Source organism: Anolis carolinensis, chromosome 2 (genome assembly GCF_035594765.1).
Source record: "Anolis carolinensis isolate JA03-04 chromosome 2, rAnoCar3.1.pri, whole genome shotgun sequence".
Taxonomy (NCBI): Eukaryota; Metazoa; Chordata; class Lepidosauria; order Squamata; family Dactyloidae; genus Anolis; species Anolis carolinensis.
The window spans coordinates 120,585,767-121,554,759 of record NC_085842.1 but is presented as its reverse complement, the minus strand read 5'-3'; the positions used below and the strand labels follow the sequence as shown (position 1 = coordinate 121,554,759).

General features: G+C 39.2%; 4 protein-coding genes, 2 long non-coding RNA genes and 1 other non-coding gene across 16 annotated transcripts; 3 read left to right on the top strand and 4 right to left on the bottom strand.

Moving 5' to 3' along the window:
- Positions 1 to 9,572: 9,572 nt before the first annotated feature.
- Positions 9,573 to 19,513, bottom strand: LOC103279227 (uncharacterized). The gene is made up of 3 exons (XR_010002827.1): positions 19,423 to 19,513; positions 10,123 to 10,197; positions 9,573 to 10,011 (listed from the first exon to the last, which is right to left on the bottom strand). It is a non-coding gene; the product is annotated as an uncharacterized LOC103279227 (long non-coding RNA).
- On the top strand, positions 19,461 to 140,259 carry wwc1 (WW and C2 domain containing 1). The gene is made up of 23 exons (XM_008113249.3): positions 19,461 to 19,998; positions 78,653 to 78,762; positions 89,395 to 89,598; positions 90,011 to 90,087; positions 92,258 to 92,337; positions 94,450 to 94,579; positions 95,304 to 95,450; positions 95,768 to 95,841; positions 96,968 to 97,210; positions 99,914 to 100,003; positions 103,342 to 103,877; positions 107,114 to 107,222; positions 109,172 to 109,252; positions 110,380 to 110,466; positions 118,940 to 119,132; positions 119,686 to 119,838; positions 120,044 to 120,144; positions 127,695 to 127,836; positions 129,146 to 129,310; positions 133,775 to 133,867; positions 135,571 to 135,801; positions 137,013 to 137,134; positions 138,099 to 140,259. Exons 1-23 carry the CDS (start codon positions 19,880 to 19,882, stop codon positions 138,163 to 138,165), a joined length of 3,354 nt encoding a protein of 1,117 aa, XP_008111456.2. The 5' UTR covers positions 19,461 to 19,879; the 3' UTR covers positions 138,166 to 140,259.
- On the top strand, positions 110,474 to 117,653 carry LOC134296208 (uncharacterized). Its single transcript, XR_010002828.1, has 2 exons — positions 110,474 to 111,013; positions 117,438 to 117,653. It is a non-coding gene; the product is annotated as an uncharacterized LOC134296208 (long non-coding RNA).
- Positions 140,260 to 149,078: 8,819 nt separating the features above from the next.
- rars1 (arginyl-tRNA synthetase 1) lies at positions 149,079 to 177,055 on the top strand. 4 transcript variants are annotated; one of them, XM_016995069.2, is made up of 16 exons: positions 149,154 to 149,234; positions 150,319 to 150,401; positions 152,956 to 153,090; positions 156,937 to 157,131; positions 160,868 to 160,979; positions 162,753 to 162,853; positions 164,066 to 164,187; positions 164,715 to 164,835; positions 166,151 to 166,280; positions 167,224 to 167,328; positions 167,619 to 167,797; positions 168,206 to 168,315; positions 170,380 to 170,485; positions 171,732 to 171,904; positions 175,185 to 175,432; positions 176,853 to 177,055. In XM_016995069.2, exons 2-16 carry the CDS (start codon positions 150,393 to 150,395, stop codon positions 176,960 to 176,962), a joined length of 1,956 nt encoding a protein of 651 aa, XP_016850558.1. In that variant the 5' UTR covers positions 149,154 to 149,234; positions 150,319 to 150,392; the 3' UTR covers positions 176,963 to 177,055. The 4 variants fall into 4 exon arrangements, with proteins under 4 accessions (XP_003215170.1, XP_016850558.1, XP_062826549.1 ...); XM_003215122.4 differs by lacking the exon at positions 150,319 to 150,401 and having other exon boundaries at positions 149,079 to 149,234; XM_062970479.1 differs by lacking the exons at positions 149,154 to 149,234; positions 150,319 to 150,401 and adding an exon at positions 149,633 to 149,674.
- Positions 177,056 to 177,188: 133 nt separating this feature from the next.
- Positions 177,189 to 290,877, bottom strand: LOC100557661 (rho GTPase-activating protein 7). 4 transcript variants are annotated; one of them, XM_008113274.3, is made up of 14 exons: positions 290,525 to 290,877; positions 203,982 to 204,053; positions 202,016 to 202,097; positions 199,311 to 199,374; positions 196,490 to 197,862; positions 195,930 to 196,100; positions 193,479 to 193,638; positions 192,407 to 192,605; positions 191,816 to 192,032; positions 184,564 to 184,678; positions 182,801 to 183,016; positions 181,946 to 182,163; positions 180,655 to 180,828; positions 177,189 to 180,037 (listed from the first exon to the last, which is right to left on the bottom strand). In XM_008113274.3, the coding sequence occupies exons 1-14, from the start codon at positions 290,637 to 290,639 to the stop codon at positions 179,941 to 179,943; spliced, it is 3,273 nt and encodes a 1,090-aa protein (XP_008111481.2). In that variant the 5' UTR covers positions 290,640 to 290,877; the 3' UTR covers positions 177,189 to 179,940. The 4 variants fall into 4 exon arrangements, with proteins under 4 accessions (XP_008111481.2, XP_003215175.2, XP_008111498.2 ...); XM_003215127.4 differs by lacking the exon at positions 290,525 to 290,877 and adding an exon at positions 215,395 to 215,698; XM_008113291.3 differs by lacking the exon at positions 290,525 to 290,877 and adding an exon at positions 214,259 to 214,683.
- A 46,137-nt stretch (positions 290,878 to 337,014) lies between these two features.
- On the bottom strand, positions 337,015 to 895,171 carry slit3 (slit guidance ligand 3). Of its 4 annotated transcripts, XM_062970473.1 has the most exons (36): positions 894,586 to 895,171; positions 865,036 to 865,107; positions 862,836 to 862,907; positions 847,727 to 847,798; positions 593,156 to 593,227; positions 552,195 to 552,266; positions 530,419 to 530,490; positions 523,109 to 523,272; positions 520,412 to 520,553; positions 506,847 to 506,918; positions 502,952 to 503,023; positions 495,740 to 495,811; positions 484,702 to 484,845; positions 482,488 to 482,651; positions 467,992 to 468,142; positions 466,744 to 466,818; positions 456,321 to 456,464; positions 453,788 to 453,931; positions 445,995 to 446,158; positions 443,925 to 444,057; positions 429,327 to 429,395; positions 427,263 to 427,334; positions 427,041 to 427,112; positions 421,882 to 421,953; positions 408,667 to 408,830; positions 405,934 to 406,058; positions 402,772 to 402,869; positions 394,495 to 394,634; positions 380,623 to 380,716; positions 375,528 to 375,665; positions 361,701 to 361,941; positions 359,929 to 360,059; positions 345,324 to 345,478; positions 343,935 to 344,220; positions 342,540 to 342,748; positions 337,015 to 340,208 (listed from the first exon to the last, which is right to left on the bottom strand). In XM_062970473.1, the coding sequence occupies exons 1-36, from the start codon at positions 894,753 to 894,755 to the stop codon at positions 339,970 to 339,972; spliced, it is 4,548 nt and encodes a 1,515-aa protein (XP_062826543.1). In that variant the 5' UTR covers positions 894,756 to 895,171; the 3' UTR covers positions 337,015 to 339,969. The 4 variants fall into 4 exon arrangements, with proteins under 4 accessions (XP_062826543.1, XP_062826546.1, XP_062826544.1 ...); XM_062970476.1 differs by lacking the exons at positions 847,727 to 847,798; positions 862,836 to 862,907; positions 865,036 to 865,107; positions 894,586 to 895,171 and adding an exon at positions 659,486 to 659,580; XM_062970474.1 differs by lacking the exons at positions 552,195 to 552,266; positions 593,156 to 593,227; positions 847,727 to 847,798; ... (1 more) ...; positions 865,036 to 865,107; positions 894,586 to 895,171 and adding an exon at positions 542,696 to 543,889.
- On the bottom strand, positions 475,472 to 475,569 carry mir218-2 (microRNA mir-218-2). Its single transcript, NR_129928.1, has one exon. It is a non-coding gene; the product is annotated as a microRNA mir-218-2 (primary transcript).
- Positions 895,172 to 968,993: the final 73,822 nt, after the last annotated feature.

The following is a 968,993-nucleotide window of genomic DNA, read 5'->3' as shown; positions in this document are numbered from 1 at the left end:
GCTGTCTTGTATTCAAGCCTTGTTTTTCCGAGAGTCAAGTTATTTCCTAGCCTCGTTCAAGTTCTTGGACTAAAGGACCTTGTCATCTCCCCTCACTTTGCCTGGCAAAGTGAGTGTTTCGGTTATTGGATTACAACTTTGGACCTTAATATTTCATATTGGACATTGTTTCTTTGGACTAATTTTGACCTTTCCTGAAAGGTCTAATTCTGGACTATTTTCTACACTTGTTTTTATTAACTTTATATACTCCTTCAATAAAGATATTAGATAGATTCTGGCCTCTGTGTATGGTTATTGGTGCCCTGCAGCCGGGTCGTGACAAGCTCTACATTTTCCCAAAGCTTTCTAGCAAGCTACACATGAATTGATCTTGCAATATGTGGTCATAGTAAGCAGAACTCAAAACCTTTGAAAGGTTGGGAAAATCTCAATCTGCAGCTATTTCCCTACCAATAAAGGCATAGCACGTCGCATATAGAAAACAAAAAGTTTTACTGCAACTTGCCATTTAGTTCAACGTTCTAATCAAATGCAGAAAAACAATGATCTTACTAAACAATGCAACGAGTGTGTTTTATGGCTGGAAATGTTATGAGGAGAATCCTTAAGATAAGCCCTGTGTTTTATTGTAGGAAAAAGACTGCACTGGATGTCAACATGATTGTGAAGGGTCATTAAATAGAGCAACTAATATATTCCAGATGACTTGTGACAAAAAGAACTGTATTTACAAATGTAGAAGAATTTTAAGTAATAAAAAGAAAAGTTGTTTTCATTTTTTGTGTTTGTGATTGCTCTTTTTGTTTAGCTTAGCTTGCCACAATGGCAGACTCCTGAAAATGCTACAATGTGAGTTGGGGGACCAGTCAAACGGGATTGTGTGGGTAGGACTTCTCTAAATATCAAACAGAAGCACTTTCCAAGAGTTAAAGAAGGCTCCCTGGCCAATCTTATAACATTTTTAGAAAACAAAAAGGGAAGAAAATAAGCTGTGCCAAACACATTTAAATGTGGATTCAACCCACTAAGTAGATTTCATAGTCATTTTGAATTCTGTACTGCCATGAGCCCCCTGTGGCGCAGCAGATTAAACCGCTGAGCTGCTGAACTTGCTGACTGAAACGTTGGTGGTTCAAATCATGGGAAGTGGGGTGAGCTCCTGCTATTAGCCCCAGATTCTGCCAAACTAGGAGTTCGAAAACATACAAATATGAGTAGATCAATAGGTACTGCTCTGGTGGGAAGGTAACAGTGTTCCATGCAGTCAGGCCGGCCACATGGCCCTGGAGACATCTATGGACAATGCTAGCTCTTCAGCTTAGAAATGGAGATGAGCACCACCCCCCAGAGTCAGACATGACTAGACTTAATGTCAGGGGAAAACCTTTACTTTATCTATGGTTCTTAGCTGGTAATAATATGCGGGACAACACAGGACAAAAGTGTGTGGTTTCAGTGTATCCTATCTGAATTATCAGACACAAATACTCCACAATTAGCTTTGGAGCAGTCTTTGATAACCAGCATTGAAAGCATTTCCACCTGTGACATTATATCAGTTCACACCTTCTGCAGTACATGGTAGTTACAGGAAAAAGCGATTAAAGGTTGTGAAGCCTGCTGTCTCATAGAAAACACAGCCTGGGCCAGCTTTTCAAATAGAGACCACATAGAGTTGTAATCAAGTGTTAGAAATCAATCCATGCTGAGTGCAGTGCAAGGCATCGGGGTTTATGATTTTTATAACCAGTATGTTTGTTTTACTTCAAGTCGCTACACAATTCTGCATTTTGACCTGTGAAATCTTTACTTAAGGACCATCTTTGTTTTTTTCTGAATAAAGATCAGCTTTTCACAGAGATGGCCTGCTTAAACTAAAACACAGTCACTCAAAGCAATACTAGTTACTGTCAACAATGTGACTAATGCTCAGTCTCTGCCTTGCCATTATTGGTTTGTCCACAAATTCATGAATTATAAACTATGTATTTGTTTCAAGTTTTTTTAAATGTCCAGAGACCTCATTTGTGTATTCTTTATGTTTCTCTAGTTCTGGATAATGAATTTAGTCTGATATAGTTAAACTGTTCCCAAATATACATGCCTTGTCAATTTCTGAAAAGAATAATTCATTAATTTTAATCATTTAGTTCAGTGGTCCTCAATCTGTGGGTCTCCAGGTGTATTGGCCTACAACTCCCAGAAATCCCAGCCAGTTTACCAGCTGTTAGGATTTCTGGGAGCTGAAGGCCAAAACATCTGGGGACCCACAGGTTGAGGATGATGTAAAGATTTCCCTTTAAGCAGTTTGCTGAGAGAGTTAGAAGAACTTACAGCCATACAAGAAAACCTCAGGATAGGGTCACCATAAGTCAGAAACAACTTGAAGGCACACAACAACAACAATAATAGCAAACAAATATGTATTTCTTATCTTTTCCCCATCTACATTGTAGCTTCTCCAAGACAGGACTCAGTTCTGTAAATGGAACTTGGGTGGAGGGGGGACGGGGGGACAGGACATTGCAACAAATGGAAACAGAAAGAATTCAACAGACCTCCTTGATGAAAATGCTTTTTCACTCTTTACGTTATCTCTAGTTCCATGTCTCTATTATTTTAAAACAAAGGTAAGACAACTTTATTTTTAAACAAATGGGCACAATAGATAATGGCCCATATTCTACACTGAACATTTAATTAGGCTTGTATAGCTAAGAGAGCAACGACAGAATTAATGCAGTTTGACACCACCTGAACTGACATGACTCAATGCTATGAAATCCTGAGACTTGTAGTTTTGCCTTTTCTGCCAAATAGTGCTGATGCCTCATTAAAACTACAACTTCCAGGATTCCATATCATTGAGCCATGGCAGTTAAAGTAGTATCAAACTACATTCATTCTACAGTGTATATGCATCCATTTTTATCTGCCTTATCAGCACCTCAAGAGTCAGAGAACAAGGTATAGAAGAAACCAGCCTTTCAAGCACACAATATTTCTTCCCACAGTATAAAATGAAGCACCCTATGTAACATTTCCAATCACCCATCATCTACTTTAATGGGAATCAGTTGCATTGGCTGAAGGAGGTCTGTTCTGCTGGTGTCCAGGGCATGAACGTTCCTGTGTGTGTGAATACACATACACAATCCAACCGAAAAGTATCCTAGCATTCCAGAAAGATACTTCCTACTGGGAAAAGTCCCCATTAACTTCAGAGCAAATGCAGTGAACCAGCAGACAACAGAAACAGAGCCAAACCAAGGATCATTCCAGCAGTATTGTTGCCCATAATGCTTATGACCCAGCAAAAAAATCTGAAACACACACACTTAAACATTTCTCCCTCTAACTGAGCCTTGGCAATACAGGCCAAGGTTCAAGAATAAACTATGGGATACAGGCATGTAGCCGGGGGGGGGGGGGGGGCTTGAGGGGCTTTAAGGTAGATCCTCTCTCGTGCAGACTCAGCCCCCCCCCCCCCCGAATCAAAATCCTGGCCACGGGCCTGAAGGGATAGGGATCCACTATCTGGTCCGTAATTTGGTTGAGATTATATTAATTTTCCCTGCAAATTTTCCAGTTTCTTAGCATTGTAAAACTTAACGGTGCTTATATAGAACAGAGTCCAGAAAAGGAACCAAGGCTATGGGGATAGAAGAAGAAATATACCCAAGGGTGAGGATACTGAAAGCCTCCAATATTTCACAAATGAACCTTAGGACACATGTAGCTCAGTCACATCAGAGTTTGGACAAAAGGATATGGCTAGGGAACAAGGAGGCAAACATTACTAATGAGGGAGAATACAAAAACTACTATTTTAAGCAAAACACTGAAAATTATCTACTGAATTTAAGAATTGCAAGATTCCCCCCATTCCACCCAATGTCTTCTCCTAATGAGATAAACACTACTATACTTGGAACTCAGTTTACAACAACTGAAGTAAACTGAGAGGAAAGTGGGAAGAACAGGAAAAAAACCAGAACATTTTAAAATCAGCCAAGAAATTGGGATGGCAGGGGATTAGGGTAGCACTCAAAAGTGTTCAGTAGTACTGTGCAGCCAGGAGGAAAAAAAATCACCATCATGCTCCTAGATTTTCACAGGTTATATTCAAGCATTTACTGGAGACTGAAAAAGGGCATAGCTGTTCCTTTCTCCTGCCTGCACAATTGCAGGTGGATGCCACCTGACTGCTCCTTTCCCATCTGCTAATAGGCCACAAGAGTGAGCCCAAGCACTGCCAAGGTAGCATTGAACAAGGAGGTATGGGACACTTATGTCCGCAAAGATCCAAAAAGTGCACACACTGATGTAATCCCAGTTATGCCAGTGTATGTCACACCTACAGGAGTCCAGAGAGTCACTGACCTCATCTTAATTCCAAATGCAAAGATCTGCTTTTACCTGGCCAAATCCTAACTGCTCTTCCTCAACCCATGCCTTAACTCAGGGTCATAGAATCATAGACTCATAGAGTTGGAAGAGATCTCATGTGCTTAGTTTCATCCTCACTCCTTGGTACAAATGTAGTTCTTCTAGGGCGTCGTCCCATGCAAATAATGTGATCAACTGTAATGGAAGAATTCTTAACTATATTTTTCTGAAGTAGAAAATGTAGTTCTGTTACTATTTTGAAAGGTTTAACTGACAGCCAAATCACACAGGCAGGGAGCATAAAGCCTTGGGTCAGTCCCAACTATATTAATAAGTTACAACATTTTGAGACTTTTTTATTATAATACCTTATGTGCACTATCCTGTTCTTTCCAAAGCCAAGGCTTCATGCAATTCAAAACTGAATGTCATTGTTTTAAGAGATTTACACTTGTAATTGAACATATAACAGGGCAAATCTACTATGAGAAAAAAGACATCATGGGAGGTAAACATGTTAGCCGCCCCGAGTCCCTTCGAAGAGATGGAGGTGGGATACAAAAAAAGTTGTTGTTGTTATTATTATTATTATTATTATTATTATTATTAACAGAAGAGATGATAAATTGATTAATTTCACATCAAATATGAATGACAATTCATTCCAACCATTTCTTTCTGAATTTTACTAACAATATCAATTGGTAAATGGAAAACATGCAGTAAGAATGATAAATGTTCCAGATATATGAGTGTTTGTGTGTGAATGGGATATCCTTTCACACAATACAACACAAATATAGCACTATGGTTTTCACATTAACTTCTGTGGCTCCATTCTATAGAATCTTGTGAGTTGTAGCTTTGCCAGTGGCACCAGAGCTCTCTGGCACAGAATTCAAAATTTCTGTCCCTAAACAACAAGTCCCAGGAGTCCATAGGATGTTGCCATGTCTGTTAAAGTGGAATCATAGTGTTATAATTGTGCATTGAGGAAGGTCCTAAGAAAACTCTAATGTGCTCATTTTCTAAGTCCCTCCCACCATCTCAAATGTTCCTTAATAAAAAGTTTATATAGGAAAACTTGAGTCAATACTTTGAACCACACTAAACATCAAATCAGTTTCTTCTCTACCCTCACTCCACCCCAATGTTATTGCAAATGTGGCCCAATACCAAAGGTGGAAAAAGCTGGCTTTCTTCCAGCCTGTGGAGATGATGGACATAAAGAATTCTTTCCCGTCCCGTTTGCTACCAATCTAATTGTTGAGCAATAGACATTCACTGTAGGTGTACAAGGTGCTAAAGATTACAAAGGTGATGTAGAACAAACACACTCCTGGGTTACTTATAATCACCAGCCCAGCCTTGTGTCACTTACATTCCACATGAGTCATGGCCCTAGAACAGGTGACTGCCTGACCTACATTCCAGAGAGTAAGCATATTTGCCAGGTTGCAAGGCTGCTATGGACTTAAGGCGAAGAGAACTGGAACAATGCACTGAGAGCATGTATATGTGCCTTCATGTCACCTGCTGACTTGTGGTGACCCCATAAATTTCATAGGGTTTGCTTACACAAAGGGTAAGCATATTTGCCAGTTCTTTCCTCTGAAATATAGCTTACAGCAGTGGTTCTCAACATTTGGGTGTTTTGGACTTCAACTCCCTAAAACTGGTAAACTGGCTGGGATTTCTGGGAATTGGAGTCCAAAAGTAATTTTCACTTTTTAAGGGGTTTTTAAGAGGTTTGGGGGAGGGGCTACAGCCCTCTGGGTTTTCCTAGCTGATGGAGCCCAGAAAACGCAAGAGGGCTGTGTGGACTGCCCATTCAGAAGTCCCAGAACTTCTGAGGAGACACTCTAGACAGGGGCTATCCTGGATTAGACCCAGGTCTTTCATGAAAACCCAGGTCTAATTCAGTGCCTAATTAATTTCGGACAAAGCAGGGTTTTCCTGCTTTGTCCCAAATTAATTTGTTTTTACCTGAGGCATTGTTTGGACACCTCAGGTAAAAGTCTGAAGGGGTTCGCATTTTGCGAGCTGTCTGGATGTGCCCTCAGACAGCGAGGTTGGGGAGATGCTGGTTGAAGGGCCAGCTTTAGAGCTGAAGCCCAGAAGCTCCCTCAGCCAAGCTTAGAAGAGGTGCTTATGGAGGTTCCCAGACTGCAGAGCAAGGGCAAACAACCCCCTGTGAGCAGGCAGATAAAGGGTTAAGTGTTCCAGCTTTTGTGGACCTCCAAAGAGGAAGAGCTCAACTTTGTAGTTCCTCTACATTAGTAGAGAAATGAGCTAGCAGTAGGTAATACCTGAGAACTTAGCATATGTGGAGCTGTAGTGTGGCAGCTTGTTGCTGGCAGCAACATCCATGTTTGGAGTTGTGACCTCGGGCTGCTGGCTGTCTTGGCTTTAGCAAAACAACTTCTGAGTACTCACTCCCTAAGAAAATCCTATAAAATTCATGGGGTCATCAACTGGCAACTGAAAGGCACATACATAGCCTAGGTATAGGTTTCCTAACCAGATGGTTTTCCTAAACCCATGGATTAATAATGAAATCCTCTCAAGGCCAAGACAGATGAACAGTTTGCAAATTGTCAGTGCTTTTCTTATCTGTCACCCAGCAAAGTGAGCATAATGAAGAAATGCCAGATTTTCCTAAACATTCATTCATCAATGCATTCTATGAAGAAGCCATTCTACAGCAGCAGCAGGACAGCAAGGTAATACTTCGGAGAAACAGAGGTTTCCAAATCTTGTTTTCTGGTTGTAAGAAATATCTTGCAGTCAGAGTTTCTCTTTAACTTCCTGCTCTGCTCCCAGCCTGAAAGCCTTCCCTGAGGACCAACATTTATTTTTGAAAACAAGAACATTGCTCTACATGCCCTTCGAGTCTCTTGAGACTTGATTTTTAAAAAAAAATATACTCAAATAAGAGGGTTTCTAAAAATGATAAAATAAGGAAACAGAAAATGGTTGGTGAAAGATAATCTTGTTTCACTGTGCAGAGTTCAAGAGTCACACATTCAAAACACATACTGAACCAGGTCATCCTCTGATAGCAGAAATTTGAATTCAAGGTGAAAGATCCAGCTCTATAATCACTCACATCTGAATCTGCTAAAATAGTTGACAACTTATCTAAGCAGGATTTGTAGACTAGGGGATCACAACCAGATACAGTGAAGACATCTGACCTTGCACTTTGCAGCTCTGCTGCTGAGTACGCATGCCCAGTGTGGAACACATCTCACCACGTTAAAACAGTGGATGTAGCTCTTAATAAGACATGCTGCATTATCACAGGATGTCTATGCCCCACATATACTGCACCACCTGACATCTGCCGGGAAGTGACAATCAATAATGAAAGGACCAAAGCAGTGACATCTCCAGCCCATCCTGTTCAGATATCAGCCAGCACACCAATGTGTTAAATCAAGAAATAGTTTTCTAAGATCTACAGAGATATTCGCAGGAAGAGTCCAAAAGTGGCAGGCTAAAACCCAGAACCTCAAGCCAAATGAGAGACACCCTCCTGGGCAGACAGAAGACTAGGTGACTTCGAAGGCTCTGGGACCACAAGATGCAGATCCAACCTTATGAAATAGGGACACAAAATGGAGTCCACGGCATGTGAGTGTGGAGAAGAGGAAACCACAGACCACCTATTACAATGCAGCCTGAGCCCTGCCACGTGCACAATGGAGGACCATCTTATAGTAATACCAGAGGCTCTCCAGGTGGCCAGCTACTGGTCAAAGGACATTTAGTATAATGCCAAGTTTTTAACTTTGTTTGTGTTTTTAAATACATTACAACTGTACCCTCGGTTCACTTCTGATACAATAAATAAATAGTAAAACAGGGAAAGGAACTGTAAGACTAGCCAATTAGGAGACAATTCATTATAAATCCCTGGTCTTCACGGAACTAGTAAAAGGGATGCAATTTGAACTGCCCTTAAATGTTGAAGAATGAGACTGACTAAAGAACAATACCAGGATATTTCACACTTCTAAAGAACAGTCTGGGCTGGGTGGAGACAGAACATCTTCTAGATCACACAGGAGGTCAATAAAACAGTTACTTTAGTTTCCCCTCACAAACAAGATGTAATGTGTGTGTGTGTGTGTGTGCGCACACACACACACATGCGCACACACATGTGAGAGAGAGAGGGGGGAGGGAGGAAGGGAGGGGGGACTCAAAGCTTCCACTATAACTTGACCAATACTGAGCTAGAGAATAAAACACTTGAGTCACAGTTGGACCAGGAGAATAAGCCTTGGAAATGTGGAACTTCTCTGATCAAACCTGAAAAATATAGGTCATTTCTATCTCAGTGCTCTACAACACAGCAAACCTATCACATAAAATTATAATCCCCATGACAGAGTCCCAGAACAAGAGACCTGGATTTGGTTTAATGCAGTGACTTGACATATGGGGAAAGACTTCAACGCGCACAGTGATGTCTGTCTGAATCGACAGGATAATAGATGTTCTCTATTGTTCCACACAACTTGCTTCTGTTCCTCTGACAGGGAAGCCACACTGCTTCTATGCTCCATTGTTTTTACTTTATTAATTCCCCATATATCCTTTTCAAAATTCCTCTCCCTTTTCATTTTTGTCATCTTTATTTTTACAGCATTAGTTAATTGCTTTTCTTCCCACTGGAACTCCGGGACTGATGTGCAAAATGTGTTGAATATGATTTTAAAATATATTTTAAATAATTTTAAAAGCTAGATGTAAACACTTACCTAGTATCTAGAAATTAACAGGTCAACTTTCCACAAAACTGTATAGTCAAGCCAGGGGAAATTGTTTGTGGTATTTATATATTGCCTCTCAGTTCATAGGGGTTCCAAAAACTTCAAGTGGATGCTAATTGAAAGGATACAGTTGGAACTTGGAACTGGATTCTGCCTTGAAAAAATTGTAAGTGTAAAGTGTAATATCTTAATTGCCACTTGAGTGAGAGCATTGAACTGTAGTTCCTGGTTGTTGTTGTTTTATGTATGTCTCTGTTAATTATGCAGTAGTAATAACAGCAAATCAAAGGGTAACTGTCTGAGTTACCTTGCTGGACTGCAGTAACATTAACAAGTAACAAGCAGTTAGGTGACTGTAGTAAGAAATAATGTAACATTTGAAAAGCAACATTCCAGGCTTTGTATTACTGCTAAGCATTTTTATCCAGGCATTTTATTGCTATTTTTCTCAAATGCAGTATGAGCTAGAAGGGAGGGCATTTTAGGGCCCTCCCTCTTCAATCCCATTCCCAGTACCACTGAGAGCTTTTCACTAAATCAACTCAAATTAGGTCAATAAGTTTTTTCTGAAAGACGCCTAAGTGAATCCAGAGTTTTGTGAAACTGTATTCCCTCATTTCCGAAGCAGTCCTGAACCACCTCAGCCAAGCCGGTGGGGATCTGTGGCTCGGATTAAGAAGGACTGTCTGCTAAATTGGGAAATTTGGGAGTATGGTGCAGTTGTGTGTTATAGAACAACATTTTTATATTGCCAGAAACCAAAGGACCAGCAATTGTAGAAGAACTAGCCTTCCACTTCACAAAGTTGTTGAGGAAATAGCCAGTCGCTTTTCATTTTCTGTAACAAAGAGAAGAGCAAACAGAAGTATTATTCATTCTTATCTGCAGTTCTTTCAGGTACTACACAGTTTCTAAGGAGACAAAAGCATTACACATAACCCAAGCTCACCTAGCTTGCTGCTGGTCCTTATGCAGCATTCATGCCTCATTATGTTGAACCTTAGCTAGCATTGATGCTGTCATTCTTTTTAAAAACACAAACAAAAGTATTATTAAATTAATTCAGAATATGATTAAAGTTGAACAATCAAGCTAGATTTTGCAACATGCTAACCACAGTAATCTTAAAGCATACTGTAGCCTTTCCCAACCTGTGGCCTTCAAAGCATGTTAATCTACATCCCCAATAATTCTGCAGCTAGAGAACCTTTGGGGAGAGCTGGCATACATGTGTTCAACAAGATCTCTGCAACTATGGGATTGGTATTAAGCAACTATGGGCTTGGTATACACTTTCCCATAAAACAGAAAATAAGATTATTCTCTCAGGGAGTTGTGGTTACAAAAATTGTGAAAAAATTAATGAAAAAAATCATTGAACAATACAAGGTTCAGATGCCCCTCCCTTATGTAAACATTGCCAAGTGCCTCTCAGCATTGATAAATCAGTCCAAAGCTAAGAATAGTCCAGTACAACAAACACAATAGCCAACATACTATCCCTTTATAACTCAGAATAATGCATCAGCATCTCTTCATTTTGGCATGAGTACCTTCCTAGATGGTCCTTCATAGATATAAGATGAAGGTTAGCATTGTGCTTTGCCTGCTCATGGGTCAAAGCTGCAGCTTCAGAGGAACGGATGGGATTTTTAATTAGAAAAATGACCAGGGAATGGGAGCACAGGGGTAACCTTGTCTCCCCTTCTACCACTTTAATCTTAACCCTTTCCTTTCTCCCTCCTTTGTGGTAGTGCATTTTACACCATGGAAGTTATCCTGTATCATAGATAATTTGCCTGTGGCAGGGCCTGCCAAAACATTTTGCTGCTTGAGGCAAAAAGCTATGATGGTTCCTTACTCCAGGCCATGGAGAGAAGCCAGCTTGAATGTCAGTTGAACTTTACTTAATACCAGCAAAGGGATAGGCTCCCCTAGAACACCCGACTCTGTCCTCAAGATTGCCTAGGAACTCAGATAGAAAAGATATGAGGCTGTCACTATGCTCTCCCTCCCCAGATCTGCTACCTGAAAAGAACTGCCAAACAGGATCACTGGAGCAATGAATTCCTAAACCTTTGTTTCTCCCCCAACAATCCACAGAAGAAATCCAATGTTTGTTTTAGATTTCGTTCTGCAGTTTGTTGGGGGAGAAACAAACTATTGAGAAGGAGCTGGCCCATTGTTGAGATCTCATGTAAAGCTCTGTGGTTTTTTTGTGAGCACACTGCTCATAAATGATAAAATCAGGATTCCCACTGATCCCCAGTTTACCATATCATGTGAGCTGAGTAATGTGTTAGGAGTGGCATCCAAACTCAAAAGGATTTACAGTACAGTAATCAGGAATTTCTTCAGAAAACTTAGTTACTGTACTTGATGGCAAGAAATCCAAGATGAAAGTTTACAATTAGTGATATTGTAATTGATTACAATATAGTGATTAGTTATAGTCTGGTGGTGTTACTACCCAATTATGATTAAAATCCTACTAAATGTTCAGGAGTACTGTTGTCATGGTGGTGTGAGAAAAATAGACCATGCTACCTAGAACAAAAAATATCATGAAATATGGTTGCTACAAGTCCTAGCAACTACAGTCACAGCTAAGAGTGAGGGAAGATGGAAGTTGCAATTCCATCGTATTTGAAGAGCAGCATAATCCACCCTACTGTCAAGGAATCAGAGGTCACCCAGTTTTTACCTTTCAGATAAATAACATCCACTGGGAGGGGGGAGCAAAACACTTTCATATTACAATTTCTCTTCCCTTGGAATTTGCCATGGTGTCTGCAGCTATGGAGGGCTGATGTCTCAAATACAGAGTGTTTGAAAAAGAACTCCCTATTCACCATTTAATTTAAATGGTGAATAGGGAGTTCTTTTTCAAACACCCTGTACTTAGTATCAGAGTTGGAAATGATTACAAGGGTCATCCAGTCCAACTCTCAGCCATGCAAGAACATAGAGATGCCCAAAAATCCCACTTTCAGAATTTGAAACCAAGCTGGCTACGCTGGTTGTGAGGTTGAGCCCCCAGAGGACCCCTGCGTTCAAACTGATCTGACCTGCAGCAGGGAGTTCTGCGGATCCAGCAAGCCCTGTTGGGCCAGCCACTCATGAAATGCACACCCCAGCAGCAGCTTCAACGAGCCGGGACTATTCTCTCCTCTGCTTCTTCCCTCAACCCTAACATTGTAACTAATCCTAAATAAAAGTATCGTTGCATTTTAACTTTCTCCCTCTCATAGTGATACTGTGTGCCTCTTTACTGATACTAGCATATGAACCTTTCCTTTCCACTGACCCCAGCCTTCCAACACTCCCTTCCCGAACTGCCAGCAGCTGCTAGCGTGGGCTGAAATTGCGTCTCTTTGAACCATGGATACTGAGAACCATTAGGCCCCGGTATCCATGCATCAACGGATCGGCCCCATTTTGGCATCACACTTTCCTAGGCTAATTCTAAGACTAACTGCTATCTCACTTTCTGCATTTTGGACTCCTACGCTCCAGGAAATAACCTTTTGTTCCAAGGAATCAAATTTAAAGGGAAAGAACAGCTGATTGTCAACCGCGGCTCTCCGCCGCCGTGCTGCCTTTTGCCGTCTGTTTTTCACTGCCTAAGGAATTTGGACTCCATAACTAACTCGATGGAGTCATCCAGATGTTTCCCTATACCCCAGACCTCCTTCAGGACTCTGGTCAACCTCGCCAAGTTATCTAGAAACTTGCTGGAACCTTTTTTCACCCCCCCCCCCCCCAGATCTTATGTTTTCCTATGTGATTTATGAACTTGTCCTGGTGGGTGGGATGGGTTGATATGATTTCCTCTTTCATGAATGTATCCCTCATATGTCTCCCTTTCCCCATGTCCCCTATATAAACTATAAAAATATGAAATGCCACCTTTGTGTGACCCTAGCACTCCAGCCCTCAGGAAAACCTTCTCATTTCCGAGGGTGAATAATCCCCTGACAAAAAGGACTGAACCAAAAAACTCCTTGCATGGACAAGAACAATGGACATCCTCTCCAGGCTTTGGAGCAAGGCCACCTGGAGAAGAATGCCCCCTGGTAATCCTGTCATATTCCAATGAGGGACAATCCCCCTTCGAAAAGTTGAGATTGTCCCAACTGCCTCTTCCTTTGTCTCCGCACCCTGGCCGAAACTGCTATCAAGATCTCGCCTATTTGTTTCTGTATCCAGTCCCCGGAAAATCCAGATCCTGATGGCTACGTCAGACTCAGATGTTTATTCACACTACTGGAATACCTAGCTGGCTTGGAGGACCCCTAGGGGTTATCGCCAGCTGCCGGACACCCATTAAGTCATCTTAATCCACTCAAATCCCACTCCTGGTCCTTTGTTTCCTACTCGGTCTGCCTCCTTACTCCCGATTGGCCAAGAGGCGAAAGTGGCACTGGCTCCCTGATTGGCTGAGGCGTCCACGCCTCCTCTCCAGATGATGACAACAACCAATCAGCACGAAGCCGGGGGGGGGAGCGGGAGATTCAAAATTGACCACCCTGTTTTTCTGCTGTAATGCTTTGTGTGGTATGTCTGCTTGACGAATAATCGCAGTTTGACATCCTTTCTAGCTGGATCGCAATAAACAACTCGGTGGCATTTTCTTCAGCTTTGGTGAGATTTATTTGGGAAATTCAGGGGAAGACCCTCCAAATTCTAGCTCGACTTCAGTTGATTCTGGGAGATGTAGTCTAAACAGTAACTTTCCCACAATTTACCCACATTTAGCCTAATCTATATGCAGCACCCACGTCTGAACAGACTACAGCATATGTAATTTACAGTGTCCTTGAACACAACAAATTTAGAAGCAAATACAAAAACCTTGGCCTAGAGAACAAAGGCATCAGCCTCTTTATAATTTGATGGAAAATATGTAAATCAGAAATGGCAGCTACAATTCAGTGATTCTAGGTTGCCTATTCAGACCCTTCCATTCATACTGTGGTAATCAACCCAGAATTATATAAGGTGACAAGTTGCTAGGAATTCACTGTGAGTTCTGTTCTGTACAATAAAACAACACTCCCTTTTCCAGTGGTAAAAACTACCTATGAATCATCCTCCCTCCTCCTTATTTATTCAAGAGTCACCTGTCGTATTACTTCATAATTCAAACATATTTTGAAAACATCAAATTCCTTTGTTATGAGTGTCAGAGATAAGATGATTGATTATGGCTGCAATCCAATGCACTACATACAACAAGCTTTACTCCTCAATAAACAAGCAATGGAAGACAACAGCCATCAGAAAAACTTTACTTAATATTAAAATTTCACTTAGGAGAAATTAAAATAGCATTCACTTTTAGGCAGAGATGTGTTATTGAAAGAAACTCTGAACATTAACAATGCTATGATCAATATTTCTTATATATATCTTTACAAACATTATTTCTTATACCATTAGCATAAATGAATTAAATAAAATGTGTGTGTGTGTGTAATTCTCTTAGTGCTGAAAGATTTTTTTTATTTGATAGGCAGGTGTTTGTAGCATGAAAACATGTACTCAGTGCAACATTTGAGTCCAATTATATGTGTATATGGGCTTTAGAAAATTGGTAGGATCAGACCAATTTATCACAAGTACTTGTGTATAAGTTGACCTCATGTATAAATCAAAGGCAGGTTTTAGGTTCAAAATCATGGATTTTGCTTTGACCTGTAAATAAGTAGACCCAGGTTTTTTAGATTTATTTTTTTGTCATTTTTAAAAGGTATATAGTGCAGTTAGACTGGCATCCCACTATTTCCCATGGTTACTAAATGAATGACCGTCTCAATAAACACATGAGATCAATCTCCCCACCTACTGCTATCCTTAAGTGACCAGCATTCAGAGCTCTGGGAGGTAGCTTATCTAATGGGACTACTGGCCATGAATAGCCTTCCTGAATAGTCCAATAAGATGTCAACACTAATTTCCCACTTCATATGAAAACATTCCAGTCACCATATCTCCAAGGTTAGTAACTGAAATGGCACCTGGCAAAAGCTGCACATCCTCACAAAGTTCATTGGCCAGTATTGAAGGTTTCCCTCTGCATGAGTCTTTTTCTCATTGCTGAAGTTGCATGGCCTCAGCAACTAACATATGCTGCAGCTCCAAAGTTCATTTATTAAATCTCCAACATTGAAAGGCTTGCTAAACAGGCTGATTTTACTTCCTGTGGAGTACAGCTGAAGCATTTTCCACTGTAAACACTGTACATTGTTGCTAACATATTTATGTGAGTGTCTTCCAGAAACCTTTTACTATATTCAGATTTTTGTGACCCCAACACTGAGCTAAGGGGACCTTATTTGGGGTTAGAACCCACAGTTTAAAAAGCAGTGAAACACAAGATATTCCTGCACTATTTAATACATTTTTTTCAAATAAAAATGTTTCAGAAAAAACAGCCCCTCCTGGTTTTGTTTTGACACATTTTTGGCAGCCTCTGCAGACCCTGTAAATTCCAGGACCCAGAAATTGGCCCTCAGACTTGCTGAACTTGTTCATAGATTTAATGTTCACTTTGTGTTCAGGCAGCATGGACAGCTGAATACAGGCAATGTGGAGGCCAGCCTAAGGCACACTCACTTTTGTCATTTTTTCTTGTCCCATTCACTAAGTAATGAGTAGTTTGAACTATAGAGACAGGAATCTGGTGTCCTCCAGCTATTGTCATACTGTAACTCTCAGCAGCCCTAGGCTGGAGAAGCAATTGTGATGGGTTATGGGACTGCAATTCAGGGCCATAGCAATCCTACCCTTCCTGCTTTATACAGCACCTGACAAAGCCACAGAATGGTTGGCCTGGCTGTAGGACAGGTGTGAACCCTCAGAAGAGATGACACCAAAATGACTGTAAAATTTGTGCAAAAATTTATATTTTACAAACATACCCCTGTAGTTAGATATAACTACAAGAAACATGTTGTCACATCAGCTTACATGAACTGTCTCAATATACATACAAGGTTAACTTTTGAACCTTCTAATGGGCTTGTGCTCTGGTCAGAGCTGTCATTACCCAATTATTGGTATTACGATGCTTCAAATGGTATGGTTTCATCTGCACAGGCTGGAAGCATGCACTGCTGGCTTTTTATAGTCACTGGTTTTGACAATTTTCCTATGCAGTGTTGCATGTATTTTATATGCAACACTCGAGTATGCTCTAATACAAGAGGTGGTCCATGTTGGCGACAGGAACCATGAGTTACTGACATCACTGTGTGAGTTGGGGACAGTGTAAGACTTTGTAGGTGTGATAGTCCCAAAAAATCCTGTTCAGCTCCAAGAGCTGTGGAGATAAGAAAACAGCACTGAAAAGTAGAAGCGAAGACTGAAATATTTCACAAAGTTTGATCTTCACCTTTCTGAATTCCAAACTGTGGCCAAGGTGGTTGGGGCATTGGGGAGGTGATGTCTTTGGGTGCATCTGCACTGCAGAATGAATGCAGCTTGACACCGCATTAACTGCTGTAGCAAAAGGCAATGGAATCCTGGGAGCTGCAGTTTGGTGAGGTTCCAACACTTTTGACACAGGTTTAAGAGCCATGCCTCCATGCTCTGGAATCTTGAGATTGGTGCTTTGATGAGGCACCAGCAAGCACTCTTTGGCAGAGAAGGCCAAAGACTTTGTAAAACTAGAACTCCCAAGATTTCTATACCATTGAGCTATGGGAGCTTAAAGTTTATTCCTCAGGCCTGTTTTCCCCTCATCCCCAGGTCAATAATTAACATGTTTCTCCACCTGCTGCCAAGGATGCACCTATACCAGGCATGGGCAAACTTTGGCCCTCCAGGTGTTTTGGACCTCAACTCCCACAGGATTCTGCTGGAGGTGCAAAACACAGAAAGGGACCTTCTTTCCCATGTGGTGGCTTATTAGAAAAACATTATTAAGGAAACAAATAAAATGGTTCAAATAAAGTGGATGTGCCTATTAGGTTTATTCAGAGACAATCTAGAGCAGCCGAAAAGAGAAATTTTTCAGTTCAGTTTCACGGCTATAAAGACTGTAAAGGTAAAAAAAATAAAAAAATAAAAACCACTAAGCATAAAACATTGGAAGGGACAAATTGTGGGATCATACACAGATGGCCAAGACATCTAGCAATTTGAAACATGAAAGTCATGAAGTTTTTGAAAGAAACTAGAAGCTGGCCATAGCATATTTGACAGGAGAAATTAAGCCATAAAGACTAGAGGAATCTATTAATCTAGAATTATAGAGAGGTAAATAAAAGGAGAATAAGCTCTGTGATGATTAGTGATGGAAGCCTAGGTGACGGGTGCACTGGGGGAGGGACAGCGGGTAACATTAATGTGGGTGGTGGGTTGTCTATGTGTATGTATATAGGTGTGGCTAATGGGGGCGAGGGACAGGGCCTTCTCGGTGGTGGCCTCTCAGCTATGGAATTCCCTTCCCAGTGAAATTAGATTGGCCCCCTCCCTCCTATCCATTAGAAAACAAGTTAAAACCTGGCTATGGAACCAAGCGTTTGGAGAGTAGCACAAGGCTATATGCAGCTACAAAGTGAATGGCAATGTGATTGGAATGGCTTCTGGATTATGATTTTTGGTCTATGTATAATGTTTCAACAACTTATTTATTTATTGATATATTAGTGTTTTATTATTTTCATGATTTAAGACATTTTTGTTGTTTTTTGTTTGTCTTATGTTAATGTGGCATTGAATTATTGCCAATTTGGAGGTTGCTCTAAGTCCCCTTCAGAGCTGAGATAGAGCGGGGGGAAATAAAAAATATATATTGCTGAAGGCTTTAATGGCCGGAATCACTGGGTTGCTGTGCGTTTTCTGGACAGGCATGTTCCAGCAACATTTTCTCCTGATGTTTTACCTGCATCTATGGCAGGCATGCTCTGAGACTGAGAGGTCTGTTGGAAACTAGGCAAGTAGGGTTTGTGTACCTGTGGAATGTCCAGGGTGGGAGAAAGAACTCTGGTCTGTTGGAGGCAGGTGTGAATGTTGCAATTGACCACCTTGATTAGCATTGAATAGCCGTACAACTTCAAGTTTTGGCTGCTAACTGCCTGGCAGAATCCTTTGTTGGGAGGTGTTAGCTGGCCCTGATTGTTTCCTGTCTGGAATTCCCCCGATTTACAATCATAGAATCATAGAGTTGGAAGAGACCTCGTGGGCCATCCAGTCCAACCCCCTGCCAAGAAGCAGGAAAATCACATTCAAAACACCCCTGACAACTCCCAACAAAGGATTCCCCCAGGCAGAAATTAGCCAGGCCTTGAGTTTTTGTGTGTGTGTGTGTCCGGAGTGACTTCAGAAACTGCAAGTCGCTTCTGGTGTGAGAGAATTGGTTGTCTGCAAGGTCGTTGCCCAGGGGATGCCCGTATGTTTTGATGTTTTTACCATCCTTGTGGGAGGCTTCTCTCATGTCCCCGCATGGAGCTGGAGCTGATAGAGGGAGCTCATCTGCGCTCTCCCCGGGTGGGATTCGAACCTGGCAGCCTTCAGGTCAGCAACCCAACCTTCAAGTGGCAAGGCTTTAACCCACTACGCCGCTGGGGCCATTAAATGTGGCCAATTGCTACATTAACACTTGCCTCCAACAGACAAGAGTTCTTTCTCCCACTTTCCACAGATATATAAACTCCACTTTGCCTAGACCTCACAACCTCTGAGGATGCCTACCATAGATGCGGGCGAAAGGTCAGGAGATAATGCTTCTGGAACGTGGTCATACAGCGCAGAAAACTCACAGCAACTCAGTGATTCCGGCCATGAAAGCCTTCGACGACACATCAAAAAGTGAGGTCCTTCCCAACAAACAACGCTCAGCCCAACTCCTCACCAGGGCGGGCCAGGGGGGAGCTGCACCTGCTGGGGGCGCCTTTCCTTTCTGGGCCTGGACCTTCCTCAGGAAGAGGCGGCCAAGCCAAGCCAAGCCCGCCTCCTCCTCCCCCTCCTCCTCCTCCTCCCCCCCCAACCCTTCTTCACGTTGCGCTGCCCCCGAGGCGGCCTGGGCGGGAGTCTCCTCATTCCTTCCTCCTTCCTTCTTTCTGGGGCTTCGGCGGGAGGCGGCGCTTGCTTGCTTGCCTGTCTGTTTCCCTCCCTCCCTCTCTCTCCCTCAGCCCCTCCGCGGCCGTCTTGCCGGGAATAGCAGCCGCCCTCACATACTTGGGAGGTTTTTTCTTTTTCTTTTTGGGGAAACAAAGTTGCGCCGAGGCGGCTCTGCTACTACCTGTATTACAGTAGCACCGGCGTGCGAGGAGGAGGAGGAGGAGGCGGAGAAGAGGAGGAAGGAGCCTAGGAGTTGGCGTGGGGAGCAGGAGGAGCAGCGGCATTTGGCGGACTGAGGAGGGGGCGAGCAGGCCGGAGGAAGGAAACGAAAGGAAAGGAAAGGAAAGGAAAGGAGGGGCTCCTGGAGAGAAACACCTGCGGGGTTCCCACCGGAGCCTGCCTGGCCCCTCCCCTCCCCTCCCCGCCAGCTGAGGATGCGAGGCGCCCACTCGCTCCTTCCCGACGCGGCCCCTCGCCACCCGCTCCTGCTGCTTCCACTGCCGGGCTGGGCGAGGGGTGGCTGCGCCTGCTGCTCCTGCTCCTCCGCTTGGTGAAGGGGCTTTGCATGGGGCCACGGCCGCCCGGGGCCGGGAGGGAGCTGCGCCCCGCCGCTGCCTCCGCCTCCGCCTCCGCCCAGGATGCCGCGGCCGGGGCTGCCCTTGCCCGAGGGCTGGGAGGAGGCGCGCGACTACGACGGCAAAGTCTACTACATCGACCACGCCACCAAGAGCACCAGCTGGGTGGACCCCCGGGACAGGTGAGGAGGGGGGGAGGGAGGGGGGAAAGGGGGGAGGGAGGGCTGGCAGGTGCCTGGGAAAGAGGCGCGGCACAAAAGGCGGAGAGCGGGACTCCCAGTTAAGCGGCACTCTCAAGCAACCGGCAGAAAAATTCGTACACGCCTCCACACCGCTGAGCATATAGGGTGTCCCAGAAAGCGAATGGGCAATTGTTGAACGAACCTTGATTTACAAAATATTCATTCCAATATATATATATATATATATATATATATATATATATATATAACACATACACGCACACACACATATTATCTATACAGTAGAGTCGCACTTATCCAACACTCGCTTATCCAACGTTCTGGATTATCCAACGCATTTTTGTACTCAATGTTTTCAATACATTGTGATATGTTGGTGCTAAATTTGTAAATACAGTAATGACTACATAGCATTACTGCGTATTGAACTACTTTTTCTGTCAAATTTGTTGTATAACATGATGTTTTGGTGCTTAATTTGTAAAATCATAATGTAATTTGATGTTTAATAGGCTTTTCCTTAATCCCTCCTTATTATCCAACATATTCGCTTATCCAACATACTGCTGGCCTGTTTATGTTGGATAAGTGAGACTCTACTGTATATGTAATTCCGTGAATGGAACTCCCTGTGGCAGAGCGGATTAAACCGCTGAGCTGCTGAACTTGCCAAGCTCGCACTGTTAGCCCCAGTTTCTCCCAGCCTAGTAGTTTGAGAACATGCCAGTTTGAGTAGATCAATAGGAAGGGAACAGCGCTCCATGCAGTCATGCCGGCCACATGACCCTGGAGGCATCTACGGACAACGCCGGCTCCGCTCTGCGGTTTACAAATTGAGATGAGCCAGAGCCCTAGCCAGAGGGAAGGTTGAAACTTTTTTTTTTTTTTTTTTAGCGAATCATGAAGAGTAGTTCTGTTGTACCTCAGGAATATGGAATGAGAGGTAGAAAGAGAGGGCATTGCCATGGGAGTATTAACTCAGTTATTAGAAACTTGGCCCAGGCCAGTGGCCTATCTTTCAAAGCAATTAGATATACCGTAGAGTCTCACTTATCCAACATAAACAGGCTGGGAGAACGTTGGATAAGCAAAAATGTTGGATAATAAGCAGGGATTAAGGAAAAGCCTTTTAAACGTCAAATTATGTTATTTTACAAATTAAGCACCAAAACGTCATGTTTTACAACAAATTGACAGAAAAAGCAGTTCAATACACGGTAACGTTGTGTGGTAATTACTGTATTTACAAATTTAGCACCAAAACATCAAAATGTATTTAAAACATTGACTGCAAAAACATTGGCTACTAACAAATTGATTACAAATACAGATAGAATTGCATAAAATGAACTTGCAGTAACAACATTGTTGGAAATTAAATGCATAAAAAGTTCAGTCCTTGCTGCCTAGAGAAACAGCTGTGGATCCGGGCAGGAGGCAGACTGAGTTGGATAATCCAGAATGTTGGATAAGTGAGACTCTACCTTGGTAGCAAAAGGGTGGCCACCATGTCTTAGAGCTGTCACTGCTGCAGCAGTTCTTGCAGAAGAGGCTATGAAGCTCACTTTAAGCCAGCCCATGACGTTAATTCCATAACGTGCAATATTTTAGAAATCAGGCTCCATTGATGAATTTTAGTCGACACTCAAGACAGATAAACTTCAGTGGACACTCATGGGGATTTGGTTAACCAGTTAAAATTCATGAGTAAACCATTTTTTTTGGGGGGGGGGGAGCTGAACCTCTAACCCCCCCCCCCCCCCCCCAGCTACAGCCCTGATGAGCACCAACCCCCAGAGTCGGACACAACTAGACTTACTGTTAGGGGAAAAGCTGTGGACATTCCATAGATATATAACTTCCTTGCTTAGTTTCTAACAGACCCCTCAACCTCTGAGGATGCCTGCCATAGATGTGGGTTGAACATCTGGAGAAAATAATTCTAGAACATAGCCATACAGTCCAAAAACTCACAACAACCCAGGAAACCTTTACCTTTACTATTATTCAGTGTATTGGGACTTTTGGGGCATCCTATGGTCGAACCTCGGGCCCCCAGGTGTTTTGGATTTCAACTCTCGCAATTGTGGGAGTTGAGGTCCAAAACATCTGGAGGGCCAAAGTTTGCCCACACCTGCTATGCACTAAAATAGTGTTGCCTTAAGATTGTTTTTTCTTTATTGGTCTTCATAAGCTGTTCGTTACTGGCTTTCAGTATTAATATCATGTCAATACAGAATGTATGGTCTGGTATAATATGTGATATTGTACTACTTAAGCCTGTTTTTCATAGCAACCAGAAACCACATTTATCCAGCCTCTTCCAATTCCTATAGGTGCCAGTTAACTGGGAGGCTGCTGTGTAAAGCAGAGGATCTGGATGGCCATCTGTGTGTATGTGGTGGTGGTGGGGGTGTGTGTGTTTTGAATGCAGTTTTCTGTTTCTCACCAGGGGGGTTGGACTGGATGGCCCACGAGGTCTCTTCCAATTCTATGATTCTATAAGGATTCAACTTCTGCAATCACTTTCAGTGTCAAGAGGGTCACTCCTGAAACAGGGCATTTTAATAATAAACATAATAAACTTTATTTGTATCCCATCTCATCTCCCCAGAAGGACTCGGGCGGCTTACAAGGCAACAACAATGCAAACCAAGAGCAACTTAAAATATACAGCAAATGAACTATAACCTTTTATTTCCTAGAGCACATGCAGAGTTTCCCCCCTCATTCCCATGTCAAGAATTAACAGCTAGCCTCCCCTACTAAGGGTGTATCTACACTGTTTAATTCAATTTGATACCAATTGAACTGTTATGGCCCAGTGCTGTAGAATCTGGGGAGTAGGTGATACACCAGCACTCTTTGGCAGAGAAGGCTAAAGACCTTGGAAAATATTAGCTTCTTTGATTCCAGAGCACCAAGCCATGGCTGTTTAAGTGGTGTCAAACCACATTGATTCAACAGTTGCCCTAGGTTTCCAGGGAGGTTTGCACTTCAGTGACCCTTTCCCTCTTTCCCCCAGTGAAATAAAATTCAAAACAGGCAAAACACTTAACTCCTAAAGCCTTTCCGTGTGGTGGTAGCTTAGCGAAGTGTCCTTACTGCATTAATTGACCCCTTCCAGATCTGTAGCCTTAGACAAAACCACATCTGATGCATATATATTCGTGACATTCTTATATGACTATCTTTCACCCAATAACTTAAGAGCTGTCATGTTCTTTATATCCCCATTTCATTGCTCAAGAGCCTTGAATAGGTTAGATTGAAAGAAACTGGCCATCCAAAACCATCTGGTGAGTTACACGTTCAAGTAGGGATTTGATTTGGATCTCTCCTTCAAAATCTAGCTGCTATTCCATACTTGGTCGTATACTTTGCTTTGGGGATGAAAAATAGAGTACATAGGTAAGAACTTTACCTACAGCCAGCATTAAATACGTTTTGCTTGCACAGTAAATTAAATTGTACTTGCAGTGTGGTATACATAGTATGAGCATAAAGTCCACAACAGACAGCAGATTTGGATTATGCTGTTACTTTGGCCTAGTGAGAAATGTTGTATTTAACTGCTGTCAAGTTGGCTGCAATTTATGGTAGCCTTATGAGACCCCAACAGATCCTATGATTAACAGCTCTGCTCAGGTCTTGCAAACTCAGTGTGGTGACTTGCTTGTTTGAACCTATTCCCCTATTCTATTTTAATTGGATGATTATAGCCGCTAACACCTCCTAGCACTTTGTACAGTGATATTTAAATGAACTCCCAGATATTTATGCAAATGGTTTACTAACTGGAATGGTGCTAGTCAGGACTAGCTCCTTCCTCTGTCTTTCAGACTTGTTAGGACACAGAATTACACCTGCTCAACTTAAAGGTGTGTCAGCAAACTGGTGAAATCAAACAGGTGCATAGGACCTGTTTGACTCCTTGGTTGCTACATACTCAGGCATTTAAAGTATTCTTTTGTGGATTTCCCCTCTAAAGAAATGAATAGATTCAAATTTGTTATTCCAGGTTAGTGCTACTAAACTACTTGGGAGCTGTTGTCAAAGTGAACGATAGTTTTTGTGAAACTATCAGACATTTATTGATCATCTTGCAGAATCTGTGTGGTTAGCTCTGCATTTCTCTCTGTCTTAAAGCCAAGACTATAAGTGCACCTACAGTGTGAAATTAATGCAGCTTGACATCACTTGAACGGTCATGGGTCAATACTATGTAATCCTGGGAGTTGTAGTTTGGTGAGGAACCAGCACTTTTTAGCACAGAAGGCTAAAGCCCCTGTAAACCTACAGTTCCCATGATTCCATAACATTGAGCCATGACAGTTCCAGTGATGTCAGACTGCTTTAATTCGACAGTATAAGATGCAGTCTATGTGTGTCTTCAGGACAGGTACATATATTTATTTTCTTTTTTTCCACTTCCAAATAACACTATTAAAATACCCCAGTTAAATAAGATTATGTAAGTGAAGTTTAAAGCACACTTTTGTGGGACTAATTCTGGCTGTAATATTGAGAAGAAACATTAAAGCATTCCAGTTTGGCCTTTAAGAATATGGTTAAACTACTTAGATTTGATACAGGGAAGCTGAGCGGTGAGCCATAGATAACCAAGAAGATTTACTGGGTATTTGTAAATAGGTACATTGTTTTCCACTGGAATGCTGGAGCAGTTCTACACAGCTATTTTTTATGTGCAAACACTGGTAGGCTCTTAACTTCCATGCCTTCCCAAGACATTTCAATGCCAGAGGCAGTGGACAATATGGCACCCCCCCCCCCCCCCCCCCGTTCTTCCATGCACAGGAACTAGCTGGACTGGAAGTTTAATTTTACTTTGGCACTCATGATGGGGGGGGGGGGTGACTTCAAATGTGCCTGAGTCTTCAGACCAGTTGAACAGGTTTAGAACAGACTGTGTGTCATAGCAAAGAGGCATGGTGTCCAGAAGGAATAGCCAGCAGCCTTTTCTCAGTGCCCCTGGACATATACTGTCTGAGACAGTCATCTTTCTCTGTCTAATGGCCTGCCCCACCTAATGCAGGGGCAGGTAGTTCAAATGATGCTCTTCTCTTTGTGGTACTGTTTATAACATTCTGATTTTACATACCGGTACATTGGAGAGAAACTGCAGTATATAAACAAACATACTACTATTACTACTAGTAAGTGAGTAAGTAACTTTATTTTTCTACCCTGCCACCATCTTCCCGCAGGGACTCGGGGCGGTTAACACGGGACAACGGCCCGAAAACAGTAAACAAGTACAACAATTAAAACATATTACAATGAATAAAACACAGTAAAATCACATTATGCAAACAATACATTACATTAAGCATAAAAGCCCATTAAAACATAAAGTAGGTAAAAGTAAAATAAAATACAATGAACCACCAGGATGGTGGATGGGGATAGTATGGAGTGGCCAAATTGAACTAAAGTGCTGTAGTAAAGTTATAAAGTGCTTCGGGGCAGAGGACAAAGTGCAACTACTACTACTACTACTACTACTACTAATAATAATAATAATGATAATAATAATGTGGATTTGATATAGCTACTTTCACACCGTATACCTTTGGATTGACTTTTTAAAACCAGAACCAGATACTAAAATAATAAATATTAAACATATAAATACATGTTCACAAGGAGGGATTAGTTCTCAACTTCCATGAGCTATGTGTAAAAGACATTGTGGGTCTTGATTTGATATGATTCAGATCAGGATAAATTTCAAAATATTCAGTGCTCTATCAATAAATCTTTTTTATTCTGCCCTTTCTAGATATAAAGTAGTCCTTCTGTTTTGAAGCAGATAGAAAAGCTGCATTTTATGCATGCAGGAAGATATTGGTGTAATGTGTTTTTATTAATAAACTAATGTTGAAAAAACTAGATAACCACCAAGGGTTTGGTTTCTTGTGCTACAATGAAGATTACATTTTTAAAGTTCCAGGAACAAGTTGTCATTTTTACTTTAGGTCCCAGGATTTGAAACGAGATGTGAAAATCTCTGAAACAGTTTTGATGTCTTATTTTTCATAATTCTAAGGAGATTTCTGCAGTTTCCTTTTTGAACATTATCATTAAGCACTAAAAGTTTGGTTGATTTCATATCTTGTGCTAGTTATACTTGATGATTTCTGTTTAAGGTACAGTACTTCACTTCCTCAGATGGCTGGTCTGACCAGAAATAATTGAGAGTACCATAGAAAAGTTTGCATCATCTCTGTTCAAGATACAGAAGAATGCAATATCTTTTCTTAGTTCATTAATGAATAACAAACTTGAGGTATGTTGCATGGTGATGTGTTTGCCCATGAATAAGAATGCAGTCTTGGAAATGTAATAATAATCTATGAAAAATGTTTGGGAAAGGCCACATATTGCAACATGGCACTCCCAGATAAGAACTATATGTAAGTAATTTGATTGTTTCATATTTTGGGGGCTGAAGCTAAGAGGATGAAAGTACTTTCACTGGTTTTAGCAAAGATTGGCTGTATCTAGGTTTGTTCTTTTTATTAAAGCTAATGTTAGCTTTAATGATTATGGAGAATATTTAGGTGGAGCATGAAAAGCATGCATTTTCTTGTGCCATTTTGCCCCCTTTCCTTGAAAGCTTTTTTTTTTTTTTGCTTTCTCTTTTAGGTGGATCAACACATTCTCTTTACTATTTTGCTATTTTTGCTATCTAGCTGTCAATTGCATTTGGATTCTGTGTATGAAAACTCATGTTGATTCTGCTGAAGTGTGCAAAATATTATGGCACCTGCTTGTAAAGTTAAATTGGCAGAATATTAATGCACTGCCACTTCAGTCAGTGTGGTACATTTTGCATCATCTGCATAAAATGAAATTTTGGAGTAGCCAAGTGTACTTGGGATGTTTGCTGAGTCACATCCCTTGTGTTGCATCCTCCCATCCTTTTTTTTTACTCTCCCTTCTGACCCTCCCCCATATGCTTTACATTTTAAGCTTGATGGCGCTTTTTGAGAAATTCTTAAGGGAATTGAACATGATGCAGTAGAACAGTAGTGTGTTTGGACATTCAGAAGTGATTAGAATCATAGAATCGTAGAGTTGGAAGAGACCTCGCAGACCATCCAGTCCAACTCCCTGCCAAGAAGCAGGAAATTGCATTCAAAGCACCCCCGACAGATGGCCATCCAGGCTCTGCTTAAAAGCCTCCAAAGAAGGAGCCTCCACTACAGTCGTAGCTCTCACAGTGAGGAAGTTCTTCAGGTGGAATCTCCTTTCCTGTAGTTTGAAGCCATTGTTCCGCATCCTAGTCTCCAGGGCAGCAGAAAACAAGCTTGCTCCCTCCTCCCTATGACTTCCTCTCACATATTTGTATATGGCTATTAACTCCCAGTTGCCAAAATTCACTTAGTTTATGAACTTGTTAAAAAGAAGGAAAGGGGAAGAGGTAAACTTGGTAACTGATTATTGAATATTTGAAGCCTTCTGTAGAAAAAAGGACTGTTGCTTTCTAACACAGCTTAATTTTCATTACTTTTAATTTGTTCTACATATATTAAAACTTGAGTTTGTATCTTGCCTGCTAGCATGTCAAGCTGATTTCACTTTGAATTCAAAAGAACTCAAATGCAGCTTGATGAGAACTTTCTTTTTAAATGAAAGTGAAATTATATAAACAGCAAAAAATAAAAATACTCCACTCTCCTGTCTTTGTGGAATGACATTAAAATTGGTGTTGTCAATATTTTATTCCATAACAAGTCACTTGAAGTAGCATTCCTTTTGTGAATTTTATTTCTATTGCTTCACTGCTTACAGTCTCGCCCAGAAGTGTGTATATTCCTGAAATACTAGAAAACACCTTTTGCATCTGTTAGACTTTAAGGCTTTGCAAGACTTGTTTAGTTTTTTATGGTGTTGATGCCCAAATATCCCTTTTATTGTAGCGTAAAGTGATCCATGAAGTATTCATATATTGGACCCAAAATTGGTTGCTATGTTGAAATCAGTGAGATTACATTTACCTGCCTGCTGATTTCAGAGAGCCTACTGCAACAGAGCTGGCCATCCCATTAGACAAACTGAGACATTCTTCTGTGCCAGTTGGTAGATGTGGGCACATGGCTCTGATGAAATGTTGGAGATTGAAACAGTATGTGCCTCGTAGCCTGTCTTGCACTCCTTAAGTGAATCTGCTGCCTTCAGGTACTACTGAAGTCAGTGTTGCATCAAGAGGACTGAAATAAGATTCAGCTTCCTGTCCAGGGAGGAATAACATCTTGCATTTTGTTTTGTGACAGAAAATGCCCTGGGGAAGTGTATGCATAAGCATTAATGTCTAGATTCAACAGCTTATGTTTTTAATCTAAGAATGAACAATTTCTGTCCGCCAAGAGTATTTGGGACATTTTGTATTCCCCAAATCATAATTTGTATGAATCTTACTCACAAAAGCAAATGGACTTTGAAAACTGTGTGGTTTTTGCAGACTTCCTTGCATTAGGAGGGAAATTATTGAAATTATTTAACACAACTTTCAAGAAAAAAACTTAGTAAAAATTATACCACTACAAGTGAAAAGCATTTCATTTAAAGGTTTACTTCCTTTGTTTCACATACAGCACAATTATTCCATCCAACGTCTGTGCATAGCTGGAAACTATACAAAAGTTTATTGCATTCCATAATCCTAATGAAGCGATATACCCTGTACATTCAATAATTTGATGTCACTGCACCTTTTGTTGTGACATTCCTGAATACATTCTTAAAACGTGTTTGGAGGGGAAATTGCTGGGAATAATGAAGGACTCAAACTGGGGTGGAGGCATCTGCATGCTTGGTGATCCCTTTGCCCTGTCACCAACTTTCAAATTTGTTTTGTAGAGTGTTGTGAGGAAAAAAGTGAGAAGGATGCCATATAATACTCTGATCTTGTTAAAGGGAAAGGGGTATAGGGATAATAATCTGATGTAGTAGAAGATTTTATAGTTCTGCATCTTTGATGTATATTGGGTATTGCTATCTCCATTTAATTTCTCTATTTTCTTTTCAGTTTAGAGAATTTTCTTTTCAAGTTAATAGGTAGGGGTTCTGTTCTTCTTCTGTTGGAGCAGGATTTGCTCTCCTAAACTGCTTTTGCAGTCTCTTTTTGACAAAAAAAGTTAATTTTTGCTCTTAGAAGCCTTCAAGAACAGCCATTTTGTATAAAAATGAAATGCAGCACCTCTTAATTTTAACCTCCATCTCTCAAAAACAAAACTCTGACAATGTCTGTCTGGCATGTCTGCTTTGGACCTCTCTCACTCTCTCTCCCCTCCCCCCTTCCAGTTTTCAGAGGGTAACCTTGGTATAGAAAACTGACCCTGGGATTCCTGGATTTTGCCCATCTCTGTGTTTAGTTAAGGGAACTGCATGCGTGACAATAGGTTCTGTGCTTTGTCGCATGTAGGATGCATGCTTTGGATTTTTAATGACTCTGCCAGAGTATGAAACACAGACTGCAGCACTATGCTTCCGTTTTAACTGCCATGGCTACTTCCTTTGTAGTTTGTCAGAGGCACTAGACCTCTTCATCTGAGAATCCTAAGTATAGATGGAACCACGGCAATTAAAATGCAGTCATAGTTCTATAACTATGTAGTGTGAAAGCAAAGCCTGCTCTGAGGAAGAATATTGGGAATAGATGGTGTAGAATTATAATATGCAAGATATTTAGTCCATTAATCCGGTTTATGGACTCCTGGAAAGGATGGAGCGAATTTTGCAATTTCTCTCTGTGCCCTCTGAAAATGTGGGAACTGGGGCTGGACACATGCTACAAAAGGAAAGGGCTATTTGAAAAAAAATACTTTCTTTGCCTCTTCCATGCCTGTTTTATTTTCATATGAATTTGAAATTGGTTTTTAAAAAGTACCTTATCACACTAGAACTGAAAGTGTAGGCAAAGAGTATGCACCCCATCTGAAATCCTGTGGCTGCCTCCTTCCTGCAGGATCCTGGGGCTTGCTGTTTAGTGAGACCAAGACCTCTCTGGCTGAGCATTCCAAAGGCCCCTCTCTTAAAGGGCAAGCCCCAGAATTCTGCAGGAAGGAGGCAGCCACAGGATTTCAGATGGGGTGCATACTCGTTGCCTACTCTTTCAGCTCTAGTGTGATACCGGCCTTAAGCCAAATCAGTGAGCGGCTCTAGCTGAGCACTCTATCCTTGTGGTAATTCACCAGAATCCTTAGGAATAGGGGTTTCGGCAGCTCTGCTACCTTTTCATCTTTCTTTTGAACGAAGAGAGAGAAATGCAAAATCATTGGAACAATATTCATTAACCAGTAAAGCTGTATTGACTATTAAGAAGCAAAGAAGCTGGAGTTAAGTAATCAGCTTTTCACAGGAAAAGCTTCTGTTCTACCCTTGAATTATGAACCTCATGATGGATCTAAAAGGTACAATAGAAATGCTGATTGATTGTTTCATTTAGTATTTTTGTATAGAATAGTAATGTAGTGATATAGTATGCTTGGTTGAAAGTGACTGGTAGATTATTCAATTTTGTTTCCCTCTTTTGATGCTTTGTCAATGAGGCTTCATATTAGTATATAGTGTACCCTAATATGAACTGCTAAATTATTTTGTTAGTGTACTGTTTATCTTATAGATTATAGTTAGCTGGTGGAGTAGGGTATTTTGTGTTATTTTAAACTTTTGATATTTTAAACAAAAAGCAATTGTTGAAGTGTCAGTGGAATATTAAGATGCATTTCTTTTTTATCTTAGGTCTACTGTATTTACTTTTTTAATTCTGAGGCCAGTTGAGCACAAGGAATAAATGAAAATGGTGTATGTAAGAAAACAGGATTCAATCATTTCTTATCAGGTTAATTTTCAAAATGGAGATAACTCCAACTGCAATGTTTTTGTATTTGGGGTAATAAGAATATTTTTATTCAAACAAATAAGATGAGTTCAAAAGTCACACTTAATTCAACATACAGTGCTGCCAGATGTTTTGCCTTTGTTTTTTTCTTTTTCTTTCCTCCACAGAAAACGTTTTATTGACAGTAACAACAACAAAGCAACAAATCACTATTACTACACTGGGTGCCATCAAATTTCAAGAATATTGCCTAGATCAGTTAGTTGGCTTATTCACTCACATGGTCATTGAACTCCACAGAGTCCGGCTATGTTGTTCAGAAAGCATTGAAGCAAAAACTATGGACATATGCAATAACACTTTAAGTGGGGACGTGTCCTTGTGAAAAGGCAAGAAAAGAATGCCAGATTTCAATGCGGTTCTTCTCATTATTGGATATTATGTTCAATTTGCAGTTTAGTTTTTCACCTACAGCTGTTTACCATTTGACACATAGTCAATGGTAAACATAATAGCTTATTTGTGTATCTTTACTGAGGAAAAATTTATGTCCTTGTTGCTGATAGAATGAGAGAGATCAGGGTTTGAGAAATACTTTTTTTTTTAGACTTGTGTCTAAAAAGTGTTGGCCCCCAGGTATGTTAGTCATGTGTGTATGAACTGTTCCTTTGCCTTTGCATTCTTCCTGGCAAACTGGGTATAAATTACTGTTAACGTGTGACCATTTGACAAGAATTTGTTTTCATTTATTAACTGCTGTACTTTCAATGTGACATAGTTTCATATATTATTGCATTGATTGTCGAGGGTAATTATCTCCAAATGTCATTTCACACATTGTTTTGAAGCCTTGATTTGGTTTATATCACTTTCCAGTGATCCAGTTGTAAATGTTTGATACCTTTGGGTTGGTTGTAGCCATGCAAATTTTGTTATGGAGCATGGTAATCCTTTCAGATGAATGGATTTGGCAAAGTTAAAGATCTCAAAATTTTGTAACTAGTTTATTGTGAACCACTTTCATTTTCCTTCAGTTTGATCTATTGTGGTTGTTTTGTTGTTTATAAATACATCTCTGAACAGAGCTGCAGGGGTTGGTGTTCTCGCCTTCTTCCCTATCCTCCCTCAAATTTCCAACAGTGGTGGTGCAAGGACTCTTTGAGGAAAAACTCATCTCATGCTGAATATGTGAATAACCCTTTCCCCCCATCCCTCATTTACTGCTTGTGAGATGGTCCTGCTTCCTCCATAGGCAATGGAATGTCATAAGCATGGTCAACCAGTTGCTTACAACAAACAGGACTCCGATAGCTGTTTCGAATATTTTCATTAACTCCTTTATTTCAGCCTGCTTTCAGACAGCCTACAACCCAAATCCCCTTCTTCCGCGTCTCTCCCTCTTATCTCCTTTCCTCCACTTCCCTCTCCCTCCTTCTCATTCCTCCACATCTGTCTTGCCGCTTGCTTTGATTCAGTGTCTTTCAATCTTGTTGGTGTTTTAAAGGAGCAGCTTCTTTCCAACTTCAGGGCGGGACCCTCCACTGTCTCCTCTTTACACTGGTGAACAGCAGTAGCTCCAAGGCTGAGATCAGTGTCAGGGGTAAATACTAACTGGTATGGAAGATTGGCTAAAGCTCCTTCAGAGATACATAACTGATCAATATCACAACTTGGGGCATAAGGCATTCCACCTTTCCACTTTCCTTACACAACTCTGTTGAGAGGTTGGAGAGATACTGAGGATCTCAGAGGTAAATGAGCAGGAGCGCCACAGCCTCTTCAGGAGTAAATGACTGATAACAAAACATTTAAGCTTTTGGGGGTTCAGATTTCCAGATAAGGTATGCTCAACCTGTAGTTGTATTCTCAGCTGTAGACTCCTTCATACCCACATACTGGAATGAGTCTGTACTGTCTCATTCACTATCTTCCACAAGCCTCATGTTCTCAACCAGTTTTTTGCCTCTTAAAGTCTGAGTAGATTTTCCATGACATTATTGAATATGCTTGTCTATACAGTATATCTGACCTTGCAGTATTGCTCAATCTATATGTTAATTTCTCCTTGTATTTTTCTGACCTTGTTATCAGTGGGGCATCTTGGTGAGGCTGAGATTTCAATTAATTATTAGCAATGAATTCCAGCTTTCATTTAAAAAGCCACTATCTAGTCAGCTAATGATTCAGTAGTTCAGCCTTCTCCAGCGCAGTATTTCCCTTATTTTAAATTATGCTTTCCATTACCCCATGCTTGGTGGTACTGATGAGAATTGTGGTCCAAATCAGGACACCAGAGGTGTTGAATGATGGTTTAGTTCCTCTGTAATTACGCTGTTACATAAATTCACAAACTACCTCCAAACAGATTGCATTCCTTCTGTAATGATAGAGTCATTTGGGATTGCACCAAAATATGTATTGTAGGAAATACACTTGTGGGGTCATAAAGAATTGGGGATAGGGAAGAGAGGAAAATTACATCTCATCCTGCATATGATCCTAAGGATCTTAAAATCCAAGTTTTCATTTAAAACTTCTGCTGTATAAAGGGGTGTGTTCAAGTGCCTTAAAACTGCCTACCAACCTATGATAACACCATAAATTTAATAGGATTTTTTTTAGGTAGGGAGAGATGGTTTTGCCAGTTCCTTCCTCTTCAATATAGCGGTCTCTCATCCAGATAGTAACTAAGGCTGAACCTGCTTAACTTCTAAAACCAGATAGGATCTGATGATGCCTTTAGGGTATTTAGGTTTGCCATCATGGAGCTACAATTGAAATTTGAGTATATAAAGACCTATAGAGTTTTAATTTATGTAGCTTATAAAAGGTAAAGGTAAAGGTTTCCCCTGACATTAAATCCAGTCGTGATCGACTCTGGGGGTTGGTGCTCATCTCTATTTCTAAGCCGAAGAGCCAGCGTTGTCCATGGACATCTCCAGGTCATGTGGCTGGCATGACTGCATGGAGTGCTGTTACCTTCCCGCAGAAGCGGTACCTATTGATCTACTCACATTTGCATGTTTTCGAACTGCTAGGTTGGCAGGAGCTGGGGCTAACAGCGGGTGCTCATTCCACTCCCAGCATTCGAACTTGGGACCTTTTGGTCCGCAAGTTCAACAGCTCAGCACTTTAACACACTGTGCCACCAGGGGCTCCCTATATTAGGGAGTGTAGGCCCCTGGTGGTGGCGCAGTGTGTTAAAGCGCTGAGCTGCTGAACTTGCAGACCGAAAGGTCCCAGGTTCAAATCCCGGGAGCGAAATGAGCGCTCCTGCCAACCTAGCAGTTTGAAAACGTGCAAATGTGAGTAGATCAATAGGTACCGCTTTGGCGGGAAGGTAATGGCGCTCCATGCAGTCATGCCAGCCACATGACCTTGGAGGTGTCTACGGACAACGTTGGTTCTTCGGCTTAGAAATGGAGATGAGCACCAACCCCCAGAGTCGGTCACGACTGGACTTAACGTCAGGGGAAAACCTTTACCTTTTTTATACCTAATATAATTCTGAATACCAATCAAGCTTCCCCCCTTGGATTGTCCATGGCATTTGTCTACAGTAAAACTGCCAGGCTGTTCAGTGTTTAATATGTGTTAAGTCTAGTAGTCTTGATCAGTAGTCCAAGGGCGAAAAGTTGGAATACTGTGTCCTTTACTTTGGGACATTGACAGTATTTTTGGAAGCAATGCCATTCCCTCATGTAAATAGAACTATTATTTCCAAGCCATATTTTTTCATTTTCATAAAAATTGTACTAGGCCAAATTTAGTGCAACCTATTTGAAGCTCCTAGCAATTTGATCTAAATAAGTTCTCACACTTTGGTCCTCCAGGTGTTGGAATTTCAACTCTCCAAAACCCTGACCATTTTCATCAATGGTCAGGGATTTTATACAAAAACGTTCAAAACATATAGTCTAAAGCTTCTTTGTTTCTTCTTAATCTTGGAAACTTTATCAACTTTTAAAAGTTCCTGGGTTCGGTTGACTCTGTCTCACTTTTACCAAATGTACCCTTTCTCATTTTTCTTGGAAACATAAACTACAATAACAACAATAATAACAATGCTGACAAAATTACCATCTGTCTGGTTGAAAAGGCCACTGTATTCGGATCTGCACGCATTATTTGCCGATACATCACACAGTCCTAGACACTTGGGAAGTGTCCGATGTGTGATCCAGTACAACAGCCAGCATACAAATCTTGTTTGCTGTGTACTAATCTTGTTGTGTATCAAATAATAATAATCATGGTCTCATCTCTCTCCCTCCCCCATATATTCCTTTTTGGAGGATTGGGTTTTTTATGGTATTGCATTGAATATGGTCCAAGGCCCATTCACTGACTTGAGGTAAAATGTGTGCTGCTGGTATTTAGCTTTAACTTAATACATCTTTGACTAGTGCCTGTATGTAGGGTAGTGGAGAGATTCACATGAGTGCAGTTGGGTGTTTTTGGTTCGCTACCAGTCAAGAAAGGGCAACAGCAGGCATCAGATTGGGAAAGTCTGCAGCTGCATAAGCTCCAGTTCTGCCAAAAAGAATAATGAGAGCAGTCAAGAAAAGGAACAAAAGCAGTGGAGGGATGCCCCACATCTTTGAGATTTTTTTCTTTACACTCGGGTTTTTCATTTGCAAATCAGCAGTGTTCTGTTTGTTGTTTGTGCTTCTCACTGCACTTTTTCCTCTCAACTTCTTTCTTTGGATACTCTCACTTTATTTAGCCAAATTTAATTGCATTCCAGAGAAGCATTGTTTAATTGCCAATTACAAACATGGTTAGGATGAATTTCTGAATAGTGTTCATAACTGAATTTGTGTGACTCTAAAATAAATAAAATGATGCCTCGGTGAATGATTTTGTACATTTAAGTGGCAAGCGAGAAAGGTGTTTACACCAATAATTATTGAACCTGGACTTGAGAATGAATATAGCAATGTACATGTCTCCAGACTGCTCCTGTTTTAAAGTCTTACTATGGCACCTAATTTTATTAAGAAGTCAGTAAAGAATACCTTTATTATATCATTTGGTGCATGGGAACAACTGAAATTGTTTTCTACATATGTTTTTGTAAATGAACATTTTGCACAACTTGCCTTTGTCAAAAGTATATGAGTTTGTGTAGGGTGATTCCATTAATGCTAATTGTGAGGCTGTCATTTTTGTTTGGTACACTAATATCAAGTAATCAGGTAATAATAATAATAATAATAATAATAATAATAATAATACTTTATTTTTATAACCCGCTCCCATCTCCCCCAGGGGGACTCGGGGTGGCTCACATGGGGAACAAGCCCAATATCACATACAATAAACAGTCATACATTAAAACCAATATAAACTGTATAAACAATAAAACCATATAACAGCATAAAACAGGATAAAACAGCATATCAGAACAATGAGTCTGAGCATAGTGCAATATATATAGAGGCAAAAATTATACAGGATCAACGTAAGGCTCAGGATAAAATATAGAGTGATCAGGAAGACAGTAATCTCATTTAAAAATAAAATCAACAAGAGAGGAACATCAATAAGGTGCGAAGGCTGTGACAACTACATCTCTAACTAGGGCTATTCAGTCAAAAGCATTTCGAAATAGCCATGTTTTGAGGTCCTTACAAAAAACGGACAGAGGGTGCCAGCCTGATCTCTTTAGGGAGGGAGTTCCAGAGCTGGGGGGCCACCGCTGAGAAGGCCCTCTCCCTTGTCCCCACCAACCGCACCTGAGACGGAGGCGGGAGCGAGAGGGCCTCCCCAGATGATATCAAGGCCCACGTGGGTTCATAGGGGAGGAGGTGGTCATGGAGATAAGTAGGTCCCGAACCGTTTAGGGCTTAGTTAAGGTAGTAACTTAACTTATGGGAATCAGTGGAAAGGAGCAAGAAGACTTCCTAAGCCAAATCTTATGATGATATACACACTCATATATAAGTCAAGGGAAAGGCCATGGAGCTAGGGACGCGCCAGTGCTACCTCAGGAGGGCAGTTGCCCTTGGCCTCCATTTGTCTACCCAGGCATTCATACAGATGGCACTGTGGTTAAGACTGTAGAGGGGGCATTTTTGGACTTATTTTTTTTAGGTTTTCCTGGGCTGGTCTAAGCCAGAGCTCTCCAAACTGTGTGTTGTGACATATTTGTATGTGTGTGTGTCTCATGAATGTAATAAGAAACCTCTTTATTCTAAAAAAAACCCCATATATTTAAAAAAATATTAATGAAAGATCACATATAGAATCGTAGCGTTGAAAGAGATCAAAAGGACCACTCAGTCCAACCCCTGCTATGCAGGAAAAGCACAATAAAAGCACCCCAACAGATGACCTTTTAGCCTTTATTTAAAAGCCTTCAAAGAGGAGCTTCTACCACACTCCAAGGCAGAGAGTTCCACTGCTGAACATCTACAGCCAGGAAGTTCTTCCTAATGTTCAGGTGAAATGTCCTTTCCTGTAATTTGAACCCATTGCTCTGAATACTAGTCTCCAGGGCAACAGAAAACAAGCCTGTCCTCTTTCAAATATTTATGCATAGTGATCATGTCTCCTCTCAACCTTTTCTTCTGCATGCTAAACAGACCCAGCTCTTTAAGCCTTTCCTCATAGAGTATGTGTCCCCATACATTTTGTTATTACAATTTATGTGTCTGTATCTCTTGGAGCCCTGGTGGCAAAGTGCGTTAAAGCACTGAGCTGCTGAACTTGCAGACCAAAAGGTCCCAGGTTCAAACCCCAGGAGCGGCGTGAGCGGCCACTGTTGCTCCAGCTTCTGCCAACCTAGCAGTTCGAAAACATGCCAATGTGAGTAGATCAATAGGTACCACTCCAGTGGGAAGGTAACGGCGCTCCATGCAGTCATGCCGGCCACATGACCTTGGAGGTGTCTACGGACAACGCCGGCTCTTCGGCTTAGAAATGGAGATGAGCACCAACCCCCAGAGTCGGTCACGACTGGACTTAACGTCAGGGGAATCCTTTACCTTTACCTACTGTATCTCTTATAAAGGCTTAGTTTAACTTCGGGTTTGCTAATAAAACTGAATTACTGTGTTGCGAAATGATGCATATCTAATAAATGTGTCACCAACATGGAATGTTTGGAAAGCTCTTGTCTGCACTCTTGCCTTTTGCCATTCTACTCAGGGAAGGGTTTTGTTAAGAGTTAAGGTCCGGTACTTAGCAATGACCCATGAATAAGTTGACCCAGGTTTTTTGGGTTGATTGTTTTACTAAAATGTTTAGACAAACTTGAGTATATACAGTAACTAAATCACTAGTTTAGTGATTATAGGACTGCATTTGTACTGATACTGTTAGGCCAGTAGAGTGGGGCTAGTGAGTTCTTTCTGATCTCTGCTATCTTTTAAGGAAAGAAAATATAGCTTCAGTGTGATTCATTGTGGAGAGGTCTAAAGGTACAGTATGAGACTTATCTTTCATTATCTGCAATCCAGCGCATTGGTAGACAGCTGTAGAAGACTAGTGTGATCATTATATGAGTTAATGATGAGAATTGCACTTTCTTAGGCTTTCTGACCTGAAAGTGTGGCATAAGAATATACTTTCCACATGATGCATTTCTAGCAACTGTATTAGATGTATTTCATTTTATCTGCTGGCAGTTCTCATCATGTTGTTATATGTCTGGAGGGTTTTTTGTACTGTAACCCTGATGATTTCTTTCCTTGGAACAAGTTAGTCAGTTCTTCCTCATGGACCTGGAGCAATGTAAGGCTTGTGGGGAATAGGAACTTATCAGACTTCTTGGCCTTATAGATGTGACTTGTGGTTCCTCAACACAGTTCAAGGACTGGACCATTTTCATGACAGGGAAACTGATGCCCCATCTTTCTACTATCTTATTTTTAAAGTTTTTCAGTGGCTTAAATTTTTAAAATAAAAAAAGAACCATAATACATATTACAAATTTAAGCAACGGGGTATTTATTTATTTATTGTGTCAGAAGCAAATTGAGAATACAGTTATAATATATAAAAAACTACAAAAATTTAAAAATGTAGCATTATACTAAATTTCCCTTGACTAGAAGCTGGCCACTTGGAGTGTCAAGTAAAATTTACTCTTGAAAGTCAAAGTTGAAAAGAGTGGTTTTCAACCTTGATTCCCAAATGTTTTGAACTTCAAGTTCAAGAATTTCTGAACATTGACTATTCTGGACTAGGTTTCTTGGGAGCTGAAGTATCAAGGATAAAAGGGTGCGAACGACTAGTAAAAATATATACATAAGCACCAGTTTTAAACCAGTTGTTCTCATCTATGATTCCTTGATGCTTTAAAACGCCTAATGGCATAAAAAGGAAATAGTTGATATCAGACCAAATCTGATCAGGACAGGCATTTCAGTGTCTTCTGCTTCTCCAATAAATGATTGGGTTTCTTGGGGGGAGGGAAAATAATGGCACATGGAAAGAGGGTTTGGGCAGAGCTGCATGGAGCTATTCAGACCAATTAACACCTGGCAAATTGGATTGCAGTACTGCTAATGTAAGTGATGTATGGAACTATGTTTTGTAGGGTTGTCCGATCGATGGAAAAATTGTTTCAATTCTCGTTTCTAAAGTAGGGGGTGCTGGCTCTTCGTTGTAGAAATTATTTCTAAATGTTTCACCCAAAAATTTTGGATATTTACGAAAATTCGTAATGTTTCTAAAATGTTTCTAAAATGGCAGACGCGCATGCGCAATCGCCAAAAAGCAGGAAATCGGGGGGGACTTTTCTGGGGGTCTCCCACCCTCATTTCTTGAGCTATTCTCATCAAATTTGGTACAGTGGGAGAACACATTCCACACTCTTTGCTCAACAAATTGCAGAATGTTTCCTGTCTCCTATGATTTTTGGCGAATTTTTATAACTTTTTATAATATACTAATTTTTTTATATTTTAAGAAACCTGTTCCTGTTTTGAAAGTCTTACTTCCTGTTCAATTGGGTTCTTCACTGTGAAAGTCCCTCTTTTCTATTTGTGTATATTTGTTGCTGTGGCCGGAAATCAGCAAAAATGGTGGTCATTTGCAGAAACTGGAAACCCCCCGCTCCTATCTAAAAATAAGGTGGTGATATTTCAGCTTCCTAAGACATGGGAGCTCATGTCCCACTCCCTTGTGACCTGAGCCCCACACCACACACCCTGCCCCTATCTAATAAAAAGTGGTGGCCGGGTTTTTTTTTTTTTTTTTTTGTGCAACAAGGAAAAGGGGTGCACACACTCCTTTGCAGGCTTGGAAAGCCTTATATGGGTTTTATTGCTTTCTTCCAGAAAACTTTGCAAAGGAAAGGCAAAAAGTCTACCTCAAAAAGGAAAAGCACCCCAAATCTCTGGGGTTACAGGGAAAGAAGCAGTGCACACACTCCTTTGCAGGCTTGGAAAGCCTTATATGGGTTTTATTGCTTTCTTTCCTTTGCAAAGGAAAGGCAAAAAGTCTACCTCAAAAAGAAAAAGCGCACCAAAAGCCCCAAAGCTAGTGGTTACAGGGAGGGACGCAGACTCCTTTGGAAAATAAAAATTCCCAACATCCACAGCAAGGACTCTGCCCCAAGCCCCAAGCCAATTTCCCCCCAACACAATATCTAACCGGCAACAACCAGCCACTTTGCCCTCTCAGCTTCACGGTGCGCGTGCGAACCACCCTCTCTCCTCGGTATCCCAACCCAGAGAATGGCTTGGCTCCGTGCGGAGGCAATTTTTATAGCGATTCTACACGTCGACGGGAGGACGCTAGCCCCCACCTTTTTTAGCCATCGTGGAAGACTCTGATTGTCAGGGAGCGGGAGCCATGTTAGGCTGCGCTAGGCTCCCGTTCATGTTAGGTTGCAGAAATATATATAAATATTTTAAAAAAAATTTTGGAAGGAAAAAAATTAACGAAAATTTTAAGACACAATTACAGAATGGGCCAACGATGGATCGTATTACATTGCCAGTTGCGCCCAGGGAAAACGTTTCAATACTCGTGTCAAAAAATGGGAACATAACGAAATTATAACGGTATGACAATTTTTACGACGATATGGACAACCCTAATGTTTTGGGAAAGAGGCACAGCACAATTGCACTGCTAGCTTGAGCAGATTATTTCTTAAAGTCAACCATTGGCTTTACTACTGCACTTACACATGTTTAATTTGAATTGTTGAATGGATAAAACTGGCATCCATTTATGTTTGATACTTATGTGCCAGGTGTTGACATTGGGCATGAAATCTCATTCCACTATCTTGTGGGTATAGGTTAAACAGAAAATACTTCAGTTTGTAAAGATAAAAACCCCCTTTCTTTTAAAACAGCTCTGAATTACTAAACTTCATCAGGTATTTTCTGTTCAGTGTATTGCGTGTTATGCAATCTCATAACGATTCGGGACCTGCCTATCTTCGTGACCACGTCATCCCCTATGAACCTTTGCGTTCTCTGAGATCTTCTGGGGAGGCCCTCCTCTCGCTTCCACATTCTTCACAGTTACGTTTGGTGGGGACGAGAGAGAGGGCCTTCTCAGCTGTGGCCCCTTGGCTCTGGAACCCCCTCCCCAAGGAGATTAGGTTGGTGCCCTCCCTACCATCCTTTAAGAAACAATTGAAAACCTGGATGTTTGGGCTGGCCTTTGGAGAGACAGCCATTGGATGACCAGCCTCATTATAATTCTATTCTGAATGTTATTAGGTTCCTTTCATTGGGGTATTTTAATCTAATGATTTTATCTTATATTGCTGCTATAGTCCCCTCCCCCCACCACCACCTTTGAAGTTGACTGAATGGCATTGGTGGTTATTTGATATTATTACTGTTGTATAAACCTTTGTTTTAACTACTGTTTTATCATCTTCTTGTGTTTTAAACTGTATATTGTTAATGTATTTGCGCTGTTACTTTTGTAACATTGTGAGCCGCCCCAAGTCCCCACGGGGAGATGGTGGCGGGGTATAAATAAAGTTTATTATTATTATTATTATTATTATTATTATTATTATTATTATTATTATAGTGAAATGAATAAATGGTGCCTCTCATCCCTGTTTCTGAACTTTATTTAGAGTGAATATACTTTTCCCTTATTTTTAACATGAACGTAGTAATAGTGTAATAGTTACATCTGTGTAAGTGCATGTCTTCTGTTACATGTGTACTATTTACCTAATTTTGGAACTGACATTTCCTTTTGCTTTAGAATAGTACAGAGCTAGTCACTATGTTGAATTATGCTTTCTTTCTCCACAAGTTGGTTAGAACAAGATAAGTGTTGTATTTTGTATTGAAGTTTTGTATACATTCTTTGAAATTTTCACTGGATATGTAGTACAAATAGCCTTTCCTACTCACCTGGCATGAGAGTACAGTGCAGTCTCTAAGTTTGAGTGTGTTACCACTCACAAAGAGTTTTATATATGCTGATGACCTTGGCCTAACAACACAAGCAAAAGATTTTGAAACAGTTGAAAACCAACTCAGTAATGCCTTGAAAGATCTCTCCAGCTACTACAAAGAGAACCACCTGAAGCCTAACCCTTCCAAGACACAAGTGTGTGCTTTCCATCTACGTAACCACGAAGCTAACAGAAAACTGAAAGTTACCTGGGAAGGCCAAGAGCTCGAACACTGTTTCCATCCTAAATACCTTGATGTCACCTTAGATCGAACACTAATATATAGGAAACACTGCATGAACACCAAGCACAAAGTAGCTGCACGCATGAACATCCTGTGGAAACTGACTGGCAGTGCATGGGATGGGGTGCAGACCCACAAGTAATAAAAACATCAGCCCTGGCCTTGTCTTACTCAACTGCTGAGTACGCCTGTCATGTCTGGCACAAGTCTGCCCATGCGAAGCAGGTGGACATAGCACTGAACGAAACATGCAGAATAATCACAGGATGCCTTAAACCTACACCTATTGATAAACTCTACAAGTTATTTGGCATTGCCCCTCCTGATGTGTGACAGGAAGTTGCTGCTAACTATAAGAGAAATAAGGTTGAACATTGTGAAAGCCACCCACTGCATGACTATCAGCCTCCTCCCACCAGACTCAAATCAAGGAAGGGCTTCATGAGAACCACCACTCCTCTTGATGTTCCTCCAGCAACAGCAAGAGTGTCCCTCTGGGCAGCTAAACCAGGCAATCCCAACTGGATGGCCCCCCATGAGGGTCTTCCTCCAGGGGTAAACCAAGAATGGGCAACTTGGAAGTCCCTAAACAGACTCGGAAGTGGAGTGGGGAGATCTAAAGACAACTTGACAAGGTGGCACTACCTGGAGGAATCCTCCACCTTGTGTGACTGTGGAGCAGAACAAACAACTCCGCATATGTATGCTTGCCCACAATGTCCTGCCTCATATACAGAGGAGGAGTTGTTTAAAGCTACGGACAATGCGGTCGCCATTGCCTGCTTTTGGTCTAAAACTATTTAGCTGCTTGTGATTTCCTTTATTTCATCATTTTAAAATGTATTTATTATGCAATGCTATTGACACAAAATAAATAAGTGTGTTACCAGGTAACAACTTGCTCTGTTTCATAAAGAGTGTATTGTGGACTGGTATTCTTCCTAAAAGTTGTTTACACACACCCTTCAGTGAACACACTTAAGATCTCCTGAAACTGTATTTATCTCAAACTTTCTGTTATGAATAGAAAATTTTATTTCTCAGTTTTTAGTACAACAAATACTTCTTTTAGAAAAAAGAATATATTTCGTTTAGAAAAAAGCAATCTTGTTTGCACATCATAGCAGGGAAACTAGTGCTTGATTTCATCATAACTATACAGCTATAACTGTGCCTGAAATTGCCCAATCAATGTAAAACTGATGCTTCAGTTTTGAGGTCCCATTTGGATGCTTCCAGATATATAGTAGTAATCGTAAGCATCCCTTAGAGATACCATTAGAGTCTATATGGATTTGGGGAATTGGGATATTTTTTAGCTATGAAGAAGGTAGAGAGAGTACATCTGTGGTAAATATCTTTTCTTTCTTCTGCAAGAGTGTGTGGGGAAGAGAAATGATAAATCTTTTTATTTAAGGAAGCTTTTGGCTATCAGTGTGTTATAGCAGACAAAGCTTTTTGTGTGTGGTTTAGTGCTTTTATTTTATTGTGTTTGAAGCATCATTTAATGCTGTTTTTAACTAGGTTTGGATGCTGTTTTGTTGTTTTTTTAAATAGAAATTTAGTTTAATTATGTTTTATTTTCTTATGAAGAATTTTTATATTTTATTGTGCTTTCAAAATGTCATTTGTCTCCTTGGAGACAGGAAAATTATAATTCAAATAAATAAACAGATCTCAATGTGTATATGAACCATAGGTACATTTTGTTTACCATACTTGGATCATGTGAAGTCTCTAATAACATTTATTTTGAATGATAATGATTACAATAATTTTGTCAATTTGTAATATTTATTTTTAAGATAAATACGAAATTCACCTTTTATATGACTAAAGATTTTCTCAAAACCACGAAATGTAGTTGATTGAAGATATCAAATGTATGTTTACCTACAGCTGTGTGATATGGGTGATATGAAGTTTGAGTCTCGGCAGTCTGGTGGCATATATTCCACTGTCCAGTTTGTCTGTGATTCAATCTTCTCATATTGTAGCTATTTGGGTGCAATCACTTTAATCAGTAAAATATGCTGTCATCTTATTAAATGTAGTCTTCAGAGCTCTGTTGCATCACTTTTTCATATTTTGAAAGCATCTGCTAATTAGAAGCAAGTCAGTTTAAGGAGTAAAAATTGGATTGCTTGTAATTTGTTTAGTAAACCTGAACATTTGGAAGAGCTTCCTGACTGTAAGAGCTGTTCAAAAGTGGAATTTGTTGCCTCAGAGAGTTGTAGAGGCTCCTTCTTTGGAGGCTTTTAAACAAGCTAGATGACCATTTTTCTGGGGTGCTTTGATTGTGCTTTTCCTGCATAGCAGGTGGTCAGCTGGATGGCCCGTGTGGTCCCTTCCAACTCGATGATTCTATGAAAATAATATAAATCAGAACAGGAAATTCAGGTAAACTGCTGCAACTATGTTGAAATGAAATTTGTCTAAACGCTTTGAACAATGACTGTGTTCATTCTTGTCAAGTTCTTTTCAGGAGCTTAATGGTGAGAAGGATGTACCAGATGGCCTAACAAGGATTTGCCTTTTAACCTGTCATTTATGTGAGTGACGGGTTCTATCGTTCTTTAAACCTGTTAATCTCAACCTTTCATAACGTGTGTTTTCCGTTATATGTATGGATAATCATAATGGTACATCAGTAATGTGTCAACAAAGTTTTCAGTGTCTGGATTGTTCATTAATGTTTAACAAGTATAGTAACATGCTGTTGCCTTCCAAGTCATTTCTGACTTATAGTGACCCTAATGTGGGGTTTTTGTTCAGAGGAAGTTTGTTTTTGCCTCCCTCAGAGGCTGGTTTTTCACTGGTTTTCTATAGCAGAATGGGGATTTAACTCTTAAGCCACTATACTATTATGCTTAGTCTCTGTACTGTCCTTGGGGGAGAAGTCCACCCTAAGCTTGCATTGTTTGTATACATACAGTGGGGGGGGGGGGGGAGTATTTAGTCAGATACCAATTGTACAAATTCTCCCACTTAAAAAGATGAGAGAGGCCTGTAACTGACATCATAGGTAGACCTCAACTATGACAGACAACATGAGAAAACACATTCAGAAAATCACCTTGTCTGATTTTTCATGAATTTATTTGCAAATTATGGTGGAAAATAAGTATTTGGTCACAACAAGCAAGCATGATTTCTGGGTCTCACAGACCTGTAACTTCTTCTTGAAGAGGCTCCTCTGTCCTCCACTCATTACCTGTAGTAATGGCACCTATATGAACTTGTTATCAGTATAAAAGACACCTGTCCACAACCTCAAGCAGTCACACTCCAAACTCCACTATGGTGAAGACTAAAGAGTTGTCCAAGGACAACAGAAACAAAATTGTAGCCCTGTACCAGACTGGAAAGACTGAATCTGCAATAGGCAAGCAGCTTGGTGTGAAGAAATCAACTGTGGGAGCAATAATTAGAAAATGGAAAAGATACAAGACCACTGAGAATCTCCCTCGATCTGGGGCTCCACGCAAGATCTCACCCCGTGGAGTCAAAATGATCACAAGAATGGTGAGCAAAAATCCCAGAACCACCCGAGGGAACCTAGTGAATGACTTGCAGAGAGCTGGGGCCACCGTAACAAAGGCTACCAGCAATAACACACTACGCCGCCAGGGACTCACATCCTGCCATGCCAGATGTGTCCCCCTGCTTAAGCCAGTACATGTCCGGGCCTGACTGAAGTTTGTTAGAGAGCATTTGGATGATCCAGAAGAGTATTGGGAGAATGTCACATAGTCAGATGAAGCCAAAGTAGAACTGTTTGGCAGAAACACAACTTGTCGTGTTTGTAGGAGAAAGAATGCAGAGTTGCATCCAAAGAACACCATACCTACTGTGAAGCATGGGGGTGGCAACATCACGCTTTGGGGCTGTTTCTCTGCAAAGGGACCAAGGTGACTGAAAGAATGAATGGGGCCATGTATCGAGAGATTTTAAGTGCAAACCTCCTTCCATCAGCAAGGGCACTGAAGATGAAACGTGGCTGGGTCTTTCAACATGACAACGATCCCAAGCACACCACCAGGGCAACGAAGGAGTGGCTTAATAAGAAGCATTTCAAGGTCCCGGAGTGGCCTAGCCAGTCTCCAGATCTCAACCCTATAAAAAAACCTTTGGAGGGAGTTGAAAGTCCGTGTTGCCCAGCGACAGTGCCAAAACTTCACTGCTCTCGAGGACATTTGCATGGGGGAATGGGCCAACAGACCAGCAGGAGTGCGTGCCAACCTTGTGAGGACTTACAGAAAACGTTTAACTTCTGTCATTGCCAGTAAAGGATATATAACAAAGTATTGAGATGAACATTTGTTATTGACCAAATACTTATTTTCCACCATAATTTGCAAATAAATTCATGAAAAATCAGACAAAGTGATTTTCTGAATGTGTTTTCTTATGTTGTCTATGATGTCAATTACAGGCCTCTCTCATCTTTTTAAGTAGGAGAACCTGAACAATTGGTATCTGACTAAATACTTTCCCCCCCACTGTATGTGTGAGTTTGTGTGACTAAAACTACTTGGAGGCAGTAGTAGAAGTTATGACCTGTCCCTCAACAAGCAGCAGAGAAGTCCCTGGGATTTCTCAGTCAAACTATAGTTATGCCAGCAATATCCTTCAATGACAGCCTTAGAAACTGTTGAGAAATGACACCAGATTTGTATGAGATTGTACCTAGGAAATTGTGAAAGTCACCAGTATTGATAAAATTCAGGTGGCTTCAGGTAATGAACTGCTAAATGTTGAATAGTCTTAAGGCCAGAACAATGTGTATTTTGTCTTTTACTATACAAGTACTCATTTTCATTTTGTTTGAAAATACAGTAAGTGGTTTTCTAGAGGAGCTCTTTTTTCCTTTTAAAAAGATAGATATTGCTTTAGGCTGAGGAGGTGTCTTGAATTTGTATATCCAATATTGGGTTAACTGAGAACCACAGTGAAAGAGAAACAGGATACACTGGAGTGAGTTTCTTTGGTGGTTCTGGGAGGCTGATTTGTGCAGGGATGATCAGAAGTCCATTGTTTTTCGTATGCTTAGCAGTGCAGAGAGTGTAGCGTTTGTTAGAAGGACTGTAGACAACCAGATCTGGGGTAGGGGTGCAGTGCGCAGAGCGAAGAAATGTGTTTTGCTTACCCCTAGAAGGTTCAGAGACCCAGAAATTGATGTTCTGTGCAGGTTTTCACCTGTTCTTATGGCTGAATTAACTAGAATTTCTTAAACCAAATTAACAAATTTATGTAAATGTAACTTGTGTAATTTATACAGTACAACCATAGTACAGTCACCTTTCCATATTTATAGATTCTTTATCCACAGATTCAGCCATCCATGGCTGGTGTGTGTGTGTAGTAAAGGTAAAGGTTTTCCCCTGACATTAAGTCTAGTTGTGTCCGACTCTTGGGGTTGGTGCTCATCTCCATTTCTAGGATGAAGAGCCGGCGTTGTCCGTAGATACCTCCAAGGTCATGTGGCCAACATGACTGCATGGAATGCCGTTACCTTCATGCCAGAGCGGTACCTATTGATCTACTCACATTTTTGCACTTCTAAGTTGACAGAAGCTGGGGCTAACAGCGGGAGCTCACCCCGCTCCCTGGATTCAAATTTTCGACCTTTCAGTCAGCAAGTTCAGCAGTTCAGCACATTAACCCACTGCACCATTGGGAGCTCCTATATATATATTTGCTCTCTTTATATATATACACACACAGAGAGTATGTGTATATGTGTGTGTGTATATATAGAGAGAGAGGGGGGGGAGGGGGAGAGAGAGTGTAAAATTACAAAAAGCAAGTCTTGATTTTGCCATTTTATGTAAGGGCACCATTTTATTACACCACTGGATAAGATTGGACTGAAGTATCCATGGATTTTGATATTATCTACTGGGGGTCCTGGAAGCAAACACCAATGGATATCAAGGGCCTACTGTATTTTTTTTTATGTCCTAAACTTTGGGGTCATAGTACAGGTCTTTTGTTTTGAGAGCAGGATGACCCATAGGTAAAATCATCAATTAATAGGCAATATGAACAGTGACCTAAAACATATTTTGCTGCATTCAGCACTCAACTAAGACTGGCAAAGAGTGAGTGATGAAGCCAGGAGCTGACTTTTTCCCAGGTTTCATATTCATTGGGAATGTGGTTATGCTTATCACTGCCTGTCCTAACCGTGTTTACAAGTCCCATTGTTTCTTCTGTATGGGATGGTTTTTACTCTTATTGTTTATTTTATAAAAGAGGTCAAATATTCTGGAAGCAGTACTCAACTTGGCGTATCAGGAATTCGTTAGGAGATGGCCCTTTCTGTTGTGTGGTGCTATATATTCTTACTATAGTATTTATATATTTTTTATAAAACATGTTCCCTAATTAAAATACTGTATAGTGTATATATTTATAATTAAATAATATAGTATGACATACTATATAATTACTTGTATCAAAGACAACTGATAGGGACAGAAAAAATTACTATTCCCTCTTTCAGGAGGGAGATGTCAGAGTATGAACTTTGAGCAGTCAGTCAGTCTCTTTGTGATCCAGCCAATGACCACAGATGCTATGTAGTAATTACAGTAGAGTCTCACTTATCCAACACTCGCTTATCCAACGTTCTGGATTATCCAACGCATTTTTGTAGTCAATGTTTTCAATATATCGTGATATTTTGGTGCTAAATTCATAAATACAGTCATTACTACATAGCATTACTGCGTATTGAACTACTTTTTCTGCCAAATTTGTTGTCTAACATGATGTTTTGGTGTTTCATTTGTAAAATCATAACCTAATTTGATGTTTAATAGGCTTTTCCTTAACGCCTCCTTATTATCCAACATATTCGGTTATCCAACATTTTGCCAGCCCACTTATGTTGGATAAGTGAGACTCTACTGTACTGTATTTACAAATTTACCAGTAAAATATCACAATGAATTTGAAACACTGACTACAAAAACATTGATTATGAAAAGGCAGACTGTGTTGGATAATCCAGAACATTGTATAAACGAATGTTGGATAAGTGAGATTCTACTGTGATATGAAATAATTTCTAGGATAGAATAATGCAGAACAATGTAATCTCTAAAACCAGGACAGTAATAAAGAAATAAAGAAATAAAGAAAGTAAATAAAGCAAGGAAATTGGAAATTCCACAAAGGAAACAATCAGGGCCAGCTAACACCTCCCAAGAAAGGATTCTTCCAGAAAGGAAGCTGAGAAGGCAGTGAAGCACTATGTATTACCAAAGTCATTATTATTACTATCATTACTATCCTTATTATTATTATTATTATTATTATTGTGTTGCGGTCAACCGTGAAAATGAATACAATCTGGCTCCAAGTATTCAAAAACACTAAAATCAGAATATATAAAAATTAATGTGGTATAATAAAACAGAACAATACAATCTCTAAAATCAGAACACTAAATAAAGAACAACACTCTGAAAATAGGGGAATTCCACACAGAAAACAATCAGGGCCAGCTAACACCTCCCAACAAAGGATTCCCATCATCAAAGTCTGGCCAATCCTCTGTTTTCTCAGGGCCACAGACAGTAGAAGCATATAAAATATCGCAAACAACACCACTCTGAAAACAAGGTAATTCCAGACAGGAAACAATCAGGGCCAGCTAACACCTCCCAACAAACAAATCACTCAGGGAGGAAACAGCTAGGCTTTAAATCTGCAAGGCCATTACATCCTAATCATTTTTCCTAATTGCAGCATTCATACTTGCCTCCAACAGACAAAAAAAAAAATCAGCAATATTGCATATTCACAACCTTTAGGAAATAATGTCCCCTGATGGCACAGCATGCTAAAGCGCAGAGCTGCTGAACTTCTGGACCGAAAGGCCGCAGGTTTGAATTGGGGGAACTGACAGAGCCCCCACTGTTAGCCCCAGCTTCTGCCAACCCAGAAGTTCAAAAACATGTAAATGTGTGTGCATCAATAGGTACTGCTCCGCTGGGAAGGTAACGCCGCTCCATGCAGTCATCCCACATGACCTTGGAGGAGTCTATGGACAACGACGGCTCTTCGGCTTAGAAATGGAGATGAGCACCAACCCCCAGAATCATACATGACTGGACTTAACGTCAGGGGAATACGTTTACCCTTTACCTTAACTACCACCAATTCCTCAATACTTTACTTCCCATAGCACCATTCTTCGCCACAGCAACGCGTGGCCGGGCACAGCTAGTATATATATAAGAAAGGTATTGATAATAGTAGTTGGCAGCCAGTCAGGGCTTTCTTGGGTGGCTGGCCAATCCCGAAGGGGAAGAGGGCATGATGTAGGCTGATTTGCAAGCATCTTGTCTTTTACCTTAGGAGAAAATACTTGATTGATTTCACCAGACAAGTAGCATCTTGGGACTCATTCAGAAGCATGACCGTTTAAATCACTCCCAAGTCAAAGCCAAAGTGCTCTGTGAACCATCTTTAAGGGCTGACGGTGGGCTATCCACCTCCGCAGGTGATCTAGGAAAGAATAGCCTCATTTCCACAGGAGCCTGAGTGCTGTGTAAGCAAAGATGTGTTGATTGTGATGAAGAAACTTAATTTGCTGTCATCATGGCCATGGCATGGGTGCAAATTATTTTATGCTGCCTTTGACAAGCTTAGGCTGTTTTCTGCTACTTAATTCTCCAGAGGTAATCACTATGCTACTTATTACATTTAACATTTGAAATATTGTGCAGCATCAGTTTTGCAGTCTATGTAAGCTTTGTCATGGAAGAATTCTGTTCATTCAGGAGTTTAAGAGAAAAGCCTTATGATGCATTTAGAATGGAGATTGTATCAAGGCTATTGTAGGGGGAAGTACTCTCTTCATGAAGAATGGGGAGCTTTTTTCCAACTGGTTAGTAAGACTTGATGTCAGTTGAACACTATATCCATGCTAGGAATATAGGAACCCTTTCCTGCTTATTCTAGCACAGGGTGCGCTAATCATTGTTAATAATGTGGAGTTTTAAGTTAGGGCAAGAGTATGTAAGAGTAACAGAGGAAACTAGCATGCATGAGTGACCTGTACTGTCTGAAAGAATGGACTAAGGCACTGGGTGTGAGGTCAAAGTGACATACTTCATGGTTAAAAATTAGTTATTTATGACTACCAGTAACTGTAAGGAATGCCAAAAATGTTTGTGTTGTTGTTTGGCAAGAGATAGGCTATTGTTCTTTGACCCTTCAGTACTGGAGACATTACACTGCATTCAGTGTTGATCTAGTTGTCCAACTGTGGTGATGCTGCTCTGCTTCTGTTTAGGTAGGCTCTTTTGACTGGAATGGAACATGAATGGTTACCCCGACTTCAACTGTGGATATTATAGGCTTAAAAGGATATGTTTCAAGGCTGACTTGGGAACACTGGAGCAAAAGAATCCTAGGAGGGCTGTAGCATGTGTCGCTTAAAAACATATTGATTGCCCCATACATATTTTTCCATTAAGTGTTTTTCCAGAAGGTTATTTGCTTTAGGAAAAATATAAATCATAGCTTCTATATACTAGGTATGACTAAAGTATGCTGGACTAGCTGTTAAACCCCTTAAAGATGACATCACTTAATCTACTTGTGTTTAACCAAAGGCTTAGGAATCAATTATAATTGTTTTTTTAGTTCACACTGCCCGTATTCAAAGAGCAGATAGAATCCTGCTGGGTTATTTCATGGCTGATCTCAAGCTTGTATGTAAAAATAGTATTATACTATGCCAGGAATTGTATTTTTTGTTTATAGTGCGTGTAAACATCAGTACTTGAATACAAAATTAGGCATTTAATTCCAATAATACAGAGTTCCAATGTCAAAGTTTCCAATATAACCTATAAGGTTTCATATACAATTCCGTCTTATACAAATCTGAAGCTAATTGAGTGAAACAGATATTCAGTGCCTTGGGTTGTTGATAAGTGTTTATAAAACAGACATAGTGCGTTAAATATTTAACTTGAAAGCATGTTTCTAACAACATTTTCCCCTGAAAATCATGGATGTTATGTTTAAAAGTTTAAAAGCACTCTTGAGGATTCAATAATTCCCTTGAAAGCACAGCTTACTTTGTTCTGTTGAAATGACATTTTACTACATAATTTGGGAACATTAAAATTGGGTACAGATACATTTGGTCCTATTTCTGAAATCCTGAGCTTCTATTATGACTTTGGCATTTGAATGAAAAGTGGGTGGATCTATTAGAGTAGCATCCAGCTCATTATTAGATTCCAAAGGAGCTGCATAGTGAAGCGCAGCCCAAGAGCATCATTATGTGGGAAAACAATGCCCTGACTTCACAAAGGATTCCTCTCAGCCCCTGTTGCTCTTCAAAGGTGCAGAATCAGGCCTCGAAAAATGAGGATGAATAAAGAGTGAAGCTGAGGGGGTGGGGTGGAGAATCGAAAACAAAACAGTGCTTCTGAGGATTGGCTTTCTAACACAGGAGATGGCCTGATAAATATGTAAGTGAATGTCAGATGGGGATGCTCTTCAGAGCTGCCTGGTGGTTGCTGCTGCTGCTGCCATAGTGACAAGAGGCTTCTCTCTGCAAGAGCAAAATCTCCAGGGACTTGAGATTGGATTACGTACCCCCTGATTAATTGTCTGAATGGGAGCAAGACTGGATGGCGTCCCTGCTGCTGTAATCGTAGCTTCATTCAACACAGTGTGGACTTGAGGCTTGAGTACAACTGTCACTTTGAATAGCAGATACTTTATTTTTTTAACATGCTCTAAACTCTGCTACTGCTACTCCTATTCTTCTTAGACAGAGGGAATATGTTATGTTGGTTTTAAAATTGTATCCCTTTGGCGTGAATCTGGACACGTTTGCTGTTGTGTCTCCTCTCTACCACTCCAAATAAAGACAGAGCGAAGGAGGAATATTCAGAGAGACGCTGGTTGAGCTCTGTACGTATAATTATATACAGGCAAGCCTACTGGTTTATATCTATTTTAATTTGACTTTATTTTCCCTTACATCAGTTTGCAACAAATCCCTGCTAAGCTGTCATCATCATCTCTTTTGTGCAAAATGATGCCTTTGCTCATTTTCCATTCTTTAAAATTAATACAACTCATAATTCATTAAGCCTACGTGTACCATGTAAAACTTTTCACATCGTATTGAATTCTGCAAAAACACCAGTGAAATTAATATTATGTAAAAAGCATTTGACTTCCTCTAAATTACTATAAATCTGGTCAGACTTTCAATATTTGTTTTCCTAAAGCTAGCCGAACTGGAATGAATTGCTTTCTAAATTCTAAATATAGTAGAAGAAACCTTTATCTTCTTGTTTATACTGTACAGTTGGGAAACTGTGGCTCAGTCTGGATTAGACAAGTCTCTTATAGATCACATATGTCAAACTCAAGGTCTGTGGGCTTGAACAAAACACAGAACATTTTATGTGGCCTTCCAGATGCTGGACTACACAACTCCTGTATTCCTCATCATTAGACATCATGACTAGATCTGGCAGGAGTTGTTATACAGTAACATCTGCAAGGCTGCTGTTTTTTTCTATTTAGTCGGGATGGTAGGGTTTGAATTTAGATACAAGTCTTATGGATATGATGTCTGACTTTAAAATGACCTTTAATCTTTCCCCAACCCACAAGTACTGTTGGGTCACAATATCCCCAGTCTGCATGGTGGATAATAAAAATGATGGGAGTTGTCTCTGGGGACCCAAATTGAGTAAAAAGAGTCCCAACCACAGTAAAAAAAAAATAGAGTTGGCCCTCTGTATCAATTGATTCCCTGTCCATGAATTCAATGCCCCTTTGAAGATAACCATAAGGCTGCTGTGACCCTCAATGAAAAGAAGTTGGACTCTTCTGCTTTAGGTGGTGAGATAGAAGAAAGGTTTTGGTCTTTTATCCTTCTCTCCTTTGTATATCAACATCTCATAATTGAGAATGGCTTCTTACACTATTCAATGTTGCCCTTAAAAACACCACACATAGAAAAATAGGGTATTGGCTTAAATGCTTTCTTAAATTAAATTATACCTAGATTTATGTACAATACAGGTGAAACCTCTCAAGACTCCCTCCCTTTTGTCTTGCAGTATAATATATATTTCTCCTGCACTGTTTCATTTAGCCATTACAGTAAAATGGCAGAAACATTGTATGAGAGTTCTATTCCTCCTTGAAGTATATTTGAAAATAGGAAAACTCCAGAGGGGCAACCTGTTGAAACAAAACCCAAAACAAAAATAACAGAAAGAAGTCTTGCAAAACTATAAAAATTAACAGATTTGTTATAGCATGCTTGAATCCAGTCTGTGAGAACATATACAGTCCCTCAAAAAATGGTTAATCTTTAAATTGCCCACTCCTCCTGTTATTGCCAATTCTTACAGACACTTCACTTGTTCCATCAGCTTCCAAAACTTGAGAGGGGAGGACGTTTTGGAAAAATAAATAAAAATAAGGTTGTTATACTTGTTCACTAGAAGGGCTCTCTTGGTTTATGTAGTATTGGCTTAGTGGAATGTGACAGGCTGATCTGGTCTCCAGGATACATGGAGGGTGGGAATGTAAACAAGAGCCCATGGCCACATTCTTGGGATTTCACTTTTCTTGAGAGGAAGGAATGGGAGATGAATGTGACCCCCAGTACTTGAAAGTTGTGATCAAGATAAAAGGTGTTAACACTGGGCACATTCCTTGTTTTAAAAAGAAATACTGGTTATGAGTGACTAGATTCAGAATAGCTTTTAGGGAAAAGGGATTTTCCATGAGGAAGATCAGTTTGTAAAGAAATTATTTTGGGCTTTTTTTAAGCATGTTTTGGTTTAGAGATGTTTAATAATGACACTTGGGCAAAATTACTTAGTTAAACATTTAATGACTTCACTGCTGTGAAATGTCCTTTCTCAGAATGGGATTTCTCAGAGGAAGTCCTTTTAATAAGTGTCTCTTCATTTGAAGTGTTGAAGTATAGTAATCTGATAACATGGCAAACTGTGAGAAAGGCACAAGAATTACAGCGGCCCCAGAATGCAATACAAACATCTATCTTTGCTTCAAGAAGACTCAAAACAATCAGTACATTTGCTATTGCACTGTGATCATTGTGAATGTGTTTATCTGAATTTGAAATACACAACTAGCATGTCAATAAGAATTCAGATTTCCATTTGAGGTGGGGACCCAAACATTTGCTTTGATCAAAGTAGTGGTTTGTTTTTCTGTTTGCAGAAGATGCTGAAATCTAACAGAGGCTCCCACTCGATGAAGTTCAGGTTAGATCAGTTTTTTAGGACTCTTGTTACCATTATGTAGATCCCACTCTGTTTCCAAACTTAGGGCAAATTTTCAAAGGAAACAGGGGACTTTTGGGAAGAAGATATCCAAGGGTGCATCTGCATTGTAGAATTAATGCAGGTTGGCTTTAACAGACATAGTGTCATAAAATTTACCACAGGGATAACTGGCTTTGGCGGCCAAGCGTTTGTAGCGATGTCGTTGATCCTTTGAGGTCAGCTCTTCCTATCATTGTGAAGCAGAATTCACCAAGCTTTGGATTGTTCACTCACTAATAGGGAACGCGAGTTGAGTTTAGACCCTCGTGAGACAGGTTAGTTTTATCCTACTGTTTAGGCATCATTGTGCTAGTAATTCTCCTCAGTACGAGAGGAACTGCAGGTTGTAGTTACAAGGTCTTTAGCCTTCTCTGCCAAAGAGTGCTGATATCTCACCAAATTACAACTCCCATGCTTCTACAGTGTTAATTCACCCAAAGTATTTCCAGTAGAAATATCTCATGAGCAGAGTTTTGCTCATTGAAAAATTGGATCCAAACCATTAACTTAAAATTTCTCTTCCACTGCCCCATTATAAGATGATTACACAGACCTGTCTCCTATGGCCAATTTCTTTAGTATCCTGGAAGCAGGAATGGAAATTGCAGCCTGCATGCTGCATGTAGCCCTCATGAGATCTCATGCATCTCTTGGGACCTCCAGGATTCCTCCCTCCCCCCCCCCAAAAAAAATACAGTTGAAAAAATCTACATGCGTTATTGTTTGAGAATCTCACCAACAGCTCAAAGGCAGTTAGATATGATGAAGCATGATTTATTTTTGCTCAGAACAATGGCCATGATGGTGTGCTATGGCACTCTGGAGCTCCAGAATAACCTTCAGACTATGTCTGCACCTGTCCTAGAGTTCATGCTTTGTAATCTATTGGCATCCTTTTACTCATGCAAATCAACTGTGTATGTTGACTGTTTCATCCCACAATAACAACAACACAGCAAGGCATTGCAGGTATGTCCTGAGGATGATCCTTCTCTCAAATTTCAAACTGCTTGCCACATGAGGGTTTAGGTTGCATATGTTTTACAAGTATGATAGATAGTATTTTCTAATGGGAAGGAAAAAGAACTGGTGCCAATAAAAACTGGTGGCAATAAAAACCTGGCATTGGCCCACGGTACACATTTGCTGGGATTAGGGGTCAAGACACCTGTGAATGTGAAAAACCTCTCATAAAGTAATTGCTATCTTTTTTTTACCTGAACGAACATTTTTTAAAAGAATATTTGATATGTTCAACTTCCCCACCACCATTACTAGCTTTCAGGAAGTGGATGGCTCTATCATAAACTTCTGCTTTTTTTTCGTGTCAGGAGCGACTTGAGTAACTGCAAGTCGCTTCTGGTGTGAGAGAATTGGCTGTCTGCAAGGATGTTGCCCAGGGGCGCCCGGATGTTTTTGATGTTTTTCCATCCTTGTGGGAGGCTTCTCTCATGTCCCCGTGGAGCTGGAACTGATAGATGGAGCTCATTCTCTCCCCAGGTTGGATTTGAACATGGCAGCCTTCAGGTCAGCAACCCAACCTTCAAGTCACAAGGCTTTAATCCACTACGCTATCAGGGGCTCCGTCAACTTTTGCTGGGAGAAGAAGTTGGAAGTCAACCATAGAATCACATTGAGGAACATAGAAATTCCTGGAGTTCCTACAGAATAGCTGGAGAAGGTTGACCATAGAGTCAGACTGAAGGGCCTAGAGATTTCTAGAGAAAACATTTTAAATCAAAACCACACATATGGAGGGATGATTATAGTTTCTTCGTGTTGTGATAACCTAATGCACAATTCATGCCAATGTGAAAAATGACAAGGTGTGACAGGGCCAGAGAAAGGAAAACGTTTAACTGGAAGAAGGATATGCATAGAACAGGTTGGCAAATCTAACATCATTGCATTGAATAATTTGTCAAGAAGCAGAAGCTCTCTCCTTTTCACTCTGCTGAATATTCATTAGTAAGGACTGTCCCAGAGCTTCAGGGTTCAGTCTTAATCTCGGGGTCCTGGATTATTCTGACTTGGGAACTTACTATTATTTCTCATATAGCCCAACGAAAATGCTTGCTTTTTGCTTGCCAGGAGTAAACCAAATTCTAAACCACAACGAAGAACCAGTTAGTGTGCATGAATTATGCATATGAGGACAATGTATTACTTCAAATTAGAGGACTGCACATTTGCCTTCAAAATGAGTGCTTGTTTTTAACTTGCTAGTCTCCGGGCTCCTCTCTTCCCCCTTCAGTCAGCTTTGTCCTGGCCCCGTTGGGCCAACTTCCTGGTTCTTCTGTACTGCAGGATGTTCTTTCTGGAGCCGTCAAGGGTCCTCTGCCAAGCTTTTCTTTGGTTACTCTCCAAATTCCTCCAGGGCTTTGTGAAGGTCATGTTGCTGTTCAAACCATCCAAAAGCACTCTCACGGTGTTACGTGAGTGGATTCATTTTAAGAATGAAGCTAAATCAAAAACATTGGGAATACATATTAAAAATTGATGATGGACATTTTTCCTGACTGAACTGTAATGAAATAAAAGACAATTGGTTTACTAGATTATTGAGGGTGGATATTACTATGCAAGGAATAGCAAGGAATGCTTTCTATGGCTCATTAATTATATTATAATAATGAATAATTTGATGAATGTTATAATAACAACAATAAAAGTATAGAAGGAATTATGCATGGATCGAAATAAAATTGCCCCTACATCTTAATCTTAAGAAAGAAACAAATTACTACAGCTTATTTGTGGCATTTTCCAGAAATAGTGATTTTTTACCCATAAAAGTCAGCAATGTCAAAAGAATAATACATGTGATAGCACAAAAGTCAGCAGTGTTTGAAGAATAACACACAATGACCTATGTGCAGACAATATGCACAATAAAAAAGCATTTAAAATTAAATTTAAAGCAAATTTGCAGTAGAGTCTCACTTATCCAAGACTCGCTTATCCAAGGTTCTGGATTATCCAAGCCATTTTTGTAGTCAGTGTTTAGCTTGGATAAGTGAGAGACAACTGTATTTTTTAGCTTTAATAATACAACCTGATTTATAAAGAATATTCACTTTAAGTCAAGATTTCTCAACAGTGAAGTTCTGACTAGTTTGTATTACACAAGTCTGCATTATATACATGTAAAGTTCTGGAACAGTTCAATTTGTTTACATTCCTTGCAGGAACTCCTACATCCAGCTGTCAATAGGTGGTCCACCAGAAATAGGCCAGTAATCTGCAAATGGAATATGATCTACCTTCCACCACTCTTGTGTGCTTTATATAATCAAATCCTTCTGGGATTCCTAGACTTTTTGAGAGCTGAATGCATTCGTTCGCATTTGTTCTGCTTGTGTGGATCTAAATATGCGAGCATTACTGAAGGATTTTAACTATGTAGAATTTTGCAAGGTGCCTCTTTATTCCTAATGATTTTTGACATCTATGTAAAACTGTTTGCATATTTAAACATCCTCTCCTCTTCCCCCCCCCCCCCCAGTCAGATCGCAATTACATTTAATACATGAAGAGATGTCACATAAAGAGGTGTTTATTGGGAACCCCTCCAAGCATAGTCATTGCATAGTTGGATGATGTTTGAGACACTTTGATTTAATTTGTGTTCACTTCCTCTTAAAAATGTGCTTGCACTTCAAATGGAGATTTCTGATTTATATATAGGAATAAATTATATCCAGTTTAAGGCCTAACCATAGTAAACACATGGAATTAGTACAGTTATGTAAAGCTACCCGGATCCTATTGATTCACTGGAAGTAGCCTGCATTGTCTTTCCTAAGTAGGTGCTTGTTTGATACATTTGCTTCCTCTTTATTAATCCAAGGTTCCAGAAGAGTCTTTCAACAGTATTGCTGGTTCCTTTGTCTTAGAGCATCTACCTGATTCAAAGTGTTCTTTGTGCAAGAGAATTTACCTAATCCAAAGGATTCATACCTTGTCTCTCAGGAAAACCAGGTGGCTATTCAGTTGTGCTGCTGTCCCTTTTCCTTAGAAAAACTGTGCAGTATGCTGCATATTTTCCCTACCCTCGAAATGCATGAAGTCCAGATCTCAAAGTGAGAACGGATTGCTGTCTCCATCTTTGATTCCTAATAGAGCCCCCTCAATCCATGGCCAGGCTTGGCCTAGTTCTCTGTTTAGACCTGAAATCAGTCTCTCATGCCCTTCAGAACCTAGAAATTTGGCCAGAACATGTACTTATTCTATTTTCTCTTGTAATCATCTCTTCAAGTAAATTTATAAAGACTCGTGAAAGGTAATGTCGGTACTGTATCACACACCTTCAGTAACAGTCTAGATTGAAACAGTTTCACTCCTGTTTCCTTTCCCATTTTTGCCGTTCTTCCATAGTAATTGCTGTTCCCAACTGTAGTTTTGTTATATGTGTTGATTCTGTCTGAGACACCCATGTGCACATTTTTGGATTTTTGAGTATTTTAGAATTTGAAATTCCAGGTAAAGGATACTCAGCTTGTACTGGGATGAAGAAGACTTTTGCTCCCTGTCTTTGCTCCATCTATTCCTCCTTCCCCAGGTGTCTGTTCTTAGAGCTAATGAGTCAGTAAATACATTCTTCAGATTGCACATCTGTTCATTGAGCTAAGATGTACATAAGTCTTTCATTTGTTCATTCTCTCCCTAGTATTTGCTCTTTTTTCACTCTAAACTGCAATTAATCCAGAAAGTTTCTAATTAAGCATTATTTTCAGTTTTGTCCAAACTGGAAGACCTCAATCACCATTTTTAAAAGAGGCTAGATTTTGCATCATTTTGCTTGCACTGGACAATGCCTACCACTCTTCTGTGAATCTTGAGGAAAGCTGGCAAGTATCCTGTTCAAAAAAGATAGGTAATTTACTGGTCTCTTCATTTGTGTTTTTAGGACAGCTACATATTATAGGCTGCAAAAACATTTCAGTCTTAATAAGTCTGCCATATGCTGCATTGCCAGGCTGCTGTGGTAATCACAACATCGCTATGCTGACTTTTCAGATATCTTGAAGTGAGTCCCTTACCTGCCTGCAGTTCTGGACCCAATGGTTAAAGGACTCAGTGGCAGTTATTGTACTACTGTCAGCAGCTTTGCTAAAGAGGATACACTACTGGCTTCGTCAGTAACTTTTATTTGTCTGCGTTTTTAGAGAATTTTCACTCCACTCTTTAACTATGAAGGCACTTAGAGCAGCTTATAAAATGTTGATCTCTCAGCTCTATAAGCATGTATTTTACTGGGCCAGTTACTGTCACTTAGGGTGCATCTACACCACATAATTAATCTAGGTTTTTTTTACCTCTTTCTGTTTTTTACAAGTTCTATAGCATTCTTTAACAAAGAGTTTTGCTCCCTCATCAAATTACAACCCCCCAGGATTGAGGCATGGCAGTTAAAGTGGTGTAAAACTGCATTATTGTGAAGTCAAAAGAAACCTGACGAAGGCGCTAGCATTTTTCCATCACTATATGATACATCAATACTCATCCTAACAAGCATCTGTCTTCAACACCAGATAATCCTGGTCCCAAACAGACTATAAGGTTTTGAAGAACACTGAGTAGTGGAAGGTCAATCAGACTGATACAATCCAGGTTTTTATCCTAATATATGCTTTCTAGGCACTGACAAGGTCATAATTTGATTTTTCTCAAGGTACTGCAAATTTCTTCCATCAGCAACATCAAAGATGATAAGGGCAATCAAATAATAAGAGGAAGAAAAAGCTTACAAGAACTGGCTCTTTAGATACCTGCTTCTTGCCACGAGGTTGTACTGGATGGCCCATGAGGTTTCTTCCAACTCTATTTTTCTATGATTCTACAAGGGGATATATAATTGGATCTTTTTCAAATGACATTTGTGGCTAGCAGATATACTTTGATTATAGTTGTTTGTTGGCACTATGTATGATTAAAAAATATATTTACTGATATCTGTATAAAGGAAGTTAACATCTATTGATTTCACTAAGCCAGCTTCTTAGTTTTCATTTTGTTTGGCTGACTCTGATCCTTTTGCTTCCATGGGAATAATATAAGCACACTGTGATATTTGTTACCATCTGTTTGGTATAAATAATAGCATTTTCTTAATGATCTTCATTGTATCACATTGGATAATATCGTAATCAGACCAGCTGTTGAGCTTTGGTAGGTTTTACTTCTCAGCCAACAAAACTGGCTGTTTCGACAAGGCCTTGAGTATAGAAGATGGAAATTCATCCATCTTCCAGAAGATTTGCCTCAGAGATGTAGCATGGACTTAAAAACAGAATAGGACTTATGATACACAACATCTGCCATGCATGTGACTGAGTTTTAAGAGCAATGAAAGTTCTATACTGCTGTTTTTTGGAAACCCTACAATTGTCTATAGGGGTGCGCAGTGGGTTAAACCGCTGAGCTGCTGAACTTGCTGACTGAAAGGTCGGTGGTTTCCATGGAAGGGAAACCCCAGCTTCTGCCAACCTGGCAGTTAGAAAATATGCAAATGTGAGTAAAAAGGTACTGATCTGATGGAAAGGTAACGGTACTCCATGCAGTCATGCTGGCCACATGACCTATCCACTGCTTTTTGGCAGGGGTTGAACTGGATGGCCCATGAGGTCTCTTCCAACTCTATGATTCTATGATTCTAGGAGGTATCAATGGAAAACGCCAGTTCTTCGGCTTACAAATGAGCATCACCCCCCAGAGTCAGACTTGACTAGATTTAATGTCAAGAAGAAACCTTTACCTTTACCTTTACCTTATAATTGCCTACATCTCTAAATTGGTAATTCTGTTCTCAGTATGATCAGAAGTTTTGTCTTTCTGTTTTCAGATTTCATTTTACCTGAACCACTGGAAGTTGTAGTTTTTAGGACAGCTTTCTCAGATATTTTGGACTACAGATCCTTTAAGTCCTGGCTAGTATGGCTAGTGATCTGAGATGCTAGGAGTTGTAGTCAAATTGTCAGGAGGGTAATAGTTTAAGAAAAACTGTTTTGGGGAAACAAAATAAATTGATATTTTACAATCCTGCTTTAGTTCTTTAAACTAGAGGTGAAAAATGAAAGTGTTCCAGATCTTGTAGGACTACAACATCCATTAGTCCAGCTAGTATGAGATTCCTCACTAACCACATTTGTCAGTCCAGATAAGTGAATAGTTAAAAATAAAACTTAAAACTTTTTTGTGGCTATAGAAGAAGAGAAGGGAGTTCACTCTGTAAGTGGTGTTTTAATTTTATATCAAAATACTGCAATTTTCATACAAGTTTGTGTGCTAGGGACCAAGAACACTCTATTTATGGAAACTGCCACATGAGAGTAAACTGCTTCAGTGTATTCATGCATATCAAATAGGCTTTTAGTCTGGATTCTCCCACGCAGTGATGGGAAAAAAGGTGAATTCCTTAGCTTGTATTTACTCAAGGATTCTTGCCTGCATCAAGGCCATAGATTGTTGTCTCAGGTGGCTATATTGTCCAAGTTGAGCAGCTATTTGTTAATGTGGCTTGATGTATCTTTGCAAAGTAAATATGTTTCAAACATTTCATTTAGATAAAGTGATGCAAACAGTGATTAGTTGTGAGAACTTGAATTAACTGATGAGATTCTAACAAGATACTTGGAAGACGGGAAGTATTATAACCATATATTATATCATATATATTTTTATTTTCACCTGTAATGTTTCCCTTCAAATTTAAATAATTCCATAATCCTTTCCCTACTGCTGCCAGAGGCAGTATTTGTCACCATAAAAATCCCATGTTAAATCTGAGAAGCATTGCAGACATTTGTATTAAAAACATGTTTCTACAAGAAAGACTTCAGAATTTCCCACACATGATGCTATAATAATGAGATTCTCTTGCATTTCAGTGCAGATTCCCTGTGGGTAAAGAACCTGTGAACACAAGAGTATTAAGCAATATTATATAAAAACTGAGAAATATTTCACACCTGTTTCAAGTTCCCTAAACTTTTATTCCATTTAGGTACAATACAGACAACAAAACATTTAGGTGCCACAGAGAATAGTCACTTTACAGCAGGTCAAAAGGAATGGCTTATCTATGCACTGAAATGGGTGTTGAATGGAGGCTTGAATCGGCACCAGTGCCCGGCACAGAGCTTATGCACCTAACTGGTATTGCAGTTTTCTGAGAGTCTGCTACCAGCTTCTTGTAGGGTGGAGGTTTGAATCTTCTCTCGTTAAACTTACATATGTCCACTTCTTAAGTATATCCAAGTGACAAAAGACATTGAGGATTATATATTGTGCTGTGGTGGTGGTAGAAACATTAGTCTTCCAGAATTGTAGTGGAAAACTGATCCCTTCAATCCACCCAGCTGGACCAAAGGCCATTCTTGGGTAGATATCTCCTCAGCCTTTTGGGTTGCATATGGAAAGATATTAATAGAAAAAATAGTGACCATGGACAGAAATGCCAGTTATAACTATTCAATGATATGTAACACCTTGCCAAAGCTTTGACTTGGTTGCTATGAGTCTTTCAGGCTGTATGGCTATGTTCTAACAGCATTCTCTCCTGACGTTTTGCCTGCATCGGTGGCTGGCATCTTCAGAGATTCACAAAGCTTTGACTGTCAGACTTTGACTGTTGAGATATACCAGCTGAGTATAGAATGAATCTGTCGAGTTTTTTAAAAAGACCTTTTGGTCCTATTTAGGTGTTTCCCCCAAAATAAGAAGTTTTGCTAAATTGCTAAATATAAGGCCTCCCCTGAAAGTAAGACCTAGCAAAGGTTTTGTTTGGAAGCATGCCCGCCAAACAGAACACCAGAGCATGCAGGATTGGTAAATGCACATACCATAGATAGCTGTACAGTGTTCCCTCACTAATTCGCTGTATTGCGGATTTTCCCACCCGGCCCGCCCTCCCTTTGCAGGCACAAAGGGCCCAGTTTGAGTCACGTGACCCTGCCCATGCTTCCTCCTCAGCTGCCTGCAGGCAGCGCCAGTAGGCCCTGCCTGCACCTCATCGCCCCAGGAACAACAAGGAAGACAGAACAGTATGTTTAAAGAGGAAAAGAGGGAGGGAGGGAGGCTGTATTTATTGAAATAAATATAGTGCCGCTATATCATGGTTTTCCACTTTTCGCGGGCAGGCCTGGAACCTAACTCCCACGAAAAGTGAGGGGACATTGTACATGGAAATAATGGCAGTAACAAGAAATTCTTGATAGGATTCACAGTTTGTCTGGTCATGCTGGTTTGTGATGGCAACTACTGTACAGTATATAATAAATGTTCTTTTTTGTTCAACAATAAATGTGAATTCTACTTCATGGAAAAATAAGACCTAGCGCATCTTTGGGAGCAAAAATTAATATAAGACACTGTCTTATTTTTGGGGAAACACTGTATTTCAGACATTGATTTCTAAGACAACTTTCAGTTTAAATACTGTTTAAGCACCAAGCAGTTGTGAGAGGAACCATTATTTCTCTGAAAAAGCCACGTGGTTAGGAAATAGGAGGAGAATTTTGGCCTATGAAAAAGACGAGAGTTCCTGGTAAAGGAGGATGTGCTGTAACCCTAATGTTTTTTCTCATATGAGAGGAATTGGGGAGGCGATAACATGACTGCCTAAAGCAGTGGTTCCCAAACTTATTTGGCCTACTGCCCCCTTTCCAGAAATAATAATACTCAAAGCCCCCTGAAAATTATTTTTTTAAAATTTTAATAGCAATTAAACAGAAAGATATATGTATTAATGCATATGGTAAATGCACCTGCGGCCATCACCGCCCCCCCCTCCCCCTGGATCACTGCAGCGCCCACTTTGGGAATCACTGGCCTCAAGGGTGGGCCCCACTTTGGGAGAAAGGTAGCATATCAATAAAATAAATATCACTGATGTGCCCTTGTTTTGTAGTGGGGCTGGACAGCTGAAGTAAGGATCTGATTCTACACGTGGATGTTCCTGTGTGATTTCAAGATCTGTGTGAATAGAGTTTCTAAATCATAGAGTGGGCCTCCTCCCATGTAACCGTTCTTTCAACATGTGGTGATTGGTATGTGATAGTGTGGGTGTTGCCAGAAAGGGCTGTTCTGCTCACATAATTTTAACTATGCCATGGGGTAAAAACACCTACACAAGACTCCTCAATGGAGAATGTAACTGCACAAACTGGCTCAGTACTATTACTAGGATTTATTTCTTTTTCAAGAAAGAAACAAAAAAAATCCAGTTCAGATAACTGGCAGGTGTTGACCATTGGACTAGTCCAAAAATAATCTAGTTGAGTAACAGATGTGTACTGAAGTATTTACTCGCTATAGCTATAACTATAAGAGACTAAATCTATCCTGTTTACCCCCCCCCCCCCCAAAAAAAAAGACCCTTGTTAAAGATTAGTCATAGTCCAAATGGGCCCAATTTATTGTTGATTCGTAATTTTTTTTATATTGCACAATTAGGAAACAAACACCAAAGCAATGTCCTTCTAACTGGATTGTGCTTATTTGTGAGCTTACCTTCTAATACTCATTGGTGATAGGTTTCTGAGGGATGCGTTTCGATGCTCAGCAATTATTCAAGACCACCAGTGCTCTGCAAATTAAATGTAAGGCAATGAAGGGGTTTTCTTTGCTTTCATTTGTAACTCATAAGTGCCCAAAAGCTGTGTAAATCTGCTTGATATTCCAGGGATAATAAGGATGTTTTAAATGTGGGTAGAATTCAAAACAGGATCTATCCATGTGCCCCTGCATTTACACACCTGGAATCCTACCCTGAAGGCACCACTTCTGGTGGTCTGATCCTGGAAGCTAAGCAGGATCAGACCACTTGGCACTTGGATGGGAGATTATCAAGCAATATTAGATGATGTAGTCTGTATTTCAGAGGAAGGCAATGGCATACAATCTCCAAATATTCCTTGCACAGGAACACCCTATGAAATTCCTAGGGTCACTGTAAGCTGACAGGAGACTTGAAGGTACACACACAAATCAGCATTAAACTGATTCCTGATGCTCATACACTTTCTGCTAATAATTTAGCAGTTTTTTGTGTTTGTTTGCAGAAAACATTCTTTTTTCTTAGTAAGAGGCTAAGCTGCAAGCCTATGCATACTGACTAGAAAATTAATGCTTGTGAATTCAATAAGATTTGCTTCCAGTTAGACATGATTTTAGACGACAAGGCTTCAATTGGTTTTATTATGTTCATTACCTTTTCGTTTGTGATGGATAACTGTTCAAATAAATTTGCTTTGCACTGGCTCAGACTGCAGGATTTGGACTAAGACTGGTTTTGAAAATGGAATTGAATGAGACTGATGCTGTATTTCCCACTTCCTGATTTTGTCAGTCTTTGAGAAAAACATTTGTTTAATAAAAATATCTCTCTTGGGCCATTAAAATGTGTAATGACCCAAATTCCTGTCTCTCCAGAGGGACATGTTCTAGCTGGAAGCACTCCAATGTCTTCTCTAAAGTCAGAAAAATATACTACTTGTTCAGAAACTCTCTGGAGCTTAGAAGTATGTAAACAAAAGAGCCATTTTGTTGCATTGGAAAAGATCGTTCTAGGGCTCTTCCTCTTTATTGTTTACTTGTTTAGAACTGTGAGTAAATAGAATGATATGTAGAGAATCACCTATGGTGAACTTTGTGTTGGCTCGCACATCTTTGCTAATCACTAACCGATTGCAGAACAAAGTGAATGGAATAAAATGGGTCAAATACCACAGATTAATTTTCTGGATTACTTTCAATAGTTTAATAGAATCATAGAGTTGAAGAGGCCTCAAGGGCCATTTAGTCAAAGTAGTCCTGACAAATGGCCATCCAGCCTCTGTTTAAAAACTTCCAGAGAAGAAGACTCCACCACACTCCAAGGCAGCATATTGAACAGCTTTTACTATCAAGAGTTTTTTTGTAATGTTTAGTTTGTTTGCATATCATCTCCCTATTCATATAATAAGCAAATAACATTGTATATAAAATTATTTGAATTTGATGCCTTCATTATCATGTTCCCTTCTATGATTGACCTATATCACTTGTAGCTTAACTTTCATCCTTTAAACCCATTAATATCTGATGCTAAGACTAATACTGGACATTGGACACTGGACATTGGAGTTGTACTGCAGCAAATCCCTTTGAATGCGTTCATCACTTTTATCCTGTTAGAAATGTACTGTCTGATTTTAAAATCATTCAGTCATTTGAAGTTATTGCTCATTAGTCACTCATTGAATCAATTAAGTGTTATGTAAGAACGTTCCATTTTACCACTTCATGTAATGTACTTTGTACTTCCAAAAGATGTGGATATAAATTGTAACACCCATATGGTTCAATGTTGGACATGGGCATAGGATACAAAGCCTAAATTCTTCTCATCTTTTTATAGTAATACAGAAATATGAATGACATAGCTACAAAAGAAACTAACATGTTTTAGCATTAATAATGGCAATGCAACCTGTAATTTTACCAGGGATAATATGCTGAACTAGTTAAAATGTTTTACAAATGCATAGTATTTTTATTTAAATTGAAACTATCATTTCTAGCCTTTTCTGCATTGTTAATGAGAATACAAGCTTTAATCTGTTTGACTGGTCACTTATTATTAAATTACTCAGTTGGTTTGGGAACATTTTTAAGTGGCGACTTCACAGCTTTTATGTTTTGGTTGCTGTTTTATGCCTTCCAGTTTATGGCAACTTTAAGACAATCCTATCACAGAGTTTGAGAATAATTTTGAATGGGTCCCATCATATGATGTTTGCTCCATCCCATCAGTATTCCGCCAAAATCCATTTGCAAAACGTTGCAGAAATTGATTATTTACAGACAGAATTTTAATCTGTTTTTTTGAAATACTACGGATTCTTCCACTGCTGAAGTGCTGCTTTTATATGTGATAGGAACATCTGTATGCATCTCATCAACAACAATACTTTTTTAAAAGTCAAAGAGAAATGTAAGGGGTGTTTTGAATGGATTTGGACGAGCCAGCATTCTGTGCTGTGATGAGTCAAAGCACAGTATTTTCAAATCATAAGAATCTCAATAATCAGTTGTGATGAGAAGAGTATGCATCCCGTCGCAATACAGTATGCATCTAGTCTTAAAAAATATGGGATGCATATTAATATAAATGGATTATATCCCAATGTGGTAAGGTCCATAGTCTAATGCTCAGACTAGTACAACATGTTGGCTGTCTGCTACAATAATGGAATAGTGCAAAGAAAATGTGAGAGCTTCTGTCTTTGCTACTCATATGCTTAATTCACTATATAAAGAAGTCCATATATTGAATTTATATCATTAAATATTCAATGTAAGTACTTTAAATATATGATGCCTTTTTAATTATTGAAAATTCAAGTTTTTCTTCCTTTGGCCACTTTATCATTTGATGCAAGGTGATTAATCAGATATGGGGGGTTTTTTTGGCCTGATTAAGATAAGCCTTTTGTTTACCTTTTGTTGTCAGTAAAATGTCCATAGTTACAAGTGGGGAATTCACTGCCATATGATACCATTGTGGTTACCAGATTAGATGGATTAAAAGAGCATGGGATAGATTCATGGAGAATTGCTCCATTAGAGCCTACCTACTAGCCAAGATGACTATGTAGTATCTCCAGTAGCAGAAGATTTCAGCCTCTTTATAGTAGTAGTAAATGTGAGAAGGTGAGTGTGCAATTCATGCCCTGTTGGTGGGATTTCCCATTGGAAACTGATGGTCATTCTGTAACTGGGAAGTAGAATGAAATAAATTTTCAGTTTCATTCAACATAACTCTCCTTATTAAGGTATCTTTTCTCATGAGAATCCAGTTGACTTCAAAGCACACATAGTGCACCAATAAGGTACGTGGCTGGGAGGGTATATCTATCTTTCAGAACAAATGGATATGCCTTCCCTGATACATGCATCCAACTCAATTCCCAAATAAACACTAATTTTCTAGTGTGAAGCTTCATTTTTGTTCAAAGAATTGTGATTTTTTTTCAGACTAGTGGGAAGGATAAAGAGAGAAAATTGGAGAATGAGACAAAATGTCAAGAAAAGAGGTCAGACTTAATGAGACAACATGCAGGGGGGGAAAGGCAGACATAAGCTCAATTTACAACTCATGATAGATTATTCTCCAACACATTCTTGGGAACATATAGGTTCACAGTGACCTCTGCTTCTCTTATCACCCCTGCTTCTGGATGACCTTCTCTTATAGTAGACCACATTTGCATGTCTTTTCAAATCAGGACTCCTGCCTTAATAATCAATGTGAATGTGCAATGTGGTGGTGCACATCCTGTTTTTTCCTGCTTCACTTTTGCCTTCATGACAGTGGGTAAATAGTCATGAGGAAAAAATACTACAACTAAACCAATGTATGCTCATCCCATATATCTGTAAGTAACTGAGAATTTTACAAAACTCTTATGAGCCTCCAGCTTTCAGAGGGAATCAAATCTTTCAGCCCCACGCCTTTCCGCCAGGACCCTCACTCGAGTATAAGCCCTTAAAAGGGCTGAAAAACTCATTTTATACTCGAGTATATATGGTAATTGTAGAAAACCAGAAGAAGAAAAGCTAAATTTTCATCACATTGTTTAACTTCTTTCTGAAGAATGTCATGAAGAATCCTTTGGAACTATTTTATGTGACTTTATTTTCTTTGTTATATGTATTATGGCAGAACTCTTAAGATATGAACATTACGTTTGTGTTCAGAAAAGGTATTATGTGCAGTTGTCAAGGAAAGGAAGGGAAGAGAAGGGGGGAGAAGGAAAAATAGAAGAGGAAAAAGAAAAATATTTAAAGAAAAAGAAATATGTAATGCTATTTGGACAAGCTGGAATTTTACAAAATTAGAAATAAGTGATTCCTGAAAAGGTAAAATATGTTGGAATAATGTTAATGAAACATTTGATTATGACTTTAAACATCTTTCACTTTATTAGGTTTTCATAGCTATCCATACTGCTGTATGTAAAAAAGCTTAAACCACAGAAAATATTTTATTACCTCTTCTCATTCTTACAGGGTTTTTTTTTTACTAATGTGATGTCATGATGTGTTAGAAATCCATACTTTCATACTTAGAAATCCTCTTGATCATGAAGATATATTCCCTGCCTTGCAAGGAGTCTCTCTCCCTTTTTTAAATTAGGATTTCTGCATATGATAGGGAGGAGGGAGAAATAGCTGGTGGATTTTGCTTTGAAAATGTTTTGAATTAGAGTGAACAGCAAAGAATGTTATATTTATTTTGGGCAAGTTTTCATTTGAATACAAATCTAGACAAGTTTCATTATTTTTGAATGTATATTTTCTGACTGTATATTAGACTGTTTGTGCCAAATAATAAAAATAATTTCAAAAAACAAAACAAAAAACACACACATATACACATACAGAGAGATGTAAATACTTCAGAGAATGTAGGGGTGGTCTAGAGATACAACTGACTATTTGTGGAGCTCCTTGCAAGGAAATAAAGCTTAAAACTTCCTAGAAGAGAATTCTGCGGCCTTATCTCAATGTTTGTGTTTGGGAATGATTACCTGCAGTGAGCAAATTAAATGTGACTGATGACGTGAAAAGAGCCACACCTTGATAAACGTCTTGTCAAAATCCTATTGCATAATGAATGTGGTTTGAAAGGACACAAGCTGGTTTTGGATTTAAGCCTCGCTGCTAACTTTTCAATAAGACATTAAGGTTAACATAGATTCTGTGAAGAGAAATCATGCTTGGATTCATTCCATTTTTTTTCCTCAAGTCAGTTTTGTAGATAAATGAGGCAAGTTGGTATTTGTACATCTTTTCAGACTAGTCTTGAAACACTGATTTACCAATTTTAGGTTTTCTTTTTAAACAGCAACATTATTCTACTAGTGAAAGGTTGTTTAATTTAAAAGCAGGAATTGGCAATGGTACTTGGTATTAGTCATGTGCATTTGGGGCAAACCTTGATCCGTTTCGTATCCCAGCTTTCGGTGAGGGCCCCGATCCATTTCGATTGCACCTCCCGAAATTGGGAGGGCAGATATTTGTTCTTCTGTCTACGGTGCCCAAAGATTTTTTTTCTTTCCACCCATTATTGCGGAGGGGGGCTTCACCCATAAGCCCAAAGCATCCGGGCCTACGGATGCAGGCTTTGGGCCTACGCACCCGGGCCTCACAGGGTCTGCAGCCGAATGCCGAGTAAGAAGCACTCATGAAGAACAGTAACTCTGTTGTTAGTTGTCTGGGTCTTTTGTGTGCATTATTCAGTATTTACCCTAATTATATGTCTTTTAACTTGTCCACTGTGTTCTTTTTGGTATTCAGTTTTGATTTGAAGATTGTACCATTTTGATTGTAAAATTTTGAGACACTGAAAAACTGAAAGAGAACTATATCACATTTCACTTATTAATTTGAAAAGTGCAGAAGAGGTCAATCTGCAGAAATACAAAGCAAACACATTTCTCCTTCGTTCCTATTGTTAAATAGCAGTATAAACTAATCTCAGAACCTGCAAATGGAGAGAGAAGCTGTATCATTCTGGACCAGGCCGATTTATGGCAAATATGCATGTGAATGAACCCTAGGCAGTAAAGAGAGGCCAGCTTGTTCCCTTGTTCAAGCTTGGATGCAATGAATAATTAAGCTACTAGGGTTTAAATGTTTCTAATGTTTTTAAACGAGACCACTTAGCACTTCCTAATCATTATAGATTACTGGAAATACATATAAAGATGGAGCTTAGAGCTACACTTCTGTGTGAACAAGATATTGCTGCTAGTTTCTGCAGTATCCACGTTGAACCTGGACTATGAAAGGAAAAGTTCAGCAAGAGCATAAAAAATATCATTTGGTATCCACTGAGCTTTGGTTCCAGGATACCCCATGAATATCAAAATTTGTGAATGCCTAAATCCGGTTTATGAACAATGGTGAAGGAAAATAGTGTGTCTATTTAAATACTTGAATGCAGAAATCGTGAATATGATGGGCCAACTGTAACAGTTGATTCTTTCTTTATGACTGAAATCCCTGGAGTACTTAGAATTAACTGAGTAGCTGTCCAATGCTAAGAGTAGCCCAATCTGTATTGCATATTATGTGTATGTGCTTCAGTTCACCTGTTGATCTATAAATTTCATAGGGTTACTTATGCAAAAGAGTAGTCAGAGATGATTTAGCCAGTTCTTCCACTGAAATATAGCTTACAGGACCTGGTATTCATTGCTGGTCTCTTATCCTGATTCTGACAACAGCCAACCATGCATAGTTTTTCAAGTACAGACAGGATTTGGTGTATCATATGCCCACTATATCATTTAAATCACGAGTGTGAATAAGTGGATTTCCAGCTCTGTCTCTACTTCTGCTTCCATCATTGTGCCTCATTGGCTGTCTTGCCTAGGGCTTCTAGCATTTGTATTCCAACATCAAGAAGGCTGAATCATTACTATCCTGATTTAAAGCCTACGGTCTTGTGATATAAAATATGCAGCCCTTTGGAAATCCCTCTACAGAGTCTTTAATTTATAGTGTTTTCTACATATATGTTTTACTATGAAAATAAATGGATTGTGTACAAGAAAGATTCCCTTTCCAAATTATTGCATATACAGTAAAACCCCGCTCGTTCGAGCCCCGCTCGTCCGAGCCTCCGTGCAATCCGAGCAGGTGAAGGGGGAGGGCCGCAAAGGCTCTCCCCATTCACCTGCTCACAAGCGCCCCGTGCATGTTGCTAGGTAGCTTGCTATCTACCTAGCAACACGCACGGCCGGATCCTTCGCCATGCTTTTGCGGCCCTCCCCCATCACCCGCTCAATGGCTGGCCCAAGTGCCCACTGAACGGAGAGGTTTCCTCTCCGTTCGGCAGGCGCTTGGACCCAGGGAAGCAGGAAGCGTGCCGCTTCCCTGCCTCCAAGCGACCGCCAAAGGGAGAGCAAGCCTCTTCGTTCGGCGGGTGCTTGGAAGGAAGCGCCCACAGAACAAAGAGGCTTTCTCCCTTTGGTGGCCACTTGGAGCCACTGGTCGCTTCCCTGGCTCCAAGCCGCCGCCAAAGGGAGAGCAAGGAACCTGGTAATCTGAGTGATCCGGGTTGACCGAGCTGAGGTCCGCCCGTTTAACTCGGACTACTGAGGTTCTACTGTACTAGCAGAACGTTTTCTATCTGTTACTCTGTTTATCAATATAGATTATCAATATACAGTAGAGTCTCACTTATCCAAGCTAAACGGGCCGGCAGAATGATGGATAAGCGAATATGTTGGATAATAAGGAGGTATTAAGGAAAAGCCTATTAAACATCAAATTATGTTATGATTTTACAAATTAAGCACCAAAACATCATGTTATACAACAAATTTGACAGAAAAAGTAGTTCAATACGCAGTAATGCTATGTAGTAATTACTGTATTTATGAATTAGGACCAAAATATCACAATGTATTGAAAACATTGACTACAAAAATGTGTTGGATAATCCAGAACATTGGATGAGTGAGACTCTACTGTATTTACAAAACATCATTGCCAGTGTATACTTATCTTCGCAAAGACACCTGGCTCAGAACAGAGAGACCAGTAACTAAATAGAAATTTTCCTCCAGGGAATATCATAGAAAAATCACAAATTCAGTAGAGTCTCACTTATCCAAAATAAACAGGCCGGCAAAATGTTGGATAAGCAAACATGTTGGATAATAAGGAGGGATTCATGCCGGCCACATGACCTTGGAGGTGTCTACGGACAACGCTGGCTCTTCAGCTTAGAAATGGAGATGAGCACCAACCCCCAGAGTCAGACATGACTGGACTTAACGTCAGGAGAAACCTTTACCTTTACTTTAAGGAATTATGGGATTCAGCCTATTAAACATCAAATTACGTTATGATTTTACAAATTAAGCACCGAAACATCATGTTTTAAATTAAATGTGTTAAAAGTTCAGTCCTTGCTGCCGAGAGAAACAGCTGTGGATCTGGGTGGGAGGCAGATTGTGTTGGATAATCCAGAATATTGGATAAGTGAATGTTGGATAAGTGAGATTCTACTGTACTGGTATTAGTAAGTTTCATAATACTTTGAGAACCTTGGAGGCAATCACACATTAAGCATGAATAATCCCTAGGCAGAAAGCTTTATCTTCCAGCTGGACATGCTGCAGGAACGGCATTGGAAATCAGAGGGGAAATAACGCAGATCAAGTATGCTCTGATCTCTCTCTTAAGTAGGTGCTTAACTGAGACATTACTACTTTTTTGTTAAGTCAACTATCATATTTAAATATTTAAAAGGATGTCACATTGAGGGGGGAAATCTTGTTTCCTGCTGCCTTGGGAGCAATGAATTCAAATAGCAGGAAAAGAAATTCCTCCTAAATACTAGGAAGAACTTCCTGATGCTAAGAGTTGTGTAATTGGCTGCCTTGAAGTTTGGCAGAGTGCCCTTCTCTGGAGGTTTTTAAGGCAAGGCTGGATGGCCACCTGTCAGGGGTGCTTTGATTGTGTGTTCCTGCATGGCCAACGGGGGCTGGATTGGATGGCCCTTGAGGTATCTTCCAACTCTATAATTCCATGATTCTATGTACTGTCTCTCAGCAGGGCCAGGCATGTATGTCTCTAGTTCTGCTTTCTAGATGATCTCCCTAATCCATAAGACCTTTGATTTCCTTTTTATGAGAGGAACTACATAGATCCAAAATCACATGAGTAACCCCAGACTCCTATGCTAATGCATGAACATGTGGCAGCTGCTTGATGCTTTCATATGTGTCTGGTTTTTAGAAGATGTTCCCAACTAGGCTTTCTGTCCAGCTTCTCTTAAGGCTTGAAATCGCAATCTCAAACCTCCAGAATCTGGGATTTTTTCCCCAGATTTACCATTCCTCATTTTCATACCAAATGAGGAAGTAATTGGAAAGTAAGCAACTCCCTTCACTTTCTTTGGTGTGTGCAGTCTAAAAAGGGAGTCACTGACAGAATATCAGAGCTGTGGATAGGTCTTTGGAGTGAAGTCCTGTCTGTTTCCATATCTGGACACTGCAAGGAGTATTTGATCAAGTTATGTTTTCAGTATATTAATGATATTTAAATACTTGACACTTGCCAGATCAGATTTATTTAAAAGATCAGAAAGTCCTAGACTCCCCCCCCCCCCCAACCCCGTTTTCCCCATTTTATTGTGAACATCTATATATCCATATTTTCTCATGGCTCCTGGTAAAAAAATTTATCCCAGCAACCAGGTTGGTTTATTTAAATCTCACATAAAATCAGAAAGAATAGGAACAAAATCTGGAACTATTTTATCATTACAGATGTGAATATGTTGATTCGGAATATCCAAGGAATCGTCTGCACCAATGTTAGCTGAAAGTTGGGGAAACACAACTGACTGATGCATAGGATAAGGCTTACAAGAAGTGTAGAGATTTCTTCCCTAGGAAGGTTCCTTTCATTTTCAGTCTGGTCTTTTCCTATCTTGTTCTTTCCCAGCAACTATTTCTTGAGGAATTGGTTGAATTGACCCTGTGCTTACAAACGTTATCTTTTGTGCTCACCATTGACAAAATGGTTTAAATGATACTTTTGTAAACATACGTTGTGAGGTTTTGTGACCCTGTTTTTTGGCAGAAAGATGGAACCCTTGAAATTGAAATTAAAATGCATCATGTATTGATCCCAACTGTTGAACGTTTAAGTGTAATAATATGCAGAAAACTGTTCAGGGGGCTCCCACATGTATTTTGGATACATATTTGTAATTTTCTTTGGCGTTCAGGCGTAGGGAAGGTAATCAGGTACCACCCCTACAATGTATTCACACTATTTATTCTCCTTATTTTGGGATGTGTCATAGTTTCAAATTGAAAATGTTTGGATAATGTCTAGTGGCCTTTTTGTGACATTATTACTATATCAGCATTTAACTTCTATGGGTTTGAGATTTTCTTCTGTGTAAATCTGTAATGTATGAGTCAGTATAATGAGGATTATTACTTTCCTGAACATTAGCCTTCCAAAATACATACATTACTTTTAAATGACATATCTTGTGTCATTTGACTATCATTTTTACTACTAATATCTTATGAGTGGAGGTTTGTTTATTATTAATAATGATATTTTATTCATTTGTACCCTGTCTTCCTAACTCAAAATGATTTACAAAATAATAAAGCCGGAATATATTGAAACATACAAAAATGATAGTAAACATATACAAATATTAGTTTTTAAAACAGTTAACCTATATAATTAACAGGAGCCCCGGTGGCGAAGTGTGTTAAAGCGCTGAGCTGCTGAACTTGCAGACCGAAAGGTCCCAGGTTCAAATCCCAGGAGCGGAGTGAGCTCCTGCTGTAGCTCCAGCTTCTGCCAACCTAGCAGTTAGAAAACATGCCAACGTGAATAGATCAATAGGTACCTCTCCAGCAGGAAGGTAACAGCGCTCCATGCAGTCATGCCGGCCACATGACCTTGGAGGTGTCTACGGACAACGCCGGCTCTTCAGCTTAGAAATGGAGATAAGCACCAACCCCCAGAGTCAGACATGACTGGACTTAACGTCAGGGGAAACCTTTACCTTTTTATATAATTAACAATATTCAAAATGTATTGAAAAACACAATATAAAAACATTTATGACTTTGGTCTGTGACTTAAGCTTTCTTTTTCATGTTGTAATGAGTTGTTGTTTTTAGCACAAAATAGTAAATCTTTGATACTTCATTTGGAAACTCCCACGGAGACCTGAAAGGCATGTACTTGTAGTGTTTCATTATTAATAAATGAGATTTCTGAAAATAATTTAGGGCACCATTCCAGCCTTTTTAAGATAGTGTCTCCTATGGTAGGTGTGGTCTAGTTAAATTTTAGCGATCCCTAATTTCTGTTTGATAGCAGTGGAATATAATTAGCCTAGATTGTTTTAGCGAATGCCTTAGTCATATATGATATTGGGCGCTCCTTCTTCTCCCAGTTTAATAGTAGAACTTGGCTGAAAACTAGTGTTTATAAAAATAGTCATATTAACTTTCAGGGATGTGTGTTTTAAAATATATAGCATCAGTGAGTTAGTACGTGTATTTACTTGCATACTATATTTGTATCCTACATCGAGGTTTAGTAGTTTCTCCCTCTCCCTTATTCGAAGAAATGAAGAAAAATGGCCTAGATACTTTCATATGATTTAAAAGTGTTTCAGCTTGCAATATCCAGTCTTCTAAACTTATAAGACCATAATCTCATTTGTCAATTATAAATGGTTATAATGCCATACACAGGGATGAGAAAGTCACATGATATAGTTTAATGTTCCTTATCCACTTATTTTTCTTTGTGCGGTTTTAATAATTCACATAGTTCACACACTATAAATCAAGCATAACATGCTCCTACATGCCTACATATTTTTGAATTAAGACTCCTCCATAGACAAACTTGTTTGTTCAATTCTGGGGGCAGAATATGTTTACAAGAGTTCTTCACGTTCTCTTTCTGAATGAGTACTCGCTGAGCCTGAGCCAGAACTATGCTGAGAATTTTGTCTTGACAAAATATGGAATACTTTCTCTCTTGGATCAATTGAAAAACAATGGGATGTGTCACTGCATTACTAAACATTAAACTTTTGGTGTTGGTATCTACTGTTGCTCTGTTTATTGGAGTTTACTGTGTGGGCTAACAAACGTATTGTCCTTTACTTCTACCTAGAAAATTAGGTAATCCAAATACGCATGTGTTTTCTATTTCAGATACACTAAACCACTAACCTTTGCTGACTGCATCAGTGATGAATTACCACTGGGATGGGAAGAGGCATATGACCCCCAGGTTGGAGTCTATTATATTGACCACAACACCAGTAAGTATCGTGATAAAATATAGACTTGGCACTGTATCTAGTCCTTGTGTTGACAGTATTTTTATGTGAATGTCAGAATCATGGAGTTGAAAGACAACATAAGGGCCATCCAGTCCAATGCCCCGACATGCAGGAACATACAATCAAAGCAGTCCTAACAGATGGCCATCCAGCCTCTTCTTTAAAACCTCCAGAGAAGAAGACTCCACCATACTCCAAGGCAGTATATTTCAGTGTCAAATAGTTATTACTGTTAGGAAGCTTTTCCTCTCTTAAAGTTTGAATCTGTTGCTCTGTATCTTAAATCTCTGGAGCAGCAGAAAATGAAGCTTGTTCTCTTTTCAATCTGCCAGCCTTTCAAATATTTAAACATGGTTATCATGTCCCCTCATAACCTCCTTTCAGCCACTCTTTATTGGACTCAGTATACTTCCTGTCTTGAATCAAGAGAAATTTTTATTCATTTTCTAATAATGGGTCTTTTGCAGTATTTTTTGTTTCATTTATGTCTTTTCTAGTAGACATTTGGAATTCTTATGATTCACAAGGCAATGGTTTTCAGTGATGTCCTATACTCGTTCAGTTATTAGATTTTTTAAGTGAACCTTTTGTTTTAACTGTGATTTTTGCATATCTTTCTTTATTTGAATTGTGTATCTTCATCTGTTTTGAGCACCAGTTTTGTAGGGAAAGGTTGCACTCTGTGAGTATTGACCTCATCACATTGAGATGGGAAAGTGCGGGTGACCATCCTTTTAGCATAGAGAATAAAGCCAAGAAATCCTTTGTCCTGCCCAAAGTCCCTCGCACGAAAGATACTGACACCAGTTTTAAACCCCTTCTTTGCAGACTCCAGACTCCATCCCCATGACCAACACACAGAATCCCCATGACGAACTGAACCTACTGGAGGGGCTTGAGGGGAACTGACCATCATTTCTGTGGGTTGTAGTTCACCTACATCCAGAAACACTGTGACCTCCACTGACAATAGATTGAGACCAAACTTGGCACACAAACCACCACGAGCAACTGAACATAATGGAGGGAATTAAGCGGAACTGACCCACCATGGTGGGAGTTGTAGTTCATCCTACAGCCAGAGAGCACACAACCCCCCCCCCCCCCCAAATGATGCATCTTGTGCAAACTTGCCCAACATGACAAACTTTAACCACTGATGGAGTTTCAGGGGATTAACCTGGCATGATGTGAGTTGTAGTTCACCCACAACCTTATGCATTTTGTAAAATAAAGAAATGTTGGTTTTTTTCAAGTAACCTGGGCAATGCTGGGTACCCAAGCTATTTGGCTATAGTAAGTAAGTAACTTTATTTTTCTACCCCGCCATCATCTCCCGACAGGGACTCGGGGCAGCTAACAAAACAAGTACAACAGTGAAAACATATTACAATAAATAAACCATAATAAAATCGACATTATAGAACAATACATTACAATGATCATAAAAGTCATTAAAAGCATAAAATAAATAAAGACAAAATAAAATGGAATGAACCACCAGGTTAATGGAGGGGAGTGGTATGGAGGGAACATTTGAGCTAAAGTGCAGTAATATAGTTATAAAGTACTGTGGGACAAACGACAAGATGGATTTTTTTAAATCATTTGCAGGGGATGGACGTCCAGTTAATTATAAAGCGGGAACAGTTCGTGAATGCTTCTCTTTCATACATGTAACATGGAAGGGATAGTTGTTCAGGTCAAGCAGGTGTGGATGTAATTTTGATGGGAGAGATTTGGAAGTATGCTAAGTAAATGTTTAATGGAAGGTGTAACTACAGGCATAAACATCTAGCTATAAAGTGCTCAGTTGCCGTGTCAGTTTTAAGTGCTAGATTGCAGTGAACATCTCAAAATGAGTGCATATACATAGGGAGTGTGAATCTATGGTTCTTGAAAGGGAATTTCTTTCCCCAGTGATCTGGGAAAGATTAGAAGCAATGCTGGTGAGTCAAGGATCCAACTTTACTGCAAGAAATGCTTATATATCCAATATTGTCATATATCCAACATTGTCACAACCAGAATCTGAATAGAATTGGGCTCCTAGTGTGCTGCATGTATAGTCTAATATATTATCCTAAAAGTTTTCAGGATACGAACATTTCTAGCAGGTTATTAGGTTTGCTTTCCAGACCAGGCATCTAAATTGAGACTACTACATTCCTTCTTTGTTCCTTGGTATTAGAAAGCCCTTAACACTTTATGTGTTAGGTGAGAACTAGATACTCTGGGTGCAACCTATGCTATGTCTATCTTCAGACTCCATGAATTCACTAAATTAAAATCCTGCTTAATCAATAAAGTGGGGAAGTTCACAGTTCAAAAGCCTGAACTAGATGAGCTCACATGAACAGAGATGCTGATACAGGATAATACAGAGGATTACATGAGAGTGTACTGTAACACTTTGATTGCTCATTAAAACATAATGGTATTTCTGGGTAATTAAGCAAGACATAAGTAAGCAAAAAGCAAAAAATAGTACTGTATGACACAAACCTAACCCACACCTGTTACAACCCCCCCCCCCCATCTCACCATTAACCCTCCTCCACCCCTACCAATATACATAGTCCCCCTCTTAAAAGCTGACTTTCCAGTTGTCAGGAGAAAGGCATATAATATTATTCTCTAATTTCCTTCATATCTTACATTCTTATATTACGTTCACTCTTAATTTTTAAACTTTCTAAATTTCCTTCTAAATCCATCTGTCTTAAACTTAATCGATTGTGATTTGTTCTTCAAAACCCGCTGACATCTCCTCCTCTTTTCTTAGTATGAGATAGAATGTAAGTGGGTTCCAGTCTTAAGCAAATTGTCCATTAGGGTTTTCCTTCAAAAGCTGAGTTAACTTGTCCATTTCTGTAATGTCTAGTAATGTATTAATCCATTTACCCTCAAATGGAATTTTCAATATTTTCCAATATGCAGCATAATTATCTACTATTTTATTCCTTATGCACATTACTGTTAGCTTTTTTCATGGCTTAAAGTCAAGATTGGTCCTACCCAGTAGACCCATTAAAACCAATAGGTCTTCAGTTAGTTTTTACAAGTCTTGTTTATTTGGATGGATCTGCTGTAAGTAGACTAACATTGGACTTAACCCCATGTAATTGATAAATAAGAGATGCAGTAAAATATAAGAACCCAATTACTCGCGAATAGTCCAGAGGGCAGTTTTTCACTTGGCAGTTTGTTAAATGGACAGATACAAACACATTATAAATTGGAAGCCTAGTTCTAAGGTTGCTTTGCTGGCACAAGCTCCATTCTCACAGAGCTCTCTCTGGCAGGACTGTGTGGTTTTGACTGGTACTCTTTAAAATAAAGATAATTAAACTGAACTATGAGCCTAGAAATAATCACATCCTGACTACATTATTAATGAACATTCTTGGTAAGTACTTTTCCCAGGAGAGGGTATGGGAAGAGGCCAAAATTATTATCTCATGACACTGTCACAAGCTAGTGGACTTGTTCTTCATACTAAAAATACCTCAACCTTCACTTAAATCTACTGCATATTTGGCAACTTGGATTAAAAGCACATACAGTTTATTTTGACTGTCTCAAAGAGGCTCTTTCTTTTGTAGCAACTTGGTTCAATTAAAGCTAGTGCTTTTGTCCTTATTGAATATGATTTTTTTTTCTGGATGAAGTTAAAGGGATACTGTAGCTGATATCTACTTCATTCAAGAATTAATTGCTAAATATTATTATAGAGGAGGAACATATAGTATTTGCATTCTATTCAGACAAACTCTCACTGACGTTACCTACTCACTCCTTGCTAGCGGTTCCTTCTCTGGGTTTCCTTGCTTACATTGTTTGAATATTTCATGCCAAGCTGGCAGTAGGACAACCTTAGTTTCTCTTTTGAAGATCAGTAACAGGAAGCTAAAAATTGCTTGCTTCTTTGTCCTTCTCGCTCCTCTCCCAACCTGCCATATCTCATCTCAGTTCATCTCACCCCATTTTTCTTTAACCATCTTTCTAATGCTATGAATGTGAGGAACACTGATGTACGGATGTACTTTGCCCTTTGCTAAGCAGTCTAAACTAACTTTGGGAGGTTGAAGTAGGAAGACTTTGAGAAGGATTAGATACAAGGTAAAAACACAATTTTCAAAGCATGGAAAGAAGACTGTTAACCATATTAGGTGGAAGCATTATATATACAGTAGAGTCTCACTTATCCAAGCTAAATGGGCCGGCAGAAGCTTGGATAAGCAAATATCTTGGATAATAAGGAGGGATTAAGAAAAAGCCTATTAAACATCAAATTAGGTTATGATTTTACAAATTAAGCATCAAAATATCATGTTATACAACAAATTTGACCGAAAAAGTAGTTCAACACGCATGAATGTTACGTTGTAATAACTGTATTTACGAATTTAGCACCAAAATATCACGATATATTGAAAACATTGACTACAAAAATGGCTTGGATAATCCAGAAGCTTGGATAAGTGAGACTCTACTGTAGTGCCAAATCTCCTCTATGTATTTTTGTAAGATTCTTGATCCTTGTGCAGTCTACATTATGTGTCCTAGTTGAAGTGAATTGTGTCTGCTTGCCACTATTACACCAATAATTTCTAGTCCTTATTAAAATTAAATGTTTTTGCTTTGGTTGTGGCAGGTGTCTTTTTTGATGGTTGCTTTTTTGCCCCTAAATAAAATCTTCTGCCTGGCTTGGATCTCTTTAGCGGCTTCCTTGCCACAACAGTTTTTACTAAATATTTAAAGGGACTCCTAAATTATGCAGATTAGGGTGCTTTGGCTTCCTACAGTCCTTTCATATTAATTATTCATTATGTGGTAGCTAGGCATCCAGACACAGGCATGATTAGTTCAGACAGCCTGGAGCATTTAAAGCTGGCGGAAGAACTGAAACGCCTGTTCCTGACTTTGGAACAAAATCCATGCAGTCTGACAGAGAGGAAAAAGAAGACTTACTTCCCTCACACTTGCTCATTGACCAGAATGACACACACAAATACCTTGCAGTTACTAGTGTATTGGTGACATCATCTCCTTTTCATAGAAGAAACGCAGGAGTTTCTATGTATCTCTGAAGGAGAATAAGTAATTCCACAAAGCAATTCAACTGCTTTATTGTAGAATTGGCAGCTATATAATGTAAATAGTGTTCTTGTTTCCCCATCCTTGTCTGTTCCATGCCAAATAAAAGCATGAGTAAGCAAAAAGTGGACTTTTTAAAAAGATATTTTAAAAATTGTTTAATTCAAATAATAAAATACATAGAAAAAATAAGGCACACCAGAACATAAGGAAAATAAATCAAGTTTGAGGAAAATTAAATTCAGAGACCAAAATGTTCTAACGCAGAGAACTCATATGAAACTGAAATCTACAGCATTTTACCAGAGAAGAGATATTTAGAGATTGTGATACATAGTTGGAAGATGGGAATAATCACTATATTGCAGAAGTTAATAAAAGTATGCCTGGACCCAAAGGAATTTTCTGTTTGACTATTTCTATCTTCTCTGATGTGTGCTATCATTTTTTCCATGAAAGCTATACCATCAATTTCATTTAACCTGTCTAAAATTGTGGGCACTTTATAATCGTTCAAAATCTGATTATAGTCATCCTGGCTGTTAAGCATAAGTAGCCAATTAGAGGGGTTTTTTAAAGCAGTTTCTCATTTTCTTTTAGAAAAAAGTTTAATTCAGTATCTGTTTTGGACAGGGTGAAGAAATCAAAACTTGCTTTTGGGAGCATTTGGAATGTTACAAAGAATGAATAAAACGATATACTGAAGCCATCCATAATTGAGCAATTTTTTGGTTGATGCTGTGAGCAGTAAAATTATAGTACTCTGGGATGGCTATAACATGTCATTGTGTTGATTCATTTGGAAAGTAAACACTCAGTTATTTCAGTAAACTTTAGAACTGTGACTGGAGAATATCTTACATAATTCAGATACAAATAAGATCAAGTGACCCTGAACGGAACAAATTATACAGAGTGTAAGAGTCAGAAATGAAAGGTAAACTAGAAAAAAGAAAAATGTTTTATATTCAGTGTACACTCTCTTGACTATTTGGTTATTTTTTTTTCTTGTGCCCAGGACTAATGCTAGTTTTCATGTGCTTTCTTTGAAACAAGTTGCTTGAGTTATGCCAATGGGTTTCATTTTTGAAATAGAATACAAAAATCTAGCTCCAATTAAAAGGCCCAGCCTAAGTTTCCTCATTGAATCAATTACATTTTATTACTGTTAAATTACTGTCCCTCAGCTGATTCAATGGTTTTCCTTTAATTGTATAGTTAGACCCATTTAGCTGTGTTATGACCTCTTCCCACAGGAGAAGGGAAGGTACCCTCTTCCCATCAGATGGTAGAAAGGTGAGCAATGTGCCTTGCCTTGCCACCCTTTCCCCCATCATATGGGGGAAAGGGAGGAAAGTGTGGATAGCTCCATCAGAGCTACCCAAAAACACTTTCCTCCCCTCCACTTGGGAGGAATGTGGGCGGGGCCTGCCATGCGTTCTGTGATGGCGCACGGCAGGCCCCGTCCAAACTGTGAATAAAAGTGGCAAATTGGGACTAAAATGCCTTGTGTGAAGAGGTCCCTAGTCTGACAACATAAATCCAAAGATTGTGTCATATCTAAAAGATCCAACAAATTATATCTGGCATCAGCTTTTATAAACTACTGTCCACCTCCTTAGATGCATAAAAATATTGTAAAGCAATAGTTTTGAGTTAGAAAGATTAGCCGTTGACAATAAACGTTGCCCAGGGAATACCCGACTCAGTATTTACTTGGTCTTCAAGGAGGCTATTTCCGTATCCCTAGTGTTCAAGAACTTGAACCATAAATATTTCGGCATCACCTTGCAAACACGAAGCATAAAGTAGCTACAAACAATAACATCCTGCAGAAATCTACTGATAGTGAATGGTGTGAAGACCCAAAATTAATAAGAACATCAGCCCTGGGCTTGTCTTACTCAACTGCTGGGTATGCCTGCCCCATCTGGCATAAATCTACCCACACAAAGCAGGTGAATATAGTACTGAATGAAACACGTAGCAATCACAGGATGTTTTGAACCTATTCTTGCTGATAGACTTTATAAGCTAGCTGACATCCCCCCCCCCCCCCCCGATGTGTGATGGAAAGTTGCTGCCAATTGTGGGAGAAATAAAGTTGAACGCTGTGAAAGCCACCCATTGTATGGCTATCAGCCTCCTCCCAGTAGACTTCAATCAAGGAAACGTTTAATGAGAACCACCACTTCTCTTAATGTCACTTCAGCAACAGCAAGATTATTTCTGTGGGCAGTAAAATCAAGCAATTCCAACTGGATGCCCGCATAAGAGGGACTTCCTCCAGGGGCAAACCAAGAGTGAGCAACTTGGAAGTCCCTGAACAGACTCAGAAGTGGAGTTATCAGATCAAAAGACAACCTTGAAAAATGGCACTATCTAGAAGACTCCTTTGCCTTGTGCAATTGTGGAGCAGAACAAACAACTCAGCACCTGTATGGTTGCCCAGCCTCACGCACCAAGGAGGAACTGTTTAAAGCTACAGACAGTACGATTGCTGTTGCCCATTTTTGGTCTAAAATTATTTAGTAAGTAAGTAAAAGTTTATTTGTATACCGCCCTCTCTCCCAAAAGGGACTGAGGGCGGTTTCCAATATAAAATCAGCATAAAACATTGTACAATAAAACGCTATAAGAATACAAAAAGAAAAAAATAACAATTGACTAAAACAATCACATAAACAGAAACAATATAATCACTCAAATAATATATGAATCACAGAAGAAGAAGAAAAAGGACCACTGGGATGGAGGAGAGGATGGCCTGGAGGGGCCACTAGAACTAAAGTACAATGTTATATTCTAAGATGCTTTGGGGCAGAGGAATAAAGTGCAGTGTTTCAAGTCAAAGAGATGGCCTGTGCAACTACTATAGCTATGGGCTCGGTTATCCAAAGGCGCAGCAGAAGAGCCAGGTTTTAGCTGCTTGTGCTGCCTTTATTTTATCAGTTTTATACTTACTTATTTATTTATGCAATGCTTTTGAAACAAAATAAAATTCATGGACTGTTGGCACAGTAGGCATATTATTATATATAGAGAGAGGATGGGACAGAGAGGCAGACACACACACACACACACACACACACACAGACAAACAGACACACACACACACCTCTGATAGGGTCTTTATTCTATAAAAGGTAATGCCAGATAAAATGTCTTGCCCTGTAAGATATCATGAAACTTGTACGTTACCATCCATCTATCTTCTTTGCACAACCCCTCATCCATGCCTCTAGGTTGATACAATAAAAGAAAAATAAAGTCCTAATTAGAGGGAAAGGAATAATTGTTTTTATCCAATTGCTGCCAATTAGAAGGCTAAGCTCCGCCCACTTGGTCTCCTAGCAACCCACTCAGCCCAGGTGACAGGCAGAGTTAGGCCTCACTTAGGCCTCTTCTACACTGCCTATAAAATACAGATTATCAGATTTGAACTGGATTATATGGCAGTGTAGACTCAAGGCCCTTCCACACAGCTATATAACCCATTTATAATCTTATATTATCTGCTTTGATCTGGATTATCTTGACTCCACACTGCCATATAATCCACTTCAGTGTGCATTTTATCCAGCTATGTAAAAGGGGCCTCATATAATCCAATTCTAAGCAGATAATATAAGATTATCAATATACAGTAGGGTCTCACTTATCCAACATAAACAGGGCGGCAGAATGTTGGATAAGTGAATATGTTGGTTAATAAGGGATTCAGGAAAAGCTGATTAACATCAAATTAGGTAATCATTATACAAATTAAGCACCAAAACATCATGTTATACAACCAATTTGACAGAAAAAGTAGTTCCATACGCAGTAATGCTATGTAGTAATTACTATATTTACAAATTTACCACCAAAAAATCACAATGAATTTAAAACGCTGACTATAAAAACATTGACTACTAAAAGGCAGACTGTTGGATAATCCAGAAAATTGGATAAGCGAATGTTGGATTAGTGAGATCCTACTGTAATATGAAATAATTACTGTGGTAGAATAATACAAAACAATATAATCTCTAAAGCCAGGACAGTAAATAAAGAGCAACACTCTGAAAGCAGGGAAATTTGGAATTCCACAAAGGAAACAATCAGGGCTAGCTAACACCTCCCAAGAAATGATTCTTCCAGAAAGGAAGCTGAGAAGAGAGTGAAGCAGTGTGTATTACCAAAGTCATTATTATTACTATCATTATTATTATTATTATTATTATTATTATTATTATTATTATTATTTATTGTGTTGCTGTAAACCGTGAAAATGAATACAATCTGACTCCAAGTATTCAAAAACACTAAAATCAGAATATATAAAAATTACTGTGGGATAATAAAACACAACAATACAATCTCTAAAATCAGAACACTAAATAAAGAACAACACTCTAAAAACGGGAATTCCACACAGGAAACAATCAGGGCCAGCTAACACCTCCCAACAAAGTATTCCCATCACCAAAGTCTGGCACATCCTCTGTTTTCTGAGGGCCACAGATAGTAGAAGCACATAAAATATCGCAAACAACACCACTCTGAAAACAAGGGAATTCCAGACAGAAAACAATCAGGGCCAGCTAACACCTCCCAACAAAAAAATCACTCGGGCAGGAAACAACCAGGCTTTCAAGCTGCAAGGCCATGACATGCTAATCATTTTCCCTAATTACAGCATTCATACTTGCCTCCAACAGACAAAAAAACCAATCAGAAATATTGTATATTCACAACCTTTACGAAATAATATCCCCTGATGGTGCAGCGAGTTAAAGCACTGAGCTGCTGAACTTCTGGACTGAAAGGTCACAGGTTTCAATTTGGGGAGCAGACAGAGCCTCCACTATTAGCCCCACCTTCTGCCAACCTTAAAGTTCAAAAACATGCAAATGAGAGTAGATGAATAGGTACTGCTCCGGCGGGAAGGTAACGGCAGTCATCCCACATGACCTTGGAGGAGTCTATGGACAATGCCAGCTCTTCGGCTTACAAATGAAGATGAGCACCGACCCCCAGAGTCAGACACGACTGCACTTAATGTCAGGGGAAAACCTTTACCCTTTACCTTAACTACCACCAATTCCTCAATACTTTATTTCCCATACCACCATACTTCGCCACAGCAACGCGTGGCCGGGCACAACTAGTGATGCTATAAAGTCTTTGCAGACATGTATGTTGTGGTGGTGGGAGCCCCGGTGGCGAAGTGCGTTAAAGCACTGAGCTGCTGAACTTGCAGACCGAAAGGTCCCAGGTTCAAATCCCGGGAGCGGAGTGAGCACCCGCTGTTGCTCCAGCTTCTGCCAACCTAGCAGTTCGAAAATATGCCAATGTGAGTAGATGAATAGGCCCTAACGTCAGGGGAAATCCTTACCTTTTTTGTGTCGTGGTGGTATCAAATGAGAAATGGAGGACACTAAATTGGACATTGTTTTATTGGCTTGTTTTGACAGTTTCTCACTCTTCTGTCTTTTTGGACTAAAGTTATCTCTGCCTGTTTTAAAGAAACTACCCAGATAGAGGATCCTCGAGTCCAATGGCGGCGGGAACAAGAACATATGCTGAAGGACTATCTTGTATTGGCACAAGAAGCCCTGACGGCTCAGAAGGAGATCTACCAGGTCAAGCAACAGAGGCTTGAACTGGCTCAACAGGAATACCAGCAACTTCACGATGTATGGGAACACAAGCTGGGGTCTCAAACTAGCTGTGAGTGTTTGGCTGCTTTTGGTGATTCTCACTTTTGTTGTAGTTACATTAAAATGAGGGTGGCAACTGTAACCAGATATTGCTGGACTGTAAATTCTTATCACCCTTAGCTGGCTCAATCAGTGGTATTGCAGTCCAAAATATCTGTTGTCAATCTCTGTGTTAGAATAGTGTTCTTGATTTTGTTTGCAAATATACTGAGTCAGAAAACATTTTTAAAGGGGAAACCAAGGAATAGAAGAGTCTGGCTTTATTCTTTCTCTTGCAGCTTCCTTCCATTCTCGTTCTTTACCTTTCCAATCAAAGATGTTAGGTCTAAGCAATACTTATATCATTCAAGGTGAACATTGTGCTTTCTCATTCAGTCCTTGGTGTGCTTTTAAACTTTTTGTTTGTTTCCCCATTATTGTAGTAGTTTCGAGTTCCTCATCCAGCTCCAAATATGATCCAGAAATTCTCAAAGCCGAAATTGCTACCACAAAATCTAGGGTAAGGAGAAAACAAAATACTTTCTTATAGTACTTGAGTGATAAACATTAATATTTACAGTAATAAAAGAAGAAATGTTCTATAAGTTTATACTTCCTGTACTATAAGGGTAAGTAAAGTGTAACTCTCCAGTTGTTGGACTGCAAATCACATTGCCATTATAATCGATGGTATAAAATGCTGGAATTGTGATCCAACACATGTAAAGGGCATCACTTTGCAGGAACCAGGATTTTTAAAGGTATAGTATCCTTGAGTGAAGAAATGTTTTAGATAATAACATTGATAGTATTGTAGACCTTGTTTTTAATGCAATTATTGGACTCAGATGTCTTTCTACAGCTCCTTAATTGACAATTGTCAATTGGCTGTAGCGCAGGCTGGTTAGCAGCCAGCTGCAACAAATCACTCTGACCAAGAGGTCATGAGTTCGAGGCCAGCCCATGCCTGCTGTCTCTGTCTCTGTTCTATGTTATGACATTGAAAGTTTGCCTTATATGTGTGCAATGTGATCTGCCCTGAGTCCCCTTCGGGGTGAGAAGGGCGGAATATAAATACTGTAAATAAATAAATAAATAAATGTAAAACAGTGCTTTCACACACTCCTCAGTTTCCCCTCTTTTCATTCATGTCTTATCACATTCCACTTTTGGTGTGAATATCACCTGTCTTAATTGTGGAACTATGATGTTAACAAACTGGAATGATTAATCATGATCTAGAGACAGACAGAATGAATAGAAAGTACAAATCCCATATAACCCCACAGAATTGGAATAATGTTATCTCATTTTTTCTGTTAAATTAATGAAATGTCAGTGGGTTACTTTGACATTCTTTAAGATAGATTTTTTGTTATGGTTCATAACTATTTACCAAATTATGATATCAGTCTTAGTATACATATAGTATCATGTGCATTGATAAGGAAATGCCATATTTCTGTACATTCATGCATACATAATTGTGTAAGCTGTCAGTAAGTCAGTTCCATTTATTAAAGCCTCTTTTAAAAAAATGGAATCACTTTCAGGCATCAGCATGCATATATTACTCTGTATATTGGTTTAATCGTTTAAAAATTGGCTTAGTACTAGACTGATACACATGTAATACAGGAATAAAAGAAGCTGTTCAGTGAGCTGTGAGCTCTGTGTAATAGAGGTAGGCATAGTGCAGTAATAGTTTTAGTATTGCATCCAGACTTCATGCTGAAATATGGTTTAATTAGGCCTGGATTTCCACCTGGTCATGTTAGCCCTAATCTCACATTTTGCAAAATTAACCAGAGATGTGGGCTAGTCTCAAGATATTATGAATCAGAAGAGAGGACTCCGTAAGGGTTGCCTTGGCCACATGAGATGAAAAGAATGCCAGGATCTTGAAGGAGACAAGGATCATTCACATGTTATTGAAATATGCACTGGAATTCATGATTACAAATGTGTAATATATCATACAGTTGTAACTGCTTCACACTTATATTTCAATAGTATAAGGAATTCATAGGAATTATGAAAGTCTCTCAGTCCTGATTTTACTGGGCAGCAGCCATTGCGAGTGACGAGGATGAGTTCTCCCATCGATCACAGCACAGTAGATGAATGTTCCCACCTAATTTACATGAGTGATCACTACAGCAAGGAGGAAGTTCTACCAGGATCTGTACATACAAATAAATAATTACTGAGGTTTTAGATCAGGTGCTTAATTAAGGATACTTAACTAAGGGCCCTTCTACACTGCCATATAATCCAGAATATCAAGACAGATAATCCAGATAATCCAGATAATCTGCTTTGAACTGGATTATCTGAGTCTATACTGTCATATAATCCAGTTCAAAGCAGATAATCTGGATTTTATTCAGATGTGTAGAAGGGGCTGAAGAGGCTGATCTAAATTTTCTGGAGTTGTTTACCATGAACCTTAACTAGAATTGTCTTATTCAGAAGTATGTTTTACTAAATGCAAGGAGGTTTACTAATCAAGATAAATTGCTGTTGATTTAATTAAGTGTTGGTATATTTAGTAACACTAAAATAATTAAACTAAATTAATTTTCTGTGTAAATCAAGCAGAGTGTATTCTAAGGATAATGAGTTAGACATTGTTCTGGCAGATATGTTTATTGTAACAGACAAAATAAAACTACTTTGCTTTTTCACAGGTTAATAAGCTCAAAAGAGAAGTTGCTCACATGAGACAGGAGCTTCAGTATAAGGAACTTGGTTACCAAACACTGAAGAAGTAAGTTAATGATCAGTAGATTTTAACTTTCCAGAGAAAGCAAATACCAGTTTCTTGATAATAGAATAATGTAGCTGTTTATTATGAAAGGCTAGAAGGCTCATGTTTGAAGGCAAATCATAATTACAGTCCAACTAGACCATAAGTACAGTACAGCCTGTCTGAGCCCATGATCTTAAGCAAAACACTTGGGAAAGAGAGCCTGGAGCCGGTATAAGGAACCTATGGCAAATCAAATGTTGTCGGACTGCAGCTTCCATCATCCTTCACCATTGGCATGGGCTGACGGGAGTTACAATCCAGCTCCCATTGGAAAGATTGCATGCTTCCCAGTCCTGATCCACTGTTTAAACTTGGATATATTTAACTCAGCATTACAAACAGCTTTGTTTTAATCAGTCTGAATAATAAAAATAATAAATGTTTTGTGTATCTCATTTTCATCATGCTGGAATTTGCTCATGCTAATTTGAGAGTATAAATGTAATGCAAAAGAACCTGTCTGCAAGAAATACAGCTGGCATATTCAGCTCCCACTATGTCTTTTGATTCTGCGTATTGAGAAAAAAATAGGTGTTGTTAATTCATTTTAAGTAATCTTTTTGCTTTTCCCATTTAATGAAAGGAAGAGTTCAAGCAACTTTTTCACAGAATAATATTTGAGATATAAGATATGTAAATACATTTCCATTTTAAACTCTTATCGTTTTAATTATAGTTGAAATGCCCCAAAAGATATGGATCCCTAATGTTCCAAACAAGCTGGTTAGATTCAGTCCATTGTGAGAGATATTCTTTGGGGTGTCTAGAACTGTTCAGGATTTTTCCCCTCTTCTGAACAGGGAAGACATTTAAATAGAGAATGTCCATTAAAGTTGAAGAAAATACCATGTTAAATATTTACTGTAAGTTGTTTGGAGAACTTTCCATTGTGAGTTAGCATACAGTGTTTACCAGTACATAAATAATAAAGTGGTAGGATGCATTGTGAGGAGCAAAATAATGCAAAAAAACCTGTTTAGATATATTTTGTGCAAAATGATGGGTATAATTTGAGGTGGAAGCAGTTTTTCTGAGTTACAAGGAAAATGCTTAGAACACATTGTTTTAAAAGTTTAAGTTTGTAAATAGGGATTATGTATGTTAAAGATAATGGATTATTTGTCTGTTATGAAATACATAAAATGGTTTTTACACTCTCCATGGCCTTCTCTTACACAAGATTTACAGAACAAGATCTGATATAAATGCCTGTAGGCATGAAAAGTTAATAATAACTTCTAATAGCTTTCATTTTGACATCGGGATCTTGCATGCATATTTTTTAGTTCTCCAGTAAGGACAGAATTCTACACAAAATCCATAAACGTTCAAAGTCTTTTTAAGGAAGTTGGTCCCTGAAACACTATAATCCATATGTAATCATAACTGAGGATTATTTGGAAAATGGCATAAAGGAAGACGTTTGACACAAAAGTTCTATCCACACACCATAGTATTATTAAGTTGTGTTTGGCCCTGTTTGTCAAGATAGAGTTAATCATCTAGGTGAAAAATATTTATTGCAAGAGGGAAAGTTATGGTAAAGTGGGTTTTTTTGCCTCAAGGTATACACATTAAAAAGCCAGGAGCCTTAACGTCTTCATGTAAAGTGCCTTTCTCAGTCTAGTTTATGTAAGAGTTCCCCATAAATTGAGTAGGGATGCTATATCTACAGGTATCTGTGTGTACTGAGTTCATGTGAAGCCCATCACAATAAATGCAGTGGGACGTTCTTCCTTGTAAATATACATTGAACCAGGTTGAATGTGATGATGATAACATTCTCTAAAACAAGAATTGATTCAAAACCCCTCTAATATATATAATATATTTGTTTAGGAAATCTTAAAGTCAGGTTTTCAGTTTAAGAATTTGCAAAATTGAATTGATGATATTTTAAATTTGGTACTATGCTGAGTAAGCAGAATGCCAGTGAATTCAAAACAATCCATTTTGCTCTTTTTTCATAAACTGAAGTCTGTTGCTCTTACAACTATTTATTCACTTAACATTCTTCTAATTACCAGTTATTTTCTCCTCTTTTTGCTTATTTTATATACTACTTTGTAGAATTGATATGAAAATGTCTGATACACAAGGTGGATATAAACTTGATGAGGCACAAGCCATTCTAAGTGAAATGAAAGCTATCAAGAAAGCCATAACTTCAGGAGAACAAGAAAAGCAAGATCTCATTGAGGTATGTAATCGGTTTGATAAGCAATTTCGTGCTGTGTATATTTTTACTGTGTGTTTCCATAATTGGAAAAACAGGTATGTTTGTATTGAGCTAATACATAAAACTAAAATTTTTATGAAAAGTTTATTTTAAGAATTGGCCATACCTTTGCATGTGTGTTTCAATATAGTAAAATAACTCTTTGTGCTAACTAGCACCACCTTCCACTTCTATAAGAGAAATCTATTCAATAAAAAGCTTTGAAGAGGATAGATTATTGAAAATATTCCCATTGGTATTAGGGTCAGGCTATTCTCTGAGGGACCGCAGTGGTGCAGCAGATTAAACCGCTGAGCTGCTGAACTTGCTGATCAGAAGTTTGGCGGTTTGAATCTGTGGGGCAGGGCAAGCTCCCGTTGTTAGCCCCAGCTTCTGCCAACCTAGCAGTTCGAAAACATGCAAGTGTGAGTAGATCAGTAGGTACCGCTCCGGCAGGAAGGTAACAGTGTTCCATGCAGTCATGCCGGCCACATTACCTAGGAGGTGTCTTCGAACAACACCGGTTCTTCAGCTTAGAAATTGAGATGAGCACCACCCCGCAGAATCAGACCTGACTAGACTTCATGTCAGGGGAAAATCTTTGCCTTAACCTATTATTTTTCAGTCTTTAATAGTTAAATGTTTTCTTCAAAGTATCAGGGCAGTGAGGAAGCAATGAACTGATTTTGAATTTTTCCTGTTCCAGAATCTTGCTAGGCTGAAAGCTCATTTTGTGAGAGACAGAGGATCGCCTTCAGATTTGTGGACCAGCAGCATATCCTTGGAAGGTTCCACGTTCTCGTTGCCCAGACAATATCTGGATGCTGGCTCCCAAACAGATGTTTCTGGAAATGTATGTTAAAAAGTAAAATATTATCTATTTTTGTTTCCCATCAGTGTTATTTCAGGATCTTCTATTATAACCCAGTGTGCTCACATGGGTTCCATACAGAAATTCACAAAAGAGATTTTATGGCATTTGTTGTTATCCCTGCGGGATGACTTAGTGATTTAAAATGTCTGGAATGTGTGTCATGTCTTAGCCTTTCATTTCTAATATTGAACTTGGGCTCTAACATATCAGGGGGATATGTAATTTATAGGAGTAACGTCTAATATCTAGAAGGAAAGTTCACTGACATGCTTTAACTTTATATTTTGCTTCTTTAGTTTATTGCAAGCAGCAATAATCAGTTAGCTGAGAAGGTGAGACTACGTCTCCAATATGAAGAGGCTAAGCGAAGGTAAGCACAGTTTTCTTTAATGCTACAGACAAATCAACCAGTAGGTTCAGCATGGAAATAAATCACTATTTTAGGGAGGATAGATGGTGTGGGGGTTTGAGTGTTGGACTAGTACTTTTGGAGACCAGGGTTCAAATCTCCTCTGGCTCTGAAACCCATGGGGCAATCTTGGGCAAGTCACACTCTCTCATTCTCAGAGCAAGGCAGTGGAAAACCTCATCTAAATCTAATCTTCCTGAAGACATACTGTAAGAAGATTGCCAGTTGGTATGAAGGCACATAGCAACAACAATAAAATTAATTCCATAAGGCAGACTGGAGAGTGAATTTGATTAAGTCAGATTCTTCTGAATTTACAATTAGTGTGTCTAAAGTTCCCAGATAAGTAGCTTTCTTCTAAGTAGTTAGCAATGTATGAACTGTGAGAAAATACGTGCATTCCCTGTATGATGGTTTGTTTAATTTCATAATCAGTATACTGTAAGAGCACATTAAACCCGGTTGTTATTTTGAAACTGAAAAAATGGCAGAATATTAAGAACCAATCTATCCTTTTGTCATATACATGCTGATATATTATAGAAGTTATCAAATTACCGCTGAGCAATCCTCTTAGGCCATACCCTTTACAAATACACAAAGGAATTTACGGATTACAAACTAATGTCATTGCTAATTCATTGCTAGAGCACAGTGTTGGGCTTAATCAGGCAGTTGAATGTTAAAATGGCTGCAAAGAAGGCTTCTGTGCAGCTTGGATGGATTTCTAATAATTAAAGACTTTAAATTAATTAAGCAACGACTTTCCTGCTATGGGAACAAGCTCAGTAGTTCTAAAAAATGTGTCCTGAGATGTGGCTCTGCATAAAGTATTGGTTTGACATGCTATCGTGTACAAATAGATTAAGAACCCATATACATAAGTGGTGAGAACTGAGAAACTGCATGCTTAATTATCAAATTGTGGCATAAAATATTTGATCAACATTTTTGTACCAATCTTCACATGCGGCATTTTATAATATCCTCTCACACTGATATCTAAAACACCACTCCTTATTTATAAATTTATGTTCAGTAATATACACGATATACACAGAATGAATTGGTTTTCTTCCTTCTACAGAATAGCAAACTTAAAGATACAGTTGGCTAAACTGGACAGTGAAGCCTGGCCTGGCGTGCTAGATTCTGAACGTGACCGATTAATGTTAATCAGTGAGAAGGAGGAACTTCTAAAGGAAATGAGGTTCATCAGTCCTAGAAAATGGACCCAGGGTGAAGTGGAACGGCTGGAGCTAGAAAGAAAACGTCTAGAAGATGATCTTCAGGCTGCAAGAGATACACAAAGCAAAGCTTTAACAGAAAGGTAAGCTTTTTTTTCATTTTAACGTCTTTTTAAACTGATATTTTAGAAAATGCTGTTGATAATTTTCTCAATTTATGTAGAAAAATGGGATGGTTTCCCTCTGTTTCTGTGAAATAATATGTTGCAGACAATGCAAAGCAAAGACTGCATCAACCAATAAATACATTGCATTGATGTGGTATATGCTTAGCACATAGGAGAGTGTTCTGTTTTCAGTACTGGCTTAAGATGCCGAAGTTTAAGAGGAGTTTTCATCTCACATGATTCTTTCTCCTATGCATGTCTCAAGCCAGTGAAGCTATCTTCCCTGACTCTTCGCCCCTCCGCTTTTAAAATGTGGTCTTATAGGCAGTTGGTGCTTGCTTGCTTCACTTGAAGCCCCATGAGATAACTTGCAGGCAAGGGAGCATATATCCCATGTCACGGCATCCAGTATGCTGCTCTTGGCTATTCAGTTATTCAGGAGAGAGGATTTCAGCGCTTTATCCATGTGGTTCATTTGGGGTTCATTTTATTGAAGACACTTTAGAATTTTAGAGATTCCTACTGAAGTTATTCTTCTTGATAATGATTCCAATACTGAAATATAGCAGTATGCTGCTGGCAAAATGTATACACTTACATAGCATATCCATGAGGTTGCTGAGTTCAGAGTACTATCGATACAGTAGATTCATGGCACTACTGTTTTGGGAGTTTCTGGTGGTACCTCACTTTAATATTTAAGCAGAAACATTGCCTGACAACTGCGAAGACATGTTAGAGTTAGAGCTATATTTAAATCCAAATGCTCTTTTAAATGTTATTCCCATAGGAACTAAGTTTTAGAGGAACGTAGTTTGACAACCAAGCTATCGAGTACATGAAAGCTTCTACTTCTTCCACTCAGTCTTCTGTAATTCTGCTGGCTACTTAAAAGAAAATTAGAATTTTAGCCTAGATGAACTGAGTGTTAGTCCCATGGAAAAGTTGCACTAGTAACAGGGTGATAAACCTGTTGTTCAGTTGCCATTTTTTAGACCTGGTGTGTAGGTGAATGCTGCTAAGAGAGTCTGCAATGGTGGTTTCTGACAGTCAAGCTCTCCTCACTAATAATGAATTCAGCATGCCATCCTTCATTTATTTTGTTTGTGTGATTTTATAGACTTCTTCCTCTACATAATTATATGAACTAGAGGTATATATGTGAAGTTGAAATCTTCATACATCAGAAACATTCCAGAATTCTAAATTTTAGGCAAAATATTAATCCCTTATTTTTATTTAGGAATTATTATTATTATCTCTGAATGGCATTGCTTAGAAAGGAGGAAATCCTTTATCTAAAATTAGTCCTTGCAACCTCTAGATATGTTACTGAGTAGTTACAGATGACAATTTTCTCGAACATCCTACCACAAATATTCATTTGTTCAAATTTATCAAAATGTTTTTAGTTTATATAAAGAGATGGTCATGTTACAAGTTGTGGGATACCCCAGTAGAAGGACTTACGGTAAACAAGCCTTTGTGCAGTAAGTTCCCATTGTTAAATTGCTAAGTTCTTAGGACTGAATGCAACTTGATTCCTTTACAAATTTTCCCTATTCTTGGAGGTATAATCAAGGGCATTATTGTTATATTAATGGGGTCCCGTGCTCCTTGTATTATGTGAACCAAAATTGTTCCTTGGAATGTTGAAAACTAAAGGTATGCTCACTGATTCACTACAAAACTTAGAAATAATTAAAAGTACCTAATTATTTATAATTATCTTCAGCAATAACGTTTGTAATATACTGAAAGCTAATAGCCTTCTTCTTTGTGGTATGTCTTGAGTTTTAGATACTTCTATAGTTATAGAGCACAAAATACATATTTTGTGCCAGAATTTGGGCATTTATTATTTTATTATTATTATTATTATTATTATTATCAATAAATTTAGTATTTTTGAATAATAAGAATGACGAATTACTTTAGAATTACAATTTAACTATATCTAACAGGGGATGGGCACTTTGACTATGACTACTGTCCAAGCTCTCAACCTTTGAACAAATCTCTATTTATTTACATTGCTGTGGTATCAAACTTATGCATGGCATGACTAACTCTCTTTGAGAACTGAAGTTATACATGTCCACTTGATTCATTTTGTAACAGTTGCATTTTTATGACAAATACAAATATCAAGGTGACTGGCATTCAGCTGCCATTCTATAAAGATAATACTAAAAATAAAATTTCGCATGTGGTGACTTTAATGGACCATAAGGGTGTGATATTTTTAAAGATTTGTTTATACTTTTTAAAAACTTAGAGATGTTGTCACCCAAAGAAATGGTCTTAAGCATTAGTGTGCTTAATGCTTAATGTGGAAGAATTATATTTCTCAATAATTTAAAATTCTACTGCTGTTTCTATTGCAGCCACTACTGATAAAACCAATAAAAGTACATTAATCTAGAACCAGAAATAATATTTCTTTGAGTAAAGTCTTTGTTTTTGTTTTAATCCATTTGTCTATTCTTGCTCCAGAGATACAATTAAAATGTTTTGTAGTAAGCAATGTAATAAAATTAGTTGATAAGACTTGGAACAAAGAGCAGCACAACAGTTCACTCAATGGATTCCTGTTTATTTTCAGAGATGCTGTATTAGATAGGCTTAAATCTTGATAGTATAACATTTTACACTGTCCTTTTTAAAAATCTTTTCCAGACTTAAGTTAAATAGTAAAAGAAATCAGTTGGTTCGAGAACTAGAAGAAACAACACGATTAGTAGCAAAGTTGCACATCCAGCTGAAAAAGTAAGTTTTTAAAGGTCTCTAGCTTTCTTTTCTTAACAGTCAAAATTATTATGATACTGATGATTAGTCTATATATCCTATTTTTCCTCAAATGAAGTTCAGAGTGGTATACAATAAAATTAAATTACATAAAATAAATTATAAAACCAATTCATCATAAAAGATTACAGTGCAATTTAAAGCTCATTATGAAAGAAAACACACCTGTCATCCAATTGAAAGATCTACTAACTAAAGTCTTGCCAACAGCCTGTCTGTAAATAGGGGAATATACAGTACTTGTATTCCTTGCTATATGGAACACATGTATCCACAAGACAGCCCATGGCCAAAATAAGCAGGGAGCCTCTCTTCAAAATTGCCATGAACCACCAGCACAAGCATTCACAACTGGTTTCAAAGTGGACTCATGTTATCAGACTTTCCAGACGTAAAAGAGATAGTTTCTTGTACCATTTACTGCCATGTTCACTTTCTAACCAAAATAAAAACACATAATGATGTTTGTAAACATCCTGCTTACTCAACGTTTCCCCTAATCAAAAGACCGATTCATAAATAATTTGAACCTAATATTCATTATAAAATGACAGCATGAACAGGTGCTTCTGTTTGGGGTTTTCCTGCAATAAAAAAGCCTTGTGATATCAGTCAACCCAGTGATCATCATATCACTTCCTTCGTGTCAGCTCCAAGTACTGTCTTGTGTCAGTGCCGGAACTGGTGGGAAAAAATGTCTCTTGAGAATTGGCACTATCGTTTCTTTCTTTTTAATTACCAAAAATAAATTAGTAAGTAAATGAAATAAAAATCTTTGTAGACATTTCTATTAAAATCCAATGCAGTACTCTCAGAAATGCAGGATCACAAAATGCTTTCTGTGAATACTTGTCCTCTTTTGTTGAATTTGGGTACCACTACCAAGCATCTCTCAACTTGCATTTGGGCAAATACAGTTGCATAAGAACAAAATCATAGTGTTGGAAAGGCCCGCACAGGCTGTCAGTCCAGTGACTTCATCACATTGAGAGGGGAAAGCATGGGTGACCGTCCTTTTAGCATAGAGAATTACCCCTCTTATATCGTGAACAATCCTGTTTCGAGTTCTGCCTTCCCAACACACTCACACATGGAAACTTAAGAGCTGGCAATACAGTCATCAGTATTACTATATTTTTAATCAGGAGAAACAACAATATCTGAAAATCAAGACATCTCTTGACCTGCCTGAAGCCTCTTACATTAAAGGAGACTGACTCCAGTTTAAAACCACTACTTACCGTGGGATAATATTGTTCTGCCCCAAACCCCATAGGATACAAGAGTCAGTGATCCAAGTTAAAACCATTCATTTGCATGGAATCCTACTGTTCTTCGTTGAACCCCACAGGATGCAAGAGACAGTGCTCCATGTTAAAACCATTGCTTTACATGGGATTATATGGTTATGCACCAAACCCCATAGGATACAAGAGACAGTGATCCTGGTTAAAGCCATTCCTTTCCATGTGATTCTACTGTTTTGCATCAAACCCCATTGGATACAAGAGACTGCTGATGGTTGGTCAATGAAAATGGATGAGAAACTTGGATTGTTCCCATCCTACCTGTTTTGCAATTATAACCATGGGAATAAAGTGTGATAAGAGGTAGGAGCTCTGAACTTGATTGGTGGCCCATGTTCAGCGGTCTCTCCTTTCAGGATATTTCTGCCTCTTTTCAACCTTGGAACATATGATGAGCTCTGTGCCTCTCCATGTTTGAAAATAGGCTGAAGTATCCTACGAGGGGGAAATTTCTCAATGTGATGAGGTTGATTGCCAGAGTTCCCTCCTCTCAGGACACTTCTGCCTCTTTTCAACCAAGGAGAGGGGGCTATGCATTACAGCCACAAGTAGTTTAACTCATGCAATGAGTTCAGTGCCTCTCCATGCTTTAAAAGAGGCTAAGGTTTTCTACAACTGGGACATTTCTCAATGTGATAAGATGGCAAGCCCTATTCAGGGCAGGGTCTTCAACAGGTTCTCGCCAGGTGTTTTGGCCTACAACTCCCAGAAATCCCAGCCAGTTTACCAGCTGTTGGGATTTATGTGGGTTGGAGGCCAAAACATCTGGAGATCCACTGGTTGAAAAGCACTGAGCTAGAGCATCCCCAGCAGTTAGCTGTCTGACCTCTTTATGAAACCATCCTGAGAAGAAGACCCACAACTTTCTAGACAGTTCGTTCCATTGCCAAAATACAGTAGAGTCTCGCTTATCCAACATAAACGGGCCGGCAGAATGTTGGATAAGTGAATATGTTGGATAATAAGGAGAGATTAAGAAATAGCCTATTAAACATCAAAATAGGTTATGATTTTACAAATTAAGCACCAAAACATCATGTTATACAACAAATTTGACAGAAAAAGTAGTTCATTACACATTAATGCTATGTAGTAATTACTGTATTTACGAATTTAGCACCAAAATATCATGATATATTGAAAACATTGACTACAAAACTGCGTTGTATAATCCAGAACGTTGGATAAGTGAGTGTTGGATAAGTGAGACTCTACTGTATGTCAATTTTTATTTAATTCCATTTAAACATTTATGTATCAACTTGTCATTGATATATATACCAGAGAAATCTAGTTCCTTACACGGTATGCTCAGCTAAGTGATAGAGAAACAGATTGGGTATTGTTTAGTTAAAATTTGCTGTAAGCAGTAAATAATCCTGAATTTCAAGTTTGTATCATTAATACACTATTATTAATCATTTTATTCTAGAGTCGGTACTTTTCAGAATCCTTTTGTTAGCAATTGTGAATAAGATTGCAGAAAGCTTTCACAATTTCACATTCTTTATTTAAAATAACTTACCTTTTAAAACATTTATACTGCATACATTTATGCTTTCCATTACTGGTGGTTACAGCAACATGAAAAGAATATAAAGAAAATAACCTGAAATAGTAAGAAACACAGTCTGAGAAATCATATACCAAAAATCTTACCATAGATCATAGACTCAATAGCTTTTTGCATGGCAAAACAAGGTTATGGGTTAAAGGAAATGAATCTCTTGAGATTGTAACCTTCAAAATCTATTCAATATTCAGTTATTTATTATTTTATTTAATGCCATCTATTTTGAAAATAGATGTAGTTCCCTCCCTTCTATCATCACAACAGTCTTTTGTGGTATATTTGGCTAACAGATAATAAGTCTTTATGATTTGGTTAGGAGAAAACGCCCAGTTCACTATGGATTTTGTGACTTAGGATTTGTTAGAAACACTTGAACTAAGCATGAATTGTCCTATCTCATTTATTATTATTGTCTCCAGCCTGTCTTCTAGCATGCTTTCCTTGTCATCTGGCAGCAGTCCTGGCTCTCTTGCATCAAGCAGGGGGTCTCTGGCTGCCTCAAGCCAGGATTCTTCAACCTCAGCCAGCTTTACAGATCTATTTAGTGAACAGCTGGAACAGCTGGACTCTGACTACCAGAACAAAATGGACCTTTTTCTTTTGGAAAGAGCCGCTGGGTTTCGGCCTTCTGGCTGCATCACTACTATCCATGAGAATGAGGTTGTAAAGACTCAGAGGACAGATGCCACTAGCCGTGTACAAGCCCTAAGATCCCTGTCTGGCACACCAAAATCACTGACATCTTTATCCCCAAGATCATCCCTTTCTTCTCCCTCTCCACCTTGTTCTCCACAAGTGATGGACCCATTCTTCACAGGAGATGCCTTCATGAGTCACATGGACTTTGATGATACAGAAATAAACAGTGGTTTCTCTGAACTTAGTTTAAACACTGGAAGTGGCAGGAAGTACAGAACAGAAGAATCGAGAACTGGAGACAAACACCTGGAGCAGGGTAGGGTGATTATTTCTCCCTTACAATATATTCACCCTTCTCTATTTTGAAACAGTATTTTTTTAAGCAAAGCATTGAGTTTTGAGGGAGCCAGCATGCATTCGTGGTTTGAATGTTGGACTATGACTCTGGAGACCAGGTTCAAATCCTCACTTGGCCATGGAAAACCTTGCTGAGTGACTTTGGACAAGTCACACTTTCTCAGTGTCAGAGGAAGGCAAAAGCAAACCTCTTCTGAATCAATCTTGACAAGAAAAGACTGTGGTAGATTAATTTAAAGGTTGCCATAGATCAGAAAGGCACACAATAACAATGAGTTCTGAGGTATAGATATACATTATGAAAAGCCTTCAAAAACAAACCCTCCATACTTGTCTTCAAGTCAAGGTACACCATTCAAATTGGCTTACTACAGATTCTAACTCAAACATATGATATTGTTGTTAAGTCCAACTTCTAGTGATTCTAATGTGAACCTATTACAGGGTCTTCTTGTTCAGAAGGTGGTTTGCCTTTGCCTCCCTCTGAGGCTTACAAATGTCACTCTCTGGGTTTCTATGACAGCTGGCATTTGAACCCTATTCTCCAAAGGTGTAATCCAGTTCTCAAATCACTACACCACATTGGCTATCTAAAGATATAAAATGCAATATATGAGGAATGCATGGTTCTTCTTGTGGCACTTTCTTCTGATTCCTGGCAACTGAGAATATTGTCCAGATCTTGGGCTCTTTCAGTTTTTCATTACAATGGAATGCAGACCCAGTGTACTTGGAGCAGTAGATGACCTTTGCGTATTGGTTTTTCAAAAGAGTACATACTTTTGAAATGTAAAAACAGAATTGTTACCCATCTCTCTGTCACACACACATGTACATAGATTCACACACACATTTTAATTTGGTCCATCAGGCCTGCACAACCTGTGGCCCTCCAAGTGTTCTCTAACTCCAGGAAGCACTAGCCAGCTTGTTCAGTGGTTATGAATTCTGGGAGCTGAAGTACAGAACACCTGGAGGGCCACAAGTTTGCAGGTCTAGAACTACGCATAGAACTACACACATCTTTTGGCTCCAGTGAAGGCACTTAGCTTTCTTACTTTGCATATTCTCCTCTTTGGTCTTTTTGATAGATTCAGACAGGCATTCTTTTCGCACAGTACTAGGCTCTTTTTGGAGCAATGAAATTCCTATGTAGATTGTCTGAAAGCATTCTAAAGAAGATGTTCACATTATGTTTATGAATCCAGTTACTTTGAGGTTTGATTAAGAATAAATAATTTTAGTATTTGTTCCATTTTGGAGCTTTTCAAATATAATTTGATAAGGTCACCTAATTCTACCTATCAAAAAGAATTATCCCCTATTCCATGAAAGAACATTTAGTGAAATTCGATTAAGCGAACAGTGTTTTACTAACATAAGACAACTGGGTTATAGATTCTTGGTCTGGGACGGATATTGGGATGTTTTCTCTTCAGTATCATCGACTGAGCTCTTCCCTCCATCTCTATAAGCAGTGGATACATTTGTATTTGGAGTATAAAGTAGTTATTATTCCCATTAGATGTTGATGGTAATTAATATTAACTTTTCTGGGCTCTTTAAGAATGGCTGGGGCTGTTGAAGTGAAAACGATAAGGCGCTAAGCAGATTAAGTGATTTAGGGTTGTTATTCAGTCAGCAGACAAAATAATCACCGCAGGTAGTTTATTTCAGGGCAGTAATGAGGAAAGTGTCCAGTCCTCAGGCTCTCCTCACACAGCTCAGAGTAGTGCAAAAACTGCTCAACTGAGTAACATTATGGCCTGCTGGGATCATGTGTTCTCACATGTTTCTGTAAGTAGAACTAAACAGCTAGTCCCCCAAATCGCTCTTCCTCCCCCAACCTTCTTTAGGGAAATCTCTTTTACAAAGCCTTTGCTGCTCTCCAGTCTTTCTGTGTCTAGTTAAATAAATGGACAATGGAATGCAACTGTGCATGTATGCTTCCAGATAAATTGTAAATAGACAAATAAAATTTCAAAAAACGGGGCTTTCAAATTGAAAAACATTTTATTGTGTTAATATCTCACAATCTTTCTAACGGACATCCTTCAAGAGTGCAAATTAAAGCTTGCAGGTCTGTAAGCTTAATATAAATAAGCTTGAACAGCCTTTTAATAACATTCAGTGAGAAGTGTTCAGGTGGGTTATAGAAAAGGCTACTGCCTTACTTCCATCAACACAATGCAAGGCCTTATAGCTGACATGTACAGGCAGCCCCAAGTTACAAACATTTGACTTACAAACTACTCATAATTACAAAAGGAGGTGAGACAACAGGAAGAAAGAGAAATCTATCCCTAGAAAGGGAAATTGACTCCTGGAAGAGTTATCATGGGGAAAATATGTCTCCACTGAAGCTTTCTCACCAATCCTTGTTTCCACAACAAGCCAAATTTTTCAAAGTCCAATTATCACAGGGACAGAAAGTGACATGAAATCTTCTGAACAGGGGAACAGGCAGCAAAACAAACACCACATGATATGCTTTCCAAAACTTATCTATCTATCTATCTATCTATCTATCTATCTATCTGGCTGGAGTTACACTTTGAAAATGTACCTGTTCTGATTTATATACAAATTCAGTTTAAGAACAAATGTACAGAACTTATTTTGTTCATAACTTGGGGACTGCCAATATTTCCACTTGTCTGTTGTGAATTTTAGCTTCTGGATTGATTGTACAGGTCAAATAGTTTTTAAACTGTTACTTATTAATATTTATGGTATTTTAAATTGCACTAAATGATAATTTGGTTATTGCTATTGTTGTTTATCATGTACGCTCATACTTTTGTATGCTTACTTGTTTTAAGCCACCCGAGTCCCTTCAGGGAGAGGGGGCGAGGCATAAATAAAGATGTATTATTATTATTATTATTTCTAGTTAGTAGGATGCATTTAGCTTCATAAAGGGTATAGTCAGAGTATAAGTTGTGCTGATCAATTTTTTCATATTTGACAATGTTTTGGTCTGTTTTGTAGAACTTCCAGACAAATGGCATCTGTTTTTGACATTTTTAAATGTGGTGGATTACATGATCTTAATATACAATACTTGACCTACATTGAACTGAACCATTGTTTCCTCTTCTTGGTCATAATTATGGCAAATATTCCTTGATGTAGCCAACTCATGTTGAAATTATTAATGTTATTTTTACTTTCCTCCCTTCTAATTTGATTTAGATATAGGTATGGTTGAAGGAGGTGCACTGAAAGTAGCGTGCGTATCAGCTGCAGTGTCAGATGAGTCAGTGGCTGGAGACAGTGGAGTGTATGAACCATCTGTGCAAAGGTATTCTCACTGCCCAAGTTATCGCACATTAAAATTCATATACATAACCCCAGATGAAATGAACAAAACCACACATCTACCCCTAGAAAGGGAAATTGACTCCTGGAAGACTCCACATTTATTTGTGTGTGTGTGTGTTCCTTAAGAGTGAGCATCAGCATCTAAAACCCAACACAGAGAAGCTGAAAAACATAGAAGAAAGGGCTCTTCAGAGGTAACAAGAGAACATGAGTGTTAATTATGAAAAGTCAATCACCTGATGCTAAAATCAGCATTATTATCAGAGTATTAAGCTCAAAATACATAGTGGCAATATTTATTTATTATTTATTTACCATATTTATATCCCGCCTTTCTCTACCCCGAGGGGGGGGGGGGACTCAAAGCAGCTTACAAACGGTACTTATACAGTGCCTTAGGCATAAAACACAGACGTGACATAGAATTATAAAAAATTAAAGCAGACATAATAGAATACATATAGGTAAGAAGACAGGGCCTTTTCAGTAGTGGCTCCCCACCTATGGAATGCCCTCCCCAGTGAAGTCAGGCAGGCTCCCTCCCTCCTATCCTTCCGTAGGAAGGTTAAAACTTGGTTGTGGGGCCAGGCTTTCGAATAAGAATTAGCAGCGCTAATTATTATTATGTACGCCAGAACTCAATTGACAGACCCAGTCTTTTAAACTTGAACACACCCATTTGTATTTTAGAATGTTTTTATGAATGTTGATGTAAGTTAATAATTTTAATCTGATTTATAGTGTACTGTATAATTTTTATATGTGTGTTTATTGTAAGCCGCTCTGAGTCCCCTCTCGGGTGAGAAGGGCGGGATATAAATGTTGTAATAAATAAATAAATAAATGTAGGTAATCAAAATTCCTAGATAATTGATAGAAATATCTGTATAGAAATGAAGTGGTCACCATAATGAATTAATCTAAACATCTGGAAGTCCTTGTAAATTTGATAATAATCAGGAATTTTGCCTGACTTGGTGAAATATTTACTTTAAGGGCTTTTGTATGTTTGTTTTTGTAGTTCAAGGTTTTGTTCTCTTGTTACTTCTGAAGGTTCTTTTCTCCCCAGCATCAGCAGGTGACATGCCTGCGCAGCTACCAGAGCCCGTATATCCTATATACCCTGTTTCCCCGAAAATAAGACATCCCCAGAAAATAAGACCTAGTAGAGATTTTGCTGAATTGCTAAATATAAGGCCTCCCCCGAAAGTAAGACCTAGCAAAGTTTTTGTTTGGGAGCATGCCTGCTGAACAGAACACCTGAGCATGCAGGATTGGTAAATGTACGTACCATAGATTGTTGTACATAGAAATAATGGTAGTAACAAGTAAGTCTTGATAGGATTCACAGTTTGTCTGGTTATGCTGGTTTATGATGACAACTACTGTACAGTATATAATAAATGTGAATCCTTCTTCATGGAAAAATAAGACATCCCCTAAAAATAAGACCTAGCACATCTTTGGGAGCAAAAATTAATATAAGACACTGTCTTATTTTCAGGGAAACACGGTATTATCCATTGAGTCCACTGCCTCTCCCTCCTGATGCCATAAGGAAAATTCCCTATTTCACTTCTTGAAGTTTGGTCAGGGTGGGGAATGCCCTTTTGCAATGTCCTTGTCCATTGTTTATTGAAAAAGAGATGGAACGAGAAAGCTTCTGGCCAAAGAGTACTTTTTCATGGGCCAGCTATTTAGAAAAAGGAAAGGCAGAGTTCCTGTTTAGCAAGCTCTCCATGCTGCAGGGTGTCTGACATTCACTTTGTGCCAACAGCGGTTGCTGCTCTGTGTTCAACTTTAAATGGGTTTCCCTGTGCTAAATCTCTTCTGAAGTGTTGTCTTAAACTGTTTATGTGCTGGGGAAAATCTTTTCCACATGAACTTAATAATGCTATGCCTACTTAAACATGTTTGATGTCTTTTCAGGCCTTGTGTGTCAGAAACCATTTTATTTGACAACAGTGATGCAGACGAAGCTAGGACTGCTAAAGTTCAGATTTCAATGAAGTAAGCTAGGTGGCTTCTCTTTCTCTCCCCCTTTTCAATTTGTATCCTTATTAATTCTTGGCATTTCTCCACAGTGGAATATTTCATGCTCTGCAAGTATGTATCACTGTCGACATTAATGTCATCACTTTCAGATGTCAGTTCAGGTAGAACAGTTCAGGTAGTGTTGATGAAAAAAACTTCTGGCTTGTTGATAAAGCTTTAGCATACAGGTGTCTTCTCCTTTAAATATCCCTTATGTAAATAGTTGGCATTTAAAAAAAAAACTTGAATAATTAGCTGCTTACTCTGAATAACCTTGTTAAGACCATGGTGGGATGAAGTGTGTTAACATTTTGTTCATTTGAAGGGACAGGAAGTTAAGTCACATTTCAACAGTCCAATCTGGAAGGCTGGTGAATGCCTGAATGAAGTACCATGTATACTTGTATATAAATCGAGGGAAGGTTTGGAGGCCAAAATTATAGATTTTAATATGACCCATAGATAAGTCAAAGGTCATTCTGTAGACAGGGGAAAGCACCAGCACTGCATTGTGGTGCCAACTGCTCTTGGCCACCACAGCCATTTTCTTGCCCAGGCGCTCAAAAATACCAAAAGTGATGCCACGGCAGAGGGAGTAGAGAGGATTGGTGCTTCTTTGTGCTTCACCTGGGATAGTCTAAGTTCTCACCTTTTATCGCTCTAGTCAGAGAAGGGGATGGCTTCTTTTGTTTTAAGAATTAAGGTACAGAACATAATTGACCTTGTGGATAAGTCCTCACAAATGATTTTGGGATTATTCTTTACTAACATTTCTAGTCTTATACATGAGTATATAGAATAATTCTGGTTTGACTGGGGCAGGATACAGTAATTTTATCTTGCCTAATTTTTTTAACATATTCTTACGCCCTACAGAATTACATGGTTTGTAGTTTTGCAGTTCTGTTTGTGCATGTGAGCTCAGAAGTAATCCCTGCTGTGTTCTGTTCATCCTACTTCTAAGTAAACTTAACCCTTAGAAAAATGTCAGATGTTAAGCCTGATACTTTGACAAAGTTTTAGAATATTTAGAAATGTTTATGTGCTTTAGGCTCGTTTTATTATCATCTACAACTAGCCTTTCTCCTTATTTTCCAATTCAGGTATGATGACAAAAATAAACAGTTTGCAATATTTATTGCACAGGTGAATAATGTGCCTACTCTGCTGTCACAGCAAGACCAGAAAGTGTAAGTAAGTGAAATGGCATACCATAAAGCCCTGTGAAACATCCCTCTGGCTTTCTTGATCAATTATTTTATACAGATACAGACACAGCTATATTATTCTATTATTTTTGATGATATTAATGTGTCAGCTCAACAAAAAAATCTCCATGTACATATTTAGTTAGATCCTACACTCATTATTTGCAGTGTCAGAATTTGCTCTTTTGTTTTTAATGACATAGCATGAAACATTTCCACCACCATATTCTCTCAGTGACATCAAAACACAAAAACTTTGCAATAATGTATTGTTTCAGGTGCTAGAATCATAAACCCATCAGTGCTTTTGGACCAGTCTAGCCTCTTGAGAGGCAAAGAAACCAAGCACTTGTTGAAATTCTGTGAATTATATTAGGAGTGAAATGACAGGAGAATCGCTGGTGGACCCTTGAGTGGTACTGATCTTCTCCATTAGTATAGTAATGCCATAATAGAGACAGTGCTGGTGAGACAACATTGCAAGAAAATCTTTATGTGGAAAGGTTAGTGACAACAGGAGATAAATCTGGTGGTGTCACGACCCAGGCAGCAGAGGCACCAATAACCATACACAGAGGCCAGAATCTAACTAATATCTTTATTGAAGGAATATATAAAGTTAATAAAAACAAGTGTAGAAAATAGTCCAGAATTAGACCCTTCAGGAAAGGTCAGAATTAGTCCAAAAAAGCAATGTCCAATAAGAAATATTAAGGTCCAAAGTTGTAATCCAATAACCGAAACACTCACTTGCCAAGCAAAGTGAGGGGAGATGACAAGGTCCTTTAGTCCATAAAACTTGAGCGTGGCTAGGAAATAACTTGATACTTGAAACAAGGCTGGAACGTGGAACAAGGTAACTAAGAACAAGAACAAGGTCCGTGGAATAACTTGGTAAAATCCGTGAAACAAGGCAAGGATTAGTCCTGGGAAACAAGGCAAAGTCCGTAGGTAAACAAGGCTGGGAAGCAAGGCGAAGGCTGGATAGCAAGGCAAGGCTTGAGCTGAAGCGAGGCTTGAATCGGAGCGCGCTGTCCAGACACAACTCGCTCCGTAGGCTGACGAATTGACTCCGCGAAGTTGCTACGCGGGCAAAACACCTATATAGAGTCCAACTTTCTCACCAAAGCGATTCTCTGGGAATCAGAAACGAAAGCTAAACTCTGAGACCAGATGTTAAACTCCTTAAAGATTCTCACGAGAACCAATGTTAATTGGCAACATTCTTAGCTGCTATCCTCGCACTCCTGCGCGAAGCTGAATCCAAACTTCTCTGTTGTTTACAAAACTCCCGGCGCAAGAACACGGGAGAAGTAGGCTCTGGGGTTGTTTGACATACTTCTGGGGCACAACTTTCTTGCAGGTGCAAGGTTTCCAGATCTGCCTGGGAAAGATCTGGCTGAGAGGAATCCAGTTCAGACTGGGAAGGTAAAAAACCCAAGTTTTCATCTTCATCAGGAATTACAATGTCCTGAGCAGGACTACAAGGCCCATGGTTCATCACACTATCCCCCTCCTCAGGGCCCCTCCCAAACTGGGGCCCTCTCCCCGAGGCGCGAGGTCGCGGTTTGGTGGGATAGGTCAGATGGAAGCGACGGGTTAGATCAGGAGCATGGACTGTGGAGGCGTCTTCCCAAGAGCGTTCCTCAGGCCCAAAACCCACCCAGTCAATGAGATATTGTAGGCGGCGGCGATGAAAGCGAGAATCCAAAATGTCCTCAACCTCGAACTCCTCCTCCCCATTCATCAAAACAGGAGGGGGGGCCGGTTGGTCTGTATCAGGACGCACACCATCCGCCGGAAGGAGCAGGGAACGGTGAAACACTGGGTGAATGCGCATTGAACGCGGAAGTTGGAGTTTGAAAGTCACGGGGTTTAATTGCGCCACCACTGGATAGGGGCCAATGAAGCGGGCATCTAACTTCCGGCATGGGCGGTGGGAGGGCAGAAAGCGAGTGGACAGGAAAACCCGATCTCCTACCTTGATTTCGGGGCCCGGCTGGCGGTGTTTGTCAGCGTGGCGTTTATAGTCCTCCTTGGCTTGGTCCAGTTGCTGGAGTAAAAGTTGTTGCACCGCTGTGAGTTCCTGCAGCCAATCCTCTGCTGCGGGAACTTCTGAAGTTTCAATGACAGGGGGAAAGAAACGTGGATGGAAACCGTAGTTTGCAAAGAACGGCGTTTCTTTTGTAGAAGCTTGAACTCCATTATTGTAGGCAAACTCAGACAGTGGTAACAGAGAAGCCCAATTGTCCTGTTGGTAGTTTACATAACAGCGAAGATACTGCTCCAAAGTGGCATTGGTGCGTTCCGTTTGCCCATCTGTTTGGGGATGATGAGCTGAAGATAAGCGAGAGTCTATGCCCAATAGTTTTTGTAGTGCCTTCCAAAAACGAGAGGTGAATTGAGATCCACGGTCTGTGACTAAACTCTTGGGCAATCCATGTAGTCTGAAAACATGCTGAAGAAATAGATCCGCAGTTTCTTTGGCCGTGGGAAGGCCTTCGCAGGGAATGAAATGGCCTAACTTGGTGAATAGGTCCACCACCACTAAGATCGTGGTGAATCCACAGGAAGGTGGTAGGTCAGTGATGAAATCCGCGGAAATTATTTCCCATGGGCGAGATGGGGTAGGAAGGGGGTGCAAAAGCCCTGAGGGCTTCTCCCTTCGTATCTTGGAGCGCTGGCATACTGGGCAGGTGTTGACATATTTTTCCACATCCTTGCGGATCTTGGGCCACCAAAAATCTCTTAGGATCAAATGCATGGTTTTAAATAGTCCGAAGTGTCCTGCTGGTTTGCAGTCATGACACAGACGAAGCGCTTTTTCCCTGCCCGGTCCGGGTGGGATATAAACATGATTTCTATAGCAGAGCAGCCCATCTTTAAGCGAAAAGGGAAAATGCAGACCTTGGCGAAGTTGGTCCTGCGCCCAGGCATCTGCCTGCTGACTAGCCCTGATTTCTTGAGCACAGATGGGTCCTGGAGTAGGGGAAGTTGAACCAATGGGACTGGATTTGGTGTTCCCCACTGTGAGCGTGGCAAAGTTCTCAGGTTGTAGCAGTTGGGATTCAAAGGTCTCCTTGCGTCCTGCAGCGTATTCCGGTTTACGTGACAGGGCGTCTGCTTGCTTGGTTTGAGCTGGGGTCACATAATGAATCTGGAAGTTGAAACGTTCAAAGAATAAAGCCCAACGTTGCTGCCTCTGATTTAGTTTGCGGGCAGTTCTTAGATGTTCTAGATTACGATGATCAGTGTGGACTTCAATGGGGAATTTGGCCCCTTCTAGCCAATGTCTCCAAGTTTCAAAGGCTGCCTTTATGGCCAGTAGTTCTTTTTCCCAAATGGTGTAATTCCTCTCTGGTGTGGTTAGTTGACGAGAATAAAAGGCACAGGGGTGGAGGTGATCTCCCACCGGTTGTAAGAGTACAGCCCCAATTGCCACATCAGAGGCGTCCGCTTGCACCACAAAAGGGGTTCCAGGATTTGGGTGCTGTAGAATTGGCTGGGAGGTGAATAGTTTCTTCAGTTGCTGGAACCCTTTCTCTGCTTGATCAGTCCAGCGGAAAGGCTGCTTTCCACGGATGCAGCTAGTGATGGGGTCGGACCAGCGGGCAAAATCTGGAATGAACTTGCGGTAGTAGTTCGCGAACCCCAAGAAACGCTGCACCTCCTTCTTGTTAGTTGGCGCCCGCCATTCCAATACTGCTGAAACTTTGGCTGGATCCATGGAAAGCCCTAGAGGCGAGATGCGGTAGCCAAGGAAATCTACCTCTTGTAGATCAAAAGCGCATTTTTCTAGCTTGGCATAAAGTCCATGATCCCGCAGTCGTTGCAACACCATTTTGACGTGGTTCTCATGTTCTGATTGTGATCTGGAAAACACCAAAAAATCGTCCAAGTAGATTATCAAGAATCTGTCTAGATAGTCCTGAAAAATATCGTTGACAAAATGCTGGAACGTTGCGGGAGCTCCGCATAAACCGAAATTCATAACTCGGGACTCGAATAATCCGAATTTAGTCTGGAAGGCGGTCTTCCACTCGTCCCCTTCTCTGATGCGAACTAGATTATAAGCCCCCCGAAGATCCAGCTTGGTGTAGACCTTGGCTCCTCGAAGTCGGTCCAGTAGATCCGAGATTAAGGGCAGGGGATAGCTGTTCCGCTTGGTGATATTGTTCAATGCTCTGTAGTCCACCACCAAGCGTAATTCCCCTGACTTCTTCTTCACAAACATCACTGGGGAGGCGGCTGGGGATTGAGAGGGTCTGATGAACCCCTTGCGAAGGTTTGTCTCTAAGAATTCCCTGAGAGCTTCTTGCTCTGGTTCAGTCAGGGAGTAGAGATGTCCTCGCGGGATCGGGGCCCCCTCCACCAGGTCAATGGCACAGTCATAAGGTCTATGAGGGGGTAATTTTTCGGCTTCTTTCTCATTGAATACATCCCAGTACTCGGAGTACTTCTTTGGCAAGGTGATGATGGGCTCGGAGTCTGTGGCATGGCATACCTTGGCTACGAGGCAATGGTTTTGGCAGTACGGTGAAGCAAACTGCAGTTCTCTGTTGGACCAGGAGATGTTAGGGTCGTGGAGTGTCAGCCATGGAATTCCCAAAATCACAGGGAAATGGGGAACCTCGGTAACAAAGAAGGAAATCTCTTCCATATGTTCCCTTATCCACATCCTGGTGGGTTCCGACCACTGGCTTACGGGGCCCGTCTTGAGGGGACGGCCGTCTATGGCTTGCACCACACGGGCATTCTTGAAATCATGATATTGTAATCCCAGAGAGTCGGCATACTCTCTATCGATGAAATTGTTGGTAGCTCCAGAGTCTATCATGGCGTGGATCATGACGGGTCCCCTTTTTGCTGACCATAATGTGACCACGAGAAGGAACAGGACCCCGGTTGGCGGCTCTTGGATGGATTTTTTGACCGGGTTGGCGAGCCTCTCTACACCCGGTCGTTGGCTTCCCCCGCCGGCTGTGTGCCAGTCGGCTCAGACGCCTTCGACTCCGTGGAGGACGCCGCCGCAAGACGGGCGGCAGGCTTCCCTTTGGCTGGGCACTCTCTGGCGAAGTGGCCCCCGTTCCCGCAGTACCAGCAGAGGTTCAAGCGTTGACGACGGGCCTTCTCGGCGGCATCTAGTCTGGGACGCACATTGCCCAACTGCATCGGCACCTCCTCGCCTCCTCTGGGGTATGGGGTTGGCGGCGGGGGTCTCCACACCGGACGTGGCTGAACGCTGGCGGGAGCGGGGGGTTTTGCCCCGGCTCTACCACCCTGGCCTCGAACCCATTGTTTCCTGTTGGCAATCATGACTTCAGCCCGTAAACATTGATCAATGAGTGCCTCGAGGGTCTGGGGAGGATCCACCTTGGAGATTTCTTCCAGCATTTCAATGTTGAGACCCTCCCGAAATTGTCCTCTGAGGGCTACATCGTTCCAGCCGGTGTTGTGGGCCAGCACGCGGAACTCGGCTATGTACTGAGACATGGGTCTGTCTCCTTGAAGGAGGCGCCGGAGTTTGTGACCGGCTGCCTCCAAATTGTCCTCGATTCCCCAGGTCTCCTTAAGGTGATCCAAGAAGCGTTGTGCTGAACTTAGGTGGGGGGAGGCTTGATCAAACAGGGCCGTCGCCCAGCTAGCCGCTGGTCCGTCTAGAAGACTGTAGACCCACGCCACCTTGATGTCTTCTTGGGGAAACTCGGCATCACGGGCCTCTAGATAAGCTTGACATTGGCGGCGGAAAACATGAACCTTAGCAGCTTCTCCAGAAAACTTGGTAGGCAACGCCATGGCCGGGAGGCGAACTCCGCGCTCCCTCAACCCTTTTATTTCTCCATCCTGCGCGTTGAGTCTGTCACGGATGCGGTCCACTTCGTCCTTGCTGATGGTGTAGCTGAGCGGCTGTCCAGCCGGCGCGGCTCCGGTAGACATCCTGGCCTCGGTTAGTTGGTGCTTATGGGTGGCGGAGTCAAACTGTCACGACCCAGGCAGCAGAGGCACCAATAACCATACACAGAGGCCAGAATCTAACTAATATCTTTATTGAAGGAATATATAAAGTTAATAAAAACAAGTGTAGAAAATAGTCCAGAATTAGACCCTTCAGGAAAGGTCAGAATTAGTCCAAAAAAGCAATGTCCAATAAGAAATATTAAGGTCCAAAGTTGTAATCCAATAACCGAAACACTCACTTGCCAAGCAAAGTGAGGGGAGATGACAAGGTCCTTTAGTCCATAAAACTTGAGCGTGGCTAGGAAATAACTTGATACTTGAAACAAGGCTGGAACGTGGAACAAGGTAACTAAGAACAAGAACAAGGTCCGTGGAATAACTTGGTAAAATCCGTGAAACAAGGCAAGGATTAGTCCTGGGAAACAAGGCAAAGTCCGTAGGTAAACAAGGCTGGGAAGCAAGGCGAAGGCTGGATAGCAAGGCAAGGCTTGAGCTGAAGCGAGGCTTGAATCGGAGCGCGCTGTCCAGACACAACTCGCTCCGTAGGCTGACGAATTGACTCCGCGAAGTTGCTACGCGGGCAAAACACCTATATAGAGTCCAACTTTCTCACCAAAGCGATTCTCTGGGAATCAGAAACGAAAGCTAAACTCTGAGACCAGATGTTAAACTCCTTAAAGATTCTCACGAGAACCAATGTTAATTGGCAACATTCTTAGCTGCTATCCTCGCACTCCTGCGCGAAGCTGAATCCAAACTTCTCTGTTGTTTACAAAACTCCCGGCGCAAGAACACGGGAGAAGTAGGCTCTGGGGTTGTTTGACATACTTCTGGGGCACAACTTTCTTGCAGGTGCAAGGTTTCCAGATCTGCCTGGGAAAGATCTGGCTGAGAGGAATCCAGTTCAGACTGGGAAGGTAAAAAACCCAAGTTTTCATCTTCATCAGGAATTACAATGTCCTGAGCAGGACTACAAGGCCCATGGTTCATCACAGGTGGCACTCACCTGCTTACTTCTCAAATGTCTGGCTTTTGATAGTAGTAGGGAGTGGGAGGAACAATAATTGAAGTGAAGTTACTCTTCCACCTGCAAGGACACCTCTTGCCCTTCTGCAAAAGAAATAGGCAGCCTGGAGCCAACAACCTTTTTTGTTGCACCAATGACTGCCTCCACTTCCCTGCACTAACCTGGGGAAAGTATATCAGGTATCCTAACACATCATTAGAGGGCTCGGGCTGTGGCACAGGCTGGAGAGCAGCTGCAATGTATCACTGCAATGAATCATTCTGACCACTCTGATGCATTTATATGTTGATGCATATTTGGTGTGTATTGGAAAGAGCAGCGAAATCAACTTGGTTAGTTGGATATCAAGTTAGGCATAGTTATTTCCTTATAATTTACATAATGGATTTTGGAAGCATTGTTCCTTTAAAAAGAAAGCATGTCAATACTGGGCCTGACATTTTGAGCCAACAGGAAAACAAAAACACTGAATAGATCAGAATGTTGAGTGACTAAATTTCCTAATGTGTCACGAAATGAGAACACAAGCCAACAAAATCAATTTTTTTTGTAATAATCAGAAATGAAAGTAGCACAGTTAAATTCAATTTTATGCTGAGTTTAAATATGTCTTTTTTCTATCACATCAACTTTTTAAAAGTTGGTACATTACAGTGGACTACTGTAAAGTGTGCACATTTCACATCATATTTGTGTAACACAAGGCAACAAGTATTTTTCATCAGATATAATTTCAGATCATATAGTTTTTTGTGCTGAATTCAGATTTGTGTTTATTTTTTCTCTCTGACTTGTAGTTTTTGCGATGCAGCTAATGGAATAATTAATGCATTTACGCACTGATATCGACAGAATCTAATTGATATTAGTGTGTAAATGCGTTAATTATCCAATTAGCCCCATTGCAAAAACTCTGCATATAAACACAAACGTGAATTCAGTGCAAAAAAACTCTATAAGAATGATCTAAAATTATATCTGATGAAAAATGCTTGTTAGCTTATGTAATCAGTTTGCCTACAATGTTACAAAGCTTTCTTCATTTCCCCTTTTCCCTCCCATCGCCTTTTACAGGGACAGATAAAAAGTTATCTCACAAGAACTCTCACTTCTTTGTACCAATCTGGAAGATCCCTATCTCTCTGCAAATGATGGGGAAAGGAATCCAAGGGGGAGACGGGATGTGTTAACATACCTTCTCCCAACTACATCTTGTTCTTATATAATCCTGGGCCTTGGAAATGACTTAATTATAAACTCAGTTCTATTACAAAAACCTTGCAATAGGTCCAAACTTGACAGTGGTGTTTGGAAAATAATAAAAAAATAATTCCAACAGAACTTTGCTTAAACAAAACAAAGTTTCAAAATCTTAGTAAATGAGTGGAGAGTATGCAGATGTTATTCAATATTTCCACAATGCATGAGACCAATGCCTTACCCAGCATTACTCTAATACTTTTTCAACAGGAGCATTCGGGTGGCTGTTCTTCCTTCTTCTGAAAGCACAAGCTGTTTGTTCCGCACAAGACCCATGGAGACATCAGACAATCTCATATTCAATGAATTATTTTGTGTTGCAATCCCTCACTCTGTTTTACGACAGAAGACACTAAGAGTTGATGTCTGTGCTGTTGATAAATGCCATCTTGAGGAATCCTTGGTTAGTGTTCAACTTTACTCATGTTTTTAAGGCTGGGTCCAGATCTGGATGTGTGAAACTGGTTTAGTAGACTTGAATCCCTCTTCCTTTCCATAGCAACCCTTCCATTGCCTTGGCAATGCTTTACAAAAGGTCAGGATGTCATGCTGAATGGGGGGGAGGTGCAGAGAGAGTTGTGGCACAGGAAGAGTGGAGAAGGGAATCATGAATATCTGACTGAAGAGCCTAGTGAATGGAGACCCCCATTGCTATAAGACAGGGCCTGGGCTAGTAGAAGCGGACATGGCTAATACAAGGTCCAAGACCAAACCTTAGTATTTAGATTTGACATTTTAGCTGGTAGAAACTAGAGTTTCTGTATAGTTCTTAGATTTTTTTTAAACCTCCACTTAATGTATTTTCACTAAAGATAGAAATCATTATTTGGGTAAAACACATTTTAAGGGAAAGAAAATTGCACATGTTGCTTAAGGTTGTGTATTTCTCCCAGCATTTATTTTTGTTGTCATTTAAATGCTCTGAAGTTGCCCATTATTGTTTCTAATTTCTTCAGGGAGGTGCACAAATTAGTCTTGCTGAGATTTGCAGATCTGGTGAGAGGTCAACACGCTGGTATAACCTTCTCAGCTATAAATACCTGCAGAGGCAAAGCAGTGAAAATAAGCAAGAGGATCTCTGCTCCAAACTACCCTGTAGTGAGAAAATGGTAAGGGCTGGTGATTAAAGATGTTTCCCACAAGCCTCAGTATGATATGAAAGACTTGCATGGCTGAAATTGAATAACTCAATGGAAGCATGATGATAGGAATTTGGCTTGAACTATGCAGCAAGCTGGTAATACACACTTTTCTCAGTTTGGTGAAACTTAATGGACATAAGAAGTAATAGTATCATTAACTCATTCTCTACAGGACTCTGTATCTGCACTGCTGGAACAGACGGCTGTTGAACTAGAAGCAGTAGAGAAAAAATTAGAAGAAAGCAGAAGCACTTTACTTAGTGGAGAGAGCTGGTGAGTGGCATAAAGCTGTTGTACTGCAGGACTTTGGTGCTGTGCTTTCTGTAGCCTTTTATGATTGTGTTAATGAGAACAGGTTTAAATTAAAGGTAGTGCCATGTGGTCAAAAAGTATTGCATCATTATTATTATTATTATTATTATTATTATTATTATTATTATTATTATTACTTTATTGTATGACACAGCAAACAAGAGAGATATGCTGGATTTCGTTTCACAAAATCACAAGTCGAACACTTCCCAAGTGTCTAGGACTGTGTGATGTATTTTCGGATGATACGTGCAGATCCCAGTAGGGTGGCCTTTTGCAGTTGACAGATCGTAATTTTGTCAATGTCAGCTGAGGAGCAGAACTAAGAGCACCTAAACCATTAGCATTATGGAGAATCAAACCAAAACGAAGTCTATACTGGCTCGGTCGTCGCCCAGGATAAAAAGGACTGCGGTGGATGCTGCTGATTCTGGATATCCATTGACAAGTGGGCTACGGAATCCAAATACAAATGAACAGTCACAGAAGCGGCAGAAATATACAATGCCAGAAAACCGCACTATTATTATTATTATTATTATTATTATTATTATTATTATTATTATTATTTATTTTTCTTTGTGTATTCTGTGAATGCACACTAATGGAGAGACTGCACCTGCGCAGGCTCCAATGGATACTCTTCCAAGCTGAAGTTTGAAATTTGGCGGTAACCCCGCCCCTCTCCCCAAAGGGTATAAGAGGTGCCCTCCGCGCTCACTCCCCAGTTCCTTTTTTTCCGCCGCAAAGCTCACTTCGGACTCTTCGTTCCTATATCGACTACGCGCTTCAAGCGGTGCACTCAATGTGCCGCTAAAATTCCAGATTCCGACGGCCCCGCTAAGTGCCTTTTCTGCCTTGGTGAAAGTCACGTCGTCGGTACCTGCCATTTTTGCCTGGCCTTTACAGCTCAGGCTCGAAGGAATAGGGCTGCGAGACTTCGAGCAGCTCTCTACGAGAAGACTCTTGCTCCTGAAGCTTCTACCTCCACTTCAGCCTCAATGGCGTCTAGGCCTTCTCCGTCGGTATCGTCCAAGGCCTCGAAGACTTCGAGGGCTAAACCAACCAAACCACCCTGCACGGTGACTACAGCCACTGTTTCGACCAGGTTGGGCAAAATGGGCCCCTCATCGACTTCGAGTTCTATGGCTTCGTCCATTTCTACTCGATCCTGTCTAGCTTCGCTGCCATCTTCTTCCGCCATGAAAATTGTCTTTAAGAGGTCCCAGGAGGAATCCAGGCGAGCCCAATCTGACTCGGCAGCTGTGTGCCCGATTCCACCGACGCCGGGAAAAGCGATAAGGGTCGCGTCGAAGCAACCTCCAGCCAAGAGGCGAATGACGCAGAGGTCCTCCTCCTCCGCTTCTTCTAAGAAGGACGTCCCCTCTTCCGTGGCCTCCTCAAGGAGATCCTCCCCTATCTAACTGGCAAAACTCCTCCGTTCTTCTCCTCATGGTCAGTCCTCGGATGCGGGCGCTCAAGTCTCTCCCGACCGGTCGGTCAGGACAGTCATTAAAGTTCCTCAGCCAGCGCCCTCGCACCCTCAGGCTCGACAAGAACTTTTCCCTCTGGCTCAAACACCTGAGAGGGGTAGGCAGGCCTCTGCTTCGTGCTGTCCAGGCCTCTGCTTCCAAGGACATTCGCGCACAGCCCGCTGCTGCTCTTGAGGTGATACCTCAACAGGACTCTGCACTTGTTTCTCCTCCCCGGTCCCCTCAAGGGGCCGAGGAGGATGACCTCGACATCGAACACCCCGAGTCGATCCTCTCGGCCTCAGTCGTCTCCCTCGGCCTCGACCTCTCTCCACCTCACAACGCCTACGAGGTCGACCCGCCTTCCCCAACGGATAATATCCGGGCTTTCTCTGACCAAATGGTTAGAATGGCAGACGCTCTGGGGATGGAAATTAAACAAACCTCAAAAGCCGTCACCGACCCCGTCTTCAAGAGGGTCCAAGCTCAAGCCCTGCCAGCCACTTTGCTGCCTTTTCTTCCTTACCTCCTGGACGTAATCCAGGCATCTTGGAAGACCCCATCTTCGATATCTCCAACCTCTAAAAAAATAGAGGCCTGGTACCGAACCGATGATGAAGCCTTGGAATGGCTCAAGCATCACCCCGACCCAAACTCCATGGTAATGAAAGCCTCCCAATCCTCGGGTCGACAGTCTAACTCTCCTGCCAACAGGGAGGGTAAGAGATTTGATGCAGTAGGCCGGAAGCTGTATGCCGGTGCTCTGCTCCTTTGCTGCATGGCAAACTACAGAGCCTATATGGGCGCGTATCAACAGATCCTCTGGGAAAAGGAGCCTTTCTTCGCCAAACTTTCTGACGAAGACTGTTCAGTTCTCTCAACCCTCCAGCAGGAGGCGGACTCCCTTGCACACCATCAAATCCAAATGGCGAAGCACACCGGCGATACCGCCGGAAAGATGATTGCCCACACGGTTGCGATCAGACGACATGCATGGCTTAGATCCTCAGGTCTTTCTACCTCCTCTCGACAAGTGATCGAAGACCTCCCCTTCGACACCCTGGGACTTTTTAACTCAGGAACTGATGACAAATTGAAGTCCAACCATGACTTCAAGATCCTCGCAGCGAAGTGTGGCACCGATCAGCCCCAGGCTCAACGGACCCGATGGTTCCCTCAAAGATACCGTTGTTTCCCTCAGCCTTTTCGTCACCAACAGTTTCGACGTTCGTCGAGCTCGAGTCAGCACAGTCATCAGCAACAGCCTCGCCGTCAGCATCATGTCCCGAAAAATCGAGGCAAATGTGCTACAGCTATGCCACAGCCCCAACGACGGGCCTGACGCCCACTCTCCCGGGGCCATTTCTACCTTCGCTACTACTGCCACTGTCATGCCTTTCTTAAGCTCCGACCCGAACTCTCCTCTCTGCACTTTTTGCGATCGTCTAGCTCCTTTCTACCACGAATGGGAGTCTATCACCTCAGATGCCTGGGTTCTCCGCATTGTCAATGGGTACGCCTTGGAATTCGAAACCTTGCCCCCCACGGGTCACGTCCTCCACACCGACCCTTCACCGGAGATATGCTCCGAGGTCGACTCCCTTCTAGCGAAGGGCGCAATCCGGCCTTCTCCTTCCGGGCAGGACACTTGAGGTTTCTTCGCGAGATACTTCACGGTTCCCAATTGGGGCGGAGGTCTTCGGCCCATCCTCGACCTACGGGCCTTAAACCTTTTCATTCTGCCTTCAAAATTTCGAATGGTCTCGGTGGCCTCCATTCTTCCAATACTCCGACACGGAGACTACTTTGCCTCTATAGATTTACGGGACGCGTATTTCCACGTCTCGATACGCCGATCCCACAGACGCTTCCTCTCCTTCAAGCTCCTGGGACAATCTTACCAGTTCACAGTTCTCCCTTTCGGCCTCGTTACGGCCCCAAGGGTCTTCACGAAGGTGGTTGCTGTTGTGGCAGCGCATCTAAGAAAACAGGGCATAATGATCTTCCCTTATCTGGACGATTGGATGATTGTCGCATCCGACCCCTCGTCCCTTCAAATCCACGTCTCTCAAACTCTCTCTCTTCTACAACGGCTGGGCCTTCAGTTGAACACTGAAAAATCCCAGCTCCTCCCGGCCACAGAAATCCGCTTCATCGGGGCTCTCTTCAACTCCCTCGCGGAAACTGCCTCTCTGCCGAAGGACAGGTTCCTAGCCCTTCAGCAACACCTTCTTCTCCTCCTTCGCAACCGCAGGGTTCGAGCCCACTCTGTCCAGGTCCTCCTGGGTCATATGGCCTCCACAGTCATGGTCACCCCTTTCGCCAGGCTGCGTCTCAGACCTCTTCAAAGATGGTTCATAGACACTTTCAAACCCCATTGGCACCCGAGCTTGATGTTTCTCACGGTACCGGACCGAGTTCGCCTCTCCCTTCGTTGGTGGCAGGACCCGGCGAATGTTTGTGTGGGACTTCCCTTCCATTCCCCACTTCCGTCAGTCACCATCACGACCAACGCCTCCAATTTCGCGTGGGGAGCTCACATGTCGGACCTCACTGTCAGGGACCTTTGGTCCGCCCAAGAGAAGTCTCACCACATAAACTTTCTAGAACTATTATCAATCTTCAAAGCTCTCCAAGAGTTTGCTCGCTTTCTTCCCCACAAGACTGTCCTAATCCAGACAGACAACATAGTAGCCATGTACTACATCAACAAACAAGGAGGTACGGGCTCGAGGAAGCTCAAGGCTCTCTCAATGGATATCTGGCTATGGTGCATAGCGAGACACATAACCCTCTCAGCGGTTCACCTACCGGGTGCCCAAAACACGCTAGCGGACTCTCTAAGCAGAATAACGACTTCCCCCCACGAGTGGCGTCTCGATCCCGAAGTCCTGCAATCCGTCTTCGACGACTGGGGTTGGCCAACCCTAGATCTTTTTGCCTCCCCCTCGAACGCTCAGCTCCCTCGCTTCGGTGCGAGACTCCCTCCAAACTCGGCTCCAGGCTGTCTCGGAAACGCATTTCTTCTCGACTGGACTCTCGAACCCGTCTACCTCTTTCCTCCTTTCCCTCTGATCTCGAGAGTGATAGAGAGACTCTATCTGACGCCGACATCGGCCATCCTGATAGCCCCTGCATGGCCACGCCAACCATGGTACCCAACTCTACTCCGGATGTGCGTGGGGTCCCCTCGCACTCTTCCGACTCTCCCTCATCTCCTATCTTCGCAGAAGGGGCAGGTGCTCCACCCCGACGTTCCGTTCCTACATCTAACGGCTTGGAGGATACTTCCATAAATTCTCTCCACCCGGACCTGCAGGCGATCCTCCGTGCTGCTCATAAGCCGGCTACGTCAAGGGCCTACGCCTACAAGCTTGCTAAATTTCAAACTTTCCTTCGGGACCGAGACGTCGATCCCTTTTCCACTTCGATCCCGCTAGTTCTGGACTTCCTACTTTCTCTTGCGGATCGTCAACTTTCTCTGGCCTCGATGAAATCCTACCTCGCTGCTCTCTCCTGGCATTTCCAATGTCAAGGACAACCTTCTCTTTTCTCTAACAACCTCATTAAGACCTTTCTTCGAGGTTACAACAATCTCCGACCTCTGGTTCAACCTCCGACCCCTGGGTGGAGCCTTGAACTCGTTCTTTCTCAACTGGCTTCAGCCCCCTTTGAGCCCATGGCCTCCGCCGACCTTCACCTTCTCTCTTGGAAGACTGCTTTTCTAGTTGCCATCACCTCTGCACGCAGACCGTCGGAGTTGGCTGCCCTTCGGGTGGACGAGCCCTACCTCCGTTTCCACCACGACAAGGCCGTTCTTCGCCCGGACATCACCTTCCTGCCTAAGGTGGTCTCCGCCTTCCACCTTAACCTGGATATCATACTTCCTGCTTTTTTTCCTAACCCTTCTTCTGCCTTGGAACGGAAACTTCATCTCCTTGATGTCAGAAGGGTTCTCCTCTTCTACAGAGACAGGACTAAGGACATACGTAAGTCGCCTAGACTCTTTGTTGCTTATGCTACCCATAAGCTGGGCGAACCACTTTCTTCTCAAAGACTTTCACACTGGATTGCTCAGGCTATTGAACTGGCCTACCAGCTGGCTAAACGCCCGCCTCCCCCTTCGATCCGCCCTAGATCGACGAGGGGTCTTTCTACTTCTACTGCCTTCCTGCGGGGAATCCCTCTCGACTCCATCTGTCGAGCGGCTATCTGGTCTACCCCATCCACCTTTGTTTCACACTACAGGATGGACTCAAAGAACCTCAGGGACTCGGCCTTCGCCAGGTCCATCCTTTCCTCCTGCCTTTCCTAACGTTCCTTACTTTACTCAAAGCCAGTTTTGTTGCCTTCTTTCCAAATTCATTTATGTCACTCAAGGTGTATTGACATGATATGTTGGTTGTTTTTCAATCTAGTGCTTGTGTACTATACTTACCCATTACACTTTGTTAAGTTTCTCTCTCAACTGCCTGATTACTGCTGGAATGGCACCTTACTTCTCTCGAGGCTGTGTTCTTTTCCTCGATACTTCTACCTCGCAGTACCTGCATTCAGGGAAACTTATTGTACTTACCTCTGTCATTCCTACTATGACTATTGCTTCCTGTTGACATGCAATGCTGTGATTGCCTTACATTCTGAATCCTAATGGCTAGGATCTGTTCTGCACTGTATGTTGTTGTGTTTTTTACCATTGCACTTGCCTTTGCACCTTGTGCCTAAATAAAGGTGTTGTTTGGAAACTCAACTTGTTGTCGGGTTTGCTATGTCCCACCTGCCTATACCTCAGCTTGCTAGTCTCCATTAGTGTGCATTCACAGAGTACACGAAGAAAAAGGACAGATTGCTTACCTGTAACCGTGTTTCTTCGAGTGTACTCTGTGAATTCACACAATCCCGCCCTTCCTTCCCCACGTGCAAACCTCTCCCTTTCTCGTCGCCTTTGCGGCGTAGGAACTGGGGAGTGAGCGCGGAGGGCGCCTCTTATACCCTCTGGGGAGAGGGGCGGGGTTACCGCCAAATTTCAAACTTCAGCTTGGAAGAGTATCCATTGGAGCCTGCGCAGGTGCAGTCTCTCCATTAGTGTGAATTCACAGAGTACACTCGAAGAAACACGGTTACAGGTAAGCAACCTGTCCTTATTATGTTGGGGGTTTCACCCTGTAATAACAAACTCCTGTTGGGAACCAACCTCTCACTGGAAAAATGTTTCTATTTCAAACTGTTTCTCATTATGCAGGACTTTTTATCTTTTTTTTTAACTTAAATTGAATATATGAATCCAATTGCATTATACTTGCATGTCACATCAAAGCTTATTCCAAACAATGGATATATGGAAAATGTTGGAACTGCTTTTTTCATGTTCAGGTTTTTGCTGACAGTCCTTTCGTGCTTAAGGTCAAATGTAAAAATTGGCAAGTTAGTTTCTTATTGTCCTTTCTGGCAACATTTAGATAGGGTGGGTCTAGCATTTCAGTAAAACAGACAGACAATTAGCTCATTCTGAATATTCTATTGATCACTGTTTGGGGGCCCCTGTGAGGCCAGTGTTGCATTTTGGATGGCAGATGCAGCCTTGTGTTTTATGTGACATTTTAAATTAAATAGCATTAATTAGGTGTGAAACATTTATGACATCCTCATTTACGCAGATATTGATATAAACTTTTCATACAGCTGAGCTGATAAGTGCCACAATATGGAAGGTTTCATTTTGTTTATGGTCCAGAGTTTTTTTTATGAATCTCCACATGATTAATGTATGGAATTAATGATTTATGTATGAAATAAAGCCTAATATAGCCATTAATGTGTTTGTCTTATTGTAGTGTACCAATTGCAATGTGGTATATCTCTTGTTGTTGTGTGCCTTCAAGTCCTATGACGACTGTAGAAAATCTAAGCATACACATTTGTATTCAAATGTGGAAGTTGTGGTGTCTTGGAATATAAATAGCACTGTCAAAAACTTCTGAAAAATTGGTATTTTGATTGTGTGCTGCCTATTTACAGACCAGTTTTCTTACATAACAGGCAAGATGACGAAGATGCTGAGCAAGATGACAACAGTGAAAATGAAGCAGAAGAGGAGGAAGCTTTTTATGGGGGGAGAACAATATGGGAAGGAGAAGAGACAACATCATCCTTGTTATATGCTGAACCAGCAGCCATCAAGGTAAAGAAAGCACAAGAAAGTACAATATCTTGTAAGCAGGTGATTACAAGGACAAGCTGACTAAAGCATTGTGCTGTTGCTGCAGTGCCCTTGCTTCCCCTCTAACATGATGAGATTGCGCTTACCTTTTTGTTTTCTGTCAAAAACTACACTTATATTTTTCACTGGGCTTTAAACTTCATGTTACCCATAGACTCACCAAGGAAATACTAGAGTATTATTTGGCATGATCCCCCTCCTCTCCCTTTGCCATATAGTGGTGTTGAAACTTGATGCTTCCCCCCCCCCCCCCCACTGCAGCCTGCAACTTGTTTGCTGAGATAGATGAAAGTCACAAATACACTGTTAAAAGAGAGCCGCGTAAACTCTTTTTACTGATAGATAGCAAATAATTCCAGCACAGTCTGGTCCTTGGACTTGTCAGATACAATATTGTCAAAGAATGTAATGTGCCCATAAGTCTTTCTTGGCACAAACCAGTATTTGCATAGGCAAAACCAGGCTATGTTCATGCTTCTCTGCACAGTTATTTGTTTTCTCAAGCAAATTCAAAAAGCTGGTGAACAGGCTTATATTTCCATACTAACAGAATTACCAAGAGAGTTCCTCTTTATTTCATTGTATTATTTATCTTTGCAAGAATATCCCTTCACCTTAGAGGTATTCAAGTCAGTAGTAATTTCATCTAACTTCCACACTGTGTTGAGCTCTGCATTTTAAACAAATGAAATAGCATGTAAAAAGCTGTATTTTTTCAGCTGGATGTATGTTTTCATAATCCATCCCTTGTCCTTCGGCTTATCCTTCTATGGTGTTTATTTCATTTGATTTGTTTATTGCATTTATACCTTGCTTTCTCCCAGCACAGTATCCAGGACATCATTGACTTGACTCCTTTAGCTGTCCATAGAGTGAGCTTTGTATTTAGAAGCTAGGTGCTGCTGTGCTTTCTTAAACATCAGTAGCCTTGTGATCCCCAAACCCCTATTTCTGAAGGAAAATGTTCAATTTTATAGGGCCCAATACAACACAGAATCAAACACATTTAAAGCATTGAAATGAATAGATATTAGATTAAGAAGTCTTAACTCTGGTATTAATGTGTACCTGTCCCATTCTTTGATTTGTTCTGTGGCTGCCTCTTCTAAAACAAAGCCCATCGATTATGATACTTTCCTGAAATGGCCCCCAGTGTTGGCATAACAGATGAAGAAGAAAAGAGAAGCATCAGTAATGCATGAGATCTTAAAACTGTAATCAGATTCTTCGTACTTGGGGAATTCTACTCTAATGCATCTGTGTGTTCCAGGTGGATAAAGAGACCAACACAGAGAGCCTTTTGCAATCTTCAACTGTAGTTCGCCCAAAAGAGAAAAGAACACCTAATCCTCTACGGACCCCTTTTGTTCGAGGCAGCACTATCATCCGTTCCAAAACTTTTTCTCCGGGACCACAGAGCCAGTATGTGTGTCGGGTAAGGAAAGCCGCAACCGAGGATTCTTGTCTGCTTCTTCATTTTAATTATTCTATGTGCAGTATGTGAGTTGCTCTCTCTCTCTCTCTCCAGTTTTTATTAAAGTTTGTGTGCTTTTATGTTTCCTTAATATGTGGTGAAATGCTTTCAGTAGATAAAAACACTCTTTTAGTGTTCCTAAAGCACTTTGAATAGATGAAATCTTGTTTTAGGGCACCAGGTAAAACAAGAGTGGCAGACTTAAAGGCCTTTAGAAAATACTGTTTGCAAACTGGTCCTCTTTTTACATCTAAAGCTGTCAAACACTCCCCACCCACATTCAACTGACTGCGCATTTTAATATACAGTGTTCCCTCACTTATTGCAGGGGTTACGTTCCAGGACCACCCGCAATAAGTGAAACTCTGCTAAGTAAGGATACTATATATATTTCAATATTTATACATTCTTTTAGTAGTTATACACTATTAAGTCTTTATCAACCAATCGTGTGTTGATAAATTGCCTCCTTCTCCTCCCGTTGCCGCTTAAGCTCCTTTTCTCTCCCTTCAGCTTCTCCTTCCTCCCTTCCTTAGGCTGTAAATTGTAATTTTTTATGATTTATAATACTCTTTTAGAGTTTATTGAAAAACCGCAAAACAGTGAATTCACAAAAAGTGAACCACGAAGTAGTGAGGGAACACTGTATATCTCGAAGCCTGTCAAGATTAGTTGGTTTCTGTTGAGGAACCTTCTGAAAAAGAATCTGAGTGCATGTTTATATGCCCTGACTGTAGATGTAGATCATCAAGGATGCTTTATTTTATTTTGTTATTTTACATTAACCATAACATCAAATATAAACAATAAGTAATTTAGATACAGAGGAATTCAATGTTCATTCTTTGAATTTGTGAAGTTAAAAATGAGGGCCCACATTCTGATGTACAGGCAGGCTATTTAGTTTGCTCAGCAAAGCATTTAAAGGAATGCACCACGGAAGCCTCTGCTGGTTAATATATTGCATACAACTATTTCTGTTGAATTCTTTGTTGCTAAGCCACTGTCTCCTCAAGGTGACTGCATGACTGCAATGAAAAACAGACTCTGTGGGTAACTTAGAACTGCACAGTTTTCAAAGCTGAAGAAAGTTTTCTTGTGCATAAGTGACCAGTCATCCGAGGGCCCTTGACCTAATTTCAGGAGCCCCCCCCCCCAGCCCTCTGAAAATTATCAGTTCAGGCCTTTGACAAGAGCACTTTGACCCTTCCCTGGAAGCCTGCTGAGTGAGAAAGAAAAGGGAGATAAAGGGAAGGGCACACACCTGCTTCTTACTCTGCTTCATTCAACTTAGGACTTCGACCCTTTTCACTGGCAACATCTCTGTTTCCCCCCCTTGCTCCATAAAACAATATAACAGTGCAGCTTTCCTTAGAAAAAAGTCTGCTTGCCCATTGCCTCTTTTTATGCAACAAAGGTCCAGTTCAAATTGTAGTTGCACTTGCTTAGGATGTTGTTTCCTGACAACCAAATATTTTGATCAACCAATCCAAATTTAAATCTAAGTCTTATTTGTAATGTTTGTTTGGAAATTAGCAGCTCTGACACACAGCTTAAGAGTAACTAATATCTGCCCGCAGAAAGATCCAAATATGCACACAGGCAGTTCCCGAGCTACAAACATCCGCCTTTCATACAACTCCTAGTTACAAACAGGGTTGAAACAACAGGAAGTTGGGAGTAATCTACTCCTAGGAAGGGAAATTCACTCTTGTAATTGGTATTATGGGGAAAAGGAGTCTCCACTGAAGCTTCCCTATCAATCCTTGTTTCCATGACAACCCAAAATGTTCAAAATCCAGTTGTCACAGAGACAGAAATTGGGGTGAATTCTTCTGAAGAGGGGCACAGACAGCAAAACAACCCTTCCCTATGCAATCCAAAACAAAATTGAAAACACATTTTTGAATGGAGTTACACTTAAAATATGTATCTATTCCAACTTACATGCAAATTCAACTTAGAACAGAGCTGTAGAATCTATCTTGTGCATTACCCAGGGACTGCCTGTACTCTGTTCTCTGAATTTTAGGGAATTTACTGATTCCAGTTCAAAAACTGTTGTTGCATTATTCATCTGCTGGAGCCTCTCCAGAATTATCTCTACTGCCAGGAGATTTTTATTGAATGAAATGTTATTGATGAAACATCACTAGAAAGTAACAACTGACTCAGTTTTACATACTGTAGAATTTGATTTAAAAGGTTACACATATACATAATACACAGAACACAACATATTTTTCCATCTCTCCTATATTGGAAAAATAATTCAAGTCCCAAACCTGCATACTAAATATGACTACAGTGAGGACCTGAACCAGATGAAAATGATGCTCTATTGCTTTCTTCAAGCCTAACATTTGAGCAAAGCAGCAAATATCTAATCACATAAGTGAGACTCTGATAACTGTATTGCAACTGAATGATGAAGTTCTTCCCAAAAAGATGGTCTCTTTTATAGCGAGAGGAAGATACAAAGGAAAGTAATGAGAAGTTTGGTACCATTATGATTTCAGACTGCAACATATGTGGCCAAGTGTGAATGGATCCAGTGCATTGCAGTTATGTATGCTCAGGGCCACTTCTTCGATGAAATGTTTATTCATAATTAGTTCCAGGAGATAAAGAGAAACTATAAATAACCTCTCTTTAGTGCTAGTCAGTGAAGCAAGACAAGGAAAACACGCTGTTAGGAAGTTCCTTTCATGAAGCATGGGCTGGCTGTGCTGAAGAACGAGGTGTTCCTTCTGCCCATCAGGGCTGCCTATTGCTTGGATGAATCACAACAAGGCCTGATACACTTAGTGCTTCCCAATCCAAATAATGACAGACTCACCAGCTATCCATTTTCCCTTGTGATTTAGCTGCAAGTTGAACTTTCCACAATAGACTTAGATCTCTAAATTGCATCATTTTTTTTTAAAAAAAGGACAAGCCTTTTGGCATCAGGCCATGAAACAAATAGCACATGACAGGGGCATTCAGGCATAGCAAGATAGATGGATGGCTCAGTACAGAGAACTGGGGATGCACTGAAGGGTTGCTGCATCTTGCTTCATTTACCTGTTCTGACTTCAATGCAGTGTGGCTTTTTAAAAAAGGGGTATTTAAAAATTAAAATACTATTTGTCTGGTAGACGAAACCTTGGGGATGGGGAGAGAGAATAGTGAATCTGTTTCCTCCTTTCCTAGCCCTTTTAGGTTAGATAGTTCCTTAAATCATTAAAAGCCTTTTGGAAAGAGGCCAAAATACTTACTTTGGGTTCCATGGCAAAAATCACAGATTGAAACTGCTTCTCTCATAAACAGCCACAGGAAAGCTAGGGAGTGGGATTCAAGGAATGCAAACCTCTTATTGTTCACTGATGTCCTAAATGGATTACACAAATCTTTATAGACTTTACTGCTTTCAAGTAGACACATTGGTTATATTCTTTTACTCTGAAACTAAGACTGAGATCCTACTGCTGAACTGGTATAGAAACGGTGAGGAAATGAAGAGAATAGATGAAAATAACAATAGGTAGGCAAAGAAGGCAGTGGTAGGAACATGTGCTTGAACTCTCTTTTCCATGAATGTCTAGCTGCAGGGGTTGGGGAAATTCGTGAAACTAGCTAGGGCTCTGTAGGAAAACCACTGGTTTTCCTGTGAGGACGATTTAAACCTCTTGGATAAGGGTCAGTTGTATCACGTCTGGATAATTCTATGGCATAGTAGATCTGTCACCATTTAAGACACCTATGTCAAATGCAAGGCCTAAGGGCCAAATCCAGCATGCCACATCATTTTATGTAACCCAAAAGGCTTTCAACAGTTATATTTATATAGTCTTACAAATAAAAACGGCCCTTGCAAGGTAACCAGAAGGCTGATGTGATCTCAGTGAAAATGAGTTTAACACTTTTGACTTAAGGCTTTCAAGACATTCAAGACATGCAGTACAGGCTCTCCAGAATAACGATTTGCTAGGGCATGAAAAGTTGCCTTGGTAATGGCTAGAACCTCAAATTAATACATGAATGGTATAGTGTGGGCATATAAGAAGCCACCTTTGTCAGACTATGGCTCAACATTGTCTGTTTCAAATGTAGCCAATTTCTGAGAAGAGGGGAAAATTCAAGATGGCACTGGGTTCCACTGACTCAAACTGTAGCTGGTATAAAAACAAATTAATAATTCATATTTATGATAAGGAACAAGGTTAGTGCACACCTTGTTTTCATTCTTGATTGTATTTCTCTGATGCCATTGTGAAAACAATAATTTTCTCTACTCCCTAGTCCCTTCCATTGCCTTTGTCATGATCATTCTGGCATTTTCTTCTCTCAATGGAATGAGCTTCTTCCAGAAAACAGATGAGTAATCATTCAGTATCAGCGATAACAGCTTGCTCACTGCCTGTTGTTCATTTCTCTTTTCAGCTTAATCGCAGTGATAGTGACAGTTCGACATTGTCTAAGAAACCGCCCTTTGTTCGGAACGCTGTGGAGAGGCGAAGTGTCAGGATGAAAAGGGTAACTACTTTCCTGACATGCTGTCTTTTTCTTATTTCTATTCTTTTACATTTTTAATTAAGAGGTTTATCAGTTGCATCCCCTGCCTTCTGTGTGATACATAACAACATTTCAAGAAGACTTAAAAAAAACCCTTATCACATAAAAAGAAGTACAGGAATAAATGAAATCAGTGCAATAAAATATGAATGTACAACTAAAACAGAGCTTTCCAACCATTTTATGTTGATGACAGACTTTTTAGACATGCATCATTTCATGATACAGTAATTCAGTTTTATCAGCAAACTGGAGGTTACATCAACCGTTTATAAGAGATACAGATAAATCCATACATTGTATGTATTTTATTTATTTATTTACAGTATTTATATTCCGCCCTTCTCACCCTGAAGGGGACTCAGGGCGGATTACATTGCACATATAAGGCAAACATTCAATGCCATAACATAGAACAGAGACAGAGACAGATGCAGGCACGGGTGGGCCTCGAACTCATGACCTCTTGGTCAGAGTGATTTGTTGCAGCTGGCTACTAACCAGCCTGTGCCACAGCCCGTGTATTTTGTAATAACAAAATACACGGGGACACAACATGTCTCATGAAAACCTTTCATTTATATTTTTAAAAATACTGTATGTGATTTGTAAAATTACATAACATTTCCAAGATTTTTGTCATTTGTGAGTAACAACACTCAAAGGTGTGAAAGAATGATTAAAAATCATATAATACTAATAACTACTTACTATTTTAATGAAATATGTGATAGGTGGGATGAACACAAGTTTTGAATATATGGGGGAATATTAGATAAACACACCCACATTTCGTCAGCAAGCATCTTTTGATTCCCATGTTTCAGTTGTACTGCTTATTTCATGTAGACTCAGAGGTTTCTTGTTACTTTTGTGTAACACAATGTACACACTGCAGATGATGCAAATATGTTGTGACACACTGTTTGGAAAGCTCTGAACTAAAGAATCACTATAGTAGTAGTAGTAGTAGTAGTAGTAATATAGTATTTCCCTACATTCCACTCATGAAGTACTGCACTAATTTTGCATATTACATATTCCCAGCAAGACTTCTTGAGACAGTTCACTGTCAGTTGCAGTTTATGTATTTTATAGTTTCTGTGCCAAAGGGTAATCGCATTGCAAAACATACAGTATCTGGCATGTAGTTCTAAATTATTTTGGAAGCTTTTGTAAAATGAAACTAGAAGAATAATTACAGGAATATTATTTAGTGATTGATTTTAACTAGGTAAAGGTAAAGGTTTCCCTTGACATTAAGTCTAGTTGTGTCTGACTCTGGGGTGGTGTTCATCTTCATTTCTAAGCCGAAGAGCCGGCGTTGTCGGTAAATGCCTCCAAAGTCATGAGGCTAGCATGACTGCATCGAGCACTGTTACCTTCCCACCAAAGCGGTACCTATTTATCTACTCATATTTGCATGTTTTCGAACTTCTAGTTTGGCAGAAGCTGGGGCTAACAGCGGGAACTCACCCCACTCTGGATTCGAACTGGCGACCTTTCGGTTAGCAAGTGCAGCAGCTCAGTGATTTAATCCGCTGCGCCATGTGATTTTAGCTACCGCATGTTTAATATTTAAAAATCTTTAGTCATGACAAAACACATAGTACTTTAAATAATTGGTCAACTCTTCATACTTGTAAAACATTTTTCCCTTTTAGTCTTCTGTTAAAAGCATTGGACATGAGCGTCTCATCCGTACTTCTCTGGACCTGGAACTGGACTTGCAGGCTTCAAAAACCTGGCACACCCAACTGGTGCAGGAAATTTCGGTTCTTAAACAACTGAAGGAGCAATTAGAACAAGCTCAAAATCAGGGTCAAAAGGAACTACCGCGGTGCATAGATGAGGATGAACGATTTCGGATTTTGATGAGGCTGGTGGAGAAGCAGGTAAATGTTCTTGGGACCATGGGCTGTTGGCTGTTCCCAAATTATCAAGATAACAATAGGATACAGTACTTGGTGGGTTTAAAAATGCTCTTCTACTTGTACTCAAATCTCTTTTGATCTTTTGGAAGGTTTTTTGGCACGGACACTTTTAGTTGGCTTTAAATAGGTCTAGCCAGAATAAAAGAGTGACCATTATCTGCACATTTTAGCTCCATATCAGTATAACACATGGCTTGATGCAGCAGCTCATTCACTTGGATAGGAATTCCCTAAAAGCAATTTGTTCTTCCATAGGCGTGCACAAGGCAAACTTATATAGGCTGTCTTGCACTATGGTCAAGAAAGTAATTTCTGACAAGATTGTGTGTCTGATGACGTGAACTACTTTGAGTAAAGCCAGTAAAGAGATAGAATACAAACGGCTATAAGGAGGGCCCTTCCACACAACAATTATATTCAGCTTCCTAATCCATTCCTCATAGGCACATAAAAGTGTACTACTTGCAGGGCCAATTATCTATTTTCTATTAAATGATACTTAGCGTAAAACAAAGTTGCTTTCCGATACATAAGCCCATTACTTGCTGCTTGGAAGAAAATAATACCCCCCCCCCCCCCCCAGAATCAGATTAACCTGCTGTCAGTTAACAATACATGAAAGGTCTGTTGAATAACATCAACACTCTGATCTTTATATTTCCCTTGTCAGCCCTTTAAAGCTATATTCACCTAGGTTAGTGTCCACATTGCATTATTCTGTTTATCCTAGATACATATTTGCAAAAATCATGATGCAGGCATTATTTATTTGTCATAACATCTATACCCACAAAATGTTTGTGGGGTCTTTTGATTTTACTCAAACTCTGTGGATGAGGAACTGGGCAGCATTCTACTGCATTCACCCTCATTTACCTCTGTAGTTGATCACATGAGTGCAATAATAGGATCAATCTGACATTTTCTGGTTTTAATGCTTATCAGTGTCTCTAGCATATTTGTGAGAACAATGGTGGCCATAACATTGCTTAAGCTGTCCCTATCTTTTTACAACACTTGTGTTTTATGGCTCTACATAAATCAGTCTTACCTGATCGCTCTATGTTGAACATGGAAATGAAGTTCTTTGTGTTACAGAAAAGAATGTCGGATGAAACAAAAAGCAATTGTACACTTACTGAAATGAATGTTTCCATTCCTCATTTTCTTAGATGGAAAAAGTTGCATGTAAATGTGAGCAGAAGGCAGATAAAATGATGAGAGCAGCTGCTAAAGATGTGCACAGGCTGCGAGGTCAGAGTCGAAAGGAACCCCTGGAGGTGCAATCATTCAGGTAGGAAAAGGCACTGCAAGTTTTATTTAAATACACAATTTACTGCTTTTTATATAACCTCACTTATCAGCACCATAAAAATCTCTAACTGTAGAAATACGTTATCACGCTTATTGTCATGGCCATTTTCTGACAATGAGTGACAACCTTGTATGGCGTATTCTTCTAAAAAAGGCCTCTTCTAAAAAAATGCTCTTATCAAGCATTTACAGAATACATGCCTCATGTTTTCAGGTACCTTTGTTTAAAATGAAAGACTTACCTAGAACACTCTTGTGTGCTTACCAAACAGAAAACAGTGGGCTTTGCTAAAATGCCTTTCACAGTGGTTGCCATTCATTAAAATTTAAATATTTTGACTTCCTTCATCTTGAATTACTGTCACCAAAGGATAGCTGTGTTATACTGTTGCTGATAAAACAGGGAACAATTTTGTGCCTTGCTAAGACAAGAATATAATTATTATCAGTGCCTTCTGCACTTTTTTAGCACTAATCTTGCTGCTTGAGTAAATAGTAACTAATGGTAAATAGTTAGTTTTAGAGAAGACCTATGTGAGTGCTACAATCTGCTAGTTGTGGTACAAAGCATGCTCTCCATCTATTCACATCCTTGTTTTTTCAGTACCTGTAATGGAGCCCAAGCCAGCACTGGAATTGCATGATATTCTTCCTCTTTCTTCTCCTCTAATTAGTTGAGAGTACGCACCCTGTCAATATAAAAATGAAGGCCATAGTTACATTTCAGAAAGATAACTGCTTTCTCTTGTTAACTTATAACTGTAATGTAACTTAGTTATACCTTAATTATTGGAAAGGGAATTCATACTAATAATTTAATTATCTGTTTACTAACTCTGGTGGAAAGTAACTAGACATAAATAGTTTTTTCTTTGTCTCTTGAGTTTTAAAGATTTAAAGTGTCTTAATCTCATTAACAATCATATTTGTATGTTATTTTATAGAGAGAAAATGGCTTTTTTCACGCGACCAAGGATGAACATTCCAACTCTTTCTGCGGATGATGTTTAATGTCTATTTAAGTATTTCTTTCTCCAACCACTTCAAAAAATGTAATTTCATTTCACTGAAGTTTATTTATGTACGTGGCATTACAAAGGTACCAAGTCATTTGTACATTGATGGCTTTATTAGCTCCATGTCGAGATTTGTAGGTTTTTCCACTCACTGCAAATGCCAGCATTAAAATTAGATAAGTACATAGTTTGTATATTTAGCATATTTTTGGGAAGATTTTTTAAAATATGAACAAAAATGTCTCAAAATGTTGTTTAAATAAGATTCCGTTTTAGACTTTTTTGTACAGCTCTCCTTTTTAAAAAATGTTTTACCACAATAAAACTTGAATCTGAAGGAGCATCAATCCAGTGATTCTAAAAACGTAACCCCACTCTTATAAGTAGGTGTTGTGATCTTAAATATTTTTATACAAAGTAGAGGATGAAAAGAAGCCATTTGTTTTGTAAAGAGCTGCAGATGAGTGCTCTGTGAGCTATGAAACACTTCCATTTCCTTCTTAGTCATAAAATGGGTGTGGAGTTCAAAATGCCTGCTGCACTTTAATTTGGAGGTTGTTACTTCAGCGCATTGTGTATTTGACCTGTAAAACGTCCCAAAAGCCCAGTGAACCCTCTGCTGCAGGGAGAGAGCTGCAGGGGCATGCATTAAAGTTAGCATATCTGACCACCCTGAAGTCAAATATAACTCCTACTTTTAAAAACCAAGGTTTTTTCCCCAAAAAAAATCATAGTGTTTTCTAAAAGAAAGCAATCCATATATAATTCTACTAATTTACAAAGAGCAGCAACATTAAGGGGTTTAAAAAAACCCCCAAGTATTCTGAACATAACTTTATATTGAGCTGTGTCTAGCATACTGGGGAAAAAAGTCTGATTATTTCTCCTCTCCTTACTTGAATGAAACAACTAAATTGGAGTGGTTTTCCTCTTACCACTTTTGTAAATTTCTAATAAACATGCAACAAAGCCTTGTCTAATAGTAATACTGTAACTGTGTCTATAAGCCATAGTTTACTGTTAGTTTTTGGATTTTCACATCCATCTCATCAACCTTAGTAATCTGTTTTATCTGTGTTAACACTCAAGCACTCCTTTGTCTGCAGACTCACTTTTAGATGTACATGAGTAGAAGCAATGTGCATGCGCACAAACTATTCAGACAGTATATCCTAGAGTCACAGAGTTGAAAGAGATCACAAGGGCCATCCAGTTCAACCTAATTCTGTCAGGCAGAAACACACAAAGCACCCCTAACACATGGTCATCCAGCCTCTGCTTAGAAACCTAGAGAAAGCTTTCTGCCTGGTACAGCCTTAGATGAATGAACTAGGCTGTGTGCTTTTGTAGCACTAGTCAATTGATAAAATCAGTGTAGCTAAAACCAGTTGGATCTAGAGAAGCGCCCGTGGAAAAGGGCAGGCAGAGATTCTCTCCCATGACTATCTCCTTTGAGCTATATATGTAACCCTCATTGGAACTAAATAATCCTCTCTCAAAAAGGTATTCCACCTTGACATGAAGCAATTCATTTTCCCTCTTTACTCTAGAATCTGCCCCAATCAGGAGGTCCCTTGACCCATGGGAGATGCTCCAATAAGCTGCTGGGAAGAGGAGAGGTATGAGGTTCTGCCCATGTCCTGCAACCAGCACTTCTCTTAATCTGAGTTGCATGCCTTTTAGATATCATGTTAACTCTGTTCCATCCAAGTGAAATCTGGTTATTTTTTCTCTTCTGGTGAGCGACAGAGGTGGACACGGGTGTAGTTTCATACTGGGCTGAGTCTCTTGGGAGTGTAAGGCTTGACCCTTCACCAGCAATCCTTGCATCTCACGTTCTCTTATCCTCCAAATGTTGCCAATTTAAGAGCAGAGAACAGCAGGCGCAGGAAGACCAGGGCCTTAAAGGTCCACAAACCAAGATGCACCTTCAGGAGGAAAGCCGACAAGTGTTTTAAAACTGGAATTCTCTTGAGATGTACATATTTGTTTTTATGTATAAAACACTTTAATAGGCCAGCACTAAATGAATTTATATCTATTTTAAATTTTGTCAGGATTAACAGATTAAAACTGCTATAGAAATTTACATGCCTAACTTCTGTGTCTTTTCTGTCTGTGCATAGGAAAAATTTGTTCAGAATATTATCAGTGCCTACTTTCACATGCACCTATATGGACTTTTAAGAGTTCCACCTTCTTCTTTAGGGAAATAATGTTCTTTGGGAGATCTAAGAAACCATGTGAAGTAGAATCATGAATCCATGTGATTTTGAAAACATTTTGATCATTTTTAATTGGGGTTTATACTAGAAATATATGCTTGCTTCCTGTGATGTTTCTTTTTAGTGAAATAATTGTTCCCAGAGCATCGTGATGCTTCGTTTTAAATACCAAGATTGCCCTTTGTTGCCTTATTACTATAAGTACAGTACTACAATTCAGACCTTGTTATTTACATTTATTAGGTCAAGTAAGCATACAACCTGTACAAAATGAGCAAACCTCCCCACCTTCTAAAGAGAGGTCTTCAAAGCTATGTAGTATAGAGGCAAAATGGATTCCTGAAAGTGTGGCTAGAGAGGGGATGCTGCTTTGATGCAAACCATAATATTTTATCCATTGGTCTCTGGAAAAATAAATCAAATCCCTTGTGACTATGAGAACTTTGCAGATCATGGAGAAAGATGATCAGGAAGTGCAGGGCAGCCGCAGCCTCTTCTGTAGGTAGGTATTGTATTCTATGGCTAGAGAGCGACTTGGGATCTGAACAGCCACTACATAGCAACTCTTGGGAAAAATATACTTATTTTCCAGATCTTGGGTAAAGAATAAATGTGGATTTGCAGCCCAGCTGAATTCTGGCCACCCCTAGAGCACACACAAGACAATGTGGGGTTTGCCAAACTGCAGTCTGTTAGAGATTTTAAACAAGATACTGCAAACCGGGAAATACATATTTATACATTCAGAATGTCAGGAACACTCTATTGAAATAGGGACTTCTCTTTCCTATTCCTTACTTCATTATTTTAAAATTAAAAAATACTAGTTTATTTTTCCTTTTTAAGTTACTCAGTGCAGAAAATACATACTCATTTCTGCTTTTCAGTTTTTGCTTCACCTAATATATTGCCTGTGTGAAATAATGGTTTGTGTATTGGACAATGACTCTGTAGACCAAGATTCAGCCATAGAAACCCACTGGGTGATTTTGGCCAAGTCACACACTCTCAGAATCAGAGAAAGGCAGAGTCACCATTCCCCCATGAATAAATCCTGCCAAGAAAGCTCTGAAAAAATTGTTTTAGGTTTGCTATAAATGAGAAACAAATTGAAAGTAATACAACAACAATTAGCCTAACTCCACTGAAGATTTTTTTCAAAAGCACTCATGTTGGAGTAATATGTTATCAGGCAACTGTCCAAAGTCCCATAGTTTTATGTTGCTACCACTGGCCAACTACTGATTTATTTATTAAAACACATGGCATCATTAATTATATTCAGTTTCAATATGGGAAGAGTGAATGGGAAATGCCCTGGAATGCATTTAATTTCTTAAAAAAGCAAACAAATGTCCATATTTCCCCAGTAAAAATGGCCTGAGCTGTGTGCAAATGGTTGTATATTCTCTAAAATACTATAATTAATACATTGTGATTTGGAAGCTAAGTCCAACAGGCTGAAAGGGACGATACCTGGATAATTTTTAATTAATGTAAAGTAGGTAAGGTAAAGGTTTCCCCTGACTTAAGTCCAGCCGTGTCCGACTGGGGGTTGGTGCTCATCTCCATTTCTAAGCCGAAGAGGCAGCATTGTCCATAGACACATCCAAGATCATGTGGCCAGCATGACTGCATGGAACGCCATTACCATAATGTAAAGTAGTTGTGGGAATTTCCTAGAAACCAGAAGTGTGAACATTCATCATCATAGTCCTCATGATAGTGCCTACAAAGAAGAGTACAAAACTGATGGTTGAGAAATATCAACAAATAATAATAAATAAAACTTTATTTATATACTGCCCTATCTCCCGGATGGGACTTGGGGCGGTTTCCAATCATAAAAACAACACATACATTACATAGCAACATAATAACACATTATTAAGCAAGGTAAAACAATACAATTATATAGCAATAAACACACAACCTGATCAAGGGGATGGGAACCATAAACCCAATATATTAAAGTGTATCATTTTAGGCTAGATAATCTTGTGCAATATATTCAGGCCCAGAGATCGGCGGTATTCCAATGTAATTACTCAAAAACCTACCGACACCACCAAACCAATCTAGCAATTCTTATCTCTGCCAAACCAGTTCTTTTTTTTTTTTTCAAAGTTAATAGGTCTGAATTAATTGGGCTCAACAGTGAACCTTTGCATAAGAGGAGTTTACAGTTATACAGGTTTGGTGTGGAAAAATCCATTTTATCTCCCATTATGAAGATGATAAGAGAAACCAAGAAAGTAGGACAGTGCAGGACAGATTATGGCATGATGTTCCCTGTCTAAAAAATAAAATCCCAGGTCTCCAACAGCTCCACGCCACTTTTGCTGGGAAATAATGTCATTAAATTAGAATTTTCTGGCATTATTGCATTTGTTTTACTAACGCACACACAAATCAAGCAGAGCAGTATACATTTCAGATGGTAGCTCTTCTACATAGCACAGAAAATATGTGACATTGAATAAAAATCCAGTGAGAGAAGCCACGTCTCTTCACCAGAATTGTTAACTGGAGTGGTTTCCGAGGCTCAATTTGAGTCAAAGGTTGAGCATCCCTTCTCCAGAAATCCAAAAAAATCCCAAATGGCAAAATGGGTGGCTGAGATAACCACTTTGCTTTCTGATTGCAGTGTACACTAACATCATTTCATGCAGAAAATGATTACAAGTTGTGTATAAAGTTATATTCAGGCTATGTGTATAAGGTGTATAGACAAAAAATTTAAAAGTCATGTTTAGATGGATGCTATGTCCAAGATAATCTCATTACATGTAGATATCGGTATTTCAAAATCTGAAACACACTTTGTTCCAAGCATTTCAGAAGATGTTTCCCCTGTGAGGTGGGTGGTGCAGCATGGGCACTTCCGCTTGCAGCAAAGCAAAGCATGCTTCCCTTGTGACTATAGCAGTGTTACTTTTGCTGCTGTGAGGCCATGGACTTTGCCCGCCTGGCACACTCTTGCATTGGCTTATCTTGCTCCAACTTAAGGTGCATCTACACCAGGTAAGGGCAAACGCGGGTCCGGAGGCCGGATGCAGCCCCTTCAGCTCTTTTCTCAGGCCCTCCTCTTGCCATCTTATGCCTCTTCCTTCCTTCTCTCTTTTCTTCCTCCTTCCATTCTTCCCTTCCTTCCTTACCACCTTCTTTCACCTTCCTTACCTCCCTCTTTCTCCCTCCCTCCTTCCTTTCCCCTTCTCTTCCCCATTCTCTTCCACTCTTCCTTCCACCCTTCTCTTCTTCCCTTCTTCTCTCCCTCCCTCCCTCCCCCCTTCCTTCCTTCTCTTTTTCCTTCCTCCTTTCCTCATGAGGGATGTTTACCTGGGAGAAGAGAAGCTAGAGAGGGAACAGGAGAACCATGTTCAAGATTTGAAAGGGTGTCTTATTGAGGAGGAGGGGAAAAACTGATTTGCTGCTGCTCCAGAAACCATAACACAAGGGAGCAATGGTTTCAAATGGCAGGGAAAGAGATTCCACTGAAAAGATGAGGAAGAACTTCCTGAGAGTAAGAGCTGTTGGAGAGTGGCATAGGCTGCCTCAGAGTGTGGTGGAGTCTCCTTCTCTGGAGGCTTTCCCGCAGAGACTGAGTGCTTTGTGCCTTCTTGCATGGCAGGGGGTTGGACTGGATGGCTCTTGGGGGTCTCCTCTTCCATCTCTAGGACTGTAAGATTATATATTGGGGGTAGGCACTGTGGGGTCTAATGGATACACATTTTCTCTCCCGTCCACCATCTCATCCTGACAAAGGCCAACCTTTTGGGATCCAAATGTTTCCTGTCTTTCCTTCACTTTCTGCCTCCGAAAGAGAAGAGGAAGGGGAGGAAAGAGCAGGGAGGGAACTTGGAGAGAACCCCCCTCCCTCTGTCCGGCCTGCCCACCCTGCTCTGACCCACCATGCAGCCCCCAAGTAAGAAAGTTTGTCCATGCCTGATCTACACTGTAGAATCAATGCAATTTGAAGCCACTTTAACTGCCATGGCTCAGTGCATATTTAATAACAATAACAACAACAACAATCATAACTTTATTTATATCCCACCACCATCTCCCAGAAAGACCCTTCCACTGCCCATTAACTGTCATGCAATGGGCAATGGAAGAGAAATTGCTCTGTTGGTGGCTTAAATCCAGCATTTCAATGATAAGTAATCTGCTCATGCAATGTTTCTACTGGAGCAAGGAAAGAGTGGGTGCATTTATATTGTAGAATTAATGCAGATGGACACTGAGGACCTTCTCTGTAGTTGCCCCCTGCCTCTGCAACTCCCTCCTGAAGGAGACCAGGATGGCCCCATCGCTGTCCTCCTTTAGGAGGCAAATAAAAACCTTCCTAGGCGCCCAGGCTTATGGAGATGCGAATGATCCGGCCTTTTGAAATCAGAATGTAATATGAACATAGCTTTTAACCCTGTTTTTATTGATATTGTTTGGAATTCGTTATTACTGTTTCTCTTGTGGTTCATATGATTGTTGAATGTGCTGTATTGTCCATTGGGATTTTTGTTCATTTATTGTTGTATTTTTTAATTATGGCATTGAATGTTGGCCTTATATGATGTGAGCTGCCCTGAGTCCCCATGGGGAGATAGGGCGGGATAGAAATAAAGTTTTACATACTTACTTACTCTAACTGATGTGGTTCAATATTATGGAATCATGGGAGTTGTTGTTTGTTAAGACACCAGCTCTCTTGGGCCGAGAAGGCTAAAAACTGTGTAAAACTACAACTCCCATAATTCCATAGCATTGAGCCATGGCAATACAAGTGGTGTGAAGCTGCACAGTGTAAATGCACCCTTAGCTGCTGGAGCTCTATATTGCAACCACAGTCTGTGAGGCATGGGAGCAAATTAATAGGAACCTCTGTTTCATTTGAGGTGTTTCTTTTAGTAGAAAGGAATCACCCCATCTATATCTATAGCTGCAATAAAAACAAAAATATGTATGTATGTGTGTGACTGGGGCTCCCACTTCCACAAATAGCTATAGCTCCCACTACTCAGGAGACACCAATGGCCCTCGCTCCAATGACATTGCAGGTTATAAAGTGCCGTAAACATTTACAAGAGCCTGCTAATGTCCTCCACAAATACCATACTGCCCACCATCATAGTGAAGGCTTTCATACAGCACACAGCAAACAGAGGAATTGATCAGCAACTGAACATACTAGAGAGGTTTGGGGAGAATTCACCATGATTTATAGGAGTTGTAGATACTGGGATGTATAGTTTACCTGCACTCTGAACTCCACCAACGATGGACCTGGAACTAACATGGCACACAGAACCCCCATGGCTAACAAAAATACTGGAGGTCTTTGGAGGGATTTATAGTTGTAGTTCACCTACATCCAGAGCACACTATGAACCCAAACAATGATGGATCTGGACCAAACTTGGCATGCATACTCGATATGCCCAAATTTGAATATTGGTGGGTTTTGAGGGGAATTGGCCTGGACATTTTAGAGTTGCAGATACTGGGATATATAGTTCACCTGCAATCAACAATCACTCAACTCCACCAAAGATGGAATTAGACCAAATTTGGCACACACAGCCCCCATGACCAGCAAAAAAATACTGGAGGTGTTTGGGGAAAAAATCACCTTGATTTGGGGGAGTTGTAGTTCACCTACATCTGTGAACCCAAACACCAATGGATCTAAACCAAACTTGGCACACATACCTGATATGCCAGGATTTAATTACTAGAGGGGTTTGGGGGAAACTGACTTGTTGGGTGAGTGGGCTTAATAACAAAAGACCCTCCTCATAAATGTATAGCAGGGCAACTCTTCAGCAGTGGTGCAATCTAGCACCAGTAGCCCGAAGTGATGAAAAGGAACAAAAACACACAGACCAAAGTAGGCTTATTTACAATATTATTTACAATAACAAGGTTTCTATAACACAAATAAATACATAGTAGCTCTAACACGCAGCAGTCTTCAAACACAGGAGCTTTAAAACATGAGGCTTCTCTCAAACAGCTTTACCTCAGACTGATGTTCACCTTACACTGACCGCGGAGTTCCCTCACCAAGGCAAAAAACTACCACCAGTAGGCTTTGGCCTACTCACTCTCCTTAGAGCGACGCTAGCTTTGGTCCACTGACTCCAACAGGCTTCGGCCTATACTTTTGTAATAAAAAATACGCAATTAATATTTAATATTTCTGACATTACCTTCCTTTCTGGGAGTTGTAGTTCACCCACAATCAGAGAAACTGTGAACTACATCAATGATGGACCTGGATCACACAGAACCCCATGACTAACTCAATCTACTGGAGGGGTTTGAAGGACTGTCTCACCATAGTGGGAGTTGTAGTTTACCCTACAGTCAGCACACTGAACCCTACCGATGAAATATCCAGAGCAAATTTGCCTAACATAACAAACGAAGTACTTTTATTTATTGTGTCAGAAGCACAAGGGTACAGTTGTATTTAAAAACACAAAATTAAACACTTGGCATTATACAAAACATCCTTTGACCCGTAGCTGGCTACTTGAAGTGCCTCTGGTGTTGCTTTAAGAAGGTCCTCCATGGTGCATGTGGCAGGGCTCAGGCTGCATTGTAATAGGTGGTCTGTGGTTTGCTCTTCTCCACACTCGCAAGGTTGTCTCTGTATCTCATGGTACTCTTAACAGTCCAAAGTCTAAAGCAGGGATTCTCAGCCTGTGGGCCCCCAGGTGTTTTGGCCTACAACTCCCAGAAATCCCAGCCAGTTTACCACATGTTAGGATTTCTGAGGGTTGAAGACCAAAACATCTGGGGACCCACAGGTTGAGTAGTTAGCTCTTCTCCTCACTCGCATGTTATGGACTCCACTTGTGACCCCATGTCCTAAGGTTGGCTCTGCCTCTAGTGATGCCAGAGCACAGTCTGTTCAGCGCCTTCCAAGGGACATGAGAGAAGCCTCCCTGCAGGATCCTAACACATCCGGGCATCCCCTGGGCAACGTTTTCATAGACAGCTGATCCTCTCAGTGGCTCCGGTCCTTCCTGGAGGATTGTTCCCAAATGTTGTCCTTGGAGGACACCTGCTCGGCTCCACAACCATCGTCTTGTGGGGTCCCACAGGGTTCGGTACTGTCCCCATGTTGTTCAACATATACATGAAACCACTGGGAGAGATCATCTGGAGTTTCAGGGTACGGTGTCATCTGTACGCAGATGATGTCCAGCTCTGTCACTCCTTCCCTCCTGTCACGAAGGAGGCTGTTCAGGTCCTGAACCAGTGCTTGGCCGCTGTGTCGAACTGGATGAGGGCGAACAAATTGAAATTGAATCCAGACAAGACAGAGGTCCTCCTGGGCAGTCGCAAGACCAAACAGGGCATAGGGTTACAGCCTGTGTTGGACAGGGTCACACTCCCTCTGAAGACACAGGTTCGCAGTCTGGATGTTCTCCTGGATTCATCATTGAGCCTGGAGCCGCAGGTGTCAGTGGTGGCCAGGGGAGCATTCACACTATTAAGACTTGTGCGGCAGTTGCGCCCGTACCTTGGGAAGTCTGAGCGCAGTGGTCCATGCTCTGGTTACATCCCGTTTGGATTACTGCAATGCGCTCTACGTGGGGTTACCTTTGAAGACTTCCCGGAAGCTCCAATTAGTACAATGGGTGGCAGCTAGAGTAATAACTGGGGTAGCATACAGGGAGCATACTACTCGCTAGTTAAGCCAGCTCCACCTGCTGCCAATATGCTACCGAGCCCAATTCAAAGTGCTGGTTTGACCTATAAAGCCCTAAATGGTTTCGGTCCAACTTACCTGTCCGAACGCATCTCCTCTTATGAGCCACCAAGAACCCTAATTTCGTCTGGGGAGGCCCTGTTCTCGATCCCACCTGCCTTGCAGGCATGGCTGGTGGGGACGAGGGAGAGGGCCTTCTTGGTGGTGGCTCCTCGGCTGTGGAACACCCTCCCCAGAGATATATGATAAGCCCCAACTCTTCTGGGCTTTAGGAAAACCTTAAAGACATGGTTATGTGCGCAAGCATTTAGTGAGTAAGAACAACGATTTGACATGGTCTGAACTTAGATTTATGTATGAGGTTCTCGGATGAATGAATTTAAATATACATATGTTTTTAAATTTTGTATAATGTGTTTTTACTCTGTATTGTTATTTGATTTGTATGTGCTGTTGATTTTAGTGAATTTTTTGGGCATTGAATTTTGCCAATGTATGTAAGCTGCCTTGAGTCCCCTCGGGTGAGAAAGGCATGGTAAAAATAAATAAATAAAATAATCTGGGGGGCGGGGTGAGCTCCCGCTGTTAGCCCTAGCTTCTGCCAACCTAGCAGTTAAAAAATGCAAATGTGAGTAGATCAAAAGGTAGGAAGGTAATGGCGCTCCAAGCAGTCATGCTGGCCACATGACCTAGGAGGTGTCTACGGACAACGCCAGCTCTTCGGCATAGAAATTGAGATGAGCCCCAACCCCCAGAGTCGGACACGACTAGACTTCATATCAGGGGAAAACCTCTACATTTACCTTTACAATTAAAACATCGAGTTTGCAAATAGCCTGGGCAACGCCAAATACCCAAGCTAGTGTAATAATATATGCCCTAATCTGTAGATTAGAGCAGGAGGAAGATCAGTAGGGCAGTAACCTCGCCGGCCGGCAGGGGGCGAGCGAGGGCGGCCAGGCGCTCTTCCCCGGCGGAGGGCGGGACTCCTCCTGCCACGGTTGCCTACGGCTCAGCATAGAGAGCGGGCAGGCGACATCCGGTTCCGGTGGTGCTCGTCGTGCTCCCGTGAGAATGGAAGCGCCGGCGGCGGAGTGGGCAGAGAGGCTCTGCCGGCAGGTCAGGCGCCCGTGGCTCCCTGGAAAGGGGTGCCGGGCAGGCTGGGAGGGTGGAGGCCTGGGTGGGGGTCCTGCCCTCTTCCTCGTTTTCTGTCTCCTTCTGGTGGGCTCACATGACACACCCTCCACCACCCCCAATAGCATGACTGTCCTTTCTGGAATTCATCGCCTTTCTGTTCTCTTTGAAGTCATTGCCACATTCCTTTGCTAAATGAATAGATATGGGGGTTTTTTTTGGGGGGGGGGGTTGGTTCCTTTCTAAGACATCTTTTTGGAGAGGAGCCTCATCATTGAATGAATTCCTTGATGGCCCAGCAGAGTTTTTTTCCTGCTGAGCCACTGGGTTGCTGTGATTTTTCCGGGCTGTATGGTCGTGTTCCAGAAGTATTCCCTCCTGATGTTTCGCCCACGTCTATGGCAGGCATCCTCAGAGGTTGTGAGGTATATTGGAAAAACTAAGCAAGGAAGGTTTATATATCTGTGGAAGGTCCAGGGTGGGAGAAATAACTCTTGTCTGTTGGAGGCAAGCGCGAATGTTGTAATTAATCACCTTGATTAGCACTTAATGGCCTTGCAACTTCAAGACCTGGCTAATTCCTGCCTGATAGAATCCTTTATTGTTTCTTGGGTGTTTCTTTGTTAGGAGGCTACAGACTGAGGGAAGGCTTGTGTGTTGGGGAATATAGATGAGGAAACTGCACATTCCCTCATAACTGCCAATAAGTGGTGGTTCTGGAGCAGGCGTGGGCAAACTTCGGCCCTCCAGGTGTTTTGGACTTCAGCTCCCACAATTCCTAACAGAAGTTTGCCCATGCCAGTTCCGGAGACATCTTTCACTTTTACTTTAATAAAGGAAAGTCACTGCACTTTGCAACTTCCCTTTTCCCTTTCTCATGTTACTTGTACTGTTTGTCAAAGTTTTGCATAACAAGGCATTGCAATTGCCAACACCATACTTAGTTTTCCATATAGTTCTGCTTGATAGAAGAATTAACAAAACCCCTGACAATGTGGTCCTGTGTAACTGAAATTGCTCTTGTAAATGTGACCCACATGAGGTTTTTTCTTTGTTCTTCCTCTGTTAGCACTAACTTTGAAAACTTCAGTACTTTCTCAGTTTGCAAAAGCTAAGACATCATGCCCAACGCCAAACTGCTTCATGAATCAGGTAGCCAGCTGCTTTATTTATTCATAGTACAGTGAAGTTGTGCTCGCCAAGTAACGTGGCAGATGAGAGTTACAGCACCGGAAGGGCCACGTGCTTCTTGTTCTCCGATTTATTGCTCCATGAATAAGATACAATGTGTTTTCACTTTCAGTTTTATAACAGTGAATTGGTTTTGACATCCAGAACCAGTTGATCCAATTTGATCTAATCTTAAACAGGGTTGGGAATCATAAATCACCTTCAGATTATAGTTTATGAAGTTGATGCCCCTTCTTTCACCATAGTTAGGGTAAAACACCTTAAATTGAATGTAATATTCTGAAATCTTCCATGCTCCTTCATGCTGTGTCATTGGGGGTGGGGGTGGGGTGGGAAGAGACTAAGTCCAAGTCTTGTTACAGTGTTAACCCTAAATCGTTTAATTTCATGTATGCATCAGGCCATTGTCTTGGAAGCACAGTTCCGTAAAACTGTTGAATTGATCTCTACTGAATTGCTTAAAATTAAGCAGCAACTACTTTAAGAGTAGGTTAAACAAATATTGAGTTAGGATGAGCTGATCCCAAATGAAAACTTAATGTGCTGCAGTGTATAATCTCAGTGGTTTCTGTTAGGCAGGAGAATGCAGTCCAGTCTTTATTCTCATCCCTTGTACAAAAATGGCTAAAATATGTAATTTGTCATGCAGGTAGACATTATCATGAATAGTCAAATTGAGTGTATGGTATTGTCCATTAGTAGTTTTCCCTGTTAGACGTAAGTTCTAAAGATCTGCTAATGGCAGATATTTAGTTTTCCATTAGGTTAGGTACCCTTGTGCCTTGCAGATGTTTTGGCCTACATTTCTCATAACCCCTGATCATTTGCCTTTCCAGCTGGAAACTTACTCAAGTTGAAGTCCATAATATCTGTGGCATTTTTAAATTGAGATGCTCCTTTGAACCATCATATAATAATAATAATAAAACTTTATTTATACCCCGCCACCATCTCCCCAACGGGGACTCGGGGCGGCTTACATGGGGCCATGCCCAAGACAGTACAATATTACAAAATATAAAAACAACATATCAAAATACAATTAAACAATACAAGAATAACAATGCACAGTACAGAACAAAATCAAAAGCAAAAGCAACATAACATAACAAGGGCGGGCCGCATGGACACAAAGTTAAAACTCGGGGTAAGAAGAGATAAGAATAAAACCATGGGGAACAGGGACATGAGATAGTGAAACAGGCTAGAGGATAGATGTTGGGGGGAGTAACAAAGGAGGTATATGACAGTTACTCTCCGAAAGCACACCGGAAGAGCCATGTTTTTAAATCTTTCCTAAAGGCTAAAAGAGTGGGGGCTTGCCTGATCTCAATGGGCAGTGAGTTCCACAAACGGGGGGCCACAGCAGAAAAGGCCCTCTCCCTTGTTCCCACAAGGCGGGCCTGAGATAAAGGCAGTGGCGACAGGAGGGCCTCCCCTGATGATCGAAGGGCTCGGGCAGGTTTATGGTAGGTTTAGCTAGGTGACATGTCAAGACTTGGCAGCCAAGTATTTTTTGTCTTTTTGTTGCTGTCTGCTGTCAAATTGGCTTTAGCTCCTGGTACTCCATGAGTGAGATGCTTCCATGAGCCCCAATTATCATCAGTTTCCATAAGCTTTGGTAATACTGTTGGTCTTATATAGAGCAAAAGAGGAACATCACTCTCTCTCTTTTTTTTACTTTACAAAACTCTTACTACCTTGACTCAAACCCTTTGGAATTCCTACATTCCAACAAAAGGTATAACTAGAGTTGAGGCTAGGTGGAGCCTAAATTAAAAGTGAGTGGAGTTATAGGCATGATTCTTACTGTGGTTGAGTATATAGCAACAACAAATAACCAAGTCTTTTGCCTAAATTTGTGCAATATTGGGAAGATAGCGAGAACATAAATAACCAGAGTGGGAATTATAATGGAGTGTGCCACTGAGAGAATCTAGAAACCCAGCTGGAGGTGCAGTTATTTTCATGCTGCTTGTGGAGTAGAGGTTCCCCATTTATGGAGTAAGTGCAATTTTAGATATCAAGGTTAATAAGTAATTCTAATCAACATATTAAAATATATGTTGCAAGTGGAAGGTTTGTAGTGTGACCTGGAAAAATTACTGTTGTGATTTGTTTTATCATAGGCAATAAAATGACAACGTCACTAAAATTAAACTCACGATTCAGTATCCAGTGGTTTTTACTGAAGGGAAGAGTCAGATGGTGACAGTAAGGTCAAAATAATATATAGATTAGCTGGATAGTTAATATTACTGTTACAAGTATATTATTAGTTAACTTTTGGTGCTATACAGTTCTTTAAGAATAAGTTTAGTTTAATTTCTTGCTCTCTGGTCAGATTCTGGGATTGTCTGATTTTGGGTTTACCATGCTCTGCCAGCCATGTCTTTAACTGAACTTCTCACTTCATTGATGCCTCCAGTTAAAGACTACAAAAGGAAGGCCCCCCTGCCCTTTCAGGAAAAAAAAAACGCAAGTTCTGCAGTGCTAATTTTATTTCTCTTTCTAGGAAAAAGAAATCAAGTTTCTGACGGCTGAAATTGATCGTTTGAAAAACTTTGGATGTTTGGGAGTTTCTGCAAGTCTGGAAGGATTGCGAGAAGAGAATGCAAAACTTAAATATCGATTAAATGTTCTGAAAAAGGTATGGATTGTTCCCATGTTGAAAATATTCGTGATTGTTGTAACTCTTAAGAACTGTCATTGTGAAACAGCTGTGCTCATGAAATGCCTGAGGGCTTATGATTATTTGCTTTGGAAGGGTTGCCAGAAGAAAATGGGCTGTCGTGACAACACCAAGAATGGATGAAGTAGAGGTCTATGACCAGGAGCAGCAGTAGGAACTCAAAAGCTGGGAATTAAGAGAGCAAGTTGTGAGTCAAGAGCTTATGCAAGGAAGCAAGTACCAGGTCCAGAAGTAGCAGCTGAAAAACTGCGAGAAGAGTTCGTAAAAGAAGAGTCTAAGCCTGATGGCTGGAGGAGTCCATGATGTTAGTTATGCTATAACAAGGATGAATGGAGCAGTATCTGGTGGAGAAAATACACAATACTATGTGAGCATGTATCAAAGGAAAAGGGAAAATTGAGTGATTTAAATTGAGTGTTTTAAAATATAAAATCAGTAAATATGGAGCCACATGCAGTGCTATATCTAGAATTTAATGACGAAAAGAGAACCTAATATAGAGAGTACCTAAGCAAAGAAAAAGGACAATGGAAACTAAAAGGGAGGGATAAACTACTGGTTTCGTTACTTCCAATTACACAAGAGATTTATGAATGATAATAAAGTAGGATTTCCCCAGGGAAAATCAGAACTGGAGAACATTTTGGAGAAAGGGAAAAAATGACTAATTACCAGATTATACAGATACATTTTAGAATACAACTTAGAGGATAATCAAATAAAACCAATGATTTCATGGGCTAAAAGTTTAGAGAAAAATATTTATTTGGAAAAATGGGAATGTTTATGGAATAGAAGTTTTAAATTTTCGATAGCTGGGTCCATCAGAGAAAACATGTATAAAATGTTCTATAGAAGCTATATAACTGTGACTGATAAGCAAAATAGATAAATTCAATTGGGGAATGCTGGAGATGCAAAATACTTGAAGATATCTTCTATGCTTGGTGGACTTGTAGGCTGGTACAAACCTTTTGGGAAAAGGTAATCAAGGAAACAAACAAAATAATGACTAAAGGGGTTAAGAAAAACCCAATAATGTGCCTCTTAAGTTTAATTGGCAAAAATAAAATCAGCGAAGAAGACATAGAAATTTAATAATAAGAGTTTTGTAGCTGCAAGATTAATAATAGCAAAATCATGAAAGGGGGGGAAAGAGCTATTTATAAAGGACTGAAGAGGAAAATCATCAAATTATATCCAAATCGCCAAGCTGACCAATGGTATTAGAGGAGGAAATAATGAAGGCTTTGTTAGAAAATGGAAGCTTATGTTTGACTATTAAGAAAGAAAGACAAATGTAGATTTAAAATAGCAGCAAGGGGAAGTTATTAATATAAAGGGTAGATTTTAATGAGATCTTAGGTTTGCATTGATTGGTGTCGGAAGTCATGAGTGAGGGGAGTGAGTGTGGTAGACATGTATTTCTATTATGCATGTTTAATATATTTCCTTTTCTTTTACATTCTGTATATCATATTTATTACACAATAAAATTTATACAAATTAAAAAATATGGAGCCACATGCTTTAGAACTGCTTCTAGCCACCTGAAATATGGCTGTGGTTAACATAGCAAACACTTTCCCCCATGCAATTGCACTTCCTCTGCCTTTAGAATTAACTTAATGTAATGCCGTTTTAATGATATATTGAGAAATAAGACCCATGATAAGCTTACAAAATAATCACAGAATTGAAATAGAAGTGCTTACTTCTCTGTAACTATCTGTGGGCCCTGTTCTGTTTTCTTAGAGTGCATCTCTGCCATTTTTCAGAGTATACATCCAGGTAGTGCCTCTCATTAACCTCTCATTGTGATGCTAACCCCCATTATCATTCTGTGTTGGGGATCTGAGGAAATAAAATCATTAAGACATTAAACAGGTTTTCTCTGATAGTATTTTCAAGGAACATGGAATTATTTATTTATTTATTTACATCACTTTTACCCCACCCTTCTCACCTGGAGGGACTTAGGGAAGCTTAGAACAGTCAGCAATTATATTGCCCAAAATACATTCAATAAAACAGTAACAGAATCCATAAACAATAAAACAGTATCACATTAATTAAAACTCTATTAAACCATGAATTATAAAATTTGAAATGCATTTATAGTTAAATTTGTCCACTAACACCTTCGCATATGCCTTGATTCACGTCATATCAACCTCAGATGTTACTCCTCAAACGCTTGAGTACATAGCCATGTCTTCACAGTTTCCTGAAACCTAGGAGAGTCGGAGCTTGCTGAACACTACTGGGGAGGGCATTCCAGCCGGGGAGCCACCACCGAGAAGGCCCTGTCCCTCGTTCCCACCAGCCGCGCCTGCGAGGCAGGTAGGACCGAGAGCAGGGCCTCTCCAGATGATCTTAACACCCTAGTTGGTTCATAGGAGGAGATACGTTCGGACAAGTAGTTTGGGCCAGAACCGTTCATAGTTCTTCTCAGACCTGCTGTTTTACCAAGATGTTTGCAGTCATTTCTCGCCAATTCACTTGCCTAAGAAAGTGTGCATACTGCTTGGTAAAGTAATAAGGGTCATTTTAAATAGTGGCAGCAGATCTTCCTGTTAATTACTATATTTGTAAGTGTGTCTGTTGGTACTGAAGAGCTTCAGCGTACTGTGTTTCTGCACATCAGCCACACAAAGCAAGTAGAGAAGATCCTTTCTTTTTTTCAAGGTGATTACTTCACAGTTATTTTGAGGTTGCACCCTGTACTTGTTAGAGCAGTGATTCCCAAAGTGGGCGCTACCGCCCCCCGGTAGGTGCTGGAGTGATCTAGGGGGGCGGTGATGGCACCTATTAGGACACGTGGGCGGGGCCAGAGGAGGGGCGGGGCCTCTTCCCAAGTGCCGGAGACAGGGCTGAGCACCTGAGGCGCCTGTTAGGACACAAGGGGCGGAGCTAGAGGACTGGGAGTGGCTTCTTCCCAAGAGCCTGAGACAGGGCTGAGAATCTATACCTCTCCTGAGGCGCTTGTTGGGACACAGAGGGCGGAACTAAGGAAGGGGGCGGGGCTCCTTCCAAGAGCCCAAGACAGGGCTGAGCCTCTGTATTCCTCCCCCGAGGCATTTGTTAAAACACAGGGGCAGGGTATAGAGGTCCAGCCCCGTCAGGCACTTGGGAAGAGGCCCCTCCTCCTCCTCTAGCCCAACCCCTGTGTCCTGGCAGGTGCCGCAGGACTGGGATAGAAGCTCAGCCCTGTCTCAGAGCTTGTAACTCCGCCCATCCCAGTCCTGGCCTCCCATTTGTGGCCCTGCCCACCTCCTCCTCCCAGCCCTGCATCTTGGACTGGGGAGAGGCTCAGCCCCGCCCTCATGAGCAGGAACCACGCCCACCCCTCTAAGCCACACACCCCTTTCCAGAGGGCACTGAGTAATATTTTTTCTGGAAAGAGGGCGGTAGGCCAAATAAGTTTGAGAACCACTGTGTTAGAGAAAGACAGCAGCTTTTTGGAGCAATGAAGCACAGATGTGTAAAGAAGTGTTTTTCTGCTTGTTCCACTCAGAAATTACAGAATCATTAGGGCTTTAATATTCTTTGGGCACCCAAAGCATGGCATATTCCTGCAGAGCTTTTCTCCTCTTAACCAAAGAAAAATGAATTAGATCTCAGAAAATTATCTGTACAAAAGTATGCACGTGCTTCTGAAATATCCTTTTAAAGTAAAAAATACAATATAGTGTCTATAGAGCTGGTGATGGTCTGTTGTTAATGTCATAAACATGGACTACACTACATTGAAACTCCCCAGTTAGATAGAAAAACAACTTATTTTTATATTTTTCCCTTTAGAGCCTTCAAGAGGAAAGGAACAGAGGACAACCATCAAAAGGCATGATTAACATCAACAGCCGCCTCCAGGACATCTTTGGAGCAGCTATTAAAGCTGCATATCCAGATCTAGAAAACCCTCCATTGGCAGTGACACCAAGTCAGCAGCCCAAGTTTGGGGATTACCAGTGTAACAGTGCTATGAGCATCACTCAGGTAAGTGGTAGTGTGAAAATGTTTTTGTGATAATATACGATTATATCTCAAACAGCACAACTTTAGCTGATGAGGATAATCTGGCTGAGTTTAGGAAGATTGCTGTAAATAGTGGGTCTAACTGGGAACATCACACATGTTGTATTGGGAAGTTCTTTTCCCATTGAGACCAAACACACAATTTTAGGGTTGTTTTATAATTGTTGTTCCATTGCTTACATTGTCACATTTGTGTGAACACAGTGCAGATTATTTTTTAAAAATTGAAATACAGGAAATTAGCTATATGTATGATTTAATAGCTTTTTTCAGATATCGTTTCTATGCTTTATAGACCACTATGTAAGCTTAAGCAGGGTCTTTCCTGAACATTTATGGATATTTATTTTGAATTTGCATATTCTGCTTTTTCTTGCAAAGTTCACAGTGATAACGCAGCCATAACGCAGTTATGTAAAAAGGAAGCAGACCACCAAAAACAAGAAAACTAGTGATCCTACTAAAAATAGCATCAGTAAAAATATAAATACTGGAAAGATTACATTTTAGTAATGGTAAGTCTAACAATGTAACCGTGTCTTTAAATATCGAAGGTACATATTGACACTCTGGCAGAAGGCCTAAAGGTTGGAGGAGGAATGAAGTCTTTCACAAGGTAGTTTGAGCCAAGGCATAATTTTTCAGACCTTTCATTTCTCCCAACCATATGTGTGGGTTCAGAACTAAGAAGTGGGCTCTTTCTTAATCATACATTTTAGGCAGGCATCAGAGGATAAACGAGAATCAGACTCCAAGGCAGGATGGGTTTTTAAAAAGGGCAATCCACAGGTGGCACTTTTCAGCACCCTCTGATGGCCCTGAGGAATGTTGGAGCTTCCTCCAACAGTCTTTTAGGTCAAAGGGGACTTTTAAAAGAACCAAAATGTGGCTGCTTTCTCTTTTTGCAAAAAGACTTATTCTGGGTTTAATACGAGCTCCAAGATTACACCGTTTTCTCTCCTCGAGGCCTTAGAAGGTTTAGGAAGGGCATTTTCAGATGGATGTATGGGTGAGAAATGTGTGCTTCCAGTCATTGCTGACCTAAGGTGATCAAATAAAAGGCTTTTCCTTGCAAGATTTGTTCAGAAGGAATTTGTTTTTGACTTCCTCTAATCCTGAAGTTTGCTCCATGGGTCTCCTGTTCTCCAGAGTCATAATCCAACACTCAAACCACTGCACCATGTTGATGCTCTCTCTCGTCTCTTTCTAATTTTGAATGACAGGAGACCCAGTAACATGAATCAACTAGGAAGTTGCCCATATTGTCAGCAAAATGGGTGCTTTGAGACGATAACACTCTATTCAACAGTGATCGAGATTCCATTTCATAGAGCCAAAAATGATTTTGAATTCCAAGCTCCTTTAGAAGCAACAGCAATCTTGCCTTAGGTCAGTGGATCTCAAGCTGTGCGTCCCCAGGTGTTTTGGCCTACAACTCCCAGAAATCCCAGCCAGTTAACCAGCTGTTAGGATTTCTGGGAGTTGATGGCAAAAACATCTGGGAACCCACAGGTAGAGAACCACTTCTCTAGGGCATAATTAGATAAAGCATCCTGCAGCCTCCAACAGTATCTTATGATCTGTGGTCCCTCTTGATTTCATTTTCTCCTAGTTAAAAAAGTGGGATAGACTGAACTGCTCTTCCAGAAGCTCTCAAGACCAGCAGATTGTCTCTCAAATACATTATTTGACTTCAATAACATTTTCCATTGGTAGATTAAAATCATTTTATGTTCCCAGCCAGGCTCCATGCTACATTCCTCAGAAGATGGTAGAATTTTTAGCTGGCAAGCTGGCCTAGCAGAGGCTGTCTTCCAAACCACACTGATTAGTGCCAGCCCACAGTCTCTCGCCATGAACCTCTTTGGGAGAAACAGCCCTACAAACCCATATTCTCTTCTTTGCAGAGCTCATTAGCATATGTGTCCGGTTGTCAGCCAGCCCAGCACAATCGAGCAATGCCTTTTAAAATATATTTTGACCGCCACTTTACCCCAATTAGGTTGCTGTTAGGAGTTGTGTCCGGTGCAGGTTTCTCAATGTCTTTATTGTCTTTGTACCTTGATATCATAGGACCTTCCCAGAAATCTCTCTGGAGAGAGGCATAGACAAAAGCGGCTTTATACACTGCCTCTACACTTACATGCTTTTTCAGATCTTTGCTTGCCATCATATGCTTTCAAGATACATTATTATTCTAGTTATTGTTTTTCTATTCTTCTGCATGCACTGTCTGATAATTAATTTCGTTGTAATGAATTTCACTAACCTTGAGACTCTGGAGTCCATGGTAATTTAAAACAATATCTGTTCATATAAAAATAATTCCCCCTCAGTTGCCTCAGAGAATGTGAATAAAACTTGCTGACTATCATAAAGGCTAACTAGTCAACAAAACAAATAACATTTTTTTTACCCAAGTAAAATAAATGAAGGATTTGCTCTTTTCTGGAGTTTCCTGTATAACTTAGATAACTTTGGAGGTTCTTAAAATAGCACACCCCTTTTGTGGCCATGCATTCAGGACTGGGATCTGTAATCAATAAATATTCTAAAGGACATTTGTGTTCATGTTTTCAAAATGGTGAAGAGAGAGAGAATGCGATTGCTTGCGGAAGCAGGCAAAAGCAAGCAATGTACGCTCAAACGAACAGCCTTCTGGTCCCTCCAACTGAGAGTGCAGGGTATGCTAATGAGTGTGTAGAAAGACAAAACACATTTGTGATGGCTTTTTCCTCCTCATTGGCAGCTCGCATGGAGAGGCTGCCATCTGACACGTACACCCCTCTCTTTCTTCGGAGATGATATTCTGGAAACTAAGCAGTGTATTGGAGGGGATCCTCTTGCTGTTGAATCACTTTTTATAAAGTAATAATTCAAAATTGGAAGCATAGAACAGTCTGCCTTTGTCTTTAGAAAGCTTTCTATTTTATTCACTTCTCCAGAAATTGTATTCACAGCAGTATGAAATAAAATATTCTAGATGTATTCAATATATGAATTCTACAAAATTTTAAATACAAATTAAAAAGAAATGGTAGCATTGGAAGAAAAACCAACCAACCACGTTTCAGCACTAACCAGATCCATTTTGCAGCAAGTGCTATCAGTAGACCAAGGTCTGCTTCAATAAAAAGATGAGACAACAGAAAGGAAGCCAGTGTGCCCCCCTACTCTTTTGTAAGGAGTCCTAGAGTTATGAAAATATCACCCAGTATTTCTCATGAAGAAATGTTGCATCTGTTTGGGGTGTGTAGTAGTCATCATGCACTCTCAGACCCAGAAAACACTATGATCGGTTTGCCTAGGATTACTGTAAGTTGGAAATGACTTGAAGGGACACACAGCAATGAAGTGATCATTGGAAATGAAATACAAGTCCCTGGAAATTGCACTCAGAATAATCACTTGACCTGTTCAGTAAGAGTAAATAACAGCAGTTATTCACTTCTTTTTTCAGTGTTGTAGAAACACGATACATATACAATAAATTAACCTTCCAATGTGATTGTTTATTTAATTATTATCTTTGTAAGGTTTATCTGATCAGATTTGTCAATCAGACCAGTTTTGCTGAGAGGGTTGCTAAGGTTGCCATTTTTGCCGCAACTGCTTCATGTGCCTTGAATTCTGGCCGCAGTATTCTCTTTTTCCCCGCGTGAGCAATTGCATTCAGACACTTTTCTGTGTTTTCCAGATGCTGCTGAAGACAAAGGAGCAAAAAATAAGCCCGCGAGAAATTGCTGACAAGATTGCCAGAAACATTCCTGACAATGAATGCATTGAGAAGGTCGAAATTGCCGGTCCTGGTATGATTACTCCTTACTTGCCTTATGAGAACATCTCAATTTGATATTACAAGTATTATGATTAGAAGACTATTATAATATAAGTATGATAAAGAGTTTTGGGACCTTGAGAATTGAATTGCAAGAGACATGCAAGAGATTGCTGCCAGTATTAGGAATTTGGACATGTGTCACTGTGTCATTCCCTTTACATAAAAGGGAATATTTGATATAATATCTTAACTTAAGGATAATTCATTATGTGAAATTCAGTTGTTTGTGCTGAATACAAAATATGATCAACCTCTGAATTTTGCAGAAGCGAACAGCAAAAAAATACTTAGCAAGGCAAATACAGTAGAGTCTCACTTATCCAACACTCACTTATCCAATGTTCTGGATTATCCAATGCATTTTTGTAGTCAATGTTTTCATTTAGGACTAAAGGGCGGGGCTGGGGCGGGGCCTCTTCCCAAGAGCTCGAGACAGGGCTGAGCCTCTGTATTCCTCCCCTGAGGTGCTTGTTAGAACACGGGGGCGGGGTATAGAGGTTCAGCCCCGTCAGGCACTTGGGAAGAGGCCCCTCCTCCTCCTCTAGCTCCGGCCCCTGTGTCCTGGCAGGGGCCGCAGGACAGGGATAGAAGCTCAGCCCTGCCTCAGAGCTCGTAACTCCGCCCATCCCAGTCCTGGCCTCCTATTTGTGGCCCCGCCCATCTCCCCCTCCCAGCCCTGCATCTTGGACTAGGGGAGAGGCTCAGCCCCACCCTCTTGAGCAGGAGCCACGCCCACTTCTCTAAGCCACACACCCCTTTCCAGAGGGCGCTGAGTAATATTTTTTCTGGAAAGAGGGCTGTAAGCCAAATATGTTTGGGAACCATTGGTGTACATGATATTTTAAAAGTTCTATAGCAATGTCTGATGTATGGGACCAAATGGGGAAGGAATGGATACTATGCTTGTGCCCACCAACTTATATGTTATAACTGAGTTAGATGCTGCCAAGTTTTGTGCAGCAGCATTTAAAATCTGCCAGGTGATGACTAGCTCCAAAACTATCAACTAACTCAAATATAAATCAGTGCTCCCCCTCCCCAGTCCCCCTAGACTTGTGCCCTATATGCTCCTACCCCTTTATCAATCTCCCTCCCTCGCTATCCCCTTCTAGTCCCTTCCCTTTTCTAAATAGTTTTTGTGCTCTAGCCTTCAATATACCTCTATTTTTTAACCTTTTAGATTTTAACGTACAATGCTTTTATAAGTCTGTACCCCACTCTCCTTATGCTGGTCTATGAACATAATAAAGGTTTGATTTGATTTGATTCATATTTGTGCCAATTGATAACTAGCTTTATTTCCCAGAAGCTTGCTGTGACCAGCAGCTAATAACTTGCACTGGTCCACAGGCCACCATTTTGAGTGATATTGTTCTATATAGAATTGTGAGTATGAAGTGAGTTGCTTAATGAAAAAGAAGTTACTTTATTGAGGCAGATTTCAATATCGAGGTCAGCAGTTATGTATCTGTTTAGGTGTGGCACCAAGGCACCATTGTGAGTTGATTAGCAAAAGCTCGTTCGAGGTAACTCAATTCTGATCAAAGTGGTTTAGGGAGCAATTCATAGTTTCATGTGCTAAAGTGATCTTTACTGTGACTGCAGATATCATTTTACTTGACTAGAAATGATTCTGGAGTCTTGTGTGCTGTGCAAACTGTTTGCTTAGTACAGAGTAGATAAAAGTTTTCATATGTCTGTGCCTCTTGCAACTAATCATGCTTATTGAATTTCTCTGAAGGTTTTATCAATGTACACCTGAAAAAGGATTTTGTATCCAGACAGCTGAGCAGTTTGTTAGTGAATGGAGTTCAGCCTCCTGCTATTGGTGAAAGGAAAAGGGTATGATAATTAATTATGATTATTGTCTCTTTAAGTGCTGATGATGAACATTTATTATATTTTTATTTAACCAAATGTGAATGCCTACTTGGTGAATGTACTTTTATCTGCAAATGATCAAGAACTTGGACCTAAAGTGCCACCACACTGCATTGGCTGTGCATATATGAGAGCTTTTTGAGCTCCTCTCTGTCCATCCTTGGAGAACGCCTTCATTTCTCAACATTTTGTGTAGTCCTCCAAAGCATCACTCCAGGAATTGTGTTTGCTTGAAAGAAAAGTTAATTGTTCTCCTTCCACCCAGTTGTGCACATAAAAGTATTTTATGAATATATATTTGTTATGTCTTTTCCTTCTTTGGAGGCTTTTAAACAGAGGCCGGATGGCCATCTGTCGGAGGTGCTTTGAATGTGATTTCCTGCTTCTTGGCAGGGGGTTGGACTGGATGGCCCATGCGGTCTCTTCCAACTCTACTATTCTATGATTCTATGATTGAATGGGTCAGATTTAACTTACAGAGACCCTTGAATGAGACTCCCATTCATTGAGTTCCCTGATCAGTTTTTTCAAACTCAGGACCATGTCTTTATTGATTCAATCCACTTGTAATATGGACTTTGTCTTTCCCTTCAACCTTACCAAGAATTATTGTCTTTTCTAATGAACCCTGTAATCTCCTAATATGTGCAAAGTACATTAACCTTAGTTAAGTCATTTCACCTTTAGTGAGTGAATGAACAAATTTGTTTATTTCAGTCACAGAGTGGAAATGTCTTTTGGTGCACATTCTGGCTTAATTTGCTTTCAGTCACCTTTTTTTTTGTTCTTTCAGTACCCATGGTGCCTAGGTTTCCTCCCCTTTAGCTTACCTTAGAAGAATTGATGTGGAGAAATGCTATGCACTTGGCAGTAATCTAGCATCACTTGGATGTTATGAATAATGATTACATTATACATTGTACACAACTCCCCATTTACACTACTGACATGTATATTTTCCACAATATTTAGTAAATGTGCATAGCAGCCAGTGTTTATTCACATTGTTCATTCACTATATATGCCTGCATACATAAACAGAGGTACACTCTCAAAGCAAAATGTCTACTCTATATAAACATGTATCCACATATGCACACATAAATGCTGGTGTTATAAAAAATATATCAAACATTTTGTGGTGAACTTTCTTTTCATCTCTTGTCCATAAAGGTGGTGGTTGATTTCTCCTCTCCTAATATTGCCAAAGAGATGCATGTTGGTCATCTACGGTCAACTATAATTGGGGATAGCATGTGTCGTCTCTTTGAATTTGTCGGTTATGATGTTCTAAGGTAAGTCTTTCATAGAGGAGTGGTAGGAATATTATATGTGTTTAAATGTTCATTGCCATTCTCCCTGTGGAATAATATGAAAGTATTATTACAGAAGTGTTATTATTTTATTATGTTTGCAAATAGGCACATGCATGCAGTATCCCAGCTGTCCTTCTGATATCCTTAAGTTAGCTGTCTTAAACTGAGTCAGGCCAACCAAATGTGAATGCCCACTTGATGAATGTACTTGTGTTTGCAAATGATCCAGCCCAGGATTTCAAGTTCTGACAGAGTTCTCCAGGATTTAAGAAATGATTCTTTCAAACTGGAATAGTATAACTTGCTTTAGAAAAATATTTTTGAGAAACTCCTTAAATGATTTGTTGCATGATCTTTAAGCCCAATAGCTGTAATTTCTTAGAGCACGTTTTCCTGTGATTTTTTGTAGTTGTTTACGTAGAATGTATCTGAGGACGGCATGAATCTTGTTCATGTAGTCATTTTTTCTCAAACATTTTATTTGTTTTGTGCTCTTTAATGTCCAGATTAAACCATCTAGGAGATTGGGGCACTCAGTTTGGGATGCTGATAGCTCACCTGCAGGATAAATTTCCAGATTATCTGACTGTATCTCCCCCCATTGGAGATCTCCAAGCTTTTTATAAGGTATGCTTTACTTTAAATATACAGGTGCCCTACTCTCAAATGTTGCTAGGCAACACAACATTGGGATTTTATAAGCACAACCTGGAAGATTATTCTCTTATGAACATTGTATTCTAGTGGGAAACTTAAGTCGTAGAGAGCACATTACTGTCTGCTCTCCCCATTTGCTGCAGTTTAGTGCACAGGACCCAAACCACAAGTGAAAGTGAAAAACAGCAAATAAAGGGATTGTGGGATGTTTTTGTACCTTCTCTGAATGTGAAAACACTTCTCTAGATCTTTCCAGGACTTCCAACATGACTCTATGGTCAGCTTCTGCTGGAAGCTGGACACAGAATTGAATTGGAGAAATTAGAGACTTCTGGAGAGGTGTTCTCTCTAGAAATCTCGCCACCCTCACTGGATGAAATTGATCATAGAGTCACAGTGACATGAATGCTTTTGGTGTACACCAAAATTGTGTGACATCTTGGTAAGCAAGAAGGAAAGCATTGCAAAGATTTTCAATGGCAAATGGCTCTATCATGGTGGCAAAACCATAAATAAATGTGTAGCTGATTTTTTAATCATTTGGTGCATGCTCCTTAGGGCAGCAAGGTTGATTTTATTCAGTAGGAAGAAAAATACCTGCTAACAAATTCTGCACACACATTTCCTGTGACTTGAACAAACAAAAATCTGATTCCAAGCTTATATAAAGAGAGCTTGAGCAAAATTGTATTTGATATCTCTGCCCCCTTGTTTCTGAGAGCATTGTATTTGAGACAGTACATTTGATTCTTCTCCTGAACTGGTGGCCCAGCAGTTTGGTGCAGCTTGTCCTTGATAAATTTATAATGAATGAGATGTGCATAAGATGCAAAGAGTTGTTTCAAACCGACTGCTATGATGTAGTTCTGGTCCAGATGAGCAAACTTTATATTTGGGGGTCACTTCTTCCCCCTCCTGCCTCTGCACTTTGATCACCTTCTTAGCATTAGATTTGAACTGGCAGACAAAAACATCTCTCATTTGGAACTTCATTCAGATGCTTCTGCTCTCCCAATGAAAGCAATTGGCTACTGAAAGAAATAAGATACTCAATACTGTATCTTCAATATGGATAGTCCCCAGGATCTGCGGCTTGCTTAGCTGTGAAACGTTGTCTCTTATGGGATGATCTGTTACTGGATGTGGAGTAGAGGCAGCTCTGCTGTTTGGGAGTAGCAATGCCCCTTTTAATACTTTGGCTATCAGTTTTGCTCAGTTGAAACGTATCATTGGAAATGAGGAAGAAACATTTGACAGCTGGTAATGTGTATTCTTTTTAATGCAGGAATCAAAAAGAAGATTTGACACGGAGGAGGAGTTCAAGAAGCGTGCATACCAGTGTGTGGTCCTGCTGCAAAGCAAAAATCCAGAATTCATTAAAGCTTGGAAACTGATCTGCGACGTATCCCGGCAAGGTAATACTTTGGAATATCCCATCCCTGCATTTTTAAAGATCTTTTTGCTTGCCAAATCGGTTGGTCCAGGCTGCTTTGGAGTATTTAAGAATGCAACGTGGAAATGATATGCTCACCCAGTATAAGATCTCTTGCTTAGTGGATTATAAATGCACCTCTGTTACAAAGAATGACAAATGATAATACAGATGTTGCTTTTGCTTCACCTGCTTGTTTCATTGTTGCCATTGGAAAGTTGCTTAGGCAAATGGGTGCTCTGGGGACATTTTGTTTGTAGCCATATAGAAGGGCTATTGGGTTTTAATGTTTGCCAGGTATCCCATAGAATAATGAAACTTGATTCTGTTAGGGTTTTTTGAAGGATGAGTATTATCAGATTATTCTAATTATTAGTAATGTACTTTTTCTCAGCTCTTTATCACACCATATTACATTTTCTGCCTACTAAATTACTCATAAGACTAAAGGTTTCTGTGATATGAATTGTATGGTAAATTTAAATATTGGAAATGCTATCTGGGTATTAATTAAAACTGAAAGTGTCATGGAAGCAGGAGGACAAAGTAATTTACATCCTGCTATGTAACACTAAGAGACGAAATGGAAATGCCCTTGAGGAATTGGGCCAATTATTGTATAATTACAAGGAACCCAAATATAAGGAACTAGATTATATCTGACCTTGGGAACCAAGCAGGCTGCCTTCTTGAGTGTAAACTCCATCAAAGTCAGTTCTCAATAGAGAAATTGTAGCCTTAAGTGACCTAATACTGTATTAAAATGTTCTGATGAGCTATATCTCAAGCTGGAAACCATTCTCTGTAGACTTCCATTTCTATATTTTCTATGAAATTATTTGATTATTTTTTGCAAATGACCAGTATCTTAAGTTCTTAATTCTAATTTTGCTTCATCATTTGTTTTCACTCCTTTTTATGATTAGAATTCCAAAAGATCTATGACTGCTTGGACATCTCCTTGGTAGAGAGGGGAGAATCATACTATCAAGATATGATGCCAGATATTGTGAAGGAGCTTGAAGAAAAAGGTAATGGTTTTGTGAATTCCCGTTGGAAGTAAAACAACTTAACCATTTTCTTCACCATGATTGTCAGTGATGCTCGCCAGGATTTCTAAAATCTTCAAATAAGCTTTATTTTTTAAATATGGCTACATGAGATATTGAGTTTCAAACTTTTCTGGGTTCTTTTCTATTAAGTGTTTTCATTTGTGTGTCAGTTTTTGGTCCAAAAGCAGCAACAGCTTTGCTTTCCAAGCGTTAATCTAGTTTGTCATTGATTTCTCTGTGGTTACCAATAATTGACTCTCTCTCTTCAGGAGTTGTGCAGCTGGATGATGGCCGAAAGATTGTGTTTGTCCCAGGCTGTTCCATTCCCTTGACCATTGTGAAATCTGATGGAGGTTTCACCTACGACACTTCAGACTTAGCAGCAATAAAGCAAAGGCTGCTGGAAGAGAAAGCTGATAGCATAATATATGTGGTAGATAGTGGTCAGGTGAGTTTCTCTGGTGTTTTGTATTTCTTCATTTTTCAGGTGGTAGTTTTGTTTCGGAAGTTTTTGTTGGTTTTTAAATGGGGAAGCAATTATAAGTGCCACGTGGATATACAGTGATGGGTCTTTGACAATGTATCCTTTTATCTTATGGCACAAGTCTCAATACTTATAAGTTACATAGTTGTCATCTACTGAACAAACCTCTTTTAAATGGTACCTTCTGCAATCACATAAGTTTTTTTTTTCTGACAGAGGCAACTATAAATTAATATAATAATCGAGATGACTAAAGCCAGATGTCTATAGGCCTCCTTCCCCATGTATGAAAAAATTCTATGATTATATCAATGCCAGTACCTTGCTAGGTGCATGTTTGAGAGTTATACCCCCTGTTGTTTTGTCTTGCAGTCTGTGCACTTGCAAACTATATTTGCAGCAGCTCAAATGGTTGGCTGGTATGACCCCCAAGTGACCAGAGTAGTTCATGCGCCGTTTGGAGTGGTGTTGGGAGAAGACAAGTAAGTTCACAAATACAGCGTTCCCTCACTTATCGTGGGGGTTAGGTTCCAGGACCAGCCGCAATAAGTGAAAATCCACGAAGTATAAATCACCTCCTTCTCCTCCTGTTGCTGCTTGGGCTCCTTTTCTCTCCCTTTGGCTTCTCCTTCCTCTCTTCCTTAGGCTGTAAATTGTAATTTTTAATGATTTATAATATTCTTTTAGAGTTTATTGAAAAACCACAAAACAGCGAATCTGTGAAAAGTGAACCGTGAAGTAGTGAGGGAACACTGTAATTTATTCTGCATATAGGAGATTATATGCTAACCTCCAGAAGGGTTGGTGTTCTTTACTAGAGATTGGTTAATTTATAATCATAAAACATCACTTTTGTGCTTTAAATCGTTTGCCCTGATCTGTTGTAAAACTATATATGCAGGCACATGAGGAAGTTTGGATTTTCTATGATCCCTTATGCTGCGTCAGCAATTTTTCCAGAATATTTCCCACATAGGGCCCGGATTGGTATCATGGTTCTTCAAGTTTTGTTGAACTGCAGCTCCTGTCATTCTTCATTGCGGATTTGGGGTCCTGTGGGTTGCAGTCCAAACATTTGGAGAGCCATGCCAGTTTGCTCTCTGTTCTAGAGATATAGAGAGGAGAGCTGTGGTCCACAGAGCACAACTGGACTTCAGCCTGATTTCAAATAGAGCAAAGTATTAGTTGTGCAGTCCTCTAAAAGCAACATATTTCTAGCTCGGCCTGTACCAATCACTAGTGTGAGCTGCATTTGCCATCAGCTGCAGCTGCAAATGACTTTTCAGTGGTCCCTGAAAGAAAAGGGGCATGGAAGGAGCCTGAGGGTGATACTGAGAGAAGCACTTCAGTAATTCCTCCGCCTAGCATGGAGCTGTACCTTACTTCTTGCATATTTATGTTGCTGTGTTTATTTTAAAAGACCATGTTAAAAGTGAGTGAATCCCTAAGGGACCGTGGATATATTTTTTTCACGTTGAAATAATCTTGAAGGAAATAGTTATAACCAATTGTAGCAGTTGGCTTTGAGTTGATGAATAGAGGGCTTGCAGATAAACGAAGTCTCCACCATCTCTTGGAAATGAGCTTCTCAAATTAGAAATTGTATATGCTGGAATGATGTGAGCTGCAAAGACTTGGGGACCAGCAAGGGAACTTCAGAGTTACTTGCTCCTTTGCTGGTTTCTGAGTCTTTTTCTCACAAGTGTCTTTCTAAGCAGGCCTCCCTCTCTTTCCTAACTCCATAGTCTTGCTTTGAAGCACATTCTGCATACTTGGTTGTTATTTACTCATTGTCTCCTGTGCTTAAGTATATTCCACCAAAACTAGGCAACCACTACAGGTTTCTGTGTTGTATGCTCTGAAACATCATTGTTGACATTTAGTATTGATATATCTTTCCCTTTAGGAAAAACTGTTATGCCAAAACAGTTGTGCAGTGCTTTCATCCTTGACAAACATATTAGAATTCTGAACTTGCCTGACCATCTGTCCAATATGTATAAGGCATTTTAGTGGATATGATTTAAAATACCAGGATTAGTTGTGGTTACAAGTTGTGAATTTTTCTCTTCATCTTCTCTTTCCCATTCCACCCTTCTCTATTTGTCATTGACTCATCCATCCTTCTTTCTCACTTTGGTGATCTTTTAAGTCTTTTTGTTCTTTTCAGAATATTTTCTATGTTCCTAATGAGTCTGGTTATTATTCATTCTATGTAATGGGGGAAAGCATATAAATGCAGTACTGTTTGTAATCCAGCAGTGATATTTTAGGAGTACAACACAGAATTATAATGTATGATTTTGGCCTTGTTTGAATACATGCAATTTAGAGGCTGCCTGCACAGAAAGAAAAGCACTACTGCTTATTTTAAAATCCAGTCAATTCCATTTTCGTTTGTTAAGATGCCAGCATCAAGCTCTGTATTTGGGGTGTCACATCCATAACAGCAAAAGACCAGGTTTTTTGCATCTGGAATATAGAATTCTATTTGACCACTTATGTTTCAACTTAGGAGAGTCACCATGCTTATCTTTCATCACTAGGAAAAAGTTTAAAACACGTTCTGGGGATACAGTACGGCTGATTGACCTACTTGAAGAGGGACTAAAGCGATCAATGGACAAATTGAAGGAAAAGGAAAGAGATAAGGTAGTCATGGGTCTCTTTTTTTCCACAATGCCAAAATAGAGGTAGTCTTCCATTGTCTTCTAGAGTCTACTCTTGGGAAGGAGTTGGTTGACAATCATTACTTATTTGACCCAATTTATATTATTATTATTATTACTACTACTACTATTTTAGAGATTTTTACCCCACTCAGCTACAAAGACACCCAGAGTGGCTTACAAAATGTTAATTTGCCCTCAGGCTTACAATCTACAAAATCAATTAATTGACCTTACCTGAGGGGCTGATTTTAATACAAATGGTTTCCACTTGTAACTCTCCCACTGTTTATTCCATCTAACTTTTGAAAAAATTCTTAAGCAGATGGAAATTATGGGAAACAATATAATGAGGAAAATTTGCTATTCCACTGGTCCTGGGGAGTAGACTTCACAGCTGACATTTAAACAAACTGTCCATGAATTTCCCAAGGTGAAAATTGGGAACAGAGACAGCTGGGGATCATTCTTATTCCCATAGTTATACAAAATACATGTGTATCCTGGTAAAACTGAATAAACTCAGTGTGAAAAATTCATGCACATGAAAAGCAAAAAACAAAACAAAGCCTAAGACTTTATTCTTTTAACAAGGTCAGAGTAGGAAGCAAATAAATCACTCTTCACTCCCCAGTTCTTCTATCTGAGCTGTCAGAATTGCAAAGCCCAGTTAAGAAGACAATAATGTGCTTGTACTCCAGCAGAGGGCAGCAGAGCAGAGTGAAAGTTTGAGAGATCTGTTTGTATGTCAATAATACTTTGGGTATCACTTTCATTCATTTGGGTACAATTTTCTGAGTTGATGAGTCCTCTGCAGTGATTGAACACCCTATAAACACATACAAAAACGCTATGATAGTACATTTCTGTCTTACATGCAATTAAGCAAGATGAGCTTTCTTACTGATTTATTTGAAAGTTTTTTTGTTTCTCTCCTCCATACAGTGATGTCTCAGGAGATTGATATCCAATAAATGCCTGGGAGATGAACATTGGATAATGGCAGTGGAGGGTGGGGATTCAAAATAAGTGATCTACCTATATCATACATAGATGAAGTACAGCAAGAAACTCAGATATCAACATTACATTATTTGTAAAAATTAAATCAGATTAATTTTAGTGTAAGAGTTTCTTACATATTCAACTCACCCATTCCACCCATTTTTGGCTTTGTGCTTTGTTTAACAGCCTTGCTAAAGTGCAGTGCATTTTCTTTTCCTCTGCAGGTTCTTACGCCTGAAGAATTGAAGGCAGCCCAGACTTCGGTTGCCTTTGGCTGCATTAAGTATTCAGATCTTTCCCACAATAGAATAAATGATTATATCTTCTCATTTGACAAGATGCTGGATGACCGAGGAAATACTGCTGCTTACTTACTTTATGCCTTCACTCGAATCAGGTATGCCTGGCTATCTCATTTAGTGCCTGTGCTGAACTGAGACATGATAATAACTACATTTCTGAAGCTAACACTTTACATTGGGCAGGACTCAGGAATGGGCTTTTGCTGGAAGAACAGTGGGCTCCAGTGAAAGACATCCTCATTGCAGCCCCTGTGCACAACCAATAGCAAGTTTTGGGATGCTTTGAGTGGTGCCAGGGAAGAGAGTTCAGCCAGCAGAACACTTGGGCTTATTCCCATGTAATATTTGGCAGTGTTTAATGTCATGAAGTCAACAACCCTCCTCAGCACGGCTCTTTGATTGAATTTATTCTTCTGTAAAACAACTTATGAGAGAGATCAGTTCTGTAGGTTTGTTCTTAAGTTGAATTCATATATAAGTCAAAACAGGTACATTTTTAAGCATACCTCCAGCCAAAATATATATCTTTTAAAGTTTTGGATAACATAGGGAAGGATTCACACCCTGTGGCATTTGTTTTGCTGTCTATGCCCCTGTTCAGCTGTGGAATCTCTTTTCCGAGAGACTTTAAAGAAATTTCAAGGGTTTGGGTTAGCCTTCAGACATATAGTAGAAACCTCATGTATAGGAAGCTGCCTTAAGTGTTAAGATTACTGGTTGGTAGTAAATGTGGCCAGTAATGTTTCTGACTGGCTTATGAAGGCATCAGGCAGAAACTTTTCTCAGGCAGAATTTGACATCTTGGAGACACCAATATGAAGATAAGTCTCCATCCACATACATGTGTTAAATGTGTATACAGGCAGTCCCCAAGTTACAAACAAGATAGGTTTTTATTTATTTACTTATATCCCGCCCTCTCTCTCGTGTAGAGGGACTCCGTACTGCTAACAATCGACAGCAATTTGATGATGTTCAAACATGACAATATCAACTCAAAATACATAGCAATCATTTATACAAAGATTAAAACGACTAGTAGGTTCTGTAGGTTTGTTCTTAAGTTGAATTTGTATGTAAGTTGTGGCAGGTACTTTTTAAAATGTAAATCCAGACAAATATATACCATATATCTTTTAACTCTGGATAGCATACGGAAGGGCTAGCATCCCCGTGGTGTTTGTTTTGCTGTCTATGCTCCTATTTAGAAGATTTCACTTCACTTTCTGTCTCTTGTGATAATTAAATTTTGATAAATTTGGCTTGTTGTGGAAACAAGGATTGGTGATAAAGCTTCAGTAGAGAAACCTTTTCCCCATGAAAACTTTTCAAGAGTGAATTTCCCTTCCAAGGGGTAGATTTCTCTCACTTCCTGTTGTCTCAGCCCTGTTCTTAACTAAGAGTCTTCCTTCTTTCTTTCTTTTTGTCTCTATCACCTCCTCCTCATCCTGTAATAAAACTGCCAATTCTGCACCGTTCACATTTGAAGGAGAAATTTTGGTTACACAGCTCTTCCTTTTTCATTGCCTCTGGGTTGCCTCTGTCGTCTCCTCCTCCTCCAGTGGAAAAAACCACCAATTCCCTGGCATTCATTTCCCTCACTTGTGAGGAAGTAGTGTAGATTCACCATAAAGTTGTTGTGGGAGTCTTCATAGTGGAGCTAAGTTTTTCCCTCACAAATGAGGGAAAAGAATGATACAGAGTTGGCAGTTTTTCCCTCTATAGGAGAAGGAGATGACAGGCAACCCAGAGGCAAAGAGAAAGGAAGAGCATCGGAGGCAAGAGCTGAGTGTCTTTTTTCACTCTGAAAAGGACTGCAACTTGCCATCATGTTGAGGGGCAGTGAGGAAATTGAGGCTAATCTGCTTTGCTGCTTTCTCTGAGGGAAAGGAATGAATTGCTAAAACCTATCTGCAGCCCTGTTGCACAGGCCTGATCTGTCATATGTGGTGGTTATTTTTGTTTGCTAATGTTCAGTTGTAAACTGCTTTGGCTTTTCCTATCTGACTTTCTTCAGTAATCATTCCAAGTCTGTTATTTTCTGCTAGCAGTATGATGCCATCTGCATATCTTATTTTGTTGATGTTCCATATCGCAATTTTAATGCCTTCCTGCAAGTCTAATCCTGCTTTACTTATGATATGTTCAGCATACAGATTAAATAGATAGGATGATAAAATGCAGCCTTGCCTGACCCCCTTGTCAATTGGAAACCATTATATTTCTCTGCATTCTGTCCTGACGGTAGCCTTTTGTCCTGAGTACATGTCATCAGGATAATCAAATATTGTGACACTTATTTCTTTAAGACTAGCCAGTTTTTTATGATTGGTCAAAGAATTTGCAGTAATCTATGGAGCACAGGCTAATTTCCCCCCCTGAAATTCTTTGCTGCCTCCCACAGTCTCACTAACACATGTGACAAGGTCTGCAGGGTTTGGGGGACTTTCAGTAGATGCAAGTTGGAACCCATAAACTATCATTTATTGCCTTTGTTTTAAAGCAGGTCTACATGACCTGTGGCCCTTCAAGTGTTTAGGACTCCAATTCCCAGAAGCCTTAGCTTGTCCAATGGTCAGGAATTTTGGGAGCTGAAGTCCAAACCATCTTGTTTTTGGCATGGTTTGGTTTAATTCAGTGACTCCTTTCTACTTGGACAATGAAGAACATCATATTCTTTTGAGTCTTCCTCTTGAAAGACCTTGCCCCCTGCTATCTGCTTTGGGGATTTGTGGGGATGTCTGAAATAAATGGACTGAGATGTAAAAAGGGAGGAGGATTTTGTGAAAATAGCCTTCCTTCCCTGTCTGCTGATGGTTTTGAGCAGCAGACTTTTGCTCAGCTAGTAGTTTACTGGATCCCAATAGAAGATGGAAATTGAAATGGAACAGGATGAGGAAGAAGAATGTATTTTATAGAAAAAGTAAATCTTTTTTTCTTTATGCCCTTACCACTTGCACTCTGTATAACGGATATTTATAGAAAGTCTAGCCTTGACTGTTCTAGAAGAAGAGTAGGCAACTATGCAGGACACTAGACCACTCTTCTACTCCTAAGTCCTAGCAGTCCCCACACACACAAAATGCACCACAAACTTGGATTTCTTTTAGTTTTTCCATCAAAGGTAATCATGTCACTTATTATTATCATTTTAAAGGAAAAACAAGGAAAAGAAGGCATGTGTGCAGAGTTGTCTGGCAGATTAATATGATACACTGCAATGTGAAAATAAGGGTAAACCCTTCAGAGAATTTCCCTTGAAAATCACACTTTTAAATGGGGTTCTGATGGGAGATTTGGGGACTGTCCAAGTGTGATCCAAGGGCTATACATCCCTGCTCTGGAATCTTAATTTGGCACTTGTTTCTGTGACAGATCTATAGCAAGGCTAGCCAGTATTGATGAAAAGACCCTCCAGACAGCAGCTAGGACAACAGAGATCATACTGGACCACGAAAAGGAATGGAAGCTGGGAAGATGTATTTTGAGGTTTCCTGAGATTATTCAGAAAATCCTGGATGACCTTTTACTGCATACCCTTTGTGACTATCTCTATGAGCTGGCCACCACATTTACCGAATTCTACGACAGCTGCTATTGTGTGGAAAAAGACAGGCAAACTGGTGAGTGCTTACTTCTTTATTTTAAAAGGGAGGTGGGTCAGATGGCTTTGGCTCCTGGGTTGAGGGGAACAGATTTTTTTAAAAAAATCATTCACTCTCTCCTACTGTAAAACTAGGTCCTCCTTTTATTGCTGGACTAGGATTGGGGGAGGGGTGTGGGGTCTCCAAGAAAATATATCATTTCCCATTTCCATCTCTAGAAATACCACTTATAATTTTTCTGTTGCCTGAAATTCTGAGAAAGTACTCATCCAACATAGGGGCATCTGGTACTCTGGAGAGAAAATGGCTGATTCTCATCTGTCAAACTCAAAGCACAGGAATTAACATAGTTCCTCTGTGCCTGCAGTTTGCTTATTCATATACAACAACATATATGCTCTCTAGGAATTTTCTAGCTCATCCAGGTAATTCTGTGACATGTTTCTGCCAGATGTTCTCATAAAGCCACCCTGCATGATCTAGTAAATTCCTAAAGACTGTCTTCCGGGGTGAAGTGGTAACTTCAGGAAGTTGTTCATTTCAATAGGACTTCTTATGTGTACTGTGTGCATGCTTGTCATGATGGCATGGGGTCACTTTGATTACATGTAGGCTGTTTGATCTAGTTACTGAATAAGAGGACAAAACTTTTTACCCAGTGAGAAGGAATCATGTCAATGCAAAATAAGCATATTTAGAGAAGTGGTGGTTAGTCATCTGCATTGCTCAGGCAAGAGAATAATACATTGCAGTTATAAAAACAAGCTACATATTTGAATCCATGAAATTATAAAAGTAAAATTAACTGAAATTCTATAAGTTTTAGAAAATATTTCAATTTTCAAAAAGATTTCTCCCCTGGGGGAGAAGAGCGGTATATCAGTTAAATAAATAAATAAATAAAATTAAGTATTAAAGCTAGATCAGTATAGAGGAAGGCGAGCTGAAAGACAGAAGGAAGGTAGTTCACATAGAGCTCATATCTTTGGCAGGGCTCCATGATTTATTTGTACAGCACCATGAACCTTTAAAAGTTAAAATAAGCAGCCAATATTGGATCCTGAAAAAAACAGGAAGCCAGTGGAGTGGCTTCAGCAGTGGAATGACGTGATTGAAACAACATGCCAAAAATAACCTTTGCAGATTGTTAAATAGAAAACAGGGAACTAAAATGAGAAATTGGAAGCCAGTCTTAAGAAAATTACAGTAATCAATATGGAGAATGACCAACAGATGAATAAAATCTTTGTGATGTCAGTAGACAAAAATGCCCTGATTAGGGCAAAATAACCAGAGCTCAGTGTGAGGAACAAAAAACAACGTGCTGCTGATCTGAGAGCAAAATGTAGGTGTATATGCTGCTTTTGCCAGTAAACTTAATGACCTGTGTGCACATCCAGACCCTCTCACCTTATGTCCCATTGTCTCTTCTCTCCAGGTAAAATAGTGAAAGTGAATATGTGGCGAATGCTCTTATGTGAGGCAACTGCTGCTGTTATGGCCAAAGGATTCGACATCTTGGGAATCAAGCCCGTTCAGAAAATGTAATGTCCTGGATTTTTTTATAGATTTGTCAGCATTTAAGCAGTTGGCAATCATGGCTTCTTATTAAAATATAAAATAAAAGCAATGAATGCTGAAGTTCCGTTGTCTCTTATTTTGTGAATACCAGATTGAAGGAAATGGGAGCTAATGTCTACAACATGTAAATAGTGTACAAACTCCTTACTCCATGTAAAATTTAGATTTAATTTGCACCAAACTATAAAGAATCTTAAAGGCAAAGATCAAGTTTATTAAGTAGCAGAATACAATTTGAAATATTTAAACAACTATAGTCAACTGAAAATGGACAAGGTTTCACAGAATTATCTTTGCAAAGTAAAAAAAAAATAAATTCTAAGTCCTTTATTAACAAGAGGAATGGCCTAAAACAGTTTACCAAACTGTACATTGCAACAGCTGGAAAGAGACCTAACACCGAGGGCTGCAAAGGAGTCCTTGTGAGCAAAACTGCCTCTGCCACAAGTCAGTAATGCAGTCATTGAGTGCTTCACCATTTATTAAAGGTGTCTTGTCTGAATTTATAATCATTTCTATAATATTTTACAGTGAAACTCATTTGCAAATACAGATTTAAAATATTGGTTGTATAATAATGCTGAAATGTATTTCTTTTCTCTATACGCATTTCCAATTCAAAAATTAGATGAAATATTCCATTCCTATGCCTAAGGATTGAAAAATTTGATCTATTTTTTTTACGAACGAAATAATGTCAAAATTGCAGGACCTTGTCTTGTATTCGAAATTTTGGACAACAGATCAGATTTGAAACATTTGCTTGTTGTAGCATGAAGAAGCCACTTGGCTACTTCCTTTACTACCACTGAATGTACTTAGCTTTTTTGGCCTGTAGAAAGGATTTTATTTTTAAAATCCCATTGGTAGGGAGGATGAAATGTACAACAAAATACTAAACATAATTTATCCTTAAATACTGAATAAGATCCCTTGTTCAATTCCTGCTTCTCTATGCATGTACAGGGCTGGAATTTTCCTACTGAATGAGTGATGAAATACTTTATACTGTGATGCATGGTGGCAAAAGGCTTTAAATCAGGCATGGGCAAACTTCGGCCCTCCGGGTGTTTTGGACTTCAAATACCAGAAATCCCAGCCATTATACTAGCTGTTAGAAATTGTGGGAGTTGAACTCCAAAACACTGGGAGGGCCAAAGTTTGTCCATGCCTGCTTTAAATGCTACAAAGCAAAACATTTAGAAGCTGCTGCAAAACTAACTCAGAGTTGTCTTTGTATTAATCTAAGAACTTTAGTTATTCATTACTACATTCTATGAAGCAGGTCAGCTTCACTCAAGGCCAGCTCACTTCAAAGTAGGACCTGTACGTGTGAAGTGATTGTCTTTTACAGGTTAACTGGGATGTCCCCACTCCATAGGAGGGAACGAAGGTGTCTTAGAGACCTTAAAGACAAGGACCAGTGTTTGATCAAGCATTGTAAGTTTGTGAACTCCTGTATGGGGAAAGTTCAATGGAAAATTATAACAATTGCCAGCACTGCTCTTTACAACCCAATCAACTGTTATTCTTTCTCACACTAACACATGACTGGCATTTATACACAGGCATAATGGAAACCTACCTCGCGTAATGCTCAAACCCCTTCAGTACTTGCCTTCCTCTCCCAAGGGGCCTTCCTCCAAAGCCATGTTTTATTTCAGGGAAGCATCTGTCTACATGCCTATAACCAGACACAGTAACAAAGGACATCGCCTGGGTGTCCTCAGATGATACTAACACTTGGGTGTCTTCACCTGGTTTATAGAGATAGAGATGCTTCTGCTCAATAAATTGCCATGGAGGAGGGGTCCCTGCAGGGAGAGGATAAATCTTGTGGAAAGGGGAATAACAGAAGTGTATTTCTTTGTTATGTTCCACCTGCATCTAACTACAACACATCTAATGCAGGTTTTCACCCCCATGCACACCAATATGTATTTCCTGTGCTCAAGGAAGAAGAGCTTAAAAACACCAGCCACCATGATGTAGACTTGTCATAATCCTGAAATATTCTTCATTACAAGATTCTGTGCTGAGATCCCGGTGACACTCTGTTCCCTGCATTGTACTACTACTTTATATACACCAAGGGCAGTGGATCTCAACCTGTGGGTCCCCAGATGTTTTAGCCTTCAACTCCCATAAATCCTAACAGCTGGTAAACTGGCTGGGATTTCTGGGAGTTGTAGGCCAAAACACCTGGGGCCCCACAGGTTGAGAACCATTGACCTAAGGCAAGATTGCTGTTGCTTCCAAAGGAGCTTGGAATTCAAAAGCATTTTTGGCTCTATGAAATGGAATCCCGATCACTGTTGAATAGATTGTTATCGTCTCAAAGCACCCATTTTGCTGACAATATACTTATAGAAAATTCCTACATAACTCTGAATTTAGATAAGAGCCCAAACAGATGGCTTCTTACCTACATTGTGGCACAAGTATTTGCAACTAGAGATCCAACATAACTTCCTATAAGAGTGTCATTAATTCCTAATCAGCTATAGTACTAAAACCAGAAATCCAACATTTTAAACTCCAGAAGTGTAAAAGATAATATACTATTCTCACTTTTTTGTTGTTTATAAAATATCTGAAAAATATAAAATCTCACATTTACATGTTACTTAAAATATATTTAGACCATAGCAAGACATTCATTTTAAATAACTTACTTTGATATGTAATATTCAAAATAATTCAATTTTCTTCATATAACATTTTTATGCGATAAGCAATGCTGCATAGTATCAGTCAGTTAAAGAGTATGCTCACACTAAATTCATAAAATTATTTAACATTACATTTATATATTTGCTCTTTTAGTTCATAATAGCTTTAACAAAGGATAATCAGCTTAGTCTCAGACTTTGAAAAGGGCAGCTGTGGGCCCAACACATTGCCTTCTTCTCTAAAAGTGTCAAGTGGTTATTTTTGGTTTGGTTTTAGTAAGGTGAAGATTTAAATGACTGTTTAATCCGTGTCAGTTCTGCAGCACATAAATGACCAAAAGCCCTATTGTACCATTCTGTTGTCCGGCCCCTGCCAAGAAAGAAAACAAGAGGAGGGAATCATGAGATACTAAACACTTTGTGCATGTTCAACAGCAAAATACCACTGACTTAAAAAATAAAAATGAAAACATCCATTCCACATAGCTCTTCTATTATCCAGTTTATGGGGGTAAACAGGTCTGCCCTACTAGGCATTTCATGCACCTCTATGGATCTTAGAGGTGCATGAAATGCCTAGTAGGGCAGACCTGTTTACCCCCATAAACTGGATAATAGAAGAGCTATGTGGAATGGCTTCTTAAATTACATTGATGTCATACTCTCAAATCGCTAAAGGAAAAGCACTGTGTCTCTTTTAACAACTTGCTCCTAATCATATAACTTTTTAAACTATGATACAGTAAATCTCCTATTCCATTTCAATTGATCTAATAAAAAGTAGGAGCAGTAGTAGTGAGCATAACTTGTGCAAGTATGTTTTCAACAAAACAGGACACAGGGTCTTGAATCCGAGTAGTAATCCAGACTACAACAGTTTTGAAAGTCAGCTGCATTTTCATAAGTGAAAGCAGCATTTAAACATTCATTGTTATTTGAGAGAAGGGGTGAAGTTCTGAATACAAAGTGTGTGAAAGAGAAAAATACCTGGTATCTATTCGACAGACATGTGTCACTTTGGATTTCTGAGAACCAACAGCTTCTATAAGGAACTGGCAAAGGAGAACTTCAGCTAAGATCCCATTGACAGTAGTGTTTTCACTGTTGGTTGAGGTAGCTGCTAACACACACGTGCCGCTTTGAGGGTCTGTCCTCCAAGTCCTGGAAATATGAAAAGGTCATACATTTCTTACGTTTTCCTGAATTGAAACCTACTGGTGACCTCAAAAGTTCATTTCTATAACTGCAATTAACAGCAATCTCCAGTTTATATGCATTTGGATGGGCAACTGCACTGAAGCTGTGGATCACTTTATGGATTGCTCAAGTGTTCAGTGGCCACACTTTTAAAAAAGCAGCATTTCAAAAAATATCATCATAACTATTATTTAAACATGCTTTGATCATGTCAATGATTTTAATCAGAAATGTAAAGCTTTGGTAGTTAAATTATGCCTGGTTCTACAAACATCTCTTTACTGCTACTTTTAATTAGGTTATTTTTTTTTAAAGATCTGCTCATTCTGGTCTGTGAGGACAGCCCTACTCCTCAAAAACCCTCTCTTAGGTGATTGCTTTTCAAGGGAGAAATCATTTTAAAATCAAGTTTACTCTATGGCAATTGATGCAGATCCAGGGTGACTTGGCAAGATCGCTCCACTTCAGAAACGGAGACAGTTTCACTTCCTGTTTACTCAGTCCAGGTTTGGCAGATTTTAAAATAAGGATGTTTGGGGGTGGTTGGGAGTGCATAATGCTATCATAAGTGGCATGTTATGGTTAATTTTTTCATCTTTATTTTTCAAATTGGGGATGGGTATTGGGGTTCTGCTAAATTCTAAATTAAATAAAGTTTTGCCAAAATACCAGTTTGGTAAACATTAAAGACTGTTCTCCAAAAAGAAATACCATTTAATTTTTTTTCTTCAAATTTTATCATCATCATCATCAATCTTTATTACAGTCCAAAGACCCAATTTGCTCAGCAGAAAAAGTGCACAGCAGATTCATAAACTGATAAGACCACGTAAAAACAGGTGGATAGATGCATATGAACAAAGGCAAAAATGTACAAGGCAAGTTTCAACCTGAGGGGTTTTTGTTTCAAATTTGCAAAAGTTATTATATTTGGCATGAAGGGCAACAATGTACACTTCAAAAGTTCATCTTCCACATAAGTCCTTTGCATTCACCAATGCCAGAATACCATGAATTTTACTCTTTATCTTGACCCATCATTATAGCAACTACTGACAAGCAAAACAGGAAGATTTCTCACCTCAGGACCACATATTCCCGTGGTAGAAGTGGAAACATATTCTCTGTTGAGTAGTGGTAAATGTCAGTTTCATCATCCAAGATCTCTAGGATTTTTGTCTGCTGAAGATTTGGTTCCCACAGGTGATGCTCCATCATTATCCGGTATAAAACTACTTTCGGTGCAGCATTAATTTCCACAGACGCTTTCCATAACCGTATATGGTTGTCATCGTCCACCTTGGGAGATATTTTATCTATTAAGAAAATAGCTTGGCAGGTTTCCATCCCCCATTCAAGATATATTGATTGAATATTAAATGCAACAGTCTAATAAAGTTATCTAAAAGCAATGTAGGAGAAAAAATATACCTTCAGTAACCAAACATCTTTATACATGACTAGACAGAAGTAAGTCCCAGTGATTTATGCTCAGGCACAGGACTGCACCCTTGTTATCCGTTAGATGAAACCCGCTGGGTTGACTTCAATGTGGTTCCGTATCCATTACAGCCAGTGTGGACAAAGTGCACCCAACCAAACATTGTTGAGACTGCTGCTCCCAGCACTCTGCCACAGAACATCAAGTAAAACTCAACACATGCCCAACAAATGCCAGACAATTAGTTAATACATTTCCCTCGTTCACATAGCTACGGTACTGTGGCCTTAAGGCTCTTCTGTACTTTTTATCAAACCTCATCCATCTACTTAATGCAGAGTTTACTCATCACAGAGAAATGGATAGCATCTTTTCCCCAATACTCTAAGATACCACTGGTTAGTAATCGGACTGTTTTCAGCAAATACACAACCACAAGACACCATTTTGGCACACATTTCCAGTGAATCTTTTGAACATCCTTGCATCCATTACCTTTTTATATGCCGCATCTACTCCTTCTAAGGTGGGGCAAGCAACCCAGTTCTTGAACTTTTCCTTGGCATCTCGGAGCAGGTCCTGCATGGAATGTTCCAGGGATGTCACTGTGCTGGAGTGCCTGGTCATGGAGGTTTGGGGCAAAGCTACTTCCTCTGAATTATGGGGAACTTGCAAATCATCATGATCATGATCAAAATAATAGTCAGGTATCTGCAAAAGAATGCAAGGATTCAGATTGATTAGAGACATGGATCTTCTGGAAACTGCTTTAGCTTTCAAAATAGGAAAGCTAAAATACAAGGCCTGAGAATAAGGGTTAAAATCGAGTTAGTGACACTCACTGGCATAATGTCACTGGCATTTATAGCTGCTACAAATCGATGTACCTCATCGACAAAGGTGTCCCAAGTACTTCCATATATGCATATCTGTTTAATGTATGTTTCACATATGTTTAATAATGTTCAATACATGTTTTAAGTGTAGATGTGCAAAAGCTTTGCAACCGAGAAAAAACAAAAGCTGCTGCACATCCAGACTTAAAGCATACATGAAATATACATACATCAAAGGGACAAAAAGAAAATAAATATTTCTATTACCAGTATGATTGTGGGAACAATCACACTGTTACAAGCACATGGCAGATATTATTTGAGAGAACTTTAGAAAAATGTTGGATTAGAGGCTCCTCAAACAATAATGCTATGTGGGAAAAAGTATTTAAGATATACTGGGGCAGGGAAAATATCAGTATCCTTTTGAGTTTAGTTAGCTTTCCTCTTAGCACTGAAATAAGGTTGTTGTCAAATACAAAATACATTTAACAACATGTTATTACCCTGAACTATTTTTGGTCCTGCATTCTTCAGAAGTAGTAAACGGCCTCACCCCTCCCCAAATAGGCTGTTCTTAGCAACTTCCTGCCCACTCACAGTCTCTTCTTGTTTTCTGGTTTCATCCTTCTCCCACACTCTGTTTGCATACCAATGGAGAAGTTCGTAAGCCAAGGGAGTACTCAGGAAGGCTAAAATATTTCAGTTTAAAAGTCACTTTCCTACCTTGTCTGTGAAAGCCTCACTTAGACTTTAGGAATGATAGACTCTTCCAACAACATGCTGTTCCAATGCATGAGCGGAAGGGCATTTTGGCACTGGCCCATATCAGTGCAAATGCTGCTAGTCAGAGGACTGGTCCAGAGCCCCAAATGCCACACATTCTTCAGTCTTACCAGCCCTGGCCTCACATTAGAAGGCAACCCTCCTCCATAAAAGACTTTGCAATCGGTATAGTAGAAGAAGAGGTGCCAGCAAGTCTCCAAAACTGGACTGAATAAGTCAACAGTGTGATGCAGTAGCTAAAAATAACAATGAGACTCCAGGTGCATTTTATCTACATCAAATAAGTAACAGACTCACAGAGTTAGAAGAGATCACAAGGACCATCCAGTTCAATTCCCTTCCATGCGTACCATCAAAGCACTCTCAATACTAAAAAAGTTTGTTCCCTCTTTATTATGACATCCTTTTAAATATTATAACATGGCTATTATGTCACCTTTTAAACAGTCCTCTAAGTTACCCCTAGGGCATGATTTCTAGAGTGACTCTTCCGTCAGCAAATAAAATGGCTTCTATTCTGATATTTGGGCAGCAAAATAACAAAAATGACATTATGCAAGCTTCTAAAGCAGCATGACGGATGGAGTTGCAAATACAGCTAAGGAATACCTTTACACGATGGGTGAAAAAACCTACCTGAAAGAGTCTGTGACACTCCATTATCATATGGGCCAACCCTTGTGTTGCAGCCAAATTCTCACTCAGATCCCTTTGGTCTGGTTTCCCAATACTGTATTTCCTCTGACTGGATCTGGAAGGAGAATTTAAAGGATTACGTGTTCAGCTCACACCAGTGAGGCTCCGTGGTCACGGAGAACACACTAAACAACAAACTACATTTGGAACATACCACTTCAAGCATGTTTGAGAGACAGATTACCAGTTAATAAGATCAAAGTAATATGTAGTATTCCTATTCATATGCTGAAAAGGAGATCTTGGGGAGGAAGATTCCAAGCAGGATATTTTCATGACAACCCAATTTTGCTATTTATAGAGAAAGTCTTCTTATGAAGGAAAGATTCATATTTTGTTTACATTGTAAACTTCCTCAATCACCATGAAGGGAGATTATAAATACTAAAACAAACAAAATGTAACCTAAGTATGAACAGAGGAAAGAACATGAGATATAAGAGCAAACTGAACCCATAAAGAAGTTCTCCTTTGACGTTTGAAAGGTTAACAGGGAAGGGTTGCAAAAGAAAAAAATTCCCCTGTATTCTGACAACAGACATTATACACTACACAATTATAGCACTTTTGAGTCCACTTTAACAGCCTCAAACATATTCTAGAGATTCTGGGGGTTTGTAGTTTGGTCAGAAAAACTAGCACTCTCTGGCTGAGAATTCTATGTATCTCTCCTTAAAATGCAAATCCTAAGGTCCCATAGGATGGAGCCATGGAAGTTAAAGTACACAGAATCATGGTACAAACAAATATCTATATATATAAAATGATAAAGTTGTTTGCGCAGTGACTATAACAACAAAACTAAACATCCTAGAAATATGAAATTTGGCAACACAATGCAAAAGGCTTGCCTCCAGGTTACAACAACACAACCACACCACAAAACTACAATCCAGACCCACAAAACTCACAACAACGCATCATGCGATAACAACACAACTAAACTCCCCAAAAATACAAAACTTGGCAACACAATGCAAAAGCCTTGCCTCCCAGTTGTAACAACAGAACCACACCACAAAACCACAATCCGGACCCACAAAACTCACAACAATGCATCATGACTATAACGACACAACTAAATGTCCCAGAAATACGAAACTTGGCACACAACTAAACACCCCAGAAATATAAAACTTGACAACACAATGCAAAAACCTTGCCTCCCGGTTGTAACAACACAACCACACCACAAAACCACAATCCGGACCCACAAAACTCACAACAATGCATCGTGACTATAACAACACAACTAAACATCCCAGAAATACGAAACTTGGCACACAACTAAACGCCCCAGAAATATAAAACTAGACAACACAACGCAAAAACCTTGCCTCCCGGTTGTAACAACACACCCACACCACAAAACCACAATCCGGACCCACAAAACTCACAACAATGCATCGTGACTATAACAACACAACTAAATGTCCCAGAAATACGAAACTTGGCACACAACTAAATGCCCCAGACATACAAAACTTGGCAACACAACACAAAAGCCTTTTCTCCCGGTTGTAACAACACAACCACACCACAAAACCACAATCCGGACCCACAAAACTCACAACAACGCATTGTGACTATAACAAATACAAAATTTGACAACACAACTCATCCACCTCCCCAATCCCTACATTCACACTTGGCCTCCAAAAAAACAATTACAATAATAACAATGACAACAACAACAGCAATAAGAATCAACACCATCACAGGCAAGAAACAGCCAGGCACTGAGGCTGAGAGGCCAGTCAGTGCTACACTGGGCCTCCAAAAAATACAGTAGCATCTAACTTATCCAACCTTCATGACCACTACAACAACAATAATAATAAACACCTACACAGGCAAAAAAAAAAAAGACTATTGTACCACAATAAAAATATAAACCGCACTCAGCAGAATCAGACATTACAACTAACAACAAACCAAAGACAACAGGGATCTCAAGCAATTATCAATCAACACAAAAATTGAAGAAGGTAACAGACTTCAAATACTACTACTAATGTGAGTATAAAGAAGGTGGAGGTCACAGCATAAATACAACCTAATGTAGACTGACCAACACCACCAGACTAAGCCACAGCAACGCGTGGCCGGGCACAGCTAGTATACTATAAAAGGGTCCCACTGAAAAATCATAACAGCTGTTTCATGTGAGCACCCTCCTGCAGTCTAATGGGTATAGCCCAGAAAAATGATTAATGGCTTTATTGAGAACTAGGCCACTGAGAAATACAATAGTTCTGTAGTTACAATGTAATTTTCCTTTAAGATAGTAACAGTAATTGTTACAATAAAGCCTGTTTAGTTACACAAAACACCACTTTAAAAAGTGAAATTATAAACAGAACTCTCCAGTATAGCCCTGCAAAGTACAGCCATGCTACATTTTCAGTTTTTTAAAAACTTTTCTGCATTTGATTGATTACAAATATTCTCTCTATGAAACTCTAGATCCTCCACTGTGACTCTATGGCCAACATCTTCCAGTCACACTGTGATTTCTAGAGAAATTCTATGGTGGGCTTCCAGTGGAGATTATTATATGAGTCATGCTGGAAGATCTCGAAATTCCTGCGGAGGTGTTCTGCCAGATAAACAATAGCAATTTCTTTATTTAAGGCTTTTGAGTGTCACAAGGATCCTGTGTCGCCAACCTTAGAAAATGTAAAAGTCTGACTGTACTCTCTTTATGAAGCATGTTAGGGGCATATGGGCACAACAATCTTTTTGACAGGGCATACACTACAACGTGCAGGTGAGCAGATGCCAGAGAGAGGAGGCAATTCAGACAAAGATGCATCTGGGCAGGGAGAAGACAGATATATGTTGGCAAAGGAGAAAGTCCTGTTTGCTTCATATACGAGGTGTGATGCCTCATGGGTCTTGTAGTCCCTGTGGCAGATGAGGATGAAAACATGGGGTTTTCTCCGGATCAACAACAGCCGGAATCCTTCCAGATGCCTGATGTTGATGTTCTTGCCCAAAAGCCAATTAACACAGACCTTGAGCAGCTCTCACCTCCCTTTGCTAGGAGACAGTCCTTTGCTGCAGACAGGGGAATGAAAGAGCGGGTTCGCAGGAGCGTAAGAATTGCAGCCAAACAAGACACTGATTAGCCATGTTTCCCCTGGGAAAATCCAGGGAGTCTCACATCTGGACAGTTGGGTTTCGTTTCTTGTTCTCTAGGGAAAGAGAACGCTGGACACCTGTTTGGCGGGAAAACGAGACCCAGTTAAAGGTGCCTGGCACGGTTGATTCTGTGCGGAGACAACAGACCAGCTTCAGGAGTGAAATCGTGTTCCAGCCTTGTGTGGACTTCGCAAAGTCCGCAAATCCAGTTCCCTTGCCTTGCTTATTCAAGTGTTCAAGAATTGCCTTGCCTCGTTCTTAGTCACGGACCTTGTTCTTAGAATCAAGTCTTTGTTTCCAGCCTCGTTGTGGATTTACCTTGGACCTTGAAAAAACCCTGGACAATTCCCCACACTATTGCTTGGCAATAGTGTGTGTTTCGGTTATTTGGATTTTATCTTTGGACTCTAATATCATTTACTGGACAAACTATTTCTGGACTATATTTGACCTCATTTGAAAGGTCTGCTTCTGGACTATATTTTCTACTTGCTTTTATTATTCTTATATATTTCCTTAATAAAGATATTAGTTTATTGGCCTCCGTGTATGGTTCTTGGTGCTCTGCTGCCTTGAGCGTGACACGAGGAGACTGCAGCCCAATGCATTTGACTCAAAGGCACCATCAAAGCACTCCCAGATTTGCCTATTATCACCAGAAGTGTTTAATTAAAGACTGGCCCTTAGTCAGAAAGCAAGTCAAGTCCATGATTCAAGAGCTCCCAGTGCCTTGCCAGCACATGTTAATTCATATTTGAAGCTTATTTTGGGCACCATGCCATGCCACACTTAGAATCTCTAAAGAGCCTGGCATTCATCTCACATAGCTTTATCTTGAAGCATTCTTTGTGAATGTTTAAGAAAATAAATTGTTAGATAAAGATGCTTGACTTTAATCCATGAAGCCAGAGCTGTTAGATTGGACCCTTTTGAAGTCCCGATACTTAAGTAAAATATTAGCCAAATGCATTATTTAAACTTCAGGTTCAAAGCAAATGTGCAGCTAAAACAATAGAAAGAGAAACACTCTCCTCTGTTTATAGCTAGCTGCTGAAGTATTCAAAGAAAAGCCCAAAGGCACCGGCTCCTCTCATTCCAAAATTGAATTTACAATCCAAGGATTGTAAGTGTAGTCACCCCGAATTAGTAACTTTGCAACCACATTTTCTAACAGGTCTTCTTGACACATTCCTGGCTTGACCCGTGTGTTTATTCTCTGTGGCTGAAAATGCTGTCATCATCTCAATTTCAGATTTTCCCACCTTCCTCCCTGTCTGCCCCTCCTTGGGAATGTTGAGCATTACAGGACTTGCTTTATAGCCCGATACACATCTGGGATGCGTACTTTTCTTAAAACCACATTCTTCACATGTTTTACCTCTCTTAACCTCTTTTAAAGATTGAGCTGTCATCCTAAAAACATGGCATATATTCATTTTTCAACCTCCTCCATGTCTCCATAAAACCTATACTGTGGTATAACCCTGGCACAAATACTACAGGTATTAATAATTCACTCCTGCTTCTGTCCTCTCCCACACACACATACCTATACACCTACACATTAAAAAATAGTGTTTATACATATATTGCTTTCCTCTCATGCTATTACTATTTGTAAAATAAACTGCTACAAATAGATTTTTTGGCACAGGGACAGATCAACCTCATTCTGACTAGAGTAAACTCACTGACTCCATAGTAATTTGGCAATTCAAGGCTTATGCAAACCCCACTGATTCACTGGACCTACCTTATTTGGGCTAACAATCGGGCTTAAGATTTCAGATACAGCTGTTTGTACCCACAAACCATTTGTTCATTTATGATCATTTTGCCTGCTTCTTAATCCATTTTACACATGATTGTGAGGATTACTCCATGTGATGGTGTATAACCTTCCTGCTGCTTGAGCAGCTTGAAAATATGCATTCTAGTGAAGATAAAGAAATTTCACTCTGGAAACCAGGAAATTTCTTGAAAACTGCAAGTAATGCCCTGAATCATTCAAATATTATGTATTAGTCTTTCATCCAATGAGGAAAGCAAATATATATGACTCTTCTCTAGCCATCAATCTTATTTTCACCACAGCCCTGTGAGGACAGCTATGGTTGAGGGTGAGAAAGTCCAACACTTCATGGTTCGGGGAAAAGGGGCATATGCATATCTTCTTATCTGCAATCAATCCCTACTCCTTGTTTTAAAAGACATGTCAACATACATTTTCTAAGGACCCTTTAAGCTGTAAGCAGTAGCCCTCAGGAAGCTAACCTATAACCCATTATATTACTTAAGGAGGCCTGCAACCACCCTGTTCTTGTAACAAAAGATCTCATTGGAGCAGTCAAAAATGCAGCCAACACTTTCTTTGTGGAAGTGAGGCAGCATTGGTATTCTTATGTTACTAGAAGAGTATGGTCAAAAGGTCACCATAAAGAGATGAGTAACAAAAGAACTATTCTTAAAATATATGCACATTCTGAAAAGGCCATACATACATGATCCCCTAGTTATAACAATATTTAAGTTCATCCCAAACCATAAGTTTAAGGGATAAGTTGACAAAGATGATAAAACAGGGCTAACCTCATCCCTAACCTATTGCAGTGTCCCATCCTACAAACTCAGATGAAGCAAACAATGTACTAGATCAGGGTGGCAAAAACACCAGGTATGGTTAGGATGGGCATTTCACAAAGAAAAAGCCTTCAATGTGTTTGTTTCCTAGCACAGTGGTTATCAATCAATGAAGCAAAGTAGCTGAAGTGATATATAAATGTTTCAATCACAGCAAGATAATTATGCTCAATACAGGTTGAGCATCCATTATCCAGAAATTGTCCACATAGGTGGCTGAAAAGACACCCCTTTATTTTCTGATGGTTCAATGTACAGCACTTTTTCATTCCTGGAATTATGAAAACTATTGTAAAAAATTATATTTGAGTTATGTATATAAATATTATATAAATGAATTTCATGTTTAGACTTGAGTCTCCAGGATGTCTCATTATATGCACATACTCCAATACAGATATTTCAATATCTTAAAAATATCCAAAATTCAAAACTCTTCCAATATTACAGGATATTCAACCTGTAATATCATGGCAGTTTGTCTTTGTACTCTTTGCCCATAGTTAATTATGGTGCCGCAGTGGGAGTGTAAAATAGCTGTGGGTGCGTGTCATAGTGGCAAAAGGGGTAGCATAGGAAGATATCTCTGTCATGAGAGAAAGCTGTCCTGTTTCTCTACAAACTCTCTCACCAAGAGTTTTCTCAGACTATGTGTTTCACAATTGACCATAACAATACACCTTGTGTTCAACAGTATCATTACAAATTTCATTATTACTGGAATTAGTATACTATGTGTTTGTATTCACTTAGCTATGTTACTGCAAGCTTTATGTCCTTCAAACTGACGGTAAATGATAAATATAATAGCAGAGCCTCCTAAAACATATAAATGTCTTTCTTGGAGAAAGTGTCCCTTTTTTCTACAAAAATGAAACCCAGGTTATTTAACGGGATTTGATAAGACCTACATTGGTGGGACTTAAAAAATGAGTAACTGAGAACTACTACAACTCATTGCACTTTAGCAAAATAAAACAAAATCCACTAGGAACATATTCAACTGGTGCACATGAAAAAGCCAAGAGGTGGAGAGGGTCTTTTTCTCCTTTACGAGATAGTTACTGTCTCTTCTTCCAGTGCATATAACAACATTTCAATATGTACTGGCATAGGATATATACCAAGCTTAAGGTATATCCAGATTGTTATCTTTGACAGAAAATAGTTTACTAACTACCCAACTATTGCAACATCTTATCTGCATTCCATTTCTGGCGTTACATGCCTGCAATCTGCTTCCAAACAGAGCCAAATACAGCATAAACCAAGAGAAACTGTCATGTGGAAAGCAATGGCCACATTATGTTCATTTCCTATAAATGTTGACTGACTGAAGCACCTTGGCATTTTTGTACTATGGACAGTGTATTTTTCCACTTGCAAATGTCTGGCCAAGCCAAAATACCTAGATGACGAAGAACTCTCTCTCCGCAGGGTATTAAGGTGAAACAAAGATGGTGCCAGACAGACAGCAATGTTGGCTGGAGTCATCTGGTTTTCTTCCACAAATGCTACTACATCCCTGAGAAAGTATAGCAGAATTTGTAAAGCTTCACGGTTTTCATCTGGAAGCAGAAGAATAGCAGCTTGGACAGCACAAAATTGCTGATCTTTTGGCAGATCTAGAAAGGGAAGGGAGCAAGAGAAAATAAACGGCATGACATGAGATGTGCCAGAATTTATGTTTGAGAGGCCCATATTTACTTTGTTTATTTTTAACACTGTATGGTACAGATTTGAAAAAAGAGCCTCATGTTAAACACTTGTCTAATAAAGTGAACAAAATGGCAACTTCTTTTCAAAACTAAAAAATAAGCTAAATGGTTTTAAAGAAAGATCATGAGATCTATACTCTTTCTATTGAGTTATGGCTCTGAAGTAGATTAAAGTCATAATTAAACAACATTAGGTACATATAAATGAAAAAAAGAAATGTTCACTTTATAAAATGAATGTCTAAAATGGATGAAACAAAGCTGAATTCATAATTACATACACTGATAGATGTGAAGAAAGGATTCACAAAGTTTGCTTGTGAATATAGGTTCTGGAAGATCTCGGAAATATTGCTTCACCATGTCCGCCACGTCAAAAGCTGATTGCCCCTCATACGTGATGCTGCTTGGGTCATTTTCATTCATCTCCCTTAAATAAAGTATCCTTGATTTGACACCCGATTTTCTAAAAAGGCCAACCTATGAAGAACATCATAAAAAAATAAAAACCAAATCCAAGGGGAAATACCCACAGACTGCAGAACTTTTATGTGGCAATATATCGTAAGGGTATTTGGCATATACCATTGTGTATCATCACTGTGGGGAAGTAACAGGAGATAGAAAAAAAATTTGTTTGGAAAAAAAAATAATGGTGGAAAATGGATTTTGAGTATCCCCTCATAAATGTATATGCAATTACATCTGTAGAACTGTACACAGAACATTGATATTCAAAGTTGATTCTTATGCATTCAAACACATTCGAGGCACTAATGTCTTATAACTAAACAAGACTTCTGAGGAACTAACAGCTTACACTGTGAAACATGGGGTTAGGTTAAGTAACAACATACTACAAGGTGTTTGAACTGTGGTGACAGCTTATTACATGGAAATTACTGCCTGACACTGAACTTATTCTTAGGTTGTACTAGCACCAATACGTCTGATTTGTTTTCATTCTTCTTTTGCTCCTTTATCAAATTTTGATATTACCACCACTTAAGCATATCTGCCATATAAGATAGCAGACTGTTTCTGCCACATGAAACAATTAAATTGCATTCCTGACACAGCCTTAAACATACCAAAACATGCATAAATGAGTATTTGGGTGATAAAATCTTTTGAAAGCATTTTAAAGGACTCAAGTAACAAACAGGTGGGGGAACCACAAAGAGGGATAACACCATTTTCCCAGCCTAAATCTTAGAATGATTTATTTCCATTTTTACACATACCAACTTTACATGAAAAATTAGAGCACTGAACTGCCTGCTCTGTATCATGTAAAAGTGAGGTAGTCATGATGGAACCTCAAGCATGATTTCCCATTTTTCATACTGGTACCTGGTCAAGAAAATTGCCTCTTAGATAGTCCATGGCTTGAAGTATGCTCCTTGGAAGTGGATGGCCTGCTCTCTGGACATTTAGCAGTAATGGTACTCCAAATATATTTTTGTCCGTATAATCAGGAACTTTTATTTTCCTAATAAATTTCGGAACAGTCCTGAAAATAAAGAAGTTTATTACATTAGTAGTGTTGTGTTCTGGGTAACTTAAAGTGAATTTATGGGATCTTACATGCTGAAATAATATAATGGAATAACCAGGGCCTGAGAAAGTTACTGTTTAGACTACATATCCTCAAATCCCAAGCCAGCACAACCGTATCAGGAGATCTACTCAAATATATAAAGATTCTTAAATGGTTTCAGAAAGCTGATTAGCAATATTTAGGAGAACTTTTTTGTTATGAGCTTTTATAACAGGGGGTCTTAATTTGTGTCACAGTTCACATAGTCTGATTTAAGCACTTGGAACTCTTTGCAATTATATGTTATCCAGTAATGATTCTAACTACAGTAATTTCAAAATAGTGATGAGCACAAATGATACTTCAAGATACCAGCAACAACTGTAATATGGCATGGAAACATGTATTGGTAACAAAGTCACAGGTATAGTCAGCCCTCTATATCCGCAGATTTTGTATCCACAGATTTGACCATTCATGGCTTGAGAATATCTCCCCTCCCCCCCACACAAAAAATCCAAAATCAAGCTTTGCTTTAGCCATGTTATATAAGTGACATCATTTCAATATGGCCTTGTATATAACAGGACTTGAACACCCATGAATTTTGGTATCCATGCGGGATCCTGGATCCAAATCCCAGTTAACAAGGGTCCACTCCATCGCTGGTACTACTCTGGTTTCTTTTCTACATTCACAATGGAAGAGAATTCTAAATTCCAGTTAGAATAATTACTGAAAATAAAAATGTAAACCAAAATCCTATACTATAGACCAGGGGTCCCCAAACTAAGGCCCAGGGGCCGGATGCAGCCCTCCAAGGTCCTTTACCTGGCCCCCACCCTCAGTTTTATAATATAATATGTTTATATCAGTTTCAATAATATAATATATTGTAGGTAAAGGTAAAGGTTTTCCCCTGACGTTAAGTCCAGTCGTGACCAACTCTGCGGGTTGGTGCTCATCTCCATTTCTAAGCTGAAGAGCTGCTGTTGTCCGTAGACACCTCCAAGGTCATGTGGCTGGCATGACTGCATGGAGAGCTGTTACCTTCCCACCAGAGCGGTACCTATTGATCTACTCACATTTGCATGTTTTCAAACTGCTAGGTTCGAAATATATTGTATATACATATAATATTGATAAAAATATTATAATGTTATACAATATAATACTAATAATAATACCATATAATAATATTAATTATATGTTATATATTACATATAATATTACATTATAGTGGTGTAGTTCAATATGGTAATATATAATGCTAATATTGCGCTATGCTAATATAATATAATATATTGTATGTACATACAGCTGCTCTGAGTCCCCTTCGGGATAAGAAGGGTGGGATAGAAATGTAGTAAATAAATAAATAAATAAATTTAGACTTAGGCTCGCCCAAAGTCTGAAATGACTTGAAGGCACACAACAACAACAATCCTAATTAACTTGACTATCTCATTGGCCAGTAGCAGGCCCACACTTTCCATTGAAATCCTGATAGGTTTATGTTGGTTAAAATTGTTTTCATTTTTAAATATTGCATTGTTCTTTCATTGTTGTTGTTTTGCACTACAAATTAGACATATGCAGTGTGCATAGGAATTTTTTCGTATTTTTTTCAAATGATAATTCGGCCCCTCAACAGTCTAAAGGATTGTGGACCGGCCCTCTGCTTTAAAAGTTTGAGAACCCCTGCTATAGACAGTTATGAATGTTACCATGTATTGTCTTCCTGACCCTATTTCCCAAGCTTTCCTTAATAGCCAACAGTTCCATCAAGCAGGAGAGGTATATTCTGTTGGCAATTGAAGTAGAGCAGGATGGTATTTCCAACTCACTCCCAGCAGCAACCATTAGTGTGATACAACATGTGAGTGTGGAGAAGAGCAAACCACAGACCACCTACGCAGCCTGAGCCCTGCTGTATGCACAATGGAGGACCTTCTTATAGCAACACCAGAGGCACTCCAAGTGGTCAGCTACTGGTCAAAGGATACTTAGTATAATGCCAAGTTTTTAACTTTGTGTTTTTAAATACATTACAACTGTACCCTCGATTAGCTTCTGACACGATAAATATATAAATAATAAATAAATAAATAAGTGTGATAGAGCCTTCAAAGGAAGAGCACCCCTCTTGAACACATCTGGCCAAGATAATGTCATGAAAAGTTCATCTTAGGGTTTCACATGTCAAAGGCAATTTGAAGACACAAAGCAACATGCCAGAAATGTGTATAGTTCATTTAACTTACCAGTTCCATCCTTGTTTGCTGGAAGGAGAGTATTTATCCATTAAAGAAGTTAACTTTAACAACGCAAGTTTCTGCATTCGACTGAGGTGGACTGCAGATTGGTAGTCAATTTGAAGAGAAAGACTTTCCAGGTCTGTGTTATCCCCAGCTGACCAGTGTCTTTTGCCATGGCTGTAGAACAAAAATGTATATAAATCCTTTCAGTATGAATACTATTTTCAGCATCCAGGCCCTTTTCTAGAATCACACAGCTATCCCAAAATAGTCATTTATTTTACAAGGTCTTATAAGAGATTACACTGTGCAAGTTTAGTCATTTTTTACTACAATTGCCTAATCTACCATGCTAATAAGTGGGTTTTGGGAGATATGGTCTTCTCTGAATACTAAGGCATGTTACATTGAGTTTAATCACAACCAGTAAATCATTAATTTAATCCCATATATACTGAGCAGGTTTGAATAATACTTATTAAAGCCCCCATCACCTTTTAGACAAAACCATTCCAGCCACATTTCATTTTTTACAGTCTTTTCATTTTAACCAATAATCAGCTGACCTGAGGGAATATGCTGACGTTGGTCTTGCTCCTGAGTCCATGACATATGCCAGGTCCAGGAGGCTGTGTTCATCAATAGGTTTGCAATCGTCACTCTCAGTAATTGGAAATCCTGCCATTTTTTTCTCTGAATGTACTTTAATCTCAAGACGGATCTCCTTAGGGGATGATGGGCAAGGAGAGGTGGACTGGTTGGAGTGACTGGCAGAATCAGAGTCTCCCTCGTCAGATAACTTCTCTGTCCATTGACTAACCAACTTCCTCAGCCCATTCACATGTTCCATAACATTGTCCAGTTCTGCGAAAACATCATCATCACCTATCTCTGGTGCATTCATTTTGTGGTGATGAATGTTAGGCACATTGTCATATATGCTCAGTCTGTTATCCATCAATGAAAGAGAGCCAGGTGGAGTTTCAGAGTCCTGAGAACTACGGTGAACCCTGTTTCTTCGGCATCCATGAAAACTCCCAGTTCTCCAGTTCACCGAAGTGTTGTCTACGGGTGACAAGAGGCTGTAGGTAAGCGCTTTGGGAAAAGTCCCTGGCTTATGGCCTTGTGGCACTTGAAATACTTTGTTCTTCTCCACATGATTTTCATTTTTCAAGTTATGCTGAGAAATATTACTCCACAAAGAAATTTTCCCAGAGTCCAAGTCTTCTGCATATATTCCTCCTCTTTTGCTGTGTCTCCTCATTTTGATTACAGGACTTGGGGTACTCATTGTGCTACTATTTTCAGACTGGCTGCTGCTGGTGCTGCTACAAGTCTGTGGGGAATCAGAAGTGTGACTCACCTGACTCACCGACACATTTGAAATACTTATGCAGTTGAGGTTACTCAACTTTTCTTCATTTAGTCCCTCTATCAGAACAGGCTCGCTAATAATGGGTATGGTCTTTGAATGTGTTTGGCTCTTCAGATTGCCACTTCTCAGGCGTAACTTCTCCATTTTCTTTAAGAAACTCCTTCCCTTTTTATGGGATGGTTTCTCCAAGAGCTTGTCCTCACTAATTATATTCAAAGTTTCACAAGGAGAAGAAGAGCAACTGAAGGTGGAGTCAGGTGATGCCAATTTATTTGAAGAACATCTTGAGGAGCTCCTGCTTGTCTCAGCATCCTCACCGGGTTTTGGAAAGCTGATTAAATCACTATCTCCACTGCTGGAACTGTGGACAGAGGACCCATCATTTCGCTCTCCATGGTCAGAAAAGATTATATCCCCACTACCAGAACTGTTGAGTCTCAAATTGTCAGGAACTGGTGCCAATGACCCTTCTGAGCTCCCTAGGCGAGACCATCTCTGAGTATGTTTTTCATAAGTCCATTTGTTACTTATTGCACAAGGCTCGTCCTCTTCAGATTCATCACTCTTAAAACAAAGAAAGATGTTTGCAAATATTAGGCAATTTAAAAAAACCAAAGCATGAAGTTTTATTTGAATCCCAGCAAGTCTAATTGATTTCAGTGGGAAGAATGGCTAATTTCTAGTACATTTTATTTTGGATTGGCAAGACTGAGATACTGTATTTTGACAGACACACAGTCTATCCAATGTATCTCTAGAAGATAGCAAAACATTTGTTAACCACAGCTCAGGTGCATTCCATTAATTTAAATGGCTACTCTAGGCAGGACCAATGTTGGATTCAGACCATGTATTTTTGAAACCATGCAACCTAATATTTTGAACATTCTACTTTGCAGATTGAAGGCTTATTGCCAACAGATTCTACAATGAAAGGAGGAGCTTTGATCAATCAACTGTTTCCTGGTACATTCAATTACTAAATCTCAATTAAATCTTTTAAAATTTCTATTAAAAACCTTCCTGTTTTCCAGAGCTTGTGGAATTTTAGTTTAATATTGTTTTATAATCTTTATATTTTGACTACATGTTATTGTCAGTAGCTCCATATTATAGAGTACGTCTTTGGTAAGACTGACCATTGTTGACTGTTTACTTGTAAAGCACCATGCACATTGAGAGTACTATATAATGACAATGATCTATTTATTGATGTTACTATTATTAATATTATCCTAATTTAAATATTTGATTTCTTTCTAAAGTTAGCTCGACCCCTTTAAGTTTAAACTTGTTCAATTAGCATAGAAAAATAATGAAATCAAAACCAATACTTTAGAGTTCAACTCTAAGGGTGGGTCTTTATGTTACTGCACAGGTCCAAGTGAAATCTCTTCTTTCTCTATACTACTTTCAGACCTCTGGCATTGGAAAATGGAGAGCAGTGGTAGAACAAGAACAGTAGTTCTTCCAAACAGCTGGAGTAATGTAAGAATGAGCCCATTCTGCATATCAGCAAACCAAAACCTAAATTTGATCTCTCTAAACTGGAGGTAAGGGGATGTCATTCTGCAACTCTTCCCCTGCCTAAAACCAGACAGATGTTCTGAATATAAAAAGGCAAGAAGCTGATATGAAAAATCTTGCTTAACTTCTCTCTAATTAGCTAGCTTTAAGTAAGTATTCAAAAATATGGCTGCCTGGATACAGTCTGAAATGACAGAAGAACTTTCTTGACTCAGGATTCTACCAATTATTTTTGTCTTTGCCTCAAGTCAGTACACAAATAATATTTACAAAGCAGAATGATAATGTCCATATTTTCTTCAAATGTGGAAGAGCTTCCTCAGACGAAGAAACTACAACAATTTTTAACTGAAGAAATAACAAGATGATTAAATAGATACTGTAAGAAATTTCAAGCAATCAGTCTTGTATACAAACATATTTCATTTAAACAACCATCACCGCTGCTATATTAAGTATAGTGATTGTATCATTTGAAAACATACCCGCTTTCTTGGTCGATTTATTTCCACTTTCATTGCTGCATACTTATTCAATGTATTTAATCGTCTGGAGAGAAAAGGAGAGATACTTTGAGACATATAAACTAAATTACTTATAATCTGACAATCTATGACAGTCATTCCACTTAATTCCTCACATTATTTGCTTTCCTTCACTCTCACAATACATGCACACAGACAAAATAGTTTTATTTGTCCTTTGTTGCATTTGTTGCCTAGTTATCTGTGATTCTTCCCCTCTCTTCTCCTGGCTCCACAGCCCCAGTGTAACTTCACCTTCTATTTCAGAAGGTCCCTTAATTTTCTGGATTTTCAAAAAACACAGGGGAGGACTGGTGAAGATTGCCTCCTTTTCTGTTCAGTCAGTAGAAAATGCTCCACTGGATCAAAAGACTCCCACAGACAGAAAGATATCTTTTCTATCTGGGAGGGTTGCTTGTTGGATCCATTCCAATAAGCAGCCTGCATATCTGTCCTGACAAATTAGTAAGCTTGCCGATGCCCTGCCTTTTTCTTCTGTGTAGTAAATCAGGCAAAGTGTCAAGACACTAGAGACTGAATCATGTCTAAAAGATGTTTGATTTTCGATTACTGCTAAACCTCAGGTCCCTGGAAACCTGAGATGAGCACTCAGCAATCTATTATCCTTAACTGTTTAGCTAAAGTTGTTCAAAGCTCTCAATATCAGGGTTTTTTTTCCTTCAAATTCTGGTCAGACTTTTTAAAAGGACACCTCTTTTATATGGAGTAGCTATTAATATATTGTACAACACCTTGCTCACAGTTTCAACGCCTATAGTTTCACACACTCAGAAGTGTTTGTGAGCATCTCTAGGTCTTTCAGTGTTATCCTATGTTATGTTTCCACTTCAAATTGGTCAAAATATAGGGTTCCTTATTATTCATGGTTTCAGATATTCAGAGGTGGTGGGGATGTTGTCATACAGGTACAGGGATCGTACTTTATATATATAATGAAGGCCTAAAAAGTGTTTTGTCAGTTTGCACTTAGCTTTTAAGAAATATCTTCAGGAATTAAAGAACTTTGAACAACATTGTTGTATAATTTGTATGCAATTAAGCAATTACTCTGGCACACCCCTGGGAAGGGGGTGGGTGGGAGTTGCACAATATTGTGAGAGCTACTAATGACTTAAAACTGAAATTGTAACATACATCTTTATTATCACAGCTGCTCTGGCAAGATGTCAGTATCTCTTTTGTGCCTGCAGCATCTTACCAAGGAACTTCTAAGAAGAATGCTAATCCCGATTATGCATATTATGCATATGTTATTAATTGAAACATGACCTCTAATACATACAGCGATACACTCTGGCCATCAGGAGGCCAACATAAAAGTTGATAAGCAGTTAAGAGAAAAATATTTCCTATCAAAATAGGAAGATATGCATTATTTAAATGCATTAATTTTAAAGGTCACTTTACAGGTCAGGGCATGTGCCCAGTTTAGTAAAAAAAAAAACCTAACAAATAAAATATTGTGCTATGAATAAAATATAATTATCAATACAGTATAAACATTACGTAAACCCAAATCTTGTCCCATTTTAAAACTTAATAATTGCCCCATCTACACTAGACCAAACTGGTCTCAAAGTGTTTATACACGGCCCTATTGCAGAACATCCTCTTAGCAGACATATATCCTTGTGTTCTTAGGTATATTGTACATTCTTAAGCATATTGTGCATTAAAGGCTCTAGGTTAAATACAGTACATGATATTGTGACTAGGATTTGGCAGAAAGCCCGTGCAGATATTGGATTGCAGCTACAATGTTCTTCTGGTAAGGTGTCATTTTCTACACCAGTAGCCAAGAAGTGGTACATTTTGGTTACAGGGTTTGTAGACACAAATAATGTGTGCTAGCTTCAAAGAAGAAATGGGAAAAACAATGACCTTGACATTACGTTTTTAAAAAACACCCATGCACTACAATGCTGCAACCTCAAGCTTCAAATGAAATACTGAATCTATCAAAATCCCAAGGTTAGTTTTCAAACCATTAAACATGTCAATCTATCATAAAATATTGTACATATAAATAAATCTCAGCACATACATCTGGTTTCACAACTGGATTTCTTCTTCACTGTCAGTTTTCAGACCAGTATGTTAATAAGTGGCTGAAGATTAATTCCGTGCACGCTGAAAATATACATGTAATGGAACTACAGCAATTCTCGTCAATTTAATGGCAACTCCAAGGAGACCTGATCAAATCTCAGGAATAGTTCTAGTCAAAAGCAGTCATAAACACATAGTATCTTTTATTAAAAGATGTCGCTACAACCATGGAGTGTCATCAGCATAGGTATGACTTCAAACAGAGGTTGGATGGTCATCTGTTGGGAGTGATTTGATTTTATATTCCTCCATGGCAGGGCAGCTGGACTTTGTGGTCTCTTTGTGGATTCTATGATTCTCTGACTCCCAATGAAATGTTGAGCGAATGTGACTTGCCCAAGGTCACCCAGTGAGTTTCCATGGCTAGGGTTTGGATACTGGTCCACTGAGTAGTAGTCCCATGCACTTCACCATGCTGGCTCCCAAGCATGACTTGTGTCATCATAAATAAAGGACATATTTTCATTCAATGCTTCCCTTAACCAAAACTTCATAGTCTGAATGGTAGACAATCAGAAAATCATAGAAAGGTTTACCTGTACAAGGATTCTATTTCATCTTTATCTAAAAATTCATGATCTTTTCTCACAGAGTTGATATCAACAGGAAACTGCATATCTGAAATAACAAGTTCCCAACAGACTTCAGTTTCTGAAATAAGGTATTAGGTAATTTCTAAAGACCAAGGCAATGTACTGCTTAAGCTAATTAATATAAGCCTCCAAAATAATCTAATTCTAGGAAGAAATCAGAGATTTATGCATCAGCATACAAAGGGAAAGATCATTAATGAAAGAACTTGGGATTCAGAGGCCTCAATAAAGGAAACACACGTTGACGAATAAAACCTCACCCTTCACCTAGAGATGTTGTAAGCAAGTGGCATGAAGTTCAAATGGTGCTGAAGCTGTTCATGCAAAGAGAGACAAAGATGTCTGGAAGCAGCAGACAAAGATTTTTCAGTCATCCGTGAGACCTCACAAGCACAGCTAAGTGCCATATTAGATGCCCACATATATGAGAAGAATATGTGGGATGTGGATGAGAAACCTCTTTTTCTTCTTTAAGCAATGAATTCAAGGTGAGACCTGCACAAATTGGCAACACAGAGGTGTTTGTCCTGTTTTCCAGACAGATGTTCATACTGGATGATTCATTTATGACACAGTGTTGTCTCCTACCCACCTAACACAAGTATAAATTAACAATAGTCTTTCAGCCATCATAATAAAACATTGGGGTGGGAGGTGGTGGGGAAACTGTTCTTTCTAAACACTGTAATTCTACATCACATGGGCCAGTGACCCACAGAGATAGGGTCACCTCTCTTCTCCACTGCAGCATCAAGGTATCTCTGAAGGGATGGGGAGCCCATTTCCAGTTTTGGAGAAGGCTAGGGGCAGGGGGAAGGAAGTCTCGCCAGAGCACCCACAGAATCCATCCATAGAAAACAACAGTTTACACCCCAAAGAGGGAGGAGAGATACTGTCAATTTACTTGAAGCCAGTATTGGAACCAGATACATTACCAATAGTACAGAAGCTACTTTTTATCCATAATTTTTTCTGCTTATTACCATTTTCAACACTCCTATCCTAATTTAACATACAACTGTACATTCAAGTGCCTCCTTTCTCTTTTAATGCTTTAAGGTAAAGGTTTTCCCCAGACATTACTCAGCATTACTCTACTCTGGGGGTTGGTACTCATCTCCATTTCTAAGCCAAAGAGCCAGCGTTATCCATAGACACATTCAAGGTCATGTGGCAGCCATGACTGCCTGAAGCACCATTACCTTCCCGCCGGAGCAGTACCTATTGATCTACTCACATTTGCATGTTTTCAAACTGCTAGGTTGGCAGAAGCTGCAGCTAACAGCAGAAGTTCACCTTAATTGATTATTAATTAATTAATTAATGCCTTACTGCATGCAAGTAAACTTGAACAATTTGTTGTTATGCGTCTTCAAGTCAACCTTTATTTATGGCAACCTTATCCTATGGTTTTCTTTGCAGTAAGTTTTTAGAGGTTTGCAATTTCCCTTCTTTGAAGCTCAGAGAGTGACTTGCCCACGATCACCTGTGGGTTTTCGTAGCTGAACAAGGATTCCCGGACTGATTTACGGCTACAGCATGAGGATTTTGGAGGAATGGATTTTAATCATATGTTTTATATTTTTATATTGTTTTAATTGTTTTATTGGATTTTTATTGCTGTTTTAATTTAATGTGTAGGCATCGAATTGTTGCCAATTTTGTACACCGCCCTGAGTCCCTTCAGGTGAGAAGGGCGGGATATAAATGTTGGAAATAAATAAATAAATAAATTCCAACCATAGTCTCTTGAAGTCCTAGCCCAATACTCTTTTCACTATATCATGCTATCACATTGAGAGATCATCTGTGCAGAATCAACTGTCTGCATTACACTTACAACAAATCAAAGGGACTACTTTTTGAACATTTTTCAGTGATAATTATATCTCAGAACAAAATGCAGTACCTTCAAACATCTGAGCATACTGAGGGAATCCAGCAGCCTTCAGCCAGTCACAGGCTTCTTTGGCCTCAATTTCTGAAAAGAAAACAAACAAAAAATTTAAAACTCATAAAGACTTAACATGAAAAATCACCACAGTGGTGGCTTCTTTAATACTACACCATTACAACACTTTGATATTACAGATCCTTGGATGTTTAAATTGAAGCATCACTAGAGATTTCTAGCAGGGAATACTAAATACCACAGGAAACTACAAATACTAAGAATCTTGGATAAGTTACAGTAGACTAGAAAAAGGCAAGTGTTCCTTCCTATCTTCAAACTGAGGAGGGAAAGAGAACTCAAACAATTACCACACAGTCAGCCTACCATCAATACCAGGAAAGATTCTGGAGCAGATCACTAAATAGACAGTCTGTAGTTAGAAGGGATGGTGGTTATCACTAAAATTCTCATTTAGAATTTGCAAAAACAAATGATGCCAGACTAGCCTTCTCTCCCTCTGGGTTGTTGTATGTCTTTCGGGCTGTGTGGCCATGTTCCAGAAGTATTCTCTCCTGACATTTCGCCCACATCTCTCCCACTCTTTGTCTCTCCCTTTTAAAAAAAATAGAGTTGAATATAGACGTTGCATACATTGATTTTAATAAGGCCTTAGACAGAAAAAATGGAATATATAGCAATGGTTTCAAATAATAGTGAAAAGATTCCGCCTAAACATTAGGAAGAATTTCCTGATAAGAGATGTTTAGCAGTGGAGTGTGATAGAGTCTCCTTCTCTGGAGATTTTTAAACAGAGGCTGGATTAGCCATCTGTTGGGAGTGTTTTGATTAGGTCTTCCTCCATGGCAGGGGGTTGGCTTGGATGTCCTGTGGTCTCTTCCAATTCTATGATTCCTTCTACATTAGTAGTAACACATCTGTAACAGCATCAAATTTTCAGTTCCTTATGGATTTTCTGCTCTGGTGCATCTGTTTTACAATATAATATATGATCTTAAAAATAATTGACAAAAATTGAACTGATAAAAACTCATTTGTGAGACAATCCTTTTAAATCTGAGATGTAATAATGCTAACTATATAGTATTCAGATGCATAGTCGAATATCATTGTAAATATTCTACAGTACTGAGGAAGCAGTAATCAACCGCAAAGGTCTTTTGAGTTGCACAGCTTACAATCTATAACTTCTATGTTTAGTTCAGTGAAACAGATGTCAGGAACTAACTAGTCACTTTGTGGTAATTAATAAAAATCCCATGGATCTAATGCTGTTGCATTCCCACAGGAAAAAGAAGAAAACATAACTTTACAGAACTGCAAAAAGTTTACCAGATGCCTTAAAAATGTAAACATGTTTAATATACTTCTGGAAGAGCATAAGGCAGTCAACACAATGCTAAGAACGAGTGCAAGTTGCTGAATTTTCTCTTTTTAAACTGAGATCTTGTGTAGCCCCTTCCATTGGGCTACACAGTAGTTGGAATTGTATTCTTATTCATTTATTCTTTAGCTTGAAACAGAAAAATTCTAAAAGTAGTTTGATGAAATATTCTCAAAAATCACACAAACCCTATATATATATATATATATTCCAAACAAGTGAATTTTTGTTCTCTCTTGACGTTTCTACTTTTGTCCAATTGTCTCATATTAACTTTCCTTTCCTAATCTGGCACTCTCCAAATGTCTTGTATTGCAACTTCCATCATTTCCATCCTACAAGGACACGGCAAAGAAAGGCTTCTTTGCAATATGAATAATATATCAAGAAGCAATAAATCTAATTAGGCAGACTCTAAACTTGCCATCTGATCATTTCTAATGCTCAACACTCACAGGCCGTTGGTGCAAGATCCAAAATGGCAGGATTTCCCCAACATCAGTATAATAATAATAATAACAACAACAACAACAACTTTATTCTTATATCTCACCCCATCTCCCTGAAGGGACTCGGGGCGGCTCACATGGGGACCAAGTCCAGCAATCTATATCTATATTTATATATCTATATCTATATCCATAATAAAAGTGAAAACCCATATGTGTGTATGTGGCATGGGTGTCTGCTCACACAGACAGCCTCCGGCCTCCACAAACAGGCTATAGTTCCCAGTGCTAAGGAGCCACCAGGTCACTCCTTCAACTGACATTGCAGGCTACAGTGAGCACCATGAACATGTAGCCTCAACCCCTGCCAATGTCTTCCCCAAACACTATGGCCCACCACCCAAGGAATGCTTTCGTTTGGAGACCACAGATTTTGTATTTTCCTCCGCCACAGGCAGGCATCCCAGGCTTCTCCATTGCTGTGGAATTTGCATGACCCCGCCTACTGCCCTTCCCTTTCAAATCTGTCTGCATAACAAACACAGCAGAACTGAGCAGCAACTAAATTTACTGGAGGAGTTTGGGGATTGACTCCACATGGTGGAAGTTGTAGTTCACCCTGCATTAAGTCAGAGCACTATGACTCCTGCTGGGGAATTTAGAGGAGTCGTAGTTCACCTACACCCAGAACGCTATAAACCCAAACAATGATGGGTCTGGACCAAACTTGCCATGCATACCTGATATGCCCAGATTTGAATACTGGTGGGTTTTGAGGGAAATTGGCCTGGACATTTGGGAGTAGTAGGTATTGTGATTTATAGTTCACCTGCAATGAATGAGCACTCCGAACCCCACCGATGATGGACCAGGACCAAACTTCGCACACAGAGCCCCCATAACGAACAGAACATATTGGACAAGTTTGGGGGAAAGGGAGTTATAGTTCACCCGCATCCAGAGAAACAGTGACTCCCACCGACAATGGACCAGGACCAAACTTTGCACAGAGAAGCCTCATGACCAACTGAACATACTGCAGGGGTTTATGGGAATGGGCCTTGATTTTGGGAGTTGTAGTTCACCTGAATCCAAAGAGCACTGACCCCAGCCAATGATGGATCTGGACCAAACTTGGCACACAGACTCAACATTGACTGTTGTGGATACTGGCAGATGTTTTGGGACAATTGCCCTGGAAATCTGGGAGTTGTAGTAGTTCACCTCCATCCAGAAAGCACTGCAGCCAGGCGATGATCAGCCAACGACAGATCTGGACCACACTGGTACACAGATCCAAAATGGCCAACTTTGAATACTGGCAGGGTTTGGGGAGGATTGACCCACGATTCTGGAAATTGCAGTTCACCCACTCCAAACTGAGAATCCCTAACAATCAAAGACAAATAATGCCTTTTTCAAATAACACAGGCATCGCCGGGTCCCCAAGCTAGTACACAATAAAATACAATCACACAAATACATTTAAAACATATAAACATAAAATCATAAAACATATAATACAGTAGAGTCTCACTTATCCAACATAAACGGGCCGGGAAAATGTTGGATAAGGGAATATGTTGGATAATAAGGAGGCATTAAGGAAAAGCCTATTAAACATCAAATTAGGTTATGATTTTACAAATGAAGCACCAAAACATCAGGTTAGACAACATATTTGGCAGAAAAAGTAGTTCAATGCGCAGTAATGCTATGTAGTAATTACTGTATTTATGAATTTAGCACCAAAATATCACGATCTATTGAAAACATTGACCACAAAAATGCGTTAGATAATCCAGAACGTTGGATAAGCGAGTGTTGGATAAATGAGACTCTACTGTACATTAAAACATACTCAAGCAATAACTAATAGTCAGGCCCATATTCCACTGGGGCAAGGCAAATGTTGTCTGTGTACAATATCTTATAAACCTCTACTAAATGAACCAGAAGTGCAGTAACTAGGTCTAGGTGGAGGTACGTAGTATGTAGTCCTATAGCCAGAAGCTGAACAATAAGGTTCCTAAAACCTGTCATTATAACAATTTACTGAAATTGGTAGTCTGATACTTCTCTGCAGTTAAAAAATAAAGATGTCTGCCCACTAGGTGGGCACCAAATCTAATAAAATATTGCCCCATTGCCAGTATCAGCATAGTCATTTGCAGCCTTTAATGTTTACCCAATCGATTTTCTAAGCCAATAATCCTGAAGCACAAGACAGGCAAGTTTTTGGGGCACAGTACTTATTCACACTGCAGAATTATAGTGCTATTACTTGACCTTAACTGCCACAGTTCCGGCTCATGGGATCCTGGGATTTAGAGTTTAGAGAGGGGGCTTTGGACTTCTCAGCCTGAGAGCTTCAGTGCCTAACAAAGCTACAAACCCTTGGTTTCCATAGGATAGGAAGAGGTTTGTTTGAAGTAGATCACAATTGTTATATTAGTGCTGTGTGGCTAACCCCACAAATTTACGTGAGACCACAAGTATTGAATTCTGCTAAAAACAGAGATGCGGGAACATTACCAAAGACATAGCTGTACTGATCTGAAATATTATTTACTAGAACCTTAGAAACTAAATGAAAGACTCAAGCAATACAATCTTTCACAAACTTCCTCAGTCCACTTCCTCATATGAACTGAGCTTAATATGTTACAAGGGGATAGGAGATGCTAATGTGCCTCTGAAAAAGTAGACAACATAGTTTTTTCACTCACTACATTGCTACAAGATATCTTTGCAAACACATAAGCCATGTTCATCAGCCAAAAAGCCAAGTAAAGGCAGATTAAGAAAGAGTAGTACAGTCTTCCTGTCATTGATGATGGAATAGAAAAGAATGGCTTTGGGGTAGTATAGAGCCACAGGAACTGCATGTTCGCTCAAAGTTCAGAAAAGATACAAACAAAGCTTCAACAATACCTGAGTAGCAAACAAAATAGCCAATAGCAATACTACACTTTAGAGGTGAAATCATGTCAACTGATACTTGTGCAGCAATCTGCAAGGCCTTTATGGAATAGTCAAAAGCCTATCAAGATTTTAAAAATGGTTTTCTCGTCAAAATCTGGTATTCTCAACATGGCTACTCTTTCTAATTCCTCTCCTCCCTGGAGAAAATGGAAAACTCCATAATAAAAGGGAACCAAAGTCTTCAGCCCAGCCACACAGAATATGACCATATCATTTATAAGGAGCAGAAGAAATCTTGCTCTTCAGCTTTGTATAATTTCCTTGAATTATTCAGACAACAGCCCAAGAAGGAATTTAAAAATAAAAATTGGCTTGACATTCTATTTCAATGCCAAAAAAGAAAGAGAAAGCAATTCTAGGTTCTAGGTTTTTATCCAATTGGTTGGTCCCTCTCCCTGGAAAAGTATTTTTCAGCAGAACACTATCCACAGAAATGGCTCAAGAGGACAGGAGGAACACCACAGGGTAGACCTTGGGGAGACTGCAGTAAAGGATCTCTATGGTTGAGAGCCTGAATGGGAGATGCAACTACAAATCCATGCTATGACCCAACCACACAAAACCTACCTACAAAGCCAAACAGACAAACCATCTGAAAGAGTTCTGTAGTGCTGGTGAACAGGGCCCTGAAGAATGACCTGTTCACCTCCACTTCACAGCCGCAATAGGACAACTGCAGCAAGGAGTCACGCAGGACCCTGTCACTACTCCTTCAGCTGGTGCAGCTGCATGGATTTCAAGGCTGATTTCAGGAGACAGTGCTACTGTGCCAAAGGTTCGACAATCGTAAATGTGAACACTAAAATGTACAAGGCTGTAAGTCTAGCTTACAACTTAACAATTAGTTATTAGGATGCAAGTCTGTCTCCTGCAAAACAAGCTTCTATCACTCTTTTGAGAAGCTTCTTCTCAGATACATCTTTTAGTGATAGTTTCAAAATATCTTTTTACTTTACAAGTTGCAGAAGACCTTTTGCAAAAAAGAGAGATGCTAGCTTCTTATGGAATTCATGTGACTATCAGCATATGGCGTGATACTCCCGAGTTCACTCTAATCTAGCGACCCCCCCTTCTCTCTGTGTGTAACACACACTTCCTGACTTTCTAAACATATGAATAGTTTCCATTTCCTGCTGGCCTCATTACTCAAAGACTGAAGTCTAGCAGAAGTTCAAAATGAAATATTTTCCCTAAATGAACACTCACTACTATATATGATGGAGAAATCAGGCAAACATAACCGATTATCAATCTTGGCTATTTTTATTTCCATGCTTAAACTGCAGAACACCATACAGCACAAAAGAGAGGCAATTAGGTCAGATCAATCTGTGCTTGGGGGGAAAAGACCAGAAAAAGCGTGCTCTTCATTTTCAGCAGTATGTCAAGATAGAAATACCAAATTTCCTCCTTGTAAAATTGCAATTTGCAAGCCCAAACTAAACATACTATAGTGAATAAAATAAACATGATGTGGACCAATGTAGTTGGCCATAAACCAGCACACTCTTATTATTTCTATAAAACTAATACAGAGCACAATATCTAGGTAGGAAACTTGAATAGAGATGAATTACAATTTATAGTTAACTGATAAGGTAAAGGTTTCCCCTGACATTAAGTCCAGTCATGTCTGACTCTGGGGGTTGGTGCTCATCTCCATTTCTAAGCCATTGTCCGTAGACACCTCCAAGGTCATGTGGCCGGCATGACTGCATGGAGCACAGTTACCTTCCTGCCAGAGCGGTACCTATTGATCTACTCACATTTGCATGTTTTCGAACTGCTAGGTTGGCAGGAGCTGGAGCTAACAGCGGGCACTCAAGCCGCTCCCGAGATTTGAACCTGGGACCTTTCGGTCTGCAAGTTCAGCAGCTCAGCGCTTTAACGCACTTCGCCACCAGGGCATCCAGTTAATATATTCAATCAATAATGATATATTCAAGGAAACAAACTACCTTTCTTTTGTTGCTTCAGTGATAAGATTTTTAATGACATAATTCAAGTCAAGTCACTTGGCCTCCTTCTACATCCACTCTGCTGTTATGCAATTTCCCAAATGAGGTGCAAATCAGACTAAATTTTGTTATCATCTTTGGTTAAAAGCAGTTGCAAAGCTTCAGGTACAGTCAGTAATTTCCCAACAATCTGAGCTGATGAACATCTATCAGTTATAAAGAACACCCCATCTTTCCTAATGTTTTTTTAATGTTTTCTCTCTCTTTCCTTCATGGTTGTGATGGAAGGTACTCCACAATATGAAAAGGGATATAAAGGTAAAGTTACATAAAGATTCTCATGTATTCTGTGTCCAGAATAATCCTGTGCCCAGTTCCAGGCACCACAATTCAAGAAGGATATTGCCAAGCTAGAACATGTCCAGAAAAGGGTGAACAAAGTGGTAAAAGGTCCGGATCCCATGCCCTATGGGGAGCAGCTTAGGGAGATTATTATGTTTAACTTGAAGAAGAGAAGTTTAAGTGGTGACACTGTGAAAGAATATCACATTAAGAAAAGAGCAAGGTTGTTTTCTGCTGCTCCAGAGATAAAAATATGAAACAATAGATTCAAAGTACAGGATAAGAGATTCCAAATAAATATTAGGAAGAACTTCTTGATAAGAGCTGTTCAGCAGTGGAATATACTGCCTTTGTGTGTGGTAGGGTTTCTTCCTCTGAAGGTTTTTAAACAGAGGCTGGATGGCCATCTGTTGCCAGAACTTTGCGTGTTCCTGCATGGCAGAGAGTTGGACTGGGTGGATTTTGCAGTCTCTCAACTGAATGGTTTTACGACAGTGACATAAAAATAATACAGGGACTAAATATTACGACTACTGTGCCAAATCTGTATTTTATCACAAGCACCAATTTAATGAACTCTATGAAACCATGTTTTTCTCCCACTCTATTTGTACGAATGGCTGTAACATTCTCCCCCACCCTTTAAAATAACTAAACTTGCTACAGCATCCAAACAAAAAGCCTAACGCAATCCCAAATTCTTCAGCAGTGTCTTTTAGGTTTTAGAGGCAGAAAAGCAGGCTTTCCCAGAGCTAAATTAATACTTTCGCTTCCTACTCCTTCTGTTCCTGGAATCTTGAACCCATTGTTCCCTCAATGCTCTCCATCTGCTCAAGAACCAGTGTCAACACACATGGGACATGCCAGGCAGCTGCAGCGGACAGATGCCAAACTCTGGAATGCACGCTTCCTATAGTACCTTCTGTCCCATCAGCCAAGTATATTGGCAACTCTTTTTGAGCAACTATATGGCTCATTGTTGGACGCAGCTAGGAAGTTAGCAAGAAGGGAGGAAATGAAGCCAACAGAAGGTCGCACTGCGATCTGAATTCCCCTAAACCACAATCCTCATGTATGGTGCTTGTCAGGAGCATGAAGATACTAAAATGGAACAGCTCCAAGATCTTCACTGTGTCAGAATGGCCAGGTTTTTGGCATGTCCACTAGAAGCATTGTAGAATTAATGCAGTTTGACACCACTTTAATTGTCATGGCTCAGTGCTATGGAATCCTGGGAGTTGTACTTTGGTGAGGCACTGAAACTCTTTGGATGAGAAGGCTAAAGACCTTGTAAAATTACAACTCCAATGACTCCAGTGCATCCAACCATGGCAGTTACAGTGATGTCAAACTGCATTAAGTCTACAATGTAGATGCACCCTAGGACACTATCTGTTCAACTGGAGGTTGTTCAACTCCATATACCAGAATATATGGAGCCAGGCAGGAGGTCCTGTCTCTTTCCACTCTAACCCTCTATTTATACATTTACAAACAAACGCTCCTTCTAATATTACAGGTGTCAAGTGGGAACTTGTAGGCATCCCTCCTGTCATTCTGGAGTAAAATCACCCCTTTGGTTTTTTTTTGGGTTTTTTTGCTAAAGAAGCATTTGCAATAGCAAGGGACACACAGCCTTAAAGAACTTTTCATGGATCTTCCCCACGATATACAGAAAGAGAACTCACTGTAAGGTCAAGACAGACTTATACGCTGTGCCACTGACCTAGATTCTTCGGAGTGCCTTTCTAACTGTTTAGAAACACAGAAACACCAGGTTTCATTTAGGAAGAAAAGCTTCATTCTCACAGCAAAGTCCCAACTTCAGGAGGGGAAGGGGAAAAAAAAAAGTTCAGGAAAGGCTAAGTCTCCAATTAATGAACATCCAGAAATGACAAACTAAGTAAACTCAGGGTCGGTATTTGAATGGGCCTGTTTAAAAATAAACGGGGCATTTTTTCCAGCACTGGCATACCAGAAACACCTACTGGAGACGCTTTTCCTGCTAGAAGGGAAAATAGTCTCATTGGAATAAAACATCCAAGCAGGAATCTTTTTTTATTCAGACAGGACTTTAAAAGCAAACAAGCTTGGTGTTTTTAACTGAGCAGTTTTTCAGAGTTTTTAAAATCTCTTGAAAATGCATTTGATTCTTATACTTAAGTGTGGATGGTTTTAATATTGTACTGCAGGCTGCGTTTCAGAGGAAGGGCCTGGCAAGTCCACCCCTTCTTGCCTAAGAAAACCCTCTGAAATGCACGCAGTGGCAGTAAGTCAAGTGATGACTTAAAGTTAAATGCAAACGCTCAAATAGTTGACTTTGATTTCAAATTTTTACATATTTGACATTGTATTTTTCTTTTAAATTGTGAGCTGTGTTGAGTTCCAATTTGGGGGGGGGGGAGCAGGCAATAATGGTAATAGTAATGATAACAACTGTCAGGGGTTCTAGGTAGTCAAAAAAAGCCCCTCATGTTCTTGCAGAAGGGACTCTATTAGTTCTGGTCAAGGAACCTGGTATACAAAAGCACAGTTGCCGTGGTCTTCTATTTGAACAACAAAACACACAGAGACTTTTGTTCTTTCGCAAATAAGCAGGAAGGTTTACCTAGAGAATCCATTGAAATCCACAAGCATGTGGACAATTTCGACAAAAAGGAAGAAACCATGAAAATGAACAAAATCTGGCTACCAGTATTAAAAAAAACTCTAAAATCATGACAGTAAATAAAAACAACACTCAGAAGACAATGGAATTCCAGACAAGAAACAATCAAAGCCCATTAACACCTCCCAACAAAGGATTCCCCCTGGCAGGAAACTATCAGGCTATGAAGTTGAAAGGCTATTTAATGCTAATCAAGCTGGCCAATTGCTACATTCACACCTGCCTCAGGCAGACAAGAGTTCTTTCTCCCAACCTGGACTTTCCACAGATATATAAACCCCACTTGCCTAGTTTCCAACAGACCTCACAACCTCTGAGGATGTCTGCCATAGATGCAGGTGAAGGATCAAGAGAGAATGCTTCTGGAACATGGCCATACAGCCCGAACAACTCACGCAACCAGAAAGCATTCAACAACACAAGGAGGCTTTTCTTTCTGCAGTGGTATACAAAATATACAAACTTTACAGTTTCTTCCTACCACTCACAGTAGTAATTCTCCAAATCGCCATCTCATCAAACTTATTCAGTATAACTGCAACCTATATATAACTCCCATTGAATTAAACACCACACCTTAATTACAGTGGCTTAACTCTTCTACAGGTGGTTAGGCCAGAGGTATTCACTCTGCTCTCACTTAGACCAGTGGTTCTCAACCTGTGGGTCCCCAGGTATTTTGGCCTACAACTCCCAGAAATCCCAGACAGTTTACCAGCTGTTAGGATTTCTGGGAGTTAAACACCAAAAACATCTGGCAACCCAGAGGTTGAGAACCACTGACTTAGAAATGTCAGGTAATGGCCAAATCCTGGGGGCAACAACAATAAGGCTTTGTAATTGTCATGACATTGATGGTAACCAAATTAACTAACACATTCACACAAGCCCCCCTCTCTCTCCTCTGACTTAGAATCACAGAGTTGGAAAAGACCACATGGGCCATCTAGTCAGGAAAAACACAATCAAGGCACTCTGGACAGATGGCCATCCAGCCTCTGTTTAAAAGCTTCCAAGGAAGCAGCTTCCACCACACTCCTCTGTCCCATAAGCCATCACCCACCAAGGAGAGAGGCAGTGGCTGGGCCTCCCCTGCCAAAAAATGTACAGTAGAGTCTCACTTATCCAACATTCGCTTATCCAACGTTCTGGATTATCCAACGCATTTTTGTAGTCAATGTTTTCAATACATCGTGATATTTTGGTGCTAAATTCGTAAATATAGTAATTACTACGTAGCATTCCTGCATACTGAACTACTTTTTCTGTCAAATTTGTTGTATAACATGATGTTTTGGTGCTTAATTTGTAAAATCATAACCTAACTTGATGTTTAATAGGCTTCTCCTTAATCTCGCCAACACATTCGAATCCAACATATTCGCTTATCCAACGTTCTGCCGGCCCGTTTATGTTGGATAAGTGAGACTCTACTGGACTGTATATGCTCAGCGTTGTCCCAGTTCAACTCCGCGTTCTACTCAAACCCGCTTCTGGTCCCCTCGCGTCCACACAGCCGCTTCGACGCCCGCGAAGTCTAAAAGTCTAGATCCACTCGTGGAGCCGAGTCTTAACGCACTTTAATTGCCCCGCTCAAAGCTATGCCAAGGGAGAGGCCACGTACGCGTGAGGATCATGGTGCCCTTTCGTCGTCGTCGTCCTCCGGCTTCACTCGCCTCCTCCTCCTCCTCCTCCCGCCATCCGCCCGATGAAGTAACCGGGGCTGCCCTTGGACGAGTCCAGCTGCGCCTCCGCCGCGGAAAGGAGAGGAAGGGAGGCGCAGAAAGCAAGCCTCCTCCCCGCTTGTCTCTCTGCGGGAAGGAAGGCAGGCAGGCAGGCAGGCAGGCGGCCAGGCAATGAGGCCCCTCCTCCTCCCCAGAACCAGGCGGAGGAGGGATGCCGCTTCCCCGGAGCGCCGTCCCGCCAAGAGGGGCCGGGGCTGCAGGGAGGGAAAGAGGCCCCTGGCGCCGCCCACTGCCCTCCCGCCACGCCAGGGGACCCCGGGAGGGAAAGCGTCAGGCCAAGGCCTTTGGCCAAACTCCCCACCTTCTTATTCCTTAAACCCAGGCAGTCAAAGTGGTCTCAAACTGAATTACTTCTACAGTGAAGAAGCAGGCACCCCCAGTGTTGCCCAAAAAAAACCTCTAATGCTGGGCTGTAGCCAAAGGGGGGGGGGGGTTAAGGGTTCAAACCTCCCCCCCCCTGAAAATTTTCAGGTTTTTTTTAAAGGGGTTTACTCATGAATCTTAACTGATTAACCAAATCCCTATGAGTGTCCACTGAAGTTTATCGATGGAACCTGATTTCGAAATTATTTTGTGTTATGGAACTCCACTTCATGATTAGCTAAAAACAAATCAACCCCCCCCCCCGAATTTTTTTTCCAGGGGTTGGTGTTCATCTCAATTTCTAAGCCGAAGAGGTGGCGTTGTCCATAGACACCTCCAAGGTCATGTGGCCAGCATGACTGCTTGGAGCGCTGTTACCTTCCTGTCAGGGCGGCACCTATTGATTTACCCATATTTGCATGTTTTCAAAATGCTAGGTTGGCAGAAGCTGGGGCTAACAGCGGGAGCTCATCCCGCTGTCCCAATTCAAACCGCCAACCTTTCAGTCAGCAAGTTCAGCAGCTCAGCGGTTTAACCAATTGTTAAAAACCACATAGACAAGATGACTGATTATGGTGGCAGAAACTCTGAAACAGTGGCAGAAATGGGTTGGAAGTGTAACTAGTTGTATTGTCGAAAGCTTTCATGGCCATAATCACTGGGTTGGGGTGAGTTTTCCGGGTGATATGGCCATGTTCCAGAAGCATTCTCTCCTGATGTCTTGCCCACATCAGAGGTTATGAGGTATATTGGAAAACTAAGCAAGGGAGGTTTATATATCTGTGGGAGGTTTATATATCTGTGGACGTTCCACAGATATATAAACCTCTCTTGCTTAGTTTTCCAATATATCTCACAACCTCTGAGGATACCTGCCATAGATATGGGTGAAACATCAGGAGAGAATGCTTCTGGAACTTGGTCATACAGCCCAGAAAATGTACAACAACCCTGTAACTAATTACTCTTGTATTTCAACCTGTGAAAAGGCATCTTAGCCCATCTTGAAGATTCAACTATCTAAGGCCTCTTCCACACAGCTGTATAAAATCCTCATTGAACTGGATTATATGTCAGTGTGGATTCAGATACTCCAGTTCAAAGAAGTTATTGTGGATTATCTGCCTTGATATTCTGGGTTATTTGGCTGTGTGGAAGAGCCCTCAATTGATGTGTCATTTTGCTCCTTGCCTTAGGCAGCAACATGTCTTGGGCTTGCACTACATGCCATACAGTTTGTGCCAGTAGGATCTTCACTGAGGAACGAACTAACACTACTAGATCCTCATAACATAGTTGACTAGAAGTACATAATATATCCATTTCACACTGTTCAGGCAGTCCCCGAGTTAAAACATCCAATTTAGAAATGACTCATAGTTAAGAACGGCAGTGAGACAACAAGAAGTGAGATAAATATACTTCTAGAAAGGGAATATCACTCCTGAAAGCACTATCATAGGGGAAAGGTTTCTCTACTGAAGCTTTATCACTAATCTTTGTTTCCAAAACAAGCCATTTTTTTTCAAAATCCAATTATCACAGCGACAAAGTAAAGTGAAATCTTCTGAATGGGCACAGACAGCAAAACAAACACCACAGGGATGTTAGCCCTTCCCTATGCTATCCAAAGCTAAAAGATATATGGTGTATGTTTATCTGGAGTTACAGTTTAAAAAGTACCTACTCTGACTTAAGAACAAACCTACAGAACGCATCTTGTTTGCAACTTGGGGGCTGCCTGCATATACATTTTAGACATATATATGTGGACAGAGAGACATCTCAGCCAGGTCGTGATCTTGGTGTCTCCAAGATGCCAAACTCTGCCTAAGAAAAGTTTCTGCCTGATGCCTTCATAAGCCAACCAGAAACATTGCTGGCCACATTTACTACCAGACAGTAATCTTAACACATAAGGCAGCTTCATGTACATGAAGTTCCAACCATATGTCTGAAGGCAAACCCAAACCCTTGAAATTTCTTAAAAGTCTCTCGGGAAAAAGATTCCACAGCTATGTAGAAAACATAGCTATTTGAGTGAGGCCACTTGCTGGCAGCTTGACTAACATTCTTTGAAGTTCACTGGGTATATAGGGATTTGGAAGATGTCCATTTGTTCCATCACCAGCACATATATCCCATCTAAATTCAGTTTATCAAGTGACAAATCCTCACAAATGCCAGAGCTCTGTAGATTGTCCAAGGGCTTCTTTCTCCAGTACATTTCTTAAAACCAGATGATCTGACCATGCACATAACTTATGCTATGTTTCAACAAGGGCTTGTCAGACAACCCCATTGACTCCATTGGAAAAGCTGTGGATGGAATGATAATGAACTGAAGTTTAACTCAAAGCTAAAGCTCCAGTTACGCAGAATTAAGTACTAGTACAGAGCTAAAAATGCAACTTTGTCAGAAGTGAGCATTGCTTTCCCCCACAACAAATACGATGGGTGTCAAAATGGTTTTGATTTGTTTTTGATTTGTTTTAATACAACACTCACATATTTGATTCAAATATGCATTTGAAGTGTTCAAAAAGCTTTCACTTGGATTTTGTATTTTCAAATTAAAAAGATGACTCAAATCATATGAGCAAGTAATCCAATCCTACGGTTGTGGAAACCATATACGGTAATGCCCAATTTCAACTTTATTGGTATGTCCCTAGAGTAGCTTCTGACTTCTGGCAATCCAAACTTATAGGGTTTTTTATTGTGAAGTTTACAAGCAACAATTTTACATTTCTTATTACAATAAAGATGGTCTTTTCTCGATATAAGAAAATACATAAATCACAGCTTATAACCAGTATGCCAGGGTAATGATGGGGAAGGGTGGGTATCGGGGAGATGGGAGAGGGTAGGGGATATGTGACGTCGACACACAATGTGAATAGCAGTATTGCAAAGAAGAAGAAAAAAATAAAATAAAATAATAATGAAAAAGAAAAAAAATACAAAAAAACCAAACAAAAATACACATTTGTTTTATTTATGTAGTTAAACCAAATTTAACTACCCTTACTTTATACTATTTTCCCAGGTAATTTCCTTAATCCAACTTTATATGTAAATTTATTTTCTCTTTTTGTAAGTATTCTTTCATAGGTTTCCAGTCAGTTTTGTTTAATGATCTATCCTGTGCTAGTTTTGTGTTAATAAGTCCATGTTCATCATGTCCATTACTTTGTTGAGCCATTTCTCCATAGTAGGTATTTCTTCTGATTTCCATACTTGTGCCAGCACTATTCTCGCTGCCGTGATGAGAAAGAATATTAGTCTGTCTATATTTTTATCTATCTGTTTGTCAATAATCCCCAATAAAAAGCATTCTGGCTTAAATTTGAATTTTTTTTGGTACAATTTTTTATCATTTGTTTATGTATTTCTTGCCAGAATTTTTTGATCTTCTTGCATTCCCACCACATATGTAGAAAGGTGCCGGTGTGCTTTCCACATTTCCAGCATGTTCCCTGTGTTTTCCCTCTATTAACTTTAGCAAGCTTATTTGGTGTCAAGTACCACATATGGAACATTTTATACCAGTTCTCTTTTATTTCCGTAGCATAGGCCCACCTCAACTTTTTACCCATATCTCCTCCCACTGGCATAAGTATATTGTGTGTCCTATCGCTCTGGCACATTTTATCATTACTTCTTTTATTTGATCTTTCTCTATAGCCCAGGTGAGTAGTTGTTTATATAATAATCTTATTAGTTTGGTGTTAATTTTCAAAATTTTATCCCAGAATTTCTCTGTTGTTTCAAATCCTTTTTCTTTGTCTTCTTTATAGTCTTCTTTAATCTGCCAATACTGAAGCCAGTTAATTGCTGGGTCTATTTTTTATTTCTTCATGTGTTTTTAGTTTTGGCTCTTGATTGGTGAGTATTAGTAATTGTTTATATATAAGCCATTTTTCTCCGGTGGTTTCTCTTCTGTGATTTGCTTCATTTGGTGAAAACCACATGGGAGTTTTGGCATGGAATCTAGTTTTATATTTTTCCCAAACTCTGATTAAGGCGGACCTTATAAAGTGATTTTTGAAACTTTTTTCTATTTTTATTTTTTCTTTCCAAAGATAACTGTGCCACCCCCTTCTTAGATCTTCTCCCTCCAATGCTAGAATTTTTTTCTTCTCTAATGTGGCCCAGTCCCGCACCCAAGTCAGTGCTGCCGCCTTGTAGTATAACTCCAGATCAGGGAGTCCTAGTCCTCCTCTGGTCTTGTCATCTTTTAAACTTTGGATTTTTATTCTTGCCTTTTTATTATTCCAGATGAACTTTCTAATATCTTTGTCCCACTCTGCAAATATAATTTTAGATCTTACTATTGGTATTGTTTAAAATATATATAATACTTCAGGTAGAATATTCATTTTAACAACGGCTATTCTGCCTAGAGGTGATAAGTTCAGGTTATTCCATCTTTTCATTTTCTCTCTTATCTCTGTCCATTTTTTTCATAATTATTTTTCAAGAGTTGGGCATTACTTGCAGTAATCTCTATTCCTAAATACTTTACCTTCCTTACTATCTTTATTCCTGTATGTTATTCCTGTTATTTCTTATTTTTAGTCCTTTCAGGTCGTTATTTTTTCTTATGCTTGTTAATAAAATCTCCAAAGTCATTATAAAAATTAGTGGAGAGAGAGGACACCCCTGTATGGCCATTTATTATAATACTTGTGGGTTGTTGTGAATAAATTACTTATAGGGGTTTTTTGACAAGATATGTTTCTTTCCTCAGATGTTGAGAGAGTGTCACTTGCCCAGTGTTATCCAGTGTTATGCAGACGGGGATTCCAAAACTGGTCTCCAGTCATAACCCCGTGCTCAAACCACCACATCATCCTGTGAACACCTGCCCATTTTCAGGCTCCATGACCAAAATAGTGGCACTACAAACAGTGCCACATTCATCATAGAGTCATAGAATAATAAAGTTGGAAGAGACCAGATGGGCCATTAGTCCAACCCCCTGCCATGCAGGAAAAGCACAAACAAAGTATACCTGACAGATGGCCATCCAGACTCAGTTTAAAAGTTTCCAAGGAAGGAGCTTCCATCACACTCTAAGGCAGAGGGTTCCACTGTTGAACAGCTTGTACACTCAAGAAGTTCTTCCTAATGTTCAGGTGGAAGCAACATCACTGTAAAACAGCTTCCAATGTTCACCAGTAGAATCTGAGCCTCTGGTGGTGCAATGGGTTGAACACTTGTGCCGGCAGGACTGATTACGTGAAGGTTGGGTTGCTGATTGGAAGGTTGCTGGTTCAAATCCAGCCCAGGGAGAGCATGGATGAGCTCATCTGTCAGCTCCAGCTCTATGCGGGGACATGAGAGAAGTCTCCCACAAGGATGGTAAAAACATCAAAAGCATCCAGGCATCCCCTGGGCAATGTCCCTACACACGGCCAATTCTCTCACACCAGAAGTGACTTGCAGTTTCTCAAGTCGCTCCTGACACAAAAAAAACCCGGTAGAATCTATTCAACAATGCCAATATAGTTCTGAAAATGCAATAGAAATGCTTGTATTATGTTTCAACATGTTTGTACCCTTGCAGTACATTTACACATCTTAAGCTGCACATATTTAATTTACTGATGCAACTGAATTGGGCATTTCCTACTTCTGTATTAAAATACAATGGCTAGTACATCCCTTGAAGCAAAAATTGCTTAAACTTGCCAGAAGTGAGTAGCATAGGCCATCTGTCAGTTTTTCTGGTGATTCAATTTACTCCAGCTGAATGTAAATTGACACAATATCTTTGCATAACACAACAGTTAGCCTTCCAATGTCCTGTTATTTGTTTAAGATCAGCTTCCCAGATCAGCAAACTCTGATAAGAGTACGTAGGCATATTTCTTTTTACACTTAACTTTCTGCACAGAAAACTAGTTCACATAAAAAAGGTTCAGGAGCCTCAAAATCAATAATACTATGTTAGTTCCTAAAAGATGTTACACTACAAAATCAAATATTTTAATTCTACATTTAATTACCTAAGAGTCAGTTCCTTGGAACCACTCAGATGGTCCTCAATAGTTGTGATCATTATCCCCATCAAGGTCTCATAGAAAACTATGATCACATCACCACTCCTACACTATGCCTTTTCAGCTAAGATCATATTCAGGGAGGAAACAATACTGAGGAGAAATCTAGGCATTTTTCACCCTGAGGCCTGATTGAATGTCCTGATAAAACTTTCTAACACATCAGGGAAACCCTTGGTGATCTTTCACATATCTAATAGCAACAATTGCAGGCTTGCCACCAATTGTTAAGTAAAGGAACCAAAAACAATACCCAGCAACTGTACATGTATGATAAGCAGGCATATCACAGTCATACTTTGCATTTTATAAGCATTTATTCTGCACAGGATCCTAGAGCAAATTAATCCTGAACTCTCAGACACATGACTAAACTGGACACATCATGAGACAATGTGACTTATTGGAAGATTTATTTAGAGAGGCGTTGCCATTGCCTTCCACTGACGAATGTGGGTTTCCATGGTACAGCAGCAAGTTGAATTTTGATCTTCAGAGTCATAATCGAATGTTCACATTACTAGAGTTAGCTCTCTGTATCCACGGAGTCAACTATCCAAGGCTTAACTATATTTTCTCCTCCCACCCAAATTCCCAAAAGCAAACCTTGATTTTACCATTTTATAAAGAGCTATGGTGGTGCAATGGGTTTAAACACTTAAGCCGGATGGACTGCTGACCTGAAGGCTGGGTTGCTGATGTGAAGGTTGAAGGTTCAAATTCGTAAGATGGGGTGAGCTCCTGTCTGTCAGCTCTAGCTTGTGGGGACACGAGAGAAGCCTCTAGATTGTGGGGACATCTGAGCATCCCCTGGGCAACGTCTATGTAGATCGCCAAATCTCTCACATCAGAAGCAACTTGCAGTATGTTCTCAAGTTGTTTCTGACACAATTTTTAAAAAACAATTTTATACATCATTTTAATATGTCATTGTATATAATGGCACTTGAACATTCACACATTTTGGTATCATGGGGAGAAAAAAATCAATGCATACCAACCCACTATAGATCATACTGGCTCTCTACAATATACATGTGTAAGTTGTATAGTATAGATGTAAACTCTGTGGTCAAATACTTATCAAATGAAAAAAGTTCAATTCGGGACAAGTCACCTAGATTTATTCATAGTAAACACAACTGTTCATAACCACTGTAATTGGTGACACAACTAGTAATTGTTGGAAATTTGCTATATTAGTCATTCCTGTAGTCTTTCTTCAAGTCCAAACGAACAGAATTAAATGTCTTGGATAGTCAGTGTTATGCCTAGGCATTTATATGTTAATATGTTGGTTTCTCTGCATCTTTTAAAGTATTTGGTGCTTCATTTATTTTTGACATTTCAAAGAGTTGCAGTGTTGCTACCTAAGGTGAAATGGTGCCAAGAAACCATTAAAGCAGACCCTGCCATCAAGCGGGACAAACACTGAAGAAAAAGAAGAGGAATTGTTGCTGCTTATTTGATTATAAAATGCTTGTGTTTGTTTTTCTTTGTACACTGCCTTGAGTGCTTCTGTATGTACATTTTTAGGCTAAATGACTGTTTTTGCAAAATGCTGAGAGGCACCCAGTTTGACTCACCAGCATATATGGAGCTGAATCATATATGAGTCGAAGGTATATGTCTACACATAACATTATAGGGAAAGGGTGATGTATTCCCAGTATTATATCACGTTCAAGTTCTTCTTGTGTTGCAATCGGGTGTCCCAATTTGGCTGGCTATAATGATGATAACTTTTACTTTGCCTATGTGGATTTTGTCTAGACATGGTCTGATCTGACCAAAAGCAATCTCAGTCTTTAGGGTTGCTCAACTGTTTTAGAATATTTCAAAAATTTCCAGGTTTTGTTTGTGGTAAGAACCATTGCTTTACTTCCAAAGAAATACACAATAAAAGAATCCAAAAACACTGGGAAAGTATATGGAACAGCACAGCTCATTTCTATGTTTTTTTTTATCCGCTGCTTTTAATCAGCCTGTTGGGGGTCAGACTGTAGTTTGAAAAAAAATCCTATGCACACTGTAACCATATCTTATTTGTGTTGCAAAAAACATGAAAGAACAAAAAAATATTTAAAATGAAGAACTATTTTAACCAATATAAATTTAATAGTGTTTCAGTGGGAATTGTGGGCTTGCTTTTGGCCGATGAGATAGTCACGTTGTTATTGTTGTTGTGTGCCTTCAAGTCAAATCAGATTTTGATGGTGATTTTTAAACTTCCACTCTATGTCTAACTTTTGTTTTGTGTATTTTAATATGTACTAGCAAGTAAACAGTTAAAATAATTTATTTCAAAACTGGGTAACTTTTCAAACATTATAATAAGATTTGGGAATAAATTACTTTTAAAGAGTAACTTTCCAAACTCTAATATCTGGCTCTACCTTTCACTATGATCAAGGAAGAAGGCAAAGGTCTCTCCCCTGGAAGTTATTGGTTTAGAACAGGGGATCTCAAACTTTTTCAGCCACAGAGCCCTTTTTGAAGCAAATGTTTCTTATGGAATCCCAATAAATGTTTATATATTATATTATATTAAAGATAAAGATTTCCCTATGATATTAAGTCTAGTTGTGTCCGTCGTCCGACTCTGGGGGGTGGTGCTCATCTGCATTTCTAAGCCAAAGAGCCAGCATTGTCCATAGTTGCCTCCAAGGTCATATGGCTGGCATGACTGCATAGAGTGCTGTTACCGTCCCACCGGAGCGGTACCTATTGATCTACTAACATTTGCATGTTTTCGAACTGCTAGGTTGGCAGAAGCTGGGGCTAAAAGTGGGAGCTCACCCTGCTCCTCAGATTTGAATCGCCAACCTTTTGGTCAGCAAGTTCAGCAGCTCAGTGGTTTAACCACTGTGCCACCGGGGACACCTATATTATATTATATTTAATTTATATATATACTAGCTGTGCCCGGCCACGCATTGCTGTGGCGAAGTATGGTGGTATGGGAGATAAAGTATTAAGGAATTGGTGGTAGTTAAGGTAAAGGGCAAAGGCTTTACCTTACATTAAGTCCATTATAAATGGGTTATATAGCTCTGTGGAAGGGCCTTGAGTCTACACTGCCATATAATCCAGTTAAAATCAGATAATCTGTATTTTATAGGCAGTGTGGAAGAGGCCTAAGTGAGGCCTAACTCTGCCTGTCCCCTGGGCTGAGTGGGTTGCTAGGAGACCAAGTGGGCAGAGCTTAGACTTCTAACTGGCAGCAATTGGATAAAAACAATTATTCCTTTCCCTGTAATTAGGACTTTTTTTTCTTTTCTTTTTGTTGTATCAACCTTGAGGCGTGGATGATGGGTTGTGTTGTCAAATTTCGAGGTTGGGGGATCTGTAGTTTTGTTGTTTTGTTGGTCGCCGTGATGCCATCACGCTTTTATATATATAGATGTTATGGAAATATGCTTTATTATGTGTATTCTATGGAGTGTTTTAAAATGTTTATGTGTTTTGATTATGTGTTTTAGCAGTGTTGTAACCTTCCTCAAGCTGTGAGGAGAGGCAGGTAAGAAATAAAATATTATTATTATTATTATTATTATTATTATTATTATTATTATTATTATTATTATTATTGCAGCCCTAAGTCTAAAGTTTAGGGTGGGGGGGGGGGGGCGAGTAAATGAACTTGGAGGGCTGCCTCTGGCTTGCCAGCCTTAGTTGGAGGTTAAAAACATCTGGGGATCCCAGGTTGAGAACCACTGATACAGCTAATACCCCTCACAAACATAGGACTTAACTGAATGAGCCATCATTTATTTCCCCAAGGAGGGAGAAATACCTCTAGACCATGTTTTTAAAAAAAGCACAGGTGAGCAACATAGGCCCATTAGTGAATGAAGTCTAATATTTTTATGCTACTTGTTTCCAAAATATTTATTAATCTGATTTGAACAAGATTTACAAATGTAAGTATCTGTTGGTGCACATTTTTCAATGGTCACAAAGTTTGCCAGCTCAGAACATCTTATTTTTCCAGTATGGTGTATAAATAGGATTCCGGCCTATAAAATACAGTTTGTATAATACATTCATCAAAGCTATTTAATCTGTGTTGTTCAAAATCACAAGAGGTTTAAAAAAGTTGTAAGCTGCTTACACTTTAGAGTTTGATAACAAAGGCATCCCTAAATTCAACTTGGCTCTTAAACTGCCAGTGTTTTAAAAAAACCCTGAGATATTAAAAGTGCACTAGGAATTCTGTCCCTTAAGCACAGTATGCTGGGTATCTGTATACTGGAAGTAAGATTTTAGGACATATATACCCTTATTTGGATAAATAGAACCTTGTGAGTCCTTTCGCAACAAATTCCCAAACTATTTAAAGATTACAACATATTCTTCCCAACTAGAGCAAACGGGGACAACCACAACTGCTAAATCTGCTTTTGCTGACTTGTCAAACCTCTACCTCAGTTCCAGATTGTCTTATTTTTAATGCAATCCTACAGATTATTTTAAATCAAACCTGGCCCATCTCTCTAAAAGGACAAAACTGAACTATCTGGTTTCTTTCAATCTAATTTAAAAATCAGAGATAGGGCTGCGTGAAATAACATTTCCGAGGATGAGAAAGTTTTTCCTCAGTCCAGTCATTAAGCACTTAAGACCTTTTCAAGTTTCTCTTCTAATAAAGGCAGGCATGTAGCAGGCAGGGGGGGGGGGGGCTTGAGGGGCTTCACCCCCCCCCCCTGAAATTCTCAGGGTGGTCAGCGAGAAGGCCTTACATTTATTATTAAACTGTTATGTTTATTCATATCATGATCTGGTCACCATGCTTAATATATCCCATATGCATGGGGGTATTGGGATAATGATACAAAAGTTTTGCTAGGGTAGATCCTCTCTCACTCAGACTCAGCCCCCCGCAAACCAAAATCCTAGCCTCCCCCCCCCCCCCCCAATCAAAATCCTGGCTACGGGCCTGCACAGAGTCATTGACAGTGGCAATAGAAATGGTGGAGCTTAGTAGTCAGGAGTAATACCAAAACAACTGGAATAACCAGAGGAACACTTGAGCAGAGTCAAGAAACAGTGCACCTATATGCAATGGAAGTTCTACCTTCCCATGTCTTTAGAAATTCTAATAAATGCAGACTGAGAAGAATATCGCCCGTTCATACTGGACTTCCTCATTTGTCCAGAATGAACCCCTGCAGAAAAGGTCTCATAAACATGCCATTAAATTTTAAGTGTTCACATAGTAAATATACACATTTCCAGAAAATATACCCATCATCTTAATTCATCTCTCTATGGCCCCTTCTGGAGCCTCCGGTGGTGCAGTAGGTTAAACCGCTGAGCTGCTGAACTTGCTGACCGAAAGGTCAGTGGTTCGAATCCAGGGAGTAGAGTGAACTCCCACTGTTAAACTCCAGCTTCTGCCAACCTAGCAGTTCAAAAACATGCCAATGTGAATAGATCAATAGGTACCACTCCGGCGGGAAGGTAACAGTGCTCCATGCAGTCAAGCCGGCCACATGACCTTGGAGGTGTCTATGGACAACACCGGCTCTTCGGCTTAGAAATGGAGATGAGCACCAACCCCCAGAGTCAGACATGACTGGACTTAACGTCAGGGGAAACCTTTACCTTTACTACTTTTCACCCCGAAGGGTACTCAAATCAGCAGAATTGAAACTGGGGCAGATATAGTTTACTGGTGATTCACCTCTGCACCAAAATAACATTTTTGATTCTCCTGCACTATTCATTACCTTTCTCTTACATTGACAATTGCATCTTATTGGCTTGCTTGGTGGCATTAGGAACTGGAAGTATAACTTCATTCTTCTTCTTCTTCAATCACACAGTCGTTTCCGACTCTTCGTGACCTTATGGACCAGTCCACGCCTGAGCTCCCTGTCAGCCATGGCCGCCCCCAGTTCCTTCAAGGTCAAGCCAGTCACTTCAAAGATACCATCCATCCATCTTGCCCTTGGTCGGCCTCTCATCTTTTTTCCTTCCATTTTCCACAGCATCATGATCTTTTCCAAGCTTTTCTGTCTCCTCATGATGTGGCCAAAATACTTCATCTTTACCTCTAATATCCTTCCCTCCAGTGAGCAGCCGGCCATTATTTCCTGGAGGATGGACTGGTTGGATCTTCTTGCAGTCCAAGGCACTCTCAGGATTTTCTTCCAGCACCAGAGTTCAAAAGTGTCTCTATTTCTTCGCTCAGCCTTCCTTATGGTCCAGCTCTCACATCCATAGGTTACTATGGGGAATATCATTGCTTTGACTATGCGGACCTTTGTTGCCAGTGTGATGTCTCTGCTCTTCACTGTTTTATCAAGGTTGACCATTGCTCTCCTCCCAAGAAGTAGACGTCTTCTGATTTCCTGGCTGCAGTCTGCATCTGCAGTGATCTTTGCGCCTAGAAATATAAAGTCTGTCACTGCCTCTACGTTTTCTCCCTCTATTTGCCAGTTATCAATTGGTCTGGTTGCCATAATCTTGGTTTTCTTGATGTTTAACTGCAGCCCAGTTCATTGAAACTTCATTGCAGCTCCACAATTGTAAGGTTAGTATTAAGCCTAAATCAAATTACAAGTTTCAGCTAGAGTAGGTATCTAAATTAGTTGTATTAAATTAGAAATTTAATAATTTAATGTGACTTATTTATACTTGCCTCTCTTTTCATGTGGAGGGAGACACGATACTATATAAGGATATAGAAATAAAATATCTAACAATTATAATTCATTTAAATATTAAACATATTATACAATATGCTATATAATGATAGTGATATATATATATATATATATAATATTTAATTTAAATTTCAAATATATATTATTAAATAATCTATTAAACAATCATATTTATTCATAATTATTATAATATTATTAGAAATAGTAAATGTAAGTCTTGATTTAACAAGTCCCACTGATATTTTGAGTATTCTCACCAAGAGCCTTTGAAAGGAAACTTGAGTGAGCACTGCAGACTTAGAACTTCTTACTGCTCAGAAAATGAGACAAATATAGCAAAGATAGCAGATTTTCCAGTTCAGTATAACTTAGCAAAGTGCTTGTTTAAATAAAATGTTAACATTTCAGAGATGTTGGTTTTCCCCCTCATAGAGTAGTTGCATGTATACTTCTGTAATTATCTATTTATTTCATTAAATTTTTCTCTTTTCATAAAATGGTAATTGTTCCTGATTACCCAATACATATAGTCAAAGAGACTTTTTTTCAGTGAACAACATACATGAGCCACACAGACTCCTGAAACTACTCCAGCTATTTCAGACCGGCACCGTTCCAACACGTGGAGTCATTCAGAGCCAGCCCGCTCTCACATACTTGAGCTCCGATGTCATTGGAATATTTCCTACGTAAACGTGTTACCACCAGAAATTCCACTGGTTCTCCCTTAGCAGAAATATGTAAGGGAGGTGCTTGAGTACTAGCTGCATGCACAAAGCAAACTTTGTTTCACTGGCTTTGCCTGCAATTAATGTTTCTGTATCAACGTATTTTTAAACTGTACTGCTTAACAGTAGACTTTCCCCAATATAACTTATTGGATTTATCCACTGAAACCAACACGGTTACACATATGGTCATGCTGACTGGTGCATTCTGGAAATAAGTATCCAAAAGAAGAACTTTTTCAAGTTATGGCAAATATATAATGGTTTGTCATTAGATGCATCTATTTCAGGCTACTCGGTTCTCAGGAAGCTCTTGACCACCGTGAGGGTTCATAAGAAAACCCTCCTCTACTGTGATACATATCCTAAAGGAGAGGAAATTACACAAGTAAACACAGAGTTCCTCTCCACCCTGGTTAGTGCCCTAAGGGGCGTTCTCAGCATCCTCTGGAACATGCCATCCCAGGGAGAGCCTGATCTCGGCTGTGATAAGTTCTCCAAGGCATAACAGCCACCGCCACTTTGAATAGCTGGAACATAGCTACATGAACCCCATCACATGCAACTTTTGAAATTTTCTCAAATGTGCTGAACATTAAACCGAAGTGATCAATACATAAAATATACTCATTACCACTATGTTTTAAACAATATGGAAAATCACTCCCCAAACCAAACAAAATGCTTACATAGGATGAATGCCTGGCTTATAGGACACCCAATTAATCTTTAAACAAGTTAGATTTTTAACACAAAGCCCACAATCTACTGAAGTGGTTTTAAAAATCTGCACAAGAAATAATATTTCCCCTCTCTGACATTTTTAGTAGCACACAATGAGATACAATATGATCTCTGTATCTACCGGGATATGCTCCTGGACTTACTGTGAAAACAAGTAACTGTGGATAACAAGAGTCACCCTGGAAGATCTAAAAACAAGAGAGGTGTCTCTATGGTACTTTCTGATGGAAACATAATATACGATCAGCTGCGGGAACTTAGAAAAGTCTTATTTTGTCAGATGCAGGAAAATGAAACTGTAAGTATCAGGTGTCATCGTATATTTCTTTCAACTGGACTCTACTTGTTCAATTAAGGGAATCAGATATAGAACTTTTGTAGACACTGCTATCAATATGAGGGTTTGTGTGTAGCAGGAATAATGCATAGGACACAGTTTGTTGAAATAAGGAGCCCTCGGTGGCCTAGGGGATAAAAGTCTTGTGACTTGAAGGTTGGGTTACTGACCTGAAGGCTGCCAGGTTCGAATCCCACCCAGGGAGAGCATGGATGAGCTCTCTCTATCATCTCCAGCTCCATGCGGGGACATAAGAGAAGCCTCCCACAAGGATGGTAAAACATCAAAACGTCCCCTGGGCAACGTCCATGCAGATGGCCAATTCTCTCACTCCAGAAGCAACTCGGGTTGCTCCTGACACGAAAAAAAATGTTGAAATGGAAAAGGCTGCAATTTTATGGGATACAACTAATTATCCTTGACCCACAGAATGCACCTGGATTCAACTGGCTACCAGTTGATGGAAATTCATTTATCAACCAAACTGCTTGAAATTCATTTATCAACCAAACCTATTTGCTAGGTAATGCTGGAATCCACTTGTGGTTCTCTTGCTACTTAGGTGTGAGGAAGGACCACCTGCCATTGAGTGAGGAATGATCTGGTTAGCTGCACCTGGAACGTGATGTCCAGTCCACTTTCCCTTGCCTGCAGCCAAATTCACAAATGGTTGCATCTAGGACAGTGGTTCTCAACCTGTGGGTCCCCAGGTGTTTTGGCCTTCAACTCCCAGAAATCCTAACAGCTGGTAAATTGGCTGGGGTTTCTGGGAGTTGTAGGCCAAAACACCTGGGACCCACAGGTTGAGAATGACTGATCTAGGGAGTCAGGAAACACAATTTCAGAGTAGCAGTTCCATCAGAGACCTATGACCAAGCTCATTCAAGTACACCTGCATGCCTTTTTCCATACTCACTTTAATTCATACCAACTGTAATTCATACAAAAATTTAAATCTGTAAATTTTAAATTAGTTTTATACCTTTCATCTTGATATGTTTTGTTCCTTTTTTAAAGTTAGTTGTGAAATTGTAATTATTGTTATCATTGTTCAATTTTGTAATGTCTTTATTATTCCTGATGGAGATGTCAATTTGGTTTGTGACATCTGGGTAGTTTTGGTTATTTTGCTTTTTGTCTAGTACCTTATGGCATCGAATGTTTGCCGATATTTTTTGTTACCCGCCCTGAGTCCCTATGGGAAGATAGGGTGGGATATAAATAAAGTTTTATTATTTTATTATTATAACTGTAATCCTCTAGCAAACAATTGGTCTTCCCTGTTACAGTTCCATATGCAAAGGTTGTTTACCACTTCTGTTTACTTCTTGTGTGCTAATATCACATTCTCATGATCTGACTGACCTACCTCCTCTGACCTCTCAATCCCTTTCTAAGACACAAGATGTTATTACAACTGATCTACCCTTCTTTATGCACTAGTCCAACCCTGACGTGCAAGTCAGGCTACCACAGGGATCTGGAAATGCATGGATATTTCTCTCAAGTGAATACATTTTTTGAATAGAGTGTGACTGCTCACAATTTTGAAGAAGTAGTTAAGCCGGTTGTCTCCTGTGGGATCATTTGAAACATGGAAAAGAACTATGGGTTCATTTGGAACACAGTACATTTTTAAGACATTTACACAGTAAAATAATCTCAAGGGGAGCCTAAAGAAGTAAACAAAATAAAATATATACAATGCGACACATAAACAAATACAACAAACACTAGTAAGAAAACAGCAGTCTACTTTACAAACTCAAAAATGCTGAGAGAACAAACAGGGCTTTGGTGTAAAAAATGATTACAAGGTGAATATCAGGTAAACCTCTCTGAGAATGCTTTCCATAAAGAGAGCACCGCTCTTGAGAAAGTTTTTACTGATTACCAGCTCAGATGTCAGAAGGATCCATAAAGATAGCTATCATCAACATGCCCAACATGTTTGATGTGGGAAATAGGGCTCCCCATTCATCAGGAAAATGGGAGGGGCATCTCTCTTCCTTGGGCAGCTCCAATGGATTATTCTATAGCACCCTTATGCTCCAAACCTGGCCAACCCCAATTGGTTGGCTGTGGTGAAGGTTTTCTAAACCAAATATTGTGGACAAGATAGCATCCGAAGCTAGTGTAGGCAATCTCAGGGGACACCTTGCTTACAATGCCTAACCCTGAGGAAGGGCCGATCAGATCCAGGTCATTTGGGTGAGTACAGCTGTGTGGAGCTGTACTCAGCTTCTTGGTACATCCATTACTGTTCTTTAAAGACCTGAGACAAAGGATGGGATAATAAGGCAAGTACAGAAAACATAGCAATGAAGGTCTGTTTCTCTTTCTGTCTCAGACATTAGGAAAGCTTGGGATGCTATCATGAGTGGAACCATGATAGCATCCCAAGGTGTTTCAAGGTAAGTATCATTCAGGTGTTTCAAAGGTAAGTATCATTCTAGGAATTCTGATTTGAAAACCTTCTGTTCACCATTAGTCTCACAGGGCACAGATATAAACAGATTAAGGCCCAATATAATTTGTAAAGGTGGCAGCAAAAATTAATTTATCTAAGATGCACACATGCACACAGCCCACTGGCATTGCATAATAGTTCCAGTGCTGAAATCATTGCCTTTCAGTTTGATACTACATAGGGTTTTGCAGAGTCAAAAAGAAATTAATCAATGGGAAAAGATGTCCCAAATGATGGACAATGTGGACAATACATGATACCATACCATTCCTAACCTCTGTGAATACTATGCCCGGGAGGGAGGGGGGTTGCGTTGCGGGCAACACTCATCACAATAAATACATTCCTGTCAGGGCTCAATGACAAAAGTCAGATGAAACTTCCAATACATTCTTTGCAGCTGACTAACCTTATTTCCTTCACTTCCAAGTCAGAGTTTTATTTGCTTTGGATGAAATACTCTGTTTAAGCAACACAAAGTAAATCTCTCATTTCAAGTTGTGAAATTTTAAAGAGTTTTGACAACCTTTACACTGTGTATGAAACAATCCTTTGTTTCAGTAGTTAATACACAAGCTGGCTCCAGAAACCTTGCCATAAAGCCCAAATAGTAAGTATGTACTGTCTCTGTCCCACAGAATGAAATGCTGAGGATATGCCTGCAGTCAGGAATATGACAGAAAACAATGGGGAGAGCCAGAGACGTGCCACACTCCAGCTCAACAGGGTAGCAGCTAAACAATGCAAGGATGTGCTTATGAAGTAGCCTAAAAGGAAAATGAAGGGGGAATTAGATTGCTTTAACTGAGCAAAAGCATCCATCAGAGAGGGAAAAAACACATTTGTTTTACCTTGCAATTCAAGGAAAGGGCAAAGATGTACTGCGACACAACAGAGGGTTTTGCAGATACTGTGAGCGTGGCAAATAAAGAATGGCCTGAGGCTAAAGAGTGGGGTGATGACTGAGGTGTTATAAGATCAAAAGTAAAATGGGAGTACACAGGGTGTGGAGGTCAGAAGTTAAGTTATGGGGTTTTCTTAGTCAAGGAGGTGGTTTGCCTGTTGCTTTCTCTAAAATATAGTCTTAGCTTGGAACATATAGTGCTCTTACATCCTAATACTAACCAGATCTGACCCTGCTTCACCTCTGACATCAGATGGGACCCACTACCCCCTTTATGAATCCATTATTGCTCTAAGATCATCTGGAGATGAACCTTCTCAGATTCGTTTGGTGGAAAGAAGAGAGGGAGCCTTTTCAGTAGCCGCTCCTAGGCCTTGGATGTGTGGGCAAGATGGCGGCGCGTTAACAGCCCCTATGATTAGCTCCGCTGGGGAGGATCTTGAACTGCTGCTAGTCCCTAGGTTGGGGGCCCCCCCTCGTCACCAACTAGAGGGGCGAGATTGGTACATTGCCCTGGGGGGTTTGTGACCTACTGTGAGGTTATTGAACTGTTCCGAGGGCTCCGTCCGCGAGGAGAGGAGGAGGAGAGAGGAGTCCCGTCCGCCATTCCAAAGGTGCATCCGGAGAACCTTGAGAGCCGCTTGAGTTTGCAGCGTGGAGTTGCTGGCGGCTGGCGGCGGCAGGAATGGTGAGCGTGAGACGACTGCCCTAGCGCTTTTGGTGTGTTTGAAGTCGCGCCGGACCGGGCAGCCTCGGCTAGGCTTCCTTCCTTCCTTCCACCCTTGGCTGGGCCTCCTCCCTTCCCTCCACCCTCGGCCGTGGGGGCCGCGCCGGACCGGGCGACCTCTCGGAGCTGCTCGCCGGCTTGGGCCCGTTGTTTGGGGAGGCCTACCCCCATCCCAGCTCCAGCTGCCTCCTCTCCGGCGGTGGGGCGCGCGCCGAACCAGGCGGCCTCCGCTCCCCCCCTCCTCGGGCCTTCTCTCGGCCCTTTCCATCGGGTCTTCCTCTCGGCCTTTTCCATCGGCCTCATTAAGACTCTGGAAGCTGCGCCGAACCGGGCGGCTTCCTGGCATCGGTCTCAGTCTGTTGCTGGCTGCTCAGGGGGGAAGATTCAGACCTCCGGAGGCCGCGCCGAGCCGGGCGGCCTCCCCCCCCCCTTCACAGACCTTTCCTTCGGCCTTTGCGGAGGCAACGAACAGGGAGGCTGCCGGCCATTGGTCTTGGCCTTTTCCTGGCTACCTGGGAGAAGGATCTAGCCCCTGCAACAGCGCTGAAGAGACTTTGGCCCTAGAGGTCCGCGCCGAACTGGGCGACCTGCCTCAATCCTCTTTGGCCCCTACATAGGAAATTCTAGCCTCAGGAGGTCGCGCCGGACCGGGCGGCCTCCCTCGGCCCATTGCATCGGCTGCATCGGCTATACAAGCAGAACCAGGCGTTTGGAGGCCACGCCGGACCGGGTGGCTTCCACTAGTCTTCTTCTGACCTCGTGTTACTAGGGAAGACACTTTCGCTAGCTCTGCTCTCCTGCATCTGGAATTTACATCAAACTAGGTGGCCTCGAGACATCTTTAATTGGGTGGACTTGTATTAAGCAGCATTTATAAGATCCTCATAGTCTGCTGCCTGCCTTTTTTTTTTCTTTTCCCCTCCTTTTGTGTGTATGTGTTTGTGTATGTGTGTCTTACAGAGTCGGGAGTGAGAAACTTTTATCTCTATGCAGGGAAACTGTATTGACCGTGATAGGTAGCGGGTTTTAACCTGGTATTAATGTCATAGGAAGCGATCACTTAGGTTTGAGAGTACCGTGAGTTTACTGATGGGTAATTGAGGGTTTAGAATGTGAATTGATGGTCTGTGTATGTTGGTGGATATACTGCTGAGTGAAAGCTTGACAGAAAGAGACTATAGGATTGAGGTGCTAATTTTGAAAGAGCAGAGTGGCATACTATAGGAAGGCTTTCTGAGAAGGTAATAAGAAATGAGTTGGAAGGAAACTCCGGGCAATAATGAACTCTCGCACTTATGTGATCTGTTGGGGAAATCGTTCGGTACTGTCCTGCAGCAGCTGGAAATACTGAACGCGAAGCTCGACCATCTCTTCAAGGGAATTTCCCTGATTGTGAAATACCCTTCTCCTACAGACACTATAACAACTATACCAACCAGGCTTATTAACTCAAATGAGGAACTAAACACTCCGGAAGGCCATGGAGAAATTAAGCTCAAGGAGCAGAAGGTGGTCGTCGGTCCAGGCCTTAGAGGGACTAGAGAGGAGGGTGGGCTTTTATCTGGGGGAATGGGTCTGGGGAGGGGGGATGGGAAGGAAACCAACAATGTCCTGCAGAAGTCTAACACTGTGCTGCCCCCTGAATTGGCCGGACAATCTTTGGAGACTTCCTGCAACTCTCAACATCTATTACGAACAAACAAGGTTGCAGTGGAAGTTTCAGACTCGTTATTGAACAGAGGCAGGTGGACTTCTAAGCGAGCAGTCCAGGTATCTCTTGCTCAAATTTTATCCATAAGCTGGTCGGAAGTGAGAATCAAGACAATCGACTGGCTTTGTAGAGAATACCAATCCTGGAACCGCTCTTTGCGTCTTATCATTGACTTGGAAGATAAAATATTAAGGGAAAAATTGTTTTTATGTGGGCCCAAACTGCAACTATGGGGCATCACTCTCAGGAGGGTTCTGGTAGACCCACTGATTCGCCCCTTGCACATCGGGCTGAGTATTGACGTTCAAGAATCCCCAATTCTAAGTCATGCTTACTCTATCTCCGAATCCCACAACAAGACTCCAGTCTTGTTTAGTCACCTTCCCATTCATGTTGATGATAAATCAACTGACCCCTCTCTCCCATTAGTGGAGAGAAGCTCCTTCTCTAAACAAACAAGTACCCTTGGAGGCTCTCCTTGCCAGGACAGCTGACTAGTCCCGGCAACTGGCAATTCCACCCAGTTTATCCATCAGGGGGAAGAAGGCTTTCATGGTGGTGGCCCCATTGAGGTGATATGGGGGAGGAGAAAGCACGGTCACTATCGACCCGGGGAGAAGCGCAACAGAGTTTTTGCGACCCTGGAGAGGTCTAGGTGCGGTAGTCTTCAGGACAGACCCCCCAACCTCAAGGTCCTGCTTTTGAACGCCAGATCCGTCAACGATAAAACAGCTATCATCCAGGATTTGGTCCTGGATGAGGGGGCGGATCTGGCATGCATCACCGAGACGTGGCTGGATGAGCTGGGAGGTGTGAATCTCACCCAGCTGTGTCCTCCAGGTTTCGGGGTGCATCAACAGGCCAGGGTTGGGGGGCGGGGAGGAGGAGCTGCGGTGATCTTTAGGCAGTCCATCGCCCTGATCAGATGCGCCGTTCCGCAATCTCCGAGGTTCGAGTGTGTTTTCCTGAAGGTGGGAGCCCGAGACAGCTTGGGGATTCTGCTGGTGTACCGTCCACCCCGCGACCCAGCAGTCTCTCTGTCTGAGCTAGCAGAAGTGGTCTCTAATGCGGCTCTTGTCTCCCAACAACTGATAGTGTTGGGAGACTTTAACATTCATGCTGAGACCACATTGACAGGAGCAGCTCAGGATTTCATGGCTGCCATGACAACCATGGGGCTGTCTCAAATTATATCTGGGCCCACACATCAGGCAGGACACACCTTGGACCTTGTTTTTGTTGTGGACGGTGGGACAGTCAGAGTGGAAGAGCAAAATATTCTTCCATTGTCATGGTCTGACCATCATCTGATCTGTTTAAGTATCGCCGTTTCTTCTAACCTCCGCAGGGGTGGTGGACCCATTAAGATGGTCCGCCCCAGGAGACTGATGGATCCGGATGGACTTCTGAGGTCTCTTGGGGATCTTCCTGTCTTGGAGACTGGCGATCCTGTCGATGCCCTGGCTGATCGCTATAACAGGGAGTTGGCAAGGGCACTGGACACGATCGCTCCCGAACGTCCCCTCTCGCTACGTAGAGCCACGTCGACTCCTTGGTTCACTGAGGAGCTGGCCATGATGAAGCATGAGCGGAGGGGACTAGAGTGCATCTGGAGGAAATCTCGGGATGTGTCTGACCAAGCACGGGCTAAAGCCGCTATTAGGGCTTACTCCGTGGCTTTGCGAGCAGCCAGGAAAGCTTTCACGACTGCCCGCATAGCGTCTGCGGCCAATAGGCCATCGGAGTTGTTCCGAGTTGTTGGGGAGCTCCTACGGCCTCCTGAGGCACAGGGGCTTCCCGATGACTCGGCAACTAGGTGCAGCGATTTCGCTCACCATTATTGCAGGCAAAGTTGCTCAGATACGCCTTGAGCTAGACTCCAGTTTAATTGTAGCTCCAGAGGAGGTAACCGAGGTACCTGTCTGTTCGATCTTATGGGATTCTTTCCGGCTTGTTCTTCCTGATGACGTGGAGGGGATTCTCGGGTCTGTGAGGGCGACCACCTGCGCTCTGGATCCTTGCCCCTCCTGGTTGGTCAAGCTGGCCAAAGATGGGTTGTTGGATTGGTTTGTGACCATAATAAATGCCTCTTTGGTTCAGGGGTCAGTTCCATCCTGCTTTAAGCAGGCGGTAGTAAAACCACTATTAAAAAAGCCTTCGCTTGATCCATCTATTTGTAACAACTACAGACCAATCTCCAACCTCCCATTTTTGGGCAAGGTGCTGGAGCGGGTGGTTGCCAAGCAGCTCCAGGAGTTTCTCGATGACGCTGATTTTCTGGACTGCTCGCAGTCTGGCTTCAGGCCTGGGCACAGTACCGAGACGGCTTTGGTCGCCTTGGTGGATGACCTCCGCAGAGAGCTGGACAGGGGGAGTGTGACCCTGCTGGTTCTCTTGGACATCTCAGCGGCTTTCGATACCATCGACCATGGTATCCTTCTGGGGAGGCTCTCTGGGATGGGGCTTGGTGGCACTGTGCTGCAGTGGCTCCAGTCCTTCTTGGGGGGTCGTTCCCAGATGGTGAAGCTGGGGGACTCCTGCTCGGACCCCTGGCCATTGACCTGTGGGGTCCCGCAGGGGTCTATTCTATCCCCCATGCTATTCAACATCTACATGAAACCGCTGGGAGAGGTCATCCGGAGTTTTGGAGGGCGTTGCCATCTCTACGCAGATGACACGCAAATCCACTACTCGTTCCCACCTGACTCCAAGGAAGCCCCTCGGGTGCTGAACCAGTGCCTGGCCGCTGTGGCGGACTGGATGAGGAGGAACAAGCTGAGGATCAATCCTGACAAGACAGAGGCCCTCCTGGTCAGTCGCGCGCCGGATCGGGGTATTGGGTGGCAACCTGTCCTGGACGGGGTTGCACTCCCCCTGAAATCACAAGTCCGCAGTTTGGGGGTCCTTCTGGACTCAGCGCTGACGCTTGAGGCTCAGGTGTCGGCGGTGGCCGGGAGGGCCTTCGCACAACTCAAACTTGTGCGCCAACTGCGACCATACCTCGTGAAGTCTGACTTGACCACGGTGGTGCATGCCTTAGTTACCTCTAGACTGGACTACTGTAATGCGCTCTACGTGGGGCTTCCCTTGAAGACGGCCCGGAAACTACAACTGGTTCAGCGCTCGGCGGCCAGATTAATTACAGGGGCGAGCTACAGGGAGAGATCTACTCCCCTGTTCAAAGAGCTCCACTGGCTGCCGTTCACCTTCCGGTCCCAATTCAAGGTGAATACCATCATTTATAAGGCCCTAAACGGTTTGGGACCCACCTACCTTCGTGACCGTATCTCCTATTATAAACCTATTCGATCCCTCCGCTCATCCGGGGAGGCCCTTCTTTCGCCACTGCCTCTATCCCAGGCCCGTCTAGTGGGAACGAGAGAGAGGGCCTTTTCTGCTGTGGCCCCCCGACTGTGGAATTCATTGCCCTCTGAGATCAGGCAAGCCCCCACCTTATTGGCTTTTAAGAAAGATCTAAAAACGTGGCTTTTTCGATGTGCCTTCGGGGAGTAAATGTTATATACCTCTTGATTACTCCCCTGGGATTCTATCCTTTGGACTGTTTGGACTGTTCCGTCTTATACCCCTGTTCTCTTTATTTATATGCCTCTCTCTCCCGAGTTTTTAATTAAATGTTCATGTGGCCCGCCCTGTCTGCTCTGATTTGCGTTGTAATGTATATGATTATTTTTGTACTATTATATTGTGTTATGATATATTGTTTTATTTTGTTATATTGTATCGTGTCTGGGCATGGCCCCATGTAAGCCGCCCCGAGTCCCCATTGGGGAGATGGTGGCGGGTTATAAATAAAGTTTTATTATTATTATTATTATTATTGGATCTTCTTCCTTGCTCTCTTTTCATTGGTAGCCGAAAACATTATTGTGCCATCTGGTTTGTAGAAAGTGAATAGGATGGACTTTTAAAGTAGTTTAGTATTTTGTATAACCTTTTAATTAATATTAATATGTTCAATGTTTAATTGCTTTTAAATTAATTGCTTTCATCTTTCATCTTAAGCTTCTGTGTAGCTTTTTGATCTGTATTGTTTTATAAATGTTTCTAGCCATTTTGAATCTCATTACTGACAGAAAAGTGAGAAATAAAAGAATAGAAGAAGAGGAGGAGGAAGAGGAATTTTGTAGAGCCAAATATAGGAATTAGCTGTAACCTCCAGGATTTTAAGGGTAAGTACAATTGAGGTCTGTCCAGCAGGATTTTCCATGTTTCTAGAAACAGGAGTGTATTATTTGAAAAATATGACATATTAGATCAATGTTGAGAAAAGCCTCAATGTGATGTGAAATGGACAAACAACACTAATACATCCAAAAGATACCACCTATCTATATGCATATTAAAATGGTGTTGCTTGCCGGATGCAACAAGCAGCACCAGTAGAGTTGAAGTGGGAGACCTAGAATCATTCAAGACATCAGACAAATGAATTTGAGGAGCAGTGGGTGGAGGGACAGGACTTTCTAAGACAGCCATCTAAATAAAGCATTTTATGTAAATCAGATTTTAGATTATAGGTATATAAATCTTTGAAGGCATGAAGTAGGTTTTCCTGTGGAAAAGGAGAAGCGGAAAAGCCAATTTGGAAAATACTTTTCTTTAAAAAAAATCCCAAAGCTGTCAGATTTGTGGACTTAAAAAAAAAAAAGCAAAAGGAGTGTTTTAACAGGTTATTTAAACTATTCAGTTACACACTAGCTCTTATTTCTTTATGGACAATAGATATTGTATTTATAAAACTACAAATGTATTTCAAGATGTTCCATTGCCTGAAGCAATGAAAAAGAAGGCTCTCATATCACATTGAATGAAAGCCACTTCAACAGGAAATCAAATATTTCTTCAGTGATAAAAACCTGTGTGACATGCTACTTTCCTTTTCCATGGCTAACACCTAACTGTCATTTAAGGTGAATACCTCCCTTTATTTAATGATAGGGTTGGCCACAGATATCTATCCTATAGTCAGGTGGGTTATGATGGAAAACTACAGTGCATCATAGATAAAAAGAAATGTTGACAGCATTATTGATGTCTTTCAATTTAACCATTTTTATTACTGTGTTTCCTTCATCAAAGTAGTAATTCATATTGAAGAGAAAGTACAGAGATATCCTTTTTACAAAATACAGAGAAATAACATATTCTGCTGTATTTCTTTTGGCTCAGCCATAAAAACCCAATAAAACATTTTACTCTACTGGAAAAATTGGCCATACATTTACAGCATCATCTTTGCATTTCATTTGACTAACTGTATGTCTATTGATAGTCAACAACCACATCTAGGGATAGACTTTGGGAATGAAAGGGCTGGCTTTGTGCATTCCATAACCTCCTTCTGTTACAATTTCTTATGTAAATAGATAATTAAACACACACTCACACATGAAACAATGACAATGTGGACAGCTTCAATGGAAGATAAGACAGGTTCATGGTGGATGAAGACATTTCATGGAGAATAAAGCTCTATGAATGGCTACTAGCAATAGTATGTGGACACACACATGCACTAAATCCAGCATCACAGGACAGGCTGCCTCTGAGCTTCAATTGCTTGGAAGTGGGGTTTGAAGAATCCTCCTTTCAAGCTTTGGTGCTCATGGGTTACTCAAAAGTGGCTTGTCACTGTGTAAACAAATTGCTGGAACAGATAAGTCCTGGGTCTAAAGCAGCAGTCTTCTTTTTATGTTCTTACCACTACATTCCCTTCAAAAGAATGATTCACTTGAGGTATGAAGAGTTCCTTTGAGCTGCCTTTGGCTGCTATCACTTGAAAACAGCTTGGAAAGAAGCCAATCTATCCAGGCACAAAAGAAGTGGCCAGCTAACAAGACATCTATGCAAAGAGTCAGACAGCCCTAATGACAGTACTTCAGACTAATCCAGTGATGCAGTCAGGATATGCAGAAATCCCTAATACCCTGAAGGCACCCCTATCCTCTCTGATCTTGGGAGCTAAGCAGGATTGGGGCTGGTTAGTACTTGCATGGTAGAACAGCAGCAAGTATCAGGGGCTGAAGGCTGTATTTCAGAAGAAGGGACTGGCAATGCCACCTCTGAGTATTCCTTTCCTAAGAAAACCCTACGAAATATTTGGGAGTTGCCATAAATTGACAGGCAATATAAAAGCAATTAGACACAGAAATATTTTTTGCATACAAGAGAAGACATATCATGAAAAGCAACAAAAAGCAAAATAAAGGCAAAAACCAAAGAAATATTTTGTAACTGACACACTATCAGATTCACAGAGGTCTACTGTAATACTTAGTGCTATCTCTGTCAGTTAATACAATTCCATCAAAAATCTGAGCACTGATTTTACAGTATATTGCACATGAATTTAAGTTTCTTACATGCTGCATTTAGATATTGTTGAGGATGGATAGGCAGTCTCTGGCCCTATTTGTTTATTATTGAACAAATTAAAGTCTAATATTGAAATATTATATCCTCCCCACTTCATTATCTGTTCCTTTCTTTCACTCATCATTTTTGCACACTTAACAAGAAACATTTTTAATTCAACTTCCAAAGTAATTAGAGTATCTCATTCAGAATGGCTGCAGCAAATTAATAATGTATGGACAGTTTAAAATATATCTCATTTTCTCAAATTAATAAATCTGTGTTTTCCAAAACTGTAGCTAAATGCAAAATAAATTGTTTGATAGTGATGTAACCAGAGTTGCAAATTCCATCTTAAGTTACAACTTTATGCAAGGTGTTGAAATCATTTTTGTGCATTGTTGCTCACATTGTTCAAACAAAAAGTGGCAAACCTTAGTTAAAGTTTTCCTTGTAGCTTTCTGACATGTCTCTGCTTTTGGAAACTTAATTATTTTGAGAATATAGTCATTTTGGGGAGAATGCAAACATTTCTTTCCGAATTATAATCTGTTAAGGGTGTATATGGGGAGCCGCAGTGGCGCAGCATGTTAAAGCACTGAGCTGCTGAACTTGCGGACTGAAAGATCACAGCTTCAGATCCGGGGAGCAGAGTGAGCACCCACTGTTAGCCCCAGCTTCTGCCAACTGAGCAGTTTGAAAAAATGCAAATGTGAGTAGATCAATAGGTACTGCTCCGGTGGGAAGGTAATGGTGCTCTATGCAGTCGTGCTGGCTACATGACCTTAGAGGTGTCTATGGACAACGCCAGCTTAGAAATGGAGATGAGCACTATCCCCCAGAGTTGGACATGACTGGACTTAATGTCAGGGGAAAACCTTTACCTTTTATCTAAGGGTGTATATATTTTGTGGGGATACCCTGTATTTACAAGAGAAAAATTGACATTTCTTTATGGCACTACATTAAAGATGAACTTCAACTTTATAATATTTGACTTAATATTTCCATAGTTTTGCTGAATTCATTGTTTATATGTATGCAGTTTAAGTGGTAGCCCATGGTTGATTCTTTTTAACAGCAATTTTCTTTAACGATTTCAGAGATTTCCACCTTTTTGTTGCCAGACTTAAACTCCCAGAAGCCCTGATCATTGGTTATGCTGGCTGAGACATCTGGGAGTTGAAGTCAGGTCACGATCAGAATCTAAAATGAGCTTGAGCAGATTAGAGAGCTGGACTAAAATTTACAAAATAAATTTCAACAGGGAGAAATGTATGGTGCCACACTAAGGCAGAATAAAGAGAAATGGACAGTAATAAGATGATTGACACCTGGCTTGTGCATATTAAAGTGATCTAAGAAAATCAAAGTTATATTTCTTCAGTAAATGATTTAATCTCTGCAGTCTTTATATTAATTCCCACATAAGCAATCTGGTGGAAGCTCTACAACTACGCTTTACAATTCCACTCATCGATTCAGAAGGAGAAGAAAGTAAAAGTGGCAAACTGCTCTGGGTCATTACAAATCAGAGCCCTTTTTCATTTACATTGCCCAGCATTAGTAGACAAACACAGTTGGGCCTCTCTGACCTTTCATTCTGGATCTTCAGGTCAATGGCTTTTAGAATGGGAATCAGAGTCCCAGCAGATCCCTCTGGATGACTTCAAATATTTTTGGGCTTCAATTAAAATTGCCCAAGTTGTTTTTTTTTTATGGGAGCTGTGACTTCCATGCCAATGGCGTAGTAATGAATAACTCAGCAGGTTTCAGTATGAACTTTAAGGAACCCATCCAAGGTGCTCACTCGTATATCCCCTACATAAGTTTCAAATTCACTCAAAAATTATCCAGAAATTATTTTTGATGCAAAGTGAACTGCTGGGGACAACTATCAGGGATAACATAAAATACACTGAAAGAAATGTATTAATTGTGTGTGTGTGTCAGGAGCGACTTGAGAAACTGTAAGTTGCTTCTGGTGTAAGAGAATTGGCTGTGTATAGGGACATTGCCCAGAGAATACCTGGATGTTTTACTGTTCTTGCAAGAGCCTTCTTTCATGTCCCTGCATGGAGTTGGAGCTGATAGAGGGAGCTCATCTGTGTTTTCCCCAGGTTGGATTTGAACCAGCACCCTTCAGGTCAGCAACCCAACCTTCAAGTCATCAGTCCTGTCAGTACAAGGGTTTAACTCACTGCACCACTGGGGGCTCCACATTAATTACATACAGTATTTGTTTTTGGACCAGTTCAAACTGCTGGCGCTGAATAATTCCTTCTGTACCAGCCTGCTAATGCTCTCCAACAGCAGAGGGTGGGCTGTGGTGGTAGGCTCATCTCATGACTTCTCTGGTAAAAGTACATTGGAGGGTGATTTGAGACAGGCCTCCTCTGTCTCTGGGTCTCTTCTATTAATCACGTATCCCAAATACCCTAAAGGCACCCAATCCTGTCTGATCCTGTCAAATGCCATTCTCTCAGAGATGCTTCTGGCACCAACTTCATTGGCATTTCAGTGCCAGAGAAAGACTCATTTCTGTTTCCAGACATTTATGAGTAGCTAATTGCAACTGTCATTAGATATGACAGATATACCATACTGTTGACTATATCTTCTTGCTTTTGATTGCTTATTGATTTTATGAGATGTGTACATTTTTAAATATTAGTTTGTTTCAACATTTTCTTCATCTAGTCTTATAAACAGCTGGCTATAAATAGAATAAACACACACATAACATTTTTAAGTGCACATAAGAGTCGCATGTCCTTAAATATAAACCATTTCCCAAGGGTTCTCCTGCCATATGCATGAGACCTGGCCACAAGGACCCCTTAGGCTCCACAGGTTGGTCTGCCTTGATTAATTATGTGGATTTATAACACCCACACTTTGAGGATTAATGTTGTGATTATAATTATGCACCATAGATTTTGATCCTGTTGTCCTAAGAGTCAAAATTCCTTTCGGTTCTGTACCACCAAGTAGAAAAGTGAATTGGAGCCAAAGGAAACTTTTTCTGAAGAGCTCAAACAAGAGTAGGAAATATTCTGGCAGGATAACAACCCTTTTTTTAACCATATGCACTGTTAAGTTATATAGTTCTCAGTGTTGATGTGAAAGGTTAAACACACACAAAGGGAAGTCTACCCACTTTTTAAGCCGCATGAATAAGTTCCATACAGCTTTTCCACACAGTCTTTGCCAAAAATCCACGGATATTACATAAGAACAGTAAGTGCCCTATATTTATTTTTCTTTGTTTTTCCAGATCTAGCATGAGCTCATGTTGCTAGCTAGAAGCACATGTGTTGGCTTTGAAACAGAAGGTCCACCAAGGTTCAAAAAAAAAAAAAAAAAAAAGGGGGGGGCTTAATAGTTCTTTAAAATGATTTACCTTTCCAGGAGGGAAAACAATATTACCTATCCAGTTTTATAAATAGAAAACCACCATGGACTGAACAGATCATCTTGCTGTACCAAGCAGCTACAAGTTATAGGGCAGCAATTTCTTACAGCAAATCATGCATATAAGCACTTATGATGCGGTGAAGAGACAGAAAAGGGTGGGAGGGGGCTTTGCTAGTAAACCTGCTCTATACTTGGATCCATTAGAAAGAAACCAAAATATAATAACTGGAAGCATGGTTTTTGTCTACCTACCCATTCCTTATACTCCTATCTGGTCTCTTTGTGTAAAAGGAATGGGTAGGTAGATAGAAACCATGCTGTTCCATATGACACTTGCATTTTCTAATATGTTCTGGCTTGCAGACACATTTTTCTAGCACCTTATCTTCCCCTTTCCTTACATACAAAAGCCAACTGATCTGGTGTTATGAAATACAACTGGTGATGAGTGGTGTGGAAAGCTATGCATGCAAGTTATGTCCTTGAATAATGTTTTCTTATCCTTGGCACACAGGCACATAGACATGTTTTCATTAGGGAACCTGTTGCCACTTTATTCTGCATTAAACTCTACCCCAACAAAGTTAAGTTGACCTGATCTATGGTCACATGATACAGCCCCTTAAATGAAGCTAAGCAGAGCTCAATCTGGCCAGTACTTAAACAATCGACTGCCTGGAAATGCAGTGCATGCGGCTTCCAGTGTCCAGGCTGGGAATGAGATACAAATATAAGAACTTTTCAGTTTAAAAAACTACTGCTAAAATTCTGAACCACCAGAGAAGAATTCTCTGAATAACCTGATAACTCTGAAATGCATACATATCATATTCATATCAATCTGTTTCAACATTGAACTCAAGCTGTTTCATAAATATGCTATATCCAAGAAAATCCCATTCAATCCCATTTGAGTAACTATTGATTCCAGCAGTAATACCCAGCCATAAAAGAGTTGATAAAAGAGTGTTAATGTGTTTAGTTAGTACGTTAAAAATTCTGATTCAATTACACGAACATTACAAGGAGGAATTTTAAAACTATTTGTTGTTATTATTGGCAGTTGAGCCAGCTCTAACATATTGTGACTGTATGATTCAGAGACCCTAGAAGAGACACTGTTTTTAACAGCCCCTTGCAAAATCAGGGCCATGATTTCCTTGATCCATTTGCAGTGCAATCTTTCTCTTTTCCTTCTACCTCCCACCGTGATAATCTTTCTCATGCCATCATACATCCTAAATATGACAGCCTCTATGTAGATATCTGGGCTTCTAGTGAGAGTGTGGTTTTGATTTGCTCTTTCTCCCACTTATTTGTTTGGTGATCTATACGATCCTCAGAACTCTCTTCCAACACCCCATTTCAAATGATATGATTTTGACATTGGCATTCAATACTCAATCTTTATACTTTATGACCTTGCCATAGCTTCCTTGTCACATCCTAGTCTTCTTCTGATTCCTTGAGTACAGTCTCCGTTCTGATGACTGAGATAAGATATAGTAAAAAATTAAATATTTAAAGTTATGTAATAATTATTTTGGTTTTTAAATATTCAACTGGAAACCTACTTCTGCACTTTTTTCCTAGACTTTCTTCAACAGTTATTCCAAGGCACTGTTTAGTGCCTGCCTTTAAAGTGACATCCATGCATTTTAGGTTATTATATTTCAATATCCTATTTTCACCACCCCTTTCTTCAAGCTTTCCATATGATAGATTCTGTATATTAGTTGACATCAACCTTATCTGATCTATTTGCCTATTAGAAACCATTCCGTTTCTCCAGATTCATTTCTGCCAATGGCATTTTGTTCAGGGCATGATTATCAAATGTTGTGGCACCCCTGTTTAATTAAAGAAACCCATGAACTCTGTTGATGGTTTTGCTGTAATATATAAAGCACAGGTTGATTTTCTTCTGAAATTCTTTGGTACATTCCATTAGCCAATGCATGTTTGGAATCGGGTCCCTGGTACTTCTTCCTTTTCTCTGATTCCAGCTTGGATATTTGTCATTTCTTGCATGGGTGATTAAGAATATATATTGCATACTTTAAGTCTAGGGGCCATTGCTTTATTTTCCATGCTTGTTTGCTAATTTCTGTCAGAATGTGAATGGCCTCCATCTCTCTAACTCAGTGGTTCTCAACTTGTGGTTCCCCAGGTGTTTTGGCCTACAACTCCCAGAAATCCCAGCCAGTTTACCAGCTGTTGGGATTTCTGGGAGTTGAAGGGCTAAACATCTGGGACACACAGGTTGAGAACCACTGCTCTAACTCTAATGGTATGCCATCATTTCTTGGTCATTTATTTCTACTAAGTGCTTTGAGAACAAGTTCCACTTTCACATTCTAAAATTTTAGTATTTTTGTCCAGTTTCTTTCCCGAAGGAGTCGGTCATCTATATATATAAAAGAGTGATGGCATCACGGTGACTCACAAAACAACAAAAGTACAGGCCCCGCAACCTCAAAATTTGACAACACAACCCATCATCCATGCCTCCAGGTTGATACAACAAAAAGAAAAGAAAAACAAAGTCCTAATTAGAGGGAGAGCAATAATTTTTTTATCCAATTGCTGCCAGTTTAGAGGGCTAATCTCTGCCCACTTCGTCTCCTAGCAACCAACTCCTAGCAAGCCAAGGGACAGCCAGGGTTCAGTTAGGGGACAGGCAGACTTAGGCTATCTAATTTGCACTGGATTATATGGCAGTGTAGACTCAAGGCCCTTCCACACAGCTATATAACCCATTTATAATCTTATATTATCTGCTTTGCACTGGATTATCTTGACTCCACACTGCCATATAATCCACTTCAGTGTGCATTTTATACAGCTGTGAAGAAGGGGCCTCATATAATCCAGTTCTAAGCAGATAATATAAGATTATCAATATACAGTAGAGTTTCACTTATCCAACATAAACAGGCCGGCAGGATAAGTGAATATGTTGGATAATAAGAAGGGATTCAGGAAAAGCCGATTAAACATCAAATTAGGTAATCGTTATACAAATTAAGCACCAGAACATCATATTATACAACAAATTTGACAGAAAAAGTAGTTCCATGCGCAGTAATGCTATGTAGTAATTACAGTAGAGTCTCACTTATCCAACACTCGCTTATCCAATGTTCTGGATTATCCAACGCATTTATGTAGTCAATGCTTTCAATATATCGTGATATTTTGGTGCTAAATTTGTAAATACAGTAATTACTACATAGCATTACTGCATATTGAACTACTTTTTCTGCCAAATTTGTTGTCTAACATGATGTTTTGGTGCTTAATTTGTAAAATCATAACTTAATTTGATGTTTAATAGGCTTATCCTTAATTCCTCCTTATTATCCAACATATTCGCTTATCCAACATTCTGCCGGTCCATTTATGTTGGATAAGTGAGACTCTACTGTACTTATTTACAAATTTACCACTAAAATATCACAATGAATTTAAAACACTGACTACAAAAACATTGATTATGAAAAGGCAGACTGTGTTGGATAATCCAGAACATTGTATAAGCGAATGTTGGATAAGTGAGATTCTACTTTAATATGAAATAATTACTGGGATAGAATAATGCAGAACAATATAATCTCTAAAACCAGGACAGTAAATAAACAGGGGAATTCCACACAGGAAACAATCAGGGCCAGCTAACACCTCCCAACAAAGTATTCCCATCATCAAAGTCTGGCAAATCCTCTGTTTTCTCAGGGCCACAGACAGTAGAAGCACATAAAATATCGCAAACAACACCACTCTGAAAACAAGGGCATTCCAGACAGGAAACAATCAGGACCAGCTAACACCTCCCAACAAAAAATTCACTCAGGGAGGAAACAGCCAGGCTTTAAAGCTGCAAGGCCATTACATCCTAATCATTTTCCTAATTGCAGCATTCATACTTGCGTCCAACAGGAAAAAAAAAAACAATTCAGAAATATTGTATATTCACAACCTTTAGGAAATAATATCCCCTGATGGCGCAGTGTGTTAAAGCGCTGAGCTGCTGAACTTCTGGACCGAAAGGCCACAAGTTTGAATTGGGGGAGCAGAGAGAGCCCCCACTGTTAGCCCCAGCTTCTGCCAACCCAGAAGTTCAAAAACATGCAAATGTGAGTGCATCAATAGGTACTGCTCCGGCGGGAAGGTAACGCCGCTCCATGCAGTCATCCCACATGACCTTGGAGGAGTCTACGGACAACGCCGGCTCTTCGGCTTAGAAATGGAGATGAGCACCAACCCCCAGAGTGACTGGACAGACATGACTGGACTTAATGTCAGGGGAAAACCTTTACCCTTTACCTTAACTACCACCAATTCCTCAATACTTTATTTCCCATACCACCATATTTCGCCACAGCAACGCGTGGACGGGCACAGCTAGTTCTTTATATAATTCTTCAGCAGATGGCTTCCACTATTCAATAATTTTACTTGATCTCATAATGAGTTTTCCTGTTTGTCATGCAGCTTTCTGACTCTTAGTTTAGATTTCCAGTTGATTTATCAGATCTTTTGGAATAAATTTCTTGTTCAACCCTTTCTGCTACTTTTAAAACTCTTTGCATTTATTGTTACAATAGTTCTTTTTGTCCCTAGATACATAATGTTTATATAACATTTACTTTGTTTTTTGTCTGTTCTTTGAAGTGTTTTATCAGTTATTCAATTAGGCGTTCCTTTCTTTTTGATTACTGATAAATTATGTTTGCATTCTTCCTGGATAATGGCTCTTTTTCCTGTCGAGAATGTTTCTAGTTCAAAGTCATTTAGATTTACTAGTACAACTGTTCTTTATTGTTTTCTAAATTCCAAATCAGTGGTTCTCAACCTGTGGTCCAGGTGTTTTGGCCTACAACTCCCAGAAATATCAGTCAATTTACCAGCTGTTAGGATTTCTGGGAGTTGAAGACCAAAACATCTGGGGACCCACAAGTTTGAGAAGGGGGTTTTGGCAAGAAAGAAAGTACTGGCTTCACAAAATGCTGTAAGTCAATCTCCTACTTCACACCTTAATCATAGGCCAAATCTTCCAACAGCATTTGGTTCTACTCTGATTACTACTTTTGAATTCTAGTCACCTATGATCAACATGCTCTGTTTTGGAATCATGATCCATTTCTTCCTGGATACTTAGACATGTTCTTTCAATTTCTTCCTTTTCTGTCTTTGTAGTTGGAATTTAAACTTGGATTACATTTATACTGATTCCTATTATTGAGTTAAACTTCATACTATATCCCTTGACTTCATTTGTTACATCACACATGACTATTAATGCCACACAAACCAAATTTCTAATCTACTACTCCAAACCTTTCCCTTTCCCTCTGTATTATAATATTTCCTTAACCCCACTCCCTTTAGCTAATTGATTTCCATTTGGAAACCAGTAAAGGCTTTAAAGTTTTCAGGGTTGGGTAAAGAATCCCTCTGTGTGTTTCTTATATAGATCTCAAGTAGGGCTGTATACAGATTTGTTTTTCAAAATGGGCTCTGCCTGTTCCGGCCAGCCGTAATAGCAGAGGCTCTGCTGCCATTTTTTCTGACCACAACAGACCACGTGGCTGTCGAAAATGACTGCTTTCAGTTTCTTTTGGCTACAGTGGGGAGGCAGTTGTGAATGTCTTTTAGCCAAGGTGGGCTTCCATTTCTCTGTTGCAAGCAGGCTTCTGAGAGAGACAGATAAGTGATCTAAATTCTCAGTGCCGTTTGCAGCTCTACGTCGCTTGGCTTGCATTTTGACTCAAATAGCAATAAATAAGCAGTTTACTTTCTACACACTTGAGAAACTGCCACCAATGGTGCCCTTCACACAAGGCAAGCTTCAAATGTGGGGAAGAGGTATCTTGACATTTTTAAAGCCACCATAAAATTAGGAGGTAATTTTTGCCTTTAATCCAGGTTTTATTGAAAAATATAAGGAGAGACAGATCACAGAAATTGTAGTTTCTTAAATCTGACACCTTTAATTGAGGTCTTATTGAAGGATATAAGGAGAAAGGATCCCAGAATGGCTAGTTTCTTAAATCTGATGACTTTAATTCAGGTTTTATTGAAGGATATAAGGAGAAAGGATCCAAGAAAGGGTCGCTTCTAAAGACTGAAGCCCTTGAAATGAAGGGGAAAGGGAAGTCTCATAAATTCCCCACTGCCGACAATGGGCCAGATCTTCCTGGATCTTTCACTCGCCAGATTGAAAAATGGATTTTTGCCAACTGAATCTGGATAACAAAAACAGAATGGGGTTTATCCGAATTGCACACCCCTAATACCAAGTGCCAAGACTATTCTTCTAAACTGTCCTCATAATGTGATGGCTTAAAATCTTTTCACATGACAAGTAATTTAACTATGATATGTTATTAATGAACAAAAACAGAACAAAAATAGTCATACATATTTATTAAAGAAGAAGTTAGAAAATATGAAGTGTGGGGATCTCAATTAATAATGTCATAATTCCAGAATTAATTTAGTGCTGAAAGTCCAATTGAAATCTATTAACTTAACTAAAACCTCAGTTTAACCAAAATATTCTGTTAGAAAATTTATAATTCAAAGGATGTTAATCAATCCCCATATCATTACTGCCTAGACTTCATCCTACCTTTTTATGTCTTAAGTATATGCTCATGCACATACACATGCAAGAAATGAACTGTACTGCCTAGCACAAAGAAATTTTCCATTTTTACACAAGAACTGTTGTGCATTTCCACTTTAATATTACATTCTAGTAAAAGCTTCCCAACGCAGATTTTGCTTTTTTACTAACAAGTTTGTGATGAAAGAAATCTTTGCCTGTTTTGATAATTTCTGGTTAAGTAATCTCCTTTTCATACTATTAAATAGATTTGGAAACAGTGGCCTTTCACTTCAGCCCTGAGGAAATTTAAAGTTCCATTCATTCTTTCTACAGCATTTTTTCAAGAGTCATAGCCATGAAGCATCAGCGGAAATGTTCTGATTCCAGCTTGATGGTACAGAACAGCACAACAGTAAAAGAGATAAACTCCATGCTTATCTCTGGTCAGTGTCCACCCAGAACATGAAAATACATGCTGTCTCTTCTTCAGTGCTGGAAGGAAATCATTCATGCTTGTTCAAAACTACGGATGAATTTCACGATATCCACAGGGGAGCTGAAAATCTAGAGACTTGGCTTATCTTAACAGGATAAATTGCACAAACCCATTCTTCTGGTTTTTAAAATATTTTAATTACTTTTGGTCATGTAAGTAAAGCTTGACTAAGAGGCTTTATCAAAAATGGCTTGTACTCTCAACAGATCATAGAATATTTAAAGAAGTTTTAGCAAACATCAGAGTGTTATGGCAAATCAAAAGGAAGTATTCTTATACAGATTATTTGGGGAAACCTCTATACTTTCAGATGTTGGACTACCACTTCTACATTTCCTTTGTACCATGGTAAAACAGGAAATGCAGAAGTTGCGGTCCAACATATGAAGATATAGAGGTTTCATCAAATAAGCTGTACATTAATATTTTCTTTTTTATTTGATTGTTTTGGTAATTTCTGGTTAAGTTATCTCCCATTCATACTATGAAATACATTTGGAAACAGCAGGCTTTCACTTCAGCCCCAAGGAAATCTAAAGTTCCATTCATTCTTTCTACAGAATTCTAATGCTGAAATTTTCCCCACTTTGCCAATGTTCAATGTGTACAGCCCACCATGTGCAAACCACACTTTAACAAAAGGATCCCAACGGTATCAGATAAATTGAGCACGTGTGTACAGATGCCTGATTACATAAACATGTGGTAGGAAAATAATGATTCTACTAAGGAATCCTCACCTACACATTGCAGATCAATTGAAAGAAATAATGGCATTGTCTCTTAAACTGGAAAATATTAGTGTCAAAATCAATTAGAGGCATGCTTTGAAATGTTTGTCTAGATAATTTCTTTCTATGTCTGGAACCCATTTGCCCCTTTAAACTCCTTAATAAGGCAGCATTATGATCTGAACTGGAGAACATAAAAAACAGAACATAGACTTTTGATAAATGACAAGAAGGTCCAGCCAATTGCCAGAGGCAATACTGGGTCCTTGGAAAGGTGCATTTCCTCATTGTCACCCCTATGCCTCAAACTACTAAAGGGCTTGGGGTTCCAAACTTTTTCACCATTTTTAGCCAAATGGTAAATAGTGAAAGAGTGTGTTTAGACTGAAAGACTGGGGGTTCTTTGCTATTTATAAGCTAATATGTATCTAATAGAAGGCTCTCTGATCAGTTGTATGTTGTTTAGGCTCCCAACAAGTGAAAACAGTGTAGTTGAAATAGGCAGATTTCGTATCAACACTCTAGTCAAGCAATCCTAAATCTCCGAATTTACTTGGGAAAATGAGTGGGCAATTTAATAATTTCTTTAGCCTATATTATTAAAATGGGCATAGGTATATGTAGTAACATAGCGTATCACTGATTTTACATTTCATGTAAGGCATTCAACATCTTAAACATTTCTTTAGGAAGGATGTAAATAATCATGTATACTTGTAAAGAATCATACAACTTACATAAATTATGCTATTAAATAATTACATCATTATTATAACCCATTTCATCATGAGTTAGTGAGAATGTCCTTTTTATCTTACTGCTCTATGGATGTCTTTCAGCTTAGGACAGCTGAACCAGGCAATTCCAACTGGATGGCCCCCCACGAGGGTCTGCCTCCAGGAGCAAACCAAGAATGGGCAACTTGGAAATCTCTAAACAGACTCAGACCCGAAATGGGCAGATCAAAAGACAAATTGGCAAGATGGCACTACCTAGAGGAATCATCTACCTTGTGTGACTATGGAGCAGAACAAACAACTCAGCATATGTATGCTTGCCCACACTATCCTGCCTCATGTACAGAGGACGAGTTGTTTAAAAGTACGAACAATATAGTTACTATTGCCCACTTTTGATCTAAAACTATTTAGCTGCTTGTGATTCCTTTATTTTATCATTTTTAAACTTATTTATTATGCTATGCTTTTGACATGAAATAAATAAATAAATAAATAAATAAAGCTTAGGACAGCATCAATGGCACTACGTCCACATTGGAAGCTATTGTAAACAGCCTGACTTTTGTATCTCAGCAGCCGGCTTTTATACAGAGATGGATTTCACTAGTCCTATATAACATAAATCAAGCTCCTCCTATCCAATACAGATTAGATCTTACTAGCCCTTTATCCAAGGCCACTCAGTGATCAATCACTTCTGAGTGTCACTATCCACTGTTTTCTGACTGCCTGCTATCAAATCAGTGTTCAGCCTGTGTGTAAAAATAGGACTTTCAAATCTGTGGGGGAAAGGTGGCAATTTTATCACATATTCAGGCATTTGCCCCCTTCACTTTTTCTTAGATTTGTAGATAATATCTTTTAAGCTTTGGAACTGATCACTTCCTATTGTGAAAAAATAATAGCCTGTAGAGGTCAATAGATGATTTCTGCAGACAAAAAAAAGAAAAAAAAGAAAAGATCTCTGAAATGTTGATGAATGGCCAATAGCAGCCTTCAGAACATTGGGAGGGGTTGTTGCCCTTTTGTGGGGTAGGGAAGGGAACCCACAGATTCCCTGAATTTGGGAATGGAGTTGTGGGGGCCCCCTAGGGAGCAAATGTAGATGAAGCATCAAAATTTTCTAGACAATAGACTGTTAAAATGGCACAGTACTTTTGCTATTCAGAATCCAATGGATTTCAGGAATCACACAGAGCATAGGCTAATCTGTATTTCAGTATATTAATGATCTTGTGACATGAACAGTTTTCTCCATCTTTACATGCTGCCAGCATGCTGCTGGCATGGAGTCTGACAGAGCCCATCAAATGATGCAGGGCTACTTACAGCAAGGCTACATTGGGCTCCGTGCCGACAGCGTGACAACCTGACTTCTCATAGAAGAAGCCGGGGACAGCATCTGAGGATGCCAGGAGCAGCACAGAAACATTGTGGGATGGCAGCCCACGACCAACCACAGTAAGGCGATGAAGCGGTACACTGCCTCATGGTTTCCTCTACTGTCCCCCAGCTTCTCAACCTCCATGTGATGAGGTCCTTAGATAACTCATATTTATTTCCTGAGCCAATATGAATCAAACAAGAGATGTAATTCATTTGGGATTTTATAAGAAACAGCCAGAAGCCACATTGGATTTAGTGATAATCTAAAACAGTCACAGTGATTACTATGTTTCACCACTTTGGGGGAAAGGATTTACAGCAGTATACCTAGAATGTCTCTCAATATCTTTTCCCCTTTCAGTCATGTACAAATTATATCATTACTTCTGGAGCTGGATGGCCCCAGAAATATCTAGATAGAATTTCCTTTCCATCTAATTCTTGGCTCACATTTTCATAACAGATGTCTATCACATGAGTTTATGCAATTTGTGTAACTTTCCCAGAGTTATTTTTAAAAGAGGAAAAATGATACTGTGGAAGTATAAAGTGTTGTTACTGATTTACTGTAAACATAGGAATACTAATAGGCATTGGGGATTTTATAGGATTTCTTCCACTTCAAGTTTAATTTCTTACATGAAACAAGGCAGGAGCCCTCAGTAATCTTTAAAAGCTGAACTATCACTCATTCATGAATTCTTTCTTTCAGTCAGTCAGTCAGTCAAAGGACAAACTAGGGAGTCTGGAGGAGTTAAAGATTGCAAACATACAATTCCAAGGCCACACTGGCCATTCCTGAACTAGTTCAATATTGTCTCTTCCGTCTGGCAGCAGTTCTTCAGAAAGGAATGAGACTGTTCCAACCCTACATGCCACAGATTGGAACCAGGACCTTATGTATGCAACATATATGTTCTTCTTCCATACTAAGGCTCTTTCTTTCACACAGCTGAAAAATATGCTCTCAATGCTAAAGGCCTCACAGCTTTAGTTGGTAGGTAAGTGCTTGACAAATCTTATGAGCAACAGAGTCTATTTGTGCCAGTATCCTTGCGGGAGATTTCATTTTCACCAACTTGGCTCTGTTCTTGCTGTTCTTGCTTTTCTTCGCCTCAAAGCTCTGCTTTTTCAAACACATTCTTGGGAAGACAAATAAGCTTTTATTTTTGTTCAAGGGACGTGTGTAAACACCCATATAACTCAGGAAGTTACAGGGTTTTGCTAGTCTATTTCCTGAGGCACAAACGCCCCCAGCTTTGTTTAGAGTCTCTGTGGCTGCAAGCAGCTGGGCAGCAACCACAAAAGTGAGGTTCAACTCCTTAGGAAGACCAGACAGCCCTCTCTGGACAAAGCTGAGGAAATCTGTACCAGCACAAATTTTTTAGGCTCAAAGAACAGTGAGACTAAACATGGAAAAATAATATTGTGCTTTGGGCATCTTACCTGAACGTAGTCATGACATGCGTGACAAAACATATTTTAAAGTTACAGTTAATGGATGATTATTGCATTTATTAATGAAACAGCACACCTCTGGCACCACAGTTCCTCCCTTTTCATATTTAGGCATCATGTCCCAGGTTTCAGACTGGGCCTCTTTACATCTATTGTAACAGCAAATGGTTACATTTTATACATGCCTATGCCATTCATAACTTATGATACTGGACCTTTATCATAAGTGCAAGATATAAGATATGACACAGTTTTGCCCCACAATAGATTATGACGACAATGGTGATAACAATAATACATGTCATTTATTACCCATCTCTCCTGATGGTTTGAGGCGGGATACAACAAAGTCAAAACTTAAGAACATAAAATAATACAATAAAATACATAGATTTTATTGATAAAATACATAAAAACATACTATTATAAAAACATATACCAATATGGGGTACAAAATTAACATACAGCAGCAATAGGATGTAAATCGAAACTCATGATTGAAAGTTTATGGGGTAGGCCTGCCAGAAGAGATGGGTCATCAATTGGGTCTTAAATTCCGGCTATCAGAGCTCTTTCAGCAGGTCGTTCCACTGTCTTGGGGGCAGCCAATGAAAAGATCCTTTGCGTGACGGTCTCCAGTCAGGTTCTGGCTGGTTGAAGTAAATGGGGAAGACTGTGCAAGAGAAGGCAATCCTGTTGATAACCTGGGCCCAAACCATGTAGAAGGCCAAATGTACACACTGGGGTGTGTGTGTGTGTGAGAGAGAAAGGGTGTGTGTGTGGGGGGGGGGAGAGAATGTTGCTCCTAGAGAAGAATTGTCTTCTCCCCCCACTCCCCCTACAACATTTTCCTTCAGTTCTCAAATTTCTAGCATTGCACTAACCACTTATAGGTTAACAAGACATGATAGTTGAACACTAAATATTTTGTGTGGAAACAGCTCTACTCTATTTGGCAGAGATGATGAGGGAGTAATGTTTTTGGTACTCCAGGTTATTTACACAGAAACACACCAACTAGTTTCTAGATACTGATCTCTTTCTATGAACCTGGTAGAAATCTACAATCAACTGGGGAGGGCCTTCTCTCTGTCCCACCACCCACACAAGTGCATTTGGTGGGAACATGGGAGAGGGCCTTTTCAGTGGCTGCTCCCAGATGATGGAATTCTCTCCCAAGACAGACCAGTAAGGCCCCCTCCCTACTGGCCTTTTGTAAGCAAGTAAAGAAGCCTTTTCTGCCAGCAGCCATTTTGAGAAGGAAAACAGGCATGCTGCTGGGGGTTTGTGTGTTTAAAATGCATTTTAATTGTATTTGTTATGTTTTAACTGTATTTTTAAACAAGAACATAGTATTTTTTAAAAAATCATTCACTTTGTTTTAAATTGATCAAAGTGTGTGTGGTTGTTAGCCAGCTTGAGTACCCTCGGTGAGAAAGGCAGAGTATAAGTAAAGTAAATAATAATAATTAATAATAATATCCTTTACCATCCTTCATTCATTCATGTTTATCTTTTATTCATCCCAAGTCAGTGAGTACATTGAGAGCTTAATTTATTTGCTAGTCCCATTTAAAGGAGGCTTATTGGATCTATAGGATGTATGTAATGATTGATTTAACATTCAGCACTTGACTGAATGGTTCTAATTTGTAGACTGGTGTATCTGAAGTCTGAGACCAGGGCAAACAAGCTACTCTGAATGGGGCTACAATCTTCTAAAGGAGAAAGGTTCACCATTATCCATGGTTATTATTAACCTCAACACTCATTGGTGTCTTTGAAGGTCTGAGCAGACTGTGGCTTGAAGTGCTTGGTGCCTGCTCTGATTGGTGCACTGGCTAGCCTTTTCTGGATAGGGAGAAGTTAGCCATAGCATCTCATGCACTGGCAACTTCTCATTGGGGTTGTTTTATATATGTTCTATGTGTGGCTGTCCTTACAGATGACTCACAAGCTACAGCTGTTGCAAACCAGAATATCATACAGACAATATCTAACACCACCTTTGAAGGAGTAACACTGCCAATTAATTTCTGATATGAATTTAAGATGCTGGTGATGACATTCAAAGCCATGTATGGCTTGGGACATTGATACTTAAAGGAGAGCTCCCCCCCCCCTTCTGAGGGGCTTCCTCTGTAATCACGAGTGTGAGTGATCATGTGGGGCATGGGAGAGCCCCTTGTCTGCTATGGCATTCTATTTACAGAATGCCCACTCCTTGGAGACCTGATTGGTGCCAACACTGGTTTGGAGTTGGGAGGGACAAGAGGACACCAAGTTAAAACATAGCTTTAAAAAAACTTTCAATTTATCAAAAAATGTATTAAAATGTGTATACAGTGTTCCCTCACTTATCACTGGGGTTAGGTTCCAGGACCACCCGCAATAAGTGAAAATCCACAAAGTAGGGACACAATTTTTATTTTAATATTTATACATTATTTTAGTAGTTATACACTATTTTAAGTCTTTATCAACCAATCGTGTGTTGATAAATCGCCTCCTTCTCCTCCCATTGCCGCTTGGGCTCCTTTTCTCTCCCTTTGGCTTCTACTTCCTCCCTTCCTTAGGCTGTAAATTGTAATTTTTATTATTTATAATAGCCTATTAGTGTTTATTGAAAAACCACAAACAGCGAATCCACGAAAAGTGAACCATGAAGTAGTGAGGGAACATTATATATTGCTTTAATTCCATGCAACTCTGAGATCTCCTGGTAAAGGGAAAGATACAAATTTTAATATTTTAATAAATAAATGAAAACAAATAAATAGTTGAGACTAATCAGAAGCCATCACCCAAATATATCTCTTTAAATTACATTTGAAGAACCATTATAGCCCAGAAAAAAGATCAGATATCTTTATCTCAAGTTAATAAAACTAGTCATGCTGACAATTTCTGCACTTTGAAACTTGGAGCCAAAAGGTGCAGCACACAATGATGGAAATTGTTGTTGATCCAATTCAGGAGAATCAGTGCTTATTCCATATCACTCCACACAAATCATTATTGAAGATAAATCCAATCACTTCCCACATGGCCTTGTTTAAAAGCATTTTGCATTCTATTCCAGCACCAGTCTTCTAAGCTAGGTCATTCTTCTTCCAAACACATTTTTGGCATTCTCCAGTTCCCAACCATTAGAATCTAAATCATTCATTCAGTGATAAGGTTCCCATCCCAGGACTGGCATGTTCTTCTCATACCTGAAGTATTAACTAATGTTACCTTTATGATTCATTTCTGACATTTCAAAGGTGCTGAGCCAAACTTGATAAGAACACATTGGGAGGAAATTGTAAAGGTTTTTATCAGATAGGAACTGTGGGATTTATGCAAACCTTTATTAATGAGAAGCGGTTATAAATAATAAATCCCTTCAGGTAGACAGGCTGTAGGTATTATTTGAAGGCCCCCTCGATGGATTGTCACCTTGACGTGGTGAGGGGGCTTGCGTGTTCCAATGAACCTGTGGGCAAAACCACCGGAGTCATGCACTCCCAGGAGTGGCCACAGGGGAGGATCCAGATCAAGAACAATCCGAAGACCCAAAGACCTCAACGGTGGAACAGGTGGAGGATAACATGGTACATGTTACAATGGCTGTGAAGGTGGAAGAAGGCTGCAACAGACAGAGAAGCCACTCTTGTTGTGTTAATCACACCACTGCTGGGACCTCACTCTGTGAAGACTGTGTGTTGACTGGCCGTGCACCAACCTCCACACATTAAAAAAAAAAAAATCACGCACAGGAGTCTTCCAAGGAATGGAGGACCATCATCCTCGAACTACGAGGGATTGCCTAAGTAAGTATTTGAAGAGTTGATAAAGTAGGTAATCTCATTATTAAAATCACACTGCATTCTTGTAAACCACATATTTCTACTAAAGATGTAAGATTTTAAAAAATTACACTCACATACAGTTATTGATACAGGCAACAATTACAGAAAGCTGGAGTTATTAATGTTGAAATACTTGCTCAGAAATATTAGACAAATTTAATTGGACTAACATTGGATAACATTTCGCATAACATTATCCAGTTCTCAGAAACAAGCAAAAAGGTGTATCCAAATGTGTGTTTTCCATTTTAGCCAAATAGGGACCCACAGACTCTCAACTCTGGTTTTGCACTGAATGACATTCTGAATGACATTCGAATAAATTCACATGAAATTGGGCTATTTGCCAAAGTGCCAAATTTGAGTCCAAATCATCTGTGTACTCCTACTGGATAAACAGCAGTTCACTTAAGGTCACCTAGCTAAGTCATCTGACAAGATGAGAACCAGGATCTGTTTGACTTACTGCATCTATTCAGTCACATATACTGTATACAAACTCAAAAAATATAATGCCATTGCACCCATCTAGGATATGCGTACATTTAGGATATGATTCTGGCCACACTATCATAAATAGGATGACTCTAGATAGAGAAAGGCAGAAAGAGGGCATCAAAGAGAGTATATGAAGAATCTTAATTAAGAAAAACATGTAGCGGTTAGAGCCTTTTTCCCCCCACCTGGAAATAAAATAGCTTGCTTCCCCAAATTCCCAAAGGCTTTTCTGTGTATTAATCTTTGCTCTATGTCTTTTTATATACGTATTTTAAAGGTCTTGTGTTTTATCTATGTATCTTATCTATATTGTATCCCACCTCAAGTTGTGAAGGAAGGTGCATAACAAATAATTTTCTCATAATCATAATCACTTCCAGGATTAGCATAACCTCTGTGGGGAATCTGTGGTGGGCTTCCATCTGGAGACTTACCATGTTAGAGGAATAGCAGTAGTAAGCTGTGAGTTGCCAAATTGAAAATGATGCATGCTGGGGGCATTCAGGGAAGTATAAATGGGTTGTATTTCAGATTGACACAATCAGGCTAGTCCTTGAATCTCCTGGACCTGAACAGCAATCTTGATAATAGGATGATTTAGAAGTCCCTCATTTATAGAGTCCACCATAGGTCAAAGTCAATGTGATGGCAATTAACAATAAAACATATGGCTTACAGGCCTAGCCACTTTATATAGGAGGCCCAGGAGAGGCACTACTGGGCATACTTGCAATCACAAATTCCAACAATTATCTTGAAAGTTGTATGAATGGATTGCAAAGGTAATTCTCTAAATTGAATGAAAGAAAAAGGTAAGTAGCATCATCTCTTTTGCATTTTCATTGGTTCATAACTCATATAGCAGAAGGGGCTTTTCAAGGAGCTGTGTTTTATATTCCTATTATAGAGTGATTTCAGTATCTGCCAAGACTGCAGGTTTGGAGCCCGGCGTGTTATGCTACACCAATGGTCAAATCAGGACATGAACTAGGTGGAAGGCAAAAAGAACAAAGGATGTCAGAAAAGAGTGCACTCCCTAAGATCTGACATGTCTCATTGGGAAATAGAGAGAATATTTATTCACTTTTGACAGCTATTTGGAATACCCACACCATCCTCTGATTGGCTGAAAAATCGCACAGCTAGGATCTGGGCTCCCGATGACTGGCGATTCCCTCTGATGTCATTACTGGTTGGTGTTCCCCCATGGCGGGGAAAAATAAAAAGCTATCATTCGTTAGTTTGAAGTCTAAGTCCACCTCCGAAAAGGGGGTGTCTATGGGAGCGGGAGCATTGTGTGTGTGTGTGCCTTGAGCACTTCCAAGTTCCTTCCCCTATTGTGATAAGATTAGGTGAATTGAATATAAATATTCAGGGGGGCTAGATAGACATTCCAGGTTACATTTTTGGAAAGAAAAAGGGGGGCACAGGCTGCTTGACTTTCCTGGGGTGGCAATCTGTCAAAATTGCAAGATCATGGGAGAAACACTGAACATAGATTTATGAATGGACTTCTAGAGTTCATGAATGAGTGAAAGGGAAGTGAAGTGGATTTCAGGAGGTTTGTATATGGAAAAAGCTATGAATGGACATGGTCTGCCCTGATTGTATCACAGAGACTGGAGTACTTCGCTATTTCCTTCTCAGTTGATTCTCCCCAAAGCAATATCTTTAGTAAGAAGATTATGTAATTTCATTCTATTGTGTAACTGGTCCACTTCCCAGGGTGAGGTTTGGTAAACAAAAGAGAAAGCGAGGCAGATACAGATTGAGGCCCCGTCAGGTTATGAAGGTCCATATAATTTTATATAATTCATATTTGGGGGTGGGGTGGTAATGACTTCTCAATAACAGTATTATGGTTTAAATGTGTTTTAAACTATTTTGACTGTGCTTTTTAATAAAATTGTTGGTTTTAAAAACTTTTAAAACAAGGTTTCTCTTTAGCTGTATTCTTTTAAAAGCTAGATGTAAATCATTGTGGGTCCCATTCAGGGAGAAAACTGGGGCATAAATAAAATAAAATAAAAAACAATAAAAATACAGCATTCAAAAATGTTTCCTAAAACCTATTTTAAGACTATTTTTAAAGAGCATCAAGATTGAAAGAAAGAATGCACACTGCTACTGTTCTCTTTATATAGAGATGCCAGAGGTCAAATCCTATTTTAAATAAAAGATAGATTTTCATATAATTGAAATAAGATATTTCAAAAATGAAAAGAATAATTAAATCACAATATTTCCAATAATTTTAATTCTAATTGCTCTTCCCAATCCATTATTTAATGTAATATGCATTTAATCAAAGGCTTCTTGTTTTTTGTGGGGAAAAATATTTTATTCATTCTTATGTGGTCTTTCCAATATTATTTGGATGCTTCTAAACAAGAAGAAACTTGATTTGCTTTTTTGAATATTTTGTGCTGTTCTCCCTGGGAGATGATCCTCTATTGAATGCCAGTTTCTGCATTAAACCCAGAAGATGCCAACAAGGTAAGTATGTTGCCCATAGTCTCTTTATAGAATCCGGATCTTAGTGTTTTGTTTGGAAACCATCATGAGTTTTACAATGATTGTACTTTGCATGCTCCACTTGGTATTTATATTGTCAGTGTTGAAATATTCATTGTCCCATGAAATATCAATCAACAACATGTGGAAAATATCTCTCAAGAATATTCCAAGTCACACTTACTTGTGTGTATTCAATGATTAATTCATCACAACCCACACCTGGATTTCCTCTTGAATAAAAGTTTATATGATTGAGGATTTGTATCTTACCTATCTAATTTTCCAAAGTCACTGGAAAGTAATTTCAGCTCTGCTTGTGGATGCCATATGCTAATATAGGTAAAGCTGTTGAATAACCTGCTTTACAGTCTACTCTTCTAGTAATTCTATGATTCTACTTCAATGGCAAAGAAGCAGAAAAGGGGCAGCAACAATACCCACATTGTATCTTTTAAGGGGCATGGCTCAGTAAGCCATTTGACTCATTGCAGCTGAAGGGAAGTTCCAAAATACTTATGTTATAGAGCAGAGGCCCTCAAACTTTTTAAGCAAAGGGCTGGTTCACAGTCCCTCAAACTCTTGGGGGGCTGAACTATAGTTTGAAGGAAAAAATGAACAAATTCCTATGCACACTGCACATATCTTATTTGTAGTGCAATTTTTTTTTTGGAAAATTACAATATTTAAAATGAGCAATTTTAATCAATTTTAACCAGTATTTCAATGGTAAGTGTGGGCCTGTTTTTGACCGATGAAACAGTCAAGATAATTAGGATTGTTGTTGTGTACCTTCAAATAATTTCAGACTTAGGACAACCCTAAGTGTAAAGTTTAGGGTAAATGTGTTATGATTGAGCCTCATGGCTCTGTTACTGACAGACGTGGGCGTAAGACTCCTCGAGAGTCAGATACTCTCGAGGAGCGAGAGAGAAAAAGACTGCGAGACATATTTGCAGCACCATCTGACGAGGAGTCTTTCGAAGGGTTTACGGAGAGAATGGAGGAGGGGCTGGTTAGCTCAGAGGAGGATGAGATGGATTGGACTCGGGTAAGGGAGGAAGTGGGTGCCACTGGCCATGATGGGACAGAAGATGAATGGGGACCTTCAGGATTAGACCCATGGTTTAGCTGGAGGGATGGGACGGGATCCACAGCTGGAGATGCTGTTGGGCGTAGTCAGAGGTGTTCCAGCTCTGACGAGGAAAGTGATGAGGAAACGCCCGGGTTAAGGAGGACAGCTGACAGTGATGAAGATTTGTAACTGGCATAAAATGGGGCTTGGGAGCAATTGCAAATTGCGTTGGGCAAGGTAATCTGGGCAAACGCTTGGGATCCGTGTGTGTGTGGGACGCTTCCCTGAAGACTTGTGTGCTTTCCTGTGCTGTGACGTAAGTTGATTGGAATCCAGGGTCAGACGGCGGGAGGGATTGTGTGGGCATTTGTTTGTGCAAACCTGTGCTTACTCTTATTAGCTTGACCCTCCGTCGTCTTCTTGACGGACGCCATCTCCTGCTTTGAGAACTCGGACTGAACTGACCACGGCTTGTCTTCCCCCCTTCTTGGACTTGGAAAAACTACAAACGTCTGCTTCTGGCTTTGATCTACGGAACGGAACTGGTCTACTCAACTGCTACAATCCTTGGCTGTTTTACTCGTGTTGGAGATCCTGTCTGCTGTGTGTGTGGGGGAGCGACGCAAGTTACTCTAAGCACAGTGTTGGCAGCAGAGAGGAATCTGCTGCCAATTAGTTGCATTCTTTGTATCTTTTGTTCCTTGGCTTTCGTTTCGTTTATACCCAGGCTGACGCAAGCAGTTTGTTTTTTACCCGGATTAAACTCCGGTTTAATCCGGTTTATCTTTTGAACATTTACTTTTGCCCCTTTTTGCTCCTAAAGGCAAAAACTGCCTGGCCCTTGTGTTTTACGGGCATTTTTGAGTTCTGTAATCTAATAAACTCTGTTACTTTGAATCTTGTGGCGTTCTGTCCTTGACAGATTGCCCAACGCCCATAAAAAGTTTATTGCAGCAATAAACCCGTCAGGAAGACGATGGATGAGTTAAGGGCCAAAGTAGACCAATTGCAAACGGCTTTTACCGTTAGCCAAACAGCTCAGGCTGTGAAAGGACATGTTTTGACTCCTGAACGCTTTGACGGAACCAGGTGCAAGTTGCCAACCTTTTTGGCACAAGTGGAGCTTTATTTTTCTCAGCTCAGTGCTCATGCTTTTCCTACAGACACTAGCAAGGTGGCCTTTATTTTGAGTTTGTTGACCGGTCCCGCAGGACAATGGGCCACTAATTTAATTTTGGGAAATGACCCAGTCAAGGACAATTTGAATAATTTCAAAAAGTTGTTAACTGATACTTTTGGGGATCCTCTCCGCACGGAGAACGCTGGGTGGGCTCTGTATCGGTTGAAACAGGGAAAGGGGACTGTTTTGGATTACTTAAATAAGTTTAACCTGTATCGCCACCAGCTGGATTGGGGGGAAAATGCATTCATGCTTTTATTTACTGCCGGGTTAAGTGATATGCTCCAGGATGAATTAGCACGCTTGGAGCCGGCTGAAAGCTGGGACGCCTTAGTAGCTAAGGTGCTGCGTTTAGACGCAAGGTTCGAGGCTCGTAAACACTCAAAAGCAATGTGTGCGCCACCCATGCATGTAACCAGGGCACCTGTGGTGATGGGGGAAGAGCCCATGGAGCTTGGGGTCTTTAAAAAGCTGTCTACAGAGGAAAAGAGCCGTAGGAGACAGCTGGGCTTGTGTTTGTACTGTGGGAATGCTGGGCATTTTGCCAAAAGTTGTAATGTGAAACCTTCCCAGCTTTCGGGAAAAGGCCAGCCCTAGTGCGACGTGAGTCCAACGCACTAGGGCTCCTCAAGCAGTCAACTGAGGGGAGGAAGCATGTTTTCGTACCCATTACATTATCTGTTGGGGGAAGGGAACTTGTTTCTACTTTGGCACTGCTGGACTCAGGGGCTACGGTCTCCTATGTAGATATTGAGTTTGCTAAGAAGCATGGCATTCCTAGAGTGCGCAAGGCATGCGACGTGTGGGTGGAAGGAGCAGATGGGAGACTGCTGGAGACTGGGGTGGTTAACCATGAAACCTCAGCAGTAACGTGGGAGGTGCAGGGAGTAACGGGAACGTTTGTGTGGGATATTACGAGCTTGCCTAGATATGATGTGATCCTGGGGATGGATTGGCTAGCTGTAGTAAACCCACAAGTAGATTGGGCAACACGTAAAGTGATCTTAAAGAGGCAGGATTGTTGCACACTAAATGTTACTCATTCTGATATGGAGGGAGTGCCTGCTGAGTATGGGGAGTTCTCTGATGTATTTTGTAAAAGAGAAGCGGACAAATTACCACCGCACAGGCCATATGATTGCGCCATCAAGTTGGCAGAAGGTGCGAAACTGCCAGCAGGGAGGCTGTATGCCTTGACTGTACCGGAAAGGCAAGCTTTGCGGGAGTTTCTAGATGAAAATTTAGCCAAGGGGTTTATTCGCCCATCTAGTTCTCCAACTGCGGCACCAGTATTCTTTGTAGCCAAAAAGACTGGGGAACTTAGGCTGGTCTGTGACTATCGGATCCTAAACAAATACACCATTCGGGATAGGTACCCGCTCCCTTTAATCTCGGAACTGTTATCAAGGGTGCAAGGGGCTAAGGTCTTTACCAAGCTTGACCTGCGGGGGGCCTATAACTTAATCCGTATACGGGAAGGGGATGAATGGAAGACGGCATTTAACACGTGTTTCGGATGCCACGAGTTCCGAGTCATGCCTTTTGGGCTTTGTAATGCTCCTGCGGTATTCCAGAGGTTCATGAACGATGTGTTCAGGGACCTAATTGACCAATTTTTAGTGATTTATTTGGATGATATCTTGATTTTTTCTAAGGACGAGAAAGAACATCGTCAACATGTCAAGCAGGTTCTGCACCGACTGCGGGCTAATGGGCTTTTCGCCAAGGCTTCCAAGTGCGTCTTTCATGTGCCTGAAGTGGAGTTCCTAGGTCATGTAGTGTCAGGTAGGGAACTTAAAATGGACCCACATAAGGTTGACGCCGTCAACTCATGGCAGGAGCTGAAGACTAAGAAGGATGTACAAAGGTTCTTGGGTTTCGCTAATTACTACCGGGAGTTTATTCCGAATTTTGCAAAGCTCACGGTACCTTTGACGCAGCTTCTGCGCAAGAAACAGCCATTTGTGTGGGGGCGGGAAGCTCACGAAGCGTTTCTACAACTAAAGTCTAGTTTTCAATCGGACAACATACTAACCCATCCTGATGTTGACAGACCGTTCGTGGTAGAAGCGGACGCTTCTAGCTACGCGTTGGGGGCTGTATTGTCTCAGAAGGATTCCTCAGGGACCTTGCGTCCCTGTGGATTTTACTCGCGGCAACTAACACCCTTCGAGCAGAACTATACCATATGGGAGAAGGAGTTGTTGGCGATTAAGGTGGCGTTTGAGGTGTGGCGGCACTGGCTTGAAGGGGCACGGCACCAGATCGTGGTCAGATCTGATCACAAGAACTTAGAGCACTTGCAAACAGCAAAGAAGTTAAACCAGCGTCAAATCCGCTGGGCTTTGTTTTTCTCCAGGTTTAACTTCAAGGTGCAGTTCGTGGAGGGGAAGGCAAACTTGCGGGCCGATGCTTTATCCCGCAAGCCGGAATTTAAGACCAATGAGCAGGTAGTATGTCAGACCATCTTGCCTACTGCCTCTCTGTGTGTTGTAGATAATGAGCTTGGGTTACATGACCAGATCCTTGAGGCTCAGAAGGATGATGTGTGGACTCAGGAGCAACTGATGCTGCTCTCTGCAGGTAACCGTACCATACTGCCGCATCTCCAGGATCAAGACGGGGTATTGGTGCGTAGGGGGCAGGTTTACGTACCAGTAGGGACCCTCAGGTTGGAGGTGATTAGAGCCCACCATGACGAACCCATGGCTGGGCACTTTGGCAGGTTCAAGACCGTACAGCTTATCACCAGGAGCTACTGGTGGCCAAAGATGCGGCAAGACATTCTGCGCTTTTGTGACAGCTGCGCCGTTTGTCAGCAGAGTAAGACGCCTGTTGGGCGCCCTAGAGGGTTGTTATCGTCTTTACCTGTTCCGGAGAGGCCATGGCAAATCATTTCCATGGATTTTATTTCAGATTTGCCTAAGTCTGGGGGTTATACTTGTATTTGGGTGGTGGTGGATTTATTTAGTAAACTGGCTCATTTTATTCCTTGTTCAACCATTCCGGCGGCCCCTACGTTGGCCTTACTATTTACAAAGCACATCTATCGTTTGCACGGAGCACCCGAGGTGATTATTTCAGATAGGGCTCCGCAATTTGTGTCACGCTTTTGGAAACACTTCCATGAGTGTTTGGGGACTAAGTTAAACGTGTCTTCAGCTTTCCATCCGCAAACGGATGGACAGTCGGAACGGGTTAATGGGCTCTTAGAGCAGTATCTGCGTTGTTTTTGTTTAGATCAACCCACGGCTTGGGTAAAGTGGTTACCGGTGGCGGAATTTGCTTACAACAATGCGGTGCACACGTCTAGTCAGCATACGCCATTTGAGCTAACTTATGGTTTTCACCCACGGGGAGGTGTGGCGCCGTCGACCAATGTGGTCTCTTCGGACCCTGTGTACCGCTCTTCGGAAATGGCTGCATTGCATGATGTTGCCCGTCGCTTTCTGTTGGAAGCTAAGGCAACGCAGAAGACTCAGGCTGACCGCCACAGGCAGGCAGGGGAGGAGTTGGAAGAAGGGGATTTGGTGTGGTTATCTTCCAAACATATTAAACAGGCTGGGGGAAAGTTTGCGCCTCGGTATTTGGGTCCCTTTCCTATTGTTAAAAAGATTTCTTCTGTTGCGTTTCGTTTGCGTTTACCGTCTAGTTTAAAGGTCCATCCAGTCTTTCATCGTTCACTGTTGAAACTTGATACCTCTAGTCGTCGTGGTGCTATAGCGGAGGGTATCACTGCCACTTCTCCGCCATCGGGGGAGGAGGCCTTTGTGAGAGGGGATAGTGTTATGATTGAGCCTCATGGCTCTGTTACTGACAGACGTGGGCGTAAGACTCCTCGAGAGTCAGATACTCTCGAGGAGCGAGAGAGAAAAAGACTGCGAGACATATTTGCAGCACCATCTGACGAGGAGTCTTTCGAAGGGTTTACGGAGAGAATGGAGGAGGGGCTGGTTAGCTCAGAGGAGGATGAGATGGATTGGACTCGGGTAAGGGAGGAAGTGGGTGCCACTGGCCATGATGGGACAGAAGATGAATGGGGACCTTCAGGATTAGACCCATGGTTTAGCTGGAGGGATGGGACGGGATCCACAGCTGGAGATGCTGTTGGGCGTAGTCAGAGGTGTTCCAGCTCTGACGAGGAAAGTGATGAGGAAACGCCCGGGTTAAGGAGGACAGCTGACAGTGATGAAGATTTGTAACTGGCATAAAATGGGGCTTGGGAGCAATTGCAAATTGCGTTGGGCAAGGTAATCTGGGCAAACGCTTGGGATCCGTGTGTGTGTGGGACGCTTCCCTGAAGACTTGTGTGCTTTCCTGTGCTGTGACGTAAGTTGATTGGAATCCAGGGTCAGACGGCGGGAGGGATTGTGTGGGCATTTGTTTGTGCAAACCTGTGCTTACTCTTATTAGCTTGACCCTCCGTCGTCTTCTTGACGGACGCCATCTCCTGCTTTGAGAACTCGGACTGAACTGACCACGGCTTGTCTTCCCCCCTTCTTGGACTTGGAAAAACTACAAACGTCTGCTTCTGGCTTTGATCTACGGAACGGAACTGGTCTACTCAACTGCTACAATCCTTGGCTGTTTTACTCGTGTTGGAGATCCTGTCTGCTGTGTGTGTGGGGGAGCGACGCAAGTTACTCTAAGCACAGTGTTGGCAGCAGAGAGGAATCTGCTGCCAATTAGTTGCATTCTTTGTATCTTTTGTTCCTTGGCTTTCGTTTCGTTTATACCCAGGCTGACGCAAGCAGTTTGTTTTTTACCCGGATTAAACTCCGGTTTAATCCGGTTTATCTTTTGAACATTTACTTTTGCCCCTTTTTGCTCCTAAAGGCAAAAACTGCCTGGCCCTTGTGTTTTACGGGCATTTTTGAGTTCTGTAATCTAATAAACTCTGTTACTTTGAATCTTGTGGCGTTCTGTCCTTGACAAAATGACCTTGGAGGGTCACATTCATCCTGCAAGCCTTGGTTTGGTGACCCCTGTCATAGAACCTTGCCCAGCCAGTCTCTGAAAAAGGGTTATAGTTCTGTGTGACTTGAAACTGGTAATATTGGGGGGGGGGGGAAGGTTCATTAGAATCATAGAACTGGAAGAGACAACAAAGACCATCCAGTCCAGCCTCCTGCCCTGTAGTGGCCTTGAGTGGTGAAAGTTATGACCTCAATATCCTCTGGTGTTGGGATTGAATTCTCCACCCGTTTCCCTGACGAGTCACCTTGGAAACAACATTTGGATTGCATCCAGGGACCATGGTGTCTCGCCATTGTTTAAGGATGGGTTGGTCTCTGATGGTCACTGCCTTGTTTTTATTACACACCAAGTTCAAGGTTCTTCACAGGTAATAGGTCCTGAATCTTTGCTCTTTCTTAAAGCCAGTTCTTGTTGGCCACAAAGAACAATAGTTTCCACAATTGGCAAAAGTTTCTTTCTGTTTTTTCTGCTTTCCTTTATCGTGATGATGGGTTACATCAGAATGTTTCCCACTGTGAATTAGCAAGATTTCAGTTTTCAGCCATGCACAAGTTGTTCTGATGGTACTCTGTTTTTTGGTGCCTATTGAAGACTTCTATCGCATCTTTCCATCGCACAAATGGTTTAGCAACTAATGCACCAAGGAAATACTAATAGCAGCTAACAGGGCTTTAAGTCTCAGAACAGCAACTCAAGCTGGCAGACAAATTGCACAGTAAGGAACGACCCATAACTGTTTTGAAGAAGGTAGACCTAAGAGAACTCTGAAAGGGGGAAGAGCAAGAGAGTAGTGCCTTTTGAGTTATTATGTTGTGGTTTTCAAGTTAAGACCTGAAAAGCCCAAGTTAAAATCCATGTTGGAGTTCAGTAATCAGTATACATTTAATTAGATGATCCCTTGTTGTCCCTCTCAAGTTCTTGGAAGATGCCTGTGCGTTAGTTTTTTAATGTGTGGAGGTCAGTTCACAACCGATCAACACAGTCCTCACAGAATGAGAGTCCAAACCAGTGGAGTGGTTAACACGGCGATGGTGGCTTCTCAATCTGTTGTAGCCTTCTTCTGCCTTCACAGCAATTGTAACATGTACCATGTTATCCTCCATCTGATCCACCATTGACTTCTTCAGATTGAGTTTGGTCTGGAACCTCCCCCATGGCCCCTCCTGGGAGTTCATGACTCCAGTGGTTACGCCTGCAGGTTCACTGGAACACACAAGCCCCCTCACCATGACAAGGTGACAATCCATTGAGGGGGCATCAGCTCAGTATAGTGTTGATACTCATTAGAGGTCCTAGTTCGTCATTATTGCTATGTCAAATGTTTAATCTTGCAAGATTAAAAACAAAAATCATGTGCTAAGATTTTGAATTAGTCTGGAATATATATTGGATTTTCAGCACAAACAACACATGGATTGCTTGTTTATTTATATTATGTATTTATGTCTCGCCTTCCTCCCTATTTGGAAGCTAAGAATTTGCCCAGTAATTTACTAGTGGAACCCCAAGCAAGAAAGAGTTATGTCCATGGGACCGTATTCTCTTTATAAATAGACTGAAAGTTATTTTTTTGATATGTTTGAAGCCATGGTAACACAGCTGGGCCTCTTTCTCAGAAAAAAGAACCAGCTCCAAGTGCTATATGAAAAAATCATTCCCATTGGCAGAATTTAATACATACTTGTAGTGTTGCAACTTCCTCAGCTTTATATCAATTGAAAGGTATATGACAATAGGGAACTTCACTAGCTAACAATCAACCAAGACGTTTTTAGTTTGAAGAGTGCTCATTGTCTTTCAGAGCAATTATTCTAGGCTAGATTTTAGAACTTCTAAAAATATTGTTAAAGATAATGTTCAAATTTTGATTGACCATGTTTAACTGTTCTTTACTCAAAATGGTTTAGCCTTGTGTATAGAGAGTAAGCGCTAGCACTGATAATGCCACCCACACTTACTCACATACACATACAGCCAGCCTTCCATATCCACAGAGTCTACAACCCACAGATTCAGTCATCCATGACTTGAAATTTTTTTTTAAAAAAAAATAATTAAAAAAAGGAAATCTTTACTTTGCCATTTTATGTAAAGGGCATCATTTCAGAATGCCACTGCGTATAATGAGTCTTGAGTATCCATGAATTTTGGTATCTACAGAGGTCCTGAAACCTTTTAAAATTCCTAGCAGATGTCAGGGGTCCACTGTAGTCAATTTAGGCTGTCCTAATGGCCATTACTTTTTTGCTATTTTGTTGGGCCATTACTTATGTATTGGATTTCTAAATTCCAAAGGAAGCGCTGGAAAAGAGTTCCCTATTCTCCCTGTTCTCTTACCGGATTTTCTGCTCTCTCCCTCACTGTTCTTTTCCTCCCAGTGTGCCCTCTAACATTTCACAAATAGTGGCCAAAATTATTGATTAGGAAGAACAAATTTATTTCCCTTTTGAACTCAGTTTACAATAGTTGAAGTTACAGACCAAGAGGGAAGGGAGGGGAAGAGAGATAAATCAGCAGTTTTAAAAGCAGTGGAAAAATGGAATGACAGAGGATTAATCAAGATTATTTGCCAAATCAGGGTAGTTTGAATATGACCTAATAATCATATTGGTGGAAGAGAAACTGATCACTCTCAAGTCAGGGCTTTTGAAAAATTCAAATATTCTGGTTCCATTATACAAGATCTTGGACTATGTATGTACTTGTTGGCATTGAATAGTTGCCTTTTTTGTAGTTAGTCACTCCGAGTCCCATATTGGGAGATGGGGTGGGATATAAATAAAGTACTATTATTATTATTATATACAGCTTTTTGGTTTTGTATGAAGATTTCATTTCTAAAGTGAGAAGACCATTAATTTTAGCCACAGTTCCTCCACCAAGGAAACTCAGCACTTTTTTCAGCAACAGGAGCTGATACGTTGCTGCCCCCTTCTGGTTATGAAAACATATTTTCAATTCTCACCTGTAAATTGTCACATAGACACCAAACAGGGGATGGAGTCCTGGTGGAACAATGGGTTAAACCCTTGCTGACCTAAAGGTTGAGTTGCTGACCTGAAGGTTGCCGGTTTGAATTTGCAAGATAGGGTGAGCTTCCGTCTGTCAGCTCTAGTTTGCAGAGACATGAGAGAAGCCTCCCAGTAACACATCTAGGCGTCCCCTGGGCAACATCTCTGTAGACAGCCAATTCTCTCACACCAGAAGCAACTTGCAGCATGTTCTCAATTCGTTTCTGATGCAATTAAAAAAAAAACCAAACAGGGAAAAAAATAAGCCTTTGGGATTTTCCAAAACATGTGATCCATTTTGCAAAACATGTGAAGTAGTAGTAGACGAGAGACAGGGCCTTTTCAGTAGTGGCTCCCCGCCTATGGAACGCCCTCCCCATTGAAATCAGGCAGGCTCCCTCCCTCCTATCCTTCCGTAGGAAGGTAAAAACTTGGTTGTGGGGCCAGGCTTTCGAATAAGAATCAGCAGCATTAATTACTATTATGTATGCTGGAACTCAATTGACAGACCCAGTCTTTTAAACTTGTACACGCCTATCTATATTTTATAAATGCATTTTATGAATGTTTATGTAAGTTAATTTTTAACTGATTTATAGTGTATTGTACTGTTTTTATATGTCTGTTTTATTGTAAGCCGCCCTGAGTCCCCTGTTGGGTGAGAAGGGCGGGATATAAATATTGTAATAAATAAATAATAAATGTACTGGTATAAGCAAAGAATTAGTAACATCCCCATATTCACCAGAACCACATCTATAATCCCCTTCAAGGATTTCTCTTGTCATCACCTATCACCCACAAACAGAAACATTCTTGTTTCAGCACAAAGCTAAGCAAAAGGCAAAAATGCACTTCAACAGCATGATTGTTAACAGAGGATCTATTAGGAGGCTAACAGGAGGTCTGCTTAATAACAATTGGCTTTGGATTTCAATATTGGTTAAAATCTGTCTTTTCAATTTGAGTAGTTTGACTCCTCTCTTGAATTCCTTTGTTTTAACATATCTTTAAAATATCTCCATGAACTTTCACATGACTATCACTCTACCTCTTTTCTTGGTTAATGTTAAAAGATTTATCAGATTGAAATGAGAAGCACATTGCTGTCCATGTGAGATCCACCCATTATAAAACATCGCATCCTGACTTACTACCAAGTCATCTTGCCTACTTCTATCAAAATATGGGTCAAGAGCAGCAAACAGAATATGAAAGAAACTGGTAAGAATAGGCATAATGCGAGAAAATTTAAAAATATCATTTATTTTTCTTTCAGTTGCAAAGATTAAAAAACAAAGAACTACATCTGATTAACATTCTCAAACTTGAGGTTTTATTAGATACATATAAACCACCTGCTGATTTTATTAATATAGCTTGTTGCTTGTTGCAACACACACTATTTTTAAGCTTAGTTGCAGCCTTATGAGTAAGCCTCACTGAGGTAGATGAACAAACTCCTGAGTAGAGCTGTATTTAAAGACACTGTAAATTATACTTGATATTGTTCTGTTTAAAATAGAGAGGACAAAGCCTTCATTATATTTGGTATGAGAAATGTGCCTTTGTTCAAAGCACTCACATTTGAGATTCTTCAGTTTATGAATAGAAACAACATCTAAATTCTTTTTTTCCCAACTGACCAAGAAAATATTTTTAAGAGCTGAAAAGCATAGCACACATGTATATCTTTTAAATTACATGGATGGATGGATTGAATGAATTTATGTCCCACCTTTCCCCAAGATGGCACTCAAGATGCAATAGGGTGTAACATTAATTCACCTGGAAGGCATTTAGAAGACCCCAGAGGGCACTTGATATTTTGGAGATTTCCTCATTACTTTCAAAGCGGCTTGGGGGAGGAAGTCATTCCTAAAATGCCAGGGTTCCTTTGGTAAGCTGACATACATTACATTTATGAGTATTAATGAAGTGGAAAGCACACCTTTTAAATTATGTAGTGTCAAATAGGAAAGCATGCATACACACAGTTTTCTTCTTTCTGTTTCAAGGGATTAAATAGGCTAATCAGATGAATACTGCAGAAAGTGCAGAACTTTGAGCCTGTGGTTCCCATGGAGAATGATGGCCATTGAATATTGAGATATCATGGCAAGCTGAGCTCACAAATGAAATGTAAGAGATTTAGCTTAGTTAGGAAGTGTACAAAAACAGATGCTCCCATTAGCACCAATGACATGAAATTTTGATATATGCAAGCAGAACATACCTATCTGCTCTGTGACAGGAGAGGCCTCCAATGGACTGTGGCTGACTAGACTGTCTGGCATGCTTTTAGAAGACTACCTTTGGGAAGCAATGCTTGATTTTAGACATGGCACAATGAGCCTGAATTTGGGACAGTACTAAACACAGCCCCCACACCATTAGAAACCACATTAGGGGGTGAAGGATTTTATATCTTACTAGGAGACTGTGTGGAGCCTTTGGTGGTGCAGCGGATTAAACTGCTGAGCTGCTGAACTTGCTGAATGAGAGGTCAGTGGTTTGAATCCGAGGAACAGGGTGAGTTCCCGCTGTTAGCCCCAACTTCTGCCACCTAGCAGTTCGAAAACATGCAAATGTGAGTAGATTAATGGATGCCGCTCTGGCGGGAAGGTAACAGCGCTTCATGCAGTCATGCTGGCCACATGACCTTGTAGATGTCTACAGACAACCCAGCTCTTTGGCTTAGAAATGAAGATGAGCACCAACCCCCAGAGTTGGCCACAACTAGACATAATGTCAGGGGAAAACCTTTACCTTTGCCTAAGAGACTGTGTAGAGATGGCAGGCTTCCTGCTTCAGATCTGTGGTCTTCAATACATGGAAAGCAGTGGAGCCACACAATAGGGGTGCAAGAAAGGAGTCAAGGGCCAGTTAGCGTGATCCCACTTTCCATCCTACAAGATGCTAATTCCATGTGGGGCAAGAGGCATAGTGCTCCAGCCTCCATAAGTGTCACTGATTTAAACTCTGTATGAACAGAAATTATTTTAAACAGGTGTTCCAGTTTCTATTTTACAGATATCTGCTCAGGTTTTTTTAATTTTGCCTTTATAATATTTCTGGGCTGCTCAATAAACATGCATATCTAAACACACCACATTACAAAACTGAAGTAAAATAAGAAGAAAACCTTGTAGGTTTCTTAGTTATTGATTTAAGTGTTTAAATTGTAAGTCACTTTGAGAGCCCAGTTTAGACTGAAAAGACACAAGCAGTGTTCCAGAGTTGGAGTGCTTGCTGAGATCAGCCTCTTTTGGAAAAGGTTACTGCAGGTTTCCAGCATTTTACAGTGTTTATACTCATTTATACTTGTAAAGGTTGGGCCCAGATTGTTGTTGTGGTTTTTGTTATTATTAATCTCCCAATTTTTAACTCCAAAAAGGAGACTCAAAGCAGCTTACAGGAAATCTGATATAATTTAAAATCTAAAATGCATACAAACATTAAAATAGAATTAAATATTAAAGGAATTAAAATAAACAGTTAAAACCCTTCTGACTAAAAACCTGCACCCCCTGACTTGATTTTAAAAACTTCCTTCTTTAAAAATCTGTTTGAATAAAAAAGTTTTAGTCTGCCGCTGGAAGGATAGAATGGAGGGCTTCCACACATGCATGCCTCTTCCCTTATATCAATCATGGATGCAACTATTGGATTATTTATTTATTTAATTTATATACCGCTCTTGGACCTGTTAGGGTCATAACCTATTGGGGATTATGACCTGTTAGGATCATAATCTATTGAGTAGCAGAGTTTCAGGAGTGTTCCTTTAGTTTATTGGGTAATGGAAGATCACTGGGCGCATAAATATCTTGTTTCTATTCAATGCTCTCAGCAGACAAAGATTCAAGCAGACTTCTTTAAAATAACATGTTTGTTTTACTCACAACTTAATGTATTTAAATATAGAGATGCATTACTTGTCAGGTTAAGCTTTAGAAATGTTTCAGTTTGTATCTTTCACTCATAGTCTTTAACAGTCTCCTCAAAACTATATTGCTCTTTAACAACAGTCTACTTCCAAGGAACTCAAACCTCAGCTGACTTCTAACTTCTTACACTGGCTTCTGTACTCAAACAGACTCAAGCCTCAACTGATTTCTAAATTCTAATATTGACTTCTGTACTCAAACAGATTCGAGCATCAACTCTCATTCCTTAGCTGTCATCCTTTTAAACTGCATTCTAAACAGTCACATGGTCTGCAGCCACCACCACCACCACCCCCGCCGCCTCAAGAAAACAGAGCTAGGAAAACTGCAAACCAAAGAAGACATGCACTTCAGGAAATAAACAACATATTATAAACAGACAAAACATTTGATAGAGGAGGCTTGAAAAGGTTGCTATCTCCAACAGCAATTGATGGTAGTAGATTAACTTTCTCTCATAGATATATATATATATATATATATATATATATATATATATATATATATATATATCTAAAAAGTCAAAATATTAATTCCACATTGCAGCTCTGTGGCATCAATGAGATACTCTTTTTTTACAAATCAGCTAGAAAAAAAATTAAAATGGGACTTCCACACCATATGGCATTGGCTGGTTAGTGGTTATTCATCCATAACCAGCCAAAATCTTCTATACAGGGCTCTTAGCAGAATGCTAGAATGGACATTTAGATATAAAATTGCGGGTTTTGTATTAGGAGATTCTACTTCTTCGGAAAACACACAGATCCATCAGGAATATATTTGACACATAGAAAGATGCTTGAGTTTATCATTGTTAAACATCTACTTTTGGTTATCATTTGACATGTTCTAACTAGCTCTGCAAGCATTTGTAGGATGCCAAGGAAGTGTGAGTGTTCATGTGCCTTCAAGTCGCCTTTTGACTCATGGCAATCGTATGAATTGCATAGGGTTTTCTTTGGCAAGGAATTCTCAGAGGTGGTTTTTCCAGTCCCTTCTTCTGAAATATAGCCTACACCACCCGGTATTTACTTGCCAATATATTTTGCATTATGAATCAGAATAGCAAAGAAATTTTAGCAACTTTTTAAATGTGAGATTTTTTTAAAAAATGTTTGCTCATTCCTTTATGTTTTCAGTGAAAAAAAATCATGAAGTTATGTTTTCTTGGGTTGTAGAATCATTACTCATCACCTTGTTAATTTAATCGCAGGCTTTCAGCCCAAGGCCCCAGTATGTGCTATTACTCACTTCTTTTCCAAAACAATGCCTCCCCTGTCCCCTCCCCAGCAGACAGAAGGCATAACATATGGCAGCAGTTGCTGCCATTCTTAATGCTGTGTTTATTACAAATAGCTGGAGTAAAAAGCAGCCCATCCCAAGCATGTTTAATGTTTACGAAAAGTTGAAATACACTTTTGATTTTTACTAGTGCCAGACCCATTTCCAAGAAATGAAGTTATTTTTTGGAGATTCAAGTATCGACCTTCATTCATGTCAAGCTATCTGATGTGATGCACCAGCAATTTCTTTCCCTGATGTACCAGGACTTGGCACTAGTCCACAAACTATAGCGCAATTATAAATTATCTTCCCCAGTGACATAGGCCAGCTGGTTCTAACCTTCTGTTAGAAACTGGCCAATGGCTACCTGACCATGCCATGCAGCTGTTGATATGGACAAATGAGAAGAATTTACAAGGAAACTGTGAAGAGCTAATAGTTTCCATTTTCTTAAATTTGTGATGCATACATTGCTTTTTTCCTCTCTTCATTTGTTTTGTTATCACAATAACCCTGTGAAGTAGTTTAGAGTGGGAAAGTATGGTTTCCCACAAGGCCAATCAATAAACATCATGTCTAAGAGGGCATTTCATCCTAGATGGACTTGTAAAAACAAACAAGCTACAAGGCATCTTGACTTCTTCTTGAAGGGCAAAACTAATAAATAATAGTCTTCACTGCCTCTCTCTTTTTTCATATCAGGAGTGACTTGAGAAACTGCCACTCAATAATAATGTGAAACATTAACAGGTGAGAAAAGGAAGGTAAAAGTCTTTTAACTTCTTTCAACTACTAATTTCCAATACATATCCCAAATGTGGGATATTACAGAAAAGCTAGTCAGACATTGGTTCTAGGAACATTACTAGGACATATTATAAATGCATCTCTTTCTAATAATAATTCAGTGACTAGTAATAGGCAGTGCAGATTTGTTGATAAAATTCTGCCAGACCAATTTTGTCTTTAAAAAAATTATGTTAACAATCTCAGTATATGTTAGGAATGATGTGAACATAATATAGCTTGAAGGAACAAATAAAATATTTATCAGTTTTGCAAACAAATATGGGTTAGAGGGATTATAGAACGAAATTTAAAATGACCTTTACTGAATTGAAAACTAGGCTGAAACAAAGATAATCAAATTCAGGAAAAAAAGTTCTGTACTTATGCTCCACACAAGGAATTGGGTGCAGATATATAAGGTAGGGTGTGCTTGCCTTAATTTGTAACAGTATATGTGAAAAGCTTCTCTGCACTGCATTCAATGACAAGATATTTTATTTCTAAATCAATGAGTACTCCTCCCAGCTTCATATAGATTTAAAAAATATTAGGGACAAGACAGAAAAAAATTGCTGTTGAATGTCATACACAGTGGCAAAAAGTGCACTCTTTGTAATTTAGAAAACCAAGGCTTCCATCAATTGAAAAGAAAAACTTGGGATGCATCTATGCTGTGGAATGAATTCACTTTAATTGCCTTGGTTCAATACTATGGAATCCTCTGTGTGTGTGGGGGGGGGGGGGGAGGGGTTAGTTTGACAAGATCTTGAGCCTTCCCTGCCAAAGAAGGCTCATGCCTTACCAAACTACAAATCCCAGGATGGCAAAGCATTGAGCCCTGGCCATTAAATGACTGGCCATAGATAACTGTCCCTCAAGTAGGAGATACAGGTGTTCCTGAAGCATCCTCCACTTTTGCTTTGGCTCATTATTCAAATCTAATTTTGGTGAGATAATTTAGCTAAAAAAGGTGAGCATTAGATTCAAGTAATTACAGTATCAATGATTAGTTGCCCACTGTTACTTTCTGAAGCTGAGCCTATAAGTAGGAGTGGAACTACTATAGTACTATACCTCCAAAACCCGGCTTGGGAGTTGATCCAGAAAGATTCCACATTTAATAGTATCAGGAGCCAATAACAGACAAAATAGAATTAACAGGGTTTTTCTGACTGTCTCTTGATTAAGGTCACAGATCATGTTGACCATAAGTGGAATGGAAACACAACTGAAATGGATCTGGATAAGATTTCTTGCTCTTACATTGGTTTCTGTAATTACTATCCATTGTACTTATAAAATCCGCATTATCTTCTATAAATAGGTTTGTGGCATAGATATTCCCTGACTTTTAAAAAGACCCCAATCTGGGGTTGTCATTATTTATGCATGAATTCCACCATTCTCCAGACTTCTCATTCATTTTTTTTCCTGGAGCTAACAAAGAATATTCTTTTTATATCTAAACCAACCTGTTCTTTTCTATTTTAGCGTCCACGTTCAACAGGTAGTCACATTGGCAGCTGAGTTTGAGAACAATCAGTTAGTTTAGGAGACACCGGAAAACTTCCCATTGTCCTCCAACACTTGCTGCCAACATAACATACACACAATACCTGGTGGCTGATGCAGATGCCTCACACTGTTGGCTCTGTGCAGATTTCAAGTCTGCTGGCTTTAGGCATGAGTAAGAAACTGATGTTTTTGAACCATAACTTCTCCTTCCCTTACCATTGGCCATGCAGGCCAAGACTGAAGGGATTTCTAAACAAAAATAATAATAATAAGGGAAGCCTCAATTGTCCATTCTTTCCGAGGGGGCTCCTGACTTAAGGGTTATGTGTGTGTCCCTTTCCTCATTTCCCTCCAGGCGCTTTTGAAAGAGCAGGTCAAGGGGAAAAACAACCATTTCCCATTCAATTGTTTGATCACTTTGCCTCATCATGAGATCACTTCTCCTTCAAAAGGGAAGTGGTGGCATTAAGCCCATTAATTCAAATCCTTGTTTAACATTATGTATACTTAGGCCTTGAGAGGAACACTTCCATGTTCAAAGCAGAATAACTACCAGCTGGAAGACAGCTGTATGAATCCCTTTTTCTTCCCAGCTGAGATTAACACAAGATGATTGTACTAGATGACTAGATCATTTCAATGAACAAACCATAAAGCTCCTTTAAAAGAAAAATATTTATAAAGCCAGTCCAAGTAACTTGGCCATTTGTTACTGCCAATGCCATTAAAGCTTTTATTTATCTTATGCATGGAATGCTTTAGTTTAACTCCAGAAACTCTCCAAGTTCTCCCACCAGCTGAAGAAAAATGGTTATTTCATCTAAGATTAATTGCAGCTGTTGGAAAGGGATATACCGTATGGCTATAGGGATAGCTATATCTATATGCAGAACTTTCAGGTATTTCTCTCTCTCTCATGAAAAAAAAGATTGCTGTATGTAATGTAAAACAAGTTACCAACATCGGAGTACTTTAAATTCCAAATTAATTCTAGTGAACAGAGACCATCTATGACTTGTTTTGTCCACATTCCATGTTTCTATCATATTTATTCATTGTGTTATTTGACCACAAACCAATTTAGCTGGGGAAGAGGAGTACATGTTCTATGATTTGTTTACTACAGTAGAACAAGTAATAAGTTAAAAACTTAGCACAAAGTAAAAAAAATTCAGTAACCTAGATATTACTGTTTGTGAAGGCTACTTGGAGAGAAGAAAATGCCTCACTTCCAGTCCATATATAGAAGCCATGTGGACTGGTACCTGAATCTTGTGTTAACAGTGACAATTGTATAATAATCACTAAGTACCAGCATAAGGAGAAGAAAGTGAGGACAGTTGTGTGGCATGTATACAACATGTCCTCTAGCAGAGGAAAGATACCAGTGAATCCAGAAGAGAAAACTACAGTATATGTTGCCACCATTGCCTCACATCTATTGCCTGAGGTCATTGTTTTACTCTGCTCAATTGTAAGACTGACCGGAACTTGTCATTTTTCAAATTAATTTAAATTATGAAATTTCTTTTAAAACGTAATTAATTCCAATGAATTATATAGTGCTGATATTCACCAGAGTTTTTCCTTAAAGTCTTTGTTCTATAGATTATTATTTTTCCACTAGTTTTTTTTTTGTTTAAAAAAAGTTACACACATTTTCAAAAATATAAGTCCATCTTTGTTCTCACTGTAGCAATGTCTTCTCATTCCAGCCATGGAATGAGTATTCTGGGAGGACAGAAGACTAAACCTACTGCAATCACTGTTCCAGATGATCTTTTTATTGTTATTATTTATTAAACATTTTGTTGGCTAGTGTACAGGCGATGATATTACATTGGATGTTTAAAGCATTTATGCCTTTAAGAAAAGCAGTCCTGTGAATAAGGAAAGGGACCAAACCTCAACAAACAAAGGAAAACAAAGGAAAAGACTAACGATAGACATTGGGCTAGGAGATTGGAATGTTTCATGGTCAAAGAACTCTTATTTCAACCAAAGTCTGTGATATCTTATAGGAGACTTTTGTTGAAGATGAAGAAGAGCCATAGTGTAGACTAGAGTGTTGTTCCAAGTGGAAGTTGATGATGTTGCAGATGTTAATTTACATATTACATGAAAACAAGTGAATCCCTGTAAAACACTGTTTCTCATTTGTCCGTTATGTCATTTAGTTGTATAGGAAAGTTTTTCCATTAACCAGGTGTTCCAGATTCTTTTCTTCCAATTGATCAGCATAAGTTTTCCTGATTTCTAGTATTTGGCTATCTCAATTTAGTCATCTATGATGAAATAAACAATTTCCTGTGTTTCTCTCTTTACTGGAAGTGTTGTAGCTGTTTGCCTAGCCCTGAGGTCATTTCACACTAAACACAAATATAGCAATATGATTCCAATTTAACTGTTGTGGCTCCATCATAGGAAATCATGAGAACGGCAATTTAGGGAGTGGCATTAAGGCTACACAGCCTAGGAGCTTCTCTTGTGCCTCTTATCAAACTACAATCTCCATAATTCTACAAGATGGAGCCATTGCAGTTAAAGTGGAACCATTACATTATAATGGTGCAGTGTGAAAGGACTCCTGGTTCTGGCCATAGCAGAATGTTACAGAATTCTGGGAAATGACTTTTCTGTAAGTTTACTCTATTTTTGTTAATTTTTGTTCAAGGAAGATGGGTGAATTGGAGGGAGAGAGAAGCAAAACCAAATTTTCTGTAGGACTGAGCAGAGCTTGGGTAGTAACTTTTCAAATTACTTTAAATTATGAAATTATTTTAATTTCTGAAATTATTGAAATTAGGCAGGAAAAAAGCCAGTGCTCTATACGGCTCTTTGAGGTCAATGACCACTAGGTGTAACACTAAACAAAAGGTATGTGCATACTGTTACACTCTTTGCTTTCAGTACATGTTATTGTTTCTATGGAGGAACACTGAATACTGTAAATGATCAGGCTTTGACAAAACCTTGTGTCAGAGGTTAATGGCAATATAGCACTTGGCAAATAACTATGGAAACAGGCCCTTAATACTATGCAGTCCAAAAGACATTGAGAAGGTCATACTTTGCCCACCCACGCAGAACACCTTCATTTAAAAAGCACTAGAAATATCAGGATGAAGGTGAACTATGCAATTCTGTATGGTGTGAGATCACTTTCAACGAAGTAATTGATCCACTTAGGATTCCAGGACCATCTACCAATTTTACAGGTTTTCCACCTGTGGAAACACATTAGGGTAGAAAATTTAGAGGACAGTCAAATTTTCTATGTGGTAGGAAGCCAAAATGGGAAAAAAGCCCATCACCATGCGAAGTAGACCAGACACAGACAACAGACTGTTACTATATGCCCCTAGACTAAAACATACTTATTCTTGGCACACTTCCATCTCCTCCATCTATAGCTCTCCCCACATTTATGTTATGAATAACTTTGATTAAGGAAAGACAGAGAAAGACATTTCATACAATTTTATTGGAATTTCCTCTAAAGATGAATCATGGTGAAATACATTACTCCCATCCCTCCTAATGATGTGTATACAGAACATGCAAAAACAATGCACACTTCCAAATGTGAGGAAAGAGATTGTCAATGGTAAAAAGTTCCATAGATAATGATATACAGACAAAAATAGCCATAGAATTAAGGGATTCTACAATGGAAGACTTTACCAGCAGAAATAGTGATACTTATTGTCCAAACTTACATTTCTAAAGCAGTGCTGTAATTGATGGGAACAAAGTCTAACAGCCACTGTTTGAGAGTTCAGCACCACATCTTTTTTGTACCTGAGCAAATGAAAAGGGAGATTCAAGGAAAGAGCCCAGCACATTCATTATTATTCCTCCTCCTCCTCCTCCTCCTCCTCCTCCTCCTCCTCCTCCTCCTCCTCCTCCTCCTCCTCCTTCTTCTTTTTGGCAAACATATTCATCCACTTGTATGCTTGCTTTGTTATTGCAAACATGTTATGTAATCCCATAAATTATAACCTGCCTACCATCTCTAAAGTGACTTCTCCCACCTTCCTATGTTGTCAGGCTCCAAAATGGCTGGATGGTTTTTCAGCCACTGAACTGGGGGCGGGCGGTATCAGCAGTAAAAATGGATGAGATACGCACAAATATGCACCACAGACAACTTTAAAAATATGCAGCACTCAGAATGAGAAACAAGAGATATTCCATGAAGACCTCAGTAACAGGCTCAAAAGGAGGAAGAAAAGGAAGAAGAAGAGGTATGAAATATTGATAGTCAGGTGGAAAAAAGGACTCAACAGATACCCAACAACATATTAGCCACTGTAACAGAGTGGAGAAAGAGGGCAGAAAGGAGCTTCTGGGGAAATTTCTTTCTTAGAGTTTCCTGACTGTTGAGACTCCCTCACATAGTGTTTGAACTAGAGGACCTAAAAGTCTTTAAATATTCTTTCCATGTTTATTGTAATCCCAACCAGGGTAAAACCATATATCCAACTTTAGAGCACTGCCTATGTTTTGACTGAATGTGGAGCTGGACAAGGCCAACTGGTTTAAGAGGAAAATTGAACTCGAGCCTTTCAACTATTACTGAAAGCAATTATAATAGTATTGATGCTATGAAACAAGAATGACTTTAAAAGAATTATCTTAATTATGTGTATGCCCATATTACATTTAATCTCAGGTGGACTTCTAACACTTTTGTTCATGTCAGTTGTCAAAAAGAGTACAAATATAGGATGTCAAAGGCATAGCTGAAAGTGATTACCCACTTAAATTCAAGGTGTGGTGGCATTACCTGGTGTTAGAGGTGGACCATGAATCAGAAGAACTCCTCATACATGGGGATCATCAGAGGTGAAGGACAAGTCATGTATATGTGGTAGCACTAAATTGGATTAATTTATATTGTTGTGACAACAGCTGATATATATGCAACACAGCGGGACAGCAACAATGTTCCACCACAAATTGCAATTTCCACAAGACTGTACATTGACTGTGCTTGGCTAGGACTAGTGAGAGTTGAGGTTAGCAACATCTGGAGGACAACAATCTTGAGAAGTCTTGGCTCTACCTTTTCCTCCCCTTTGCTTTAGTTCCCCCTGTTTATAGGTTTTCCTAATAGTGTAGATACCTTCCTAGTTTTTGAGTGGAGCATAAAAATCCCCTAGAGGCCAGCCTTAGTTGGTTTATTCCATTGGCCGGCACAGAGCAATCTTGCTAGACTCTTCCTCGTTTCTGCAGCAGAGCTACAACAGACTAGAAGCCTGGACATTGTCTGGTAATTCTGGGTCCAAGCAATCCAAAACATGCATCCTTAGCATCTGCTTTCAGCAATATTCATATACTACCAGTCCCAGAAACAACAGAAGCTTTTGACCAACTTAAGCTTCACAAGAAAGAAGATTGAAACAGCCTATGAGCTCCAGCTTGTAAACCATCGCTTTGCATCAGAGGCAAAAGACTTTCAAAGTCTCCAGAGAGATGACTGCAACCAGCAAAATCTCCTTTCTTTTCTTTTTTTTAAAAAATAGTTTTTATTGAATTTAAAAATTTCCATACAATAATTACTTTCAATAATTACAAAATCTCCTTTCATAAGGTATTGTTCTAAGTTATCTTGTAATAGTCCCAGGTGGAGTTAACCCTTTATTCATCTTGTTTTCAGTAGAACTCATTTTGGTCATTTTTTCACCTTGCCTGAAGTGCCTCTGTATGTTAAGGGTCTTGATCTTAACAGAAGGTATACAGATAGCTCCCGAACAAAGCAGACACTATAGTTTTTCCCAAAGACTCGGGCATGCCATCACAAATCCTTTACCTTGAGATAACATGACAGTATTTATCTAGATCTGAATGCAGATAACTATCTATATGCTCTACAGCTCATGCTAAGCTCCATATGAATTTCTTTTCTGCCCCATCAGTTCCAGTACTTAATCTGTATTTCTTCCCACTTCATTTAAGAATTTTACAGCCAATTCAGACCAGTCCTGGTGAGACAGATTCCTTCATCTTACCTTCTGTATTTACTTTCTGGCCCGTTTCTCATTCATATAAGTATGAGATCCTGATATTTCTGTAGGGCAGAAATAATGTGTTGAATACAACAACTCCATATCTAATAAACAGGATAATGAAACAGAGTTCATGAAAAGGAAGTAAATGCACTTAACCCTACCTAGCCCCTGCATGTCTTTCATTAATTTATTGATTTTTGCTGAGATTGTGAAATTGTGACAAAATGGCATTTTTTAAAGGAAAGGAACAAAATAGGAAGGGAAAGTAAAACAAAAAAAGCAACTTCAATCTGTTTAGGAATAGTGAGGAAGAGGAGGAGGAGGAGAATCACACCATATGATTGCTGGAATATTACAACTTTAGTGGAAGGGACCACACACACCAGAACCAGTACAGAACCAGTACTGAACCAGTATGGTTGAAACAGCAACTATATTGGATTTTCCCGATCAATGAAACAAGGTGCTTCAGTAACAATTGAAGTGCAAGCAGCAACAGGAGACCTGTCATTTTCCAATAAGTACCAACCAAACATGTTATTTCCTCGCAGTAGTTGTGATTCATCAGCCTCATGTGATAAAGTCTCAGGACTATCAGCAGTGGCTAGCATATACTTTAGGTAGAATCAGTTAATGACTAGTTTGTACGTCTCATTTCAGTGCAGGGTTTTCTATTTTTTCCTACAATTTTTCACTCAAATTTTGACTAAGGGAACCTCCAGATACAGAACTCAACTTGTTCCATCTTTCTCTTTTTTGATGGGTTCTTGCAAGAATGATGGAAGTGACAGTGAGAGAACACAGTGGATGCCTATGGATACTAAGGCTGTCTGGCTCCTCCCTCAGTAAATATTCATTAGCATTAGATTGAAGTACTCCTATTTTCTATTTCTACTGCAGTTCAAGATTTACAGAATGGATGCCACGAATATTTCCATTATTCCATTACTTGATATTCATGTTTTCCATCTTGTCTAATACAGGCTGATTATCCCTTATCCAAAATGCTTGGAATCAGAAGTATTCTGGATTTCAGAATTTGAGGTATGTGTGTATGGATTTTGGAATACCACTACTACTACTACTAATAATAATAATAATAATAATAATAATAACAACAACAACAATAATTTTATTTCGTACCTGCCTCTCCTTGTGGCTTGAGGTGGGTTGCTGATGTATTGGTATATGCATACACAATGAGATACTTTGGAGATGAGATCCAAGTCTAAACACAATATTAATTTATATTTTCTATTCACATTATACTCATAACCTGAATGTAATTTTATACAATATATGTAATGTAATAATTTTGTACATGAAAGAAAGCTTTGTGAACACTGAACCATCAAAATGCAAAGGTGACCCTCTATCTCAGCCACCCACATAGACAATTTTGGAATTCGGGATAAGGAGGGTGCTCAGCCTGTATTGAAAGTATTTGCTAACTATATCACTAGTAGCATGTTGCACAGATGAATTAAGTCTGAACATCTAGAAAAATAGAAGCCATTCAGAATAACAATTTCTATCACAAAACTATATTCTGCATCTCAGCAAGGTTTTAAAAGATCAAGTACTTATTGCGTTAGGATGAGCTTGACGTTTCATTATTGACACACATTTAATATATTACAATTAATATTTTGTTAATTGTTACATAGCATCACGCTTCAAGCTAAAAAGTGAAAATGTCTTTGCAGAAGACACAGTTGTGGTTGAAAAGGGCTGAATTTAGAATCAATTTCTCCAATGTTTGACTAGCATTACCAGATCTCTCCACTGAGTGTCAGGATATTAACATGTACTCTCTGTAATGCTATCACATAATAATATAAGATTCACTGGACCTGTGTACACACTCGGAATTAGATCTCCAAAGCATTACACAAAGCCACAAACTTTACATATCTGTAAACAATTTCATTCCACATGTTTCAAATTTGTCCTGGGTTTTATAAAACAGCTGTTTGTGGTCACAAGATTTGAAAGTTGCATGAAATAGGACAAGGGTAATATGATATTCCACAATGTAGTGTCTCACATGGGATTTCAAATTCCAGCACCAACTTTATTTCCTTTTAACTTGACATATTAAGCATTAAAATCTGCCTGTCATCACATGTGGGTAATAGTTTGCGTCAGCGATTAGGAAAGAAATGACCACATGAAGCAGTTTTTGCTAATTGGCAAAAGGTTTGGGAACTAATATCCTGCATTTCCTGTTGAGTGCTGTATTAGCCAGCAAACTGGTCTCATGTTTAAAAGCATATGTGAATACAACAAAATGGAATTAGTCTGTTTACAGAATTGTAATATGCAGTCAGCTGAAAAATGTGAGTAAATCATGAGGCAGTGCTCATTTTTGGGTTGGTAAAAAGCAAAAGAACACGGGCAGCTAACCTGATAGACGCTTTTCTCGTGCACTCTTCCAAAAGACATCCCAAGCTTTGTTGGTAGAAACCTTGATATGCTCACTGAAAGATCTCCGCAAGCGCGATTTCCCCGGATACGCCATCCTCACAGTGCAATCCACAGAGAGACCACTAGCCCACTAAGAGAGAACAGCCAGAGCAAATGTTTTCCATTGTTGACAATTCAGTCCTGCCAGCTTTCTGCTTTTAGCTCAGATGGGTGGAAAAGAGTTGCTTTGTAAGAAAGTCTGCATTTAATTTGTTAACACCCCTCAGAGGCCAGGATGGAGGGAAGAGGAGGGAAGACTTGGGAGGAGGAAGAAACTCCTTCCAAGCAATCTGGGGCTTGGCTAGAAAGGAAATAGCAGCCCAGTATATGTCTCCTACCCACCCACCCTGCCTGCCACTGCCCCCAACTCAGAGCACAGTTCGGCATCTCAGCTGCCACATTTTATAAACATGCTCAATGCTGTGCAGTGCAAATAAAAGAGTCAGGCAACCACAGAATAACAGGTCAGGCAGTTTTCTGTACCACTTCCAAGCATCTCCAGTTTAACAGCATGCAAAACAAGCACCCTCCTTCCCAGTTCCTTTTACTGCTCTATCCTTCTCTGTTATGGGTGGGAATATGAGTCCTGCTGGATCAAACAGACTGAAGGTCCAACACAGCCAGCATCCTGTTTCCCACCAGATATGCTAGATATGCTGGGCAGCCCACAGTACGGCAGAAGAAGAAGATAACTTTTCTGCTATTTCATCTACAGTCCCCAAAGAATTTATACAGAGCCAGACTTAGGAAATGTTATTTTGGGGACTAATGGCTCTCAGAATTCCCCAGCCAGAAGCTGTCAAAGTCATATTGCCTTTGGATATGGACACTTCATCTGGTTTGTTACACCCAGTACCCACTGATGGAGCTATTCATTAATTTGACAAATCCCCCTTTAAAACCATCTAAACCACCAGTCCTTTTGAAAATGTATTTTAATTACTGCTCCAAGAGTTCCACAGCCAGCATGATCTGTGGCCAGAACTGAGGCTGAGGGATGATGGGAGTTGTACTTCAAAAGGGTACAAAAGGGTTCCAAGGTGATCATCATTTCTTCTGACAGCACATTTCAACCTTTTGTTTCATGTCATGTCAAGTCACATACTTATGTGTTCCTGCAGCTCAACAAACACAGAGGACTCATCAGACAAAATCCAGTCTTTCTTTCATCCTACATAACTGGATGATACAAAACACTTCAAAACATTCTCTTCTGAGCTTGATTTTCCGGTTTATACTAACTTCAGATTGCATGTGCAGGAAAGGCTGTATCCTGCCCTTACTTTTTCCAAGTTCATATAAATCATATCTGTTATTTCATTCTGACAAATAATTCAAAGATAGGTTGTGGAACTTTGGCAATTATATGTACACAACGACAGTTGGAATTCAGGCACAACCATTCCCATGTAGCAAAATAGATGGTTTGTGGAAAACCTACTTCAAATTCTCTTTGGTGATATTGCCTACTGTGATAGGTTTTTAAATATTCTTATTTTCGTCTTTATAGGATTATCATGAGCTCTTTCCTTGGTCTTGCAAAGACAGCAGAACAGTAATATCCTCCTGCACAGTGTTAGAACATGTCATGCATGATATCAACGTATAGCAATATATTTCATTTTTAGATTATGTCTTTAATCACCACTTACTATTCAGTCACTTAATCCAGTTTCCACAGCTGACCACTGAGTAAGAAATGATACATTCCTAGGAGTTGTCTGCAAAACATTTTTCATAGCTTTTTTTTCTCCTTTCTTTAGAGGAAAATGCAGAGTATCCAAAATACAAACGCTATATAGCATGATATCCAGTAGAGACACAGATTATTTGATAATTTTAGATCTCAGAGATATTGCAATTAAAACCTCATTGTGAGGTACCATTGCTTATACATATTGTGCATTAAAGTTCCATAAAGTCTACTAAGTGGAGAAAGAAATTAATTAGATTTTTTTAAAACTTTCAAATCCATGGGACAGATGAAAGGAAATACAGTAGTTCATACAGGATGGGACATACTGCAGAAGGAATAGTTGTGACCAATAGTTTATGTGGTTTTAACTATGAAGAGCACATCCATCAATGGTCTTATGCATAGTAGTTACATGAAGCCTCCAGATCAGATGCAACCTGCCATCAAACATGGACATCTACCGAGGACCAAGACTGAGAAGATGCCACTATAACAACATCTTGATTGTGCAGAAGCACACTGTAAGCCAATGTAAATTTGCTGTGTGCCTTCAGGTCATTTCTGATTTATAGTGACCTTAAGGTGAACCTATTACAGGGCTTTCTTGATAACATTTGTTCAAAGGGGGGGGGGTTGCTTTTTCCTTACTTTGAGAGTGTGTAATCAGCAGATGTTAACATAGTTGAGTGGGGATTTGTACCTTGGTCTCCAGTGTTGTAGTCCAATGCTAAAACCATCAACTGTTGAAGGAAACCCATATCGTTTCCAGAGTTTGGAAAAGCGGAAGCAATGTGATCTCACTACAAGTCAAAAGGCCTTCAAGAATTTGAAATGCATTTTCTGTTTCCTCCTCATCTCATGTCCATTTATGAGCCCCATTGAGAACTGAGGGCCTTGGAAACCAAAAAAATGCTTGCAGCAATTTTTTATTTTTTCCTTCCTGCTGAATATTGTGTGTATTGAAAGGACCAAAATGAAATACTTACTTTGGAGAACAGATGTCTACTCTGCTTTTTAATAATAATTATAGATGTTTGATAATAAATATGTAAAGGTAGCCTTTAATACCTATTACACAGATAGATGGATTTGGGACCTACTGGAGACATAGAAGGAACAAATAAATGTGATGAAATAAATTTCTAGGAATTGCTCTGAGGTTGTAAAGTTGATTTTAAAAATGAACAAATAGAGTAGCAAGCTATCTGTAACTAAGTATACTTCTCACTTTTTCTATTTACAAAAACCACACCTTCCTAATAACCCTACAGTTAAAATATAAAATTTCTGGCTGGCTACTTCTAAGTGATTGCACCATTGTGTGAAAGAGTGGAAATTCCAGGTGAGTGTTTAGACAGATTGCACCATTCAGATGATACCATTTACCAAATACTGTGAGGTCACAACCTGCCACAGATATCTTCAGTATCTCAAACCTGGTTGGGAGCATGCATACCCTACTTGTAAAAAAAAACCTGTTTTCTTGTGGCCTTGCATAATATCTGACTTGATTGATTATATGCTTAGAACATTAATTATCCAATTCCATATTCTATTATGCAATTTAATCACAGTGTCACACCAGTCTTAAGGAGCAAAATAGAGAAAGTACACTGGAGGGATCAACATTTGCAAAATGGCAAGTTCACACTAGCCAGGGTTGAATTTCAAGGGGGAGGGAAGGGAGTTATCTGGGAAATAAGCACAATATCCTGGCAGAACTAATATATTCTCCCTCTCTTGCTGAAGATCTATTGGAGATTTTGGGCCAAATGGAGTGCTATGGTAACATAGGATCAAAAGCCTATCTTAAACTACTTCCAGACATACTCTCTCCGCATCCTATGCATACTGCTAAAATACTAGCAGCTGAAGTAAAACAACAGTGGAGGTCTCCATTGAGACTGTGGCAAGAGAGACCTCCTTCTTTGTCCACAGTTTCAGACCTCTCCTTTCCCCTGGGAAGGAAGAAACTTACAATGTCCTGAAGTCACAGCTTGAAGTTCTAAAAAGCTTTTACTTTTTAGACTTACGTTTCAAGGAAATCAACAGCCAAGGAGTGGGGCTTTATGGTACATGTGAAGCTTTTTACAGGAAGTTAAGCAAGCAAAAGAAAACTCTAACCCACTTTCCTGTGTAGTTCTACCATGTCAAAATCCTGCTGCATCTGTGATACATAAAACTGTAAGAAACAGTAAATAGTTTTGTGGTTGCAAAGAAAAAAAGAAAAAAAAAAGACTCTCAAGAGAATTCATGTATGCAAACATTTTCTTGACAGTTTCACTGATCATCAATAAAAATGAGCAATGTTGCTTTGTTTCTTTATTTTCATGGACATTCAAAACCATACTTGTGGTTGCCTCCCTCTCATGGCAATCTGATGGAATATACATGTGTATTTATATGGGTGAGGGCAGAAAAGATGATTGCGCAAAGCAGATGCACTAACCAAATGCTCGAGTTGGCCCATGGAATTCTGCAAGTAATTTGTGCATCAGTATGCAGTCAATGAGCCAAAAGGTCAAGACAAAAATCTACCTATTTTTCAGTAATATGTTAAATGGATTCAAAGAAAATGCAAAGCATTCCTTGCTTTTTTCCATTTTTTCTTTTTGAGCACCACCTGCCTTTGAGCACCTCCTCCATAAATGCCCTCAAGGTGGTTTATAACAGTAACACAAAATACAAAAAAAAATGAGCCTGTAAAACAAGCAAAAGATAGCATAATTAACAGACAAATTAAACCCACTGAAAACATGGAAAATGTATATTGTCTTCATTGTCCACATAAGAAAAAAAGCGCACTAGAAGGCATTAACTATGGTGAGCATTACAATTATTGAAAGCAGAGATGGTTACATTGCAAAATGCAATGCACAGTTATGCTGTTATGGATCTGTGTTAGATTTGTCAAAACTCTTCCAAACCAATTTCTCATATGATCCTATGCTTTTATATATATACGTATATACAGTAGAGTCTCACTTATCCAACACTCGCTTATCCAACGTTCTGGATTATCCAACGCATTTTTGTAGTCAATGTTTTCAATATATCGTGATATTTTGGTGCTAAATTTGTAAATACAGTAATTACTACATAGCATAACTGCATATTGAACTACTTTTTCTGTCAAATTTGTCATATAACATGTTTTAGTGCTTAATTTGTAAAATCATAATCTAATTTGATTTTAATAGGCTTTTCTTAATCTCTCCTTATTATCCAACATATTTGCTTATCCAACGTTCTGCCAGCCCGTTTATGTTGGATAAGTGAGACTCTACTGTAGTGCCTTAATGAGATTTCAGCATTTCTACTAGCGTGATGCATGGTTAGTTTTCTGTTAATTGTTCTGAAGTTCTGCACAGTGATCATGGAGACATTAGATGCTGAAAAGGTGCAGACTCTGTTGTTTCCTTCCTGTACAAAGCCTTAGGCCAACTGTTCTAGCCTTTCCAAACTCCACCACCACAAGAAAGCTGTCATGCTCCACATTGATGACTTCACAGAAAACTACATTTGTCATTACTTAAAAAACAAACAAGAAATAAAAACAATAAAGGATTACAGTATTATTATCCAACATTTTCGCTTATCCAACATTCTGCCGGCCCGTTTATGTTAGATAAGTGAGACTCTACTGTATTAAGAGGAAGTGCAATCTGTACAGACCCCAAATGTGGTGCAGTCTTTCACTCATAACATCCTTTAAAAACCAACATGGAAGGCTATATTGTTGCTTTGATAGTTACCTGACTTTGCTCCTTCTACAGTGCTACACAGGCTACCTGCCGCACCTATTCTTTTACTACTGTTCCATCCTCATCAAAGAGTTTTCTCATCCTTTAAAAGTGATTAGCACTGCATTATATTTTGTAAATGTAAATTCACAGCATTGGACTAAATGGTTTTGAAAAACTGGACAGTGCAGAAAGTGGATAGGAAGAAAATTAACTAATTCCAGATGTGGTTCTGGAGTTTTATCATTTCTCATAAATGTGCTTTCTGATAAATTGGTCTGAGAGCAAATCAAGTATTAATTTCCCAATAGAATCCACGGTTACAAAACTGAGGCTATCGTACTTTAGCCACATCATGGAAAACATGGCCCACAAGAAAAGAAAATCATTTCTGGTAAGGTGGAAGGCAGTAGGAAAGAGAAAGACCACATTATAGGTGTAAAGACTTAATCAAGGAAGCCATGGCCTCAAATCTGTAAGACCTATTCAGATTGGTTTATGATAGGGTGACATGGAGGTCTCTCATTCATAGGGTCGCCATACATTCAATTTGAATTAAAGGCAGTTAACAATAAAATCAGTCTGCATGAATGCAGATCCATAATGTATTAAGTCTTACTGTATCTCTCAACCATTTTCACCACAATATTATGCCTTAACTCTGTAAGTTATCTAGCATGTGGATCTTTAAAAACGTTCCATCATAATACAATGGAAAGTAGAATTGCCTGTTTACTTCATAGTAGCAATTTATCTTCCATTTGTTTAATTTCAGTCTTCATAGTATTCTTATGTCTGCAAAGCCTCATGAGTTGGCAAGGAACTAATCTCTGTCATATTAGAGCCAGAGCATGCTCTGTGCACCTCCTAAGACTTGTGAGTCAGATCTTAATAAGAAACTGCTGCCATGTGAGGATGGTAAATGAATATGTGGGTTTCCTAACATAATATACATTCTTTTTAGTAGTTCCCAAATGAATAAAATATACAAATACAGTGTAAAACAATTATATTATATCAGAAGCAGAAACAATCAAGCTTTGAAGTCAAAGTTATAAAATATAATTTGTTTTAAAGGCCTTGATAAATAAGGACAGCGAATAAAGATGCCTTGATCTGGTGCCAGAAGTACCATGAAGATTTCAGGTGATCTTTTTTGAAAAGGTTGTTCCATAACCGAGAAGGCCACCACCAAAGAGTTCCTGTCCCTTAATGCACAGGCAGAGCAGGGAGCAGTTGTCAAAAAGTGATCAGAATGCTATTTCTTATTGTCACATGGGATGGTTTGATTCAATTTTTAGGAAAGAAATTAAGGCTGGAATAGGTTTAGAGTTAAACTGCTGTTCCCGGTTTTGGGGTTTGAAGGATGGACAAAAATGATTTTGGAAGGGTACATGCATCACTCACGATGCATTTTCCCATTCTTGTCATAATGGATATCATGAGGTTTCTTAGCAAGATTTCTTCAGAGAGGGATTGCCTTTGCCTTCCTTTGAGACATTTTTTTCGTGTCAGGAGCGACTTGAGAAACTGTAAGTCGCTTTTGGAGTGAGAGAATTGGCCGTCTGCAAGGGCGTTGCCCAGGGAACGCCCAATAAACATCTGGGCGTCCCCTGGGCAACGTCCTTGCAGATGGCCAATTCTCTCACTCCAGATGTTTTACCATCCTTGTGGGAGGCTTCTCTCATGTCCCTGCATGGAGCTGGAGCTGATAGAGGGAGCTCATCCGTGCTCTCCCCGGGTGGGATTCGGACCTGGCAGCTTGCAGATCAGCAGCCTAACCTTCAAGTCACAAGGCTTTAACCCACTACTCCATCGGGGGCTGAGACTGGAAGAATGTGACTTGTCCAAAGTCACCCAAGTGGGGATTTGAACCCTGGCCTCCAGGGTTGTACTTGAATGCTCAGACCACTTCACCATACCGGGTATAATTATAGGTTATAGGTAAAGGTTTTCCCTTGACATTAAGTCAACTCGAGTCAAACTCTGGGAGATAGCGCTCATTTCCATTTCTAAGCCAAAGAGCCAGCATTGTCTGTAGACGCCTTGTGGCCAGCATGACTGCTGGAGCGCCGTTACCTCCCCGCCGGAACGCTACCTACTGATCTATTCACATTTATTTATTTTATTTATTTACAGCATTTATATTCCGCCCTTCTCACCCCGAAGGGGACTCAGGGCGGATCACATTACACATATAGGCAAACATTCAATGCCTTTTAACATAGAACAAAGACAAGACAAACATAGGCTCCGAGCGGGCCTCGAACTCATGACCTCCTGGTCAGAGTGATTCATTGCAGTGATTCATTGCAGCTGCTCTCCAGCCTGCGCCACAGCCTGAGCCCTTTACATGTTTTTAAACTGCTAGGTTAGCAGAAGTAGCGGCTAACAATGGGAGATCACCCTGTCACGCAGATTTGAACCACCATCCTTCTGGTCAGCAAGTTCTGCAGTTTAGCGGTTCAACCCGCTGCGCCACCATGACCCCCTAATTATAGGTTATAGTTAGAAACTACTCAAAAATCTTTCATTGATTCTTATTTTCTCCTTCTACTTTAAAGTGAATTTTTAACCACAGAGATAGCTTTGATTGGTGACAAAGTACTGTAAACTGTTCCACATTTTCAAAAGGAAACATTGCTATATGTTTAAACACACACACTCACACACAAACACGTCTATCTCATGGGAAGATACCACTTTTGCTCACACCATGACGAAAGATAAATTTGGCAGGAAACTTACTACTTGAATCAAGAGGAATGGTCCAGGAATAACTAAAGTAGGCATTCCTACAAGATCATATCTAGTAAATAGAAATGAGCTACAGTACATGGATCACACCATAACAATAGAAAAAAGACTTAGAAGGTACTGAAATTTAATGGAATCTTACAGGAATACCTTAACTATACACTTAGACATTCCCACAATACTGAGTTGCATTCAGACAACCTAATAGCAATAGTTCATAATCACAGGTTTCCAGATATTTTGGGAATATAACTTCCTAACTATTAGCTATAATGACTGGATCTTCTGAGAGCAGACTTTCAACAGGGTAACCATTGTACTGCTTTCCTGCAATTTGACAGAGGATGACAGTCTTCCACCTGATAATGCCCTGTATCCAAGTGGAAAATATTAATAACTAAATTAGCATTTAGATAAATGGATATTTAATACTAAAGCGCCAGGAGGGTTGACTTATTGTAGTTTGAGAAAAAATAAACTGACAATAATAATTGCAAAGACCAGTTCACATTATGAAGTTTTGCAAAAGTTGGAGTTTCTTCCTCTTGTTATTTGTCATCAAGTTGGCTTCAACTTATGAATGAGCAATTAAACATATGGGTTTGGGTGTACACATACATAGAGTAATATACATCAGAGCATCCTGCCACCAGATATTTTATGTTTGTGCCAATTTAAAACAACAAAACATCATCATATCTTCAAGAGAAATCAAGTTCTTCTAGAAATCCAATGTTTGCAGACATGCATCCAGCATGGTTGAGTAATTATTTTCAGTGTTCACTATTTACAGTGCCTTTGTGTTGTTTCTGGACAAGGTTTGACACTTTTAAAATAAAAATCTTAAAAATTGTTCATAGCTGATGCTTGGATTATGAAAGATTGATTGATTTGCATAAATATTGGTTTGAGTAGTAAGGAAACTTATATTAGTATATGCCTGAAACACTGAGAAGGAAATGGAAAGGAATATTTCACTTTTCTGTAGATAGCAATCTTGTTGTCAAGATGCATCCAGACCTTGACAAGTTACTGTCTGCAAATGCTTCCATTGATGAAAATTAAAAAATGAGAAATCAGGGTCAAAAGTGAGTATTAAAAAGGGATAATAGACTACTTTGGAACCTTATCATGGACCTTGACTCTGCTGCCCCTAGTAGTAGCATACATCCCACAAGAATATTGCTCCCAGCAAGTGCTTCTTGACATAGTTCCCCTCGTGACTATATACCTGGGGAATCTGCATATTCCAGAGGATGAGCTTTGTTCTCAAGGCTTAGGCTGCAAGGAGAATGGTACAGCTGGTACCAGGATGTGGGAGGCTTCCGTGAGTGCTTCAACTTCAAAAGATCACAGAAGACAAAGAAGCAAAAATACTCTGGGATTCTAGAATCCAAACAGATAAACACCTGCCACATAACACACCAGATATAATGGTTTTATTATAAACATTGCAGTACCAGGAGACTGTGGAGCAAAGGAAAAGAGCTGGAAAAGATCACAAAATACAAGGACTTATAAATTGAAATTGGACAACTATGGCAAAAGAGAACAATAATGGTACCAATAGTGGTTGACGCTCTTGGTGGTATTCAAGAAACTTTGAAAAGCACTTGAAAAGCCTTAATTTGGACAGAACATCAATCCACATGCTGCAGAAGGCAGGACTTCTCAGAACCTAGGATATGAAAATATCTCTAATATCCTAGGCCCTAGGCCCTAAGAGGAAGAGCCCAATATTCAGAGACGAATTCCAGACACTTGGACCTATTGTGCATGTGTGCTGTGTTGTTATGCACATGTAAAAATATAATAATAATAATAATAATAATAATAATAATAATAATAATAATAATAATAATGCAAGAGTATGCAGTTTGGAATGTTGAAGGATATGTTATGGCATTTGATGGCTGTATTCTCTAATTGCATCCAAATGTAGACTGGAATTGTCAAAGGAAGACAGATGGAGTGAAAGTTATGAAAAAGATTCAAATGACTAAAATCCTAGAGCCTAGCTCAGACTTGTGCATTCCATTTTACAATGTTGTTTTCAGAAGGCTTATGAGAATTTTAGATTATCAAGATGATTAAAAAAAAATTTTTTTGACCTGACAAAGTGTTTCTGTACTGCAGCACGATCGGTTGCAAATATGGCCTGGCTATGCAGCCAGTGTCCGAAAGACAGACCAGGGGAGGGTGGGGCTGTTTCTATTGGAGTTATTTAAAAAAGGAAGATGAATATTAATATGTCAAAAACTAATGAGCACAGAAGACATATACAACCTGAAAGCCAATGAAGAACACACTGAAATTTTGACAGACTTCTTTATCTTGGCTTAGTCATAAATCAAAATGGAGACAGCAGTCAAGAAAACAGAAGAAGACTAGGACTTTGAAGGGCATGCATGAAGGAACTAGATAATATCCTTAGCCATAAAGATATATGAATACCCTTCAATATTTTTAACATTGAATACCAAACTCAGAATCACCCTACAGATTCGAAAGTTTGACAGTTAAGCAAGCTAACAGGAAGAAAGCAACTCATTTATAATCTGATAATGTGACAGAGATCCCATGAACTGAGAAAAGTACAAATCAATGCATCTGAGATCAAATCCTGAACAATCACCAGAAGCCTAAATTAAATTGAGGCTCTTGTATTTTGCATGTATAATAGGATAATATATCACAATTCATTGGGCGAGGCGGGAGGGGGGGTGGAAGCAATCATGTACAGAAAGGCTGAAGGCAGTGAGAAAAAAGGAAGGCCACATTACAGATGGAATGATTCAATCAAGGAAGCTACATAAAAATCTGCAGGACCTTATTACAGCCTTGATCACAAGATTACTATTACCTTGATGGTATATACCAAAAAAGGGCTTTGGTATGTACACCCCCTTGTGAAAATTAATAACAATTACATCATATTTCAAACCTAAAAATCATGACCCCCCCCCCTTTTTTTTTTACTGGGTGCAGTGCAAATGCTCCTACCATTTTAGTTTTCAAGATGAACTGTATACTGGAACCATAATTACTTGTGTCAGATTCTATATTATCAAGAAGCAGAAGACTGCCTAGCTCCCATGCTGTGCTCATATGCTTGACTTTAAAGTTTTTCAGTTAAACCTTCAGCTGAATGCAACCTCAACATCCACACAGGTCACACAGCCATTTTTCATTGATTACTTCGATAAATTCTGGCCATGAAGACATTTCAGAAGATTGCCAAACCTCAGTTCCCAAGAAAGACAAGAGCAACCACTGCTCCAAATGATAACTAGTACATAATTGTATCATACCACTGAATAGTTCAATTGAGATTCAGTATTCTGATTATGCACTAAGCAAAAAGAAAACATCCTATTCTACTGTATTAACCAAATCCCAAAGATGAGTGATACTGTAAGCAGGGCCGGTTCAACCGCGGGGCAAAATAAGCACTTGCCTCGGGCGCCATTGTCTGAAGGGGCGCCTCCAAGTGCTCTAAAGACAACTTTCTGTTCACGCCTCTCGCCTCCTTTTGTTTGTGCCTCTCCCTCCACAGCACTGGAGCTGGCCGAGAACACCCCTGACACCCGCTACGAAAGCAAAGAGGCGGCGGTGCGGGGCTTCTTTGTACTCCCCCCCTTCCTGGCTTTGGAGGGGCGCTGGTGAGAGGCGGAGCCAGGCCCCAGCAAGGCTCCAGCCGCTCCCTCCCTCCTTCCCTTTTTCCTACCTTCACCCGGGGTGGTGGGGCCTTGCTGGGGCCTGGCTCCGCCTCTCATCGGGAGGCTCAGGGGAGGAAAGAGGAGGAAGAGGATGTCTCCTGTGGGAGAAAAGGTGCTGTGGGTTTGTGGGAAGTCTTCCCCTGGGATGTGTTGAGGCAGAAAAGGACGCCCAGGCGGGGCCGGAAAGAGGCGGCGGCCGAGAGGAGGAAGAGGAGGAGGAGGGCGCGCCACAGTCGCTGGAGAAGAAGAGGCAGAGCAGCGAGAAAGAAGACAAAAAGGTCAGTCCCCAACTCCTCAGCCCCTCCTCCCTTCCCTTCCCTCACTCCCAGGCAAGTGGGAGAACATCCTCTGCCTGGGAAAATGTGAAATTGGGTTTTTGAACCCATCTGGCATGATTGGAGAAGTAACCCTGGTTTGGCGCCCTTCTTTCCTAGCTCCTTTCGTGCAGATCTCTTATTATCCCCCTCCCCGATGGAGAAGCGTGTCTGTCCTTCTGGGGCATTTGGCCTCCTCTCCAAAGGATGCATTAAAGGGCATCAAACAGTGTTCAGACTGTTTCGGGACGAAGCGGGCGGTGAAGAGTTAAAGGGACACTTGTTAGAAAGAGGAGAGTAAATGAGGGTGTGTAACTGTGTGTGTGTTTGTGGATAAACCTCACAATCTTCCCTCTTCTTCCTGCAATGGATGTTAGTACATTGTTCCAGATCTAGAACCTAGTTGAAATCGAGAGGGGGGAAAAAAGGCAGGGGAAAAAATGCTGACTCCAAAGTTTGATTTAAAGAGGGCTGGAGGTTCCCTCCTCTGCTGCGTTGTGGGTATGCTATGTTGCACGGATTGAATACAGAACTAGAATGGACTGTATCTGTGTTCAGGGAGACAAGGGGCCTTTCCACACAGCCCTATATCACAGAATATCAAGGCAGAAAATCCCACAATATCTGCTTTGAACTGGGTTATCTGAGTCCACACTGCCCTATATCCCAGTTCAATGTTTGGTGCTAAATTCGCAAATGTAGTAATTCCTACATAACATTACCATGTATTGAACTGTGTTTTCTGTTGATTTGTTGCAAAACATGATGTTTTGGTGCTTAATTTGTAAAATCATAAGGTAATTTGATGTTTAATAGGCTTTTCCTTAATCCCTCCTTATTATCCAACATTTCGCCTCTCCAACACTTTTATTTTTCAGTGATTGGTTCGGGGGGGGGGCAAAAATTCTGTTCGCTTACACTTGAAAATTACTTTGGACTGGTTCTTGTAGACCTAAGAGGAATCTCTCTCAGAATACTGCCATTTATATGTGTTATAAATTATTTTCTCATCCCACCTTCCACCATTTATTGCCATTGGTGAAAAGAGGCGGCTAGAAAGATTAAGCAAGAAACAGCCATGCCATCCTGAATCCAGTTACCTTCTCTAATTGTATATGGTGCACAGAGTTTGACCTGGTTAATACTTGCATGGGATCTCCAAATAGGGCTATGAAAGAATCCTGCTTGTGAAACCTTGCAAAGCCAATGTCATACAGACCCTAAAATGGTCAACTAGATGAACCCATGGCTTGACTTACCAGTAGTAAAATTGGAGATTATTTGAGTTTCAACCATCCTTCAGGAAGATGGTCATAAATAGACAAATCAGAAGATTTACTATTTTCTTCCATCCCCCCTAAGGTATGTACAACTGAGTCAGTGGTTAATCATGATCATCAATAAAATCATCAACATTATTAACATAATCATATTTATTTCTAATGCACCTCTCCTTTTGGGTCAAGTTAGGGAACAACCACAAAAAATACTACACATAACATCACTTAAAAATAATATAAACTAGTATATATTAAAATCCCTCAATTAATACCTTTAAAAACTCATAATTTAAAAATCATCTGCATAGGCATGCCAGAAGGGACAGATCTTACCATAGAGTTCTGTTGGTTCCCCTCACCATATAATGAAGGAGAAGAATCTAAGAGGTTTTGTGATTAACTCTCATCTTATCATCAACATGTGCATTTGTATCAATAGACCCTACATAACAGGAACACCATGATGTTTTTCTTATTTTCTTTTAAGAAAACTGAGACCTGGATAAGCATTGATACTCTTGAGATTTTGCATCACTCAGAATATATACTGCATAATATTTTTCTGCCATTTTTCAAAAATATTCAATAGATGTTACTGCTGCTATTGCTTTTCTTTCCAACTGTTCAGTTCCCTTCAACTTCTTAACATAACATCTTTTTCTTTCTATTCTCCTATCTTTTATTCATATTGCTTTATCAGCTATCTGAGAGGAAAATTTAATTAAAATATAGAAATGATGGTGGTGGGAGAAACTAGAATAAGGATAAGTTAGCCAAGAGAAACAAATCCTGTAAAGCAAAGGACTTACTGTTCAGCTTTCTTTCATCACCTTTATGATACAGATCCTTGTACATATGCCTTTTGTAATGACTCATTAGAAATTGGCCAGAAAAAAAAACCTCCGTAGCAATGAATTCAGGGTTTCTTTATAATATAAGACACAACAATCGTTGAAACATGGTCAGGAGATGGAAACAAAACAATCTAGTAATAGCAGCTAAGGAATTTTCTTAATTAAGAGCATTGGAGGGAAAGGCTGATAATTTTTTTTAGAAAAAGTCTGACATTGCAGTCTGAAAGGGCAATGACTATATCATGATAATTTTTAGAATATTGTATTTTCTTCTTGAAGAACTTCAGCATATAGATTTATTATTTGAATTGCCTTCTTTCAGACATATTTTAATGTAACTTTACTTTTCTGACATTTGTTTGCAAGGATTATTTTAGAAGGGATTTTTTATCACTACTTCCCCTCATTGTGCCAAAAAAAAATCTTTCCCTGATGGGCCCCTTTGTACAACTGCCTTCAGAATAGTGGGATGCCTGCTTATTTCTCCATTTTCTACACACATACAGGAGGCTAAAAGCTAAAAGCTTTTTTAGTTTCCATATTTAGTACAAGTCAGACATTGACTCTAGCATGGGCAGAATGTAAAAGAGAGAATATGGGCAAGGTATTATCTCTTCCCAGGTGGTCAGTTGACAATTCTAATCATTATGGCAGTTCTCCAGGTGACAATGTCCCATCGTCGCTGTCCTGCAAAGAAGCAAATAAAACGGTTATTTAAAAGCTTGTATTTTTGGGAACATCTGATGCTCTACTTTTGTTCTTCCTGGAAGAGACAGTACTCATAAAATCTTGTTGATAAATGTACAATGGCAACTGTCCATTACAAGTGGTGTGCAGAATGCAAATCAGTGTTAATAAGAGATAATATTCAACCTCTCTGTCAGATTCCACAACACTAAAATTTGTAGTTAGGCTATGTAACTCAAGAGCACTCAGTTAAACATGTATCACAGTGATATTGGACTTATAAGAGGCTTTAGTTTTGGATCATCATGTCTGAACTCAGTATGGACAATGAATACAAACTTAGAATTAATTTTCCAAGATCTTGTACAAGTGGATGGAATTCTTTAATGTCCATTTGGGTTTTCTACCTCACCTCTCCATCATATATAAAGCTGCCATTACATGTAAGCCAATCATTTCCATGTTAGATTTTATTTATGGTAAACTAATTTCTAAGCAATTATGTGATGCAGATTTTTTAGTCTTCTGTAATAAATAACACAGCCACTCCCCTCAAGCAGTCAAGGTTGAGTGTATGTTCTTGCAAGGTGCTGCTGACAGGAAAAGATCCATTATTCATATCCATTTCAGATCATGTACAAGGAAATACATGTGCAAGGACACTTATCAAGAGCATGGTGAAGATAAGTACAAAAGGAGCACATGCATCTCAGATCAGAGATATCCAATATAACATTTTGTTCAAAATAGAGCTCATACAGCCCAAGCTTTAAAGATAGGGTATTTCCAGGAGGGCCAGACCCAATATATTACATTTCCTGCAACAATGTTGTTGTTGTTGTTGTTGTTGTTGTTGTTGTTGTTGTTGTTGCTATGCCCCCATGAATGGGAGTGTTTGGCATCAGCAAACACTCTTCAGGTCTTGTAAAAATCCCCATGCCTTTCATTGCTACTTTGAATTACTGGCTAAAATACTAATAAGACAGCATGAGACTTTGAATTTATACAGAGAGCAGCCAAATGACAAGCAAAAAAAATCATTCTCCTCTTTAACTCCATTATCGGTATACTATGCATTTCCTTCTGGACTGGACAAGAAAATCAGGAAATGGTATCAGATCAAATTTTCATCTTGAAGAGATCTTGTTGAATACGTTCAGGCATTATCATTCTTTCTTTTAACAAAAGAAACACAATTGAGTTTAATATAAAGATATGAGATGTGGCCATGTTTACTTTATCAAAGGGCACATCAAAATCACATATACTGGAAGAGATAGCAGCTTTCTTTAATTTTAAAGGAGAACTGCCATAACCCATGGGACAGAGAATCTTCAGTCTGTAGGGCTCTCCATACAGCCTCCAGACCTTTTTTTTGCTGTCATTTTTGATCAGAGGTAAAAGGACTTTTAAAGTTTGACAAGGTATTGCACAACATTGAACTGCACTTTACAGCTAAGGCCTGATCAGTGTTTTGTAAGCTTGGAAGCAGTTGCAATGGGGTTTACTCCTGAACACACACCCAAGGAGAATTGAGTTGTGATTTGTGTGATAGGAAAATGTCAGAATTGGTAAGAAATACATTTAGCCCTGAGCAATTTGCATTGTCCATTGGTGGGATGTGTCCCCTGAAAACCTACCACAAGTCACTAGCTGAAAGTGAAAATGACTTTCCCAGTCCTGCTGTTACATTTGACAACTGAAACTAGATAGATGCATACAAATAGCAAACTGATGAGAAAGTTCCCCTCTTTCCTCAAGGGCTACAGAAGAAGAAGACATCTTGCGATGGGTAATTATAAACTATGCCACATTTCAAGTTATCTTCATTATTAGAGTAAAGTTGCATTTTTTCATCCTTCTATCAACCCCCCACCCCCAAACAACCACACACACATGATTCTTCTACCGGAACCCCCTCCCTGCCTCATGAAATTAAAAGTACTTATTGAAAAGTTGAACGGTTCCCCATGTCAGTCTGGGGAGCATGCATCTGGCCCTATGTTTACATTCTCATCACGTTCATGACTGCTTCTCATGACCCTGCCCACCCCCCATGGAAGTCGAAGAGGCACATTTGCTTACTGCTAATAAGGTCAGGGACCCAAAGAGGCCAAGGGCCTGTGCATGAATGAGCTGTGTTACCCACAGGGCTTGGCTGGTTTGGGTCTGTCCTAAACAGAGCCTCAGTTGTGAACTGATTTGGCTGCTAATAAGAAAGTCACAGAGAGTGCCTCTTGCCAGAAGGCTACAACAAAGCTGGAAACAGTTTTGAAAGAAATAGCCAAGTTCGTAGATCTCACAACAAATTCTTGCCAAGAATATAAAAAGCAGGGTGGAACCTTTAATTGATTTATTTTAGTGTGAGCTTCCATGGATGTCAGTCTACTTCCTCTGATGCATATGCATCTATGTGTTGGGAGAAGAAAAGAATAAAATAAATAAATCACTCAGATTGCCCCCAACAACTGTGTTCTTTTGAACTATTTACAGGTCAGCAAATGCCAAGGTTGTTCCTAGATCAGAACTGGAACATCAGAAGCAAACTTTTTAAAAAGTGCTGTAACCAGCTCAAAATTGTTTCCAGGTGGGCCAGACACATGGGCCGTGATACTCCAGTAGTTCTGGACCAGAAAGGTGCTCCTAGGTGAAACTGTCACTGACATATTTTTCTGAGATGGGGTGCTAATTGAAAAGAGACAAACATGGTTTTCCACTTATACATGTCACATGTCTTCACACTGTTGGGATAGGGAGAGTTAGAGGTCTCTCATTCATAGGATCAGCATATGTCAAAGGGAAATGGACAGCAATTAACAATACCTGGGAGCTGTCCACTTGGAGGGGCATAAGGAGCACAGTCAAGACTACAATTATTTAGGATGAAAGGGGCTTTCCTAGCTCTTGGCTGGAGGGCATGCAGATATCACAACTTCATTACAAAAATATTTAAACAGTGCAGACTATTCTAAAACACTAAGCAATGGCGATCATATCAGCAGTTTTTAAACACATGAAAGTCAATGCATTTTTCAGTAAGGATTGCAGCTTAATGACAGAGAATTTACATCATATGCTGAAGGTTCCGCCTCATCTGATTTTGGAATCTAAGAAGGGTCAGCACTGGCGAAGAGGATCCATGGTGGCACAATGGGTTAAACACTTGTGCCGGCTGAACTGCTGACCTAAAGATCTGAAGGTCAGCAGTTCGACTCCGTGAGACAGGGTGAGCTCCTGTCTGTCAGCCCCAGCTTCATGCAGGGACATGAAAGAAGACTCCTACAGGATGGCAACGCATCCAGGTGTCCCCTGGGCAACGGCTCTGTAGATGGGCGATTCTCTAACACCAGAAGCAACTTGTAGTATATTCTCTATTTGCTTCTGACATGATAAAAAAAGCACTGGCAAATTCTTGGATGGAAGATCATCAATGAATACTAGGTGCTTTCAGCTATATTTCAGAGGAAGGAGATGGTAAAATTACTCCTGAGTATTCCTTGCCTAAGATAACCCTATGACATTTGTGGTGTAGCTATAAGTCAACAGATGGCTTGAAGGCACATATGTGCATACATACATAAACACAATGTATTTAACTATTGTGACCCTCAATTAAGTGGCACAGATACTAAAAATACTTATGTGTCTACACAAAAAATATTTTTGAAATAAAAATGAATACATTATGATACAACCACATCATATGCCAAAAGGCAGCATTGTCTGTATCATATCTGCAACATTTTTCAGTTTGCTAAATCTTTAAGTCATCTAGTATATATGAAATGTAAATGTTTGCTATGCCATTCTATGCATAAGAAATTTTAGATACTGATTTTAGAGCAATTTCCCATTAACTTATACTGATTTTAGGACAAATTTCTATTGCTTGATATGTGTAGGAAATCTAACTCTTTATTATATTAAGTTCTAATTTCACTTACATCAGATTTAGTGTTTTTCAACCAACAACATTGTAAAGTAAATTAGACTTGCTGGTTTTAATTTCTATCACAGAAGGAATGGTGGAAGCACTCAGAGCTGATGATTCACACACACACACAAAGGCAGTCCCCAAATAATGGACAAGATAAGTTCTATAGTTTGTTTTTAAGTTGAATTTGTACGTATGTAAGTTGGAACAGGTACATTTTAAAGTGTCTCACACTCACACACAAGCTTTGGATTGCATAGGGAAGTGTTAACACTCCTGTGTTGTTTGTTTTGCTATCTGTGCCACTCTTCAGAAGATTTCACCTCACTTTCTGTCCCTGTGATAATTGGAATTTGAAAAAATTGGCTCGTTGTGGAAATAAGGAGTGAATTTCCTTTCCTAGGGCACTATTTCTCTCACTTCCTGTTGTCTCACCTCTGTTCTTAACTAGGAGTCATTTGTAAGTCAGGAGGCCCAAATACAAGGAGGGACACAGTTTGAGGATTCCTGGTCTACACTGTAGAATCAATGCAGTTTGCTACCTCTTTAACTTTTATGGACCAATGCTTTATAATAATGGGAGGTGTTGTTTTACAAGTTCTGTAGACTTCTTTGCCAAAGAGTGCTGGTGCCTCATCAAACTACAAATCCCAGGATTTCAAAGCATTGACTCATGGTAGTTAAAGTGAGGTCAGACTGCAGTTCTACAGTGAGGAAATATCTTACTGATTATGATAACTGGTAAGATTTTGGAATGTTAGTTTCTTTCCCCAGTAAAGGGGAAATTCAGGATTTTTAGTTATGCTGCTTTTGTTCACCTAACACCATCAATCTGTACTAGGGAAGGATAATGTATGACTCTCCAGAGATTGTTGGACTCAACACCCATCACCCCTCGTCTTTGGGTAGATTGGCTAGGAAAGACGGCTTTTAACAACATTTGAAAGGGCAAGAGTTCCCCCTCTCTGATTTATATTAAAGTCAAGTCAACCAGCATTTGTTTAGAGAGCAGAACTAAGATTTAAGGTTCAGCTCATCTTTAAGACTTCTTTTGTGGTCTAGTAGACCTGTTCCAGAATTCTCAGTCCTTTGTGACTAGGCTTTGAAAAGAAAGACACAAATGCATGAAGAAATGGGCAAGTGCACAACTCCTCTTTTGCCTTTGTGTTCAGTCCAGGGCAGTTGGAAGGTACAAGTACTTTAAAAATGGTTGAAAGAGTAAAGACGATGGTAGTAACAAGAATTCTTTCATGTAAGCAGGTTTCAGGGCTGCTGAACAAGCCAAACAGGAAAGTGCAAAATTGAAAATAAAGGGTAACAGTTGACTGTTAAGTCAGTGATATTTAAAATAATAAAGACTGTACACAGGTTTGCAGCTGAATTTAAACTTTATGGCCATCCTCCAGTTGTTGACATTTACAGGCATAACTTGTGGTGGTGGTGTGTGTGATGCGTGTATATGTGCTTTTATGGATCTTTCAGAAGGAGGAATCAGGCCTCTGTGCACAGGGTTCTCCTGTTTGTTTTTGAGCACCAAGGAAGAAATAGCTTAAGGAATAAAAAACATTTAGCTCCTTATCTCCTCCCTACTCAAGTGCAACCTCAGAGCTGATCCGCAGCTGGGGAGATAAAACTGAGCCTGGCAGCCCCTCCTTCCCAGCCTTGAGCCATGCTAGAGGCAAGGGTGAACAGTCACTTCCATCTTAAATGCATGGGCCAAGATTTATATGATTTCAGTGATTGTTTCAATGGAATAACATGAGATGTAGCTGTGTAAGGGACCCACATTATTAACCAGGGAGAGGAATTATCTTTAGTCCCTAACTAAGTTTCTAGCATTGCAAAGAGAAAGACACTAAAAATCATTCACTCTTACTATTTTCTGTGATTACATTTCCTTGGTGCAATTGCCTGTCCTTTTTCTTTGGACACCTAAATGGATGTTCAGTAGTTACAATATCATAAATAAACTTGCAATTTAGCTGCTGGAGATTCATATTTAGAGGTATAAAAATGGAGTCTGATCCCCTTCACACCCCAGCAGTACCTCAACCAAAGCATTTTTAAGGCACTGGTGTGCCGTGAAATGACATCCACAGCATGCACTGAGTTGCAGGATACCTTGGGACCTGGAAATCAGTTCTCAAGGAGTCCCAAGACTGAATATGTATTGTAGATATCATTTCTGAGAGCTCTGATCTATAGTGTTTTGCAAATGCTTAGATTGGGGTGCTGTCAAGATAGGTTTGAAAGGGGCTTGTCAGTCATTACTATGATGACAGAGCTCCATTGTCATAGTAACGATGACAATGCAATTTATTTCTAAATATTCAACTGAAGGTTTCAGTTACTGCAACACTAGAAATCTGACAACTGGGGAAAACTTTCAGGGGCGGAATTCTTATGTGGAAAGCAATGCTTTCACATAATAATAATAATAATAATAATAATAATAATAATAATAATAATAACAACTACTACTTTATTTTTGTACTCCGCCTCCATTTCCTCGAAGGGACTTGGGGCGGCTTACATGGGGACGTGTCACTTGGTCCTTTCTGTTCTTACACCTTCAATTATTACCCAACTTAAAATGGAGAAGTAAGAGCCCAGTGTCTTGGGGCAAACATGGCTATTAGCCTAAATCGGAAAGGGACATAAGTCACATTGCAATTTAGCAGTCACCATCCCATTGTATTTCTGCACTTATTGTAACAGGGATGAGAATTATGCAGCCCCTCAAATGTTTGGAATTGCAGGCCCCAGCAAACCGTAGCTAGTAGCAAGGAGTTCCTGTGCTACAAATATCTGATAGTCCACATTGTTCTCACTCCTGACCTATAGAAATTTACCCATATTTTGCTTTCAATCCATTTCAAAATCTAGAAGAAATTTCCAGGATGGCTCGTATATGTTGGACAATAGCCAAAGCTAGCATCTCTTTCTGTACCATAACATTCACAAACCATACAGAGGAAATGTCTGACAACATATGGTTTTCATTGAACTGCCTCCTTCCTGCCTCCCACATCTTAGGATCACAACACCCCACCCACTGGGAATAAGATCAGCCCCTGTTGTTTTATCATCAGGAAATGCTTAGAGATGAGAATTACTGAACGGAAAAAAAATCCCCACCACCCAGGGTTACTGGGTTTTAGAGAATACTTTATGTTGCTTGCATATGTTTATACTGTAGAACTTTGCAAATGGTCATTTCTGAACATTTCCTTTAACCCTGTGTGATTCACAATACTTTGGGTTTTTTTGTCTACCCTGCTCTCCGTTTTTGTTTTCTCCTACTTTTTTATGGCTAAATTTGTAAATTATCCTGTGAATTAACTCCAGTGAGACCCAGTACAGTGTAATCGTTTAAGTGTTGAACTAGGATTCTGGGAGATCTGGGTTTAAAAAATCCCAATTGGCCATGCCTCACTGGGGATGCATCTACAATGTAGAATTAATGCAATGTGACAATACTGGCTGCTATAGAACAGTGGTTCTCAACCTGGGGTCCCCAGATGTTTTTGGCCTATAACTCCCAGAAATCCAGCCAGTTTACCAGCTGTTAGGATTTCTGGGAGTTGAGGGCCAAAAATAAATGGGGGCCCCAGGTTGAGACCACTGTTCTATAGCATCCTTGTAAAACTAAAGCTCCCCAGATTGCATAGTATTGACCCATGGCCACTAAAGTGGTATCAAACTACAGTGTAAATACCCCTGAGTGCTCCTAGGCAGGTTACATCTCCTGAGCTTCAGAAGAAGCTAAAGGCAAACCTCTCCAAACAAATCTTGCGAACAAAACACCATGCTAGTGTTGCCTTCGGGTCATCAAAAGTTGGCAATAACCCAGAAAAAGACAGCAACAAACAACAACGGACATGCAAACGTAAGTGCAAGTTAATTTACCCCTGTTCTCTGAACCTGTAACTTAGCCTAGGTTCTACTTGTACCAGGGTTAGCCCCAGAGATTTTTTTACTTGAGGCTAAAGACAAAATGACATCTTCTGTCCATTTGAAATATGAAAGCTAACTGGATTTGTAGGTGAATTTTCCCTCAATCCTGGAAAAGCAGAGGCAGACATAGTGATAAAAAATAGGCAAGGTTATCTTAAGGAAATTTAGTAGAAATGCCCTGCCCAAAGTATCTGCTGTCCAAGCTATTACTCTATGTATGACTCCTATCAGTCCTAGCCAACAGTCAGGAGATGAAAGATTTGGAAGGCACCATGTTGCTTACCTTTATTGTAAGCACTAGGGATGAGCTTTCAGTAGCCGAATTTTAAAGATAACACAACAATACAGAGCAGCATACATTGTTGTGTTAGTAGTGACTTTATAACACTAAAATGATAGATGGGATAGTCATTCGTGGGTTGAAATCCCTCCCCATCCTGTTAAATATCAGAGCTATGACACCCCCCCAACCACCACTACTCTTAAACAGTTTGCTTAATCGCCATATTACCTTCAAAGCTTGTTCTCTAGAACTTCATTCACTACAGCCTCCAACCATTCCTAGATCCAGAGTAAAGCAAATCAGCCTTTTCTGCTTTTTGCTCTGGGACCTGTTCTTTAATGAGTGTGGCTTGTTCTTTGCTCTCCTCTGAATGGCCAAATCACCCAAGTGCTCTCACTCAGGTGTTAATACCCCTACATGAAGTAAAATGCATTTCCTCAGAAAATTCTCTTCAAAGCTTGCTAACTAGAAAGCCATCTTCTACCAGCATTAGGACTTCTTTAGAGCCAGAAGGTAAAACATTCGTTGCCTTCCTTTTTTTCCTTCATGCTAATGTGCTCAATTAGGAGAAAAGTGTTACGAGTGGAAGGCTTGACTTCTTAGAAACTCACGGCTTCTAAGAGAGGCCACAGAGAGAGCAGAATTCATGTCAGTTTTGATTTGGGTTACTCATTGGAATGAACAGATAAAGGGAAATTTAGAAATTCATCAGTCACTAAAGGTGGTTAATGTAGTCCAAAGATTAGAAAGGGTATTATGTTGCTTAACTTGATTTATATCCCACTTTATATCCCAGAGGCTTAAGGTGGTGTACAAGTGAAATGCCATTTCAATTATTTGCTTAATAACTATTTTTCAGTTCTTTAAAATTATTTGTTTGACTGTTGGTTGTTTTAAAACAGCAGTCATTGCTGCAGTACAAAGACATGTCCTATGTCCTCCCAGGAGTGAAGGCCAGAACTGTAAACACTGTTCTTTGAATTCCATTTGACCATTCATAATGGGGATACCAGGGACTGTGGTCCAAAAGGTAACTTTTCCAATTTCTGGTTGAGGCTGACAGATGCTAATCATTTTCAAAGTCCATATAGTGGAAACATATCCCTAACAGACCTATCAGGTATAGAAATAAAGGTACTCTCCCGAACATTACAGAACTACACAAATTTGAGCCTATATATAATTGCTCAAAAGTCAGACCTTTTTTTGGTCAGTGCAGAGTTCTCCAAGGAGCAGTTGCACAGGTTTGCAGTTCAACACACAGTTCTCACTCTTGCAAGAGAAACTGCTTCACAAACGTGATATAAATTATTGAAATGTTATTTGTTCAAGTCATCTTAAAAGAGAGACCAATTTTGATAAAGTATGTCTGAGACAAGTGTACAGGAATTCACAAATATAAGAGCATGACCTGATGTTATGGTGTGCATATGGAGAGCACATTGCCCATCCATATTCTTGCATTCTTTGGTACTTGGAAACCATACAGTCACTCACATAATGTTGCATGAAAGCAAAAGAAAAATGTTGCCAAATTGAACCAATGGGCCAAATAGCCATTCGGCATCTTCATTGAAATAGTGGATGACTGATTTTGTCTACCTAATATGTATCACCTGGCCCTCCTGACCTTTTTGCACTGTAAGTCCTACCAACTTTTGCCAGCTTAACTGGAAGGGAGAAATTCAGGGAGCGCTAGGTCCAGCAACATTAGGTTAGCCTCATGATTCTACTCCTTGCTTATATGTCTTAGGAGATATTGAAAACTGGGAGAGTTATATAAGGTAGTTAGGTCCCACCTAGATCAAAATTTTCCTGCCTAGATCTTACTTTGAGTAGAACATAATTTGTAATTCTAATGACTGCAAGCCATGAATTTCAACTGATGTTGCGTCCAGCTGTTAAAGCTGCTGAATATTTTTATCATTTATTACTGAAACAATGATGGCAGGGACCTAACAGAAGCTGAAGAGATCAAGAATAGGTGGTGAGAATATACAGAAGATCTGTATAGGAAGGATAATAATATAGAGGATAGCTTTGACGGTGTGGTGAGTGAATTAGAACCAGACATCCTGAGGAGTGAGGTTGAATGGGCCTTAAGAAGCATTGCTAACAACAAGGCAGCAGGAGACGATGGGATCCCAGCTGAGCTGTTTAAAATCTTGGAAGGTGATGCTGTCAAGGTGATGCATGCCATAGGCCAGCAAATATGGAAAACACAAGATTGGCCATCAGATTGGAAAAAATCAATTTATATCCCCATACCAAAAAAGGGAAACGCTAAAGAATGCTCAAACTTCCATACAGTGGCACTTATTTTCCATGCCAGTAAGGTAATGCTCAAAATCCTGCAAGGCAGACTCCAGCAATACATGGAGCGAGAGTTGCCAGATGTCCAAGCTGGGTTTAGAAAAGGCAGAGGAATGAGAGACCAAATTGCCAATATCCTCTGGATAATGGAGAAAGCCAGGGAGTTTCAGAAAAACATCTACTTCTGCTTTATTGACTATTCTAAAGCCTTTGACTGTGTGGATCATAATAAACTATGGCATGTTCTTGGTGGTATGGGGATACCAAGTCACCTTGTCTGTCTCCTGAGAAATCTGTATAAAGACCAAGTAGCCACAGTAAGAACAGATCATGGAACAACAGACTGGTTCAAGATTGGGAAAGGAGTGCGGCAGGGCTGCATACTTTCACCCTCCCTATTCAACTTGTACGCAGAACATATCATGTGACATGAGGGGCTTGAGGTATCCAAGGCCTGAGTTAAAATTGCTGGAAGAAACATTAACAACCTTAGGTATGCAGATGATACCACTCTGATGGCCGAAAGCAAGGAGGAGCCGAGGAGCCTTATCACCAAGGTGAAAGAAGAAAGTGCAAAAGCTGGGTTGCAGTTAAACATCAAGAAAACCAAGATCATGGCAACTACACCTATTGATAACTGGCAAATAAAGGGAGAAAACGTGGAGACAGTGACAGACTTTATATTTCTAGGCGCGAAGATCACTGCAGATGCAGACTGCAGCCAGGAAATCAGAAGACATTTACTTCTTGGGAGGAGAGCAATGGCCAACCTTGACAAAATAGTGAAGAGCAGAGACATCACACTGGCAACGAAGGTCTGCATAGTCAATGCAATAGTATTCCCCATAGTAACCTATGGATGCGAGAGCTGGACCATAAGGAAGGCTGAGCAAAGGAAGATAGACTCTTTTGCACTCTGGTGCTGGAGGAAAATCCTGAGAGTGCCTTGGACCGCAAGAAGATCCAACCAGTCCATCCTCCAGGAAATAATGCCCGGCTGCTCACTGGAGGGAAGGATATTAGAGGCAAAGGGTTGTTGTATGTCTTTTGGACTATATGGCCATGTTCCAGAAGTATTATCTCCTGACGTTTCGCCCACATCTATGGCAGGCATCCTCAGAGGTTGTGAGGTATGGATAAACTAAGTAAGGAAAGGAAAGAATATATATCTGTGGAGAGTCCAGGGTGTGGCAAGAGTCCTTTGTCACTGGGAAGCCAGCATTAATGTTTCAGTTAATCACCCTAATTAGCATTGGAAAGGTTTTGTCTCTTGCCTGGGGGCATCCTTTGTTCAGTCATTAGCTGTCCCATGCCCTCAGAGTGTTGGTTCCCATCTACTGTTTTGATTTTAGAGTTTTTTAATACTGGTAGCCAGATTTTGTTCATTTTCATGGTTTTTTCCTTTCTGTTGAAGTTGTCCACATGCTTGTGGATTTCAATGGCTTCTCTGTGTAGTCTGACATGATAGTTGTTGGAGTGGTCCAGCATTTCTGTGTTCTCAAATAATATACTGTGTCCAGGCTGGTTCATCAAGTGCTCTGCTATGGTTGATTTCTCTGGCCATGAAAGCCTTCGACAACACATTAGAGGCAAAGCTGAAGTATTTTGGCCACATCATGAGGAAACAGGAAAGCTTGGAAAAGATCACGATGCTGGGGAAAATGGAAGGAAAAAGGAAGAGAGGCTGAAGTGCTTGAAGTGACTGGCTTGACCTTGAAGGAACTGGGGGCGGTGACAGCCAACAGGGAACTCTGGCGTGGACTGGTCCATGAAGTCACGAAGAGTCAGAGACGACTAAACGACTGAGCAGCAGCAGCAGGGAAATTTAGTAGGTCTGAAGGGCAATCTTAGCATAATATAGACTGTACATCTACAACTGTACTTTTAGAATTTATTAACAAAACAGAAAGCTTGCTTTAAAATAAAATCTCAAGGAGCTATATCACAGAAAAATATACATCTTTAAACCAATCTGGAAAAGCCATTACATCAGTGGATTTGTTTTTAATAGCACATGGGTAGCTTCACTATTTTATGAGGACTACTCTGTGTGTGTGTGTATGAATGAGAGGGTAATCTCTTCTGACAAATATCACTCTCTATGCCACAGCAAAACTGTAACTTTAAGAAAATGTGATACCAGTTTGAACTCTGCCCATCATTTTTACTGATACTATTTCACAGTAACGACAAAATCATCAAGTGTTTTTAGGGAAGCTTGGCCCTGAAATTTAGGACACAGAAAGCAACAGAAAAGAGAAAGAACTGGAGACAAACACTAAAAATTTCGTTCAGGTAGGCTTATCTAGGGAATTACAGTAGGGCAGAGGAGCAATGCTGGGGTTTTGCCAAAGGCTTCATAGAAATGTGGGGTTTAATTTCTATAAATTTGGGTCATAGGCAAGTGTTTACTGAGGGTAAAGGATGAAGGAGGGACAGGACATTCATAGTCTCTTAGGAACCAGAGCTTGGAAAAGTTACTTACTTACATATAGCTCCCAGAGTTTTTCCAAGCTCTGTTACTAACACACAACACTCATGCCATCTTCCACACACTTCTAGTTTCATGAATGTATTCTTATCTGGGCTAGAAACCAGGGTTTTTGTGATTTTAATTATATTTCTGTCTTTAACTAGCCAATTTAAGTTTCTTTTAGTTTTTCCTCTTAATTTGTTTTCCTTCCAGACAAAAACAGTGTTTTCTTTTTCATCTAGTACTTCCTTTTTTGTTTTGTTTATATCATAACAAAACTTAAATAATGTTTGTGGCTAAAAAAGAAATGTCATTTGCTTTCTGAACTGTCTCTAGAAACTTTCTGATCATGTATTCATAAAGTGATTTTTTTCATATAATGGAGAAAGAAAGGCAAATGATTCAAAATACAATCCTATACATGTTTACTCAAAAGTAATCCCATCTGAACAGAACTGTACTTCTGGCCATTTTCCTGAAAATCTTTACACATTTGCTTCAAGTTCTACTGATCTTAAGGAGGACTTTGCTTGTCAAACATGCAAAGCAGCAAAAAGATAGCAATATGTTTAGCAGTAAAGTGAAGCAAGTGAAGAACAGATTCAATAAAATATTGTAATGGAACAATTGGTTGGAAGGTTCTGAGGCTGGAAGGAAGACATTGAGCAATATGCTGATTTTCATGGGAAATTTCTCATCCAGGAAGTTCAACTTTAGAATAAACTGCTCATACTGAAGCCTCAATGCTCTCCCGGTTTGTTCAGCCAACATGTTTAGCCCAAGATAACAAGATGATTTTCAAATAGAAGTAAAATCTTAACACGTTGCTGTGGTTGAAGGAAGTTTCCCACAACAAGGCTACGATAAGAGGTGGACAAATGTTGATGGCTTCAATAAGGCATTCCATGGGTTTGAGTTGAGTTCACCCTTGGCCCCCTTCCGAAAATGAAGAGAGAAGGGGGTGGGTATTTTTTGCCTGCTACATTTCCAAGACCTTTTGCCCTTCAGCTGGAGCTCTTGGCAGTAGTGCTGCTGCTAACTTAGCACTGGAAGGAAAACGAGCTTAACTAGTGCCATTCAGGGAAGAGCACAAGGACCAGGCAGTAGAGCTCAGGATCCTTCTGGGACGAGTCCCTATATTTTTAACCCAGCAAGAGTGGGCATCAGGAAATGCAACCTCAGCATCAGGAAATGCAACCTCTCACATACAATGTCTGCAGTTCTGCAGTTCTTTTTTAGCCAGAAAGACACTTTACAAACATGAAGAGACTCTGAAACAATTGTATTCTGCCAGAGTTTGTTTGACCATATCTTTTTACAGCAGTATACTTGTTTTTATAGTTAATCCAGACCTATGTATAAAAGTAAACAGCTCTCATCTACAGAGTATAACTTCCTTAGACTTTTGGGATAGTTTCAATAGTTCCTTCCAAAAATCGCTTAAGGACGTTCATGAAAGATATAATGGAATATAACTTCAAATGAAGTTCTGTGTCCTCGTGTTCCCAGAAAGTGGCTCTAAGGAGCCCAAATTAGCCATTTTCTGGCAAAGGGAGCAGGTGCCATTACTGTAAGCCACCCTGAGTCCCTTCGGGTCAGAAGGGCGGGATATAAATGTGAGAAATAAATAAATAAATAAATAAATAAATAGCACAAGGGGTGATTTTCATCTGGGAAAAGCCATAGGACATCCTCCTCCTAAATCATACGTATGACATGTTGGAAATTTGGAAGGGCAGTATAAGGCTTTGTTGGGGAAAGTTACTTCTTGAAAACTTCTTCCTGCCCTTCTCCTCTGGGGTGTAAATAGCCTTGGCAGTGGGAGGCAGCTTTTCAAAGTTGTCAAAGTTTGGGTGACAATACACAAGAGGTAGCTATATTGATAATAAAACAAAAGAAACTAGAGAAAAAGATCTGTGTATTAGCATCTATCCAGCTGCAAAATGAAATACCAAAATATTGGAGTATTCTGGGACTGAGAGTTGTGATTTGCTCAAGGTCACCGAGTGAATTTCCATTGCCAAATGGGGAATCAAACGCTAGAGTTGTAGTCCAATGCTCAAACCACTACAACATGTTGGCTCTCTCCAGTCTGGAGACAATGGTAAAAATTCTCCAGTTGTGGTGGGCTGAGTTCCATGGAAGTGGAAAGGACTATGTGCAAATCTCTGAGTAACAGGTTGCTACAATTTGCAATACTTGGTTGGTTTATTGCTGCTACTTGTGAACATTCTCCAGGGAGTCTATGAGTTATTTACTTTGTTAGCTTCCTTCTTTTTTCCCAGCTATTGTAAAGTCAGGGCTCACCCTTGGTTATGCATCTACCTTCTAGCTGGAGAGAACATTATGGGGGAAAGTTCATTTTATTCCCATACCACTAAGAAATAATCCATTTCACCTTGATATGGGAACAGTTCCTTTAACTAGAATTTCCATATTAATTTCCAGCCAGGAGAATACATTCTCTGTGTTCGTATATCTCTCTGTGTGAATAACAAGCTGCGAACTACTGTGGTTATTACTTAATGCATAGCACTTAATGGCATCACTGGGTTCTGTCCCTAAGTCTTAGGGTTTGAACCAGAAGCCTCAGGGCCTGAGACAATTTGAACTGGCAACCCTAGGAACAGAACTAACATGGTGAGAGTGAAGAATGGAGTTCATATGATGGGTTTCTGTGAACAGGTTTATAATAACTGCAAAATAATGCTATGGTTTCAGATTTTGTGTACTGTGCAAAGGCCACGAACATCAATTTATCCATAGCTATTAGAAAGTAGAAGGACCTAAATACCATGAAACCATCTAGGTTCACAAGCTAAGTAGGATCTGGCCTGGTTAATACTTGGATGTGAGGCCACCAATGAATACCAGTAATTGCAAGCTATATTTCAGAAGAGGGAAATGGCAAACCACTTCTGATTGCTCCACAACTAAGGCAACCCTGTGAAATTCATGAGGTTGCTATAAGATGACAGATTTCCTGCAGGCATATATACATATATATCTTTGGAAGTAGAAATAGCCACAGGTTTATTAAGAAGGAAATTGAATCCAAAATTAAAGCAAAATCTAATTTTTTGATACTGTGTCAAACAGGTGACTTTTTATGTGAAGCTGTACAAGTTTACTCAAAATCAAGTCACACAGAGTTCTTTGGGATATATTTACACATACAGTAAATCGCAATGTGTCCCATTTTGCTATGTAACTGTCACAAATGAGTGTTATACGTATTCCAGCTGTATTTGCTTCCTTTGCATGATAAATGCAACCAACCTTTCCACACTGCTGAATAGACTTACATGCAGCTCATTTGAATTTTTTAACTTTGCATAAATTGGTCCCAGTAGCCTAGGATTATGTAGACATACTGGACAATGAGCAACACCATTGTGCTGTCAACATGTTTGACTTGACTCAAGTTGTTGAAGAGTTTCTGGAGAAGCAGGGCTTACTGTAGATATAAACTGTTATAAGAGTGGAAAGCATTGCAGTCCATCTGGAGATTATACAAGCCTGACCCACAATTATGTGTAAGCAATGATCTCCATGCTCCCTCTACTGGCTTGTTTAGTTCTTAGATTCTCATATTTTATTTTATTTTACCTTTCATATACATTTTGTTATTTTGTGCCCTCAAGTCATTTCTGATTTATGGTGACCCTAAGCTGACCTCCTTGTGGGGTTTTCTGGGGTTGCCCAGTGCATTTCCATGGCTGAGTGTGGAATTGAACTCTGCTCTCCAAAGTCATAGTCCAATGTTCAAATTCCTACACTACTCTGACATTTTATATTTCTTTGCTGTGCATTTGTGTTTGCTCCTGACTTGCAATAAACTGATCAAGATGGTGTGTTACCCATGTTGTGAGCCACCATAATTCACCCCATAAGTGAATTAATGCAAATTTCTAAGCCAAAGAGCCGGAGGTGTCTACGGACAACACCGGCTCTTTGGCTTAGAAATGGAGATAAGCACCAACTCCCAGAGTCGGATATGACTGGACTTAACATCAGAGGAAACCTTTACCTTAACTTTACTATATCACTGGAGCCCCTGGTGCCGCAGCAAATAAAACTGCTGAGCTGCTGAACTTGCTGATCAAAAGGTCGGCAGTTCAAATCCGGGGAGCGGGGTGAGCTCCCGCTGTTGGCCCCAGCTTCTGCCAACCGAGCAGTTCGAAAACATGCAAATGTGAGTAGATTAATAGGTACCACTCCAATGGGAAGGTAACGGCACTCCATGCAGTCATGCCAGCCACATGACCTTGGAGGTGTCTATGGACAATGCCGGCTCTTTGGCTTAGAAATGGAGATGAGCACTAACCCCCAGGGTCAGACACGACTAGACTGAATGTCAGGGGAAAACCTTTACCTTTACCTATCACCCTTTGAAGCTTCTTCTTTCTCCCTTATCCTCTCTGCAACCCTTTCATCCAGGCATGGGCAAACTTTGGCCCTTCAGGTGTTTTGGAATTCAATTTCCACAATTTCTAACAGCCAGTAAGAATTGAAGTCTGAGAGTTGAAGTCCAAAACACCTGGAGGGCCAAAGTTTGCCCATGCCTGCTTTAACCCCATATTGCTCATTCTCAGCACCTGTCTTGGAACCTAAATCCATCCCACGATGACTTCTAGTAAAGCCCTGGATCTTTAAATATTTTCAGCCTTTATGAACCTTGACTTATTTGCATTAATTTACTTATGGGGTTGTCATAATTTTTGCTCTTTCTTTGTTTGATAATTATGCGTATGTTGATCCTTTCATAAAACCTGTACAGGATGTTTATAAAACATCCAACTTGCAAACAACTCATAGTTAAGAATGAGGGTGAGACAAAAGGAAGTGAGAGAAATTTACCCCTAGGAAGGGAAATTCACTCCTGAAAGAGTAATCATAAGGAAAGGGTGTCTCAACTGAGACTTTCTCCTCAATCCTTGTTTCCACAGCAAGTCAAAATGTTCAAAATCCAGTTATCACAGGACAGAAAGGTAGTGAGAGTAAACTCTTCTGAAGAGGGGCACAGACAGCAAAACAAATACCACAGGGATATTAACCCTTCCCTATTATATCCAAAGCTATACAATATATTTTTTGGCTGGAGTTACACTTAAAAAATGTACCTGTTCTGACTTACCAACAAATTCTATTTAAGAACAAACCTACAGAACCTATTTTGTTCATAACTTGGGGACTGCCTGTATTCTAGAGTAGTGTTTCTCAAACTCTGCTCCTCCAGGTGTTTTGGACTTTAGCGCCCAGAAATTCCAGCCAGTTTTACTGTTAGGAATTGTGGAAGCTGAAGTCCAAAACACCTGGAGGAGCAGAGTTTGAGAAACATTGTCTAGAGCACTGCTTCTTAAACTTTTCCAAATAGGATTCTCTTAGCTCAATGTTGAGGTCATGAAAAATTTGGCAAAGGTAAAAGATTTCTGTACACCACACATTTAGACAAACCTGTTAGCAACAACATTCAGTGTTTACATAAAATCCTTCAGCTGCATTCCACAAAAAAGGAGAACCAGATTGTTTAGCAAGCCTTGGAATTAGTGATTTATTATAAGTAAATGTTTGATTTTATACTTATTGTATATACCTGGGGTCATGTAAAAAAGTCTCAGGCAGAATGGTCTCAAGTAGAAAAAGTTTAAGAAGCATTGCTTTAGAACCAATTTCATTTCATGCTTCATGGCTTTGGGACATTGCTGGCTGAGATTTGAATTATAGTGTTAGATTAATCTGCTAATGTAGCCCCCGGTGACGCAGCGGGTTAAACCACTGAGCTGCTGAACATGCTGACCGAAAGGTCGGCGGTTTGAATTCTGGGAGCGGGGAGAGCTCCCATTGTTAGTCCCAGCTTCTGTGAATCTAGCAGTTGGAAAGCAAAAGTGAGATCAATAGGTACCGCCCCAGCGGGAAGGTAACTGCGCTCCATTTAGTCATGCCAGCCACATGACCTTTACCTTTACCTAATCTGCCAGTACAGGAATCAATAGGTAAAATATCTTTGAGGGGTGACCAGGGGCGGTTCAACTGCGAGGCAAACTAGGCAGTTGCCTACGCCGCCATCCTCCAGGGGGCGCTGTTGAGGCAACTCCTGCCTCTGCAGCTGTGCCTGCCTCCGCAAGGAAGGAGGTCGCCGCTTTGGGGAGCAGAGAAATGCCGCTTCTCTGTTCCCCAAAGTGGCAAACCCCTTCCTTCTTTCCAGGAAGGCATTCGCCACTTTGCGGAGCAGAGAAACGCCGCTTCTTTACTCCCCAAAGTGGCGAACCCCTTCCTTCTTTCCAGGAAGGCATTCGCCACTTTGCGGAGCAGAGAAACACCGCTTCTTTACTCCCCAAAGTGGAGAACGCCTTCCTTCTTGCCAGGAAGACGTTCGCTGCTTTGCGGAGCAGAGAAACGTCCTTTTTGCCAGGAAGCCCTTTGCCATTTTTTGCAGCAGAGAAACGCCGCTTCTCTGCTCCCCAAAGCGGCGAACCCCTTCCTTCTCACCCCTTCCTCGAGGCCAGGTCTCTGGGCTGCCTGGCCCTGTTCCAGAAGCATTCTCTCCTGACATTTCACCCACATCTATGGCAGGCATCTTCAGAGGTTCTGAGGTCTGTTGGAAGCTAGGTAAGTGGGGTTTATATATCTGTGGAAAGTCCAGGGTGGGAGAAAGAGCTCTTGTCTGTCTGAGGCTAGTGTGAATTTTGCAATTACATTACATTACAGGCTTGATTACATTTAATGATCTTGCAGATTCAAAGCCTGGCTGCTTCCTCCCTGGGGGCATCCTTAGTTGGGAGGTGTTAGCTGGCCCTGATTGTTTCCTGTCTGGATTTCCTCTGTTTTCAGAGTGTTGTTCTTTATTTAGGCTTTTCCTTAATCCCTCCTTATTATCCAACATTTTCGCTTATCCAACGCTTTTATTTTTCAGTGATTGTTTTTTTTGGGGGGGGGGCAAAATTCTGTTCGCCTACACTTGAAAATTACTTTGGGCTGGCCCTGGGGGTGACTATCCAACTTTTGCTAAGAAAATTTCCAACAAAGGAGAATCCACCACCCAGCAACACAGTCCAGGTCACATTTTATGCATAATATAGCCAGATGTAGACTGCATTTTACATTATTATGTTATAAATAAGTCCTTACTTTCTTTAAAATGTAGACTTATTCTTTTCTGCTCTTTCACATTGAGGTTTTGTGGAAACATTGCATGTATAACTTTCATCTGGGCCTTCTTTGAACAGAAATGGTGGATCATTTTCATCACTCAAAAGTTTTGAACAGTGGGAACAGGAATTCCCTTCCATTTGAAGAATTTCTTTTGTCCCCTCTGCCAGCCCCCACATTTGCTTCTTGTTTTTGGCCAGCTGCCTGAGTCTGAGGTTTAAAATAGATGATAAAATTTCATGATATTTCTGAAAGGATTGAAAAATGAATGTTCGGTGGATCTCATGCATCTTGAACTCTATATGTATTTATGGAAGTCAGCACAACTGCATCAAAGGGTAGAATTTTCTACTCGGAAAATGTAAAACAGTTAGCATCTCTGTTACCCTCAAAAGCATTGGATGATTGTGAGAATGTATAATGTTTTGTGTACTCAAAAGAAATTGGTTGGTCTTTTGAGAATCACTTCTGTGGTAGGCATAGATTACAGTTCTGTCATGTATTATTTTCTATGTTCAGAAAAGCTATTACTTCTCCAGTGCAAGGCTTTTACCTCTTCTGCTGGAATATTCTATGCAAGTCTGGCTCTAACAGACTCCAACTTTTCAGTCATAATGACACATCAAACTCATGGGCCGCAGCGTACCTAAGATGGCGCAGGCATAATCAGAGGTGCTTAATTGAGCTCTGGTATCTTTGTTGTTTTTATGTTTTTAAGTTCTCCTAATTTTATTTTATTACATTCCGCCTAACTTATCTTTTCTTCTACAAATGGGGAATTAAAAAGAACGAAAAGAAACGGACAAGGACAAGCCCAGAGACTTCCAGCCATCACAAACCTTTTAAACAGTTCAGGATAGATGAGCTACTTGGGGAAACAGTGAGTATGCCAGATTTGAATGTATTATTTACTGACAACAGCTCCTTAACCCTGGATAAAGAGAACATGAACTCTGGTAACAACTCGGCAGTATATTACGAAGGAGTGTTCTTGGATTCATGCAGGGGAGATACGTCTGGAACAAACTTACTAATAACTAAGATTAAACAACAAGCTCAGCTACAACAAACTTACTCCCCTAGTGCAGTGATTGAACAATGTTTATTGACTGCCCAAAAAGTGACATCTATTTCTTGAAAGTTTAAGGATAATAACAAAGCAATCTGGACTAAGAGGAGCCTGAATTTTTTTTAAGGTTGTTTCACGAAGATGCCAAAGTAGGTTGGTCTGCTGTGGGCTCTGCATCGTCGCCAGAAAAAGCTACTTTTTTACAACTTTTTACAACTTCTGCCACACTCTGGATCAAAAAACCGGGACTAGGACCCAGGGTTGTGAAGGTCGCCTGGAGGGCCAGTCCTAACACCACTGAGAGTGTGAGAGTAAAGCAGAGCGCAAGCCCAGTGTGGAAGGAGGGAGAGAAAGCTCTTCCACTATTAAGATCTTAAGACCAGTATTTGAGAACTTTTAACTCTATCCGGCTGCCAAATAATTCAAGAACATTCTCTTCCACACTATACCTTGCTGGGACCACCATTTTGAGGTTGAGTTGTGTTCGTATGGGTTCTGAGCCTGTGTCGGAGGAGGAGGCGTGCTTTTGGTGGCGTTGGGGCGCTCCTGTGGCTCTCCTGTGGCTTTTGTGTACTTACCAGGCTGCTGCTGCGTCGGAGGGTTCCATTGCCACTACCCTGGCTCGTAGAAGATCTCTAAGCAGTTCTTGCCGGCTGGGAGGCCCCATTGCTGCACCTTGCTGTGCCTATACTTGCTACACTTACACTTCACTGGCCTGGGAGTTTGCCTGGCAGGCCTACTGCAGCAGTGAGTCCTATTCAGGTCTCGCCGAATTGGGTGACCTTTTAAAATTTGGACTTTTTTCACTTTAATTTTAATTTTAGTTTTCAGGTTTGACTTTGGGGCTTCTAATCCTTGATGATTGATCTTAAGGGACTGTTAGGGCCAGAGAGTAATCAGTGCATAGTTATTAAATCTTCCAGGTTTTTGTGAGTATTGTTTTATTAGTCGGTCTTGGTTGAGCGCAGTTTTTCTCTGTGACGGTTCCTGGTTGCGTTGGAGGGCGGCGTTTGCATATTCCATGGGCCTTTTGCGTAATTGGACCATTGTGAGACTTACTGTGCCTGCTCCACCACTGAGAAGACCTTAGTGAGTGGACTGACCTCTTCTGACTTGGTTCGATGGAGTATTATACATCACAACTGAGCATTGTGCTCTCGGATATGTATAACTTATTAGGTCCATCGATGAACCTCCTCTTCCAACATCTGAAGGCCCTACACAAGAAACTAGATAATTTGGCCAAGGAGGTATCCCACACTGTAGCTACTTCAACCAAAAATTCCTTTCATCAAGGGGTAAGGGCGGAAGAACTCTTAGACCAGACATCTTCGTGGCTCTGGGGGAGGGAAAAGGCCTTAATTGGTTCTAGACGGTTTGGGAGGGGGGGAGGGGGTTGGAATTGATAATGACAATCATATTGAAGACTAGGAGAGAGGGAAATTATATGGCGGATACCTAGTGCAAGACTGCAGGGAAATATTAGATAGGTTGGATTACTTGAACAAGTGCCATAAAGAGGAGAATCGGAACCCCAGATGCCAATATAGGCAGTTATACCACCAAGAAAGGAGGATATATCATCGGGTCCTCCAATTAAACAAGCTAGCCTTTGATGTATCAGATACACGATTGAATAGAGACAGGTGGAACACATTACATCGGGTTAAACAATCCCTTGCACAGATTCTCATGTTGCATCCATCGAAATTAAAATCAATGCCATTACTTGGCTATGTAAATGTAACATCAATAATTCCTTGTGGCTACTAATAACATTTGATGATGTAATCACATCTAAGAACTTATATATCCTCAAGCCATGGCTATTTAGGAGGGTATCATGGTGAGAAGGGTATTTCAAGACCTAGCTATCCACCCACTGTTACACGGGCTCAGTGGAACTGCCCACAGTTCGAGGCCCATAAATTCTGCTCCCCAGGTAAATGACAATGAGTCATCTTGTAACCTGAGATCTTCCACCCCCCTGAAAACTGTGAAAACCTTGGAAACTCAGAAAGACCTTCAAATAGTACCTCCAGCATGTCCCTCCCCATCACTAAATACCAGTCCTGGAAAAGAATTCTTCCCACGAAGCTCCCCTCAAAGAAGTCTACCCCCTCCTCTAGAATTGGCCACAAATTGACTATCTTCTCCTCCAAGTTCAGATGTATTCAATCTGGGCATAGAGATTCCCAGAGCCAGGGGTCTACTATTGGGACTGTACTAGGGAGGCAGAGATGCAATCCTATATACCATCACAGGGAGAAGCGCAACAGAGTCCTTGAAACCCTGAAGCGAGATAGGTCAGAGTGCCAGCATGACAGTCCCTCTGGGTTTAAGGTCCTGTTGTTAAATGCTAGGTCTGTGAATGGTAAAACAGCTGCCATTCAGGATTTAATCCTAGATGAAAGAGCAGACCTAGCGTGCATCACTGAGACCTGGTTGGAAGCTGGGTGGAGTAAACCTCACTCAGCTATGTCCCCCAGGTTTCAGGGTGCATCAGCAGGCCAGACCTGGAGGGCAGGGAGAGGGGGTTGCAGTGGTCTATTGTGATTCTATCACCCTGATAAGGTGCCCTGCTCCACAATTCTCTGGGTTTGAATGTGTCCATTTGAAAGGGGGTAACCGGGATAGTTTGGGGCATCTGCTTGTGTACCGACCACCCTGCGACACAGCAGTCTCCCTGCCAGAGATTGCGAGGGTGATCTCCGATGTGGCGTTGGAGTCTCAACGGGTAATTGTGCTGGGAGATTTCAACGTCCACTCACAGTCTACCCTGTCTGGCGCAGCTCTGGATTTCATGGCCACCATGACGACCATGGGACTGTCCCAAGTGATATCTGGGCCCACCCATGTAGTTGGTCACACTTTGGACCTAGTTTTTATTGCGGATGAGGAAAATGTCAGTGTGGAAGAGCAAAAAATTCTTCCATTGTCATGGACTGATTACCACCTGATCAGCTTTAGACTCACCGTAGCCGCTAACCTCCGCAGGGGTGGAGGACCCATTAAGTTGGTCCACCCCAGGAGACTGATGGATCCAGATGGATTCCTGACAGCTCTTGGGGATTTTCCTCCCATGCTGGCTGACAATCCTGTCGAAGTTCTGCTAGACCTCTATAATTCGGAGGTCTCTAGGGCAGTAGACACGATCGCCCCTGAGCATCCCCTCTTGTCGCATCGATCCAAACCAGCCCCCTGGTTTACCAGGAAGCTGGTGGTGATGAAGCGTACAAGGCGGGGGCTAGAGAGCCGCTGGCGGAGGACTCGAAGAGCATCCAACTGAACATGGGCTAGAGCCTCTCTTAAGGCCTACTCCGGTGGCAATGCGTGCAGCCAGGAAGTCTTTCTCGACTGCTCACATTGCATCTGCAACCAATAGACCTGGAGAGTTGTTTCGGGTGGTCAGGGAGCTTCCCCATCCCCTTGAGGGGGAGGGGCCCCCTGATCACCTGACATCCTGATGTGGCGAGTTCACACATCATTTTGCAGATAAAGTTGCTCAAATACGCTCCGACTTAGATGCCGGCATTAGTGCAGTACCAGAGGATGTAACCGAGGCACCTGTCTGTCAGGTTTTCTTGGATTTGTTTAAACTTGTTTAGCCTGATGACGTTGACAAAGTTCTTGGTGCGGTGAGGTCGACCACTTGTGTCTTGGACCCTTGCCCAGCTTGGCTTATAAAACTAGCCTGTGTGGAGTTGGCTAATTGGTTTACGAGAATCATTAATGCCTCTCTTCAACAGGGGCATCTACCATCCAGCCTCAAAAAAGCAATTGTAAGGCCTATATTGAAGAAGGCAAATTTGGATTTGTTTTTATTAAACAAATACCGACCAATCTCCAAACTCCCATTTTTGGGCAAGGTCTTGGAGAGGGTGGTCATCTCCCATCTCCAGGAATTCTTGGATGAGACCGATTATCTAGATTCATCGCAGTCTGGTTTCAGGCCTGGTCACGGGACTGAGACAGCTTTGGTCGCCTTGTTGGATTACCTCTGCAGAGAGCTAGATAGGGGGAGTGCATGCCTACTGGTTCTCTTGGACATCTCAGTGGCGTTCGATACTATCGACCACGGTATCCTTCTAGGGCGGCTCTTGGGAATGGGTCTTGGGAGGCATTGCCTTGCAGTGGCTCCACTCCTTCCTGAGGGATCACACCCAGTTGGTGAAGCTGGGGGATACCTGCTCGGACCCCTGGCCTTTGACCTGTGGGGTCTCGCAAGGTTCCATTCTATCCCCCAAGCTCTTCAACATCTACATGAAACCGCTGGGTGAGGTCATCTGGAGTTTTGAAGTGCGGTGCCATCTATAAGCAAAAGACACCCAACTCTACTACTCTTTTCCACCAAACTCCAAGGAAACTGCCCAGACCCTAAACCAGTGCCTGACAGCTGTAATTAACTGGATGAGGGCTAACGAGTTGAAGCTTAATCCAGACAAGACAGAGACCCTCCTGGTCAGTCGTGGGACCATTCGGGGTATTGGGTGGCAACCTGTGCTCGACGGGGTTGCACTCTCCCTGAGAATGCAGGTCCACAGTCTGGGGGTCCTTCTGGACTCATCACTGATGCTTGAGGCTCAGTGGTAGCTGGGAGGGCCTTTGCACAATTAAAACTTGTGCACCAGCTGCGACCATACCTCAAGAAGTCGGACTTGGCCACGATGGTCCACGCCTTGGTTACATCCAGATTGGACTACTGCAATTCTCTCTATGTGGGGCTGCCCATGAAGACAGTCCGGAAACTCCAACTTGTTCAAAGGTCAGCAGCCAGTTTCTAACCGGAGCTGGTAATAGTGAGCATACAACGCCCCTATTAAAGCAGCTCCACTGGCTGCCGATAAACTGCCGGGCCCAATTCAAGGTGCAGGTATTGACCTATAAAGCCCTATACGGCTCGGGCCCTGTCTATCACCGTGATCACATCTCCCCCTATGAACTGGCGCGGGCCCTGAGATTGTCCAGTGGGGCCCTCATCATGCTCCCACCTTCATCCCAAGTGTGACTGGTGGGGATGAGGGAGCGGGCCTTCTCGGTAGTGGCCCCCCGGCTCTGGAATATCCTGCCAAAGGAGATTAGGCAAGCCCCTCTTCTGTCCTCCTTTCACAAGGAGTTGAAAACCTGGTGGTTTTGGCAGGTCTTTGAATAATTTTCTCTGGTGTATCGCTGACCCCTGGCCCTGAAACATGCTGTACAAGGATCATCTATCCCTAATAACGGACCATGTCAACCCATCTGATTATGTATTCTTGTTCCTTCTGATTGTTGTGATTGTTTTTATGGTCTTCACTGTTTTATGGGTTGTATAGGTCTTTAATTTTGTTTAATAATGTGTGTATTGTGTTGTTTATGTAATGTATGCTGCTGTTTTTATGCTTGTAAACCGCCCTGAGTCCCTTTGGGGAGAGAGGGCGGTATATAAATAAAGTTTTACTTACTCATGTTTGAGCATGGCCTATCAAGTCTGTGTCCTATCAGTGTAGACTAACCTCCCTTTTTAGACCCCTGCCCTTCCCAAATCCATGGAAGGTCTGTAGGAATGAATCGATATGCCCATTTTTAGTAGAAAGGGGGAAGGGTTAAAATGCAATACAATATTATGACATAAAATATGAAATATATGTGCACTTATACTTTGAGTCTCTGAGTCATTATCAAGACAATTTTAAAGGTTATAACATGTTGGCATGCTCCACCATAAAATTCCCAAGATGTAAAGAACTTATACACACAAAACACAATGCCAATCACTCCCAGAAAATTAATAAGTGAACTAAAAGGAGGAGGATGAATAAAAGCATGTGTTTTTATAGAAATCAGCATTACAAGCATGTAATTGAGATTGACATTTCCAACTCCTAATGATGACTGTGTTCATCATCCCATATATATTTATCCTTTTCCCTAGAGCTCTAGCTGACTTTATTTTCCAAGCACATGGACCATAAATTATGACCACCTAAGGCAAGCTAACTAAGCATACTAGACGTAATTTAGCAACAATATCTCCACATCAAATATTTAACCCAGTTTTACATTTAAATGTTTTCTTCCAATAACTGGCATAATTGTTTTTCACGAAGGTGTTTGTAGGAATTTTCTCTCTTGCATGTATGCTAGCGTTTTACTTCAGGCCTAGCAAAATTGTATATAGGGTGGCTGAGGGTGTTGTGTGTTATGAAATATGCTACATGGCATAATTACAATTGTTAGTTCCAACTAAAATATACTCATTGAATTTTACATAAGTGTTGACTAATCATGTTCCTGTTGTTCAGTGAATCTCACACATGGAACACTTGTCTATCTATCTTATCAAAGCCCTTCTTTGTGACATCTGTTCCATGAATATCAAACATTTTAAGTAGGGGGCTAGTTCACGGTCCCTCAGACTGTTTGGGGCGGAGTGGACTATAGTTTGGGGGGAAAAAACACACAATTTGTGTGCACACTGCACATATCTTATCAGTAGTACAAAATATATGAAAAAAACAATACAATATTTAACATGAAAAACAATTTTAACCAACATAAATTTACCAGCATTTAATGGGAAGTGTGGGCCTGCATTTGGTTGATGAGCTAGTCAAGTTAATTAGGACTGTTGTTGTTCTATGCTTTCAAGTTGTTTGAGACATAGGACAACCTTAAGTCTAAAGTTTAGGGCAGGGGCTGGTTAAATAATCCTGGAGGGCCCTAGTTTGACGATCTCTGGTGTAAAGGTTCTGGGTAGACAGGGCTTTAAAATGAGTTTTATGCAGCCATGGTATTGTTGATCTTCTCATGTATTCTCACTATTTCTCCTTCAACTTCATGATGTAATTGTGGTGCGTTGTTGCTATTTTGTTTTTCTGCTTATGGGTTGTTAATCAGGACCTGGCTGGTTACTGTAGGAATAGAATGCTGGATTACTGGTAGATTGGTCATTGGTCTCTTCCAGAGCAGCTCTTATGTTTATTACTGCCACTACTTCTATCCTTGAAGTGACTGGCTTAACTTGAAGGAACTGGGGGCGGTGACAGCCAACAGGAAGCTCTGGCGTGGACTGGTCCATGAGGTCACGAAGAGTCGGAAACGACTGCGTGAATGAAGAAGAAAGAAAAGCCACTACTTCTATTATCATCTCCATCCATCCATCCATCCATCCATCCATCCATCCATCCATCCATCCATCCATCCATTATTATCTTACAATGTTTCACAGGGGAATGAAAATACAAAAAAAACAAGAACTAAAAATGAAATCTATGAGGAAGCAGAGTCACTTTGCCCACTTTAAGGCTTATATCTACTGCCATGCCAACTTTGTATGAGGAATAGTATTTGTTGGCACTGACCCCAGGATATAACCTGTAATCGCAATGTTGTGTCTTTTTCTAAACATCTCTAGCCTCCTTAAATTATCTGTTCATGTCTGATAGTGTCCCATATGATGTCTGTTTATATACTTATTATTCCTTTTAATGATATAATCCTGGAGCATGTAGTCAGTTAGATATTTGAACCATTTTTATTTCCCATTTTTGTATTCTTTTTGTCTTAGCACAACCATTGCTTGTACCACTCCTATAATATATTTTCCCCCTTTCAGAGCTCTCTCTTATGTCCACCTTCTTGCTCCTCCTGCTGGGGTATAAAATGCAGCTGTGGGTCATTCCAAACATAACTGTTTTACTGTGCAACTGCCTGCTAGCGTGGGTTGCTGTTCTGAGACTTAAAACCCTGTTAGTTGCTATTAGTGTTTCCTTTCATCCACTTGAGTCCAGAAGATACCTAAACGTCTATTAAAGCTTTGAATGTTTTTGAATTCATGGCAAAAAAGAAAGAGACAAATATTAAAGATCAAGAAGGCAGCAGGTTAAGAACAATTGCGGCATTTGATACTGTTAGAGACATCAGAACATGCACACCTGGTGAAAATTGCAGGTGAAAATTGAGGTAACTGTGGAAACTGAGGTGTCTGCCACTGGTTCATCTAATTCAAGACCTGCCAAAGAAACCATGGGACAGGAGAAAAGACAAGAAGCTGTGTCTTTGTTAGGCCTTGAACTTTGTATGAACAAGACTGTTACTGATGATCACGTGAAAGTTCAGTTAGCACAAAATCCATGGACTCCATTGCCAGGATATGTATTTCCTGTGGATAAGAGGCATCCATGTTTTCAACTCAAATTGTTCAACAGATTTTCTTGGTTAGCTTACTCATTTCATACAAGATGTGCTCTGTAAGTACTGTATTTGGAGAAGTTGGGGGTGAAGGTGTTCATCAGAAGCTTGCTGCATTGGTTGCTAAACATTTTGTATGATGGAAAGATGCAATACACGTCTTCAATACACATCAAAAAACAGAGTACCACCAGAAAACCTTATGCTTGGCTGAATTTTTTTTGCTGATTCGCAGTGGAAAACTTCTTGATGTAACCCATCATCATGATAAAGGAAATAAGAAGAAAATAGAAGAAAACAGAAAGAAACTTCTGCAAATTGGTGAAATTATTGTCCATTGTGACCAACAGGAACTGGCTTTAAGAGGTAACAATGATTCAGGACCTATTACCTATGAAGATCATTTGTATAATCATGGTAATTTCAGGGCCTTTTTGAGATCTTGTGACCTGAAAAGTCATCTCGAAACTGCGGCTATGAATGCCCATTATACTAGTCCTCAAATATAGAATGAGCTAATAGACATTTGTGGTGACAAAAATTGTTGAAAGATGCAATGCATAACAGTGTTTCTTTGTTTTGGCAGGTGAAACTTTGGACAGACTTTATAGGCTTTGTGAAGATAAGAGATATGACAGGTGGAGGACTTGCAGGTATTATTTTGAAAACACTTAAGAAAATTGGGTTGAACTTGCAATACTTGTGTGGACAAGGTTATGATGGAGCAGCTAATATGAGTGATTTATTAATGGTGCACAGGCAATTATATTGTAGAAGTATCCAAAGGCTGTCCACTAGAGTACTCACAGTACTACAGTACTCTTACTAAATCCATCCTTAGCAAACACTTGCAGCATTCCATTTGTCAGAAATTGCCAAGGAACAATATCATCTGTGTGCAACCTTTTTTTAGCTGTTCTGAATGCTGAATTTGTAGTAACCAAACACATCCTAAGAAAGCTTCTGTCATCATTTCTTCAGCTTAGCAAAATATTACAAAGAGTAGATATGGACATTTTCTGTAGTCTGCAATATGTCAACAGTCTCTTAGAAAAAGTCAGGGAGATGTGCACAGAATCTGAAAGAGTTTCAGGAGAACTTTGACACAGCAAGATCAGTGGTGTAGTCTCTCAGTGAAGAAGTTAGGACTCTCAGTATCTGTTCAAGGAAGACTTATAAAAGTAACATCCAGGCAACTTCACCTGGGAATATTATAGGCTAAATGTATGCATCCTATTTCTGGACTTTTTCTGCAGTCAGCTTCAAGAAAAGTTTACATGGCACAGGGAAGTACTTCAGGAACTGCAAATGTCCCTCCCTATGAATTATGGCCATTTAAAAGACGACCTGAACAAGTGCACAGAACATTACAATGAATGCATCCAATATACTGACATAGTGATGGAAGAATATGATCTGTGGTGTAGAAAATAGGAAAAGATTACACCTGCAGAAAAAACATCAAATGCACTGGAAGCATATCATGTCTGTGATATAAAGTTTTTTCTGAATGTGAAGAAATTTATTCAGATTTCTGCAACATTGCCAGTGTCAACAGCTACAAATGAAAGGTTGTTTTCAACTCTTAAGCCTTTAAAAACATTCTTAACGGGGCAAGAAAGACTGACTGGACTTGCACTCTTGAGTGTCCCCTGAAGTTTATTGATGGAGTTTGATTTCTGTCAAAGTGTATTGATAGAGTTTTCAAATGTTTCCAACAGGTGTTGTGGTATTTTTTTGTAATCACTAATTATCATGTTGAGGTTTTTTTTAGACTTGTAGCTAAAATAGAAATTTGAATTAAGTCTATATAAAAATATAGAATGAACCATAGAATTTAAATTATTTTGTGTTATAGACCTCCTCTTCATGATTCACTAAAAATTTGTTTCACCCTTCCCCCCAATTTTTTTTTTGCTATGGGCCTGGTTTCAAGCATTTCTGGAATGTGCAGAGTGAACTGGAACTGTTGGAAATGTGCCCAAAAGATTGGGGGAGGGATTTGCACATCAAAACATGACAAGGCACAATTAATCTGTAACCCAACATTTTACTTAAATTTATTACATCACAATAGGACAATCCAGTAAAATACACAAAATTCATACCAATCCACATTGCCAATGTACAATTTTTATAGGGTTAGCATCTTTCTTTATATTAATTTTTTAAAGTGAGCTACTGCATTCCATTTACAATAGCTGAAACATACTATCATTTAGGCAGTTCAGAGAGATCTAATTAACACTTTTAAAACTAACTTCATAGATCTTTTGGCACTTGAAAACAAAACAAAACATTACAAGAAATTAAATTTCATATATCAGTTGAAACACAGCACAGTGTGAACTGTCTAATGATAGAAAACAAATAAAGTGTCTTTTAAGTTGCGACTTAGTCCATGAATGTATTGATGGAACATAGCCAGCCTTACTTTATTTTTGTTAAGTTTTTGTTCAACTTGGCAATTATGGAAACATTCTTGGAATTATTTCACACACAAAAATGGTCTTGTCTAATAAAGATGTATTAAAAAGAGAATGGGCCATATGGAGACTGCATTTCTGTTCTTTACTCTGCTACTATATGTATTCTCCTCCTTCTTGGCAGTGTACAGTCTTTAGTAGCATTACATGTCTATGATCTGCCTATCCTGATGGGATAATGGTAATCTATTGTAGCTTCTCGGGTAACAGATGCCATAAAAAAAATCATTAGGAAAAAGATGTCTATGCCAAAATCTTGTTCACACAAGACAGCGTTTTCACTTTTGCAAACTTATGGTCTCTGCAGATTGTGGTACATTTCTACATTATAAAATCCAGCTGCTTCTAGCATTGCATATTGTGCTCAAAATAACATGCCCTACTCTCCACAGTGGCTTTTTCTCCCCCCACCAGCTCCTAAACTGTATTATTTCAATCAAGCTTTGGCAAAGTAACTAGTGATTGTTTTATGTTACACTGATTGCAGGCTCCATGTACTACTATTTATTCTGAAAGGCAACTATTGTATCAGTCATTTCCCTATCGTCTGAAATTATCCTGAGAATCCATAAGAAAATCTGAACAAACTATTGAGCTTTCAGAATACTATAATTAGAAGATAAAGTATTTTCAGACTCCTGAAAAAATGAAGACTCTTGAAAATACTTAGAGTTTTTATTCTAATTATAGTTCTTTACAGGAAGGCTATGTTGGCCATTAAGTAGGATTCCCTCCCATGGCTACTTTTAGTGGCAAATCCATGACTCCTAATGAGCAGTATAGATATCATCTACTGTGAAGGGCTTGCTCCAACATAGAGACTATCCTGTCAGGATTTTAAGCTCAAACTAGAACGTAAAAAACAAACCCAAGTTCCCTCTCTTTCTTTCTGGCACCTTTGAAAAGCCCACTTTCTCTCACCAACGTCTCCTTGGAATAAGAAGCTATGGCTACACATCCAAGTAAAACAAATGTAAGAAAGGGGACCTAAGAGAATTAACCAGATGTGGTTATACAAAATGTCAATGGCATCTCTGGTAGGCAATATGTACACTTCTCCTAGTATTAATGCCTCATTCTGTCAACATTTCCCTCTCTGAAATTTGGTTTATAAATTACATGTCCTATTCTCTTTCTCAGTGAAATAAATGTATAGTGGCTATTACATGTGGCAGCAATGGTCACATCCCATGTGGACCAATTCTATAACATGAAGAATATGCAGTCAGTAGAAATATTTGGCAGTGGTATGTATTCAAGGTAAGGCATTCAATATGCTACTGCATGGATCAGCTGCCATGCAGGAGACCTTTGTATTTGAAGCTGGGCTTCAATAAGCAGGGATTGTTACTTTCAAATTGGTTATAAGTTGTAGCATTGCATCAGGCCAAAGGAAAAAGGATTTTTTATTTATTTAAATGGCCTTTTGAGAGAACCCTTGGGATAAGGCAAACATGGTTGTATAAAGTTCTGGGGATTTTAAAATCGATTGTCATCGTGAGTAAGGCAGTGTTTCAGTACATTCCTTGCATCTTTGTATTGCAATCCAAAGCAAAGGATCACATTGAGTTATAAATGAGGAGGTTGCCACCCACGGGAGACCCTTTTCTCTTGCTTGCAATATGCTGTTCGTGTGAGAATGTGGGCCAAATGGATCAGCAAAAGCAAGTGCTGTTGTATCTGCTGGAAGAGCAGCAAAGGAGGTGCCAAATATGGATTAAGAATTTAAGACAATGTTTTCTTTCCATTTCTAACTTTTTGGGGAGGGGGCAAAATCCCAAAACCTTTTCTCAAATTTGCCATTTGAGAAATCAAGGCTGATGGACAGCTGGTTTAAGTGATTAGGTGCAAGACTCAATCACATTCAAGATAAAACATGTTACTTTACTATTGCATTAATATGTGTGTAATAAGATTTGTGTGTTAAGGCCTGAACTAAGGCAATGTCACAATGTGTTTTTCATTGGCAACAATGTTAAGCAGTGCCACAATAATAACAAGCATAACTAGTAGTTTCATAATCAGCTGAAAGGAATATTAACTTTCCTGGACAGAAAATACAATTGACAGCTAAAAGTCTGAGAAATGTATTTATCCAAAATTGTTTCAAGACGGCTTCTGCTATTTCCTTGTTAGACCCTTTTGCATTACCTTCACACCTGGCCTTTGTGCAAAGTTTACCATCTATACTCTGTTTTTAATCCCTGTGTATAGGTCTGGAATAATTTTTTTCTCCATATTTTCTTTTTACAACTGTAGAAAAAAATTCATAGTAAAAATAACTCACTATATGATACAGATACCCAAAAACAGTCAGATACTTTATATAATAAAAGTTGAAAATAGTCACTTTTCATAATAAAAATAACTTCTATTTTTTGCTTATTTTACAATATACTCAATATTCTCTTCTTCACTTAAAAAGTAAATAGGTCCAATTTTTGATAGCACATCTGAGTCGATACAAAGAGGAGAGGGGGTAAAAGGCTGCCCGGATGTTTATAAGCACTTTGCACAGCCACATTCCACATGCCTCTCCAGCTCTTCTGTGAAGGTGGAGCCATCCACACACTGGAAACCATATTTCCGCCTCTTGCTTCGGCGGGCAACGCAGCACTGATTGTTCCCACAGTTTCCTTGACATTCCACACGAGACACTTTGACCACGGACACACAGGCAACTGAACCTTGTTGCTTCCGAATGAATTCACGAACAATCTCCCCTTGGCAAATGTTCTCTGTGAGGACAGACAAAGACATGTCAAAATGAATGAACTGCTTGATCCAAGGTTTGGAGATAAATTCATACCACAGTCCTGGTTGCACATTGATGAGACTGCTGCTTAGTATCCTTAAGGATCTATGATGGCAGCATTATACAGGGTAGCATAGCCTCAGTATGATATTAACTGGTGATAACTGTTAACATTATACAAAATCCAAAATCCACAAAACAATGACAGAACCAACAAAAATGCAAAAATATATAATGCACGCTTTTGAAACTTCATCAAGAAAGAAAAAGTCATACAGGAGAAGAAAAGTGATGATGTTAAAATCACAGGCCTACATTTTGTTTCAGATATTACTTTTGTTGTCAGTTAAGATGGTCTGAGGAATTTCAATGTAGGATGAGCCACTCCTCTTCTTGGCCATGTGTGGACTGGGGGCAACAGGCAATCAAAAGCAGGTAATAAATCTTAACTGTCAACAGAAAAATACTATGCAGAAACAAAACAGAATTTTCATCATTTGCTACCCTACCTTTATAGCATCACACCTGAGTTAAGGAGTTAACATGATCTGAGCTAAGTCACCATAATGCCAGCTCCAGTGTTGCTCGTACATTGGCTGGCATCATGTTGGTTAGTCTTAATGAGCGTAGAGCCATTCAATCAACTGTTGATTGGTAAATCAACACACAAGACCTGAGCAAGGCAGTTAATGATGGGGGATTTCAGAGATCGGTCATTCATAGGGGTCACCACAGGCATCAATATCAAAATCTGCTTGGGAAATACATTATTGCACTACATTACACGACTCACTTGTTATCAGTTTCACTAGTCGAACAGCCAAAAAGTGAGTTGTGTAGCCCAGTAATGTTTTCTCAAAGCAGATTTTGATATTGATGCTCACATCAAGATTTTATTTGTGGTCAAGTAAATTCTGGCCTGTGATGACCCCTATGAATGATTGATCTCTAAAATTTCCTGTCATCAACTGCCTTGCTCAGGTCTTATGACAGCTATGCTGCTTCTAAAAGAATGCAAAGATGATCACTAGAAAGCCCTGAAGTATGTGATTTTGGTGTCTTCGTGTTCATGAGCAAGGGCACTATGCAATAAATCAGGGTTCAAATCATGGGTCATTCATCGCTATAGCATTAATTGGCTCCTTTATGAATGACTACCATGAGGTCAATTATGAACTGTGGTAGAGTTGTCACCACTGCTGGTGAAGTGTTTTCTAATGTTGCTAACTTTTGTCAAATACTTTGTACCAATATTGCAGTGGTTTAAGGCCAAACATCATACTAGAACCAGAGCATTGCCCTGCCTGCTTCATTTTATGTTAGTCTAACTTCCTTCTTTGGCCAGGGAATATCACAACATCACTCTGAATTAGGAGACTAGTTGCCCAGTGAAATGAAATGAATAATGTAGTCAACCATGTATGTATGTTGGCAATGCCAGGACTCATGCAACTAGTTGCCTGGGACAGAAGGACTGTGGGAGGACTCTGTTGATGTCTGTAAGATATGAACAGAGCCAAGTATTGCAAGCTGGGGATTCTTCCTGTTTATTTTCTCATTGCAGTGAATTATTCATTAAAATCTGGCTGCTGCACCATGAGAAAAAAACTTTGCTGATGTTACTTTCCCAATAAACTGCTTTAAATAATTAGATAACAGGCTATACATCCTAGTAATAACATAATATTCTGCCACATTAAAAAGATTGACCTCAGCAACAGAGATATTTTAAAAAATTCAATCCAAAGCAAATTAATATGGACAAAAAGACCCAGGGCAGAATTGTGTTTTCAGAAATTTGTCCTCTGCCTTCAATTATGTAGGCATATTATTGCACAGAGGTCAGACACATGTGTAGGCAAACAGAGGTCATATATGTCTGGTAGAGTGTATATTTTACAAGGAAAAGCCACTAAATCTAATTCCTTGGATCTCCAGGTATGTATGGAAAGACCCTATGTGAAATACCAAAAAGCTGTTGCCACTCGGTGTAGACAATGCTGAATTACACAAAAAGACTAACAGTTCTGACTTTGCAAAAGATATCTCTTTATATTTATTGTGACATCTGGAATTCCTCCTTGCCTTAAATACCAGGAAAACCATGAATACATTTCAAGCTAGAGGTAACTAGAAGCACAGAGACAGCTTGGCTGGGAGAGATGAGTGGAGAAATGCAAATTCTCAATGTACCTTCTATTTATTGAGTCTCTTTAAAGTTTTGTGACATTTTAAAGTTTTAATCTCACTATGTGAAATGTACTTATTACACACAGAGCAGAGAGCATGTGACGCACAGTGCAGTCTTACCCACCTCTGTCGCAGTGCTCCCCGCTGTAGTTTGGATCACAGTCACAGTAGGGCTCCCCTTGTACAGAGATCTTACATTGCCCATGGCCACATTTCAGAGCTCTGCAGGAGCTGAAGGAATCATTCCTCCTGTCGCAGTACGTGCCCATGTAACCTTCTATACACTTACAAGTGTAAGCAGAACTGGTGGCTACACATTTGCCATGGAGACATCTGAGGAGTGAAAAATAGGAGAGAGAAAGCTCGCTGGTGAATCTTGGTTTACACATGTGATTTGTATAATGCCTGCCTGAGATCTTCCCGAGAGCCACTGAGAGATTCAATAAAGGAATGCTAGCAGTAAAAGAAAAGGATCCTAAAGAACTCTTAACACTTTGACTATAATTCCTGAATAACATTTTAAAAGAACTCATTGGAAATTGGTGAAATGTTACCTAAGTCTAGATGAGACATATAACCAAGGGGGTGGTTGAGACACAATGGAGTGGTGAGGGAGGAAAACTCTGGACTATTTCAATAAAGTGTCTGGATGCAAAAGTATGAATATGGATCTAAAATTTAAAATTTAAAATTGCTTTGAATGTAATTTTCCTGCTTCTTGGCAGGGGGTTGGGTCCTTATGTGGAAAATCTCTTTTCTCTATTTAACTTTTGAAAAATGAGCTTTAGGAATGTATGTGTGTGTGTGTTGCATAATTTGTTTTAGATATATTAGATACAATTTAATTGTTATGGCTATTTGTGGTTTGACAATGAACTTGGAATGATCAACTAGAGAGATTTAGACCAACTCCCTACAACTCTCCAACACAATACTCTAGGAACCTCGCCAAACTACAAATCCCAGAATTCTGTAGAATAGAACCATGGCAGATAAAATGGCATCAGACTATTAAAACTGTATGGTTTAGGTGCAAGCATAGTAAATCCCAAAGAACAGTAACAATTCCTGTGAATCACACTTTATACCAGGATGGGTAATTGTTCAATGGGTTGAGACCAGTTTTAATTATCCGGATGCTCCAGTGCCTTTCAGCACACCAGGACTGATACCTCATCTGCTCATAATTATTTTTGGCCAAAAAAGCAGCTAAAAATGGAAGTAGCTGGAGTGCTGAGGGGAAAAAGGGCAGCCCACCATGTCTGTGTATAGTGTTACTCAGTTTTGGGGAAGAAATTTTTGCTAAAAAATGAGCTGGAAGTTCTGGGTTTTTTTAGGGCTTCAGAAGTTGGTTTTGAGGGTTCTACACATTTGAATAAAAAGATGAGACATAAACTAAATACCGACTCTTTCTCAAAAACAGTGCTGAAACAAGACAAGAAGTTTCAGGGGTAACACAGTACTTCCTTATTCTGTCCATCTTTGCTCTATTTCTGATTCATCATAGTGGGAAACTTACTTGCTATTGAGGCAGGGATCATTGACTTCTTGGTCACACAGGGAGCCTGCCCAGCCTGGGTGGCACTCGCAGACCACACTTGTCTTCTCAATAGAGCGACAGATGCCATGCTTACAGATGTTACAGGACTTGCAACCAGGAAGGACCCCAACTGACTGATGTGGCAGATCCTTGAAATCCTGAAGCTCGTTATTAATTCGGACATCATGAATGCACCCATGAAAACCACTGGGAGTCCTTTCTGTACCTTGCCTCAGAGAAGAAAGCCCCGTGGATGTAGGAATGCCTATAAAGAAAGTTACAAAACACCACAAATAATTCTTAGGAACTTCCATGGTACACCATGTAGATGTAATTATATGGTGATACGGGTAGAGTAAGAAGATAAGTGATAACTCAGAAGGCAATAACCCATGTCCAGAGTTATTGCCTTGGACAATCTGGCTGGGGCTTTGGGGAGCACAATTAATTTTGAATCATATTCTAAAAGAAAACACAATTAACCATGAATATTACACCATGAAGTAAGAGTATTTTTCTGCAACGAAGCCTCAGGAATACACACATTAAGGAAAATTAAAGAAAAAAATTACAGGCTTAGAGCAGTAATTCCCAAACTTTGGTCCTTTGGTTGTTTTGGATTCCACTCCCCAAAGCCACAGCCAGGTTGTTCAATGATGAGGAACTGAGTGAGCTGAAGTACAAAATACCTGGAAGAGTAAAGTTTGGGAACCACCAAGTTACTGTGTTACATATGAACATGGCAGAATAATGTTCAGACACTAGTAAGTGATGGAGTGCACTAATTTGTGGTGGGGAGGATTTGTCTTCAAGGCTAGCCTACCTCACAGGAAACATAGTAAGGATGTACTGAGGCTTATCCTGAAATGTAAGCAATATAAAACTAAGTGACTATGTAAAGCTATCTCATTTTCATTTATCTGTCCTTGTGTCCTCTACCTATCCTTTTTGTCAGCTATCAATCATTGTACAAAAAACATCACTGGGTTGAAAGATGAACATGCCATTGATAAAACTGCATGACTGATGGTTTTAAATAATCTCTCTCAGCATTTGAGCTCAAAGCCTATGCACTCTGCTAATTACATTACCTATCTAGGAAAGGAATAGGCAATTACTGACTCCCCAAATGTTTTTGGATTGCAAACATCACCACCTGTTATCACTGACTAGGGATGGTATATGCCACAGCTAAACACCAGGAGGACAGGATTTAAGTCATCCCACTTTAGGGAAACCCAGATGCAATTGCTCCTGTCTTTAGGTCATACAGATATGACCTAAAGTCAGGAACAATTGCATCTGGGATTTCCCCCCTAAATTGTGATGGCTTAAAGACTCCTCTCCTCTACAGAAACCTGACCTCACCTCCAATGTAGAGTGGTGTGTCTTCACCAACTGCAGGCTGTTTCTGGAGTTTGCCAAGACTCTTGGGAACACCCTTATCGACTACCAAATTGAAGGTCTGGTTCAGCACCACCAATTCCACACTGTGAAACTGTCCATCATTTACTGTTTCCACACTAACAGAGAAAGCACAAAAAGAAGGGAATTAGGGTTATTTAGGTTTTTAGGTATGATGTGCACACTTCTGTTGCAATTTCACTTCCACTCGGTTCCTTAAGAAAAATATAAATGCAGGCCTGAGTCAATATGTGCAGTTAGATTACACTAATCTATATATCTATATATCTATCTTAATGTCTTTGAGAGTAAGAGCCTGAGGATAGGTGTCAATATAAAATGATGATGATGATGATGATGTTTATTTATACTCCACTTTTTCTTTCTAAACCTAAAATATACAAATATTAAAATAGAATTACATATTAACGATATTAAAAATAAACAGTTTAAATTCTTAAAACTGATTAAAAATATACTGAGATCTAAAACCACAGCACCCCCTGACTTGTCTAAAACTTTCTTCTTTAAAAGCCTATCTGAACAAAAAGCTCTTAGCCTGCTGCTGGAAGAAGAGCAGGGAGGGGGCCATTTTGTCTTCCCTGGGAAGAAGGGAGTTCCAGTTGAGGGTCAGTCATTGAGAAGGTCCTCACTCTCCTTCCCACCAACCAAACTTGAGATGGACTGGGAGAAGGGTCTCTCCTGAAGATCTCAGGGTCTGGGCAGGGAGATGAGATCAGCCAAACAGCTTGGACCTGAGCCGTCTAGGGCTTTATTTATTTATTTATTTACAGTATTTATATTCCGCCCTTCTCACCCCGAAGGGGACTCAGGGCGGATTACAATGAACACATATATGGCAAACATTCAATGCTAATAGACAAACAACATTCAGTTTTAGACAGACACAGAGGCATTTTTTTTAACATCTTCCAGCTTCACGATTTCCGGCCACAGGGGGAGCTGTTGCTTCACCGTCCATTGGTGGCTGTTCTTCCTCTTCTTTTCCTCGTGAGCAGTTTTATGGTGTTGTAGATTAGTTAAATTAGCCTCCCGCATAAAGCGTCCCTAAATTTCCCTAATTGACAGATTCAACTGTCTTTCAGGGCTGCTAGGTCAACAGCAAGCCGGGGCTATTTTATTTTTTTTTATGGTCGGAGGCTTAACCCGACCCGGGCTTCGAACTCATGACCTCTCGGTCAGTAGTGATTTATAGCAGGTGGTTACTAGCTAGCTGCGCCACAGCCCGGCCCCTTTAAAAGTCATAATCAACACTTTGAATTGTGATCAGAACAAACTGGCAGCCAGTAGAGCTGCTGCAACAGGGGGTTGTCCAAAATGATTTGCTGTGTAAGACATTAATCTTTGCAATGGTTTATTAAGGCAAGAATCTGGGTGCTTTCAAAATATCTGGGTTTTATTTGAATGAATATAATTTCCTCACTTAGATATTCTAGAAAATCTAGACATCACTGCTAAACCTGGATTCTCAAAAGAGATTTCCTTTCAAGTTGATAGTGTTTATGTGACTCTTTCTTCCTTAAGAGCCTGGCTTGCTGTTGTTCTAGGAGAGCCTATGATTACCTGAGACAGCTGGAAACAGTGGCTTGGCGAGAGATGAAGGGAAGAAAGCCACAGACATTGAACAGTGTACCATGGTTGGACCAGTAGTACAAGCTGGCTGTATTTTGAGGGGGAAAGGTAGCTATTCCCTAAAACAGTAAAGGTTTGCTGATGTGAGACTTCAACTAAAAATCAAGTGTTCCTCAAATTGATCCTTCAAAACAGTGTTAGAGATGTCAAGCATATAAGCACTGAACTTTGCTCCCTCTTTTCAACTGTAAGGGTACACTGTGCTCCGCAAAAGCACAGGCATATCATTTCTGAAATCAATTACCACAGTGATCACACCATCAAAATGCAAAGTACCTTCAACACAAGCTAATAGGCTTGTCATTTTCAGACCCCAAAGAGAGACTTTTATGGGTGTAAGAGACAGACATATCCCCAGCCTTGGGAAGTGCAACTGGTTAATATTGCATTAAGGTGCATTCTAACAATTCATTTCTAGGTGGCAGTAAAGTGTTGCGAAAACACTAACTTCTGACTCGAGGAGAAAACAAAATAAACTGTTCGGCTTGCACATCAGCCAGTGAACTACACGCTCATCTCAAAGCAGAGTGTGAACAGCTTGGCAAAGGAAAAGAATGGATTTAAGGCAGGATGAATGACTACTAAAATTAAAACTTTCTAGGAACAAAGAAGGATGAAGCTGATCTGTATAACTGACAAAGGAAAAATGCAATAACGTCTGAACATCTGTAAATGATCTAGAACTGCAAACATATCTAGCGCTCCTTCAAGGATTATTTTGATAAGAAATTAAATGAGAAATAGCAATGTATAAATGTGCGTGTGAGACAGAGAAAGAGAGAATTTAAAATGAGAATTGGATCAACACCAACTCTGTGTTTGGATTCATAAAGCCAAAGCTTGTCTTAGCAACTTTTTGCCAACCAATTAGAAGCTCAAGTTTTTACACTGGGCTCTCATCCAGTAAAACTATTAAAATGTTGTACAATGAGCAGAATCTGCCTTGTTTAAACTATTCTTTTGGAATTCACAATATATACTTTTTAAAACCCTCATTGAAGCATAAACACTTTTCAAGATACTCAGTTGCATTTGATTTGACATTTCCCAGGAAAAAAATGCCATGACTCTGTACGCAAAATAGTATAAAAAACCAAGATAGATCAACAAAAACACAATGCCTGGAAAGTAGCCATTGTCAACAGTCATGACAAACGGGACCATGTATGGGACTTTGTTTTTCACCATATTTTCAGAACTCTCATCAAACTCTCAATAAACAGAACAGATGTGATGATACAATGATGAATGAATTATATTATGTAAGAAAATTTGAAAAAAAACTGTTCCTGCTTTGAAAGTGTTATTCCTGTTTAATTGTGTGGTGCTTACTTTGAAAGTTATACTCAAGAAACTTTGTTTTTGTGGCTGCCACAAACTATGTTGAATTGGTTGAAATTCTGAGGTATTCATTGAAAAACTATAAAAATGTGCTGCAGGATGTCCCATAAAACAAAGTTTTTGCAGGTTAATAAACCTTTTCCATGTTTTTATGACGGAACCAATTGGGATATGACATTTATAACCCATGAACAAAAATTGTGTCACACAGTGTTATTTATTGTCAGTGAAACTGTATTCACACATGTCTGTATAAGAGATTGATTCCAATAATATGATTTTCCTGAAGATACATACTAATAGATACATACTGACCAGGGCTCTGATCCTGGAAACAGGCATTAAAATGCAAGCTTTTTGACAGGGTTAACAAGGATAATTTAGACTGCTTTTTTAGACATATCTTGTTTGTAGTGCAAAATAAATAAAGAACAATGCAATACTTAAAATGAAGAGCAATTTTAACCAACATAAACTTAACGGTATTTCAATGGAAGATCCCAGCGGCCATCCAGTCCAACCCCCTTCTGCCATGCAGGAAGAGCATAGTCAAAGCATCCCCAGCAGATGGCCATCCAGTGTCTGCTTAATGATAAGTCGTAATATTAATAAGAGCAACCCTAGGGGCCATCCAATCCGACCCCATTCTGTCATCCAGGAAAAGCACAATCAAAACATCCCCAACAGATGGGCACTTAGCCTTTGCAATAATAACAATGACAACAACAATAATAAGACCAACACCAGGAGTCATCCAGTCCTACCCCATTCTGCCATGCAAGGGAGGCCTTGCACACCATGACATTGGCAACGTGGATGTTGGGACTCTCCTCAGGCAGCACGGCAGCGTTGGGACTGTCTCCAGGCCGCACAATGGCACTGGGGCTCCCCAGGCTGTGCATCAGTATCAGGACTCTTCCGAGGCCGCGTGGCGACATTGGGACTCTTGCCAGGCTGCGAGCTTCATATGCAGGGGGTGCGGGCATGGGCCACCTATCTGTGCTTCACAGAGCCCTAAGGGCTCCGCGGAGCACAGTTTGAGAACAGCTGCTCTAGCTATTCAACTGTGTATTCCTTTTAGTATAATCACAACCCTTTAACTACATACAGCAGGCTCTTATTATCTGCTGGGGTTTTGGTTCCTCTGTTTACAGATATAAGGCAAAAATGATTTTCCTATATGAGTTTGGCAAGATAGATTTTCTTTTGTGTTACTTTCATAGGATTGAAACAATCAGTTTTTGAAAACATGTAGACATTTTTATTTACTTCCAGTTACTGTGCTGGCAGTTCTCAGTAGTGGAAGTAATTAAAAATATCCCCAGCTTGAATAGAAGGCAGAAAATGAAGTTGTTTTGCTTAAACTGAAAGCCAACTGCTCTGAAAAGAATATCCTGCTGCCTCACTAGAAACCAGATAGTTAGCCAGGAAATTAAATTGCTTGCACTTTTATTACTTAGGTGGCAACATATATTAATGGACTCAATATTTTCAGTACAAATACAGGAAACAAGGAACCGAAAATCATTGTTCATTTTTGAATGGTGCAAAATGTGAGAGGAAAAAGGAGAATGTCATGTAGCAGGTGCTACAGCCTCTTCCAAGATCTGCTGATGGACTTCTTTCATCAGTACAAGGATCCAACTGGATCCTGGCCAATTAATCTAGAAAATTAAAGGCAAGACCACTAACATTTTAGCCAATGTATTTAAGCTATTTATCAGTATATTATACATCATTATAATATTATATCAAAATGGAACAGAAATGTATGATTTAACTCAATGGGAAAATCCAGCACATGTTTTACCATGCAAAATTGAGTTGGGAGTGAAAAGGTTGAGTCTAACTGCTTTCCATATTACGGTCCCAGTTCAGATCTGGACATTCACTGCAGTTTTTGCTTAACAGAGTACTGTGGACCTTTGGTATCTGCTGAGGATACAACATTCATGGATGCTCAGGACCTATTATATGTATAGAATAATCTAGTAAAATGATATCTGTTATATAAAAGGGCAAAGTCAAGACTTGCTATTTGAAATTTGTTTTGAATATTTTAAAAATATAGATGGTTGGATTTGTGGATGCAGAATCAGTAGATATGAAGGACTGGAATATAATCGGTTTCCATGAATCATATAGGTAAGCTGGGTAAAGCTATACTCACTTCTAATGAAAAGTGCAGGAGCTGTGCCAGAATAATAACAATAAGCAGCCCTATTCCTAAACTTTCCTTTACACAATGAGATAGGTAATTGGCTGCATAGACACCATCAGATTAGCTCCAAACTTTAACAATAAATTATTCTGTTCCAATTTTAAATACTGCAGAAAAGGCAGTATTTAAAAATTTCAAACCAGAGCTAAAACTCTTTAAAACAACGACTAAATAGATATCAAAGAAATAACAAATGGAGTCATTACTTGGCTGAATTACATTCCTTTAGATTGACAGTGGGTATTTTGCTAAAACATGTAACCCCTACAGTCCTACTTTAAAGTGTTTAGCATTCCAATAATGGTACAGAATAAAAATATCAATTGGTGAAAAGAATCAATAAAAAATTCTATCCTGCAAATGTCAGATATAATCACAATTATTATCCTGATTTCTGTTCTTACAAAGCAGAAAATCAATAGAGTGGTAAAAAGAAAAAAAATTAGTCTTCAAACCCTAATGTTTAACAATGATTTAAAATACAGCAATAAATGCTCTCCCCAGCTTAATATAAAAAAGAGAATAATTGTCAACATGGGCAGTGTCTTTTGGAAATGGTGGTAATAAAATAGCTACTTATTTTCAAGTTTTCAGGTTTCCACCAGCCATCCTCTAGTCATAGCATGATCCTCCTGATAGAACAGTCCTGATTTGACCGAGGGGTTTTGTTGAGTTATTTTTCTCTCTTTCACTGCTAGTGATAAATGGCAATATATTTTATAATCTTTGCAAAAAATATTTATTAACTTCTTGACATTATGTGGTGTGCCAAGGAAAATATTAATGCAAACTGACCTTTCTTCTCCAGAGCAAATGGCTGAACAAAATCTGCAAAGAGTTCTTAGAAGAGTTTCAAATATTCCAAATAGTTTCTGTGCAAGAACAAATGAGCTTGATCCGAAGACAGCTCTTTCTACTCTGAACATCCTAGAAGGTTACTGCTGCCCATTTAAAATCCAGAGTGCACCGAATGCTATCATTTCTCTCTCTTTTGACATCAGTGTATATTATTAAATCAGAGAAATCTCATAGCTATACAGAAACTTTTGTCATAAAATAGTGTAAATAATATGAATATAAGATGGCTCAAACTAAAGATCTACCGTATCTTCTTTTCCCACATTGGCCAGCCAAACTTGGTTATTTGAGTCTTTAAAGAAAAGTAGAGGACAACTAAATCTGGGATAAGAGTTGCAGGTTTCTCTTACGAGGTGTCGCCTGTTTGAGGTTAGAACGCATGCATGGGTCTCAACCATCTTTCTCTTACATGTAATTCAGAGAAAACGTTAAGAAGCAAACACATGTTGGGTCTCAACCATCATATCACACAGTTACACACACGTATAAATGGACTAAACAAGATGCCAAATGTCCAGCATTTAGAAGTGTGGACTCTTCATAAAGACAGAAATGTATGCAGTTTATAATGAAGGAACTGAAATCAATTTGGTATTTACGAACACAGACTCCTGTTTGCCAATCCTGCATGTCATGAATTTTAGCTGTCCCTTGTTGCTTTTTTATAATTTAAGAGAGGCATGGATTAATCGGGGATGGGACTGTAGTTATTTGTTGTTGTTGTTCTGCATCATCATAAATAATAAGAGGATGAACAATTTTCATTTTTCCTATTTTTTATCTGAATTACATGTAGGAGAAAGATGGTTGTGACCCAACACTGGTCCTGCAACATCAGGTACTATCTATAGGAAAAGAAAAGCACTATGGGACTATCCAAAATTATTTTTTATGCTAACTTGAATACACAGCAGCAAGAAACATCCATAACTCATGAAGGATAGTGAAGTGCATTTGGGAACTGTGACATGACATCTGAACTATGAATGCCAAGCAGGTTAATTAAAATCTTGGTCCCAGCTGCAAGTCATGTGGGGAGAAATGCCAGAAGAATAACATCTTTCTGTTTTCCATTTTTTTAAAAAAAGAAAACCTTGCAACTAAAATCTTTTTTTTCTGGCTGTCTTCTTGGACGCACTTGTAAAATCAAGTTCTCCAATTAGTTCTCTGGTCAAAGTTCTCTGGTTAAATACTCAAGACCATAGGGTACTAATCTGCATAACATTTACATATAATAGAATCTATCTCTATCTGTCCATCCATCCATCATCTATTATGCACATTTAGAAATTATTATTAGGATTCATTGATTTGTAAAGTAGGTAAAGTCAGCCAATTAACTTCTCATCCACCACAAATAAACTATTTCTGTTCATTTGTTCTTCACCTTCACATCCCAAATCAGCAATCTCTTATCAACTGCAATTGATTTGCAGTGTTGTGAAAATCATCTTCATTGTCATTATTATCAAAACTTTGTTTCTCTCATCAAGAGTTAAGTATGGCATTGACTGGAGAAAGTTGTTCACAGAATCACACTGGAGGACCTAGAGAGAACATTTTAAATCAAATCCGCAAACATCAGAAACATAAATTTTAAGGGATGACAGTAGTTGATTAATATAATTTTTTGGTTGTAAACAGTGTTTTACAGTCATAATTTTCTGGATTTTTCTGTTTGGTGCATCTGATTCCGCTGCTTTCCAATGAACAGTATAGGTACAATATGGAATAAGTAGGACATCCCAGGCATTAGTGGCTTGTATTATGTTTTTACTATAATAATTATTTTTAGAACTTCATGTACTGTTTTTGCATACTTGGTACTAGTGATTTATTTCACTTTCTTTTGTTGCATACACTCTACTTAAAATATTACCAAATAATTGTGCTATGGGTGAGGCTGTTAATAATATAATATAATATAATATATTATATAATATAATAATATATTATATAATATAATAATAATATAATAATATATAATATAATATAATATAATATATATAATATAATATATAATATAATATAATGCCAATATGCTACCAAGCCCAATTCAAAGTGCTGGTTTTGGCCTACAAAGCCCTAAACGGTTCCGGTCCAACTTACCTATCTGAACGTATCTCCTCCTATGCGCCCATGAGAACTTTAAGATCGTCTGGGGAGGCCCTGCTCTCGGTCCCACCTGCCTCACAAGTGCGGATGGTGGGAACGAGGGACAGGGCCTTCTCGGTGGTGGCTCCTCGGCTGTGGAACTCCCTCCCCAGTGACATTCGGCAGGCCCCATCCCTTCTGGTTTATGTGGACGAATGGATTAAGTATTTTATTATACTGTTTTAAATGTATTTATGGGATTGTTTTAAATTGATTGTTTTATATTGCTATGTTTTATTTTTCTACTGTATTGTGAGCCGCCCTGAGTCCCTTCGGGTGAGAAGGGCGGCATATAAATGATGGAAATAAATAAATAAATAATAAATAAATAACCATCAGGTAGGTTTATTTCTTCTTATTCAACAATTAAACCTATTATTTTTACACAGTAGTACATACATTTATCAATTTCAAATTCCATGAAAATATTTTGACTAGATACTTTTACAGTATTTAATTTTTTTGTGTCAGGAGTGACTTGAGAGTTGCTTCTGATGTGAGAGAATTGGCCGTCTGCAAGGATGTTGCCTAGGGGATGTTTTGATGTTTTACCATCCTTGTGGGAGGGTTCTCTCATGTCCCTGTATGGGAAGCTGGAGCTGACAGATGGTAGCTCACCCTGCTTTCCAGATTCGAACTGCCGACCTTTTGGTCAATAGTCCTGCCAGCACAAGGGTTTAACCCATGGCGCCCCCAGGGGCTCCACAATATTTAATAAGGCTTCAATTTGTGGTGGTGATTTTCCATATTATTTTAAATAATCCATACAGAATAAATGGTTTGTTTTTCCAGCTTGCTTTGATACTTCATATTTCATATTTCTGATTTATTTTTAATGTTACTGAAAATGGTAACATTGCACTGGGAAACAAAAAAGGGAGAAAGATCAGCATGAACAAATCAATTGCTAATATAAACCCTTTCCAGTTCTTCTCCATGTACTTTTAAAATTCTGTTCTATGATTCTATTAGAGAGGAATTTTGATTCCTAAAATTTCAAGGCATGTGGCAAAAAGTTAAATGCTTTCTTGTAAATAATCTGAACTTTGTGTAAATTTATTTCACTTTTTACTGCTCTTACAGCATCTCAGTGTCATTTTCTCTCTTAGCAATTAATGAAACTATGGGGAAAAGAAAACAATGATTTTAGTAGGGATCAGTGCTCTCAGGACAATTCTAAAACATCTGGATGAAATTACAGTAATACAGTTTCAAAAAAATGGCACTACTTGGAATGCACAACATTGTTTTTTATTTAATTTATATTCTGATATTCTCTTATAAAGGGTCCATATCTGAGGATGGCTTACTGATCCCTAGATTGGTAGATAGAATCTGAATCATTGTTGGTTCAAAACTCCAGCCAGAAAACTATGAAGCCAATCATGATGGTGGTAATAATAAAAACTTACTGGTAGTATGTTTGTTTAGGGAAGCATACACATACACAGACCCTTCAAATTGTAACTTCTTCACTGGTATGAAATTTCAATAATTTTATGGTGCTAATTCAAATGCATGGCAAAGCAAAAGGCCAACCAACAATTAATTTCTTAAACTTTATCCAGGTATTGTCCAGTGTCCACAATACCCAGCAAGTAATCATTGACTCTCAAATCACTCCTGACACAAAAAAATCATAGGTCTTTGGCATCTGATAGTTAATGAGAAAAAGGAGAGGCGTGTGATTGCAAGAGAGATTCTGACTGCTTTTTAGAGCAGTGGTTCTCAACCTGTGGATCCCCAGAAGTTTTGGCCTTCAACTCCCAGAAATCCTAACAGCTGGTAAACTGGCTGGGATTTGTGGGAGTTGTAGGACAAAACACCTGGGGACCCTCAGGTTGAGAACCACTGTTTTAGAGGAAGAAAGAATGTAAGAAAGAGGAAGAAAGATGCATGTGCTACAACACCTCCCTGGTTTTGGGTAATGATTAATTAAATGGTTAATTATTTGATTGCATATTGCATATCATTTGTCGGATATATTTTATAACTTGGCCCATTTTCTTTAGAGACCTGTTTTCTGTGTTGATTTCCAGCTTTCTGGCTGTAGCATTATCATTTTACCTGATGCTGCGGCATGAAAGGTAATGATGAATAGCAGGGAGCATAGACCCCAATGGGCAACAAACTGGGTAGTTGGACTCCTTGTCATGCCAGTCTCTCTTTGCTGCTGCTGTTGAGCTTTGCACTATCTTCCTTTGGGGAAGCGCAGCTGTCACTACACTGCATCTGAATTTCTTTTGTATTCCTTTAATTTCTGGAATGAATCAGCTGCCATTGGATTTATTCCAAATTTCTTTGTGTCCCAGTATCAGAATCACAATGCACAGCACAGCATTTTTAAAAATTAGTAACGAGACCCTTTACAGAAAGCAGGCAGAAAGGAATTTGAATTTTCCCATTCTGAAACATACTCATTAAGGAGGAAACGTTTCACCTACTTGGATGCCTCCCTTCACCATCTTTTCGTTACAATCTTAAGCTGCAGTTTTTCTCCCTTGACCCAATCTTTTCCTATCGAGGTTGATGGTAATCCCCATTCGGCTATACTCCTTAAACTAATAAAAGATTAGAGTGACATTTCGGAAAGGGCATCACATTAAGCTGCAGCTTTCACCATCTCAAATGATAACGCAGTGCAAAACAGTGCCAGTGAGCAGCCCATTAATCTTATGGTAATGAGGTGTCATTCTGAATGGAGACCTCCTCCTTGATCAGTATGAAGGGCACAGTAATAATGAGAACACGGATGCTTAGCTCCATGGGTAACTTTGCCAGGAAGGAGAGGATCCATAAAATGCTGTGATATCAGAAACCACCCTTTGTCACTATTACATTCTGCTGTCAACAACAGGGAGCAGTCTCCCACTCTGATCTGTCACCTCGTGTGCTGTCTGCAACTAATGAGCCTCCCCTATGTTCTAATTAGTGGCCTAAAAGTACTATAACAACTCTGCCTTTGCCATAACATGGAATCAATTAGGATTAGCTGCAAAATGAAGAGTGTTTTCATGGCTACCTCACCAGACTATAATCACTGGTGAAAGTAACCAACAAAAACCCTTACAAAGGATAGACAGGCTAGCTGAGACCTAATGATTGCTCTTTCTGTTCCAGTAAAGAGCTGGCTGAAGCCAATGTGCTGCCTAATTAGTCAATGCACGGCCAGCATAGAGAGCAGTCAACCAAGTTTGCTTCCACGCTATTGCATATGCCACAGTCCCCTAAGAAGAACAGACGGCAGCTCCAAACTGGGCTAATTACCCATCCTGCCTAGTTTCTGAAGCATTAAAAATTTCACATGAAGAACTGAGACTCTGGAAGCAGTTTCCTGTTTCTCCATGCACAAAAATGGCCCTTTTAAGTTAACTGTGCAGGATGATAGGATTCCTTTTAGAACAAAGATACTATCTTAGGTTCCTCTGAAGCATCAGAAATGACCACAACTAGAAAGAGAAGCAGAAGCTAGTAAAAATGTCCTGTCACTCTGTTGAGGGAGCTTGTTCACTTTCAGAGTGTTTTCATGCTTTGTGTACTTCAAGATGAACCTTTTATTGTGCAAGGGCCCTGCCTCATTCACAAAAGTTTTACTTTACAGCCCTCCTGTGTTCTCCTTGTTTTTCATTAATCATGACTTTTCCCCCCAACCCAAAAATGTTATCAAGGAAAAAAGGGCATATACATGCAGAACCCCCTGTGTTGACCAAAAGACAAACTCAAAGTTTATATTGTGGTAATTTCTGTACTAGGCCAATGAAAAAAGCCCCAAAATACATTGCACTAGTTTTTTGTATTAAAAATCAGATTGTTTTCATCAGGCAAAGATGGTAAAAAAGTAGGGGAAGGAAAATGTTGCTGTTAGAATGGACAAGGGGCTTTGAGGTGATACAAAGAAGAGGTCTGTGTAGACTGAAAGAGGAAGCCAATAGCAATGAACAGAACAGGGACAAAGACAATCAAAGAAAGACAGTGAAGTTTGATTCCCTCCTTGAAAATACAAAACATCCCTGGAAATTTCAAACCTGCCTATATCCACTAAGAAGCACAAGAAGTTCACTGAGTTCCTCAGGAAGTCTATAAACTCATAGATCCAGAGATAAATTTATGTATTCAAGTAGGCAACACATGGCAGTAGCATTGACAGTTGGACAAAGGGAAATATCAGTGTGTTTGCAATAAAGCTAACTAATAAGTAAAATTGTTCTCCCTAGAGTTCGTACATCACTGTCCTTGTAACAACAAAATGCAGCCAGTTCAAGGTGATTATAAGGTTATGTGTTTTTTCTCCCAGTCCATTCAGTATGAACTGAGTTTACTTCTACTAGTCATCTATTGCTATTAGCCCTGTAAATATCTATCTATGGTATAACTGCTCTTTAGCAGTAGCAGTCTGTGGTGAGATTGCTGGATATTCTATGATTTAGATTTCCTTTTTGTTCCAAAGGGCAAACAGCTTTGTGTTGTATATACTGGACATTGGACTTCTAGACAGAGGCGGTCCAACCATAAGGCGAAATAGGCATTTGCCTGTGGCGCCATCGTCCCGGGGGCACCATCGTCCTGGGAGGAGGGCACCACTCTCCACCTCCTTCTCTTTCGGGCCTTCCAGCGACCGCGCTGGGCCTTCCGGCCAGCGCAAACCCACCTTCGCACCACGCAAGCCCACCTTTGGGGCCTTCAGAGATTGTGAGGTCTGTAGGAACTTGGAAGCTAGGTATGTGGGGTTTATATATCTGTAGAAGGTCTAGGGTGGGAGAAAGAACTTTTCTTTGAAGCAGGTGTGAATGTTGTAATTAATCACCTTGATTAGCATTTAATGGCCCTGTGGCTTCAAGGCCTGGCTTCTTCTTGCCTGGGAGAATCTTTTTTTGGGAGGAGTTAGCTGTCCCTGATTGTTTACTGTCTGGATTTCTTCTGTTTTCAGAGTGTTGTTCTTTATTTATTGTCCTGATTTTAGAGGTTTTTTTTTTTTAATACTGAGGGCTATCTGGGTTATCTAAGTCCACACTGCCCTATATCCCTGTTCAATCTTTAGTGCTAAATTTGCAAATATAGTAATCCCTACATAACATTACCATGTATTGAACTGCTTTTTCTATTGATTTGTTGTAACACATAATAATAATAATAATAATAATAATAATAAAACTTTATTTATACCCCGCCACCATCTCCCCAACGGGGACTCGGGGCGGCTTACATGGGGCCATGCCCAAGACAATACAATAAACCATAACATAATACAATTAAATAATACATTACATAAAATAAACAGTACAACATAAGATCAAAACAGCAATATAACACGAGCGGGCCGCATGAATACTACATTTAAAAACTAGATTAAAAATTAAAACTCTGGGTGAGAAAGGGATCAGAATAAAACCTCGAGGGACGGGACATCAGATAGTGAACCAGTCTAGAGGATAAATATCGGGGGGGAGTAGCATAGAACATTTACTCTCCGAAAGCACACCGGAAGAGCCATGTTTTTAAATCTTTCCTGAAGGCTAAAAGGGTGGGGGCTTGCCTGATTTCAATGGGCAGCGAGTTCCACAAGCGAGGGGCCACCGCAGAGAAGGCCCTCTCCCTTGTTCCTACAAGGCGAGCCTGAGATATAGGTAGTGGCGACAGGAGGGCCTCCCCCGATGATCGGAGAGGTCGGGCAGGTTTATGATAGGAGATACGGTCACGAAGGTAGGCGGGTCCCAAACCGTTTAGGGCTTTATAAATGATGGTCTGCACCTTGAATTGGGACCGGAAGATGAACGGTGCTTATGTTTTGGTGCTTAATTTTTAAAATCATAATGTAATTTGATGTTTTATAGGCTTTTCCTTTATACTTCCTTATTATCCAACATTTTCGCTTATCCAACGCTTTTATTTTTCAGTGATTGGTTTGGGGGGGGGGCGCCAAAATTCTGTTCGCCTACACTTGAAAAATACCTAGGGCTGGCTCTGCTTCTAGACAATAACTGTTTGACTAATTTGAAATGCCTTCTGAACTAATAGTAATTTCAAGAACTATAGGGTTAATCTGGACAATTCTATGGCAGTGGTGGTGGATCCACACACACACACTTGGGACTAAAGCCAGAATAAACTTTGGTTGAATAGTCAAATAAAGACCTTCCAAAAATATTGAGTTTTAAAATAAATATTAAGAAAAAAACTCTTCTACTCCATGTCTTCATAACCTAATAAACATTAAGAATTAAAAAAACTGAACACATATTAATTGGTTACCTATATCATATGCAATATACAATAGCTAAATAAAAAGAGTCAAACTGGCTTTTAAAAAGCTTCACTTTTTGTTCCTTTTATTGGCAGACTCACCTGTATATAGTTGTGGGCGGAGAATTCAGAGTGTCATAGATAAGCCGCACATGACCTTGGTACAACTCTAAAGCCAGAGGATCATTGTCCCCTTTGTATAATAAGATGCCATTGTCTTTATCTGTTGCAACCTGTGGATGTCAAAATGAGGAAGATGGTGACAGGAAAACAGAAGAATGTGTGGCATAATATATTTCTGTACCCATACAACAAGACTGTTATTTTAAGTGTAGCTTTTTTTCAAAGAAGTGGATAATGAAGCAATATCACGGCGCTCAGCCCTTCAGTGAGGAAAATGCCTCATTTGTCCAAGCACACCTGTTTTATACATGACACCTGTCTACCATCCAATAGGCATCATTTTTGTGTGCAATGTGCATTAGGAACTGGCTCAGAGTTGATGTTTATATTTTATACATGGAAGTTGGCCAGGAAAGATGCTTATTTGCAGCTAAACTGAGTGCATAAAGTTTTCAATAACAACGTGGGGAGGGGATCTAAATGGGGAATCACTGGTCATCATATACATCTTTTGTGTCCATTTCAAAGAAAAAGGCTTGGAAATACAGGGAGCTTGAAATGTCCATCAGAGCCACTATGTTGCTTGAAGAGCTGACCTGGAAATCTGGAGTCAAGAAGGTACAGCCAACCTTCTTGATTAAAAGCCATTCTGACAGGCAGACGTGGTCCCCCAAAGTAATATTTCCAAATGCTGGCAAAAATATTCCAATTCTTGTATTGGAAAATGTTTCATGGTAATTGAAAACAGCTCTGATAGAACAAATGGCAATTTTAAAAAGCTCAATATTCACAATAAAAATTAAAATCCAACTAAAGTACATTTAGTTGTATGTGGTCCAGCCTGGTGTATGGCTTGAGTGCTGGACCAGGACTCTGGAGACCAGGGTTTGAAACCTCATTTAGTCATGGAAACCTATTTGTTGCAAATCACATTTTCTCAGCTTCTGAAAAAGGCAAAGACAAATACTCTTTGAACCTAACTTGCCAAAAAAACCCCTCTGTTAGATTCGCCTTGGAGTTACCATAATCCAACAATGAATTGAATGCACATGACAACAAGATTTGAAAATGATATCTATTTATGTATAAGTTCTTTTCATTAAGAACCACACTTTAACCCTGTTTTAAGAGATGGTTACTTAAAATTCATTTTTTACTTGAGTGGCAATTAACTACCAGATGGAGATGCAACATTTTAACTGCAAAATAAGCTTTAAGAACACCATCTGTGTGAAACCCATGTAGTAAACAAGTCTGGCTTTCGTGTTAACACCCAGAATTTACTCTTGTCATGAATTTGTTTTTGAAATGAAGCCCAATTATGGTCTCTGCAACTGACTGTGCCTGAGTTCATAGTTCAAATGAAACGTTTTGCTTCTACGTGGAGCCTAAACTACAAAAAACAAGAGGGAAAGAAGAGTTATAAAAGAAAAGGAGGCAGACTCAAATTGTTCCTGTCTTTTTGTGTTCCAAAGTATTATGTGAGGGGAAGAGTCCTGGATCTCTCCCTGTGAGAGATGTGTAAATATCATCAGCTACTAAAGAGATCAGATGCTCCTTTTGGAGGTGGCTGGAAAGGTTTGCTTGCCATAAACAGACTGCTTGTATGAGTAACTTGGCAGAGAATATAATTGTGAATTCTGGCCTTTGCCTGGCATCTTGTAATAGCTTCTAGTAGATCAAATGGGTTAGAAGACCACAGACATTTGCAATAGAATGGTATTGAATGGAGTCTTGTAATCATGACTTACTTGAAGAGAGATGTTTGCTTGAGAGCGGATTTTGGCTGGCGGCAGTTCCACATAGGAATCCTTCCCAACAAAATTGACAGTAATGAGTTTCTCGCACTTCTGGCCAGCAAAGCCAGCCAGGCAACGACAGACTGGTTCCTGCTGTACCACGATGCATTGTGCTCCATTCTGGCACTCATAGTAGTCACAAGGGCTGGTCTGGAGCAGAACCATCGGTAGAGGATTTTCACAGAAGATTCCACTTTAAAGACAGGAAACAGAAAATGTTATTCAGAACTGACAAGCATTACATAAGCATTTTAATGATACGAGGTTCAAATCTAATTGCTGTCAACCCCAGCTGCTTCAAGATACATACAGAGGGTAACAGCTACTAAGCCAAAGGCAAAGCAAAATCCCTTGAATCTATTCATATGTGAAAAATACATCCCTTGCGCAGCTTCATATACAGAGGTTCATCCCAGGAAAAATGGTAGAGATAGCCCATGCTCACCTAAAATTGCATGATCAGGGAACATGACATATTTATTACTTCTATCGTCCCTGAGTTCTCAGCCATCACTTAAAGTCACAGATTTCAATCAAAGTATATACTTGAATGTGTTGTCGAAGGTTTTCATGCCCAGAATCACTGGTTTGTTGTGCATTTTCTGGGCTGTATGACCATATTCCAGAAGCATCCTCAGAGGATGCCTGCCATAGATGCAGGCAAAACGTCAGGAGAGAATGCTTCTGGAACATCCATACAGCCTAGAAAATGCACAACTATACACTTGAATTTTCTGATTTTTAAATATTTTGCTAGAGTTTGTATTTATTTGACAATCTAATCAAAAAGAATAAAAACACATCTGAACCATGTTTTATTTGTTAGCGTGCTTTGACATCATTGATTTAATAGAATAGTGACCCCAAAGGCAGCAGAATTAAAATTAGAATGTGGAGGAATAGCTCTTAATAACACTCTGCAAGACTGCAATCCGGGAAACCAGCTTGCAAGCATCTGGATAAGAATCAAGGGAACCAGGACTCAAAAAGATCTTGTTGTGGGTGTCTACTACAGACCTCTGAGCCAGGATGAAAGACTTGATGAAGCCTTCTGTCAACAGTTGACTAAACAGGCACAAAGAAGAGATATAGTAGTCATGGGTGATTTCAACTATCCTGATATCTGCTGGAAAACAAACTCGACCAAGAGTACAAAGTCCAACAAATTCCTTGCTTGTCTTGCAGACAATTTTATGGTCCAGAAGGTAGAAGAGGCAACAAGGGGATCGGCTACTCTTGATCTTATCTTAACAAATGTGGAAGACCTGATCAATGTAGTTGAAGTGGTTGGATCCTTAGGGGCAAGTGACCATGTGCCATACAAAGGAAGGCTGAAATTAAGACAAGTCAAACACGCATTCTGGAGAGCTGACTTCCAAAAGATGAATGAAATACTGAGTGGCATTCCATGGACACCAATATTAAAAGACAAGGTAGTTAAGGATGGATGGGAGTTTTTTAAAAGTGAAATACTCAAGGCGCAAATGCAAACAGTGCCAACAAAGAAAAAAAATAAGACAAGTGGGAAGAAGACAGAATGGATGTCCAAAGAACTTCTAACTGGGCTAAGACTCAAAAGAGACATGCACAAGAAGTGGAAAAGGGGAGAAATCACCAAAGAAGAATTCAAACATATAGCCAACTCCTGTAGGGAAAAGGTTCGTAAGACTAAAGTGCAAAAGGAGCTCAGGCTTGCCAGGGACATTAAAAACAACAAAAAAGGCTTTTTTGCTTACGTCGGTAGAAAAAAGAAGAACAAGGAGGCGATAGGGCCTCTGCGAGGAGAAGATGGGGTGATGGTGACAGGGGACAGGGAAAAGGCAGAACTACTTAATGCCTTCTTTGCCTTGGTCTTCTCACAAAAAGAAAGCCATCTTCAACTTCAGCAACGTGGAATGGACGAAGGATTGGGGGAAATCCATCCCCAAATAGGGAAAAAAGTTGTCCAGGAACACCTGGCCACTCTAAATGAATTCAAGTCCCCAGGGCCAGATTAGCTACATCCAAGAGTATTGAAGGAACTAGCTGAAGTTATTTCAGAACCACTGGCAATCACCTTTGAGAGCTCTTGGAGAACGGGAGAAGTCCCAGCAGATTGGAGGAAGGCAAATGTGGTCCCTATCTTCAAGAAGGGAAAAAAGAACGACCCAAACAATTACCGTCCGATTAACCTCATATCGATACCGGGCAAGATTCTGGAAAAGATAATTAAGGAAGTGGTCTGCGAACATTTAGAAACAAATGTGATCATTGCTAATGGTCAACACGGTTTACCAAAAACAAGTCATGCCAGACTAATCTGATCTCTTTTTTCAATAGAGTTACAAGCTGGGTTGATACAGGGAACGCCGTGGATGTAGTGTACCTGGATTTCAATAAGGCCTTCGAGAAACTCCCCCACGACCTTTTGGCAAACAAACTAGTAAAATGTGGGCTACACAAAACTACACTTAGGTGGATCTGTAATTGGCTAAGCGAACAAACCCAAAGGGTGCTCACCAATGCGTCGTCTTCATCTTGGAAAGAAGTGACAAGTGGAGTGCCGCAGGGCTCCGTCCTGGGCCCGGTTCTGTTCAACATCTTTATTAACGACTTAAACGAAGGGTTAGAAGGCACGATCATCAAGTTTGCAGACGACACCAAACTGGAAGGGATAGCTAACACTCCAGAAGACAGGAGCAGAATTCAAAACGATCTTGACAGACTAGAGAGATGGGCCGAAACTAACATAATGAAGTTCAACAGGGACAAATGTAAGATACTCCACTTAGGCAGAAAAAATGAAATGCAAAGATACAGAATGGGGGACACCCAGTTCAACAGCAGTACGTGTGAAAAAGACCTTGGAGTCCTCGTGGACAACAAGTTAAACATGAGCCAACAATTTGATGCAGCAGCTAAAAAAGCCAAGGAGATTTTGGCCTGCATCAACAGAAGTGTAGCATCTACATCCAGGGAAGTCATGCTCCCCCTCTATTCTGCCTTGGTCAGACCACATCTGGAATACTGTGTTCAATTCTGGGCACCACAGTTGAAGGGAGATGTTGACAAGCTGAAATGTGTCCAGAGGAGGGCAACTAAAATGATCAAGGGTCTGGAGAACAAGCCCTATGAGGAGCGGCTTAAAGAGCTGGGCATGTTTAGCCTGCAAAAGAGAAGGCTGAGAGGAGACATGATAGCCATTTATAAAATGTGAGGGAAAGTCATAGGGAGGAGGGAGCAAGCTTGTTTTCTGCTGACCTGGAGACTAGGACGCGGAACAATGGCTTTAAACTACAGGAAAGGAGATTCCACCTGAACATCAGGAAGAACTTCCTCACTGTGAGGGCTGTTCGGCAGTGGAACTCTCTGCCCTGGACTGTGGTGGAGGCTCCTTCTTTGGAGGCTTTTAAGCAGAGGCTGAATGGCCATCTGTCGGGGGATGCTTTGAATGCGATTTCCTGCTTCTTGGCAGGGGGTTGGGCTGGATGGCCTATGAGGTCTCTTCCAACTCTATTATTCTATTATTCTTCTGATTATATATAGCATGGGAGGGGAGGCCAGAGCCTTTTCACACTACAGTCTGTTTCCACTCCCATTAATATTGAAATCAGGGATGGCAAACTCATTTTCACTGAAGCCCATATCAGTGTTATGGCTGCCTTCAAAGGGCCATTTGTAATTGTCAGACTGTATGTATAAATGCAACCATGTTGCCCTGGCATTGAAAGCCTCACGGTCCACATCAAATGAAGTGGCAGTCTTACTGTGTACAATGTAACTTTGGACAATCCTCTGTCACTACTAGTAGAATAAATATACATGTTTATTAAAAGTGGTTGCACATAGATTTGTTCCCAAATAAAAGGGAAAAACATGTAAGAGAATCACACATTCTGTGGGACATAAAGAATCCATAACACACACTCGAGTGAGTAGAATAGACTTTGGTATAAACATTATTTTGTATCTTCCTGGTACAGTTCCAAGCATTAACATTGGGATGATTTTTTCCAGGCAAGCCTTGGAATACGTCTATGACAGACACTTCACTGAAAAGCATATTGTCACCAGGGGGTAAATGGGTGAAGAGCTACTGTGACCTTTCAACAAAAAACTGCCCGATTCTTTACATAGTAAACAGTACATTGGAACTGCATGACTATTCAGCCCACTGTGCTCACCTACTTTTCAAAAATGTGTAGCCTGGCACATTAGGCAGGCAATGAGGCTAATCTGAGATAGAAGGAGGTTTCTGTCATCTCTTCCTTTTTTCTTTTCTTTGGCAGAGAAAATTACACATGTATTTATAGTATTCTCTGTGTCCCCAGAGTACCTCCAAATTAGGCAACCAACCCATTTCCATCAGAAACAAGTTTAACATTTTCTGACTACTTGGATCCACTACCTCTTGTGACTAGTTAATGCGATAAAAGTTACGCTGCAGCATACAGAAGATGTAACATAGCTATTTAATTTTTAATGGTAACAACAGTTAATACAATTTTATACTCCAGCAGTGTGGTGATGGTTATTTCAATAGGAGTGTCATATAGTAACCTTCCTGCAAATCTTGTGAGGTTTGCAGAGAAACTGCTAAGCCCCACGAGCAAGTCCCAAGCATCCAAAATGGTTGGGAGCACAACACATTTCCAGTTTTGACTCTCAGATAACTTGAAGCAGGTTTTGGGGGGTTGATTTCTTTGTCAAAAATTGTTGACTTACACATGAGTATATACAGTAAATAGTTTCTTATGAATTAGACAATGCTCTAAATATGGGAATTAAAAGTAGAATATAAATTACTGTAACAGGTTTGTTAAGATGTAAGTCTCTATGTATTCACTGGTGCTTACTCCTAGTGAATCACTTATTGCCGTTAGATAAATAAGAATCACTACTGGCTGTTTATGACTAGACTAAGACTATGAACTATACCCAAGCACTAATGTATTATGGGTCAAAATAGGACAACCCTATAGATCACAAACCAGACTTATAGATTTGCCCTAAAGGGACATAGAAGAGCAAAAATGAGAAAAAGAAAAGTCATTGACAATAGTGTGTGCTAGAGAGAGCTCCTTCCAGTTATAATTTAGAGAAAATTTTGACTGGCCTGTTTTTTATTGCAATTTTACACAGACTGTCTTCTTACTACCTCTGTGTCAAAATCTTATTCACAAAATCTTTTAGATGAAGGAAGCCAAGATCCATAGTAGACTCCTACACAAAGACCTACTGTAATATTCTGTGTAGTCTAATAACCCTAGTTTTGATCATGGCACCCATTTAATGTGCATAAATCAGAGAATGGGAAAATGTTTTGAACTACAGCTCCCAGAATCTTCCAGCCATTATGAGTGGGATGAACCCTGCTTCCTATTGAGTAGTCTCATTGTGTCCTACCTACTGTCCTCTGACAATTATCACCATTTAATTTGCTGTATTTACTTTCACATAAAAGTCATTATATGTAAAGGCCATTTATTGAATTCAGAATGACAGTATAGTATAGTGGACAGAAGGTGTGGGCAGGTCCTTTTCATACTACACCACCATAATGTATGATTCCACTTTACCTACCATGGCTGCATCCTAGACAATCTTAGGATGTTGTAGTCTGGAGAGCTAACATGATCTGGGCATTGAACTACAGTAGAGTCTCACTTATCCAAGCCTCGCTTATCCAAGCCTCTGGATAATCCAAGCCATTTTTGTAGTCAATGTTTTCAATATATCATGATATTTTGGTGCTAAATTCATAAATACAGTAATTACTACATAGCATTACTGAGTATTGAACTACTTTTTCTGTCAAATTTGTTGTATAACCTGAAGTTTTGGTGCTTAATTTGTAAAATCATAACCTAATTTGATGTTTAATAGACTTTTCCTTAATCCCTCCTTATTATCCAAGATATTCACTTATCCAAGCTTCTGCTGGCCCGTTTAGCTTGGATAATTGAGACTCTACTGTACAACTCTGGAGATCAGGATTTGATTCTCCACTCAATCATAGAAACCCACTTGGTGACCTTAGGTGAGTCATATACTCTTGGCCCCAGAAATCCTACGATAAGTTCACTTTTTTAGGAAGGCTGACTACTTTAAGTGATCTTGATGGAAATACAAAATATGGGTCAGCCAGTTCCCTTTTCTTTCTGTGCTATGTTTATTTAGTGAAATGTCTTTTCTTTCTTTGTGTCCCTCTTTTCAATACAATTATGTTGGATTTCTCATGGAGGAAACAATGCAGGTTTGACAGTAAAAATGATACTTCATACAGCTACCAAAAATGCCATCAAGTGCCAGCATGGAAAAAACTGATAAACATTAGCCATAAAAATCCTGCCTAAAAAGAATGGTCTAATCAGCCTGTTCAAAAGGTCAGGCTCCTGCATTTCATGGATAGAGAACTGGGAATCTGATTCCTGATCTACAGGCCATCAGTGAAAGATTCAGCAGTGGCTACTAACATAACAGATAACCAGAAAGCAAGAAGATCCTCCCCCTAGGTTTGGTTTTAGTGGCCAGATTTGTGCTTCCTCTGGAAGTAATGTAGGAATGCCTAAGGAGAATTGTTAGAGCTTGGAGATATAGATAATTGATACTTCCACCCCTGTGTTTTAGTATAAGGTTGTATGTTTGCTTCTTAATTTTAAAACAAAAACCTAGGGTACAAATATGCCCATACTAATACATGCTTTCAACCACCAATCTTTAGTAGATCAACTCAAAAGCAGTTTGGCTTATATCAACATCAGGAACTCCCAGAGAAGTATGTGTAGGACATGGCAACTCAAAGAAAATGCGCTACAACATAAGCAAGGGCCTTTATGCTTCTGAAGAGTTCCAGCAACATAATACTAATGTGAAGACATACACTCTCAACCCATCTGAATGGTGGCTTCACTGATGCAGCTGGTCAACTGACTTATGTCACAAAGAGTTCTCAGGAACACTTCCTGTAAATCCAACAAGAGGAATAAGACATCTGGTTCCAACTTGAATGAAACGCCTCTGGCTGTACGCTTAGATGCTACAGTTTGCTATGATGCCTGTTTACTTAAATGATTGCTGCTGAGATTCCTTGCTGCACAATATCACAGCAGGAGAACTTTTGAAATAGCAACATAACAAAGAAATAAAGCAGCATGCATTATACAAAGCTCAGGAGCTGTAATACATATTTCCTCTCGAGAGTAACATCTATAAGAAAAACAGGTGATTTGCTACAGGGAAGGTTTAACTAGAAAGACTTTACTCGTTGAGGGATCATGAATTCTAATGGAAGCTCATACCAATAAAATTAAATGAAATGAAATAACAAAAGACTCAATATTAAAAGTGAGGGAGAGTGTATAATTTAGTAGGAAAGTGCCAAGACTAGTAAACTATCATAAATTTACTAGGTTTGTGCACAGATTCAATCTGGCCACTTTCCTTTGGCCAATCCAGCTTGTTCAGCTGGCTGTAACAGTAAGGGTTCAGGTGCCATGGTTTTTTGGCCAAAATGGGCCACGCAGCAGCCGTTCAGAATAGAAGAACACCGTGATGTGTCTTATGTAAGCTGTGTCTATTTAATGGGGCGAATGCCTCAATTTCTCTCAGTTGCGTCCTTGCTCTAGAAAGGTGTTTCAGTCCAATTGCCTTGCCGCTCGCTCTCAGCTTTATTTTTTGGCTTGGCCTCTCTCTATATTTGAATCTTTTTGATGTTCCATTATTTTCCTTTATTTTTTATTCTTTTTATTTAGTTGGACTGGGAGTTGAGAAAGTGTGGGACGGGTGGGTACATGTTTGGAGACTTGGGAGAAAGAAAGAGCATCTCTTTGCTCTTGGTGTGCTTTTCTTTAAAAACATTTGGGTGATTCTGAGAGCCTCAAGTCACCTTTTTGCTTCTTTTTCTCCTCCCCTTCAGAAAATACGTTTAAAAGATAATAATAATTATTAATCCCAGTAAACAAACAGAAAAGCTTCATTCTCAGAAAACTACTACCTACCTACCTACCCACCTAAAATTTCTTTCATTTGCAAAGAAATTTTCTCTGTTTATATTTCTCTCTGTGCTCTCTGTCTTCTGAATTTCAAGTAGGTAAAAGGTAAAGGCTTTTCCCTGACGTTAAGTCCAGTCATGTCTGACTCTAGGGGTTGGTGCTCATCTCAATTTCTAAGCCGAAGAGCCGGCATTGTCCGTAGACACCTCCAAGGTCATGTGGCCGGCATGACTGCATGGAGCGCCGTTACCTTCCCGCCGGAGCGGTACCTATTGATCTACTCACATTGGCATGTTTTCAAACTGCTAGGTTGGCAGGAGCTGGAGCTAACAGCGGGTGCTCCCACCACTCCCGGGGATTGAACCTGGGACCTTTCGGTCTCCAGCTCAGTGCTTTAACACACTTCGCCACCGGGGCTCCTAATTTCAAGTAGTAATAGTAATAAGTATTAGTAATAATCATTTGGCTGTCACCAGTAGTGGGGCAATGGGCTGTGTGATGTGAAAGTGCATCTTTGACATTTGGCAGGGAGGAATGGTGTCCTGCTGCTGCTACTGGAGAAGTTCCAGGGCAGGGCCAGTGGGGGGATACCTTTCGGGAATTTTTAAAGGAGATTTTATTTCTAAGATCTGCCAATGGGCCAGATCTAGCTGCAATTTTCAGCTGCGGACCAAAAACGTCCATTCAGCTACCCGCCTGTTTTCAACAGGTGCGTGGAAATGGATCCGGGGGTCTACCAAAATTCAGCCAGCAGAAGTGGATTGAGGTTCAGCCAAAATGCACAAGCCTAAAATTTACCCATACAAGAGCTATCAATATGTGGTAATAAAATTGGGCTTATACTACTCTTTGGAGCATAAATCCTGAGTGACTAAAAGATAACAGCATAATTGCATCTACAAGGGTTGAATGAAAAGTAATGCCTCCACCTTCGTAACTCCTCAACAGATGGCAGTCCAGGTATGCAGCAAGTACTGGCTTGTTTAGTAAACTCTCCTCTACAGTTCCATTTGGCGGGAAGCCTTAGCATTGAATGGTTGTGTTGTTAAAGTGCAAAGTATGGAACCCTGCGCAGAATTCAATGACAGCAACATGCAGTCATTGAATTCTTGACAGCAGAATGTGTCACCCCAAAGGAGATTCATCAGAGAAAGCAAACTGTTTATGGTGATTGTGTTGATGTGAGTCCTGTGCATCGTTGGACGAGTAAGTTTAAAGATGTTGAGGTGGGAACATCTGACTTGCATGACAAACAAAGAGTTAGATGTCCTGTGACAGCAACCACAGAGTTTCACAAGGAGAAGGTTGACCGATTGATTCACGACAATCGTATCACTCAGAGAGAAATTTCAAACATAATCGGCATTTCACCAGAACGTGTGGGTCACATTATTGCTTTGCTTGGCTACTGGAAGATCTGTGCACGATGGGTACTGTGAGACGCTGGTTGCAGAAATAGTGTCGACTTCTTCCATGATGGCTTCAGAAAACTTGTTCATCGTTGGCAGAAATGTATCCAATTATCTGGTGATTATGTGGAAAAGTGAATAGTGGAAGTTAAAGAGCACATTCTAAGGATTATTTCTGCATTTGATTTATTAAAATAGTTCTACCCAACCCCAAGTAACGAAGGTGGAGGCATTACTTTTTACAGCATCATGGTGCTCCACTCCTAAATTATGGGCACTTATAGGTGCTAACTGATTGGCTTTTTCACAGTTGAAGTTCCACCAGCATCTTCCCCAGTTGGACCTAAACTGATGTGTTCTAAAAGCAATTATCACTTGCCACTATTGGTTTTCCAGACTGAAAACTGGAGTCCTTTAATGGTTGTGTAAAAGAGTGCATTTTAGTAAGTGCTGCTGGTCACACTATTGGCTAGCAAGCAATCTGCAGAAATCCCTTCTTCTACATAATAATTACTTTAGTAACATCAGTCACCGCTAAACAAGGCAATGGCTAATTACGCCTCTGGAAAACAAAACATGATGCCAACTTAAATGCTGTATCTGAAAAAGACATTCTAGAATTTATTTTTTTTCTAACTGCCCACAGCCTTTCCAGTAGATGGGTATATTGTCCACAAGCTTATTGAAGCTGTCCAGAACTTCTTACCAAATCATTTTGTGCCTCCTTGAACATAAGCCAAATTTATGTATTTGTTTTGTGCCTTCAAACTCCTTTTGGCTTATGGGAACTCTAAGACAAACTTATTATGGGATTTTCTGGGACTGAGGGCATGTGACCTGCTCAAGTCCTCCCAGTGGGTCACCATGGCAGAGCGGGGGAATCAAACCCTAGTCTCCAAAGTCATAATACAACACTCAAAACCATTCACCACACTGGATCTCTTAGCTTTAGTTCATTACAATTGTTCTCACTACCAATTCCCATAGGACACCACAAGCAATTCACCACACCGGATCTCTAAGCTTTCACTGGCACTTAGATTTTCAAATAACTACACAGTTAACGCCCAAGGCATGAACTACTATACTCTTTTGTAAATGAACTGGAATTGATTTTACAGGCACACACATCACAGAACTCTACTCTGTGGTAGTCAGTGTTAACAATTGCTCTCTTAACTAAAAACAAAAATTAAATGAAAATAAAAATCAAATCCTCAGTAGAGAAACTTGGCATGAAAATACAGAGGGTCACTATTGTGTGAAGCATATTAAGTAGAAGTGGTTTTGCAAGAAGAATGTCAATTTCTATGTGAAACTGCAGTGCTTAAGGAATAAAAAATGTATCATAAAACAATTCAGTCCTTTTTGCTCTTTTGAAGTCAAAATGGAAGACAATATGATTCTTCCTAAGCATTTTGACTCACTTACAGCTTGAATGAGGATTATCTCTGCTATCCTCAAAATGACCATTTTATACACTAAGGATTTAATTGCAACACTCTATTTGAACCAAGGTGCCCCTTCCAAAACATTTTTATATGAGCATGTGTGCATAAGCCTATCTTCAGTACAATATTTTGCCATTTATATTGTGTCTGTGGTCTACGTCTATTCTATAGATTAAATAAAAAGTAGGCCAGTTTGTTGAATTTGTTCCTGATATTCCTGATCTCACATTTCCTCTCTCCATTGTCAGTTGATGGATAGCTATGGATAATTTTGGTTCTGATTGCCTTGATGTTTGGCTCAACGACAGGATGTACTAGGCACATGAAGAATGCTTTCAGTTTTATCAACTTTGAAAAGAAAGTGTGACTTGACACAGAAAAACCTCATTTCTAAAAGGAAGAAAAACCTGCCAATGCCTGTGAGATTTCTAATTCCTGTGCTAGAGAAAAAAAAGAGACAAAAAAGCAGCAAAAAGGGTGTGCACAGAACAATTTTGTTCAAAAAACCTTTCTATATAAAACAGTCTTTGGAAACTTTTCCAAAAACGAGCCGCCAAAGGCGCACACACTCTCAAAATCTCAAAAGTCTTTCTTTCAAAGAAGAAACGTTTTTCGTATTTATGAAAAAAATAAGCAAAGATTTACACTGTTAGCATATACACTGGGAAAACAAACACTCAGCATACCAAAGTCTCTTTGTACTATTTGTCGTGTATAAATATCCATGCATGTGTCTTCGGTTCCTAAAAGCCTCTTTGGTGGTAGCATATTACTTTTAAGCAAGGTACATTTCCAGGGCAAAAGCAAGTGTCTCCCACAAACAGATACTTTTAGGAATACAGGTGATGTACAAACTTAGATAAATATATCCATTAGTATTTTTCTGTACAAGCAATAAGGAAAGATATAAGAAAAGACAAAATGGCCAGGATGGGCAAAGAAATTCAGTTGCCTATCTTATCTTTTGTAAGCACTTGGCTTTTGAATCCATGGCCTGATGTTGCTTTAAGGATCAATACCTATTCTCCAGAAAGCTAAAAACAGAATAACAGACCAGAAGTATGTGCTAGGAACTAAAGAAAGCAACTAGGGAAACACCAAATTGGTGTGGGTTCAATGCTCATGAAAAGAGTTCACAAATGCTTCCACATATTTATTTTATCAGACTTGGTTTTTGGGAGAGAGGATACTATTGCTGTCTCACTGAGCCTGCAATGCACTCAAACACGCAGAGAAATTTGTCTGGAAGGAAGTAATATCTCACTCCCCAGGCAGTGATTAATGAATCCATTTGGCGAAGTGCCCTTATCTCTGACATACAGTAAGATTTTCAGGAGAGTGGCTCCATTGGCAGCTGTCAGAATTAGACTTCAAATTGGCAGTCAAAGCCACAGAGCTCATGTACACCAAAATTAAAGATCTATTATGACAATCAGAACCTCAGTATTTAGGGAGGCAAGCAGAAGTTCCAGAACAGAACACAGAGCTTGGATTTTCCCAATCAGCCTCTCTGTCTGCCATTTCCTTACATTTGTTATTAATGCCCTTTTTAAGTGAAGACAGGTTTGCAGTGTGATAGACATGGCTTGAAGCTGTATTTACTGTACTGGTCTAAAAATAACATCCAGACATATGTAATGAGACTGCTTTGAAAGTACACTCACCACATTGTGAGCAGCCAGCCTTACCGTTTTCTATCAGGCTGAGAACGAGGGAAATTCAAATTTCCTTTTTGCAAAGGTCAATGCACAGCACTGGTCAATAACCCATGACAAATGTGACACTGCCTCCAGCTGTTGAAGTGCTTGTTAAAGTCTTTTAAAGTGTTATAGGATTTGTTCATAGGATAGATAAAAACAGATTTGCAAGGTACTGAGGAAGGGATGGGCGGATAGAGATTGACCGTCTAGATTACAGAGGATGTCTGAAGAGGAAATTAGCGATAGATCATGGCTTAAAGAGGCTATGGGTACTAAAAATAGCTATGGACATAGGTTGAACAGTTACTTTTTAAAAGCAATTTGTTACAGTCCACATAGGTACAGTAATTAGTTATCATTACAGTAAAATTTAAAATTACTCTGCTGGCTGATTGGTCTAAAACTATTAAACCAGATCCTCTGAGCTGGTCAGTGGTACAAAACACATCTAAGCAGTGAGTCAGCATACTTCCTGCAGCTATAACTGTAATTGGGGGAAAATAAGTTTCTGTATAGTCAATGCTTACTCCTTTTTACAGAATGACTGTAATATATCTGCATTATGCCCTAGATATTGGTAAAAGGAATTAATTGTAATTAACTCATTATTTGTAACAAAATACTTTTAGCTCTATTTTCTATTGTCTCTGAGCTGGGCCAGTTTGAGATTCAATACAAATACATCTGAAATTTGGAAAATAAAGCCAGAAAGAAAATGAGTAGGAAGAAATCATCTGTTTGTAGGTATGTCAGTATGCACTTTAAGTGTTTTTCATCATAATGAATGCAAATTTAAACCTTCCATCCTTCCAATATTATCCATGTTCAGCTCAATGCAGCACTTTCAAAATACAGTTTATATAAGCCTTCAATGTACTTGGCACACTACAAAGAATAAAAAGGGCTGACAACCTAAAAACAGATCAAAAAGGCAATGCACAAATAGCACAGTTTATAGGAGAAAGACCCGTGCAACCATCATACCATCCTGCACTAATAAAACCACCCCACTGAAAATGTAAATAAAGGTCAATATGAATGATAAAATGTTTTGTGCATAAGTTATGTATAAGCATTTGCTGGCTCTAGCAAAAGCATGTTTGTCAAAAATGGCTTTGTCAACTGGGAGTGGATGATCGGATACTATCAAAAGAGCAGGTGAAGTATGGTTCCATGAGTATGAAGTAGCACATTCCAATTTCAGAGATCATAACTTGTCCAAAGCAGAGCATTCCACTTTTATTACCTGAATCCTGGAAGACAACGACAAGCAGCTCCAACACCTGGGATATCGATACAGAAACCCCCATGGTGACATTTCATTCCTACGCAGTCACCTGCAGTTTCACAGTGTTTTCCACTGTAGCCAGGCAAGCATTCACATCTGTAAAGAAAGCATCATTGACCTCTTTGCACAAACCAGTGTCCAATTATATAGAAAAAAGGTCATTCATGAAATAAGCACAAAAGCAATAGATATGCCAAAGCAAAAGAGTATCGCAAATATACCTATCTATGAAAATTTAATAATGTTATCATAGCATTTCTTTTGTCATACAATCATGGAAACAATAAGATTATTTGTTTCTCATTTTTTCATTTGAAGTTAAAATTTCATAAAAAGTGAAATGACACTTTCTATTGCATTTAGATAACCTGTATAATGTAGAAAATGGATTGGAGGAACACAAATAACAGTAACCATAAGCTATTACATTTTTATGCTGCAGTTGCTAAGCTGGTTGCATTAAAGTTCTTTCAGCATTTCCATTATAAACCCCTTTTTCTGAGGTTTATTACTCAACCATAAAAAATGTGCTCTTGGCTGAAATTTGGCATCCAGTATCTCAGGCAAGGGGGAGCAGCTCTTACTGAAAAACTGGGCAGACTCTTAAGATCCTAGACACTACGTTTTGGACTGGCTTGAATGTATTTCAGCCTATAAACTACATTTCAAACCTCCCAGCTGGATGTTAATCTACAGCTGGAAAATAACAAGCATATCATTCAAAGCAGAACAAAAGAGGAACATCTATTACTTACATAGTTTAGCACATGTTAGAGATTTTGGAGATATACTTTCAGATACCTCTGGACTGTACATGTCAGCAGCTTATTTAATTCTAATTCTAATGCTAGCCCTTTAACATCTCTAGACTGCTCCTTCCTTTCTTAGAAAAAAATTGTGGGGAGAGAGATGGATCGGGAGCACGAGATAATGTTCAGGTCATCGTAATCAGAGCCTATGCAGAATGGACACAGGAGGTATGTTCACAAGTCATGGGAAAAAGGCAGAAAGGAAGGGAAAAAAACACAAAACAAATATTTTGTTTCATGTTGCCTGGGCTTGACAGGAGAATAATGGAGTACAAGGACTCCTAAGTCATTTTAATCATGTTCATGTAAATAAATAAATGTTCAGGTATAAGTCTGAAAGCATGAGAACTAAATGTGAGGATAAGGCAGAGGAGGCACCAGACTCTCTCCTAGGGTCCCTGACCACTCTGCCTTGACCTTTGCCTATTTACATATGAGTAGTCATTGATAGGAGCATGGTGTTGATCTACTTAAAAAATCCCCAAACCATAAAACCATCAGTTGTATTCTATTATAATCTGTCTCAGATGATTTTGCTCACAATCCTAAGCAAAACACACACAGTCTTTATTTCCTACTGTTGTAAACATTTGGATAAAAATACTGGATAATCATGGATTTAACACTTTTTATACTTTAACACCTTTGTTAATCACCTTGGAAGGTTGAAGTTGAAAAGCTGTGTATAAATTTAAATAAATAAGCAATGGATAAATGAATGTAAGGAAAAGTGGGAGAAAACATCACATTCCTCTTCAGCCTTTTCTGAAGTGTGCATTGCTTGTCAAAATAGACAAAATGACAAAACTAACACCTCTTTCTAAATTCTTCTGATGCCTTTGCTCACATTTGCCACATAAGCTTGATACTATATCTAACACATTTGAGAGCTGCTGCGCGACCATCCATTTTTTCACAATCTCCATCCATCACTGTTTTTCTTGTTCCACTACAATGTTGACCCAGACCTGAACTTTGATGAAGCCTGACCTCCCCAGGATGAAATCTAGAAAACTGAACATACTGTAATACTTGAGTATAAGCCGACGCGAATATAAGCCGAGGCACCTAATTTTACCACAAAAAACTGGCATAACTTATTGACCCGAGTATAAGCCAAGGGCGGGAAATGAAGCAGCTACTGATAAATTTCAAAATAAAAATAGATACCAATAAAATTATATTAATTGAGGCATTAGTAGGTTAAATAATGTATATATATATGGCTACAGATATAGAGGTACATGGATCTATATGTATATAGGATTTGCAAAGACCTGCAAACATATAAGGGTAAAATTCATATATAAAATTAATGTATATAGATAGATAGATACAGATATATAAGTACATAGGGATTGCAAATGCATGCAGGGGGTTAATGCCTATATATCTGTAGGAGAGCTTAACAAATTTTCCGGGGAACTGCGTTTATAAGATTAATGGACATATATTTTTCTTCTTCCTGACTTGCAAGGGTGTCTTTCCCTTTTCAAAACATTCCCTTGGTTAAGAGCAAGGGAAGCTTTGGAAAACATACAGATAAGGAAGGGTAAGAGAGAAAAATATCATATATTGCAAGTAATGGCCTCCAGGACATGTTGCCCGGCCTTGACCTTGACCCCATTATAAGCTTTAAAAAAAGGCTGAAAAATTCAGCTTATCTTCGAGTATATACGATAGGTGGCATCACACTTCTCTAAGCAATGAGGCTGGAACAAAAAAAATGTAAGGATGGTTTAAGCTCAGGGATTGTTCCTTTTCAGAGTTTTCCAAAGGCATAGGGAAGGAACTGAGCAATACTTCAGGCACACTGGCAAGCAAATGACATATATCATAAGATACTGTGGGAGGAAATAGCAGCATTTAATCCTGTTGCTTTATTGATCCCTGTTGTCCTAATATAAAGTGATGTAATAAGAAACGGTGTACAGGTCCTTTTTCAAAGCTGCCATGGATCACTTTTATTATGTGTATTGGCTATTGCTGTAATGATAGAACCACCACTTTTCTTAGAAAGGCCACATTAAATCAATGCTTTATTCTGTCAGATAGTAATTCCATGATTCAGAATAATAAAGCTTATTTATAACCCTGCTCTCCTGCCTAAAAACAGGGCAATTGGAACAACAGGTTTATTTTCTGAGGATAGATATTAAATTAGGAAAATTGTATGAACTGCACTGGATATTTTTATGAAAAGTAGTGCAAAACATTTTAAAATAAAAATAAAGAAAATAGATTTCATAATTTAGATGAGGAGACAGATTGTATTAAAATGTGCCTCCACTAAATAATCACAGGCACTGAGGCCAAAAGGAACAAAAATGATCTCATACAGGTACCACAGAATATGTTATAGCAGATGAATACTTCAAATTCTTGCCTACAATTTTCCCCCATTTACTGATACTTCCTAATTTAATTGCATGTCACCTATGTGTTGAGCATTCCTTGCCAAAAGACACATCTAAAAACTACAGTAAAAAATTACCAGAGTTCCTTCATTTTTGTGGTGGCGATAACATGCTTTGCAGGGCTGCTTAGCTGCTGTCAGCACTACATTGCTGAACTGAAATGGTAGTGTTTAAGTAAGCATTTTTTTCCAGCCTACCCTCCCAAATGCTAGACGTGGAATTATAAAACTTGGTTTCATGAGTTACATTTTGCACATTATTATTCCACTTACTCGTATCTTCTTAATTTTTCTTTACTATTCTGCCTGAATTTCTAAAGTTGATTTTGAGAAGGACTGTAAGGACAAGCTCAAGCCATCCATAATTAAACAGTATAAAGATAATACTTTAGATCCTAGAATGTATTCCTATCACAACGCAGTTATAGAGGACATCAACATCACATTTTATCTATTCATGTTAAAATCAATTTTGAAGCTCTGCGTTAATTTAAATTCTATTCAAGATTACCATTAATTCCAGTTTTTATTTTCATGTTTTCTTCTACACCTTTGACAAGAAAACACAATCCAGAAACAAGGCTAGTAGAAAAATCAGTGATAGCATAGGGATGGTGAAAAATAGAGAAGGTACATTGGAAAGAGCTCGATCTAGTAGAAAAAAGTGAATCAATTTTTTCATTTCTGTCAGGCAGCATTTTCCAGGCATGATCGTTTATGAATAGGTTGACTTATGGACAGCCAGGAAGCAGAGAGTGTCAGTTCCTGCTACTACTTTCTTGTTTAACATTTATACATTGCATTATTTCATGTTACTTGATATATGGAGTAAACAAGAGAGCCCTAGTTCAGATTAATTTTTTTTCTAATGTGGGAGCTATATGACCAATAAACTTCCACAATAATAGTAGAACTCCAAATGTTTTCCAAGGCAATTATTTAAATGTTAGTATATCATCAGAGTGATTGTAAGTGGTACCGTGCACAGTGTACGCTCATTATGCAAGTTTACAGATTATGTCTTGAGGGCTACATGATACCTATTTCTGTCTTAGAGAAAGAGAGGTTTAGATGACTAATGAACAACACTACAGAGCTGAGAGATGGTCAGCATGAGAGGAAAGGACCCAAACTGGAACTACAGAGTCAGGGTGGAAAAAACTGAGCAGAAATGTATTTTTTTTCATTTTAGACCCACATGTGAAGATTCATAGAAGTGTTATCTAAAGCAAAAATAATAGCAATTCTGCTCTCTCTTCATAGGACAAGATAATTACTTGTTGCAGTATGCTTCTGTGTATCGGTTGATGTGAACATGAGAGGTAGGATGTACAGTGTTCCCTCACATATCGCAGGGGTTATGTTCCAGGACCACCATAAGTGAAAATCCGCAAAGTAGGGACTCTATATTTGGACGCTATATAGGGACGCTCCTATCGCTGCTGCTGCCTTATGGGCGAAAACAAAGCTGCTTCAGCCTCCTTTTCTCTCCCTTCGGCTTCCCCTCCCTCCCTCCCTCCCTCCCTTTCTTCCTTAAGCTTCTCCTTAGGAAGGAAGTAGAAAGAGGAATTTATAATATTATTTTATGATTTATAATATTATTTTAGTGTTTATTAAAAAAACCGTGAAACAGCGAGTCTGTGAAAAAGGAACTGCAAAGTAGTGAGGGAATACTGTAGTTGAACTTGATTTGTTGCATGAGCAAAATGTTTGTCAAAATAAGTCTTTGATGTGATCTAGCAGGCTCTTTTTATAGTCTTAAATAACATTGCTGCTACCTATCGATTCACATAGTCCAGCTTGAAAATATTAATATGCACTTACTAACCTGTATCTTTTGTCAAGAGATATACATTTGGAGTCATGTTTGCAAGGGTTGAATTCAGGGACACACTGGTTGATCACCTCCTCACACAGCTCCCCTGGAGAAAAAATCAAATCATATGTCTGAAAATGCTGTGTGAAGCTGTTAACGTTTCTTGAACACTTTTCAATACAAGGTCCTAGGATAAAAAATTGCTTAAGAAGGAGGTATTAAAGAGAATGTTGAAGATTGTGGCATGTGATGCAAAGGAAAGAAGCCCAGAATTCTGAAAAAAACAAACTATCTCCCTTCAACATGCTATTTCTGGGGTCACATCCTTAAATAAAAATAACTTACTAGCTGGTAGAAACAGAACCAGGGGCTAACTGGACCTTCCATGGAAAGGAGCTTGAGAGTCTGGGAGAGCTACAGAGAAGACTCACAAGTTCTCACCAGCTACATTTGCAAAGATGTTGCAACTCCTCTGCAGATCTTAAGGAACATAAACATAAAGGATATAAAATCGTTCAAATAGTCAAAGACCCAAGCCAGGGTTTTAAAGTCAAAATCACCACTTTGAATTCTGCCCTGAAACAGATTGGAAGCTAATGGAAGTGTTACCAACAGGGGAGTCTCATGATACCTGTGACCTGTTCCAGTCAACAGCCTGGCGACAGCCTTTGGAACCACTGAAGTTTCCAAAGGCAGCCCCACGCAGAGTACATTACAGCAGTAATAATGACATAGGTTACTGTTGACAGATGTGACTTTCTCAAGGATTGGGTTCAGCTGGTACTCTGGTTTTAACTATGGTAATCCAATCCTGCCCACAGCTGGGCATCTATGGTCAGATCTGAGCTCAGGAGAAAATCCAAGCTGTGAACCTGAGATTTCAGGGGGAGTGTGACCCCATCTAGCACAGGCTGAATCCCTAATGCCTGATCTGTCGTCCAATCACCCAAGAGCTCTTCTGTCTTGTCTGGGTCAATTTTCAATTTATTCATCCCTATCCAGTCCACTATTGACATCGAATAATTGTTTAGTACACAAACAGATTCCTTGGAATTGGAATTGTGTGTCATCAGCATACTGATCATGCTGAAACACAAAACTGTATATGACCCCCCCCCCCCCCAGCGATTTCATGTAAACATTAAACAGAATGAAGGACATAACCAAGTCCTGAGGGATGTTACAGGTTAGTGATCATGATGTCGAATAGGCACCATTTTCCCCTCAAAGTAAGGCTGAAGTCATTCTAAAACAGTGCTCCTGAGCCCCATTACAGGGATGCAACCAGGTAGGTATCATGGTCAATGGTATTGAAAATTGAACACTGCTCAGACTCCAGTTGAACCAACAGGAATATATTCCCCCTGAGTAGGTCATTTATCAAGGTGACCAAGTTGTCTCTGTCTCATACCCAAGCCTGAAGCCAAATACTCAGGAATGCTGGGAAGTCACTAGCCAACCCAATGCTTTGCCTAAAAAGGGATATTGAATATTGCCTGATAGTTCTCCAGTATAGTGGCATACAGAGAGGATTTTCCCCACTAATAATGGCCTCACCAGAACTTTTTTTTTAGACAAGATGAAAACCTGCCTGCTTAGTGAAGCCTTCACTACTCCTCAGTCAATCCAAGTCCCTTCAGGAAAGTATGGGTCCAGTTTACACATGGCGACTCTCACCTGTCCAAGGATCCTATCCACATCCTCAGGTTACACAAATTGAAACATAACCAATAACATTAGACAAGTAGGTCTTAGCTTTAGATGGTGTTTTGCCATATGGATCCAGCAGGAGAGAGACCTAGCACCTCGTTTATTAATATGTTGAATGACATTAGTGGGTATGCTTAAATATTTCATACATTAAGTTTCATTTGTAGCCAGTACTTTATTTTCCTAGCATACCATTATAACTTGACTCAGAGTTGTAAAACTAGGCTTTTCAGTAATGCTAAACAGATTTAAGACTTCATATAATTATTCAACATCCCCTAGAAAAGCAAAGACTCTCTTGGACCCCAAGGATAGGCTGTCGACTCAGTAAAATGGCTCTCTAGGGCAAGGGATAGTTCACCTGGTTTTAGTTATTACCTGTTCAGTCCAAAGCTTAGTTTTATATTTCTAACTTCTAATATTGAACAGATTCACGATGTGCAAAACCAGCTGTCTTCTGAATACTACATTATTTGGTTACACTTCACTACCTTAGATTTGTGATACTGCCCATGATGGACCTGGAAGCCATCTCATGTAAGTAATATCCAGATTATTAGACCCTTGTACCCAAATCTGACCCCAAATTCTCCTAAGCAGTTAAAGTCACACTGTAAAGTTTCACAGACAACTGGTATGTCTATAGAGTCCACCATGAAATTTGTATACTTACACATGAAACAAAGATGTAAAATTTACTATCAGATCAGAGTGATTTTTTCTCTGCAAAGTATTTTATTTAATGGAAAGGGAAAAAGCACTCATTTAGGAATTACTAGCAACGAAGTGAAACCAGAATTTTGTGCAACTTTGGTAGTGTTTCTCCCAAAAAGACTGATGTCACAAACTGAAGTATCAGTTGTAAACAATTCCCAACAGAATTGAAGAAAGTTAGAACCACATGACACTTCCCCACTAAAAACAGGGCAGAGTTAACTGAAGTCAGGTTGTATAAAATAGCCAAATGAGGATTCAAAAAGTCTAAAGTAGTGTGTGGTTGCAACACAGAACTCAACTACTCTTAGTTTAGGACACAGCTTGTTGTCAGTTCCCCACAGACACCCCTAAGTGCTAGGCTTATAGTGTATCAACATATAATTTTCTAAGGAAAGAAAGAAAATCAGTTTGACATAGTACTGAAACAGTTATAAATCCACCTGACACCTGTTTAGTTCCATAGCCAATGCAATATTAGCACATATTACTTTTTGTGCAGTATTTTGTTTTTTTGGTTGTTAAAATTGCTGTAGCAATAGTATTAGTAATTATTATAATAATCTTCACCATTATTTCCATTGTCTAAGCAGGTAAAATAATGCAGAGTAAGAAGCTGTACATGTAATGGCACTGGATACAAATACTTGTACCTAGTTTGTTGTTTGTTGTAATTAGAGCATTACTAATATAAAAAGGCACATTTTCCTGCAATAATGGCTCTGAAACAGACTGAATCCCTCAATCTAACTGAATCCTACATAGATTAAACTCACTGAATCAATGGGAAATAGGCAAGTCAACTCTTATGAAAGTTCAATTGATTTAATTAATTTGTTTGGACTAACAATTGATATTTATATCACATTTTTCTGCAGTGAAGGATTCAAAGCAGCTTACAAAAATTAAAGAATAAAAAATATTTACATCATAATACAGTTAAAATATAGACTATCAATAAAATGAAAAGAAGTTAAAATTATAACCAATCAAAAGAGAAACAAGTATAAAGAAGATAACATATGAAATGTCATTTCATGTAGCCTAGAATCATATTGGCTTTTTAAGCTGCTGCATCAGTTTACTCATGTTCAGTTTGTGAACTACTAAGACTTCTAGATTCTTTTCACATGGATTGTTTTCAAGCCAGGTGTCACCCATCCTATATATGTGCATTTCTACCTGCTGAAGTACATTTTGTTAGTTTTGTCCTAGCTCTCTAATCTGTTAAGATCGTTTTGATTTCTGATCTTAATATTTGGGACATTAGCTATCCCTCCCAATTTGGTGTCATCTGCAAATTTGATAAGTGTGCCTTCTATTCCATCATCCAAGTCATTGATACAGATGCTGAATATCACTTTGGCATCCCACTGGTCACTTCTCTCCAGGTTGGAGGAACCATTGGTGAGCATCCTCTGGGTTCTGCCAGTCAACAAGTTCCCAATCCACCTAACAATGGCACTGTCTAGCCCTTAATTAATTATCATAAATAGGAGTTATGATGAAAAATCTTCCTACATATAAAACTTGGGATGTATGCAAGGCGCTCTATTAGGACTCTATTGTTTACATTTATATGTTAGCATTTTCTTCCCAGAAAGTCTTTCCTTTCATGGGGCTTAGCACACAGAATTTAAAATTGAACCCAATACTGCTTCTGGTTATACTTCAACTTAACCCAGGCTATTTCTATAGAGGCTGTCCAGAAGAGAAACAACAGTTGGGGGGGGGGGATTGATCCTCCAGGTGTTTTGGACTTCAACTTTCATAAACTCCAGATAACTTGGCCAATTCTGGGAGCTGAAGCCCAAAACTTCTGAAGGACCAAAGTTTAGGAACCACTATACTATACAATTTTGCAAACATATTGAAGTCTCTCTCACACACTCTTTGAGATTATTTGGTATACAAACAGTATACACTGGAAATGTGAAAACTAAACTGGCTGGGTCCACAGACTTCCAGTTCATTGGTAAGTATTTATCAAATGCAGCAACCAGCACATAGTTGTCAAATTATCAATGCATATACCATTTCTCCTGTTTTAATTTATGCAAGTAAGGTGCTGAGTTGTCAACAGGCTTTAACTCATGGAGGATTAACAGTTAGGAATATATCTTAATACTGACCCATCATGACCTTTTATGATTTCAAAGCTAAAGCAGCAAAGACAACAGTATAGTAAAGAAACAATTTCTTTATAGTTTAATTCATGCAACATTTCTTTTTTTCCATCTTACCACACTGGTAATTCTACATCGGAATTATTACCATTTATTTCATTTAACATTAAGTTTTTAAAATCAGAATATTTTCTTTGGTCAATGGAAGAGGAAAAATATTGGGTGTACCACTTTTTAAATTGCTGTTTTCCTACTGTCCTAACAACCCCTTGCTATGGAATAACCAAAACCCATGTTCTATATTTTCATTGACTGAAATCCTATTTGGGTAATTTCTTACATTTGTTAGTAATATTTATGTGAAAAAAGCAAAAGGCCTGGAAAATATTTTCTGCTTTATGGGTGTGTGTATTCATAAAATAGGCTAACCATTATACTTAGACAATTCAGGTCCACTGGGTTAGCTAATGAAAGAAAGATGTCTTAAGATTTAGAGTTGACTGCAAAATTGCTAATTGACAGTGAACGTATAGGGTTAAATGCATTGCTTCTTTTTTGAGAAAATGTACCACAGCTGACTGCTCTTATTGGCCCTTAAATACAAACAAAAAGATGAAACATTATAAACTAGAAAACAAGAATTCATCCAGGTGCAATTCATCTCCATAATGAGGTGTTAATTATGCTTCATGGCAGATAGCTATATAATCAAAGGTTGACTGCTAATTCCAAGGGTGTTTTTTTTAGATACAACACAGCAAATATATTTATTGGCTGATTGTCAATTAAGGATGTTGTCAACCGTAATTATAAAACTCACCTAAAGCCAGTGAAAGGGCAAGAAGTCCATGAGACTTCATAATATAATTTGATGTTTAATAGGCTTTTCCTTAATCCCTCCTTATTATCCAACATATTCACTTATCCAACGTTCTGCCGGCCTGTTTATGTTGGATAAGTGAGACTCTACTGTAACACTAACAGATACGCTCTTCAGACCAAGGACCCATTTTTTTCCAGCAATTCAGACCTTGCAGCAACTTCTAGAATATTCTCTACTTGTGTATGAAGGAAATACATTTTCCATCTTGTTGCTCCAATCAACGATACTGAAATTATTCTTTAAAGTAGGTTGTGTGTGTGTATTTGTTTAAAATTAATGAATGCAGATAGATAGTTTTAACATTAGACATGTAATGTTAAGAACTCTCGCAGATTTTGTATTCTTTTTAAATTTATGAATGTATTTTATACAATTATGGGTACTCATCATGAGCACTAAGCATATAATATTTGAGTAATCAGACATTACAAGGAGGTAACAAATTAATAATAATTGAATTAGAGCTCTGCTACAGTTAGTTATCCCTCAGTGAATTCACACTGAATATAACTTTATTTTGATTAAAATGTATAGAATTGGGCTGCAAATAACAGAAATGCTATATATCAAAGACATTCCTTGGCATATTTATTTGTTTTATGTTTAGTAACTCTGAGCATATTATTTCCTAAAGACATTTATCAACTGATTTTTTTACTGCAGTTTCAGCACTGGTCTATCAAACGCAATATACCCCAGAAAGAAAAACACTATGAACAGCCACTCCATTCTGAAATTCTGAACACGAGAGACAGGTTATGCTTAATCCTTGTGATGGTCACATAATTTCCTGGGAACTGAAATTCATTACCTTCACCCCAGCTGGTACCACTTCAGACAGTATTGGTGGTTAAATTGTTCAGGTCTAATATTTTCAACAAGGTATTTAACCCTATTTTTATTCAGCTGCATGTCAATTGTTAGCTGTGAGGGGGAGTCCTCTCTAGAATGTGGAAAGGTAACCCATATAATCGCTTTGAGACAATATAGGTCTCATATTTCACTAGACTATACTTTCTCTGCTATGTCTCTGCTGTACAAAATTAGCCTTTCATCTTAGTTCCAAAAAATATCCACAATCAAGCTGCCTGCTCTCCTTTGGAAAATTTCATCTGCTGCATGACAGGATGAATCCAAACCACTTCCGAGGGTTTATAAGGAAAACAGATCCAAGTTGGATACTGGACACAAGACAATAATAAAATTCTATTTTTCCAAGATCATCAAAGGAGATTAAAAAAAACAAAGCAATAATTTACATAGCTAAATATCCATTCTTTCCAAGCCCTGCACTTGAATTCAAACTTTTAAGCAGGTAAACTAATTCCAGATGTTTCATAAGTGAGCTTTGTTATAGAACTAAGTGGACAATGGCTAAAAGCTTTCATCACAGCATGGACTTCCCTTGTTGAGAAGTTTATATTCTAGCTACATGGGCAGAGACAGAAATGACTCACTGAAAATCACTCTCACTACTGACATCTCAGTCTAAATCTTCATATAAAATTATTTCCAGCAAGACTGTGGAGATGTAGAAAGAAACCCCATCCCACATGGTACCTGTATATGGGGAAATAGAGAAAACATAAGGATCTGCAACTTTTCTCTTTCCCAAGTCAGACTATTTGTCCATGTAGTATTCATTCTCAGCCTGACATACAACAATTTTTGCAGAGGTTTGCCACATTTGACTCTACTTTATTTTATTTTTTAAAAAACAGCGGTCGCCAGGGATTGAACTTGGAATCTTCTCAATGCTCATCACTAAGCCACAGTGCTTCCAACGATTAGTAAGTTTTCAGATTTAGTCTTCCAAAATAAATGAGGATATTACTCAACACTCAAACTGGCAATCTACCTCCTTGCTTTCTTGTCAAATGTAGAGGTAGAAATTTATACTCATGAGTAAGGAAGTCAAAAATTCTGGCACACTAGGCTACTGTGTGGTTTCCCACCACAACTGGATTGGCCTTGAGGCTTTTGTAAAAATGACATTTCATCCAAATGGGCAAGAGTACATTTTTCCTAAGCAATTGTACCATATTGCTTTGTTGCTAATAGTTTTAAGACAATGAGAAAGAAATTGGTTACGGCAGATCATTTTTTAAAGATGGTTGATAGTTTTGAAATTTGCAATAGCATTTATTTGGGACTTTTTAGAGCCATAGCACAAGGCGGTCTGGAATGAAACCAAAATCATAAAATCACTTCAGCACAATTGAGCAGATAATCAGTAAGAAGACAACAAAGGCAAATAACGTTAATCTCACTAGTGATTTCTTATGAAATATGTTGGATTTTCTAGAAAAGCTGAGCTGCACTGAGTTCTGGGGCAGAAGAAGGTATCTGTGCTTCCTATTTAGAACTTGGGATATGTTATCTGTTTAGACTAGCATTCTCAAAAGTCCTATCCAGTATGGCATGTTGTCAGGAAAATTCTTGGAGTTGAAGTACATGACTTTGGTGATGAGAGAATCTTATCTTATAAAATACATCTAGACTTATAATCATTGCTAATATATGCACAAGTTGTAATAAGGAAAGAGAATTTGGAACTTGTACATCATATGATATAACTGCATTTTCTGTATTTTAGATGAAAAATCCTATAAACAGTTCCCAATTTGGAATTAAAAAAGATTGCTAAAATGTGGAGTAATCACATGGTAAAAGCTAAAATGACCAACTTGATAAGATTCAAAGGAAAAGGACCACAAATACTTGGAAACCCTATATAAAATTTCAATACAAGAACCATCCAAATGTGTAATTATTTTAGACGATTTAAAAATGTTATTTAGGAAACTGCTCACATTTTTATTTAATTTTCTGGACTCATATATGTTTACTTAATATGAGAGCCACAATAAATCGCCCCAATGCTTTGTTGTATGTTATTGTTTGTTTAATATTGTTTGCTTACATAGAAATGCTTTTCTATGACTATATTGATAAATCCTGGCATTTATATCATGGCATTTGTAATTCAGTACATTGATTCATAAATAAAGCAATGAAATAAAAAGAGGAGGAGAGTGAGGAAAACATTACTTTTCTATTTATATCTTCAGAAAGTAAAAGCATGAAGCAAAATGAATATCTAATATGTATATATACACACATATAAAAAATTGAGTTCTCTTTGGAAGCTGAATTGAAGCATTTTAAAGGTTTCTGGCAGAATCATGGTTAAAAACAATAATTAGTTTTCAGGCAAGCTTAAGGGTTCCTTTTCCCATCCAACCATTTACACAAATGTCCCCACAGAGCCCCAAACAACATTTTAAGAGTTTGGGAAATTTTAGATTTTCTTACCAAGCCACACAAACTTGATACTTATTAAATCCCATGATATGTAATACACTCCCTTGTACAAGAAGTCTTTTGCTAAGTGTCTGAAGCTCAGAGAGTAACAAGACCAGTTCACATTTTCATGGTTTCAGAGAACATGAGTATTTCCTTACCACTGTACTGTGACTATAAGAAGTTATGATTTGGTGGCTTGTATTTTTAAACCCTTAGGTTAATAATGTTCCTACTCATAAAACTGTGACGAGGGCAGGAAGGAAAGGATCGAATACTAAGGGGGAAACCCTCAAAATGTGCTACTGATGCACTGAGTAAATCAGGGATCGACCCATAGCGCACACTGTTTGCTAACTAAGCAGCTTTGAAGTTGAATTTAAGTTTAAATGGTGCTATATACTTTAAAATGTTTGAAATATTAACTTTATATATTATGTATTATAACACTCTGGGAAAAAAGGATAGTAAGGCTTCCTGAAATAAGAATGAGAAATCAATGTAAATTTATAAAAATAGTAAATAGACAGTTCCTTGCTCAGATAATTATCATGTGTATTGCTTCTATTTTTTAAAGGTGAAATCACTCTACCAGTATGCTGTAATTGACAACAGAAGATCACATTATGCTGAGAATTACAATCTTGCAAACATAAAAAATTGTTGGGTCATATTAAAAGTTCAATCCAATTTTCTTTCCTATAGTGGTCAATGGGATATCTTTAGAAAGCCTATAAGAGCACCATAAAAGCAATACCCTCTTCCTCTGGTGCTCTAGACGAGTGAATTTCTAAACTCTACTCCTCTAGGCATTTTGGACTTTAACTCCTAGAAGCCTCAGCTGCCTTGGCCAGTGATCAAAGATTCTGCGAACTGAAGTCCAAAAACACCTGGAAGATCAAAGTTTTGGAAATATTGCTCTAGACCAGTGGTTCTCAACCTGCCCCCCCCCCCCCCCAGATGGTTTTGGCCTTCAACTCCCAGAAATCTTAACAGCTGATAAACTGGTTAGGATTTCTGGGACTGTAGGCCAAAAACATCTGGGGACCCCAGGTTGAGAGCCACTGGTCTAGACAAATCTCCTCTGTCACACGCTGTCTCTGATTTGGGAGGATTGGTATATCCATTGTTTTCTCTATTAGCCATACTTGGAATGTGAATGTTGATGCCCATAGCTAAAGTGACACCATCTGCACCCATGGGAAAGGGAGCAATGTGTCTGGGTCAACTGCAAAACTCAAAAAAGTACCAAAAAGAGAGCACAGGTTTTTTGCAGGGGTGAGCAAATATGGAAGCACCCTTACAAGCACAGTGTGAGCAACATCTGGGGCCATGAGTTTCTGAACATTTGGGGAAGGCGAGCATGGATGGGATTTGAAAAGAGGTTATTTCTAATTGTCAGGGACCCTTAAGAACCACCCTGATCAGTGTAATAGCTAACTATTCCCTATAAATATATTTCAAGGAAGGCTTCGAAGGCTGTGAACCAAAATACATTTATCATACACATTGTGCAAGGCTCTATGTTTCCCCAATAACATCTGAAAAGGATGTTATCACTTAACATTTGATTTATACTCCTGTTTTAAAATAGCAATAGTAATGTACACCTTCCTACAAATATTGTGATGTAATAAAGGAAGCTCAATCTGAATATGTGCCAAATCTTCCCCTACTACATGCCATCCATCATTTCAGGCTGAAAACTATCACAATCCTGTAACTGTGTGGATGAGGATATGCATACAGTCAAGTAGCCCAGCAGTATAGTTTAATGAACAAGGGTGATGCCAACATAATCCAGACTCAAAAAAGACAAAAGTATAAAAAGATTGGTCAAACTTGGGAAAAAGGTTGTAATCTGCAGATTAAACAAATGTAGCACAAACATGTGTACTATATATTGCATTTATACCATTCAGAAGACAACATTCTCATTTTACAACTGAGGAACACTGAGAAACAACAACAAATGACTAGTTCAGACTAAGGACCTCTTCACACGGCCTCTGGGGTTATGCCGTTTCGCCGGCAGTCGCTGCCAAAGGGAAGGTACATGGGGTGCCTCGTGGTGCCCCATGCATCCATCCTCCCTCCTTCCACCATCACATGGTGGGGGTGGGACAAGGGGCTGTCCCTGTTCCCATCAGATGGGAGAAAGGGCGGCAACACACATTGCCCTGTCACTCCTTTCCCCATCATATGGAGAAAAGGGAAGGAAAGTGCAGTAGCTCCATCGGAGCTACTTGAAAAACACTTTCCTCTCTGTTGTGGAGGAGGAATGTAGGCAGAGCCTGTTGAGCATCATCTGATAATGTTTGGCAGGCCCTGTCTAGGCTCCGTTGACAAAAGAAAAAAAGAGGCTGAAAAGTGTGAAGAGGTCCCCAGTCAGAAATCCACAGCATTTAATCATTAAGGATAAACCATTTCTATTCAAGTAAGAAAAGTGCCTCTGAGCTCATGATGAATTTCTTTCCCATTCATTTTTCTTGCCCAAAGACCTCTTCACAGAATTTTTTCAAGTCTCACACATCCTGATATAGGCAATGGACCTCCCTTTCTCTTCATCGTGGATTTCTATAAGGTTTTAATTCATCATTAAGCCAACTACAATTTCCTATAATGTCTAAATTCAGAAAACTCTGGATTATGTAAATTGTTATGTTAGATTTTAACGTGACTTTTAATAAAACATATACAGTAGAACCCTGGTAGTCCGAGTTAAATGGGCGGATCTCAGCTCGGTCAACCCGGATGACTCGGATTACCAGGCCTCTCTGTTGGGACTCAGCCTGGATCCGGAGGAGCTTGCAGCTCCTCTGAATCCTGGCTGCGTCCCAACGGAGGGGAGCCCACTCCGTTGGGAGGCAGCTTGGATCCGGAGGAGCTTGCAGCCCCTCTGAATCCAGGCTGCGTCCCAACGGAGGGGAGCCCTCTCCATTGGGATTCAGCTTGGATCCCGAGGAGCTTGCAGCCCCTCCGAATCCAGGCTGCGTCCCAACAGAGGGGAGCCCCTCCGTTGGGATTCAGCTTGGATTCGGAGGAGCTTGCAGCCCCTCTGAATCCAGGCTGCATCCAAGCGGAGGGGAGCCCTCTCCGTTGGGATTCAGCTTGGATCCGGAGGAGCTTGCAGCCCCTCCGAATCCAGGCTGCATCCCAACGGAGGGGAGCCCTCTCCATTGGGATTCAGCTTGGATCCGGAGGAGCTTGCAGCCCCTCTGAATCCAGGCTGCATCCCAACGGAGGGGAGCCCTCTCTGTTGGGATTCAGCTTTGATCTGGAGGAGCTTGCAGCCCCTCTGAATCCAGGCTGCGTTCCAGAGGGGAGCCCTCTCCGTTGGGAGGCAGCTTGGATCCGGAGGAGCTGCAAGCTCCTCTGAATCCAGGCTGCGGCTGACAGAGGGGAAGCCTCCATGGCTGTGGTTTGGATCCAGGGGAGCTTGCCGCTTCTTTGGGTCCAAGCACCCGCCGAATGGAGAGGAAACTTCTCCCTTCGGTGGGTGTTTGGGCCAGTCATTGAGCGGGTGAAGGGGGAGGGCCGCAAAAGCCCTCCCCGTTCACCCACCCGCCTGTGCCTCGGCTCCTTCATCACGCCAGGGGCTGGCAGCACTGGCGCCCGGCGTGTCGAAGGAGCCAGCCTTGTGTGTTGCTAGGTAGATAGCAAGCTACCTAACAACACGCAGGGGGCGCTCGCCCCTTGGGAGGTGCCCCCTGCGTTTTGCTAGGTAGCTTGCTATCTACCTAGCAACACGCAGGGGGCACCTCCCAAGGGGCGAGCATCCCGTACGTGTTGCTGGGTAGCTTGCTATCTACCTAGCAACATGCACACCAGCGAGCAGGTGAACGGGGAGAGCCTTTGCGGCCCTCCCGTTCACCCGCTCAGATTGCACGGAGGCTCGGACGTGCGGGGCTTGGACAAGCGGGGTATTACTGTATTCAACAAACAAATCCCAAGTTTGAATGTAATAGGAAACTGTTTACAAATGAAAAGAGAAGCTTTCAATTTCTTCATATTCCTGATTGGGATGTGTATGTTGGGCTGGGGATCTGAACAAAATTAAACATGTAGCAGGAATTCATAGCTTCTCATTATGTAAGAGTAATCCTAAATGGTGTCAGAGCTTTTTAAAAATCCTTTCAACATTCCTGTCTTTCTACATATCTAGAATGCTGTAGGATATTGCTATCAGTACATGCTTAAGCAGGATTTTCATTATGATACCTGAGCTTACAGTCTTTTCCTTTTTCTTCTTCTTTCTATTCATCTCCCCTTTCAAACTTTTGTTGAATTTCCAGTAACGGGTTTAGGAGACACATAAAGAATGAGCCAAATAAAGTAATATAATTTATATCTTTAAGTAATATTTGGGGAAGAAAAATTCTGAAGATGAAAACTTAGAAGATATCTTTACAATGATATATTTTATACCAGCTTCTGTTATTGACTCAAGTCATATCATGTTATAAAAGGTTGCGAGGGGACATGACAGCCATATTTAAATATTTGAAAGGATGTCACATTACAAAGGGGGCAAGATTGGTTTCCCTTGCTATGGAGACAAAGATGAGGAACAATGGATTCAGACTACAGGAAAAGAGTTTCAATCTCAACATTAGGAAGAATTTCTTAACAATAAGAGCTGTTTGATAATGGAAAATGCTCCCTTGGAGTGTGGTAGATTCTCCTTCTCTGGAAGTTTTTAAGCAGAGGCTGGATGGTGATCTGTCAGGAGTGCTTTAACTGGGTATTCCTGCATCAGAGGGTTGGACTGGATGGCTCTTGTGGTGTCTTCATAATTCTATGAGTGTCTTAAAATTTAGCCATTTTATGTATTATAAGACCTGTTGTTTTTATGTCTAAAATAGAAACTCAGAAGAAAAGCCTTTCTGGATCAGAGCAAATCCTTAAATCTTTTAGCACTTCCAAACTAGCTAATCAGCAGCTGCCTACAAGTAGACAATGTACATGCTAGAAATGCAGTAATACACCTCCATTGGGTCCCCAAGCAGTAAAAAGCCACCTCTGATACTGGAGGGAATATATCCACCATGTGTTGTTGCTACTTATAGGCCACATCCCCATGACTTTGTCCCCATGACTGGGCCATCCCAGACGTCCTGACTATCTTGTTAATAAATATTTGCTTACCTGCATAATTAGGGGGGCACAGGCAGGCATAATTATTTATCCCATCCATACAAGTTGAGTTGTTCTCACAATCATTATCTTCACAGTCATCTGGATTCACTTCACATTTCTTCCCCTCAAATCCAATTGGGCAAGAACAGCTTTTACAGTAGAGTAAGGAAAAGGAAAAAGGTTAATTCATGTTTCACATTGTGCAGTTTATACGGTGTACAAAAATAGTAGTGCAGATTGCAGAATTGGTACATAGTAAAGTATTTATTTGACATATCTTGATGTATGTGCTTCAGACTTACCAGTAGTTATTTAGGTTTGCTGCAAACATTTACAACACACTAACTATATTTCTTGTGTTTTTTACTAAACCATTCAATGTCTCATGTTGTGAAACTGATCAGAAACACTACAGGAGGCATTATGGTAGCATCTTTGAATGAAGTCACAAAACAACATTCTGGGAACTCTTTATTTTCTTGCAGTACTGCAAACCAGTCCTGTTCAGAGAATGGGTTTCTCAGATCAATTGTCAGATGAAACTCTGAATTAATATAAATGGGAGTTTGTCTTTGAGAATTTTAGTCTCACATTTGATGGTTCTTAACAATGAACAGACCTTTTGGTGCGTTTTCTCCTTGCCTTATATGATGGCTACTTTGTACATCGGCAGTAGGAAAAAATTTTGGTATGCCAAGAATATTGTGAAGTCCTTCTTGAACTACACCACCTTGGCATTTGAACATTTTGTTGCTTCATCACGGAATCCTGTCCCTCACTCATATAAGTGAGAATAATTTGATCTACCTTCTTCTTAAGGTATTTTATGCATCTAGTGTTTTCCTTCCCTTCCCCTATCAACAAGCTTTCTAGCATGAAACTCCTCAGTTGAGCCTGAATTTACCCAGTCTAGAAACCTGGACATATGAATGGGCTCAGTTTTAAAAATGACCTAAGAACTGAGCAAAGAAAAATGATAATTATACAACTATACAATCCATGCATTAAAGTAGTTTAGTACTGGTTAATTTGACTTTAAGTAGTCTTGTCCTCGAAGCAGAATGATTTCCAGTATCTCGTGCTTTATGCTTTTGCATTGTTTGCATATCAGATTTTCTCGACTGTCATAGTACTTAAAGGTAGCAAAGGCACACAATGCAAGTGCAGAGAAGGGATTTCAGTCCTTTTTCTCTGCCATGGAAGCACACAGGGATTATGCAGCAAAGAGAGATTCAAAGAGCACATTGCTTCAATCAAGTTCTTCAGTGGTGAGAGTGCAGTGAGTATTCTGGAGTAAGAACAGTCACATCAAACAATGAATTTGTGATTATTGGCTTCTATCTCTCATTATTTTTAAAAGCACTGTCACCACAGACTTGGAGGTTGATATTTTGGACAAATTCAGATTTTTTAAAAAAAATCTAGGACTTAAAGAGGAGAAACCTCCAGGACCAATGAATAAAAGAACAAACAAAGAATACAAAGTGGAGGTTTTCAGGTCTGTATAAGATAATACTTGTGAGTCAACATACTATAAAATTGTGCAGTTTGAAAATTGCATATATTTGCTGTTATGTAAAAGCAGCACTCCACTCCTGTCTATATTTTTGGCTTAAGATTTGAGGACAAAGAGATACAGAATGGTACAGATACTAACAAACCATGTGCTAAAACCGCTCCATACTATTCTAGTGTTAAAAAAAAATCAAAATTACCATAAAGCAACATTAACTGATTTAGCAGAAGAGTCCCTATGCTTTTTAGCCTACAATGACATCTCATATACCATGATATCTGGAAGGGATAGAAATATATCTTTAGAAGGGATGACTGAAAACAAACTGTTTGAATCAATTCTACTTAAAGCACACTAAATCAGTATGAAATATTTTTGCCTGTCTCCTACCTCATTAGAACTCATAAAAAAGTCCTCTCTCTGACCCTGTGGAGATGCACAGGATTGCAAGAGGCAGATAAGAGAAGGCAAGAATAGCTGGCACAGCATCTTTTGTAGCCAAGAAAAGTAGGAGGGGGAAGGATAAAAGAACTCTAATTAAATAAAGTGATCCATTCATCATGTCTCCCCTTTCCATTACAAAACCCCATTTTTCAGGGGTTTATAACTCAGCCATAAAAATGTGCTCTAGGCTGCAGCTTGGCACACAAGGTCTCATTTTGGGAGCACAGATGCATTTTTTCAATTTAAAAGAAAAGAAAAATGAGGAGTCAGTACTGGTTGTTTTCTTTGCTGTTTCAGTGTGCCACATTCTGATTGCAATTGGTATTCCATTAAGGGTATACCATCAACCAGGACTGGAAACCAGACCAAACCCTCAAATTGGAATACTTCAAACAATATATATTCGTATGTTACAAAACAAAGTGTTCTAGCTTTATTTGTTTGAGGATTGAATTAGACTCCACTTCAAGGAAATAGTCAGAAACTCTTTTTAGATGAGTTCTAGAAAAAGCAGATGACATTTGAGCCAAATCTACAGTTTTGATTTGTTTCAGTTAGAGACCTTTCTAGAAATAAATATCTAGAGATAGTCTTACTCAAGTTCACAGTGTGTGTGTCATTGACTGGATCTACATTGCCATGTAATGCAGTTTGAGAATGCAGATTAACTGCACTGAACTGGATTATACGCAGTGTAGACTCAGCCAGATTTATTCATGAATTTTAAACGTGTGTCTTGTGTTCACTATATATTAATCTATGGTTTTGTGTATTTTAATATATGTATTTTGTAGATATAAGTTTTAATATGTGTATTTTATATAATGATCATATGTTCATGGCTATGTTGTAACCTGTCTTGAGCCAAATGGAGAGGCCAGTAAGAAAAATTATTATTTGATACACAAGATTACTACACCACAAACAAGATCACTATGCTGGCTGTTGTATTGGATCACACGTCAGACATTTCCGAAGTGTCTAGGACTGTGTGATGTATCAGCTAATAATGTGCGCAGATCTGAGTAGGGTGCTCTTTTGCAGTTGATAGAAGGTAATTTTGTTAGCACTGATTATATTTAAGTGCAGGCCAAGGTCTTTAGGCACTACACCCAGTGTGCCGATAACTACTGGGACCACCTTTACTGGCTTGTGCCAGAGTCCTTACAGTTCAATCTTTAAATCCTTGTATCATGTCAACTTTTCCAGTTGTTTCTCTTCAATTCTGCTGTCGCCTGCGATTGCAACACTGATGATCCCAGGGCCCTAGCCAGAAAATTTTTTTGGGAGGGGTTTTGAAAATTTTGGGGGGGGGGGAGGGGGTTGAACCCCTAGCACCCCCCCCCAGCTACAGACCTGTCAATATCTGCTTGAGATAGTGCCTGGAGGGACTCTTAATGTTTTACGTCTCATAGACTTAGCATGGGGATTTGGTTAACCAGTTAAAACTCATGAGTAAACCAGGTTTTTTTTTTAACCTGAAACATTTCGGGGGGGGGGGGTTGAACCCCTAAACCTCCCCCCTCACTACAGGCCTGGATGATCCATACTTCGCTTTTAAACACAATCATGAGGTCAGGAATATTGCGCTCCAAAACTTTGTCAGTCTGAATTCAGAAGTCCCAGAGTGGATTATTAATATTATTATTATTATTATTATTAATTTCCAGTTCAATGCAGTTAATCTGCATTCTGAAACTGCATTATATGGCAGTGCACATCCAGACATTGTTGTTGATGGTCTTAAAGCCCCTAACCTCTCAATAAGGTTTTAATCTAGAGTGGGACATTCTAGTACAAAATATTAACAACTTTCTGGAAGTAGTTTAACTGTCAGAAATTGTGCATCTTTGAGGGATGGAAGATGAGGAGGGGAACACAGAACTGTGTATAAACCAAGCTTGGAAATTTTGTGGCTCTCCAAATATTATTGGATTACAACTCCCAGCATTCTTTATCACTAGCTCTGCTGGGTAGGAAGGAGCACTTCAACAAAATCTGAAGGGCTGCAAATTTCCACATGTAAATGTTACCTGGTATAGCAAAAGGATCATATGACCACTAAAATATTGTCATTCATTCAGAGAACTGGTTTGCCAAAGAAGTGATGGGGGATTACTGTGAAAAGCATGCCCATTATTTTAAGTGTTTCCAGGAAGATCACTGGACTTTATGAGAAGCAAAAAGTGGTCGTTTTGTCTGCAAACAGCATATAAAAAAAGCTTTAGGAAGAGTAAAGACGAATAGCCTTCTGGTATACTAAAATAAAGGAAAGTAAGCTTATTTCATATGGTAATATCGGAGAATGTGAGGTATGTCAGCTTCTATTTCAGTGTAATTTTCATATAAATTTTCAGATTTGAACCATTCATAGAATCATTCATCCATCTGGAGAAGATAGGCTGGGTGCAGTTAGAAGCCATACAAAATTATTCTGGTAAAAGGAAGAGTTAGGTTTGCAAGACCTAAATTACACACAGTAAAATAGTGGGTTCATCTAATGCAGCAAACTGTTGCCTACATAACCTTATGCTAGCAATAAAGGACAATTACATTATACTCTATGTCTATGCATCTTTTTAAAGGTGTGTCTGTTGGTATGATTATAAAAGAACTGGAAATATTATTTTTATAAAGTAATGTGTTACTTGTTAGCTGCCACTTGAAATAAAATAATGTGCTAATGTTTCTCATTGTTTAAAGAGTATTAATTTTAGTTATCTTTCCTGTGGTTTAAAGTAATGCTTTTATAAAAATACAATGGCCAAATCCCTGAAACAATGTTTTAAGAATAGCAAGTTTAAACTGCTCGGTGCTCATAGTGCTAGTTTGAAAACAACAGCAACAACACATTGCTGATCCCTTGTTATTGAAAAAAGTAACAAGCTACAGATATCGTACTTTAACTCGTAGTTCTCAGCTCTTCATGGTAATTTGTTAAATTGCAGAACTATATGCTCTATACGATTATCTGTGTGATGACATCTGTGTGATCTTCTGGTTTTAAGCAATAGCCATGCTGCCATAATATATAGGAAACAGGTCAAACCATAAGCCTTGAAGATATTAGAGGACTTATTTTTTCAGAAAGAAATATAAGTCTCAACATGTGCACAGAGTACTTTTTAGAGGTACTTTTTGGTGCAATGTTATATGCACAATTGTCTGTGTTGGAAGTACTACATTAAAACCGTATGCTCTGATCAAGTGATTTAGTATTTGGATGAAATGGTTGCTGGCCAGATGTACTGCAATTTACAAATCATCTGTTGTGTTCAAAATACATCTTCCCCAGTCCTGATAATTGTTTTAAGGCCCTTTGGCTAACATTTCCCTTTCCCTTGCACACCTGCTTGTCAACCGGTCAATAGCACATAAATGCTGAACTCATCTGTCAACTATGGAACAACAAATATGGAACTGAAAAATCTATCAGTTTAGGTTTTATTTTTAAAAAAATTCTTAGGTGAGTTTAGAATTCTTGGAGGGAAAAGGCAGAATGTACTGTGGATGAATGCATTTCAGTTACAGAAATAATATCTCCAGTTAGCTATAATGGCAATATCACAATGGACATGATCAAGTTAACTGGCAAATCCTATTTTTTTTCAGTAGATTTGTTGTATATATGCAAAACACAAAAGAGTTTACTTAATTATGGTTTTGTCCAATGCTCTTATGAGCATTGTTTTGACAATGATGTTGAGTAAGAAGGTGGGACTTGTTATCTAATCATTCTTCCTACAGACCACTAGTAAGCAATAAAGATACTAATACAAAGTAGAGCAAGCCTAATGTTTTTGCCACCACTGTATTTTCTTGGGAAATCTTTATTATAAAGTTGTGAAAATAGACATACATTAGAAATATGCTTCCTTTTATACTACTTATGATTTTACAATTTATTCCGCAGCATCTAGGATACAGTGAAGCCCTGCAGCCATGTAACATAAAACCATATGCCAAAATATAACAAATAAAATAGGTAATATTAGAATTATATTTTTGACTTATAACAAAACAATATGACTAACTGGAAATGCTTAGTATAGTGGAGGAAAGTGGGAAAAGTAGAAGGCCGCATTACAGGTGGCTTGACTACCACCTTCTCTTGAGAATCTGTCATTCATAGGGTTGAAAAACTGACTGGATGGCACATAGCAATCACACACAAACAGAACAGTATTAGAAATATCAGACACTAAAAGCTGGAAATAGAAATTGTGGAATGGAGATATCCAACTTAGGTATTGTCTCTCAGTTTGTGAAGAGTAAGCAACATTTTTGTACCAAAAGTTGAAGGGGAAAAGGAAACTGCCTCAAGAGAAAACACAACCTTGGATTAAATTGTTTACAGTTAAATGCCTGAAAGAGGTTTTGTTTTAAGAGCTCCATCTGATCCCATGCCCTCTGCTAACACTGTTGTGGCAGTGTGTTACCACAGTGAATATGAGAAATGGAGTCACCTGCTGTTTGAGCCTCTCATGCTACCTAGGCACAGCAGGAGAAGGAAGGGTGTGAGGATGGAGTTTCAGTCATAACAGGGTGAATTTCCTGGCTTATGTCACCACCTCACCATTATGTATAAGATAATTTTTCTTGTCTGTGACTGTAGGAACACGGGAGTCAAATCACTTGGCATTTCATATGGAGGAACGCTTTGGCTTAAATTTCCCTTTACAAGAGTAAAGATTTGACAAGTTTGGCAGCTGAGCTTGTGCATTAATATGTTTCTCTGGTAGGAGGGGAAAATGTATGAAAGATATAATTTCTTTCACAGACCACACAACAAAATAGACCAAGGGACCCTTCTCCTTATCACATTTCATACACATCATGTTACATGAGAGAACAGCCCCCCATCCTGTCGCACAAGTGATGAAGGAATGCAATCCCTCCATTTGCCAGCAGGAGCTGTATTTTATCTAGTGGGGGTCAGTGGAGTGGGGAGGTGACGTAGAATGTTTTCTGACTGTTGGATCCAGAACCAAATTAGATGTTACGGAGGAGATACCTCTAAGATCAAGAAAATGAAAAGACTCTGGGAGAGACTGTAAGTTTGATGGAAGGCATAGTGGAGGGGCAGTAGTAGGAAAGCAGTGAAAAACGGTCTACATGCTACTAGACCTCAGTTTCAAGCAGTTCTAATCCATATAGGGCTGGGCTTTAGAACAACAGGTTAACCAGCAGCTGCAGTAAATCTTGCCAGTCAAAAGATCGGCAGTTCGAAGCCCAGGTCAAGGTGAGTCATAGCCAGTCCTCCAGTGGATTCCTCCATCACAAACACATTCATCTCCACTTCCCACTTCAAGTCATACTTGCAATATTACTACAGCTTTCCGAGGAAAAAATACATTTCCTTAGGACATTTTGTCATTTTGTCCTGCAATTCTCTAGGCACTAAACCAGTGGTTTTCAACCTGTGGGTCACCAAGCGTTTTGGCCTTCAGCTCATAGAAATCCCAGCCAGTTTACCAGCTTTTAGGATTTCAGGGAGTTGAAGGCCAAAACATCTGGGGACCCACAGGTTGAGAACCACTGCGCTAGACTGAGGAAGGACCTTCTTCACATCTTTTCAGTTCAAAGCAACAGAACCACAGCTACTACTGCCAGCTTGGTTGTTGAGCACAGTTTAAAGGAAAGGGAGCTAGACTGCAAGGATTACTAGTGAAGCTAAAATATTTCTTTAGTTCAGGCTCTGCTCCAAGCTAGACAAGAATTCAGGGCTCTCAATACTATTTATAAAACAAACATTATTATCCCGCAAAGTTCTATAGGAGTTTCAGATAGATGTTCTTCATTGGCATCTATAAGTCCAACAATGGTACCTATCAACTCATCATAATGATTATTTGATTATGTGACTAACGTGGAAACAAAATATTATGTTTATAATGAAACACATGATATTGGGTAGGCAGGAGAGCTGGTGCAATTGGTTTTGAAAACCTCAAGGATAGTTTACTATGACTGACATGAAACACTATAATGGGACAGTTTTTACAATGCATTAAAACAAAAATATGGTTGTTTGTCTCAGTGGAAACTATTTGTCACAATGAAACCAAATTAAGGCCATGGTACAGCCCACACTGAATGCTTTTTAAAGTCTATTATTTGAAATGGGAGACAGATTTAAATATGTGCTTTGACTTTTACATTCAAATCAATTGGACTAAATGTTTAGCTTCGCCTAGACCATGCCCCTAATTTAATAATTCTGGCTAGGTGATTTTCATTTATGGAGCATGTCTATTTCACAACAATATAAAGAAAGTTGCTCTATCCATTATGATGCTGTAAAATGCAGTTTGCTTCTCAGTTACCTGAATCCATCTTGATTCGTGTCAGTCAGGTGGCAAGTTCCCCCATTCTGGCATGGATTCTGAATACAAGCATTAATAGGTGTGCTGCAGTCTCGACCCTATCAAGAAAAGTTCATGAAAAATAATTAATAGTTGTCTACCTTTCAATGCAGAAGTTTCCCTGCTCTCTCTCTCTCTCTTGACCTACATTTTTGTACTCACAAATACAAATGAGAATTAAATCACCAATTCCAATTCTGTGAAACCAATCCCCCCTCCTTAAAAATAGTATTTTTATATGAGAAGAACAAACAGACAAGTTCTTAGGTTTTGGGAACTACAAAGCAAAAGACGATCTTTTAATAACATAATTTTTGGATATATAGTATACACTAACAATTTTATAAAAGATTGAGTCATAAGAATAACAAATACATTTAAGAAATGAATACATGTAGACACATTGACACATATTTTTCAGTAAATCAATGCAATGCTAAGAAAAACCATACACAAGCATGTTTTTTTAAAAACTAAGATGTACTTTTGAGTTCTATCACCCCTGCCTGTCAGCTTCCTAGTAGTGTGTGACTCACTATGGAGGAAAAAAGACCAACAGAGCTTTAGTGTCATGAAGAAAAGTAGATTCTTAAATAGACAACCATTTAAAGTTAGTTTTAGTGACTTTAAAGTTAGTTAATATGTTTATGTGGTATGTCCTACCAACAGAACAGAGAAAACAGGGCATGGTGAAAGTGGGTAAAAAGGCCACATTCAAATATCTTTTATCTGACTGACACATCTTTTTTATGAAAGACAGATCTGAGGAAGGTCTAAGCCAGTGGTTCTCAACCTTTTTTTTTTTAACCAGGGACCACTTTAACCAGGGACTTATGTTGACCAGGGACTGCTCTCCAACATTAGTACCAAAAGGGTTACAAATCAGTTTTTGGTCAACTTTGAATTTGGTTTGGTAATTTGGGATGCTGATTCAGAAAATTGCACTTGTTAGTTCTCTGCCTTTGAAAGATTGAAACCTTTAAAAGCATGAAAACTCTATCATTCTGTGCAAAAATATATTAATAGTCAATGTCATTGAGTTACAGTGAGGTTATGAAAAGTTTAGAGTGACTTAAATGTGTGCCAATACAAATATTGTATTATTTATATTCATATATAAATCACATATATGAGCAGAATAATAAAAATATATTTCTCAAACCTTGTACTATAGCTATGTTTAGTTGGTTGTAATCTAAATAAGTGTAAAAACATCTTGTTATAAACAAGTCCATAAAGTTTCCTACTTTAGCATGCCCATCCACCGTCTATTATAAATGTTAGTGTTATTTACTACATCCATTGTTCACTACTTTTCATGACAGAAAAAGCTTTGTGAATGATGATAGCAGTAGGGTTACCATGTTGGTGGCAAAAATAACACTTAGAAAGCAAAACAGGAAGCAAAGCTTGTGGGCTCATTGCCCTGGAATCGCATATCTGGGCTTTGTGCAGGTTCATTTGGGCAGTCCTAACACTCCCATAATAACTATGTTATTCATTATAATGTGTTATTCATAGTGAGAAGTCACAAGGATTCCCAGTTAAACTTACTGCTGCCTGGTTGTGTCTGTGAGTTAGGCAATCAGAGCACAGGAGTAGCCAACATCCTGTTTGACATTATATTTCTAGTCTAGATTCAAAGTGCCTGTTAATTATCTTCAAAGTTTTAAATGGCTTGTATTTCTAGTATTTATGTCATAAATAGCTTTGTTGAGTTATAAACTGCAGCTACTCTTGAGTTGGTAATTGTCCAAGGTCAAGAAACAGAATAGCCAGTCCAATGGCACCCCATATATGGAGTGAATAGTGGAGAAAACGTAATCATTATTTAAAAACCCAAGATTTCATTTCTTGGTAGCTAGAAGGCATGGCTAGCAGGACTAATGAAAATCTCTCTCTGAGGGCTCCAAGAATCAGTCAAAGTATCTCTCAGAAAATAGGACCACTAAAGGTGTATTCACATGTGTTTTTAGTAAAAGAAATGCACGTAGCAAATCGGAACCCCATGAAGTCTAAACATTTTTACTCTTCTTCCTCTTCACTCTATGTATAGCTAAGCACACAAACACCCACTGAGGAGCAGGGAAACTTCCAAGGTATATACCTAGTAAGTAACCCACTGCTTAGCTGTAATTGAAATCAATATCTCCAAGTTTTTGTTCACTAGATCCTGAATGACTTCAACACTCCAGGATCAGTCCTGTCAGTGACTGCTTTCATCTGTGGCAACATATACATGTCTGAGCAACCTGGAGCTTCTATTTTCTGAGGTATACTCTCCAGATAAAGAAATCATTTTGTGCTGTGCTGCTGCTGTGCAATCAATTAAATTATTTCTATTCTCTTGCCCAGTTATTAGGATCCTGCCATCCAAGTGATGTAACAATTCACTCTTTGATACAAGATTTTTTTTCACATCCACATCAAACAAGGAACAACAAATACTAAGAGGGCACATTTAGGACAATTTATCAAGGTAAAGGAAATAGCTTCCAGATGGATAACTGTATTTGCTGATGGCTGATGAGAAGGAAGCAAGGTATTGTTACTGAATTAGCATGACTCTGGTAGAGAACAGCTTGGTATAAAGTTCTCCTTTCATACGGTTCACATTTGAACTTGTCAAATGTCACTTTTGTTCAAAAAACTGTGGGGAGGATGTCTGCAGTCTTGTGTGCAAACTTTTTCAGTTTCTCCCATGTCTCTTATAATATTTATTCTTGTGCTTGCATCCTGTTCTTTCCTCTATCCTGCCTAGCCCTAAGTTCTGCATCTACTCCACTCATCAATTTATGCCATCAGAATTAGGAACATACAGAAGCACTGGTGCTTTTAAACTGCCATAAATCCAAGACTGCAAAAGAGGTATTGATGGGAAATGTATTCTATCTGAAATATGCTTACACTGTTCAGACCAGAACAGTATTTTTCCTAGCTGGTCATTCATAAAGCAGGGAAACCTAGGAAGTATTCTATCTTCCTCATAGCATCTCTGCCCTCATCCTAGATAAGCCATTCTTAAATGCACAGCTCTAATGCAGGTAATACCCTGTAAGTATAATTTTCATGGTCACATCAGCAGTACTCAGGTAATATAAGTTCAAACAACTGTTAGCATACCTTGTAGCCAAATGGGCAAGTGCATCGGTAAAACTCCACTGGATCATTGTTGCAAGTCCCGTTATTTTTACAGGGACTGGATAGGCAAGAATTACACTTGGATACAACAGTGATATCAACTGCCCCTGAAAAGAGACCAAGAGGACAACTATTGCTATTCATTGCTGATAGGAGCCTGCTGAAATTTAAAGTATTTCTTATAGTTTTACTTATACACAGTATTCAGTGGCTGCTTCCACAGAGACTATGATGATAATCCAATCATGACCATCAGCAGATTTAACATAAATACCAATTCAACCCTAGAAAGGTTTGTGCTCCCCATTTTTCACAGTGAATTTTTGTAATGGAAGGAAAAACTAAGGAGGCATCGAGTTGATGTTGATATGACTTCATACTGAACTAAAATAAGAAATGTAGAGCATGAAGACTTTTACACCTGAAACTTTTACATCTTCTAACAGTAAAGTGAATGACTCCATGCTGATCAGTGAGACAGAGAAATGGAACAGTTTTTGTTGAGGGAGAGATCCTTAATTAGATTGACAAATATTAGTTTTAAAATGCTTCAACATTGTGTTACAGAAACAAAACCTTGGAAATGGTACGTTCATTGTCATGATGTTGCTATAGAACTCTAAAATAGAAGGTGCCTCTAAGTGCCCAAAATAGCCATAGGCTGAAGGAGAAGGTGGTTTGTACTAGTTCCTCTTTGACCTAGAGCTTAGGAGGTGGTAGAAAATAGCATAGCAGTCGCCCATTCACTGATGTCACTCTTCATTCTTTTATAACCCTTTGAGATCTCCAGAGTTCTGCAGACTTAACACAAAATGATATTCACAGGCTTAGGGATTCTGGGGCCACAGTAGTTGAGCAGTGGGTGGGGGGAACCACAAGTGGTAGTGCCAAAGAAACAGCCAATAGATACATCGCCAGTTTCATAGTAGGTGGAATATAGATATCTGAGCAATTCATCTTTTCCTCTGTAGCATAAGAACCATCAAAGAAGAGCTTCAGGGCTTCATGAGGCATAGCAACAGTGTAGTATGACTGAACGACAGTAAAGCTTCACCAAAGTAGATCACATCTTGTTATTAGGTCTGACACTTATGCAAATTTATTTTTCAGTATAGTATTTCAAGTGTTGTGTTTCTTATTTATAGATGGTAAACAGATCCCTTTCAACATGATTTTCCCCTCTTGGCAGAATTTTTTAAAAGGCTGCAAATGTAAACGATGAAAAACATACAAATACATCAAAATAAACACACAGAAGAAAACCTCCTGTGATGTTAAAAAGAGAATTGTTCAATTTGGAAAACATATGTGTTTTAATCTGAGCAAACAATTTGAAACACAGGGGTTGTTCATTTGGTACAATTATATCCTATTGTGTATATCTCCAAACTAACAATAGATGTTGAGGCAGCCTATAGATATACACATAGACATGGAAGCCAAACGTTTTCAAAGCCTGAAGGCCTCAGTAGCTTTCCATTTGCAAAAAAATTCCACAGAAAACAGTGACAGCTACTTTTGTTTTGCCTAAAAACATTTAATCAATAATGGTTAAGACACACAATAGTGTAAATTTGAAATCCTTCAATTCAGAGAAGACAAATAGTCACAATTCAATCCTTAATGGTGAAAACATGGAAAGCCAGCTCAATAATAAGAACCAGACCACCCCAATTTTTTAAAATTCCAGACTGATTTTCAGGTGGTTTTTTTTTCCTGAAACCATATCTGAAAACATGACATTTAGCTTCTCCTAACTCCTCAAAGGCTTCCAAATCTTGTAAAAAATATCCCTGTTCAAAACTGGCTAATAAAGTAGCTGGAACTTTGTGCCACTTTGAGCATGCTGAAAGTTACTGGTGTATCCCACCAAGTGGGTGTGGAAGAGGACCCCTGTCCTAAAGGCTAGTGTCTGGAGGCACTGATGTTCAGTTCCATTCTTGCAGTGCAGTTTTAGTATATTATGAATAGGCAACAATCCTCAGGATAGTGATGCCCATGATGCCTGGGAAGTACCAATCCTCAGCATATGTATTAATCATACATAATGCATCCAGACATTTCCATGTTCAACCCCTTTCATATTTACAGTATTTATATTTATTTACAGTATTTATATTCCGCCCTTCTCACCCCGAAGGGGACTCAGGGCGGATCACATTATAACACACATAGGGCAAACATTCAATGCCCATAAACACATCAAACAGAGACTGAGAGACACACGCAGAGGCAGTTAACCTTCTTCTGAGGGGATGTTCGATTCTGGCCACAGGGGGGAGCAGCTGCTTCATCATCCACACTGACGGCACTTCCTCATTCCAGGTCGTAAATTAGTTAATCTTGCCTCCCCACTTTATAAGTGGTACCTTATTTCCTACTTGATAGATGCAACTATCTTTCGGGTTGCTAGGTAAGCAACGAGCAGGGGCTATTTTTTATTTTTAATTGACGGGTGCTCACCCCGCCACGGGCTGGCCTCGAACTCATGACCTCATGGTCAGAGTGATTTAAGGCAGCTGCTCAACAGCTGCGCCACAGCCCAGCCCCTATCTGGTTAAAAGCATCAGGTAGGAGAGGCATTTCTGCCATTTCTGCACAATTCCCTTCTGACAGAGTAGGCAATACTGGGCTAGGTGGCTGCTGCAAGGCAGGAAACCATGCGCTGAAGTTAACTATGCGAGAGCACAGCAACCACTAAGAGCCTGGACCTACCTTTGCACTGGAAGTGGTGGGTCGGTGTTGTTAGCAACAACCTGTCAGTCATGTCATCTGGAGTGCTGCATCGTGCAATCCCTGGCTCTTTGTAGCCCGCTTTCACCCACTCAGACAGCCATCGTAGGCTGCAGTCACAGTGTAAAGGGTTGGTTCCAAGAGCTCTGAGGGTTTAAATATATACACACTCAGTCCATGTGGTTGTTGAGAATCCCTAAAAATATTTGTCAAACCTGATCAACAGTTTAACACAGTTACATGCACATATACACAGCTAATAAAGGAGTAAAGCAGAGCTCCAGTGTTGTGTTGCAGCAGCAGGTCTTCAGTAAATACTCCAAATAAAGCTTGAGCTGGAAAATAATGGGATTCTACTTTAGGTCATCCTACTGTAGCTGGTTGTTTATTTTCTCGTATGCTTAACGTTAGTTGTGATAAAAAGTTTGCTGAAATATACTAATTTGCTTTTCCTTTTGGAGCTATAGGTATCTATTTATTTATTTATTTATTTCATTTATAGACAGCTTTTCTCACCCCTGGGGGGGCTCATAGCGGTGTACAGCATTATACATGGCAAAGATAGATAGATATAAACATTACACATTCTATATTATTTCTACCTCTGGTATCAAAGTTCTGTTAAAGAAGCAAAGCCTCGGAACATGTGTATGTCATTAACTAAGGTATGCCTATATGTAATCGGAGGAAAAGTATCTAATCTCCAAGTTTCACTACTAATATGCTATTTGGTCAGCATCATCATTTAGTTTCTATTTTTCCCATCCTGCCTCAGGCATAGTGCTAGACCACATGACCAAAACAACTTCCTTTCTTACTTTTATAGAGATTACAAAGCAATGCTACCCATACTAGTAGCTTGTAGGCCACTTCTAGCTCACAAATCATTGGCTACTTGTGAAGTCTTGGCTTTGCTTTAGTTTTCCCTTTACAGTGTAGATTCTTCCATGTGTATTCGTTTGGGGGTGGAGCTTTAAACCCCCCCCCCCCCCCCCAGAGGCCTGCCTCAGTTGGTTCAGCCCATTTGCCTCAGAGCCTTCCAGCAAGGCCTTCCCTGATCTTCTGGATCAGAGCCACAGAGGAGGAGGCCAGGATTTTGTCTGGGATCTTTGGCCCCAGCAATTCAGACAGGCATTCTCAGCACGTACTACCAACATAGTTAAGTCTAATACCACGTCTAGTACCACCAATATAGTGCAGCAATACAACCTGTACAAGCCAGTTCTTTTCATTTCGGTACAGTTCCAACCAGTCCCAGAAAGATGTCTACAATCAACAGATTCTTCCTTTGTAATGTATTGTTTTGTGTTCTCTTTTAATAGCCCTGGGTGGAGTTAACCCTTTGCCTTTTGTCTCCAGTAAACTCGTTTGGTTAACTTTCATCCTGTCTAAAGTGCTTTTATGTCAAAGACCTGATTTCACTAGAGGGTATACCGATAGCCCCTGAGAGAGCCAGACACTATAGTTTTCTTTTTAACTCGGCCGTGCCATCACACCACCCATCTTCAGCAAATTTCCAGGAAAGAAACGCATGTAACCCAACTGCCACAAATATGATGTTGGTTTCTGACACATTGATGGGGAAATGGAGAGTCAATCAGTTACAATTTGAGAAGCAACAGTATAAAGGATTATCCATGCTCTAAAATTAGAGAGGTCATCATTCGTAGAAGCAGAGGCCCACATGGGGGTACCCTAAAGCATTACGAAAATGAGGTTTTGTTCCTTACACTTGAGTTTATGCCTATAACCGAGGTGGAAATTAACCACACACTCTCTCTCACACACACTCTCGCTTTTTCATGCAAAGAATATATGTCCAAGGGGATCTCAAGATATTGGCTGATCCCCAGGAATACAGGGAAATAGGGTGAGAAAAACACTATTTCACACCAAGGCCTATTAATCCGTTCACAAGGTCTTTTCCTTTCCCTTCCGTTTCTTAACCTCCACTATTTGGCAACTTGCCTAGACTAAACTGTAAGCAGTATGGCTCCCATTTTTCTATAGGGGATAGAACAGCGCATTATAACTGGCCTCTTATAGTACTTTTCCATGCTTTACTTTTTAACCAAAAAGTATTGGTTTCCTGCTTTTCTCTTACCACAACACACAAGTCATGAATGTTGTGTATTAGTAATCCATATCCTATCACAAGATCAGGAAGATTATTTTAAATACCCTGATTTAGCCTCGTAATGTCAAATAAGGGATTGTATGAGCTTGATAATGTTTTCACTAGATAGTAGATGCTTAATTATATTTAGAAATGAATATTTCCAATTTTGTACAGTGAAACTCTGTCAATAATTGCACAGAAGTAAGCAACACTGAGTAGAAAAGAATTTAACCCCAGGCAACTGTATTGGATTGCAGTCCACATATATTCAAAAGTAAGTCCTAGTGAGTTCAATGCAGATTATAAATGGATAAGAGGTTGTAGCCTTAATGAAGCAACACTTCTCATGAAATTATTTATTGCTATCTCTCTTTTTCAGGTCAAAGCATTTGTTTCTAGATGATGCTGAAAACATCACGGCACTGTACTTGATAGATGGGCATATTCCCTTTGATTTCTAAGGGAAAATCCAAAGGAGTTAACAAGACCTGAATGCCTAATTACCAGACACAGTGTTGATAAGCTTTAAGAAATAAACATGAAAATACTATTGAACATTTTTCTCAGTCCATCTACTATTTAAGATTTCAGAATACTGTAACACAATTTGAATTAATTAGAACAGAAACCCTTGCAAACCCAAGCAGAATGACTTCAGACAATGTTCTAAAGACAAAGTGCAATGAGCTCAGGGCTCTTAAGCTAGTTTTGACATTATATTTTCGCTCCACAGGAGTGCTTAGCACTGGTTCCTGTGAAGGAAAAAACATGAAGTTGAGTTTAGCCCCCAGAGAGTAAGGTAAGAAATTGTTTATCCTGAAAAAAGTTGGGGAAAGAAAATAATTTTGGATGGAGACTTTTTCCATTAGAGATAACACAAATCATTTCCGAAAATATCGTTCTAGCTAAAACTTTATTTGGGGTGGTGAGGGATAACAAATGAAATCCTGACAGATGAAATTCCACTAACGTTGTTGATATAATTCCACAGACATGACTGATTAGACATCTCTGCCCTTGACAAATTCATGCTGAGAGTTCATGAGTTGAATTACTGGCAGGGGTTCATCCATCAAAATTAAATAAGTCAAATAGCAATGTTTCCTTAAAGGAGCCAAATTTATATCTTCAGTTACAAATTCATACAGATTTTGAGCTATTATCTATGAGTAAAGATGCACGCACACACTCACATCTGGAATGTTATACATATTTAATTATACATCTTGATTAATTAAATATAGCACATTAACAGTGAAATGGAACAATGGAAATTTCATGTATATCATTTATTAATTTCAAGATAAGAACTGTTTCAGAAATGGCACAGATTGAGTACCATTCTTTGCATGCTTATTTGTTACACTGATGCAAATGACATTCAAAATTAAGGAAGTCAGGGGTTATGAGTTAATTTCTATTTTTGGAATCTGCATTGACTACTTGACCAGGCAGCTAAATTTCACTATTTTGATGTTGGTCAGTTTGACTCCTTTCTTCTGAAGAAAATCTAAATGCTATGTTTTTGATGCTAACGTTCATGCTCATTGAATTATGTCACCTGAACTCTTCAGTTACCGTTTTCCAAACCAATCTGTGTAAAAGCTTGGATTTAAGATACGAGGGTTGAATGAAAAGTAATGCCTCCACCTTCGTTACTTGGGTTTGGATGGTAATATTTTAATAACTCAAATGCAGAAATAATCCTTAGAATGTGCTCTTTAACTACCACTATTCACTTTTCCACATAATCACCAGTCAATTGGATACATTTCTGCCAATGATGAACACGTTTTCTGAAGCCGTCACGGAAGAAGTCGACACTCTGTTTCCCCAACCAGCGTCTCACAGTACCCATCGTGCACAGATCATCCAATAGCCAAGCAAAGCAATAATGTGACCCACATGTTCTGGTGAAATGCTGATTATGTTTGAAATTTCTCTCTGAGTGATACGATTGTCCTGAATCAATCTGTCAACCTTCTCCTTGTGAAACTCTGTGGTTGCTGTCACAGGACAAACTCTTTGTTTGTCATGCAAATCAGATGTTCCCACCTCAACATCTTTAAATTTACTTGCCCAACGATGCACAGGACTCACATCAACACAATCACCATAAACAGCTTGCATTCTCTGATGAATTTCCTTTGGGGTGACACCTTCTGCTGTCAAGAATTCATTGACTGCACGCTGCTTAAGTCACATTGACCAACCGTCTGTGCAGAGTTCCATACTTTGCATTTTAACAACACAACCATTCAATGCTAAGGCTTCCCGCCAGATGGAACTGTAGAGGAGAGTCTACTGAACAAGCCAGTACCTGCCACATACCAGTACTACCATCTGTTGAGGAGTTACAAAGGTGGAGGCATTACTTTTCATTCAATCTTCGTATTTCAACCAGCAAACCACATTTGACGAAACAGTCATAGTCCTTGTTTAACATTTATTTTTCACTTATAGGAATGGCTTGGAGAAAATTTATAACTTTCTCAGCTAGGGCCATTTTGCTCAATGTGAGTATTGGTATTATCAAGCAAAGAACAGATTGACTCTTTTATAGCTCCAATTCATAGTTATCCCACTGCAAACCTTGATGGCATAGCCTCTAGTACCACAGCTGCAGCTCCATAATAAATGCTCAATAGCATAGGCAGTCCTCGAGTTACAGACATCCAACTTGTATACAGCTCATAGATAGGAACGGAAGTGAGAACAGAAAGTGAGAGGATTTTTTTTTTAAAAAAAACTGGACAGATTTATACTATACTGAGCTGGTATATCCCAACAGTCAAAGTGTGACAGTCAAAGCTTTGGTAAGTGAGTAGATCAATGCTCAAAGTGTTGCAGAAGACAAAATTATTATTATGTCCATGGTTGCTGTTTTCTATTCTGACAGTCCCCAAGTTACAAATATCTGACTTACAAATGACTCAGTTACAATTTGGACTTTTTATTGTATCAGAAAGGACTTGAGAACATACTGCAAGTCACTTCTTGTGTGAGAGAATTGACCGTCTACACAGACGTTGCCTAGGGGATGCCTGGATGTGTTTTGCAGCTGAGCTCCACCGGAAGTAGTTCTTCGTCATGGGATGGGAGCCGGTGGGCTCTGTCATAAAACTACTGAGGATGCCACCAAAAACAGATCCATCTGATGAGGTTGTAAGTTTTATTTTAAATCAGTCTCATTCACTATTGAACAAAGGCATATGGAATTGGTTTGTAACACAAGAATAAGATACCAATATTTCTGAACAACAAAAAGGAAGAAGGCAAAGATCTTTAACAGCTGTTATCATAAGTCCTTGTCCTTCTTTCTAAACTACACTTCTTCATATGCATAAATACTATTACAGACACTATTACCTAAGCACAAATGTGATGATACCAAACAGTACACTATCTAAAGTTGATATCAATTTTTCCCCATTGCAAGAATTTTGTTGTGGCCTTTAAGAACTACAGCTTACCATTGCTGTTGGCAGCACTGGGGTTTTCTACATTGCCTATCCTCCTAAAGGACACAGGAAGCAGCGCTGTGGAGTGTACCATCTTGCTCCTTGGGACTTGCCTGGGCTTGGCCGACCTCTCCATCTGCCCCTGCCCTGTTGGAATCAACAGCTAGGGCCAGTGCCGCGTGACGAAGGGTTTTCCTGTACCGAACTCCAGCTATATTAAGGCCGCCTAGCTGGATTGGGGGGCAGCCTGTATTGAGCTGCATCCAATCTGCCATCTGTTTTTTGACACCATCAAGCCTTTTTTTTTTCTTTTTTTTTCTTTTTTTTATTTTTTTTTTATTTTATTTTATTTTTAATTAGAGAGTTTAATTTTACTGGTTGAGACTGAATCAATGAGGAAGTTCTAGATAGGAATAGCTTGGATCATTTCTTCAGTGCTGCAGCCTGCCATCTATTTTATTTTATTTCTTTTTATTTTATTATTATTATTATTATTATTATTATTAATAATTTTTTCCTCTTTTCCTTTTGAGTGTGTATATGTGTGTGTGTGTGTATTATAGATAGGAGTGAGAAAGTTTTTATCTAATTTCAGGGAGACTCTGATAGGAAGCAGGTTTGAGAACCTGGTACTTAGGTCATAGGAAGTGATCACATAGGATTCGAGAGTTCTTGAGTTTTATTGATTGGTAAATTGATGGTCCCAGAATGTGAATGAAGGTATGTGTATGTTGGACGAGATACTGTTGAGCTGAAAGAGATAGTAGAAACGAGGGGTAATTTTGAAAGATTAGAGAGGTATATTATAGGAAGGTTTTTGAAAGGTAATAGGAATGAGTTGGCAGGAAACATCGAGGGAAATGAACTCTTTTACTTATGTGATCTACTGGGAAAATCGTTCAGTACTGTTTTACAACAGTTGGAGACACTGAACAAGAAAATTGACCATCTTTTCAAAGGAATTTCCCTAATGGTGAAGAATCCTTCTCCTATAGACATTATACAAACTGTACCAACCAGCTTTATTAATATTAATGAGGAATTAAATGCTCTGGAAAGCCAGGGAAGAAAAAAGCTAGAGGAGCAGAAGGAAGGCAATAGGTCAGGCTTGGAAGGGGCCAGGGATGGGGTGGAGTCTTTATCTGGGGAAGAGAGTCAGAGTCAGGGGAGGGACGGCCGGAAGGAAACTAATAGAGTCTCTCAGAGGACAAACAACACGCTGTCCCCAGAACTGTTTGGACACTCCCTGGACACTTACTGCAATTCCCAACATCTGTTGCGAACTAATAAGGTGGCAGTGGAAGTGCAAGACTCACTATTGAACAGAGGAAGATGGACATCTAAGCGAGCGGTCCGGACATCTCTCTCACAAATTCTATCTTTAAGCTGGTCGAAAGTGAAGATCAAGACTATCGACTGGCTTCGTAGAGACTATCAGTCCTGGAACCGCTCCATTTGTCTTCTCATTGGATTGGAAGACAGAACACTGATGGAGGAATTGTTTTTGTATAGGCCCAAACTACAACAGTGGGGCATTACTCTCAGGAGGGTACTAGTAGACCCATTGATTCGCCCCCTGGACATCAGGCGGAATCTTGGTAGACAAGATCCCCCAGTTTTAGGCCATGTCTATGTTACCTCTCAGTCCCGTTCTCAGACATCATTAGTGCCTAGCCCCCTTCCCACGCTAGATGATGATCTGTTAGATGACTCCTTTCCTCCTACACCAGCGGAGATAGGCCCCTCCTTTAAACAACCAAGTATTGCTGGTGATTTTCTATCTCAGGACAGCTGACTATCCCCTTCAATGGGCAACCTCAATCAGTCATCTCTCCAGGGGGAAGAGGGTTTCCACGGGCAGGGTCTCATTGAGGTGGTTTGGGGGAGAAGGAAGAACGGTCACTCTCGACCCAGGGAGAAGCGCAATAGAGTTTTTGCGACCCTGGAGAGGAATAGGTGTGGTAGTCTTCAGGACAGACCTCCCAGCCTTAAGGTCCTGCTTTTGAACGCCAGATCCGTCAATGGTAAAACAGCTGTTATCCAGGATTTGATCCTGGATGAGGGGGCGGATCTGGCATGCATCACCGAGACGTGGTTGGACAAGCAGGGTGGTGTGAATCTCACTCAGCTGTGCCCACCAGGTTTCGGGGTGCATCAGCAGGCCAGGGCTGGGGGGCGGGGAGGAGGAGTCGCGGTGATTGCTCGGCAGTCCATCGCCCTGATCAGATGCACCGTTCCGCAATCTTCGAGGTTTGAGTGTGTCTTCCTGAAGGTGGGAGCCCGAGACAGCTTGGGGATTCTGCTGGTGTACCGTCCACCCCGCGACCCAGCAGTCTCTCTGTCCGAGCTAGCAGAAGTGGTCTCCAATTCGGCCCTGGTCTCCCAACAACTCATAGTTTTGGGGGACTTTAATATTCATGCCGAGACCACTTTGACAGGTGCAGCTCAGGATTTCATGGTTGCCATGACGACCATGGGGCTGACTCAAGTTATATCTGGGCCCACACATCAGGCGAGACACACGCTGGACCTAGTCTTCATTGTGGACGGTGGGACAGTCAGAGTGGAAGAGCAAAATATTCTTCCATTGTCATGGTCTGACCATCATCTGATCTGTTTGAGTTTCGCCGTGTCTTCTAACCTCCGCAGGGGTGGTGGACCCATTAAGATGGTCCGCCCCAGGAGGCTGATGGATCCGGATGGACTCCTGAGGTCTCTTGGGGATCTTCCTGTTCTGGAGACTGGCGATCCTGTTGATGTCCTGGCTGATCGTTATAACAGCCAGTTGGCAAGGGCACTTGACACGATCGCTCCCGAACGTCCCCTTTCGCTGCATAGAGTCATGTCGACTCCTTGGTTCACTGAGGAGCTGGCCGTGATGAAGCGTGCGAGGAGGGGACTAGAGTGCATCTGGAGGAAATCTCAGGATGTGTCTGACCAAGCACGGGCTAAAGCCGCTATTAAGGCTTACTCCGTGGCTCTGCGAGCAGCCAGGAAAGCTTTCACGACTGCCCGCATAGCGTCTGCGGCCAACAGGCCATCGGAGTTGTTCCGAGTTGTTGGGGAGCTCCTGCGGCCTCCTGAGACCCAGGGGCTTCCTGATGACTTGGCAACTAGGTGCAGCGATTTTGCGCACCACTTTGCAGGCAAAGTTGCTCAGATATGCCATGAGTTGGACTCCAGCTTAATTGTAGTTCCAGCGGAGGTAACCGAGGCACCTGTCTGTCCGATTTTGTGGGATTATTTCCGGCTTGTTCTTCCGGATGACGTGGAGGGGATTCTTGGGTCTGTGAGGGCGACCACTTGTGCTCTGGATCCTTGTCCCTCTTGGCTGGTTAAGCAGGCCAAAGAGGGGTTGTTGGATTGGTTTGTGGCTATAATAAATGCCTCCCTGGGTCAGGGGTCATTTCCATCTTGTTTTAAGCAAGCGGTGGTAAAACCGTTACTAAAAAAGACCTCGCTAGACCCATCTGTATGTAACAACTACAGACCAATTTCCAACCTCCCGTTTTTGGGCAAGGTTCTGGAGCGGGTGGTGGCCACGCAGCTCCAGGAGTTCCTCGATGACACTGATTTTCTGGACCGCTCGCAGTCTGGCTTCAGGCCTGGGCACAGCACTGAGACGGCTTTGGTCGCCTTGGTGGATGACCTCCGCAGGGAACTGGACAGGGGGAGTGTGACCCTGCTGGTTCTCCTGGACATCTCTGCGGCTTTCGATACCATCGACCATGGTATCCTTCTGGGGAGGCTCTCCGGGATGGAACTCGGTGGCACTGTTTTGTAGTGGCTCCAGTCCTTCCTGGAGGGCCGTTCCCAGATGGTGAAGCTGGGGGACACCTGCTCGGACCCCTGGCCTTTGACCTGTGGGGTCCCGCAAGGGTCTATTTTATCCCCCATGCTTTTTAACATCTACATGAAACCGCTGGGAGAGGTCATCCGGAGTTTTGGAGGGTGTTGCCATCTCTATGCAGATGACACACAAATCCACTACTCGTTCCCACCTGACTCCAAGGAAGCCCCTCGGGTGCTGAACCAGTGCCTGGCCGCTGTGGCGGACTGGATGAGGAGAAACAAGCTGAGGATCAATCCTGACAAGACAGAGGCCCTCCTGGTCAGTCGCTCGTCGGATCGGGGTATTAGGTGGCAACCTGTGCTGGACGGGGTTGCACTCCCCCTGAAATCACAGGTCCGCAGTTTGGGGGTCCTCCTGGATTCAGCGCTGACGCTTGAAGCGCAGGTGTCGGCGGTGGCCGGGAGGGCTTTTGCACAACTCAAACTTGTGCGCCAACTGCGACCATACCTCATGAAGTCTGACTTGACCACGGTGGTGCATGCCTTAGTTACCTCTAGACTGGACTACTGTAATGCGCTCTACATGGGGCTTCCCTTGAAGACGGCCCGGAAGTTACAGCTGGTCCAACGTTCGGCCGCCAGACTAATAACGGGGGCGAGTTACAGGGAGAGATCTACTCCCCTGTTTAAGGAGCTCCACTGGCTGCCGTTCATCTTCCGGTCCCAATTCAAGGTGCAGACAATCATTTATAAAGCCCTAAACGGTTTGGGACCCGCCTACCTTCGTGACCGTATCTCCTACCATAAACCTGCCCGACCTCTCCGATCATCAGGGGAGGCCCTCCTGTCGCCACTACCTATATCTCAGGCTCGCCTTGTAGGAACAAGGGAGAGGGCCTTTTCTGCGGTGGCCCCTCGCTTGTGGAACTCGCTGCCCATTGAAATCAGGCAAGCCCCCACCCTTTTAGCCTTCAGGAAAGATTTAAAAACATGGCTCTTCCGGTGTGCTTTCGGAGAGTAAATGTTCTATGCTACTCCCCCCCGATATTTATCCTCTAGACTGGTTCACTATCTGATGTCCCGTCCCTCGAGGTTTTATTCTGATCCCTTTCTCACCCAGAGTTTTAATTTTTAATCTAGTTTTTAAATGTAGTATTCATGCGGCCCGCTCGTGTTATATTGCTGTTTTGATCTTATGTTGTACTGTTTATTTTATGTAATGTATTATTTAATTGTATTATGTTATGGTTTATTGTATTGTCTTGGGCATGGCCCCATGTAAGCCGCCCCGAGTCCCCATTGGGGAGATGGTGGCGGGGTATAAATAAAGTTTTATTATTATTATTATTATTATTATTATTCCCCGACAACATTTTTTCCTCTCCTATTTTTCTACCTCCAAATGTTACCATCACTCAAAACTTGACACAAATACAATTGATCTACTTATTTGGACAGTTTTGCTCTATTTTTCACTGATACAGAGGCAAATGTTGGCAGGTGAGATGACAAGCCAAACCTAAATCCACCCAAGTTCATGAAAAACAGAAAGGAAAACTGGACCTTTGTGTGGACCAGGGAAACAGTATTATTGTTCTTTTTTCTGGAACCATAATACAATTATAATTATTGTGCACTTCCTGATTAAAGGAGGATATTCAGTTTGACAGTTCAAATTTACTATATATGGACTGCAAAACAATTTAAATATTGCAAAGATAGAACATATTGTTGCTCTTTAAGTTTCACAACTAGGAATGGACTATGAGCTGTTAATAACAGCAATACATTTACTGTTGTTGCATGTTCTCAGCATATGAGATAAAGTACATTTAAATTTAAAATAATAAATCCATTTCATTTGTGTAGGTATGCAATATATATTAGTTTGGTTCCAATTATAATCAAGTAGCTTTTTGTCTAAGAAGACCAACTTGCATAAACTCACTGAATCAATTGCTAATTGTAAATCAATTGTTATATAAATCCATTGATTCAATGAGCTTGCATTAGATGGATTAGCAACTGGATTTAGGTTTTACAACCTGAGCAGTTGATGTTGATGAAAAATATTTATATTGAGCATATTGTCTAAGAAATCTCCAAATAATTCATGTGATATGACTTCTTGTATGATAATATACAAATCATGTAACTAGTCTAAATATCCAAGCTAATTAATTAATCCAGAATATGTAATTTTACACTTATTATTTGGAATGACATTCATTGAAAAAGGAGGTTGAATGAAGGTCAAGGAGCACATCAAGAGGTTACAGAAACCTCTTGCATAGAACATAAAAACAATCTGCTCCAAAGTCTTTTCTCTCAGTTTCCAAGTTTTACCAGACAAAAGTTCCTTCTAGTCTACGTAATTGGTCCATGGGGGGAGGGTGGTCATTTATAGGTAGTGGTTATTATGATAAAATTTTATTTTGGGATGACATTTTAGAAGGACTTGACTTTTTTCATGCCATCAGATTTCCCATCCTGAGTGGACGCCTTTGAATTGTATTTGAATTCTTCAAAAATACAATTGGGCCATATTGACATTTATTTAAATTTAACAATTAGTTGTAAAACACTATCATGTTGTGTATTAATTTAATGTAAGTACCTCTTCCACGATTATATAATGAAATCCTAATTAAATGCCGTCCCATTTGGAGGGTCTTTTAAAGCCACTGAGCAGGTCTTCTGGCTAAACTGTTTGCAATTATAATGTAAATTACTGATAATACACCAATATTTGTAGACATAACATGCTTTGATTATCCCATTCCTTTCCACTGTTATCTACAAAGCTTGTGCTCAAGAACTACACAATCAGGTTACACACAAAAAGGGGTGTCCTCCTGGGTGACATGTGGACCACAGGTTGGACAAGCCTGTTCTAGAGGGAAGGTAAAACATTAAAATATGTGTTGGCGTTGACGCGGTCTGAACTAAGGCTTTTGTATAAGGTCCGGTGGATGAATGGCATAAGCACTTCGCACTGTTTTAAACTTTATATACTGTATTTTATGACTGTTTTAACTGTTTTAACATTTTAGTTCATAGTATTATGGTGTAATGGCATTAATTGCCACTTGCAAGCTGCCCTGAGTCCCCTCAGGTGAGAAGGGAGGGGTATAAATGATTGAAATAAATAAATAATAAAGCTTCAAAAAATTATTTTTGAACATATCTCCCAGGATCCACAGATGGCAATGAAAGCTATTGGGGATTACAACAACAAAAATATCCTTTCCAGCCTTGTACAAAACAGACAAACTCATGGAATTGAACAATGACTTGCACATTCGTTCACCAAATAGGATATTTTCAATACGCTACCTGAGTTTTTGTTTGGTTTTACATTCTGCTGAAACGTTGGCACTTAAATCAGATGCAGAAAATGTGAAAATGCTTTTAATTTTTCAATTAAAATCTTATTCAGCTCCATTATCAAAAATGTCAAAATACTATCCAGCTAAACTAGACAGCCTACATATTTGTTCTCGGAGTGAAATTTGCACAAGTATAATATATCTGCCCTACAGATTCAATCACCCACAGCTTGGAAATATTTTTTAAAAGAAATTCAAAATGCAAACCTTAATTTTGCTATTTTATATGAAAGACACCATTTTACAATGCCACTGTATATAATGAGACTTCAGCATCGATGGATATTGGTATAAACGGGGGATCTTGGAACCAAACTCCAGTGATTTCCAAGGGTCTACTGTATGTAAATAAAGAACTGCAGCACAAAATAGAAATATCAGTTGGTTAAAATGATTTCTATAGTATCTCTAACCTGTTGAATGTATAAATACTTACAGATGGGAAAGTGACGTAAGATCATTAAAAGACCCTTCAGGGACGGTGGAAATATCATTGCCATGTAGAGTACTAGGAGAAGAAAGAACAGTATGACGTTAAAATAAGCCCCACCTAATGTCATGTTAAGAGCAAGAAGTGTATTTAACTATTTTTCAAAACCCATCCCATACAAAAAAGCGTATTTTGCCAGCTTCGGTAATGAAAAGTAACATGATTTTTAAAAGATGCTTTTTATTAGGAGAATGGGGAGATCACACATGTTGCTTGATTTCTTTAATCATGCCTTGCATGAGAATATGAAGACATGCAATTACATAGACTGGAAAATATTAAATGAAATCTTAGGGTGATGGCCTTGCATTTACAATAGGATGTAAGCAGCATCATGTACTTGTTTCAGCACTTAAAAGGGTCTAAGAAATGGTCTAAGAAGGAACTTCTCCTAAGACCACAATGATACTATACTGCAAAAAAGGTTGCTATGGTACAGATAAGATGTTGTCATGGCAAAAACATACTTAAACAATGAAAGCAAGATACAGGTGATCTTGGAATTTGTGCACTCTGGAACAGCAGTTCACCTTTATTAGGCATTTATGCTTGCTAGAGAATTGGGAGTATTACTTAATTCAGAACGGAAAACTAGCCACAACTAGCTAAAGCTGTAGTTTCAGGTTGTGACTGAAGCAGGAACCTGTATAACCACGTAATCCTGTGACTTGATATCTTGCTGACTAATAAGGAATGACATACATTCGTTCTTTATTTGGCTTTTCCTAAAAGATTATTTTAAGCATATATTATGTTTAACATTTTAGCTGTTATTTCTAGCAAGAAATATTTTTCACAAGAGGAAAGCATTCTGCCCAGGTTTTAATGCTGAGCCATCCTTTGTGGAGCAATGGTGTCACAGAGTACAGCCCGTTATGGATGCTAAATTGTCATTATTAATATGAGATTTATTTATCCTCAGTGTTTTCTATTTCTGAAAATCTTGGCAAAGGCAATGTATTGCTTGGGTTATAAAATCTTCTCTTGCTTTTGCCAAGATCTGTTTGAACCTGTTTAAGTAAAGGTAACAATATGCTTTTTTTAAAGTTTGGCATTTGTTTATGCGTAAAAAAAGGCTAAGTCCAATGTGTTCTTTCCTTTTGACTGCATTGTTTCTTTTTGAAGAACAATATAGTATAGTAAATTATGGGATAATTTGGTCATGTGAGATAATAATTAGAATTTGCTGAACCCAGTTCAGAAAAGGCAAGAACCATTTAACGGAAGTTTGATCTCAAAAGGAAGTTAAAATATTGTTATTGAAAACACAGGAAGAAAAATATATCAAGCACTCCAACCTTTTTAAGGTAATAAAAAGTTACCAGTTGAGTTTTATTTACAGGAAGTGCAATCTAATACTTAAAAATGCCAGGATGGAGCAAGCTTTTTCCTGTTGCTCTGGACAAAGAAATGGTGCAATGGATTCAAAATATAGAAAAAGAGATTCCACCTAAACATTATGAAGAACCCCCTGATGGTGAAAACTGTTTGATAGTGGAATATGCTGCTTTGGAATTGAACTGGATGACTACTCCAATTCTATGATTTCAAGATGAAAATATAGAACTATTTAATTTATGTTAAAAGATTAGCCTTCAGAATTTGTTGGCCATATTCTTTTCTGCGTTACATGACTTTGGATCTCCAGAGGAAATAGAACACACTTCTATAACTCTGACACTATATCATAAGTGGGTTGGACCCACTGCAATCCCAAATGGTCAATATGACTATTGCCTAGCTGAGTTGACACTGGGCAAACTGAATCCGTCCAGAATCCAGATGAGGCTCAGGCTAAGGATTTTGGAGATTATTTAGGACATTAAAATTATTTTCTTATAAATTACCCTCATCCTGGCCCAGTCTTTGGACTGGAGGAAATTTGGATATGGCACAACCTGGCTTCTGTCTAGTCTTTGTTCAATTTTTTTCTGACAAAGAGTTCTATCAACAGTTCTATGACATCAATTGGCAGAAAAGGATTTTTGTTGGTAGGTAGAGATTTCTGAGCTCTGCAATGGGCTCATCTTTGAATTAGGGTTGCACTGCCTTTAGCTAACAAGCTCTCACCGAAACTAGAGAGACAAGAAAGTCTAAAGTGTCATATACTAAAATGAGAACAACGTGCAATTAAGTTCATTTGAAGTCAACATAATGCATTTGACGATGCATTTGGTTATATGCTGAATATTTAGTACATACACATAGCAAATGTATATTCAAGACAGTTACAAGTGAGATTGATGGTTTGCACTTTTCTCTATATTATACACATTGTGTTTTAAGTTCTACAAATCCACAAGCCAAGTTGACTAAGTTTGAAAGACTGAAGTCCTTGCACTTGGAAAATTTCATTGTGCTATTGCAGAGGACCAACTCTGCACGTGTGGAAAACCTTACACATTGCACGAAGTTCAAACTCCATGCAAGGAGTTCCATACAATTTTATTGGTATAGTTTTGCAATACATATTTTATCTGGTAAGCCTACATCCTTAGCTACACGTGTTTTAAAAATTACCTTAAAATGTTACAGATGAAGATGTGCTAGGGGATATGACACCTAAATTAAATTTAATTTTAAGGTGTGCATTCTGACAGGATAATTTCCTATTTCATATTGACAGACCATATTTCTTGACAAACAAAACAATTAAGAAAGGAGTGGCTGATGCATGAAAGCAACTGGCTACCTGCACGTTAAATCCAGATGGACAACGAGTTATGTGTCCTTTCTGAAAAGAAACCTGAAAACGCTGAATTTCTTTTGCCGATTATTCCTTAGCGAGGTTCTCTTGGGAACCTTGACAATAAATAAGTGACACTAACAGATTGTACGCTGTCGCTCGGAAGCAGTTTTCTCCCTCAGGGGAATTGATTTTTAATAACAACGTAGATGACATGTGGCGAGAGTTGTCGCTGACACCAGAGTTTTGTAGACCATAATAAATCAAATCAATCTGGAGGTTTCCCAAAACAGTGAAAGAGAAATACTCATTCATGCTTCATTTCCCTTCGGCACAAGACTGACAGAGTGTCATGTTATCTTGCTCATAGTAAGAGGTATTCCAGGATAGGATAAAGCTGGTCTTTGAATTAGGTAAGGAGCCAACATCTGGAATTTCAAAAACTGACCCTTACTTATTCATCACTTTCTTTTATAGAACTGTGGGTATTCAGGTAATATTGATTTGGCCACAACATAGCACTTGATCAATTATGAACAAAAACTACTTACTCATCAATCACTAAAGATAGTGAATTATCTTCTAAATAACACTCCCCAATGGATTGGGCAAGAGTCATTGTGGAATTAACATCTCTGTTGGAACTCATGATGTGTGAAATTGTTTTTTGCAAACTCTGCAGATTCTTAACTTCACAAACTGGCAGCTTATGGCTCACATGAGTCTCCAAAAGGTCACTCAACCACTTTGTCCCCTCTTCCACATGTTGGGCATACATTTTGTTATCTCAGAATGGTATGCAGTCTACTGCGTGAGGAGGAAAAAGAGAGGAAGCCCATAATAGGCTTTACATCTAAAGATCCACCTATTTGCAGTATAAATATCATCTTGAACCCTGAACTTGGTAAATGGGAGGATGTCAAACAAATAATTGTCATGAGGTTCCTGCAAATATGGACAATCTATTAGCTATAGTTTATTCTCCACATCCTAGTCAGGTATCCATAACCCATGAAAAAAAATTAAAGCCTCAGGCCCACTATCTTTATATATAAATTTAAGCTTTTGCTACAATGAGAGCATTATCCATTTAATGGTTATTATGCATCCTGCTAGAAAGGACACCAAAGCATATAATAACCAGGGCTCTTATCAGTAGCTTTCATTTCCATAGTTTTAGTTTTAAATCAGTGTATTTTAAAGGTCAAATTAAAACAAATGTAAAGCTCAGAAGGAACAGAAACAACCCCCGATAATCATTTGGACTGGTGGTTATAAAGCAAGCTGCAAGGTTCACTTCATTAAAAAAAAGGCACAAGAGTGGCTTCTCAAACAGGCCGGGGGGAATCTCTCAAGATCCCAACCACTGCCACTATTAAATGTGGGACACCCTGCCCAAAGCCCTTTACATTTAGGCTAAGGGAATCTTCTTAATATTCAACACCTTTGCCACGCCTTTTTAATATGGGATCTCTCAAATCCCACTATGGCAGGGGGCAATCCTTCTTTCAGGATCCCAGCCACTGCCAGCTATAAACACTTGAGTCTGTGCGTGTGCATGTATAAGATGATGTGACACTGAGAGAAAGTATGTGAGACGAATCTTCCACTGACTCTATGTAGAGCAATTAACCACTCAATAACACTGTCTTTATTAAAAACAAAGGATTATTTATTTATGGTTTCTTTAGTCCAAAAAGCGTAACTTGTCGCAAAGGTTTACTTCTTCAGTTTCATTTGTACATAATATAGATAATATCGTTCATTCCTTAACATCAACCACTTGACTGAAACTTTGTCTCAACAGTATTACTTTTCCTCAGCTCTATCTCACTGGAAACCTAAACCTAACTTCAGACAACTTATTTCTAGCTCTCTCACTAGAACCTGAACATAACTGAACTCCAGACGTCTTCTTCCTAGCTCACCGGCTAGAGAACTTTCAAAACTGAATTTCAGACTTCTTCCTAGCTCACCGGCTAGAGAACTTCACTAACTGAATTTCAGACTTCTTCCTAGCTCACCGGCTAGAGAACTTTCATAACTGACTATTTCATAACTAACATTCCCTCCTTTTTCATCCAGCTAGCTCCGACCCTTTCGTGCTAGCTTCAAAATAGTTACATTTCTACAGAAGCAGCTACGTTACCATGGTGACCCATAGCCAATCATCAGTAGCTAACTCCTGCCCACCTTTACCACTGAATCACCATTAAATAACATAGACAAAAATCCCCAATAAAATAAGGCTTTCCGTTACACAAGTTATTTCACATCTCAATATAAGTACACTGTAGCAAATTGTCTTGAAATATGTGCAATGCAGTGAGTCGTAAAAAAGCTATCTGCCCATTAAAAATTCCGCTGTCTCTGGTGGCCTCAGATTTACCTCCCACAACAGTGAGCAAGTGATACTTACAGCACCCTGAGAGACTTAAGGCCATTGAATGCATGGACTGGAATACACCGTAGCCTGTTGTAGCTGAGGATCCTAGGAGAATAAAAGAATACAGGTTGTTTTACTTTGCCACTGGTACACTGAACAGAAAATTCAAAAATGAAAAAATGCTATCTCTTAAATTCAACTAAACCTCACACTGAATAGCAATGAGAACCAGTGCCTGTACCACTGACTACTTACAGTGTTGATAGCTGTGTAATGTTACTGAAGGTGTAATTGGCCAACACACTAATGCTGTTGTTGCTTAAGTCACTGTGGGGAAAAATAAACATTAATAAAGGTCATAGATGCAAAGAGAAGAAGTATTATCTCAGAGTTCGATCAAATTCAAGTTGATTCTCTAAGAATATTGCATTTATTTATTTCCAGGATTTATCTTGCCTTGGAACAAATGGCTTTTAGGGCAATGTATAATAAGACTCAAATAAAACCCCCGAATCCATAAACACCAGTTTTAAAAACCTTAAAATAAAACAATACAATAAGAAGACAGGAAACTAAATATAACAAACACCAACAACGTAAAGTTTTATCTCAGAATTAAAATAATACTTTAAAACAGAGCCTAGCAGCAACAATATTCAGGATTAAAAATGAAATGAAATGAAAATGAGGCTGGAGATTCCATGCGCTGGCACTGAAATGTTCACAAAGTAGTTCTAGATTAACTCTATAAAGAGGGCTTTCCATAACAGAAGGCCCTCAAGGTAGAGCTCTAATGGTAATATAAGGAAAACAGCTATGAACAGTCAGCTCTCCACGTTATAAGTTTAACTCTGGCAGATTTGATCATTTGAAGATTTGATTAAAAAGGTATCTCTAGGGATCTCTAGGTCCTTCAGGGCAACTGTAGGGTCAATTTTCACTGAAGCTTGGCCACTGAGTCACTCTGGAGGATCTAGAGATTCTTAGAGAAGTGTTCTGACAGGTAAAATGTTTTATTTGTGAGGTTTCCACTTTTGTGGGGGTTCTGTGCCACAAACCCACACAAAAGTGGAGGCCCTACTTGTACATAAAGATGAGGTGGCCCTAGAGATACTAGGTTGGGTGAAAATGAGAAATTTTCCTTAAGGCCAAAAACAAGCACTCTGAACTTTGACAAGTGGCATAAGCATACATCTACAAGAAAATAAAACCCAGCTCTGACAAAATAATATTTTTATTAGAAATACTTTGAATTCCAAATATTTCAAACTTTGGCATAAAACCCTGGCATGCCTTGTGAGATGAATTAAGTTAGTCATCCCAACATGATGCTTTCCAAATCCTTTGGACTCCACATCTCATCATCTCTGACTGGCCATGTTGTTTGGGACTCTGCAGTCCAAAAAAAGCTCAAAGATGCCCATGTTGGGGTGGTTTGCATGTCTACTTTAAAAATATATGAAATGTAGTGTGCAGTTTATGCTACAAAATGTACTGTACAGAAAGCCACTAAAGTTTATCAAATTAGTCAGAACTTCACATCTATGAAAATATTTAGTCACATTCATTCATTTAAAACTGTTATATCCCACTCTTCAGCCAGAAAGGATCATAAAGTGATTTTGATCAATGGCCACTGTGTACCATTGTGACGCAGATCAATAAAAAAGAACCAAGGCTATAGGATTCCACTCTAAAAGGACATAAACCAAAATAAAAAGGGGATGAGGAGAGATGGGTAAAAAAGGAATGCCTTGATTAAACAAAACTTATTGTTATATGAATTGTATAATGAGTAGCTGAAATGCAGGTGGAAGTTATTTTTCTCATTAGCAACATCTCAAAACAAAACCTCTCCCAGGCAAAAACTGCTGGTGCTGTATTATTCCTACTTTCCCTTCTTCTGTAGTCTGTAAAATGGCAGATGGAGGAGAGGGAAAACCCAATGAAGCTGGCTTTATTGCAGCACATTCCTCATCTGGTGGAATGAATCCAGAATGACCCTGGCTACTAACAGCAAATAAGCATTGCACATGGAATGATGCATGGGTAACTGTGCAGCTCTGTATTATCCTATCCGCTTGTGTTTCTGTGGGCCACACTGTTATTGTGAATGAGATTCATCTAAAGGTTAGATTGGGTACACGAGTTTTGTTTTAGCAAAAACATGTCCTGCTATGTTAACAATAATGCCAAATTCACTAAGCAAAAGAAATCTATCTCTGTTCCTCATAGTCATAACTATATAGCAACATGCAGTGACATCCTGGAAAAGAAGCTGCACTTCTCTTGCACTGGCAGCAAAGTGAAGATACTTACATCAGTGTTAAGTGTCTGAACATGGAGAGTTCCTTTGGTACAGCAGATAAATGATTTCCTTCCAGATACCTGAAATTAATATTTTGACCATAATTATTGCTTAGTCTGAGAAATATAGAAAGAATTTGGGTGAGTTAGCTGTAATCACAATGAAGATAGACATTCCCATCAACCTCAAGCAATACATCCAGCCACTTTAATGAGTAAGGATGCACACACTGATGCAAATATGTATCCATTTGCACATCTATGATTATAGTCTGCACACAATTTGGTTTCTTTGTGCTGACTGACCTCATTCAATTAAAATATTCAAGTTATTTCAGTAACTGAAATTCAATATTATTCAGATGCTGGGGTGGCAGAACTGGCTGTCCTTCCCTCTTTCCTGAAGCCCTCTTTGCCAATAAAAATAAGCTTCAACCTCCAAATAAGAATTCAGAGTAGCTCTAGTTAGGAAGGGGAAATGCTCCTTCCCATTTCTATAATGTCCAACAATTGGATTTACAATTATGGATGATGATGATGATGATAGTTAGGTTTTCTCCATGTCCATTACTCAAAGTGACTTACAAAAATTAAAAGACATACAGCTAGAAATATAATTAAAAGATCAATAAAACTGAAAGCAGTTAAAAGCATAACTATTTAAAAGAAAAGAAACTCACCCCATGAAATACCCTTTTTCCATTTAGCTTTCAAAGGCCTACAGAAAAAAAAATTTTCACCTGTCTATGTAGAGATAGCAAGAAGGGCACCAGTCTATCTTCTCTAGGAAGAAAATTCCAGAGCCATTGGAAAGACCTACTTCCATGAAACCAGACTGAAATGGATCTAGATAATCTGTCTCACCCAGAAACTCCTGGAGATGGATGGCCACAAATGTTTTAGTACCAATAATGGTACTAAATTATTGTCCAATAATTGAATATTGGAAACTGACTGGTAGTTATCCAGTACAGTGGGCTCTTGGGAAAAGTGCTTCAATAATAATCTAATAACTTCCGGTTTTAGGCAGGAGGGAACTGTTTTATTTTAGCAAGACACTGACCACTCTCTCTACCAATTCAACTGGTTTCCCTCAGGCTTTTTCATTAAGTCAGAAATAGAAGGGTCTAATACCCTTGTAGTAATTCTCACCAATCCAAACATTCTGTCCATACTCTTGACTTGTTCAAATTGAAATACAACTATTATTACTTGGCAAGCAAAGTTACACCCACTTGCTCTATATTAATTATAACTTCTAAATTGAAGCAGACTTGACTGCTTTTATCTGGAAAGTTTTGAACAAGTTATTCATAAATGGCTGTTTAGTTTCTGGAGTTTCCCCTTGCACATCACTTGAAACATTTTAGTGGCTTTTTTCCTGATGCAATGGTGGCAGAGTGGAAATATTTTGTGCTGCCTGCATTGCCACAGAGTAGGCTTTCAGAGAGGCTCTTGCCTGGATTTGATTGGTCCTAGCCTAGGTTTTCTACTAATGTTACTCCAGTGGCCTTGCCCTTGTTTTATCACTGCCAGATTTCTGGAAAACCAGGGGACTAGTTTGGGTTTTATTTATTTTTATTTTGTGTCAAAAGCATTGCATAATAAATAAATTTAAAAATGATGAAATAAAGGAAATCACAAGCAGCTAAATAGTTTTAGACCAAAAGCAGGCAACAGCGACCACATTGTCCGTAGCTTTAAACAACTCCTTCTCCGTACATGAGGCAGGACATTGTGGGCAAGCATACATATGCGGAGTTATTTGTTCTGCTCCACAGTCACACAAGGTGGAGGATTCTTCCAGGTAGTGCGACCTTGCCAGGTTGTCTTTTGATCTGCTCACTCTGCTTATGAGTCTGTTTAGGGACTTCCAAGTTGACCATTCTTGGTTTTCCCCTGGAGGAAGTCCCTCGTGGGGGGGGGCATCCAGTTGGAATTGCCTGGTTTGGCTGCCCAGAGGGATACTCTTGCTGTTGCTGGAGGAACATCAAGAGGAGTGGTGGTTCTCATGAAGCCCTTCCTTGATTTGAGTCTACTGGGAGGAGGCTGATAGTCATGCAGTGGATGGCTTTCACAATGTTTGACCTTATGTCTCTCACAGTTAGCAGCAACTTCCCGTCGCACGTCAGGAGGGGCAATGCCAGCTAACTTGTAGAGTTTATCAACAGGTGTAGGTTTAAGGCATCCTGTAATTATTCTGCATGTTTCGTTCAGTGCTATGTCCATCTGCTTCGCATAGGCAGACTTGTGCCAAACAGGACAGGCATACTCTGCAGTTGAGAAAGACAAGGCCAGGGCTGATGTTCATATTACTTGTGGGTCTGCACCCCATGCACTGCCAGTCAGTTTCCACAGGATGTTCATGCGTGCAGCTACTTTGTGCTTGGTGTTCATGCAGTGTTTCCTATATGTTAGTGTTCGATCTAAGGTGACACCAAGGTATTTAGGATGGAAACAGTGTTCAAGCTCTTGGCCTTCCCAGGTAACTTTCAGTTTCCTGTTGGCTTCACGGTTACGTAGGTGGAAAGCTTCAGGTGGTTCTCTTTGTAGTAGCTGGAGAGATCTTTCAAGGCATTAGTAAGTTGGTTTTCAACTGTTTCCAAATCTTTTGCTTGTGTTGTTAGACCAAGGTCATCAGCATATATAAAACTCTTTGTGAGTGGTGGTTGTGGTTGATCGTTCGTGAAGATGTTAAATAAGGTCGGTGCAAGAACGCTGCCTTGGGGTAAACCATTCTTTTGCCTCCTCCATCTACCTTTCCAGCCCTGAAACTCCACATAGAAGCTGTGGTTTTCCAGGAGGGTCTGGACAGTTTTTATAACGTCAAAGTGATATGGTAGACTTTATGCAGCATTTTTCTATGTTGCACCGTGTTGTAGGCTGCCGTAAGGTTCACAAAAACTGTTCCTGTAATGCAGCCTTTCTCATAGCCTTCCTCGATATGCTCAGTCAGATGAAGAATTTGACCTGTACAGTTCTTCCCTGGTCTGAAACCTGCTTGTTGTGCAATAAGCTTAGCTTCGATGACAGGTCCTAATCAATTTAATAGCATCCTCTCATATACTTTAGATAGATGACATAAGAGAGAGATGGGGCGGTAGCTACTGGCATTGGAGGCATCTTTACCGGGTTTTAAAATGGCAATGATCTTAGTTTTCCTCCATACTCTATGAATCTGTTTGTGTGCCAAGCACTGATTGTAGAATTTCAAAAGCCAGTTTTCAGCTTTGGATCCCAGGTGTTTGATTTGCTCCATCATTAAATCATCTAGGCCAGGTGCTTTACCAGTTTTACATCGCTACTAGTTTGGGTGAGAAGGGATGCTAAGGAGAGATTTTGTCTTCCATTTCTCCATTCATCAGGTCAACAAGATCGTCATGACTGCCAAGGCAGCAGTGAGCTTCGCAGGTGCCCTGGCTAAGGCAGGTCATATTCTCTGCTCCCGCATCCCTGCAGTCCTAGCAAGTCTAGACCTCAACAATTATGGTGTGTCCATGACCACAGAACTACAGATAATACTTTCACTCTTGGTTAATGTAAAACCAACATTATATCATACAGCATGCTTATTAGGATTCTAGCTGCATGAAATATGTTATTATGGAGTTCCCTGAAGATATTTCCCATAGACCTTTGGAACCAAACAAATGGGATTAGTTAAAAGTCACATTGTGCTTGGCTTTTTAAATTTTGGTGATTTATTTAGTTAGTTTGCTTCTTTTAAGAGTCAGTGAAGATAGGGTTTTTGTATGTTTTCCGTGCTGTATGGCCATGTTCTAGACACAGGCGGTTCAACCACCAGGCCAACTAGGCAGTTGCCTGTGGCGCCATCTTGTTGGGGGCGCCATTGAGGCAACTCCTGTCTCCTGCGGCCTGCCTCCGCAAGGTATTGAACTGCTTTTTCTGTTGATTTGTTGTAAAACATGATGTTTTAGTGCTTAATTTGTAAAATCCTAATGTAATTTGATGTTTAATAGGCTTTTCCTTAATCCCTCCTTATTATCAAACATTTTCACTTATCCAATGCTTTTATTTTTCAGTGATTGGTTTTTTTTGGGGGGGGGGGCACCAAAATTCTGTTCGCCTACACTTGAAAAATACCTAGGGCTGGCTCTGGTTCTAGAAGTCGTTTCGCCCACATCTATGGCAGGCATCCTCAGAGGTTGTGAGGTATGGGTTAGGGTGATTTCAGTGAAAACATGGAATCTCTGTCCAAAGAATAGATTTTAGATCTGAATATCCTACAAATATGTCAAAGAAAAAAGATGGAAAACTGGACCAACTTGAATTTGCATTAATGTGACTTTCGGGTATGTAGATAGTAGAAGGCTAGATGATGGAGAGGTCTGCACTGTGTCTCACATAAATCAATGGCTTACTGGGAAGCACTATTGTGATGTTTTGTTGGTTTCTTTGTCTGGACTACAAACAGTGAAGAGAGGAGGAATCACCGGCAGAAACTTAGAACGAACTCAGTCAATTAGCCCTCAAAAAGACCACGTTAACTCAAAGAGGTGTATGCATGGCAGAGGAGGGGCACACATGTCCTTGGTGTAAGGTTGTACTTAATTAAAGCTACTAAAAAGAACTCCAAATGCTAATTGACCTTATTAGAATTATTTCTGCCCTCTGACTGCAAATTGCTCATGCAGGCAATATTTCAATAACACATCAGAAGCTGACTCGGTCTAGCTGTGCTAATCCATACAACCATTTATTTTAATTGCTTGGCAAAAATGTAAAATTAATATGCAATGCCTGATATAACTGGGGCAATGTTATTTGAGATGCAAATACAACATCAGACCTTATTGATTTTTTTAAAAAAAAGAAATTACCATAAAAGGGTTAAGTAGGAACAGACAAATTTGTAATGTACCTTTATATATAACTTGGCAGCATCACCTTTTGGCCTGCCAACATATTTAAGGAGTCAAATGAAAATGAGCCTGCCAAAACACCTAAAAGAACCAGACCTCCTCTGGTTTTGGAAACAAAGCAGGGTCAGCCCTGGTTAATACTTGGATGGGAGACAGCCAATAAATACCAAGTGCTGCAGGCTACATTTCAGAGCAAGGAATACTGACTAAATCACCTCTGAGCATTCATTATTTGACTAGGAAACCCTATGACATTCATGGGGTTGCCATATATCACCTGGCAACATGAAGTCTATGTACTATATACAGCATGAAAATATTGTGTTTCCAACCCTTCCATGTTGTTATTTCCCAGCAGTTTCATTATTCATCTACTTTTATTCAGTAACATTTTTTTAAAAACCCAAGTAACAAAACAAAACAAAAAAACCTAGCTGTTTCACGTAGGGAACCCATACCCTGTTTTAACTCAAAACTGCAAAAGGAAAACATACATTTTTGCATTTTTTCAAGAGATGAAAAAAGAAAGGGCTTCTCGAGCACTTGCAGTTCACAAAAACGGCCAGTGAGACCTAGTGTGTACCTTGTAAGCTGCAATTTAAATATCACTGATGTTGTGAGTTAGGATGTCTCTTATTCAAATTAGGAGATGTCAAACTGAGAGTTAACTCTGGCGTGGCTTGTGTTCCAAGTATAGATGTGGGTAGCTTTCAGTTCAAAACAGCATCACATCTGTTTAAGTATCCCTTAAATTTGACCATGGACTGCTGGTATGTTGTCGTTATTGCTGCCATTTTCCCTTCTAGGTGTTCAGAAAGGTCAGAAGTGGCAGCATGGTGGAGAAAGTAGCAGGAATTGATGCTTCCTTGGGTTTTCCTCTCTCAGTAGAACCTAAAAGAACCATTGATTCCTGCTACTGAATGGACTTTGGTGGATGAAATGAATGTCACCTATTCCAGGATCAAGTTTGACAACCAACTCATTTTTATTCTTTTTCTAATCTCACTCTCTATCTCAGCTGATTACAGTCTGAACTACATAGAGAAACCTATTGTGAGAGGACAATTTACTAAGGCATTAGATGTTAGAGCCTAATGTTAATAAAAAGAAAAGCCTGTTATTGTCAAAGGAATAAAAAAGAAAGTTGACTTCCCTCCAAAGGTAGGAACTTTCAATGTGAAAAATCCTCCAAAGCTATATTTACATTTAGAGTAGGTGTGGGAAAAGACCCAACCCTGAGCAGAATTAGGTCAAAGAAAGGGGAAACAAGTTCTTCCTGATTTTCTATTTGGACACAAAATCCTTTCAAAATGAAACATTTAGAATAGCTTTATCCTTCCAAGCATGGCAACCTCATGGTTTACCAGAGAAGTATGTTTCAGTTATAATAAGCTTTAAAAGTTAGTCTTGTTTTACACATCGAGTGGAAATAGATGGGGAGGAGGTTATTTTTTTTAAAGATCCTCACAAAATAGCTTCAGCTTATTCCCTCCATTCTCAATTCACATGGGAATGAGCTGAACATCTTTTCCCAAACTGACAAAGCATCTTGATTCATATCAAAACCAATCCAAATTTATTAACTCCGACATTGAGAAGCCTCCTTCCAGTCACTTCTCACTTCTAAAATGGGATTTCTGGGCTGAAGTGAGCCTGGGAAGTCCTAAAATAACATTAAATGGCAATTCTGAATACATCTGTTATTTGCCATATTTGTAGACATGTTTGGGAGAAGTTACCCATCCTTGCTTTAAAGGAAAAAGTCCTTATTTTACTCTTCCAAGCTACTAGGTGTTTTCTTTCATTGGCTCAGATTCTCAAGATCTCAAACACACAAAAATCTGGCTCTCAAATCGGGTGGTAGCTGAAATAGGCAACAACCACTAATAAGTGGAGATGGTTCCTTCCAGCTATTTTAACTGTGAATCTGAATCTTTAACCTGCGTAAATTCATGTAGATCAAGATTTAAACTGAGTCAGTATCAATTAACTTCTTGCTTTCAAATTAATCACATAAAGTAAGGGTATAGCAAGCCCCAGGAATATAAAATTATCCCTGATCATTTTCTTTATAGCTGTTTATTGCTGAAAACATTTTTTCTGACATCATGAAACTTTCACCATTTGTATATCATTTGATACCATTAATCAGTTGAGACCATTGTTCTGTATCTGAAATGCAATATAAATATCTGAATGCAGTTCCCAGTCAGAGTGATACATCCTCAGAGGGAACTTTTCAAACTCTAGAATGAAAGATTTCCAGGAGTGTGTTAAATAAACTGCTAATTTTATTCTAATAGAAGCTGGCATTTGGGGCATGTGAGATTTAGCCCTCTGCTAAATGGTTTGGCATATTTCAGAATGAAAGAAGAAAGTTTCTCATTTTCAAATTAGCAGACAATGTATAAATTGTAACTATTCTTGAGAGAAATCTAAACTGACTAGCAGTTTCTTCCATCATACATCGCAGTTTAAATTTTCATTTTGATCAGCAGTAATGATGAAATGCAGTAACAATCTCAGGCAACACTCTGTTTCATAGCAATTTTGTAAAAACATTCTCCTTCAAATTTACCAGACCTATTCAATAAAGAACCGAGAGGCATATAATGGCTGGATTTACATTAGTGGGAAATAATTGCTATTGCACTTCACTGTGGCAAAATTCTCTTTACTCTTTCCCTTTGCCTCCTTGATTAAAGCATGGCACCTGGAATGGCTAGCCTGCCTGTCTCCAGAGCTGTAAATGTATTGGCACATGACATCCTCTCCAAAACTGGTAGACATTCTGATCTTAATTCTGATTCATACTGCAGATTACTTATTGGAAAGTGGGCTGTAAATGAAATAAATATATCCCTTTGGATAAAGGAATTTTGGATGGAGTCTTAGTCAGATCCAATATAAATAGAGACCAATATTAGATCTGGTCAGTTAAAAGACTAAAAGAAAAAAAACTGTAATGCTTTCTGATAATGCATCTTTGTAATTTTGGTAACAAAAAGATTTTAAGATGTCAAGTGAAGGAGTCATTTCATATTCTGCTGTCCCTTGCACTAACCCCATAGTTGGTTTTATGATGCATCTGCCAGGAATTATTACTGCTGAAGAGCATCACCCCAGGATAATACTTTCCAGATCAGCAGTTGTGTTGGTGCAGCTTCAAGAAAGTGTTGTGCCACTTGTCCATATCCTTGGCCTTGTCTGCTTATTTGCAACTGCAGCAGCCCAGGGTAAACAACTTTACAGTTTAAGGTATTCAAGGACAAAAAGCCAGATCTGAAGCTAAAAATTTAAGAGATAGAAGGCACCGTCCTATTTACTCAAGTAAATATCTGTCTAGTAAAAAAAAAACCCATTCTGTTTGTCAGTTGCAAGAGCTGATATAGTTGTCCCTTCTTCCTTTTGTGCCTTGGGATTGCTTACAGTAGCTATTTAGGCAAAATTTCAAACCTTCACATCTTTGGCACTTAATGTAAAGTACCAATGACCTAACCTTCCCAAATAACATCTCCCTCCCGTCCCGCACCCAATCTGTGATGTGTGAGGTTAAATATTCCTAAAATAGACTCTAGGACACAATGTTTTGGCATACTAATTTATAGAGAACAATGCAATGGCCCTATGGCACACAAATTCATTTTCAATTCCCAACCACTAGAAGGAGAGTCCATTTTTAAGTATTACTTCGGCATTTGGCTGTGGTGAAACTCTACCTACTGCAGGATGAAATTTTCCATCTGTCTGTATCCATTTCAGTGCAATATTATTTAGGACCTGCTGCAGTAAAAGATTTCCTGTAGTATGGATATTTTGGAATCTTATATACTGCTCTAATTTACTAGGTTTTGTTAGATGTATGGCAGGTTTTTTATTAAAATGAAATGTATAAACACGCATGATTACATTTTAATAAAAAGCATTTCAGCTGAACATGTTTGTCACACAGCGGATGCTATTTTCCCTTGGCAAATGGAAGTTTATAAATGCAAGGCTCCATAGCATTCATTAAAGTGCTACTAAATAAATCCTCGCCTTCATTATTGGAACTGCGTCAGAGTGCCAGATCAACTCAGTCAAAGAAAAAGACTCATGGGATGTGGGAGAAAATCTCTAAAACATGGCCTTACATATCAGCAAAATTATGTATGAGCACCACCGTAGTTGTTTACCTCAGAGTTTAAAATGGGGATACAGGGCCCAGAGTCCTGTATGAGAAAGTAAATGTAATAGCAGCAATTTTAAAATGGACACAGGGATAGTGCAAGGATCCCATGATTTAGTCTGGAGCCTAACTCAGTGATGCAGATCCATTCCAGTCCAATCTAGGTCAATTTGAACTTGAACTTTATGCAAAATCTAAATTCAGATATCAACATCTGGATCAATAGGAAACCAGTAGAATTACTCTTCTTTTTTCTCACATCTGCATAAATTTGGAGGCATCATAAAATGTAAAGAGGGAATGAAACCTGCCAAATTGCATCATTGGTTTCCCTTTAAAAACGGAAGTCTAATTTTTAAAACAATCCAGCTGAGTGCTCAGTCTAACAAAATGCATACTCTATTTGTTTTCACACTATGGTATTGGAAGTGATATACTATGCCCTTACAGTGCCCTTAAGTTCTACACTTGATAATAGTCAACGATACAAGAACCTGATGGGTTGAACTGCTTCATGGAAAGGGAGCTCTGAGCAGCCAGGCAGTCATGGTTGACAGAGGTGGGCAGGCAGGAAAGTAAAGAGAAAGGGCAAAGCAGCAACCAGATAATTCATAAATACTTTTTCCAGGTGGACAGAGACATACTATATTTCATCACATAATAGTCTCACTTTTTCTCCATGCAGTAGGTATTGTGACTACTATGCGGTGGCACAGCTGCGTTAAAGTGTAGCTGTGGAGGGGAGAAGTTGGCGAGCGAGTTTACTTGTCTGCCTATCTACCTCTCCCTTTAAAGCTATGAAGCCTCTGTAACTCAGAAGGGAGAGGCTAGTGAGTACCCTCTACTTATGCTGTAGAGTACTTATGTTGGCTATAGCCTGGTAAACCTGAGCAACTCAGTTCTGGAACTCTTTTCACCTAAATGTCCTGTTTTAGGTCCCACCACAAGCAGTAACTCCCATCAGTAGATTCATGGACTTGTCTGCATAGGTGATTGGGATATCCAGGGTTGAGGAAAGACTTGTCTTCCCTATTTCAACTCAAACATCACAGCCCTGACTCTACATGTAGTGGATCTAAAGGTTAGGAAAGCTATGACTGGCACAAGAGGACAAAAAAGGGATACCACGGAGGTTCGCAATGGTCTGGAGATTTGCTCCACAGACTTAAAATAGTTAACAAATAGGAAAAGCCTCTGGAGAGAAGTGTGAGCAAAAGTTCAGATCCAAAAAGCGAAGCTTTAGAAAAGAGGAGAGGTTCCTTTCCTGAACCAGTGGTTCACAAACATTATTTCCTTGTGCAATGTCTTTTCCTCCATGTCAAAGTGACCTCGCTGTGAACCCTGGCTGGCTTGACCATGCTGTGGACATTCAAATGAAAACTCCTTGTCTTTTCCCTTGGATTCTGGACTTTCCGATGAAACTTCATGAAACATTCTGGACCTTTGGGTGGGAGTAGGCAATATGATTTCTGGTTCTATGAATGTATTCTATATATTTCTATATGTCTCCCTTCCCAAAATGCCTCATATATGAACTTTTAAAATAGGAAATGTCACCTTGGCCCCAGCATTTCGGCACATAAACACACACACTTAAAAGGTCTCAATCAAGGCATTTTGCATGAACAATAAGGAATGGCTGTTCCCTTGAACATCGGAGCTTGGCCACTCAAGGTAGAGCGCCTTTGGACAGGATTACCACATTCCACTGGGGTAAAACCCTCCACCCTGGAAAGTGGAGATTACCCAAAACCGTCTCACTCCTTTGTGTACACACCTAGCTGATTCCACTCTCAAAAGCTTCACCCGTTTGTTTCAATATTCAGCCTTTAGGAAACCGGATTCTGGCGTTTCTGCCAGACACAGATGTATATTCCCACTTCTGCAGAACAATATTTGGTTGGCTTGAGAACCCAGGGGATCTCGCCAGCCATTATTATCCTCCATGAATCACTTAAACCCACTCAAAAACCATCCTCGGTTCATTGTTTCCCACCAGGCCCCCCTCCCTGCTCCTGACTGGCCGAGGGGCCAAACTGCCTCCCCCTACCGCTGTTAGCAACAACCAATCAGTGTGAGGCTGGTCTGAAGGGGCGGCTGTAGGAAATCCAAAGTTGACGCCCTGTTTTTATGTTATAAAAAGTGTTGTAATGTGTTATGTGACATGGCTCCCTGACGAACGATTGGGGGTGCCATCCTCTTCAGCTGAACTGAATAAAGGCAACTCGGTTCTCTCTCTTCAAGATCTGGGTGAGATTTTTACTTTTAATTCGCAGCACCCCCGCTGGCCAGGATCAAATCCTGCAGTCAGAGAGCATCAGTTCGCCTCTGCTCCAGAGACGAACCCTAAATTGGCTCGACAACACAATTATATAAGGAAGACATTGGTCTGTTGCTCCTGGGAAAGCCTCCACTAACTGTGGGTCTCCAGTCCAGTGAAACTATCAATATACTGTAGATTTTAAAATATTGGTGCTGCCTTCCAATATGTGTAATTTGGGACATACAATTTTCCTTTGTTGCATAGGAAAAATGTAGTTGCATTGTCATTGCCTCTTAAAATGACACAATGGTAATAGATCACATAAGATCTGGGTCCCCTTTTTCAACTTTGACAGCCATATAAGTCAAATTCCATGAAATGCCTATGAAATCCTGTGTCTGACAAAAAATTTCCATAGTTTATTGACCAAAGAAACTTCTGATATATTCTGCCTTTTAGCTATGTCCACAGTGGAAACCAACTAAATTTACATACAAAGAAGCAATAGTGTCACATGTTACTTCTAATTCGATAGCACTCACACAGTAAAACTGAATGTGAAAAAGCCCTACTGCCAACTTCCACTTAATAGCCTCTTTCCAGTAAAAACTACACTCCAAAAATGAGAGGCAAATAAAAACTTGTTCTCACCTCATACAAATCTACCTCACAATTTAATCTAATTATCTCTGTTATTTTAGCCATTTTGAGAGCGTTCAGAGAGAATAATCCCATGATAGTTACCACTGTTTATTTTTTCTTTTTAAAAGCATCAAGCAGCAAGCATAATTAGATGATGATTGTTTGGGGAATACATTTTCAATAGCTCATTCAAGTGATCCATTGTAAAAACATTCCCACCACACTGAAAAAAAGCATTACAGAGCATTCAATATCAGCTTCCTTAATTTGACTTGCCATACTCTGACTGAGGAAAACATGGGAAAACTGCTTGGCTGTCAAAATGACACCCATTCCTCTAGGCCCCCTTAATTTTTACTGAGATTTGTTTATAAAAGCCATAGCCAATATGGGTAAAAGAAAGGACAGCTACAATATGCTCAAAAAATGGGGAAGGGGGGGGTTGCATGCAAGCTAAGCAAGCCACACTTCTCTAGTGAACCACCTGAATATCAAATTTGCCGCACAAGCTACTTTTAAAATTGGAATGGGCTAGGTGACTATCTTTATGCATATTTAAAATCTTCTTGTATTGTAGTCATGGTCTTAAATTAATGGTATTTGGATAGGTCTACAGTTATTTATGTTAAATTCATGCAGGGCGCAGAATCCACATATTATGAAAGGAAATTAATTATAGAATATCATAGCACCTATACTATGCCAGATCTCTGGGTGTTCAGGCTGATTTCCCTGTTTTTCCCATTAAATACCAATCTGCCTTTAATGGGAAAAATTCAGGCATACACAAACACCAAACTCCACGTTTGTGGCTCTTAAATCCCCCATTAAAAAGAAAAATCTCAGGCTTACAGCGAGGTAGTTTTCAGCTGCAAATGGCCCCAAACTGCTGAACAATATGGAAAAATATGCAAGTTTCATACTACCAGGGGCGGTTCACCTGCCAGGCAAACTAGGCATTTGCCTGTGGCACTATTTAGTTGGGGGCGCCACAGGCAAATCCTGGCTCCGCCAGGAAGGCATTCCGTGCTTTACAGACCAGAGAAGTGGTGCCGGCTTCTCTGGTCTGCAAAGCACCGAACAGCTTCCTTCTCACCAGGAAGGCGTTCCTCGGCGCTCTGCAGACCAGAGAAAGCTTGGAGAAATGGCTTCCTTCTTAGCAGGAAGGTGTTTCTCGGCGCTTTGCAGACCAGAGAAGCTGCGCCCGCTTCTCTGGTCTGCAAAGCGCCAAGGAATGGCTTCCTGCTGAGAAGGAAGCCGTTTCTCAGAGCTTTGCAGACCAGAGGAGCAGGCCCCTTTTCTCTGGTCTGCAAAACGCTGAGAAACGGCTTCCTGGCGAGAAGGAGGCCGTTTCTCGGCGCTTTGCAGACAGGAGAAGCGGCGTCTGCTTCTCTGGTCTGCAAAGCGCTGAGGAATGCCTTCCTTCTCGTTTCTTGGTGCTTTGCAGACCCCTCCCCTCCCTGCTGCTCAGCCCCCCCCCCCAGTTTGGGGGGCCCCAAAATTCGGGGGGGGGGGAATTCTGATTGCCTACTCTAAAAAATTACCTAAGAACGGCTCTGCATACTACCACCCCATGGAGGCCCTAATCAACCAAATGCCTGTTCAAAAATGTTGTATTTTGATTAGTGAGAACAAACTAGAACAATGTAACTGCCCTGAGTCCTTATGGGGAGATAGGGTGCGATACAAATAATGTATCATCATCATCATCATCATCATCATTTCTGATCCTGGTTTGCACTCCCAAACTAGAAATTGAACAAGCCACCGTATCCCAACTATAGATCCCCAAATGAAGATATCAGAAGAAACTGTGACTGCATGGTTAATCGGGCATCTTCAGGGGGTGGCTTCATGAAACAGCCCGGTTCTTCCTGGGCTGTTTCATGAAACTGCCTTCTTTCGCTATTTCCTTAATTGCTTTTCTATTTCTGTAAACCATGCAATTTCTCTAAGCACTCCCCCCCCCCAATACCAATTCTCTCCATTACTTTGAAAAAAAATCTAACCCCTACCAGATTCTAGGAATATATTTTTTGCTCATGTTAAGAGTCATCCTGGCAGATAAGCAGCTTTTTCCCCAAAACATGTTTTTCTACCAAAACATGTTATAACTGCCCTCATAGACCCTAGAGAATGTGGATGGGTCTTTTTCTGTAAAAAAACAAAACAAAACTGCAAAACAAACAAACAAAAACCCAAAATGAAAAACAGGGCTGGGACGGGGAAGAGGTGTAATTTCTTATGTCCAGCAGTATATGTATTGCTCCTGAGTCTGTGGTAGTTGTTTAATTTGTGACCTTTTGTAGGCCATTTAGACTACACAAGAAAGAATATCCTTCCCTCCAGATGAAATGGGTGGTAGATTAATGTGCATGGTTCATAGACAGCAGCACAGAAATACTATTTGGAGCAAGTTGATGGATCCCAACACTGTAGAAAAAGCATGTAATATTGGGAATCTATTTACCCCATACAGTTTATTGATTCTATTGATATGTTACTTATTTATCTGCAATTCCCTACTCGGTCATGAAAATCTGACCTTGGGCAACTCACACAATTTCAGATCTAGACAGGTTCACCTTAGAGTTATCGTAAGTCAAAAACAACCTGAAAGCACACATCAACAACATCTTGAAAACATGGCTTACAGTTCAGTCACATCTTTGGGAACTCCTTTTGGCAGGAATCGCAACCCTCTGTTACTGCAGCGAACTAGTGAATCTATGCAGGTACATTGGTCAGGACAACGCGGGGAGAAATGGCAGCTGCTTTCAACATTACCTACAAAGTGGAAAAAGCAAGAAAAATAACATTTAAATAGAGATTGGATGAAAATGTATTCTAATATGAGAGCTCACATCTTATAAAACTGCATTATCAAAAATATACAAAGGGCCATTATAGGATTATAGGGTTATATCATTTCTTGAACTGTATTTTCAGCATTACAGAAAATATTTCTTTTAAAAATGCAAGGCTGCACTTGACAGTTGCTAGATCAATTCCTACACCAGCAGCAAATGAATGCCACCAGTATGGAGGATTTTAAATTGCATTAAATTGAAAAGACTATAAGTATCTGTATTTGGGGAGAGGCCAAGTGCTGAGGTAGAGTTGCAGATTTAGCTGGTTGGAACAAAACAAAACAAAACCAGAGATATGTTGGAGAAATATGGACCCAGAAGAAAAATGTTTTGATTTAAAGAGAAGTTCAGCATTTTAACATGTGAAACCCTTTTGAACATGTAAATTTGTACAAAAACAATGTAAGTACATGTAATCAGAATAGACCGACTACATGACCTGTAATGTCACTCCAAGGTTATAATTCCTGATAGCTACACAATTGTAGTTTAGTTGACATATGCATACATATCATTTGATTTTTCTACACAGTTACTATACTCTTGAAAAGTGGTAGCTAAATGTTGATGCTTCTGAAAAAATAAGGTGACACAAGATAATATGAAAATTCAGTTTGTGATATACTACTCACTAACTGGTAGATTTCACGGTGGTTCACATGGTGGTTTCATGTTTATGATTTTGAAAAAAGGGGAGAACCAAACATATTATTTATCCCCTGGCATGGTGAATATTTGTTAACTTTCATATTAATGTAGAACATTTCAATTTTTTAATTATTACTTTTTAACAAGTGCAATGAGAATCAAACAACAAGATTAGCATGCAGCATGAGATAAGGGATTCACGTGCACATGCTCATAATATCTAGAATTTCCAACATGAGTATTGATTTCTATAAAACAGATTTTAGAAAACAGATTAAGCAAAAACATCACTGCATTTAAGTTAAGAACATTAAACCATGGATTGTTTCCAAGACTAATATGTGACTTCACAAACAATTAGGGGGAGGAAACAAATGACAGCATCCAAACACGTGTCTAGAACATTAAGTAGAATATACTTTACAATGAGTCAATAAAAAAGTACGTGTTTCACAATCTGAGCAAGGTTCTGCTGCATGCTGTAACAAAGAATTTAGTCTTTACTGATCATTCCCATAATGGTTTTTAATTGTTTTCAGGCAAATGAAAGAGTGAACAAGATGAGTAGCTCTTCTTTTCACTCTCAGCAGCACTGGAATCATTGTACTTAGCCCTTGAACCACAGAAACAAATACAAACAATAGCCTACATCTAGGACAATCCATTTTCTACTTGGAAAGCTACATTAATGGCAGAAATCCTTTTTCATATCTGCTTGTAGCACTTCAAAACACTGGTTCCAGAGCTTTCACTTGGAGGGCCCTCACATTTATCATTACAGACCGGGCTAAAGGTGTTCTTTCCTTGGCCAGCACAGACCTGTACTTGATGTCAAGGACAACGACTTATATTTTTCTTCAAAAAGTTAACTAATGAATAATAGGAGTGCAAGAATATGAAGTAAACATAGTTTTCCCGTTAAAATTATTGATATCAAGTTTTTACGCTCCAGAGGGATGCAACAGTTTTAAAAGTTGTTATACTTAAAGCCTTATGCTGCCAACCAAGACAGTATTGAGGCACAAAGCATAGTGCATTTGCATACAAAGCAATTGAGTACAAGTGAGATGAAAAGATTTTACATTATTTGATGTAGTGATGTTGCCCCACACAGAGTTCACATTGTTCAGATTGTTTTATCTACAACTCCCATACTGAAGGAAAGGTGATCTTTCTCATTATACCATTTTCAGAAAAATTACTTACCATCACATGTGAAATCCTGTGTAGCCACATCCTGAATGGGAATCTCTTTCAAGAAAAATGGTTTCTGGCAACGTGGATTTCCACTGACAATCCTCCTTTTCCTTAACCATTTTCCCAGCCATGCCAAGTGGCAGTTACAGTTGAATGGATTAGATAGCAAATTGCTGGATGAGAAATGAGGGGTATCAGTTATTGTAGAAGTCAAGGGATGGGTTTTATGAGAGTCAACTGGCAAACATGCAAATAGATTTTGTTAAGTAATCTATGTTACAAAAAGTAAGCATGTTACAAAACACTTGCATTTTCTTCCTTTTTAAAAACAAAAGCAGAAAACAAATGCTCCTTAATTCTTGCCTAAAAGGCCACCCCTCCTCCACAAGGCAGCATTGGGGTTTCTCCTCTGCATGGAATGACCCTTGACTTATCAGTGGGTCTTATAAAATCCATTAATTTTGACCTATAAACCTGTCCTCAATTCATACATCATGCCAACTTATACATGAGTATATACAACAAAGACCACTGGAAAGTCTGCTGTGATGAATATGCAAAATATTGTGCAGACAAAACCACTTGGATCCACTTTGATTTGGATGCTAAAGTTGAAACAGGTCCAATATAATCTTGACACCTGCTTATCCTGCTTTATTGGATATATTTCAATTTGTGCAGCCTGAGGATGAGACAATTGGAAAGGCATTTGGATCCTTGCCCTTCCGGACTTCTGAAAGCAACTACCATTCGGGTCGTGTGGATAAGGAGAGTGGTGAATGTCTTATTGCAGCTAGGGAAGTTTTCATCCTGCCTAAAAGAGGCTTGTTGAGACTCTTAATGGGAAAAGCCTCTCTGAATCCCATTATTCTGAATAATTATTGGCCAGTATCTAGCGTTCATTTTTGGCAAATGTGTGGTGACCTCTCAATTCCAGGGGCTTCTGGATAAAATGGATTATCTAGATCCATTTCATCTTGTTTTAAGAATTGCTATGAAATGAGAGGCAGCTTTGGTCACCTTGAGGAATGACCTATGCCAAGAAGTGGACAAGGAGAGTTTGTCCCTGTTGGTTCTGCTAGACCTCTCAGCAGCATTTGACATCATCAGCCATGGCATCCTCCTGAGCTGCCTCCAGCACGGGACTTGAGGGCACTGTTAAGAAGCGGTTCAAGTCTTTCCTAGAGAAGTGATTTCTGTTCAGTGTCCTGGCCACTGGCTTGTGGGATCTCTCAGAATTCTTTTTTGTCCCCCAAATGAACACAATTCGAAGTGCTGCAACCTAGAAAGTCATATACAACTTGGGACCAGACTATGTAAAATATTATATCTGGCAAAACAGTGAAAACACTAAGATCTTCGAGGGAAGATTTTCTCTTAGAATCGCAACCATCACAGGCCTATTTGTTTTGGGTTTTTTTTTTTACCATTTCAGAAGCAACATGAGAACATAGTGCAAGTTGCTTCTGGTGTGAGAGAATTGGCCATCTCAAAGACATTGCTCAGGTGATACCCGGATGTGTTACCATCCTGCTGGGAGGCTTCTCTCATGTCCCTGCAAGCTAGAGCTGACAGACGGGAGCTCACCTCATCTCACGGATTTGAACCAGCAACCTTCAGGTCAGCAGTCCAGCCAGCACAAGGATTTAACCCATTGTACCACCGAGGCTCTATTTGGTGAGGACACAAGAGATAGCCTTCTCGGTGGCTGCTTCCACCTTCAAGAACAGCTTTCCTCAGGAGGTTAGGCAGGCTCCCTCCCTGCTTCCTTTTCACCAGCAGGCTAAGAAATCTTTATTCAAGCAAGTTTTTAAAGCAGAAGCAGGGAGTCTTTTAATGTTTTACTAATATTTTAATTTTTATGTCTTTAATTTATTTAAAATGTATTAATGGGGAGGTTGGGTGAGATTAAGGAGCTATGAGTTCTAAAAGCCATTTTAAGCTATTTATTGTATTTTAATTCTGTTTTGACCCCACTGTTGCTATTTAGTTTTTTAAAATTTTTGCATTGCACTTCTTAAATTTGTCTAATGTGGGATTGTTAGCCGCCTTGAGTCCCCATGGGAAGAATGATATATAATGATATAGTACAATATAGTATTTTAATGTTTATATTGTGCTATGCTAATATGTTGTATGTTCATTTGATTTGTAAGCTGCTCTGAGTCCCCTTCAGGGTGAGAAGTGTGGGATATAAATGTAGTAAATAAATAAATAAATAAATAAAGGGTATAAATAAAGTTAATAATGATAATGATAATAATAATAATAATAATAATAATAATAATAATAATAGTAATAATAACAATAATGCAATTTTAATTGTTTTTAAATTGCATGAGCAATGTTTTTAAATTTATTGTTTTTGGAAGCTGCCTTGGGAGTAAGGCAGCATATAATTCAGTTATCTACATGAATTAAAATATGTTGGGTCATTCACTCACAGAGAGGGGGGGGGGAGACAGACAGACAGAGGAGAGAGGGCTATCGGGTGTTTCCTTTTGGCATACCAGAAAAAAAGTGTTCAACTCTTCTTTATTTCTCCAACTGAAAATATCCTCAAGCCTTTTCACTGGGATCAAAATATATTCTTTAACACATGCATTAAATAACAGCCTCAATATAACTTAACTTCAGCTGCTACAAACCAAGAAGAATCTAAGCTAACAAATCATGATCAGCAACATATTGACTGATGGTGTACAAAAGTCTTCCAAATCCTTTTTGGCTAGCATGGGGTATTTTTATTAGTAAAATTGGTTGTACACATCATATATCAAAAGCATAACGGAAATATGCCATCAAGTAAGGTTAAGAGAAGTGAATAAGAAACACTTAAAAAAAAAACACAGGTGTAACTCCACTACCACAGTTCAAGCCCAGCCTTATGCAATACATTAATGCATAAAATTTCTGTGACATTTTTATTGCCAGTGGTGGAAAGGAAGGGATCAGCATCCAGCCATACTAAGATCCTGAAGCTCTAATGGTTTTATGAAGATAAGCTAGAAAAAAATCACAAGGGTGCAATGTAATTGTCACGTTCAAAAGCCATAGAGAGAGGGAAAAAGGGGGGAGGGGAAAGAAAAATAGAAACAAATGTAAAGAAAAGTCAGCATAGTAACTGAGTTTAAAAATTTCTGTGGGTTTTAAGCCACCATATTGAATAGAGATGAATAATTATTATTAATATTCAAGGTCTCACCTCCTGACATGAGACTAGAATACCCTACGATTTTCAAATTATGAAATATATGCACATTTACAGCCAGACTATTTTTATTTAAAAGGTTTTTCATATGTGTGTGTGTGAATTTCAACTGATGAATTTAATTAATCAAAATGTCTGGGATCCCTTCAAAAGGTTTTTAGAAGGAAAGACCATTTCAACGTGGGGGTTTCAAATTTGACTATTATAAATTTTAATTTTCACCACTCGTTTAACTTCCTTCTGTGAAAAAAAAAAAGGTCATGATGAAGAAAAAAAAAGAACCACAGTTCACAATTGCTGGTGGCTTGTGAACAGGTTGTGAAACAGTGAGCTTTTTGCTTTTGCTTTTTGGTGTATTTCTTTGCCAAGTACTTTGCATTTTTATATCGCCATTTGTTCAGATTTTTTTTCTTTTTTATATAAATATGGACATTTTAGCTTTGTTTTTGGTTTTTGGTTTTCTCTCTCTCTCTTTTTGATCCTTTTTAAATCTCAGTTTTCCCACTTTCTATACAATCAAATGTTCTCACTCTTTCAATGTTAATTTACTCTATCTTATAAGGTAAAACTTCAATAAAAATATATATTAAAAAAATGTATCAGGTAAAACCCAGTGGGTTTCAAACCAAATAAAAAAATTACTAATGCTTTTGAGCATTGATAAAACATAGTTTTGTTCTAGCCTTTGAGAAAATACATGCATTTATCATGGGCATATAGAAATACTTTGATTTTTGCATCTTTTGTCCGCAATAATGTCAACACATAATTTATTAGAGGAATAAATATTATCAGCTTAAGAGATACCTAGGGAACGCTACTATACTTCTTGTCAGGAGCAAGAATAAAACATGCCTGTTACTAGAATCGAGAGACTCAGTATTACTGACAATATATCTCACAGTGAAAGAACTTCACTGATGAAAAGCAATTCCAAATCTTCAAATGGAAACATTATTAAGGAATTTTATTAGCAAATAGGCTTTTCTTTCTTGTCTGGTGTACAAGGTTTAGCTCTTCAATGGTTCAATTCGTTTCTCCGGGACCGGAGATAGAGGGTGGAGTGGTCAGGCCAAAGCTCTGAGAGCTCCTGCCTTTGCTGTGGAGTTCCCCAGGGCGCTATCCTTTCGCCCCTGTTATTTAACATCTACCCTGTTTCCCTGAAAATAAGACATCCCCAAAAAATAAGACCTAGTAGAAGTTTTGCTGAATTGCTAAATATAAGGCCTCCCCCGAAAGTAAGACCTAGCAAAGTTTTTGTTTGGAAGCATGCCCGGCACCTGCCAAACAAAACACCATAGCATGCAGGATTGGTAAATGTACATAATAACAATAATAATAATAATAATAATAATAATAATAATAATAATAATAATAATTTTATTTTTATACCCCGCCTCCATCTCCCCAGAGGGACTTGGGGCGGCTTACATACCGGTTGTATATGGAAATAATGGTAGTAACAAGAAATTCTTGACAGGAGTCACAGTTGGTCTGGTTTAGTTATATTGGTTTGTGATGACAACTACTGTACAGTATAGAATCAATGTTCATTTGAATATGAATTCTTCTTAATGGAAAAATAGGACATCCCCTGAAAATAAGACCTAGCGCACCTTTGGGAGTAAAAAATAATATAAGACACTGTCTTATTTTCGGGGAAACATGGTACGTCCGACCACTTGCTGGACTAGTGCGGAGCTTTGGCATAGAGTGCTACCAGTATGCAGATGATACCCAGCTACTCTTGCGTCTCGAACCTGGGACAACCACGATTCCTGAGAACTTTAAGCTGTGTTTGGAAGCAGTGATGAGTTGGCTGCGAGCGAGTAGACTAAAAGTGAATCCCGCAAAAACTGAGATACTCTGGCCCGGCCAGCCACCAGAGTTAATCCAGTCACTGCCTGACTTTGATGGGGAAGTTCTGGTTCCGTCTGCTACTGTTAAAAGCCTTGGTGTTGTGTTGGACTCATCGCTGACAATGGAGGCCCAGATCACTGCCATAAGTAAGCAGGCCTTTTTTCATCTTCGTCAGGCAAGGAAATTGGCATCCTACCTTTCGACAGAAGCATTGGCAACGGTAATCCATGCAACAGTCACCACTAGGTTGGATTATTGTAACGCCTTATACGCCGGCCTTCCCAAGACAAAAACCCAGAAGATTCGAATGGTCCAAAATGCGGCGATCAGGCTGCTAGCGGGATCATCTATAAGATCCCATATTATACCGATTCTGAAACAACTGCATTGGCTACCAATAGAACATCGGATCTCCTACAAGATACTGATCCTGACATTTAGAGCTCGAAATGGCCAAGGACCATTATATCTTAGGGACCGCCTCATTCCTTTTTTCCATCAGTGGTCACCTCGATCCTCCCAGGAAAATCTCCTATACGTACTGGGCCCTAGGGAGGTACGACTGGAAGCTACAAGGCGTAGAGCCTTTTCGACCTATGCTCCAATTCTGTGGAACTCATTACCTCCATATGTTAGAGCAAAGTCGGAGTTGCGACCTTTTGTAAAAGCACTCAAGACTTGGCTGTTTGGTTGTGCATTTAAGTAAATCAGATCTAATTTGCCAAATAGTCACTGTTGAATGTTTTTAGGTTGAATGTTTTTATGTTGAATATTTTTATGTTGAATGTTTTTATATTGTGGAATGATATTTTAAATTGTAAGTCGCTCGGAGCACTCTGGTGGAGAGCGACTAATTAAGAAATAAAGTGAAGTGAAGTGAAGTGAACTTGAAAATGGTAACATTTGAAAGATACAAAACTGGGTAATCAGATTTCTCTCTCATGAAAGTCACAGAAACACTTGCATGGAAGTAGGGCAATAAGGAAAAGCTAGTCTGTTTATGATTTAGATATTCAGTAGTTGAATTTAAAGGAAGTTTTATTCCTTTTTAAAGCTATGGGATAGATGAAGTATTCACAAATGTATTTGTGTCTTTGCAAGAACAAAATGATATGGATATTTCACAGCTGAATCACCAGAGTCTAGTCTATGTGAATTTCACAACCAGTAAAAAAAGACAAGAAACAAATCACAAGTATGGAAAACACACTTTGTTCATTTACTGTGCATGCAATTATCAGGCCTATCATCATTCATTTGTTAATGTTGATGCTACGCAATCTATATAAAGAAAAAATGAGCAGAGTAGTTCATAAAGTACTGTGGTACAGAAAGAAATACAAGTTAAAAATTGGGAGGAAATATGAATCTTCCTAATGATAATTAAAGTAAAGATTGATGAAGCATATGCATAGAATGCTTCAAGGCTCTTAATATACAGAGAAAAAGCAAAACAGATCAAATGTTTTAAGATGTGTGGTAGAGAGATTAGTGAGAGGTCTGAAGGATCTGAGCCATGGAACTCTAATTCAAATGATGCTTGTAGAACAGTCATATACTTCTTATGGGGAAAAACACCTAGGGCCATAAAAATAATATCTGACACAACATATAAGAACTTGCTCCCATGTGGATGTTATCTTTCTTTTGCTGCATCTAAAGCTAAGGCAAAGCCTTGGTGCTAACCAGCACATTAAACGCCTGATGGTCTTATTCAGTAACAACTGTTGGCATAGTCCTTTCATGTCAGCTCAGGGAAAAACAAAGTGGCTGTTGTCAAGGCTGCAGGGTACTTATTACAGATGTTCAGAGACCTTAATTCTGAAATCAAATGCAGTAGTTAAAGCAGTGGTCCTCAACCTGTGGGTCCCCAGGTGCTTTGCCTACAAATCCCAGAAATCCCAGCCAGTTTACCAGTTGTTAGGATTTCTGGGAGTCGAAGGCCAAAACATCTGGGAACCCACAGGTTGAGAACCACTGAGTTAAGGGAGAATCTTAGAACCAGGAAGTCCCTTAAGTTCTATCTCTTTCATGAAACCATTTGATGCCCCTGCCTGACATAATATCAGTCAGGATCAGACTCCCATTCAAAAGAAGGGAATCACTAGATTTAAAAGGCTAGTAAAGTAATTATTCATATTAAAGCACTGACACTCTGGTGGCTGTAAGTCAGGTTGTATATATATGTTTCCTTCACTACCAAAAATTGTGCCCTTGGGTCTATCAGGTGCTGGGACTCATGGGTGGGAGAAGGCCTTTCCATTTCTGGGCAGCTTGTGGGCTTCCTTTTGGAAACTGTTTGACCATAAAATAGACAGAATGCTGGACTAGATGGAGTTTCTCAAGTCTATCCAGTCTAACCTACCCAGACAATTTTAACAGTGAATTTTGACGTGTGTTTTATTGGTATTGGTGTTGGTCTTTGATATATGCATTTTAATTGTGTTGTATTTGTCTGACTGTTTTAACCATGTTGTGCCCTATCTCAAGGCCAGAGAAAGAGGTGGGCCTGGCTCCTCATGTTTTTATATTTATCAACAATATTGTTCCTATAGCTAAAACCACTTCAATTGATTTCAATTTGTTTTGAAAAATTACAGGTTTACCCGACAGTTGGGTTTTTTAAGAAAAGAGAGAATTTTTTTTGTTTATCTTCCTTACTTTCATGTAACTAAATTCAAGCAACTATCATAAACCAAAACCCAGCATTTAAAGTAACAAGATTACTTACATTGTAGATAAAGAAACCAGTGTATTGAAGGCTCCTGGAGTGATTGTAGTAATGCGATTGTCATAGAGAGAGAGTAATCTTACGGAGCTCAGTCCTGTGAAGGTGTCATTGTTTACACAACTGATCATGTTGCTCCTGAGCATTCTAAAAAGGATTTAAACCTAGAATTAGAGTTCCTTAATTAAAAGAGGGGAGGGGAAAGGAAATAAGAAGGGAGGCAATGTATGGGCAAGTCAACTGAAAGACAAAACCTGATACCGGTAGCTAAATGTTTGCCAACATGTACATTTGTCCTTGACAGTTTTTATATATATTGGCTTAGAAAATACTGTTTGCAGTGTGATGATGCTTACTTGAGATATGAAGTGACCACTCTCTATTGTACTCCGGCTCATGTTAAAATTTAAACCAGAAAAAGCCTGTCTTATTCCATTATCCCAATTCTCTACCCTGCAACTAATGGAAACCAGGCACCTCCTGCCACTCTCTTTCCATCTGGCCACTACATTTCTCCATATGCACTTTTGTCTTGTGCATCACATGTCAAAAGTAAACTGATGGGACCTCCTCCCCTTTTACTGTCCAGAGTTTTGTATCTCAGGCTAAATTCTAATTCTAATTGAGATTGTTTCCTTAAGTAACCTATTCATTATTATTCTGTATGTTATGGACTGCTAATAGATGGTGCCTAATCGTGAAGCCAACAGGAAATTAAAAGTTACCTGGGAAGGCCAAGAGCTGGAGCACTGTTCCCACCCTAAATATCTTAGATGGAACACTAACATTGAAGAACACTGTGCAAACACCAAGCATAAAGCAGCTGCACGTAATAACATCCTGCACAAACTAACTAATAGCTCATGGGATGCAGACCCAAAATTAATAAGAACATCAGCCCTGGTCTTGTCTTACTCAACTGCTGAGTATGCCTGCACCGCTTGGCACAAATCTGTTCACATGAAGCAGGTGAATATAACACTAAATGAAACATGTAAAATAATCACAGGATCTCTTAAACCTACATCTGCTGATAAGCTAGCAGGCATTGCCCCCTCCCATGTGTTACAGGAAGTTGCTGTCAATTGCGAGAGAAATAAAGTTGAACACCGAGAAAGCCATCCATCGGATGGCTTTCAGCCTCCTTCTAGTAGACTTAAATCAAGGAAAAGTTTCATGAGAACCACCACTCCTCTCCTCTTAATGCTCCTTCAGTAACAGCAAGAATATCCCTGTAGGCAGAAAAATCAGGCATTTCCAATTTAATGACCTCCCACGAGGGTCTTCCGCCATGGGCAAAGCAAGAATGGGTAACTTGGAAGTCCCTGAATAGACTCAGAAGTGGAGTTGGCAGATCAAAAGACAACCTGGCAAAATGACATTACCTAGAAGAATCCTCCACCTTGTGCAACTGTGGAGCAGAACAAACAACTCAGCATCTGTATGCTTGCCCACAATGACCTTCCTCATGCGTAGAGGAAGAACTGTTTAAAGCTACAGACAATGCGGTTGCTGTTGCCCATTTTTGATCTAAAATTATTTAGCTGCTTGTGCTCCCTTATTTTATCAGTTTTATACTTATTTATTTGTGCAGTACTTTTGACATGAAATAAAATAGGTGGTGCCTATGCAAACAATTTTGCATAATCTTCATCTTTTTATACTGGGTTGAGTATGTCCTTTGCTGTATGTATTTCATTCTACTCAAATGAGAGATAGCTAGACTTTTTTTTTTTAAAAAAAAAGGTAAACAGAAAAACAAATCCACTTCCACTGCAGTTGTGGCTTTAAGTCTTTAGCATTCATTTTTCTTGTAATATAATGCTTTGAGTAACTTGTCCTGGTTATTTTCTTTTCATGCTGTTCCTGCCAGGTCTCTTTCAGCCCATTCTTGTTCTAAATCGTTGCTTATTTAGTCACTATTTAGCATTTCTGCTACAAAAGCAGTCTCTGACAATGATAGCAGTCTATGGTTTTGCTTAGCATCTTAAACTAAGTATATACTTTTCACATCATTCAAGAATTGTAAGTATTGGGGAAATGTTTCACAGAAGACACTTGCATGCAATGTAAGAAATGAGTAAGCAATCCCAAGGCACTGTTTGTTGCCCAAGAAATTATTAGGGGCACGTGCCTCTACTCACAATTTGTGATGATAAGTGTCAACACACAGAAACGTCCTTTCTTGTAATGCATATTTTATACTTTCTTGAGGACACAATAAACCTTTCATTTGAATAGGAGAACAAGTCAATGCAGGTTTGTAAAGAGAGATTTTTAGAATCGCCAGGAAGCAATAATATAATTAAAGATCACAGAGGTGCTACTAACAGATTACACCAGCGATTCAGAGAGTCCTATGCATACTCAAAATGTTAAGTCTCCTACCTTGAGCCCCATCAGCCTGCAATCAAAACCAGCAGTGGTAATTCACTGCACCTGTGATCAAACATGCAACAGATACACAACAGTACCTTTCTGCCTTTCCCCCCCCCCCCCCTTTTCCCAGTCAAAAGCAAGCAGGTTTTATACTCACAATGTCTTGAGCCCTACGAGACCTCTAAACATTCGTCCATGAACAGATTCCAACTGATTCCCTGTTAACATCAGTTCCTGAACTCCTGCTGCCCCATCAAAAGTGCCTTCCCGAATCTCTTTGATCTTATTATTACTCAGGTTTCTGAAAGGAGAAACAAATGTGATATGAAGCAGACAATATTATTTAACAAGGTTAAATGTGTTCCGTCACACCAATCTAGGTGTGTTTGCACTGGATAGTGATGGGACAAACAATAGTTACAACACAGATTAAGTATTTCCTGCTGTTCAAATTCTCCTATCATATGTCACAGTACTAGTAGGGTTTGGGGTTTTTTATTTGGTGGGGTGAAAAGCATGGCGTAACATTACTGCTTTCTGACATTTTTATCAGCATATTTTTCTTCAGGGAAACGTTAGCATAATTTTTAATCGGTTGACATAGAAGCAAGGTTGTTAACATTGTGAGCATCTCTTTCTTTTAAACAGACCATGAGATTTATTTAATATTTTCAGGTATGATGGCAAATAAATATGTTGTAAAAGCCAACAATACTGAAACATAAGATTGTTCAAGTTATTATTTCATTATATTTAGGCATACCCCATTTTATTTTCACATACTACCTAAAAGATAGGCTTGCAGTCTATTGAGAGCCAGTATATTGTATTGATTAGTTTGTATTGATTAGATATTACTTTTCATTTTCATCAAGCTATGATACTCACTGGATATATACCTTCCAATACTTCAGAGATTAAAAACAGGGACACTTGTGGCCAGAATGTGGTAAGATGGCAGAAAGGCTACGAAAGACTGAAGCAGGTTGCTCTTATCTGAGCCCACAGGGAAGGGCAAAATTTTGCCCCTCCAACAGTCTACTGCACTTTGAATTGTTTGCAGCAAATGAAGTCAAAGGGCAAATATGAAAGAAAACTAAAGAATCTGGGATATTTTAAAAGCAGTTGAAATAGGGGGCCAACAGAGAGCTAAACAAGACTGTTCCTGTCAAACCAAGAATGTTGGAGGGTCTGTGGATAATCCTGAGACAGTTTCTCTCAGTTTGATCTACTTCACAGGGTTCCAGCATAGATAGAGTCAGAAAGAGAGCCATGTATACTGCTTTACGTTCATAGCGGGAGGGGCCTTCCTGTTCCGTGCTCCTGAAGAAATAAAAGGCACAAAAGAAATGAAGGAAACGGGAGAAACGAATTCCTTGCCCCACTCTAAAAAGGTAAAGGTTTTCACCTGACATTATGATGGTAGCAGAGGTCGATGGATCGAAACCATCCCCTGCTACCATCATTCCACGCTGTCACATTAAGCCTAGTTGTATCTGACTCTGGGGGTTGGTGCTTATCTCTATTTCTAAGTCGAAGGGCCAGTGTTGTCCGTAGACACCTTCAAGGTGATCTGGACAGCATGACTGCATGGAGCATACAACTCTAGTTCCCACATATTTCATCTGAGTCTTCATGACCTTTTCATTTAGGAATTCTAGTTTAGGCAATGTAAAATTTAAGGGGGAGAGTTGAGGTGAAGTAGTTACAGTGTCCTGGGAATTTCGCAATAATTGTATGTAACTATACCGAGGGGGGGGGGGGGAAGCCCATACTATACACAAAATATTAGGAAGTAAAATAGTTTGTTCCTACAATATTATAATTTTAAAGGTCTGAAAAGAATAGGGGAATTAACAACCAGAACAAGAAATAAAAAAGGAGAAATACAAAAGGAAAAAAAATCTCCCTCAACAATTTGTCAAAGACAGCCATTCTAAAGAGAATAGATGCCAAGGATTCACTGCAAACAAGCATATTTTTATGCAATGCTAAGTATATTCTCTATCATGGCCTCCACTGTGTGAAAGCAATTTCGAAAGCTAGGATTAGTAACTGTATGAGTTACTGGTAGCCTGGTTTGTTTCCTCAAACAGCAGAGACAGCCTGGCTGTGCAGCTTGTGACCCATCACCTTTTATCCAGTCTGAGGAATAAGGGAGGGAAAGAGCGGTAACAACAAAGCACAAAAACAACTACAATCATGGAAGTGCTCTCTCTCCTCCCTTTAAAGTAGCTTCATGCATTTTACTTCAATCCATAGTATAAAGATTAGGCTTTATGTTTAATGTCACAAACAGTTCAGAAACAGTGTTATGACAGATGAATTCAATCTGGTGCTGAACTGTTGTCTGATGAAAAAATTAGTTAAGAATCTCTTTTAAATCCACAGATAATGCAAGCATTATTCTTGTTACTGCCACGTCTTTTTTGTCCAATAACCAGTGACACTAAAGGGTCAGTTCTTCCATTACATTTTAAAGAGATAGGCACATTTTGGTAAACCACATCCAACTAAACATCTAGGACTAAAAGACAATGTCACATGGATCCCTGCTAGTGTAATAGGAACCTTTTCCCCTTCTCCTTGCTGAAGTTGGTTATGTCTCTTAAAACTTGTCCAAGAAGGTTTCCCAAATGTCAGGATCAGGTTTTAAGAGCATCCAGGGAGATGCAGAGGGAGAGGTGGGCGAAGCCTTCATTGCCCCAGAGTTCCCCGGCTTCTTAACCTCCATGTGATGAGGCCCTGGAAGTGTTTTGGATTTTGGAATACCTGCATTTGATAGAGATATCTAGGAGATTGTAGGCAGGTCTAAACATAACATTCATCTATGTTTCATATACACCTTATACTCATAGCCCTTAGGTAACTTTACACTATATTTGTAATAATTTTCTACAATCTTTGGTACTTTGAACCATCATTATGTCACTATCTCAACTATCCATGTGGGCTATTTTGGATTTTTGGAATACTTTGCATTTTGGCATTTCAATTAAAGGATGCTCAACCTGTAGTTATATTGGCAAAACCATCTTGTGGGATTCTTCATCTGTCAACTACGCAAATGTTTATAAAGGCAAGATTAGTAAATAGGATTTATTGCATTTGAAACATGTATAAGTGATTGTATAAACAGAATGACTCTGGAACAGAGACCAGTTTTCCCATGTATCACATCCATTATCCACAGCTTTAGTTTCCCAGATGTTACCAAATGGTTAACCACTAGTTATTTGGATTCCATCCAAGAAGCAAGAAATCAGTGAAGTATTGCCAAATAATGTAGCATGTTCCAAGAAGTATAATTTCTGAAATTGTGCTACTGTGATCCCATCAATAATGATTCCATTCAGATATTTTGTCTTGAATTGCTTCCAGAGAAGCCATCACCACTGGAAGTGCAGTTATCTAGTTTTCCAGAGGTATTTGACCTCCATTTCTATGTCTCAATATTTCATAATCTCTTCCTTCTCTTTGTTTTCAGTTGTGTTATCCCCAGGGACTGTCACACCCTGCTTCCCCAACTACAGTTAAATCATATATATTATGCTTATCAGTTTGAATCTTAAACGTCCCAGAAAATCTTCACAATTTTTAAACATTTTTCAGGCTTATGTTCCCTCCCCGATTTCCAGATGTTTGTATATATTGTAATGTACAACAGTAGTTAATTTATCATGTCATTACTTATATTCAGATTGTCATTCATTACTTATATATTACATGAATAAGGTGATCAACAATTTAAAAAAAGGTAAAGGTTTTCCCCTGACGTTAAGTCCAGTCGTGACCGACTCTGGGGGTTGGTGCTCATCTCCATTTCTAAGCCGAAGAGCCGGCATTGTCCGTAGACACCTCCAAGGTCATGTGGCCAGCATGACTGCATGGAGAGCTGTTACCTTCCCGCTGGAGTGGTACCTATTTATCTACTCACATTTGCATGTTTTCGAACTGCAAATGTGACTGCTCTTTCTTCACTTTTCATCCTCTCTGCAGATCTATCAGTGTTTACTCTTTCCTTTCTTTGATACATTTGCTTAAGGATCTTTTTTCTACTTCATGAATTATTTCTCTTATAATACCCTGCAGTCATCAAAACAAAATTAATTATTTTATGTATTTAGAGTATTTATACCATCCTCTTCAACCACAAAGGTTCCCAGAGAGGCTTATAATTGACAGTTCCCTGTCCTGAGGATTACAATCTAAACAAGACATCAAGAAAAAGGGGTTGGAACTTGGGAGGGAATGACATTTTGCAGTTCCTGGCTGCAATCCTTCTCTGTCAATGGCCATTAGCAATCATAGTTGAAATAGAGAGAGGGGCTCTCAACACCCACTGTGACCCACTCACAATGGAATCAAGATATTCTGTGTGCTTTTTAAATAGCTCAGCATTGAAGTCAACATTGGCACCCAGGCAAATGGTTCAGCTGTTTACAGCCGGTTCGTTACATGCAATTGCCAACATGCTGAATTCAGTCCAGGCTGTCCTGAAATTGTTCTGTTTGTTACATTGTACAGGTCCCTGGAACACCAAAACGCAACAGATAGCAGATTAAAGATTTAACTGATGCTGGCTATCTGTACGTGAATCAGATGGACACTTCTTGTGACTGAATAACAGACTTAAAATTGTGGAAATAACAGACTCTTTATTTGTTGCAGGATATATTCAGGTGAAAATACTTAACTTAAAGAATAATAAATGCACCTGTTTTACAACAGGTAATACAATAATGTGTGAAAATGTCATTGGCTCTAACTCCTTAAATTCTGCCAACATTTTACATAAGCTGTGATATGGGAAATATTTTTTTAAGTTTGTGAAATATTTTCCAGATGCAGACAACCAGCATTGTGCTATTATGTTCAGATATTCTTTTCCACTTAAATAGTACTTGCCGTTCACATTCATTAGAAGCAGGCACCTAATGGCTTTTCAGTATTCATGATGAGCTATCATGTAAATTTGTACCAAGGGACTTCTTAAAAGCAGCCACAGTTGACCCTGAAATCAATTGTGTCAATGAATCCTTGGGGGCCGCTTAAACACAAGACTTATTGACAGAACAGACAAAGGCTTCAAGTGAAAGCTGCCCATATATACTATTACAGCATACCAATAATGTTTCTAAGGTGTCATAGTGAACTGGCCTTGGTTTGCCTCTGTTGCTATGGTGGACAGAGGAAAAAGAGAGCTGGTGAGGTTTAATTTTCATAGATAGCACTAAATTAGCATGTTGCCATAGTAAAGGTTACAGGTGTAACAGACATTTCCTCATGCACAGCATAAGCGCCAAAAACTGCATAAAGCATTATGTTGTATCAATGAAAGGATGTCATAAGGAGGAAGGAGCAGACTTGTTTTCTGCTGCCTTGGAGACTAGGACTCGGAGCAATGGATTCAAATGAAAGGAAAGGAGATGCCACTTAAACATTAGGAAGAACTTCCTGACTGAAAGAGCTATTCAGCAGTGGAACTCTCTGTCTTGAAGTGTGGTAGAAGTTCTTTCCTCAAGGCTTTTAAACAGAGGTTGGTTGGATGGCTGTCTGTCAGGTGTACTTTGTGCTTTTCCTGCATGGCAGGGGGTTGGACTATATGGCCCATGTGGTCTGTTCCAACTTTATTATCCTATGATTCTATCATTCTATGAAATCACAGTTTCATAAAACCAAGCAGGCCCGTGCCTTTTGTCTCGCATTAACCTTGTGTATAAATTATCTCGGGAATGTTGTCTGGTTGCATCCAAGACCCCTGTCTCAATTTCCGTAAAGGACTGGGAGACAGGAGACACTAAGCCCTGGAATCCTGATCAAGGGAAAGGAGAAGGACCTAATACTTGCTCTTACTTCCATAAACCATGGTTTTTAAGTCTCAGATGATAGAGGCAGAGTACTGTGTGTATACCATGAAAAGCATTTCCTGTAAATAACACATCTCTTCTTCTTCTTTCTAAGCTATTTTTTCCAATGGAGGGATTAGCATTTGTTTTGGGCATCCTCAGGTCTCAGACTGGCAGCACACATGTCTTCCTTGATGGTGTCCATCCATCTTTTCTTTGGATGTGGTCTTATAGACACAAAATTAGAAAAAGGAGAATAATTTTCTTTAAAATTCTGATCTTTTAGTTCCTTTAGGATTCATACCACAACCAGTATAAGTGAATGTGCACCCATCTCTATTTTTCAGTATTCAGAAGCTGGCATTGGTTTGAATATACTTTTCATTTATAAAATGTTTTAAACAATATAAACAATACATTTATGTGCATTATTATAGTTTCTTATAGTGTTCTGTAACTTTTATATGCTTTATAAAATTCTAACAATAAGAGCATATGAAGTATTCACATACCCTAGGAAGAGACTACAATTGTACAGGGTAACTACAAGCACTGGTTTATTTATACTGTTCATTGTGGCAGAAATCTCTAAATGGGAGGGCATTTCACAGCCGAGGAGCCTCCACTGAGAAGGCCCTGTCCCTTGTTCCCACCAGCCGTGCTTGCGAGGCAGGTGGGACCGAGAGCAGGCCCTCCCAAGGTGATCTTAGCATTCTTAATGGTTCATAGGAGGAGATACGTTCGGACAGATAAGCTGGACCAGAACCGTTTAGGGATTTATAAGTCAAAACCAGCACTTTGAATTGGGCTCGGTAGCATATCGGCAGCCAGTGGAACTGGGTTAACAAAGGGAGTAGTACGCTCCCTGTATGCCGCCCCGGTTATCAATCTGGCTGCCGCCCGTTGTACTAATTGGAGCTCCCGGGCAGTCTTCAAAGGCAATCCCACGTAGAGTGCGTTGCAGTAATCCAAACGGGATATAACCAGAGCATTTATTCTTAAGCTGAATTTGTATGTAAGTCAGAACAGGTACATTTTTAAGTGTGAATCCAGCCGAAATATGTATTTTTAGTTTTGGATAGCATAGGGAAGGGTTAACATTCCTGTGGTGTTTGTTTTGCTGTCTGTGCTCCTGTTCAGAAGATTTCACCTTGCTTTTTGTCCCTGTGATAATCAGATTTTGAAACATTTGGCTTGTTGTGGAAACAAGGTTTGGTGAGAATGCTTTAGTTGAGACCCCTTTAGCCCATGATAACTCATCCAGGAGCAAATTTCCCTTCTGAGGGGTAGATTTATCTCACTTACTGTTGTCTCACTCTCATTCTTAATTATGAGTCATTTGTAAGTCGGATGTCTGTAACTGGGGTATTGTCTGTATTCTACAAAACCGAATTTGGAATTTTAAGCAAGAGGTGGCAAACAAGAGAGATTCATGATTTTTAAGAAAGAAAACTGTAAACAAAAAGTGCTTTCCAGTCAAATAGGCTTTTCACACTGAACTGCATCAGGTGTCTTTTGTAATGGGACAAAAACCCTAAATACCCCAGCAAGGAGAGATTTCTGCTTGCAGGCATCAATGAAGCAGCTTTATGATAGATTGCAAGACTGTTAGCTCTTGCTGCTAGAGTGCAGACATCTGAACTGCACCTGTATTTCTAAATACTTATATTTTCCAAGAATAGAGCATGGAGAATTTATTGCCTCGCAAAGATATAAAATGCTAAATGGGAACATTTCATGCATACTGAAAATGCTCCTTTGTCCGGCAGTCTCTACTCCTTGAAAATCGGCGTACAAAAAGAGACATAACCTGTTCCAGATTATTAAAATCTCTCATGCAATACACAGAGATAGATGGTCTACCAAGTGTATTTCCATAACTGCAGCATTAAAGAGATATCAGCCTTACATATATTTTCCATTCTTGGTTTGTGAACCCCAGTTTAGAGCTATTTGACATTTTAAAGATATTATACATAGAATTCCAGATTTCAAAAAGTATATAAAATTGTTCTGTTATTTTTCTTTAAAAAGCTCTAATAGACACCATCAGAGACATTAGCTGGACTAGAATTTAGAAAATCGATCCAAACCAGCCTTGGAAATAAGAACTTGCAGTCAGAAGTAAATAGTGCACACCAGATGTTTAGTTATTTGTGGACACGGGAAAGGAGAAAAAGAGACATCAGTATATAAATATTCTAGCTATATGGTTTCCTTTCAATTTAACTTTGGGCAGCAGGTACAGGCAATTCAATATTAGCACATTATGAATTTGTTTCAGATGTGAATGTAGTCCACCAAATTTGACAAGGTCAGTCAGGAACCAATTGCTATGCCACGTATGTTTTTTAAAAATCCACTAAATTTCTATTGAGTAATATTTCTCCTCAAGAGGAGCTGTATTTTGTACAACTCAAGAGAAAAATGACTCCACTGTACATTAAAATATTCCTGTACAAGAATAATATATTTAAAATACGGGCATAAACAATAAATGCAAAAAAGGCATTATAGATTATTAATGAATGAAACAGGTGTGTCCTATAAGGAAAGGTCACTGCAGTTAACAAGGAACTACCATAATAGCGCATGAACTGCGTCTACCAAAGAAGAAGCTACTTAGATTTGCCCCAGGGCCAAAAAGCATGAACCTCTTAAGGTGGTTAATTAATGTGCCTTTGTTCATGGCTTGTTAATCGACACCTACTTTCCAGAAGATAATGGATCCACATGATGAGACCGGAGAGAGAATTATGACACACGAGGTGAGAAGCTTCCAATCTAAACCATATAAGAAATGCAGATCATCTTTTATAGTCCAAACCTATGCTATGTGAAGAATTAGTAGTAGTCTTCAGAACACTGTTTTCTCCACTGGATCACCAGGCTAAGGTAAGGGATGCCTCAACTTCTTTGTGCCTACATGTTGTCATCTTGCACTGATGTATATTATGTTGTGCATAACACTGACAAATTTCTCAGGTGGTGAAGGTCACTTCCTAGCACAACAACTAGACAAGAATAGCTGTTCATCCAAAGAAATTGCTGTTGCAATTCTTTTAAATTATGGGAAAAATTAGATACTAGTATGGGGACTGAAGGACACCCAGCGCACAACCTAACCTTCTCCACTTACTGATAGATTATATATCTACATTGTTCCCACAGGGAAATAGGGTGGTCTATAAAGTTTTCTTTTATCATCATCATCAACAAAAGGTTATTATTTATTATTTATTGAAATTTCAATAAATAAATGCACTTTTTAATTACTAACTTCTGATCTCAGAGCTTGATCCCAAGTCTCCTGTTTTTGTGGATTATTTATAGGCAAGGGAAGCAATGTCCCCAGTTTGGATGAGATCACCTCAGACAAGAGAACAGTACTGTGTATAAATCTTCAATTACACTAATAGAGCACTGGCTTGCTAAAATTTCTGATTTGTTGCTGTAACTTGTAAAGACTCTCCAGGAGGTTTATGTATTTATTTAGTAGCTTACTCTTTGCCTCCCAGACACTGTAGTGTTAGTACTCATTCACCGCTCTACTCTTCTAGCCTTTTTGGCTAGAAGAAAGGAAGCTAATACTGTATGCTGTTGTTGTTGTTGTTGTTGTTGTTGCTGTTCAATCATTCAGTTGTTTCCGACTACTCGTGACCTCATGGACCAGTCCATTTTATACTGTATAACATTTCTTATTCCATTTCCCTAATTACCTGAAAAGGAATAACCCTATCATTTCATCTTTATCTGGAATAGTTCAGTGTGTGTATATCTGAATGACAAGCAGTCAGCAACTGTGGTTGGTACTTAATGTGTAACACTTTATAATTTATAACAGTAATCATCTCTATATCTCATGTTCTGGTCTGGAAACTTTAGTTTTGGGATACTTCAGAACTAGCAAACCTATTAATAGTTCATCTTTTGTCTTGTTACTATTGTCAGGACCATGGACAAGAGAAGGAGGAGGTGGAAGGGGGGGGGGTTGCCTCCCAGCAGCCAAGCCTGAGCCCATGAGAGAGGAACAGCCTGAAATGACAGCAATAACGCTCCCTGCCCAGTTATAGCACAGAATGTACATAATTCAGCTACCCCAGTCAAAGAGTTTGGTCCAAAAGAGGAATGACCAGCAGTAGGACTTTTGAAGGAGCAGCATAAAAAATAAGCTTCGGCAACAGTACCTTGCTGGAAGCAATAGTTGTGTTGGATGTTTCAGCCGGTGACTTTGACCCTTGGGCCTTGTATTTCATGCCAGAGGTAATTGGTGACTGCGAATGTGTTTGACCTTTGGACCAGTCTCTCAGAATACCCTTTGTGCTTGCTACTTTGTGTGGATTACCTTTGTGAATGACCCTGGACTTCATTTGGACTAGCTGGAGAGCCTTGTGTATGTGACCTTTGGACCGGACTTTGGAAATCTCCTATGATTAAAATTTTGTAAGTGCTATCTCTGTGTTGACTGTGGACTGCCTTGACTACTCTTGCTAAGCTCTGGCTGCAGTGTCTTGACACCTATTGACATAGAAGTATCTTCTGTTTTGGATACTGAAGCAATGTGCTTTCTTAAGTGTATTTGTACTTTAAACTTCTTAATAGCATACTGGCAGCCAGATTCTGTATGTTTATTTGGGAAAAAAATAAACAACATTTGAGTCCGCATAAATTCACATCTGAGCCTCTGTGACTGTATTCATAATTAAAAGCAACAAAATTTGTGAAACTTACATCTTTCTTAAACTGGGGAGCTTCTTGAATATTCCAGTTGCTTCCAGAACAGAAATGTCATTATCATGTAAACGCCTTAGGAGAAATAACAATGAAATCATGTAAGACATTATTGGCTTGGAAATACCCATATAGCATGAACATTTTTTGCACTAAAAATATCAACAAAGACATGAATGACATTCTCAGAGAAAGGCCATATATGCAATCAAACAAATAAACAGCATAGCATTGTGACAAATGCATTGGAAGAAAACTCAAATCCTTACATAACTATGAAGTTGCCTGGATCATCTTAGGTCAGTTACTCCATCTTATTTATTTCTATTTTATAGAAATACATTTTAATCTGTATTTTGATATATACATATACATACATACACACATACATACATACATATATGATTTATGTGTGTGTGTTTTGCATTTATAAATTGAATGGTGAATTTAATTTTTGAACGGAATTCCTTTACTATTGCTATGTAAAAAAAAATCATATAAACTGCCATTCTGAACAGCTGCATTTGAATATAAGCATATGCTCCTGAGTACTTCTAGCAACCTAGCACTAGTTGGAGGAATCCTACATAGCAAAAGCAGCCAGGTGAGGCCATTAAACCATGCCAAAGACAATGGTTCTGGAAGGCACTTTGAAAGGACTAGTCATAATTTAGCTTCATTCAAAACAGGGCAACAGGTAGTCAATTCGATGTCATTTCCTGTCCTTGGGTTCAACAAAGGACTAGATCAGTAGCTCTACAGAACCTGGAATGACTATAAATCAATTTCGGGTTTCAGCAGCCCTTATTTTTACCAAAACAAGAGAGCATCAGGAACACACTTTTTTTGTTAAAGGAGTCTTATATTTCTGACAGGCTCCCAGAACAGCAGTTTTCCTTCCTTTCTGACCCTGTTCTTCCTTTTGGATCTTGTTTTTAGAGGCTACTAAAAAGGCAAGGAAAAAAGGTATGTAGTATATGCAATTAATGTACCACATATTGCCCACCCCAAGAAAGTAAGCTTTTTACTTAAAGATTCTTGAAATCAGAAGTCTAGTGTGAATACAGATCCTAAGTAATGTAATTAGACAGTTTTTATTTTCCTCCAAGGCAGTACTCTTAACACCACAATATTGCAGTTGTTTTACAATGCCCTTTAAAACCTTGGATACCATCTAAATAAGACACACTGAATCGCTTCAATAGCTGAATATTCTATGGTCTCTTTTGCAAAAATTTCCACACTTACAAGTCTGTTGTATATTCTGGAAGGTGGCTGGGAAGTCGAGTGAGCTTTTGGTTAGAACACTCTACAATTGTTCCCTCACAGCGGCATTTTTCGGGACAGATCAGGTCCATAAAGCATTCCCCAGTGAACTTACTCCTGTAGTCCTCTGAACCTGCAAAGTTTAATATTTCCAGATAAATAACTACACAGAAAAATAGCTATCACAAATTACTTCTAAAGGAATGAGCACTTCCATTTCGCTTGGTGAATGGAAAAGAATGGACTGAAATCTTTATTATGCTGTGAAGTAGTTGCAACAATTTACTTCACTGTAGATCTAAGAGATTGTGGACCTGTTCCCTCTTTGGCAAGTCTCTTTGGCAAGTTTCTTCCAGTGCATTTTCTCTTTTCAGAAAATATTTTTCTCAGTTTTAGTACCAACTCAGAGACACAAGAAAGCTTTGATAAAGTCTAATCGAACAAATGAGTGTGCTTTGCAAATGTATATATATATATATATTAAACAATGTAAGAATAGTGCAGAACAGTGTTCTTCTGGAACATGGCCATACAGCCCGGAAAACATACAACAACCCAGTGCAGAAGGAATTAATTTGAGTAGCAAAGACTTTCACTTTAACCACACGCAGTGCTTTGTATATTTAGCAAAAATGGCATCTCAGAATGCTTTGACTTATTTTAATTAAATGTCTTTCCAAATAAACCAGCCATTCCTGATTTTTAAAAATAGGAATTAAGACATTTAAACATTAAATGTTTTGTTAAAGAGTTATCAGCACACATTAATTCATTAATAATTGCCTGCTCACTTCATAGTTCATTGTGGCATCAACTAAATATTTCTCTGAAATCATCTGTTATTTCCACCATCCTAACAAACCCAAGTGTTTGTAACTTTTCCAGGTCTATATAAGTCAGTTGTAATTGAAACCTCTATTTGTCAATGTCTGATTCACTTATCTGACAAATAACACCTCTTTAGAAATGACATTCTGGGAAGGTAAAGGACTAGAAGGCAAAGTTGTTGAATTACTCTGCAAAATAACTCCGTAAAGGCTCTCAACAAAAAAATATGTGCACAGAGATCTGAATCAATTTAAAGATCTTAACCTAGTTTGAGAACATTGCTGGTGTTTTCTACTATCATAACTCAGAAAAGCTGTTTTGTACATGAAATACAGACCTGTATATAAGCTGCGCTTCATTAAGCTATCTGGTTAACATGTATGCTGAGTGTATAATGAGCAAAACTGAATTAGACTCAGAGGAAGGAGGCATAAAAATTGGAGGAAGTAACATTAACAATTTAAGATATGCTGATAATACCATACTACTAGTCAAAAAGAACAAAGCCTTGAAATGATTATTAAATAATATTAAGGAAGAAAATACAAACATAGGTTTATGGTTGACCATTAAGAAAACAAAAATAGTGACCACAGATTATTTATATAACTGCAAATCAGGAAATGAAGACATCAACGTAATCCAAGATTTTTTTATACCTTGGCTTAGTCATTAATCAAAATAGAAACTGCAGTCAATAAACCAGAAGGCAAGGACTTGGAAAGGCAATTGTGAAGAAGCTAGACTAGTTCCTCTAATGTAAAGATATATCACTGAATACCAAAGTCAAGACAATTTATGACACTGTATGATCCATTTCTATGTACGGTTATGAGAGCTGGACAGTAAAGCCGAAAGGATGAGAATCAACTCATTTGAAATGTAGTGCTGGAAGAACATTCTTCAGATGTCATGGACTGCCAAAAAAGACAAATAAATGGATCCTAGAAAAATCTTTCTAGAAGCCAAAATAACTAAATCGAGATTGCCGGACTTGACATATCATAAGAACCCATGACTCACTAGAAAAGACAGTAATGCTTCGCAAGGTCCAAGGAAAAGAGGAAAACTGCATTACTGTTACATAAACCCAATAAAGGGAGTCACAGGCCATTGTATGCAAGGCCTGAGCAGGGCTATTGATGACAGGGGTGATATAGAGGTCACTCATTCATAAGGTTGCCATAAGTCAAAGTCAGATTGTTGGCAGAGAGGAACATATAAAATGGTGCCACACAAAGATTTAATGTAGCAATACTAAGTATAAAACCACAAAATCACCAATTCTTCAACTCACTAAAATGCAGTATTTGCTAACTAGTATCATACAAAAAAACTGCCTTCATACATACTGGTCCTCAAGCACTTGTTAATATTCAGTACTAGTTAACTTACAGGTAAAATGCAAAATACTGATTTTGTCTTTGAAAGTTCAAAATGAGCTTAGGTTACAGTCACCTAATTATAGGTGAATTATTAAGTAAGAATGAAAATAAAAACACTATATTGGATTTAATTCTATAAAAATAAATATGACTTGCTTCTTTAAAATTGTATTTAAATTGGGAGTATCAACATGAAATATATCATTACTTTTCTTACAAGTATTAAATATATGGGAGAAAGCTCACTCACACCCACAATAACTGCACTTTGCTCATCCCGTTTCCTCATTTTTTTTCTTATACTTTCATATTTAATGCAAAATTCATAGGAGTCACAGTAATTATGTTTTTGTATTTGTAAAATTCCAACTGAAGGTGTTTAGCCTTAAGCAGGACTTAACCTTAACTAAGTTAAGGGTGATGTGCATATGTGCAGTTTCTTTTCATATTTCTGTAACTATACATTTACCACCAAGTACTGTATATATTAACATTTGTTTACATCAAAGTAATGGATATACGACCCTGATCTTAACTTTCTATTACGAGTCATGTTTTAAAGAAACAACACACAGAATCAATAATGAGTAATAGTCACTAGGGAACAAGGGAGAGACAGAAACAGTATGTCCTATATGCTTGTGGAAATGCACATTTTTTCTGGGTGCCTCCCCCCCAATGTCAGCGTATAGAGCATGAATTGGGGTCTGCAATAATACTTTAGGGATCAGTTGAAAAAAGAAAACTGGGAAGGGTGAGGGTGAAAATAATATCCTGCTTGAACCCATAATCCTGTAAGATAGGGGTTGGCAACTGCATGGGTGTGTGTGGTTTTAACCTGCTATCACATTCAGATATATCAGGAATGACTTATACTACCATATTTACTGTTTGTTGTATGGAGGATTGGCCAGTGTAAGGGTGACAAATCACCCAGAAAAAAGTGTAGTCTGCTTTTTAAAAATCATCAACAAGGTGTAAGGAAGCTTTGGGGTCATCAAAGAAGCATCTAAAGTGGTAGAAATTGAGTTTGTGCACCTCATACAGCCTGTGGGCTACATTTCCCCCAGCCTTGTTATAAGGGAACATGGGGCTTCTGAGTACATTTTTGGGCTGGAAAGCTATGACAATTGGGTATAAATCATAATTAAACCATAGGTTTAGTGAATCATTTCAGGCAATTATCTCAATGCTTAAATGTGTATTTGAAAGATAGGTACTGCCACCCCCTATATAATTAAGGCATTGAAATCTCTCAGCAGTTAATGGATGCTGTTAAAGGGAAATATTATACCAAACATGAGTTTATAATACAGAAAGGAATATAAGTGAAGCTTTGCTTTGTGACATATAACACTTAAACGTTTTTCTCTTTTATTTTTAGTAAACACAAAACAGAGCAAAACTAGATAAAAGTGTCATTCAGTATTTATTTATCTATGTATGTGTCCCCTTCATGTATCAAGCAAAGTATGGGATTACTCTTACACAAAAAGGAACACATTGGTGAGGAAAGCACCCCCCCCCCCCCCGCATACTTCACTAGGCTCCACTTTTCTGCTGCCTTCTTTTCAATACTAGAACTTAGCCAAACCAGAGACCAGTGAGGTTGGCAAGGAAGGGTATTACTTTCCTTCAGTTTTAAACCTGATTCTCATCTTATGTATGAACAAGACAGACACATGAACAAATACATGTGGTTAGCCTATCACATCTAATTTGTCATTTGGAAAGAGGCATGCCAATGATCACACACCGAAGCATGTAAACCACTCAATTTTGCACTGTATACATATTCATTCAGTGAACATCACTTTCAATACACAGACCTGAATCAGAAGAACCACACAAATAATTCCCACACAGAGAGTTCTGGACTTCCATTTATGAGGCGGCTGATCCACCTTTATGTTACATTGGCAAGCATCTCTGAAAGCTGAGAAGATTTTCAGAAGTAATATGTTTCTTAGCTTGTGAGCGGGTGGGTAGCTTGCTCTTCCAAGGAAAAAGATGACAATTCCACTAGTTACACCCAACATTAATTATATATTATTTATTACATGTAATATTACTGGTAATATTACAGTATAGTAGTATTGTGCAATATGCTGGTATATAGTGCTAGTGTTGTGCTGTGCTGGTGGTATAATACACTGTATGTAAATATTATTTGTAAGCCACTCTGAGTCCCCTTCGGGGTGAGAAGGGCAGGATATGAATGTAGTAAATAAATAAATAAACATTCTATTTAACCTAAATAGTTCTTTGGATCCCATCTTAAGCTCTGTCAGAACATACCACTATGCACTTCAAATATGCATCATATAAATATTGGTCACCTTGAGAGAGAGCTACTTATTTCTTTTAAGTAGAGACTACATGGTTTATTTGTTATTCTTTCAGTTGGGACATGGTATAATTTGTATGCATAATTAAAACATGGTATAATACGTTCAAAGACTACTGAGGTGTGCACATACTGTGTACTTAGAATCTTAGAAATTGATGGTGTACCATGCACATATAAAATTTGAGTCATTAAATTGAGAGTATAGTTGGCTTGCCATCTACACAGATTCAACTATCTTAATTTTGCTATTTTAAATAAAGGACAGCACTCTACATATATAATGGGATAAGCACCCATGAATTATTAGTATCCACAGAGGGTTCTGGAATCAAATCTCAAATGATAACAAGGGCCCACTGTGTTCATTACAGGTGGGAAACACAATAATAAATACATAAATAAATAAATAAATAATAACTTTATTTTTATACCCCGCCCCATCTCCCCAGTGGGGACTCAGAGCGGCTTACATGGGGACTGAGCCCAAAACGTACAGCAATAAAACAAAAAAAACAATTATTCCAACAGAAACACAAGATAAAGATGTGGGAATTGTAACCAAATTTTATAATGTAAAAAAAAAAGGAAGAAAAGAAGGTGCACGGTATGGCATCGTAACCTGAGCCCTGATCTTTTCTTCTTTTCTAAACAAAAAGAAATTCATACAGAAAAAATAGTATGTCTAATCTCTTGCTTTATACAGGTGAAATAGCTACAACAGGAAAAAAACAGGTTGCTTATTAACTCTAAGTATATGTGTACATTAAAATTTTAAATGCAAATTATCTGAAGTACCATGGAGTGTGAGGTGATAAACACCACATGCCGCCATCAAGCACTCCAAGATACCCATCAACCTGCAAGACAGCAGCAATCAGCTGCCAACGGGAGGAAATTTACTCTTTAACTTGAGCCTTGAGATCTCTTGGACAGGTGGCAGCTCTATCATGTTATTCCCATTAGGTAAACTAATGTGAAAGCCAGCCATCTGGCTGCAGTGCCAGTTATACGTGTCCATCCATCTCTACATGCATTACTTTATCAGCATGCCCTCACGAGGCTTTAAGTGGATATGGTTCAATTCAAGACATACAATCAAATTGATTATGTTCAAGCATTACTTCAATTATAAAAATCAAATGGAGGGCGGCTGCAGAGGGAAACAATGTCATTTCAGAACTTTAGCAATGGGAAAAAAGTTTTTTTTTAAAACCTAACTGGGTTTAAAGTATCACATTGGTATTTTATTCACATGTACATTCGTTTTCGTTCTTATTTTAGTGAAAATATCTATTATGAAAATCAGTTTGGGGTAGTACCATCTTTTATACATTAGTTAAGCCCTTTGGTCTCATAGAGTCAGCTCTTGCACTATTCCCACTTTTATTAGAGAAAAGAAGAGAGCAAAGCAGAGAAATCAGCTTCTCTTCCCACTTTTCAGAAACACACATTAAACAAAAGAGGCAACCACTTGAAACATTCTTGATGAAAGTAATGAAGACTGAAGAGCTTACTTCAAAGTTTATTCAGGAATGAAGACAAATGACCATACTAAGTGACAAATTACTAAAGTATGTATGTATTTACTTGGGAAACTAGATATTTACTACAGGTGTTTGGCCCAAATTAAGGGGTATATTTTCTCACTTTCAGATACCACTTTGGTTATCTCAATAATTCTTCCAAATTATTAGGGGGGAAAAATTCCTCTACAATGAATCTGATGAGGCAGAGCAATGCAGAGAAAATTAAAAGCATGGGTTTTCAAACAATTTAAATGGATTATAGGGTGGAGATTTGCTTGTTTGTTTACACAAGTGAGGTTCCCCAGTGGAAACATCAGCAATTGGGACAAAATACCTTTAAAACAAAGTTTGTCCACTTAATACAATTCTCCTGTAAGAAAGGTACCTTTTCCATAGCAACTTATTTGACAGATAATTCAGTTGGAAAAGGGTTCTCTAAAGTTAGACAAATAAATGTATCAATAGGAAATTACCACTGGGAGCATGGCTATTTATTTGAGGCATCAGTATAAAACATACAATCATATTGTATAATTCAATATTCTAGCACCAAGGTAAGAACTATAAATATTGGAGATTTTAATTATTCTACTTGATGCGATGGTGTGTATTTCAACAATAATGTTTTTATAACTGGATGTTGATTAGTTACAAATGAAGATGTTTTATATGGCACACATCCAGAGGCAATTGTGGATCATGAATCCTGATATTGTGACTCACTTGCATTCTTTAGCTCTTGAAGATGACTATGTTAACAGATTTTCCACCGACAGAACAAACCCTATATACTCATGTATAAGTCTAGAAATTTCAGTAAAAAAAAATCAACCCCTAAAGCCTGAGCAGCAAAAGGCATTAGCTTCATCCATCTTGAGAGAACCTAAAAGAAGACCCGACCCCCTCTACTCTCTCCACCACAGCACTGCTTGTGAGATTTTTGAATGCCAAGAAATGGTAGCAGTGGGCAGGGATGGCTGGCCCCCTAAGGTGGAATTGGTGCTTTCTCCTCTCCATAGAATGACCCTCAACTTATCCACAAGTCATATCAACAGCCAACTTATCCATAAGCTTGATTTATACATTAGTGTACACAAAGTTGAATAAATCAACAATATGCTTAATCTGTGCTCTTGAAGAGGAATTAATAAAACTTGTTGCCACTATTTTACAAATCAGAAGTTTACAAAAACACCCTCTAGATTATTTTATGAATTTTTGAGATTTTTCAATCAGCCTTTTAATTCTGTGGAATGGTTAAAGTTCTTTACTATATGGCTGCTGTTCCACGCTCACCTTTTGCTGCTGTCATCTCTCACCTTCTGAAGTTTCTGAAAACAGTAGAAGTATCTCAGCATGCCATGCTGCAGGAAAGCATGGAGCCTTCCATGGTGCTTGACAGAACCATGTTCAATTTGTATTGTTCTACCACATGGTTAGATCAAGCACAAAGGAAAATCCCATTAACAGGAAGAGTCAGTGTTAGGCAGCCGCCAAAGAGAGAAGAGCGCTGAGAGGAAGCAGCACGGAGAAGCACAAGCTGGAGGTTTCATTGTGAGCAGTTGTCCACTTTCCCATGCATAAACGAACTGGAGATCAACACTTATTGCTAAAAATGCAAAAAACACACTCTATAGCACAGACTGTTAGTGTTTGAGAACAACCCACCAGGATCTTGAAAGTGTAATCCAGTTAAAGATGTGTAAATGTGAAACTTCAGTGATAGTTTAAGTGATTAAATACAGTGAATGTGTGGAATTTGGGGGTGGGGATCTATACAACCATTAACAACATAATTTCACACATGCCTGGAATACTGTTATTCTTCTGTAGCCTTAAGAAAGCCTCCAACAAATCCAGCAGCAACCAACCTCTCTTGAAACCAAATATTTCGTTTTTGTTGCTAAATTTACTTTTTTTTATTATCATTTTAATAATAAGCTTCTGATGATAATACTTTTTCTATTTTAATTTCCACCAATTTTATAGCAGGAACATAGAAGAGAACCAATATATTCTGAGATCCAGAATATTGTCTCAGCTCTTTTGTAGTACAGAAGTTGGGTGTTGGCTGAATTTTGACTAATAATGAATACAAATGTTTGCTTTAAAATTTTAATGCTCCTGAAATATCATATCCTAGGTTTTTCAAAACTCGTCATCCAGTAAAGCAACAACTGACTGGCACCAGAGCACTTGTTTTAACATTTCCAAAAGAACTGAAAGAAATTGGGATGTCTGATAGGCTCTTCCCCCGCCTGTACCACAATACTTTCAACACCATTTATTTGGGTTTATATGCTGCCTAGGATACGCTTACTATTTTGTACCTCTACTCTGTTGAAGAGGAAACAAATTGTATAAAGGCTTAACCTTGAGTTAGACATTATAGAAATGAGAGCAGGGCCAAAGCTTTTTTTTATACCACTCCAGTAATGCATAGCATTGTTACCAAGTACAATAAAAACACAAACACAAAAAACTTCTTCTAAAAGCTATCATAGATACTGCATACTTTATTGTTGCTGAAAAACTTTCCTCCATAGTACTGACTCCACTTGCTGCTATGATTTATGGCACTATTACACAAAAATAGAGTCTGGAAAACAGTAGCTAGTCTACAATGGTGAACACTTCATGTGCGTTATAGCACTTGCATTGTGCATCACAAAGCCAGACTCTGAAAGCCAGTTTGTTTAGTGGTCGGAGCACTGGGCATGACTCTAGAGTTTGAATCCTTACTCATTCCTGGAAATCCACCTTGGGCAAATCACACTCCTTCAGCATAAGAGAAAGGCAAAAGCAAACCCTTTATAAATAAATCTTGCCAAGAAAACCCTTGTAAGAAATGACATGAAGGGATATAACAAGCCAAACTTTTCATCTTATGTAAAGAGTGAGTTCAAGCTAAATTGATGGTTTATTTCACATAGGAAAAAGATATAAAAGAAAGCAACTGTTGCATAAAAGCAATGTTAATGGAAAAGGAAGCTGAGGGATCCTAATTACTTCACACGAATAAACACTAAATATGGCACCCTGTTTGTCAGACAACATATTGCAAAGCAAATTACTATAGCTTTCCATCAGAAATACATGTAGCAAGCTAAGCATGTCTACATTTGGCAAATGTTCCTATTTACATGGAATTCCATGGAATACATGAATAGTAACATGAAAGCTTAATTGGTCTCGTAGCCTACCCTCTGGGACCCTCTTGGTGAACCCACAGACTGATAAAATGCAAAAAAGAATTAAATAAAACAAAAATACATCAAAGCTCAAATAAAAACAAAAGCTACAAGTCTGTTAGTAAATAGAGAAGCACTATTGTTTATCACTGGCACTGTATGAAATGCATATTTTCATTGTAGTCAAGCCCTGTTTTATTATGATGTCTGCCCAGTCCCATTCAAAGTAAACCTAAGTGGAATTAAACTCAAAATAGCCTATGCATTTACACTACTTTGGAACTGTGTGTTAAATATACTGTACTTGAAAACATTTACTATCATTATGCAAACAGTTGCTGAGAACTCAAACAGGGATATAAAAAAACCCCATAAACTCTTGTTTTCTTTGAAAAATCTATTTGACCGTTACAGATAAATGGAAAATCACACACCCTGAAGCAAAAAGTTCTGCAGGAATGACAGAGATTACATGAAAGTGCCGCCAAAGAGTGAGATGCCTGCTCCACAGTATGCCAGGTTGATGCAGTGCTGCTATCTTCAGTTTGGACTGAATTACTGAGAGGCAACACCTGACAGAAAGAAATCTCTATTGGCAGATGGCTCATTGTTAGTTGTGTTAGCGGCATGTATGACAACTATCTGGCATTGTAACAGCTAATTAAATTGGCTAAATGGAACAAGAATCAAATACAACAGACACAGGAGAAACACATTTGGTTATCAAAGCTTCAAATGGGAAACAAATTCTTATTGTCATGGTAGAAGAGAACAAAGCCCCAGTGACTTCCCTCTTCCTTTAAACATTCGTTCATTAGCAGAGAAACTACAGAACATGTACAGGGCAGATCAATCAATTGCTAGTCAAATGTGACAGCAAGAGAAAAGGGGAAAAGAGAAACCTAGAAGCGAAAACAAAGACGTGTCTCCAAGTGGAGTAATATTTTTCATGCCATTGGCAGCCAACGCTGTGGAGCTGCACACTAATCACAACACCCTGCCAATTCTAAAGCACACAGAGCTCTCATTGAGCAAGTACAATCTGCTGCTGGATTCCTTTTGATTTCCCCTTAGAAAACAAATCTTTATGGCAGTTATCTTAATCAAAAGATGCTAAGCAGATGAGGATACTGAGAAGAATAGCCTTTGGTCAAATATATCTAGTATGTCTTGCTAGACATTAGGATGCCACTGGACAGGTGCAGCTGTCGGAGAAGAGCAGCATCTACTTTTATGGCTGGCACTAAATATGGAAGGGGATTTTCTGCTAAATGAAAGGAAAATAAATGCCCCATTCACCTTGAATATACACAAGAATCCTGGCAGAAAAATGCTCCTATACAATCACTCATTTTTACAACTTGTACACACATAGTTTACATGAAAGAACTGCTTTACAAAAACATGTGCTCTTGAAAGTTGGCCTAAATCCTATTGCTAAACCTAAAGGAATCAATGTAATTCACATAAGTGTTGATTCAGTAACAGAGCCAATATGCTTGCTTCCCTTGAGACTAGCAACTGGATACAAGCCATTCCTGCTTACAGTTGCCCCTCGACTGTAGAACTCCCTTCCCAAGGAAGCCAAAAGAGCCCATCCTTCTTCCAGTGGCAGGCTAAAATCATTTTGTTCAGACTGGCTTTTAAAACAGAAAAAAATAAAGAAGTGGCTAAAGGATACTGTTCCATTTTCACTGAATTGTTTTTAGAGCTTTTAATCTTTTAGTTGAATTCTCTTTTTATGTTTGTTTTTTGTATGTTGGTAATTGCATTGTTCTTTTAAATTGTGAGCCACTTTCAACCCCAATTTTGGGGGACAATAGCAACTTGATGCCAAGAACAGCTGCATGCATTATATTTTAAAATGCACCCCTACCTCTTAAATTCAAGATGAATATGTTTACAAGCCATACACTCTAACCTGTTTACAACTAATGGGAGATCTTGGCCTACCTGTGCATTATGTCTAAAATGGGCTCACTTGGATATGCATCAAAAAGATTTCAAACAATCAGTGCTCCACTTTGCTATCATTTATTTTGGTATGATAAGCATACTTGGCTACCAAATCTATAACAAGTCAAGAGTAAGCATTATTTAATTAATTCAGAAGGACATAATTTTCAAATAAGCTATAAGAGCATTTCAACTGGAATGCACATAATTCTATGGTCAGTTAACTGAGTTCTGAAAGCTAAACATATCTGAGGCAATCCCAAAAGCTACATATTCCATGTTTTAGTTTAGTTCAACTCATTCAAACTTTAATGATAAATAAGCTAGCTTTTGCATGCTAACCAGGTGCTGGATGATTTTATAGATAATACTTTTGGAGGATAAATGGACATAAGCTTTCATCTCAGGATCAGCGCAACATGTAATTCCCATTCCCATTATAATATAAAGGGAAAGTTTAAAAAATGTGGCATGTTATCGCTGAATTACAGACTGAACAAGGTTATAAATCTGTGTCTTTTAAAAAAATTAAATTATCTATATAAAATTCATCTTACACATAATGTATTGCTTCTATGCATAAATTAAACATTTTGCTATTGGGGTATCATTCTTGTACTGTCTAAATTCATGAAGGAATTTAATTAACTCAACAACACTGAAGAACTTTTCTTCTGGATCTCTAAGACTCAAAATAAAAATCAATACTATATTTTAATGTCCTGTCTACCCGCTGGAATTGATGAAAGTATCATGATCTAAAATAAAACTAGCTTTCTCAATATTTTTTCTCTACCACAATATAGCCAAGAAACCCTGCTTTACTCCATATGCTTTTTGAGAAGTTCACAACAGAGGTGCTAATTCCAACCCTGCCCGAAAAGGAATTCTTCATAAATATGAATTATAAAATGTTATTGCAAAATCCAAAAGAAAGGCCAGTATTGTTCTCTACTAGTTCTAAAGATCACCAACCACTCTGTCAATAGGAGATATTCAATGGATACTGATCCAAAAGATTTGGATTAAAATTGCTTATCTATTTAGTTTATATATCTCACTTTACCTCCATGACAACATCTCAATAGGGCTTACAAGATTAATTTAAAAGATACAGATAATTCCATCAAATGATAGGAAGCCAAGGTTTAAGCTTACTGGAGTTAACACTTACTAGTATACACAGATTACCTAATATTTCATAGGAAAAGTCCAGGCATATTTCTGCATATACACCTACATTACATTTCCATGCATTTCATGTATCTTCCAGTATTTTCTGCCATCTGTCCTGAGATGTCAGGAGCACAATTCATCACAGTCCTTTTTTAAAAGGAGGAAGACTAACAGTACTCAAATGCTGCAAGCTATTCCATCACTGACAATTTTTTTCTTCTCAAACCAGTTAGTGATTTTCTGTCACATGGAATTCTGCCTATACTTGAAGCTTGCCTGAAATAAGAAATTCACTGGATCACAAGCAGAAGTATAAAACATGCAGGGTTAGGGAGGTAAACAACACGAGCAATCAGAATGTGATAGCAGTTGATGCACAGTAAACGTGTCCCTTCCTTGTGCCTGAAAGATGGCTAGCTATAGCATTCTAGTTATGATATTAGGTAAAGGTAAAGGTTTCCCTTGACGTTAAGTCCAGTCGCGTCAGACTCTAGGAGTCCATTTCTAAGCCAAAGAGCCGGCGTTGTCCATAGACACCTCCAAGGTCATGTGGCCAGCATGACTGCATGGAGCGCTGTTACATTCCTGCTGGAGCGGTACCTATTGATCTACTCACATTTGCATGTTTTCGAACTGCTAGGCTGGCAGAAGCTGGGGCTAACAGCGGGCACTCATTCTGTTCCCCGGATTCGAACCTGTAACCTTTTGGTCTGAAAGTTCAGCAGCTCAGCTCTTTTAACACACTGCACCACCAGAGGCCCTAGTTATGATATTATGTAAACGTATATCAAATGAGTTAAGTCAGTTTTAGCTTTTCCTTCAGTGTTATCTAAATAATTAAAGCATTCAAGGTTTGGTCTACCCAAAATCATGAAATTAGATGCAGAGGATTTTCTCTAGATACATCTTTCAGCCATTCATGTCTGAAAGGGTATAACACCAAGATACAATGATTATGAATATATGGCAGGTGACAAAACTTGGCATATTTTAATTAGATAGCTTACTTGTACCTCAAAATAGCACTATATGTGGCAATGTTTTTATTTTTTGCTATCACTGCTCCCTATGTTTCCCTATATCTTGAAGCTGGTTGTGATCCTGGGACTTGCTAACTTGTCATTTACGATCTTGCAGGTTATGAACAGACAGCTATTTAGTTTCCTCTCTGGGAGGCAAGTGCGCATCTTCAGTCAGTCTTTCTGAAATACTTTGAAAGAATAATGGGTCCCTGAACATCTGGGCCCCATTTGCACCCTGTGAAGTGCAACATGACACAAAGAAGAAATTTCCTTGCTTGTCATGTACATGATACATGGAAATAGCCAGTGAGGCTTCTGCTAGTTCCATGGTTCATTTAATTCCATGGAATCTACTTGGTGGATAGGTTCTTTGGGGCAGACTTGGCAAGGAACATTCTGGGAAAACAAACCCACCCTCAACATCTCTGTTGTCCAAGTCTGCAGATGTTTAAATGGCTGTGTTGTATATACATTAAGTTCAGAGCAAACTGTTTTGCTTAAAAGTTATCTGTGACACAATGACTAAAAGATTATCGCAAGCTTTTTGTGCCTGTCAGAAAAGCTGCAAGGATTAAAACACACACAAACACATACACACACACACACACACACACACACACACACACTCTTTGCCCAGTAAGAAATGTCCTTAATAACGAACTGAGCAAAAGACATTCTTACTTGATCCAAGTAAAACATATCTGATATTTTATTTCTTCTAAAAACAGTTGACACATGGGGATCATTTGTATCCTGACTCTTTTGAAGGCCATACCGATTACTGCATTCTTTTAAAAATCACGTCCCATCTTTTTGCTGAAATGCTAAATAAATCATGAGCCAAGCTAAAGGGTTGTTTCTCTTTTAATGCATAAGGTAAATATGTTTTCTGGAGGCGTAATCTAATTTCTTAAATTTAATTTTGGAAAGATGCTACATAATATCCATTACAGCAAACACTGTCCTACAGATTTGATTAGCAGGCTCTCTGGACCTGCTCATTTCTGAGCCGAAAGTGCAGTGCAGCCTGGATAAATGAATTACCTGAGCAACGGAACTTCTTGCTCTTGATCTGGCTGATTCGTTTGTTGGCAAGGCGACGTGGGCTGCTGCATCGAGCGCCGCTGGTTTCTATTGGATTATCCTGCAGGTAATCAGCCAGCCACTTCAAATGGCAGTCGCACACAAATGGATTCTGAGCTAAATGCCTGCAAGAGGGATGGGATGTTTAACCAGAAGTGACCTGTGACACTGCACTCCATCATTGTTTTTTACGCACACAAAACGGTGGAGTACAGTAATTGAATCAGCTTCCAGTAGACCAGGCCTGGCGGAAGCGGCATGGAATAGGGAGCAGCACGTGAATGGGAGAAATTCTGTGAGCCATCTTATTATGTTTTCTTTAGTTCATTAAGTCTGCAGTGAGCCTTTTCAAGAAGGAAACAAAAATTAATATAGCAACACTTGCTTTTGAAGGGCACAAGAGTTCCATGCACAAATGCTAGAGTTTTCAGCTGGATAATACACTGCAGTAAGATGCATCATATTACAAATTCAAAGTTTGAAGGAATGGTTGTTACAACACCAAAGCTTTCTGGACATTAAGCTGCGAATATGCACAGTACTGTACCTCAAGCCTATAGTCAGAGTCAATGGATAAACTGAAATTAATCTTATCTTAAAATCTAAAGACTATTAGCTCTGATTAATATATTAACAAAAATGGATTTACTCTTATGATCCACATTTAACCTTTCAAACAGAATTGAATAAGACCAATTTTATATCAGCTCATAGTTCTTGTTTGTCAAAATGTTTTCTTTGTAAAGAGAACATTATATATGTATATTCATTATTATAGGTAGCAGTTTTAAATGAGGTGATACAAACCAAGCACAAAAATAATGTGAATTTAGCTAGACCCTTGGTTTCTGATTTTGGAACACATTTTTAATTTATTGTATACTTCTGTATAAATCAACCTTATATATAACTCATAGGCAGGTTTGGGGGGCAAAATTATGTATTTTGATCTGCTCCTTTAATAAGTCACGAATCATTTCACAAATAGACAAAAGTTCTATCTGTTTTGCAGGCCACCTCCTTGGGCTACTACAGCCACAACTTTCATGTCCAGGTAATTAAAAAGGCCCTTTCTCACTCTGCTCAGAGAAGGAGATGATTTGCTTTTTGATAAGTTTTGGTATTTTTCCATTATCCAGGCAGAGGCCACAAGAGGGGGCTAGACAGGGAAGGACAGTCCATTTTACAGCAGGGGGGGGGGGGGGGGGGTTGAAGGAGTTAAACCATTTCCCCCTGTTTTCCTGTTATTTCCCCCATTCATGTCACTATTGTCAAAACAACCATTATGATATGAGAGATGTTTTTGTGTTAGGAGCGACTTGAGAAACTGCAAGTTGCTTCTGGTGTGAGAGAATTGGCTGTCTGCAAGGGTGTTGCTCAAGTGACGCCCGGATGTTTGATCCTTGTGGGAGGCTTCTCTCATGTCCCCGCATGGAGCTGGAGCTGACAGAGGGAGCTCATCTGCGCTCTCCCTGGGTTGGATTCGAACTGGCAACCTTCAGGTCAGCAACCCAACCTTCAAGTAATCAGCCCTGCTGGCAAATGGGTTTAACCCATTGCACCACCAGCGGCTCCCCCCTTTTATGGGGGGATAAAAAGGGGGAGAATAACCAGCAAAAATAGGAACAATTGTTTTCCTCTTTCAATCCCCCCTCCCCCATAAAATGGACTATCCTTCTCTAGGCTCTCTTTTGGAGTCTGCCCAGATAATGTAACAGTACCAATGTTTTTTTAAGGAGCCAACACCTATCTCTAAGTGGAGTGGTGAAAGAACTTAGCCCTTTAAAAATAAGAGTTAAGGTATAGTACTTCTATTGACTGTGGATGGGGGGGGGGGGGTCGATTGTTTAGTTAACATATCTAGACCTATGTCTAGCATATACAGTACATAACAACTTCCTCTTTCTTTCTCAGGGTGCCTGATCTACTTCTCTTTCTCTTCTATTCCCCCCCCTTTTTTTTTTGCTCTGATCCTCTAAGTCTCATTAATTTAGGGTCATGATCAACTGGAGACATACAGTGACAGAAGACGCTCTATCAGAAGACTGAATAAGTGATTTCCTTCCATTCATAACATTCACATGTCCTGTATCAAGACAGTCTCCCTCTTTTCTGCCCCTTATGAAGCTCTAAGTCAAAAGAAAGTCTGCTATGAAAGGTATCATATATACTTACAGAGTTTGAATAGACTGGAGAGGCACAAAAAGACCTTTGCTGATAGTCTGCAGTTTATTGTCATAGAGAGATAACAAATTAAGATTATGAAGGTCTTGGAATGTGTTCACTCTTAGGCAGTTGATCTTATTGGCATTGAGAAGCCTGTGAACAAAGAAAAGAGGTTTCAAATACAGAAACACATTCCCAAGAACACATGAAGCAAGGATAAACTCAGAAGATTCTGCTCAAACAAAATCCCTCTATTTACTCAAATCTAATGCTCACCTTTTTCGGCTAAATGTCCTCTCCCAAATTAGGGCACACATTAAATTTGCATCATACACTCATCTTAGTACTGAGCCAAAGCAAAAGGGGAAGCTCTTTCACCTACTATTTATGGTACCTAATATCTAATTTAATGGCCAGGACTGAATGCTATCCGATCCTGGGATTTGTAGTTTGGTGAAGTATTAGCCTTCTTGGGTAGCATAGCCTCAAGACTTTGTCAAACTACAGCCCCCATGACTCCATAGCACTGAACTAAGGCAATTAAAGTGGATTCATTCTACAGCATAGATGCATCCCAAGCTTGTCTTTTCCATTGCTGGATGCTTTGGTGTTCTAACACTTAAAAAAAGAAGGAATCCCAAGAAGGCAGCAACTGCAATGCACACCTTTTGGGGCAAAATTACAGAGAGTGCACTTTTTACCACTGCGCATTACATTCAGCAACAAATCTTTTTTTTTTTTTTGGTTTCAGGGTTTGGAAATCAAAGTGTGCATTAGATTTGATGGCACATTAGACTCGAGTAAATATGGTATTACAAAGAATTAGGGATTGTAAAAGGGTATGATTATGAATTTTTTAAAATAAAATTATTATAACACTTTGTGCCTCCAACTATTCCCCCCAATACGAAAAAAAAATTAAAATACAGTAGAGTCTCACTTATCCAATGTAAACGGGCCGGCAGAACGTTGGATAAGCGAATATGTTGGATAATAAGGAGAGATTAAGGAAAAGCCTATTAAACATCAAATTAGGTTATGATTTTACAAATTAAGCATCAAAACATCATGTTATACAACAAATTTGACAGAAAAAGTAGTTCAATAAACAGTAATGCTATGCAGTAATTACTGTATTTACGAATTTAGCACCAAAATATCATTATGTATTGAAAACATTGACTACAAAAATGCGATGGATAATCCAGAACGTTGGATAAGCGAATGTTGGATAAGTGAGACTCTACTGTACATGGAATCATACCATAGCAATCTCATGGGAATAGGAAGTAGGTAAAACCAAAGAGCAGAATAATATTTAAAATCATTCAAATACTTTTAAAACAAAGACTAGACATGGAAGAAGACAAAAAAAGGGGATTATGTGGGATTTCTGGGAGTCCAAAACTTCTGGAAGGCAAAATGCTGAGAACCATAGGTGAAAAGCCATTCCCTACCCCAACCAATGTTCTTATACCTTTATGATTTGCTTATTTATTATACAATTGAGTACATTTATGATTCCTAGCCAACAAATAGCAGATCAGATCAAACTACGTGTACTATATTGTAATAGGAAATAACTGCTCCCCTCCCCAGAATTACAAACTAGAGAATTAGAAATTACAATTGCAAGTTTGTATTGCGTATTTCAAGAGGCAGTAACTACCCCCCTCCCCAAAATTAGAAATGTGAAGAGCACCACAAAAAGAGGGCATGGCTATTAAAACCAGATTGGGAAAATCTGTAACACAGGCATGGCTGAAGAAGATTGTTCACAAATAACTAACTTCAAGCAGTTCAACATATTTTCTTAATATCCTATACAGGGCACACATGTATTATTCAACTTCACTTGCCAAGCAGATCCAACGCAGAATCTCTGCACTATGACCAATGACACATGAAACTGCTTTGAGTACTTTAAAAAGAGCAGCTCTTTTGAACAGTTGGAATTTACAAGTTTAACTTGGCACATTAGGTATATGAATGAGACTAGCAGACCACACATTTTTAATAAACCTATTGGTTGTGTCTAGGAATTTCACAGCACAGACTAGACATGTCCCCTAGGAATTTGATTCCTGCATCTTATGCAAATATTAGATAGCTGGTTATTTTAAAATTCATTGAACACAAAGAATAAATTAGACACTACTATTTGAAATAATGACACTAACAATCTTCCTGACACTTTCCATTAAGATAAAGATTTCAAACTGTGTTCAATGAAGGCAACTGGTAGATTTGGGCATATCCTTCCCTCTTTATGAATCTCCATGATATATAGCAATAGTTCACTAATCTGTACATGCTCTTGCTTAAGGCAATAACCAAATTTTGCTGAATTAAGCAAATATTCCTCACAAATTACATGCGCTTCCTTTACAGCATGCTTCAGAATCCCTTTTAACAAGCAGGCATTTCATGGTAGATTCCAAGGGATCAATGGGCCAATTCATTTCTAATAGACCTAAACCTCTGATGAGTCACAACAAACGGAGACTGAAATGTCTAGCTACCTTATATATTCATGTATAAGTTAAGCAATATTAGTTAAAAAAATCACCTCCAAAAACTGGAACAACTTATCTATTGCACCGTAACTCTTGTTTTAAAAAAGGAACCATCCCTTTTTCTGAGTAGAATGGCAAAAGGAGAGAGAGCGTTGTTTGTTTTAGGAGAACCCAAAAGAAGCACTGACCCCGTTTACTCTCTCCACCATGAAATCGCTTCTGGCTTTTTTGAATACTTGGGTAAGAAAATGGTGGCAGCAGTCATAGGTAGCTGACTCCCTGAGTTGACAGTGATACTTCCCTCTCTCCACAGAATAACACTTGACTTATTCATGGTCATATTAAAATCCATAGTTTTAGCACCAAAACCTGTCCCTGACTTATACATGAGTATATACAGTAGTTCAAATTGGTTTGGATTTATGATCCTGTTTTGCTTTGTTGTTGTTTTTTTGTTTTAAAAAAACTAACTACAACTTCAACAACATGTGGAAATCTGTGGCTCTACTGATGTGAGAATGCAACATTCACAATCCCTAACCACTGAAATTCTGGTTGGGGTTGACTGGATTTAGAACTCAACAACATCTGGAAGGTCAAATGATCTTTAGAAATATACACAGGAACATGGCCTTTGGTGAAGGCCTTGGAGTTAAGCTAGTATTCTGACGCAGTACTAATCTTACATGCATAGCTGGTTCATTACAACTATGTATGTAAGATTAACTTATGCTTTAACGTTATACCCAAACAGGTTCCAAAGGTCTTGTAAGATATTATTTAGAATACTGTTCCTTTTTAACACACCACAGTGTATATTAGATAAAGTATTAGAGATATTGCCATCTATAATTTGTGAGAAAATGATGTTTGGATATCTCAAAATGAATGTGCAAAAAGAATGCTGGATCAGAATACATGTATACTCCAGTGCAGACATTCATATAAGAACAATTCCAAGCATTTCATATTCACATCATATTCTGAGCTCCCAATTTTTCTTCCTTTGAATAGAACAGAGATGTCCAAATCAACATTTTAATTTTCTGATCAATGAAGATAAGAGAATAACTGATTTGAGAAGGACTAAATTGATTTTAGTTTGGATGTATGGCTTAGCTGCCTCAACACACAGGAGCATACCAGTTTCTGTCATTACCGGATAGACAAGAAATCATTTTAGGTATACTAATAAGCTGAAAGACTATGGGAGAAAAAAATAGCATGAAGCTCTACAAAATGATTGCTCTTTTCTCTTCCGTGCCTTCTTAGCATAGCATCATTAACTATCCTTGTTTAATCAATAACCTCTATCTATGTAGTATAATTAATGAAGCATATCCTGAATCACAGTTATGTAAAAAGAAGAATGGACAAAACTTCACAGAGCTAAATTCAAACAACTGTAGTAGCAGGATTCAAACAAATGTGGAGCAGTTAATTAAATTGTAAGAACAAATCTGAACAGAGATGCTTCTAACACCAAAGCTCCCCAGAAGACTGAGTCACTGAGTTGGAATCTATATTTCACTCTCAATTCAACTTGCCCTTCATGTATGCCATCTTGGACTTCCTATACAGAAAAGTTTGGATAAAAATTGCACCTAGTTAGCTAAGTAAATTAGAAACTGACATATTGAGCAACAGTGCATGCACTGAACTACATTTACTTTCACAGTCTCTCTATAAGGGCCACTGGCGCAGAAGTAAATTGTGAAGTGGAGGCCCTCATCCTTAGTAGTCCCTCACACAAAGAAAGTACAAAATGCAAATGACTGTGTTGATTGTAAAGAAGTGTGTGTTTTTGTTTTAATTTATGGATGACATGTCTGTTTGATTTTGTTTTAGAAGCCATGTTTGGCTATGTTTAAAAAGGGTAAGTATTAGAGTAACAATACATGGAGGAAGGTAACCAGCCCAGCATTCTGAGGCAGGTTACCGTAGCAACGGGGGCGGAGCCAACCGCCGTTTGAAGAGAAAAGGAGGGAATGTTTAAAAACCCAGATTAGTCTGTGATTTCTAGTCACAGGAGACAGACTGGTTCCATGTTTAAGGAAACCAGGGAAGTTTAAATCTTAGTCTGAGATTGTTAGTCACAGGAGACAGACTGGTTCCATGTTTAAGGAAACCAGGGAAGTTTAAATTTGAGTCTGTGATCTGAGAGTCACGGGAGACAGACTGGTTTCAGGTTTAGGGAAACCAGGAAGGCAGACCTCTAATAGGGCCAGACTAAGCAAGTTGGGTGACTTGTTTAGGTTTTTTTTGTAGAGGCTGATAAGTAAGGGGAGTTAATCCCAGTAGATCCAAGTGATCGGTTAATAGTATTTGAAGGGAGAGGAGAAAGTATTTTGGAAGTTAGAACACCTCAACATCTATCTGTAACAGTTATTTAAGTGCCTTTAAGAAGTTATTGAACCACTAAGCTCTGTACCTGAATAAACTTGTTTTGTTTTTTTTAACCATCTAAGTCTCTGTCACAATCATATTCAACTTAAGTCACTATACCATCTAAAGTAAATAAGAAGATTAAAAAGAATAAATTATTCTCTGCCTGACATCTCCATAATTGGTGGCAGCGGTTATAAAAAATCATCATCCAGACATCATCGCAAATTGGTGGCAGCGGTGGGATCAAAAGGATCCCCCCCTTACCTCACATCTGTACATTGATCTATATTTTTAAAGAACAACAACAATTTCTAACAGCCTATGCCTTACAGCTTTGCCAGCAGCTGATATTTGTATAACAGATCTTGCTTGCCTAAGTTCAAGTCATACTCGCATTTTAGATTACAATAAGGCTAGCTCATAACAATGCACTATTGCTGGGAAAATCCATTTTGCCTACAGCAGACTACTCAGAGGGAAGTCTGAGGGGAATGGCAGTGGCTTCACAGTTCCTGCTAATTATAAAGTTTGGGAGCTTCAGTCAGATAAGCCTTGACCCCACTCCACTCCTGATTAATACTGAGCATCTTTGAAGAAGATACAGTATATTTACAACCTAAAAACACGCTTTTAATACACTGATGTTCAACAATATTTCAGTATTTGACAGAATTTTCCAATTATAAATAAAAAATTAATTATTAAGCAGAGTCATTCTATTTCAGCTAAAATATGAACATGGGCACAAAGGGTATAGTTCCTCTTCTATTCCTCATATGAGCATTTTCTATGTGAGAAATAAAATGCATTTCTACATAACAGGGTAGCAGAATCTGAGAAGCCCCTGGTGGCGCAATGGATTAAACCCTTGTGCTGGCAGGACTGCTGACTTGAAGGTTGGGTTGCTGACCTGAAGGTTGCCGGTTCGAATCCGGGGAGAGCACAGATGAGCTCCCTCTGTCAGCGCCAGCTCCCCATGTGGGTACATGAGGGAAGCCTACTACAAGGATGGTAAAACATCCTCTGGGCAACGTCCTTGCAAACAGCCAATTATCTCACACTAGAAGCAACCTGCTCACTCCTGACATGAAAAAAGCAGCATCTAACCATTCAAAGTTTATGTTTTTTCTCCAAAAGTGCTGAAGTGCTCAAACAAGTCCATGTTAATTTATCCTGGGATCAGTGGTGATGGCAAATGGGGCCCCTTAAACATTTCTGTATTTATATTCAGTATCTACTACACACTGCCAGTAATGTACACTATCTATCTATCTATCTATCTATCTATCTATCTATCTATCTATCTATCTATCTACACACACATACACATACACATTGTAATTACTAAAATATACATTTATTTTGCAGTAATTTAATTGTACCCTTCCCACCTCACTCACACCCACACACACACGTTTAAAAAAGTATTTATTTCTTATAAAAAAACAAATGATAGCCTTATAATTGTGGGTGGGCTTTCTTTGTCTCCTGGCAATCAATATTTTTAGATTCAGATTACCACTGCTTAAGATATATTTGCAAAAGGGTTATGGAATACATCACTCCCCTGCGAAAAAATCCACAAAAAGCAGTACCTAATATAAAACACAAAATAACATTTATTTTGCCTTTTGATTATTGCAATGATTAACGACAAACTTATCTGATTTTTAAAAAGTATAGATCTGGCCAAAACATTTCCTATTGTACTATTACAGTCCTTGCAGCCCAAAGCCTCTATTGATATTTTTGGCTTGCATTGTTCATTCTTTTCAGGAGTATCAAGACCATGTTTTCATGAACATAAACTACATCACTTATTCTATTATCAGTATTCTGCTGGTGAAATATGCTGATAAAATCTCCTATTAAACTTGGGTATGTATTTTGGGGGTTGGGGGGTCATGACAGAAATAGGTATCAAGGACTTCCAAACACCATTCCATGTAACTTCAACTTCTTAGTGGCAAGAGCACCCATGGGAACAAGTAGAGGGACCGGGGGCTCCTTGGCATTATATGGTTGCAATCACAACACCTGGGGAACTGGCATTGCCCTCTTGGACTTCTGGTGAGTTGTATTATAGATCTAACTGATGGAGCCCATGGGAAGATCTGATATAGATTGTTTGCTTCACCAGCAGTACTGTTGGATCTTGGCCAGCTTTTTGTGAACAGGATTCCACTAGTGAGGCAATAGGTACCAGTGAAATTTCAGAATTCAACTAATGGTAGATCAATATGTATTATATCAGCTTATATATTTAATGTATACTACTCTGTGAATTTATTCTGTGAATTTTTAAGACCTCCTCTGAAAGCCATCAATTTATATACGCTTTCCCCAGTTTCTAACATTGATCATATGACTATTATGTTTTATAGTTTTAATTTCATTACATTGTATTTACATTCCACATGATTTTATAGGGCCATTTTTGTAAGTAGGCTTTGTTATTGTATTATATCAATTGTATTATATTTTTTCCTTTTGACTACTGCAGTACAGATAAATAAAAATGGCAACACTGTATTTACAGCAGTAATCTGAGTCCTGGGACTGCGACTTATGAGATCATCCCACCTGGGTATCTTAGCGGAAATTGTAGATACCGGAGAGCACTAGGAAGTGTTTAGCGTTTCTGTAGTGGCAAATACCTACCTGATAAATCATACATAGTACAAAAAGGACTACATAGGGAACCATATCAGCCTACAAAAATAACTATCTGATATACATTTATAATACAGTAGAGTCTCACTTATCCAACATAAATGGGCCGGCAGAATGTTGGATAAGCGAATATGTTGGATAATAAGGAGGGATTAAGGAAAAGCCTATTAAACATCAAATTAGGTTATGATTTTACAAATTAAGCACCCAAACATCATGTTATACAACAGATTTGACATAAAAAGTAGTTCAGTACACAGTAATGCTATGTAGGTATTACTGTATTTACAAATTTAGCACCAAAATATCATGATGTATTGAAAACATTGACTACAAAAATGTGTTGGATAATCCAGAACGTTGGATAAGCGAATGTTGGATAAGTGAGACTCCACTGTACTTGATTCTGTTGCAATACTAAATAATATAAATCTTTACATTATAGTGATAAACTTGTTACTAGGTGCCACATAATGCTGTTATTCTCCAGATACCTTCCTTTACTCTCTTTCTACCAGCGGTATTTTGCCATGTTTAGGAAGTCCAGATGAGAACTTAATATTGCATATAACTAGTCAGGTATCTGTAGATCTACCCAAATCAAAAAGGGCTTCAAAACTTTCTATTCTCAAGAGCAAAACACACATTTTCAAGATGAGGATGTGTTATCTTGACTGCATACTATTTTAGTATAATGTGTGTGATTTGAGGGTGGGGCCTTTTGTTTTGTGACATTCATGAATTCCTGGCATTGTATAAATGCTCTTTCTGATCTAAAATTTTATGGGCCTTTTTCTGTCTCAAAATCTATACAGTTTTTTTCAGGGAAGCTTGAAAATTTTGGCTATTAAGAAGGAAACACTCCAAACCTCCAGAGTTCAAAAAACTAAAACTTTTTATTTTTCAATATTTGATACTGTTCAATCATCTGGAGAATAGTGTGTTGAACAGAATTAAGATAATAAAGGAAGCTAGTTAGCCATACATTTCATAAACTAAGGTCTATTTTAAATTAGCTTAGTGAACTGGTCAGTCATTCACTAAGCTTGAAAATCAATCCACAAATTACCTGCTGCAAGATCTTTCTACCTATAAGAAATGATATACTTTCTGTTCTACAGAAAAGTCATTAGTATTGTATGAAATCAAAAGTATCCTTAGAAATATTTGTTTTAATTAACTGTAAGGAATAATGATTGTCACAAACATATAGTAGGCTTCTCAGTCAACCTATAAATCTTATTTAATTTGCACAAACTGTAATTCTTTCTGACAAAACACAGATTGGCAGATTTATCTATGGTTGGGCTATCCACTTACACCAGAATGGGTACCTTTTGCTCAAGTTTAGGAATTGAATGAATGCCATGCGTGAAACTAGAAAGGAATTAATTCCCTGGTTAGTTAGTTTAGTAACACTGACCTTTCATCTACGGTGGAATTGCTTGAATTTCCTGAAGCTGTAACAGCTTTACCATTTCCAAATATAACTATTATTCCCCTAGATCATGTAACATATGGCTTTGTGGTTTACAACCTTTAAGAAGAGCTGTACTGTCTTCCAACATTTCTCAGTTTTAAGGCTATTTATCCATCTCACTGTAACCCATTTCGACTTATTGTTTCACTTCTACCAAAAGTGAAACTAGCTCAGGCCTGTGTTACCTTAGCATCCTCAAAAAGCTTTCCTGTCTTCAATTGACATGATGACTGTGATGGATAAAGTCTGAAACACAGCATACAAATGCTTTGGTATCCAGTCTATGAAAATATGACTCTATTTTCATAGACTGGATACCAAAGCATTTGTATGCTGTGTGTCAGACTTTATTCAGATAAATAATATAAATAAATATTAGCAGTGTACTCTGTCAGAATTTTCTAGAAATTCATAAAGTTAAAATGAAGATGATCACTACAAAATCAGCATGACATAAGTAATAACACTAAATTAAACATCTCTTTCCCTCTTAAAACATCCCTGAAAGAGCCTCCATGTTCTCTTTAAAAACATAGTATATATTGTGCCAAAATGCTCACATTAAACCTTTCAAATTTATAGTAATTTCAGTAGAAGTTTCTTGCTCCTTCCCAAATTAATAAAAAAAGATCTAATTTACAGCCAAATAAACACTAAATTAGATCTCATTAGAAAACAGTTCTCCAATGGTTTGGCACTATATTGCAATGTACAGGTTTTTTGGTTCAGACATACAGAAAATATTGACAAATTCAGATTATTGAAATATTGAATAACAAATAAAAACATACTGTTATTAGGCAGATGTCCTAAAATAGTGTGTAGGTATTTTCTAATTCCAGCTTTTAAGTTGAAACAAGTCCCATTTTACAAACTAAAGCAATACAAATACACAAACACACACACACACACATAGTGTATCAGTTTCAGAATAAATGTTGCATGTAAAAATTTGAAATCAGAAAGTAAATTCCAAGTGTGAACTAAATTACTAAACAATTATTAGAATGGGGAACATTCTCTTCAACATTATAATGGCCTGTACTAGGCCGTCTTAAAAAAACCCCTCCATGAATAATTTTTCTATAAAATCACAGGACTGTTATACTTTGTATATAAAAATCCTGCAACAGTGCTTCATCAGTGGTGGGAAATCGGTGGGGTGGGGGCTAAAGGGCTGCACTGGGGCATCCCACAAGGCCTTGTGGAGTTGTGCACACAACCAGGAGTTGTGTTTCAACCCCCCCTCCAAATGTGCATTATTCTCCATGGAAAACATGGTGTGGGGGTCAATTTCATCATGTCTGTGGATTCTCTTTTGCTTTTGCAAGCTGAGAGGAAGCCCCCTTTCTGACATTAAGGAAATCAGAAGTCAGCCAGAAAGAGAGACACCTTCGTGGCCCAAAACAGCCTAAGAGAACACCTTTGTATCCCCTCCAGGCAAGAGGCAGACACCTCCCCTCACTGGCTTTGCCAAGGTGGGAGGGCAGTTGGTGGTCCTTGGGACCTAACATGAATATGACACAGCAGGCACACACCTGCTACATACATCACATAGAAATAGGGGGAAGGACCTTCTCTTCTTTGGTATACCAGTTGGGAAATAGTTTCCAGGACCTCAGCAGGGCTTTTGACAACAGAGTGATTTGGAAATCTCTTATTCATAGGAATCTCTAAGTCAAAATCAACTTAATGGCAATCTACAACAGTCACAAAATGGATACATAAACTATCAGTCAATATGCTGGTTTTTTTTTTTAAAAGTATTAATTATCAATATATACCACTATATTACTATCAATATATGACAATCATTTGACATAGTTGTGGTTTCACATGATACTCATCTCAAATAGGAATGAGAAGCTTAAAATCATGTATGGGATTTTTCAGTCTACAAGATATCAAATCAGCATTTACCCTGCTGATCTTAGGGTTTCAAATGTATAAAAATCTTGAGCACAAAAAAAGAAGCAATTATAATACTCACAGCAACTGCAGGGACACAAGCCCATCGAAAAGGCCTTTAGGGATCTCTGTAATCTTATTTCCATAGAGTACTCTGCAAAAGATGAACATAAAAAATGAATGTCATGCAAAGATCAGGTTTCTGTTTAAGTATATTAGGTGAACTGACCACCCTTGCCAAAACGAGGGATAGCTCTCTTAAAAATATAGCGATAATTACAACAGTCATAACATCCTACATAATTAAATGTCCTGATTGAGTATTTCAATGAATAATGTATTGGTACTCATTTTGTGTATGACATTTCTTCTCCAATACAAAATGCTTTAATTTCTAGAAACAATACAATACAAAACATTCAGCTGTGGAAACCCACAGTGTGACCTTGTTCAAATCATACTCTCAGCCTCAGAGGAAGGCAATAAAAAACCTTATCCCAAAAATCTTGCCAAGAAATCCCTATGATTGGTTTGCTTAGGGTTGCCATAAATGTATAACTACTTGAAGGCACACAAACAATATAAACCTCTTGTTTAAGAGTTAGATTAGCATTGTGTAAAACCACCTATTCATCCTTTGAATAGGATCTGCAAGGCCATGTAAATTCCATAAGGAGACAATGAGAGGAATGGTAAAAAGTTCATCTTCAGTGGGGAAAAAAATCTTGCAGGAATATTAAGATAAACAGCTGCTTTGGATATTAGAAACCTCAAGGAATAAAAAAAAACCCCATTTATTCCCATAATAACTGAAGACATCCCAGCCACATACATTCAGGGAAAAATATTGCAATACTCCAGTTCCATCCAACAACATCTTTGTTCATCTTTGGCAGTTCCTCAAAATGATAACACACTTTAACTCATTAGGTAATAATGTACATGTGAATGACATGCCAAATACTACACGTTTGGATTCAAGCTAATCTAACTTTTAAAAATTAGTCAGGAGCCAGAATCAGAATAGAAAAAAAATTATACATTTTACTCAGATATGAAATAAACTCTCTCATCACTGAACAGCTACGAACCAGTGTGACACATCACACACAATGTCTCCAGACAGTCTGGAAAAGGTCTTATGAGCTCCAGTAAAGCCAAATTAAATGTGCAGAAAACTTACTGGCATCCAGAAGCCTTCGATACTGTGTGAACAATGATTCCCTGGAGAACTGTGATATATCTGTCTTTGCTGAAATTGCTGTTAACATGTAACATAACCTAAGTCCTTAGAAAAGAATACACTATAAATTTGAAGAAAATAAACCAAATAATTAATAAACAAAAAGCAGATGTTAATTTCTTATCCAATAATAACGTGGTTCACTAATATCAAAGCTAAAGACTCAATTCAATTAAATAACCATCTATTTTAGTTTTGTGAGCTCTCTTAGTATTTGGACTAAGAGATTTTGTAAAACAGAGCTGGATCATCCGTATCCCTCAGCAATGCTTTAGTATGAAATGATTACAGAGGGTAAAGCCACAAACCTTAAGTTCTGATCAAATCTTATGAAAAAACCTTTGAATGTTTAGATTCAGTTTCCACAAAGCCTGGCTTTTCACAAACTGGGGAGCATACAGTTTCTAAACAACGTCAAACCAGAGCTTCATCAATGTTACTTGGAGCCCCTGGTGGTGCAATGGGTTAAACCCTTGTGCCGGCAGGATTGCTGACTGACAGCTCAGCAGTTCACATTCAGGGAGACCAGATGCGCTCCCTCTGTCAGCTCCAGCTCCCCATGCGGGGACATGAGAGAAGCCTCCCACAAGGATAATAAAACATCAAAACATCCGGGCGTCCCCTAGGCAATATCCTTGCAGACGGCCAATTCTCTTACACCGAAGTGTAAGAGTTTCTCAAGTCACTCCTGACACGAAAAAAAGTCAATGTTACATGCAATTTGGATCCTTAGCCTCTATGACTGAAATACAAATAAAAAACCAACTCAATCTAAATATCTTTTGATTCAGGCTGTGGGCCAAAAACATATGTTATGCAATCAGGATAGATGGAATTATTAATAAGAGCTCAGATTTACTTAATCTTATCTTGCTACCTTCTGCATTGTTTTTCTACTGCTTTCTCTCATTTATTTTTCTCATAATTTTGTGTCTTACTTGAAGGCACACACCATGTAAAGGTCTATGACCAAACAAAACCCATTCATTTAGTCATGATTGAAATAATACACAACATGAAGTGTGACAGGGTTTATAAAAAGAAGCCAATCATGAAGATCAGATCATGAAGATCTCGAGTGATTTTTGAGAAATAATGTATTTAATATTACTGTGATAATTTAGAAATTGCATTAAAAGATCTTCCCAGATTGCTCGCAAAAAAGATGCTCTGGAACATCGATCATCCTCAGGCACCAGTTTTTGACTGGAAAGTAGGTGTTACAAGTCCATCTGACTAGCAATTTGGTAATCCTGCTTCTAAATGGAAGAAATCTCTATTCACAAATAGGATGATTGGATCCCAAACATCTCTGACAGAGTGTACTACTACTCATGCAAAATTACAGTACAATTTCAATAAATGTATGACCACAAGGGATAACAGAAACATGTGTTATTTATAAAATGACACTGTATTTCCTAGGAGTGCCAATATAGCAACATAGGATTTACAGTAGAGTCTCACTTATCCAACATTCGCTTAGCCAACGTTCTGGATTATCCAACGCATTTTTGTTGTCAATGTTTTCAATACATCATGATATTTCGGTGCTAAATTCGTAAATACAGTAATTATCACATAGCATTACTGCGTACTTTTTCTGTCAAATTTGTTGTATAACATGATATTTTGGTGCTTAATTAGTAAAATCATAACCTAATTTGATGTTTAATAGGCTTTTCCTTAATCCCTCCTTATTATCCAACATATTTACTTATCCAATGTTCTCCCGGCCCGTTTATGTTGGATAAGTGAGACTCTACTGTATTTCATGTTCATGTTGCCATTTGAATAAGACAGGGCTTTCTTACAGGCAACACTTTTTGGAGTACTTTTAAATCACAAAATTTAGACAGCAAACAATTTGTTCCAACAAACACTTCATCATATTCAGGTCAAAGATATGAGCCTTCTTTTCAGAATGGCTGACACGTTAAAATTCTGTTTTGCATAGTAAGCAGTTAAGAAAAGGAAACTAAATAATGTTCCTGGTACCTGGGAGTCAAGAAGGGTTGAAGCACTAGGCAAAAAACAAACAAAACTGGCCACTGGGCTGTCAGTGTCTTTTCATTTGACTTGTCAGTAACCCAGCTATGCTATCAAAGCATTTCAAAAGTACCATGGGGTCTTACCTTGGCTTAATGGTATTTTAGGTTTATTTTGATAAAAACACAGAGTTCAGACAGAAAGTGTGCATTAAATATGAAACAAGGGCTGAGCCAACCTTTGCTATGAAAAAGACCCCAGCACTCTAGTTCTGGCTTTGTCCTTGCTTCCTTTTCAATCACAAGTCTTACTTGGTCACAAGGGAAATGGACTCATATTCAAATTTGAAGCATTATTGAAGATCACAGACCTTATGTCTAAATATTCCAGATCCTAGCCTCAAATAGAATATTAGAGTAGGAAGGGGCTCCATGAGAAGGGACGTAGCTGGGGGGGGGGATGTTAAAAGTTCAAAAAAAAAACCTGAAATGTGTCAGGTTAAAAAAAACCTGGTTTACTTATAAATTGGTTAAACAGTTAAAATTCATGAGTAAACCAGTTTTGGGGGGGGGGGGGTTGAACCCTTTGGGGAGGGCGTTATAACCCTTAAACCTGCCCCCCTCTGCCTACAACCCTGTCTATGAGCAATAGAGTCCAACCTCCCAAACCCCCAGCCTGACTCAATAAAAGATCTCCAGATAAAGCATCCCAAGGAAGTCGTCTCGTTCGTCTCAGGTAGCAGAGCTGGCATAGACCTCTGGCTGAAAGACTGGAGGAAAGGTGCTGCCTAAAAATAGCAAGTAGAGGGCTAGACTGGGAAGTTATTTTTATGGACCACAATTCTAAAAATCTCATGAGAACTAGCCATGTGTGGGGATTCTGGCAGTTATCACTCAATAACTTGTAGTTCACTAGGGTATACAGACTGATGGGTTAAGTCTGGATAATATCGATCCATATGTTGAAATAGGTACAATGCCTATTTAAAAGAAACACTGTTTCTAAAACCGATCAACACAAATGGGGGAAAAGGTAAGTTTAAAAAAAAAAACAAATAGGGTGAAGCATTCAGACATGGGATTCTTCTCATGAGATCTGGATAGGAATAATTTTATGGTTTGTTTCTATAGGTTAATTCCAAATCTGACTAGGTTGTTACACAAATGTTCAGCACAAAGCATCAGTACAACTTCACAGGTATTAGTTTATGTGATTCATACATCCTGCGAGGTGATTGTATTGACTTCCCCCACATAAACAAAACAATGGTGCTACATTGAAAAATTATCTTTTAAGCATCTTTTAAGCATTTAGTTAAAATTGGAAGTATCTTGTTCAACAGAGGAGGATTGTGGAAATGCAAATGAAAGGAAACACAGCCAGATGCATGTTTGGCAGCTTGTAGCATACAAAATAGGATCTCACAACATCAAGGTCCTTATGCAGGCATTTCCTAGTCAGAGATGTTGGCACAAATATTTAAGCTTGGACTGCCAATGCAATGAGCGCTGGAGTGCTGCCATAATATAGTATTATGTTTATTTGCCAGTCAATCAACTTTTGTGGCATTTGTTTAAACAATTCACCAAGTAATTATTCAATAAAGCACATAATTTAATTTTACTTTTCTTTAATGGAAAATAAAATAATAGCTTCATTTGTTGCTTTGAGTCTTCAAGTCATTTCCAACTTATGGCAACCTTATCACAGAGTTTTCTTGGCAAGATTTGTTCAGAGAGGGGTTGCTTTCCTCTGCCCACATTCACCCAGTGAGTTTCCATGACTGCGTTAGTATTCAAATCTTGGTTTCCATAGACATAATTCAGTGCTAAAATCACCACACCACATTGGGTTCAACAGCTTAATGCTCATAAACTATCAATCATGAACAATATATTGTGCTATGGCCAATTATTGTTTCATCGCTAAAATGACAAATAGGAGTTACTATTTAAAATTAAACTGGGCTAAAAAAAACCCTATGTGTGACTGATGCAGTCATAAATGAAGTCACACACACATACACACATGGCCTTTTAACACTCTCTAAAGAGTTTTTAAAGGAGGAAGAAGAGAAGCAGCAGAATTGTCACATAGACTCAGAGTTCTAGTCCAACTCTATTCTCCCATGCAGGAACACACACAAATCACTCCTGGCAGATAGCCATTCAGCTTCTGCTTAAAAACCTCCAGAGAAGGAGACTCCACCACACTTCAAGGACGCAGTGTACTACACTGTTGAATAGCTCTGACCTTCAGGAAGTTTTTTTTCCTAATGTTTAGGTGGAATCTCTTTTTCTTCAGTTTGGGCCATCTAGATGTCAGAGACCTGTTGAAAGTATGGATACTTGCAGGCTATGTTGCAAGTAACCACAATTGGTGAGGGAGCTGGGTTTATTTAGTTTGTAAAAGAGAAGGATCAAGATTGAGCTGGGACATGATAGCTATGATTAAATATTTGAAAGGATGTCACATCGAGGAGGAGACAAGCATGGTTTCTGCTTCTCTAGAGACTAGGATAGGACATGGAGCAATGGATTCAAACTGAATAAAGAGACCACACAGGACAATGCCTCACATGCCCAGGTCATGTACTGAATCATGTAGGTTTACTCCTCTGGCCATTTTTCAATTTGAAATTCAAGAATCAAACAGTTCCAATCACAGTGTGATTCCTTTAGCACAGGATGGCAGAAGTACAGCCTTAAGAAAGGAGCAGATATTTCATGAGGCTATAAGGATAATATGAAGCATCTTTGCTCATTCCCAGAATCTCACCCTCCTCATCTGGAACTAAGTGGTCCTTTAATGGGAATTATATTAAAGAATATGAGCCAAAATAGAACAATTCAGATTTTGATGTCACACTGAGTCATCTCTTATACAGCCACAGTTGAATCTGGAAGTAATTATCATATCTTGCTCTGGTCCTGATAATCTAATGTAATAGTAGACTCTTGCAGAGATGAGAAACATATTTCACCATGCAGTCCTAAAATGGGCTGTAGAGAGGTGAGGAAATCCACACTAAATGTTTTGTATGTGTGTGTGGCAGGGGGTTGGGGGGGGGTTATGTGTACATAAAACAACTGCTTAGGGGAAGGGAAGGAAAATAAGTCTTAGTGTTAATGCTGGTATAGTGTTGAGTTTAGCTTGCTATTCCATACTGGCTTGTTATTCCATTATGGCTTTTTAAAGTTATCCCAGTAATTTGTAACAAGTGAAGCACTGTTTTCAGCTTGAACAATACAAGCTACAATTGCACAGAAAGGAATGCTACATTACTCTTTAACTCTAATTTTCAGAAGGATGTATCATATATATCCGTCATATTTTGTGGAAACTTCTATTCTACTCTATTTAGGCTCATCATGGTAGAGTGCCTTTCATGGCTTTTGTGATGTTCCAAGCACTGATCCAAAGGTTATTAAGGTTCTTTGCCAAGCTGAATCCTATGGCAACATCTGCTGGCAGAGCTATGCCATACAGGCTCAGTTTCATTCTGAAGCTAGAACATGTCAGTGATCCAGGTTTTTCAGATTCTGTATTCATTTTGATAGTTATGAAAACTTTGCCAAGATGTGTAGCTTTACTTTATTGTTGAACATTACATGATATTTCAATCCATTTAAAGTAACAACACCAAGGATTTTGTAATTTCCAGTACATATACCTATAATTTACAAATTCTGATATATTTTCTGAAAAAATATTTATTTTCTGGGCTTAATTTAGCAAGATATCCTTGTGGAATGTTATATTCTCTGTTGATACTAACAGCACAGCTTGGGGTGTTAGGTGAAAGAAATACACCATGTCTGTACTTGTGTTTTAAAGACCTACATAATTAACCTTCACAGGGTATCCATCTATACAAGGAATCTAGAATTGTATAAACAATGGCACCTTCAGCTCTGATCAATTTCCAATTTAAGAGAGATTAGGTTCTTCACTCAAGGTGACAATTGCACAGGGAAAAGGAAGGCACCACAAACCAGTCTTTTACTGATTTGTTTTTAAGGCTCTCTACAAACCACCCTTTCAAGGTTACCCGCTACTTACAATGAGGTGAGAGATTTCAAGCCATGAAAAGCATCTGATGCAATATCCGATATTTGATTCTTGCTGATATCACTGTAAGGATACACAAGGGAAGAAGACATGGTACCAATGAAAACACAATTTACTAAAGTGCCCCAAGCTTTTGGAAACAATTTATTTTTAGATAACAGCAGCACCCAGGCCAGATACACTTAATGCTCTTAATTCTGCTGAAAGAAAGAGATGCTGGTTCACTGTAAAGGTGGTGCATATGATACCATCAGCACCAACTGCTTATGAAATAACGGCATCACTTGCCTATTAATTGAAACCCACACAGCTATATTGACCTCTATATACACTTCACTATAATCATTAGAGCTTAAAACCTCAGCTGTCATTAGAGGGCCCCAACAACTTTCCCTCATCTAGTATATTCTGTCTCAGACTTATACCTATGGCTCCTTTTTACCATTTTAAGAGGACCATCTGAATTTAGTGACTCTGATCTGATTATAACATTTACACTCTTATGAGGTAATATACTAATATAACAAAGCTACAGTCCTATAGTAACTTACATGGGAGACAGTCTCAGTAAGACTGTCTTGAGTGATAGTCTGCATGTAGATCTACTCCATGCCACCACCCATACAACTTGTGCATAAAAATAACAGAATAGTTTAATAAGGATTATGGACACTAATGTCTGGGTGTATTTACACTAAGTGCTATGAATTCATGGGAATTGTAGTTTTAAGAGGTCTTTAGCTTTATCTGCCCACCCCCCAAACTAAAACTCCCATCATTCCATAGCATTGAGCCATGGCCGTTAAAGTGATGTTAAGCGACATTAATTCTACAGTGTAGATGAACCCTCTAATCTTCTTCAGTATTAGAAGGCTGAACCAAACTTAACAAGACTCCTGTACAAGGGGTTAATCCTCCAAGGAGTCCCTGCAAAATGCACACCTTCACTGGTATCATCACCTCACTTTTGCCTAGATTTCCTAGCTCTCTTTCCTCCTGAGGAGGTTACAAGCATCATACATATAAACCGCCTGTCATCTTCCAAATGTTTAAGTGTTTTAGGCAATAAATTTTGGCTTCAGTAATTTCAAATAGATCCAGACTCTGAAGATAACATTTTGTATTGTACAAGTTTTGCAAAAATGCTATGTTGAAAGCATTTCTCAGACTGTGACTTGGATTTTCAAATTTGTAACTCTAGAAATGAAGGCAGACAGACACTTCTATTGTTTTTTCTTTCTACGTCTTTTGAGACATTTTGAAAGGTAGTATTTATTCTTGGGGAATCTTTGAAACCTCTTTACAAAACAAACAATCTTCAAAACCTATTATCAGACACCGGATAGCTTATGCACTGGCCAGATTTCTTGGCAAATGTGGTACCACATAAATTCTGCAGCTTTTAAACCAAACCTCTGTCTGAGGCCCTGGCATCTCTGACCAGTTAGAAATCTGTACTAACCACATTTTTAATATTTCATACTTTCTTTTTCTAAAATGTAAATTATTCAAAGCTCTTTTCTATTTTTAAAACCAGACAAGTCCATCTTGATATATTTCATGAAAACTGCCATCCTGCTGTTTTGACATGGAACAGCTTTATGCAAACATATTGCCATGTTGGAAAATGCAAGCAAAACAGAATAGCACTGTTGGCCTTTTGGGGATACTTCATCACTTCTGTCACCCTTCTAAACCAAAAGCTCAATAGGTTAACACACACACTTCCATCAGGTTATCTGAGGAGTAGCATAGAGTTGCAAACACTTGAACTAAAGGAAGCATTTTTAATTATAACAGTTGAAAATATTGCAAAATGGATTTTAATTGGAAATTTCAGAAAATAACCATGGATCCTGAAACTCTTGGCATATCCTAGGTTTACAACTCTTTAGCCACAAGTTCAGGACAACTATATCCATGTTTACTATGCAAGTCCCAATTTGTCCAGTGACTGGCTATTTTTCCTTCATTAAAAATAGTACTGTGACTTCTAGAACTTTTTGTACAGCCCTCAGATTCATATTACTGCTTTCAAATCAAAGGAAACATCAGTAGGCTTGCTAATAACAGTCTACAACTTTCTCCCTAGTAGCTTTCTGAACATAAATATAGCCATGTTTTGCTTTCTTTTACTACTGACATAAATTCAAAGTAATTATATTGAAGCCGCTGGATGTTTCCAAGACAACAACTGGCAGATATTTAAAAAAATCTCTATAACTCACTATATTTACTTAAAAATTAAACCCATTTCCCATCAAACATAAAGGCATACAATTACCATATCTAGAAAATTACTCTTATAAGATCTGTCTTTCCAGCTCTTAGACTGCTGAGTTAAAATTAATTTTACAAATAAATTGAAAGAAATACCTGGAAGCACTTTGACAAAACAGTTTGTATTAAAGTGAGTTGATATGATAAAAGTATTCTCATGTAACATAAGGGAATCTAGCTGTTATTAATGTTTTATCATCAGGCACCATTAAGGCACCAGTAATAATAACTGCTATTCCACTTTACTAGTGCTTAAACAACTAACTAACACAAACTATATATATATAAAATGATAGGGTTTGGAGGTACCTGAAAGTACCTCCACCCCTCTGCTACAAATAAATCAACCTTGGGAGAAGTGTGGAGATTCAAACAACCAATGCAAAGCATTTCCTTTATCTTTGTAGCAAGAGAAGCCTTCCTCCTTTCCTTTTCAGACTCTGATTTCCCAGAATGTGATATAAAATAAAAGGTATTTGTGCTCAAAATTTTGCACGGCTCTCTGGATATATGAAAAAAGACTCTACTCATGCTTAAGAATAGCCCCCCCCCCCACCTTTTAGGCCCTTATAAAAGAAAATACTTAACTGATGTGCATTGGAGGGAGGGAGGAACAAGGAAGAATGGAAGAAAGGAAGAACGGAAGAAAGAAAGGAATGAGACTAAACTAGGTAGCCCAGGCTGGGAAGATAAAAAGCAAAGTTTTTTTTAAAACAACAACCTTGGACTTTAAGAGATGTACTGGCATTCTTCTCTAAACTAGAGTCTCTTGGATTTTCTACACTTAGAACCCTCTTTAAGGTGTTGAAAATAATTGAAACCCTAGAGTTATAAAAAGATCGTTCAAGGGTACAGCTAGTGGTTGCCAATGGAACTGGGCTTGCCATTATCAGCTGGAGATTATTGGCGCCATAATATATATACTTAGTTCCTCCTTTGGTAATTGCTATATTCTTTGCGACAAAGAACTTCCTTGTAACTGACCCCTCCTAAGGTTAGGGATCACTGAGTAGCCAACTCTAGTCTAACCAACTCTACTTACTTCTATTTAAAAAGGATCTGTCTTCACTGACTCCCTCTCTCTGCTCTTCTTTCACTAGCAGCAAAGACCCTTCTTATTTAGTCAGGCTTTTGGTGTTGTAAGAAGTTCTTTTAATTTCATAGTTAAAATAACTTTAATTCAGTGCCTATTTTTAATATGACAATTTATAGATTTTTAGATTTTACTTTAATATCGCAAGTGATTGATTTTTCAGCTATCTATCTTAATTCAAGTCAAAAACTGCCTTGCATACTGCACTGGGAGAAAGGTAGGCTGTAATAAAAATGAATGAATGAATATGCTGAAAATGAACTCTATAAGGACATGCAAGTTAATGACTGTCATGTGTGCATGCAGAGCTTTTTGCTACATGTGATACATATTGCTCTGAACTAGCAACTTTTTATCCACATTAGTGTCCACTGAGCTGGAGCCACAATGGTAAACATTAACAATGAATTATTGCCAGTTTGGAAACTGCTCTGAGTCCCCTTCAGGGTTGAGATAGAGTGGGGTAAAAATACAGTAAATAGTTTTATATATTTGAGCACTGATGATACTTACATTCTTTTAAGTTTCTTGTATTGAGAGAAAGCTCCAGGAGGAATACTTTTGATGGAGTTCTGCTCTAAGCGGCTACAAAGAAAGTGATAAATATAAATGTCACAATGGTAAAGCCAAAAGAAACAACTGCTAGCATTTATTTCTTTTTCAGTGTACCAGGTGCATTTCCAAGCTAAGCCCTTCCCCAAGGAACATACAAAAACATAGCAAAACAAGGTTAAATTGGCCTTTTTGCAGTGTGACTTCAAATCATTTCTGACATATGACAACCTTAAAGTGAAGCTATCATGGGGGTTTCTTGAGAAGATTTGTTCCCATTGTCTTCCTCTGCAACTGAGAGGGTGTGACTTGTACAGGGTCACATAGTGGGCTTCACTGGCCAAGTGGGGATTTGAACCCTGGTCCTCATAGCTGTAACGGAGCACACAAACCACTACACCACACATTCTCAACTGGCATTATAACATTGCAAAAGTACAGTAGCCACAGAAATTGTTCTTTAAAAAATATTAACAGGCAGAGAAGATACTGTGAACCAGATATCTTGCTTCTGAAAAGATTCCCTTGGATGTACCTTCAAGCACTATAATTCTATTATTTGTTTTGTTCTGCTAGGAAACAGATTCTTAGCCTTTTGGGAGCTTTATTTTTTAAGGCTTCAACAACTGTTTGGGTCAAAGGACAGGAGCAATTTCCTTCACTCTCTCTAATAAAACAGCAAAGTCTAGAGAGAGCAAAGAACAGCCTGATGGATTCAGAGATATTTTTTCTTTGTGGCATTAAGTAACAAGTCCCTATGTGCTCTGGCACTCAACCCATTTTTGTTTTTAAAAAGAATGTGCTGTCTAAACCACACACTTAACAAAATAGCTGAAAACAGCAGGAGTAAAAAAGATGCCCTTAAGGTTGACAATCTTCTTTCAGCCAAGAAAATCGGAACCAGGAATCCTGTCCTAATGAATCTCAAGGTTCAATACTTTTCATCACCTTCTCAGTCGATACATGAGCATTTTGCACACAGGTTAAGACAGTAGAGGAGAGAGTATCCAATATAACTTTTCTAAAGCCAGATCACATTAGCTGGAGAAACAAAATTATTTGTCTTGAAGAGAAATACCCACTGCAGATTGGTTAAGGCATTCATATCAATTTTAGGTTACAAGTATCTTTTTATTGCTGAAAAGGGGGTTACTTGCTACTCAGCTTGCCAATGGGAACAGTTTGCTGGCTCGTCCACATTCTGAACAATATCTCTTCAACAACTACTCCTGCCTAATGGTTTGCCAAGACTATCAATAAAAAAGACAAATCATTAAGTTAGGAATGAAATGAGAGGGAGAGAAAGAGGAATGACGCTTTGTAAGTGATAACTTTCAGCTAAGACATGGGTAGAGGGTATTCTATCAACAGCACTTCAGTTTTCAGGAGGTCAGAACTCATCCCTTCTGTAAAACCACTTACAGCTCAGGTAATGATCATATTAGTAAGCCAACTGGATTTCTACTTTGCATGATTAAATGGCAACCAGAGCATTTACTGGATACAATTCAAACCAACATTTGATGATTTATGTGATTGCAAAGACCGTATCAGATAAATTGTTACAGAAAGAAAAAATGTTTTCTTTTGGAAAGTATTGTCTGACACAGTTACAAATGAACTGAGGCCATGTCAAGAATAATGTTTTCACAAAGAAATCACATATCACACATAATGATGTTTAAATAAATAAATATCAGGCGATGCATACAAATGTTTGAGTTGGTCTTAGAACTAAATTAAGGCTTAGGCAAATGAACTGTAAAAGGCTTCCTGCCAATGCCAAAAAATAATTTTATAAATATCAAATATCTGACAATTTGAGGTTTTTTAAATGTAGAGATTTCTCTTAACCTAAGGCCTTAAGCTATAGCTTACTGGGTTTGTGCATAAACCCAAGCCCTAACCAATCCTGTGGGAATGAATGGGCCCTCCCTCAGGTAAGAGGCTCAAGACTGTGATGTTGAGATACTAATTCATCCTTCTGTCCACTTGCCTGAATCTAAATTAAATCAAATCAAAATCTTTATTACGGACATAGACCAGCATAAGTGGATTATAGTCTCATAGAAGCATGTACATAAAATCTGAAAAGCTAAAAGGAGGGAGGGATCAACATCACGACCAACTACCAGCTCCTGAATTAAGCTCCTGTATGTACGTAGAGCAGTTCACACCAAATGACCCAAGATCCACAATTCAAAATGCCACCCAGGGGGAAAGAAAATAACCCAGAGCAACCTCAGCAATAAAAGAGGGACCCACAAATCATCTAAATCAGAGAAACAGATGAGAATTGACTCTTACATTCCATCCACAGAGACAACAAAAACTGTAACAGACCTCCTGAGTCTCCCACCATAAATCCAGCCACAACCAGACCAGCCTCCCCCCTTTGGGGGTCCAGCCCAGGACATTCTCCAGAGCAGGGTAGTAACAGAGATAACTGTCTGAATCTAAATTTTCTATTTTGGTTTTGCAAAACAACCTGATCTACTTTGTCCTTTCTTGTATCAAAGGGATATGGGTCTATTTACCAGAGGAATAGGTGACAAAAACATGCCTGGGAATAGTCTTGGCAAACATGAGAGAGGTCTGATCCAGCCAATCATGCTAGTGATGAGTGGGGAAAGAATTACCAAGCACAATGAAGCCACATTAAAGAAACAGACCAAAGAATGGATGAGATATTTAGCTTCCAAAATATCGGAGTCAAAGTTTCTGAGGGAAAAGACAGGTGGCGTTAGAGGTGATCCCTCGTGGCCGAGTATGACTGTCTTCCAAGGTAGTGTCTTGGCAGTGGATCCGTAAATGACTGTGAAGACCTATTCTGAATACTCAAGGTCTTTCACACTAACGAGATAAGATTTCCAAATGGAAGGCAATTACAGCAAGGGTTTGCTTAATGTGAGAGAAATGAACATGTATAAACTATATAGTATTCAAGAGTTAGGAATTGTTATGTAAAGCTTTTGTCATAATGTACATGCTAAAATGAAATCCTATTGCCCTAGTGAAGCAGCAATTTGTCAAAGGCAAGTGATATATGTGGGCTGTATATAGTTGTTGTTATTTGCCCTCAAGTTGTTTCAGACTTATAGCAGCCCTAAAGTGAACCTATCATGGGATTTTCTTAGCAGAATTTGTTCAGAGAGTGTTTGCCCTTTCCTTCTTTTGAGTCTGAATAAGAGTGACTTCTCCAAGGTCACCTAGTAGGTATCCATTGCTGATCAGTGAGTCTCCCAGTGTCTTAGTTCAGTACTCAAACCACTACACCACATTGGTTCTTGGGTCCCATATATCTCTAAAGATACACACATATATACATCTAGTGATAAATTTCTTACTAGAATCATGCCATACATGATTTTTCCTCCAGTTCTATGTCAATGTGTTTATTCTATAATAAATGGCTATTTGACTATCTACCATGCCATCAAATTTCAGAACTTAATTTTACATGTATTTGCTAATTTATTAAAGCAAAACAGAAAATCTATTACACAATTGTAAAACTGTACAAACTATTAGTAGCTCAATGATGTAGATGCAGCGAATTCTTTCCTGCCTTTACCTCTGTCTAGAGCCTTAGCAATAAGTCTGCAGCAGACTATTGCACATCACCATGTAACATGCAGTGAATTTCAGATAGTAATTTTATGTAAGGAATGTCATGTAATTTCATGTAAAGAACAGAGCATCAAGCACCAATAGGGAGAAAAGAAATTGAAACAAGCAGACCTCCATCTAATATAGGGCAATTTCTCCTGTATTTCAACGCTGTTTGGAACACCTCTACAACATTGCAGGTTTTCAGAAGATGGGTAATTAATAGTTCCAGGGTGAAGGAAAAAGAACTGTTCTTCACTGAAAATCCCTACATTAACAAGATATTTTAAAAGCTGCAATCCTGTCAACAGCCTGTGTTTTAACTTATTTCCAAGCTGTACTGGCATAGGGAGACATGATCAGTCACACATACCAAAAATATGGAGACACAATGCAGAGGATGGTTTGCAGTGAGTGTCTAGTTGACTAGATCTATGACATACTGAACATCCTGCAGTTGGGGACTTCTTTGTATATATCCCACAGAAAACAGCACGTTCTATGTAAGAAACAACATCTGATGTACAGAAAATATTTCTGAGCAAAAATCCCACTATGTGTGACCTTTGTGCAAATACTCTTTTCATCACAAAGCTCCCTTTTCTATACCCAGAGAATCATGTGCCTCATCAAACTAAAAATCCCAGGATTGCATAGGGTATAAAATGATGATTAGAGTGGTATCAACAGCTGTAACACCACAATGGTGCATCTCATAATACAGAGATGATGGGAACAGCTCACTTACGTAAAAGTGGAAATACAATGTGGGATCTTGAGTTATTAGAGTGTGCTATGGAAGCATGATTTGTTCACTAATAGCACATAATATTTGTTGTTGTTGTTGTTGTTATTTATTATATTATTATTATTATTATTATTATTATTATTATTATTATTATTGTTGTTGTTGTTGTTGTTATGGTTGAGCCTTATGGCTCCGATACTGGGAGACGTGGTCGTAAGACTCCTCGGGAGTCAGACTCTCTTGAGCGAGAAAGGAAACGGCTGTGGGACTTATTTGCAGAACCAACTGACGAAGACTCCTTTGAGGGTTTTACCGAGGGAATGGAGGAAGAGATGGTTAGCTCAGAGGAGGATGACATGGAATGGACTCGTGTGAGAGAGGATCTGGGTGCCACTGGCAATGATAGTATGGGAGGCAATTGGCAGGTTTCAGGATTAGACCCGTGGACAAGCTGGAGGGATGGAACAGGATCCACAGCTGGGGATGCTGTGGGGCGTAGTCAAAGGTGTTTTAGCTCTGATGAGGATGATGATGATGAGGCACCTGGAATTAGGGTAACAGCTGACAGCGATGAGGAGTTGTAACTGGCATAAAATGGGGTTTAGAATCCAGGGCTAATTGCGTTGGGCAAGGTAATCTGGACGAACGCTTGGGCTCTTGTTGGGAACTTCCTGAAGACGGGTGTGATTCGTTTGCTGAATACGTAAGTTACCAAGGACACTGGGCATAGACGGCGGGAGGAACTGTGTGGGCTTTTCCTGTGCAACTTGTGCTTAATCTTAATAGCTTGGACCTCCGTCGTCTTTTTGACGGACACTAATTGCCTACTCTGGACTGACTGACTGACTGACTGACTGACTGACTACGACCTCGGACTATCCCTTCTGTGGCTATCGGTGGAACTGGTGAACTGAAGTCTTCTGTACCTGGCTTTCGACCTCGGACCGGATTGAGACCCCGCTGACCGCTGCTGCCCTGATTGATGTGTTTGAACCCGGAGTTCGCTCGCTGCTCGGAGGAGTAACATCTTTGTTACTCAATCACAGCTTTTGGGTAGCAGAGAGGAATCTGCTGCCAGTTATTTGTGTTTCTTTGAATCTTGTTTACTAGCTTTTGTTTGTTTATAGTGCCAGGCTGAAGTAAGCATTTTTGGTTTAACCCGGATTAAACTCCAGTTTAATCCGGTTTATTTCTTGAAACGTTTTTTCAGTTTCTTTTTCTCTAAAGGCAAGTGTTTGCCTAGCCCTTTGTCTTTTACGGGCGTTTTTGGTTCTGTAACTTTAATAAACTCTCTTATCTGGTGGCGTTCTGTCTGTGACAATTATTATTAGAAACACAACAAGTTGAGACCACAGCAGACACTCTGCTGGCTGTTGTACTGGATCACACGTCAGACACTTCCCCCAGCAAGGTGGCCTTCTGCAGCTGGCAGGTGATAATTTTTGTCGCAGGCAGAAGGTATTTGTGGCACAAGTTCCAATGAATCATCTGAGCAATGGTGTTATGCCTCTGCTTGTAGTCTGTCTGTGCAGTCTTCTTGCAGCAGCTGAGGATGTAACCTATTGTTTCATCTGCTTCTTTGCAGAGTCTACATTCGGGATCTGTCATCGACTTTTCAATTTTGGCTTTGATGGCTTTGGTTCTAATGGCTTGTTCTTGGGCTGCCAGAATCAGGCCCTCCGTCTCCTTTTTTAAAGTTCTTTATCAATTTGGCTCTCAATTTTTCCCAGGAACTGTCTGTGGAGAGCCTTCTTTCGCCAGTTTTCTCTTTTGCTCTGGATTGTGTTTTTATGGTATTCACTCTTTGTCTTTTGCACTTGAAGCAGTTTACTACTGTTGACTTCCCTCAATGTTGGTTTTTGACCGCCTTTCACATAATCTGCCAGAGCATGTTTCTCTTCCTCTACCGTTTGTTTCACTTGCAGAAGCACTCTGACTCCTGATTTTCTGGGCAGGTAAAGTCTGTCGACATGACTACGCGGGTGTAATGAGTAGTGGATTGTCATCAGTTTTCTTGTCATTCTGTCCAGATCATCTAGCTCTGCTTGTGTCTAGTTCACAATTCCAGCAGTGTATCTAATGACGGGTATGGCCCAGGTGTTGAGAGCCTTGATCGTATTTTCGCCATTTAATTTGCTCTTCAAAATATTTCTGACTCTTTGGATATATTCTTTGCTGACCACATTTTTCACATGTCCATGCTTGATATTGTCCAACTGTAGTATGCCCAGATATTTATAGGCTTCAGGCTGATTGGATTTTATGGTTTGTCCATTTGGCATCTCTATGCCCTCGCTGTGAGTAATTTTCCCTTTCTTTAATGCCACTGTGGCACATTTGTCTAGGCCGAACTCCATACTGATATCAGTGCTGAAGATTCTGACTGAGTTGGTCAGTGATTGGATTTCTGTTTCTGATTTTCCATAAAGTTTTAGATCATTATTATTATATTGTATGACACAGCAAACAAGAGAGATATACTGGATTTCATATCACAAAATCACAAGTCGAACACTTCCCAAATGTGATGTATTTTCGGATGATGCGCGCAGATCCCAGTAGGGTGGCCTTTTGCAGTTGGCAGATCGTATTATTATTATTATTATTATTATTATTATTATTATTATTATTATTATTATCATTTATACTCCACTTTTTCTCTCCACAAGGAAACTTCATGATAATCCTTAAATATTCGGCTACACATCACAAGATATTTGAGCAACCATTGCCCAATATTCAGAAATTAATCATCCTTAGGAGAATGAACCCTGCCACAGTACCTTTTCATGTGTTTCTAAATGCCTTCAAAACACACTTTTCATTGTCTACAACACCTATCAATGTATTTTCTTTCATACACCACTGCAGCATGCTAGTGCTTCTTATGTGAAATACCACTGTACATGTGATGTCATAGTTTAGCCTCAAACCACAGCTTTCCCCTATCAACCAGTTTAGTTTTTGATATTAAACCCCTTACTGAAAACCACCTGTGCTATAATGAACAGCAACACATAGTCTTGTCATCCTTTTTACTCAAGCTTAAGCACTATATTCTATCTACATTTCCCTTGCGAAGTTGGTGTATACTACACTGAAGATTTTTCCAAGAACACTGCACTTACTGAGACAGCTTGGCTTTACAGACTAGTGATGAATTACTATTCAGGCTTTCACCTTCAAATAAAGGGCACCCCTGTGGTTCAGATAAACAAGAAGTGATGATCTGAACTTTAAACTGTTGGGAAGAAAAGAAAAGCCGGCTCACTATTCCGTCACTTTAATGTCATAGTTCCAGCTCGGATTTTGGTATCAGAAAAGAAAAAAAGCATCCAAGACTAAGGTGTCATCACAAGATTGATAAAAGAGTCAAATGCTTCCTTGTTTCACTGTCTGTTCAAGTGCACAGAGAACATACCAGGTGGGAGGCCAAAGAAGAAGGAAAGCACCAGGATAGAGGATTAAATGATTTTTCACTTCAAGGAAATTTAATTCATACCTAGCCTTCATTGACCCTAATTGCTCACTTAACACTTTACATGGTGTTGTTCTGCATTGTGAGTTACCAGCTACAAGAGAGATCAGAAGTTCAGAACATTTAGTAATCTTCTGCCTTATCTAGTATGGAAAGACACATTAGGATGTTCTCTTTGTGATATGCTGCTTTCTGGCAACGTGTAATTGTTCCTCCAGACATCTATTTGCCTGATTCTTGCTGACTTCACAATTCTCAGAAGTTGTGTTAGATAAGTGGCTCAAGCTTGACAAAAAGCACTTTGACTTTTGTGCCAAGAGTTACTTTTCAGCACAGCCCATGCTATTTAGAGTATCCAAGGAGATTTAGTCCAGCAGGCATCCAGTCCAATATATTATAAGAGAAGACACATTTAACCCTGGAGGGAGAGGGAGAGGAAAACCCACATTACCGACATTACCGACACACACTGGAAAAAAACCACAAAAACCATTGTCAATCTCTTCCACTCGATGTTTGTTAAATTATTTCAGAAGTCCAATATCTAACATGGTAACAAAGACTGCCCCAGAAACACATCTAATGCTACAATGCTATGTGGCACAGTAAATCGGATGTTATTTGCTTGGGAACAGCCCTAACAAAAGGTCCATCCCCTAATCCTTTCTTCTTAACCACCATGATACCCTGTTTCCCTGAAAATAAGACATCCCCAGACAATAAGACCTAGTAGCAATTTGCTGAATTGCTAAATATAAGGCCTCCCCCAAAAGTAAGACCTAGTAAAGTTTTGTTTGGAAGCATGCAGGATCGGTAAATGTACATACCATAGAAATGTATGTACATGGAAATAAAGGTAGTAACAAGAAGAAAAAATAATAATATAATAATATAATAATAACTTTATTCTTGTATACCACCTCCATCTCCCAGAAGGGACTCAGGGCAGCTTACACAGGGACAAGCCCAACAACAACATAAATTTACATACAAACAGAAATTTAAAACAGTAATTTAAAAACAGTATAGCAATAAAATATAATATAGAAATTCTTGAAAGGATTCACAGTTTGGTTATGCTGGTTTGTGATGACAACTACTGTACAAAAAATTTTCATTTTTTAAAAAAATCAACCATAAATGTGAATTCTTCTTTGTGGAAAAATAAGACATCCCCTGAAAATAAGACCTAGCGCATCTTTGGGAGCAAAAATTAATATAAGACACTGTCTTATTTTCGGGGAAACAGGGTATTATTTATTGATTAGGACAGGAAATTCTAGAGAGCTAGCATAACATAGTAACATGAGCATGGGGATTAACCGTCAGTCAAACGTGGAAATCCACTGGATGACTCTGGGAAAGCCAAACTTTCACACCCAAAGAGGAACAAATGGTAAACTTCCTCTGAACATATCTTGCCAACAAAACACCATGATTTGTTGTTTATTCTTTTGACTCTTTGTGACTTCATGGACCAGCTCACCCCATAACTCCCTTTCAGCATCACCACCCCCAACTCCTTCAAGGTCAAGCCAGTCACTTCAAGGATACCATCCATTCATTTATCTTGCCCTTGGTCAAAGCACCATGATAGGGTTGCCATTGGCCAAAGATGAGGTGAAGGTATACAGCAAAAAATAGAACTCTAGACTTGCAGATTTTAAGTGATTTTAGAAAACAAGGTTAGAGTTATATTTTTCCCCTCTTCTGTCCTTGCAAAGGCATGAATCAAATGGAGGGAGAGGGTTCATAAGAAGTAGAAGCTGGTACTTGCTTAATTGGTAACAACATTCACAATATATTTTCTAGTTAAACAGTCAGAGTAGAACTGTCCATTTTTGGGAGTTCAGACTTCCTTGAAAGATCTGAATAGCTATGAAATTGTGGTAGATTATCCATCTGAAATAGCTCTTAATGTAGGACTGACTTCTTTGCCCTATGTCCAGAAGAAACTGTACATTTCCTCTCACTCCAGAAAGACAGTGTTTTTCAGTGAACTCAGGCTAGGCATTTCAGCTTGAGGGGCACAGTACACTTTGTCATTTTAGGTGGAGTATTACCTAATACTTATGAGGTCTCTTAATTAATACTGCAATAAAATACAATTGTTCTGGGACTAAATTTCAGCAAATGAGCAATAAATGCTTCCATTAAAGCTCATTCAAGACACAAAATTGCACAATTTCACACTGTTATAATAGCCTGACCTGAAGGACTTTGATATATTGATATTTGAATGCTTGCAGAAGTTTATCTATAGACGTGTGTTTAAAAAGGCTACATTTCATATAAATTAAGACATTTTAAACAAATGGTACACTCACAGCATTACTACATACTAGGAAATGTGCCTAGAATTGTGTGAATTGATATTATGATGTGAATGAAACAAAAGTTTGATTGGTAGCACCTAAAAGCTTCAAAATGTGTTTAATACTATGCAAAGAGAGGAAAACCTACAATTAAACAAAGGTCCTGAACTTACATGAAAATGTTTGGGATATCAGCCTAAGTGTAAATTGTTGTGAATGAGTCTTCTGTGGCTGTTAGTGATAATGGTAGGATCAAGAGGGGAAGGAAGAATCCTCGCGAGGAGGGCTGGTCGGAAGATTTACATAGAAAGAGAGTCAGGGAGAAAGATGAGGAATCCTCAGATGAGGATTCATTTGGGGAGTTGGAAGGGGATCCTGAGGTAGAAATGGATGCTGAGGAACTGGTGCTGGCGGAAGGAGTTGGCATAGACTGGGCACGGGCTCCGGAGGATCTTGGGGAGGAAACTGGGCCCATGGATGCTGAGGACGCAGGAGAGGCTTGGGTTTCTTCAAAAACAGATCCCACATGGTCTGCCTGGAGGAATGAGGGCAATTCCGCAGGTGTGGACAGGGTTGGGTGTAGGCAAAGCGATTCTAACTCTGATGAGGAACTTGGGACGCCTGATCCTAAGGCGTTGGCTGTTTGGAGCTCGGACTCTGATGAGGAACTCGGGACACCTGATCCTAAGGTGTTGGTTGTTTGGATGCCTAAGGAAGCCTAAATAAATTAGGGTTTTTTTGGCCATTGTTCCTTGCGTGTGGCAAGGTATTGTTGGGCGCCATTGGGTTTCCTGTACTTGACTCCGAAGACTGGCTTGGGACTTTGCAACCGATGTAAGTTTGATCCGGGTTATTTTATGACGGAGGGCTGGAACTGTGTGGGTTTTCTGTTTGGACTGCATTGTTATTACTATTTTGCATTAGTTGCTGCTCGCCTCCGTCGCCTTGGCTTTTTGTGTTCTCCTGTGACGTGGACCCTGTTGTGACGACTTCACCCCTTTGGACCATGGACTGGAATTCGACTTGGCATATCTCTTCGCTCCCAAAACTTGTCTTGGTACCATTCTTATCTCTGTGGCTGTTTTCCGTTGCTGACTACTGGCTTCGTCTTCGACTCTGAGGCTGTTTTCTAACCCCAACTTCGGACCAGCTTGATTTCGCTATGACGCTTTACTCCTTTGACATCTGGCTTGGATTTCAACTCCGCAGCGACTTGTCGCTATTGTTTCAGCTTTTTCCTGCTTAGCTTGCTTGCACCATTTTTGGCGAAGCACTCTAGCCCGGTTTGGGCTATCTTTTGAGTTTTGGGTTTTTGGCTGTACTCTTGGGTTTTGGGGAAGTTTTTAGTTTCTGAGATTATTTGTCTTTGTTTGTTTTGCCGTTTTGAGCCTGCATTGCAATTTTGAACTTGATTCAAGAACCTTGGTTCTAATCCGGATTATATCTCCGGATAATCCGGATTATACGCCGGTTTGTTCTTTTGACATTTTCTTCATTTTGAATGCTTATTTACACTGAAGTTTAAGTGTTATAAGCTCCTTGGATGCTTTATTGATCTGTTTTGAGTTGTTTGTTAAATAAACTACTTTTATTTAACTGGCTGGCATCTGACCTTTGACATAAATAATATCATGTTTGGTTATAATTTATTAATAAATTATGCAAAGAAAGAAAGATTTGGTAAATCAACATGTATATAAGTGCCACTGAGTGAATGAGTTTACTCTAACAGCAACAAAAATTGAATTGGATTTTCTGATGCATAAACCTCCCAATATTGGTAGATCTCAAAAGAGGTTTCTATCAAAACTAAATTAGATGCAAAACTACTCGCAAGAGAAGTATACATAACTACACCTGCTTGCAACTCCCAATGAATACAATTAAGGTATCTGATCATACACTTTCTCACTCATTGTTGCTATCTTGCAGTAAAATCTGGGCAAAATCAAAATGCAGCAAAGGATGAAAACTAATAATTAAGAGTACTGAAGTAAATATTTTATGAAAGGATGTACAGAAAATGTGATACAGATATTTTTCTGATGGCAGCCTATGCTATTTCTTTTTAAAGTTGTGGAAGCAGAGGAGTCACTACTAGCACTGCCTCGGCTGTTCCTTGTTTCATGGCCCCAGAAAGAAGAGAGAACCAGCTATTGCTTTCAATTAAACCCTCTGCAAGAAATGTGGTAAGGAGACAAGTAAAAGAGCAGCAACAAACTTTGCAGGGAGACAGGAAGGCAGAAGCTGCAGGACTGGAGATAGTTTATAAGGATTTCATTTAGACTTCAGTGCTGGAGGTGTGAAAGGTCTCAATGTACAAGTATTCTGGGCTGCCTGACTGTGAAAGTCCTGTGAGAGCACTAAGAACCCAGAGAGAGACTAGGAGGCAGCTGAGGACAAGTCCTGTTCTCAGGGAGAAAGCCCTACTGAAGAACCAGTCTCTTTCTCCTGCAACTGCTGACAAAAGTTTGCCAAGCGCTGTATCCTGAAGATACTTACTAGGACCTGGGTTAGAGTCTTTGACTGAGGACTTGTTGAGCTTAAATAAAGTCTTTCCCCTCTATGTGAAGAGATTTGGCTGTGTTTGAGGGGCCATATTTGTGCATTCAATGTACCACTTCATAGGGAAAGTACAGACCCTGCAACGCAAATTTATCCTTCATCTTTGCTGGTTACACAGCAAACAGTGTGGCCTTATTTACAAATTTTGTCTTTCAAATTTAAAAAATCAAGGTTGCAGTGGAAAGGCAAAATATATTTTCTAGATTAAATCAGGGAACAGTATTTTCCAGATTATTATCATCCTCAGGCACCCCATATGACAATTTAGAACTTAAATGTTTCAAGTTAGCATCTAGTGCACTTCTTAAGTTTACTGATTTGAACAATTATACTGAACAGACCTTGGAAGGTTAATTCTAAGAAATTAGTTATTGTTTTAGTTCCTAGTCCTATTTATACTTCAGTTTCAAGATGTTGCTGCAGTATGCATGTAAGTCATTTTTGATTTACAGAGATTCTAAGGCACTTACCAATTACTAATACAGCGAGAGTTGTGACTCTGAACTCTTCCTGTTTCTAAAATACCCTGAAATATATAGCTACTCTTTAAAAAAAATCCTGAGTGCAACAGCGTGTGTTATAATATGAAGCACTTTTTGAAGCCATGTGATATTGCTTCATTATTTAGTGAGGACATATTAAAAACAACTGATATTGTCCATAAAAACAAACAAACATTGCTGAAATTCTGAGATCAATTGATATTGCCAATAACAGATGGCCTACACATTTAGCCACAATCTGCATATTGCATTTCTATCTTTGGCAGATTACAGTCTAACTGATCATATAGAACTAAGGTGACACTTACATTTCCACAATACTCTCTGGCAGGTTGGCTGGAATTTCAGTTAAGCCCTTTCCCCGACAATCCACAATATTATTACTACAAGTGCAAGGTGATGGACAACTGATGGAATTGGCATTGCAAGATGGAGGTTCAGTGTGTGAACCTACAAGGAAAAGAAATTAACAAAAACACTTTAAAAACCTTGTTGCATATATTTGACTAGCTGCTGTCGCACATTTACAGAACCAAACCTAATTGCTGGATTGCCCATTAGTTGTTTCCTCCATCTGCAATTTATTTAAAATGCCTACAACTGGGTGCAATAAAAAAACACCTTCCCCATAGATTTGGCATGCTTTTGAACACTATATTGACACAGTATAGTATCAAAATCTCACTGGAGGTTTATTTTGAGAAATTACCAGCAACAGCTGCTAAAACTATTTAAAATATACCTTTGTAAATGTCAAGACAAGCAGTGACCACATCTGATACATCTATAATACACCTAAATGCACTAAAATCATTGCCATGTATCATTCCAAACTTTGCTGCTTATCCCTTTTGCTTCCCATACTCCAAGATAACCTAACATAGATAAAATCATTGGGGTATAATCCATTCACTTCCATCTTGGAATGGCAAAGTAATTTCAAGACTTTGCATCACCTTTCAGTTTCTTCTTCATTTTGTCTTTCAGTTTCGTCTCTGTTCTGGTGATTTGTAGCATATTAGTTGGGGTGAAACTTTTTTTAAAAAGTCTTTATCTATCATTTTATCATTCTGAGGACATGAAAAAATATGCCTTTTTCCAGATGCTAACAGGGTGGAGGGAAATATTTTCTATGCTGGAAATACTGTCCACTCAGTTTAATAACAGGCTCATCACTTATAGTGGCAATCCACCAAGCTGGATTGGCTGACATCCATAGTTAACCCACCCCATGAGTACCAAGGTCTAAGAAATCAGTCAATAAACAAATTTTGCAAATTGAAGCTTGGACCACTGCTTTGGAAGTTCAAACCTCACAGTGGTTTGTCATGCTGCATTTCATTGCTTGAAAATCTCACTTAGTGGGTCAACTATGGACCTCATCAAGCCGAGGGACAGTGGGGGCATCTGGGGGGCAGCAAGGGAAATCCAGCAGTCAGCAAGGGAAAGAGTCACTGTCCAGCTCCTTCTTCCTCGCACTTTCCCTGGCTTATCTAGTGAGAACACGGATAGCCACTCATGTTCTCAGGGCTTCATCCAAGGATGCTTCCAAGATGGAGCCCGGCCAGAAGTAGTCCAGCGTCATGTGGGCTCTGTTCTGGTTCCATCACCATGGGGAGATGGGACAGGATACAAATAAACTAACTTTGACGGAGCCCAAACCTCATATGATGAGGTCCTTAGTCTCCTGACTATTAGCTATTGCTTGAGTATGTTTTAATGTATTATATGTTTTATGATTTTATTTTTATATGTTTTAAATGTATTTATGTGATTGTATTTTATTTTGTATTGCTGGGCTTGCTCCCCATGTGAGCCGCCCCGAGTCCCTTCAGGGAGATGGGGCGGGATATAAGAATAAAGTTCTTGTTATTGTTGTTGTTGTTGTTATTATTATTATTATTATTATTTAATATTATTATCATTAGTCTCCTCTGCCAACATGAAAGGATCCAATAAGGCCATTTGATGGCTATCACAATGCTAGTGCTATTAATTTTGATAATTTTTGAACACTGATAGTGCAGGTCTTATGTGGGGCCTTTTTGCAATTTCTGGCAATCTTTTTCATATCACAGACTCCTGGAACTATAGAGTTGGAAGGGGTCTCATAGACCATCAGATCCGACTCCCTGTTTGATGTAGGAATTCCAGCTGGAACATATCCATTAGATAGATGCCCAGCTTCTTTTTAAAACCATTTTGAACAGTGGTTCCCAGCAGCTTACCCACTGTTAGGAATTGTGGGAGCTGAAGTCCAAAACACCTGGAAACCAAAAGCTGGGAACCACTGGTCTAGAGAAAGAGATCCTCCCTCATATGTAATTTCTATACAACTGGTTGCATTGGCAAAACAATTTTATACATATATGACCAATGATTCACCAAATTTGGATAGAGTGAACTAAAATATATTATCCCTATCTGTAACAATACTGTTTAAATTAGGACATTTTTCACCCTAGTGATGTCTTATATGTTAACATTGTACATCAATAATGCTAAAAATAGACCTCAGGCAGGTATGGAAGACTACACTCCCTCAGAAATATTGATTTCATTAATATAATAGCTATACACAGGCTTACTTCCTCATTCAGAATGTGTATCCAACTGAGATCATTGTGCCTTCAATTAAATACCACTCTGTCACATATACTTTCTAATTTGTCCCATTTATATGCTAGTCAGATACAGTGCCCCCCTGAGAAATTGCATCATATTATTTGTTAATTACTCTTCCACATTAATACGATGCAAGTACAATTTTAAAAATGCAATTTAACTACCAAATCGTCAACAGAACCTAGTAGTTCGAGGTGGGGGTAATTTGAATGCAATAATTTATAATATTATTACACTGTTTAGCTGGGTGTAACCAAATTGGAACTGGTAAGAAGTAGCTTTTAAATGAGACCAATATTACATTGTTTTAATTAGTGCTTACTGTGAAGATTGATACAAACTGACAGAACAAAGCAAAAAAGTTAAACTTATGACATTACCTGAGCAAACATATTCTTTTTTCTGAACGTCAGCAACATTGAATCCTCTCAAGTGAACAGGTGCCATGCAAAAGGTGAACTGTCCAACTGATCGCCTCTGGCGCAGCCAATCGGAAAGCCAAGCAAGATGGCAGTCACAGTATAAATAATTGGAATGAAGTCGTCTGTAATGGATTGAAAGAGACATCACACATTAAATCCATAGCCTTCCAGAATCTAGCTAAATTTATATTGAGTCAAATACACCATCTTATGAGTTGTACAGATTCATGGGCACCAAAAGGAGTACAAAGATTATCCTATAGGATCATTGGTTGTACACCATCATAATGCCCCAAATAGGATGAAGTATACTATACAAATGTTTTCAAACAATAAACAGAATCCTATGGTTGTAAGAGACCACAAGGGCCATCTAGTCCAAACCCGTGCCAGGCAGTACGTCCACAACAACTTTACAGCTATCAATTACATTCCTACAAGTTGTGTCATTCACTATATTTAAAGCTTGTTTGTTAAGGTAATAATGATTGGATGAATATAGCAAACAGCAGAGAATAACAAAAGAACTGAAACAGATATCTTGGATAACAAATGGTGATAAAGGAATAGCAATGATGACTATCTATTTGCCAAGAGAAGGTGTTCATCATGAGATACAGAGGTGGGTTATTTACGTACTTGTAGACCTCCACTGCCCCCCATCTGTTTTGGGATGTTGGGAGGGGGGTCCTGCGGAACAGTGGGGGGATATCATAGACAAAGTAACAAGGAGGAGTAGGGGTTACTGAAAAACCACCCATCCCTATTCTTCTGAATGCTTCTAAGTAGGACAACAACTAGATATTAATCATAGTCACTAAGTATGTTCAGAAGAATCATCTCTCAACTTTATAGGTAAATGGGATGTCATTACAATTCTTTCCTTCCAAGTTTAAAAAAGAACTGTGATAAACCATACATTCTAACATATTTAGTGGGTTAGTACTTCATTCCCAATACAAAAGATGTGAAATAACTTCCACCCTTGTGAATTTACAGTGTAAATATAAATTTTCAGATCTATATCTGAAAAATAAAGTAGCCAGAATGTGCAAATAAGCAATCAAATATTTCATCCCTTCTATATGAGTCATGGCAGGCAGACATTAACAGAAAACTCCCAAGACAATACTGTCATTTCTTCAGGACAAAATTGGGCAAAGCGCTCATCTTTGACAGACTAACATAATATATTACACTGACAAATACAAAGAGCTATAAAACAGTCTAGCCCATCTCCAAAATAAATTAACTGTGTGAGAGATCCTAATATTAGACAGTTGCAGTTGGGTTGAGTGGTGGCGCCTGAACCGACAGTCTCTAGATTTGTATGTCTCCTGATGGCCCATGAAGTATTTTTGCTGGGAAGTTTCCTGAATTCACTTACTCGCTATGTCCAGAAAAGGTAAAGTCTCCTGACCTGCAGAGCAGACTGTGGAAAGTAAACAGATCTATTCATCAAAGACTGGATGAAATTTTATTTGAGCAGAAAACTGGAAGAGGTTATGTCATCTCATTTGCATGGAGAGAGGTTTTCTAAAGCATTTAATGGCTGTTATCCAATAAAAGTGCACTCCTATGCATACTTAACCCTGTAATTATCAGGCTTTTAATTAATTATATTTCAATCAATCTGCATCTTAACCAATTCTCAATGCAAGCACCTTGCTTTCCTCCTACTGAAAGAAAGACATAGCTTTTTGAATGTGAAATTGCTTACAATGTGATCAACTACACATTGGAGTCAAAATGATTTCAAAATTAACACATGGAAATATTTAATTATATTTTATTTGGATTCACTACTGAAATGCACTTTCTCCACAACATGAAAGAGGGTCAGCTATAAAGAAGCCAACCCAAATCCACTGTTTAAGCAGCTATTTTCAAATAAATTATGCATCTGTACTGTGGAATGAATGCAGCTTGACACACATTTGGCCATGGCTAAATACTGTGGAATCCTGGGAGCTGTAATAATATTGTGTCATGGTAGCTGTGGTGCCAAACTGCAGTAAATCTACAGTGTAGATGCAGCTGAAGAGCATGCAAAATTGGCATGCATATCATACGTGGAAATAACTAATTGGAGACCAAATCTGAGCTTAATAATAGCAGGACTATGTCTACAGTTACAGAAACAAAGACTGCTACCTTATCAACATATCATTTGAACAATTGAGGAACTTATCAATGGAACACTATATCCCAAGTACTATATTATTATTATACTCCTAAAGCGAGAGTGGACATCATCATTCAATCATTGGCTTTGCTAAGCAGGTCTAATGGGATTACAATCTGTAGTGGACTACACTGCAAACCACTTTTGTTCTTGTATTATGATGGGGAAAAGATAGGATAGTAACATCATTATCCTTGTGTATTCATCATTACCTTTATAGATTTGACATATTTCTGAGGATTTCCACAAGATTTATTTTTAAAATAATAACAATGTATTATAATATAAATGTTGCAACTCTGTAAAGGTCCACTCCATTATAATTTCAAGATTTTTTTTTCTCCCAATCCTATTTTGTCCTCCTCCCTTTCCACATCCCAGAATAGGGCTCTACATGTGTAATTTTGCAGCACGCCTGGGAGGAGGCTATTTCCTTCCCAGGCAAACTTTGCGTTCCCACTCCAGAAAGAGATTCTTTCCTTTCTAATCCCATCTCCCTAGCTTTCTGTGCAACCAAAAACTCTGCTTGAAAGGTTTTCCAAGAAGATATATAAGAGACATGGGATTGCCTACATATCCTGAAAGCATCCTGCTTTGGAAGCTAAGGAGCACAGACCTTGTTAGAAATTAATGAGGGATTTCCAAGTAATGCCAGGTATGCTGAGTTCGATTTTAGAGGAAGATAATGGCAAACCATGCCCAAGTATTCCCCTCCCAAAGAAAATTTCATAACATTCATGAGGCTTATAGAAGAGCTGAAGATAACATCCATGGAAAGTCTAGGGCTGAATGGGAGCGGAGGAACTGTCTTCCCTGAAACCTACTGAGATGACTAATGAATTGTTGCAGTTTCTTTTTCAACCATCTTTAAGCTACACAAAATCACTGACAATTATGTCTCTAGAAATGCATTCTTTCACTGAAGCATAAACAGCAGGAGAGGTAAAATTAAGCGAATGAAGAAAAATGAATGGAGGGCAACATTTTGCATAATTATCGCTGCCTCATAAAAAAGGAAAGAGTATTGATGTAAATTAATTCTTGTACATTCGTTCTCATTTTTGAATATTTTAAAATAATCAACAAACCAGAAAATTAGAAAAAGAAAAGAACAGTTCAAGGAATAGTAGATTATTAAGAACAACGAAATGTAGGTAGTGCTACACCCATATTGCATGTTTTCTCTTCCTCAAAAGTCAAGGCAAAGTTAAAATGTGTTTCTTATACTTTATTTTAAACAAGCATGAAAAGGTTGAAAGGAACAGCCCAAATGAGACATAAAATGTAAGCTGCTATGACTAAGCCTTACTGTCAACAATGTGAGAAGTCCAACAAAAAAAGGGGAAAAAACTAAACAACTGCAATACAACACATGGCAACTCCCATCGATTGAAGAACAGGTGCTGAACTTTCCCAATTCCCACTACAATCCAGGGGACTTAAATATACTTAAATGTGATGGAGCATTTGCCATGTTATACCGGCCTTGTCCTCTCTACAGTATTTGCCAACACAGGTGCTCAGTATAAATTATGTTAATGTGAAATTGACACCCTTAAATGTAGTTGGTAGACAGCACCACAAAACAAGGAGGTAAAAAATGCTGCAGCCATAATGAAAGCCCTGGACAGAAATAAGCGGCTCACTGCTAGATTCCGTTAATCCAATTTGGACTAAACCATGCACACATGCTTTCTTTCAAGTTTTTCTTGACAAAGACAACTCAAAATGAAACGAAAAGTCCAAAGGGAAGAAAGCTTTTTCTAGCTACCCCAAGAAAATAAAAATGTGTGTGTAAAGCAGACTATATTCCAGAAAAGGCAATGCTGCCTCATTCAGTTGTATTGAATAGAATAAGCAAGAATCTAAACTACCATAAAATTAAACACCTAAAAGGGAAAAAAAATGTTATCCCACAGGGATGTCCCTGACATCATAGAAAACAATTTCACTTTTGGATCCTCCCTCCTAGGGCTTCTTAGCTACTATGGAGGTTTCTGATGTTGTCCTCCTGAGATGATCTCACAGCTCTGGGGACAAATCTGGTTTTGAATTCTCTCTTCAATCTATAAAACTGGAACTGATGCTGATGCTGAGGATCCCTTGCTTTTAGCCAAGCCCCAAACATAATTCTCAATGATCATGCAACTGCCTGTTTTCAAATGCCAACAGCATGTGGGGGGGTGGGGCATTGGGGGTAGCCCTGGAGCTATTCCAAATTATTTCCATGCCCCTGTTTGGAATGGGAGAAAACTTATACCCCTGGAGAAAAACCAATCTCAAATGAGAAGATGGAAATAGTAGCTTACTTCTAACTTCTCCCAGAGACACAGAAAGAAATAATGATTCTGGTATTAGAGTGCACCACCAGAGAGCATAAGATTGCTCTCTAACTAGTTAACACACTGTTTAGTCACACCGGAAAGGTATAAGGTTCATGCAGGGTTCATTTAAGATTCCTTTTTCATAGTCAATGCTATCTGTGTGTCTATGATGGCACACTGAATTTTAGCCATGGTTTCTAAAGGGTTATTAGCATCTACTTCCCTTTAAAAAAAAATAAGATATGCTTAATGATGTGAAATATTAAATAACGTATTCAAGAGCATGGCTAATAATTATAGAAATACAAAATCATTTCCTTCAATAATACCCTAATGAAGACACTTAGAGATAGCATTTGTATGTACTATGCATGCTTATTTTACACTTAATCTTCATCTGATGGCATTGGTGTCTATAACAAAATAGATGAAGTATAAGATGAAAAAGGTAACCTTTTAATTAAAGTTGAGCCCTTCTATTTTTCATTAAGAACAAGAATGCTTAAATGTATGTTGCAAACTTAGTTGGCAAGATATATGAATTGAATTTGGTAGAAGTACATTTACAGTGCACAATAATACAACTTCTAGTTTTTAAAAGTGTCCTTTTAGTCACTGCCTTAATTAGATTTCCAGAATATCTTTTTGGGTCTGCATCCAGGTTTTATAAAATGTAATTCTGAAAATTCAATTTCAAAGCTTTCCTTTAAATCCCATTTATGGCTTCCTTTTCTGTTTCTCCCTTTAATTACAGCAAAAGAGAATTAGTCGATACAAGTCTCCAGGGAGCCACATACAAAGCCATCTTTTAAATTAAAGGAAAATGGCAGCAGACATTGTATGCTTGATCAATTTGTAAGGAAAAACAAGGGCACTACCAGGAAAAAGCTAAAATGTATATATAAATACCTTCAAATTAATGAATGCAAACAATTACTTGTGGGGCTACTATTTATGGAAGGCCTAAATATATAGAGAAATAAACTCAGTATTGAAGTCAGCATTTTTAGTGCAGGCAAAGAAAACGTTTTAGACTTAATTTTTGACTTAAGAGATCAAGGCCTGAAGTAGATAGATTTATAATGAAACAAATAGGGGGGAGGGAGGGAGAAACTATAGATACTATTTAACTAAACCATCAAGGAAAACTTTGACATTAAATGGCAAAAGATTCAACAGACAATGATTTATTATCCTTGGTAGTAGTAGTAACAACAACAACAACAACAACAACAACAACAACAACAACAACTAATTTATGTAACAAGTAAAAACCTATGTTCTATATCAAGCGTAGACAAAATGTGCTCTCCTGATTTGGATTGTATCTTCTAGCATCCCTCACCATTTGATAAGCTTCAAGGTTCCAAAGGTCCAACTTGAATGGTCATTCTATGTATTTCTTATTCCTGTTCTATATGAAGTGGTTAAAAAGATGGTGTCTTTATACCACATCAACAGCCTCTTCACTTTATAACAGATACCCATTTGCTGGCCTGCCTTGAGGAAGATGGAGCTCATGCTTTGCATAATGTCTCTTGTCACCCCACTATAAAGCACAGAGAAGCTTGGGCCTCCATGTTTTTATTTTATTAATTTATTTTCTTACTCCTGATGTAAACAGCTGAATTGTCCTTGGCTTTGTGTGCCTAAATTTACCTTGGACAATGTTCTCTTTGACATTTTTCTGGATTACAGCATAGTACACCACAGCATGTCAAAAATGGATGACATGTTACATATTTGAGGAGGCTCCAGCTATAGCTACATAACAGTCCTGTTGCCTTGTCCACTATTGGATATGCCTAGTTTCTCAAAGCAACAGGATAGTGCAGCACATACTAATCTCTTTCTGTATATAGCAGTGAAGGCACTGAACAAAGATCAAAAGAGTCTCTAGTTGAAATGTTGTTTCAGCTTCAGTTTCTTATTTGAAATCTGAAGGTAATAATATTGGGTTATCATATAGTGTTGTTGTTAAGATTATATGTTTGGACTGTGTGAACATTGAACATAAGCACTACTGCTTGGATCCCACAGCAGAGACATTCTAGAATTCAGTTCTGTTCAGGAGGCTCTCCTTCCAATAGATGGATGTAATTTGTGTGAATGTGTCAATCTCTATAAAACCTCATCGGCAAAAATGTGCATATGGGGAGTTCATGAGTAGAAGAGTTTGGTGAAAAATCTCCATACAATTTTCTTGGTTGGTAAAAATCTTTCCACACACAGAAGAAATACATCTTTTTTTGTGAAAAATTTAGTTAGGATCCAGTATAACACAATGCCCGGATTAGACAAGGTTTCTTCCCAGTTTAATTCTCCCTCTGAGTCTCAGTTCCAAACCTAGCACAGGAACAGGAGTCTATGTTGGGCTGCATAAGCTCACACCATGATCTCCATGCCTGTCTGGCCTGACATTAGGGCTTATCTTGCCACTAGAAACAGAGAATGAAGTCTGTCCACTGTGGCAGTCTTACTCCTGGCCTATCCATCACACTTACCCTATTAACAATTCAAGCTGCTTCCTGCTCCCACATACTGAAATGAAAGAGAAACAAGAGTGCTGCACATTCCCCCCCCTCTCTCTCTCTCTCTCCCTCCCTCTCCCTCTCCCTCCCTCCCCCCTCTCTCTCTATTACTTAGAATAAGCAATTATGTTCCATTTGTTTAAAAAAGTGTTAAAAACAAAAAGAAAAAAGACTGAAACATTATGCAGATCAATTCAATCACAGAATGCTTTGAAAAGGAGTACTTACAGGGTCCTGATCTTTGGCATATGGTTGAAGCTGGTGAGAGGGATGCGAGTGATGTTGTTGTTATTGAGAGTACTATAGAGAAAAGAAAACAAACACAGATGGATCCAATCAGTAGTGGTATTCTGACAGTACTATTTATAGAAAGTGTTATGTTTGTGGGGGGAAACACAAGAAATGAATGATCTGAGCATAGTTAGAAATGAATTTGCACTGTAAACCTCAAGATGCATACACAAACAAATATAAAATATCCAGTGACAGTTGTTGGTTTCCATGTTAGAGGAGCAGTTCCAGGTTTTAGTCGAAGCTATTTTGAATATAAGATTCAGAACCTTGGATAGTTCCTTTAAAATTTTGAATCTTTTATGGATCTAGTACTTCATTCATATGGAAGGCACTAGCCCAGGCATGGGCAAACTCCAGCCCTCCAGGTGTTTTGGACTTCAGCTCCCACAATTCCTAACAGCCAGTAGGTTTTAGGAGTTGTGGGAGTTAACGTTCAAAATACCTGGAGGGCCAAGTTAGCCCATGCCTGCACTAAAGAAAAGACTGGGCTAATGCAGATTAAAATGGAAGGTTCCTGTTGGTATCATCTAAACTAGCTATTTACAAACAAATAGAAGTGTACCTTCTCCATAGGGGAAATTTAGTCACCAAAGAGAGTTTATAGTGCATCAAATTTTTAAAATGCTGCTTTATGATTATAAGGAAAGAATGGACAGGGGAGGCAGAATGTCTCAAAGTAGCAGACAGCAGAAAGTCTGCTACTTCGAGAGAGATTATTTACACCTCATGCTTTGGTTCTCCTTCTTCCTTATAGTTTGGGGGGGGGGGGGAGAGAAGAGTGTGTAACTCTACAGATGTAATTGGACTGCAGATCTAATCTGGGTATGCTGGCAAGGGCTTGTCAGAGCTGCCATCTAATGATATCTGGAAAGATACAAGTTGCCCACCATGAAGTAGAGCCAGGAGACCTGAGGCATCTTGTTGCTTACCAGCCACATTGCTCTCAGTTAAGAACAAAACAGGAGACATCTGGCTGAATGAGAAAAAGTAGACATGGTGTTGTTGTTCAGAGGTGACATAGATAACTTTGATGTGCCTAAAGTGTGAGCAAGAAACACATTTTATGAAGATGTGGGATTATTTGAGCCTACACTCTGGAACAGAAAACAAACTGATGAGAGAGAGAGGTAATAACCAGACCTTAGATCCCTCTCTTTTCCTGAGCTTTTTAAACATTCTGTTAAGGCAGATAGGAGGGGACTTAGTGGGCAAAGGCTTGAAAGAGTAGGTAGGAGGAGCTTTCATGGACAGAGCTTAATGAAAGTAGAGTGTGAGGACTTTGGTTGGGTGGATGTGGTTTGTAGCATCCATTGTTGGAGGCAACCATTGGCTCATATTAGCAAAACCAAAACACTGAAGGATTTCCAAATTATAGTATATTCCAAGTAGCCTATCAAATTTGACTGATCTAAAGGTAACCCGATAAATTAAAATAAGCAATATACTATTTTTTAGGAATTTACATGGGCAACCTATCTTTTCAAATCCATTTCTGATGAAATGGTGACATCAGTAGAAAGAACACAATGGTAAGAGTCTGGGAGGCATCCGTTAACCTTGACTGCTACTGGCATGTTATATTTATTTGCCTTTGCATCTTGATGATATGGCAGAATATATAACACTATGTAACACGATATTTCTTCCTGGGTTATAGACGTCGTTTCCTAATTGGTTCTATCCTTAAAAACATAGGAAAACTGTTTTTGTGGGAAATTCTAGCACATTTTGCTGTAGTTTTTCAATGAGTATCTAATTGAGTCTCAACCATTTCAACATAGTTTGTGACGCCAAAAAACTATATTACTTAGTAAGTATCTAAGTAAGTTTCAAAGTAAGTATCACACAATTGAACAGGAATTACACTTTCAAATCAGGAACAACTTGCACACCAGAAGCAACTTGCAGTTTCTCAAGTCGTTCCTGACACAACCCCCCCCCAAAAAAACCCCAAAAAAAACCAAACAAACCAGGAACAGATTTTTTTTTCCAAATTGTGTTACATAGTCAATTGGTGACTGCTCAATTTATGTAAACTTTTATGAAGAAATGGATGAGATTGTCATGTTTTCCTTCCACATTTGAATTCTCAGCTACTTTAAAACTTCTTAATACTTGGAAGGAGTTTTTTTTTAATTATGGCACAAAGGCAACTGAATACTATTTCCAATCACCTACATTGAATAAATCCAGTAGGCAAAGCTAATGAAAAGACCCAACATGATGTAGTGGCATGAGCATTGTACTATGACTCTGGAGACCTGCCCACTAGATGGGCAATTCATACCCCCTCAGCCTCTGTGGCAGCCAAAGGCAAATTCGCTCTGGACAAATCCTACCAAGAAAACCCCAAGATACATTCATTTTTGGATTGTGATAAGAACATCAAAAGCCATTCTCAGTTTAGGAGGGTATTCCCAGAAGAATGATTTCTATGCCTGCCATATAGTTGTTCAAGATGAGGAACTGTCAAAGGGAAAAATAGAGGTAACCCGAATGCAGCACCATAAACGTGTTTCAGTCAAACCTAAACTTTTACAAACTAAGCACTTAAAGTCTGCACAGGCAATCCTCAAGTTACAAATAAGATAGGTTCTATAGCAGCGGTTCTCAACCTGTGGGTTCCCAAATGTTTTGGCCTTCAACTCCCAGAAATCCTGACAGCTGATAAACTGGCTGGGAGTTGTAGGCCAAAACACCTGGGGACCCACAGGTTGAGAACCACTGTTCTATAGGTTTGCTCGTAAGTTGAATCTTTATGTAAGTCAGAACAAGTACATTTTTAAGTGTAAGGCAACAACTCTTCCAGGAGTAAAATTCCTTTCCTAGGGGTAGATTTATCTCACTTTCTGTTGTCTCACCCCATTCTAAACTATGTGTCATTTGTAAGTCAGATGTTTGTAACTCGGGAACTGCCTGAACTTTCATGAATAAATATCAGTTTTTCTTTCTCTCATATTCTTTTTTAAAAATCTAGTGCACACACATTTGTAAAAACAAAAACCCTGAAAATCTGGCATGTTCAGTAGCATGTACAAAGTTGAATTTTCATCTGTCCCTCATGTTAGGACGATTCCACCTGAGATGAGAATCCCAATAGATTTGCAAATAAGGGTTATGCAGTAAAAATGATATTGGCTTCATTCAGCTATGATATTTTATAGAACCCCATACAGGAGAAATGTAATAATGAAATAGGCCAGAATATTGATGCATCCCATTAGCTAGCTATACTTTATTTAGAAAAATGTTATATAAGATGGAAAAAATTGAAATGGAGTTTTCTACTGAACGTCAGATCAAAAAGATACCCCATTCTACAGTAAGTAGAATGAAACACCGATTTGAATTACATTGATCTAAATAAGCTTCCCAGTAGTGCTTGAGAAAAAATGGGGAGACTTTAACTTCCCTATAAAACAAAAATATTAATTTTCAGCTTCAGGATAGCTGAGGATCAACACCTTCATGAAAAATATTTGAATTTTGGCTGCCATAAGCAATGCCCTTATCAAAACCAAGGGAGTGCTAGTCCTTCATATGCAACCAAGACTTTAATAGGAAACTGTACATCTTCACCCTTCCTTTGATGACGGTTGGGTTGTTAATGCGTTGTGGCGCTGTTTTGAAGATTTTTAAATGGGGTTTTAGGTAGTAATGTAATGCAGTTTATTTGTCTATTTTTAGTGTTATAATTTACAAAATCTCTAATTGGTTCTTACTTTTATATTTATTCTTTTTTCTATTTTTATTGTTTTTAACTTGCATTCTTTTAACATGTCATTAGCTTGCTTGAGTTCTAATGTTGGGAGAAAGGTGGAACATAAATAAACATAATAATAATAACTCTACTAAATAGAGTTATAAGAAGCATGCTACTCATTCTGCTCTTACTTGAATGAAATATCATAAGCAATCAAGACCATACATAAGCAATACAACTGAAATCACCTTACGACTTCCTAATAATAAACTTTTTACAACATCTTAGCAGCACTGGGTATTATTTTGTTGTGACAATAATAGCCTATGATTAAATTTTACAGCTATGATATCAGCAAAACTGTGATCTAAAGGTAACATTGTTAATTGCCTACATTAAACAAGATGATAGGTGGCAAAATTAATAAGTGTGCAATTTTGTGTTCACTGGAATAAGTTTGAAGTGAATGGGAAGCATACACTGGGTTATCATACAAATAGCTTTTTACACATTTGTCCAATGTCACAACTACTGTGACAGAAATAGGTCTGTTTTCTCTTAGCGTGATGGAAAAGATGCATTGCGAAAGGCACACTCTCAAGGGAAATGGCTATACACATATAAAATATGCATGTTGTTTTCTTGTTCTGGTTTTGAACGGATTGGATATGCATTTTTATAGCTTTCTTCCCTTCCAAAGCATAGGGTCATAGTTGAAGGGAGACTTCCATTGGTAAATATAATATGGACTCTGATTTTGTCTTACACTTGATTTCTGAAAGCAGTTATAGCAAACAACCAATCAAAATGACAAATGATATGGTAGATTAATTTTTTTATTAGTGCTTGTTCAGCACTAATGAGCATCTAGCGTAATTACCAGGGGGCTGTTAGCCATTCAAGCCTCAAGATAATAAGCAGCAGGCTACTTTTTGTATGGCATTTGGCTGTGCTGCATCCATCGGGACAATTCTAATCTGTAAAGAAATACACAAACCCATAGGCTATTCAGTGCAGTGATCATACACAGACTCTGTGTTTTATTTTTTATTTACTTTATTCACTTTATTTTAACCCACCTTTCTCAAGATATTTTTATGTGCACTCTGATGTGTTTTACAGATATCACCTGTAACAGTTAGACTAGTAAATTAACATTACTGCTATTCTTAGAAAAGGGAAACAGGGTTTTATTTTGTTTCTGGAATTGAAGAAAGCGTTTTACCCTTTCATTTCTTTGAAGACTAGCAATAATCCATACATTTGTTTCACTTGCTTTCTTGGGGTTTTTAACTCCTCTAGATCAAATGAAGTAATCTTTAGTTTTTTCTTTAATTATTATTAAAGAAAAAACTTGTAGACATCTCCCAGTTAACAAGTATCACTTTAGATCAGGCTGGCTCTGTGGTATCTAAATAATCTATACTCCTGTATCTGTTTAGAGTTTGGCCTTTTCCCTTTTTCTTGCTCTCTTATGTAACCTAGAGGAGCAATTTCCTGTGTATGTTTGTGTGTCCGTGTGTGAGAGCGAGAGAAGGGGGAAGAGTTCTGGGACCATGACACTGATCTTTGGGGTTGACTGATTAGTTATAGCAACAATGGCAGTTCTTACAAGTGTAACATTTCCTTCTGTCTTTTCCAATTAGGTCACTCCTTTATCAGAGCAATCTAATTCCCAGCAGCCCCTCCTAACATGGCCAATGGGGAGGGATCACTGGAGGTCAAATCCAAACCATATGAAGATTGGGAAAAACTGTACAAATGCAGCAGTATTATTTGAACCTGCAATAACTATCTAGGAGATTATTTATTTATTTAAAACATTTATATTCCACCCTTCTCACCATGAAGGGGACTTAGGGAGAAGCATAACATATATATGGCAAGCATTCCATGCCGGGACATAAAATAATTATAAATATACACAAACATTGCTCTTACACATATTAACAACAGCTTAGTAAGCTATTACTATTACTATTACTATTATTATTATTATTATTATTATTATTATTATTATATCCTGCTTTTTCTCTCTTAAGCTACTTTGGATCTCAGATATAACAGTTGGATCTCAGAGATAACAAACTGCTGAATTATTTAGAATGAATATATGCACACCTGAAAAATGAGCAAAGCATGATTCATTATTCGCTACACATAATCCACTGAATCCCAGTCTCATGTACAATCCACAGAATCAGCATATTTTGATTGTACTGCCATTTCTTACATTATGGTCTTACTCAATGGTGACTGAGAAACTTAAAGACTATGGGACGTGCTAAGTGTATAAATGGGTTTTACAAGGTCTCTTCCCTACTGTTCCTCCACACAAATCAAGTATACCACAAATATATTTGTGCTATTATTTGTGGTGAAAGAAGAGCATAAGGAGGAGAAAACATGCAGGTGGGTTGGAAAGGAAAAGGAGTAAGGGAAAAACTCAAAAAGGAAGTGAACAAAGTCATTAATCGTGTGTGTGCGTGCCCAGCATCAGGTACTGTAAATGATTTTTCCATAAGCTGTTTGCTATTCAACTGTTAGAAAACCAAAATAACATCAGAAGTGCCTTTCATTCCTAACATATAGCAGTTGACTACTCTTTTGACACCTTAAATTAACATTTACAGTAATATTTGTTCTAACAGCAATATCAATTTGACAGGTTCTTAGTGTTATTTTTAAATAATTAATGCTAAATGCTCTCCAGGTGTCATTAAAACCTAAAAAGCACATGCTGATTTGTTAATTGTCTCTTTATTCAAATATGCTGGGCTTTCTCCATTCTCACATCTTCTTCCCAAAGTTACCATATATGTTTACTATATAAACAAGAGGCAGCCTTCCTTATGGGGCAATACAGATTTATGAATGTGCTAGCAAGTTCATTAATCTAAAGCACGCACATAGGGTTAGATGACAATCCTGTAGAGGGAACTGATTTCAAATAAACTCAGTGAAACTGAAGCCATGAGCAGCCATACGCAATTACACTGCAAATAGTTAAAACCTATTTGTTAACCAGTAAACTTCTTTACATGGTGACTGACTTCTTGGATTGTGAGGTCAAACAGATGCCAGTTTCATGCAAACAGTGATGCTATTGGAGAGATTTAGATCAAGCAAGGCAATCACATTTAATACACTTTAAACTCAATATTTCCCATGCTTTACATTATTTACAAGTGTGTTCATTCAACTAATTTGTAAACAAAACTGTATAAATTGGTTTCCTGTTGGTATCTCTCTGTCTCTCCCTCCCTCCCTCTCTCTCCCTCTCCCTATGTATAGAGAGAGAGAGCGCACAGATATGATGAAGAAGACCTAACCCTTTCGTGATCTAACTGATGTCCAATTCCAGTCTCTCCCCACTGGTGTGCTCCTTTCCCGTGTTATTTTTCAAGGAAGCAAGTGCAAATATTGAATTTAATAACCACTTTGACCCTTGAAACCTATGCCTGAGAGACATGAAGCATTGACATATATTCTCTTCCTCTGGCAGATCTTTAGAGGATTAAGGGCAAAGGAATACCTACCACTTTCAATTCGAAAGTTTCAAAGCTGACATTTTCTTAGCTTGCACCAAAATTACTATTGCTTCTTGATGTTCAAACATCTTTGATCCTTCAACTGCACTGGAAACTCCATTACAAATATCCAAGATCTGTTTCCCGTCCAATTTCATTGCCTTATGTTTTTTCCACCAAAAAAGTACAACAGGATGGATTGGAAGGGTGAAGCCTTTTCACCAACCCTGCATTCATGAAATGGCTTAGGCTGGCAGGTTTACAGATAAAACCAGTGTATTGGAAATAGAACATATCTTTTGAAGTTATTGATAATTTCATATTTGCTTTTGCTTTTAAAAATCTACATACTATTATTCATTGCAAGATCAAATTCAATATTAACCCACTTCTCTTGGGAGCAGGCAGCAGTACTAGGAAAATTTATTTACAATGCTCCTACTTTTACAATATAGACATATTTTAATAAGGCTACATTGTAAATGGCTTTATGCAGGACAGATAATGATCTCAATTTAAAAATGTTTTCCACTAAAGATTAATAGATGGCACTGAATTTTATTTTTTATCACTCCCAGACAACATGCACAGTGGTCAAAGTCAATAAGAATTTTAATTCACTACCATGTTACGCGGACATCTTTGGATCAAAAAAGTGGATGACTATATTATTACAATAACAGTTTTGCTTAAATTAACTGTTCTTTCTAGGAGAAGTTAGGTTATCTACGCTTTAGTTAATAAAAATATTTTTTCATGCCTAGTATTTGAGAAAGCAAGAATGGCACCATTATTTTTTATCTAAGAGGATGCCATAAATGACTGGCATATGCAATGGCTATTACATGCCCATAATTATGAATTGTCAAATTTGTAAACTACAGTTTATATTCATCTGTGATTCAAGCAATGTGTTAATGGCATGTGTCCTTGTGGGTAATACTGTAATCATGCATCATAGCTGAAAATTGGTTTGGAAGAACTTAGCTAAAGTTCAATTGAATAAGCAATGGGTCTGCAGACACTCCAAAGCAAACAGTAGCCTGGATCCAATATTGTGCTCATGTAGATTTTCTAGGGACCAGGGAAGGTCAATGAGGTGGAATCAGCAAAAATCATCCTGCCCCCATTTTTCAAGCATAGAAGCATCCTATTCAGAATTCAGCTCTGGCAACTTTAGATCCAATTCAATAATTTTGGATATATTATTCTACAAAAAAGCCTGAATTATAAAACAATAGTTCAACAATTTTTGAAATTGAAGGATTTATAAAATGCACAAAACACATTTTTTGCTATTTTGTTGCTTTGAATTATCAAATGATTATGAACTATTTTTATTACACATGTACCTGTGTTTCTAGTTTTATGATTGAAACGTACGAGGGCTATCCACAAAGTAGGTTACATTTTGGATTTTAAAAAGGACAAAGTATAGGAGAGATCATTTACCATATGCAGCTGAAAGACACATTTCAATACTACTATCTCACCTAATTCCCACTGAAATCTAGGTACGTTTCATATAGATAAATGAGTTTGAAAAGGTCTGCCCCAATATATTTGCCACCTTTCTCCTCCGTTTCCAACAATGGTGGCATGGCTGGCAGCATATTTTGGCTACGCTGCAGGAATGGAGAAGGGGGAGAGCTGAGGACACAAGCGGGGAATTTACTGGAGCAGTATTTTTCAAACTCATTTATCTATATGAGACATGCCTAGATTTCTCAGTAACCTTTAGAACCACTATGTAAATGTAAGCAATCAATTTCTAAAAAAATCAATTCTACATACAGTAGAGTCTCACTTATCCAACATTCGCTTATCCAATGTTCTGGATTATCCAACGCATTCTGCCTTTTAGTAGTCAAAGTTTTTGTAGTCATTTTTTTTCAATACATTGTGATGTTTTGGTGCTAAATTTGTAAATATAGTAATTACTACATAACATTGCTGTGTATTGAACTGCTTTTTCTGTCAAATTTGTTGTAAAACATGATGTTTTGGTGCTTAATTTGTAAAATCATAATGTAATTTGATGTTTAATAGGCTTTTCCTTAATCCCTCCTTATTATCCAACATATTCACTTATCCAACGTTCTGCCGGCCTGTTTATGTTGGATAAGTGAGACTCTACAATATTATCAAAAACTTAACAGAAAAACAAAACCACCTTGAGCTGGTTCAGATATCCAATTATGAAATAACAGTTTGTTTCCTAATGCCATAAGATAATTAGATGTCAACTTTTGAATTTTGGAAAATTCAATTTTTGATTCATAGGATTAAACAAGGGTCCTACTAAGTCTTTACAGAAGTGAGAAGTGTAGGGTCTTATTTAAACGTCAAAAGGTTTAAACGTTAAAATACTGAGCATGAATAAGATGAGCAAATTGTTATTTTGAAAACATCAAATATTATGTATATTCAGAATTGCCAACACCTCCTAGATGTTAGAAATATCCCATACACTGCCTCTTCTGAAACAAGTGTGGAAAACCACTATGTCCAGTTTACCTAAACCCTTACATTGTGGGAAATAGTCATTCATTTCGATGTGTGACTGATGAAATATCAACTATTTAAACACACAGGATTTGTGTCTCTGATAATCACTATCATCACTGATGAATTTTCAGTGATAATATATTGACTTTTCTTTAGACTTAAATATAACCCAGCACAAACCTATACTATCAGCCTGTAAATGAATTGTATTAAGCCCATTCATTTGTGATTATTCTGAGCACTTTACACTTTATAGATATAATTCTAGAAAATCTACCAATACTACCATTCATGCATATTATTGCATATTGCAATTGCTACAGGACAAATATTGAGCTTCTAAATGCATTATGAATATTTATTTTAAACTAGTGGTAAAATATGTGTATTGAAACATTCAAATGGCGTAGCCCATACTTCTAGAGGATGGTCCTGAATTAATTTAAATTAAAAGTAATTCCAAGAAGAAAACAAATAGTATCCCTGCAAGAAAGGGTGAAAAAAATATACTTACCTTCTTCTTCTCTCAAAATTAAAGATAAAAGTGATAAGAATTAAGGATGAAATGCATTTATCCTTAAGCTTATTGCTGCAGGGTACCCAAATTAACAAGCTGTAGACTATATCATATATAAGCAGTTCATATTCAGAGTGTGTTACAGTTTACATTTTACACTTTTAGACAATAAAAGATGCATATCTGTAAAGTCCACCCCATTTACCTCCACAAAATTGTTAACCCAATCTTCCCTACATGTTGCGGCAGAACAGCTGCAGAAAGAAACTGGTTGCCGTTTTATTTGTAGAAAAGGACAGCAGGAGTAGTTTTAAGATCTGTTCAGAAGTGTTATGGCCATACTAGTAAAATTGTTTTCATCTTCTTCCAGGGCTGGCACTGATCCAGCTGCTGCCCTTAAGCCAAGTGTCGCATTGCGGCACACAACTGCCTCATGATACTCTCTCAATGACCACTAGGGGTGTTTAAGGGCAAACCATGAAATGCCAGAAATCACATTAATAGACTCTCAAGTGGAGCATGAGCACAAAACAGAGCCAAGCTAATATTCCCCAATAGTTAGTTCCTCCCTGCTATGACTACCAACATAGATCCAGATAAGAGAAGACAAGCATAAGTCTAGAGAGGAATGCATTCCCTATGGGGTCAGAAATGGGAACCAATCCCTCTCTGCTTTCACAACTAACCATGTCTGACATAAGATCTATCTACAGACTAATACTTCATGTATTTAAATCAGTTCTTAATGTAGTTATCCAACGAGGAAGTCATAGTGAACATAGATGAAAACTTGCCATTTGTAAAATAAGACACAGCTTGAGATAGATGAAAAGGATAGGATTTCTCAGTGGAATCATATTTAATCCATCTCGGTTTAAATACCAATGACCAGTATAAAGTAGCTCTTTCTATTGAAATAATAAATTCTGAAGATCACTGACTTGCTGCTTTAAGTGCATTGAAACTTGGAAAGCACATGCATGAGGCACTTCAAAAGCTATCTGATGGCAGTAATAGTTTTCAAAGATTCGCGCGAGGATTAAAGTCAAGTTTGTCTTTGTCCACAAAACTCTGACACCTCACAACTAGTTATACAGTACTACCTTAAAAGTCATTCAATTTCAAAGATTATTTTAGTCACTACCAATCTTTTGCTTACAGTATGCAAATGTAGAAGGATTATCTCAAACAGGATTAATATGTACAAGAAAATAATCCTCGTGGTGGTGGTGGGAATTGTAAATGTTATGTATATGTTTGTCCTAAAATAATAAAAAAATTTTTTTAAAAAAACTACCAATCTTTTGCTTCTAAAGTGGCTAGAATTTTTTTCTGCACTTTTCAAACTAAACAGCAAAAGCGTCTTGAAAAAAGTAGAGCAATTAAATCAGCTGGGAGCAATATGGCAACTGAACATGGTCCTACATGTTTTGTAGTGTGATGGAAACATCTGCTCCTCGGAATAATGTATTTCTAAATACTAGCAGATTTAGAAACTAATGAAACATATATTTCAAGACTAAAAATACGTTCATTTAATTAAAAATAGCTTTAAAATACATTTATTTTATCATACCTGTCATGTCACAGAAGCCTTTTCTTTATCTCACATCATTGGTTCTACATGCACTATTTAGTTCTAAAAATTATTATCACCAAGTAGCTGAAGAAGTTACATGACGAGTACTTACTGTGATCCACTTGTATCATGCCCACAAACGAAAGATGAGGAAAAATATTAAGAAATAAAATCAATTCGAGGACACGATTTTCTATTTGTTAAGATGCTAAAAGCAAAAAGTAAACTATATCATATTTGTCTTCACCAATTAGAATTTGGTGAAAATATTTCTTGTTAGTTCTAATATTTTTATTCATATATAAGATATCTACCCGCTATAGAAAGTCTGTCCCAGAAGTTCAAGTCTAAAATAGATGAGACAAGTGTCTCACCTGAGTTTTAAATGCCATTGGAGAAGATGACACCAAGATAACACAGACCCACCTGGATTACACTCAGACGCAAATAGGCAGGCTCTGCAGTTGGTGAAGAGATAAAATAGGCTCCCCTCAACTAACCCCGCCCAGTAAGACGGCAACCTCATTTTGCTTTGGCAGAAGCTGAGTGGTCTTCAAAGATGGTGTCATAGGGACCGCATTGCGGCAGTTCATGGACTACTGCATGGCGAAATGCAAATCTGAAACTGATTAACCCAAGTACTTTACCAAAAATATGAGTGACAGGTCTGGTGAATGGCACCATGCAGGTCTTAGAAGACTAGAATGCAGAAATGCTCCCAGCTGGGACTCCAAGACATGGCAATATCATCTCCACTATGAAAGCAGAAATCTGCTCTGACTTTCCAGTTCGACTCCCATTATATGGAATTTAGGCTTTATACTATATTTAATTAGATTCAAGTTATTTCTTATTTTAGGTAAAGCAAATGGGCAAAACTGTTTAGGTCCAATTAAAATGGAAAGATGCATACTTAATACAAAGATTTACAAACAATATGTAAAGGAATCTTGTAGCACCTTTGAGACTAACGTAAGATAAGCTTTTGTAGACTTAGGTCTACTTCCTCCTCATGCATCTGCTACAAGATCCCTTTGTATATTAATAATACAAATATAATTTCCTAAAATAAAAAGCCTTCTCTCCTATATCAGAATATAATATCCAGTCTCTGGATTTCTACCATGGCCATAATGCAAGGAACTAAGTTATTTCAATGATTTATGTATACAGTACTCCTTTGTCATTTCTCTTAATTTTTCCCAGATACATACACATTTAATCACACATGCCTATCTATCTATAGACATAGAAAATATCCAAGAAGAGTGCCGCTACTGCAAATATTGATGTTTACTTGGTGTTAATAATTTATGCTATTATCTCTTTTAGAGGTTTACCATATTTCAAAATATGTTTCACAAGTTGTACATGTAAAACAAATTCCAAGTATGAATATAACTTTGCAAAGTAATTTACTCTTGCATACATTCAAATATACGTAATATGTGAGCTATGTCTCTTTTTAAAGAATGCCCCAACACAAAACTTGTGTCTGAGATAAATTATGTACAAACACACACACACACACACACACACACACACACACACACACACACGTTCAGATTTCAAATAGTGGGCAGTGGATTTGGCATGAAATTACTCTAAAGACACCCAGAGCCAAATTTATTACATATACTGGAGACAATTTTCATACCCATTTGTGCAATAATTTAAATTTCTGAGATTTTACGTCAGCATTGGCTTGTTTTATAGAGACATTGAATGTTTTTTTGTTATGTGTTGGAATCTGACCTGAGCCCCCTTGGGGAGATAGGGCGGAATACAAATAAAGTTTTATTATTACAATTATTATAATTATTATAGCAATATTTGGTCTCAGTCATATGTGAAGATTCCATAATTAAAGAGAGCTTAAAATAAACAAAACAAAATACAGTGCCTAGAGGACAGTCACACTACAAAATAAATTCATTTGGGTTACCCAAACAATGAAATGGTCTTTTCTAGAAACACATCCATACTTATAAAACCATTTTAAAGCCATCCTTTCCTATTACAAATTTTCTTCATACCATTTCAGATTGCAAGAGAGATCCATTTTCTCATATAGGAGATATCTCATTTCCCTAGTTATAAGGAAGGTTAACATTAGCTGTCAATCAGATAATGAACTCCAACATAGAGTTTGGACATTATACCTCAGATAACTACTACTGCAAGACATTATTTGTAGAAGTCTAAAGACCATCTATATAGAAAATTGGAATGATATGGTCATTAAAAAGAAGGGCCATTATTTGACAGAGCTGTCACATCTCAGTAAGATGTGTGTGTATTTGCATGGTGGGGATCCTTCTATATGCCCTTTATCCACAAGTAGGAAATGTTGCTCTACATCACTGCCTCTTAAAAAGTGGGTCCCAATCAAAATAGCTAAATATTGGAGTCACAAAAATTTAGAAATAGTAAAAGGTTTCTGAACACCACACATTTACACAAATCTGTTAGTGACAACATGCAGTGCTTACAGTGGACTCTGCAGAAAATGCTTCAGCTGTACTCCACAAAAAGGAAAACCACTCTGTTAAGCAAGTCTTGCAAATTCTGATTTATTTTCAGTGGCTCGAGGCAGGTGACAGCACAGTCAAATCACACAATCATTGCAAAATTCTATAAACACAGATATTAAAATGTAGTTTTATAAATGATACATATTAAATACACAAGACAGAGATTAAAACATAGGACACAAGTTTAAAATTCTTGTTTAAAACGGTCTGGATAGGCCTACAGGAAGAGATAGGTCTTTAGATGGTTTTTAAATTCTGACACCTCAGCTCAGATGGGGTGACCAATGAAAAGGTCCTCTGGGAGATGGTTGCCAGTCAAGTACTGGCAAGCTGGAGCAGCCACCCCGCAGAGGACCTAAGTGTATGGAGCGGACTGTATGAGAGAAGATGATCCTGTAGGGTGTCGCAAGTGGAAAAAGCTTAAGAACATCCACCATTCAGCTGCTGATATCAGTACCCCAATTGCCTGATGATGGAGGGCCCCACTATAACAATAGAGATTTAAGAAGCAATTGAAATAAATTATTAATTAAATTTTAACTGTGTTATTAAACTCTGGAATTAGGGGATATTATGTAGCTTTTGTGCCTTTTCCATCAAAATAGACAAGCTTCTGTCCATGTAAGATCCTTCACTCATCATAAGCACCAGAAAGGATAAAGGTGACATACTAACAAAAGCACTCTATCCCAATGTGATATAAGCTATTTTTGTGATACAAATATCAATGCAATTGCGAGAATGTCCTTCAGATCACAGATTATGTCCTTCACATGCCATAGTTATATAAAGTCTTTGAAAGGCTTTTGAGAATGAAAACTTACACATACTTTAAAAGTAAAGGCAAAGGACAAATGCACATTATTTGTAACATTGAATAAAAAGTTCCATACACACAATCTAAATTGCATTTTACTAGGTGGTTTCATCTTGTGTGTATGGTTCTTGTTTTTATTAAAACTGTTCATCAATACAATATCATTAATCAGTGCAGCATAAATGAGTTGTGACTAGGATGTTCCATTCATGTCTATGGGTCTGCTGTAGACAGGAGTGGGATTGGATTTAGTCCAACATAATTTGAAACAGGACACAGTGTGTTACAGCATTAACAAGCACTAATCAAGATACTTACACAGAAATCCTAAACTGTTCCCTGAAGCAACTGCTTTACAGCCATCAGGGATTTTTCAGGGAAATAAATGTAGCCTGCTAAAGCCAGCTTCTGATGTCTTGTTCGTTCTCTGCTACTAGATAATATAAAATCTGTCACCTTGATGCCATCTGGCTGCTATTTATTGTTTTTTTGCTCTCTTATTTCTATCATATGTAACAGTCAGGAGATGGTCTCAAGCACCTCCATATGCTGCGAGAAAACTGCATCTCACGAAAGGTTGATAAACTCAATTTCATTCTAGTTCCAAGACACTATTCTTTGCTGGTTTTGTCTAGGGGGATGGAAGCAGTGAAGTGGACAGTCTCTTAAATCAGGTTTCTGTGTTTATTCAAAGCACATTAGCAGGCTGTTTTCTGCTGAAGCGAAGTCCTGAAGAGTATGAGTTTAAATGACTTTACTGTGCCTTCTCATATATTTAATCTGATTCCAAAAAAGGAAATTGAAACTGCTAGTGCCGTGCTTTTCCAGTAGACTGCTCCTTTACTACAGTAATCTACAATGGGGCAGGGACTGATAAAAGGAATTAGTGGATGTTCTGATACTGCTTTCAGATGGAGTCCCTCCAGATTACAAGAAAGCTAAGAGGCTAAGAAAGTCAGAACTAGCCTTCCCCAAAATCTTTCCACCCATGGACACAAAATAGCTTAGCAAACACAAGGGTATATTTTGATCTGCTTCCAAGTTACAAAATATGTTGATTGGGGAACTCTGATTTTTCTCCACTCATCTTATTATAACTGATTATAGATTAATCAAAATCAAGCAACTAATTGACCAAATTGTAATAAGAGTAGCAAAATCACTTTCAGTTTTCTTTATATTGTCAACATTCAATTGCAGTGGAAGCCTATTATATGCTGAAACTATATTTTCCCGCAAAATATTGCAATTTTATGCAAAATACTTTTCCATAAGACTTAAAATACCCTGCATTACATACACTTTACAGAAAATGTAAATTCTTCATTAAATATTCCACTGACATCATGATGGTTATGAATGCAGTTCACACCATTCAAATTTAATCTTAATTGTCTAAATTGATTATATTTGTGGCAAAACAGAAAAATAAATCATATTCGTAGATTTTCATTAAGCAGCAACATCTCATTTACTTAGAATTAACTCATGATTTTATACCTCAAATATAATTATCCATAAATAATAATATATAGTCAACAAAACACCAGTTGATAAAATAATTGAAGGTTGTGCTATCTAAAGCTGTTTCATAGAAATCAGAAATATATCAACAGACAAATTAATGTAACAGTTCAATTGACATAGGCAAAGGTAATTTGACAGATTGTACATTGTTTTCTTCTAGGGCTAGTTTGTTTTTAACACAAGAAAAGATCACAAAATGAGTGGAACCTCGAAAAGAGAAGCGCTCAGTTATTTCATTTAATTTGAGACTAGAGAAGAGTTCATAGGAATAAACCATATTAATGTGGAGAATTACAAGTATGAATTGGCCTTTGTACATGGTACAACATGTTTCCACAAAAGCAATGACATTGTAATACACAACATTAATATTTAGGAAGTTGCGATTTTACCAAAGGGAAAAAGGGAAGTGTTTCAAGCCCAAGACAGCTGCTCACCATTGCAGTATTTGTTTTCCAAGAAAATTGGGGAAAAAATTTCCTGGCCAAACACCAGAACTTGAAATCATTACCATTATTTTAGTCATTCTTTTATCATTCTCAATGCACATAAATAAAACAAAACAATAAAACAGACAATCAGTGCCCCACAAGGCGTACAGTCTCATAGGTATACAGAAATTTCACACTTACAATAAAACAATAACTAGTTTCAAACATAGACATAGTTACCCAAATAATGAGGTAAGGCATTGATAAGAATATCAATCCCAACCTGTAACATGATGTTCGCTGAACACTTTCAATATTGCAAGAAATGGCAAATGGAAGAAGCTTAGAAGAAGGAAGGGCGTCCACAATCTAACTGCATGTTAGAAAAATGGTAACTATTTATCGACTATTAACATAGGACATACAGTCATATGAGTGTGGAAATAATATTGGTTGGGGAATTTGGGAGGGGCGTATTTGTAACTATTGATTGGGTGTGATTCTTATTTTTTATTTCTATGTATTTGTTTCTACCTATCCATGGGTATACAGACAACCAAATCTCCACTCCTTATTTCAGTTATCTCAGCCCCAAATCTCCTAAAGACAGTGGCCATGGAGTATCACCTGTTTTCACCTAGACAGTTTTCTAGTAACACACCAAATATAACTGATCAAGGAAATTGACTCCTAAATGCTGACCTGTACAAAATATGAAAAATTTCAAAGAGGGATGCGATGATAAATAAGAAATATACTTCAAGATATGAGTGTGCGGATTCATGCACACTATTTAAAATGGATTTAACTGGACCCCAGTATTATGTTATAGGAATGTTACAGGCTCTTCCTTTCCAGTACCAACTTTCTAGTATTTTCTTGGGGGTTTCTTCTTCATAGTAGCATGCAACAACGTTCCACAGCAGCACACAAAGACGCAGGAGCGGAAATATGGAAAACAAGAAGTGCCTTTCTATATAAACATGGAAGTGCTGTGGCCATGTACAAGAACCCTAAGTCTCCCAATCCTAAGCATTTAACTTTAAAATCTGACATATTTAATTGCAAATACCTTGCTGCTTTGGCTAAATTTACTAATTTCTCAAGTGCTCCTTTTTATCTGTTCCACTCCAGCCATTGGCCTAAATCAAACTGATGATCTCATCTCAAGTACATGTTCTGAATTAGATCTTGAATGGTAAATCAACACTTATATAAACCTTATTGATCCAATTGATGTTCTTGCCAAAAAGTAATGATTATATTGAGGAAATAATGTTGTAAAACAAACAAAAAAACCTTTAATTAAGCTTCTTTTAGGCAGCCAGTTTATTCTTTATAGAAATTTCTTTAAACTTCTTCTGACTTATCATTGCAATGCTTTTGCTACCAATTAACATTCATGTATAAATTTGTATTACCTATCACAGAAAGGAAAGTACAATAATAACAACACTATCACTAGTAACAAAACAAGGCAAAGTAATCATTTTTTTTTCTTAGAGTGATATTCATCGGTGACATAATGAAATCTGATACACTATTTATATAACTAATATAATGCCAGTTAATTTCAGTAATGTTTTCTTGGTTCTACCATCTTTGTCAATAGCCAACGGCCAACATGATTTTAAAAAATAAAGTGAGCTCCTTGCATAGATTCTCATCACATTTATCAAATAGGGTATTTGCCAACTATGGTACTGATTTTGTGCTTAAATTTAATCGGTAGGCCAGTTAATTTGCCTTATAACTGTAAAAAGCTGGAAACGAAAATTTCCTCTGATTTCATGAATACTGAGTTTAAACAAAACATTAACTACTGAGGATTGTTTTGAAACACACACTGTTAAATTACAAGAAAAAATCCCAATGACATATTTTATACAAAATTTTAAACGTTTTATATCTAGTTGCATGAAATAACAGCACAGTTTTCTAATCATGGCAGTCTGTATAGAAGATTTTTTTATGTATAAACACCAAGTGGCTAGGTATCCTTTAAAAAAGACAAATGTCATTGGGATTTAACTCATGAATGAAGGTGATCATTACACAATAAGAAGGCCATAATTTAGTTTAAAATTCTTAGGATTTCAAATGTTCTTTCCTGAAAAATTTAATTGGAAGATTTTAATTTGAATGGATGTTAATTAGAGATATATATAAAGTGTTTTTGGAACATTCTCATTTGTGCGCCCCACAAGTCTTCAAATTTCATCATTCTGAAATGCTGGGTTCTTCTGCATATTTTAAGCTTTAGCATGTGATATTTCCGTAAAAGTTTTAACCCAATTTCAAAAATGTTTGAAGTTTAATTTTTGTGACACTAAACTGGGTATAATTTTTTATATTTGCCAGAAATAGTAATTTTAAAGTATATGTGATAAGTAATTAGCAGGTTTCCAAGTGCTAAGAAATTAAATGTTCATTTATAGTAAAGATGATGGACATTCAAAGACTTGTAGATGTCACCAGAAGTAGACAGTATTTTGGCACTAAATATACTAAATGAAAATATTTTTTCAAATCACCTCAAATAACATTAGCAAAACTACTATATATATATATATATATATATACACTAGCTGTGCCTGGCCACGCGTTGCTGTGGCTTTTTTTAGGTGGTTCCGTGTCTTAGAAGGGGGAAACCTTTGTTGGGAGATGTCAGGTGGCCCTGATTGTTTCCTGGATGAAATTCCTTTGTTTTCAGAGTGTTGCTCTTTATTTTGTGTTTCGAGATGAGAGAGTGATGAGTACCGAATGGATTTGGACCTTCAAAGAGTGGGTGTTTCCCTGTTTGAGGGGGGGAATCCTTTGTTGAGTGTAAGAACGTAGAGACGTGGATGAGGGGTTGTGTTGTCAATTTTCTAGGTTGGGGGGCCTTTAGTTTTGTTGTTTTGCCTGGTGGAGCGACGCCATTATCCATATATATATATATATATATATATATATATATATATATATATAAATCCACTCTTTTTATCTTAAAATAATAAACACGTAAGTTAGTTTCTACTTCTGAATGCAACAACCACATGAAAATTAGATACAAAGACCCTTGAACCTGTCACTTGGGGGAGGGAATTAAGCAATAATTTGAGAAGGATGCTCTTGTTGTCTCTTCCAACTCTATGGGTCTATGAAATTCCTGATGAGGACTTGAACAAAGTTGTTCAGTAAGTAGCAATACATATCTTACGTTGTTTGACTGAAATTTTAGGGGATGGGTAGATCTATAGGACACGATCAATGATAATACAAAGAAAAACAACACCTTCCATGAACAGCATCATTTCAGTACAAAAAAAAATTCCTATTTTAGTTAGAATAATAGAATCCCAGAGTTGGAAGCGATCACAAGGGCATTCTAGCCCAATCCCCTGCAAGTACACCATCAAAGCACTCATAACATATCCATATAGATGTGACCCCATATCCTTAGATGTGACCCTTATATACTGGTGTGAAATAAATGGCCACTTTACAAATAAGCTATGCCAAATTTTACCATGTGGGCCTAGAAGGAACCAGAAATGGCCTTCTTTACATAAGCTTCAAGAGGCCTACTAACCTTTACTATCCTCAGCATTAAAGTAGACTATGCAGCAAGAGACAAAAAGTTTTTGAGACTATTCTTTGATATTTCCAACAAACTTGCACTGTTTCAGAATATGATTGGCTTCAGGTCCAAAGTAAATACACCAGAAGACAGACATTTCCAAATTTTCTTTCAGGATTATCCTTTGTCGTCTTAACAATGACTTGAGATATTTCGGAAGGGTAGATGAAGAGTTAAGAAAAAAACCAGTAGCATGTACAAAGAGGTAACATTGGCATGTGCATCTGAAACCAGCTGTCCTACACAAAGCACAGACACTATCTGGTTAGAGCAGACAGTAACCTTTATCAAAAAATTCTCTTAAAACCTGGATAAGGCAAGTAACCCATATTCAGAATTTAAAGGAGAACCATGAGCTACTCCACAACAAATAGTTTGAGCATGGCTACTTAAACAAAAGCTTCAAAATTAGAATTATGAAAATCATGGTGCTAATATTCTATACCTTAGCACTTTCCCAACTGCCATTCTGCTAAGCCATCATCACCAAATGCTTTTCTGTATACTGTATCCTCTTCATTTAGATCAATTGCAAACTGTTTCCACATACTGTGCCAGACGAACTAGTCAGCTATCCTTTACTCTATACAAAACACAGGTTCTAGCTGTTTATATATAGAACACTCAGTTCTTTAGAACCCATTAAACTGCATCTGTTCAGTACAAAAATAAATAATGTTGCTTTCATCTGTTTCCACAAGACTGTAAGAACCACAGCCTTCTTTCATGGTTCAATTAGCAATAACCTCAAATTAGTAAGTGAAAAACATATCTTGGCTGGTGATACACTTCAATCAAAAGAAAAGAAAAGAAAAGGAAAGAAAAAAAACATCCAGAAATGAACATACATAATAAAAACACTGTAGGGCGCTCACACATGTACATATATGTAAGCATGCGCGTGCACACATACGCACACATGAAATCAGGAAGTCAACTCACAGTATCTCCAAGTCACGTAGGGCTCTGAAGGCTCCATCTTCAATGCAGCTGATCTGATTGTTGTCCAGTTGCCTGCGGAAGGAAGGGAAAGTATGAAGGTTTGCCTGGTAACCACGCTGCCTTGGAGCACCATGTTCTCAGCTTTCCTGTCACTAAGGTGTCCCTCCACCCCCTTGCAGTCTTTGCTTGTCACCAGGAGGATGCCTGCTTGTAGCCAGCCACGCTGCTCTTTCTCTCCTTACTGACAGTCTGAAAGAGCTGCATATACTCCAGCACACTGAAGCCTGTCAGGTCTCAGTAAATATTAATTGCGCTTTCTCCTCACCCCCACCCCCCCAGGCAGAAGAGAATAATTTCATTACATTAGGGCATCCAATCCATTATGAGCTTTTACCGTCATGTCACTGAAACAATTTCATTAAGCTAAAGGCCTGTAAATCATTGGAGGTCACTGGGCTGCCCCCAGTGACCTCCCAGAATGCTGCTTCCCCCTTTTACTGGAAGTTGTAGTCCTCCGTCCTGACAGTACTAAATCTCAAGGCTTTATCTGCCCAAGAGCTTCAAGGGTGCATTGGGAATATACCAATTCCAAATTAGTCTCAACTAATCTAATTTTATAGTCTTTTTATTATTCCAAGCACCAAACGTCTGCGGTGGTTCAGTGCTTTTCTGCCTTGTTACTGGCCCCATCTGGTAGGCCTGTCGACTGAAACATTTCTGACCAAACACACATCAAGGCCAGTGCATCAAGCAAGACTGATCTAATCAAGAAATCAAATGTCACTATATAAATGCTAGGAGTGAATTTTTCACCTTGGTCACATCTGATTATGCCACGGAAAAGGCAGGAATAATGGTAAACTGGAAAGAAGAAAGCAATTGATATAACTAACAAATCTGAATCATCAGACACATCCATAATGTTCAAATACAGCTGCTGGGCCTGAATATGGTTCACAGTCAGCCAAATCTACTTATAATTTGGGATCACTTCTTTCCGTATTGATACATTTTATACTATTATTATGTGATAGCACTGATGTCATTTTTTTGTTTATTTTAGTAATATTGACATTTTTATTGTTAAGATTAATGGTTGTTAATTTTTTCCTTCCATTTGTTTGTCTGCTTCACACTTGTGTAGATGAAAATTTGAAATACATAGTTAAATTCTACTATACCAACCCATCTTCCAACCTAAACTACTTCCTCCAAAAATGGTTTCTGTAAATCTTGTGATACTGGTACTCTGAACCTAGCTGCTTCTTATGTATAACTAGCACTGTCTACATCTGGACTGAAGGCAGAACACTGGCTGAAACCAGAAGCTGGTATATAGGATTACTGTACCATTTCAATACTTTGAGCACTCAGGGGTCACAAAATGAATCTCTCAACTTGTTAGAACTCTGAAACTTAACAACACTATATAATTTTGTATCTGATGTTTTAGCAACCTACATGAGCAAAAATGATCATGCAAATTAAGTTAGAGCGTTGTTCATTGTCTAAGTATCTCAACAAACTACCAACTATAGGATTCTTCAGGCTAGAGGCATGACAATTAAAATAGAATTACATTGTCATAAATGTATTGTGTGTACGACTTTGGAAAAGACATTATGTTTGAAATCATGCTAACAGAACACATAGGGTCTGCACAAAAGCAGACAATGTTTAAATTTATTTATTTACTAAACTCGTAACTGAACACCTTCTAATGTTTTAAAAATTTAAATATGGGGATACTTCTATACTTATTGCAGGCAGAGAATTATTTACAGCCAAAAGAGTGTTTGGAAGTGTGAAGCTCCTGTATTTATTATTTATTTATTTACTGCATTTATATACCGCTTTTCTCACCCCTGGGGGAACTCAAAGCGGTTTACAACATAATGCCAACCATACATTAGAAAACATAAGACTGATCAAATCATAAACAATAAAATGAACAACATCAGGTGTACTTATCAAACAACTCAAAAATAACAAATATAGAAATTTAAATATATAAATTTCTATAGGGGTAAATTTCTGTAGCTGAATACAGAAAGATGTGTTACAATTCTAGTACAAATACACGAGTAATGATTTTTCCAAGTATACTATAATTCCAGTTCCTTTCTTTAGAGAGATTTTTCCCACTTGGGAGGATGCTTTTTTTGGCGTTAAATAAAGTTTGCCATTATATAGAGCAGGGGTCCCCAAACTAAGGCCCGGGGGCCGGATGCGGCCCTCCAAGGTCATTTACCTGGCCCCCGCCCTCATTTATAATATAATATTTTTATATCAGTTTTAATAATATAATATATTGTATATACATATGACATTGATAATAATATTATCATTTTATACAATATAATACTAATAATAATACCATATAATAATATTAATTATATGTTATATATTACATATAATATTACAGTATAGTGGTATAGTTCAATATAGTAATATATAATGCTAATATTGTGCAATGCTAATAATATAATATATTGTATATACATATAATACTGATAATAATATGATAATGTTATACAATATAATACTAATAATAATACCATATAATAATATTAATTATATGTTATATATTACATATAATATTACAGTATAGTGGTATAGTTCAATATAGTAATATATAATGCTAATATTGTGCAATGCTAATAATATAATATATTGTATATACATATAATACTGATAATAATATGATAATGTTATACAATATAATACTAATAATAATACCATATAATAATATTAATTATATGTTATATATTACATATAATATTACAGTATAGTGGTATAGTTCAATATGGTAATATATAATTGTGCTATGCTAATAATATAATATATTGTATATACATACAACTGCTCTGAGTCCCCTTCAGGGTGAAAAGGGCGGGATATAAATGTAATAAATAAATGTAGTAAATGACTAAATAAATAATTTTAGACTTAGGCTCACCCAAAGTGTGAAATGACTTGAAGGCACACAACAACAACAATCCTAATTAACTTGACTATCTCATTGGCCAGAAGCAGGCCCACACTTCCCATTGAAATCCTGATAGGTTTATGTTGGTTACAGTTGTTTTCATTTTTAAATATTGTATTGTTCTTTCATTGTTGTTGTTTTGCACTACAAATAAGACATGTGCAGTGTGCATAGGAATTTGTTCGGGTTTTTTTCCAAATGATAATTCGGCCCCTCCACAGTCTGAAAGATTGTGGACCGGCCCTCTGCTTTAAAAGTTTGGGGACCCCTGATATAGAGTAATAAGTAAGTGTTAAGTGTTCTGTGGGTCTTGGTTTGTGTAATTTGGGGAAAAACAAATTACAGAGGTGGCCAGTAAATCCATTGCTGTGGGACCAGCAAATCCACAGTTTTATAGCCACCCCTCTTGCAGTTATGCCAGATTGTATCGAAACTCTTCTGCTGCCAGACTTCTGTCTGCAAGAGGAACAATTGTGCTGGGTGCCTCTAAAAATTCCTGTTTATAATGATGTGCATTTTCTTTGTTATAAATATGTGCTTGAAATATGGACACCTATGTTTATGGAACACAGCTCAACTCTTACCCAAAAAATCAGTACCTCAGGCTTATCTGCTCTGACTCCATTACAAATTGCTGATGGTTCTTCTTTTCCCTGCACTTTTTATTATTTTAGCCCATCCAGCTTGGGTTTTTGAGTGTGCATGCATTACTGAGTGGTACACAATTATTTTCATTTTAAATCTTATAACTCTTAGCATTTATCACATTTTGTCAAATTAAAAAAACAAAATGAGGAAAAATAGTCTTTATAATTAAAAAACCATTTTGCAAAATGAAATGCTGCATTTCAAGTCCCATGACATTTGACTGCCCTTCTAGAAAAGGCACACCCCAAACTCAATAAGTAGCATAACCAGCTGAAGCAAAGCAATGCCTTGGCCTTTTTTAATTCCTGTTCATACAATTACACTAATGTAGAAGCATAAATTAGGTATAAGCACACCAAGATACCACTTCCACTTCCCCCAACTCTCTCAAACACAGACGTAGCCTTCCGAATATGCTGGAGACAGAACCGAAAACTAACTCTGATACCTATGCATGAACAATAACAATTTTTTAAAAAGATGTTACTGTCAAAGAGCATTTTCTGGAAAATAAGAGTGGCACCTAGTAAATAGGACCATTTGAGATATCTGATATAACTAACTGGCAACTTGACCCTAATGACTAGAAATAAAATTCCTCAACTTCCACTCTTTAGGTATATACTCCACATCCTTTGGTGGGTGCCAAAGAAAGCAGCAGCATTTTCTTCAATTAAATTAAAAGACATAACACACACACACACACACACACACACATCTATAGAATCCTCATATATGAGTTTGCAAGGTGACCCTGATATTCTATGCAGAACACCTAATTTCTGTTTGCGTTAGCAAAATTTTGTTTGTTTTCCTGCTTCACTGCTTTTTCACGTATTTACTTTAAAGAGATGAAAACAAAGGCAAAATCACATACAGTAGAGTCTCACTTATCCAACATAAATGGGCCGGCAGAATGTTGGACAAGAAGATATGTTGGATAATAAGGAGGGATTAAGGAAAAGCCTATTAAACAACAAATTAGGTTATGATTTTACAAATTAAGCACCAAAACATAATGTTATACAACAAATTTGACAAATCTGAATTCTTGTCCTTTTATTCTCATCCCTTTAATCCTATTCCTAATATTTAATATTTCTAACATCCATATAAAAAGCAAAGGTGACAAAGGGCACCATTGTCTCGTTCTTTTTTGGATCTCAATATAATTTGAGAAAAATAGAACAAAAGGGAGAGGAGGGGGAGTAGCTTTATATGTCAAAAACAGTTACGTTGCAGAAGAAATGCAAGACTGTAATCCAGGAAACCAGCTTGAAAGCATCTGGATAAGAATCAAGGGATCCGGGACTCAAAAAGATCTTGTCGTGTGTGTCTACTACAGACCTCCGAGTCAGGATGAAGGACTTGATGAAGCCTTCTGTCAACAGCTGACCAAACAGGCACAAAGAAGAGATATAGTAGTCATGGGCGATTTCAATTATTCCGATATCTGCTGGAAAACAAACTCAGCCAAGAGTACAAAGTCCAACAAATTCCTCACTTGCCTTGCAGACAATTTTATGGTCCAGAAGGTAGAAGAGGCAACAAGAGGATCAGCAACTCTTGATCTAATCTTAACAAATGTGGAAGACCTGATCAATACAGTTGAAGTGGTTGGATCCTTAGGGGCAAGTGACCATGTGCTCCTGGAGTTTGCAATACAAAGGAATGCTGAAACTAAGACAAGTCAAACACGCATTCTCGACTTTAAGAGAGCTGACTTCCAAAAAATGAAGGAATTACTGAGCGGCATTCCATGGACGCCAATATTAAAAAACAAGGGAGTTAAGGATGGATGGGAGTTTTTCAAAAGTGAAATACTCAAGGCGCAAATGCAAACAGTGCCAACAAAGAAGAAAAATAAGACAAGTGCAAAGAAGCCAGAATGGATGTCCAAAGAACTTCTAACTGAGCTAAAGCTCAAAAGTGACATGCACAAGAAGTGGAAAAGGGGAGAAATCACCAAAGAAGAATTCAAACGTATAGCCAACACCTGTAAGGAAAAGGTTCACAAGGCTAAAGCGCAAAATGAGCTCAGGCTTGCCAGGGACATAAAAAACAACAAAAAAGGCTTTTTTGCTTACGTTGGTAGAAAAAGGAAGAAAAAGGAGGCGATAGGGCCTCTGCAAGGAGAAGATGGGGTGATGGTGACAGGGGACAGGGAAAAGGCAGAACTGCTCAATGCCTTCTTTGCCTCGGTCTTCTCACAAAAAGAAAGCCATCTTCAACCTCAGCAACATGGAATGGACGAAAGATTGGGGGAAATCCAACCCCAAATAGGGAAACAAGCTGTCCAGGAACACCTGGCCTCTCTAAACGAATTCAAGTCCCCAGGGCCAGATCAGCTACATCCAAGAGTATTGAAGGAATTAGCGGAAGTTATTTCAGAACCACTGGCAATCATCTTCGAGAGTTCTTGGAGAACGGGAGAAGTCCCAGCAGATTGGAGGAGGGCGAATGTGGTCCCTATCTTCAAGAAGGGAAAAAAGAACGACCCAAACAATTACCGGCCGGTCAGCCTCACATCGATACCAGGCAAGATTCTGGAAAAGATCATCAAGGAAGTGGTCTGCGAACACTTAGAAACAAATGCGGTCATTGCTAATAGTCAACACGGATTTACCAAAAACAAGTCATGCCAGACTAATCTGATCTCTTTTTTCGATAGAGTTACGAGTTGGGTCGATACAGGGAATGCTGTGGATGTAGCTTACCTGGATTTCAGTAAGGCCTTCGACAAAGTCCCCCACGACCTTCTGGCAAATAAACTAGTAAAATGTGGGCTAGACAAAACTACGGTTAGGTGGATCTGCAATTGGCTAAGCGAACGAACCCAAAGGGTGCTCACCAATGCGTCATCTTCATCATGGAAAGAAGTGACAAGTGGAGTGCCCCAGGGCTCCATCCTGGGCCCGGTTCTGTTCAACATCTTTATTAACGACTTAGACGAAGGGTTAGAAGGCACGATCATCAAGTTTGCAGACGACACCAAACTGGGAGGGATAGCTAACACTCCAGAAGACAGGAGCAGAATTCAAAACGATCTTGACAGACTAGAGAGATGGGCCGAAACTAACAAAATTAAGTTCAACAGGGACAAATGCAAGATACTTCACTTCGGCAGAAAAAATGGAAATCAAAGATACAGAATGGGGGACGCCTGGCTTGACAGCAGTGTGTGCGAAAAAGACCTTGGAGTCCTTGTGGACAACAAGTTAAACATGAGCCAACAATGTGATGCAGCAGCTAAAAAAGCCAACGGGATTCTGGCCTGCATCAATACGGGAATAGCGTCTAGATCCAGGGAAGTCATGCTCCCCCTCTATTCTGCCTTGGTCAGACCACACCTGGAATACTGCGTCCAATTCTGGGCACCACAGTTGAAGGGAGATGTTGACAAGCTGGAAAGCGTCCAGAGGGCGGCGACTAAAATGATTAAGGGTCTGGAGAACAAGCCCTATGAAGAGGGGCTTAAAGAGCTGGGCATGTTTAGCCTGCAGAAGAGAAGGCTGAGAGGAGACATGATAGCCATGTACAAATATGTGAAGGGAAGTCATAGGGAGGAGGGAGCAAGCTTGTTTTCTGCTGCCCTGCAGACTAGGACACGGAACAATGGCTTCAAACTACAGGAAAGGAGATTCCACCTGAACATCAGGAAGAACTTCCTCACTGTGAGGGCTGTTCGACAGTGGAACTCTCTCCCCCGGGCTGTGGTGGAGGCTCCTTCCTTGGAGGCTTTTAAGCAGAGGCTGGATGGCCATCTGTCGGGGGTGCTTTGAATGCGATTTCCTGCTTCTTGGCAGGGGGTTGGACTGGATAGCCCTCGAGGTCTCTTCCAACTCTATGATTCCATGATTCTAGTGTGGCCTTGAACTCAAGTCCCGATGAACAAAAATACCCTTGAGTCAGTTGTATTTTTTAAAGTAAACATAGTAACAGTTCATTCACTAAGAATGACGAAGTCACAAAACAATTCACAATAGTTTTCCTCACCACAGGAACAAATTAAACATTTTCTTCTTGAGTAGATTTCTTCTTCATACAACTGAAACAGGAAACGGAAGCAATAAACAATATGACTTCTACTTTCTTCACGGAGTCAGGATGCCCTTGACTGAAGCTAATCATTGAGACCTCTTAGAGAACAGGAGAGGTATTACCAGATTGGAGGCTCAGAGTTGTCTCCACCTCTATAAGGAAGTGAAAGAAGGATCTATGCAACAAGTTGGCTAGTTGTCTTGACATTGGGATCAGGAAAGGTGCTAGAAGAGATCATTAGCAATAATTCTACCTGCAAGAATGCTGTGTTTTCTAAGAACTACCCCAATATAAGATGGGCAACATCTGATTTAACAATAAGGGTATTGTGAGTGCTGTGATAGTCTTATTGGTAGAAAAGTTAGCAAAACACAACCAAAGACAGAATCCTCTGGGGAGTGGATGTGCCTGAATTCGGCTGTCAATATACTAGACAACCCTATAAGATATATTATATACAGACACACATACTCTGGAGGTTATGATGTTGTGCTTGATGCACTAATCCCAAATATTGATTCTGAGGTATAATAATGTTTTCACTTCATACTTCTTGTTTGTTGATGTGGCAGACCACCATCAAATCCTCAGAAGTAATCAGAGTCATCTGGAACAAGAGAAACTGCTCAAATAAAAGCTGTCAGCATGCTCAAAATGCCATAGGCAAATAAAAGCTGTCAAGCTTTTATTACCTATGGCATTTTGAGCATGCTGAAAAGTTTTGTCCAGTGCGATCTTGACCAGGTGCCTTGTATTGCAAAGTTGCCTAGATATGCTCTCCAAGCAGTCTGGAATTCATCCTTCATGACTGTCATACAGAGTTGTTTCATGTTGAAGGGAATTTCTAGCGATCGTTGTACAGTTCCATCCACCACAGGCAAAAGTGACAGATGTGAATGGTAACTTGAAGAATTATTATTATTATTATTATTATTATTATTATTATTATTATTATTATTATGTTTATTATGTTTATTTATACTCCACTTTTAACATTAAAACCATTTCAATACAATTTAAAATCTACAAATACATAAACATTAAACCAGAATTAATTATCAATGATATTAAAATATGCAGTTAAAATTCAGAAAAAAATGATTAAAAACATATCTCCCAGAGTTAAGTATTCTCCACTGCTCTGACCTCTAGGACAACAAGGATTTCTTTCAACAGAATTGGTGAAGACATTGTGAACTGAAAGAATTCATTCAGTGGGGCCAAGTTAAATTCAATGGTATGTTTCAAATGAATTCTTGAATACCCAAGAATCTATAATAATCATGTCACAAGAATGGAAATAGCGGGATAACCTGTCACCAAATGGGAGATGGCATTAAAAAGGAATCTGACTTTAAGGACTTTAAGAAATGGTCCTGGCTTAGGAAGGATAGCTAGCTGCCTAGAAAATAAGGACACTTGGAAAAGTCCTTTGCCTGTCTTGATAAAAACCTACCTGTTATATAAGGGATCCTAGACAGAATACAGATTAACTGACATATGACAAAGGTCCCTCAATCTCTCAGTCTAAATAGATAAGGATGGGAGATCCTTTGCCATTTGTCAGATAATCTGTATTCTGTCTAGGATCCCTTATATAACAGGATCCCTTTCTCACCTGCTGGCCACCTAGATGTTCAGTTTGTAATCATGGCAAAAACCAAAAACGCAGAGTTAAAATCAACACTCCATTTAAGCATTCTTAAGTATTGGAATCTCATGATTTTATATAAGAGAATAATCAGACTCTTAAGTATCTATTTTTATAATATTCATATATGCAATCATACATAGAAATACCATCTAATCTGTTGAGGAACCATGCATCTCTAAGCAGGAATCTTTGAATGCAAAAGTTTCCAAAGTTAGTATTATTTAGCATCACTATATCTATAAACATCCATAACACTCATCCATTATAATCATAATGAAATATATCTTTACTGAGTGTAACCTAGTCTGGATAGTTAGTTCATTTATCAGCTTGGAGGCTGCATTGCAGCTCTTTCTGCTGATTGAGACTGTAAAGCTGTCTGACTTCTCATATCTTCTCCTCTTCTTCATTTATTTCATTCCCTTGCTAGCCCCTGCCCAGCCTATCAGCTGTCCTATCTGGTCTAATTTGATAACAGATCTCTAGTGAACCGTATTAATGTCAGGATTTTTCTCCTCCAAACATATTTGTGGACATAATATAAACAAACTAGGCACCTTGGCTTTTGACTGTCTTCTGTCAAATTACATTGATCTATAGCAGGCAACTGCTATGGGGTTATTATCTGTCAAATTTGGCTATATCTTTATTTAAAATTACAGGCAGTCCCTAAGTTACAAACATTTGACTTACAAATGACTCTTAGTTAAGAATGAGGGTGAGACAACAGGAAGCGAGTGAGAGAAATTTATGATTAGGAAGGGAGATTCAATCCTGGAAGAGTTATCATGGTGGAAAGGTGTCTGCACTGAACTTTTATCACGAATCCTTATTACTACAACAGGCCATTTTTTTTTCAAAAGTCCAATGATCACAGGGACAGATTATGAGGGGAACAGGGGCGCAGACAGCAAAATTATCCAATTGTGCAGCACTGTGTGTATAATTAAAGCATTAAACAAGTATAGATGAGTTCAGTATTGTTCATCTCAAATAACAATAAATAAACTCAGAAAATAAAACCAGCAACAATTCTGTCTTTAGATGGCAAAATATGGAACAAAACAAATAATAAAAGCAGGGATAATTTTAAAGCATATAGCAATTGAGAATAAAATCCACCAGAATGTGGAATTCACATAAAATCTGATTTATTTGTGGGACATCAAAAGCATTGTTTTTTTCCCCCCACCTTTCTGTCTCACTTCCTGTAAATTCAGATTTTAAAATACTTGCAATTGTTGTTTCTGTGAAAGTGATAGTGACAATTTAATTTAAAATACAGCCACTTGATCACTGTCCCCTTTGCAACATGAAAATGCTTATAATAGTATTGTTATTTTTTCACAGATAATAATGGTTAAAATTTCAATCATTAAATCTATATAGAAGAAATGACAAGAAAATGTGGATCAGGTATAATTGTAACAAACATTTTCTTGCTGCTGTGGAACACCAAAAAAACAAAACAGAAAGGGAGTTATTATCAATTCATTTCTTTTATCTTATAGACTAGTAAATGTGCCTATGGTGAGTTAATTTATACTAGGCAATCATGCTATTGTATTGTTGTTGTTGTTGTTGTTACTACTACTACTACTATTAATAATAATACCCTGGTTTATCTCCCCTGAAGGGGATTCAAAGCAGTTTGTTATGCTCCTAGCGTTGAAAAGCACTCATTATTATTATTATTATTAACTTTATTTATACCCTGCCTTTTCCACTCACACTTTAGTTAAGTCTAAAAAACACAATACAAAAGATAAAAAAACCAATTAAATAGTTCAGTGTGGTTAAAAACAGATAAAATATAATAAATACATTTAAAATAGCCCCCCAATCCCACCCACAACTTCCCTAAAGCCTGCCTCTTATCCTTCTCCAAATGCCTGCTGGTAGATGAAGGTCTTAACCTGCCTGTGGAAGGCCATTAGGGATGGTTCCATCCTGGTCTCTCTTGAGAGGGAGTTTCATAGTCTGGTAGCAGCCATCCAAAAGACCCTCTCCCATGTTGCAACCAAACTCATTTGAGAAAGTGCTGGGACAGAGAGAAGGCCATCTTTAGTAGATTGCAGATGTCTATCAGGTTCATAGAAAGAGATACAGTCCTTCAAATAACCTGGACTGGAGCCATATATGGCTTTGTAGGTCAAAACCAGCACTTTGAATTGTGCCCAGAAACATGTTGGCAGCCAGTGGAGCTGTTGCCTAATGCATAAAATACTGTTTGCTGTGTCATACAATATAATAATAATAATGATAATAATAATAATAACAATAATAATAATAATACGTACAACTACTTTATTTTTAACCTGCCCTCTCTCCCCGAAGGGACTCAGACTGTGAGTTTCTCAAACTGTACTCCTCCAGATGTTTCAGACTTCAGCTCCCACAATTCTTAACAGCTGGTAAGATGGTTGGGATTTCTGGGAGCTGAAGTCCAAAACACCTGGAGGTGCACAGTTTGAGAAACACTGCTGTATAGTATGGGAATGGTTATTTATTGGTCTATAACTCCAAGAGTCCTCTAAAGACCCAGGCAGCATATGTCTGTCCATAATCCTCAACATGGAAATAATGTAGCATCCCATACATCAGGCCTGTGGGCTGGAAGCGGCCCTCCAAGGGCATTTATCCGGCCCCCGCCCTCAGTTTTAAACTTAGGCTCACCCAAAGTCTGAAATGACTTGAAGGCACACAACAACAACAATCCTAATTAACTTGACTATCTCATTGGCTAGAAGCAGGCCCACACTTCCCATTGAAATCCTGATAGTTGGTTAAATCCGGATAGTTGGTTTATGTTGGTTAAAATTGTTTTTATTTTTAAATATCGTATTGTTCTTTCATTGTTGTTGTTGGGGGGGGGGGTTGCACTACAAATAAGACATGTGCAGTGTGCATAGGAATTTTTTTTCAAATGATAATTTGAACCCTCAACAGTCTGAAGGATTGTGGACTGGCTCTCTGTTTAAAAAGTTTGAGGACCCCTGCCATACATCAATAGGAAACTCCATTATCTGATAATAGATCCTTTTGTAGTCAAAATGAGAACTTCCACACTTGAGGGAGGAATCAGTACAATAAAGGAAAAAAAGAGAAAAAAATCCTAAAGTAGAGAGTAGTGGTGGAGGGAGAGCCTTGTGAAGATTAAGCATGCTAAACAGCAATTGAATGATGACTATCTGTTGTAGAGCAGCGCATCATCAACAGCACTTAACTTTGCATGCAATGGTCTCATGGTCAAGCCCCAGTATCTTCAGTTAGAGCTACAAAAGACTCATATCTGTAACCCTGGGGAACAACTGTTAGAAAATGTACACAATATTGAAACTGGATATGAATGACCAGGCTTTCTATGCTGCCATATTGAATGAACAATTGGAAAAGAGCATCAAACCCTGGACAGGTATGTTCTACATTGCAACATTTTGTAGGAATCAATGACTTGCACTAATCATTATAGCCATTGTCTCACACCTGGACACTGCAATGATGAGTCTCCCCTGTCTCCAATGACTGAAGACAGTTTATTAATTATTTGCTCTTTTCCTTAGTCAGAATGTATTTTTATTGTATTTATATTCAACTTGTCACTAAAAAATGTTGTTCATAATTGTTAGCAAAAAGTAGAATTTAGAAAGCTACTTTTAGAAATTAATTTATTATGTAACACTTTATAAAGCCCAAAGCAAGTAATTCATTATTGTGAACACTGCAAAAACAATTCAGTGACTTGTTATATTATTCATTACATTACATTTCTGTTTTTCTTTAACTTCATATTTAGAAAAAGTATCCCATCTAGACTAGAACATGGCATTATTATTATTATTATCTTTGAGAACTCTCCTAAAGCATGTTAGTCCTTATAGCTTAATGAAAAATGCTACAACTGGTATGAAAAACTATCAGTAGTACCAATTGATCTATTATTGCAGAAGGAGCATAATTCTTACATCAAAAGTTATTATACTATAGGTGTTATTTCAAATAAATCATTGTTTTCCACATCCGCATTAGTTGAGCACATACCCATTAAAACACAACATAAGAAATAACTATGCCATTAGACTGAAATCTATTTCACCAAGATATGCTTAAAAATCAAAAGGCTGTCAGTATAAAAAAGGCTGGAAAAATTATAATCTTCATCGCTATTTAGAATGATAGTACTGTACTCCCAAATGTGTTTAACTTTCCATAATACTTGCCTAAACTACTGTAGGATTGCAGATGGAAAAGTCTAGTTCTCTTCATGTTGGGGTGTGGGGTGGGGGTGGGGGCGTGAAGATTTGTCAGCTTGGGGAAGGCTGCTTTAAGCCCTTTTTGTGATTTTGGTTTTTAGCAGTCTTTTCGTTCATCTATTACTGCAACACACTTTAGTCCCTAGATATAACTATATTGGCCAATTTTTTCTCCCCAAGGCATCCAAATTGTTTCTTGGAAACAATCTGACTTTTGTTTGTTGTGAAAGAGAACAAGTAGAGCTTGACTTTCCTAGGTGCTGAACTTTATTTCACAGGGTTATTCTGCCCCAAGTCTCTTTAGGGAAGGGGAAGAAAAGACAGATCACAGCATTTATATATCCACAGTTTCCATGCTCCAGACACTGCTGAAACAGAGAAAACAATAATTTCCATTCCCTCATAATTGTTTCATGTGCTCAACGATTGGTGCAATCTTCCAACCTTGAGATTCAGTCAGATCTTAAACACTTAACTTCACAACACTGAAGTGTGACATAGAAATGTTTTGCACTACACAGATAAATTGCCTCTTCCGGTGTCAAAATCCCCAGGGGAACAAAGGCGCCCATGACAGGCAATTAGCTCCTAGGCAATACTAACAAGTGCAAAACTCAAATGAGGAGAGAGAAAGAAAGAGAAAATCCTGACACTGCCAGGTCAAGATTTCCTCACTACCAGAGGCGTAAGAACAGCATGAGGAAAAAATAAAACTGCAAATAGACCTAGTGAAGCTTGTGTCTGAGTAAACTTACACAGGACTTAAATACAAAGTTTCACAAAAGGATCTCCATTAACACAAATTGACTTCTCTTCTTTCCAGCCTCTGAACATCCCTTAAGCTCCATGAGATATGCTCCAGAGATCCTTCCTTCCAATTGTGCAAAGCCATTTTTGGGGGGAGGGCACATCTGCAAGGAAAGGGAAATCTGCCTTACTTGTAGATGTCAATTCACCAGAGAACAGACATAACTGGGTTTCATGCTATGCTTGGTCCTCCACTTTTGCAGGGACTGGAGGACAGGATCCCCACAAAAATGTGTGTGTGTGTGGGGGGGGGGGGGGGGGAGAGGCAGGAAAATCAAATTTATAAAATGCTCTTTTTTTTTTACTTGAGAGAATGCCTGTCTAGGAATCTTCATTGGATCATTTTAAGGATTTAAAAAGTATCTCAAATGTTGGTAGCTTTCTAAAAAGCTATAAGAACACTAAATGTTAATCTTTTTACAAACAAGCACTCTAATTGCTATAAACATTTTCCACCCACCTTGGATCTCTTTCCGCCATCCTTGTTGACTACAAAGCAACAGGCAGTGCTTATTAAATTTTCACCAACGGTATACATCTATAATATTCCACTTGCCAATTTTACAATTTAGGAGCATTTTAAAAACAATAATGTTGAAGAATTTTTAATAAAATTATATGGTGTGCAGTGCAGCCCAATACTATTTGTGCTTCTCAGAGGTAAATCTCTTTTATTTCAAGTAAAGGTAGAAATGTCGTAACCTTAGTTTATCAAGGTTGCTCTCCCAGAATTGCAGTGGGAATAAGTCCCACTGAATTCAATGAAGACACTGAATTTACCAAAATATACTATTAAATTGTGCACTCATTTGAAAATAACCTTGGTAGAAAATAATTGTGTATGTTGCCAAATAGATATGTTTAAGGCAAAGTCAAAAGTAATAATTGAATCTGACAAAAAAAAACTCCTCACCTTTAGTTATAATTCTGTTTAGCCACTTTAAGGTAGTCAACACTGAACTGAGCCCAAATATTTCCTAATACTCAGATTACTTTGTCACAAGGTAAAAATTAAACTGATGTGGGCAAAATAAATATATGACAGTACTGTATAGCATTGTAATTGGCAAATGCCATGGGCCTCAACAGTCACAGTAAAATGCTTTACAAAAACCAATTTCTATGATTTTTCAATTAATTAATAGTGCATTTTATATATTTCTAATTTGACATAAGTTTCTAATTAATTCAATAAGATATTTTCATAGTAAGTCATTAGAGGACTGATGCCTTAAATTTACTCATGTCTGGGAATACCAGACAGTTGCACAAAATGTATTTTAAAATAACTAAACCAGCAATGTGTTACAAATGATAGACCTCTAAATTGTATACATTTTATCGTATAATTTTAAACAACTGTTTATTCACAGTGGGAAAAAATATGCAACATTGTATTTCAAAAAAGCTACACACAAGAAGCTGTGGGAATAGGGATGAACTATGATAATAATTCCTGCAAATTGTTGTCTTTCTTTTCTCTGTGTAATATTTGTACTGTAAGGTAGTAGTAGTAATAATAATAATAATAAAAATTTTTTTATTTCTACCCAGAAAATTTTATTTCTCTCTCCCCAGAGGGACTCAGAGCGGCTTACAAAAAACAAAAACAACAGTGGCAAATATTCAATGCCATAAACAATAAATAAAACATACACAAATTATTAAAAACAACATTGGACGACTTTGGCTAAGGGTGTAAAACAGTCAGAAAAAGTATATTTGACTATGTTAGGAATAAAATGTGGGTGCCCCCGGTGGCACAGAGGTTAAACTGCTCATCTGCTGAACGTTCTGACTGAAAGTTTGGTGGTTGGAATCCGGGGAGCAGAGTGAACTCTCGCTATTAGCCCCAGCTTCTGCCAATCTAGCAGTTTGAAAACATGAAAATGTGAGTAGCTCAATAGGAACTGCTCCAGCAGGAAGGTAATGGCACTCCATGTAGTTATGCCAGCCACATGACCTTGGAGGCATCTACGGAAAATGTCGGCTCTTTGGCTTAGAAATGGAGATGAGCACCAACCCCCAGAGTCGGACACGACGAGACTTAATGTCGGGGGAAAACCTTTACCTTTACCTTGCTGCTCTTGGCCCCTTCCATTATATGTATTAAGGTCATATAGTAATTGAAGCTGTCCACTTGTAGTTTATCCATTAAAGGGGCATGTATTTATCCTTTTTTAAAGCTGTTGCCATTTTTTAAAGCAACAACTATAAGTTTGAGGAACAAAAGAGCATTTATTTGGACAACACATGTGTATCAGTTCAGTAAGTTTAGATCTGGGAGACAAAAGATACAGCTAGCTAAATCCATATTTTACCATGCCTATTTTTAAAAGTCTCCTCACAAATCCCATTGAGTTAAACGAGGAAAACATATGCCCCATCACAGATCTTTTTACAGCATAGTTATTAAGAGAAAAAAATGTAATGCTTCAGCTCTGCAGAAACAATGGTGCACTGAAGGCATTCAAAATATTTCTGATTAATAATTCTACAATTTTTGTAGCCAATCATCCATTGTAACACCTGCAGTGGATCAGTGTTTGTTAGCTGAAATTAACCCATTATTGTTCAGTAACCTTTAATATCACTCCTAATTAATCATTAACAAGGTTTGGAAGGGTTAGCGGACAGTTGCACATGTTAGCGAGAATAAGAAGGGATATGACAAAGGGAAGAGAGATGCAAATTGATCTTAAATTTAATGGAAAAGCCCAAAAGATGAGATCCTATATAGAACAGTCTTTCCCAAGCTGACAGTTCTATACATATTCAACTCCTAAAGTTCCCAGAGAACCATTATACTATGGCTTGTATTTACCTGAAGAAAATCTTCCAATTGTGGAAAGATAACTTTTCTAAAAAGTATTTTAAAAGCAATTTTGAAAGTGCTAGTAATAAAATGCAACTGTGAGGTCAATGGTAACAAATCCCATGACAATCTCTTCAAATCCTATGGTCTATTATGGGACAGATTATTCAGATTACAAATTAACTAATGCAAATTGAACCCTTTCAAGCAGCATTAGTGTTAATGGCAACAAATTAATCATTGCATTTGAAAAAGAGATGTGAATGAAATATTTATAAATAAAAACACAAAAGAGGCTAAAATAGAAGACAGGTCTCACAATAGCTTTAAAGAACAATTGCTACAGCTATTCATTGTCTTGGCATTAATGATGCAAAGTTTCACACAAGGGGCAAACATGTACTACCCGACCCTTGTACCACTGATGTTCTTGTCTTTTCAGTCAGTCAGGGAGCGTAGCTTGGGCTGTTTGAATCAGGTATACAATCTGGGTGGCAATAATGCATTGAGTTATGTTGGTTAACTACATAGGTCAATGGAGAGACAGCAGGATCTATAAAATATCTGCTTACAAATCAGCTCCTCAGTCTGAGATACCTGTTCCTCAACTCCTTGCATATCATCTTACCTAGGATGCGTGTCTTGACATGTACTTTGATTTCTACTTGTTTTTTACTCATTTGGTTTTCATTTACTTCAGCCAAAATTTACCTTTCAGTTTGCTTAAAGACAAATTCTTATAAAGTACAAAAATGCATATACATATTGAAGAAATGCATGCAACTGGCACATATCATGATAAGAGCAAATAATATCTAAGAGGATTAGCACTGTAAACTATGGTAAAATCAGGACTTGCTTACAGATTTTTTAATAAACATTATATATTCAAGCTGTTAATGGCTGAATCCGTGGGTGCACAATCTATGGATAAGGAGGATTGACTGTATTCCATATTATCTGTTGTAATGCAGCACAAGACAAGGCTGTAGTTGCACTCATGTCTTGCTGGCAGATTTCTTATAGCAATTGGACTAGATAGGATTTGGGTTAAACCTAATATGTCTTTTCTTCCTATGCCCAGTCTGGATTTTAAAGTTACAGACTAAATAACACTTGACCAATGTGTTGATTGAAATGCTGTTACCAATTAGAATTCACACCTCTGTTTTGTGATGTATCTAAACATATATACAGAAATATGTCGTATTTATTTTAAGGGAACTGCATACTATAGGGGGAAATGAAGCAAATTTGAATACAGAAAATAGTGAAACAGAATTTCAATAGACAAAGAATTTTAAAGCAGGCACAAATTAGAAACAAAATAACAATTCCTGCTATGTACCAGCTTCTAAATTTTATCCCATAAACTTGTACAGTGGTTCTGCAAATTATTAATAAATAACTCTTCTTCTCTATTATATCATTCAGTTGCTCAGAAACAGCAGGCCTTCAAATATCTCATCCAATACACTTTTAATATTTTAACAAATGCTTCATAAGTGATTCATTCATGTTATATTCTGCGATACCTAAAAATAATTTTATCATTTTGCAATACCTAAAAATAATTTTATCATTTAAAAAACTGAGTGCTACTTTACAGGCTGCTGTATCACTACAGTACTTCTCATTTAGCAAAAAAAAGCTTCCTCAAAAGAAGGGTCCTTACACATTTAGCTATTTTTTGAAATGTGGACTTCCATGCCTCTCATTGAAGCAAGTAGGGTAATGGTTGCCCCATCTTCTTCCCAGAACACAGCAAAGCTGTGCCATCTAAAAACATTGTTTCTCAATACAAGTTTAGCTCTATGGTGAACATTAAGTACATAGCATCTGAGTCTAATGAAGATGCTTGCCTGTCCTGTAATATCTTTATTTGCTTGTTCCAAATACCAGTTCTGCCTACCAGTTTATTCCATGGTGCACCAGGAGATCAATAACGGACAGGCCTGCACTGAAAGGCAAGGACATAAAACATCCTCCGCAGCCAGGTGCCTAAGAGTCTGTCAATTCTGAATGCACACTTGTGACTCAGAAGCCATGTTGAGATTCTGTTGATGAATCTCCTTTATTCCTTAAGGCCTCCTGTCCTGAGGTTCTTGTGACAATCTTTGGAAATCATGCCCTAAGAGCAATTGGCTCCAGTTTTTTTGACAGCCATACTATGGTCCATGGGTTCAGGCAGCTCTAGGATGTAGGCTGGCAGTCTCCTCCTGTACCCACACCCATTCCCGTGTCAAGCTGTCATTAGCTGCAACTTCTGCACCTACCTTTTCCTGGTCAGTCTGGCTGCCATGAGCTAGAGCATGGGCTCACTAAGGAGACTGAGGTGGCTGCCCAGTGGTGCCAAACTTTGTAAAATTGTGGCAACTGTGGGAGTCCCAATTGGACTGCAAAGCCAGCTTGATCCGGCATCCAGGAAAATATAGCCATCAGGCCCCAAAGGTGAGAAGAATGGTTACACGGGTGTATGAAAGATACTAATGTGTCCACATTCTGAGTAGTGACTGGTGCTTTGTATTTTACAACCATATCAAGAGACAGCCAGGAAAGGGAAAGGAGATAAGAGCTATCCTAGTGAGCCGCATAACAAATCTTTTTTTTCTCTAGCACTGAAGGAAAGTAGATGGCATCACAGTTCTTCAGATAGTAATGTCAAAGACTAGTCACAACATAAATGTTATAGTCATGAAGCAGGCCAGAAAAAGAAGAAAAATCTCTCTTCTTGTGTCCAGTAAAAGGTCTCACTTCAGAAATCCAATGGATGCAACTGAGTTGTTCCAGAGTGTGACCTGAATTGCAGCACAGCCATATGGCAGCTCAGCTCACTGCCTGTCCATGCCTTTTGCTCCCTCTATAGACTCTCACCCACTGACTGAAACTATGCATATACAGTCAGGAACCACTGACCAACTCAAGAACATTATGGTGTATCTAATCTGTACAATCAATAGAACAAATGCCAAATTTGATATGGTAAGCACCAGCATGCAACTGTCTTAACTTTAACAGTTTATGGGAAAATATGAATTGCCTATTCATAATAGGAATGTTTTAATCATCTAAAAACGAGTCCCTCTGATATTCATATCACTGTACAGAACATTGCGTCAAAACCTTTTGCATGAAGGATTTTATTTTAATTAAGGAACTAATGTACAGTCCATTCTGTCCTGTAACATGGTGATAAGGTTCACAGCCAGCTTATTATAAATCTCAAATGAGTTTATACCTGAAGGACCAATAAAAATTGGGAAAGAAGCCACCTTTTCAGAAACACACAAGACTACTTTAATTTTAAAATCCACCTCTTATTTAATAGCCTTACTTCTACAAGAAGAAACATTTCATCACTAAAGATGATTGTGTATATTTAAGCAACATGTTTCTAATTTAATGTGCAATCTACAAAATTCTAACTTTTAAGGATTTTGGTTTTGCATTGACTGTTTAGCTATTATTAAGGAATTTAATCTTTTATCCGTTAAAAAGTATAAGAATGCTAGCTTTGTGTATGCCAGCACATTTTCATATTTTTTCCAACATGGAAGAGAAAAATCCTACTAATTAAGGTATTCACTTCAGATGAATACACATCTTCATTACCTAAAGATTGATACCCCTAGGCATTGATTCACGTGTATTTATTTCTCAAGTTTATACTTCACTCAATAGAAAGAATGGTAAAAGTGTCTCTCCAGAAAACTGATTTACCCATACCTGGTTTTACAATTCTAGATCGGAAGATAGTTACAATTAAGAAATTAGAAATTAAGAAATTAGAAAAGGCAAAGGAATTATATATGTATATGTATATGTATATTCTGTTTCTGGCACAGTAGTTCACTGACTGAAGTTCAAACTAGATTTTAAAATGAATGCATATTTCCTATTACAAACCATTTTTCTTCCCATGGCAAAATTTCCTCAGAAACCTGTGCCACATCAATCACTCAAAGATTAAGCCTGTGTTTAACTTGCAATGATCAATCACAATGCTAGGGGTAAAATATCCAGATGTGGAAAAGCAAGTGCTATGACTAACAGACCAGCTTTTTTTGGGGGGGGGGGGTTCTCTAAAAAATGGCTGGAAATATTGTCTAATCTCCTAAATCCAAACTACAAGTAAGGAAGAAGATATCTGAGTGTATTGAGTCATGTTAAATAGGATGAGGGAATAGGGCTTTACTCATTCCCAGAATTTCATGAATCAATTCCCCCTCTCAATTAACTGCAAAGGGTGAAAGGGTTAAAGAGTTAATGCCTATATTCCTCAGTGTTATAAATCTCATCCTACCCTGATGCAGCCATTTTTAGAAAAATAAAAGATGCTAGGAAAGCAATGCTCGAATTCTGCCTGAATCACATATAGTTTGTCTTGGGTTGTTAAAAGTCATGGAACCCATGTAAAAAAATGTCAAGCTTATAATTCCATAAGGGCAGCCCCTATGAACCTCACAAACCCATAAGTTTCTGGGAAGCCTGCCGGCAGGACACCTTCCCACTTCTGTTCCCTAGGAAGCTTCCTGCCTCTATTACTAGAGGTAATGCAAAAATACTGTCTTTTGTCTGTCCTGTATCTGGATATTTAACTGGATGACTGCTGGGTCTTACATTTTGAAAGAAAGAGACCTTTTTTCTACATATATTTTGCTTGTCCGCTTTCTCCAGACCACGCAAAATTGTATATATGTGGTTACGTCCCTACTTACTTTTCCTTTTCTCCAAACCAGCTGTTCCACTTCCTTCATTATTGTGATTTTTCTTTTCTATTCCATCTCAACAATTTTTAGAGGTGAAGTAACCCAAAATGTCCATGCTATTCCAAATGTTGTCATGCCATAGATTTTAATAAAGATATCATCATATTAGTAGCTTTAGATCCCCCCCACTTAATGTTCTCCAGTGAGTGATTTGTCTTTTAATGGAGACCTGTCCCACAAATATCTGACTATAAAGGATGTACACCTTCAAAACATTTCATTCTTAGAAGCAAGAACAAACAACATTACTATTTCCTCCTTCTTTAACAACTATTTGCAGTTCAGGAATGATTTTGTGAACGAACTGTATGTAGGGCTCTTTTTTGTCTATGTATTGAAATTAACATTATCTGTGCAGAAAACATGAGTATTTGAGCAAATATAGTGCTCTTTCACACAGAAAATCATGTTTCTCCACTGGGTGAAATAAAAAGTTTATTTCTTTTTCCTGTCAGAGCCAACTTCTGATGAACAAAATTTTTGGAGACTTATTTCTTTCATTTTTATTCAGAATGCTAGGAACCGTTATCTGATACAAAATAAGATACTAGGGAAAATGTAAAAAAACCCAACACCTCCTTATAATAAAGCTAATGGTATACTGACACACAAGCTTTTTTATTGCAAATGGCTGTATCCTGGGCCACCTACATAGAATATGTAGTACACCTGGAATATTGAGTATTTTCAGATTTTGGATCCATTTAAAAGCATGAATCCTTTTTTAATTGTTTGAGTACAGTAGAGTCTCGCTTATCCAACGTAAATGGGCCGGCAGAACGTTGGATAAGCGAATATGTTGGATAATAAGGAGAGATTAAGGAAAAGCCTATTAAACATCAAATTAGGCTATGATTTTACAAATTAAGCACCAAAACATCACGTTATACAACAAATTTGACAGAAAAAGTAGTTCAGTACGCGGTAATGCTATGTAGTAATTACTGTATTTACGAATTTAGCACAAAAATATCACGATGTATTGAAAACATTGACTACAAAAATGCGTTGGATAATCCAGAATGTTGGATAAGCGAGTGTTGGATAAGTGAGACTCTACTGTACTTATATTAATTGCTCTCTGTGGCTGCCTAGCATTTCCCCCCATATGTCACATGTTATGCTATAGTGTTCAAATAACATTCTTCCAAAATGATTTTAAGGAAAGATTCCCTCTTGCTTTCAATTTCCCAGCCTTTCACTTTTTTGCAAATGGAAGACAATTTACTCCTGTTATCTATTAATTTTTAAAGCATTTATAGGCAAAGATCTCTGTTGAAGAAGAGTGGATTTCAAAACTATTTGACAAACTTAGAAAGCATCGACACATAACTTCAAGAACATAATAATTCATTTTGTTCAGAAACCATTGAAGACTATGTCTCAGGAGAAGTTTTTAAATGATGCAAAAATTACATGGTTTTAATTCTATAGTGTTTAATAATGTTTTAATAACATCTTGCATGTGTATTTTCCAATATCTGCATTTTTACTTGTATTTTTTAATTTTATAAACTATATTCAACCCCAGCTTTCAGACATAGCTGAGGTATAAATAAAGTAAAAAACATAAAACCAAATCTATACTTGCTAATGGAGAAGGTTCTTATCTTCAGAAAAATAACATGCATTTGAAATATTTCTAGTCTGCATTATTCCTAAAGCATATATGCATTACAGAAGTCGGCTGAATGTCTCTTTCTTCCCCATTTCTTCCCCATTAGAATAATCCATGTACTGGTCCATGCATTAAGGGATTGTTATACTAACAAAGCTATTTTGCTATTTTGTAGTTGTGTACACACATGTATTCTTTACATTTAATGATACGATGTTTTTCTACAAAGAATATATGCACAACTTGTACAGACCTCCTGAGTACATGTCACACCTCTGGAAAAGGTATTTGTTCTAACATCTGTCCTGATGTATATAACTTGAATTTGTATATTCATGTACAAAGGGACAGGAAAAATATAGCCAGATGTCCAGATTTAACAACAACAACAACAACAACAACTTTATTCTTGTATTCTGCCCCATCTCCCAGAAGGGACTTGGGGCAACTCACGTGGGGACCAAGCCCAAAATACACCACAAAATACAACAACAAGCTACATTTAAAACATATAAGCCTATAAAATCAAAGGTATATAATACAATAAAAACATATTCACAATAACCAATAGCCTTCTAGGCGCAGTGAGCAGGATTGGAGGATTGGAGGTATGGCAGTAAAATTATGTGCAGTATCTTGCAACCTCTGAACTGGGCCAGAATGAAGTGCAATAGATGGGTATAAGTGGAGGTGAAAGGACACCATCAAATTTAAGAAATTGCTAAAAGATTTTTACCTAAGAGAACACCTTTCTAGGAAACCCAAGATTTTCTGGCATGTCTCTATGATAAACCTATGTTGGAAGCAAATTATAGAATTACAATGAAGGACCCAAAGATTCCTAGAAATGCATTTTCTCTAAAAAATCTCTGGGTCTTCCAGCATGTCTAGAGAAAGTTGACCACAGGGTCACACTGGATGCCCTTGTGGTTCTCAGAGATAACATTTTTAATGAAATCCATGAATAATCAAATCCGCAAAAGTCAAAATCACAAATGTGGATGAATTACTGTATACACAAAAGGCTTCATTTTTGCTAAATCATCGTATCATCACTTAGCCTAATTCACCTGGGTCAGACCTCTTTATGCTGTATTCGTTTTTTACTTCCATTTCAAATTACCAGCACTTGACTACTTCTTGCCACATATTGCCCAAATACATGTCACAAAGCTATAATAAAATATGACCAGAATCATTTCAACTTTGTTGAAAAGGGAGTGCAAAGCAAAGACAAATCTTGCTTGGAAATCCTACACTCCTTCTCTGCTTAAGGGAATAGGTCACACCGGCATATTTCTGCAACATCCTGCTGAATAATATTTATAGCTCTACATGATTGGTTCAGTCCATGGTAAAATTATAGACGTTGTGCTGTTCTGGCCAAGATACTACACGTTGACCCCCCTCCTCCTCCCAGCAGCCCCCAGAGAACACAGTAACTCAGTACAAAAGGTTTGCATTAAGTGTAATGAAACAAATGACAAAATCAATAAACCAGGAACTATGAGGCTATCATAAAAATGATGTAAACCCAGAGTTCACAATGGTTATAGAGCTATTTAAAATTGTAATTAAAACCAGCACAATTTTTTCCCGGATAAAAGCCTCTTTGACAGCCTCAAATATATGCTACAGGAAATCTTCAACATATATATTCGAACTTGGCATGAAGTCAGCATAAATTAGTCAAGGATAACCTCTATGTGTACTTTTAAAAAAAATTCAAAGGAAGCAAAAGCGAAAATGATTTTACACATGATTTTTAAATCACACTGACATCCATTTAGCAAAGATACAGACACAAAAGCCACTAACTACTGAAGAGAACAAAATTAATTTAGTTGTTTCTTTGTATCACCTGCCTGTCAAGAATGTTTTTAGGCATCAATGGCAATATATATATATATATATATATATATATATATATATATATATATTGCAAAGGATCACTTTGAACTCCCCCCCCCCCCCCAGTTTGTCCAAATGCAAAGCAAGGTTTATGAATGTGGGGGTTTTTTTGGGGGGGAGGGGGAGAGGGGACTTCCAAAGTTAATAATAATTTCTGCACTTTGGTATGCAATAGCTTCCAAACCTTGTATTAAACTTTCTCTACAAAATTTTGGAGAAAACTATGAAATAATATTCTTAAAGTCAACTTTTGTCATTGTAAGAGTTTGTACTTTACTTCTCATATTTGACCAAAGTGGACTCTGGGTGTTTCAAAATGGCTGGGCAAGATATGCAATACAAATAGTCCCCAAATTCTGAACAAAGTAGGTTCTGTAGGTTTGTTCTTAAGTTGAGTTTGTATGTAGGTTGGAGCAGATAAATTTTTAAATGAAACTACAGCCATAAACACACACACACACACACACAGACAGACAAGCTCTGGATAGCATAGGGAAGGGTTAATATCCATGTGTCTCTCAGGCACCTCTCTGAGTCACCCTCAGAGAGGTGCCTGAAATCACCCTAAAATCACCACTGTGTGCTCCATCTCACTCAACGTGGAGTAGTCATCTGGTAGGACTGCTTCTTGGCAGGGGGTTGGACTGGATGGTCCGTAAGGTCTCTGCCAACTCTATGATTCTATGACTGGTTAAATAAATAGCCTCAATTAATAAATAGCACATGGTTCATTGACATATAACAAATCATGCAGGAGCATTTGAGAATCAAGTTCGTCAGAAGAGCAACTGCACGTGTTATATATTGCAAGTTGAGTATCTCTTATTCAAAATGCTTAGGGCCATAAGTGTTTGGGATTTTGTAGCCAAATATAGCCTGAAGATAATTTTATACAATATTTTATAACTTATACCCTCCCTGCTCCATGCTTGTGTCTCTCTTCATGCTACCATCTCTCTCCAACCTCATGCCTCATTTGTTCACTACTTGCTTTGTGTATGAGATATGTGACTGAAGAGAAACTGGGGATTTGTGCAATGACGAATTCAAGCCTCTCTCATCTTTCTGGGGAGCTTGCCCACTTCCACCTTGTAAATGAATGGGCAGAAGTGTTGCAGTCACTTCCTCAAATACAGAAGCTGGCAGACAGAAGTTCCAGATTTTGGACTAGTTTGGATTTTAGGTATGGGAAGCTCAAGCTGTTGCATATATTACATATTCCTTACAGAGCCGTATTAAAGAATAGGTTCATTCTAAAAGTAAATGTTGCTAGTAGACAAAATAATTAATAATTTTCAGTGCCTTTTCAGTCAGGATAAATTGTCCAGAGGAATATTACTCTTGCAGTCATTTGAAAGTTTACTTTTAGCTCACATTTTCATAAATGAAAATGTTTCAATCACAACTACCTATTCAAAGTCATTCTCATCAGATAAAATGTTAATCTCAATAACAAGATCAGACTTTTTCTCATTTGTATACCTGCAGGATCACCTGTTTTCATATGCTTGTTAGCTCATATGAATTGTTTTCAGTATATTATCTAGCAGCAATTTGTAATAAAATAGCCTCAATAGAACATAGCTCTTTGACATAACAAATCACTTCTGCTATTAGTTTTGTACCACCAGAATTGTGTTAAAAAAGCTAAAACAGATTCCCATTTTGTTTTCCAAAGACTCAGATGGCACCCTTATTATCCCCAATAGAAAAAGTCAATACATGTCAAAGGTGTGTGTGTGTGTGTGTGTGTGTGCAAATTTGAGTTCATGCATATGTGTTAAAATACACATAAAAAGGCAAACACACACTTGGCAGAACAACATAAGACTGCCAAGAATTGTAGTCCCTTCTCAGGCCTACCAATATATCCTTAATTCCACAGTTTCCTGTCTTCCAGCTGGATCACTGCTGTTTACTGGGAGTCCATCCCTCACATATCAAAAACAAACAAACAAATAAAAAATTCATAGCTCATAGAATCAAAGAATTGGAAGAGACTATAAGTGCAATCCAGCATAACCCTCTCCCCCACACACATGCAATCACAACATTTCTGACAGATGGCCATTCAGTCGCTCTTTAAGGAAGAAGACTCCACCACACCACATCCCAAGGCAGTGTATTTCAGTTGAACAGCCCTTGCCAAAAGGAATTTTTTTTCTAATAATTAGGTGGAATCTCTTTTCTTACACTTTGAACCCATTGCTCTGTGTCCCAGTCTCTGGAGCAGAAGACAAGAAGATCTTCAATATGATATCCTTTCAAAGATTTTAATATAGCTATCACATCCCCTCTTAATCTTCTCTTCTCTAGCCTAAACACCCTACTCCCTTTGCTGCTCAATATAAAACATAGTTTCCAGAGTCTCCTCCATATAGGTTCCACCATCCTTCTTGAATTAATCTGCCCATAACTGCCCATACAATATTTCTGATGAGGTCTGACTAAAGTGATATAGAGTGGTAATTTTACTTCCCTCAATATCTTTGTATTTCATTTCTTCAACTTAAGCTTCTTATATTTCTCCTTTGTGAAGTTTATTTTTCTAGGTTTTGACCCAGCTCTCTAACTTTATCAGGCTAGATGATACACAAATAAGATGGAGAAAGAATCCGAAGAAATGCAAAATAAAGCTTGCGAGTTCTCCTAACTCATCGCTGAGCCTGGAACCACAGGTTTCGGCGGTGACCAGGGGAGCATTCGTACAATTGAAACTTGCACCTGTACCTTGGGAAGTCAGACTTGGCCACAGAAGTTCATGTTCTGGTTACATCCTGAATAGATTACTGCAACATGCTCTATGTGGGGTTGCCTTTGAAGACTGTTTGGAAGCTCCAAATGGTCCAATGGGTGGCAGCCAGATTGCTCACTGAAGCAGCGGACAGGGAGCATACGACCCCCCTGTTATGTCAGCACCACTGGCTGCCAGTCTGTTACCAAGCACAATTCAAAGTGCTGGCTTTAGCCTATAAAGCCCAGCTTATCTATCCAGACATATCTCCCTCTATGAACCATCACGGAGTTTAAGATCATCTGGGGGGGGGGGGCTGCTCTTGGTCCTGCCTCCTTCGCAGACGTGGCTGGTGGGACGAGAGACAGGGTCTTCTCAGTGGTGGCCCCTTGGCTGTGGAACTCCCTCCTCAGGGATATTAGATCAGCCCCCTCCCTCCTGGTCTTCCATAAGAAAGTAAAAATGTGGCTCTGGGACCAAGTCTTTGGAGAACCTGGGCAATAAACAGATATGGAAGGATGTATAATGACTATAGGAACAGCCCAGATTATGCTTGTGGAATATGTGATTAACTGTGATTGTATGGTTTTAAAATGTTTCTAATTGTTTTAATTGTATTTATTGTTCTATTTTAAATGTCCAATGTAATTTTATATTGTTTTAAGGCATTGAATAGCTGGCTTGTTGTAAATTTTCCGGGCTGTATGGCCATGTTCCAGAAGTATTCTCTCCTGACGTTTCACCCACATCTATGGCAGGCATCCTCAGAGATCCTCACAACCTCTGAGGATGCCTGCCATAGATGTGGGTGAAACGTCAGGAGAGAATACTTCTGGAACATGGCCATACAGCCCGGAAAATATTCAATAACCCTGTGATCCTGGCCATGAAAGCCTTCGACAACACATTGAATAGCTGCCTATATGTAAAGTCGCCTTGAGTCCCCTCCGGGGTGGAGAAAGATGGGATAGAAATGTCGTAAATAAATAAATAAAAAGTCAGTCTAGACTTGGTTTTAAAATGAACACTGTATATTGAATGAATAATGAATTTACCAGTGCTTCAGCTATCAGCCTACAACAAAGCATTCTAGCATGAAGAAGCAATGGCTGACCCACATTTATGGATTTGAGGCCGTAATTTAGTCCCGTCTCTTGTCTGGGACAAAACACAAAGGTTTTTAGGCAGGCACACAGCAGATATAAAAAGAAATATGCAATTCTTTATATCAGCCAAACTAAACATACATTTTACACGGTTACCTAGCAGCTGGAGATAACAACTCTCAAATTATCAATTTCCTTTACAGGGAGGGTAACAAATTGTCTTTCTTTATTGACAGATTGGCTACATATGGTGTACTCCAAGACACATATTTGCCTTTGGTCCATGAGAGAAAAAGCTCCAAAACCCTTAAGTGATGTTTTAGGTATATTTTAAGTCTTACAGATGGCACACCAATAATAAAAACATAAGATCCATTGGGTCTTTCAGTATGACTTTTTCCCAAGGTAAACAAAAGTATTAAGTGATTTTTGAGTTTTACAAGACACAACTTTTTTTTCGCCTTTTTCACAGCAGGATTTATTCTTCCTTTTAATTTGTGGAATCTATTCAAAGAAGGACATACCTTTACTTTTAAGGGTATCGTATTTTCTTTTAAAATTAATAATACATCCTATGTCAGTAAAAAATATAAATTTAGTTATTGTGGAAAAAAATCACACACACTAAAATGTTTGCAATATCTGCCACCCCATTAACATGGATGACATTATCTACCACCACTACATTTGTATAGCACAGTCTGACCACCTGACATGCCCTCCAATGAAGATTTCAAGCTAGTGTTTCAGTTGAAGGTACATTGAACTTTGTATCACACAAGGTTATAGTACACTATAGCAAGATAAATGACTCTGGATGAAGCTTCCTGCACACTGTACTTACTCGTGATTGCAGTGTTTATTTTGATTGACAGGGAAAAAAAATCAATGAATCCAGTATCACTATTTTTTCATAATTCTTCTTTGAATTATAATGTATTTCGGCACCACTCCCAATACTGCAAAGTGGAGGAAATTCTTATGCCAAAAACATGTGACTGATCAGTTGCGGAAAAATAGGTGGACAAAGAGAAATAGAAAACAATACAGTGTGCATGCACTGTGTACGGCAAACATTGGTAGGAAGTGAGGCTATGTGGAAGATGGAACACAAATTTCATCAACAAAGTGGCAGCATTGAGAAATTGTAGTGAAGTGTGAAAGTGCTCCTTCCATTTGCTTTCCATTTCCGTAAAGAACACAACTGCATAAAGACAACAGGGTGTGATAAAGTTCATTATCATGCCCTATTGCACTAGCTAGGAAGCTGAATCAATAGAACTGCTGGCACTGCTTGAAAAAACCTTCTGGTGCTGGACTTCTCCCTATCTATCACAAATGACTGAGTCCTCAGGCCCCACTTTTGCTGCTCTTTACTTCTTATTTCTGTTCTATATTAATTTGAATCTGTTTTTTCAGCTTATTTTCATTGACCATAGGAACACTGTACTGTTTCAACACCATGTTTCAATTCTGATCAGACAGTTATACCTAGCAAAGGTAATTCGGTGAGTTTACTGCTCCTGTTCATGAATTTTATCAGGCTATTGTAATACGTGACTGAGCATGTCACATCATATCCCAAAGTGACCCATAATCTGGAATCAGTGTTCCATATCAACCAATGCCTCATATCAACTCAAACTGTTGCTTTTTGCCTCTATGTATTGTTATGAGAATACTCTGAACTGATGTGTGGATTTTGATTGGTAATGGTGAGCTCTTAATATTGCCTTTCCTCTCTCTGCCTCTATTCAAATATATTTATTCAGCCTGCTGGATGTGGTCCTCCAAGATCATTTACCTGGTTCCTGTCCTAAACTTTAGAATTAGGATGGCCATGAGTCTGAAACAACTTGAAGGCACACAACAACAATCCTAATTAATTTGACTATCTCATCAGAACCACACTTCCCATTGAAATACTGGTAAGTTAAAATTGTTCTTTATTTTAAATATTGTATTGTTCTTTCATGTTTTTTTTTTTGCACTACAAATAAGATATGTGCAGTGTGCGTAGGAATGCATTTGTTTTTTTCAAACTATATTTTTTTCAATTTTTATTATTTTATTTTATTTTACTATTTAAATTTTTAAATTTTTAATTTTTATTTATTTTATGGTTGTTTTTATATTCTGCTGTTTTTAATTGTTTTAATCTGATTGCTATATGTTTATTATGTTTCCAAATGTATTTTTAGCTCATAACCTTGTTATGCTGGGCTTGGTACTGCTTGTAAGCCACCTGAGTCCCTTTGGGAAGATGGTGGCAGAATATAAAAATGAAGTTGTTGTTGTTGTCAGCACACCCCCCCCCCCCCCCCGAAACAGTCTGAGGGACTGCACATTCACCCTCTGCCTAAAAATGTTTTAAGGAACCCTGCTTTAGGCATTTCCACTGCAGTGACTCACCCTTCAGCTTCCATTGGAAAGGGTCTCTCCATAGCATGCCAGAGGGTTGTAATACAGCAGGGTGGAGAAGGTAGACCTATAATTCTGGCCCTTAGTCTGCTTCCCCTCAATTCAAACAATGCTGACTGCAAAGCTATCATGCATGCCTAAATGACTGATGATGGTTACTGGAGGCTTCAAACACATAGACAAAGTGAGATTAATTGAAATTAATTAATGCATTCAAAAACCAAAATAACTCACAGGCATACAGCCTTAGGTCATTTGAGCTAATGTTCACTGATGTTCTTTCTGATAAGGCCAGTATGCATACCAATGAGTAATAATTATCTAATCCTTCAATTCAGTTAAAAAGTGTTATGATGTCAAAATTAAGAAATTGGATTTTTTACTTAGAAATAGTTACTAAAGGTAAGGTAAAATGTAAACAGCAACATAACGTTATACAAATAACATTTACCTGTCATGTTTACCCTCATTGGAAAAAAACCCCACTGATAATCTATTTTAAACAAATGGGACATACTCATTTTATTTTAATGACTTCTGAGTGCACACGTGTTCTTTAAAGCTGCTGAATAAAGAAAATATGATTATTTTCTCCTGAAAAAGGAAGCAGTTGTTTTTGAAAAAGCATTGGTAAATGTCAATGCATTGAATTTCTGACAATACAGAGAGTTTAAAAAAAGCATTTATATTTCAATAAACTCCTGAAAATATCCAGGGAGATCATATTTTGTTTGTTTTGATGCTAATTAGACTTTGTGTGTTCAGCAAAAACCACAGTCAAAGGCAAAAAGGAAATGCAAACATCTTCCAAGGTCATGGGTCAGTGTAAGTAAGATCTTTGACAAAGCCATGCATGATCCTCTTGCAAACAAGCAAGTCCAATGTGGGATAAGCAATGCTACTATTAAGTGGATCTGTACTTGGTAAAGCAACCGAATCCAAAGGGTGCTCACCAATGCTTCCACTTCATCTTGGAAAGAAGTGACTAGTGGAATGCCGCAGGGTTCAGTCCTGGGCCCAGTACTGTTCAACATCTTTGTTAATGACTTGGATGAAGATTTAGAGGACATGCTTATCAATTTTGCAAATGACACCAAATTAGGAGGTATAGCTAATACTCCAGAGGACAGGATCAGAATTCAAAACGACCTTAACAGATTAGAGGGCTGGGCCAAAATTAGCAAAATGAAGTTCAACAGGGACAAATGTAAGATACCACACTTAGGCAGAAAAAGTGCAAAGATACAGGATGGGTGATGTCTGGATCGACAACAATCCATGTGAGACAGATCTTGGAGTCTTTGTGGACAAGTTGAGCATAAGCCAAAAGTGTGATGCAGCAGCTAAAAGAGCCAATGGGATTTTGGGCTGAATCAAAAGGAGTACAGTGTCTAGATTGAGGGAAGTCATGGTCCTTGTATTCTGCTTTGGTTAGACCTCACTTGGAATGCTGAATCTCAGGGGTCCCCAAACTAAGGCCTGGGGGCCATATGCGGCCCATCAAAGCCATTTATCTGGCCCGCATGGTAGGGCTCCCTCCTCCTCCACTGAGGAAAACACATGTGGCATGAAGAGGAGGGAAAGGAGCACGCCTTTCCCACCTCCTCCCTCGCCTGGTGCGCGGCTTCCAAAGCTTTGCTTGTTTATAATGGTATTTTAATTATTATTTATTTAATTATTAATTATTAAGGGATGCTTTGCTACTGCTTTTGGTGAACAAAAGCAGAAAGGGATTGGACTAAATGGCCCAAGGGGTCTCTTCCAACCCTCTTTACTACTACTACTACTACTACTACTACTACTATTATTATTATTATTATTATTATTATTGACAGAAGGACACAGTATAACACAGCAAACAAGATCTATATGCTGGATTTCATATCACAAAATCACAAGTCAAACACTTCCCAAGCATTTAGGACTGTGTGATATATATTGAGGCTGGGTGGCCATCTGTCAGGGGTGCTTTGCTTGTGCTTTTGGTGCACAGAGGTAGAAGGGGATTGGACTAAATGGCCCAAGAGGTCTCTTCCAATCCTCTTTATTATTTTATGATGATGATGATGATGATGATGATGATTAACATTGAGGCTGGGTGGCCATCTGTCAGGAGTGCTTTGCTTGTGCTTTTGGTGCACAAAGATAGAAGGGGATTGGACTAAATGGCCCAAGGGATCTCTTCCAACTCTCTTTATTATTTTTATTATGATTGTGATTATTATTAAGATTGAGTCTGTATTTGTTCCCGTTATGTTTTTTTTACTTCAAAATAATATATGTGCAGTGTGCATGGGAATTTGTTCATAGTTTTTTTTTTTAAAGACTATAGTCTGGCCCTCCAACGGTCTGAGGGACCGTGAACTGGCCCCCTGTTTTAAAAGTTTGGAGACCCCTGCTGTATCCTATTCTGGACACATTTGTCCAAAATCCTCATACGTAAATCTTAGTCCAGACCATGTGAAATCAATGTTCTCATTCATTAAATATTGTTAAGCTAGAAGGTGTCCAGAGGAGGGTCTGGAGACCATGTCCTATAAGGAGCATATTAAAGACCTGGTTATGTTTAGTCTGCAGAAGAAAAGGCTGAGAGGAGACATGATAACCATGTATAAATATGTGAAAGGATGTCATAAGGAAGAGGGAGTAGGCTTGTTTTCTGCTGCCCTGGACACAGAGCAACGGGTTCAAATTACAGGAAAGGAGATTCCAGATGAACATTAGGAAGAACTTCCTGACTGTAAGAGCTGTTCAGAAGTGGAACTCCCTGGCTCAGTATATGGTGGAAGCTTTTAAACAGAGGCTGGATGGCCATCTGTGGGTGATACTTTGCTTGTGCTTTTCCTGCATGGCAGGAGGTTGGACTAGATGGCCCATCTGGTCTCTTCCACCTCTATTATTCTATGATTATATGGTTCTAAGATGCCAATCTTTTCTGCATACTCCTTTAACTTCCACTGGCTTGCCTAACATGTACCACACTGTGGAGGTCAACATTTTAGATACTATTTGCAAAGTTCTGGTTTAAGCTGTATGCTTTCATTTTCAATTTATGGTGACCCTACGACAACCCTGTCACGGGTTTTCTAAGGATGAGACTATGGAATTCCATCAAGATCACTCAGTGAGTTTCCATGGCTGAGAGGAGAATCAAACCTAGGTCTCCAAAATCTTACTCCAATATTCAGACTCACGCTACTAAAAGTGGTTGAGGAAGTCACATCATATTCTTAAGTCTAGATTGTGAAGCCCTACAATCTTCCTTGTATATAACTTGAACTTGTTTCATGAATCTTCCCTGTGAATGTCTCCCCACTTCCTTCTCTTTCATGGTTGGCTCAGCAAAATTCCTGCAAAACATTCAGCTGTTGATTGTTGATGTGCCACATTTACATTTCAGGAACAACACTATTATTTAATGCAGTAAATTGGCCATAAATGAGGTTTCAGCCTCAGACCAAATGGTATGAGAAATGTGCGTTTCAATCATGCATACTTTTTCAATGATGTAATTGTGAAATAAATGTGTGGGGTTTTTGTTTTTTTGCATTTTAAGCAGGTGTTGAACAGACGGTGAAGGCTGGCTAATGTATTCATTAAATTAATTCATGCTGGAAGTAATTTTTCCTTACAGGAAGTTTTAACTTGGTGATATAATTTCAATAATATGGTAATATGGCTTAGCTACTGGCTTTCTTTGGAAGTCAACATGATAGCCAAAGGGTTATTTCCTAAATTCATTAAGATCAACATCCATTTAAGTGCCACTAGAAAGAATTAGACATTCATCTCATTGCATTACTTTGAAAAACAAAGAAAAGGTGCAAAGCTAGAGCATGTGACACCCCTTAAAGTTGTCAGATGTGCGTGTTACTCATCTACTAGGCAATTTTGTTGTGAAAAGCAGTTCACGTATAAGTGGATTTGGTTGTTACAAAATATAAAGGTGCAGGAGAAAGACTATAGCTAGATGCAAACCAAGCTCATGTATTTAATAAGAAATCATTCTATTTCAGGCATTACAGGAAAGTATAAAGAACAGGAAGTGTTGAGCCCAGTGCATTTTCAGAGTTCTCCCACATTAGGTAACACTCAGCACTGCTCTATGTGAGCTTTCAGATATTCAAGGCGACATCTGCAAGGAGTTCTTCAAAGCAGTGAAAATATGCTGTGTATAGTAAGACACCTGCTGTACATATGTAGTGAAAGACTGATGATCCTGTTGTTTCTGTAGCCTCTTCCAAGCTCTACACCAGTGGCTCTCAACCTGTGGGCCCCCAGATGTTTTGGCCATCAACTCCCAGAAATCCTCACAGCTGATAAACTGGCTGGGATTTCTGGGAGTTGTAGGCCAAAACATCTGGAGATCTACAGGTTGGGAACCACTGCTCTACACTCCAGAGATATTCTAATTCACAAGAGCACATTTTGTACACTTCTGCTTTCTCACCAATAACTATTACAATGCTGAAATAGCCTAACTATAATTGAAAAAAAATCACTTGGAAACTGAGCTGTATTTACATTTGGAAAAATCCAACTTGACCTCAGTCATTTATTACCTCAGAACAACATAAATGTAAAGTGTTCTGTGGACTGTTCATGTTATGGTTGAGCCTTATGGCTCCGATACTGGGAGACGTGGTCGTAAGACTCCTCGGGAGTCAGATACTCTCAAGGAGCGAGAAAGGAAGTGGCTGCGGGACTTATTTGCAGAACCATCTGATGAGGATTCCTTTGAGGGTTTTACTGAGAGAATGGAGGAAGAGATGGTTAGCTCAGAGGAGGATGACATGGAATGGACTCGTGTGAGGGAGGATTTGGGTGCCACTGGCAATGATAGTATGGAAGGCGATTGGGGACCTTCAGGATTAGACCCGTGGACAAGCTGGAGGGATGGGACGGGATCCACAGCTGGGGATGCTGTGGGGCGTAGTCAAAGGTGTTTCAGTTCTGATGAGGAAAGTGATGAGGAAACGCCTGGAATTAGGGTAACAGCTGATAGTGATGAGGAGTTGTAAACTGGCATAAAATGGGGTTTGGAAGCAATGGCTAATTGCGTTGGGCAAGGTAATCTGGACGAACGCTTGGGCTCTGTGTGGGAAATTCCTGAAGACGGGTGTGATTCGTTTGCTGACTACGTAAGTTACCAAGGACACTGGGCATAGACGGCGGGAGGAACTGTGTGGGCTTTTGTTGTGCAACCTGTGCTTAATCTTAATAGCTTGGACCTCCGTCGTCTTCTTGACGGACGCCATCTGTTTATTCTGGACTGACTGACTGACTGACTGACTACGGCCTCGGACTCTCCTTCCTGTGATTATCGTTGGACCTGGTGAACTACAAACGTCTGTACCTGCCTTACGACCTTCGGACCGGATTGGAACTTGGCTGGCCGCTTCTGCCCTTGAATGCTGCGTTTGTATCTGGAAATTGCTTGCTGTGTGGAGGAGTAACCTCTTAGTTACTCAAACATAGCTTTTGGCAGCAGAGAAGCATCTGCTGCCAGTTTTTTGTATTCCTTTGAATCTTTTGTTCACCAGCTTTTGTTTGTTTAAGTCCCAGGCTGAAGTAAGCTTTTTTGGTTTAACCCGGATTAAACTCCGGTTTAATCCGGTTTATCTTTTGAGCGTTTTCCTTGTGTCTTTTTACTTTTAAGGCCAGTGTTTGCCTAGCCCTTGTCTTTTACGGGCATTTTTGGTTCTGTAACTCCAATAAACTTTGTTATATCTTATCTTGTGGCGTTCTGTCCTTGACAGTTCATGAAGATAATCTCAAAACTAGTCCAGCAGGCAGCTTCCCAGGTTTTCACTGGGGGCAAGTAATAGTACTATATAAAGCAAACTGTTTACCAATTTGCTTCTAGGTTTAATTCAGATTGTTGCTCTTGACTTATGATACATTTAATAGCATATCTCCAATTGCACCCCCTGCTTTTACTTCAGAGGCATACCTCCTTTGCCATTTGAGGTGTGGCTCTTCCTAGAGTGGCAGAGCCTCATATTACAGAAAGCCTTTCAGCAGCCCACTAAGACAATTTTACTCCTGTGTGCTTTTATTTAAATATTTAAATAATTTAGCTGTTGCCAATATTGCCATATTGCCAGTGCTGGAGAGGAGAGATCAGTTTGCAGCCTCCATAGGAAAACCCTTGAGGGTTTTCTTTACCTACTCTTCACCTAGAAGAAGCTGGTTGAGAGCCACTGGCATAGAACTACACTAATAAAAATTGGTTGCTCCCATCTCTGGGATAATAAGGATGGAACAGCTTTTGAAACTTCAGACCCACTTACATATAAAGGGTTTGCTCCAAATTTTGCAAGGCATGCTTATTGCATTTTATTTTTAAATTCAAATCAAATTTTCTAGAGACTTAAAAGCAAGGTTTTGTAATGGAACATGTGTTCTTTTTGTTTTTAATAAATTGCTTTACTTTCGATCCCTTTTTTTTTTTGAGGTGTTGTTTAATCTTCTATTACTAAGACACAAATAGCTGGAGAAACAGTCTTCCTACCCAACTGCAGTATTCCATTTTCAACTATTGTCCTCTACAAGAGAAAGCCAATGTGCCTAGTAAAGGCCAGTTTGAATATTTTTAAAATGGGAAAAACAAAATGACTATCTTTCCCCTGAAGAGTTTGCCTTGCCCCTGAAATATAGCTGAAGGTAAACAGCTGATTTTAGGGTGGCTAGAATGACATGCACACACACACACACACACAGAGAAAATTTGGTAAATCCCTAGAACAGGTTAATTTATCCCATGAAATGAATTTGTCTGAATGTCAGAATTTGGCTTACAAAATAAAACATTGCCTTATAAAATAATACAAATAAGTAAAAAAAATCAGAGCTGTAGGTTGTACTCTTTTGTAAGAAATTCGCTCCATCTTAAATCTCTGTGTATATTTTAAAAACAGCATAAAGAAAATTGCAATGCAATGTAAAAAATCAAAAATCAAGAAATTAAGAGAGCTAAGAATAATTTGCTTATATTACAGCATCCTTCTTCCAAAACCAATATTCAAAAATTTTGTTAATGCTAAAGTTTAAACATGTAAAATATATTTTAAGATATTTTTATATTTTAAAACTCAGAATCATAGAATCATAGAGTTGGAAGATATCACATGGGCCATCTAATCCAACCCCTGCCATGCAGGAAAAATACAATCAAAGCAGCCCCGAGAGATGGCCATCCAGCCTCTGTTTAAAAGTTTCCTAAGAAGAAGCTTTTACCACACTCCGAGGCAGAGAGTTACACTGTTGAACTTTAGCTTCAAAATATGTTTGCATATACAGTAGAGTCTCACTTATCCAACACTCGCTTATCCAACGTTCTGGATTATCCAACACATTTTTGTAGTCAATGTTTTCAATATAACGTGATATTTTGGTGCTAATTTTGTAAATACAGTAATTACAACATAACATTACTGTGTATTGAACTACTTTTTCTGTAAAATTTGTTGTATAACATGTTGTTTTGGTGCTTAATTTGTAAAATCATAACCTATTTTGATGTTTAATAGGCTTTTTCTTAATCTCTCCTTATTATCCAACATATTCGCTTATCCAACGTTCTGCCGGCCCGTTTATGTTGGATAAGTGAGACTCTACTGTAATTCCCATTTTCAAATATTCTCCCACCACAAAATGTCTCTCATCTGAAAATGCTGGACATATGTACTAAACACACTAAACAATAGTGTTAAGTTGAAGTTTGACATATCATGAAATTAAGTAATCCTGATAATTGGAAACTAAGATTATATTTGTACCCCTAATTCTTTTTAATAAAAAGGACAAACACCCCTTTTTTGCAAGAGGAGAAAAACAATAGATTGCATAGTTATCTTTAGCTGCGAATGCAAGAACATGAATTAGAATTCTTCATTTCAATTTGCAGCTCATTCATTAACCCATTTTAACCTTCTTTTCTAAAACACTGGACAATAATACCGTATTTCAGCACACCATCAATTGTAAAATATATCCACCCTGAGTCCCCTTGGGGACTTTAGAAATAAAGTCTTAATATTTTAAGCAAATACTAATTTCAGTACCACCAATAAGAAAAAAAGGTTTTGTATATATCAAAAACAATTCTATTACACACTGCATTTTTAGAAATGTTTATATGGAGAAAATGGGTCTTAGAATTAAAGAAATACAGTATCTACATGTTACTGTACTTTATAACCATCATTGCAACAATATATCTGAATTGCTTTGCAAATTTAGGACAGGAAATACAGTAGTAATTATCGCTTCACCATCATCACTACTTCTAGAAAGACAAAGTATGATCCCTTGGAGTTAAATTGCATCCCACAAGATTTAGGAGATCATATAGGACATGTCCCAACTACTTGAAATAGTCAGAAAGCCTCAGATTTTGTTACTGTTCTTTTATTTTGGAGACCCATCCATGGTTTTATTTTTTTTAAGCCACAATATTTTCCATCAGCTGCCAGTACAATCTCAGTTTTTTTACCAGCTCCCCAGGTCTGCTTATTTTAACGTAGTGTAAAAATCAGTAAGAACACGAACAAAAACTGGGACTTTTCAATGATGTGTCCATAATGATGAAATTTAACTTCTTCACTATGAGGTTTAAAATAGCACATCAAATGACATTCGATCAAGCCTTTTCCACAGGAAAAGTCAGCAGAAAATATTACTGTTTCTCAAATGTGAAATTTCAGCTGTGCAGTTCATTATAAATATGTTTCTTAGAGAAAATATGAAATGGTAAGCTAAAAAAATGTCAGTTTCCTCATCCTGATGAAAGTATTCGCTGTTTTGTACAGTCCATCTTATCCCCCAAAATGGATTATTGAAACATTCCCATGTTATAGTATTATACTGGTATGATTCCATTCTACAGAATCCCAGCATCTGCAGATTTTAGGAAGGTTACTTAAAATTCTTAGCAGTGAAACTCCACAACTTCCTCTAACTACAGTCTCCATGATTCCATAGCTGATGTCATATCAGTTAAAATGGAAGACAATACTACGACTACGTAGCATGAAAGGACCCTTGGAAATGGATGGAACCGTGGAGGAGGGGTCATATATTCAGCTATATGGAGCAATTCAAAGCTGACCAGCTATTTAAAGGCATGGAAATCACTTCCATGCTCTGTACTGTACACCATCTATATACACTTCTTAACTGTATTCTACTTACAAATTCTTCACATCCGTAATGCCTCGAAAAGCTTTCCTTGGGATGCCTTGGATCTGATTTTCACTTAAGTCCCTAAAATAAAGAAAATACACACAAATTAAGAAAAAAAGATATATTAAAATATTTTTTCCAATTTACTCTGGTAGATTTTATATGCACCATTACATTCTATATTTTGTTTTTAAAATATGATTTTCAATTAAGCTTCTAAAATGAAACAAAGAAAGTAAATGAAATGTCAGACAGAGGGATGTTTGATGCACCAAAGAAGGCAAAAACACAACATATAAAATGTGTCTGCTCAAGCAGAAGGCTCAGTGAGTTCAATAGACTTATAATTTTATATTGCGGACTTGTTAAAATAAAAAAAATCTCTTAGCCACCCCTCCATCCAACTCCTTTTAAAGTTAAACCAGGAAGCCGCATACATGTATTTTATTTAATATAGAAAAAGTAAGATCAATTGATGAAAATATAACAGCAATTATGGATTGAAAGAACTTCAGTAAACTCTTAGGAAAGATGAGCAAAATAAGCTGAACATAGTTTTTTAAATACTACAGTCAGCATTATAATGGGGAAATGTCTTTTTGAGTGTTTTTACACTGATATGTTCCAAAACTGCAGCTTACAAAATTAAATAAATATTCAAACATATCACAAAGTTAACCAAATAACTTTGTATCACCATTACTAACAAGTATAGAAAACCACCTTTCCTATAAAACTTCTAGACATTTTGGTGATTTTAATGACAAAAGACAGTTCCCTCAACTCCGATAGCTTTAGCTTTCATGAGGGATGTACAAGATGTTCACCTTAAAGCTAGAATTTCAACCAAGTCGCATCCATTAGAAAGCACTCTACAGAATTTTTCTCCTTTAAAGTGAATTCTGTATTATATGGTGAACCTCCATCAAATTGATTTTATTGAATAACAAGCCTTGTGGCTTTGAATGAGAGCACTACACAGAAAACCTACAATGACATTTCAGGTCAAGCTGTGTCACCAAAGGCTTTCTTCTGTTTTCCATCAGGCCGATGGTCCATTCAGCCCCCACCCCAAATGTCCTTGTCGGGCTAATTCAATTTTTACTAGTCATCTAGTCTACACATATTCCTCTTAGTAGCTGTTATTATTCTCTCAGACAGACAGACGCATAAATGGACATATACAATGCTGTTTCCACAAAGACAGCTTTCCAAACACACTCAAATTCTATCACACTTTTCCAAATTAGGAAGCATTGATTTGCAAGGTACCCCCATCGTTTTCATCTTGTTTCAAATCCTTTGATCCTGAAATATTAACAGTCTCACAAGAGGCCTTTGTTCTCTCTGTGTCGGGACACACCCATGCGGCACTATCCAATGTACTGCAGAAAGCAGGGCTGGACTGCAACCACAATCTGTCTTCAGCATTGAATAAAAATATATTTGAAAAATCAGGATTAACATAAAATAAGCAATAAAAGAGAAAACCCAACCTGGGACAGAGATGTCTCTGCCCTAAATTCAATGCATCAAAAGAATCAAAATGTCATCCTCGCAATATAGTCATTTATATGACTTCAGTCAGAAAGGAAAGGTAACGGACTCATGATTTAAAGTTATGTTTCCAGCACTCTAGTATATGGAGATAATTTATACAATTGCTGTTGTTTATATTCCTACACTTTGTCTTTTCAGCAGCTATTCAACAAAGGAGAAGATGGCAAGGAAGTAATCCTTTGGAGTAAAATAAATAAATAAAAACCCTCGCGGATGCCTTGTCTTCATTTTACCTTCTATTGAGGTACTCTCCTCTGTCTCAGAATGCATTCCCCATAAATCTCCAGGTATGCACTGATTTCATAAATTCACAAATATTTCTTTTTGTTCTGACAAGTTTTAAAGCTGCTGCTGAGGCAGTGCGGAAGCTGCCTCTGTAAGAGGCTTTTATGAAGCCATGCTTTCACTATTCTTATGCCCTGTTGAGTAGGTTTTGAAGTTTTCAAGTGGCTTGATCGCTGCTTGATAGCCATGTTCTGAAACACTCTGAAAATACTTCTTTTCAAGGAGGATGCCAGCTTCCACCAGAGTGCCCCAGTGCAGAGAGAGTATACAGCAAAGTATACAATGTGTAATTTTCCTTATATTTATGCATTTGCTATTTTCTAAAACAGGGCTGTCAGTTTCTCAAAGGTAACTGACTTTTTTCCTCAATGCCACACTGTATATTGTTCAAAAGTCAGAATTTGGAAAGTTATGGTGGAAACCTGTCTCAGTACTAAACAAAGATAGAAAATGTCATATTATTGGTCTTTCAAGAAACACAAGGATTTTGTGGAGACATTTAAAATGATTTTTTAAAGTAAATTGCTACAGGGAAGGATGAAGACTGAGATAGAGCTTCAATCTGTATTATATAATAAAGGTTAAGCACACACAACGTCTGCTTCTACTGGTCCAACTGTCTTCAGATGATCAGTTCTACAAATAGCCTCATACAAATGCTGGTTTTTGTAATTTCAAAACAGAAAATAGTCATCACAGTTTTGTTCCCAGTATGTCCTGGACACAAGAGCACTCTTAATCTCCCTTTCTTGTTCTCTGTCTCTCTGGAAATAATTCCCCCTGTTGAGACACTGATCAGGATCAATCCAACATATCTTATGTCCTGATGTGAGCAACAAATTGTACACATCTTTACCTAAATCAAGGTGTACAACATGCAAAGCCAGGCAAGTTATTTTGGTACTTTAAATAAACACAAGCACCAGTTGCCCCGTCTGGTAGTAAAATGCAATAATAATTAATCTCAATTTTACTGTCCTTTCATGCTATCCAAAATTGGTGGTTGATGCTTGTGCTTCTCTCTGCCTGATACTTGGACTGTAACATATTGTGGACAGATGACAGACTGCTAGATTCTTCTCTTATTCCATCCCCCGCCCCCATTTTTTCTTCAGTATTAAACATGAGGGAAATTTTACAATCTGAGCTGAAATTTTGTTTTCTTCTACAGAAACACTGACTGAGGTCTGCAGATGGCTGAATGCTGTTTTACCATACAAAACAAACAGCATTGCCCTTCCTTTGACATATGGCTTTTTGAGCCACGGCATGCTCCTGTGAATGGAAGAAGGGAGGTATTATTTTTGCTGACTGTCCTTTTACCCTGACATCCCCTGCACTGCCCATAAATCTGCTCCCAAGAGCAGGGATATTCTCCAAAACAGTATGACAAAGAAGAGAACTGAGAAACTATTTTGAAATTCTCTCTTTCCACTTCCATTCCCCAAATGGAACAAAAAGCCTTCTATGAACTGGACAATCAGCAGTAGATATACATAGCAGTATCACTAATATTTCCTTTAGGAAGGCATTGAAACCACATTAAATTGAGAAAGAGATTCCAGTTAGAGATCTGTGTAAGAGACCAGAGTTTGGAATTTATGACTTCTAAACAGTACAATTTGCACTCTTGTCACAGTCATTTGTATATCTAATAAACAGTCCTTATTGTTGATTTTGTGGTTTCTCTTGATTTCGCTGCATTTTGTAGTTTCTGTCAGTTTCCAATGTTTTTAAATAATCAACTAATCTGTATCACAACAAAAATCATTATTTCTCCTTTTCAACATAAACATAAAATCTTTAGTCTAATGAAACTCAAGTGAGATATTCTCATACAATTTAGCTATGTTGTATGAGAATAAGGAGCTTTTATGGTTGAAAATAAAGCGTAATATTTTTCACCACTCTACCTTCAGTTCTACATTTTTAAAAGAAATTGCTTGTACTTGGTATTGACCTAAGAAAACGTCCTACTATTCACTATGATCTGTTTTATGCCTAAAATGAATAACTATTACAGACACCAAAAAACAATCAAAGCAACTCTGGTTCAATTATTCTTAAAACACTATAAATTGATTTTTAATGAGCAATGCTCATTGTGGAAGGGCCTTATGCAGCAGCATTGTTAGTAATACAGGTTTTCTGGTTTTCACTTCATTCACAGGCCAGATAATCAACAATCTACCCATCCTTTCACTCTGTTTATTCTGATCAAAATTAATTGTTAAAATAGTTATATTCTGTATATAAGACTCCACCTGAGTTCATTCCACATATTGCTGCAGGAACAAGAAAAATAAATGAACAGTTTATTCAATGAAAATATGCCCAACTTCATAGACGTCCACAGAGATAACTAAACCATGCACAGAACTGCTTACCAAAAGAAACGGTATTTTCCAACCATCTCTACACAACACAGGTTTCAAATATATCAAAAACAAGACAAAAAAACCCCTCACCCAATATGTAGGGAGGGGGGAGGTTGGCCACTGACTTGAACCGTGTGATTCATAAACAAGTTACACTACACTTTTAATGAAAGTGACCATACAAAGCAACAGCTAGAACAGCATTCTAGGCAGGACTATTTTACAGTTGCTTGTTGTGCTGCCCTCCTTTATTCTAAAGAAAACTGAGTTAAAATGTAAGCCAATGTCATCATTTATATATGGAACCCATCAAATTTACCTCTGTTCTTTCCTGACACAGTAGTGAAGAAACATTCATACACTAAAAGAAAAAAAAAGCTGAAATACCTTACTGGATATGTGAAAGCAGGCCTTGATGGACATTTGGCCCTACAGCAAACCACAAAGATTGTACAGTGTGATTACTATGAGACTTCTCACTTAATGGAGCACAACGGTGCAGAAAAAAAATGTGGGTGTGTTCTTACTATTTAAAAGCATTAAAGTAGCTTCTGACATTTCAAGGTTTATTCCTGGAGAAGACAAGGGCAGAACTCCGATTAATCAGCAAATGTCTTGGCTCAGCACTCCGCAAGAATATTTATTTACATAATAGCACTTCCAAAAATTAACTAGACTCTCTTCAGAGTTGCCATCAAACATGTTATTGGATTGCAAATTGACAATGTCAGCTCATACAATTGAATTAAGTATAAAAGAGATGCTGATGCTTTTTTGGGGGGGAGGAGAAGGCATCACATGCATTGCAGTTTCATGTAGGAGTTCACATGCACCACTTTTGAATTACTTAATACAAGGGACCACATAAGGCAGGGAAAGTGATCCCAAGACAATTAGCTGTTTCATTCCTGGAAGAGCTTGAATTGTTGCTCCAGCATGTATCTATCTAAGGTTTGTCCTGTATAAAACTAAGAAAATATCCACTCCACTAATGTGTATGGCTTAATGATAGCACATTCAATTAATTCTCAATATAATGGAGAGGAAGGTGGTCTACTGCTAACCTCAGAAGTCCTTGAACATCTAATCATGAAAAGAACCTGGGTTTTCTTCCTTTTGTTTTGTTTTGTTAGCTTATGCTTAATGTGGTGCTTGGCTCACTTCACTAAACCTTTCCAGGAGAGTTTTATGCTAATTGCAGCCTTGTGCATATTCAATGGCACTTCATTGTGAGAGAACTCACAACACAGACCAAAATATTTCATTTTGTTTTGTGTCAGGAGCGACTTGAGAAACTGCAAGTCACTTCTAAAGGTAGGACATTTTCTCTTGCTACTGTAGTGGAAAATAAGTATCTCTATTGTGTGCTTTCCTTTTTCTTAGATTACAATAGTGATGGTAAATGTTGAAGCAATTACAAATTCTGATTTGTGAACTTATTCAGAACATGAACAAATGCATTTTCTCATAGAGTTCCTATAAAATGTACTGAACTTTTTTAAATGATAGCATTTTTCTGATGTCAGCTGAAGAACCAGGCTCTTAAAGACAGAAAGGTTGGGAAACTGGGAAATGAAAGAGAAGCAAGCTCTAAAACAGAGTAGACAACATGGTGTCTACCTCATTTTACAATAACAGTAATTCCCATAAGTACAAGAAAGTGGGAGTTATGGTGAATGAGTTGTGATCCCATGAGTACAAAAAAAGGAAGTTGTGGTTCAATCCATTCACCTACCCATTCTCTAAACCAGTGGTTCTCAACCTGTGGATCCCCAGGTGTTTTGGCCTACAACTCCCAGAAATCCCAGCCAGTTTACCAGCTGTTAGGATTTCTGGGAGTTATAGGCCAAAACACCTGGGGACCCACAGGTTGAGAACCACTGCTCTAAACCATGGCTTACCTTTATAATGATGAAATTAAATCATGATTTAGGTCTATACAGGGTTTTTGAAAAAGAACTCCCTAGTTTTAATGTAATTATACTCAAAGCTAGGGAGTTCTTTTTCAAACACCCTGTATTTTGATAGGTATACACCATGGTTTAGAACAGTGTTTCCCAAACTCTGGTTATTACTTTCGAATCACGTTTTACTGATTAGCCCATCGGCCATATCAAAACATTTAACACATAGACATACATACAACATACAACCTGCAGTACAAAAGAAGCCAAACTCTGGTTCTTTCAAGAGTGTTTTTGACTCCCAGAATCCCTGATAATTTGCTAAGGCAGTTGAGATTTCTGGAAGTTGAAGTGCAAAACATCAGCCTTTCAGATCTGATGATAGAGATAGATAGATACTTTGGACTTCAGTTCCAAGGTTGTCTAGAATTTTATAAAGAAGTGCCACTAGCATCCGTTGGCAACAAACTCTATCCAAGGAAGCTGTATTTATAATAGTGGCATCAATAACAGACTGGATAAGAGCAAACCGATTGAAGCTTAACCCAAATAAAATTGTGGAGTGAAGGGATTCAGTCTGTGCTGGATAGGATGGTACTCACTGAACCTTTTTAGATTAGGTACTGAGTCCCAAATTTCTATAGTGGCCAGGAACACAACTGGACAATTGAACCCAGTGTGCCATCTGCGCTGTCCTTGAAAAGATCTGATCTGGCCACAGTAGTATATGCCGTGGTTACATTATGGTTGGAATACTTTAATATCCTTGATATGACTGCATTTGAAAAGTACTCCGAGAGAGGCTGCAGCCAGATTGTTAACGCTGGTTAGTATAGACTACACAAGCCCCTTGTTGAAACACCTCCACTGGTCTATTCTAAATACAATTTAAAGTGGTGTTTATAACATATGCATCCTTATATGGATTGGGTCCCTGCCACCTGAAAAACTATTTGAACTTGAATATGATTCCAAAATCTATGAGAAAGGCCATTCTCTCAGTTTCACTACTTCCATAGATGTGGCTGTTGAGCTTTTTCCATGATATGCTGTGGAATCTCTTCTCAAGAGAAGTCATGATGGCTCCCTTCTTGTTGTTAACGGTCCGACAACCTTTTGGGACCTGCATGCCTTTCTTATTAATGGGAGGGGGTTGTTTCCTGGTTTTGGACTACTTCTTCTTTAAAGCATTTGTTTTTGATAGTTTACATTCTGTACACTGTTTAATTGTATTTTAACAGTAATGTTTTATATGATTTGCACATATTTTGTATAAATCTAAAACAAACAGACCAGTAAGAGTTCACTGGTGATCTGCTGATTAAATCTGCATTATATGCCTAAGGACAATGTCTATCTGAACAGTTCCGGGAAGATATGGTCAAAAGATACTTCAGTTGAGATACTGACATACAAGTTATTAAACCAGTTCCAAATCACCCCAAATACTAACCCACTACCTTTAAATCTGTTTAACACATGCAAAGATCAACCATAAAGTGTAAATATGAGCTTTTCTGAGAGCAGAAGAATACAAAAAGTTTGATTGCTATATTCTTGTAAATTATTTTGAATGCGCAAGGCAGAGCTGGTTTACAAAACTCACTCGGTGCACTTTGCCCAGTTCGTTTTTATGACTTTTACCCTGGTGTCTAAATCATGTTTTACTATGGTCACCATTTTAATCTTATTATGTTAATGTGTAAAAATTTTATATTTGCGTTTGTATTTTTTTCCAATGTGTTTTATTGTTTATTGTAATTACTCAGGTTTGGCCCCATGCAAGCCATCCCGAGTCCCTTCGGGGAGATGGGGTACAAAAATAATGTTGTTGTTGTTGTTGTTGTTGTTGTTGTTGTTATTATAGCTTTTATTTTATAAAATGTTCACATTTGTGAACAAAAGTCACTACGTGTCAGCATCTTTGAAATACCAATGAAGAACATATGCCAGATTTTAGAGTTAACCACATAGTGATTTTTCAACTGCCTTCACACTCTGGATAGGAACGACAAATTCACACCAGTTCCAGGTAAATGTGAGTTTAGGCTTTTACAGAACTTATGGCTGGAGCTGAAGAAAGACCACCAGCACACTTTTCCCCCCAGTGGAACATTTATTTTAAACCTTTTGGATACCAGGCATCTACGTTAAACGTGTTAGAATAAATAGTTAAGAAAAGTGTTAAAGATACAGAACAGAGCAAAGGTATCTTTGAACATGGAGACTCTAGTGCATAATGTCCTTCTATGCAGTGAACTTTTGTAAGTCTACCCTTAAAAACTGCAAACATCTTCAAAATGGGAGAATAAAATTTCCAAGCACATAGTTAATGTTCAAATGGCAGAATATATTGATTCCCTGCCCATCTCTGAGTATCTTAAGTTTACCCAGAAGACTATTTTATTTAATTAAGTTGCTGCTTTATTAATATATGTATTCCTCTATTGATCATAAGAGAAGCTGACGCATGTTGGAGTCAGGCATACATCAGATCCATTTAATGGACCTCCACTTAGGAGAGTGGTTGGCTCTAAATCAAGGTAAATGGGAGCAAGTGCTCCTTTGGGATGGTAGGGCTTAGCTGAATCTATAACATTTTTACAGGGCTTTTTTCCCTTTTAAAGCAGAAAGCATATGGAAATTAGATATGAAAATGGTCTCTCCTTGCACGTTTCAATTAAGCATGTCAATACCTTAATTAAATCGCTCAACTTAATGAGATTTATACCAATGAGTGTGTTTTATACTTATAATAGCTTTTTTGGCTGCTGTTCAGAATGTCAAATAAATTGTGAGAACTGGGATTAAAAAGTAGAAATTGACATTCTGAACTAAAGCCAGTAATTCTTCAAGACTCATTTTCTCCTTCCATTCATGTGATTTTGGAGAATTAATGAACCTTGTAATAACTTTGCTTTTTTAAAAAAAAATCATTTTATTCTTCAGTTCCTCTTTATCATTAGTTTCTTTGAAAAGTAGCACCATTGCTATTGACCTGTACAATAGGTTCATTCATTCTGGCATCCAGCATCTTTTTATTTTTTTATTTTTAAGTGATGTTGTGTGTGAAGGATTTATGTCCTGATGATCAGTAAACTTCATGCCTCTTACAACTTAATTCATAATATTGCAAGACAAATCTTAAAAACAAAAGTTGCGCAAATTCAATTTTTTTAATAATATGCTTTCTTTTCCTGCCAAGTGTGTAGAATTTTTGATCTGTTACACGAAAATTATACTGCTTTCCAAAAAGGACATAACTAATCACAAGAAGGGATAAACATATTTCTTCAAAGACATGTTTTTAGTGAAATGAGAGACAGAAGCCCGTTTCTAGGACTGTATATTTTATTCATTTGAATTCCACTGACAGCCTCAAGAACCTTTATTTTTGTAATATTCATCTATAAGTCCATGTATTGGTTCCCACATTAATTAGCCCCACAAAATGTAAGGTACATTTCAGTAAATTAAGTAGATGTTTTTTTTCTGAATAGCATTCTTTAAAAGAAAACTGGGGACTGGAGGAAGATAATTGCACGGAAAGAAAAGGGATAGCTTGCTACACCACAAAAAAAGAGCTGTTCGATTTTGGTATTAAACAATTCTATACTGGGTTGTTGTATGTCTTTCGGGCTGTGTGGCCATGTTCCAGAAGCATTCTCTCCTGACGTTTCGCCCACATCTATGGCAGGCATCCTCAGAGGTTGTGAGGTATGGAGAAAACTAAGCAAAGAGGTTAATATTAACCTCTTTGCTTAGTTTTCTCCATACCTCACAACCTCTGAGGATGCCTGCCATAGATGTGGGCGAAACGTCAGGAGAGAATGCTTCTGGAACATGGCCACACAGCCCGAAAGACATACAACAACCCTGTGATCCCAGCCATGAAAGCCTTCGACAACACAAATTCTATACTGTTTTAGTTGTTTTTTAAAATTATATTATTTTAACTAAATTTGTCTGTGAGCTACCTTAGGAGAAAGGCAGCATATAAATAAAATAAATAAATATAAATAACAGAAATAATCTATAAATACTGTAAATAAATAAATAATCCTGTTTCACTAAACTTTGTATTCAAAATGAACAAGATGCACATGTGAAATGAAACAACTAGGTCAGGTAGGGCGTGCATAAGTAAATTAAGTTTTCATTTTGCAGACTGAAGATATACATCCAGCTGAGGCAGGATTATTTGCTCTCCTTTTTCCTCTCTGTCTTGTTGTACACTACATTCATGCTTTGTAAGGAATTCTGAATATTATTTCTTGCTCTCTGATGCAGATACACATAGCTGCAGTAGGAGGAACTACAATCCTATTCTTGCTCAAGTTAACCTTTATTGCATTTTTCACTACGCACATACTGCTGCGATTAATCACGTACATTTACAGAATTCTGAATATAGAATCCTTTACCATCATTTTAATGTTGTATAGTTTATCCTGCTATACAACTTCACGCTAGACAAAGGGTGAAAAAGAAAAGTGAGGCGAGTGGGCACCTTTGTGAAAAGACATTTCCATCTCTTACACTTCTTAACAGATGAATGCTTGTAGTGACTATCCATTGTCCATGTGAGAATCCTATACTTCTTTAAAAAATTAAAATAAGTTCTTGTTTTAAAAAACCAATTAAAGCATTGGAACCATTGCATGATTTGTTTTCTGGTCTGAGATGTTTGTTTGAAATTTCTTTGTTGCCTTCTGACTGATTTTTAATTCAGGTTGAAGGAGCATTCCCTCATGTCTCAAACCTGCCCACACTCCCTGGCCTCTGCTGGAGCAATCCATTATTGAAGAGGAGCACTATGCTGACAAGCAAAAAATGTTAAATGAACAAAAAAGCTATCTGAATTTAAAAAATTAAGGACAGGGAAAGCAACTAGTTGCCTGGATGGTTTTGGACTCACCAGCAGAAGACTCACCATAAAACACTGATTTGGATAACAAAAGAAAGTGGAGTCATTGGCAGAGAAAACTAAGTAAACAGTTTGTGTGTGCGTGTGTGTGTGGGGGGGGGGGGGGGAGAGATGGCAGCTGCCTTTGAAGGTACATGGCAGTATCCATATCTGCCTTCATTTCTTTTTTGTTTCAGTGCCTTTAACTAACAAGTCAAATCACGAAATTATGCTTTTACACTTTCCATTTGTATCTATCAAAAATCTTACTGAAGAATTGTTGTCTTCATGCTCACAATTCTCGCAGTTCCTCTAATACACTTGACAGAAGGTATCCCAAACAATGCTGGTTAAATACTAATCTATGCTAATAAAAGATCTGAACTTTTTTTGTCTAGAGCTGTGATGATTATCTATTTAAAATAAGTAGTGCTTCACAAGACAAACCCTAATACCAATTAATTTTTGCTCTTTTAGCAGACTATAACATTTTTATTTTTTTTTCTCTAAACACCAACCAACAATATGCCTTGATGAATTGGGCATTGGAATATCCATGGAAAAAAATTAAATCACACTGGAGAATGTAATTAATTTATTTTCAAGTTTGGGAAGTAATCTTGACTATCACAATGTGCAAAGATTTTAAAGTAATTTAAAACTGTATGGTACCTTATGGAATTAAAATAACATCCAAATTTCAGAGTTAATGCTCAACATACTATTTTTCATCCAGAAATACTGTATTTTCTTACATGATTTTAAAACAGTGGAAATGAAGTATCATTTCAGTTCACATGACATTTTGTATTTATTCATTTTCAGCTAATGTCTACCATACAGATAAGATCACAGGAAGAACCAAAACTATTTTGATAGGGAACTGTTTTAACTCAGTAATGTTTTTACTTTCAAATTTAATATGAATACATCCCCTCAAGTAATGCTAATTTTTGTGAATTAAAACAATATACAGTAAAATCCCGCTCGTCCGAGCCCCACTCGTCTGAGCCTTTGTGCAATCCGAGCGGGTGAATGGGTAGGGCCGCAAAGGCCCTCCCTGTTCACCTGCTCGCTGGTTGGCTAGATAGATAGCAAGCTACCTAGCAGACGCATGGGCACCTCCCAAGGGGTGAGCACTCCGTGCGTGTTGCTAGGTAGCTTGCTATCTACCTAGCAACATGCACGGCTGGCTCCTTCGCCATGCGGGGCGCCGGTGCTGCCGGCCCCCGGCGTGATGAAGGAGCCAAGGCACAGGCGGGCAGGTGAACGGGTAGGGCTTTTGTGGCCCTCCCCCTTCACCCGCTCAATGGCTGGCCCAAACGTCCACCGAAGGGAGAAGTTTCCTCTCTGTTTGGTGGGCACTTGGACCCAGGGAAGTGGGAAGTGGCACGCTTCGCGCTTCCCTGGGTCCAAGCAGCTGCCAAAGGGAAAGGAACCCTCTCCGTTCGGCAGCCGCTTGGACCCAGGGAAGCGCGAAGCGTGCCGCTTCCCTGGGTCCAAGCATCTACCAAACGGAGAGGCTTCATCTCCGTTTGGCGGCCGCTTGGAGAGGCTTTCAAACGGAGAGGCTTCCTTTCCCCTTGGTGGCCGCTTGGACCCAGGGAAGCGGCATGCTTCGCACTTCCCTGGGTCCAAGTGGCCACCGAACTGAGAGGGTTCCTCTCCCTTTGGCAGCCACTTGGACCCAGGGAAGCACGAAGCATGCCGCTTCCCTGAGTCCAAGCGGCCGCCAAACGGAGAGGAAGCCTCTCCGTTCGATGGCCACTTGGACCCAGGGAATAAACCTGGTAATCCGAGTGATCCGGGTTGACCAAGCTGAGGTCTGCCCGTTTAACTCGGACTACCGAGGTTCTACTGTACCTCCAATCGGTTTAAGTAAAATTCCCCATTATTTCAATTTATATGTATTAACCATCTATAATTATATGTAACTAATTACATGCCACAAATTCTTTTTATATGAATAGAATTTGAAATCTACCAAAAAATCAATGATGGCACCATGACATTTTTCCATAACCATTCTTCCTCATGAAGCCAGACACACAAAGACAGAGATAGACAGATATAAATAAAGAGATACAGAGATACATACTCAGAGTTGTGTATCTGTTTATACTGTTCCAGAACATGAGAAAATACCAGGATTATGTTACTACTAGTTTGACTTGTGTCTTTATGTTACTCAGTGCACACACATTTGTTAACCAAAATGGCTACTTTGATCTTTCCTACATTGTTTCCCTAAGACGAACTTGTTGTCTGAAGTTGAGATCTATATAATAACCATGTCTAGATTAGCTTTAAAGACAATGATAGTCAAACATGTAGTAATTATTTGAAGAAAAAATGACTTTGTTAGGGATCCAATCCAATAATGAGCATCATAACCCAAAATATATCTACTCAGAAGTAACACTCATATGTAAGTTCAACTAATTCAATAGTTCTACACTTGCTGAGAGAAGCATGTTAAAAGAAAAGAGTAAGCTGATTAAGAAAAGAAAAAACCATTCCCTACAGCATTTTTGACTTCTTGTAATTTTGTCAGTTTTGGCAATGGAAGGACAGGGGTTTCCCAGAAAAGTATTGGATGTGGCATAGAAGAGGGAATTCCTGAAAAACTGTCTATCCGCAGAAGCCTTCACTGAAAGTCCTTTCATTCTGAGACTGATAATCACACTACAAAGGAACTTGGGATGAACAATACTGTCCTGCCTCCGTATAGAACAAAATTTACAACATATCTATTTAATATGAGCTGTTCATCATTGCTCAAAGTTAATGAAACCACTACACTTCTTTACTGTTCAAATACAAATAATCAACAACTTCTTATTTTCCTCACATAAAGTGTCTCATGTGACTCTCTCAATATCCTAACATAGAAGAAGCTCCTGAATATAACATTGGTGGCAGCATTAGCAGAGGAGGTGAGTTCGAATCCTCCATATTTTGGTGGCCACTGAAACTAAAGTCTCTGAAGTTTTGGAAACTTGAAAAATCCTCTCTAAATTCTATATTTTGGAAAAAAAATCTATAGTGTCCTTATCACAGGGTTTCTTGGCAAGTTTTTTTTAAAGAGATGAGTTGTCACTTTTCTCTGAGACTGAAACAATGTGACTTACCCAAAGTTATTTGGTGGGTTTCCATACATATACTATTTGAAATTATTGACGAGAGGTGGAGAGAGAAGTAGACTGCAAAATTAAATCCTAAAAGGCCATCTTAAAGCAACTTGCTTTCCAGATTTTTCTCTACACAAAGCTCAAAGAGATTGAAAGTGCCTTTACTTGAAGTCCTGCAAACTTATAAATTCAAAGAGATCTTATACGGTACATGAAAAAATGTTGGAATGTTATTGCACCAGCATGTAAAACATGGATGGGTGTTTGACAAACCAAGTTCAGCTAATACATGAAAAGAAAAATACTGATGAAATGTCAGGCATGTTTATAGTTTTCCCTCTCTTTGGGAAAGGCATTCTTCTGGTAGATTTATTCAGCAGGAATTAAGATGCTGACATCTACATTGTTAAAAGTTACTAATATTACAAGTCAAATTTGAAATAAGGTTTCAGCATGAGCTGTTAATCATCACCCACACTCATGGCATTTCATCTAACATTAACAGCTCTGATGTCCAGTCAATACCAGCTGTATTCTTTGGACTGCTTTTTAAAAATAACGATCTTTTCCAGGATTATGGAATGTAAGCCTTTATATATGTTCCAAAATAATGTAACCCAATCTATTCAAAGCATGTGCTGTATCAATGCTTTTCCCCACATTTTTTGTGCAGCATCTTATTAGACAATATAAAATATATCCATGGAAGTATTGCAACCAAGGTTATGACTAAGGATAAGGGTATAAACCAAAAGCGTTTTCGCATGTCATTTTGATAGCTTGTTTTAGTATGCATCTGAAGGAAACTGCTAAGGGAACTTAGTCAAACACCACAACTTGATTCCCCTCATCCCCAAATGAAGTCTGGTTTTCATTTCCTTCCTTGATTGAGTTCTCTTATAACACTCTGGCAAAAGGAAATTGTGTATGCCATTTCTCTAGAGCAAGAGCAGGATTATTGAATTATATGCACACACTATAGATTTTTCAGACATGAAATACAAATCTTGTATTTTAAATCTATTCCCAGGGAGCACCAAATTGTGCACATTGTAGTATGCTGCTATTTCAGTCCAGTGACAGAAAATGAAACACTGCCAACCTGAACCTCTTCTATCAGGAAAGAAGAATGAAAATACTAAAAACGTCTGTGTCAGACATTAGCCTTGATGACATCTATGCTGGGTTGTTCTCTTCAGCAAGGCAAGCACTCTATTCTCTGAAGTCTACTAGATCAAGGGTAGGATTTTCAGTTCTACAGAAGAGCTAAAGACAAACTTGGAAAGAACAAGTCACAAACAAAGTCTTCATGACATCTCTTTATAAGTCAGTTATATAGCACCCTCTTCTATAAGGGATACCCATGTAACAAAAACTAACATAAAAACAAAGAGCAATACAATAAACTTTATTTTGCATTGCAAAGCATAAAATTGTGATATATTTTCAAAAGATAACAAAGAGCAATAGAAACAAGTAACTTATAGAAGATAACTGTCCAAATTCTGCAGCTAAATTCTTATGATACTTTTTTAAAAAACTTATTTATTTCTGCAGACCCAGCTGTGTATGATTTGCAGAAACAGTAGATCCTAAAATGTAACTATATGAAGGATAGGTAGGATAAAAGGCCTGCAGAACAAATAAACAATATGGGTTCTTTTTCCATGCCACTATTGGTGAATTACCTTTAAACTAGAAGCACAGTCAAAAGCAAAGAACAAGTCACTGATCATTATAGTTAGTTCGGATTATCAGCAACATTAAGATCAGGACAGTTCTTCCCATAAGTGCAGTAAGGATGAAACACATGTTATACTGCATTTCAGCAGCACCCGACATACAACCAGGACTTGCCACTTCACTTAATAATATCATTATTTTTAAAACTGCACTGAAGAGAGGAACTTCTGATTGGGACTAAGAGCATTAAATCTTTCTAACCAAAACATTTTTAAACAAAAAAAGACACACAATTCCCAGCAACTTGCACCTTCAGAGACAAACAGTAAAGGAGAATTTAAGTTAAGGAATGGCTTCTGCTAACTCCACGATCCATATTCCACTTTATCGCTCCATGGTGGTTATTTGTTACAAACGAAAAGTGATAAATTCAAAAACTGTTTCAATAGAGCACTATGTTTAATATCTAGCTATACACTTACTGTAATAAATGTAACACATTTTCATTTGAGTAAACAATATAGAAGTTCTTGTAATTTATTCATGAACAAATAACTACATTGCAATATACAGTGGACCCTTGGCATGAACTAATGGTTACAGAACCCCCTCTACTCTTGTGGATACCAAAATCCATAGATGTTCAAGTCTCATTATGACATGACAATAAGGGCCCCCCTTTATATAAAATAGCAAAAAAAGAGAGAGAGTATTTTCAAACTATGAATGGTTGAATTCGTGAATACATAATTAGTGGATGTAGAATGCCAACTGTAATTATAAATTTAAAAAGTTTTTTTTTTCCTTTTTGTAATGAAACTAAATCATCAGGGTTTTTTCCAGATAGTTACAAGATCCTCAGTAAATGATGGAATGGGAATAAATTATACAAATATAACCTCTACCATGCCTGACATCATGGTATTGCCTCTTCCTCTGCAGTGGATACTGATGAAATGATGAGAATGAAAAGATACTAACGTGTTTTGCACCAGAGATCGACTGCTTGAAGAATTCAGATATTTAAAAAAACACAAAAGTCATATTTTAGATATTTTTAAGGAAAATCTATTGGGCTGATGAAGTAGTCAAGTTAATTAGGGTTGTTGTTGTTTTGTGCCTTCAAGTCATTTCAGACTTAGGGTGACTCCAAGTTTAGGGCGGGACCGGGCAAATGGCCTTCGAGGGCCACCTTAGTTTGGGGACCCCTGATATATGATATTAGCAGGTATTTTTCCCAGGAAAAATATTTGTATTTTCCTACAAAGGAAAGCAGACATAACCAGAAGAATCTGAGCAGCCTATTTCTACTGTGCCTCGCTTCTTTAATGGCTAGTGTTTCTGTGGTGTTTCTTCCAGAGTGACTTACATATACAAGCACAATACACCTATTGTTGTAGTTGGGCCAGGGGGCAATAATACTACTACTAGTAGAACTGCTAGCAGGAGGAAAAGGGCTAATGGTGAGCAAGTGTTTGATGAGGAACAGCAAGCAAAGAGCGTTCGGGAAATACTTATGGCTCCTTCTGAGGATGAAACGTTTGAAGGGTTCTCTAGCGATGAGGAGTCAATGCTAGAAGAAGATGGGTTAACAGAGAGTAGAGGAACTAAAAGGTCAACTCGGGAGCAAGAGTCAGATGAGGAAAGGGAAAGGAAGAAGATCTGGGATCTGCTCACTGCTCCCATGGAAGACGAAACATTTGAGGGTTTTTCTAGGAATGATGGGTCTGGGAGTGAGATGGAAAGTGCTGCAGATTGGACTCAAGTAAATGTGTGTGTAGAGCCAGTTCCTGGGAATGCATCAGGGGATTGGCAAACTACTGATACACCAGGGACATGGGGAGATCTAAATCTTGAACAAAGATGGAAGGACTGGAGGGATGATGGGTGAGGTTCACGTATGAGATCAAGATCAGTTGTGGATAATGATGACAGGGCGGTCCTGGCTGTACAGCTTCGTGTTCCTGGATTTCGGTTTGGCTCTTGAAGACAGCATCGCTTGTTCCTGAATTCGGTTTGGCTCCTGACAACGGCATCGCTACTCCCGGTTGGCTCTCCTTTTGGTTCCTGAATTTGGCTTGGCTCCTGACGACGGCATCGCTACTCCCGGTTGGCTCTCCTTTTGGTTCCTGAATTTGGCTTGGCTCCTGACGACGGCATCGCTACTCCCGGTTGGCTCTCCTTTTGGTTCCTGAATTCGGCTTGGCTCCTGACAATGGCATCGCTACTCCCGATTGGCTCTCCTTTTGGTTCCTGTATTCGGCTTGGCTTTTGATGGCGACTTCGCTACTCCCGGTTGGCTATCCTTTGTTTTCTGGATTCGGCTTGGCTTTTGGACAACGGTGTTGCCTGCTCTCGCTACGGGTGTGCGTTTGGCCCTCCCCTGGCTTTTTGTGCCATAGCTTGGCATGACTATAGTTTCAGTGAACACTTGGCTGGAGTTAAGACGGATTATCAGGCAGGATAATCCGGATTATTTTCTGTTCTCGCATTTTTTGCCTTTTCTTGAAGCAAAGACATTTACTTTTATCAGGAACACTGAAGTTAAGTGTTCCTAGGTTCAGAATATCATTTAATAAACGTTTGTTATCTTTACTCATTGTGTGTGGCCCTTTAAGAGGAGTCTGTGTCCTGACACCTATTAGAACTAGTTAGAACTATAACTGTAACTTTTTATTAAAGTAGTTGGATCCTATTTTATCTATTCCCAGATATCCTATTGTCAGTTGTTAAAATTGTTTAATAATTTTAATATGTTTCTTTTTGTGGCTTCAAAGTACCCAGACCCAGAGACCAGTTCTAAGGACACCACATTTTCCTCCAAGCCCATGATAACAGCATACAAAGGAGCAGTTCCAAATTCACATCTTGTGCTGAAGTTGTGACAAAAGGTCTCACTGACTCATATCTTTCTCCCAATGCCAGATACAGACATGGAATAAGGCTCTCAGGTGCTAAGCAGGCCATGCATAGGCAAAAAGGCAGTTGCAAAGGGCCTGCAAAAACAACCCTCTTTGTCCCCCCAAAACTAGCACCCCCATAAGAAAAGAGGGCACCTAAAATAAACTGAAGATATATATAGGGGAAGACAAAAATAAACTTCAAGAATTTATTGCCAATTACTAATTAAAAATAATTTCCTTGAATTAATTCAAACATGTAATTTAATACTTAAGGTCACCAACAAAAGGGTGAGCAGGGGGAAGAGTCTTGCAAAGATCCAGATTTCATCCCTTGCTAGTCCTAATTTGCCAGGGGCAATAGCCGATGCTGGTGCTGATATCGATCTTATTGAGAATCTCCAAAGAGGAGGAGAAAGGGGGTGGAGGTGCCTCAAGAAGTCCATCCAAGTCCTGCACCTCCTCTCCAGCGTACTGGTACTTGGTGCCAGGACAATTTAATGATGGCCTCTTCCCTGCAGAGGCCAACAATGATCTCCCTTCCCCAGCATTGAACTAAAGTGGGGGAAATTGCAACAGTGAGGGACATAAATATGTCATAAATACAGTATAACCCTTGTATCTATGGAGGATACGTTCCTAATCTCCATGAATAGCTGAACTCATAGACATTACTGAACACTATACTTCAACTATACTTGGGCTGGAAACATACCAAAGAATAGCACTGGAGACTCACAAACATTCCCAAACTGTAGGTGGTATTTTTTGGAGCATGATAAGTGAAGCCAAGGATATCAAATCCAATTATCATTCTGTAAAGAGTTTTTAAAAGTAAAATTCAAAGTTCTGAGGAGATTTTCAAACCAATTACGAGGTTTCAGAATGAAGTCAAAACAGAAGATATGATGGTTGTGAACACGTTCTCTTCTCCCAAAAAATCTTTGAATTAAATTGGCTAGTTAGAATGTTGACAGAAATAGCCAGCGATGACGCTAAAATTCAGATTAATCTAGTTTTACATACTAATAGCAATTACCCTGCTTATTCTTTAATAATTTTTTGATGAGGAGGAGATGCTGGAACTGAAAGCATATTGAGAGCAAGAAGACCAACAAAAATTGTTTTTCAGTCCACTTCCATTACAGTAGTTTACCCTCTTCACAATATTAAATGATATATTACTACGGTACAATCACCTCCCTTATCCAAAGAATCAATATCTATGGTTTCATTTACCCACACTCTAGATCCCCCAGAGCTGTTCTATGATATACTTGTGATCCAAGCATCGCCAAAATATAGTCTTTGTTATTATCAATGGTTTCAGGTATTCGGGTGTAGGTTGTACATTTGAAGAACAATTTTAAAAAAATATATATTACAAGAATTGGCAAGCTATTGACAAGTAGCACGAATTAATGCAAACATGTATTTTTGACACTTAAAAGCAAAATGAAGTTGGTGATCTTATGCACTATAACTGCTGTTTCATCTCATTTTGTTGAAGCCACTAATAAAATGCAAATACTGTAATGCACCATTCTTGCACAGCACGGAACAGGAAATCTTCTATGATCTAGGGGTATGCATCATTTGCTGCATGCTGTGTAAGAAATCTCAAGAGCTGCCCTTCATTATCTCTAATGGAATCTCAAGGTCAATGGCCAGTCATAAATGTCCACTTTAAATAAAATATTAGGAGCTCTCTGTCCAATGCCTTTTATTCTGGTTTCTAGGGAGATCTGATTTTTGATGGTAGTAATCTTTTTGTTTTAATCATCATATCTTTAAAGACTGAGCAAAAAAACTAGACTGTGATTGATTTATCTCAATTTCTCCTTTTACATCAGAGAGGAGTGCATTCTTGGCAGAGATTTTCAAGGGCATAACTCATTCACGTCCCACCTAACTAAGCAAGAAATAAAAACAAAACACCCCTAATTTTATATTTCAAGCTTGATCAACCACTTCTACACCATGTAGGCAGTTGGAGCCTGCAAATGGGGATGAAACTATGGTCCCCAAGGGGAACCACAAGGCCTGGTAAGAACTGCTTCTCTCTGGTTTCCTAATTTTGTTAATGCAGTCAGCACTCTGGTTGAATACTTAGCAGATGTATCATTTTAAAAACTGCCCATAAGCAAGGGAAATCAGGCAGCTTTCCTAGATCTTAATAAATGCATACCATTTCTCACAACTTGACTAATCTGGCTAGAACTGATGGGAGTTATAATACAACCACATCTGGAGGACTGTAGAATTTCCATATCTTGGCTACACCAAGTGCAGACAAGTACAATGTTTATGACCCTCTTTACCATTCTGCAAGAAAAGTTCTCCTATTATTAACCTATGACTACTTGTTGTGATCCCCACTGTCCAGCTACATATAGAAAACAACCTGGTGAGTTGTCATCATCTCATGACAATGAGAGAGCTGCTGCAGCTGCAGATGTAAAGGCTGACTACTTGCTTGGCAGCATTGCTCCAATGGAGCTTCTTATTTCAACTTTTCTCAGGGAGGCTTTTTTTTTTGGCAACTCTGAAAGATTGGTGCTAAGGGAAATAAGCTGAGTAACCCCTGCTGAAACTTTACAAACACACAGAAAACTGTCAAACAATTAAACTCTGCCTCTGCTGTCAAAGGCTCCGAATCCTCTGTTCTTTCCAGCCTACTGCTGAGAGAGCTGCTGCTTAACAGCATACTTTGGATGTCATACAAAGCAGCAACCTTCAAACCTTGCCTGAGACAGAGCAAGTTTAATTACTAAATGAGTTCACATGGTACACAGCGTACCATAAATATTTATTTACCATGACAACTGAACTGAAGCTAAGGTTGGATTATTTACTGAAATAAAACACCACTGAATGAAGATACCACCAACATACTCCCTGTGCAAATGATTCAGAAGCTACCTGCCTGAATTAGCAATAGTCTTGCCTTTCTCAAGTTTGTCTTCCATATGGAGATAAGAAGAAGAGCCATCAAACCTGGGAAATTCCATGGGATTGCACAGCGTACACAAAGATATAGCAGCCCCTTGAGAATTCTCCACAATCACCTGCTTCTGATATCCAATTTCTGCTGAGCTAAACTTTATCCATAACAACATATAAACTTAATGACTAGCAAGTCCCTCTGTAGTTCCAAATCATGTGCAGGCTTTCTACAAATACTGAACACCCTCCTTTTTGTGATCTGTTATCACAATTTATAGAGGGCAATGGAAATAGCAATGGAGATGAGTGGGACTGGCACACTCCCCTTCCTCACAAGTGTAGTCAACAGATTGAGTGAAGGCTTGAATACCTAGGAAGCTCTTTTTTTCCTCCTCACACTCCTGCCCATTTTCTATGATATGAAGAGGAGGCTTTTCTGTGATTTCACACACATTTCTGAGCAATTCTTCATATGCTCAGGAGACTGCATTTGGTACAGCTACCCAGTACCTTCTGCAATTTACTGCCCTGGGGAATGAGGTATATGTGTCAAATTGCAAGTCTTAGGCAGAAACAAATTTCAAAACTCCTTTGCTTAAGTCTTTTCTATAGGTTTTGTTGATCATACACACAGAGTAACTCTTTTAGGCATATGTGCTATGTAACTGATATTTTGACATGATGCTATATTACACTTCTATAACATGCTGCTAATTTACCCTGATGGATCAGACCAAGTTCTCTTATTAACAAGGATTCCAATGTGAGTTGGCTGATAAGAGAAGATTTTTAATTTTATTTTAACAAGCTTCTAAAAAACTTAGTTTTGCAAGAAAAGGTTGCTGTTTTTTAAAAGTGTTGTATGATTTTGTTTTGCTTTTAACTGGATATAAAGTAAAGCAGATTGCAATATCAAAATGCTATGGGCAAATGTGATAAAGCTAAGGAAAAAACTGGATAGCAAAGAAAATAAATTAATTTTATTGCCTCTTAAGAATTAGGCTTGGGCCCGAATAGGTTTGAACAAAAATGATTTTTAGTTTTCTGTGGACCATTTTATATATATTTTATAATATCTGAAAACAGAATGAGGAGTAGGGAGACAAAAAGCCTGGCAAAACGGATTGAGAATGCCAAATGTTATCGGTTCTGGAGAGGAAGGAGTTAAGTCTGCAATATATCAGTTCTGGAGAAGAAGGAGTTAAGTCTGCAATATATCTGAGGCTGGGATTTGCTGCGTTCCCCTGCAGAAGAAGCATCCTCCATTTCTTCTTGGAAAGTTCCCTCCTTCTCTAGAGAGGGCCCTGGGAACTCATTTTTCCAGCAGCACTTGCATAGGGTTGGCATTGAATAGTCTCTGATTTCCTCTTGGAGCATGATGGGAGTTGAAGTTTTTTTCTCTTTCTGTTTCTCAGCCAATAAAAAGCCTGGCAGTGTCCATATTCTGATTGGCTGAGAATGGACGCAACTGGCAACTATAATTCCCAGAACCCTCTCTTGCAGTTTGTCTTATTTTAAAAGTGTTATGGTGAAAATTTAAAATAATTCTTAAAAAATTAGTAGATTGGTGAATTGTTTTGAAACTTGGCAGGCCTGCAGTTGTAAATGGGATCTAAAACTGAGGTAGTTTTCATGCAAATAGGCCTTAAAATGGCTGAGGATTGAGCCTTTAACATTTCCATTTGTAGACAATGGGCCCTATCTTTGAGGAAGGAAAATGTCAAAACCCCTTCCCATTCAGGTAACTTTCCAGTTAACAGAATGAGGGGTCAGCCGAAAATGGACCCTAAAACGGCATGCCTTTTGGCCAAATTGCTCACCTCTCCTAAAAATAAGTCCAGTTTTCAAGCAAAAGTGAAATGCTAATTCAGAATTTCTATTTAAATTATCTCTATTTTCCTTTTAAAAAAGATTTATTGGTGTGTATATTTTCTTGCAACTCTCATAATTGGTGAGTATTCCCCAAAAAAGGTCATTCTTCATTTTCACAAAGTGCATTCATTAGATTTTTCTCACTTATAAATCAGAGCATTTTTCAAATGTGGAGGAATCGTAACATCACGTTGTTGCTTTAAAAATTATTGTGGAGGGGAGTCTTTCACCTTTCAACAAAAAAGTATAGAATAAGTCCGTTCAGAAAGTTTTTTTCCCAAAGGTTTAGACCCTATCCCTCCATTAAGGAACAACTGTGGAAAGGGCAAGTAATTTCCTTTGTAGAGTGGAAGATGTCATTTAAATATGTGAAGTGAATAAATAAATTTGCCCACCCCTTGAGCTCAACTGTTGCTCCCAGTAGAATTAGAAGAGACATTTTATCCCTTTGGTCTCTGAGAAGTAGATGAAATAAAGCTGATTTTGAAAATTGGTGTAGTGGTGGCAATTGGGACCACATTGTCAAAATTTGTGGCAATTTTTATGGAAGGGTTTCTCAAACTTATTTGGTGAAAAATTTCATCTGAAGTCCTTTTTGAGCATGGGGCCATTATAAAAAGACTAGTGTGTTTTGAATGACTTTTAAAAGTAAAAAATCAATAGCACTTTTTGTGCAAAAGATTTTTTATTTTTGTAAAAACAGTAATGTATCAAGCATACATTTCAGCCACCATAGAAAAAAATGAATGAAAATGTTCATTCTTCTGCGAAATTTTATTTAATTAAGTCTATATAAATTATAGAATGAGTCAGAGAATTTACATTATTTCATAGTATAGACCTACTCTTCATGAGTTGCTAAAAAAATTGTTTCAACCCGCCCACCCCCTGGATTCTTCTACATCTACACAGCTTTACAAAATCATTTATCCTTGGGGATCTAATCAGTAAGTCTTTTCTTTCTTTAGTTTCACAAAGGAAGGCATAGTTAACTCTTCCTTTGCCTGGTCAACAGAAGCCTCTTGTGTTTGGCAAGCAGGCTGAGTAGGTTGAGTCCCTTCTGGGTGTGGCAGAGATAATAGCTCTTCCTGTCTGGCTGTCATTCAACAGTCAAGCCCCCACTCAGCAAACCCTCATCCAGACTATCCATGACACCCTTCATGTTAATTGAGATTTGCTCCATGCACATCTATCTATTGTCACCAAATCACAAGGTTGTTGGAATTAGAAAAGAACAACAGACACTATGGGCAGAATGCAAGAGGCTGACTATGAATTGCTGTGGGTGAGGGAAAATAGAATATACACTCTGTGGTGATTTCGTTTTTCATTTCCTGACTTTCAGTCTGGCACAATATTTGGGTAGCAACCTTAACTGTTGCAAATAACAGGTTGTTCTGTGTAATTATAGTAATTAGTAAGGTTAAATTAACATACTTAGAGGCATCCAGAATTCCCCAAGGAAGTGAGGTAAGTAAATACAAAGTATAATTACTGAAGTGGTACCGTCTGTGCTGCTCTGGAGCTTGATATTTTATTTGTGTTAACTGTGGTTTTAGCAGTGGGCATGATTAAAGAGTAGAAAAATTAAATAGTCCTGCAAAAGTAAAGCACTGTGTAAATCACTTTGACAGTTTTTGTTTTTACCTTCTGTGTAGCTTTTTGCACATTGGCAACTAGCTGGTAGAATTAACAAGAGCCTCTCACAGCTTAACTGTTTGAAGTGAAGCTTCACTTTATCCTCCTAAACACCAACGCAACCTTCCACCGGGGAAGATGCAAAATTTATCAAACTCTTTTCTGCCCTGAAATAAAGTGGGCAGCTAGACAACAATTTGCAATGCAAGGTCAAATAAGGACATGAATTTCTGCAGTACTCTTATGCTAGCCACACTGGTTAAACAATGCTATGTCTCATATTGATAATGTTCCAGCAGAAGGAGCATTGGACCATCTCTGGAGACTAGGTTTAACTTCCCTGCTTGGTCTCAGAAACCCATTAGATAACTTTGGGTGAGCCATACCTCTCAGTCCCAGAAAAAAAAAACCTGGAATTATCACAAGTCAGAAATGACTTGAAGGCACACAACAACAATATGCCAACACTGAGAAGAATCCTTGTCCTGAATATTTGGAATGTGTGACCCACTGAAAAAAGCCATTCTCTTAAAAATGTGAATAAAAGAGGGAAGGTTTTTTTTTTTTACCTCTACTAGGGTAAGTAAAAGTAAGTTTCCCCTTGACATTAGGTCTAGTTATGTCCACCTCTTGGGGGTGGTGCTCATCTCCATTTCCAAGCCAAAGAGCTGGCGTTGTCTGTAGACTTCTCCTATGTCATGTGGCCAGCATGACTGCATGGAGTGCCATTACTTTCCCGTCAGAGTGGTATGTATTGATCTTCTGAGATACACAAAGTATTACGCTGTTGTTATTTTTGTGTTATCATACAACAGATTTATTGCTTATATACACAATAAAGGATACAACTTATCTCTATCCTGAATAAATATCCGTATTCATATAGATTTCAAATGGGAGACCTCAATCTCATCTAAATAAACACAATAGTCCAATATATGATGATTTAAAAAGTCACTTAAATTTATCTTGAAGGATCACATTTGGTATCCAAGGTTGTGGTGGTGCCAGAGAAGAGTTCTACATGATGACCAAGGTACAACAAGATATCCCAGGTGTACTCCTTGTTTCGGTGTGTGGAACACCTTCTTCAGGTGATTGATTCTTCTCTGGCACTTCTGACTTTTTAAATCATCATAACACATTTCATGTTTCAAAAATAACATAATACTTTCTGTATCTTAGTTATAGATACCTGTGTTCTAAAAGTATTGATCTATTCACATTTGCATGTTTTCGAACTTCTAGATTGGCAGAAGCTGGGTCTAACAGTGGGAGCTCACCTCATTCCCTGGATTCGAACCATTGATATTTCGGCCAGCAAGTTCAGCAGCTCAGTGATTTAATCCGCTGCACCACTGGGGACTCTACTAGGGTATGCAGTATCAGAGAGAGGGACAAATGACTTCTCTATTTTTAAAAAAGAGAAAAAAAGGGGGGGCACTAGCCTACACCTTCTGAGACAAAAAAAACATGACTAGCCTGGTCCCAGTCATCAGCTAGAGCAGGACATATTAAACTTTTCTACTCAGAATCCCTTTTTGCCCAATAATTTTTTACACAACCCCAGATACGTAGATAAATACAATTGGTATATAGACCATACATTTATTGATAATAAATCATAAAGAAATTTGTTTTTAAACTATTCTTTGGTATGTATATACTTTTACAATTGATTCAAGATGAAAGCAAGTTTGCATTCTAATAAGATGGATGTGTTTGTTTAATTTACTTAAATAATTACTTTTAGCTGAAAATTTGATACTGCAGGAATCAGAGTATCTTCAATATTTTCATGCCATGCCAGCATGCTTGGTTTGCAGCCTCAAATGGCAAAATATATTGCTGGCTCTTCTCTCTCTCTCTCTCCCCCCCCCCCCCCCCGGATTTATGTCAATATCCAAAAGAGCCACTAGATGGCAGGCTACACAAGTTTTTGTGACCCGCAGATTCAGTTGGGGGACCCCAAATGGGGCCCTAAACCATAGTTTAAGGACAATTAGCAGTTTTGAAAAGTATGTTAGTGCATCCAAACAGCTCCTTAACTGTCACAATTTTTTGTATTGTTGAGATATTTTTGTAGAAAAGAATTGAGCACTGTTTGCACTTTTTCCAAAAATGGCTTCCTGTGTAAAATGCTGGTTTCCAACCATCAGAATAATATTTTCTTGCAAATTCCTAGCTTTGTTTTTGTGGGGAGGAAAAGTTTCTCACATTGAAAGAACTTCATATGCCATCCTGCATGCCCCAAGAATGCCTCTTTGAGTGATAAAACATAGTGATGTAGTATAATTCTGAGAGCAATGTGCTTAAAATTCACACACCCTCTGAAGGTTATTCCAGTTCCAGAGGAGGGCTTCTGACCCTTTCCCAAAAAAATTCAGCCCAGTGCTACAGTAGTGGTCTATTATACCCCAGGAATGCTCTAGCTAAGGAGTCATATGCTGGAAGGTCTAGGCTTTCTGATTCTTAATGCGATGTAGTTATTTTTCATGTTTTACAAGGAAAGTGAGAACTGATCCTTTTGCAAAAATATATGTGAAAAAATTATTACAATGGAGGTGTGAGTGTGTGTGATATATACACCTTTTTCATAGCATCTGGTTTTTCTACAACTTGTAAATTATATCATTTTTAATTTTAAAACTAAACAAAGTGTTTAGGTGACCTTGAATCTGCAAAAACATAGTCAACTGGAAGAAGATACTAAACAGTTAAAATCTCTTCCATCCTATATATTGTAACATGGGAATTGAATAATTAAAGTTCTGAGGAAGCCAGCAGTGTGCTCAGGGGCAGCTTTCAGTTACAGAATCACATTCAATTTGATATCATATCATTCTGAAAAGTATTTACAGCAAATCATGCAGCTGCCCCATTGTCTTATGGGATGCAATGATAAATAGTTGAATTGAAGTACAAAATACATTGCTAACATTCTAGGGTTTCATTTCTTTAGAAGCACTGCCTTCAAATAAATTTTATTTTAACATTATACCCATTTCACAATAAATGTACTTTGTTACTTCAAGTGTTTATGATATATTCCATGATATATCCCAATTTTACTTGCTTAAGAAAACTTATGAAGTTTAGGGGATTTCCATTAATCAACATGCAACATGAAGGCACATACATAATATATACAACAGTCTCTAATAAAATCATGCAAAATATTTCCAGCTCAGGGTAGAACAGTGTAATGATCAAATCTGGAGGGACCCTATTTCCCCAAAAATAAGACAGTGTCTTATATTAATTTTTGCTTCCAAAGATGCGCTAGGTCTTATTTTCAGGGGATGTCCTATTTTTCGATAAAGAAGAATTCACATTTATTGTTGAACAAAAAACTGAACATTTATTATATATTTTACAGTAGTTGTGATCACAAACGAGCATAATCAAACTGTGAATTCTATCAAGATTTCTTGTTACTACCATTATTTCCATGTACAACAATCTATGGTATGTACATTTACCAATCCTGCATGCTCTGGTGTTCTGTTCAGCAGGCATGCTTCCAAACAAAAACTTTGCTAGGTCTTACTTTCAGGGGAAGCCTTATATTTAGCAATTCAGCAAAACCTCTACTAGGTCTTATTTTCATGGGATGTCTTATTTTTGGGAAAACAGCATAGCTGTACTATGTATCATGTGTGGTCAGGACATTCTTGCCCAAGAGGGCTCACAGCGATGCACAAAATCTAGCTAGTTGAAAAGTCAGCCTGGACAACTAAGATCATCTGGGGGGTTGCAGAGCACCTCTATATTACTGCAAACTGGATTGTTGTTGAGAGGGAAGCTGCAGCCCTATCTAGTAGAGCCTGACTACTACTTGCTGAAGCAGACAAATTACGGAAGTCACCATTCTTTGCATGGTCTTACTGGGAAAGGGGCTCATTATTTGTGTTTTTATTCTTTGGTAAGAACAAGCTGCCCAAAGAACAATTTAGGGAGAGCCAATATAGCATTGGTTCTCAATCTGGGGTCCCCAGATTTTTCTGAGCTACCCAGATTTTTCTGGGCTAACTCCCACAAATCCCAGCCAGTTTACCAGCTGTTAGAATTTCTGGGAGTTAAAGGACAAAAACATCTGGGGACCCCCAGGTTGAGAACCACAACAATATAGAGTATAGTCAGTCAATTAGTTAGGACAGGCAAGTCTGTTACATGACTGGCAAAGTTTAAGATTACTGTGGTTTCTAGATGGATATAGGAAATGATGTATGGAAGATCTTTTCTCTCCCATAAAACAATAGTAAATGGGTTCCACCCTCATGATACCAAGCAATTGTCAAGAATTATAAAGGTAATACTAGGCAAGGATGCATTCAAGTAATCTGACAAAATAAACATGCCTATCACTTGTTCAAGATCAGAAGAAACATTGGTTAAACAAATGACAGATAGCATTTCATATAAACGTCTATAGTAAGGAGTTGCATTCAACATAGTTCAATAGGTAGCTGGAGCTTAACTGACACTTTGAAAAGAAACTAGATTATAGATTTGTTGAAGGATTAATAAGATCTATTTTTTCATGTACTCACTACTGGCTATACACATTTCTAAAACTCTTTATTATTCTAAAACTCTTTATTATTTAATATTATCTAATTATGTCTTACTTTGTTCAGTGAATCAACTGATCAAAAGCAATATTCTAGTGGAATTCTCAGAACTTCCCCACAAGAGAAACTATATACAGGTAGGAACTTAGTACTTCTGCTTTCTCCCAGCCCTGCACTATTAACTTTTGGCAATAATCTATTTATTTATCTGAAAACGCATTTCACATTTACAACACTGATGAGGTGAAGACTATCCAACTTTTACTGCCTTTAACTGTTCTGTGCAAGGTTAATACCAAGAGAGGGGAGTACAAGATATGTTTCAATTCTTTCAATGGGTTTGCAAAGGCATTATGCACACTGTGTAAAAAGGAAGTAAGCCCTTTTTATAGCATAAGCCAGTGAACCGAGCATAATATACCATTTCTAGATACAGATTAAATCATAGTGTTGATAGATGCAGCAGTACATTATAATAATTAGTATTATACAGAGTTCTGTCAAAGCTGGGAAACTGAGATGGTGAAAGAAGCTTATAAAAGTTGCCTTTTCAAAATGAAAATGGGACTTTAAAAAATTGTTAAAGATTACGATCCCACCCTTATGTAAAACTGTGTAAACTTGGTGTACAACCTGCCCTCGCATCCAAATATTACAGTTATACAGAAAACAGTAATAAACCAACACATTAAAAACCCTGAAGGATGAATAAAATATATTATAAATACTTAGTGTAATAAAACTGGCTTCTTGTAATACCAACCCCCCCCCCCCCAAAAAAAAAACCAAAACCCAAAACCTAGGATGTAAGTGCTAAAAAGTACTCTGAACAGAGTATTCTAAAACCGGAACTCCAACTTTATTTCCTATGAGAAGAAACACCAAAATCTGTCCTATGTCACATGTGATCCCTATTGAACTATTACTCTCACTTCTTTCACCATTGGTCAGGATGACTGGGATTCATTGAAATAGAGCTCAACAATGTATTTGGGGGGGGGGGGGTGAGGCACAGTTTCCTCACTAGGAAGTATCATAGTTGATTTTAAGTAGTTAGGTGAAAAATACAGTTCTGTGATCTTTCAAGTGGCAGTTTACTATGGTAGCATCTTCAGAAACCAGCTGGACAGAACAAACAGAACATGATGCCCCCAATGCCCAAATAAGAAACATGATTGAAAAGTACATCAAATTAAGCAATTTCAAAAGAAGGAGAGTTAGCAGGGTCATAGTCCTTCTGTTTTTGTGAACCTTTCCTGACACTGATGATCCATCAGGCCAATCAACCCAACATCAAACTAAAACCGTAGTCAAAAGTCAGAAGACACATAAACAATGTCATCCATGATGAAAGGTCATCATCCACTTGAGAACCCTATCTCAAAAGAGAAGACTGCACTGCACTGGCTTATGTTGACACAAAACTTGAGAGGGAGGATGTTTGCAAATTCAAGAGCAATCCCCCAGTGTTAATAAGATAAGCTCATAAAAAGCTCCCTTGTAGCCAACCTGTTCTTCAGATCCTTCATTTACTTGCTCTTTGTAAAGAGGAGGAAGCCTGTTGTCAGAAACTGTTGACTAGCAATAATGAAGGTCCTGTGTATTTCAACTTCAAGATCTGGACTCTTTCCCTTACACAATCATAAAATTGAGCTGCATCCCATGGAATCCTAAGATTTGTAGTTTCAAAAGGCACTACAGTATATCTCTCTAAGAATTGGAAATATTTCTCTTTAAATTACACACCTTAAGATTCCATAAGATTTTACTATGGTAGTTAAAATAGAATGTCGCAGACTCTTTATCCTGAGGCTGATCAGGAGTGGTAAATGCTGGATTGGCCCTGGGGTGGTTTTGACAGCCAGCTCCCACAATCATGGCGAAGGTGAGAAGGAGTCCTGAACATCCAGCAGCACCAAACCCAGTTCAGCATCACTAGGCAGCCACCCTTCACTGTCCCCCTCTAATTCTTTGTTTTGGTGGCCAGCTTGTCACCTGGAGTCTCGTTGGCACAGGGCATCAGATCAATGCAGAAAGGGGAGGGAGAGTAAGAATTCCTCCATCCTCCCCACCCCCCATCTCCAATTACCTTGTATTCCGGCTAGCCTCACTCCAGGCAATGGATGATGGACACTATGTCATACCCACTGGTGTCAGCAATTATGAGAATAGAAGAGGAACTGTGAGTACAAACCCTTGTCCTTGGGCCACCTGATGTCCATATAAACAGTTGTGACTGGTTCTATTTCAGCTGCTTATATGGGCCAAAAGTCACTGTTTGATCCAGATTCTAGGGGAGAATTCAGTGCAACCTGAAACTTTTGTTAACTGAATTCAAAGCTTTGGCTCACATTAACCCAAACCATTGAGCTGATTGATTAGACAGTCCTTCAAGACAAAGTGTCAATGCAGATATGCTGAAAAACCCCCATGAATGTCTCATATTCCTGTAATGACTCTCAATTCAGTGTCTTGGTAGTGGGCTGATTGGAAGAGCTTCCTAGTCACTGCCTATGTCTTATTTCCAAGGGACAGATGGCCTTAAAAACTGAAAATTAATTAACATGGGAGAAAGAATAGATCTGTAGTTTAATCTAAAGATAGATATAGGAGTATGAACTGTTGATAAAATGAAGTGAACTACGTACTGTTCTTTGCCCTGTTTTTTTTTTTACTGTTTGTAGTGTTTTGAAATCTTTTTATGAAACTGATATTAAGAAGGCTAAAGATTATACAGCTCTTTCATATATAATAAAATGTATATAAAATGAAATTTGTTGTGATAAATAATCTAAACTTCTAGCAAGAGACATATAATGCCAAGTTTTAATTTTTCAGTTCTGTTTTCTCTCTGACAATATCAAGTTATTATTTCCTTTTCACATCCTTAAAATATTAGAATGACAAAACAAAATACAAGTCACAACTGATCACTCTATTCACTTACGTTTCCTATTTTAGAGTTGAAAGACATAGCCAAAATTCAAGCACTAAGTTGGGAAATTGAATATCAGCTCCATCAAGTTCTCACAAATTCACCTATTCCTAACCAATTTGTTTTGAATTGAACAAAGAAGTAATTGTTTGGTGATCTGGAAAGATTTCAAGGCAATGATTAGCTGTCACAACATTCTGTAATATCCTTGAGAGTCTGTAACAGCTGAGACTTCTTGTGAGATGTCAAGACAGCACACCTCAGAAATTATGCATATATGGGAAATCAGCTTGGGTGGAGTTCCAGCCGTTTTGTGACTGTCTAGGTACTTACACCCTAATATCCAGCAACTGTAACATTCCTGATGTGTCTACAGGAACAAAGAGGTATGGGAACTGTGACATAACTAATCATATATAGATACTCAATATTTTTTGTCCCTCTAAATCAAATTTTGCTGCAGAATTCAAACAGACATATCTATGACCGTTGTTGTTGTTGTTGTTGTTGTTGTTGTTGTTGTTGATAGTAGCAGTAGCAGTAGTAGTAGCAGCAGCATTTCTATCCTGTGTTCTACCAGTTTGGGACTCAAAAGTTTTTTAACAAAACTTAAAAAGGGATTAGGAAAAACAAGATTAAACAAGATAGGAATTTTAATCACTTTTTCCCAGAAGAATTGAAAACTTTCAGCACTTGGTACATGAGCTCATGTACTGCTCAAAATTAAGGTTTTTAAGATGTAAAAAAAATTAGTCTCAAAAATTTTGCAACAGAAAAGAGTGGAAACAACAACATAAGACAATTGCTCCAGTCCATTTCAGCATTTTATTTATATTATGTAATGCCGCTGACTGCACATCCACAAACAATCCTGTGGACAAGAGCACATATATACTTCACATTGCATTGGAATCTCATTGGGGTTAGAAAATAGTTTGGACTGAGTCACGCAGTCTAAATTATTTCAACTACTTGAACAAGAGTTTCTAAAACAGCATTTAAATGGCTATTTTCACACTCAAAATGTGGTGGCAAATAACCACAAAATTGTTTTGCTTGACTTCTATGTGACCACAAAATAAATGTAGACTCTAGGTACTTTTGATGGCAGTGATGTGTCAACTATAATATTTCATCTCATGGTTTCAAGAAATCTTAATTCTTTACAGAACATAATAGTTAAGAAAGTTCTGAAAAATAGGTTTTTGGACTGCTTGTTTGCTTTTGCTATAAAAAAATGTTAGAAATATATTAACCACTATTTGTTGTTACTCTTTTTTGGCAGTATTCTTCTAAAACAGACAGCTAATATCTAAAGAATGTTGTTATTGCCTCCCAAGATGTCTTTTCCTGTGATATATTACTGCAATACTATAAAATATGTCAGCTCAATTATAACTAAACTAACATATTCCACTTTAGATTATTCCAGTGAGTTTCCAGTAATATCTAAATGTCATCTGGTGATATCTGCAGGTGGTTTTAGCAAATGGCATGGTTCCTTTTCATTCAAGTGTTGCTTTCCTAGAAACCAGGTATGGAGAAGGGGCCATTTCAATTGCTATTAGCGTAAAATCGATATACTGTAATCAGTTTATGACTGCAGAAGACAACTTCACATAACAAAGTTGACTTTTTATGTGCATATTTCAATAATATCTCATGCACAATTACTTTGAAATAGATGAAGGTTGACAGCTGTTCATATATAACCTTTTTCATAGCTTCTGATTTTTCTACATCTTGTAAAGCTGAAATATAATACAACTAAAGAATAACACACAAAGGCTGGATCTACACAGCCATATAATCCAGTTTCTGAATGCAGATTATCTGATTTGAACTGATTATATGAGTTGACACTGCAATACAAAAAGCAGACTCAAAAATAGTACAGGTTAATAACTGGTTCAAAAAATGGTGTCAGGAAGAACACTTTGGCTTCTTTGACCATTGCCTGCTTTTTCAGGAGGTCGGCCTACTGGCAAGGGATGGGATGCATCTCACACAAGTAGGAAAACACCTTTTGCTCACAGACTCGCAAACCTCATCAGACTTTAAACTAGGTCCACTGGGGGAAGGGGACAAAAGCTTTGTGAACAGTACTTTATCCATGGCTGCAGGGAACCGCCAAAAGGATAAATGGAGAGTTACACAAACACAACAAAGACAAAGTAGCAAGACCACAATAATCCCAAACAAATGCCTCAGGGGAAGATCCCAGGGGCTTACATGTCTTTACACTAATGCACTGAGAATAGGAAATGAACCAGATGAACTCCAACCTTTAGCACAATACCACACTTACAATGCCATAGGCATCACTAAAACCTAGTAGGATGGCTCCTGTCACTGGAATGTAGCCATCGAGGGCTACAACCTCTTTCACAGAAACAGAACAAAGGGGATAGGAGGTAGAGTAGTCTTATATGTCAAAACAGGTACATCACAGAAGAGATGCAAGACTTCAATCCAGGAAACCAGCTTGAAAGCATCGGGATATAAATCAAGGGAACTGGGATTTAAAAAGATCTCAACAGTTGACTATATAAGCACAAAGAAGAGATATAGTAGTCATAGGCGATTTCAACTATCCCGATATTTGCTGGAAAACTAACTTGGCCAAGAGTACAAAGTCCAACAAATTCCTCGCTTGCTTTGCAGACAATTTTATGGTCCAGAAGGTAGAAGAACCAACAAGGGGATCGGCTATTCTCAATTTCATCCTAACAAACATGGAGGACCTGATCAATGATGTCAAACTGGTCGGATCCTTAGGGGAAAGTGAATATGTGCTCCTGCAGTTTGCACTACAAAGGAAGGCTGAAACTAATACAAGTCAAACTTATATTCTGAACTTTAGGAAAGCTGACTTCCAAAAAATGAAGGAACTACTGAGCGGCATTCTGTGGACACCAATACAAAAAGATAAGGGACTTAATGATGGATGGGAGTTTTTTCAAGAGTAAAATACTCAAGGCACAATTGCAAACAGTGCCAACAAGAAGAAAAAATAAGAAAAATAAGACAAGTGCAAAGAAACAAGAATAGATGCCCAAAGAACTTCTAACTAGGCTAAGAGTAAAAAGAAACATGCACAAGAAGTGGAAAAGGAGAGAAATCACCAAAGAGGAATTCAAACAAATAGCCAACTCTTGTAGGGAAAAGGTTTGCAAGGGTAAAGCTCAAAATGAGCTCAGGCTTGCCAGGAAAATTAAAAACAATAGAAGGACTTTTTTGCTTACGTCGGTAGAAAAATGAAGAACAAGGAGGTGATAGGGTTTCTGCAAGTAGAAGATGGGATAATGCTGACAGGGGATAGGGAAAAGGCAGAACTACTTAATGCCTTCTTTGCCTCCATCTTCTCACAAAAAGAAAGCTGTCTTCAACCTCAGCAACATGGAATAGATGAAGGATTAGGGGAAATCCAACCCGAAATAGGGAAACAAGTTGTCTAGGAACACCTGGCTGCTCTAAATGAATTCAAGTCCCCAGGGCCGGATCAACTACATCCAAGAGTATTGAAGGAAATAGCCGAAGTTATTTCAGAACCACTGGCAATCATCATTGAGAGGTTTTGGAAAACAGGTCAAGTCCCAGCAGATTGGAGAAGGGCAAATGTCCCTATCATCAAGAAGGAAAGAAGGATGACCAAAACAATTACCATTTGGTCAGCCTCACGTCAATACCAGGCAAGATTCTGGAAAAGATCATTAAGGAAGTGGTCTGCAAACACTTAGAAATGATTGCGGTCATCACTAATAGTCAACATGGATTTATAAAAAACAAGTCATGCCAGACTAATGAAGGTTTAGAAGGCATGATAATCAAGTTTGCAGACGACACCAAATTGAGAAAGATAGCTAATACCCCAGAAGACAGGAGCAGAATTCAAAATGATCTTAACAGATTAGAGAGATGGGCCAAAACTAACAAAATATAGTTCAACAAATGCAAGATATTACCCTTAGGCATGAAAAAAGCTAAAAAAGAGCAATGGGTTTTTGGGCCTCATACATAGAAATATGGTGTCTAGATCCGGGGAAGTCATGTTACCCCTCTATTCTGCCTTGGTCAGACCACACCTGGAATACTGTGTCCAATTCTGGGAACCTCAATTGAAGGGAGATGTTGACAAACTGAAAGGTGTCCAGAGGAGGGCGACTAAAATGATCAAGGGTCTGGAGAACAAGCCCTATGAAGAGTGGTTTAAAGAGCTGGGCATGTTTAGCCTGCATAAGAGAAGGCCGAGAGGAGACATGATGGCCATGTATAAATATGTGAGGGGAAGTCATAGGGAGGAGGGAGCAAGCTTGTTTTCTGCTGCCCTGGGGACTAGGACGCAGAACAATGGCTTTAAACTACAGGAAAGGAGATTCCACATGAACATTAAGAAGAACTTCTTAACTGTGAGAACTGTTCAGCAGTGAAACTCTCTGCCCCAGAGTGGTGGAGGCTCCTTTGGAGGCTTTTAAGCAGAAGCTGGATGGCCATCTGTCGGGGGTGCTTTGAATGCAGTTTTCCTGCTTCTTGGTAGGGGATTGGATTGGATAGCCCATGAGGTCTCTTAACAACTCTATGATTCTATATAATCCAGTTCAAAGAAGATAATCTGGATTCAGAAACTGGATTATATGGAAGTGGAGATGGGGGCAAAGGGGTGAGGTTTCAAGGGATTCTGCTTTGTTCCATGGGGAAAATGTTTTAAGTCTGTTAGGGCATTTTTCATTATTGTAGTTCTAGCAACTAGCAACCAAGGGGAGAGATGTAACCATCCAAGATACTTAAATGCAAAGCCAAGTGACCACATAGGAACAGTTAAACCAAGACCAATCAAAGGATAAAGTCTAACCTTTACTCTTTGATATAACTTAACTCAATATTCAGTTACCCAGAAAAATGATGGCCTTTATACATGGTTGCCCCAAATAAGTACTGAATCCAAAATATGTGCATGGACTTGGAATGGATTCCATGGCATTTGAAAAATATTTTTCTCTAGTTAGATATTAAGGATTCAATTTCCAAAGAAGAGAATTTTGGTATAGTGGGAAATCATCTATAATGAAAGTATTCAAAGAATAAGACTGTTACAGATTGGTTCTGCTAGATATTCAAGATTAAAACTGCAGTTTAAACAGCAGATGTTTAAAATATTTCTGAAATGCTTTTTAGTAAATCTGATAACTTCGCATTTGATGCACTGCAGTGCTTAGTGATTATCAGGTCAGTTGTTTCATCACCTCATGAAGTTTGGCCTATTGGAAGTTAGCAGGAATCAACACATGTCTCAAGCATTGTGATGGGAGCGATAAGTAACTAAATATTCCCTTGAGTTGATCCCTCTGACTTTTCTAAGATCCATTTAAGACCTTTTGCTATTAACCTGTGATCATGTCCCTGTTTTCCAATGAAGATGAATGACTCCTTAGTTCTTTTTGTCCAAGAAAGGGGCATGAAGATCCTCAAAACCAGTAATACTTGTAAGTTTACTTTTCCATGCAAGAGCCAGATTAAAGGGTTCATCTAAGGCCCCATATACACTGTCATATTATCCAGTTTCCGAATCCAGATTATCTGATTTGAATGGGATTATATGATAGTATAGACTCATAAAATTTGGTTTATCTTAATTCCTTTGATAGATTTCCTGACAGAATTTTAAAACTTTTTTTAGAGCATCCAAACTAATAACACCCATTACCATCATAACTGCATTATCTGACTGCATTCTGCTTAGTTAGTATGGATACCAAATATTTAAACATTACATATCCCTACTGAAATTAAAAGGGAAATGAACTACCAAATGCTTAAGCTAACTAGGTTATGTTATAGCCAAGCTAAGATAGAGAGAATACTAAGCATAGATTCTCTTTCTCTTTTAATTCTCCATATCTACATAACACACTTCTTTTAAAATCCCAGAGAACAGGAATAGCTTTCCCTCCCTCCCTTCACAAACGCACACACACGCACACACAATCTCCTTCTAGTATATTATTTTGTGAACAACATTCAACAGAAGATGCTGAAGGATGCTGTTGGGCCCCACTCTGGAATCTAAGAAGTCAATACTATTTTTCCCTTTAATATTTATTTTAATTCATTCAAATATACATACATTGCAAGTGTTGCACATAGTGCAATACTTTCATCTATCAATCTTTCATAATCATTTCTCAGACAATATATTTTCAATAAGGGATCACAGTCTTCTATTTGAATAGTACATATAAAGATATTATAGGCTCCAAATTAATACCTGTTTCCTCCTTGCCTTCAATCTATTAGCTTCCTCTATGTACATTTTAAAGTTAATTTTACATTGAGATATTGGATCATTAGTTGTCATTTGTTAATGAAGTTCTCTAAAGGTTCTCCTCTTAAGTGTACAGTTATTTTGTCAATTATCAGCAAGTCTGTAATATATTGTTCCAGTTCTGCTAAGGGAGGTACCTCTGAGGTTTTCCAATATCTAGCGTATACTATCCGAGCTGCCACTGCCACGTAAAACAAAATTCTTTCGAATTTCCTTTCCAGTTCTTCTTCGGGCATGTTCAAAAGGTACATTTGTGGTATCATTTTAAAATTTGTATTTAATATCTTTTCTAGATGTACATGAATCTGTTTCCAGTAGTTGTTTACTTTGTTGCATGACCACCACAGGTGGTAAAATGTGCCTTTTACTTTCCCACATTTCCAACATTTGTCGGTTCAATTGTACATTCACTAATCTCTCTGGAGGGAGATACCACCGCAAGTACATTTTGTAGATGTTTTCTTTTAGGTTTTGACATGCCATGTACTTCATTCTTCTATTCCATGTTTTTTCCCATGGGGCCGTTTTTATCTCTTGGCCGATGTTTTGAGCCCATCTAACCATTGAGTCCTTTATTACTTCCTCTTCTGTGTGCCAAATCAGTAGGCTTTTGTATATATAAGATACAAGTCCTTTTGGTTTCTGGAACATCGTCATATCAAACCATGTTTTTGCAATCTGGAAGCCCAAGATTCTAAGTTGTTCTTTAAATTTCTCATGCAGTTGTCTATATAAAAGCCAATTGCATTTAAGGCCCATTTGGTTCAGTTTTTCTAGGGATTTCATTTCTGAGTTTTTTAAGTTGGTATGGACAAATTCCCTGTAAGTTAACCATTTCCCTTGTAAGATGTTCTCCCTTTTGTAGAATGCCTCATGTGGGGACATCCACTCTGGTGTCTTTGTATATATTCTTTTTTTTTGTATCTGTTCCAAGTGTTTAGAATTGGTCTTCATATGTAATGATCATTAAATATGCCTGTTGGCTTGGCCTTTTGTATATCTAAATATGCATACCATCCAAATGGGAGATTTATACCTTCTAAATCTAATAGCTCATTGTCTTCTAGGGTAACTACTATTTTGATATTATCTTCATACTGAGATTCATACTCTTTAAATGCTAATTTGCAACACATCTAGTAAGGCAGAAATGGGAGACGCCAGTCTGCTATTTAATTCAAGGTTAGTATTTCACCAATGTGTTTTTGTTTCTGTTTGGCTCTTCTGGGTTCTCATGTGAGGTTAAAGTCTGCACAATCCCACACAGTATGGGCATGAATACTTTATAGTTAAAGGCACAAGATCCTGTTTGATCTTGGAATCTAAGGATGTTATCACACAAGCCTCCTAAAACAGGTCCTCCTATTGCAAACTCATCTTTGGAGTTCACCTTCCTAGCCCTTTTTATTAACACACAAACTCTTATTGAATGTATTTTGAGAAAGTTCAACCCTTTAAGGATGTAATTCCTCCCAATCCATGCATTTACCCCCTTCTTATTACTCCCCATTTTCATTTATTTTCCTATTGTGTTTATTCCTATTTGGCCAAATTGTAATAAACCTCTGTAGTTTTGTCTTCAACCTAGAGCCTTGTACTCTGTCTTGGCTGATCAGGTTTAGTGAAAATTCACTGGGCACGGGCCTCTCTATCAGCGGTCCTAGCTGAAATCACTACAGTAATGTCCTAAGCAGAGTCAGTCCTAGTTACTACTAGCTATAGATTATAATTCGGAGGAAGGAATGGACACAACCACATCTGTGTATTCCTGATCTAAGAAAAAATTCAAGAAAACCTTTGGATAGTCCACATGTGAATTGAAGACACATACATACACACTGTGCATTTTTGTTTCTATTTTGATATGCCTTTTGGGGTTTTTTGTCTGAAGGTAAATTTTGCAGAATCCCTTAAACTGCAATCGTTTTTGAGACAGATGATATTTTTGGAATGTGAGATTATAATATCTATTCACTTCCTGTTAAACTGGAGTCATTTTGAAATCATTTATATGTTTTACTTCTAATTTTAAAGGGTTCAGCTGGATTCCAATAACAGGCTGATCATATCAGCACAAACAGTGGAATACTTTATACTTCTACATCTAACATGTGTTATTCAGACAGGAAACAGAATCTCCAAAAAGTCAGCTTCAAAATTCCATTATATTAAGAGCTTTGAATGCTCTCTTCTGCCGATACTATTAATGACTTTTTCTATTTGTGGAGGAATTCTGGGTTTCTTTTCTATCTCTTTATGAGTCTCTTTTATTGTCTTGATGCACATGAGGAAGGATGAAAGGAAACCCACCAAAAGTTACAATATGGAAAATGTATGCATTACAGCTAATGAAGGAAATAAAGTCCTAAAATCATTAGAGCTTTATCTTCAATATCCTTGCTCTCTTTCCTTTGTTTCAGCTATGCTTTCTTGCTATGAAGAGTGATATTAAGGAAGAGGAAACAAGTGTATAGGTTTGTGAATAATATTTTAAAACTTTAGTTTAAAGCATGTTAAAAAACAAGGTTCTTTTAAGCTCACTTAACATAAATTATCTCTCAGATGTAAGGTTACTCAAGTTCTTAAGTGTTCTTGATTTAAAACTATTTATAATATCAATTTCCAATCTACTCTATTTAATTTTGCCCATAATTTTGACATAATATAAGACTCATTCCAAAGCTATAGGTGTGGTGATAAATTTCATATATTGCTTCATATGTGGTGAGAACCAATGTGGTGTAGTGGTTTGAGTGTTACAATAAGACTCTGAGAGACTAGCGTTCAGATGGCCATTCAGTCATAGAGTAACACTCTCAATTTCAGAAAAAGGCAAGGCAACCCCCTTCTGAACAAATTATGATAAGAAAGCCCATGATGAATTTACTTTAGGGTCATTATAAATAAGAAATTATTTGAAGGCAAACAACAAGGTATACCAAGGCAACAAGAATTTTCTATATAAAATGAGCATTTTTATTTCTAGATCTTTAAATGTCTTAGGGAAATCACTCTGCACCCTGATTTAGCTTTTAAAAAAAACTCTTAGAATATTGCAAGTGTCATATGGAACTAACAGTCTATCATTAACAATAACTCTGAAACCATAAAATTCTCATTCAAATATCACTGTAGGAAAATACAGATCCCTATTAATAATATAAATGGTTGCATTGTATGTGCTGAATATATTTAAGTCATCCTTTTAAGATTCAAACACTTTTTAGTAAAAGAAGGTAATAACAAGCTCTTTCATTCTTTAAATATAGTGTTACCATGGAGAAAGAAAATTTATTTCCCTTGAATACAAACCTCAATTTTTTTTAAAAAACCATTTTTTTGTGATTTAGGTAACCTAAAAACAGACTATTTTAGCTGTTAGTTTAATTGACAATATCTGCACAACCAAACCACACTGTTCTTTAATTAAGTAGTGCATTATTCAATGTTAATTTTATTCATATTTAATTAGTTTTGTGTGATTGTTGTACTGTGTCTTTAGGTTGTTTTAACTTATGGCAAACCTAAGGCAAACGTATCATGGCAATCACTTGACAAGACTTGTTCATTGGACTTTTGCTTTTGACTTCCTCTGAAGCTGAGTGCAACTTGCCTAAGGCCACCAAGTGGGTTTCCATGGCTAAAGGGGGATTTAAACCATGGTCTTCAGAGTCTTAGTGCAACACTCAAACCACTACACCACATTGGCTCTCTGTCAGATATACTGATTACAGTAGAATCTCACTTATCCAACACTCGCTTATCCAACGTTCTGGATTATCCAATGCATTTTTGTAGTCAATGTTTTCAATACATCATGATATTTTGGTGCTAAATTCCTAAATACAGTAATTACTACATAGCATTACTGCGTATTGAACTACTTTTTCTGTCAAATTTGTTGTATAACATGATGTTTTGGTGCTTAATTTGTAAAATCATAATCTAATTTGATGTTTAATAGACTTTTCCTTGATCCCTCCTTATTATCCAACATATTCACTTATCCAACATTCTGCCGGCCCGTTTATGTTGGATAGGTGAGACTCTACTGTAAATGTATTGTGTTAAGATCAAATGGAATAGTCTAATAGCCAAATATGCTATGAAATGCCAAACATAAACCTGTGATGACTGTGGTAACCTTCTGAGTGTTACAAATAGGATTTCACTTCAAAACTAACATCCAGGGCCCACACCGACCAAATGATCAGCTACAAATTAGCAATCCAGATAGACTATGTTAAACGCTGCTGAAAGAATCTACAGCAGTGGTTTTCAAGCTGTGGGTCCCCAGGTGTTTTGGCCTACAACTCCCTGAAATCCCAGCCAGTTTACCAGTTGTTAGGATTTTTGGGAGTTGAAGGCCAAAACATTGGGGGACTCACAGGTTGAGAATCACTGATCTATAGTAATATGATCCTGCAGTTCTTCCATTATCAAAGGGCATCTAACAAGCAAGACAAGACAAGAAAATACAATACTTGAAATAAGTAATTTTTTTAAAAAAATGCTTGCGCTTTCTGATATTGCAGAGAACTCTGTATTACTACTGTACTGTTGTCTCATCTTTAAAATGTGTTACACATTTTCACATGGAGCACAATAAGCTCCATGGAGCCTTTGATTCTGTAGAACATGAAAAATTATGGGTCACTTTTATACGAAATGGGTCTGCCACAACATTTGATTGAAATCAAAAGGAAATTGAAAGCAACAGTAGGAATGCTGTACAACCAGCGGGGGAATACATTACATGACCATATAGAAATAAAAAGAAACAATACACTGAAAAACTATATCATTCAACAAAGAACCATTTGAAGATGAACCCACAATTTTAGAAAGTGAAGTGAAAACTACACTCAGCATGCTTTGGAAAATAAATCCCCAGAAATAGATGGTACCGTATATCAACAGAACCTAAAGGCACAGAATCTATTCTAGTTCTAACTAAAACCTGTTAACAAATATAGAAAGCAAAACAATGACTCACAGATTGCGAATGATCTATATACATTCAAATTCCTAAGAAAGGGGGCACAAGGAATTGTAGTTACTATAGGACCATTACATTAATCTCCCATCTAAGCAAAATTATGCTCAAAATACTACATCTAAGATTTTTATCATATATGGAGCAAGAAATGTCAGATATCCAAGCCAGGTTCAGAAAAGAAGAGACACTAGGGATTATATTGCAAACATATATCAGATAACAAAATGCGGCCAAAAAAAAGTCAGAAAAAAAGTCAGCCTGGGCTTCATAGAAGATAGCAAACCCCCTGATTCTCAAGATCATAAAAAGGTATGGATTGCTCTTAAAGAACTGAGCATGCCACAACATTTTATTGTCCTAAGTCATAACCTGTACTCATGAAAAGAGGCTACCATGAGGTCAGAATACAGATAAATGTTTTGGCAAGGCTGCATTTTTCACACTATCTGTCTAAACTCAGGCATGGGCAAACTTTGGCCCTCCAAGTGTTTTAGACTTCAACTCCCACAATTCCCAACAGTTGGTGGGCTCTTAGGAATTCTTGGAGTTGTAGTCCAAAACACCTGGAGGGCCATAGTATGCTCATGCCTGGTCTAACTGAAAATGTCCTATATAAAGACTCAGAGGAAGGTACATCAATAAAGCATGCAGATATTTCCTGGCAAAAAATAGCAGACTTGGAGCCACTGCTGAAGAAAGACAAGGAAGCAAGTGCAAAGACAGGTTTACAGTTGAATGTTTAGAAAACAAAAGGATGAACATACATGGTTTACACCACTATAAAGCAGATGATGAAAAGATTGAAATAATTCAAGATTTTCCACTCCTTATATCAGTTATTAATCAGAATGGAGGCTGCAGTCAAGATATCAGAAGAAGATTAGAACTCGAAGGAAACTAGACAAGATCCTGAAGTATAGAGATATATCACTGAATACTGTAGTGAGGATTGTCTAGGTGAGTGGTGATAAACCTATAAAACATGAACCAGAAGGGGTGCGCAGCACTCTCTCCCCACTCCCTGCTCACCATTCTGCCCCCTGCTCTGCCCCCCCCCCCCGCTTGCTCACCTGCTCGTCCCAGCTGGCTCGCTTACCCACACAACCACTTGTCCGCCTTCACCTGCCCGCTCACTCATCTACAAATGGAGATTAATGTACTGCTAATCGAAATGATTTTCCTACATAATACAAATATTTTAAATATTCTGTATCATACCGAATATCATATCAAATACTTTGATAAGAGAAGTAAAGATTGACTTGATTGGTATTTAGGGATTTTTGTGTGTTGTACAATATGAAATAAGACATTTATTCAAGTAAAAAGATATTAGTGGAACTTTGCCCATTACTGGGAAAAATATTGCTCTGTATCAAGAAAGTCAATGGGAGTTCAGCTACCAATTTCAACTGAGCAATTGAGTCAGTGAGCAGTTTTTCTGAGTAGTCAAAATATTTTTGGCGCTATTTAAGCCAAGCAGTGATATACTGTCATTTCCTAAATGAACAAATAATGCATATAATTATTGACAAAAGAAATTGTCTGAGGGTTTAAGAACCAAATCCAACTACTTTATATTATCTCTACAGTTTTACAATAGTAACTCCCCCCCCCTCTGCAACCATCCCCATAAGCTTTGCCAGATTGCATGTTTAAAGCTTACTTTGTTATGCCCAGTTTTAATTCTACATTTAATCTCTTTATAATGAACATAATCCCATTAGCCGCAAATAACAGCTAAATTGGATAATGGCCTCAGATTTTGTAATTATTTCATTATACTAGTAGTCTCTGTAGAACTGTATGTCTGCTGGCTGGTTTCATATTAAAACTAGTTTGTAACTTGACTTTTGCATGTCTGTAATTCAGATAGTATCAGCACAACAGAGGGTTCTCTGATTCTGGGATACTGACTGACAGACAGAAATATCCAAAATGGCAGCACTAGACTCATACTAGTGGTTATCAGCAGTTATTTTTTAAATTAAAAAATTCTGCACAGCCTTATCTACAAAACCTTAACACTCAAACAATAATGCACCATATTCTGTACCAGCTAACTAATTTCAGCTTCCAATAAGAAACATTTTAGTGTTGAAATTATCCAGCAAAGTTGGCACTCTTAATGCTTGTTTTTCAACAATTATTCTGATCTCATATGTGAAATCCAACCTTTGATTGTAGACAAGCATTATTGCCATGTACATTAGATTAGGTGCATATGGAAAATCCAAGTATTTCTCCAAATTACTTCTTATTGTGCTAAGTTGTGCGCAACAATTAACAAAGGTGTAGGGTTAATAGATAGATATCCTGTCATATATGACACCTCCTCCCTTGATTGCTCTAGAACAAATGATATTCTGAACATGCTATGTCCCGGCTCAAATGCAGTTCTAAAGACGGCAGATTATTGTAATGGATTTTGGAATTAAATGTTGACCATGCTTTAAACAGGTGTACGAAAGGGAGGAAGAACCTTTTCACAAGATCCTCTAGGCAGATGAATGTTATTTCCCCTTCATTTACATGGAGCAACAGTGACATCCAGGGGAAAAAGAGTATGATCACAGGTGAACCGTTTCATTAAAACCTTTTTTACCTTAGCTGTACTCAAACTGCAACATCTTACCTAAAGCTATGCTGCCATTTTTTCCACTCCATTTAGGTAGCCAGAATAATTGCTCATTCTTATTCCATGATTGCCCCATCATTATATAGCATTTTGTTCCTTCTTTTGGACTTCCCATACAAGCCGGAGGACACCTATATCACTGTGAAGATGTTTCCCATCAGTAACAACTTGAATTCATTGATTCAAATATTTAGTTATTCAATTTAAATCAAATTTGATTCCAAGAATCAGTTCTCAAGTTGTTTGCCATAGCAGAACTTACTACCTATTCTCTCATGAAGCACAAATTATATGCCACATATTTTAGCCTTCTCCATTCAAAAGAGATACAGATTATGGAATTATGGTATAATTTTCAAAAACTGGATGGATAAAGAGCCACGTCTAATGAAATAAACACAATTTCATCAATTCCAAGACATCTACATTTGAGTTTAAATGATCAAATAATTGGCTTCCATTCAATTTTTTTTGTCTGTAAGGCACACTAAAGTGTGGGTCTTTTAAAAAGTGGCATTTCTCCTACTCCCAAACAATTTTAAAATATACTTTTAGATATCATGATAAAAAACTTATATTTTAAGTCCAATACTTAAAGATTTTACAGCTTGTAATCCCATGGTTCATGGGATAGCAAGCCTCATGTGGATAGGATAATCACCCCACAACTACCACCAGGTTTTAGAACATGATAGGAACTAGTCTTAAAAATGATCCTGTCATCTAAAAAGGAATGGTTTATAAGTCAGCTTTTAGACTGTAAGGAAGTAGCCAATATCGTATATACTCATGCATCAGTCTAGAAATTTTAGTCAAAAAATCAACACAAAAAAACCTAAGCTGACATCCATGGGTAATATGAGTTCTGCATCTTAAATCTCATCCACCATTTCTGAGTAGAGTCATGAAACACAAGAAGTTAGTCCATCCTGGGAGAACCTTTTAAAAAAGCACCAACTCTTCTACTCTGTTGCTTCTGTGATGTCACTTCTGACTTTGTTGAATGCCTGGGCAGGAAATGCTCCATAGCTCCTAAAGTGCAGTGCGATCATTTGGAGGCAAAATGGGGATTGCTGAGTGTGTGTGGCAACGTAGGGGAACTACTGAGATCCCCTAACCTCTCACAGTTGTGCACACCCGCAACACAATGCGGAGATCATGTAATGAAATGATTTCCACAGCTATGTTTAATTAACTGGGAAGCAGAAAAATTCTGGACGAACCTCAAGGATGTTAGTAAAGAAGAATGCAAAAAGATATGACCTATAACCCAAAAGAAACAACATCCTCCATGGATTACTGATGAATTTTTTCAAATGTATAAGTACAGATGAGAAGCAAATATAAAAGGTGGCAAAAATTGGGTCAAAATGCAGCAATTCAGGAGCTTGTATAATTGGTGAAATAACAAAAATAATCAATGCAAAGAAATAGAAGAAATGATAGGATAACATTTTCTAAGATATGCTAAATAAAAATATATATATACAAAACCCAGGATGCTACATGACCAATAGGGAAGCATGTTGCATATTCAGGGGGAAAATTAAAATGATGGTGGAAGTAATAAATTGAAAAAAAAACATATATAAAACAGATTAAAGAGTGACAACAGAATTCTCTAAAGAATTATTATTTGAAGGTGAGACCAGAAAAGTAGAAAAGGGGTTCAGATAGAATCAAAGAGTTGGAAAAGACCACAAGGGCCATCCTGTCCAACTCCCTGCCACACAGGAATGCAGCATCAAAGCACTCCTGGTGAACAGACATCCAGCCTCTGCTTAAGATCTTCTAGAGAAGGAGACTCCACCCCACTCCCAGACAGCATAGTCGACAGCCCAACAGCTCTTACCATCAGGAAGTCCTTCTTGCAGTTTGAATCCATTGCTCTATGTACTAGTTTCCAGAGCTTGCGACAACTAGTTTGCCCTCTCCTCTATGGTATTAGGAATGAATGGTATGCTAAGAGCTGTTTCAAGCAATAGAATCCCTACATATTCACATAATAACAAAATTAAAGACTGGAAACACTCAATGTACACTTAAATCTCCAAGAAAACAGACACAAGAGATTATAATAACCATGAGCCACTATCATGATCTCCTACCTAAACAAATGAAGTGATGCTCAAAATTTTACAATAAAGACTTCTGTTGTATATGGAATGAAAAATGCCTAATGGATTTTCATATTAGGAGGCATCAGAGATCATACTGCAAACATATGTTGGATAATAGAGCACCATGTATTTTAGAAGAAGATTGGCTGAAGTTTTAAACCTCTGATTGTGTTGATGAAAAAAGAAGAAGCTATTAATTGCTCAAAAAGCAATGGGAATATCATAATATTTTATTGTCTTCATGTGTAACTTATTCTCCAACAACTAGCCAGAAGTCACTTCTGGTTGTTACTTTCTTTGTTTTTGTTTTTTTCATGAAGTTTCATTGTTGCTGTTGCTGAAACTCTCAAAGTTTGAAGTTTTTGACGTAAAATGTTACTTTGAGGTATTTTTTAGCTGATGTTTTGTTCCCTATGAATATATTTGTGGGAGTTCCTGGGACTTTGGGGAGGATTGTGGGGAGGGCTATTGCATGCAGTCGACGAGCTGCTCTTTCCTTATTCCAATACACAGGGACAAAAAAGAATAATCTCGTGACATTCATTATCTCTGCAACACCCGTTTAAAAGGTCTCAGTCCTATTTTTCCCCTCTTCCTTTCTTCACTGTTCCCTATTCTGTTCCAAGACATCTTCCCATGAATACCTGAAACTGTGTTTAATAGGGAACCCTACAGTTTAACTATACATAGACTTGAAGCATGCCACAGACTCACACTGGAGGGCTTAGAGAGGCCTGTGAACACTTCCAGGGGGGATGCAAAACTTTGGATATTGACTCCTTGGATAAGGGGATTGCACTGTATATTAATTTTAAGCAAGAGAGCAGACCAAAACCATGCTGGGATTTTTTTTTGTTCTTTTTGCAAAAGAACAGCATGCACTGAGTGTCATTGAACACATGGCTGTTTATGTGTTTGACAAACATTCCTGAAGCATAGCACTCTTGAAACATAAGCACATTCATCACACATGAAAACCCATGACAAAGTTTGCTTCATCTTTTTAAAATTTACTTTTCCTGTTCACAGTGATAAATTATTTAATTTACATGGAGTGCTACATGGAAAGGGGCAAAAGGCCTATTTCCATGTGTGCCAGGTTTTGATTTATCTGCAGCTAAATGAAAAACCTCATATTTTTTCTTATGATTCCTAGCATTACAGCTGTAACAACTTTATTACTGAATCTTTATGTATGTTTTCATTTTTAGCTGATTGTTGGCATTTCAGCCACATCTGGTACCATTTCTCTTAACTCGCCTTATTATTCCTTTCAGCAGACTCTCCCAATGAGCTGCTCAAGGATCTCTTTAAAAAACCAGGGAGCCTCCTCTCCCCCTTAGTTTGCCCCCCATGGAAGTATCTCACACTTTTGTAACCTTTCACTAAAGGGCCAAAAGGCCAACATGTTGCTCTTCTCCTCCCCTCCTGCTTTGCAGGAAAATGCTGATTGTGCAATTTTGCCATCCTTCATTAATCTTACCTTCCAAATACAAACTGTGTTCTACTATAAACCACAAAATGGCCTCATTAACCCAGTTCATCTGCATGTTTACAAGTACCTTCATATAATCAGCAATCTTCTCTAATAAATTAAACTTTCTTCAATTTCCCTGGACTGCCAACTGAGTCATTTCTGAAAGCATGCTACTGAAATCATGAGTTTATTGTGTTTCGTGAAATCAATATAAAGATTTAATTACAACACCTGAGTTTATTTTAAAATCAGTTAGGTTGCTATTCCATTTCACCTTAAAAATTATAAGGCTTCAGAGATTAGATTCAGTGTTAAAGAAGACTGAAAAACTGCCATATGAATTTATTACCAATTAAGAAATAACAACTTACCCCCACATACAAAACAAGAAATGCAGCATAATTCTAGAAAACACATGTTTAGTTGAGTGTATTCATTTTGTTGCTATTGTGTGGCTTCAAATCAACTTTAATTCATTCAGAGATGGTTTGCTATTACCCTCCTTAAAGGCTGACAGGGTCTGCCTTGCCCAAGGCCACCCACTCAGTTTCGGGCCTGCCTGGATGCAGAGTCTAACTTTGGTCTCTTGGTGTCGTCGCCTAGTTCTGAAAGTATTAATTTGGGGTTTGCGAAAAATAGCACTTCCTTACTTTCAGATACAATAATCAGGAACTAAAAGGTCTAAATATCCTAAAGATATCAGGTCCCATTTGATCTTGAAAACTAGCACTTGGTTAGCACTTGGATGAGAGACCATCAACAAATATGAGTTGATATGGGCTACATTTCAGAAAAAGTAACTGAGAAAAGTACACCTGAGCTTTCCTTACCTAAGAAAACCCAATGAAATTCGTGGGATTGCCATACATCCACACATATACAATCAGGAACTTGGAAGTTAGTGTTTTATTTAAACAAAGTGCTTCAGGGGTGGCATCATCTTGAATCTCATCATCATTGAGCAGAAACACTATGTGACAAAATTTGAAAAAAATATTTGTTCCTGATTTGAAAGTGTTATTTCCTGTTTAATTGTGCAGTACTTACTTTGAAAGTAGTTTTTCTACTCCAGAAACTTTGTTTTTGTGGCTGCCACAAATTATGTTGAATTGGTTGAGACTCGATGAGATAGTCATTGAAAAACGATAGCAAAATGTGCTGCAGGTTGTCCCACAAAAATAAAGTTTTTGCAATTTAATAAACTTTTTCTATGTTTTTATGATAGAACCAATTAGGAAATGACATGTTGCATGATTTTGCTATGGGCCAAAACTAACAAAATGAAGTTCAACAGTGACAAATGCAAGATACTTCACTTCGGCAGAAAAAATGGAAATCAAAGATACAGAATGGGGGACGCCTGGCTTGACAGCAGTGTGTGCGAAAAAGACCTTAGAGTCCTCGTGGACAACAAGTTAAACATGAGCCAACAATGTGATGCGGCAGCTAAAAAAGCCAATGGGATTCTGGCCTGCATCAATAGGGGAATAGCGTCTAGATCCAGGGAAGTCATGCTCCCCCTCTATTCTGCCTTGGTCAGACCACACCTGGAATACTGTGTCCAATTTTGGGCACCACAGTTGAAGGGAGATGTTGACAAGCTGGAAAGCGTCCAGAGGAGGGCGACTAAAATGATTAAGGGTCTGGAGAACAAGCCCTATGAGGAGCGGCTTAAAGAGCTGGGCATGTTTAGCCTGCAGAAGAGAAGGCTGAGAGGAGACATGATAGCCATGTACAAATACGTGAAGGGAAGTCATAGGGAGGAGGGAGCAAGATTGTTTTCTGCTGCCCTGCAGACTAGGACACGGAACAATGGCTTCAAACTACAGGAAAGGAGATTCCACCTGAACATCAGGAAGAACTTCCTCACTGTGAGAGCTGTTTGACAGTGGAACTCTCTCCCCGGGGCCGTGGTGGAGGCTCCTTCTTTGGAGGCTTTTAAGCAGAGGCTGGATGGCCATCTGTCGGGGGTGCTTTGAATGCAATTTACTGCTTCTTAGCAGGGAGTTGGACTGGATGGCCCATGTGGTCTCTTCCAACTCTACTATTCTATGATTCTATGATTCTATGGTGTCAGTGGAGGCAACAAAGAGTTGTGATAATTGCTTCTAGAATAAGGAGAGCATATTAAATGGCTTTAAGGGCATCTTAAATTGAATACAATTTTAATCTACAGCACCAAGCTTAAAGAGTTAGTTCACAGCATTATAGTTCTGAAAGTATGGGAGTTGTTAGGGCATTGGATCCCATATGGGCATTGGACCCTATGTGTACAATCATGTGATACGGACCCAGTTCTGCTCTGGATATGGAAGGATAGTCGAAAACTGATGCTAAAATTGGTGATATAATGAAATCCTATACTGAACTAGTATTTGAAAGCTTTTACCACTGAGAGGAACATCACCCCTCCATTAGTATGCAAATTCACCTACAGTGGCAATTATTAGCCATGTTTATGGGAAATAGCATTAGATGCCCTTTTTAAAGTCTGGCCCAAACCTTTTTTATTTCATAGGAAGATAATTGAAGGAAAGTTTCAACATTTTCTTTTTGTTTGAGAGTCATTTGTGCTGTAGTGAATTAAATCCTAGATTATGCACAGAGTCTGGATCTAGGACTAGCTCCATAAACTAGGATTTGCTCTCAAGGAGACCAAGGTTTGAAACCACTCACTGTCATAGATATTTACTGGGTAACTGAAGGCAAGTCACTCTCTCTAAGCTTCAGAGGAAGGCAATTACAAAACCCCTTCGAACAAATCTTGCCAAGAAAACCCAAGGACAGAATTGCCTTAGAATAGCCATAAGGACCTGAAGGCACACAATGACGATAACAAAGGGGTGTGTTATTATTTAAACTCATGGGATGATAACTTTAAACATGTGCATATTCATTCATATGCACAAACGATTTCAACCTCAAAGGTCAGGAGCAATTCAGCACTCATTGAAAAGGAAAAGCAAGGACATCAAAATGTTTTTTTTAAATTGATGTCTGTCTTGAACACCAACCCTTAAGTCAATCTGTTTATTTGTACATTCTTATCACTAGCTGTCTACATTGTTTCTTCTGGTAGTAAAAGAAAGCCATCAAAATACCTTACAAGTTAAACAGGAAAGAAAGGGGCGAAGGTGTTAACAGATCGCACAAGGATGTTCAGTGAGTATAATTGTTAAGCAGGGCATGGACTGCTCTGTTTCACAAATAGAAGTATTAATGTATATAGAAGTGTTGTTTAAAAAAGAGTGAAAAAAATCACAGATTTTCATTTATTTTTCAGTATTAATAAAGTAACAAAACTACTTAACATCAATTCCTGTGTACTCCAGCAAACCAGAAAGGAGATAATTTCAAATCCAGAGTTATGTGACAAGTCACTTCCAAATACACCTTCAGGACTCTGAAGCTGATTTGGTATCCTGGAACAAATAGCCTTTGTTCATCTTACGCTATCTCACAGAGTTCTGGTGGGTCTAACACACATTTGGGGGTTTCCAAGATGGAAGACAAATATAGAAATATTCAACATCCGACATGCCATCTGACTTTAGAAAGATAAATACAAAAATCAGGATAGGGTTATGCACACCTAGTTAAACTAAGTGGTTAAAAGGTTGTATTAACTTAAGTAGAGCATAGAACTCTACAGCCCTATTAGTTCTTACCTTTCCTAAGATATGTCAAATAACTTTGGTGTATGTGGCACATGAATATAAATACAATTCCATATTAAATTTTGGACCAAGCAGAATAATGCAGTATCTGGAATCCATTTTGAACATGTTCATACAGGATGATATCACAAGCATCTTAAAATGTTCAACATATGGTAATGGTTTTCTACATTCCTCACCCAGGGTGCATGAAACTTTACAGAATCCCAATAATTTTAGTAAAAGAACTAAAAGGGAGATTTAGAAGCTAGATTAAGAAAGTCCTGAATGTGAACATCCATTAACTTTTAATTTATATCAACCCTGCAAGATCATTAACGAAATGCACTAAAGATGAAATAAGAGTTTTACACTTCAAATGTTTGAAAATAATGCTCAACTGCTGTAGAAATGTAGACAAAGCACTCACAATTACACATTATAATGGCAATTCTCTTTCAGCAAACGCTTGCATATCGCATAAACATTGAGGAATTGGTATAAGGACTAAGTGAACAGATGAAACTACTAAGATAGTGGCTTATTTTCCTTCTAGTACTTTGTCATGCTGAGAAAGACATTTATTCAGAGTGAATTGGAATGTTGCCTCCTCTGTGCATTTCTGCATGATGTACATGTTGAGAAGTCATTCGTCTTCCCTTCTTTAACACTCTGGTACTGTGAACAGTTCATCAGATTTCATTTTCAACTTTGACACTACTTACTATAACTCAAATGCCTCTGGGAAACTAAGTCATATTTCAGCGAAGAGAAAGAGGGAGGGTAGCTCAGGTGTTTCTTGTATCAAGATCTTGTCATCCTATGACTTCAACTGTTCAGGTATTGCCTTCCATACTTAGCATTTTAGCAGCTAACTCCTAATAACACTGTCTTCTTAATCTTTCTTCTTTGTGTGTGTGGACTGGGTAGATCTGAAAAGCAGTGTTGTTACTGATTAACAGGAGGAATCCTTACTTACAAGTCACTGAAACCAGGGCTAACCTTAGATTCAAGAAAATGGATGAGCAGATGAGCTCCCTCTATCAGCTCCAGGTCCATGCGGGACATGAGAGAAGGGAAGAGTGATAAAAGATGTGTCATTTCCCAAACATTGCAACAGGAATCCTAGTAGTGATTTATGCTGTCATAATACAGAATTAAAAACCACCTTGGACCCCATACTAGGAGAAAGGCAATATATAAATTTTAAAAGCATAAATAAAAAATAAATACAGTACTTTCTTCGATGTTGTACAAATAGAGAGCCAGTACCTCCTTGTACAAGATCAGAAAGTTCTCAGAAATCTTGTATGCCACTGCCCTTTCCACTACAACAAAATTATTAGATTATATTCTACCCCTTGATGATGTTATGGAAGGAAGGGAAGCTATAAATGTTTTAATATATTATGTATTCACACTTTCACACAGCATGATAATGTGCTTAAAATAATAAAAGCAATCCATTTATAATAATAAAGTGCTAATTTTGTTCCAAATTACAAAAATGGCTCTTTAATTTTGATCTATACAACACAACCTTGTATAGTACGTTGCCAAAAATGGTGGTAAAACAATAATAGGCTCCATCTCAAAAGTCTGTGCAATATAATTTAGGGAGGGAAAAGAAAATTGTTAATTCACATGCAAAATGATCAATCCAAGGTATTACAGACAGAATTAGTCACTCAATATACCTTTTGCCCAACTTAAAAACTAGGCTACTCTTACACTAAATTCATCCAACTACAGTAACTACTTACCCTATTTTACATTTGTCAGGCTCATTAAAATATTAAATACACTGTCCCCCTTGAATGGCATTTTCTCCAACTTTCTTTGACATAAATCACCCTTCAAAAGTTCTCTAGCATATCAGTGAAATATTCAGTAACCTTCACATGGAAAGTGAAGGCTGTGTTCTTATCAGAGAAATATCAGAACATCATATACAAGAGGTGACTGGATATATGCTGTATTGATTATGAGATAGGATCACTGGTTTTTATTACCTTTCAAGGAGTGAAAAAGAAAAAAAGAACAGAAAAGCAAGGTGGTACTCGATTAGAACTAGGAACATGTGCTCTGAATATGAAACGCTTGTTAATAGGCGATACCCCTCGCCACAATAATTTGTATCAGATTAAGCATAACTGAATTTTTTGAAACAACGACACAGACGAAGTTCATATTATTTTCCAACCAGAATTTGAGAGGGTTACTTTCTTTAGTACAGGGATTCCAGCATAACAAAATAAGTTCTGCAATTTATGTTCAGATTTTCATAAGATACCTAAATAGGACTTCCACAGCATGTTCCAAATTATGCCACAAAAGCCACTCAGAACAAAACCAGGAAGGCCTCTTACATTTCATTATTGTGAATACCTTTTTGAAAAGGAGTGAGAGGAACATTATTTTTAAAGGGAGTAATTTGAAGTGCTTGGCCATTCATTTTCAATCTTCTCATACTTATTGTTTGCCTATAAATGAAGGATTAGCATACTAATGACCTCATCATACGTGGCAAATTTTGGCGGCAACTCCATTTCTGCCATAACTTTGCCACGGAGCCTGCTAGCTGCCACTACATGTGGAAGAAGTACTTCTGGGGTAGTTCTGGGACAAAACTGTGGTGGAACCAGAGTCGCTGCCGAAAAAAGCTACCGGCAGCAACATGGGAGGCTTCCCGTGTTGCATTGCCCTCAATGGAGCAAGCCAGCCAGCAGATGCTTCCTACCATGAGGGAGGGAAGAAGTCAGAACGGTGTGAGGCGTGGGGCAATAGGTTCCCAGGCCTCCTGGGCGGGTGCTGCCAGGATTCTTGTGATCTGCGGTGATTCCGGAGGCGTGTGTGACAAAGCAGTGAGAATAGAAGACCTACAAAGGGACCATTTCCTTGCCATGAAGACTGGTACTTCATTAATTTTTTAAAAGACAATTATCAATGGCTGACTTGGTGAAGAAAAATCAAAATGTACTATCAAACTGTTATATTTATTATTTAAATACAGCAGTTAGAAAAATGCTGTAGTATTCCTTTTTCAAAAAAAGAAAAGAATGGAGTATTATAGGTAACAATAAGAAGCCCAATACTGGTAGCATAACTTCTCTATAATATACAAGAGACTCGCAATGCTTAGATCCAGGACATCTTCTGTCGTCATGATGTGTAGGCAATTGGTTCCCATGAGGCCTTTTATATCTATGCTAGTGACAAGGGGGCTTCTCTTTGCCCAGGTTTTCATAGTAGTAGGAAAAGCTACTGGAGGAGAAAAAGAAAGATCCTTGATTTTGTGGACTGGCTGGGAAAAAGAGGCTTATCTTCCTTGTCTCTAGAGACTTGCCAGAGAAGAGATAAAGGCAGGGTAATCTGTACTTTTCCTGGCTCCAAAGGAAAAGTTGATATTTCCTCCCTGGAAGGAAAAAGATTATCAGAACTTAGCTATGGCTCCTATCATACCTGTCCATTAAAACTATGTACTTGAGATTAGGGATGCTGTTATTAATTACTCCACAGAACAATTCCTATGATAAGTCATGGCGATGATTGTGACACTTTTTGCTTTATAAAAAAGTGTGAGAGAAGTGAAACACTCATCTTAGAAGATAACAGAGCCTAATAATAAACTACACAAAAGAGAAGAAAGGGTGATGGTCAGCCCACTGCCAATCATACAAGGCCATGTTTTTAATGGCCTTGTATCCCAGTTTGCAGGAGCCCTGGTGGCGAAGATGTGTTAAAGCACTGAGCTGCTGAACTTACAGACAGAAAGGTCCCAGGTTCAAATCCCGGGAGCGGAGTGAGCGCCCACTGTTGCTCCAGCTTCTGCCAACCTAGCAGTTCGAAAACATGCCAATGTGAGTAGATGACCTTGGAGGTGTTTACGGACAACGCCGGCTCTTCGGCTTAGAAATGGACCAACCCCCAGAGTCAGACATGACTGGACTTAACATCAGGGGAAACCTTTACCTTTACTATCCCAGTTTGCTTCCAACACTGGAGTGCACCGTGACTAACAACACAAAATATGTCCAACACCCTTGGGATAGGCTAAAAGTCAGTGAAAGTGAAAACATGCACATATGTTTTGTTAACATTAGTGGCAGACATGAAATATTAAACTGACCACTGTTTGAATATTCTTTATCCGGAAAACTGAAATCTGAAATGTTCCAAAATACAAAACATAGCCGCATTACTGGCTGAAATATTGGCACCTTTGCTTTTTGATCATTCAGAGTTCACAAACTTTGTTTCATACACAAAATTATTTTTAAAAATTGGCATATAGAGTATATCGAGTATATAGGTAATCAGAGTTGGACAATCTTATCTTAGATTACAGTTTTAACATTCAGAATTGGCATAAATCTACGTTTGGGTTACGCATATAAAGTATATATGAAAAAATACATTTTGTGCTTAGATGTGGCCCCATATCCAAGATATCACACTGTGTTTATGCAAATATTCAAAAACTTCTTAAAAAAATCCAAACCACTTCTTGTCACAAGCATTATGGATAAGGGATACTCCACATATTTTATTTTAGCTATGGTGCTTTAGAGTGGCTTCTGGGCATTTGGGATGGGGGGAAGGGAGCCTCCTTCCATCTCCACTCCCTCTTCCATAACCATACACAGGTCAACCCCATTAAGCGTTTTTAAAAAAAATATTGTATTCAGTTTCAGGATGAAGTACGAGGGACTCAAGGCAGCTTACAAATCTGGCAAGATTACACATCAACCAGTTCATTTTAAGTATAAAAGGAAGATAGTGTGGAAGAACATGTTGTTGATGGTTTTATTTATACTAAATTGTTTTAAAGCAATCCTTTAAAAGATTAGTTTTGAAATTGGTTTGTTTTACAATTATGGTTTGAAACAGGTTTGTTTTACAGTTATGATTTGAAATGGGTTGGATTTAGTTATGATTTTACATACCGTTTTGAACTAGGTTGTGAACTCCCTTGGGTCACCGATTGGGAGAAAAACAGGAAATTGATCTTATAAATAAATAAAATAATACCAAGATCATAAAAGCCATTATGGCATGCAAGTGTCTAGCAGGGCAATTATTGGCATTATTGTCAAAAATGTTGAGATTTCCTGGCCTTTTCAAAAGATCAATGCTAAAGTAGGTCTGGACAACTCAGGCCCCCCAAGCATCATTGGTTGAAGTTACTAACATCCCTCACCAGGTTTGATGGAAGTTGCAGTTCCATATATACTTGTGTATAGCTGAGTTTTTTAGCCTCTTTTGAGGGCTGGAAAAGCCCCTTGTCTTATTTTCAAGTGAGAGTCCGGGTCAGCTTATATTTGGGTTGGCTTATAATCGAGTATATGGATAATCAGAGTTGGACAGTCTTATCTTAGATTACAGTTTTAATATTCTGAATATTAAATATTCAAAACCATTTAACCTACCAATGCCTCAATTAATGTAATTTTATTGGTATCTATTTTTATTTTTTAAATTTATCAGTAGCTGCTGCATTTTCCACCCTCGTCTTATACTCGAGTCAATAAGTTTTCCCAGTTTTTTGTGGTAAAATTAGGTGTCTCGGCATATATTTGGGTTGGCTTATACTTGAGTATATACAATATATTCTGGCTAGGTTTGATAGTACAGTAGAGTCTCACTTATCCAACATAAATGGGCTGGCAGAATGTTGGATAAGCGAATATGTTGGATAATGAGGAGGGATTAAGGAAAAGCCTATTAAACATCAAGTTAGATTATGATTTTACAAATGAAGCACCAAAACATCATGTTAGACAACAAATTTGACAGAAAAAATAGTTCAATACGCAGTAATGCTATGTAGTAATTATTGTATTTACGAATTTAGCACCAAAATATCACGATGTATTGAAAACATTGACTACAAAAATGCGTTGGGTAATCCAGAACATTGGATAAGTGAATGTTGGATAAGTGAGACTCTACTGTAATTGTAATCTAACAACATCTGCATGGCCAGAGATCTGAATCCCTGGCTTAAATCTTAGTACACACAAATAATCAATCAGCTTGGAATGCAATGAATCAATAATACTGAACTTTAATAGCATTGCACATCTGCAGTAGCCATATTTCTAGATGCATAATAAGTTTGAGCATAAGAACATTTTCCTGTTCCTAATTTGCTCCATCTGCTCCAACCTATTTTATCCTGTTAGGTTAGAACATGTAGTCTGTTATTAATATCTCTATATTTTCCCACATTAATGCACTTATTTCCACCAAGTTTTACAAGTCATAGACCAGAGAACTAGCAAGCAAGCATGAGCCAATTTCTAAATGTCCTGTTTCTGTTCAAAATCAATATGAATGAACATGAAAAATAAGATAGAAAACTGCAATTATATGGCAGGTGCAGATGTTATTATGTGCAAATGTTTCTACAGTTGCCAAGCAATGTGTGGAAATGGCTATTTAATTTCTTTGAGTTACAATTTTTAAAAACAAAGGTGGATGGTGGGGATGGGAAGTAAGATCATAAAGTGTTCATGCCATTTTCATTGTTTGGTGTTGTTGCTCATCACACAAACATTCACACACAATGGGAAACAAACCAAAATAAAAAATGTAACTGTCAAACCACAATTACAGATGTGAGAGTTTATGTTGCATGCAATAGCTTTGTCAGTTTGGACCTTAGTACAGGAGTCTAAAATGAGAAGACAATGTACTGTGGTGGAAATTAGAACATGGCAGGCTCCTGAGGCAATCTGCTCAAGTCCCTGAAAACAGATCCTAATTTGACTGTTCCACACCTGAAATATCCAAGGCAGATTTGGAAAACGTCATCATAAGAAGTCCTTGTGGCAGGCATGCCCCTATAAAATATAATTATTTTGTTGTTTCCAATGCTAAGGGTGAAACTCACTGCTAAAGAAAATAATGCAGCATGTAGCATTACTGCATGGCAGATGTACCAGCAGAATCATCTATCACACACCTTTGCTATCATGTAGGATTGAGAAGTCGCAGAGTCCACATAAAACCTATATCACACCATGGTGGATTGTTGCACAGACCACTATATTGTATATCACAATGACATAAGTAATAACCATTCTGAAGGACTGTATCTTCTGATGCACCGAATTCAAAATTCAGGGGAAGAAAGTATTAATCCCTGCAGAATTTGCAGCACTTTGTTTTTCTGTAGACAAATGTATCTTAGTAGCCTAACCCAATGTCAACTCCCAACCCAAATACAGCCATTTAATCAATGTGACTGACCAAAGTAGCGACTTACCATAAAATAATTGAGTCTGGTGGTCTACTCTAGTATGATTAGGCAAGGGATCTAATCCCTACAGATGTAGTCAGATTGCAAATGGCAATAGGTCTTGTTAGCACAGTCAGAGATGAAGCATGCTGCAACTTAAAGTTCCACAACTTCAGGGGCACAGGGATGCATTATTTCCCCTGATTTTTAGAGGTTTATTTTTAATTCATATCCTAAATGCCACTTTAAAAAAACAATTTAGACTCAAGAAATTGTTATGTGTTCCTCTTATTGCCTTAACCATGGGAAGAATGCTCCTTAGCTACAGATAGGAGCAGATATTGTGTCATTCCCAGTGCAACATATGGCTAATGCCTGACTAACAGGTCAAGTCTGGAGCCTTACAGCTTCTAGATGGCTGTATAAATCCAGAAACATGTTGAGGACAACTGCAGCCTTGCTCTGTTGTTACATCTAAACATTTAAATATTTCAAAAAATGGAGGGGAGAAAATAGGGGGGTGCATATATATATTTGCCTTCAGTTTGCCTGTCGACTTATAATTTCTCAGGATTTACTTATGCAAGGAATATTCAGAGGTGGTTTTGTCAATTCCTTCCTCTGAAACACAGCCTTTAGAATCTGGTATTTTATTGATAGTCTCCCATCAACCAACCAGGGTTGATCCCTGCTTCCAAAATCCAAAAGAAAAATCAGAAAGGGAAAGGGAAAGGGTTAAATCAGAGGGTCCACAGGAGAACTGCTAGCACCAGTGTTAGCAGTACCACTGTAGTTATGACTTAGAGATGGAAAACACATTCAAAACCTAGAGAAGCACTGTGTTCTACATGATGTTACTTGTGTAATTAATTACCATTTTGAGTATTTAAATGAGATTCAAAGCAGCCTCATGTAATTCAAAATATTATGTTTTACAAGTGTTTTTTAAAAAAGCATGTCACAATTGAATAAATAATCACATTATGATAAAAGGAAGGCTCATAAACAAAACTAATGATAGTTTTGAAGTGAGGCAATGTAAGTGAAAATTTCTATTCAACCAAACACCTAGAGCAGGAAAAGAAACAGCCAGATTTCTTATAGACTACTCACAATGAAGTTTCATATGAAACTACTTCCCTTTTCTGCTTACCCATGTATTCTAGGTCCAACATCTGAAATGTACCTCATTCATCAAAGAGCCAAAGACATTTCTGGCTGCATCCACATAGTCTTAGCACTTGCACTTGAATCATGGTTACAGCAAGTAAGCACAAACTGTGGCACATATTAGATTTAGTTTTCCCATATTATGAGATGGCTATAACTTGTGTTCTGCTTCAGGGAAACAGATCAGGTTGCAGCAGGGGAGCGTGCTTGAGCTGTGGAAACAAACTTTGTTTCAAATTTTCCCATTCTTTCGGGCTATTAAATTGAAGATATAAGCTGAACCCTACGTTCTCCCCAATAAATTCCAACTATATGCCAAGAGTGTTTCCACTGAAATGAAATCAACTGTACTCCTTTAGAGGTTTCTGCCACCACCACCCCTTATTCCCAAAGCCGACTTGCCAGAAACAGCACATCATACGTGGGAGTGGCACGGCCTAAGAGGCACGTGGGATCCCATTCCCAAGTGTGCCAGCAAGGTCTGCCAGGTCTCCACTGCTTGCATTGGAGGCCATTCGTGCAAATGAATACTTCTGCAGATTGCTGGTTTTATCTTTTCACATTCCATTGGAAGTACAAAACTAACACATTCCATCATGGGAATAAATACAGAACAGCTGTCCAGTCTTTCTTGCCTTTTATCCTTAGCATAAAACAAATTTACCTGACCAAATATTACTCTTAAAAAAAAACCCATTACTCTACATTGTTAATAGAGCAACCTAGCATCCTATCAATTTTGATCATTAAATCACAGACATAAAGCTTTGGAATTTGTATTTTCAGACTGAGCCAACTGAAGTTACTTTATAGTTTTATATGCTGTTATCAGTAAGGTTATTAGTGGTTTGGACTGTAACATAGAATTGCACTCTCAGTAGCGTAGGGAAGCAAAACTATAGCCCTCCAAGTCTTGTTGGACTGCAACTTCCATGAGAACTAAACCTCTTGAGGCTGAGGGATCATGGGAGCAGTAGTCCAGGAACAGTGGGGAGCAAATGAAGCTGGATGACAGTTTCTTCCATTCTATTTTATTTAATGTTGAGAATTTGCATGTGTTTTGATTTTTGTATCAAACTGTTTATGAACCAAGTCTGGGGAAGGCTTTCTAAACCATCTTTTAAATGCTGTTTATGATTTGTGTCTGCTTCCAGATTACAGAACTACTCTGCCTCGTTCAGATATTTTACTGGCAGACCAATTGTCATCACCCTCTACTTTGAGCGTTCCTATGTTTTCTCACCACTACATCAATTTTACTTTTTTTAGTTAAAAAGAATACAAAGAATGAGAAAACAACACTAGAGGGCTACATTATCTATTGGACAACAGCCCTAGGATCTCGATGAAAGCTGCTTTAGTTGTATATCAGAGGTTCCAAAATGAAAGTCCTGATGAGGGATTTCATAATCACTAGACCTATGCAGAAATTGTCTACACTAAAATCCTCCATATTTCTTGTGGGCAGAATAATCTGAATGACCATTTCATCAAAATGGGAAGAGAAATTATCCAAGAGTTTCATAGGGCAAAGAAGGGGCTTGCCATTCCCAAAAGTGGCGCCACAAGTTCTTTCTCCCTGCTCCCCAATATTTTTTGCTTTCTTTGTTGCTGTTTGGTTGCTGCAAGTGACGTAGCGCTTTATTGTATTTTCTGCAAAATCCTGAGCCCAGCATTGCTTTGGCACCAGGTGGAAGTGCAAGAACAGCAACCATTACCAAATAAAATGGAGAACATTGTGTGCTGGTGGTGTTGGGGATAGTCTGCAAACTTGCTTCCTCTCTCTAGCAGTGAGGCTAGCAAATAAACCCCCACAATTTTTAGAAATCGACTAGAAAAATATTTTAATGAAAATACAGCACTAGCTTGTTCAGCTCCCTTGTTCCCTGAGTGTGATTGTCAGAGTTCAGTCAGGGATAGCTGATTCATTTTAACCACAAGCTTCTGAATGCCTGAATCCAAACTGAAGACTTGACAAAACAGAAATGTATTTATCTATGAAGATACATGGAATGCAGTTTTTTGCATCACTAAAACAACAGCACTCTTAATCACACTGTAAATATGAGGCATAATTTTGAAACATGATGTAAACCCCAGTTTTTGTTGGACAACATTTTCCTAGGTTTATATCCAGGTCTGTTGACTAGAAATGCACCTTGAATTACCAGTGCCAACACATGGACGAAAAGCTACAAAAATCTAAGAACAAATTAATCCTTAGATCCATATTTTCTGGTGTTGACATACTTGTGATAATTATTCTGGACTTTTTTAATGACTAAGATATTAATCACAAAAACAGCAAGAATGCCAGTGGAAACAGCAAGAATGCCAGTAGAGCTGAAATGGGAGAAAGTTCTTCCCTCAAATGATAGTGAAACTAAGAATCAACCCAGCTTTGTTTCTTGCTTTTAAAAAAAGGTTAAGTACTCTGTTGCTATGCCACTCAAATATGTAAATACCGTGAGTCTTTTTTTAAAAAAAGCTCATTTAAAACTATCATCAGGAAACTTCCTTCCTTCCAAAGCAAAACCACCCACTAAACAATCTTCCATTTTAAAACTATTCACATAATTCACTCTCTGCTGCAGGGAGCACAAATCCTTAAAAAGAAATACACCACCTCCAAAAAAATAAGTGAAAGAGCTTTCTGCTATAAAGAAAGGATAACTCTGAGCTGATGATGGAATATCATGTCATTGTTGATCATTCAAGCCTATCATAGCACTGAAAACAACATCACAGTTAATTTGAAGGGGGAAAAAACCATCTCTCTCTCTCTCTCTAAAATGTTAAAGGCATAAGATAAAACAGTGCTCACAAGTTATGGTGCCCTCTGCTGGTTTTTTTAAAAAAGTTTTTTTTTTCCAAAAAAGAATCTTCTGCTTGTCATGTCTTGGTTGTTGTATGTCTTTATATTGTTATGCATGCATGCATCATCATCACCACTATCACCAACACCACCATCATGTCCACTATTTATGCACTAAAAAGGCACACATATGGATAGCTAGGGTGGATGTATGTTTGGAATTGTTAGGCTTCAGGCAGGATTAAGTCTTTCAGAGAAAAAGCTGCACTGGTTCCAAAAAACTTTGGCTTGACTTCTATTGGTGGCCCCAACCTGAGAAAAGCCACTGAATCAATGGGATTTACATGAGTGTTGACTCACATTCAACACTTGACTCAACAGGACTACTCTGGTTGGGATACCCAATAAGATTCATTACTTGAGAATACAAAAATTACCAAATTTCCAATTGCACAAGGTGGGGGTCATTCATGCTCTTCCATACACTACAACTCTGAAGGTTGTGGAAGAGGTTTGGACATGGCAGGCAAGTTACAGGTAGAAAGCCTGTCACTGTGTATTTTCTAGAAGAATGGAATTTTGCTCATGTACAGCAAAATTCAACCCTATGATTAATGCTTCAACAGTGAAAAAGGAACCATTGGTTAATGCAAAGTTATCTCAAAAGTGAAAGCAAACATGCAGGAATTACATGGCATTATAACTGGATCTATGAGAGACAGTGTGGTATAGCAGTTGTGTTGGACTATGAAAGTCCACTGAGGGCATTTCAAGACAGGCCCTATATCCCAGGATCTGATCCCAGATCTTCTGTTTATCCCAGATTATCTGGCAGTATGGACTTATATAATCCAGTTTAAAGCAGAAAACCTGGGATCAGATCCTGGGATATAAGGCCCATCTAGAAAGACCCTGAGTGGCTTTGGAAAAGGCATACCTTCTGAGAGGCAAGGACAAACCCCCTTTGAACAAATCTTGCCAAGAAAACTCCATTATGCCTTGGGGTGGCTATACATTGGAAACAGCCTGAAGGCAAACTACAATGATTGGATCTTACAAATGGTAAGCATATAGTATATTATTCATCTGGCAAAATGAATGGCTTAAGATTAATTGTTTCACCAAAGCACTGATACATTGCTTTAGCTAATCTTACAATCTTTTTAACATATAAAAATGATTCTTACCTGAAGTGTGATCTTTCATAGCCTTCCTGCCCACTATTATGCAGAACACAAAACTGAATTATTAATTGTTCAGAACATCTGCAACAAAGCGTCCGTCATGGCAATTTCCATTTGAGTCAAATTCAGAAATATAATATTTCTTTCACTGCAACAGTTCTAATGTATTGTCTTTGGTATCTATGGAGACTGGCAGAAACTAAGGTCCAGGCATCCAAATGTACTGTCATTCAAGTGTAAAATGATATTTTTCTACCACCCACTCTGTTAAATTAAGAGTCCAATATGAATTTAACTAACATATCTTTGGAAAAACAAACTTGACCCTATGAAATATTAACCAAAGTTTTCATAATTATTTCAATTATGGGAAATTCTAATCAGTCAATGATGACAGTTTATAGTACAGGATACAACACAACTAAAATTCTATTATATGATGGTAGATGTTCCCCAAAATGTGATTAACAATTGTGGCTTCATTTATATTATGAATTTGGAAGCAAGCAAACACATCGAAGAAACCTGACCAGGCAAGCTTTCAAATTCATGAAAATATTTATTATAATAATGTAATTATACTAAGTCCTATTAGGATGATGCACATTTGAACCATAATGAGGTAAGGTTACTTATAGTAAGAGAAAAATGAACATCACCAAAAGGAAAAAAAAAGTGTTTAGTGGAATAGAACGGTGTAACATTTGAACAACCAAAATTTGCTATTTCAACCCAGCCAATTCTCCTATTCTCATAGACTGCACATTTCAGATAAATAGATGCTGTTTACACCTGCTTCCACCACCCAAATCCCTTTCTGAATAAATAGAATGAATACTCTAAAAATGTTGGAGTTGGCAGACAACATGTATATATGCAATTTGTTCTTACATTTCATTCTGATGAGATATTCCTTTTGAGAAGCTATACAAGATGGATTTTAAAACAGGAAAACACTGGGAATTCCATGACAGATACTGGTGCTGTTTGCACAAGTCCTCAAATCTCGCTTGTTCCATTAGGACCTGATTTTCATACACAATCACACAGGTTTTTCTTCTCCCATGATAGAGTACAGCTTAACTAACTTTGGATTTTCACAGTGATTCAGTTGGGATAGTGTGGGGAGGGGCATCCTATGCATTGTGTACTAAGAGTTCCTTCAACCAAGCTTCTCCAAGTTAATAGGCCAGTGATGGTTGGCTGGAGAAATGTCAGAACTTCACCCCACAGTCTCAACAAAACTGGAAGTAATATCGATCCTCATGTGGACCCACTTGGCCAATTTGTCACATCTCTTTTCTGGTTCCTAGCCAGGATCTTGTGACATTCCAATACTCTCTTCACCATTCATATGGTTAACCACTCAGCTCAATATTAGGAAACATCTTCCTCTCTGTTCTTGTTTCCCAGCAACCATTGTTAAAACTGAACTTGTCACCTCATCACCATACCCACATGTTTTGCATTTCTACAGCTGTTCACACACAAAGACTGTCTATAAAGGTGTGTTCCTAGGTGTCTCATTTCATGCATCAGAGGACGTAGTCTACAAGTGTTCATGCTATCAACTTCATTCTCTCGGGTAGCTTCTATGGTGCTATAAGATCACTTTGCATACAGAAAGACACCATATCTCTTCTGGTTCTGGGAATTGCCCTAAATATGGCTGATGCACTCTGTGACTCACCACCAAGTTTTTGTAGTAGTTTTTTGGGGGGCATGAGTGGTATGCTTTTTGGACATTTTTGGTAAAAATGTAGACGAGAATCTGCAAGAGTCTCTAGTGGACCTTCAAGAGTTGTAAAATGCCTGCCACCACCATACCAACCTTCCCCATCTTTGTGGTAAGCGGACCAGGATATACATGAGTAGTGGTCACCATTTTTCCTTCCCTGCAATTGGCAGGGTTAATTCTGTGGGATTATCTAATAAATATATGCACAAGAACACACATACATAAACACACAGACACTTAATAATAAATACCTTATAGCAACACTCTCTCAGGTTCAAGTTAGCTCTTTTAAACAACCTAGTACCATTTGGACACTAGTTTAGGGTTCTGAGATCACGAGGCAGACCAGAGAAACCAGGAATGACTGCAAAGGCCTAAAGAGGCAAGGTTCTGTCACAATTTAAAGTTATGATTCAGTTTAGATCCTGGGTTTCACCCAACACTTGTGTGGCAGTGGCTACACTGGGGACATAATCCAACAGATAAATTTTACTCATATTGTGCAATTTAGGGATAGCACAAGCAATTAATTCTGCACTAATTTTCTTTTGAATGTAGACCCGGAACTAACTCATTCTTCTTTCTCCTCATTCTGAGTGCCATGTTCTTTTGTTTTGTTTTGTTCTGTTGTTTCCAACTTATGACTAACCTACTATAGAGTTTTCTTGAAAAGATAGTGTCCAAAGATTTGCCTTTACCTGAGTGTGAGAGAATATGACTTTGCCCAAGATCCATGAGTGGGTTTCTATGACTGGGGATTCAAAGGCTATGCTTCAGAGGTATGGTCCAATGCTCAAACCACTACACCTCCAACATTTCATAGAAAACTGGGAAACATGAGGTCAAGCAACATCAGAGTGTGGCCAAGAGGGGGAAGGTTATTGATGAGGAACAATACATAAGCTAGGAGACACTGCAACATTTTATTTTTGCCTGAGCTTATTGGAAGGAGCAATTTTTGTTCCTCCTTTCCACATCTTTCTGCTGACTTGTGTGCAAACTACTTCTGCACTTTGAACTAAGTTTTCAGCAATTCATGTAAGCTGAGGGCAAATCAGAAAACTGTGAGGAGAAATTGAAACATTTCAAAAGTTTCACAACAGAATCATAGAATCATAGAGTTGGAAAAGACCTCACAGGCCATCCACTCCAACCCCTTGTAAGAAACAGGAAAATCACATTCAAAGCACCCCCAACAGATGGCCATCCAGCCTCTGCTTAAAAGCCTCCAAAGAAGGAGTCTCCACCACTGTCTGGGGGAGAGAGTTCCACTGCCGAACAGCTCTCACAGTGAGGAAGTTCTTCCTGATGTTCAGGTGGAATCTCCTTTCCTGTAATTTGAAGCCATTGTTCCGCGTCCTAGTTTCCAGGGCAGCAGAAAACAAGCTTGCTCCCTCTTCCCTATGACTTCCCTTCACATATTTGTACATGGCTATCATGTCTCCTCTCAGCCTTCTCTTCTGCAAGCTAAACATACCCAGCTCTTTAAGCCGCTCCTCATAGGGCTTGTTCTCCAGACCCTTGATCGTTTTAGTTGCCCTCCTCTGGACGCTTTCCAGCTTGTCAACATCTCCCTTCAATTGTGGTGCCCAGAATTGGACACAGTATTCCAGGTGTGGTCTGACCAAGGCAGAATAGAGGGGTAGCATGACTTCCCTAGATCTAGATGCTATACCCCTATTTATGCAAGCCAGAATCCCATTGGCATTTTTCGCCGCTGCATCACATTGTTGGCTCATGTTTAACTTGTTGTCCACGAGGATTCCAAGGTCTTTTTTTCACGTACTGCTGTTGAGCCAGGCGTCCCCCATCTTTGCATTTCATTTTTTCTACCGAAGTGAAGTATCTTGCATTTGTCCCTGTTGAACTTCATTTTGTTAGTTTCAGCCCATCTCTCTAATCTGTCAAGATCATTTTGAATTCTACTCCTGTCTTCTGGGGTACTTCCTGGCAAATTAGAACAGAGGTTATGATCTTCCTTTTTTGTTTGTTTTTTCTTAGTATGAAAGGTTCAAAATTAAAGATGATTTTTATTGATTAGTTGCTTGTAGTAAGTGATCCCTAAAATGTGCATGGTGCCACATTAAGAGCAAGGGCCACTATGTCTTGGCTTGAAAATAATGTGGCCAAACTTTAAAATGCCAGTTTCAGCAATCAAATAAGGGCAAAAATTACTGGGGATCTGATTGCAGGTTTGAGACATTTCAGTCTGTGTATTAGATATATAACCAGGAAATTCTTTCATAAAAGAAAATATAGTGTTGAAGGATTATTTTCTTATTACATTTTGTTTCAATTTAAAATATGACACTTTATACCTGTCAGTGTTCCTATCACACTGTATTTAAGTGACAAAATCCTGAGCTGATTTTCTCAGGGTACTACAAGTAAGTGATCTAGTATCAGGTATTAAACAAGATAAGGAGAAATTTATCTTTATTAAATTATATAGGAGAGGATCAGCTATTTAAATCCCCTGTCGCTCATTATTAGTCCTCAGATGACAGATTCATTCCAGAGCACAAAGGGAAATATATTACCCCAAAACAGGATATGAAATTTGGTCCCAGTAGAGCATTTTCTGTTAAGCAAATTTGCTATCTAATCTTTTAACTGTCTCCCCTACCGTCTTGCCCAAGACGTTTCTATGATCTTTAAATCCACCCTCTACAACAGCACTGCAATTTTGGGCCAAGTGTCACTACAACTCTGATGAAGGATGAATCCCACTGAAAACTGGGGAGGGGGTGGAAGTGGGAATTGAAGGGCCACAGCTGTAATCAAGCCACTGATGAAGACAATATGCATTGCATTCCCTTATGGGAAATGGATTGAAAGAGTAAGGATATAGCAAGTTTTTGTGATGATAGAAGTATTACTGGCCACTATTTTTTTTAATAAAAAGAGCACCACCAGCTGGGTTGAATTAGATCAACAAACAATAACTCAGCAGAGTTAAAGGCAGTGTTTAACTGGCAAAGCATACAATATGACATTTTTAATAGGAGTTATAATTTCAGATAAGGATGAAATACCGCATAGCCAGAGAGTCCATATCAGTTGGATGATCACCACTAGTGATGACGGCCAACACTTTCAGCTTCATGGAAAACCAGGTTAAGAGTGCCTGAGAAAGATTAATGCTTCTTTGGCATTAAATGAAAAAAACATGGCTACAGTGGCCTTATAAACTGCAATGAGACAAAAATGCAGCTGCAAGACTGTTAAGTAGAAGTGAGCAAATTATTGCTTCCCAGTTAATTTCACAAGTCAAAATGGCATTCAAAGCCCTCCACACAGAGGGACAATTGGCTTTCACATGCCTCTCCTATCTTAGATAACAGACAGAAAATTACACAGAAGTGGTGACATTTCAAATGAAGAACATGTTGAATTGGTTTACCTGGTGTCCTCTTTGATGCCATTTTTGGTACAAAGCAATATCTTTTTACATTGGGGGTGTGTGTTTGGGTCTCTGGGAGAATTGGGGGGGGGGGTGCTGTGGCCATAAGAACAACTACAAAAATCCTTTCTCGCTGGTTTTATTATCCTCCGGTCTTACCATGTGAGCAAACAAGTGAGCAACTGCATGAAGGAATACACATGTGCTCACCTCCACCCATCCATCCCTTTTCTTTTATTTTTCTGCCCACACAAATGAGAGAATGCATATGTGCATCCTCACACCTCATATTTTCTCATCCCCTTCCCGCTATCCACATGAGTGAGTAAATGAATGCACGTGTGAATCTTTTCTCCTTCCTGCATCCCATCCCCTTTCTCTTATATGCAAGTGAGTGAATGCAAGAGGGAACACAAGCATTGCCAAGCCCAGCCACATGGCCAGTTTGATATTCTCCCAGAAACCAAAGATCTGATTGCTTTACTATACCTGACTTAATTGAACACCACCCAAGATGGATACTAGTGTTATTGATGGTCTTTTATAAAATGGTGTAGGGCAGCAGCAGAAGTGGCAACAAATAATCCACACAAAATTAAATCTGCGAAATGTGGTGAGATGATTATAGTTAGTTTTGGATTTTTAAAAAATCTGACAGCTGTTGACTTGTTCTTTTTTGTGGCATTAAACTCAGCCCCCTTTCTTCCTCTTCCTCTTCTGCTTTGCTTCCTCCTTGTACTCCTACTCCTCCACCATCACCACCTCTTCTCCTCCTCCTCGCCTCTGGAACCAAATTTTCAGTCTAAGAAACAATGATCAGGAAGACATTTACCTGATGTATACCTTAAGTGGTATTAAACAGTCATATGGAGAACTAGTGTATTGATACATTTTGTCAGTGGTACACATCAAGAATAACAGAATCTACCAGTCTGTCTTGGGGAAATTCCTCCAGTAGACTACAATGGACAGAAGAAGAATGCGTATGCAACATACTGACTGCCAGCTATACCTAAGCCTGAAAAAAATATATCAGAACTAGCAGAACCAATTATAAATAACATCTAGCAACTGCTTTAAAGGGTGAGGTGGTAGTTCATAAAACAGCATACATCTTTTGGCCTCCTTTTATTTTGTGCTTAACCTCTGCACTGCCTTCTTAGGATTTCTCTGCTGAAGTTGCTTTGTACTTTTTAATCTGATACTCTCAAAAGTGTAATTGGCTTGCTTTTTACCAAGGGAGTGCACTGTGAATATTAAATTTAGGGTAACAATACTCAAGGGCATGTCTCTTTGTTTCTTCAGCTGGAACTCTTTTAATGTGAGTGTTTTTTAACTGAAACTTTAAATAGAAACCTCCAATTTCTCTACAACTCAGCTTCCACGGGGCCTTTTATAGGACATAACTCACAGGTTCAGAAGGGCTGGGCAGGACAGTTTCTTTTTATGGGAGGTCTGTGTGGTCTTGAACAGGATTAGGTTCCTTCTCTGTCATTCCTCATGAACAGCTTAAACTTTTGGTATTTTTCAAAACATAGTATGTTTTCCAGTTTGCTATTACTGTGTTGCCCAAGTTACAAGTACGACATATGCTGTACTTTCAAAACCAAGGATTTGCTTTGTTAAACAAAAAGCAACTTGGGCCTGCTTTCTCATAATTGCCATTTAGTCTAGCTAACCATGAACCACAATAACATGGTGACCATTACAAGTTCTTAAGAGTAAGCTACTAAAAATAAAACCACAACATAATTCTTGCATAATTTCTATCTTGTTTTATTGGATTAAACACCCTTTGTCTGTAACTTAATATGGCAAAGACGGATTTTTTGTATTTCATCCAATGCGTTCTCAATGTTGTACACATTACTTTTACTGTTAATAATTTCCCTCTACACTGTGTGATGGATGCAGATAGTCTAGGTTTTTATTTTTGTACTCTTTGCTTCTTTTACTTCCCCCTTTATGTTACCAGAATTGGATTTTTCTTGTTCGTTATTTTGTAAAGGATGTAGTTCATACTTTAGTTATTTTTCATCCTAACTCCTGCAATTTTATTTTGATCTGTCTTCTTTGATTACATCTCATCTGTTTTGTTTTTCTTCAATGTTCATCCAAAGTCATTTTATTTGGCCCACCACTTCAAATCATGTTAATGCATTTTAAGACTCTTCATTGGCTTCCTATCTTTCTCAAGAGTCAATGCAAGCATCTTGTCCTAACATTTCAAGCCTGATCTAATTTGGCTCCTTAGTTTAGTCATTTGCTATTTCTGCCCTATTCATAGTCTTCATTTTTCAGATTTCTTACTCAAAACAAATGATTTCTTCCTCTCTAGCTTAATTGTTTTTTCTCTCTTGCTGCTCCATATTCTTGGCATCCTCTTCCTGAGTACTTATGCACTGCTTCTTTGATGACTGTTTTAAATCTCAGTTTAAAATTTTGTTTCCTAAAGCCTCTGGAGTTTCAATTTAATGTTGTCCTTATAATGTTGTATATCCAGAGTTTGTGATCCTGCATTAATCCCTTCCTCCCCTCATATTACTTTTTTATTGGATTGCATGCTGTTATAAGGGATGTGTTTTTATTGTCCTATTTTTTGTAACAGCATGTACACTGATGATACTCAGACCTACTTTAAACCAACAAACCAAAGCTACTGATTTAAAATTTGTAGAAAAGCAAGATTACCAATTCAGACCTTTTACAGCTTTTGGATGTTCAGCAAAATAAATTTCGCAAACTCTGATACTTCTGAAAACATAAGAGTGTGCTTATTCTTATTAGGGCGTTAGCCCATATAGATCAGTATTTTCTACATTAGCTGGCAATAACTCTCCTCTGTGGTACAGAATCAAGAAAAAAATCCTTTCACTGTAGATGTCGAAAATGGTGACAATCTTCACATATATGGTGGATCAGTGATTTATATCCTGTTTGCTTTGTTCATGCCATTTATCTCTAGCTTTGAACACAGAAATCGAAATCTGATAAATGCAAATTGCTTAAATCCATTTACTAGACCCAATAGAGCAGACTCATTGCATCAATTGGATCTGTTTAAGTGGTGACTTACATCCAGCAACCGATGAAAAGCATCTACCTCAGTCAGCAATTTTACTGCTAATCCTGTTGTTGGCTTCTATTTCTTTTTATATGTTGTTTTGTTCTGCAATTGTGTAAACAGCTTTATTTTGTTTTACTGTGGGCAATACATTTTCTAAAACAAAAAAGCTGCCACCAGTGCTAAATAAATTGAAACTCCAAGGTTGGCAGTAATTCTGCCCCCAGTACAACAAAATATTGGCTACCTCTAGAGTCTATCCCATGAAGAATACTAGGTAACTGAAAAAGGTAAACAAGCCCATACCAACAAAAGTTGTTGTGGTTTGGCAAAAAGGCTTACATCCAACTAAAAAATGTAAACTTCATGGAGAAACTATTATTTATGAGGATCCAATTATGCCGAGGATTTTGTACAGATATATCAATGTTATGTTCCTATCCTGGGAAGGACAACTAGACAACCACACGCAATCCACAAAGAATTAATATGTGTGTATCTGACATACTTATCTAAAGATCTGTTAGAAAAGGAAATCAAATCAACTACATACAAACCTCAAGGAACCAAATAAATCTGATTTGTAAAATAAATGTATGAGGAGCATGTTTGCTATCTTATCAGTTGCGGGAAATGGATACCAGCTGTTGGAGAATGTGCGGCAGAGCGATGGGGAGGTTATGAACACTGCACTCGGATAAAACATTTTGCAAAGGGCAGAGAAGCTAACCACTGAGCCACTTCACTTCAGAGCATATTTCTATTAAATGACAAGATGTAGCTTTATGTTATTTGATAGATTTTATGAGAAATCTGCCATGTTCAATAAGTTTGTCATAAATTGTTGCAATCATAATGGAAGGGCTGAACAACTATAAACTCATTTCTTGTAATGAATTTCTTTTTCATTATGGAAGGTATAGCGAAGCTACCATATGACTCTGACTTAAAGAGGAATACTGTATCTAACTTTAGTTGCTTTAACAGTTATAGTTATACTACTAAATGGTGGCACAGGGGGAATATCAGCTAGTTAAGTTCACGGTCAGCAGGATCTTCTGTGGCTTCCTCATTCGGGCAGAAGGGAAAAGAATTTATTTTGTAGCACAAGCCAGCAGCTGTGTAGAATTTAGATGGTGTTTTTAGAATACTGCCCAAATTACTATTTCAGGAAGTTCAGATTTAGAGCAATACAGTTACCTTATTTAAAACAAACAGCACTTATAAGGGCAGCTAACTAATTGCTGCAGCCTTGGAACCACAACTGTAATTAATTACCTTTTAAAATAACTTTCCAAATTCTTGATAGACCTAACGAAGTGTAACAGATCATCAGCAAATGAAACAGGAATACTGTATGCTTATCTGCCTGTCTTCATGACTGGGCCCTACCACTAAACCTAGAAAAGCATATGTAACTCTAAGAACCCCTAAGGATTTTCATAAAATTTAAGAAATATATATCCCATGTTTTCATTTATTAAAAGAAATTCTAAAGGCAGCATGAAAAACCTTAAAGCAGTGGCATTTGGAATGCTACTTTTTGAATAAAACTCATTACTTTTCTTATTACTCTGTACATTACTAAGTCATTAATTGTTACTAATAAGTTTGACACTATCAAGTTACTATTGTGCCACTGAAAAACAGAGAGGAATTATTTCTGATTAAGATATTTCATTTGGGAAATTCTGAGGAAAGCCCAAAAGACAGAACCATTTTTCCTAGCCTCAACATGAAACGACCAGGAAACAGTCCCTTCCTCCTCCCTCTTCTAATGCTCCAAAAGATTTAGCAGACAGACTAGGTAATAAAGAATAAGCAGACAACTGGTTTTAACCTAAATCCTTCAAAAAAAAAATCAGACCCTATAAAACAAGAGCATGACTTAAATCCAAGAGATGAATCAGCAGAAAATCTTTATGTAAATTAAACTGATTTAATGGATCTACTCTAGGTGGGACTAATAGTTGGGTTGAGACCAGGGCCGGCCAGAGATAAATTTATATGTAAAGCGAGGGGGGAAATTGCGCCCCCCCCACCGGCGCCGCGGGAGGCGTGGCCATGTGCCGCGGGAGGCACATGGCCACGCCTACCGCGGCGCCGGCGGGCCCCGCCTCCTGCTCCCTGGCCCCGCCTCTCACGTAGCGTGGGAGGCGGGGTCACGGCGAGCAGCGCGGGAGGCGGGGCCAGGGCTGGCCCCGCCTCCCGCGCAGCTCACCCCGACCCTGCCTCTCACCCAGCGTGAGAGGCGGGGCCGGGGCGCACAGGCCGGGAGGCAGGGCTCCGCCCAGACGGGGCCTTGCCTCCCGCCCCGCGCGGCCTGGGCTTTTCCAGGCAGGCCGACTGCACTGGAGGTCCCTGCAGGCCGCGATCGCGGCCTGCAGGGACCTTCGGTGCAGTTGGCCCGCCTGGAAAAGGCCAGACGGGCGAGGCTGAGCTGCGTGGGAGGCAGGGCCAACCCTGGCCCCGCCTCCCACGCAGCTCACCCCGACCCCGCCTCTCACGCAACGTGAGAGGCGGGGCCGGGGCGCACAGGCCGGGAGGCAGGGCTCCGCCCAGACGGGGCCTTGCCTCCCGCCCCGCGCGGCCTGGGCTTTTCCAGGCAGGTAGACTGCACCGGAGGTCCCTGCAGGCCGCGATCGCGGCCTGCAGGGACCTTCGGTGCAGTCTGCCCGCCTGGAAAAGGCCAGACGGGCAAGGCTGAGCTGCGCGGGAGGCAGGGCCAACCCTGGCCCCGCCTCCCACGCAGTTCACCCCGACCCCGCCTCTCACACAACGTGAGAGGCGGGGCCAGGGCGCACAGGCCGGCCATCCAGGGCCATCCCAGCCGGCCATGAGCTCGCTCGTCACCGAACAGGCCTTCCTGTTCGCCGGCGAGTGAGCTCATGGTCCCCGCTGGGAGGGGGGAGCCTGACGGCGCCCCCCGGGCCCTGCGCCCGAGGCGGCCGCCGCACGTGGCCTCCGTGTTGGGCCGGCCCTGGTTGAGACCCATGTTTGCTCTGGTCTGATAAATTAAGACATGGCTGGAGTTGCTCAAAAACTTGGGAGTGCTTACTTATAGGGCTTGCAGCAATTACTATACTCCCCAGACACCATTTCATAACCTCAGAAGATAAAAATTGATATGTGATTTTAGAAATGTGTGTTTCAATTATGAGAAGCATTTGGAAAAAAATCATAATTGGCATAATTGGACACTGGCAGACTTTGAGATACCGCCCTTCTCTTTCTTACTTCAGATTCGAACTGTACAACCTCAGCCAATTGTACAGAATGTCCTTCCATCAAAACATTGCAAAAAGCAATTACTTTAGTAGATTACAGAATAATGTTTTTATTCCTTTGCAACAGACTGTCATATGCAAAGCAAAAGCTTCAGCCCCAAAACAGAAGCCATGAAACAGGTGTCCCATTTCACAATGATGAGAAATGGAGAGAACATTATTATTGCTATTATTATTGGTGTCATTACAAACAGGGTAAAGAAAATGCATTTATTTTAGCTTTAGCATTCAAAATGTAATGGCATGAAATTTTCTCAACTGAAACCTATGAAAATGCTATTATTGGTCCTGAACAGGCCTTTTAGACTTTCAGTTATTGCTTCCACATACCGTGTTTCTCCGAAAATAAGACAGTGTCTTACATTAATTTTTGCTCCCAAAGATGCGTTAGGTCTTATTTTCAGGGTATGTCTTATTTTTCCATGAAGAAGAATTCACATTTATTGTTGAACAAAAAAAATGAAAATTTATTATATACTGTACAGTAGTTGTCATCACAAACCAGCATAACCAGACAAACTGTGAATCCTATCATGAATTTCTTGTTACTACCATTATTTCCATGTACAACACTCTATGGTACGCACATTTACTGCTCCTGCATGCTCTGGTGTTCTGTTCAGCAGGCATGATTCCAAACAAAAACTTTGCTAGGTCTTACTTTCGGGGGAGGCCTTATATTTAGCAATTCAGCAAAACCTCCACTAGGTCTTATTTTCTGGGGATGTCTTATTTTAGGGGAAACAGGGTATGTGAACGGAATGGAAAAGAAAACCAGATTGATCCTGCTCTTCCTTCCTTTCCAAAATAAAGTCATTGCTGTTTTTTTAAAAACAAAAAGCTGACTTGCAGTCCTTCTGAGAACAATAAAAATTTCAACATGTTACAGCTAATTATTCTTCTATGTAATTAACTTTATGGAAAGGATGTATTATTAAAAGCTGGAGCTATGAAACATGTTGCGCTGAGTGTTAACAACATTACAAACAAATTGGCAGAGCCCAGCATAGGAAGATAAGGAAAATGAGACTTGCACAGACAAAAGAAAATTGGCAGACTAGAAATGACAGTGTTGGAAATATTTAAAATGATCTTAAATTAAGAACAACATACAAGGAAAATATTAGTTTACTAAAGGAAATAGTTTACTATTACTAAAGGAAAGTTCAATTGGCAAACAGTAAAAAAAAAAAAAAGCAGACAAAGCAGAGAGGAAGCGAGTGTAAGTTTTGGGACTTCAACCACTGCACTTTGCACTGGCAATCAAATCTCTATGAAGTGTCATTTCTAATACCATTAATATAGCTATTGTGGGGGGAGAGGCAGAAAAGAGATGTCCTACTTTTTTACTGTTTAAAACTTGATCACAGTTATTTTTCTTCTACTGATGCAGCAATCATTATCACCACCACAATTAATTATATAGTTCTTATTGGCAGAATAAAGTGTGTGAGTTTTTCCACTGAATCATAGTTGGAAGAGATCTTAAATGTCATCCAATCCAAAGTCCTGCCATACAGGAATACACAATAAAAGCATTCCTGACAGATGACAATCTAATTTCTCCTTGAAAACATCCAAAGAAGTAGAAAAGCTTGCTCCCTCCTCAATATGACATCCTTTCAAATACAGTAGAGTTTCACTTATCCAACCTTTGCTCATCCAACATACTGTATTTCCAATGCAATCTGCCTCCTGCCCAGATACACAGCTGTTTGCCTAGGCAGCAACGCACACAACACACCCAACAACAACACAAATACAGCCACGCTCCCAAACAAGATGAAGAATTGTTGTAAAACATGATGTTTTGGTGCTTAATTTGTAAAATCATAATGTAATTTGACGTTTAATGGGCTTTTCCTTAATCCCTCCTTATTATCCAACATTTTTGCTTATCCAACATTCTGTGGCCCGTTTATGTTGGATAGGTGAGACTCTACTTTATTCAAACATGGCTATTAACTTCTCTTTTCTGGGTTAAACGCCCTAAGATGCTCTTCATAGGGCTTGGATTCCAGAGCTTCTATCGTTTTGCTCGGCATCCTTTTTACACATCCCAGCTTGTCAATATTCTCCTTGAATAGCAATTCTTAAAACTGGAGACAGGTGAGGTCTGACCAATGCATAAGAGAATGACCATTCCAGGTGAGGTCTGACCAATGCATAAGAGAATGTAAGGAATACCCACAGGAGGTTTTTCCAGTTCCTGAAATATAGTCTATAGAGAAAGGAACTGGAAGAAAAACACAGTACTTGAAACCCCAAGACTGGAAAAAAAAGTGTCACATTTCACTGACCTCAGGCAACCGTTCCTAGGTATAAATTCATCTTGGCATCCCTTGGGGAAGGGGGAAGCAAATTCAAAAGCTGAAAAGCTACAGAAATGTTATATTCTGCCTACATTGTCGTACTGTTTAGGACACAAGCAACCACCTTTTTGTTTTTAAAAAAATCATTTGAGAACCACAAAAGAAATAAAGCTGAAGATAGCTTGCAATAAAGATGGTGAAAACAGGAGCCAGACAGTAGAGGATTTGAAGTGATCATTATACACCTCAGACAGGTTATTACATTGCAGGACATGCCTATGCCTACTTTGCCACCACAAGCTTCCTCGTACTTTCAAAACTGTTTCCCACACGTCATCCTCAAGGACTCATAAACTTTGCATTTAAATGTCATGGGAAGATTTTTTCATATCAAAATCCAATTTAAAATGCTATACAGAGTAAGTACAGAAGCAGAGGCATCTGCATTATACATAAAACGGTCCGCACCCCAAAAGAAGGAGAATCATGTCACCCTCAATCTCAGAATTTTAAAGACAGCCTTTTCTATCCAAATCTGTGAGCATCTGGAACAAGACAACTGCTGGGTAACAGTTGCAAAAATGGTAGTAAAGAAAATATGTCTAATTAGCTGCTATCCTGCAAAATATTAAAAATAAGACACAACAAGCATGTAGCTTTACACACAAAGGGAAAAATGCATATGCATGGGAATAACTGCACTGATATCTAAGATCAGCCCGCTTTGTAACATAATGATGAATAGAAAAACAGTATATAGTAATCCAGCTGGGTCCATAAGTCCTTTAGTATGGTGACGGCATCATATATTTCCTTGTTATTGCATGAAGACTTGCTACTTTAACATAAAGGCAAAAGGTTCCCTAGCTAACTTCAAAGAGCTGTACTATTTGCATTAAGCATGGACTAACTAGGAGTTGGTTGTCTCTACTCAAGCACAACATATTAAGTAAGCGCATCTGTTGACCTACAGACTTTTGAACCAGATCCTTCATCTACCAGAAGCTCCAATACCACAAATACAAATAGAGATTTTTTAATGAATTAGCTCCCCTTCACATATACATAAGAGTGGAATGAAGGTTATATAGTGCAATTGCATATTGCTGTTACAAATTGATTCAACAACTACAGAGGCTGGGTTAGTTTCTACAGCCCCTCCATACACATTTATTGCCCACCGCTCCCTCCCTCCCTCTCCCTCTCCCTCCCCCCCCCCTCTCTTTCTATGCCAGATTAGCTATGGTAAAGCAGGAATAATGAAAACCAAAGTTGTATTTAGCAGAACACCATTGTTTCCCTCTTTCCAGATCTTAGATATTTCAATATTTAAGTGCCTCCGTTTCCAATAACTGCAAGAACAAACATATATACTTTAATAAAACCAAGGCATTATTTCTTTAAAGGAAGTATAAACTTCATAAACCAAAGTCATATGAAGCAATGCTTTTAGGGGGTGGGGTCCGAAAGACCTGGAAGACGTACAATATAAATGTTTATGCATTATCCTAGGTCTCCCAAGTAGTACTCCTGGCTCTCCTGCTCACAGCAGAAAGAGTGACACATCTTGCCTCTAACACAAAGCTTTTCTTTCAATAACTGCAACAACATTCAACATTCATGTTTTGAAGCACTGCCATCTGCCTTGATTGTGCCTAGAGAAACAACTCTGCAAAAGAAATCAGCTAATCTAAAAGGCTTGTTGTTGCCACTGCCCCTCTTTGTTTGGCTTCTCCACCACTGATATAGGCAGTGTGGGCAACCACAAGGCAAAATGTTTCATTAAATGAAGGATCTAAGACACTGGCACACAGCCAGGTTTAGCCATTATTAACACATTGGAGTTTCTCCTGTGACTAAAGTGTACTTCAGAATAGCAAGGGGACATGGCAATGAGGTAGAATTTAGTGCTATGTAATTCTGCTTGTTCTCCTGTACAGAAAATGCGGCCTGTGCACAATACACATCTACAGATCTAAAACAAAAAATGCTTCCTTATGTTAACTAACTGGCTGACATTTCTACCATATGAACCATGGGACACAAGATTAGAGTGATGTTAAGTGGATAGTGTAGTTTGTCTGAGGAGCCAGCGAAAAATGGTCCCAACAAGAAACCAAACTTCTATGGATTTCAGAATCTGGGGTGATTCATTCTGGGGTTCAGCAAACAAAAAAATGACGTCTGTCAGGAAGCCAGATTTTAGCCATGCATCCACTCCTATGACAAAACAAATACTGCTTGGTTCATCAGGTTGGAAAGCACCAAAAAATCTGCTTCCTAATTTTTTTAATAAAAAAGATTAGAGTGAATTTCTCATATTATTAGTAATTTATGGGAAGCAGAGACCGAATGGCCATCAATTGGGAGTGTTTTGATTGTGCTTTCCTGCATGGCAGGTGGTTGGACTGGATGGCCTTGGGGTCTTCTTCCAACTCTATGCTTCCATGACTCTATAAACTGTAAACGTTAATATTTGTATTGAATATTTTTAAAAACCTCTTCACTGATGTCACACTGCTGCCTGTTTACTTGTATATACAACTTAATATAGTATAATTTTCAAAATGTTTACATTAAAATACATATATCATACAATATAAAAGCAGTATAAAATTATTTTAAACATTTTAAACATTTTTAAAAATTAAAATATTAAAGCATTCCAACCATCAATCCAAAAAGCGTAGCAACAATTTAATAGTGATTTAACAAGTAGAATGTTGTCGGAATGCTTTTTAAAAATAGAAAACAACCCAACAACAGAAAAATGACTTTGGAAACTCTCTATTATCTTGGCTTTTGCTAACTAAAAAACTCTCTTGGATTCATGGCTTGTAATTATAGCCAAAAGGTATTTGGCAGGAAGATATGGATGGACTATCTACAAATTTCATATTTGAGCAGGCAGCCAAATTGAAGCCCCTCCTTGTAATTTATTGCATTATGGTTTGAACGGCAAGTTAAAAGATTATCAGCTGGTGCTATTTTTTTTAAAGAAAATTAATTTTCTTTCCACAAAATTGAATACTTGCTAGCCAGCAAACACATGAAAATTAATCACACCATATTTGGCCTATGTAGCCAATGATACATTTTCCAAAAGACTGAGGTGGAGAAATAAACAAATGCTGTTTTAAATTAGCTGTAATTAATATCCATTTTAGTTATGTAAAGCATGATTAAAAACAATAAATACATGTATAGGTTCATAAAATAGCTTACCATGCAGTTCTGCACACACTTACACAGAACCATCTTCCACTGACTTCAAAGAGTTATTAGATCTGGGTTTTGACTTAAGGGAGGCATTTCTAAAGTTATGGAGCCTGAAGGGTTTTTTGCATCACAAGCTCCAGTCCTACACCCTCCAAATATCCTGATCTGTGATCTGATCTATGTCATGTCAATTTTGCAGTTGCTTTCAACATGTCCTAGTTTCTCTCTGCTCCTCCCACTGGGCCTGATAGTCCTCAGCTTACTTAAATACTAGCATTGAAATGGCAGGGCACAGGCAGGTAAAGTGGGGAGAGTATATGCTTTGACCTTATATATGTTACTTTTAGAATTCTAAATTCATAACATTTTATTTTATTTTATAACTGAACAAATGCATCTGATTTAGCTCTTAACATGTGATTTAGGAGAGCAGGCATTTAGTTTGAAATTTGCATTGCTATTGCTGAAGATTAACAATATGCCCACTCCCACTTGTCCTCCCAAGAAGCTTCCATGTTGCTCCCCTGGCTTCATGATTATTGTGCAGAGACAACTGGCAATTTCATTTCAAAGGTCTGTCATGCAAAATCTCCCATCTGTTTTGTTGTAAGTATTATTTTTAGGAGGTAAAATGGGTGGTTCACATAACTGGTAGACGGTGATGTTTCAAAAACAGTTCAAGCGCACATATGTAACAATGGCTGACACCAGTGTCACGACTTCCATTCCACTCAAAGACAAGAAAACACAAATAAATATATATGAAGCAGAATTTTATAATTTAAAATCTCTGGCTTGGAGGCCTGAGAAGGGAAATCACGGATGTGCACACACCTGTTCTATGGACATGGGATACATGTGGTCCATAGGCTACTGCCTGGGCACCCATGCATTGCGAATAAAGAATAAGCAAAACCACGATTTGGTTCCCAATAGCTAAAAAAAATAGATAAAAATAAATATTGTGATTTTCATTGGGAAATTAGGAAGGGACGGGGAAGTTGCTTTGCTATATAATTTGTGTCGTAAACAAATGTAGAAATACAAATTAGCTTATGGCAATCGCGAGTACAAACTAATTTAATTTGAACTTCTTAAAATAAAGTTACACTGTAACTGAATTGCAAAACAGAGTCTCTGTTGATTTATCATGCAAAACGATCCTAAAATTTTTGTGGAATTATTTGAACTATGGAATTTCTAAACTCACAATGTCCAAATTCACAAGTTGCACTTAAAGTTCCCTTTTTAAGCCAGAAAGGATGGACACTAAATTAATCCAAAAATACTGTTAAATAAACGTGGCATCTTTTTCTTTAAATATGCTACAGAAACAAAGTCTGGTTGCAAATAATATGCTGACCTAGAAACTCAAATATTTAAGATAGCTGTCAACATAATTCAAATTTTAAATAGTTTCCATAGGTGCTCTTACCACATGTCCTCAGAGAAAATGTGAATAGACTCCAATAAAATATTGTTTCCAGAGTACTTCCTTTAGTGAGTTCATTAGGAAACATTCCATTTAAAAACTTTTAGTGGAAACAAGGAACTGATTTACAGAATAGTTTAATTAGGCTTTTTTTTGTTTTCTCTTATACATTGTAAGCAGACCCACGTTTTGCAGATAGTTGCAAACAGTGTCTTTTAAACAAGACTCTAGAAAATACTAGTATTTTTTTTCAGGCACATAAACTGATCATTAAAAGACCAGGTTTCAGAAGCAGTTTTAGAAATCTTTGGTAAGATTAAAAGTAACTCCTAATAAATAAAGAATGTTATTGTTGTTGTGTGCCTTGAAGCTGTTTCCAACTTTTTGGTGATTCGACAGAAACCTACTATAGAGTTTTCCTGGCAAGGTTTGCTTAGAGGCAGTTTTTCATTGCCTCGCTCTGAGGCTGAGAGACTGTGACTTTTTCACCTAGTTTCTATGGAAGAATGGCATTTCAAACCCAGGTCTTCAGAGTGTTACCAATACCCAGAACACTACTTGACACTGGCTCTCTAAGTGTTATAAACTCCACAGAAATGATTCAATAACCAAACCTAACAACTCTGCAATTTAGGAGAGGACAAATCTTTTATCTTCACCAGATTGGGAATTATGCAGCCTTCCAGTCTCATGGTGGCCCAAAGGGATTTTACACACGTAAAAGCCAACACGCAACCAAAGCCAACACGCAACCATGGCTGGTTTGGGTATGAAGTCCAATCTTTAAAAAATGACGTGAAAAACATATCTATTCCTGATCCACGTCTCTGGAGCAAGCATTTAAATGTATAGGCAGTTCCTGAGGTACAAACATATTATTCATAGTTAAGAGTGAGAGTGAGACAACAGGAAGTGAGAGAAATCTGTCCCTAGGACGGGAAATTAACTCCTGAAAGAGTTATCATGGAGAAAAGGTGTCTCAACTAAGGCTTTAACACCAATCCTTGTTTCCACAACAAGCTCAATCCAATTATCACAGGGACAGAAAGGGAGGGGAAATCTTCTGAACAGAGGCACAGACAACAAACATCACAGGGGTGTTACCCTTCCTTATACTATCCAAAGCATGCATACACATACACACATTCACACACACACGGCTGAAGTTAGACATAAAAGATGTAGTTGTTCCGACTTTCAAATTCTACTTAAGAACAAGCCTACAGAACCAATCTTGTTCGTTACTTGCCTGTAATATCATAATTCTACATTCAACCGTTCATGTGCTGAAAACTGCCAAATCTGTCAAAGAGAACGAGGAAGTCCTAAAATACGCAAGAGCTAAGAATGTGCAGCAGAAACTGCCATACATACAGGAAACCCGAACAGAAGATTCAAAATGTTTGCCAGGTACTTTTTCAATTAAATCACAGGTTTATTTATTTATTTATTTATTTATTATCATTATTATTATCATTATCATCATTATTATTCCTGTGTTTCTCCCCATGGGGGCTCAAGGTGGCTAACAATCTTCTGATTGACTGAAAAAGGTGTGGTAATTTAAATGTGTTTGCGTAAAAGTATGTTATTCTTTAAATAAAAGCTACATATTAAGCCTTATATCTATATATATAAATGAGTAATGGTGTCCCCCACTGCCACTAAACAACAAAAGTACAAAACACAGAACCTAGAAATTTGACAGCACAATCCACCATCATTCCCCCTAGTTTCTGACAACAAAAATAAAAGAAAAATAAAGTCCTAATTAGAGGGAGACGAATAATTGTTTTTAGCCAATTGCCTCCAGTTAGAAGGCTAAGCTCTGCCCATTTGGTCTCCTAGCAACCCACTCAGCCCAGGGGACAGGCAGAGTTAGGCCTCATTTAGGCCTCTTCCACACTGCCTATAAAATACAGATTATCAGATTTTAACTGGATTATATGGCAGTGTAGACTCAAGACCCACAGAGCTATATAACCCATTTAGAACCTTATATTATCTGCTTTGAACTAGATTATCTTGACTCCACACTGCCATATAATCCACTTCAGTGTGCATTTTACCCAGCTGTGTAGAAGGGGCCTCATATAATCCAGTTCTAAGCAGATAATATAAGATTATAAATATACAGTAGAGTCTCACTTATGCAACATAAACAGGCCGGCAGAACGTCGGATAAGTGAATATGTTGGGTAATAAGAAGGGATTCAGGAAAAGTCGATTAAACATCAAATTAGGAAATCATTATACAAATTAAGCACCCAAACATCATGTTATACAACAAATTTGACAGAAAAAGTAGTTCAATGTGCAGTAATACTATGTACTAATTACTGTATTTACAAATTTACCACCAAAATATTACAATGAATTTAAAACACTGACTACAAAAACATTGACTATTAAAAGGCAGACTGCATTGGATATACCAGAACATTGGATAAGCAAATGTTGGATAAGTGAGATTCTACTGTAATATGAAATAATTACTGTGGTATAATAATACAGAACAATATTATCTCTAAAACCAAGACAGTAAATAAAGAGCAACACTCTGAAAGCAGGGAAATTGGGAATTCCAGAAAGGAAATAATCAGAGCCAGCTAACACCTCCCAAGAAAGGATTCTTCCTGAAAGGAAGCTGAGAAGGGAGTGAAGCAGTGTGTATTACCAAAGTCATTATTATTACTATTATTATTATTATTATTATTATTATTATTATTATTATTATTATTACAGTAGAGTCTCACTTATCCAAGCCTCGCTTATCCAAGTTTCTGGATTATCCAAGCCATTTTTGTAGTCAATGTTTTCAATATATCGTGATATTTTGGTAAATTCGTAAATACAGTAAATTCGTAAATACGGTAATTACAACATAACATTACTGTGTATTGAACTGCTATTTCTGTCAAATTTGTTGTAAAACATGATGTTTTGGTGCTTAATTTGTAAAATCATAACCTAATTTGATGTTTAATAGGCTTTTCCTTAATCCCTCCTTATTATCCAAGATATTCACTTATCCAAACTTCTGCCGGCCTGTTTAGCTTGGATAAGTGAGACTCTACTGTATTATTATTGTGTTGCTGTGAACCATGAAAATGAATACAAGCTGGCTCCAAGTATTCAAAAACACTAAAATCAGAATATATAAAAATTACTGTGCCATAATAAATACAATCTCTAAAATCAGAACACTAAATAAAGAACAACACTCTGAAAACAGGGGAATTCCACACAGGAAACAATCAGGGCCAGCTAACACCTCCCAACAAAGTATTCCCATCACCAAAGTCTGGCAAATCTGTTTTCTGTTTTCTCAGAGCCACAGACACTAGAAGCACATAAAATATCACAAAGAACACCACTCTGAAAAGAAGAGAATTCCAGACAGGAAACAATCAGGGCCAGCTAACACCTCCCAACGAAAAATTCACTCAGGGAGGAAGCAGCCAGGCTTTAAAGCTGCAAGGCCATTACATGTTAATCATTTTGCCTAATTGCAGCATTCATACTTGCCTTCAACAGACAAAAAAACAAAAACAATAAAAAACATTGTATATTCACAAGCTTTAGGAAATAATATCCCGATGTCACAGCGTGTTAAAGCGCTGAGCTACTGAACTTCTGGACCGAAAGGTTGCAGGTTTGAATTGGGGGAGCGGAGAGAGCCCCCACTGTTAGCCACAGCTTCTGCCAACCCTAAAGTTCAAAAACATGCAAATGAGAGTAGATGAATAGGTACTGCTCCAGCGGGAAGGTAACGGTGCTCCATGCAGTCATGCCACACGACCTTGGAGGAGTCTACGGACAACGCCAGCTCTTCGGCTTAGAAATGAAGATGAGCACCAACCCCCAGAGTCAGACACGACTGGACTTAATGTCAGGAAAAAACCTTTACCCTTCACCTCAACTACCACCAATTCCTCAATACTTTATTTCCCATACCACCATATTTCACCACAGCAACGCGTGGTCGGGCACAGCTAATTCTTTATAAAACTTTCAGACAATATAGCCATTTTTTTACTCATATCTATAACCATTGAAATTGATTGCTGAAATTTATTTTTAAACTGTATCAGATCAGTATGTGCCCTACTATGAGAGCTAAATATCCATGGCTTCAGGTCAAAATCATTCCTAGCTCTATGAATCATTTCCTCAGACTATGAACTTAAAAAAAACAAAAAACAGATTATAAACTTTAAAAAAAGGGAATACCTGTTTGCATATATGCAGATAACGAGGTATCTTGGATATGGGACCCAAGTCTAAACACAAAATTCATTTATGTTTCATAGTCACTTTATACACATAGCCTGAAGGTAATCGTATCAAATATTTTTAATAGTTCTGTGCATGAAACTATGTTTATGTACACTGAACTCACAGAAAGCAAAGGTCACTATCTCAGCCACCTATGTGGACAATTTGGGATTTCAGGATATTTTGGATTTCAGGATTCTGGATAAGGGATATTTAATCTGTAAGACATGTTGAACCTGGGGCCCTTGCAAACTTAAATGTATTTAATAAGAACATTTGTTGTTGAAGAGAAACATTTTGCCTTTTTATATTTCAAATAAAAATATGCAACAAATGAAATATTTTAATTTTATTGGCTTTGTTGACAATCCTAAGAGCAAGAATGTAAAATGCAATTCAGCATATATCAGTTTTTAAGAAGGTAGTGAAGAGTGAACGAACAAATCTTTGATTCTTTAAATATAAAGTATTTATTCTAAAGCTCTTCCAGCATTCCTGTTTTACTGCAAAAATGTTTAGCTTATAACAGTCTGGATTATTGTTCTCTGGCAAGAGGAACGCAATGGAACAGCTTATAAAGAGCCAGCAGGTGGCTCCATATTACACATCCCAATTTACCCAAGTTCAGAAGATTCACTCTCTTCTGCCCAAATTAACAACTGTTCTGAGACTAGTTTTTGAACAAATCAGCAAGCTAGCTTTTCATTAGAGGCTGAAAAGCCAAGAAAGATGAGGAGCTAGAATGGAACTGTAAACCTGGTTACAGAGCAATAATTCCAACCATTCTAAGCAAGTCCCTCTACAGCTGTCCGTAGACACCTCTTGGAGGTGTCTACGAACAACGCCGGCTCTTTGGCTTAGAAATGGAGATGAGCACCAACCCCCAGAGTAGGACACGACTGGACTTAACGTCAGGGGAAACCTTTACCTTTACCTTATCTGTATTTGGATAGATAAAGGTAAAGGTTTCCCCTGACGTTAAGTCCAGTCATGAATGACTCTGGGGGTTGGTGTTCATCTCCATTTCTAAGCCGAAGAGCCGGCATTTTCCATAGACATCTCCAGGTCATGTGGCCGGCATGACTGCATGGAGCGCCTTTAGCTTCCCAGCAGAGCGGTACCTATTGATCTACTCACATTTGCATGTTTTCGAACTGCTAGGTTGGCAGGACCTGGGGCTAACAGTGGGCGCTCATTCCGCTCCGGGATTTGAACCTGGGACCTTTTGGTCCACAAGTTCAGCAGCTCTACACTTTAACACACTGTGCCACCAGGGGGCCCCTGTATTTGGATATATGCCCATAATAAGATATTTTGAAGTTCAAGTCTAAACACAATTTTTTATATTTAATATACACTTTATACACATAGCCTGTAGATAATTTTATGCATAATATTTATAATAATTTTGTACACTGAACCATCACAGTCACTGTCTCAGTCACCCTTGTGGACAATTTTCAATATAGGAATATTTTGGTTTTTGTAACTCTGGATAAGGGATGCTCAATCTGTACAATACATTTGCAGGGGGGGGACATTTAAAAGTGACTGAATGGTGGGATATCTTATATGCCTACCAAGGATTGTCTCTGGGGCTCAGAGAAATTCTCGGTTGTGTTTTAAAGGTTAATAGAAGCCACCAAGCTGAAGCTATGTATGAAAAAGCCTACTAGAGTTGTTGCCTCATCATTGAAGGCAGCACTTGGGTCTCCAAAACCAAGGTGGCACCATTCACTCTACACTTCAAGAACTATGTTCTGAAGATAGCGAGAATCAATCAATACATTTCTGCATGTGTATTCAAGTCTCCTGTTAATTTTATGGTGGCCTCATAGATTTCATAGGATCTTGTTGGGAAGGAATCCTCAGAGGTAGTTTTGCCAGTTCCTTCATGTGAAAGACAACCTATAGAATACGGTTAAGAAAATTTGTTTACTCACCAACAATTCATTTGATAAGGATATAAAATATGAAATATGGCTAAATAAAACAAGGCTCACCTATTCTGAAATGTGGGTGGTTGTATACATTAGTTAGAAATTGTCTAGTTAGTTTAATGCTTTTTAAAGCATTTTAAAAGTTTAATGTTGTTAATCAATTACTCTCCCCAAGTAGACACTGATTCTAAAAAGTCAGCTACTGAAATCTACATTCCTCTTCTGTAACAAGTGCCTTCAGTGGGTGCTCTCTTGGCAACAGTTAAGAGGAAATGACTTTAATGGAGTCTTACTGTTGTGTGTGCTCATTCTGTTTTATTTAAACCACTGGCACAAATCCACTTACCGCAAACACTTCAGAACAGGCAACCAGGGATAACTGAAAATAATACAGATGGACAGCTAGAGGCATGACGGTCTTAAACACCTTCTTAACATCCGGGGCAATGACGTGTAGGGGTGGGGATGGAAAGATCTCAAAATATACAAGACTACTATCACTTTCAGCTGTAGTGTCAGAACTGAGGTACAAACACCCTATGAAATCTCTCTAGTGCATTCAGTGCCTGATTCTAAATTTATTTAGTAATTCAAACATGGTCCTTAATTTTGCAGTCATATGCTTGTTTAGTTCAAGCTGTGCTCAAGTAGGCTTGCTTCCAGTTTAAGTATAGAGTTCTATCCTAAAACTGTTTTGTTCTAGCTTTTTTTCCCTAAAATATAGCCTGCAAATATATGATTTATTTGCAACTTTCTAGTTATCTTTCATCATGCTATAACTGCTCTGTATGTACATATTTGAGTTTTCTAGAAAGAGAGAGAGAGAGAGAGAGAGAGAGAGAGAGAGAGAGAGAGAGAGAAGGATCAAGTTTGGGAGCAGGTTGAGCAGGCACACATGTAACTAGCACATCTTTTTCTGCTATGGAGAGATATATTTTAATTTATAGCAATTACTTCTAAGTATGCACCAGAATCTCAGCTGGGTCTGACTTTTTCCATTGATGTAGTTAAACTAAAATGCTTAACTAATGATGAAAGTGGACATCAAGAACAGACACATTCAATCATATCTGAAATACTGTTCTTTTAAAAATGAAAAGCAAGTTTCATTGAAAGTTTCATTGACTACTTAAATTAGGTAAAGGTTTCCCCTGACGTTAAGTCCAGTCATGTCTGATTCTGGGGGTTGGTGTTCATCTCCATTTCTAAGCCGAAGAGCTTAGACACCTCCAAGGTCATGTGGCCAGCATGACTGCATGGAGCGCTGTTACCTTCCTGCCGGAGCAGTACCTATTGATCTACTCACATTGGCATGTTTTCGAACTGCTAGGTTGGCAGGAGCTGGAGCTAACAGCGTCCGCTCACGCCGCTCCTGGGGTTTGAACCTGGGACCTTTCGGTCTCCAGCTCAGTGCTTTAACGCACTTCGCCACTGGGGCTAAATTAAGTGGGTTAAATTCAAGTAACCAACTTCATCTGAAAACAGATTCAGCTTCCCAGTGAAAGTGAATGTTTGTAGTATCTCAGGGGGAGGGGAAGGAATGCACTATCCATGGTTTCAGGTATCTGCAGAGGTTTTTTGAATGTATTTTCCACGAATAAGGGGGTCTTGCTGTATTTTGCAAACAGTTAAGCACCAAAAACGCCAAAATCTACGTAGGGTTTATGTCAAGAGTCAGACGCCAGTTAACATACAAAACAAAGTTTATTCCGAAGATAAGCCAAAAAATAACAAACACAGTAAATATCCTTGAAACACTTCACTTTTCAGTGTTTCGAGAGTAGATTGGACAGTAATAACTCAAAAACGAGCCACGCTAATTTCCCATGCTGGCATTCAATAAAAAACTAAATAACGCTTCAATTCAGCTTTGGAAAACAAATAGAGTTAATTGCTGGAAAATAAACAAACTAGAAAAGCAGTAAAGCTGCTTCCACGGTGCAGATAAGCCGAGAGCCTCAAAGGGATGATGAATAGCCATCGTCAGAAGAATCCGAAAGACAAACCAATTCCGAAAGACAAACCAATTCCGAAAGACAAACCAATAGTCTGTCAGGACCCAGGCTGCAGAGCACCAATAACCACGCGCAGAGGCCAGAATCTATCTAATATCTTTATTAAAGGAATATATAAAGTCAATAAAAACAAGTGTAGAATATAGTTCAGAAATAGACCTTTCAGGAAAGGTCAAATATAGTCCAAGGAAACAATGTCCAATATGAGATATTAAGGTCCAAAGTTGTAATCCAATAACCGAAACACACACTTTGCCAAGCAAAGTGAGGGGAAATAACAAGGTCCTTTAGTCCATGGAACTTGATGCAAGGCAGGAAAGCAAACTGAATTCTTGACAAATAAGGCTTGATTCAAGGTAACAAGAAACGAGGAACAAGAACAGGGTCCGTGGCGAATCCGTAGCGAGATCCGGGGAACAAGGCAGGGCTGGGACGAGAGCAAGGTCCTGGAAGCTGGAGTAGCGTAGTCCACACACAATCTACTCCCGAAGTTGACGAATTGACTCCGCAAGGAATCCTTGTGGTCAAACACCTATATAGGATCTTGTTTTCCCGCCAGAGAACATTTTCTCTGGGGAACAAGAAACGAAACCTATTCTGTGTCCAGATGCAGGACTCCTTAAACTTTCCCAAGGGAACAGACTTAATCATCTATTTGTCTGGCAGCTATCCTAGCACTCCTGCGAGTCGCCTCCCGAGCGCTTCTATCTTGATTATAATAAAGGCGGCGAGAAAAAGGGGGAGATTTCTGCCCAAGGCTTGTTTGGCTGAGTTCTTGTGGACAAACATCCTGCAGGTGCAAGGGCTCCAATTCTGGCTGAAACGGTGGGAAACCCAAGTTTTCCTCTTCATCTGTCACAACAGTACTAGGAACGGGACTACATGGCCCATAAGTCATCACATAGTCAGAAGCCGGGAGTAGCCGTCAGTCAGAAGGCGTAGACAGAAGCCAGGTCAAATTCAATCCAAAGTCCGAAGAGGGTGCAGTCATCCAAAACAGGTCCACGATAAGACACAGCGAGAGCCAAGCCAGATGGTATCAGCAGATCCGAATCACAGTCCAAGTCCAGAAACACAGAGATCCCAATGGCGCCTCAGCAACACCTTGCCACACGCAAAGTGCAGTGGCCAAACATTCCCATTTTATTCCCCTTCCTCCTGGGTGACCAAACACTCACACCCAAACACCAGGTGTCCCAAATCTACTCAGAGTCTGAACTCCACACAGCTAGAGCTCATGGATCTGGAGTACCTAGCAATTCGTCGGAGTCCCAATCATCCTGCCCACACTTAGCCCCATGAACACTTAAAGAACCATCCTCCCTTCTCCAAGCATCCCAATTGGGATCAGCTCCTGCAGAAACCCCAGGTTCAGAAGTATCCATAAGCCCCAAATCGCCAGACATCTCTGGTGGCTGTGCCCATTCAGTGCCCGCTTCCCCAGCCACCACCTGTTCCTCAGCATCCATCTCCCCATCTGAATCTTCCTCAGAAGATTCCCCATATAGCTCTCTAAGTCGCTTCCTGCGCAACTCCTCCAGTGAACCCTCATCACGAGGGTTTTTTCTTCCTCTCCAAATTCCATCACCATCAACCATAATCCCCGAAGGCGCAGTCACAACAGTTTATTTATTTATGCTTTAATGGGGTCAAATTTTTAGGTTTTTTTGTAGCATGGTTTCGGAAATTAGGCTAAACTATACTTGTTGCATACCTTCAATTTGTTTCCAACTTATCCCTAAAAGGTTTACCTTCTAAGGATGCATTGCTGTGCACCATATTTTTTCCTTCTCTGCCTCTTGCGCATACATAAACCCATCTCTATATATAAAATGCTTTTGGCGTCGCGGCGACGCACTAAACAGCAAAACCCCAAACCCCCCAAACCCAAAAACTGGCAACACAATCCATTATCCCCGCATCAAGTATGATACAACATAATTACACTAAACACACAATCACAAGACAAAAAACACGCCAAAAACCACAACAGGCGATGTGCGCCTGCTCCAACACAAAACACGCTGCCACCAGTCCCCTTCCCAGAAGGCAAACCTGAGCCCAGTCAAAGTGAGGAGATGCAAAGGGACCGATCCTCCAAGGGCCGCCTGACCACCCCATCTCTTCCCTGCCGCCGCCACCTCCTCCTTGCTCGCCATGCCGAGTGACAGCACCTCACCTTGGCCTCACGAGGAGGAAGGAGCGCTGCCGCTTCCCCTGCCAGGACACATAATGCTCCTCCTACCCGCCACCACCACCTCCTCTTCCTCCTCCTCCTCCTCTGCCTCCGTTAGGCCTCAAGGCCTGCATCCCCCCCTCCCGTCGGCTGTATCACCTGAGACTCCTGGGAAATGGAGTCCAAACACTCTAGATCAGGCAAGGCCAAACTTCTCCACAGGCTGTTAGGAATTGGGGAAGTTGAAGTCCTAAACCCCTGAAGGGCCCAACTTTCCCATGCCTCATCTAGAGGGCCAAAGGGTTGGGATAACCTGGAATTATTGGGTGGCCTCCCACCCTACCGCCAACCGGGACAGATCCTGCTTACCTTCCAAGCTTTTCCAGCCTCCCCCGGCCGGCAGAGAGACTGTGGAGGCTCCAGGCGGCCACTGGACCTCCGGGCCTCAGTTTGCGGCCTTCCCCAGCAGCCGAGGAAGCCTCAGAGGCTCCAGGCCCCGCCCCCTCCGTGGCCTCACACCTCCCGGACCCATAAGCTTTCCAGCCTCCCCCCTACACTTCAGCAACTACTTCTAATTGTGAGTATCAAAGACTATCACACAGGGCAGGTTTTTCTATGTATATCTCTATACTGTATATCTATTTTCCACAGAGGAAGTGGGTATATACATGTCAATACTCTATTGAGGGGGGTTACAACGCACTAATCCTATCTACTAACTACTATATTAACAAATTTATATTAATAATTATATATATATATATATATATATATATATATATATATATCTACGATATAATAAAACAAAACAATACAATCTCTAAAATCAAAACCCTAAATAAACAACCACACTCTAAAAACAGGGCAAGTCCACACAAAAAACAATCAAGACCAACTAACACCTCCCAAAAAACTATTCCCATCACCAAAGTGAACACAGTACTAAAACAGATGGAAATGAGAGATCTTTCCAAACAACAAAAAACAAGAATAACAACAATAACAATACTACTACTACTAATAATAATACAACCAATACAAAGGCGAATCGAATCAGAGATCCCTTCCACACAACTAAATGCCATCGCCCAACCTAACAACAGGTCAATTCCAAACATCAAACAATCACGGCCAGCTAACACCATCCCAACAAAACATTTCCCCGGCAGAAAGCACCGACCATTTCACACTAAAACCCCATTACATCCAAAACACACTACAAAACAACGACCTTCACATTTCCCTCCAACACACAAAACAACTTACAACCACAAATACTGCATGATCACATACTTTACTAACTCACATATACTAATTACCGCCAATTCTACAATACTTTATTTCCAACACCACCACAAATTGCCACAGCATCGCATGGCCGGGCACAGCTAGTATGCATATATAAACACATGAGCACAAAGCAAAAGTAGAAACAATTCTGCAAGAGGCAGTCTATAAGGCCAAAAAGGACCTTAAGCATGCAGAGAATATGGATGATTATGAGGTCAAATAAAATCAGGATGAGATACAATACCCCATGTTCATGGCTTGTTGTTTATTTGTTCAGTTGCTTCCGACTCTTTGTGATCTCATGGACAAGCCCACACCAGAGCTCCCTGTCGGCCATGGCCACCCCCAGCTCCTTCAAGGTCAAGCCAGTCACTTCAGGGATACCATTCATCCATCTTGCCCTTGGTCACCCTCTCTTTCTTTTTCCTTCCATTTTTCCCAGCATCATTCTCTTCTCCAAGCTTTCCTGTCTTCTCATTATATGGCCAAATACTTCAGCTTTGCCTCTAATATGCTTCCCTCCAGTGAGCAGCCGGGGATTATTTCCTGGAGGATGGACTTGTTTGATCTTCTTGCAGTCCAAGGCATTGTCAGAATTTTCCTCCATCACCACAGTTTAAAAGCATTAATCTTCCTTCGCTCAGCCTTCCTTATGGTCCTTTCTTATGGCTATCAAAGGTTAAAACAGTGATTGTGGGCAGATAATTCATTTTTACTATGCAGTAAAAAGCCATTGTGCCTTTGGAGGAAGGAAACTCCCAGCTTATCATAATAGTAGACAATAATGGGGATCTCCCTTGAATGCAGTAAAGAGGTGATCTGACTATCAATAGTCAAATTATCTTGAGAGAAATTAATACCACGAAACCTAAAATGTTATGTCAGGTTTATGAAAAATAAATATGTACACTGATTCATTTACTAGTCCAAGCCTTGCATAAAGTTTGAATTCCAGACATTTTCCCATGTTGGCAACTGGTTCCAATTGAGATTATTCTAGTGTAATAGGATACCTACAGTTGACATAAGAGGAAAAAGGAGAAATGATTTTTAAAGAAAGGTCTCACTAATAGTCCAGAACATAAACACTTGATGAGTTATCTTGATTTACCACATTCTGCTGACAGGCAAATTAGTTTCAGGGTGTTTGAATTGTCTGAATAGGAGCAGTTCCCCAGACATAGACTTGCCACAGTCCCACTAAAATCTCTCTGGAGACAGCAGGTTCTGTAGGCTATCAAGCTTTGGGGTGTTGTGTTATCAGAAAAATGAAAACATTATTTCATTTTTGGAATGTGAGGCACCTTCAGTATTTATTCTTGTTATATCTGGCAAGAGGCCTTCAGAGTTCCCCACTTCAGAGTGCCTGGTTTCCATGTCTATAGTGTTCTTTGATTGATTTTTGAAAGAGCAACATAAGGCCCGGGGCCAAGGCAAGTAATTAGTTTCCTTAGGTTGACAGCATGAGACAAGAAATGTACAGTGACTTGCCATTGTTCCTCTCTCTGTCTTTGGTCATTTGATCCACCTCTAACAAGCTGGTGAAAGTTTGTGAATTAATTAGCACTTACTCCTTTATACACTGTTTCATGCACTTTGATCACAGTCCAGCTAGGTGAACATTACTGAATTTCTCTCATACATGCAAGAACCACTGCTCCTTGTCCATGGCAGCCATTCATGGATGCTGCCATCTGAGAACAGGGTAAGAAATTCAGTATCTTCTCTCATGAACATGTTTATCAGACTTGGGAGCCAAGCCTAGGAGAAAAGAGCCATTACAGAGGCCTGCGAACACACCTACTTATTTCCTCAAATCACCTGAACTATGTGGAAGCAGTACATCCCCAGCCTGAAGTTTAAAAGGGCCAAACAAACCATTTTTATTTGTTTTGTTCAAGGTGCATGCCCTTCTGGAACTGATTGGAGGGAATTTAGCTAAAAAGTGTTAGGGAAACCTTTTTGTCTTTCAGCTGTGGCCTAATTCTTGTCTAATAGAGCTGATCCAGAACCTATGAACATAATGTGGGGGACTCTATGGCTGAGTTCTCGATAGAGGGCTGTTATTGTAAGGTACTATGAGAAGAGCAGCAGAGATAAGATATGAAAATATTAAATTAGTAAGATTGTGGTGCACTATTGCTACTTATCTACCTACTACCATCCATCCATCTATCTATCACCTGTCACTAGAAGTTTGCCACAGAGGGCACCAGTTTAGCTTTTCTAGGAGTATTCCATGACCTAGAGCAGACACTGAGAAAACCTGGGAGAGTACCTCTGTGTAAAATGTCCCTTTGGGGGGGGGAGAAACCAACCACATAAATATTTCAAAACTTGGGCAAGCCCATTATAAAGAGTACAACAGAGTAGAATGACTCAGAGAGGTGGCAATTGCTAGGTATACTTTTTTTGGTCAGCTTTGGGTGGAATTCTAAATGTTGATTATAACTTATATGGTCCTATATAGTTTAAATCCAGGCTGCTTGGAGGATCATATATGAACCTTGTCAAGCTATAAGATCATTGACAAATGCCCTTCCTTCAATTTTTTTCAATGGTCTTCTAGTTAGGACTATCCAAGATATCTAATGATGGACGTACACACAAATACCAACATCTGGAAAAAAATTTCCAAAATCCAAAATACTTCTGGCACCAAGCATTTTGGGTAAGGGATATTCAACCTATATTGTCTCCATGAATCCAGTGGAAATCAGGGCTAATCCTGTTTTGGAAGAAACCCTCCAGATGTTGCAATGAGAAAGTATGGAAAGTAGATTGACAAGTTTGAAAGGAAAAGAATCAAGCATGGCACCCACTGTATGAAAAACATTGGGTGTGCCCCAATAGCCACTGGCAAGGATAAGTTACTACCATTATTTCAACCTTCATTAAAGTTAATTATTTTTACATTTAATACCAGGAATGGCATATACTATCTAATATTATATTCCTTTCCACCCACCAAGTCTTAGCTGAGAAGAGACACATGACAAAACGCCTCTAGCAATCCTGTGCTTTTCTTAGATGTTTCTGAAAGTCAGAACTAAGACCTGGAAGACATGCTGTGTACTAAAGTATTTGAGAAACCTGCCAGAATTGACTATGTGAAGACTCAGAGTGTTCTATATTGAATTAAGCTGGTCAATTATAGACTTAACAGGCCAGCAACTGACACATTTCTAAAACCACCCAATCCTTCGTGGATACTATGATTAAATAATAACATTATGTCAAAATAGAACACTTTATGGAAATAAGGACACTCCCACTTATAAACTGTATTGTATTGTCAGATTGTAGACAAAAACTAGTTGAGCTTTCATTCTAAAGTTGGAAACAGATGGTAATCAGGATGTTAAAAATAACGTTTCTATGAACACTTCTCAATCACTTGTCCTATTCCCTATTTTTAAATATAGAGAGAAAAATAGCAGATTAAATGGACCAGAGCCACCATCACCACTACTAGAAAAAAGTATACGCACAACATAATCCTATCCCACTTTGAGATTGGAAATGTAAAAGCAGGCTATAAAAATAATTAGAAAAATAGTATCTCTTGGCACAGATACAGTGCAGCTGGCCTTGGTTTTATTTATTATTGTTTTTAATTGGGTGAATTGATATTTGGTTTTACATTGCATATTTGGTATTGTGTTTGCATATTATTCATATTAGCTGCCTAGATTGCCTAATAGGCTTGTGCAATTCGGCTGAATTGTGATCCATTTCTATTATCCGAATTTCCACAAAGCTCCCAAAAATTGCCGCCATCCAAAAAAACCCCTGTTTTTGGTTCACAGATGAAAAATGCAGCAGGATCCAGCCTATTGATGGCAATGGTTAGACTTCTCGGGCTCGCCTTCCCATCATTTTTAGGGTATCAGGATGAAAATGGCCACACTTGGAGGACGCAACAGGAACAGGAGGGTTTTTTTTGTAATTTTTAAATTGTAAGTTACTACCTTATGAATACTAATGATAATAACAATAATCTTTCCTGGTGGAGGAGATTGGCGTTAGAGTAGAGACAGACAATGAGTTCTGTTGACAAAGCTTCCACAGAAGCCCAATAATTTTATTGCTTTTAGGTAACAACCAAATTATTATTAAATGAAATAAAGATGGCAGAGAGCACAGAGAGAAATATAATAAAACAACAGAGAGAACTTGTGATGAGACTGCAAAGGAATGAAATTATTATATATTGGTGGTAGGTTTAGGTAAGTACTAGGTAGGTAGTTTTTCTGAGAATGAGGTTTTGCTGTTTGCTCAAATTCTTATACTTGTTAATAATAGTAATAATCTTTTAAAAGTACTTTCTGAAAGAAAGGAGAGAGAAAAATATAAGAAGAAAAGAGAAGCTAAAGGCTTTAGTGAAGCTTAAAGGGTGACTCAAAGCTCAGAACCATCCTAAAAGAAAAGCACACCCACTCTGACTGCAGCGATCGAAGCACATATCCCTAGAGCCAGGACGGAATTGAGCAATGGAGGCGCTTACCCCATTAAATAGATGCAGCTTGCGTAAGACACATCATGGCTTTCTTCTATTCTGACTGACCCAACAAGCAGGGCTCACAGGGAAACCACGTGTGAGTACACGGCAGCCTCTTCATGCACTGTGTGATCCCTAATAAAAACTGAAAGTAGCCATGACCAGCAGCCTCATGGTCAGTTTTGGCCTAAAAAAATATGGTGGTGGAGCCCTTGCTATTATGGGCATCCAAACAAGCTGAAACAGCCAAAGGCAAATGTCCAAAACGAATACATACACAAGCCTATTGTCTAATAATATTGAATAGCAAATGTCCCCCAAAAAATTAAATAGAAATTTAGCCCTCTATTTTGCTGGTACTAAGGTCTGGAAGCTCATGGGAATAAATCTTATTCAACAGTGAGTATAATTTCTGAGCAGGGATGGCCTAAATCACCTGATTTCTGATGAAATGCTTCCCTGCTCAGCCATGATTGTGCTTGCTCTACCTTATTTTTCCATGACAAATACTTCCTTTTAACACCTTTCTACACCTGCATTTTGTACTTGGAAGTTCTTGATTAGTGCTTCCAAAAATGGTCAGTGACAGGTTTATCTCATTTTCATCAGTGTAATCTGATCAGTGTCATTAGCTAGTGGTATTACTTTAAAAAAATGAACAGAGGGGTTACCTATTTTTTATCATAAATTACAGGGAGGCAAACACATGGTGCTTTATTTTAGCAGGAAGGAGTAAATTCCCTTCCTTTTTAAAGGAAACAAGGTATAATGTAAAACCTGTTTCATGCGCTCAGAATAAGAGACGCTCACTATTTTTAAAAGGCTGCACACATTTCATATCTCATTATACTCAAAGTTGTTCATCTGAGATGAGAAGTAGCAACTTGTTTTGGGCACCACAGTGATACATTTCTGCAATTTTCATTCAAAATGAGAATATAAACACGAAAAAACCTGTTAACATTCACGTTTGGAAGGTTATGTGGAAGCTCAAAAAAAAAAAGGGCACAACAGAATTAAACAAATATCAAGTTAAGTTTCAATATATTTCCTGATGCAGTCACGCTGAATGACTCTTCTAATAGGGATGTAAAAATTCCTGTTTCAAACTATTCTCCAATTCATATGATTGCTGTGATTTATTAGAAATTTTATCTGGGATATTTATTGGAAAACAAACATTGCCAAGAGTACAAAGTCCAACAAATTCTTCATTTGCCTTGCAGACAATTTTATTGTCCAGAAGGTAGAAGAGGCAAACAAAGGGATCAGCTATTCTGGATCTGATCCTAATCAACAGTGAGGATCTGGTCAATGGAGTGGAAGTGGTGGGATCCTTAGGTGGGATTGACCATGTGCTCCCGGGATTTGTGATACCAAGGAAAGGCAAGACTATGAGAAGTCAAACATGTATTCTAGACTTTAGGAGAGAGACTTTGGGGAATTTAAGGAAATACTGTGAGTGAATCCATGGATAGAAATACTAAAAGAGAAGGGAGTTAATGGTGGATGGGAATTTCTTAAACACGAGATACTGAAGGCACAATGGCAAGCAATGCCAGCAAGGAGAAAAAAATAGGAGAAGTGTAAAACAACCAGAATGGATGTCTAAAGAACTTTTAACTGAGCTAAGATCTAAAAGAGACAAGCACAAGAAATGAAAAAGAGGGAAAATCACCAAAGAGGAATTCAAACAAATAACCAACATATGTAGGGAAAAGGTTTGTAAGGCTAAGACACAAAATGAACTCAGGCTTGTCAAAGAGATTAAAAACAACAAAAGGGGGTTCTTTGGTTATGTCAGTAGAAAAAAAAGGAAGAAAAAAGGAAACTGTAGGGTCTCTGCATGGAGAAAGTGGTGAAATACTAACAGAGGATAGGGAAAAGGCTGAGCTGCTCAAAACATTCTTTGCCTCAGTCTTCTCCCAAAAGGAAATTGGTATTCAACCTGACCAGACTGAAACCAAAGAGGTAATAGGGGATATGCAACCCAAAATAGGAAGTAGTCCAGGAATACCTGGCTATTCTAAATGAATTCAAGTCTCCAGGGCCAGATGAACTACATCCAAGAGTATTGAAGGAACTAGTAGAAGTCATTTCAGAACCACTAGCAATCATCTTTGAGAGCTCTTGGAGAATGGGAAAAGTCCCAGCAGACTGAAGGAGGGCAAATGCCCCTATCTTCAATAAGGGGGGGGGGGGGAGAGGATCCAAACCATTACCGTCCAGTCAGCCTGACATTAATATCAGGAAAGATTCTGGAGCAGATCATTAAAGAGGTAGTCTGCAATCACTTAGAAAGGAATGCTGTGATTACTAAAAGTCAACATGTTTTTCTCAAAAAGAAGTCATGCCAAAATAATCTTATCTCTTTTTTCGATAGAGTAACTTAACAAGCTTTGTAGATGCATGGAATACTATGGATGTAGCATATCTTGATGTCAATAAGGCTTTCAACAAAGTTCCTCATGACCTTCTTGCAAGCAAACTAGTCAACTGTGGGCTAAGCAATACTACTATTAGGTGGATCTGTAATTGGTTAAATGACCAAACCCAAAGAGTGCTCACCAATGGTTCCTCATCATCCTGGAAAGAAGAGGCTAGTGGAGTGCCACAGAGTTCAGTCCTGGACCCAGGACGATTCAATACCTTTATTAATAACTTGAAGGAAGGTTTAGAGGGCATGCTTTTCAAATTTGCAGATGACACCAAATTAAGAGTGATAGCTAATACTCCCAAGGACAGGATCAGAATTCAAAATGCCTTAACAGATTTAAGAGGTGGGCCAAAACTAACAAAATGAATTTCAACAAGGACAAATGTAAGATACTACAATTTTGCCTGAGAAATGTTTGTGTGACCCCAGGTTTATAGGTATATAAAATAAGTATAAAAATCAAATTATTTTTAAACAATTCTTTGGTATACATATAATTTTACCATTTATTAAAGGTGAAAACCAAGTGGCATACAAATGAAATGAATGTGCTTTTATTAGTTTTACATAAAGAATAATATCTTGGTGGAATATTTGAAACTGCAGAATGTAGGACATCTTCAACATTTTTCATGTATTGCTGACATGCCTGGCTTGCAGTCTCAAGTGGCAGAATATATTCTACTGGCTCTTTTTATTCTCAATTGGGGAACCACGATACGAGGAGGAGGAGGAGGAGGAGGAGGAGGAGGAGGAGGAGGAGGAGGAGGAGGAGGAGGAGGAGGAGGAGGGTGGTAGAAGAAAATAGAAGAAAGCAGGAGAAAATAGAATGGGGAAGGTTTTACACCTTTGGATCCCTCCCTGCCTCCATCTTTTGGCCCATGTGATAAAAAGGCTCTGGAGGGAAAGAGGGAGCAAAAGGGAAGGAAAGGGGGAAGGGGAAAGCAGAGGGGAGGCAAATGGGATGGTGAGGGTGGGGCTGAATGACAAGCCTCCCTTGGCTGACTGGCTGGCTGGCTGCTTCCCTGCAGTTTTGTTCGGTTGCTTCTGAAACCAAGGAGAGTTGCTGGTTGCAACCTCTAGATAAAGTTAAGGGACCCCAAATGAGGTTTAAGAAACTCTGAGATAGCTCACACTCGAGGCAGGCAGGAATACACAGTTTAAGCACTTCAAGAAGGTTTCAAGACCTCCAAACAAGAAGACACCCCCCCCCCCTTCCAAAGCAGTCAATTCCACAAATTAATGACTCTTATAGTCAAGAAGTTCATCTTAATGCTCTGATGGAGCTTTTTCTTTGAATTTGAATTGTTTTGTGTTTGAATCCTGATGGATTTTGATCAGTGTTCAGTGGATCAGCAATTGAGAGAATTTCTTAAAAATTTCCACAGATAACTGTAAATTGAAGATATTTGTAAATCTATTATTATTTTTTTAAAAGTAAACATTGCTGTTTTGCAGTAAAAACCAACTTTCTTATTTTTAAGCTATTTTGATATTATTGCTAATAATATAAAATATATTCATAGTTTTGTAAATAGTATGAAGGTAGAAGAACGTAATAAAAACCAAATGCTAATTTCCCAGTGTGACTTGTTCAATAATGCAGTACCCTTTTCTTCTGCTATAAGACAATGTAACAGAATACAGAGCAATGTATTCTAACTGAATTATTTTTTAAAGTTCTTGTTCATAGATTAATACAATTAACATTCTTTATTTAGTGTTTGTATATAATAAAATATTTGCAGGTCACATTAAATTATGGATACATTTAATTTCTAATTTCTGTTTTTCACTTCAGATGGTTACTGTATTTAAAACAGAAGCAGCAGAATGGACAAGAAAGAATAGACAGATTTTTAACATTTTTGTGTTTATGAATTCCTGGTGGCAATGTAAATACTGCATACTTCTGCTGTGTCTGTTGACATGCAGCCCAACCAAATTTATTGCCTGTAAGTGTTGCTTTGAGCAACAGAGGTAGGGAGCAACATTCAGGGCTGTCATGATAGAGTCAGCCACAACCTTATATTATCATACCTTCAAAATTCAGTGAAGGGTATCTCTTCATCAAGATGTGCCATATTCTGTCAGAATAAAGTATGCTGACAATGTGACGCACCAGAACTTGTACCCTAGAGGCAACTGTTCACACCCCCTAGCTCCACCATCTGATTATATATCTCAGGTCTGTCATCCGTGCTCCCTCAACATAGAATTCAGCTGCTTGAACACAAAGACTGATGGAAAGTAATGGTTTGACAGTAAATTCTTTCAGAAAATGTGTAGAAAAAGAATTTGTTAATTTCTTCTCCCTGCAAACCTCTATAACAATTTCCAATTTGTTATAATTTACCTTAAACACTCCAGACAATTAGGATATGGCAGGGACCAAAAGAGAATAGGCAAAATGACATCTCCTGAACATGCTGCTCATGGGAGCTTTTGCTGAATCAAAAAACCTTTCATCAGTAAAACATCACTGGAGACAACTCAATGAATGAAAATATTAGAACCATACAAAGAAACAGAAATGTATTGGCTTTCCACAAAAAGAATCATATGGAAAATATTGAAATTACATTGTAGTATGAAAATATGAAGCTAAGTAGTGCTTTCCAGAATAACTTTTGTGGAATATGCAAAACTAAAACTGCTATTCTGAAAATCTGTCTTGTGAGATTTGCTGATCTGGAGGTCATCCAAATTGAGACCATTTACTCAATTAAACTGTCTTCATCTGGGTTTCCATGTTGTCATATCTCAAGCATAACTTAAAAGATCTTTAGCTAACTTTTGTTTATCAAAGCCTTAAAACACTCTAAAATGGGGAATCAGCCAACCTAAGCCTTTCAGAAAAAAATAGCCAAGATTCTCTGAATACACTTCAAAACACAGAATATTGCTTTGTTAAAAGCAAGAATTTGTTGCTGTTGGTGTTGTAACATGCCTTCAAGTTGACTTCAACTTATGATGATGTTATCATCAGACTGTCTTCTCAAGCTTTATTCATTGCTTTCCTGCAAAACAGAAAGAGTGCTCAAGGTCACCCAGTACCAGAGTGGGAATTCGAACCCTGGACTCCCAGTCAAACTAGTACACCATACTATTTTCAAAAGCAAGCATATACAGTACCTGAGTTACCAACATCCAACTTATATATGAGTCATAGTTAAGAATGGGGGTGAGACAACAGGAAGCAAAAGGAAAGGGAAGGGAAGGGAAATTCACTTTTGTAAAAGGTATCATGGGGAAAGGGAGTCTCCACTGAAGCTTCCCCATCAACTCTTGTTTCCACGACAGCCCAAATTGTTCAAAATCCAGTTATCACAGGAACAGCATGTGAGGTGAAATCTTCTGAACAGGGACACAAAACAAATTCCACAGGGCTGCTAACCCTTCCCTAAGCTGTCCAGAGCTTCTATTTGGCTGGAGTTATACTTAAAAATGTGCCTGTTCCAACTTATAATGACTATCAATGTATTTCGTTTTGGTCTCCTTTCGTTCCCAAGAGAGATCTGTAACTTCTATAAGTGGAAGAAAAGTCTCATTTATGTACAATTGACAATTTGTGTATCAGGTCCAAAGATCCCTATAAACAGTAATATCAGGATTGGTGGTTGGAAGGAAGATTAATCACTGAGCTAAATAGCAAGATGGCATAGATTTAAACTTTTCAGAAATAAGTTCCACATTTGTATAGTAACAAAAATAATAATAAATAAACATCCATTTAAAACATTAAAAAATACATGCATTATAAGCAGATATAACTGATGCAGTGATTTAAACAAACTGGTTAAAATCACTTTTATCGTCAATTAAATAGCAGTTTTCTAATGAAAATGTAAATCAATAGATTAATTTTAACTAAAATTATTTTTATTGGAAAACATGGAATAGTAATAGAGAATTTGAAAAATAAAATTATTTCCTCTCTGATGTTAAAAAAACATGTACAGTGGACAGCAGTGCAAGAGTAAAAAGCATGGGTGGCATTTTTCAACTTTATTCTGGTAAGGCTTTTAGTACCGACATCTAACTTAAATTTAAATGGCAATTTATCATAAACTGCATAGTTCAATTTCCTTCCTTCAATGTAAATGTGACTGAATTGGACAAAATTAACTATTAACTAAGCACACTACTCATTCTGTGCTATTCTGTCTTTAGAGTGCGGAGCCAGGACAGAGTTAAGAAATATTTGTACTCTGAGAAGAGAGTAGGTGGAATCAACCTGTATCTTGAAGCAGGAAAGGGGCACATTAAAGATAGATATATGACTGTATAGTCTGGCAAGAAGGGAGTATAGCAGGATTTCTAACTATTGCCTGGGAGTGTTGTTGCGAGAAACAAATTTCAAGATAACAAAGCATTTGTCTCTCACTATGGGTGACTTTAGCTGCTTGTAATATCAAATTCCTTATCCCAGAAGAACTTTGTAAGATTATATTAAAGTAAGTACACCTGGAGAGTCTGGAGTGGGGGACATTGATCTAAATTATCTGTTTTTAGCTATGTTGTAACTCACCTAGAGCCACAAGGACAGGCAGATAATGATGATGATGATGATGATGATGATGATGATGATGATGATGATGATGACGACAAAATTACAATCTGTCCACCGCAAAAAGCCACCTTACTGGGATCTGCATGCATCATCCGAAAATACATCACACAGTCCTAAACACTTGGGAAGTGTTTGCCATGTGATTTTGTAGTATGAAATCCAGCATATATATCTCGTTTGCTGTGTCATACTATGTCTTTGTGTCAATAAAATAATAATAATAATAATAATAATAATAATAATAATAATAATAATAATATACATACATACATACATACATAGAATGGTCAGTGAACAGGTTTCAAATTCATTAGCTGGTTATTTTGAAAAATCAGGAAGAAATTAGCTTTCACATAGTCTTTTTGAAAGAACGAGAGTAAAAACTGTGATTTAATATTAAAGGCAATTTGAATAGGGACAGCCCTGGTTAGCACTTTGATAGGAGACCACCAATTTGTTATAACCTATATTTCACTGAAAAGCAGTGGTAAAATCTTCTCTGAATATTCCTCACTTAAAAAAAACCCTTTGGAAGTTATGGGATCATCATAAACGTACAGGTGACTTGAAGACACACACACATATACAGATGATTTTTCTGGAGCTGCCTGATTTGCAGGGTAGTTCTGGATAACACTGCATGAGAAAAGTGTTGCATATACACCTTATATAATCCTTATCTTTTCCACAATTTGATTCTATCTAGACCTGACTGGAGGTGCCTGCAACCAAGAAAATAGTCTCAGGAAATATTTCAATGGCCAGAAGACCAAGGCAACATGGTTGAAAGACGGACTCAGGTTAGACAATGAAAAAAAAAGTAAGAATATATTGAGAATGACAAAGAGGGAAGGGAACATTCTGAGGAAACTTCAGGGGAAGGATCTAAAAACCGCAGTTTAAGAAGAGGATGTGTAGGTGTGAGGAATGGAGAGAGCAAATGCTGTTTCAGAAACAGGCTGACCAAGTGGAGACAAAATAGGAACAGACTCAAAAGCTTGAAGCATTTGAAGCAAAGTGTAAGTAGAGCAAATATACAAACCTAGCTATAGCTAGAAACAAGAAAATATGATCCAGGGGTAAACATGCAACATGGTATGGAATCCTGGCAGAATTAATGCTTGAAACTAGGCTGCGTAAAAGGAAAATAGTGATGAAACACATTTGATGAAACACTGCTGAGAATTATAAATGAAACAAACCCCACCATAAATCCATTCCCATTCCAAAAAATAAATGTCAGATCTCAAATATGTAAGCATAAAAATGCATTTTTCATCAGTATTGTTTATAACACTTTCTAAGCTGAACATTTTGAAGATATTAATCAATTGGAATCCATTCTACAGGAAAGTTAGCCACAGGATACATATTGAGCCCAGCTGTGATATTCAGCAATGTTGTTGTTATGTGCCTTCAAGTCATTTCTGCCTTGTGGCAAGTCTAAGACAAACTTATCAAGGAGGGTTTTTTAAGACTTCTTCAGAGGAAGTTTGCTATTGCCTTCTTCTCAGGCTGAGAGTGATTTGCTCAAGATCACCCAATGGATTCCCATAGTAGAGCAAGGATTTGAACCCTGGTCTCCCACGATTTTAGTCTAATACACCACTATAGCACACTCTTTCAACATTGTAACATTATTCATGTTATAAGTCTTTTTAAAGCCATAAAAATATTTTCTTAGAATTGACAAGAATCCCGTTAATCTTACAGTCCTACTTAGTTTTCTAACAATAGATAGCAAGTGAAACTGTGAGAAACCCAAAACACAGTAACCTTACTTCCCTTATTATGTCAGTCAAAACTATGTCATCCTTTTGATGGAAGAGGAACACTTACATTTTTTTTACATTTCTTTGAAATGACAAGACAAACTTTCAAAATAAAAGGAAGGCTAGAAAAATAGATTGCCTGCTTCTGTAGGTAACATGCTCAAAATCCAGATGGAATTCCATATGGCAATTTATACTGAAAACAATAGCAGAGTCCCATGACATCTTATGTAGACGATAAAAAAGCTGTAAAATTTATAACTTTTATGGTGTTCACAATAGGCTTAATGGACATTATAAGAGAGCAGGATGGTTAACCAACTGTAAGATGTAATAAAGAAATGAAAAGATCTCTAATTAATGAATCATCTTAGACCTTTTCTGTCTATTACATTATTCCAAGATACATGTATATAATACGATATCTTGGAGATGAGATCCATGTCTAAACGCAAAAGTAATGTATGTTTCATGTTGATCTCATATAATATTTTTAATTACAATTGGATGAAACAAAGTGTCACTATCTCAGCCACCCATCCAGACAATGTTGAATTTTGGAGTGAATGTTGGTCTTCCTGTACCAAATTGGAAATAGTATTTACTATGGCAAGATCAAATGTTCTCTCTTAAGTACATTGCATGGCAAAAGTATGGTATAAAGATCTTAGAAATGTGTGTATCTCCTGCTAAAATCAATTAAGTGGAAGTTATATTCTATGAAAGTATGTCTTTTGTGTGAGTGTGCTGTGCAACGATCCGGCAAGGCCTAAAGACTTTACAGAAAATTACACAAAACCTGATAGTCCATGGGAAGGGTTTTAGTCTTAAAATTCTAAAATGACATAATGAATTATTTCTCAAGTTTTAACTGTGCAAATGTACAATAAACTTCTATTCTGTTTTCATTTTGCCTGAGGCTTAAGCACAATACCAAATCAAAGATAAACCCTCCTTTTTTCCAGACACAGACACAGGCAGTTCAACCAAATGCCTTCATTATGTGTCTATTATATAATTATGTCATGCTAACAGTGATGGCACAGCATTAATACATAAAAGTTATTCATTGCAGTCTCTGACTGTACTCTTAACCATTTTAAATTTAATAAAAAATAAGGAAACATAACAAAATAGAAAAAGATGTGCCAAGCACCACTTTGTGGTGGTAAGCAACAGCAGTGACACTGGCAAGAGATCTCTGAGAGATAATGGCAGTGGCATTTTAGCTAATTCTTATACATGGACTTTACCAGTATGTGTGCAAGTGTGCCCAGTATAGACATCAAATAGGCTACCTACATGGAAGAAGAAAATGGGGAAGTTCCATCATTCCCTCAGCCAAAACAAGATACTGGATGCACTGAAGAACAGACCATAAACTCCCAACACACACACACACACACACACACACACACACACACACACACACATATTAATGCTAAACAAATACATTTAATCAGCAATAATACCAAAAGACAACTCAACAAGCATCCTTGTAAACACCACATAAGTAACAGATTTGTACTACTATGCCTACTACAAGAACTCTGAAAAGATACCAAACACTTTATCAAGGAAAATGGAAAAACACTGTAAAAAGTCTCACTGTTTAGCCACTATCTCTTTTCCACAGAATTATTTTCAGTTGAAAAGGAGGCCAGACAAAGTAACATTTCATAAGTCTATCTGGTTGTACTAGAATATATCATATGGAACATGAGATTAAATTACATTACAAGGATACTGATTTAAGGAATCCCCAGACCTAAATTAGAAAGACCCAAGCAGGACTGTTAATGATCAATGCTCTTGGAGGTCTCTGAGTCATAGGATCACCATATGTCAAAGCCAAAGCCATTGGTGGTGTTTGTTGACAGCAAACATCACAAATAATAAAATATTTCCCAATTTTCAGAGGTTTTTCCCCCTCAGTATTATATCCATCAACTATCTTCCATCTAAATATGAAATTAATTATACTAAGTAATTTGTAGAAAAGAACTGGTAAACTAATTTCATTCCTCTAAGTAAACTGAAAGTGTTTCAAGTCTGCCTTATTTCTTAGCCAAGATTTATCATGACTTTCCTGATTTATGTTACTTTAAAGATATGCTCTTAAAAGCTATTCTTATCTGAACAAAATAGATAAAGCTTCAAGCCAAATAATGTTTGCCAAGCATAGTTTAAAAGAACACATTCCTCAAATGACCAATATTAAAGTACTTAGTATGGATTTATTTGATTATTTCATCTGAATTTTCGTTCCAGCAAATAATTTAATATGAAACTCTCAAATCAGGGAAGTATCCATAATTAAACTGATGAAAACTGACAAAGATCAGCATGGAAAAATTCAGTACATATCGAGTTAAACAGACGTTTTATCTCAGCCACAGGCCGAAGAAGAAATACAATAGTTATCATTTTATTATATGTATGTTAATGAAATATAGTTAAATATGAGTTTAATTAAATGTAATTCTAGAATAATATGTATTATGAATTTTATGAATCTTCATAAAAGACCAACGTTCCAGGGGCATTAGTTTTTACATACTAAGTATGGTGTTTAACAACACATCTATAGAATTGTGTGGCCCTAAGATGAAATCCCAGAGCGTAATTTAATTGTAACCAGACTGTTGATGAGAATAGAGCCTGGGGTCCAGAATTTACCCCAAAGAGCCTGGTATGCAGCACCCCAACAACGACAGAGAGGATCTCAGAAAACCAAGGAATGGACACCAGCAATGAGTTGTGATTCTGAATAAACAGCAAAATGTCTGGGGGCTGGAACAAGTTAACCACCAGGAGCTGCAGGCTTCAGAATCTTCTTGCCTGGTCTAGAGATCCTACTGAAAGGTAGCTTACCCATCCCCAGGGTCTAGATCCCTTGTTCGCCATATTCAACACTGGCATCTCTTGGCGGGTATAAATCTTTTCCCCGAAAAGAGGCAACTGCTATGTGTTCAATAGCAAGGAATCTTGAAGGGACTGGCTCTATGGACTACCTGGGACTGTTGAAGTTCAATAAGAAGTATAAACAGTTATACAAAAGCCTGATTTTATTATAGCAGTCGAAAATGGCACACTACATCATCCCTGCACAGTGAGAAGAGATGGGAGAGTGTCCATGCATTTAATGCACCAAAAGTGGACATTTTCTCCAGCAATCTGATGCAGTCATGAAATATTGGTTTTTAAGCTCCAGCATCAGTATGAACCTTTTTTATTGATTATAATTTTTATTGACCTTCAACAGTCTCGGATAGCCCATGCAGTCAGTTTTCTTATGAGCATAGCTTTGTTAATGGGAGTAATGCCAGGAAGATAGGCAATTGAACTCCATCTTTCTATCCATAAAAATCCAAAGAAGCTGTTGAGGTTTAGAATCAATGTCCACTATTTGTAAAAGATTAGATAAGGACTAACAATATAAACTGGAACTTACTGCCAGCAAAACCTAAGTAGATAAAACAAAGGTATTATTAGACTGTAGAAAGGAAATCCAAGGGTTCGGTCTGTTGCACTTTTTAGATGGGAAGTTTGGAGAGATTTCTAGATTTACTCCCAGACCATGTGCAGATGGTATGGGGGCCAATGTTAGCCTCCTAGGTGGGTCACACTGGTCTATTATCAGCTGAAAATCTGACTGAAAATTGCAACCAGAATTTGTATCCAGTACTCTCCAGTATTTTTAGAACTGGAGGAGATTGGAGTGTTTTAACTTGATCTGCTTTTCTTGAGACCTTGAGATTTCCAGGTTGACTATTTTCAAGGAGCATCCCCTTTAAAAAAAATGTAAAGCCAGTGTTCAAAGATTGGGGGAGGGGCACTGCAAGAGTCCGCTTCAAAAACAGGAAGGGGCCAATCCTTCTTTCAGGATCCCAGCCACTGCCAGCTATAAACCCTTGAGTCTGTACGTGTGCATGTACGATATGATGTGTCACTGAGGGGAAATATGTGAGACAAATCATCTGCTGATACGATGTCGAGCAAGTTACCACTCAGAAGCACTTTCTTTACTTAAAAGAGAGAATTATTTATTTATTGTTTACTTAGTCCAAAAATTGTAACTGGTTGCGATAGTTTACTTCTTCAATTTCACTTATATACAATATAAACCATATCTTTCATTCTTCAACATTAACAACTTGACTGAAACTTTGTCTCTACCATATTCCTTTTCCTTAGCTCTTCCTCACAAGAAACCCCAGATCTGACTCACTAATAGTCACTTTTTCCTTCAGTATTTCAACTGAATTCCCAAACTTAAACTAGGATCCTTTTCCCTCTAGCTCACCCGGCTAGAGACTACCATAACTGAACCCCAGACACACATATCTTTTCTCTAGTTTCCCTCACTAGAAACATCAACATCACTGAACTCTTTTTGAAACATCCTCTCCTTTTCTCCTCCAGCTAGCTCCGCCCCTTTCACTAGCTTAGAAATTGTTACATTTCTACCGAAGCAGCTACGTTACCATGGTGACACAAGGCCAATCATCAGTAGCTAACTTCTGTCCACTTTTATCTCTAAATCAACATTAAATAACATAGGCAAAATTTATCAATAAAATAAGGCTTTCCGTTACAGGCACAAATTCTAGGGACCACAAAAAACCCCAGAAGGCTATTTGCATTCAATGGGCCACACAATTACCACTTAGAAACTTTGGCAGTTCTAGAAATTACATGTAATGGCAAGTACTGTCACAGCTATACTGATATGATCTGAGCTAGCAGTAGTAACTAAAAAAGAAAAGAAAGAAATCTTAGATTACAATGGGAATGTCACTGAAAATGTTGACTCTGCATGAAGATCCCATAATAAAACAAATTGCTCACTGGGCATATTTAGAATAGAAACTGAAAATAAAACTGTCAATATTATATTGTTCTAATAGAAATCAATTGTATAGTGACATCTGAAATACTATGCACAGTTTGGATCACTGCACCTAGATAAAGATATTGCAAAACTGGAAAAGGTACAAAAAAGGGCAACCCAAGCAATCGAGAGATAAGAAATCCCACATGAGCCATCTAAATTAGGAAAAAAGATGAATAAGAAGAAATATGAGAGAAGTGTATAAAATATGTACAATAAGGTGAAAGTAGATAGGAAGGAAATATTATGCTTATAATTATTAATAATTATTTATTATAATTATTAACTCAACACCACCCATTGACGAAAAATGGTGAAAGATTCAGGGTGCAGAAAATGAACAAAAAATCTGAGGAAATCACTGCCACAAAATGAAGCTATGGCTGCCAATCTGAATGGTTTAAGAAAGAATTGAATAAATCCAGGGAGGATACAGCCATCACTGGGTATTACTGGGGACAAATATAACTAATCTTTATTATCAGAACCATATGTCTGAGTATTAGTAGCTGGGGTCTGTAAGATGGAGTTGGCCTTCTTAGGGTCTTCCCACAGATAACTGAGTATGTACAAAATGTTGGACAAGATAGAGCTAGGGACTGACTCATAATAGTTTTCTTAATGTCAGATATGTGTTTTATTTGAACTGAAAAAAGGATTTTCACAGTCACTCTGAAGACAGGTGTTTGGCCTGATTTCCTTCTTTCACTCTCCCTGTCATTGACAAATATTCTTCATTGAATAGAAGTTTATATGTTGCTTTTATAGACCTATCCGCTGCTTTTGACTCTATAGGCCGTGGGTTACTTTGGAGGAAATTTTCGATGTCTAACATAGACAAAAGACTCCTGGCTCTTCTGATTGCTTTATATGCTGATTCCTCTGTTAAAGTAAGATTAGGTAATAGCGAGGTGGCCTCCAATGGAACAGCTTCAACTAGGGGTGTGAGACAGGGATGTCTGCTGGCACCGTTCTGTTTTAATTTTTATATAAATGATATTGTGGAATATTTGAAAATGAAAGAATGTCACAGTCCAAAGATTATGGATAGGGAATTAAATATTTTGATATACACAGATGACATAGTTCTGTTATCCACCACCCCCGTTGGGTTAAGGAGGTCTCTGCAAAAACTTAGCCAATACTGTGCTGAAAATGCCCTCACCATAAATAAAGAAAAATCCAAAATAATGATCTTTGGCAAGAAAACTATGGTTTAGAACTGGCACCTTGATGGACACAAAGTGGAACAAGTGAGGATATCTAAATACCTAGGCCTACACTTTGCGGCCTCTGGGGCATGGTCCCAATATCTAAAATTAAGTATCGCAAAACCTGATAATGTAATCATAATTACCCGGGATCTTTATGTCCCTTTCTAAAGGTTCTCAAGGCCAAGGTGTTCCCCATTGCTTTGTATGGAGCTGAAATATGGGGGACCAAGATCTGGCACTGGTAGAAAGATTCCAACTTTGCCACTTAAAAATTGGCTTAGGTGTGGAGAGATCATCCCTGTCAGCTGCTGTGAGAGCAGAGATGGGGGTACCCCCAATTTCCACAGTAATCTTGAAGAGACAGATCAATTGGTGGTACAAAATAAGACAAATGCAACCACATAGACTCCCAGCCATATGCCTATTAGAACAAGAAAACCACAAAGAGTGGTCATCATGGCTAAGCAGACTCGGTCACACAGTCAGCAAGATAGGTTTTGCCCCACACGAGCTAATAAATTTTGGGGCTAAAGTGTGCTCAATTGTATACCAAAGAGTCCTCGACATTGCTGCACAAAATGATCTTATGATCATAGCGTAAGCTAGAGCCACTCCATACCTGGCCAAATTTAAATGCAATGTAGGCATGGAATCTTACCTCTTCTTGACTCTTCCATTATATATTAGAAAACTTTTTACCCGGGCTAGATTCTATCAGCTCGACATTAAGTCCAAGCTAGGTAGACATCAGAATATCCCCTATGCGAAGAGAATCTGTGGGTGTCGTGAGGTAGATGCAGAAGTGGAGGACTCAGAATATTTTTTCTTAAAATGCCCCTACTACACCAGGATTCGATCTCTCTATTTAGAGCCTCTGCTGGAGAATCATACTCAATTAGAGAATAAGGAGAAATTGCATATCCTTCTACAGGGTTCAGATAAAAACTCTATTTTAAAACTGGCCCTTTTTACACAAAAAGCGCTGGCCATTCGTGAGAAGATGGAAGCTGAGAGCTGATACATTATTGCCACTAACAAAATCCAAACTTAAAATTTACTACGGACAAGACACTTGTTTTACTTACCCCTGTCCTTGTTCAAACCTTTCCTTAGGAAATTACTAATTTTAACCTTTTTACTCTGTATTTGTCTAGGAGCGGGTTATTAGGCCGCAGGTTGGGATGTTTTGTATCTTTACATGGTTTTATTGTATGTATGCGTAAGTGTGTACGTATTGTATGTTTTACATGTTTTGATATGGTCAAAAGTGACTAATCAATAAAGAATTGTTGTAGTATGTAACTACTACTCTCCCTATCTGTTACAGTGTTTTATCTTGTAATTTAATATAATGTTTAATAGCATAGTATTTTTATATGTTCTTCTTAGATTATGACATGGTTAGGACTGTTTTATTATCACTATTTTCTAGTGGATTTTTCTCTTGTTAGTCAACTTATTTTATAGAAAAGCATTGTTAAAAATACAATAAATAAATAAGTGTGGGCAAAGAATAATGTGTATTGCTATACCTGGAGGGGGGCATTTGGGTCTACTGAGAAGAAATATCTGCGAATCCTAAATTCATATCCACAAACATTATCTGGATAAAAATAAAGAACCAAACTACCTGCACTCAAAAACATTGTGAAAAGAGTATTTGAGAAGACAAACTTTAGACAAGGCTATATCGCTTAGGGGAGGGGATTTCCATTCCTTTTCTTCACTCATTGCAGTCCTGATGAAGTCCATGCTCTACAGTTTATTAGCACTTATGACATCATCAGATGGGCCGCTGAGATGTTTTGGTCACTAGTGGGAACTTCTCCCATCTGTAGCCTTGGCTTTTAGAAAGAAATCACAAGGCTGTTGCTATGTGAGGATTTCTAGAAATAAATTTAGCTTAATGCTTACTTTAAACCTAGTATGTTAGATGATGTTTAAGTTGAATATACATTTTATGTATGTATGTGTATGTATTTGTTTTTTTAAAAACCTTTGTACACAGCTTTGAATCCCACCCATGGGAGAAAAGTGGGATAAAAATATAATAATAATAACAATAATAATAATAAATAAACAAATAAATAAATAAATAAAGATAGGGCTATGGCTCACGAATGGGACACTGAAGAAGGAGACAGAAGGCCTGATCCTTGCAGCCCAGGAACAAGCCATCAGAACAAATGCAATTAAGGCCAAGATCGAAAAATCAGCTGATGACCCAAAATGCAGACTGTGCAAGGAAACCGACGAAACCATTGATCATATCCTCAGTTGCTGTAAGAAAATCGCACAGACAGACTACAAACAGAGGCACAACTATGTGGCCCAAATGATTCATTGGAACTTATGCCTCAAGTACCACCTCCCAGCAGTAAAGAACTGGTGGGATCACAAACCTGCAAAAGTATTGGAAAATGAGCACGTAAAGATACTGTGAGACTTCCGAATCCAGACTGACAAAGTTCTGGAACACAACACACCAGACATCACAGTTGTGGAAAAGAAAAAGGTTTGGATCATTGATGTTGCCATCCCAGGTGACAGTCGCATTGACGAAAAACAAAAGGAAAAACTCAGCCGCTATCAGGACCTCAAGATTGAATTTCAAAGACTCTGGCAGAAACCAGTGCAGGTGGTCCCAGTGGTGATGGGCAGTGGTGCAGTGCCAAAAGATCTCAGCTGGCATTTGGAAACAATAGACATTGACAAAATTACGATCTGCCAACTGCAAAAGACCACCCTGCTGGGATCTGCACGCATCATCCAAAAATACATCACACAGTCCTAGACACTTGGGAAGTGTTCGACTTGTGATTTTGTGATATGAAATCCAGCATATCTATCCTGTTTGCTGTGTCATAATAAAATAATAATAATAATATGCAAAAGTCTAACAAATTATGTACAAATGCAATGGCGCAGGATAAGTATGTGGTCTTTCTCAAACGGTACCATTTCATTATACACATAAGAATTCTGATATAGTTTCCTTTGGTAATAGAAGCTGCCTCTTCTATTGATATTACTTTATTAGCAATGGATAGTGAAAAAGTGAAAGAAATATGGGGGTGGGGAGAAATCCCTCTGGCTTATGCCTTTATAAGCTTGAAATGGCAATCATCCCAAGGAATCATTGTTCAGCAGTATCAAGGGCTAAAAGATATACTTCAGAGACAGGCAAGACCTCCCATTGCCACATCAATTTTAATACAAACACTTAACAGCAGAGATGAACTGCAGACCTTCTACCATGAATTTAAGTCATCCTGGCCTTTCAAAGTCAAGAGGAGTTTAATATTTTTTTCTAAGACTGCCAAGTAATGCCTCCCTGAAAACCACACACACTTTAATATAATAAGCAGCCTCTGCACAGGCTCTTTTCTTTGAGACTGAATTACACACCTCACCCACCGGCAGGGTGGTCCAGTTGCAAAAAAAAAAATGCTGTAGTCTTTTTTGGCAGTACAGTTGGTGTGGTTGAGTGCCTGGTGTGTAGATAAACATTAGGAATTCAACAGCAATTCAAACCCTGAATAGCCAAGTTGAACATGTTAGCTGAAAAGTGAGCAAAGATAAACAGTCTCCTTATTCTGACTCTTTCCCAAACATTTGTGCAGCTCCTCCATCTATACCATTGTCCACATCTCAAGAGACAGCCATCCCAAGACAGGATGGCAATCCAGTAGTAAAAGAAGAACCATGGAGTCCTGTCAAACTTCTACTATATGCATAAAGAGCAAGACAGTCTACTTTATCTCTGCTGAACTGATTCATTCATCAGCAATGTTGCCTTCATCACATGAAAGCAATGCAAGTAATCAGAGAAGCATTTCAGTTCATAACACACACACCCTGATTGCAAGAGCTTCCACATAACTTAAAAAAACATGACCAGGAATTTAAGAATAAATTGCTAGTAGAAAAAGAGTCTGCCTATATTACAGCTTTGTCTTTGCAAACATGGCTCACTGGATGCCTCTGGGAAGCACACAAACAGGGCTTCTCATGAACTTGATCAGATTTCCTCCCCCCCCCCCCAACTGATCAAAAAGGTTCCATTTAGTAAATATGACTAGCAGCCATTAAAAAACCCATCTTGCTTTTGGATAACCCATCAAACACATATCAGTGCTGCTTTTGACCTACAAAGCCCTACATGGCTTAGGTTTCCTCATAAAAGCCTACCTGAGTTTTAAGATCTTTGGGGAGGATTTTTCTTGGTCCTATCACCTTCATTGATGCAGCTGGTAAGGATTGGAGATAAAACTTCCTCAGTGGCTACTCCCAGATAGTGGAACTCTCTTCCAAGGGAGGCTCTGCTCTCTCTTTTTTAAAAAAAATGAACAACCCTTTAGCTTTTACCTGGTAGGGGTAGTGTAATGGAAAGGTCTTAATATGATTTATTTTAAATGACTATGTAGGCTCATGTATAAGTCTAGAGATTTTAATCACAAAATAACCAAAAAACCTGGGTTGACTTGGTTATGTGGGAATATAAGAACTGTTATCTTAACTCTTACATAAAATAGGAAGCATTCTCTTCTCAGGTAGAGTGGTGGAAAGCAATTGCTTAGTGAGTCCTGGGAGTACCTACAGAAGTAGCAACACTCTCTATTCTCTCTGCTGTTACAGCATTTCTGGCCTTTTTGAATACTGTGTGTTTGTGTCTGGGGAGGTGGCTCCTTGAGACAACCCTGAGACTTTTCCTTCTCCATGGACTGACCCTTAGCTTATCCATGGATCATATCATGAGGTCGAGTACATATGGCAATGTTTTTTAAGTGGGTTATGTTTCCTGATTTTCATTCATGCTGTTTTAGCTGTATTGTTTTAAGATATGGTATGAGCTGATTTTGGTTCCATAAGGGAGAAAAGTTGGATTGTAATTAATGAATAGTTTTCCGCTTTTCATAATCAAAGAATATGGTCTCTAGTGCCATCTCCTGAAGCAATTCCAAATAATTATGTTACAGCTGATGTTGTCTGAGGACATCTGTATTGACGAAGGCTGATATTGAAACCACATGGAGGAACACATGAGTAATTTCAATGTGTGCCAAACCAATACAAAGTCCATGCATTCTAGATAATATATTTCACTGAGACAACCATTCAGATGACTATGGCCTATATCTGGAAATAAAGATATAATATTAGGACTACCATCCTGCATCTTGATACTAAGCTCTCTAGAAACCAAAGAAAAAGGCATCGGGAAAAGCATTTGAGCCTTAGGCAATCCCCTCTGCAGAAGTCTGGTTTCTGTATTCCCCAACATGCTTAACTGAATGTAGAGGCTTTTTTTAAAATAGCAATGAAGTGGTATCAAGCAGTCTCTGTAGGAAGTTAGATCTAACCCTTTGAGGTCCCTGAAGGTAAAACCATGACATTTATTAACCTGGAGATATGTAATTAAAAAGATAGTGGCTAATGCTGTCTTTCATTTTTTTTAATGCCAAAGAAGGCATATTAAACAGCCACTTTAGCTGATGTTGTTTTGTTAAAAAGTCAATGCTGTCTCAGTTTGCCAGGTCCAGAGCATCATAGCGTTTCAGGATTCAGGGGCAAAACCTGAACAGTGGAGACACCCCCTGCTGATGTCATTAAGCATGATACATTAAACATCAATCACAGTTGCTCAGATAATGTTATTTAAATAAGGAAACCATGTCTAGCAAATGAGAAAACACTTGTCCCAGATCTATTAATATTTTTTAAAGCATTGCTTTTAAGGACACATAGGAGTTATAGTCTAACCAAAAGAAACCAGTGTTCTGTAGCTGCTCCAAAGCAGTCAACAGGAATATAGACCAAGAGCACATACAATGTTCAAGGCAGCACTCTTGCCCTGAGATTCTTCCCATCAACATGGGCAGAATCTGGCTATGATGCTCCAGACCTGGCAAACTGAGACATCATTGACATCAATCTGGGCAGCCTTTTATTGTAACACAGAGCTTTGAAGTTTTAGTTACACTGATTGATACAAAATTTGTGTCTGCCAACATGGGAAATTACTGTATTTTTTTCAGGTCAGGCAACACACTGGAACCCACATAGTTCAAAGTCCACTAGTATCTCCTGTTTAATGGTAAAAGATGAAGACTCTCCTCAATGCACATACACAGACAATTATTCATGTGTAAAGTGCCCTCTAGAATGATGAAAACAACATCAAGGGAGTATATGTCAGCTAATCCCATACTCTGGCCTCATTAAATTGATTTTTTCAGTGGGCAAGAGAGAGAAAGATTGAGATAACTATATGGAAGGTGAAATAAAGTATGTTCCTTTTCTCTTTAAAGGCATCCACTCACTACTTTCCCTCAATTTAGCAGATGAGTGGTCTATTGCAATGGTTCTCAACCTGTTGGTCCTCAGGTGTTTAGATCTACAACTCCCAGAAATCCCAGTGAGTTTACCAGCTGTTAGGATTTCTGGGACTTGAAGGCCAAAATATCTAGGGACCCACAGGTTGAAAACCATTGGTCTATTGTAATATTCGGTAGAGCAAATTTAGCAATCCAGCAGTCCAGAACAGTTTTTTTTCCTTATATTACCTAAAGAGAAGAATGGTTAGGTTTTGTTTTTTGTTTAGTTGGTTGGTTTGGCTTGATTTTTGGGGTGGAAAAGGAAAGGAAATGCTTCAGTATGGGCAAGTGCAGTAGGTGCAGAAAACAGACTTGCAAATCAAATTACTAATTTCCCAACTGTTGCTAATTTTGGGAAACCAATCCAAACTGTGTGATGACATAGAGGTCTGGAAGACTAAAGGCAACAGTAGGAGCAAAGAGCAGAAAGCATAATGCAAAGGGAATGCAGGAAACATCAGACAATGCAACACTTAGCCTAAAGTGAGTGAGAAAAGTGTCAAGGAAATGTGAATGGGAAGACACCAAACAGGAAAAATAACAAAGGGACAAAGGTGTTGCTATTACCCATTCTTGGGTCAGAAACCCCCCATAAGAATTAATGAAAGTCATGGGCCCATTCCCTAGACAAGTGCATTTAAAACTGAATTTTCATAACAGCCATGAAAGCAAAGTGAACAAATTCCCCAAACCCCCTGAGTTCATCAAACCACGTTAAGCTAATTTATAGAAAAAGCTGGAAATACCCAGGCAAAGTTGCTAGTTGCTAGTAAGAAACAGTGTGAAGAGGACTCCTGATCGCTGGCACTGTTGTGGATTTTTAAGAAGATACGTGTTCAGACTCTCAATATGCATTCGGATCTTAGCTGAAGGAGAAAAAAATAGGTGAATATAACTATGTTTACAATAAAAAGCTACCATAAATGTTTCAGTGGTTTTTCATTAACTCCCATCTAGCCGCCAGTCTGTTGTCAGCCCTCTCAAAATTAGACTAGATTGACAGTTTTCCCCAAGAGTAATGGGTGAAAATGATCAGTAATATGAAGAGTCAAAAGGATACAATCTAGACCAGGGGTCCCCAAACTAAGGCCCGGGGGCCGGATGCGGCCCTGCGAGGTCATTTACCTGGCCCCCGCCCTCAGTTTTATAATATAATATATTATATATACATATAATATTGATAATAATATTATAATGTAATACAATATAACACTAATAATAATACCATATAATAATATTAATTATATATTCTATATTACATATAATATTACTAATAATATTACAGTATAGTGGTATAGTTCAATATAGTAATATATAATGCTAATATTGTGCTATGCTAATAATATAATATATTGTATGTACATATAATTTGTAAGCCACTCTGAGTCCCCTTTGGGGTGAGAAGGGTGTGATACAAATGTAGTAAATAAATGCAGTAAATAAATAATAAATAAATTTTAGACTTAGGCTCACTCAAAGTCTGAAATGTTGTGACTTGAAAGCACACAACAACAACAACAACAACAACCCTAATTAACTTGACTATCTCATTGGCCAGAAGCAGGACCATACTTCCCATTGAAATCCCGATAAATGTATGTTGGTTAAAATTGTTTTTATTTTTAAATATTGTATTGTTCTTTCATTGTTCTTGTTGTTGTTGTTGTTTTTGCACTACAAATAAGACATATGCAGTGTGCATCAGAATTTGTTTGTATTTTTTTTCAAATGATAATCCGGCCCCTCAACAGTCTGAAGGATTGTGGACCGGCCCTCGGCTTAAAAAGTTTGAGGACCCCTGATCTAGACCTTTTCACATGCAACTGTAACACAGTTCCCGAGGAGAGGCCAGTGGGTCTGATTACTGGGAAGACCTCACCTTATACTAGTAGACTGATGCATCCCATCTCTACACAGATCATAGATCACTTGGTTTATTTATCTATCTTATATCAAAAAAGTCATATCTAAGAATCTTGTTCACACATACACATGAACCATGTGTGCTGGACTTGCACCTTCTTTGTGATATGCTTTTGGTTTGTTTTCACTTACTGTATGTTTTATTGTGTCTGCTGTTTTAGCTAGTTGTCTACTGTTATGAATACTGGTTTTGTAAATGACCCTAAGGGGCCCCTGGTGGCACAGTGTGTTAAAGCGCTGAGCTGCTGAACTTGAGGACCAAAAGGTCCCAGGTTCAAATCCCGGGAGCGGAATGAGTGCCCGCTGTAAGCCCCAGCTCCTGCCAACCTAGCAGTTCGAAAACATGCAAATGTGAGTAGATCAATAGGTACCGCTCTGGCGGGAAGCTAATGGTGCTCCATGCAGTAATGCCGTCCACATGACCTTGGAGGTGTCTATGGACAGCGCCGGCTCTTTGGCTTGGAAATGGAGATGAGCACCAACCCCCAGAGTCGGTCACGACTGGACTTAACATCAGGGGAAACCTTTACCTTTACTAAATGACCCTAAACTTCCAGCTTTGGAAGAGAGGTGGAATATGATGGCTGCTGCCCATTCATCCAACCACATAGGAGTTTGGGGATGTACTGGCTGCACGTTTCCTACAGTCACACATTCAGTTGAATAGTTTAGGCTTCCATGCCCCTGTGTGAGTAGATAACCAGGAGACAAATGTCAAAACACTAAAAAAAATTTGTTTTACTGATAAAAAGGCCTAACACATTTTGACCTGTGTATAACCCTATAAGGCCTTCTTCAAGCATTTTACAAAATAATAAAAAAACAAATGCATAATATAACACTATTTAATATAACATTACATATTTATTTAGAATCTAATTTCAGAAATGTCTGAATCACTAAATTCAAAAACATTTACTGGAGAAATGAAAATGTGAACAAAAACTATATACCTAATGATTTCAAGTAAATGGCGTGTTATGTATTCATGTAATTATCCATTTATGATTTTAAATAGACTCTGTAGAGTATTGATACACCAGTGCACACTGGCTTGTTAACCAATAAAACTGCCATCTTGAGGTGTGTCTCCAATTTCTTCTGCAAATTTCATTGGGTTCTCCCCAGTTTCTATTTCTTCTGAGAAGATGAACAGCCAAGAGAAGCCTAAAGTTTTTCCTTTTCAGAACTTGACAAGAGGAATGCCATTCACAATTCACAAAGAAAAGCAAACAAGACCACCATCCAGTTTTACTTCAACACTGGTGGCAGGAAAGCATTTTCCACCTAAGGCAGCAGGCTAGTTCAGTGGATACATAATATAAGCCATGTAACTACACAGAGGACTCTTCCACCAGCCTGAGTGCTGAAGCATTCACAAAGGAAAGCCAGGTGACTGCCACCACTATCCCTTGAGCATCTACTGCCTTGGAAGTTGCCTAATAGTAGGGATTATTGTTAAGAGCAACAAAACTCCTTCAGACAGTTCTCATTCAGTGGAATTGCTTTTAGATTGCAATATACTAAAGATACTCTCAACTACATTTTAAATTGTTTCAATAGCTGGCAAATGGAATCACAAAGATTGGATCATCTTTGAATTATGTATTTGCCCAATGTAAAGTTGTAGTTTCCCAATAAAACATAAGCATTAAAATTAGGAAAACAGAGATATTACTAGTCATGCCTTTAGGAAGGAAAAACCAATTTAAAACTATCAAAATAATTACCCTTTCATTACAAGTTGCTACACTGAACTGGCTTTGGCTTTGTTTTCTCTGTAGTCTGACAGAAGCTGTATCTTACCCTAATGCAACAATGATGTGCTGCTACATGATTTTTAAGACTGACAGTGTTATTTGGGAAAAGATTCACAGCTTAAGAAATTCTGCTTAACATACGAAGGCTGGCCAACAAACTGTGACTCAATCCAGACAAGATGGAAGTTGTCTGAGGGCGGTTTGTCAGTAGAATAGCCGTCAGCTTCTTCTGAGGTGCTCTGAACAACCTGGCTGAGGTGCACATTTTTCCATTTTGTCATTAGTAGCACAGCTGACTTTGGGGCTTAGACATCTTCTTCCAGTTTGTATGAACGACCTTTACTACTTTAGGATAAAAGAGGTCTTGCTTCAGGGATTCATGCTATGGCCACCTCCATCACAATCAGCACAACACATTACATGCCGTGGTACATCTGGAAGTTTCAGTTGGCACTGAGCTTGATAGCTGTGACTTGGTTATGTCAATGCTTGATTGTCTTCACTGACTTTGTATTCATATTGTATTATCCATCCCTGCATGTTGGTTATGTAGTTTTATTACTTTGCCACAATCTGACTAGATAGATCAACTTAAAGCAATATCATGCAGATGCTGTATTTTATACATAACATGAATATAATGTATAAAATATTTGGCAATTTCTAAAGCTGTCTCTTGATGCTTATGCAAGTTACCTGAGCATGTTAATGGAAATGTATTGACAGTCCCAAAGATGTGCTATTTTTTCGAGTGGGGACAAATCTATGCAGAACACAGAATATCCTTTCAATAATTAGTATTTTTCTAGGATATGAAACAAATTGAGGAAAAGTTCACCAGTTTCAGTGGCACCCAGTCATCATTCAAAAGATGCTATAGTTAATACCCTTCATACAACTACAAAAGCCACTCAATTTTCTCTGCTTCCCAAAATTAACATTAATTGATATTTATAAGGACAACACTTTGAAGTACTCAGAGAACATCTGTGACTATTTGGCCTACACAATAATTTTTCAAATGGATGCCTTTCAAATTCTCTATCATGTTTTGTTTAAAACCAATTTAAATGCCACAAAGCAAGCGGGGGGAGGAGAGGAACGCTGCTGGGAAGAGGCTGAGAGAAGAGCTTGCTTTAAGCAGGAAAGAAAAATTCTCACTGAGAATTCATAGCTGAAAAAGAAGTGTAATTTGTGCAAGAAAAATATCACAGAATTACATAATTTATTCTTTGTCCTATGTTACAGAAGATCACACCAAAAGTTTCCAGCCACACTCTTTTAAGATTAACTGTTAGGTACTCTAGGTACTCTAAAGGTATAAGCTAGTTGACTGCAATTAAGTGCAAAGTAAATATTACAGTATAACCCAATTTTTCATTCACATTTTCCCTTCCTGAACTTTACTGATATTACACTGTGCTACCTTTCAGATAGAAGTCCTCTACCTGAGAATTGTGCTTTGTCCAATTCTTTCAATACTCAATAGCTTTTTATACCTGTTCTTTCCATTCTTTTAGAAATGTTCTGGTAACCAGCCGCCTAGGGAACGTCTGAAGAGTGTAAGCTGTTATGGGTTCTAGCTCCCCACTTCTTCCCTCTTCCCAATGGCTGTTGGACATTGTAGAATCAGAACAGAGTGATTGTCCCGTGGTGCTCTGTGGACAACACAGGGAAGTTGACTCTTCCCTCTCAGCACAAGATAAAGGCTCCCACTTTCCCTATGGGGCATCCCCATCCTTACATGCTGCCTGTGAAGTTTTGTAATAATCATATCTTAATAGCCTATTCCCACATAGTGTAATGCTACATTGAAATAAGGGGGAAATGAAACTAAAATAGATGTCTCCACAGTGGAGGGTATTTTAAATAATGAAATCAACTTTTATTATTTGTAGATCTGATGAAGTTAATTTAAATTGTATGATGATATGGCTTATCGTCTTTCACCTCATTTCAGCCTTTGTTTGCTTTTGAATAATCTCCACAATCGGGAAAATTGGGAGGGGGACCTGTACTGAATTTGTGCTGTTTTCTGGAGGGTGCATGGAATGGAAAGACGTTTGCCACAAATGCAGTATATCTTTTTAGACCTTCTTGGTACCATATTTGGGAACTCAGTGCCATGGTAGTATTTAGAGCTCTGTTCTGGCTGACAATGTATGGACACTGAAACATATGTGAGTCTCTGTGTGATTGGGTATATCCAGGCCGACAACAAAGCTCATGCATTACAATACAGAGTGGATCCTGATACTCCTGATCCTACATCGTGTTGACGCTGAGTTTCTTTCCCCTAAACACTATTTTAATCTATAACAGCGACACATAATATTTTTCATTATACTCCCAACATATTATGTCCCTAAAATGACACACTGATTTTTAATACCTAGATATTGTTATGGAAAAACACACTGAAATAAACAAGATGCTGCTTAGTTCTTTCACCAAGCAACTATATGCAAAGCTTATAGGTGAGTATTTCCCTTGCTATGAAAGCTTCCACTTTTCTTGGCAATTTCATTTCCTGCACTCTTCAGCAAGCCAGACAGATAAGTATTTAATGTACAATGTGACTGTGATTAAATTTTCAAAGACATTCTTCATCTGGATTCCAGCTGGTATAGTATCTCAATTACGCCTGCAATATCCCACCAGAAGTCCATTATTGATATATTGAAGACGCTAGATTTAAAATCCCCAAATTTGAACACAAGTCATTTTTTAAAAAAACAATTTTCCTACTTTAGGGACCTCCTTAATATGGAACCCCATTTGGTTCACCACCTAGCTACCTGCTTTTTTCACACTGGGATAACTTGAATATAAGAAAAACAAGTTATAACATTGCTGGAAATTTTCTTAATTATCCTTATGGGTTTTGTTTGCTTTTCTATACAGTTTGGGAAGTGCAGCTTCAGATTTGAGTGTGTGTGCATGTTGACCACAACAGGTGCCCCAACCAGATGCTTCCACTCTCTGGTCCCACTTGGCCACCTTGTTGCAGACACCAGGTCTGCATCTGTTCCTGCAGGTTATACTCCCCCAAACAGGGCTAAATGAAGGCAACAATAGCAGCAATGCTCTAGGTTCAAATTGGTGCATCTATTCTGTCTCTGGTGCATTAAAGTGCCATAGTCAGATAAGTCCACTAACATGGCTGGAAAAGAGAAGTAGGTCAGCCCATCATGCTTGCAAGCTTCCTTAATCGAAGTTGTGCCAAAACAGGTCAGAGTGTAATACAATGGATGAGCCCTGTGCCTCCTCATGAATGAGTATAGCTGGATGAGTAGCAACTGCCAAGTGGCAATCGATGAAGACATCCAGGCTAAGGACATCCCAACAAATACCTTCTTTCAGAACAACTATCAATAATGACAAAGAGAACTTTTTTTGCAACTGAGTATTTTAAAAAGTCTTCTCAGGTCTATCAAAATCAAACCCTTTGAACATTCAACAACTGTTATATGAATGCTAAGGATCAGTCATTAAATCTTCTGTATACATTTATTCTGTGCAATTAATAAGTTAATTAATTAGGTATGTGACTTATCTGCTATCCTCTAAATTAAAATATATTTGATACAAAACAATCAGTGTATAGGACAAATTGTCACTCCTCATATTCCAAGAAAAGTTATATTCTGTTCTTTTTTAATTTTTGCTTTGTAGAACATGAATTTTTGCTTTTGTAGCCCCCAATGGCGCAGTGGGTTAAACTGCTGAGCTGCTGAACTTGCTGACTGAAAGGTTGGCAATTTGAATCCGGGGTAAGCTCTGGGTCCCCCGGGGGAGAAGAGTGGTATATAAATTAAATAAATCAATAAACAAATAAATAAATATAAGCTCCTACTGTTAGCTCCAGCTTCTGTCAACCTAGCAGTTCAAAAACATGCAAATGTAAGTAGATCAATAGGTACTGCTCCGGTGCAAAGGTAATGGCACTCCATGCAGTCACGCTGGCCATATGAACTTGGAAGCGTCTACAGACAACAGCAGCTCATCGACTTAGAAATGAAAATCAGCACCAACCCCCAGAGTCAAACACAATTAGACTTAATGTCAGGGGAAAATCTTTACCTTTTTAGAACATTGTGTTTTTTTTTTAAGTAAAGCTATTACCAGTTAAACTAATAAATAAATGTTTAACCTAATAAAGAAAGGCCACAGGCACAATACATGTTGGGAGATAAGCAAATTGTGTCCTTTAAGCATTTTTATTGCTTCTCCAAGGCTGATATATCACAATAAATGACTAGCCATTGGCTGTTCTCCTTTTGGGTTGTTGTATGTTTTCTGGGCTGTATGTCCATGTTCCAGAAGTATTCTCTCCTGACGTTTCGCCCACATCTATGGCAGGCATCCTCTGAGGATGCCTGTCATAGATGTGGATGAAACGTCAGGAAAGAATACTTCTGGAACATGGCCATACAGCCCGGAAAACATACAACAACCCTGTGATCCCGGCCATGAAAGCCTTCAACAACGCATTGTTCTCCTTTTCCCCAAGGAAAAAAAGTAATCTCATCTTGGAAAAGATGGCAGGTGGCACAGGGCTGGCTTGAAAAAACAAGGACCGTTTATTTTGCGACAATATATACCTCAATGAAACACCACAAGAAATTTAATGTGAACGGCATTGAATCAAGCAAATGAGTACGGAGGAAACCATTCTCAGATATTGCCAGAATCAGCTAGGTGCGATTCGGAAACCAACCTTTCCTTCCTCAGGGGCAATCAAGAACTTGCAAAAGCAAGTACTGTGGCTTCCTCAGACTGTGTTAGCAAGGAAAAAGAAGGTGAAGGAATTTACATTCATGGCTTGCCAATTGCCCCAAGGAAGGAAACTGGTTTCTCAATCACTTTGGACTTGGACAAATGTTGGCCTGTCTGAGAACTTTTTCTTCTCCTGCTCATTGTGAATGAAATGAAAAATCTCAAGATTGCTTCTGGAAAAAAAATGATATTCAAAATGGAAAAAGCTCTAAATATGGTGTCTTTTCAAACCTACAACAAGGAACTCAATTAGTTCCAGTTATGGATGCAGGCCTACACAACCTGTGGCCCTTCAGGTGTTTGGGTCTCCAACTCCCAGATGCCCTTGCTAGTTTGTCCAATGGCCAGGAAATCTGGAAGCTCCTTCTTTGGAGGCTTTTAAACAGAGGCTGGATGGCCATCTGTTGGGGGTGCTATGAATGCGATTTCCTGCTTCTTGGCAGGGGGTTGGACTGGATGGCCCATGAGGTCTCTTCCAACTCTACTATTCTATGATTCTATGATTCTATGATTCTAAGCTGATGTCCAAAACACCTGGAAGGCCACAGGTTGTGTGGGCCTGGATAAGAGGTTATAATTCATTCCCAGTATCCATCAAGGTCTGACAGATTCCTCATCTGTAAAAACCACACAGCAGATAGGTACAAACAATACAGTAATCACATCTAGCCAATCCAGAAGGTTGTGACTTTCATTTACTCTCTTTTAGTACAAATGTATCAAATTTTCTCTCGATATACTTTCCCCCTCACATTGATTCCTCAGGTGCTGGTGTCAAGAAACAATTTACTACAATTACATCAGAATCTAAGCTATTATGGCTCCAAAAAATTTCAGCTTCAGAAATCACAGTCCAAAGTTGGCTTTGTTCTGTAAATAATCATTAGGACAAACAATACTTTCTCTTGCTTGGCAGTATTCTAAATTGCAGTTAATAAAATGCAAGCGCCAACACTTCTGACCTATTCATCCTGGGCGTGCTGGCGAAGAGATGACAGCTTAGCTCTGCAGCTTGGGTATTGTGTTATGAAAAGATGAGTGCCTTTCCTTCTTTTATTTCTTTCCCAACAAACCAAATAAACAAAGTATTCTCTCCTGATATGTTTGTCCACCAATTAGCTTTAAAAAGTAATCAAAACATAAAGTGAAGGTCCATGGTTTGATCTGTAGCTCTCACTGCAAGCAGAAACAACGAATGAACACATTTTAGATGTTCTGTTTTATTCTATATTGTAAACCATTTATAATTCCATTTTGGAGAAAAGTGAACTATAATTCAATTAAACAAATAAGCAAACACACTTCTCCGAACCGATAAACCAGAGTTTCCATGGTTTCCTGGATAATTGTGCCATCCTGTCACCATAACCAATTGTTGCACACTACTCTCCCTCTACCACTGAGAAACAGCAGGAACAGAAATAAACAAATGGAACAGAGGCAGAAATCAGTTGCAAGAATAGTTTCCCACATAGCCCAGTCTCCTCTAGATGCTATGCAATGTGATATGTCCCCCATATCCACGGGGATATGTTCTTGGACTTTTCGTGAATATGTGAAGTGTGTGAAGGATAATAGTGAAGGATTTAAACAATGCCTGGAGAGGACATATTTTATTGAATGTGAATACTAGTCCCATGGATATGAAGATCGTACTATATCTTCTTTCCAACATTAGCATATGCTACTCCTGTTGCTGTTTCACCCAAGCGTTGTTTCACCCAAGCTGGTATAATGAAGACTATATTTCCTTTTTGCCTGACCTTATGTGTTTTACAAATTACTTTAGGTTAGAAAATGTAAGGTTAATTTCTTACCAAACACAAAGAGATCAACTTTAGTCCCTTCCAAAAAGGAAAACAGGGAAGGATTATGAAGTTCTCCCATTCTGAACCTTTCAACCTTATTTTCCAGTTGGTTTCACTGTTCTGAATTTCAGGAAAACCACATAGTCCTATGTTCCCTCTTACTTCCAAATAAATAGGTCCACCACTTTATTCCTAATTGCTCCTGATGCTATACACTAAATTAAAACTCAGCAGGTTCAAAACTGATCAAAAAGTGTTATGCAAACATATTTGTGCACCAAGTTCTCAGAATACAGTTTCTGAAAAAGTGGCTATCTCTACATGTACATTCCCTTTACAGTACACTAAGATGCAAGATTCATTTGTCTACAAACCAAAGTTACAACAGAATCTCAGCATGATTAATCATTTCTGAACGCATATGGGTTATATCAAAATCAGATCATTAATACATTTAATCACTGAAGGAGAGACAGAGACTTCAATCATGCAATAAAAACTTCAAAAGGACACTAAAAGTACACATGGATCCTTACAGCAAATCTTGAACAACTATTTGGTGCTACTAACAAGACCCAATTCCTCTAGAAAGCTTTTGTAGTGGTTATGAGTAATGGATGTGAATGACAGAAACATAAATTAAGAAGTCATAAGCCATCACTCTGAAGACAGGGAGCAGGAAACTAAAAGGAATATCTATCTCAGAGCTATTGTCCTCTGCCAGTGAAAAACAATGTGAACACAGAAGTCCAAGTGCAGTAGAATGTTTCATTTCTCATGCTTTTTTGACAATGTTTCCCCCTAACAAAATGCCCCCTTTTGTATGAAATTAAAATAACAAGGAGACTGTGAACAGCTCTATACATTTCATGCATTAGGAGTCTATCAGTGTTCCCAATTGGTTCATGTCAAACAACACCAATTGTTTATGATTGTTAGTCAAGTCAATTTGCATTTTGAATCTATGTGAACCTGCAGATAAAAGAATGTACTAAACCTTAAATACAAAAAATATGGAGATAAAATTGAAAACCCTTCAGATCAGAATATAATTCTTTGTATCATATCAGAACACAAGGTAGATTCAATTGTTCTGATTGGTACACCAAATCATGTTTGCAGAAATGTAACTATGGATTTTCATGATATGGCTATCAACCCACCTCTAAAAAGAGGTTTCATCATGGAGACACAAGTGACGTTGTGAAGCTTACTTTAGCAGGCTGGGTAAATTGGGAATGGGGAAGCTTTCTAAATCAAGAATTTGACTATTTTACAATTGAACATTTAATACCTGCTTAAAATGATCAACCCATTTGAGGTGTGGCTCAGGCAGCCATCATTCAATTGGGTAATAGCCAAAATGAACTCACAACCCACTTCACCCTTTCCCACAGCAATCTTGCCAATCCCCCACTTTCATAATAAAATGTTACATTGTGAACAGGGAGGGAAAGGGTAAAAAGTAGGTCATGAAAAGGCCTTTGTGGTCTCTAGCTAATACTTTCAGAAGCAAAACGTGTATTCAGTGATATGCAGGGTTTTTTGTCTGCTGCTCTACTCACCTTCCACAAGCTACCCATTTTACTCATTTTTATTTAATAGAGAAGGAAAGAACTGGCTGGAAGATAAAGGGAGGAGAAAGAACAGGTAATATTTTTAAATAAACATTTTTGAGCTAAAAAACATATATGTTATTCAAGTATCCAACCTTGAATAGCAGCCCAAAGCAGGTAGGTAGTTGCTATCCCCTAATTTAAAAAATGTGGTTTAGTATAATAAGTAATTTGAGCCAGAATCTCTCCTATATTGTTGAGGCATGCAATGCATGGCATTAATATCAACTAGCAGTACAATAGTTTATTATTTATTCATAATAAATGAATGAAATGCAAAAGGTTTTGCTTGCAGTGTTATTGCTTAGATCAGTAGAATGAAACTTCTTTGTTTCCCAACTCCTCTATTTAGGGCTTTATTTGCTTGGAAGGAATGGAAATTTGTCACATTCCGTTTGGGAACAACTCTTTTTTCTCTCAGTCTTTTTGCCACCTCAATTTTCTCCTTCCCAACCACTTTTCCTAATGGTGCCCACTCATTTCCATGACAGTAGAATGGCCAATCCACTCTGAATTCTAAAGGAGCTATCCCAGGTGCTTAACTTGAACTGGAGATAGGGTTCAGCATTTGAGATTCAGTAGATTTCTTTGTGCACCTACACTCCCCTTCAAGTAACCTTAGGACTATGGCAATCCTAAAGCTACCCTATTGTGGCTGGAAGAGTGTGACTTTGTCAAGGTCACTCAGTGGGTTTCCATGGAGGAACAAGGACTTGAATTCTGTTCTCCCAGAATCCTAGCCCAATACTTACACCACTACACTACACCAGCTCTCACAAGACTAGATTCACTGGCCTTGATGCAGAAGCTACCAGCTGCCACTTCCCTCTTCCTCATCGTCTTGTAGCATGTGATACAAATCATGGGCCTTTTGTTAAAAGGACTGGATTGTCCAACTGTAAAGGGCTATGGACTCTGGTATCTGATGACCACATACGCCGTTGGATTCTCAGATTTCCCACTGGTGCCCTTTGTAATAACTGAAGTGTTAATAGAAACCCCCCCTCTCTTTCTCTCTCTCTCTCTGACACACACACACACACACACACAGAAAGGTATTCTGTTTCAGAAAAAAAGAGTATGAAATGAATTTAAATGGGGGAGTCAAATGAAGTGGATGCCAGAAACTTAACTCAGCTAGGTTAATTTTTTCTGAATTCTTTCAGAATGCTTCTGAATATTCACTGAATATTACTGAAGATTACCTGTATCCAAATCACACCAGATTATTAAATTAAGTACACCCATATAAAAATATTTATTCAAACTGATCTATGTTCTGTGTCAGGAATTTTTTTTAATATATATTTTTTATTGAAGTTTTACCTTATAAGATAGAGTAAATTAACATCGAAAGAGTGAGAACATTTGATTGTATAGAAAGTGGGAAAACTGAGATTTAAAAAGGATCAAAAAGGGAGAGAAAAAAAACCAAAAACTGAAAGCTAAAATGTCCATATTTATATAAAAAAGAAAAAAACTGAACAAATGGCGATATAAAAATGCAAAGTACTTGGCAAAGAAATACACCAAAAAGCAAAAGCAAAAAGTTCACTGTTTCACAACCAGCAATTGTGAACTGTAGTTCTTTCTTTTTTTCTTTCTTCATCATGACCTTTTTTTTTTAACAGAAGGAAGTTAAACGAGTGGTGAAAATTAAAATTTATAATAGTCAAATTTGAAACCCCCACGTTGAAATAGTCTTTCCTTCTAAAAACCTTTTGAAGGGCTCCCAGATTTTCCTAAACTCGGAAGGGTCTTTTGACTTTTGACTTTGTCCTTTTCCTTCTGTCAGGAAAATTCAGCTAGGATCACACACACTAACCCCAAACCCACCAGTCCTTTGAGAAGCTAAGGCACTTACATCATAGTTGCCTTCTCCAAGCAATGATAGCCCTTACAGCCAAATGGCCAATTGCTCCCTTCTTGTTCAAGCTTCAAAAACCTGAGTATCTGATCCAAAAATATGTTAAACTCTGTTGGTTGAAAAGGGATACATTAGGAGTCAGGAGTCAATATGAACAAGTACCTTTCCACAGAAGAGGTGGAATAAAAAAACAAATCACTTACCACTACACACTACATGAACAAAACATTGATCTGTTGAACCTGGTAACAACAGTAGACCTTTTCCCCCTATTTCTAAGGGGACAACATGTACACTGCCAATGTTATATATGCTACTGGCTAGAAAGTACATATTGTGTATAGTCTTTGCTCCTTTTCCATGTACAAACAAATTTATTTATAATGGAGAAATAGTCTCTTACCTATATCAGGTTGTTTATCAGCCCCCTTAGGTCAGTGCCATGAATTGCTTAATTCTAATCAGTTTTGCCCTGAAAAATGGAGGGTCAACTCAGATATACAAGGCAGATGGAGAACTACTAGGTGATTAGTTGACAAAAATTGCCTAATAGGCATATGGCTAACTAACTGAGCTGGGACTCAGGATGTTCTGCATTTAGATACTCACCCTGCAATTCATTCTGCATGGGGCCACAGATAAACCTAACAGTCCTTAATTTGCAATCTGGAAGTAATATGTGACTTCTTTACAGGGTAGTCTTAATGATTGGTGAAAGAATGTTCATCAAACACCCAAACACTTTGAAGTTCTGAATGCTTTCCAAGACTTATTAATAGATTTAGTCTGTAATCCTGTGTATACATTCACCTGAGAGTAATCCCAACAAACAGAATGGGAGTTACTTCTACGTATGCATGTCTAGAACTGCATTTGGTCAATACTGTGTGTGTGTGTGTGTGTGTGTGTGTGTGTGTGTGTGTGTGTGTGTGTGTGAATGAATGTGGAGCACAATTGTCTTATATTGTCCTCCTGGAACAGTAGATTATATCTGTGTACTTTAAGCAATTTACTGATTCAAGTAAGTTCTAGAGAGGAAATGAATTCCCTATAGGATACATCTAGACTGCTTAGCTTCAACTGTGAATAACAATTTGATATAACAGATTCAGTATACATGAAAGGAACACAAAGATCAAGCAATCAATTTGTTCCATCAATGCTTCAAACAGACTATCAATTTAAACTATATCATTTAATGCTATCACTGCAAGATACTATTAGTTATCAAAAAGTGATTAACATCTCTAATATGGAAGAAAATAAAAAGTTTAGCAAATTAGCAGACTGAATACAATCAGAAACAGTAATTAAAAGAAAAAAGTTTTTTGTTCCTTGCTGTATCTTACTTGTGATTCTCTGCCTTCCTTCCCATGAAAACAACAGTACAAGATGACAATGTTCCCATTTCCTCTTTAAAATTCATGCCATCAGAACATTCTGCAAATACTTCAGAGAAAGTATAACAGACTTTAAGAATGTAGGCTTCCCATTCTTAACTACACTGTTTCTACCAGCACTGCAGTCTTTCCTTTGGTCCTTTCTTGACCCCACCTTTAAGGCTTTTGTGCAATTTCCACTTTGGCCTTCACTTCAATGCCCTCAGGCCTCATGCTTCTCAGCTTCCTATATTCCTGATTTCCTACACTTGACCTCCTTGTTTGTTCCTTTCTGCTGTTACTTTATGTTGTTGCTTTTATTTTGTTGTGATTCACTATATGCAGATATTTACTACATGTATTGCGCTAAATACAGCACAGAAATATGAAACCCAGAGAAACCAAAAATATGTGGCTAAGTCAGTGGTTCTCTCCCTGGGGTGCCCAGATGCTTTTGGTCTTCAATTCCGAGAAATCCTAACAACTGGTAAACTGGCTGGGATTTCTGGGAGTTATAGGCCAAAAACATCTGGGGACCCCAGGCTGAGAACCACTGGGCTACATGATAACAGACTGTACTAAACCTATTAATGAGGAAGAGCTAGGAGAGGTGTAGCAGTTTGCTTTTGCCTGAATCTACTGGGAAGGACTAAACTCTGACTCCTTCTCTCCACCGGTCCCCCATCCCAGCTATGTTAATGGAATATAAACTACTTTTACACTTGGCAGATGCAGTAAATTGGAGACAAATGATAAAAGGAGAAACTAAGACATCTTTACCAATCACAATATCCCCAACATAGTTGTCTTTCCCTTCCCTTCCCTTTACAAGCTCACAGAAAAAGTCACAATGGAAATCTTCAGTGTCTAACAGGGTCCAGGAAGTGCTATTTTCCATAAGAGGAGAGCTTCGTTTAAGCCAAGTATAAACATATAATGGCATTCCAAATGTGATTCACCTGTAATTCCCACTAACCTTTGCCAGAACACCGAAGCAGATAAATGTTGATAGCTGCAATCCAATAATAACTTTGTTGGCTACACTTTGCCATCCATGGGCTAAGTCATTTGAAGATTCACTGATACCACCTGCTATCTTAATGGATAAAGTGGTATCCAGAGAAATCGTACGTCAAGGTGATATCTTAGATATCTGCAGCCATTTCTTTCTTACATTAGGTTACACATGCTTTTCCCATTGAAATTAGACATTTAGAAAATGACAAACTGCTTTCAAACAGCAATGTGGAAAATGTTTAATACAGTAGAGTCTCACTTATCCAACATAAATGGGCCGGCAGAATGTTAGATAAGCGAATATGTTGGATAATAAGGAGGGATTAAGGAAAAGCCTATTAAACATCAAATTAGGTTATGATTTTACAAATCATCGTGTTATACAACAAATTTGACAGAAAAAGTAGTTCAATATGCAGTAATGCTATGCAGTAATTACTGTACTTACAAATTTAGCACCAAAATATCATGATGTATTGAAAACATTGACTACAAAAATGCATCGGATAATCCAGAACATTGGATAAGCAAATGTTGGATAAGTGAGACTCTACTGTAACAACTTAGCTAGCTAGCTAGCTAGCTACTGGCTAGTTCTGCAGGTCATTCATTTGGTTTAAGAAATATGCATAGAATTTTGTGGGGATCTCAACTTCATTGGACAGGAATTTTGGAAATGTGTCTCTTTGCCTTCCAAATGGAAGAGCTTGCCCTCCAAATTCCCAGTCATGCTTTCAAAGAAGATTTACAAGGGAAAATCTCCCTCTGATGAAGGGAAGCAAAATGACACGTGCACAGACTCACAACGTGTCTTAAATCCTAGTGAAGTATAGATTCCAAATGTGTCTTTAGGCCAAAGCAAAATTGGCTGCATGATATATGAAGCATAGCACATCACTTGCCACATGCAATAGACAAAAATTATTTTCTCCTTTTAAATATGTAGATTATACTCAATTTATGAAAAAGAAGCATTACTCTCTAACTTCAAACAATTCCATTGTAGGATACTACTTTAAAAAAAAGAAAGAAAGAAAAGAAGCCATATGGCAATATGAAAAAGCAGTAAATGAAATTCTGGCCAAAAGCCTTTTGATTCCTCCTTTCCTCCCTGAGGAAAAGCAATGAATACCAGATGTTCTAGTGAAATGTCTTCATATCTTCCATTGTAGCCAATCTGTCTCAGACAGCCACAATGCATTTTATTTATTATTTCACAGGGGTCAAGAGGTGTTCAGCAGATTTATATGAAAGCTGTAGACATTTTCAGTTTCTCCCCCTACCCCCACCCCTCGACCCATTGAATGCACCACAGTAATTAAACAAGTATTAAAACCTCTCATTGTTCCCCCCTTTAAGTCTTATATGATGAGCTCATCAAGACCAAGAAAGCATTCCATTTTCAGGTTGTCTGTAAATATCACAAAAAAATTAAAATACAGCAGTATACATTTCTAAGCTGTAGGAAAAAGAGCAATACAAAACATGTGCAAAAGGAAAGGTGTCTTGAGTGTGCAGGGTCAACAATCATAACATCCTGCGGAATTACTAAGCAGCAGACCACCCGATCTAGCAATGTTTTCCCCATGCCCTCTTCACAAGCCTTAATACTGAATATGCTGTGGAAAGACTGATCCTGTCTGAGATTGCATTAAGCCAAGAGATTTCCTCTGCAGTGTCAACTCTGCCTCCAATGCTTTCTTCTAAATCTCTATTGAGATAGCAACCCAGTGACTTCTCTGTGCCCTGTTCAATCATCTATCAGTTTCTGCTCTTTGAGGAAAGCCTGCAATCTCCTTCTTTGAGAAATGCCTAAGGCAAACATTACCCATAACACCAGGCAAATCCTTCAAATGACAGCCTCAGCAGGTGAAACAGCTTCCAAAATAGACTCTAAAAGAGAACCGGTTAGCATTCTCTATACACTGACTAAACCTTGTGTCCTTGTGAACAATTATTTAGTTCTGATCATCAAGAACTTATTTACAGAAGGGCTTCTGCTATTGCATACCATTATTTTGGTGTATGTATATGCATCTTGAAGTCGCCTGCCAATTTAGGGCAAACCCATGATTTTCAGGGATTTTTATTTGAACAAAGAATACTCAGATGTGTTTTTGCCAGTTTCCTCCTCTGAAATATAGCTTACAACACATCTCGTATTCATTGGCAGTCTCCTATCCCGGTACTAACCAGGGCCAGCCCTGCTAAATTTCCAAGATCGCACAGGACCTGATGCCATTAATTAGCTTCCAAAAACCTCACCTTGGACATTAAAACATACAAGCTTACACCAAACTGAGTCATTCTTTCTAGTTTGAAACCTCATGGCATTTCCACATGTGCATGCAATTCGTATCACACATTGGTACCAATTTAGAAATGACTGCTATAGTTTAAATAGGAAACATGTGGCCAGGTCACCTACATCCCTGCTCAGTTGTTTAGGATGAGGACCAACAGACTAAAGCTCAATCTGGAGAAGAGAGGCAGATCCATTTCAATTTGTGCTGTGTGAGGGACTACACTCTCCCCCCCCCTCCCACACACACACAGAAGGTGCAGGATCACATTTCAGCCCAAACTCCTGCCATACAGAAATGCACAATCAAAGCATTTCTGATAGATGGCCATCCAGCTTCTCTTCAAAAATATCTAGAGGATGGCCCACCACCCTCAAGGAAACATATTCAACTGTTGAACAGCCCTTACCCTCACGAAGTTGAGATGTAATCATTTTTTATAATATCTAGATCAATACAAAGCAACAGAAAGCAAGCTTCTTCAATCTTCAATATGTCATCTTTCAGATATTTAAACATGACATAACCTCCTCCGCTCCAGGCTAAACATACTCGGCTCCCTAAGCCACTCCACACACTCTCAGGGGGCTTGGCTTCCAGACCTTTTACCATTTTCGTCACCCACCTCTGTACAGCTTCCAGCATGTCAATATCCATCTTGAATTGTAGTGCTAGAACTAGACACAGAGTTCCCAATAAGATCAAACCAAACAGAATAAAATGGTACTATTAAGAGTAGTAGAAAAAAATATACAGTATGCTAGCCATGCTCATGTCTGGAAATGTCTGATTTGGCTACATGCCTTAATCCCATTTGAATTACTGTAACATAATGTTGGGGGGGAGGGGGGCTAGCTTTGGAAAATGCTCAGAAACTAAAGTTCTCCCAAAAGCTGGAGCTAGATTTCAAACTGGGGATGGCCTACAAAAAGCATACAGTATTCTCATTGCAACAGCTCAAGTTTGGGCAAGAAAGGGGTGGGGAGCGCTTCTTGTCACTGCCCCTTTTCACGGCTTTCACTCTTACTCCCTATTCCAGCACTGTTCAATGAATAACTTGACTCAGGGTTTTTTTGGGGGGGGGAGGGTGCAATTTTTTATCAATTTATTTGCAGCTTTATTTGCAGTAAAAACAATAATTCATGTGCACTAACTCTACAGAAGGAGGAAGAGGCCACGTAAGTAAAAGACTTATTTTTCATACATTTCACCATAAAGCCGAGTACTGACCTACTACAGAGTTCTCAGCTTCCAAGTACACACAGTGAATTTCTGGAACTTTCCCAGGGACTTAAGTATTGGCATGTTTTTTCAATAGAAATTGTGCTTGCATTGACTTCAGTTTTTAATCTAGTTCCAGGGACAAATTCAAACTTGGAACACTTTGTTATTTGGACAGATACCCTGGCTCTCAAAGCTGCTTATTTCATGAACTTAGTTTTACTGTTTTTTGACAGCTAATAGAAGAATTGATTGCTTGGTAAAAGATCTACACTAAGCCCAGATGCCTTTGACAATTATTTAGGGAAAGAGATGTCTGAACCTGATAGTTTGAGCAGTTCAGAGAAGGGAAAGCTTCAGACCTATGAGCAAACCTATGTAACCTCAGAGTAATCAGAGGTTCTCTTCTATACAATATATATTCTACCTCTTCAAACAACTGATGTAGATCTTGTCCAGTAATTCAAAGTAGTTGCCAGTGAAAAATGGGCATGCTCAAGGAAAGTTAACATGAAGCATTTGGAGACATTCCTTTAAAAGTTCTGCTGAGTAATGTCAACAGTGCATGGGAGTGGCATATCTTGACTTTTCCCAGCTCAAAAAGCAGATCCCCCTTCCTCCCCATAAATAGCCGGCTTAGTTTTTTTTAGTAACTGCTTGAGACGTCTTTACCCCACTTTCCTTTTCCAAAAAAGGAGTCCCTTAAAGCAGTAGACAGTGCTCTAAAAATATAAAAAGGAACTCATCATGAAAACACATTAACCCAATAAAAGCAGCAGCAAGTGACAAATAAAATTAAGACACATAATAATCTCATATTTGTTTAATGTGAGGCATATTTTCATCCCAGCAAAACAGAGATAAACAAGATGATCGTAATACTTTTAACATATGGGAAATTTTCCATATAAATAACTGCCATTGAAACATCCACCTACCACCAGCACATGCAACAGGGCTAAGGCTGCCAATTTCAGGGCCCTTCTACACTGCCATATAATCCAGATTATCAAACCAGAAAATACATATGATCAACTTTGAACTGGGTTATATGAGTCGACACTGCCATATAATCCAGTTCAAAGCAGATACAGTAGAGTCTCACTTATCCAACACTCGCTTATCCAACGTTCTGGATTATCCAACGCATTTTTGTAGTCAATGATTTCAATATATCATGATATTTTGGTGCTAAATTCATAAATACAGTAATTACTACATAGCATTACTGCGTATTGAACTACTTTTTCTGCCAAATTTGTTGTCTAATATGATGTTTTGGTGCTTCATTTGTAAAATCATAACCTATTTTGATATTTAATAGGCTTTTCCTTAATGCCTCCTTATTATCCAACATATTCGCTTATCCAACATTCTGCTGGCCCGTTTATGTTGGATAAGTGAGACTCTACTGTAATCTGATATTTATATGGCAGTGTAGAAAGGACCTCAGATAGGTAGCCCCTAGGCTTGCTCAAATAATTCGATTTCCCCGTTACCCGTTATTAATTCGTTATTTTCGTTTGTTTTGAAGCAATATACGGCCTTGATTGTCTACACGTCTGGATATCGCGGTTTCGAACCGCTACTGGCCGTTTTTAGTTATGTCGTCGTTTTTTTTCGTTTTTTAAAAAAGCTTTTGCAAATCACCCAAACTTGTTTAAGTGCACTGGGGCAACCTAGCGTGTTGTTTGCACCTTGTGGCCAATCAGAGAGCACGTTTAACCAGGGGGAGGGGCTGGTAGGACGTCCTGAATGAAAAGAGCGAGCACAGGGAGCCTCGTGGCTCATTTGCACTGGGAATCTGAAGAGGGTGGAAGGGAGATTCTGGGCAGGCAGGCAGGCAGGCAGGCAGGCAGGCAAGATTGCTGCGTCACAGCTTCCTTGGCTGTGTCTGAGCTAGAGCTAGGCTACAGAAGACCGGGAGAAAAGGTTGGGTGGGTGAGTTTGGGTGGTGTGGGTTTGGAAACAGTTGGGTGTTTCTTTTTCTTTTTTTTGCAAAGGGCTGTCCTGTGGGTGTTTTTTTCCTCACGAGATTGGCCTTTTTTCATTTTCCCACCCGGCCAGCAATTTTTCTGCTGCGCCATTTTTCCTCTTGCGGGCGGGGTGGGCTTTCTTCTTTCTTTTTTCAACGCAAAACGGTTTTTGGAAACAAGGGATCCGAGCCTGCTTGTCTCTGCCAGGGACGCTGTGAATCAATCTAAAGCCAATTTTGGAAAAGGGTTGCACCTCCCTTACTCCTTTGTAGAATTACACCTCCTTTTTGGGAAACAAGGGAGCCTGTTTTGCCCCTTGCATGCTCAAGCAGGGCTGATTGTCTCTGCCAGGGACGCTGTGAATCAATCTAAAGCCAATTTTGGAAAAGGGTTGCACCTCCCATACTCCTTTGTAGAACAACACCTCCTTTTTGGGAAACAAGGGAGCCTGTTTTGCCCCTTGCATGCTCAAGCAGGGCTGATTGTCTCTGCCAGGGACGCTGTGAATCAATCTAAAGCCAATTTTGGAAAAGGGTTGCACCTCCCATACTCCTTTGTAGAACTACACCTCCTTTTTGGGAAACAAGGGAGCCTGATTTGCCCCTTGCCTGCTCAAGCAGGGCTGATTGTCTCTGCCAGGGACGCTGTGAATCAATCTAAAGCCAATTTTGGAAAAGGGTTGCACCTCCCATACTCCTTTGTAGAACTGGAAAGTACAGGTTTCCCCTTGTAAACGAATAAAAATAACTAAAACTGTAATAGACGGTTTTGCGGCAGTTAATAGACCCTGAACAGAACACGTTGCCAATCAAGAAACAACAAATATTTCCCACCAGTTACACAACACCTTACCATCCTCCCTTCTTTCTCCTGAAAACACTCCCGTTATCATGAAGCGTTCAGCTGTACGCGGGTCTGGGGGAGCAAGTCCTGCTAGTGGTAAAGCAACAGCCAGGACACTGTGGGGGGCCAAAAAAGTTAGGGTGGGTCCCATCCGTCTGGAACGCCGAACTATGGGAGTGGGTGGACTTGATGAAGAAGCTGGCTGTTCGAATGCAGAAAGTTCACAGCCCTCCACCCGGAGCCAGTTGTCGTATGGAGCTGAGACAACAGGACGATCAATGGAACATACAGGTGTTGCCGTCCTGGAACTACAGGTGGTGGATAGTGAGGATATAGATAACCCCACCCCTCAACCCGCTACTGACAGTGAGGAGGAGGTAGAGGAGGTTGTACCATCAAACCAAAGACTTTCTCTAGCTGACGAAAGGGTGCCCACGACTCCTATCTCTGTGGGCGTCGCCACAGTGGCTGTGGGGAGGCCAAGGTCATATATTTGGGACCATTTCCATGTCCACTCTCAGAGTGCTACTTTGGCAGTTTGTAGACACTGTGGGGCAAATATCAGCAGAGGCAGAGACCTGAGATATCTTGCGACCTCGGGGTTGAGCTCTCACATGAAGCGACACCATCCCTCCATATCGGTACGAGGGGGAACTGCAAGCCCTTCCAGTGGCAGCATTAGCACACAAAGTTCTCCTGGTGAAGATGGTGGAAGGCAGACACAGTCCACCTTGGAGGATTGGGCCATTCCATTACCCAGAAAGAAAACGGGGGAAACATTACTCACACCCCAGCAGATAACCCAAAGTGTGGGAGAGATGATTGCCCTAGATCACCATCCCTTCCGCCTGGTTGAACAAGAAGGCTTCGTACGCCTTATGAAATGACTGTGCCCCCGCTACAAAATCCCCTCCCGTCACACCTTTTCCAGAAAAGTAATTCCCGGCTTGTACGAGGGCTGTAAGGAACGCATTACCCAGATGTTGCGTAGCGCCATGGGAGGACACATCCATTTTACCTCTGACATTTGGTCAAGCTTGGGAGGAGGCCATTCCTACCTCTCTCTCACGGCACATTGGTGGGAGAAGGAAGGCAGTATGGATACATCCCATCGTTGGGCACTCCTCGCATTGGAGGTAGTTGATCGTGATCACAAGGCAGAGACCATCTGCAGCTATCTGGAAAACATGATGGGGGAGTGGATGCAGTGTAGGCCGGAAGAAATGAGGAGGGGCTTTATGGTGACTGACGCTGGTAAAAATATGATCAAAGCGGTTGAAAGTGCCGGGTTTCAGAATGTGTCCTGCATGGCCCACTTGCTTCACAATACCGTCAAGGAAGGTTTAAAGGGCCCGGAAGAGCAGCCAGCCAGCAACGCAAACATCGCCCTGCTGATCGAGCGCTGCAGAAAGATTGCGGGCTACTTCCACAGGAGCATCAAGGCAGCCCGGCAGCTGAGAGAGAGACAGAGCCTTGAAGGCCTCCCGCAGCACAAGCTGCTCCAGGACGTCTCAACTCGGTGGAATTCAACCTTTAAAATGCTCGAACGCATGGTCGAGCAGCAGAAGGCGGTACACGGCATCTCCCTCACATTGGTTGCGCCTGTTAGCAAGCTTGTTCCAAATAAGCAAGAGTGGGACACCATCTCCCAGCTGGTAGACATACTAAAGCCATTCAAACATGCCACTGAGACCCTTTCGGAATCAAAAGCCCTTCTTAGCCAGGCAGTGCCCATGGTCTTGAGGCTAAGGAGGCACCTAGAAAGGCTTGGGGCCGGTCGAACACTGGACTCCCTGGCTGGACCGCTGACACCGCCGGCCCAGGAGGTGGTGAGGAGGTTGTCCTTTGCTGTACGGAAACTCCTTGAGCCACTTCTTTCCAGCAAGGTCCATATGCTGGTGGCCTTGTGTGATCCACGGCTAAAGTACAACGTCTGCCCAAAAGACTTTACCGTGTGGAAGGCCCAACTAGTTAACCTTCTGAGGGAGGTCTTTGCTGCCAGGGTGGAGGAAACGGGCACAGCGGTCCCTCTTCCGGAAATGCCTGTCACCCCCAGCACTAGCGCTAGTGGCGAGACTGAAAGTCCCGGGGAGCCGGTAGGGGGTTGCCGTAGGGATACGGATCTCCAGCCGCGACCAGGAAACGTTTTTTTTTGCAGAGACGGTGGCCATACTTGCCTGCTCTGAAGAATCCTCTTTGCTGGCTTCTGCTCAAAAGGTAGACTCGGCCGAATGCTCGGTCAACAGGTACTTTGAGGAGCCTCCTGAGATAATTTCTTGTGATCCATTGGCCTATTGGGCTTCACGTGAACACATGTGGCCGGATCTGTCACACGTAGCCCGCCAGTTCCTCAGCTGTCCTCCCACCAGCGTGCAGAGCGAAAGGGTCTTCAGCCTAGCGGGAGATGTAGTCACGCCCCACCGCAGCTTGCTGGACCCTCAAACAGTTGAGAAACTGGTTTTCCTGAAGACCAACCTTCCCGTGTTGAATTTCCCAGATTTGGATTTTGACACCGACGGCTCCTAGAGCAACAGTTCTCCTCCTTAAAGTAGCTCTGCTTCAGAGTAACTTTGGTTAATTTTGCTGGTGGCCGGGGGGGGGGGGGGGGGGTTGCCCCTTTGGACTCTGTCCAACAACTCTCTCCTCTATCCTACAATGCTTTCCTCTCTCTTTTCCCTTCCTTTCTCGTCTTTATCATCACTCAACGTTGCCCACTGTCGTTTTTGGGTTCATCAATCTCAAGGGGCCGTTTCCTGAATCATTGAATCATGGAATCATAGAAAAGTAGAGTTGGAATAAAACTCATGGGCCATCGAGTTCTCCCCCAACTAAGACGCAGGAAGTTTCATTCAAAGCATCCCCGACAGATGGCCATCGAGCCTATGCTTAAAAGCTTCAAAAGAAGGGGCCTCCAACACAGTCCGGGGGAGACAGTTCCACTGCCGAACAGCCATCACAGTGAGGAAGTTCTTCCTGATGTTCAGGTGGAATCTCCTTTCCTGTTGTTTGAAGCCACTGCTCCGTCCCGTTGTCTTCAGGGCAGCAGAAAATAAGCTTGGTCCCTCCTCCCTATGACTTCCCCTCCCATATTTGTACATGTCTATCATGTCTCCTATCAGCCTTCTCTTCTGCATGCTAAACATGCCCAGCTCTTAAAGCCTCTCCTCATACTGCTTGTTCTCCAGACCCTTATTCATTTTAGTCGCACTCCTCTTGACGCTTTCAAGCTTGTCCGCATCTCCATTTATCTGCGGTGGCCAAAGTTGGACACAGTATTCCAGGTGTGGTCTGACCAAGGCAGAGTATAGGGGGAGCATGACTGCCTTGGATCTAGACGCTATTCCCCTATTGATGCAGGCCTAAAGCCCATTGGATATTTGATCTGCCGCAACCCATTGTAGGCTCATTGTTATCTTGTTGTCCACGAGGACTCACAGATGTTTTTCTCACACACTGCTGTCAAGCCAGGCGTCCAACAATCAGTCGCTTGGATTTCCATTATTTCTTCCGAAGAGAAGTATCTTTCATTTGTCCCTGTTGAACTTAATATAGTTACTTTTGGCCCATCTCTGTAGTCTGAAGTTACAAAAGGTTTTCTCTCCTGTAGTACTGACTCTGTAGAGGTAGAAGGATATTCTGTGGGAAATTAGTCCATAAAAGCCAAGGTAAGAAATGCTTCCTCTTTGGGTTCAGTACGGATTTCATTCAATTCTCTATTTTTTTTTTATTTTGGTCAAAAAATATTTCCCTCATGAGACATGACTTTTTGGTCTTCTCCAGATCCTCGCAGTTCCTGTACAGAAAGAGCACTGTTATATTTGATGTGGATACTTCAGAAAATCATTTTAGGTGAAGGAATACGCCTGACTCTCACTTTACAGAGGTATCTGTCCATCTGAACCTTTGAGGATGTGTTTTGCCGCAGGGATTACTACACCTCGACCTTGGCCAGCACTTCTCTAAATTTTCATCTTTCACTGTCCCATCCGCTTGAGTGGGTGTGGTCGACGCAGTGGCCACGGGACGGCCGCCTTTGGGTCCCCTAGCCCTCTGCCCGCTTACGCGGAGGGTGCCTTTTGCCCGTCAGGGCGTGTGCCTTTGCGGCTGCTTTCGATGTGTGGGCGCAGGTTACGTCGAGTGGGAACTGCTTTTTGCTGGCTTGTTGGTGTAACGATAGAAGAGGGTGCAATCACCGAAGAATGTGGGACACCTACGATTTTGCCAGCATTTCTCAAAATGTAAACCTTGTGTCCCATCACCCTGAAAGGCTGTGATTGACGCTGTTGCTGCGGAACGGCCGCCTTTGGTTCCCCTTGCCCTCTGGCCGCGCACGCGGACGGTGCCGTTTGCCCGTCAGGGCGTGTGCCTTTGCGGCTGCTTTCGAGGTGTGGGCGCAGGTTCCGTCTCGTGGGAACTGTTTTTTGCTGGCCTGTTGGTATAACAATAGAAGAGGGTGGAATGATCAAAGACAGTGGGACAGTGTCCCATTCACCTAGAAAGGCAGTGTACTCAACGTTGTGGCCGCAGAACGGCCGCCTTTGGTTCCCCTTGCCCTCTGGCCGCGCACGCGGACGGTGCCATTTGCCCGTCAGGGCGTGTGCCTTTGCGGCTGCTTTCGAGGTGTGGGCGCAGGTTCCGTCTCGTGGGAACAGTTTTTTGCTGGCCTGTTGGTATAACAATAGAAGAGGGTGGAATGATCAAAGACAGTGGGACAGTGTCCCATTCACCTAGAAAGGCAGTGTACTCAACGTTGTGGCCGCAGAACGGCCGCCTTTGGTTCCCCTTGCCCTCTGGCCGCGCACGCGGACAGTGCCGTTTGCCCGTCAGGGCGTGTGCCTTTGCGGCTGCTTTCGAGGTGTGGGCGCAGGTTCCGTCTCGTGGGAACTTTTTTTTGCTGGCCTGTTGGTATAACAATAGAAGATGGTGGAATCACTGAAAAAAGTGGGACACCTTGGCCTTTACCACTTCTCAAAATTGTCTTCTTTCACTGTACCATTGCCTTGAGCGGGTGTAGTTGACAGTATGTGATGATAATCTTCCGCAGACTCATAAGTAGAGAATCAATCCACTCAGAAACTCTGTTTTGCTATTAAAAACAATTACTGATGTGGGGTTGTTGTATGTCTTTCGGGCTGTGTGATCCCGGCCATGAAAGCCTTCGACAATTACTGATGTCTTCATGTTTCCTTTGGAATCAACATTTGTGCTTTGTTTCTACTTTGGATTCATTTCTACTCCATTACACACAATATCTTTCATATTTGTACTTCCTCAACTTTACTTTAACTGTATACCAACAGAAGTCATTTCCCTCTATCCAGCTCATCTGCTGGAGAACTTTAAAAACACCAGAAATACACACAAGTCTTCCCTGAAGTGCAACTCCATGGAAACATGAACCTAACATCAGAGCCTTAAAACCTTCCTCTTCCAAAAAGCCTTAGAGATCTGTGTGGTCGTTCGTAGCCTATTGAAGAATTGGTTGCCAGGCCAATAGTATTTCGCACTGTATTGTTTTTTAACTGTCAAACTACCTCCTCTCTGTGAAGTATTCAGCCCTCGGACCAGAGCCGTGTTTTTACACCACTGTTTTTTAAGCTGGTAATGCTGTATGCTGACTGTGACTTCAGTTTTATTTTATGTCTTATTGACACAACATTTCCTTTAATACAAAAGAGTCTCACAGATCAAAGCTGTACGGGCCTACCTAAGCTTAAATAAGGAAATATCTTGGATTGGACTTGTTGAGGAAAAGCGTATTACACATTATATGAGGTTATGATTTTCCTAATAAAGCACCAAAAATTCATGTTATACAACCAATGTGACAGAAGAAGTCGTTCAATATGCAGTAATGTTATGTTGTTATTGCTTAATTTATGAATTTGGATGCAAAATATCACGATATAATGGAATCATTGACTACAAAAATGGCTTGATTTTTCCAGAGGCTTGACGGTTTGCTGTCATGGAGTGTGTCTTTGTGTCATGGGTTGTAGGGAGTGGGCGTGGGGCCGGCCAACGGTGGCTGCCCCCCCTGGTCTAAGGGGATTGGGCCCACATTTCGAAAGCAGACGTAAAGAAAGCATGCCCTTCGCCATGTGGGTTCTGTGGTGTGTGCGTGGGGCCGGCCAACGGTGGCCGGCACCCCTGGTCTGAGGGGCTTGGGCCCACATTTCGAAAGCAGACGGAAAGGAAACATGCCCTTCCCCGTGGGTTGTGGGGTGTGGGCGTGGGGCCGGCCAACGGTGGCCGGCACCCCTGGTCTGAGGGGCTTGGGCCCACATTTTGAAAGCAGACGGAAAGAAAACATGCCCTTCCCCGTGGGTTGTGGGGTGTGGGCGTGGGGCCGGCCAACGGTGGCCGGCACCCCTGGTCTGAGGGGCTTGGGCCCACATTTCGAAAGCAGACGGAAAGAAAACATGCCCTTCCCCGTGGGTTGTGGGGTGTGGGCATGGGGCCGGCCAACGGTGGCCGGCCCCCCGGGTCTGAGGGGCTTGGGCCCACATTTCCTGGTTTTTTTCTTCTCTCTCTGTCTCTGGGATGCATGCCGGCCAACTGAGGCCGGCCTAGTATTTTAAAGTGTGGGCCTTGCCGCCTGTGGCTGTTTCTTTCTTTTCTTTTCTTTTGTTTTTGCTGCCTGTCGGCCTACGTGGTCGTGTTTCCCACGATGCACCGCATCCCTCTTCTCTCTCGGCTGTCGTTCTTTACCCCTTTGGGCGATTTTGCACAGAAACCTCCTTTGGGGCGGCCACTCTTTTTTCCTCTCTGGGATGCATGCCGGCCAACGGTGGCCGGCCTAGTATTTTAACGTGTGGGCCTTGCCGCCTGTGGCTGTTTCTTTCTTTTCTTTTGTTTTTGCTGCCTGTCGTCCTTCGTGGTTGTGTTTCCCACAATGCACCGCATCTCTCTTCTCTCTCTGCTGTCGTTCTTTACCCCTTTGTGCGATTTTGCACAGAAGCCTCCTTTGGGGCGGCCACTCTTTCTTCCTGTCTGGGAAGCGTGCCGGCCAACGGTGGCCGGCCTAGTATTTTAACGTGTGGGCCTTGCCGCCTGTGGCTTTTTCTTTCTTTTCTTTTCTTTTGTTTTTGCTGCCTGTCGGCCTTCGTGGTCGTGTTTCCCACGATGCACCGCATCTCTCTTTTCTCGCAGCTGTCCCTCTGTACATATTTACGCAATTTAGCTAAGATCCTTCCTTTGGGGTGGCCACTCTTTCTTCCTGTCTGGGAAGCGTGCCGGCCAACGGTGGCCGGCCTAGTATTTCAATGTGTGGTCCTTGCCGCCTGTGGCTTTTTCTTTCTTTTCTTTTGTTTTTGCTGCCTGTCGGCCTACGTGGTCGTGTTTCCCACGATGCACCGCATCTCTTTTCTCTCTCGGCTGTCGTTCTTTACCCCTTTGTGCGATTTTGCACAGAAGCCTCCTTTGGGGCGGCCACTCTTTCTTCCTGTCTGGGAAGCATGCCGGCCAACGGTGGCCGGCCTAGTATTTTAACGTGTGGGCCTTGCCGCCTGTGGCTTTTTCTTTCTTTTCTTTTCTTTTGTTTTTGCTGCCTGTCGGCCTATGTGGTCGTGTTTCCCACGATGCACCGCATCCCTCTTCTCTCTCGGCTGTCGTTCTTTACCCCCTTTGGGCGATTTTGCACAGAAGCCTCCTTTGGGGCGGCCATTCTTTCTTCCTGTCTGGGAAGCGTGCCGGCCAACGGTGGCCGGCCTAGTATTTTAACGTGTGGGCCTTGCCGCCTGTGGCTTTTTCTTTCTTTTCTTTTGTTTTTGCTGCCTGTCGGCCTTCGTGGTCGTGTTTCCCACGATGCACCGCTTCCCTCTTCTCTCTCGGCTGTCGTTCTTTACCCCTTTGGGCAATTTTGCACAGAAGCCTCCTTTGGGGCGGCCACTCTTTCTTCCTGTCTGGGAAGCGTGCCGGCTAACGGTGGCCGGCCTATTTTAAAGTGTGGGCCTTGCCGCCTGTGGCTTTTTCTTTCTTTTCTTTTCTTTTGTTTTTGCTGCCTGTCGGCCTACGTGGTCGTGTTTCCCACGTTGCACCGCATCCCTCTTCTCTCTCGGCTGTCGTTTTTTACCCCTTTGGGCGATTTTGCACAGAAGCCTCCTTTGGGGCGGCCACTCTTTCTTCCTCTCTGGGATGCATGCCGGCCAACTGTGGCCGGCCTAGTATTTCAATGTGTGGGCCTTGCCGCCTGTGGCTTTTTCTTTCTTTTCTTTTCTTTTGTTTTTGCTGCCTGTCGGCCTACGTGGTCGTGTTTCCCACGTTGCACCGCATCTCTCTTCTCTCGCGGCTGTCGTTCTTTACCCCTTTGGGCCATTTTGCACAGAAGCCTCCTTTGGGGCGGCCACTCTTTCTTCCTGTCTGTGATGAACCATGGGCCTTGTAGTCCTGCTCAGGACATTGTAATCCCTGATGAAGATGAAAACTTGGGTTTTTTACCTTCCCAGTCTGAACTGGATTCCTCTCAGCCAGATCCTTCCCAGGCAGATCTGGAAACCTTGCACCTGCAAGAAAGTTGTGCCCCAGAAGTATGTCAAACAACCCCAGAGCCTACTTCTCCCGTGTTCTTGCGCCGGGAGTTTTGTAAACAACAGAGAAGTTTGGATTCAGCTTCGCGCAGGAGTGCGAGGATAGCAGCTAAGAATGTTGCCAATTAACATTGGTTCTCGTGAGAATCTTTAAGGAGTTTAACATCTGGTCTCAGAGTTTAGCTTTCGTTTCTGATTCCCAGAGAACCGCTTTGGTGAGAAAGTTGGACTCTATATAGGTGTTTTGCCCGCGTAGCAACTTCGCGGAGTCAATTCGTCAGCCTACGGAGCGAGTTGTGTCTGGACAGCGCGCTCCGATTCAAGCCTCGCTCTTGCTCAAGCCTTGCCTTGCTATCCAGCCTTCGCCTTGCTTCCCAGCCTTGTTTACCTGCGGACCTTGCCTTGTTTCCCAGGACCAATCCTTGCCTTGTTTCACGGATTTTACCAAGTTATTCCACGGACCTTGTTCTTGTTCTTAGTTACCTTGTTCCACGTTCAAGCCTTGTTTCAAGTATCAAGTTATTTCCTAGCCACGTTCAAGTTTTATGGACTAAAGGACCTTGTCATCTCCCCTCACTTTGCTTGGCAAAGTGAGTGTTTCGGTTATTGGATTACAACTTTGGACCTTAATATTTCATATTGGACATTAATTCCTTGGACTAATTTTGACCATTCCTGAAAGGTCTGCTTCTGGACTATCTTTTACATTTGCTTTTACTAACTTTATATATTTCCTTAATAAAGATATTAGATAGATTCTGGCTTCTGCGTATGGTTATTGGTGCTCTGTAGCCTGGGTCGTGACAGTTTGACTCCGCCACCCTAAGCACCAATTAACCTCGGCCAGAATGTCTACCGGAACCGTACCCGGTGGGCAGCCACTGAGCTACACCATCAGCAAGGACGAAGTGGATCGCATCCGCGACAGACTCAACGCCCAGGATGGAGAAATAAAGGGCTTGCGGGAGCGCGGAATCCGCCTCCCGGCCATGGCGTTGCCTACCAAGTTTACTGGAGAAGCTTCCAAGGTTCATGTTTTTCGTCGCCAATGTCAAGCTTATCTAGAGGCCCGTGATGCCGAGTTTCCCCAAGAAGACATCAAAGTGGCATGGGTTTACAGTCTTCTAGACGGGCCAGCGGCCAACTGGGCGACGGCACTGTTCGACCAAGCCTCTCCACACCTAAGATCAGCGCAACATTTCTTGGACCACCTCAAGGAGACTTGGGGAATCGAGGACAATTTGGAGGCAGCCGGCCACAAACTCCGTCGCCTTTTCCAAGGAGACAGACCTATGTCTCAGTATATAGCCGAGTTCCGAGTGCTGGCCCACAACACCGGCTGGAACGATGTAGCCCTCAGAGGACAATTCCGGGAGGGTCTCAACATTGAAATGCTGGAAGAAATCTCCAAGGTGGATCCTCCCCAGACCCTCGAGGCACTCATTGATCAATGTTTACGGGCTGAAGTCATGATTGCCAACAGGAAACAGTGGGTTCGAGGCCAGGGCGGTAGAGCCGGGGCAAAACCCCCCGCTCCCGCCAGCGTTCAGCCACGTCCAGTGTGGAGACCCCCACCGCCAACCCCATACCCCAGAGGAGGCGAGGAGGTGCCGATGCAGTTGGGCAATGTGCGTCCCAGACTAGATGCCGCCGAGAAGGCCCGTCGTCAACGCTTAAACCTCTGTTGGTACTGCGGGAACGGGGGCCACTTCGCCAGAGAGTGCCCAGCCAAAGGGAAGCCTGCCGCCCGTCTTGCAGCGGCGTCCTCCACGGAGACGAAGGCGTCTGAGCCGACTGGCACACAGCCGGCGGGGGAAGCCAACGACCGGGTGTAGAGAGGCTCGCCAACCCGGTCAAAAAATCCATTCAAGAGCCGCCAACCGGGGTCCTGTTCCTTCTCGTGGTCACATTATGGTCAGCAAAAAGGGGACCCGTCATGATCCACGCCATGATAGACTCTGGAGCTACCAACAATTTCATTGATAGAGAGTATGCCGACTCTCTGGGATTACAATATCATGATTTCAAGAATGCCCGTGTGGTGCAAGCCATAGACGGCCGCCCCCTCAAGACGGGCCCCGTAAGTCAATGGTCGGAACCCACCAGGATGTGGATAAGAGAACATATGGAAGAGATTTCCTTCTTTGTTACCGAGGTTCCCCATTTCCCTGTGATTTTGGGAATTCCATGGCTGACTCTCCACGACCCTAACATCTCCTGGTCCAACAGAGAACTGCAGTTTGCTTCACCGTACTGCCAAAACCATTGCCTCGTAGCCAAGGTATGCCATGCCACAGACACCGAGCCCATCATCACCTTGCCAAAGAAGTACTCCGAGTATTGGGATGTATTCAATGAGAAAGAAGCCGAGAAATTACCCCCACATAGACCTTATGACTGTGCCATTGACTTGGTGGAGGGGGCCCCGATCCCGCGAGGGCATCTCTACTCCCTGACTGAACCAGAGCAAGAAGCTCTCAGGGAATTCCTAGAGACAAACCTTCGCAAGGGATTCATCAGACCCTCTCAATCCCCAGCCGCCTCTCCAGTGATGTTTGTGAAGAAGAAGTCAGGGGAACTACGCTTGGTGGTGGACTACAGAGCATTGAACAATATCACCAAGCGGAACAGCTATCCCCTGCCCTTAATCTCGGATCTACTGGATCGGCTTCGAGGAGCCAAGGTTTACACCAAGCTGGATCTTCGGGGGGCTTACAACTTAGTTCGCATCAGGGAAGGGGACGAGTGGAAGACCGCCTTCCAGACCAAATTCGGATTATTCGAGTCCCGAGTTATGAATTTCGGTTTATGCGGAGCCCCCGCAACGTTCCAGCATTTTGTCAACGACATTTTTCAGGACTATCTGGACAGGTTCTTGATAATCTACCTGGACGATTTTTTGGTGTTTTCTAGATCACAATCAGAACATGAGAACCACGTCAAAATGGTGTTACAACGATTGCGGGAACATGGACTTTATGCCAAACTGGAAAAATGCGCCTTTGATCTACAAGAGGTAGATTTCCTTGGTTACCGCATCTCGCCTTTAGGGCTCTCCATGGATCCAGCCAAGGTTTCAGCAGTATTGGAATGGCGGGCGCCAACTAACAAGAAAGAGGTGCAGCGTTTCTTGGGGTTCGCGAACTATTACCGCAAGTTCATTCCAGATTTTGCCCACTGGTCTGACCCAATCACTAGCTGCATCCGTGGAAAACAGCCCTTCCGCTGGACTGATCAAGCAGAGAAAGGGTTCCAGCAACTAAAGAAATTATTCACGTCCCAGCCAATTCTACAGCACCCAGATCCTGGAACCCCTTTTGTTGTGCAAGCGGACGCCTCGGATGTGGCAATTGGGGCTGTACTCTTACAACCGGTGGGAGATCACCTTCATCCCTGTGCCTTTTACTCCCGTCAACTAACCACACCAGAGAAAAATTATACCATTTGGGAAAAAGAATTACTGGCCATAAAGGCAGCTTTTGAAACTTGGAGACATTGGCTAGAAGGGGCCAAATTTCCCATTGAAGTCCACACTGATCATCGTAATCTAGAACACCTAAGAACTGCCCGCAAACTAAATCAAAGGCAGCAACGTTGGGCTTTATTCTTTGAACGTTTCAACTTCCAGATCCATTATGTGACCCCAGCCCAAACCAAGCAAGCAGACGCCCTGTCACGTAAACCGGAATACGCTGCAGGACGCAAGGAGACCTTTGAATCCCAACTGCTACAACCCGAGAACTTTGCCACGCTCACGGTGGGGAACACCAAATCCATTCCCATTGGTTCAACTTCCCCTACTCCAGGACCCATCTGTGCTCAAGAAATCAGGGCTAGTCAGCAAGCAGATGCCTGGGCGCAGGACCAACTTCGCCAAGGTCTGCATTTTCCCTTTTCGCTTAAGGATGGGCTGCTCTGCTATAGAAATCATGTTTATATTCCACCCGGACCGGGCAGGGAAAAAGCGCTTCGTCTGTGTCATGACTGCAAACCAGCAGGACACTTCGGACTATTTAAAACTATGCATTTGATCCTAAGGGATTTTTGGTGGCCCAAGATCCGCAAGGATGTAGAAAAATATGTCAACACCTGCCCAGTATGCCAGCGCTCCAAGATACGAAGGGAAAAGCCCTCAGGGCTTTTACACCCCCTTCCTACCCCATCTCGCCCATGGGAAATAATTTCCGCGGATTTCATCACTGACCTACCACCTTCCTGTGGATTCACCACGATCTTAGTGGTGGTGGACCTTTTCACCAAGTTAGCCCATTTCATTCCCTGCGAAGGCCTCCCCACGGCCAAAGAAACTGCGGATCTATTTCTTCAGCATGTTTTCAGACTACATGGATTGCCCAAGAGTTTAGTCACAGACCGTGGATCTCAATTCACCTCTCGTTTTTGGAAAGCACTACAAAAACTACTGGGCATAGACTCTCGCTTATCTTCAGCTCATCATCCCCAAACAGATGGGCAAACGGAGCGCACCAATGCCACTTTGGAGCAGTATCTTCGCTGTTATGTAAACTACCAACAGGACAATTGGGCTTCTCTGTTACCACTGTCTGAGTTTGCCTACAATAATGGAGTTCAAGCTTCTACAAAAGAAACGCCGTTCTTTGCAAACTACGGCTTTCATCCACGTTTCTTTCCCCCTGTCATTGAAACTTCAGAAGTTCCCGCAGCAGAGGATTGGCTGCAGGAACTCACAGCGGTGCAACAACTTTTGCTCCAGCAACTGGACCAAGCCAAGGAGGACTATAAACGCCACGCTGACAAACACCGCCAGCCGGGCCCCGAAATCAAGGTAGGAGATCGGGTTTTTCTGTCCACTCGCTTTCTGCCCTCCCACCGCCCATGCCGGAAGTTAGATGCCCGCTTCATTGGCCCCTATCCAGTGGTGGCGCAATTAAACCCCGTGACTTTCAAACTCCAACTTCCGCGTTCAATGCGCATTCACCCAGTGTTTCACCGTTCCCTGCTCCTTCCGGCGGATGGTGTGCGTCCTGATACAGACCAACCGGCCCCCCCTCCTGTTTTGATGAATGGGGAGGAGGAGTTCGAGGTTGAGGACATTTTGGATTCTCGCTTTCATCGCCGCCGCCTACAATATCTCATTGACTGGGTGGGTTTTGGCCCTGAGGAACGCTCTTGGGAAGACGCCTCCACAGTCCATGCTCCTGATCTAACCCGTCGCTTCCATCTGACCTATCCCACCAAACCGCGACCTCGCGCCTCGGGGAGAGGACCCCAGTTTGGGAGGGGCCCTGAGGAGGGGGATAGTGTGATGAACCATGGGCCTTGTAGTCCTGCTCAGGACATTGTAATCCCTGATGAAGATGAAAACTTGGGTTTTTTACCTTCCCAGTCTGAACTGGATTCCTCTCAGCCAGATCCTTCCCAGGCAGATCTGGAAACCTTGCACCTGCAAGAAAGTTGTGCCCCAGAAGTATGTCAAACAACCCCAGAGCCTACTTCTCCCGTGTTCTTGCGCCGGGAGTTTTGTAAACAACAGAGAAGTTTGGATTCAGCTTCGCGCAGGAGTGCGAGGATAGCAGCTAAGAATGTTGCCAATTAACATTGGTTCTCGTGAGAATCTTTAAGGAGTTTAACATCTGGTCTCAGAGTTTAGCTTTCGTTTCTGATTCCCAGAGAACCGCTTTGGTGAGAAAGTTGGACTCTATATAGGTGTTTTGCCCGCGTAGCAACTTCGCGGAGTCAATTCGTCAGCCTACGGAGCGAGTTGTGTCTGGACAGCGCGCTCCGATTCAAGCCTCGCTCTTGCTCAAGCCTTGCCTTGCTATCCAGCCTTCGCCTTGCTTCCCAGCCTTGTTTACCTGCGGACCTTGCCTTGTTTCCCAGGACCAATCCTTGCCTTGTTTCACGGATTTTACCAAGTTATTCCACGGACCTTGTTCTTGTTCTTAGTTACCTTGTTCCACGTTCAAGCCTTGTTTCAAGTATCAAGTTATTTCCTAGCCACGTTCAAGTTTTATGGACTAAAGGACCTTGTCATCTCCCCTCACTTTGCTTGGCAAAGTGAGTGTTTCGGTTATTGGATTACAACTTTGGACCTTAATATTTCATATTGGACATTAATTCCTTGGACTAATTTTGACCATTCCTGAAAGGTCTGCTTCTGGACTATCTTTTACATTTGCTTTTACTAACTTTATATATTTCCTTAATAAAGATATTAGATAGATTCTGGCTTCTGCGTATGGTTATTGGTGCTCTGTAGCCTGGGTCGTGACACTGTCTGGGAAGCGTGCCGGCCAACGGTGGCCGGCCTATTTTAACGTGTGGGCCTTGCCGCCTGTGGCTTTTTCTTTCTTTTCTTTTCTTTTGTTTTTGCTGCCTGTCGGCCTACGTGGTCGTGTTTCCCACGTTGCACCGCATCCCTCTTCTCTCGCGGCTGTCGTTCTTTACCCCTTTGGGCGATTTTGCACAGAAGTCTCCTTTGGGGCGGCCACTCTTTCTTCCTCTCTGGGAAGCGTGCCGGCCAACGGTGGCCGGCCTAGTATTTTAACGTGTGGGCCTTGCCGCCTGTGGCTTTTTCTTTCTTTTCTTTTTTTTTTTGCTGCCTGTCGGCCTTCGTGGTTGTGTTTCCCACGATGCACCGCATCCCTCTTCTCTCTCGGCTGTCGTTCTTTACCCCTTTAGGCAATTTTGCACAGAAGCCTCCTTTGGGGCGGCCACTCTTTCTTCCTGTCTGGGAAGCGTGCCGGCCAACGGTGGCCGGCCTAGTATTTTAAAGTGTGGGCCTTGCCGCCTGTGGCTTTTTCTTTCTTTTCTTTTATTTGGTTTTTGCTGCCTGTCGGCCTACGGGGTCGTGTTTCCCACATTGCACCGCATCTCTCTTCTCTCGCAGCTGTCGTTCCGCACCCCTTTGGGCAATTTTGCACAGATCCTTCCTTTGGGACGGGGTCCTCTGGTTTTTTTTCTCTCTCTCTCTCTCTGTACGGGATGCATGCCGGCCAACTGTCGCCGGTGCAGGATGGGGTCTTTGATGCTGAGATAGACATAGGGATTCGGATCCCCACGGAGATTTTTTCTTTCTTCTTTTTTCTCCATCTTGGACATTGCGGTTCAGATCACCACGTTGATTTCTTCTTACTTTCTGCTCCAATTTTTCCCACTACCCCTGCCAGTGCTTTTAATGGATCCCAACCCTCATGTGTATCTCAGCAGCTGAGCCCCCGCCCTACTGCTTTAGGGAAAGGGGCAGGGGTGTGGGATCCATGCCCCCATGTCTATTTCTGCAGTTTAAGCCCATGCACTGCTGCTTTGGGGAAAGGGGCAGGGGTAGGAGACGGGCCAAGGTGGACGGCTCCCCAGGGGAGTGGGATCCAAGCCCCCATTTTGCCATCAGGCAATAAATCAAACCAACGTCGCACAAATCTTACATTTCTTGGGAGGGGGAGGGGCTTGACCACTGGGGTATAATGGCCTCCAATATGGATGCCTGGGGAAAGTCATTGCGCATAGTGGCAGGCAGCAAAATGTGTCTCTTGGCCAATGGCCCCCAATGCCCTAAAATTTTGACAGATTTACGGGCACTGAAACAATGTTACACAAGTAGAAGAAGGACTTTCACAGTGATGGAACCCCTATTGAATGAACAGGAAATAACAATTCAAAAGCAGGAACAGATTTTTTGCAATTGGTAAAGTTTTTCTATATGAACTATAAAATTGCGCAATAAATCTTAGGAAAGGGCAAATGCTCTGCAATTTAGCGAACAAGCAGGGTGGATTGTGTTCTCCCACTGTACCAAATTTGATCAGTATAGCTGAAAAAATGAGAGCAGGAGAGCCCCCGAACTCCCCCCCCCGGGGCTGTTTTTGGGCGACTGCGCATGCGCGTCCGCCATTAACGAATTAATTTTGAAGATAACGAATTTTCGTTAATTTCGAATTTTTTTGAGGGCGAAATTCGGAAATGCCTTCAGAAACGAAATGCTGCCCCCCTCTAGTTTTGAAACGAGTTTAGAATCAAATTATTCGTGGATCGCTCAAGCCTAGTAGCCCCATAAGAGAGGAAATGGTCCTTCAAATAGCCAAGTCTCATTTCTTTTCCTTTGCCCAAATTCAGGAGCTATATCATATCCTTCCTCCAAGATCTTTTGCAATATTTACCAGAAGTACTTTAGGTCTTCCTGAAACAGGAGCTTCCCACCCTCATTAAAGGAACCATTTGTCTTCAAGCAATAAAATTAGGGGAAGCTGGGATTCTGTACTTTCATTTTAGGGGGGAAACAACCTCTTGGTTTGTTGGTTGCAGGCTTTTACAATGATATCATACTACCTACTAGAAAAATAATTTATCTTATTTTCCAGCAGATAGCTAACTATAGGATTGAAGCTAAAACATCTACCTTAATTTGGTAGTTCTATTCACACCTCATTGTTCTCCTGGCCCATAAAATAAGAAGAGTGTGTGTTTTTCATCCCTGCTAAAATCTACTCTGAATATTGAAAAAAGATTTTCAGAGCAAGTAAATAGAATAATGTTCTCTGTGAGACCACCCAAGAATCTCTGACTCTCAAATTAGGTTCCAGAATGGGACCAAGGGGATTGCTAAGACATGCAGGAAAATCTAGTACTATCGGAAAAGGCCCCTGGTTCCCATTTAAGAATATATCAAGGATTGTGTCTTAAGACTTCACTACCATTTGAATGCTGTCAAAAGACGGCAATGCACTGTCACCAAATTCAGTCTATGTCAGTTTTACTTGTCTCTGTTCATAAAACCCTTTAATCTTACCTCCATATTAATCTGTACAGGTCTTCTCAGACTGTACAAGTTTCGTACACGTTAAGTAAACAGCATATGAACTTCACCCACCATGAAATAAAGAGACCTGACAACAAACATATGGCGTAAAAGGCCCATTATTTGACCCATTTATTTAACACCTTCAAGGAAAAGAGGGGTTAAATTCATCTGATGGTTATAGTCACAGGACAGGTGTCACTTCAATGACTACAGAAAAACATGGGCTCAAGCCTGATGGGCAGTTCAAATAATATTAATAATAAAATAAAATGTTAATTTAATCCCGCCCTCTCACTTGGGGCAGCTTACAACAAAAATACAATATACATAGTACTAATCAGCAACCAAAGCAACACAAATCATCAAATCATAATACAAAAACAAAAGCAACCATAAACATATTAAATTATAACGTCAATCCAAACTAGTTTGATTGCTTGCCCCGGCCAGTCTTAACAGGAAAGCCATCTTGGGGGCGCTCCGTCCCAAATCACAGGGTTTTACAAGAGTGAGAAACCCCCATTCTAGTCTCAAGGGTGGCCCCTTTCCCAGCCCACCAAGAGACCTAGTAACCATTCCAGAAGGCCATCCTACCGTGGTGCCCACCAAATCAAATGTAAACTTTTAAAATGCCAGTTACAATGTATCCCCCTCCCCCGATTAAACACGGGGTGGGGGGGATTCCTACCCACCCATATGTAACCAGTTCTAAACTCACACTATTCTGGGGGTGGGAGGGTGGGTTATGCAAGTAGTAAGGGAAGGAGCCTATTTATAGATTCCTTCATCCCTTGTCACATGCAAGGGGGAAGGCTTCAATCAGCCAATCCCCTCAAAGTCCCATTTGGCCTTCAAAAGCCTGCCCTTGCCACAGACTTTCCCCTTTGTAGCTCGGGTTGGGCATCTGCTCTGGGTTTTATTTTCAACTTAAAATAGCTAACCAAAGTGATGATCCTTTTGAGAATAGAACTCAGTACATTGGACAGTTCATTTCAAACCTGAACAGAAATTCAGAACAAATTCACTACTGAAGTTGCCACTGAGGTGTAATCCATATGTTTGCTTAAACAGGCTGGTTAATTTTCAAATGCCATCTCATCCTATTCCCTGGGCCATTTCCATTTCCTGTGCACGTTATTGGGTGAACTGCAACCATCCCCCCCACCTCCCACCTCCATTGCTCCTTTTTCTTACTCTAAAGCTATTATTACCAGAAGTGGTCTCCTGGTCTAGTTATTATTGTTGTCGCTGCTGTGTGCATTTAAACAGTTTCCAACTTTTGATAACACTAAACAGTTTTCTTGTTAACATGTATTCATAAGGGGGTGCATTTTCCTGCATCTGAGGCTGAGAGAGTGTAGCTTTGCTCATGGTGACACTATGGGTTTTCATGACTGAATGGTCTCCTGGAGTGTGAGAACAACCATCCTCACTCTCTCCAGGTTCAATGCCGGGTGTTAATCATATACTAGTTGTTTTTCTCTTTTTTGGCCAAGTACCGTGGCCAAATCCCAGCATTTCTTAAATCACTTATATACGCTTTTATGTATACTTTTCAACTTTTAACACATGCAGGTACAACAGCTAGTTTAAGAGATAAAAATGGCCACCTTTCAATTTGCTGGAAATTATAAAGAGAATGTAGTAGAGTGTAGTAAACATTACAGACGGCCTTTCAGCTGGTGACAAATATCATCACATTCCTGTTTTGTTCCATGGGAAATGTATTTCCTTTTTTTTAAGCATCCTGCTAATACAGCAGACATTAGTAGTTGTGATCTTGCTTTTCCCTAATCCCTCAAAAATAAATGAAACAGAACTAGTATGCTGAATATGTAACTTTCCAACTCTCCAAACTGTTGTTGTCTAGAATATACACACCAATTATTTGGATGCTTTCACATTCAATAATGATTTCACATTGTTTTATACTTAGTGATCTTACTGAATGTTGTTTCCCCTGCTTGGAATATTAACTTCACCAAATTATCTCCAATCTGTAGTTTTATTTATAACTACAACAAATAGCTAACTTCCTCAATCTGCATTAACCTACTTTCTCTCTTCTCTTGACTTATTTGGCTTCAATGGCTGGAATGGAGAATGGCGGATCTTTTTTTTATGAACCTCTCCACCAAAAACAATGGTCATCTCAGAGCTGGTCCGTCACAGCTCAGGATTAGGCTCCTGCCTTGGACAGCAAGTATTTAGGGGTGAGAGGGGGGCACAGTCCATCCTGGATGCATCAGCCCCCTCCCAAAAGAAAAGAATCAGGAGAATTTAACAACTGGAGCCATCATAACTAAGTAAACAAAAATGGAGAAAATCCCTGTTAGTTCAGAAGCTCTCACTGGAGCAGGCAACAAATAAATTAAGTAAAAGGGGAACAGATACAGATTTACAGGTGGTTGCAAAAACATGTGTGCTCAAAGGATTGGGGAGAAGCACTCCAATTTCTCACACTACTGAGATATGAGGGATATGACAGAATCCAAAAAGGGTTCAGAGATATTTTTTAAAGACTAACTGCTTGATGTGTTGTCGATGGCTTTCATGACTGGAATCACATGGTTGTTGTGAGTTTTCCAGGCTGTATGGCCATGTTCCAGAAGCATTCTCTCCTGACGTTTCGCCCACATCTATGGCAGGCATCCTCAGAGGTTGTGATTACATACCTCTGAAGATGCCTGCCATAGATGTGAGTGAAACGTCAGAAGAGAATGCTTCTGGAACATGGACATAAAGCCCGGAAAACTCACAACAACCCAATAACTGCTTGATTTTTCATGCTCCAGTATAAACTGAGTCAGAAGACAGGGATTTTTTTTTCATTTTGATACCTTAAAGTTTAAAAGAGTAAGCACATAATAAGGTAACTGATAAAAGGATTGCCAAATGGGCCTTGACTGCTAAAGCAAAAGCCTGAGTTTGTTTTAACAATTGCCTATACTTCACAGTGTATATTAGTCACATAAAGTGAGCTAGAGTGAGGAATTTTTTAAAAAGATGATACAATTTGGCAACAGTAACTTAAAGCCAAACCAGATTTTCTAACACAGAGAAATGTATATTTTAAAGGGAAAGTTGACACAATCAAAGGCATTAGTTTCCACAATAACACAATTGCAGCTGATCACTACATGCTTCATGAGTCTCATTTTGCCTCTTAAATTTACAATGTTTAGAGCTTGATAGAAATAACAGGAAGGACCCAGTGTTTAAAAAGTTCTCTCATCAATCTTCCATAGCAAGTGGCTTGACACATTCCAGATTTTTAACTAACTCTGAATGACTAATTGCAGGGCAATCATGTGTATTGGGACCTTTGAGAGACCTTTCAACAAATGTTCATTTTCCAAAGATTAACCATGAGCCTTGGATATTAAAACTAATAGGTTAAGCTGAAAGTAATTAAAACCTTTTTGTCGAACCACATCAGGACAGTGATTCAAGCTGTTTACCAAAGTCACCTGGTGCAGATTCCAAGGAAAGCTTCAAAAAAATCAGAAGCAACATACAAATTATTCTCATCCAAGCAATTGCTATATGTCGTACTTATTACAGGCAAAAGAGCTGCACATAAAAAATAGAACTGTGCTCTTCAAATGAAAACATGGGGTTTTTTTTTACTTGTTTAGTAGCACTCTCTAAATATATTTTCTGCTGCTGTCACTTGATTGTTTATATGATACCAAATATAGCTCCAACATCACTTCAGTACAAGTAAAACATGTTTGGAGACACCATACTGCCGTACAATGTCCATATAACCTTGGTAAGGATTTTGTGTACCAATATAATCATAAAAGTTAATGACGAATGGTTGGTGATGACATGGGAACAACAAGACCTGCTTCTTGAATCTCTATTCTATGCAACCAACTTTTTTATGGGATAAAATTTTGCCACCTTAAAGTGCTTCCCTTGTTTCTCCTTTCACCTTCCCTGCCTGGGGCAGAGGTAGGGCATCTGGGAGCAGTATTTTAAAGCCTACCACTATATCTGCTGCCAAGTTTTTCTGGCAATGTTTCTGACTAGAGCTGTGAAACTGAGGAACATGTTTCTCCCAGGCTTTCAACCTCTTTATGTTATCTCAGTACACATCAGAAGCTAAATTTGAAGGCCATTGCTTCTTCCTTGCTTTGAATATTCTGCTTTCTGCTAGTATTGCCAGCATATTACTAAAGAGTTGGACTTGATTATATGACTCGATTCCAAAGAAAATCCAACCCAGCAGGCATAGGAATTATAAGGTCTTTTATACATGATTAGGACTGCAGTTCTGTTTTATGTACTAATGAATATTTTGACTGAGGGGTTGGGAGTGATAGTTCATAAATATCTGAAGAGCTACACAATTCCAACCCTCAGATAAGTGCTTAAGATATCTGAGAACTTCAGACAAGCACGTTCCTTCCAAATCCAAGCCATTCTTTGACTTACATAAATGCAGAACAACAGATTGTGTTTCATTATTTTGACATCTTCTGCAGAAAGCCAGGAATCTTGAGGTTCATTTTTTTTTTTGGTCAAAGTCCAGATACTGCCCTTCATAGGTCAAAGATGTTCTTAATACATAGTCATGCCCCAGTCTTTAAATATTGGAAGCATGTGATAAACTGAATCGCTTCATTCAATGGCATAAAAGTCAGCCAAACAAAAAAAATTAAATAAAACCCTGGTTTGCAGATCCTGCAGTATGCATTTTCCATGTCATGAGAAATGATGTCAGTTTCAGAAATTTTTATTCATGATTCAAATAAACATAAACTCAGCTGATCCATATCTTAGGTTATACATTTGTTTCAAACTTGTTATTTTTACAAATATAAAGTATTTCCAAGCAAAGTTGCAACATTCAAAACCTACATAAGTTACCAAGTATGTTTCAAAGAATATGATGCAAAGTTACTAATGTTTCACTGAAACAGTGCCATGCCACATAAGTATATACTCAAAGATAAGCTGAGTTTTTCAGCCCTTTTTATGACCTGAAAAAGCCTCCCCAGTTTATAATCAGGCCAAGGTCAAGCTGGCAGCAGAGCCTGAAGGCCAGTTGCTTGCAATGTATGATATATTTATCTCTCATTTTACAATCCCTTATCAGTGTTTACTTTGTCAAAGCCTCCCTCGCTCTTAACCAAGAAAATGTTTTGAAAAGGAAAAGAAGCCCTTGCAAGCCAGGAAGAATAATAAAAGCATTTCCCCCTAAAATATGTGTTAATCTCTGCTACAGATATGCATTTCCCCCTGCAAGCCTTTGCAATCCCTACGTTCCTTTATATTTGTATCTATCTATATGCATTAATTTTATATATGAATTTCGCCCTCATATGTCTGCAAGTCTTTGCAAATCCTATATACATATAGACATCTAGAGATTTCCATGTACCTGTATATCTGTATCTATGTGTATACATTATTTTATATATAAATTTTCACCTCAGATGTTTGCAAATCTTTGCAAATCCTATACAGATATATTAGGGTCGGCTTATACTCGAGGATATACAGTAATCAGATATTGTTGGGCTGCAAATTCCCATCAGCTTTAGCTGACATAATCAAAGATTAGGAGTGCTGGGATCTGCAATTGAACAACAGTTCAATGGTCACATGACTGAGAGATGACATGATTATCATACTCTTTAAATATCTCAATGGTTTCCAAAAGACAAGGTAGGAGGCTTGTTCTCTGCTGCCTTAGACAGTAAGATAAGGTTTAACAGTTTTACATTACAGGAGGGAAGAGACTGGCTGAACATCTTGACACTGAGAGCAGTTCAGCAGTGGACTCCACTACATAGAGAGGTTGTGGGATCTCCTTCTCTAGACATCTTTAAAAAAGAGGCTGGACAGCTATCTGTTGAGGATACTCTAGTTCAGTGGTTCTCAACCTGTGGGTTCCCAGATGTTTTGGCCTTCAACTCCCAGAAATCCTAACAACTGGTAAAACTGGCTGGGATTTCTGGGAGTTGTAGGCCAAAACACCTGGAGACCACAGGTTGAGAACCACTGCTCTAGCTGGACATCCTGCATTGAACAGAGAGTTGAACCTGTTTTGCCATAAGAACCCTTCCAACTCTATGAGTCTATTTCTGTTATGGTTGAGCCTTCGGGCTCCGATAATAGAAGAAGGGGGTATAAGACTCCTCGAGAGTCAGACTCTTTTGAGGAGCGTGAACGAAAACGGCTCCGGGATTTGTTTACAGACCCGACAGATGAGGACTCATTTGAGGGTTTTTCTGAGGGTTTGGAGGAAGAGATGGCCAGCTCGGAGGAGGATGACATGGAATGGACTCGTGTGAGGGAGGATTTGGGTGTTGGGGAAAACAGGCAATGAAAGCATGGGAGGTGAGTGGCAGGTTGCAGGATCAGACCCATGGACTGGCTGGAGGGATGGAGCGGGATCCACAGTTGGGGATGCTGTGGGGCGTAGTCAAAGGTGCTTTAGCTCTGATGAGGATGATGAGTTTGGGGCGCCTGGAATTGGGATGGCAGCTGACAGCGATGATGAGCTTGAACTGGGATAAATTGGGGTTTGGGATCAATGTCTAATTGCGTTGGGCAAGGTAATCTGGACGGACGCTTGGGCTTTTGTTGGGGAACTTCCTGAAGACGGGTGTGATTCGTTGTTGGATATGTAAGTTTACCAAGGACACTGGGCATCGACGGCGGGAGGAACTGTGCGGGGTTTTTCTCTGTGCAACTTGTGTTTAATCTCAATAGCTTGGACCTCCGTCGTCTTTTTGACGGGCAATACCTACTCACACTGGATTGATGCTGGACTGACTGACTTCGATTCTGGATTATCCCTTCTGCTGCTTATCGGTGAGACCTTTGGATTCCTAGACGGCTACGTTTGGCTATTGACCTCTGGACCGGATTGGGACCCTGCTGACTGCCGTTTCCCTGACTGCTGAGCCTGGACCTGGATATCGTTGGCTGTTGAACCTTAAATTGAATCCTGACTACGACCACGTTTTCCTTCGCTGCAGGGAGGAATAAACAAGCCTGGTTTAGTCTCCTGCTGTTTCTGAGTAGCAGAGAGGAATCTGCTACCAGTCTGTTGTTTACATTCTGACTCCTGTTGATCCTCCTTTGTTTGCATTGTTTGCCAGGCTGAAGTAAGCACTTTTGATTTAATCCGGATTATACTTCTGTTTAACCCGGTTTTTTCCCTTTGAGTTGTTTAAGCTCAATCTGAGTTGTTTTTGTTACCTATCACACTGAAGTCAAGTGTTTGCCCTGTTTTTTGTCTCCTACGGGCATTTTTAGTTTTGTAACCTCAATAAACTGAGTTTTGCTTTACTCACTGGCGTTCTGTCTCTGACAATTTCTTTATATTCTAATTTGCTTTTAAGTCAATAGGCATCAACATAATGTACTTATAAAATCACCATGCTATAATATAGAAAGCACACTGATCCAGAACAAAGCAGCAAGTAAAGAACAACAAGTATACCAAAAGCAAACTTGTCCCTGCTCATATGCTCACTTCTTTAAAAGGATATTCTAGCGAGAAAACTAGTTTTGCTGGGAATCCAGTGGACATAAAGCAGTGACAAAGTCAGGGCAACTCTTCTCTACTTCACATCTTTGATGACAGTATGCCTTTTGGGGGCCATGAGTTCAAAGATCATGACTTCAAAGTCCGGGTCGGATTGAGTGCCCGACAATTAAATAGCCCCAGCTCGTTGTTTACCTAAGCAACCCAAAAGACAGTTGCATCTGTCAAGTAGGAAATTTAGGGACCGCTTATGCAGGGAGGGTCATTTAACTAATTTACATCACCATAAAAATGTACAGCAGCGTGTGTGCCAGAAGATGAGGAAGTACTCCATCAAGGACTTGGTGTCACAGTGAATGATGAAGCAGTAGCTCCTCCTGTGGCCGGAATTGAGCATACCCTCATAAAAAGCCAGAAGCTGGGATGTTAAATAGCCTCTGTGTCTCTGTCTGTGTGTGTCATATGTCTAATGGCATTGAATGTTTGCCATGTATATGTACAGTGTGATCTACCCCGAGTCCCCTTCGGGGTGAGAAGGGCAGAATATAAATACTGTAAATAAATAAATAAATTTTCAAAGTGAATGCACTCATCCCTGAGCAAACCTGTATTGTACCTCGGAGGGCCCTCCCAGATCGACCTTATATCCCAGGATCTGATCCCAGGTTTTCTGCTTTGAACTGAATTATATGAGTGTGCACTGCCAGATAATCTGGAAAAAATAGAAAACCTGGGATCAGATCCTGGGATATAGGACCTGTCTAGAAGGGCCCAGAGAGAGCAAAGCTGCTCTTTTATCCAACAGTGATCAGTCAGGTCAAAAGAGAGAGAGATTGTTCAGCAATACACTATACCAGTGGTTCTCAACCTTCCTAATCCCACAATCCCTTAATACAGTTCCTCATGTTGTGGTGAGCCTCCCCCCAACCATAAAATTATTGTCGTTGCTACTTCATAACTGTAATTTTGCTACTGTTATAAATTGTAATGTACATATCTGATATGCAGAATGTATTTTCATTCACTGGATCAAATTTAGCACAAATTTGAATATGGGTGGGGTTGAGGGGGGATTGATTTTGTCATTTGGGAGTTCAAGTTGCTAGGATTTATAGTTAGCTTACCATCAAAGAGCATTCTGAACTCCACCAATTATGGAATTGAACCAAACTTGGCACACAGAACTCCCATGATCAACAGAAAATATTGGAAGGGTTTGGTGGGCACTGACCTTGAGTTTTGGAGTTGTAGTTTACCAGATCCATCAAACAATGATGGATCTGGACCAAACATGGCGCAAATACTCAATATGACCAAATGTGAACGCTGTTGGAATTTGGGGAAAACAGACCTTCACATTTGGGAGTTGTAGTTGCTGGGATTTATAGTTCACCTACAATCAAATAGCCCCTTGGACCTCACCAACGATAGAATTGGGCAAACTGGGCTTTTGGTAAGAAGCTTTGCCGTCTGTTTCCAAAAAGGAAAAGAAGGACAGGAGAAGAGATCTTCAGCCTTCTCTGCCAAAGGGATTCTAAGACCACCAGAACTATGGGTTTTCTGCTGGTCTTTGATTACCGCTCTCACGAACCCCCCTCCAGGGTTGAGAAATGCTGCACTTTACCATTATTCAGAGAGGATGGGGAATATATATGCTCAGTTCAACTTGAGCAAGAGGGACCCCCCCATCTTCTCCTGGGGCTTATAACGCCCTGTATTTTGGCACCCATGAGATGCACAGCCAATCAGAACCAGACTCTGCCCTGCATCTCCATTGGTGACACTCACACCTGCCCCGATCTGCTGCAGTAGATCTGGGAGATAAATGCCAGCCCTCGGACCAGGGCCGTTGAGCTGCACCCTCTCTCCTACTCTGCAGTTATTCAGCCTGTGTTTATGTTAGTGTTATTTCACAGTCAAGTTCTTCTGTCACAATATGGGGGTGTTTGGCATGGGCCCTGGATTTGGTTAGGGTACCCTCTCCCCATTGGAAGGGGTGGAACATTCAGGTGGCTTATTAGGGCTGTAGCAGTACCAATGTCCTGGGATGGAACTGGTTGGAAAACTGTCTACCACCCCTACTGTTTGTTTGAATCAACAGCAGGCTGTCTGATTCCTGATCCAGAACCCATGCATGGCTGCCAACCATGTTTGAACTGTAACCACCAAACAAGTTGTGGCCTTATCCCACCACCACGTGTTCATCTATTTGTGCAGGGAGAGCAAGTGGAGGGTGGTTTCCCATGCCCACGCAACCTCCTCCTTCTCCTGGTTCTACTCCTCCATACATCAAACCAACAATTGTCAACTGACTAGGGATATATATCCAGTCAACAATTCCAATGCATTTGAATACGCAACTATTTTCAATGGAGAGATGCTGAAAGATAGCAGTCTAAAATCAGTAACAAGGCTCGTTCTCAAAAGGATACCAAAGTCTGTAAAAGATATGCAAAGTAGATATGCAAGTCATTTTTTATAAAAAGCTCCATATGATCCTCCAAAACACATTGTGAATCAAGCTCTGGGAGCCTGACTCAGCCACACATTCCTGATCTGTTCCTTTGGGATGAAGAACAATGCCAGCCCTCACTGCTGTTCCTCATTCTTACATATACAAAAAACTTCTAAGCAGCCTTAAATCATTGTTAGGCTCCCATTTCTCTGCTGCACAGGTTTCCTTCTGTGGAATCCTTGAAATATTGCTTCCCCAGATGCACTCAGTTAAACCAGACAATTCAGAGAAAAGAAACAAGAATTTCTCTGATACAGCAGTCCAGTGATTTTTGTGTTGCCTTCCTCTTCTCCTTGAATTAATCCTGGTGGACATGAACCAACATTTGTTTATGAGATATTTTAACTGAGACATTGACACTTTCACTATAACTGTCTAAATAAATTACAGGAGGGAGAATAGCCTTGCAATGTAAAGGGCAAGTGTGATATTTTAGAAATTGCATCTATTTTTGTGTTGTGACTGTAAATTGTATGCATTTTAAAAAGTGCTCTGCTTTTAGACTATAAGTCATTCTGGGCTTTCCTTGAAATGCCAGATCTGTTTTCCAGTTTGTTCAGCCACTTTGAACTTATTTAGATATGCTAATGTCTATCTAATTGCTATCTAATCAGAGGTTTTGCCTGGAAATCACACTATGAAGAGGTTTGCCTTACTCCGTTATATTCCTATGGGAAATGCTATGCCTCAGGGGTTAGAATACCTACCCATTTGGTGGACTTTTTATTTTACTTATTTCTTAGTTTTCTTCTAACATCAGGATGCATGAATTATAAAAAAAAGTACAAACACAATATGTTACACAGGCACCATATACCCCCAGTTAATATGGTCATGGCTATTACTTCTTTCACTGAAAATTTGGTGCCAGATGTAGAAATAATATAGAAATAACCTGGCTAGGTTTCTTTACCACAAAAAAGAAGAGTGTTAAACAATTTGTACCTATGAAATAAATCAACTAGGTCAAGTAACCCTTGCGTAAGTAAAAAGAACCATTGTGACTAAAGATCTTTCTTGAGAGCTTCTCCCAAAAGGCATCATGGAAGATTTTTTTCTTCCACCAGCCTACACTCTTCATATGATTTCAGTTTTGCTAGCTTGGGAGGTTTCCCCTTTTCTTCCTGTTTTCATGCATGCTCAGTGACATTATATTAAAACATAACTGAATAACTGGTGGCGAAGTGCATTAAAGCGCTGAGCTGCTGAACTTGCAGACCGAAAGGTCCCAGGTTCAAACCCCGGGAGCGGCGGGAGCAGCCACTGTTAGCTCCAGCTCCTGCCAACCTAGCAGTTCGAAAACATGCCAATGTGAGTAGATCAATAGGTACCGCTCTGGCAGGAAGGTAACGGCGCTCCATGCAGTCATGCCAGCCACATGACCTTGGAGGTGTCTACGGACAACGCCAGCTCTTCGGCTTAGAAATGGAGATGAGCACCAACCCCCAGAGACAGACATGACTGGACTTAACGTCAGGGGAAACCTTTACCTTAAAGGAACATTATCATCAACAAAATAATAGATAGAACTACCACTTGTTATATATCTTCTATTATGAAGTCAACAACAACTTTTAAAAAAGAAAATAGGATATTTACACAATATATGTTCTGTCCTTTGAAAACATTAAGTTTCTGAAATGCCACTGCCCAAGAAGATCTTTTCATGCTGTGGAAGGACAACAGAATGGGGCCAGCCTAGACTTCCTTGGAAGGAGGATCTACAACTTGGGAACAGCAACTACTATCTCACATCCTAACCAAACATGCATCCTTGGGTACTGGGACTAAGAGAAGATTTCCCTGCAGATATCTGGGCCCTATCAGATTTGTATGGGAGAATATAATCTTCCTCTTCCAATTAAACACATTCCAGAATTTCAAACTGGGGAAATGGGAGTTTGCTACAAATAATTTTTTTCATCTGCTGAACATCATAGGTCTCCTTTCAAGCAAGTCTCTAGTGCCTTATTAAGATTTTCTAATGCAGGCTATTAGATAGAAAGCTGCCTTTTTATTGTTTTTAATGCAAGTTGTTTGATTTCTCCTTCACACCTAATCTCGATAAAGTATCTCAATATGGGGCATGAGGTTTGACAGTATCTGGAATCTTTCCCATGTGCGAGGCTATACTTCCATGCTATGCAAATTAACAATTTGTAAAGCTGCTCAGGGAGCCTTTCTGCCTGAAGGAAAAGGCATAAATACTCTAAATAAGTAAATTATACACACAAACCCGAACCGTGAGAAGGCAGGGCTGAACTTGCTCAATAATGAGTGAGTTGAAAGTCATACTCTTTCAGGTGGAAAATCAACAACAGCTCCCAAACAGTCTTTTGCTAAAAAAAAAACCAAAAAAAAACCTAAGGTGAACAAGTACATGGTGGAAATTAATACTACCTTCCATTAGAGGTAACTAGGCACTTCTAATACAATTAGAAGTGTCTGGTTACCTTTATAATTAAGAAGGTACATCAATGCACTATTATCAGAATTAAGCATCACACTTTTTACCACAATAGTTTTACACTTAGATTATTCATGAATTGGATTAAAATGTTGTTGTTGTATTTATGTTTATTTATAACCCACTTTTTTCTCCATAAGGAGAGAAAAATGCTCACTTCATGAAACTTCCTCCAGTCATGCCGAAGGCCCAAGAGACTGCTAAAAAGAACACCTCTCTAGGAATCTTGAGGTCCTGCAATGCAATTCTATAGCCAACTTCCAGCAGAAGTTGAACATATAATCACGCTTGAAGACACATAAATAGATAGATGTTCTTCTCAAGTAAAAAAAAAAATCTTTATTCAAGTTTTTTTTTTCATTTTCATACAGGTCCCGATACTATCTGTATATCTATATATCCCACAAGAACAAAATATGAAAAGAGTAGATGATGAAAAACATGTTGTTGTAGAAAAGATGAAGGTGACAAAGTCTTGGGGCAAATAAGGCCCCAAGACTTTGAGGCAAGAGAAGAACAGAGTGGGCTAAAGATAAAGGGACAATTCTTAGCAGAATTTTTGCTTCTTAGCAAGGGGTTGGACTGGTTGGCCCGTGAGGTCACTTCCAACTCTATGATTTTATGAATTCTGCTGCAACAACCACGGTAAAGTAACAACATAGTCCCATTCTTACTGTGGTCTGAAAAAAGCATGACCTGTAACTATTGTGAGGGACCAGATGTTAGCCACATTACTTTCTCTGCCTCCAGACTATAACTGTCAAGGGCAATTTATTTTGCTGTAATAGCTTATGTTATAATTGGCTGCTTTGGATAGCACTTAATAGCACAGAGGCTAAATCACACCTGACCATTCTTATATTGCTGGTTTAAAATCTATGGTGGAATTAGATGCTGAAAATGGTACAAAATCAAGCCCAAATTATATCTAAGCATATATTTTCCTGGAAGTGCAGACTAGTATATATTATTGTTTTTATTGTATGAGAAAAGAAATAAGCAACTATTCCACACAACTTCCAAATTAAAATTCTAAACTATTTCCCCCTTCCCAGTGGAAGCAGACTATTATAACCACTGTTTGAAGAATTTTATCAACATTCAATTTTATCCTCTTTTCCATTTCAAAATAACTGTTGAAATGCATGTGTAAGCTTATTGCAGTTTCCCATTAGCTTCAGTTGAGGAAAAGAGATTTTCACATATCTCAGCCTGATTCAAACTGTAATAGATTTTCTAGAAAATACTGAAGTGTTGCATTAATACTGGATGAAGTGTAAATATAGAAGAATACCACTTTTAGTGATTTGGAAGAAACACAGAATACTCAGAACTGATAACAATCAGTCACTTTAGTGCTCTGTTGTGCACATTAATATATAATATACATTCGTAAATCCATCCTTGGATTACTTTCACACCAACCTGCTATCCCACTACAGTCACATTAGCATAGATAATGGATACATACTAGGCTTGCTCAAATAATTCGATTTTCCCGTTACCCGTTATTAATTCGTTATTTTCGTTTGTTTTGAAGCAATATAGAACCTTGGTTGTCCACACGTCTGGATATCGGGGTTTCGAATCGCGAGAGGCCGTTTTTTCTTATTTCTTCGTTTTTTTCGTTAGGAAAAAAAAGCTTTTGCAAATCACCCAAACTCCTTTCCTTTTGCCCCTCAGCCAATGGGAGGCTCAGCCAATGGGAGGGGGCGAGGGGGAAGGAGGCCGAGGAGGAGGAGGAAGACGGAGGGGGGAAATGGCCGCCGCCGCCGCCTCGCCTCAGCTCAGGCCTGGAGAGACCGAGAGGGGCCCGGCGGTGAGGAGGAAGAGGCCCGGGATGCGAGGGGGTGTGGGCCAGGCCCGTCCTCGGCTGCTCCCAGGGGCCCAGATTCGCACCCTCCCTCCCCCCAATACAGGTCTCCAGTCCATACCACGCTACATGAACTTGAATGGATACTGTGGTTGTGTTGTCGAAAGCTTTCATGGCCGGGATCACACTGTTGTGGTATGTATTCTGGGCTCTATGGCCATGTGCCAGAAGCATTCTCTCCTGACGTTTCACCCACATCTGTGGCAGACATAGAGGTTTTGACGTCTGTGCGAAGCTAGGCAAGTGGGGTTTATATATCTGTGGAAGGTCCAGGGTGGGAGAAAGAACTCTTGTCTGTGGGAGGCAAGTGTGAATGTTGCAATTGGTCACCTTGATTAGCATTGAATAGCCTTGCAGCTTCAAAGCCTGGCTGCTTCCTACCTGGGGGAATCCTTTGTTGGGAGGTATTAGCTGGCCCTGATTGTTTCCTGTCTGGAATTCCCATTTTCTGGGTGTTTCTGGGAAGGTAATGGCACTCCATGTAGTCATGCCGGCCACATGACCTTGGAGGTGTCTATGGACAACACTGGCTCTTGGGCTTAGAAATGGAGATGAGCACCAACCCCCAGAGTCAGACATGACTGAACTTAACGTCAAGGGATACCTTTACCTTTACCTACACACACACACACACACACACACACACACACAAGCAGGGACTATATATATATATATATATATATATATATATATATATATATATATACACAATATATATCACACACACACCAATTTAACAAAGTTTCAGCCACAAAAACAAAGTTTCTGAAGTAGAACAATGACTTTCACAGTAAAGACAACCCAATTTAACAGGAAATAAGACTTTCAAACCAGGAACAGATTTCTGCAATTATTAAAAAATGGTTTTTTTATAAAAGCTATGAAAATTCTCCAAAAATCAGAGGATAAGGGAAACGTTCCAAATTTTGGTGAGCTATCAGTGTTAAATGTGTTCTACCACTGTACCAAGTTTGAAGAAGATCACTCAAAAAATGAGGGTGGGAGAGTCCTGTAAAGTCCTCTCCCTCTGTGCTGTTTTTGGGAATTGCGCATGCGCGTCCGCCATTAACGTATTAATTTAGAAAATAACGAATTTTCGTTAATTTTGAAATTTTTTGGGGGCCAAATTCGGAAATACCATCAGAAACGAAAAGCTGCCCCCCTCTAGTTTTGAAACGAGTTTAGAATCAAATTTTTCATGGATCGATCAAGCCTAATACATACCACATTGAGCACCTACAATATTGCACCTCTCTTCATTGGCACAATTGTGCCAATTGGCCATTCTGTGGCCTCACAATCATACTTCTGCACATCCTCATAACCTCATATTTCTGCACTGCTATGATTCCTTTATATTTGTATTTTTAGTAAAATTGCACAATTTTAGCATTTTCCCCAAAAAAACAGTAAAGCCTAATATAAATATAAAACATGAATAAATAGTGAGGGAGAAGAGGGAGAAGAACAGAATCCCTTTCCTTCATATTACTTTGCTACTAGCACACCAGCACAGAAGCAGAAGGCGCCCATCACATGCAAGCACGTGATGAAAATGTTGAGAGACTAGGAACTATTGACAGGTTTACCCATTAATAGTTAGGGACTGGAGTGGAGAAAACAAAAATGGCAGTGAGGTACACATGGTGTTATGTGATCATCATCAAAGGTGATAGCCCAACTGCATTCTTAAGCAATTATCAGGTCTTCCAATGAAAATTTACATCAGTCTACATTTTATTTCCCGTGCTTGTTAAATCTGGTGAGTGCTCTGGATGGCAAAATGAGACATCACAATCAAACTGTAAATGCAGACATTATTGCACAAGGCTCTTCATATTTTTATCCAAAGTAAGATTCCCTCCAAGTTATCTGGCATCTTGCCGAAAGCTACAGCCTTTGCCCTCTGCCACATGTTTCATTTTTTCCCTTTAGCAGCAGACAATTGTGACATACCACACTGAACTTTTCAGTGCTACCAAGAGCACCAGATTCAACTGCAAATCAATTTTGCTAAGAAGGAACAACAGCCACATATGAAAGCTCTTTTGCTGAAACAGCCCATAAAATATTTTACTGCAACTATTTCTATCGCCAGACAAGAAAACGTCATTGTGAATAGCTCCAGGACATTATGCATCTAATTCTTATGTACTCTTTTCCATTTATATAACACATATTCAAAAGTATGTGTCAGCTGACCTAATACCATAACACTACAAAATGCAGTAATTGCAGACTACAGCAGACAGAGAATATCTCTAGCATCAAACAGTAGTTCTCATCCTCACCTAACATTATAAAGATTGAGGACTCTCTGTTCAGAGTTCATAATCTGGAAGATTGGCATAAAAACAGCAACTGGGATGACAACTGTCTAGCATCCTATTCTTTCTGATTAGTTCTTGTTCTGTTGTTTACCCAAAAGGCAGCAACTTGGTCCACTTCATCAGCAAGGGCAGCGATATTTCAGACATATGTAACCCACAGGAGGAAACTGACCAAGCTTAGTTATGACATAGAGCTTGCCAAAATGGCATACTTTCTGTAGTAATACCTATAATAATTGCATGTAGAATAATAAAAGAACCTAGTTAACTGTTTGCAAACCCTATAAAGCACAATGAGCCTATATTAAAGGATATAGAAAAGGGTAAGTATTCTGAGGGTTTTTCATTTTCCATTTCCAAAACTGTTAACTCTTCGATATATTAATAATTTTGCTTTTGTTCATGGTAGACTGTAAGTAAACTGCCAAATATTTAGCTCTAACAGGGCATCAGCATAGCAAGTCTCTTGAAAAACTAAACAAATATTTTTCTGTAATGTTTAAAATCGTTTTGAAGTAAGGCTTCCAGAAAATCATAATGCTCCAAAATCCAAAACTGTCTATGTGGCTAGCTAATTATATCTTTGTTTTCTGATGGTTCACTGTACACAAACTTTGTTTCATGCACAAAATTATTATGCACAAAATTATTTTCTGGATAGATGTATAATTGTGTATATATGAAACATAAATGACATTTGTGTTTAGACTTGGATCACCAGTCCAAGATATCTCATTATGTAGATAGAAATACAGCAGAGTCTCGCTTATCCAATGTTCTGTATTATCCAACGCAGTCTGCCTTTAAGTAGTCAGTGTTTTTATAGTCAATGATGTCAAATACATTGCGATATGTTAGTGGTAAATTCATAAATACTGTAATTACTACATAACATTACTGTGTATTGAAAAGCTTTTTCTGTCCATTTGTTGTAAAACATGATGTTTTGGTGCTTAATTTGTAAAACCATAACATAATTTGATGTTTAATAGGCTTTTACTTGATCCCTCCTTATTATCCAACATTTTCACTTATCCAACATTCTGCCGGCCCATTTATAATAATAATAATAATAATAATAATAATAATAATAATAATAAAACTTTATTTATATCCCGCCACCATCTCCCCGTGGGGACTCGGGGCGGCTCACAATGTTACAAAAGTAACAGCACAAATACATTAACAATACACACAGTTTAAAACACAAGAGGATGATAAAACAAGTTAAAACAAAGATTTAAACAACAATAATAATATCAATAGTAATAATATCAAACAACCACCAATGCGATTCAGTCAACTTCAAAGGTGGGGGGACTATAGCAGCAATATAAGATAAAATCATTAGATTAAAATATCCCAGTGAAAGGAACCTAATAACATTCAGAATAGAATTATAATTATAATGAGGCTGGTCATCCAATGGCTGTCTCTCCAAAGGCCAGCCCAAACATCCAGGTTTTCAATTGTTTCTTAAAGGATGGTAGGGAAGGTGCCAACCTAATCTCCTTGGGGAGGGGGTTCCAGAGCCGGGGGGCCATGGCCGAGAAGGCCCTCTCTCTCGTCCCCACCAAACGTAACTGTGAGGAAGGCGGAAGCGAGAGGAGGGCCTCCCCGGAAGATCTCAGAGAGCGTGTAGGTTCATAGGGGACGATGAGGTCACGAAGATAGGCAGGTCCTGAACCGTTTAGAGCTTTATAGGTAATAACCTGCACCTTGAATTGGGCCCAGAATATTATCGGCAGCCAGTGAAGCTGCTTGAACAGGGGGGTTGACCGCTCCCTGTAAGCAGCTCCAGTTAGTAACCTGGCTGCCGACCGTTGTACCAACTGTAATTTCCGGACCGTCTTCAAGGGCGGCCCTACATAGAGTGCGTTACAGTAATCCATCCTTGAGGTAACTAGAGCGTGGACCACCGTGGTCAAGCCAGACTTCTCGAGGTACAGTCGCAGTTGGTGCACAAGTTTTAATTGTGCAAAGGCCCTCCTGGCCACCGCCGACACCTGGGCATCAAGTGACAGTGATGAATCCAGGAGGACCCCCAAACTTATGTTGGATAAGCGAGTCTCTACAGTATTCCAAAATCTGGGGGGGAAAGATCAACCAATATTCATATCCAATGAAAACATTCTTCAAATTGCCCTTCTGTTTATAAAGATCAGAAATAAGATAACTAGCAACAACCATATTATCCCGTTTCTTTTAGGCCAGGTGTGTCAAACTCACTTTTACCAAGGGCCACATCAGCCTTCAAAGGGTCGATTGTAATTGTAAGATTGTATAAATGTAACAATGTTGTACTGGCATTGAAAGCTTCACAGGCCGCATAAAATGACATGGTGGGTTGGATTTGGCCCATGGGCCTTGCGATTTACATGTGTGTTTAAGGCTTTAAAAGATTCTCTAAATAAACTATAGTGATTTGTATCAGATGCCTATATCACTGAATATAATAAACCCACAGAACAGCGATCATCAAATAAAAGAAGGGTGTTCATTAAAGAAACAAATCAGTTATTGTTAGAGGAAACAAGCTATATAAGAATTGTTGTGCTGGAATAATTTATGAACTCTGTGGTTGAAGGAATCTATAGAGAAACAAGATAGTAGTTTAAAACGAGTCTTCTTATTTTTCATAGCAAAAGCCAAGAGCTTAATCAGTTACACTTTTGGAGCTCTGTGTATACTAATGAAGATATGGTACATAAGGATAGAAAGGAATTAGCAGAAAACATACCATTTGCTAAATGAAATGCCATTTGTGCTTCCCATTTGGGAGGGTTCCTCTTTTATGAACCCCTCCTTTGAGCCCCATCTTGGCATGCAGTCCTGGCTGGCTTACAGCTATAAAGCTCTGAAGAGAAGTGAGCAGAGGGTGGGAATGAAGGCGGAAATATGTAGCACTGGAAATTTTCAAAGAACAGCTTTGAAGAAGGATCATAATAATTCTGATCCTGTGTGGGCTTGAGGAATTTCAATAATGGTGCAAAATTTACAGAATATACCCCATACAATACTGGCTTTTAAAGCTGATAAATATTCCCCATGCCTGTAGTGTTTTGCCCATATTAAGATCATTAATGTGTAATGTGGTTATCCATAGCGTATTCTTAGAAATTTGGTGAATTTTTTTCCTTTTGTGGAATTAGTGTTGATTTAGTGTGCACAATGATTAAAACTAACTCTTTAAATAAAATAAAACAAAACTTGAATAAAAGAATAAATCTTACTGTTTCCGTTAAATGCATTTCATTCCACATTTTAAACAGTTGAAACATTTATAGTTATTCTGTTGGGGTGAGAATCATTACGTCTTCCAAATGTTCAGGAGTACAGATCCCAGCTGGACAACAACAACACTCTGCATAGTCTGTGGTGAGGAACACTGGGAACTGCTGTGCAACATCAAAGGGCCATAGGACTTGTTCAGATGATTTCCCTGAATTAACATACTGGCACCATAGCTAAACAGAGGTAACATCTAACTTGGCACATGCTAAAATTCAATACAGAAGTAATTCATAAGGCAAATTTTGTTAAGCTACTATAACTAATCTCCACCTCAATGGATTGTCACCTTGTAGTGGTGAGGGGGCTTGCGTGTTCCGATGAACCTGTGGGCACAACCTCTGGAGTCATGCACTTCCAGGAGTGGCCACAGGGGAGGATCCAGACCAAGAACAATCCAAAGACCCAAAGACTGCAACAGCGGAGCAGGCGGAGGATAACATGGTACATGTTACAATGGCTGTGAAGGCGGAAGAAGGCTGCAACAGACTGAGAAGCCACTCTCATTGTGTTAACCATATCACTGCTGGGATCTCACTCTGTGAAGACTGTGTGTTGACCGGCCATGCACCAACCTCCACACATTAAAAAAAAAAAATCACACACAAGCGTCTTCCAAGAAAAAGAAAAACAAACCAACAAAAGTCACATGGTGATCAGCAAGTGGCGATGGGGGCAGGACTATGAAATCTGGAAGCCCCTAGTCACAGACGGGCCATGGGTGGTGGATATGGACTCAGTCATTCTACCTCAAGGTCCGAGGCAGTTGAGTAGTCTGGCAGCTATATCCATGACTGAGCAGCCCTTTTTAGGATCCGCTCTGCTCACCCCACACGGGGAAGGGGCTAGAAAAGGTGCCCTAAACATAGTCTGTCTCTCTTATCCCTGATTGGACTGCCGCGTCCAGAGGGGTCACCACTCTGCGGCCAAAAAAATAAAATGAACTTTGGAACATGGAACGTATGGACACTGTTGGATAACACTGACAGCGAACGCCCCGAATGCAGGATGACTATCATTGCAAGAGAGCTGGGATGCTTTAACATTGACATAGCAGCCCTTCAGGAGACCCGGAGAGCAGGAGAGGGACAGCTGAAGGAAGAAAAAGGAGGCTACACCTTCTTCTGGAAGGGACTGCCTGAAGAAGAGCGAAGAATACACGGAGTTGGCTTTGCTATTAGAAATGACCTGGTAAAGCACCTGACAGAAGCACCCACTGGCATCAACGAACGACCCCCCAAATTAACCTTGCCAAAAACCAACAGGCAACCATCATAAGTGCCTATGCACCAACACTAGATGCTGATGAAGACATCAAGGAAAATTTTTATTGTCAGCTGGACACCATCCTATCGGAGATACCTGAGGAGGACAAAATCATCCTCCTGGGGGACTTTAATGCCAGAGTCAGACGGGACTCCGACCTGTGGCAAGGGATCATAGGAAAAGACGGGGTCGGAAACAGAACTCAAATGGCATCTTGCTTCTCACCAAATGCGGAGAGCACAACCTTGTCATCACCAACATGCTCTTCCACCAGAAAAACAAGCTCAAGACATCATGGAAGCACCCCCAGTCAAAGCACTGGTACCTCTTGGACTATGTAATTACACGTGCTAGAGACTGCCGTGATATGCTTCTCACAAGAGCCATGACAGGTGCTGATGACTGCTGGACGGACCACAGGTTAATCCGATCCACAATGGCTATCAAGATTGTCCCCAAACGCAGACTCCAAGGAAGAAAAACAAGGCGTAAAATGAACACCCAAGCCCTTCAGGAGCCCTCCAAATGAGCCCTTCTCCAAACAACACTCAAGGATCATCTACCCACAGAACACTGCCTAGTTTGGAAGAAGTCAGCAAGGCCATCAGCCAACAAAAAAAAAAACAACAAAGCCAGCGGACCTGATGGGATCCCTGTTGAAATCTTCAAAGAGGGTGGACCTGAGCTGATATAACAACTCCACCAGCTCATTGAAAATGTGTGAGTGACCAAGAAAATCCCAGCAGACTTCAAGGATGCCAACATCATCACCCTTTTCAAGAAAGGGGATAGAACAGACTGTGGGAACTATTGCGGTATCTCCCTTCTAACCTCCGCTGGGAAAATTCTTGCAAACCGTCTTCTCCCTGTTTCAGAAGATACCCTCCCAGAATCCCAGAATGGCTTCTGCCCCTCCAGAGGAACAGTGGACATGATCTTCACTGCTCGACAGCTCCAAGAAAAATGCAGGGAACAAAACCAACCTCTGTACATGGCATTCATTGACCTTGCAAAGGCATTCAACACAGTGAATCGCAGCGCTGTCTGGACCAAAAATCGGGTGCCCTGACAAATTTGTGAACATCCTGCGGATCCTCCATGATGGCAACAGTCTTGGACAGCAACGGCTCCCAAAGTGACCCATTTAAGGTGGAATCAGGTGTCAAGCAGGGATGTGTTATTGCCCCTACCTTATTTTCCATCTTCATCGCTATGATACTTCACCTTGTTGATGAGAAACTTCCCACCGGTGTGGAAATCATCTATCAGGCACATGGCAAGCAATTTAACCTCAGCAGACTGAGAGCCAAAACCAAGGTCACCACAACATCTGTTATAGAACTCCAATATGCCGATGACAACGTAGTCTCTGCGCATTCAGAAGAAGACCTACAAGCCACTCTAAACACCTTTGCAGAAGCATACGAGAATCTCGGCCTCTCATTGAACATTGAGAAAACCAAAGTGCTCTTCCAACAGGCACCAGCTAATCCCTCTGAAAAGCCAGGTATACAACTTAATGGTGTAACATTAGAAAATGTTGACCAATTGAAAAATGTTGAAAAACAATTAGCACTGTTATTTATAGATGCTGAAAAGGCTTTCGATAAAATTAATTGGAATTATCTAAAGCTGCTATTAAAGGAATTAGATATAGGATTCAAATTTAAAAATTCAATAGAAGCCATATATAGGAACCAAAGGGCTACACTAATAATAAAAGGCCAAGAAACCAAGAAGAACATACAAATCGAAAGAGGAACGAGACAGGGATGCCCCCTGTCTCCACTTCTCTTTATTCTGATTATGGAAACTTTAGTAAGAGCAATTAATGACAATAAATGTCTCGAAGGGTTAAAAATTAGAAAGCATAACTTCAAATTAAGGGTTTATGCAGATGATGTAGTATGTATTATTGAAAATCCAAAAGATAGTATAACCAATTGGATAGATAAAATAGAAAATTTCAGCAAAGTAGCTGGCTTTAAATTAAATAAACAAAAAACAAAAATTTTAACTAAAAATGTGGACAGAAACACAAAAGAATCAATACAGCTAAAAACAGGAATAAGAATAGAAAACAAAGTAAAATATCTTGGGGTGACATTAACACAGAGTAATGCAAAACTGCTAAAAAAAACCAATTATGAGCAACTTTGGCTAAAAATAAAAAAAGATTTGGAGAAATGGAAATATAAAAACTTTTCGATATCAGGACAAATAGCTATTATTAAAATGTCAATCTTGCCACAATTACTGTTTCTTTACCAAACAATTCCAATAATTAGAAATAACTTCCTTTTTAAAAAATGGAATAGGGAAATCACAAAATTCATATGGCAAAACAAAAAAACAAGAATTAGGCTAAAAATATTGACAGATGACAAAAAAAGGGGAGGGCTAGGTTTTCCTGACTTTCAAATATATTATGAAGCCTGTACCCTGTCCTGGGTCAAGGAATGGGCCACACTCAAGAATGTAAAATTACTGGAATTAGAGGGCCACGACCTGCATTCAGGATAGCACAATTATTTATGGTATAATGAAAGGAAAACTGAGAAAAATTTTGGTAATCACTATATCCGAGCATCTTTAATTAGGGTGTGGGAAAAATGCAAAGACAGACTGTACGCGAGAACCCCATGTTGGATATCCCCAATAGAAGCCAAACATAAAAGAGAATTAGCGACAGAAAATTGGCTAACATACAAACAAATTTTGAAAAAATCAGATAATCAAAATTTTAACATAAAGACCCATGATGAATTTAAAACAGAATTTCCAAATATAACATGGTTTCAATACTATCAGTTAAAACAATGCTATAAAGAGGATACAGAAAAGGGATTTTCACAAAACCAAGGTCCTTGGGAAATCATAATGCAAAAAGGGAAAAATATTAGGATATTATACCAGATGTTACCACAATGGTCAATTGAGGAAGAACAAATTAAACACTGTCAGGTAAAGTGGGTCCAAGATATTGGACACAGCATAAACATAAACCAGTGGGAGGAAATCTGGAATAAAAAAATAAAATACACCATGGCCACTGAAATTCAAGAAAACTGGTATAAGATGTTTTTTAGATGGTACCTCATCCCTGCCAAATTAGCAAATTTTAATAAACACAATACGAACAAACGCTGGAAATGTAACAAGGAAGTAGGAACTTTCATACATCAATGGTGGAAATGCAAGAAAATCAAAGAATACTGGAAAAATGTCCACAAAGCGTCACAATCAATACTAGGAATCAAGTTTCCTTTGTCATCAGAGACATATTTATTAGGTATATCAAACGCAAAAATAAAAACAAAAAAGAATCAAGACAAAATACTATTTTTTATGGGAACCGCGGCAAGACTAGCCATAGCTAGAATATGGAATCAAAAGGAGGTACCTTCCATCAATGTTTGGATTCTAAAACTGTTTGATTTAATACAAATGGACACTTTAACTCAAAGACTAAGAGAAGTAAAAAAAAAACAACAGATTGGCGAGGCTTCAGAAACTTCATTCAGAAAGAAGGATATAATTTAACAATAGACTTACTTGATACGTGAAATATATCAAAATAACAAGACTGTTAAGACCAGAGATGAAAATAGACTATAAGATTTTAAAACCCTCAAGAGGTCAATGAGCGCTCTAATTGGAGGTCAGCTGTGACCAGCAGTGCTGCAGAGTTCGAAGAGGCACGAATGGAGGGCTTAAGGGAGAAACGTGCCAAGAGGAAGGCCCGTCAAACCAACCCAGACCGAAACTGCCTTGCACCTAGAAACCGATGTCCGCACTGCGGGAGAACATGCAGATCAAGAATAGGTCTCTTCAGCCATCTACGGACACCCCCCCCCCCAAGACAACAGAAATGGAAGACTATTGTCCTTGAACTATAAGGGATCGCCTAAGTAAGTAAGTAAGTAAGTAAGTAATCTGAATTTCATTAGCTCAAAAAAGACAGTAAATCTCTGGGTGCAATGGGTCAGATACAGATTGAATATGCTTTATCTGAAATGCTTGGGATGAAAAGTGTTCAGATTCTAATTTTTAAAATTATTTTATTTTGGAATAAGTATATAATAAAAGATCTTGGCGATGGGATCAGTGATTTTTCATATACACTTTATATACATAACCTGAAGGTAATTTCATAAACAGCATTTTTACAATGTCATATGTGAAGCAAAGTTTGTGTACGATCAGAGAGTAAAGGCGTCAGTATCTCAGCAACCTTGGATAAAGGATACTCAAGCTGTATTAAATCCTCCACCAGCTTTTATTCTTTTAAGTGCTGCTTATGAAGCAATTTACAGATATTGCTAACCAGATCTTTGATCTGATATCTGAATTACAACCGCAATATGGCTGAAAAAACATTAATCTTCATCTCCTTACATCAATTCCTCACATGTCTAATATGCCATTTGTATGTATCTGCATGTATAGTTTTAGTGTATTGAAAGGTTTGGAATCTAGTGCTGCCTTATTTATGTTATCACTCATGTAATTTAAAATACCAGGGCATGGTCTTATCACTGTTCTTCTTTCTCTTTAATACTTGGCTTAAAACTTTTAAATAGCACATAAATGTTTGGCAAAAACAATTCCATAGTGTCAGTGCAAATTTACGGAACGTCTTCCACAAGTTTTATATCAAATACTCTTGTTCATTTGAACTGAGCACTGAAACCATCCTTCTGCAAGGTTTAGTTATATTTCAACAAAATATTTCTTATCTGCATCTCATCCAATTCCATTACAGGGAGTTTCCTTCATCAATAACCTCAAAAATTGCATTTGAGAAAACAACAGAGAATGTGGAAAGGTTTATCTGAAAACTGCGGTATGGAATTATATGCCACCTCTGACTGCCAATCAATAGTTTCAACCCCCACATACTTTATTTTATTCTTTCATTGCAGTCTTCATTATTTTAATCTATGCCTGTTCAGAAGATCAGTCTTATCTATAGTGCCATACTCATACTCAAGCTGTTAGTAAGAGAATTTTCAGCTTACATTGTTTGTCAAGACTGAAGAAGTTAAAATGGAGTATTTCCAGAATTCCAGTGACCTTTCTTTTTTTCATCGCCAGAAGTCCCCCCTGCCCCTGCCATTATAGGTGGAATAGAAATGAGCAAAACAGAAGAAGGCCTGATGGGAATGATGATTGCTTCAGTTTCTTGAAACCAACATCCTCAGCTCCCACTCTGTGGGCTGTGAGCGTGACTCTGAAAGGTGGTGGTGAGGATTTACACAGGCTCTAACTACAGTGCACTAGAACGGCCTAAAAAGAATCAAAAGCATTTCAATGACATGGAACTCATTAAGTTGTTGCTCTTATACTGAAAAAAGTTTATTGTCTGGTTTCCTGTTAATTGCTTTAATTGCTTGCAGAAAACCATTCCCCCCAGATGTGTTTGCCACAGTAAAAACCTGTCCAGGAACTAATTCACAGATATTCAAATCTAATTTCAGATCATCTAATTCCTGGCAATTATGAAGGAATACAGAGACAGTCAGACCAGCATGCCTACACGCAAACACTTTCCATTTCCATTTACAGGAGTTGTTAAAGGAAATGTGTTTGTCTTTTTTAGAATGTAAAGGAAAAGTATTGAAAAGACACAAAAGAGGCCGAAACTAGTCATTCAAACCAAATTTTATAGTGCGTAATTTGGTGCATAATTAGTAATTAATATTTTATTTCAGATGATTTTGAGATATGATGAGAGTCTTTCACACCTCCAGAAGCACCAGCCTGCTTCTAGTTTTTGGAAACTACACACACACACACACACAATCAATTTGTGTGTGTGTGTGTGTGTGTGTGTGTACACATGTGTGTACATGATTAATTTATACAATTTATGTACATGAAGCCTGACACAAATGCTAATTAGACTCTAACATTCAATAACACTGAGCGCTCCATATTTACACCTATTGACCAAGAAATACTTAGTGTTCCTACAGCAGCAGATCCCATGTTTGCCCTTATGTGGTTACCCATAGCAAAATTGAAGAATAGCTAGTAGAAAAGAAAAAAAACACAGACCGATACCACCTACCCACGTATACATTTGTCTAGAAGAATAGCCTTCAGCTTGCTATTGACTTGCTAATTGCCCCGCAGGCAACAGCGGCCACAGACCACAATGGAGCTGTGAAGACTGTCCTCTATATTCAGATAAATGAAAGTCAACTGAGTGTCACTCCAAAGAAAGCAACCTTTTGCTCCTTACTTTGCCTTTTCCTCCTTTTTGCAAATATTTGCAAAAAACAAAGCCAAGCATTCACTGGAGTATTTTCTGAACATGTACTGTATTCAATATGACCACCACAATTTAGTGAATTGGTCAGAGAGAACGTAAGTTTGTACTGACCTTTTCTGACTCTAGTATTTATGTACAGTTCTTGTGACTGAAAATGGCATCTATCTAATTAGAAGATATTATCCAACACTGAGAACATGTATTTGTCTCTAGTATTAGGTTTTAACTGAGGGCTGTTTTAACTGTACTAGCCAGATATACCTTTTAAAAAACATATCTTGTAGCTCCTGAAGTATTAATTTAACAGGAATACTGGCATCTGCCCTTCTCCTCAATGGGAGGGTAAGAGAGAAACACTCTAAAACTGTTAGACTTTTGGTGGCTAATCAAAATATGTTTTCATTACCAAGTCTGTTATGTTCTGAAGATATCTGTCTGTATGGACAAAAGAGATCTTGAAATGCATACATGTAACTTCTGCCACCTTCCATTAATAGAATCATAGAGCTGGAAGAGACCTAGTGGGCCATTCAGTCCAACCCCCTGCCAAGTAGCAGGATAATCGCATTCAAAGCACCCCCGGCAGATGGCCATCCAGCCTCTGTTTAAAAATCTCCAAAGAAGGAGCCTCTACCACACTCCGAGGCAGAAAGTTCCACTGCTGAACAACTCTCACAGTCAGGAAGTTCTTCTTAATGTTCAGGTGGAATCTCCTTTCATATACAGTAGAGTCTCACTTATCCAACACTCGCTTATCCAACGTTCTGGATTATCCAACGCATTTTTGTAGTCAATGTTTTCAATACATCGCGATATTTTGGTGCTAAGTTCGTAAATACAGTAATTATTACATAGCATTACTGTGTATTAAACTACTTTTTCTGTCAAATTTGTTGTATAACATGATGTTTTGGTGCTTAATTTGTAAAATCATAACCTAATTTGATGTTTAATAGGCTTTTCCTTAATGCCTCCTTATTATCCAACATATTCGCTTATCCAACATTCTGCCGGCCCGTTTATGTTGGATAAGTGAGACTCTACTGTAGTTTGAAGCCACTGTTCCATGTCCTATTTCTGATACTGCAAGCCATCATTCAGAATACTGTCTAAATTCAGTCTTGATTTACCACAAATTTCATCCTGAATGCTTCACTATGACTATTGTAGCTCCTGTGCTGCCTCCTATGCCACCTTTATACATACGAATGCCTGGTACATGGAAATCCATTATATACCACCATAAATATAAACCTCCAAGGTCCTACACATTATTTTAGGATATATTAAATGCAAGGGATGAATTTTAAAACTCAGTTTGTTACTAAACCTACTATTAACATAATTATTTTAAAAATGAATGGTTTAACAGTATGCAATGGATCCCATTCAGCTGCTTTCATGTTCAAATATATAAACAAGACCTTAGTCACTCCTGTCAATGTAAAACTGGCATTAAGGAGATTATGCCATATACTAAACAAATACATTTTGTCTGGAAAATAAGATGATAGGCAACAACAATGCTGCATTATTTATTCATAAGAAAACCCCAACTGTTGCTATCAACATCTGAAGACGATTTGACGTTAACATTCCTTCATAGTTAAGGAGATGCCATACTGACAGTAACCAAAGAACAGGATATTGCTCTTGTGATCTTCACTTCTTCAAAGTGGTGACTTCTCTTTACTGTTTACTGACTCCAACTTTAATTAGCCATCTATATGGAGTCAATCTGTGCACAGCAGGGAAAGCTAAACCCTGTCAGGGCTCTTCTAATAGATCACACTCTATTGGAAAGCACAAAGTCAGCCCTTATAGTTTCCAATCTTTATTGGCAGGGCTGGCATTCCTGAAGCATACCACAGATAATTAGCCTTTCCGATCCAGATAGATAATCTCCCTTCACCATACAGCCTCCCGCAATCTGTTTCAAATGCCTTCTGTGATATAATAGAATTTCGTGCAAGTAACACTCATTCGGTTTCTAAAAAGAACAGTCTTTCTAAAGGGCACACTACTGAATTTATAACACCAAAAGATGGTAAGTGTTATTTTACTTTGCACTTTAGAGAAGATACCAAGACAACGAATTAACACAAATTCATGGAAATCTCATGAGTTTTCTTTATTCCTTCTTCTAAACTGGGATTTTGAAGAAAGAAAAGAACATTGGCTACATATTGCAAAAGCCCAACTTCTTGAAAATTGTTTTCATATTGTTTTCATATGTAAAATGTATGCTTCATCATGTTATGTTATTTATTAGGAGATTAGGGAACATCACTCTTTTATTCAATGTTCTCCTTTCTTCCCCATAACCTGGGGTACAAGCCATGGGTTGAGCTAAATTTGGCTACCAAGTCCCCCTTTTGGAGGCTCCTTTCAACACCTGCAAGGTGAAAATAGATTGACCAAAAACTAGTGTTTTACATTCTGGAAGCCTAGAAACAATGGTCTTCTTTGTCAAGACAAACAAAAATGAATGTAGATCTCCAGTACTTTTTAAAAAATTACTTTTCAGTTTAGTGCTGCCCATTGAGGACCCACCAAAGTGTCCACTTTCCAGTATTCTTATGGAAGTGTCAATATGTGGGAGCATTTTCCTCCAGACTGTTGGAAAGGGAACAGTCCTCTCAGGTGAATTGGAAGCAATACTTTGCTACTCCGTTCAATGCCTCATGAGAAGGCCAACACTCTCTCATTTTTTGCCCTCTTTTCTAATTGCTATCCTTTGTTTCTATAAGAAAAATTATATGGAACACACTTTCTGATGGCTTAAAAAAAGGGAATCACTTGGCTTATTTTTCCGTCTATGGAAAAGTAAGAAGAAAGCCCTCTTTATAGCCTTTTACACAACACAGCAGTATAAATCTGAACAGATGCTTTCCCAAAACATCCAACTTGCAAAAATACAGCACCTTCTATAGTAAATGGTGGATGAGATAAGAGCTTCAAACAGAAGCACATTGATGCTCAACACCTGAAGGAGGAACCTTCTGGCACGAAGACAAATAGATTTGCAGATCCATGGTAGGATCTCTCTATAGCAGTGGTTCCCAACTTTTGGGCCTCCAGGTGTTTCTGTCTTCAACTCCCACAATTCCTAACAGCTGGTAAGCTGGCTGGGATTTCTGGGAGTTGAAGTCCAAAACACCTGTAGGCCCAAAGGTAGGGAACCACTGCTTTACAGTGAACATGATATATAACAAGGCCATACCTCTATACAAAAATCTCAGTGGGATACCTGAGCACAAGTTTTGGATGCAAAAGCTCCTAATTCTGAATGACGGTATTTCCTGGTTGGGCCAAGAAATAATTCCTGCATGAAAGCTTGTAGAGCCAATGCCAATGAGTACAGACCAATGTATATGTAAATGCAGGTATTTCAAAATGCGTAAAAATTCAAACATGCTAGTTGCAAGCATTTTGGATTAGGGATATTCAAAATGGGTCTTAATTAAAAATGTAAGTTATCCTTTGCTACTTTACATTTGTTAAGAAAGGATTGGATAGCATTTTGGCAAGTTTATGACTGGCTGAACTCTATCCTATATTAATAGCCAAACACTGTAATTTGCTGCCTTCTTATACACTAAAAATGTTAATTGTGTGTATTTGGATAATACCTTCAATTTGTTTTGTTTGGATTAAAAGGTCAAGTTTATTCCCTCAGTGACTACACACTAATATTGGTCTTGCTTAATATTCTAGTTAAAAGTATTTACACTTATGATAAAATCTCTGAACCACATACAACAACAGCCTTTGTGGTTGCTAAAACAAGACTCACATCAAGCGAGTAGAAGCTCATCACAGATCATAACATTGCAAGTAAGTGGATTATCTATGCTGAGAACAACATAAAAGATCAGTTATCACTCCCTGCATCCAACGTGGGCTACACAAAACCTTGTGGGGGAAGAAAAAGTGGCTAGAAGTCCAGTTCTGGTTTATTTTTTTCATTGTCTTTGGTAATTGTGGGGTCCTGTTCACCATTTTCTTAAAAAAACAACAACATAACTTTTGAAGTTTTGCAGACTTCCAGGAGACAAAGAAAAGTGTTTCTGACAAACAAATGAGGTTGGGTCCATATGCACATTTAAAGAACCAGACACAAACATATACATAGGCAAATAGTATTTTTAACAAATGTCAGCTGTTATATTCCAATTACAATTATAAGAGGCAGAACATCTAAAATGAGGCAGTCATCTGCATTGCCATTCTAAATTATCCTTAGTAATATAGTGGTTGTTTGGTCAAAAGTGATTTTTTGACCTAGGATTTCCTCTGAAATAACTTTCACTGACTTGGCTGAAATAGGCAAAAATTAACTAGCTAAAACTACAACTTCTCAGAAGGAGTTCCCACATGGAAGCAGAAGCAGATGGGAGCAACATGAAATGAAGTCAAGGCTGTTGGCAGCCAACACAATGAGCATGAAGAGAAAAAAAACCCATAGCTATATAACAAATAAAAGTTTTGGAAAACTTTAGGAATGCAGGTAAGGTAACGAGAAGGCTAGGGATATCATCTGACCCATCACCAGTAACTGATGCCAAGAGGACTTCTTGTTTGTTTAAGTAAGTTCTCCTTAACAAGATTTTACAGTTATTTTAAATAATCTCCTTATTTAAGATAAATTAGCTACTGGAGAGACACGGTGGATGTACAGATGAAAAAGAAAAACAGTTAAAATGACATTTGGGAAGTATTAATTAAATCCCCCCACCTAGCAAGTTTCCATGAAAACAAATACTGGCTTTACTGAGAATCAGTAAGGATGTGACTCATGTGTGAAATATATCTGGTCAGCATCATCTGCATTTAAAACATTTGGGGAATCTGTCTAGGCTGGGCATATATCTTTGAAGAGGAACAGATATCTTTATTTACCCACATTCTACAGGGTAGGAGGCTCCCAGTACAGTAGATGAGCATCAGTAACTGGTGCCTATGGGTGGGGTCTGTTTTGTCCTTATCTTCTTTTTTTTCACTATGCCAATTCACTCCTCTCTGAGAGAAATTTTCATCATACCAGGCCAAATTAGTCTATTACACAGGTAGACTGAAAATATGCAATGTTTCCACTATAAAAGTTGCCCCACCCATTGCTTAATGTGTGCAGAAGAGTCAAGGTTTAATCCCCTATTGAACTTTTAATTGTACTGAAAATATTCAGTTTCAGTAATAGCATATTACTTGATATAACTAATGCAGAACAACCCGTCAAGCCCACAGACTGAACTGCTTGTTCAGATTATATTAATAGCCCTCAAAATGGTAATTCCAATACAAAGGTTAATTTTCTTCATTTCCTACATTTTATTGGATAACAGAATTAAATATATTTTATTCCATGGAAACTATTCTCATTCATATATATATATATATATATATATATATATATATATATATATATATTCTAATTATCATTTTAAAAGTAATTGCACTTTGAGTTTGCAGAGATTTCAACAAAAACATTTGAGAATATGGCAACGAATACTACTCAGACGTTCTCCCAATATGTGAACAGGGATGTGCCAACATTTAGTCTTGATACCATGAACAGTGATGAGCCCCTCCATCCAAAATCCAACCACATAAATCAAATGTCTGCAGAAAATATGTTCTGCTACACAATGGCAAAGAGGTAAGCCCAGTCAATATGTCAATTGGCAATACATAGAACATGATGGGTCTGGTTATTTGTCACACTCCTGTGCACTCACAGGAATAATGCTCAGTTCAACTTTATTTAAAAAGCTAGAACCATGATGCTTGTTGTGGATTTTCTCATATAACTTGGAGAACAGGTTAGTGGTAAGCACTAAAAGAACTGTCTAATAAGATAATCTTATACTTGTTCTCTTATTTTCATTCTACCATCTACTAGCCTATTCTGTGAGGCATAGTTTATTTTAAAAGAAGTTGTCTACGATTCAGCCAAGCAAAAAAGACACATTTGTGTTACTTTGTGCCCTATCTTTCACTAATATATTGCGACAATAGATATTTTGATATTTGTTTTATTTTCATTTCAATTACTGGAGAACTCAAATTATTTTATTAATTAACATACTCTGTGAAATCAGTTATGACATATCATCATGTACTTGATACCACATAGAAAAGACTCCTATATACATTTAGCAGATTCAAGTGATTTAAATGTTTCAGAGATTAGCAGTGAGATATCCAGCTTGACAGCTAACATTGTTTGAGATAGTGAAAAACTAAGACTGTGCAATCTCCAGAAAGATTGCTGATATCAAACTGAGTGAATAGGCAACAAAATGGACATAAATGGTGCTAGCTAAGATTGTCTCTGAAACCATAGCTGCAAATAATAATTTGGAAGCAAAAACCCATCACAGTTTGCCTGTGATATCATGGCACACAATAATTAGTACACTTTGCAGGAGGTGAAGATGGTGACTGCACAAATCCACAGCATAGTCCCAAGCCTCAAAACCACTGTTTGGCATATTAGATTTATTAGCCAGGCCCATTGATTGTGCACTTGTCATAACGAAGTTCTCTGGAAAAGGATTTCTTCCCCGACATGAACTATTAATTCACTCTGACTTTCTTTTAAACACCTGTTGGTCTGTTATGTTCCTTCTCATCTTTGTTTATATAAAACACATTTGTATATTTGATAAAAATACCAAGAAAGAAAAACTGATACTTTGTGCTTCAAATGAATATTTTGCCAAATCTATAGGCTTTAGGAACGATGCATGATCTACTGCCAATGTGCCATATGCAGCCTTCAGGGCATTTCTGTGTGGGCAATGAAATCTTGTAAGAATCCTAGTTTTATTTAAAATGACGGAATCCAATTTTAAGGTGCAGGTTTGTTCATCTGATTCCTTAGTCGAGCAATTTTACCCTTTTTCCATTCTTTTTTGTGAAGTCATTAAATGATAAAAGGTGCATCAAATAGGTCATGAGAAGTTAACAAAGGAGCACAAAAGTATATATTTGCTGGCGGCGGGTGGTTCCGCTTTCAATTCCACCCCAAATGTTTAAAGTTTTTTTTTTGTAAAAAAAAGCTGGTTTAATCATGAATTTTGACTGTTTAACCAAATTCCCATGCTAAGTTTGTGAGAAGCAAACAGAGTTCCTCCAGAACTGCAAGCACTATCTCAACCAAATTTTGATAATTTACTCACACTATCATTATGTACCTTTCCACCAATTTACATTGCAATAGCAGGACTAGTTCACATAGTGGAAGTGACCAAATTTTGACATTGCAGATGTATAATCAACATTTTCAATGTGAAGATGACATAGCCCACTGAAACTAACATCAGAACTGGACTCCCCAGGTTAAACCCTGTAAGAAAAACTTTAAATATAGTTTACAATATTTCTAGGTATGTAACAACTATGATAATTCGTGCTTGCTTTAAAAGTTTATACATTAATTTCTCCTACTAAACTATCAAGTATTTCTTTAATAACTAGGTACCAGACTAAATGTATTTTAAATAATTTCTAAAACTGTAATTATATGTATAGGTCATAGATCTTGATTATTAGAAATTCCAATTAAAAGTAAAAATATATGTATGAGATCTTTCAAAATGCTGTCTCTCTGATTCTAATCAACTTTTTCCATGACATTTGAACACAATTATAGATTTTATTATGTAGTTTCATTTGTTTTTATCCTATGTCATTATCTTTAATAGTTTTTGAAATATTTTTTTAAATTTTTTTTGAAAGTAATCAAGTTACTACTCTCTTGCTCTTCCCCTTTCAGAACTCTCTCTTACGTCCGTCTTCTTGCTCCTCCCACTGGGGTATAAAAGGAAGGCATGGAAGCAGCTGTGTATCATTCCAAACACAATTGTCTGCTAGCTTGAGTTGCTGTTCTGAGACTTAAAGCCCTGTTAGTTGCTTTTACTGTTTCCTTTCTTCCACCTGGGAAGGGAAGGAATCCCACTGAAGCACTGCAGCACACCAAAATACCTCTGACTCATAAAAAGCACTGCTTGACTATCAAGCAAAAAAAAAAAGTCTTTGGTGGTGTTACTTGAAGTTTTTTGAAATTTGTTTTTGGAAGGAGGACCACAGCATTGACGCCAACACAACTGACATGAGCATTGGGCTACAAATCTAGAGACCAGGGTTCAAATCCTCCCCCAACTTTGGAAACCCACAGGGTGGCCTTAAGTAAATCACACTTGCTCATCATCAGAAGAAGGTAAAGGCAAATGTCTCTGAACCAATCTTGCCAAGAAAAACCCACAGCAGCTATGTCTTGGGATTGTCATAGGTTGGAAATGACCTGAAAACACATGAAAACACAACATTGAAGAAGAAGAGACATTCTACCTTCTGAAGCACTGATCTTCCATATTATTGAATAATGATTCCATAATTGGTATAATTTGTGCCTGCTTACCACCTAGAAGGATTAAGGACTGGTGAAATAGATGTGAATACATCTGCACAGTATAAGGAAACAGGCTTTTCTAGTCATAAAAAGTGTGTGTCTGTTTCACAGACACTATGGAAGTAGATAAGTTTTACTTTGTGTCAAACCTACTTATCTAATCCAGCTGTCATAAATTCCTTTGGCACTTCTAATGTTTTCATAGTGAACTAAAGCATACAGTTTTAAGTTCTAAGTAAATGATTTAATAGTGTGCATCCCCCCTTCCCCCTCACAAATTCTTCCCTCATTCCACAGCAGTTTGAAAAGTAACCAAATGGCCAGAAAGACTTTTGGATTTGTTCCTGATCTGGATTAGTACTTAACTCCCATGTATGATAAATGGCTACACTTCACCTCTGTGCATATTTCAGACAGATAATCTGGATAATATACATTAGCTACTACTACATTATGGTTTTGGTGACAAGTTCAAACCCTGATGACTCAGGAACAATCTTTTTAAAAGTCATTGACTACGCTGTGTTAGACATGTTTGAGAGGAACCAAAGTATGAGTGAGAGCTGAGAACTCTGAGAATAAAGTGCCTACTTTCATCAACCACTGGGGAGGAATGAGAAATGGACACTGGATTTATATTCTGGTAACCAGCCACCTTTTGTGAAAAAGCAAAGCAGTGTAACGATCTCTCTCTTTCTCTCTCTCTCTCTCTCTCACACACACACAACTCTATAAGCAATATCTGGTGCTATAAGTAAATGGATCTTCTAATGCCTGGAAGATTTCTTGATTTAGACAGGAAATTCTATTTAGGGTGAAGCTACCCCAGTAGTGAGGTGTGGGGCCCCAAAACTGTGACTCACAAAATAAGGGGAATACATTGTGTGAGGGTGTGGAAAAAGCCTTCTTGTTTTTGTACTATGTTCATGGAATGCCTTCCATCCAGAGGCTCAGTGGAGCCACAAGTTAAAGTTAAAATGCTTTTTCATTAAAGTAACAGGTCTGTTTCATTATCTAATATTTCAAACTTCTATAGAATTAGGGGATCAACGAATTAAAAGGGTACTCATAAACCACTGGGTCCAACCTCTGCTCAATGCACGATCTCCAATTCCCTGCAGGTAGCTGTCCAGCCTTTTTTTTGGAGACATCCAGAAAAAGAGACCCTGCTGCTTCTCTAGACAATTGGTTCTGTTGCTGAATCACTCTTACCATTAAGAAGTTCCTGTTAATGTTCAATGAAAATGTACACTCCTGTAACTTCAAATCGCTAGATTTGGACCTACTTTCTTGGGCAGCAGCAGCAAAAAAAAAAACCTGCTCCTTCCTCTCTGTCTTTAAATATTTAAAGAAGACAACAGCAGCAACTGTGATTATTTATGACAGTGGAAGTGGAAAAATTATGGGGCATGTATGAGGCTAACACAGTAACAGATTGAGAGGGAAAGATTTCTTTAGGCAAATCATACTGGGTATTAGCAGACTGCTTAAGAATGTTTGCTCCTATCTGATGTTTCTCCTAAAGCAAACCTGACTGGAAGGGAATACAGGGGGCAAGGGGTGCACTGGAGAACTTTGCAAATGACCTTCTAATCCTGGTCTCATGCCTTTCTATCATCTTGGCAAATGTAATCTCTTTAATTTTATCTGTAGAGTTGGCAGATTTATATTCTGAAATGAAATATAGAACTCACACCCCATTTGACTGTACTGCTTCAAAACCCAACAAGAAGCCAGTCCTATGTTCTGTCACATTATGGTACAGAAGAAGGGAAAGGACTGACAGAATCCTATCATCTGTGACGCTTTATCCCTAAATTAGGCTTATGAAATCTTAGCTCTACATCGAATATGAGTGCGAACAGGCTAGCTATCTCTGTTCTAGAAATGTTGATGGAAAGAAAAACCAGCTTTACATAGCAGTAAGAGATAGAGGTCCGAAACCTAAAATGAGCTGGTCACGACAACTGCTCTATAGAATGTTTAATTCAACATGCAAGGAATTGTGTGTGTTAACTCTTTGCCCTCTCTGTCATGACTTTGCTTGCATGAAAATATAAGGCCTAAGGAGGAGAGATTTCCCCCTAGAGTTCTGGCTCAAATAGAAAACATTCACAAAGAGAAGCTCTTCACATCTAGAAAAAAGAAATCACAGCTTTGCAGCTTTGCAAGTGAACAAAGACATGGAAGGAGGAGCACGAAGATATTGAACTAACCACTACTTAGAATGCCCAAATGCAGATTACTTTTCACTTTCACAGGCTATCCTTTACTTGCCAACATACAGCCTTCCAATCTCAAAGAAGACACACAACACAGATGAGGAGACTGGGACAAGGCCTTGCTACAAATACAGATTCCAACTCTGACTACAAATCTAGTTAGGAAATTCAATCACAGGTTCTAATCACAGCATCCAAAATATTAGAGGTACCTACACTTGCTTATCTCCTAATGTGATATATTCCATCTGTCATCAGAAATGCCCTTCAGCACTCTACCTTTGGCAAATAGGCCCAGCTCTGCACCAGAGGATAAACAGACATAAATCAGACATTAGAAATAGAAATATACAAAAACCAGTTGTGGGATGCTCAGTCATCTCAGAACAGATAACTTCAAGCAAGCAAGCAGACAAAAATTACATATGGTATGAATCCAACTAAATGCTTTGCTTCTCCTATATATTTAACTTTTATAGAATCACAGAATCATAGAATAGTAGAGTTGGAAGAGACCTCATGGGCCATCCAGTCCAACCTCCTGCCAAGAAGCAGGAAATTGCATTCAAAGCATCTCCGATAGTAGTACATCCTCTACTACCTCATAATCCAATGAGTAGTAATACTTGGTTCAAAGAGTCAATATACTTTAAAGACTCTTCTCATTATCCATTATGCATTGGAGGACGGTTTACATTAAATACATCTAAACAGTTTCTACCCTCTTCAGCATGATAATGTAAAGTTACCCTTTATGTTTTCTTGAAACAATCTTGCTATGTTAAGCCCATTAAAGCCATAGATGTCCAACATGCTTTTAAAAACAACAACCATGTAGCCTTTATTTGATAATATTAAACTATCTCGAAAGCTAACAATGCTGTCAACCTGTCTTAACTTACGTGTTATGTAAAAAAGCATGTGTTTCTTCTATTAGACCCATCTAATTAGAATCATCTCTATGTATTTGAATTCTGCAAGAAATAATTACAATTTTAGTACTTTGCCACTTGAACTCATCTAACTCATTATGCATACTGCAGTTGCAACCTCCTAAGTGGAGAGAAAATTACTACAGAGCACACAAATACTACAAGGCAGTGGTTAGATACAAAAAAAACTCCACAGAGGTTAATCGTGCCCCTTACTAATAAATAAATTATGTCAACATTATACAGAAACCATATGGCTGCCTTTGGCAATGTCGCTATATCATCTCCTCCATGAACACAGTTACTAAGCCCCACTGCTGCCCCTCAAAAGAGATCAATTCTCCTGTTGAGTTCCTTTTTTGCATCCAGTCTCTTAAATTGCTATCTCTATCATCTGAAAAGTAGAAATGGCACTTTTCTAAAAGGGAACATTTCTAAAGTGAAGCAATTACTCTGCTAAAGAAATTGTGAGATAGCAAACTACTAAAGTTAAACAACCATATACATACAATTATAACTTTGGCCAAATTACATAAAATTGGCCCTCCATATCCCTGGATTCTATATTTCTGGATTAAACCATCTTCAGCTTAAAATATTCCCAAAAATTCCCAAAACCAAACCTTGATTTTCTATTTTCCATTTTACTATAGCATTGTATAAAACAGGACTTGTGCACCCACAGACTTTGCTATCCACAGGGGGATGGGGAATGTCCTGGGGCAAAAGAGCAGATATCAAGAGACCACTGTATGAGCATTAAAACAGAAAAGCTATCAGGGTACTAGAAATGGACTGGAGTTTAGTAGGTCTGGGTTCAAGCCCCGTTTTTGCTACAAAGTTTTTTTAAAAGCTTTGTGCAGTTTATCACAACAGCCCCTACTTTGTGAAACATGAATAATAATCGCCCTCTTTATAGATATGCTCCAAGGACAAAGTTCATAAACATCTGAAAGCTCCTAACAAATTAAAGATTGTACATACAATGATATCTGAGGACACTGACTGGTTTTACTTTTCAAACAAAAATCTGGAGAAAGGAGAAAAATAATTTCTCTTACAAGGATCTGTCTGATCAAAACTGGAAATAAGTGTAGTAGACAGGTAAGGTTGCTGCAAAAAGAAGAACAGCAATAAAATATAACTGAAAGAGATTTTAGCTCCTAATGTTTAGCTAGACATTATATAACACGTTTTTTTTTACTGACCTGCAAAAGTGACTTATTCTTTTCAATGGAGCATAATACTCTGAGATCTAAAAACATAAAGTGTCAGAGGGAAACTGTTCAACTAGACTGAATTTAGATCTCTACGCAAATGATATAATTGGAAGCAGAGGTGCAAAACCTCAGGCCCTGAAGCAAAATCTGCCCCCCCCCCCCCCGTGTTCTGAAAGCAGCCATTCCCCTATTCCCATGCCATTACTGTTTGGTAGTCTTCCAGCTTCCAGGTAGATTCCCCCCCCCCTTATTCTAAAAGATTGATATTTTTCCTCCTATGGCTTAGTTACTAGCAATAGATGCTGTAAAATAAAATATACTTGTATTTTTATTCTAACTTTTGCCTTTGGCTATATACTATTGGAATGCTTCCCCCGAGTTTCTTGGAAATTAAATTTCACTCTCAGTTTAAAAGTAGTTCTCTACTCCTCATAAAGATAATGAGGAATATCAGACTATTGGGGATTCTTTCCAATAGAATGACAGAATGGTAAAGTAGAAACAGTGTAGTTGGAAGAAAACTCAAGGTTCATTTTTTAATTTGTCACTCATAGCATCCATTACAAATATAATAATAATAATAATAATAATAATAATAATAATAATAATAATAATAAATTTTTCTATCCCGCCATCATCTCCCCAAAAGGACTCGGGGCAGCTAACATTGGGCAATGCCCAAAACAAAACAGAGTGAAACAATTACAATGACTATCAAAGCAAAAACAATAATAATATCCATCAAATAAAATAAACAATTTAAACATTTTAAAAAATACAGTAAAACACACAAAATCAGAACAAATGAGTAATAATACAACATCAACCACTAGAGATAAAAGGGGTAGGGCATATAAAAACACTATCTAAAGCTTTTAATAAAGTGCATAAACAAGTGTCAGAGAGTCAACTGGGATAATATGGGATAAGCTAGGGTAGGAAGGAATAAAGTGCAAATAATAATAATAATACTTTATTTTTATACCCCGCCTCCATCTCCCCGAAGGGACTCGGGGAGGCTTACATGGGGCCAAGCCCAGAAAAACAATAAAACATAGAGAAACAGCAAAATGCAAACACAGTTATTAAAATCCAACATTCCAAAACAAAAGAAATAATCATGTTAAAAACATATTAAAACGTGGATTTGGCACCCAAGTAAAAGGATAAAAATGAGCTGGGTAAAGTGCAGTGTGTAAATATTGAGTCACGAGGTAGTTGAATGAATATAGCCATCGACAATGGGGCAACTTGGGTGGGGCAAACCCTGTAACTGCAAACGGGCAGGGCAGAAAAGTGCAATAAATGAGGAAAGAAGTAATGTCTCGGTGAAAGGGTCTATTATGTTGGTGAATTATTCAAACACACACTGAAATAGCCATGTCTTCAGCTGTTTAATAAAGGCAGACAGGGTTGGGGCCAATCTAATCTCCCTAGGGAGGGAATCCCAAAGCCGGGGGGCCACCACAGAGAAGGCCCTCTCCCTCGTTCCAGCAAGCTGAGCCTGCAATAGTGGAGGGAACGAGAGGAGGGCCTCCCCTGATGATTGAAGGGATCATGCAGGCTCATAGAGGGAAAGGTGGTTGCAAAGGTAGACAGGTCCCAAGCCGTTCAGGGCTTTGTAGGTAAGTACCTGCACCATGAATTGGGACCGGAAAGTGAACGGCAGCCAATGGAGCTCCTTAAACAGGGGGGTTGACCGCTCCCTGTACGTTGCTCCAGTTAGCAATCTGGCTCCTGATCGTTGGACTAGTTGTAGTTTCCAGGCCGTCTTCAAGGGCAGCCCCACATAGAGTGCATTGCAATAGTCCATCCTGGAGGTAACTAAGATGTGGACCACCATGGCCAAGTCAAATATCCATCAAAACTCTGAGGCTGTCCACTCTATGACTGTTATTTTCCTTAATCTGGATGCTCTATAACAGATATGTGTATTACATGAAAAATCAATTCCAAGATCCTTTGCGTAATATGATGTTCACATATTCTGAAATCCTATTTTAATTACCTGAAATGAACTACATCTTGTGCTTTCGGCCAAAGCATCTGGTGAACCTACAAAATGCCCAGGTAAGTGTTCACTCTAGGCTCCAGCACATGTCTATGCAACATCCAGTGGAACTTCCATAAGCATCATTAGTTTCTCCAGAGCAATTCTGTGGCATTAAAAGCTGTTTGCGTATCAATCAAATCATACTCAATGAGCTCACATAATAATCTGGCCTGCTGTTCATTTATAAATGCAGTGTAAAACTGTGTAAATTTTTGACATCACATCGCAGTGTTTAATTGGTTATGTAATACCGAATCCTTCTCAAATCTACTATAGTCTTGCTTCCCATTCTATTTCTGTGCATCTTGTTTTCTCTGACAAAATGTAAAGCCCTTCATTTATGCCAGTTGAAAATAATTTTGTGGGTTTAAGGACAATTATCTAATTTTGATAAAATCATACTGAATCCTATCTTCTGAGCTACTATTCTAATTTAAAATCTTATGATCATCCCCTTTACTTGTTCCCTCAAGCCAAATTATAAAGATACTGAACAACACCGGAACCAGCACAAAATGTCAAGCTCTCTTCAGACACATTAATCAATTGTCAACTAATTTCATCAAATTATAATCTACTGTTACATCTGAAGAAACCAACTATTATTTGAGAAAACCTTCCTTCTAAATGAGATTGAATGCAATTTCCTGCTTCTTGGCAGGGGGGTTGGACTGAATGGCCCATGTTGTCTTTTCCAGCTCTATGATTCTATGATTCTATTAAATCATAGCTGCCAACTACTGGATCTGATTTATTTATTTATTTATTTCCAATCTTTCTATCCCGCCCTTCTCACCCGAAGGGACTCAGGGCGGCGTACAATTGGCAACAATTCAATGCCGACACATCATTAAAACAAATAGCATATAAAATCTATTACAAATAGTGAAATACAGTATAAAATGATAAAACCATTGTTTTCCCATTCAGGTAACTTGATCAAAGCAAGAAAAAATAATGTGATAGGGCAAGAGAACGGATACCCCAGTTAACGGGGATTAGGGTTTGGTCGTATCATCTGAATTCAGCCTTACCATGCAGAGTGTGAAGACCTACACCAAATATGGCCAAACATCTTTCTAAAGTGCTTTCTCCCAGTATTTCCACTCTGACAGCATTACAGCACCTGTTCCCTTCCCACATGCTTCCTACACTTTTATCAAAAATAGTGATGGCAGTAAGCCTAACATGGACATGATAAGGTCAGCATTAACACAAATCATAAACACAGCCTTGCAGAACACTATCTCCATCTGTATTTCAATGTGTATCCAAATTGTTAAAATTAAAATAATAGCACAAATAGTAAATTAATTCTGAAAAAATTAATTATTCCACAGCATGGTTTGTAATTTAAAAGAATCTGTTCAATGTACAGCTCTTGTGGAAGATAAAATCCTTTGTCCACAAACAAGGTAAATTTTAAAATGAGAGTCACTCCTAAGGACATGCCAGACTGATAAATTTAGTCTTGCTAGGTGGTTCTTTTTGTGTATTTTCAGAACAGAGGTCCAAACTCCGCAGATGAGGAAAATTCTGTGAATATAGGCATTTTAATTTCAATAATGTTTTTGAGAAAGTTTCATATGCATTTGTAGCTGGATCAAACAAGATAACTCATTCTGGAAAGACACTACAAGCAGGATGTCTTGAGGTTTTGACCCAATGTTGTCCAACAGCTTTAAAAATTACTTCTTTAGATGAAGGAATAATGGGTATGGTAAATGTTTGAGAAAGCAAGCTTGATAAAGAACAGCTGAAACTGAAACAGATTGGTACATTTAGCTTGGAGAAGGGTAAAAGCTGGTATTACAAACATCATTAAATATCTGAAGGGCTCTCAGTGGAAAGATTGAAAACATTTGAACTCTGCTGTTTCACTGTATAAACCCAAACCATTTGATTCAAGTTAGAGGAAAGGATATTCCAAGTAAACATTATGGTAAACGGCCTGATGGTAAGGGATACTCAACAATGGAATATTCTATCATGGAAGATGATTAAATCTTCATTTGAATCTTTTAAACAGAGTTTTGATTGTCACCTTTCAAGGATGTCTTACCCGAGGATTCCTTCTCTACCAGGGATTTGGATTAGCTGACCATTGGAACTTCCTCCAACAGCTAGAGAAGTAACTTTGTAGAAATTACCTATCTGAATTTCTACAACAGCAGTATTTTATTCGGAAACAAATCCCAAGATGACTGGAGACCACACTGCAGCTGTAGAAGCCATGTTATTGTCTACAGAACTACTATGTAATCCTGGTAGTTACTTCAAGGAATTATAGAGTAATTTTTTATAACTGTAAGGATCAACAATCTGAATTATCCAAAATACGAATTCAATAAGATACCAAAGTCATATTTTAATGTTTACAAATGTGTAAATTAAAGTATTTTTAAAATATATTAAAATTTCTTCATAAAAGGTTGCTGCATTTGTTCAGACAAATGATCTGAATTTAAATGAACTTTTGCAGTTCCAATGGAAAACAATGGAAGATGGGTACAGAATTATGCATGAGAAACATAAGATAGTCAAAATAAGGGGGCAGAATTCATATCTACATTCCACTTGTCACCTGTCAATATGATAATAAACTGAAGTATCTTCTTTAATGAAGATAATTGATTTGGGGCTTACTATAAAGCTTCTAGCCCAGATTATTACTAATATATATTCATATAGGAAAGAAAAGTATAGGAGGTGATAGAAATATTGACTTTAGACTAGAAAAACTAAATCCAGGGCAATATATAGGAGAATTATTTCCTTGTGTTTGTAATAGTGTGAAAAAAACGAAGAGGGGAGAGATAATCTTTCCTGTCCCTAACACATTATAGCACAAGTTCAGTGTTTTTGGTGGAGAAAAAAACCCAAGCCTCCTTTGGTCCCTCAATGTCATACTCATGGAAATTGCAGAAAACCTGTATTTATATATCTCACAAGAAATATGTTCTTTCTTGCTCAGTTAATGCCAGGACTTTGTAGAAGGCAATATGCTTTTTAGTGGGGCAAAGGTATGTGCTGAATGCTACACCTGAAGTGTCATCTATGAATAAAAATGGCATGGCAGAGAGGGAGGGAATCCCATCAGCAAAATGTCACAAGATTCTACCTTTTAAATAAAAAATGTGGTTTACACATAAGAAATGTTTGTTATTATATTAGTTTCAATAGCTAAATTCAATTCAGGAAAATTAAATTAAAATTGGCATGTTACTTTAAAAATAAAGGGTTTTATTTTCTTTTACTTTAAAATAAACTAAACATTGCATATTGGGCAGCTGGATAAAACTTGTAATTCTACAGGTATCATGGATTCAGCATTTGTAGGACAGTGAATGTTCAGACATGAGAATAAAACATGTGCCAAGACTTTAAAACCTTATTCTATATTTAAGAGGATTGTCTAACTATTCATCAGAGTAAGCAAAAGGTTAGAGCAACAGTTGAACTCTAGAAATTATAGCCTAAGGAAGTCAGAAATAGCTTCTTGCCTTTTCTAAGGTTATTGAGTGAACACAGTAGGAAACAAGCAATTAAGGTGTACAACGTGGAGGACCTTCTCAGGATTTCTGAGTACAAGTAAATTCTGGCCAACTTACCCATCTCAGCTGAGAAGACAAAAAGGTGACCATGTCAAAGATGTACAAGCAAAGGATTTTATTCATAGGTGAACAATCCTGTACTTTAATGCTCCAGGCAATGAAGGAAGGAGGAGAAATGCCAGTGGGACAGGAGCCAGCTTAGCTGAGGAAGGGTGGAGAGACCCACAATACAGAAATACAAAACACCATAACAAAATCAGTCGTATTCTTCTGCCAAATGCTATGGCATATTCTGGATATGGGGTTGTATTCCAACAAGAAATCTGATGTGCCTAAAATGAATTATTATTTCCCATTCAAATCTTTTCACTTTGGCATTAGGTAGGCTGAGAAAAAATGCAAATAGTGCCTAAAATTATTATTTTCTATGCAAGTCTTTTCACTTTGACAGTATGTGGGTTGAGTAAAATGCAAATAATGCTTTCAATAAGCTAGGACCTTCACCTTTACATGTGGCATTTGCATTAATTTCACTTGTGCTATACATTTCACTTCAAACAACATTTGTCATGAAAATGAAGCCAAACAGTAGCGCCAGGTACATCTTTATGGCTACATTTTTTTTAAAGGAAGAGGATGAAGAAGAAGACAGCTGGGGAAAAACTGCTGACTGAGAGAATTGGATATCTTGACTATAAAACAATATAGGTGGTCTTTCCAAACTTTGCTATTGTGGAATACTAGTTTGAGTCATATTGTCTGATATGTAAAAGCCTTGGATTGGTTCACACAAGAACAGATATGACTTCCTTTACCTTCATTGCTATACATTTGATGAATGGCTGCTGATTGTGAATTGTCCTCTTGGTATTGACACTTGCCCTACCGAATACTCATTTTGGCCCTCCTATTTTTCTGTAATAGCCTGAACATGTGTGAGTATGAACCAGCTCAAACCACAGTCTACAAAAATTAATTTAAAAGCTTGCAAACTCCAACCCATTAAAAATCTTTTTGGAAATGAATCCCAAAGAAGCTACTATGAGGGCCAAACATATTATGTATTCTACTGCTGAATCCAAATGCCCAATTATATGAAGGAAAAAATAATGTATATCACAAGGAAACAAACTCAAACAAAGAGTTAAAATGCTAATGTCTGGTGCTACGTACAAAAGTATTGAAAACAGCAACATACAGCTTACTACCATTTCCACAAACATTTGCAAAAGTATAAAAAACCAATTTGCCATCAACATTTACATGCAGTTGCATGTAAACATTGCATACATTATTTTTGCCACCATTCGCCCAAGTCCAGTGTCCGGGCACGGGGTTTCACAAGTCGCTCCTGACATAAAAAAGAAGGAAAAAAAGAAAAAAGAAAATGTGCTTTGTTCTCAGATTTTGTTAGGTGCTTTCAGTTCTTTGGTGGGATATTGGGGGAGGGGTTAGATTTACAGTGGGCTCAAAAATTAAAAATTTTAATCAAGAAGAAACTATTAGCATTTAGGATTTCTAGGGAATGAATATAATATTTAGGGAAGGGAGAAAAGAAATAAATGAAGTAAAAGCACACATAGTTAATGCTCACTAGGCACAGAAAATTAACTGGTGTATGTGTGTGTTCATGGGGAAAGACATCAAGAAGAAGAGGCCATGGTGAGGAGGAATGAAGTGGCCGAAGACTGGAATGAAAGCACTACAAGATTTTCTTATAGGCCCTATTTGTTCTGTGTATACTGTGTATACTAGATGGGGGGTGGGGGGATTTGCAGACTAAAATGGGTCTTCCAAAGCCCATTAATAATGTTATTTACCTGAAAGTTTCTGCACCACACTACTTGGTCTGTCACAGACAACTAAAATTTACTCTTCTGCCTTCAACACAGCATAAATGTTCATATATAGTAGATGTGAGAAACACACTTTTTACAAGGGCTTAGAGGTGAACTTGCAAACTCTACCTCCATATCATCCTGAAAACAACTGATCTAATCCCATTTTGGAAACTAAGCAAGTTCCAGTCAGATACTTCAGTAAGAGACCGTTAGGGGACAATAGGGATGTACAGACAACCCAAATCCTATACAAAAGCCTGGTCAGCCACTGCCAGTCATACAATACAGTATGACCCCCAGAGCTGCAGGGAATAAGTTCCCTTCTCTTTGATAAGCTTCAAATTTTCCTCTCATCCATTATGCTCTGCTACCAAAGCTGTGGTAAGACTTTTTTTTCTGCCCCAGTAATCAAGCTAAGAAACTACAGCAGATCTCCTCATAAATCATTATGCTCTTTGGGATAGGGCTCCTTGCTTTTCTTCCATGTAAAAAGAACAGTATGTCATTCAATCAGGCTGAAGAGCTCTTCAATGGCATTAATGTCACTATATAGTCAATCAGTAAAAACACAAGTGTCTGGTTCGAATCTTAAGTTAAATGCATGCAGGCTTGTGTCAAAAATGGCCCCACTGGAGTGTCTTTCTTACTCTTTTCATTAGATAAGCATGTGCTTTCCTTGTCATGAGTATAAAAGTTTTACGAAGCCTCTGAAACCATTATTACTATTGTGCACCTTCAAGTACTTTGCTACAATGAGAATGAATGACTATGGGTACATTTATTTTTTGGGAAAGTGATAGCTATTCCTTCTAGTCTCACTTGGTCCTCCAGGAATACTCTGCTGTTCTTTGTGGTGTATATCTTTAACCTACAAAGATCGATGAAAGAATTATATGTGACTAGCTATCCCAAATGAAGGCCTTTCCTGTTAAGTCATTTTCTCTCAAAGTGAAGCTTCTACACAGAATCCATTCAGACAATAGATCGTCCAGTGGGAGGAGATAATTCCTTCCTACTTTTTCAGGGCTTTACTACTCTATAAGCAAAATGAAAAGCAAAACATAAGAAGAACCCTTCTGGATTCTAAAAGCCTACTGGGTCTGCACTTCATTTACTGCAGTCCATGAACAGAATGATAATGGGACCACATGCAGCCCAAGGACTACATTCTACCCACCCTGGCAAATGCATGTGAACTGCTTGCTCCATATATATCCTACCCAATTACTAAATTAAATAACTCTTATACCAAAGTAAATGTGCACAGAAGAGTTACAAGTCTGTATTTATGAGGACGGTATCCCATTTCCTACTAAAGCGACCCACAGCAAGGAAAGAAACAGCAATTTTTTGTTGAAAATGGAAATAGATTGCAAAAGGGTAGTATTGTGGACGGAGGAGTCTACTGCATGAGATTGGTATTTTCTTAGAAATATTGATATACTATTACATTTAAAAACTTTTAGATTTTTTCAGGAAAGTGGGATGCTATGATTAGTGCAGTATTGGAGTTTGAGTAAGGTGAGTTGGGTTTTAAGGTCAATTAAAGGAAGGACAAACTGGGTGGTCTTAGGCAAGTCATGATCTCAGAAGTCTCTGTGGCATATATTCAAAACAGGAATAGCAGCAACATAGGGGTGATTTCAAGGACAAGCAAGATAAGGATTGTAAAGTACTTTGCACTTAAAAAGAGTCAAATAAACAAGTAACTACCATTGTGATTATCCATCAAGATTCTCTTTTAAGGAGAAGGCAGTAAATTTAGATGAATTTAGTGACAGTTTACTGCATACAGCTGTATCTAACAAATGTTCTTCATGTAAGAGGTCAAAACATAATATGAGTTCAGAATGGACAATGCTCTTCTGGTAAAGAAAGGTTGAAGGGTATGCAATACTAGTCACATAATGAAGTGTGGAGGAAGAAGTAATGTCACTTGGTAACAGAATGATTCCAACAGTCTAATGTTTATACAAAGTATACAAAATTCAGTAAAAAAGGTCTACAAAAACATGTGCTATCTACAAAATTATGCTGATCAATTGGTTGAATGTTTACAACCTAAAGACGCTATTGATGTGAAAACATTTTTAAAAACTTTCTGAAATAAAAATCTCAGTGCAGTAGACATTTGTCATCATCATCATAATCGGCAATCCCTCATGGCTGAGTATGATTGTTTTCCAAGGGTAGAGTCTTGGTGATGGGTCTATAAGTGACTGTAGAGACCTATTCTGGATCTGTATGGTCTTTCACAATGAGAACATAGATTTCCAGATGGGAGGCAGTCACGACAAAGGTTTGCTTGACATGCTTTCCTCTTCGCACATTTCTCTCTTTTGGTTTTTATTTTGCCTCTTCAAAATTTACAGCACTGTTGGTAACAACTGACTTCCAGTTAGAGCACTCGAGGGCCAGGGCTTCCCTGTTCTCTTGTGTTTATCCCACATTTTTTAGGTTAGCTTTAAGCCCATGTTAAAATCTCTCCACCGACATTCCCTTTGCCGTTCTTGAGCTGAAAGTAAAGATAGTAATTGAGAATTTGGACAACATGGCCAGTTCAGCAAAGTTGATGGCAGAAAAAATATCTTCAATGCTGGTGATCTTTGCTTCCTCCAGAACACTAATGTTTGTCTGCCTGTCTTCCCAAAAGATTTGCAAGATTTTTAGAAGGCAACACTGAAGGAATCATTCCAGAAATCAAGAGTATTGTAGTGTAGACAGTTCATGTTTTGCAGGCATACAATAGATTTGGAAGGACAGTATCTTTAACTAGCATCTTGGTATCTCTACAAATGTCTCGATTCTTGAACACTCTTTCATTCTAAAAAAAATGCTACACTCACTGAGCTCAGACGGTGTCATATTTGCTTTACTAACAGCACAAAATAATTGTTGGCATTTTGTTGTTGTTGCTGCAGATAGGCACATGGTTTCCACAAGTATAAACAAATAGAAAATTAATCTTTATATTGCTTATCCAGTTAACTAGGTATCCAAGATCAAGTTGTTAGATATAATAAATTCTGGCTTTAAAAGTCTGCAAACAGGTGACTTTCCAGAGGGGTAAGTCTTCCAAAGGAAAAAGCACCAAGACACGCTGGTAGATTCCAACAGATTTTATTGTACCGAATGCTAGAACCTTCTCTTTGGCCCACATATATAGGGGCTCCTACATACCGAGGGTCATTGAGGTTTTATGGCTGGCCTGTTTTATGGCTGGCATCTGTTCCTTGTCCAGCCGACCAGAAATGTCAAGGATTGGAGATCATGACATCACGCCCCTTCCAAAGACCGTCCTCCCCCTTGTATGGAGGTTTGTGTGGGTTTTGAGCATGAAACCTGTTGATGAGTGTGGGTGCATTTATGTCAGAATCCCTTACCCATTCTGATTCACTGAGAGGAAAATACTTCCACCTGACGAAATATCGGAGAGTGTTTTTCCTGACTCTGGAGTCTAATATTTCTGCCACCTCATAGTGTTGGTTGTCCCCTATCATGATAGGTGGGGGCGGGGGCTTGACTGGGTGCCATTGGGAGCTCTCGGGAGCTGGTTTGAGGAGACTGAAGTGGAAAACTGGGTGAATCATTCTGTAGGATTGGGAGAGTTCTAGTTCTGCGGTGACTTCATTCACTAGTCTTTTGACCGTGAAGGGGCCAATGTATCTGGCAGCCAACTTCTTGGTTGGCTGTCTACCTTTTAGGCATTTGGTGGGGAGGTATACCTGTTGTCCTGGCTTGAGGTCCCAATCTGGTCTCCTGTGTTTGTCCGCTTGGTGTTTGTAAGCTGCCTTGGCCTCTTCAAGAGCCTGTGTGATGACTGGCCATGTGTCTTTAATTCGCGCCATCCATTCTGCAAAGGGGACTGGGTCGGACTGGATGACCTCTGGGGTTGGCAGAGTGTGGAGGTTGCGGCTGTAAACTATCTCGAACGGGGAGTGCCCTGTGCTGGAATGTACCGAATTATTATAAGCCACCTGGGCATAGGCCAAAAACTTTGACCAATTATCCTGTTGGTAGTTGGTGTAACATTTCAGGTATTGTTCCAGCACCTGGTTGACCCTCTCTGTATGCCTGTCAATCTGGGGGTGGTATGCTGTGCTGAGGGCTTGCTTGGCCCCTAATTGGCATAGAAACACTTTCCAAAATCTGGACACGAATACCGAGCCCCGGTCTGATATGACTTTCGAGGGAGCCCCATGGTGCTTATAGCAGTGTTCAATGAGCATTTGTGCCAATTGCTCTGCATTGGGCATGCTCCTGCATGGAATGAAATGTGCCTGCTTGGAGAAGAGGTCTACTACTACCCAAATTACGGTCTTCCCATTGCTGGGAGGGAGGTCTACAATGAAATCCATGCTGATGTGTTCCCAGGGAGCTGTTGGGGTTTCTAGGGGCCTGAGGAGCCCTGAAGGTTTGCCCCCTCCCCCTTTCACTGTGGCACAGACTGGGCATTGGTGAACATAGGCTTTAACATCCTTTCTCATGAAAGGCCACCAGTATTTCCTCTGCATTAAATGCAGAGTTTTTACAAATCCAAAGTGCCCTGCTGTTTTGTTATCATGATGATTGTGAAGGACCAGTTTCCTTTGGTCCTCAGGGATTTAAGTTTTGCTGCCTTTCAGCCATACCCCGTCCTTATAATCTAATTCATGATAGTGTTTTCTGATCCAGGGGTTCCTGATGTCCTTCTCTGGGGGCAGGGTGGCCTCTGGTCCTGTCCCTTCTTTGTTCGCTCTGCTCCTCGTGACCACCCCCATTCCCAGTTGGGTGTTGGAAAAGATTGTCCCCATCGTGTGTTGTTTATCTGCATTGTGCTGCGGCAGCCTGGATAAGGCGTCCGCTAGGAAGTTTTCCTTCCCAGACAGGTACTTTAATTCCAAGTCAAATCAGGCAAAGAATTTGGCCCACCTCTGCTCCACATTGTAGGCACAGGCCCATCTTCCACCTCCGATCCTTTTCAGCTGGATCAAGCCTGTCTCTGTTCTTAGAAGGCAGCCACTCTCGTCAAAAAGAAAGGCAGTGTCTCTGGGTTTCCATCAAAGGTGACTCGCATCTTCCTCTCCTCTCCGTAGTGCGGGCCCCGCTGCCCCCCTTCTCCCTCATTCCTTTGTCTATAGGGGAAGGGGCTGCCACGGAAAGGCCGGGGGAGGTTACCTGAGGAGAAGGAGTGGCCGCTAGAAGTCTGGAGTTGGCGTCCTGCCCCCTGGGGCTGCCCTGTTGTGCCAGGATCAGGGAATGGACCATCTCCCTCAGTTTTGCCAGTTCTTGCTTCATCTCCTGCATTCCTTGACTGCACATCGGGTGGAGGTTACCATGCTCCCAGGCGGTGGCCGGCTCAGCTCTGTGTGGCCCCTCCGGCCCCGCTGGTGTGACCCTCCATTGTCTGGCCATGGTTGGGGGGGGGAGTGGCTGCGTCCAAGGGAGTGTGAGATTCTTCCCTCTCTCTGTTGGAGCTTGCTTCTTCTTCCCCCCGGGAATATTCGAGTTGGGTCTCTCTCTCTCCTCCCTCCATGTTGCTGTAGACAGGAGCTAGAGAGAGTAGGTGATTTGGTACAAATTGTCAGATTCTCTTCTCCCAGTTGTGCTGTGGGTCAGTCTTCCAAAGGAAAAAGCACCAAGACACGCTGGTAGATTCCAACAGATTTTATTGTACCGAATGCCAGAACCTTCTCTTTGGTCCACATATATAGGGGCTCCCACATACCAGAGGATCATTGAGGTTTTATTGCTAGCCCGTTTTATGGCTGGCATGTGTTCCTTGTTAGCCAACCAGAGATGTCAAGGATTGGAGATCATGACACACACCTATGAAAGACTGGTGAGAAACGTTATACTTCTCTATTTCTTATCTAAAATAAACATTTTTCCCTTTTTTCATTATTTTTGTTCACCTCCTATCACACCCTGATTTGCAATGGATTTGACCACATTACAGGACTAGCTCACTCATTATTGTTAATCTCTATTTGCCAGTCTAATCCCTGAATGGTGTTGGTGGCATATACGCCAGTGGAGTAGCAAATCTGCTGTGATTTTTTGTCTTAACTTTCAAAGGGCTATAGAAGTGCTAAACTCTAATTACAAAATAGGTTCTGGTATTTTAAATGACTTGGACAGCTCCTTAAATATCAGATTAAATGCTGGCATGGAACTCTTGGCTTCAATTGTATATATTTTCTCAATTTTGCTTTAGGTGATATCAAGCCTGTATTAACAGTGTATGACCTCTGTTAGGTAAAAACTGATGTCTAGTAAGAAGGGAAAGCAATCCTGCACATGTATAATCTGCCATAGTAATACAAATAATGTCCTTTGAGGTTTTGACAAAAACAAGAAAGTAAAGAATGGTTCTTCATCTTCTAACAGGCATCTGATCTGTTAAAAACAGAATTTCTTCACAGGAAATTTACAGATAGCATTTCCCCCTTTAAAAGGCAAGTGCTTGGCAATACAGAATAAATGAAATGGCTTTAGTTATGAACCTCTACAGGAGACAATCTCCTCTGTCCATTTTGATTAAAAGCTCTCAGCAGTTATTGTGCATGGTTTATGCCAAATCTCAGGTATGTAAAGTTACTTCTTTGGAATAAGATGGTGGTGGAAAGCAGCACATGATTATGACTGAAAACAGCAGTAGCTGTAAGCTGTTTTCTGATTAGAAAGAAGGCCTTTAAAGAAGTCACTTATTAAGTTAGACTCAATTTTAAAACCTGAAAGAACCTACAGCACATAGAAGTGGTTTGATAGAGTGGTTTTGTGCAGTAGCAAATCCCTGGATATGGTAATGGTGATGGCTAACATCATAACATTTTCAACATGTGGCTGAAATATATTTTTTTACTTAAAATTACATCCTGATTCCCTCTCTTTCTACTAAGACCTATCTTTCTACTCTCTTTCTTCTGTTATAACCCAATCAGTTGCTAATATTTGGTTTGACACATTTTGTATAGTCTGCCAGAAGTATTGTACCTGTTTGCATTCCCACATCATGTGCATAAACCACCCTGACATCCATGCCAGCACTGACTGCTCCCCTTTTTATAATAATGACATTTTCTGAGTTTCACCCACAATTCATACCATTAGACCATTTAATTAAAGAGAGAGTCGCCATTTTGTAGATGTGCCTACAAAATAGCAGGTTTATGCACTTGGTCATCTGAATACACATTCAGAATGTATCCTTTAACATTCTGAGTGGGCGAAGGAAGAGTTTCTATTGAAAAGCAGAAGTAAAGTATTAGATGGAAGTGTTGAGGTGGCAAAATAAGTCCGCCACCTGAGAATACATAGAACTATTTATATATTCTTACAGAAAGGAACACTTTTGAGACAATCAGAAAGTAGACACTCCTAGTATTTTAAGAATCGGTGTAATTTACTTGACATAAGCTTTAGTGGATCACAGAAGTCCATATTTCTCGCTTCCTGAGTTGAGAGGAGAAACGTTTTTGCTTTGATGCCCCACATCTTGACACTACCTTGCTCTCATCAGATGCCACATCCTTCGTCTTTTGAAATGTATGACTGAGTTCTGCTGGCTCTCTGAAGACAGCAATAGCAAGGAGGAGGAGTCACCATAGTGAATAGGAAACAGGGGAACAATTTGAAAATGGCAGTCTTACTAAAAATGGTGAGCTTTCCAGTCTGACCCTATGTGTACCTAGTTACAAAGAAACTGCACTGGGTTCAACAAGATTTATATCCAGGCAAATGGGTCTAGAGGCAAAGCCTCAATTTATCTAGAAGCTCTCTTTTGTTGAGCATCAGAGTTATTATTATTATTATTAACTTTATTTCTACCCTGCCTTTGTCCCCATGGGGAGACAACAACTTTCTATGTGTCTGTACAAAACAGCAGACTTAATGCATTTGATTTGCTGAATGCACATCCAAAGAGTATCACTTAAACTTCTTAACTGGAGGAAAGCTTTTGGAAGTAAACAATAACTGATTCATAACATGGTTCAAGCATTGCAAGATGGACAAATGCCTTCAGCATGCCAGGTAATTACTGGATTCTGTGCTGTCATTACTAAGATCCTACTACACAAACAACATTTTGTATAATTTGTATTAACAAAGCCAAAAAGTTACATTGAGAGTTTTAAAACTAGAACATAAAATGGATGCCCAATTTGGTACTCAGATTGTATTACATACTTAGAATTACAAAAACAGAAGGCTCAAGCCATCAACTTGAATTCTGAACTTAGACTGCCTATTTTCCTGCTCCTTCAACTATCATTATTTCAACCCCTTAAATTAAAACAAGGCCTTACAAGCCTGAAGGAGTATTTTTGGAGGTCTTCCGGCTTCCATCTGTAAAGAGTTGTATATACATGAACTTTTTTGGAAAAAAAGGGCAGCTCATTATGAAAAAAGAGGAATCTATATAACTGTGTTGTACAAGTGAACTTTATACTCTAGTTAGGAAAATAACATCTTTTTCCCATCCCAAAAGCAATGGAACAAAATGACCTTATGTGTCCATTTACTTCACTGGGGCTCCCTTTTTGCTTCCTTCATCAAGGAAGGATGAAGCCCTTTGCACTCTGAAGCCCTTTATGATTGCATATTTCATGTTCTCCTGACATCTTAGGTAACAATGGTGCACAGTTTATTGATTAGGCTCACTGAATCTGTTGTGAGTGTTTACCTTTCTAAAAGAAACCATGGAAACAAATGTATATTCATGCATGGTAGAAAAACATCAAGGTACCTTGGCTTCTCAGTACAAAACAGAAGCAAGCCGATGGTTATCAATCTAATCCCTAGCATACCTCTTCTTGAAACACACCATTATGCATACATCTGTCTTTAATAATGCAGTACCCACTTCTAAGAGCAAAAAGGCAGGGCTGCAATTCAAAATCAACACTCTTAGGACGATTAAGCTGTCTGTTACCTGCCTCCTCCTAGAACAGGCACACTGACAACGTGACTTCCTCTGGGTTTCCAGGCTGGGAATTTCTACCAGGTGCATTCCTTCCATACCAATCAATCAAGTGAAGAAATTAAAGCTGGAAACCAGTTTCAAAAATACATTGAGCACAGCTATTTTGCATTTTCACTGGTGGCTGCATCTGAGCCAAGATTCACTGAGATTTGAAAGTTTTCAATAAATTAATTCTCTCCCCTCTCTAAGAGTCAATGCTATGGAAAAGCACTAATATATGCATTGTTTTCATTTTAATCAATCATTAGGGATAGGTCCCCCTCTTGCCTTGCCTTTAACCCTGAAACTCTCTTAGCACACACACTGGAGTGGCTTAGAAACAGCTGCTGAAACTCTGTACAGGAAAGTCACTTTAGGGCGATTTGCCATCTGACATGCGCACATTCCACATGTCTACTGAAGCCTGGAAAATTGGGGTAATTTGGACTGGTGCTTGTCCAGCATCATGAAAGAGAACTACTGAGCAAAGTCAGGAATTCAACTTTTATGACTTAAACATACAGATAAACCGCGTTCCTTTACCTATTGATTCCTCAATGGAAAACTGCTACTATTCCTTGAAGGAAAAGCATATCTCCACATCATTGTTAAATTTAATGATTCTTTGAATCTCAAATCCAAGATGGCAGTGTCTGTGAGATGTCTTTAAAAGCATAAATAAATACCAAATCACTGCTAAATGATGTGCCTAGATTCAAACCCAGAAAAAAAACAAAAGCAAAGATTAAAAAGGTTACATTTTGAAAAACAGTGGGCAGAAACCCCGTGTCAACATGGTCAAAAGTCCAAAACTTACAGCAACTTTTAATCTGTGGCTGACCCTTACCCCCACATAATCCAATATCCATCTCTCCCAGACAGAGAATTTCACTACCACAGTTGAAGCACAGGTCTGCATGTTGAAACGTAAAGGACAAAAAGCTCATGCATTTTAATAATAATGGCAGACTGTTCTCTAAATGCCAAAGTTTTATTGGCAAAAATGACATCAACTTCGTAGATACATTCATTTTGAATTATTATATTGTATTATTTCTATTGTTTTCTACTTCAATAAAATAAGTTCTTTTCTGGCAACTTTGTTGCTCTTCTGCACTCCCGTTTGAACCTGGATTAAAGTAAGGCTGAAACTTTGGTCCCAAACAGATGTACTTTTAGTAAAATCACCACATCTTAAAAGCACAGCAGAGTGTTTTACACACAGAGGCGTATGTATTATCATACTTGTTTTCTCTCAACTTAATAGCAGTAATATTGCAAAACACATTATATAGGATTACTTGCAATAGCAATCAAATATCCAGTTCAAACCCATCATTTTTGCTAATTACCTATACATATATTAAGCTCTAAATAGTATCAATAGGCCCACTACACTGGTACCTATGAAATGGAGATCAGGTTTCTCTAACTGTAGGTTGTTTGATATCAATTTTCTTTACTATAAAATATCTACAGGAACTGAAGACAGCAACTTCAGAAAACATAATTATAAAACCATCTCAAACAACAGCATCAAAGAATCATGGTCATATAAGTCTACACTAATCTTTTTGTGACAGAACGGAAGGCTTTTATTTGGAGACTTCAGGAGCATGAACACTTTCTTAGAGACAGAACAGAGACAATGCAGATAACACACTGAGTTCATTCACAGTTCTTTAACTCAATGTTTTTAACTTTTTTTGGTTTTCTTGTTTTTGTAACAAGATATCATTTGATATAATTTCCCAATATTTACTTAATTGTAGTTGATGACATTTTTAGTCTAATCACCCTGTTTTCATTTTTGGAATGCATGCCTGTGTTGAGTACTATTCCAAATTGTATATATCTAAAGGAAAAACAAATGCATTTAGATGAGCTTATAATTAATATTCTTATATCAAGCAAACACTTAATCAAATACATGAGTGGTATTTTGTCCTGTATTATTGTAATTTGATCCCCTGTTATCTGAAAAATAATTTCCGTTTTGAGTGTTCACTTTAATTCTGTTCATTAACAAAGACTAATCTCACAGTATTTTACATCGTCAAAGCAGTGCTGCCAGCAAAGCTAAAGCCCATTCATTCAGTTCAATAAAGTCATACAAATAGTTTGTGTGAGCATGTTTTTAGCCTCATCACTACACCTCCTCAAAAACAAAACCCAGCAACCTGAAGATTAAATCTGAAGATTGAGTGGAGCAATTTTACTCTCAGGTTCATTTAGAAGGAAAAGCATACTTTGGCACTTATAATACATCATAGGCCATTTCCTGGACACTAGAAAAGTCTGAAAGGATTATGAAACTGTTGCTTTTCTAAGGTTTGACACTTCATCCAGTGACTAACTTCGGCCTTGAATGTTATAAGCCTCGAAACTAACTGTCCTTTCAAAGTGGAATGATCTCATCCTTTGTTATTACAGAGGAGTTGCACATGGACTCCTCTTGAAGATCTGGTTTGGTTTAATAAATCCCATCCTTGTCTGCAACTACCATATATACTCATGTATATGTCAATTCCATGTACAAGTAAAGGGGAAGTTTGGGGCCAAAGTTACAGATTTTATATGGCCTACGGCTAAGTCATACTGTAGAGCAGTGGTTCTCAATCTGTGGGTCCCCAGGTGTTTTGGCCTACAACTCCCAGAAATCCCAGCCAGTTTACTAGCTGTTAGGATTTCTGGGAGTTGAAGGCCAAAACATCTGGAGACCCACAGGTTGAGAACCACTGCTATAGAGAGAGCAATACCCCAGCAGTGCCTTGGAGGGGGGGGGGACAGTTATTCCTGTAGCTGCCACTGCCATTTTCCTGCCTAGTTTTCAAAAAGGCCAGAAGAAGCACTGTGGTGGAGTAGATGGGGTTGGTGGTTCTTTTAGGTTCTCCTGGGACAGACTAAGCTCTGTCTTTTGCCATTATGTATGTATGTATGTATGTATGTATGTATAAATGGGTTATATAAGGGTTAATGTTCACTAGTCACATTGACCTATGGATAAGTCAACAGCTTTTTGGGACTGAGTTTTTGATTAATATTTCTAGACTGAGGTGGCGGTCATTCCTTTCTCCTGAGTTTGAGAAAGTGTGACTTGCCTGAGGTCACACAATGGGTTTGCTTGACTGAGTAATGAGTTGAACCCTGATCCCCAGAGATGTAGTCCAATGCTCAAACTATTACACTACTCTGGTACAGCTAACCAGAAGTGCCATATTTTTTCACTTCACCTTATACATTCTCATCACTTTCACCTACAGCATACGATGGTCCCTGTTTTATTTTTATTGAGGCTTTCTATATTATCAGTCAAGACCTTAAAAAGTATGATGATCTGCTAAGAATTAATATACCAGAATAATACACTGCAAAATAAAATTCAAGAATTACTTGTAAGACCTTCTACTTTTACATTTGGGGAAGGCACAAGAACGTGGTGGTATATCAAGTTATAACTCTAATATGACTAATTGCTTTCACTTGGAAGCATAATTATAGAAATCTACTCAAGTCTGGATATCTATAATTGATCATGCCTTTGGCTAAGGAAACTCATAAGACTGATTAAGAACTGGGGCCTTTTATGAACTGTTCACTCAGTAGGAGAAATATTTCATTATTAATGCAATGTCAATTTAGACTGTATAGCAAAATAAGATTACAAATGGGCTAAGTATAAGGGAAACTAATACAACGAAACTGAAGTAGTAGGATTTGTGTTACAGATGACTAACAGGCCCAATTAATGTATATAGGTGTGCCCTAGTTTGTACAAATACTGAATTTAGCCCAACTGTAAGTAAGTAAAAGATTAAGACTGGCTTACTCGCTGGTCTTTAAGAATGAGAAAGTAAAATTTTTTGAACATAATCGTCAGTTTCTATAGCCCAAAAAGGAAAGTTCTGTATAATTAAATCAGAAATACAACTGAAGCATTGTACAAAACCAATGAAATCACCAACAATTAAATTATCTGTTATAATATGAAGGATGGGCTTTTGGTAAGGCAAAATTGGGCAAATATATCCTCCCCTAATACATTTTGAAAGCACTATACCCACATGTGTATGTGTGTGGCTTTGACCTGCTTAACCCGCAATCCTTCTTTTGGACCATAAGCAGAAATATGCAAAATAAAAGACACCTACTTTGGTGATTTTTTTGTAAGTTCAAAAATTGCTTAAAGTCTCAAGGTCTTCATGAACAAATTACATCCTTCTTTCATATATGCATAAGAAAATAAGAAATATATCAAATGCACTGCAATATGATACCTCAAGTAACATTACTTGAACATCACTGCTTTAAATAAATGTAATGCCATCATATATTTCAATAAACTCTAAAAAGCAGTTCTTGCATTAGTGTATAGAAAATGTGTTGCTACGGAGACTCAAACAAAGACATAGACTGATCAAAACTCCTTGAAGTCATGTCAAAAGCACCTTAATCAAAGACTGAGGAAAAAGGTCACAAAAATGGGACACGCCAGTTGTTTGTTGTTTTTCAGCACTTGAAAAAGAACTTCCGAGAAAAAGCATTTGCAGAAGTATGAATTAATTGCATGGCAGGTTGTCAAAAGCAAAAGCAGATGAATAACAAAAATATTCCTACTTTCCATGCTGTCATTAAAAAGAAAACTATGCAATCTTATTGTAGCATTTAAATGTCAACATAATTTGTACAGTACAATTACCATTCAGACGAGGGATTACATCTGTCCTGAATAAAATCTACTCCAAATCAACCCACAAGCTTTTTCAGACTCCAACATCTAGCAGCCTTGTTCTTTAATGCTTAGGAAACTACCATATATTTGTTTACTGATACATTCTCCTTCTGTGAACAGGGATGCTAATAAACACAGTGCTACATTTCAGATCACATAATTGTTTTGGAGTACCCTTAAAAGTAACCACAATCGTGTTTGGACTGGGTCTTTTGGTACATTTTCACTGTTGCTGTGGGGTTTGTACAGCCAGCCTTAATGATGGGGCTGACTGGACAGCTCTCCAACAAATTTGGCATTGCACTGTAGCCAGGCATAAAATCAGCCTCCAAAAAAATGATCTCTCCTCCGAGTGTTCTTTCCATAGGAAAGATCTATGCAAACTGCCTTGCCCTTGTTATTATAGCTGCTAAAACATATGAACAATGGGCGCAATACCCTCTCCTTTCAAGAGTATCACGGGTAACTATTTATCATATCTTTACCATTCAACCTATTTTCCAATTTAACTGTGCACTTGCTCCTGCCTTTCTATTGGATACCTCAAGATATCTCTTTAATATCCAACATACAGATTGCACAGAATTCTTGTCAGGCCTCTCTGAAATTTGATTTCCACAAATACAGTATGGGGATTCATGTCTTTTAATACCCATTTTTCTGGTGGATTGATGTTTGATTTGCATACATCTAAATTCACTGAGTCCCAACGAGAGCAGACCCTCTGAAACATTGAGAAGTCAACAATTACTGAAATCCCGTTGATTCAATGGGGGTACTGTACCATAGCAACCATTGTTTTTAGCAAACCACATTTGTCTGTGGTTATTAACAGCAATTCACTAACAGCAATTACTTCCCACCGTTTTAAAGAACTATGTTATTTATGAAATGGCAGAAAGTGAGAAAATACTACTGGGTGGAACACACTATTAGGAATGGAAATGAGTCAAACTTGAGAATTCTAGGAGGAGAGGTCCATCTAGTTATGTTTCTTGGATGACACAGGCACAGTAGTCACAGTGGTTAAAGAAAAGCCCAGATTGGTGTAATTTTTTTATAGATTCAGGGGATATTTTGCTGGCTCCTTACATCACCTGATCATTGTTCAGTTACTTGCTGTACTTGGTTATCTAGCACAATGGTGGAAAATCTGTGGCTGCCATGGCCAATGGATAGGAATGATGAGATCTGTGGTTCAAAAACAGGTTCCCAACCAGCAATGTAGGAAGATTACAACCACACACACATGCCTCCCTGATACCTGTGGTTTCGTATATTCTTTTGTTTGGAATCAGTGAAAATCACACCCTGTTGCAGTTTTCCATTTCTTTGCCTTTTCTCAGTTTTCTTGTTTCACATCTCCTTTGGCAGGATGTTTCTGTTTATGTAATTGCAAGGAATATAATAAGCAAGTTCTCAGGATTGCACAGTAGTATTTACAACTATTGCTTTTCTATGTAGATGTTTCTATGTAGTCTTTAACTTTGTCTAATTTTACTTCTTAAACTATTGCTTTAACATGAGGAAAAATTCCGAACAACCTCATGACTCCAACTTGTTGACATTTTTTTTAAAAGGAAGACTCATACTTTGTTAGCTCATTTCCATAGTTTGCTTCAGAATGTGACTCTTAATGCTTTAATCTCATTTAAGTAAAGATTAACCTCAATTGACCTTTCACCATGAAATAAACTTTTTGTTTTAACTATGTGAAACTAAGCATGTTGCTTTGCTGTATTTCCTGACATCAACAAATCCTATATAATTGTAAAGATCTATTGTTAACATCATGGTATCAGGAATATAACTAATAAAGAAGTTAATGGTGATGATAAATTACAACATACTTTTTATTTATTTTTATTTTTTTACAAAGTAACTGAGTAATTCTTGGGGCAAAGATGTACACATCTCTGTAGACATCCCTGATTTGCTAAATCAAAAATGAAAAATGTTAAAACAGAATGTCCAATACATTATGTTTCTACTCCACAGCATGAGGTAAAAAAAAAATCTCAAATACTATGGGAATTCAGAATTTTGCAGAAAAATTCTATTCAAAATTAATTGCCTCAGAAAAACCAATAATGAGGGTAGCAATGAAAGTTATAGATTAAATGCAAAAAAAATCACACAATTAAAATATCTTGAATTAAGTCTTCAATTCCATGACTGAGATCTTAACTCAAATCACTCTTGGGACCTCCCGGGCCAAAAAAACTGTTATGTGCTTTTAAATAAGAAAATGTGTAATAGCAAGGCAAAACCTACACATTCACAAGGAACAATATAAAAAAGAAAGATCAACTTTAAAATGGTAGAAGCACAAAGTTGTGGCAAGGAAACACAAAGTGAAGAGCAGAAGCATTTTCTTCATACTGTACTCATTTCAGCCTTCCTCCCTCTCTTGCCTTCTCTCTCGCTCTCTCTTCATGAAACCAAACATACCAGGAATAAAAACTACACAAAATCAACTAACCCAAAGTTCCTCAAAGTGGACAAGAGCAAAGCGTATGGCAATCTCCTGAAGCAGACATGAGTATGAAGCACAGAGACTACTCCCTTGAAGTCCTAAAGCCCTGTACTCGGGTGCTAGTGCTTTCTCATAATATAGCTCATATATCATAATATAGCTGATAGCTCATAAGTCAAAATGTTGCTTGTATGTCAAAGTAAAACCAGGGCCAAGTGACAGCTTGTAACTCAAAATGCTCATACGTTGGGATGCGCGTAAGTCAAGGTTCCACTGTAATGTCCTGGGATATCACTTTTTTGGTACATGTTTAGTCAAACTCTGACTTCATTGGCTAATCAATAGCATTAACCTGTACAAGTATTATGCCTTAATAATGTTCATTATATATGTCAGCTCACGAGGTATCAACCAAGGCAATGTAGCATACATGCAGTGTGCAAGAATGGAAGTGACATGCATTTTGTTTGCATTTTAACTCAAATACACAAGTGACTTAAAATCATGAAAACTCATAGTGAAGTAGGCATTATGCATGAGATTTAAGAAAAAAAAACTTTTTTTCATTTTGCTTTTTACTAATTAACCACCTTATATAGTTCTTTTGAAGAATAATGAATTCTCCTGAGCATAAAATGTGTAACCCTTCATTCCTAAAACCATTATTTGATCAAAATCAGCATAAACCTCCAGAAATGACTATAAGCCCTGTGGCAAAAAACATATAGGTACCATCTAATTAGTTCTACGTTTTTCTCTGTGGAGTAAATAACACTGGGTGTGCATTTAAATTGAAAGAATTGCATGGGAAAGATGGTTTAAGTAACTCCTCCACCCTGAACTTCCTCAAATTTAGCCACATAGGCTACATTCAAAATAATCTGCTAGACCTCATTCTCTAGGTAAAACACTGGTTCACAGAGATATCTCTTCATGGCTGAAGTAGACAAGACCATAGACTAATAGAAAAATATGTAAGAACCTTTTGCTGTTAACTAATGTAACTCATGCTTAATTTGATCAAAAGCAAACTCTCCATGGTGCTCCTGTAAGGAATACAGTGGCCCCTTGATATCTGCTGGGATTTGGTTCAAGGGCCATCCCCCAATACCCCCCCCCCAAAAAAAAACCCAAATCTATGAATACTCAAGTTCCATTATATACAATGGCATAGTAAAATGGTTTCCCTTATATAAAATGGCAAACTCAAGATCTGATTTTTGCATGGGGGGGATATTTTCCAGTCATGGATGGCTGAAACTCTGTATACAGAGGTCCTACTTTACTTTTGCCTTCCTGATCCCTCCAGAACTGCTTAAATTATGTAGAACAATCCTCCATAATGACAATGAAAAGAACATTTCAGATTTTGCTGTTCAAGAGTTCTCAGGCATTCGACCATTGTATAAGCAGGGCTTAAAACTGTGTGCAGTTGTGTCCTGCCTGAAGATCTATGTGTAGACACTGTGACTCCATATACAGCTCTGGCCAGGTTGTTACCCTTGGCCTTATTTTGGTTGATGAGCCTCTCTGTAGTCAGCTAGGCTGACCTTTGGATGATTGCCAGGCACATAATCACTTGCCAGAGCTTACTCTCCTTTGATAAACTCCTTGAGAAACAAAATCACCTTCATGCTACAGTGAAGTAGCACACTACAAATGCAGGTGTGTATCTTTGTGTCTGTGTGTGACTAAAGAATGTCTTTATTATTTAAATCTTTCTTTTGTAAAAGGAAACAAGCAGTATTTAGAACGACCTCAGCTTTAAGCTGCAAATTTGGAGTAACAGATTGCAATGCAGAAAACTAAGTAACTACCATTATGGAAAAAGCGACTGCAATGAAAGAATGGTTACATATTAAAATGGGAACAGATTTCCCCCCTCTTTTTCCCATCAATGACAACAGTATGTGTGTTCTGGCATTGTATGTGTAGAGTACAGAGTGCAAGTTAAGGGCCATTTTCTTATCCCAAATAGTTTCCTTTCAGAATCATAGCAATGAGTCAATAAGGACATATGTGTAGTTACAATCATATGTGATGAATGCAGATGAAAAAGCATACATATGGTATAAATGGTTTTTTCCTTATATGAAAGTAGCTTTTAAAGACAGATTCCCCCATCCCCAAAAGTAAAACATTGTCTTACACTCCTGATATATTTGCTTTCCAATGTGCATGAGGTGGGGATCAGTTTTGATATGAAGTATTTGTTCCTAATTCCACTTACTGCTAATACATTTATAGGATGTCTTGTTAACAGAAGCCACCCTGAAGCAGAAGCCACGCAGAGCATCTTTTTACCACTACTACAATGGCCACAGTGTTTTTGTATGAATACTTGACAAAGAGTGTCAAGTGACAAAGCAGAATAGCACTATATTTTCAAGCTTTCCCAAAGTGGTTGGAGCTCTCAATAAAATTGGCAGAGTATGTAGTTCTTAAAGCAAAAAAACTAGTGAAGTCTTAAAGAAGATCACAGAGATCAAAAAGAAGCCCATGGTTTCCAGCAAGTAAATGCCCATAATTCAAAGTTTTCAACTTTGAATTATGCAATTAGGTCATTATTTTCAATCAGACATCACACATGTCTGGACATGTTGGGCAGCACTAAAAAATGTGTTCTTCTGCAGTGATTGTTTCAAAAGTATTCACCAGAAAGCACTGTTCCCAATTTGAATTGATTAGATTTGTCCCAAAGATTTTACCATATAGCCAATTCTGACTGACAACATAATATTCCATTTCTTGTGTGATCATTAACTGGCTGAGATTACATGATGGATGGATAATGAAACCGCTGTGCTCATTAAAACTTATATAAACTCAATGATACCATCACACAGTCAAATCTAAATGCTTATATTGGAACATTATCACATAAACTTTATATGATCCCTGCATGTGATCAGTCCATGAAGGAAAAGATTGGAAATGTCAACAAAACAGGACAAAGAAGAGCAAGGGATGGAGGGATGTAAGGAAATGTTCTCATAATTAACGGATTTTCAAGAATATGGTTGAAAAAAATCAGTCCAAACACTTTATCAATTGAAACAAAATTAAAATGGGTGGATTAGAATTCTGCACAGCCTTAAAGATCAATTTACTTCCTATTCCAAATGCTAACATAACCCAAGGAAATAAATACCAGTTTCATCTGCCAAGCACTGAGCAAGTCTGCACCAGTGCTCTCTGTGTATGATGTTTTTCCAGAAACATAGAGAAATTGTGGGACTGACAGTTAAAATTAATCTTCCTAATCTTCCTAAGAATTTCACATTTAGTATTTTGAAAAGCAAGTGTATAGCCATAAAAGTAGGCCTGTAGGTATGCATCTGAACTAGAAAAGAGACGCCAAATAAAATGGCACACTTCAATATTTTGACTGTCTTACAGCAGAAAAGGAGGTGTCAGGACATATAAGCCTAAATGCAGTTCCCAGTCCTAATAGAGTAACTACACCATCAGTAGGATTTATATATCAATTCCCATTTCACATATGGCAATTGATTCAATCATTCTACTGTAGACTGCCTACTAAATATAGGTCAATTACTTCTTACCTTGTTTTATATAGCAAAAATTATACATAGCTATCCTCTGTATCTTGCATCAGAAGGAGGATAGCACATACTAAAAACTGAACCCACAAAGAAAACTGGGCCAATGCTCCAGTACCAACTTTCCAATACCAATTCTCCAGACAATCATACCCATAATACCAACTCTCTAGACAAAATTCTCAAACAGCAGGTCATTGGTTTAACAAAAAAAGTCCACAGTGTAGCTGTCAGACTGTGGGCAACTTCTAGATTCATCAGTAAGCAATGGTTTGAGCTACATTTTAGGATTTTCATCTGATTCATCAGGTGCAACTCTTTCTGACAGAAGGGATTTGGTGGACATATAAACTCAAATTCAATCACTGCAAAGTTCTCTCAGCTCTTGTACAACCTTTGGAAATTAATTAAAATGACTGTTTTTTCAATGAATATGGAACATTCTGATCACTTTTTTTGGAAAGGCGTAATTTAATGGGGCCAAAAGGCTTTCTTGGCTATTGTCCTCCCTGTGAACATCCTCCTGTGAAGATTCAGCTTCCTTTAATAACTAATTAATTCTAGCATTTTTTTAGACTAAATGAAAGAATGAAGTTTGCAGCATAAGGTTTTGTGTCTACTTCAGATTCAGTTAACAAAAGTGTATACTACCAATGCCTTTCTCTCAGGCTCAAAGGTGCTACAATATCCCTTTACAAACTGATCCAGACTAATATGGCTATGTCCAATGCATTTGTTCTTAATATATTACTGACAAACTTAGATCATCTTCTTCTCACTGCTCTGATTCCAAAAAAATGCCTATTGAAACTGTACTTAAACAATGGTAAAGCAGCATTACTGTATCTTATAGTCAAATGGAAATGTTACTTAACAGTTCACAACTTTGAAAAATTTTCTGCAAATGTTTTAAAAATATGGTAGATGACAGAGTGCCCCTACATCAATAAGCTCTAATCAAACAGTCAACTCTCCCTTTTTTTTCTCTGTGAATGAAATATGGCAGCAATTTGACATCCCAGCAGGGCTTTGCTCTCCTGAACCCTGGCAGTGACCCAAGAGATTTGCACTCCACTGCTAATCAGAGAGCTAGCCAAGGCCATTTCCCACGACATAGCTGAAATTCCCCTGCTGCTTACCTTGTCTGCTTCAGTTACCAAGCCACACTGAAGCTATTTGCTATATTCCTAGACTGCCAATCACAGCACCTTCTCATTAGATGCTCCCTTTACTGAAGAACTCCGCTGCTGGAATAGACGGCCCAGAGAAGATGCAATTTTGTATTCATTTCCCTTGCTGCCTAGTGCCCTCAAGGGACTTCTGTGTTTGCTGGAAGGAAATGCTCCCAAATAAAGCAAGTCAACAGCTGGAAAGAGGGATGCATGGCCAGCCAGGTGTGGAGTCCTGATGTGTCACCCAGGCATGGCATCCATATTTTGAGGTTTTCCTGCTAAAATGTGTAATTCAACCACACAACAATCACAATGTGTAGACTGGTTCATACTTGTCTTACTTACTAAGGTCACTTCCTAAGTATGTCGCTCTTCAATAAATTATTTCCTAACAGTAAGTAAAAATGCCAAATCAAACATAAGATTAAAGCAAATGGATATTATAGTACCTCTGAGATTCAGAGAAAGAGCCTCATAGCTTTTGTAGATTAAGTCTACTTCATTAGATATACGGAGTGAAGTGCCAGTGGACAGACATTTATACCCATAAATGAGCAACTTTGTGTGTGACTAGTAACAGAAATGTAAAATTTGTGGTAATGGGGTGATGAGGTGAGAAGTTCAGACAAAGTTGAGAGGAAAGATATTTACTAAAAAGAGATGAGCATGAATGGAGGTGGGAGTTTTAGGAATATAGTATGATGCTGGCTGAGAACCAGAAAGGATCTATAGTAAAACGGGCAAAAGAATCCTTACAGGGTTTGACATTATATGTGTAGTATATCAGGAAACTACTGTCTCTGTTTAACCCACTGTTGATGGATTGGAATTTGTGGATGTATTTATTTATTATTTCTTATTTATTTCCAATATTTCTACCCCGCCCTTCTCCCCGAGGGGACTCAGGGCGGCTTACACAACTGGTAGGATCACTACCAGTACATCATAATACAATAAAATAAGAATAAAACAGTTAAAATAATTAAATAACATAATAAAATACAATATATAAAAATTTAAAACAATGCAACACCAAATATATATACCAATCATCCATCAGACCTTGTGCAAAAGCCTTAATCCAATCCATGTCAATGCTAACTGAGTTCATTCATTAAACGCTTGCGCGCATAGCCAGGTCTTCAGCTTCTTCCTGAACCCCAAAAGGGATGGAGCCTGCCGGATGTCACTGGGGAGGGAGTTCCACAGCCGAGGGGCCGCCACCGAGAAGGCCCTGTCTCTTGTCCCCACCAGCCGTGCTTGTGAGGCCGGTGGGATCGAGAGCAGGGCCTCCCCGGATGATCTTAAGGTTCTCATGGGCTCATAGGAGGAGATGCGTTCGGACAGGTAAATTGGACCAGAACCGTTTAGGGCTTTGTAGGTCAAAACCAGCACTTTGAATTGGGCTCGGTAGCATATTGGCAGCCAGTGGAGCTGGCTTAGCAGGGGGGTAGTACGCTCCCTGTAAGCCGCCCCAGTTATTAATCTGGCTGCCGCCCGTTGTACTAGCTGGAGCTTCCGGGCCGTCTTCAAAGGCAGCCCCACGTAGAGCGCGTTGCAGTAATCCAAACGAGCTGTAACCAGAGCGTGGACCACCGTGGCCAAGTCAGACCTCCCAAGGAACGGGCGCAGCTGGCGTACAAGGCGGAGTTGTGCGAAGGCTCTCCTGGCCACCGCTAAAACCTGAGGCTCCAGGCTCAGCGATGAGTCCAAGAGAACCCCCAGACTGCGAACCTGTGTCTTCAGGGGGAGTGCGACCCCGTCCAACACAGGCTGTAACCCTATTCCCCGTTCAGCCCTGCGACTGACCAGAAGGACCTCTGTCTTGTCTGGATTCAGTTTCAATTTGTTAGCCCTCATCCAGTCCGACACAGCGGCCAGACACCGGTTCAGGACCTGGACAGCCTCCTTAGTGACAGGTGGGAAGGAGTGACAGAGCTGGACATCATCTGCGTACAGATGACACCGGACCCCGAAACTCCGAATGATCTCTCCCAACGGCTTCATGTAGATGTTAAACAACATGGGGGACAGTACTGACCCCTGCGGGACCCCACAAGTCAACGGTTGTGGGGCCGAGCAGGCGTCCCCCAATGACACCATCTGGGACCGACCCTCCAGGAATGAGTGGAGCCACTGCAGAACAGTACCTCCAAGTCCCATTCCCGCGAGGCGTCCCAGAAGGATACCGTGATCGATGGTATCGAAGGCCGCTGAGAGGTCCAGCAGAACCAGCAGGGACACACTCCCCCTGTCCAGTTCCCGGCGTAGATCATCGACTAAGGCGACCAAGGCTGTCTCGGTGCCATGCCCCGGCCTGAAGCCAGACTGCGCCGGATCCAGAAAATCAGTGTCAACCAAGAATGCCTGGAGTTGCGCAGCCACCACACGTTCCAGGACCTTGCCCAAAAAGGGGAGATTGGAAATAGGCCGATAGCTGTCCAATTGAGTGGGATCTAGTGATGGCTTTTTCAACAGCGGTTTGATCACAGCCAATTTAAGGCTCGCTGGAACAATGCCTTCCCGAAGGGAGGCATTCACCACCACCTTCACCGACTCGGCCAATCCCCCTCTGGCTTCTCTCACCAGCCAGGATGGGCAGGGGTCTAGGATGCATGTGGTAGCCTTTGCCTCTCCAAGCACCTTGTCCACATCCTCGAGCTCAACCAATTGAAATGAATCCATCAAAATAGGACAAGCAGGAGCTCGTGTTACATCCTCGGAAGCTGCCATTAATATGGTGTCAAAGCTAGAGCGGATCAAAGCGACTTTGTCCGCAAAGAACTGAGCAAATGCTTCACAGCGGGCTGCCGAGTTGTCAGGGATCCCATCTTGAGAGATGGGATTCAACAAACCTCTAACAACTCGGAACAGCTCTGCCGGACGGTTCTTTGCGGACGCAATATTAGCTGCAAAGAAAACATTCTTAGCAGCATCTATTGCCGCGGCGTATGCCTTTAAATAAAGGCACAGCCGTGCTCGGTCTGGTTCGTTCTGCTTCAAACGCCACACGCGCTCTAGACCCCTCTTCTTTCGCTTCATCGCTGCCAACTCCTCGGTGAACCAAGGAGATGGTTTAGCTCGGGTACTCGAGAGGGGACGTTCCGGAGCAATCGTGTCTATTGCCCTAGTCGCCTCCTTGTTCCAGAGGGCAACCAGAGCATCGACAGGATCACCAACCGAGGCAGCAGGAAACTCCCCAAGAGCCGTCAGGAATCCATCCAGATCCATAAGCCTCCGGGGGCGGACCATTTTATTAGGTCCTCCACCCCTGCGGAGGTTGGGGGGCACAGCGAGTCTAAACCTGATCAGGTGATGGTCGGTCCATGGCAAAGGAGTGATGGTGAGCTCCTCCACACCACCACCTTCCTCCCATCCCTGGCAGAAAACCAAGTCAAGTGTGTGCCCTGCTCTGTGGGTGGGACCAGATACCAATTGGGACAGCCCCATGGTTGCCATGGTGGCCATGAAGTCCTGAGCTGCGCCAGTCAGGGTGGTCTCCGCATGGACATTGAAGTCCCCCAGCACAATAAGCCGCTGGGACTCCAACGCCAGGCCCGAGACCATCCCCGCTAGCTCAGGCAGGGAGACTGTAGTGCAGCGGGGTGGTCGGTACACTAGCAGAATCCCTAATCTGTCCCGGTCACCCACCCTCAGGTGGACACATTCAAACAAGGTTGACTGCGGGATGGGGCACCTGGTCAGGGGGATGGAATCCTTGTAGACCACTGCGACTCTGCCTCCCCTCCCTCCGGATCTTGGTTGGTGCTGCACGGAGTACCCAGGAGGACAGAGTTGGGTGAGATTGACCCCACCCGCCTCATCCAGCCAGGTCTCCGTTATGCACGCCAGGTCTGCCCGTTCATCCAGGATAAGATCCTGGATAATTGCGGTTTTTCCATTTGCAGACCTGGCGTTCAACAGCACCACCTTTAGTCCGAAGGGACCGCCAGCCCGGATATCCAAATTTACCATATCAGGAGACCGTTTTAAATCTACAAGAAATCTCTCCCTAGGCCGAATTAATTTTGGTCTCCTTTTCCCGCATCTCCTCCTCCCCTGAATAACTTCAATGGGGGCTCCTCGGCTAGCGGACATCCCCCCTCCCTCTACATGGCCCCTCTCCCTATTCTCTAACATCTGGCTAACACTGGCTATAGCTGGAGACAAGAACACTGGCTATAGATGTAGACAAGCCACTCCTTTCTCCCCCTCCCTTTAGGAGTTACTAGAATAAAGTGCACTAAAAAGCTTTGTAACTCCCCCCCCCTCCTTAGCTTGATATTAAAGTGCACAGTGCAAAGACAGGGGGGTCTAGTTCATAGGTTCCCATAAAACTCACAGGGAGTGGGGCTCATGGAGAGCTAAAAGCAATAATGGGTTCTCAATTAAATGCCAGTAGCTAACGCAGCGTTATACAATTTTAAGAAATAAAGTGACTCAGTGCTATTGGTTTTTGAGTATTCCCATTCCCTATTGTCTGATTTATCATCTGTTATAGAAACTCTTTGTCCAACAGTGATAAAACATAATACATGAATAAAACTGGTAGCAATGAAAGCATTATGGGACTAATTTTTTTAAAAAACTGAGATAATAAAAGGACTTTGTTTTGAACTAAAAAAGAGAGCAGAGTAAGCAGCAGTTTAACTTCTCAAGCAAAATATTTCTATAAAAGGCCTTTTCATACTACACAATCATAGCACTTATTTCACTCTATATGCTATGGTAAAAGAGGCTCCTGGAAATTGCAGTTTATGTTGGAATATTTAGAATCCTCACTTAAGAGAGATCTAGTGCCTCCCCACACTACATTTCATGGTTACTTAGGATATATTACTTAGGATTTTGCCATGCCAGTTAAAGTGAACTCAAAGTGCTATAAATGTATAGTATGAAAGAGTCCAAAGAGGACACAATCGCTGAAAAGGCCCTCTCTACTCACCACCTGTCTTATCTCTAACCTGTTAGTCTATTTTAAAGTACAAATGCTACCCTTTCTGTAGCTCTGCTGAAATAAACTTATACATAATGATTCACAGGGGTCATATCTCAAACCTACAAAGAGAAGAGACCTGAATCAAATCATACGTCAGCCATCCTGGATCTTGTGAGGCTGAGACTCAGATTGTGCTGCACCACTGGCTGTGATCAAAAGAAATAAATAACATGAAGATCAGTGTCACAAATCAACAACAAAATATGGATCATGCCTATAGTTGAATTGAGGAAAAACCAAGCAGAATCTCCAACCCAGATGATGCAATAACCAACCTACAGATGAAGAGTCTGTGTTTTGTTTAGCAACCCACATTTTCAGGAGGAATCAGACAGGATTGAATGAACACCACAAATTACTAGGCAGGATTTTCTGGAACCCTGGATTATCACTTCAACAATATCAGCACATGGAAAAATTGATATAGTTCCTAGATTTTAGGAATCATAGTCCAAAAAATACAGCCTGCCTGACGAAAATGCCAGCCAGTGCTAGCACAAAACCCCCTTACAAAATGCAGCAGAACTTAGAGGAGGTTACTGCAAAGTAACATAACATGCACATAGGATGCCACTGGATTAATGTTCTCAGCATACATAAAGATATGCAAGACCCACTGTTTACAAATCTCTGCCTTGATTTGCAGTCACTGATTCTTCCATTAAGAGTGTTTTCCTTGAGGATCATTGTTCATTGCTCTCCTCCAATATCTGTCCTCCAGATTGCACCACCCTGTTCTCTGTGGTTTTTATTCTTATTTCTTTTCTCACCCCGAGTTTTAACTTAGTGTTCATGTGGCCCGCCCTTGTTTTATTGTTCTTCTGATTTTGCGTAATGTAGTGTATATTATCATTTATTGTATTGTTCAATGTGTTATGATTTGTTGTTTTATTTATATTCTGTTATATTGTATTGTTCTGGGCATGGCCCCATGTAAGCCGCCCCGAGTCCCCGTTGGGGATAAATAAAGTTTATTGTTGTTGTTGTTGTTGTTGTTGTTCTGCCTCCATGCTGAACTAAATGAACTGGAAGAAACCATAGCAGGAAGGACAGATCGGACACTGTATTTGATAAAACGAAATATTTTATTAATAGACAAAATTGATCTCTTTTCCTCTTGTTGCCACTATGAAGTCTCTTGTGAGGAAAGAAATCTTTAAGTCTATGCAGTTCTGGATAGATATTGCCACAGAGTATAAAGTCTTGTCATGACGGGATTCTCTGTAGCTTTGGGGTGACTAATACAATGTTGTCATGACTTTCTCTATTGCTGTAGTCTAGTGTATGGCTTGTTAATCTAATCTGGGTACAGTTCTGACGTGACGTGAATTTCTGTGCTCCTTTTGCTTCCTACACTTCCTTCCAGTGCTTCACCAACTGACAAAATCTGACAAAAAATAACTGCCATTTCTGGCTGGCAGGCACCTAGGCTAAGCTCTGCCCCTATAGAATCTTAAAGGGACAGGACAGCAGGTGATATTCTGCCTCCTTGTGGCATGACAATCATATTTATCCATACGTCTGCATTCTACTGCTGCTTAAATACCTAGAGGCACCAGGTTCTGTATGATCTTGGATACAAAACGGGGTCAGCCCTGGTTAATACTTGGATGGGAAATCACTAATGAATTCCAGGTGTTGTAGGCTATTGCCAGATGAAGGAAATGGCAAAACCACTTCTCAGCATTCCTTGTCCAAGAAAATTCTATGAACTTCAAGGGGTCATCATAAATTGACAGGTGACTTAGATGCATTGGCACATACACGGCATCCTAGTTCTCAGACAGAATCACCAAAGAGTCTTATAATATACCCAAAGTAAAGACAACTCTGTTTAAAATGCTCACATTTAAAATAAACAAACAGCCTTTAAAATGTCATATGAAGTGCTCCCCATTTTTATATAAAACACTCAAGATCTTATTTAAAAAACAGGTATTTTACAGTAGAGTTTTCTCTTTGGCAAAGAAACCAGTTAAAACATTTTTTAAAGCCATAAATCTTCTTTGGATTAGTCAAATTAGGATTAGCAGATCAATGTCTCAGGAAGAAATGCTGTCTATTCCATTTAAGTAGCACTCAGATCACATGGCGGAACTGCCACTTCACATTCTTAAATGGTTTATTCTCTATATGCAGTTCTACATATGAATTCATTCATAAAGCATCCAAAAAGATTCACAGTGAAACTATTAAATGCACCTAAGGGAGAAGAGGAGAAACAAAATGACAGAAATATATATACAATATGGTCCTACCAGGTTAAAAGACACTTGAATTGTTAAGCAAATCATCTCTATTTAAGTACCTTCTGTCAAACTACCTTGAACACACCTGATTTGTCTGATTTTGGAAGCTATTGAAGGTCAGGCTTGGTGAGTATTTAGATGTGAATCTATCAGGCATGTTTTAGAAAGGCTAGGAAATCCCTTGCTCTGGCTTGAAATCCCAGCACACTGTTTCCAATCAAATTTGAAAATGCTGGTCTAGATTGATCAGAGCAAAGTGACTCTATATTTCTCACAGTTAATTGAATCAGAAGGCTCTCATGTGTTAATAGCAAGGAGTGAATCTCACAGCATTTTTAGTGTAACTGTTTCAAAATAGATAATTTCTTATTCGCTCATGTACCATACTCTGAACCACTCATATCCTACCAGCAATCTTTCTGCATTTGTTTCAAAAAACATTTCCCCCACTAGTTAGCCAAGAACCACAGCATGTACTAATTCCATCATCAGTCGTTTCCATGGAAGTACAAAGGAATGAGGGAAAGTGCAATTAGAGCAGGCCATTTATGTTCAGGTACAGGGGGGAAATAGGCTTATTACCAGAAGTAAGCTATCTCTAGGGTTTCAGAAAGGTATGCCTGCAATTTACCTCTTTATAATTGTACCTTGTATGGAGGTAGCTTTTATATGTATTTTTCAAATAAGTGGCTGCATTAGTCTCTTGCAACAGGTGGAATTAAAGGGGGAGGGAGAAATGTAGCAATACCTTTAAGATCAACTGGTTTTGATTTTCATGACCTTTCATTAATACAAGCATTCTTCAGATGCCATACTGGCTGTAATATCCAAAGAAGTTATGGTAGTTTATTACCACAAATACCCATTCAAAAATACAACCTTAAAGATGATGTCATGTTTGTTTGTTTTTTCTCTCTCCTTCTATATACATACATATATAGAGAGGGGGGAAGGGAAAGAAGGAGATAATCAAACATATTCCACAGTCAATGAGATGCAATATCTTTTAAGAAGAATGTCAACTGAATATGTTCATTTCCAAGATAGCAAATACATTCAAAACTGTTTCAGCAGCAACAAATCATCAGGTATCTTAAAAATAAATGTGTATCTGAGTGCCCTGGTTTCTTGTAGATGCGAGGATAGGATGAAAACTGGCCAAGAATAAAGTGCAAATGGGGTTTTTTCTACCTTGAGTAATTATTTCCTAGAGAATTCTGCTTCATTCTCTGGTTTGAAGAAATCCATTATCAGACAACCGTCTAAGATTGTGCTTTCAGCTGGTTCTAGTCATAGTGATGGATGTCTCTCTAGTGGCCTACCATGGACCTGGCTGTGAAATTCATTCACATCTTGCACACAATATTCTGTTCAACAATACAGTCATACTGAACTACATCTAATAGAGCTTCTCTTAGGCAACTTCAGGCGCCCTGCTGTTCACTGCATGGGAGTCTAGAAGCATTTGCTCTGGTAACCACATATGCATTTGTAAATGGGGAGTCAGGAATATTTTCTTGTTCTGGCTTTTTATTCCATAAACTAACCTATTCATCAAATAAAGAGGGGTTGGATATTTTATTTACACTTCCCAAATTTCTAGAAACTAACATAGTACTTCATGTTCCAAATAAAATTGTCTATTTTAAACAAACACCAATGTATTAATGTAAACTTTAAGAAACAACTGCAAGGTCAGGGCATGCTAGGTCAGCATATATTTAGTACCTAGAATATTATACAGTGCACAGAATGTTTCTTATTAAACTCAATACAATATCTAAGTACTCTGTGTGTGTGTGTGTGTGTGTGTCCTAGATAGTTTTGGAATAAAATATTCAAAATCATGCTTATCACATATTAAATATGCAAGATATTTACAAGTGAAGCTATGTAAATTATTTCTTACTAAACACAGTTATAGATGTTATTGTTATTGTTAACTACCTTTGATTTATGGCAATCCTAAGAATGAAAGAGTTCCAAGTCACTCTATCATCTGTAGTCCTACTCAGGTCTTACAGGCCATGGTTTCCTTGATTGAGTTGATCCATCTGAAATGTGGTCTTCCTCTCTTCCTACTTCCTTTTACCTCGGTCAAGCTTTATCATCTTTTTTAGTGAGTTATCTCTTGTCATAACATACCTAAAGTCTCAGTTAAGTCCTCTTTTAGAGAAAGTTCAGCCCTGATTTGTTGTGTAGGACACATTTTTTATCTTTATAGCACTCAACATTATCTACAAAACTCTCCTCCAGCTCCACATCTCAAATATGTTGATTTTCTTCATACCAGTTTTGTCATTGTTCAGCTTTCACAACCATACATAGAAATAGGGAACAGAATGGCATGGATAATCCTAACTTTAATATTCAATGATATAGTAAACCAGAGGATGTGCAAATCAAGCAGTAGAAAAGGAGGATTGAAGAAGGCTGCAGCAGAGACAGACCTGACTAGAAAGTAAGTCTTATACTAGGAGGGGAGATTTCAAACTCAGTGGCTAAAACAAATGCCATAACCGCATACTAACTGACAAAATCAAAGCTTAATATATTTAACAGGGGAAAGTGTATGTTTTGCCAAACATGTGTCAAGAGTCAGACGCCAATTAGCGAACAAAAATAGAGTTTATTCAGCAGATAAGCCAAAAAGTAATGTTAACACAGAAAAAACCTTGAAACACTTCACTATCAGTGCTTCAAGAGCAGTTCAAACATAAAATATAATTCAGCAACACAAGCAGGTAAAAACAAAGCTAAACAAACTTAGTGCAAACTGCACTTCCTGAGTCCAAGCCCTGCCAGCCGGCTCTGTAGTTTTCAAAGGAACAGTTCCCAAAAGAAAACACCAAATTGGTCAGGAAACAAACAAACAAACTAAGAATGCAGTAGACTGCTTCCACAATGTGGATAAAGCCGAAGGCTCCAAAAGGATGGTGAAAAGACGTCGTCCGGGATTCCAAGGTCAGGTCAGGAGATAACAGCGGTGTCCAAGGGGCAAGCCAGGAGTCAAAAGCCGATAGTAGTCATCAATCACAGGGCGAAGGCAGTAGCAAGGTCAAATTCCGATCCAAGGTCTGAAGAGGGTGCAGTCATCCAAAACAGGTCCACGGTAAGACACAGCGAGAGCCAAGCTAGGTGATAACAGCAGATTCAAATCATAGTCCAAGTCCAGTCTTCATGGAAACACAGAGATCCCAATGGCGCCTCAGCAACACCTTGCCACACGCAAGGTGCAGTGGCCAAACATTCCCATTTTATTCCCCTTCCTCCTGGGTGACCAAACACTCACACCCAAACACCAGGTGTCCCAAATCTACTCAGAGTCTGAGCTCCACACAGCTAGAGCTCGTGGATCTGGAGTATCTAGCAATTTGTCGGAGTCCCAATCATCCTGCCCACACTTAGCCCCATGAACACTTAAAGAACCATCCTCCCTTCTCCAAGCATCCCAATTGGGATCAGCTCCTGCAGAAACCCCAGGTTCAGAAGTATCCATAGACCCCAAATCCCCAGACATCTCCGGTGGCTGTGCCCATTCAGTGCCCGCTTCCCCAGCCACCACCTGTTCCTCAGCATCCATTTCCCCATCTGAATCTTCCTCAGAAGATCCCCCATATAGCTCTCTAAGTCGCTTCCTGCGCAACTCCTCCAGTGAACCCTCATCACGAGGGTTTTTTCTTCCTCTTCGAATTCCATCCCCATCAACCATAATCCCCGAAGGCGCAGTCACAACACATGCAAGGTTATCACTAAGCTTGTGGCCTGAAATCTGACTTTTAAAAAAATATATGTGATCCATTTAAAAAAAATATGTATCAAATGCCAACACTGAGGGGAAAGTACATACATCACTCATTATTAATAGGACACAAAACATAAACTCCAAAGAAAGTGCAAATAAAATTACAGAACTGCATGGAATTCCAGAACAAATACTCATGTAAAATGTAGGGGAGAAGGAGAGGGATAAATTTTTACCATGTATTGTAACATTCTCTAAATCAGTGGTTCTCAACCCAGGGTCCCCAGATGCTTTTGGCCTTCAACTCCCAGAAATCCTAAAAGCTGGTAAACTGGCTGGGATTTCTGGGAGTTGTAGGTCAAAAACATTTGGGGACCACAGGTTGAGAACCACTGCTTTAAATGATGCGGCAAGAATACACTTGCAGCCAGAAAGGGAATTTGAGTTAAAACAGAATTTACAGGTGCACACCTCCCTGCCAGATCTAGCATTTCCTTCCACAGACAGTATAATGGATATCTTTTTCAACTGCTGAAAATGTGCTCCAGCAAGTTGAGGGAGTTGGTTTTTTGGCAGAACAGTGATGCAGGGGGAGGTAAAAAAAATCTAAAGAAACTACCTCCTGCTTTGTGCACTCTACTCAGGTGATCTTCCCTCCAATAAAACAGACCCTGAATCCATCCCTTTATTCACAAGTCTGAACCTATTGCAAAATAACCTGATGCTAGACAAAGATATTACTAGTGTGAACGAGACAGTTCTCTCACACAATTTGTTATGTTTCCCTTCCAACAAATTACTGAGGTGTTAACAGTAAAATCATTTTTAAAAACACAGATCCAACAACAAGATTATAGACTGGGATGGGAAACCATGGTAGACTGGGGGTGTGGTGGTTAGACTTTATTTATTTATTTATTTATTTTTCAAACTTATATGCCGCCACTCCCCTAGGGCTCGGAGCGGCTTACAAGAACCGGCTTTATCCCATCTTTTGGTACAGATCCCAGCCACTGAATTGCAAAGTGAGTCCAGGCTGCAAAACTAGGCAATTGTTTTTCAAGTTTGCATTCTTTCTTGCTTTTCACAGCTCCACCCCACACTGACCATTTAATGCAGTTCAAAGCTAGCTTCAAACTACAGCAGCCAGACAACAAACTCCCAAAAAACTGGGTGAAAGAAATTGCTTAATGCACATTCATGGTCTGTGGTCCCAGGATTTCCTGTGTAATCATCTACACAGAAAAAACACTTTCTTGGATGCTGGTTTTTTTTTTTTTTTTTGAAACTGCATTAAATGGTCAGTGTAGATGGGGCCTCAAAACACTACATGGGATTGATTCATTTTATCATCAGTATAAAAAAGTAAGCTGGGCTAATCTTTCACCCACAGTTCACAAATACTCTGGCCTATTCTCCAGTAATGGAGATATATACACACACACACACATATATACTTTATTCCAGCAGGGAGACATGGAGTCAAGAATCAATTACAGTGACATGGAAGAGGGGAGTGAAACAAAGGATCCCCCCAGACAGGAAGAAGCCAGGCCATGAAGCTGGCAAGGCCATTAATGCTAATCAAGGTGATTAATTACAACATTTACACTGGCCTCCAACAGACAAGAGTTCTTTCTCCCACCTGGACCTTCCACAGATATATAAACCTTCCTTGCTTAGTTTTTCCAATATACCTCACAACCTCTGAGGATGCCTGCCATAGATGTGGGTGAAACATCAGGAGAGAATACTCCTGGAACACGGCCATACAGCCCGGAAAACGCACAACAACCCTAGGTGCTTGTTGCCTACAAACTGTCCCCCAGATCAAATAGCCTGAACAGCCTAGATGACAAACTTCCTCAGTTCAGAAGGGTGCTGCTGAATCCCAAGTTGCTGAATGCAATGAAAAGCTAGCACTATTTCAGCATTTGATTCTGGATGGGCATGCTGAGCTGTCCTGTATTACTGAGACCTGGCTGAATCTGATGGAGAGGGTGAGGGCATTTCTCTGTCTCAGACTCTAATGAAGATGTATCCCAAACAACACAATCTTTGCTACAAACAGTGTCAGCATACTTCAAGCATTTGGGTTTTTTTGGGGGGGGGGGGCTTGCAATGCATCTGAAACTCATGATTATTTTACATTAACTCTCTCTGATGATGCTCTTTCCTTTTTGTAATATTAGGGGGGAAACATCTGCACATATTAGCTTTGAGTAGCTAACTTCACACAAGGGAGCCTCAAAATTCAGGATGGAACCTCGATTATTCACTTTCTGACATCCTTTCCCTTGTTTCTGACTTGGTTCAAATAATTTGTTAATGTTCCTTTCATACTTCAAGAAAATAAGCAGAGCCCTCTGCCTTGCCTTGGAAATTGACTGAGCAGAAAGGTGCCATTAAGAATTTGCAACCAGAGACACTTTTCCAGACATGATTTTGCTCAAATTATGCCATTTAGAGTCAGAGCGCAACTCGAGCAATAAAAATAGCTCCAGATTGATAAATGGTCCAAGAGCCTCTCGGCAGTTTGTCATCCTCACCTCTGACCTAGTGAACATCCTTTCAGACCTGAAGTGCCCCCTGGAGACTTGGTGTTCCTTGTAATTATTTACCATCTTTTGAACAGACCTGCTGGGATTTGTACACAGTAAAAACCCCATTCCAGAATGAACCAAAACCATAGCAACCCTTGCTTCCCTTGGCCACGTTTCTTTTGCCCTGGCAAAGCTTAATAACTTTGAGCTCATTTTTAAAAAGTGAGCTACCAACACCTGCGATCGACAGAGACGAGACCTTTAATTTAAGGGCACATTCTCACAAGGCACTTGCCTTACAAGATTAGCCTCTTCCCTCAGAATTACTGCATACTACAAAATACAAACTTGTCTGTGTCAGACCCCAAGTAACCTCAAGGCACATTTCAAATGACTGATTTTCATCTATGGGTGTGGGGAGTTAGGAGAAATGGAGAGCTTAGAAATAGTCTTGTCACAAAGACTAAAGATGGGTCACTAGATATAACTTTGAGGCCTTGAGCAGCAAAGTTGCTGGCCTTAGCAAAAGCTGGGGGAAATATCAATCAGAGAGAGGCTGATGGAGTGATAAAAGTGTATGATGGACTCCTGTATGCAGGCTGGCTCTCCAGATGTTGCACTAGAGCTCTCGTCATCCCTAGACAAAATGCCCAACAATGAGTAATAATTGAAACTGCAGTTTGGCAAAGAACTAGGATATGCCACACTTTGTACACGGGTGTAAACAGCAGGAAGTAGGAGCTTCCCAGTGGATAATAAGACAAGCACAGGGCTGTGCTGCACCTTGGTCTCAAGGCTGTGGAGTATCCTCAGGTCCCTGTCTTTGAGTACAGTATGGCCCCCGTATTCTTGGAATATGTTCCAAGGTCCCCCATGAATACCTGAACCTTCAATGCTTGGCTATACCTGGGCCAGAAGTATACCATAGAATCACACTGGAGGCCAGAGAGATTTACAAACACATCCAGGGGGATTATATTGGGAGTGTGGGTAAGTGCAACCCTAAATATTGGATCCTCAGATAAGCAAGGCATACTATATTTGCTTTGCTCTCTGTGAATAATAAACAGTCCTCGGACTTTGATGGCAAAATGGATTTTAGAAGAACACTCAAAAGCACAAACACAAAATCCAGATTTGCAAATAGTGTAAAGAAAACAGAGTCTAAGAAGACAATTTCTGTTCCTTGTGCATAAGAACCAGGATTGGACTGGCTTTCTATGTGTTCAGCTCAATTGCTACCCTAGTTCTCTCTGCAATTTTTCAAAAGTACTTGTTTATATTTCTTTGGTATTGGCTGTTAAAAAGAAATATTTATATAACTTTCCAAATCCTTTTGAGAAGTTTTACACTTTAACTGAATAATTCATCTAGCTATATTATGTTGAAGTTTTCAGCTGCTATTATCTGCTTCAGCGTAAAAAATTGAGAATGAATTTCAAGTGAAGTGAAATGTGCTACTGCCCTAATTGCTTTGGTCTCCTAAGCAAAGTTTGGCTTCACTGTGTTTTTCATCCCATAACACTTGAAACAATTTCATCCATCTCTACCTGCAATGCACCAATTTCCAAATCCATGGGAAATGCATTGGACAATCGTCAGCAGGCACTGAAAACTAGTCTTCAATACCATCAAAATGCAACAGCAGCAAAAGAAGGAAGCTATAATCTATACAGAGATTGTTCCCATTAGGCTCAAATGGTCAGGGTACAATGAAAAAAGCAGTGAGAAACATCACATATGAGAACAAAAAAAAAGAAAGAAAGAAAAGAATACCAATGACATGGTGAAAAAACAGTATGTGTGCATATTTATTTATTTATTTACATCATTTTTACCCCACCCTTCTCACCCGGAGGGACTCAGGGCGGCTTACAACAGTCGGCAAATTACATTGCCCAAAATACATTCAATAAAACAACGACATATCAATAAACAATAAAACAGTACCACATCAATTAAAACTGTAATTAGACTCTATTAAACCATGAATTATAAAATTTAAAATGCATGTATAGTTAAATTCGTCCACTAACACCTTCGTGTGCACCTTGATTCACGTCATATCGACCTCAGATGTTACTCCTCAAACGCTTGAGTACATACCCATGTCTTCACAGCTTTCCTGAAACCTAGGAGAGTCGGGGCTTGTCGAACACTACTGGGGAGGGCATTCCACAGCCGGGGAGCCACCACCGAGAAGGTCCTGTCCCTCGTTCCCACCAGCCGCGCCTGTGAGGCAGGTGGGACTGAGAGAAGGGCCTCTCCAGATTATCTTAACAACCTAGTAGGTTCATAGGAGGACATACGTTCGGACAAGTAGTTTGGGCCAGAACCGTTTAGGGCTTTATAGGTCAAGATGAGCACTTTGAATTGGGCTCTGTAGCATATTGGCAGCCAGTGGAGCTGGCTTAGCAGGGGGGTGGTACGCTCCCTGTATGTCGCTCCAGTTATTAATCTGGCTGCCGCTCGTTTTACTAATTGGAGCTTCCAGGCCTTCTTCAAAGGCAACCCCACGTAGAGAGCATTGCAGTAGTCCAAACGGGATGTAACCAGAGCATGGACCACCGTGGCAAAGTCCGGCTTCCCAAGGTACGGGTGCAGCTGGTGCATAAGTCTAAGTTGTGCGAAGGCTCCCCTGGCCACCACCAAAACCTGGGGTTCCAGGCTCAGCGATGAGTCCAGGAGAACCCCCAGACTGCGAACCTGTCTTCAGGGGGAGTGTGACCCCATCCAACACAGGTTGCAACCCTGTACCCTGTTCAGCCTTACGATTGACCAGGAGGACCTCAGTCTTGTCTGGATTGAGTTTCAATTTGTTAGCCCTCATCCAGTCCAACACAGCGGCCAAGCACCGGTTCAAGACCTGGACAGCCTCCTTAGTAACAGGTGGAAAGGAGTGACAGAGTTGGACATCATCTGCATACAGATGACACCGAACCCTGAAACTCCAGATGATCTCTCCCAGCTGCTTCATGAATATGTTGAATAGCATGGGGGACAATGCAGAACCCTGCGGGACCTCATAAGTCAAAGGTTGTGGGGCCAAGTAGGAGTCCCCCAGTGACACTATCTGGGACTGACCCTCCAGGAATAAGCAGAGCCACTGCAGAACAGTACCTCCAAGTTGCGAGGCGTCCCAGAAAGATACCATGATCGACCATATCGAAGGCTGCTGAGAGGTCCAGCAGAACCAGCAGGGACACACTCCCCCTGTCCAGCTCGTGGCGTAAATCATCTACATATAAAATAAAGCAGATGTATTCTTACATATTGAGAAGCACCCAGTGGCGCAGTGGGTCAAACCACTGAGCTGCTGAACTTGCAGACCAAAATCAGCAAGCAGAGTGAGCTCCCCCGTTAGTCCCAGCTTCTGCCAACTCTGCAGTTCAAAAACATGCAAGTGTGAGTAAATCAATAGGAAGGTAACAGCACTCCATGGAGTCATGTTGGCCACATGACCTTGGAGACATCTACAGACAACACTGGCTCTTTGGCATAGAAATGGAGATAAGCACCCCCCCCCCCCCAGAGTCAGACATGATTAGACTTAATGTCAAGGGGAAACCTTTACCTATTCTTAAATATTACTACTTTAATGGAAAATAGAGTATCTGAAGCAGAAATAGGAACAGTTTCCTATACCACAAAAAAGAACAGTTCAGCATCTTTCAGTACTCTTTTTCTTCAAACATATGCTGCTGCTGCCGCTGTTGTTGTAGTAGTGTGCCTTAAAGTCATTTTCAATTCCCGGTGACCATAAAGCAAACCTATCATAGGGTTCTCTAGGACAGAGAATGTGTGGCTTACCCAAGGTCACCCAGCAGGTTTCCAAGGCTGAATGTAAACAAAAACATTTTGAACCTTCTAGAGGTATCTTGAAGACTTCTTCCAAAATGCATCTAGGAATGTTTTCTTTCTCTTTTTGCCAACATCCACTTTCACTATGGTTTCCAATTTTAGTAGATAGAACTATACTATGTAGGGGGTAACTGTGGATGCAAGCAAATTCATTCTGCCCTCTTCTCTGTTTCTCTGCACATCCAGGAAAGGATTCTGTAGGCAGGTGCTATTGACCTTACCTCTATTTATCTTAATAAAGACGACCTGGACTGATTTACGGCTACAGCACAAGGATTTTGGATGAATGGATTTTTAACCATATGTTTTATATTTTTATATTGTTTTAATTGGATTTTCATTGCTGTTTTAATTATGTGTAGGCATCGAATTGTTGCCAGTTGTGTACGCCGCCCTGAGTCCCTTCAGGTGAGAAGGGCAGGATATAAATGTTGGAAATAAATAAATAAAATAAATAATACACATGTCTAGAATAGGATTGGTTAGAGCAAAACCCCATTATTTCCCTGCTATGACTCTTATTGAATTGCTTACTTTAGACTAACTGCTCAAACCAATACAGAAGGTCTGTTTCCCCAACCTACCTTCACCACTAGTAAACAAACAAACTAGTAAAATGTGGGCTAGACAAAACTACGGTTAGATGAATTTGTAATTGGCTAAGCGAACGAACCCAAAGGGTGCTCACCAATGCGTCGTCTTCATCTTGGAAAGAAGTCACGAGTGGAGTGCCGCAGGATTCCGTCCTGGGCCCAGTTCTGTTGAACATCTTTATTAATGACTTAGATGAAGGGTTAAAAGGCACGATCATCAAGTTTGCAGACGACACCAAACTGGGAGGGATAGCTAACACTCCAGAAGACAGGAGCAGAATTCAAAATGATCTTAACAGACTAGAGAGACGGGCCAAAACTAACAAAATGAAGTTCAACAGTGACAAATGCACGATACTTCACTTTGGCAGAAAAAATGGAATGCAAAGATACAGAATGGGGGACTCCTGGCTCGACAGCAGTACATATGAAAAAGATCTTGGAGTCCTTATGGACAACAAGTTAAACATGAGCCTACAATGTGATGCAGCGGCGAAAAAAGCCAACAGGATTCTGGCCTGCATAAATAGGGGTATAGCATCTAGATCCAGGGAAGTCATGCTACTCCTCTATTCTGCCTTGGTCAGACCACACTTGGAATACTGTGTTCAATTCTGGGCACCGCAATTGAAGGGAGATGTTGACAAGCTGGAAAGCGTCCAGAGGAGGGCAACTAAAATGATCAAGGGTCTGGAGAACAAGCCCTATGAGGAGAGGCTTAAATAACTAGGCATGTTTAGCCTGCAGAAGAGAAGGCTGAGAGGAGACATGATAGCCATGTACAAATACGTAAAGGGAAGTCATAGGGAGGAGGGAGCAAGCTTGTTTTCTGCTGCCCTGCAGACTAGGACACGGAACAATGGCTTCAAACTACAGGAAAGGAGATTCCACCTGAACATCAGGAAGAACTTCCTCACTGTGAGAGCTGTTTGGCAGTGGAACTCTCTGTCCCGGATTGTGGTGGAGGCTCCTTCTTTGGAGGCTTTTAAGCAGAGGCTGAATGCGATTTCCTGTTTCTTGGCAGGGGGTTGGACTGGATGGCCCATGAGGTCTCTTCCAACTCTACTATTCTATAATTCTATGATTCTACACTATCCCAATGTTCAAACTGTTAAAAAACCTGCAACTAGAGGAGAAAAGACAGCTGGCTGGGCATAAAAGGCTTTGTGAAAAGGAGATTCATTGTCGGTTTTTTTGTAAACTGAGGCACACCCATACTGGATGAATTGTGGAGCATTATCTGACCCCATTGTGGAGAACCCAATACAAACTTGTAACATGGCCAAACCTTCCCATCCCAACATCAGAATCACTCTTCAGCTTTACTTTTGTTTCCAGGTTTCACACTCAGTAGGAAAAACGGGAAGAATGTAGAATGCCTCATTGTTGAATTTCTGACCTTTTTATATATGCCACCTTACTTAAACATCTTGCCATGGACACTGGGAATGTGCAAAAAATCTATAAGGTTAATCCTGCTCAATAATATAAGCTGGTATCATTCACATTTTGTTCCAAAACTAGAGCTGAACATTTCTTAAGGAAAATTCTCAGAAAGATTTGTGGGATACATTGGAAGTTTATTGCAGTTCCCAAGAGTTTTATGTTATATATTTTGAGACTAAATAAAATGTAAAACAAATGTTATGGCACGTTTTGAATTTGTACTCTAACAGACAGATTATATTGTCAAATCTCGTACCACCACTGTACTGAGAGTGAACTAAAGAATATGAGTGTGCTTGAGGTCCTGGGATCTGGAAAGTCCTCCGGGAGAAGCAGCAGCACTTGTACTATGCCATGGCACTTTTTGTTCCATCTAGAAAAAATTTTCCTACCTAAGAACAAGGAATTCTGAAAATTGATATGACAGAACACCTAGTTGTTAAGTGGACAGACCACACCAAACACAGCAAAACAAATATTTATCCCACAATAACACAAGGCTCAGAAACACACATTATTCTAAAGAAAGACTTCAGGGTGAGGTTTGAGAAGGAGGTCAAGAAATTCAAAAAGCTTCTTGATACCATTCTACTACTACTTTTGATTAACACCATAAAATCACATGAGTTCTGAACAGTAACTGCAAAGAAATGCATTTCTATAAATATCCTCAAGCATGATCTACAGTATATTTTTCCTTGTCATAATGTGTGTTATAACTTGAACTGAAGCTCTGTCAAAATATAGCTTCTTTCCACTGGAGAACCAAGTTAACAGAAGATTTGGTGCTGTGTTAGAACTGATCATATAGTTTAATGTACACTAATTGCAATTTTTTTAATGCCTGACCCTTCCAGTTCCCAAAACAATCCTCCAAAGAAAGCCAATCAATTGGCAACAGTTACGTTACTTCTTCTCCCCAACAACTTGATTTATAATGAAACATGGCAAGAGTTTTCTTGTTCTCTTTCCAAAACATTACATTAGGTTGTACTAAAAAATGGTCCAATGACAAAAGGCAAAAGATAAGTTGGAGATTTTTTTTTCTTCTAGAGGTTTTTTGATAGAAAAAAACCACCACTCTACAAGGAAAGTGTAGAAATATCAAATTTCCAGTTGGAATGCTTAAAATGTCTAGTTCTCTGCCAGTTCTGCAAGAAAGCACAACTTTTGGAATCAATATCTCCTTGCCTGGTTATTGAGACATTTGAAAACAAAAAGCAAGACATAGCTTAAAATGGTATACTGATTTATCTTACCTATAAAATTCACAAAAGTCAATAGGAGGTCTGAGTACATATGTATCTACTCAAATTTTGCTATCAATCAAATTCAGAGAGACATGTGATTATTAATGGCTGTTATTCATCATGTCAGTCCAGAATATTCAAAACTTTGCTGTATTACACAATTTAGGTTTCCTCAAAGAATCGTGAAGTGCTTAAAACAAAGTGAAGTTGATTTTTTTATATAGTAGTTCTTGCATTAACCTGCCAAAGTTCAAGACACAAAATAGGAAGGCAACCTAGCATCCTTTGCATCCAAATATTCTAAGTTCTCTCAACTGTTTGCCCATAAGAAATAAAAAAAACAGAGGTTCTACTCACAAAGAACAGTAATAACTCTGGAAGCAGCCACTCAGAATAATTTGGTAAGGTTGAACTGTTAGGCATTGCCTGCTTCCACATTGAATTCCCAAATCCCACCATGACAAACAACAACCACAACAACAACAGCAATGTGTCCATTGCCCAATTAAGAAACATACTAAAGGAGAAAAGCTTGTTTTCGTTGTAATGAACTACAGACTTCTGTGGGGTTCTCTGACTCAAGGTCCAAGACTTCCTTTTTCAAGTATACAAAATACATTATCTGTGTGCTACATAGAAAATTCCTGAGCTTGGAAAAATTACTTTCCCAGACTGTAACTTCCAGAATCCCCAATCAGCATGTGGGTAGAAAACATATTATCATTTAAGTAGTACACTTCAAATCTTCAAGAAAATGTGGACATGTGAGGAATAAGTTCCAGACTTCTCCTCTTAGCAAAAAAGACTAAAATAATGTATAAATTAAACTCATTTAACAGGGTGTTTTGCATTCCATTTTAAGGTTGACTCTTCTGTATATTCCTACCAGTAATGTCAAACAGATGTCACAAAGCAACATGTAAATAATTATAGAAGTTGCAGGCATATTCTGTAATTGAAGAGTGCTGCAGTTTGATTGCCCCTTTCCTCTTAACTTTGGCTTTTACAGAGATGTCCAAATGATTTCTTTGTTTTATTTACAATCTAAGGGGACAAGCCTTCTAAAGTTATGTAAGTTGTTTGGGTTTTTCAAGGGTGCAACATATTTCCATTTACTTTCATGTAAAAACCAGAAGACTTCAATAAAACGCCTACTGAAAACCTATATTATGAAGATAATATGAGTTGCATTGGCACTCTTCACAAATGACATGAGCATTTATTCAGTTGCATAACTTAATGTATCTATGTGGATGAAATTCCTAACATACAATTTTCATAATAATTATGTTTGCTACTGCGGTAGTTGACTGGAAGCAGAAAACAAACGTATCTACCTACTAGATGGTCAAAAACATTCTTAATTAAAAAATGTATAGTAATCAGGATGCAGCCAATATATATGGCTGTACAGACTCACGTGTAAATATAGAACACCATAAATAAGGATACACATTTGTAAAAAAAAATACTGGATCATTTATCAGTGCTGTCTTAACACATGGCCTTGCTGGGAAGTAGCTTGGCAGCCCCACAAACATTGGCATTTTTCAGTATGCTGAAAGTATGCTCTAAATTTCCTTTATACTAATCTTACCCACTACCTTCATGCTGTAAATTTCATTAAACATTTTAGTAGTGTAGTCCTGCTTATTTTTGCATCTATCTAGCAAGAACCTTCAAGGGCCACAGGAGATAATAGCATTCCTTAATGTAGCAAGAGATGATTAAATATTGTGAAACACTCACCACAACATGAATACACCACAATCAATTTCTTTGTGGGCCCAAACTACTCTGAAATTTTTCAGATGTCAAGCTGATATGATATGACTGAGTCAAGCCTTTGCTTCTTTCTTCTCCCCCAGTATAGCCACCAGCAGTTCAGAAGCTTTAAATTCTTTATTATTATTATTATTATTATTATTATTATTATTATTATTATTATTATTACTACTACTACTACTAACAACATTTTGTTGTGCAGTAAAACTGGAAAAACCCCTTAGGTTTGTTTGCAGGAAGCAAACTTCAAAGCATGGTTTATAAAGTCAACTTGTTACAACAATCTATTGATAACCAACCATGGAATAATGGGACCAGACAAAGAGAATTTGGTTGAAAAAGGCTACTTTATTTGACCTAAAACCTATTTAAATTGAGTTGAACCTGGAAGAGAGGAAGAGCAGGGAGCACGCTAGTATGGGATCAGCTGAAGCCAAACATCATTCCATGAGTTCCTCCTCAGCCCTCCCTCGGTGAACCATCTAAGCCCCAAGGGCAACTCTGTAACCGGATTGCGCCCAGTATAGTCATCTACTGGAAGGCAGACCCAAGAACCCTACCTTAGGTTGCACGACTTAAGTGAGATCAAATCATCCAGGCTGTTCCCAAGGGTAGTTTATTCCCCCTCTCCCCAGGCAACAGGACCTAAAGAGGCAGTTGTAGAGTCCTCCCCTTCAGGAAATGGGTGACAGATGTACCTCTTATAGAAGAGGTACAAGAGATGCAGCTATCTGCCAAATGACTGGATGTATAAGGACATCGCCCTAAGCCAACAATCAAAGTTGCCCAGATACAGGCTAGGATAGGTAAGTAAAAACCAGGTAAAAACACAAACAATTCTGCCCAGCCCCAAAGGGCCTAGCAAAGCTTCCACTGCAGGAGGATGGGTTCAAACATCATCTAATGAGAGGAAGAAAATAGGGGCAGAGAGCTTAAAACACCCAAGCTCTACACACAACCACTTAACATCATGGCATATTGCAACACCGGCCTCTCCTCCACTGGAGGACAGATAAATGTGATCATCCACCGCAATGACTCACACCATGTGTGTCTAGACCCATATAGTCAAAATTAACCAGGCTATAGGATTCAAACAGTATGCTAACATGTGAGAAATCTAGTAAGAGGGCCGCATCTGAACATAGGTATTAAAAAAGAGATATAACACTAACTACTTCAGTTTCCCAATATGTCTGCATTTTGAGTAAAACAAAAACCGAAAAAAATAAGGAAACGTCTGTCAAATTTGTTTCCCAGGAAAGATCTTGTACAATAAACCAAGATACATCTCAAAATCCACTTCAAGAAGGCATTCTACTGAAACCTCACAACCCAAATTGCTGACTTCAGGACCAAACAAAATACATATAGTATGCCAAAAATAAAAACTATACTTACAGTCTGGTTAGCTTCAATGTGTTCTGAAAAAGGAGCTCTGGAAGAACTTGCAGTTTATTTCTGTTGAGGCGCCTAAATAAAGAACAGCCAAAATTAACAAAGATTCCTGAGGGGTTCTTCCATGAAGTCAAATATTCATTCACAGAAGACATGTCAATGAATACTCCACACATATAGTATTTTCAATTCACCAATATTTGACTGAGAAAAAAAAGAACAGTTGCAAATAATATTTAACCAAATTTGTAAATAGTCATATGAGATACCCCCATTGCCATCTCTAATTGATTCAGACAGCTTTGCTCACTTAAACTATATTGAGGTATCATCTTTAAAAACATATACCAATTCAGTTCCCTTAGCTGGAGAACCTGGTAAGAACAATCTGAGTAATTACACGGACCAAGGTTTGCATACTCATGGAGAGATTCAATTCTTCTTTACTCAATGATGAGAATTCACTCAACGACGTATCACCCAAAACTTTGTAGCTGCTGGCAAACATATTGTCAGAGGGAAGAAAGGTGGCCTGATCAACGGACTTTTCACATGTTCAGAACCCACAGTTTCAGAATGCCTGAATACAGATAATATCTTCAGTTTAGTTTCCACCAAAACAATGTAACTTGCCCAACATCATCCAGTGGGTTTCATGACTGGGCAAGAATTTGAACCTTGAGCTCCCAAAGCCCTAGTTAAACACTCAAATCACTACACCACATTGTTTTATTAAGTATATAATGATGTCCTATTACTTTAAACACTTTCAGTTTGGCTGTTTCCATAAAATTTCCCTCATAGCACACTACACATTTAGATTTATTCAAACACAAAGTAGGATGCCACAAAATGGGTTCAGAACCACATTGCCTTGTGTTGTCAATTTTCTTTCAGTTTCCAATTTACATTTTATAGTAACAAAAAATGTTTGTCAGCAATGCTCAAAGACTGTGGTTTAAAAATATATATAGAAAAAATCAAGCTGTTCAATACAAGCTCCAAGAATCAGTAAACTTTCAGTTATACTTCATGACCAATGAGAAAATTATGGAAACAATTCATGCTATCTGATTTGACAGTTGTTGTAACCCTCAGATGTGGGCAGACTAAAGGAAGAATCATTTTGTCTTTGTAAGAAACCATGAGAATCACCTTATCATAATGGAAGAAAACCATTTCCATGGGCTGCCTTAGGCAGTACCTTGTAAGATAGCATATCACAGCAGCAGCTTCTGTATGGCATGACAAAAAAGCAAGTCAAATTGGCATCTCCATAAGCAAACTTTGGCACTGTAGTGTGACTTAGTAAGGGTGGCCTAATGTTTGCACTAAAATCTTTCAAAGAGGCAACACAGAAACACAAGAACTTTGTTCCTTATTTTCTAATCCATCTGCTTTTCAACAGAGATGTGAAATTTAGCAGCTGGGCCAACACTGATTTTGTTAAAAGCAGTACAATTTATTATTGCAAACATCTGGGTATAACTTTGTTAAAGGAGGTTTTGTCAAGTCACGTGAGCTAATCCCATCAAATTTACTCGACACAGCTGTATTTTGTTTACACATATGCCACAGTTAATGTGTGATATTCAGTAATAATTACCTATTTTTAAAAGAAATCATGGACAATATCTGTCAATGTGTAAAAAGAAACATCAAGGTTCCCCTCTCCCCCCCACTTTGAGTCATTTAGTATAGTTGGCAGTTGTTACACGGAATAACTTCTGGAGCCCAGTTACTGAGACAAAAGGAAAATGTGGACACTGACATGCTAAATCTGTTGTATTATAGTGCTCTAGTTAGACAATTCTTATGGGCAACTTGTAAACTATTTTCCAAAATAATTCAGAAAAAATATATCTCACAAAGAACAGCAATGACAAGAAATACACCCTGCCCTGATGTAAATTTTGAAGAGAAACACACGCACAATTGTTACTCCAGCTGCCACATTATAACAAGGTATTTCATGGAACATACTACCTCATCATAAAAGATGAATTAAGCAACTTAGAACACTTGTAGGACATTTCTTCCTCACAACCCACCAGACACCATCACGCAACGTATGGCGACTTCCGGTGAGGCTCTGTGGAAGAAGCATCCTGACAGCATAGCAGGAGGTTTCCCTCAGAACAAGGGAGGCTTCCTGTGTTCCATAGAAAACCATGGGATCAAGCTGTACGGTGACACTTCCCCTGTGAGCTAATCCTGAAGCATCAGCTGTGGGTGAGGCAAGGTGCCCGGATTGCCCTGCTGCCCTGCCGATTCGCCACAAAGGGTGGCAAATCATGCCGCAGGACCTCATCCATGTGAGCAGGAAGGAGGTGGCTCCACTGATATGCAGTGGGCAGCTAAATGCTGGACTAGACACAATATTGATCCTGGTCAATTATGCTAATGAAAAGCAGACATCTCCCATTTCCCTTACCACAGGACAGAAGGAAACTTCTGACCAATGTACCTTATCTGGGTCATGAAATGTCTAAGCCAGATACTCTTCCCTAAAATGCACCTTTCCAGACACTGGACATGCCACTCTCATCCCCATTATCTCTGAACAATAGTCGTAGATAACAGCAGGATGCCCAACACACACTGCCCAATCTTCCAGTTGGGATGAAAAGCAGCACAGAAAGGAATTCCTACTGTTATCTCTTATCAGAGATAGTAGCAGAGGGCTTCATTCTTGTTCTCCCTCAAGGTGGGAAGAAGAAGGGTAGACAATGCCTCCAATGTCTGGAATTTACCAAACAGAAATCACTTTCATTTTGACTGCACAACTGCATCAAGCTGTGGAAGAAAATAATCCTTATCTGACATTTTAAAAACCTGTTTACTCAGGAAATATCTTCACTATTCCTGTAGTATTTTCACCACAATGTATTGGACTCTCTGAATCCATAATTGGGTTACAGTTTTTTAAAGCAAGTATTGCTTTTATTTATTTACTTGCTAAACTGATAATTTAAAAGGCTAAGGCTGTGCATAGTGAGTTTTAATTTGTTCAGGAATGGTAATTTGATAGATTGTTCGCATCAAGTACTTCTATGAAATTGTAAGGATTGCATTCTCTCCAACAATATATTGGATCGTAACCAAAAAAAAATAGAAGAATATTTAATGAGGCTTTACATCATGCTGTCATCAACTTTTCATATTTGAAGTTTTAAACAATTCATGTTTATTCTCTTCTATATGCTGAACATCACATGTGGCAATGCACCACTAAATAAATAACACATTCAACACAAATGCTCTTCACTTCCTAAGGGGGAAAAAAGACATATTTCTGTTGCCATTGCGTGTCAGAAAACTGTAACAAAATGCATCAAAGTGTTTTGTGCAGAATATGATTGCTTTCATCATTTTGCAAAATAAATTATAGTTGCAAATGTCTTCTGTCGCATTTGTGATTCCCAGCTTTGGTTTCCTCTAAAATACAATCCACTTTTAAAATGAACTTGCACTGCTTGTCCTCACCTTTATTTAGATTCCTTTCTTTCCATTTAAAATGATGTTTAAGAGGGATCAAGGAAAATACTTTTCACGATTACATGAGAAGAGGCCAACAATGTGATGCAGCAACTAAAAAAGCCAATGGGATTTTGGCTTGCATCAATAGGGGTATAGCGTCTAGATCCAGGGAAGTCATGCTCCCCCTCTATTCTGCCTTGGCCAGACCACACCTGGAATACTGTGTCCAATTCTGGGCACCGCAACTGAAGGGAGATCTTGACAAGCTGGAATGTGTCCAGCGGAGGGTGACTAAAATGATTAAGGGTCTGGAGAACAAGCCCTATGAGGAGCGGCTTAAAGAGCTGGGAATGTTTAGCCTGCAGAAGAGAAGGCTGAGAGGAGACATGATAGCCATGTATAAATATGTGAAGGGAAGTCATAGGGAAGAGGGAGCAAGCTTGTTTTCTGCTGCCCTGCAGACTAGGGCACGGAACAATGGCTTCAAACTACAGGAAAGGAGATTCTACCTGAACATCAGGAAGAACTTCCTGACTGTGAGAGCTGTTCGGCAGTGGAACTCTCTGCCCCGGACTGTGGTGGAGGCTCCTTCTTTGGGGGCTTTTAAGCAGAGGCTGGATGGCCATCTGTCGGGGGTGCTTTGAATGCAATTTCCTGCTTCTTAGCAGGGGGTCGGACTGGATGGCCCATGAGTTCTCTTCCAATTCTGTTATTCTATGATTCTATGATTCTAATTTGTATCTGTAACTGTTCAGTTAAACCAATAGTAAATTTACCAGCCCATTTGATATACCCACTAATTCATTTGTATCTTCCATATATTTTATTGACATTGTGTTCTGTTTTGAAAAAAAATCAGGTCACACACAACTAAGAAAGAACTAATCTGGGGCAAGACATGTTCACTAATGTTTAAAAGATCAGGGTACTGTTCCATTATCCAGGCAGACACCACCAGAGGGCGCTAGAGAGAGAATGATAGTCCATTTTACGGGAGTGGGGGTGGGCTGAAGGAGTTAAACCATTTCCCACTGTTTTCCTGTTATTCACCCTACCCATGTCCCTGTCGTGGAAACAACGTGTTTATGTAATGGGAAGGGGGGAGGAAGAATAACCAGTGAAAACGGGGAAAATGGTTTTCCTCCTTCAACTCCCCGTCTCCTGTAAAATTGACTATCCTTCTCTCTCTAGTGTCCCCTGGTGGCCTCTGCCCAGATAATAGAACAGTACCAAAATCAGTTCAAAACAGAAAACACAGAAGCTCAGGTACTCTTTCAGAGCTGGAAATGTGGCTTTCTAAATATTTAAAGAGGATTATGCAGTCTAGGGCTTCACATGCACTAATTTAAAATTGATCAGGTTTCAAGAAAATGTAAGCCTCATCCCCACTCCCTATTGTCCTGTCCCATGGTGCCAGGACACATTAATGTTGTCTCCTCCCTTGTGGAGGCTAGCAAACCACTCTCCTCCCCACCATTGCACTAAGGTGAGAAAATCACATTCATTTGGTTAATAATGTGCTAAAAACTGGGGCTTGCTATATGCATAAGTCGTATTCATAACATTGTGAGCTTAAACAAATCAATTCTCCATATTGTGGGACCACTAACTATGCAGCAGTCAATCTTACACACAGGGAGACATGGCGTTGCCCAGAGATTTCCACAATCTCTCAGCATCAAACTTGGCAAAATGTCAGGATATACGTATTTCAGGATTTGTGTGACTGAAGCAAGATTCTTTAGCTGAAAATGGTCAACAAGGTAATTCTGACATTCCTATAGTGGTAAAACACAAAAACACATTCCCTCCCACCCACCCACCCACACTTTTACTTTTCCCGAGAAGCACAAAATGCATTTAAACAGCCAAACTCAAAAGGCAACATCAGTAATTGTTGTTGTTGTTGTTGTTGTTGTTGTTGTTGTTCTTCTTCTTCTTCTTCTTCTTCTTCTTCTTCTTCTTCTTCTTCTTCATTCACACAGTCATCTCCGACTCTTCGTGACCTCATGGACCAGCCCATGCCAGAGCTCCCTGCCCCCAGTTCCTTCAAGGTCAAGTCAGTCACTTCAAGGATACCATCCATCTATCTTGTCCTTGGTCGGCCTCTCTTCCTTTTTTCCTTCCATTTTTCCCAGCATCATGATCTTTTCCAAGCTTTCCTATCTTCTCATTATGTGGCCAAAATACTTCATCTTTGCCTCTAATATCCTCCAGTGAGCAGCCGGGCATTATTTCCTGTAGTATGGACTGGTTGGATCTTCTTGCGGTCCAAGGCACTCCAGCACCACAGTTCAAAAGCGTCTATCTTCCTTTGCTCAACCTTCCTTATGGTCCAACTCTCGCAACCATAGGTTACTATGGGGAATACCATTGCTTTAACTATGCGGACCTTCGTTGCCAGTGTGATGTCTCTGCTTTTCACTATTTTATCGAGGTTGGCCATTGTTCTTCTCCCAAGAAGTAGACGTCTTCTGATTTCTTAGCTGCAGTCTGCATCTGCAGTGATCTTCGCGCCTAGAAATATAAAGTCTGTCACTGGCTCCAGGTCTTCTCCCTCTGTTTGCCAGTTATCCATCGGTCTGGTTGCCATGATCTTGGTTTTCTTGATGTTTAACTGCAGCCTGGCTTTTGCACTTTCTTCTTTCACTTGGTGATAAGGCTACTCAGCTCCTCCTCACTTTCAGCCATCAGAGTGGTATCATCTGCATATCTAAGGTTGCTAATGTTTCTTCCACCAATTTTGGATTCCTCAAGCCCCGCAAATCGCATGATGTTTTCTGCATACAAGTTGAATAGGTAGGGTGAGAGTATACAGCCCTGCTATACTCCTTTCCAATGGACTATGTGCTACATTTTCATAAGAGGGCAGGGGACTTTAGGCAGTAGAGCCCACATTAAACTTGCTCATCACACTCTGGGGATAGACCACATAAACTAGCACAATCTCGCACATAGTCTTGCAGTCCTGCAACACTTCCTTCATGATCTCACTTCAAGTTCTGCTGTGGGACTTTGAGTGATGTCAAGTCTGAGTAGACACTCGAAGCCACCACGCAGCATGGCGGATAGAATAAAAATACCTCTCTATTACAAATCATGTTGTCTTACAAGGCTTTGCATACATAAGTCAAGCCACATGACCTGGAATCTTCCCCTCTTTCCTTTCCCCATCAAATTTTACGTATTCTAAAAATAAAATAATTTGAAATCCAAAAAACCTTTGGTCCCAAGCTTTTCAGACAAGGGAGACTCAACCTGTATATGAGTGAATGTTGTACTCAGCTTAATTGCCCAACTCTCAGTCATAAGACTGGAACAGAATCCACATTGTCTGGAGCACCATGAAATTCCATTTTTCTTCAAGTAGATAAGGACAGCTTGGATGCAACACTTTTGTCCAGATGGCTGTTTTGTGGTTCCAGAAACTGCTGACAGTGCCTGAAACACCTGTTTCCAACATTATTGCACTCTTACATACACACACTCTCTGCAAACTGTAGTCCTGTTCATTGTCTCCTCCACTTCCCTTCATCTGTTCTTGCTGGAATTTCTTCCACATCAGTTGGAAAGCAGTTACAATCTCATTGCCCTTATTTCTTTCACTTGTCTGCATGAAAACTGGATTTGCCACAGTACTGCCACAGTTGTTGTTTCATGGCTTGCAGAGTGCTCTTCATTCTACAGTCAAATTACTCTGAAATTATACTTAGATGTAATATGTGAGGCTCTATAACTGAGGGTCTAATTTTGGCAACAATCATGCATTTCAGTCCCCATCTAATTCTCAATTTCTCTCATTTTATCAGAGTTTCAAGTTTCACTTGTCTATGACCAAAGTTCTCATTTACACTTCTAAATGCTCATCTTCTCATTCACTATCCTTATTCGCTCATGTCACCATCACACCAAATGTTAATCATAAAGTCTTCTTTTGCCCACTAAAATTCAATTCATCAAGTCATTTTCCTACACAGCATGAGCATCCATTATCCAGAATTCCACAATCAAAAATACAGTACTCCAAAATTGTTTATATGGATGGCTGAGAAAGTGACAGCTTTGCTGATGGTTCAGTATATACAAACTTTCTTTCATTCATGACATTGTTTTAAAAATTATCTACATTCAGGCTATGTATAGACAGTGTATATGAAGCCTAAATGGATTTCATTTTTAGATTTTGGTCCCATCACAAAGATATCTTATTATTTACATATATGAAAACCCAAGGCAAATATTATAGAATACAGATTACAGATAGATATTCCAAAATCTGAAAAACATTAAAATCCAAATGTTGTCTGGTAACAAGCATCTTAGATAAGGGATACATAACTCGTATAAAAATATTATACATACATATCTGTTCCTCTTTGCCTGCCCAGTGAAAATCCCTTGCCTATGCCCTAGCTGATGGAATACAATTGGGCTACTGTAAAGGATTTAGGAAGAAACATTATGGGGAACAGAGTGAATCTATTGTCTTAGCGCTATAACTTCTCTGCAGTTTCCCAAAGCACTCTCTTCATTCAGTACTATAATACTTGCCTCAGAAGCATAGGGATTGTGATTTTAAAGTCTTTGGTCTATTTAAACATGACCCATATTTGTTTTTCCATGGGTTCTTATGGGTCAGTGACCTACTATGCAAATGTTTTTGATGAAATCAGGATGGCTTATTATTCTATTAGTTAAAATAAGCTTTTATGTTTTTCAGATCTGTACAGATGCACCCATGCAGACCATAATAATTCCTGAGAATATGTGTCTTGTGGTCTTCCTAGCTGGCCTTTGCCTGAGTTTGGCTTCCTCCTGTGAAGACCTGTTGACAGAGCAGCTAATGGTTTCCTCTGCAGAAGAGGCGCCAATTTTTTAAGTGTTTAACAAGGAGGAAAGTCTACTCTCATCAGTAATGAGAGATCAAAAAGGTTCCATGCTACAGAGTGCAGTTATTGCTTACTGAAGACAGACATGGTGTATAATGAATAGAGCTTAGTGTTACGGTTCTGTCAATCATACTAGTAGTCCAATACTGCTGAATTGGCATGAGTGCTCAAAGAGTCTGTTCCAATTCAAAAATCACAGAGCACGGCAAGCAGGAAGAGCTCCAAAACAGAGAAAATTGTTCTACTGTTTCCAAAGTGCAAGCTGTATGGTAAGTCACCCCAAAATATCTCCTTGTTCGCATTAACAACCCAGTTTCCGAAAGTCTGCAGCTGCCACTAGTTGGGGAAGACTCAATACCAATTGCTTCATAACATTCAAAAGGAAGCAGATGATATCTATTTTAGTTTTCTTTCTTTTCTTCCTCCATAGCCTATATGTGATGTATTTCCTTCCTATACACAGGAGTACATATATTACATTAAATACAAGTAGGATAGCACATGCTGGTTCAGTTCAGGCACTACTGCACTGCCCAGGTGGCATCAAATACTAGTTCTTAAGAAGCACATAGGCTGAAACTTAACTGTCTATTTGCATCTTGAAAAAAATCTGATAAATCAAAACTTTATTGTTCTATTAATCACAGAATACATGCATATCTCAGTTAACAAATTATCCGAGAAGGAACTTCTTTTTATGCCTCCACAACCCCAATTTCTCATTGTTTTCTGCATTATCTAGAAATGACTTTGGAAGATAGTCTTGTTCTAGTCTTAAAAAACAACAACACACAAAGCAAAGGAGGGTGGGGGGACAGAGGAACAAAGCACAAAGTGTTCCAGCAGTTCTGATGAAATGGCCCTGCTTCTCAATCATTACTGAACCACGGAGTGAAAAGTGTACTTATGTTTTGAAGTTCCTCCCACCATGTCAGGCTTCTATACATTCATGTCAACTATTCTTGACAGTTTCAGACAAGGTTTTCCTAGCTTTGCCTGTAGATAGAGAGATTCTAAGCATGAGGCTATCTAAATATACAGCATGTTCTCTGCCACTGGGCTACACATCTTTTCTTTGGATGGTTTTCTGGACATCAGCACTTTGTCGACAACTATTATATTTAGGATTTATTTTTCAAATACAAGCATGCACATACAAACATAAGTAATCTAAGAGTAGAGGGTACCAAAGTCTCATTCCCAGACCCTTCCCGGGAAATGTTATGCCTACACAGGAGTCTTTTCATATTTCTTCCTTTAAACAGAGCTTTCCAAAATGTGTGTCATTACACGTTAAGAGTGTCAGCTGCAGTTTGTAGGTGTGAATATAACAAGAAACCTCTAAGTCTATATGAAATAAGCAACAAATTAGAAATATATAAAAATGAAAGGTTTTCATATGTTTTTCCCCATACATTTCATTATTACAATTTACAAATGTGTCTATATCTCTTTAAGGGGTTGGTTTCACCTTCAGTTTGCTAGTCAAACTGAACTACTGTGTCACAAAATAATACATGTCTAAAAGGTATATAACCACCAAAATGAAATATTTGGAAAGCTCTGCTCTAAAACACCTCCAAATGCACTCCCATATAGAGGGTATAGTTCACTGGATATTATCCAGGCAGTTTTAATCCAGTGAAAATACCCTTGGTCAATACTATCCACCAGAAAAACATTAAACCCTTAGAAGAGTGATCATTCTGAAGTACCAACACAAAATGGCTAAGTGGAGATTAATGTGAAGCAGCTGAAAAAACATTTATTTACCACAATTCATCAACTAGTTTTGTTAGTGACTAAGTAGGAAACTATTTTTGAATAATTTCACAGCATTCCTTTTGACAAGGAAAACACACTTTGATGCAACCCAAACTAATCTCCCATCTTTTCTCCCTGTAATACATCTGTAAGATAAATTGTCCATATTGACCACAGTGATTTCACCTTTGGCAACAGCTAGCTATTTTCTCACCGCTAGTAAAAAAAAAAACCCCTAAGCATAGAATCTTCCTCAATCACTAGATCTTCTTCAATCAAAGAACTGGCATGTATTATCATAGAGCATTTGGGTGGCCAAACAGAGAAACTACTTTCCAATTATTAAAAAAAGGATCCTAGGACAATAGTTAAGCCACCTAAATCTATGCATCACAAACTGCATGGAAGCAAATGACACTGCAGAATGCCGCTGCTTACAATATTATTAAAAAATGTACAGCAGATTTGCAGGCTTTTGTAGATTTGGTTATTCATAGATTTGATTAAAAGGTTCTCCAGGAATCTCTAGGCCCTCAACTGCAATTGGTCGGCTTCTAGTGGTATAGTGCTGAAGGACCTGGAAAATCCTAGAGGGGTGTTCTCTCAGATTTTAAAAATAGCAGTTTTTGCATATTTTCACATTCAGATAGGTCCTGTGTCTCTAGCCCTAGTTAATGTGAGTGCTGACTGTAGTTCTTTATACTGCTTGTTGGTGGTCGCAGCAAAAAAAAATAAATAAATTCACATTAACATTAGTGCCACAGATGTAGTTAGTTAAGTCATCTGTTTTTAATATGTTTTAGGTTTTCTAAAAATTGTTGTTTTGATTTTCTGTGAGACTTGGGGTCACTTTTATAAAAGAAAAATTAGAATATATACACATAGGAATATACAAAAAACACACAAAGTACTTTTCTTGTCCCAAACTAGCCTTTCCCACGTCTTTCTGTTTCTCTGTTTCCTTTGTTGAAGTTTGAAATGCTTTCTTTCTTAAATAAGATATAGCATTCTGGGCGGGATTCTGGGAAGGTTCGTGGATGCTAAGGGAAATGTAAAAAAAAATACATGTGTAACTCCTTGTGGCTTCTAAGTTGAGAGCTGTGTTATTGAAGAAGCCCATTCCTTCCTCTGACATGTGCCTAACACTAGAAGACACGAGAGGATGACATGAAAGGAAGCAGCAGAGTCCTGTGTTGCTCTATGAGCAGTACTCTTCTTTAGAAAGATAAAATAGTCCACCTCATACAAATAGCAGTGCCGGCACTCCTCATACCTCACTCCATACTGAGTAATGTGCAAAAATATTTGCATTTCCCCAAAATACAAAGACATGAACACAGCTTTCTCCTGAAGTTAATAGAAATTATAAGTATTCATACTACTATTAATGGGATTATATGCAGTTCACTTGCCTCCACAATAGTGACACCATTCATTTTAGAGCAGCCTGCACCACCATTGGCTGAACAGCAGTTTTCCTATGGCACAATCCTTTCCAAGGCCACATTTTATTTGCACTTAATAACTCAGCTACACAAGGATTTTTCGGTCTATTAACTCAATCACTGCATTATGGTTTGAGAAGGTATGTGCATTCAAATGCTTAATCTAAGTTACAATTTTTAGGAAGCGTAATTCTTCAAAGCAAAGTCACTTGAAAGTTGTCAACAAGTGTGTTTTTGGCCAAAGCACAACCTTAAGGTTTTTTTCATATACTGAAAATTTACATGCAGGAACCATAGCAAGCAATAAATTTCAAAGAAATATGTCCATATTTTAGCTCCACTTTGATGTGTCGGTTAGTAAAATGCCATTAAAACAACATTCATTTGGCATTAAGGTTTCACGCCTTTTGGATAACCACAAATGAAACAAGTATTATTTCCAATGATATTTTATTACAATATTAATGACTATTTGGCCAAAGAAAGTCCGACGGTCATAACAGTTACTTTATTAAAATAGCGTGACAGTATTATTTTTTCATCTAATATAACATATCAAAATACAAGTACAATTAAACATTTTAACAGGATGAAGAAGGAAATTATACAAATAAAACTGAGTTCAAAAGGTATTCTAATGAACTATGCAAGCTGTGATATTTAATGGTATTACTATTCAGCCTATGATGTATTGTGTCACACTTTTCATGACATGGGAATGCTTCCAGTGACTGAGATTTACTTCCTAGCAGTTCATTTATGCAATCATTTGAACCTATGGCTACAGATTTTGTCAACCCACAGAACCAGGGCTAAGCCAACTAGTATTATTCACCATATGTTAGGCTGAGTCTAGACCACATTTTGACATTCATCTGAAATGTTAATTTGAAATCATGGCAAATGAGCACTAAAAGTTAATCAAGACTCAGCTCAGAGAATAACAATAGAAGGGATATGTCTGCCTATATACATATGGATGTATATGGGGGCCGGGCTGTGGCTCAGCTGTTGAGCAGCTGCCTTAAATCACTCTGACCATGAGGTCATGAGTTCGAGGCCAGCCCGTGGCGGGGTGAGCACCCGTCAATTAAAAATTAAAAATAGCCCCTGCTCGTTGCTGACCTAGCAACCCGAAAGATAGTTGCATCTATCAAGTAGGAGATAAGGTACCACTTATAAAGTGGGGAGGCAAGATTAACTAATTTACGACCTGGAATGAGGAAGTGCCGTCAGTGTGGATGATGAAGCAGCTGCTCCCCCCTGTGGCCAGAATCGAACATCCCTCAGAAGAAGGTTAACTTGCCTCTGCGTGTGTCTCTCAGTCTCTGTTTGATGTGTTTATGGGCATTGAATGTTTGCCCTATGTGTGTTATAATGTGATCCGCCCTGAGTCCCCTTCGGGGTGAGAAGGGCGGAATATAAATACTGTAAATAAATAAATTATTGATGGAGAAAAAACAATATTGATGGTTTGATAGCTGTATAAATGTGCTCTAGTGGGCACCTTGGGCTGTTGTAAATATTTCTACAAGATCACAAAGAAGTGTTCTCATGGAGTTACCGGCAGAAAAGGGAAGGCAAACGAAGTCATACATGTATTCTAGACTTTCAGTAAGGTCTTCCATAAAGTCCTCCATAATACTTTGCAAATGAACTAATAAAATGGCCACCAGACAATGCTACTGTTGGATACACTGGTAATGGTTGACCTATCCCAAAGGGTGTGCACCAATGGCTCTTCTTTCTCTTGGAAAGAAAGAATAGGGGTACTACAGGACTCTCCCCTGCACCCAATGTGTTTCAACCTATTTATCAATGACTTTGGAGATGGAATGGAGGGCATGTTTATCAAATTTGTTGATGACACCAAATTAGGAGGGATAATTAATATTCCAGAGGACGGGATCAGAATCCAAAATGGTCAAAAATCTAGAAAACATGTCCTATGTGCTTAGGAAGTTCAATATGTTTAGCCTGAAGAAGGCGAGGTTAACAGGTGACATGAAAGTCAAGTTTAAACAGTTGAAAATATGCTACATTGAATATGGAGCCTGCTTCTTTGTGTTGCTTCAGACACTGGAACACAGAGCAAGTGATTAAAACTGCAGGAAAATAGATCTCACCTAAACATTAGGAAGATCTGCCTGATGCCAAGAGCAGTTGAACAGTGGAATATGCTGCCGTGGAGAATGATGGTGTCTGCTGCTCTGTTGTTGTTTTTTAAAATAATAATAATAAAATTGGATAGCCATCCACCAGGAGTGCTTTGAGTACTCTTGTATGACAGAACTTTGGATTGAATTTCCCTTATGGTGTCTTCCAACACTATGATTCTATGACATCAGCAGACCTAGTTCACGGGTTACTTAACTACACACATTCAGTTATAGTTCAGTTGTATCCTTTTATAAAAAATTGGAAAAATACTGCCTTGAGTCCCCTCTGGGGTTGAGAAAGGCAGGATATAAGTATGGTAAATAAATAAATAATACATTCATTGTCTTCTTGGTAAAAACATTGCATAACTCTTACTTGAACCACTGCTGTATTATCCTGTCTGATATCTCATGCCCACTAAAGATTTGCAGCACCTTCCTGCTAATATAATTCATCTCTATCGAAATCCTAATAATATATCCCCTTCATGTCTGCCTGCTGACTTCCAAATCAACCTTGCCTTCAAAGACCTTTGTGGTCTTTCCACACCCCACTACCATCTCCTTGTTCTTTTAGCTTAATTCATTCCTGCCCATGACCTTTGCTCCTTCAATTTCATCATTCTTCAGTGTTCAAAGGTCTTCATAAGTCACTCCCCACTCGCACTTTCTACCTCATCTGCTTTGAACTGCCTCTCAGGACACCAGCATGATGGCACCTCCTTCCTCACTCAAATCCTTCCTCAAAAGCAACTCTTTTCTTTAAGGGTTTTCACAATCTCCACTTCCATGCTCTGCTATGCCTGAGGATGTGCAACAAAACATTGTGTCCATGTTCAGTCCCACTCTTCTCTTCATCTATTGTTTCGCCTGTGTGAGACTTTTAGACTGTGAGCTTTTTGGAGCAAAAACTGTCCTCTCTGAAAATATCATAAGTATTCACGGTGCTACATAAAGAAACAACAGAAATCTATGCAAGATAACCATGCTTTTGAAGGGGTACAACATAAAAAGGCCCGACTGTTCTACTCATTTTTAGACACCTGAATGTGTATCACTTTTAGTGTAAAAATTGTTCATTTATTTGTTTATTTATGTATTGCATGTGTACCTTGATCTTCAAAAAGCTCAGAGAGCAGCTGACAAACTATCGAGCTGACAGCTCAGGCTTTCAATCTAAACAGACACAGAGAGGAGAAAGTAATCGGGGAGGGGACTAAATCCAGCTAAATTACATTTTGCCAGAGCACCATCAGTGTTTTTGTTGACATAACTGTGACATGTCACTGCAAGCACCACTTTATTCCATAACACATCACATTTAAGACAGTTTTGCCTCTTCTTTACTGAGATTTTGCAAGAAAAAAATACTTACAGTCGTTCAAGTTGCTTCAGATCTTGAAATGCTCCACGTTCTATCACACTTATGAGATTCTCTTCCAAATGCCTATAAAAATATACACTTGTGTTAGAAGAAGAAGAATCAGGTATGCTGTTCACATTGCCTATGTAAAATCCTACCTTCTTCTAAAGTTTATTTTGTTTGCCTCCTTTTTCATCTGACACATTAATGGAGAATTAGAAAATCTCTACCCACCCGCCCCATGCCACCATATTCTTTGCTTCCAGTTCACTTCCGTTTTGACCAGCCAGAACTGTGCTAGGGGACAACAAGAGCAGCAGCTCAAAAACATCTGGGGAGGAAAAGGCTTCTGAGGCCTTCGCTAATATGTGATACAGGATGCTTCCAGATGAAGGCATCCTAGCACTATGAATCACATGGTCCTCTAAAGCTATTCCATCTTTTCTTTCTTAAGAGAAGAAAGAAAGAAAATGGAAGATACAATGGGAAAATGACAGGGTTACAAGTGTCTGGGTTCATAAAATATCATGCTTGAAGCAGTGTGACTGCAACACAAAAGCTGCATCTGGAAGTGCCCATATAACCAACAATGGGCTATTTATACCTCTAATAAAATAAGATAATGGGTTGCACTGGGACTAGAATTAAGTCCTACTGAACACATCTGTTCTGGATTATCATTTATCCTCTGCTAGTGTTGTGAAATACTAGACTACACTGAAGTTTGGAAGTACCTAGTTACAGGTAACATAACAATGAACAGTATAAGAGTGAAGGTAGTGTAATGAATACTAGCTAATTACTCTCAAAAGCTAATTTAATGCAATTTTAGAAGAAATTTGACATGAAGTTTTCAAGTTTTATATCATGCTGTTACTAACCCTAAGTGTTTGCTTCTAGCTGGGGAAAATATCAGAAAAGTAACAGACAATATAACATATGTTATTTTTTCAGCACTGGAACAAATAACAACTGCTTCAGTTTTTAACAACTAACAAAAAGTGTCCATGTTCCAGGCAATATGAAGCTATGTAGAACAAACTGCAAGAAACAATGTAACAGCAAACAAAATAAAATGCTTTTTAAATGTGTTCTAGTTCTAGGCTGGATGGAGCAATGCAGAACATACTGCTAGAAACACCCAATAAATTTAAAAAGGGTGTCAGAGTCTTAGGTAGTTTTTTAAAAAAATGATTATATCTTGGTGAGTTTCACACACATACACACCCAAATTGGCTTTCTTCAAAGATTGAAAAAAAAAGAGGAATAGGGACAATATGTATTTAACAACATTTATAGACAAAGCATAAACTGAACAAATACAAGTGTGAGACAGCTCACAATATTAGTAATTAACAATATTAGTAATTAACAATTCAGGCAAAGATCATTTGGCAATTTACAACTGAAAATATATGCCATCTTGGTTGAAAGACACTATATGTAAGCTGGTATCGGCTCGTTATCTTTTTAAAGCCTTTGTTTTATAATGACTCATTTCTGCGTATATTATTTAGTTTATTTGTTTTATTTATATACCGCTCTTCTCCCCCAAGGGGATATATGTTATTTTCTGACATAATGGTCTTTGAATGATGTACAGATATGGGTGAATTCTGCTAACATTGAAATTCTAACTGTACCAGCCTGAGAATTAGAACCAATAGTGCACCAAGCTTAATGAAACTCATATATGAACGCAGTGTTTTAGATTATTTGTGTGTTTTGGTGCTCAGCATTCATTAGCCTACCTAACATCTAATGTGTAGATACATTTCTCATAGCATCCCATTAATAAGTCAATAAACAAGGTTGTCCTTTCCTAGCTCTTATTGCTCCTTGCCATAATAGGAAATCTCTTTTATATTTCCTTACAAATTCATTAGAGCTGCTTTTTATGTGAAAAGATACAAGTGAGAAAACAACCAATAGTGTATGACTATAATGCATTGATGAAAGGTTTATCTGTAATAAATAGGTGGAAATACAACATGAACAAGATGATCTCCAGATGTTCTGATCTACAGCTCTATATTGTATGGCCAACTGTCAGAAATTGTGAAAGTTGTAGTGAAGAACTTCTGGAATGGTAGTGTTGCAAAATAAAGCAAAAGAATTCCAGTTTCAGATAAAAGGAAGTATATTGGCCACAGTGACTTCTGCATACAAAACCCAAAGATAATACTATAGGTAATAACTTTTTCATACTCACAGAACACGAAGGTTCTTCAGCCCAATGAAGTCCGTTTTTGTAATCCTCGTGATGTTATTTCTATCTAAGTCTCTGTAAAAGAAAAAAGCAAATTTGTATTTAATACACAAACCTGTCAGGCATTTCAATTATTTAAGCAACAACTTAAGAACAACTATCTGAAATAGCACATCTGTACTGAATTTACAGAATATTCTAGATCAAAATAAATATATTCATGCCATCTGACATTTAGTTAGTTGATTAAAATTGGTATGCCAAACAAGACAATTGGTTTTTGAATAATATCACCAGATTATGGCCCACAATACCACTACTAGAGCTATCAGACGAAATCCAATAGTTAGTTCCAAATAGAGTTCAACCACTAAATCGATTAGAACTATGCCACCCACTCATTTTTCATGGCTGGACCTACCATACATGAATATTAAGCATTAAATGTGCACATTCTTCACCTGCCTTCCAATGGTGATCCCATGAACTTCAGGGTTTCCCTAGGTAAGAAATACAGGCAGTCCCCGAGTTACAAACATCTGACTTACAAATTACTCTTAGTTAAGAACAGAGGTGAAACACCAGTGATAGAAATCTAGCCTTCAAAGGGGAAATTCACTCCTGAAAGCGTTATCATGGTGAAACTTTGGCACTAATTCTTGTACCCATAACAAGCCATTTTTTCAAAATCCACTGATCACAGGGACAGAAAGTGAGGTAAAATCCTCTGAATAGGGGCACAGACAGCAAAACAAACACCACAAGGGTGTGAACCCTTCCCTATTCTATTTAAAGCTTGTTTGTATATGTGTATGTATGTGTATACACATGCACACACACACACAGCTGGCTAGAGTTACATTTAAAAATGTACCTGTTCTGGCTTACATACAAATTCAGCTTAAGAACAAACCTACAAAACCTATCTTGTTCATAACTTGGGGACTTTCTGTACTCAGAAATGATTTTGCCAGTTCCTTCCTCTGAAATATAGTATTTTGCTGACAGGGTCCTAGCAAAATACTATACAAATGCTGATTCTTCTTAGCTTTCCAGATCAGACAGGATCTGATGTTTTCATGTTATCAAGCATTCTATATCTTTGATATGCTTAGCAGATGAAAAATAGACTCTGGCCCATTTAATGCAGTTCAAAGCTACCTTCAAACAGTGGTGACCAGACAACAAACTCCCACAAAAGGCCATGAAAGTATGTCCTTAAAGTGCATCAGTACTCTACAGTTTGTGTAATCATCATCCGGTTCCAGGATTTCTGATGAAATCATTTGCACAGTGAAACCACCTTCTTCAATACCAGTTTGAAACTGCATTAAGTAGTTAGTGTAGATGGGGCTTATGTGAAAACCAGAATATAGGGGAGAAAATCTATTTAGATTACAGTTATTTTTAAAGAACGGAGTCAAAGCAGAACTGTAGCCCATTCTGCAAAAGAAGAACCTTCAGTTGCTAGAATGGAGCAAAGTGATAATGAAGGCTCCCTGTAATGTGCAGAAGTTTAGTGGGAGGGGGGTCTAAATATGTATGTGGGGAGATTTTTGAAATCTAAAAAGAAACCACAATATTATTTGAGGTCTACTTTGAAACATAGTACCTGAAAAAGTTACAAGATTCAAAATTGTCAACATATATTTCAAATGTATTCTGTTTTCCACATTGCAAACTGATTTCAACAACCCTAAATTTGAGCTGCTTTGGAAAAGCCTTCTCAATGGCCACTGCTAGGCTCCTGGGGGAGTCTCGTTTTGCCCCTTCTCTGTAGTTTTTTTTAGTGGTAAGCAAAAATGTTCTTGTTTAATCAGGCCTTCATCCTTGACTGCCCAGGGTGGAGTGATTTGTAAATGATTGTGCTATTTTAATATTGTTTTGTACCTTCAAGTTGTTTCCAATAGGGTTTCCTGAAGCTAAGAGTGTGTGACTTGCCCAGGGTCAGTCCATGACCATTATAGCTGAACAGAAATCCAAACCGTGGTCTCCAGAGTCCAATGCTCAAACCACTATACTGTGCTGACTCCATAGTGTTAATGTGCATTTTTGATATGAACTACATATTTTAAGTATTCTCATTGTTTAAAATGTTAATGTTACTAAAATAGTATTTTAATTGAATTTACTGTTCGGTGTAAGTGAAACACATGCTTACACAAAGGAAAGTCTCACTGTATTTACCATTTGCACCTAAGTGACCAAACAATACCAGTCCTATCAGGAAGCTTATATCAAATTTCCAGCTCAACTGAACGACACATTACATTTCATTAGGGTCACATAGAACTGTATTTGATTAAAATTAACCAATGCATTACAGGTCTGGTAGTCTAGGCTCTACAGCATAATGTTCTTATCAGGACCTCCAGGGAAAGGCTGCAAATCCCAGGATAAACAACCAGAGACAAGGAATAAGGCCTCCCCTTTTTCTCCGTGTAATTTTTCCCAGTCAAGAGCATTTCCAGATGGAGAGCTCCTCACACCAGCAGTTAGAAATCACTGTGCGCCTGTTCCATCTTTTTCTCCTTAACACATTTTGAGGGTAAGGAAAAAGATGGAAGAACTTGGAGTGGGAGACACAGCAATCTTTGAAGTCTCTGTAAAATTCAGTGAATAAAGCAGGAGACTTAAAACCTAGTTTCAGATGCTTCTATCTTTTGGGGATATTTACAAGCTACTGACAAATGAGCCTGTGGATGCAGATTCCATGGATATGGAGGGCTGACTGTATTCCTTTCCCATGAACTCCAACCCCTCTCTGGTCTTTTCCCCCACTCCATTCAACTCTACTGCTTGTATCATTTATCCACTCCCATACAAGAACATCTCACTCATAGATCCTCACAATGAGCCAACTGCCTTCTTCTGCAGAGGTCATCATTTTGCTCCACTCTCTAGCTTCTGAAGTTATGTTACAGAAAATAATGTTCCAGCATTTTCTAGTATCACATATAGGTATCCCTGACAATATATCCTAAGAGGTCTCACCAGGGCACTAGCCCAACACTGCAGGCTATATATGGAAGAATTCCAGGAGCTTTGGGAAAACACCCAGAAAGTCACTAACAAATAATGCAGTCACCCACTTTCCCTCCAACACTTGAAAAATATGTCCTTGGATGAGAGAACTTCCAGTATCTTTCACATGAGTGAATAGACTGAGCATCTTTGTTGTCTTTGAAGGCCAGATATCTCTACTTGGTTCAACCCCAACATAGCTTTTCCTTTAAATATTTGCTCATTTTTCTAGATCCAACATCCCTATTTTTCAATGTTATTTATCATTTGCACTTGGAGTTTGTGGTTCCAACACAGGAAGAAGACCCTTTGAGAGATTGAGATAAATAAACCCACAGTAGGGATACGCTTGCTTTGATTATATAATTATTATTGTTATTTTATACTCCTACACTTTTTGCACCATCAAAGAGCAGACACCAGCTACACATGGCAGGCTTCATGTGGGCTTGATCTGCTAAGCTTCCGCCAAATGTTTGAGGCACATGATTCAATTGAAAAATGACAGTTATGAGCTTTCACCACTAGCTTAACCCTTCCCTTTTAAATCTTATCTTAAAATAAAAAAAATATCTCAAGACTGAAGAATACCATATGCACTCATGTCAACCTCATCTGTAAACTGAGGACAGGTTTGAGGCCAATTATGACTTTTGGTATAGCCCATGAATAAGTCAGGAGTCATTCCATGAAGAGGGGAAAGCACCAATGCCACCTCAGGGGGTGGTCTCCTCTGTTCACCACCATTTCTCTGCCCAGGCATTAAAAAGGCCCAAAAGCGGCATGATGACAGAGAGAAAGGGGATTGGTACTTCTTCTATGATTATTTTGGATTCTTCTGGGATGGACTAAGCCAGTGGTTCTCAACCTGTGGGTCCCTAGATGTATTGGCCCTCAACTCCCAGAAATCCTAACAGCTGGTAAACTGGCTGGGATTTCTGCGAGTTGTAGGCCAAAACACCAGGGGGGGGGGGGCACAGGCTGAGAACCACTGGACTAAGCACTTGCCTTTTGCCATTCTACTCAGAGAAGGGAATAGTTCCTTTTTTTTCACAAAAGTTAATGCCCAGTACTCACACTGACCCATAGATAAGTCGGTCCAGAATTTGGAGGGGGGTGCTGATTTGTCAACTAAAAATTTAGACTTATAAAGTGTTGCATGTCACCTGACAACCACTTACCTGGCTCACCTTAAGGAGTTTTTTTATTCTTTTAAAATCACAACAAGTGGGCTAAGAAGATAATGCCAAACACTGCCCTCTGCTGATTAGTCTTTTTAAGAACAGAGAAGACATTTCCAGTGCCTTAAATATCTGTACCTTTTTACTAAAGTATGTAAGGAGAAACATAAACATAAACTAGCATCTATTTGTGTATGAATGGCCCACCCAATATTACCAACTTCCACATCCAAAATTTCATTGTTAATTAGGTCACCTTTCAGAAGCATATTTGCAGTATTGGAATATTACCAAATGAACATTAACAGTAAAAGAAAGAGACCTTCAGAAACATATTTATTAATATGTATAACAGAACTCTGACAACCTCTGTACTAACATCTACAAAATGTCTAGTAACAAGAGGATTTAAAACAAAATCTGCACCAAATCTGACATTAACACACCTGGGTAATGCTGACAGATTTGTTGGCATTTCTAAGTGGCTACAGGAGCACACAAGCTGAGTGTCTCTGATTTATGAAAAAGTCAGTAGGGCTTATGAAAAACTACTAATGATGCATCTCCTACTGATATTTCCCTTTCAGTGTTACATTTGTGTGGAAAGAGATATCTATTAACTAGGGCAAGGGATAAGAGATATCTATTAACAGGGTAGGGGATATGTTAAAATACAATGCAATCATGACTCTAACAGCTGCAAAAACACTGGTAACCGCAAATGCCAAAAATGATACCAAAACAGCAAAATAAATACAAGGTGTTGATTTAATGGAAAGAAAGCTTTAGAAGTATAATATGGGTGACAATTACAGTGAACACAAAAATCCAATTATCACAGGGACAGAAACTGAGGTGATATCTTTTTAACAGGGGCACAGACAGCAACACAAACACCACAAAGGTGTTAACTCTTCCCTATGCTATCCAAAGCTCATATATGAATTTGTATGTAAGTCAGAACAGGTACATTTTAAAATGTAACTCCATACATATACATATATATATAGCTGGAGTTACATTTTAAAATGTACCTGTTCTGACTTACATACACATTCAGCTTAAGATCAAACCTACAGAACTTATCTTGTTTATAACTTGAGGATTGTACTTTGCAAAAAGGATAATGGCTAAAAAAAACTGCATTAAATACAACACATCTTCCAAGGCCAAGTATTATCAGGTACCGATGTCTATATATGAAAGACAAAAGGCAGAGGTCAGTCAGACATGATTCAAACAGCTGGCAAAAACTTGTAAACAAAATAAGCTACAGGTGGTAGTCATTCAACATGTCTGTCTGGCATGCCACCTTTACAAGGGCGTGAAGAAGCATTGTGAAGCAAGGAGAAATGTTTGGTATTTATTGAAGGGTGCTACAGCAGGAGTCATGGTTTCAAGACCAGACTATTTCGATTTACCTGCCACACTATGTTCAATGATAGCTAGGCAAGTTTTCAAGCTTACACTTAAGACATGGTAGCTGCAGTCAGGCTAGCTTAATCTGGTTCTATAGCAATGATGGAAAATATAGTCCATTAGCTACATGTTGCTGTTTGGGCTCCCAACTGTAGTCCTTACAACTTCCTTGAAGATTCCTAACACTAAGTGATATTGGCCCAACCTATACAAAAAAAAACTAATGTGAAAACAGCAGTCTCCCCGATTTCCCCAAAACAAAATAATAATAGTGATGGTGTCAAAAAACAAATGAAAATTAGCCTGGCAACAAAACTAGAAATTATTTAATCTAACTTCCAGTCACACTCGGCATGCCGACTTGGCCCACCAAGGGCGCCTGGAGTCAAAAATTGCCCTTGCCCCTTCCACAATAGCCTACTGCTGCTGTAGACACTTGTTTCAAATGCTTATAGAAGAACATTTCTTAATGACAAAAACGCATGATGCATACACACCGAGAAGCATGAAGACAAGTATTTCCACCTTCAATTATAAGGCATGAGTAACAGAAATTATTTAGGTATTACTTGAAATTATTCAAGAAAAAGTGACTCTTAAATTACAATGTGCTTCAACAGCCTTCTGGAGAAAGCTGCTAATCTCCAGAAAATGTGGGGAAAGATTGCTGCAGACATAATTTGAATTCAGCTGCTAAATGTTACAATTGCTGGCCTAAAGTGGAAGTACTAAATAGGCACAAACAACTCTAGTACTGTTATGCATTTATTCAATTCATGTTGTCCAACTTAGTGCACAGATGGTACACATTCCTGACCACTAGTGTTTATGAACAATCCCACAGCTTTTCGGCATTAATACTAGTTTTCAGCCTGAAAAGTACAAGCAGAAGCAGTGCTGTAAATGTGACTTGTAAAATAAAATAGTCTTAAAATACGTACTTTCAAAGTAAAACCTGACTATCATCAACCAGCTGCTGCCTACCCCTCAAAACAACCTCAGGCCTTAGACCCACCTCTCCCATGTAAATTAGAAAGAAAATACAACCTTTTGAACTTTGGCACCACTACTGTTATGGCCTGTTAAAGCTTCCTTTTCATAACCGGTTTACTTTCCAATACTTGGTTTGATTCAGCCCACTCCCAAACAACACTACTGTGGCACTTCAGTCCTGCCCATGTCAGGATAGAAAGTGGAGTAACAAGCATTTTGTGGTTCCCTAGTAATCATAGGGCACATTTGTCAACTATATATATTTGCTATGTCATCGGTTCCTTGGCCCCACCACAGACAAGCTTCCCTACTTCTTTTCCCCTGAAGCAACAGAGAGACCATCTGGCACAAGATGATGATCTGCAAATAACCTGTCAACTGGCTGAACAACAGGGAAATGTCCCAGCCACCTGCCACCTGCCACAGACCTGAAATCTCTACCCTAACCCCCCCCCCCAAATTAACTATAAAGATTCAATGAGCATCCATGTTGTTTATTTGTTCAGTCACTCCGACTCTTTGTGACCTCATGGGCCAGCCCATGCCAGAGCTTTCTGTCCGCCGTTGCCTCCCCCATTTCCTTCAAGATCAAGCCAGTCACTTCAAGGATGCCATCCATCCATCCATCTTGCCCTTGGTTGGCCTCTCTTCCTTTTTTTTTTTCAGTTTTCCCCAGCATCACAATCTTTTCCGAGTTTTCCTGTCTTCTCATTATGTGGCCAAAGTACTTCATTTTTGCCTCTAATATCCTTCCCTCCAGTGAGCAGCTGGGCATTATTTCCTGGAGTATGGACTGGTTGGATCTTCTTGCGATCCATGGCACTCTCAGAATTTTCCTCCAACACCACAATTCAAAAACATCTATCTCCCTTCCCTCAGCCTTCCTTATGGTCCAGCTCTAGCATCCATAGGTTGCTATGGGGAATACCATTGCTTTAACTATGCGGACCTTCGTTGCCAGTGTGATGTCTCTGCTCTTCACTATTTTATCGAGGTTGGCCATTGCTCTTCTCCCAAGAAGTAAACGTCTTCTGACTGCAGTCTGCATCTGCAGTGATCTTTGCGCCTAGAAATATAAAGTCTGTCACTGCCTCCACATTTTCTCCCTCTGTTTGCCAGTTATCAATCAGTCGGGTTGCCATAATCTTGGTTTTCTTGATGTTTAACTGCAACCCAGCTTTTGCACTTTCTTTTTTCACTTGGTGATAAGGGTCCTCAGCTCCTCCTCACTTTCAGCCATCAGAGTGGTATCATCTGCATATCTAAGGCCGTTAATGTTTCTTCCATCAATTTTAACTCCAGCCTTGGATTCATCAAGCCCCGCACATTGTATGATGTGTTCTGCATACAAGTTGAACAGGTAGGGTGAAACTATACAGCCCTGCCGTACTCCTTTCCCAACCTTTAACCAGTCTGTTTTTCTGTGGCATCCATGGCATCCTTGAATTGTCTAATTTTTTTATAATATGTTATTACTTTCAATGTAGAAATGGCAATGTTTTGAGTCTGGATGGGTTGGGTTATTTATCCCGGTCTAGTTTTTACGGATTCGACAACTCAGTGGTTGTCAGGTGGCACAACGGACCTGTGGAGTTTTACTTACATATGCCGGCTTCTTCAAGCTGAGGAAGCATTTTTGTTTTTTGTGTTTTGCAGAGATTATAAATTGTACAATATGTCACTCTTAATTCTACCCCCTTCCTGGGACATCTTCACACAAGGTTTTCTTCTTGAGGCCTGCTTTCTGTTTGCCTGCCCCTGCACTTATGTGATGTCCCTGCATGACTTAATGGTCTGGGTTCAAAGCTCTGCTCAGACACAGAAACCCACTGCATGACCTTATGCATTCTAATTCTCAGCCTCAGATGAAGCCAAACGCCACCTTGCCTCTGAACAAATCTTGACAAGAAAATCCTGCCTTAGGTTTGGCATGGGTCAGAAAGAACTTGAAAACACCCAACAGCACCACTGATGGTTTCTCCAGATCTCATATTTCAAATGGATCACAGAGTAGGCAAACTTGCTGCACATTATTCCAGCGAATTAATACATTAGAATTTATAAGGAGAGGCTCTGCTTTACATGGGAAGTCATGCCTAATTTAAACATCTCAGTAGAAAAGTATACAGTAGTCATAATTGCAAATTTGCAAGGCTGGAACTGTATATAGAATCATAGAGTTGGAAGAGACCTTGTGGGCCATCCAGTCCAACCCCCTGCCAAGAAGCAGGAAAATCATATTCAAAGCACCCCAGACAGATGGCCATCCAGCCTCTGTTGAGTTGGGTTTTTGTTCAATCAGCAGATATTGGTAAACACAGATGAATAGACAGAGACAAATAATGTCTTGAATTTAAGTTATATTGCAAGCAATGTAAGGACACTTTGGACCTCATCAGACAAGGCTTTTTCCCCATTCTAGGATGCAACCAGAATGGAGCCTATCACATAACGCAGGGCTACTTCCAGCGGGGCTGTGTTCCCGCTCCATCCTGGCTATATCTCAGTAGCATGTTGAGAGGCTGCCCTGAGAACATAGGTGACTACCTGTGTTCTCATTAACTAAGCCAAGGACAGCACAGGACAAAGCCAGGGGAAGATGGAAAACACCATGGGATGGTAAAGGGGTGATGTGGGGGGCTGCCCAATTGTTTCCCCCACTGTCTCCCGGCTTATGGACCTCTGTCTGATGAGGTCCTTTATTGCTAGTAGAATAACATAGGAGAAAGGAAGATAATTTGTACTTACTTCTCACAAAAGGTGAGGAGCCTGTGACTCTCCAGATACCTTTGTGCCTTAGTCACCATTGTTCCTGACTACAGACATGGAGTGCTATTGTACAGATTTGGTTTATATACAACACATGTAGCCAGCCAAAGGTAAGTACTTGGCAACAGATATACCCGGATGTGCTTTTATTTTATTTTATTTTATTTTGGCCTACAACTCCCAAAAATTCCAGCCAGTTTACCAGCTGTTACGACTGTGGTTCTCAATCTGGGATCCCCAGATGTTTTTGGCCTACAACTCCCAGAAATCCCAGTCAGTTTACCAGCTGTTAGGATTTCTAGGAGTTAAAGGCCAAAAATATCTGAGGACCCCAGGCTGAGAACCATTGTGTTAAGATTTCTGGGAGTTGAAGGCCAAAACATCTAGGGACCCACCGGTTGAGAGCCACTGCACTACAGTATACTGGCTCTTACTATGTTCCATATTGTGATTCAAAATGTTGTTTGGACAAGTGCAAAATAAAACTATGAGTACACCAGAATAATAAACTGTGCTTTTAATCCTTGGCACATTCGATGACTTGCTCTCTACTGGATCTGACTATGATTTTGACTGTCTTTTGGCCTGAACATATATTTATTTGTTTGTTTGTTTATTTCAGTATTTGTATCCCACCCTTCTCACCCAATAGGGAACTCAGGGCGGCTTACAATAAAAACACATATATAAAAATAATACAGTACATTTCAATCAATTAAAATTAAATACATTAGACATTCATAAAAATACACATATAAATCTACAATAGGCGCGTTTCAAGTCTAAAAAACTGGGTCTGTCATTGAGTTCTAAAGCACATAGTAGTAGTAATTGATGCTGCTGTTATTGTCTTAACTTTTCTGCGGAAAGATAGGACAGAGGGAGCCTGCCTGGCTTTACTTGGGAGGGCGTTCCATAAGTGGGGAGCCACTACTGGAAAAAGCCCTGTCTCTCGTTTCCGCCAGCCGCACCTGTGAGGCTGGCAGGATCGCCAGCAGGGCTCACCTGAGGATCTTAAATTTCAATGTGGGTCATAGCGGGAGACACATTCGGACAGGTAAGCTGGGCTGGAACCGTTTAGAGCTTTATAGGCTAAAGCCAGCACTTTGAATTGTGCTCTGTAGCTAATCGGCAGCCAGTGGAGCTGGAGTAGCAGAAGAGTAGTACGCTCCCTGTATGTAACTTTTCCATTACATCTGTCCCTGGCTAGATTTCCTCATCCCTCTTAAAGAAGGCCTCCACATACAAAACTCCTTATAAGCACAGCTTCAAGATTTCTTCTGCCTGCTGAAAAGCAGATCCCATCATTTTAAAGCGATGTCACAGATAGTTATTAAAAAGATGAATCTCATGCATCCATTTTAAAACATTTTGTGTGTACTTGTAGCACAGAACTTTCAGGGTACTTCTTACTGACCATCATAGGATAAAAGCGGATGGAAACACACCATTTAGCTCCAGACATACTGAGCATTTTGAGACACAGATTTTTCCATTCAAATTCAAAACAAGATCTTCAGATTATTTAGCAAAGAACGCCTATAGGAATTGGATGAGAGTTTATGAAAAGCTTCTTAATTAAGGTCAGCAGTTTGTTGACTTTCAAATTGTCCTAATAAGAACCAGAATCACAGCTGCGTTTGCCAGGAGAACATGAGGACACTTTTAAACTCCCACCCATCCATCCAGATGCATTCTCATGTTAACATTTTCCCATTTGCTTTTCAAATCCCACTTGCACTGTTTTTATTATGCTGGTGTTTCAACATATTTGTGCTATTAAGCCATATTAAGAGTTCTGCTTTCAACCATTATTCTTAAGGGCTTGGCATCGGACAACAGTGTATCTTTTGTTCCAAGCTTCCCAATCATATAACAGCTATTTCCTGAAACTTGCATGGTGGGCCTATCTTCTGTCAGTCAACAATGAAAAACATTTCAAAGCAATTCTTTTGGTAAAAAATGAGTCAAATGTTTAGGAAGGGTATTTCATACTATTTTCTTCTCATATCCAACTAAAGAATAAAGTTTTGTGTCTTGCCACTGGGCACACCAAACAGAAAAACCAGATCCAATTCTCTCTCTCTTTTAAAAAAAACCATGTATGTTTCTGGTGCTTTGGGCAGTAACAACACAAGAACATATTCCAGAGACATCCAGAAGTATGTTAAGTGTTTACAGTGAGCCTGGTGACACCAACATTATCTTAAAATCTAAGAAACCAACATTACTGTTCTTCTGTAGCTGTCCAGCATTGTTTTTCCCTTTTTCCCCTTCCTCTGCCTGCTGCAGTATGCAAGACTATGGCTGCATCACTCACCGCATAGGAAAGGGAATGGTGAGTGAAATAATGGGTGGAATAGTAAAATAGTAAAATTTGTTCTATGTATCTTGTTCTATGATTCTGTTAAGGTGATAAAGAGGAACTGTGTTGCAATACACAATTCTGCACTCAACATGCTAGTCCAGATTGTTTTATTTATCAATAAAATGTTAATATTGTGCATTCATTTTGAGTATCTCAAAGCAGTGTACAGTATGATTCCCATATCTCCAGGGTTACATTTCAAGCCTCACTTTTTTCAGGCTGGCATTCAAAGGCATAGACCCTCTCTGAGGTACTGAGCTATTGAGAGCTTATTTAAAGATTATCTTTGCATTCAGACTGAAAAGCATATTGGGAGCTGCCACAATTTAAAACAATTTGTATATAGATTATGTATAATGTTTGAACAAGAGCCAGCATGGTGTATTATTTTTTGCCTGGACTATGACTCTAAGGACTAGGGTCTGAATCCCTATTCGGTCATGGAAACCAACTGGGTGGCCATGGGAAAGTTACATTCTCTTAGTTGCAAGCACAGACAAGCCCACTCTGAATAAATCTTATAAAGAAAACCCTATGATAAGTCTACCTTAAGTTGCTGTAAGTGAAAACATGACTTGAAAGCAAACAACAACAATGACAACAACGTTCCAGTTAGCAACGATATTTTACATTATTCCCCAATTGTCTTCAAGGGCAGCCCCACATAAGTGTGCATTTTAATACCCTAATCAGAAAGTTGTCAGTGCATAGACTCCTGTGACTAAGTTTTTCCTGTCCAGGAAATGCCATAACTGGTAGACCAGTCAAGACTCCAAGTCTTGGAAGTCCAGCTGCACCTCCAATGAAAAAGTTGGATCCAAGAGTACTCACACATCCCCATCCATGGCAGGCAACTTACCCAATTCCTAGACCCAAGAATCACCAATCCACAGTCTCTCCAACTTTAGTCCTTCAGCTTCAGCTTATTGGTCCTCATGTAGCCTGAGCCAAATTCAACAGCAAGGGAAACTAGTACTGATTGTCATCAGCATACCCAATTGCATCTCGCCCGAAAAATCCAAATAACCCCTCTCAGAGGTTTCATATAGATGTTGAATAATGTGACAAACAAGATGGGCACCTGTAGCACAATGGCTATGTGGCAAAGTAGTTCTTCAATCTACTTCTTAAAAACAGCCTCATAGATAGGTACAGAACCACTGCATCACAGAGCCTCCTATTCCCATTACTCTGATGTGCCATCCCTACATCCACTCAGTCAGGCCATCTCTTCTATATCCTTCCAGTGGAAGAAGGACACTGATCAAGCTTACACGTGGCAAGCTGAACAGATTCAAGTGCACCATCCCCTCTCTTTTTTAACATATTTTTAACATATTAATTGCAGGGGAATACAGACACCTTCTCAATGCTGTACTGATTCTCCTCTTTTGGGCAAAATGGAAGAATATAGTGTTCTTCCCAAGTCTTAAAATGGATCTTTAATGTCAAGCAAAGAGGTTGAGGCATTCCCATGAAATCAAAAGCAGACTGATGACTGGCGTGGTTCTGATAGACATTGCCATAGAAAGGAATTGCACAATATTTTATTTCCTCTAACCAAAGGCCATGGCAAGAAAACAGGATGAATTAAAATATCTTCCTTGGACTGGACTTCCTGTTTGGCTACTCAAACTAGCAAAAGTGGAGACGCTGCAACCACTGTGCTGAAATGGGAGGAAATGGTGGCAGATCATTATGTTCAGAGGAAAAGTTTTAGGGTTTCTTGTTGCTGAAATTTTTTTAAAAACCAACAACCCACAATTATCTGCCCTTTCTCAAACTCTCTTTCCTTTTGGCAGGCCATCCTATGCCCACAGAGGAAGTAACCCTTGGCATCAATTGTGTCAATATTCCCAGCCCTGAGCAGAATTTTCTTTAAACCAACTATTTTTTTTTCTTACTAGATTAAGCAACCAACAGAAAACTGATACCATTCTATGGAAAAACTGCAGGCCTACTTTTTTTTTTGAGATATCAGTTTGGAGCTTCAGTTGCACACTTACAAAAAAAGGTGATATACAGTGAGCTCTTGGTATCTGCTGAGGTTTGGTTCCAGGACCCAATGTGGATAACAAAACCTGTGGATTCTCAAGTGCCATTATAAACACTGTCATAGTTAAATTAAAAAGTGTCCCTTACATAAAAGGGCAAAATCAAAGTTGGTTTATTTTTTGGATTAAAAAATATATATTTCCAAGCTAGATGGATGAAGCCAGTGATGAACACAGAATCCATGGATACGGAGGGCCAACAATATTATTATTTAAATACTTATGACAAATTAAATTATCTGAATGAGGATTCTAATGTAGATGAAATGCATCTTCCACATGGGAGGTAACAGTAGTTTGGAGGAATCACAAGTTTTGCCAAAGTCTTTGAGGAGGGTTGGGAAAACACATTTAAAAGGAAAAACACACAAACAGGCCAGAATGATGGTATGGAAAACCAGAAAAGAAGGAAATGAAATGGAGTAGCTTGCAAAAAAGACTGGCTCATAGTTGGAATCCCAGACTGCAACAGTCCACAGTACATTTTGCCAATCCTATGTATTATTCTATTTTTCTTTGCATTTATAACTATGTTATCAAACTAAATATGGCAACAACATTGACTTCCTGATTAGTTTTCAGTGCCAACCCCAGAAATTTTGTTGACTGAAATGGAGCACAGAATGCTCACCATGTCCTACTAAGACCAACACTTTTAAAAGTATTTATCCTGTTTTGACCACAATGCTGGTTTGAATCAAAATCAGGAATGGATAAAGTGCAGCTAGAGAGACAGAGTTAGATTGTAACGCTCAGTATCCCTCACCACTGGCTAGATCAAGGCTTCTTAAACTGTGGGTACTGACACAAATGGGATTCCCTTAGCTCTAGTAAAAGGCTTCTGAACACCACTCATTTACATATCTGTTAGCAACAATGTGCAGTGCTTACAGTGGACTCCACAGAAGATGCTTCAGCTGTACTCTCCAAAAAGGAAAACCAGCCTGTTAGCAAGCCTTGCAAAATGATGACTAATTATCAGTAAATGTTTAGTTTTTATACCTGTACTATATACCTATACAACTGGAGTCACATAAAAAATTTTCAGGCAAAAAGGGATCACAAGTGGGGAAAAAGCAGCCCTGGGCTAGAATGGTTGCTAAAAATTAAAATTTGGCACAATCTGGAGGACTACACATTGCTTTTTCCTGATAAAAACTTCCCTCTGACATGATGCTAGTTTGAGATAGGGTAACTTCTAAAAAGCTCATCTAACACCTATGGGTTGTGTTCAGTATGATTGGGCCCAGATCCACCCCCCATGATGATAGTACTTGGTGGAGATTTTATATGTTTCAGTTCCTCCTATAATGCTTCTTGAAGAAGGCTAATTAGCTCTTAATTGCTGGATCCTTTTCTCATACATTTCAGCAGTATAGAGACCCAGGGAATGATCATATCCTCCTATCGTCCTCTGTTTCTGTACATTCTGATAAAACCCTCCTGGGCTAGGCCAACAGACATGTAAGGATAAAATCATGGTTGAGGGTGGGAATCATATGTACTGCTCTGAGATCCTTGGAGAATGGGTGTAATATATACTTGTAAATAATAATAACCATAATAAAATACCCCGTGTAATGCCTGTTGAATTCATTGAAATTTAATGGCAGAGAACAACAAAAGCCCATATAAGACTTTAAACATCTGAGTATTGGTTGCACTACTGCAGAAAGTATTAGAACTATATTAGGATGCTGTGTGTGTGTGTGTGTGTGTGTGTGTGTAACTGATTACATCCATATGATTAACTAATGTATTTTCCATGTTTTAAGGTTTTACCAAGCCACTGGCCAACTGAATTCTTGCTTATAGTGTTAAAATGCAAACCAAGTACTTCTTTCAAAATGATAGTAGGTATCCAAAAACATTTTACCTATTCTCAACTGAGAAGCTGTTAAAGGGCCAATCTGTCAGCAAAAGCCTGAACAGACTTGCAAGCATTCTATATATTCTACATTCAGAAACTGCACGTAATTTCAATCTTGCTAGTTGCTAAATAGATGTCATAGTCTCACTTTTCAGGAAACAAAGGGTAAAAAGTTTCCACCTTGTAACAGATTTAGCTTACTGGCTTGTTGCCTGCTTGAGACTGTTCTGATATTTCAACAATTAAATAGTTTAAAGTGTAGATAAAAGAAAAGCACAAGCTATGAGGGAAGTCATAGGGAGGAGGGAGCAAGCTTGTTTTTTGCTGCCCTGCAGACTAGGACACGGAACAATGGCTTCAAACTACAGGAAAGGAGATTCCACCTGAACATCAGGAAGAACTTCCTCACTGTGAGAGCTGTTCGGCAGTGGAACTCTCTCCCCCGGACTGTGGTGGAGGCTCCTTCTTTGGAGGCTTTTAAACAAAGGCTGGATGGCCATCTGTCAGGGGTGCTTTGAATGCGATTTCCTGCTTCTTGGCAGGGGGTTGGACTGGATGGCCCATGAGGTCTCTTCCAACTCTACTATTCTATGATTCTATAAGCCTTATAAGCATCATCCTTCTGTTTCTTCCATGTTGATGGTTCTGTTTTTTTGCATCAGGGCTCACCTTTGCCGATTTCCATATGTTTTTAAGTGAGAAGGCTTAAAAGAAGCATTAGGCTGAACCAAACCACAAATGACAGAACCTCTTTCTTCCCACCATGCAGCTTGCTAAGGAAATGTTTGTAGACACAATCTGGACCCTAAGTATGGTGGTCATGCTGTGCAATAGCATATTTTTTTACAATCAAAAATGGAACTATCCCCTTCTTTGAGCAGACTGGTAAAAGGCAAGAGTTTAGTCTGTCTAAAAGAAGCACAGACCATCTCCACTCTCTCTGTCATGGTGCTGTTCTGGCTTTTTTAAAATGTCTGGATGGGACAATGGTGGCAGTGGCAGCTCTTTGGCACCCCCCCCCCCCCAAAAAAAAAGGAATGCTGAGAGAATAGAGGCAGCCAGGTCTTCTTTTCAGTTCTTCTGGGTCAGACTAACTCTTACGTTTTACCATTCTGGTCAGAGAAATAGTTGATTCCTTTTTTGGTAAGAGTTAATACTGTACTTTAACATTTTTAATGAATTTTCTCTGAGAAGAATTGTGAAAGGCCTTTTTGAATGCTGGGGGGGTGGCAAATGGCACTTTCTCCTCTCCAATGAATAATTATTGACTTATCCAAGAGCAGGGCCATAGCCAGAAAAAACATTCCCGGGGGGGGGGGGGGACTTTTTTTTTAGCGAATCATGAAGAGTAGTTCCATAACACAAAATAATTTAGAATTCAGGCTCCATTGATAAATGTCAGTGGACACTGAAAACAGTTAAATTTCTGTGGACATTCATGGGGATTTGGTTGATCAGTTAACATTCATGAGTAAACCAGGTTTAAAAAAAATAGGGGGAGGGGTTGAACCCCTATCCCCTCCCTTGGCTACAGCCCTGTCCAAGAGTCATATAAAAATCTATAATTTGAACCCAAACCTACCCTTGACTTATTCATGAGGTTGACTTACACACACATATAGAGTACTTAGCACCAAAACTGTTGGCATCTGGGGGAAAAAGGGGGGGATTTGGGTCAATCCACACTGCCAGCCCAAGTCTGCTGGCTTTTAAAGCACCTTTCTGCTCTTTTCTAACTGGTGTCCCATAACCACTTACTTGACTAAAATCCCATCTTTTTGTAAAATGGGTCTCAAAGTTTCTTATAATATAAGTCAAAATAAAACAGCCAATATTGTATGTGGTCCAAAAGTTTAAACATCATTAAATAATACAATTAAAACATCGTGTTAGGAAAACAATTAAAAACCATTTGCATACATGTAGAATTTCTACTATAGAATGTTAATCTTAAGTACAGGTACACTTCAGTTACCTAAGCTCCTGACAAATAAATTCATTTTTACAGTCTTTTTATGTCTCAGAAAAAAACTCAGGAGTGTGGAAAAAATTATTTCCTGGATGACAACTCTCAGAATCACACTTTGTCTAAACAGGTAACATATCCAGATTTTGACCACAACTACCGGAGCCTCACAAAATGCATGTAACAAAAGTATTCAGCAATGTATGTCTCATCTCAATATGCTAGTGGACCATATGTGCTGTGCCACAGTAGGAGCAAGCTATGTTTATGAAGGGCTAGTAGTTGGATTTTCAGCAAGGAGTCTAAATTTTACCATCCATTGCCACACTATATCCTGGTATACTATTATATGCCAATTGTGAATATTTCTTGGAAGGAAAAGTTCTCAGAGATTTATCTTTGTGGGACTTGCCAACACTGCTGGTGGCATATATTATTCAAAAAGTTCTCAAATCCTTTTCCCCACACAGATTCAGAACACTAAATTGTCCTCCTAGCATACAACTTCGTTGCTCACTCCAGAATAGTTCACAAAACAAACTCTCCTTCTCTCAGTAGATAATCACAATCCATATATTCCCATTTATCCATACTTGTGCAACTTCAACGGCAGAATATTTGCCTTAAATAATACCTCTGAGCAAAAAGATAACCACTAATGTCTGATCCAACAAACATTTCTTGTTGGGATCAGACTAAATTCTGCAGTGAAATAAAACAAATCAGACTGTAACACGAAATGTTCCCAAAGAATCATGAAAACTTCATTCATTCCACCCAAGAATGCATTTAAGCATTTATGTAACATAACACTCCAAGCCTCATAAAAACTTCATGGTCAGCATGCCTGAGTGCAACAATTCAAAATGTACATGCTTGGAATCTGTGTCAGAAGCAGAGTTTATCCTTGTTTTGAGCAGAGCTAAACCTCATCTACTCTTCCATAAAGTAATCCACAGGAATCCAGCAGCGTCAAACTGAAACTCATTTCTGCAGTTAGTTTACATCCAATGTAAAAGCAAAAATCACACAAGACACTAGAAGAGATGTTAGGAAACCAATTGAACAAAACAACAAACAGAAAAGTGCAATATTTTAAAATCTGAATATTTCAAAAATGAAGATACAGGCAGTCCCCAAGTTATAAACATCCCACTTACAAATGTCTCAAAGTTAAGAAGGGAGGTGAGACAACAGGAAGTGAGAGAAATCTACCTCAGGAAGAGAAATTCACTCCTGGAAGAGCTATCATGGAGAAAAGGTGTCTTAACTGAAACTTTAACACAAATTCTTGATTCTACAACAACCCAAATGTTTCAAAATCCAATTATCACAGGGTCAGAAAGTGAGGTAAAATCCTCTGAACAGAGGCACAGACAGCAAAACAAACACCACATGGGGTGTTAACCTTTCCCTATGCTATCCATACACACACACACACACACACATACAGTAAAGTCTCGCTTATCCAATATAAATGGGCCAGCAGAACATTGGATAAGCAAAAATGTTGGATAATAAAGAGGGATTAAGAAAAAGCCTATTAAACATCAAATTACGTTATGATTTTACAAATTAAGCACCAAAACATCATGTTTTACAACAAACCAACAGAAAAAGCCGTTTGATACACAGCAATGTAATGTAGTAATTACTGTATTTACAAATTTAGCACTAAAACATCACAATGTATTGAAAACATTGACTACAAAAACGTTCACTACTAAAAGGCAGACTGCGTTGGATAATACAAAACAGAATGAGCGAAGGCTGGATAATTGAGACTCTACTGTAGTCCCAATGTTACAAGATAGGTTCTGTAGGTTTATTCTTAAGTTGAATTTGTAAGTAAGAATAGATACATTTTTAAGTGCAACTCCACACACACACACATATATATATAGCTGGAGTTACACTTTAAAAAAGATATCTATTCTGGCTTACATACAAATTCAGCTTAAGAACAAACCTACAGAACCTACCTTGTTTACAACATTGGGGCTATATGGACTATACATATGTTTGTAACTTTGGATCTGCCTGTATAGAGATACTTTGAACAGAAATATTGCTTCTGATATAGGTTATCCAGAATTCCAAAATACTCCAAAACCCAAAATTGTCCACATGGATAGTTGAGATAGTGGCACTTTTCTTGCTGATGGTTCAATGTACACAAATTATTTCATGCACAAAATCATTAAAATATTGTTTACAGAATTACCTTCAAGGTGTATATGAAGCATAAATGAACCTTCTATTTTAGTTGTTGGTCCCTTCTCCAAAACAGTTCACTATGCATATGCAAATATTCAAAAATATACCCCAAACATTTCAGAAAAGGAATACTCAACCTGCATTAAAGGTGTTACAGAATCACTTTGCAGCATACAGCAAAGTCAGGAGATTGTGCACTATAATGCTTTCAAACAAAAGCACCCTATAATGGAAAACAGTTTGAGATCACTGTCAATATCTCAAATTGATCAATATCTCACTATAAGGCAAGTAAAACAGAACAAGAACTCTTATTATTTTGAGACTGGAGATGTTACTTTTTAGATTATGACTCCAGAAGCTGCATCTAGAATGGGTTGTTATTAATATTATGTGACGTTCTTTTGATGCTTGTGTAAGAGTTTTTGTAAGCAACAGTTAAGTTTCAGTTAACATGATGTAGTGGTTTGACTGTTGGGAAACAGAAGTTTGACTTCCCTCTCACTATAGGCAAATCACACTCTCTCAGACTCAGAGGAAGCCAATGGCAATCCTCCTCTTGGCAAGAAAGGATCAGCACAAGTTGGAATTGACTTGAAGGCATGTAACAACATAAAGTAAGCATTTGCTTGGTCACCTATGGAGAGAAAACATTGCTGCTGGGTGACTAAGCCTATGCTGTCATCACTTCATGTGAGTACTAACTACACAGCAGAATGCTTTGGTAGAAGATGCACAGAGAGAGCATTGAACCAAACACACTATACCAAAAGACTCGATTCTCCATGTCTACATTCAGCAAATTGAGATGAAATGCAAGGATTCTCCTTTGCCTTATGCAGAAATTGGTATCATTCAGATTTCACTAAACTACTGAGAAAAACAAAAGAAGAAACAAAACACATTTTGCTGTTTATTGTATAAAAAGACATCCATGCTTATACATCAGTAAGTAGTTACCCATTATGGGATTTTAATTTTGCAATAAAACATTTGCATATACTGGTTTTTGAGGCTGTTAATTTCTACAGCACAATATTTAAAGTTGCATGTGTGTGTGTTTGTATTTGTGTGTGTGTGTGTGTGTGTGTGTGTGTGTGTGTGTGTGTGTGTATATATATATATATATATATATATATATATATATATATATATATAAAAAAAGCAGAGGCTCCTCCTCGGGGTAGCAACTCTCCTGGTGCAATTCGGGAAAGGGATAAAGACTGATTTATCTTTATTTACTGGGCATCAGCAGACTTCTGTCAAACGAAGGTGACCATGGGGAAAGAGCTAATTACAGGGACAGGACAAAGGGGAGCCACTTTAAACCACACCAAACAGTGAAACTTTTACTGAATGAACCCTTTGATTAGTTGTCTCCATGCTAAATCTGCCCACCAGCTGTACTAAAACAAGGGCTTATTTTCTCGTTATTTTAATTAAGTAGAGAAAGCACCTAAGCTTGCCATGGGCAGGAATAGCCATTTGCTTCATGCAATAAACCATTTAAGTAAAGTGGCACAGCTTTTGAAACTGGACACACTGTTTCCATTCCATAAGAGTGAAGAAGGCACAGCAACTGGCACCTCCTATCATGAAAGCTACCACATGACATGAGTAGCCCTATAATCAGAATTTTACAAAGTTGCTTTTTAAGACTACAACTCCTGTCCCCCCCCCCCCCCAAAAAAAAAAACAACCTAGCACTGGTTCAAAATGCATTAGGAACAAGGCTTGGGCAGGTTTTGGATTTCTGCCACCGGGAACTGCAGGCTTCAAAAACACAGTTTGTGCTTTGTAGCCACAGATTTTGTATCCATAGGTCCAACTATCCACAACCTTAAAAATATGTTTTTAAAATATTCCAAAAAGCAAGACTTAATTTTATATAAAGCGCACCATTTTATTACATTATTGTATATAATTGGACATGAGCATCCACAGATTTTGGTATCCATGGACAGTCTTCGAACCAAACCTCAGCAGATACCAAGGGCCTACTATACAGACACATTAACATGATGGTAAATAACAATAACAACAAAAGTGTGTTCTAAGAGCAAATAACCCATGAACACACTTGTGAGGTTCTTTTAGTAAGCATGACTGGTTTTCAGTGTGTAAGTGTGAACATGCCAATTTTGACCTTCCATGCTTTTAGATTTTAAAAAATTACAGATCTATTTCATATGGTTTTGTATCATTCCACTACTCATAAATCTCACTTTTCTGTTAAATGGTTGTCTAATTTCTTGGAGTCTGGTTCAATGCAATAATTTTACTACAAAAACCATATATCTTTCATCTTAGTTGGACCAAAATATTTTTCCAGTCATTAGTGCACATTCATGCAGCTGTTAATAAATGTACAATTACTTCTAAGGCTTCTGATTGCACTACCCCTTTCACATAGCAAAATATTATTAACAGATCCAGTAACAAAACATAATCATTTATGTTTTCAACCTCTGCCAAAATCAAAATATATTTTTCTTATTAATAAGAACAACCAAATTCCGTGGTAAATATATTCATCTGCTACCCCACATTTCCAGCAACCATAAATAATTACTTGGCAAATTTTATCCAACTTCCATAGAGTCAAATATTATCAACATTTTAATGTATAAAAGCTTTCTCATACATCTGGTGCAATGTAATCAAAGGTCTATGTTTCCAAATACATGTCCAACTATCTAACAATATCTTTTTCTGAAACTCAAGTCTCCCCCTGTCTGTGTGAATATTCATAATTTTTTAAAAGGCACAGTTGCGCTAGAAGCAGCATGCTCACATTGGGCTAGATCTGAAAGTGAGCCATCGACATTTCTGAGAAAAATATCACAAGACAGATGTATCACACTGGCCCTGAATATAAGTAATCCCTTTGTATGTCAGTTAGTACAGCCCCAAATAGATTTGCTTCCTTAAGATTAGTTATACTTCTAGAGGTTCCCAGCAGCTCCTTTCATTATTCATTAACATTACTACCTGTTTAAATTTATTTTAATAGACTGTTAGAGCAAGCAGTTCTCCATTATTACAGATGCTTTTAAAATTGCCACACTCTGTGAGCAGGAAGCATCTAATGAAGTATGGCTTTTAGCAGCACATCTTAATCCAACTAAGAAAATGAAGACCATTCACACTCAAGCAAGGCAAGAGCAGAGCCTGGCCATGTGAAAAGTATTTAACAACATCCTCTTGGGGCAGTGAGGGAACAAAAAATAGAGAATTGTACAATCTAAGTTCTTTTTCATCTGACTCCTTTTCTTGAGGTTGAAGAGGAAAATAGTTTCTGCGGCTTGCTGAAATCAAAAGGAAAGAAGCGTCTTCTCTGTGTGTTTACCATGTGAATCATCATACGTATTTTTGGTTTCAACCACCACTAGAGTCCTCTGTATTTAGTCTCTCTAATGCTAGGAGGATGCATCATCGAGGAATCTCGGCATTGTTTATTTAGACTTAACGTGCAATACTGCTAGCATCACCACTGTTCTGTGAATACTACTACAGACATTTAGAGGCAAGGCTGAAAAAGTAGGCCAAGTAATGCAAAATGCAGAACTCCTCATCCTCTGCCACTTACTGGTTTCATAACAATTACTAGCAGATTTCATGCAAAGGAATGTACTTCTCCTTAACAGCAAATATTTCACAAGGTTAATTTTAGTTAAAATGGTTGTCCCACACACAGGGCAGAAAATGTGGGACATATGTATATAGTCAGTCCTCCATATCCAGATTGTGCACTGACAGATTCCACAATTCACAGTTTGAAAATGTTCTAAAAACAAATTCTGAAAAGCAAACCTTGATTTTGCCATTATATATAATATATATATAGTGTGTGTGTGTGTAATATAACATTTCACCATTCCACCATGGCAATGTATATAAGAGGACATGGGCATTCATGAATTTTTGGGGGGGCAAGGGGGGAATTTGGGAATTAAACCGCAGCAGATACCAAGGGCCCCATTTGTCAGTACATTAAGAGAATTGACATTTTCAATATTTCCCTCTAGCACACCTTTGTGCAAAACAATTAGTATATTGTTTGATACACGTCATTCATAAAGTTGCTATCATTCAGACCTGTCATTCAGCAGGGCAAAGCAACCTGCTTGCAATGGCAAAAACTGATGTTAGGGATGTTATTTTTAAGCCTTAGCTTAAAGGACTGCAAATATTAAGCTTCACTTTAGACAAATTTCATTTGGTGAATATGATTACCTCAGCACTAAATGCATCCCCCAAAACTATGAAAGATGGAAGCTGCAGTAGCTTCTCCAGCCTAATTCTTTTCTCTCTCTTGAAGCCACACCTGTTAATAAACAGGCGGGAGGACAGCAAAGACAGGGAAGTGTTCAAATGAAAGGAGGTGTTGAAGATTAATTTCTACTTTGATTAAAATTTCTAGATTTATACAAAGTATATATGGTATTTCCTCACAATCATTCCACAAGGCCTTGATATATAATGCTTTTTGTTGATATATAATGCTGTAGCCATCAGTGGAATACTTGAAGTTTTTTTCCCTGTTTGTTTCTGGTTAGAACAGAGAAGTAGGAAAAGACCTATTTCTGTCAGTAACTTTTTCACACAACTCCTACATGCATGTATACTCAGAAGCAAAGCCTACAAAGTTCAATGAGATGCCACCAAAGTAACTTTGAGATTGCAGCTTTAAAGTAGAAAACAGTCACAATGCTGAAACAAGCTGCCATAAAGATTACAAATGTGTTTAATGTCATATGCACAACACAGCATTCAGTTTCAAATTCTTATCAATGATCACAAATCAGGTGGAAAGAAACCGGCTTTGGTTTGGGATTAAGTCCTCAAATTTCAGCCGTTACATCTGCTTTTAAGCTCCACAAATGTTTGCTTTTGTAGAAGGTAGGGAAATTAAATGAATGATTGCCACAAATGCAGATTTCAGAAAGGAAACAACTCAAAGCCTAAGGATTTCAAAGACGTTTGCAATGCAAGATTAGTGCAAATTTAACCCAGAGTTTAAGCATTTGTTCCATCTTTTGAAATATTCTAACTAAACAGTAATTATCAAATTATGAGGTCTGTATCTGAAAGTTAGTTGCCCATTTGGCAAACAAACACACATGCATCTAATTGCGGAGGGTGGTTCCAAATAAACCAACTAAGAGTCACAACGTCTTTCATTTTATGCTATTTTAAAATTAGATTTGGAGATTTGTTTTAGACTCTTCTGATCATAACTTGGAAATTCTTTCCAAACACAGTTGTTTCAGGAAGATAGCATTTCTCCATAGGTACATGCAGTAAAGAAACTCCTCTTCCATATGGTAACTTTTAAATTATATCCCACTGAGCTAAGTATGATTTCCTCTGAAATATGCAAGCAGAACCTAATACAAGCCATTTTTGAAGAGACAGTTTTTTTAACCATCAGCAGCAAATGTGGTTTTTAAGAGATCTTGATGCAGTGTCATTTATCACGTCAGAAAGTTCTGTCAAACTGAAATCTGAAAATTATTTATGCTTTAGTTAGGGAAACAAACAGAGTCATGATGATACTTGGATGGGAGAGGATACATGTGATTACAAAAACACAATGTTATGTGTGGTAGCAGCAGACAGACCAGTAGAACTCTGGCTTGTATTATGTTTTCACAATAAAAATAATTCCCATGTTCTTGCCGAATTCTATCCCATGTAGCTTTTACCTTATTTGCTGACATGAAACAGTACGGGATTTTGTTTACTCATTCCTCACACTGGCAAAGTCTTATCTGCTTTTAGCATTTGCACACTAGCATGACAATATAAAATTGAAGACCTTTATTATTTTTCTCTTGGCAGTAACTAAAGCTAGTTATATCCCAGTTATAGCAAATTTAATCAAAAGAAAGAGCCCCTGAGGACAATAGTGTTTAGTCCCAATTATGTGTGTCGCATATAGCCTAGGGTGCAGTCCCACAGACTCATTGAGAAAGGCAGCTAAATAGCCTGTTTGCAGCATTTGGACACCAAGATTTCTGGTGACTCAAGTTCTAAGCAATATACCTACTCAGAGACTTTTGCCCAATTAGGTATTTTAAGCTCCCTAAATCAATGCAATGTATTTTAAGGTCGCACTGAAGGTCACCACAAAGTAGCTAATCCTTTATCAGCATACATCTGAAAGGTATACAGAACTCAATGCTGCTGTACATTTTATATTATGGGTCATTCCATCAATTCACAACATGTTCAACAAACACTTCATGTTTTCTGAAACCTGTTGTGGTTCATATAGACAACCAACACAAGAATGAAGGACAAAACCTGTCATGCCAGCAAAAAAACTGAACTTTCTCCGAGGCCCCAGTCACTTGACCACTAGTGTTCCCAGCAAGCTGATGAGAACAGAATTGGGAAGAAGGGTGAATTGTGAATTAAATCAAATTATTACTCTGCTTTGTTCATTATTCTTGTCATTGAAGGGAAGGACATTTTGCTCAATGATTTGCTTATGAGGGAAGCACTCCAAAAAACAATGCTCTTCTAAACTAAAACTTCAGCTATAATTCGGTCAATGAACATGACCTGGAACACTTGGAGCTAAGTGCCACATCTCTATGAACCCTGGAAATGCATGGAATCAGAATGAAATCAGAAATTATGCAAGGAGTGGGATGAACAACTATTCTTATTCTGGCCAAAGTGCCATAGTAGCAAAACCCTGAACTGTAAAGTAGTTCATCTTTTTGTGTTACTTGATAGGTAGAGACTAGTGTTTACATTATGAAAGTGTATTTAAATCCATATGTCAGATTGTAAACATTCAGTGGTAACTAAGAACTGCAACAGGGCTATAAAAATTGTCATAATTATCAAAAGCACGCAAGATGTTAGCATTGCTTTAAGTTTACACTTATTACCAAAAGGCAGCAAACAAACCTGTACTAATGTAAAGGCTAACAAATTTTATATGGCATCAGCTTTCATAGACAAATTTGCATCAGACGGGCTGCATCCATGAACGCTTGTGCCAATAAAAGTTTCTCATCTTTATGCTGCTACAAGACTCCTTTTATTTGTTTCACTGTGACAGGCCACCACCCCTTGAAAAGTGGACTAAAAGTAAACAATTAATACTCACTTCTATTGGAGAGGGTGGTTGTGTACCAGTAGCATTAAATCATTAATGAATGTCAGACATAAAATCTGGCCATCTAGCTTATTTTCCAGCCTCCTCCCCCCACCCCCAAATTTATACATCACATTTAAGCTTCCAAAATCTCCTCCACCGCCACGTAAATAAAACCCCTTTGATCCATACTTCAGTTCAGTTATTATTGGCTCCAAACAGTGAAACAGTAGGAAGGTGGTCTCAAGTGTTCAACTCTGCGTGCTTCCAGCTGCATAATGAACTGTGGTGTATACTTTGGGTTATATGACTGAAGCAATCAGTTGCTGGTGGCTGTACCTATTGTGGTAACTGACACTCCAGCCCTAAGCACATGCACTTGGAAGTAAATCCAGTTAATTTCCAATGGAACCACTTCTAAGGGTTTCACAGGGTCAGTAAAATAGTATCTTTATTGGGACCAAGCAATAGTCATCATGCAGGCATGAACATGAGCTGGTCCTAATAAAGTGGCATTTGAAGATAAGTGGGGAGCTTACTGACCCTATGGATTTGGTTATAATGGAGTGAGGTGGCAGTCCAATTTTTATTTCCAAAGACCTTTCCACCAAAGCTCATTAGATTAGAGAAGTCAAGGGGAATGTGACACCAGGATACTAGCGTAAGAAGTGACTCAAATGAATTAGTGAGGTATGTTGTGGTGCTCAAGCTTGAAATATATACAAATCTCATGTGAGTCATCACAAATACAACAGAGTAGCTTTTGGCACCTTACAAATGACTAGAACCCACTTCAGTAGTATGTGAGCCATTATCCTTGTTGGCAAACAACATAGTATGCACTGCACACCCAAGGCATGAGATTTTGTAACTATGTAATGTCTGGTTTTAAAATGTGTTTGTGTTTTTAATTTGTGAAGCCTTACTGCTAAGCATGTGTGTTTTTAAACAAAACTATCCTTGTGTCCAGAGGTGAACAGGTCTTTGCAGCGATTTCAAGTACTCACCAGAGCACGTGAGTTTGATATCACAGTGAATCAATGAAAGTGTCACAAGAAACCGTGGCATGAAACCAGACCTCTTCCATTTGTAGCTGTTATTAACAAACTATAGATTTATAGATGCTGGGTTGCTGTGAGTTTTCCGGGCTGTATGGCCATGTTCCAGGAGCATTCTCTCCTGACGATTTGCCCACATATATGGCAGGCATCCTCAGAGGTTGTGATATATATTGGAAACTAAGCAAAGGCGGTTTATATATCTATGGATACACACACACACACACATACACACATACAGTATAGGTAAATTTCAACAGAAAGAAGGAAACCATGAAAATGAACAAAGTCTGGCTACCAGTATTCTAAAATCAGGGCAGTAAATAAAGAACAACACTCTGAAAACAGGGGAATTCCAGACAGGAAACAATCAGGATCAGCTAACACCTCCCAACAAAGGATTCCCACATGCAAGAAGCAGCTAGGCCTTGAAGCTGCAAGGCTTTTCAATGCTAATCAAGGTGATTAATTGCAACATTCACACCTGCCTCCAACAGACAAGAGTTCTTTCTCCCACCCTTCCACAGATATATAAACCTTCCTTGCTTAGTTTTTTTCCAATATACCCCACAACCTCTGAGGATGCCTTTCATAGATGCAGGCGAAATGTCAGGAAAGAATGCTTCTGGAACATGGCCATACCGCCTGGAAAACTCACAGCAACCCAGTAATTCCGGCCATAAAAGCCTTCGACAACACATCTACAGCCGCTGATCAGACTCCAGATCCCATCTCTGAGCACTTGAGATACAATAACCATTCTTGTCACTGTTCTGCTCTACCAGGAAGCCACAGGAGAGCCTTGGACAAGACAAGCCTCAGGAAAAATCAGGACCGGCCCTCAAGCACTTCTCCCCGGGTTGGATTTCTTCAGTGGGGTCAGGAGCCTAAATACCCTGAGGGCACCCAAGTCAGGCCTGCTTAGTACTTGCCCCCTCCCTCCGGAGGCCCCTTGCCTAAGAAGCCCTCTCTGGAGCGCAGGGCGGGCAAGATTCAGCAGGGCAAGAGGGGCACCAACGCCACGCTCCTGGCCCCTCTCGCCACAGACTGCGCACATGACACGCGCACATGTCACGAGGGGCTGGCTACGGGAAAGAAGGTGCCCCTCGCCTAGTTTGTCGGTGGCGCAAACTTTTGATTCACGCTCCTTTACCCGCACAACAGCCCTGTCCCATTTTCAAGGCAGTTGTAGACACAGTTGTGGGGAACAGGCCAGCACCCTGGGGGGGGGGGGGGATTCCTGGGACATCCTCTGCCCAAAGGCCCCCACCTGCTTCGCTTCCCTTCCCCGCCCCTCCCTCCGCCCCCTTCCTTAGCACTGACACCCCGGGGCTGAGCCGTGGAGCCAGTTTCATCCCCAAACACAAAGGCTGCCTGTCTGTCCCTCTGCTCTGCGCGCCTCCCTCTCTTCCTGGGGGGCGGGGGGGGGGTGCTCGGTTCCTGGCCAGGGAGTTGGACGCGCAGCCTTCTTCCCTCCCTCCCTCCCTCCCTCCCCGAGACTCAGGGCTCCGGGTACTTACAGCCTCTCGGCGTTCCTGGGGATGGCCCTGGGCACGGCTTTGAGCCCCAGCCCGTGGCAGTCCACGTTGGGGCCGGAGCAGGTACACTTCCCGGGGCATCCTCCGGCGGGCAGGCAAAGGACGGCGGCCCAGAAGCCCAGCAGGAGCCACAGCTGCCCCGCGGACGGCATGACGCCTCGCTCCCGCTTCCCGCTCCCCGCTGCTCTCCTCTCCTCCTGCCTCAAGCCCGCCTCGACGCCCAAGGCTCTCAGCAGCCCGGCGCCACGCAAGGCATCCCTTTTCAACACCTTCCAAGCCCTCCCTCCCTCCCTCCGTCCAGCCCAAGGAAGCGAGCTCTCTCCGCCGACGCTGCTCCAGGTGAACGGGCTCCTCAGCAGCCCCGGCGACGCTCGCTCGCCCAGCCCGGCATGGCCCTCGGAGGAGGAGGAGGAGGAGAAGCAGAAGGCGAGGAAGGTGAAGGCGGCAGGGCTCAAGGCGACGCGAAAGAGGCAGAAGGAGCGAGAGCCGGGCGCGCTCCCCGCCTCTCCATGCACGCACTGGGCAGAGCCAGAGAGCGAGCGAGCGAGGCGGGCGGGCGCCCCCTCCCCTCCCCTCCCCAAAAGAACACCTCCGCCGCCCATTGGACGCCGCGCTCCTGACGTCACCAAACTTTGGAACTTCGGCAGGGAAAGGTAGGGCCGAAAGTTTGGGCAGCGGCGGACGGAGCGGCGCGAGGGTTTCCCTCCGGCCCAGGGCAAGGCAGGGAGAGTGGCAGGCAGGGCCCGAGTGGCAAGGGGCGCCCCGTTCGGGACGGGCGAGGCCGCAGGCAGGGAGGGAAAGCCCTCCTGGAAGAGTTGCCTTCCTGGGGAAAAGGTGTCTCCACTGGAGCTTTCTCAGCAATCCTTGTTTCCCTAACAAGCCAAATGTTTCAAAATCCAATCGTCACAGGGACAGAACAGTGAGGTGTAATCTTCTGAGCAAGGATACAGACAGCAAAACAAACACCACAGGGGTGTGCTATCCAAAGCTTGTGTGTGTGTGTGTATAGGGCTGTAGTTACACTTCAAAAATGTACCTGTTCCAGGTAAAGGTAAAGTTTTCCCCATGACATTAAGTTTAGTCGTGTCTGTCTCTGGAGGTTGGTGCTCTTCTCCATTTCTAAGCCGAAAAGCCAGCGTTGTCCGTAGACACCTCCAAGGTCATGTGGCTGGCATGACTGCATGGAGCACCATTACCTTCCCACCAGAGCAGTACATATTGATCTACTCACATTTGCATGTTTTCGAACTGCTAGGTTGGCCGAAGCTGGGGCTAACAGCAGGAGCTCACCCCCACTCCCTGGATTCGAACTGCCAACCTTTTGGTCAGCAAGTTCAGCAGCTCAGCAGTTCAACCCACTGCACCTGTTCCAACATACAAACAAATTCGACTTGTCACACATTAAGGGAACTACTGTCTGCATAGGGAGCTGATGAAGAAATGCAACCTACAAACTATCTACAGACTCACTAAGAAAAGCCAACAAATGCTTAGCTCAGCAAAGGACAGGAGGGATCCTCTCACCTCTGCAGGAGTCTACCGTATACCATGCAGCTGTGGATAAGAAATCTACATCAGGAGCACCAAACGCAGCATTGCTCAAACACACATCAAGGAACATGAAAGGCTGTGCAGACTCATTCAACCAGAGAAGTCAGCCATAGCAGAACACTTGGTGGACCAACCTGAACACAGCAGATTATTTGTGAACACAGAAATGTTGGACCACTCTCACAACCATGCCAGACGACACAGAGAAGCCATTGAAATACTCAAGCATGTGGACAATTTCAACAGAAAGGAGGAAACCATGAAAATGAATAAAATCTGGCTACCAGTATTAAACTCTAGAATCAGAACAGTAAATAAAGATGAACACTCCGAAAACAGGGGAATTCCAGTCATGAAACAATCAGGGCCAGCTAACACCTCCCAACAAAGGATTTCCCCCAGGCAGGAAGCAGCCAGGTTTTGAAGCTGTAAGGCTATTCAATGCTAATCAAGCTGGCCAATTGCAACATTCACACTAGCCTCAAACAGACAAGAGTTCTTTCTCCCACCCTGGACCCTCCACAGATATATAAACCCCACTTGCCTAATTTTCAACAGACCTCACAACCTCTGAGGATGCCTGCCATAGATGTGGGCAAAACTTCAGGAGAGAATGCTTCTGGAACATGGTCATACAGCCCGGAAAACTCACAGCAACCCAGAAATTCAACTTAAGAACAAACCTACAGAAGCTATCTTGTCCGTAACTTGCCTAAACTACCTTGACTGGCAGCACATTGAGGGTGCTTGGTTACAGGCAGAAGCGAGGGAGCCACAGCCCTGAGGACTCCAGCAGGCAGTTGATGGCAGGGTGGCTTGGGATGCCCCTACACAGTACATAGATGCCGCTACACTGTACAGTAGAGTCTCACTTATCCAAGATAAACGGGCCGGCAGAACATTGGATAAGCAAAAATCTTGGATAATAAGGAGGGATTAAGAAAAAATATTAATTAATTATTGAATTAATGCAGTTCAATATCACTTTCAATGCAATGGCTCAATGCTGTGGAATCAATGGATTGGTAATTGTAAAAGCTCTTTAGCTTTCCCTGCCCTAGAGTGCTGGTGCCTCACCAAACTACAGTTCTCCCCATACCATTGCACAGAGCCTTGGCAGTTAAAGTGGTGTCAAACAGCATTCATTCTCACAGTGTAGAGGCATTCTTGGAGGCCTCGCATTCACAGGGCTGCCACCAGTCAAAGCCACCCTGCCAGCAATTAAAAGACCAAGAGTGCTTCTGAGCATGAACAGAGTGCTGTTCTCTTCCTGCTGCATTTCCTAATCAGGGCCAGAAGCTCTATAAAAGGGTCCCTCTGCAAAGAGTTAAAGTCCTGTTTATATTAAAAGAATGTTTTCCTACTGGTGAAAGGAGAGTAAAGATGAACTCTCCCATGAGAGGGAATTCCATAACTGGTTTACCCATCCACCCAGGGCTCCAGCAAGTAACACATGGACAGAAACCTCACATGCCCTTCGTCTCAGTACATTAGCCAGAGGAGTGCATTTCTGATGTTTATGTTCTTTGGTCTGTCTCATGGCTGATCTCCTGATCTCAAAGGGGATCATTGTGTTCACAATAGTATCTTCTGGCCTTCATCCATGATGACTACAGGCCCTATCACGCTGCACTGTTATATCACTGTATAGCATCCCACTTCAACTGTCCTGGCAACATTCTGTGCTATTCTGGGCTTTGAATGAGGCTCAAAGTTAGTTAATGTGGAGTAATTGTGCTTTAACACTGCAGTGTGGCAACCAGAAGACTTCTTCTGTCTAAAACTGATTCCTTCATCCTGCATGGCAGTGGGTTGGACTGGATGGTCCTTATGATCTCTTCCAATTCTATGAATCTGTGATGCTGCATGTATTAGCAGGGCTATCTCCTGTCAAAGACCAGTCCCCCAATTTCTTCCTTGAAGTTTGACTGCTATTCTGTCAGCAAGGCAAAGGAGCAAATTGGCTGGAACCACATAAATAGTGTAACACATTTCAATACTGAGACGACCTCAATGGCCAGAGACATTGAATCCTTCCTCACAGTTAAAAGACTTCCCTCGTCAATTAATGTAGATTGTGGTAGTACTTACAATTATGTATAATACCTTTTGGTAGAAGTGGAAAATAGTAATATCTCTGAGCACTGCCAGGATGTTTTAGTGGACTGCTTTAAAGTGAGGGTTGAAAGTGTGATCTGATCACCCATTCTCTTCCACTACAAAGCCATAATTTCTGCTGTGATATGACCCCAGCCATTTTTCCTTCAGTGGGAGTTGACCAAAGAGGTTCTGTTGTCAAGAAAAAGTCCCAATGTCTTATCTCCTCCTGTTGAATCTTGCTTAAAATAGCTTCTGTTGTTCCTGAGAGAAGTAGGTTAGCTTAAGGGACCCAAAGCAAATCACATAAGACATACTGGCTGAGGGATCCTGTGAGTCAGTGTCCTAAAAAGTAGCTTTTTCAAGCTGGAGTATTAATATAATTAATCATCCCTGGGTGACATAGGTATACTTGAAGGGGAAAAGGCAACATATTGTGTTTGGCAAGCCATTATGCTTTCTGCCTGATCCTCTATCTGCAAGGGAGGGGAAAAGAGCACTGTAATTGCAATGATATTTATTTATTGAAATATTTATATCCTGCTTTATAACCAAAGCTACAAGGACATCTTACATTGTACAGCATTCAATATAAAACAGTAAAAGGTTTACAATATAAAACATATTCATTTATCTGACAAATTCAAACAAGCTAAAATCATGTACTGTACATGTACAAATTGGATAAAATCATTAACATCCAAAGACTAAAAAAAATCTGTCTTAACTTGGTGCCAGAATGAAGCCAATGTTGGCACCAATTTGGCCTCTAAGCATTCCAAAACCAGAACAGCCTGGATAGAAGTAGGCAGTAGTACAGTAGAGTCTTGTGTATCTAAGATAAATGGGCCGGCAGAACATTGGATAAGCAAAAATCTTGGATAATAAGGAGGGATTAAGAAAAAAACCCTATTAAACATAAAATTACATTATGATTTTACAAATTAAGCACTAAAACATCATGTTTTACAAGAAATTGACAGAAAAAACAGTTCAACACACAGTAATGTCATGTAGTAATTACTGTATTTACGAATTTAGCACCAAAACATTGCAACATGTACTACAAAAACAATGACTACTAAAAGGCAGACTGCCTTGGATAATACAGAACCTTGGATAAGTGAAGCTTGGATAAGTGAGACTCTACTGTAATAATAATCTTCCTTACAAGGTTGGTACAAGGATAACTGAAATACTCGATACCATAGGCAGCCCTTATACCAGTCTGGTTGTCTAAGGCATTGAAGACAGCATAAGTCAAGTCATATTGTATAGCTATTTTTTTTCTTTCACTTCTTTTGTGTTGCTTATTTAAGATACATACATTTCAAAAACCTGCCTCCCCCCATCCCACTTCCCCAAAATAAGCTAATACTGTTTATTACATGCTTTTCACGTGAAAAAGCGATTTTCTGTTTTCACAAAAGATTTAGAGATCATGTCCTGGTTCTGGAGATCATAGGAAACCCTGAAATGACACATACACACAAAACACTTTAGTTACTATAGTAATAAGACCTGTGTGTTTCAGTACTTTCCATTTTCAGCTTGCTTTCATTTGGTGTTGATGCATAAAAATCATGCATTCCTGAATCTCTTGGAGGAGAATCCTGGGTGAGTTGCTTCCCTCACCAGAAGAAATGAAGTTCTGATGGGACCACAAAAAAAAGAAGGATTCCGGAGATGGGGAGCACAACGGGGGAAATGAGAAGAAATAAATATATGAATTATAGAGATTGTATTTTGTAATGAACTGGGATATAAATTTAATAAAATGTTTTTTTAAATAGAATCCTGGTTGAGTTGTTCTGTGAGAAACGAACAGGACGGGTCCACCATACAGCATGGTGCCAGGGTCTCATCGGAGCACAGATGCTGGGTTCAGATAAGAGAGGCAGAACCTTCTTCATTCTACTTGAGACCACCAACCCTTCCCCTTTGTTCAGGAAACACAGGTGTATGTCACACACAATTGGTGGCTAGTAAGGTAGCCCTCCATGTCTCCATGGTGGAAGCTCTCTTCCTGACACAGTGCCAATCCATGTAAGAGCAAAGGAGCTCATCATTTTGTGCTTCACTTCAGTAGGAAAAATGTCTTGGGCCAGGGCTAGGAAAATGTTATGAAAAAATCCATGTGTATGTTATAATAGATCTAGATTTAAAAGGTATGGACAATTATCTTTACCTCTTTTACCTTATAGTCCTTGTTTTACAGGTCACAGACTGACATCAACCACATTGTTGGGAAGAGATAATAACTACATTGCAAAGGAAATTGGAAGAATTCCTTTGAGAAATAGAAAATGATATTAGCATACAGTTGGCCCTTAGCATTTGCTAGAGTTTGAGTCCAGGCCCTCTCCTCCCCCCATGGATATCAACATCTGTGGATGCTCGAATGCAATTATATACAATTGCATAGTAAAATGTTGTCCTTTATTTAAATGATAAAATCAAGTTTTGATTTTGATTTTAAAAAAAAATTCAAGTTAGGGATGATTGGACCACATATACAGAGGGCTGATTGTATCTACACATTTGCCATGCCATGGGAGCATAAATGATCTTATAGAGTCACATATTTATTAAGATATATCACATTATTGGTTAAAAAAGAATTCTGTGGCTTCTTAAATATTGTCACTATACCACAATTTCTTCTACATGACTTTTGAAACAGTCATTGTTCACCATTCTTTTTAATCCAGGATTGATAAAAGAAATATCCTTTCACTCAGCATAAACTGGAATTCATTGAAATAGAAAATTAGATGTATGCAATTTTCAAAAAAGAGTGGATGAATTCATGGAGAAAGAGCTCAAATTCAATGAAAACAATAGTCTATCTATCATATTCAATATGTAGTTCCTCCAGTACAAGAACCAGAATACTTATTTCAAAATATCAGTTGCTGTCACATAGACTGAAGGATACACTTGTCTCTTCTCTTGCTTGTGAACTTTCAAGAGGTAGCTATCCGGCCTCTGTGGAAACAGGATGCTGGAATCGGACCCATTCACAGAATTATAATGGTATTATTCCACTTCAAATACCATGGGTCTGTTCTCTAGAATCCTGGGAATGACCATGGATAGAACATGGCAGTTAAAATAGAATAATAATATAGCCTAATTCTGAAATGCTATAATTCTGAAAGGCTCTTTTTTTTTAAAGGCATATGAATTTCTTAGGCTTTTTACAAATTGACAGCAGGGTACACATACATCACAGCACACTATAGTTCTGAGAGTCTTCCTCTACCACCACCCCCATGTGTCTGTTTTGCTGTCCCACCAATGCTTTCCAAAATAATGACTGATTTTGGAACAGGATATATAGCACCTAGTCTAGCAGATCCAGCACTTCACATTTAAGGTACATAACGTTCACCCTTGAAGATGTGTGAAAGTTCAGTCTTTCCCAGCCTAATTGTGTATTTTCTCATGTACTGTCTTCCAGGCACAAACAGCACTGGGGAAAGCCACCCAACATGTTAGACTTTTATACAGAATTCTCAAGTTTCAGAACTTCCAAGAAAAATCATGTTTGTTATTTTTTTTCCTCCACTCTTTTACTCCCCTCTGGTGGTAGAAATGCTTTATACTTTTAACCAGCCTAACTTTTCCAGTTGGTAGTCATGTGAAAGTAATCACAGTGCTTTCCAACTCATCCTTAGACTATAAGTTCATTCTGTTCAACTGCTGAATTGAGGCATCATGAAAGATCAACTTTCAAACAATGTAATATGTAGTTATCAGTTTCTTTTATCAGATATAACTATACAGTTCTCTAACTGTTCACCAAAAAAATTACATGATGGGATATGGAATCATTGTGACAGGCAACACTTGTCTGCTCCCACAGAGCTGAAGTCACTAAAGAAATAGAGATGTAGCTATACTACATTATTACAACTGTTAGATGCCACTTTAACTGCCATAGCCCCATCCTGAGATATCTAGTTTGGGAAACTTAGATTTTCCCTGCTAGAGAAATTTACAATATCTCCCCCCCCCCCCAAGAACAGCTGGACTGGAACTCTAGCTGAGAATTGCAAATGCCTCAGCAAACTATAAACTACATGGTTCTGTAAAGTACAATGAAACTGGCATATAACTGTGTACGTTAGATGCACACTTATAGCTTCCTTTAGGAAGAGATAGGAGGCAAGAAAAGTTCCTCAAGTCTATTGCCAAGGGTCCCAAAGATTGAGCAACAGCATTTCTGTGGTTAAATCCACTAATATGAATGTCCCTTAGGGTATTTTTTAATGATTGCATGGAAATAAAAACCTTTCTCTATCTTAGTTTATAACAGAATAAAGCAGCTGTGATTACTGACACTTTCCTTCTCCTTTTCCCCCCCTTCTGACCAGACTCAAGGTTTTCTTGGTATGCAGCTGCAGGCTACATGGGGGTTGGGGGAAGTTCTTAATGGGAATACAACATGTGGGAAGAGACAGCTTATAGTCTTCTGTCCCAAGTGTGAATAAAAGTCCTCTTCTGCCCAGACTGTGGACATCAGAGTAAAGGTCCCGCTGGCAACAGGAAATCCCTCCATAAGTGCTCTAGCCATTCAACTCAAACTGAGGAGAGATCTATGATCTCCTCTCAACATGTGCTGTATCTTCAATAAGTGCATACCCCCCATTCCTGAAAATATTTTTTTTAAAGGAGACATAGCTGCAGATTGCGTTAAATATAATATAGTATTGTTGTGACCTTTGTTGACTCTAAATTTGAAGACCTTCAAGAGCCCTAGCGGTCAAGCCCTGCTGAAGTCTTGCAAACTGTGGGCTGTAGAATTAACACAGTTTGACAGTACTTTTACTGCCATGGCTCCATACTATGAAATCCTGGAATTTGTAGTTTGGTGAGACACCAGAACTCTTTGGTAGAGAATGATAAAGGCCTAGTAAAACTACAGCTCTCAGGATTTCATAGCATTGTGCCATACCATGGCAGTTAAAGTGGTGTCAAACTGCATTAATTCTGCAGTGTAAAGCCAGCCTCAGTCACCCCACCACTTCCTCTTTTCCTACTGTCTTCCACTTTACTCTCATGATTAACATTTTCACTGAGTCTTCTCATCTCATGATGTGTCCAATGTACAACAGTCTCAATTTAGTCAGTTTGGCTTCTAAAGAGAGGTTCATGTTGGTGACAGGGAACAGGACCATAGCCAGAAAAAAATGGGGGGGGGGGGGACTTTTTTTAGCAAATCATGAAGAGTAGTTCCATAACACAAAATAATTTAGAAATCAGGCTCCATTGATAAACTTCAGTGAACACTCAGGACAGATAAACTTCAGTGGACACTCATGGGGATTTGATTAATCAGTTAAAATTGATGAGTAAACCAGGTTTTTTAAAACTTAAACCTGAAAAATGTCAGGGGGGGGTTGAACCCCTAACCCCCCCCCCCCCTTACCTACAGCTCTGACAGGGAATAAACAGTTGCTTTAACTGACAGAATGCCATTCATGCATATGAAGCTTTATAGAGCACTGGAGTGCTTTTCATAAGGAACTGACAGTCTAAGGAAGGGAATGGAAAAATAGCAGTGGGACAGAAATGGAAGAAGAAAGAGTCAGGTGAAAGAAAGGACAGATGTCAGCAACCACAGTTATACCTGCTCAGACATTTCATTGCAGATCATGTTCAGGTGAAAGCAATTTGACAGGTATTGCTTTTCATGCCTCAGCATGGCTTCCAACTCCACCCTGCTGCACCTCCTTCCAAAGTGATCCCAACTGTGCTCTGGTTGGTCATCAGGTTTATCTAGAAGCCGTTGCTTAGCAGGTTTATCTACTACAGCTTTTTCTTTTTGACCCTGTCACTAATGGGCAGGACCCAATGCCATTAAATAGGTACTGCAAGTCATTTTTAAACAAAAATAATCCATTTATTAAATGCACAGTGTTGTTAGGCAACATCTGAGTGAGCGATTAAGTAAAACTGGAAACATATTTATTTTTTTCCAAACGTTCAAAAGAACGAGCTATAATTCATCCATAAATATATCCATATTGTATTCATTAGTACCTTAGGAGTTGCTTTAAAACACAACTTGCAGATGAAATATTATCTTCTGTACTCATATGTTCAGCCATTGAATTCTCAGTGTTTTAAATGTAAACATTAAATTGGGTTGTTGTATGTCTTTCGGGCTGTGTGGCCATGTTCCAGAAGTATTCTCTCCTGACGTTTCGCCCACATCTATGGCAGGCATCCTCAGAGGTTGTGAGGTATGCCTCACAACCTCTGAGGATGCCTGCCATAGATGTGGGCAAAACGTCAGGAGAGAATACTTCTGGAACATGCCCCCACAGCCCGAAAGACATACAACAACCCTGTGATCCCGGCCATGAAAACCTTCGACAACACATTAAACATTAAATTATTTTATGACTTTATAAAGTAAATGGAATATGACAGAGTGAGTAGTGTTGTGGGCCTTCAAGTCATTTCCACCATATGGTGATCCAAAGCAATTCTATCACAGTTTTCTTGGGAAAATTTGTTCAGAAGGGGGTTGCTTTTTGTCTTCCTCTGAATCTGAGCATGTGTGGCCCCCAGTGGGTTTTCACACTTGAGCGGAGATATGAATTATGGTCTTCAGTGAGTATATGCATGTCCATTATCCAAATCAAAAATGTGTGAGTACTAGTACATGTATGAAAGTCAGCAAGTAGAATTAGTACAGCACAGTTCTCTTTAAAACTCAGAGGCTGGAAAACTATCGTTTCATATTCCAGGATTCTGGTTTTACAGTCAAGGGCATATTTCCACATATGAGATTCACCTGTGTCTTAGAATGTGATGCCTTCCTAGCAGCAAGCTCATTTCACCATGCCAAAAAGGCCAGCAAAATTGAAAATGAGCAACCACCAGTGGAACTGAGTGAAAGAACAACATCCAAAGGAATGAGGAACTCAGCAGTTATTCAAAATATGACACAAAGCAAACTGTTCTGTGCTCATAACGAAGAAGAGAACCTCTTCTCTAGACAATCTGTCAGTCCCCAGTTCCATTGTTTGGCAAGCATGGGCTGGCTTCACCTGAAAAAACCTAAAAGAAAGAAAAGGATAAGGCAAGTGGATCAGGCTAAGAAAGTAATGAAGAAGCAAATACAGTGAATGTCCTTAAGGATAAAGAATGTCATAAGGAGCAGAAAATTAATTACAGAGTAATCCTAACCCCAAGATCTGGATTAGGGAAAGGACAGTGAATCTCCTCCATAGGCTGATAAAAACTCTGACATTGGACGATGCCATGTCTGCTTTGAGGGTCACATTTATTCCCATGGGAGTCAATAGACACCAAACAGGGACATTCTGGAACCAGAGGAAGATAGAGTTTAGTTAAGATTTATTGTATCCAAAGCCCCATAAGTCCCCTGAGAAACTGAAGATCAGCCCTCAGTAACATTACTCTGAAGTGGCCATTTATTTTCTGTTAGTTTCCATGAGAAGATCTTTAAAACATGATAGACCAGGCTTAAAAGGCTGGATAAAAATCACACAATTACCTCCTGTCTTTGAAAATGGTGAACAGTCTAGCAGACCCTCTCCCCTTTAGACCATTGTTTCCCAACCTTTGGTTCCTCAGGTGTTTTGGACTTCAGCACCCACAATTCCTAACAGCCGGAAAGCTGGTTGGGATTTCTGGGAGTTGAAGTCCAAAACAACTAGAGGACCAAAGGATGGGAACCACTGTTTTAAACTATTGTTCACACTTCCTCCAAAGTAGCTATCAATTAGCTATCCAGAGTTAAACAGTTATTTGACAACTGAGCCCACACAAACCTTCACCTTAATTCTTGATCAAAGGCAAGATTCCCCACAATACTGACATTCATGAGGGACATTTTGCATATTTTTACATTCAATGATTCAAAACAAATCTTCCATGGTGTGTGTGTGCAGTATAATCTTGGTGGCCCTTTCTCATTAAACAGTTATAGCACATTGATACTTACTTATTAAGGCGATCCCTCGTAGGTCGAGGACGATTGTCTTCCATTTCTGGTGTCTTGGGGGTGGCTGAAGAGACCTATTCTTGACCTGCATGTTCTCCCGCAGTGAGGACATTGGTTTCCAGGTGGAAGGCGGTCCTGCTCAGGGTTGGCTTGATGGGCCTTCCTCTTGGCACGTTTCTCCCTTAAGCCCTCCATTCGTGCCTCTTTGAAGTCTGCAGCACTGCTGGTCACAGCTGACCTCCAATTAGAGCGCTCAAGGGCCAGGGCTTCCCAGTTCTCAGTGTCTATGCCACAGTTTTTCAGGTTGGCTTTGAGCCCATCTTTAAATCTCTTTTCCTGCCCACCAACATTCCATTTTCCATTCTTGAGTTGGGAGTAGAGGAACTGCTTTGGGAGACAGTGATCAGGCATTCGGACAACGTGGCCAGTTCAGTGGAGTTGATGGCGTAGGAGCATTGCTTCAATGCTGGTGGTCTTTGCTTCTTCAAGCACGCTGACATTTGTACACCTGTCTTCCCAAGAGATTTGCAGGATTTTTCTGAGGCAACGCTGATGGAAATGCTCTAGGAGTTGAGTGTGACGTCTGTAGACTGTCCACATTTCGCAGGCGTAGAGCAGGGTTGGGAGGACAATGGCTTTATAAACAAGCACCTTGGTATCTACAGATGTCCTGGTCATCAAACACTCTGCTTCATTCAGAAAAATGCTGCACTCACAGAGCTCAAGCGGTGTTGTATTTCAGTGTCGATGTTGACTATTGTGGAGAGGTGGCTGCCAAGGTAGCGGAAATGGTCAATGTTTTCTAATGTTACACCATTAAGCTGTATTCCTGGCATTGCAGAGGGGTTAGCTGGTCCTGTTGGAAGAGTACTTTGGTTTTCTCAATGTTCAATGAGAGGCCGAGCTTCTCGTATGCTTCTGCGAAGGTGTTTAGAGTAGGTCTTCTTCTGAGTGCACACAGACTACGTTGTCATCGGCATATTGGAGTTCTAAAATAGATGTTGTGGTGACTTTGGTTTTGGCTTTCAGTCTAATGAGGTTAAATAGCTTGCCATCTGTCCGAAAGATGATTTCCACTCCAGTGGGAAGCTTCCCATCAACAAGGTGAAGTATCATAGCGATAAGATGGAAAATAAGGTAGGGGCAATAACACATCCCTGCTTGACACCTGATTCCACCTTAAATGGGTCACTTTGGGAGCCGTTGCTGTCCACGATTGTTGCCATCATGTCATCATGGAGGAGCCACAGGATGTTCACAAATTTGTCAGAGCACCCGATTTTTTGGAGGATGGTCCAGAGAGCGCTGCGATTCACTGTGTCAAATGCCTTTGCAAGGTCAATGAATGCCATGTACAGAAGTTGGTTTTGTTCCCTGCATTTTTCTTGGAGCTGTTGTGCAGTGAAGATCATGTCCACTGTTCCTCTGGGGGGGGGGGGGGCGAAGCCATTCTGGGATTCTGGGAGGATGTCTTCTGAGAGAGGAAGAAGGTGGTTTGCAAGGATTCTTGCGAGGATTTTCCCAGCAGAGGTAAGAAGGGAGATACCGCGATAGTTTCCGCAGTCTGTTCTATCCCCTTTCTTGAAAAGGGTGATGATGGTGGCATCCTTGAAGTCTGCTGGGATTTTCTCGGTCACCCACACTTTTTCAATGAGCTGGTGGAGTTGTATGAGCTCAGGTCCACCCTCTTTGAAGATTTCAGCAGGGATCCCATCAGGTCCGCTGGCTTTGTGTTTTTTTTTTGTTGGCTGATGGCATTGCTGACTTCTTCCAAACTAGGCAGTGCTGCAAGCTCATCCCTGGTTTGTTGTTGCGGGATTTGTGAGAGGGCCTCTTCAGCCACATTGGAGCTGCAATTCAGAAGGTTTTGATAGTGCTCTTTCCAACGTAGTGCAATTGATGTTTTGTCCTTCAGAAGTTTGGTTCCATCTGATGAGCGTAGAGGCTGTATGCCATGGTTTCTTTGTCCATAGATTATCTTTGTGGCTTTGAAAAATCCCTGAGCATCATGGGTGTCTGCAAAGTGTTGGATTTCTTCAGCCTTCTTTGTCCACCAGATGTTCTTGAGTTCTCTGGTTCTTCTTTGGACCTCAGCTTTTGCACTAGCATAGGTCTTTTTCTTAGCAGCACAGCTGGTGTCTCTCTGCCATGTTTGGAAGGCTTTCCTTTTGTTATCAATTAACTGTTGGATCTCTTTGTCATTATCGTCAAACCAGTCTTGATGTTTCTTAGTTTGACATCCAATGGTTTCTTCACAGGCTGTGATGATGGAGGTCTTCAGTTTGTTCCAGTGTTCCTCAACGTTTTTGGGGTGTCCTATGGGTAGATGATCCTTGAGTGTGGTTTGAAGAAGGGCTCGTTTGGAGGGCTCCTGAAGGGCTTGGGTGTTTATTTTGCAACTTGTTTTCCTTCCTTGGAGTCTGCATTTGGGGGCGATCTTGATAGCCATCGTGGATCGGATTAGCCTGTGGTCTGTCCAGCAGTCATCAGCACCGGTCCTGGCTCTTGTGAGAAGCACATTGTGGTCATCTCTGGCACGTGTAATTACATAGTCCAAGAGGTGCCAATGCTTTGACTGAGGGTGCTTCCATGATGTCTTGAGCTTGTCTTTCTGGCGGAAGAGCGTGTTGGTGATGACAAGGTTGTGCTCTCCACATTTGGTGAGAAGCAAGATGCCATTCAAGTTGCTGTTTCCAACCCCGTCTTTTCCTATGATCCCTGGCCACAGGTTGGAGTCTCGTCTGACTCTTGCATTAAAGTTCCCCAGGAGGATGATTTTGTCCTCCTTAGGTATCTCCGATAGGACGGTGTCCAGCTGACAATAAAAATTTTCCTTGATGTCTTCCTCAGCATCTAGTGTTGGTGCATAGGCACTTATGATGGTTGCCTGTTGGTTTTTGGCAAGGTTAATTCGGAGGGTTGAGAGTCATTCGTTAATGCCAATGGGTGCTTCAGTCAATCTTCTCAAGAGAACTGGAAAGAAGGCATGCAGACGGCAGTGGTATTCCACACCTAGTTTTTCTAGAAAATGTGGCTTTTGAAGAGTCATTCCCATGTAGCTTGTTTTTCCAGCAGAATCTGTTCTGAGGGCAAACAGAATGTGTACAAGGACATGAGTTATGTGTTTCTGTGGGAGAACATAACCATATTTCCCACTAGAATATGGATTTTTCAACTTCCCAACTAGCTGAGTAGGGACGACCTTCCTCGTAATCTGTATGGCAGTGTTAGCAGTGCCTAGGGGAAGATGAAAAGGCCAGTCTATTATCATGGACTGACTATTATTAGATACAGTACCATAATGGATATTGTATTGAGAGCAATGCATTTAATCTGAAAATATATTATTTTGGTGCTGACAATGAAATGACCTCTTTTCTTGACTGCAGTGACATCAGGGATTTGTATCATTCCCACTTCTGTCTCTATACTGAAGTGTTGCCTGTACAGGTGAATAGAAATCTGCTCCAACTTGCATTTTGCTGCTCCATAGTGAGGAAATGAGTGGCATTACCAGTTACACATTCCCCCCATGCAAGCTCATTTCAGTGATGACAGTGAATCTGAGATGACCCGGTGTGCTATACTTCACATTATTTCTGTCCACTCCAGATCCCTCCCCTTATGCATACAAATATACATATGTCCACATTATAGACGTATGCCCCAATAGGGCATTGGTCACTCTATTAAGTAAAGTGGCTGGTATTTAAATGCTGATAGGTAGAAATGGATTAATACCATTATAGAATCATCAGCACAAATGCAACATCAAAAAATGAAGGCAATTGCACACTAACAAAATGGGAACAAATAGCATTTCATGATAGGACAAATTGGGAAACTTCCCATCTACATTTCCCACCCATCCACTCAAAACCACACTCCCTGGGCTCAATACTAAAGTTGACTCAAATGGCCAACACACATAAAATAACCCGGATTTTCCTGAAAAGTGTGTGTAAAGGGTTGATCCCTTAGACTTGAATTTAAACCCTATGGGATCAAAAAGAAATGAATTATATTCAGAACCTCAAGAATGTTGCATGTTATACCAGCACCAAATAAAAGATTGACACCTTTTTTCACCCATGCAAACAACACCTGAGACTCAGCTTTCATAATGCACTCCTAAATGTCACAGATCATCATAAAGGAAATATAGCAACATTAAGCCATGCACATTTTCATCCATCATGGAGGTCACATGAGCATTTTTGCAGGCTTAAATTGTCAGTATCAGGTAACTGGGAGACAGAAAATATTTTGGATTTGATTACAGGAATGACTTAAACATACATTAAATTACTTCTTAAAATTCTTTCTAAACATACTCAATCTCTTTTATGAGTAAAGGACAGATATGCTCCACAAGATTCCAACTGGCTATGCAATTTTGTCAACAGACTCGGCATATCTGAAAACAAAAAGAACTGTGACTGAGGCAGAGCCACTGGCAAGCATTTCATATCCGCTAACGTACATTACAGTCACTGAAAACTGCTCTTCCTTTGATCCTTATGTATCTCTTCCTGCTGCCAATGAAGTTTGGATTTAAATTCAAAGGGAAAATGGACTTGGACATTCTTCCAGCTGGGCCATGCCCTAAGTCACAATAAGGAGCATAACAGGATCAGTTAGATCCTTTAAAACACTTTAAGGACATTGCCCACTAATTAGATATAGATAGATAGAGCGATAGATAGATAGATCTCTCTCACTCACGCACTCATATTGAGGCAGTAAGCTGTATCTCATCTCAATGCAAGATAGCCATGAGTCACATTGAAGAACATATTCTGTGGATAGCCAAGGGCTTATGCCAGAAATCCTGCTTGCCTTTAAATATTGCACCTGCTCTCTCTGTGTGTTTTACTTACCTTAGGTGCAAAGCATTTAATTTATCTAAGTGCTACCTAAAAACACTTTTTCCTGAGAGCAATTAAATTACATTCAGCACTGAATAATCCAATTGTTTATTGTCTTAGGGCCCCAATCTAGACCAATAATTAGTACCTGCAGGATTTTTTTTCCTGTCAAGTTAATTGCATTTCAGTAGCTTTAAGGCCACGGCAATGAACTGGGAAAGCTAAAGTTAAACAAACACTTAAAATATTAAAGACTAATCACATCTTCCTGTTTAAAAGTAAGCTTAGTATGCTTCCCCTTGTGTACTTAAGGATAAAGCAATGTACCTGAGCTCATCAGGAACGTAAGTGAGGTTTGCTTTCCTTACACTGGATATTGACATAGGTGGAAGCAATGAAGTACCTGTAATGTGGTGGGATTTCTGCACCAGGATGTGATAAGCACAAGTGGTGCTTCATTTCTGAAATAAAAAATGCCAGGGCCAAAGCTGGCAGCACATCATGTGTTTCTCTGCCCTGGAGGCTCTTCTTGGTTATCTCAAATGTTGTGGCCTTGTAGTGGTAATTTCACAGGAATGAAAGCAAAGTCTTCTCTCCCAATCAAATAAAACACTCTTTCTTACTGTTGCTGCAAATACTTAAGACATAGTGTTGAAATTTTGATGATCCTCACACAAACTGAATTATCAACATAAGATGTATTTGTGTCATGGAAAGCAGTGACTTATGTGCATCTCATGACACAAAATTGTTAAAATGAATTTAATGAAGGAAAAGCTGTCACTTCAAGATCCTTCAGACAGTGACAAAGGGGCTATTCAGTGATATCCCCACAAAAGGCTGAAGACATGAACAACTTTCTCATGCTTTGGAGACTACATAGAGTGCTTACACTATGGCAATTGATTTCCTTGAGTATTGATTACGCTGCTGTTTTTATATTATGTTTTATTGAATTGTGTTTTTTAGCTGGATTGTTATATTTAACTATGTTCTATTTTAATTATGTTTTTTCTTTGATGCATTGCTTTTTTTTTGTGTTTATGGGAATTCTGTCACACATATAAGTCACCCCGAGTCCCTTTTGGGAGATGGTGGCGTGGTATAAGAATAAAGTTATTATTACACTTTCAGCCTACTATTTCTACAGAGGATATGCTGTAGGAGAAAACAACTCAAACTTTGGTCCTTGCAGTTGCCATGTGGAGTGAATTTAAAGTTGTTAACAATTGCATGCAATGGCCAGAGGGCTAGATATACAAACCTAACATATACTCAACAGCATAATGTTAAAGACTTGCTAAAGCCATGGAAACCGTTTCTCTTCTTTAATCCCTATGTATTTCATGCCTTCCTCAATAAATGCCAGACTTGTGTGAATACACTGGACCAGTGGTTGATGGAAAACATGTCAAAGATAGTCTAGCCAATGAATTCTAGTGATTTCTGACAGATCCTATAGGGATTACTGAGTTAAAGCTATGGTTGCTGTTCGATATAGGTAACTGGAGCAGGATTGACATAAGTGTTCAAGGACCATTTTGATTAATACTGGCTGGAAAAGTGGTATACAAATTTAACAAATAAAATCGCTTCTCAATTCAGCGTGGGTATTATGCATGCATGCCTGAATACAACTATCTTATGAGAACTGAGACTGGTATTGTGTTCTTCAAGCACATTGTTGTATTCTTAGATGAACAAAGAAGTACACATGGGATCCATTTCAGTTTCAGACCAGATTCTGCATCATAACCTCGTATCTGCATATTCTTTAAAAACAGATGAGAACATAAGTTTAATTTTTTTTAATTTCCATTCCTTACACATTTCATACATAGCTTTCCTTCATACATCCATTCTGGTACACAGCATTACCTAATATAGACATTTGAATACAACCTTTTGAACCAAGAACTGAATTGCAACATTTAGAAGAATGTGAAATCCAAACAATACCTGCATTGTAATCTTCATATTAGTATGGGAGGTGCAAATTAGGCCACTCTGGTTAAAACTGCAGTCCAAAATATTTCAGTTTCTTTAGTGCAGTGGTTCTCAACCTGTGGATCCCCAGTTTACCAGCTGTTAGGATTTCTTGGAGTTGAAGGCCAAAACACCTGGAGACCCACAGGTTAAGAACTACTGTTCTAGTGGAAAGCATAGGAACTCTAAAAAGGTAATCTTTATGACACCTTGCCAAAAAAATCAGTGTGCACTATTATCAACTGGTCCAAAAAGGATGCTTTTATGAATGAAATTTTCACCTAACATCTAATAAGTTGGTTTGTCTTCCTTCCAGAAATATTATTTCCCCCCTTCATGCAGTTGTATCTTCTTGTCTTATTTTTGAATCCTGTGTTCACAGTCTGAAATTGATAATTTGTTACTCTTTCCTTTGCCATTCTCTTTGGATACACTTTGTTTAGATTGAACCCAGATATGGTGCCTGTGGACACTTCAAAAATACAGCACTTATAGTTTTACTGATACAATTTGTACATAGGCATTTGTAATATCTCAGTATGGAAATATAAAGTGGAAGCTACTTTGAGAGATGTTCCTTTTTGATCCAAGGGATAGAATAAAAGCTGTTGTGTCTGCTAGATGTAGAGCAAGAGAACTGATTGGCATCCTACACCTTGGCAGTGATGGTCAAATATTTTTTAATCTGAAGTAAAGCCCAAATACCCTCTCATTCACTCACCCCACCTGTCCCATCCCTTTCAAAATATGGAGTTGGAAGAGATCACTTTACCCTACTACACAGCAGAGCCAGCCCTGCAGGCTTGAAGAAACCTCACATCTCATTACTTTGGGATTTTTGTCTGATGTAATGCTTTCCATTCATTCACTCCCAATGAGAAGATTGACTGGATATATTTTGGACACACACTTCTCATACTTTTCCCTTGGCAGATTCATTTTCAAAAGACTCTTGCTTTTTCAAGATTTGTTGTCAAGATACAGACTGAACCTTTCATACAATTATGTATGGCAATTCTACTTTTAATAAGTACCTTTCCTTCATTCTCTGATAACCTCTGTTGGACCTCATGTTCTTTACATTGCTTGTCATGTCTGATTGTGCACGGTTTAGCCCACAGGAACTGTTGTCTTTGTGTGTATGCGTGCGTGCATGCCTGTGCCTACACATATTTTACAACAGATGGGATTGGCTTTCTCAGATTAATATGAAAAATATTTTTTCCTTTGTTGAGACAAAGCCCAAAAGAAGAATATTTATTTATAATGTATTGATTATTGCTTGAAGTCCTTGAAGCTTTAGGAGGGAAATCTTTCACTTCAGAATGGCCTTGAGCAACAGAATACAATACAGTAGAGTCTCACTTATCCAAGCCTCGCTTATCCAAGCTTCTGGATAATCCAAGCCATTTTTGTAGTCAATGTTTTCAATATATCGTGATATTTTGGTGCTAAATTCGTAAATACAGTAATTACAACATAATATTACTACACATTGAACTACCTTTTCTGTCAAATTTGTTGTATAACATGATGTTTTGGTGCTTAATTTGTGAAATCATAATCTAATTTGATGTTTAATAGGCTTATCCTTAATCCCTCCTTATTATCCAAGATATTCGCTTATCCAAGCTTCTGCCAGCCTGTTTAGCTTGGATAAGTGAGACTCTACTGTATCTCTGTTTTGCATTCTAAGCAACCAATAACACTGTCATCTGGGATAATTTTTTTTGAAAAAAATCTAATTACATTTTTGAACATGGAATTGAAATATTAATATAGTACACTTAATATTGTGTGGTAGTTAGTTCATACAAAGTAAGTTCATTCAGCTGTAGCAACCCACATTTCAGGGTTCTCTACACTGACTAGTTCAAATGAAACACAGACCTGACTTGGGGAAAGAGAAACTTACCTTGGTTTTTACTAGAACCACATTTGTCTCTCAGGCATGCTGGATATTTTTCTTCTTTGCCTGCAAAACAAAAAGAGATCCCATTTAAATCACTTCTGGGCCTACGGGGATGTTTGATACTTTGTTTGTGCGAGGTCCCATGGTTTGAGAAAATATTTTCTTTGGCTTGCAAACCTGCACTGAGTTATATCCCCATTACGGGAACTGCAGTGTGCTGAATTGGACTGTGGATTCTATTCTATTGTCCTTGTCTGTCAATTAATTTCTATTTCTGAGCATTTATAGACTAGAGCTTTATTCAGAGTTTCTCAAGATGTGATAACACAATGAAGGCATCACAGTCAGAGGTATCTGCCATCAGGTGTTATTCATTTATTCAACTTGTGACCTCCCACATTCTTTAATAAGGTTCAGAGAGGCTTTATCAAGAATTCAAAACATTGGTAAGATAAATCCCTATATTCCCTTGCATTTAAGATTTCTCTTACAGAGTCATAATTCTTTCTTTTCTAGTCCAACTTGGAGATTCCCAATTTTCCCTAATTGGGAATAACTGGACCAGTGTGGTTATACAGTGTAGAATGAAAGCAATGTATTGTAACATTTTGTATTGTTTTAAAAAGGCCAATTAAATAAATAATTGTGACTAAATAAAACAATTAAAATCATTGGTAAGATAACATTAGTTTACTTATTAATTATAGGCAATAAAAACACATGCAGCATCAATTAGTAATAAAAACAGTCTAAATATCTGAAATAAAGCAGGATTCCACAAATGCCTGCTAATATGAAAATATCTTAACTCCTAAGAGCAGAGGCCCCCAAACTAAGGTCCCTGGACCAGGTGCAGCCCTCCAAGGTTATTTACCTTGGCCCCACCCTAAACTTTAGACTTAGGGTTGTCCTAAGTCTGAAACAACTTGAAGGTACACAACAACAACAATCCTAATTAACTTGACCTTCTCGTCAGCCAATAGTGGGTCCACAAGTCCCATTGAAATACTAGTAAGTTTATGTTGGTTAAATTTGTTCTTCATTTTAAACATTGTATTGTTCCTTTATAGATATGTGCAGTGTGCATAGGAATTTGTTCATGATTTTTTTTTCAAACAGTAGTCTGGCTCCCAACAGTCTGAGTGACCATGAATTGGCCCTGTGCTTAAAAAGTTTGAGTACCACTGCCCAAGAGGCAGAAGAGTTTACAGCAAGGATGACAAAACTAAAATGTCTTACAAATCATTGTTGGTCAGAACTCATGCTCAAGAAAGGGAGTTCATTTGATGACCCAAGATATAGGAAGGCTAATAAGTCCTGTTGACTTAGAGGTGAGTGCCCCTCCACTTACGATAATAAGCACAGACAGTAACTTCAATTTTGGAAGAGAAAAGCCTCCGTTTTATTATTTGCAGCTGAAGGGGCTTGGCCTTAGTTATAACTCACCCTCTGGAGTTGGAGGACTGAGATGGAGAGGAGAGAGCAAATTGGTAGGAGTTTGCAGTTGCTGATGATTATGATTTTCAGGGTTTGCGGAGACAGGGGTTGAGGAAGGCGGATTCTTCTCCCCAAAAAGAGGTTGCAGAATCTGAAGATTCATTACCACCATTCATTGAGACAAGGAGAGATTATGCCAACCCAATTGACAAGTTGTTAAGAAGGAGACACAGACCTAATTAGGCACCTTTGAGACAACTTTCTGTAATTTTCCCAGCCACTCCATGACAACTTTGTTGGTCTCAATCATTTTTTTCCATTGACTGGCAGAAATTTCAGTGGTTGTGCTTTTGCTGATTAATGGCTATGATAAATGACTCTGCTTTGCACATTGCTGGCTTCACTTGTCTGGACTACTGATACGTTATAACGACTTATGGATCAGCTGATGTTTCATTCATGCTTTGCTTTACAGCTTGTTGGATAACCTCTGAATAATCTAGACTAATCTAGACTGACTAAACAACTTGAGAGATCTTGACCTCTAACTGCCTAGTTTCTCAGTAACTGGATGATTGGAACATAGGATAGCCCTTGCATAAGTTTTGATCAGGCATTAGTCTATTTGCCTGCTTGTTAATGGAAACTTCCCAATATCACCAAAGTGCTGAGGATACCCCAAATGACAGATATGGGAATTTACCTGTACAGAAACCACTATATAGTTTTCCCATCATTGGGCCATCTCTCCATTTTCCCTAGCCTGGTGCCCACTAAACATGAGCCAGTTTTCATGATAAAAATACCAAAAGGTACAACAAAATTACAACCAGTATTCATATAGAAGTACAGAGAAAGTCTGAGGGTAGCTTAGTGATTGGGTATGACATCTTGTTGGGAACTGAGGCAAAGAGCCAGGTAGCACCCTTGGATGAAGCCTGTGCATAGCCTCCTCTGGTCTCACCCACCCAGGTGCTTCTGATTGGTCCACCATGTTACTGGATTCTGTGATCCACAAACTCTGCTCTAAGTAAATCAGGAATGCCATTCTTGGAGATACTAAGCTCAGGTAGTGTAGGGCTTTGAGCAGATAACTGTACTCCACCCAGTTAAGTCCCACATAAATGTGAGCTGAGCATATAATTGAAAATCCTGCACACTATTCAAATGCATGTCCAGGTATGAACATTATTTATTTATTTACTAAATATATTTATATTTCTGACCAGTCATGGAATAATGAAAACAGATACAGAAGACTGTTGAATGAGTACCACTTTATTTAACATTTCACCCTCCTCCCCCCAAGAGATCCTTTACATCAGAAAACATAGACATACTTTCAAAGGATCTGAAGCAGACACTTGATAGCATGCCTGAATTGTTGTTCGGCATTAAGAACTGGACACTTTAGACTTCTTTAAACAGTGTTGAAGAGCCACCATATGATAAATTTAGGAAAATGGGCATGTTCAGAGGTGATGTGATTGCTATCTTTAAATATCTGAATATTTCCAATATTTATTTCCAATATTGATATTGAATAGATATCATATAGAAAAAGGAGCAAGCTTGTTTTCTTCTGTTCCAGACACTAGAACATCAGCCAATGAATCCAAACTACAAGAAAAGAGATTCAAAGTAAACATTAGGGAGAATTTTGTTCAAACGGTAAGAAAAATTTAACAGTGGAACATGTTGCTTGGAGGCTAATGGACTTTCCATCTTTGGAAGTTTGTAAGCAAAGGTTAAGTTGACATCTTTCAGGATTGCTTTAGTTTGGGTGGTGGTGGGGGGTGTGTGTGTGGAATAGCTGTGGTCCCAATTCTTAGATTCTGTGCCTCTATGCTAGCATTATACATAATTTTAAAAACATCTTTCACTTTTCTTGTTTCTGGTATATTTGACATCTCTTCAGTAGCAATTTTATATATCATTGTTTTTATCATTTAGCTTTATTGTTACTGGATATTTGTAATGGGGTTCGGGGATTGTTTTCATCGGATGCCATACCTTAAAAAATTTAAAAAGTTATATGAGAACATTCTGCCTTAATCACACTTACATGACTTCAGGTTCCTAAATAATCTGGTTAATATTATGGTGCTGGCTTCTTATGAACACTACTTAGGTAACTAGATTGAACCAATGACCTCAGATATCACAAAACATTATGCAGACCCAAGAGCCCTATTACGAATATGACTACATGAATGTGGTCTCAATTTGTCTTGTCATATTAAAGTTTGCCAAATATCAGTGGAAGGGATCTGAAATGCATATTGTGCCCCAAACTTTATCACTAAAACCAGTCTGTTTTAAGAAAGAGTAACAAGGACATTTCTATCTAAACACTTTTAAAAGTCATAAAATGAAATAGGCAACAATGTTAAGTGGCTGTACTAAAGTGCTCAATTTTTCTTTCTTTAACTACCTTTATCAGTTGTGTTAAATCATATTCTGGCATTTTAACATGTAAATGTCATGCCACTGCAATTTTCAACAGTTTCTAACAGACCTTTGATTAATTGGTATTATAATATTTACTGATTTATTTCTCTCAACACTATGAACTGTAGTTTATAGCTTCTCTTATCTATAGATGCTTAATTCACAAAGTCTAATTATTTTTAAGAACTTTTGAGAACCGAGATTGCAATCCATGAAAAGTTGAGCCTTTCTTAAATGATGGTGAGATCTAACAGAAGTTAAAAAAAAAAAAAAGGGGGGTACCGTACTTTGCACACAATCATTCAAACCTGCATTCCCAAACCACTTTTACGTAAAACTTGTAATAGATAGTCCTTTTTAAGTATACTTGTAAAATGCCAGTTTTGTTCTAAAGAAGAGAGAGAAAAAGACACAATTCATTCTTTTTATACCAGTCACACCTTGATGATGGGTGAATGAAGCAGTACCTCTTGGCAGCTGAACAATCAAGAAATAAGGTCTTCTTACAAGACAAACACACAACTTCCAGCAAACATCCCAAAATATGTGATGCCATAACATCCTGCTTTTGCCCTCTACACTTCCTTTTTAAAAACAAAATCAAGTAACTATCCAGTTTTACAGATAATTCCAGGCACTGATAGCAATTTCTTTCCTTGATTAAGCCTTTCCTTACTGTTTGCAAGTTGCTTTGTCCATTTTACAAAAGTTCCAGCTTTTTGCTAGTCCGTTTTGCAAATGATTCCACTTGTGGAAACCCCCAGATGTAGAGGGCATATTGTTCTCTTTCAGCAATCATTCCGGATATTTTATATTTTCTTTAAGATAAACTATTTGTAGAAAGTTCTGTCAGGAATGTTTTCTAGAATGGTTAGAGAAACTATTTTTAAATGGTGTCAGTATTTCCAAAAACTTTGCATTCTGGATATGCCAGCTAAATGGAACTGATTTTGGTACTAAATCTGCAATTAGGAAAGAGCTTGCAAAACAGGATTACTTCACTTAGAAGGTATTCCTTCAGTACACAAGGATTACACACCTATTTGTTCAGCTCTTCTAGGCACTCGTGATGGAAGTGAAGCAGGGCTTCTCAAACCCTGGCTTTTCTCCCAGATGCCACATCAGATACGTGACATACGTTTTATGTTAACCCATCGTCAAGTGACAGCAGGGTTTTGGGACCCAAATGCTCTTGTGAGATGTGAAAGAGAAGTCACACTTTCATGAAAATGCGCACACACAAATGCATATTAATATTAATATTCAGTAAAGGATAACTAAGGAGAGTTACCACAAGAATTTATTTCCTTTGTATATTCTGGACATCTTAAAACAATGGCTAAAGAGAAACAGATGAGTTTTTATTCTTGCTCCAGCTAGCAATTTATCCATGTAAGAGTAAATTTGAAAAATATCTAGAAGGCTAACAATAGTTCATGCTGCCTTTTGGGGACAGGCAAGACCTAAATTCAACCCACCATTTAATCAGACTGTAATATTTTAGGTGGTCTCCATTACACATAAAATATATTGGCTCGTGCCATGCACATAGAATAGCTGCAAGTTAAACTGTTGCTTTTAAGTGAGCTTATACAGTCGGATATAGAAATCAAACTTTCCCATGCTGTCCTACTTCATCCTTACAACTTATTTCACAACAGAACTAAATATAAATACAGTTACACATCTTTATACCTGGTCTCTCTTCACTAACCATCCTTTTTGTAGTGGATTGATGATGATAAATTGAAGCTCTTACATGTCACCAGCAGAGCAATAATATGCCATTCAGGTTTGCAGAAACAAAACACAGGAACGTTACTGATTCCAAGAGATAAAAAAGTAGTATTTACAACAGTACCTTTTATCACTTACAGAAGTCCACAGTCATAAGCAATCCTTTCTCTGATCCTCAAATCAGCTTCAGAGAAGAACACAGTCCTGGGTGTCCTCCATCATTTCTCAGCAGCAAAACAGTCCTCAAAATAGCAAGGCCTTTCTGAGTACACTGCTCTCTTCACCAACAGTACTCAGCCAGCATTGAAAACTTGTCCAAATAGGTTCTGCAGCAGCAGAACAGAAACGGTATCGAATCAATCCCCAGGTCTTTGCAGGCTCAGCCAAATGGCTTCATGCACTTCATTTTCCAGTTAACACACACAGCACAGTGCCTTTGCAAACCATGCCACTTTTCTCCTTCATACCTTGCTGTAAAATTGCACGCAACCTATTAGACCATTCCCTCATTAATTCGGTGTCAATACATAAGTTGGTGTGCTTTTGGATGTGATTGTTGTGTGCCTTCAAGTCATTTCCAGCTCATGGTGACCCTAAAGCAAATTTATCACAGGATATTTTTTGGCAAGATTTGATCAGAGAGTGGCTGGGATTGCAAATTGCCCAAGGTCACCCAGTGGTTTTACAAGAAAGCTTGTAATGGTAACATTAACTGGGTTTTTGGATCAGGTAAGGAATTTTAAAACAATCTCCCAGTCTCTCTTTATATAGATGCATAAGTACTAATTTACTTTACTTACTTAACTTACTTACTTAGACGATCCCTCATAGTTCGAGGACGATTGTCTTCCATTTCTGGTGTCTTGGGGGTGGGTTCTTAGGTGGCTAAAGAGACCTATTCTTGACCTGCATGTTCTCCCACAGTGAGGACATCAGTTTCCAGGTGGAAGGCGGTCCCGGTCAGGGTTGGCTTGACGGGCCTTCCTCTTGGCACATTCCTCCCTTAAGCCCTCCATTTGTGCCTCTTCGAACTCCGTGGCACTGCTGGTCACAGCTGACTTCCAATTAGAACGCTCAAGGGCCAGGGCTTCCCAGTTCTCAGTGTCTATGCCACAGTTTTTAAGGTTGGCTTTGAGCCCATCTTTAAATCTTTTTTCCTGCCCACCAACATTATGTTTCCTGTTCTTGAGTTCGGAGTAGAGTAGCTGCTTTGGGAGATGGTGATCAGGCATTCGGACAACGTGGCCAGTCCAGCGGAGTTGATGGCGTAGGAGCATCGCTTCAATGCTGGTGGTCTTTGCTTCTTCCAGCATGCTGACATTTGTCTGCTTGTCTTCCCAAGATATTTGCATGATTTTTCTGAGGCAACGCTGATGGAAATGCTCCAGGAGTTGAGTGTGATGTCTGTATAAGTAGCATGGATATGGCTATAGATACATTTGAAGTCATGTTAACACTTTACATTTTGTTTCTGTTTGTAGAGAACTGAAGAGAATACACAAATTAGGCTATGAGGTCATATACTCCAATTGTCCCAGTTTAGTAGGGACATTCTCAGATAACCCTCTACTATCCAGTTTTGTCAGCTGCTTTAAAAATGTCCTGGGCTCTGTCTCTTCTCCCACTCTTCCCCTCTTTTCCTCATCTTACTCCAGTTGTGGCAAAGTGCAAATGTAGTGGAGAGAAGAAAGGAAGAGGACAAATCTTTCCCTTCCAAGTAGGCCAAAGCAAACTACTATAATATCTGCTAGCTTGTTTTCGATTTCGATAATGACTTTTGTCATTTTGAACATACCAATGCTGCTTGTCCACCTATGTCCTGGTTTTCCTTTGTGAAACGTTGAGAGGTATGTGAGCCTGGTCTCCTTCAAGAGAACATCGAGGAGTGGTATAGGCCAGGCCTTCCACCAAATATACTGTAAATGTCATGTCTTTGAATTGCTACTCAGTCAGTAAAAATGTAGTGGCAGCCCTCAGCTATATATGCCTTTTTTTGAGCAACAAAAGCATGGCATAAGGGAAGTCCGAAGGACATAGGAGATATGGAACGCTGCCAGCCTTGCAGCACAGCCTCCTAATGGACTTCTAGTCTAATTTGTAGCCGCAAACACCTGCACACCTGTATGCCTGACTTTCAGAAAATTAAGTGCTATGCGGTGGGTCTGGCTTGCAGAATATACCATTTTGCTTTACCATCAGTGGTGTAAAGCCATCATTTGTACTATTGCATTTGCTGTGAAAACAGATGTGCTGTATTAGTCTAGCTGCTTTAATTCCATGAGCCTTTCTGTAGCTATAGTGTGACATTGCATGCTTTCTGAGAGGGAGAAATGGGGGGGGGGGGGGGGAGAATCAATGTTATTTAGTTAGATGGTTTATCCAGTGGTTCTGTTTAATGCAATGGGCTTCCCAGGGGAATCTCTAATATTTACCCAATGAAGTATGCTCAAGGATTTGACATCTGCATTTAAATCCAGAAGGCCAACCATTGGGTCCCCATCCCCAATAATTAAGTGGGGGCCCCTCTAACAGTTTCCTGCATTAATCTTACTTTCCTGCTGGAGGAAATGTGAAGTTAGCTTGGCTATGCTGTCTTTTGACATTGTTTCTTCCATTATTTTATTTTTGTTTCCCACATACCAGAGATGTAGCAGTTACTAGCAACAAAACAGATGAAAGCACACCAAAGTTTAGAAAATGCAATTTTCTTCTTGCTTACCAATTTAGAGTAGTTCTTTTTTGCTTGTGTGGGATTGATCCCCACACAACAGAGAAATACAATAGTAATATATGGAGGTAACTATATCTGAGTTATTATTTTTATAATAATCCAAGTAACCAAACACATCATGGATGCAATGACTCCATATTTGCAGAGAAATACTATAACTTTATTTTATGGGACTTAATGTCTGCTAAGTGTGCTAAATATTACAGACTTTCTCACTCTGGTGGCTTTTTCACATACACAATTGTGATCTCTTTGTATCTATCTGTATTGTGTGAATTGTGTGAATGACTTCAGTGGAATAACTGTTAGAATAAATAGGTGGTGCAACAAAAGCATTGCTCATAGCACAGTGGTTGTTCACATTTCCAAGCCAGCCATTATGCTAGTTTTAGTTGTTTCTGCCATACACTGAAAGAATGAATATATATGAGCTATCCCTATGTGAATTATGTTATTTGTCCATATCTGGTATCCCTGCCAGTTCTCTCATTCTGGCCTCTCATTGGGCATAGAACCAGCATACATGTACCTATTCTCCTTTCCAACATCTGAGAACGGCTTTTCTTGCTCCAGACATCAAGTGATCTGTGTCGTCAAAGGCTTTCATGGCCGGAATCACAGGGTGGTACCTCACAAGGTATCACAGGATGCCTGCCATAGATGTGGGCAAAATGTCAGGAGATAATACTTCTGGAACATGGCCATACAGCCCAGAAAACATACAACCACCCTATCAAGTGATCTATTTGTTCATGGATAGCCAATTAGCCTTTTTAGAAACCTACAACCAGTAAAGAACAGAAAGTCCTGAATTGTTTTGCCTACATCTAGCATGAGTCCATCCAAGACCTTGCTAACAATTTAATTTGTCCATATTTCCCTTGGTTATTTACCAAGAATTGTCTCCACAGCTTCTTCTCTCACATTTGGCTATGAGGTAGTATAACTACAGATCACTTCCCTGGAAGCCTAGTGGGCATGGCTGGGCTCATTCATATATCTGCTTACCATTCGAGACATACTAAGTTAGCACATCTGGTACATTGTGGGAGGGCATGAACTACTAGATACTATAGATCAACTAAACACAAAAAATACCTTAAAGGAGTTAATTTATACTATAAACCTGCATGGTATGGAGCATACACCATTTTGGGCCAATTGTGACTTTTGGACTCTTCGGGTTGTTTGGTGGATGGTTGGGAGCCTGAACTCAATCCATCACAATGGTGACTGAGAAATGACTAATTTTTAGAGTTAGTTGGAGGGTTGAAGTGTTAGGGAGTTCTGGTCAATGTTGGGAGGTCAAAAAGTCCTCAGCAGTCTTACAGTTTCTATCTCTGTGTTAGCGTGCTCTGCTTCCTGCCATTATTTTCTTCCAAGAAACTCTGGTACACATCTGCATCTTGTGTGGTTATGTATGATGCTACTGTTGCCTTCTGTTTTCATCATTCAGCATACGGTTAGGGTAGGTTTGTTACATTTGCCTTGATCTATCTATGTTGTGCTGTTTTATTGTAACTAATATTGGTGGAGTGCTTGAACTCATTTTTAAAAATAGCTAGCTGCACTATGAATCCTTCAGGGTGAAAGAGTAGGCTATAAAAACATATTTTGTAATTGTTTCTGGTATGGTAAGCTGTATAATAATAATAATAATAATAATAATAATAATAATAATAATAATAATAATAATCTTTATTTCTGTTCCACCCTATCTCCCGAAGGGACTCAGGGCGGATTCCAACAAACAACGGCATACATTCAATGCCTTCAAAAAACAGATAAATATTGGCATAAAATCCCAGCAAGATCCCACATATGAATACACTGTTAAAAACCTGTGTTTTGGGTCCTTTTTATTCACAGGGGTTTGGTTCCAGGGCCAACTGCAAATTGATGAGACTACAGCTACAAAAAAAATGCAATAAATACAATTCCATAGAAAAGTGTGCCATAGACTGGCTTGCAGCATGGTGTGGCTGTTCATAGGCAAAACAAGCTGTAGGAGGCTTCTAGTCTTTTGTGCATGACCATGTGAAAAATAATGAAAAAATATTATTTTGTGTGTAACATTTCTGAAGAACATTATGCAAGACCTTTTAATTGAGTGGGCACCATACTGAACAACTGGTCATGTTTCCTTCATCAAGCATGTCGACATTCATCTTGAAAGGCCAACCCCATAATATTTATGTTCCATTTTTGCATTGTTTTTATTATTGTTAAGCTGCTTTGATTTTTATCTTTTTACAAAAGGAAGAAAGAAACATTTTAACAAATGAAAGAACTAGAAAAATATGTTGCTTTATTAAATCAGTGACAAGTCAAGATTTCAAATATAGTTAACGGAGAAAAACACATCCCTTTAAAAACACATGCCTGCTTTCTGGAAAGACATGTTATCTGACATTTACTTTCCATTTTGTTTGTAGTGGCTTCTTGTCTTCAATCAAGCATTTTCTTCCATCAGTTTCAGATACATTTTACAAAGCCTTCATGCCTCTTTAATAAAATAATAGCCACATCTCTTTTCTTGCAGATGGAATTATGGGTTGGATCATCTTCCCTATGAGAAAGGCCCCTGAGGCTTTTTTAATTTGGCAGGCGTAGGCTACTAGAAAGAAACTTGATGGAGTGTTGTAAGTGTGTGAACAATGCAGAAAAGGGGGAAAGAGTTTCTTCCCCCTTTCCTGTAAAAGATCTTGATGTCACCCTTTACATTGACTGGCAGATGACTCTGGTTAGATGAAAGAAAAGATTTTGTCATGCAACATGCTATTAATCTATGGAATTTGTTGCTGCATGATGCTATGGTCATACTGGAGGAACTGGAAATTGTCTTATCAGCCATCCACAGTATCCCTAGAACTCTTCTCCATCACCACATTTCAAATGTTGATTTGTTTCCTATCCATATTTTTATTTCATTTTTTCAGTTTTTGTGGGGGTCCTGTGCCCCTAGCCATCTTGAAAATTGATGTCTGTTGTTCAATGTTCAGATTATGAGTGTCATTGCTTATTTAGTCAAAAAAGCACTACATCTATACATGCAAGAGGGAGGTGTCAGCATGCTTGGGAGAAGTGTATATTTTGCTGAAAAGCAAGGAAAATAGTAGGGCAATAATTCAAATACTGTATTAAGAGAAAGGGGAACTATAATCTATTATTTAAGCTCTCCCAAATCCATAGGTAGCTCTCTATTATTTCTAAAATCCAAAACTCTGTCTCTATCAGTTCAAAACCTTGTCGGTGATAGCTCAAGATTCCGTCCAAATTCCCCCAGAGGCAAGCCAATGCCATTTGATACATGCTGTGTCCTTTGCAGCCATGCACCACAGCCTCCCTGAGCCATTATTGCCTCCTTTGCAGCCAAATCTGCCTAGCACCTTCTTCACAAAGCGGAAATGCAAAACAGCATGATGGAAAGATGGGATAGACCACTTACAGCACCTGTGGTCCCCAGAAGCAGCATGCCAGATTTTGTTTATCAGTAACTGTTATCTTTGATTGCTAAATAGAATATTTGCTGACATAGGTGTATTTCTAAACACAAGCATGCTGGGGCTGTTGCTGAAAACAGTGTCCTTCATTAGCCTTTGAAAGACCATCTTCCTGCTGTATCCTCTCACACCACGATTTTTTTCCTCTTTGGAAGAATGTGGGAGGCACTAGGGCCTTGTCGCACATTGTCCCTCTGCCATGGAAAGGGGAACCTGAAAAGCCTCAACTTGCATCTTTAAAACTCCTTGCAACATCTTATAAAAACAAGCAGCAACGTATTCCTCAGGAGCTTTAGACAAAATAGGAACTCCATATAAATTAGGCATGGGCAAACTTCAGCTCTCCAGGTATTTTTGATCAAAATTCCTAACAACTAGTAAACTGGTTGGGGTTTCTGGGAGCTGAAGCCCCAAACACCTGGAGGGCCGAAGTTTGCCCATTCCTGATATAAACACCAGGTCAGTGGTTCTTAACCTTTGAGTCCTCAGATGTTTTGGCCTCAACTCCCAGAAATCCCAACAGCTGGTAAACTGGCTGGGATTTCTGGGAATTGTAGGCCAAAACAACTGAGGGCCCACAGGTTGAGAGTCACTGTGCTAGGTGAAACTACTGATAACAGTTCTCTTGTGGATACTCCATAAACAACATCCGACAAGCTGGTAAATACTTGCAAAGACATTTATTGCATCTTCTTTGTAGATAAATCAATTGGCATTCCTAAAATCTCTAATTCCTCTATTCCATCTTTCTCATCACTCGCTTCCACCTGTCTTCGATGTGCTTCCTTGTCAATAATTTTCCCCCAGCTCCACCTTCTCTTCACCCTTTCCTCCCACTTTCCCAGCTGTTCCTTATCAAATTGGTCTGTGCCTTGGCATCTCTTAAGGCTCCCACAGCTCTCCTTTACTTCAGGAGAAGTACTTGTTTGACTTGGTGATGGGTGGTGCCCTCTTTACTCCTTACTCTGTTACAAGTTTGAGGAATTCATGCAGCCCATGAATAATTTCCTCAGGTTGATATTAAAATATTGAAAGTTTCAATAAGTGTGTTTTGTCTACAAAACACACAAAACCAGGAATAAAATCCTTAAAGATGTCACCTGCTCAACATCTTTTTCATTTTTTTTAAATAGAAAAAATATCTACCTAATCTAATACATCTTATTAGTTGCATATTGAACAGCCATATCAGATTGCAAGACACGTATTTCATATCAACGAAACAGGAGTGTTTCACAGATTTAACTGATAGAGGGCCTTCAGTAGGTAAGATTATACACTGCAGAACTCACAACACATTTAGGCACTGTATAGTTAGAAAGCCCAAGGCAAGTCAAAAATGCAGGGAAAAGATTGGTTAAATTCTAGCCTTGGAGCAAGAAATATGTCTTTGAAGTTGAGTAGGATACTGCTTGAAAAGATTCCAGACACCTTTTGAAATGGGTAAAATACCATGTCAAACTGAACATTGACAGTGCCAAAACATTGAGGCTTGCTAGGTGGCTGTGGTAAGAGTGGAGGTGGTGTACCAATTAGAAGAAAGGAAAATAGTTCATGGGCTTATAGGCAGGGATGTTTCCAGTCATGCTGGTTAACTCCTTGCTGAGGTGATGACATGCCCTGCTGGATTTTTACATAGTGATTCATGTGTGGTTTCTCTAGATATTTGGCAACAAACAAAAAGAGAATAGGTGTCCTAGAGCTAAATGCTTCCCCAGGGATTTGGGGGCTACAACTATACCTAGAACAGCATATCACTCAGAATGAGGCAGACCAAGAAAACAAAACAGAACAACCACCCCTAGCATTCCTTATAATTTTTGTCCTTTTTCTTCTTCTGATTTTTACACCTCACATGTACTGTGCATGGAAATTTTGCATTGTGTTTGACTTGATTCCCACCAGCAAAATTATCTGGCCAGATTTTTCTGATTATACTGGGATTGTTTAAAAACAACAGTAGCAATGACAACGTTTTTACTTTGATTATTGAAATGTTTTTCTTTTAAATTAACTCCCTATTTCTTTTCAGTCCTAGCCTCTTTGTTAGATGTTAATGTTATATTATTTGTCTAAACATCTATAATACTGGCATGGTTTGTTTTGCTAACTTTTAGGATTATGTTGATTATGTTACTCCTTTCTGCTAATACCTTTGCTAGTTAGTTTAACCCCATATTTATGTTTTTCTGTTTATTCTTTATTTATTTGGATACTTTTATGCAAGGATAGAGGGTTTTTTGCATGAGAGTCCACAAACTGGCACACATTTAACATGTAAAGAACCTGAAACTGTACATATAACTAAACCATCCAGTTTTAAAGAGGTAAAGAACTCTTTTCAATGCAGGTCTGAATTACGTACACTGAAAAGATCTTACCTACCATATCTGCCAACCCAGTAGATCTTAGTAGCAGAAATGTGAAGAGGATGTCTTTTGTTCATCTCTGATTTTCAGTAAGTTAATATTGATAGCCAAGAGTAACCTTGCATTCTAGGAAGAAACCAGGAACTTGGCCAAACTGCTGACCAGACACTTTAGCTAACTGCTCCAATCTCTTGGTACCCAAACATGGGACATTAAAATTGGCCATAGCCAGATACATCTCCTAGATATAGTTGCTGTGGAGAGCCCCTCTCTTCCTATCCTTTCTGCTCCTCCTTTGGGCACAGAGATGGAGTGGGGTGAAAGCTAACAGGACAACTTCATCAAGCCTGGGTGCAGTTTCCAAGAAATCTTATCTGTTTGTTTTTGTTTGTTTATGAAAATATTATTGCCTATATGAAAATATCTCAGGGCAACATAAAATGCAATCTCTCTAAACAAGTTAAAATAATTAAAAAAATAAATAGACCTAAATTGGTTAAGTGTGATTAACTAGTTTAAAAGAGCTTTAAGAGATTAAAACCATTTTAAAAACATATACATTAGCACCTTGAAGCCTAGAGGCCATAATGAATGCCACATGCCTTTATCTGGCTTCTAAATGAAACGAGTACCAGTTGGGTCTCCGAGGGGAAGACAATCCACAGTTCAAGCACTTCAGCTGAGAAAGCCCCTTCCCATGTCCTCAGTGTGTAGACCTAACTGGTGGGACATAAAGTACCACCTCACAAGACTTTACCTGAGAAGGCATATACAGGAAGAAGTGTTCATTGGCAACCTGTACAATTCTTTTTGTTATGTCAATTCACATAGTCCATATGATATTTTGCATTAGCTACAGCTTCTGAACCACTTTCCACCAGCTATCAAGAGCACTTGCATTGTTTAACCATCTATGCTTGGAAAAAGTACAGGTGGCAGAAGAAGTCATTTCTGTTTTTCTCCCTCAACTGCTGACTGAAGCATCTCCTGCTTGAACCATCTCCATCTAATTGGTTTAAGCAACGACATTAATTTTCTCCCTTCTCCTTCCACATCGTTTCCCCTTGTATGTTATGACTTATTCAGAGTATAAGCCTGAGGGAAGAGTCTGTTGAATCATCCATTTCTAAGCTGTTCTGAGAGCTTTTTGCTTAAAGGTGAGACACAAATGCTTCAAGCAGTGAATAAATAAATAAAGGTGCCGATGTAACCTGCAGACAGAAAGGTCCCCTTTTTTGCCTTTATGTTGTTTTGTTCTTCAACAATGGAGCCCAAGTTTGAGCTATAAACCTTCATTTATTTCTAGCCCATTTTCCACAAAAAAGAGAGAAGGCATTCTTAACATATAATACTACCATTTATCAAGTAATTTTATGTACCCTATGTTGTAGAAATGCTTCTTCCAGGCCTTGGGAGAAAAGCTGACACAGTGACACAAATTATAAGCTACCATATAATGTGTGATATAATGTACTATTTTTAAAGACACCATAATTCACTTGCCTTTCATCCACTGTAATTTGAATGAAAATGGCAGCTTTCAGCGTGCAACGGTTGTACAGTGTTTGGTAGGTAGCCATGACAAAAGGGACAACTTTGTTCAGTCTGTCGAGCAAAGAAGAGAAACTCAACCAAGTTCACTGTTCACAAATGAGACATATACAGAGGAAGGTATACAGAGGAAAGTAGATGAATGAGATTATAGTCCAGAAAGCATTTATTAGCTTTCTTCAGCAACAGATTATCTGCAAACTGATGATCTAAGCAGGCTCAAGGAGTCTTCTTAGAAGGATATCAAATGTAGTTTCTTTGTATAAGAAGATTCTTCCCAAAGTTGTCTGAAATGCTTGCATGTCCTTCTACAGAACAGCTAACCTGGTATTGTTGTGCAAATAGAACTAGTGCCAGTTTTCCAGCTTTCCTGGCTTGAATTCTCTGGTATCTGTAGATATTGTCAGAAGATTTGTCTAGTTTATACCTACTATTATTATTGTTAATTACCATCAAGTCAACTTTAACTCATGGCAACTGGTGTGTCACAGTTATCACCTGCCCTTCTCAGATCTTTCATGCTCTGTGGCTTCCTCAGTTGAGTTTATCCATCTATAATGCAATTGAATCTACCCACTTATAACACAATTGTCCTTTTTTATATTGCTTCCACCTTGCCAGCTATTATTGTTTTTTCTAATGTTGTCTCATGAGATGTCAGAAGTTCAGTTGTTTCCATTTAGTTATTTTGGATCCTAAGGAGAGATAAGGCTTGATTTACTCTTTGATGCATTTTTAAACCTTTTTGTTAGTCTCACCCATCACCACATTTGAGTTGGACCTCTTCTTATTAGCTTTTTTCACCAGACACAGCTTTCACAACTATACACAAATCAAAAATATCACGCAATCATCTATTTTGATTTTAGTATTCAAAAATATTTTATACATTTGAATATATTATCTACTAGTTCCTTTAGAGCTGTCCTTCCAAGTTCTACACTTCTGATTTCATGTCTTTAGTCACCATTTTGATTTATGACTGAGTCAAGTTATATAAAATATTTTATATAAAACATTTTAGCTATTTTGATATCTTAATCAGTAGCTTTAAAGTTATACAAATCATCTGTGGTCATTATTATTGTTCAGAAGTAACCCAGCCATTGCATTTGACTTTCCTCAATACTAAATTCCAAGCCTTTGCTATTTATTTATCCAAGGAATATGGTATCATCTGTATATCTTAAATTGTTGCTGTGCCTCTGAGTCCATACCTGCTTTTATTATGATACATTTTACAAATAAACTAATAATAAGCTTTATTTATATCCCGCCCCCTCTCCCCAGAGAGACTCTGGGAAGCTTGCAACAGAGAAGACACTGTCTGCATACTCGACAACCAAATTAACAAAATTCATCAACAAAAACAGTGTGATAAAGTGCACCCATGTTTGTTTACTTTGCCAGTTGCGAGCAATTTCGTTTCTTTGAATTCTATCCTAATAATAACCTTTTGTACTGAGTATAGGTTTACATGGTAAGACAATCAAATGTTGTTGTGGTATCTATACATTATATTAAGCTATATCATTAATAATTTCAGTATGTTCCATCAAAATGTCGTTTTCAGTTGCATCTTTCTGATAAATGTGTTCTATCAACAGTTTTCGCAAGCATATACTTGCCTTCATTCTGTTAGCCATGTGTGCATTGATAAATACACTGTTTACCACCAGATAGACATTTGAATAATTTCCCCCTGTGGCTAGAAAAAAGCAAGGCATAACACAAAACTCATCTTAGCTGAATCTTGACTGGTTTTGAGTGACTGAAAATAAACAAGTATTTTCTATCCTATCCGTAAGTTGTCTTGGCAACTCTTCTCTTGGAATCTGATCTAAGAGTCTCCTCACTTAGGTTGAATGCACCCTCTTGGTGTGTTTGCAGTGTAAGCCGGTCCAGACTTATAAAGCTGTTTACTTGGGAATAGTGCCAAACTCTCTAAATGGACTCTATCTAAAATCTGGTGTGTGTCAAGGGTCTTACATTGCTTGAATGAAGCTAATGTATGCCGTGCGTATAAAACTTATTTGAGTAATAACAATCAGTCCATCCTATTACTACTGCTACTTTTATGTTGAAAGAATAAAGCACACATAAGAAGATCCCTCCCCAGTTATTTTCCCACCCTACAGACACTACTAGAAAGGCTAACAAATAGGTTTATCATGTGTAATTGGGAGCACAGAATAAATCCCATCAAGTCAGTTCATTTACAATGTGAACTATACATGATTAAATTCTTCTAGTTGGCCATCGCTGTGCATTGGTCTAGAAAACCAAGGATTCAATTCTGTGTACATTTTCTATGTGCCATTTATTGAATCCATGGTAGACTCAATACCACGGATATCAAATCATACTTTATTTACTTGTTATAAATGTATCATAATCAGAAGCCTAATTTCTGAACATAATGCAAACGTCATTTCTTTTGGCTTTCTCCTGTTCGACTTTCTCTCGATTCCAAAATGTCTGGGACTAATTAGCCTGAGAACTAAAGCTGACTCCCTCTGTGGTTATTTGGCCACTGGCAAGCAGAATGGTGACTCTACAAAATAGCAAAAGTTGTGGTGGGCCATGAGCAGGGTGGAGGAGAGACTTCTTTTCCCATCCACAACCTCCATGAGAAGACTGATTCCATTTGACCACAATTAGGGACTGGCTAATTCGACACGACTGTCAAACAACGGATTGGCATCCTCTTGGTGTTTTGATAAGTGGGAGGATGTTTACTCAGGATAAGCACAGGAATGAATCTAAAAGTTTTCAGTGGGCAAGCCACAAAAGGGAACAAAGTACTTTGCATCCTCCATGTACTGATTCATTTGTATTGGCACAATAGACATTGAACTATGAAACCAGCCTAGTTAGACATCCCGCCCAGTCAATGATGTAGGACTTTTTGATGCAAAAAAAACAAAAACAAAACAAAAACATAAAAAACAACAACACCCTAAACAATTCTATTTGGTCTAGTCATCTGACTCTCTTGGAGATAGTTACCTGTGCCCAAGGCAAAAGCATAATTCGCAGACAAAGGACACACGCATCTAGATTATGACTTCCCCCACTGGTGATTAGGTGATAAAGCACAATGCTGGCATTGTGGATGTTTCTCTAGAGAAACACACACAAAAAACAAAGCTGTACGTGCATAACACACCCTTATCCAGTTCTGTAGGTACAACAAACAGGAGCTAAACAGGAACTTCTATTTCCTTTTTTGTATATGCTTGAGATTGCTGATCATTTGTTGCCTGGTCTGAATGTGAATCATAACTACATGAAAAGCTACATGAACAAGCTTTCACAAGCCTCAGACTTACACACTGATGCCCTCCCCTGGACACTCCAAAATAGCTGTGAAGAGATGGGGAGTTTTCCCAATGCTTTAAAGGAACCAGATTCCTGTTTTGTGTTTAGACTTTCAGATCAGGTCAAAATCAAACAATAGTTTCAGATCCGTTCCTAATTCTGAAACTTTTAGTTTCAACAAACTACAGTTCTTAGAGTTTACCTGTAACAAAGGACAGCTTAAAAGCAGAAATGGACGCTTCTGATTTGCTGAAAGCTACTCAGGAAGCAGGATGGGAAAATATGAGAGTCCATTCAGTGGTTCTGCTAGGGTTGGACTACAAAGCAGAGGTTGAAAGATTCAAGGTTGGGGTGGAAAGGAATTAATCCTTGACAGCCATGGCACTAATGTCTGTAAAGGAAAAAAACCTTGTTGCTGACCAAACTGTCGTGGATTCAGCCCAACCCCTTTTGAATTAAAGTAATTCTTCACGTCTGAGGAGCAGGAGGTTGAATGAACCAGATACTGTTTCAGCACTATGGGGCCAATGAGAGCACCATATGAATCCCTCCCCCATTGCACTCATTGCTGCAATTGGGTTTGTCTAGCTTACTGCTATTCATTCAGACTTGAATACTCCAATAGAAGGTGTAGTTTCACTGGACATTTGTCACTGAAGTATTTTTTTAACCTTTTGTATGTCAGACAATAGATTAGCCAACAAGTAGAGAGTGTACCAGTGTTCCCCAAATATTTTTTCTTAGGGCAGGGAAGCAGGAACAGCCTCCAGAAAGTACCATGAATCTGGCAGAGCTCTGAGCCAAACATTTCTTCACCTTGTAGAGAAGGATGGTTTCTAATCATATCAGGACAAGGTTTGACCAATGTTTAGTTTTCAAATTAATTTCTCCACTAATTTTTCACTCATCGTTCTGACCAGTCTTTCTATATGACCACCAATTGTACCCTTTCTTCCTCATGTCTTTTAAAGACCTACACATTGCATTCTTTATCTTGGTCCATGTCCATTGTATAAGCATTTGTTGTTGCTGTTCTGACAAACCTCAGATTAAGAAACAGACCATGATCTATCTTTCCCATTTCTTTCCTGCAAAGGCTACATATGCAGTCTTTTTAAGAGGAGCACATTTTCCCTTAGAAACATTTAGAAAAAGAAAACAGCAGGTAGAGCTCTGAGGAATTATGTGATTTCATGATGGGCAGACGTGAAATATTTCTTCTAAGATTCTGCCTTTAATTCCAATGATAGCATTTTTGGAGAGATTAAAAGGATTTTTTTCTTGAAAGTGTCCACTGAGGAAGAAAAAACAAACTTCAAACTGTTGTTTGAAAAAGCAAAGTTTATTTTAATTTCCCTGTTGAGCTAGCCTGAGGTAGTGATTTGAGTGCTAGATTAGGATTTTGAGAAACCAGAGTATTTCCACTCTGCAATGAATGGTCTTGGTCAAGTCACACTCTCTCAGCCTCAAAGGGAGCCTGCAGCAAATCCCCCCTTGAACAAATAGTGCAAAGGAAACCCTTTGATAGGTTTGCCTTAGTATTGGGAGCTACCTGAAAGCACACAACAGTGACAACTGTCTCTACACCTGACATTTTACAAGTATCTTTCCCAGGAGTACAACTGCAATGTACACTGTTTCCCCAATGTATTATCATAAATTAAGGAACTGACTTCATTTCACCAGAAACTTTTCACTCCCTTTACTGGTGATTGCCAAGTCTTGGCATTGGATGAATTCTCAGGGAATTCCCATGTTTCTCCAGGTTCCTGGGTTCAGGGATAAATCTTAAGTTCTGTTAAACCAGTTTCCTAATAACTGTGTTCAACAAAACAGAAACCTGAATAATAAAATAACTAATTACAAAAAGTTATGTGATGATGTCTACCAGAGAAGAAAGGCATTCTATTTCATTATCCTGTAGTGTCTTAACAAATTACAATGCTGATCTTCTTGACATCAAAGAGAAATGGTTAAACTAGGTTTTAAAAAGAGGCGTGAATGTATTGCTTATGTATCACATATAAAAACAATACACAGTGTCCATGTTGACTTAATTTAGGAACCTTCCGTGACTCCTAAATATTCCTTTCGTATTGGAAGTTACAACAGTTTGTGTTTGGAAAGCAAAAAAATGACCACTACAAGCAATTTCATTAAACATAATCACTTCCATTAGTGCTCTTTTTGGGCTTTGGCTTTATGGAATTAAGCATGAAATGGTCACTCTCTGTGCTTTCAGTGATCTTGATATATGTCTTGGCCATTACAGAGGTTTCATCATCACTTAAAAATAGTCAGACTAAAAGAGCTTTGCCTGGTAACTTTCTCTGGAAATGCATTAAGGGGACCTGATTGTAAAAGATATATTCTAAACAGCATGGCAGAACGTGAGTGACTGCAGTACGGCCAGGAACATGAAATAAGGCTCATGGCATGCAACAATATGGTTTCAATATATATTAACGCTAGGCTTAAAATACAGGAACCTCACGACCACCGCTGAGAACATCCCACATAATTTAAAAACTTGTACAACATAGCAATATGAATATGTAATGTTCCAAAACTTGACATCTATTTATGCATGGTTTTAGAAATCATGGAAATAACAGCTGAGCAGAAGTAAATTACAGTTTTGAAGAGAATGCTGATCAGCAGTAACCAGTAACTTACTTTTGAAATTAATACACTTCAATTCTAAGGGACTAAACTAAATCAGATTGGGTCCTCCCAGTGAGAAATGAGATACAGCAATGGGAAGGGTAATAACAATCTTCCACATTTTATTGGGAAGTCTTATAAACACTCAAGGTTCAGAACTTCCTAAAATTTGGTTACTTTCTTCTCTGGAATGACTGAAAATCTGGAGGCGGAATCAGGGGTTTGGGTATTGCAGGTAATTATGCTTTGTCAAGGTGAAGAGGAACAGAAGAGACAGCATAATTAAGGGGTTCTAGAGGCGCAAGACTGGAGCAACCCTTACACACACACACACACACACACACACACACGAAGTTTTGATGGGCCACTATCTTTTGCTCCATCTGTGAACCAGCCTGGAAGAGATGTGTTTAAAGTAGAGATGAGCAAGTTTGGACTTCCAACTATTGTTGCCCTTCTTCTCCCAAAACACCTAGCCAACTTAGCTAGGGGTGTAGAATCATGGGAGTTATAATACAAAAATATTTGCAAAGCCGTATTTGCCCCTTTGATCTGAAGGGTGTGTTTAGAGCAGTGATAGGAATTGTTGCTAAACTGCAATTCTCAGTACTCCTGGCCAGCATAACCAATGATGAGAGGTGCAATCCAACACCATCTGAAAGGCTGCAGTGTTTCATCTCTATTACAGAAAGAATAGTGTCACTGACCATATAGAGGCAAAATATGGGAGATGCAAATGCCAGAAATTCTTGAAGGTGGATGATAGTAGGTATGTGTATATGTACATGTACCTTTAAGTTGTCTGTCAACTTATAGTTATCACACGAATTTCATAACATTTCTTAGGCAAGGAATATTTAGGCCAGTTCCACACAGGGGAAAAGACTTCTGTCCCCACACTGACTAGAAAGACCCATGCTTTTGTCTTCCCGTAACCTTTCGGGAAATCACCTAAACATCACATCCTCTCCCCAAAACCCCTTAAAAACACACACAAAAGAGAAATTAGCTTTCCCTGCTGCTGGCCGTCTCCGGGTGCATTTTAAAGGGGATTTGGGAGGGGGTGGGTGCTGTTTTGGGGCTTCTGGGCTCCAGGAGCATAGAAATCCTGAGACGGCTGTGTAAATTGGGCCCAGAAGTTGTGCGATGCGATCCCCGAGCCCAATCCACACAGCTCCCACACCTCGAAAGACCTGGATCCTTCCAGGTGACAAATTAATTCAGGCCAAAGCAGAGTTTTTCTGCTTTATTCTGAATTAATTTGCTTTTAATGTGAGTTCGCACATTTTAGGCATTGTGTGGATGCACCCTTAGAGATGGTTTTGTCAGTTCCTGCTTCTGTGTTGGCTAGTGACCCTGTTCATGTAATTGTAAGAAAGGGGAATAAAATTTTATACAAATTAATAAAAACAAAGCAAGCGCTAAAACTGTAACAATTGAGCAAAAGCAATGGTCCAAAGAATTCAGTCCAAACAAAATGTAACTTGTACTTATATGAATTTCTAAGAAACCCCAATACAGGTAGTCCCCAAGTTACAAACAAGATAGATTCTGTAGGTTTGTTTTTATGCTGAATTTGTATATAAGTCAGAACAGGTAGAGAACAGGTACAGGTGTATACACACACTTTGGAACGCATAGGGAATGGTTAGCATCCATGTGGTCTTTGTTTTGCTATCTGTGCCCTTGTTCAGATTTTTCTGTCCCTGTAATAATTGAATTTTGAATGTTTTGGCTTGTTGTGGAAACAAGGATTGGTGATAAAGCTTCAGTGAAAACACCTTTTCCCTGTGGTAACTCTTTTACTTCCTGATGTCTCACGCCATTGTTAACTATGAATCATTTGTAAGTTGTAGGTTTGTAACTTGGGGACTGCCTGTATGCAGGAAATTTTCCTTTGCGGTGTATTGAATCTGTATTGGTTCTTTTCCCATATTTGAGATTTGTCACAAACTCAAAGCATCTTGTTTTTGTATCATTGATTCATATGTGTGTGTGTGTGTGTGTGTGTGTGTGTGTGTGTTATTGTTAGACATCATAATTGAAATGTTCATTTGTCAAAAGGTACAAGCAAGTCTCAATTTACATTACCCCCATTTACAGCATTTCAAATTTACAGTGTCTCTCAACAGATCAGTCCATCAAAGTCTGTCACACAATGCAAGAAACTGAAGACATTGAGATGAGATGGAGTAGTAGTAGTAGTAGTAGTAGTAGTAGTAGTAATTTTATTTCATACCCGCCTCTCCCTCTGGCTCCACAGGATTTTCCTTACCTGCTTTGTTTGGTAGCATTGGGAAGGAGATCAGTCTTGGTGCTGCTGGAGAACAGGTATTTCCTTTGCCTGTTTAAAAGGAGCTCTGTGAGGTTGAGGAAGAAATCAGAACCTCGGAGTTCTGAGGTGTTTGGAGGGAAGGATTTCTTTTGCTGGCTCAGCTAGGGGAGCCAGGATAGGGAGGGAGCCAATGAGTCTTTTCTGTCTTTTCTGTCTAATGTTTTTTTCTAATAATGTTCACATATTTGGTTATGATGATGCTTTTATGTTCAGCTGCTTTGAGTCCCCTTCACGAAAGATAAAGCGGGTTATAAATAAATATAACAATGGTATGAAAAAGAAGAAGAAAGATCAAGAATTTGTGGTACAGGCAGTCCCCGAGTTACAAACATCTGACTTACATACAACTCCTAGTTATGAACTGAGGTGAGACAACAGGAAGCGAGAGAAATCGACAACTCAAAGCTGAACTCACTGCTGAAAGATTTATTATGGGAAAAAGGTGTCGCCAATGAAGCTTTGTCACCAATTCTTGTTTCCACAACAACTCAAAATTTTGAAAATCCAATTCTCACAGAGACAGAAAGCAAGGTGAAACCTTCTGAACAGGAACATAGACAGCAGAAATAATGTTACAGGGATGTTAACCCTTTCCTTTGCTATACAAAAAAAATTGGCTGGAAATACGCTTTAAAATGTACCTGTTCTGACTTACATATACAGCAGAGTCTCACTTTTCCAACATTCGCTTATTCAACGTTCTGGATTATTCAACGCAGTCTGCCTCCTGCTTGGATCCACAGCTGTTTTTCTAGGCAGCAAGGACTGAACTTTTTATGGATTTAATTTCTGAAAGTGTTGTTACTGTAAGTTCATCTCTTGCAATTCTGTCTTTATTTGTAGTCAATTTCTTAGTAACCAATGTTTTTGTAGTCAATGTTTTTAATACATTGCAATGTTTTGGTGCTAAATTCGTAAATACAGTAATTACTACATAATGTTACCATGTATTGAACTACTTTTTCTGTTGATTGGTTGTAAAACATGATGTTTTGGTGCTTGATTTGTAAAACCATAATGTAATTTGATGTTTAATAGGCTTTTCCTTAATCCCTCCATATTATCCAACATTTTTGCTTATCCAACATTCTGCCGGCCCGTTTATATAGGATAAGTGAGACTCTACTACATTCAACATACGAACAATCCTACAGAACCAATCTGGAGAGGAAACGACGAGTATTTTGTGGAAGGATTTGGGTTGTTGCTGTTGCATTTTTAGTACAGTTTGCTTCTGTACAGAATATTTGCTTCCTCCATTACTATTGTGCCTTCAGTTCCTGGAGGTGAAGATCCTATCTGACATGGCCTGCTTTTCATTGTCTCTCACTCCTGATGAGCTTTCTCTCCCTGGGAAACCTGTTATTCATACTAGATGCTTTGTCGATATAGAAAGACTTTGTAAAGAGAGAAGCTTTTTTGTTAGGGGATATGTTAGCAATGGTACTTATGTTTGTGTATATATACACATAAAAACACAGAACCATACTTGTTGACTTGTTCACTTACACACACTTTTTTAAATGTGAGGAACCATTAAGAACTGCCAACTCCATTACAGTTCGTACTAGTATAGGTTGCTCTGTATATCAGGATCTTACCACGTTTGGCTGCAAGCATATGCTGAGAACCCAGGTTCTCTTCTGGGAACTTGGAATTTTCCTATTAAGGAAGAGGCAATATTAAATGAGTTAATTTGTCTAGTATTCAAGCTACCTTGAGCATTTGGAAAGAATGAATATAAATCCCATAATAAAGACAGAATTCCTGTTTGTTGGAATCCTGTAAGACCTGTTTCATTTTGCCATCCCTTTTGTCTAATTGAGCTGTTTGCTATTTGATGGCTCTGATTCGAAATTTGATCCCCTGGTCTTGTTGCTTAATTATTTGGTTGCATAGTCCTCTTAATTTACATTGTGGACCTAAAGGAAGGATAGGAAAGTAGAAATGGGTGAGCAGGTGAATTGACTTTTGAATGGTGTTTGCTAGGGTTAACTGAGAGCCAATGCAATAAATTCCCTAAGCATTCTAGAGTCCCACTTGGTCTTGGAATCTAGCAGGTATTCCCTGCTTAAGAAAATCTAATGGAATTCATGGGGTTTCCATGAGTCAAGAGGCAACCTTAAGGCATGCATGCACATACACAAACTACAGTTCAGTGTTCCCTCACTTATTGCAGGGGTTACGTTCCAGGACCACCCGCAATAAGTGAAAATCTGCAAAGTAGGGACACTATATTTATTTTAATATTTATACCTTGTATTTAGTAGTTAGGTGGCCTTTCTCTCCTTCGCAAGCCCATTTTGCACTGTAGTTGTTTTAGTTTGGTGAGGCGGCCAGCAATTTGGCAGAGAAGGCTGTAAACCTTAACTTCCAGGCCAGTGAAGGCTTCACGGAAGAGGGGGCGGGCGACAGCGCATACGCGATAGGCAGGTGGCACCGCAGCCTAGTACTCTGTGAGTTGCTTTATGTTGTTTAATTGGTTAGTTTGATAGATAAATACTACTTTTGATTAGATAGCATTAAGGTCCAAGGCATTCTGAAAGAGCCTTGGACCACAACCACCCCCACCCCCGCAAAACAGCGAGGAAGCGAAAAGTGAATTGTGAAGTAGTGAGGGAACACTGTAGTTAGAGGTGAGCAGGATGTACCCTCCAGATGTTGTTGACCTGCAATTTAAGCATCCTAACCATTGACTATGCTGATGAGAAGCTGGGAATTGTAGATCAAAAACATGCATGACTTCTGCCCTTGAGTTATAGCAGCTTTTCTCAATGATTTTATCCTGGAAGAACCTTTGAAATAATATTTAAATTTTGGGGAACTTCTGTACAAAAATTATTATATCGGCAATACAACAACAAAAAATTGAAGAAATACTGCCTTCCTTCCAAATCATGATTTGTCATGGGAATCTCTAGTTATTTCTCACAAACCCCTGGCTGAGAAACTCTGGATTAGAGTATTAAATTAGGACTGGGAGATACAGCTTAAATTCCCACTGGGCCACCCTGTACCAGTCCTTATATTTCCTCCTAGGCTTTCAAAAGGATACTTGTGGATATAAAACAGGAAAAGGAAAACCTTGTAGACTCCCTTAGGCTCTTTGAAGGAAATGTGGGATAAGAATCAAAGAAAGAAGGGAAATTATAATCCGTGAAAATGTCTATGTGTTCTCAGTTGGAATCCAGCTTGCTCATCCTTTTGGTCTTCAGACCAGGCACTCAGCCTGTGTTTTTTCTTTTCTTTTCCCACTGTTGTAAAGAAGGGAGGAACAAAGAAAGAGAAACAAAGACAAGAAAAGATGAATGTCATTCCAGAGGACCATCTGTGGAGTCATTGTAGTAAGTAGGTGGAATGGAATTTGGGGAGAAGCAACCTGGTTTCATTGTGATACATTGTGATCCTGTTACATTCCATCACAGTCCCACTGCTGTGTAAATAGGCTTTATTTGTTACTGTTATTGTTGTTATATGCGTTCAAGCCATTTTCACCTAAGCATTTTTATCACTTTGTACTGCACCCAAAGAAATTAATTTATAGTTATGAAAGTTCATGCGAAAATAAAAACCAAATAGTCTTTAAATTGTTGCTAATTTTCTTTCTTTCTTTTCCCTTTCCCTTTTGTTTCTTTTTTTAATACTGCAAGACACTAACAGGGCAAGTTCTTTGAAAACTATCATTGTGATAAAGTTTCATGAAACTCAATGCTGAGGAAGTTGTGTAAGAGCTGTAGGGAAAAACAGGCAACTCAATACCAGCATGAATAACAACCCTTGGCAATGCAGGGGACTAGACGTGTTTACTAAAATAAATAAACAAAAACCACTTTGTTTACAGGAGGGTAAAATAAAGTTTTGAATGAAAAGTTTCTTAGCATTTTGCTTCAGCAATTGGTAAGCCACTTCCTGCTTTCAAGCGGAGAATAAGCCATTACAGTTATTTCTGTACTCGCTCAATCACACATAGATTGATACAGCTGCAAGTAAGCAGTTTACAGTACTTTGAAGAAATGTCTCTTCCTATTACAAAACTCTTGGAAAGACAGTGATGGAAAAAAACAGGAAGTATAGTCTGCTAAGATGCTTTAGGGTACAATCCTAGACTGAGAGAGACTACGATTTAGGAAAAACCTCCCACTATGGGAGGACAATAGACATGCCAGTGGTATAACTGTGGGCGATTATGTGTGAGCAGGAAAATTTGGCTCTCCAGATGTTATAAATCCCAACAGCCCAAACCAGCATAGACTAATGGTAAGAAATGCCAAGAATGGTAGTCCAGCCATAGTTGAGCACTGTCCAATTCCTCTCCATGCTGTGACACAAAAGCTAAATATGGGGTCCTTGTACACAATAAAATTATAGTCTGCAATACCACTTTATCTGCTATACCTCCATCCTGTAGTTGTTTTGCTAAGTACTTATAATTCTCAGCCAGAGAGCTCCTCTGGCATTTCTAACCAAACTACAAATCCCAGGATCCCACAGGATGCAGCCTTGGCAATGGAAATGGAATAAGAGTGCTATGATTATATAGTGTTAAAATGCCTGTGGTTGAGAAACGACTGGAATAGGATGGGATCTTTGAGGTAGGCTAGGGTGAATACTGTGAAGATGAATGAATGCAGTTCGACATCGCACAATGCTGTGAGTCCTGGGAGTTGTCGTTCTGCAAGGCCCGTAGCCTTGTCTGGGTACATCTACCCACTGGAATGAATACAGCCATTCAACTGGCTTCCACACACCCCTATATCCCAGAATATCAAGGGACAAGATCCCACAATATCTGCTTTCAACTGCGTAATCTCAGTCCACACTTCCACATATCCCAATTCAAACCAGATAATATCATTGTACATACATACAATACTAACACTAATATAATAATGTAATACAATATAATAATAATACTGCACTATTACAACTTTATATTATACTAGCTGTGCCCAGCCACGCGTTGCTGTGGTGAAGTCTGGTGGTATGGGAAATAAAGTATTGAGGAATTGGTGGTAGTTAAGGTCAAGGGTAAAGGTTTTCCCCAGACATTAAGTCCAGTCGTGTCTTACTCTGGAGGTTGGTGCTCATCTCCATTTCTAAGCCGAAGAGCCGGCGTTGTCCGTAGACTCCTCCAAGGTCATGTGGGATGACTACATGGAGCGGCGTTACCTTCCCACCGGAGCAGTACCTATTGATGCACTCACATTTGCATGTTTTCGAACTTCTGGGTTGGCAGAAGCTGGGGCTAACAGTGGGGGCTCTCTCCGCTCCCCCAATTCAAACCTGTGGCCTTTCGGTCCAGAAGTTCAGCAGCTCAGCGCTTTAACACGCTGCGCCATCAGGGGATATTATTTCCTAAAAGTTGTGAATATACAATATTTCTGATTGGTTTTTTTTGTTTGTTGGAGGCAAGTATGGATGCTGCAATTAGGAAAAATGATTAGGATGTAATGGCCTTGCAGCTTTAAAGCCTGGCTGTTTCCTCCCTGAGTGAATTTTTTGTTGGGAGGTGTTAGCTGGCCCTGATTGTTTCCTGTCTGGAATTCCCTTGTTTTCAGAGTGGTGTTGTTTGCGATATTTTATGTGCTTCTACTGTCTGTGGCCCTGAGAAAACAGGATTTGCCAGACTTTGATGATGGGAATACTTTGTTGGGAGGTGTTAGCTGGCCCCGATTGTTTCCTGTGTGGAATTCCCCTGTTTATTTACTGTCCTGGTTTTAGAGATTATATTGTTCTGCATTATTCTATCCCAGTAATTATTTCATATTAAAGAAGAATCTCACTTATCCAACATTCGCTTATACAATGTTCTGGATTATCCAACGCAGTCTGCCTTTTCATAATCAATATTTTTGTAGTCAGTGTTTTAAATTCATTGTGATATTTTAGTGGTAAATTTGTAAATACAGTACAGTAGAGTCTCACTTATCCAACATAAATGGGCCGGCAGAACGTTGGATAAGCGAATATGTTGGATAATGAGGAATTAAGGATAACCCTATTAAACATCAAATTAAGTTATGATTTTACAAATTAAGCACCAAAACATCATGTTAGACAACAAATTTGTCAGAAAAGTAGTTCAGTACACAGTAATGCTATATAGTAATTACTGTATTTATGAATTTAGCACCAAAATATCATGATATATTGAAAGCATTGACTACAAAAATGCATTGGATAATCCAGAACGTTGGATAAGCGAGTGTTGGATAAGTGAGACTCTACTGTAAATACTACATAGCATTACTGCGCATGGAACTACTTTTTCTGTCAAATTTGTTGTATAATATGATGTTTTGGTGCTTAATTTGTATAACGATTACCTAATTTGATGTTTAATCGTCTTTTCCTGAATCCCTTCTTATTATCCAACATATTCACTTATCCTGCCGGCCTGTTTACGTTGGATAAGTGAGACTCTACTGTATATTTCTAATCTTATATTATCTGCTCAGAACTGGATTATGAGGCTCCTTCTTCACAGCTGTATAAAATGCACACTGAAGTGAATTATATGGTAGTGTGGAGTCAAGATAATCCAGTGCAAAGCAGATAATATAAGATTATAAATGGGTTATATAGCTGTGTTGAAGGGCCTTGAGTCTACACTGCCATATAATCCAGTGCAAATTAGATAATCTGTGGAAGAAGTCTAAGTGAGGCCTAAATCTGCCTGTCCCCTAACTGAAACCTGGCTGTCCCTTGGTTGCTAGGCAACCAAGTGGGCAGAGATTAGCCCTCTAAACTGGCAGCAATTGGATTAAAAAAATTATTGCTCTCCCTCTAATTAGGACTTTATCTTTCTTTTCTTTTTGTTGTATCAACCTTGAGGCGTGGATGATGGGTTGTGTTGTCAAATTTTGAGGTTGGGGGGCCTGTACTTTTGTTGTTTTGTGAATCGTCGTGATGCCATTACTCTTTTATATATATAGATTACCTAAGTGTTGTATATCTAATAGAATATATATTTGATTATTATATTTGATATTTATGTGTGTGTATATGTATGTGTATGTTTATTTTTTCTATCTGTGGAGACCTTTGGGCCACCCTTTTATATATATAGATAGTACATGTAATATTGCTAATAATATTACACTATGCAAGTATACTACAATACACTACTATAAAATGCTTCAATTGTGCAATGCTAATATGATATACATATAATACATATAATATTCATAATAATGATATATTATAATGCAGTAATCTCTCTCTCTCTCTCTCTCTCTCTCTCTCTATATATATATATACATATAAATATAATGTACATTTTTCCCATGAAGTAAACAACAAAACCACTGATCTAATGGTACCTGGGGAACAGGTAGGAATCACTCTGAACAACACTCTGAAAACAGGGCAATTCCAAACATCAAACATCAGAGCCAGCTAACACCTCCCAACAAAACATTCCCCCAAGCAGGAAGCAACCAGGTTTTAAACCTAAAAGACCATTACATGCAAATCATTCTACCTAATTCCAACATTCATACTTCCCTCCAAACAAAAAAAGGAACAACCAGAAATATTATATATTCACTTGCTTAACGAAATAACATATACTAACTACCACCAATGCCTCAATACTTCACTTCCAGTACCACCACACTTTGCCACAGCACAGCTAGTTATAATATAACATATTATTGTGATATTGTGTGTATATGTGGATCATTATAACTGCTTATTGCAAAGATGACACAAAGGATAATTAAATGTTGTTGCTATTGTTGTTATATACCTTCAAGTTAACTTTCACCTAAACTGTTCCTATCATAAGGTTTTCTTGGTCTCATTTATTCAGAAGGGGTGAGCTATTTCTATCCTCAGAGGAAACTGAGAAAGTGTGACTTGCCCATGGTGTGTTTCTATGACTGAGTGAGTAGGTATTCAAACCATAGTGTCTTAGAATCCTGGTTCAACACTCAAGCAACTTCTGGCTCTGAAATGTGAATTCTTTTTGTCACTGGAAGAAATTATCTAATTTCCTCCAGTGGGGAAACACTGCACTTTATTCCTCTGCCCCAAAGCATCTTAGAATATCACATTGCATTTTAGTTCTAGTGGTCCCTCCAGGCCATCCTCTCCTCCATCCCAGTGGTCTTTTTTTCCCCTCTTTCTTTGCGGATTCATGTTATTTGAGTGATTATATTCCTTCTGCTTATGTGATTGTTTTAGTCAATTGTTATGTTTTGTTTTCGTTTCTAATTCTTATAGCGTTTTATAGTGTTTTCAGTGTTTTATTGTACAATGTTTTATGCTGATTTTATATTGGAAACCGCCCTGAGTCCCTTTTGGGAGAGAGGGCGGTATACAAATAAACTTTTACTTACTTACTACTTACTTACTAATTCCTTAACTATGCAGTTAAGTGAAGTGCATGATTTGGTGCCAGATGGCAATATCAGAAAGATATTAGAAACTGTAGCACTCAAAGGCCAGATTCCTGTTAGTGTATTACACAGCCATGGATCCCTATTTGGATAGGGTGCAAATGACTATTCACTTGTGCTTGAGCTGTGTCCAAAAGCCAGGCAGACCTTTAGTTTTGGGAGGGCACCCAACTGTTGCTGCTAACCTGTGGGAAAAGGTCAGGAATTCAAACTTATGAAGATCCTGCTGCCCTAAAAGGAAGGGAAGGTTGTATACAACCCATTTGAGATTGTAACCTCATATCTCCCCCCCCCCCCCACACACACACACAACCTGAGACCAACTGCTTCTTAGTGGAGTAGTGAATTACATCTATTCTCTTTCCCTTTACCTCCCAGAGCTTGGGAGGATATGGTCCTGCATGTGTAGGATCTCAACCATTATCTAGAAACCCAGGCAGATCTAAACTTGTTTACTGATATTACATATTCTGACCCGCCGCCCCCATCTTTTCTATTTTAAAAAGCCTTCTTCTTCAGGGCTGTTTTATCCTGTCAACAAGAGGAGGGGTTCCCACCAGGATCGGCCAAAAAACATACTAGTTGATAAAAGGCAGAATTGTCACTGGAAATAAGCCAGTGTTGCAAATGTAGAGCAAATGGAAATGCTGGATCCAGAGCAAAACACTGAAGTCAAGCAATGATGTAAAAGTACAGTTCAGCAGACTGTGTGTGGAACATGGCGGGGAGTCCGGTCCTCTGTGTCCTCAACCAGGGACCAGCCTAATCCTAGCGGTTGGGTAGAGCAAAGTGCTCCCTCTCCTGCGTGGATAGATACGAGGAGACTGCGTATCCCACGGCATCACCCGAAGGTCTATAGAGGAGGTCCCCCCTCAAGGGAGATCTCCTAGAAAGACCCGGGACTCAGGTGCCACAGGGAAAGGCGAACCGCACTTTAGGCGAACCGGTGTGCGCCCCGGCAATCGCGGTATTCTCCCCAGCCCACACACATCAACAACCACAAATTGGAAAAAGAAAACTTTCAAAGAAAGAACTTCACCGACAGTGGGTAAGAAATCTTACTTGACTCGATATTGGCTGTATAACCTAAGCTGGATAACCGTTCGGAGGTTTGCGGGGGAAAGTGAAAGTGAAGAGAAGAGGGTTTGGCGGCTGGGTAAGTGATTAATGATAACAGCTACATTGGTGAGAGAAGCTCCCACTTACTAACTAATTAATCTTGGCTAAGATAAACAACTGTCTTTTCGACCTTTCTTTGCTTGGATCAGCGAACATACAATATACAATTGTATAGAGGGGGGAAAAAAGCCAATCTGAGATCGAGTAAGATTGGTCACAAGAGTCTGGATACAAGAGACCCACTCTATATTTGAGGCAACCTTAATCTTAATCTTAAAGTTTAGAGCCTAATGTACAAAAGCACTAAAGTACTAATATACAGATCGAAAGGTCTATAAAGAAAATAAAATGGCGAATGCTGACTACTGACCTTGGAAACGCCGTCTTGGGAAAGATAAGGAAGCCCTTGGAGGACCCAGTGGTGAAGGCGGAGCCAAGGGGGAAGAGAAAAGAAGGGAGAGCGAGAGTGCAACGCCAACTCCCGCGAGAGGAGGAAAGAAGCGAGAGGACTGGGGGAAAGTGGAATTGGAAGCCACGCTAGTACATAAGTTCCGGAGTGAAGTATCGTGAGATTCGAAGGGAGAACAATAAGGTATAATAAGGAAAACATACAGAGACTGATATTGGGAAGACCACGGAAGAGAAGTGAAGTGAGTGAAATTTAACTTCAACCAACGGAAAGGTTGAGTAGCCCAGAGAGGGGTGTTGGAGAGAGGATTGGGGAGAAAAGAGACAAAGATAAAGGCAAGCCTAATATTTAATTGCCCCTAATGCCCCTGGGAAGAGCAAGCACTGAGATCTGAACTCTCTACAATCAAACACCCCGAAGAAAGACCCCCGAACTCAACACCTTAGAGAGGCGTAAGGGGTGAAAGAGTGTATCTCAAAAAACTGCGCAGACTATAGAGGCCTGAAGCAATACTCCCCCAAGGTACCACTAATCAATCAATTAAGGAAGGAACCTATTGTAATCCCTAGGCATAATAGAAGGTGCTAACCATAAATAGAGGAATATTAGCGATACCCAACAATACCCAAGGAACAAAACAGATACATTTTTGCAAAAATAATAAAAAAACAAATAAATCCTTGATCCTGTATTATAAAACATTTTAAATTAAATCAAATCAAATCAAAGGGAAAATGGCATACAAATTAAGAGATAGAGACAATAAAGACCCCAAGATGTGGCAAAAAGGACCTCTATCTCAGAGGAACCAAATATAAGAGACATGACTGATACAATTCTCAAGGACTTGCAACGGATGCAAGAGAAGCAGGATGCCTACCAAAAGTTAGCACAAGAACAAATGCTAGATTTTAAGAAAGAAATTAAGGAGGAATTAAGAACAATGAAACAGGAAATCGGGACAATAAATCAGGAATTACAAGATTTAAAATTGGAAAAGGCAGAAATTAGAAGCTCACAGGAAAAAATACGAAAAGAAGTACAATTGTTGGACTTGGAGACAGTCAAAATTAAATCGAGACAAGAACTGTTGGAGTCAAAAGAGCTAGAGTATCAGTTAAGGTTTCGAAATGTCTGGGAGGAGGCGAAAGAGAACATAAGAAGAATCATAATTGAAATTATAGCAAACATCCTGAACTGTTCTACTGATGAAGCGGAGGACAGAACGGATAGAATATATAGAATCAACACAAACGATGCAAAAAGGAACAAAACACCGAGGGATGTGATTGTGAACTTTACAAAAAAATATTCAGAGACGAAATATTAAAAATTAATAATACGAATACAATAACTTTTAAAGGCGAGAAAATAGTGATCTTGAAAGAATACCCGACTGAGACTCTTAATAGAAGACGAAAGTATCAATTCCTTGTGGATGAATTAAAAAAACATAAAATAAGATTCAGATGGGAGAAGACAGAGGGTCTAATGACCACTTATAAGGGAGAGAAATACTGGATTACCTCCGAAGCGAAAGCAAGAAACTTCTATAAAAAAATTGAAAAAAGAAACAGAAGAGGAAGAGAAATCGGATGAAGAGGATCAATTCAGAACTTCAAAGTCACGAGCAAATGTATACAAAAAAAGGGCACTTGACCAAGAATTCCTAGAACACCAAAGCAAACTAAAGAAAGGCCAAGACAATCAGGAAGAAAAGGTAGAGGATAAAGAAGGGGAAGAAGAGGAGGAGGAAAATCAAATAACACTTTCAGAAGAAGAAGAGGAGAGAACTGAAGGCGAAAAAAGAGAAGAAGCACTATGAGAAGACATTTGAAAATTTATACATGTAATGTGAATGGCTTAAACACACCTCAGAAAAGAAATAAAATATATAACTCTCTTAAGAAATTAGACTATGACATAATTTCGTTACAGGAGACACACATAAGGCATGGCCAAGAGAAATTTCTAACACAGCTCAAATTAGGCCAGGAATTCCACTCATCATATATACAAAAGAAAAGAGGAGTAGTAACATATGTTAATCCCAAATTACAAGCCCAACAAACATTTAAAGATATGGATGGAAGAATATTGGGAATTACAATAAATATAGAAAACCTAAAAATATTAGTGATAAATATATATGCTCCTAATGAGACTAAATCAAAATTTGTGAAAAAATTAAAGGAATTAATGTACGATAAAGAATTTGATAAGATAATCTTAATGGGGGACTTCAATGGAGTGATGAATTGTGAAAAAGACAGAAACCCGGGTAGAAAGAGTAGGGATAAAATATATAAAGGACTCTTATCAAAAGAATTCAAGGACTTCAAAGAGGAATATGATTTAGATGATGTGTGGAGATCACACCACGAGAATGAAAGAGACTACACTTTCTTCTCAGCAAAGTATAAAAGCTGGTCACGCATCGATATGGTCTGGGTCTCTAAATCCCTATCCCCCTTAGTCCAAAAGATTAAAATTTTACCGAGGTTGGATACAGACCATAATCCCATAGAGCTAATATTAAATCAAAAGGAAAGGCATTGGAGATGGAAATTGGATAGTAACCTGCTGAAAAGGAAAGAGGATATAGAAAAAAACAGGACTCTTCTGGAAGAATTTTTAAAAATAAATGACAATCACGAAACACCCCTTCATATAGTTTGGGAGGCCAGCAAAGCCACCATGAGAGGCTACTTTATTCAGCAGGGAGTTTGGAAAAAAAGAGAAAAACAAAAACATATTAAATCTATAATTGATGAAATTTCAAAAATTGAAAGAGAATTAAAAAGTAACCCAAATGACCTTGTTCTGCTACAAAAATTAGAGATGACACAAAAAAAGAGAGAATTTTTCAAATTGGAAGAAAGAGCAAAGCAAATGAATTATATTAAACAGACACATTTTGAATCTGCTAACAAACCAGGGAGATGGCTCTCTAGAAAATTAAGGGGAAAAAAAGAGGCCACAAACATAAATAGAATAAGGATAGGGGAAAAATATCATTGTCTGGAGGAAGACATCTTAAAACAGTTTTCAAAATACTACAAGCAATTATATGGGAAGGATTCGATAGAAAGGGAAAAGATAACTAGCTATTTGGGAAAGCTAAAACTCCAAAAAAAATCACAGAAAAAGAGAGAGAAGATCTTAACAAAGAAATCTCTAAAAAGGAAATACAAATGGCCATAAAGAAATTTGACAGTTCCAAGTCACCAGGCCCAGACGGTCTGACGGCTGTATACTACAAGACTTTTGAGAAGGAGTTGATACCGTACCTCCATAAAATAATGAATGATATAAGAGAAAATGGGAAAATGCCAGATTCGTGGAAGGAGGCTTTGATTACAGTAATACACAAAGAAAATTCTGATCCAGAGGAGATAAAAAATTATAGACCTATTTCACTGCTAAATGTTGATTATAAAATCTTTTCAAATATAATTGCAGAAAGAATGAAATCCTTCCTAAAAAATTGGATAAAGGAAGAACAATCTGGTTTTCTTCCAAACAGGAATATTAAAGATAATATAAGATTAGTAGTAGACCTATTAGAATATTACGAATCCCACAACCAGCACGAAATTCTGTTTTTGGCAGTAGACGCAGAGAAAGCGTTTGATAGGGTAAACTGGGATTTCTTCAAACTTTTAATACAAGAACTCGATATGGGACACTACCTCCAAAATTCAATTGAGGCTATATACCAAAATCAAAAAGCTAAAATTTTAGTCAATGGGAAAGAAACAGAAGAATTTGTAATTGAAAAAGGAACACGTCAGGGGTGTCCCCTATCGCCCTTAATCTTTATAATGACTCTAGAGACCCTATTAATTAACATCAGATTGAATACAGAATTACAGGGAGCTAATATCCAAGGAGTACAATATAAGGTACAGGCGTATGCGGATGACATTATATGCTTTATTGAAGAACCAGTTAACAAGGGAGAAAAATGGATATCGACTATTAAAGAATATGCTGACATTGCAGGATTAAAGATTAATATGAGTAAAACAAAAGCCCTCGCTAAAAATATAAATAAGAAAAAACAGGGGTTAATATCAAAAACATTGGGTATTGAAATAACCTCCAAAATTAAATACTTGTGTATAAGCATCTCCCCAAAAAATTCCCAACTATTAAAAAAAATTACGAAAAAAATTAGAAAAATATAAAAAAAGACCTAGAAAATTGGAAAAATTTAAAAATTTCTCTGTTGGGTAGAATCTCAGTAGTGAAAATGTCCATCCTTCCGAAAATGTTATTTTTGTTTCAATGCCTACCTATTTTAAGGAATCAGAAATGCTTCATAACATGGAATAAAGATTTGAGCAGATTCATATGGCAGGGGAAAAAACCCCGAATAAAAAGGATAAACCTAATTGATGACAAAAGAAGGGGTGGGTTTGCCATGCCAGATTTGAAGACGCATTACGAAGCCAGTAACTTAATTTGGATAAAAGATTGGATACAATTAAAAAATAAAAAAAATTAACAGTAGAGGGATTTGATTTAAGAGCCGGCTGGCATTCATATTTATGGTACGACAAAATTAAAATCGAGAAAAATTTTGGAAATCACTTCATTAGATTGGCGCTTATAAAAACTTGGAACAAATATAAACTAAGAATGTATAATAAGACCCCGACATGGATCTCCCCTCTCGAGGCGGTCCCAAGGAGACTTTTAGGTTGGTCACAATGGCCCAAATACGAAGATCTAATAAAACTGCAAGGATCAGAATATGTATTAAAATCCCAACAGGAGTTGAAAACAGAATATAAAAATATAACTTGGTTACAGTATGGCCAATTGAAGGAATACTATAAAAAAGATGAAATAAAGGGTTTCATGGAGAAAAACAATCTCTGGGACAAAATACTATTCTCAACAGGCCACCTAATCTCAAGAATTTACAAAATATTACTAGAATGGAATACAGAGATAGAACAGGTAAAGAATAATATGGTTAAATGGGCCACAGATATAGGAAGGCCCATCCAAATGGAAGAGTGGGAAGCATGCTGGGGAAGGAAGTTAAAACACACATATTCTTACCAGTTAAAAGAGAACTGGATGAAGATATTTTACAGGTGGTATATCACCCCCCCAAAATTAGGAATGATTAATAAAACTAAAAACTACAAATGTTGGAAATGAGGTGAAAAAGAGGGAACCTTCCATCATATTTAGTGGGAATGTAAAAAAGCGAAAGAATATTGGAATAAAATACATGAAATTATACAAAATATGTTGAATATAAAAGTGAAAAAGACTCCGGAACTCTACTTGTTAGGAATTTTTAAAGAATCCCAGGACATAAATGAGGAAAAACTAATGACATATCTAACCACTTCGGCCAGAATGTCATACGCCAGATATTCGAGACAGAAATTAATACCTAAGACAGAGGAATGGTTAACTAAAGTGGCGGAAATAAAAAATATGGATAGGCTAACCTATTTAATAGCAAAGAATCAGGGCAGACCAAGGAAAGAAACAAACTGGCAAGCAATAGAAAAGTATTTAGGAACTAACATGGCTACAAAATAGGATTGGAAAATAAAGAATAAAGGAAGGACTATATAAATAACAATAATTAAATAAAGAAAATAAATTAATTTTTATATACAAAAAAAGAAGAAGAAGAAATTCCAGAACACGCCCTAAGATTGAGTCCAAACGTAATCACAGTTCCCGTGAAGAAGACAATAAAATAGCAATGGGAAAAGAAGCAAGTAAAGAGGAACAGATGAAGAATTTTCAAAATGAGAAAGACAGACCTACCTGCCGAGTGAAGTGGAAGTCGACCCCCCCCTTCCCCATCTTCCCTATTGTTTTTTCTCTCTCTCTTTCTTTTTTTTCTCTTCTTTTTTCCCTGCCCCCCACTTTACTCCCCCCCCTCCTCCCCCCTCCCATGGTGTGTTCTTTGTTTTTGCTTTTTTTTTGGTTTTTTAATATTATTTTATCTTATCTGTATATACATATATATGTACAAAAGTATAATAAAAATTATTTTTTAAAAAAAGTACAGTTCAGCAGACTGACGTGAGGAGGAGAAAATCTGAGAGGACTTCTATCTGTTATATATTTGCACAATGAATGGTGCACACTTAACTTATTCTGTTACAATGTTTGTAAAGATAAAACAAATTCCTTGTGAAGACTCCAATAAAGAACCTGAAGGTGGAGCCAGAAACCTTAGCCAAGATTGCAGAATGCTCAAGACTACTTGTGGGATAATACTTGTAATTTTACCAGTGTTAATCATGTCAGAATGTGTAAATAATAATAACAATAGTAATTGTCATAAATGTAATCGTCGCCGTCGTCATCATCATCTTTATTTGTATCCCACCCCATCTTCCCGAGGGGACTCTGAGTGGCTAGCTTTTCTTTATGTGCTAGCAGAATCAATGTCTCAGGATTGACCACATGTTCACAGTAATTGGGGTGTGGTATCTGAGTGCCAAGATTGTTGGCTATACATTTGTAGTAACCCTATGTTGAGTTGATGAAGGTTGTAGAGATGAAAATAGACAAGAGAGAGGTTGTACATACTGTGTTAGTATTTGTACTATTACTGTAACTTAAGAAAGACAAGCCTTCCTGTTGAAACGAACAGCTTTGTGTCTCTGTGTTGTTTTTGTTCCTGAGGAGACCACTGCACTGCAAGAAGATATTTGGCTTCATAACAGGAGTGGAGAGTCCCTTCTGCTATATGACAGGGAATTCCATGCTGATTTAAACTCCTGGCAACCCATACATTTCTTTCATTTTCACTCCATTTATTCAGAAGAATATTTGATGTTTATAAAAACACACACACACACACACACAATATTTCTAATATCACATCCTCCTTTATGTTAACAAAGTGTGTTTTTGAATAATAATTTAAAAAAATAGACACAATAAAATGGAATAAATGCATCAGAACACATAAATATTTATTAAATGATTATAGTCTATAAAATTAAGATGAGATAAACATTATATAGTGCTTCTATAAAAACAGTGATGCAGAAAACTAGAGCTAACAGTATCAAGGCCTCAATACTTCTTTTCCTATTATAATACAGTGTTCCCTCAGTTATTGCGGGGGTTACATTCTAGGACCACCCGCGATAAGTGAACATCCACGAAGCAGGGACACTATTTTTATTTTAATATTTAAACATTATTTTAATAGTTAAGTGGCCTTTCTCCCCCTTGCAAGCCCCGGGGAGAGTGAAGCTTTTCCTACCAGCGTCGGTGGGTCCCTTGTTTTGTGCCTGCCATGTTGTCCTGGCTGCCTTTGCTCCTGCAGCCAGGGAAGAAGGAATGCTGCTCTGCCTGGTAAGTGAGCGAGCGAGGGAGGGTGGATGTGTGAGAGAGAGTGAGGGCGGGTGGTGGCAGGGCGGCAGAAGAGGAGCTTGGAAGAGGCAGCCAGGCTCCTTTTTTTTTGCTGCCGCTCCAGCCGGGCCATGCCGGGAAATGTGGAGGACTCTGAAGAGGGGGCAGGACGTCTGAGTCCTCCACATTTCTTGGCATGGGCCGGCTGGAGCTGCGTCAGAAAAAGGAGCCTGGCCGCCTCTTCCAAGCTCCTCTTCTACTGCCCTGCCACCACCCGCCCTCACTCTCTCTCACACACACACCCAGGAGGAGAAGCAGCAATGGGGTGGGCAAATAAATGAATGAATAACTAATTTTTCTGCGAAATAGTGAGTCCGTGATAAGCGAACCACGAAATAGTAGGGAAACACTGTACCTCGTGACATCCCCAGTTTCAAAGGTTTTGTGAGTTTGTTTTTGCTAAATATTGAATATACAGCCACTGTGCTGGGTGAGTGCTTGGGTAAGCTTTCAGCCCTTTCAACACAAACTCTAAGGTTCCTTCTACACTGTCATATAATCCAGATTATGTGCTCTTCCAAAGTGAACTGCCTCTGCCAGCAGCCTTATCTGGTATAGGCAATGACAAGTGTGCCGTCCGCCGGACAATAAAAAACTATAAAACTGAAACGTGCTGTCCTTTATCCGGGCGAACTGCAAATCCCTATAAGCTGTCCTATAGATATTGAACGACTGAGTCTGGATAACTTCAAAAAAGGATGTTTATTCATACAAGGTTGTAAACCTGGCACAGATCTTAAAGTTGCAGAAAATGAAACAAATTTCCATAGGTTTTAGTTGCAGAATTATCCCTGGTTCCAGAAGGCAAAAGTGATTATAAAACCACTATACCCTAATCATGCTGCCTATATTAGAAGGAGAAACTCTTTCCTTCCCTATCTTTACAGCAAAGATTAGTTCTAGAAGCGATGGAATAACTCTGCTCCTCTAACTAGATTTCCTATTCCAGATCAATATAATTCAATACTTATCTAATTTGGATAGGCTTAGATTGGCCTGGTTTTGAGGATGATTTGTCCCAGTTAGCCTTGCACAGCTCCAGCACGTTGGAAGACTATAGCCAGAAAGAAACTCTAAAATGGAGACTAGACCCTGGTAAAAAGGGCGGTCCTAAGATGTTGTACTCTTTGACCAATCATTGCAAAGAAACCTGCAGCCAGCTCTTGCAGACTCCAAGCCACTTTTCCTGGGCTTTGCAGCCAGAGGCTGAAACAAAATGCAAAGGAGGGAAAACAAACAAACGACCAATAGGTAAGGCAAACCATCGTCCTGGGGGACGGAACACTCCCCGCTTAAATTCCCAGGATGTGGGAATTTACCACTCAAAAACATACAAACACCTTTGTATACACAACAATAAAACAGTATAAAACTTACACACTTTGGACAAGCAACACGAGATTGCTGGTTGGCCTGTCTAGGACAGACATTTTGTCCTTACTATGAGTCTTTACCTGAACTTTTCTAACCTTACCGTCAGGGCAAGGAAAGGTCTTTAGTATAATGCCCATAGGCCAGGTATAGCGGGGCAAGTCTTTGTCCTTTAGCAACACAAGGTTTCCCACCTTGACATTGTCCTTTGGGGTTTGCCAGAGTCTTCTGGTTGGAAGCAGGCTTAAGTATTCGGCCTTCCACCTCTTCCAGAAGTGGTTGGCTAAGGTCTGCACATGCAAAATTGGTGCCACAGTCCGACCAAATTGACTTAATTGGCCCTCTGAGGGCTATAAACTTTTTCAAGGCATTTATGAATGATGAAGTGTCCATTCCCTCTACATCCTCAATATAGACAGTTCGTTTTGACAAACAAGTAAACAAAACCGCCCATCTTTTATTATTTACAACACCACCCCTGGTTTTTCTGGTAACAATTTCCCAAGGACCAAACACCTTGAGTTTAGCCTTGGCCAACCTTCCTCCAACTCTCAAAATACCCTCCTTGTCTAGAAATGGGTTTAACTCATTTAGAAGACTTTGATTAGGGATGTTGAGCCCTTGCTCTAGCCTAGCTATTTCCTGCTTGAAAGCAGATCTCTGTACTGACTTGAATATGACGCTCTTAGCCTTTATCATATCCTGGACCTGTAAAGGCTCACTATCTTTGCAAGCTAAACGATGTATAAGCCTAGCAACTGCTCTAAGAAGACTGTGCCACTCCGAAAAACATTCAAAACGGTGTGGTTCCAGGCAAGATCTTTGGCCCATCTTGATTTCTGTGGTTGATTTGCAGGCTTTCACCTCTGCACTTCGTGAGACTTGAGCATTCATAATGTCCGAAAACCTTTGCTCATCTTTCGAGAGCGCTGTGGCTTCGTCTCTCTCAGAGACTTTGAAAATGGAGGAATACTCTGGAGTTATTGCTTGGCAGTAGACTGAGATGTGACTTAGGCAACTGCGCACAAGTGTAGGACGTCCACCTTTAAGCACCTGTGCTTGATTGGAGTCCAACGACGATGGTGGGTGCATCTTGTTTATGCACACTGGGCCTGTAACTGTCCAGCCTAGTGGTAGCAGCTGAGCAATGGGCGCCCCTGGAGGTCCCTTAACTTGGTCGTTCACATAGAACAAGTTCGGACAGTCCGCACCAAGCAGAAGGGCAATGTCCACATCTGGACGGAAAGCAGGTATGGCATTCTTTAATCGTCGCAAATGTGGATGAGCCTCCACAACTTCTCTAGTTACAATTTGTTTTTTGTTCCGAGGGATGGAGGAACACTCAATCAGGTCTGGCAACTTGAACTGCCTCTTCTGGTCGCAAGAGGAGACAACAAAGCCAGATGCTATGCGACCCTGCAACTTCTTTTTTCCTGCACACGTAGTCATAGTGTAGTCAACCATCTTGGTTTTAAGGTCAAACATGCGGAAGAACTCTGGAGTAGCCAGGGAGGCGTCGCTCTGTGAATCCAGGGCCACATAGAGTCTCTTTCTAAGCCAAGGGCTCTTGGCTGGATATACATCCGCTAGGCAGATAGGATGACAAACTCTGTACTGGTGCGAGTCAGAACACAGCTCTGTACAGGCGACTGCTGAAACCTCCACCTGCATCTCTGGTACAACTGGCTTGTCGGTGTCTTCGACTGCTGACTTTTCTTTTGGTGAAACGTTCCCTTTGGGGTGGGAGATGACACTGGAGTTGTGCATTGCGGTGCAATGCTTGAGGCTGTTGCATTTCTCACACTTGACGTTTTCTTTGCAGTTGGACGCAAAGTGTGGAGTTGCTCCACAGCATCTAAAGCAGATTCCCTGCTTTTGAACTAGCTGTTGCCTCTCTTTGTATGACTTTCTACTAAACTCCCTGCAGTTGGCCAAGCTGTGAGGCTTTTGGTGGATAGGGCAAAGCAACTCTTTTACCTCCGACCTGGGTTCATCAGTCTTGTGTTGAGTTTCGACTGCCTTTACGCTGACAGGTCTATTGGCCTCTCTAGGTGGTTTCTTGTCCACTTCAGATGCCTTCCCTGGATGGGTCCCTTGGTATAAGGTGGGGAGGCCCGTCTGTGGATCATTCCTTTCTCTGGCTGCCCTGGTGATGAACTGGACCAAATGAGAAAATGGAGGGTATGCCTGGGAGTGGGCCTCCTTGTAGTTGAAGACCTCCTGTCCCCAGCGTTCTTGCAAAGTGAAGGGCAGCTTGGTCAAGATCTGCCTCTGGGACAGGTGCTGATCGAGGCACTTCAAACCGGGCAGTTCTGGATTCTCCTTGGCCGACTCTAATTCCGCAAGGAGATCGCTGAGGTCCCACAAGAGTTTGAAGTCTTTGAGTTTCAAAGCTGGGAACCTTTGGAGCTTGTCCATAAGAGATGCTTCAATCTCTGTGCTGGCCCCATACCTCTGCTGCAACCTGGCCCAGGCCTTTTCCAGGGCTTTGTCGGGATCGGCTACGTGGGCTGCGTAGATCTTCTTAACTTGTGAGGATGAGGCTGGGCCCAACCATGCAGCCAGAAGAGTCAGTTCTTCCTCAGGCAATAACTTTAAGTCTCTGATTGCTCTCTGGAAGGTGGCCTTCCTTCTGGATAACTTCAAAAAAGGATGTTTATTCATACAAGGTTGTAAACCTGGCACAGATCTTAAAGTTGCAGAAAATGAAACAAATTTCCATAGGTTTTAGTTGCAGAATTATCCCTGGTTCCAGAAGGCAAAAGTGATTATAAAACCACTATACCCTAATCACGCTGCCTATATTAGAAGGAGAAACTCTTTCCTTCCCTATCTTTACAGCAAAGATTAGTTCTAGAAGCGATGGAATAACTCTGCTCCTCTAACTAGATTTCCTATTCCAGATCAATATAATTCAATACTTATCTAATTTGGATAGGCTTAGATTGGCCTGGTTTTGAGGATGATTTGTCCCAGTTAGCCTTGCACAGCTCCAGCACGTTGGAAGACTATAGCCAGAAAGAAACTCTAAAATGGAGACTAGACCCTGGTAAAAAGGGCGGTCCTAAGATGTTGTACTCTTTGACCAATCATTGCAAAGAAACCTGCAGCCAGCTCTTGCAGACTCCAAGCCACTTTTCCTGGGCTTTGCAGCCAGAGGCTGAAACAAAATGCAAAGGAGGGAAAACAAACAAACGACCAATAGGTAAGGCAAACCATCGTCCTGGGGGACGGAACAACAAGAAATACTGGGAGTTGTGGTCCAACAATGCCAAAGAGGGCCACATGATTCCCAGCTCTGACTTACCCACTTCATCTCACTAACTACACTTCAAAGAGTTGGTAGAGAGTTGGCATCCCAGCTCCCAGTGACTGACTCCTGCGGAATTCTGGGGTTTGATCTGATTCTGCTCTATTGACTCGCCTATGGATTTTTCAGTTCCTAAATCTGAAATTTATGAAACTGTAGTCCCTATACTTAACTTATCCATGGGTCATTTCAAATTCCACACTTTTGGCCCCAAAATCTTCCCTTCAACTTATACATGAAGTCGACTCACCTATGAGTATATACAGTAAGCAAAACAGGGGTGTTTAAACAGAAAACTCTAGCATAATAGAAGAAACAAAATGTGAAAAAGTCCTATGGAAGAAACATATTGAATTCTTAGAAAAACTGTTGCAAAGGAACACATTGTCCTAAAAGGGAAGACATGCCTGTCAACATGGAGTTGTTTTTAAGCAAGTGATTTAAGATGATCGCTGGACTTACGAATTACTCAAATTACACAATGGGCCACAAGCAGATGAGAAGAGCTATTCCCAGATTAAGTAATAGTCATTTTAAATAAAGTTTGTTTTGTGGGTTTTCATTTTAAGGCAATCAGCTGCTCTAAGCCAAGACAATTGAAAAGCCACCATCTGCTGCTAATCCAATTAGACAGTTCAAAGCCCACTTTTGCAAAGCCAACTGTTATTGATTTATTCCATAAACATATTTTTCAATTATACAACATGGAGGTCTACATTCCTTCTAATTATGCTTTTTATTTAGAAATTATAATGATCCATGGATCAAGGAGAAACTGAGTAATGCCAAAGGAAAAAATAAGAAAAACATGCAATGATATTCCCCCACATATGCATGAGTCTTGGTGTCCAGTGTGCTGTGTATGTGACTTTACGCAAGTGACACTCTCACAGCCTTCTTCAAAGGCAAATCCCCTTTGAAGAAATCTTGCCAAGAAAAACTCACAATAGCTTCACACTTAGGATTGCCTTAAACTGGAAATGATTTAAAGGCACACAACTGCAGCAATGTATGATAGTGATGTTTATTGGTTCAGACACATCTTTCCATGAGATTATGTTGGTTGTCATTCTGTATTGCAGCTACAGATTCATAATCTAGAATTATGGAGCTGTTACTATTTCATATTCACAAACACGAAAATTGAGGGGATGGCAGAGATGACACAGGAGATGTCACTTTGCATTTGCAACTGGTTGATGTAGAATATGTTTTCTCCAGAAATATGAAAGGAGCTTCAAAATGTAACACTTTGGACAACAGTTCCCAGAATCCCTGGGAAGCATGATCAAAGGCCATGCTGTTCTGAGGATTCTGGGAATAGTTAAAAAAAGCAGTGTTTCAAAGCTCTATGGATAAATGTAGCTAATAGAAAGAGAATGTTCCAAATCCATGTTGGCATTTATGGAGGTGGGGATGAAAGACGTTGTCCAAAAGCAATCATTTGTGAATGTCACCAAAACTCTTAGGCAACTCTACTGGAATTTTAGGAAATGCAAATGGATTAAAACCCATCACTACTGTGCTTGGGCTACCATGTGGCAATGAGAAGCCCTTCAAATCCCAGTCTAAACATAGTTCTTGAGTCATATGGAATTACTCACATATGAGTATATGGTTCTGTACTTTGGATACTTGTAGGCTGTTCATGTACCAGTAAAGCTCTGCACATAATGTGTGGATTTTTTTTGGTGGCATGTGTGTTGTTGGAATATACTTCCATGGCTATGGCCATGCTTGTTAGGACTATTGGAAGATGAACTCAAACAATGTCTGAAAGATCAAATACATGTTTCTTGCTTTACTCCCTTTGGTTATGCAATTTGGATACAAGATTATGTAAGGAAATCCACAGATCTGATCTAGCATGGGGTTCAACAATTTAAGGCTGGGACAAAATTTGTTCATGTGAAAATATGGCTCCTTTGGGTGCAATCGTCCACTGTGACATCTGAAGGGCCCCTCAAACTACCAGAAAACTTAAATTTAAATTGTGTTAGAGCTCATTTGAACACTCTTCCAAGGGAGGGGAAGGGAAGAGAGCAAAGTTCTCTGCTTGCTATCCTTTCATCTGCAAATGAAAACTTTTCTGTTCCAACAGGCTTTTAGGAATTGCTTTTAACAGCATGCTGTTTTGCTGATGTTAATCTTGTCCTTTAATTGAGCTGTTTTAAGTGGTTTTTCATTCTATAGATAGTATAGTTACATTTTTAACATTAGGTTTTAAAAACATGTTTAAAATTAATTTTTGTAGGTATTGACCTCATCATATAGGCTAATTTGCCCATCATATGCTGTTTGCTCTCCCCTTTTGCTCTCTCCCATTACAAGACATACATTTCAGGGCTTCATGGCAAAAGGGAAGATCAAGCAACATACAGCATCATGGCGGCAATATGGGAGGTTTCCTGTGTTAGCTTTGCAACATTGGTCAAAAGCCGGGCAGCGAGCATGGGATAGGCCAGCTGTAAGTTAGGCGATGCAAGGTGTGGGGCAATGGGTTCTCCATGCCCATCACTGGGACTCCATGGATTTGGCACGATGTGTGGCAAATCCTGACCTTAATGTGATAATGTCCTATGATAGCCAGCAGCTTTGGATTAGGACTCTGGAACTGGCTGCTTCCAGTGCTGGCATGGATGTCAACAGAAAGGGTGTTTTATGCACATGATGTGGGAATGCAAACAGGTACAATACTTCTGGCAGACTATACAAAATGTGTCAAACCAAATATTAGCAACTGATTGGGTTATAACAAAAGAAATGGTGGTCTTAGTACAAAGAGAGGGAATGGGAAATTACAGGGAAATAAAGGAAGCAATAATTGAGTGCACACAAGCGGCGATAGTATTGGGATGGAAAGATAAATCAAAGTGGACAGTAAACAAATGGTATCAGTATATGGTGGACCAAATGGAATTCGAAATTATGGATGTAAAATTAAATTATTCAAAAGGTAATGAAAACAGAATGCAAGAAGTTGAAGAAAAATGGAACCGGGTCAAGGATTATGTTATATTACTAGCTGTGCCCAGCCACGCGTTGCTGTGGCAAAGTGGTGGTGGTATTGGTTAAAAGTTGTTGAGGAATTTTTATTTGATGTTATTTGTATTTTTAATTAATTTTATTGTAACTTATCTTTTTATTTATTATATTTTATTATTTTGTTGTATTGTTTTTAGTTATTTTCTGTTATTATAGTATTTTATTGTATTAATTTTTAGTGTTTTTTATTATTTTTATTGTATTATTTGTATTTATTTTATTTTTTATAAAATAAATCTTTTATTATTATTTGTGTTTTTATTATTTTATTTTATTATTTGTATGTATTAGATTTTTTTATTTGATTATATTATTTTTATTTATGTTTTTTAATTGTATTATTATTATTATTATTATTTGTATTTATTTTATTATTTTTGTTTCTCTTTGTATTGGGTTGCTCTGAGTTCTGTGGTCTGCCTGGTCAAGTTCCAAATGTATTCTCTCCTGATGTTTCGCCTGCGTGTATGGCAGGCATCCTCAGAAGTTGTGAAATGTGTTGTAACAAAAGGAAGTGGGGTTTATATATCTGTGGAATGACCAGGGTGGAAGAAAGAACTGTTGTCTGCTTTAGGCAAGTGTGAATGTTGGAATTGGCACTGAATAGCCTTGTAGCTTCAAAGCCTGGATGGTTCCTGCCTGCCTGGAATGAACAAAATGTGGCTCCCAGTATTTAAAAAATCTGTGAAATCAGGACAGTTAACTAAAGAACAGCACTGAGCAATCAGGGAATTCCAGACATGATGTACTGAGGGACAGTTAACATCTCCCAACAAAGGATTCCTCTCCGAAACAGGAAGTAGGCAGGCCTTGAAGGTGGAAGGGTATTCAATGGTAATCAAGGTGGCCAATTCACAGTCGCCTCAGACAGATAAGAGTTGTCCCATCCTGGATATCATTGCTGAGATAGAAATAAACATCCCACTTGTCTGTTTTCAAACAGATCTCATAATCTCTGAGGATGCCTGGCATAGACATGGATGGCTGTTTGGCAGCAGATAGGGTCATGAGGGAATGTGATGTTTAATAGGCTTTTCCCGAATCCCTTCTTATTATCCAACATATTCAGTTATCCAACGTTCTGCCGGGGTGTTTATGTTGGATAAATGAGACTCTACTGTATATTGATAATCTTATATTATCTGTTTAGAACTGGATTTTATGAGGCCCCTTCTACACAGCTGTATAAAATGCACACCGAAGTGGATTATATGGCAGATAATCCAGTTCAAAGCAAATAATATAAGATTATAAATGGGTTATATAGCTGTGTGGAAGGGCCTTGAGTCTACACAACCATATAATCCAGTTCAAATCAGATAATCTGTATTTTATAGACAGTGTGGAAGAGACCTAAGTGAGGCCTAACTCTGCCTGTCCTCTAGGCTGAGTGGGTTGCTAGGAGACCAAGTGGGTGGAGCTTAGCCTTCGAACTGGCAGCAACTGGATAAAAACAATTATTCATCTCCCTCTAATTAGGACTTTATTTTTCTTTTCTTTTTGTTGTCGGAACCTAGAGGCAAGGATGGTGGATTGTGCTGCCAAATTTCTAGGTTCTGGGGCTTGTACTTTTGTTGTTTAGTGGGAGGGGAGAACACCATTACTCATATATATATATATATATATATATATATATATATATATATGTATGAATAAGTCTAGAGATCAGGCCATAAGAAATAGGATACAAATGTTATATAGTATGTAAATCTAGAAGGATTGTCTCAAACAGGATTAATATGTAAAAGAAAATGATCCTTGTGGTGGTGGTGGAAATTGTAAATGTTATGTATGTGTATGTCTTAAAATAATAAAAATATTTTTAAAAAAGACTAGGACTCTGGAAACCAAGGCTCACCACTCAGCCATGGAAACTCACTGGGTGACACTGGCCAAATTAGTCTGTCTCAAAGGAAGTCTAAGGCAAAGACAAACCCCCTCTGAATGAATCTTGCCAAGGAAACCCCACAATAGATTTGCATAAGAGTCATCATAAGTAAAAAAAAAAATACCCGTAGGCACAATACAACAAGTGATTTCAACTGTATTTTTTAAAGTCACAATGAGTTCAGTATTGCGGAAAAGTTGTTTGTGATATAAAGGAGGAAGAAGATGATAGTGATGATACCTCCATTACAAAGTTTATTTGTGTTTTGTGAAATCAATTTTATTAATGTGAAACTCACATTGCAATACACATCATGTTGAACAGCTGGTAGTATTCTTAATCCTCATTATGACCATTATTGTTACCTGTCTAAATTCTATCTGTTCTATTTCAAGCTTATGGGTTGCTGTTTCTAACATACTTAAAAATCTTCCATTGGTTCTTGGGTCCCACTGCCTAGACTTGAGAGAAGGAAGGGCTCTTTCTATCCACGAGAGCTTCCTTGTCCAGCAGGGGGATCCCACTGGCAGCAGAGAGGCAATGTTTGTGTGTTGATTCCCACTCTACTGTTCTGTCTGTGTGTGTGTGTGTGTGTGTGTGTGTGTGTGTGTGATCAGGCTTAATTGCAATAAAATTAGTAAGCTATAGGAAGCATTAGGTCCAGACTGAATCATACACTTGGGTATAATTCTATACTGTAGAATTAATGAAGTTTGACATCACTTTCACTGCCATGGCTTAGTGCGATAGAATCATGGGAGTTTTGGTGAGTTCCCAACACTTTGACATAGAAGGCAAAAGACCCTGTAAAACTACAACTGCCAGGATTCCATACCATTGAGGCTGTTCCAATCATTTAAAAAGTCTCTCCTGGTTCTAAGAAATCAGAGAGGGGTGCATGAAGCAATTCTTCTAGGAGGCTAATGTGACCTCCTAGCATTCCATAGTTGCCCTCAGCTCTAAATATTATAGAGTTGAACATGCGAGACACAATATTCTTTCCACAACAGCAGTGCACCAATCAGGGAGGCACCTTTGGTATGTGTGAGTCTTATAGAAAGAATAAGCTTTGTTGATGTAGGATGGGGAACGTGACTATCATGCCCTTGGCTAACTGCCGGATAAGATAGGCCTGTGAGATAAATGTGTTTGGGTTGCACAACTTAATTTACTAATTGACTCATTGATTGATTGCATTTATGAATTAAAGTTGTTTGGGTGGTATGCAAACGGTTGGAAAATATAAAATACAATTGTAAGCTAGTGGACAAGCCAGAACATAAACATATTTCATTTTTCAAATTCAGATTTTGAAAAGCATCTCCTAAACTGCAAAAAATGTGCATATATGAAAAAGTATTAAGAAAGGTACCATATATATTATGGGAAACTGTTTGCACAAAATATATATTTCAGAGTAAATACTTATATACATTTGTGTACATTTGGAAATATGTGCACCAAAATGCATTTCCATGTAGATGTTTTAGTTCAGCACTGGTAAATTCTTGTGGACATTGAATAAAATGAAATCATGTATCAACATTCTCACAGTGCTGGAGTTCCTTTCTTTCAGAAACCTGCTGTTTCATTTGTTTTAATGAATGCCACCTCTGGTGCTAATGGTTTCATCTATCAGCAAGGATATTCTCACTTTGAATGAGCTCTGGCTCTAACAACAGTAATGCAAAACCCAGAGGCATAATCATTTTCCTCAAGTAAGTGTAAATGTTCTTCAAGACCTTATGCAGGTTCTGAAATCTCATTGCCTATAAATGCAGAATAAGTTGTATAAACCAGATGCACTGCCCTTTGTTCCAGACACTCATTTGATAGGATTCTTAATAGAAAACATGCACTAAATACTTCTATTTGGGATTTACAGCACTAAGCTGGGTTAGGGAAAATTGCAAGTGGGGTGTTAAACTAAAAAACAAGGGATGGAGTGGGAAAAGAGAATTGGGTTCTTGTTCATTTATTTCTACTCTGAAACAAGTTCCCCCCTTAGTTATACTATGTTTTTATTAAATTGACAATTGATCTGCCTTGGAACCTCCATGTGAGCAGGGAAGCAAACTTCATACTTACTAGGTGAAAGTGAATAAAGCTATCAAAGGAAGTTAAAGCTTGAATATTCCAGTTCTGTGTGATGTCTTCTTCATTAGCTTGTGCATGCACAAGCCTGCTTCACATCAGGGAAATGGATGAGAGACAGAGCTCAGGAATCCTGGCTTACAGAAGAATACAAGTTACATTGGCAGAGCTTCACATAGTATTGCATAAAAGTGTGAAAAACTTGGATCAGGCTTTTGGCTCCAAAGAACAATGAAGCAACCCACGGTGACGAGAATGTGAGGCAGCATCCTGTTCCAATAACTTCCATGGATATCTTCCAAGATCCTGTGCTTTTGATCAAAAAAGTGATTTTCAAAAAAGTTACCCACGTAGAAGCTATGATGATTTGAGAAAGATGTGAATAGTTGCAATTCTCTTTTGTGGTGGAGGTCTGCCAAGGTGTACATTGCCGTCTGACCATGACACATTGGAAAGAGTGCCTTTACAAGCTGTTGATTCCTCACCATTCAACTTCAAGTGAAAGAACTAGAAGTTTATGAGCTATATAATTCATTGCTTTGTCTACATCAGTGCGGCATGATAGCATGATTCTTAAACTATCCTATGTGTGGCAATGTCAGTTTTCTTTCCCCAAATGACTGGCACCATATTTGTACCAATTAACAACTTTCACTTTGTTGCTTCTTGGAAAGAAAGGGGTTGGCAACTGGTGGCTTTTAGATTTGTAGTGGTCAGTAGTCCACTACATTGAGTAACACTGGTGTAAAGAAATGTACTAGCACTGAGGAAATATGCATGCAATATCACTTCTACCCATAAAACTCACTGAGCAACCGTGAATCAGCCAAACACCTTTCAGGCTA

Excerpts from the sequence above, each read along its gene's own strand:
- wwc1 (XM_008113249.3), top strand. The coding sequence starts at position 19,880 with ATGCCGCGGCCGGGGCTGCCCTTGCCCGAGGGCTGGGAGGAGGCGCGC. Across the intron at positions 109,253-110,379 it reads AAAGTTCAGATTTCAATGAA|GTATGATGACAAAAATAAAC; the intron begins GTAAGCTAGGTG and ends TTTCCAATTCAG. Across the intron at positions 133,868-135,570 it reads GAAGTGTCAGGATGAAAAGG|TCTTCTGTTAAAAGCATTGG; the intron begins GTAACTACTTTC and ends TTTCCCTTTTAG.
- rars1 (XM_003215122.4), top strand. The coding sequence starts at position 149,190 with ATGGAAGCGCCGGCGGCGGAGTGGGCAGAGAGGCTCTGCCGGCAG. Across the intron at positions 166,281-167,223 it reads CTGCGACGTATCCCGGCAAG|AATTCCAAAAGATCTATGAC; the intron begins GTAATACTTTGG and ends TTTTATGATTAG. Across the intron at positions 167,798-168,205 it reads ATGTGGTAGATAGTGGTCAG|TCTGTGCACTTGCAAACTAT; the intron begins GTGAGTTTCTCT and ends TTTGTCTTGCAG.
- LOC100557661 (XM_008113274.3), bottom strand. The coding sequence starts at position 290,639 with ATGGCGTATCCGGGGAAATCGCGCTTGCGGAGATCTTTCAGTGAGCAT. Across the intron at positions 197,863-199,310 it reads TAAATCGACCAAGAAAGCGG|AGTGATGAATCTGAAGAGGA; the intron begins GTATGTTTTCAA and ends CTTTGTTTTAAG. Across the intron at positions 182,164-182,800 it reads TAGATGCGGCATATAAAAAG|GTGGACGATGACAACCATAT; the intron begins GTAATGGATGCA and ends ATATCTCCCAAG.
- slit3 (XM_062970473.1), bottom strand. The coding sequence starts at position 894,755 with ATGCCGTCCGCGGGGCAGCTGTGGCTCCTGCTGGGCTTCTGGGCCGCC. Across the intron at positions 593,228-847,726 it reads ACATTGAAGCTAACCAGACT|GGACTTAAGTGAAAATCAGA; the intron begins GTAAGTATAGTT and ends TCTTTATTTTAG. Across the intron at positions 468,143-482,487 it reads CAAGAAGTTCCGTTGCTCAG|GTTCAGAGGACTACAGGAGT; the intron begins GTAATTCATTTA and ends TAAACTTTGCAG.